Source organism: Triturus cristatus, chromosome 8 (genome assembly GCF_964204655.1).
Source record: "Triturus cristatus chromosome 8, aTriCri1.1, whole genome shotgun sequence".
In the NCBI taxonomy this organism is placed as follows: Eukaryota; Metazoa; Chordata; class Amphibia; order Caudata; family Salamandridae; genus Triturus; species Triturus cristatus.
The window spans coordinates 120,958,434-122,111,866 of record NC_140591.1 but is presented as its reverse complement, the minus strand read 5'-3'; the positions used below and the strand labels follow the sequence as shown (position 1 = coordinate 122,111,866).

General features: G+C 43.9%; 4 long non-coding RNA genes and 3 other non-coding genes across 9 annotated transcripts; all 7 read left to right on the top strand.

Annotated features, from left to right (window-relative positions):
• Positions 1-107,819: 107,819 nt before the first annotated feature.
• On the top strand, positions 107,820-136,906 carry LOC146801679 (uncharacterized). The gene is made up of 5 exons (XR_014967641.1): positions 107,820-107,956; positions 126,367-126,413; positions 127,001-127,036; positions 131,429-131,507; positions 136,812-136,906. It is a non-coding gene; the product is annotated as an uncharacterized LOC146801679 (long non-coding RNA).
• A 225,779-nt stretch (positions 136,907-362,685) lies between these two features.
• LOC146801676 (uncharacterized) lies at positions 362,686-885,557 on the top strand. Of its 3 annotated transcripts, XR_014967638.1 has the most exons (6): positions 362,698-362,826; positions 376,120-376,156; positions 874,337-874,364; positions 874,952-874,987; positions 880,296-880,374; positions 885,463-885,557. It is a non-coding gene; the product is annotated as an uncharacterized LOC146801676 (long non-coding RNA). The 3 variants fall into 3 exon arrangements; XR_014967639.1 differs by lacking the exons at positions 874,337-874,364; positions 874,952-874,987; positions 880,296-880,374; positions 885,463-885,557 and adding exons at positions 376,755-376,790; positions 382,116-382,194; positions 387,285-387,379 and having other exon boundaries at positions 362,686-362,826; positions 376,120-376,166; XR_014967640.1 differs by lacking the exons at positions 362,698-362,826; positions 376,120-376,156 and adding an exon at positions 849,641-849,774 and having other exon boundaries at positions 874,318-874,364.
• On the top strand, positions 607,345-638,697 carry LOC146801678 (uncharacterized). The gene is made up of 5 exons (XR_014967637.1): positions 607,345-607,486; positions 620,695-620,741; positions 621,330-621,365; positions 633,480-633,558; positions 638,603-638,697. It is a non-coding gene; the product is annotated as an uncharacterized LOC146801678 (long non-coding RNA).
• Positions 664,513-664,666, top strand: LOC146801677 (5.8S ribosomal RNA). The gene has a single exon (XR_014968368.1). It is a non-coding gene; the product is annotated as a 5.8S ribosomal RNA (ribosomal RNA).
• Positions 885,558-895,177: 9,620 nt separating the features above from the next.
• On the top strand, positions 895,178-895,331 carry LOC146801675 (5.8S ribosomal RNA). The gene has a single exon (XR_014968261.1). It is a non-coding gene; the product is annotated as a 5.8S ribosomal RNA (ribosomal RNA).
• A 203,685-nt stretch (positions 895,332-1,099,016) lies between these two features.
• On the top strand, positions 1,099,017-1,127,220 carry LOC146801674 (uncharacterized). The gene is made up of 5 exons (XR_014967636.1): positions 1,099,017-1,099,158; positions 1,116,091-1,116,137; positions 1,116,726-1,116,761; positions 1,122,003-1,122,081; positions 1,127,126-1,127,220. It is a non-coding gene; the product is annotated as an uncharacterized LOC146801674 (long non-coding RNA).
• Positions 1,127,221-1,137,072: 9,852 nt separating this feature from the next.
• Positions 1,137,073-1,137,226, top strand: LOC146801673 (5.8S ribosomal RNA). Its single transcript, XR_014968379.1, has one exon. It is a non-coding gene; the product is annotated as a 5.8S ribosomal RNA (ribosomal RNA).
• Positions 1,137,227-1,153,433: the final 16,207 nt, after the last annotated feature.

The following is a 1,153,433-nucleotide window of genomic DNA, read 5'->3' as shown; positions in this document are numbered from 1 at the left end:
ACAGCAAATTTGATAATACAATTGTCCGAAGTAGGGGGATTGATGTTTTTCACAAGTTTAGAAGAGGATGGATAATGAGCTGTGGATAGAAGGTCCTCGCCATAACAATATTTACCTTTCACTAAGGGTTTACCAATTGATGTAAAAGAGATAAAATCCATTTAGATAAATATGGCAAACATGTCAATTAGAGACTCCCAAACTCTTCTCTCACAGGGAAATTTTAAAGATGAGAATCTCAAATGGAATTGGTTACTCAGTGCATTATCTAGTGTCTCCCAGACTAACCACCTGCAACTCGACTCCTATTAGCAATGAGTTAAAAATCATATCCTAGAATACAACAGAAATAAAGAACAGTAGGGAGAAGTTGTATTATTTGAGTTCCATAGAGGCGGATGTGGTCTGTCTCCAGGAGACCTGGTGTGTCGGTAAACTGATTTAGGATGGTTTTTATCATTTTAGATGGCAAAGCAACACCTTCAAGGAGGGGACAGGCAAAGGAGGGGGTGGCATGTTTACTGTCTAATAAGATTCAATGGCTATATGAATGTTATAAAGATCAGAGTACGTTATTTTCATCAGTAACTTTTTTTAACCTTGATGGAGATCAGAGAATGACCCTGTTAATGTTGATCAATGCTTATATTCCTCTGGAAGCTGCTTATGATGTTCCTATAGGTGATTTTTTTCTCATATGAACAAGGTATATGATAAGTCTGGTTCTGGATCTGATTTGTAAAATATCTAATTCTGCATTAGATCAATTAATGGAGAAAGAAAAAGAGGAAGCCATGCGTAAGCTCTTTTTCCACAAAAAATAAGGACTAATAAGAGAGGAAAGATCTTAGCGGCTGGGCTCAGTAATGTGGATGGTGTTATAGTTAATGGGATGTTAACTTACGACACTCTGGCAGCCTATACACATATAGCTCCAAGGGGAGTGTCCATTTTGGTCTATGAGGTGGTAGACTGTGCTTCCTTCTTTTTATTGGGTGAGTTAAAGGTTCTTTGATTCCCTTCTTAGTGATCATATGCTTATAACTCTTCTTGTAAATTGTAATACTTCTCCCATTTCTTCTTGAATGTTGGGTGGTCAGTCTGTTAGGTTTAATAAGAAAACAGGGATATGTTTTTATGACTACAGGGTGATTTTAGGCCTCATAGGTACCTTAGAGGCTTCTCTACACAAGCTCTCCGACTGAGAAGGAAGCGAAATAGAAGGTTTAAACACACTTAAGCAGCAGCAAGTTAAAGCTGTAAAACAAGTGAACCCAAAAGAAAGTTTGAAAGGGATCCCCCGTTCCCTTCTCTGATTAAATCGAGAAATAAAAGCTCTGGTTAGGGAATAATATCTGTATTACACCCCTATAAGATACACTATAGTGTTGTCACTAAAATGGAGGAGGAGTCATCTGAAGGTCCGCTTAAGAAAAGAGGAGGAAGATAAATTTTGGATAAAACTTAGGGAAACAGCATTAAAAAGCCAGACATGGATTTTTTGGACTCTTGTGGTGGAAGGTTGTGGAGCAAGAGCTAAATCTGTCCCTGTTGCTAAAGAAGAACTCAAGTGGGTCAGTCTTATTTAGGGGCTCTGTGCAGCAAATGAAGGTACCATAAAGCATGTTATAGTAAAGGAAGATCTTGCTCCGCATGGACCATGCCTTGAAAAAGAGATGGGACTTGTAATTAGGGAAATGCGTACTTGGGTGGAAATGGGCTCCAATGAAATGTCAATTACTATAAAACAAAATGGTTCTCTTTGCAGTAAAATTCATAGCCCAGTTTCTAAAATGTTTTTATGAAATAAAAATGGTTCTTCTGTCACAGAAGGGGAGTATCATAGTTCCAATCTTTAAAGAATGTAAACCATAAACTACCACAAAATTATCGCCAGATCGCTGTTCTTGATGCTGTGGGTAAGGTCTTTGCTAAACGCTTATTGACCCAGATTAGTGAATGGGCAAAAGTCCATAAAATATTACCTATGGAGCTAACTGGGTTCAGAATTAAGTAGGAAACGATTGATAACATGACTGCCCTTCAGGTGATAAATGCAAAATGTTTCAAAGTTAGATAGGGAATAGTGTACATGGCTTGAATCGAATTCTCCTCAGCATTTGATAAAGTAGACCGTTCTTTCCCGTGAAGTAAGCTTTTAAATTTGAGTATGCAGGGTCCCTTTTTAGAGTCAGTTTGGTGTAGAGATTTATTGGATAGGGATAGGGGCTTCTCACAAGCTATCCCCACCATAAACAGATTAAAACAAGGGTGCTTGCTTGCTCTCTTGCTCTTCTCCCTATAAATTTCAGACCTCCCTGATCATTTGTACCAATATTAACAGAGTTACAAAGAATGATAAGAAACATATAGAAAATAGTATGTACTACTCTTGTTTGGCACTAACTTTCTGTATTTGTGAGTGCAGTAGAGTACAACAGCCTTGAGATAATGTAACCTAAATTTAATTTTGTGTTCAATATAGATTACCAATACTGCGTTCCTTTAAATGAATAGAATTCACTAAGGGCCAGATATACGAAGCCTGGTTGTAAAATGCCAGTTGCAATCAGCAACTAGTATTTTTGCCACCAGTGTGCCATTTTGTGAACCAACCTATGTACAATAGCTTAGTTTGCAAAATATTCAATCGTATTGGAAAGCAATTTGCCAAATGTCATGAATAATAATGGGATAGGTCGCAAATAGAGACCCACTATGGTTCACAGCAAACACAGAGATGTGGCCTTCTGCAGTCAGAAAATAACCATCCCTCCAATTGCTTTGAAATAAAGCATTAAAACAAAAAAGTAGCAACCTGTTTCCCGTGAATTAAAATGGTATGCATTTTTTCTTTTTTACTCAAAAATATGACATATATTCTTAAGACTATACAGGGGACTATGGAACTACTTCCATCGCGTAAAATTGTTTTTTTCAACAGTCACTAATTGGAAGAAATGCCTTGGGGACTCCTTCCCATTTGTGAATAGGTTACCACTACATTTGTGTACTTGGTAAAACATTTATGTTATGTGATGAGATTTCGGTCACAAAACATTAATACATGCCAATCCAAATTGATATTTGGAAGGAATGCTTTAAACATGCCCCTTTCAAATACCCACTTAGCATGTAGTCACAAACACAAATTGCAATTCTGTGACTTGTTTGGGTAGGTTGCTTACCCAAATACATTTTTTGAGGTCAAAAATAGCCTGATTGAATTGGACCTTTTGCGAATACAAAAAGCCTTTTTATGTTTGGCCCTGTACGTGCATTACTCTGATTTCTCCCTGTTTCCAAGAATTTAGGGCCTTATTAAGAATGTGATGGTGCAGGAGCCGACAGCCATGCCAGCGCCCAACTCCCATACAGCCAAAGCCATAAATAGACCGCCTGACGGTTTCCGACAGGAATCTAGGTTGGGCAGTCCTGTGGCAGCTGGCCCATGGTGCTGCCTTTTAAAGGCTCATAGGAGAGCCATAACAGGCACCGCAAAAGGAACGCTATTGCAGGTACCTGCAGGTCATGGACTGTCAAGTCTATGCCCTGCAAGAAGTGGGGGTGCATGCAGACAAGGGGCCACACCATGTGCCCTGCGCATGCATCCCCTGGTGTTGGTGTGGCTAAGCTTTTTGTATCTTCCCAGGACTACATATCTAGTCTAACCATTCACCTTCACCCCTTCCTGAGATTTGGTTACATATGCTTGGTCCGTCCATTGAAAGAACAGTCAAAAAGGGTGACCCCCCTCTAAACGCCACTCTCTGGGAGCAGAGAAACTCTGTCACAGAGTGAAAGTAAAACCTCTTTTGAAGCATCCCCACCAAGAAATCCTAAAACAGGAGCATCCTGTGGCCATCAGAAGAGACGTTCCCATGCTTTCCTTTCTCTACTACTTTTTCCGGTGAAAGTGGTAGACTCATAAAAATGTCTGCTTCCCTTGACCTCCCACCCACGCTGTCTGCACTGTCACTCAATCTGTCATGCCAACTTGCCTGGCTTCATTAGGGATCTAAAGTGTTAGCTATCATCTAGTCTTGTAGTACCCATAGGTAATTAAAATTTCCTCTGGAAGACCTAAGTTTTGCATCCTCCAAATAGTTCTTTGACACATTTCATAGCCTTGGGTTCAAGTTGCTACCACCACACCCACTCCTTGTCTATGTGCATTGTATCAACTATCAACACCATTGCTCTCCACAGATCTCCAATATTGCCCCTTACATCTAGTCTGATCATAACACCATCTGCTTCAGTATAGTCACCCCCCTTGTCTACTCAGCCACTCACAAACTACTTCTTCTCCAAGGACAACCTCATATCCAGTTAATTTAAATCTATTCTGGAGAAAATGACTCACTACAATCAGTACCAGTAGGACCCACCTTCGGGACTCCATACACTCCATACACTCTGCAATTTCCCTTACAGTTTATTTCCTTTCCCCCCTCCCTCCAAAAAAGGATGTAAAACAGCTACAAACACCTTCTGGGACTCAGAAGCACTGAAACGTCCATAAACTACAATCACCTAGAGCAGAATCCCTTCTCAATCAAGTCAGAATCACTTACCATATCACCATCTTCATAGCTAAAAAACATTCATTTTATACAAATACAGAATGCAATCAACTGCCCTCAAAACCTTTTCATGGCTGTTAAGAAAGTTGTTAACCTCTATTGCACCATAGCCATCATACCAATCATGCAAGAACTCTACAATTCCTTAGGCTTCATCTTCATTAGGAAGGTCCAAAAAAATCAGCAACATAGTCAACTCCTTGTTCAGCCCATTAGAATCTTAACCCATGGGGGATACAGCTCGGCTTTACCATTTCTCCAACACCTACAGTGATCAAATTGCAACTCTATTCCAAAGCTTCAAACTGAGCAATGATGGGTGACCCTTTCCCACATGATACAGCTGCTTACCAAGTCTCCTGCATCCACCCCACCTAGACTGCCTTCATAAACATAAGTTAGCACCCACTTAAAAAGTGCCTAGTCTTGCCTCCCTCCTGCAAATTACACCTTTATAATACAGCTTACCACAACAACTATCGACCCTTTGAAGGCCTTTTCTGGAAAATGTTGTTACCTATCAACTCCAGATCCACCTTGATTCCAATAAAATCTTTAATTTCCTCTAGTCAGGGTTTTGATCCAAATATGTTGCCTTAAGTATCTGACAAAGAATTGCTGTAGATGCTCATCCTTCCATGTCTGCTGCCATCACATCACAACACCCTTTTACAACATCTGCAGCAATCTGAAGCCCATGTCTCTGAACACTGCATCCTTTATTTATTTATTTATTGAGCTTTATATAGCGCTGGCTAGACCCGGAGGTATCAGAGCGCTTTACATGAGGAAGAAACATTGTTTCAGAACATGGTTACAAAGTTACATCAGTTACTGGAGAGTAGTTACAGTTACAGTTTCACAAACGCACAGCACAAACAGGAGGAAAAAAACTAGGCAAGGGGAGAGAAGTTTAGGGGAGAGAGGGAAGGAATAGGGGAGGTAAATAGAGAATAATGGAGGGAAGAAGAGGGGGAGGGTTTAGGAAGCACAACGGGGAGACGAGGGAAAACAGTGTCCAACGACTGGCTCGGTAGGTGACGGACGAGGGGTAAACCAGAGTGGGATAGCTCCACCGGTCATCGGCCAAAGGTTGCTCGGGCACCGCAGTACATACAGAAAGGTTATAGTTTCTGCCTAGGGGGGGGCATAGTCAAAAGTTCAATCGAGCACGCCGGTCACAGTGTACGGTGTTGTGCTCCCAGCAGTAACGGGATAAAAAAAAACAGACCTCTGATGCGTGCGACTCCCTTGTCGCGGTGGACTCTCTCAGAGGGGTCTCTGAGACTCCAAGTCATAAATGCTGGATCCCTCCCCAACAAGGGGAGAAGGAGTGCTTTGGAAAGGGGTCCAATCATGGTGGCCATTATTAGAAAATTGGTGTGTCAGATGTCCCCAAAGGCGGCCATCTTAGGGTCAGGCACACGCAAGTCAGGGCTCTGTTTTCTACTGGTGTGATCCCTGGGGCCATGTACCCCTGGGGGGTCTCTCCTCTGTTTTGTATATTGGTCACTGGTATCGGTGAGCACTGGGCCCCGCTCTGCGACTTCATCAGCACTGCTGGACCCACTCCGCTATTTTATGCCTCCTCCATGGTGCTGCTAATCGCCTGTCCTCCTCAGGTCTCGATGTATGAATTGCTTCCTGCTTCCGACCTGCAGGAAGGCCCCCTGCCTCTCCGGCCTCTTGCTACTGGTCTTCACCACTGGGGCCCTGGGCGCGCTTCTAGGATCCCCGTCGGGGCACTCTCCTATAAAGCCCCCCGGCTCTTCTAGCCTCTGGTATATTCGGGACTCTCTGCAGCGCGGTCTCAATTCCGCATTGCTGACGCTCTACCCTGGTTCCTCCGGGCCTTCAACTCCCCCAGGCGCCCGCTAGTATCTCCAGGGCTGCACTCGCTCCGTCGTGCTAAAGGGGAGGGGGGCCTTCTCTGCCTCCGCCTCAGTTACCAGCCACTGTCCCTGCCAGTTACCTCAATGCTGCAGTCCGCTTACCTTCTGGGGACCAGCGCAGCGTTTTCCAGGAATTGTCAGTCCGTCTTCTGTTCTCTGCTCGCTTTCACAGGTGGTGACCTCTAGTTTACATCCCTCCTCAAGGACCAATATTAGGTTTTCAAAATAGAAAAGCTCATCTCCTCTGTAAGTCCAGTGAAATGTAGAGTCCCCAGGGTTCCCTAGTGTCTCCCATTTCTTCAACACTTACCTCAATATCCTCCTGGATCTCATATATTTCTTCCAGCTCCAGTTCCACTACAATACCAATGGTTCTCAACTGTACCTGGGAGTCACAGACACCTTGAACATGAGCACTCTTCAAAGGGCCTTAAAACCATTGCAAAATGAATTTGACAAAACAGTCTGCAAATCAACGGCTCTAAGAATTAAATCCTAGCTGTAGGTCAGCCATATCTCATGAAGCAGATTGAAACCATGTGCCTGTCCTGCCCTACCTTCTTTGGGCTCACAGTATCCATCAAACGTTGTGTGAGAATTGTATTCACCTTCCTGGACACCATACTCAGCTTTAGCTAACAAACTGGAGCAGTGGTTTAATCAATTTTTCACCCACTTAAAATGCTCAAAAAGATGCTAAATGTTGTTCCAAAAACTCATCACATGGGTCCGATAGGATCTCTCATTAAATCTTCACTGGACAACTGCAACTACCTACGCTGCGGCTTACCAGCCTACTAAATAAACAGACTAAAAAAAAACATTGTACGGCAGAGTCTGACCGAAAATTACCCAATGCACAACAAACCCCCACCAACAGCTCCATTAGCTTCCAGTCAAAGATACAATCATTTTCAAAACCTTCCGCCTTACCTTCAGGTTCATAAATTGCTTAAGTCTCCTTTCCCTACAAAAAAAAATACAAAAATATACACAGCCAGACCCTTGTGTTCCTCCAACAGCCTTCTCCGTTGGCCCAAATGCAATTACAAATCAAGAGGAAACAGATACCTCTCAGTTGCAGGAGACTGTAGAACTCCAATAACCGTGTTTCCTTCAGAAAACATTTAAAACCCTATTTGTTCTAAATGTTTGGTCCTTCCTCCTCTCCCAACTCCCCTCCCTCATGTCTAGAAGCTATTCAGTTATGCCGTATGTGAGTACAAAATTATAAAACCATAAATTGAAACAAATGTATCTGATGGTGCAGAGCATTCACATGTGAGCTGGGAACCTATATATGGGTTTCAAGCACAACTTATGTTCACCATGCAATACTGGCTTTTCAGGTGGTACCCATATAGATGGTGCTGCTATTGTGTAACACAGTGGGGCAGTGGGTGAGTTGGCGTATCCGTTTCTAGCAGAGTAGACACAGTCCTAGGCAGACTCTGTTATTAATGTAATATCAAGAGTGAAATATGATCTGGTGGCACAGTCCATTCAGAAACACATGTGACATAACAGCAGGGCTCTGAGGCACTCTACCTTTTCTAGAAATCCTTAGATGTTTCTAAAAGTAAGGAATTCTACAGTTCAAGCCAGGATATAGGTAGCAGAGGGAACAGGCATACAGTTGGAAACAATTCCCTTCTTAAAGCAGATGCCACAAAAAGTCTGTGTAGACGTTAAGTGCACTCACGTCTTTCCCAAGCTCATAGAGCCAGGCCTGTGCACATCTGCTGTCAGTACACCGAGGAAACAGAAGCCAATTGTAAACATGCAAAGACATCTGATGAGTTCATGGATATGTGGGTGGTAAAGACTTGCCAAATATGCAATAGTTTAAAGCATATTATATGACACACGGCATTCTCATCAGACAGAGAAAATCCCGACTTGATTGGCTACATCAATCTTTCATGACATGATTTGAGAGCCTAATGATGAGGTAGGTAAAATGGGCTTATTCACAGTTACGTGTGACCATATTACCAATGCAGCCTCATGTTTGCAATGATTAGAGGTGCTCAGGCCAACGGCTCACAGCAACCCCAGATAAAGTAACCCAGTTGCTGTCTATTAGACATTTTAAAGGACTACCAAATAAGCCATAGACAGTCCCCAGGTTTAGAACCACAGCAGAGCAAGCACAAGGAGATGGTAGACGGAGTGCTGAAACTTTTCAGATACTCATAGATCTGGGTTGAATCCATCATCGTTTCATTAACTCACTTCACCAACCCAGTTCAGACCCAGCCATATGCAAATCAGTCTTGACCATGTTCCTCATGGGAACAGTCCAGCTGGAACTGCCAAGCCAGTTCTTCCTTGGACTGGAAACAAGAATCCTAGTACTGATTTCAGGGTAACACTCCTCATCACCCAGGCTAGCTTGAATCCAGTGGCAAAGTGAGCAAGGGACCCACGTCTGGGCATACCCTGCTAACTTAGGGAGAACAAAGCAAACACAAGGAGATGATGGATGGAGCGCTGAAACTTTTCAGAGACTCACCTCCAGTCATAGATCTGGGATGAATCCATCATCTTTCTTCAACTTACTTCGCCACCCCAGTTCAGGACCACAATAACCAGCAAACCCACATCACATTACTCACTTGCCATCAATCAGATATTGCAAAGGAATACAAATGAAACTACAGCTCACCTCAGACTCCAAATCTTAAATCCAAGCAATCTCACATCAAGTGGTCACTCCCTGCCAATCAGCCACCTTGAAGCATTATCTAAGGTAGCCAGAGCCCATTCCTAAAATAAGATCCACATTTCTCAGTAACCCTCTATCATGTGACAGGATGGGACCAGTTGGACAATGTGATAGACTACGAAAGATTCCACAGCCTGCTCTCAAGCTTAAACCCAAAACTAACAATGAGTATTTGTATGTCCTTCATGTAGAATAAGTTGAAGAGCCAGGTGTACTTTTTCCTAGAACTACTTCATATTGCACCCAGAAGTCCTGATATACTGGGTGAGGTTTTTACTGGTGTTGCCTGCCATAACAAAAGTATTTGTAGAGCGCATGTTCACCCAGAAGGGTACCTTGGCACTGAATAACAGATGTTCATTTTTAACCAACGGTACACATTCTATCGACCGCAGAAGAATGAAAGGCTGAGTAGACTCGCCAAGATTTGATCCTGTGGCCATGAGGTCAAACACAGGCCTGTACAGAGAGAGCATTACTCCACTAAGCCACCTGACCCAGCATGTAAGGTACCATCCTAACTTCTGTCTGGCCCATATTGGATATTGGGGTTGGGGGTCAGTGCAAGTAATTGTTTGGTGGAAGCATACATGGTTTGTGAGATAGGTGGGTCCTCGGTAGTGTAGTGCCTTGTAGGTGTGGCTGAGTATCTTGAACTGACAGTGTGTCTGAAAGGGGAGGCATTATATTTTGATGAGGTGAGGTGTGATGTGTGTGGCGCAAGGTAGGCTGAGTAATAGTCTGTGTTGGCCCTGGCCTTTTTCGCAGGGTTTTCCCCAAACTTTTTGCCTTCTTCTTCCTATTTTTCTGACCCTATTTGTGTTAGCTCCAGGACCCTGGGCACTTTACCACTTTACCACTGCTAATCAGTGCTAATATGCATGTGCTCTCTCCCTTAAATATGGTATGATTCAGTTACATCAATTTGTCATATTTAGTTTACTTGCAAGTCCCTTGTACAGTGGTATCTAATTTCCCCAGTTCATGTCAATTAAATGCTAAATGCTCACCCCGAGTTGGAAGGGTATGCCCAGACGTGGGTCCAGTGCTCTCCCCGAAACTGGTCCTAGGATGCTTGTTTCCAGTCCAGGGAGTATCTGGCTTGGCAGTTCGGGCCGGACTGTACCCATGAGGCACAGGGTTAAGACTGATTTGCATATGGCTGGGTTCAAACTGGAACGGCATGGTGAGCAAAAAAACGATGGATTTAGGCCCAGATCTCTGTACTGGGGTGAATGTATGACATTGTTCTGCATTCTGTCCATCAACTGTTGTTTTTGCATTTGTTGCCCTGAGTGGGAAGGGTATGCCCAGATGTGGGTCCCGTGGTCTCCATGCCACTGGAATCAAGCTATCCTGGCTGAAGAGCGGTGAAACCCCGAAACCGGTCCTAGGATGCTTGTTTCCAGTCCAGGGAGGACCTGGGTTGGCAGTTTGGGCTGGACTGTACCCATGAGGCACAGGGTCAAGATTGATTTGCATATGGCTGGGTTCAATCTGGAACGGCATGGTGAGCAAAAAAACAATGGATTTAGGCCCAGATCTTTGTACTGGGGTGAATGTATGACATTGTTCTGCTTTCTGTCCATCAACTGTTGATTTTGCATTTGTCAACCCGAGTAGGAAGGGTATGCCTAGACGTGGGTCCCGTGCTCTCCATACCACTGGAATCAAGCTATCCTGGCTGAAGAGCGGTGAAACCCCGAAACCGGTCCTAGGATGCTTGTTTCCAGTCCAGGGAGGACCCGGCTTGGCAGTTCGGGCTGGACTGTACCCATGAGGCACAGAGTCTGACTGATTTGCATATGGCTGGGTTCAAACTGGGACGGCATGGTGAGCAAATAAACGATGGATTTAGGCCCAGATCTTTGTACTGGGGTGAATGTATGACATTGTTCTGCTTTCTGTCCATCAACTGTTACTTTTGCATTTGTCACCCTGAGTGGGAAGGGTATGCCCAGACGTGGGTCCCGTGCTCTCCATGCCACTGGAATCAAGCTATCCTGGCTGAAGAGCGGTGAAACCCCGAAACCGGTCCTAGGATGCTTGTTTCCAGTCCAGGGAGGATCTGGCTTGGCAGTTCGGGCTGGACTGTACCCATCAGGCACAGGTTCAAGACTGATTTGCATATGGCTGGGTTCAAACAGGAACTGCATGGTGAGCAAAAAAATGATGGATTTAGGCTCAGATCTCTGTACTGGGGTGAATGTATGACATTGTTCTGCATTCTGTCCATCAACTGTTGTTTTTGCACTTATGATTCTGCAGCGTCGCTTGCACCAACCACAGAAATAGCCAATCAAACCTGTCCCAGATCTGCCACTACAGGCCCTGCATGCGCAGTTTACTGCTACATTGACTTGGCATTTTCAACTATTTGCCAAGCCTTAAACTTCCTTTTCACTACAGATAGGTCCCCCTAGGTTAGGCCCTAGGCAGCCTTATGGATTTAATCCAGATCTGCGACTGGGAGTGAATTTTTTTTTTTTTAAACATTTTATTAAACAAAAAAACAAAGATGCACCTTTGAACATTACAGTATAATTCACTGCAGTACTTCTGGTAGCATAGGAGCCTGTCCTGACATGTAGCAAAACACCCTTACAGTCACCACCACCCCCTCCCACCCTAGCCACCCCTCGCTTCCTCCCGCCCGCACCTCCATCCCCCTTCACATCACATCCCTCCACCGGCCGCAAGAATGGCATAGGTGCAGTTTCAGTCACTGAGCTGGGAGTGAATTTTTAAGTAATTCAGCATTCCGTCCATCATCTGTTCTTTTTGCATTTGTCTCCATAAGTGGCCAAGAGTATGCCCAGACGTGGGTCCCGTGCTCGCTTTGCGACAGATTCAAGCTATTCTGGCTGATGAAGGGTGTTACCCTGAAACAAGTCTCAGGATGCTTGTTTCTGATCAAGGGAAGACCTGGCCTGGCAGTTTGGCATGAACTGTTCCCATGGGGAACAGGGTCAAGACTCATTTCCATATGGCTGGATCCAAACTGGGGATGCATGGTGAGCAAAAGAATGATGGATTAAACCCAGAACTGTGACTGGGAGTGATTGTTTAATAAATTTAATATTCCATCAATCGTCTGTTCCTTTTGCATTTTTCACCCTAAGTGACCAAGGGTATACCCAGACATGGGTCCCATGCTTGTTAAGCCACCAGACTCAAGCTAATCTGTCTGATGAGGGATGTTACCCGAAACTGGTCCCAGGTTGCTTGTTTCTGGTCCAGGGAAGGCCTGGCCTGGCAGTTTGGGTTGGACTGCTCCCATAGGGAACAGGGGCAAGACTGATTTGCATATGGCTATGTTTAAACTGAAATGGCTTGGCATGCAAAAAACCTATGGATTTAAGCCAGATGTGTGACTAGGGGTTAATGTTTGATTAATTCAGCATTCCGTCCATCATCACTTCTTTTTGAATTTTTCGCCCTAAGTGGCCAAGGGTATGCCCAGACATAAGTCCTGTGCTCGCTATGCCACCAGATTCAAGCTAATCTGTCTGTTGAGGGGTGTTTTTTTTTTGTTGAAACATTTTTATTAGTTTCCAAATCAACAATAACTGTGCATTACATCACGGTTCCCGCGTGCAGTAAGAGCATCACCCCTCCCATTCCCAACTCGTCCCAAACCCCCCCACCCCCCCACCCCCATGTCAGTGTGCCCCTGTCCCCCGTTTCACCCCCGATGTGCACCCCCGTCCCAGGAGTTCAGTTGCAGTTGCTCACCCCCTCTCTGCATAAGCAAATTGTCTCTCGTATCCAGGCCTCTGGTATATGTCTAGGGGCCGCCTTCATCCCTTTCCCATCTCAATCCCCAGTTCCCCTCGCAACCTGCCGATCCGAAGTGCTCCCTCCTTCCAAGTCTGTTGAGGGGTGTTACCCCTAAACCGGTCCCAGTGGAAGGGTTCACCTTGACTTCGGGGGGAAGGGATTTCAAGGTTGCTTGTTTTTGGTCCAGGGAAGACCTGGCCTTGCAGTTCGGGCTATACTGTTCCCATGGGGAACAGGGTCAAGACTGATTTGCTTATCCCTGGCTCTAAACTGGAATAGTGTGCACAAAAACTATGGGGCAGATTTATGACGTCTGGCGCATCTCTGCTAATCAGCAGAGATGCGCCAGAAGAGTTGCGATGCATCTGCCCACCCGTGCGCCACCATTGATGTGCCGCATTTACAATGCGGCGCACCGTGGCACTCGGATGGGCAGAGGTGTGACGCATCTCCTGTCAGAAAGGCGGCGCATTGCTGGAGTTGCGTCGCAAGCACAACGCAGCTCCAGCAAGGCTCGGGGTGCCCTATCCCTTACATGCTGCATCAATCATTACGCCTGCTTCAAGCAGGTGCAGGGTTTTGACGGTTTTGACACAGCATGGCCTTAAAAGTGATCTTGTAGGTTTCACTCAGCCACTTTTAGGAGGCGTTCCTGCGCCGGAACACCCCCCCCCCCCACCGCTCCAGAACGCCTACATGTGGTGCAGGGCTTTACAACGTGACGCATCTGCCAGATGCGTCACGTTGTAAATACCCCGCAGCATGGCGCAGGATTTACGCCGCCACTGCGTCACAAAAGTGACGCAACGGCGGCGTAAATGAGGCGCAAGGGGCTCATAAATCTGCCCCTATGGATTTACCCCAAATCTGCTACTTGGGTTGAATATTTGATTAATTCAGCATTCCGTCCATTATATGTTCTTTTTGCAAGGCAGCTCTATCGGCAGGTTGCTGTGTAGGTAAAAGGTAGGACATGTGCCTTTATTGTGTTTCATGTCCAGGTAGTAATAAGCACCCTATTTTGTTTCTCACTACTCTGAGGCCTACTGCTCTCAATGGCTAGTATTGGGAATACCCTTATCTAAGTTTAAGTGGTAATTCCAGATTTGAAACGAGGGGTGTTGCCATGTTTGGTGTGTTTAGAATGGTAGTGATAAATACTGCTTACTGGTGTAGTGGAATTTTTTATTATTATTTAAAAAATGCCTATTTCAGAAAGTAGGCATTTCTCTGTGCTTATAACTCTAGCGTTTTGCAACCTGAGTCCAATCAACGTTTAGGGCAGAGTAACAGCTACACTATGTGCATACTTTTCAGACAGTCACTACACAGGGGAGGGCTGGGTGTGAAATGAGAGTCGTCTGCGTCCATCTGCATACTGATAATCTTCCTGGGCTGGGAGAGAAGGAGGCAAGTACACTTACATTTCTATAGCCTGTGTCCTGCCATACAGCTACCTGCTTCTTGTGCTGACCTGCCTGCCCCTTCATGACCCTCAAGTGCCTCCCAAGAAGTCCAGCACGTGGGGAGTGCGGTTTCCTGCTCCTTGGCTTCCCTTCTTGTTCTCAACTCAACCAGTTCGGGCTAAGCACTGCCCTTCCCATTTTGTCTTGTGTTAGGAACTAGTGCGTGGTGAGTACTTTGTTTTCATCTGCTCTGTGTCCTGCAATGCTGCACTCATCGACCTGCGGTATAGTGATCGCTTTATGATCCAACGTATGGTGAGCGCTGCACGACATGCCTGGCTATCGCCGGCTGCACTGCGAGAACCCCCTTCCATGTGGCCCAACAGCCGGATCGACGTGCTGGAAGTGGCACTGCATGTGGAGAAATGCCTCGGTGCACCCCCTTCCCTTAAATCTGTTGGTTAAGTAAAATGGAGGGAAGCCTTTCACCAGCCCTGCCAGCTCCTCTGAACTGTGATTCCTGCCACCAGGTACCCTCTCGTTGAGATTGGGCAGCTGGGGGGGGGGGGTGTCGCACTACCTTTCCACATTGTCTTCGTGGCCAGCGCTATTGTTTTGAGCCAGAGGAGGCAAGCAGGGCCCCGGGGGAGTTTGGAGGGTAGCCCACGCCTCCTTCAATGGCAGCTGTCTTTGGCTTCCTTGGCTGCGGGGGGGCAAAACAGGGTTTCCTTGCGGATCGCTGCTGTGGGTGTCCCCCCCTTATATTGAGGTATTACCTGTAGAATTGCTCTTGTTGGTGATTGATCCTGATGAGGATCCTTTCTGGCACATGAATTACCATATATTATGTAATAGGGACCCTGTTCACTCCGAGTCCTATGTCTTAGGTCTAAAACACCCCCATTTTCAGTTAAGCTCCCAAGTGGACCGTAACTCTCCTAGGTATAGATCCAGATGTTCCTGGACATATGATGGCTGATTGGCACTAAGGTGCTCCTGGTGATATTGGTACTATTATTGGTATTGGGTAATTCATGTACTTTGCCTCCAAACCAAGTTACAATATATTCACATTCATGTTCTGATTCGTGTGTTTTTACTTAATAATCTGCTGGACTGCATACTTTACGAATGCACTAATGTTATGATGGATATCGTTTTTCCTTGTATTGTCAGTAGGGGTGGGCGACAAATTCCGTTCCACTCGCGGTACTTGCGAAATTTCGGCATTTTCACGGAACGTGCGGAACGCGAAAATGTCAAAACGTCCGCGATCCGCGGCAGAACGGAAATATGAAGGGCAGGATTCATTCTGGCACGATGCTCCTGTCACTAAACCTCAACAGGAAGCACTTATAAATAAAGCAGGGGCGTGAGTTGAAACTCAAATTCTGGAACGCATTAATCTGCCCAAAAATTTGTGAGCGTAGTGGTGGCTAAGCAGATGTCAGTTCTCCCCATTTCCACTCTGAAATGTTAGCTGTAATCCTTGAAGGTGGTGTTTGCATCCTTCATTTTCTCAAGCGCAATCCTCGTGTAGAATTCGTGAGCGTGGTTATGCAGATGTCAGTTCTCCCCATTTCCACCCTGAAATGTTAGCTGTAATCCTTGCCGGTGGTCTTTGCATCCTTGATTTACTCGAGCGCAATCCTCGTGCACTTCCTGTGACAAGGCGGTTCCTTCTCCTTGTCTGCCTCCAAGACCCTGCTCTGATCCTTTATAAACAAGAGGCATGTGAACTTGCCTAGAAGCCCTGCCCGTTTGGCCCCACACACACTAGCGGTGTGCAATGTCTTCCCGCCCTTTCCCCACCAGCTCATCCACACCACCAAGAAGAAATCACTGAAGGATCGACTGGACAACAACGCCCACGACAGCAGAAGCTCTTCAGCATCGTCAAGGAGTTCTCCAACCCCAGCACCGGCAACAACGACATCACCCCTTCACAAGATCTCTGCGACTCCCTCGCCTTGTTCTTCCACCGCAAGATTGCCGACATCCACAACAGCTTCGGCGCACCATCCTCACACCCAACCGTCAAACCAATGCACCCCACCGCCACCCTCCGCACCTGGACCGCAGTGACCACCGAAGACACAGCCCGCATGATGAACACCATCCACTCCGGATCTCCGACTGACCCCTGCCCCCACCACGTCTTCAACAAGGCCGACTCCACCATCGCACCCCAACTCCGAGACGTCATCAACACCTCCTTCGACACCGCCACCTTCCCGGAGAGCATGCCGAGCTCAGCGCCCTACTGAAGAAACCAACAGCGGACCCCACCGACCTCAAAAACTTCCGCCCCATCTCGCTCCTCCCTTTTCCTGTCAAAGTCATCGAGAAGATCGCCAACAGACAGCTTGCCGCCTTCCTTGAGACGAATGGATCCCTCGACCCCTCGCAGTCCAGTTTCAGAGCCAACTACAGCACCAAGACCGCCCTCATCGCAGCCACCGACGACATCCGAGCCCTTCTTGACAACGGGGAAACAGCGGCACACATCCTCCTGGACCTCTCCGTCGTGTTCGACACTGTCTGCCACTGCACCCTAGTCCAACGCCTCAGCAACACCGGCATCCAAGAGAAGGCATTGAAGTGGATCATCTCGTTCCTCGCTGGAAGAACACAGAGAGTCCGCCTCCCCCCGTTTCGCTCCGAGGCCGCCGAAGTCATCTGCGGCGTCCCGCAAGGATCATCACTCAGCCCCACCCTCTTCAACGTCTACATGAGACCTCTCGCAGCCATCGCACACAAACACAACCTCAACATCATCTCCTACGCCGACGACACCCAGCTGATCCTCTCCCTCACCAGAGACCCCGACACCGCCAGAACCAGCCTCCACGAAGGGATGAAAGACGTCGCCGAGTGGATGAAGAACAGCCACTTGAAACTGAACTCAGACAAGACGGAAGTCCTCATCCTTGGACCATCACCCTCCGCCTGGGACGACTCCTGGTGGCCCCCAGCCCTGGGCACCGCCCCCAAGCCGACAGACCACGCACGCAACCTGGGCTTCATCCTGGACTCCTCCCTCTCGATGACCAGACAAGTCAACGCCGTCTCCTCCTCATGCTTTCACATCCTCCGCATGCTCCGCAAGATCTTCTGATGGATCCCGATCGAAACCAGGAAGACGGTCACCCAGGCCCTCGTCACCAGCCGGCTGGACTACGGAAACACCCTCTACGCCGGAACCACAGCCAAGCTACAGAAAAGACTACAACGCATCCAGAACGTCTCCGCCCGACTCATCCTGGACATCCCTCGACACAGCCACATCTCCGGCCACCTGAGGAACCTGCACTGGCTCCCCATCAACAAGAGGATCACGTTCAGGCTCCTCACCCACGCACACAAGTCTCTCCACAATCTGGGCCCCAAGTACCTCAACGACCGCCTGACCTTCCACACGCCCACCCGCCAGCTACGGACCGCTAGCCTCGCCCTCGCCGCCGTACCACACATCCGAAGAGCCACCGCCGGAGGCAGATCCTCCTACTACCTGGCGGCCAAGACATGGAACTCCCTCCCAAACCACCTTCGGCTGACCCAGGACCACCTCGCCTTCAGGAGACAACTCAAGACCTGGCTGTTCGAGCAGTAGCGGCCCCCTTCCCCCAAGCGCCTTGAGACCCTTCCGGGTGAGTAGCGCGCTATACAAGTGTTATGATTGATTGATTGATTGACTATGATGGCCAGCTCACTCAAGGGACCCCGGCGCCCATCGGCGCGGTGGCAAAGTTACGGGCACACATGGTCACTGGAGACGACTCTTCTGGGCCTTTACGAAGCTGTAGTGTAGGAAAAGGAATATGCATTTACCCAACGAGGTAGCACTTACTGATTAGCCAGTAGAAAGTACTCCAGTTGAGTAGTGGTATTGCACAAAGCTGTGGCATCTTCTTGGATAAACATGCAGGGAAGGATTCATTCTGGCACGATGCTCCTGTCACAAAAATTCAACCTCAACAGGAAGTACTTATAGATATAGATAAAGCGGGTGCCCGAGTCGAAGCTCAAATTCAGTAACGCATTAATCAGCCCAAAATCTCCGTGAGCACACAAAATTTTGCATGTTAGCAGAGAATTTTTGCCGTTTCGTGAAATCTTGCGAAAGGCAATTTCGAAAATTCTGCCCACCCCTAATTGTCAGTATCATCTCATCATTGGCATAATGTAAACAGTTTCCATGATTCATATTGTTGTGATCTATGTTTGGCGTACCTCTACAACAAACTCAGCTCCTTCTTCCATCTCAAGATCAAGTCCCTATACGACAACTTCAACGAACAGATACCAGACACCGAAACCACACATACCACCAGCAACACCAGCCAGCCGACCGTCTCCGCCTGGACCCCGGTCACCAATGAGACATCACCACGACCATGAAGAGCACTCACTCAGGTGCCCCCATGGACCCCTGCCCGCCACACATCTTCCACAAAGCCGGCGCCACCATAGCAACCGAGCTACGATGCACCATTAATGCTACCTGCAAATCCGGCTCATTCTCCGATGACTAGAAACACACAGAAGTCAAGCCTGTCCTCAAGAAGCCCTCCGCAGACCCGACAAACCTAAAAAACAACAGAACCATCTCTCTCCTCCCCTTCGTGTCTAAAGTCCCCAAGAGGATCATCAACATCCAGCTCACGAACTTCATCAAAGCCAACTTCATCCTCGAATTGTCACAATCTGGATTCTGCAGCAACCACAGAACCAAGACCACCCTCCTCACCACCACAGACGACATCCACACTTTCCTCGACCAGGGCCACACGGCGGTCCTCATCTTACTAGACCTCTCTGCAGCCTTCAACACACTCAGTTCATCCTCTCCCTCGCGATGGAACCCGACACCACCAGACTCAGCTTCCAGTAAGCAATGGAAGATGTTGCATCCTGGATGAGCTGCAGCTGTCTGAAGCTCAACTCGGAGATGACAGAAGTCATAATCCTCAGACCCACCCCCTCAGCATGGGACAACACCTGGTGACCCACCACCCTTGGACCCACCCCCTCAGCATGGGACAACACCTGGTGGCCCACAGCCCTCAGCAACCCCCCCACACCCACAGACCATGCCCGGAACCTCGGCATCATACTCGTCTCCTCCCTCACGATGACCCAACAGAAATACATTGACTTCTCCACGTGCTTCAAGACCCTCTGCATCATTCACAAGACCTTCAAGTGGATCCCCCCTGAATCCAGAAAGACCATCACCCAGACCACCGTCATCATGGTCTCTAATCGCCAGGATACCCGTGGGGTGACAGCTGCGCCATACAAAAATATATACAATACAATGCATTCATAACAAGCAGACATGACTACGGAAACACCACCTATGCCGGAATCAACAAATACCTGCTCTAAAACTCCAGACCATCCAGAACACTGCTGCCAGACTCGTCCTCGGCACCCCATGACATGACCACATCACCCAGCACCTAAGAGACCAGTGGCTCCACGTTAAGAAGAGAGTAACCTTCAAGCTACTCACTCATGCCTACACATCCCTAAAACAACACCGGACCCATATACCTCAACGAAAGAGTCTCCTTCCATGTACCGAAGAGAAACCTCCACTCCGCTGACCTCGCCCTTGCTGAAACCCTTGCATCCGCAGAGCCAGAGTGGGTGGAAGAGCCTACTTCTACATCATGACAAAGACCTGGATCTACCTCCGGCTCAACATCAGACATTCCCCCACTCTGCACAACTTCAGGAAGAGCCTCAAGACCTGGCTCTTTGGTTGAATCGGAGCTGCACGCCCTCCCCCCCAGCACCTTGAGACCCTCACAGGTGAATAGCATGCTTCACAAATCCCTGATTGATTGAATAATGTACAATATACACTATACATTTTTATAATCCTGTGTGGAGTCTTTATTGGAGTGTATTTATTGTGTTGCTATTATGAGTGTATTGCGCAAATGCTTTACACATTGCCTATAGGGATGACTTCTTTGTGCCAAGCTACCTGGGTCTGAGCACCGGTGTGTAATTTACTTGTCCTGACTAGACCGGTGGGTTCTGCCTGGCCTAGGTGAATACCCTAGCCAACCAGAAACCCAGGGGCTTATTTATGAGCCCTTGCGTCACTTTTGCGCTGCCGGTGCGTCTCTTTTTGTGATGCACCAGTGGCATAAAAAGTGAGCCTTGTTGCACCATATATGCAAAATTACGCATCTACCTTGATGTGTCACTTCGTAAATCCCTGCGTCACATTATACCTGTGCTGGGTATAATGTATTCAGGGTGGGCGTTCACACGTAAGTAAGCCTCGTAGAAGTGACGCAGTGAAATCTACCAGATTTCACTGCGCCACTTCTAGAACTCAAATGCGTCAATATCTTACACCTGCCTCACGGTAGGCGTAAGACTGAAGTAGGCCCTTTCACATGGGGCTTGCCCCAGGTGAAAGGACACATTGCTGGAGTTGCATCACTTTTCTGACACACTCCAGCAATGCGTCACTTTTGCACCTACAGATACGTCAGAAATACTGACGTATCTGTAACTCCTTGCGACATGATGCGTCATACTGTAAATATGATGCATCCATCATGTCGCTAAGAGGGCGCACTGAGAAGTGACGCATCGCTGCTTTCACTTCTCATAAATGAGGCCCCCATTTTCCAACAGTCTGGCAGTAGTTTGTTGCAGCTGTACAGAAATGCGGTGGTAGAGTGTATTGGTGTAGTAGAGTCTACATCTGAGGAGGGTGTGGGTGATGGTCTCACAGGTGTTGGGACGGAGCCTTTTGAAGAAATGCCTGACCATGCTAATAATGTAGAAGGAGGTGGAGTTGAAATTGGGATTATTTAGTCAGCCAGTGAGGTAAGTGTCCAGGATGATGCACAGGTTTATGAGATGGTTTGAGTTTGAGGGGTTTAGGCCTAGTCATGTGGGCATACGGAGATAGACTCGTGACAATCCCCGAGGCTCTGGCCACATTGATAGAAGATCTAAAAACAAGCTTTAAATTCCCCTGGCACAGCAAGGATCAGCAAATGGATGTGGAACAGTCTCCTTTGACTGTTGGTTTCCAGGACCCTAAAGAAATGAGTAGATGTGGGGAACTTAAAAAGAACGTCAAGCCCTCGAAAGTTGATCCATCCTCACAAGTCGAATGCAAAAGCATTGACATTATCACATCAAGCTGCAGTTCCACTAGTCGTTACTAGGTGTCCCTCATGAGTCAAATGCAAAAGCATTGAAACCTTTCATGAAGCTGCAGTTCCACTAGTCGTTACTAGGTGTTCCTCATGAGTCAAATGCAAAAGCATTTGACTTGAGGGACACCTAGCAACGACTAGTTGAACTGCAGCTTGGTGTAATAATGTCAATGCTTTTGCATTTGACTCCTGAGGGACACCTAGTAACGACTAGTTGAATTGCAGCTCTTTGTAGAATTATTTTGATATTGGATACTATAATATTTACTGCCCACTGCTAATCTCGTCCCATAATGCTTTGCAGGGACTTTGGTTGGGATTGTATTTTTGCCCATAACTGTGCTTGGGGTGGTCCTAAGAGGATGGGACCACCACTGAATCATTCAGCATGATATGTTCTTTGAGTTCAAGGCATCTGCATAGGTTAGGGGGGGGCCCAAAATCATCACCTCTCTCATTGCCTGTTACTTTTACTTTTCAAAGTTTACTTTTGGGAATTGATTATATGCTTTTTAGCATGTACAGTTGCTTTTTCTAAGCACTTGTGGGTGCAGTTTAGTAGCTGACTCCGCTACGTGGAAGAATGGAGTTTTGGCCTGATTGCATGTTTTTCATGGAATGCTTCATGGAATGCTTAGTTAACAAATCTCCGCAAACTCCGACAGCGGAGCGGAGTTCATTGCCCAGGGTTACCGGACACCCAAGAGGGCCATAGCACACACTGACAACACACCCCGGACCACCCCTCCCTGGCACCCCCCGACCAAAGACATGCCACATCAGCTACACCCAAACATGTCCAAACTGGTGACATGCATGTGTCGTAACAGAAATGAACAGCACACATCCACTTTCAAAGCAACAAATCTAACTTTATAAAAAATAACACAGAAATGAAATGATGACAAATGGCCCCTCTCCTCTGGACAGTCCGCAGGTCCCAGCCTGCAAGACAAAAACCATGATGAGAAGGTGTGCCCTGCGTACATCAAAGGAGAGACAGAGCAAAGGAGATAGAGAGGATGAGAGGGAGAGAGAGAGATAAGGAGAGAGAGAAGAAGAGAGGGAGGGAGAGGGAGGGAGAGAGAAGGAGAGAGAGAGAAGAAGAGAGGAAGAGGGAGAGAGAGTGAGGGAGAGAGAAGGAGAGAGGGAGAAGAAGAGAGGAAGAGGGAGAGAGAGTGAGGGAAAGAGAGTGAGGGAGAGAAAAGGAGAGAAAAGGAGAGACGGAGAAGAAGAGAGGGACAGGGAGAGCTGCCCCTGCGCACCCAGAGCACACTGCTCACCTGCTGCCACCGGTGTGTCTCCAACCACTTGCCGGCATGCATAGCATTACCCCAGGTCACACATCTGACACAGAGCCGTCATCTGAAACAGAGTCCAGATACACGATTGGCACAGTACACACAATTGCACAAGACAACATCGCCTGCCCGCGCATGCACACCCAAGCAGAGGCACACCAGCCCCTCCCGCCGCCCATCGGAGCTTGGCCGCCCATGCACACCCAGGCCTCAATGCTCACCTTCCATCACCGGCACTTAGACGGGAAGTCCCACCACGTGCCGATGCAAGCCACAAGCCAGGGAGCGTGGACATGGCACCCTCCACACCATGCAGCCATGCTTCACAGACCACCATGTCCAACGTGTGGTGCTGGGTCCTGATTACTCCATGGCATGTGACATACCAGTGCTCCCGGCACCATTGCAGGCTGCACACCCACTCAGCCCTATGGGTGCTACTAACTCTGTGATTCAGGAGGCGATGCCACGTGGTGTTAGACCCATGCCACCTGCTGGCTCAGGCCCACACTGCGGGCCAGCAGGGCACACATTACCTGAGCTGGCCGGACCGCCGGGTCGGGGCATCATCGCAGACTGCACACCCACTCAGCAGCTCAAGGTGCTACTGACTCAGTGCACCTGAAGCCACCATCCCGTGGTGGGGTGCCCATCCATCCGCAGGGTGTTTAATGCCACTAACCCTGTGCAACCCCAGTCAGCGCCATGTGGTGGCAGGCCCATTACAGCCGCAAGGCCTTGGGTCCCACTAACCCTGTGCAACCCCAGTCAGTGCCACGTGGCGTTAGGCCCGTGCCATCCACCAGGCGTCGGATGCTACCAACCCTGTGCACAACAACTAATGTGCCCATTATGGATGAGAAGGGTGGAGCGTCCATCATCCAGTCAGCACCGGAAGAGGGGGGTGTGATGCTGTCGGCCCTTCATGTTGGAGCAGTCACATGGCCAGTGACGCCTGTGCCGGATGGTTGTGGTGTGTGTGAAAACTAGGGGTGGGAGGAATTTGCGAAACTCACTTTCGCAAATTATCGCAAAAATGCAAAAAATCTCCGCAAACACGCAGAAATATCGCGAAGATGCGGAAGTTTTTTTCCCGCCCGTTCGCGGTATGTTCTGCGTGGTCGCGGCTCGCCAACTTACCCATGCGGTTGCTTTGCGGGCGCGGCCATCTTGTTTTCACTTGTCTCGCGGTGCATGATCGCGAGAAGAAAGACGTGATCGTGCGACGAATGATGTTACTGCGGGCGCGAACTGTCGCGAGACAGCGCAAATGGCTACCAACAATCCAACATCTCGTGCAGAACGCGACCGGATCGGGAAAACTTGTCGGCGAACGTGGGGATTCAGGTAAGGCGAGCGCATGCAAGAATGTATTATTTTACAGCGCGAGCAAGCGAAATATTTCCGGTAAAATGCGGATTGCGGAAATTTGGACATTTTCGCGCTCTCCGCGGAACGCGAAAATGTCAAATTATCGCAATTTCCGCGAGCGGAACAAATTTTTAGCCCAGGCCTAGTGAAAACCTGCCCTCAGGGAGTGGCTGTGACATGCTGACGACTAGACCAGTGACATGCACACCACCAGCGAGCACGCCTGCGAGGGGTAGCAATGTGGCCCCCCCTCAGAGCCTAAGCAGAGTAGTCTGGCATGCCGTATGCCGGACCAGCGCAGTGCTTGCAACAATGACTCGTGGGCTCTGGGTTCAGTCCATGTCCGGACAAGGAGTGACTGATGCATGTGTCTCTGTTGTAGTGTCCACAGGACCATGCACTCAAAACGCAATGTTGCACCCTCTGATTCGCATCCCGCGGGTTGAACATCAGTGACACAAGGGAAGGCACTGTCCACACATCCATCCACACATCCATACATGAATGATGTAAGACATGACAAAGCAGTGCGCCACTAGATCTTTATTGGCACATCCAGTGCAGTTCTGCAGCTGAAGCGGTACAGGGCAATGCCGAGCACACCACACAATATGGGCCGGTGGTGGGTCAGCCAGAGTCCATCCGGGGATGACATGTACTGCAGTAGAGGAAGGGTACAGTCAGCAGTCTGTCCGCCGTGTCATTGTTCGTCAGATAGGATGTGTCAGTTCATGTTGCTGTCCAAGGTGAGTCCATCTGAGTGTATCGGGGGACAGTGGAAGGTTATGAGGCGATGTGCGGGACCAAGCTGCAACAGGCCCGTTGGCGGGAATGAATGCTATTGCCTCCTTCTGATCACAAACTCATCCACGTCCTCGTCCCGGGATGTGTTGCATGCCCCACCTGTGGGTGTTGCTGTTCCGGCTGTGGCACTGTGTGCCACTGACACATCAGGTGCATGGGTGGATAGGCCTGCCGCACTGGGAGGCACTGACACACCAGGGGTCTGAGATGTGGATGGTGTGGGGGCAGCAGCATTCATCAGCGCCATGCCTTGTGGAGGCGATGACATGATGTAAACATGCAGGGCAAGATAGATCCCAGCTACATTTCACTGATGTGCAGCAGTGGCTGCTATTCTTTCTGCCTCCATCCGCACCATGTCCACCATGAGCATCCGTATATGTGTGAGCGCACGGCTGGCATCGCTGGAGCCACTCTGAGCGGACAGGTGTTCTTCCCTCGGTGTCATGACTTCAGCGATGTCAGTCATGGCTCGTTGGAGACCATGGGTCGGGCCTAGACACCCAAGGATGGTGTCCAGTTTGGTAGCCATGAGGTCGAAGCCCACCCGCAACTGCTCAGCCGTCTCCCTCTGGCCCTCCAGCACACGGCGTTGGAAGGCCATGTGTTGTTCCTGGGGGTCTTGGGAGAGTGCTGGGGCTGTGGCTGCCTCCTGCTGGGGGGTTTGGGTGGTGGGTGGGGTCTCATCGATGTAGCTGGGCTGCCTTGATCCTGGTGGTGGTTGGTGGATGAGGTCAATGATGTCTTGGATGGTTTGGATGTCGATGCTGGTGTTGTCCTCCTCGTCATCAGTGAAGAGTGGCTGGGACTGCTCTGCAGGGGGGGTTGAGGGTGGCCCTGCAATGTGAATGGGAGATGGTGTATTACAATGTGTCCACATGTATGGAGCCGCATGGTACATGATGACATTCAGACAGCATGGCATTGTACATTGTGACAGTCTGTAGATCTGGGCGATGACCTAGGGTCATTGTGGGTGTGCACTGTGCTCTGCTTGATTGTGCATGTCTGCCATTGTGGCCATCTCCATCCTTCCCCCGAGTATCTGTTGGTCACTCACCCTGTTGCGGTTGTGTTGTGTCCTGTCGAGCAGTGTCCGGTCCCCAGACTCCAGCCACAGTCTCCACACTGATGGACACCAGCTCCTCCATGTCATCCAGCTCCAGCTGTGGTGCTGAGCCCCCACCTTCTGCCTTCTGGTTGGCGGAGAGTTTCTCCTTGGTCTTCCGCTTGATGCCATTTATTTATTTATTTATAAAGTTTTATATAGCGCGAACCTGACCAACGAGGGTATCAGAGCGCTTTACAGTATAAGAACATAAATGGTTGAGGTGGTATACACGCATTCAAATGTATCAATTTGTACAAAAGAAATATAAAATATATGAATAACAAACATAGAGGACCGTGATTCTGCAGGACATTGTACAATAGACAGTTAATGAACATTAGGTGATTGTACTAGCAAACATACATATTATAACTTCTATCGATTCACAGTTGATGTAAAATGTATAGATGACCAGGGGGACCCACAGCCAACTAAGCTTTAGACTACATACAATTATTGAGCAAAAAGGGCTGTGATATAAGTCTTACATTCAGTAGACTTGACCAATCCATCTGAGATAGGCAATGGTAATAGGATCTTAAAGATGACTCGGTGACATCCTATAATTAAAACTTAGGACAAGAATTTGTTAATTAGTAGTCTTTTTACTTCCTTTTTGAATGCAGTAAAGGAAGTGGTTCCACGTACTAGTCATCGCCTCTTGACCTCGTCCATTGTCCTCTTGTGCTCTCCGACGACATTCTTCTTGTCGACGATGTCCCGCCATATTCAAGTTTTGGTGCCCAATGAGACATTGGAGGTGACGAAGAGTTGTTGTTGGTGTTCCCTCACCTCCGTGACTATGATCCTGTTGGCCTGGGGACTGAACTTCGTCTTCCTTGTCTTCTTGTCCTTGCCCTTCCCTGTCCCCGAGGTCCCGGTCTGGTCGTCCGGGGTGCTTGTGGGGTTGTACTCATCCTCTGCGCCTGCTCCGTCTGCCTCCATTGTGCTTGGGTGTTGGTCAGTTTGAGTTTGTTTGTTTTTTCTGTTTTTCTGTTGTTTTTCCCACCTGTCAGGTGTGTGTTGCAGGCCTGGCGCTGCTTATCGCTGATATGGTTCTAGCGCAGATTATCGCATGCTACCGTCTTGTAGTGAATCCTAAGTTGTGACGGGGTTTTTTACCCGTGATGGGCTGCGATATTGAAAGTTGCGTTATGCTACTCATGGGGTTGTTATCAAGCGCTCTTGTGAATATACCCCTATGTGGGGGACTGGGCACCACAGAACCTGCTACCACTGATGATGCTCCATCAAAGCTACCCACTCATAAAGGCTCCCCTATGGAGCTAATTCGGAGAGACAAGGTGCAGAGAGAGATGGCTCAATTACACCAAGTAAACTTGTCTGATAATGCTGGCAGACCTGACCTCTTTTTTAATTCAATAACGGTGAGGACCAACAGAGCCTGACGACTGGCCCGGTTAACACTAAATCTAGGGTATTACTATACACAACAGTCCCTCGCAGCTCCGGCCCAGCAATATCCCATTAATCAGGAGACACCATGATAGCCAGGATATCATCTGATCATCTTTTCCAAATGCCCAGTACCTCTTTTAATACAATATTTACCACAGTATATCAGTCGAGAGAGAGAGACATGTGAGACATGTGTCTACTCAATGGCAAATTGACTATCCTTACTGGTGACAAATCATCACCTGCAAGACACTGGTACTCACAACTATGACAAATAGTAAGTGAATTACAAAGAACAGCACACCTGTATGTGAAGCACAGTGTCAGTCCTTTACAATCCCTACTTGTGTGTATGCCACACCTCATAGCATATGTTTTACAGTAAGTAAGGTGTATAAGTAAATCAGAACTCATAAGAAGAATGGGCATGAAGTTTGGGCCATCCCTTGTCATCACTCTTAACTAATTGTACAGTTCCTGTATTTGCTGCGGACCAAATATAAACTCTGTTGCTATGGGTCATGACTCCTCTGAAAAACCCACAAACTGAAGTCCAGTTGAGATACATTCATGCCCTACGCAGAACCAGGTCCATCATTGAGCAGCCATTTAGAATTTTAAAATTCTACTTCAATGCCTTAACATAGCTGGGGGCCAATTGCTATTCTCGCCAGCCATGGTGTGCAAAATAATATTGGGGTGCTGCATATTGCACAACATATGTGTAAGGACGAATGTGCCATGGGCTGAGGGCAATGGGGAGCAGGAACTGCTGGACAATGAGGATGAGGAAGATGAGGAGCCTCATTGAACTGTACCATCTGTTGCCACAACACGACGGAAGTACCACATCATCAATAATTTCTTCACAGAAGCATGAGTGATTTACATGATATCGCACAATGATGACGGATCTAACTTTCTTAATCTATATGTAAATAAATGTATTAGCAGTACCACTGTGTATGTATTTTGATTCCATAGATTATCTCTCTAGGAAAAACTCAGTTCTCCATATGGCCACTGTGTGGCAAAAAGATCAACATTTTCCCTATATCGACAGGTTACCTAGCTGCCAGTTAAGGCGTGAAGTGTTAAGGCCAAGAATTGGGGTAAACCCATGTTATGCGAGTAAAGGGGTAAAAAACGTTATGCTAAATAGAGAAGGAAAATGCACCTGCACTTTAGGAACAACATGCGTTATCATGCATATTTTATTGGATTGCCAGAAGATGTTAGAAATGCGAAGACATTTTTTACGCCCGATTTTTTTAAAGTATGATATTAAAAATAGGTTGCAAGCAGTAAACCTCCTAGTGGAAATGGTCAATTTAGATATAGCCTGTGCCATGGGGAAATATATAAAAAAAAGTTAAGGAGTTCCTAAAATGTAATGACAATCAAGAAGCTTAGGTTGTGAGTATGAGGCGAATGAGATATATAAGAATAAAAATCGTGTGGTAAGAAAGATTTTATATCTTAGGATTTTAAATTGAAATTTTGTGTTTTAGAAATTTTAAAACTTCTAGTTTTTAATGTTTCTCCTTTTAAAGGATGTGAGGATTGTCGGTTTTAAGATGTGTATAGATTATTTTAGAAGCCGTACATCATGGTTTTATTGTGTGGTATGTTGTTTATTATATACTTTGATGGTTGTAATGGACCGAATAAAGTTTTATTGATTGATAAAATGTATTAGCACTACCACTGTGTATGCATTTGTATTCCATAGTCACAGTGAACACGTTAACATTCACATTTGACCTGCTACTAATTGTCACACAGATAATATATGTAGCTATGTTAAGCAACACCATTGAAAATAACATCTGGTACAAATAAAATAGTTTGCAACAACCTGTAGCAAATAGTTCTCCATTGCCAGCCACAATTAACATGGTGTGGTAACTTAAATAGTGTGCTGTGACTAATGGTGTGTCTCTCCTGCTTCTAGACATTTCATACTTGTGGACGATAGTAGAGCCCACTCATAGTATGGTGACTGTGAAGTGTTCCACAAAGAATGTGTATGGTAAAAACTACAGTCTACATATGCTACACCAATAACTGTATCAACATGTTAAATCCATTAGATGATCTCATATGACATGTACAGATGCTACATACTATACTTTGCCAGTGCAACTGTGTTGAATGTGAACACCCACTGCTATGCACAAGCAACACTGCCTTGATGCAAAGTGTAATTATGTTGTTGGTTACGCAGTCTGTCAGCAGTATGTAGAAGGTCACGCCAAGGCATGCATGCTGATCAACCACAGCATCATCAGCATGAGTGAGAATCATGTTGGCCACAAAGCATGACACTGTTCCTTTCCTGTGTGATATGCCCCTTGGATACGATTGGCTAATACACAAACAATCAAATTGTGACCTCCATAAACCCCCTTCCAGTTGGGTGCATCTGTTTGGCACTTGGCAGTAGGCTGCACTGTTGTAGATGTGGGTGCACTGAATCCGTGGCAGTGCTAGTTCGTCACATCCCTGGGGTAAGCTAACACAATGTCAATGGGTGCTAAGATTAAATTAGCACACAGGGCACCATTGGTAAGGTGCGCTCTGGTGTTACCACAGTGTTTGGACACCATGCGTAGGATGATCCCTGAACAGCATAAACTCACACATATGTTCACTGTCAACACATAAGGTAAACACATGCAAAGACTACACACGTCAACTCCACTATTTACACCCAACACTTCAATCCCTGTACATTATCACATGCATTGCACATCTCAATACAACTAAAAATACACATTTGCCCTTTTGCCTTAGAAAATTAAGCCAACTTTTTGCAGGCACCACGTCAGCCAAGAATGACGCTTCCCAGCCGAGGCCTCTAAAAAACTGTATTCTGCCTTGACAGGCATTTTTTTAAATTGACGCATGACTGGTAACGTGAAAAAAATGATGCATCGGCTGAAACTGTGCCAGTTCTACCCAGGAAGTGAAGTAATGGATACATTGAGGTGATGTAGTAGATCCTGCATGACCCAAACCAGGAACTGTGAAGTTGCTTTCATTTTCACTTAAAGTCACTGTTTTACTGTCTGAGCTTGGGAGTGGTTGTGTTTTGGTTGTGCTGGAGAGTGGTTTTGGTGTGGTTGGAGCTGGTTTGTCATTGGTTGTCTGTGTTTGTCATGTCCCTCAAGTGTTTTTTGTGCTTAATTGTTGTATGTTGTTGTGTATTGTGCTGTGTGCTATTGGGTCTTCGTCTTTTGGGGTATGTTTGTTATAGGGTTAGCAGTTGGTTTTGTGGAGTTTAGTTGTGTTTGGTATATTTTGGGTGGATCATGCCGGGGAAGAGTCGGTCTTGCCACATGACTGAGCAGGAGTTTGTGAGCTTACGGTGGCTAGTCACAAATTACCTGCTGACCATGGTAGCTACTGGGGGAACGTGTCATCTAGGGCTACCTTGGTGAATGTCTGCAAACAATGATGGGTGAGTGTACGGGTCCATATGCAGAGGCTGTTCAGAGTGGACAGTGACACTCATCAGCTAAAACATAGCTGGGCCGATGTGGTTGTCAGGGGGACTGACCTCCTGGACTATGTTGCCATAGATGTTAGTGGAGTAGTTGGTAAGTTCACATGATTTGTCTGCTATGTGTCTTATGTAATGATTTGTGGTAACATTAAGCATGGCTCACATGAATTGTGCCACAAAATAGTCATGCCCCATGTCAAAGTGGGAAATGCTGTGGCTATAGTGTTGGCACAATCTTTGCACCAGTGCTATCAGTGACACTGAGGGGCCACACAAGTATTTGTGTCACAGTAGATGATACAAATGAATCCCAGGGAAGAATTGAGCTGATGCACATGCCATACACCATTCAAACAACTCATTTGATGACAAACCAGGTAGTGTAGATCAGCTCCAGAGTTGCTTGTTTCACAACAACCGTTTTGTCAAACGTGATTCACCGGATGCACAAGGGCTTTGTAAATAAGCCCCATAGTGATGTGCTTATGATCCTCCTTGGAATAGCTGAAGCCCACTGAGAGAGGTCCAAAGTGGGCATGCTCTTAGCAACTGATGCTGGAATGGAGGTGGAGACTGAGCATCTTCCTGACCTCCTGTAGGTGACAGAGCAAGATGGTCAGTGGTTGGTGTGAACCTCTTTTCCTCCCTGACCCATGAGCAACAGAATGACTGTCATCTGTTGCTGGGACAGTTTTCTGATCTGTTCTCCCTGATTCCCAGTGTCACTGATTAGTGCGGTCATGATTTGGAAACTGGAGACAGTCCTCCTGTTAAGCACAAAACTTACAGGGTGACTGACAGGGTGAGATCTTGCATCAAGGAGGAGGTCTCCAAGATGCTTTCGTTAGGGGTGATTGAGTCCTCTTACAGTCCTTGGGCCAGCCCAGTGGTCTTGGTCCCAAAGGCTGCCACACCGGGTACCACACCAGAACTCCGGTTCTGTGTGGACTACCGAGGGCTCAATTCAGTCACGAGGACTGACGCGCACGCCATCCCCAGAGCTGATGAGCTCATCGATCGGTTAGGGGCTGCCCGGTACCTCAGAACGTTTGACTTAACATCTGGGTACTGGCAGATCGCCTTGACTGAAGGGGCAAGAGAGAGGTCAGCATTCTCCACACCAGATGGGCACTACCAGTTCCGGGTTATGCCCTTTTGGAGGAAGAATGCCCCGGCCACCTTTCAGAGGTTGGTCAACCAGGTGTTGACTGGACTGGAAGCGTTCAGTTCGGCCTACCTGTATGACATTGCAGTGTTCAGCACCAGTTGGGAAGAACAACTGCGCCACCTCTGGGAAGTGTTGATGGCGCTGCGGAAAGCAGGCTTCACGATCAAGGCGAGCAAGTGCCAGATCGGGCAGGGTTCCTTGGTGTACTTGGTACACCAAGTTGGGGGCGGACAGGTGGCACCCCTACAGCCCAAGATTGAGCCCATCCTGGCTTGGGAGCCCCACAAGACCCAGACAGAGGTGAGAGACTTTTTAGGACTCACTGGGTATTACAGGAGGTTTGTCAAGGGGTATGGCATCATCGTTGCCCCCTTGATAGAGCTGACTTCCAGGAAGCAGCCCAAGAGAGTGATTTGGACTGACACTTGTCAGAAAGCTTTTGATGCCCTGAAGACTGCCATGTGCACGGCACCCGTGCTCCTGCCACCCAACTTCTCAAAAGAGTTTATCGTTCAGACAGACGCTTCAGAGCATGGTGTGGGAGCTGTTTTGTCACAGATAAATGAGGAGGACCTAGATCAACCTGTAGCCTTCATCAGTAGGAGGTTACTTCCACGGCAACAGAGCTGGAGTGTGATTGAGTGTGAGGCATTTGCAGTGGTCTGTACACTGAAGAAGTTGAGACCACACTTGTTTGGGACTCACTTCTGGGTTCAGACAGACCACATGCCCCTCAGATGGCTGATGCAGATGCGATGAGGGTGAGAATCCAAAGCTGTTGAGGTGGTCCATTTCCCAACAAGGGAACGGACATCACGGTGGAACACCGCCCTGGTACAGAACACGCCAATGCTAATGGTCTGTCCAGATGTTTCTGCCTTAGTGATGAGAACTCCCAGGTGGTAGGGTAGTTCTCCCCACATTTCAGCTGGAGGGGACACATGTTAGACCTGGCACTATTGGTGTGGATCTCCCTTCCGTTTTTTTGCTGTTGCCTCACATGTTTATGCAGGTTTTAATGCTTTGGGCACTGTGCCACTGCTATTCAGTGCCACAGTGCTCCCGATGATAAATTGATGTATGGATTAGTGACTCCATGATTGGGTTATTTAATTTACTTGTCAGACCCTCGTACAGTGCACCATGGGTGTCCAGGGCTTGTAAATCAAATGCTGCTGGTGGGGGGGGGGGACGGAGCTAGCCACGAAAGGAGATGGCCACGTTTTAAGCGAGCTCCTCTCAGACGCCTAACTATTCTACATGATCCTTCGCAGATTGTAACTCAACATCTTGAACAAACATAAAAACTGCATCTTTAACGTATCGGGCACCCGTGTGGCTGAGAATTCCCTGCTGCATTGTTTGGCGACTCTGGTGCGAAGCGCGATGCCTGTGAGGCCTAGCATGACGAAACCAAAATTACAGCAGCGGACTAGCGTAAGTGGACAGGCCGAGACACTGAGCACGTAACTCGGCCACGGCATCTGGGATGCACCGGTGAGCTTTCATTTCACTGCCTTTGACGGCCGGGCGACACTGAAGGAGTGGCGGCCTGGTCAGCGATAGATAGCTGCGGAGTGAGCAGGCAGAACAGGGCCGACATCTGACGGAGAGAGAACGGGGCCGATTTAAACAGATATGCGGTAAGGATACGCGGCGAGGACAGAAGTGCCAGCGCCCGATTCAGCCCGATAATCCACACGCACTAAGAGGTGCTTAAAATAGTTGGCGGTGGAGTCGTTCTATAGCCCACAAGTGAAGTGAACGGGGAACGAACCTAACAGTTCAGTGTGAGCGAAGTGGCGCGACCTGAACTGGCAGGAGATATAGAGGCAGAGGTTTCAGCTGCACTGCAGAACAACATTAGAGGCGTACATACCGGGGACCTTAACCAGTGTGTTTTTAAAAATAGCGCATGACCTCAAGCACCCACTTCGGCCACTGCCTAGTGTCTCCACTCTCTGCCTACTCATAGGGAGCACGTGTCCACCTCCAATGGAAGCAGACCTCACCTTGGGTGCTTACATGCTGTGCTAGGATAGCTTTTGACTACTAGCACGGAGGGAAACTAGCCCACCCGAAGACAGATAGAGGGGCGCTGTGGTGATAACGCAGCATCTCCAATCGAGCTGGGGTGAGGAAGAGACAAGAATAGCCCATAACTGATGGTACGGCTGAGACATCGGTGGCTCACAGTGTATGGAAGTACACGCTGGCAGCCTGAGCTACTGGCGGTATTGCAGCTGATAGTACACAAGGGACGATGAAAAACAAGTAGATAAACACCGGTGGTCCCCCAACGTGCAAGAAGCTCACACGAAAACCTGCTGTGCTTGAAGCCGAGCCCAAATAGTTGTTTGACATTATTTGTGCATTTATTTGCTTCGGACATTTATTTGCTTTGGACATAAAATAAACAATTATCCATAGGAGATAGAAACACACTGATGCACCTTCTGTAATATCTCCACTCCTCATCTACCTGAAAGAGTTTCCTTTCCTTTGGAAAGGCCCGAAAAGGGGGACGAGCACTACCAGACACAATGGGCTAGACAGACAGAAATCAGCCCAAAATCACCTTTGAGCAGGCGAAAAAGCAACCGGATCAGGGAGCGGAAGACCATACACCGACGCAGAAGGCAACTGGTGCAGCAGGAGGAGTCACAAATGACGATGTCCAAGCCATGTTTACTTCGATCCAGGCAGCTCTAACCAACATCGCCGGTAAAATTGATACTCTAACGTACCGAGTAGATAGGATGTCTGAACGCGTTGACAAACACACTGAAAGACTCGACATGGTTGAGCGTCGCATATCTGAAGCTGAGGACACTCAAATGCAGATGGACGCAAAGCAAAAAAAGATGGATAAACAACTGGCGGCCCTGGCGGCAAAAGCAGAGGATTTGGAAGCGAGGTCCTGCAGAAATAATATCTGACTGACGGACATATCGGAAACCACAAGCACATGGCCTATGAAACGATACGCCGAACAACTGCTCATCTCGTTGCTGGGGCGGGAGACGTTCTCCGAAATAGTCATAGTCGAGAGAGCACATAGATCGCTGGCACCAAAACCACCAGCAAGCTTGAGACGAAGGCCGATAATAGCACGGATATTAAACTACAGAAACGAGATGCGGCACTTCGGAAGGCTAGAGAACTGGGCAAACTGAGTAATGAAGGCATGGATATCTCTCTGTACCCGGTCTTCACAGTGTCTGTTCAGGAATCTCGGAAGAAATTTGGCCCGGCAAAACAGAAACGGTGGGACTTAAATATACAATATGCTATGCTATACCCTGCAAGACTCAGAGTCACGGATGATGGGAAGTCAAGGATCTACAATGAGCACCAGGACGTGCTGAAGTTCCTACAACAGAAAGGTCAGCGGAGCGTGCGCAGGAAATCACCGAGAGGGGAACTGGAAGAGCATTCTACTACATCAGACATTGAATAACTATGAATCGAAGCTGCCGACAGTTACTTTTCCTTTAAATACACGGCTAAACATAAACATGGACTGAAATTGCCATAGGGGGGAAGACTGTGGCATAAAACAGCAGTTCTCCTATCTTTTCTGATTTGATAGTGGCTATGAAAATACCGGGACCGTTTTTACAATAGTGTGGGAATACTCTGCCACGATGGAGACGTGCCCGTCCCTGGTGCTTGGACGCAGGACAAAGACCGCTGAGAGGAACAGATAAGTTCAAATGATTGCACTTGAGGGACTTTTTCCCTAAGCTGACTAATGTATATTATAATAGCTAATTACTGGTCTCTAGGTTTGTTTGTGATACTATACTATTATTAGTGACTATCATGTTAGTAGCACATTTGCAGACAGAATGCATTATGTTGAGTTCTTTTGATACACTTTTGACGGGGCGTCCGCCCATGTGGGGTAATCCACAAGAAATGGGGTGGCAGCTCTCGCCTTTTTTGTGTGCATCACACCTGTTCTTTTTTTGTTTTGGGTAATCTTTGAGGGGGGGAAAGAAGTTTGGACATTATGGTAATTCGTTTTGGGATTGTCTCCGCTACAGGTGGTGAGGCGGAGTGGGAGGGGGGTGGGGAAGGAGTATGTCATAAAATTCTGGTCAGCGTTGGAAAAAAATGTATGTTCAATTTTTAACCTACAAGTGGAATGAGCAGAGAAAGTGGTTTCAATATAAGGAGGATGACAAATAATGGTTGATGCTAACTTGAATACTCAAAAATTAACATTCATAACGTGGAATGTCCACGGACTTGAGAATCGCAGAAAATACGTAAAGTACTAGCTTATTTACATAGGCACAGTATAGATGTTGCATGCATACAGGAAACACATCTTACATCTCTCCCTGAAACACGGGTGGGTGCACGATAGGCGGCGTATCGCATGGCACCCTCATACTCTACGTATGCTAGAGGTCTTTTACTGTTGATTAGGTGTAGCACCCCCTTCTAGCCTATTCACACTATTAAAGAATAACATGGCTGTTATGTTATAGTGCAGGGTAACTTTGGGGGTACAATACTGACAATAGTAACGTCATATGGTCCGAACACCGACGACCCCAGTTTTTATGCAAATGTATGGTCTAAACTAAGGGAATTACCCAGCACGACAATCATATGGGGGGGAGATTTTAATACATGTCTGGACCCAGCTCTTGTTAGGTTAATGGGAATGAAAGGTACGGTAAACAAGCGGCCAAAGTACTCAAAGTAGGTATGGAAGCTTGGGGGATGACTGACATTTGGAGGCTCATACATGGTGAACGTAAAGAGGGAACATGCACATCAACGCATAACACATGGTCAAGAATAGACTATTGGCTGCTTACACAGGATGCCTGTACTTGGACAACGGCGATCGAACACTTGCACAAGACGCTATCAGACCACTCGCCCGTTTGCCTATCGCTAGAGGTCCCTACATACATACCTAGGCAGTTCACATGGAGGCTGCAGGGAAGAAACCTCTTGGATCCAGTGTTCCACAAGGAACTACATCAGGCCATAGTGGATTATTTTGATTTTAATTCAGGCTTGGTCGATAGTGCATGGTCATTGTGGGAGGCTTTTAAAATTACCAATAGAGGTCACTGTATTGGCAAACATGCTGGGATTTTAAGGGACATTCAGCAACAATTAAACATGATAGAAGGAGATATTCACTGACTCGAGGGAGAGTGTATACAAACACAAAGTCCCACGCTACTAGCCGAAATCCGGTCAAAAATGGTTGATTACCAGAAATTTACAGCAGATGAGATTAAATATAAATCATGTAGATACACTGCGCGTAATTAAGGAGAGGGGGTAGAACAGGACGCGCCTTATCCAGCAAGATTAGGCTGGCACTCACAACATCCTACATAACACAGATAACAGATGAGAATAATCACACACTATATGACACTTCGTCCATTTTAAACTGTTTCACAGGCTATTATTCTCAACTCTATGAAACAAGAACAAAGGCTACCCCATTAGAAGTAAATCAGTATTTACATGATGTAGCTCTTGCATGGTTATCAGACACTCATGGAAAGTTTTTAAGCCATCATATCACTAAAGATGAAATTATAGATGCAATAAACTCCCTACCAAACAATAAAGCCCCTGGGCTGGACGGCCTATCCGGAGAGTTCTACAAAGAATACTGGGACATATTGATACCTTATTTAGCTGAAATGTACGAAGAGGCATATGAAGAAGGTAATCTTCCGACCTCGCTAAGAGAAGCACTACTAGTGGCGCAGCCCAAACCGGACAAGGACTTAACTAAATGTGATTCTTACCGCCCATTATCATGAATAAATATTGATGTAAAGATCTTAGCGAAGATTATAGCAACCAGTATACCGCTCCTTCAGGAGAAGTTGGTATTACCTGATCAAGCTGGATTTGTACCAACTAGATCTACCACCCAAAATATTCGCACCATCTTTGCACTGTATCACCACTTAGACCCAGATTTGCCAGCAGTTGCAGCCCTCTTGGACGCGGCGAAAGCCTTCGACTCGGTGGAATGGGTGTATATGTTTGCAGTGCTACGCAGAATGGGTTTTCCAGAGCCATTTCTGAGATGGATCAAATTGCTATACAACGATCCCACGGCTAGAATATGAATTAATGGGCACACATCTGCTCCCATATGTATAAGGCGGGGAACGAGACAGGGTTGCCCACTTTCACCTAATCTGTTCACGTTGATTCTAGAGCCATTAGCTTGTAAAATTCGTCAGCGACACTCAGAAGCTGCATTACAGTTTTACCTCTAGCCCCTCAGCATTTCTTAATATGTTGACGATATGGTGCTCTTTGCTCGCCATCCCAACGTACACTTAAACAAACTTATAAGAGAATATGTACGCTTTGAGCAATACTCGGGACTTCGAATAAACTGGGAGAAGTCGGTGGTCATACCTCTCTCTTTGGCCACAACGCAACCAAACTTAGACTACCCCTTGAAATGGCAAACTAACCCGGTAAAATATTTGGGCATATGGATACATAGGGACCCGGAACTGGTGATAAGAGAAAACAATGGCAAAGCACTGACTAAATTTGAAGAACAGATAGCTCGCTGGATACGGATGCCCCTTTCGTTAGCAGATAGGATAGCTTTGCAAAAAATGATAGTCCTGCCGAAATTTTTATATTTATTTATTAACATCCCTATCTGGCTAACACAGGCGATGTTCGCTAAATTGAGATCGCCCATGCAGAAGCTGACATGGGCGGGAAAGCAAGCCAGAATAAGCTAGAGCATTTTGATGAAACCTTACCACAAAGGGGGTTTTGGTGCACCAGACCTACAATTATACTATTATTGCGCACAGACACAGCATGCTCATTACTGGTTTCAATCACATGCGTTCATACCACACATGGCAGTGGAAAGGGACAGTGTACAACCAACCCCACTGATAGCTTATGTGTCGGACCCAAAGTCCTTTACTCACAAAGACACGATTCAAACTGTGCACTGCACTTCAAGAGCATGGTATACGCTGGCACATCGAGCACAGAAAACTCCCCCTCTACGCTTCATCCCTTCCGATAACACACCATCCGAAACTATCAGTTACGCAAGAGAAAAATATGTTACAGTTGTTGAGGGAAATGTAACTTTCCACTTTGACTGATGTTTTCCCACATGGCAGATTCCTTCAAAGGGAGGACCCATCATTAAGTATCCATCAAACACCCATGAAGGTGTTTGCTCATTTGCAGCTGCGGGAGGCGGTCAGGGGGTTATACACATCATTTCCGGAGGAACCACAACAATTGCAAGCACTACAGATAATACTAACGGCTCCTACCCGCCAAAAACTAGTTACAAGCTTATATAATGCGTCACAAGCAGAACAGGGTGGGATCACGAACAGATCGCTACAAAAGTGAGAGCTGCTGGTGGGAGACAACATAGATTAACGGGACTGGGAATATAGTTGCAAGCAGCTACAACTGCTGACATCGAACTGCAATCTAAGAATCATCCATTTTAAATTCTTGCATCAAATATATAATACCCCAACTCAATTACACAAATATGGTCTTAGACCACACAATAAGTGTCATAGGTGACAAACTCCCAATGCTAACTTCTTGCACATGGCATGGGCGTGACCACTGATACATAAATACTGGCAGGAAATTATGGGAACGCTCACGATAATACTATCCGAACTGATACCAAATGCTCCGCTTGTCTGTTTATTGAATATACAAGCTTAAACCTGCCAAGAGACGGAGGTTCCTAGCCATGGCACTTCTACTGGCTAAACGACGTGTTGCTATTAGATGGGGCAGTAAGCGACTCCCTAGGTTTAAAGACTGGCTTACAGACATGATCTATTGTAGAGATACTTTAGAGGTTTACACGGAGGAACTACCACTGACATCAAGACCTCAGGATTTCTGGGAACCCCTAATGCAATATCTCCAGAATACACAAGATTACAGCTAAGACATGTTATTGGAGTAAGGGTGGGCAGTGAGAGGCCTGTGAAACTCTGCAATGGGTGTGTCCCCCACCTCTGAGGGTCGCAACCTGTGAATCTGATACCACACGCAAATAGCATGCAGTCGGTGTGCCGCACGTGAGAAATGCAGCACAGTTAACAAAGCAAGCGACTTTGGATCCTACAACTAGGGAATCCACTCACCACCAACAAGAAATGTTATTCATGCCAAGGCCCCGGTAGTACAGGTCCCACTTTGCTGCAGATGCGGGCAACTTCTTGAGCTTTGCATTAGGCACTCCAGTCTCCAGGCATGATTCTGTGGGTCCAAGCTCACACGGCGCTGTCCAGCTTTCAGCAGGCGATGTGAGCACTCAGAAGGCACCGCTCTCAGATGTCACCTGTAGTTGGAGTAGGCCTCTCATAGGAGATCTTTGATATCCCTGAGACCTCCGAGACAGCAGGAGACCAATAAGCTGGTCTTTAGGAGTCCGCTACAGGATGCCAAATGTCAGCAGTTTGTCGGCCTATGCCAGCTCCTATTCAGGAAGACATGCTGTCCTTTCAATGGACAGCTATCCTCCATGTGCATGACAGAGTGCTCTGGCAATGTGCCCCACACAAATCAGGTTCTCCAGTCCTGCGTCCGCACAAGTGGATCTCTCCTCTTGGTCGGTTGGCACTGGTATACCCCATTGGGCCTTTGAAGTTGGGGGAAGTTTCAAAGGGTATTCCTTGGAATGACAGATGGGTCCCTTAAATTTCCATCCTGTCTGCTATGAGGCCGCGGAATGCAAAACTCTATCTTTATGGTTGGCGTAATCTGGCCCCAGAGGCCAGGTGTCACAATCTCTGCTCTCTATATATTCCGCCAGACCCACAAATGGCAGAGGTTGGCTATCACAATTGCATGCCCAATGGTTTACGGCTGTCACTGGGGAATGCCCAGATGTGCTACCCTGTCCTCCAGTGCTAACTATCACCAGACACCATGGCACACAAAGAGTTTGATGCATTGAAATGTTCACCTTCCATAAATGGCATTTCCATGCAAAATATGCCAAGCCCACTGTTACCATCGGAATGGGTTTGGCCTAGAAAATTCATTGATGGAAAGCCTCATGAGGCTGCACCACTGCAATCACTTTATTGCAGCTTGAATACTGGCGACCCCTTCCCCATGTTAACTTAAGGGAAGAGCAAGCCTCCTCGGTTCTCCTTACTACCTGGGCAGTGAACACCCATCGGTGCCTGCCCAGCCCTTCACCTTCCATCCTAATGGAGGCGAAAGGCCTCGTCCTGATGGACCGTGTTTGCAACGGGCCAGCTGGATTATGTACGCAAGGGTGCTCTCACATATCTACCATGGCAGCTCAGACAGATGTTTGAACACACAGTCCGTGCGAGTGCGCATGCTGGCCTTCAATGGCAAGTCAAACACATAGGTAAAACACACTAGCAGTGTAAGTGCTCACCCAGGCAGCAATGGCAGGCCTAATCTACGTTTACAAACGTCATGTCCACACCACTTCCTAACATGTGTCGGAAGGTTGCGTGTGCTTTCCCACTACAGTACGGTGGAAAAAAGCCTGGAGCTTAGCGCTACACCTGAGAAACAGCCCGCACACCGGACTGGGTCTCCAGGACACCCATGCTGTCCATGCACTATCCGGCTGACAATGGTGGTCTGCATTCACTCTAACCACTTCTTTGGTGCCAATGCGCACTTCAGCTCATCTTGGTAGGCGGACAGTGGGTCCTAGAAACATCACTGGCTCAAGGGCTCAGACCAACCGGCGCTGGCAGGCTAAACACAGGTCTAGCACAACCTTGGTGCTAGCACACCCACCGCTTGTCATGATAGGCGGATGATCCATTTCATCCCCTCAGGTAGCCCTGCTTCCTACGACACGTAGGAAAGGTGTGTGCACTTTCACACTGGACCAACAGTGGGGAAGGGTACAGGCCCTACGAATAGAAAGGGGCCTCGGCAACCTTGGGAGGTGTCCCATGGAGGGTAACTGACCTCCAAGGTAGGAGGACTGCACCTAGGTGCTCTCCCCCTGTTCAGGCAGCGGCCACGCTTGAGCCTTCACCAGACTACTGGACTACCCCAAGCTATACTGCGCTGGACATACTCTAGGGCAGCTCCAATGGTAGGGGAGGCCCCATCTGAATTGGCTCACCCATGGAGACACCAATCTAAGTAGGAGAAATGATAGTCCGGTGAGTCCCATGTGGCATGATCAGTGCCACATCCCTCTACTTGCCAATCATGTGAATACCCCGCTCATTACCCATGTGGGAAGGGTGTTGGTCCCTTCCCACTGCAGTACAGTGGGAACATGCTCAGAGTTATGGGGGTCATGAACAGAGAGTAGGCAAAGACTCGGAGGATGAAAAAAGCTAAATGTTTGGGGGATATTCCCTTAAGAAGGCCATGCCCAACAGCTACTTAGGTGGGTGGCACAATCAGTGCTTCAGGCCTACTAGTAGCATTTAATTTACAGGCCTAGGGCACATGTAGTGCACTTTACTAGGGACGTATAAGTAAATTAAATATACACTTTAGCAATATTTAGCAGAAGTAAAGTGTGCAGAGCCCTAAAGCCAGCAAAAAATAAGTCAGAAAAATGGTGGGAGGCAGGCAAAAAGTTGGGGGAAGACCACCCTAAGGCTCTCAGGTCTAACACCCCAGGCGCAGATGTGACCAGTGGCTCCTTGGTGACGCCATTTTGAAATGTCCCAGCATGCTGTGCATGAAGGTTAGGACAGAGGTGGAGAGGAGACGTGGAACCTTAGGATTGGCTTCCTGACTTCTGAAACCTTCCTCTTCCCTTTAAAAGCTCTTACACAAGAGAGAGAGTCTCTCTTGTCTGTGGATTCTTCTACATTTCACTGCAGGCTTCTGGGACCACCATGGAGAACTGGTAGGAGAACCCCGATGTCCGGAAATGCCAGTAACCAACAACGTGCCTGCTAACAGGAGATCGATTGCTGGAAGACCGCTGCCGGCTTCTGTGGCAGCATGCCGAGTGCTGGTCGCACAGGGAGGCAGGAGGGGCAGCCGGAGGTGGGCTCCCTAAGTTGCCCTGCTGCAAGTATGGTCGGACTGATCCTCTAAGTCTGGAGCCCCAGGAGGCTGGTTTTTACACATGAAGGCCGGTTTCAGCCTCCAGGAGTGGTGGTGCGTTTCCAGTGGCAACTTGAAAGAGTTGCACATAGGGGCTGAATTAATGATTTTTGCCAAGGCTGTTTTAAGTTCCCAGTCTGGCCTGCCTGCGATTGCTTGCGTGGTCCCCCTTGTGGGAAAAACGCGGCACTAGAACGCAGATGTAAATAAAAGGGCAAAAGGATAAGCGTCACGGCTCTCCCTCCCAGCGGGAGAGCCAGTACTCTAAAGTTCACTGCACTCTGGAAGACTGCTCCATAACGTTGCACCCTCTAGAGGCCATGTGCATGGTGACATTTATTATGGCTTGAGTGTCCTAAAGGTGGTTAAAGAAAGTGGCGTTATTGAAGCATCCTCTAGGGGTCAAGTGTATGGTTGCAATGCAATGTCATAACAATGTGATGCCTCATGGGCTGCTTTAAATAATGAAGTTTGTAGTATTGATTTTTCATAAAGATACTAATAAATACCGGCAAATCATTTAAAAAAATTGGCACTTCTTGCAAAATTTGGAATGTCCTTTCCAGAAGCCATTATTTGCCATGAAGGAAAATCAAAGCATCGGACAACAAATTGTAAGGGCTGATATTTTTCCAACACAACCAAAAATCAATTTACGAACTCAGTGGCAACTAAAACCTGTTGAAGGCCACCACAAGTGTGGTAATTGTGCTGTTTGCAATTCCGCGATTGAAGGTATGGAATTTATCCACAATGGCATCAAATGGAGACATGCAGAGTTTATGAACTGCAAAACAAAAAATGTTGTATACGCTGTCGTGTGTCCAATGCCTTAAGGTAGACATAGGCAAGACAAATCAGCAGATAAATCAACAAATCACCCAACATCGATCAAGAATTAAAAAGAAGGTTGTAGCCGCACCTGTGGTTGAGCATTTTACGGAGAAATCACATAGTGAAAATTATTTTAAGTGGACAGTTTTATCAGTCCTAAACACCACAAAACGATTAATTGACATTGACACTACCTTGTTGCAAAAGGAGGCCTATCTCATTCTAAAATATAACAGCGCTGTGAACCGGACTGAATCTCATCACATAACTATCAAAAACATAATGTCTTTGGCAAAAACCACAAAAACCAAGATGCACTTGAGTGGCTGTCAGTGTGAACCAGGAATGAGTGACATTGCAATTGGCTGCCTCGTTCATACTACATTGTCCATGAATCTTTGCACACTTACGTCCGCGATAAGTTCAATCAAGAAATGACCCTCCTTTGCCTTACATGCAGTCATGTCGGCCGTGAACAGAGGGAGCAACAGTCGAAATAATTTAATAGAAGTAAGTGTCTAGTTGCCCCCGAGTATAATACATCTCTGTTAGGGCTCGATGTTCACGTTAAACTGACAATGGTTTTTCTTGCAGGAACCCCGAAAACGTTAGGATTGAACTACGCGTCTGAAGCGAATCTGCTTCGTGAGATTCTTTCCGTCGTAGGTATGCGTTTAATCGCGTTAACCTTTTGCGGTTGAAAATATTATTTGTTTGAAAAGCTTTATTGAACAACTTATTTATGCATAAAGATATCAGCAAAACAAAGAGAATTTAAATATAGCAGTATAACAAAGAACTTGGCCAATATCTGGAAGGGAAGAGTAAAAGCAATTTGTGGGTTTTATATAAAAAGATAGTAAAGAAAGAAGAAGATAAAGCAAAGAAAGGCGTGTTAGAAAGATAATATAAATATAGCAATATAGGTTATCTAAGAACTGAGAATATGGAATAGAATAACCAGATAAAGAAGACTTAAAAAGGGGAATGAGAACATTGAAGGAGGTTTTACTTTTTCAGAGGTGACATGTGAAGCATTTTCTAGCACCAATTGATCTAAATAGGTGGTAAGAGGCAACCAGAAGAGATCTCTATTAATGGTTGGAGTACAAGAGGCGGCAAAAGCAATGTCAAGTCTATGAAAATGACAAAGGGTATTCCACCAATGCTGTATAGAAAGATTTGTGAGAGTTTTCCAATTGAAAGAGATGTGTTGGAATGCAAGAGTGAGCATGAGATCAAAGAGACCATGACAGTGTGGAGAAAGATTTAAAGAGACAGAAAGACTACCAGCAAAGAGGATAGGGATAGAATAAGGAATGGAAATCGCAAACAGACGGGAGATATATAACCAAATTTTCTTCCAAGAGTCTGAAACTGTAGGGCAAAGGAAGAAGAGATGAATAAGATCTGCGTTAGGAAGGCTACAAGTCCAACAGTTAGAATCAGAAGAGGCAGAAAAACGAGATAGAGAAGCAGGGGAAAGATAAAGTCTGTGATAGAGAAAGAACAGGGATTGGGCAAAGGAAGCAGAGCGAGAAATTTTAAGGACCTAGACCAAAGTTTATCCCAAAAAGCGATAGACCAATCACACCCCAGGTCCGACTACCAAGAAAGTTCAATCTTAGATTTAACACGAGCTGGATTGGGAGAAGCAAAATATTTATAGATAAAAAAGGCCTTAGGAAGAGTAAGAAGTGTTATGAGGAGAGGACTCTGAAGTGGGGTTGAAGATAAAGAAGAGGAAGGGAGAGAATAATAAATGTCAAGAATAATCGCCATAAGAGTAGCAAACCTCTGTAAAAAGGAATGAGGGCAATGGAATAAGGACTGGAATTGGGGAAAAGTACAAGGAGAAGTACCATCAAATAGCTGTCTAACCCAGGAAATAACTTTTAATTTCCAAGTAATCCAAAAAATGGGTCTATTATTGAAGAGAATAAGCAAATTATACCAAATAGGGGAGTCTAAGAAAGATTCATGAGAAATAGCAGCGGAATGGACTAAGGGCTTCAGGAGGGAACAAGTGTGTCTAAACAAGGGAAGAGAGGTAGAAGAAGTTTTTGAAGAGAAACGTATGACTTCATTGAAGGCAAAAAGGTAATAATAAAATTCTTTCAATAGAGAGCCAAAGAGAGGAGTCTGAGTTAAGCCATCTTGAGGCTTGTCGCAGTGAGAAGGATTTATGGTAAAGACGAAAGTCCGGGAAATTAACTCCACCATTAGATTTTGGTTTCCGAAGAGAGGATAGAGCAATTCTGGATCTTTTGTTTTTCCAAAGAAATCTAGAAAGGCACAAATCTATACATTGAAAGTAAACAGCAGGAATGTGCACAGAAAGCATAGAGAAAATATAAATTAGAATTGGGGCGATCATCATCTTAATTGAATCTAAGCATCCCCACCAAGAGAGAAAGAGAGGATTCCAAGCGGAGAATAATTTCTCAATTCGAGAAAGGGCCGCAGACATATTAAGTTTAACTAAAGAGGCTATGGAGTTAGAGAACCATTTACCAAGATATTTCATTTTTTAAGCATTCCAAGCAAACCCAGTAGAGGAAAAGAAATGGGGCAAACAGAATTTAGTAAGAGGAAAGATTTCAGTCTTATCTGAATTAATTTTGTACCAAGAAACCTGCGAAAAGGACGTGAATTCAAGTAATAAAGGCGAGATAGACGTGTCAGGAGAAGAAATAAATAAAAGAATATTGTCTGCATATGCAGGAAGCTTCAATTGATGATCACCGTAAGGAAAACAGAAATTGAGTCATTATTACGAATAGAGGTCAAAAAAGGTTAGAGAGCTAAAACAAAAAGAAGTGGAGATAAAGGACAACCTTGACGAACACCACGTTGAAGAGGAAAATAGGATGAGATGAGGCCATTAACTAAGACCGAAGCTTTAGGGGCAGAATATAGGAGGGAGATAAGGGAAATGAATTTAGGACCAAAGCCATGCCAGCGCAATGACGCAAATAAAGAAGACTAGTCAAGCCTATCAGAAGCTTTTTCTGCATCAACAGAGATAGCTGCCAAAGGAGTAGAAAGAGAGGAGGCCTTATTTAGAACATTAAGAAAGAGACGAGAGTTATCTGAAGTAAGTCTACCCTTAACAAAACCACATTGTTCTTTACCAATAAGATGGGGCATAAGAGGGTCTAAACGCAAAGCAAGCAGTTTGGCAAATAATTTATCATCAACATTAACTAAAGAAATTGGATGATAGTTTTTACAAAATTGAGGATCACGGCCTTCCTTAGGAATAAGGCAAATAGTGGCTTCCTTAAAGGTACCTTCTGTCTTACCAGATGAATAAAATGAGTGAAAGAGCGTTAAAAGCTTAGGGAGTAACAAGTCAGAAAAATGCATATAAAATTCAACTGAAAAACCATCTGGACTGGGAGTTTTCCCTTTTGTAAGAGTATTTAAAGCTTTCGAAAGTTCAGTTAGGGAGAGATCATTTTCGAGGCCAAGGAAGTCCAGATGCGAAGAGGAAGGAGTAGGAAGTTTATCAAAATAGGAATGAGCAAGAGAGGAGGAGGGAGGAGAATCTGGTGTGTAAAGATTTTGATAAAAAAACTTGAACTCATCAAGTATTTCCTGATCTTTATGTAACAGGGAGTTATCAGAAGAATAAATAGAATCTATGAGAGTGCGCTTCTTACGAGTTTTGAGATAATTAGCAAGAAGTTTTCCTGATTTATTGCGACTGCCATAATAGCGAGCACTACTGCGAAGGAGTATTGATGACGCATTGTCAGTAGTAACTTTATTAAATTCAATCTTAGCTTGTATGAGTTCCGGCGAAATAGATTTATTTAAGGAGATATAGAATTCATGCTCCAAGAGTTTAATATGAGCTAATGTAGTCTTCCGTTTCTGAAGAAAGCGTTTCTTTTTCTTAGAAACAAAATCTATAATAAAGCCTCTTGCCGTTGCTTTAAAGGAATCACAAATAATGTGAGGAGAGGCGTTGGGATCACAATTAAGCACAAAAAACTCATTAGCAAAAGAGCGAAAGGAGGAGGATAAAAGAGGATCAGTAAGAAGAGAATTATTAAAACGCCATCGAGAGGATTTTGGATGTGGAGGGAGTAAATCAAGATCCGTTACAACAAGGGCATGATCCGTGATAGCAATGGGCTCAATAGAAGAGGATAATAGATTTTGAGATAAAGATTGAGAAAGAAAGATATAGTCTAGACGGGAAAGAGATGCGTGAGGAGGAGAGAAAAAGGAATAATCAAGAGTATCAGGATGAGAAAGTCTCCAAGAGTCAATAAAGTGTGCTTGCGAAAGAGTATCAAGAAATTGCTTGTGGGTCTTGTGGGGAATAAAAAGTGCTGAGGATTTGCGATCAAAAATGGATCTACAATCTGGTTGCAATCACCACCCAGGATAAACAGATAATCTCGAAACTGAGTACATTTTTGCGTAATTAAAGGCCAAAAGGAACAGTCAGGCTGTGTAGGACCATACACATTAAAGACAGATAGGGAAACAGAATTAATTAATAACTTGGCAAATATCCATCTACCATCATTATCATTCTCTTGTGATATGACTTTACATTTCAATTTCTTGTGACATAAAATGACAACACCATTTGTTTATTAGTAGATGGCTAGAATAGAACCGTACCCACCCAGCTTCTTTTAATTTAAGTGATTCTACATCCATAAGATGAGTCTCTTGTAGAAGAACCATGTCTGGGTTATACGAAGCTAGGTGGGAAAGGATTCTCTGCCGTTTAATGGGACTAACAAAACCCTTTACATTCCAGGAGATAACTCTGAATGTGGAAACAATACAAAATTAAAGGAGACACAAATTACAATGAGAAAGAGATAAAGGAGAATGCCAATAAGCAGGAGAAGAAATGGATGATAATAAAAGGGAGTAGAGAAAGGAAAATGAAGAAGTAGGAAGAGTAATAAATTAAAACTTTATATATAGAAAAGAAGAAAAAAGATACAGAAGGAAGGAGAAGGAATAGAACCTTTAGGAAGAGAGGAAAGAGTGGGAAGGGAGGAAAAAGGGAAGAGAGGAGAAACAGAAGAGGAGACAGTACATATCCAAAAAGGATGGCTGAGAGCAACATACCTGAGGGGGATAAAAAAAAGGACAACGGGGCAATGGCGACACACGCCAAATCGTAGCGCCAGGGGTGGGAATTCGGGCCTCATCAGGACTGGAAGAAAAGAGAAGGTGAGCCATAAGGAATGAAAGAGCGTATACGAAGCTGTATGAATAAACAAAAGAAACAATCCATAAAAAGGACAAAAAGTACAATTATGTAACATGTATCAATATATGATAAATCTGAAAAACTATGCTGCTGAGTTGAACAAATACAAAAAGAAATATACAACAAAGAGAACATTGTAGAAAATAGCTACATAATAAGTAAAAAGAAGAAATGTAGAAGCATCAACAAGCGACCTGTAAGGAAAAAGAAAAAAAAAGAAAAGTTAGATATTCAACCATTAGAAGAATTAGACGTATCCATGCCACTGGTAGCATGAATATGGATAAAGTTCTTAAGTTCCGCAGGATCTTGGAAAGACCATGTTTGGTTTTGATATGTCACTTTGAAAATACATGGGTGAAATAAGCCAAACCTGGCACCAAGAGTACGAAGAGGAGCACGAAGATTGAGGAACTCCTTTCTTCTAGATGCAGTAGCGTTAGAGACGTCTTGAGATAGGAACACCTTCTGACCGAACCAGGAGATTTGACACTTAGATCTAGCTGCAGCAAGAACTGAAAGAAGATCCGTGAACTTCAAGAAGAGAATGATGACGCCTCGAGGTCTATCCGGAGTAGTCGGAGAAGATAAGCGAGGACCAAGCCTATGAGCCCTTTGAATGCTGAGAGAAGTAGTAGACGGCATATCCAGAAGTTTCGGAAGAAAAGAGGAGAAGAACGACACAGGGTCATCACCCTCCAAAGACTCCGGCAAGCCATAAATACGCAGATTATTTCTCCGGTTTCTGTTTTTCAAATCCTCAGTATGTTGTTGGAGACTGAGGACCGATTTTTCCAAGGAGGAAATACGTTGAGAATTGACCTGTATCTCCGAAGCCTGCTGCTCCAACGAACCCACTCTATCATCCATTGTAGACCATTTATCTTCGAGGAGTTGTAGTTTGTTATTAGTTTCCTCCATAATCGGGCGCAAAGCGTGTATCTCTTCTAATAGCAACTCCATAGAAATGGGGGATGGTGTTTTGTCAGGAGATGGAGGATCGTGTTTCAGACGTTTAATTGAGGAAGTGGGTGGAGAGGGTTTACTTGAAATAGATTGTGTCAAAGAAGTGCGGTTAGGAGTTGCGCCAGCCATTTGGGCTATATTAGAAGAAGATTCTGATGCTGAGGAAGAGGAAGGCGGAGCCAGAGGAATATGCTTTGGTGGTACAAAAACAAATTTCGGTTTACGCAACATTCCCATAAATGACTGAGTTCAGGATGCAAGAGGAAGATGTGTGCGCACAGGAAGCAGTAGAATCAGACAATCTCGAGAGAGTTAACAGCCCATCTGACGTATTGAGAGGAGTCACAAAGGATATGAGGAACCATCCAAGTATAAGAAGGGGACGTAGAGTAATCAGGTGTTGACAATACGATCAAAGGCAGCAATGCAATTATCCAATTGAAGACAGCAGTTCCAGATAGGTTATAACCCTGTATCCCCTTGGAAGAGCACCAATCCAAAACAACGACAAGGCATCACATTGAGGTAGGTGGGTACAGGAAGATGCCACGCTGCATGAAACCCCTGGTGTGCTCAAATGACAGAAAAGGCGCATATAGTTAAATGGGTGGATTAAAGGGCGAATGCTGGTGAAACAGAGTCGCACTGTTCCTATGAGACATCTGCAGCAAGGCACTCCCCCAAAATGGTAGACGCCATGAGGAGAGAGAAAGTGGCAGTGATAACCTGGATGGGATGCAAAAAACAGATACATGCAAGAGTAACCTCACTGGAACCACCATAGAATCCAGGTTGAATGCAGGCAGGCATCACCAAAGAGAACAGGGCAGCAGCAGGTCAGGCAAAGAAGAACAAAAGGCAGTTAATGCTGAAGTCCACATGCCTTATAGCAATAATTATGACAGTCCAGCCTCATTGCACAACCATTGATGGAGACAGAAGGAAATGGTCATCGTAAACGACTGAGGCTAAAATTATGCAGGAAGACATCCAGACCACAGTACTGATGATGCGGTGGAATTCTGAAGCGTGAGGAAGCGCGCGCACACAAAATGACGGGCGTCGTGAGGAGAAAGCTGCAGATGTGAAAACCAGATGCAGCGCAGCGCGCCGTACAGCAGAAATTTCCTCACCGGAGTCTCCACATCTTCCGGTGCGTGATGCGGGCAGAATTTAAAAGCGCGGAGGACAGGAAGCGCACCAGCAAGCCCCCAACATATCCCGATGAGGCGGAGGGGATTAGCTAGGCGGCCATTTTGTCTGGCGCCGTAGCCACGCCCCCTGCGGTTGAATATATTGACAGAGCTTTCGCTTGCTAAAGTTAGTTATACTTTAACTATGGTTTCTCAGACTTTGAAATAATATCTGAAGCCGTGGAACATCTGTTCAATCACCCGCAAAGGCCACAAGCGGGAGCAACAGTGTATCCTTGCAGGTGCGCATTAGAAAGGACACTGAGCCATATTTAAGTATCTGTTGCAGATTTTCAGTTATTAATAGTGCTTCTCTTCCAAATAGAATTGATATAAACCTCCTTCATGACCCATTGAGATCATTACCGATGGTGATAACATTTTCCATCAGGTAACTTTGTTTGTGTAAATACATCTTTTAGAAGTACAGGATTTACAGTTCAGTGGGAGAACTGGAAGTTCAGTAATCAATGAAACACTTGTTTTTGCATCATTTATTTTTTAGATCACACCAGTATCCATAAATAAGAAGCCCTGATGAGAGCCCCCTGACTCTTTGCCTGGGACTCAAAACCCGTTGGCATTTAATAACACTGAGGAATTGTGAATTAATATGTGTTCTGTTTCAGGGAAATTAAATTAAAATGATCCCCTGTTGTATGCATAAGCGTGTTCCCTGTGTTTGGCATTCCCTTGAGTTTGATGAATTGGTAGCTTCAAGGGTTGTCTCTTTGGCAAATTATGAAATGGTGTAAGAATATGCTTGTTATTCGTTTTATGTAGTGATGTCACATTTTAATGTTTGTTGTTTAGGAAGATTTCTGTAATTGTTGAATGCTTTATTAGTTATTTTACATCTCTCTGGAATGAATAAGTGTTGTTTTATGTTTTACATTTGAACTTCTTTGAAAAATGTATGAATATCTATAAATGGAAAGGTTAAATAAATAACCTGATCAAACTGAAAGGAATTTGTTTGATCATTGCTTCAAAGAAATAGCTTTAAAATTGATAAGGTATCAGGTTTCCCCCTTCTTTCTAATAATTTACACGGCCCTACCTGACCCTTGTCCTTTGGGCCTAACCCCTTTGGTTGGTTGATATTGTCAATTTATGTCACAAACTCTTGCTCTGAAATGACCATTCCAGCTTTTGTCAGTCTGGGAATAGTCAATACCTTGAAAAATGCGGTTTCATCTGTAGACGAATATCCATAGGGTGTATCAGTAATTCCCCTCTATAACTGCTCAATGCTGTGAAAGTCCTGTTTGATTTAAGCTGTCGGAGCTGTGCAGCCAATAGTCAGCCAGCGTGTTCCTTTCTCTCGGAATGCCGTTGACGTAAGCGGAAAAGCGATTTCTCCACTTTCACCATGTACAGCTCATTTAGGGCCTGATTTAATTTTTTACGGACATCTAGCTAACTCAGCATGGGGATGGAGTAAATTTTGTACCCATGGCAGAGGGACTGGCCATCACAATTATAAACGACTGCCAAGCAGGTAGTAATTTATAATTGATTGGCAGTGATCACTGTCATGGCGAAACCTGACAATATCGCTGATTGCTGCAAGGCTGTGTCAGCATGACGCAACCCTGCATCAAAGAGGTTCCTTTTTTTAATTTTCAAAAAGAAAATTCAGACACGATAAAAGTAATGCTCCCCTCATAATGGAAATGATCTCCCATTATTTGCTTTTTATTTTCTCCACTACCACAGTTTGCTTGGGGGTGACAGACAGCAAACAAAATTGATACATTTCCGGCCATCCTGCTTGGGTGGGAAGTCATGTAGCCATATCTCTTACATCCCTTACTCCACTGGGCTGGCAAAGAGGTTTGGCTATGGAGGTGACAGAGTATTCACGCCTGTAGAAAAAGTTAAGGCCCACCCGAAATCAAATTAGCAAGTTGACTATTATGTTGCTATGTGTATACTCCATCACTGATGCAATGGAGTATACAGACCGCCAACATTTAAATGATGCCCCTAGCTTAGTTTAGCATGAAGCATCTCATTTAATATTGTTTTATTGGGGGTTCTGAATTAATCTGAGGAAAAGGTCCGGGTTTAGGCTTATAATTTTAGCCTATAAACTTGAGCCTTCTTCTTTGCAATGGGCGAGCCTCTCATCAGTGCTCCTAGAATACAATACACCAATGCACCCGATAGTGTCTGTCAGCTTTGAGAACCCCCCTGAGAGTGAGCTCGGTGGGCTTTTGGGTAAATTAAATCTAGGCCTCCTTTGGACTCAGCCCCTTCGAAAATCCTTGTTCAAGCACAGGAAGCTATTCTGCCCTATTTTAGCAACCCATTAGACAGGTCTTTCTCACTGGGACAAGTGTCCCTAAAATAGAAACAGGCAATGGTTACTCCACTACTAAATAAACCCTCCCGAAACCCCTCACAGTTGGAAAATTTAACACTTATCTCCCTGCACTTTTTTTTTGTTGCAAAAGGCGCAGAAAAACTGGTCAATAGCCAGCTGACTAAATATATTGAGGCCAATAACTTATTGCATTTTGATAAATCCGGTTTCCGGACGCACTATTTCACAGATATAGCCCTGTTATTGGCCACTGAGTCTCTCAGGCGCTAAGCTGATGGGGGCCCAGATGGCAGCACTAACTATGATAGACCTGAGCGCTGCCTTTGAGACTGTGTCACAAGGCCTACTCTTACCAAGGATAGGTGGCTGTGGTGTGAAGGGCCTTGCCTGGCAATGGCTGGCATACTTTTTAAAGGTACAGATACCAGCACCTTGTCGATCCGGTCTCTCGGCTCAGCGCGTGGGGTAGGTGTCCGGCATGCATCTGCAATTGACAGGATGCCATCAACTAAGGTATCATGAGCAGAGAAAACCTTATGAAGCAAGCGCTATCATCTAGCTAGGTTACTACTAGATCTGGCAGGACTACGTGCTAGCACAAAAGAATAGTGGTAGGTAGGAACTCCTCCACCCACCACCATGTGTAGATAGTTATTGTTTATAGGTCCTGATGAAATGCAGAGTATAAACTTTGAACTCATTGCATGAAACATGTCGACCACTTGTCTAGAGTTGAGTATTGCTCCACTGAACCATTAAGCCTGCGAGCAGCCACTCTTTTGTATTTTTAATAAAGGTGGATAACCATTCCATTAAAATTTGTTTTTTGGATTGTCCTACCTTTTTTAAATATATCTCTCACCCACGTCACATCTACACCTTTAACTTTCCACAACACCATACGGCAGGAACAGAAGATCTTCGCTAAAGAGCGCTTTTATGGGTTCCCGTTGGGTATTGCACCGCCGACCCGACGAGGAGCGAGTCCATATGATGAAGCATGACACCTAGCTTGCTGGGTGTGTGAGGACTCTAGTTCCGACAAGGAGGATTCCCTTCCTGTGGCCTTTTCACTTGTTGTCCATCCATTTGGGGAACAGCATACCTTTCTTTCTGTACATTCCCAGGGCATGTACGCTGGACCCCGTTAAACAGCCCTATTCGTCCCCCTTCTTGTTTGAGATACTTATTAAAGGATCACTCCTTCCAAGTGGTGCAAAAACCTTACTCCTCAGATCCTGTCCTACTGTCACAGGGGGTACCACAGGGCTCTATCTTTAGTCCTATGCAATTTAATATTTATATGTGCCCCTGGCTGAAATTGCAGAGTGTCATAAGGTGAGGATTGAATCCTATGAGGATGACACTCAACTAATAGTTGCTCTATCTCGGGAGTCGGATGGGGGGCTGAAGAATTTGAGAGATGCCTTACAGAGGTGGACACATTGATGGCCAATAGCTTCCTCAAATTAAATGCCACCAAAACTAAAGTTGTCATCATAGGGAAAAGCCTCTCTATTTGGTCAATGGCTTGGTGGCCTGATGTAATGGGCCTCACCCCTGTCCCTAAGGAAAAAATAAAGAATCTGGGAGCATGGTAAGACCCAGAATTATCATTAGAGCACCAGATAGCTGCTATGGCGGGAAACTGCTCTAACAGCCTGAAAAGGTTTTGAAGATTTTAAATGTCCTTCCGCTCTCTGCAAGCAAAATCATCGCACAGTCATCAGTCATCAGTCACCTCCCAGTTGGAATACTGCAATGTACTCTGCTTGAGAACTACTAAAATGAGTCACAGAAACTACAGCGTGTGCAAAATGCTGCGGCCCGCCATGTACTACATCTTCTGAGACATGCTGTTTCCAGGCCTGCTCTGGCTAGACTGCGCTGGCTGCCACTTAAAGAGAGAATCCTATTTAAAGCCATGTGCTTCAGTCACCGAATCTTTATTGATAGAGGTCCAGGGTACCTCACCTCTTTGGTGGAATGCCTCAAACCAAGCCATAATCTCAGATCCTCGAACGAACCAGGCAGTTATTCCACGGGTAAGGAAACCGAGATGGGGTGGTTGCTCCTTAGCCTTTCTAGTGGCTCAGGCATGGAATTCCCTACCCCCATCGAAGGATAGATCCATCGGAGCTACTGTTCTGAAGGAGACTAAAAACATGGCTATTTTCACTCCCTTCCTATTTCCTTCTGGGCAACAATGTACACCAATGTTGATTAATTCTGTATTTATATGCTTGGATTGATTCCTCTTCTGTGATGCAATATTAAATCACAGTAAATCACTATTCTATGCTGTGACGATGTGAATTTATTTACGGCTTTGAATTCATGTCTATATATGTAAAATTAAACAGTCAGCCACTGTGACCATTTTTCTTGTACCATTGTCTACCCGAGTCCAGGGATCCTACGAGTTACCCCATTTAATATACTATTTCCAATAGATGCCAGGGCAGTCATGAATCCCAGTTCAGTCAAGTAGATAGACATATTGCATGACATCTTTCCTCTAGTCACTCTCTCACTGCACTTGGATGTGGCTTTAGGTGTAACAAGGCACTTTACAAATATCCTTATTATCATTATTATTATCTGTGCAGAAAACACTGTCTCTGTTCTCATCTAAGAATTGTTTAAAGTCGTTAATACAGCCGTTCCTTGTCCTATGGTTTTTTTTAACTTTTGAGACATTCATGCGACAAGGACCTATTAGGGGTGGCAGTCAAGTCCATTATCTAGTTGAAGATCCCTAAGATCATGGTCGGAAATCCAATTTTTTATTATATTATAGAAAATTCTACTATGTTTCCTGTTAAGTTGCGTTATTATAAAGTTTTGGATTGTGGTACGGATACCAAGGTAGCAAGAAGTAAAAAGTACAATCAGTGTCTCGAGGTTGTAATATTCTCCAGAGTTCAATCAGACTGCTGCGCTGAAACAGACTCTTATCTTTCCAAACCATGTGAGCCGTCTACCGAGAATGGAGACAAAGTCAGACTTATCCTCTAAAGGGGCATATATTGACTCCACAATTATTTGTGCATTGTGTATGCGGAACATAGAAAAATTATATCTCCTGTCAGCATCTACCATATATGCAATAAGTTGACTAGCAATGATGTACGTGTTAACGTCGCAGCTCCCCTTTTTTTATGGGATGCTCAAGTGCCTCGGGCTGTCTACTTAGTGTGTATAGCTGACATGAAGTGCTTTTCCTATTCAGTCCCTACATCCCTTTTTGCCTTTATATGTCAGGTGTGTATTTCATAGTAGAGCAATATCTGGCCCTGATGGCCTAGGACTGTGAGAATTTTCTTTTGTTAAATGAAATGTGTTAACCTGGTAATATTAAGGGAAAACACTGCCTGTGCACTGGCTTGTGATCACAAGCATATTATTGTGTACTAGTGAGCAGGTTCCAACCGTGTTCCTTATGCGTATTGGTAGTGTCAATTAAAAGGCAGAACAGAGTGCCTCAATTAATGAATGTTCTGATGTTTATGTGACTGTATATAGTTTTAATATATATGCAGAGTCCCTGAAGATGGAGGTGGGCTATGCCCCATTGAATCAGTAAACTCCCCCCACTCTAAAGATAATCCAATGATAGGACCAAGTCAATGATATGAGGAGGTATAAAGTAGATAAACAGGGTAAACGGAGTATCAAACTCTGTTCCTCATCGTCATTTATCCATCTAGGGATTTTAGGGTAGAGGAACTCAATGTTCCTCCTATTGCCAAGAAATGTCAAACTCTTTATGCGCTATACCTGTAAACTGGGAGATTGAGGTTGACATCTTGACCAAGAGCGTCAGCTCCATATTGGTAATCATACTTGCACTAAATTGTCAATGTAAATGCCTATTTTGTCATTATATTGTCTGAGGACTGTATGCTCCTGCTGCATATATTGTGCAACCAGAAAATAAGAGCCATATAATAAAGTAAAGAAAGCAACACATGAGCACTCACTCCGTGTTACTATAAAGTACACATCAAACTGTAACTTGTAACAAACTACCAGGGGTCTTTAGTCTGAGCAAAATGTTCATAATTTATGGGCCAATGCTGCCTTTGGGACCGGGGGGGGGGGGGGGGGTGAGGGGGAAGGGGAGTCGAAGTTCATTCCAATTTGGTGTTCCACCAAGGAGCCAATCCTCACCCCCTCCACCCCTTATGAGCCCCAATCTATGTGGTCAATCTTCACCCATCACTCAGTTTTGCCCAAAATACAGTTAATGTTGTTTTGTTTTGGAGAAATACGAAACAAGCAGAAGAAGAAAGTGTCTGTTTTTTTCCCTGAAAATGCTCTCAACAAAGAGTTTGCAGTGCTAAAATTACCATCTTCCCAGGTTTCAGGAACAGTCAGACATTTGTCAGAAAGCCAAAATGTTCTATACAGTTTTGGCATTTCCTATTTTTTGTACTTTAAACTCCTTCCAGTTATTGTGGTAAATGGGTATGAAACCAATAATAGATCCTGGAATGCTATACATTTCTGATAAATAGGCACAATTCTAAATTCAGCAAGGGGTCATTTGTGTAGATTTATCAAGGTTTCCCTACAGAAAGTAACTGTTGAAATAATAAAATAATGAAGTTGAATCGAAAAAACAGCCATTTGTGCCTACATTTTCACCTGTAACTTATTCTAACTGTAGCAGATTTTTGAAAGCAATATACTGTTACGTCTGCTGGACCCTTACAGTTGCGGTGATACAGGGCTTCTATGTTCAACAAGAACCCAGGCTACCCAGAGCCAATAACTGAGCAGTATCTTGAATTGGTATTTCATAGTGTAAAGGGCATACACCAATTCATTTATAAAATATAAAGAATGAAAAATAGGTGTCAAGGAAACCTATGTATTTTCAAAATTGGAACAAGAATTGGAGGAGTTTAAAAATAGGGGTTATTTGCACATCTCTGAATTTGTAGGTACCCATACTAGCATGTGAATTACAGGGCATTTTTCAAAATGTCTTGCTATTCACACACTGGCTTACATTTGAAAGGCAGAAATACATAGAAAGACAACAGGTAATAACACGTGTTCCACTATTCTGTGTTCTTCTAAGTCTCGAAATAAAAACACTATTTCACTTCTGTTGGTAGACCTAGTGCCTGCAAAAGGAAACGACCCAAAATGCAACGTGTACACATCACCTTTTTCCATTGAAACTGATCCTTTTTTGCAATGTGCCTAGTTTGTGGATTTTGGGCGCTAGCTTAGCCGTCACCTAGAGAAACTTAGCAAATCTGTACATTTTTAAAAGATAGACACTCACGGGAATCCAGTATGGGGTGACTTGCGTGGCTCTCACCAGGTTATGTTTACCAGAAGCCCTTGCAAACCTCAAATTTGTCCAAAAAACCCACATTTTCCTCACATTTCTGTGATGGAAAGTTCTGGAATCTACGGAGAGTTGCAAATTTCCATCCACCCAGCGTTCCAGAAAGTATCCTGATAATAATGGTACCTCCCTTGTGTGGGTAGGCCTAGAGCCCGCAACAGAAAATGACACAAAACACAACATGGACACATCACATTTTTCCACTGAAAACTGACCCTTCTTTTGCGATGTGCCTTGCTGTGGATTTTAGGCCCTAGCTCAGCCGACACCTAGGGAAACTTAGCAAAACTGCACATTTCTGATAATGAGACACCCATTGGAATCCAGGATGGGGTGACTTGTGTGAGTCTCACCAGGTTCTGTTACCCAGAATCCATTGCAAACCTCAAACTTTGTAAAAAAAAAAAAACAAATTTCCTCACATTTCTCTGCTGGAACGTTCTGGAATCTGCAGGGAGCCATCAAGTTGACCTATCACAAAATGATATGGTGTTGCAAGGGAGTCACATGTATTTTTGGTCTCAGGCTCAGCGGCCATCAAGGGAAACCTACCAAATCCAGACATTTCAAAAAACCCGACATCCAGGGGAGTCCAGGGAGGTGTGGCTTGCATGTATCCCCAATGTTTTCTTGGTGGATCCACAAGGGATGCAGGAATGGCCAAAACATTCAACCCCAAAAGGTAAGCAACCCTTGCCCAAGGGGCCACTCCCCAAAACATTTTGATTCATATACAATAAACACTCTGTTGGTCTAGTGGATTCTGCTTCCTTGGGGGTAGATGGGCCTAAAAATATAGGGCAGATCTGCCCGCAAGGATGCAGAAATGAGCAAAACATTCACACCCAAAAGGGGAGCAACCCTTGCCCAAGGGGCTGCTCCCCAAAACATTATGCACCACATAAAAAGAATCCCTGGTGGTCTAGGGACATCTGCGCAACTTGGGGCAGATGGGCCTAAAAAGCATAAAGGCAACCTGCCCCCAAGGGAGGCAGAGATTGTCAAAATCATAACCCTCAAAAGGAGATTGACCCTTGCTCAAGGGATCGCCCCCATCATGATTATAAACAATACATCCTGGATTCTAGTGTGTTTAGACCCCAGGGGCTAGATTAGCTGAAATAACGGCCGATCAAGCCCCAGGGTGGCCGAAACATGGAAAAAACATATTGCCCAAATCCTTCAAGGGAAACCTGTTTTTGTACAATGTTCTGCTTGAGAAGGTTAGCTCATTCGACTATCTAGGTATAAAGCTGTCTCAGGGAATGGCCTGGAAGAACCACTTAGAGAAAGCATCTTTGTGATATTCCCAGGTATCTGGGGCTTTGAAGCGGGAACATTGCCTGTCCTATACCAAGCCAGTAGCACCTGCTCTTAAATTAGACAGATGTAAGGCTGTGAACAGTGCTCTTTATGGGGCAGAGCTGTGGGGCACAGTAAATGTAAATACTCTCTCAGCAGTGGAAAACAAGTTATTTAGGAACATGGTCCCTCCCCCAAAGCACTCCTCTCCTCCCCCTGAAGCTTGACCTGGGCATCAAGTCTATCTATGACCTTGCGATGCTTCGCCTGCTGCTGTTCTGGTACAAATTGGTTAGCACCCCTGATCTGGCACCATATGCAGCAGCCTTTAGCGAAGTCTCTGCTTTGGACACTACTAAAAAGATTGAGAGGATTAAACAAGTAGATATATTTCAGTCAAGCATCGGCCTGCCAATAGAAGATACCGGTCACTCACCTTCCTACTCTAGAGGCAAAGTAAAGCTATTATACTGGGCATGGGTTGAGCAGAACTATTTTCTGAAAAGTCAAAACGGTAGCCTAACAGACGCCTTCATTGACTTGAAAACCAACTGACAACTAGGAAGCTACTTTGATATTATCAAGGAGCCAGCAGGCAGAAAGCTGTATACTCAGTTTAGACATCACAGTCTACCCATCAACGCCTTTGCCAACTCTTGGCGGATAAACAAATCCCAACCTAAGGGCTGTCCTTCCTGCCCATGCCCACAAGGAACAATAGGCCATGTCTTCTTTGCCTTCACAGCTTATGCTAAACTAAGAAGCAAATGGATAGCTCCCGTATGCAGACAATTAGGGACCCGCAACTCCAAAGACGCTTTGCACATTCTAAAGTCAGATGCTAGACCTCTCTTCGCCTGCGCAACCGCGAAGTTCTTAGGCCACTTTTGGGTGATTAGAAGGAGGACGCTGTTAACTTGTTGTCTAGCCTTGATTGATGAAATGGAAACTTTAATGGCCAGACAAGAGAGGTTTTTTCTCCAATATTGTTATTTCTATTGTAAATAGCTGTTTTTAGGGTAGTATTTTATGTATTTTAATTGTTTAATTGCTGATTCAGAATAAGGGCACCGCCAAGGGACAAGGGGCAACCATGTTCTGATGTATTATGTGTGGGCTTTTTTGGTAACCGTTGTATACATTATTTGACAATGCACTAGCACTTTAATCTTGTGGCGCCATTGCCCTGTCTGAATTGTTAGAGACAACTTAACAATGACTTAGTTGGGAACTGTAACTCCTGAACCTTCAATGGGACATATGTTACCTGAACACAGTAGAGAGGGGATTAAACTCAAAAGAGGACTGGATGATATAATTGGCACTTAAATTGAACTGGAACATTAGAAGTCTCCAAGAGACGATGGTTGTTTATTCCCTTCTGTAATTATGTACTTCTAAAAAAATGCCGTATGTTCTGGTCTGTTATTATGTACTTTGAATAACATATGTGGGGGAATGAGGTGGAGAAGATCAAAATGTTTCTATGCTGTATGGGAAAGCCAAATGTGGGTTTTTGCTCTGTGTTTAATCAATGATGTTTAAGGTAAAAAATATGAAAATTATATTTCACATATATGTTGGTGTTGAAACACAGTATTCAACATTGTCAATAGCACATATGACTAAAAATTAAAGGGAGATATGATGTCTCATTATACTACTTTCTGACGACCAAAAGATGAGGGAGACAATAAAGTTGGCCGGAATTTGAATATATGATGTTTAGATGAAGAGAGACAATAAATAGTAAATTATATTGAGATTAAGATCATGAGGAATGTTGATGGCGTATTTTTTATTTTAACGGCACTTTAACATGCGTCACACTCGTTCAAAAAATTCTTTTTAGGAAAGGTTGAAAACTAAGAAATATAAATATGTTGGAATTAATAGAAAGTTCTCCAAATAGAATACGAAAAAGCTGCAAGGGAGTAAATGCGGCGAAATATTTGAAAAAATTATCGACATAAACATTCTCACACGCAATAAGAATACCACGTGGCTTTCGGCACGTGTTAAATCGGACCAATTACGGCCCACGTCTGTATTAACAAATAAGCAGACGCTTTAGGAAAAGATTAGGGGAGACGAGATAGGAGCACTTCCGCACTTGACGCCAGGAAAACAGTGGCCATAAGGTGAGATCGGAGCGGGAGCCTTCGCAGGGCCATAACATTCAATTGGGCAGTTCTTTTGCCGTTTGAGTAATTTGTGAGGTACCGGCGAGATTGAATTGCGCTAATGCGCGTATATATCTTATCGTATCATAGCGTATCGAGGGAGAAACATAACGGACCCCCGCCGCCCTGTTGAAAGCACAAATCAAGTAATTCATCCCGTAAATCAGCCAAGTAAGCGTTTTGTTTGATAACGATAGGCATTTTCAGTAGTGTGTGATTCAATGGGTGATGAGATCCCCAAGAGGTAACATCATGCTGTTTGCATTACAGCAATAAATATTTCTAAATCCTACATATGACGAATGAGGACATATAGCGTTTAAGAACGTGACTCAATAAGAAAATACGGAGCAAGGTTCGAGCAAACGGAGTATAGTTACACAGGTGAGGTTGAAACCAATTATGGATACAACTATGATGTACATTGAGAAGGATATAAAGGGAAACTGGCAGAAATATAGAAAGTGAAACTGTCGGTTAATAGATGCATTGATACACATGTATTAAAATAGGATATGTGTAAATAATAGAACAAATACAAATACAAAAAGAGAAAATATAATAAAGTGAAAGTCGCTTACTTGAGTGTCAGTAAAACTTTAGACTAGTTCACTAAAAATATTTATCTCTCAATAGGTCCGAGTACAATAGACGAGGACCAAAAGCCTATAATCTGTCTTGAAAAAGATGGCCTTATAAGAAATACCATCGAAACGCGTTGACGCAATTGAAAACACAATCCGAGGGATAACCGTGGCCTTTTTTTGTAGATATAATTGTGCTCGATACATCACAAACTGCGGATATACATTTATGACCCAATAGGATGTGTAACATATGACAAAGTGCATTGTCTTCTGTTGTTTTCTGTTATGCGGGCTCATAACAGGTTGTTATGTGTACATGAGTTGATAATTCTCTAATGGTGTGATTAATGTGTTTTAATATGTTTATGGAAATGTACAATTGATTTTAATGGAATACATGTATGCTTTTTATATAATAAATGTGATAAACATTTGGTTATTTTTGTAGTTTAATATAATTGTTTGATATGTTGCATTAGCATTGTACCATTGTGTCCTAGCAGAGGGATTGTTATTGTATAAAGTGCGATAAGTACCCCATTCCCTTGAACCGGACAAGGGGTCGCTCTCAGTTTGATATACACTCCTGAACCTTCCCCTACGCCAGCTTACTATGTTAACTAGCGCCACTTTCTATTTCCCAATTTGTTCGTTTGCCTCTTTAATGTCCCTTTTTGCCTAGAATGTTTATCCATTATTTGTGTGGCTGTATCTTTTATGGTTTTGTCAACCGAAATAAAGAGAATTTGATTGATTGATATTGCCCACTGGGTAGCGACCCTTGCCCAAGGGTCGCTCCCAAAATACACCAAAATGAAATCCCTAGTGTCTAGTGGGTTTTGCACCACCACGGAGGAGCTGATAGGCCTAAAAAGTGGCAGAAGCAGCCCCCGGGGGAGCCCAAAACATGGTTAAACATGCCCCCAGGGAAACCACCCTTGCCTAAGGGGTCGCTCCCCCAACAACAAATAGAAAAATCCCTGGTGGTCTAGTGGATGTATTCCTGCTCCACGATCAGGGGGCTCACCTGCGATTTTGAAGAAGGAATCTATTCAAAACAGGAGGAGGGGGAAAGGAAAAACTCTTTCCTTTCCCCCTGTTTCTGTTTTCCCCAAAACAACCCCAAGCCTCTCCAGAGAAGGACTCACCCCATTTGCATTCTCTCAGGACGTGCAGGAAGCAAATGGCTTCCAGAACGTCCCCGACAGCCTAGGATGAAGTCGGCATGCAATGAGCACGCCAACCTCATCACATTGCCTCGGCAGGGGTTTGGGGATGACAATAGTAGCTTCCGAAGCCATCCCTGGTGTGGGCTTGTAGGTGGGTGGCCCATAGGGGGAGATCCAGTGCTTTCCCCATTGGCAGGTGTCAGGACGTAATGGTTACATCCTCTTCACAGCAGCACCACTGACGAGGACGTAACCATTACGTCCAGGGCATTGAAGGGGTTAAACAAGATGTCAACTTTAAACGTGAGCATGCAAATTGGAAGTGTTTGTGCCCGGGGCCTATGTGATTTCACCGTACTAACTTAGGTCTGAAGACAGCTGGTAATACTACAGTCTTAAATAATTCCTCATCAGTGCCAGAAAATATAACTGTGTCAATCAATGACTTTAAGGGGCACATGCATCAAGCTAATTACCGGTTGCAAACGGGCCGATTCGCAGAATCGGCCCCTTTGCGACCGGTAACTATCCATTTGGGAAGCATCAAGCCCAAAGCCATTTGCAAAATGGGTAATCTCAAAATTTGCGATTACCTGTTTTGCGAACTTCAGGTTGATGGTAATTTGCAATTCCTTAGGAAAAATGCACAAAATTGGCGTATGTGTGTGCACCACATGTGCACACGTGCCAATTTTGGGGGTGCATCAGGGAGGGATTTTGGCCCCCTAGCACCCTTGAAATTGCATGCGCAAGTTGCGATTACCTTATTGGTAATCACAAATTGCGAATGGCCTCTAGGCTGTTAGGAATGAATGGGAAGGCATTCCCTATTAGTGAATCACGATTTGCAATTCACTAATAGGTAATGTGTAGAAATCGCAATTTATTTAGCGATTCTTACATGCATAAGTTATTGCGATTCCTAATTAGCGATTCCTTATTAATCGCTATTAAGGAAGTACAATTCCTTATGTTGATGCATGTGCCCCTATAATCCTAAGAGATAAGTAAGAGTAGGCAGGATAAATGACTAAATTGCAAAAAAGGCCACTATGGTGGAGATATTCAAATAATATCTTCAATATTACTATTAAATTCCCACATGGTAGATTGCCATGCCACCGCAATCCTCATAACTTTATTGCTGGCGCCTATGATCTAGACATCTATTTACACATTATAAATGAAGTTAGTGAGAATAGCTGGTGCCAGTGATATTTACTCAGTACTCAGAACATGATTATTTGCTCTTCTTTCCAGATTAAAAAAAATAAATACGTTTTATATAAAAGAACTATAACAATATAAAAGAATACATTATGTGGTTCTTGCCCATGACAAGCTGTCTAGTTGGTTCCTCCTGTCCCGTTGCCAAGGAGGAGGAGCTTGGCATCTCTAGATCAGTCATAAACAATACCTAATCCTGCCTTTTCCCAATCAGTACAGAATGGGTATGTAATCAATGGCGGCTGAGCCTACCTAGAACAGTGACTTGAATAGTCATCCATTTGTTTCTGAAAATCACCCAAAAAGCGAAGGTTTCCACATAAAGTGATTTTTTTTTCCCTGCGAGTGGAGGTCAATGTTAATTTTCCCTGTCTGGCAAGACAGACCCGGACAGGTGTCTGAATCTAGAAACCCATTTAAAATAGGGCAGGCCACCCTGATATATTGACGGCAGGGACCTGTGGTGGTAGACCACACATCATCTGCTGCTGGCAGACTTTGGCTCAACTTTTAGAGGCAGATTTACCAGCCCCTTGCGCCAATTTTGCGTTTTTCCCATTTTAAAAATGACACAAAAGTGGCGCAAGGGGCTTGTAAATCTGACCAATAGTACCCATTAACTCTGACATCCAGAGTTACTGGTTACTCATATTAGTAACTCCGGGATGTGGAATCAACAAAATTACCAGGTGCTACACCAGAAAACTCAGAATAAGATCTTAAATGGAAAGGAGAACTGACAGTCTTATGGAATGGGGGCTTCATGAATTTATAGTAGATTAAATTGCCAACCTTTTAATTTAAATGACCATCTTTTGGTGGTTAGATTTAATTTACATCAGCACATACCTTACAAACCTACTCCCTTGTTTAAGCGTCAGTGAGAAAAACATACACTCAGCACTTAAAGTAATATTTTGTTACCACCAAAAATAATAATAATAATAATATAATAAAAAACATGAACACAACAACATTTTCAATGTGCATATGTGTAAAGCATGCTCATCCCACCAAGATGACTTTTAATTGTCTTTGACGTTAAATGTATCATGGAAATTCCATGTGGGTGCAAGGAGCAAAAGGTGTCTACGGGATGGTTGGTGACTGCGAGGGGATGGGCATTGATGGGGGCCCCCAAATAATTTCTTGCGGGGTGGGCTCCCTAATGTTTTGTTATGCCACTGACAGGCTTACGAAAAGCCACTACATGCCACTGGATCGGAAATAGAGAACACATCGAGACACCACAGATAAAAACATCTTCAAAATCAGTCCTAAGATGCTATCACCAGCAGATATGGAACACCAAGAACGCAGCTCTTGTAGATCGCATCAATGCCAGCACTAACAGAAGCAAGGAAATCTGAACTGGGGTGGCAAAGTGAGCTAAAGAACGATGATATGTTCAACCCATATCTGTGACTGGGGGTGAGTGTTTGCAATGTTCAGCACTCTGTCCATCATCTCCTTGTGTTTGCTTTGTTCGCCCTAAGTTGGCAGGGTATGCCCAGACGTGGGTCCCTAGCTTACTTTGCCACAGGATTCAAGATAGCCTGGCTGATGAGGGCTGTTGGCCCGAAACCGGTCCCAGGATGCTTGTTTCTGGTCCATAGAAGACATGGCTTGGCAGTTCAGTCTGGACTGTTCCCATGAGGCAAAGGGTCAAGACTGATTTGCATAAAGCTGTGTCTGAACTGGGGTGGCAAAGTGAGCTAAACAACAGTGATGGATTCAACCCAGATCTGTGACTGGGGGTGAGTGTTTGCAATGTTCAGCACTCCGTCCATCATCAAATATTTTACAGTGCTTCTTGCCACCTCCAGCAGCATCACCCCCTCACAAGAGCTTTGCAACAAGTTCTCAGAATTCTTCTGTAACAAAATCACCTCCATATACAACAACCTCTACACTCAACCAGACCCCTGACCTCGTGGCAGGCCATCATTGAAATCGCTCCTATCATGGATACCATCCACTCGGAGACTCCATTTGACACTTGCCGCCATCACGCCTTCACCAACAGTCTCCTACCAATTAGCAAAGCACTAAAATCATCTGCAATGCCTCCATCGACTCGGCATCATTCCCGTACATCTGGAAACATGCCACTGTCACTCAAGAAACCATCCGCTAACCCAGCCACGATTCCCAACTACAGACCCATCTACCTCCTACCATGCATGTGAAAGGTCTTAAAGAAACTAATCAACTGACATCTCACTGTCCACCTTATTAACCACAACTCCTCAACCTCACATAATCCGGATTCAGTCCCAATCACAGTATAAAAACAACGCTTATAACCTCTACAGTTGACATCAGCAAGGTCCTTGACAGAGGAGGCATGGCAGCCCTTATCCTCCTGGAACTCTCTGGAGCAGTTGACACGGTCTCACACCCCATCCTCATCAGGTGCCTCCATGATGGTGGGATCTGCTCCTTCCAAAAGGATCAAAAACAAGTTGTCAGCCTGGCACCTTACTCTTCGGAAGCCCACATAATTATCTTCAGAGTACCTCAAAGCTCATTGCTCGGCCCTACCCAATTCAATGCATACATGCTCCCTCTGGCCAAAGTCATCCACACACACAGCATCAACATCCTCTCCTACACAGATTTCACAACTCCAACCCAGGAATCAAGTTCACTGCCTGCATGACCAAAGTCGCTATCTAGAAGAAAGCCAACTGTCTTAACACTGACAAGATAGAAGTATGGACCTTTAGCAAAAACACCACACCATGGAACTCCAATTTGTGGCCGGCCGAACTCCGACCCACACCCAAAACCAACACCAGGAACCTTGGAATAATCATCAACAAAAAACTGGACATGACTGCACAAGACAATGCCATCACTGCATCCTGCATTCACACCCTGAAGATACGGAGGAAAATCTTCAAATGGCTGCAACGCAGCACTTGAAAAACTGTAACTCATATTTTAGTCACCAGCAAGTTGGACTATGGAAGCATCCTCTATACTGGGATCACCAAGCAATTCACTAGAAGACTAGAAACCATCCAGAACTCAGTAGCCATACTCATCCTCAGCCTCCCACGTTTGACCCATATTACAGCACACCTCAGGGAACAACACTGCCTCCTGTTTCACAAACACCCTCAATTCAAACTTCCACATACACATTTATGGCACTACATTCAGACCCCACCTAGCGGTAAAGTTGCATCTCCTTCTACCAAGAAGGCAGACACCTCCGCTCCGCAGGACTCAAGTGCCCACGCATATACAGAACAAGAGCAGGTCAGTTATTGTCGCTCCAAAAGCATGTAAAGAATTCCAGCTCTTCATCAGAGCCTACTCCTCTCTTCTTGAATTCGCAAGGAGCTGAAGACCTCGCTTTTCAACTTACCAGTCTACCATAGGCAGGGCTAGGCGCACACACCTGCTGAGCATTAGGATATCCTCACGGGCCAAAGTATGCTTAAAAATACACATAACATTACATTTGGTGACGGTGTAGGGGAAGCGCTTCCTCTACAGGGAAAAATGTTTTCCCTGCAAAGTAAAAAAAGACACAAATGTGCATTTGCACCGCAAGTCCACCCTTTGTGCTAAAATCTCCCATCTGTAGATTTCTGCACAGGGGGAATAGGAGTCCAAGTTGGGAAACCTGTGTCTGGTTTAGCTTTTCAGGACTACTACAGAGAACGCTTTTGAATATAAAAAGAAAAGAAAAAATATGTTCAATTAGACATGTAACTCTCTGCACGACCTTTTACTTTTTAGTTGTGCATTGAGAACAAAGTGGTTAGAATATGGCTAAATGTTTAATTGTGCCAGCATAGTCAAACAAATTTAGATATGTTTGAATTTTGTGAAACAGAGAAAATAAACTAGTTTGCCTGAGGCATACATAGTTTAATTCAACCGACCCTGTACCTCAGAGCCAGATGTCCTGCTCAACATGAAGGAGACATCATTCTGCAAGACTTTGAGACACAATGGCAGTTACTCTAACAAGTAATGTTCCTTTTTGACAGAAGTCTCAATCATTAACCTCTGGCAGCAGACAGGAGAAATGAACTACAGCATCACCACTAAACATGCATTGGCTGCCATTCCTAGAACTGTGGGGTTTTGTGATAGTTGTAGTGTACTGCTGGACACCTCATTCAGTAGCCCATCCCTAGGGGCAGTGCTAACACCAACCCCACACTTATGCAACATAGGTGTCCCCAATTGGGTGACCCTGCAAATAAATGGGGTCATGTGCAAGTGCCCTGGGCCCGGTATTTATTCCCCACACTCTGCAATGCTGAGAGCACAGAATCTGGGGAGGGGATGGGTAGATGGATTCCGGAGCACCTCAACTCCCCTTCTAGGAGGGCAGCAACCAAGGCACTAAGGATGTGGAATGCTGCAATAAGTGGAGAAAGCCAACCAGCTGGCGAGGAGAGTGACGTCCGCGATTAGTACTCCCCGCTGTCACCCACGTTTAGATATGCAGCTTGCAGCACAGACTAGCCAAGAACATTGGGCTGTGGCAGTCCTTTGCCCTTCCTTTCTTCAGTGCGGATAAGTACCTGGCATGACATGCGCCATGGGAGATCAAGAGAAGCATGTGCTACGACGCCTCCATATCTCACCGCTTCACCGGATCGAGACAGACCAGAAGCACAACATGCTCATGTGCGTGAGAGGTGAACCTCGCCTGTGAAAAAGAGGAAAAATCTGGACAAGCACAGAGAGTGCCTTGCACCCCAGGTGGCCATCTGTCACCACCATGGGGAGAAATAGAGACTGTTTGCCTCCTGCCCAAACATTGCAGCACCTGCTGTTGCTTGCCGCTAAGTGAAAGGAAGATGCAAACCAAGCACTGGGAGCACCGCACAGAGCACACACCAAGACAAGGAGCCCTACCCTCTCCATAAACTCACCAAGTGCGGGTAGTAGCAAGAATAGCTCTCCCCATCCTGTGCTGCAGCAGAGAACGTGGCTGTAAAGGAAAGCTGAGGTGAGTCCAGGGAGTGCTGTAAACCACCTGACAAACCCTGCCACCACCACCTCCTGTTGGCAGATAGCCACCTGTCAATGTGGCAATGAAATGTGAAATTAACTGACTACCTGCTCCTGGAGAGAGTTTGGCATACGTTGGATCGCTTGCAGAGAGGCCTAAAAAGGAAGAGAACTAGCAGGTGGCCCCACGGACCCTGAATAGGGCTGAGTACTAGGTGAGAACTGAGCCTGTCTCACTTACAGTGCCCATGTCTGAATCAGAGGTAAGGAGCGCTGCATACCCCCTAGTGAACATCTGCCTTCACAACTGCGGGTAGGAAAGGAGACTGTTTGTCTCCCTTGCCAGCATTGAAGCACAGGCCATTGCTCTCCAGCTCTTCCTGAAGAGACTATTTGAGCGTCAAGGAGCCGGCCTACCTGCTGAGGTGCCCTGCGATGCCACTGCTGATACTAGTGAAGGACTGGGTTATTCTAAGACCCAGCGGTGCCAGGGAACAACACCTGAAACCTTCGTGGGTTACCTGTTCTGGCGTACAAAACACAGAGACACGGGACACTTCCAGCGACGTCAGAGATCAGCGTTTATTTACTGCAGGGATACAGAGGTCACAAGAAGTACACAACGTGTAGGTTCTCGGAGACTGCTTCGAATTGCAAAAGTGGATCGCTCCTTTTATACACGTTTTTGCCATTGCACAGTATGGCGAACAAAGGTTACAACTCAGTTCCCACAATAAACTTCAAAAGAGTCGTGTTCATGTTTCAGGAGGCCGGAACATAATTACAACAGCATTGCCGGTTCCCAACTGTAAAAACATATCTTCTCTGCAATAAAACACATTCCATCCTGACCGTAAACACATTAGGAGAAGGGACGAAAACAGATGCAAAGAAAGGACAAGGATGCACAACAGATTAGAAAAGAGTGTTGGGAGTAATAAAGGAAACTTGATAACGGGATCAAAGACCTCGTGTCCAATGTATGCATGACTGAAACAATAGACCGGCACGGCAAGATGAGCCTCGAGCGGGGCCATCTGCCTTCGCCGTGTCATTTCCCTCATTGTAAAAAGTCACCCTCAAAGAAACACGTGTCCCTCGTGTAAGCTTGGGAGTCCCAGGGTCACGAAGCGGACAAAGTCCGTTCGCTGGCTACTTGAGGGCAAGAAACAAAATGGATGCTGTATCTAAAATGGAACCCGAGGGTTCGGATGAACAAACCCAAAAATAAGACGAACCATACGTGGTTGCATAGCGAAACTGCGTACACCCACTATACTCGTCATTTGCGGTTCGTAGACACCAAACTCATCCATATTCGTCACCACTCAAAAGTGTTGTTCCGTCCCACACGGAACCTCAGACGCTCCTTTTGCCCTCATGTAGGCAAGCACTAGTCAAGATCGGAATCTATTTCAATATTCATCAGATCGTTCAGCTGCTGCTGAAACATCATTCTATTCATCAACGTCTCCTTGGTAACAGATGGCCGTCTTATACACGTTGTAGCACAGAGGCCACATAAGGCAGGACCACACTGTACACAAAGACAACACGTGAACAGAAACGTTACAACAACCCCTACGATCATCAGAATCTTCCAACCCCAAGTTGACATCAGGCCCCAAAACCATCCTAGAAGCGTCCAATTACCTTCGTCCACGTGTATGGACTCGGAAATCTTGTGCAACTTCGAGATGGCTTGGTAGACAGTTGGAGCATTGTCAGGAATGAAAATGCAACAACTCGAATGGATAACTTTACACACACCACCTCTATCTGCAAGAACAACATCTAGAACCATACGGTTCTGCAACGTCATGAGTCTATCCGCCTGAAGTTCAGCTGTCAAATTACCAAGGGCACTTGCAGTAATATTAGCAGTCAACTCAACTACACGGGTCAACTGTCTTAGGTTCCTACTATTAACCATAGGTCCCCAAAACGGCAAGAAACCCTTAAAGAAGTCTCCTGCTTCTTGACCGGCAGTATCCTCTTTGCTAATAACGCCTCTCACAACTCTAGTTTTGTGATAGTCTGTGGCAACTGTGAAAGTTGGTGGTAAAAGATTCGCAATATAACAGGTACCCGAAAAATCACGGGGTATCCATGTATATGCGCGTTCATAACATACAAAATAAGTGCCCTTAGCGGTCAGAAAAACAGGGGAAGAGAGCATCGGTAGAACATACGTGTCAGTGCAAGCACTGTTCCCAAGTTGTGCTCTCGGATTTCGACCCAAACCTTTCAAGCAGAAATTACCGAGGTGTGGTACAATCCATATTGGGGACGAGCTCTTAAGCTGTCTATCACCCACTGACGTACTATACTCAGCCTCGCTCAGATCCTCATAGGCCTGCACCTCTTCATCTGGGATAAGCGATGCATCAAAAACATCTCTATCTAAATCCGCTATCGCTATCGCCAAAGGCTTGTGATACGGCCCAGGACCAAAATTGACAGAACGTGGCTCTCGACTGGGGTAGGAATCTAGTGCACTACGGAACATAGTTTGGAATGCTCGAGCTGAACCCTGGGAGCTGTAAGGAAGGACCAAATACGGAATACCCCTATCCATGGTATGTGGCATTAACCCACACACCCAACAATTGGTAGTATTCATCACCAACTGATGCTGATGTAGAAGTTGAACGAAGGAGTTATTCATAAATTCCGCACGTCTAACCTGTTCATGTTGAGGCAAAGGATGAAAAGAATGTGGGGAAACAGTGGTGAGGGAGCTTAGTTTGGGAGAAAGAGTAGGTGGAACAGAAGGTAATAACAACGGTACTCCAAAATACACTCCACCCACCAATAGCATAGATACGGTCAGAAACAGTAGGAACACCTGAAACAGAAAACATTTTGTTCGTACAACCCTCCGTAACTCTGATCTCTGCGCCGACATCCTTTCTACTTCCAACAGCTTAGAGAATGCCATCCTCTACAACCCGTCCGTGACGTACTTGACGCACTTCGTTCTGAGTAGCGATTATCAATCCCCAGGAGTTCCCAGGAATCGACAAAAGTAACCGACCTAGCGTCAGAAAACTGCTAAACAGAAAGGAGTACCCGCACGGCCCTACGGTAACCCGGATGGTAGGGTTTCCTCAAAACGTTCAGTTTTATTACAAATCTCTTAGCAGTGAAAAGCACATAAGAACTCAAAAAGAAAGGATATAATTGTCCGTAATACTCATAGCATCAAAAAGCAAATATACAACTAATTTTTATTAGTCCTTGAACGAAGAAAGTATCGACTTCTTCCAGGTCGAGTTTGCTCTACAAACAATTGTTCAGCTGGCGCAACAGTGTTCGATGAAGTGAACGACGAGTCAGACCTTGGGTTCCCTGCTACCGATGACTCCACATGTGGGTTTGGCAGTGACAAATCATCCCCTACAGGTTGAGCGTCACTAAACGGCACACAGTGTAAAGGAGTCTCAGTTTCCGTTGCCGAAATCCCAGTTCTCACCCAACCGTCTGTTGGTAAGGGGATCGGTACCTTTTTCGTGTGGCTAGCGTGGACCCAGTTTTTCCGGCCCTCCAGTCGAACCGCAGTCCTCGTTGTCAACAAGACTTGAAAGGGTCCTACGAATCTTGGCTCCAAGTTACATTTCCGACCGAAATTTCGGGTAACGACCCAGTCGCCTGGCCGGAGCTGATGTCCAGGACCCTCTGTCTGCGCCGGTAGAGCTTCAAGGACCTGTTGATGGATTAACCGTAGTTTAGTGGTCAAATCATGAAGGTAATCAATTAGCATTGGATACTCAAGACTATCAAAAGCCTTAGGTCTCGGGACTCCCCAAATGTTCGCAGGGCGGCCGAACACAATCTCATATGGGCTAAGCCCTACTCGAGAGTGTACAGTCGCTCTGGTTGATAAGAGAGCCAGAGGCAAGGCATCAGGCCATGATAGACCAGTCGTAGCTTGTATCTTTGCGAGTTTTAGTTTCAGGGTACCATTGTACCCTTCAACCAAACCCGCTGCCTGAGGATGATTAGCACTATGGAATTTTTGACGAATTCCAAGGCCCTTACACACACTCTGCATTACACTTCCCACAAACTCGCTTCCATTATCCGACCACACGATCCGTGGCATTCCATACCGAGGAAAGTATTCCTTCAGCAGGATTTTCGCTGTGGACAGGGCAGTATTATCCTTAAGAGGATAGGCCTCACTCCATCTGGAGAACGCACAAACCACAACCAAAACATACTTCAGGTTATTGCATCTCTCCATATGGATAAAGTCCAGTTGGATAACCTCAAAGGGACAAACAGGAGGAGCAAAATGACCAGGTGGAGTGGGGGTGCATCAAACACACCATACAATTCTTAACCACTCTCTCGGCACACTTAGCAATACCCTCATTCTTCCATACAGGGGACAAGAACTTACATATTCCTTTTGCACTAATATGTGACAACCCATGAGCCATTGTCACGACAGCTAATACGTACGCATCTGGTAACATCCACCTCTGACATTCCGTCAGGTCAACCCAACATCCATGCATATCCAACTTTCCCGTACTTTCTTTCCACTTGGTCTTTTCAGCTTTAGTAGCTTCGTTCTGAATTGCTTTCACACTCTCAACAGTATTTTCACACATACCAGTCTCTGTCGGCCACCTCACTGAACTCGTAACATACATTCGGGTCGCAAGATCCTTAGCCGTTTCCTTAGCAATCTCATCCGCAAACGCATTACCACGACCAACATCATCCGTCACTTTCCGATGTGCACTACATTTAACGATCGCCACTTGTTTAGGCAATGTAAGTGCATCCAAAAGGTCATTCACGAGCTGCCCGTGTTGGATCTTCGTACCATGCGATGTCATAAATCCTCTTTCTCTCCACAGTCTTCCAAAGTTGTGCGCAACGCCGAATGCGTACTGACTGTCGGTAAACACATTCACTCGCTTTCCTTTAGACAAAACACACGCTCTTGTCAATGCAATCAACTCTGCCGCTTGTGCTGAATTCTGATTCAATCTCGCAGTTTCCACAACCGTGCTCAACGTCACTACAGAATACGCAGTCGTCACATCGCCATTCGGCAATTTGAAGCAAGAACCATCCACATACAAAGTACCATCGGGATCTGTCAAGGGAGTGTTTTTCAGGTCCACACGACCCTTTGTTTCTTCCTCAGTTTGTAAATAACAATCATGTGGTGGTACATCATCTGATTCCATATTAATCGGCAACAATGTCGCCGGATTCAGTACATTACAACGTTTGATCTGTATATGACTTGCCAAAAGGGTCAGCTCGTACCCAGACAACCTTGCACTCGTCAGATGTTGAGTTTTTGTCCGATTCAAGAGAGTGTCAACCGCATGCGGAACCATCACCATGAGCATATTATCCATAACAAGACCTGCGGACTGCCGAATAGACGCCGCTGCTGCCGCTGTCGCCCTCAAGCAACTTGGCAACGCTCTAGCTACCGGGTCAAAGGTCGAGGAAAAATATGCACACGGGCGCTGCTTGCCACCAAATTGTTGCGTTAAAACACTCAACGCACAACCTTCCCTCTCGTGGACGTATAGTGTGAATGGCTTGCTGTAATCAGGAGTACCTAACACAGGAGCCGAACACAACGCATCACGTAGTTCAGAAAAACTTTTCTGACATTCCTCCGTCCATGGCAAAGGAGTCGAAACATCCTTGCACGTGAGAGCTATCAATGGCTTCGCTAACAGTGAAAAATTTGGAATCCACTGTCTACAGTATGACGTGATACCTAAAAAGGCACGCACATCTCTCTGAGTCGTCGGCACAGTCATTCGAGCAATTGCTGCGATTCTTTCAGGGGTCAACCTTCTTCCCGCCTTTGACAATAAGTGACCTAAGTAGGTAACTTCTTGACAACAATATTGTAATTTAGAAGGTGACACTTTGTGGTGTAAATCACAGAGATGCTGTAACAGTGACACAGTAGCAGTCTTGCAAACCTGTTCAGTGTCTGCAGCTACCAACAGATCGTCGACGTACTGAATCAAAGCCGCACCAGTCGGCAGCACAAATGCATCCAGTTGACTCTTAAGAGCTTGGCTGTAGATCGATGGGCTCTCACAGTAGCCTTGAGGTGCACGTTTGAACCGGAAGCTGCGACCTCCTAATGAAAAACCAAACAAATCACGACTTTCCTCAGCAATCGGAATGCTAAAGAACGCATTCTTCAGATCGATTACCGAGAACCATGATGCAGAGGCTGGAATCAGAGTCAGTAAAGCTGTAATGTCGGGTACCACAGGAAACTGCGGGACAACAAATTTATTTACTTCCCGTAAGTCAATAACTAGACGGTACACGGGAGGCTTGGAGGGATCAGTTCGCTTCAGAATAGGCAACACGGGACTATTACACACGTTACCTCGTGTCTCCTCGATAACATCTTTATCGATCAGATCATAAATGATCGCTAATAGTGCCCGTTCACCATCAAAGGAGATACGATACTGTGGTATGCGTGGTAAGCGCGCATCAACTTTCAATTGAACAACATAAGGTGGTATATCCAGCAGGCCCACATCATTGGGGCCTGTCGCCCACAAAGAAGCCGGAAGAGAACTCAATTCCGGTGGGAGCTTATCGATCGATAGATACATAGGGGAAATCACACTCTCACCCAATGTAAGCTCCACACCTGTAGGAGAGCAGTACAAAGTCGCATGTAACCTCTTCAACAAATCCAAGCCCAAAAGATTCTCACCACAACCAGTATTCAAAATCAAAGGAGCTTCTAACTCATGAGACCCAATCGTAAGGGGCAAGGGGCTAGAAACTGGATTGCTAACGGGGGCGCCAGAGAATCCAACGGAAACATTCGTTAAGCCAGGCAAAGGCGCGCCAGGGAGTTTTGAATGCATAATGGAACTTTTTGCTGCACCAGTGTCCAACAGAAAAGGCTCAACGACGCCCAATGTGGCAACTGCAACATAAGGCCCTCTCTGATCGACCGGAACTGATACTTCTCCCTTCCTTTGTCTATGGCTGTCCTAGTAGATACCGTCCGTATCAACATCACGCTCGACGTAATAGTCATCCACATGATACTGTGCAGATCTACCAGACGAGAGGTCGCGTCGATCGAAACAATTCTGCGAGTCTGAGGAAGTGGCAAGACGCTCGGCCTGATTCTGAGTAACTCCACGACCTCTACCACGTGAAGCTTGTTGAGGACCACTACGACCTCCTCGAGCTGACACACCATTGTTCCTATCACGGAGAACTGGACAATTAAACTTCAAATGGCCCTCCCCTCGACAATACGCACATTGATTATATCCCAACACAAAGCGAGGTGCGGGAGAGTCATTTCGCGTCTGCGATCTGGAAAACTGTGATTGTGATCGATTTGGCTGTTGCGAGTCACTGAAATTTGAGCGCGGAGGATACGCTTGCTGCAATAAGACCTTAGTTTTAAGATCCTTTGTTTTCTTATCTGCACGTTCACTTTCTTCCTTTTCTCTATTTTCGTAATATTGGGCCGTAGCCAATATTTGAGCAGTGGTAGAAACAGCCCACGAACTCTCAGAATTTTTCAACTTGTTGCTAAGTTCGGGCAACAAGTTCGATACAAACTTATCAACAAACAACCGCTGACCACCCTCCGAACTCATGTCCTGACCACTATGATCAACAAATGCTTCCTCGAATCTCGTAAAGAAATCGGAAACGCTTTCATCCCTCTTTTGCTTGCACGCGGACAACTTGTCCCAATTGACGCGCATCGCTGGCATAAGCGTTTTCATAAGGGTAATTATCCTCTGGGGCAGCTCCACAATAAGCTGTTCAGGTTTAGCCCCACTAACTTGCTGAGCGTCTGCCGCCGTAAGGGCAGCCCAGTCACCGCCTAACTCGGCCGCGTGATTCTCGTGACGAATTTTCGCCCAAATCGGCTGAGGCACTACATTGCCAAACAACATGTCAATATCAGCAAGGTTCATAACAGTAGCATCCACTAATTGGGACAGCTCCTTATAATAACCTGCAGGATTTTTACGGGGATCAGGCAAAGTTTGCTTCACCTGTAAAACTTCCGATCGTTTCCAAGGGAGGTGTATCCACACTCTCTGAAAACGGCCTGGGACAGCAGGGTTAGCATTAGGATCACCTGGCATCCACACTGGGGGAACTTCCCGCATAGGATATTGACCAGGTTTTGCCATCCACTCTGCAGTCTCTTCTTTAAACAATGCTCGAGGTTGCACTGTACATCGAAAGGATAACAGGCGTTCTAGAGCATCTCGAACCTTATCACCTACAATCACACCAGTTGTGAATTGATGCTGGAGCTCAGAAACCTCAGACGGTACATTATCGACCACATCATGATCCCACTCCTCCTTCAACGATTTACACATTTCCTCAAACACGAATCGTTGCGTGGGCGCATTAAACTGAGAAAATGTTTCAAACACTACACGTGAAGTGTATTTAACAGGATTACGAATCCATTTACGTGCCATTTTTACCAACGATTCACGTTCCCTACCATCAGGAAGCTGGCTGCGCCTCTGGGCAACATCTGAAAGAGTCGAGCCGAGTATTGGCCCAAGAAGCGGAGAATAAAGAGTAGCAACAGCAGTCAGGAGATGGCTACGAACAGAAGGAGAAGAGGAAGAAGGTGCAGGCGCAGCGACAGTAGGAGTGGAGGCAGTAGAAGTAGACGCGGCACCAGGAGTAGCGGGAACGACAGACTGAGGAGGGACTTGGAAAGGCGCAGTAGGAAGAAAAGCCGGTAAAGGAGGATGAACGATCTGCGGCACAAGAGGATTCGGGAGAGCGGGAGGAACGGCGGGCTGACCAGCAGCCGCCAAAACAGCAGGTTGAGGAAGAGGTAGAATCACAGGACCCACAGTATCGGGAGCATAGGGAGGTGGTGATTTCAACAGATAAGATAGTAGCGAATCCTCTATCGCTTCTTCTCCCGTCTTATCGGCATTAGACGGTAACACCGGATAACATTTATCCACCGCCATATGATGAAGTCGAGCACTAATTTCCTGCTCTTTCTCATCTTTGTCTCACTGATACTGTTCTGCATTTCGCATCACCGTAATGACACCTTCTCTTTTATTTTTCTTACTCTGTTTGATTTCTTTCTGCTTGGCCTCTTTCCGCCATAACCAGAAGGAATCAAACATGGCCGGCCTAGCCTTCTTTTTAAACAGTTTAGCTTCCAAATTATCTAAGACGGCAGTTTCGAAACTACCATGTGATGGCCAACTAAGGACGCCATCATTTTTAGTGTAGCGGACCCAATATTCATTATATACGATAGGACCCACGCCATGGCGACTATAGAGCTCGTAAATTGGAGTTCCAACCGGAGGTATCGGACACGAATCCTCCAGCCGGGAATCCATTCTGCAACATTTGAAAAACCCAAACAAAGTACTACGGCCAGGCATCGTGCACACTAACCGAGTATACAAACTTCAAGGGCTATCGAATTATGATGTCCTCGCACAAAAATGCAAGACCCTCGGTTTTTGGCAATTGCAATCGTCAAATAGAACCCAACAACTAAGAACCACAAATGCTATGGAACCATGCAAACAACAAAGGAACACTGGGAGCGACCCACAAATACTTAACTGAGAGAACAATGGCGTCACCAGGAAGGCCCGTCTATCATCTCGCCGTACAAAGGACTACGCCAGGCGCCAAAACAGGTCGACAGTCAGGGCAACAGTCCGTCGCAGCCGTCAGGAGGCGGGGATCTTCGCGGGAAAAGACGTCGGGCCACTTATTTCGACAACTGGATCGATGAAGCGGGGTGCACCTTCCCTCGGAGATTTCACACGAAGTTCCTCACGATCGTCGGGCTTTGGACCGGTACCGTTGATGTCGCCCCACGTTGGGCGCCAACTGAAGGACTGGGTTATTCTAAGACCCAGCGGTGCCAGGGAACAACACCTGAAACCTTCGTGGGTTACCTGTTCTGGCGTACAAAACACAGAGACACGGGACACTTCCAGCGACGTCAGAGATCAGCGTTTATTTACTGCAGGGATACAGAGGTCACAAGAAGTACACAACGTGTAGGTTCTCGGAGACTGCTTCGAATTGCAAAAGTGGATCGCTCCTTTTATACACGTTTTTGCCATTGCACAGTATGGCGAACAAAGGTTACAACTCAGTTCCCACAATAAACTTCAAAAGAGTCGTGTTCATGTTTCAGGAGGCCGGAACATAATTACAACAGCATTGCCAGTTCCCAACTGTAAAAACATATCTTCTCTGCAATAAAACACATTCCATCCTGACCGTAAACACATTAGGAGAAGGGACGAAAACAGATGCAAAGAAAGGACAAGGATGCACAACAGATTAGAAAAGAGTGTTGGGAGTAATAAAGGAAACTTGATAACGGGATCAAAGACCTCGTGTCCAATGTATGCATGACTGAAACAATAGACCGGCACGGCAAGATGAGCCTCGAGCGTTGCCATCTGCCTTCGCCGTGTCATTTCCCTCATCGTAAAAAGTCACCCTCAAAGAAACACGTGTCCCTCGTGTAACCTTGGGAGTCCCAGGGTCACGAAGCGGACAAAGTCCGTTCGCTGGCTACTTGAGGGCAAGAAACAAAATGGATGCTGTATCTAAAATGGAACCCGAGGGTTCGGATGAACAAACCCAAAAATAAGACGAACCATACGTGGTTGCATAGCGAAACTGCGTACACCCACTATACTCGTCATTTGCGGTTCGTAGACACCAAACTCATCCATATTCGTCACCACTCAAAAGTGTCGTTCCGTCCCACACGGAACCTCACTAGGAGTAGGAGGACTGCCACTGGTCCCCAATCAAGGAGGTTAACGTCTGTCTGCTACGATTTGCAGTATATAAGTAGAGTGGTGGGTCATCATCTCACAGTAATGACTGCACTGAAGCCAAGTGAGAATAAGGACCCAAGACTAGTGCAGAGGAGCACATGCACTCCCTGGTGGTCAACTGCTGCCACCAAAAGAAGGAGGCTAAACACACAACAGTAATAAAGACTTGTAGGTGCTAGCTGGGAAGCTCTTTTTATTATTATTTTTTTTTTAATTTTATTTTTATTGAAGTACTTTAGTTACAATAAAGATTACTGGTCAAACATATACAGTATCAAATACCATAAAAAACAGCTTCAACATAAAGGATTCTCACATAATAAAGTTAAACATCATCCACTAAATAACCATCAGTCCGAATCAAAAAAAGAACCCCAAATTTTATCAAATTTTCTCCCACCTCCCACCCGCAGAGCATAAATTTGTTCACTCTTTCTTACTCTCCTCATTTTCTGTATCCACTCTAATTTACTTGGAATCTGTTTTGTCCGCCAGTTTTGCAGTAGTAAAGATCTTGCAACTACCGTTACTATATACAATAGTTTAGTCAATTGGGCGGATATTTTAAGATCTGAATCAAAACCATATAGTATCAGTTTTTCATTAAAAGGGAGCGTAATTTTGAAATTAATCTGGCAGAACACAAAAATATCGTCCCAAAATTCCCTTATATTGGTACAGTGAGCCATTACGTGAGACCAGTTGGCGGAAATGTGCTGAGTACATCTGAAACAGTTTGAAGGATAGTTTGAATACATTTTGGAAATGGCAGCAGGAGTACGATATAATAACCATTTCCCCAAAAATAACATTCTTCGCCAATTAGCTCCCCGAAGTATATTAAAATTAAAATGGTTAATGGTCTTCCAAGTATTCATAGATAATACATGGTTTCCTTGTTCCTTCCATTTTTTTATTACTTTTTGACTTAAATCCGTTTCCCTACTATATGCTAAGCAACGTTTCCATTCCCCTGGTCTCTTTATACACTCATTTATCAAGAGATCTTTAACCAATTGCGTTGGTTGATTAAGCTGTTCAATATCAAGTTGGCCCAAAAATTTAAAAATAGTATTATATGACAAAACCAACAAAAAATTTGTCTGAACAAGACTTGCCATCTCTCTAGGAGTTATCCAGCCTCCATTTTTTTAAAAATCAGCTACTTTACTAAATCCTACTCTGGCCCAATTGTCCACTATATCCGATCTACCTTTAATACCCATCAGTGGAAAAATACTGGACAGTGGAGTTGTTGCATTAACTAGTGGGAGTGAATATCTATTAAACATAACAGTACGTTTTTTAAGAAACCATAAGAGAATCTTATAGCGAACTAATTTGGGGGATTTAAAAATCTGCGGGGGATGGGGTAGCTCATTTTCAAAACAAATTAGATCGAAGAAACAATTAATAAACAAATTTTGACCTAGAGTTTGATTCCTAAATCTCGACAGATACTGTATAAAATAGGCATTATAATAATCTCTAATATTTGGCAGAGAAAGTCCTCCTTGATCTAAATCAGCATAGAGAGTATTGATTGCTATACGAGGAGGCTTCTTTGCCCATACGAATGCAGAGAACATAGATTCAATCTTGGAGAAATACGTTCCTGATAAAAAACAAGGAATAGTAGAAAACAAAAAATTAAATAATGGAAGAATGGACATTTTTATCAGGGCAACCCGACCCAGGATTGATAGTGGCAGGGAGTTCCAGCGTGTAAACATTAAGCGGATTTTAGAAAGAAGGGGATCGAAGTTAAGCATATATAAGTCCGTAACTGACTGTGAGAAATAGACCCCGAGATATCTTTTGGGTTTAGTATTAATGCAACACTTTAGATCGGGATGTATTTCTGGATCTCTGTTCCCACAAATCAAAATCTCTGTTTTCTTTTTGTTTATCCGGTAACCCCCTAAGGCTTCGAACTCTTCGAAGATCTGAAGCATCTTAACTTGCGAATGAAGCTCAGGTTTAATTAATAACATAATATCATCCGCATAAAGTTTGATCTTACTTATTGAAGGAATAGGGAGAGAGATATTAACACAGTTCCTTATTGCAGCCGCAAGGGGCTCAATAAAGAACGCAAACAAGACTGGGGATAAGGGACATCCCTGTCTCGTACCTCTCTTAACGAAAACAGTACCGACCATTACCGTATTTATAATAATATTTGCTTTGGCCATAGTATACAGATTTCGAATTAAATTTACAATTTTATGGGGAATACCAAAGTGCCTTAAAATAATAAAAAGTGTCTCCCAAACCACCAAATCAAACGCTTTTTCTGCATCTAATAACAAAATCAATGCTGGGACCCCTCGTGTCTCAAAATAATCTAAGGCATCAACTAAATAATGTGTGATTGTAAACAGTTGCCTTCCTGGAATAAAACCGTTCTGATCCGGGTGGATCAATTCTGTTGAGATTTGATTCATGCGCATTGATATTAATTTAGTAACGATTTTATAATCTGTGTTTAGTAAGGTAATTGGTCGGTACGAGTTTGGGTCTTTAGCATCTTTCCCCTTCTTCAGAAAACTCACCACCGTTCCTTCTCTAAAAGAGTCCGGGATCGGGCCTCCTTCCAACATCGAATTTAATAATAACAAAAAAATATTTGAAAAAGTGCAAAAAAACATTTTGAAAAATTCCGCTGGAAATCCGTCTGGGCCAGAAGCCTTCCCATTTGGTAGGTTTTTGACCACCAATTCTACCTCTTCCACTGAGAAAGGGCATAACAATGCTTCCTGATCGGTTTGAGAAAGGCAGGGCAATGCACAATTTCTAAAAAATCCGATAGTTTTATTTGATCAATACTATGTTGCTGACTATAGATTTTATTATAGTGAGTGAGCATTATCTTCCCTACCCCAATCGAGTCTATTGTATCTATTTGAGTCGCTGGGCATCTTAATTCTCTGATCAAATTAGCCGTTGCTTGTTCTCTCACCTGCCAAGCTAGGAACTTCCCAGTAAAATTACTGTCTTCATATATTTTTTGAGAATGTCTGCGAAAAATCTCCTCGCTTTGAGCATAATAATGTGCGCTTAATGCCCTTTTGGCTTCATCTAATTGATGTGATATCGTATTGGATGAGTTCGCCTGTCTTAATTTGTTTAAAGCTTGTATTCTTTGTTCCAGCGCCTCTTTTTTACTTTTAATTGCTTTAAATACTGCTGCATCTTTACTTATAATTATACCGCGGATAAAAGCTTTCATAGCATCCCAGATAATATTAATCGGGGCCGAGTTGACATTGCGAAATACAAAATCATTGATCTCTGTTTTCAAAGACGTTACCCACATTTCATCATTCAAGTATGTTTTGTTGAATACCCAACGCTTAGGAGTCTTTGAGTTTGGATCCAGAGCAAAATTAATAACCAACATTGCATGATCTGAGAACCCATTATGAATAGGCCTTTGATTCAACATATTAAGCTGTCTAGAGGCTAGAAAAAAGTCAATCCGTGAAAAAAACTTAAACCTGCCTGACCAACATGTGTATTCTTTTTTTGACGGGTATTGAGTGCGCCATGGATCACAAAGGTCCAAAGTTTTTTTATAGTTAAGAATAACTTTCAATGATTTAGGTTTGACTTGTTTCCTAGATTGCGTGGTCTTATCCAGCCGTAAGTTCATAATTAGATTGAAATCTCCTCCAATAATGATATCTCCTGCCACCATCAGTAAAGATTGAAATAAATCCTCATAAACTGAGGAGCAATCGTCTACCGGAGCGTATAAACTGACGAATGTAATAGGTCTCAATCTATTTTTTATTCTACAAGAGGCCCAGCACCAACGTCCTGATGCATCCTCATTTGTTTGTATGATCTCAGGATAAATATTCTTATTCAGAAATATGGCAACCCCTCGCTGAGCCTCTGAAAATGAAGAGAAACCACGATATGAGGCCCATTTTTTAAACATAGAGAATTGATCCAATTTTGCATTTGGGATATGAGTCTCCTGCAGCAATATTACCGAAGGATTTTCCGACTTAATCCATAGCTCTATGGCCCGTAGTTTCTTTTTGTTATTTAAGCCGTTCACATTGAAAGAAATAATTTTCAAACAGTCACTACTCAGTATTTAGATAGATTACATATTTTCTGGAGGAATCTCTCATTTTAGTAAACAAAGAACCACCTATCAGGCATAGAATAGTTAATAAAAAACATAATAATAGACCTAGCACTAAAGACTTCATTATTTTAACCCCTACAACACACCCACCACCCCCCCAAACCCCACCCTCCAATCGCCCCCCCCACCCCCACCATTGGCCAAGATTCCCCAACCCACGCAGACCAATGGTTCCAACCCCCTGCCAATCGGGTGACATCTCTCACCCCCTGGACCCCCTGGACTCCGCACTCCATCCTGTGCACCTGATCCTCCCCTCACCCTACCAAAAAAAAAAAAAAAAAACATCATCTAACCACGACCGTCACAACTATCAGTCTATATTTAGGGAAAGAAAAAAAAACCCAGACCCAACAAAATCCAAGTCCAAGTCCTTAAAGACCATAGATTTCCCAAATTTTTCCAAATTTATCCTTATAAAGACCTGGAAATGTCCCGGAGTAGTTCCTGCGCTGCTGCAATATCTGACAACATAAAAAATTTGCCTTTCACTAAAACTTTGAGTTTGGATTGCTGTGCTATCGTGGCTTGAGCTCCTTTAGCTTTAAATAATTGTAGCATCTGGACAAACTCTTTTCTTCTATGAGCAGCAGACGCAGACATGTCTGAGAAAATGCGACACTTCACGGTTTAATTGACGAAAAATTGTCTTTGCTGAATTGCCGTTGAAAGAATAGTCTCCTTAATCCGTATGTCCGAAAAATTCAATAAAATTGTTCGAGGAAGGGAAGAATTTGGGAAAGGCTGAGCGGGAACGCGATGTGCTCGCGTAATAGTCAGGTCGCCCTCATGATTAGGGATGACTTTAGATTTCAAAAAGAGGTGACCCACTGCAGCGTGCTGGGCCCTTCAAGACCCTCCGGAACCCCCACTATGCGTAGGTTAGATCGACGATTATAGTTCTCTAAATCGTCCAATTTGGATTCAAGAGCACGTGAGGTGAGGGAGAGCTGATTTGTGTCCTGTTTGACCTTAATCATTTGATCCTCCAAACTAGAAATGCGGGTTTCGGCTTCTTGCAATCGAGCGGGGAATGCGGAAAAGAGATCTTCCATTTTATCCAGACGTTGATGGATTAAAGCTAGCTCAGATCTCTGGAACCTCTTCAGCTCTCTAACCTCGTCGAGGATTAAATTTAACATATCCTTGACTGTCATCTTCATCTCCCCCACTGTCTCAGTATCCAAATCAAGCAAAGGACTGAGATGGTCCCCATTAGAGACATTAGAGACAAATTTAGTGGTCGAAGCATCCGCCATAGTTGTTGGGGGATGTGCGGAGGGATTATCACTCGACGAAGGCGTAGAAGGCATAGATAACATAGGGGGTGCCCCTAAATTAGATTTAGGCGAAGAATTAGGAGGGTGAATAATTGGAGGAGAGAGAGCAGAAGAAACTTGGGCAGACACAACATTTTTCTTTTCAAAGAGAGGAAATGATTTAGTGCCTTTAACCCCCTCCACTGGGCTTGCCTGCGTGGATGCCCCATCTTTAAAGAACGAAGACCCTGCGATTTCTGTGCAGTGAGAAGCTTTCAAAACTGAAGATGGAGATAGAGATGAAGACAGAGTCTCACAGATAGATTCCTCGAGCTCTTCCGAACTTTCTGCACTGTGACTTCTCTCCTTTGCCTTACCATCACCGAGGCACCCCTTATTTAATAATTTGGCGGCATTCCGCGCCTCTTTAGCCTGAATGCGAGAAGCCTTCGCCTTCCGTGTATTCAACAGCTTCCCCATCCCCAAAGCAGATAGAGCAAATATAGGACTTAATCGTTGTCGTTGTCACCGGATGCTGCTACCATAAGCTAGTTCTGAGATATGAGAGTTCAAAAAGTTCAAAAAGAAATTTTATGTCGTTTTTGCTGAAGCTCACCTGGCGCTTACAGCTCAGCCACCTCTCACTGTAGCAGCCGCATCCAAGACCCTCGGGCGCAGCGTCAATGCTGGGCGCAGGTACAGACACCGGCTCTGGGATGAAATAATACTATAGACGCTGCCCTGCGATGCTGCGATGCTGCGAAGTACAACGCTATGTCAGAAGCGGCACGTCTCGAAGTCCATGAACCAAGCTGCTTCCCTGCCCAGAAACGATGAAAACGAGCTTTTCACGGCAAGCTAGTAGCAGTATGCTGCTCCCCCGCCGTCTCAGACACGCCAGCCGCTCACGCCGTCAGCCGCCATCAACCGCGCCGGAGCTGCAGAGCTTCGAGGGGAAAGGGAGGAGCCAGGAGCCAGGAGCCGGGAGTCCTCAGGTGCGCGTGGAGGCGCCGTCTCTCACGAGGAGGCTAAACACACAACAGTAATAAAGACTTGTAGGTGCTAGCTGGGAAGATCAATAGAAAAAATAAATAGAAAAGAAAATCTCCACCCTCCAAGCACCAAGGGACCCTGCTAACAAGCACAGCAGCATTGTGAAATACATGAAATCCAGTGACAAGAAGTGGCATATGACCAGGAAGCACATAACCAAAAGGAAGGCAGACAAGAGACCAGTGGAGCAGCAGCAACGCCACATAGCGATGGACGGACAGCAGTACCCAGCTACAGAGACCACCACATATGGTCTGTGATCCCAGAAGGAGAATAGGGTCTGCCACCTTGGAATGAGAGACCCTGCACTACACTGCAACCAGAGCACTGTCGGAGTGCACAGAGACAACGGTTGGCTGTATGCCATGGTAGAAGTGCCACCAAGGCACGAAGCACCATTGACTTTCTGAAGAATTAGTCCTCCCGTTACCACCTGCTTGCCGTGCCTCCATCCTGATCCTGGAGGTGAGAGTGTGTCTTGAGAAGGACCCATCTATCCCTGTGTTTTCATGAGTTATTAGGCAGTGGATCCATAGTGGTCTTGCAGCAGCCCAGATGTGGAACACATGCAGCCTCAGTACAGACCACACTCTGGTCTTTTGAAACCCAAATAAAGAGCCTATATGAATGCAAAAGATGGATTTGACACTGCCCCACTAACGGATGCCAGGAGCTACTAGGGCCTAACAGCTGAGACTTCAACAACAGATTGCAGCATGCCAAGACTGTTATGAAGGAGACAAGCAACACCACCAATGAAAGCTTTGCGATGGACGCTGACAACGCTCCTGACGCACCCTGCTTTTGAACACTCGACACCAACCACAAATCATCTGTAGCATCAGCAGAGGGAGCCAACTCCACACAATGGACATGACTACAGCTGGCCTGTAGCCAGAAGATTTTCAATATCCTTGAACCAGTGTAATATACTTTCTCAGACATGTTAAAGTATGAATATGAGAAGAGATGGCCTGTTGCAGCCAGTATCATCCGTCCATGCGTCTACTGCTGTCCTGCTGAGTGAGTCTAGAGACTGATGGACTATGTGAATTCGGGTTTGTTTGGTTTTTGTTCCCCAAAGGTTAGACTCTGTGTCATTTCTTTTTGATTTCGGGGGGATGAAGTGTCCTGCTGAACATGTCATGCAGCAGCCTTCCCTTGGGGCAGTGCTAAGACCCACCCTATACCCATCCAACACAGGCTCTAACAGTCAAGAGACCCTACTAATAAAAGGGGCTGGGCTGACATGCCCCATGCCGAATATGTGATGTTACAACACGATCAAAATGATCGCGGAACATTACATCGCAGATTTTACAATGCAAGTCATTACAACGACTTGCACTGGAGGGCGCTGGATGGACTTAGGAATAGTATGATTTACTATTCCAACACCAGTCTACATACAGTAGGGAAGGTGTTGGAATAGTAAATCATACTATTCCTAAGGTTAGAGCGCCATCCAGCGCCTGTCGTTGTAACGACTTGTGTTGTATTACCCGCGATGTAAAGGCATTGCGATGCAATGCCTGGGTGGTAAAGTATGTTCCCCCATGCCAATTATGTTCTACCAACACTAGTGTCTGTGTCATTATTTGAGTTAGTATGTGGGCTTAGGACCCCTCCACTTACAATAGGTAATGCCACAGTGCAGGATCCCTTTCAGATTCTTTTTTTTTTGTAAATCACAAAACTAGCAAAGTTTAACAGCAATTATCAAGTTGAGATGCACCCCCTTCGGAACTTCACCCAACAATGTTTGAATATTTCATCATAGCTCTCCACTGTGCGCTTCGCAAACTCGGGTGATTTCTGTAGAACAGTAGCTACAATTGTCATTTATGTGGCCACTGCTCTGTGCAGTCTGCTGATATGCCAAAGATTTGAAGACCCTGGAGGAACAGCAACAAGCATTGGCAATTGTTGTAATCTGTCTTTTTTTTCCCCTTTCCTCACTCCACATTTTACCTAAATAATGGTATATCCCTCCTTCCTCCTTTTCTCTTGGAACGTTATATTAGAGCGTACCTTAGAATGTTCTGTGAGACAGTTGACAGTTGTGGAGAGCGGATGACTGGGAATAAAGGTGCTCTTTAGTTCTAATATATCGTTTCGGCGTCTTACAGCCATCATTTTCATTGCGGGGACGAAACGCCTCTTCATAAAATTTAAACAGAGGCAGAATTCTGTTGTTTTCACGCCTAAAGTATCCAGCCCGTAAGATTACGGACCAGAGCGTGCACCTAGCAAGGAAAACCTCCTCCAGTAAGAACGCCTTGACGCAGAACAGAGTCCGGTCACGCCTCGTATTTCTTCCCAGGAGATCATTTGACACACTTTCACGTTGTGGGTGTATCTTCTACGCCTCCTTCAGAAAGAAAGATTTGAGGCATATTAACGCTTTTAGTCACGCCCATGTGTAATTCCTGCTGCTCATTTAGCTCGCTTTCACATTGTGTGTAAACCTTCAACAACCAGTAATCCTTCCACAGAGTTGTATTGATGGAGGAAATCGTCAGGTGACTGAAAGTACCGGGCACAATGGTTCTTGGTTCTGCGCACATTTCTCATTTTATACACTCCATCAATTTAATTGAACCGTTTGCTGGATGATTGTTTTATACGTACTAGTTGTCAGGTAAGATTTGTTTGGTTTTAAATGTGCCTTAACGGTGATGTACACACCTTCAATATAGTGCTTTCCAGTACAGTGTGTGCACACGCTCTCTACACGGTGAAACGCACACCTTTTAAGTTGACAATAATTATATTCATCATCGGGTAGAAATCTAACAGCTACACACAAGCCTTCCTGTGTGTACCATTGTTTTTCACGGTGTTACGCACACCTTTTATGAAATCTATATCATTGCCACATATTTCGAAAGTATAGACATTTCATGGTGACATCTTGATCTCTGTGTACCACTACCTTATTCTCTGTGACAGCACACCGTCTTCATTATAGTGTTCTATGTTACATATAATTTCTCAAACCTGTGAAGTATTAATTGTTTAGGAGGGTGTTGTTGTTGTTCCATACACTATTGTTTCATTATAGTAGCACTTCCTCTTCTTATTAGTCTTGACAATTGCTGTGCCGGCTTTGAGTCAACCACCTTCATTTCTGAATGAGTTTGGGGAACCAAAAATCCATTGGAAAGACTGGATAAAATTGTTTGAGTCGTATCTAATTGCCATGCGTGGCGACAGATTTTCTGCTGTTTGTAAACAACATGTATTACTGCATAATCTAGGTATTCAAGGTAGGAACATTTATGAGACATTACCAGAACCACAGTTAGAAGAAGAAGAACAAGATGTTTTTAATGTTACTCTCTTAAAATTATAAATGCATTTTGGTGACAGACTAAATGTAGTTTTAGAACGGCATGCGTTTTTTAGTCGTATCCAAGGAAAACAGGAGTCTGTCACTGGCTATGTAGCAGCACGAAGGGGTCTAACAAAGTTACGTGATTTTGGTGAAGTTAATGATTCCTTGATCAGGGATCAATTAGTTAGATGCACAAATAATTGCCGCATCCAAGACAAATCATTGGAAAAATATCCCACATTAAGGGAGGTGATTAGCATAGCTCAATCCATAGAACATACAGCTAAGTTTATCAAGGAAATAAAAACACCTAATAAAGTAGTCGCATACATTCAGAACCCCAATTGTGCACACGATGATCATTCTGGGCCCAATTCACAAAAGAAATCTGAGACAAAATCCTAAATTTACGACTTTCGGTATTCACAGAAGGCATTTAGGAGTACTACAGTTAGGATTTTGTTTTAGTTAAACTTAAGTTTTGGTCTATGTTAAACTTAAGACCAAAACTTAATTTAACAGAGACAAAATGCTAATTTTAGTACTCCTAAATGCCTTCTGTGAATACCAAAAGTCGGAAAGTTAGGATTTTGTCTCAAATTACTTTTGTGAATTGGGCCCAATGAGACTGAAGTGCTTAATGTCAGAACCAGAGAGGTTAAGATAACCAAACCCACTAAGGAAGGTAATAGTTTGAAATGTTTCAGATGTGGGAGCAGCTAATCACCTAGCAAACAACATTATTTGTACTGCTTGCAATGTAACATATAAAAAGTGCAATAGAAGAGGGCTCTTTGCTAAGGTCTGCAGAGATGGAGAGAATAATCCGGTAAAAGTTATTTGCAGTGATGGAGACCTGTTACCTAAGTATGTGTTTCAAGTGAAGGATACTGATTGTGATACTAGTCCTAGATATCCTAAATGTACCATGTACCTGGACAATAAGCCAGTAGTCATGCTTGCTGATTCTTTTTCCCTTTCACTTTAATTAACCAAGAAGATTTTAATAACAGATTTGACCCTTCTAACCTTAACATGACAGAATATGACATCTCACCAGAAGGATATACCAGAGAAGCTATACCTCTGGTCAGGATGGTGAGGATGCTTATTGTCTTCAAGGGCAGATCCGCTTGTGGTAGAGTGTATGTCGTAAAAAAAGGGTCCAATCTTTTAGGTTGGCATCATCTGAAGGAGTTAGGAATTATTCTAGATACCAATATAAGGATCAAGTACTTCTTGTTCAGCGTGCTAATGGGACAAATGATATCTGCAAAGAATACCTGTAATTGTTATCCGAAAAACTTGGCTTGTTGAAAGATTTCCAACATAAATTAAAAGTTAGACAAGGTGCTAAACCTATTGTACACAAACCACGTCCAGCTCCACTTATGTTGAGAGAGCCATTGCAGAAGGGGCTAAATAAACTATGTGATATGGGTGTCCTTCAACCAGTAGAGGCCTCTGAATGGTTGGCCCCCATTGTTTTAGCGGCTAAGGCCAATGGGGACGGAATCCATTTGTGCTTGGATATACGCAGTCTAAATGACCATATATGGGTGGAGAGATTTCCTCTTCTTTATATAATTCAGATGGTAAGTACCATGGGTGATGCCAAAGTCTTCTCTGTTATTAAGTATAAGTATAAGTATAACGAAATGTGTAAAGCGCTCTAATACCGAAGGTGTCTTGGAGCTGTGGTGTGTGTAGTCAGGCAAGAGAGCAAACCAAAATTATGGTTGGGCCTGAAATAGGCGATGCTTCAGCATTTTCCTGAAGAGGGCATGATCGGGTTGAAGTCGCAGCTCCAAAGGCTGGAGGTTCCACAATCTTGCTGCACGCCTGCCAAAAGAGCGACCACCCCATCCAGCCTATTTGAATCTGGAGGTACAGATAAGGCCTTCCTTAGCAGACCGCAAAGTGCGAGGCGGGAGATAGGGTTTGAATCTATCTCTTCCATCATTGGCGCCGCCCCCAAAACGGGCTCGGTGAACCAAACAGAGAGCCTTAAACTCGATCCTCTGCTGGACCGGAAGCCAGTGCAGGGATTTCCTCCCTTCAGAGGTAGGGCAACCCCTAGGTAGGTTCAGAATAACGTGAACTGCAGCATTCTGTAGGGACTGGATTTTTCCCACCTGAAACTTATCCATCCCCAGAAACATGGCATTGCAGTAGTCCAGTCTAGACATAAACAGAGCGGCCATCACAGTCTTCTGGAGTGCCTGAGGGATATATGGGAGTATTTTCCGCAGAGTGTTTAGGAGAAAAAAACATGATGACGTTAAGCTATTGGTCTGGGCAGACATATCCAGTTTATCATCCAGAATCACACCCAGGTTCCTTACCTTAGTGACCGGGAGGGGGCATTGCCCAGCCGCCGCCGGCCACCAGAGGGAGTTCCAGATTGAAGGACCCTTCCCAAACTCCATTACTTCCGTCTTCTCCGTGTTGATTTTTAAAAAGCTCAGGCGCATCCAATCCATCACATCAATAAGGCAAGCATGAAACTTGGCCGCTGTTTGGTCGGGGTGGTCCACAGTTGATATTATTTTTCACAGACGCTTAAGGCTGCTCCCGAGCGGTCGCTCCTTTTAAAATTTAAAACTTTTAAAAATTTCAATATTGCTACTGCTCTATAGAATTTCCCTTTGTGTCCGTCCCCCCCCCCCCTCGAGCCAGATTAGCACACCTTATGGGCTGATATTATTTACAAGTCACGCTAGCACCTTTATTATTCCTCCTCGCTTCCCAGGGGGGCTTGGCCGTCCTCGAGGCTAAGCTTATCGGGTCCCGGGTTGCTGCAGTTGGCGGCCATCTTGGGTTGGGCGCGATTGGACGAGCGCTCTAGTCGCTCTACTTAAACGGTTAGGCATGCCTCCGCGCAGCGGACGCGGGCAGCGGACGCGCCGGACCTGCGCCGGAGTCGCGCCTGAGTCCAGCCCGTCTGCGCCCGTCCGCGCTCAGCTGGGCTCAGGGCATGGCAATCTGCTCATTCCTGTACAACACATGGGTCCTAGGATCAGGTACACTAGGAATGATCTGATGTCACTACATGCCCCTAGATGTTTGGGTTGTAGCTATCGATGGGTAGAGGGTACCCCCTATTTGAACTGTGCTCTCTGTGGTGCGGCCCGTGTAACCGGGGACCAAACACTGTTATCCATGGCGCTGCTTAACTGTAGGTCCATACCCTGTCATGCCACTGAAATCCACTCTTTGATCATTGACCATAAGCTGGATGTGTTGTTTCTCACAGAAACTTGGTTAACCTCTAGCCCTGGTCCGGATATTGTAAAAGCCCTTCCATCTGGATACCTCATACTTCATCAGGACAGGCCAGATGGAAGGGGGGGAGGGGTAGCCATCCTATACAGAGACAATTTCATGTGCAAGGCGGTGGATTGCGGCTTTAATAATTCAGAAAGCTGCCAATTTGTGTTGCGACTATCCCCCACTTTCTCTATATCAGGCCTCCTTCTTTACCGGCCTCCTGCTATCATGGGTAACTTTGTAGACTCTTTTATCGAAGCAGTCATACCTTTAGCCGCGGCATCATCCAATTTTTTAGTTATCGGAGACCTGAACGTGCACTTTGATGACCCTCATGATAGATGGGCGAAAGACTTACAAGGCATGTTGGGTGCACTTGACCTTCACCTTGTTAACGTCGGCGCCACCCATGAGAGAGGCCATCAGCTGGATGTTATTTTTGCGAATTCAAAAAATTTGCTTGCCCTACATCCCTTGGCTCTTCCCTGGACTGACCACCATATGGTTCCTTTCAATTGGCAGTGGGTGAAAGGGAGAGACCCGGTACCTCAACGGCATACTGTGGAACGTATCTGGTCGAGGCTGCCAGTGGGAAGTTGGGCAGCCGAGTTAGCAAGAACCTGTCCTCCCCCTGCTACTGACCCCACTATGGCGGACCAGCAGGTGGGTAATTGGATCACTAACACCTTGGATTCCCTGATCCCGAAAAAGAGGAGGCCTCTCAGAGAAAGAAGAGTTGGCTCTGCCCCCTGGTATACCCCCGAACTTAGGGTTCTCAGAACTTCATGCAAAAGATTAGAACGCGCTTGGAGAAGAGAGCGGACCGACGAAAATCGGAATGATTACAAGGTAGGGATGAGGAAGTACAAGGTGGCTTTGAAGGAGGCTAAAAAGAACTTTTTTAGTGTTCGGATCGAGAAGGCAAGCAATTCCCCAGGGGAATCTTTTAAGATCTTTAAAGAGCTGCTGAAGGCCCCGGTTCCCCCAGTTGTCCATGACAACCCGCAGGAGAAATGTGAGGAGCTCGCCAACTTCTTTCATTTGAAAATCGAAAAGATTCTGTCCTCACTGCCAGCGATGTTGCAGAGCGTGGAAATGGACATCAGCTCAACAATAAGTCCCGCTGAGCTGCTATCGTTCGGCCCCTTCTCAGAGGAGGAGGTCGAAAAGGTCCTGAAAAAGATGAAGAGTGGGTCTCCAAGTGACCCGGCGCCTATGAAATCCCTTAAACAGGTGGCAAATGTTCTTTCCACACCGCTTGCGGATCTTATTAATCTTTCGCTTGCACAAGGAATAGTGCCTCAAAGGTGGAAATCCGCTGTTGTCAAAGCACTTTTGAAGAAACCGGGACTAGATCCGTCTAATCTGGCCAATTTTAGGCCCATCTCACTCTTGCCCGGTTTTTCTAAAGTCGCAGAGAAGCTGGTCAATTACCAACTTTCTCGCCATCTTGAAGACCACCATTTGCTAGGGGATTCCCAGACGGGTTTTCGCCCTGGTCAGGGGACAGATACAGCCTTACTGGCAGTGGTGGAGGAAGCAAGGAGCATTCTCGATTCAGGGGGGTCAGTGGCAGTGATCCTCCTGGACTTGAGTGCGGCCTTTGACACCGTTAACCATCAGGTGCTCCTCCAACGGCTGGCAGAGGTGGGTGTTAAAGGGATGGCCCTTAAATGGTTGAAATCCTTCCTCTCAGACCGGTTCTATCAAGTCTGGGAAGGGGGAGAACAGTCCACCTTGTTCCCTCTTCAATGTGGAGTCCCGCAGGGCTCATCTTTGAGCCCTACCTTATTTAACACCTATATGGCTCCCCTTGAAAGAGTGGTCTCCCCTTCAGGAGTGAAGATCATCAGCTATGCTGATGATACGCAGCTGGTGGTGGGCCTCACCCAGCTGGAAGAACAACCCGAAGTCCTTCATGACTGTCTCTCCAATGTTCATCGTTGGATGTCTCAGTCCGCGTTGAAGCTCAACGGTGACAAGACTGAGCTGATGGTGCTGGGCAAGGCCTGTCCCTCTCTCATCACCAGTTGCTGGCCGCGGTCCCTGGGTGATCCACCATCCCCCAAGAAGGAAATCAAGAGCTTGGGGGTTTGGTTGGAGGAAGATCTATCCTTCAGGACCCATGCTAGGAAAACCGCGGGGGTATGCTTTGGCTTGCTGCGTTCTGCTCGCAAAGTGCTACCTCTGCTCCCTAACTCTTCCAGGAAGCTTTTGATTCGCGGCCTAATTTTGTCGCGGCTTGACTTCGGGAACGCACTATTTTTGGGCGCCCCAGAAGCAACTTTCAAAACCCTTCAGCAGGTGCAGAATGCAGCAGCGAGGGTGTTAATGGAAGTGCCGCGTAGACAATCAGCTGCCCCCGCCCTGAAAGCGCTCCACTGGCTCCCTGTTAAGGAGCGGGTGAAATTTAAGGCGCTATGTACGGCCCATAAAATCTTGTACGGCAGGGGCCCTTCTATTCTGTCTTCTATGGCACGCCCCTACAAGCCCACACGCCCACTGCGCTCGGATCAAAGACATCTGATGCAGACCACAAGAGTAAAAAGAGCTCGCTCCGGGGGCCGACGCTTCTCGGTGCAAGTAGCGTCACACTGGAATTCCTTGCCCCTTAAGATCCGCGCTGAGCCCAATATCCTGCACTTCAGGAAACTACTTAAAACACACTTATTTCCAGTGTAGGATTGAGTAATAGCCTTTCGTGTCTGTGTTCACAGCGCCGGGATGCCCCTGGGTAACTGCGCGCGTTACAAATTTTATATAATAATAATAATAATAATAATAATAATATTACTAACTGCGAATCATCCGCATAGGATACCAGCGTGAATCCATGACATCTGACCAGACTAGCCAGAGGTCTAACATAGATATTAAAAAGGGTCAGGGATAACGCTGACCCTTGCGGAACTCCGCACGGGAGGGAAAAATTGGCCGAACGTAACCCGGACCATTGTAGGCTTTGTGTACGATTATCTAAGAAGGACGCCAATAGTGCCCACACAGGGTCCACAATCCCAACTCCCTTTAGACGCTGGAGCAGTACCTCATGGTTGACGGTATCGAACGCAGCGGACAGGTCCAGAAGGACAAGCACCGCTCGCCCCCCTCCATCCACTGCATCTCTAATCCCCTCGGCTGTGGTTATGAGAGCCGATTCCGTGGAGTGTCTGGGTCGGAAGCCGTGCTGGGACCTATCCAGTATATCGTTCTTATCGAGGTACTCCATCAGACTCTGGTTTATGGCCTTCTCGGTGATTTTAGCCACTAGAGGAAGGCCGGAAATAGGACGGTAACTAGAAAATTCTGCGGGGTCAAGCGAGGATTTCTTCAAAAGGGGTTTTACGCTTGCTGTTTTCCACATACTTGGATAATGTCCCGCGGCTAGTACTTGGTTGATCAAAGCCGTAAGTGTAGGTATAACCTTGTCAACGGCCTGCAGTAAAATATAAGGCGGACAGGGGTCTGATGCGGCTCCCGATTTTATAGAGCCCAAAAGACCACTGGACAAGGGAGGGATAGTTGACAGGCTGCAGCTGGATATCTCAAGAGGGGGAGACGGGAGACCTACAGTGTTTAGTAGATCAGCATAGATAGTAGTAACCTTTTTTTTAAAGAAATCGGCTAGCTAATCGCAGAACAACTGATCCGGTCTGAACTGGCTCGTCTGTTGGGAATTCGCCAAGAAAGATACTGTTTTAAACAGTTTCTTGGATGAATTGCCAGCCTCCGAGATTTCCCGAGAGAAGTAATCCCTCTTAGCATTCTGAATGGCGAGTTTACAGTTAGACAATGCCAGACCATAAGCTTGCTTCAGATCCTGTTGTAACTTACTCTCCACAACCATTACTGCCGCCTACATTCCACCTTGAGACGTTTCAACTCTGGGCCGTACCAAGGGGCACCAGGCGAACGTCTGTTCTGGGTGGCTACCTGGAGAGGAGCCACCTGATTAACAGCATTAGTGATCCAGTCCGTAAACTGCGCAGCGGCTGTGTCATTATCAGTGTCCAGGGTAGGGGGGGCGGGGAGTACCCAGCGTCTCAAGAAGGGAAGAATGTGTGATTCTACTCCATCTCCTAAGCATAATTCTGGCAGGTCTCTGCGGACCCCCTCCAAGTCTAGTCTTCACTCCAACACTAAAAAGCACAGCCCGATGGTCAGTCCACGGAAGAGCTTCTGTCCCAAGATATAAAAGGTCAGGATGGCTAGAAAAAAGACCATCCAACGTATGTCCCCCAATATGGATCGGGTCGGAGACCAACTGCCTGAGACCATATCCCTCCATACTGTCCAACAATCTGGCAGTGTCCGAGAGATTCTTGACCTCCAGATGAAAATTGAAGTCCCCAAGAATGATAAGAGGCTCGAACTTAGTACAGGACTCCAGATGTTTATGGAGGGCCCCCAAAAAGACGGCCTGTGGTCCAGGCGGTCTGCAGACTAAAAGCCCAAGGGAGACAGTTATATCTTTAGAAAAAATACTGAATTGTAATGCTTCAGCGTCCAAGTTTTCAACCACCTCAACCTGTAACTTCAGGTGGTCTCTATAGATGATAGCTAAACCGCCCCCTCTGCCGTCCTTTCTATCCAGGCAGTATAGCGCATAGCCTGGGGGCAGAGCCAAGTTCCATCTGGGCAGGAGGCCACATTGGTCCACGTTTCTGTGATAAAAGCCAGGTCTGGGGAAAGAGCCGTTAGCAGCAGCTCCAGTTCTACATGATGTTTAGTCACGGAACGTGCGTTTAAGAGAATCCCTAGCAGGTGATTACCTAAGTGTGCCTGCGAGGTAGGGATAGATGCTTGGGCCTGTGAGTCGTATGGAGCAGTCTCCGATCCACCCCCCACCCTTATTCTATCCCCAGTCCTACATGGGACGGTGAGTAGCTCTCCTCCAACAATACTGGCCTCTCTGACCACTGAGTAATGACAGCCCGGGCACCGATAGTTGCATATGTCCTCATGCCCATATAGGGGAATACATTGGGGGATGCTTCTCACCTGTAGCATCATCAACCTCTCCCGATATAATGCAGGGGGTGCTTGGCGAGCAAGGGCAGGACGTCTGGCGCGATCCTGTCGCAGACGGGCGCAGACGGGCTTGCCTTTGGCGCGCCGCCGGCACGCCTGCTGCACGCGTATGCTGCACGCTCGCGCCACCGTGAGCTATGTAGGCAGTAGAGGCGCAAAAACTAGAGCGCTAACCTCGACGGAAATAGGTGGGCGGGCACGCACGCACGGATGGGCACCGCGCACCAGAGGAGGTGGAGCCGGGAGAAGTGCTCCCGGTGAGCAGACCAGGACAAAATAAGGTAAAAGGAGCTTTAAAGTCAGCCAGGTCTTTAAACAGTGTCAATGGTTAAAACAAGAGGTTCCAACACGAACTGTCACTTTAGCTAAAAAAAATTTAAAGTGGTCACACAGCAATCCACTAAATCAGGAGCCCACTCGCAGCCCGAACCCCACACTCCGATTAGCTCTCAGCTGTACCAACACACGCTGCGCGCTCACGCCAGTGTGAGCTATACAGGCAGTAGAGGCGCGAAAACTAGAGCGCTAACCTCGCCGGAAATAGGTGGGCGGGCCCGCTCGCATGGACGGGCACCGCGCACCAGAGGAGGTGGAGCCGGGAGAAGTGCTCCCGGTGAGCAGACCAGGACAAAACAAGGTAAAAGGAACTTTAAAGTCAGCCAGGTCTTTAAACTGTGTAAATGGTTAAAACAAGAGGTTCCAACACGAACTGTCACTTTAGCTAAAAAAAAATTAAAAGTGGTCACACAGCAATCCACTAAATCAGGAGCCCACTCGCAGCCCAAACCCCACACTCCGATTAGCTCTCAGCTGTACCAACACACGCTGCGCGCTCACGCCAGTGTGAGCTATGTAGGCAGTAGAGGCGCGAAAACTAGAGCACTAACCTCGCCGGAAATAGGTGGGCGGGCCCGCTCGCACGGACGGGCACCGCGCACCAGAGGAGGTGGAGCCGGGAGAAGTGCTCCCGGTGAGCAGACCAGGACAAAACAAGGTAAAAGGAACTTTAAAGTCAGCCAGGTCTTTAAACAGTGTCAATGGTTAAAACAAGAGGTTCCAACACGAACTGGCTTATCCATGGCATATCATCAGGTGGAGTTCCATCCGGAGTCCAGACCCCTTACTGTGTTTACCACTCTGTTTGGGGCATACATGTTCACGAGGATGCCTTTTGGCCTGGCTTCTGCTGCTGCAGCTTTTTCAGAAAATAATGCACAGGATTTTAAATGACATAGAAAAAACCTTTTGCTTCCAAGATGATATCTTAGTTTATGGGTCGTCAATAGAGGAACATGATCATATTTTAAGAGCAGTGTTTAAAAGATTTATGGATTCTGCTTTGACCGTAAAACAGAACAAATGCAAGATTAAGGTCAGTTCTGTAGATTACCTTGGTCACACCATATCACAAAAAGGATTCAGGCATAAATATACTTTAATTCAATCTGTGAAGGATGCGCCATACCCCAAAAACAGTGGAATTGAAATTTTTGGGGTTTTAATTGAATACATGGCTAGGGGCCATATGTATTAATCAAAATTGCGATCGCAAATGCCGAAATTCGCAGGATGTTGGCGTTTGCGATCGCAATTTAGCTAAGTGGGATGTATTAAGGTAAAACTGCCTCGCAAAATAAGGAATCACAAGATTTGCCATTCCTTATTTTGCGATCGCATTTAAGGAATCGCAAATTTTACGATTCCTTAAAGGCAATATAAGAGGCACAGAAAAAGTGCAATTTGGGCTTAAGGAATCGCAAATTACCACCTACTGCAAGTGGTGGCAATTTGCGATTTCTCTGAAAAATGCACTTTTTTGCATTTTTCAAAGTGCCATGTGATGCACATACATGCCCTGAGGGCATGTATGTGTGCCACATGTGCACATATACACCTTTCAGGGAAGCAACAGGGTGTCCTTTTGACACCCTGGCACCCTTGAAATTGCATTCTCAATTTGCGATTATGAGCGAAATGAGAATGTCTTCCCATTCATTCCTATGGGCCTCTAGGCCATATGAATGAATGGGAAAGTATTCCTTAATTGCGAATCGCAATTTGCAATTCGCAATTAAGGAATATGTAGGATTCTCAAAATTATTTGCAAATTCTACATACATAGTGTTTTGCGATTCTCAAATAGCGATTCGCAAAAAATCGCTATTTGAGAATCGCGAAACAAAACTTTCACACATATGGCCCTAAGTATCTTAAAAACTTCTCTGAAAAGTGTGAGTGTCTTTGTGATCTCTTGACAAAAGACAATGACTTTACATGGCGGACAAAGCACAGTGATATTGTAAACAAGTTAAAAGATGAAATTATACCATCACCTGCATTAGATTCATTTGACTCTGCAAAAAAGACAATCCTTACTACAGATGCCTCTAACAAAGGGTTGAGTGCCACATTGTCACAAAAAGGGGAAAATGGTGAAACCATAATTTCTTTTGCTTCACGTTGTTCAACCACTATAGAACGTAACTATTCTGTAGTCGAAAGAGAGGCCCTCGCCTGTTTCTGGGCTGTTCAACATTTCAAGTTTTATCTTTGGGTCATAAAATTCACAATTTGTACTGACTATGAACCCCTCACAATCCTGTTCTCTGTCAAAAAAACACACTGTGGTTTTCCCCACATATCCAAATGGATATTAGGTTTGGAAGGTTATTGCTTCAAAATTGTATACCTACCGGGTGGAAAAAATATAATTGCACATTCTTTCCAGAGCACCTTTAGAAGTGGATGTTCAGTATGAACCCCTGGATGTTCCTATGTTAGAAGTACAATTACCAGCCATTACTGAGAGGAATGGAATAATTGTGTGTGCAGTGATAAAAATTTGAATATGGTCAAAGACCTCATTATCAATGGTTGGCCAGAACATTGCAAAGACATTGCCGAAGAATTGTAAAGTTTCTGGGAAGTAAGGCATGAGCTTTCTAGACTTAATGACTGGACCACCTCTTTCCTCTCCGGCAGAACTCAGAGTCCGCTTCCCCCCGTTCCGGTCCGAGGCCCCCGAGATCATCTGCGGTGTCCCACAGGGATCCTCCCTCAGCCCGACACTGCTCAACGTCTACATGGCACCACTAGCACACATCGCCCAACAGCACGACCTCAACATAATCTCCTACGCCGATGACACGCAGCTGATCCTCTCCCTCACAAAGGACCCTCTCACCGCCAAATCCAACCTCCACTAGGGAATGAAGGCCGTCACCGACTGGATGAAGGAAAGCCGACTTAAGCTGAACTCAGACAAGATGGAGATCCTCATCCTTGGGTCCAACCCCTCAGCATGGGATGACTCCTGGTGGCCTGCATCACTGGGGAACCCCCCGGCCCCTAGCGACCACGCACGCAACCTGGGAGTCATCCTTAACTCAAAACTCACCATGAACAAACAAGTCAACGCAGTCTCCTCCACCTTCTTCAACAACCTCCGCATGCTCAGCAAGATCTACAGATGGATCCTGACAAACACAAGGAATACAGTCACCCAGGCCCTAGTCAGTAGCAGACTCGACTACGGAAACGCCCTCTACGCCGGAGCCTCGTCCAAGCTCATCAACAGACTACAAAGAATCCAGAACGCCTCTGCACGCCTGATCCTCGATGTCCCGCGCCACGACCACATCACCCCCCACCTGAAGAACCTGCACTGGCTCCCCGTCGACAGAAGGATCTCCTTCAAGCTCCTGATCCACGCACACAAGGCACTCCACAAAAATGGCCCAGCCTAACTCAACAGTCGACTCTCCTTCTACGTACCCAACAGGATACTCCGCTCCGCTGACCAAGCCCTGGCCGCGGTCCAACGCATCCGTAGAACCACTTCTGGAGGCAGGTCCTTCTCCCACCACGCCGCCAAGACCTGGAACACCCACCCCCTCTACCTATGACAAACCAAAGACCGGCTGGCCTTCAGGAGACAACTCAAGACCTGGCTTTTCGACAAGTAGCAGCAGCACCCCCCTCTCCCAGCGCCTTGAAACCCTTACGGGTAAGTAGTGCGCTTTACAAATTAACGGATTGATTGACTGATTGAATGACAAGATATGTTGAAATGAAAAAGTTGTGCCACCTGTTGGTCTTCGAGACAAGATCATTGATTTAGTACACGCAGGACACCTTGGCAGGAGTATCACAAAAAAAAAGTAACAAAAGTATTTTTGTTTCCAAATGTGGATTCGATGGTTGAGCACAAAGTAAAAAATTGCATGAGCTGTGCTAGGGGTGATAAAACTAAGATACTACTTAAAGTGCCTTCATCCCCAGTGGAAGTACAGAGTGTACCATGGCACAAATTGGCCATGGACATAATTGGTCCTATGGAGTACATGGGAGTTCAAAAGACATTCATGATTGTACTTATTGACCACACTTCCCATTGGATAATGTATAAGTTCGTTTTATGCACTACTACAAAAGTTCTCATCACATTTTGGAGAGAGTTGTTCAGCAATGAAGGGATTCCTGAAACATTAGTTACGGACAATGGCGTCCAATTCACTTAGTTGGAAATGAAAGAATTCCTTCAAGAGTTGTGCATCAAACAAGAAAAAACTGCTTTATATTGCCCGAAGGCCAATGGCCTAGTTGAAAGGACAAATCGCAAATCGTAAGATTAAGGAACACATTCAACTAGCTATTGTAAATGGTCATGACGTGGACAAATCTTTACACGACTGAAATTGGTCATATCACACTTCGCCCAACTTAGTGACTGGAACATCTCCTTTTGTCTCCATCGGGGTGAGAGAGCCAAGCACAAAAATGAATCCCCTATGGTTGGGTGGAGGGAAGCCAGTTTCAACCAATACACAGGGAATTAGTAGAAAAGTACAAAAACATCAACTCAAGTACAAAAGTTTATATGACACTAAAAATGGTGTCAAGGACCGTAATTGGGAAGTTGGTGACTCTTTATTAGACAAACTACCAACTAGAGAGAAAATAGATCACAGTAAGTTTTACCCCACACTGAAGTTGACAAAAGTTAACAAAAATGGTGTTCAAATTGACAATGGTCAAATATGGAGCAGTGATAACCTTGTTAAAGTTGATGGTAACCAAAAGTAACTGTTTTTTCCTTACGCCATTGGGAGATGTGTTGTAATCTGTCTTTTCTTTCCCCTTTCCTCACTCTACATTTTACCTATATAATGGTATATTCCTCCCTCCTCCTTTTCCCTTTGAAAGTTATATTAGAGCTTACTGTAGAATGTTCTGTGAGGCAGTTGACAGTTGTGGAGAGCAGATGACTGGGAATAAAGACACTCTTTATGTCTAATATATCGTCTCAGCATCTTTACTTCACAATAGCAATGCCAATAGGTCTCTCCTATACAAGAGCTATTGGCTTTGGCAATGTGTTTTAGTCATGTTGTACACTAGTGTGGCTGCTGTGCTGCATGGCTAAACATTTTTGGTGTGGAGTGGCATGGGGTGGACTGGAGTAGGATAGATTGGGGTAGAGTAGAATGGGGTATACTGGAGGAGCCTGGAGTGGGGTAGACTGAGGTAGCATGGAGTGGAGTAGACTGGTTTACAGTAAAGTGTGGTAGATTAGGGTAGCGTGGAGTAGATTGTAGTGGGGTACATTGGATAGAGTGAAGCAGACTGGACTGGGGTAGATTGGGGTAGACTGTAGTGGTGAAGAGTGGGGTAGATTGAGTAGAGAAGAGAAAGGTAGGTTGAGTGAAGTGGGGTAGATGGAAGTGAGGTCAGGTAGATTGTAGTGGAGTGGGGTAGATTGTAGTAGAGTGGGGTATATTGGGATGGAATGGGGTGGGTAGATTGGAGTGAAGTGGGGTAAATGTGGGTGGATTGGGGTAGACAAGAGTAGTTTTGGTAGATTGTGTTAGATAGCAGTTTGGTAGATCGGGGTACATTGGGGTAGAGTGGAACGAGGTATATAGGGATAGTTTGGAATGGAGTAGATTGGGAAAAAGTAGAGTAGGTGGATTGGGTTAGATTGGAGTAGGGTAGAGTGGGGTAGGGTAGATTGAAGTGGTGTAGACTAGGTAGATTAGAGTGGAGTAGAGTGTGGTAGACTGGACTGGAAAAGAGTGGGATAGACTGGAGTGGAGAAGAGTTGGGTAGACTGGAGTGGAAAAGAGTGGGGTGGGGTAGATTAGGGTGAAGTGGGGTACAGTGGAGTGAAGTAGATTGAGTGGATTGGAGTAGATTGGGTGGATGAGAGTATGGTAGATAGGAATGGTAGATTGCAGTGGAGTGGGGTAGACTGTAGTGAAGTGGACTGGGGTAGATTGAGTTGGGGTACATTGAAGCAGAGTGGGACAAAATAGAGTGGAAGAGTGGAGGGGTGTTGAGTGGTGTAGAGTGAAGTAACGAGCCATGACTTAGAGTGTCTTACCGTGGAGTGTCATAGAATGGAAGGGAGTGGCGGGGCATGACACAGAGTGGAAGGGCATAGAGTGGAGCAGAGTGTTATAGAGTGAAGTGCTGTAGAGGTTGGTAGAGAGTAGTGTAAAGTAGAGTAACGTAGTGTGGACTATGCATGGTGTGATAGTTCACTTCCATTACAAACAACACATTTTCAATTGAAAATTTAAAATGGGCATTACATTTGCACAGACATACCATTTTGCTGCACACAAGTGATAATGTGTTAAAACATTTCTGTCCACCACCCTTCAGAATTACAAAAAAGTACATAATTTCTATTGTTCTCATTCTGATGTATTCTGAAATATCAGCACAGTTAATGTTAATTGTGCGCTAGAAAAGATACCATCATACAGCCTATCCTCTTGAATAGGAACTCAATAGGAACATTGTCACATACATTCTTTCGCTTTGAAGTCAGCAGAAGAAAAGTAAACAACAAGTTCTCACAGAGTACAAAGCCTGACATTTGACCTCTGTCTTATTTGACCTCTATCTTTGAATGTACAGCAAATGAGACAAGATAAGAACAAGATTTAAAGGCCTGTTTACAGATAACGAGTACCTACGGGATAAACAAAGACAAGCTGTAAAGCCTAACACAACAAGGAAATGAAAAAGTCAGTTAGGAAAGATACACTCTCTACAGTGGCTCAACAAAAAGAAAAAAACAGCCCCAAAAGTGTGAGCAGTGCAAGGACACAAGTACTTGGGCCATGCTCTAGGGGAGGGTCACATTGCAAGAAGAGGGAAGTGCGGACTGCAGAACTAACCAGCAGGAAGCAAGCACTTGAGAGTAGCTTTGAAGCCCACCAATGTTAACTAATGGGAAGGCTCCAAGCCTACTAACAGTAAACAAAATGTCTTGAAGAGACCAAAAAATGTATGGCCCAAAAACTAGCACTCTCAGAACCTCACACTGCATGTATCCACAACTCTCTGTCGCGCTATCATTGACACCCACCCACGTTCTGAAATCACCCGACTACAAGAGGCAACTCAGTTTGCAGTATGGGCTTTTGATATATCCCATGAAGAACAAAAATACAGAAATACAGTACTTAGGTGAATAAAACGCTCTTAGGAAATAGGGACATGTACACAGTTCAACGTGAAGTAAAATGTGTGAAATTAAACAGTGAATGAATCATTGACGTGGATTGCTTGAAGGTTTGATTTACTCATTGTTAAGAAAGAAATCATTGTGTTTGCTTGCAAAGTTAAAGATCAGAAAGATACTGCCTGGTTGGGGCCCAGTTTAAAGTCGTTTTTGCTGCGCACCCACCGCATATAGAGCCTTGACTCACTACATTCACAATCATATAATTTCAATATTCTGTACCGCACTCTCACTGGCAGCAAAGCCAGACATCCCATTAGTGTTGTTTAAAGAGGGCTGCAACTGTCTCGCACAGTTTACACAGCACAAATAACCTGCCAAAAAGCAGTTAATCAGGATCAAGAGTCCCGGTGCCCTAAAATGAGTGCCAGAAGGGTCCATCGGCAACCATAGTAAAATACATCATCCTGTTTGGCAATGTACCATACAACTGCTGACTAGTTTTACTACCATAGTATGTGGCTTAATTGACAGAGAATATGCTTATGCAAAAATATCAAACCATTAAACAAACAGGTCTGAGGATATAAAAGTGGCATTAAAGTATTGAAGAGCAATCCACATCCAGAATCTGACAGACTGAATTGAGGAGACTGCCCTAACCATGGCTCAGAAGGTGTTCTATGGCCTGGCTCTGGTCCTTATTATTGGAGTCATGCTTTTGAATGTACAGCCTGCTGAATCTGCCGAAGGTAATGTATAATCAATTTATCCACATTATGTAGTTCAGCCAACTTGAAAATAAGTGTTATCAAGAGAAAACTGTAAGCTGGCCCATAACTTCTGGGGGAAAAAGTGAACACTAAGGTGATAAGGGAGTATCACAGAATACGATTTTGGTTTTATTCTCACATAATGTATTCCTTCATTTTGTCCATGTGGCTCATGGGTACTTTCTTGTTAGCTGAGAGTCAAAAGGTGTTTATTCCAAGGTAGCTCACATCTGGAGGGTCTTTGAAAGAGTCAGAAAAATAAAACTATGTTCAGGGAAGTTCTGGCAAAATACAATACCATTTAAACACTCTAATAAATGATTTACGCTAATAGCTCTGTCATGTTCCAAAAATAAAATCTATATCATGACCTTATTGTGACATAGACTGTATGACCTTTTTTAAAAACTCTCAGTTTTTCATTCTTAAAAGTGATTTAAATTGGGCAATTATAGATGGCAACTAGAGTTGTGAAATGTTGGGTTAAAATTCAAAGTGTGAAATTCAGAAAAGGCAGTTGTAGGTGCACAGCAGATGCATGCCCTCAAGTGTGGTGAAATACGACGCAGTGTACTGGGGTTTGAATAGGCATCCGAATAGCAGAAGTGGAGGTAATGAGGCAACACAAACTATGCGGTTCACTCTTTCAAACCTTATGAGATGATCTGTCATGATCAGTGTATGTGTTTATGGTACTCGCAGAGCACGAACGTGGTCAAAAAGCAGCAGAGTGCTCTACTAGGTCAAAGGCAAAGATATAATAGCCAAGTGATTGGAGAGGGGCTGGTATGGAGGGAGACTATTAGTGCCCCACGATCAATGGGTCTGACTCCATCCCGTGACTGCAACTAGGTACAGAACACTATCTCCCTGAGTTGTGTAACGGCATTGCTGTTATTTATTCCTTCATGTTTAATCTCTCTATGCTGACGGTTAAGGCTGGTCTTCACAAAACCACCTCCGGTGGAGGCCGTACCCACCAATTTGAGTGAAAGACATATAACTTTAAACATGAGCTTTCTCTGAAAACAGATTCCCCTTTACCTAAAAATATACTCCAATAAATTATAGCTGAAGGCAGAGAATGCCCTCTCTAGTCTTCAAAATTGTATTATTCTTATTTTAAATGGATGAAGTGGTAAAGAGAATGGAAGTGCTGGGGAAACAGATGAGGAAAGAGAATGATACCATTACCCAGTACCAAACAATGTGACTAGGTCCATTGTTTTGCTCATTTCCTGTAATCTGCTCCATATGAAATGCAGTAAATTCCACAGCTCCAGTTCTCTCAACATGGCGTGAATGGGTGCCACATGTGTGCTCCATCAATCTTAAAGGATGCTGGCTCTCTAGCTCATTGTGGAACCTCAGTGGTGAAGCAATAATAGAGCTGTAGTGTCAAAAGGCTCCTGCTCTGTCAGCTGAAGCAGGTACAGTGAGGCTGCTGCTGGGGTGTGCTGGGCTGACAGACAGAGGCTCTAATACCACCAGCACTTGTCAGAACAGGACAGCAAGAAAGGGTTCACAGGCAGCGGTTACTTAAGACACAGATTTTTCTTGAGGGTTGTAGTCCACAGGTGTATTCATTGTGCAGGCAATCTACCTTATAAGGACTGAAACCCCACAGAGTTTTTCATCTTTCAAGGAAAGGAGATGTGGGGTAGAGTGAATCCAATATCCAATATCCAAACAAGCTTTATTCGACAGATTATGTCATAAAAGCACATACAAAAAAACAAATAAAAACATAAGTGATAACAATAAAACATATGCAACAGTGTAGAATAAAGCCTGAGCGGCCAAACAACATCACCATGGAAGAAAATTATCTATTCAGCTCTAAAAAACCATTAAAATCTTAAATAATAAAACTTGATTAAAAAGGAGAGAAATTCCTATTTTACAAATTACAGAGCGTATTTAATATTGACAGGCTCTTGAGTTATTTTGGCTCTTTAATAGTAACTAGATTATGTACAGGTAATCACTACCTTATTTAGCCTTAGCGAGACGTAGGGAGTTTGCTCTTTTAGCCCATGACCACCCCAAGAATTTTGCCATTGCTATGGCCAACGTTGGTGATGTATCAATTCAAAGGATTCGTCCAGCTTCACTAGCTCTTCTTGTGCCTAGGAGCATACAAATTGGTGTCAGCCAAGCCCGGCGTGGAGCATCATAACCAGCGCAAACAAACAATAAATGTGCCAGTGAATCATTACTAAGCTGGCATACCGGGCATATTTCATCAATAGGTTTATCCCATTTGGTAGTAAATGTTCTTATTGGCAGTATGCTCACTCTAAACTGGATATATAATTTCCGGTCGAGCGGCTTTGTAATTTGGTCCCAATAAATCTCCAAACTGGGTGTTGATTTACTTACCAGGAAATGGCCAGTTAACGTGGACAAATCGCTGGTTCTGTGTATATTAAGCTGAACCTTTTTCCAATATTTCGCCTTCAGGGTTTTTTGGGTGGGAAAATATGCATTTATCGGGTCCTTCCACAATGAAATCATACCAATACTTGCTATACGCTCTCTCACCGCCCATAGCCATTTTATTCAATGAGAGGTATCTGCCTTTATTACATCAAGAAACCCATGTGCATACACTTCAAGTTCGGGAGTAGTCCATAGCCTTTGTCAATACAAAAGGGGACATAATTTGGCTATATCTGCAATAGGTTTCCTCCCAAGATCATACAGTAACGGACAAGTTGGGGTACTCTGTGGTAGCCTGGTGATTTTCCTCAAAAATCTATTTTCCGATATTGAAAGCATAGAAAGGTTCTCGCACCCCCATAGCTCTGAACCATAGAGGGCTAAGCTAATAACTTTCAAGTTATAAATCTCAAGTGCCCGGCTAATTGGCTTTGAGTATGAGGTATTATGTTCCTTATGCAACACCCCAACAATTGCCTGTGCTTAAGAGATGCCAAATCAATCTGATTGTTCCATTTCAGATCGTCCTGGATATTAACCCCCAAATACGTAAACTCTTTGACATGCTCTAGCGGCCGATCATTCATTAAAATACCCCCTTTATAGGCCCTATGCGGATTAAAAGCCATTACTTTCGTTTTCGACACATTGACCTCCAAGCCTCGCTTCATGCAGAACTCCTCAAAGATTGTAAGAGCTCTTTGGAGACCACCTGTGGTCTTGGAGATAATCAATGTGCATTAGTATGGGGATTTTTTATTCTGCTAGAGTTGGGGCATCCATAGGGACTGATCTCAAACACGATACTATTCCATTGATGAATAGAGAAAATAGCATCGGCGCCATCACACATCCCTGGCGCACTCCTCTTTCTACCGGGAAGGATTCGGTGACCGTCCTCAATGCCCCATCTAATTTTTGCATTGTTGTCCTACTCCTCGTGCACTCTCATAGTGAGTGTAAGTAGATCCAGTGGCATCGCCATTTCTTGTAAAGTACCCCATAATTGGGTTCGAGGCACGAGGTCAAACGCTGATTTGAGAGCAACGAAAGCGGCATACAGACTACCCTTGCCCAGCGTCACCCTCTTCCAGTAGAGCAAGGTAAACCTAAACACTTGATCAATGGTGCTTATAAATGCCCTGAACCCAGCTTGCAGTAGCGATAAAACCTTAAACTCATCAATCCACTCTTGTATTTTACTAAGCACTAGTCGCCCCATTACCTTCTGTAGACAATCAATTAAACTAATGGGGCTATAGTTCCCTGGGCATGATTTGTCCCCTTTTTTTAAAAACCAGACTAATTTCTGCTCCTTTCCAGGATGCTGGGACTGGAGCTCCCTGGGCGATGGCATTAGTCAACAACAGGATATATCAGCACCATCTTTCCTTATCATGGAGGAATAGGTCTCCTGGGATACCGTCGGGGCCTGGCGCCTTTCCTGCAGTTATGGAGATTATTGCCGCTTCAACCTCCACCCTACTAAAGGCCTTATCCTGATAAAGTAACCTGGCAATATCACCCTCAACTTCAACTACACGTGCGGATATTGGGGTTTGAAGTGGTTCACCCAGTACGTCTGCAAAACATGATTTTGGGACTGACCGGACTGCCCTCCTCTATCCCATTTGTAAACATTCCAAAACTGTTTGGGATTTTTCATTGCACAGGCCTCCCTCAGTTCCTGCCATCTTTTATCGTCCCATATTCTCTTTGCCTTTGTTTGGGTGGCCCTGTAGATATACCTGGCGCTTCGAACAGCTAGTGGCTCAACTACTTTAATGGCAGCCCCCAAAGCTACTCGTGCTTCTCGACACTCTTTATTAAACTAATGCCCATCTTTCCTATTTGTGGCATTTTTATTTCTACCCTACTTGAAGAAATGAGTACGCAAGTGGGTAAAAAAATTGTTGTGAATGTGAGTTGATTGCTCCAGGGCCAAAGACTTTACTACACAGACCTCTAGCTCGCTTATGGCTTCATCCATACCATTTTTGGTGCTTTCCAGCAGTTCAGGCATCTCAATTATTTTTACCCATTTAAGGTGTCTCATATCGTTAGATAAAATAACTTCACTTGGAGAGTGGAGTGAATCATACTAGCGCTGCAGCAGTGGCATGCTGATTGTGCACCCGGCAGGGCCAGCACTTCTCACCACGAAAAACAGCATCTACCTTCATGACTATCTCACTCTAAATTTGTTTTGTTATTTACTCCTCCTTCTCAATTTTTCGACAACTCAAACCTCATGTTTTTGTGTGTCAGTTTCATTTTCTCTCTTTATCCGTTCTCTGAAACTATACGCCAACTCATTCATTCTGTCTTCTCCTAAAACCCCTCTGTCAATTATCTTCCATTCATTTGGTGTGCATGTCATGTCCCATGTGTGATTATCTCCTGCAGTCCTACCTTTGAGCATGAGGCAACTTTGATACTGTCACTCTCACTCTCCTCATCTGAAAATTAACATTATACAATGATACAGCCTGCTCTGGCATGTGGGGTGGGTCCATTATACCTGCTTTATTGAATGCCTCAGTGAGTTCAACCCCACCCTTCTTTTCCATTGGTGGCACCCCACCGTGTCCGCTTTTATAGTTATCCTTTGGGGGGCAATGAGGATTATTCACATTTGGATCAACCTAAATGCTCACCAAGCCCCTGCAATTCCCCCTACATGGTTAATACAAGTACTCAATATGCAAAATGTGTGTCCACAACCTAGCATTGATATGCTTGTATTCAAACCTTAGAGTCCCGGATAACTGACTATTTGCTATTGCGTGCGTTGACTACAGCTGATAATGCACACATGTTGATTTTCGGTATGGTACTCATACGGGAATGTGACTATGATTTAGTGTTTCTTCCCTTTTCAAACGTTTGTGCAATTAGCAGAACCCTTCTTCGGTTTGGTGCTGCATTTTCCATGCAAATGCTAAGCTCATGGGTAACAAATGGTTTCAAGTTAGGAGTGAATTTTAGGTGAAACTCCAAATCAAATATGGAAAATTCTAATTTCTTATGACCTTTTGGATTCATTGGTGCAAATTATTCACTTTATAAGTCCTGTTGTAGCAAGAGAGCACACCAACATATTTCCTGTACTTCTTGTGAGTTTAGAACACGACCCTGAAGAGGTCGGGATCTCATTGTAGACATAGGAGACAGACCACCTTTTCCAAACCTTGATCTCTGATACCTTATGTTATGTTATTCAAAACCTGCCAGAACTCAAACTACAAATAAAAGCAAGGCCTTTATTTTCCTGAGAAATGATAACAGCAAGAAAGAGCTCCTAGATTCAGTTAAAGGTTATTACAGACAATTTCTGCAAAACTGTAATGAACTACATGAATGGAAATAAGAGGCTAAGATACTGCAATGAATCATCCCTAACATATTGATACTGGAGACTCTAGTGAACTATAAATAAAGCAGTTTCCTCTGTTTAATAGTAATGCTCTGGTTCTACCAGCTTGCGACTGCCATATATTCAGTAACAGGACGTGAAACCCTCAACTTCTTATAGTAGCATGCTTGCTCCATGCTATAGGTGGATGACTGAGTCCATAATGTGCTCCTGGTAAGAGTGTAGCATAGGATACACCTGTGCCTGTATGTAGTAATGTGAAGTTTAACATCAGGATCAAGATGATCTGTGAATATAAAATAGACTTAAGTGAATGAAGAAGTAAGTCTACTCTCTTTATAGTTCCAGAGAGGCTCCTAGATCATCAAGTTCTCTCACAGGCTAGCCTTTTCTAAATTTCACATATACACTAGCCTGGGGCCAAATCGAAAGAAGTTTGGAATATTTGTGATAAATCCACAAATCAGTTATTTAGTTACCACGCGCAGTAAACATGATATCAAAGTGGATCAAGTTCAAAATAGGATTAACCTATGGCAATATTGGTTTTGCCTGTTTTTTCACATGTAATGATATGAAGTTGCCACTAGCATTGTGCTAATCCTAAGGAGGACAGCTGTCCCATGCCATACATTTGTATTTCTACAGTTGTAAACCAGATTCCAAAGTCTTTAGAAATGTGAGTTTACCCGCTGACTGTACATTGTACAAAACGTTTTACTACCCAAACTTCGGTAAATGAGGGTGTTATACGGTTCCTATCAATTAAGTAGGACTGTGTATCTGAACAACATAAGCTTCAGAATATGGGAGTTCAGTTCACACATACCATCAGAAAACATTGGCCTGGGTCCCAGCTAGCCCACAGTGCCCCATCTGAACTCCTAACCCTACCAGGGTACCAGAGGATATCAGCAACCTCGAACATAACCACTCTTTATTCCCCAAGGAAATCGTGAAAACTGATCTACCATTTCATTGTTTACATTTATATGCCCAATATAAACACAAGAAAGATACAAATTGACTTTTCTTTTTTTGAAACCATCATATCCTTGTATAGAAAGAGTGTGCTGCAATTATTAGGCAGAATAAACAAAGCATTGTAACTAGCATTACAAGAACGGTGAAAAAGGTAAACAGTTCAACCATTATTAAATTACTATGCTTTTACTCGCACTTAACACTACCTATACTATTGAGAGGAAAGTGGGAGTACCCTCTGCAAGATCCCCTGGGATAGCCTAACGCGCCATACCTAAGTATAATGTATCAGGAGCCCAGCTTGTGTAGGACTGGCTATCGTCCTTTGCAGGATAGAGGTCAGAATCAGCAGGACTGCATCTGAGCCACAGGGCGTCATGTTCCAAGAAAATCCCAGCAAAAGTGCTCCTCTGCCAAATGTATCACAGAGGCCATTTACATAATTAAAGCACTGCCCCAATGTCATTGTGTCAAATGTGCTGAGCTGATGCTATGGTTAGTCTTTAGTCTTAGAACTGTCTCCAACCGGACAACCAAATACAGTGGCATCGCTTCTATGTGCCTAGCTTTATACAGAGTGTACTTACTAAGAAATTAACTGCATGTATAGTAACTTCTCAGTACATTATCATGTAAGTGTCAAACATGTAAAAAGTTACCGTTAAAAAAGGGTGTCAAGCTAAAAAGTGAAACTAAAATGGAGACTGAGAGCAGGCCCTGTTGTGCTTTACAACAAGGACCAAGGTCTTTCGTGTACATTGTATAGTTTTTGAAACATCTTTAAATTTCTTGTTTGCATATTTGTTAGAGAACTATTTTTAATTTAAAATTGTGGTACTTGAGCAGAGAACTCCTTAAAGAATTGGCAATAAGGGACTTCCAGTTACTTGCCATTTGATATTTCCCAGAATGCCATGTTTAGGTATGTAGATGAGTTCAAAGGGGAAGTGGCCCATTAGAGGCTGTGTTCCCTGTGAAAGTCAAACATGTGCTTCAGAAGCTGCCTTCATTGGAGACTCAGCCTTATCAGCATCAGGCGAGATGCAGCATCTTCAAAGTGCGCTGCCTGTAGGTGGGACTGTCTCTGGCAGAATCTTGTGTGATAATCTGGGTGATGGACCTCTTCTCCAAAGTCGTTGAGTGTCAGTCCTTATATACTCAATCAATCAATCATAGGCATTTGTATAGCGCACTGCTCACCCGGAGGGTCTCAAGGCGCTGGGGGGGGGGGGGGGGGGAAACGCTACTGCTCGAACAGCCAGGTCTTGAGTTGCTTCCTGAAGGCGAGATGGTCTTGCGTTGTCCGGAGGTGGATGGGGAGGGAGTTCCATGTCTTGGCTGCCAGGTAGGAGAAGGATCTTCCTCTGGCGGTGGCTCTGCGGATGCGGGGGACGGTGGCGAGAGCGAGGCTGGCGGAGCGGAGCTGGCGGGTGGGCTTGTGGAAGGTCAGGCGGCTGTTGAGGAACTTGGGGCCCAGGTCATGGAGGGCCTTGTGTGCGTGGGTGAGGAGTCGGAACGTGATTCTTTTGTTGACGGGGAGCCAGTGCAGGTCTCTCAGGTGTCCGGAGATGTGGCTGTGTCGGGGGATGTCCAGGATGAGTCGTGCTGAGGCGTTCTGGATCCGTTGGAGTTTCTTCTGGAGTTTGGCGGCGGTGCCGGCATAGAGGGCGTTCCCGTAGTCCAGCCGACTGGTGACGAGGGCCTGGGTGACCGTCTTCCTGGTCTTGGTGGGGATCCACCGGAAGATCTTTCGAAGCATGCGCAGGGTGTTGAAGCATGAAGACGAGACGGCGTTGACTTGTCTGGTCATCGAGAGGGAGGAGTCCAGGATGAAGCCTAGGTTGCGTGCGTGGTCCGTTGGCTTGAGGGTGGCTCCCAGGGCGGGGGGCCACCACGAGTCGTCCCAGGCGGAGGGTGATGATCCCAGGATGAGGACCTCCGTCTTGTCTGAGTTCAGTTTCAGGCGGCTGTTCTTCATCCATTCGGCGACGTCTTTCATCCCTTCGTGTAGGCTGGCTCTGGTGGCGTCCGGGTCGCTGGTGAGGGAGAGGATCAGCTGGGTGTTGTCGGCGTAGGTGATGATCTTGAGGTTGTGTTGACGTGCGATGGTTGCGAGGGGGCTCATGTAGACGTTGAAGAGGGTGGGGCTGAGCGATGACCCTTGTGGAACGCCGCAGAGGACTTCGGTGGCCGCTGACCGGAACGGGGGGAGGCGGACTCTCTGGGTTCTTCCGGTGAGGAATGAGGTGATCCACTCCAGGGCCTTCTCCTGGATGCCGGTGTTGTTCAGGCGCTGTATCAGGGTGCGGTGGCAGACAGTGTCGAACGCTGCGAAGAGGTCCAGGAGGATGTGGGCCGCAGTTTCCCCGTTGTCAATTAGGGATCTGATGTCGTCTGTAGCTGCGATGAGGGCAGTCTCCGTGCTGTGGTTGGCTCGGAAGCCGGATTGTGAGTGGTCGAGGGATCCGTTGGTCTCGAGGAAGGCGGCTAGCTGTGTGTTGACGGTCTTCTCGATGACTTTGGCAGGAAACGGGAGGAGCGAGATGGGGCGGTAGTTCTTGAGGTCGGAGGGGTCTGCAGTTGGTTTCTTCAGCAGGGCACTGATCTCGCCGTGTTTCCAGCACTCCGGGAAGGTGGCGGTGTTGAAGGAGGCATTGATGATGTCGTGGAGGTGGGGTGCGATGATGTGGTCGGCCGTGTTGAAGATGTGGTGTGGGCAGGGGTCCATAGGGGATCCGGAGTGGATGGTGTTCACTGTGCGTGTTGTGTCTTGGGTGCTGACTGGGGTCCAGGTGCGGAGGGTGGCGGTGGGGGGCATCGGTTCGGTGGTGGGGTTCGTGGTTGGTGGGCCGAAGCTGTTGTGGATGTTGGCGATCTTGTCGTGGAAGAAGGCTGCTAAAGGGAATAGAATTTCTGACATAAGTATAGGAATGTCTGGCATAGATTATGCGCATCAAGGTGTACGTCCAAACATTTCCTTATGGACATGTGAGGCGAATGGCCATCAATTCAGACTACAATATTTTAGCTATATGTCTGTATTTTTCCTTATTTGACCTTGGCATGCTGTCTTCTCGGCTCCTGCTCTCCTACTATCCTGCCTCTGGCAATACCAGGAAGCAGGCAGCCAAGCTCCCTCCGGACCCTCCCCAAAGCCAATCACAATGCTGCAAGCAGCGTTGTGATTGGTGTGGATGCCGCCCAACCAGGTCCTTATGGGGAGGCCATGTTCTCCATGTAGGCAGCATTGCAGCCTACATGGAGAACTGCAGAGTGTGCGTGACTGGTTTGGGTTGCCCCAGAGGGCCGTCCAAACAGTCTTTGTGCACTCAACAGTGGGAAAACCACTCCTCCTCTGACCTGCTTGCTCGCCCGCCCGCAACTAAATATAAAATGGTTTGCCCACTCGGTGACTCTTTCCTGTTGTTCCCACCACTGTTATCCCACTTGACAGAAGCTGCTATTATCAATTCAGGGGTGCCTGACCATGATGCAGTAAAAGCATGGCTTAATCTGGGGGTGCTGCAACCTCCTCCAGTGCAATGGAGGCTAAAGTTCTCCCACTACAAAATGCCCATTGATTAAAGATGTTTCCATGGCCACCTCCAGGCATGCCTGGACCACAATTAGGAGACAATGGGTTACCTGAGTGACCATTGGGCAGCCAAGACAGTGACAGTCAGGCATGGCACAATGTAGGCTGCTGCCCAAGGAAATGCAAGGCACTCCAGTTGCAACGCAAACTGGAACAAGTCAGCCATACTCTCAAGACTCAATACTCCTCCACTCCCACAGAGACTACATAGGAACCCTTGGTGCAGGATAAAAAAAAGTCTTAGCTCACTTTACATTACTAGAGCAGAAACTGGCCTTTTCCATCGGAAGCAGTGCCACAAAGAGAGGGAGGACAGAACTAAGCAAATTTGAGCCCTATAGGCCTGCCAACAAGAGGCATCCCACACTATACCTGCCAACCTCCATGCAGATGGCACACCCCGCACACAGCCACTAGATATTCTGGTGCCCTTTGGAGCATACTATGCACCCTGATGCACCTCAAACATCACAAAAACACCCGTTGACATAGACATTTTCCTGATGCAAAACGCACCCCCTAGATTTACTCCACTGCAACACTGAAAAATTGAGGCCGCCATTACTGAGGGCAAAATCACAGAGATTATTGGGGACCTACCATACAACAAGTCCCCTGGCAGAAACTGGTACCACTCTGAATATTATAAGATGGAAAAGGACCTTCTAGTGCCCATGCTTTGTACGTTCTTTTTGGAAACACACCCCACCCAGACTGTTAACATAGGTCAACATTGCAATAATTACTGTTATCACCAAACCTGGCAAGGACCCATTGCACTGTGCAAACTACAGACCAACTTTTCTTCTTAATGCCAAAACCAAAATCTTGGGCTAACTACTGGAAAAACGACTACAGCAAGTTATTCGCACTTTAGTAATATGAGATCAAGTGGTATTTGTTCCCCACTGCTCCTCCATGTGGCATCTCTGAGCCCTCTCCCACATTTCCTGCAGGTGCGCAGTGATAAAGATGAAAAATGACTAATCTCTCTTAATGCTTAAAATGGCATTCAAAAGCTTGATTGGGACTATATGTTCCACATACTACAACAGGTAGGTATAGGCCCATCGTTCTTAGCTTCGGTCCATAAACTTTACAGTCAACAAAAGGTGAGGGTGGATTTTCACGGCTACATCTTTACACCCTTCACTATTCACAGAGGTTCCAGAATAGGCTATCCCCTCTCCCCCCTGTAGATTATCCTCGCCCTGGATCCCATGGTGATCACCATTTGAAACTCGCAAGAAATACAAAGCATACCAACCACAGGAGGGATTAATAAAATATCATTAAATGCTGATGACATCCCGGTCACTCTTCTCAACCCGACCTTCTTGCTGGATGCCATGATGGAATTGATCGCCAGCTTCTCAAGCATATCGAGATACAAAGTGAACTGGTATAAATTTGAAGGCATGCATTTGACTCTTCACCTGCCCACCACTGTTCTTAGAAGGCATCACATTTTCAGAAACCCCTGACACCCTGAAATACTTGGCTATTCCGATCTCCCCGGAACTGACCAACATCCTTACACGTGAACATCAAAGCGAACTTTCACTTTTGGGCCCTGCAAGCCTCTCCCTATGGGCCAAGACCCAAATGATCAAAATGAATATGTCACCTAGACATAACTAACACTTTTTAATGATCCTTCTCCTCGTCCCTATCCTACTGATGTTGGGTAATGATGATTCACTCACAACCTTACTATGAGAATCTGGGCAAAAGCCAAGTTCAAACTTGCCAAACTGTATCAACTGTAAAAGGTGGCATTAGATTCCCCAGCATCACACGTTACTGACAGGCATCAGAACTCATGCACCTCTGTTACATCCTACACACCTCCCTGGACACCCAGAAATGAGTTGCAATGGAAATGGCCCTGAATGGATGCATAAGTGGACCTAGAATGCTCTACACTGGTGTCCCTGACTGCCTCCTCTCTTCCCATCCAGGCTTGGCCACCATGACCTATGCCTGGAGAAAAGCTCATACACTCCTGAAAGTACATCCCACACTTCATTTTCTTGTCTCTATTGGTGTAAGGCATTCATGCTGATAGACGGTAAAGAGCCCTTATGGAATGCCCCAAGCACTAATGGTGTATGTTCCATAGCCGGCTTGCTTATAGACCAAACATGCGAATCCTTTGCTGAAGGACAGGCCCAATTTAACCTACCTTCACAATATTTCTGGGACTACCAGAGAATACAACATTGTTTACGGAAAGTATTAGCTCCACCTATCTCAGTAATACTGGGAGGCCTCTCCTGTCCTGGACCACTTGAAAAAACTGGTTATACACAAAGGGGTGGTGTCTGTTCTCTATCAAATACTGACAGACTATCAATACTTCACGATTGGCTCCTGAGGCGAAAAGCCGGGAGCGGGGATTAATTACTTTTAAAATCATTGTGATGTGATACTGTGTTTTTTAACTGTTACCCCCACCTACCTGAACATTTGGCTTCTCAGAAACAGCGCTACTCGCTGCAACGACTCCCTTCCTTCGGCCACCATTCCCGAGGGCGAGGCGAGACACGCCCCCTCGGCTGGCCACGCCCCCTCCAACCCCCCGACCCATCGGCATAAAGCATGTGTCTTGGTAGGAAGCGCAGCGGACGAGCGCAGCGGGCGCGACGTTTGCGCGCCGAAGGCGCGCCTAAGGCAAGCCCGTCTGCGCCCGTCCGCAGCCGGACGGGGCTAGGGGCACGACTCCATGCCAATTTGATCTCCTACTACTCTGAGGAGCTTATCACCCTCCAGGGCCACTTGCCACACTCGGACTCTGTCCGCAGGCATATTACTTCTCTAGGGATTGCACCCTCTCCCACTCCTACTCTGCCGTTCTCTCCGCCCGTCTGTTTCCCGCAATGCCCTCTCCCACCCGGCCCTTCCCCTCCCACCCCGTCACTATCCATCCTCTTGCTTAACACCAGGTCTGCGGTCAAGCACCATCATGAGCTCTTTGTCTTGCTTGATTCTGAAAAGCCTGACTTACTGCTCTTGACCGAAACCTGGTTCTGTGACTCTTCCCTGCCTGTTCTCTTGGCTACCCTCCCCCCCTCCTATGTGGCCTTACATGCTGACCGCCCAGCAGGTAGGGTTGGCGGTGGAGTGGCGATTATTGTTCGGTCGGAACTAAATTTTCAACCCATCCCCTCTCCCCCCATCTCCTCCACCGAATTCCTCACTGTTCGTTCCCTCGCCCTCTCCCCTCCTATCACCTGTCTCCTAATGTACCGTCCTCCCCAGTCTTTGCCTCTATTCTTGCCGGCTTTTCAAGACCTTTTGGCCAACATGGTGGTCAATTATGCCTCGGTCTTGGTATTAGGGGATTTCAACTACTGGCCCTCGGACCCTTCTGAGTGTACAGCCTCTAAAGAATTCACAGAGACTCTCACATCTTTAAATTTCATACCACACATCTCTGTCCCCACTCACTCTCACGGTCACACTCTTGACCAGGTCTGGTCTCTTAATCTTCCAGTTTCCCCGGTGACGGTCTCCCCCTGTACCTGGTCCGACCATGCCCTTATTTCCTTCTCCGTCACTCTCAACCCGATATCCAAAGTCCCCCACGCTAAAAACACCTGGGCGCGGAATTGGAATAGAGTTGACTTTCCCACTCTTATGTCTCACCTTCAGAATTCTACCCCGTCCCTCTCCGATCTCTCGTCCGACTCCCAAGCCAACACTATCAATACCTGGTTGGCTAGAGGTTGTGACTCAGTGGCTCCCCTGCGCCGCATCTCCGTCCGGCGACCAAAGGAGTCTAACAGGTGGTTTAATGACCACCTAAAAGAACTAAAGCTGTCCGTTCGACAGGCAGAAAGGCACTGGAGGAAAAATTATTGTCCCTCACTCAAATCCCTTTATCTGAAATCACTCGCCGACTATAAGATCGCAATCATTTCCGCCAAAACCTCCTATTTCTCAACCAAAATAATGTCTGCCGAAAACAAACCTAGGGAGATCTTCAGCATAGTGCAGGACTTGGCTTACTCCGACAAGGCTTCACCTCAAATCCCCCCATCCCAGCCCCTTTGTAATCAACTAAACACTTACTTCCTCGATAAGATCGCTACCATCAAAGCCAACATCCCCCCCCTCATCAGCCTATGTCGACCCCTCTCCTCCTACTGTTCAAAACCTTCTCACATCTATCCCCCCCATCACTGAAGAGGTATTCCTAGACTTACTCCCCAAAGTAAAGTCAGGCTCTCCGGCAGACATCTGTCCGGCGCGAATTCTCCAACGAATCTACTCCTCTTGTCCTGAACCCCCCATTACCTTTCTTAACAGCTCCCTAGCGCAGGGAGTAGTGACCCCTACGCTCAAATCAGCCACCATAGTGCCCATCCTAAAAAAACCTGGCGCTGACCCATCCATCTCAGCCAACTACCGCCCCATCTCCCTGCTGCCCTACTTGGGCAAGGTGCTGGAACGTTATGTCACCACGGTACTCAGCACCCATGTAGAGGCCAATGGGGGATTGGCTTCCCGCTAGGCTGGCTTTCGACCTAGCCACTCGACTGAATCAGTCGTGGTATCAGTCCTGGACAACCTCAGGAAGGGTATGGATTATAACAAACATCAGGCCCTGGTACTCCTCGATCTCTCGGCCGCATTTGACACGGTAGACCACACCATCTTACTGTCCCGTGTCAAGGCGGCTGGAATTGAGGGAGCAGCCCTGGTGTGGCTTTCCTCCTTCCTGAGGGACCGCACTCAGGCGGTCCGGCTCGGAGATTTTACAACCATCCCACTCCCCGTCACGTGTGGTGTCCCCCAGGGTTCTTCCTTGTCCCCCCTATTATTCAATCTCTACATCTTCCCCCTCATCTTCGCTCTTCAACAGCTGGAGGTCACTGTGTTTAACTACGCGGATGACCTCCAGCTCATCTTTGATCTATCCTCTTCTCCCCTCTCTGTTTCCAGCTTCCAGTACACCATGACATTTATCAGGGACTGGATGAACCATAACCATCTCAAGTTGAATCCGGACAAAACCGAGTTGGTTCTTACCGGAGGTTCTTCCAGTCCCTGGAATTCTCTCTTCTGGCCCCCTACTCTTGGTCCTGCCCCCACTCCTTCTACCACGGTCAAAACTCTGGGGGTTAAAATGAATAATCAGCTTACCCTCCACTCTCAAATCAGCTCCGTAGTCTCCTCCTGCCTCCTCACTCTCCGAACTATCCGCACTGTCGCTCGCTTCTTCTCCCCCCAGACACTCAATATGATCATGGCCGCTCTAGTCATATCACGACTGGACTACGCCAACGCCCTCTACAACGGCATACCAGCATACAGCCTAAGGAGGCTACAGGTGGTCCAAAACCAAGCCGCCCGACTGGTTTTTGGTCTCCCACGCTACCACCACTCCACACCCCTCCTCAGGGAGCTTCATTGGCTCCCGATAAAGGAACGTTCTCTGTTCAAAACCGCCTGCATGGTTTTCCAGGCTCGTCAAGGCACCGCACCTGCTTTCATCTCCTCACTAATAACAGAATACGTTCCCTCTAGACAACTTCTTTCCTCTTCCAAGTCCCTTCTCCAAATCCCACGCTTCAGACGCAAAAAGTGGGGTGGGTCCAACTTTTCCACCTTGGCCCCCACTTTCTGGAACTCCCTTCCAGACCACCTACGTGCGTCTACCCACTATCTATCCTTCCGTAAGGATCTAAAAACGTTTCTTTTTAATCAGGCATTTCCTGTGTAAACCCCCTCTCCGGCCCAATCCCGGGCTCCCTTCTGTCTCTGTAGCCAATCCCCTCCACTAGTGCCAAGAAACCGTTCGGTGCACGCTGCGCTTTATAAATGTTTTAAATTAGAAATTAGAATACTTCACACCAGGAGTCCCTCCTTGAAATCCTGGTGGTCAAACAGGCCATGTATAAAATATTCAGATGAGGATTGGCAAAACTATAGGCCACACATGATGGCCATATCAGGGAAGCCAGACTAAAATTAAACTATTTTAAAATACTTCATCAATGGCATTGGATACCCTTTCAACTACAGCAATCATTACTGCTTCCAAAAGTGACATGTACGCGGTTTGGGCCCCAGGACTGAGACATTGTTCATTTCCAGTGGGAATGCCCTATATTAACCCACTATTGGACATCTGTGACCAATATGATTGCACAAACCCGTGCAATCGTATTGGTCACAACCCAAATGATTCTTCTCCATGACTCCACCCAATGCCCGGACATCCCCAATCAACAATACAGATGGCATACTATGGCACTGGCAACAGCAACAATCTGTATCCTAAGATTCTGGTGCACTAACATCTGTCCATCCTATGACTCCTGGCTCAAGGAAATGTATAAAACTGCAGTCTGTGACCTCACCGATGCCAGGCTGAATGATCGACTGGAGACATTTCTAGAGCTGTGGAGTGTGTTCATTAGAGGCCCCTGGACTACTCCATATAACCTGGTACAAATGGACTATGAGGAATCTGATATACAGTCTTACCCATGGGATTTATCGGGGGAACCCATGTTGAGGCTCAAGAACACTTGTCTGCAATTAGCCAAAAGACTTTCTCAGAACAAAAGATAGGAAGGTTCCCTACTATCTCACTCCCCCCCCCCTTTTTTTTTTACTGTTCACCACCACACGTCCCCGTTTCCCATCCTGGATTCCCCCCTTCTTATAGGGAATGATTAAATGTACCCTGTATCAGTACGAAGACAAAAGGCAGGATACTTTAACTTGCCATACATTGGACTTTCGAAGGCTCCTATAGTCCGGTGCTTTTGAATAGTCCAGTAACTTGACTGTGCATGCTGACACGTTTGGTTTACGAGGTTTTAATTTTCTGTAGGGTACATGTAAAACCCAGTAGAAAAGTGTGAATGGGGGTAGATTGACTGGTGAATAAATGTCTACCTTCTGACGACCATTATTAATGCTTTGCCTTAGTGTGTTGGTGTCTTCTTGACAGCCTTTCTCTCAGTTGCTGCACAAAAATGTAATGCTGTAAATAGTGACACAATATCGGTACATGAACTTTACAGCCCTGTTCTTCTAGGAATAGTTTGACTTATCCATTGGCAATCAGTGCATACGTTTAGCTTATCCATGTTAATATTCCAGGGTTCCAGGTTAGGTTGACTTTATCCCATCTCAAGAAAATCCTAAGAACTTAGGGGCAGAATTATGACGACTTTCGCATCCCTGCAAATCGGCAAGGATGCGCCAGGTAAGATGCGTCACGCAAGTTTACCCTTGCGCCACCACAGATGCGCCGCATTTACTATGCGGTGCATCGTGGCGCAAGGATAAAGAGATGTGTGGCGCATCTCCCGTCAGACGGGTGGCACATTGCTGGAGTCGTGTCGCATGCTCGACGCAACTCCAGCAATTCTCGTGGCCTGCCCATACATAACGTGGTGCGTCACGCATTATGCCTGCTTCAAGCAGGCGCAATGTTTTGACGCAGCGGTGTCAGAAAAGTGACTGAGTGGAATTTTGTAGATTTCACTCAGGCACTTTACCGAGGCTTTACTGCGCCAGAACCCCTCACCCCGCGCCAGAACGCCCACGTGAAACCTGACGCAGGTTTCATGTAGCGCAGGGCTTTACAACATGATGCATCTCCCTAGATGCGGCACGTTGCAAATAGGGTGCAATGTGGCGCATGGTTTACGACGCCTCTACGTCACAGAAGTTACGCAACAGCGGCACAAAAGTGGCGCAAGGAGCTCATAAATCTGCCCCTTAGTTTGGTTTTTTGTATCGTCCTTGAGCGTTTACTCCTTCTGTGAACCATTTTCAGCATGGTTACAAAATGAGACATTAAACCAAGTACCTTCGAATTTACTTTTAGCAAGAAAATCAGGTAGTAGCCTTTAAACATAAGTATGTGCTTCTGTTGGATTAGTGTGCTAACACTGATGTAATTCTGTGTGTGTCGGGACCAGGAGAGAGTGTATTGGTCAAACTCTGTCTTTTCTTTTTCTCCCGCAGAAACTCGGGAGTCAAGGCTGGGTGATAGTCGTGCTTCAGAATTGCGGGTATGTATTGCAGATTTTGCAGTCTTGCTTGTCAACGAGGGTCCCAATGAGGGCAGAGAGAGGAGTACACCAGACTGCGCCCATTGACCAATGAAGCCAGGCCAGGCCTTGTGGCTGGGGGGTAGCAATTGTACCACACGGGTGCAAGGAAGGCTGCCACGTCAGGTGGTCATGTCAAGATCCTGAGAATTCTTGTAAGATCTTCATCACGCTCACATCTAATAAGCATTGACAGAACCCATGCAATCTTGAGAACCAACATTCATTGGCAATGTGCACAGCTCTTCAGACAGTAAGGGGGGCAGCACTGAAATCATATTTTAGGAAGGAAATAATTTGAGGAGAACATTCACAGTTATTGGATCCAATCCATCGGTCAGGTTGTACAGTCTTTAATCAGAGTCAGGACTGTATAAGTATAAGTGAATTTTCTTTTATGCTGCTTGGTTATTCTTTAAAATGTAATAGTTGTAGGGGAAGTAGTCTATAGTACATCGCAGTTTGTTTATCAATCGGTATTGTCATTGATTTAGTTGTCGTAGCGCAAAACCATTGTTATGTCTTCTTCTCGCTCTTCTTCTTTTCAGGCTAACCTGCTGGCAGCCGAGGAGAGAGAGCCAGAGGTACGTACTGTATCCTGGGGTAAAGAAATTGTTCATCTCCACTCTTTCTTCTATCTTGTATTTCACTCCAACAATTCCTCAGTACGCATTATCTAGTCCTCTGTCACTTTCAGAAAGACTGGTCTTTACTCTCTAGTCCTTTATTATTTCCTTTGTCCTGCCCTGACAGATATTTCCTTCCTATGATGATTTTAATTATGTTTCAGAATGTTTTACTTAAAAGAAATATATATATATATATCTATATCCTTTGGCCAGTATATTTCTATCTATCACCTTGCCTCGTATTAAACATGAAACACAAACTAATTTCAAAGGAAAGAAAGAAGAAAAACAAATATTTGGGCACCAAAAAAGTATATAATAATCCTCACTCTTCTGTGATTGTGACGTATCATTCTACCAGTCTGTACTCTACTTACTCAGCCTTCCCCACACCACTGCCCAGTCTGGCCGCCTCTTCCCCATCCATACGAAGTTGTGATCATGCTCCTGGCTCGGCCACGCCCCTCCTGGAGCGCGGCGGAATCGAGTGCTTCTCCCTCTAGTTCCCGCTCCTCCCTGTTCTGTTTCCCTGCCTGCTGCAAGTTTGGCATGCGCATCTCTGTAAGCTTCTCTAAGCCCGGAGGTCTCCAGTCCAGGATTCAATTGGTAAGGCAGCCAGGGACCACTATCCGAATTTCAGCTGTGCGCTGCTTTTTTGGGTAGCCTGGGGGCGGGAGGCGAGCTGAGAGGTGTCTGTGTTGTTCAGATGCCCCCAGCGGCCCAGTGGGTGCCTGAGTGGCCTTTCTGGAGGCAGATGGGCGCCCTTTACCTCCCTTTTATCAACGGGCAGACGTGTCACTCCCTTTCTTTCTCTTGCTGGGCCGGCCCATTTATGTATGTATATTGGGCAGGGGGCCTGAGCAGAAGTGGCCTCACTTCTTTCCAGGTGTTTTATCAGTGTGAACCAATCTTTGCATTTATTTTATCTAATTAAAGTTAAGAAAAAATGCCTCTGTCAGAGACCCCCCCCCCCCGCACACCCTCTTTTTATAAAACTTCGAAGCAGTGTTTTGCGGAAAGGCAATATACAAAATGAGGGCCACTTTTTTTTGCATGCCCGGGCCAGTCCCGCTATGTATGTGGACTCCTTAACTCAAACCCCGCACCAAAGAAATCAGCTTCTGTCTTTCCAGGTCACTTGTTTCCACACTTCCCCCTAGATCAGCTCTTTCTCATCTTGGCATCACCTTCTCTCTCTCGTTACTCCCCGCCCTTGTCAGTCTCCTCCCACTCTTGTAGTATTGTTCCTTATCTATTTCTGTGCTATCCTCCCAGTCCTGTAAAAGAAAAGTCCTTCCTTCCTTCATTTCTATTCCTCCTTTTTTAAGTTTCGGCTTTAATCTTTCTTCTCCTTCCATTCCAGAGGTCACTGTCATTGCAGACTATTGCCTTACCTTCGTTTATATATTCCCAGTGTCCTGACACAATCCTGTTTACACAGGGAGCTTTGGCCAACTCGTGCAGACCTTGAGTACTCAGGTTGTACATGATTAAACAGTACAGAATGACAAAGCATGCAGACAAGACAAGTGATCTTAAGAATGGGGCCCGATTCACAGAACTAACTTAAGACAAAATCCTAAACTTACTACCATTTTCGTATTCACAGAAGGCACTTACTCATTTTCGTATTCACAGAAGACACTTACTCACTTCGGTATTCACAGAAGTTAGGAGTCCTAAGGGTGTGTAAATAGGAGGCAGCACCAAAATTAAGACCAGGGAAAACCTGGTCTTAAACAGGCAAAAGGAGGAGAAATGTTTTATTTATCCTAGTTTTTGCTGTTTTCATGTGTGCTGCTTTATGCTGCATACATAGAAACAGCAAAACGCCATTGATTGTTTATGTGCAGGAAGATTACCTTTTCTGCACATAAACATTTTTAAAAAAAGACGTTTTGCAACCTCTATGTGTGCAGCATTATGCAGCACACATACAATTTATAAAACACCATTTATTGATTGTTTATGTGCAGGAAGGGAGGCCTTCATGCACATAAAAAAACTCCCACTCAACGCAGACACCCTTGCACTATGGTGCATGGGTGCCTGCATTGGCGCTAGGCTGCTAAATTTAGCACAAGCACAGGGGGAAATGCAGGGCTGCACCATATTGTTTCTGAAGTGGTGGAGCGCAGCGTTAAGCCAAGGAGGCTAACTCCGTGTTCCGCCACTTCATTGTAAATATGCCCCCAAGTTTCCTAAAATGGGTTTCATTGCCATTCTGAATCACACCTCTTGCATATGAATGATCAGCAGTTCTCGGCTCGTCGAACAGCTCCGACTGAGGATAGTTGATGCTGCAAACCGGATCAGCTTCTAGCTTCATAGTTCTCATCGTGAAGCCCTTTGAATTAACGATCAGATACCTGGATTTTTATAGTATTTGATCGATGATTTTATCTCATGTTTGCCAAATAGAACAGTACTAGAAGACATTAAACTTTGAGCAAGACCGTGGTAAATGAATGAAATTGATTTACACATAACTTAACCAATAAAACTATATCAATTTTCACTGCCAGCACCCATAGAGGTAATGACAGCAACGGTATCAAAAACAATAATAATTCAGCTCTATATACTGGAGATAGACAAGATAATAAGAATTCTGCGTGAGTGTAAAACTTCACAATCTCTAGGGAAAAGAGATAAAAGAATCTGAAAAGAAGTACATGATTACAACAGAAGAGGTCCTAATGAGCCTTGTCACAGCATTCACAACCGGGTGTGTAAGTGGCTGTATGGATGAGTGAGTGGGTGTGTGAATGGCTGTATGGGTGAGTGAGCTGATGTGTGAGTGCTTGTATGGATGTGTGAATGGGTATGTAAGTGATTATGTGGGTGTGTGAGTGCTTGTAAGAGTGAGTGAGTGGCTGTATGGATGAGTGAGGGTGTGAGTGAGTGACTGTGTGTAAATTAGTGGGTGTGTGAGTAGTTGTATGTGTGAGCAAGTGGCTGTGTGAGTGACTGTTCGTGTGAGTGACTCATATGAGTGGCAGTATGGCTGAGTGAATGGTTGTGTGAATGGCTGTACTAGTGAGTGCGTGGGTGTGAGTACCTCTATGGAGGAGTGAGTGGGTATATCAAAACTGGTATGAGACTGTGTATGAGTATGTGAGTGGTTGTATGTGTGTTTCAGTGGTAATAAGAGAGGCTCTATTGGGGCATGAGTGAGTGCGTGAGTGGTTCTATTCATGATGTCCCCTGAGGCATTTCCCCATTTTTGTGTGTGCTGCAGAAAGCAGCACACATAGAAAGAGGAATAAACAAGAAGAAATAAAGATATTTCTTATCATAACACTTCAAATGGGGATGTGTAACATTTCAATGCCTTCCCAGGTTTACCAGTAACGGTAAATATGTAAATGCACCAAAATCTATGAGTGGAAGCATGGGAACATCCACACTCCACCCATAGATTGGCACCCTGAGGCAGGGTAGCGTAACAATGTGTTGTAAGACTCTGGATTTATCATGCCATACAGGGCCATGCAAGGTGGCCTTGCACAGATTGATAGATCTAATTTGAGTTGTGTAGCTCTTGCGCCCCATAGCGTGGTGGAAGGGTTGAGCAACGCTTTAATAAATATGCCCCTAAGGCTCTACTAGTAGAAAATATCCTTCACCTCTAAATAAGGTTGCCTAACTGCGAATTTGGAGGGGTGGAAATGAAAATGAGCATAAATCTAATATAGTTTCCGCACACACTGCCTTCTCTCCGTGACTGGCTAAGTAACGTAAATTGACCTTTAAACTTCATCTTTAGTATTGGCATAACATTGTCTTGGTCTCATGGGCCCTCCATCCCTTATGGAGCACACACTGATCCAAATCCTAACAAAGGAGCATTAATTGACCACTCATAATGAAGGCCTGTGTAAGAACTGATGGTAACAGGGTGCTCAAATACAGGGGTGAGTGCAATTTGTACTCATTTCAAATCTGCTTTTATGTACTCCGAGTCAAACACTATTTGCACCTGTTGTTTTATATTTACATTAGTGTGTATCTTGCTCTGAATTATTGTGTGTGTTTAGATGCTTCACACTGAGTTGTTTGCTCTCGCATAAGGTACACTTCAAGCATATATTCAATATAATTTACAATGATTTTAGATTGCCGAATTTTAATTTTGTCATTTCATGAAAAATTTAAATGCATTTCTATTACTGTATGTTTGGCTCTTTTTTTATAACATTACATTGCCAGGTGCTGTTTTTAGAGAGTTTGTCTGTGTAGGTAGCTCTATTTGATAATTCTATGACTTAGTTGCACTTTATAAGCTTTGTACAACTGCTACAAAACATGAGCTAACATATTCAAATCTCCTTTTTCTGTGTACAGCAAGACACACAAGAGCTTGGACTCCTTCGATCACTGCAACTCTAAAAGGGACAATTATTGGATCACTCATTCCAGCATGGTAAGCAAGGTGTAGCACAATAGAGCCTGAAGTAGGTAAAAGTAATCATATCGTAGATGCTTAATGATGCCACTTTACCTTCTAAATGAACCCATTTTGTGGTCAGAGCAATGGGATCCCCTCATTTTGAGGTTGGAGCAGCAGGATCACTTTGATCTCACTGACTACAAGGAGGTCACTACCTGGGGTAAATATGCAGACCATCCTGTGAAGGGCCAAAAGTTCCATTCACATATGGCTGCTGCTGTTCGAAACAGGACATAGTTTTGGATGGTGTAGTTGATTGAATTACAGCAATATATGAGTGAACATTATAATTGAGCAGTTAAACCCCACAAAACTAAATTAAGCTTTTTTTCCAAAACTACTCTTTAAATTGTTAGGGAGAGAGCTGCCACCACCATGAAGACCAGAATGAATACTTCTATGAAGTGAATCAGAGATGTATTAACCCTTTGACTGCGGCGGGAATTCCGCCGCAGTGCTGGGGGGTGGGGGGGGGCAGCGCGGTGGCGCTGTGCTCATGACGGAGCCACTCCGTCATGAGCCACGGTTGAGCTGTGCTCATGACGGAGCGGTTCCGTCATGACTCCGCCCAGTTGCGTTGTTCCCCCGCACAGGCGGGGAAACAGCGCCGCGTGGGCGGAGCGGCCGCCAACGGTCGTGGCATGACGGAACCGCTCCGTCATGAGCACACGGCAACCGTGGCTCATGACGGAGCGGTTCCATCATGAGCGGGGAAGGGGTTAACTAAGAACCCGTAGATTTTGCTGTGGTAACTCATGCTGCCATACACAGCAAATATTAAAAGTGTAGGAGGAAAAATCCATTTCCAACTCTGCTCCTTTAAAATAGCACAAGGATATCATAGGCTGTATAGAAACCTGTAAAGCCATAATTAAATGGTACACCTTTAGGCACAGAGAATGGGAACAGTGTCAACTGTGCAAGTTTAAGTTCTCCAAGGATTTCCAAAGAGAAGGTACATAAAGGGAAAAATGTTGGATAACTTTACAATATGAGATGAATTTCCTCACATACCACAACCTTCCCTAACAGCATCACTAGCTGAGGTTTGATCAACCATTCTCTGATCTAATGAACAGAAACGTAATCTTCTTTATGGATTTACCTCACTGCAGGCAAGTATTTTGGGCAAATATAGGACTCAACCATCTGGTTTCCACTCAAAAAATCACCTCTTGGTGAGAGAATGTATTGATAAAATAAAACACAATCAATCAGTCTCTCCACTCAACACTCAAACACCTCAGCCCTGAGGCCCTTAGGCCCAATGCCATGAAAGAAGCTGAAGAAGCTATCACAGCTTTAACTCTGGAAGTTCTTCAAACAATTCTGATCCATGATTCCACCAGAAAGAAGTGTGGATCAGCTGTGAATCAGCTGTTATACACTCCGTACACCAACATTACTAGAACAGTTGAAACAGTAGTCCATCAGAAGAAAGTAATAGTTCTTGTTAAGACAGCCAATAGTTTGTACCACTGAGGCTTTGTAAAAATAACAACCTCTACTCCCTTGTCGTACAGTGCATAGCAGGTTCATTAAAGAACACAACAACACTTTAGCTACATTGGGATCAATGACTCCATCTCTCTAGCAGGACATAGTGCACCACTAACAAACACATCTGTTGCTGAAGAAACCAACAGTTGATTAAAAAATGATCTTGGATTCCAAATCCTATTCCTGAGTGCAGTCTTGTAAGGCAAGGGCATCCACCAGTTCTGGGACTAAGTGGAAAATAAAAACTTTAATTAAATTAAATTAGGAGCTTACTCCAAGATTGTCGGTCAAAATTGTGACCTTTTACAAGCACAGATTCTGCTTTAACTGACATCAGAGGTGATCTCTTGGTGTCTCTTATTAGACGACAACCTGACCTTTTCATCTTTCATGACCTTTCGGCTGCCTATGACACAGTGGGCAATGAGCTTCTTCTGAAGTGGTGAAAGAAATGCTCATAAATGTCAGACATTCTCCTTAAATGGATTTAATTCTTACTATCAGAAACATGTTAACAATTCACCAGTACCATAGCCACCTCACTGATCAAATATGTTCTCAATGGTTCAAACTGTTCCATTGGCAACATGTGCTGTTTCCCAGGATCACAAGAGCTGGAAGACACACCCCCACCCAAAAAAAAAGGAAAAATTAGTGTCTAACATGATCAGCACCTTTGTTTTTCAAAAACAAATGGTAGTTGCCTTGATTAGTTTCAACTTTCAAATCATATTTCAAGAATGGTGCTCCTTAGCAAATAAATAAACAACAACATTAAATTGATTAAGTCTCTGGTATTGCCTTCATGGAAAAAGATAAAATATAGTGTTCGAGGGGGGCAATGAAAAAGTGAAATAAATATCAGCAAATTTGGGGAGCATTTAAAGCAGAGTGTTATTATCTAACTTCTTCTAGTTCAAGCAGAGTCTGACTACTTGGTTCAGAAACCTCTAGAGGATTGTATTGTTTTTTAAGTGGCCCATTCTTTGGGGCTTATTAGGAGTTATGGTGGGTTGCCTGACATCTACCAGCAGGGTGGAGGTCATACATTGATCCAATCTGGCAGAATACTGCCAGCTATATTTAGAGATCTCTCCTTGCCTGGTGCAGACCTCAGTGCACTCAGAGGTGCCACTGCCACTATGATGGCCACTTTGAAGACATTGTAAATCTGCTGAGCAGACGCCATATTTCAGCTGGCCACTCAGCTACCCTTTTTTCTAAAACGAACTCCCAAAGAGGGAGTTTGTATTTGAAAAACAAAAGACTAATAGCCCAAACACTCTGGGAATTTTCTCCCAGGGTATGGGGTTAATTAAAAAAAAATTCTGCTGGGGCCACCAGGCAATTCCTGGTGATCGCAAACACGGAAATGAATGTGCAAGATTGCTTGCTCTCAAAAGCACGAATAGTCTAAGAAAATAAATAGAGAGGACAGATAGTCAGTTTGATGGACAGGGTATACCACCACCTTTGTGGCAGGGTACCCTATCCACTAAACTCTAAATGGTCAAATCCATATTAGATGTCATGACTCTTGTAAAGGATGACAGGCTGTTTGCAGCCACGACCATGGTTTGGGAATTCTAAATTAACCATTCATTTCAGATTCAAGAACAAAACATGCAGAGGAAAAACTGTAATGTTAAGGGACCCACTATTCTCAATTACAATGTGCACCCAGCTGAATCTACTACACTGCCTACCATATTATTGACAACTCTGTTTCTTTAAACCGTAGCCGAAGTAGCTTCGCCTGCCACATCCTCTATTTCTCCTATCAACAACACTTAGACACCTACCCGCAGAGTTTACCTGTTAGCCTGCCTCTATCCAATCAACCCACTCTCTAATTGATCTACTGAACCCCGTTCCTCATAATTCTCTCTATGGGTTTGGCGCTAGTTTTGCGTTATGTAAATTCACATACGTGCATTCAAGAATCCCCTGAAAACTGCCCTCTGCAAAGAAGCCTTTGACATTATTTCAGACATCACCAAGAGAGATTGAGCCCAACTCATTCCACAAATGCTCCACCTAGAATGTTCATGAATAGAATTCAAAAGTGGCAGAACTCTGCCTTGTAACTTGCCTTAACTTTACCTGGTATAACACATTTGGTCCAGACACCCAACAGACCATCAACTCTGCAATTCACTGTTTAAGTAATGTACATAAATAAATCCAGACATCAGTCACTATACCTACAAGTGCAATTAACAACTAAATTCATAATACAATGGTTGACTCAATTTTAGAGATGGATACTTGCTAAAAATGATGCAAAACGAGGTTTGTACAAGATGTATAAATGTGATTCAGTCAATTCATGAAATGCAGGATGGAAGTGCTGAGAACAGGAATTGGGGTAATAACTGACTGGCAGAGAATGGAAGGACATTTTCACCAGGTTAGCAGCTAGTGCACCCAGACAAACAATGAAGGAAAACCTCATAAAGATACCAGTAATTTGGAACTACATTCCAGCCGGAATATATCCAGTGCCTAATTTGAGCCTGTGGTTTCTGCTGCTCGGAACCAGTACTTAGTTGTCAACACTGGCCCTTGTGACAATCTGCCAAATGGAGGGACTGTCTGGCTAATTTAGAGATGACCATAACAGCAGTTAGTTATAAGTCAATATACATTAAAAATAACTGTTACCGCCTCACAAGCCATTCTAGGCAAAAATGAGGTGAATATGTCTGGTATTTTGGCAACCAAACTGAAGGAGATCACTTGTCCAAGGTACGTGAGGGTGCTTAGAATCACTGGATCAGAGCAATGGAATTGATGAGTGAAGCCCAAATTTGGGAAGTTAGTAGAAATGCATAAAAGAAGAGTGGGTGGTCAAGTTTTGATCAAGATGGGATAAGTGCAGTCAAGGACATTTAATGGGATGGCGATGGAATGGGGACATCTTTGGGGATGACTTAAGGGTGGATATTATTGTTATTCAGAATATGTTGATGTTAACCATATTCATACTAGGCCAGGCCAGAATTTGTATTAACACTTGCAGAATTAGAGCAATTTGCCATCTCCACAGAGTTCTAGACAAATTCTGCCAATCGCCACATGGCATAATTTTTTCCTAGTTCGAGCAATGCGATAACAACAGGAACAATGTGAGGCTCCAGCAAGCGAGGTGGCAAGCATGAATGACATTTGGAATTCCCAAGCATGATTACCTGTCGCTAGCAAGCCTTCCAGTGTGATTTTTAACACGAGCGGTCATGGGAGTGGCAGGGGTCAGAGGGCTGCTTCTCAGGTAGATTTGCAAATCAAGAGGCAGAAAACTCAACTCGACTGGCCACTTGCTCTTGCACAGCACACATTGGCATTGTCACAGATATTTCAGCATTGAAAGCGGTATTGGTGTTAATTCGCATCGCAAGCAGCGCGACATGCATTTTGTTCACACGTTGGTGGAACTCTGCAGAAATTTGCAAAGTTTTTGTGTCTCTGTGAAATTACACTAAGTGAAATTCCACGAGTTCCATCAACCCCTTAGTACTGAAGCAATATACTGGACATTTTGTGGCTCCTGATGGTTGGTGCAGGCTGTTTGTATTTTCTGAAAATGATAATTAAAAGAATTGACCCAAAATGACATAATACAACAGTTAAACTGCACCCTCACCTCAAATAGTGCCCACCACAAGATTTGCAAAGACCAAAACACCTTTTCCTGCTACACCTATTATGTTTTGTTTCAGGAACATGATAGCCTATTATTACCGACTAATTATTATTATTGTTTTTTTTTATCCACAGATTTGAAATGGAAACTCAATGAGGCTGTAAGTCTCTAACAGCTTTTATTGAATTAATTGGCTGGCGAATTAAATAATAAATCATGTTGAGCTCTATCCTGAATGTGTTTTGTGTTCTTTTGTGTTAGATAGTTGGAATCACAAGATTTATCCATGTTGTCACCTCAAAGTTTCAGAAGACACATCAAAATACACCTTGTTTATTACCTTGTATCTAATTATTTAATCATCTTTGATGCTTTTGTGTTTCAATCGCATTCTTTTCTTTTAGGTTGGTGCCATCATGCATGCATCAACATGAGACCAATTTGCAGTGTACTGTGTACGCTATGCAAAGCATCACGCTGACCCAAGATCAGATATACAAGGAAATAGTTCAGAGTTAATCTTCTAGGTGTGCACTATGAAGCAACCAGTGAGCAAAAAAATTCCAATGCCTAGTAAATGATAGTGTACATGTGTTTGGCTCATTTTCACAAAAGCTTGTGCGAAATACCCAAAGCACTGACAATAGCAGACAAATGTCAATGTCATGTAGACCCCATGCTGCAAAACCATCAACTCATATTTAATTTTGGTGATAAAAAAAATTACATTTGGATACCAGAAAAACCACATTTATTTACACATATGCTAATAGAGTGTATAGTGGGTCAGTTTCATAATGTACAATGACAGCAATAGCAATGTTTCTTGAAAGATTCAACTCTAGATTTTAGATTACTAGGTCATCTTCTTATCAACCAATATTACATTATTCAGTATTATAGCAACTCACAAAAACTTAAAATCATACAACAATGGAACATAAGCCAGTTCATGACAACTGGCAAAACAAAATTTATTTTATGCAGGTTTCCATCACCAATTTGACATTTTATTCCCCCTTTGTACTCTCCATCATCATATGTATCAATATGAAAAGAAAGACTCACATTGCTCTCTATTACACAGAGCACAGAAAACCCCTACTGTCCAGTAATAAAGAACAAATTACTTATCTTAGGTAAAACTATTTCTGGTGTATATCTATTTTGTAGTGATTTATATTGCAAGTTCATTAAGCAATCATTTTGGTAGTAGAGAAAAAGATTTGTTTATGTATAAAAAGAGGAACAGAGGAAGAGAATAGGAAAATTGTAGAGAGAAGAAGGAAGGGGAGGGAGAGGGAAAAATCAGCAGGAAGAAAAATTAAGATCGTGATGAGTGCAAAGAGAGAAAATGAGTTAAAGGTAACCAGCATAGAACAGATTTAACCTTTTGGAGCATAGCAGGAGATGATACAATATGTACTAAATGTTCACCAAATATAACATTCCACCAAGCAAATACAGATAACTTACAGAAATCTTTCCAACAAGAGAGCATTACTTTAAAAGTAGGTGCAATAAAAAGATCTAACAATAGAGGTATGCTAGGTAAATTATCAATAAGAGAACCTAAGAAAACATTCTGCAATGCAAACAGAATAGTAAATTGAAGAGTATTTAAGCACTTCGACCAAACTAATATACAGAAAGCTTTAACATGGCAACAATTACATAACATATGCACCAAAGAGACATTATAATTAGAAGAGCGCTAGCATAGAAGAGAATGTGTCAAACTTTGCAATATGTTCTGGGGTAATAGTAGTTTTTATGTATATAAAAAAGAATAACCACACAATGTTAGCAGCACTAGAGGTTTTTAATGGTTTATTCCGTATTTTACCTTAAAATAATAGAGGGAACGATATAGCTAAGTTGTCTTTCCATAACAGTTACAAAGTACTTTTAGATCTAGTGAAATGTGGATATAATAAAGTTTATAAATGAGAGCAGCCTTGGGAATAGAGCCATGTAAAATTTTATCTAGAGATATGTTAGGACTAGGAATCTCTAGTTGGCAGAGGTAAGCACCTTTTCCCAAATAGGACTGCTCACCCCCTCGGTAGCTTGGCATGAGCAGACTGGCTTATCCCCAAATGGACACTACACCAGTTATTGTGCAAATATATTATCTTTACATAGCTTAGGTCAGATCAAAACATCCAAAAATGCACATACATAAATTACTCCTTCTTTAGAAATGTCTTATGATAGATTTCTTTAGCCAAAATAAACTGGTAGGGTTCAAAGTTCACTGTAGAAATGATCCTGGTTAATAGAACACTTCAGTCTTGTAATGTTCCTTGTTATCCACCTAGTTCACTCTTGTAATGCTCTTCTGTTACAAACTCTAGTTCAAATGCCACAAATCCACCCCGTGTCACTGGCATGAGTGCTCGTCGCTACTGCTTATCTCACTACTCCCCTTGGTGCTGTGTGAGTGTGCTTTGATGCTGCCAGCTCAATATTCCCCTCATCACTGCGCGAGTAACTATGGCCAGCTGCGAGCTTCAACAATCACCGCCCTGGGCCCTGGTCGAGAATCAGGGTTCCTTTACCTGGATTCAGTCCTCTGTGGTCCGGGCGCCGGCGGGGCAGTTTCCTCCTGTTGCCGCTCCCCGGTCTTCGTTGTAGCTGTCTCCACTTGCCGGGCAGTTCTCTCTCCCGCTGGGCCAATCCCAGTGTGGCTGGGTGATGATGTTGTGGTCTTCCCAGGCCTGTGGCGGTGTATCCTGCAAGAGCGTCTTCACGTTGCTGGGCAACAAGTTACGGCCGGGACCAATTCCATCGCAGCAGGATGATGGCGTCGGCGAACCCCGGGTCTGCGGTGGTGAATCCCGAAACAGCGATCTCGTGTCTCCCAGGCGGTAGTGGTGAACAAAGCCCTCACAAAGCAGCAACACCAGAGGGCAGGGGCCGCTTCAGAGCTCCCGGTCCGGCGGCAGCGGCGACTGCAACCTCGTCACGACACCCCAGGCAAGACGGGGGCTGGCGAGAACAAAGTGCCGGTCCTCCGAAATTCACACTGGGCAAAATAATAACTGTGCACATCAGTCAGGTGGCACGAAGGACCTCAGTAGCTTTCTTGGGTCACCCAGGTCAGCCCAGAGTCAGCAGGGACAGCAGAGCACGATGTAGGGCGAGTTTTAGGGAAGTCCTTAGATTAACTTTTATGTTCTCGAGTTATAACAGGAGGCCAGCTCATCTCAGGCCCTTGGAGGCGTGGTAGGACACAGCACACAGCAAAGTCATTTCTGAAAAGCAGGAGGGGAACACAGCACACAGCAAAGTTCCTCAGATCTCTTCCTTAGTAATCACAGCAAACTGCAAGTCAGCCCCAGATCACACAGCAAGGGCAGTCCTTTTCCTCAGTCTCTTCGGCAAGCGGAGAGTCCTCTTGATTGCAGAAGTAGTCTAATTTTACTGGGGTTTCAGGTCTTATATTTATACCCCAAAAGTCTTTGTTCTTACATGTGTGAGGGGGCCAGGACCCAGTCCAAACCAGTTCTATGTGCCCTCTGCCAGGGCATGTCTTCTTTCTTTGTGAGGGGAGGCCAGGGCCACCAGACACACCACATGAGGTGGAGCCAGAATTGTGGAAGGCAGGCACAGCCCTATTCAGGCCCAGGTGAAACTCCTCCCACCACTCTAGGTGCAGATAGGTCTATTCAGCCTAGTGCTGACTCACCCTCCCTCCTGGAGCCACCCCTAGCCCCTGTCACTCACAAACCAGACAGTCAATACACAAACAGGCAGAGGCACACAGAAAGGTTCAACAGAAAAATAGCCACTGTCTAAAAGTGCAATTTTCAAACACAGAATTCAAAAACCATCTTTTCTAAAAGATGTGTTATCAAATTCTGTGCTCAGGTATACCAGACTCCATGACTTTCTTTCCGCTATGGGAAGATATGCAGGTAAATATGATACACAGCATTCCACAATCTAACCTATGGGCAAGATAGCCTATCAAAAGTGAAAAATGAAATTGGCAGTATTTCACTATCAGGACATGTCACCTACACTAGTACATGTCCTACTTTTCACATACACTGCACCCTGCCCTGGGGGTACCTTGGGCCTACCAGAGGGGTGTCCAATGTGTAAGAAAAGGGAAGGGTCAGGCTTGGCCAGTGTGTACACTGGCCAGGACAACATGGCAGTTAGCAACTGCCCACAGGCACTGCGATGGCAGGCCAGAGACACCATTTTAGGGATACTCCTGTGGGTGGCACAATCAGTGCTGCAGACCCACTAGTAGCATTTGAATCACCAGCCCTGGCACACTCAGTGGGACCTACTGGTAAAACAAATATGCCAATCATGGACAACCAATCACAATTACAATTTACAGGAAGAGCATATGCACATTAGCACTGATCAGCAGTGGTAAAGTACCCAGAGTTCTATAGCCAACAACCACAGGTCAGGAAAAACAAGGGAGGAAGAAGCAAAATGTTTGGGGGATAACCCTGCAAAAAGGGCCATTTCCAACAAGATACTTTTGGTACAGGTGGTAATGGCCAGGAGTCATGTGTCATGACTCTCTTTGCCACTTAAAAGTATTCATGTGTGTGTTAGACTTTTAAGCCTGATTTGCATGTCCGGCTTTATGTTTTGTTTATTGTGCAAAAAGATAGTAGCGCTTGAGTCCTTTATAGCGCTTGTTTGTGCCCTTTTTATTTATGCTAAATGTCATGGTGCAAAGGTTTCCTTTATTTTCACAATTCAAAATGACATGTTAACATTGTTCATGATGCCTGATGTTTTGTTTCAGACGAAATAATGATTTGGTTTGTTGCTCAATATTTTGTTTATTAAGATTCAACAATTGCAAGCTAAGCGCACTATTTATTTGGGCATTTGTATGTACTATTTTGACCTGAGCCTTTTGCCGTAGAGACGCACGATGCTATAAATAGCAGCCCCACCCTTACGTACTTGCGGGTAATTGAGAGTTTCCTTGCTCGCTTCTGGAGCCTTCCGATTTTCGGAACGTTTTTCTTCTGAGATCGTGCTTTCCCTTGTTGAGTTCTGAAAACATTCCTTGGTGTCAGTTCCTGGGTATTTCGAGCCATTTCCTTTTCTCCAGCATCTCGGTAGGAAGTACTAAATCTAATTTTAGAACTTCGATTCGAGTCATGTTTATTTTAGAGACTGTGTTCCAGCAGCTTGTCATTTTAACTGCATAGCTAGTGTTTATTTAAACGCACGCTACTAGTTTAGTTTATTTGACCTTGTGGAAAGTTCCAAGTCTTGATTTAAAGATTGGGGAATCATGTTCAGAGATTTTGGTTACCGATTAATGATTTGCACCGCATAATTAATCATGTATTGAAACTCATTTCATTTATGTGAAGAAATGGCTAAATAGAGATACTCTCTTTTCTAACGTTCTAGTTACAGTCGCTACTTTTCATATTAGGACTTTACAGAAGTGGTTGCAGGATTAATATTTGAACCAGAATCATTTATGTGTGAAGTTCACTACTTATTAGAGAATTGTACAAATCAAGGTGATTAATATTGGATTGTTTTACGTATATTGAATATAGTGTTGTGCATTTTAACCTGCTTTCCTTTACAGATCTCCTTCCTAGCAGTACCCTCCCTAATTTCCCTTCCCCTCGTCTGGCCATCTTGATCCTCTGTTACTTTTGTACAGAGTCGAGGCTGCCGGAAGGTGGGCTACTTGAGGGTACTGCTCCCGAGGAACCTGGATCTGACATCATGTGCTACTTGGAGAAAAACAAATTGCCATTCCAATGTCTAAAATATTTCCAATGTTTAAAAAAAGATTATGTTTAAGTATATTAAGATATTTATTATACCAAATGGAGGAACACAAGAAACACTGTTGGAATGTAAATTTATCAAAGAGCATTCTATTTAATAAAAAGTGTGGAAAATTAAAGTTTGACATGTGCACAGTGTTGTTAAAAGCAAAGTAATTAAATAGAGAATGTTCAAAAGTAATTCAAATTGGTAAAGGTTGATCTTAGAAGCCATAAGCCATAGCACAACACTCTAATTAAAAAGGAGGAATGATACAGTTTAAAATATGGAGAATCGAATATCACCTTCAAGTTTTGGTTGTAGAAATACGTGTTTTTTTATTATTCCATAAAAATGCTGTCAAGTTCTTTAAAATAATATTCAGGGATTTTAAAAGTTAACATGGAAATAGTGTAGAGGCTGTGTGGAGTAGGGTTTGTATTTTAGCATAATAAAATTGTGACTTAGGGGCTACTCACTAGTCTGTCAGTCGGAAGCACCCCAGACTCACCAGGGCATGATGGTAGCAGTCCATCCACCGCCACACTGGCAGTCCGACGCCCAATTATGACTTCGGCAGTATGACAGCCATTGCACCACTGCATCTGCTGGGGAACCGCGGTCCTGCAGCGGTCTGAGAGTCGTAATATGCTTGGTTCGTGCCCTGAGGCACTGCCAATCCTATTACGACTATCCTCACCGCCAGCGGTGTCCAGGAGATATCCTCCATGTTACTGCTGGCAGTCAGAGAAAAGAAAGGGGGCTATACAGGGGCCCCTCTTGCCCCTGTGCATTAGGGTGTATGCAGGGGGTCACATGGTGTGTAACCCTGTCTGTACGCATCCCCAGTTCCAGGACAGCATTGGCTTTATAGTCCATGCTATACTGGAACAAGCTGTGTCTGGCCCACCACACTGCCTTTCTTAGGCTCTTCTATAATTACAAGTTAAAATGCGGGGGCAGTGTGCGGACAGCTTTGGTGGTCCTGGAGAGGGGGGACAGTGTGGCAGCCTACTCCAGGACCACCAAGGTTGTAATCAGACCCTAAGTTTGTCATAAATAGTAGGAGAAAATCAGATACCAAGATATTCAATGTTTGAGGGACATCATGTAAAGTTCGTATAAGCAAAAATGACTTTATTGGGAATAGAGTTCAAAGATAAAATGTATGTTATATTAAAATAAAGTGTATAACCCGAGATACGGCAATATAGAGAAACCTCTTCTTAAAATGGATTCAGAGAGGTAAGCAGTTTGGACATATATTAGGGTATCATCGAATATTCAGATAATTTAACTACTAGAGCACAATGTTTAAAACATGATATGTTTGTTTTACACAAGTTCACTCCAAGAAAGGCTCTAACATGGAACAAATAACAAAGGAGAGAGGGAATCCTTCCATTGTGCCTCTAAGTAAGTCAATGTAAGGAGTAAAGCAACCATTCAGAAAAATGCTAGCACACGAGTTAGAATATTGCAATTTAATGAAAGAAATGAATTCAAGGCCAAAGCCAAACCAATGAACCATGGTAAACAGAAATTGCTAGTTAATACATTCAAAAGCTTTGTCAACATCTAGTGAGAGGGCTGCCAATTGGGAGTTAACATTTCAAGCTAGGCGGTCAATACTAGAGATCATTCTACCATTGTCAGCAGCAAGTCTGATCCTTTATAATACCAGATTGGTCAGATTTTACTGGAAGAGGAATAACAGACTCTAAACATGAAGCTAAGATTTTGGCAAAGATCCTGCAATTGTATTTTATAATTAAAATAGGATATAATTCTTATAAAATCTAGGGTATTTATGTGTTTTAGGATTAAGGTTATTAAGGCTTCCAAAAGAGCCACTAGCTTTGAATCAGAAATGTAAGAGTTAAAAAAATTTGAATAATTTAGAAGCAAAAAAAGAAAACGTGAATGAGAAGATTTCAATAGAGAAACCACTGGGACCAGGTGCTTTGCCCTCTTCAAAGACTTAATTGCATCTGAAAGCAACTAGAGTGTAATATTAACTCCTAACTTACCAAAGGTATCTATAGGAGAGGGTGGTTGAGGGATAACATCGAAATATTTCTGAACTTTGAATGAAGTTGCGGTATTGTCATCACTATTGTTTTTTAATAGAAGGATGGGAAAGAGTCCGAAATTTTAGTGTTGGAGATTCAGATAGACCTATTTACTTGATTATTGATTCATCAAATAGCCTTCCATTCTGCTTTTATTTTAAAATAATTAGCAAGCATTTTACCAGCTTTATTCTGGTCCCCATGGAATTGAGATTTGATTTTAAGCAGAATATTATCTGTATCAACAGTAGTGAAAATGATTTGGTCTGGTATAGCCTTAATCAAGTCATGAAGCATTGATGAGGAATTGTAAGTAAAATAAGTAGACCTAAGTGCCTTAAGGTATTGGAAAAGCAGCACATTTTGAGCACATACACATTTTTTCCTTGCAGCATACGACATAGTGAAGGCAGAAAAGAAATGCATCCTTTAAGTCACAATAGAAATGTCTTTTCAATTATTTAAACGAAAACATTATTTTATAAAAGTATTAGCTGCTATAATAAACTGAGTATTTGACAATATAGACTCTTTGAATATCCATCTACCAGGTTTGGAGTTAATATTAGAACTATCTAATGAAGGCAGTATCGGGGTATCATCAGAGATAAAATTAGACCCAATTTCAGCAGATTGCAGACTAGAAGGTAGTGCTTCAGTAACTAAAATATAACCAATTCTGGACATTGTATTATGAAAATTGGAAAAATAAAGAGAAGTTCAATTTATCAGGTTTGCAGGTCTTCCAAACATTAAATAATGGTCTGGAAGTAATTGCTGATTCAAATGTTTTATGCGGTTTATCTGGTTTGAACTTATGTTTTGATATCCTATCTGCTAAAGAGTCCAACAATTGCTTGAAATCACCAAACATTATTAGGGGTAAAGACATTAGCGAGTTTTACTTTTATTTAATACCAAAATTCAGGGTTAAATTTAACAGGGCCATAAACATTAGATAAGTTAATAGGCATGTTGTCTAGAACAACATTGAGGAACACTACATCTTCTGGTTGTGTCATATTCAGTAGAAACTACTTGTAGTCTCAATGTTTTATGGCAGGCAATAGCAAAAGCACCTTTATGATGAATTGCTGCAGAGAAAAATACCTGACCAACCCACTGGCTCTTCAATTTAACAGATTCAGAAACATTAAAATGTGATTCCTGTAGAAAGGCAATTTGAAAATTAACTGTAGATAAGTGAGATAGTACCTTTTGTCATTTGACCGGCTGGCCAAGTCCACAAACATTCCACAAGACAACATTAAACATGTTTGATACATGGGGATAGGAATACAGGAACAAGGGTGACACGCTGCAAAAAAGGGAAAGGAGACAAAATAAAATCATTGATTATACAAGACAAGATATAAAAACAGGGGAACTAAGAGAAAGCAAATATCATAAAAGTACTCAAAAAGAACATAGAGGAAAAGAAGATAGAAAGTGAGATAAGGAAATGCATAGGAAAACAGAAGTAAAAGCAGATTAAGATATGTATCCAGATCTGAGTGGCAACTAATGAAGAGGAGTATGAGACGTGCCAACAGCATGGCAAGATTAACAGCAGAGAAAGAAGAAATAAAATAAAGATACAAAAGAAGAAAACTTCAGCATAGGAAAAGATCAAAACAAAAAAATCAGCTTAAGACTTCTGAGCAATAGTAATCATTTAAAGTGATATGATCTGAATAAATATTTTCAGTTTAACATTATCATCAAAAGATTTAATAGTGCCTTCATGGTTTATCTTGCATAAACAGGGATGTAGAATGAAATATGTATAATTCAGTGCCTCATTTGAGGCCTCAGCACAAGTAATTCCTTATGTCTGGCTGAAAGGAGGACATGGAGGGTGTTCACAATAAACATTTGGCAACTAAGGCATGGCAAGAAAGAAGACACAAAAACCAAACACTGCACACATTAACATCTTCCCTGATCGCTGTCAGAACTCTGCTTGGGCAACCACTCCTTATTCCACCATTTCCCATCACAAAGCTTGACAGATCTGCGTCCGAGAGCAATGATCTGCATGGGACTGGAAAATTTTGAATGCCCTTGGCAACCAGACCAGGCAATGTCACTTTAACCAAATCTCCTGCTTTGAAAAGAGCTTGTCTTCGCCATTTGTTTGGCTCCTTGGTCACATTCTTGCTCTGGGACTTTTCACAATTTTCTCTCACCAAGTCACAATTCACATTGGGTACATTCAAAGGTCCTACTAATTTGGTGGCAGCCATTCTACCTTTCAATAAAGCAAAAGGGGACTCCTTGGTAATGGCACTGGGTGTAGTGAGCAGAGCACACAGCAAGTCTACAAGTTCCTTCTTCCAATCCAATCAATTTGCCACTGACAACTTTATATTGTCCTTTATGACCCTGTTACACCGTTCTACCATACCTTTACTACGGTGATGATATAACAAAGTGGTAATGTGGTTGATGCCCCAATGACGCATGAACCCTTGGAAGTCTTTGGCCATAAATTGCACCCCATTGTCGGTGACCGGTTCAACAGGATCACCTTCTCTCAAAAATAAAGACTAGAGAAAATCTAACACCTTCTCAGTGTTGTCGGACTTCACAAATTTCATTCAGGCCACCAAGAGCCATAGTCCACTGCAACTAAATTGTACCTGTTCCAATCATCCAAAACATACGTGGATCCAATGATGTTTAAACCTAACTTGAACCATGGTTTGCCCGGAACAGGCACTGCTTCAATTAGACTAGGAAACATGATTTGGGTTTTGTCGCTAACCGCACAAGCTACACAGTCTCTCACAAAATGTTCAACTCCCACATCCATGCCTGGCCACTAAAATATTTCTATAATTCTCCTCTTCCTGGCTCTCATGCCCACGTAACCCTCATTGGCTAAGGCCAAAATCTTGCTTTGCAATGCCACGGGCATCTCCAACAAATCCATTCTTCTCAATACACCCATATAGGTACTCAACTATGGAAAGACATGTTTGAAAGAACTGTCTGCCCTATATTTAGGGACCCAATTCTTACTCAACATACGAACCACCAATTAGATAGTTTCTTTTTTTTGCACAGCGACTGTCCACTCTTCCTCTATTATGCAACCAAAACTGGATTCCTCCAAGAGGCCACGACGCAGAAGCCATTATTCACCGGCTCCCTTGCCTGCACATTGGAGAGGGGCACCAGGGACAAACAGTCCGCAAAAATGTTATCTTCGTGCCAGGAATACATTCCAATTGAAGTTGGAACTCCATTAACCCGAAGTGTCATTTAGCAATCCTGGGAGTGGCATTGCTGGTCCCCTACGTGGTGAATACGTTAACCAAAGGCTTGTGATCCATGCAGATAAACTATGAACCCCATAAGTATTGCCTAAAATGACCCACACCCTACATACAAGCCAGGGCTTCATGCTCTATCACAGAGTAAGTGCACTCCACACCTCTTAACGTGTGAGACCAAAACCCACCACTTCTTCCTTTCCCTCTTTTTTGGGAGTAACACTGCACCCAACCCATGCTCACTTGCATCTGTGACGACAATAGAAATATTATGTGTATCAAAAGTTGCAGGGGAATGGCACAACTTAATTCCAGTTTTATTTGCTGGAATTCAATCTCTTTCTCTGAAGACTACACAATCTGCTGTGTTTTCTTCATCAGTATCCGATGTTATGTGTCTGATCACTACAGTTGGGAATTAACCTGGCATCAAATTCCAACATGCCGAAAAACAACAAGAGCTGGTCCTTATTTTGTGGTGTGGGAAAGCCTTTATGCCTATTACTAAATTCTCCTTAGGTTCCACCCTGAGCAGATAAGTTATATCCCAGGTCATCCACATGGTTTTTTGCAAACGTACACTTCTCTGCTTTTAATGTAATGACCCTTTCAGTTAAGATAGATACTACAGTGGCCAAAGTCTTGTCATAACATTCCACATTCTTACCGTACACCAAAATGTCATCTTAAAAACACTTGACATTGGGAACACCAAAAAACGTCACCTCCATGACCCTTTGAAATACAGCAGAAGTCAATCCAAGACCAAAGGGCATTTTCATAAAGCTATATGTACCGGAAGGAGTCACAAAGGCTGTAAGCTGCCGACTTTCTTTCTTGAGAGTGATCTTGTGATATGCAGAGGATATATCTACGGTGGTGAAAATTATTGCCCCCTTTAATGAACCTAGCATCTCCGTAAAGTTAGGTAGGGGATGACTGTCGACCCATATTCTCTCAATTAGATCCCTCAAGTCAATGCACATTCTAAGATTACCATTCTCCTTCCTGGCCAAAACCACAGGGGACAACCATTCAGAGCTCTCAATGGGCTCAATGAGACCCTTTGCTGACAAAGAGATTCCAATTCCAGAGAAAACTCCTTCCACATGACAAATGGAATATATCTGGCTTTTAAAACCAGAGGTTGAACTTCTTGCTTCAATATTGTACGATATGGAAATCCCTAACTGCAAGCACTTTAGTTTCTAAAGCCATCTGGTCCATGTACATGGCTGTAGTCTCTACATTTTTAGCTATTTCTAATGCTTTGCCCAAGGTTAAGTTCTCAGTCATCAAAAGCTTTTCTTCAATACTTTTTGCTATTAGTTTACTCAGCTAATTGGTCCATTAACAATTCATCCTCAAAAGTTCTATAGTCACATGTCGCTGCTAGGACTCCAAGATCACTCATGAAAGCTTCTACTGGTTCGCAAGTGCTTCCTCATGTAGAACCTGTGGCTCTCCATAAAGATGTTATGCTTCTCTGTAAACCTGGCATCCATCATTTGTATGGTAGAGGCATATTCATCCACTGCATTGCCCTAACCCATAACTACAGCTGGAGATAAGTGCTTTAAAACGTACCTCCCTTCAATGCCCAAAGAATGGCGCAATGAGGCAAATGTTTTCTTATGAATGAAAACTCCTGCTTCAATGGCTTCAAGGTAAGCCTCAATCTTTCTAACCATAATTCTCCCAGGAGCCAATAGAAATGGAGAAGGGGATAAAACTAACTATTGCATATTGGCGGAATTAAAGGACTACAACGATGTAAACCAGAATTAATGTGTGTAGTAACATAAAAAGGTTACACTTATGCAGAGAGTGAACAGCTGTAAATCACAATAAAAGATCAACACAGAGAGCGTGTCACTGAAGTTGCACGCAACATGCTGGAATAGTTGCAGTGAAAAAGAGATTGTTCCCGAAAAAAAGTGTGACACGAGTATACGTGGTGTGCGAGTCATTATCCAACTGTTCAATGTGGTGTGAGTATCACCGGTACACACTGTGTGAAGAAGGTGCAGCTCATTGTGAATATGCAACAAAAAGGATGTGCGTATCACCGATACGCCGAATAAGCAAAGACAGGAGCAAACCTGATTTGAGTAGAACGTTGACATTACCATGATGTTGCAACCTGGGAGTAGGAGGAGATGTTTAGAAAGCATTGGCAGAACGGCTAGAAATTGAGAAGAAACTGGCACCGGACTCACGGCTGGAGGTTGCCAGGCTACAAACGCCAAACGAAACGTAGTGACACAGCCAGTACAGACACAAGAGCAGCTGGACATTGGTTGCTAGGCTGCAAGGCAGCGGTTAATCCAGACTGAAAAAATCAAAGGTTACAGGGATGTTATAGTTAGGAATTAGCATTTAAAAAAACCTTACAAATTGACTGAAAAAAATGTTTCAGGGGCTTTATAGCAAGGCTGACATTTCACAGATACAAAACCAGCAAATTCAGCAGTTATAGTTAGGTTAGCTAACTATAACTTGTGCCCCCTCAATGCACTGCTTATGACCGCACATATTACATCACTCATGACATGGTCAGTGACATAATTGATGACATCACTGATGACATCTCAAATGACATCACTGATAACATCACTGATGACATCATCCAGAGACTGTGAGTGTTTGTAAAATGTTTATGAGTGTGAAGTATTTATACCAAGGTGTATTGGTGAATCAGTGTGTGCATGAGTGCCTGTATGGATAATTCACTGAGGGCATGGCTGACTGTATAAGTGAGTGATTAGGTACCTCAGTGAATGTGTGGGTGTGTGACTGGTTATGTGAATGTTTGAATCAGTCTGTTAGTTGTGTCTAAGTGGCTGTATGGTTGTGTGAGAATGTATTAGAGTAGCTGTATGGATAAGTGATTGGTTGTCTGAATACCTGTATGGATGTCTGAGTGTCCGTGTGGGTTTGTAAGGTGATTTGTGACTGCCAGTATGGTTGTGTGAGTGGGTGAGTAAGTGGCTGTTTGGGTTAATGAATGTGTGTGTGAGGAGCTGTATGGGTGAGTGTATGTATTGCTGTGTGGGTGAGTAAGTGAATGCGTCAGTGGTAAATGGGTGAGTAACTGGGTTTGTGAAAAGCAGTATAGGCGAATGATGTGGTATATAAGTGACTGTGTGGGCAAGTGAATGTAGGAGGAGCTGTATGGGTGAGTTTGTGCTGGTGCCAGTGATTGAATAGGTGAGTGGCATGTGTTAGTATTTGTATGAGTAAGCAAGTGAGTGTGCAGCTCTATGGGTGATTAAGTGACTGTGTGATTGACTGTATGCATGAGTGACTAGGTGTGTGAGTAGCTCTATGGGCGACAGACTCAGTCTGAGAGTGCCTGTATGGGGTATGAGTGGATGTGTCAGCGGATGTAGTGGTTACTGAGTGTGTGTATGCATAACTGTCTGGGTGAGTGAGAGGATGTGTGTGTTGGTCTATGAATCAGTGAGTGGATTTATACGTACTGGTGTGGCTGTATGAATGGATTTGAGTATAGTAGTGTGGAAGTGGGTGCATAAAAGGTTCTATGGATGTGTGAGTGGGTGTGGCCATGAATCTGTGGATGTTGTCACCAGTGATGTAATTTGAGATATCATCAGTGATGTCATTAGTGATGTCACTGACCATGTCATGAGTGATATAAAATGTGGGGTCATAAGCAGTGCATGGCGGGCTGGCATGAGTTATAGTTAGCTTAGCTAACTATATCAACTGAATTGCTCTGGTTTTTTACAAGTGAAATGTAAGCCTAACTATAATGTCCCTGTAATCTTTATTTTTTTCAGTGAATTACTTTGATTTTTCAAAATCTATTTCCTAACTATAACGTCACTGTAACCTTTGCTTTTTTCAGTGAATTTCTATGGTTTAATTTTAATTCTATTTCATATCTATAACGTCATTAATTTTCTCCATAATTAGATATTATGGGATGGGTGGGAACGCAGAAGAAGTTGTTTGAAGGTGACTGTGTTATTATCAATTTTTCTAATCCAAGTGTTCTCCCAAAAATATTGATTAACCTTTTCCCTCCTCAAATTAGGACCTCACCAATAATTCCACTTACTTTAGAGTTTTTATATTGTAGACCTCCTCCATCAAAGTGTTCCCTACGTGGCTATAAGGTCCCTTCGTCTACATCTTTGGAGGGTAGAAGAGAAGCTGGGTGTAAAGGAGGGGACATCAGATTGAATAATAGATTTAACGCCTTGTCAGGTTTGGAGGATTGCGATTGACGCTTAGGTACATATCGTAATTTTGAGTAGAAGGTAAAAGCTGAGATACCAAACGATAGCAATCCATTTTGGGGGAGAAATATAACTGCTGACATAGTCAATACTCAGAGTGGGACAAACGGCTCCTGTCTTCTCAAAAAGCAAACTAGAATCCAGGAAGTAGTCCAGGATCTATCCCTAGCCCTGATGTAATTCCAACCCATTTGATAACTGTATCGAATATAAAGATAGTACCAGGGTCAATAACTGAATCAAGTCAGCAATGTTATCCCGGTAGGATTAATGGTCCTGATGATAAGATCTCCAACAATTGCAAAATATCAATGTTATCATGGAATATAGCGGGACTTGGGTCCAAATTATCATCGCCCGACTGGTCTAATTTCATCGACAAATATGATATTTGTATCTTTCAAGAGACATGGTCCATGGACCCGGTTTTCCGCATAGGCTATCTTAATTTTCAGGTTCCTGCGACAAAGAAAGATAAAGGTCGACCAATAGGGGGACTTGTTATCTGGGTCCGGCAGGCTCTAAGTTACAAAGTTCATTTACTATCAGTCATAAACAATGATATTCTTGCAGTGAGAATAAGTTTATCCACAGGTTGTAGTATTGATGTCTATAACATTTATGCAAGGGGTCAAGTGGGGGGGCGTAGTTCAGAAGTAATTACAGCCCTAGATGATTTATTGGAAGCTCTTCCTTGTAACATATTGCCACTCATAGCAGGGGATTTTAACACAACTTTTGAACCGTTAGGGAAAGAAGATCTGGACCTCACTGATGAGGAAGACAGATGGGGTATCCCCAAACTTGAGCTAACATCTATAAAAAAATGGATGGAGGTGGCCATACAAATGAAGGGGCTGTGCATGGGGAAAGGATTAAGGGCTGCCAATGGTCGTAGACCTTCCCATAGGCAAGGTGCTAATACTTATGACAATGGCTACAGGTCTAGCCGTGTTGACTACTTGCTAATTAATTTAAAATGATGGCACTGTCTAAAGGATATGGTGCTAGTGGGACGTCTAGAAAGCGATCATAATCCCTTCTGTTCAATATTTAATTTCCAGGTGGGGGGTGAGGTAATTGCAAACAACGGCGTAAAAACATCCGATTTAATTCTGACCAACGATATGCGTCATCTTAAATGGAGTAAAATCATTAAACATCCCGATACCCTGGTTGCTATAATTAAAGAAGTCAATAATGTAGATATGGGTGCTAGTATCAATCAACCGGATTTTCATTTGATTATGATCGAAGCCCATGTTAAGCTCTTCTCCAGGTTAAAAATGTATTTCTACCAACCAGGATTAGGTAAGAGCATAAAGCATAGGAAACCCTGTGGGTGCTATAATGGGGCCTGCCGAAATGCCCGGGCTAAGTTGGGTGAAGCATTAAGTGTAAGGGACCCTGACAAAGTAAGAGAGGCACGGGATTGTTATAGGAAAACACAGATTGAGGCCAAAAAGCAATGGGATCAATGTAGATGGCAGGAGCTGAGCCAAGCGTGTGAGGCCAAAAATACGAAATTATTTTGGGACATCTTCAAATGGGATAGGGGGGGATGTCCAGATCCTCCACAGAATAACGTAGCCCAGAACCAATGGTTTGATTATTTCAAACCACAGTACGCCAGCAGTCTTGACGAAATGTCAAACAGCATATTTTTTCATGTATTTTATTCTGGTGTGGTCTTTACCGCAGAGGAAGTTGATAAAGCATTGGATGCTGTTACAGAGGGTAGAGCACCAGGAATGGATTGTATCCCAGCAGATGTTTTTTTGAAAGAAAAGAAAATTTGGCGCCAGTATATCGTCATCCTGTCTAATGCCATAGCACATGGAGCAGCAGTCCCTCCCTCGTGGAAATGGGCTGAGATAATACCTGTATACAAGAAAGGAGATCAGGCTGTTGCAGGTAACTATAGGCCCATCAGCCTTATTGACTCAATACAGAAGGTCATGGGCCGATTAGTATTGAGTAAGGTGCAGGCTTGGCTGGAGGAGTATAATATCCTGTCCCCTTTGCAGGCAGGGTTTCGTCCCTCCACGAGTACGATAGACCAAATATTCAGTTTTATAACAATATACTGGCGAATAGTAGTCTTAGGTGAAGGGACATTATATGCTGTATTCGTTGATTTAAAGTCAACTTTTGACTTAGTCCCGCGTTGTAAGTTATGGCAAGTTCTCCGGGAGATGGGGATGGCCCCAGAGCTGTTGACATTGATTGTCCGCTTACATGAGGATAATTTTGCCCGGGTCCGGTGGGGGTCACAGGGTGATGTGACAGAAACTTTTCCCGTTGAAAGAGGAATACGCCAGGGATGTGTTCTGGCCCCTACTTTATTCTCGCTCTTCATCAATGGAGTTGCAGACTATCTTTCCCAGACCCCCACTGATGCGCCGGTGCTGGCAGGTATTCGTATCCCTATCCTCATGTTTGCGGATGACACGTTAATCATCTCTAAAACACCGAGCATTCTCCAGAAGGCCTTCCAGCAGTTTGAGGAATTTTGCCTCATTCGTGGATTGGAAATCAACGCTGCTAAGGCTAAATTTATGTCCTTTAAAGAGCATAAATCATTTAAAGGAAGAGTGTATATGAATGAACTTCCCTTAGAACAGGTTAATGCCTTTTCTTACCTAGGTGTTACCTTTCAGAAGAACATGTGTTGGAAAAGGCAACTTGACCTGGCAGTCCTAAAGCATCATCAGCAAGCTGGGATTCTTTTACCAAATTCAAATCCTCCTTTACCAAACCTATCAGCCCCGTATTAGAAATCTATGGCTTTAAGGTATTGAGCTCGGCCCTGTATGGTGTTGAGTTATGGGGGTTTGAACATTTAAAGCACCTAACAATAGCAGAGAATGCATGCATTCCTACGCAAAATAACTGGTGTCCCGCAAAGTACCCCTATGAGGCCCCTTTTCTTGGACTTGGGAAGGAAAGCAGTAGCAGATATGGCCAAGCTTCGTCCCTTATTACTTTGGCATAGAATATGGTGCACTGAGGAATTAACACATTATGCGCAGGGCATCACTGATGTTATTCAAGCAGATCTCTACCATAAAATTAAGTGGCTTAAGGAGATCCGTTCTCTGTTAGTCAGAATGGATATGATTGCATTATGGGATGAACCCTCCACGGTTGTTTTTCCTTCAAAGAAGATCCTGAAGGAAAGGTATTGGGAAATGGTTTTCACATCAGCTTGCTGCACAGGACTTTCTTCCCATGTCACTGGATGTTTTTTAGACTATAAGTCTTGGCCTGCACTAGAGAAGTATTGGGATCTTATTGAGAAACCGTATGATCGTAAACTCTATTTCCAATTTAGGGTAGGTACTTTGCCAACAAAGCTATTTACCGCTAAGTGGGTTGGATCAACCAATGATAAGTGCCCTATGTGTATGGACCAACAAGAATCTGTATCTCATCTACTGTTTTTTTGCCCGCTACATGTGGCTCCACATTGTAAGTGGGTGAAGCCCATATGTGTTGCTATGGGTATTAGAAGACATGAAGAGGCTTTACGAATATTAGGTACCGATTCCTCTCCGCCCATAGCCATTGTGATGGCTAAATGTTTGAATTGGGCATGGTCCATTCGTTCACAGATTCTGCGTGTAGGCAGATAGTGGCTAGTTTAGTGGATGACATTGCAGTAATATAATTGCCCACATATGGTATCAGAATTGTGTTTACAGAATATAACTATGCTGCTAAGAAATCAATCTACTATTTTTATTTCGTTATGGCAATGATAAATATCTGTATGAAAATCATTGATGTGCGTTAGTAATACATTTTTTAAATTATTATAATTTTGATTATATAACATGATAGTTAACATGGGGATTTATTAACATTTTAATTATTTATATAAAAAGATCGAATATGGATGTTTTTAAAAATGAGTTGCATATGGAATTAGTGGTGATTCTTTTTAAATGTTTGTGCTTTTATGACTTAACTGTCGAATAAAGCTTTATGAATGAATGAAGCATCACATCATTATGGGTGCACCACATATTGTTGTATTTGTAATCAATTTTTTAAAAAGTACCATATTTATTCAAGATATTTTTGGTGTTTGCAATGATTTTGCAATCATCTTGGACATAGTGTATAAACCGTGTGTTCTTGACAAAATGTAGAACACATATATAAATATATTTTATATAAGCTTTGAGTCTAGCTGTTTATTGAGATATTGATTTAACTTTCCCTTTTGTATATATTTCTCGAAAAAAGTACATTTGAAATGTATTTTTCTTGTTCGTGGCCACTCCGGACATTGCAATGACGTTGGTAGTCACGACTACACCATGTTTTTGACAGAGTGTAAAACACATACATAGACATATTTTACATTAAGTTTGACTCTAGCTGTGTAGTAAGATATTGTTTTAAGTTTGTCTTTTTTATGTATCTGTCTAAAGAAGTAGATATGAAATGAATTTTCCTCAGTTGGGATGACACCAGGAGTCACAATAACTTTGTAATTCGCGACTACCGCGTGCTCATGACAGAGTGCAAAAAACATATATAGACATATTTTTTATTAAGTTTGACTCTAGCTGTCTAGTAAGATATTTATGTAATATTTTGTTTTGTATGTATTTGTTGAAAAAAGGAGTCATTAAATACATCTTCCTCATTCCTGTTGAAACCGGAAGTCGCAGTGACTTTGTTAGTCACAACTACCACGTGCTTTTGACAGAGTGCAAAATACATAGACAAATTTTTAAATAAGTTTACCACTAGTAGTTTAATAGCTTATTGATTAAAGTTTCTCTTTTGTATGTATTTGTCAAAAAAAGTAGATTTGAAATGCAATTTTCTCCTTTACAATGACACCGGAAGTTGCAATGACCTTGTTAGCAGTGACTACTGCATACTTTGACAAAGTGCAAAACACATATATAGAGATGATTTTCATTAAGTTTGACTCTAGCTGTTTAGTAAGCTATTTATGTATAAAAAAGTAGTATTTAAATGCATCATCGTCATTCGTGGTGACACTGGAAGTTGTGGGGACTTCAATAGTCGCGACTACCGCGTGTGTTCGACAAAGTGTGAAACATATATATGCATATTTATATAAAGTTTGACTGTATCTGTTCAGTAATATATTGTTTTAACTTTATTTTGTCTAGGCATTTTTTCAAAAAGAGCACTTTAAAAAAATAACTTTTTGTTTTTGCGGAGAAGCCGGACGTTGCGACAACACCTGCAAATAGCACATTAATTAGAAATAAATATATTTCATTGGTTTACAGAGCTTCCTTTATGAAAGGAAGTAGACACCCATTTTTCTCTTCTTGTATTTTCCAGATACCAGCAGTTTCATTTTAGGATCTGCCTCAAATTGTTATTACTAATTGTGCTGTTTTTTTCCTGTTTTTGGCAATTTTCAGAAAAATAAAATGGCATCTGAACAAATAGAAGAAGATCTTCAGGTGGTTTAAGTTGTTAAAGAGCCAAAGGTCCAAGCTGCACAAGAAGAATCTTCGGAGGAAAAACCACCAATGAAAAAAGAAAGCATAGCTTGGATTTTTTCACAATTCCATCAGTTGAATCAAAGACCATAGCTAAATTGTTGAGGTGCAGCTTGTGTGAGAAGATATTGTCTGAAGGCACAGCAGATACATATTCATGTGGTACAACAAGCATGTTGTATCATTTCAAGACATTTCACAAGAGGCCCTTTAAAATTGCACAGAGAGAGAGAGAGAGACAAACAGAGAGAGAGAAAGAGAGAGAGAGAGAGAGAGAGAGAGAGAGAGAGAGAGAGAGAGAGAGAGAGAAGGAGAGGGATCATCAGCCTCCAGACCTCAAGCCCTTGCTGTTGGCGACAACGTTCCAGCTGAAGTGGAAAAGAGATGCTGTTTTGTTTTGCTACCTTCTGCAGGACTGCAATACCATTGTAGCAGCTGGAGTGACACTCTCCAGATATAATTTTTAATTATTCGTTGCAGCACTTCAATGACAATTTTTTAATCAAAGGTCACAATTATGTTCTTTTTGTGGCCATTTTTTTTTTAAATAGAAAAAAACGATGAAAAACAAATAAAAGCAGTCCTGAAAAAGGAAAACAAAAGGTTATTTTCAGAAATGCCTTTACTGGTTAAAAAAAGATAAGTTGAATGAATGAATGAGTGCATAGTGCTGCATGGATGTTAGAATGAGTACCTGAGTAATACATGGATGATTGAATGAATGCATAAGTGGTGAGTGGATGATAGATTGAGTGCAAGAGTAGTGTCTGTGTGATTCTATCAGTCTATGGGTAGTGTCTGGGCAAATGTATGTCTCCATGGATTGTACTTGATTGTTTGGATGAGCACATTGGTACTGCCTGGGTAATTAGATGACATTGGAGCAGATTCACAGACCTAATCTGAGAAAAAATCCTAAACATACAACTTTTGGTATTAACAGAAGGCATTTAGTAGTAGTAAAATTAGGATTTTGTCTTAAATTAGCATTTTATCTTAAGTTAGGATTTTGTCTTAAGACTAAAACTTAAGACAAACTTAAGTTTAACTTAAGTTTAACTTAAGACAAATTCCTAAATTAAGAAAATATCCTGATCCTGAGTGATTGGATGAGTGCATGGGTACTGCCTGGATGATTGAATGACTGCATGGGTAGTGTCTCCTTGATTGGATGAGTGCAAGGGGAGTGTGAGGGTGATTCGATGAGTGCATGAGTAGTGCCTAGTTGACTGAATGAGAGCATGGGTACTGCCTGGTTGATTCGATGACTGTATGGGCAGTGTCTAGATGACAGTATGCGTAGTAGGGCTAAGATGATTGAATGAGTGCATGGGTAGTGCCTGGGTGAGTGGATGAGGGTATGGGTAGTGCCTAGATGATTGGATGAGTGTATGGGTAGTCCCTGAGTGTTTGGAAGAAAGCATCAATAGTATCTGGCTGATTGTATGAGAGCATGACTAGTGCCTGGATGATTGCATGACTGCATGGCTATTGCTTGGGTGATTGGACAAGTGTATGGGTAGTGCCAGGTTAATTGTATGAGTGGTAGGTACTGCCCGGTTGATTCGATGAGTGTATAAGTAGTACCTAGTGATTGCATGGCTGTATGGATAGTGCCTCCATGATTGGATGAGTGTATATGTTCTATAGAGTGATTGGGTGAGAGCGTGAATAGTACCTCGATGGTTGGATGAGTGCATGGATAGTGCTTGGGTAATTGTATGACTGCATATGCAGTGCCTTGGTGATTGGATAAGTACATGGGAAGTGTCTCGGAGACTGGATGAGTGTGTCGGTAGTGTCAGGGTGATTGGTTGAGTGCACGAGTAGTGCCTTGGTGATTGGATGAGTGCATGAATAGTGCTTGGTTGACTGGATGAGTGCATGGGTACTGCCTGCTTGATTGGATGACTGTATAGGCAATGTCTGGATGACTGGATGAGTGTATGTATAGTGCTAGAATGATTAATGAGTGCATGGGTAGTGCCTGGGTGATTGGATGAGTATATGGGTAGTACCAGGGTGATTGGATGAGTGCATGGGTAGTACAATGGTGATTGGTTTAGTGCGTGACCACTGCCTGGGTGATACAATGAGTGTATGGCTGGTACCAGTGTGATTACATAAGTGCAATCATAGTGTTTGGGTGATTGGAAGAGTGCATGGATAGTGCCTAGATGATTCTATGATTGCATAGGTAGTGCCTGGATGATTGGTTGAGTGCATGAGTGTGTGAATACTGCCTGGGTGACTGAATAAGTGTATGGGTACTGCCTGGGTGATTGGATACATGCATAGCTACTGTGTGGGTGATTGGTTTATTATATGGGTGCTACCTGAGTCATTGCATGAGTGCAAGTGTAGTTTCAGGATGATGGGATTACTATATGAGTAGTGACTCCACTAGATTAGTGATTTGACACACATAATATATCTCAATCTGGGACAACTGTGAAAAAGTATAAACAAAAGACATTATATTAGGATTTCATTTTAACATTAAGCAATCAAAACAAGACACAACAGATTGGGCCTTATTCCGATCTCGTTCGGAAAGCATACCGACCAACTCAGTTCCGGAATGCTTTCCGTATGACTCAGAATGGGGAAATCTGACCGACCGAGTATGATTCATCCATATGCATCCGGATCCGATTCGGTCGGACTCCCATTAACATTAATGGGAGCCTGTGTTGTGAACAAGAATACAGGCTATCATTGAAGAAAGGGGGGTTGGGGAAAATCATGCACCCTGTGACAGGCACCCCATGGTGCCTGCCAAACTGTGAATGGTTGGGAAAAGGGGACCCATGGGTACCCCCATGGGGCCGATTGGAGGGCCCTGGTTGAAGAGGGGCCTGCTATGAGCCCCCAAACACCGATTCCAACAGCCATTTCGATCCGGCAAAACAGAAACGGAAAGGCTGTCCGAATCAGTCTTCGTACTCGCTCGCTCGCTCGTCCTGTCCAAATGTCTTTTGGAACCAATTTGGTCAACCCAAATGGTTTCCAAGCATCGTACTTGGTCATTTGGCAGTATGTCTAAATAGGTCGGAAGCACGGGCTCCATATCGGATTCGTCAAACCCGAACCCGAATCAGATTCAGAGCCCTTTTTCTTCCAAACTTTAGTACAACATAGTAAAATATTTAAATATTTGAAGATTTCATACTTCTTCACTTTTTAACAGTGGTCTGTATGATGCATCATCATTATCAATCAGTGGGAAAAAAACAATCAGTGGACTGTAAAAAAACAAATGTGCACAGTACATCATTACAAATATGTGACTCACTACTGGTTTGGTTATAGTGGCATGGTCATTGGTTTTTAGATTGCTGAAAGCAACTATATGTTAAAACAGTTTCAAATATTTTTATATCTGGTACAAAATGTCCAACAATTATGAAGCAGCCTTCATTTTTGCATATCATTTTGTCAACAACATTCCTGTTAGGTCAAATGATGTCTAAAATGTTTTGGTCCATGTACCTATAACACATCGTAGTAAGTAGAAGTTGTTGTTTGTAGAAACAAAAGGTGTCATTTTTTTTAGTAGTGAAGAGACTTTTACACACAACTTAAGGCTGCTGGTATTGTAGTATCTCCATTTAGTTTTTATCTGTATTAACATAATGTAGACCTGCAATGTTTCATAAATTACTTTCCACAGTTAAAAAGAGTCTTTAATTTCTAATAGGTTGCTGTAGACATTACACCTAATAGGCTGAATAATGTCTCAGAAACACTTGATCCATATATATGTCAACACAATACTAGATTTTGTTACACTAAATAGTCCTTAGATCTTCGGTTCTAGAAATAGCGATATGAGTTAGGTCATTTTTAGGTACTCTTGCTTTGAGTGTCATTTGAATGTCATTGCACTCTGTCCATCCTCATTCACAACAAAAACATATTGTGTAGTGTCTAGAGGTTATATTAACTCCTTCATGAAATATAATTGCTATAGTTCCGAAAGTTCTTTTTGAAATGGGAATTTGTCCAGATTTGAAGTTTTTTATTTCAGATTCTAATTTAGTACCATCCATTCTGCAACGTTGTAGCATAATTATGATATATTTTCCATGCCTTTGAAGTAACAACGTAGACTAAGTTCTGCTATGCTGTCTGAGCAGATCATATCTTGATGGGCGTTTTTTGTTACATTTTCAAAGGCCACAGCTTTATAATCTAGTAACATCAAGTAGAGGAATCATTGCGAATTGATTTCAGTAATAGAGGTGAATTCACACTCTTCACAGTTATTGTTCCATTTATAAAATAAACCAGATAATTAATTGATATTCAATATCTTCCTCCTATTATACTCCTAGCATTGCCATTGCAAATTCTTAAAGCAAAATCAAAGGGGATGATGGACGGAGTGTTGAACATTGCAAGCACACACCCAAAGTCAACTGATTTGGGTTTAATCCATCATCATTCTTTATCTCACTCCGCCACCCCAGTTCAGAAATGGCCATATGCAAATCAGTCTAACCCTCATGGGAACATTCCAGCCAGAACTGCCAAGCCATGTCTTCCCTGGACCGGAAATAGGCATCCTGGGACCGGTTTCTGGCTAATCAGCCGCCATCAGCCAGGCTAGCTTGAATCCAGTGGTAAACTGAGCAAAGGACCCACGTCTGAGCATACCCTGCCAACTTAGGGTGAACAAAGCAAAACCAAAGGGGATGATGGTCCGAGTGTTGAACATTGCAAGCACTCACCCCCAGTCAACTGATCTGGGTTTAATCCCTCATCATTGTTTAGCTCACTCTGCCACACTAGTTCAGACATGGCCATATGCAAATCAGTCAGACCCTGTGCCTCATGGGAACAGTCCAGCCCGAACTGCCAAGTCATCACTTCCCTGGACCGGAAACAAGCATCCTGGGACTGCTTTCTGGCTAATCAGCCGTCCTCAGCCCGGCCAGTTTGAATCCAGTGGCAAAGTGAGCAAAGGACCCATGTCTGGGCATACCTTGACAACTTCGGGCGAACAAAGCAAAACCCAAGGGGATGATGAACAGAGTGTTGAACATTGCAAGCACTCACCCCCAGTCAACTGATCTGGGTTTAATCCACCATCATTCTTTATCTCACTCCGCCACCCTAGTTCAGACATGGCCATATGCAAATCAGTCTGATCCTGTGCCTCAAGGGAAAAGTCCAGCCCGAAGTGCCAAGCCATGTCTTCTCTGGAGCAGAAACAAGCATCCTGGGACCGGTTTCTGGCTAATCAGCCGTCATCAGCCAGGCTAGCTTGAATCCAGTGGCAAAGTGAGCAAGGGACCCACGTCTGGGCGTACCCTGCCAACTTAGGGCCAACAAAGCAAAACCAAAGGGGTTGATGGACGGAGTGTTTAACATTGCAACCACTCACCCCCAGTGAACTGATCTGGGTGTAATCCATCGTCATTCTTTAGCTCACTCCGCCACCCCAGTTCAGACATGGCCATATGAAAATCAGTCTGACCCTGCGCCTCATGGGAACCTTCCAGCCCGAACTGCCAAGCCATGTCTTCCCTGGACCGGAAACAAGCAACCTGGGACCAAATGCAAATCAGTCTGACCCTGTGCCTCATCAATCAATCAATCAATCATAGCATTTGTAAAGTGCACTACATACCCGTGAGGGTCTCAATGCGCTAAAGGGGGGGGGGAGCTGCTACTGTTTGAAGAGCCAGGTCTTGAGAAGTCTTCTGAAGGTCTTGGGTCTGCAGTAGACGGATGGGGAGGGTGTTCCATGTCTTGGCGGCGAGGTGGGAGAATTATCTGCCGCTGCCGTTCATTCCTTGGATACAGGGCACAGTGGCGAGGGCGCGGTCTGCGGTGCGGAGTTGGCGGGTGGGGGGTAGAAGCTGAGTTGGCTGTTGAGGTACGCTGGTGCAGTGTTGTGGAGTGCCTTGTGTGCATTCGTGAGGAGCTTGAAGGGTATCCTCTTGTTGACAGGGAGCCAGTGCAGGTCTCTGAGGTGGGGTGTGATGTGGCTGTGGCGAGGGATGTCGAGGATCAGGCTTGCGGAGGCGTTCTGGATGCGTTGGAGCCGTTTCAGGAGTTTGGTCGAGGCTCTTGCGTAGAGGGAGTTTCCGTAGTCCATTCTGCTGCTGACGAGGGCCTGGGTGACCGTCCTTCTCGTTTCGGTGGGGATTCACTTGTAGAGCCTGTGGAGCATGCGGAGGGTGTTGAAGCAGGAGAAAGAGACGGCGCTGACCTGCTTCATTATGGAGAGGTTGGAGTCGAGGATAACCCCTAGGTTGCGTGCATGGTCGGTGGGTGTTGGGGCTGTTCCTAGTGCAGTTGGCCACCAGGAGTCATCCAGGATGAGGGGATGGATCTGAAGATGAGGATCTCCGTCTTGTTCGAGTTGAGCTTCAGTCAGCTGTTCCTCATCCAGTCGGCGACGTCCTTCATTCCTTCGTGGAGGTTGGTTTTGGCAGTGTGGGGGTCCTTGGTGAGGGAGAGGATCAGCTGGGTGTCGTCAGCATAGGAGATGATGTTGAGGTGTGCAGTCGGGCGACGTGGGCGAGAGGTGCCATGTAGATGTTGAACAGCATTGGGCTGAGGGATGAGCCCTGGGGTACGCCGCAGATGATTTTGGTGGCTTCGGAGCGGAAGGGGGGTAAGCAGACGCTCTATGTTCTGGCAGACAGAGGGAGGTGGTCCGGTCCAGGGCCTTCTCTTGGATCCCCGCATCGTAGAGGCGTGTTCGTTTTGTGCGGTGGCAGACCGCGTTGAAGGCGGCTGACAGGTCCAGGAGTAGTTCCTCCGTAGTCTAGCAGGGTCCTGATGTCATCAGTGGCGGCAATGAGGGCAGTATCGGTCCTATGGTTGCTGCGGAACCCGGACTGGGAAGGGTATAGGATGCCGTTCTCTTTGAGGAAGCTGCTCAGTTGTTTGTTGACGGCCTTCTCAATGACCTTCGCCGGGAACGGGAGCATGGAGATTGTTTGGATGTTCTTGAGATCCTTGGGGTCTGCCTTGGGTTTCTAGAGGAAGGCGTTGATCTCTGCGTGCTTCCATCTCTCCGGGAAGGCCGCTGTTTTGAGGGAGATGTTGATGGCTTTCCGGAGATGAGGTGCGATGGTGGTGCAGGCTTTGTTGAAGATGTGGTGTGGGCAGGGGTCTGAAGGGGATCCAGAGTGGACATTTTTTCATGATCTTGATGGTGTTGTCGTCGTTGATGTTGGGCCAGGAGAGCAGGCGGTTGGTGCGGGTGGTGGTCGTGGGGACGGGACTCTCAGTGGTTGCCGGGGCGGTCGCGGCGTTGAAGCTGTTGTGGATCTTGCGGTGGAAGAAGGTGGACAGCAAGTCGCATACGTCTTGCAAAGGTGGGACATCATTGGTGTTGGAGCTGGGGTTGGAGAGTTCCTTCACGATGTTAAAGAGCTCTTTACTGTTGTGTGCATTGTTGTCTAGGCGGTCTTTGAAGGAGGCTCTTTTGGCGGATCTGATGAGATGGTGGTGTCTGCGGGTGGCGTTCTTGTGGGCTGTGTAGCTTTCCGGTGTTCCTTCACGGATCCAGCCAATAAATAGAAGGGGACCCCTAACAAGCTAATGTGGGTAGAGAATCAGGGGAAAGAAACCAATTAAATAAACGAAAAAAGTACTCTACCCATATGTTTCAATAAGTACAATGTATCATGTATTAAGTTAATGACACTCTGACCATACCGGACACAAAAACAGCAAATTATTTAAACCCAGAAAGAAAATGATAATAATATTTGTCTTTTATTAAGTTTTTATACAAATTTTTTGAATATATATAGATGTGCATAAAGATAATTTATGTCTTTTGTTAAACAAAAAGAAACAATTAATAAATACTAATACATAGAAATGACTAACAAGTCGTCCACAATCAAATACAAATACAGAGGTTCCAGTTAACCGTCATTTAATCAAAGCATTCACTCAACCTCAAGCCAAATTCATACCGCAAGCCAATTACACACATCACACTTACACCACGAGACAACCTGAATATGAATTAATGCCCCACTAACCTTGAATTCAAGAAAAACAATTAGATAGATACTCAAATAGATACAAAATAATAATGTTACAAATTCAAAGAGCAAAGCATTAGCATAGATACAATCAAAAAGGAGGCGGGGCCCCGTTCAGAGCGCCGACGCGTGTTTCGGTGAGACAAACCCCAATTGGAGTACCACCTTCATCAGGATGCAAAAATAAAGAAGATTTCCATGGACCTGTCAAAGGAAGTGCAAAAGGAAAATATATATATGTAACAACATAAACAAATATCCATACAACACATGCAAATAATATATTTACTATCACTTCAATAGACATATTCAAACAACGGTCATCAGTATAGAGTGTCATATAAAAAACCTATTCAAATTTTAAGATTTAAGAGCACTAGAGTCAGCCAAAAGTACTAGAGACAAGACTTGCATCAAAAATAAAAAGAAATACAAATTTACACAAAGTTTTCATCAGAAAAACGGGAGCAGTCACTACAAATAAATCAGTAAGAAAGAAACAATCAGACAATCATGACAATTTGTTCTATAAAGAATAAATAGAGAAAGGAAGCCAACAATTAGGCACTGTTAAACCTAACTGGAATAGAGACAATAAATGTTCTCTGAAAACCACATAAATGAGAATCAGAACCACAAGTAGATTAATCATAGAGCTTACCTCTATCGAGATGTAGGAGCTACTTAAGCTCTCAACTCTCGCGATTTAAAGGCAACACAGCCACAGTCCTAGTCAAAATTTAAAGATACGGAGTCTAAAAGAAAAAATAAAATAAAAAGGAGAGAAAAAGGAAAAATTGGAATCACTCATGAAACCGGAATAGTAACAAGAACTGAATCAAAGCAACCATATGCTAAACTGTAAAGAAGGGAGGAATGTTACCTAAAATATAGGCCGTACAGAATCGCAAATGTTTTCAAAGAAGCGATCTCCAAAAGTGTTACAAAGAAGCAATCTCCAAAAGTGTTTCAACAAAAACAGCCTCAGCATCTAACATAGCTCTAAAAATCAGGAAAGAAAAAGAAGAATGAGCTTGCATTACAAAGTATCCAGAATATGTAGCTACGTTCGAGTTTACTCTCAATTGTATCAACAGACATGTTCAAAAATACCTCACCTGATTAAACTGAGCAAGAATGAAGCGAAGCGAAGGCAAAGCTTGATGAAGGTTTTCTAAGCATAATACGTAAAAAATATTCCAGGGAGGGATATCGAACTATTCACGATATTCCGAAGATCGAGGCCAAATGTTATGCAAAAGGGCCAAACTGCCATCAAAAACTACAGAAAAAGAAACTAATTAAAGGCAGTTTGTTGACATAAACCATCATTTCTTATCTGTATGGTCGTTAGGATGAAAAAGCAGCAAACGCCATTCCGACAAACCTTAAAAAGTACAGAAGGCGCCGAAAATGATCCAATCCATCATAGAGATGACGTCCAAATAAACGGGTCACAGGTAGCGGGCCGGAAGGAAGGTAAAGCGGAGGTTGGCCATAAATAGCCAATGCAATCTTCCATAGGCCAATCAAAACGCGTGACATAGACGAAACGTTACCGATAGAGAGAAACCAAGCGGTTATACTTTAAAAGAAGGAAAAATCATAAAAACAATGCACATTGATACAAAATAATAATAGTGGAGGGCAGAGAATCACCTCCATGATGTACCATTATTAGTGAAAATGCCAAGACTCTCAAAACGCCCAAATCTAATTAAAAATATATCCTATAAAAGTGACAGAATAGGACAAATGCAAATCACTATCCAAATGGAATGAAGGGAAATAGAAGAGTAATATGGTCCTAAATAGGGCCAAAAGGCAGAAGACACTTTACAATAGATAACGCACCGGATGCAGAATTGCCATAAAAGGAGGGGTTCTTACAGAATAGCGTTTTCCCATGGAAGTGATTCATTCAATCCCTTTTCCTTTGAATTAAGAACAAAAATCCCAAAAAAGTCACTTTTCTTACGTACATAGTTGGTGTCAAGACCCTTTTGGGGACGTATTTTCTCGAGAACCGTCCAGCGAAGGTCCTCCACTTCATGATTATTCTCCATCCAATGTCCTACAAGAGGTGCTACATGTCTAGACCGTCTAATATTGGACTTGTGTTCACCAATACGAACTCTGATCTCTCGCGCAGTTTCGCCTACATAAGTCAAAGGACAGGGGCATTGAACAGCATAGATACAGTTAGAGGTCCTGCAGTTGGTCATTTCCTTTAGTTGAGTATTGAAGCCATTAATACAAATTTGGGTGCCAACATTGGCATTCGCACATGCATGGCATGTACCACATCTGTGATTGCCTTTGATTGGGGAAGCACCATCAATAGACTTTTGTATCCAGGCTTTCTGATCCGGATTTCTCGCTCTAACCAGCAGATTCCTCAAATTTTTGTTTCTACGAAACGCGAAGACTGACTTTGGTAGATGGACTGTTTGTTCACCCAAATTCAAAAGGTGCCAGTGCGAGTTCACAATCTGCCTGATTTTGTTGTTGATGGTCGAATGTTTCATGACACAGACAAGCTTGTCTACTTGTTCCTGTTGTTTAGGTTGGAACATAGAGTCACGGTTGTAAAAACGAGCCCTTTTAATCTGCCATTACATAGGGTTGAATATCATTGATAATATTACTAACTACCCTACAAGCTTCCACCTGAGGGATGTTAGAATAAAGTGATTCAACATCAAGGGTCACTAGAATCTCATGTTCTTGGTCATAGTCGAGACCTTCAATTTTGGAAATGAAATGTCCTGTGTCCGTCACATAGGACAATAAATTTCCCACCATAGGTTGGAGAAATTTGTCAAGGTATTTAGACAAAGGTTCTGTAGCAGAACCAATGGTAGAGACAATCGGTCTCAAAGGCGGATCAAATTGGTCCTTATGAGTTTTTGGTAACCCATAAATAATGGGGATGCGAGTATGAGTAGGAGTGAGGAATTGAGCCTCAAGGAGGCAAATATCGTCCCTATCAACGGCCTGTTCCACTACACGCAAGATCCTGGGTTTAACCTTAGATTCAGGATTGGTCATAATTTTGAGATAGTGTTTAGGTGATCCAAGAAGATCCAACATTTTCTCTTTATATTTGTCTGTGTCAAAGATGACAATAGCCCCGCCCTTATCACAGGGCTTGATAGTAAGATCGCTGTTGTTTTTCAGAGAAACCAGGGCAGCATTTTCCTACCTTGAGACATTCTAGACAGGGTTGGGGACAAATTTAATGGCCTTTTGAACTTTGGTGAGAACTGCTTTCTTCAACAAGTTGACTTCCATGCCCAGCATATCTAGGCCTGGAGTAAAGCAGGAGGGCGGTCTTAAACCCGATAGATTATCATTATCTATATTGGGACTTTTATCTAGGAAATATTTCCTTAGTCTCACCTTACGAAAAAAGGCATGCAGGTCCTTAAGCAGTTCAAATTTGTTTATCTTAGTCGATGGAACAAACGACAGACCTTTTGAAAGTAGTGTCTTTGTAGGACGTTTCATTACGGATCCAGTTCTTTTCCAGCTTTCAGCAGGTTTGCTTGGAGGCCTGGAGGTCTCCGGTGAACCAGCTGGCTTTCTTGCTCGTGTGACTGTTGGAGGGCTTCTTGAGCGGGGCGAGGGTGTTGGTGCAGTTGTTGATCCATTGTCTGAGGTTGCGAGTATCGGGGTCGGTCGGGTCATCGGGTGGGCTCCGGGCGAGGGTGGTGGATAGCTGGTCTTCTTGAAACAGCAGCGGCGCGGCATCTGTTGGGTGCGGTGGTACATGGTGGGTTTCCTGAAGGTGAAGTGGATGCAACGGTGATCGGTCCAGTGGAGATCGGTGGTGTGGTTGAAAGAGATGAGGGGCTTGTGGAGAATATGGGGTCAAGCGTGTGGCCGCCAGAGTGGGTGGGTGTTGTTACGAGTTGTCTGAGTCCGAGCTTGGCAAGGTTGTCGATCAGGGTGGCTGAGTTGGTGTCGTTGTTTTTCTCGAGGTGGAACTTCATGTCCCCGATGAGGATGTTGTCCGTGGAGGCGAGGGCGTGTGTGCTGATGGAGTCGGCGATGGAGTCGCTGAACTGTGGTTGAGGTCCGTGGGGGTCTGTAGACAAGGGTTCCTATGAGGGTGGTGTTGGGGTCGGTGTGAATCTGGATGTGCAGGTGTTCGGCGGTGCTGAGGGTGTCGTCGGTGTTTGTCGGGAATTTGAGAGTGTTCCTGTAGACGATGGCGATTTCTCCTCCTACTCCAGTGGTGCGGTCCTTGCGGGTGATTTTATAGCCTTCCGGGATGGCTATGGTGATGTCGGATGCCAAGGAGTGGTTCAGCGAGGTCTCCGTTAGGAAGGCAACGTCTGGAGTTTTGGAGTCGAGTAGTACCTAGAGTTCAACGGCATATTTGCATGCGGAGCAGGTATTGAGGAGGATGCATCTGAGGTGGTTGGGTTCTTTGGTAGGTGGGTTGGTGGACCGGATGCTGGTGAGGCTGCAGTTTTGTCAGGAGAAGGGTCCTTGGGTACGCTTTGGGGAGGCCAGGTAGCAGGTGCATGATCTTCCAGAGTTGAGTGCGTGGAGGGTGCGGGAGTCGTAGCGGAGACGGGCATCGTGGTGTTCACGGGGACCAGGGGTTCTGGTGCTGGGCGCGGTCCAGGCGCAGACGGGCTTGCTTTAGGCACGCGCGCTGCGCGCAGCTGCCATATAAGGGGATGAGGGAGTTAGGAGCAGTTGGGAGGCGGGAGCGGGGAGGCGAATGGGTGGGCGAGGGGGCAGGTCGCAGGGAGGCAGCGGCGGGGATACAGAAGGAAAGGGGGAACGGGGGAAGGGGCACCAGAGCAGTTAAGAGAGGGACAGTAACAGTAATTAAAAATGGCACAAACAGTCAGCATAGGGGCAGCAGAAGTACAAAGTGGCACAAAGACAGGCAACAAAGTGGCAGCAGAAGTACAAAACGGCACAACAACAGTCAAAAAATGGGTAGCAGAGGTACAAAACGGCACAAAAACAGTCAACAAAGGGGCAATACAGTAATTGAAACTGCACAAAGACAGCCAATAAGGTCAGCGCAGAGGAAATAGCGCAATGCAGAAAATACACTCAGGGAAGGGGGGAGCGGCGAACTTATGGAGCAGCAGCAGCGGGCACAGAGGAAGGCACACACAGGCGGTGCTGTGCAGCGTAGAGAGCGGCCTAACCTGCAACCTCATGAAAAGAATCCAGCCCAAACTGCCAAGCCATGTCTTCCCTTGACCGGAAACAAGCATCCTGGGAACGGTTTCTAGGTAATCAGCCATCATCAGCCAGGCTAGCTTGAATCCCGTGGCAAAGTGAGCAAGGGACCCACGTCTGGGCATACCCTGCCAACTTATGGCAAAGAAAGCAAAACCAAAGGGGATGATGGGCTGAATGTTGAACATTGGAAGCACTCACCCCCAGTCAACTGATCTGGGTTTAATCCATCATCATTCTTTATCTCACTCCGCCACCCCAGTTCAGACATGGCCATATGCAAATCAGTCTGACCCTGCGCCTCATGGGAACAGTCCAGCCCGAGCTGCCAAGCTGTGTCTTCCCTGGACCTGAAACGAGCAAGTTCTGAAGCATTCTGCTGAAGATTTTCAGAAAACACTACTGATTCAACACACTCATCTGAAATTTTTTTAATTGCAGAAGCAGAATGTATAACAGTTCTGTCACTTCTTAGGTCTTCAAGTAAACTGCATAGTTGTTAAGACATTCTTTCATCTACTTTTTCTTTAATAGAATCTATAAAATGAGGCAAATGGTACGGTCCATTTAGGACTACATTTGCATAAAAATTCACTCCAGATTTAATATCAAAGTGATAGACTTCAAATTCCTCATTGTGTTTCTTTTCTTGGCACCTTGTCATTTATCTTAGTCTTCATTTTTCTGTTGACCTCTTCTAGACTGCTTTGATAATTTATGCTTTTGACACATTAATGGTTTTTCAAACACAGGATAGTGGCCTAAAGGAAGAGCATATTGACATCCTAACGGATCATACTCCCTTACACAGCTCCTCTCAGCACTTACTTTCTTCTCATTGAAATCCATTAGAAATAAACCAGATAAAGTTCTAATTCACGACAAAGCTACATGAGACATTCCTTCTTTGAATAAACTACTACCAATATTAACAAGTGCTGTATCTACAGTTAAAACTTGTGATTTGTGGATAGTCACTGCATACACTAAAGACACTGGAAACTTCTTTCACTGGACATACACACATCACGCAAATCGTCATGGTGATAGGTACGTACGGTTTGTCCAGCATGTCCTAGGTGTGTCTATAAATATATATTTTTTAAAAATAATAAAAAACAATGGCCGGACCTGGGGATTGGGGTCAAAAAAATATAATTAGGAGACAGGCCCTGGAGGATGGGGTCATCAGGGCCAATACATTAGAATAAGAAGGGGAACCACACAGCCCCCCTTCTTAAAAAATTAAAATAAATAAAAGACTGGCATCGCGCCGAAGGCCACGCCCCCTCCTTGCAGCACTCTGCAAATGCGCCCCCTGGCGAGTTGTAAGTTGGGGAATTAATTCCTCTTCAATACTGAGGGTCCCTGAGGGCCAACTAGCCCAACAGGCATCTCCACTATGCGCCAGGGAGCTGTGCTGCAGACAGGTGTTCTGAGGCCAAGCCCCTTCTTACACCTCTCTGCAACGCAGCTCTGTGGCGTTTACTGGAGGTACCTAGTGGTCTAGTTTGACCCTAGGGACCCTTAGGATTCAAGGGGACATAATCTCTCAACTTAGAACAGCCACAGGGCGCGTTTACACAGTGGTGAAGGGAGGGGACCGGGCCTGAGGTGACGTGTGCAAACACGCACTATGGCACGTTTTAAATTGGGGATATAATTTCCCTTCAATACTGAGGGCCCCTGGGGGCTAACTAGCCCACCAAGTGCTTCCAGTAAGTGCCACTGAGCTGCATTGCAGAGAGGTGGTCCAGGCCGTGCCACTTTATACACCTCTCTGCAACGCAGCTCTGTGGCACTTACTGGAGGTACCCAGTGGGCTAGTTGGACCCTAGGGACCCTCAGGATTCAAATGAACTTAATCTCCCAACTAAAAACGGACACAGGGCGTGTTTACACAGTGGTGAAGGGAGGGGACGGGGCCTGAGTTAACGTGTGCAAGAACGCCCTGTGGCCTGTTTTAAGAGGTAGTTTTAATCCCCCTGCCCTATTATATACTAGGGGCTTACAGAGGAGGTCATGCTAATCACAGGGGGACCCCAACGCATAATGTTCCCTAGTGTATGTAGGTGTTTTCACTGTATTCTAAGTGTCTTTTAACAAAGCACTGGCTCTAGGACTGGTTAGTCAGACTCAGTTACCACCAGTATCCGTCTGAAAAAGTTGAGGGTACAGGATGATTTTGCAACAAGGCTTCTTTCTGCTCTTCTTTTTGTTCTTTCTGCACGTTATCGTTCTTCCTGCACTTTTCTTCGTCTTTGAGGACTTCTGTTGCTTCTTTCTGCACTCCTTTTTTTTCTTTCTGTGCATTTTTTCTTCTTTCTTCACATGTCCTATCTCTGTAGGCATAGTTAGAAATTAGCATTTAAAAAACCTTTGAAATTCACAGAAAAAACCATAGGTTTCAGGCACGTTATAGTTAGGAATTAGCATTTAAAAAACCTCAGAAATTGAATTGAATTGAATTGGCTTTTATAAAGCGCAACTTACACTCCATGGAGCATCTTGGCGCTAGAAACATCACGTGTCATAGGTGAGAAGGGAGGGAGAGTTGTCCGAAAACATAAAGGAAAGTGGAGAAGTACTTAATACAGAAAGGGTGAGTGATATTAAATTAAATTAACGCTAGACATAGTGTGTCAGTGGCCTTAAAAATCCATGTTTTAAGGGCTTTTCGGAACAGATTCTCTGAATGAATCAGACGCATCTGGGGTGGGAGCTTGTTCCAGGCTCTAGCTCCTAGCACTCCGATGGATTTTCCACCTTTTGTGGTCCGTCTGAATTTGGGGACAGCTAATAGGTTTAAGTTGGATGATCTGAGTGACCTGGAGGGAGTGTATCTTCCAAACCTTTGGGATAGGTATGAGGGGCCCGACTGGTGGTAAGCTCTGAAAGTGATGAGTAGGATTTTAAATAAAACTCTCTTATGAATGGGTAACCAGTGCAGGGTTTTGAGTGCCATGGATGCAGATGATTTCCTGGGTAGTCTTAGCACTAAGCGGGCAGCAGCATTCTGAACCATCTGCAATTTATGTAAGACAGCTTTGTTGGAACCTGCATAGATGCTGTTGCAGTAATCTAGCCGCGATGTAATGAGGGCTACTGCTACCGTTTTTCTGGCTGTCAGGGGGAGGAGGTCAAAGAACCTTCTGAGGCCTCTAATAATGTTGAAACAGGACCCTGCCACAGTCCCTGCTTGTTTTTTGAAGGATAGGGCTTCATCAAACCTTATCCCGAGGTTGCGGGCTGACGTGATGGTATTAGGTGGAACTTCGGCGTCTTTGGGCCACCAGTTGTTAGGGGAAAAGAGGTTATTCTGACCAAAAGGGAGGATCTCAGTCTTGCCTGAATTGCATTTAAGGTGGTGAGTTCTCATCCATTCAAAGGTTGCGGTGAGACAAACTCTCAGATTTTCCTCTGCTTTAGTTGAGTTGTTGTCCAATACAAGGATGAGTTGGGTATCATCCGCGTAAGATATTGTACTGATGTTGAATGATGTAATCAGTTCAATCAAAGGGGACATATAAAGGTTAAAAAGGACCGGGCTCAAGCTTGAGCCTTGTGGTACCCCTGTTGTTAAAGTTTTTTCCTCTGAGCAATAGCTTCCTAATATGGTGATTTGTTTTCTATGGCTTAGAAAAATTTTCAGCCATTTGAAAGCGGTTCCTGTTAGTCCTGATTCTGCCAGGCGGCCAATTAATACGGGTGTGAAACCGTATCAAAGGCCGCCGATAGATCGAGCAGGATCAGGACAGCCTTTTTTCCTTGATCCAGTGCCATCTTAAGTGTCTCTACAGTATGTAGAAGGGCTGACTCTGTGGAGTGTTTTGCCCTAAAACCTGCCTGGTTAGGGTGTAAGAGGTGATTTTCCTCCAGGTGTTTAGTCAGCTGTTTGTTTACTGCTGCTTCAGTCAGTTTGAATAGCAGTGGAAGCAGCGAGATTGGGCGAAGGTTAGAGAGTGTGGTGGGATCAGCTAGGGGCTTTTTCTGTAGCGGTTTTACAGCAGCACGCTTCCATTCAGATGGAATGACGGCAGTGGCTAAAGAGGAATTTATGATGGAATTTATAATTGGGTTTACCATGTCTACTAACATGTGGAGCAGCAGTGGGGGACATGGATCAAAAGGGGAGCCTGATTTACATGAGAGGATAGCTTGTCGAGTTTCATCGAGGCTAATGGGGGCAAAGTTATTTAGCTGAGGTATACTGTTGGATAATTGTAGATTTTCAAAAGCGGGGGGTTCTGAAAGATCTGGGAAATCTTTGGTGATATTTAGTATTTTCATTTCAAAGTAGTTTGCTATGGAATTACAAAGTGTTAATGACGGTGGTATCTCCTGCCTGAGGATTCTGGGATTCATGAACTCGTCAACTATTTTGAAAATTTCCTTCTGTTTGTTATTGGATAAATTGATGACTTCTAGGAAATGGTCTTTTTTGGCATTTTTTATCATAAAATGATATTGTTTCCTAGCGGTTTTATAGGCGAGAGCTTCCGTAACATCATAGTTATGGCGCCATTTCTTTTCAAGGGATCTGACCTCAGTACGTTTGTTTTTTAGAACGGGGGAGAACCAGGATGGAGATTTTTTATTTTGTTTTTTCCGTAATTTTCCTGAATTTGCAGGACCACAGAAATCTGTGACCCATTTACAGAAGTTATTATAATCGGATTCAGTACATCCTGTAATGGACGGTTTAGATTCCTCTGCGATGTGGTGCAGATTAGGTGAGTTTGCAAGTTTTTTCCAATCTTTCTGTGTCGAGAAATCGATTCACTGAAAAAACCATAGGTTTTGAAGGACTGGGCTATTCTAAGGCCCAGCGGTGCCAGGGGACAACACCTGAAACCTTCGTGGGTTACCTGTTCCGGCGTACAAAACACAGAGACACGGGACACTTCCTGCGGCGTCAAAGATCAGTGTTTATTTACTGCAGGGATACAGAAATCGCAAGCAGTACACAACGTGTAGGTTCTGAGAGACTGCTTCAAATTGCAAAAGTGGATCGCCCCTTTTATACACATTTTCGTCATTGAACAACATGGCGAACAAAAGGTTACAGCTCAGTTCCCACAGTAAACTTCAAAAAGGGTCGCATTCATGTTTTCAGAAACCCGGAACATAATTACAGCAGCATTGCCGGTTCCCAACTGTGAAAACACGTTATCCCCACATTAAGCACATTCCATTCTGACTGTAAACAAATTAGGAGAAGGGACAGAAACAGGTGCAAAGGAAAAACAAGGATGAACAACAGATTGGAAAAGAATGTAGGGAGCAATATCGGAGGCATGATTGCAGGATCAAAAAGTCCGTGCCTAATGCATGCACGACTGAAACAATAGACTAGCACGGCAAGATGAGCCTCGAGCGGAGCCATCTGCCCTTGCAGTGTCATCCCCCTCATCATAAAAACACCCTCAAAGGAACATGTGTTCTCCGCAAAGGTTTGGGAATCCCAGGGTCACGAAGTGGACAGTGTCCGTTCGCTGGCTACTTGAGGGCAAGAGACAAAATGGATGCCGTATCTAAAATGGAACCCGAGGGTTTCAGATGGACACACCCACGAATGAGACGAACCATACATAGTAACGTAGCGAAAACGCGTACACCCACTAAACTCGTCATTTGCGGTTCGTAGATAGCAAACTCGTCCATATTCGAACAAACCCAAAATGTCATTACGATTCTCACGGAACCTCAGTTTCAGGTGTGTTATAGTTAGCTGGACTTTTCACTTGTACAAAACCATTGAAATTCCCCCGTTAGAGTTAGTTCAGCTAACTATAACTCGCGCGCCCGCAATGCACTGCTGATGACGTCACATATTACATCACTCATGACATGGTCAGTGACATCACTCATGACATCACTGATGACATCTCAAATGACATCACTGATGACATCACTGATGACATCATCCTTGTGATAGAGTGGCAGACCTCCTCTCACCCTAATATAACCTTTGATACACACATTCAAAAATTGAGACTAAAATTTTCAAAACAATGGACATACCAATACCAGTTACAACAACCTCTTCAGTAATTCTAAGATCCACATACACATCCACTCATTCACCAACAGTCCTATACAGTCACTCATACATGTACTCACTCATCATATGTACTCATACACCTATACATCCTGCTACACAATGCCACTCCTCCATAGAGTTACTCACACTCATAGTCACTCATGCTAATAAAGAATCAAACATACATTTACTTGCATATACAGTTATACACACACCACCACACTTACTTCTACGGAAACTTACACATACTTAGTCTTTTAAACAATCACTTATAGATACACATACTTATTCATACAGGAACTCTTTCAATCTCTCACTCTCACATAAACTCACTTATATACACCAATAGTCACATATACTAGTTTAAAACATATGTAGTTACTCATAAAGACACTATTTAGACAGTCATTCACTCACTAACACACCCTTACACACACTCATCCACCCATACAGTCCTGCACACATGCTGTCTTCAACACATACAAACAGTGAGTCACTCATTCATGCACCTATGCACTACATATTACCCCCCACCGAACCATGCAGACACTCAGACTGACACTCAAAAAACCAACTAATAACCTATATAGACACCCATGTAGCTACTCACCAACCCATGCAGCCACTTATACACAAAGTGAGAGACTGATACAGATATTTACATATTTAAACATTACTCACTAAGCCATGTATTCACTAGGATACACTTAATCAGTCAGTTACACAATCAATTTTTCAAAAACAAATCATCCATTTAGACACTTATATACCCATTTATTCTTCCATCGACCTTGAGATATACATATATAAAACATATTTAATTTTCAGAAAAACACACATTCACTGGATGATGTCATCAGTGATGTCATCAGTGATGTCATTGACCATGTCATGAGTGATGTAATATGTGACGTCATCAGCAGTGCATTGCGGGTGCGCGAGTTATAGTTAGCTGAACTAACTATAACGGGGGAATTTCAATGGGTTTGTACAAGTGAAAAGTCCAGCTAACTATAACACCCCTGAAACCTATGGTTTTTTCAGTGAATTTCTGAGGTTTTTTAAATGCTAATTCCTAACTATAACGTGCCTGAAACCTATGGTTTTTTCTGTGAATATATATACATATACAACTTTGACATCATATACTACAAGATTACATATATGTTTAACCATTAGTGTGCAGTATTTTCTCCTACTATGTCCAGAATGCAGTAAAGGAATACAATGCAATATTGAACTCCATGGCAATACATTCTAAACTAACTTGACACACACCTGATCTGCACCTAAGATAATCTATGTCTTAGTTACCTATTAATAGATACATAAAAACAATTTGATTTATATATCATGCTTTCTTTCTTAAATAAATATATATATTTCTAAATCTATTACAATATGACTTCATTATATACCTTAACCCGTTCCGTGCTCATGACGGAACCACGCCGTCATGAGCCACGGGCACCGTGTGCTCATGACGGAGTGGTTCCGTCATGCTGCGGCCGTTGGCGGCCGCGCCGCCCACGCGGCGCTATTTCCCCGCCTGTGCGGGCGATTAGCGCAGTGGGTGGAGTCATGACGGAACCACTCCGTCATGAGCACAGCTCAACCGTGACTCATGACGGAGTGGCTCCGTCATGAGCACAGTGCCACCGCACTGCCCCCAAACCCCCCCAGCGCTGCGGCGGAATTCCTGCCGCAGCCAAGGGGTTAATAATCTATTTTTTGATTTTCATAAAACATACCAGAAGATTGAGTTTGTTGGCAATTGCAGGTACAAGCAATATTCTCAGGGTTTGTAAAAACATAGCACAAGAATGGCACACCACTCTCATACAAAGCAACCATAAATGGCAATCTTCTGAACTTTGCATTGCCTGATACTGCAAAAGTTAGCAAATAAAAAAAATGCTTTCATATTTCAGTCTTGTAAGTGCATTTCGGAATGATTGCTGTCTATTTACCCTTTCACTCCTGTTAAGAGGTTGCCCAAAATGCATCCCTTTGTGTCAATAATCATGACATAATCTCGATGATCGTAATGAATTCATAAAAAAAATGGGAGTTGGGAAACCTATGTTCCTTAATACTTTTAGATATCTATCACTATACTACACTTTCTTCGAACATCCACACTAGAGAATCTCACCTACCTTATAAAACAATGAACCTAAACCTCTCCAATTTGTAAAACTGAATACCTCTTTCTTTAACACCTTATCCCCAATACACCCTCTGCAGATTCTCCATAGAAACCCAACGAGAACCTGTAAGTCACAAGTTCACAACACATTCCAGAAGGACCATACTAGTTACAACATGAACTACAGCAGGTGTGGTTTACTGCACATACTGTAAAGCATATCCAACTCTGTATTACATGTATTTCTATTTACTAGAGCCAATGAAACATCTATTTACTAATCATTTCCAAATACAAACTACTTTTATTCACCTGCTTATTCCCTTCATCACATCAAATTTTTGTTTTTTTTTCTAACCACCACCACACATGCATTTTCATTGTCTTTCATAGTACCAACTGTGATATTCAGCTACAGACCTTTCCTGTGTGACAGGGACTTGGGTTTGCCAAATGTGGAGATTAGTTGGTTTGTCCAGAGAGGATTACATTTTCATCAGCTGCTGCCTTTGGTTAAAACCATTGTGCATTTTCAAGCTCCTCATCTCATGATTGTGCACTGCAGTGAAAAGGACTTAGGCACATTGACTGGGGTTGGGCTGAAAATCCTAATGAAAGATACCTTTGCAGAACTGATATTGCTTTTCCCTCACACTGTCTTGGTGTACTCTAATATAAGTAAAAGACAGAAATGAAAGTGATTAAATCAATTCTGTCCACAGATTTACAAAGCCAGAAAACATGTTAAAAAAAACAATTTCTGCTTTCCTCAGAGACCCTGACATGTGGTCTGTCTACAACAGCAAATTGAGTTTTGACATGCATGAAATATATAGCGGTGATGGAGTTCACTTTATAGATGAAGGGAAGAGGGTGTTTCTAGGCAACCATATTTTGCATACAGTCTTATATGTAGCTGTCTTATACACACTCTCAATGAAAATGCTCTTGTCTGAGCCACCCAAAAGCTCAAATTTTTGTTCATTGTCTTGTAAAATATATATTTTTTAAATATTTAACCCCCATCACGTTGAAAAATCGCAAAATTAATGCAGACATTTAACAACCATCCCCAAATAAAACAAAACAATACAGTACACACATTACTAACTTAAAGAACATGTTTGTGCACATATATTTGTAGTAACTTTTTCAAAAACTGTGTTTGAACCCTGCTTGGCGTTTTCACGACTACGCCAAGAGTCGCAATGACTTTGGTAACCGTGACTATTGCACCTTTGTTAAGAGGTGTAAAACACATATATGCACACATTTGACATTATTTTAGACACAAGGGGTTTATCACTGCACTGTTTAAAGTTATATTTTTATGGGGAGTTTGTACAAAATCAGTCTTCCAAACTCCAACAAGTGAGGGCCGAGAAAAAAGGGGTCTCAAAACCCCTATTCATTTTCCATAGAATTCTTTACACAAGGATACAGCAAAAACTGTTGAAGGAAATTACATCAAATTTGGCAGAAAGATAGATCTTGGTCTGTAGATTATCCTTTTTGTGATTTTGTGTAAATCTGTTCTGTAGTGTTTGATATATTAAGGGTAAAAAAATAATTATATAAGTTTGTAGTTGGTAATCACTAGAGTTCCGCAAGCCTCCCACAAGAGTGTGAAATCAGAAATGGAGCCCTGTGACCCTTTGAATTGTCGAGAGGCTTTTTTTCCCGTGAGCTTTCATGCTCGAGCCCCACAAGTGCTCTGATTGACTGACTGTTGGAATGTTAAAAATGAAATTGACACAATTACTGTTTAGTGTCAAAAATTGAAGGTGTTGTGGAAATGAAAAAAAAAGCTATAGATAGGGACAGCAAAAAGGCATGTTGTCCCCCTAAGTTTAGACAGGAGGTGTCTAATGGATAACTACTGTGAAGAAACTAAGGGCCTCATTTATGAGAAATTGGTGTAGTTCAGCGCCAAAAATCTTCTTGCTGCATTGCCGCACGCCAATGTGAAAGAACAGGAATGCACCGTATTTATGAAATACTGTACATACTTGTCCTTTCCCCCTGCAATGGTGCACAATTTGCTGCTAGCGCCAAAGTAGGCACAAACCCTTGCACCATGGTGCCTCCCTTGGAGGAGGGAATGTTTTAGTGTAGGAATGAGCACCTTCCTGTACAAAAAAAATCTCGAGAGGCGTATTCCACTTTCTATGTGTGCTGCAGAATGAGAGGAAATAAATAGGCTTTGTTATGCCTGATTCAGGGAGTTGTAAGATTTTAGCACTTCCCCAGGTTCACATGATTAAGCAAATCTAGAGTAGCATCAAAATCCACGAGTGTTGCATGGCAAAACCTCATAGATATCATTGAGAGGCTTGCATTGCTGGAGCACAAAATACAGTGATGCGAGGCAAGCCTCTCATAAATAATCCCATAAATGTATGTTGTTTCTAACTAATGTTTATGATCTCACTGGACTCTAGTGGGACCGTGAATACTAAAATGGAGTAGATGAGTTCTCAATACACTCCATTAGTAGCAATGCCTATTTTTTTTTAGAGAAAGTGTGTAAGAGATAAGTACTTTGATGAGTAGAAGGTTATTTTTTATGGGGTTCATCGATCTCATGAGCAGCCCACAAGACTCACATGGGAAAGCCTGCCAGGAGGTATTTCGATCCAGCGATTCTCTCGCAAGAGTAGTATGGAAAATTATTCAGCCTGTCATAGGGTATTATAAGATCTTGCAGATGTCTTGCAAGATCGTATGGGGAGAAGTAAAAAAAAAAGACCAAGGCTCAACCAATGGTTGCCATTCTTGTTACATGGTTGAAGAAATGCTGTGATGTGACTGGGTGGAGAATCAGAGATAGCTCGGTTTGTGCATTGTGCTTTGGAGGAGAAGGAAGTCTGTTTGAGTTGTGCTCAGTGGAAGAGGATTAACGTGGAGCTGCTGCTGCTCTGTACAAAGTCAATGCGTTAGATCACCAGAAAAAAAAATTCTGGATAACCAGGATGAAATCACTGCTGTCTACTTTAGGGATAGTAGCCATTTGAGATACTGCTACTCCAGAATATCTCCCAACCAAAGCCCAACTTAAGAAACACTATTGGAATTGGGTGGCGAAGTCCCTCATTTCCCATCCAATAGAGGGCCGTTTGACTCTTAACTGTATGGAATTCAAACTGGAAGGCACCTTTGAGCATTATCTGGAGGTTATCACTAACACTCAGGAGAGGAAACTATTCATGCAATTCAGATTTGGCTCCCTCCCTCTCAACAACTTTGTAGCCACCTGGTCCCAGCATCCTTTTGCTTCTGTGATTTGCTCTGGCTGCTCTTGTGCAACCAGGACCATTAGCCATATATTTGTTGCCTGATCTAGGTACCACCAAATGAGATCCAGGTGGATAGCCCATATCTGCAAACAGTTAGGCACCCGATATCATAGCGAGACATTGCGTATCTTAAGATCAGGCTCCAGTACACTAATCGTCTGTGCAGTTGCAAAATTTGTAGGCAAAATGTGGATTAGCAAAAGGCATGCACTGACCATGTAACCTATCCAACTCTTTTCTATTTTATTACTTTTTGACTGATCTTATTCAAGTATTTATTCAAAGATTTATAATTGTACCAGACACGGGATTGTAGTGCATGATGGGTCATGCCATTACCTTTAACTGGATAGACTTTTGCTGATACAACTCCTGGTTTTGATTTTAATTGTTTTTATTGTTCATTCAATCCATTTTTTATGTATTAGTCAGTCAGATTGTACCTATTCCAGAATCTTTGTAATTGTTTTCTGTCCTTTTGTACTCTTGGCACTGGCAATGTTGCAGTTCCTATCTATTATCTGGGGGTAGGGTACTCTTTACCATTCCCAGGTTCATGTTTCTGTAATATGGTTTCCATTATATTATATTACGCACATGCAGTTTTGAGGATTCCTATACCTTGGCACTTCAGGAAAGTCAGGTCTTCAAAAGGAAAAAGCCTAATTCATCAAGGACTGTCTTTATAAAGATTGATTGTTTACTATGTTTGTATTGTATAATATGAATGTGACACTTTTATTTCAGTAATGGCAGAAATAAAGTTATTGACTGACTAAATCATATATTTTACAAACTTTACTATGAAGTGTCAGCAAGTGTACTGATGTTGGTAAGCTCATTCTACACTACGTTTACAGAGTGAAAATCAGTTCGGTGGGGAGTAGATCTATTAATAGCTCTAGAGAGGTACATATTACAATGTAGAGAGATGTGAGCAAGATTTCCAGATTGTGGTTAAAATTTACGTTTTTCAACTGCATATACTTGTCAGTCAAGGACGTACTGTTTCTTAAATCATAAAATAAATAATGTAATGATACAAGCTCTACTGTTCTTAGGAACCTCCTTGCTTGTGCATTTTAACACTATAAGATGTTTGAGTCATGAATTGGCTAATTTTAGTGTGAACACTGTGGTGAGTGTTAGTAAATGTGTGTCAACATGATTGTGTTATTTTACAAACTAATATGGAAACAGATTTAATAGCATGTTCAAATTTATTTGCAAAACTATGAGAATAGACTGGTTGAGGGTGTGATATTTTTTAAGGGTGGGCGGAATTTGCGTAGTGACGTTACACAAATTCACTCAAAATTGTAAAAACTCTGTGGGCACGCGGAAATTTCGCGAACACGCAGAATTGTTTATCCCGCCCGTTCGCGATGTGTTTTTGAATGTTTGCGGGGAAATGTATCGCTAACTTGCACTCGCTAGTCGGCGCAGCCATCTTGTTTTTCACTTGTACCGCCCGCTCGCGCTGCTTATTTCCTGTACCGGGTCACGTATTGAGTGATCCCGCCCGTTTGCGATTAGTATTTACTGTTCAGGAACGCATATTACGTGTTCGCGACGCTTTTGGCGTGCTCGGGGAGGATATATCGCTCGAACTTGCCCACGTGGTTGAAATGGGCGCGGCCATCTTGTTTTTCACTCTCATGCTATGGCTCTGGGCCAGCTTTTCTATCCTCCCTCTATCTTTGCAATCCTTTGTTTCTGTATACTTTTTTAAAAATCTTTTTTATTTATTATCTATCTCTCCATTTTACTGAATCTATATTTTGAGTTTTTTTTACTTTTTTGTGACTTTTTCTACTACTTTTTTACTCTTTTTCTATAACTTGCTTTTTTCATTTCTTTCACTTACTTTTCTAATTCCTCCCTTTTCTTTTCCACCCCCCGAGTCCCAGAACCATGCCCAAGGGAGAGAGAAGGGGCAACAAGGGAAAGGCTGCCCATAGCCGTAGCAGCAACCGCCTTCCCTGCGGAAGGCAGCTCCCACAAGGGGTGCAGGGGCATGGGCCTTATTTGGTGAGGCGGAGGTGGTCGCACTTGTTGTTTTTTGTGCAACGTCACCTCCCCTTAACCCTAGCAGCAGGCCTGGGTCTGGGTACGGGCTCCGGGAGTGTCAAAACCGGTGGGGAAAGGTGCGCCAGGCAGTGGTTCACTGCTCTTGTGTCCGGCGCACCGATACCCAGCTGACGCACCGGTGGTCCGATATCCTGGACCGGGAGCAAGACCTGCTGGACCTGCTAGGAGTGGAGGTCCCGGGGCTTGGTGAGTAGCTATTTAATATTACTACTTTGTGTTCTTCTGCTCCGTGTTATATATTGCTAATATATATTTTTTCTGAACAGCAAGAATACTGCTGCTTACATTGCAGGTAAATTACATTTAAAAATCTTCTGTGATTGTTATGACACAGGTGCTCGGCACTACTAATCTTACATGTTTACAACTTTGCGCTTGCTTGGCCTGATTATGTAAGAGTTTACTTTAGAGAACTTAAGTTAGGGAATGCTAGAGAGACTCTAGACCTTCCTTTGTCCTGGTGCCACTAAGAAGAGATAGTGGTGGATTGATAGATTTGGTTACTTATTAGAATTAGTTGGTCATTTTTTGGTGGTCTGCGTGATGCATCCTCTGTCACGTCACGTGCTGCAGAGTGCTGCTTACCCCAGTCCTTAGTAGAATCTTTTGTAGTTTGTTTTGTGAGTGGTAATAGGCTTATCACTAGCAGAACATCAGCAGCAACCAACCAACAATTTGGTGTATGCAAAAATGTATGCATGTGTCCTCAATCTATGCATTTTTGAGGGCTAAAATAAATGGAAATGCAGATTTAGTGAACAATTGGCCCTTCTGGAATAGGTGGGCTAAGTCAGGTGGTACTTCGGCCTAGTTAGTATTCTGGAATCAGAATGGAACACTGGATTAGTATTCCTAAATAATAAGTAGACGGTCTGTGAATCCCGCAATAGTTGATCAGATTAGATAGGTCAATTTTAATGCAATTGTTGTTTCCTAAAATGTTTTTGGAGCGTTTTTTTAAATATTTTATTTGTTTCTCACCAATCATTAATGTTTGTCTCTTTCTTCGTTTTATTTTACATGAACAGCACCCAGGGGCAAGAAGACGGGGCCAGAGTCGGCGGGACAAGACCAAGATGCCTCCTAGGGCCAGGACCGCTCCTCCACCGAGGGCTCTGCTGCTGGCCCCAGTAAGTCCTCCAGTGGTTAATATTAATAATTATATTTCCCTAACTTTTACTGCACCTTATTTTTCCTGAACTAAATATTTCGGTTTCCTAATTCTATTTTTTACAAAATCTTCTTCGATCTAGACTATCTGTTTCTAAATTCTTGTTATCCATGCCTCTAACTTCCTCTGCTATGACTCTCTGCACTTCTATTATTAGTCTGTCTGTAGCTAAGCTTGCCCAGATGGCCCTTCTTTATTTAAAAGGTTTTAAATACAACTCAGATTCACCAATAGCTCTAGCCACTGAGTCCAGTCCTTTGGGTTGTCCTCTTCTAGTCTTCTTAATCTTGTGGCTTTTCAACAATTCTCACCAACAAAATGCCCAACCAGATATTTTACTATTTTTGATAGGTTAGTACATAGTATACATACTACTACTGTTGTAGGGATTATGCACATACAGAACTATGCACAAGAAAATAGGATGTTGGTGATGGGAGGTTGGACCTTCCTCACACCTCAGTCAAAACTCACAATCCCCTGACCGACTAGCTATAGTGTCTCATTAGCTCCCCGAACCCCCCCAAAGATACCCAATGATTAGACAACCCAGAACATAACACTCCCGATCTCTCAGAGTCGCGGAAGCAATGCACACCTTTTCGCTCACTCACTCGTGTAAGTCCACACCAAATACCACAGAGTCTATGTAAGATCAAAAGGTTTATTTTCAACTAGCAAGCTCTGTACGTTGCTCTATAATGCAGCATACGAGCCAGCACCAAAAGCAAAGTGCATTCGATTAAAACAATTAACATTGTTACAACTAAAAGTCCATAGAAGTCAAAAGATCTCTGAGTGAATTCTGGGGGAGCCTTCACCTTAGAACCTAGAATTACTGGTTACATCAGAAGCTCTGCAAAGCTCTGGTTCGTAGAAGGGAATCTTACGCCTGTTATAAGAAAAATGGTGCATGTTAGACAGTATAATGTAAGCATTTCTCAGTCATGCCAAAAAGTGTAGCATGTTATGGCTAAGCAATACGGACTGACCAGAACTCCAGAACAAAGTGGCTTGTTTTTTGACCTCTTGTACACAGCGCTCAGACAGTAGCAGTATGATCTCATGTGGCCTCCTAGGCGTCTTACGCAACAAGCTGCGAGGTAACATGCGCAAAAGACACAAAGCTAAAATGGTTGCATGGCTCAGGCTAACTTAGCAAAGAGTAGACTAGAATGACCTTAGGGACCATATGACACTACTAGTGTCTGCTCTACTCTAGTACCTGATTTGTACTAGTGATGTATGTTGTCTATGTATGTATTAACTTTTTTTTCAATCTTGCTAGTGAAAAAGAATAAACAGGGGGAGGTGTATATGGCATTTAAAAAATGTGTCCTGTTTTTTCTAGTCGTACTACCGACCACCAGTGCTGGATTCAGCAGTGATGGCGACGCGGCCATTTCAGAGGGAACAGGAGATGTGGCACCTGCAGGAGCTCACAGGGGTTGAGCCAGCAGCAGTGGCGGGTGGTGGTAAGTTATATTCCTTACTTATGGACATTGCACTCGCTGCAAGGGTGTACACTCACTTTACTGCTGAGACTTAGTAAGCATGAAATTGTAGTGAACAACGGTTGAAGAAGACACTATTTACTTAGCATTAGCAATAGCATTAATAATAGCATTAGCAATAGCATTAGCAATAGCATTAGCATTAGCATGAGCAATAGCAATAGCATTAGCATTAGCAATAGCATTAGCGGCGGGAGTTGAGTAACCAATGGCCTCTTCTATCTGACTTCAACTCAGCTGTGAAAGTTGTATGGAGAAGACTAAAAGTCAGATCAGATGACCTTGAAGGATGTGTTGAACAAAAAGGGAAAGAAGGGTGAAAGAAGGAAGGACAGGGGAGATGTGATATGACTGGCAGAGAAGGATATGTGGGACGCATGCATAGGTGGCTGATAGGAATCAGATGCATAGGTGGTTGAAGGATGGGTGGAAGGTGAAGGAAAAGATGCCTGCCTGGGTGGGTGAAACTATATGGGTGGAAAGCAATAATCATCAGTGGTGTTTGGGTCAAACTCAAAGCCAAGAAAAGCAAGGAAGGACGCATGGGTGGTGGTTTAAAAAAAAAGAATAAATGTTTGTTGTTGGTGAAACAAACTAAGGTTTGTTGAGAGATTAGGAAGAATGATAGACGTTTACTTTGAATGGATGGATGCCTTGATTGTACTCATCATAGATAGCATAGGTGGAGACTGTCATTGGATGAAGAGTCTTAGTTTGAAGAGAATGTAAAAGAAACCGCGCCAGAGTAGCAAAGCCGAAGAGAATATATGTTGTATTTTCAGATTACTCCCTTGACTCACAGTAGTTTGAAAGCACAGGATATATATATATATATATAGATATTACCTACTGGCGGTCGCCAGTAGGTAGTTATAGTTAGGACCACGTTTCCATAGGAAATCCGCAACATTCTATTTTGAATAACTTTGGCGCCGGACGACGAATCCTCGCGAATTTTTCAAAATAGGTGGGGCGCTACGCTCCGCTCCTACCCTGAAAGTCTCGGGGGGATTCGTCAAGCGGGGGCTGAGATAAAAGGGGGTCCAAAAACACGTTTTTCCCATGCATTTTTCCATAGGACCTTTAGACAGGGCTACAGCCCGAACGGCTGAACAGAATTACTTGAAATTTGGCAGAGAGGTAGTCCTCAGGTCAAGGAAGTGCCTTTTGTAGGTTTGGTGTAAATCTGTTCAGTAGATTATGAGAAAATAGCCTTTAAATCAATATATATATCAGAGCCAGCTTACGGTGCGCTTACGGTACGCTTACCGTACGCGTACGGTGGCGTGCGCGAGCGCGATTCTGATTGGCTCTTAGATCTTAGTAAACATTCGAATCGGTCGAAACCAGGACGCGGCGGCCGCCATTTCGTGTGTTTCACTCAGAAAAAAAAGAGTGATAACTTGAAAAGGGGGCAAGGAGGAGAGTTAGAGACCCCCTAACATTTGTAAGGGGGTCAAAGAAGGACAGAAAAGTACAAAGAAAACATTTATTGATTTTTAAAAAAATCGCGGGGTACGCGTACGGTAAGCTTACCGTACGCGTACGGTAGAAAAAAAATAAAAAAAATGAAATGAAATGCAGATTTAAGAGTTAAGATATTAGGGGGCTCTAAAAAGAGCCGTTGTGTTTATGAAGTGATTTTTTAGTGGTACCTACAAGTAAGTACCGATGCAGAGTCTAAGGTTCAAGAGGAAGACTCTGTTCCCTACATCATTGAAGTGCACACCATCTCCTCTATAAATGTCTTGCATGTCGTAACGCAAGTTGTTGTGGTAAATGGAACCCATACCATAGTCACGGAGGAAAGCAGAAACAGATTTGTTGACGTGCTTTCTTGCTTTGTCAATCTGCGGACAGAAATGATTGGACCAGTTCCATTTTTGCCTTTGGCATATGTTAGAAAACACAAAGGCAGTTTTAGGGAAAAGTGAAAACAGTTGTGCAAAGGTGTCCTTCATATACATTTCCAGACCTACCCCAGTCAAAGTGCCTAGGTCATTGCCACCACAGTGCACTATTATGAGGTCAGGGTGTTGGATTTGCATGAAGGATTTCACCAATGGCATCAATTGGTGCCACTTTAACCCTCTCTGACCAATCCATTTAATGTCTACATTTGGCAAAGCAAGGTCTCTCACCATATCTCTTTTTTCTGCATACTTTTCACTCCAGAAGACATAGCTGTGTCCTACAATCCACACTGTGAACATCTTCCAAGGAGATCGGGGTGCACTCAGGAGGTGTATTTCAGTAGAATGGTAAAAAGAAATGAAAGACAGTTTGGAAATGGAGGCATACATATTTTTTTTTTTTTTTAAAAAGAACTGATTGGCTGTTTCATACCATTCTACACTAAAAACTAGGCTGTATGTGTAAATTAATAGAAGCATGTTTTGTATTGGTACAGAAAAATGTGTTACCAAAGAACAGTACTATGGATTTGCTGTTAGGTTTGAAAAGTCAAGCACTCTTGCTCTGTGGAATTGAAACATTGTGTGGCGAACTTCTGACCTAACTCCACACAGCAGTGTTCCATGAGCTGTTGCTATGGTAGCAGGCAGAAGTCAAGTTGGGGGAAGGGTACTAGGCAGAAGTCAAGTTGGGGGAAGGGTACTTTTGGAAAAGGGTTGGTTTTCAACCAATAGAAATGTGTGATTACATTTGAAAAAAAGGGGGAAGCACTGAGATTTGAAATTAACATGTATATGTGTGGAAAATGTGAGGGAAAGTTTGCCATTATCTGGTTCTGCTGAGAGGAGAGAGGTGTAAAGAACAGAGATCCTGGCTCTGATAATCTGCTGTTTGAGTGCCACATTTCTTTCACAGCTAACTAATTTTAAAGGTGAGTTTAGAGTTTGAGAGGGGATGTATATGGTAAATTAAGAAATGAATAATAGAAAAGGAATACCTTTTGTTGAAGTTGTGTTTATTATTTTCTGTTTTGGGAGAAATTTAAATGTGAGGAACATGTAAAATAGTATGGACTATGTTTTCACGGTAAATTAAGGTGTACTGGTATAAATAAAGAATACTTTAAGGGTTTGAGGTTGTACTCAGTAATGCAAATACATACAGCATCAGTAAGGCTGGTTGCCCTTGCTGGAGTGTAGGCAGTCACCCAGGTTACAAATGGTGCTGGTCTGAAAAAGCAGTTTGGACATGTGCTTTTTTAAGAATCTGAAAAGTGGATTCATAATGTGTCAGTCTGTAAAAGTGATTATCACTTGCCAAAAAAAAGAGTAGTAAGTGTGCTTTCAAATTGGCAAAGAAATTTCGTTTTGTGACTAATGTGAAAACATGACTCTGTGTGCAAATAGGAATTACAGGCAGAGATTTATTGCGTATTGCTCTGGTGATTTCACAGTTGCATTAGATGGAAAGGGGGAGCCATTTTTTGGTGCAGAAGCAGACTCTTAGCACACACCCTGCTGCTTAACATGTGGAATCATGCACAGTATTCACAAGCGAGTGGGGTTTGAGGTTGGACTCAGTAATGCAAATACATTCAGCATCACTAAGGCTGGTTGCCCTTGCTGGAGTGTAGGCAGTCACCCAGGTTACAAATGGTGCTGATCTGAAAAAGCAGTTTGGACATGTGCTTTTTTAAAGAATCTGAAAAGTGGATTCATAATGTGTCAGTCTGTAAAAGTGATTATCACTTGCCAAAAAAAAGAGTAGTAAGTGTGCTTTCAAATTGGCAAAGAAATTTCGTTTTGTGACTAATGTGAAAACATGACTCTGTGTGCAAATAGGAATTACAGGCAGAGATTTATTGCGTATTGCTCTGGTGATTTCACAGTTGCATTAGATGGAAAGGGGGAGCCATTTTTTGGTGCAGAAGCAGACTCTTAGCACACACCCTGCTGCTTAACATGTGGAATCATGCACAGTATTCACAAGCGAGTGGGGTTTGAGGTTTCAGTCAGTAATGCAAATACATTCAGCATCACTAAGGCTGGTTGCCCTTGCTGGAGTGTAGGCAGTCACCCAGGTTACAAATGGTGCTGGTCTGAAAAAGCAGTTTGGACATGTGCTTTTTTAAAGAATCTGAAAAGTGGATTCATAATGTGTCAGTCTGTAAAAGTGATTATCACTTGCCCAAAAAAAAAGTAGTAAGTGTGCTTTCAAATTGGCAAAGAAATTTCGTTTTGTGACTAATGTGAAAACATGACTCTGTGTGCAAATAGGAATTACAGGCAGAGATTTATTGCGTATTGCTCTGGTGATTTCACAGTTGCATTAGATGGAAAGGGGGAGCCATTTTTTGGTGCAGAAGCAGACTCTTAGCACACACCCTGCTGCTTAACATGTGGAATCATGCACAGTATTCACAAGCGAGTGGGGTTTGAGGTTTCAGTCAGTAATGCAAATACATTCAGCATCACTAAGGCTGGTTGCCCTTGCTGGAGTGTAGGCAGTCACCCAGGTTACAAATGGTGCTGGTCTGAAAAAGCAGTTTGGACATGTGCTTTTTTAAGAATCTGAAAAGTGGATTCATAATGTGTCAGTCTGTAAAAGTGATTATCACTTGCCAAAAAAAAGAGTAGTAAGTGTGCTTTCAAATTGGCAAAGAAATTTCGTTTTGTGACTAATGTGAAAACATGACTCTGTGTGCAAATAGGAATTACAGGCAGAGATTTATTGCGTATTGCTCTGGTGATTTCACAGTTGCATTAGATGGAAAGGGGGAGCCATTTTTTGGTGCAGAAGCAGACTCTTAGCACACACCCTGCTGCTTAACATGTGGAATCATGCACAGTATTCACAAGCGAGTGGGGTTTGAGGTTTCAGTCAGTAATGCAAATACATTCAGCATCACTAAGGCTGGTTGCCCTTGCTGGAGTGTAGGCAGTCACCCAGGTTACAAATGGTGCTGGTCTGAAAAAGCAGTTTGGACATGTGCTTTTTAAAGAATCTGAAAAGTGGATTCATAATGTGTCAGTCTGTAAAAGTGATTATCACTTGCCAAAAAAAAGAGTAGTAAGTGTGCTTTCAAATTGGCAAAGAAATTTCGTTTTGTGACTAATGTGAAAACATGACTCTGTGTGCAAATAGGAATTACAGGCAGAGATTTATTGTGTATTGCTCTGGTGATTTCACAGTTGCATTAGATGGAAAGGGGAGCCATTTTTTGGTGCAGAAGCAGACTCTTAGCACACACCCTGCTGCTTAACATGTGGAATCATGCACAGTATTCACAAGCGAGTGGGGTTTGAGGTTGGACTCAGTAATGCAAATACATTCAGCATCACTAAGGCTGGTTGCCCTTGCTGGAGTGTAGGCAGTCACCCAGGTTACAAATGGTGCTGATCTGAAAAAGCAGTTTGGACATGTGCTTTTTTAAAGAATCTGAAAAGTGGATTCATAATGTGTCAGTCTGTAAAAGTGATTATCACTTGCCAAAAAAAAGAGTAGTAAGTGTGCTTTCAAATTGGCAAAGAAATTTCGTTTTGTGACTAATGTGAAAACATGACTCTGTGTGCAAATAGGAATTACAGGCAGAGATTTATTGCGTATTGCTCTGGTGATTTCACAGTTGCATTAGATGGAAAGGGGGAGCCATTTTTTGGTGCAGAAGCAGACTCTTAGCACACACCCTGCTGCTTAACATGTGGAATCATGCACAGTATTCACAAGCGAGTGGGGTTTGAGGTTTCAGTCAGTAATGCAAATACATTCAGCATCACTAAGGCTGGTTGCCCTTGCTGGAGTGTAGGCAGTCACCCAGGTTACAAATGGTGCTGGTCTGAAAAAGCAGTTTGGACATGTGCTTTTTTAAAGAATCTGAAAAGTGGATTCATAATGTGTCAGTCTGTAAAAGTGATTATCACTTGCCAAAAAAAAAAGTAGTAAGTGTGCTTTCAAATTGGCAAAGAAATTTCGTTTTGTGACTAATGTGAAAACATGACTCTGTGTGCAAATAGGAATTACAGGCAGAGATTTATTGCGTATTGCTCTGGTGATTTCACAGTTGCATTAGATGGAAAGGGGGAGCCATTTTTTGGTGCAGAAGCAGACTCTTAGCACACACCCTGCTGCTTAACATGTGGAATCATGCACAGTATTCACAAGCGAGTGGGGTTTGAGGTTTCAGTCAGTAATGCAAATACATTCAGCATCACTAAGGCTGGTTGCCCTTGCTGGAGTGTAGGCAGTCACCCAGGTTACAAATGGTGCTGGTCTGAAAAAGCAGTTTGGACATGTGCTTTTTTAAGAATCTGAAAAGTGGATTCATAATGTGTCAGTCTGTAAAAGTGATTATCACTTGCCAAAAAAAAGAGTAGTAAGTGTGCTTTCAAATTGGCAAAGAAATTTCGTTTTGTGACTAATGTGAAAACATGACTCTGTGTGCAAATAGGAATTACAGGCAGAGATTTATTGCGTATTGCTCTGGTGATTTCACAGTTGCATTAGATGGAAAGGGGGAGCCATTTTTTGGTGCAGAAGCAGACTCTTAGCACACACCCTGCTGCTTAACATGTGGAATCATGCACAGTATTCACAAGCGAGTGGGGTTTGAGGTTTCAGTCAGTAATGCAAATACATTCAGCATCACTAAGGCTGGTTGCCCTTGCTGGAGTGTAGGCAGTCACCCAGGTTACAAATGGTGCTGGTCTGAAAAAGCAGTTTGGACATGTGCTTTTTTAAAGAATCTGAAAAGTGGATTCATAATGTGTCAGTCTGTAAAAGTGATTATCACTTGCCAAAAAAAAAAGTAGTAAGTGTGCTTTCAAATTGGCAAAGAAATTTCGTTTTGTGACTAATGTGAAAACATGACTCTGTGTGCAAATAGGAATTACAGGCAGAGATTTATTGCGTATTGCTCTGGTGATTTCACAGTTGCATTAGATGGAAAGGGGGAGCCATTTTTTGGTGCAGAAGCAGACTCTTAGCACACACCCTGCTGCTTAACATGTGGAATCATGCACAGTATTCACAAGCGAGTGGGGTTTGAGGTTTCAGTCAGTAATGCAAATACATTCAGCATCACTAAGGCTGGTTGCCCTTGCTGGAGTGTAGGCAGTCACCCAGGTTACAAATGGTGCTGGTCTGAAAAAGCAGTTTGGACATGTGCTTTTTTAAGAATCTGAAAAGTGGATTCATAATGTGTCAGTCTGTAAAAGTGATTATCACTTGCCAAAAAAAAGAGTAGTAAGTGTGCTTTCAAATTGGCAAAGAAATTTCGTTTTGTGACTAATGTGAAAACATGACTCTGTGTGCAAATAGGAATTACAGGCAGAGATTTATTGCGTATTGCTCTGGTGATTTCACAGTTGCATTAGATGGAAAGGGGGAGCCATTTTTTGGTGCAGAAGCAGACTCTTAGCACACACCCTGCTGCTTAACATGTGGAATCATGCACAGTATTCACAAGCGAGTGGGGTTTGAGGTTTCAGTCAGTAATGCAAATACATTCAGCATCACTAAGGCTGGTTGCCCTTGCTGGAGTGTAGGCAGTCACCCAGGTTACAAATGGTGCTGGTCTGAAAAAGCAGTTTGGACATGTGCTTTTTAAAGAATCTGAAAAGTGGATTCATAATGTGTCAGTCTGTAAAAGTGATTATCACTTGCCAAAAAAAAGAGTAGTAAGTGTGCTTTCAAATTGGCAAAGAAATTTCGTTTTGTGACTAATGTGAAAACATGACTCTGTGTGCAAATAGGAATTACAGGCAGAGATTTATTGTGTATTGCTCTGGTGATTTCACAGTTGCATTAGATGGAAAGGGGGAGCCATTTTTTGGTGCAGAAGCAGACTCTTAGCACACACCCTGCTGCTTAACATGTGGAATCATGCACAGTATTCACAAGCGAGTGGGGTTTGAGGTTGGACTCAGTAATGCAAATACATTCAGCATCACTAAGGCTGGTTGCCCTTGCTGGAGTGTAGGCAGTCACCCAGGTTACAAATGGTGCTGATCTGAAAAAGCAGTTTGGACATGTGCTTTTTTAAAGAATCTGAAAAGTGGATTCATAATGTGTCAGTCTGTAAAAGTGATTATCACTTGCCAAAAAAAAGAGTAGTAAGTGTGCTTTCAAATTGGCAAAGAAATTTCGTTTTGTGACTAATGTGAAAACATGACTCTGTGTGCAAATAGGAATTACAGGCAGAGATTTATTGCGTATTGCTCTGGTGATTTCACAGTTGCATTAGATGGAAAGGGGGAGCCATTTTTTGGTGCAGAAGCAGACTCTTAGCACACACCCTGCTGCTTAACATGTGGAATCATGCACAGTATTCACAAGCGAGTGGGGTTTGAGGTTTCAGTCAGTAATGCAAATACATTCAGCATCACTAAGGCTGGTTGCCCTTGCTGGAGTGTAGGCAGTCACCCAGGTTACAAATGGTGCTGGTCTGAAAAAGCAGTTTGGACATGTGCTTTTTTAAAGAATCTGAAAAGTGGATTCATAATGTGTCAGTCTGTAAAAGTGATTATCACTTGCCAAAAAAAAAAGTAGTAAGTGTGCTTTCAAATTGGCAAAGAAATTTCGTTTTGTGACTAATGTGAAAACATGACTCTGTGTGCAAATAGGAATTACAGGCAGAGATTTATTGCGTATTGCTCTGGTGATTTCACAGTTGCATTAGATGGAAAGGGGGAGCCATTTTTTGGTGCAGAAGCAGACTCTTAGCACACACCCTGCTGCTTAACATGTGGAATCATGCACAGTATTCACAAGCGAGTGGGGTTTGAGGTTTCAGTCAGTAATGCAAATACATTCAGCATCACTAAGGCTGGTTGCCCTTGCTGGAGTGTAGGCAGTCACCCAGGTTACAAATGGTGCTGGTCTGAAAAAGCAGTTTGGACATGTGCTTTTTTAAGAATCTGAAAAGTGGATTCATAATGTGTCAGTCTGTAAAAGTGATTATCACTTGCCAAAAAAAAGAGTAGTAAGTGTGCTTTCAAATTGGCAAAGAAATTTCGTTTTGTGACTAATGTGAAAACATGACTCTGTGTGCAAATAGGAATTACAGGCAGAGATTTATTGCGTATTGCTCTGGTGATTTCACAGTTGCATTAGATGGAAAGGGGGAGCCATTTTTTGGTGCAGAAGCAGACTCTTAGCACACACCCTGCTGCTTAACATGTGGAATCATGCACAGTATTCACAAGCGAGTGGGGTTTGAGGTTTCAGTCAGTAATGCAAATACATTCAGCATCACTAAGGCTGGTTGCCCTTGCTGGAGTGTAGGCAGTCACCCAGGTTACAAATGGTGCTGGTCTGAAAAAGCAGTTTGGACATGTGCTTTTTAAAGAATCTGAAAAGTGGATTCATAATGTGTCAGTCTGTAAAAGTGATTATCACTTGCCAAAAAAAAGAGTAGTAAGTGTGCTTTCAAATTGGCAAAGAAATTTCGTTTTGTGACTAATGTGAAAACATGACTCTGTGTGCAAATAGGAATTACAGGCAGAGATTTATTGTGTATTGCTCTGGTGATTTCACAGTTGCATTAGATGGAAAGGGGGAGCCAATTTTTGGTGCAGAAGCAGACTCTTAGCACACACCCTGCTGCTTAACATGTGGAATCATGCACAGTATTCACAAGCGAGTGGGGTTTGAGGTTTCAGTCAGTAATGCAAATACATTCAGCATCACTAAGGCTGGTTGCCCTTGCTGGAGTGTAGGCAGTCACCCAGGTTACAAATGGTGCTGGTCTGAAAAAGCAGTTTGGACATGTGCTTTTTTAAGAATCTGAAAAGTGGATTCATAATGTGTCAGTCTGTAAAAGTGATTATCACTTGCCAAAAAAAAGAGTAGTAAGTGTGCTTTCAAATTGGCAAAGAAATTTCGTTTTGTGACTAATGTGAAAACATGACTCTGTGTGCAAATAGGAATTACAGGCAGAGATTTATTGCGTATTGCTCTGGTGATTTCACAGTTGCATTAGATGGAAAGGGGGAGCCATTTTTTGGTGCAGAAGCAGACTCTTAGCACACACCCTGCTGCTTAACATGTGGAATCATGCACAGTATTCACAAGCGAGTGGGGTTTGAGGTTGGACTCAGTAATGCAAATACATTCAGCATCACTAAGGCTGGTTGCCCTTGCTGGAGTGTAGGCAGTCACCCAGGTTACAAATGGTGCTGATCTGAAAAAGCAGTTTGGACATGTGCTTTTTTAAAGAATCTGAAAAGTGGATTCATAATGTGTCAGTCTGTAAAAGTGATTATCACTTGCCAAAAAAAAGAGTAGTAAGTGTGCTTTCAAATTGGCAAAGAAATTTCGTTTTGTGACTAATGTGAAAACATGACTCTGTGTGCAAATAGGAATTACAGGCAGAGATTTATTGCGTATTGCTCTGGTGATTTCACAGTTGCATTAGATGGAAAGGGGGAGCCATTTTTTGGTGCAGAAGCAGACTCTTAGCACACACCCTGCTGCTTAACATGTGGAATCATGCACAGTATTCACAAGCGAGTGGGGTTTGAGGTTTCAGTCAGTAATGCAAATACATTCAGCATCACTAAGGCTGGTTGCCCTTGCTGGAGTGTAGGCAGTCACCCAGGTTACAAATGGTGCTGGTCTGAAAAAGCAGTTTGGACATGTGCTTTTTTAAAGAATCTGAAAAGTGGATTCATAATGTGTCAGTCTGTAAAAGTGATTATCACTTGCCAAAAAAAAAAGTAGTAAGTGTGCTTTCAAATTGGCAAAGAAATTTCGTTTTGTGACTAATGTGAAAACATGACTCTGTGTGCAAATAGGAATTACAGGCAGAGATTTATTGCGTATTGCTCTGGTGATTTCACAGTTGCATTAGATGGAAAGGGGGAGCCATTTTTTGGTGCAGAAGCAGACTCTTAGCACACACCCTGCTGCTTAACATGTGGAATCATGCACAGTATTCACAAGCGAGTGGGGTTTGAGGTTTCAGTCAGTAATGCAAATACATTCAGCATCACTAAGGCTGGTTGCCCTTGCTGGAGTGTAGGCAGTCACCCAGGTTACAAATGGTGCTGGTCTGAAAAAGCAGTTTGGACATGTGCTTTTTTAAGAATCTGAAAAGTGGATTCATAATGTGTCAGTCTGTAAAAGTGATTATCACTTGCCAAAAAAAAGAGTAGTAAGTGTGCTTTCAAATTGGCAAAGAAATTTCGTTTTGTGACTAATGTGAAAACATGACTCTGTGTGCAAATAGGAATTACAGGCAGAGATTTATTGCGTATTGCTCTGGTGATTTCACAGTTGCATTAGATGGAAAGGGGGAGCCATTTTTTGGTGCAGAAGCAGACTCTTAGCACACACCCTGCTGCTTAACATGTGGAATCATGCACAGTATTCACAAGCGAGTGGGGTTTGAGGTTTCAGTCAGTAATGCAAATACATTCAGCATCACTAAGGCTGGTTGCCCTTGCTGGAGTGTAGGCAGTCACCCAGGTTACAAATGGTGCTGGTCTGAAAAAGCAGTTTGGACATGTGCTTTTTAAAGAATCTGAAAAGTGGATTCATAATGTGTCAGTCTGTAAAAGTGATTATCACTTGCCAAAAAAAAGAGTAGTAAGTGTGCTTTCAAATTGGCAAAGAAATTTCGTTTTGTGACTAATGTGAAAACATGACTCTGTGTGCAAATAGGAATTACAGGCAGAGATTTATTGTGTATTGCTCTGGTGATTTCACAGTTGCATTAGATGGAAAGGGGAGCCATTTTTTGGTGCAGAAGCAGACTCTTAGCACACACCCTGCTGCTTAACATGTGGAATCATGCACAGTATTCACAAGCGAGTGGGGTTTGAGGTTGGACTCAGTAATGCAAATACATTCAGCATCACTAAGGCTGGTTGCCCTTGCTGGAGTGTAGGCAGTCACCCAGGTTACAAATGGTGCTGATCTGAAAAAGCAGTTTGGACATGTGCTTTTTTAAAGAATCTGAAAAGTGGATTCATAATGTGTCAGTCTGTAAAAGTGATTATCACTTGCCAAAAAAAAGAGTAGTAAGTGTGCTTTCAAATTGGCAAAGAAATTTCGTTTTGTGACTAATGTGAAAACATGACTCTGTGTGCAAATAGGAATTACAGGCAGAGATTTATTGCGTATTGCTCTGGTGATTTCACAGTTGCATTAGATGGAAAGGGGGAGCCATTTTTTGGTGCAGAAGCAGACTCTTAGCACACACCCTGCTGCTTAACATGTGGAATCATGCACAGTATTCACAAGCGAGTGGGGTTTGAGGTTTCAGTCAGTAATGCAAATACATTCAGCATCACTAAGGCTGGTTGCCCTTGCTGGAGTGTAGGCAGTCACCCAGGTTACAAATGGTGCTGGTCTGAAAAAGCAGTTTGGACATGTGCTTTTTTAAAGAATCTGAAAAGTGGATTCATAATGTGTCAGTCTGTAAAAGTGATTATCACTTGCCAAAAAAAAAAGTAGTAAGTGTGCTTTCAAATTGGCAAAGAAATTTCGTTTTGTGACTAATGTGAAAACATGACTCTGTGTGCAAATAGGAATTACAGGCAGAGATTTATTGCGTATTGCTCTGGTGATTTCACAGTTGCATTAGATGGAAAGGGGGAGCCATTTTTTGGTGCAGAAGCAGACTCTTAGCACACACCCTGCTGCTTAACATGTGGAATCATGCACAGTATTCACAAGCGAGTGGGGTTTGAGGTTTCAGTCAGTAATGCAAATACATTCAGCATCACTAAGGCTGGTTGCCCTTGCTGGAGTGTAGGCAGTCACCCAGGTTACAAATGGTGCTGGTCTGAAAAAGCAGTTTGGACATGTGCTTTTTTAAGAATCTGAAAAGTGGATTCATAATGTGTCAGTCTGTAAAAGTGATTATCACTTGCCAAAAAAAAGAGTAGTAAGTGTGCTTTCAAATTGGCAAAGAAATTTCGTTTTGTGACTAATGTGAAAACATGACTCTGTGTGCAAATAGGAATTACAGGCAGAGATTTATTGCGTATTGCTCTGGTGATTTCACAGTTGCATTAGATGGAAAGGGGGAGCCATTTTTTGGTGCAGAAGCAGACTCTTAGCACACACCCTGCTGCTTAACATGTGGAATCATGCACAGTATTCACAAGCGAGTGGGGTTTGAGGTTTCAGTCAGTAATGCAAATACATTCAGCATCACTAAGGCTGGTTGCCCTTGCTGGAGTGTAGGCAGTCACCCAGGTTACAAATGGTGCTGGTCTGAAAAAGCAGTTTGGACATGTGCTTTTTTAAAGAATCTGAAAAGTGGATTCATAATGTGTCAGTCTGTAAAAGTGATTATCACTTGCCAAAAAAAAAAGTAGTAAGTGTGCTTTCAAATTGGCAAAGAAATTTCGTTTTGTGACTAATGTGAAAACATGACTCTGTGTGCAAATAGGAATTACAGGCAGAGATTTATTGCGTATTGCTCTGGTGATTTCACAGTTGCATTAGATGGAAAGGGGGAGCCATTTTTTGGTGCAGAAGCAGACTCTTAGCACACACCCTGCTGCTTAACATGTGGAATCATGCACAGTATTCACAAGCGAGTGGGGTTTGAGGTTTCAGTCAGTAATGCAAATACATTCAGCATCACTAAGGCTGGTTGCCCTTGCTGGAGTGTAGGCAGTCACCCAGGTTACAAATGGTGCTGGTCTGAAAAAGCAGTTTGGACATGTGCTTTTTTAAGAATCTGAAAAGTGGATTCATAATGTGTCAGTCTGTAAAAGTGATTATCACTTGCCAAAAAAAAGAGTAGTAAGTGTGCTTTCAAATTGGCAAAGAAATTTCGTTTTGTGACTAATGTGAAAACATGACTCTGTGTGCAAATAGGAATTACAGGCAGAGATTTATTGCGTATTGCTCTGGTGATTTCACAGTTGCATTAGATGGAAAGGGGGAGCCATTTTTTGGTGCAGAAGCAGACTCTTAGCACACACCCTGCTGCTTAACATGTGGAATCATGCACAGTATTCACAAGCGAGTGGGGTTTGAGGTTTCAGTCAGTAATGCAAATACATTCAGCATCACTAAGGCTGGTTGCCCTTGCTGGAGTGTAGGCAGTCACCCAGGTTACAAATGGTGCTGGTCTGAAAAAGCAGTTTGGACATGTGCTTTTTAAAGAATCTGAAAAGTGGATTCATAATGTGTCAGTCTGTAAAAGTGATTATCACTTGCCAAAAAAAAGAGTAGTAAGTGTGCTTTCAAATTGGCAAAGAAATTTCGTTTTGTGACTAATGTGAAAACATGACTCTGTGTGCAAATAGGAATTACAGGCAGAGATTTATTGTGTATTGCTCTGGTGATTTCACAGTTGCATTAGATGGAAAGGGGGAGCCATTTTTTGGTGCAGAAGCAGACTCTTAGCACACACCCTGCTGCTTAACATGTGGAATCATGCACAGTATTCACAAGCGAGTGGGGTTTGAGGTTGGACTCAGTAATGCAAATACATTCAGCATCACTAAGGCTGGTTGCCCTTGCTGGAGTGTAGGCAGTCACCCAGGTTACAAATGGTGCTGATCTGAAAAAGCAGTTTGGACATGTGCTTTTTTAAAGAATCTGAAAAGTGGATTCATAATGTGTCAGTCTGTAAAAGTGATTATCACTTGCCAAAAAAAAGAGTAGTAAGTGTGCTTTCAAATTGGCAAAGAAATTTCGTTTTGTGACTAATGTGAAAACATGACTCTGTGTGCAAATAGGAATTACAGGCAGAGATTTATTGCGTATTGCTCTGGTGATTTCACAGTTGCATTAGATGGAAAGGGGGAGCCATTTTTTGGTGCAGAAGCAGACTCTTAGCACACACCCTGCTGCTTAACATGTGGAATCATGCACAGTATTCACAAGCGAGTGGGGTTTGAGGTTTCAGTCAGTAATGCAAATACATTCAGCATCACTAAGGCTGGTTGCCCTTGCTGGAGTGTAGGCAGTCACCCAGGTTACAAATGGTGCTGGTCTGAAAAAGCAGTTTGGACATGTGCTTTTTTAAAGAATCTGAAAAGTGGATTCATAATGTGTCAGTCTGTAAAAGTGATTATCACTTGCCAAAAAAAAAAGTAGTAAGTGTGCTTTCAAATTGGCAAAGAAATTTCGTTTTGTGACTAATGTGAAAACATGACTCTGTGTGCAAATAGGAATTACAGGCAGAGATTTATTGCGTATTGCTCTGGTGATTTCACAGTTGCATTAGATGGAAAGGGGGAGCCATTTTTTGGTGCAGAAGCAGACTCTTAGCACACACCCTGCTGCTTAACATGTGGAATCATGCACAGTATTCACAAGCGAGTGGGGTTTGAGGTTTCAGTCAGTAATGCAAATACATTCAGCATCACTAAGGCTGGTTGCCCTTGCTGGAGTGTAGGCAGTCACCCAGGTTACAAATGGTGCTGGTCTGAAAAAGCAGTTTGGACATGTGCTTTTTTAAGAATCTGAAAAGTGGATTCATAATGTGTCAGTCTGTAAAAGTGATTATCACTTGCCAAAAAAAAGAGTAGTAAGTGTGCTTTCAAATTGGCAAAGAAATTTCGTTTTGTGACTAATGTGAAAACATGACTCTGTGTGCAAATAGGAATTACAGGCAGAGATTTATTGCGTATTGCTCTGGTGATTTCACAGTTGCATTAGATGGAAAGGGGGAGCCATTTTTTGGTGCAGAAGCAGACTCTTAGCACACACCCTGCTGCTTAACATGTGGAATCATGCACAGTATTCACAAGCGAGTGGGGTTTGAGGTTTCAGTCAGTAATGCAAATACATTCAGCATCACTAAGGCTGGTTGCCCTTGCTGGAGTGTAGGCAGTCACCCAGGTTACAAATGGTGCTGGTCTGAAAAAGCAGTTTGGACATGTGCTTTTTAAAGAATCTGAAAAGTGGATTCATAATGTGTCAGTCTGTAAAAGTGATTATCACTTGCCAAAAAAAAGAGTAGTAAGTGTGCTTTCAAATTGGCAAAGAAATTTCGTTTTGTGACTAATGTGAAAACATGACTCTGTGTGCAAATAGGAATTACAGGCAGAGATTTATTGTGTATTGCTCTGGTGATTTCACAGTTGCATTAGATGGAAAGGGGGAGCCAATTTTTGGTGCAGAAGCAGACTCTTAGCACACACCCTGCTGCTTAACATGTGGAATCATGCACAGTATTCACAAGCGAGTGGGGTTTGAGGTTTCAGTCAGTAATGCAAATACATTCAGCATCACTAAGGCTGGTTGCCCTTGCTGGAGTGTAGGCAGTCACCCAGGTTACAAATGGTGCTGGTCTGAAAAAGCAGTTTGGACATGTGCTTTTTTAAGAATCTGAAAAGTGGATTCATAATGTGTCAGTCTGTAAAAGTGATTATCACTTGCCAAAAAAAAGAGTAGTAAGTGTGCTTTCAAATTGGCAAAGAAATTTCGTTTTGTGACTAATGTGAAAACATGACTCTGTGTGCAAATAGGAATTACAGGCAGAGATTTATTGCGTATTGCTCTGGTGATTTCACAGTTGCATTAGATGGAAAGGGGGAGCCATTTTTTGGTGCAGAAGCAGACTCTTAGCACACACCCTGCTGCTTAACATGTGGAATCATGCACAGTATTCACAAGCGAGTGGGGTTTGAGGTTGGACTCAGTAATGCAAATACATTCAGCATCACTAAGGCTGGTTGCCCTTGCTGGAGTGTAGGCAGTCACCCAGGTTACAAATGGTGCTGATCTGAAAAAGCAGTTTGGACATGTGCTTTTTTAAAGAATCTGAAAAGTGGATTCATAATGTGTCAGTCTGTAAAAGTGATTATCACTTGCCAAAAAAAAGAGTAGTAAGTGTGCTTTCAAATTGGCAAAGAAATTTCGTTTTGTGACTAATGTGAAAACATGACTCTGTGTGCAAATAGGAATTACAGGCAGAGATTTATTGCGTATTGCTCTGGTGATTTCACAGTTGCATTAGATGGAAAGGGGGAGCCATTTTTTGGTGCAGAAGCAGACTCTTAGCACACACCCTGCTGCTTAACATGTGGAATCATGCACAGTATTCACAAGCGAGTGGGGTTTGAGGTTTCAGTCAGTAATGCAAATACATTCAGCATCACTAAGGCTGGTTGCCCTTGCTGGAGTGTAGGCAGTCACCCAGGTTACAAATGGTGCTGGTCTGAAAAAGCAGTTTGGACATGTGCTTTTTTAAAGAATCTGAAAAGTGGATTCATAATGTGTCAGTCTGTAAAAGTGATTATCACTTGCCAAAAAAAAAAGTAGTAAGTGTGCTTTCAAATTGGCAAAGAAATTTCGTTTTGTGACTAATGTGAAAACATGACTCTGTGTGCAAATAGGAATTACAGGCAGAGATTTATTGCGTATTGCTCTGGTGATTTCACAGTTGCATTAGATGGAAAGGGGGAGCCATTTTTTGGTGCAGAAGCAGACTCTTAGCACACACCCTGCTGCTTAACATGTGGAATCATGCACAGTATTCACAAGCGAGTGGGGTTTGAGGTTTCAGTCAGTAATGCAAATACATTCAGCATCACTAAGGCTGGTTGCCCTTGCTGGAGTGTAGGCAGTCACCCAGGTTACAAATGGTGCTGGTCTGAAAAAGCAGTTTGGACATGTGCTTTTTTAAGAATCTGAAAAGTGGATTCATAATGTGTCAGTCTGTAAAAGTGATTATCACTTGCCAAAAAAAAGAGTAGTAAGTGTGCTTTCAAATTGGCAAAGAAATTTCGTTTTGTGACTAATGTGAAAACATGACTCTGTGTGCAAATAGGAATTACAGGCAGAGATTTATTGCGTATTGCTCTGGTGATTTCACAGTTGCATTAGATGGAAAGGGGGAGCCATTTTTTGGTGCAGAAGCAGACTCTTAGCACACACCCTGCTGCTTAACATGTGGAATCATGCACAGTATTCACAAGCGAGTGGGGTTTGAGGTTTCAGTCAGTAATGCAAATACATTCAGCATCACTAAGGCTGGTTGCCCTTGCTGGAGTGTAGGCAGTCACCCAGGTTACAAATGGTGCTGGTCTGAAAAAGCAGTTTGGACATGTGCTTTTTAAAGAATCTGAAAAGTGGATTCATAATGTGTCAGTCTGTAAAAGTGATTATCACTTGCCAAAAAAAAGAGTAGTAAGTGTGCTTTCAAATTGGCAAAGAAATTTCGTTTTGTGACTAATGTGAAAACATGACTCTGTGTGCAAATAGGAATTACAGGCAGAGATTTATTGTGTATTGCTCTGGTGATTTCACAGTTGCATTAGATGGAAAGGGGGAGCCAATTTTTGGTGCAGAAGCAGACTCTTAGCACACACCCTGCTGCTTAACATGTGGAATCATGCACAGTATTCACAAGCGAGTGGGGTTTGAGGTTTCAGTCAGTAATGCAAATACATTCAGCATCACTAAGGCTGGTTGCCCTTGCTGGAGTGTAGGCAGTCACCCAGGTTACAAATGGTGCTGGTCTGAAAAAGCAGTTTGGACATGTGCTTTTTAAAGAATCTGAAAAGTGGATTCATAATGTGTCAGTCTGTAAAAGTGATTATCACTTGCCAAAAAAAAGAGTAGTAAGTGTGCTTTCAAATTGGCAAAGAAATTTCGTTTTGTGACTAATGTGAAAACATGACTCTGTGTGCAAATAGGAATTACAGGCAGAGATTTATTGTGTATTGCTCTGGTGATTTCACAGTTGCATTAGATGGAAAGGGGGAGCCAATTTTTGGTGCAGAAGCAGACTCTTAGCACACACCCTGCTGCTTAACATGTGGAATCATGCACAGTATTCACAAGCGAGTGGGGTTTGAGGTTTCAGTCAGTAATGCAAATACATTCAGCATCACTAAGGCTGGTTGCCCTTGCTGGAGTGTAGGCAGTCACCCAGGTTACAAATGGTGCTGGTCTGAAAAAGCAGTTTGGACATGTGCTTTTTTAAGAATCTGAAAAGTGGATTCATAATGTGTCAGTCTGTAAAAGTGATTATCACTTGCCAAAAAAAAGAGTAGTAAGTGTGCTTTCAAATTGGCAAAGAAATTTCGTTTTGTGACTAATGTGAAAACATGACTCTGTGTGCAAATAGGAATTACAGGCAGAGATTTATTGCGTATTGCTCTGGTGATTTCACAGTTGCATTAGATGGAAAGGGGGAGCCATTTTTTGGTGCAGAAGCAGACTCTTAGCACACACCCTGCTGCTTAACATGTGGAATCATGCACAGTATTCACAAGCGAGTGGGGTTTGAGGTTGGACTCAGTAATGCAAATACATTCAGCATCACTAAGGCTGGTTGCCCTTGCTGGAGTGTAGGCAGTCACCCAGGTTACAAATGGTGCTGATCTGAAAAAGCAGTTTGGACATGTGCTTTTTTAAAGAATCTGAAAAGTGGATTCATAATGTGTCAGTCTGTAAAAGTGATTATCACTTGCCAAAAAAAAGAGTAGTAAGTGTGCTTTCAAATTGGCAAAGAAATTTCGTTTTGTGACTAATGTGAAAACATGACTCTGTGTGCAAATAGGAATTACAGGCAGAGATTTATTGCGTATTGCTCTGGTGATTTCACAGTTGCATTAGATGGAAAGGGGGAGCCATTTTTTGGTGCAGAAGCAGACTCTTAGCACACACCCTGCTGCTTAACATGTGGAATCATGCACAGTATTCACAAGCGAGTGGGGTTTGAGGTTTCAGTCAGTAATGCAAATACATTCAGCATCACTAAGGCTGGTTGCCCTTGCTGGAGTGTAGGCAGTCACCCAGGTTACAAATGGTGCTGGTCTGAAAAAGCAGTTTGGACATGTGCTTTTTTAAAGAATCTGAAAAGTGGATTCATAATGTGTCAGTCTGTAAAACTGATTATCACTTGCCAAAAAAAAAAGTAGTAAGTGTGCTTTCAAATTGGCAAAGAAATTTCGTTTTGTGACTAATGTGAAAACATGACTCTGTGTGCAAATAGGAATTACAGGCAGAGATTTATTGCGTATTGCTCTGGTGATTTCACAGTTGCATTAGATGGAAAGGGGGAGCCATTTTTTGGTGCAGAAGCAGACTCTTAGCACACACCCTGCTGCTTAACATGTGGAATCATGCACAGTATTCACAAGCGAGTGGGGTTTGAGGTTTCAGTCAGTAATGCAAATACATTCAGCATCACTAAGGCTGGTTGCCCTTGCTGGAGTGTAGGCAGTCACCCAGGTTACAAATGGTGCTGGTCTGAAAAAGCAGTTTGGACATGTGCTTTTTTAAGAATCTGAAAAGTGGATTCATAATGTGTCAGTCTGTAAAAGTGATTATCACTTGCCAAAAAAAAGAGTAGTAAGTGTGCTTTCAAATTGGCAAAGAAATTTCGTTTTGTGACTAATGTGAAAACATGACTCTGTGTGCAAATAGGAATTACAGGCAGAGATTTATTGCGTATTGCTCTGGTGATTTCACAGTTGCATTAGATGGAAAGGGGGAGCCATTTTTTGGTGCAGAAGCAGACTCTTAGCACACACCCTGCTGCTTAACATGTGGAATCATGCACAGTATTCACAAGCGAGTGGGGTTTGAGGTTTCAGTCAGTAATGCAAATACATTCAGCATCACTAAGGCTGGTTGCCCTTGCTGGAGTGTAGGCAGTCACCCAGGTTACAAATGGTGCTGGTCTGAAAAAGCAGTTTGGACATGTGCTTTTTAAAGAATCTGAAAAGTGGATTCATAATGTGTCAGTCTGTAAAAGTGATTATCACTTGCCAAAAAAAAGAGTAGTAAGTGTGCTTTCAAATTGGCAAAGAAATTTCGTTTTGTGACTAATGTGAAAACATGACTCTGTGTGCAAATAGGAATTACAGGCAGAGATTTATTGTGTATTGCTCTGGTGATTTCACAGTTGCATTAGATGGAAAGGGGGAGCCAATTTTTGGTGCAGAAGCAGACTCTTAGCACACACCCTGCTGCTTAACATGTGGAATCATGCACAGTATTCACAAGCGAGTGGGGTTTGAGGTTTCAGTCAGTAATGCAAATACATTCAGCATCACTAAGGCTGGTTGCCCTTGCTGGAGTGTAGGCAGTCACCCAGGTTACAAATGGTGCTGGTCTGAAAAAGCAGTTTGGACATGTGCTTTTTTAAGAATCTGAAAAGTGGATTCATAATGTGTCAGTCTGTAAAAGTGATTATCACTTGCCAAAAAAAAGAGTAGTAAGTGTGCTTTCACATTGGCAAAGAAATTTCGTTTTGTGACTAATGTGAAAACATGACTCTGTGTGCAAATAGGAATTACAGGCAGAGATTTATTGCGTATTGCTCTGGTGATTTCACAGTTGCATTAGATGGAAAGGGGGAGCCATTTTTTGGTGCAGAAGCAGACTCTTAGCACACACCCTGCTGCTTAACATGTGGAATCATGCACAGTATTCACAAGCGAGTGGGGTTTGAGGTTTCAGTCAGTAATGCAAATACATTCAGCATCACTAAGGCTGGTTGCCCTTGCTGGAGTGTAGGCAGTCACCCAGGTTACAAATGGTGCTGGTCTGAAAAAGCAGTTTGGACATGTGCTTTTTAAAGAATCTGAAAAGTGGATTCATAATGTGTCAGTCTGTAAAAGTGATTATCACTTGCCAAAAAAAAGAGTAGTAAGTGTGCTTTCAAATTGGCAAAGAAATTTCGTTTTGTGACTAATGTGAAAACATAACTCTGTGTGCAAATAGGAATTACAGGCAGAGATTTATTGTGTATTGCTCTGGTGATTTCACAGTTGCATTAGATGGAAAGGGGGAGCCAATTTTTGGTGCAGAAGCAGACTCTTAGCACACACCCTGCTGCTTAACATGTGGAATCATGCACAGTATTCACAAGCGAGTGGGGTTTGAGGTTGGACTCAGTAATGCAAATACATTCAGCATCACTAAGGCTGGTTGCCCTTGCTGGAGTGTAGGCAGTCACCCAGGTTACAAATGGTGCTGGTCTGAAAAAGCAGTTTGGACATGTGCTTTTTTAAGAATCTGAAAAGTGGATTCATAATGTGTCAGTGTGTAAAAGTGATTATCACTTGCCAAAAAAAAGAGTAGTAAGTGTGCTTTCAAATTGGCAAAGAAATTTCGTTTTGTGACTAATGTGAAAACATGACTCTGTGTGCAAATAGGAATTACAGGCAGAGATTTATTGCGTATTGCTCTGGTGATTTCACAGTTGCATTAGATGGAAAGGGGCAGCCATTTTTTGGTGCAGAAGCAGACTCTTTGCACACACCCTGCTGCTTAACATGTGGAATCATGCACAGTGTTCACAAGCGAGTGGGGTTTGAGGTTTCAGTCAGTAATGCAAATACATTCAGCATCACTAAGGCTGGTTGCCCTTGCTGGAGTGTAGGCAGTCACCAAGGTTATACATGGTGCTGGTCTGAAAAAGCAGTTTGGACATGTGCTTTTTTAAGAATCTGAAAAGTGGATTCATAATGTGTCAGTCTGTAAAAGTGTTTATCACTTGCCAAAAAAAAGAGTAGTAAGTGTGCTTTCAAATTGGCAAAGAAATTTCGTTTTCTGCCTAATTTCAAAGCATGACTCTGTGTGCACACAGGAATTGTTTTTAGATATTTAATTGGTGAAGGTGTAATTGTGATTTTCATTTATAGGAAAGGGGTTTATAGTATTTTATGATTTCTAAAGAACATAAAAAATGTAGTAATATATTTAAATAAAATAAAGGATTTTTTTTTTAGTTTTTTTCAGGTATTGCTGAAGAGCAGTGAACAAAATTTAAGATGCCTACAAAGTCCAGAGTAAAGAAAGACCACAAAAAAAACCTATATTTGAAGACAACTGGAGGACCTAAGTTAGTTGGAGATGCTCATGTTGGGAAAAAGAAAAAATCTTCTGGTAAGCAGACAAAAAATTTTCTAAAGAACATATTCAAAAAAAGGAAAAATGTACAAAATGTCTGTACTGGAAAGAATGTTTTCAATAAAAAAGGACAGGAAAAAATTGAGAATTTAGTTAATGCAAATATACCTTCTGCAACTAAAAAGATTAACTTAAACAGAAAAACAGCGTTTAAAGAGATACGTAGAAAAATGTTTCAGAGAAGAGTTATGTCCAATTTGATAAAGGATGTGAAGAAATATAAGCAAAAGTCTAAGTTTTATAAGAGAAAAAAAGCAATAGAAGCAATTGCAGCAAAGGCATTAGAATTAAAAAGGAAACTATTCATTTTAATTTTGAATAGGATGCGTACATTAGATAAAATGGTTAATGTACTGAAATCACAAAGCAAAAGGAAAAGAGCAGTGAACAGAACAAACTTTTCTAAAGTGTTTTTAGGAAAATGGATGCATAGTTCAGGTAGTGAACCTTTTTTTAATGAAGAGAGCTATTTTCAAAGTAATAGTTTGCTGCATGCAGTTGACACCAGAGGTCATGCTTACGAAGTGAAAAATGGTTGCATAATGGAGAAGGAGATAATGGTTCCAAGAGATGAGGTACAAGTGATGGCGGATGAGGCTATGGGGAGACGTCCTAAAGCCCCAGTGTACACTTGGAATTGTAGTAGTATTTGCACTGTGCGTCAGGAATCTATTGATAAATTTCGTGAGTTTCTAAGAGAATATAGTAAAACAAGTGTAAAACAGAAGATTAAGGTACTTCAAAGTCTGGATCCATGCAGAGTGAGAGAGAATACTGGTTTGCAGGGTCATTCTCTGGCTTGTCTATCTAGAAAAAGTGTGTAATAGTGTTTTCCATCATTTTAGGATGCTGGCTGTTCATCATACTGAAATGAGAAAGTTTGTGAGACGGTTGTATTTTGCTAAAAGTCCAGCAATAAAGTTAGATGAATTGAATAGGGCTCTGTTCCGTGGATCGGTATCAGATGTAGAGAAGGTTGTTGATGAAATTCAGTTTTGTTACTTTGGTCCTGAACAAAACAGTGCAGAAAAGGACACAGTAAATGAGGAAGAAGTGGAAGAGAATGTAGAACCCTCTGTAAGTAAAACATTTAATGATCACATCACAAAATTTGCAATAATCTCTAATGAAAGACCAAATATAACTTGTATTTGTTGCCGCAGAACTCATTATAGAAAACAAACTAGGAATGTTGATCTCTACAGAAAGAGTGAAAATGAAGATAATTATAAGTGGAAGGATTTTGCCACATATATATTTCTTGAAAATTGTTTTGAATTGGGTGAAGATCAGCGTATTTGTAAATACTGTTATAATAAGTTAGAAGAAAATAGAATGCCGACCAGAGCTGTACATAATAATTTAGAATTGGATGCTATTCCTGCTGATCTTTCTGAATTAAATACATATAAGTCTATACTCATTCAATGTGTTCATCCGTTCCAGACCATAGTACGTATGGAGCCCAAAACTGGTAAATTACCTCCTTCAGATTTACTGAGAGGTTTAAAAGGTAGAGTGGTGTATTTGCCCTTGGATTTAAAAAAAAATATGGAAACTATTGATGCGGATACTTTGGAAACTGAACCATTAGTTATTCTGGTTAATGGTGTACCTACAAAGAATAAGAAGATTTGGCAGGAGCTGGTAGATGTACGGAAAGTACAAAGAGCAAATTTGTATTTGAAAAGGAATAACAAATGGTATGAATCAATTTATATAGAAGAAGAAGAAGAAGAAGATTTACAAGAAGACACAGAAACACCAACTGGACAAATTGAAAAAGTGGACAAGTCAAAGGAAGAAGAAATTTATGAACATTTTAGCATACATCCTCTTCATTCAAAAGAAGTTATGGGAGACAATATTGATCTATTTCAGATGAAGAAAGCAAAAGGAACTCCCGTGAGTGTATGGGAGGAGAGCTTGGAAGCTCGATGTTTTCCCCAGCTGTTTCCTAAAGGAAAAGGAGGACGTTACGATGAACGTCCGGAACAGATTCCAGCTTCTGAGTATCGGACTACAAGACTATATGCTGAAGATCCCAGATTTCGACAAAGTATTCCTTATTTGTTCCATCTTTTATTTGAAAGCGACTTGTCTGCACTGTCTTATGCAGTAAATCACATTTTAAAAAGTGGAGTACATTTACAAAATGTGTCTGCTAAGGATTTTATGGAGAAAGTGCAGCACCGAGATGATCATTTGGAAACACAACTGATCAATCTGATGGCTTGTCAGCGTGGGACAAATGAATATTGGTACCGACGCCATGGTGAATTAAAATGCATGTTACGGAATTTAGGAACACCAACATGGTTCATTACCCTAAGCTGTGCTGAGTACGCTTGGGATGATTTACTGGATTTTCTACGAGAGGCAAATTCAAATATTAAAAACATCGAATACAAGACAGCAGGAGAACTGTGCTCATTGGATCCGGTTAATGTTTGCAGATATTTCAATCATAGATTTGAGGCTATGATGTCGTTCATCTGCAATAAAAAAAATCCACCTCTAGGAGAAGTAGTGGATTTCTTTTGGAGAAAAGAGTACCAGGCAAAAGGTGCTCCTCATATTCATATGCTGTTGTGGATCAAGGATGCCCCAAAGTTTGGAACAGATACTGATGAAGCAGTGTTATCTTACATTGAAGAATATGGAACATGTGCTATACCAAAAAACATAGAAGAGAAAAAGTTAAAGGAGCAAGTTTTACGTTTCCAAAGTCATCGGTGTGGAAAATACTGTCGACGGAAATACAAGAGCAAAGATAAATACTACACTGAGGTGCCGATCACGATCCGGTAAAAACCGGGTACGAACCGTCGGACGGAGCATATTCTCCGTCCGACGCGTACCCGGTCGTCAATTTCTACAAACAAGGAATTACGAATCGCACGGGTACACCATGACCGTACGATTCGTAAAAAAGTCCGACCGAACAAAAAAACACCTACCAATGCGATCCGGGAAAGTGCCGACCTGACGTCGGGACGCTCGCAGCCAGCCATTCACGACCCAGGAATCACGATTCGCACCGACGTCACCCCGCACGGTGAATATTTTGCGGCAGCCAAAAACTGCCGGGAAATCAGGACGACGCGAACAAGGACCACCAGTACGCGACGGACAGACGACGACGCGAACAAGGAGGACCAGTACGTGACGGACACACAGGACGACGCCACCAAGGAGGACCTGTACGCGACAGGACGACGCGATTGGAGTACCAGTACGCAACGGACAGACATGGACCCGAACCTACGAGTCATCCCTGCCCTCATAGCAGTCCACCTGCTCTACAGGCACCGACGCAGACGCCGCAGAAGGTCAGAATAACTAAGGGAGGGGGGAAAGTGGGGTGGGGTGGGGGTGGCACGACCAGGGCAGACCACAAAACAACCACATAAGTCACACATGGCCTGGACATACCTGACTCCCATGCCCTGGTCACCACGAGGGGGTGGGGGTGTGTCCTGATAAGCCAGCGACCGCCACAACGGAAGTCCGTCACCACGCGAACCGGCAACACAACCAGACAGGTACGTCCCGTACCCACGCCTCAAGAGCGTGGGTACGAGTCGTACCACGCCCACACACACGTCACCCCAACAATGGCGGGACGGATCGTACCCACGTGGCAAAGGCCTCGGTACGGCCCGCACAAGCATCACATAGCGTGGGGACGGATATGTACGGACCCTACCCCCACCCGCGTATGCATGGAGCGTACCCCCACCCCAACAGTGTAAGTACGACTCGAACCCTCACCCGCGGACGTACGGACCGTACCCCCATGCCAACAGTGGAAGTACGACCCGTACCCCCACCCGCGTATGCATGGAGCGTACCCCCCATGCCAACAGTGTAAGTACGACCCGTACCCCCACCCGCGTATGCATGGAGCATACCCCCATGCCAACAGTGTAAGTACGACCCGTACCCCCACCCGCGTATGCATGGAGCGTACCCCCCACCCCAACAGTGTAAGTACGACCCATACCCTCACCCGCGTATGCATGGAGCGTAACCCCCATGCCAACAGTGTAAGTACGACCCGTACCCCCAACCGCGTATGCATGGAGCGTACCCCCCACCCCAACAGTGTAAGTACGACTCGAACCCTCACCCGCGGACGTACGGACAGTACCCCCACCCCCACCAGTGTAAGTACGACCCGTACCCCCACCCGCGTATGCATGGAGCGTACCCCCCATGCCAACAGTGTAAGTACGACCCGTACCCTCACCCGCGTATGCATGGAGCGTACCCCCCATGCCAACAGTGTAAGTACGACCCGTACCCCCAACCGCGTATGCATGGAGCGTACCCCCCACCCCAACAGTGTAAGTACGACCCGTACCCTCACCTCGAATGCATGGAGCGCACCCACACCGTGTATGTCCCAAGCGTACATATCCAGAAATTGGAGGTGTGTGTGCAGAGTCCTCCCAGCAGTGCCCAGAGACAGGAGGGTGTGTGCAGAGTCCTCTCAGCAGTGCCCTGAGACAGGAGGGGTGGGTGCAGAGTCCTCCCAGCAGTGTCCAGACCCAGGAGGGGTGTGTGCAGAGTCCCCCCAGCAGTGTCCAGACCCAGGAGGGGTATGTGCAGAGTCCTCCCAGCAGTGCCCAGAGACAGGAGGGGTGGGTGTGGAGTCCTCCCAGCAGTGCCCTGAGACAGGAGGGGTGGGTGCAGAGTCCTCCCAGCAGTGCCCTGAGACAGGAGGGGTGGGTGTGGAGTCCTCCCAGCAGTGTCCAGACCCAGGAGGGGTGTGTGCAGAGTCCTCCCAGCAGTGCCCTGAGACAGGAGGGGTGGGTGCAGAGTCCTCCCAGCAGTGTCCAGACCCAGGAGGGGTGTGTGCAGAGTCCCCCCAGCAGTGTCCAGACCCAGGAGGGGTGTGTGCAGAGTCCTCCCAGCAGTGCCCAGAGACAGGAGGTGTGTGTGCAGAGCCCTCCCAGCAGTGCCCCGAGACAGGAGGGGTGGGTGTGGAGTCCTCCCAGCAGTGCCCTGAGACAGGAGGGGTGGGTGTGGAGTCCTCCCAGCAGTGCCCTGAGACAGGAGGGGTGGGTGTGGAGTCCTCCCAGCAGTGTCCTGAGACAGGAGGGGTGGGTGCAGAGTCCTCCCAGCAGTGCCCTGAGACAGGAGGGGTGGGTGTGGAGTCCTCCCAGCAGTGCCCTGAGACAGGAGGGGTGGGTGCCCATCACTCCCAGCAGTGCCCTGATACAGGAGGGGTGTAACACATGTGTGTGATGCCAGAATTATCCACATGCATACTGGCTACAAGGGAACATGTCCCCATGAACTCATGTCAACAGACTCCACACACAAGTACAGTGATCACCAAGGATGCCACGATTGTCGCAGGTGGAGACATGGCCCTGCATGCATGGCCAAAGTAGAAGAGCTCCGTCACACACACAGCTCATGTAGACACAGCTCTGCGCTAAACATTGGGAACACCCTGCAGGGAAGAAAGCTGGGTACACAGAGGAAGGAATACACCCTGGGACAAGTGCACCATGCAGTAACTGCTTACATGAACAAAGAAAGTTAGCCAACACCTTGTGATGGCACACAGATCACAGGGTCCCACCAATGAGCAGTACACTACTACACATCCCACACACCCAAACCCTTACACACCACCCAAAACCATGTAGCAGCCCCACCAACACCAATACCAGCATAGCAGTAGTGTGATAATGAAAACAAAATTAAGCTTTATTCAGCATGAGCACAATGTCCGTGGATCGCAGGCAGTTCAATCTTCACAAAGCCCATAGGGCAGTCAATGATTCTCAGCTGGATGGGGGACACAGTGGGATGCGTGTCCCCTACATTGCCTGCACAGTCAAATGGCATCGTCTTCCACACTGGTGAGGGCATCAGGGGGGGGAGAAGCAACAGGCACCGCAGGGACATCAGGGCAAAGGGGCGGCGTTGTGGGTGCAGGGATGGAGGACTCCACCACAGGGGGTGGGTCAGTGCCAAAGGCGGAGGCCAGGATGGCACTACACACCTTTGCAAGGTCCTCCAGGGAGTCCCCTGCACCCGAAGGGACCTCAGGCCCCAAGGAGGGGGGGGTCAGAGGGATGGGTCGCAGCGCCACCGGGGGAGGGTGGAGACAGGGGGGGAGACTCAACCACCCTGACCGGGGACCTCCTTGACCGCTTGCGTGGTGGTGTAACTGTGGGGCTCAGGGACAGAGCGGCCATGAAGGTGTCCTTGGGGGAGATGTGGCCAGGAGAGCTGAGGGGAGAGGATTTGGAGGGAGTGGACTGGGTGGAATGCGGACTCCCACTATGGCTGCGTGTCACACGTTTGCCCCCCGACCCAGTGGGTGTGCCTACCTCACCCTGTGTGTGCGTGTCAGGAGGAGTGCGGTGGACCTTCCCTGCTGGTGTGGTGCCCGTGTCCGTTGATGTGGGTGCATGCCGACGTCTGGGTGTACGTGTGACAGGCATGGGAGCGGGAAGTGTGGATGGGGCAGGGGTAGGTGGGGGGAGGTCGCGCTGCAGGAGACCCACTGCTGCAGTCAGTGTGGAGTCGATGGACCTCAGCAAGTTGCGTTGGTCAGCCTGCGATGAATGAATGCCCTCCAAGAAAGCCTCGATGTTGGTGAGGGTTTTGCCGTGGGCATGGAGGACATTAAGGATCGCAGCCTGACCAACCTGCAGTTGCCGCTGGATGTCCACAGACTCTGCATTGGCGGCAGCAGTGGAGACAGGGGCAGGGGGTGCGGTGCCTGGCAGGAAGGAGACATGCTGTGACCGGGCACGCTGGGAAGGGACACGAGCAAGTGGGAGGCGGCTGGTGGAAACTGAGGGGGCGGTGCGAGGTGTTGTTCCGCTGTCAGCTGCTGGTGCAGCCTCCGCCCACTCGGAGACATCGTCCCCGGACCTGTCAGCTTCGTAGTCTGATGTGCCAGTCGACAGGTCCTCGGCCACACTCTCCTCCGCCTCTGTACCACTCGATGTGCCAGACCCGATGTCACGGCTGGCACTGGTGCTCGGTCCCTCCGCCTGGTCTGTGTCCATGTCTCCCTCTGTGTCCCCCGACGATGCTGTGGGCAGGGTGGAGAGACAGAAATAATCAGACATCTGTACACATCTGTCACATGAGTCCAATCCACATAGGTAACATTGCATGGCCTGAAAAGGAAGATCCCTAACATCTACTGAACAGGGTACCGATGTAGGGCATGAAACACACAGTTGGTTGAGCCACCATGCCACTGAAATACCATGGAGAGCATGAGACAATAGCTAAACACAGGAAAAGGAGTCTGACATAGCACCCAGGCCCTGGGGACAATCCAGCACTGCATCTGCACCACACAGCGTTGGCGAAAATACCCATGACCAGGGACCATATCCATGAACTTGAGACACATGCTGCATAGGTAATGCTGAAAACATGCACAACATGACTCTGTCACTGCACATTGCGTGTGTGTCCAGACACATCACACACTGCCCAGACCCAGCAAGTGGTAATCAGGATTTAACACATAGGCATTGCCCGCCCCAACAAGACCCTACACGAGGCAAATTGTTGAGACACAGGTGGCACCAACATCTCATAGTCTGGGTGATACACACAGGGGCAGGCAAAAAGCGAGATTGAACGCCAAACAGCCAAGGTGCGCCTGTACAAATAATGTGGTACCAGTGCCCATCCTCAGATGAGTATAGCAAGACACACAGGCACTGGCAACTGTGAGTATGAAGAAGGACAATCAGGTCAGGCTGCACAGTGGACACCTGTACAAAATAGCACGTCTATATACATGGTGACAGGGGACAATGGCAGAGAGCACAACTTACGCTGTAGACACTGACAGTGGCCACGTTTATGATGACACATACACCACTGAGGAAAAGGTGCCCCAGGGGACAGTAGTGGGCACGCAACTACATGCTACTGAATGGTAATGACTGCAACACACGTCACCATCCCTGCACTATGTGTATCGCACACTCATGCACATCATGTCACAGGCCACTACATGGGACATGCGCGCTGTAAGGCATGACACATGAGAGACCAACTCCCATGTCTGGAGTCAGCATCAGTGCCAACTGATATGGAACCCACATGCAGTGAACTTGACAGTGCACAGGCAATGTCCCACAACCTGTTACACACCACCCCCACACATGATGCTACAGACATTGTTCCCGTGGACAAAGCGCCAGCCTACATTACCCTGTGGAGGAGTGACTACACACAGACCAGGGAACACATTGCAAGGAGGGGAAGGGTGGCAGGGGCACAGCGCTATAATGGGGCAAACAGGATCTGCACATTACCTTTAAACCCTGCCAGTGAATTCATGCTACTGTGCCCTTACAAATGCCGGTGACACACAACAAACACACATGTACCTACCCCCTTCCGGCTGCTGCATCGCCTGTAAGCGCCTCTCCAGGTCTGGAAAGACCACCGGCAGCACACGCCTGTGGAGGTGGCTCAGACGGCGGCGGCCGCGGTTCTTGTGGCTCTCAGGTGAGTCCCCCAGCAGGAGCCGTGCAATCCTCCGCGTCCAGCACCGGATATCCTGCCAGCGTTTCCTCACCTGGGGAAGGCTCCGCCTCCGACCATCCACACGCCTCACGGCACTGACGGCGGTCAGCCAGATCTGCTCCTTGGCAGTGGCGCCTACCTGTGAGGTAGAACAAGTGACACCACATCAATACACCAGCCACATGTCACAGAGAGACATATGGGTACAAATTAGCTGGTTACAACAAGGCATGTCATGCAGCCAACGCATTGCACCTTTGTCATAGGGACATCATCCCCTGTTGAGGGGAAAAAGCACTACGTGCCACAGTGGGTACACAGGTGGAATGATGGCAATATCACAATCAATGATCAAGGCTCACACTGTGCATCACACCCACCCCTCCTGTCTCAGGGCACTGCTGTTAGTGACAGGCACACACCCCTCCTGTCTCAGGGCACTGCTGGGAGCACTCTGTACCCACCCCTCCTGTCTCAGGGCACTGCTGGGAGCACTCTGTACCAACCCCTCCTGTCTCAGGGCACTGCTGTTAGTGATAGGCACACACCCCTCCTGTCTCAGGGCACTGCTGGGAGCACACTGTACCCACCCCTCCTGTCTCAGGGCACTGCTGGGAGCACTCTGGACCCACCCCTCCTGTCTCAGGGCACTGCTGTGAGTGATAGGCCCCCACCCCTCCTGTCTCAGGGCACTGCTGGGAGACATCAGGCACCCCCCCCTGGGACCCCCCCGACAGTACATGGCATGTGTGTTACACCTGGACGCAATGGCAGAAGTCACAGTCACAACATAGGGACAGTCTGTGGCAGTGGCCTATGCACTCACCTGATACCCTGGTCGCCCATACAGCATGGGGTACTGTGGGAGGATCACATCCAGCAGAGCCATGTTCTCTCCAGGGTGAATGGCTGTGTCCTCTCCACAGCCCTTGACATGGTTCCAGGGAATCAGTAGCAGCAGCTGGGTCGACGAATGCAAAGATGTGCAGGCAAGTGCTCCCTCATGGGACCTGGCTGCCTTATATGTGCCCTTCTGCCCAGTCTCATGCACAGGAGTACAGAGAGATTGGTCACTCACATTTGCATCCTATGTTTCCACCAATCCCTACAAACCTAGCAGTCTGTGTGTTCTCTATCAGTTTCATTCTCCTGCATGATGTCAGCCCCACAAACACATTGCAACAAAGTAGACAAATTCCAACTGACTTCTGCTGTGCACCTTCCAGAACAATTTCGAATTTTGAACTTGGTCTCCATGACAACCAGCATGCATGTAGGCCTTAATACTTGTCCCCTATGTAATTTGGAGCATCACACACAGGTACGGTGCATGTGGGGGCCCTAGGGCACCCCAAATGCATGCCAACGGCCCGTACATGCATGCCTACCCTCTCCATCACTATGGGCCTGCACGCGTATGCGTACCCGTAGTGGTACGGACCGTACACTCGCATCTACGCTCTCCATCACTATGGGTCTGCACGCGTATGCGTACTCGTAGTGATAGTGAGCGTAGATGCGAGTGTACGGTCCGTACCACTACGGGTACGCATACGCGTGCAGGCCCATAGTGATAGTGAGCGTAGATGCGAGTGTACGGTCCGTACCACTACGGGTACGCATACGCGTGCAGACCCATAGTGATAGTGAGCGTAGATGCGAGTGTACGGTCCGTACCACTACGGGTACGCATACGCGTGCAGACCCATAGTGATAGGGCCGTACACTCGCATCTACGCTCTCCATCACTATGGGTCTGCACGCGTATGCGTACCCGTAGTGGAACGGACCGTACACTCGCATCTACGCTCACTATCACTATGGGTCTGCACGCGTATGCGTACCCGTAGTGGAACGGACCGTACACTCGCATCTACGCTCACTATCACTATGGGCCTGCACGCGTATGCGTACCCGTAGTGGTACGGACCGTACACTCGCATCTACGCTCTCCATCACTATGGGTCTGCACGCGTATGCGTACCCGTAGTGGAACGGACCGTACACTCGCATCTACGCTCACTATCACTATGGGCCTGCACGCGTATGCGTACCCGTAGTGGTACGGACCGTACACTCGCATCTACGCTCTCCATCACTATGGGTCTGCACGCGTATGCGTACCCGTAGTGGAACGGACCGTACACTCGCATCTACGTTCACTATCACTATGGGCCTGCACGCGTATGCGTACCCGTAGTGGTACGGACCGTACACTCGCATCTACGCTCTCCATCACTATGGGTCTGCACGCGTATGCGTACTCGTAGTGATAGTGAGCGTAGATGCGAGTGTACGGTCCGTACCACTACGGGTACGCATACGCGTGCAGGCCCATAGTGATAGTGAGCGTAGATGCGAGTGTACGGTCCGTACCACTACGGGTACGCATACGCGTGCAGACCCATAGTGATAGTGAGCGTAGATGCGAGTGTACGGTCCGTACCACTACGGGTACGCATACGAGTGCAGACCCATAGTGATAGGGCCATACACTCGCATCTACGCTATCCATCACTATGGGTCTGCACGCGTATGCGTACCCGTAGTGACACGGACCGTACACTCGCATCTACGCTCGCCATCACGATGGGTACACATACGGCAGCACTCCCACAGTGATTTGGGAACATGCACAGGCCCTCTCAGCAGCAGTACGGCGGATTTTACACATCACTGTGGTGATAGGCGACACACATGTAGGAATAGGGCGGACATACTTGTCCATGGATGGACATACTTGTCCAGGAATGGACATCAAGGCATCGTCTGTGCATTACCACATGTGTGGGGCACAGGTGTCACAGGCTGTGATGTGGAACATGCCTCCTGAGTGGAGAAGGCACCAGATGTATGATGAGATGTGTACATGTGTACTGTGTGAGGGTGCAATGTGTGCCAGGCATGCCCTTGACTCCTTTGACATGTGTGCATGTGGGACTGCGCACTTGGGGTGAGCGTCACTGGCATGGCACCGACACCAACACACGGAAGTGTCCCATGATGCCAGGTACAGGGTTCATGACACATGACTTATCACTACCCACAGTGCACAATGTGACTATGCCATATATGTGTCCGGGATTTACATCAGGTTGATGTTGTAGCACCCTCAAAAGCTGCAGCCGTTGCAGCAACCAACATGTGGCTGTGTGTAGATTGTCATTGCACACTGTTCCCAACACCATGCCACATGTGTTCTCGGATGTGAGGTGCACATGTATGCAAGGGACACGGAGTAGCGTGACAAGGCCATGTCAGCAAACTCACAAGGAATGTGTGGTGAGTCATGACATGTGCACCTTCATGGCAAGGTGTGTGGGCTGGACTAGTGTAATGTCATGTGACCTGTGGCTCAAGTGTTCCGCTGCCAGTCTCTGCAATCGGCATCACACTTCTGCTGATGTGTGGGTGTATGTCACTCCTGTCTTGCGTCGGGCAGTGCACTTGCACTGGGACACAGCTATTTCCATGGCGTGGCATGGGGAGGTTCTCAATCACCGTGTGTAGCTGGGTCTTGGAAGGAGTGTCACCTTGCATCCATACGTGTCCTGGGCATGTAGCACATGCCTGACTCCCTATGTGGCATGTGTGTATTGCCAGATTTACATGTGCTCAGTAGACATGAGTTGTTCTCGTAGTGCACTCACTCTTCCTTGTCACTTCCAAATTACTGCAGAGCGCCTCCTGTTGCCCGAAGAATTCCAGACTTGGCCACCATGCAGGAGAATGACAGGATCCGGCTCTACCGCTTCACCCAACCGTTGATTCTGGAGCTGACGGCGAGACTGGCACCACACCTGCAACCGCAGCACAGGTATCCTACGGCACTGACACCCCAGCTGAAGGTAATGGCTGCCCTACATTTCCTTGCCACGGGTACCTTCCAAAATACCATAGCTCATGTTGGTGGCATGTCCCAGAGCATGTTCAGCGGTGTGCTGCATGATTTCTTGGAGGCCATGTTGATTCACCTGGATGACTTCATCAAGTTCCCAACCCCTGAACAGATGACTGAGGTCAAGCGTGGTTTCTATGCCCTGGGAGGGATGCCCCATGTCATTGGGTCCATAGATGGGACACATGTAGGTTTGGTACCACCACACGCACGGGAGGTGGCGTACCGCAATCGGAAGCACTACCACTCCATCAATGCCCTTGTGGTGTGTCTGTCCAACATGGTGATTTCACATGTCTGTGCTCGTTTCCCAGGATCAGCACACGATGCCTACATCATGAGGCGTAGCGGGATGCCTGATATGATGATGCAGCTGCGCAACGAACGAGCATGTGTTGTTGGTGGGTACAGTCTGTCTGTCCTGTATTCTGTTTGGCCGAGCAGCACTACCGCTTCGCCAGTTCTAACGATGTCCATGTGCTTCCCATGTAGGGGACGCTGGCTATCCCAACATGCCTTGGCTGCTGACACCTCTCCGCAACCCCATCACGCCGGCCCAGCTCCGCTACAACACCGCCCATGGGCGGACAAGGCGAGTGATAGAGAGGACGTTTGGCATGCTGAAGAGCCGATTCCGGTGCCTCCACAAGACCGGCGGCGCACTCCCATATGCCCCGGCAAAGGTTTGCAAGATCTTCATGGTCTGCTGCATGCTGCACAACATGGCAGTTGAAAGAGCTGTGCCACTCATCCTGAATCAACATGACGAGGACCATCCACCCGTGGAGGACGAAGGGCTTGGCAATGGGGCTAGTGATGTGGAGGATGTGGAGCCGCAAGAGGACATCCGGACTCGGCTCATACGCGACTTCTTTGCTTAGTGGTGAGTACCAGTGTCTGAGTGTGCACGCCTTGGTCCCCGTGTGGCATGTGTTGTGATGTGTGTGTCCACCTGCATGTATGGCACGTGAGTCAGAGGTGTGTGTGGGTGTGTCACTGGAGTGATGGTGGCAGTGATGGTAGTATTTCCCCAGTCATAATTGTGACCTAGCATGTTGTCATCCATACATGTGTCGAGTCAATGCACATGCAAGTGGCTGTGCTTTTTGTGGCTGACTTCTTGTGTGTCTCTCTTCCCCAGGTACCTGCGCATGCCATCTGCTGGTTGCATTGTTGTGGCACTGCTATTCCTCATGGACATGGCATCGTGGGCTGACTCAGCGTTACAGGCACGGACACGTTTGGAAGTCTCCATGGGGTAAGGGATGCATCTGGGGTGTATTGGGTGTGGCAGTTGTTCACGATGTGTGCACACTGCCCAGGTCGGGGTTTGGTTCCTCTGCAGTCATGTTGCATCCCCATGGGACACGACATGCAGCTGGGTACACCAGAATAGATGGGCTGCCTGGTTGTCAGTCATCAGTGATGGGATGGTGGATTGTGATGATGGCATCAATGTGTGTGACACTGCCCTCGGACACATACGGTTGACATTGGCTTGACATGGCGTGTGACTTCCACATCAGCGGATCTATGGTGTATGGCAGGCTCTCCGTGTGCAGCTGTGGGTATTTAGCTGTTAGCCGACGCTTGTGTGCCAGTACCATGGCTATCACGCATTTGTGCTGCAGAAGGGGGGTGCCAGTGTTTGAGCCACATGTTACTCCACATGATGTGTTCATGTGTACTTCAAGTTGCCTCTGCAATCCCAAAAACATGACTATTAAAGGTGTCCCTATGCCTCCAAGGTGCCTCTGCTCAGTCAATGCTGGTGTGTTGGCACGGTGCATCCTGCATGTCTGGCATGGTATTCCCAGATTGTGGCTATGTGTCAATGTGTCGAGTGGCAAGATGCAAGCTGTGTGTGTGTGCTGAGACTGTGTATTGGGCATGATGTCCATGACTGTGTGGGTAGTGTGACATGTGCCATCCCCATGCATCCAACGTTGTCCAGGCCCCCATTCTCTGCATCCACCGGACTCAAGCTTGCAGGACATGGTTCTGCCACCTGTCTACACGTACCTGGGTGCCCCCCAGGACACGGGCCAGGTTCCCTGACCTCTGCGCATGACTGTTGCTGTACTCAATGTGTCTGTCAGCACGGTTGTTCGGCCACCCCCTCAGCTGGTTCTGCACATCACGGGTGTGTATGGTGCTCCATGTCTGTCTTGCCTAATAAACTGTGACCCATGTGTCCTGTGCCAGACTCAGGCCCCAGGGTGTGGATGGTTGAAGTGAACAGATGACTCAGGCATGTTTAGACTGTACAAGACACATGTTAGGTAATAATGCTACCAGCAGGCATCTACTCTTAATAGTGTGATTTATTAGGGGGGGGGGGGGGACAAAGTGGGGGGCTTTCCGGGATTAGGGAATCCAAAGTTCAGTAGGGGAGTTGGTGTCCTTGCCATTGGAAATCCTCAGAGTCCATGCCACAGTCTTTGTCAACATTGGTCAGCCAGTGACCAGCAGGGCCATGTGGCAGAGAATGTCTCTTGATGCTGTGATGCTGTTGCTCCAGTGGGCCAGGTGCCAGGCCAGGTGTCCTGGGAGATGGTGATGTAGCAGCCACCCTCACGGTCCTTTCCGTGGACGACCCGGCTTCCTGTGGGGAACCTCAGCAGCAGGCCGTGACGACGTCTGGGATGCTCCGTCGGATGTTTCCTCCTCCTCCTCATGATCCCTCCCTGTGGGTGGTGATGTTCTCCGCCTTCTGGCACAGGGAGGGTCGGCCATGTTGTCGGCCATCCGACGGAGTTCAGCGTGAATCCCCTGAGGCGCCGTCACTTGCTCAGCCTGTCTGTCCTCCATCCTCCGTTGGTGTAGCTGTAGACAGGCTATTAGCTCCGCATGTTGCTGGGCCTGCTGGACCTTGATCCCCTCGAGGACGGACACAACCTGGGCCATGCCCGTGGTGTCCTGCCGGTATGAGTCCAGGATGTTACGGACATGTGAAAATACCGGATCCCCAGCCAACTGGTCAGGCTCGCGCCTCCGCCGTCCTCCACTCCCACCACCCCTGCCCACTTGCGTCTGGCCTGCACTTGTGGGCACATCGGGTCTCCGGGACCCCTGAGGGGTGGCATTGGCGTTGTCGCCTGCCTCCTCCTGGGTGCCCGGGACACCGTGTCCCTCCTGGCGAGCCTGGCTGCATTGTGGTGTTGGGGCAGGGATCCTGGGTGTCTCCTGGGATGTGGCAGGAGTGGGGGTGGTGGTTGGCACGGTTGTACCTGACGCAGGTGCTGCAGGTGGTTGGACACCAGAGGGGCCAGGTCGGTCGGGGTCGTCCGCAGAGTGGTGAGAGTGGTCGCTGCCGGTGGGATCGGTCTCCTGCAGATCCGGGTCCTGTGAGTGTTCCCCCCCAGTGTTGGGGGGTGCAGCACGACGTTGACCTGTGTGTGAGAGAGAAAATGTTAATTTTGATCCATGCAACATCCATGTTTCATCCGTTACAAAGTTGGCACATTTCCTCTTGGAATTAGGATCTGTCTTGCATTCCACTCACAGTGCACTTGTGCATGTGTGTGTCCCTTGGGCACCAATTTGGCCCCTTTAACTATGTGTGGCACAGTCTTACTTGCTGCGTCAAGTGTGACTGCAGTCAGCAGTGGAGTGTGCATGTGTGCCGAGCTATGCATTTGCGCCTTCCTTGTAGCACTGTACATGTGCACATGGAGTGGATCCACACACTCATATGATGCAGGTGGCTGTCCTTGTGCTCGTGTACAGGTTGTGACATGGCCCTGCGTTTTGCCATGATGAAGAGGGGGGGTTCTGGCACTGGCCACCCTTGTCTACATGCACGCAGTCCACCTGCTGACGAGCAGACATTCCCACACACCACAGGACTGATTTGCTCTCCCTGTGTCTCCCTCCTTCTCTGTCCCCCTCTCCCTCCCTCTCTGTCCCCCTCTCCCTCCCTCTGTGTCCCCCTCTCCCTCCCTCTGTGTCCCCCTCTCCCTCCCTCTGTGTCCCCCTCTCCCTCCCTCTGTGTGTCAGCCTCCTCCCTCTGTCCATCTTCCTGTGTCTCCCTCCCTCTGTGTCCCCCTCTCCCTCCCTCTGTGTGTCAGCCTCCTCCCTCTGTCCATCTTCCTGTGTCTCCCTCCCTCTGTGTCCCCCTCTCCCTCCCTCTGTGTGTCAGCCTCCTCCCTCTGTCCATCTTCCTGTGTCTCCCTCCCTCTCTGTCCCCCTCTCCCTCCCTCTCTGTCCCCCTCTCCCTCCCTCTGTGTGTCAGCCTCCTCCCTCTGTCCATCTTCCTGTGTCTCCCTCCCTCTCAGTCCCCCTCTCCCTCCCTCTGTGTCCCCCTCTCCCTCCCTCCATGTGTCACCCTCTGTCACCTTGGCCCAGCTTCCTGGGCACACACTGTTAGCAGATCTTTGAGTGGCCCTTGGCCTGTTGATGTGAGTTTGTTTCTGATCTCCAGGCACCCATTTTGTCTGCTGTGTGTCTGTGCGCTGCTGCTGTGGTGGTGTGTGCTGCCACTCTTTCACACTGTTGGCTGTTCATTAGCTGCTGGCATGTGCAAAACAGTGCCTTCACCCCCATGTGTTGATGCAAGGCATCCGCCATTTGCTGGCAAGTCATTCCTGTGTTGGGACACAGTGTTTGTCTGGCTGTGACCTAGGCCATATGGGCAGAGGGCATTGTTGTCTGCTTTGGAGTCGCACTATGTGATTCTTGGTGCCCAGCCTCCCGACATCCGGGTTACCGTGTCATGTGTTGTTGTCTTCTGTGGCCTGTGACTTGACATTGTCCAGCTGGGTGCATGGGGCATGGTGGCAGCAGTGGCATGTGCCTGCTCATGGAGTGTGGTTGAGTAATGCGATGGCTTGTGGTGGTTGCGTGCCTGTTATTAATTTTGGTTGTGGTTGCAGTTCCCCCCATGTGAGGTGCGTTGTTTGTGTACTCACCCGGGTCTCGGAGTCCTTCTACTCCTTCAACTGCCTCCACCGGCAGTATGGCCATCACCCTCTCCTCCCAGGGATGGTACTGTACGGGTCTGCGGGAGGGCCCTCCTCCGGTGGCGTTGGCCTGGTCGTGTTCCTCCTGCCTCTTGGCTCTGACCCTCCTCCGCAGATCGTACCACCTGTTCTGGCAATCCTGCTTGGTCCTCCTGGTGTCCGCAACAGCATTCACAGCATCGACGATGGTCTGCCACATGGCTGTTTTGGCTGCCTGGCTGGTGCTTCTGACCAATGTTCCAAAGATCTGTGGCTCGACTCTGAGGATTTGATCAACAAGGACCTCCAACTCTCGGTGACTGAACTTTGGATTCTTGGTAGTGGGCATGGTGAGGGATGTGGGTGGGGATGGTGTGGGTGTGGGGGGTGTGTGGATGTTGGGGGGGGGTGTGGATGGTTGTGTGTGTGTGTGAATGTGATGAGAGGGTGTTTGTGAGGGTGGTCGTGTGAAGGTGTGCAAGTGTAAGGTGTGGTGTTGCTTGTAGTCTGGTTCTGTGGTGTCTGGCAGCAGTGAGTCTGTTGCAAAGGCTCATGGTTTGTGTGTGTGGGCCCTTTTTATTGGTCCATGGGTGGGTGTGGCAGTGTTTGAATTTTGGGTGGGTGTGTTATAAGGAGTGGTGGTGTATTGGGCCTCTGTTTGTTTTTGACAGTTGCAGGTCAGTGATTGTGTTATTTTAGTGGTTGTTGGCCATGTTTAGTGGCTGTGTGCCTTTCGAATGGTGTATTGTTGAGTTGTTTTGTTTTGTCCTTGTTGTGTACGTGCGTTTTGAGCGTGTGTACGGTGTGTACATGGGCCATTTGGTTGTACGATTTGGTCCTTGTGTGTGGCTTTGTACGACTCGTACATGCGGTTGTGATGTTGGGGCATGGGGTGCGCTCCGTACTTAGGAGGTTGTGTTGGGGGTGCGCCAGGAACGTACTGGGGTGGGGGTACGACTGGAACATACTGGGGTGTACATAGACGGTGGTACGACACGTACAGGGGTGGGGGGGTGTACATTGACGGTGGTACGACACGTACTGGGGTGGGGGTACGACTGGAACGTACTGGGGTGTACATAGACGGTGGTACGACAGGTACAGGGGTGGGGGGGTGTACATAGACGGTGGTACGACACGTACAGGGGTGGGGGGTGTACATTGACGGTGGTACGACACGTACTGGGGTGGGGGGGTGTACATTGACGGTGGTACGACACATACTGGGGTGGGGGTACGACTGGAACGTACTGGGGTGTACATAGACGGTGGTACGACACGTACAGGGGTGGGGGGGTGTACATAGACGGTGGTACGACACGTACAGGGGTGGGGGGTGTACATTGACGGTGGTACGACACGTACTGGGGTGGGGGGGTGTACATTGACGGTGGTACGACACGTACAGGGGTGGGGGGGTGTAAATTGACGGTGGTACGACACGTACAGGGGTGGGGGGTGTACATTGACGGTGGTACGACACGTACTGGGGTGGGGGTACGACTGTAACGTACTGGGGTGTACATAGACGGTGGTACGACACGTACTGGGGTGGGGGTACGACTGGAACGTACTGGGGTGTACATTGACGGTGGTACGACACGTACTGGGGTGGGGGGGTGTACATTGACGGTGGTACGACACGTACAGGGGTGGGGGGGGTGTACATTGACGGTGGTACGACACGTACAGGGGTGGGGGGGTGTACATTGACGGTGGTACGACACGTACAGGGGTGGGGGGGTGTACATTGACGGTGGTACGACACGTACTGGGGTGGGGGTACGACTGGAACGTACTGGGGTGTAGGTAGACGGGGCTATGACACGTACTGGGGTGGGGGTGTGGCTCGAACGTACTGGGGTGTAGGTACACGGGGGGTACGACACGTACTGGGGTGGGGGTACGACTGGAACGTACTGGGGTGTAGGTAGACGGGGCTGTGACACGTACTGGGGTGGGGGTGTGGCTCGAACGTACTGGGGTGTAGGTACACGGGGGGTACGACACGTACTGGGGTGGGGGTGCGACTGGAACGTACTGGGGTGTACATAGATGGTGGTACGACACGTACAGGGGTGGGGGGGTGTACATTGACGGTGGTACGACACGTACTGGGGTGGGGGTACGACTGGAACGTACTGGGGTGTACATAGACGGGTGGGGGTATACATATACGGGGGGTACGTGTCGGACGTACGGGGGCTGGGGGGAGTGTTGGGCGCGTATGCGGGCACATGTCTCCATGGTTGCTATTGGTGTTCGGTGCGGACGGTGTTTTTTCCATACGGTTGTAGGCTCGGACGCACGGGATGGATCGTGATTCCTCGGTCGGACTTGGATTTTTACGTTTGTAAGGTAAATCGTCCGAGGACGTGTCGGACACATTTTCCGACCCGAGGACGTGTGGGGAATGATTCCCGGTGCGGTTCGTATGGACTTTTTACCATGCGAATCGTGATTGCCAGTTCGTACGGCACTTGTACGATTCGTACGGTAAAAAGACCCGATACGAGTCGCACGGGGGAATTTTTTACCGGATCGTGATCGGCACCTAAATGTCGATTTGGATTTCCTAGACCTGTTCTTTCAAATGGAAGAGTAAACAGTTTTATGTCATCTGTGAGACATACTATCACAAGAAAATCACCTAAGAATACCTACAACCTTAAAAGAAAAGAAGAATCAAAAAATATAAATGACTACAACCCAGTCATTTTATTGATGTGGAATGCAAACATGGATATACAGTATGTAGCTGACAATTCCATTGCTGTTGCTCGATATGTAACGTCTTACATTACGAAATCAGAAAAAACAGAATTGAAGGAAATGTGTGGAAGAGATTTCTCACGAGAAAACTGTCAGTAAGAAGCTGTACAGTTTCAGTTTGAAGATGTTATCGCATCGAGAAATTGGATCCTACGAATGTTCAGATAGGTTATCTTCTGCAAGTCTCTACTCGAAATCAAGAAGAATAATTTGGGCAAGTTTAGGCCTTGCAGCAATGAGAAATCGGGTACTGAAATCTGTTGGAGAAATTGAATATTTGGCCGAGAATGACCCAGAAAGTACAGATATTTTGAAATCAAACATGTTGGACACATATTATCCCAAAAGAAGTCATCATCTGAGACATGTGTCTCTATGAAGTGCTGCAGAACTACATTTATTCACGGAAAGCCGCAGAAGACATCAACAATGGAAAATATAAAGTCATTGGTGAGGAAGGATGTTTGGTGAAGCAAACAAAAGGAAGTTTGATAAATCACAGGAAGCTGAGTTGCGACACTACTGACAAAAAGGAATTTTACTACTTGGCTCTTTTACAGCTGTTTAAACCATGGCGTACAGAGGATGAACTACTGGGAGAATTTCAAAGCTATGAAGATTCTTTTAATGCTTGCAAAGACAGCATACAATGCAGTACATTCACAACTTATCTGCAAATGTTAAATTAAGAAATTGAACAGGAAACTACAATTGCAGCAGAAATAGCTAGAGACAGTTCTCAGGACAGCCAAAGTTCAGGAACACTCAGTCAAGATCCCCTAGGACAACCAATCGTTGAAAATGAAGCATCAATAGCCATGAATGAAGTGGAAACGGCTATGAATCAACCTCAAGAAGAATTTATAGATTTACAAAATTTGGAAAGACAACTGAACGAAGAGCAGCAACAAATTTATGAAGAGATCAGAAACAAAATTAATCACGGATTTCTACATGAAAAAAAAGAGTGCTCATGCACATCATTTCATCCAATCAGGATGTATGTAAGCGGACAAGCTGGAACTGGAAAAAGTTTCCTAATAAAAGTCATCAGAAGCTACCTACAGAAAAAAACGGATTCTACTTTGTCTTGTGTGGTTACTGCTCCAACTGGGTTAGCAGCATATAACATAAAAGGAATCACCTTACATCGTTTGCTAATGTTACCAATGGAGCATGAGAACAAAATACAATACAACAAGCTAACTGGAGAAGCATGCTTGGAAGTTTCAAGAGTATTGAAGAAGATGCAAGTTCTCATTATTGATGAGGTGAGCATGGTATCAAACTTAATGCTTGCCTTTGTGCATTTAAGAATGCAGCAAATTCTGAAGACAGACTATGACGTGTTATTTGGAGGAAAACACGTCATAGTTTTTGGAGATCTTTTGCAACTTACTCCAGTTAAAGGACAACCAGTGTTTAATACTGTGACACATGAAGACACGAAGAAGTCATTGGGAAGCATCGGTAATACAAATATTTGGTCCTTCTTTGAGTACAAGGAACTTACTACTAATATGAGGCAAGCAAACGATGAAGAATATGGAAGTATTCTGAAATATATCAGAATTGGACTACTCACTGAAGCTGGCAAAAAAGCATTACAGAGTCGGCGGCTACATAATTTATTTCCAAAGGAAGAAATAGTTGCAGAGAAGATATACAAGAACATTGCAGAAAAGAAAAGTGTCATCTGCTTAATGCCAACTCTACGTGAATGCTCAATATTCAATGAGGAGCTTTTGAAATTGGAAAAGGAAGATATCAGGAAATTGGAAGCAGTGGACAAAATTGAGGATGGAAGAATTACTGTCACATTAACAGGCACACTGAAAAATAAATTGGATTCACTAGAGAAGAACATTTCCAAAACAGCTGGATTAGAAAAAAATCTATATGTTTGCATAAACTGTAGAGTATTTTTAAGGAGAAATTTGGATGTTGAAAAAGGTTTAGTTAATGGAGCTATGGGAAGAGTTGTGGGTTTTATTAATTATCAGAAAAAAGATGGAATTGAATGTTTAAAAATAAAATTTGATCAGATAGAAGAAGTTAAAGACATTTGTCGTTGTTCAGTTCGTTTCATGCTTGTGAAAGACTTATATGTACGTAGGAAGCAGTTTCCGTTTTCGCTAGCATATGCTGTAACTATTCACAAGTCTCAAGGATTGACTGTAGATTGTGCATTTGTGAACATTGGTTCAACTGTGTTCAAAGAAGGTATGGCATATGTTGCTTTGTCACGAGTGAAAACATTATCAGGTTTATTCATGATAGACTTTGATGACTCATAAGTTAGTGCAGATGCAAATTGTGTAAAGGAGTATAATAGATTAAGAAGAAGCTATGCTCCTCATTTAGGTCAGTATCCTGTGTTGGAGAAACGTGTAGTTTCTCGTAAAAGGAGAAATGAGAATATCTGTAATGAAGATGTAGAGAGGAGGAAAAAAAAGAGGAGTGATGTAATTGCAAGCAAAAAGAATAAGGAAAATGAAGAACAGGTTGTAGGATGTCATTTTGAAAATAGCTCTGGTGTCAACTGCTACGCTAATGTAGTGCTGAATGTTGCATTTTATATGGAAAGTTTGCAAGAGCAGATAATAGTAAATCAGGGAAAAAGATTCTGTTCTGTGCTGAGTCTCCTTTTTGAAAAGCTGAGTAATGATAAAACTCAAATAGAAAGTGCTACTGAAATTAGACAAGTTTTAGATGTATGTTCAGGACGAACACAGTTTTCTCAAAATGTACAGCAAGACGCACAGGAATTCTTGATGTATTTTCTTCAGGTACTGGAAGAAGAAGGGGTTCCCATTGAAAATTTATTTGGTCTCTCTTATAAATGGGAACATAGTTGTGAAAACTGTTATAATATATGTGGCTCTAATGTTGATAATGAAAGGTTTATTTATTTAACATTGCCAGAGAGTAAAACAGTCACTTTTGCTAAATTAGTTAAAGATGCTAATCATAGCATGCAATGCGGTGAGTGTAAATCTGACATGTTTTCAACGTTAATTTTAAAGGAATACGGACAGTATGTAATTTTAATGATGCAACGATGTAGAGCTGATGGTTCAAAATTGGATACTTTAATAAAGAAGTTTACAGGACAGCAATTATCAATTTCAGGAAAAACTTTTGTAACAGTTGCAATAATTTTCCATGATGGACCTACTGTAACTTCTGGTCATTACACAGTTTATCTTAAATGTGAAAAAGGCTGGACACTGTGTAATGATTCCCAATTGATTTTTAAGCAACGTTTGCCTTTTGATTTAGCAAATTCCTATCTAATCTTCCTGAAACCTAAATTTTAGAGAGATTTGGCAACATCTGGACAAAACAATTTTACCATTTTATTGGATTACCATTTGGAATTTACAAATAAAAAGATTTAACAAATTATCATTTGGCCTAATGGAAAGGTAACCAATTGTAATGTGGAATTTTTCCATTTTTTAATGAAACTTTGGAAAACCAAAAATTTTGAAAAAATCGGTAACATCTGCACAATTTAAATTTTGGAATGTTATTGGATTGCCATTGGAAATTTTTTCAAAAAAGATTTTTAAAATTACTATTTGGCCATGCGGAAAGGTAAACAATTCTATTGTGGACTTATTTAATTATTAATAAATCTTTCGGAAACCAAAATGTTACAGAGAATCGGTGAGATCTGTACAATTTAAACTTTAGATTTTTATTGGATTACCATTGGAAATTTAACCAAAAAAGAATTTTAAAATTACTATTTGGCCTAAAGGAAATGGAACCAGATGTATTGTGGAGTTATTTGAGATATATTATTGTGATTATACTTATGAAACAAAAATATCAGACGGTATTTTAAAGAAATAAGTATTGATATTAGATGATATTTTTTAAGAATATTATGCATTTCTATAAAGTTATGTTTATGCAAAAAGAGATTGTGGGCTTTTTTAAAACAATCTTTGAGATTGTTAATTTTTTTTTTGCCCGCTGTTAAATGATGAATGCAATTGCTTTCACAATTTATAGTGAAATGCAATATATTCTGAAAACAGCAAAAAAAAGAGAAAAATATTTTTTGAAAAATATGTAAATATGTGTACTGTATTATAAAATGTTTTATTAAATATTAATACTTTTTTCTTTTTTTTCAGATTGAGATAGAAAATTTTCGAAAACTAGAACCATTTTTAAAGCAATTAAACATTTTTTTAAATGAATAAATATTTTTTTGAGTGGGTATGGTAAGTCAATAATATCATGGTCCCTTTTTTCCACTTCTCTACAATCACATTTTCAGTTTTTAATTGTAGTCTCTCAAGGACCTTGTAATGTGATAATTGATTTTTAGTGTTTTAAAAAAAAAAAAAAAAAAAATTACGCGTACGGTAAAAAAAAAAAAAAAAAAGAGTTTTTAAAAACATATATAAAAAAAAGATGAAAGGTAAGGTTGGCTCTTAAAAGAGCCGTTGTGTTCATGCAGGGACAGAGGAAAGAAAGATTGGGAATATTAGATGGTACGACAAGTGTGCTGATCTATTTTATTGTTCACTAGGGAAATACTGGTCTCCCTATAACTAATTAGATCATGACAAGTGGCGCACCGTACTTCAACCCTCGCAAACCGAGGGTTAATTTCCAGAGGACCAGAAAAAGGAGATGCTCCCACCACAGATGAAGGGCTCACCTGACCTGCAGAAGAAGGACTCAGCACTGCAGATGATGGTCCAGGCTGAGCTGCTGTGGATGTGCTTGGTTGATTTACTGAAGGGTTACCTTCAGTAAGTCGAGCATGTGTCCTTCTGTGTACATCCTTAAGGTGTCTCATCATGGTGTGATTCCCAAAGGAATACTTCCTGTCGAGATTCCCTCTTGAAAGTACACGCTTACACAGCTTACAAGTCACTAAGGGTGCATTTACCTTTTGCTGGCCTTCTGGAAAAGTAAAATACTCCCATATGTAAGAGGTCTTTTGTTTCCTCGCTCTCTGCCTCAAGGTAGTGCTGCTAGCCTCACTCTCAGAAGAGCTCTGCTGTTCTGCCATCGTATCACAAAGACAACCCAGCTCCTTCTCCTAAGGGATCACAAGCAGAAATGAGGGGAATGGGTGTGGTGTAGGAGAGTTCTAGAACTGAAAGTAGTTTCAACCAATCAAAAGTTGTGTTTCATGATCACATGACCTACCGTACGCTTACGGTAAGCTTACGGTGCGCTTACGGCAAAAGTACGCATGCGCGTAAAAAAGACACGCGCCTGCGCGCATGCGCAAAACAGGCACGCCCCTTCACTTCCGCGTAACGTGCGCGTGCAGCGTACGCGTTACGCGCTATGCGCGCGTGACGTGCATCTACGCAAATTGCGTAAATGAACGCAAACAGCGTAGAAATCTAACGTAATTACAGCAAGACGTGCGCTTACCGTACGCGCACGGTAAAAAAAAAAAAAAAAAAAATGTATTGCTAATAAATTTTACCTGTTTATTTTAAAAAAATTGTAAAATAAAAACATATTGTAGAATTTTTAAAATTTAACCATAGTCTTTAAAAAAGGATAGACAATTAAAATAAAAATATGTTAAAAAAAAAAGAAGAAAAAAAAAAAAATAGCATTTAAAAAACCTTGCAAATTCACTGAAAAAACCATGGGTTTCACTCACGTTATAGTTAGGAATTAGCATTTAAAAAACCTTGCAAATTCACTGAAAAAACCATGGGTTTCACACACGTTATAGTTAGGAATTAGCATTTAAAAAACCTTAGAAATTCAATGAAAAAACCAAAGGTTTCACACATGTTATAGTTAGCTGGACATTTCACTCGTAAAAAACCATTGAAATTCCCCCGTTATAGTTAGTTCAGCTAACTATAACTCGCGCGCCCGCAATGCTCTACTGATGACGTCACATATTACATCACTCATGACATGGTCAGTGACATCACTCATGACATCACTGATGACATCTCAAATGACATCACTGATGACATCATCCAGAGAATGTGTGTTTTTCTGAAAATTAAAAATGTTTAATATATGTATATCTCAAGGTCGATGGAAGAATAAATGAGTATATAAGTGTCTAAATTGATGATTTGTTTTTGAAAAATTGATTGTATTACTGACTGATTAAGTGTATCTTTATGAATACATGGCTAAGTGAGTAATGTTTAAATGTGTAAATACCTGTATCAGTCTCTCACTTTGTATATAAGTGGCTGCATGGGTTGGTGAGTAGCTACATGAGTGTCTATATAGGTTATTAGTTGGTTTTTTGAGTATCAGTATGAGTGTCTGAGTGTATTCATGGTTCGGTGGGGGTTATTACGTAGTGCATAGGTGCATGAATGAGTGACTCACTGTTTGTATGTGTTGAAGACAGCATGTGTGCAGGACCGTATGGGTGGATGAGTGTGTGTATGGGTGTGTTAGTGAGTGAATGACTGTCTCAATAGTGTCTTTATGAGTAACTACATATGTTTTAAACTAGTATATGTGAGTATTGGTGTTTATAAGTGAGTATATGTGAGAGTGAGAGATTGGTAGACTTCCTGTATGAATAAGTATGTGTTTCTATAAGTGATTGTTTAAAAGACTAAGTATGTGTAAGTTTCTGTAAAAGTAAGTGTGGTGGTGTGTGTATAACTGTATATGCAAGTAAATGGATGTTTGATTCTTTATTAGCATGAGTGACTATGTGTGAGTAACTCTATGAATGAGTGGCATTGTGTTACAGGATGTTTAGGTGTATGAGTACATATGATGTGTGAGTACATGTATGAGTGACTGTATAGGATTGTTGGTGGATGAGTGGATGTGTATGTGGATCTTAGAATTACTGAATAGGTTGTTGTAACTGTTATTGGTATGTCCATTTTTTTTGAAAATTTCAGTCTCTATTTTTAAATGTGTGTATCAAAGGTTATATTAGGGTGAGAGGAGGTCTACCACTCTGTCACAAGGATAATGTCATCAGTGATGTCATTTGAGATGTCATCAGTGATGTCATGAGTGATGTCACTGACCATGTCATGAGTGATGTAATATGTGACGTCATCAGTAGTGCATTGCGGGCGCGCGAGTTATAGTTAGCTGAACTAACTATAACGGGGGAATTTCAATGGTTTTTTACGAGTGAAATGTCCAGCTAACTATAACATGTGTGAAACCTTTGTTTTTTTCATTGAATTTCTAAGGTTTTTTAAATGCTAATTCCTAACTATAACGTGTGTGAAACCCATGGTTTTTTCAGTGAATATATATATATATATATTGTGAATGTATGTAGTTATCAAGCTCCTTCCTCCGACTCCGAGGACCAATCCCTACCTATGTTAATTTATTTTCCATTGTGTCAGCCGGCCTGCCATGTGTGACCTATCGGCTGGTTACACAATCAATCAAAACAAAGTACCTCATGTCATCCCATATATAAGCAATGATCATAGGCTCAAATATCATCTGCCTTTTTATAGTAGTCAGGGCATGGTGAAAGTGAAATTGAGCAGTTGCCCTTGATGTAACAGAGAGAGTATGAACAGTGCCACCCACAATAGAAAAATAAAAGCTTCCCCACCTGCAGACAGTAGGAAATAAAACTAACATGAGTCTGCGTCATGACTCGAGTATGTTTATCTTGGGCGCAAGCTGGCTGAGCAGGCATGCCGGCTAAAACAAGGTTATGTAATTTCGCTAAACAAGAGAGAAGAAGAAGAGTGGTGTACTGTGTACTCAAGTCTATAGTGCTAGTATAATGCCTGAAACTCCCACAAATGTTAGAGGCCGAGAAAGTGGGAGGACATATACATACCACAAATGTTATGTACTGTGCCTGCTAGTGCTACTGTGCCACTATGTGTTGAATTCATTTTGTGTGACTGTTTTCTAAGAGTATTGTTAATAGTCTTTTTTTCTTGATATAGCTCCTCCTTCCCAAGCCAAACCAACCGGGAAGGAGTTGGCAGCCATGGCCTGGCGCAGAAAGCTGGAGGCTATCTGCAATGAATACCGGCGGCTGGTGGTTCTGGCGGAGTAGGAGCAGGAGGCAGCAGCAGCTGCAGCCTCCTCCAATGCCCTGGGCTCCGGCAAGGCCCCTCCCGTGGTACAGCTCTGTCGCCGCACATCAACATTCAGCACTACTGCCCCCCTGTGGATGCAACTGCAGGGCATTTACACACCGCAAGCACCTCCGAAATGCGCGACTAGAGGAGAAGGTTGAGGAGCTGAAGAAGGTCAAGGTCCTGGAGAGGGAAAACCAAAGAGCCCACCGCTAACTTAAAGACCCTGTTTTATTGCCCCTTTTTTAATCCTTTTTTTGGTGGGTGGGAATTGGGCGATGGACTTTATTATGGACATTGGTTACCGTTGGTCTTTCTCATTTTGGACATTGGTTGGGGTTAGGCAGAGGGGTGAGTCGGGTGTTGTGTTTTTTTTTAACATAGTTTATTTTAGTTAGGGCATTACATTATATTTATACTTAATAATAGCATATGTTGTTAAGGTTTGTGGGGGGTTACTGTTTTACGTCACATGGTTTCCTTCCTCGCTGCTGCAGGGTAGCAGCCAGTGTTTGATTTAAAAATTAAATAGTTACACACAAACAGATAGATGCAGTCCCGCTCACTGAGTGACTTGTCCTACTAGTAATGTCAGTCTCTCCTCCTAGTCCATTATTATACCTCCCCCAAACTTATTTTCTTACCTGTGAAATATGTTTAAGTTAGTCACAGCAATAGCTGCATGACTAAGATGGTTTCAGGGTTCCTCAAGAGAATGGAGATGCCATGGTTGTGGTGCTAGTAGTAGACACTGGTAGTAGCATTTGCAAAAAAAGAAAATGAGACAGTCAGTCGCCTGAGAGAGACTCTGGGAGGAGTAGTAAAATGAAGCAAATAAAACATAATGGTGGCGGGGATAGCCTAGTACAACTGGTTACAAACTGTAGTTGTGTCGAGCCACTCGACACAAGCGTAACCTTTAGTGCTGTGTAGGGGGATGTTGATGAATCCAATTGATGCCAGAAATTAATTAGGATGGATTAGGTTCCTTTGGAAAAAAAATTGACTTGCAATTTAAATATACTTAGCATGGGTGGGCAAGCATAAGAAGATCCTCGTCCTGCCTAGAAATTGAATTTGTGTTGCTTTCGCCACATCCACCCCAGCAAGTGTGTAATCAATTATTGGTGTACATTTAATTTAGTCACACCTCAATAAATCACACAGCCTGGGGGAAGAGGGTTAGGGTTTGACGAATAATTGGGAAGGGGGTTTGGGGAAAGGTGTGACAAAAAAAACACTACGCATGGACAAAGAACAAAACACAATCTTGTCCGATGACCATATCCATAAATCTCTTAAGAGAGAAAAAGGAAATGCATGCATGATGATGATATTGATAACTTGATGGTTAATGATGATTAGTACTTACTAACTACTACTAGACAATTTCACAGTACAGGGCAGCAGTATATTATGCAATGTGCCTTGCCTGTTTGCCCTCAGAGAGACCCAAATTAAATACAGTTTCTGTTCTGTTGTACCGGGCTTACTTTTAAAGATAGCAAAGAAAATTAGCTGTAGGGATGAATTATAAGCAGAGAGCAAACATAATAACAACAACACACAGTCGTAATGATTGAAGATAAAAAATTAATCAAATTATTTAAAAGATGATGAATGTTGATACTGTTACTGTATGTTGTTATCCTGGTCAAATTGGGGAGTTGCATCTCGGCATTCCTCTTGGTCCTACCTTCCATGGACCCTCCGTCCATCAATCTTGGGTGACGCCACTGCCTGCCTGGCAGATGTGGATTGTAAGTATGAGTTGTTTTTCGCAGTATAGCAGAGAGTAAGGTCCGGCCTGTAATTGTAGATGGAAAAACAAAAGGTATATTGAAAAATCAAGGAGAAAATAAATGCATAAATTACAGTGGAGTGCAACAAGAACACTTTCAGTGGTGGCATGGATAGGATACATCATGTCTACTGTTTTCAGCATTAACCTACAACAACTACAACAGGACAGAGTAGGCCCACAGCACCCGTGACCCATCCTCCATTTAGCAAACATTTTGACAGAGGCAGCCAAAGCACATATACAGCAATATAGCCTTTTACAAATTAAGTAAATAAATCAATGCAGTGCTGTCGTCATACCACTACACCCGACTCGACTCCACCACTGTACAGACATGTAGGTCTGGTGTGGTTATTGTTGACTTGTTTACCTTTTATGCCACTCATAAAACTCCCTGACTTATTCCATCAATCATCTCCGATACTACTGAGTGACTGCGAAGATATATGTCACTGTGGTCATCATCATGGTTTTGTCCAACTCAGTGTGCAGTGTACAGAGTAAGTCCACATTCCATATTCAAAATGCAATGGATTGGCCTGCAGTAGAACTGCAAATTTGTTATTAAAAAACATGAAGGGAAACATTGACTTAAGTTACTTTTAGTGTCTAGATTAAATAATAGTACACAATGAATTCACTTCATGTACAACAAACAACAACAAAACAAATCCCTCAGTCAGCGTCCAATGCATGCCATCATTCATTACCTGTTCCTTCTCATCTTAAGTTAAGGGCAGTCTCTCTTGGCTCGGAAAGGAAGATAGCTATAGTAGCCATCATGTTCCACTTAGTTATTTTGGAGGGACTCAACGAGGCAACATTTTCTTTTTTCTTCTATTCTACATCCAATCATCATCTGTCTTGAGGGAAAAGGATTTAGGGCGAGTCAGGAGGATGGAGGAGCAGGACTCGGAGGAGTGGACTTCAGTGAAATGCAGAAAGCTGCAACTGCAATATGGCAATAAAAAGTCTAGAAGATGGTGGAGATGGATTTGTTGTGATTCGAAGTTTCTAACCAGAAAGACAGACACACACAAATAAAAGTTAATAAGGGAGGAAGAAAGTAAGAAGTTCAAGCCTAGTTGACAGGGAAGTATAGCTCGTCCTCAAACTCTGGGGTTTCAACCAGAAGTAGGTAACCATCATCTAACACACTACTTCCATCAACTAAGTTGCTGTCCTCATCTTCCTGCGTTGATTCATGTATTGTGTAATTCGGTGGTATCAAGTGCCGATTCATTTTGATAATGATTAACCTCTCCACCTTTTTGGGTGAGAGATTGGTCCTTTTCACTGTTACAATGGCACCAGCAGCACTGAAAACATGTTAAGAAGAGACACTTGCGACAGGGCAAGTCAGATAGTTTATCGCCAGCCTGCTCAGCACTGGCCATTGGTTCCTTTTCCCATACCAATAGCGCAATGTATTTTGATCAATGTAGACCTCTGTTGGGTCATCCAGATAGGCCTGGACCATCCGCTCAATGTTCACGGGTGCTACAGTTTGTTTGGCCTCTATTGTCTTTGCATCAGCACTGGACCTAGCAAGCCCTTGCTGTAAATACCAATCCTGTGCAGATTTTACTGGGGCTGATGATCCGGTTCTTGTTGTTGTTGTCAATAGTGTTGGTGACCGCTCTGAGCCAAACGCACTGCCCTCAGGCTCTGAAGTGGAGCTTGACGCCGGATGCCCTGCTGCAGTACGTGTTGTGCGTTTGAGTAGCGGGCCTTTAATTGCCAGCCGTTAATTTTCAAAGTGACTGGCTACCTCAGCTATCCAAGTTTTGTACCGGGCAACGTCCACTTCTGAAAAAGGAATTAATTAACTCTTACTGTTCAGCGCCGATTTGTACCGTGGATCCAGAATTGTTGCACAAATGTAATGTTGTCCTGACACAATCTTAGTTTGCACCCTTGTATTTTCAGCTAAGCGACGGGACCACCTACTCGTATGCTTCTTTTTTCCCTCCACACCTATGTACGCTTCAGACACCTCCTTCAGCTGTTGCTGTAGCATGTGCAATGGGATAGGTTGGCCCATAGTACAGTCCTCCTTGCTGACTGTGAAGACCTCAAAAGGAAGAAGCATCTCTGTCAAGCATTTAACTAGGCACCATTGGTCCATCTGAAGGGTCATGCCTTTCAGAGTAGCATCCCCTCTTTGCATGACATATTCATTGATTGGTCTGTACTGCTCAAACAGACGGTCAAGCATGTAATAAGTTCAGTTCCAACGTGTTGCCACCTCCTGGATGAGTACTTTGACTGGCATTCTATATTCACGTTGAATGATCCTCAGCTGCTTCCGGGCTTTAAAAGAATGGCTGAAATGTGTGCATATTCTTCGGCAGGTGGTCAGTAAGTTGTTGACTATGGATTCTTTTTTCAGAAAGTCGTTAAAAATAATGGTAATGCAGTGCACCCAACACAGGACCCTGAAATGGGCACCATCCTTAAGTACATTACTACCATTATCCGTGGCAACAAAACCAATTTTAAGCCCTATTGGGCACAGCCATTCAAAGACCTTGCTGTTAAACTCTTCCAAAATGTTTTCAGCAGTATGAGATTTTTCCATGATGAACATGGCTACAGTTGCATGTTTCCGAGTAGCATTAAAAATCTCAGCAGTGTCAACAAGACCTGCTTCAGATATCTTTTCTCTAACCCCCACAAAAGAGATCCAGTGTGCAGTGATGCACATGTAATCAGTGGCTTGGCAACTGGTCCACATGTCTGTTGTCAGGTGGATATTGTGAACAGCACTCTGATGCAAAGCTTGTCCAAACAATTCCAGCACATCGTGATGTAGTGCTGGAACAGCAACTCTGGCGAAATAGGACCGGCTGGGAACCTTCCATTTAGGGCAGATGGCTGACACAAATTCAAGGAAAACCAGCCTTTCCACAAAAGAAAAAGGGAGAAGGTCCAGTGCTAACATTTTAGCCAGCTTTGCATTGTACAAACTTGCCATTGGGTGGTTGCGTTTGTACTGCCCCTCCAACCTAAGCATGCTGTCAATGGTTGGCTGGAATATTTTCCTTTGTGGTGCAGCTGTCTTCTTGAACCCAGTTAGGCTCAACAATGCACTTTTTTTCATTGCAGTACTCTGTTGCCTTGGTGTCTCAGCCTGACTCTTACTACGGTGCCTCTGAGATGGTGCTGAGGATGTGGGCGGTACCACTACACTGCTGGGGACAGGGCTAGAAATGTCTCCCTCTTGTTCACCTTTCACCGCAATCATATCTTCTTCTACTTCTTCATCCCCACCAACAGCAATGGGTGAAGTTTTTCTTTTTTGTAAGCGAAGTAGGTGAGCCTCCCACTTGATGCTGTGGTGTTTTTTGAGATGACTTGTTTGGCCTCCTGTACCATAGTTTGTACCAAGCTTCTCCTCTGTACTACTAACCGAAAAGAAGTCCCAAACTGGTTAGGAGTACTTTCTTGTGCTGCTGGAGGTGTCACTTTCAATGCCAGATGAACTGGAGGGTGGGCGTGGAATTTGACTCTGTGCACTTACAGTACCACTACCTACTGAGCTGGTGGTTGAGCTTGATGTAGGTCCCTGCTGCGCCTTAGCAAATGCAAATATGGAAGCTGGAGCTGGTGTTACCTGTCTTGGTGGTATCCATGCTACATCCCTTGCAGCGATTTCGGATAGGGTAATAATGTTGGTCTCCATCTCCTCTGGGCCGGGAGTGATGTGCATGATGACTGCTCGTCATCATCATCATCCCCCTCTTCTACATCTACCTCCATAACTGTTAGGCTTTCTGGAACCTTCCTTTTCACTAGCCCTGCCTTGTGGCGTGCATCACTCTCAGACTGAGCTGGTGGATTCCAAGTGGCATCTAGATTAACCCTGGGCGTAGTTTGCGTAGTAGCACTACGCGTAGCTACACGAAGTGCACTTCGTACTACGCAAACTGCATAGTGCGCTGTTCACGATGACTGCACAGTGCCGGATGCTTGTCTGCAATGTGCAATCATTGAAAACGGCATCTTGCACAGTGTGAGCTGTCGTTTTCTGCAGCTCGAGTAGATTTTTACTCAAGCGGCAGCTTTCTCAACATTTCTGGTAGTTTCTTATTGCGATCGGTCGTGAGCATACGCGACCACTCGCAATGAGAAACCTGACCTCCCCACGTTGAGAATTTCACCAGGAGGTTTATTTTCCACGCTCGCGATCGCCAACTTGATGTTGCTGACCTCGAACGAGGAAAAAGTCTCGTCGGGATGTCATTTGCTCACTCGCGGTCGCCAGCTTGACGTTGAGGACCGTGAGTGAGCAAAAAATGCCAACTACGCTACTCTACGCGATTTTGCACTGTGCTACGTGCAATTCACGTAGCGCTAGGTATCACAAGCTACGCAAACTTCGCGAGCGTAGTGTAGTTGTCAGCCCAGGGTTAATATTGATCATCAGAAGCGGGGCTTGAAGAAGAAGTTGATGGACTAACCCTCCTTTTCCTTGCTGGGGATCTGGAAGACAATGGATCTTCTGAAAGAGTGGCTTGCTCCTCTTCGTCTGCAGGATGCTCGATTTCCTGAACTGCCCATACTTCAGGTGGAACAACTACTATTGTGGGCTGTTGTTGCGGCTGCTGTTGCGGCTGTTGTGGTGGCTGTTTTGGTGACTGTTGTGGCGGCTATTGTGGCGGCTGTTGTTGCCCACTTATCTGCTGAGTTTCCGCCTGCATTGATTGGGTACTACTTTGCGATAATGACATTTCAGCATCACTGTTCGTTAGTAGACTGGCTACCTCTACGACACTCATGGGCTTGGGGCTAGGTTAGTGGGGTGGGCCCGCTGATGAAGAGGTGCTGCTCTCAGCTTGGTCCACGGACACCGCTGCTGCAGACGTAATTTTTTGTTTCCCAAAAAACATCATGGGCGGTACACCAGTCTTGGTAAGTACCACTTCCTTCTTCTGTGCCTTCTTCTCACTGGCAACTTTCTTGGTACTGGAGGACCTTGCAACTTTCTTTGGGGCCATCTTCTTCAGATGTCAGCAGGACGCTGTTGCACAAGTTGCAGAGGTGTCACATGACGTTGTGCGCAGCAGGACTTCTGTCTGGCAGATCAATGGGTGATGATGACATCTCCTCCTCTGTCTTTTTGTGCACCTAAAAGCAAAGAAGCCAGGAGAGTAACATCAGTGAAATGTTGCATTTGTTGTTGTGGTTCAATTACTACTATAACAAACAAACAAATATAATATATAACTTAGTGTGTGGTGGTCACACTTGTTAGTGTTATATTATTAAATGTTATTAACTTTGTTTAAGTTATAAAAAAACATAACAGTGTAGCCATTTGTGAGACTTTGACTACAAGGGCTTTCATGGTATACTGTGTACACTCAGGAAGGATACGAAAGAAGAAGAACAAAAACAAAAATTCAAATGTAATGGAAGTGAAACCTGTTTTTTGGCATTAAATTATTTGCTCATCACGTCATTGAGGGAGCTTCAGCTGGCAAAGGGGATGGATGGAAGCAGTAAGCCAAGAGGAACATAGGAAAGACATGCAGACATACATGGCAAAAGCAGCACACTACTACAGTACCACCACAAAATGGCCACCAGTCACATGGACACTCTCACAGTCACAAGCAGGAGGCCTGGACAACAATGAACTGAAACAGGCCTATATAAAAGCCAGGCAAAGGAGGCATGCTAAACAAGACAGCTTTAATGCAATAAAATGCAAAAACGAAAATCCACAGGGCTAAACAAGGTGTGGAAGTTACACACCACACATAACAAAGGCATTTATTTAACACACACCAAAAAAGTGAAATACCCAAACACAGTTTGCAATTAAATCCAAAGCCATCCATGCCCTAAATGATGTATAAAATAAATTCAACAGAACACACAGAAACAGTTGTTTCATGCACCCATGACTGCCTCTGAGCCTACTGGATGAAAGGCCTGTTGGCAGACTAGGCCACAAGCTTGCAGGCCTATGGCACAAGCACATTGCCTGGCTTCAAAATGGCCACCAGCCACATGGGCAGGCCCACAACAAGAAAGCAAAGAAAGACAATGCAGGCCTATGGCAAAAGCACACTGCCTGGCTTCAAAATGGCCACCAGCCACATGGCCAGGCACACAACAAGAAGAAGGAACAAAAGAAATACATGGAGGCCTGGGCTCTATATATCAAAAGCAGCACACTTATAATAACTACCACCACAAAATGGCCACCAGCCACACAGTCACAAGCAACAAGCAACAAGCAGGAGGCCTGGAACACAATGAACTGAAACAGGCCTATAATAGCCAGGCAAAGGAGGCATGCTAAACAAGACTGCTTTAATGCAATAAAATGTAAACACAAAAATCCACAGGGCTAAACAAGGTGTGCAAGTAGCCCAACAAACACACCACACACAACAAAGACATTTATTTAACACACACCCAAAAAGTGAAATACCCCCAAAAACCACATTTTCCAATTCAATCCAAAGCCATCCATGCCCTAAATGATGTTTAAATTCAACAGAACACACAGAAACAGTTGTTTCATGCACCCATGAATACCTCTGAGCCTACTGGATGTAAGGCCTGTTGGAAGACTAGGCCACAAGTTTGCAGGCCTATGGCATAAGCACACTGCCTGGCTTCAAAATGGCCATTAGCAACAAAAGAAACACATGCAGGCCTAGGCCCTATATAGCAAATGCAGCACACTTATAACTACCACCACAAAACGACCACCAGCCACATGGACACTCACAGTCACAAGCAACAAGCAGGAGGCCTGGAAAACAATGAACTGAAATGGGCCTGTAATAGCCAGGCAAAGAAGGCATGTTAAACAACACCGATATAATGCAAAAACGAAAATCCACAGAGCTAAACAAGGTGTGCAAGGAACACAACACAACACACCACACACAAAAAAGGCATTATTTAACACACACCAAAAAAGTGAAATACCCCAAAAATACATATTTTTCAATTCAATCTAATGCCATCCAGGCCCTAAATGATGTTTAAAATAAATTCAACACACACCAAAGGAACAGTTGTTTCATCATGCACCCACCATTTCTAGCTCTGGGCCTACAGGCTACCCACAATATATATATTTTTTTAAATGATGTTTGAAAAGTACCAAAACTGTAGTTGCAGCAACTGCAATGCCCCAATCAAACACACACCAGCACCAACTTACTTGTAAAATCTAAAATCCAAAAGTCCTCAAATCCAATGATATATGATGTAGAAGACACAAAGAGTGATCATCACAGCTCCAACTTCAAATGAAAAATGAACAGGAGATGGACAAAGCACTGGGAGGAGCCTGCTGGGCAGGAACAGGAACTTGGAGAATCTGTGGCACTTCCTTCCTCACCCCCACATTTTTTTTTTTTAAAAAAGGACTCCTTGCACAACAAAGTACAGCCAAATGTCAATCTGAGGTGTTTTTTATCCAAATCATCATTTTAGAGAAGGTCTTATGCTGCTCGAGATATTCTTCTTCTTCAGATTGCAAATTTTGCGTGTTTGTCATCGTGAGCTTCACCAAACCGCCGCCGGATGTCCGATGGCGTGTCCGAATGAAGTGTTTGTGATCGCACACACTCGCGGTGTCCATTGGCGCGGCGAATTACGTGTTCGCGATCGCACACTTTAGCGGGATCACGTGGCCAGCTACCAAAATCTCGTGGCGCACGCGAACGGATAGGAAAACTCATCGGTGAACGCAGGGATCCCAGTAAGTCGCTATTGCGCGTGCGAAAACTGATTTTTAAAGAGCGAACAAGGAAATAATTCTGCTACACCGCTGCTTGCAGTATTTCCGGTAATTTTGCGTTCTCCGCGGAATTGCCAAAAATCCGCAAATTCTGGGAGAGGAGCGCATTTTACTGCCCAGGGTTAGTATTTTTCAGGAGAAAGAAATAACAGGTTACTGGTGCATAAGAAGTATATAAGCGATAGTTGAAGAAAAATGTAAAAAGGTTTAGAAACTTTACTGAAGTTAGACCATTATCAATTTGTGACCAGTATGTAGCATTTACCTTTTGGTTATTTTGTCTTTTTTCAAGAAGAGAATGGAAACATGTCTCTAAGGAAATAACTATCTGCTTACATAAGCAGCAAAAAAGAGCCTTGTTAACATTAGCAGGATTATTGTGCTGTTCATTAATAACTACCTCTTGAACCACAGGGCATTCAAGTTGGAAGGATGTGGCAGTGACATAATTGTGGAGTTCAGTAGCATGAGAGAACTCTGCGTGAGCTAGGCTTTGTGAATTGTTATGTATAGATATGGTGCTTTGCTTAAAAATCATGCCAACTAGACTGCTAATATATATCTGAAACTGAACACTCTCCGACAGGCTAGGGTGACTCATAGACTGGACAAAAAGTGCTCCACAAATCAAAATCCATTTGGCAAAGAAATTTAAAAGAGGGGAGACATTGGCTCCTGCTGATAAGTATAAAAACATGTTTTGAGTTATATAGTTGTTTTGTTTTTTTAATAGTTGCTGATATTGTTTGTTAATATAGTTGTTGTAGTTCTCTATAGTTGTTAAATTGTTTTGTTGTAATAAAAAAGTTTAAAGATACTTTTGATTTTTTTGCTGGATTTCAATTTCATAATAGTATTGCGACATTCACCAAAAATGTCAGCCGCCAAATTCTTTATTCAACCTAAATTGGCCATAAAAGCACATGAAGAAATGAAGTATTCACAATTCATCATGTATCTTAATTTCACTTGCAGAGATATCTTACTTAAAATTTAGCAAATTTTTAAAGTGTAACCTTTGAAAAGATAAAAGTGCACTGCTACAAATACCTACATACAGGAAAAATCATGTTAAAAACACTATGTATAAAAGGGCGCCAGGGCTTATCGCAATAAAACCTCACAAATAAAAGCCTTCCTATAAGGGCCGCTATGTAAGTCGGGAATAATAGGAACCTACTAAAAACCAATAATCCAATTGAATTTTAATCAATTTACATGAGCAGTGCATTTATAAAATGGCTCATTGTAACTGTTAGTTTCTCAAGTTAGCAAAATACACCCCTGCTAAAAACAGCGATAAAAAGTTACAAGTTTTCAGTGAATCCAAAAGTTTCAAGTAAAGTAAGTCTGGTCTAACTGGATAAAAATTCAGAGGAGCAAAAAATGGGGGCCAAAATACTTTCATCTTAAGTCTGACCCGTTAGGGCACATAAAAACAATAAGCAAGTGTCCAGTACAGAAATCCTGTCACTTGTGCAAAAAGGACAGTCTAATGGCTCATGCCATCCCATCTACAGCAGAGGAAACAGATTTAAACTGAAGTAATTTAGCAGTCTTCTATGATGAAAAGTCATGTCAAAAGTTAAATATATTCCCATTTTGTTCATAGGTTTCTCCATCATAAAGTCCTTATAACTATCTCTGGATTGAGGTATATGTGGCTGAGCTTCACGAGTAGTTAATCTAAAAGCCTCTTTCACCCAGCCTATGCCTAATTAACTAATTAGCTCTGGGCTACTGAACAACTGAGGTTTACCCAATTCCCCCTAGGGTTGTTTTAACGTAACTTAACCATGGTATATGATGACTTCGTTCCAAATTCAAGCAATCAATCACAATCCTTCTATTGAATTCCAATTCACTCTTAAGCCATATTGAGAGCTAAAAGAAGTATTGGATGGAAACGAATAAAATCATTTAAAAAATGTGCTCCCATTTCTTTGAGGACAATTTCCTCTGGGACACTGTGGGGAATTTTTAATAGCTTTCTTAAAATGTTTTCAGCAGCTTGAATTGAACGACAAGACTTGTATCCTCAGATTTCTGCAACAAATGCCACAGTGGAAATGCACTTCGCATTGGAAAGATGAAAAAGAGATTTCATATGACTGTGTCCTAAACGCCTACTAAAATAATCTATCTCATGATTTACCCTATTAAGGGATTGTATATGTGCTTTTATCAATGGTCACCAAGTTGATTTCTTATTCTTTGACAGGCCAACTGTCATAATGTGGGACTTAAGGTAATTAATTTTAAGTCTTAAGCCCTCCATAAATTCATAAAAAAGATTTAATACTAACTGTAGGCCATTTGGTGTCCATGCAATTAAAATACAAAAATGCCGGCACCATTCTGGTTCCCACCATAGGTGCATCTCAGCAATGCTCCTTTAAAAACTGGTCCGGCCTCTATTGTACATTATAAATAGCATTGGGGCCACAATACATACCTGATGGACCCTTCACTCTAACTAAAAGAGCGCAGTACATTCTCCCTGAGGGCCTATCTCAAAGATGCTTCTTGGCTCATTAGCAAAAGAGACAAAAAATATACAAGTGGCTCTTCCACCCCCCATGTCCATCAGATCATCCCCTAGTTTCTATCTGTCCACTGTTTCAAAGGCTGTACTAAGGTCCATGAAGGCTAGATGTATGTTTCCCCCTTTAAAAGTTGAATATTTGTTGATTACCAAATATAGGTTAAGATTCTGTCCATGGTCCCACGTCCTGGCCTAAAACCGTACTGGATATCTATAAGAATTTCTCTATGATGAGAACCGTCCACCACTCTTTTTAGAAGAATCCTACACAGGACCTTAACCTCAGAATCAAATAAAGTTATAGGCCGGTAGCAAGCTGAGCCATCTCGATTGCCCTTTTCAAAGACTGGTACGATGATTGATTGTTTCAGAATCTGGAGATATCACTGCGGACTACTGTATTCCAATGTCTAGTGAGTATAAGGGTCCCGAGTTCCATGCGTGATTTAAATAGATCCGTGGGAACTCCATCAGGCTATTATTCTTTTCCTTAGGAGGTTCCCAGTATGCCAGCTCTTACTAATTCAAACATCAAGGACAGCACCATTTCATTCATTTTACTGAGTTATGTGCGCTTTTGCTGGAGTAAATATTTTCAAAGTGCGCCACCCAATCTTTAGCTGAGATCACTTGCCTCATGTCTGGTTGGGTTAGTTCACTAAAAAGAGGGCAGTTCATCATCCTCCAGAAGGCTAAATTATTTCTCACTTTGCATGCTTCCTTCGATTCCTCCCAAACCATTTTAACAAGTTGTCTCCTCCTATCCTCTAGTGCTTGCAACTAATTCCTTCTGGCAGCTTTAATTGCCACAGGGTGTGGAGACTGCAGTTGGGTGGCCCCACCCAATCCAGGGCCATCTGTTATTACTTCTTCTCTCAGCTTACATAGGTCTGCGCAGGAATATAGGGGATTTCAATATCCACATGGATAATGCACAGGATCCTGACACTATAAAATTGTATGAATGCCTGGATATTTTTTACTTTATGTTGTAACTTAACAAGGGTACCCCTAAAAAACATTTCCTATTCTAGGGTTTTAAAGCAAAAAATTTTTTTGAGCAGAACTTAATAGGAAACAATTCACCATCTATATTGCACAGACAATCTGAACTTTTTGCTTATGATTATCCATTGATTATGATTATCCATTGATTAAGTATGACAACTCTTGCATATATCATTAATTCATTTTATTTCTTGTTTTTTCAATTCTGTTTATATATATATATACACATGTACAAAACCTTACTTTGTGTACGTTTTATAACATAATTATCATGTCATACTTCAATGTAAACATTTGCATTCGCATTGTACATTAGATAATCAATAAGAGACTAGAGTTAATAGGAAAACCAAACGGAAGAAATAACAAAAACAGAAAATAATAATGTGTTATGGCTAATATTTTTTTGTTTCTACGCGCGTTTCGGCGATCAGCCTTCTTCAGGTAGCCATAATCCTGATACCTCCTATGGTAAAAGAAAATAAACTATAATAGTCTGTGCAAACCATGACATCCTAACAGTGCATAATCATAATTATAAAGAATATATGTACACATTTATTTACAAATTGTTACATACAAATATCTATTTACAATTTCATACCTATTCCTATACATATTAAATTATATTCATTTCCAAATCATTATAGCTGCCTATACTTTTCAAAGTAGTTAATTTTTAAGCAGGAGCTCAGTTTTGGGGAAACTCAAAGCATTCAGTTTGAAATAATGTTATTGGTGGCTCTTCACTTTTTTATATAATACGGTATTTTGAATCTATCGTATTTTGCACTGTGATAAGACTCTTCAACTCCTCCCCTTGTTTTGAGACTGATAGTGTATATCTATACAATCAACACGACCTTATTCTATAATATATGAGGTTATCATTATATTTGAAATATAGACGAGTTTCATTAGGGTTCTATTCCTTTTCTCTTTACGCGCTCTACATATTATATATCGTTTCATTTCATTACCTTAGGGCGTCTGATCACTCGTATCTATTCTATTGAATACAGGTCCGTAGATGTTAACTTATCTTTTCATTTTTTCACCGCCAAAGGGTTGTGGTCAGAGTTCTACAACAGGGAAAAAGTACGATTTTAGAGCTAATGCTATCGCACATTCGGGTCCATTATACTTGCATAATTTCGACTGACTTACTTTATGAGATATTTTCTCTGACACTGAGCAGGGCAAAATGATAGTGACGTGCATCTGAAACGGCTCAAGGCTGGATTGGTATGGTTTCTATGGGAGACATAACATTTTGGTATCCTAGTATTGATATTTTTATTTTTATTTTTATTTTTAAGGGCAAAACATTCATGACTGACCTTTTTAGTTCATATTAATTTTCTTAGATACTTACTCGAGCACAGTGTCAATGTATGGTCACCGGATTGTTCCGTCCTAAATCTGGCGTGTCTATCAACTTGTTGACATATTAACGGTTAGGTGAAGAGCAATGACGTAGTCTGGGGGAGAGAGAAGTCAACTTAAATCTAGACGGATCTTAAGACTTACTACGTTGTTAATCGGTGGAAAGAGCTACTTTTAATCTCTTTATAAGTGTAATCGCAAAATTGCACTCACCAGAACAGTAACGTTATTTGCTTTAGTGAGTCACAGCATATATAATGATTGCTCGTTGTTCGTGTATTATCCCAAAACGGCTCGCGGTGACGTCGTCTGTAAATAAGTGTATTTAAATTGAATTAATGGTTATAGTCTGTCTTATATTATGCGAACTTGTTCGCGTTATCTTCTCTGTTGATGCTAGTTGTTAAGAAGCTTGATTCTCACTCACCAGAGGTTCGTCATATTCTTATTCAGAGTTTTCCGTTTCCCGCTTCATCGCTCTCCTGTGGACGTGTCAGCCTGCATTCGCTATTGACATCCGGCAATCTCGTTATATTGTGCAAGCCTTTCTGTCATTGGCTGCTTTGTATTCCGTGTTAGCCTATCACGCGCCATTTTGCAATCCTTTCCACTTGGTAAGGTTATATTAACATAATCGATTGGACACAGATATAATTGGGTTTTTAAGAAGCCGCCAATCATACGTGGCCCAATTACCGCGTGTACAGAAGATCTTAAGGGTGTAGGTTTCTTACGGTGAAAATCCACTTGGGGCAATCGTAATGCCTTATATTTAGATACAAAAAAAGTTATGTATTTAGGTTGAGATGCTGCGTTATTTATATTTTCGCAACTTGCCTCTGTGCCTTACTCACAAGTTTGTCAAAAAAATGTCAGAATGTCTATTCAGTATTAAACTCATTCCGAGTTTCTACATGGTTCTTCATGATGTTTCTTATCATTTTGTACATGCATCATATCAGTTGTTGTAACGAATGGCTTGACTCCACGGTATCTCATTATTTAACCCTTGCTTATATGTGTCCAGGGAGAAAATCCAGAAGACTTCCCTTCTTTTCCGTATCTCCATGCCCTTCGCTCCACTGGTATTAATCTTTTCCAGTATTAACCATTTTAATTGTTCTGTGGTGTGATTGAGATCAATGAAATGTTGCACTAGTGGTGCTTGAAGTTTTTTTGTTTTGATTGCAGACCTGTGTTCTGTTAGGCGGGTTGCCATAGACCTTGATGTTTCCCCTATGTATGTTTTCTTACAGGGACATTGGATTGCATATATTATGTTAGTCGTTTTGCAATTTGTTAGGTTCTGCAAATGTATTTCAACTCCATTAATGGAGTATTGTTTCACCTCTAGTGCAGATTTACAGGCTAGGCAGGACATACATCGATAGTTTCCTTTTACTGTGTGTAAACCTTCAATACTAGATTGTGTGATAGTAGTTATCGGTTTCTGCATACGGGATCTTGTCACCAGATCCTTCAAGTTTTTATTTTTTCGGTACGCAAACATTGGTTTGGGTAGGCAGTTTGAATCACTCCTTGTGGCATTTAAGATGTGCCAGTTGGAGTTTACAATTTGTCGTACGGATTCATTCATGGTTGAGTATTTCATAACCATCACCAAACGTTTTTGTTCTTTTGGAGGTTTCTTGTCCAGTAAGCATTGGCGATCGAAATACCGGGCCCTTTTAAAGGAGTCACGTACTAGTCTCCTTGGATAGCCCCTAGCTATAAATTTCGCCTTCATGATGACCGATTGCTTATCATAGTCCTCTATGTTGGTGCAGTTCCTCCGAAGTCGGAGGAATTGCCCAAAAGGGATAGTTGACTTCTGTACTGATGGGTGATAGCTGGAGAAGTGCAGGAGCGTGTTCCTTGCTGTGGGCTTTGTAAATAAATCAACCACTAGCTGTTGTCCGGTGGATTTGATTATTACATCTAAAAATTCAACTTTATGTCTGTCACTCACTGCCACAAAACGGATATTTGGATCGCAAAGATTTAACCAGGAAATAAATTCCGTTAGATCTTCTTCTGTCCCATTCCAGATGTAGAAGACATCATCTATGAATCTAGACCAGTTAGTGATGGATTCACTAAATGGTGCAACTTCATTGTATACAAACTGATCTTCATAGTATGCCATAAAGATGTTTGCTACCGTGGGTGCACAGGAAGCACCCATGCTTACTCCTTGCGTTTGTTGGTACAGTGCACCATTAAATTCAAAGGTGTTCTCTTGAAGGATGATTTGAAGACATTCCAGTAAAAATTGTGCAGGGCAGTCTATTTCATAGGTTTCAATAAACCATTCTACTGCTGTTAATGCTGCTGCTTGTGGCACATTACTATATAATGCCTCAATATCCATGGTAACCAACAATTGTGAAGATTGGTTGAAGCTGATTTGTTCAATCTTGTTGATAATGTCAACTGTGTCCCTTATATATGATTTTGTTTTGGGGATATAGGGACGTAGTATGGCATCGACGTATTTAGATAACGTCTCTGTTGCCGACCCAATAGTGGTCACAATGGGCCTGTACGGTGGATTGGTGACATTCTTATGGATTTTCGGTATACCATATATTGCAGCCGTTTTTGGTTTCGGTACATTTAGGAAAAGCGATTCTTGCTCACAGATGGCCCCTTCTTCTAAGCCTTTTGTTGTTAGGTCTCTTATTAATTTGGACACTCGTTTGGTTGGGTCAACACTGATGGGGGTATAGTGCTCTCTATCAGACAACATCGTGGTCATATTGGTGACATATCGGTCTGTATCTATTACTACTATTCCCCCACCTTTGTCGCAGCTTTTGATAGTAATATCCGTATTGTTTTTGAGTTTCATAAGGGCTTGGTGTTCCTCACGAGGTATGTTGTTTCTGGGTGCTGGAATAAATTTTGTGGCTGTTGTTATTTTGTTAAATACCACATGTTCGAAGATAGCCACCTCAGGTCCTACCTGTTCCAGAGTGGGAGTGAACGTGGATGGAGGTGCTAGCCCTGATCTGTTAGGGGTACCTGTTATTTGAGGGGGCCTATCCTCAAAGAAGGCCCGCAATCTAATCTTGCGAAAAAATGAGATAAGGTCTTGGAATAGTTCAAACTTGTTCGCTTTGGTATGTGGGATGAAAGATAATCCCTTTGTTAAGATTGATTCAGTCTGGCTGTCAATATCGATGGTACTTAAATTGAAAATTGGAATTTGATTTATTCGCGCCAATAGTGGGCATGTCTGGTCGTCAGAACTTGTGGGTCGTCCTGGTAGAAACTCTGTGTTTGGGGGTAGTTGTATCCCTGCTGATAAGCGCCCCGTTGACGTCGTTGGTGCCGGGGTCGCCATCTGGTTCTTTGGGTTCCTCGCCGGGCTAAAAAACCTGGTCGATCACCCCTATTATCCCCTTGGCCCTGACGATTTCCTATGTTGGCTTGATATTGATTGAAACCTTCTCCTTCTGAATCCGTGGTGTCCGAGAAGGTTACTATTTTCTTAGTGGGCCTATCATTCCTAGACTGAAACTGATCCTCCTCTACTGGTAGCTGTTGGTAAAAGTTGTCTGCCAGGTATGGATAGATTTTTTCTTGGGTGGTATATCTTACATCTTTTTTTAGTTTATCTGTTTTTCGTTTCATCAGGTATTCCTGGTAAGATACCATCTCAGCTTCTACCTCTTCTAGTTTCTTTTTCGCCTCCTCGATTGCTTGGTCATTTTTGATTTTATTTTCTAATTCCTGGATTTCTTCCATTAGTGTTTGTATCATCTCTTTAGATGTTTCTACTATAAGGATCATTAGATCCCGAGAGCATCTATTTGCTATATGTGACCAGCGTTCTAGGAATTTGCGAATTTTAACAAATAGACTTGGGATGTTTCTTACCCTTAGCCCTTGCGGAATGACTCCTACCTTAAGGTACTCCAACATGAAATGACCATGCATTTCAATGCGTTTGGCTTTCTTCTTTAATGCTGTCAATTTATTGAGGTCTTCATTACCTATAGTGCTGGCTCGGAGCCCCATTTGGCCACTTACGGTGAAATCGCCTAATAAGGACACTAGGTCCTCATCTGAAAAACCGAATGTTTGGAGTTTCTCCATTTTCTTAAGAAATAAATGCAAGGAAGTACTGCTTGTTGTATTATCCTGCTACCGTGTTAGAGGATCTCCACCATAAAGATCGGTAACCCCAGTATATCAGAATGCTAATTATTACCGTATGTATTTGGGAATGAATTTACATATGCACTTTTACACTAACTATGTACAAGCTACCCCACATGGACCGGCCATGGAGAAAATATGTTGTAACTTAACAAGGGTACCCCTAAAAAACATTTCCTATTCTAGGGTTTTAAAGCAAAAAAATTTTTTGAGCAGAACTTAATAGGAAACAATTCACCATCTATATTGCACAGACAATCTGAACTTTTTGCTTATGATTATCCATTGATTATGATTATCCATTGATTAAGTATGACAACTCTTGCATATATCATTAATTCATTTTATTTCTTGTTTTTTCAATTCTGTTTATATATATATATACACATGTACAAAACCTTACTTTGTGTACGTTTTATAACATAATTATCATGTCATACTTCAATGTAAACATTTGCATTCGCATTGTACATTAGATAATCAATAAGAGACTAGAGTTAATAGGAAAACCAAACGGAAGAAATAACAAAAACAGAAAATAATAATGTGTTATGGCTAATATTTTTTTGTTTCTACGCGCGTTTCGGCGATCAGCCTACTTCAGGTAGCCATAATCCTGATACCTCCTATGGTAAAAGAAAATATATTTTTTACTTTATTCCGTACCTTAAACACCCTACACATGAAAAAGGGCACACTTTAGATCAAGTTTTTTCCTCTGTGAAGATTGAAATTGAGGCTCCACTGGCCTTAACGTGGTCAGACCATTATTTAATAAATTTTAGCATCAAAAAGGAGCCCAATAAATCGGGTCCCACGGACAAATCTCTACCCCACAATAGTTTTAGACCTTTCCATTTGATTTCACCGGAGGCAATACAGAGTGGCCTGTGCCAATGCCCTCTCCTTCCTAGTGGTCAGCCCGAACAGGATGTGCTTTCCCTGGAGAATTGCCTAAATCATCAGGCACAGAATTTGGACCCCTCTACAATGAAAGAAGCGAAACTCATTAGAGTCTCAGCCTCCTGGTTTACAACTGCTTTAAGAGCCAGTAAAAGTGCTTGTAAACACTTGGAACCGATATGGCGAAGGCAGTATAGTCCCTCAGATAAAGCCGCTTATAGCCAAGCTTTAAAAGCACATTATAAGAAAGTCCAAGAGGAGAAAAAATCATTCCATGCTACTAAAATTGAACGGGCGGCTAACAAGAGTCAGGACCTTTTCACCATTGTGAAAAGTTTCTCGTCCACTTGTTCTATTAGTCGCCTGTTCACTCCCACAAGTGACTGGACTAAGTGGCTGGCTAGCTTCTTCCATGACAAAATCTTGGGTATCCAGATTCTTTTAAGGCTAAACCCTGTGAGGAGGTGGTAGTTGACCACAGCCGGGACGCATGTCTCCTGCAATTTCCTAACATTAGTCTCAGCCACTCGCTCTCTCTCAAGAAAAATCTCAAGTCTGGCTCACCCTCTGATCCTTGACTGGCAAAAGTTCTGTCCTCCATAGCAGAAGTGATTAATCCTATTGTAAACACTATTTTAAATTCTCTTCTGCGGGAGGGCCTTATGCCTCAAGTTTGGAAAAGCACAAAAATTCTACCTCTCTTAAAAAAAAACACGGCTGACCCAGACGATGTAAGTAATTATAGGCTGATCTCCCTTCTGCCCTTTTTTTCCAAAGTTTTGGAGAAATTTGTGAATGAAGTTATCACAAATTTTGTTGAGGCCAAGAACCTTCTCCACCCCAGTCAGTCAGGTTTCAGAGCCAACTTCAGCACTGAAACTGCCCTGCTGGCGGTGGCTTAGATGGTTAAAGCCACGCTGGATAAGGGTGGGAGCGCAGTTCTGGTGCTTCTCGACCTCTCCGCGGCCTTTGATACTGTCCCTCACAAGCGTCTATTGCAAAGACTGGAGGAGGGTAGGCTTGGAGGCTAGGTATTGGAATGGATGAGATCTTTTCTCAGTAACCGTTCTCAAACAGTCTGGACACATCATTTTTCAGCAGAAATCCCCTCCTTGAATGTGGGGGTCCCGCAAGGATCTATTCTTAGTCCCATGCTGTTTAATCTGTACATAGCCTCTCTTGCCCTTCTCGCCGAGAAGTATGGCACCAAAATAGTGTCATACTCGGGCGACACTCAACTGTTGTTCACGTGCGAGAAGGGCCTGGAGTTTGATGGGGACTGCATAAAAAACTGCCTCATGGAGATTTTTGCATGGTTTAATGGCAACCAATTAAAGTGTCACTCTGATAAATCGGAGATTTTCTTTTTTGGTTCTCACCCTCATGAAGCTTGGCATTCCTGGTGGCCACAGGACATGTCTCCCCCACTATCGGAAGTCACGACTGTGAAAAATCTGGGGGTTAAATTGGACTCTACATTCTCTATGAAGATGCAAGTCCAATCTTGGCAGGCACATGCTTTGGGATTTTGAAAATGTTGAAAACATTTCTCTCTCTTCTGCCAGTATCACATTGTAAAACAGTGGTCCAGGCCTTGGTGTTATCGAGACTGGATTATGTCAACTCGTTGTATCTGGGACTCCCCAAGTATTTACTGAGTCATCTGCAGATCATCCAGAACATTGCTGCCAGGGCTATTTTTCTAACGAAGCATAGAACACATACTTCACATCTTTTGTCTTCACTCCACTGGCTTCCAGTGCAAAAAAGAATTCATTTTAAAGCTTATTTTAGACTTGCGCCAATTTTACTTCGCCGTTGCGTTACTTTTGTGACGCAGTGGCGGCGTAAACCCTGCGCCACGTTGCGCCCTATTTACATCCTGACCCATCTATGGAGATGCGTCATGGTGTAAAGCCCTGCGCCACATTAAACCTGCGTCAGGTTTAATGTATGCAGGGTGGGTGTTCCATCGGAAAAAGCCTCGGAAAAGTGACGCAGTGAAATCTACAAGATTTCACTCAGTCACTTTTCCGACGCTGCTGCGTCAAAATCTTGTGCCTGCTTCAAGCAGGCGTAAGGCTTGACGCAGCATGTTAGGTATGGGCAGCCCCTAAACATTGTTGGAGTTGCGTCGTGCTTGCGACACGACTCCAGCAATGCGCCGCCCTTACGCCATCAGATGCGTCACGCATCTGTTTATCCTTGGCCACAATGCGCTGCATTGTAAATGCGGCGCATCTGTGGTGGCGCAAGGGTAAACTTGCGTGACGCATCTTTCCTGGTGCATCCCTGCTGATTTGCAGGGATGCGCCAGGAAACATAAATCTGCCCCCAGGTTTTTAAGGCTTTCCATGGGATCGGGGCACTGTACCTAAGGGAAAGATTTCAGCCTTACTTGCCTCAGCGCTCCTTAAGATCCTCCTCCCAGTCCCTGACCCTGATTCCAAGGTTCAGGCTCTCACGGTTAGGAGGAAGATCGTTTCAGGTTATTGCTTCCCGACTCTGGAATAACCTTCCTCTCTAACTGCGTCGGAGTTCGGATCTTTTGACTTTTAGATGAAACCTGAAGACGTGGCTTTTCCAGCTTTAGATTTTTTTCTGTTATTGTGACCAGGGGCGTTTGTTTGTTAGTTGTTGGTGGTCTTCCGCAGTGCTGGGACATTCCTTGGAGTAGCAGCGCACTCTACAAATCACAGATAACATAACATAACATTGCAGTCCTATTTCTGGACTTTAGTTTGAGGGCCCACTTTATATCATTATTGTCCTTTGAACAAAACCTACCAAACCATTTGGGTCCTGCCTCCTGAGCTATCAATTTGGGGTTAAGGAGTGCTTTTGTACCTCTTTGCAAATGTTGACATATGCATCCAGAATAGCCTGATCTGGGGATTTGGCATTTAGGCAGACCTCCAAGTCATATTTACAGCCTATGATCAGCTTCCTTAAAAAATCCTCAAGGACTAATCTGCCCCAACATATTTGTCTACCCAGCTCTTTTAGTACAAGGTGGTTGCTGGATCTGTTCGAAGTATCCTCCCCTAAACCTTTCCAGCCAAATTCTACTAGAATGGGATTATGGCCACTAAAAATACTCCAAAAGTTGTAAACTCCACTAGTAATAAGTGCAAGTCTGCTGAGACAAAAATAAAATCTATAGTAGAAGTTGAACCCCTGCCCTTAAAAGTGGGTACTGTTTTATGTGGCCTATATTGCTCATTCCTTAAAAAATTGATAGGTTAAATTCTGAGGGGACGATTCACAGAACTAACTTAAGACAAAATCCTAATCTTACTACTTTTGGTATTCAAAGAAGTTAGGGTTTTGTCTTAAATTTGTCTTAAGACAAACTTAAGACAGACTTAAGACAGACTTAAGACAAACTTAAGACAAACTTAAGACAGACTTAAGACAAACTTAAGACAAACTTAAGACAGACTTAAGACAGACTTAAGACAGACTTAAGACAGACTAAAGACAGACTTAAGACAAACTTAAGACAAAATCCTAACTTAAGTCTGTCTTAAGTCTGTCTTAAGTCTGTCTTAAGTCTGTCTTAAGTTTGTCTTAAGACAAACTTAGGACAAAATCCTAACTTCTGTGAATATCAAAAGTAGTAAGTTTAGGATTTTGTCTTAATTTAGTTCTGTGAATCGGGCCCTGAGAGAAGGAGATTCATCAAATCGCCCTGATACGAATGAATAAAGTAAACCTGGTCGCAATCTATGTCATAGTCTGTGCCCTTAAGGTTGAAAAAACAGGTTGTACATGCATGTAAATTTAAATTCCCCAGTAACACCATTAAAGGAGGAATCTGCTAGTCAATTGAGGCCTTTTCCACAGTCTCACTTTATAGAGCTACCTCTGAGGAGGGGGAATTATAAACATAAATAAATCAAAAACGTTACCTTGTGGGGGAATGATAGCATGACTCCCAATAGAAGTTCAGAGTCGAAAGCTATCTGCTCAGCCCTACAATCCAAACTCAGGATTACAAAGGTTGCTAAGCCTCCCTAGTCACATAGCCATCTATAAATAACTGCCCTCCCGCATCCCAGGTCTCCTGGAAGCGCAAAATATCCAATGGTGTGCACATATTCCTGTCCCTTCTCATCTGTCAAAAAAGCTCAATGCTCAATGAATCCTTCTGGGAGTTCTGGAGTGCCTCAACTTCTCTTAGCCTATCTGTAGTTTGTATTACTTCCAGGCCCTCACCTTGGCCACCGGTAACCTAATGACATTTTAATTTGGTCCTGGCAGGTCTGTCGATATCTGCTAATGCATCAAAGTGGTTAGAGTTAGGGATGGTAAAGGTGCTAGCCCCAACAACAGTGCCACTTTCTCTAATCAGAGGGGCCCTTACTAAGCTCCAGCCTGCGTAGCTATCGCATCCGTATGTGTTTGATGATTAGGTTTATATAAATACCCAAGAGGCAGCAATTCAATTTCACTGGAGTCTAAATCGGAACTCATACTTCCCAATAAAAGGCTTCTGGCCAAAAGTGGGGAGTTCAAATTAACAATAATGCAGTCCCCTTGACGATATGTCATCAGGGCCAATCCATCCCACGCTCCTGACCATCAAGATGTTATGAGCCTGACAGAGCAGAAAGCCTCTGTTAACAGACCGGTCAGTTTACGTTTTTATTGAATAACTCTTCATTCGCTTTCTTGTGACCCTTAATCTGGGGGCACCTGCAAGGATATCTATATATGGGCATGCTGCGGGAAGAAGGCCTATTACAGGTTGGCTTTCTTCTAATATGTCTTTTCTTGCCTTATTCTGGCTCCTTTCAATTCTTTGTCCGCTTGTTGCGCCCATCCCCACTGGGGTATCTTTAGAATTATCACCACTGACTCTGTCCAGCGTATGAGGCCTGTCTTTATCTCTAGGTAGGTGAGTTGGAGGGTTTGAGGAAAAATGAGTGACACCGTTGATGGGCTTATTCCTGTGGCTAAGCTCTAACAAGTCTGGTTTATCTGTGACCCCAGGGGCTTCAGAGTCAGGGCAAAAAGAGAGGACTTCGGAGTTCCCGTTCACAACCTTTATGTCCGGTAAAACATGATCTATAGCATCCAATTTTGCCCTAATCGGGAGCAAAACCTCCCTAATATGTGCAGTAATGTGTTCAATAAGAACAATGAGTCCAGCATCCAAGAGCTCAGGCACCCCTCCAATGAATATATTGCCATGCTCTACCCCCATCACTGGTGTGTCTTGTTCCATCGGAGTTGTCGAAATTCCTGGTCCTTTTCCTGCTGGAACTGCCTTGTAGGGCTAAATTGTTTGAGGGGCTTTCCTTCCATTTTTAGGTAAAGTTGGTCGCTTAGATGTTTTTGGAGTCTTTTCTTTTTTACAACTCCAGAGGAGGGGGTATTTGACGATAGAGAAACAACCTCAGAGACCTTGATGATCTCCGAAACTGGGATCTGAGGCAGCGGCATTGGGCTTGCACAGCTTGAAGGGGTCAGGTCATTAGCAAAATCATGAGTATTTATTTTACTGCTTAGGCCCCCTCCTGCAGTAAGAGACTACTTTCTTTCTGTCTTGCTAATTTCTATGTTGATAACTGTCATGGCACTTTGCAGCATCTTGTCGAGGACTGTAGGGACTGTCAGTCAGTCAGTCAGCCAGTCAAACCACTTTATTGGGTTAATAAAAACCATAAAAGTACAGTACATATATCAAAATGTACTACACAGTAAAAACATCTAAAATACAAATCATCAATAAATATGGGTGACTTAAAAAAACAAAAAAACAATTTTACAAAGCCAGAATTCATTAAATCACCTAAAAGCCTTGGCTGCCATTAATACATATATAGCAATAAATCAATCCAATCAACAAATCAGGATTAAAAATGCCAGCATAAAAACTATAATCATGTAGGCACAATCGATCCACTTTAAATATTTATCATGGGATGCAGTTTTTTCCTAATTCTAACAGCTGCGACTAAAAAACTGGCAATATTAAAATCTCCCATGGATCATTGACTGTAGGGACTGGAGACACGGGTGTAGGTGATTGAGCACTGTTTAAACCACCTCCCGCTTTCCTCTTACCCATATTGGCACTTGCTTATATTGTAACTCAGGATATCATGAGGTTCAAGGGCAAAACTGTCAATTTCATATTCAGGCAACGGTAAATATGCTGCTGCATGAATATGTATCTCTGTGGTAGTATGCACATCTGTTGTTCTAGAGAGACTTGGTAATGGAGAGGAAATTATTTTGTTATGCAGAGTGTTTCCATACCATAGCCTACATAGTTGATATGCAAGAGAGACTTCTCAGCATAGAGGTAATTTCATCTCTACAACTTAATTGTACATCTGATCTGTCATCAGGGGGAGATGTGTGATGAGAGAGGTAAGCCTATTTACATTCTAATTTGCAAACCCATCATCCAAGAGACAGGTCACGGGAGAGGGGCCAGTCTCTCCCCACACTTTAGTATGCAGGCTTATCAAGTCAGACAGATGTATTAGCAAACAGGGCAGTTCCTCCCAACAGCCTGTGGTTTCTACCTGTCAGCTTGGCAAGTGGTATAAGCAGAAATGTTTTTGGAAGCCTATTACAGACACCTACTACCCTGATAAGAAGTATTAGCAGATAGGTTGCTCCTTTCCCAGACACCACCGTGTATCACTGTTGCTCCAGGGGAAGAATATCAGTTTGTTCTAACTGTGATTTTGCAAAATGCATTTGCCACCGAGGTTAAAACTAGTGCTAACTGTGCAGGGTACGTTTTGCAAATGGAGTGATAAAATACACAAAAGTGTGCAAATTCAGGACAGAATTATCAAGGCTTTATGCTACCACAAAGTGGGGTAAGACAGTGAAAAGTCAAGTTAAGCATTTACTTTCCTGGGAAGATTTTTTCTACACTGGAAAGTTGACTTTAGAGTAGAGCAAACATTGACTTGCACTGTTTTGTGCTACTTGGCATCACGGGGCCATTCCGTGAGTGAGGGTGGGTGTACCCAACGCTTCCACCTATGGTTTTTGATTCAAAGCCAGATAAAGAAAAATCTTGTAAGACTAGCCTTTGCATCAAAAAATGCTGCTACCTTGAGCAGGTGCAAAGTCAGAGAATTATTTAATTTCTTCAAACATTTCACTTATTGTTTGCATGTTGCGTTGTAAAGAAGTATTTGGTACTGTACTATAGTACACAATCTTTAGTAGATAGCACACATGATTGTGCACTATTTAATTGAATTCCAACATTTATAAAGCATTTTCTACACCTATGTGGGGCACTGAAGCACTTGCCTACATAAGAAAAATGATACAGTGTGTATGGTGTGTGGATGGAAGCTGGCTTTGTTTTGACCCTGTGTGTGAAGTGCTTCCGTGTGGTGCGTGATGACCACAGAGGTCCGGTTATTGTGTTATGGGACGCAGGACTTCGTCGTGTGCTGAATGAACAAGGGTGAGTTGCAGGCACTCAGTTTATTTCTTTCAGAAAGCTGGAGGCTTCATAGTACTTCTTATATTGATAGTCCACTTAGTTTGTGACTGCACTTGATTGTCCGTTCTGAGATATTTTGATTGAGGTTTATGGTCCTGAGCAGGCATAGGTTAAAATGAAAAATTGTGAAAAGATCTGCTAGGATGAACATTGTTATTACCATCCAGTATCTGATTGCCAATGTGAGATGTCAAAAAGTGTTCGGAGTGTGTAGTTTGTTGGGACCTTCAGTGGTAAACTGAGTTAAAATCGTCCATTTGCCAGTGGCTTGTGGCACATCTCTACAGTTATTCTATGCATGTCCATTTTCTGATGGGTTTTTTATTTATAGTGGACTAATACAGAGCTGCGTGATGGATATGACACACAGCATTTTTCTCTTCTTTGAGTATTAGAGTGTTGAGCAGTAAAAGGTAATTATTATACTGCATGTATGAACTAGATTCAACTGTCCAACTACTGAGTGTTATGGTATGAGTTTGGGTTATATATTGTACTGTAATATAATTGCATTTGTATCGAATTTACCGCCCCTGATGAGGTGCTGAGGTGCTTTTCGTTCTTGATGGTCATTGAGAGTAGCCTTGCATTCTCAACCAACCGATGCCATGCATTTACTCCAGTTTCTATATGGTAGATTAAATTAATAGGTATTAGATGTGAATTTTAGTGAGAAAGGGGGATATGTGAATTCATGTATTAGATGGCGGTATTCCTATATACGCTACAAGGGATTAGTTATTATTAGATTGCAGTAGTTTGACTTTTAAAGGAGAGGTTGTGATCTTTGAATTGATGTCTGGGCAATATTCAGAGATACAATAATAAGGATTAAGGGAAACAATCATGTGACCTAGAGTAGGCTGTGTTCAGGGAGAGGAGCCATGCAGAGAATGGAAAGTAAGGAGTGAGTCATTCGAAAGAAAAAGGAAAGTCACCAATTGGAAGTTTTAAATCAAAGTCAGTTATTCATGTAGGGTTTTAAGAAGATTTTGGTGACTTCTTTAGACTGCATCCAAAAAAAGCAGAAACAAACAACATTATCTGCATGGGTTGCAATATATCTGTAGGGCATGAGAACACCAGTATGCACATGAACCATCACCACCCACGGGTATATAGAATGCAAATAAATATGGTTTCAATATCCTAGAAATTACAATGGAAGGAAAATGCAGAACAGGAATGTTGGATAGTAAATGTTAGTAGTAGACATGCAGTTCCCCTTTTCCTCTAATAATCAGGATGGGAACATGGAAAATTAAGTCTGTTTTAGTGAGTTTGTGTAAAGTAATGCTCCTCTGGTCAGAGAGCCCTGGGGCTGTCTCCAATCTGGACCACCCACAACATTGTCAGACTTAAGAATGAAGTGTAGGATTTTGCATCTGGCTGTCATTCAGCCCTCCTGTAGTACTAATCACAGACACAAAATTATAAGCCATGCCTAGAACCTTCCTCACTTGAGCAATAGAAGATGCAGACCCAACCCTCACACCTACCATCTATTGAACTTGCAGTGTCAGCAGTATCAGCAGCCCATTCCTAGGAAGGCCCATATTGAATTTCTAAGAGGAGCCCTGTCTCCATACTTTCTCACGTCAGTGTCAGGTCTCCATCCTCAATCATAGCAAAGCCGACAATACACGTCCACTGTCTGGGGAGGTGATGGCATCTGTTACTAGCCATATGTGGCCACTTTTTTCAGAAACTTCAATCTTTCCTTATCAAAGTATGTGCTGTTCCCTTTAACCTTCATGTCAAAATCAAATTCTACATTACAACGTCTCTGATGCACAGGCACCTGGCACTCACATTGAGCAGAGTAGAATCAACGCCCCCCCCACCCCCTTCCTCAGTCGCCCTTTTAAAAGTGTTATTGTGCGTAATTTGTAAAACAATAAGTGTCTGGCCCAAGGCTTTGCTCAGAAGCCTGCTCTCAGAGATACAGATTGCTGGTATGCCGAGTACAAAGTCTCCATATTCTTGATTCCACCGAATGCCTCTCTAAATCCACCACCAGACCCCCCACTGCCTCTTCATTTCACTCTCACAGGCTCTTTTCCATCTCTGACCATTTCCTTTTTCATGGTTTTGCTATCTTTCTTTTCCTCCTTATTTTGCCTTTGTTTTTTTCTCTCTCTTGCTGCAGGTCAAAGTCTGAAGAGGAAAAAAAGTGATGGTTTCCAAACAAAAGTGCAACCTGTAGCCACCAGTTCAAATTAAGCACTGGTTTAAATACATTTTAACTTCCAGTGTCCATTTGTCTGAAAGGTGGTAGAGCCAATAAACCCATTCAGCTACTCAACCCAATTAATTAATTCATTGATACATCTTAGAACAAAAAGATTGCACCGAAAACAAAAGTAGAAAAAATACGCCAACCGCACAATAGTTAAAACGAATATATCTTTTTTTCAAAGATTTTTGCGGTCACAGACCTGTAGCTTCCCAGGGCTATAAGTAACACTTGTTAAACAAATCAAAAGGGCTCGGAGCTATTGACCAACAAACACACTAAAGGGTGACAGCACAAACGTAATAATGTATCCTACTTATGGGGAGCCTTGAAGGCGAGCAGTAAGTACATTTTGTTTTGTTTAATTGTTTGTGTAAATAAGAGCTGGTGACATGGCCTGATGTGGAACAAATACAGTTGACACTCACAGACAGATGCATCATTGCATGTTTATGCTCACGGCGTGTGATTTGAATTCAGTAGATCCTGCACTCACCACAAAGATTGTATAGTCACATAGATCACGTGCAGATATGTACCATGTGGTTTGTGCACTTAACACAAAGGCCGGCACTCACTGCAAGTATTGTGTATTCACACTCATCCTGGTCCCTCATGGCCTCAAGCCCATTGAAGAACATCTGGATGTTGATGTCAGGGGCCTGGCTCAGCTGTGGGGCTCAGCCATAGCCCACAACAGCCCTAACCCCTGATCGCCTCGTTACTGCACGCCTTGACCGTGCACTTGATATGCCCAATGCAACGCTGTACGTAACCTTAAAGTTACAGTTTCAAACCCTCAAGTGAGATCTGTGTCAGGGGCTATTGCAGTTCCACGCAGCATCCTTTAGGGCTAAAAGGAAAGACATAGGTATGTGGTATCAAACATGGCTGTGTTACAGACCCATTGGTGTGTCACCGCCATTTGTGCCATGGGCATTTCTGTGCGCATTGAGGAATATGTCCCACTTTGGTGCAAGAGTTTCCTTTGTGCCCCAATGTGTCTGCCTCCATTTGTCCCCTCCCCATCAAGAGATCCCCTCTCACTCACTCCACTAGACTTTGTTTCAGAGCTCCTGGAGAGTCTCTCCCTGTCCCCTGTCTCTCTCTCTCTTTCTCTCTCTGTTCAGTGTCTCTGTCACTACTAGAATGAAGGGGGAACCAGACGGATCCCAGATCGGTCATTGATTAGGAAGCCGGATCTAGCTGGCCCAAATGAAATATGCTGAGGTTGTCCCATGTGGGATACAGTTCAGCAACCTTCAGCCTGCGGAGGGACTTTTTATTATCTCATCCAGCTGGGCCCAAAACAAAGGCTGAATTTAAAGAGACATCCCCTTTTTGCTCGAGCATAATCCTGGCACGAAGCTATCAGCAGCCTAACACCTAAATGGCAATGCAATGGAGAAACAAAGGCATACTGCTCGTCATCACTTCACAAGCACTTAGGAGAAACTACGATTGAGAGGCAGGGTTTTGACGTTTGCAACCCTCATACGTAAGTGATATGCATGCACCGCAAGAATGTCAGATGCGCCAGTCTGTATGAGTATTAACAGAAATAGCAATTTAAATATCACTTAGAATTTTTTTATTCAAGATTTTTATTATTGCTCCCAATTGAGAGCATCAGAGCATTTTTCATCACACACACATATTATACATTAACAATAAAGTCTGTAAATCAGTGAAACAGGACATTAATAAGATAATGAGAGCTTTTAGGTGTGGGAGTCACATGTCGTATTTAGTGGTAGGGCTTATGTTAAGATTGCACGGCTGGGAGAAACACAAAGATGGGATTTAAAACATAACAGTTCCTGGGGTTGTGTAGTGTCCTGTTATACTCATTGCTACTGCATCTTCTCTATGGTTTGGATTGTCTGTCATATCTACTGTATCTATGGTTTGCCTTAGTCTGAAATGGAATGTGTATATGTCATAGCAGAAGAAGAAGCAGTTGGAGCTGGACAGCTGTTTATGGTGTAACCTGTATGGATGGGATCTTTTCTTGGAGATTAAACCTCATCTTTAAACCTTCCTAAGACTGGAAAGTATTATTTGAAATATTACACTGGCGTAGTCGGCAGTCTTCAAGAAGATCCCAACAGCAAGGATTTTGACACCTTTGGTGAGAAACATAATTTGCCACCTTTTCTCCTGTCATAATATCTTTAAGGGTTGGGAGCGTTTCGCCACATTCCCAAGGTGATTTCATGGGATTTATTCGATGTGGGCTCACTCTTTGTTATGACTAAATGGAGAAACAATTTATTTCTAAGCATCTGAGGTTTTCAATATAAATATCAACCCTTCCTTTGGATTAATTGGAGTGTATTAAAGTCTGCACTGTTTGTCTCTGGGTTGGGAGCTTTTCGCCACATATGAACTAGGGAGTAGTTCAAATCAATGTGGGCTCACCTATTTTCAAGATCTGCATTGATTCAACTCTTCAAATCAAACAGCGAGATATTTGAGCAGCATAGCATCGTAATTTGGAAGTGATGCCAAGTTCACAAGTGGGAAATATACACTTCGTGTTTTAAGACTTAAAACTTTTCCATGATACTCACATTCGCTCAAGTTTTGTGAGAAACGGTATGATCGTAACTTCACCGGAAATCTAATTTTGAATTCTTGCTGTTTGTAATTTTGAACTTATACATTGTGGGCACTGGAGATTGAATCGTAGGTTGAACCGTATGTTATTTTGAAATCGTTTAAGGTTGAATGAACCTCCCGCTCTTGTTTAAAGGATAACATCGTGAAGATTAGAACAATTACAGCTGGAGAATTCTCTTACCTCCGCGCTCCATCTTCGATTCTCTTCTTCCTCCGATGCGTCTCTACATTGTGGTCTGTCGTCATCGCGCCTTGGTGCGTTTCACGTCATACGCTGGAAGCCATCTTGTGGTGATTCCGGTTTCCTAGCAACCAGTCACAGACTGTTTTCAACAGCGATACACACGCTGATAAACGTGTATCTTATGGTTTGAATTGCATTTCATATTTGACTTTTATTTAAAACGTTTAAGTTTAATTTTAATGTATATTTCAAATAGATATGACATTTGGTAGCATCTTACTAGCGCACAGCACGTGAGTGAATGTTTTACATGTGAGTCATAGGACATTCATTTATTTAATGCAATTTTGCCTCAGGCACATATTTGTGTGATAATTATCCACAGTATAGCAACATGCTATTTATCTTTGACATTCTTAAAGTAATATCAGAATATATTTATATTGATATTTAAAATTGGTAAGATTGTTGTTTAGATAGCAATTCTTTTGCTTCGTGGTCATTGAACCTCACAAGATCTTCTTATAATTTATTACAAAATTTTAAGGAGTTCACTTTATGTTTGGCGTAATGCAGAATGTTACGGCAGCTCCTTTCTTTCTTTCTCAACCTGGTGAACCTCCTCTCAAATGGAAAAAATGGAAGAGTGTCTTCGAGAGGTATGCAAGGGTTTGCAGTGCTTCGTTGAGTGCCGAAAGAAAAACATCTCTTTTGCTTCATTGCTTGGGTTCAGAAGGACAAGATGTTTTCGATCATCTTCCAGAATTGTCAAGCTCTGAAGCAGATGGCCTAAATGATTACGAAGTATGCATTTCTAAGTTAGATAAACATTATCTTCCAAAAATAAGCACAGTTTTAGAGAGGTATCATTTTGGTAAGAGGGTTCAAAATGAGGGTGGGACTGTTGAAAATTATCTAACGAGTTTAAGAAAGCTTGCTTCATTGTGTAAATTTGAGAATTTGACAGATGAACATGTGCGAGATCGATTCATGTTGGGTTGCAACATGGACAAAGTAAGAGAGGAATTATGGTTACGGGATGAGCCTACTCTCGATGAGGTCATCTTTGCGGCTAAAAAAATTGAACATTCTTTAAAGTGTGTTGCTATCATAAAAAAGGATAACATTAAAGAAGTCAAGGTACAAGTAGTTAAAGAACGAAATGGTGATGTCAAGTTTAAAACAAGGGATGAAATTCAAGTAGATAGAAGCAAGATGAGTAATTCTTCATCTGATGTGTCAAAGACTTTCAAATGTTACAGATGTGATAAGATAGGGCATCTTGCTAATGATAAAAAGTGTCCTGCTCCTAGTCATAAATGTTTAAGGTGCAAAAAGAAGGGCCATTTTGAATTTGCGTGCAAGAGTAAGCTTGATTCAAAGGTTAAGAGAGTAGAAGTTTTTGAAGAAGAGTATTCAGAAGATATACACAAAGATTTTGAATGTGGCCAAATTATTTTAGAAATAGGAAGTCACAATGACAAGAAATTGTGTCCTACTGATGAAATTTTGGTTGATGGAGAAATGACTCGTGTTTTATTCGATTCAGGAGCGAAAATTACAATAATTTCAAGTGACTTTTATAATAAGAAATTAAAGCATAAAGTTGTCTTGTCTAAGGCTGACATAATTCCATTGGCTTATGGGGGTGAACCCATTACATTGCATGGATATTTTCTAGGATTAATTGAATATAAGGGCAGATTGGTATCTGGCAAGATTTACGTTTCAAAAAAGGGAGACAGTATAATTAGTTGGATCCATCAAGGAGAGCTAGGGGTTTACCTTGATCCCAATTCTAATCCACCCATTTTGTTAAGAGATGACGTATGTACTGTGAAATCGGTAGAGGATGAGAAATTTGTTAACAACTTGATGTGTGATTTCCCAGGTGTGTTCAAAAAAGATTTGGGTTGCATGAAATGTTATCAGCATAAAATAGTATTAAAGGAAAACTCTGTTCCAGTTGCCTGTAAAGTTAGTAATGTTCCGTTAGCGGTTAGGAGTGACATGGAAAAATAAATTATCAAGCTCAAGAATGGTGGTATTATTGAAGAGGTTGAAGGAACTGAGTGGATGGCTCCGGTTGTCGCTGCGCGCAAACCTAACGGAAATTTACGTCTATGCATAGACTTGCGCCAGTTAAACAAAAGTGTAGTTGTGGATAGATACCCACTTCCTAATATTGCTGAACTCCTTGTTCTTTTGGGTGGTGCTAAAGTTTTTAGTACCCTTGATTTAACTTCAGCCTATCATCAAATTGAATTAGAGCAGTCGTGCAGGGATCTGACTGCATTTATCACGCCGTTTGGTACATTTAGATTAAAAAAAATGCCATTCGGCTTGGTATCAGCTTCTTCGGTATTTCAACGGGCAATGGAAAAAGTTTTGAAAGGTTTGCCTGGTGTGTGTATCTATCTGACATACTTATTTTTGGTGACAATGATAATGAACATGATGGCCGCCTCAGATCTGTTCTCGCTAAGTTGTCTGAGGCTAATCTAACTATTAAAATCGAGAACTGTATGTTTCGATCAAATTCTATAGATTATCTCGGACACAATATTTCTGGGAGTAGTGTTAAACCCAAAGATGATTTGTTGTCTACTATTCGTAGTATGCATTCCCCTTCCTCAAAGGAAGAACTTATAAGTTTTTTTGGTTTAATAGAGTACTATGGAAAATTCATCAGACATTTTTCAGAGTTAACTAACAATATGAGAAGTTTATTAAAGAAGGGTGTTAGTTTTCTGTGGACAGATCTTTGTGAAAGAGAATTTTCTGGTATCAAGAAGAAGTTATGTGATGCTCCTTTTCTACAAAGTTTTGATACTGATCTCAAATCAATTCTTACAACTGATGCTAGCGAAAAGGGTTTAGGGGCAGTTTTACAACAAGAGAGTCCACAAGGAATCAAAACTATCATGTTTCTTTCTAGAGGTCTGAAGGACCCTGAGACAAGATATTCTGTTGTTGAACGAGAATCCCTTGCAGTTTTTTGGGCAATTAAAAAACTTAAGACATTTTTGTGGGGAGTAGATTTTGAAGTTAGGACTGACCATAAACCTTTAATAGAAATCTTTGAGAAGAAAGGTTTGGATGCTATTTCAAGTCGCATAACAAAATGGATCATAAGTTTGCAGGAATATTCTTTTTCTATCAAGTATATTCCAGGAGTTAACAATAGAATAGCTGATGTCTTTTCACGGTTCGTGTCAAATGATTCTCATGATGTGGACGATAGTGATCTGGGTTATGAGTGGGTATGTGCTTTGGATGCGGATCACATAGGTGAAGAAAAGTGGCGCAAGGAAATGGATCAGGATCCAACTCTTAAAGAGGTCGTGTCTCTTTTGTTGGGAAACTGGTCAAGTATTAAAAAAGGGTCTGAAGGAACGAGACCTTTTTGGTATGTAAAGGATGAATTTTCTGTTGATAAGGACATTCTATTTCGTGGTACAAAATTAGTTCCTCCAATGAGTCTCAGAAAAGATTTATTAGAATTAGCTCTTGTTGCTCATTCTGGAATCTCTAAGACAAAAGAGAGATTGCGATTATCTTATTGGTGGCCAGGAATGGACAAGTTGGTAGAGCGAGAAATACGTGAATGTTTTGCTTGTAAATTGAGTGACAAATCTAAAACAACTAGAGTACAACCCATGATTTTGCGAACAAGGCCCAAACACCCTTGGGAGGATATCGCTTTAGATATTCTGGGTCCCGTATATAGTACTGGTTCTCAGGTATATTTGTTAGTAATTGTAGACATGTATTCTCGCTGGCCAGAGGTGTTTTTTTTGTCCACTGTGGATTCTTTCAATGTTATCAAATGTCTGAAACAATTGTTAGCAAGGGAAGGATTTCCTAAGAGTATTTTGACAGACAATAGTGTCCAATTAGTTTCTAAGGAAATGGAACAATATTTGTCATCTAGTGGAATCATTCATAAAACATGTTCTCTCTATCATCTCGAGGCAAATGGGATGGTAGAGAGACTCAACAGGGTTTTGAAAGAAACTATTACATTAGCTAAGACACTATCCCTTGGATGGAAAGAAGAGGTACCTAAAAAAATAGAGGATTATGGATTGACACCTCATTCCACTACAGATAGCTGCGGTCTGGGGGCACAGGGCGCAAAGGTCCTGGCTAGAATAGGAACATTTTAAACCGGAACCACCAGGGGGGGTGGCCCCGCGCCCCGGACGGCCGCGGACGGGCGCAGACGGGCTTGCCTTAGACGCGCCAGCGGCGCGCCAGCTGCGCGCGTCCGCTGCGCACGTCCGCTGCGCGGCCGCCGAACCATCCGTTTAAATGTGCCCTGCTTCCTGTCTGCCCCGGAAGTGTTCCCGCTCTGACCTGCTCCGCTCTCCGCGCAACGGCACTGATTGCCGCGTCGGACCGGGGCGTGCAGGAGGAAAAAGAGCCAAGAACTAACCCCGCTAGCTGAGGACTCACAGGTAAGCCTGTACTGCCCCCGAAGTATTAGCAGGCTATATAAGTAAAAAATACAGTCACCGCTGTTTAAGAAGAATAAAATACAGTCACTGCAATTTTAGCACATTAAAGAGACCACAGCTCATCTGCTCGTACCTCGAGCTGTCTCCGTCACCAAAAGCGACTCAGGGCACTGCCACTGCCCTGTACACCGCTGTGCGGCCGCCGGAGCATCCGTTTAAATGTGCCCTGCTTCCTGTCTGCCCCGGAAGTGTTCCCGCTCTGACCTGCTCCGCCCTCCGCGCAATGGCACTGATTGCCGCGTCGGACCGGGGCGTGCAGGAGGAAAAAGAGCCAAGAACTAACCCCGCTAGCTGAGGACTCACAGGTAAGCCTGTACTGCCCCCGAAGTATTAGCAGGCTATATAAGAATAAAATACAGTCACCGCAATTTTAACACATTAAAGAGACCACAGCTCATCTGCTCATACCTCGAGCTGTCTCCGTCACCAAAAGCGACTCAGGGCACTGCCACTGCCCTGTACACCAAACCGCAGCTATCTGTGCCCATAAGATGCAGGCCAGTGGTCCAGTGAGAACATGCAAACACTGCGTCTTTACGTTCAATTATGGACATGAGAACAAGGGGAGCTCGCACGTGGTGAATTGTTGCCTACTGAACTGTCGTTCTCTCAGGAAGCACAGGTTTGAGATTCATGATCTCCTAGTTGATAAAAAGACGGACGTTATGTTTCTCACTGAAACCTGGTTGGATGAGGACCCAGTCCCTGAACTCCTTGAGGCGATTCCGTGTGGCTATACTGTAAAGCGAATTGATAGGGATTCGGGTAGAGAAGGTGGGGTGGCATTGATCTATAAACTTGCTATTCAATGCCACCTTGAGCCCATCCCTCTTATCGATGGTGAGACAGGCCTTTTTACCATCACGATTGATAGTACCTGTATCATCAAGGGCCTCCTGGTCTATCACCCTCCGGGTTACCCCTCCCGTTTCACTTCCAATTTAGCTGAATATCTCACTCAACCAGCCCTACGATATAGCAAGTTTCTTGTGTTAGGTGACTTAAACCTACACCTGGAAGATACAGGATGCGCGTTAGCTACCGCGCTAAACCAAGAACTCGCTACGCTACAGTTAAATCTTAGTGCTACCTGGCCCACGCACCAGAAGGGTCATCAGCTTGATCCCATTTTCACTAACTGGGAGGCAGTAGAGGTTGGTCCACCACAGCCTCTGGTGTGGACTGATCATTACCTTGTCCCTTTTGTCATGCGATTACCTAAGCCTAAGGTGCAAGAGAATTTGCAGGAGGGAATAACCTACCGGAAATGGGGTGGATTTTCCCCATGCAAGTTTAAGAACGCCCTCCTCGGAGGACCGCCTAGGGGGGAGGATGCTGAGAATACTTGCGCGGAGTTGGATACGAGGCTAGGGGAAGCACTCGATATCACAGCCCCTTGGGCACGGAAAACACTTATTAGATCTAAGAAGTCTGCACCTTGGTTTAACTCAGTGTTGAAAAATGCTAAGGCAGACTGTAAGCGAGCGGAAAGGCAGTGGAGGAAGGACTTCTCTACCCCAGGAAGGTGCAAGTATAAAGCAATGCTGAAGGTATACCATGGACTCAACAAGAAAACTAAGGTAGAATACTACCTAGAAAGAATCGAGTCGTCAGGGAACTCCACTAGGGAATTATTCAAGGTTTACAAGGAAATCTCTTCCCTGGACACAGTGATAGCTCCTGCCACCGGGTCAGTTGAACGCTGTAACCTCATAGCAAATTTTTTCTCTAACAAAGTGGTGACTATCTATTCCACGTTTCCTGAATCGGCCGGGGTCCACCAGGATCTTCTGGATGGGTCAGGACCTCTAGGGGAGGATGAGAGACTAGATAGTTTTGTAATCCCTCCCCCTGATATCCTAAAAGAATTCTGCCTGAGCATCAAGTCTGGTTCCCCTAAGGACCCGACCTCCCCGAGTAGACTTGAGGAGTGCTTAGATACCTTGGAGCCCTTCATCAGACATCTCTTGGAGGTCTCTTTCAGGACTAATACAGTCCCTGGTTGCTGGAAGGAGGCAGTAGTACTTCCCCTCCCAAAAAAACCTCAGTTGGGCCCGGAGCGTTTAGACAATCTGCGACCTATCTCTCTTTTACCCTACTTTGCTAAGATCGCAGAGAAAGTGGTAAATGAGCAACTTACAGCTCATATTGGGAAATGTCACCTCCTTCACCCCACTCAATCGGGTTTCCGTAAATACCACTCAACGGAGTCTGCTCTTCTTCTGGCAACTGAGACCATTCGGGAGTATGTGGATGCCGGTCAAACGGCCGCCCTGATCCTGTTGGATCTTAGTGCGGCCTTTGACACGGTAGCTCACCACACTCTTATCCATCGTCTAAAGAAAGGAGGCGTGTCTGGGAAGGCTCTAGATTGGCTTATATCATTCTTAGCTAATCGCAGCTTCCAGGTGAGGCAGGGCGAGTTCTACTCTAGGGTCATAGGATTGCAGCAGGGGGTTCCTCAGGGCTGAATTCTGAGCCCTACTCTGTTTAATCTTTATGTGGCTCCCCTAGCAGAGATCGCCGATGGTTTCGGGATTAAAGTCGTCTCTTATGCCGACGATACCCAGTTGGTAGTATCTTTGACCCAGGAACAACAGTCGGCAGTCCCCAATCTGGTGATGTGACTGCAAGAATTAGCCTCCTGGATGGAAAAAAACTGTCTAAAACTTAACGGCGACAAGACAGAAGTACTGGTGGTGGGAAGAGCTCCAGCCGTATGGTTCTCTGCTTGGTGGCCGCAGAATTTGGGCCCAACCCCTGTCCCATGTGCCCAAGCCAAAAACCTGGTGGTCTGGATGGACCCTCACCTATCTTTTGACTATCACACCAGGAGGGTCGCGGGAGCCTGCTTTGGAATCCTTAAAAGTCTCCGAAAAACCATGGATATAATTCCCATTGCTGCTAGGAAGACCCTAGTTCACGCCCTCGTGACATTTCGTCTTGATTATGGGAATGTCCTTTATCTGGGCACTACTGGCAGGTGTATAAAGAGACTTCAATGCGTTCAGAACGCTGCAGCCCATTTGATTCTGATGCACCCGAGGAGAACCGCCTCAAAACCGGCTCTTGCCTTTCTCCACTGGCTGCCTATACGAGAGCGAGTATGGTTTAAAACGTTGTGTATGTGTCATCGCATTATCCAGGGAACCTCTCCTGTGTATTTGTTGAACCTCCTTACTCCCTACACTCCTGCCCGCCACCTGAGGTCTAAGGGGAGGGGACTGGTACGCGTTCCGGTTGTGAAGAGAGCTAGGATGGGTGGGCGCTCCTTCCGTTTCCTGGCTGCGCAACTATGGAACAAACTTCCCGAGAACCTTCGACTTGAACCCTCGGAAAGCATGTTTAGGAAGAAACTGAAAACCCACCTGTTTTCGCCTGGTTAGGTCTCCGTGATCCTCAATGTGACGTGCATCGCAGCGCGGGGACACACTGTCTAGTGTAACCAGGCGCTTTATAAACCCGATTATTATTATTTATTATTATTACAGGGAAATCTCTGTTTCTCCTATTTCGTGGTAGGGTTCCGAATACACATTTGGAACCATTTTGGGTGAATAATTATTGTTTTAATATAGGAAAAGAATGAGTATATGATGAAAAGCAACTTGTTCTAAGGGAAAATGAAAAAGCCTTGTCAAGAAAAAAATATTTTGACAAAAAGAATTCAGTCAAGAAGGTAGAGGTGAATGTTGGTGATGTGGTTGTAGTTAAGCGTCCTTCTCTTGTGAGGAGTGGTAGCTCAAAATATTTTGATCCAATGGTGGTCATCAAAGTTTTCAAGAATGCGGTTAAAACAGATGACCACCGCGTGTGGAATCTTAATAGAGTGGTTGTTGTAAAAAAAAGGTCAGCAAGTCAATAACAAAAAATTCTCAAAAAAATGATTGTTCTACACGTCAGTCTTCAAGATTGGTGAATAGACCTTATTATCTTAAAGATTATGTGTAGTGTAAATCGCTCTTGTATTTAATTTGTTGTGGAAGGGAGATGGTGTAGTGTCCTGTTATACTCATTGCTACTGCATCTTCTCTATGATTGGGATTGTCTGTCATATCTACTGTATCTATGGTTTGCCTTAGTCTGAAATGGAATGTGTATATGTCATAGCAGAAGAAGAAGCAGTTGGAGCTGGACAGCTGTTTATGGTGTAACCTGTATGGATGGGATCTTTTCTTGGAGATTAAACCTCATCTTTAAATCTTCCAAAGACTGGAAAGTATTATTTGAAATATTACAGGTTGTCTGTACTAATAAGGCTTTATAACTACCCAAATACACCATTTTTAGAAGCCTCATAACAGTAAATTGACAAAAAACAAAAGGATTCTAAACCCATTCCTTGCAGTCTACATGCAAGTCCTTGATCTCCCCTCACACGTCAGCGTGCATTATTTAGAAGGATTGTAGTTTGTGAAGTGCAAGTAATACAAAGATCTCTGTGAAAAGCAGTGACCCACTTACCTATCTACATAACATAATTATCAATCAATCAAAGGTTTGGTAAGCGCAACTACTCACCTGGAAGGGTCTCAAGGCGCTGGGAGTAGGGGGGGTGGCAGGCACACAGCTCCTGGGTACTCCCGGAGTGTCGATGGAGGCCAAGTGGGTCGGAGGTCTTTCCTGGCCTTTAAGGGTACGTGCTGTGCCAGGCGCTCATGGTGATTTGTCGAAGAGCCAGGTCTTGAGGCCCTTCAGGAACTTGGAGAAAGTAGGTGTCTAGTGAATGTGAAGAGGGAGGGTGTTCCATGCCTTTGCCGTGAGGAAGGAGAAGGAACGACCTCCTGTTCTGGTCTTCTTGATGCGTGGTACTGTGGCGAGGGAGAGCTGGGCTGAGTGGAGGGATCTTTGGGGTGCGTGGAATCAGAGTCGGTGATTCATGTAGGTAGGAACAGTGTTGTGGAGGGCTTTGTAGGTGTGGGTCAGAAGTTTGAAGGTGATTCTCTTCTCAACAGGGAGCCAATGTAGAGTCTGCAGGTGTTGGGTGATGTGGCAATGGTGCAATAGGTTGAGGACTAGTATGGCTGCTGCGTTCTGGGTGTTCTGCAGTTTGCGGGTGAGGTTCTTGTTGATCCCGGCATAAAGTGCATTGTCGTAGTCCAGTCTGCTGCTGATGAGGGCGTGGGTGATGGTTTTTCTGTGTTCAAGGGGGATCCAGTTGAAAGATATTCGTAGGACACAGAGGGTGTGAAAACAGGAAGAGGTGACGACGTTGATCTGGCAGTTCCCACCTTTCCCACCTTAATAATACCAAGGACCTGCAAGATAATGTTGCATCGTGAACTTTGGCCAGCATCTTACACTACCCATTTGTACACCCAGACTATGACCACACAAACAGACACACTATCCCCATGCAACGTCAATCTCCTATGCATCCTACTAACTACCAAACACACTACCCAACTCATTCTCATGAAAGCACAATCTGCTGAATTACATGATCCAGACATCCTACATCTCATCAATGGCAGCAATCTCAATGCATTCTTCAATTCACATAAACCTGGCACAATGTGTATCCTCACAGATACAAGACATGCTTGTACCTGCTAGGACCGACGGTGCATCACAATTTATGAAGCAGTGGTGTTAAGTATAAATCAAAGTGTGACAGCGCAACAGCTGCCGTCATGACACAAAGCTGATTTGAGTTTCATAAAGCACCAGTACGTGCCGCATATCATCATTACATTACACGGGAGTACGTTGTGTGGTGAAAAGCTATGAAAAAACAACATATTTCAATCCACAGAATTTCCGAACACCAAGTACACCAAAAAATGAAGGGAGCGCCATCTACCTGCCAGGAGGGCACCAACCTTAACCCCAGCCAGTATGACCTGACAGGAGCCAAGAAAAGAGGAAGAGAGGGTGTAATTTCAGTGAAGAGCAGAATCAGATTGTGACGGATTCTGAAGGAGGGACACTGCACGAGTGCGGGGTAGTTTAGCTTTTATTGTAATTAGTTTGCGCTTCGTCCTGCTGGTAAGTCTTTCTTTGGCGAAACTGGTGGGTTCCGTGTTTTTCCTGGCTCTGGGGGTCTCTTCGTTCATCCAGGTCCCGGGGTTCGCCTCTTCCTCTTGTCTGGGTGTGGACTCCCGGTATTCCCCAGAAGAAAAGAACAAGGGGCGGTATTAGGATGGTTAAGGAGGCGTTCTAAGCCTAACACCAGGGCCAGGGAGTGAGGGATCACCTTTCGTGTAGCACACAAAAATATACAGTCTATTCGCGTGTCTGGAAAAAAGGTGAGGGGGATAAAGAAACCAACAAAACGGGGGGTTGGGTAGACCGAGAAACAGGCAGTCTAGCGCGACCACTCTCTCCTCCCTATCCACCCTGCTACCCGGTCCCGTACCTGTCCAAGCCACGCTCCTCCCCTGGGAACGTGGCTGGGCGCTTTGCCGTATCCGCAGCTTATGTTCCTGTCGTCCCTCGGTTCTCGTTTCTCCTCGGGTTCTCGTTTCCTCGTCTCGTCGTCTCCGTTCTCTCCCTCCTCGCTTCGCTCGTCTCCTAGTCTCCTCCGGGAATCGCCGTCCGTCGACTTCCTGGTTCCTCCCGTTTTTGATGACCTGGGCCCCGTGACGTCATCGAAGGGCGGACCTTGAGGATGCGGAACGTCCCACTTAAAGGGCTCCGCCTGGGTTAACAAAAGGGAATCTTCGGTGTCTGATGCCCACTCGTCCTGTGGAGAGGGGAAAAGGTTAGAAGCCCGTGACACGGAAGTCCACCAGTCAGTGCTTTCCGGTGCCGCCGGAGCCGCCCTTAGTGTCCCGTCACACAGATACTAATCAGTGAGGTGACAAAGAATGAACACCTTCTCTTTGTCTCCTCCAAATTGCCATTAGGGAAGAAGGATGCCATTTGGCAAAGCATAGTGGATAGGATTAACAGTGCAGGCGAAACAAAAAGGATAGTACTGGAGTGCAAGAGGTGGCATGACTACAATTACCGGAAAAAAGAAAAACTGGCCAGGAACCTAAAGGCATCCTTGAGTACTGGAGGAGGGCCTGATGTCCAGGTAGAGTTGAACCCATTGGAGAAGCAGGTAGCATCACTTATCCCAACATAGCCTGTGGCAGGAGTGAAATGACATGATAGTGCTACAGACAAGGAGCAGAATGAACTGATAATTATAACAAGGAACTATATGGTTCAACCTATAATGCAGGTCAGTGCAGCAAGACACTTTGCTGCAATGCACTGGCGGTGTACAAGGGAAAGGGCAGGAATGTCTCAAATGTTTACTCATCCCTCACATAACTGTTATTTTATTTCTCAGTCACAATTTATTCAGTCCAACCCTGCCAAGTTTCTCTGGTCCATGTGGGATGTGTTACCCCAGTCCAGGTTGTCCTTGAATCTATCTTGGGACTTGGAGTACAATCAAGAACATTATTGACCAGGATTACAAGTCCCACAATACAAAGTAACTGGAGCAGCACATCACGCATAGACCTTGCAGACTTTACAGATATGTATGTGCCAATGCAGGCCCCCTTGCACCATGATGCAATGGTGCTTGTTTTGGGGCTAGGTAGCCAAAAGTGTAATGTAATGTAATGTGACTTGCCACAGGGTCAACTTGCCACCGAGTGGGTATTCAGGTGCTGAGTATTTGCATGCCCTTCATGTAGGATCACTTGAAGAGCCAGGTGTACTGTTCCTAGAACTACTTCATATTGCACCCAGAAGTCCTGATATACTGGGAGAGGTTTTTATTGGTGTTGCCTGCCATAACAGAAGTATTTGTAAAGCGCATGTTTACCCAGAAAGGTACCTTGGCACTGAATAACAGATGTTCATTGTTAACCAACGGTACTCATTCTATCGACCGCAGAAGAATGAAAGGCTGAGTAGACTCGCCAAGATTTGATCCTGTGGCAATGAGGTCAAACACAGGCCTGTACAGTGGGCGCATTACTCCACTAAGCCACCTGACCCAGCATGTCAGGTACCATCCTAACTTCTGTCTGGCCCATTTTGGATATTGGGGGTGGAGGGTCAGTGCAAGTAATTGTTTGGTGGAAGCGTATATGGTTTGTGAGATAAGTGGGTCCCTGGTAGTGAAGTGCCTTGTAGGTGTGGCTGAGCATCTTGAACTGCCAGTGTGTCTGAAAGGGGAGGCATTATATTTTGATGAGGTGAGATGTGATGTGTGTGTCGCAAGGTAGGCTGAGTAATAGTCTGTGTTGGCCCTGGCCTTTTTTTCAGGGTTTTCCCCAAACTTTTTGCCTTCTTCTTCCTATTTTTCTGACCCTATTTGTGTTAGCTCTGGGACTCTGGGCACTTTACAACTTTACCAATGCTAATCAGTGCTAATATGCATGTGCTCTCTCCCTTAAATATGCTATGATTGGGTTACACTCATTTGTCATATTTAGTTTACTTGTAAGTCCCTTGTACAGTGGTATCTCATGTCCCCAGTTCATGTCCATTAAATGCTACTAATGATTCTGCAGCGCTGCTTGCACAAACCACAGAAATAGCCATTCAAACCTGTCCCAGGTCTGCCACTGCAGGCCCTGCATGCGCAGTTTACTGCTACATTGACTTGGCATTTTCAACTATTTAACAAGCATTAAACTCCCTTTTCCCTACATATAGGTCACCCTAGGTTAGGCCCTAGGCAGCCCTATGGATTTAATCCAGATCTGCGACTGGGAGTGAATTTTTAATTAATTCAGCATTCTGTCCATCATCTGTTCTTTATGCATTTGTCTCCATAAGTGGCCAAGAGTATGCCCAGACGTGGGTCCCGTGCTCGCTTTGCCACAGATTCAAGCTAGCCTGGCTGATGAAGGGTGTTACCCTGAAACCAGTCTCAGGATGCTTGTTTCTGGTCCCGGGAAGACCTGGCATGGCAGTTTGGCCTGAACTGTTCCCATGGGTAACAGGGTCAAGACTCATTTCCATATAGCTCGGTCCAAACTGGGGATGCATGGTGAGCAAAAGAACAATGGATTAAACTCAGAACTGTGACTGGGCATGATTGTTTAATAAATTCAATATTCCGTCAATCATCTGTTCTTTTTGCATTTTTCACCTTAAGTGACCAAGGATATACCCAGACATGGGTCCCATGCTCGCTACGCCACCAGACTCAAGCTAACCTGTCTGATGAGGGGTGTTACCCTGAAAATGGTCCCAGGTTGCTTGTTTCTGGTCCAGGGAAGGCCTGGCCTAGCAGTTCGGGTTGGACTGCTCCCATAGGGAACAGGGGCAAGACTGATTTGCATATGGCTAGGTTTAAACTGAAATGGCTTGGCATGCAAAAAACATATGGATTTAACCCAGATGTGTGACTAGGGGTGAATGTTTGATTAATTCAGCATTCCATCCATCATCACTTCTTTTTGCATTTTTTGCCAAGGGTATGCCCAGACATGGGTCCCGTGCTCACTATGCCACCAGATTCAAGCTAATCTATCTGTTGAGGGGTGTTAACCCTAAACCAGTCCCAGGATACTTGTTTCTGGTCCAGGGAAGACCTGGCCTGGCAGTACGGGTTGGACTGCTCCCATGGGGAACAGGGTCAAGACTGATTTGCATATTGCTGGGTCTAAACTGAAATGGCGTGGTATGCAAAAAAATGATGGATTTAAACCAGATCTGTTGGGTGAATGTTTGATTAATTCAACATTACATCCATCATCTGTTCTTTTTGCATTATTGCCCTTAGTGGGCAAGGACATGCCCAGACATGGGTCCCGGTCTTCATACGCCATCAGATTCAAGCAAGCCTGGCTGATGAGGGGTGTTACCCCAAAAATGGTCTTAGGTTTATTTTTTTTATTTTTTTTTAAAGTTGTATATAGCGCGAACATGGCCAACGAGGGTATCAGAGCGCTTTACCAGTTTATACATCAAGAAGGGTACAAGCAAACAAAACAGAACCAACAAAGCGAAAAATTCACAGTCTTATAAAGTCCAGCATTCTCGTAACCCTGGCAGCTGGCCACAAATCAACAACTGTGGCCTCAATATCGAATGGAGTAGCCAGTCCGAGGTAGAAATTTCTTCATCAGGAGCCCTTTGACTTCTTTTTTGAAGAGGACAGTGGAAGGGTTCACCTTGACTTCGGGGGGGAAGGGATTTCAAGGTTGCTTGTTTTTGGTCCTGGCAAGACCTGGCCTTGCAATTCGAGCTGGACTGTTCCCATGGGGAACAGGGTCAAGACTGATTTGCTTATCCCAGTTGTCTAAACTGGAATGGCGTGCTAAAAAACTATGGATTTACCCCAAATCTGCTACTTGTGTTGAATATTTGATTAATTCAGCATTTAATCCATTATATGTTCATTTTGCTAGGCAGCTCTATCGGCAGGTTGCTGTGTAGGTAAAAGGTAGGACATGTGCCTTTATTGTGTTTCATGTCAAGGTAGTAACAAGCACCCTATTTTGTTTCTCACTACTGTGAGTCCTACTGCTCTCATTGGCTAGTATTGGGAATACCTTTATATAAGTTTAAGTGGTAATTCCTGATTTGAAAGGAGGGGTGTTGCCATTATTGGTGTGTTTAGAATGGTAGTGACAAATACTGCTTACTGGTGTAATAGATTTTTTTATTATTATATTAAAAATGCCTGTTTGATAAAGTGGGCATTTCTCTGTGCTTATAACTCTAGTGTTTTGCAACCTGAGTCCAATCAACGTTTAGGGCAGAGTGACAGCTACACTATGTGCATACTTTTCAGGCAGTCACTACACAGGGAGGGCTGGGTGTGAAATGAGAGGCATCTGTGTCCATCTGCATACTGATAATCTTCCTGGGCTGGGAAAAAAGGAGGTAGGTACACTGACATTTCTATAGCCTGTGTCCTGCCCTCACACAGAGCTGGTTTACCCGCTACTGATGTCTGGAGCCTGGCCTGGGATAAAAGGGCTTTGTGTTATACTTGAAAGGGTTTCTTTGAAGTCAACCCTTACATCAAAGACACTTATTAGCATGAATACAGTAGCTGACCCCATATTTTTAGACACTTTTGTAACTGGGACTGAACCTCTGCCAGAAGTACTGCTGCACTGCACAAAGGCCTCATCTGGACTGCTTTTCTGGTGTTTCCCTCCTGCTGCTACTTGCTGGGTGGTCTACAGGACTCACTGGATTGCTTTTCTGCTGGTTGCCCTGCTGTCAGCTGCTCCCTGAGTTTGGGTGCACTGAGCCCTGCTGAGTTGCCAGATAGAATCACCATACAGCTACCTGCTTCTTGTGCTGACCTGCCTGCCCCTTCATGACCCTCAAGTGCCTCCCAAGAAGTCCAGCGTGTGGGGAGTGCTTTTTCCTGCTCCTTGGCTTCACCTCTTGTTCTCAACTCAACAAGTTCGGGCTAAGCACTGCCCTTCACATTTTGTCTTGTGTCAGGAACTAGCGCGTGGTGAGTACTTTGTTTTCATCTGCTCTGTGTCTTGCAATGCTTCACTCATCGACCTGCAGTATAGTGTTCGCTTTATGATCCGACGTGTGGTGAGCGCTGCACGACATGGCTGCCTATTGCACGCCGCACTGCGAGATCTCCCTTCCATGTGGCCCAACAGCCAGACCGACGTGCTGGAAGTGGCATTGCATGTGGAGAAATGCCTCGGTACACCCCCTTCCCTTAAATCTGTTGGTTAAGTAAAACGGAGGGAAGCCTTTCACCAGCCCTGCCAGCTTCTCTGAGTTGTGATTCCTGCCACCAGGTACCCTCTCGTTGAGATTGGGCAGCTGGGGGGGGGGTGTCTCACTGCCTTTCCGCACAGTCTTCGTGGGCAGCGCTAGTGTTTTGAGCCAGAGGAGGCAAGCAGGGCCCCAGGGGAGTCTGGAGGGTAGTTCGCGCCTCCTTCAATGGCAGCTGCCTTTGGCTTCCTTGGCTGCGGGGGGACAAAACAGGGTCTCCTTGCGGATCGCTGCTGTGGGTGTCCCCCCCCCTTATATTGAGGCATTACCTGTAGAATTGCTCTTGTTGGCGATTGATGCTGATGAGGATCCTTTCTGGCACATGAATTACTGTATATTATGTAATAGGAACCCTGTTCACTCCGAGTCCTATGTCTTAGGTCTAAAACACCCCCATTTTCAGTTAAGCTCCCAAGTGGACCATAACCGTCCTAGGCATAGATCCAGATGTTCTTGGACATATGAGGGCTGATTGGTACTAAGGTGCTCCTGATGATATTGGTACTATTGGTGGTATTGGGTAATTCATGTACTTTGCCTCCAAACCAATTTGCAATATATTCACATTCATGTTCTGATTCGTGTGTTTTTACTTACTAATTTTCTGGATTGCATACTTTACGAATGCACTAATGGTATGATGGATGTCGTTTTTCCTTGTATTGTCAGTATCATCTCAGCATTGGCATAAGGTAGGGGTGGGCGGAATTTGCTAAGTTGCCTTTCGCAAAATTTCGCAAAACGGCAAAAAATCTCCGACAACACGCGGAATTGCGCTTGCTCGCGGAGATTTTGGGCTGATTGATGCGTTACTGAATTTGAGCTTTAACTCGGGCACCTGCTTTATTTATATCCGTAAGCGCTTCCTGTTGAGGTTTAATTTTTGTGACAGGAGCGTCGTGCCAGAATGAATAATGCCCTGCATATTTACCCAAGAAGATGCCACCGTTTTGTGCAATACCTCTTCTCAACTGGAGTACTTTCTACTGGCTAATCAATAAGTGCTACCTCGTTGGGTAAATGTATAGTGTTTTTCCAACACTACAGCTGCGTAAAGGGTCAGAAGAGTTGTCTACTCTACAGCGACCATGTGTGTCTGTAACGTTGCCACTGCGCCGACGGGTGCCGGGGTCCCTCGAGTGAGCTGTCCATCATAGTGGGGGAAAGGGCGGGAAGACATTGCACACCGCTGGTGTGTGGGTCGGGGCCAAACAGGCGGGGCTTCCATGCAGTTCACGTGCCTCTTGTTTATAAAGGGCCAGAGACCGATCAGAGCAGGAGATGAGGAGACAGAACCTCCTGGTGTCAGGAACTACACGGGGATTGCGCTCGAGAAACTCATGGATGCACAAAGCTCCATCAAGGATCACAGCTAATTTTTGACGGTAGATATGGGGAGAAAAGCACACCTGCCCAGCCTCGACTAGCTCACAAATTTTTTTGGGCTGTTTAATGCGTTACTGAATTTGAGCTTCAACTTGGGAACCTGCTTTATTTATATCTGTAAGTGCTTCCTGTTGAGGTTTAATTTTTGTGACAGGAGCATCGTGCCAGAATTAATCCTGCCCTGCATATTTCCGTTCCGCCGCGGATCGCGGAAGTTTCGACATTTTCACGTTCCACGCAGAACGCGAAAAAGCCAAAATTTAGCAAGTTCCGCAAGCCTTACGGAATTTACCCCCCACCCTTAATAATGTGCACAGTTTCCAAGATTCATATTGTTGTGATCTATGTTTGCCGTACCTCTGCAACAAACTCAGCTCCATCTCAAGATCAAGTCCCTATACGACAACTTCAATGAACAGACACCAGACACCGAAACCACACCTACCTCCAGCAGCACCAGCCAGCCGACCATCTCCGCCTGGACCCCGGTCACCAACGAAGACATCACCACAACCATGAAGAGCATTCACTCAGGTGCCCCCACAGACCCCTGCCCGCCACACATCTTCCACAGAGCTGGCGCCGCCATAGCACCCGAGCTAGGATGCACCATTAACGCCACCTGCAAATCTGGCTCATTCTCCAATGACTAGAAACACACAAAAGTCAAGCCCGTCCTCAAGAAGCCCTCCACAGACCCGAAAAACCTAAAAAACAACAGACCCATCTCTCTCCTCCCCTTCGTGGCTAAAGTCCCCAAGAAGATCGGCAACATCCAGCTCACGAACTTCATCAAAGCCAACTTCATCCTCGAATTGTCACAATCTGGATTCCGCAGCAACCAAAGCACCAAGACCGCCCTCCTCACCACCACAGACGACATCCTCACTTTCCTTGACCAGGGCCACACGGCGGTCCTCATCTTACTAGACCTCTTTGCAAACTTCAACACCGTCTCCCACCACACTCTCACCGCCAGACTCCCGAAGCCGGTATACAAGGAACCGCCCTCGACTGGATCCGCTATTTCCTCACCGGACGAAACCAAAGAATCCGACTCCTACCTTTCCTCTCCGTACCCACAGAGATCAAACTGTGGAGTACCCCAAGGATCATCGCTAAGCCCCACGCTCTTCAACATCTACATGGCCCCTCTAGCCATCATTGTCAGACAGCAAGGACTCAGCATAGTATCCTACACCGACGACACTCAGCTCATCCTCTCCCTCGCGAAGGAACCTGACACCACCAGACTCAGCTTCCAGTAAGGAATGGAAGATGTTGCATCCTGGATGAGCAGCATCCGTCTGAAGCTCAACTCGGAGATGACAGAAGTCATCATCCTCTTACCCACCCCCTCAGCATGGGACAACACCTGGTGACCCACCACCCTTAGACCCACCCCTCAGCATGGGACAACACCTGGTGGCCCACAGCCCTCAGCAACCCCCCCACACCCACAGACCACACCCAGAACCTCGGCATCATACTCGTCTCTTCCCTCACGATGACCCAACAGATCAACATCGTCTTCTCCACGTGCTTCAACACCCTGCGCATCATTCACAAGACCTTTAAGTAGATCCCCCCGAATCCAGAAAGACCATCACCCATGCATTCATAACAAGCAGACTGGACTACGGAAATGCCATCTATGCCGGAATCAACAAATACCTGCTCCAAAACTCCAGACCATCCAGAACACTGCTGCCAGACTCGTCCTCGGCACCCCACGACATGACCACATCACCCAGCACCTAAGAGACCTCCATTGGCTCCCCGTCGAGAAGAGAGTAACCTTCAAGCTACTCACTCATGCCAACAAATCCCTAAAAAAACACCGGACCCATATACTTCAATGAAAGAGTCTCCTTCCACGTACCCAAGAGAAACCTCCATTCCGCTGACCTCGCCCTCGCTGAAACCCGTGCATCCGCAGAGCCAGAGTGGGTGGAAGAGCCTACTCTACCTAATCACGGCAAAGACCTGGAACTACCTCCGGCTCCACATCAGACATTCCCCCACTCTGCACACCTTCAGGAAGAGCCCCAAGACCTGGCTCTTTGGCTGAATCGGAGCTGCACGCCCTCCCCCCAGCACCTTGAGACCCTCACAGGTTTATAGCGTGCTTCAAAAATCCCTGATTGATTGATTAATGTACAATATACACTATATATCCTGTGTGGAGTCTTTATTGGGGTGTATTTATTGTGTTGCTATTGTGAGCGATTGCACAAATGCTTTACACATTGCCTATGGGGATAGGCCTGACTTCTTTGTGCCAAGCTGCCAGGGTCTGAGCACCATGTGTGTAATTTACTTCCCCCTACTAGACTGGTGGGTTCTGCCTGGCTTAGGTGAATACCCTAGCAAACCAGAAACCCAGGGGCTTATTTATGAGACCTTGCGTCACTTTTGCGCCGCCGGTGCGTCACTTTTTGTGACGCACCAGTGTCGTAAAAAGTGAGCCTTGTTGCACCATATTTACAAAATGACGCATCTACCTTGATGTGTCACTTCGTCACTTTTGCGCCTACAGACATGTCAGAAATACTGACGTATCTGTAACTCCTTGCAACATCATGTCGCTAGGAGGGCGCACTGAGAAGTGACACATCACTGCTTTCATAAATGAGGCCCCCAATTTCCAACAGTCTGGCAGTAGGGTGTGTGATAGTTTGCCTCTAGCGTAGCAGCTGTACAGAAATGCGGTGGTAGAGTGTATTGGTGTAGTAGAGTCTACATGTGAGGAGGGTGTGGGTGATGGTCTCACAGGTGTCGGGACGGAGCCTTTTGAAGAAATGCCTGACCATGCTAATAATGTAGAAGGAGGTGGAGTTGAAATTGGAATTATTTAGTCAGACAGTGAGGTAAGTGTCCAGGATGATGCACAGGTTTATGGGATGGTTTGAGTTTGAGGGGTTTGAGCCTAGTCATGTGGGCATCCAGATATAGACTCGTGACAATCCCAGAGGCTCTGGCGTCATTGATAGAAGATCTAAAAACAAGCTTTAAATTCCCCTGGCACAGCAAGGATCTGCAAATGGATGTGCAACAGTCTCCTTTGACTGTTGGTTTACAGGCCCCTAAAGAAATGAGTAGATGTGGGGAACTAAAAAAGGAGGTCAAGCCCTCGAAAGTTGATCCATCCTCACGAGTCGAATGCAAAAGCATTGACATTATCACATCAAGCTGCAGTTCCACTAGTCATTACTAAGTGTCTCTCACAAGTCAAATGCAAAAGCATTGAAACCCTTTCATGAAGCTGCAGTTCCACTAGTCGTTACTAGGTGTGCCTCATGAGTCAAATGCAAAAGCATTTGACTCGAGGGACACCTAGCAATGATTAATTGAACTACAGCTTGATGTAATAATTTCAATGCTTTTGCATTTTACTCCTGAGGGACACCTAGTAACGACTAGTTGAACTGCAGCTCTTTGTAGAATTATTTTGATATTGATACTATAATACTATAATACTCACTGCCCACTGCTAATCTCGGTCCATAATTCTTTGCAGGGCCTTTAGTTGGGATTGTATTTTTGCCCATAACTGTGCTTGGGGTGGTCCTAAGAGGATGGGACCACCACTGAATCGTTCAGCATGATATGCTCTTTGTGTTCAAGGCATCTGCTTGGTCCTCCCCCTAGGTTAGGGGGGACCCCAAAATCATCACCTCTCTCATTGCCTGTTACTTTTCATTTTCAAAGTTTACTTTTATGAATTGGTTATATGCTTTTTAGCATGTAAAGTTGCTTTTTCAATGCATTTGTGGGTGCAGTTTAGTAGCTGACTCCGCTGCGTGGAAGAACGGAGTTTTGGCCTGATTGCATGTTTTTCATGGAATGCTTCATGGAATGCGTAGTTAACAAATCTCTGCAAACTCCGGCAGCAGAGCTGAGTTCATTGCCCCGGGTTACCAGACACCCAAGAGGGCCATAACACACACCGACAACACACCCTGGACCACCCCTTCCTGGCACCCCGACCAAAGACATGCCACATCAGCTACACCCAAACATGTCCAAAATAATCAGCCTGCTGTCGCACAATCACTAGGGGTGGGCGGAATTTGCGGAATTCACTTCCGCAAATTATCGCGAAAATTCAGAAAATCTCTGCAAACACGCCGGAAATATCGCAAAGTCGCGGAAGTTTTTTTGCCGCCTGTTCGCGGTATTTTTTGCGTGATCGCGGGTCGCCAACTTACCCATGCGGTTGCTCACGGGCGTGGCCATCTTGTTTTCACTTGTCCCGCCCTCTCGCGATGATTACTTCCTGTTCCGGGTCGCGCAATGCATGTTCGCGCCTGTTCGCGGTCGATATTTCCTGTTCGCGACCGCTTTTACTTGCTCGCGTTGCTTTTTGCTTGCTCGGGGAGAAAATATCGCGCGAACTTGCGCACGTGGTCGCAATGGGCGCGGCCATCTTGTTTTTCACTCTATTGCATGGTTCTGGGGCCTGATTTTCAATCCTCCCTAAATCTTTTCAATCCTTTGTTTATACTTATTATTTCTCTAACTATTTTCCTGCTTCTATATTTTTGGTTTTTGTCTACTTTTTTTTTGTTTTTTAGCTACTTTTTCACTCTTTCTATTGCCTATTTATTTCCTTTACTTACTTTTTTAATTTTATTACCTTTTCTTTCCCACCCCGTCTCTCATCCCCAGAACCATGTCAAAGGGTAGGGCTCGCCGCAGCCAGAGCCGCGACCGCCTTCCATGTGGAAGGCGGCGCCCACAAGGGGTGCAGGCACGGGCCTTATTTGGGGAGGTGGAGTTGGCTGCACTCATTTTCTTTGTGCAGCGCCACCTCCCCTCAACCCTGGCAGCAGGTGGCAGGCCTGGGTCTGGGTACGGCCTCCGGGAGCGTCGGCAGCGGTGGGGGAAGGTGCGCCGGGCAGTGTCGCGCATCTCTGGGGTCCGGCGCACCCAGGCACAGCTGACGCACCGGTGGTCCGACATCCTGGACCGTGAGCAGGACCTGCTGGACCTGCTAGGAGTGGAGGTCCCGGGGCTTGGTGAGTACCTATTTAATTATTACAACTTTGTGTCTGTTCTTCTGCTTCATGTTATATATTGCGAATATCTTTTTTTCCTTCCAACAAGCTAGAATGTTGCTGCTTACAATACATTCCAGGTTAATAACGTTTAAAAGTCTTCTGTGATTATTATGACACAGGTGCTCTTCTGCGCTACTACTAATCTTACTTGTTTGCAGCTTTGCGTTTGCGCTTGCTTAGCGTGATTCTTTACGAGTTTATTTTAGAGAAATTAAGTTACGTAATGCTACAGTGACTCACGTCCACTCCTTACTTTGTCCTGTCACTAATAGAGAGGGGCGGATTGATACTTAGGTTTAGGGACTTTGTAGTTGTATGAGCTTCTAATTGGTTAGTGGTATGCGTGATGCCCCCCCTCACTCAGTTACGTGACGTGCTGCTATTACGGCAGTCTTTAGAACCTTTTCTAGTTTGTTCAATGAGTGGAGGTAGGCTTAGCAGTTACTTAGCAGTAGCAGATCAGCATCAATCAAACCAAAATTTGGTGTATACAAAAAATGTAGTCATGTTCATGTGTCCTCCATGATTGGACCATACGCATTGTTGAGGAATACAGTGGAAATGCATACTTAATGTACAATTGGCATGCCTGGAATAGGTGGGCTAGGTTGGGTGGTACGTTGTACTACTACTTAGGCTTAGTTGTAACTTAGTTTTCTGGAATCAGAATGGAAGACTGGATTACTGTTGATAAATAGTAACTTAAGTAGTCGAACTGCGAATCCCCCGATATTACATGTTGACCAGATGAGATCGGTCAATGTAGTTATTGCAATTGTTGTTTACATAAGTGTTTTTTGACCGTTGTTGAAAAATATTGTATTTGTATGACACCATCCATCAATGTTTGTCTCTTTCTTATATCTTTCCTGTTCATCAGCACCCAGGGGCAGACGGGCAGGGACTGGGCAGTAGGCGGGACAGGAACACCACCAGGAGGACACCGCTGAGGGCTCCTCTGCTGGCCCCAGTAAGTCTTCTTGTTTTTAATAATATTTCTTATTCCATAACTTTTACTGCCCCATTTCTCCCGAACTATAGTGGGTTTCCAAATGCTATTTTTTTACCACCAATTATCCTTCGATCTGTACGGTTTCAAAAATCTTATCCCTGCCTCCGCTATGATGACTCTGAGTACTACTACATCCTATCAATCTGTCTGTACTGTAGTAGCTAGTCTTGCCCAGTTGGCCAGTGCCACTCTTTGTGAAAGGTTGTAATATAAAACTCATATTCACCAGTAGCAAGTACAATCCGTTGGGTCGTTGTCTTGTACTACTTTTACTCTTATTGATGTTGAGGCTTTGAAAATTCACAGCAACAGCCCTACCAGATTTCTTAATATTTTGATATGATACCCTATAGGACATACCACTGTTGTAGGGATCTTGCACATACATTTGCACCAGAAAATAGGATGTTGGTGATGGTAGGTTGGACCTTCCTTGCACACCTCAATCAGAAATTCCACACCCACCACAATTCCACTGCTTGACTATAGTACTGTCTTGTCATACCTATTAGGTCTCGGAACCCTCCCCCCCAAGATACCAACAAGTAGACAACCCAGAACATAACACACCCAACCTCTGTCGTGGAAGCAATTCACATGCACACCCTTACTTTCATTTGCTCACTCGTGTAACTTAGTCCACTCCACACCAAATACCACGAAGTCTATGTAAGTTTAAAATGTTTATTTCAATTTGAGAAGGTCAGTACACTGTTTTCTTAGCAGCACCAACCGGCAAATCAATAACATTAAAACAATATACATTGTTACACTTATACAGTTGGGAATTAAATCATGATAACTGAACAGTGGTGGAAGGCAGCACCACCATCCCATAGCAATTTAGTTTATATACATTTATAAATGAAGATGTGAGTGAATGGACCCCTCACCTCAGAAGAACCTAGTACTGGTAGTTTGTGCATCGTTCAGAAGCTCTGGTTCGTAGAAGGGAATCTTGCGTCTAATGCGAAAAAAGAAATGGTGTGCGTTAGTATATTGCAACTTGCAAGCATTTCTCAGCCGTGCCAAAAAGTGTAGCATCTATGGATAAGCAATATGGACTAACAGTAACAGTAGTACACCAGTTCTTCCTAAAAAAGTGGCTTGTTAATGTTTGTTGACCGCTTGTACGCAGCGCGTAGACTAGACAGTAGCAGTGTGAGGCAGGTCATGTGGCCTCAAAGGTGTCTTAAGAAGCTGCAAGGTAAAGGTAGCGTCACATGTGCATGGCTAGGGCTAATCAAGCAAAGGCTACAATGATCATATAACTATTAGTGTCTACTCTACTATTACCTGATTTGTACTAGTGATGTATGTTAGTATTAACTCATTTTTCAACCTTGCTACTGATCAATAGGGGGGAGGTGTATATGACGCCTAATAAATGTGTAATGTTTTCTAGGCGCACTACCGACCACCAGTGCTGGGGCCAGAGAACAAGACGACGCGGAGGGAGAGGATGCGGCAGTTGCTGCCGATACCGACGATGGAGCGGTAGGGGAAGTGGCAGCACCAGTGGCAGGCGGTGGTAAGTTAGATTCATAATCTTTAACTATTGTTGAACTTGACAGCACACTCACTGCAAGGGTGTACTGTATGTATATGTATACTGTACAGTTGTGACTTAGGGCCCCCATTAGGATGGTGGGCGTATTGCCCCCGCCGGGCCGGCTGGAACTGCCGTCACCGCAGGGGCAAACCTCCCGCCATCCCTGTAGAAAATATTCAGACATGTCCAGGCGGAAAAGGGTTCAATATGGCGGTGGTGTCTCTCTCACCACACCGCCAGCCATATAATCTGCATTTTGGAATGCCTTTGCGTGGCGGCATTGCCGTCCGCCACGGAAAGGCATGCACAGATTGCAGAGTATGCTTGGGGGCCCCCATGGAGGGTACCTACCGATGCTATGGTACCCCCCCGACTTTCAAAGCAAAAGTGACAGGCTCCGTGCGGGGCCCGTCATGTTGTGCTTGGAAAAGCAGCACAACATTTTAGCATTGCTTTCAGCAAAGCCAACCAGAATTTAAATTTAAAAAAACAGGGTGCGCCTGCCACTGTGCCGGGCGCATCATCCTAATTAATTGTCCCCACGGGACCCCCACCCTTTTTAGCAGTCGGATGGCGGGCGGACAAAGTCCGCCCGCTATCCGATGTCGTAAGTAAGTATGAGTTCTTGGGGACGTTTGAAGAGTGAACTAGAAGACTAGAATTCCCTTTAATTGGTATAGGACTAGGAGCCGGAGTATTGAGTAACCAATGGCCTCATCTATCTGATTTGAACTCCGCTTTGAAAGTTTTGGAGAAGAGCACCTGGTGCACTGTTCAACTAAAAAGTGTAAGACAGGTGGAAGGAAGAAGGACGGGCGCCTTTTAAAATGTTATGTACTACTGTGCTTTATTTTATAGTGCTACTCTACCATGCAACTATGTGTATAAATAATTACCTTGTCCTACTCTTTTATTAAGACTATATTTTACAATTGTCTTGTTTTTTTCTTTTTGATACACAGCAACTCCGAAAGTCAACCGTAAGGAGTTGGCCGCCAAGGCACGGTGCCGGAAGCTGGAGGCAATCCAGCAGGAATACCGGCGGCTGGTGGTCCTAGCCGAGGAGGAGGAGGAAACTGCAGCAGCTATTGAAGCCTCCTCCAGTGCCCCGGGCCCCAGCCACCGCCCTCCAGCGTTACGGCGCCACCGCCTGGCGGCTGCCCGCCGCCACCGTGTCATCTCCGGTGCCCCCCCCCACTGTGGCTGCAACTGCCGCGGCCTTAGACGCCGCGTCGCCCATTTAGAGAAGGAGATGCGCCAGATGCGTGTCCTCCTCCAGTCCCGCCCCACCAGTTAGTCCCTGTCACTGCCCCTTTTTTAATTCTTGTTCGTTTGGGCGTTCCAGACTTTTTTCTATGGACAGTGGTTGGGGTTAGGGAGGGGGGTGGGTCAGCTTTTGTGGGTTTAGTTTATTTGTTAGGGTAAATTAAATATATTTTTCTATGTTACATGCAATGTTGTTAATGTTTTGTAGGTGGGGTAACTGTTTTACATCACACTGTTTCCTTGCTGGTGCATGGCCGCCCATAGCCTGTGTTTGAGTTCAATAATTTGCTGACTGTATAAGACACAAACAGATAGATGCGACACACCTCACTCATTGACTGGTCCTTCTAGTACTTTCAGTCTGTCCTCTAGTCTATGCATTCTTTGGAGTGGTGTTTGAAAATGAAATCATTGACAACATGTCCATTATTAATTCTGCCTCCCCCAAACTTCTCTCTTACCGGTGCTTGATGTTTATGTCCAACTGTGGCACAGCACTGGCTGCATGGTGAAGATGGTTTCCTTTTTCATACATGCCATGTTTGGGGTGGTGGTGGTGGTAGTATAGTAGTAGTAGTATACACTGGCAGGGTGGCAGCATTTCCAAAAAAAGAAAAGGAGATAGTCAATCGCCTTTGAGAGACTGTTAGAGGAGTAGTTGAATGAAGTACATCACAGAATTTACCGAGCAACAATTATATGCTCAAATATTTGACAAAAAAACTGAATGGTGGTTATTATGAGGATAGCCTACTAGACAGAGTTACAAACTATAGTTTTGTCGACTCGAGTCACTTGACTATGCCTACAGTCTAACAGTTAGTGCTGTATATGAGGAATGACACCAAACAAATCCAATCAATGCCGGCAATTCATGCTGAGGTATATGTTCCTTTGTTAAATAAAATAACTTCTGAAATATCCTACTCATGGGTGGGCAAGCAGAAGAAGATCATCGCTCTGCATTGAAATTGAAGTAGTGTTGCTTTCACCACATCCGCCCCAGCAAGTGTGTGATTAAGTATTGGTGTACATTTAATTTAGTTACACCTCGACAATAAGTCACACAGCCCGGGGGAAGAGGGTTAGGGTTTGTTGAATGGATGGGAAGGGGGATTTTGGTAAAGGTTTGACATAGAAAAACAGTATGCATACATAGACAAACAAACGACAATCATTGAAGACTACCATACCATATCCATTCCATATGTTAAGGGAGAAAAAGGCAATGCATGCATGATGATGAGACCCGGATTCCATACACTTCTATTTCTTGTTCTGTTCCGGCCTTAATACTTTAACAGATAGCAAATAGAAATTTTAAATATTGGTAGTGAAGAATCGTAAACACAGAGCAAACGTAATGATGATTGATAATAACAACTCCAAGAACACACTGTTGTAAAGATTGTATACAAGATAGTAATCAAATTATTTAAAAGAAGTTAAGTGGATACTGTTACTGTCTTATCCTGGTCAAAAAGGTGGACTGGTTTTGCGCATCTCGGCATTCCTCTTGATCCTCTCGTCCATCAATCTTGGGTGTGTCGCCTCGCCACTCGCCACTGCCCGGCTGGAAAAAAAAGGTGATTGATTGGTAAGGTAATTAATATGCATTGTAATGTTTTACAAAGTTTTGGCCAAGGCCCGGCCTGTAATTTTAGATTGAAAACCAAAGGGGATATTGAGAAAGAAAGTGAAAACAAATGCACAAGTGATGGTGTAGTGCAACAAGAACACTTTCCGAGGTGGCATGTATGCATATGCATCATCTCTACTCTAGTCTGTTTCCAGAATTGACCTTCAACAGTAACAGGAGAGATCAGGCCCACAGTGCTTACCATTAGCACATCCTACGTTAACACTTTAGAGTCCTTTTTTTTCTCTCAAAGAGTTGGACAAACGCAAAGCACATTATCCATTCCAAACATAGCATTTTACAGTTAAAGTTAGTAAAATCAATGCACTGCAGTCATCCCACCGCTACACTCTATTCAACTTCTACACAGACATTTGGGTCTGCTGTGGTTGTTGTTGACGTGTTTACCTTTAGGCTTTTCCGTTGCCACTCCTGAAACATCCTCCTCCTGACTTCATCATCATCTCTGAATTGATACTTTTACTGACTGAAGATCGGCCTGCAGTATAAGTATAATTTTTATGAATCACCCAGAGTAGAAATATAAATATTACTGACTTGAGTCATTCTTTATTGTGTACAGAAAGATAGATTACTACTAGTACACTTTGACATCACTTTGTGCACAACAAACAACGAAAACACAAAGACCAATAGCTCAGAGTCAGGTGTCCAATGCATGCCATTAATTGTCATTCATTACCTGTTCCTTCTCATCTTAAGTTAACGGGCCGTCTCTTTCGCCATCATCATGAGGGACGGTGCTGTTAAGTCAGTCATTTGCAATGCGCAGATTGAGTGAGTCCCCTTCCTGTATTGAATTAAAAGCAATGTATCACCAAGAAGCAGGAGAAGTACACATTTCTTGTTTGCAAGAAGGGGAAAATTAGTGTGTTCTGTAGAAAGTTGATTAGTGGCAGTGCACAATTACATCAATTCATGCGCAACACACACAACAAAATCTACATCATTCAGTCTGCGATTCTGCGGCCAATGCATGGCATCAATCATTACCTGTTGCATCTCATCTCGTTAACGCTGCAGGCCGTCTCTTTCGCCATCATCATGATGGACGGTGCTGTTAAGTCACAGTCATTTGCATTGCGCAGATTGAGTGAGTCCCCTTCCTGTATTGAATTAAAAGCAATGTATCACCAATATGCAGGAGAAGTACACATTTCTTGTTTGCAAGAAGGGGAAAATTAGTGTGTTCTGTAGAATGTTGATTAGTGGCAGTGCACAATTACATCAATTCATTCATGCGCAACACACACAACAAAATCTACATCATTCAGTCTGCTATTCTGCGGCCAATGCATGGCATCAATCATTACCTGTTGCATCTTATTTTCAGTTAATGGCCAGTCTCTCTCGGCTCTGAAGGAGGATAGCTATAGAAGTCATCAGATTCATGGTCCACTTGTTTTGGAAGGACGAGGAAAGTTTGAATTTGTTGTTACCATCATCCAATCATCATTCATGAGGGAAATGGAATTGAGCAGGAGATGCAGTATGATCGAGCGGAGGAGCTGGATTCTGAGGACTGTAGTGTCAAATGGCAGACACCTGAAACTTGAATCTTAAATTAGAAGAGTAGAAGACGGTGATAATGCATTTGTTGCGATTCACAAGTTTATAACCGGAACGACAGATACAAACAAAGGGGGAAAAAAGGGAGGAAGACAGTAAGTGCGAGCCTAATTGTCAGGGAAGTATAGCTCGTCCTCAAACTCTGGGGGATATTCCAGTAGTAGGTAATGATCTGACACAATACTTCCGTCACCTGAGCCGCTGTCCTCATCTTCCTCTGTTGATTCATGCATTGTGTAATTCGGTGGTATGAAGTGCTGATTCATTTTGATCATTGTTAACCTCTCCACGTTTTTGGGAGATAGACTGGTCCTTCTCAAGGTTACAATGGAACCAGCAGCACTGAAAACACGTTCGGAAGAGACACTTGCGACAGGGCAAGCCAGATAGCTTATCGCCAGTCTGCTGAGCTGTGGCCATTCAGACCTTTTCCTATACCAATACTGCACTGGGTTTTGATCAACGTACACCTCTGTTGGGTCGTCCAGATAGGCCTGGACCATCCGCTCAATGTTCAGGGTTGCTGCTGGTAAGGTTTTGTGCTGTTTTTTCTGTGCATCAGCACTGTGCTTAAGGCCCATCTTTACATACCAATCTGATAATGATTGTACTCGGCCGAATGATCCAGTTATTGTTTTTGTAGTCGATGGTGATGGTGAGTGTTGCGATTGTGAGCCAACCGCACTGCCCTCAGCCGACGAAGTTGCACTTGATTCTGCATGGCCTGCTTCAGTATCAGTACTTGTTGTGGGTTGATGTGGCGGGCTTTTAATTAGCAGCCCTTCGTTTTCAAACTTGATGGCTGCTTCAGCTATACAACTTTTGTAGCGGGCAACATCATTGTCGGAAAAAGAAAGGAATAGTCCTAATTTTGCATGTGGATCCAGAATTGTGGCACAAATGTAATGTTCTTGTGACAAAATTTTATTTTGTATCCTTACATTTTCTGATAAGCGCCTGGATGAGCTCTCCACCAAGTCATGGGCTTGCCTTCTGTCCTCTACACCTTTGTAGGATTCAGACACATTATTCAGCTCATGCTCTAGCATTTGCAACAATGGGATAGCTTGGCCCATTGTACAGTCCTCCTTGCTGACTTCACGTGTGAAGACCTCAAAAGGAGACAGCATCTCAGTCAGGCATTGAATTAGGGTCCATTGCTCCCTCTGAAGGGTCATGCCTTTAACACTAGCATCACTGCTTCTGTACCAGACATATTCATTAAGTGACCTGTGCTGTTCGTACAGACGATCAAGCATGTAATACGTTGAGTTCCAACGTGTTGCCACCTCCTGGATGAGTGCCTTGACTTGCATCCTACGGTCACGTTGGATGATCCTCAGCTGCTTCCGAGCTTTAAAAGAATGGCTGAAATGAGTGCATATTCTTCGGCAGATGGCCAGTAAATTGCTTACTATGGGTTCTTTTTTCAGAAAGTCTTGCACTATAATGTTTATGCAGTGTGCCAAACACGGAACCCTGAAATAGGAACCAAGTTCCATGGCCTTAAGTACATTACTGCCATTGTCTGTGGCAACAAAACCAATACCAAGCCCTCTGGGCCGCAGCCATTCCAAAACCTTGGTGCGAAACTCTTCTAAAATGTTTTCAGCTGTATGAGATTTCTCCATGGCGAACATGGCTACAGTTGCATGTTTCCGAGTACCTTCAAAAATCGCAGCTGTGTCAACAACACCTCGTGCAGATAGTTGATCTCTAACCCCCACAAAAGAGATCCAGTGTGCAGTGATGCACATGTAATCTGTGGCTTGGCAACTGGAATGATGATAATTAATTAATTAACAAAAATAAATTGTAGTTACAACAACTGCAATGCCCACAATCAAACACAACAACCACTTACTTGTAAAATATCCTATTCCAAAAATCCTGAAATCCAATTGCAATGATGCAGCAGACAAAAAGAGTGATCTTTCCAGCTCCAAATCCAAAGACAGAATGAGCAGGAGATGGACAAAGCACTGGGAGGAGCCTGCTGGACAGGAACAGGAAGTTGGAGATTCTGTGTCACTTCCTCCCTCTCTCCACCTTTAAAAAAAATGACTCCTTGCACAAAAATGTCAATGTAAGGAGTTCGTTTCATCCAAAATCAGCATTTGCAGATGGTTTCATGCTGCTAGAGCCGATATTCCTCTCCAAATTGTAAATTTTACGTTGTTGAGTTCTCGAGCTTCACATTACTTCCGCCGGCGTGTCGAAAACGATATGATCGCGTTCTCTTCTTTGTCCCTGTCGCGTTGGATATGACGTGTTCGCGGTCTCTTTCTCCTGTTCGCGTTCGATTACACGTGCCCGCGTCCTCATCCTCTGGCTCGCGATGTAGAATGACATGTTCGAGATCTCAATCTTCTCATACTCGCGTGGTGCATGATCGCGAGAAGAAAGACGTGATCGCGCGACAAATGACGTGATCGCGTGACAAATGACGTTATTGCGGCCGCGAACTCTCGCAAGACATCGCAAAATGGCTATCAAAATCCAACATCTCGTGGAGAACGCGACCGGGTCAAGAAAACTTGTCGGAGAACGCAGGGATTCAGGTAAGGCGATCGCACGCGCGCGAGAATGTATTATTTTACAGCACGAGCAAGAAACAAATTATCGCTAAGCTGCGGAATGCGGAAATTTTGACATTTTCGCGCTTTCCGCGGAACGCGAAAATGCCAAAATATCGCAATTTCCGCGAACGTAACAGAATTTTGGCCCAGGCCTAACAATCACAACTGGTGACATGCACGTGTCGAAACAGAAATGAGCAGCACACATCCACTTCCAAAGCAACAAATCTAACTTTATAAAAAATAACACAGAAATGAAATGATGACAAATGGCCGCTCTCCTCTGGACAATCCACAGGTCCCAGTCTGCAAGACAAAAAACATGATGAGAAGGTGTGTCCTGCGCACATCAAAGGACAGACAGAGCGAAGAAGAGAGAGAGAGGAAGAGAGGGAGAGAGAGAGAGAAGGAGAGAGAGAGAGAAGAAGAGAGGGAGAGAGAGTTAGGGAGAGAGAAGGAGAGAGAGAGAAGAAGAGAGGGAGAGAGAGTGAGGGAGAGAAAAGGAGAGAGGGAGAAGAAGAGGGGGACAGGGAGAGCTGCCCCTGCGCACCCAGGGCACACTGCTCACCTGCTGCCACCGGTGTGTCTCCAACCACTTGCCGGCATACATAGCAGTACCCCAGGTCACACATCTGACACAGAGCCGTCATCTGAAACAGAGTCCAGATACAAGATTGGCACAATACACACAATTGCACAAGACAACATCGCCTGCCTGCCCGCCCATGCACACCCAAGCAGATGCACACCAGCCCCGCCCATGCACACCCAGGCCTCAATGCTCACTTTCCGTCACCGGCACGTAGACCGGAGGTCCCACTACGTGCCGATGCAAGCCACAAGCCCGGGGCCTGCGGACATGGCACCCTCCACACCATGCAGCCATGCTCCGCAGGCCACCATGTCCCATGTGTGGTGCTGGGTCCTGATTTCTCCATGGCAAGTGACATACCAGTGCACCCAGAACCATCGCAGGCTGAACATCCACTCAGCCCTATGGGTGCCACTAACTCTGTGATTCAGGAGGTGATGCCACATGGCGTTAGGCCTGTGCCCGCTGCTGGGTCAGGCCCACACTGCAGTCCAGCAGGGCACACATTACCTGAGCTTGCCGGACCGCCAGTACTGGGCATCATCGCAGGCTGCACACCAGCTCAGCAGCTCAAGGTGCCACTGACTCAGTGCACCTGAAGCCACCGTCCCGTGGCGGGGTGCCCGTGCCATCCGCAAGGCCTCCAATGCCACTAACCCTGTTCAACACCAGTCAGTGCCACGTGGTGGCAGGCCCATTATGGCCGCGAGGCCTTGGGTCCCACTAACCCTGTGCAACCCCAGTCAGCGTCACATGGTGTTAGGCCCATGCTGTCCGCCAGGCCTCGAATGCCACCAACCCTCTGCGCAACAACTAATGTGCCCATTATGGATGAGAAGGGTGGAGCGTCCCTCATCCAGTCAGCACCGGAAGAGGGGTATGTGATGCTGTCGGCCCCTTATTTTGGCGCAGTCACATGGCTAGTGACGCCTGTGCCGAATGGGTGTGGTGTGCGTGAAAACCTACTGTTGGAAACGGGTAGCGTGGTGCAGAGCGGGTGGGCCAAACTCTGGAGGAAATGTGCCAAGCATTCACGCAATACACACAGGCGACACACAAGGCACACTACAAAAAGAGACACTACACCAGTGTAGGTAAACATAACTTTTGTATTGTCAGAACACAGTATATTTGGTTATCTCTACACTGCGCCAACTGGCGCTCGGTTATAATTTACAGGGGGGGAATTATAGACAGGGCAGGGCCAATCGGGCCCCTGCCGGAATCATTGCGACATAGAAGACAATAAAAATATGTCTATCAGCCTCAAACCTGCAAGAAGATCATCATGGCATAACATGAAGCAATCGTCGTGAACTCCTGTAATAAAAACATCATGGCATTCCCCTATGCATCACCACTATGAGTGACCACTGAGTCTGAGGCAGAAATTAAGGTAGGCAGTGCATCAGCACATCAAACCCTGGCATCTAAAACTAGCTCTGCACATAGCAAGGCAATAGCGCTTTACAACAGGGCATTTGACCTAGCACTGCACATATCGAGGCAATAGCGCTTTAAAAAATGGCATATAAGCATAGCGCTGCACGTAGCAACTCAATAGCGCTCAGAGCCGGGCATATGAACATAGCTCTGCACGTAGCAATGCATTGGCGCTTCAAAGCATAGCCTTTTAACATAGCAGTTGACACAACTGTTACCCTGAGGCATCAAAGCAGGCCTAAACCATGAGAATAACCCGGGGCGCATACTCTGCGTCACCAAACCAACCCCGCAGCATGAGCAGTGGAACATATGGGCCTGGCGGCATTGGCATGGAGCCTCCCCTTAAGCATAACAACCATAGCTGTGGCCACCACCCCAGGAGCATTTGACCCCCCAGTCATGGGCTCGGTAAGAGTCCCTTTCCTGGACACCACAACAATATTGCCCCCTAGGTGCAGTTGCCCGAGCCCTCGCGATGCAACTGGGATGAGCCAGAAGACACTGGCATGTTGGAGCCCCTCTTGTGGGCCCGAAGTTCAAACAGGCCTCAATCGTGGCAGCGACCCGCCAGGGCGGTGTCGCTGTGTAGTCCCTGGGGCCCTGTCTGAAGGGGAGCCCCACGGGGCTCCTGAGCAATGCTGGTGGCGCGTTGCAGCTGCCCATTGCCAGTCGGGGCAGCTGAGGAATCTGGGCCGGCACAGACACTCCCGGTGTCTTCGGGGGAGGCCCCACGGGGGCGGGCACCGACACTGTGCCCTGCTACTCCCCCCCTCCTCCGTTAACGGGCCCCACTCACCGGGGATCTTGCGGGTGTCCTCCGCCTCTTCTGGCTTCACCTGGGCCCCCTCCTGGGACCCGGGACTTCGAGGCAGACTCCGCGAGGCTGCAGACGTCCTTGGTGGCGGCTTCTCCATCCTCCACCCGGGCAGCACTCACCGGCACTCTTCTGGCAGGGGGCAGGCACCGAGGTGCGCATCGACTGTCCCCTGCTCTTTCCGGACCTCTCGTCCTTCACCCGGGCCCCCTCCTGGGACCCGGGACTACTTCCGCGGGCTCTCCTCACAGGCGAGAGACCCGCCCGGATTCCGGCGACACTCGGGGCTCTCCTCTTCTCACGGGGAGCCTCCACCGTCTCCTTAGCGATGCGCCAGCACGCGGTAGGCTCCCGCCTGGCTTCCTCTTCCCGGTCAGGGAGGGTAGGTCCCGCCCTCCGCGAGGCTGGGGCTTCCGGGTTGCTGGAGGCAGCGCGGCGGCCCGCTCCTCGTCTGCACCCTGGGCGGCGGCGGTGATTTATGGCGGCTACCAAGTGCGGGGTGGGCACCCGCTAGTATAAATGAAAACACCGCGTGGTGGCACACGCACGGGGTGGGCTCCCAACGTTACAGGAGCATGGAAAGGGCCGCCATAACACGGGGTGGGCACCCGTGATAAAAACAGGCACACCTGCGGCAATGATGCGGGGTGGGCTCCCGCTTTGACTAAGGCAGTTCTCCCACACTCACCAGCCGGGCACAGTCAATTAGAAAGGTAGCGCTCACCAGCTATCGCGCTCTCCTTCCACGGGCAGCTTGAATATAGCGCTCTCTCCCTGCAGGCAGCTTGTAAATAGCGCTCTCTCTCTGCAGGGACTGCAGTCTGGGTCCCACGAGGCGCTTTCTGGTTCCTGCCCCTTGGTTGAGGGTTTCTTGAGGGGGGGAGTTGGGTTGGTGGCTGAAGGCGGACTAATTAGTCTCTGCCTGTCGTCCCTGGGTTCTCTTCTCGCCGGGCCAGATCAGTGGGTTAGTTCAGGATCCCTCACTCACTTAAAAGGCAGCACCTAAGCCCTGTCACTTTCAGAGGCATAGGTCCCTGACTAAACCCTACCGCCTAAAACTCCTGCGTAGGCTTCTCCAGGTCTGCGTTGCCCCAACTATAGCTTTCCTTCGCCCTGGGGACAGTAGAGGGGGGTAGGTAGGCTCAGGGCCCAGCACACAGGCCCATGTGGCGGTAACCCGTGGCACCATGTCCCCTCTCTCTCAGGTCCACCCTCTGACTGAGCACATGGCAGCCCAGCTCCGCCCTTTATATGCCCCTCACCCCACCTTCCAGACAGTGCCAGAAGCTTCTAGAAGTGTCTGGGGAGACTGGCTCTAACTGACCTAGGGGGAGGGGTAGAGCACCCTGGGTGCTAGGCTTCCCTCTAAAAGCTGGCGTTGCTGGGAAATAATTAGGGGTGGGCGGAATTTGCGAAAGCGACTTTCGCAAATTATCGCGAAAATGTTAAAAATCTCCGCAAACAAGCGGAAATATTGCGAAGATGCGGAAGTTTTTTTCCCGCCCGTTCACGATATTTTCTGCATGGTTGCGGGTCGCTAACTTACCCCTGCGGTTGCTCGCGGGCGCGGCCATCTTGTTTTCAGTTGTCTCGCGGTGCATGATCGCGAGAAGAAAGACGTGAGACAGCGCAAATGGCTAAAACAATACAACATCTCATGGAGAACGCGACCGGATCGGGAAAACTTGTCGGCGAACGCGGGGATTCAGGTAAGGCGATCGCGCGCGTGCGAGAATGTATTATTTTACAGCGCGAGCAAGAACCAAATTATCGCAAAGCTGCGGAATGTGGAAATTTTGACATTCCCGCGCTCTCCGCGGAACACGGAAATGCCAAATTATCGCAAATTCCGTGAACGGAACGGAAATTTTGCCCATGCCTAGAAATAATAACTAGACTGTTAACCCAGCTCAGTCAATTGGCACAACCACACAGCCATGACATCCATTTTAAAAGTTATATGTTTAAAATGGGGAAACTCAGTCTGCGTACTTTATCGCACAGCATTCAATCTTCGCATTTACACATCATGCGATTTCCCAGAAAAGCGAAAAATTTAGGGAAAAAGGGCCAAGTCCAACACCTACCCTCAGGGAGGGGTTGTGACATGCTGACGACTAGACCAGTGACATGCACACCACCAGTGAGAACTCCTGCGAGGGGTAGTGATGTGGCCCCCCCTCCGAGCATAAGCAGAGTGGTCTGGCCTGACGTACGCCAGACCAGCGCAGGGCTTGCAACAATGACTCGTGGACTCTGGGTTCAGTCCATGTCCGGACAAGGAAGTCACAGATGCGTGTGTCTCTGTTGTAGTATCCACGGGACCATGTACACAAAACGCAATGTCGCACCCTCTGACTCGCATCCCGCAGGTTGAACATCAGTGACGCAATGGAAGGCACTGTCCACACAGCCATCCACACATCCATACATGAATGATGTAAGACATGACAAAGCAGTGCGTCACTAGATGTTTATTGGCACATCCAGTGCAGTTCTGCAGCTGGAGCGGCACAGGGCAATGCCGGGCACACCACACAATATGGGCCAGTGGAGGGCCAGCCAGAGTCCATCCGGGGATGACATGTACTGCAGTAGAGAAAGGGTACAGTCGGCAGTCTGTCCGCCGTGTCATTGTTCGTCGGACAGGATGTGTCATTTCATGTCGCTGTCCAAGGTGAGTGCATCTGAGTGTATCGGGGGACAGTGGAAGGTCATAAGGCGATGTGCGGGACCAAGCTGCAACAGGCCCGTTGGCGGGAATGAATGGTATTGCCTCCTTCTGATCACAAACCCATCCACGTCCTCGTCCCGGGATGTGTTGCATGCCCCACCTGTGGGTGTTGGTGTTCCGGCTGTGGCACTGTGTGCTACTGACACATCAGGTGTATGGGTGGATAGGCCTGCCACACTGGGAGGCACTGACACACCAGGGGGCTGAGATGTGGATGGTGTGGGGGCAGCAGCATTCATCATCACCACGCCATGTGGGGGCGATGCCATGATGTAAACCTGCAGGACATGATAGATCCCAGCTACATTTCACTGATGTGTAGTGGTGGCTGCCATCCTTTTCGCCTCCATCCGCACCATATCCGCCATGAGCCTCCGTATGTGTGCCAGCTCACAGCTGGCATCGCTGGAGCCACTCTGAGCAGACAAGTGTTCTTCCCTCGGCGTCATGACTCCAGCGATGTCAGTCATGGCTCGTTGGAGACCATGGATCGGGCCTAGACACCCAAGGATGGCGTCCAGTTTGGTAGCCATGAGATCGAAGCCCACCGGGAACTGCTCAGCTGTTTCCCTCTAGCCCTCCAGCACATGGCATTGGAAGGCCATGTGTTGTTCCTGGGGGTCTTGGGAGAGTGCCGGGGCTGTGGGTGCCTCCTGCTGGGGGGTTTGGGTGGTGGGTGGGGTCTCATCGATGTAGCTGGGTTGCCTTGATCCAGGTGGCGATTGGTGGATGAGGACAATGATGTCTTGGATGGTTTGGGTGTCGATGCTGGTGTTGTCCTCCTCATAATCAGTGAAGAGTGGCTGGGACTGCTCTGCAGGGGAGGTTCAGGGTGGCCCTGCGATATGAATGGGAGATGGTGTATTACAATGTGTCCACATGTATTTAGCCGCAACATGGTACGTGTTGACATTCAGACAGCATGGCATTGTACATTGTGACAGTCTGTAGATCTGGGCGATGACCCAGGGTCATTGTGGGTGTGCACTGTGCTCTGCTTGATTGTGCATGTCTGCCAGTGTGGCCATCTCCACCCGTCCCCCTAGTACCTGTTGGCCACTCACCCTGTTGCGGTTGTGTTGTGTCCTGTCGAGCAGTGTCCGGTCCCCCGACTCTGGCCACAGTCTCCACACTGATGACTGTGGGCACCAGCTCCTCCATGTCATCCAGCTCCAGCTGTGGCGCTGGGCCGCCACCTCCAGTCAGCTTTGCTGCCTTCTGGTTGGCAGAGAGTTTCTCCTTGGTCTTCCGCTTGATGTCATGCCATCGCCTCTTGAGCTTGTCCATTGTCCTCTTGTGCTCTCCGACGGCATTCACCTTGTCGATGATGTCACGCCATAATCCACTTTCGGTGCCCAATGAGACGTTGGAGGTGACGAAGAGTTGTTGATGGTGTTCCATCACCTCCGTGACTATGATCCTGTGTGCCTGGGGACTCGTCTTCTTGTCCTTGCCCTTCCCTGTCCCGAGGTCCCTGTCTGGTCGTCCTGGGTTCTTGTGGGGTTGCACTCATCCTCTGCACCTGCTCCAGCTGCCTCCATTGTGCTTGGGTGTTGGTCAGTTTGTGTTTGTTTGATTTTTCTGTTTTTATGGTGTTAATTCCTGCCTGCCAGGTGTGTATTGCAGGCCTGGCGCTGCTTATCACTGATATCCTCATCGCGCTTTGGCCCATTGCGTGTTTTTTTGTGTTGTGGTTTGTGTTTTTATCTCCATCGAGGTGGTTCTATTGCGGACATTGTCCGCGGTTTCGGCAGACTATCACATGCTACCGCCTTGATTTGAATCCTAAGTTGTCACGGGGTTATTTTCCCGCGATATTGAAAGTTGCGTTACGCTACTCATGCGGTAGTTATCACGCGTTCTTGTGAATATACCCCTAAGTGGGGGACTGGCCACAAGAACCTGCTAGCACTGATGATGCTCCATCTAAGCTACCCCCTCATAAAGGTGCCAGTTCCCCTATGGAGCTAATTCGGAGAGACAAGGTGCAGAGAGAGATGACTCAATTACACCAAGTAAACTTGTCTGATAATGCTGACAGACCTGAGCTCTTTTTTTATTCAATAATGGTGAGGACCAACAGAGCCTGACGACTGGCCCAGTTAACACTAAATCTAGGGCATTACTATACACAACAGTCCCTCGCAGCTCCAGGCCAGCAATACCCCATTGAATAGGAGACACCATGATAGCCAGGACATCATCAGATCATCTTTTCCAAATGCCCAGTACCTCTTTTAATACAATATTTACCACAGTATATCAGTCGAGAGAGAGGCATGTGAGACATGTGTCTACCCAATGGCAAATTGACTATCCTTACTGGTGACAAATAATCACCTGCAAGACACTGGTACTCACAACTATGACAAATAGTAAGTGAATTACAAAGAACAGCATACCTGTATGTGTAGCACAGTGTCAGTCATTTACAATCCCTACTTGTGTGTATGCCACACCTCATAGCATGTGTTTTACAGTAAGTAAGTTGTATAAGTCAATCAGGACTCATAAGGAGAATTGGCATGAAGTTTGGGCCATTCCTTGTCATCACTGTTAACTAATTGTACAGTTCCTGTGTTTGCAGAGGACCAAAGATAAACTCTGTTGATATGGGTCATGACTCCTCTGAAAAAACCACAAACTGAAGCCCAGTTGAGCTATATTCATGCCCTATGCAGAACCAGGCCCATCATTGAGCGGTCATTTAGAATTTTTAAATTCTTTTTCAATGCCTTAACATAGCTGGGGGCCAATTTCTATTCTCGCCACCCATGGTGTGCAAAATAATATTGGGGTGCTGCATATTGCACAACATATGTGTAAGGACGAATGTGCCATAGGCTGAGGACAATGGGGAGCAGGAACTGCTGGACAATGAGGATGAGGAAGATGAGTAGCCTCATCAAACTGTACCATCAGTTGCCACAGCATGACGGAAGGACCATATCATCAATAATTTTTTCACAGAAGCATGAGTGATGTACATTATATCACACAATGATGACAGATCTAACTTTCTTAATCTATATGTAAATAAATGTATTAGCACTACCACTGTGTATGTATTTTGATTGCATAGATTATCTCTCTAGGAAAAACTCAGTTCTCCATATGACAACTGTGTGGCAAAAAGATCAACATTTTCCCTCTATCGACAGGCTACCTAGCTGCCAGTTAAGGCGTGAAGTGTTAAGGCTAAGAATTGGGGTAAACCCATGTTATGCGAGTAAAGGGGTAAAAAGCTTTATGCTATATAGGGAAGGAAAATGCACCTGCACTTTAAGAACAACATGTGATATCATACATATTATATTGGATTGCAGTAAGATTTAAGAAATGCGAAGACATTTTTTACGCCCGATTTTTAAAAAGTATGATATTAAAAATAGGTTGCAAGCAGTAAACCTCTTAGTGGAAATGGTCAATTTAGATATAGCCTGTGCCATGGGGAAATATATAACAAAAGTTAAGGAGTTCCTAATATGTAATGACAGTCGAGAAGTTTAGGTTGACAGTATGAGGCGAAAGAGATATATAAGAATAAAAATCATGTGGTAAGAAAGATTTTATATCATAGGATTTTAAAATAGAAATTGTGTGTTTTAGAAATTTTAAATGTTTCCTCCTTTGAAAGGATGTGAGGATTGTCGGTTTTAAAATGTGTATAGATTATTTTACAAGCCGTACATCATGGTTTTATTATGTGGTATGTTGTTTATTATATACTTTGATGGTTGTAATATATCGAATAACATTTTATTGATTGAAAAAATGTATTAGCACTACCACTTTGTATGCATTTTGAATCCATAGTCACAGTAAACACGTAAACATTCACATTTGACCTGCTATTAATTGTCACACAGATAATATACGTAGCTATGTTTAGCAACACCATTGAAAACAACATCTGGTACAAAATAAAATAGTGTGCATGGCAACTACCTGTAGCAAATAGTTCTCCATTGCGAGCCACAATTAACATGGTGTGGTAACGTAAATAGTGTGCTATGACTAATGGTGTGTCTCTCCTGCTGCTAGCCATTTCATACTTGTGGAAGATAGTAGAGCCCACTCATAGTATGGTGACTGTGAAGTGTTCCACAAAGAATGTGTTTGGTAACACACTCCCAAAACTACAGTCTATATATTCTACATCAATAACTGTATCAACATGTTAAATCCATGAGGTGATCTCACATGACATGTACAGATGCTAAATACTATACTTTGCCAGTGTAACTGTGTTGAATGTGAACACCCACTGCTATGCACAAGCAACACTGCCTTGATGCAAAGTATAATGATGTTGTTGGTTACACAGTCTGTCAGCAATATGTAGAAAGTCACACCAAGGCATGCATGCTGATCCACCATAGCATCATCAGCATGAGTGAGAATCATGTTGGCCACAAGGGATGACACTGTTCCTTTCCTGTGTGATATGCCCCTTGGATATGATTGGCTAATACACAAACAATCAAATTGTGACGTCCATAAACCCCCTTCCAGTTGGGTGCAGCTGTTTGGCAGTAGGCTGCACTGTTGTAGATGTGGGTGCACAGAGCAAGATGGGTCAGTGGATTGTGTGAACCTCTCTTCCACCCTGACCCCTGAGCAACAGAATGACTTTCATCAGTTGCTGGGACAGTTTCTTGATCTGTTCTCCCTGATTCCCAGTGTCACTGATTGGTGCGGTCATGATGTGGACACTGGAGACAGTCCTCCTGTTAAGCACAAAACTTACAAGGTGACTGACAGGGTGAGAGCTTGCATCAAGGAGGAGGTCTTCAAGATTCTTGCGTTAGGGGTGATTGAGTCCTCTAACAGTCCTTGGGCCAGCCCAGTGGTCTTGATCCCAAAGGCTGCCACACCAGGTGCCTTGCCAGAACTCCGGCTCTGTGTGGACTACCGAGGGCTCAAGTCAGTCACGAAGACTGACACGCAACCCATCCCCAGAGCTGATGAGCTCATCGATTGGTTAGGGGCTGCCCGGTACCTCAGCATGTTTGACATAACGTCTGGGTACTGACAGATCGCCTTGACTGATGGGGCAAGAGAGAGGTCAGCATTATGACCACACACAGATGGGCACCACAGTTCTGGGTTAATCCCTTTGACTTGAAGAATGCCCCTGCCACCTTTCAGAGGTTGGTCAGCCAAGTGTTGGCTGGACTGGAAGAGTTCAGTTTCGCCAACCTGGATGACATTGCAGTGTTCAGCACCAGTTGGGAATAACATCTGCGCCACCTCTGGGAAGTGTTGATGGCGCTGCGGAGAGCAGGCCTCACGATCAAGGAGAGTGAGTGCCAGATCGGGCAGGGTTCCGTGGTGTACTTGGGACACCAAGTTGGGGGCGGTTAGGTGGCGCCCCTACAGCCCAAGATTGAGACCATCCTGGCTTGGGAGCCCCCCAAGACCCAGACAAAGGTGAGAGCCTTTTTAGGATTCACTGGGTATTACAGGAGGTTTGCCAAGGGGTATGGCATCATCGTTGCCCCCTTGACAGAGCTGACTTCCAGGAAGCAGCCCAAGAGAGTGATTTGGACTGACACCTGTCAGAAAGCTTTTGATGCCCTGAAGACTGCCATGTGCACGGTTCCCGTGCTCCTGGCACCCAACTTCTCAAAAGAGTTCATCGTTCAGACAGACGCTTCAGAGCATGGTGTGGGAGCTGTTTTGTCACAGATAAATGAGGAGGGCCTAGATCAACCTGTAGCCTTCATTAGTAGGAGGTTACTTCCACGGGAACAGAGGTGGAATGCGATTGAGCGTGAGGCATTTGCTGTGGTCTGGGCACTGAAGAAGTTGAGACCACACTTGTATGAGACTCACGTCCGGGTTCAGACAGACCACAGGCCCCTCAGATGGTTGATGCAGATGAGGGGTGAGAATCCAAAGCTGTTGAGGTGGTCCATTTCCCCACAGGGGATGGACTTCACGGTGGAACACCGCCCTGCTACAGAACACGCCAATGCTAATGGCCTGTCCAGATTTTTCCGCCTTAGTGATGAGAGCTCCCATGTGGTAGGGTAGTTCTCCCCACATTTCAGCTGGAGGGGACACATGTTAGACCTGGCACCATTGGCGTGGGTCTCCCTTCTGTTTTTTTTCTGTTGCCTCACATGGTTTTGCTGGTTTTAGATGCTTTAGGCACTGTGCCACTGCTATTCAGTGCCACAGTGCTCCCGATGATAAATTGATGTTTGGATTAGTGAATCCTTGATTGAGTTATTTTATTTACTTGTCAGACTCTCGTACAGTACACCATGGGTGCCAGGGCTTGTCAATCAATTGCTGCTGGTGGGCTTGCAGCACTGGTTGTGCCACCTACAGAAGTAGACTGTATAGTGTTTCTCAGGCCTGCCATTGCAGAGCCTGTGTGAAGTCTGGAACTGCCATGTTGACTGGCCAAGCACACCCACTTGCCAGTCCCTAAACCTTCCGTTTTCTTCTCTCTCAGACACCCCTAAGGTAGGCCAAAGGGCAGGGTGCATTGTAACTATAAGATAGGGCATGCCCTGGTGTATGTGGCATATCCTGATAATGAATTACAGCCATTTTCATTTTTCACTATGGCAAGGCTACCTGTTCCCCATAGGCCAAAATGGGCAGGTTGATTATAACATCTTATAATCCTAACTGACTCACGGAACTAGGTAGAAATTTGAGTTTAGTATGCCTGAATGATAAATAACATATTTTAGTGAAGTTGGTTTTAACATTTTGTGTTTGAAAATACCACTTTTAGAAAGTAGGTATTTTCTTGCCTAACTATCCAAGCCTGCCTCTGCAAGGTTGCGTAGTCCCTGTCTAGAGTTTGAGTGACGGGGGCTGGGGGATTCCAGGAGACAGGGTGAGTCAGCACAAGGCTGAATAGAGAGATCTACATGGAGAGTGGTGGGAGAAGTTGCACCTGTGACCTGAATAGGGCTGTGCCTCCCTTTCACAATGCTGGCTCCACCTCCACGGTGCGTCTGATGTCCCTGGCCCACACTGTCAAAGGAAAGAAGGAGTCATGTAGACAGAGTGCTCCAGGACTGACCAGAACTGGATTGGATTAGGCAAAGGCCTCTCTGCCTTCAAGAACAAAGAGAATATGAGTATGAAAGGGGGGACCCAGACCCCAGAAGTTTAGATCACTTTTGGGAAACAAGAAGAACCTTTGCTGAGGAGCGGAACCAGAGAGAAACTGAAAGAGAAGACTATCCCTAGCTGAGTGCTGTTTGGGAGATTGGCCTGCAGTGGTTGCCTGACTGCCAAAGAAAAGAGAAAGAAACTTTGTGCTACTTTCATCAACTTGTAAAGGATCTCCAAGGGCTTGAAGATAGAGCTTGCCTCCTGCAGAAGTCTCAGGGACAACCGACTTCACCAACCAGCTCCCCTGAATTCCCTTGCTGGGAATTTGAAGTGGCTGCCGTTTTTGTGCTGGGCCTTCTGAGAGACTGCGTGTTGCTGGGAGCTGGAAGCGGAGCTCACAAAGAAGAAGCGTGTCGCCGCCGCATCACTGAAGAAGAGTGTCGCCACTGCCGCATCGCATCACCGAAGCATCTCGCATCGCCGGAGAAGAGTGTTGCCGTCGCAGCAGACTCCATCGTATCACCGGAAAAGCGAGTCACCGCTGCAGCCGCTGTAGTTGCATCACTGAAGAAAGGTGTTGCCGCTGTTGCATCGCATTACCGAAAAGCCCCGCATCACCGGAGAAGAGTGTCGCCGTCGCAGCAGACACCGTCGCATCACCGGAGAAGCATCACCGGAGAAGCATGTCGCAGGGCCTGTCGCGGCTCAGAAGATTTGTTGAGTCACCGCACGGCCATCAGGCGTGCACGCATCGGTGTTGCATCAAGAAGAAGATGCCCTTTTGTTTCATTGCAAGGTATCTTCATCGCATCACAGCGCTGCTGGTCGCATCGCCACGGAAGCGCAGTAAGAAACCGACACATCACCTCCCCACGCCGAGAAGAACTGACACATCATCTTCCCGTACAGAGAAGTAGGGAACAGACACAACACCGTTCTTGCGTATAAGGAACCGACGCATCACCTTCCCTGCAACACTTTCTTGTATAGTGTTACGCATCTAAAGGTACATTGAACGTAAGTATTGCAATTAGCACCTTAAGAGACCTAAGCTATTTCCGCCATTTTTGAGTACAGTATTGTGGATTTTTTGTCGTTTGTGGTCTTGTGATAAGTCTATATAAATAATACTTATTTTTATACTACAACCTGTGTGGGGTACCTTTGTAGTGTTGTCACTATATTACTGTATGTGTTCACAAATGTTTTACACACTGCCTCTGAGATAAGCCTGTCTGCTCATGCCAAGCTACCAAGGGGTTGAGCAGGGGTTATTTTAGAAGTGTACCCCCTTACCCTGACTAGACGCAAGGGTCCCTATTTTGTCAAAGGTACCTACCTCTGCCAACTAGAGAACCACAAATCTAACATGGGGATGATGTTTATCATGTTGTGCTAAATGTGTAGAGTAAGGTAGGTTAAGTTATAGTAGTTTTAGATAGTATATAGGATAAGATAGGGTAGGTTAGGTTAGAATAGTTAATTAGCATATGGTAGGTAGTTTTATATTTTTTTACTGTTCTATTGACATTAAATGTCATTATTTGCTACATACAGGTCTTCACCATGATTTATTGTGTTGGAGTTAACATGTGTACGCAGGTAATGTTATGTACATGCATATGTCTTTGCTAGAAATATTTGGCAAAACGTGTGAGTATGTGTCTCATCTATGAACAGGGATCTGTCAGGTTGGACATGACTTTACAACATCTAACTATCAGACATTGTTGAGCAGTGGACGTTGCAATCATGATGGAAATTGTACATAGTGCAAATCATGTGTTCACATATAATATCTCTGTGTGGTTATGCCATGCAACATGCCTTGGAGGGATGTCATCATCAAAAACATTTGCCCAATTAGCAGATTTTTGGACTCACACACAGATTGCTGCCCCATACCCACTCACACTTGCAGCGTTTACTTGTCAGACGAATGTTGTATGCTTGCTAGTAACCATGGGTGGACGTGCATTTGTAGGGTGACTTAATTCACCATTAACATTGACTGCATGACACTAGTTGAACTTCATGCTTGTAAGCTTGAGTAACCACTTGCTAGTCAACACACAAATAGTGTTCACCAAATATGTTAGACACCCACTGCCTAGCATTGTCACTAACTCCACAAAAAGCACATCCCTTTGTAAAGAAGTTGGTGTATTTGCATCACAGAATGGCCAGTTGTCAACCTGGTCCTGACTCCTACAGACAGACAACACATCAGTGGTTCTAAGTGCATTTATTTACATGTGCAAATATTTGGAGTGACTCACAGGTAAAGTTTGTTGGACAACAATCCCAAAAGATGCTTAGAGCCAGAGGATGCCCAGACAGAGTCTATGAGGATACCATATAATGGGACATGTGGAGGAGAGGAGTGTTTCAGTCAGAAGGGTGACCATAATGTCATTAAGGAGGATAGGCCACATTGACAGTCCATAAGGTGAACAGGGCAAAGTCAAAATGAGGACTGTGGCAGCAGATGTTCCCTGGCATAATAATAAGCACAGGGCAAATGAAAAACTGGATATGTGGCACAAATGAGTGCTACTGGACAATTTTTGTTGGAAAGAGGTGCCTTCCACATCTTCCTCCTCTGATGTTTGAGGTGTCTCCTGTGAGGATGGTATTGTAGGTGCAGCAGCCAAGTGAGGCACTCACACATTATGGGTGGAATATGTGGATCCCGGGCCTGCAGCAGTATTCATCTGTGCCAACACATGAAGCAGAACAGCAGCCAGGAGGATCTGCTTGTTTTGCAACATGCAGCAACGTCATACTAGTAGGCAGCTATGACAGCAAAGTGGGAGTCCTGCTTATGCTTCATGGACTCCAAGATGGTTCTTATTGACCCCAGCTGGTTTTCTACCATGCTGGTGCCACTTTGGCATGTTCATGCTCTGCCTCATGGCACCAGTGATGGTAGCCAGGGACAGCTAGATGCCACAGAGTTGAGAATAGGTGCCTCTATTGGGAATGAGGTACCCACCAACTCTCTCTAGCATGGCCACCATGCTCTCCAGCCCCGTCCGCACCAGCTGTTCCTACTCGGGTTGGACTCCTATTGCAGTATGTTGGAAGGTAATCTATGGGTCTGCAGAGTCCAGAGGGATGGGTGGGTTTGGATAGCCAGAGTGATGCCCCAGCCAGGTAGAAGGCACCACTCCCATCAAGGGCAGGTGATAATAAAGACTGCACAACCCGTGCTTACTCTTGGGTAGCTTGGCACTGAGCAGTCAAGCAATGTGTAAAGCAAGAGCACAACACACACATACAATAAATAGTCCGCATGACTCAAAAGAGAGACATCACACTTGATGTCGAGATATGCAGTTTATATTCAACACACACATTAAACAACATGCAAATCGCGGATTCTGGGGCATAAATCACACTTGGCAAAATTAATAGCTGTACTAGGCCTAGTTTGAGTTGATCCGATCTCGATAATATGCACACATGGGAAAAGTACTATTCTAATCCCCACACAGCACCCTTATGCGGTGCAACACGTTGTCAGCCCCTGGCCCACCCTCACAATCCTAATAATGCAATTTCACACAACCAAAGGGTGCACCCTGGGCTACAACAATATTAGTAATATGTACATACACATAATTATAACACTTTTAGCAGCACTGCAGGTTGAGGCCAAGCGGTTTAACCCACTGTTGAGAGGTAAAGTGCTTTTGGCATAAGAACAACAACACTTCTGACCAGTGTCATAAAAACAATGCGACAGGTACCATCCTGGTCCGTATGGGCACTTTTACACACATACGTGCCTGACACCCTAATGCGGGGCCACTGAAACCAAACAGGTCAATAGATAACACTCCACAGACCAAGTGGCTCCAAGCCTGCCGACACCTTCCATTTCACCCCCACTGTCCCAGACACCCCAGTTGGAAGATCAACAGCCCCTCCCTCCGGACACAAGGCCACTCATGGATAAGGCCACACCTCGTCTGGGTCCCCAGAAATCAGGTGAGGATAGACAGTAAGCATAAACAAGAGGTATAAAAAATAAATGGGGTTTAAGTGCCACTCAGGAAGTTCACCAGAAAGTTGTGAAGTAGAAATGTACTAAGAGCAACAATTTGTTACACACAGAGGTACTCCGGGGCCTTCTGGCTCCAGCTAAGTTCTGGTAAGCACAAGGGGGTCACGCAGTCTCTTGACCAGCTCCCGAACCTTCTTGGAAGTGCTCCCACAGCCTAGTCAATTCCCCCTACTCCTACCTTGTGCCACAAAGTCTTCAGAAAGGCCAGACGGGAAGAGGGCTCTTGGTTAACAATGATGGAGCCAGTGGGGGAGCAAGCAGTGAATGGGCAACAACATATAGGGGAGCCTCTCGGCTTCAGGAAGCACCCCATCGGTTACACGTTGATCCGGATTGTGCCCCGGCAATCTGGTTACAGGGTCCGGTGCACAAGAAGATGAGCCGCACCAGACACTTCAGGTTACATGAAATAGAGTTGCAATTCAGCACCTCCCTCCAAATGAGGCACTATGACCAGCATACTTTGATGTCAGTTGCACCATATGATTCAGGTCATACACACAGACGCAAGTTCCACAAAGCCCCATGAAGTAGAATGAAACTCTGCAATGGGTGTGTGTTCCACCTCCGAGGGTCGCAACCTGTGAATCGGATACCACACGTAAAGAGCATACAGTTGGTGTGCTGCACGTGAGAAATGCATCACAGTTAACAAAGCAAGCGACTTTGGATCCTACAACTAGGGAATCCACTCACCACCAACAAGAAAGGTTATTTATGCCAAGGCTCCGGTAGTACATGTCCTACTTTGCTGCAGATACGGGCAACTTCTTGAGCTTTGCATTAGGCACTCCAGTCTCCAGGCATGATTCTGTGGGCCCAAGCTCACACGGCGCTGTCCAGCTTTTAGCAGGCAATGTGAGCCCTCAGAAGGCACCGCTCTCCAGATGTCACCTGTAGTTGGAGTAGGCCTCTCATAGGAGATCTTTGTTATCCATGAGACCTCCGAGACAGCAGGAGACCAATAAGCTGGTCTTCAGGAACCCACTACAGGATGCCATACGTCAGCAGTTTGTCGGCCCATGCCAGCTCCTATTCAGGAAGGCACGCTGTCCTTTCAATGGACAGCTATCCTCCATGTGCATGACAGAGTGCTCTGGCAATGTGCCCCACACAGACCAGGTTGTCCAGTCCTGAGTCCGCACAAGTGGATCTCTCCTCTTGGTCGGTTGGCACTGGTATACCCCATTGGGCCTTTGAAGTTGGGGGAAGTTTCAAAGGGTATTCCTTTGAATGACAGATGTGTCCCTCAAATTTCCATCCTGTCTGCTATGAGGCCGCGGAATGCAAAACTCTATCTTTATGGTTGGCGTAATCTGGCCCCAGAAGCCAGGTATCACAACCTCTGCTCTCTATATATTTCACCAGACCCACAAATGGCAGAGGTTGGCTATCACAATTGCATGCCCAATGGTTTATGGCTGTCACTGGGGAATGCCCAGATGTGCTACCCTGGCCTCCAGTGATAACTATCACCAGACACCATGGCACACAAAGAGTTTGATGCATTGAAATGTTCACCTTCCATAAACAGCATTTCCATGCAAAATATGCCAAGCCCACTGTAACCATTGGAATGGGTTTGGCCTAGAAAATTCATTGATGGAAAGCATCATGAGGCTACGCCACTGCAATCCCTTTATTGCTGCTTGAATAGAGGCGACCCCTTCCCCATGTTAAGTTAAGGGAAGAGCAAGCCTCCTCGGTTCTCCTTACTACCTGGGCAGTGAACACCCATGGGTGCCTGCCCAGCCCTTCACCTTCCATCCTAATGGAGGCGAAAGGCTTCGTCCTGACGGACCATGTTTGCAACGGGCCAGCTGGATTATGTACGCAAGGGGGCTCTCACATATCTCCTCTGGCAGGTCGGACAGATGTTTGAACACGCAGTCCGTGCAAGTGCGCACGCAGGCCTTCAATGGCAGGCCTAATCTACATTTACAAACGTCATGTCCACACCACTTCCCAACATGTGTCGGAAGGGTGCGTGTGCTTTCCCACTACAGTACTGTGGAAAAAGCCTGGAGCTTAGCGCGCCACCTGAGAACCAGCCCGCACACCGGCCTGGGTCTCCAGGACACCCGTGGTGTCCGTGCACTATCCAGCTGACAATGGTGGTCTGCATTCACTCTAACCACTTCTTTGGTGCAAATTCGCACTTCAGACCATCTTGGTAGGCTGACGGTGGGTCCTAGAAACATCACTGGCTCAATTGCTCAGACCAACCGGCGCTGGCAGGCTAGACAAAGGCTTAGCACAACCTTGGTGCTAGCACACCCACCGCTTGTCATGATAGGCGGATGATCCATTTCGTCCCCTCAGGTAGCGCTGCTTCCTACGACATGTAGTAAGGGTGCGTGCACTTTCACACTGGACCAACAGAGGGGAAGGCTATAGGCCCTACGAATGGAAAGGGGCCTCGGCAACCTTGGGATGTGTCCCATGGAGGGTAACTGATCTCCAAGGTAGGATGACTGCACCTAGATGCTCTCCCCCTGTTCAGGCAGCGGCCACGCTTAAGCCTTCACCCGGCTACTCGACTACCCCGAGCTATACCGCGCTGGACATTCTCTAGGGCAGCTCCGATGGTAGGGGAGGCACCTTCTGGATTGGCTCACCCGTGGAGACACCAATCTGAGTAGAAGAAATTATAGTACAGTGAGTCCCATGGGGCATGATCAGTACCACATCCCTCTACTTGCCAATCTTTTGAATACCCCGCTCATAACCCATGTGGGAAGGGTGTTCGTCACTTCCCACTGCATTACAGTGGGAACATGCTCAGAGTTATGGGGTCATGAACAGAGAGTAGGCAAAGACTAGGAAGATGAAAAAAGCTAAATGTTTGGTGGATATTCCCTTAAGAAGGCCATTCCCAACAGCAACTTAGGTGGGTGGCACAATCAGTGCTACAGGCCTACTAGTAGCATTTAATTTACAGGCGTAGGGCACATATAGTAAACTTTACTAGGGACGTATAAGTACATTAAATATAGACTTTAGCAATATTTAGCAGATGTAAAGTGTGCAGAGGCCTAAAATCAGCAAAAAATAAGTCAGAAAAGTGGTGGGAGGCAGGCAAAGAGCTGGGGGAAGACCACCCTAAGGCTGTCAGGTCTAACACCCCAGGAGCAGATGTGACCAGTGGCTCCTTGGTGACGCCATTTTGAAATGTCCCAGCATGCTGTGCATCAAGGTTGGGACAGAGGTGGAGAGGAGACGTGGAACCTTAGGATTGGCTTCCTGACTTCTGGAACCTTCCTCTTCCCTTTAAAAGCTCTTGCACAAGAGAGAGCGTCTCTCTTGCCTGTGGATTCTTCTACATTTCAGTGTAGGCTTCTGGGACCACCATGGAGAACTGGAAGGAGGACCCCGATGTCCGGGAATGCCAGTAACCAACAACGTGCCTGCTCACAGGAGATCGATTGCCAGAAAACCGCTGCCGGCTTCTGTGGCATGCATGCCGAGTGCTGGTCGCACGGGGAGGCAGGAGGGGCAGCCGGAGGTGGGCTCCCTAAGTTGCCCTGCTGCAAGTATGGTCGGACTGACCAGCCGGGCAAGAGGGCAATCCCCTCTAAGTCTGGAGCCCCAGGAGGCTGGTTTTTACACATGAAAGCTGGTTTCAGCCTCCAGGTATGGTGGTGCGTTTCCAGTGGCAACTTGAAAGAGTTCCACATCGGAGCTGAATTTATGATTTTTGCCAAGGCTGTTTTAAGTTCCGCGTCTGGCCTGCCTGCGAGGGATGTTGCTTGCGGGGTCCCCTTGTGGGAAAAACACGGCACTAGAACGCAGATGTAAATAAAAGGGCAAAAGGAAAAGCGTCACGGCTCTCCCTCCCCAGCGGGAGAACCAGTACTCTAAAGTTCACTGCACTCTGGAAGACTGCTCCATAACGTTGCACCCTCTAGAGGCCTGTGCATGGTGACATTTATTATGGCTTGAGTGGCCTAAAGGTGGTTAAAGAAAGTGGCGTTATTGAAGCATCCTCTAGGGGTCAAGTGTATGTTCACCAAGAACCCAGGCTACCCAGAGCCAATAACTGAGCAGTATCTTGAAATGGTATTTCATAGTGTAAAGGGCATACACCAATTCATTTATAAAATATAAAGAATGAAAAATAGGTGTCAAGGAAACTTATGTATTTTCAAAATTGGAACAAGAATTGGAGGAGTTTATAAATAGGGGTTATTTGCACATCTTTGAATTTGTAGGTACCCATACTAGCATGTGAATTACAGGGCATTTTTCAAAATGTCTTCCTTTTCACACACTGGCTTACATTTGAAAGGCAGAAATACATAGAAAGACAACAGGTAATAACACGTGTTCCACTATTCTGTGTTCTTCTAAGTCTCGAAGTAAAAACACTATTTCACTTCTGTTGGCAGACCTAGTGCCTGCAAAAGGAAACGGCCCAAAATGCAACGTGTACACATCACCTTTTTCCATTGAAACTGATCCTTTTTTGCAATGTGCCTAGTTGTGGATTGTGGGCGCTAGCTTAGCCGTCACTTAGAGAAACTTAGCAAATCTGTACATTTTTAAAAGATAGACACTCACGGGAATCCAGTATGAGGTGACTTGTGTGGCTCTCACCAGGTTATGTTTACCAGAAGCCCTTGCAAACCTCAAATTTGTCCAAAAACCCCACATTTTCCTCACATTTCTGTGATGGAAAGTTCTGGAATCTACGGGGAGTTGCAAATTTCCATCCACCCAGCGTCCCAGCAAGTATCCTGATAATAATGGTACCTCACTTGTGTGGGTAGGCCTAGAGCCCGCAGCAGAAAATGGCACAAAACACAACATGGACGCATCACATTTTTCCACTGAAAACTGACCCTTCTTTTGCGATGTCATCAGTCACCTCCCAGTTGAGAACTACTAAAATGAGTCACAGAAACTACAGCGTGTGCAAAATGCTGGGGCCCGCCATGTACTACATCTTCCGAGAGAAGCTGCTTCCAGGCCTGCTCTGGCTAGCCTGCGCTGGCCGCCACTTAAAGAGAGAATCCTATTTAAAGCCATGTGCTTCAGTCACCGAATCTTTATTGATAGAGGTCCAGGGTACCTCACCTCTTTGGTGGAATGCCTCAAACTAAACCATAATCCCAGATCCTCGAACGAACCAGGCAGCTATTCCACGGGTAAGGAAACCGAGATGGGGTGATTGCTCCTTAGCCTTTCTAGCTGCTCAGATGTGGAATTCCCTACCCCCATCGAAGGATAGAACCATCGGAGCTACTGTTCTGAAGGAGACTAAAAACATGGCTATTTTCACTCCCTCCCTATTTCCTTCTGGGCAACAATGTACACCAATGTTGATTAATTCTATATTTATATGCTTTGATTGATTTCTCTTCTGTGATGCAATATTAAATCACAGTAAATCACTATTCTATGCTGTGAAGTTGTGAATTTATTTACGGCTTTGAATTCATGTCTATATATGTAAAATTATAAACACTGTGACCATTTTTCTTGTACCATTGTCTACCCGAGTCCATGGATCCTACGAGTTACCCCATTTAATATACTATTTCCAATAGATGCCAGGGCAGTCATGAATCCCAGTTCGGTCAAGTAGATAGACATATGGCATGACATCTTTCCTCTAGTCACTTTCTCACTGCACTTGGATGTGGCTTTAGGTGTAATAAGGCACTTTATAAATATCCTTATTATTATTATCTGTGCAGAAAACACTGTCTCTGTTCTCATCTAAGAATTGTTTAAACGTTAATACAGCCGTTCCTTGTCCTATGGTTATTTTAACTTTTGAGACATTCATGCGACAAGGACCTATTGGGGGTGGCAGTCAAGTCCATTATCTAGTTGAAGATCTATAAGATCATGGTCGGAAATCCAATTTTTTATTATATTATAGAAAATTCTACTATGTTTCCTGTTAAGTTGCGTTATTATAAAGTTTTGGATTGTGGTATGGATACCAAGGTAGCAAGAAGTAAAAAGTACAATCAGTGTCTCGAGGTTATAAGACTCTCCAGAGTTCAATCAGACTGCTGCCCTGAAACATATCCTTCAGGATATTCCAGCTATTGTTTCATATGTACGGTTTCTACAGTGACATTCAAACCACCTTCCATCCAGACTCTTATCTTTCCAAACAATGTGAGCCGTCTACCGAGAATGGAGACAAAGTCAGACTTATCCTCTAAAGGGGCATATATTGACTCCACAATTATTTGTGCATTGTGTATGCGGAACATAGAAAAATTATATCTCCTGTCAGCATCTACCATATATGCAATAAATTGACTAGCAATGATGTACGTGTTAACGTCGCAGCTCCCCTTTTTTTATGGGATTCTCAAGTGCCTCGGGCTTTCTACTTAGTGTGTATAGCTGACATGAAGTGCTTTTCCTATTCAATCCCTACATCCCTTTTTGCCTTTATATGTCAGGTGTGTCTCTCATAGTAGAGCAATATCTGGCCCTGATGGCCTAGGACTGTGAGAATTTTCTTTTGTTAAATGAAATGTGTTAACCTGGTAATATTAAGGGAAAACACTGCCTGTGCACTGGCTTGTGATCACAAGCATATTATTGTGTACTAGTGAGCAGGTTCCAACCGTGTTCCTTATGCGTATTGCTAGTGTCAATTAAAAGGCAGAACAGAGTGCCTCAATTAATGAATGCTCTGATGTTTATGGGACTGTATATAGTTTTAATATATATGCAGAGTCCCTGAAGATGGAGGTGGGCTATGCCCCATTGAATCAGTAAACTCCCCCCACTCTAAAGATAATCCAATGATAGGACCAAGTCAATGATATGAGGAGGTATAAAGTAGATAAACAGGGTAAACGGAGTATCAAACTCTGTTCCTCATCGTCATTTATCCATCTAGGGATTTTAGGGTAGAGGAACTCAATGTTCCTCCTATTGCCAAGAAATGTCAAACTCTTTATGCGCTATACCTGTAAACTGGGAGATTGAGGTTGACATCTTGACCAAGAGCGTCAGCTCCATATTGTTAATCATACTTGCACTATATTGTCAATGTAAATGCCTATTTTGTCATTATATTGTCTGAGGACTGTATGCTCCTGCTGTATATATTGTGCAAACCATATTACATGGATACATCGGTAGAAAGAGCATGAAAGATATATTTATAGTAGTTTTGTCCATAGATGCTAAGGCCCTCAGAGGGACCTTAGAACCCTTCCCTCAAATTCTCTCCCACTTGCCACACACCAAGTTTACTGATGAACCTTTGCATTGTGGAGAAGACCCCTTCAGTCACTTTATCCAGTTCTAGAGTCTTCAGTGGCAAAGTCCGTGAAATGATAGCCTCTCTGTGCCCTGAAAGCTTTGCAGTTTAAGAGGTGGCCTAGATCTGTCTCCCTCCTTTGTTTGTGTCTGCTGCTGCTTCTTTATTCCCCTTCTGATTATTTTCATGTCAGCTATTTCACAGTACAGTATTTCCTCATACTGATTATCCTCTGATTCTTCAGACTTTTTTGCAGGATTGTCTTGTTTACTTGATCTCAATGGTGCCGTCTGTATGTCCGTGCCTTACAATTCAGTTAGTTCTCCAAATCCTCCGATTCCTCCTATTCCATTGTATGTCTGTCAACTGTGATCAGCATGGTTGCAAATTCCGAGAGGCGCTACATCCCTTCATTGCACAGCCATGGGTGAAGGGCTAGTAAGCATTTTCTTTTGGCATTTGAGTTACAAGACAAAATCTACAGATAAATATGTCAGGTTATACTCGAATTGGTATGGTCCATGCTTTTTCACTGCCATGATCAATTGCCTTGCTTATTGCTGTCTTACACAGCAAAGTAGGTTTTGTCAAAAGGTAACACTGCGGGCACTATTACGAGATCACACTCAATGTGCCCATTGTAGTTCTAAGAGTCTGTAAAATGTCATGTTTAAGAAGGTGGGGAATTGAATAGGTAGAAATGCTTGCATGTCTCTGACAGCAGTCATCCAAATCAAAGGTTTTCTTGTGAAATCTCAATGGTTCAGGCCCCCATTCTGGTTGATTATCAAATCTCTTCTCCACATTGCTAATCCTGTGCTCTATTGTCGTGTGCTGCACCTGGCATGTGGTGATCTCCCCTCAAAGTGATTGTAACTCTGTGATCATGGCCCCTGCTGCTGAGTTCACAGGCTCTATGGAAAGTTTGAGGTCTGCTAACTCTTTCAACAATGAATCCAGGGCAGAGTTAGGTTCCACCATTTCTGTGGTTTGAGACTTCTATTCCAGTCAGTTGGTTACCGCTGCTGAGAATATAAGTCGGGGCGCATGTTTATCCTTCAACAGGTATATACTTAGGATCAAATAAGTCCTGTTCTGAGTGATCCATTGGAGTTGAAGATATTTCATAATTTTCCTTTCTGGTTGGGAGTGTCAAAGTGGGGTCTTTATGCCTGCGATGTAGTAGGATTCAGGAGTAGTAGACCAGTTACAATAAGAACCTCCTCCAATGCTATGCTGGGGGTATTCGTCAGGTTTACCAAACACTCTTACCTGTAAGGTGCTTGGTTGGGTTTCGCAGAGATGCTATGAGCCAATTTCCCAGGACCCTATTCCATTACCCACGATGTCCTCAACTTGGCTTTTATGCTGCATGACTAATTCACTTACTTATCTTTGACCCCCAAATATTGGAACCATCACGATATGCTAAAAAAAAGGGAAAAGAAATACAAACAATGGTGCAAACAAATGCTAAAGTCCGTAGTGAACCAAGGTTTCAAAAATAACTACAAAATGTCTTTTTGAGGTTTCTTTTAAGTTCTTCCAGTGTCCTTTCTTGACCTTGAAAAACGTTCCAAAAAGTGTCATTACACATATGCTAATGAATATTCTTCAGTTCTGTGCTGTCTTGCGATGGGCGCCTAAGTAATGAAATATTTCACCTAGCGTTGGTGTCTTTTCCTTCCTTAGGAGGTCGTAGAGATGCTGAGCTGCAATCCAGGGGCTTAAGGAACCAGTAAGGCTTCTTTAGGGTATCGCACCGGAAAACAGGTAAGCAAACAGTTGTCTCCGTGACAACTGCAGGAAGGCTAAGCACCTTCCAGAAGTCGGGTGTCACATTCTATAGGCATGCCACACCCAAGATGGCCGTTGCATTGTGCATGACGTGACGTGCTGCGTTCTCCTGTTTGTTTCTAGAAAAGGGGCCTTTCTTTTAGAAGCGCAGCACGAGTTCCTCTCTCCGGTTCAGTTTCAAAGCAGAGCATAAACCAATCCCATGGCAACAATCATCAACTTGACATTGCAAAGTAAATCTTTGCAATAAACAATCATGATTGACAGTCAAAAGCCAAACAAGCATTGTTACATGAAAACACAAACAAAAGCACAGTACAAATACAAGTACTTCAAGCTTTAGAATAGGGCCTTCTTATCTTAAGTACAATACAGATTATTAGCCCCTAGAGATAGGCTTACTCTTACAACCTATGGAGTGCTGGTGGCACGGGACAGGGGAGGGTTTTTCTAAGGCATGTCAAACTGTATAAAAACACATCCTGCGCGCACGCTTTAGTTAACCTTGAAGGGAATCATGACAGTATTGTACTGTCTCAAGAGCAAACATCTTGACCTTCTGGGTTGTCTCTTAGCACTTGAGGCAGGACCGCCGATTTACTTGCCAGTAACAGTGAAGAAGTGTCACTAGCGTTAAGAGGCAATGGATATTATTGCAGTTGTTTAACACATAACCCTCCTCCCACTTGCCTCAAGATGACTTACTAGTAAAGAGAAGGGGAGTCCTGTCTCTATTTCCATTGAGCAGCTCTGTATCCTTCTGTACCTAGCAGGACTCTCTTTTCCCCGTTGGTCTTGGTGGTCGGCACCAGTGCTTAATTTGTAAAAAAAGAAGTGCCAGGGCCCTTGCCAAAAGGACCCTGTGTCCTGCAACACCCATTGCCCCTGCCTGTTCTACAAGGGGGCCAATTTGAGCTATTCCTGTCCGACCAAAGCTATAAGAATGCTTGGGCAGATGGTATTAGTCATTTTAGCTGTATAAATAAATATTATACAACTATTGGTGTGCTCATTTCAGAGTACAGATGCCGACAATTAAGTGCCGGTGCCGAGCACCGGAAACCACTGGCTTAAATTAAGCACTGGTCGGTCCTCCTTTAGGGAAGCCATCCACATTGCAGGTGATAGAGAGATTGGGATTCATATGTTAGCAGGGGTTTTTACAAGTGGACAGACTATGTACCCTTCATCCTAGCCATGTTCTAGGTCCAAGTGCCAGACTTGATGCTTTTAAGGAGTGAGATTGGCAGGGCAGAGTACAATAATGTACCTCAAAGCAGTAGGCTGGCTCCCAGTTACTTTTGTAATGGCCATCCCAATGTTCTGATCATCTCTGATGGCCCCTGTCAAACATTGCAAAACTAACAGGCCACCTTGCTCCTTCTAGGCCAATGTTCCACTTTTCTGTCACAGCAATGTTGGGTCTTCTGGCAATTAGGTGATAATATCTCGTTCTTTGATGTGCCTGGAGCTGATGTTCTTGCATTTAATATGCCTGAGGCCCTTCTGGAGCCCAAAGGAGATGTCGTCATGCTCATCAATGTCAGCCTACTTAGCTTTTTACGTTAATGTAAAGTGTGGAGTTATACGCACATATATCTTTCCTATAGAGGTGGCAACATAATAAATATAAATGACTATTTTGAATCTCCATACAAACTACACTCTCACTAACATCCTCATCTTAAGATGAAGTATGTCCATGCACTGTGACCAAAGATTATTTTATGTACATGGACGTGCAAAGCTGTTTTCATGGATGGATGTCAAATCATGACTTGAGGGATTATTTAGAGCTTGGCGGGATGGGATAATTTAAGGAATTCAGAGAAGGTAACTATAATGGGATGAGCCTTAGAAACATTCTAGCTTGAACAACCTACAGGCAAAAATAGGGCTTCCCTTTTTAGCTGAGGATGATTTGCCCTAACACCACGGACGTCTCCGGGTAACTGGTGAGTAGGGTAATTGGGCATACGTAAGAGGCCCATTAAAAAAATTATCCAAACTATATCATTAGTGGTGCTATGTTGTACGTTTTTTTCAGTAATAGTGTGCTTTTAGGCATCAAAGGCTTCAAAACTACGGGGACTGAGTCCACTCGTACCATCAGAATGTGTTGAATTGATTCCTGGCTAGCTCACAGTGCATCATCTGTATCCCTAAACTGACAGGGCACTGGATGATGTCTGCATCCTCAAACCATGCCAACCATAATTCCCGAAAGGAAATCATGGAAATATATCTTACCCTTTTGTTAGTAACACAGACATGCCCAAAGGGAGATACAAGAAGTACACAGTTTGGGATTTCTAATATTTATTGAAGCAATTGACTATTGTATAGAATACATGCACTGCAATGACTAATAGCAGGAAACAAAATAGTATAAACAACATTACTAGATTAGTGAAGAATATAAACAATTCAACCATTGTGCTATTGCACTGCTTATATGAATCACAGGTACAATTATTATTCGTATAAGCAGTGCAATAGCACAATGGTTGAATTGTTTATATTCAAGATGCAAAAAACCCTATAAATAAATTAGTGAAGAGGCTGGGAGGGGAGTAGTAGAGAATCGTAGCCATACCAGTAGGTTGGCTAAGCCAGATCTAAACCCCAAGAGAATGTTCCTCCATTTTGGATTTTAGAAGAATAGTGCTTTTTGGGACAAGAATATGCCACACTTTGGAGGAAGTGGTCATACCAGATGGTGGCACCATGCATCCCATTGGTAAGGGGGGGCCCTGATTGACGCCCAGGAATACTGAATAAATATGGAAGAGTTGCCAGGCAACTCAGATCTACTGCCTGAAACAACAAGGAGAAGAAGGACTGACCTGCTGGAACCCTGATCTGCACCCAAAGAACTGCACTTTTAAGGACTGCATCTGCTGCACAATCTGGTACTACAGCCCTAAGGACTTTGCCTGGCTTCACAAGGATTACTGAGTTTATCTCTGCAAGTTACAGGTTAACAGAGCCCACTTGCATCATTTCCATCAAGAAGACCCCATGCTGGAGTGTAGCAAGTGGACTTTTAAACGATTTAACCAGGTACATTGTGGGAATTGCAGTCCCAGCATCTCAAGGACCATCTCAGAGGTTCTAGATCCTTGGATTGGTATTTTGGACACTTTGAACCCACAAGAGGAACTTCAGGGAGAAGTTCCAGAAGTTTGGAGAAGTTTAGAGCAACTTTTGAAAAAAGCTCCATAAGTTGATCAGGTGCATTGTGGGAGTTGTAGTCCAAGACCCCAAGAGGCAAACTAGAAGGTCTGAACACTTGGCTGGTGATGTGAACCACTTTCCTGCAACAAGAAACACTTATGGAAGGAAGTTTAAAAGTGTTATTTTGTAGATGACCTGAACTCTTTTTTAACCCTATGTGAAATAACTGCTTCTAAGCGCTAGTTTTACTTTTAATCTTTACAAATTCATAGCTCTACTTCCCTACATTGGATATTTGTTTTTTGGTGTCTATGTGTTCATAAACATATAAATTATGTTTACAAACTGGTGTTGGAATGTTATTGCGTCTTACTTATTTAATGTATTGGTGTTTTTAAATGTTTTCCACGCCTGTCTCCTATGTTAAGCCTGCCTGCTTGTTTCCAGCTACCACGGGTTGAGCAAGGGAATAATTTGAGACCTTGACTGAACCTTTTATTGTGTCTGTGGCCTTATTACTAGTGGTTGGCTGGTACCTGTCACAATAAATATTTCACTTTCCAACAGGGTGACCTACAGCAACCCACCGAGATGCTCCTCTATCTAAACAAAGACTTGGCACAGTTTATATAATAAACTGCTCCCATTTGTTCCATGCCTGCGTACCAGTCCTGTAGTCATTGTTTATTCTATCCATCCAATCTGTCGCCAAACAGACAACAACAAACAACAACATTTTGTGCAGTGTACTTAATCCATGTACAAAATGTTTTAAGGCCTGATACAGTGCCTAGGAAGAAGTGTAACTGTAAACAAAACCATACGTCAGCACATTATCTTATGAGGCCGCACAAGCAAATGTGTGTTAAAAGTCAATGATTAACCCTTTCACTGCCAGGCCTCCTCCCCGTGCCCTGCCTTTTTATGGCTATTTGGGGTATTTTGCACTTAGGTACCTATACGTTTTTTCCACATAAGGTATCCATGCCAAAATTGTGTCCTTTTTTCCCCACATCCTGAGGAATCGAAAGGTACCCAGGGTTTGTGGATTACACTGGAGGGAGCAAGAAATTGCCCAAAATACAGTTTTTGTTTACAATATCTTTTTTATTGGCATTTATAGTTACCTCAAGAATACATTCAACTCATTTACAAATCCATGAGAAGAGGAGCATATGGCACAGTAATCTTATATGGTAAGCATCATGTTATAGCATTTATGAATGTGGGATAACGCGTATTTCTATCCTTTTCCAACTCCTGGTCCTAGCCAATGTCTCCAAAATAATGTCACCTTCCAGATTCAATGCATCAATAATAAAAATAGACAAATAAAAAAAGAAGGGGGAGTTCCCTCTTCATGGTATGTCTGTCAATGGGGAGTATTTGGGTTGGCTATCAACAGTACCCACCACAGCTGTACATAGTTCTGAAAAACACAATTTTACCACTTATGAATAAGTACAGTTATGGTGTGGAAGAAAATAAGAGCCATATAATAAAGTAAAGAAAGCAACACATGAGCACTCACTCCGTGTTACTATAAAGTATACATCAAACTGTAACACTTGTAACAAACTACCAGGGGTCTTTAGTCTGAGCAAAATGTTCATAATTTATGGGCCAATGCTGCCTTTGGGACCGGGGGGGGGGGGGTGTGAGGGGGAAGGGGAGTCGAAGTTCATTCCAATTTGGTGTTCCCCCAAGGAGCCAATCCTCACCCCCTCCACCCCTTATGAGCCCCAATCTATGTGGTCAATCTTTACCCATCACTCAGTTTTGCCCAAAATACAGTTAATGTTGTTTTGTTTTGGAGAAATACGAAACAAGTGGCAGAAGAAAGTGTCTGTTTGTTTTCCCTGAAAATGCTCTCAACAAAGAGTTTGCAGTGCTAAAATTACCATCTTCCCAGGTTTCAGGAACAGGCAGACATTTGTCAGAAAGCCAAAATGTTCTATACAGTTTTGGCATTTCCTATTTTTTGTACTTTAAACTCCTTCCAGTTATTGTGGTAAAGGGGTGTGAAACCAATAATAGATCCTGGAATGCCATACATTTCTGATAAGTAGGCACAATTCTCAATTCAGCAAGGGGTCATTTGTGTAGATTTATCAAGGTTTCCCTACAGAAAGTAACTGTTGACATAATAAAATAATGAAGTTGAATCGAAAAAACAGCCATTTGTGCCTACATTTTCACCTGTAACTTATTCTAACTGTAGCAGATTTTTGAAAGAAATATACTGTTACGTCTGCTGGACCCTTACAGTTGCGGTGATATACAGGGCCTCTATGTTCACCAAGAACCCAGGCTACCCAGAGCCAATAACTGAGCAGTATCTTGAAATGGTATTTCATAGTGTAAAGGGCATACACCAATTCATTTATAAAATATAAAGAATGAAAAATAGGTGTCAAGGAAACCTATGTATTTTCAAAATTGGAACAAGAATTGGAGGAGTTTATAAATAGGGGTTATTTGCACATCTTTGAATTTGTAGGTACCCATACTAGCATGTGAATTACAGGGCATTTTTCAAAATGTCTTCCTTTTCACACACTGGCTTACATTTGAAAGGCAGAAATACATAGAAAGACAACAGGTAATAACACGTGTTCCACTATTCTGTGTTCTTCTAAGTCTCGAAATAAAAACACTATTTCACTTCTGTTGGTAGACCTAGTGCCTGCAAAAGGAAACGGCCACTAATGCAATGTGTACACATCACCTTTTTCCATTGAAACTGATCCTTTTTTGCAATGTGCCTAGTTGTGGATTGTGGGCGCTAGCTTAGCCGTCACTTAGAGAAACTTAGCAAATCTGTACATTTTTAAAAGATAGACACTCACGGGAATCCAGTATGAGGTGACTTGCGTGGCTCTCACCAGGTTATGTTTACCAGAAGCCCTTGCAAACCTCAAATTTGTCCAAAAACCCCACATTTTCCTCACATTTCTGTGATGGAAAGTTCTGGAGTCTACGGGGAGTTGCAAATTTCCATCCACCCAGCGTTCCAGCAAGTATCCTGATAATAATGGTACCTCACTTGTGTGGGTAGGCCTAGAGCCCGCGACAGAAAATGGCACAAAACACAACATGGACACATCACATTTTTCCACTGAAAACTGACCCTTCTTTTGCGATGTGCCTAGCTGTGGATTTTAGGCCCTAGCTCAGCCGACACCTAGGGAAACTTAGCAAAACTGCACATTTCTGATAATGAGACACCCAGTGGAATCCAGGATGGGGTGACTTGTGTGAGTCTCACCAGGTTCTGTTACCCCGCATCCATTGCAAACCTCAAACTTTGTAAAAAAAAAAAAACACACATTTCCTCACATTTCTGTGCTGGAACCTTCTGGAATTCGCAGGGAGCCATCAAGTTGACCTATCACAAAATGATATGGTGTTGCAAGGGAGTCACATGCATTTTTGGTCTCAGGCTCAGCGGCCATCAAGGGAAACCTACCAAATCCAGACATTTCCAAAAACCCGACATCCAGGGGAGTACAGGGAGGTGTGGCTTGCATGGATCCCCAATGTTTTCTTGGTGGATCCACAAGGGATGCAGGAATGGCCAAAACATTCAACCCCAAAAGGTAAGCAACCCTTGCCCAAGGGGCCACTCCCCAAAACATTTTGATTGACATACAATAAACACTCTGTTGGTCTAGTGGATTCTGCTCCCTTGGGGGTAGATGGGCCTAAAAATATAGGGCAGATCTGCCCGCAAGGATGCAGAAATGAGCAAAACATTCACACCCAAAAGGGGAGCAACCCTTGCCCAAGGGGCTGCTCTCCAAAACATTATGCACCACATAAAAGGAATCCCTGGTCCTCTAGGGACATCTGCGCACCTTGGGGCAGATGGGCCTAAAAAGCATAAAGGCAACCTGCCCCCAAGGGATGCAGAAATTGTCAAAATCATAACCCTCAAAAGGAGATTGACCCTTGCTCAAGGGATCACCCCCATAATGATTATAAACAATACATCCTGGCTTCTAGTGTGTTTAGACGCCAGGGGCTAGATTAGCTGAAATAACGGCCGATCAAGCCCCAGGGTGGCCGAAACATGGAAAAAACATATTGCCCAAATCCTTCAAGGGAAACCTGTTTTTGTACAATGTTCTGCTTGAGAAGGTTAGCTTATTCGACTATCTAGGTATAAAGCTGTCTCAGGGAATGGCCTGGAAGAACCACTTAGAGAAAGCATCTTTGTAATGTTTCCAGGTATCTGGGGCTTTGAAGCGGGAGCATTGCCTGTCATATGCCAGAAACCGGTCCTAGGAAGCTTGTTTCCGGTCCAGGGAAGACATGGCTTAGCAGTTCAGGCTGGACTGTTCCCATGAGGCACAGGGTCAGACTGATTTGCATATGGCCATGTCTGAACTGGGGTGGCAGAGTGGGCTAAAGAATGGTGATGGATTAAACCCAGATCAGTTGACTGGGGGTGAATGCTTGCAATGTTCATCATTCCGTCCATCATTTCCTTTGGTTTTTGCTTTGTTCGCCATAAGTTGGCAGGGTATGCTCAGACGTGAGTCCCTTGCTCACTTTGCCACTGGATTCAAGCAAGCCTGGCTGAAGACGGCTGAAATGCCAGAAACCGGTCCTAGGAAGCTTGTTTCCGGTCCAGGGAAGACATGGCTTAGCAGTTCGGGCTGGACTGTTCCCATGAGGCACAGGGTCAGACTGATTTGCATATGGCCATGTCTGAACTGGGGTGGCAGAGTGGGCTAAAGAACGGTGATGGATCAAACCCAGATCTGTTGACTGGGTGTGAGTGTTTGATTGGTTCTGATGCTCTGTCCATCACCACCCCCTTTTGTACCGCTTTGTTCGCCATAAGTTGGCAGGGTATGCTCAGACGTGAGTCCCTTGCTCACTTTGCCACTGGATTCAAGCAAGCCTGGCTGAAGACGGCTGAAATGCCAGAAACCGGTCCTAGGAAGCTTGTTTCCGGTCCAGGGAAGACATGGCTTAGCAGTTCGGGCTGGACTGTTCCCATGAGGCACAGGGTCAGGCTGATTTGCATATGGCCATGTCTGAACTGGGGTGGCAGAGTGGGCTAAAGAACGGTGATGTATTAAACCCAGATCAGTTGACTGGGGGTGAGTGCTTGCAATGTTCAACACTCCGTCCGTCATTGCCTTTGGTTTTTGCTTTGTTCGCCATAAGTTGGCAGGGTATGCTCAGATGTGAGTCCCTTGCTCACTTTGCCGCTGGATTCAAGCAAGCCTGGCTGAAGACGGCTGAAATGCCAGAAACCGGTCCTAGGAAGCTTGTTTCCGGTCCAGGGAAGACATGGCTTAGCAGTTCGGGCTGGACTGTTCCCATGAGGCACAGGGTCAGACTGATTTGCATATGGCCATGTCTGAACTGAGGTGGCAGAGTGGGCTAAAGAACGGTGATGGATTAAACCCAGATCAGTTGACTGGGGGTGAGTGCCTGCAATGTTCAACACTCCGTCCATCATTTCCTTTGGTTTTTGCTATATACCAAGCCAGTAGCACCTGCTCTTAAATTAGACAGATGTGAGGCTGTGAACAGTGCTCTTTATGGGGCAGAGCTGTGGGGCACAGTAAATGTAAATACTCTCTCAGAATTGGAAAACAAGTTCTTTAGGAACATGGTCCCTCCCCCAAAGCACTCCTCTCCTCCCCCTGAAGCTTGACCTGGGCATCAAGTCTATCAATGACCCTGCGATGCTTCGCCTGCTGCTGTTCTGGTACAGATTGGTTAGCACCCCTGATCTGGCACCATATGCAGCAGCCTTTAGCGAAGTCTCTGCTTTAGACACTACTAAAAAGATTGAGAGGATTAAACAAGTAGATATATTTCAGTCAAGCATCGGCCTGCCAATAGAAGATACCGGTCACTCATCTTCCTACTCTAGAGGCAAAGTAAAGCTATTATACTGGGCATGGGTTGAGCAGAACTATTTTCTGAAAAGTCAAAACGGTAGCCTAACAGACGCCTTCATTGACTTGAAAACCAACTGACAACTAGAAAGCTACTTTGATATTATCAAGGAGCCAGCAGGCAGGAAGCTGTATACTCAGTTTAGACATGGCAGTCTACCCATCAATGCCTTTGCCAACTTTTGGCGGATAAACAAATCCCAACCTAAGGGCTGTTCTTCCTGCCCATGCCCACAAGGAACAATAGGCCATGTCTTCTTTGCCTTCACAGCTTATGCTAAACTAAGAAGCAAATGGATAGCTCCCGTATGCAGACAATTAGGGACCCGCAACTCCAAAGACGCTTTGCACATTCTAAAGTCAGATGCTAGACCTCTTCACCAATATTGTTATTTCTATTGTAAATAGCTGTTTTTAGGGTAGTATTTTATGTATTTTAATTGTTTAATTGCTGATTCAGAATAAGGGCACCGCCAAGGGACAAGGGGCAACCCTGTTCTGATGTATTATGTGTGGGCTTTTTTGGTAACCGTTGTATACATTATTTGACAATGCACTAGCACTTTAATCTTGTGGCGCCATCGCCCTGTCTGAATTGTTAGAGACAACTTAACAATGACTTAGTTGGGAACTGTAACTCCTGAACCTTCCCGTACGCCAGCTTACTATGTTAACTAGAGCCACTTTCTATTTCCCAATTTGTTTGTTTGCCTCTTTAATGTCCCTTTTTGCCTAGAATGTTTAGCCATTATTTGTGTGGCTGTATCTTTTATGGTTTTGTCAACCGAAATAAACAGAATTTGATTGATTGATATTGCCCACTGGGTAGCGACCCTTGCCCAAGGGTCGCTCCCAAAATACACCAAAATGAAATCCCTAGTGTCTGGTGGGTTTTGCACCACCACGGAGGAGCTGATAGGCCTAAAAAGTGGCAGAAGCAGCCCCCGGGGGAGCCCAAAACATGGTTAAACGTGCCCCTAGGGAAACCACCCTTGCCTAAGGGGTCGCTCCCCCAACAACAAATAGAAAAATCCCTGGTGGTCTAGTGGATGTATTCCTGCTCCACGATCAGGGGGCTCACCTGCGATTTTGAAGAAGGAATCTATTCAAAACAGGCGGAGGGGGAAAGGAAAAACTCTTTCCTTTCCCCCTGTTTCTGTTTTCCCCAAAACAACCCCACGCCTCTCCAGAGAAGGACTCACCTCATTTGCATTCTCTCAGGACGTGCAGGAAGCAAATGGCTTCCAGAACGTCCCGACAGCCTAGGATGAAGTCGGCATGCAATGAGCACGCCAACCTCATCATATTGCCTCGGGAGGGGTTTGGGGATGGCAATAGAAGCTTCCGAAGCCATCCCTGGTGTGGGTTTGTAGGTGGGTGGCCCATAGGGGGAGATCCAGTGCTTTCCCCATTGGCAGGTGTCAGGACGTAATGGTTTCATCCTCTTCACAGCAGCACCACTGACGAGGACGTAACCACGTCCAGGGCACTGAAGGGGTTAAACAAGATGTCAACTTTAAACGTGAGCATGCAAATTGGAAGTGTTTGTGCCCAGGGCCTATGTGATCTCACCGTACTAACTTAGGACTGAAGACAGCTGGTAATGCTACAGTCTTAAATAATTCCTCATCAGTGCCAGAAAATATAACTGTGTCAATCAAGGACTTTAAGGGGATCGGCCCCTTTGCGACCGGTAACTATCCATTTGGGAAGCATCAAGCCCAAAGCCATTTGCAAAATGGGTAATCTCCAAATTTGCGATTACCTGTTTTGCGAATGCAGTTAGGGAATCATAATTTGCAACTCCCTAAATCCAATCCAAGAAACATTCTCAGAATGCAACTTTGCATTAAGGAATCGCAAATTACCATCAACTTCAGGTTGATGGTAATTTGCAATTCCTTAGAAAAATGCACAAAATTGGCGCATGTGTGTGCACCACATGTGCACACGTGCCAATTTTGGGGGTGCATCAGGGTGGCATTTTGGCCCCCTAGCACCCTTGAAATTGCATGCGCAAGTTGCGATTACCTTATTGGTAATCACAAATTGCGAATGGCCTCTAGGCCGATAGGAATGAATGGGAAGGCATTCCCTATTAGTGAATCACGATTTGCAATTTGCTAATAGGTAATGTGTAGAAATCGCAATTTATTTTGCGATTCTTACATGCATAAGTTATTGCGATTCCTAATTAGCGATTCCTTAATAATCGCTATTAAGGAATTACAATTCCTTATGTTGATGCATGTGCCCCTATAATCATAAGAGATAAGTAAGAGTAGGCAGGATAAATGACTAAGGGGCATATGTATCAACATCACCATTTGCGATTCTCAAATAGCGATTTTTAAAGAATCGCTATTTGAGAATTGCAAAACGGGATGTATTTAAAAAGTTGCAAACTTTTTGCGATTTCTTAAAATTCCTTAATTGCGATTAGCAAATTGCGAAATCGCAATTAAGGAATACCTGCCCATTCATTGCTATGGGCCAGGAGACCCATAGGAATGAATGGGAAGTAATTCTCAAATAGCGAATCGCAATTTGCTAATCGCTATTTGAGAATAATTTCAAAGGTGCAAGGGTGTCATGATGACACCCTGATGCACCCCTGAAATTAGCATGTGTGTGCATATGGCGCACATACATGCCCTAAGGGCATGTATGAGCGCCACGTGGCACTTTGTAAAATTAAAAAAAGTGCTTCTTGAAAGGAAATCGCAAATTACCACCAACTGGAAGTTGGTGGTAATTTGCGATTTCTTAAGGATAATTCGCACAACTTGGGTGCTTTTTACATGTCATTTAAGAAATTGCAATTTGCGATTTCTTAAATGCTTACGCAAAATTAAGAAATCGCTAAATTAGCAATTCCTTAATTTTGCGTTGGGAATTTGCCTAATACATCCCGTTTTGCGAATTTTTAATCGCAAACGCTGTATTTTGCGAATCGCAGCGTTTGCGACTAAAAATTCGCTTGATACATATGCCCCCAAATTGCAAAAAAGGCCACGAGGTGGAGATATTCAAATAATATTTTAAATATTACTATTAAATTCCCACATCGTAGATTGCCATGCCACCGCAATCCTCATAACTTTATTGCTGGCGCCTATGATCTAGACATCTATTTAAACATTATAAATGAAGTTAGTGAGAATAGCTGGTGCCAGTGATATTTACTCAGTACTCAGAACATGATTATTTGCTCTTCTTTCCAGATAAAAAAAAAAAAATGTTTTATATAAAAGAACTATAACAATATAAAAGAATACATTATGTGGTTCTTGCCCATGACAAGCTGTCTGGTTGGTTCCTCCTGTCCCGTTGCCAAGGAGGAGGAGCTTGGCATCTCTAGATCAGTCATAAACAATACCTAATCCTGCCTTTTCCCAATCAGTACAGAATGGGTATGTAATCAATGGCGGCTGAGCCTACCTAGAACAGTGACTTGAATAGTCATCCATTTGTTTCTGAAAATCACCCAAAAAGCGAAGGTTTCCACTTAAAGTGATTTTTTTTCCCTGCGAGTGGAGGTCAATGTTAATTTTCCCTGTCTGGCAAGACAGACCTGGACAGGTGTCTAAATCTAGAAACCCATTTAAAATAGGGCAGGCCACCCTGATATATTGACGGCAGGGACCTGTGGTGGTAGACCACACATCATCTGCTGCTGGCAGACTTAGGCTCAACTTGTAGTGCCAGATTTACCAGCCCCTTGCGCCAATTTTGCGTCATTTTTCCCATTTTAAAAATGACACAAAAGTGGCGCAAGGGGCTTGTAAATCTGACCCATAGTACCCATTAACTCTGACATCCAGAGTTACTGGTAACTCATATTAGTAACTCCGGGATGTGGAATCAACAAAATTACCAGGTGCTACACCAGAAAACTCAGAATAAGATCTTAAATGGAAAGGAGAACTGACAGTCTTATGGAATGGGGGCTTCATGAATTTATAGTAGATTAAATTGCCAACCTTTTAATTTAAATGACCCACTTAAACTTCATCTTTTGGTGGTTAGATTTAATTTACATCAGCACATACCTTACAAACCTACTCCCTTGTTTAAGCGTCAGTGAGAAAAACATACACTCAGCACTTAAAGTAATATTTTGTTACCACCAAAAATAATAATAATAATAATGTTATAATAAAAAACATGAACACAACAACATTTTCAATGTGCATATGTGTAAAGCATGCTCATCCCACCAAGATGACTTTTAATTGTCTTTGACGTTAAATGTATCATGGAAATTCCATGTGGGTGCAAGGAGCAAAGGTGTCTACGGGATGGTTGGTGACTGCGAGGGGACGGGCATTGATGGGGGCCCCCAAATAATTTCTTGCAGGGTGGGCTCCCTAATGTTTTGTTATGCCACTGACAGGCTTACGAAAAGCCACTACATGCCACTGGATCGGAAATAGAGAACACATCGAGACACCACAGATAAAAACATCTTCAAAATCAGTCCTAAGATGCTGCCACCAGCAGATATGGAACACCAAGAACGCAGCTCTTGTAGATCGCATCAATGCCAGCACTAACAGAAGCAAGGAAATCTGAACTGGGGTGGCAAAGTGAGCTAAAGAACGATGGTATGTTCAACCCATATCTGTGACTGGGGGTGAGTGTTTGCAATGTTCAGCACTCTGTCCATCATCTCCTTGTGTTTGCTTTGTTCGCCCTAAGTTGGTAGGGTATGCCCAGACGTGGGTCCCTAGCTTACTTTGCCACAGGATTCAAGATAGCCTGGCTGATGAGGGCTGTTGGCCCGAAACCGGTCCCAGGATGCTTGTTTCTGGTCCAGAGAAGACATGGCTTGGCAGTTCAGCCTGGACTGTTCCCATGAGGCAAAGGGTCAAGACTGATTTGCATATAGCTGTGTCTGAACTGGGGTGGCAAAGTGAGCTAAACAACAGTGATGCATTCAACCCAGATCTGTGACTGGGGGTGAGTGTTTGCAATGTTCAGCACTCCGTCCATCATCAAATATTTTACAGTGCTTCTTGCCACCTCCAGCAGCATCACCCCCTCACAAGAGCTTTGCAACAAGTTCTTAGAATTCTTCTGTAACAAAATCACCTCCATATACAACAACCTCTACACTCAACCAGACCCCGTCACCGTCTCACCTCAACTTCCCATCATAGCCAATGAATGAACCCTGACCTTGTGGCAGGCCATCATTGAAATCGCTCCTATCATGGATACCATCCACTCGGAGACTCCATTTGACACTTGCCGCCATCACGCCTTCACCAACAGTCTCCTACCAATTAGCAAAGCACTAAAATCATCTGCAATGCCTCCATCGACTCAGCATCATTCCCGTACATCTGGAAACATGCCACTGTCACTCAAGAAACCATCCGCTGACCCAGCCACGATTCCCAACTACAGACCCATCTACCTCCTACCATGCATGTGAAAGGTCTTAGAGAAACTAATCAACTGACATCTCACTGTCCACCTTATTAACCACAACTCCTCAACCTCACATAATCCGGATTCAGTCCCAATCACAGTATAAAAACACTGCTTATAACCTCTACAGTTGACATCCGCAAGGTCCTTGACAAGAGGAGGCATGGCAGCCCTTATCCTCCTGGAACTCTCTGGAGCAGTTGACACGGTCTCACACCCCATCCTCATCAGGTGCCTCCATGATCGTGGGATCTGCTCCTTTCAAAAGGATCAAAAACAAGTTGTCAGCCTGACACCTTACTCTTCCGAAGCCCACATAATTCTCTTCAGAGTACCTCAAAGCTCATTGCTCGGCCCTACCCAATTCAATGCATACATGCTCCCTCTGGCCAAAGTCATCCACACACACAGCATCAACATCCTCTCCTACACAGATTTCACAACTCCAACCCAGGAATCAAGTTCACTGCCTGCATGACCAAAGTCGCTATCTAGAAGAAAGCCAACTGTCTTAACACTGACAAGATAGAAGTATTGACCTTCAGCAAAAACACCACACCATGGAACTCCAATTTGTGGCCGGCCGAACTCAGACCCACACACAAAACCCACACCAGGAACCTTGGAATAATCATCAACAAAAAATTGGACATGACTGCACAAGACAATGCCATCACTGCATTCACACCCTGAAAATACGGAGGAAAATCTTCAAATGGCTGCAACGCAGCACTTGAAAAACTGTAACTCATATTCTAGTCACCAGCAAGTTGGACTTTGGAAGCATCCTCTATTCTGGGATCACCAAGCAACTCGAAGACTAGAAACCATCCAGAACTCAGTAGCCATACTCATCTTCAACCTCCCACATTTGACCCATATTACAGCACACCTCAGGGAACAACACTGGCTCCTGATTCACAAACACCCTCAATTCAAACTTCCACATACACATTTATGGCACTACATTCAGACCCCACCTAGCGGTAAAGTTGCATCTCCTTCTACCAAGAAGGCAGACACCTCCGCTCCGCCGGACTCAAGTGCCCACGCATATACAGAACAAGAGCAGGTTAGTTATTGTCGCTCCAAAAGCATGGAAAGAATTCCAGCTCTTCATCAGAGCCTACTCCTCTCTTCTTGAATTCGCAAGGAGCTGAAGACCTCGCTTTTCAACTTACCAGTCTACCATAGGCAGAGCTAGGCGCACACACCTGCAGAACACTAGAATACCCTCACGGGTGAAAGTGTGCTTAAAAATACACATAACATAACATTTGGTGACGGTGTAGGGTAAGCGCTTCCTCTACAGGGTAAAATGTTTTCCCTGCAAAGTAAAAAAAGACACAAATGTGCATTTGCACAGCAAGTCCACCCTTTGTGCTAAAATCTCCCATCTGTAGATTTCTGCACAGGGGGAATAGGAGTCCAAGTTGGGAAACCTGTGTCTGGTTTAGCTTTTCAGGACTACTACAGAGAACGCTTTTGAATTTAAAAAGAAAAGAAAAATATGTTCAATTAGACATGTAACTCTCTGCACGACCTTTTACTTTTTAGTTGCGAATTGAGAACAAAGTGGTTAGAATATGGCTGAATGTTTAATTGTGCCAGCATAGTCAAACAAATTTAGATATGTTTGAACTTTGTGAAACAAAGAAAAAAACTAGCTTGCCTGAGGCATGCAGAGTTTAATTTAACTGACCCTGTACCTCCGAGCCAGATGTCCTGCTCAACATGAAGGAGACATCATTCTGCAAGACTTTGAGGCACAATGGCAGTTACTCTAACAAGAATTGTTCCTTTTTGACAGAAGTCTCAATCATTAACCACTGGCAGAAGACAGGAGAAATGAACTACAGCATCACCACTAAACATGCATTGGCTGCCATTCCCAGAACTGTGTTGTTTTGTGATAGTTGTAGTGTACTGCTGGACACCTCATTCAGTAGCCCATCCCTAGGGGCAGTGCTAACACCAACCCCACACTTGTGCAACATAGGTGTCCCCAATTGGGTGACCCTGCAAATAAATGGGGTCGTGTGCAAGTGCCCTGGGCCCGGTATTTATTCCCCACACTCTGCAATGCTGAGAGCACAGAATCTGGGGGGGATGGGTAGATGGATTCCGGAGCACCTCAACTCCCCTTCTAGGAGGGCAGCGACCAAGGCACTAAGGTTTTGGAATGATGCAATAAGTGGAGAAAGCCAACTAGCTGGCGAGGAGAGTGACATCCGCGATTAGTACTCCCCGCTGTCATCCACGTTTAGATATGCAGCTTGCAGCACAGACTGGCCAAGAACATTGGGGTGTAGCAGTCCTTTGCCCTTCCTTTCTTCAGTGCGGATAAGTACCTGGCATGACATGCGTCGCGGGAGATGAAGAGAAGCATGTGGTACGACGCCTCCATATCTCACCGCTTCACCGGACCGAGACAGACCAGAAGCACAACATGCTCATGTACGTGAGAGGTGAACCTCGCCTGTGAAAAAGAGGAAAAATCAGGACAAGCACAGAGAGTACCTTGCACCCCCGGTGGCCATCTGTCACCACCATGGGGAGAAATAGAGACTGTTTGCCCCCTGCCCAAACATTGCAGCACCTGCTGTTGCTTGCCGCTAAGTAAAAGGAAGATGCAAACCAAGCACTGGGAGCACCGCACAGAGCACACACCAAGACAAGGAGCCCTACCCTCTCCATAAACTCACCAAGTGCAAGAATAGCTCTCCCCATCCTGTGCTGCAGCAGAGAACGTGGCTGTAAAGGAAAGCTGAGGTGAGTCCAGGGAGTGCTGTAAACCACCTGACAAACCCTGCCACCACCACCTCATGTTGGCAGATAGCCACCTGTCAATGTGGCAATCAAATGTGAAATAAACTGACTACCTGCTCCTGGAGAGAGTTTGGCATACGTTGGATCGCTTGCAGAGAGGCCTAAAAAGGAAGAGAACTAGCAGGTGGCCCCACGGACCCTGAATAGGGCTGAGGACTAGGTGAGAACTGAGCCTGTCTCACTTACAGTGCCCATGTCTGAATCAGAGGTAAGGAGCGCTGCATACCCCCTAGTGAACATCTGCCTTCACAACTGTGGGTAGGAAAGGAGACTGTTTGTCTCCCTTGCCAGCATTGAAGCACAGGCCATTGCTCTCCAGCTCTTCCTGAAGAGACTATATGAGCATCAAGGAGCAGGCCTACCTGCTGAGGTGCCCTGCGATGCCACTGCTGATACTAGGAGTAGGAGGACTGCCACTGGTCCCCAATCAAGGAGGTTAACGTCTGTCTGCTATGATTTGCAGTATATAAGTAGAGTGGTGGGTCATCATCTCACAGTAATGACTGCACTGAAGCCAAGTGAGAAGAAGGACCCAAGACTAGTGCAGAGGAGCACATGCACTCCCTGGTGGTCAACTGCTGCCACCGAAAGAAGGAGGCTAAACACACAACAGTAATAAAGACTTGTAGGTGCTAGCTGGGAAGCTCAATAGAAAAAATAAATAGAAAAGAAAATCTGCACCCTCCAAGCACCAAGGGACCCTGCTAACAAGCACAGCAGCATTGTGAAATACATGAAATCCAATGACAAGAAGTGGCATATGTCCAAGAAGTACATAACCAAAAGGAAGGCAGACAAGAGACCAGTGGAGCAGCAGCAACGCCACATAGCGATGGACGGACAGCAGTACCCAGCTACAGAGACCACCACATATGGTCTGTGATCCCAGAAGGAGAATAGGGTCTGCCACCTTGGCATGAGAGACCCTGCACTATACTGCAACCAGAGCACTGTCGGAGTGCACAGAGACATTGGTTGGCTGTATGCCATGGTAGAAGTGCCACCAAGGCACGAAGCACCATTGACTTTCTGAAGAATTAGTCCTCACCTGCTTACCGTGCCTCCATCCTGATCCTGGAGGTGAGAGTGTGTCTTGATAAGGACCCATCTTTCCCTGTGTTTCATGAGTTATTAGGCAGTGGATCCATAGTGGTCTTGCAGCAGCCCAGATGTGGAACACATGCAGCCTCAGTACAGACCACACTCGGGTCTTTTGAAACCCAAATAAAGAGCCTATATGAATGCAAAAGATGGATTTGACACTGCCCCACTAATGGATGCCAGGAGCTACTAGGGCCTAACAGCTGAGACTTCAACAACAGATTGCAGCATGCCAAGACTGTTATGAAGTAGACAAGCAACACCACCAATGAAATCTTTGCCATGGACGCTGACAACGCTCCTGACGCACCCTGCTTTTGAACACTCGATACCAACCACAAATCATCTGGAGCATCAGCAGAGGGAGCCAACTCCACACAATGGACATGACTACAGCTGGCCTGTAGCCAGAAGATTTTCAATATCCTTGAACCAGTGTAATATACTTTCTCAGACATGTTGAAGTATGAATATGAGAAGAGATGGCCTGTTGCAGCCAGTATCATCCGTCCATGCGTCTACTGCTGTCCTGCTGAGTGAGTCTAGAGACTGATGGACTATGTGAATTCGGGTTTTTGTTTTTGTTCCCCCAAAGGTTAGACTCTGTGTCATTTCTTTTTGATTTCGGGTGATGAAGTGTCCTGCTGAACATGTCATGCAGCAGCCTTCCCTTGGGGCAGTGCTAAGACCCACCCTATACCCAACACAGGCTCTAACAGTCAAGAGACCCTACTAATAAAAGGGGCTGGGCTGACATGCCCCATGCCGAATATGTGATGTTACAACACGATCAAAATGATCGCGGAACGTTACATCGCAGATTTTACAATGCAAGTCATTACAACGACTTGCACTGGAGGGCGCTGGATGGACTTAGGAATAGTATGATTTACTATTCCAACACCAGTCTACATACAGTAGGGAAGGTGTTGGAATAGTAAATCATACTATTCCTAAGGTTAGAGCGCAATCCAGCGCAAGTCGTTGTAACGACTTGTGTTGTATTACCCGCGATGTAAAGGCATTGCGATGCAATGCCTTTGAACAATGAACATAATTGGCATGTTCCCCCATGCCAATTATGTTCTACCAACACTAGTGTCTGTGTCATTATTTGAGTTAGTATGTGGGCATAGGACCCCTCCACTTACAATAGGTAATGCCACAGTGCGGGATCCCTTTCAGATTCTTTTTTTTTGTAAATCACAAAGCTAGCAAAGTTTAACAGCAATTATCAAGTTGAGATGCACCCCCTTCAGAACTTCACCCAACAATGTTTGAATATTTCATCATAGCTCTCCACTGTCCTCTTCGCAAACTCGGGTGATTTCTGTAGAACAGTAGCTACAATTGGCATTTATGTGGCCACTACTCTGTGCAGTCTGCTGATATGCCAAAGATTTGAAGACCCTGGAGGAACAGCAACAAGCATTGGCAATTGTTGTAATCTGTCTTTTCTTTCCCCTTTCCTCACTCCACATTTTACCTAAATAATGGTATATCCCTCCTTCCTCCTTTTCTCTTAGAACGTTATATTAGAGCGTACCTTAGAATGTTCTGTGAGACAGTTGACAGTTGTGGAGAGCGGATGACTGGGAATAAAGATGCTCTTTAGTTCTAATATATCGTCTCGGCGTCTTACAGCCATCATTTTCATTGCGGGGATGAAACGCCTCTTCAGAAAATTCAAACAGAGGCAGAATTCTGTTGTTTTCATGCCTAAAGTATCCAGCCCGTAAGGTTGCGGACCGGAGTGTGCACCTAGCAAGGAAAACCTCCTCCAGTAAGAACGCCTGGACGCAGAACAGAGTCCTGTCACGCCCCGTATTTCTTCCCAGGACATCAGTTGACACACTTTCACGTTGTGGGTGTATCTTCTACGCCTCCTTCAGAAAGAAAGATTTGAGGCAGATTAACGCTTTTAGTCACGCCCATGTGTAATTCCTGCTGCTCATTTAGCTCGCTTTCACATTGTGAGTAAACCTTCAACAACCAGCAATCCTTCCACAGAGTTATATTGATGGAGGAAATCATCAGGTGACTGAAAGTACCGGGCACAATGGTTCTTGGTTCTGCGCACATTTCTCATTTTATACACTCCATCAATTTAATTGAACCGTTTGCTGGATGATTGTTTTATACGTACTAGTTGTCAGGTAAGATTTGTTTGGTTTTAAATGTGCCTTAACGGTGATGTACACACCTTCAATATAGTGCTTTCCAGTACAGTGTGTGCACACGCTCTTTACACGGTGAAACGCACACCTTTTAAGTTGACAATAATTATATTCATCATTGGGTAGAAATCTAACAGCTACACACACGCCTTCCTGTGTGTACCATTGTTTTTCACGGTGTTACGCACACCTTTTATGAAATCTATATCATTGCCACATATTTCGAAAGTATAGACATTTCATGGTGACACCTTGATCTCTGTGTGCCACTACCTTATTCTCTGTGACAGCACACCGTCTTCATTATAGTGTTCTATGTTACATATAATTTCTCAAACCTGTGAAGTATTAATTGTTTAGGACGGTGTTGTTGTTGTTCCATACACTATTGTTTCATTATAATATTACGTCCTCTTCTTATTAGTCTTGACAATGGCTGTGCCGGCTATGAGTCAACCACCTTCGTTTCTGAATGAGTTTGGGAAACCAAAAATCCATTGGAAAGACTGGATAAAATTGTTTGAGTCGTATCTAATTGCCATGTGTGGCGAAAGATTTTCTGCTGTTCGTAAACAACATGTATTACTGCATAATTTAGGTATTCAAGGTAGGAACATTTATGAGACATTACCAGAACCACAGTTAGAAGAAGAAGAACAAGATGTTTTTAATGTTACTCTCTTAAAATTATAAATGCATTTTGTTGACAGACTAAATGTAGTTTTAAAACGGCATAAGTTTTTTAGTCGTATCCAAGGAAAACAGGAGTCTGTCACTGGCTATGTAGCAGCACGAAGGGGTCTAACAAAGTTACGTGAATTTGGTGAAGATAATGATTCCTTGATCAGGGATCAATTAGTTAGATGCACAAATAATTGCCGCATCCAAGACAAATCATTGGCAAAATATCCTACATTAAGGGAGGTGATTAGCATAGCTCAATCCATAGAACATACAGCTAAGTTTATCAAGGAAATAAAAACACCTAATGAAGTAGTTGCAAACATTCTGAACCCCAATTGTGCACACGATGATCATTCTAGGCCCAATTCACAAAAGAAATCTGAGACAAAATCCTAAATTTACGACTTTCGGTATTCACAGAAGGCATTTAGGAGTACTACAGTTAGGATTTTGTTTCAGTTAAACTTAAGTTTTGGTCTATGTTAAACTTAAGACCAAAACTTAATTTAACTGAGACAAAATGCTAATTTTAGTACTCCTAAATGCCTTCTGTGAATACCAAAAGTCGTAAAGTTAGGATTTTGTCTCAAATTACTTTTGTGAATCGGGCCCAATGAGAGTGAAGTGCTTAATGTCAGAACCAGAGAGGTTAAGATAACCAAACCCACTAAGGAAGGTAATAGTTTGAAATGTTTCAGATGTGGGAACATCTAATCACCTAGCAAACAACATTCTTTGTACTGCTTGCAATGTAACATATAAAAAGTGCAATAGAAGAGTGCTCTTTGCTAAGGTCTGCAGAGATGGAGAGAATAATCCGGTAAAAGTTATTTGCAGTGATGGAGACCTGTTACCTAAGTATGTGTTTCAAGTGAAGGATACTGATTGTGATACTAGTCCTAGATATCCTAAATGTACCATGTACCTGGACAATAAGCCAGTAGTCATGCTTGCTGATTCATATTCCCCTTTCACTTTAATTAACCAAGAAGATTTTAATAACAGATTTGACCCTTCTAACCTTAACATGTCAGAATATGACATCTCACCAGAAGGATATACCAGAGAAGCTATACCTCTGGTCAGGATGGTGAGGATGCTTATTGTCTTCAAGGGCAGATCCGCTTGTGGTAGAGTGTATGACGTAAAAAAAGGGTCCAATCTTTTAGGTTGGCATCATCTGAAGGAGTTAGGAATTATTCTAGATCCCAATATAAGGATCAAGTACTTCTTGTTGAGCGTGCTAATGGGACAAATTATATCTGCAAAGAATACCTGGAATTGTTATCCGAAAAACTTGGCTTGTTGAAAGATTTCCAACATAAATTAAAAGTTAGACAAGGTGCTAAACCTATTGTACACAAACCACGTCCAGCTCCACATATGTTGAGAGAGCCATTGCAGAAGGGGCTAAATAAACTATGTGATATGGGTGTCCTACAACCAGTAGAGGCCTCTGAATGGTTGGCCCCCATTGTTTTAGCGGCTAAGGCCAATGGGGACGGAATCCATTTGTGCTTGGATATACGCAGTCTAAATGACCATATATGGGTGGAGAGATTTCCTCTTCTTTATATAATTCAGATGGTAAGTACCATGGGTGATGCCAAAGTCTTCTCTGTTATTAAGTATAAGTATAAGTATAAAGAAATTTGTAAAGCGCTCTAATACCGAAGGTGTCTTGGCGCTGTGGTGTGTGTAGTCAGGCAAGAGAGCAAACCAAAATTATGGTTGGGCCTGAAATAGGCGATGCTTCAGCATTTTCCTGAAGAGGGCATGATCGGGTTGAAGTCGCAGCTCCAAAGGCTGGAGGTTCCACAATCTTGCTGCACGCCTGCCAAAAGAGCAACCACCCCATCTAGCCAATTTGAATCTGGAGGTACAGATAAGGCCTTCCTTAGCAGACCGCAAAGTGCGAGGCGGGAGATTGGGTTTGAATCTATCTCTTCCATCATTGGCGCCGCCCCCAAAACGGGCCCGGTGAACCAAACAGAGAGCCTTAAACTCGATCCTCTGCTGGACCGGAAGCCAGTGCAGGGATTTCCTCCCTTCAGAGGTAGGGCAACCCCTAGGTAGGTTCAGAATAACGCGAACTGCAGAATTCTGTAGGGACTGGATTTTTCCCACCTGAAACTTATCCATCCCCAGAAACATGGCATTGCAGTAGTCCAGTCTGGACATAAACAGAGCGGCCATCACAGTCTTCTGGAGCGCCTGAGGGATATATGGGAGAATTTTCCGCAGAGTTTTTAGGAGAAAAAAACATGATGACGTTAAGCTATTGATCTGGGCAGACATATCCAGTTTATCATCCAGAATCACACCCAGGTTCCTTACCTTAGTGACCGGGAGGGGGCATTGCCCAGCTGCCGCCAGCCACCAGAGGGAGTTCCAGATTGAAGGACCCTTCCCAAACTCCATCACTTCCGTCTTCTCCGTGTGGATTTTTAAAAAGCTCAGGCGCATCCAATCCATCACGTCAATAAGGCAAGCATGAAACTTGGCCGCTGTTTGGTCGGGGTGGTCCACAGTTGATATTACTAACTGCGAATCATCCGCATAGGATACCAGCGTGAATCCATGACATCTGACCGGACTAGCCAGAGGTCTAACATAGATATTAAAAAGGGTCAGGGATAACGCTGACCCTTGCGGAACTCTGCACGGGAGAGAAAAATTGGCCGAACGTAACCAGGACCATTGTAGGCTTTGTGTATGATTATCTAAGAAGGACGCCAATAGTGCCCACACACGGTCCACAATCCCAACTCCCTTTAGACGCTGGAGCAGTACCTCATGGTTGACGGTATCGAACGCAGCGGACAGGTCCAGAAGGACAAGCACCGCTCGCCCCCCTCCATCCACTGCATCTCTAACCCCCTCGGCTGTGGTTATGAGAGCCGATTCCGTGGAGTGTCTGGGTCGGAAGCCGTGCTGGGACCTATCCAGTATATCGTTCTTATCGAGGTACTCCATCAGACTCTGGTTTATGGCCTTCTCGGCGATTTTAGCCACTAGAGGAAGGCCGGAAATAGGACGGTAACTAGAAAATTCTGCGGGGTCAAGCGAGGATTTCTTCAAAAGGGGTTTTACGCTCGCCGTTTTCCACATACTTGGATAATGTCCCGCGGCTAGTACTTGGTTGATCAAAGCCGTAAGAGTAGGTATAACCTTGTCAACGGCCTGCAGTAAAATATAAGGCGGACAGAGGTCTGATGCGGCTCCCGATTTTATAGAGCCCAAAAGAATCCCAACCTGATCACTGGACAAGGTAGGGATAGTTGACAGGCTGCAGCTGGATATCTCAAGAGGGGGAGACGGGAGACCTACAGTGTTTAGTAGATCAGCATAGATAGTAGTAACCTTTTTTTTTAAAGAAATCGGCTAGCTGATCACAGAACAATTGATCCGGTCTGAACTGGCTCGTCTGTTGGGAATTCGCCAAGAAAGATGCTGTTTTAAACAGTTCCTTGGATGAATTGCCAGCCTCCGAGATTTTCCGAGAGAAGTAATCCCTCTTAGCATTCTGAATGGCGAGTTTACAGTTAGACTATGCCAGACCATAAGCTTGCTTACAGATCCTGTCGTAACTTACTCTCCACAACCGTTACTGCCGCCTACATTCCACCTTGAGACGTTTCAACTCTGGGCCGTACCAAGGGGCACCAGGCGAACGTCTGTTCTGGGTGGCTTCCTGGAGAGGAGCGACCTGATTAACAGCATTAGTGATCCAGTCCGTAAACTGCGCAGCGGCTGTGTCATTATCAGTGTCCAGGGTGGGGGGGGGGAGTACCCAGCGTCTCAAGAAGGGAAGAATGTGTGATTCTACTCCATCTCCTAAACATAATTCTGGCAGGTCTCTGCGGACCCCCTCCAAGTCTAGTCTTCACTCCAACACTAAAAAGCACAGCCCGATGGTCAGTCCATTGAAGAGCTTCTGTCCCAAGATATAAAAGGTCAGGATGGCTAGAAAAAAGACCATCCAACGTATGTCCCCCAATATGGGTCGGGTCGGAGACCAACTGCCTGAGATCATATCCCTCCATACTGTCCAACAATCTGGCAGTGTACGAGAGATTCTTGACCTCCAGATGAAAATTGAAGTCCCCAAGAATGATATAAGGATCAAACTTAGTACAGGACTCCAGATGTTTTTGGAGGGCCCCCAAAAAGACGGCCCGTGGTCCAGGCGGTCTGTAGACTAAAAGCCCATGGGAGACAGTTATATCTTTAGAAAAAATACTGAATTGTAATGCTTCAGCATCCAAGTTTTCAACCACCTCAACCTGTAACTTCAGGTGGTCTCTATAGATGATAGCTAAACCGCCCCCTCTGCCGTCCTTTCTATCCAGGCAGTATAGCGCATAGCCTGGGGGCAGAGCCAAGTTCCAATCTGGGTAGGAGGCCACATTGGTCCACGTTTCTGTGATAAAAGCCAGGTCTGGGGAAAGAGCCGTTAGCAGCAGCTCCAGTTCTACATGATGTTTAGTCACGGAACGTGAGTTTAAGAGAATCCCTAGCAGGTGATTACCTAAGTGTGCCTGCGAGGTAGGGATAGATGCTCGGGCCTGTGAGTCGTATGGAGCAGTCTTCGATCCACCCCCCACCCTTATTCTATCCCCAGTCCTACATGGGACAGTGAGTAGCTCTCCTCCAACAATACTGGCCTCTCTGACCACCGAGTAGTTACAGCCCGGGCACCGATAGTTGCATATGTCCTCATGCCCATATAGGGGAATACATTGGGGGATGCTTCTCACCTGTAGCATCATCAACCTCTCCCGATATAATGCAGGGGGTGCTTGGCGACCAAGGGCAGGACGTCTGGCGCGATCCTGTCACGGACGGGCGCAGACGGGCTTGCCTTTGGCGCGCCGCTGGCGCGCCCGCTGCGCGCGTATGCTGCTCGCTCGCGCCACCGTGAGCTATGTAGGCAGTAGATGCGCGAAAACTAGACTGCTAACCTCGACGGAAATAGGTGGGCGGGCCCGCTCGCACGGACGGGCACCGCGCACCAGAGGAGGTGGAGCCGGGAGAAGTGCTCCCGGTGAGCAGACCAGGACAAAACAAGGTAAAAGGAACTTTAAAGTCAGCCAGGTCTTTAAACAGTGTCAATGGTTAAAACAAGAGGTTCCAACACGAACTGTCACTTTAGCTAAAAAAAAATTTAAAGTGGTCACACAGCAATCCACTAAATCAGGAGCCCACTCGCAGCCCGAACCCCACACTCCGATTAGCTCTCAGCTGTACCAACACACGCTGCGCGCTCGCGCCAGCGTGAGCTATGTAAGCAGTAGATGCGCGAAAACTAGAGCGCTAACCTCGCCGGAAATAGGTGGGCGGGCCCGCTCGCACGGACGGGCACCGCGCACCAGAGGAGGTGGAGCCGGGAGAAGTGCTCCCGGTGAGCAGACCAGGACAAAACAAGGTAAAAGGAACTTTAAAGTCAGCCAGGTCTTTAAACAGTGTCAATGGTTAAAACAAGAGGTTCCAACACGAACTGGCTTATTCATGGCATATCATCAGGTGGAGCTTCATCCGGAGTCCAGACCCCTTACTGTGTTTACCACTCTGTTTGGGGCATACATGTTCACGAGGATGCCTTTTGGCCTGGCTTCTGCTGCTGCAGCTTTTTCAGAAAATAATGCACAGGATTTTAAATGACATAGAAAAAACCTTTTGCTTCCAAGATGATATCTTAGTTTATGGGTCGTCAATAGAGGAACATGATCACATTTTAAGAGCAGTGTTTAAAAGATTCATGGATTCTGCTTTGACCGTAAAACAGAACAAATGCAAGATTAAGGTCAGTTCTGTAGATTACCTTGGACACACCATATCACATGAAGGATTCAGGCATAAATATACTTTAATTCAATCTGTGAAGGATGCGCCATACCCAAAAAACAGTGGAATTGAAATTTTTGGGGTTTTAATTGAATACATGGCTAGGGGCCATATGTATTAATCAAAATTGCGATCGCAAATGCCGAAATTCGCAGGATGTTGGTGTTTGCGATCGCAATTTAGCTAAGTGGGATGTATTAAGGTAAAACTGCCTCGCAAAATAAGGAATCGCAAGATTTGCCATTCCTTATTTTGCGATCGCATTTAAGGAATCGCAAATTTTACGATTCCTTAAAGGCAATGTAAGAGGCACAGAAAAAGTGCAATTTGGGCTTAAGGAATCGCAAATTACCACCTACTGCAAGTGGTGGCAACTTGCGATTTCTCTGAAAAATGCACTTTTTTGCATTTTTCAAAGTGCCATGTGATGCACATACATGCCCTGAGGGTATGTATGTGTGCCACCTGTGCACATATACACCTTTCAGGGATGCAACAGGGTGTCCTTTTGACACCCTGGCACCCTTGAAATTGCATTCCCAATTTGCGATTTTGAGCGAATTGAGAATGTCTTCCCATTCATTCCTATGGGCCTCTAGGCCATAGGAATGAATGGGAAAGTATTCCTTAATTGCGAATCGCAATTTGCAATTCGCAATTAAGGAATATGTAGGATTCGCAAAATTATTTGCAAATTCTACATACATAGTGTTTTGCGATTCTCAAATAGCGCACAGAGTTCCCCCAGTCCTCGATCTGTTCCCCTTCCCCTCTTTAGACTCCTGTGGATGGCTGGGGTCCCCCATTCGGGGAGCACGTGCTATTACTTTCGATTGCGGGTTGCCTTGCGGGTGTGATTTTTCGTGTTGTTTGTATAAAATGAAACCGTATTGTGGGGTCAGAGTGATGTGGCCCACGACGTTGATATCTCCTGATTCTGCTTTTCTGCAAGGCCAAGTGTTTTTGAACGTATGTCATATGCTCCTGTCATTCTAGCGGCCGGCCGGAAGGTTGTAGGCCCATACTTGTATATTCTTGAGATTGCAATAAACGGTTTAAAAAAAAAAAAAAATAGCGATTCGCAAAAAATCGCTATTTGAGAATCGCAAAACAAAACTTTCACACATATGGCCCTAAGTATCTTAAAAACTTCTCTGAAAAGTGTGAGTGTCTTCGTGATCTCTTGAGAACAGACAATGACTTTACATGGCGGATAAAGCACAGTGATATTGTAAACAAGTTAAAAGATGAAATTATACCGTCACCTGCATTAGATTCATTTGACTCTGCAAAAAAGACAATCCTTACTACAGATGCCTCTAACAAAGGGTTGAGTGCCACATTGTCACAAAAAGGGGAAAATGGCGAAACCATAATTTCTTTTGCTTCACGTTGTTCAGTTCAACCACTATAGAACGTAACTATTCTGTAGTCGAAAGAGAGGCCCTCGCCTGTTTCTGGGCTGTTCAACATTTCAAGTTTTATCTTTGGGGCATAAAATTCACAATTTGTACTGACTGTATACCCCTCACAATCCTGTTCTCTGTCAAAAAAACACACTGTGGTTTTCCCCACATATCCAAATGGATATTAGGTTTGGAAGGTTATTGCTTCAAAATTGTATACCTACCGGGTGGAAAAAATATAATTGCACATTCTTTCCAGAGCACCTTTAGAAGTGGATGTTCAGTATGAACCCCTGGATGTTCCTATGTTAGAAGTACAATTACCAGCCATTACTGAGAGGAATGGAATAATTGTGTGTGCAGTGATAATAATTAGAATATGGTCAAAGACCTCATTATCAATGGTTGGCCAGAACATTGCAAAGACATTGCCGAAGAATTGTAAAGTTTCTGGGAAGTAAGGCATGAGCTTTCTAGACTTAATGACTGGACCACCTCTTTCCTCTCCGGCAGAACTCAGTCCGCCTCCCCCCGTTCCGGTCCGAGGCCTCCGAGATCATCTGCGGTGTCCCACAGGGATCCTCCCTCAGCCCGACACTGCTCAACGTCTACATGGCACCACTAGCACGCATCGCCCGACAGCACGACCTCAACATAATCTCCTACGCCGATAACACGCAGCTGATCCTCTCCCTCACAAAGGACCCTCTCACCGCCAAATCCAACCTCCACCAGGGAATGAAGGCCGTCACCGACTGGATGAAGGAAAGCCGACTTAAGCTGAACTCAGACAAGATGGAGATCCTCATCCTCGGGTCCAACCCCTCAGCATGGGATGACTCCTGGTGGCCTACATCACTGGGGACCCCCCCGGCCCCTAGCGACCACGCACGCAACCTGGGAGTCATCCTTACTCACCATGAACAAACAAGTCAACGCAGTCTCCTCCTCCTTCTTCAACAACCTCCGCATGCTCAGCAAGATCTACAGATGGATCCCGACAAACACGAGGAATACAGTCACCCAGGCCCTAGTCAGTAGCAGACTCGACTACGGAAACGCCCTCTACGCCGGAGCCTTGTCCAAGCTCATCAACAGACTACAAAGAATCCAGAACGCCTCTGCATGCCTGATCCTCGATGTCCCGCGCCACGACCACATCACCCCCCACCTGCAGAACCTGCACTGGCTCCCCGTCGACAGAAGTATCTCCTTCAAGCTCCTGATCCACGCACACAAGGCACTCCACAAAAACGGCCCAGCCTATCTCAACAGTTGACTCTCCTTCTACGTACCCAACAGGATACTCCGCTCCGCTGACCAAGCCCTGGCCGCAGTCCCACGCATCCGTAGAACCACTTCTGGAGGCAGGTCCTTCTCCCACCACGCCACCAAGACCTGGAACACCCACCCCCTCTACCTATGACAAACCAAAGACCGGCTGGCCTTCAGGAGACAACTCAAGACCTGGCTTTTCGACCAGTAGCTGCAGCACCCCCCTCTCCCAGCGCCTTGAAACCCTTACGGGTAAGTAGTGCGCTTTACAAATTAACTGATTGATTGACTGATTGAATGACAAGATATGTTGAAATGAAAAAGTTGTGCCACCTGTTGGTCTTCGAGACAAGATCATTGATTTAGCACACGCAGGACACCTTGGCAGGAGTATCACAAAAAAAAAGTAACAAAAGTTTTTTTGTTTCCAAATGTGGATTCGATGGTTGAGCACAAAGTAAAAAATTGCATGAGCTGTGCTAGGGGTGATAAAACTAAGATACTACTTAAAGTGCCTTCATCCCCAGTGGAAGTACAGAGTGTACCATGGCACAAATTGGCCATGGACATAATTGGTCCTATGGAGTACATGGGAGTTCAAAAGAGATTCATGATTTTACTTATTGACCACACTTCCCATTGGATAATGTATAAGTTCGTTTTATGCACTACTACAAATGTTCTCATCACATTTTGGAGAGAGTTGTTCAGCAATGAAGGGATTCCTGAAACATTAGTTATGGACAATGGCGTCCAATTCACTTAGTTGGAAATGAAAGAATTCCTTCAAGAGTTTTGCATCAAACAAGAAAAAACTGCTCTATATTGCCCGAAGGCCAATGGCCTAGTTGAAAGGACAAATCGCAAATCGTAAGATTAAGGAACACATTCAATTAGCTATTGTAAATGGTCATAACGTGGACAAATCTTTACACGACTGAAATTGGTCATATCACACTTCGCCCAACTTAGTGACTGGAACATCTCCTTTTGTCTCCATCGGGGGGAGAGAGCCAAGCACAAAAATGAATCCCCTATAGTTGGGTGGAGGGAAGCCAGTTTCAACCAATACACAGGGAATTAGTAGAAGAGTACAAAAACATCAACTCAAGTACAAAAGTTTATATGACACTAAAAATGGTGTCAAGGACCGTAATTGGGAAGTTGGTGACTCTTTATTAGACAAACTACCGACTAGAGAGAAAATAGATCACAGTAAGTTTTACCCGACACTGAAGTTGACAAAAGTTAACAAAAATGTTGATCAAATTGACAATGGTCAAATATGGAGCAGTGATAACCTTGTTAAAGTTGATGGTAACCAAAAGTAACTGTTTTTTCCTTACGCCATTGGGAAATGTGTTGTAATCAGTTTTTTCTTTCCCCTTTCCTCACTCTACATTTTACCTATATAATGGTATATTCCTCCCTCCTCCTTTTCCCTTTGAAAGTTATATTAGAGCTTACTGTAGAATGTTCTGTGAGGCAGTTGACAGTTGTGGAGAGCAGATGACTGGGAATAAAGACACTCTTTATGTCTAATATATCGTCTCAGCATCTTTACTTCACAATAGCAATGCCAATAGGTCTCTCCTATACAAGAGCTATTGGCTTTGGCAATGTGTTTTAGCCATGTTGTACACCAGTGTGGCTGTTGTGCTGCATGGCTAAACATTTGTGGTGTGGAGTGGCATGGGGTGGACTGGAGTAGGATAGATTGGGGTAGAGTGGAATGGGGTATACTGGAGGAGCCTGGAGTGGGGTAGACTGGGGTTAGGTGGTGCAGTATAGGTTGGTTTAGAGTCGGATGGAGTGGGGTAGACTGAGGTAGCATGGAGTGGAGTAGACTGGTTTACAGTAAAGTGTGGTAGATTAGGGTAGCGTGGAGTAGATTGTAGTGGGGTACATTGGGATAGAGTGAAGCAGACTGGACTGGGGTAGATTGGGGTAGACTGTAGTGGTGAAGAGTGGGGTAGATTGAGTAGAGAAGAGAAAGGTAGGTTGAGTGAAGTGGGGTAGATGGAAGTGAGGTCAGGTAGATTGTAGTGGAGTGGGGTAGATTGTAGTAGAGTAGGGTATATTGGGATGGAATGGGGTGGGTAGATTGGAGTGAAGTGGGGTACATGTGGGTGGATTGGGATAGACAAGAGTAGTTTTGGTAGATTGTGTTAGATAGCAGTTTGGTAGATCGGGGTACATTGGGGTAGAGTGGAACGAGGTATATAGGGATAGATTGGAATGGAGTAGATTGGGAAAAAGTGGAGTAGGTGGATTGGGTTAGATTGGAGTAGGGTAGAGTGGGGTAGGGTAGATTCAAGTGGTGTAGACTAGGTAGATTAGAGTGGAGTAGAGTGTGGTAGACTGGACTGGAAAAGAGTGGGATAGACTGGAGTGGAGAAGAGTTGGGTAGACTGGAGTGGAAAAGAGTGGGGTGGGGTAGATTAGGGTGAAGTGGGGTACAGTGGAGTGAAGTAGATTGAGTGGATTGGAGTAGATTGGGTGGATGAGAGTATGGTAGATAGGAATGGTAGATTGCAGTGGAGTGGGGTAGACTGTAGTGAAGTGGACTGGGGTAGATTGAGTTGGGGTACATTGAAGCAGAGTGGGACAAAATAGAGTGGAAGAGTGGAGGGGTGTGGAGTGGTGTAGAGTGAAGTAACGAGCCCTGACATAGAGTGTCTTACGGTGGAGTGTCATGGAATGGAATGGAGTGGCGGGGCATGACACAGAGTGGAAGGGCATAGAGTGGAGCAGAGTGTTATAGAGTGAAGTGCTGTAGATGTTGGTAGAGGGTTGTGTAAAGTAGAGTAACGTAGTGTGGACTATGCATGGTGTGATAGTTCACTTCCATTACAAACAACACATTTTCAATTTAAAATTTAAAATGGGCATTACATTTGCACAGACATACCATTTTGCTGCACACAAGTGATAATGTATTAAAACATTTGTCCATCACCCTTCAGAATTACAAAGAAGTACATAATTTCTATTTTTCTCATTCTGATGTATTCTGAAATATCAGCACAGTTAATGTTAATTGTGCACTAGAAAAGATACCATCATACAGCCTATCCTCTTGAATAGGAACTCAATAGGAACATTGTCACATACATTCTTTCGCTTTGAAGTCAGCAGAAGAAAAGTAAACAACAAGTTCTCACAGAGTACAAAGCCTGACATTTGACCTCTGTCTTATTTGACCTCTATCTTTGAATGTACAGCAAATGAGACAAGATAATAACAAGATTTAAAGGCCTGTTTACAGATAACGAGTACCTACGGGATAAACAAAGACAAGCTGGAAAGCCTAACACAACAAGAAAATGAAAAAGTCAGTTAGGAAAGATACACTCTCTGGAGTGGCTCAACAAAAAGAAAGAAACAGCCCCAAAAGTGTGAACATTGTCACATACATTCTTTCGCTTTGAAGTCAGCAGAAGAAAAGTAAACAACAAGTTCTCACAGAGTACAAAGCCTGACATTTGACCTCTGTCTTATTTGACCTCTATCTTTTAATGTACAGCAAATGAGACAAGATAAGAACAAGATTTAAAGGCCTGTTTACAGATAACGAGTACCTACGGGATAAACAAAGACAAGCTGGAAAGCCTAACACAACAAGGAAATGAAAAAGTCAGTTAGGAAAGATACACTCTCTAGAGTGGCTCAACAAAAAGAAAAAAACAGCCCCAAAAGTGTGAGCAGTGCAAGGACACAAGTACTTGGGCCATGCTCTAGGGGAGGGTCACATTGCAAGAAGAGGGAAGTGTGGACTGCAGAACTAACCAGCAGGAAGCAAGCACTTGAGAGTAGCTTTGAAGCCCACCAATGTTAACTAATGGGAAGGCTCCAAGCCTACTAACAGTAAACAAAATGTCTTGAAGAGACCAAAAAATGTATGGCCCAAAAACTAGCACTCTCAGAACCTCACACTGCATTTATCCACAACTCTCTGTCGCGCTATCATTGACACTCACCCACGTTCTGAAATCACCCGACTACCAGAGGCAACTCAGTTTGCAGTATGGGCTTTTAATATATCCCATGAAGAACAAAAATACAGAAATACAGTACTTAGGTGAATAAAACGCTCTTAGGAAATAGGGACATGTACACAGTTCAACGTGAAGTAAAATGTGTGAAATTAAACAGTGAATGAATCATTGACGTGGATTGCTTGAAGGTTTGATTTACTCATTGTTAAGAAAGAAATCATTGTGTTTGCTTGCAAAGTTAAAGATCAGAAAGATACGGCCTGGTTGGGGCCCATTTTAAAGTCGTTTTTGCTGCGCACCCACCGCATATAGAGCCTTGACTCACTACATTCATATAATTTCAATATTCTGTCCCACTCTCTCACTGGCAGCAAAGCCAGACATCCCATTAGTGTTGTTTAAAGAGGGCTGCAACTGTCTCGCACAGTTTACACAGCACAAATAACCTGCCAAAAAGCAGTTAATCAGGATCAAGAGTCCTGGTGCCCTAAAATGAGTGCCAGAAGGGTCCATCGGCAACCATAGTAAAATACATCATCCTGTTTGGCAATGTACCATACAACTGCTGACTAGTTTTACTACCATAGTATGTGGCTTAATTAACAGAGAATATGCTTATGCAAAAATATCAAACCATTAAACAAACAGATCTGAGGATATAAAAGTGGCATTAAAGTATTGAAGAGCAATCCATATCCAGAATCTGACTAACAGACTGAATTGAGGAGACTGCAGTAAACCATGGCTCAGAAGGTGTTCTATGGCCTGGCTCTGGTCCTTATTATTGGAGTCATGCTTTTGAATGTACAGCGTGCTGAATCTGCCGAAGGTAATGTATACTCAATTTATCCACATTGTGTAGTTCAGCCAACTTGAAAATAAGTGTTATCAAGGCAAAACTGTTGGCTGGCCCATAACTTCTGGGGGGAAAAGTGAACACTAAGGTGATTAGGGAGTATCACAGAATACGATTTTGGTTTTATTCTCACATAATGTATTCCTTCATTTTGTCCATGTGGCTCATGGGTACTTTCTTGTTAGCTGAGAGTCAAAAGGGGTTTATTCCAAGGTAGCTCACATCTGGAGGGTCTTTGAAAGAGTCAGCAAAATAAAACTATGTTCAGGGGATGTTCTGGCAAAATACAATACCATTTAAACACTCTAATAAATGATTTACGCTAATAGCTCTGTCATGTTCCAAAAATAAAATCTATATCATGACCTTATTGTGACATTGACTGTATGACCTTTTTTAAAAACTCTCAGTTTTTCATTCTTAAAAGTGATTTAAATTGGGCAATTATAGATGGCAACTAGAGTTGTGAAATGTTGGGTTAAAATTCAAAATGTGAAATTCAGAAAAGGCAGTTGTAGGTGCACAGCAGATGCATGCCCCCAAGTGTGGTGAAATACGGCGCAGTGTACTGGGGTTTGAATAGGCATCCGAATAGCAGAAGTGGAGGTAATGAGGCAACACAAACTATGCGGTTCACTCTTTCAAACCTTATGAGATGATCTGTCATGATCAGTGTATGTGTTTATGGTACTCGCAGAGCACGAACGTGGTCAAAAAGCAGCAGAGTGCTCTACTAGGTCAAAGGCAAAGATATAATAGCCAAGTGATTGGAGAGGGGCTGGTATGGAGGGGGACTATTAGTGCCCCACGATCAATGGGTCTGACTCCATCCCATGACTGCAACTAGGTACAGAACACTATCTCCCTGAGTTGTGTAAAGGCATTGCTGTTATTTACTCCTTCATGTTTAATCTCTCTATGCTGACGGTTAAGGCTGGTCTTCACAAAACCACCTCCGGTGGAGGCCCTACCCACCAATTTGAGTGCAAGACATATAACTTTAAACATGAGCTTTCTCTGAAAACAGATTCCCCTTTACCTAAAAATATACTCCAATAAATTATAGCTGAAGGCAGAGAATGCCCTCTCTAGTCTTCAAAATTGTATTATTCTTATTTCAAATGGATGAAGTGGTAAAGAGAATGGAAGTGCTGGGGAAACAGATGAGGAAAGAGAATGATACCATTGCCCAGTACCAAACAATGTGACTAGGTCCATTGTTTTGCTCATTTCCTGTAATCTGCTCCATATGAAATGCAGTAAATTCCACAGCTCCAGTTCTCTCAACATGGCGTGAATGGGTGCAACATGTGTGTTCCATCAATCTTAAAGGATGCTGGCTCTCTAGCTCATTGTGGAACCTCAGTGGTGAATCCATAATAGAGCAGTAGTGTCAAAATGCTACTGCTCTGTCAGCTGAAGCAGGTACAGTGAGGCTGCTGCTGGGGTGTGTTGGGCTGACAGACAGAGGCTCTAATACCACCAGCACTTGTCAAACAGGACAGCAAGCAAGGGTTCACAGGCAGCGGTTACTTAAGACACAGCTTTTTCTTGAGGGTTGTAGTCCACAGTTGTGTTCATTGTGCAGGCAATCTACCTTATAAGGACTGAAACCCCACAGAGTTTTTCATCTTTCAAGGAAAGGAGATGTGGGGTACAGTGAATCCAATTTCCAAACAAGCTTTATTCGAAAGATTATGTCATAAAAGCACATACAAAAAAACAAATAATAACATAAGTGATAACAATAAAACATATGCAACAGTGTAGAATAAAGCCTGAGCGGCTAAACAACATCACCATGGAAGAAAATTATCTATTTAGCTCTAAAAAACCATTAAGATCTTAAATAATAAAACTTGATTAAAAAGGAGAGAAATTCCTATTTTACAAATTACAGAGCATATTTAATATTGACAGTTGAGTTATTTTGGCTCTTTAATAGTAACTAGATTATGTACAGGTAATCACTACCTTATTTAGCCTTAGCGAGACGTAGGGAGTTTGCTCTTTTAGCCCACGACCACCCCAAGAATTTTGCCATTGTTATGGCCAACGTTGGTGATGTATCAATTCAAAGGATTCGTCCAGCTTCACTAGCTCTTCTTGTGCCTAGGAGCATACAAATTGGTGTCAGCCAAGCACGGCGTGGAGCATCATAACCAGCGCAAACAAACAATAAATGGGCCAGTGAATCATTACTAAGCTGGCATACCGGGCATATTTCATCAATAGGTTTATCCCATTTGGTAGTAAATGTTCTTAGTGGCAGTGTGCCCACTCTGAACTGGATATATTATTTCCGGTCGAGCGGCTTTGTAATTTGGTCCCAATAAATCTCCAAACTGGGTGTTGATTTACTTACCAGGAAATGGCCAGTTAACGTGGACGAATCGCTGGTTCTGTGTATATTAAGCGGAACCTTTTTCCAATATTTCGCCTTCAGGGTTTTTTTGGTGGGAAAATTGGCATTTATCGGGTCCTTCCACAATGAAATCATACCAACACTTGCTATACGCTCTCTCACCGCCCATAGCCATTTTATTCAATGAGAGGTCTCTGCCTTTATTACATCAAGAAACCCATGTGCATACACTTCAAGTTCGGGAGTAGTCCATGGCCTTTGTCAATACAAAAGGGGATATAATTTGGCTATATCTGCAATAGGTTTCCTCCCAAGATCATACAGTAACGGACAAGTTGGGGTACTCTGTGGTAGCCTGGTGATTTTCCTCAAAAATCTATTTTCCGATATTGAAAGCATAGAAAGGTTCTCGCACCCCCATAGCTCTGAACCATAGAGGGCTGAGCTCATAACTTTCAAGTTATAAATCTCAAGTGCCGGGCTAATTGGCTTTGAGTATGAGGTATTATGTTCCTTATGCAACACCCCAACAATTGCCTGTGCTTAAGAGATGCCAAATCAATCTGATGGTTTAATTTCAGATCGTCCTGGATATTAACCCCCAAATATGTAAACTCTTTGACATGCTCTAGTGGCCGATCATTCATTAAAATACCCTCTTTATAGGCCCTATGCTGATTAAAAGCCATTACTTTCGTTTTCGACACATTGACCTCCAAGCCTCGCTTCATGCAGAACTCCTCAAAGATTGTAAGAGCTCTTTGGAGACCACCTGGCGTCTTGGAGATAATCAATGTGTCGTCCGCAAACATTAGTATGGGGATTTTTTATCCTACTAGAGTTGGGGCATCCATAGGGACCAATCTCAAACATGATACTATTCCATTGATGAATAGAGAAAATAGCATCAGTGCCATCACACATCCCTGGCGCACTCCTCTTTCTACCGGGAAGGATTCGGTGACTTCGCCCTCAATGCCTCATCTAATTTTTGCATTTTTGTCCTACTCCTCGTGCACTCTCATAGTGAGTGTAAGTAGATCCAGTGGCATCGCCATTTCTTGTAAAGTACCCCATAATTTGTCTCGAGGCACGAGGTCACACGCTGATTTGAGATCAACGAAAGCGGCATACAGACTACCCTTGCCCAGCGTCACCCTCTTCCAGTAGAGCAAGGTAAACCTAAACACTTGATCAATGGTGCTTATAAATGCCCTGAACCCGGCTTGCAGTAGCGATAAAACCTTAAACTCATCAATCCACTCTTGTATTTTACTAAGCACTAGTCGCCCCATTACCTTCTGTAGACAATCAATTAAACTAATGGGGCTATAGTTCCCTGGGCATGATTTGTCCCCTTTTTTTAAAAACCAGACTAATTTCTGCTCCTTTCCAGGATGCTGGGACTGGAGCTCCCTGGGCGATGGCATTAGTCAACAACAGGATATATCAGCACCATCTTTCCTTATCATGGAGGAATAGGTCCCCTGGGATACCGTCGGGGCCTGGCGCCTTTCCTGCAGTTATGGAGATTATTGCCGCTTCAACCTCCACCCTACTAAAGGCCTTATCCTGATAAAGTAACCTGGTAATATCACCCTCAACTTCAACTACACGTGCGGATATTGGGGTTTGAAGTGGTTCACCCAGTCCGTCTGCAAAACATGATTTTGGGACTGACCGGACTGCCCTCCTCTATCCCATTTGTAAACATTCCAAAACTGTTTGGGATTTTTCATGGCACAGGCCTCCCTCAGTTCCTGCCATCTTTTATCATCCCATATTCTCTTTGCCTTTGTTTGGGTGGCCCTGTAGATATACCTGGCGCTTCGAACAGCTAGTGGCTCACCTACTTTAATGGCAGCCCCCAAAGCTACTCGTGCTTCTCGACACTCTTTATTAAACTAATGCCCATCTTTCCAATTTGTGGCATTTTTATTTCTACCCTACTTGAAGAAATGAGTACGCAAGTGGGTAAAAAAATTGTTGTGAATGTGAGTTGATTGCTCCAGGGCCAAAGAGTTTACTACACAGACATCTAGCTCGCTTATGGCTCCATCCATACCATTTTTGGTGCTTTCCAGCAGTTCAGGCATCTCAATTATTTTTACCCATTTAAGGTGTCTCATATCGTTAGATAAAATAACTTCACTTGGAGAGTGGAGTCAATCATACTAGCGCTGCAGCAGTGGCATGCTGATTGTGCACCCGGCAGGGCCAGCACTTCTCACCACGAAAAACAGCATCTACCTTCATGACTATCTCACTCTAAATTTGTTTTGTTATTTACTCCTCCTTCTCAATTTTTCGACAACTCAAACCTCATGTTTTTGTGTGTCAGTTTCATTTTCTCTCTTTATCCGTTCTCTGAAACTATACGCCAACTCATTCATTCTGTCTTCTCCTAAAACCCCTCTGTCAATTATCTTCCATTCATTTGGTGATTGTGCATGTCATGTCCCATGTGTGATTATCTCCTGCAGTCCTACCTTTGAGCATGAGGCGACTTTGATACTGTCACTCTCACTCTCCTCATCTGAAAATTAACATTATACAATGATACAACCTGCTCTGGCATGTGGGGTGGGTCCATTATACCTGCTTTATTGAATGCCTCAGTGAGTTCAACCCCACCCTTCTTTTCCATCGGTGGCACCCCACTGTGTCCGCTTTTATAGTTATCCTTTGGGGGGCAATGAGGATTATTCACATTTGGATCAACCTAAATGCTCACCAATCCCCTGCAATTCCCCCTACATGGTTAATACAAGTACTCAATATGAAAAATGTGTGTCCACAACCTAGCATTGATATGCTTGTATTCAAACCTTAGAGTCCCGGATAACTGACTATTTGCTATTGCGTGCGTTGACCACAGCTGATAATGCACACATGTTGATTTTCGGTATGGTACTCATACGGGAATGTGACTATGATTTAGTGTTTCTTCCCTTTTCAAACGTTTGTGCAATTAGCAGAACCCTTCTTCGGTTTGGTACTGCATTTTCCATGCAAATGCTATGCTCATGGGTAACAAATGGTTTCAAGTTAGGAGTGAATTTTAGGTGAAACTCCAAATCAAATATGGAAAAATCTAATTTCTTATGACCTTTGGATTCATTGGTGCAAATTATTCACTTTATAAGTCCTGTTGTACCAAGAGAGCACACCAACATATTTCCTGTACTTCTTGTGAGTTTAGAACACGACCCTGCAGAGGTTGGGATCTCATTGTAGACATAGAAGACAGACCACCTTTTCCAAACCTTGATCTCTAATATCTTATGTTATGTTATTCAAAACCTGCCAGAACTCAAACTACAAATAAAAGCAAGACCTTTATTTTCCTGAGAAATGATAACAGCAAGAAAGAGCTCCTAGATTCAGTAAAAGGTTATTACAGACAATTTCTGCAAAACTGTAATGAACTACATGAATGGAAATAAGAGGATAAGCTTTAAGATACTGCAATGAATCATCCCTCACATATTGATACTGGAGACTCTAGTGAACTATAAATAAATCAGTTTCCTCTGTTTAATATTAATGCTCTGGTTCTACCAGCTTGTGACTGTCATATATTCAGTAACAGGACGTGAAACCCTCAACTTCTTATAGTAGCATGCTTGCTCCATGCTGTAGGTGGATGACTGAGTCCATAATGTGCTCCTGGTAAGAGTGTAGCATAGGATACACCTGTGCCTGTATGTAGTAATGGGCAGTTTATCATCAGGATCAAGATGATCTGTGAATATAAAATAGACTTAAGTGAATGAAGAAGTATGTCTACTCTCTTTATAGTTCCTGAGAGGCTCCTAGATCATCAAGTTCTCTCACAGGCTAGCCTTTTCTAAATGTCACATATACACTAGCCTGGGGCCAAATCGAAAGAAGTTTGGAATATTTGTGATAAATCCACAAATCAGTTATTTAGTTACCACGCGCAGTAAACATGATATCAAAGTGGATCAAGTTCAAAATAGGATTAACCTATGGCAATATTGGTTTTGCCTGTTTTTTCACATGTAATGATATGAAGTTGCCACTAGCATTGTGCTAATCCTAAGGAGGAGAGCTGTCCCATGCCATACATTGGTATTACTACAGTTGTAAACCAAATTCCAAAGTCTTTAGAAATGTGTGTTTACCCGCTGACTGTACATTGTACAAAACATTTTACTACCCAAACTTCGGTAAATGAGGGTGTTATACGGTTCCTATCAATTAAGTAGGACTGTGTATCTGAACAACATAAGCTTCAGAATATGGGAGTTCAGTTCACACATACCATCAGAAAACATTGGCCTGGGTCCCAGCTAGCCCACAGTGCCCCATCTGAACCCCTAACCCTACCAGGGTACCAGAGGATATCAGCAACCTCGAACATAACCACTCTTTATTCCCCAAGCAAATCGTGAAAACTGATCTACCATTTCATTGTTTACATTTACATACACAAGGTAAACACAAGAAAGATACAAATTGACTTTTCTTTTTTTGAAATAATACTATCCTTGTATAGAAAGAGTGTGCTGCATTTATTAGGCAGAATAAACAAAGCATTGTAACTAGCATTACAAGAATGGTGAAAAAGGTAAACAGTTCAACCATTATATAATTACTATGCTTTTACTCGCACTTAACACTATCTATACTATTGAGACGAAAGTGGGAGTAACCTCTGCAAGATCCCCTGGGATAGCCCAATGCGCCATACCTGAGTATAATGTATCAGGAGCCCAGCTTGTGTAGGACAGGCTATCGTCCTTTGCAGGATAGAGGTCAGAATCATCAGGACTGCATCTTAGCTACAGGGCGTCATGTTCCAAGAAAATCCCAGCAAAAGTGCTCCTCTGCCAAATGTATCACAGAGGCCATTTACATAATTAAAGCCCTGCCCCAATGTCATTGTGTCCCTTGTGCTGAGCTGATGCTATGGTTAGTCTTTAGTCTTAGAACTGTCTCCAACCGGACAACCAAATACAGTGGCATCGCTTCTATGTGCCTAGCTTTATACAGAGTGTACTTACTAAGAAATTAACTGCATGTATAGTAACTTCTCAGTACATTATCATGTAAGTGTCAAACATGTAAAAAGTTACCGTTAAAAAAGGGTGTCAAGCTAAAAAGTGAAACTAAAATGGAGACTGAGAGCAGGCCCTGTTGTGCTTTACAACAAGGACCAAGGTCTTCATTGTATAGTTTTTGAAACATCTTTAAAGTTCTTGTTTGCATATTTGTTAGAGAACTATTTTTAATTTAAAATTGTGGTACTTAAGCAGAGAACGCCTTCAAGAATTGGCAATAAGGGACTTCCAGTTACTTGCCATTTGATATTTCCCAGAATGCCATGTTTAGGTATGTAGCTGAGTTCAAAGGGGAAGTGGCCCATTAGAGGCTGTGTTCCCTGTGAAAGTCAAACATGTGCTTCAGAAGCTGCCTTCATTGGAGACTCAGCCTTATCAGCATCAGGCGAGATGCAGCATCTTCAAAGTGCGCTGCCTGTAGGTGGGACTGTCTCTGGCAGAATCTTATGTGATAATCTGGGTGAAGGACCTCTTCTCCAAAGTGGTTGAGTGTCAGTCCTTATATACTAAATCCTATCAGGGAATAGAATTTCTGACATAAGTATAGGAATGTCTGGCATAGATTATGTGCATCAAGGTGTACGTCCAAACATTTCGTTATGGACATGTGAGGCGAATGGCCATCAATTCAGACCACAATATTTTAGCTATATGTCTGTATTTTTCCTTATTTGACCTTGGCATGCTCTCTTCTCGGCTCCTGCTCCTGCTCTCCTACTCTCCTGCCTCTGGCAGTACCAGGAAGCAGGCAGCCAAGCTCCCTCCGGACCCTCCCCAAAGCCAATCACAATGCTGCAAGCAGCGTTGTGATTGGTGGGGACGCCGCCCAACAAGGTCCTTATGGGGAGGCCATGTTCTCCATGTAGGCAGAATTGCAGCCTACATGGAGAAGGGCAGAGTGTGCGTGACTGGTTTGGGTTGCCCCAGAGGGCCGTCCAAACAGTCTTTGTGCACTCAACAGTGGGAAAACCACTCCTCCTCTGACCTGCTTGCTCGCCCGCCCGCAACTAAATATAAAATGGTTTGCCCACTCGGTGACTCTTTCCTGTTGTTCCCACCACTGTTAGCCCACTTGACAGAAGCTGCTATTATCAATTCAGGGGTGCCTGACCATGATGCAGTAAAAGCATGGCTTAATCTGGGGGTGCTGCAACCTCCTCCAGTGCAATGGAGGCTAAAGTTCTCCCGCTACAAAATGCCCATTGATTAACCCCTTCCATGCCCATGACGGAACGGTTCCGTCATGAGCATCGGTTGCGCTGTGCTCATGACGGAACCATTCCGTCATGGCCCCGCCCGCGCTCGAACCCTTCAGCACCGCGGGGGAATTCCCGCCGCGCTGAAGGGGTTAAAGATGCTTCCATGGCCACCTCCAGGCATGCCTGGACCACAATTAGGAGACAATGGGTTACCTGAGTGACCATTGGGCAGCCAAGAAAGTGACAGTCAGGCATGGCACAATGTAGGCTGCTGCCCAAGGAAATGCAAGGCACTCCAGTTGCAACGCAAACTGGAACAAGTCAGCCATACTCTCAAGACTCAATACTCCTCCACTCCCACAGAGACTACATCGGAAGCCTTGGTGCAGGATAAAAAAAAGTCTTAGCTCACTTTACATTACTAGAGCAGAAACTGGCCTTTTCCATCGGAAGCAGTGCCACAAAGAGAGGGAGGACAGAACTAAGCAAATTCGAGCCCTATAGGCCTGCCAACAAGAGGCATCCCACACTATACCTGCCAACCTCCATGCAGATGGCACACCCCGCACACAGCCACTAGATATTCTGGTGCCCTTTGGAGCATACTATGCACCCTGATGCACCTCAAACATCACAAAAACACCCGTTGACATAGACATTTTCCTGATGCAAAACGCACCCCCTAGATTTACTCCACTGCAACACTGAAAAATTGAGGCCGCCATTACTGAGGGCAAAATCACAGAGATTATTGGGGACCTACCATACAACCAGTCCCCTGGCACAAACTGGTACGACTCTGAATATTATAAGATGCAAAAGGACCTTTTAGTGCCCATGCTTTGTACGTTCTTTTTGGAAACACACCCCACCCAGACTGTTAACATAGGTCAACATTGCAATAATTACTGTTATCACCAAACCTGGCAAGGACCCATTGCACTGTGCAAACTACAGACCACCTTTTCTTCTTAATGCCAAAACCAAAATCTTGGAATAACTACTGGCAAAACGACTACAGCAAGTTACTCTCACTTTAGTAATATGAGATCAAGTGGTATTTGTTCCCCACTGCTCCTCCATGTCGCATCTCTGAGCCCTCTCCCACATTTCCTGCAGGTGTGCAGTGATAAAGATGAAAAATGACTAATCTCTCTTAATGCTTCAAATGGCATTCAAAAGGTTGATTGGGACTATATGTTCCACATACTACAACAGGTAGGTATAGGCCCATCGTTCTTAGCTTCGGTCCATAAACTTTACAGTCACCAAAAGGTAAGGGTGGATTTTCACGGCTACATCTTTACACCCTTCACTATTCACAGGGGTTCAAGAATAGGCTATCCCCTCTCTCCCCTGTAGATTATCTTCGCCCTGGATCCCATGGTGATCACCATTTGAAACTCGCAAGAAATACAAAGCATACCAACCACAGGAGGGATTAATAAAATATTATTAAATGCTGATGACATCCAGGTCACTCTTCTCAACCCGACCTTCTTGCTGGATGCCATGATGGAATTGATCGCCAGCTTCTCAAGCATATCGAGATACAAAGTGAACTGGTATAAATTTGAAGGCATGCATTTGACTCTTCACCTGCCCACCACTGTTCTTAGAAGGCATCACATTTTCATAAACCCCTGACACCCTGAAATACTTGGGTATTCTGATCTCCCCGGAACTGACCAACATCCTTACACGTGAACATCAAAGCGAACTTTCACTTTTGGGCCCTGCAAGCCTCTCCCTATGGGCCAAGACCCAAATGATCAAAATGAATGTGTCACCTAGACATAACTAACACTTTTTAATGATCCTTCTCCTCGTCCCTATCCTACTGATGTTGGGCAATGAAGACTCACTCACAACCTTACTATGCGAATCTGGGCAAAAGCCAAGTTCAAACTTGCCAAACTGTATCAACTGTAAAAGGTGGCATTAGATTCCCCAGCATCACACATTACTGGCAGGCATCAGAACTCATGCACCTCTGTTACATCCTACACACCTCCCTGGACACCCAGAAATGAGTTGCAATGGAAACGGCCCTGAATGGATGCATAAGTGGACCTAGAATGCTCTACACTGGTGTCCCTGACTGCCTCCTCTCTTCCCATCCAGGCTTGGCCACCATGACCTATGCCTGGAGAAAAGCTCATACACTCCTGAAAATACATCTCACACTTCATTTTCTGGCCTCTATTGGTGTAAGGCATTCATGCTGATAGACGGTAAAGAGCCGTTATGGAATGCCCCAAGCACTAATGGTGTCTGTTCTATAGCCGGCTTGCTTATAGACCAAACATGCGATTCCTTTGCTGAAGGACAGGCCCAATTTAACCTACCTTCACAATATTTCTGGGACTACCAGAGAATACAACATTGTTTACGGAAAGTATTAGCTCCTCCTATCTCAGTAATACTGGGAGGCCTCTCCTTTCCTGGACCACTTGAAAAAACTGGTTATACAAAAAGGGGTGGTGTCTGTTCTCTATCAAATACTGACAGACTATCAATACCTCACACCAGGAGTCCCTCCTTGAAATCCTGGTGGTCAAACAGGCCATGTATAAAATATTCAGATGAGGATTGGCAAAACTATAGGCCACACATGATGGCCATATCAGGGAAGCCAGACTAAAATTAAACTATTTTAAAATACTTCATCAATGGCATTGGATACCCTTTCAACTACAGCAATCATTACTGCTTCCAAAAGTGACATGTACGCGGTTTGGGCCCCTGGACTGAGACATTGTTAATTTCCAGTGGGAATGTCCTATATTAACCCACTATTGGACATCTGTGACCAATATGATTGCACAAACCCCATGACTCCACCCAATGCCCGGACATCCCCAATCAACAATACAGATGGCATACTATGGCACTGGTAACAGCAACAATCTGTATCCTAAGATTCTGGTGCACTAACATCTGTCCATCCTATGACTCCTGGCTCAAGGAAATGTATAAAACTGCAGTCTGTGACCTCACCGATGCCAGGCTGAATGATCGACTGGAGACATTTCTAGAGCTGTGGAGTGTGTTCATTAGAGGCCCCTGGACTACTCCATATAACCTGGTACAAATGGACTATGAGGAATCTGATATACAGTCTTACCCATGGGATTTATCGGGGGAACCCGTGTTGAGGCTCAAGAACACTTGTCTGCAATTAGCCAAAGACTTTCTCAGAACAAAAGATAATGGACACCTGAAAGGTGGGAAGGTTCCCTACTATCACACTCCCCCCCTTTTTTTTTTTTACTGTTCACCACCACACGTCCCCGTTTCCCATCCTGGATTCCCCCCTTCTTATAGGAAATGATTAAATGTACCCTGTATCAGTACGAAGCCAAAAGGTAGGATACTTTAACTTGCCATACATTGGACTTTCGAAGGCTCCTATAGTCCGGTGCTTTTGAATAGTCCAGTAACTTGACTGTGCATGCTGACACGTTTGGTTTACGAGGCTTTACTTTTCTGTAGGGTACATGTAAAACCCAGTAGAAAAGTGTGAATGGGGGTAGATTGACTGGTGAATAAATGTCTACCTTCTGACGACCATTATTAATGCTTTGCCTTTGTGGGTTGTCTTCTTGACAGCCTTTCTCTCAGTTGCTGCACAAAAATGTAATGCTGTAAATAGTGACACAATATCGGTACATGAACTTTACAGCCCTGTTCTTCTAGGAATAGTTTTACTTATCCATTGGCAATCAGTGCATACGTTTAGCTTATCCATGTTAATATTCCAGGGTTCCAGGTTAGATTGACTTTATCCCATCTCAAGAAAATCCTAAGAACTTAGGGGCAGAATTATGACGACTTTCGCATCCCTGCAAATCGGCAGGGATGCGCCAGGTAAGATGCGTCACGCAAGTTTACCCTTGCGCCACCACAGATGTGCCGCATTTACTATGCGGTGCATCGTGGCGCAAGGATAAAGAGATGTGTGGCGCATCTCCCGTCAGACGGGTGGCTCATTGCTGGAGTCGTGTCGCATCTCCAGCAATTCTCGTGGCCTGCCCATATATAACGTGGTGCGTCACGCATTATGCCTGCTACAAGCAGGCGCAATGTTTTGATGCAGCGGTGTCAGAAAAGTGACTGATTGGAATTTTGTAGATTGCACTTTACCGAGGCTTTACTGCGCCAGAACCCCTCACCCCGCGCCAGAACGCCCACGTGAAACCTGACGCAGGTTTCATGTAGCGTAGGGCTTTACAACATGATGCATCTCCCTAGATGCGTCACGTTATAAATAGGGTGCAATGTGGTGCATGGTTTACGACGCCTCTACATCACAGAAGTTACGCAACAGCGGCACAAAAGTGGCGCAAGGGGGCTCATAAATCTGCCCCTTTGGTTTTTTGTATCGTCCTTGAGCGTTTACTCCTTCTGTGAACTATTTTCAGCATGGTTACAAAATGAGACATTAAACCAAGTACCTTTGAATTTACTTTTAGCAAGAAAATCAGGTAGTAGCCTTTAAACAGAAGTATGTGCTTCTGTTGGATTACTGCACGAACACTGATGTAATTCTGCGTGTGTCGGGACCAGGAGAGAGTGTATTGGTCAAACTCTGTCTTTTCTTTTTCTCCCGCAGAAACTCGGGAGTCAAGGCTGGGTGAGAGTCGTGCTTCAGAATTGCGGGTATGTATTGCAGGTTTTGCAGTCTTGCTTGTCAACGAGGGTCCCAATGAGGGCAGAGAGAGGAGTGAACCAGACTGCGCCCATTGACCAATGAAGCCAGGCCAGGCCTTGTGGCTGGGGGGTAGCAATTGTACCACACGGGTGCAAGGATGGCTGCCACGTCAGGTGGTCATGTCAAGATCCTGAGAATTCTTGTAAGATCTTCATCACACTCACATCTAATAAGCGTTGACAGAACCCATGGAATCTTGAGAGCCAACATTCATTGGCAATGTACACAGCTCTTCAGACAGTAAGGGGGGGCAGCACTGAAATCATATTTTAGGAAGGAAATAATTTGAGGAGAACATTCACAGTTATTGGATCCAATCCATCGGTTAGGTTGTACAGTCTTTCATCAGAGTCTGGACTGTGTAAGTATAAGTGAATTTTCTTTTATTCTGCTTGTTTAATCTTTACAATTTAATAGTTATAGTGGAAGTAGTTTATAGTACATCGCAGTTTGTTTATCAATCGGTATTGTCATTGATTTAGTTGTCGTAGCGCAAAACCATTGTTATGTCTTCTTCTCGCTCTTCCTCTTTTCAGGCTAACCTGCTGGCAGCCGAGGAGAGAGAGCCAGAGGTACGTATTGTATCCTGGGGTAAAGAAATTGTTCATCTCCCTCTTTATTCTATCTTGTATTTCACTCCAACAATTCCTTAGTAAGCACTATCTAGTCCTCTGTCACTTTCAGAAAGACTGGTCTTTACTCTCTAGTCCTTTATTGTTTCCTTTGTCCTGCCCTCCCTGCCAGGTCTTTCCTTACTATGAATTGATTTTGATTATGTTTCAGAAGGTATTGCTTAAAAGAAAAAAATATATATATCCTTTGGCCAGTATAATTCTATCTATCCCCTTGCCTCGTACTAAACATGAAACTCAAACTAATTTCGAAGGAAAGAAAGAAGAAAACCAAATATTGGCGCACCAAAAAAGTATATAATAATCGTCGCTCTTCTGTCATTGTGACGTATCATTCTACCAGTCTGTACTTTACTTACTCAGCCTTCCCCACACCACTGCCCAGTCTGGCCGCCTCTTCCCTATCTATACGAAGTGTTGATCATGCTCCTGGCTTGGCCACGCCCCTCCTGGAGCGCGGCGGAATCGAGTGCTTCTCCCGGTAGCTCCCGCTCCTCCCTGTTCTGTTTCCCTGCCTGCTGCAAGTTTGGCATGCGCGTCCCTGTAAGCTTCTCTAAGCCCGGAGGTCTCCAGTCCAGGATTGAATTGGTAAGGCAGCCAGGGACCACTATCCGAATTCCAGCTGTGGGCTGCTTGTTTGGGCAGCCTGGGGGCGGGAGGCGAGTTGAGAGGTTTCTGTGTTGTTCAGATGCCGCCAGCGGCCCAGTGGGTGCCTGAGTGGCCTTTCTGGAGGCAGATGGGTGTCCTTTACCTCCCTTTTATCAACGGGCAGATGTGTCACTCCCTTTCTTTCTCTTGCTGGGCCGGCCCATTTATGTATGTATATTGGGCAGGGGGCCTGAGCAGAAGTGGCCTCTCTTCTTTCCAGGTGTCTGATTAGTGTGAACCAAAATGTGCATTTATTTTAGCCAATTAAAGTTAAGAAAAAATGCCCCTGTCAGAGACCCCCCCCCCCTCCCCCCCTCCGCACACCCTCTTTTTATAAAACTTCGAAGCAGTGTTTTGAGGAAAGGCAATATACAAAATGAGGGCCACATTTTGGCTGCGTGCCCAGGCCAATTTTTATCCCAATCCAACCCTGCTCCAATCCCGCTATATCTGTGGACTCCTTAACATGAACCCCTCACCAATTTATCTCTTGATTTCTCGTCAGGATCCCGGTCAAAGAAATCAGGTACTGTCTTTCCGAGTCACTTGTTTCCACACTTCCCGCTAGATCGGTTCTTTCTCATCTTCACATCACCTTCTCTATCTCTCGTTATTCCACGCCCTTGTCAGTCTCCTCCCACTCTTGTAGTATCTCTCTGCCATCCTCCCAGTCCTGTAATAGAAAAGTTCTTCCTTCCTTCAGTTCTATTCCTCCTTCTTTAACTTTCGGCTTTAATCTTTCTTTTCCTTCCAGTCCAAGGGTTGCTGTCATTGCAGACTATTACCTTTCATTCTTTTATATATTCCCAGTATTCTGACACTATCCTGTTTACACAGGCCGCTTTGACCATCTCGCGGAGACCTTGAGTACTCTGGTTGCACATGATTACACAGTACAGAATGACAAAGCATGCAGACCAGACAAGTGATCTTAAGAATCCATATGCTCAGATATCCCTTTCTCACTTGCCATTGAATCCAAGCTGCACCGACTGATGATATTCATCAGGCCTAAACCGCTCTTGGTGCAGTGTGCCTCTCCTGAGTGCATGAAACAGCCAACAGGAATGTAGGAGCAGCTTCTTGAATGATGAGTAAGCTCCACATGCACAGGAAAGAGGTCTGTCCAATTCCTCGACCACAGCAAACTGTCCTCCAACAGAAGGCTCAGGCATTGAAACCAAACCATGTCACTCGCTAACAATGTCAATTACTATCCAAACCATAACATTGGGTTGCTTGAGGACCTGACTTTGCAGTTTGCACTGGACTGTGTCATGATCTGTTGCCACAATAAAGCAGCAAAGGTCAAATTTCCAACCCCTGGTGCAAGGGTTCAGTTCAATGCAGCATTATGAATTAGAAATCCAGCTGGACTGCAGTCTATATTCAAGTCAACTCACTGAGCAGTACTGTGTAGGAGGTGTTTCCTGGTCACGTTCAGTCCCACTAGATGAGTTCAGGGTCGCAGTGCAATTACAAACCCTCAATAATAGCACCAACATACAGAAGATGAACATTTAAAATGTTCTAAAACTCAAGTCTAGTGCATCAAGCATTAACAGTAACCAAGCAGAGAGAGAACAAGAATGCAGGTGTATATGTCATAGCCAGCAAATAAAAATATGAACATTCCTAATATGGCTAGCAAGTTCCTAGCATCCTAACACCCTATCGCTGCTTCTAAGGGCTATGCTAAACATTAGCATTAAATAGCTTATAAATCAAGGGGCATATTTACAACGTCACTTTTAGTGACACTGCGGTGACGATAGGGGCTTTGCCTTATTTACAAGGCAGCGTTAAGCCACTTAATGTGGCTTAAGGCGGCCTTGTACAATAAGGCACCCTTTCAAGCTGTACTTGGCGTGGAAGGGGATAGCAATGTGTGTTGCGGTGGGCATTCCACTGCAATACCCATTGATTTTGACGCTGACCCCTATTTACAAGGGTGTGTGAATAGGAGGCAGCACCAAAATTAAGACCAGGGAAAACGTGGTCTTAAACAGGCAAAAGGAGGAGAAATGTTTTATTTATCCTAGTTTTTGCTGTTTTCATGTGTGCTGCTTTATGCTGCATACATAGAAACAGCAAAAGGCCATTGATTGTTTATGTGCAGGAAGATGACCTTTTCTGCACATAAACATTTAAAAAAAAAGATGTTTTGCAACTTCTATGTGTGCAGCATTACGCAGCACACATACAATTTATAAAACACCATTTATTGATTGTTTATGTACAGGAAGGGAGGCCTTCATGCACATAAACAATCTCCCACTCAACGCAGACACCCTTGCACTATGGTGCATGGGTGCTTGCATTGGCGCTAGGCTGCTAAATTTAGCACCAGCACAGGGGGAAATGCAGGGCTGCACCATATAGTTTCTGAAGTGGCGGAGCGCAGCGTTAAGCCAAGGAGGCTAACTCCGTGCTCCGCCACTTCATTGTAAATATGCCCCCAAGTTTCTTAAGATGGGTTTCATTGCCATTCTGAATCACACCTCTTGCATAAGAATGATCAGCAGTTCTCGGCTCGTCGAAGAGCTCCGACTGAAGATAGTTGATGCTGCAAACCGGATCAGCTTCTAGCTTCCTAGTTCTCATCCTGAAGCCCTTTGAATTAACGATCAGATACCTGGATTTTTATAGTATTTGATTGCTGATTTTATCTCATGTTTGCTTAATAGAACAGTACTTGAAGACATTAAACTTTGAGCAAGACCGTGTTAAATGAATGAAATTGATTTACATATAACTTAACCAATAAAACCATATCAATTTTCACTGCCAGCACCCATAGAGGTAATGACAGCAACGATATCAAAAACAATAATAATTCAGCTCCATATACTGGAGATAGACAAGATAATAAGAATTCTGCGTGAGTGTAAAACTTCACACTCTCTAGGGGAAAGAGATAAAAGAATTTGAAAAGAATTACATGGTTACAACAGAAGAGGTCCTAATGAGCCTTGTCACAGCATTCACAACTGGGTGTGTAAGTGGCTGTATGGATGAGTGAGTGGGTGTGTGAATGGCTGTATGGGTGAGTGAGCTGATGTGTGAGCGCTTGTATGGATGTGTGAATGGGTATGTAAGTGATTATGTGGGTGTGTGAGTGCTTGTAAGAGTGAGTGAGTGGCTGTATGGATGAGTGAGGGTGTGAGTGAGTGACTGTGTGTGTAAATTAGTGGGTGTGTGAGTAGTTGTATGTGTGAGCGAGTGGCTATGTGAGTGACTGTTCGTGTGAGTGACTCATATGAGTGGCAGTATGGATGAGTGAATGGTTGTGTGAATGGCTGTACTAGTGAGTGCGTGGGTGTGAATACCTCTATGGAGGAGTGAGTGGGCATATCAAAAAACTGGTATGAGACTGTGAATGAGTATGTGAGTGGTTGTATGTGTGTTTCAGTGGTAATAAGAGAGGCTCTATTGGGGCGTGAGTGAGTGCGTGAGTGGTTCTATTCATGATGTCCCCTGAGGCATTTCCCCGTTTTTGTGTGTGCTGCAGAAAGCAGCACACAGAGAAAGAGGAATAAACAAGAAGAAATAAAGATATGTCTTATCATAACACTTCAAATGGGGATGTGTAACATCTCAATGCCTTCCCAGGTTTACCAGTAACAGTAAATATGTAAATGCACCAAAATCTATGAGTGGAAGCATGGGAACATCCACACTCCACCCATAGATTGGCACTCTGAGGCAGGGTAGCGTAACGATGTGTTGTAAGACTCTGGATTTATCATGCCATGCAGGGCCATGCAGGGTGGCCTTGCAAAGATTGATAGATCTAATTTGAGTTGTGTAGCTCTTGCGCCCCATAGCATGGCGGAAGGGTTGAGCAACGCTTTAATAAATATGCCCCTAAGGCTCTACTAGTAGAAACTATCCTCCACCTCTAAATAAGGTTGCCTAACTGCGAATTTGGAGGGGTGGAAATGAAAATGAGCATAAATCTAATATAGTTTCCGCACGCACTTCCTACTCTCAGTGACTGGCTAAGTAACGTAAATTGACCTTTAAAATTCATCTTTAGTATTGGCATAACATTGTCTTGGTCTCATGGGCCCTCCATCCCTTATGGAGCACACACTCATCCAAATCCTAACAAATGAGCATTAATTGACCACTCATAATGAAGGCCTGGGTAAGAACTGATGGTAACAGGGCGCTCAAATACAGGGGTGAGTGCAATTTGTACTCATTTCAAATCTGCTTTTATGTACTCCGAGTCAAACACTTTTTGCACCTGTTGTTTAATATTTACATTAGTGTGTATCTTGCTCTGAATTATTGTGTGTGTTTAGATGCTTCACACTGAGTTGTTTGCTCTCTCATAAGGTACACTTCGAGCATATATTCAATATAATTTACAATGATTTTAGATTGTTGAATTTTAATTTTGTCATTTCATGAAAAATTTAAATGCATTTCTATTACTGTATGTTTGGCTCTTTTTTTATAACATTACATTGCCAGGTGCTGTTTTTAGAGAGTTTGTCTGTGTAGGTAGCTCTACTTGATAATTCTATGACTTAGTTGCACTTTATAAGCTTTGTACAACTGCTACAAAACATGAGCTAACATATTCAAATCTCCTTTTTCTGTGTACAGCAAGACACACAAGAGCTTGGACTCCTTCGTTCTCTGCAACTCTAAAAGGGACGATTGTTGCATCACTCATTCCAGCATGGTAAGCAAGGGGTAGCACAATAGAGCCTGAAGTAGGTAAAAGTAATCATATCATAGATGCTTAATGATGCCACTTTACCTTCTAAATGAACCCATTTTGTGGTCAGAGCAATGGGATCCCCTCATTTTGAGGTTGGAGCAGCAGGATCACTTTGATCTCACTGACTACAAGGAGGTCACTACCTGGGGTAAATATGCAGACCATCCTGTGAAGGGCCAAAAGTTCCATTCACATATGGCTGCTGCTGTTCGAAACAGGACATAGTTTTGGATGGTGTAGTTGATTGAATTACAGCAATATATGATTGAACATTATAATTGAGCAGTTAACCCCCACAAAACTAAATTAAGCTTTTTTTTTTCCAAAACTACTCATTAAATTGTTAGGTAGAGAGCTGCCACCACCATGAAGACCAGAATGAATACTTCTATGAAGTGAATCAGAGATTTATTAACTAAGAACCCGTAGATTTTGCTGTGGTAACTCATGCTGCTGTACGCAGCAAATATTAAAAGTGTAGGAGGAAAAATCCATTTCCAACTCTGCTCCTTTAAAATAGCACAAGGATGTCATAGGCTGTATAGAAACCTGTAAAACCATAATTAAATGGTACACCTTTAGGCACAGAGAATGGGAACAGTGTCAACTGTGCAAGTTTAAGTTCGCCAAGGATTTCCAAAGACAAGGTACATAAAGGGCAAAATGTTGGATAACTTTACAAAATGAGATGAATTTCCTCACATACCACAACCTTCCCTAACAGCATCACTAGCTGAGGTTTGTTCAACCATTCTCTGATCTAATGAACAGCAACATAATCTTCTTTATGGATTTTCCTCACTGCAGGCAAGTGATATTGGGCAAATATAGGACTCAACCATCTGGTTTCCACTCAAAAAATCACCTCTTGGTGAGAAAATGTATTGATAAAATAAAACACAATCAATCAGTCTCTCCACTCAACACTCAAACACCTCAGCCCAATGAGGCCCAATGCCATGAAAGAAGCTGAAGAAGCTATCACAGCTTTAACTCTGGAAGTTCTTCAAACCATTCTGATCCATGATTCCACCAGAAAGAAGTGTGGATCAGCTGTGGATCAGCTGTGAATCAGCTGTTATACACTCCGTACACCAACATTACTAGAGCAGTTGAAACAGTAGTCCATCAGAAGAAAGTAATAGTTCTTGTTAAGACAGCCAATAGTTTGTACCATTGAGGCTTTGTAAAAATAACAACCTCTACTCCCTTGTCGCACAGTGCATAGCAGGTTCATTAAAGAGCACAACAACACTTTAGCTACATTGGGATCAATGACTCCATCTCTCTAGCGGGACATAGTGCACCACTAACAAACACATCTGTTGCTGAAGAAACCAACAGTTGATTAAAAAATTATCTTAGATTCCAAATCCTAGTCCTGAGTGCAGTCTTGTAAGGCAAGGGCATCCACCAGTTCTGGGACTAAGTGGAAAATAAAAACTTTAATTTAATGAAATTAAGAGCTTACTCCAAGATTGTCAGTCAACATTGTGACCTTTTACAAGCACAGATTCTGCTTTAACTGACATCAGAGGTGATCTCTTGGTGTCTCTTATTAGATGACAACCTGACCTTTTAATCTTTCATGACCTTTTGGCTGCCTATGACACAGTGGGCAATGAGCTTCTTATATGTCATAAATGTCAGACATTCTCCTTAAATGGATTTAATTCTTACTATCAGAAGCATGTTAACAATTCACCAGTACCATAGCCACCTCACTGATCAAATATGCTCTCGATGGTTCAAACTGTTCCATTGGCAACATGTGCTGTTTCCCAGGATCACAAGAGCTGGAAGATACACCCCCACCCAAAAACAAGGAAAAATTAGTGTCTAACATGATCAGCACCTTTGCTTTTCAAAAACAAATGGTAGTTGCCTTGATTAGTTTCAACTTTCAAATCATATTTCAAGAATGGTGCTCCTTAGCATATAAATAAAAAACAACGTTAAATTGATTAAGTCTCTGGTATTGCCTTTATGGAAAAAGATCAAATATAGTGTTCGAGGGTGGCAATGAAAAAGTGAAATAAATATCAGCAAATTTGGGGAGCATTTAAAGCAGAGTGTTATTATCTAACTTCTTCTAGTTCAAGCAGAGTCTGGCTACTTGGTTCAGAAACCTCTAGAGGGTTGTATTGTTTTTTAAGTGGCCCATTCTTTGGGGCTTATTAGGAGTTGTGGTGGGTTGCCTGCCATCTACCAGTAGGGTGGAGGTCATACATTGATCCAATCTGGCAGAATACCGCCAGCTATATTTAGAGATCTCTCCTTGCCTGGTGCAGACCTCAGTGCACTCAGAGGTGCCACTGCCAATATGATGGCCACTTTGAAGACATTGTAAATCTGCTGAGCAGACGCCATATGCCAGCTGGCCACTCAGCTACCCTTTTTTCTAAAACGAACTCCCAAAGAGGGAGTTTGTATTTAAAAAACAAAAGACTAATAGCCCAAACACTCTGGGAATTTTCTCCCAGGGTATGAGGTAAATTTAAAAAAAATTCTGTTGGGGCCACCAGGCAATTCCTGGTGATCACAAACACGGAAATGAATGTGCAAGATTGCTTGCTCTCAATAGCACGAATAGTCTGAGATATTTAGAACAATGGCCGGATATCCGTTGGATTATTGGTCTAAGGTTTTTCACCAGGGAGACCTTCATTGGCCTTATTTTGGCTATTGATCCAACTCTAAATAGAGAGGACAGACAGTCAGTTTGATGGACAAGGTACACCACCACCTTTGTGGCAGGGTACCCTATCCACTAAACGCTAAAGGGTCAAATCCATATTAGATGTCATGACTCTTGTAAAGGATGACAGGCTGTTTGCAGCCACGACCATGGTTTGGGAATTCTAAATTAACCATTTATTTCAGATTCAAGAACAAAACATGCAGAGAAAAAACTGTAATGTTAACGGACCCACTATTCTCAATTACAATGTGCACCCAGCTGAATCTACTACACTGCCTACCATATTATTGACAACTCTGTTTTTTTAAACCGTAGCCGAAGTAGCTTTGCCTGCCACATCCTCTATTTCTCTACCACCAACACTTAGACACCTACCCGCAGAGTTCACCTGTTAGCCTGCCTCTATCCAATCAACCCACTCTCTAATTGATCTACTGAACCCCGTTCCTCATAATTCTCTCTATGGGTTTGGCGCTAGTTTTGTGTTATGTAAATTCACATACGTGCATTCAAGAATCCCCTGAGAACTGCCCTCTGCAAGGAAGCCTTTGACATTTTTTCAGACATCACCAAGAGAGATTGAGCCCAACTCATTCCACAAATGCTCCACCAAGAATGTTCATGAATAGAATTCAAAAGTGGCCGAACTCTGCCTTGTAACTTGCCTTAACTTTACCTGGTATAACACATATGGTCCAGACACCCAACAGACCATCAACTCTGCAATTCACTGTTTAAGTAATGTACATAAATAAATCCAGACATCAGTCACTATACCTACAAGTGCAATTAACAACTAAATTCATAATACAATGGTTGCCTCAATTTGAGAGATGGATACTTGCTAAAAATGATGCAAAACGAGGTTTGTACAAGATGTATAAATATGATTCAGTCAATTCATGAAATGCAGGATAGGAGTGCTGAGAACAGGAATTGGGGTAATAACTGACTGGCAGTGAATGGAAGGACATTTTCACCAGGTTAGCAGCTAGTGCACCCAGACAAACAATGAAGGAAAACCTCATAAAGATAGCAGTAATTTGGAACTACATTCCAGCCGGAATATATCCAGTGCCTAATTTGAGCCTGTGGTTTCTGCTGCTCGGAACCAGTACTTAGTTGTCAACACTGGCCCTTGTGACAATCTGCCAAATGGAGGGACTGTCTGGCTAATTTAGAGATGACCATAACAGCAGTTAGTTATAAGTCAATATACATTCAAAATAACTGTTACCGCCTCACAAGCCATTCTAGGCAAAAATGAGGTGAATATGTCTGAGTATTTTGGCAACCAAACTGAAGGAGATCACTTGTCCAAGGTACGTGAGGGTGCTTAGAATCACTGGATCAGAACAATAGAATTGATGAGTGAAGCCCAAATTTGGGAAGTTAGTAGAAATGCATAAAAGAAGAGTGGGTGGACAAGTTATGATCTAGATGGGATAAGTGCAGTCAAGGACATTTAATGGGATGGCGATGGAATGGGGACATCTTTGGGGATGACTTAAGGGTGGATATTATTGTTATTCAGAATATGTTGATGTTAACCATATTCATACTAGGCCAGGCCAGAATTTGTATTTACACTTGCAGAATTAGAGCAATTTGCCATCTCCACAGAGTTCTGGACAAATTCTGCCAATCGCCACATGGCATAATTTTTTCCTAGTTCGAGCAATGCAATAACAACAGGAACAATGTGAGGCTCCAGCAAGCGAGGTGGCAAGCATGAATGACATTTGGAATTCCCAAGCATGATTACCTGTCGCTAGCAAGCCTTCCAGTGTGATTTTTAACACCAGCAGTCATGGGAGTGGCAGGGGTCAGAGGGCTGCTTCTCAGGTAGATTTGCAAATCAAGAGGCAGAAAACTCAACTCGACTGGCCACTTGCTCTTGCACAGCACACATTGGGATTGTCACAGCTATTTCAGCATTGAACGTGGTACTGGTGTTAAATCACATCGCAAGCAGCGCAACATGCATTTTGTTCACATGTTGGTGGAACTCCGCAGAAATTTGCAAAGTTTTTGTGTGTCTGTGGAATTACACTAAGTGAAAATCCACGAGTTCCATCAACCCCTAAGTACTGAAGCAATATACTGGACATTTTGTGGCTCCTGATGGTTGGTGCAGGCTGTTTGTATTTTCTGAAAATGATAATTAAAATAATTGACCCAAAATTACATAATACAACAGTTAAAATGCACCCTCACCTCAAATAGTGCCCACCACAAGATTTGCAAAGACCAAAACCCCTTTTCCTGCTACCCCTATTATGTTTTGTTTCAGGAACATGATGGTTTGTTATTACCGGCTAATTATTATTATTGTTTTTTTTATCCACAGATTTGAAATGGAAACTCAATCAGGCTGTCAGTCTCTAACAGCTTTTATTGAATTAATTGGCTGGCGAATTAAATAATAAATCATGTTGAGCTCTATCCTGAATGTGTTTTGTGTTCTTTTGTGTTAGATAGTTGGAATCACAAGATTTATCCATGTTGTCACCTCAAAGTTTCAGAAGACGCATCAAAATACACCTTGTTTATTACCTTGTATCTAATTATTTAATCATATTTGATGCTTTTGTGTTTCAATCGCATTCTTTTATTTTAGGTTGGTGCCATCATGCATGCATCAACATGAGACCAATATGCAGTATACTGTGTACGCTATGCAAAGCATCACGTTGACCCAAGATCAGATATACAAGGAAATAGTTCAGAGTTAATCTTCTAGGTGTGCAATATGAAGCATCCAGTGAGCAAAAAAATTCCAATGCCTAGTACATGATAGTGTACATGTGTATGGCTCGTTTTCACAAAAGCTTGTGCGAAATAGCCAAAGCACTGACAATAGCAGACAAACGTCAATGTCATGTAGACCCCATGCTTGCAAAACCATCAACTCATATTTATTTTTGGTGATAAAAAAATTACATTTGGATACCAGAAAAGCCACATTTATTTACACATGTGCTAATAGAGTGTATAGTGGGTCAGTTTCATAATGTTCAATGACAGCAATACCAATGTTTCTTGAAAGATTCAACTCTAGATTTTAGATTACTAGGTCATCTTCTTATCAACAATATTACATTATTCAGTATTATAGCAACTCACAAAAACTTAAAATCAAACAACAATGGAAAATAAGCCAGTACATGACAACTGGCAAAACAAAATGTATTTTATGCAGGTTGCCATAACCAATTTGACATTTTATTCCCCCTTTGTACTCTCCATCATCATATGTATCAATATGAAAAGAAAGACACACATTGCTCGCTATTACACAGAGCACAGAAAACCCTACTGTCCAGTAATAAAGAACAAATTACTTATCTTAGGTAAAACTATTTCTGGTGTATATCTATTTTGTAGTGATTTTTATTGCAAGTTTATTAAGCAATCATTTTGGTAGTAGAGAAAAAGATTTGTGTATGTATAAAAAGAGGAACAGAGGAAGAGAATAGGAAAATTGTAGAGAGAAGAAGGAAGGGGAGGGAGAGGGAAAAATCAGCAGGAAGAAAAAATAAGATCATGATGAGTGCAAAGAGAGAAAATGAGTTAAAGGTAACCAGCATAGAACAAATTTAACCTTTTGGAGCATAGCAGGAGACGAAACAATATGTACTAAATGTTCACCAAATATAACATTCCACCAAGAAAATACAGATGACTTACAGAAATCTTTCCAACAAGAGAGTATTACTTTAAAAGTAGGAGCAATAAAACGATCTAACAATAGAGGTATGCTAGGTAAATTATCAATAAGAGAACCTAAGAAAACATTCTGCAATGCAAACAAAATAGTACATTGAAGAGTATTTAAGCACTTCGACCAAACTAATATACAGAAAGCTTTAACATGGCAACAATTACATAACATATGCACCAAAGAGACATTATAATTAGAAGAGCGCTAGCATAGAAGAGAATGTGTCAAACTTTGCAATATGTTCTGGGGTAATAGTAGTTTTTATGTATATAAAAAAGAATAACCACACAATGTTAGCAGCACTAGAGGTTTTTAATGGTTTATTCCGTATTTTACCTTAAAATAATAGAGGGAACGTTATAGCTAAGTTGTCTTTCCATAACAGTTACAAAGTACTTTTAGATATAATAAAGTTTATAAATGAGAGCAGCCTTGGGAATAGAGCCATGTAAAATGTTATCTAGAGATATGTTAGAACTGGGAATCTCTAGTTGGCAGAGGTAAGCACCTTTTCCCAAATAGGGACCTTTGCTTCTAATCAGGGTAAGGAGGTACACACTGTTGATTATCCCTGCTCACCCCCTCGGTAGCTTGGCACGAGCAGACAGGCTTATCCCCAAATGGACACTACACCAGTTATCTTTACATAGCTTAGGTCAGATCAAAACATCCAAAAATGCACATACATAAATTACTCCTTCTTTAGAAATGTCTCTTGATAGGTTTCTTTAGCCAAAATAAACTGGTAGGGTTCAAAGTTCACTGTTGAAATGATCCTGGTTAATAGCACACTTCAGTCTTGTAATGTTCCTTGTTATCCACCTAGTTCACTCTTGTAATGCTCTTCTGTTACAAACTCTAGTTCAAATGCCATAAATCCACCCCGTGTCACTGGCATGAGTGCTCGTCGCTGCTGCTTATCTCACTACTCCCCTTGGTGCTGTGTGAGTGTGCGTTGATGCTGGCAGCTCAATATTCCCCTCATCACTGCGCGAGTAACTATGGCCAGTCTTCAACAATCACCGCACTGGGCCCTGGTGGAGAATCATGGTTCCTTTACCTGGATTCAGTCCTCTGTGGTCCGGGCGCCGGCAGGGCAGCTTCCTCCTGTTGCCCTCCCCGGTCTCCGTTGTAGCTGTCTCCACTTGCCGGGCAGTTCTCTCTCCTTCTGGGTGATGACGTCGTGGTCTTCCCAGGCCTTTGGCGGTGTATCCTGCAAGAGCGTCTTCACGTTGCTGGGCAACAAGTTCCAGCTGGGACCAATCACATCGCGGCAGGATGATAGCGTCGGCGAACCCCGGGTCTGCGGTGGTGAATCCCGAAACAGCGATCTTGTGTCTCCCAAGCGGTAGTGGTGAACAAAGCCCTCACAAAGCAGCAACACCAAAGGGCAGGGGCCGCTTCAGAGCTCCCGGTCCAGCGGCAGCGGCGACTGCAACCTCGCCACGACACCCCAGGCAAGACGGGGGCTGGCGAGAACAAAGTGCCGGTCCTCCGAAATTCACACTGGGCAAAATAATAACGTCAGTCAGGTGGCACGAAGGACCTCAGCAGCTTTCTTGGGTCACCCAGGTCAGCCCAGAGTCAGCAGGGACAGCAGAGCACGATGTAGGGCGAGTTTTAGGGAAGTCCTTAGATTAATTTTTATGTTCCTGAGTTATAACAGGAGGCCAGCTCAACTCAGGCCCTTGGAGACGTGGTAGGACACAGCATACAGCAAAGTCATTTCTGAAAGCAGGAGGGGAACACAGCACACAGCAAAGTTCCTCAGATCTCTTCCTTAGTAATCACAGCAAACTGCAAGTCAGCCCCAGATCACACAGCAAGGGCAGTCCTTTTCCTCAGTCTCTTCGGCAAGCGGAGAGTCCTCTTGATTGCAGAAGTAGTCTAATTTTACTGGGGTTTCAGGTCTTATATTTATACCCCAAAAGTCTTTGTTCTTACATGTGTGAGGGGGCCAGGACCCAGTCCAAACCTGTTCTATGTGCCCTCTGCCAGGGCATGTCTTCTTTCTTTGTGAGGGGAGGCCAGGGCCACCAGACACACCACAGGAGGTGGAGCCAGAATTGTGGAAGGCAGGCACAGCCCTATTCAGGCCCAGGTGCAACTCCTCCCAACACTCTAGGTGCAGCTAGGTCTATTCAGCCTAGTGCTGACTCGCCCACCCTCCTGGAGCCACCCCTAGCCCCTGTCACTCACAAACCAGACAGTCAATACACAAACAGACAGAGGCACACAGAAAGGTTCAACAGAAAAATAGCCACTTTCTAAAAGTGCAATTTTCAAACACGGAATTTAAAAACCATCTTTCCTAAAAGATGTGTTATCAAATTCTGAGCTCAGGGATACCAGACTCCATGTCTTTCTTTCCGCTATGGGAAGATATGCAGGTAAATATGATACACAGCATTCCACAATCTAACCTATGGGCAAGATAGCCTATCAATAGTGAAAAACGAAATTGGCAGTACTTCACTATCAGGACATGTCACCTACACTAGTACATGTCCTACTTTTCACATACACTGCACCCTGCCCTGGGGGTACCTTGGGCCTACCAGAGGGGTGTCCAATGTGTAAGAAAAGGGAAGGGTCAGGCTTGGCCAGTGTGTACACTGGCCAGGACAACATGGCAGTTAGCAACTGCCCACAGGCACTGCGATAGCAGGCCTGAGACACCATTTTAGGGCTACTCCTGTGGGTGGCACAATCAGTGCTGCAGACCCACTAGTAGCATTTGAATCACCAGCCCTGGCACACTCAGTGGGACCTACTGGTAAAACAAATATGGCAATCATGGACAACCAATCACAATTACAATTTACAGGAAGAGCATATGCACATTAGCACTGATCAGCAGTGGTAAAGTACCCAGAGTTCTATAGCCAACAACCACAGGTCAGGAAAAACAAGGGAGGAAGAAGCAAAACGTTTGGGGAATAACCCTGCAAAAAGGGCCATTTCCAACAAGATACTTTTGGTACAGGTGGTAATGGCCAGGAGTCATGTGGTACTTGGAGAAAAACAAATTGCCATTCCAATGTCTAAAATATTTCCAATGTTTAAAAAATAATTATGTTTAAGTATATTAAGATATTTATTATACCAAATGGAGGAACACAAGAAACACTGTTGGAATGTAAATTTATCAAAGAGCATTCTATTTAATAAAAATTGTGGAAAATTAAAGTTTGACATGTGCACAGTGTCATTAAAAGCAAAGTAATTAAATAGAGAATGTTCAAAAGTAATTCAAATTGGTAAAGGTTGGTCTTAGAAGCCATAAGCCATAGCACAACACTAATTAAAAAAGAGGAATGATACAGTTTAAAATATGGAGAATCGAATATCACCTTCAAGTTTTGGTTGTAGAAATACGTGTTTTTTTATTATTCCATAAAAATGCTGTCAAGTTCTTTAAAATAATATTATGAGATTTTAAAAGTTAACATGGAAATAGTGTAGAGGCTGTGTGGAGTAGGGTTTGTATTTTAGCATAATAAAATTGTGACTTAGGGGCTACTCACTAGTCTGTCAGTCAGAAGCCCCCCAGACTCACCAGGGCATGATGGTAGCAGTCCAGCCACTGCCACACCAGCAGTCCGACGCCCAATTATGACTTCGGCAGTATGACAGCCATTGCACCACTGCATCTGCTGGGGAACCGCGGTCCTGCAGTGGTCTGAGAGTCGTAATATGCTTGGTTCGTGCCCTGAGGCACTGCCAATCCTATTACGACTATCCTCACCGCCAGCGGTGGCCAGGAGATAACCTCCATGTTACTGCTGGCAGTCAGAGAAAAGAAAGGGGGCCATACAGGGGCCCCTCTTGCCCCTGTGCATTAGGGTGTATGCAGGGGGTCACATGGTGTGTAACCCTGTCTGTACGCATCCCCAGTTCCAGGACAGCCTTGGCTTTATAGTCCATGCTATCCTGGAACAAGCTGTGTCTGGCCCACCACACTGCCTTTCTAAGGCTCTTCTATATTTACAAGTTAAAATGCGGGGGCAGTGTGCGGACAGCTTTGGTGGTCCTGGAGAGGGGGGACAGTGTGGCAGCCCACTCCAGGACCACCAAGGTTGTAATCAGACCCTAAGTTTGTCATAAATAGTAGGAGAAAATCAGATACCAAGATATTTAATGTTTGAGGGACATCATGTAAAGTTCGTATAAGCAAAAATGACTTTATAGGGAATAGAGTTCAAAGATAAAATGTATGTTTTATTAAAATAAAGTGTATAACCCGAGATACGGCAATATAGAGAAACCTCTTCTTAAAATGGATTCAGAGAGGTAAGCAGTTTGGACATATATTAGGGTATCATCGAATATTCAGACAATTTAACTACTAGAGCACAATGTTTAAAACATGATATGTTGGTTTTACACGAGTTCACTCCAAGAAAGGCTCCAATATGGAACTAATAACAAAGGAGAGAGGGAATCCTTCCATTGTGCCTCTAAGTAAGTCAATGTAAGGAGTAATGCAACCATTCAGAAAAATGCTAGCACACAAGTTAGAATATTGCAATTTAATGAAAGAAATGAATTCAAGGCCAAAGCCAAACCAATGAACCATGGTAAACAGAAATTGCTAATTAATACATTCAAAAGCTTTGTCAACATCTAGTGAGAGGGCTGCCAATTGGGAGTTAACATTTCAAGCGAGGCGGTCAATACTAGGGATCATTCTACCATTGTCAGCAGCAAGTCTGATCCTTTATAATACCAGATTGGTCAGACTTTACTGGAAGAGGAATAACAGACTCTAAACATGAAGCTAAGATTTTGGCAAAGATCCTGCAATTGTATTTTATAATTAAAATAGGATATAATTCTTATAAAATCTAGGGTATTTATGTGTTTTAGGATTAAGGTTATTAAGGCTTCCAAAAGAGCCACTAGCTTTGAATCAGAAATATAAGAGTTAAAAAATTCTAATAATTTAGAAGCAAAAAAAGAAAACGTGAATGAGAAGATTTCAATAGAGAAACCACTGGGACCAGGTGCTTTGCCCTCTTCAAAGACTTAATTGCATCTGAAACCAACTAGAGTGTAATATTAACTCCTAACTTACCAAAGGTATCTATAGGAGAGGGTGGTTGAGGGATAACATTGAAATATTTCTGAACTTTGAATGAAGTTGCGGTATTGTCATCACTATTGTTTTTTAATAGAAGGATGGGAAAGAGTCCGAAATTTTAGTGTTGGAGATTCAGATAGACCTATTTACTTGATTATTGATTCATCAAATAGCCTTCCATTCTGCTTTTATTTTAAAATAATTAGCAAGCATTTTACCAGCTTTATTCTGGTCCCCATGGATTTGAGATTTGATTTTAAGCAGAATATTATCTGTATCAACAGTAGTGAAAATGATTTGGTCTGGTATAGCCTTAATCAAGTCATGAAGCATTGATGAGGAATTGTGAGTAAAATAAGTAGACCTAAGTGTCTTAAGGTATTGGAAAAGCAACACATTTTGAGCACATACACATTTTGTCCTGGCAGCATACGACATAGTGAAGGCAGAAAAGAATCTTTAAATGCATCCTTTAAGTCACAATAGAAATGTCTGTTCAATTATTTAAACGAAAACATTATTTTATAAATGTATTAGCTGCTATAATAAACTGAGTATTTGACAATATAGACTCTTTGAATATCCATCTACCAGGTTTGAAGTTAATATTAGAACTATCTAATGAAGGCAGTATTGGGGCAGCATCAGAGATAAAATTAGACCCAATTTCAGCAGATTGCAGACTAGAAGGTAGTGCTTCAGTAACTAAAATATAACCAATTCTGGACATTATATTATGAAAATTGGAAAAATAAAGAGAAGTTCAATTTATCAGGTTTGCAGGTCTTCCAAACATTAAATAATGGTCCGGAAGTAATTGCTGATTCAAATGTTTTATGCGGTTTATCTGGTTTGAACTTATGTTTTGATTTCCTATCTGCTAAAGATTCCAACAATTGCTTGAAATCACCAAACATTATTAGGGGTAAAGACATTACCGAGTTTTACTTTTATTTAATACCAAAATTCAGGGTTAAATTTAACAGGGCCATAAACATTAGATAAGTTAATAGGCATGTTGTCTAGAACAACATTGAGGAACACTACATCCTCTGGTTGTGTCATATTCAGTAGAAACAACTTATAGTCTCAATGTTTTATGGCAGGCAATAGCAAAAGCACCTTTATGATGAATTGCTGCAGGGAAAAATACCTGACCAACCCACTGGCTCTTCAATTTAACAGATTCAGAAACATTAAAATGTGATTCCTGTAGAAAGGCAATTTGAAAATTAACTTTAGATAAGTGAGATAGTACCTTTTGTCATTTGGCCGGCTGGCCAAGTCCACGAACATTCCACAAGACAACATTAAACATGTTTGATACATGGGGATAGGAATACAGGAACAAGGGTGACAAGCTGCAAAAAAGGGAAAGGAGACAAAATAAAATCATTGATTATACAAGACAAGATATAAAAACAGGGGAACAAAGAGAAAGCAAATATCATAAAAGTACTCAAAAAGAACATAGAGGAAAAGAAGATAGAAAGTGAGATAAGGAAATGCATAGGAAAACAGAAGAAAAAGCAGATTAAGATACGTATCCAGACCTTAGTGGCAACTAATGAAGAGGAGTATGAGATGTGCCAACAGCATGGCAAGAATAACAGCAGAGAAAGAAGAAATGAAATAAAGATACAAAAGAAGAAAACTTCAGCATAGGAAAAGATCAAAACAAAAAAAAACAGCTTAAGACTTCTGAGCAATAGTAATCATTTAAAGTGATATGATCTGAATAAATATTTTCAGTTTAACATTATCATCAAGAGATTTAATAGTGCCTTCATGGTTTATCTTGCATAAACAGGGATGTAGAATGCAATATGAATAATTCAGTGCCTCATTTGAGGCCTCAGCACAAGTAATTCCTTATGTCTGGCTGAAAGGAGGACATGGAGGTTGATGCAGGGAAGATAACTCCTTGTTTTATTTAGTACACAGGTACAGGATGGGTCAGTGCAGGCAGCAGAACCAACTGCTAAAACACAGAACCATTCCACATGCCGCCATTCTAACATAGAACCTGTTGTCGTGGTAGCAAGTGCAAGACAATAATACAGCAGAACTAAACACACCCCTTCCCTCATAGTAAAGGTAAATAAGTGAAAAAGTAAAATAATTAACATAAAAGCTAACAACACAACACTGGTCAAGGGTGTTCACAATAAACATTTGGCAACTAAGGCATGGCAAGAAAGAAGACACAAAAACCAAACAATGCACACATTAATATCTCACGTAATACTTGAACCAAACAGGAGGTCTCCATTCATGGAAGAGCACATTCCCTGCTCGCTGTCAGAACTCTGCTTGGGCAACCACTCCTTATTCCACCATTTCCCATCACAAAGCTTGACAGATCTGCGTCCGAGAGCAATGATCTGCATGGGACTGGAAAATTTGGAATGCCCTTGGCAACCAGATCAGGCAATGTCACTTTAACCAAATCTCCTGCTTTGAAAAGAGCTTGTCTTCGTCATTTGTTTGGCTCCTTGGTCACATTCTTGCTCTGGGACTTTTCACAATTTTCTCTCACCAAGTCACAATTCACATTGGGTACATTCAAAGGTCCTACTAATTTGGTGGCAGCCATTCTACCTTTCAATAAAGCAAAAGGGGACTCCTTGGTAATGGCACTGGGTGTAGTGAGCAGAGCACACAGCAAGTCTACAAGTTCCTTCTTCCAATCCAATCAATTTGCCACTGACAACTTTATACTGTCCTTTATGACCCTGTTACACCGTTCTACCATACCTTTACTACGGTGATGATATAACAAAGTGGTAATGTGGTTGATGCCCCAATGACGCATGAACCCTTGGAAGTCTTTGGCCATAAATTGCACCCCATTGTCGGTGACCAGTTCAACAGGATCACCTTCTCTCAAAAATAAAGACTAGAGAAAATCTAACACCTCAGTGTTGTCGGACCTCACAAATTTAATTCAGGCCACCAAGAGCCATAGTCCACTGCAACTAAATTGTACCTGTTCCACTCATCCAAAACATACGTGGGTCCAATGATCTTTAAACCTAACTTGAACCATGGTTTGCCCGGAACAGGCACTGCTTCAATTGGACTAGGAAACATGATTTGGGTTTTGTCGCTAACCGCACAAGCTACACAGTCTCTCACAAAATCTTCAACTCCCACATCCATGCCTGGCCACTAAAATATTTCTATAATTCTCCTCTTCCTGGGTCTCATGCCCATGTAACCCTCATTGGCTAAGGACAAAATCTTGCTTTGCAATGCCACGGGCATCTCCAACAAATCCATTCTTCTCAAGACACCCATATAGGTACTTAACTATGGAAAGACATGTTTGAAAGAACTGGCTGCCCTATATTTAGGGATCCAATTCTTACTCAACATACCAACCACCAATTAGATAGTTTCTTTTTTTTGCACAGCGACTGTCCACTCTTCCTCTATTATGCAACCAAAACTGGATTCCTCCAATGAGGCCACAACGCAGAAGCCATCATTCACCGGCTCCCTTACCTGCACATTGGAGAGGGGCACCAGGGACAAACAGTCCGCAAAAATATTCTTCGTGCCAGGAATACATTCCAATTGAAGTTGGAACTCCATTAACCCGAAGTGTCATTTAGCAATCCTGGGAGTGGCATTGCTGGTCCCCTACGTGTTGAATACGTTAACCAAAGGCTTGTGATCCATGCAGATAAACTATGAACCCCATAAGTATTGCCTAAAATGACCCACACCCTACATACAAGCCAGGGCTTCATGCTCTATCACAGAGTAAGTGCACTCCGCACCTCTTAACGTGTGAGACCAAAACCCACCACTTCTTCCTTTCCCTCTTTTTTTGGGAGTAACACTGCACCCAACCCTTGCTCACTTGCATCTGTGACGACAATAGAAATATTATGTGTATCAAAAGTTGCAGGGGAATGGCACAACTTAATTCCAGAGTTATTTGCTGGAATTCAATCTCTTTCTCTGAAGACTACACAATCGGCTGTGTTTTCTTCATCAGTATCCGATGTTATGTGTCTTATCACTACAGTTGGGATTTAACCTGGCATCAAATTCCAACATGCCGAAAAACAACAAGAGCTGGTCCTTATTTTGTGGTGTGGGAAAGCCTTTATGCCCATTACTAAATTCTCCTTAGGTTCCACCCTGAGCAGATAACTTATATCCCAGGTAATCCACATGGTCCTTTGCAAACGTACACTTCTCTGCTTTTAATGTAATGACCCTTTCAGTTAAGATAGATACTACAGTGGCCAAAGTCTTGTCATAACATTCCACATTCTTACCGTACACCAAAATGTCATCTTAAAAACACTTGACATTGGGAACACCAAAAAACATCGCCTCCATGACCCTTTGAAATACCGCAGAAGTCAATCCAAGACCAAAGGGCATTTTCATAAAGCTATATGCACCGGAAGGAGTCACAAAGGCTGTAAGCTGCCGACTTTCTTTCTTGAGAGTGATCTTGTGATATGCAGAGGATATATCTACGGTGGTAAAAATTATTGCCCCCTTTAATGAACCTAGCATCTCCGTAATGTTAGGTAGGGGATGACTGTCGACCCATATTCTCTCAATTAGATCCCTCAAGTCAATGCACATTCTAAGATCACCATTCTCCTTCCTGGCCAAAACCACAGGGGACAACCATTCAGAGCTCTCAATGGGCTCAATGAGACCCTTTGCTGACAAAGAGATTCCAATTCCAGAGAAAACTCCTTCCACATGGCAAATGGAATATATCTGGCTTTTAAAACCAGAGGTTGAACTTCTTGCTTCAAAATTGTACGATATGGAAATCCCTAACTGCAAGTACTTTAGTTTCTAAAGCCATCTGGTCCATGTACATGGCTGTAGTCTCTACATTTTTAGCTATTTCTAATGCTTTGCCCAAGGTTAAGTTCTCAGTCATCAAAAGCTTTTCTTCAATACTTTTTGCTATTAGTTTACTCAGCTAATTGGTCCATTAACAATTCATCCTCAAAAGTTCTATAGTCACATGTCGCTGCTAGGACTCTAAGATTACTCATGAAAGCTTCTACTGGTTCGCTTCAAGTGCTTCCTCATGTAGAACCTGTGACTCTCCATAAAGATGTTATGCTTCTCTGTAAACCTGACATCCATCATTTGTATGGTAGAGGCATATTCATCCACTGCATTGCCCTCACCCATAACTACAGCTGGAGATAAGTGCTTTAAAACTTACCGGCCTTCAATGCCCAAAGAATGGCGCAATGAGGCAAATGTTTTCTTATGAATGAAAACTTCTGCTTCAATGGCTTCAAGGTAAGCCTCAATCTTTCTAACCATAATTCTCACAGGAGCCAATAGAAATGGAGAAGGGGATAAAACTAACTATTGCATATTGGCGGGATTAAAGGACTACAACGATGTAAACCAGAATTAATGTGTGTAGTAACATAAAAAGGTTACACTTAGGCAAAGAGTGAACAGCTGTAAATCACAATAAAAGATCAACACAGAGAGCGTGTCACTGAAGTTGCACGCAACATGCTGGAATAGTTGTAGTGAAAAAGAGATTGTTACCGAAAAATAGTGTGACACGAGTATACGTGGTGTGCGAGTCATTATCCAACTGTTCAATGTGGTGTGTGTATCACCGATACACACTGTGTGAAGAAGGTGCAGCTCGTTGTGAATATGCAACAAAAAAGGATGTGCGTATCACCGATACACCGAATAAGCAAAGACAGGAGCAAACCTGGTTTGAGTAGAACGTTGACATTACCATGATGTTGCAACCTGGGAGTAGGAGGAGATGTTTAGAAAGCATTGGCAGAACGGCTAGAAAGTGAGGAGAAACTGGCACCGGACTCACAGACTTACGGCTGGAGGTTGCCAGGGTACAAACGCCAAACGAAACGTAGTGACACAGCCAGTACAGACACAAGAGCAGCTGGACATTGGTTGCTAGGCTGCAAGGCAGCGTTTAATCCAGACTGAAAAAATCAAAGGTTACAGGGATGTTATAGTTAGGAATTAGCATTTAAAAAAACCTTACAAATTGACTGAAAAAAATGTTACAGGGGCTTTATAGCAAGGCTGACATTTCACAGATACAAATTCAGCAGTTATAGTTAGGTTAGCTAACTATAACTTGTGCCCCCTCAATGCACTGCTTATGAACACACATATTACATCACTCATGACATGGTCAGTGACATCATTGATGACATCACTGATGACATCTCAAATGACATCACTGATAACATCACTGATGACATCATCCAGAGACTGTGAGTGTTTGTAAAATGTTTATGAGTGTGAAGTATTTATACCAAGTATTTATACTGGTGAATCAGTGTGTGCATGAGTGCCTGTATGGAAAATTCACTGAGGGCATGGCTGACTGTATAAGTGAGTGATTAGGTACCTCAGTGAATGTATGGGTGTGTGACTGTTTATGTGAATGTTTGAATCAGTCTGTTAGTTGTGTCTAAGTGACTGTATGGGTGTGTGAGAAGGTATTAGAGTGGCTGTATGGATAAGTGATTGGTTGTCTGAATACCTGTATGGATGTCTGAGTGTCCGTGTGAGTTTGTAAGGTGATTTGTGACTGCCAGTATGGTTGAGTGAGTGGGTGAGTAAGTGGCTGTTTGGGTTGGGGAATGTGTGTGTGAGGAGCTTTATAGGTGAGTGTGTGTATTGCTGTGTGGGTGAGTAAGTGAATGCGTCAGTGGTATATGGGTGAGTAACTGGGTTTGTGAAAAGCAGTATAGGCGAATGATGTGGTATACAAGTGACTGTGTGGGAAAGTGAATGTAGGAGGAGCTGAATGGGTGAATTTGTGCTTGTGCCAGTGATTGAATAGGTGAGTGGCATGTGTTAGTATTTGTAAGCAAGTGAGTGGGCAGCTCTATGGGTGATTAAGTGACTGTGTGATTGACTGTATGCATGAGTGACTAGGTGTGTGAGTATCTCTATGGGTGACTGACTCATTCTGAGAGTGCCTGTATGGGGTATGAGTGGATGTGTCAGCGGATGTAGTAGTTACTGAGTGTGTGTATGCATAACTGTCTTGGTGAGTGAGAGGATGTGTGTGTTGGTCTATGAATCAGTGAGCGGATTTATACGTACTGGTGTGGCTGTATGAATGGATTTGAGTATAGTAGTGTGGGAGTGGGTGCATAAAAGGTTCTATGGATATGTGAGTGGGTGTGGCCATGAATCTGTGGATGTTGTCACCAGTGATGTCATTTGAGATATCATCAGTGATGTCATTAGTGATGTCACTGACCTTGTCAGGAGTGATATAAAATGTGGGGTCATAAGCAGTGAATGGCGAGCTGGCATGAGTTATAGTTAGTTTAGCTAACTATATCAACTGAATTGCTCTGGTTTTTTACAAGTGAAATGTAAGCCTAACTATAATGTCCCTGTAATCTTTGTTTTTTTCAGTGAATTACTTTGATTTTTCAAAAACTATTTCCTAACTATAACGTCACTGTAACCTTTGCATTTTCAGTGAATTTCTAAGGTTTAATTTTAATTCTATTTCATATCTATAACGTCATTAATTTTCTCCATAATTAGATATTATGGGATGGGTGGGAACGCAGAAGAAGTTGTTTGAAGATGACTGTGTTATTATCAATTTTTCTAATCCAAGAGTTCTCCCAAAAATATTGATTAACCTTTTCCCTCCTCAAATTAGGACCTCACCAATAATTCCACTTACTTTAGAGTTTTTATATTGTAGACCTCCTCCATCAAAGTGTTCCCTACGTGGCTATAAGGTCCCTTCGTCTACATCTTTGGAGGGTAGAAGAGAAGCTGGGTGTAAAGGAGGGGAAATCAGATTGAATAATAGATTTAACGACTTGTCAGGTTTGGAGGATTGCGATTGACGCTTAGGTACATATCATAATTTTGAGTAGAAGGTAAAAGCTGAGATACCAAACGATAGCAATCCACCTTGGGGGAGAAATATAACTGCTGACATAGTCAATAATCAGAGTGGGACAAACTACTCCTGTCTTCCCAAAAAGCAAACTAGAATCCAGGAAGTAGTCCAGGATCTATCCCTAGCCCTGATGTAATTCCAACCCATTTGGTAACTGTATCAAATATAAAGATAGTACCAGGGTCAATAACCGAATCAAGTCAGCAATGTTATCCCGGTAGGATTAATGGTCCTGATGATAAGATCACCAACAATTGCAAAATATCAATGTTATCATGGAATATAGCGGGACTTGGGTCCAAATTATCATCGCCCGACTGGTCTAATTTCATCGACAAATATGATATTTATATCTTTCAAGAGACATGGTCCATGGACCCGGTTTTCCGCATAGGCTATCTTAATTTTCAGGTTCCTGCGACAAAGAAAGATAAAGGTCGACCAATAGGGGGACTTGTTATCTGGGTCCGGCAGGCTCTAAATTACAAAGTTCATTTACTATCAGTCATAAACAATGATATTCTTGCAGTGAGAATAAGTTTATCCACAGTCTGTAGTATTGATGTCTATAACATATGCAAGGGGTCAAGTGGGGGGGCGTAGTTCAGAAGTAATTACAGCCCTACATGATTTATTGGAAGCTCTTCCTTGTAACATATTGCCACTCATAGCAGGGGATTTTAACACAACTTTTGAACCGTTAGGGCAAGAAGATCTGGACCTCACTGATGAGGAAGACATTAGATGGGGTATCCTCAAACTTGAGCTAACATCTATAAAAAAATGGACGGAGGTGGCCATACAAATGAAGGGGCTGTGCATGGGGAAAGGATTAAGGGCTGCCAATGGTCGTACACCTTCCGATAGGCAAGGTGCTAATACTTATGGCAATGGCTACAGGTCTAGCCGTATTGACTATTTGCTAATTAATTTAAAATTATGGCACTGTCTAAAGGATATGGTGCTAGTGGGACGTCTAGAAAGCGATCATAATCCCTTCTGTTCAATATTTAATTTCCAGGTGGGGGTGAGGTAATTGCAAACAAAGGTGTAAAAACATCTGATTTAATTCTGACCAACGATATACGTCATCTTAAATGGAGTAAAATCATTAAACATCCCGATACCCTGGTTGCTATAATTAAAGAAGTCAATAATGTACTAGCAGATATGGGTGCTAGTATCAATCAACCGGATTTTTATTTGATTATGATCGAAGCCCATGTTAAGCTCTTCTCCAGGTTAAAAACGTATTTCTACAAACCAGGATTAGGTAAGAGCATAAAGAATAGGAAACCCTGTGGGTGGTATAATGGGGCCTGCCGAAAAGCCCGGGCTAAGTTGGGTGAAGCATTAAGTGTAAGGGACCCTGACAAAGTAAGAGAGGCACGGGATTGTTATAGGAAAACACAGATTGAGGCCAAAAAGCAATGGGATCAATGTAGATGGCAGGAGCTGAGACAAGCGTGTGAGGCCAAAAATACAAAATTATTTTGGGGACATCTTCAAATGGGATAGGGGGGGATGTCCAGATCCTCCACAGAATAACGTAGCCCAGAACCAATGGGTTGATTATTTCAAACCACAGTACGCCAGCAGTCTTGACAAAATGTCAAACAGCATATTTTTTCACGTATTTTATTCTGGTGTGGTCTTTACCACAGAGGAAGTTGATATAGCATTGGATGCTGTTACAGAGGGTAGAGCACCAGGAATGGATTGTATCCCAGCAGATGTTTTTTTGAAAGAAAAGAAAATTTGGCGCCAGTATATCGTCATCCTGTCTAATGCCATAGCACATGGAGCAGCGGTCCCTCCCTCGTGGAAAGGGGCTGAGATAATACCTGTATACAAGAAAGGAGATAAGGCTGTTGCGGGTAACTATAGGCCCATCAGCCTTATTGACTCAATATAGAAGGTCATGGGCCGATTAGTATTGAGTAAGGTGCAGGCTTGACTGGAGGAGTATAATATCCTGTCCCCTTTGCAGGTAGGGTTTCGTCCCTCCATGAGTAGGATAGACCAAATATTCAGTTTTATAACAATATACTGGCGAACAGTAGTCTTAGGTGAAGGGACATTATATGCTGTATTCGTTGATTTAAAGTCAGCTTTTGAATTAGTCCCGCGTTGTAAGTTATGGCAAGTTCTCCGGGAGATGGGGATGGCCCCAGAGCTGTTGACATTGATTGTCCGCTTACATGAGGATAATTTTGCCCAGGTCCGGTGGGGGTCAAAGGGTGATGTGACAGAAACTTTTCCCATTGAAAGAGGAGTACGCCAGGGATGCGTTCTGGCCCCTACTTTATTCTCGCTCTTCATCAATGGAGTTGCAGACTATCTTTCCCAGACCCCCACTGATGCGCCGGTGCTGGCAGGTATTCGTATCCCTATCCTCATGTTTGCGGATGACACGTTAATCATCTCTAAAACACCGAGCATTCTCCAGAAGGCCCTCCAGCGGTTTGAGGAATGTTGCCTCATTCGTGGATTGGAAATCAACGCTGCTAAGGCTAAATTTATGTTCTTTAAAGAGCATAAATCATTTAAAGGAAGAGTGTATATGAATGAACTTCCCTTAGAACAGGTTAATGCCTTTTCTTACCTAGGTGTTACCCTTCAGAAGAACATGTGTTGGAAAAGGCAACTTGACCTGGCAGTCCTAAAGCATCATCAGCAAGCTGGGATTCTTTTAACCAAATTCAAATCCTCCTTTACCAAACCTATCAGCCCCGTATTCGAAATCTATGGCACGAAGGTATTGAGCTCGGCCCTGTATGGTGTTGAGTTATGGGGGTTTGAACATTTAAAGCACCTAACAATAGCAGAGAATGCATGCATTCCTATGCAAAATAACTGGTGTCCCGCAAAGTTCCTCTATGAGGCCCCTTTTCTTGGACTTGGGAAGGAAAGCAGTAGCAGATATGGCCAAGCTTCGTCCCTTATTACTTTGGCGTAGAATATGGTGCACTGAGGAATTAACACATTATGCGCAGAGCATCACTGATGTTATTCAAGCAGATCTCTGCCATAAAATTAAGTGGCTTAAGGAGATCCGTTCTCTGTTAGTCAGAATGGATATGATTGCATTATGGGATGAACCCTCCACGTTTGTTTTTCCTTCAAAGAAGATCCTGAAGGAAAGGTATTGGGAAATGGTTTTCACATCAGCTTGCTGCACAGGACTTTCTTCCCATGTCACTGGATGTTTTTTAGACTATAAGTCTTGGCCTGCACTAGAGAAGTATTGGGATCTTATTGAGAAACCGTATGATCGTAAACACTATTTCCAATTTAGGGTAGGTACTTTGCCAACAAAGCTATTTACCGCTAAGTGGGTTGGATCAACCAATGATAAGTGCCCTATGTGTATGGACCAACAAGAATCTGTATCTCATCTACTGTTTTTTTGCCCGCTACATGTGGCTCCACGTTGTAAGTGGGTGAAGCCCATATGTAATGCTATGGGTATTAGAAGACATGTAGAGGCTTTACGAATATTAGGTACCGATTCCTCTCCGTCCATAGCCATTGTGATGGCTAAATGTTTGAATTGGGCATGGTCCATTCGTTCACAGATTCTGCGTTTAGGCAGATAGTGGCTAGTTTAGTGGATGACATTGCAGTAATATAATTGCCCACATATGGTATCAGAATTGTGTTTACAGAACTTAACTATGCTGCTAAGAAATCAATCTACTATTTTTATTTCGTTATGGCAATGATAAATATCTGTATGAAAATCATTGCTGTGCGTTAGTAATACATTTTTTAAATTATTATAATTTTAATTATATAACATGATAGTTAACATGGGGATTTAATAACATTTTAATTATTTATATAAAATGATCGAATATGGATGTTTTTAAAAATGAGTTGCATATGGAATTAGTGGTGATTCTTTTTAAATGTTTGTGCTTTTATGACTTAACTGTTGAATAAAGCTTTATAAATGAATGAAGCATCACATCATTATGGGTGCACCACATATTGTTGCATTTGTAATCAATTTTTTAAAAAGTACCATATTTATTCAAGATATTTTTGGTGTTTGCAATGATGTTGCAATCATCTTGGACATAGGGCTAGATGCATCAAAGAGTTTTGCCCATTCTGTGTCTATGGGAAATCGTGTTGATGCATATGGCCCATAGAGTATAAACCGTGTGTTCTTGACAAAATGTAGAACACATATATAAATATATTTTATATAAGCTTTGAGTCTAGCTGTTTAGTGAGATATTGATTTAACTTTCCCTTTTGTATATATTTCTCGAAAAAAGTACATCTGTAATGTATTTTTCTTGTTCGTGGCTACTCCGGACATTGCAATGACGTTGGTAGTCGCGACTACACCATGTTTTTGACAGAGTGTAAAACACATACATAGACATATTTTACATTAAGTTTGACTCTAGCTGTGTAGTAAGATATTGTTTTAAGTTTGTCTTTTTTATGTATCTGTCTAAAGAAGTAGATTTGAAATGAATTTTCCTCAGTTGGGATGACACCGGGAGTCGCAATAACTTTGTAATTTGCGACTACCGCGTGCTCATGACAGAGTGCAAAAAACATATATAGACATATTTTTTATTAAGTTTGACTCTAGCTGTCTAGTAAGATATTTATGTAATATTCTGTTTTGTATGTATTTGTTGAAAAAAGGCGTCATTAAATACATCTTCCTTGTTCATGTTGATACCGGAAGTCGCAGTGACTTTGTTAGTCACAACTACCACGTGCTTTTGACAGAGTGCAAAATACATAGACACATTTTTAAATAAGTTTACCACTAGTAGTTTAATGGCTTATTGATTAAGGTTTCTCTTTTGTATGTATTTGTCAAAAAAAGTAGATTTGAAATGCAATTTTCTCCTTTACAATGACACCGGAAGTTGCAATGACCTTGTTAGCAGTGACTACTGCATACTTTGACAAAGTGCAAAACACATATATAGACATGATTTTCATTAAGTTTGACTCTAGCTGTTTAGTAAGATATTTATGTATAAAAAAGTAGTTTTTAAATGCATCATCGTCATTCGTGGTGACACTGGAAGTTGTGGGGACTTCAATAGTCACGACTACCCCGTGTGTTCGACAAAGTGTGAAACATATATATGCATATTAATATAAAGTTTGACTGTATCTGTTCAGTAATATATTGTTTTAACTTTATTTTGTCTAGGGATTTTTTCAAAAAGAGCACTTTAAAAAAATAACTTTTTGTTTTTGCGGAGAAGCCGGACGTTGCGACAACACCTGCAAATAGCACATTATTTAGAAATAAATATATTTCATTGGTTTACAGAGCTTCCTTTATGAAAGGAAGTACACAGCCATTTTTCTCTTCTTGTATTTTCCAGATACCAGCAGTTTCATTTAAGGATCTGCCTCAAATTGTTATTACTAATTGTGCTGGTTTTTTCCTGTTTTTGGCAATTTTCAGAAAAATAAAATGGCATCTGAACAAGTAGAAGAAGATCTTCAGGTGGTTTAAGTTGTTAAAGAGCCAAAGGTCCAAGCTGCACAAGAAGAATCTTCGGATGAAAAATCACCAATGAAAAAAGAAAGCATAGCTTGGATTTTTTCACAATTCCATCAGTTGAATCAAAGACCATAGCTAAATTGTTGAGGTGCAGCTTGTGTGAGAAGATATTGTCTGGAGGCACAGCAAATACATATTCATGTGGTACAACAAGCATGTTGTATCATTTCAAGACATTTAACAAGAGGCCCTTTAAAATTGCACAGAGAGAGAGAGAGACAAACATAGAGAGAGAGAGAGAAAGAGAGAGAGAGAGAGAGAGAAGAGAGAGAGAGAGAGAGAGAGAGAGAGAGAGAGAGAGAGAGAGAGAGAGAGAAGGAGAGGGATCATCAGCTTCCAGACCTCAAGCCCTTGCTGTTGGCGACAACGTTAAAGCTGAAGTGGAAAAGAGATGCTGTTTTGTTTTGCTACCTTCTGCAGGACTGCAATACCATTGTAGCAGCTGGAGTGACACTCTCCAGATATAATTTTTACAAAAAATGAAAAACCATACTTTTAATTTTTTTTAAATTATTCGTTGCAGCACTTCAATGACAATTTTTTAATCAAAGGTCAAATTATGTTCTTTTTGTGGCCATTTTTTTTTTAAATACAAAAAAAGTAAAAAATGATGAAAAACAAATAAAAGCAGTCCTGAAAAAGGAAAACAAAAGGTTCTTTTCAGAAATGCCTTTACTGGTTAAAAAAAGATAAGTTGAATGAATGAATGAGTTCATAGTGCTGCATGGATGTTAGAATGAGTACATGAGTAATACATGGATGATTGAATGAATGCATAAGTGGTGAGTGGATGACAGATTTAGTGCAAGAGTAGTGTCTGTGTGATTCTATCAGTCTATAGGTAGTGTCTGGGCAAATGTATGTCTGCATGGATTGTACTTGATTGATTGGATGAGCACATTGGTACTGCCTGGGTAATTAGATGACATTGGAGCCGATTCACAGAACTAATATGAGACAAAATCCTAAACATACAACTTTTGGTATTAACAGAAGGCATTTAGTAGTATTAAAATTAGGATTTTGTCTTAAATTAGCATTTTATCTTAAGTTAGGATTTTGTCTTAAGTCCAAAACTTAAGAACAACTTAAGTTTAACTTAAGTTTAACTTAAGACAAATTCCTAAATTAAGAAAAAATCCTGATCCTGAGTGATTGGATGAGTGCATGGGTACTGCCTGGATGATTGAATGACTGCATGGGTAGTGTCTCCTTGATTGGATGAGTGCAAGGGGAGTGTGAGGGTGATTCGATGAGTGCATAAGTAGTGCCTAGTTGACTGGAGGAGAGCATGGGTACTACCTGGTTGATTGGATGACTGTATGGGCAGTGTCTAGATGACTGTATGCGTAGTAGGGCTAAGATGATTGAATGAGTGCATGGGTAGTGCCTGGGTGAGTGGGTGAGGGTATGGGTAGTGCCTAGATGATTGGATGAGTGTATGGGTAGTCCCTGGGTGTTTGGAAGAAAGCATCAATAGTACCTGGCTGATTGTATGAGAGCATGACTAGTGCCTGGATGATTGCATGACTGCATGGCTATTGCTTGGGTGATTGGACAAGTGTATGGGTAGTGCCAGGTTAATTGTATGAGTGGTAGGTACTGCCTGGTTCATTCGATGAGTGTATAAGTAGTACCTAGTGATTGCATGGCTGTATGGATAGTGCCTCCATGATTGGATGAGTGTGTATGTTCTATAGAGTGATTGGATGAGAGCGTGAATAGTACCTGGATGGTTGGATGAGTGCATGGATAGTGCTTGGGTAATTGTATGACTGCATATGTAGTGCCTTGGTGATTGGATAAGTACATGGAAAGTGTCTCGGAGACAGGATGAGTGTGTCGGTAGTGTCAGGGTGATTGGTTGAGTGCACGAGTAGTGCCTTGGTGATTGGATGAGTGCATGAATAGTGCTTGGTTGCCTGGATGAGTGCATGGGTACTGCCTGCTTGATTGGATGACTGTATAGGCAGTGTCTGGATGACTGGATGAGTGTATGTATAGTGCTAGAATGATTAATCAGTGCATGGGTAGTGCCTGGGTGATTAGATGAGTATATGGGTAGTACCAGGGTGATTGGATGAGTGCATGGGTAGTACAATGGTGATTGGATTAGTGTGTGACCACTGCCTGGGTGATACAATGAGTGTATGGCTGGTAACAGTGTGATTACATAAGTGCAATCATAGTGTTTGGGTGATTGGAAGAGTGCATGGATAGTGCCTAGATAATTCTATGATTGCATAGGGAGTGCCTGGATGATTGGTTGAGTGCATGAGTGTGTGAATACTGCCTGGGTGACTGAATAAGTGTATGGGTACTGCCTGGGTGATTGGATACATGCATAGCTACTGTGTGGGTGATTGGTTTAATATATGGGTACTACCTGAGTCATTGCATGAGTGCAAGTGTAGTTTCAGGATGATGGGATTACTATATGAGTAGTGACTTAATGAATCCATCACTAGATTAGTGATTTGACACACATAATATATCTCAATCTGGGACAACTGTGAAAAAGTATAAACAAAAGACAACATATTAGGATTTCATTTTAACATTAAGCAATCAAAACAAAACACAACAGTTTGAGCCTTATTCCGATCTCGTTCGGAAAGCATACCGACCAACTCAGTTCCGGAATGCTTTCCGTATGACTCAGAACGGGGGAGTCTGACCGACCGAGTATGATTCATCCATATGCATCCGGATCCGATTCGGTCGGACTCCCATTAACATTAATGGGAGCCTGTGTTTTGAACAAGAATACAGGCTATCATTGAAGAAAGGGGGGTTGGGGAAAATCATGCGCCCTGTGACCGGCACCCCATGGTGCCTGCCTAACTGTGAATGGTTGGGAAAAGGGGACCCATGGGTTCCCCCATGGGGCCGATTGGAGGGCCCTGGTTGAAGAGGGGCCTGCTATGAGCCCCCAAACACCGATTCCAACAGCCATTTCGTTCCGGCAAAACAGAAACGGAAAGGCTGTCCGAATCAGTCTTCGTACTCGCTCGCTCGGAAACCATGTCCAAATTTCTGTACGAATTGGCTCCGGAAAGGCTTGTCCTGTCCAAATGTCTTTTGGAACCAATTTGGTCAACCCAAATGGTTTCCAAGCATCGTACTTGGTCATTTGGCAGTATGTCTAAATAGGTCGGAAGCAAGGGCTCCATATCGGATTCGTCAAACCCGAATCAGATTCAGAGCCCTTTTTCTTCCAAACTTTAGTACAACATAGTAAAATATTTAAATATTTGAAGCTTTCATACTTCTTCACTTTTTAACAGTGGTCTGTATGATGCATCATCATTATCAATCAGTGGGAAAAAAACAATCAATGGACTGTAAGAAAACAAATGTGCACAGTACATCATTACAAATATGTGACTCACTACTGGTTTGGTTATAGTGGCATGGTCATTGGTTTTTAGATTGCTGAAAGCAACTATATGTTAAAACAGTTTCAAATATTTTTATATCTGGTACAAAAAGTCCAACAATTATGAAGCAGCCTTCATTTTGCATATCATTTTGTCAACATCATTCCTGTTAGGTCAAATGATGTCTAAAATGTTTTGGTCCATGTACCAATAACATAACACATCGTAGTAAGTAGAAGTTGTTGTTGCAGAAACAAAAGGTGTCATTTTTTTTAGTAGTGAAGAGACTTTTTACACACAACTTAAGGCTGCTGGTATTGCAGTATCTCCATTTAGTTTTTATCTGTATTAACATAACGTAGTCCTGCAATGTTTCATAAATTACTTTCCACAGTTAAAAAGAGTCTTTAATTTCTAATAGGTTGCTGTAGACATTACACCTAATAGGCTGAATAATGTCTCAGAAACACTTGATCCATATGTATGTCAACACAATACTAGATTTTGTTACACTAAATAGTCCTTAGCTCTTCGGTTCTGGAAATACCGGATATGAGTTAGGTAATTTTTAGGTACTCTTGCTTTGAGTGTCATTTGAATGTCATTGCACTCTGTCCATCCTCATTCACAACAAAAACATATTGTGTAGTTTCAAGAGGTTATATTAACTCCTTCATGAAATATAATTGCTATAGTTCGGAAAATTCGTTTTGAAATGGGAATTTGTCCAGCTTTGAAGTTTTTTATTTCAGATTCTAATTTAGTACCATCCATTCTGCAACGTTGTAGCATAATTATGATATATTTTCCATGCCTTTGAAGTAACAACGTAGACTAAGTTCTGCTATGCTGTCTGAACAGATCATATCTTGATGGGCGTTTTTTGTTACATTTTCAAAGGCCACAGCTTTATAATCTAGTAACATCAAGTAGAGGAATCATTCCGAATTGATTTGAGTGATAGAGGTGAATTCACACTCTTCACAGTTATTGTTCCATTTATAAAATAAACCAGATAATTAATTGATATTCAATATCTTCCTCCTCTTATACTCCTAGCATTGCCATTGCACATTCTTAAAGTAAAATCAAAGGGGATGATGGACGGAGTGTTGAACATTGCAAGCACTCACCCAAAGTCAACTGATTTGGGTTTAATCCATCATCATTCTTTATCTCACTCCGCCACCCAGTTCAGAAATGGCCATATGCAAATCAGTCTGACCCTCATGGGAACAGTCCAGCCAGAACTGCCAAGCCATGTCTTCTCTGGACCGGAAATAAGCATCCTGGGACCGGTTTCTTGCTAATCAGCCGCCATCAGCCAGGCTAGCTTGAATCCAGTGGTAAACTGAGCAAAGGACCCACGTCTGAGCATACCCTGCCAACTTAGGGTGAACAAAGCAAAACCAAAGGGGATGATGGTCCGAGTGTTGAACATTGCAAGCACTCACCCCCAGTCAGCTGATCTGGGTTTAATCCCTCATCATTGTTTAGCTCACTCTGCCACACTAGTTCAGACATGGCCATATGCAAATCAGTCAGACCCTGTGCCTCATGGGAACAGTCCAGCCCGAACTGCCAAGTCATCACTTCCCTGGAATGGAAACAAGCATCCTGGGACTGCTTTCTGGCTAATCAGCTGTCATCAGCCCGGCCAGTTTGAATCCAGTGGCAAAGTGAGCAAGGGACCCATGTCTGGGCATACCTTGACAACTTCGGGCGAACAAAGCAAAACCCAAGGGGATGATGAACAGAATGTTGAACATTGCAAGCACTCACCCCCAGTCAACTGATCTGGGTTTAATCCACCATCATTCTTTATCTCACTCCGCCACCCTAGTTCAGACATGGCCATATGCAAATCAGTCTGATCCTGTGCCTCAAGGGAAAAGTCCAGCCCGAAGTGCCAAGCCATGTCTTCTCTGAAGCAGAAACAAGCATCCTGGGACCTGTTTCTGGCTAATAAGACGTCATCAGCCAGGCTAGCTTGAATCCAGTGGCAAAGTGAGAAAAAGGACCCACATCCGGTCATACCCTGCCAACTTAGGGCGAACAAAGCAAAACCAAAGGGGATGATGGACTGTGTGTTGAACATTGCAAGCACTCACCCCCAGTCAACTGATCTGGGATTAATCCATCATCATTCTTTATCTCACTCTGCTACCCCAGTTCAGACATGGCCATATGCAAATCAGTCTGACCCTGTGCCTCATGGGAACAGTCCAGCCCGAACTGCCAAGCCATGCCTTTCCTGGACCGGAAACAAATATCCTGGGACCGGTTTATGGCTAATCATCTTTCATCAGCCAGGCTAGCTTGAATCCAGTGGCAAAGTGAGCAAGGGACCCATGTCTGGGCATACCCTGCCAACTTATGGCGAACAAAGCAAAACCAAAGGGGATGATGGACGGAGTGTTGAACATTGCAAGCACTCACCCACAGTCAACTGATCTGGGTTTAATCCATCATCATTCTTTAGCTCACTCCGCCACCCCACTACAGACATGGCCATATGCAAATCAGTCTGACCCTGCGCCTCATGGGAACAGTCCAGCCCGATCTGCCAAGCCGTGTCTTCCCTGGACCTGAAACAAGCTAATTCTTAAGCATTCTGCTGAAGATTTTCAGAAAACACTACTGATTCAATACTCTCATCTGTAATTTTTTTAATTGCAGAATGTATAACAGTTCTGTCACTTCTTAGGTCTTCTAGGAAACTGCATAGTTGTTATGACATTCTTTCATCTACTTTTTCTTTAATAGAATCTATAAAGTGAGGCAAATGGTACGGTCCATTTAGGACTACATTTGCATAACAATTCACTCCAGATTTAATATCAAAGTGATAGACTTCAAATTCCTCATTGTGTTTCTTTTCTTGGCACCTTGTCATTTATCTTAGTCTTCATCTTTCTGTTGACCTCTGCTAGACTGCTTTGATAATTTATGCTTTTGACACATTAATGGTTTTTCAAACACAGGATAGTGGCCTAAATGAAGAGCATATTGACATCCTAACGGATCATACTCCCTTACACAGCTCCTCTCAGCACTTACTTTCTTCTCATTGAAATCAATTAGAAATAAACCAGATAAAGTTCTAATTCACGACAAAGCTACATGAGACATTCCTTCTTTGAATAAACTACTACCAATATTAACAAGTGCTGTATCTACAGTTAAAACTTGTGATTTGTGGATAGTCACTGCATACACTAAAGACACTGGAAACTTCTTTCACACATCTTTTACGAGCAGATAACGTACACAAAATCAACCAATCTGCTTTACTTCACCAGTATCATCAAATTGTATGCCTAAGTATTCCACAAAATTTCGGTTTGAATAATAAATACATTCCATAACTTTACCCATTGCACCATTCACTAGTCCTTTTCAACAATAAAATTGCACCGTAAGATTACAAGACAATTTTTACAGATATGCAACTGTTTTTCTAATCCTGCAGTTTTTGACACAGACTTTTCTAAACTATCCAACTTTGATTGCAGTTGTTCTGTTACTAGTACTGTAACAGCTTGATGTTCTATTTTATTATTTGCTCTAATTTCGATGATCTATTCTTTTTCCAGTCGCAGTAATTGTTCATTAAATTTACTGCACTCCTCAAGGGTTGGCATCAAAAAAATAATAGACTTCTCTTCCTTAAGAAAATTCAATGATACATTACTTCTGCAGAGGAAACATTAGCTGGAAACATATTTTTGAGGAGACAGGTTTGTAATGCTCTCTTTCCTTCTTTTGTGAGCACTCCCACTTTTATATCCTTTATTATAGCTCCGTATTAAATATCTGATGCTTGACAGATATTTCTGATTAACTCTTTATATTCAACATTTTCCCAAATGTTTACATTTTCAATACTTCCTAGTAAATTCCTAGTTTCTTTGTGTGGTAGTAATTTGAATACAGATATTCCTTTGAGTTAGTTGTAGCAGTTCTCCAAAGACTATTAAGTGTTTTCTTCCAAAAAGGACATCATAGCCAGTTTTTAATATTTGCTGCATTCTTAACCCCTTTGCCGCGGCAGGAATTCCGCCGCGGCGCTGGGGGGTTTGGGGGCAGTTGCGGTGGCGCTGTGCTCGTGACGGAACCACTCCGTCACGAGCCACGGTTGAGCTGTGCTCATGACGGAGTGGTTCCGTCACGTCTCCGCCCACTGCGCTAATCGCCCGCACAGGCGGGGAATTAGCACCGCGTGGGCGGAGCGGCCGCCAACGGCCGCAGCATGACGGAACCACTCCGTCATGAGCACAGCGCAACCGTGGCTCATGACGGAGTGGTTCCGTCATGAGCGGGGAAGGGGTTAAATGTATAAATGCTAGCATAATGTCAGATACCATGCTAACTTCATCAATGTTTAGTAGCTTTAATTTCTTAAATACTTTTTCCACTTCATGACAAGCATCACCAGATAATTTGTTGTATTCTAATTTGTTGATGTGTTCAACTGGCAGCATTAATACTCAGTGAAGGGTAACTCCTTTATTATTATGTGAAGCTACGCCTGTTGGTGCAGTAACTCCGACAAATAGGAATCTGTTCTCTTTTGTAAATAATTTGTCAGTACTTTAATCAATAAGCTGTTTCCAGTTCCAACTTGATCACTTATGTACAATAGAGAGGGTTTATATGTGGGACAACAAAACAAAAATTCCCTTTTCATAAGTCAAAGACCAAGCCTAATTTAAACAATAGATGACGTAGGCAAAATGGATGTAAGGTTCATGTGATATAATTTGTTGAGCAAGTCCAGGAGGTGAATACATAAAACAAGACCAAAAGGATTGCTAGTTGAGAGTAATACCCACTTAGGCATTTATCTCTTTTAGATTTCAGGTAGTTTTAGACTTATAGTAGTCTTTCTATTTACAGGCAGCGTTTTCCAGAGTAGGCATAATTCACTCAATTTTTCCTGCTATTTGAGCTGGTATCAAATTGCTCCAAGTTTCGCCTCATTGACTTGATTATAGGTATGACCTTTTGATAAAAAAAATTATTCTAGCCACATACAATGTTAGAACTAATTTTTTTTTAAAAATCTAAAAATTCTTTATCAATAGATTTTCCGCGAACATCGGAAACTGACAAGGGATACCATACTCAGTACTGATGTGTCTTCCCCAACAAGCCCAGTTCTCGTAGGTGCATCTGTTTTGATACAGTTCTTTATTTATCTATAATAACTGTAATCCAACAGTAACTAATTGGATATATTGCCTCTGTAGAATCCTTTCTGGGGTCTATGAAGTGTTGAAATATTACTCCAAGTGAGAGACGACTCCCTGTAGGGTCCCTACACCGAAAAATATAGGTATGTTTTCATGCATACATAATTGGAGACCAGTGAGGACGTACTGGTTTCTTTATACAAGTTGTTGAGATAAAAAACAAAAAGGGGTACAATTTGGATTGTGATGGATCATGTGATGTATAATTATTGTTTCAGTAAGTTTTTTTTATTCCCAGTATTGACTTTCTTTTTGCTGTAATATGTGTGTGTTTTGCAATGTAAAAAATATATATAAAACACACATTGACAAAATACACTTATCTTCTTTTATATTGTTATTTAGACAATATGCATTTCGGTCCTGAAGAAGGTGACAAAATGGTTTAACTTTCACAGAAACGCTGTGTCGACAGTTGTTTGTACGTATTTTTACTTATTTGGAAGTATATTGTTTTTCATGATATGTATAAAAAGGATGAAACTGTGCTGACATCGATCTGTTAACCTACTGTATTTGCACTTTGTCACAATTTGAATACTACCAGGGAGTTTTTTTTATAACTCTTTTTGCATACATTTTGTTACATGCTTTATATTTTTGAGTGTATTGCTTTTCATTGCTTTACAATTCAGCGATTGGAATGTTGTTTTCTTTTCTTTTCTCTTCTTTCTTCTTATGTTGAGTCTATCAAAGGACATTTTGGGAGAGGTTTTTAACCAAATATATCACATGAAACCTACATCCATTCAGCCTATTTTATCTATTTTTCAATTAGGCTTGGTCTTTGATTTATGAAAAGGGAATTTTTCTTTTGTTGTTATACATACCCCTCCCTTTTCTTAGCACTAGGTTACCGCCCTTATTTTTGGGCAATTATATGTGGAAGATGAACACTCTTTGCTCTCGTGCAGAAATCAATGTTCTATTTTACCTTTCACTTAATTATTCTAGATCCTCCGTTTCCTGTCTTGCTTGCTGCATTGCATTCTCCACCTCATCCATGGCAATTGCAGCTTCGTTTGAAATGATTAGCTGATCTTGATTTTCAGCTACTGAACTAGAACTCTCTCTTGCTATCTCAGCAGCAATTGTTTCTTCTTGTTGAATTTCATCTCTCAAAATTTGAAGATACGCTGGAAACACAGAACACTCGATAGTGTCTTTTAAAACATTAAAAGAGTCTTCATAAAAGTAAAATTCTCCAAGTAGCTCACTTTCGATTTGCCATGGCTTAAACAATTGACACTGGGCTAAATAGAAAAACTCTTCTTTGTCTGCATTTTGGCAATTTAGCTTTCGATGGTTGATTACATTTCTTTTGTTATGTCAAACCAAAAATCCTTCACATCCAGCAACAGCAATGTATCCTTCTTCTATAGTTTCACTTATATTATTTCTCTATTTGTAATGTTCAAGTATTTCATGTAGACACATCCTTTCCAAATGAGGACATCTTCTTGGCTAGTACATATACTGCATGTTAGTATTCAGAGTATCTGTACTGTGTGGCTCTACCAAACCAACCATGCACACTTACCTTGAATGTGCACTGGTGAGTTTCACAGAGTCGTTATGGACCAACTTCCCTGTACCCTACCTTATAACCAGTGTGTCTATTTTAAGCCTGGGCAAAGCACTACACTATGCTCACGTAGTTTGCGAAGTTTACGCTAATTCGCACTACGCGAATTGCACGTAGCACAGTGCAAACACGCGTAGCGTAGCGTAGTGCAGTGGTCATTTTTTGCTTGCTTGCGGTCCTCAACGTCAAGTTGGCGACCGCAAGCAAGAAAAATGACATCCCGGCGAGACTTTTTCCTCGTTCGTGATCAGCAACATCAAGTTGCCAATCGTGAGCGTGGAAAATAAACCTCCTGGCGCAATTCTCAATGCGGCGAGGTCAAGTTTCTCATTGCTAGTGGTCGCATATGCTCGCGACCGCTCGTGAAGAGAAACTACCAGTCCGCGTTGAGAAAGCTGCAGCTCGAGTAAAAATCTACTCGAGTGGCAGAAAACTACAGCTCACACTGTGCAAGATGCTGTTATCAATGATTGCACAGTGCAGGATGCTTGTCCGCACTGTGTAATCATTGAAAACGGCATCTTGCACTGTGCGAACAGGGTACTACGCAGTTTGCGAAGTGCTACACGTAGCTCGCGTAGTGCGAAGTGGACTTTGCGTAGCTACGCGTAGCGCTATTTCGCGAACTATGCCCAGAGTTAGTCTATTTCCACTAGGGCTTCACAATAGGGTTCAGGGAGGAGGGCTGGATACTGGACGCTGTTGAGATCTTGTTGTCGACCTGCGAGGCAACAAGATTTTATTAACCTTAGTGTATTAGTTGTATTTTAACACACCACTAATCTCTTCCTTCCTTTCTAAATAAATAATTATGTTAAGTAATCTTCCTACCTTCGACCTTGAGATGTTGGGCACTGTGTCCTAGTAGTCCTGTGATGGTTGGATTAGTCACCGTGTTGAATTATTCACGAGAGAGGGAGTATAGTTGAGCGAGGTGTTCTTCAGTCTATCTGTCTGAAGAAATAAATATCAAATTATTTCTCTAAAACTATTTAATATAAGCTGTTTATTTTAACTGTGTTATCTCAAGTCTTTTTCTTTTATCAAACACTTACTTTCAATATGACCCCCAGGTGTGTTCCATCACTCGAGTAAAATAAACAAAAGAGAAGAAACAAACAAAACACTTTGCATTGTATAATGCAACAAAATGTTAAACTTTCATCATGAAGAATCCTTTTCTCGATTACTATTGTCCTTTTCTTTGAAGCTTTGATTCTAATAAATGTCCTAACTTGTTCTTCCTTTTAAGAAAAAAAGTTCCAAAAATAGTCTTTAGTATTTCATTTTAACGTCGTAGCAGTTATCTCTGTCTTGCGATGGGCTCCAAAAAATAATGAATAATGCACTTAACTTTCCTTTTCTTTTCCACAGGTTCGACGCTGAAAGAAGACCAAATTGCAGCTTCACAGCTGAGATGTCTGCCAAGAAGAAAAACGGATTTGAAGAGGAGTTGCGACGGCTTCCAGGTAAGAGTCCCTGGAAACCAGCACTTGTCTTGGCAACTGATGGAAGGCTAAGTACTTTCCAGAAGTCGGGTGTGGCATTAGATAGTAGTGCCACACCCAAGATGGTCTTAACGCAGACGTACGCTCTGCGTGATGCAGCATGAAGCGTTCTTTAATTCTTTTCCTTATTTCAGACTGCAGGCTGCGTTACGGACATAGTATTTTGCTCTTGTCCAAGTCAGAATTCACTTTGCGCAATTGAAGCCTGTAAGGTCACAATCTGCATACAGGCTTAGAACCAGAATCTCTAAACAAACCGTTTTTGCTCATTATTTCCCATTACATGTGTTATCAGAAAAAGGCACTCATACTATTTGTAAAAGTATTACTTACAGTGTTAACAGAATATACATATATATACATTGCCAATACAGTCATGTGCATTATAATCATTACATTATATTAATAATCATTACACTAACCACACAATCAGTTGTGCTGGTTGCACGGGATAGGGCTGGGTTTTTTATATTTAAATGACTCTGTGAGTAGCAGAGGGTTTATGACAGTACTCCTCTCTCAAAATCCCCCCTAACACCAGAGGAATCGGTCTTGGTTTGTCTGGGTATTGTGTATGAAAAACTTTTACCAAACGTGGCGCATTTTTTAAAGGAGCAAGAGGTTCCCAAGACCGTTCTTCTGGCCTGTACCCTTTCCAATCCACCAAATAATATAATTTCCCACGGACTCTTTTAACATCAAGCACAGATTTTACTTCGAATACGGGTTCTCCTTCTAAGTCAATAGAAGGAGGAGGTGCCTTAGTACAAGTCAATGGATTGTGAGGTTTTTAAACCAAAACATGGAAGACTGGGTGAAAACGATATTTTGACGGGAGTGTTAACTAGGGGTGGGCAGATTTGCATAGTCGCACTACGCAAAGCTCCGCAAAAAGGTAAAAAATCACCGCGAGCACACAGAAATTCCGCGAACACGCGGAATTGCTTGTTTGCTAGGCTTTTTTCCTGTTCGCAAATGTTGTTTGCATGCTCGGGGGGAAATATCTCATGAACATGCATTTTGAGAATGCGAACAAGCAAAAAACCCAGCGAAGCCGGGAACGCAGAATTTTGGGCAATTCCGCGTTCTACGCGGAACGCGAAATTACCCAAATTCCGCAAATTCCGTGAGTGGAGCGGAATTTACCACCCAGGCCTAGTGTTAACTTGATACTTACTGGGTTAACAGTTTATTCAATGAGAAAAGGTCCAATAAACTGAGGACAGACATTTTTGTTACTTTTTATCTGTAAATTTCTTGTAGATAACCAAGCTTTGTCTCCAATGGCATAAAAATGTTGTAGAGTGCGATTTAAGTCTGCTGATCTGTTTTTTGAATTTCTTTAGCTTTAGCTAATTGAAATTGGGCTTGTTTTTGAATGGATATTAAACTAGTTATATAATCCTTGATAGTAGGAATCATCAAGGAAGATGAAAGTCGCCCTGGAATATTATTTGGATAGAATCCATATGCACAAAAGAATGGTGACATGCAAATAGATGAATGTTCCACATTGTTATAAGCAAATTCCAAAGCCCATAAAATGTCTGACCATTCTTTATCGCAATTTGCCAACATACAACACAAATATTGTTCAATGGTTTGATTTGTGCGTTCAGTTAAACCATCCGTTTGTGGGTGATAACGGGAGGAGGAACGCACTCCCATGTTTAATGATTTACTCAAATTTTGTGAAAATATGGGAGATAAACTGAGAAGCCCTGTCAAATATAACAATGGAAGGGATTCCATGTAAACAAATGATCACCTGCAGAAATACTTGAGTCATTTCCATGGCTGAAGGCAGCTTAAGGGTATAAAATTAGCCATATGGGCAAAATGATCAAGTACCGTTAAGATGGCAGTAGAACCAGTCTTGGTAAGCGGGAGTTCTACAATAAAATCAAGAGACACTGTATGCCAAGGTTGTGGAGGTATTGTTAAAGGATGTAACAACCCACTAGGGGCGTGATGTGAAGATTTATTTTGAATGCAGATGGTACATGCATCAACATAATTCTGAATATCTTTAAACATGGAAGGCCACTAACACTTTCATTTAATTAATTGTTACGTTTTTGTCATTCAAAGATGGGCGGAAAAAGGAGTTTCGTGATGTAGTTGTATAACTTGATCTTGTAATGCTTTTGATCGTACAAATATTTGCTGGAATGATGGATACAATGTATGCCATTCCTGTAACATCTTTGTTTTTAATTCTCGTTGTAAGGGTAAAATGACATGTGCTTCTTCTCTTTGTTTACAAATGTCATCATCTATACCAATGTGTGATATCGTGTCTGCTTTATTTTTTCCTTTCCTGGGCGATATGTGATAACAAAATTGCAATCATTAAAAAACAACGTCCAATGACGTTGATGAGCTGAGAGAGCTTTTAACAGATCTCAAAGTTTGGAGATTACTATGATCTGTATAAATTGTGATCGGGTGTCTTGCTCCTAACAGACAGTGACGCCATTCTTCAAACACAGCCTTTATAGTAGGGGTGGGCGGAATTTGCGGAATTAACCTTCGCAAATTATCGCGAGAATGTTTAAAATTATCGCAAACAAGCAGAAATATCGCGAAGATGCGGAAGTTTTTTTCCGGCATGTTCGCGCGATTTTCTGCATGGTTGCGGGTCGCCAACTTACCCATGTGGCTGCTTGCGGGCGCGGCCATCTTGTTTTGAGTTGTTCTCGCGGTGCATGATCGCGAGAAGAAAGACGTGATCGCGCGACGCATGACGTCACTGCGGGCGCGAACTGTCGCGAGACAGCGCAAATGGCTAAAAACAATACAACATCTCATGGAGAACGCGACCGGATCAAGAAAACTTGTCGGCGAACGCAGGGATTCAGGTAAGGCGATCGCGCGCGCGCGAGAATGTATCATTTTACAGCGCGAGCAAGAAACAAATTATCGCCAAGCTGCGGAAACCGGAATTTTTGACATTTTCGCGCTCTCCGCGGAACGCAAAAATGTCAAATTATCGCAATTTCCGCGAACGGAACGAAATTTTTGCCCAGGCCTACTTTATAGCCAATAATTCCCTATCAGCAATAGCATACTTTTTCTCCGAGGGTGATAACTTTCTGGAATAATAAGCTATGGGATGCATTTGTCCAGTATCTTTATGCCAATTGAACTCTGAAGCATCTGCCTCAACAAATAAACGGGCGTGAAGGATCAGGGTGCATTAATATGGGAGCTGAAGTGAATTGCCTTTTTAATTGTTAAAAGGCTTTTTCTGCTGTCATTCCATTCAAATTTCACACCTTTGCAGAGAAGTTTAGTGATTGGTGTTATATTTTGAGAAAAGTCACGGATAAATCGCCTATAAAAATTGGCGAACCCAAGAAAACTTTGGATTTGTTTAACAGAAGAAGGACTTGGCCAGGTAAGTACTGATTCTATCTTTTTTGGGTACATTTCTATTCCTGAGGGACTAACGATATATCCTAAAAAATCAAGCTTTGAGGTGTTAAACATGCTTTTCTCTAATTTGACATATAAAGAATTTTGTAAAAGCTGGTGAAGAATGGTTCGCATCAGTTGTACAAGTTCAGTTTCAGATTTAGAATAAATAGGCGTATCATCTATGTATACTACACAGCAGATATCTAGAAAATCCCGCAAAACCTCATTAACCCCTTCGCTGCCAGGCCTTTTCCCCCTCCTGTGCCACGCCCTTTTTTGGCTATTTGGGGTAGTGCACGCTGAGGCCCCTGTAACTTTTTGACCACATTAGGTATCCACGCCAAATTTGCGTCCTTTTATTCCAACATCATGGGGATTCTGAAGGTACTCAGGGTTTGTGGATTCCCCTGGAGGGGTCACAGAAATGAGCCAAAATACAGCAAAATTTCGTTTTTTGGGGGGAAAATGGGAAAAACGGGCTGCAAATGAAAGCATCTGGGTTTTTCCCTGCAAATGTTATCAAAAAAGGGTTTGTGGGGCTGAACTCACCATTTTCCCAGCTTTTAGGGGATACCAGACTTTTGTCAGAAACCCAACATTTTTCACACAGTTTTGGCATTTTTCTGGGACATAGCCTATTTTTGCTATATTTTGTGCTTTCAACCTCCCTCCAGTTAATGGTAGAAATGGGTACAAAAGCAATAATGGATCCTAGAAAGCTATACATTTCAGAGAAGTAGACAAAATTCTGAATTCAGCAAGGGGTCATTTGTGTAGATCCATCAAGGTTTCTTTATAGAAACTAACAGTTAAATATAGGATAAATTTAAAATTTGTTGAAAAAAAAAGCCTTTTGTGTCAACGTTTTCACATGTAACTTCTTCTCATTTTGACAGCTCTTTGAAAGCAATATACCGTTACATCCTCTGGACATTACTGGTTGTGGGGATATATAGGACTTGTAGGTTCACCAAGAACCAGACGAACCCAGAGCCAAAAACTGAGCAGCAACTTGCAATGGTTTTTTATTATATACCGGGTATATAGTAATTATTCTGTAAAAATGTGTTCATGGAAAAATCGGCATGAAAGACACTTATGTATTTCTGAAATGGGAACAAAATATAGAGTTTAGAAACAGTAGATATTTGCACATTTCCGAAATTGGGAATACTCATACTAGCATGAGAATTATCAGTCATGTTTTAGAATGACTTCTTTTTTACACAATGTCTTTCATTTGGAAGGCGGAAATGCATCGAAAGTCAATAGGTAATAACAGTTCCTTTACAAATCTGAATTACCCTAAGTCTCCCGATAAAAATGGTACCTCACTTGTAGGGGTAGACATAGTGCCCACGACAGGAAATGTCTCAAAACCCAACGTGAACACACCACATTTTCACACTGCAAAATCACCCTTAGCAAAGTGCCTAGCTGTAGTTTTTTAACCCTAGCTCTGCCGGCACCTAGGGAAACCTAGCAAACCTATACATTTTGGAAAATTAGACGCCCATGGGAATCCAGGATGGGGTGACTTGACTGCCTCCCACCAGGTTCTGTTACCCAGAATCCCTTGCAAACCTAAAAAATTGCCCCCAAAAAAAACACATTTTCCCCATATTTCTGTGGTGGAAAGTTCTGGAATCTACTTGGATCCACAAATTTCCACCCACCCAGTGTTCCCCAAAGTCTTCCGATTAAAATGGTTCCTCACTTGTGTGGGTCGGCCTAGTGCCCACGACAGGAAACGGCGCAAAACGCAACGTGGACACACCTCAATCTCGCTGTGAAAAATGACCCTTTTTTGGCAAAGTGCCTAGCTGTAGTTTTTGAACAATAGCTCTGCCGGCACCTAGGCAAACACCTAGGCAAACCTAGCAAACCTATACATTTTTGAAAACAAGACATCCAGGGGAATCCAGGATGGGGTGACTTGACTGCCTCCCACCAGGTTCTGTTACCCAGAATCCCTTGCAAACCTAAAAAATTGCCAAAAAAACACATTTTCCCCATATTTCTCTGGTGGAAAGTTCTGGAATCTGCGTGGATCCACAAATTTCCACCCACACCGCGTTCCCCAAAGTCGTCCAAGAAAAATGGTACCTCACTAGTGTAGGTCGGCCTAGTGCCCGCGACAGGAAACGGCGCAAAACGCAATGTGCACACAACTCAATTTTGCTGTGAAAAATGATCCTTTTTTGGCAAAGAGCCTACCTTTCGTTTTTTAACCATAGCTCTGCCAGCACCTAGGGAAAACTAGCAAACCTATACATTTTTGAAAAGTAGACCCCCAGGTTCTGCTACCCAGAATCCCTTGCAAGCCTAAAAAATTGCCAAAAAAAACACATTTCCCCCACATTTCTGTGGATCCACAAATTTCCACACACCCCATGTTCCCCAAAGTCTTCCAAAAAAAATGGTACCTCACTTCTTTGGTTCGGCTTAGTGCCCGCGACAGGAAACGGCGCAAAACGCATCGTGGACACACCTCAATTTTGCAGTGAAAAATTAACCTTTTTTGGCAAAGTGCCTAGCTGTAGTTTTTGAACCCTAGCTCTGCCGGCACCTAGGGAAACCTACCAAACCCACACATTTCTGAAAACTAGACACCCGGGGGATTCCAGGGAGGTATGGCTTGCGTGGATCCCCCAATGTTTCCTTACCCAGAATGCCCTGCAAACCTCAAATTTAGCTAAAAAAATCAAATTTTTCACACATTTTTGTGTGGGAAAGTTGTGGCATCACCGGGCTGACACAAATTTCCTACCACCCAGCGTTCCCCGTGTCTCCTGATAAAAACAGTGCCTCGCTCGTGTGGGAGGCCCAAGTACCCGCGACAGGCAAGGGCCCACAACGTAGTGAGGCGACATGAAAATTGCCTACCTCAAAACAACCTGGTTTTGCAAGGGGAGTCACCTGGGTTTTTGGCCCGGTGCTTGGCGGCCACCCAGGGGAACCTACCAAACCCACACATTTCTGAAAACTAGACACCCGGGGTATTCCAGGGAGGTATGGTTTGCGTGGATCCCCCAACGTTTCCTTACCAAGAATGCCCTGCAAACCTCAAATTTAGCTGAAAAAAATCACATTTTTCACATATTTTTGTGTGTGAAAGTTGTGGCATCACCGGGCAGATACAAATTTCCTACCACCCAGCGTTCCCCCGGGTCTCCCAATAAAAACGGTGCCTCACTCGTGTGGGAGGCCCAAGTACCCGCGACAGGCAAGGGCCCAAAACGTATTGAGGCAACATGAAAATTGCCTACCTCAAAGCAACCTGGGTTTGCAAGGGGGGTCACCTGGGTTTTTGGCCCGGTGCTCGGCGGCCACCTTGGGGAACCTACCAAACCCACACATTTCTAAAAACTAGACACCTGGGGGATTCCAGGGAGGTATGGCTTGCTTGGATCCCCCAACGTTTCCTTACCCAGAATGCCCTGCAAACCTCAAATTTAGATGAAAAAATCACCTTTTTCACCCATTTTTGTGTGGGAAAGTTGTGGCATCACCTGGCTGACATGGCAGAAAGGCTGTAATGGTGGCAGGTGGGTGGGGGCATTGGCGTGCCCGTTTTGGGCAGCCCCCACCCTAAAAAAATCCTGAAAACAAATCCCTGGTGTATAGTGGGCTTTCTGCCCCCCCGAAGGGGCAGATTAGGGGCCAATGCCCCATCTGCCCCCCGGGGTGGGCAGAAATACTGTGATAATTGGGGGGTGGGGTGGGGGCATGGGCCTGCTCGTTTTGGGCAGCCCCCACCCTATTTTTTTTTTTTATTCCCTGGTGTCTAGTGGTCTTTTTGCATCCCCGGGGGGGCAGATTGGGGGCCAATGCCCCGTCTGCCCCCCAGGGGGGGCAGAAAGGCTGTAATGGTGCTTGGTGGGTGGGTGGGGACATTGGCGTGCCCGTTTTGGGCACCCCCCACCCTAAAAAAAACTGAAAAGAAATCTCTTGTGTATAGTGGGCTTTCTGCCCCCCCGAATGGGCAGATTAGGGGCCAATGCCCCATCTGCCCCCCGGGGGGGCAGAAAGACGGTGATAATTGGGGGGTGGCGTGGGGGCATGGGCCTGCCCGTTTTGGGCAGCCCCCACCCCTATTTTTATTTTGAAAAAAATTCCCTGTTGTCTAGTGGGCTTCTTGCCCCCCTGGGGGCAGATTGGGGGCTACTGCCCCCATATGCCCCCAGGGGGGGCAAAAAGACTCCATGGTGCCAACATAATTAGGGGGGAGCAAAGGCCCTTGCCCAAGGGGCCGCTCCCCCTCCCTGGTGTCTAGTGGGTGGATCCCTGCTTGGGGATTGCCCTCCTGTGGCGATCCCCAAACAGGGATCCACTGGGGAGGGGTACCATTGGAAAGGGGAGATTCTCCACTTTCCACGATACCTCTCCCGTCTTTCTACATGCTCAGGGGGCTGAGATAGCCCCCTGAGCACGTAGAAAGCGAAACTGAAATGAGGCTCATTTCAGTTTCAGTTTCAGTGTAATGACGTCGGCGCGACGTGCGCGCTGATCGTCATTACACTGAAAGCAGGGGGGGGCCTCGGGAGCTGGGGAAGCTCTTCCCCAGCCCCCGAGGCTATTTTCAGTGAAAGGCAATCCCTCTCGTGCCCGCACCAGAGGGATTCCCAGGGAATGCCTCATGACGAGCTGGACTCGTCATGGGCACAGCGCGACTGTGCTCCATGATGAGTCTAGCTCGTCATGAGCACAAAAGGGGTTAATAAAAAAATGTAATGCGGCTGGAGCATTGCAGAGTCCGAGGGGCATGACCTGGTATTCAAATAGGTTGAATTTTGTGCAGAATGCCATTTTCCACTCATCGCCCTCACAAACTCATACAAGATTGTATGCTCCACACAAATCAAGTTTTGTATAAATGGTTGCATCCTTTATCTGGTATAACAAAGTTGGTATCAAAGGAAGCGGGTAATGGTTTTTAATGGTCACACAGTAATCTATACTCAAGCGTAACTCACCCCCCTTTTGAGGTATGAAGAAAACAGGAGATGAAACAGGGGATTTCGAGTGTTTAACAAAACCATTGGCAAGATTTTCACCTAGATACTTCGTAAATACTAATTTTCAGTCTCGTTTAGGGCATATATACGACTGCACGGTAAAGTTGCCCCAGGTACCAAATCTATACGGCAATCGTAATCTCTATGTGGTGGTAATGTATTTGCCTTTTTTTGTCATAAAGATCTAAAAGATCCGAATATTCTTGTGGAACACCATGAAGACCCAATACTGTTTTTGAATCTTTTGGGAAATCGTAACCTTGTACAAGATGTTCCTTTATCGCGTTTTGAAAACACTTGTTATGACAATGTGAAATATTAAACATGATTGTTTTCTTTAGCCAATCAATCTTGGGGTTGTGTTAAACCAACCATGGGACTCCTAAAATGAGGCGAAACTAAGGTGCATTAATAACATCGAAAGTTATATGTTCACAATGATTTGTGGAACAAATCATAACAAGATCCTTGGTGTGATGTTGTATTAATCCTGATGGTAATTCATTACCATATACAGCTCTTACAAATTCTGGTCTAGATTTTGGTAGTGTTTTTAATCCTAAATCCTGCAATAGCTGTGTGTCAATGAAATTACCGGTGGCACCGGAATCATTTAATGCATCTACGGGCCATGAATGTGCATCACTATCTAAAGACTTTATAGTTACTCGAATACTAAGATGATGAAAAGTGACTTCAGGAGCTGTGGAGGCCAAACTAGAGAGTTCACTCGACCAACCGACCTCATCTTTTGTCGAGCTTTTTAGTTTTCTGAATGTTGAACAACGGCCACCTCAGTTGTTTTTGGTTTACCTTTATTTGGACGGGTAAGACATTCTTTTACAAAATATCTGGTCTTTCCGCAATAAAGACATTGATTTAATTTCTACGTTTATCTTTTTCCTCTTTAGTGAGGGGTCCTCTAACAGTTCCAATTTGCATTGGCTTTCCCATATCGATCTTACAAGGGGACTCACTCTTGGTACTATGTCTTTCCTTAAATAGCAACATTTTATGTTCTGTTCTATCTCGTTTGCCTTTTGATAAACAATGGTTTAATTTCACTACCAGATCAATGAACTCATTACAGTCCTCTGGTTGGTCTCAGATTTGAGTTACCATGTCCTTAAGCTCATCTCGTAACCCTCTAAAAAGAGGGATACACATTTTTACTCAGGCCATTCCGCTTCTATTACTAACCTATTAAACATGGAAATGTAATGGAGTAGGTCAGTAGAGTCTTGCTTTAAATTGAGCAACTCATTGTCTGCAGATTGCACGAACACAAGTTTGGCGAACAATTTTTTCATGGTATCTTTAAACCATCTAAAATCATACAAAAGAGGGTCTTCTCGCTCAACTAAAGGAACTGACCAAAACTCTGCGTCTCCTTCTAAGTAGGAAAGAATAAAGGCCACTTTAGAAGAATCATCAGGGAAGGCTGTAGGTTTGGCTATGAAATGTAAATGACACTGATTAAGAAAAATGGACAATTTATTGCTCTCTACATGAAATCTTTCTGGAGGTGCCAAGGGAATAGAGACAGGGGTTACCACTTCAATATGCGTAGGTGAACAAGCTGTAGTGCTATGTAATGTCTGCGTCATAGGCTGAAAGCTAGGTGGCTGGAGGAGAGGTTTTTGTGATGAGGGAAAATTCCAAGCTGTAAGCTCTTGCATGTTATTTTGTAACGCAGAAAGGTCCCTGCACAATGCTGCATTTTCCGACTTTATATCGGCTAAGATGGTGGATATATCCTGCAAAGAGATTTGCTGAGTGTGATCCATAACACCTGGACAAAACTTTTAATGTGAGCCTAGCCTTCTGTCAAACCAACCATGCTCTCTTATCTTGAATGTGTACTGGGGAGTTTCGCAGAGACGTTATGGACCATCTTCCAAGTACCCTATCTTATAGCCAGTGTGTCTATTTCCACAAGAGCTACGCAACAGGGTTCAGGGAGTAGGGCCGGATACTGGATGCTGTTGAGATCTTGTTGTCAACCTGCGAGGCAACAAGATTATATTAACCTTAGTGTATTAGTTGTATTTTAACACACCACTAATCCCTTCCTCCCTTTCTAAATAAATATTTTTTTGGAGTAATCTTCCTACCTGTGACTTTGAGATGTTGGGCACTGCGTCCTTGTAGTCTTGTGATGCTTGGATTACTCACTGTGTTGATTTATTTACGAGAGGGGGAGTATAGTTGAGCGAGGTGTTCTTCAGCCTTCTTTGTCTGAAGAAATAAATATCAATTTATTTCTCTAAAACTATTTATTGTTAGCTGTTTATTTTAACTGTGTTATCTCAAGTCTTTTTCTTTTAATAAACACTTACTTTCAATATGACCCCCAGGTGTGTTCCATCACTAGACTAAAATAAAGAAAAGAGAAAAAATAAACAAAACACTCTGCATAGTATAATGCGACGAAATGTTAAACTTTAATCATGAAGAATATTTTTCTTGATTACTATTGTCCTTTTCTTTGAAACTCTGATTCTAAATAAATGTCCTAACTTGTTCTTCCTTTTTAATAAAAAACGTTCCAACAATTGACTTTAGTTTTTCATTTTAACATCCTAGCAGTTATCTCTGTCTTGCGATGGGCGCCAAAAAAAATGAATAATGTACTAAACTTTCATTTTCTTTTGCACAGGTTCGACGCTGAAAGAAGAACAAATTGCTGCTTCACTGCCAAGATGCCTGCCGAGAAGAAAAAGAGTGTTGAAGAGGAGCTGCGATGACTTCCAGGTAAGCGTCCCTGGAAACCAGAACTTGTCTTGTCAACCGATGGAAGGCTAAGCACCTTCCAGAAGTCGGGCGTGGCATTAAATAGTAGTGCCACACCCAAGATGGCCACCACGCCGACATACGCTCCACGTGACGGGGCAGGGGGCATTCTTTAATTCTTTTCCTTATTTCAGGCTGCAGGCTGCGATACGGACATGATATTTTGCTCCGGTCCAAGTCAGAATTCACTTTGCACAATTGAAGCCTATAATGTCATCTGCATACAAGCTTAAAATAGAATCTCTAAACAAAACGTTTGTGCTTATTATTTCCTATTACGTGTGTTATCAGAAAAAGACACTTGTACTTTTTGCTAAAGTATTACTTACAGTGTTAACACAATATATATATATAAATACATTGCCAATACAGTCATGTGCATTATAATCATTACATTGTATTAATAATCATTACAATAACCACACGACCGGCTGTGCAGGTTGCACGGGATAGGGGTGTATTTTTTTTATATCTAAATGACTCTGCGAGTAGCAGAGGATTTATGACAGGCTCGAATTCAGCAATATGTTGAATTTCAGGGGATTATTTTACAACTCTGTTACGAGTATTAGCAAGCCCTAAACTCACCTATAGAACTACTCTAAATTTAGAAAACCAACAGCTGTGCTTAACCAGTCTCCACATTCATAGGACCCTATCTCTCTGTGAGACAGCATTTTCAAACTGAAACTGTACTGCACAATTTCTTTGTAAGAGTCTTTTCTGCTGAAATCTCCTCCAACATCTCCTTCATCTCTGTTTTATCTGACTTTATGTAAGAGGTGATATACCGAGCAACAGCAGTTGAATTGTCTGCAACTGACTGTGGATCAAATATTCGTATTCCACATCTCCAAAATGACAGAATTTGAGTCATTGATGTATTTTGAAGCTTCTACTCTTCTGAGTCTGTCGAGGAGTCGTCCTGGCGAGAGTAAGGCACTCTGCCCCTCAGTCACCATTTTCCGTATACTCATCTTTGAGAAAACACCTCAGTTCCTCCCCTCGGGGAGTTGATGCCCACACCTCAGTGTAAGGAGGGAACCCATATGATGAAGCATGTCACCTAACGGTGAGTGAGGGTTCTTGTCCTGAAGGAAATTTCTCCTCCTGTTTCTTCTACAAACATTACACTACTTCTATCTTCCTTTATTCTCTCCCTCCCTTATAGCCGGGCCTACTCTGTGTGATAACAAATGTTCTATTGAGGAATCAGTACCCCCTGGTTTCCTCCGATCCCCTCAGATCCTAAGTGTGTTAAGGAAGTATACAACTCTATCTTTGAGACCTTTCTGGTGCTCAGTTGTAGGTCATTTCCCTGAATTTGGCTCCATGCGAACTATAGCTTGAAATGGATGTAAAGACTGTAGTAATATGGATTCATAAACATTCAAATCTTTAAGTACTTCTGGGACAGGTACTATTTATCAGTTATTGTGTAGTGCTCTAGCAGGCATTTTGTTTTCCTCTAACTTATTATAGCAGTATTTACATACTCACTGTTCAATCACTGGCGGCAGCTCAGTCCAGCACCCTGTGACTCTGGGAAATAGCTTTCTTAATCTCCCTGATGGCCCCCAGTGCCTTGAGACATTTGTGGGTGATTAGTTTGCACTTTACAAATACCGGGTTACTTACTTCATAGAAAAATTCCCCTTATCGAATGGTGTACACGTAACATTCTAAACTGATGAAAGCTGCTTTGAAACACTTGTTTTGACAGATAAGCTAGTGAGTGTCCTTGTAAATTAGTATGCTTTCTTACTTTGCATGGATCTAATCTTTTCAAAGTACGTATTTTCTGTTTTTTAAACTTCTGGAAGCAAACATAAGGAGGAAATTTCTCAATATATGAATTGATTGTTGACGAATAATATAAACACTACTACAATTCCATTTGTACACAGAGGCCTCTCTATGTCTTCCTTGCATCGCTTCAGCAATCTCTTCCTCAACATTTCTATGCACCATTCCTTCCTTTCAAACAGGATTATCATTTTTCATCTCATAACATCGTTCAGATTCATCAACTGCATCCACTAATGTGTTTTCTTGTAAAAATGCAAATCCAGAATTTGTAAAGATCAAACAGTTACCCCAAGGCATGCCGGCGCTGGGGGCTGTCGGGATGATTAAGCAAGCTATTGCACAGAGTCACATGGTGCTGTGCTCACTTGCCGCCAGGGATCGAACCGTGAGCCCCAGATTCCAGAGTCAGTCACCCTGGGCGCGGCGCCACACCTCTTCCCTTATTCCTTAACAAAAGGCTCAGTACTTGAAGTATATATCCATTCACCACTAAAAACTTTGCAAAAGTTACTTTAATTAGCAAGTCTTTTATTTTGGCTCAGTCTCCTCATAGACAACACTATTTTGTCCATTGTCTTCATTCTGTTTAAAACCAAGATAAATAGTTTTTTCTACAGAGCAAACACCTTACAACTACACCTTTAACATATTCCATCCGTCTGATTGCTTGTGTTGTTCTTTTTTACTTTTTCATAGCTATTACTAAGTTGTGAACTACTCTAGTACAGAAATTTCTACTTCTGATTTCTTTGAACTGCTTCTGCTTAAAGTCTCTCCTTTTTTCAATGACTTATTACTTTTTACATCCGAGACCTTTTGTGCTTTAGTAGTCAGTGTTATAGTTTTCTTTTTCTTTACTTCTTTTAGTACTTTTTCCAGTTGTGTGCAAACAATTTTAAGAAATGTCTTGGTCCTCTCACCAGCAATACTTTCTCTTTGCCCATTATTTTTTGCATTTTGCCTCTATTGTTTCTTAGTTCTAAGGAGATGCTCTATTTGCTGCTGCTTCTTTCTTCTCTGAGTTTGTGTTGCATTGGCATTTCTCTGTAGATAACTAGATTGTTATGTGTGAAAACAAAAATAGGAAAGTACATTCATCACTTGATTGTATTGTATCCCGTTACCTTTTTTTTAACTATTTACACATTTAGTTTACATGAGGAATCTTCAGACTACATGTGTTCACTTTTCAATATGTAGCTCCCATCCTATTAACTACTGACAGCCTATCTTACTGCTCAGTTATACATATGGGTGAGTGAGAGGTTGCTCATACAGCTACTCACATATACACTTACTCACCCATAAAGATATTCACTCACCCCTACACCTACTTACACAGTCATTACCTTAAACAAACATACCCTATTGACTAACTACAGCCTACCTCAGTGGATAGTCATACGTCATAGATGAGTAGCTTAAAACTTGAGAAGGGCTTTACATGTTAGGCTTGAATGTGTCAGTTTTTTCACATATATGTGAATTGCTGTGGGATTCCCTATCAGGAGTTGATATTCTATGATTATATATGTTTGTGTCTCGCTTTGTATATCTATGGTCCTCTAAATGTGTCTGTGAAATATTGGCTTATTCAAGTGTCTGAAACTGCCTCTAATAAGACAACATACATTTCAGTTGTGCCTGTATGTTTGAGTGAATCTGTGCATGCTTCTTTAACTACCTCACTGGGTGTTTCAGTTTCTGTCTGCTTTTCTACTTGGGTATGTCAGATTTAAGTCTGGGTGTAGGCTGGATGTTTAATGGGCACATACCTTCCTATAGCTCTTTGAAACATCAAAGTGCATCTTTCATTTTTTAAGTGAATAGCTCCCCGCACTATGGCTTAGCTAGAGCCTACCTCAGAGGTCAGGTATATGTGGTACAAGAAAACGAAAGTTATGGCGATTAACCCCCATAGAGGGTTTAACAAAGTTTTTAATGTAAACAAGGAAAATATTGAACAAGTGAATAATTTTAAATATCTGGGTATCACCCTTGACACCAAAATGAACTGGAAACCGCAAATAGAAAAATCGAGGTTAACATTAATACAAAACAAAGCCCCTATAATTAGGAAGTTCAAAAGTAGCCCTATTAAAGCAATATCACCTGCAATTGAACTTTTTAAATATAAAGTTCAATCAGCTACTCTATATGGGGCAGAATTATGGGGCCATGTACCACGAGATTCTTTTTCAGTCCAAGAAAATAGTTTTTTTAGGCAACTCTTAGCGATCCCGGGCTGTACCCCTCTTGTCCCGCTATTTTGGGACTTGAATATACGTCACTTGGACGATCAAGCTCATTTACGCCCACTACTGTACTGGGTGCGCCTGTGGTCAACTGATGAGCTTGCAGACTATAGAGACGCACTGAAGGAAATAATCCAAATAAAGAATGCTACTCAGTTGGTTTGGTTAGCGTATATTGAAAACTGGTTCACAAAGCTGGGCTTACGCAACTTTTGGACAGATCCGGATTCACTAACCAATTCTTCTAAAAAATTGTTGAAGGTCACATATTGGGACTATATTAATAACTCTGTACTATACAACCCCAAACTTGGACCACTGACCCTTAAATTTTTAAATTTTAAATGTGGAAGCAAATTTGAAAATTTTATGGATGAAATTGAACCCCCTTTGGCTAAATCACTGTATTTAAAGTATCGCTACGGTATTTTGCAACTCAGTTTTAGAACATCAAAATGGGCGCCCAATAATAATAATAATAAATCTGACCTGTGCAAATTGTGCGATATGGACGTTAAGGAGGATGAGACCCATGTTCTTTTCATATGCTCTGCATATAGGCGGCCAAGGATAAAATGGATCAAATCTATTTGTTTAAACTTGGGTCTTCGTCGTATCCAGGATGGGGAAAGAATATTTAAGGGCGACTCATCACAGAGGATAGTATTTAGCCTGAGTCGTTTTTTATTTAGTGTTGCGATAATTAGGAAAAGGAATGGTCAAAAAATGTAATGGTATCATCATTAAGCCTGGTTCTTAAAATTTTTTTTTTTTTAAAAAAAAAAACCCTTTTTATCCCTATTTTAAAACATCGTGTATAAATTGATATTTAAAAATTTTTTATATTGTATATTGTATTTATGTATGGATTATTTGTTCCCACCAGAAATGCTGCATTTTGTTATAATGATTGTTTTTACTGTACGGTACTCTTTTATGGTTATTATAACCGAAATAAAGAATTGATCGGTACAAGAATAGTTTACACCTTGTCTAGCAGTGATAAGTGATCAGACAGTTCTACCAGTAAAACGACATGCCCAAGCTCAAGTATACCAGGCCTGTGACATAATGCAAGAGCTACTTGTCTGCACAGTAAACCTGAAAGTGTCAGCTGTTTAGCAGATATCGGAATAAGTGTTTCAGTTCCTATCTGGGGCTGTGATTCCATGTGTATGTACATTTATTACTAAATCACTGACTCTCCTTATGTGATTGGTGGTTCTCTAAATGTGTCTTTAAGAGCCTGCATAGATTGCCTCCTGGGTGTACTGTAATAGTCAATATTGGGTTATTTAATTATGCAAGTAACTGCTTTCATTGCCATAAGATATATATATCAGTTGTACCTGTCTTTATGAGTTCATCTGTGCGTGCTTCTCTAAGTACCTCAATAGGTGTTTCAGTGTCTGACTGCTATTCTACTTAGGTATCTCAAATTTGTGTTGTTGTATGCTGGTTGTATAATTGGGCACATAGGTTTCTATGAGTGCATACATCCTACTTAAGCATCTTTTACTTTGTAAGCGAATAGTTCCCTGCGCTATGGCCTAGCTACTCTACCTCAGTGGTCAGTTATATACAGTGCAAGCAAAATGTACACCTTGCGTAGTAGTTTTAAGTGATTAGACAGCCCTACCATGCATAGGTTAATTCAGTTTCATAATTCACGTACTGTTACAGTGCATAGTTTCACTTTCAAAATTGAGTGTTGTATTCATCTTTTATCATGGAAAAAATAACTCCCACAATTAAAACAGAAACATTAGTTATAAGCAGCATATCATATATATACATATACAACTTTGACATCATATACTACAAGATTACATATATGTTTAACCATTAGTGTGCAGTATTTTCTCCTACTACGTCCAGAATGAAGTAAAGGAATACAATGCAATATTGAACTCCATGGCAATACATTCTAAACTAACTTTACAGACACCTGATCTGCACCTAAGATTATCTATGTCTTAGTTACCTATTAATAGATACATAAAAACAATTTGATTTATATTTCATGCTTTCTTTCTTAAATAAATATATATATTTCTAAATCTATTACAATATGACTTCATTATATACATTAATAATCTTTTTTTTGATTTTCATAAAACATACCTGAAGATTGAGTTTGTTGGCAATTGCAGGTACAAGCAATATTCTCAGGGTTTGTAAAAACGTAGCACAAGAATGGCACACCACTCTCATACAAAGCAACCATAAATGGCAACCTTCTGAACTTTGCATTGCCTGATACTGCAAAAGTTAGCAAATAAAAAAAAAGCTTTCATATTTCAGTCTTGTAAGTGCATTTCTGAATGATTGCTGTCTATTTACCCTTTCACTTCTGTTAAGAGGTTTCCCAAAATGCATCCCTTTGTGTCAATAATCATGACATAATCTCGATGATCGCAATGAATGCATAAAAAAAATGGGAGTTGGAAAACCTACGTTCCTTAATACTTTTAGATATCTATCACTATACTACACTTTCTTCGAACATCCGCACTAGAGAATCTTACCTACCTTATAAAACAATGAACCTAAACCTCTCCAATTTGTAAAACTGAATACCTCTTTCTTTAATACCTTAGCCCCAATACACCCTCTGCAGATTCTCCATAGAAACCCAACGAGAACCTGTAAGTCACAAGTTCACAACACATTCCAGAAGGACCATACTAGTTACAACATGAACTACAGCAGGTGTGGTTTACTGCACATACTGTAAAGCATATCCAACTCTGTATTACATGTATTTCTATTTACTAGAGCCAATGAAACATCTATTTACTAATCATTTCCAAATACAACCTACTTTTATTCACCTGCTTATTCCCTTCATCACATCAAATTTTCGGGTTTTTTTCTAACCACCACCACACATGAATTTTCATTGTCTTTCTTAGTACCAACTGTGATATTCAGCTACAGACCTTTCCTGTGTGACAGGGACTTGGGTTTGCCAAATGTGGAGATTAGTTGGTTTGTCCAGAGAGGATTACAGTTTCATCAGCTGCTGCCTTTGGTTAAAACCATTGTGGATTTTCAAGCTCCTCATCTCATGATTGTGCACTGCAGTGAGAAGGACTTAGGCACATTGACTGGGGTTGGGCTGAAAATCCTAATGAAAGATACCTTTGCAGAACTGATATTGCTTTTCCCTCACACTGTCTTGGTGTACTCTAATATAAGTGAAAGACAGAAATGGAAGTGATTAAATCAATTCTGTCCACAGATTTACAAAGCCAGGAAACATGTTAAAAAAAACAATTTCTGCTTTCCTCAGAGACCCTGACATGGGGTCTGTCTACAACAGCAAATTGAGTTTTGACATGCATGAAATATATAGAGGTGATGGAGTTCACTTTATAGATGAAGGGAAGAGGGTGTTTCTAGGCAACCATATTTTGCATACAGTCTTATATGTAGCTGTCTTATACACACTCAATGAAAATGCTCTTGTCTGAACCACCCAAAAGCTCAAATTTTTGTCTTGTAAAATATATATTTTTTAAATATTTAATCCCCATCACGTTGAAAAATCGCAAAATTAATGCAGACATTTAACAACCATCCCCAAATAAAACAAAATAATACAGTACACACATTACTAACTTAAAGAACATGTTTGTGCACATATATTTGTAGTAACTTTTTCAAAAACTGTGTGTGAACCCTACTTCCCGTTTTCACGACTACTCCAAGAGTCGCAATGACTTTGGTAACCGTGACTATTGCACCTTTGTTAAGAGGTGTAAAACACATATATGCACACATTTGACATTATTTTAGACACAAGGGGTTTATCACTGCACTGTTTAAAGTTATATATGTTTATGGGGAGTTTGTACAAAATCAGTCTTTCAAACTCCAACAAGTGAGGGCCGAGAAAAAAGGGGTCTCTAAACCCCTATTCATTTTCCATAGAATTCTTTACACAAGGCTACAGCAAAAACTGTTGAACGAAATTACATCAAATTTGGCAGAAAGATAGATCTTGGTCTTTGGATTATGCTTTTTGTGATTGTGTGTAAATCTGTTCTGTAGTGTTTGATATATTAAGGGTAAAAAAATAATTATATATATTTGTAGTTGGTAATCACTAGAGTTCCGCAAGCCTCCCACAAGAGTGTGAAATCAGAAATGGAGCCCTGTGACCCTTTGATTTGTCAAGAGGCTTTTTTCCCGTGAGCTTTCATGCTCGAGCCCCCCAAGTGCTCTGATTGACTCACTGTTGGAATGTTAAAAATGAAATTGACACAATTACTGTTTAGTGTCAAAAATTGAAGGTGTTGTGGAAATGAAAAAAAAAGCTATAGATAGGGACAGCAAAAAGGCATGTTGTCCCCCTAAGTTTAGACAAGAGGTGTCTAATGGATAACTACTGTGAAGAAACTAAGGGCCTCATTTATGAGAAATTGGTGTAGTTCAGCACCAAAAATCTTCTTGCTGCATTGCCGCACGCCAATGTGAAAGAACAGGAATGCACCGTATTTATGAAATACTGTACATACTTGTCCTTTCCCCCTGCAACGGTGCACAATTTGCTGCTAGCGCAAAAGTAGGCACAAACCCTTGCACCATGGTGCCTCCCTTGGAGCCGGGATTGTTTTAGTGTAGGAATGAGCACCTTCCTGTGCAAAAAAAATCTCGAGAGGCGTATTCCACTTTCTATGGGTGCTGCAGAATGAGAGGAAATAAATAGGCTTTGTTATGCCTGATTCAGGGAGTTGTAAGATTTTAGCACTTCCCCAGGTTCACATGATTAAGCAAATCTAGAGTCGCATCAAAATCCACGAGTGTTGCATGGGAAAACCTCATAGATATCATTGAGAGGCTTGCATTGCTGGAGCACAAAATACAGTGATGTGAGGCAAGCCTCTCATAAATAATCACATAAATGTATGTTGTTTCTAACTAATTTTTATGATCTCACTGGACTCTAGTGGGACCGTGAATACTAAAAAGGAGTAGATGAGTTCTCAATACACTCCATTAGTAGCAATGCCTATTTTTTTTGGGAGAAAGTGTGTAAGAGATATGTACTTTGATGAGTAGCCGGTTATTTATTATGCGGTTCATCGATCTCATGAGCAGCCCACAAGACTCACATGGGAAAGCCTGCCAGGAGGTATTTCGATCCAGCGATTCTCTCGCAAGAGTAGTATGGAAAATTACTCAGCCTGCCATAGGGTATTATAAGATCTTGCAGATGTCTTGCAAGATCGTATGGGGAGAAGTAAAAAAAAAAGACCAAGGCTCAACCAATGGTTGCCATTCTTGTTACATGGTTGAAGAAATGCTGTGATGTGACTGGGTGGAGAATCGGAGATAGCTTGGTTTGTGCATTGTGCTTTGGAGGAGAAGGAAGTCTGTTTGAGTTGTGCTCAGTGGAAGAGGATTAATGTGGAGCTGCTGCTGCTCTGTACAAAGTCCATGCGTTAGATCACCATAAAAAAAATTGCTGGATAACCAGGATGAAAAAACTGCTGTCTACTTTAGGGATGGTAGCCATTTGAGATACTGCTACTCCAGAATATCTCCCAACCAAAGCCCAACTTAAGAAACACTATTGGAATTGGGTGGCGAAGTCCCTCATTTCCCATCCAATAGAGGGCCGTTCGACTCTTATTGTATGGAATTCAAACTGGAAGGCACCTTTGAGCATTATTTGGAGGTTATCACTAACACTCAGGATAGGAAACTATTCATGCAATTCAGATTTGGCTCCCTCCCTCTCAACAACTTCGTAGCCACCTGGTCCCAGCATCCTTTTGCTTCTGTAATTTGCTCTGGATGCTCTTGTGCAACCAGGACCATTAGCCATATATTTGTTGCCTGATCTAGGTACCACCAAATGAGATCCAGGTGGATAGCCCAAATCTGCAAACAGTTAGGCACCCGATATCATAGCGAGACATTGCGTATCTTAAGATCAGACTCCAGTACACTAATCGTCTGTGCAGTTGCAAAATTTGTAGGCAAAATGTGGATTAGCAAAAGGCATGCACTGACCATGTAACCTATCCAACTCTTTTCTATTTTATTACTTTTTGACTGATCTTATTCAAGTATTTATTCAAAGATTTATAATTGTACCAAACACGGGATTGTAGTGCATGATGGGTCATGCCGTTACCTTTAAATGGATAGACTTTTGCTGATACAACTCCTGGTTTTGATTTTAATTGTTTTTATTGTTCATTTAATCAATTTTTTATGGATTAGTCAGTCAGATTGTACCTATTCCAGAATCTTTGTAATTGTTTTCTGTCCTTTTGTACTCTTGGCACTGGCAATGTTGCAGTTCCTATCTATTATCTGGGGGTAGGGTACTCTTTACCATTCCCAGGTTCATGTTTCTGTAATATGATTTCCCTTATATTATGTTACGCACATGCAGTTTTGAGGATTCCTATACCTTGGCACTCCAGGAAAGTCAGGTCTTCAAAAGGAAAAAGCGTAATTCATCAAGGACTGCCTTTATAAAGATTGATTGTTTACTATGTTTGTATTGTATAATATGAATGTGACACTTTTATTTCAGTAATGGCCGAAATAAAGTTATTGACTGACTAAATCATATATTTTACAAACTTTGCTATGAAGTGTCAGCAAGTGTACTGATGTTGGTAAGCTCATTCTACACTACGTTTACAGAGTGAAAATCAGTTTGGTGGGAAGTAGATCTATTTATAGCTCTAGAGAGGTACATATTACAATGTAGAGAGATGTGAGCAAGATTTCCAGATTGTGGTTAAAAGTTACGTTTTTCAACTGCATATACTTGTCAGTCAAGGACGTACTGTTTCTTAAATCATAAAATAAATAATGTAATGATACAAGCTCTACTGTTCTTAGGAACCTCATTGCATGTGCATTTTAACACTATAAGATGTTTGAGTCATAAATTGGCAAATTTTAGTGTGAACATAGTGGCGAGTGTTAGTAAATGTGTGTCAACATGATTGTGTTATTTTACAAACTAAAATGGAAGCAGAGTTAATAGCATGTTCAAATTTATTTGCAAAACTATGAGAATAGGCTGAGAGTGTGGTATTTTTTAAGGGTGGGCGAAATTTGTGTAGTCGCGTTACACAAATTCACTCAAAATTGTAAAAACTCTGTGAGCACGCGGAAATTTCACGAACACGCAGAATTGCTTATCCCGCCCGTTCGCGATGTGTTTTTGCATGTTTGCAGGGAAATGTATCGCTAACTTGCCCATGCGTTTGCTAGTGGGCGCAGCCATCTTGTTTTTCACTTGTCCCGCCCGCTCGCACTGCTTATTTCCTCTACCGGGTTGCGTATTGAGTGCTCCCGCCCGTTCGCGATTAGTATTTACTGTTCAGTAACGCATATTAAGTGTTCGCGATGCTTTTGCGTGCTCGGGGAGGATATATCGCTCGAACTTGCCCACGCGGTTGAAATGGGTGCGGCCATCTTGTTTTTCACTCTCTTGCTATGGCTCTGGGCCAGCTTTTCTATCCTCCCTCTATCTTTGCAATCCTTTGTTTCTGTACACTTTTTTAAAAATCTTTTTTATTTATTATCTATCTCTCCATTTTACTGAATCTATATTTTGAGTTTTCTTTACTTTTTTGTGACTTTTTCTACTACTTTTTTACTCTTTTTCTATAACTTTCTTTTTTCATTTCTTTCACTTACTTTTCTAATTCCTTCCTTTTCTTTTCCACCCCCCGAGTCCCAGAACCATGCCCAAAGGAGAGAGAAGGGGCAACAAGGGAAAGGCTGCCCATAGCCGCAGCTGCAACCGCCTTCCCTGCGGAAGGCAACGCCCACAAGGGGTGCAGGGGCATGGGCCTTATTTGGTGAGGCGGAGGTGGCCGCACTTGTTTGTTTTGTGCAACGTCACCTCCCCTTAACCCTAGCAGCAGGCGGCAGGCCTGGGTCTGGGTACGGGCTCCGGCAGCGTCAAAAGCGGTGGGGAAAGGTGTGCCAGGCAGTGGTTCACTGCTCTTGTGTCCGGCGCACCGATACCCAGCTGACACACCGGTGGTCCGATATCCTGGACCGGGAGCAGGGCCTGCTGGACCTGCTAGGAGTGGAGGTCCCGGTGCTTGGTGAGTAGCTATTTAATATTACTACTTTGTGTTCTTCTGCTCAGTGTTATATATTGCTAATATATATTTTTTCTGAACAGCAAGAATACTGCTGCTTACATTGCAGGTAAATTACATTTAAAAATCTTCTGTGATTGTTATGACACAGGTGCTCGGCACTACTAATCTTACTTGTTTACAACTTTGCGCTTGCTTGGCCTGATTATGTAAGAGTTTACTTTAGAGAACTTAAGTTAGGGAATGCTAGAGAGACTCTAGTCCTTCCTTTGTCCTGGTGCCACTAAGAAGAGATAGTGGTGGATTGATAGGTTTGGTTACTTATTAGAATTAGTTGGTAATTTTTTAGTGGTCTGGGTGATGCATCCTCTGTCACGTCACGTGCTGCAGAGTGCTGCTTACCCCAGTCCTTAATAGAATCTTTTGTAGTTTGTTTTGTGAGTGGTAATAGGCTTATCACTAGCAGAACATCAGCAGCAACCAACCAACAATTTGGTGTATGCAAAAATGTATGCATGTGTCCTCAATCTATGCATTTTTTAGGGCTAAAATAAATGGAAATGCAGATTTACTGAACAATTGGCCCTTCTGGAATAGGTGGGCTAGGTCAGGTGGTACTTCGGCCTAGTTAGTATTCTGGAATCAGAATGGAACACTGGATTAGTATTCCTAAATAATAAGTAGACGGTCCGTGAATCCCGCAATACTAATAGTTGATCAGATTAGATAGGTCAATTTTAATGCAATTGTTGTTTCCTAAAATGTTTTTGGAGCGTTTCTTTAAATATTTTATTGGTTTCTCACCAATCATTAATGTTTGTCTCTTTCTTTGTTATATTTTACATGAACAGCACCCAGGGGCAAGAAGACGGGGTCAGAGTCGGCGGGACAAGAGCAAGATGCCTCCTAGGGCCAGGACCGCTCCTCCACCGAGGGCTCTGCTCCTGGCCCCAGTAAGTCCTCCAGTGGTTAATATTAATAAATATATTTCCCTAACTTTTACTGCACCTTATTTTTCCTGAACTATTTTTTCGGTTTCCTAATTCTAATTTTTACTAAATCTTCTTCGATCTAGACTATCTGTTTCTAAATTCTTGTTCTCCATGCCTCTAACTTCCTCTGCTATGAGTCTCTGTACTACTATTATTAGTCTGTCTGTAGCTAAGCTTGCCCAGTTGGCCATTCTTTATTTAAAAGGTTTTAAATACAACTCAGATTCACCAATAGCTCTAGCCACTGAGTCCAGTCCTTTGGGTTGTCCTCTTCTAGTCTTCTTAATCTTGTGGCTTTTCAACAATTCTCACCAACAAAATGCCCAACCAGATATTTTACTATTTTTGATAGGATAGTACATAGTATACATACTACTACTGTTGTAGGGATTATGCACATACACAACTATGCACAAGAAAATAGGATGTTGGTGATGGGAGGTTGGACCTTCCTCACACCTCAGTCAGAACTCACAATCCCCTGACCGACTAGCTATAGTGTCTCATTAGCTCCCCGAACCCCCCCAAAGATACCCAATGATTAGACAACCCAGAACATAACACTCCCGATCTCTCAGAGTCGCGGAAGAAATGCTCACCCTTTCGCTCACTCACTCGTGTAAGTTCACACTAAATACCACAGAGTCTATGTAAGATCAAAAGGTTTATTTTCAACTAGCAAGCTTTGTATGTTGCTCTATAATGCACCATAGGAGCCAGCACCAAAAGCAAAGTGCATTCGATTAAAACAATTAACATTGTTACAACTACAAGTCCATAGAAGACAAAAGATCTCTGAGCGAATTCTGGGGGAGCCCTCACCTTAGAACCTAGAATTACTGGTTACATCAGAAGCTCTGCAAAGCTCTGGTTCGTAGAAGGGAATCTTACGCCTGTTATAAGAAAAATGGTGCATGTTGGACAGTATAATGTAAGCATTTCTCAGTCATGCCAAACAGTGTAGCATGTTATGGCTAAGCAATACGGACTGACCAGAACTCCAGAACAAAGAGGCTTGTTTTTCGACCTCTTGTACACAGCGCTCAGACAGTAGCAGTATGATCTCATGTGGCCTCCAAGGCGTCTTACGCAACAAGCTGCGAGGTAACAGGCGCAAAAGACACAAAGCTAAAATGGTTGCATGGCTCAGGCTAACTTAGCAAAGAGTAGACTAGAATGACCTTAGGGACCATATGACACTACTAGTGTCTGCTCTACTATAGTACCTGATTTGTACTAGTGATGTATGTTGTCTATGTATGTATTAACTTTTTTTTCATTCTTGCTAGTGAAAAAGAATAAACAGGGGGAGGTGTATATGGCATTTAAAAAATGTGTACTGTTTTTCTAGTCGTACTACCGACCACCAGTGCTGGATTCAGCAATGATGGCGACGTGGCCGTTTCAGAGGGAGCAGGAGACGTTGCACCTGCAGGAGCTACAGGGGTTGAGCTAGCAGCAGTGGCGGGCGGTGGTAAGTTATGTTCCTTACTTATGGACATTGCACTCGCTGCAAGGGTGTACACTCACTTTACTGCTGAGACTTAGTAAGCATGAAATTGTAGTAAACAACGGTTGAAGAAAACACTATTTACTTAGCATCAGCAATAGCATTAGCAATAGCATTAGCATTAGCATTAGCAATAGCATTAGCATTAGCAATAGCATTAGCGGCGGGAGTTGAGTAACCAATGGCCTCTTCTATCTGACTTCAACTCAGCTGTGAAAGTTGTATGGAGAAGACTAAAAGTCAGAGCAAATGACCTTGATGGATGTGTTGAACAAAAAGGGAAAGAAGGGTGAAAGGAGGAAGGACAGGGGAGATGTGATATGACTGGCAGAGAAGGATATGTGGGAAGCATGCATAGGTGGCTGATAGGAATCAGATGCATAGGTGGTTGAAGGATGGGTGGAAGGTGAAGAAAAAGATGCCTGCCTGGGTGGGTGAAACTATATGGGTGGAAAGCAATAATCGTCAGTGGTGTTTGGGTCAAACTCAAATCCAAGGCAAGCAAGGAAGGACGCATGGTTGGTGGTTTAAAAAAAAAGAATAAATGTTTGTTGTTGGTGAAACAAACTAAGGTTTGTTGAGAGATTAGGAAGAATGATAGACTTTTACTTTGAATGGATGGATGCCTTGATGGTATTCATCATAGATAGCATAGGTGGAGACTGTCACTGGATGAAGAGTCTTAGTTTGAAGAGAATGTAAAAGAAACCGCAACAGAGTAGCAAAGCCGAAGAGAATATATGTTCAGAATACTCCCTTGACTCACAGTAGTTTGCAAGCACAGTATATATATATTACCTACTGGCGGTCGCCAGTAGGTAGTTATAGTTAGGACCACGTTTCCATAGGAAAACCTCAACATTCTATTTTGAATAACTTTGGCGCCGGTTGACGAATCCTCGCGAATTTCTCAAAATAGGTGGAGCGCTACGCTCCGCTCCTACCCTGAAAGTCTCGGGGGGATCCGTCAAGCGGGGGCTGAGATAAAAGGGGGGTCCCAAAACGCGTTTTTCCCATGCATTTTTCCATAGGACCTTTAGAACGAGCTACAGCCCGAACGACTGAACAGAATTACTCAAAATTTGGCAGAGAGGTAGTCCCTAGGTCAAGGAAGTGCCTTTTGTAGGTTTGGTGTAAATCTGTTCAGTAGATTCTGAGAAAATAGCCTTTAAATCAATATATATATCTGAGCCCGCTTACGGTACGCTTACCGTACGCTTACGGTAAGCGTACGGTGGCGTGCGCGAGCGCGATTCTGATTGGCTCTTAGATCTTAGTAAACATTCGAATCGGCCGAAACCAGGAAGCGGCGGCCGCCATTTTGTGTATTTCACTCTGAAAAAAAAGAGTGAAAACAAGGAAAGGGGGCAATGAGGAGAGTTACAGACCCCCTAACATTTGTAAGGGGGTCAAAGAAGGACAGAAAAGTACAAAAAAAACATTTATTGATTTTAAAAAAAATCACGGGGTACGCGTACGGTAAGCTTACGGTAAGCGTACGGTAAAAAAAAATAAAAAAAAATAAATGAAAAGCAGATTTAAGAGTTTAGATATTAGGGAGCTCTAAAAAGAGCTGTTGTGTTTATGAAGTCATTTTTTTAGTGGTACCTACAAGTAAGTACCGATGCAGATTCTAAGGTTCAAGAGGAAGACTCTGTTCCCTTCATCATTGAAGTGCACACCATCTCCTCTATAAATGTCTTGCATGTCATAACGCAAGTTGTTGTGGTAAATGGCACCCATACCATAGTCACGGAGGAAAGCAGAAACAGATTTGTTGACGTGCTTTCTTGCTTTGTCAATCTGTGGACAGAAATGATTGGACCAGTTCCATTTTTGCCTTTGGCATATGTTGGAAAACACAAAGGCAGTTTTAGGGAAAAGTGTAAACAGTTGTGCAAAGGTGTCCTTCATAAGCATTTCCAGACCTACCCCAGTCAAAGTGCCTAGGTCATTGCCACCACAGTGCACTATTATGAGGTCAGGGTGTTGGATTTGAATGAAGGATTTCACCAATGGCATCAATTGGTGCCACTTTAACCCTCTCTGACCAATCCATTTAATGTCTACATTTGGCAAAGCAAGGTCTCTCACCATACCTGTTTTCTCTGCAAACTTTTCACTCCAGAAGACATAGCTGTGCCCTACAATCCACACTGTGAACATCTTCAAAGGTGAACTGGATGCACTCAGGAGGTGTCTTTCAGTAGAATGGCAATATGAAAAGAAAGACAGTTTGGAAATGGAGGCATACATATTTTTTTCAAAACAAAAAGAACTGATTGGCTATTTCATACCATTCTAGAATAAAAACTAGGCTGTATGTGTAAATTAATAGAAGCATGTTTTGTATTGGTAAAAAAAAATGTGTAACCAAAGAACAGTACTATGGATTTGCTGTTAGGTTTGAAAAGTCAAGCACTCTTGCTCTGTGGAATTGAAACATTGTTTGGCGAACTTCTGACCTAACTCAACACAGCAGTGTTCCATGAGCTGTTGCTATGGTAGCAGGCAGAAGTCAAGTTGGGGGAAGGGTACTAGGCAGAAGTCAAGTTGGGGGAAGGGTACTTTTGGAAAAGGGTTGGTTTTCAACCAATAGAAATGTGTGATTACATTTGAAAAAAAGGGGGAAGCACTGAGATTTGAAACTTACAAGTATATGTGTGGAAAAATAGAGGGAAAGTTTGCCATTATCTGGTTCTGCTGAGAGGAGAGAGGTGAACACAACAGAGATCCTGGCTCTGATAATCTGCTGTTTGAGTGTCACATTTCTTTCACAACTAACTAATTTTAAAGGTGAGTTTACAGTTTGAGAGGGGATGTATGTGGTAACTTAAGAAATGAATAATAGAAATGGAAATTGTTTTTGTTGTAGTTACACATGGTGGTTTCATAATGTGTCAGTCTGTAAAAGTGATTTTCACTTGCCCCGAAAAAAAAAAGAGCAGTAAGTGTGCTTTCAAATTGGCAAAGAAATTTCGTTTTGGGACTAATGTGAAAACATGACTCTGTGTGGAAATAGGAATTACAGGCAGAGATTTATTGCGTATTGCTCTGGTGATTTCACAGTTACATTAGATGGAAAGGGGGAGTGAATTTTTGGGGGAAGAAGCAGAGTCTTAGCACACACCCATGTGCTTGCCATGTATAGTCATGCACAGTATTTACAAGCGAGTGGGGTTTTCAGGTTTCAGTCTGTAATGCAAATACATTCAGCATCACTAAGGCTGGTTGCCCTTGCTGGAGTGTAGGCAGTCACCGAGAATACAAATGGTGGTGGTCTGAAAAAACAGTTTGGACATGTGCATTTAAAAAAATGAAAAAAAGTGGTTTCATAATGTGTCAGTCTGTAAAAGTGATTTTCACTTGTAAAAAGTGATTTTCACTTGCCCCGAAAAAAAAAAGAGCAGTAAGTGTGCTTTCAAATTGGCAAAGAAATTTAGTTTTGGGACTAATGTGAAAACATGACTCTGTGTGCAGAGAGGAATTATAGGCAGAGATTTAAAGCGTATTGCTCTGGTGATTTCACAGTTGCATTAGATGGAAAGGGGGAGCGAATTTTTGGGGGAAGAAGTAGAGTCTTAGCACACACCCATGTGCTTGCCATGTATAGTCATGCACAGTATTTACAAGCGAGTGGGGTTTTCAGGTTTCAGTCTGTAATGCAAATACATTCAGCATCACTAAGGCTGGTTGCCCTTGCTGGAGTGTAGGCAGTCACCGAGAATACACATGGTGGTGGTCTGAAAAAACAGTTTGGACATGTGCATTTAAATAAATCAAAAAAAGTGGTTTCATAATGTGTCAGTCTGTAAAAGTGATTTTCACTTGTAAAAAGTGATTTTCACTTGCCCCGAAAAAAAAAAGAGCAGTAAGTGTGCTTTCAAATTGGCAAAGAAATTTCGTTTTGGGACTAATGTGAAAACATGACTCTGTGTGCAGAGAGGAATTATAGGCAGAGATTTATTGCGTATTGCTCTGGTGATTTCACAGTTGCATTAGATGGAAAGGGGGAGCGAATTTTTGGGGGAAGAAGCAGAGTCTTAGCACACACCCATGTGCTTGCCATGTATAGTCATGCACAGTATTTACAAGCGAGTGGGGTTTTCAGGTTTCAGTCTGTAATGCAAATACATTCAGCATCACTAAGGCTGGTTGCCCTTGCTGGAGTGTAGGCAGTCACCGAGAATACACATGGTGGTGGTCTGAAAAAACAGTTTGGACATGTGCATTTAAATAAATCAAAAAAAGTGGTTTCATAATGTGTCAGTCTGTAAAAGTGATTTTCACTTGTAAAAAGTGAGTTTCACTTGCCCCGAAAAAAAAAAGAGCAGTAAGTGTACTTTCAAATTGGCAAAGAAATTTAGTTTTGGGACTAATGTGAAAACATGACTCTGTGTGCAGAGAGGAATTATAGGCAGAGATTTATTGCGTATTGCTCTGGTGATTTCACAGTTACATTAGATGGAAAGGGGGAGCGAATTTTTGGGGGAAGAAGCAGAGTCTTAGCACACACCCATGTGCTTGCCATGTATAGTCATGCACAGTATTTACAAGCGAGTGGGGTTTTCAGGTTTCAGTCTGTAATGCAAATACATTCAGCATCACTAAGGCTGGTTGCCCTTGCTGGAATGTAGACAGCCACCCAGGTTACACATGGTGGTAGTCTGAAAAAGAAGTTTGGACATGTGCATTTAAGAAAATCAAAAAAGTGGTTTCATAATGTGTCAGTCTGTAAAAGTGATTTTCACTTGCCAAAAAAAAAGAGCAGTAAGTGTGCTATCAAATTGGCAAAGAAATTTCGTTTTGGTACTAATGTGAAAATATGACTCTGTGTGGAAATAGGAATTACAGGCAGAGATTTATTGCGTTTTTTTCTGGTGATTTCACAGTTGCATTAGTAGGAAAAAGGGGGAGCGATTTTTCGGGGGAAGAAGCAGACTCTTAGCACACACCCATCTGCTTGCCATGTATAATCATGCACAGTATTTACAAGCGAGTGGGGTTTTCAGGTTTCAGTCTGTAATGCAAATACATTCAGCATCACTAAGGCTGGTTGCCCTTGCTGGAATGTAGACAGCCACCCAGGTTACACATGGTGGTGGTCTGAAAAAGCAGTTTGGACATGTGCTTTTTTAAGAATCTAAAAAGTGGATTCAAAATGTGTCAGTCTGTAAAAGTGATTTTCACTTGCCAAAAAAAAAGAGCAGTAAGTGTGCATTCAAATTGGCAAAGAAATTTCGTTTTGGGACTAATGTGAAAACATGACTCTGTGTGGAAATAGGAATTACAGGCAGAGATTTATTGCGTTTTTTCTGGTGATTTCACAGTTGCATTAGTAGGAAAAAGGGGGAGCGATTTTTTGGGGGAAGAAGCAGACTCTTAGCACACACCCATCTGCTTGCCATGTATAATCATGCACAGTATTTACAAGCGAGTGGGGTTTTCAGGTTTCAGTCTGTAATGCAAATACATTCAGCATCACTAAGGCTGGTTGCCCTTGCTGGAATGTAGGCAGCCACCCAGGTTACACATGGTGGTGGTCTGAAAAAGCAGTTTGGACATGTGCATTTAAAAAAATCAAAAAAGTGGTTTCATAATGTGTCAGTCTGTAAAAGTGATTTTCACTTGCCAAAAAAAAAGAGCAGTAAGTGTGCTTTCAAATTGGCAAAGAAATTTCGTTTTGGGACTAATGTGAAAACATGACTCTGTGTGGAAATAGGAATTACAGGCAGAGATTTATTGCGTTTTTTTCTGGTGATTTCACAGTTGCATTAGTAGGAAAAAGGGGGAGCGATTTTTGGGGGGAAGAAGCAGACTCTTAGCACACACCCATCTGCTTGCCATGTATAATCATGCACAGTGTTTACAAGCGAGTGGGGTTTTCAGGTTTCAGTCTGTAATGCAAATACATTCAGCATCACTAAGGCTGGTTGCCCTTGCTGGAATGTAGGCAGCCACCCAGGTTACACATGGTGGTGGTCTGAAAAAGCAGTTTGGACATGTGCATTTAAAAATTCCCCAAAAATTTTTAAAATTACTATTTGGCCTAAAGGAAATGGAATCAGATGTATTGTGGAGTTATTTGAGATATAATATTGTGATTATACTTCTGAAACAAACATATCAGACGGTATTTTAAAGAAATAACTATTGGTATTAGATGATATTTTTTTACAATATTATGCATTTCTATAATGTTAAGTTTAAGTAAAAAAAGAATCAGGGCATTTTTAATACAATCTTTGTGATTGGTATTTTTTTTTGCCCGCTGTAAAATGATGAATGCAATTGCTTTCACAATTTATAGTGAAATGCAATATATTCTGAAAACAGCAAAAATAAGGCAAAAATATTTTTGGGAAAAAAATGTAAATATGTGTACTGTATTATAAAATGTTTTAAAAATATTAATACTTTTTTCTTTTTTTCCAGATAGATATAGAAAATTTTCGAAAACTACAAACATTTTTAAAACTATTTTTTAAAAAAACAAATGAATAAATATTTTTTCAGTGAGTATGGTAAGTCAATAATATTAATTGTAGTCTCTCAAGGACAATGTAATGTGATAAATGATTTTTAGTGTTTTTTAAAAAAAAAAAAAAAAAGTACGCGCACCGTACGCGTACGGTAAAAAAAAAAAAAAAAAAAGTTTTTAAAAACATATGTAAAAAAAAGATGAAAGATAAGGTTGGCTCTTAAAAGAACCGTTGTGTTCATGCAGGGACAGAGGAAAGGAAGCATGGGAAAATTATTCAAAGCGACAAATGTGCTGATCTATTTTGTTGTTCACTAGGGAAACACTGGTCTCCCTATGGCAAATTAGATCTTTACAAAATGTGCAATGAATATCAACCTTCCGAAATCGAGGGTTCATTTCCAGAGGGCCAGCAAAAGGAGATTCTCCCCCCACAGATGAAGGGCTCACCTGACCTGCAGAAGAAGGAGTCAGCCCTGCAGATGATGGTTCAGGCTGAGCTACTGTGGATGTACTGGCTCGTCTTTCTGAAGAGTTACCTCCAAATAGATGACTATGTGTCCTTCTGTGTACATCCTGGAGGTGTCTCTTCATGGTGTGATTCCCAAAGGAATACTTCCTGTTAGGATTACCTCTAGAAAGTACACGCTTACACAGCTTACAAGTCACTAAGGGTGCATTTACCTTTTGCTGGCCTTCAGGAAAAGTAAAATAATCCCATACATAAGAGGGCTTTTGTTTCCTCGATCTCTGCCTCAAGACAGTGCTGCTAGTGCTAGCCTCACTCTCAGAAGAGCTCTGCTGTTCTGCCATCGTATCCCAAAGACAAACCAGCTCCTTCTCCCAAGGGATCACAAGCAGAAATGAGGGGAATGGGTGTGGTGTAGGAGAGTTCTAGAACTGAAAGTAGTTTCAACCAATCAAAAGTTGTGTTTCATGATCACATGACCTACCGTACGCTTACGGTACGCTTACGGTACGCTTACGGCAAAAAGTACGCATGCGCGTAAAAAAGACACGCGCTTGCGCGCATGCGCATAACAGTCACTACCCGACACTTCCGCGTAACGTGCGCGTGTGGCGTAAGCGCGCACGCGTCCCACGCGCAGTACGCGCGGCTACGCAAAGTGCGTAACTATACGCAAGCAGCGTAGATAGATTACGGACGTTGCGTAAACCGTACGCTTACCGTGAGCTTACGGTACGCGTACTAAAAAAATATTTTTTTTTTTAAAAAAGTACTGCAAATAAATTTTACATGTTTATTTTAAAAAATATATTTAAAAAAACATATTAAAGAATTTTAAAAATGTAATCATAGTCTTTATAAAAGGTAAGATAATTAAATTACAAATATGTTAGAAAAAAAAAAAAAAAAAAAAAAAATTAGCATTTAAAAAACCTTGCAAATTCACTGAAAAAACCATGGGTTTCACACACGTTATAGTTAGGAATTAGCATTTAAAAAACCTTAGAAATTCAGTGAAAAAACCATAGGTTTCACACACGTTATAGTTAGGAATTAGCATTTAAAAAACCTTAGAAATTCAGTGAAAAAACCATAGGTTTCACACATGTTATAGTTAGCTGGACATTTTACTCGTAAAAAACCAATGAAATTGCCCCGTTATAGTTAGTTCAGCTAACTATAACTCGCGCGCCCGCAATGCACTGCTGATGACGTCACATATTACATCACTCATGACATGGTCAGTGACATCACTCATGACATCACTGATGACATCTCAAATGACATCACTGATGACATCACTGATGACATCATCCTTGTGATAGAGTGGTAGACCTCCTCTCACCCTAATATAACCTTTGACACACACATTCAAAAATAGAGACTAAAATTTTCAAAACAATGGACATACCAATACCAGTTACAACAACCTCTTCAGTAATTCTAAGATCCACATACACATCCACTCATTCACCAACAGTCCAATACAGTCACTCATACATGTACTCACTCATCATATGTACTCATACACCTATACATCCTGTTACACAATGCCACTCATGCATAGAGTTACTCACACACATAGTCACTCGTGCTAATAAAGAATCAAACATACATTTACTTGCATATACAGTTATACACACACCACCATACTTACTTCTACGGAAACTTACACATACTTAGTCTTTTAAACAATCACTTATAGAAACACATACTCATTCATACAGGAACTCTTCCAATCTCTCACCCTTGCATATACTCACATATATACACCAATAGTCACATATACTAGTTTTAAACATATGTAGTTACTCATAAAGACACTATTGAGACAGTCATTCACTCACTAACACACCCATACACACACTCATCCACCCATGCAGTCCTGCACACATGGTCTGTTCAACACATACAAACAGTGAGTCACTCATTCATGCACCTATGCACTACGTAATACCCCCCACCGAACCATGCAGACACTCAGACTGATACTCAAAAAACCAACTAATAACCTATATAGACACCCATGTAGCTACTCACCAACCCATGCAGCCACTTATACACAAAGTGAGAGACTGATACAGATATATACATATTTAAACATTACTCACTAAGCCATGTATTCACTAAGATACACTTAATCAGTCAGTTAAACAATCAATTTTTCAAAAACAAATCATCCATTTAGACACTTATATACCCATTTATTCTTCCATCGACCTTGAGATATACATATATAAAACATATTTAATTTTCAGAAAAACACACATTCACTGGATGATGTCATAGTTAGTGCAGGAAACTATAACTCACGCGACCGCAATCCTCTGCTGATGCTAATACTGTATTTAGACACTTATTTGCCCATGTCTTCTTCCATAAATTTTTAGCTATACATATATTACAAATATTTTTTTTTCATAAAGACACATATGTCATCAGCAGAAGATTGTGGTCGCGTGAGTTATAGTTTCCTGCACTAACTATAACGGGGGAATTTCATTGGTTTTTTATCAGTAAAATTTCCGCTAACTATAACATGTGTGAAACCTATGGTTTTTTCAGTGAATTTGCAAGGTTTTTTAAATGCTAATTCCTAACTATAACGTGTGTGAAACCTATGGTTTTTTCAGTGAATTTGTACGGTTTTTTAAATGCTAAGTTACTTTACGCCATTCGTGGCGTGCGCGCCCACTTAACGCAGTTCCTTCCGTGCGCGCACGGTGCGCTTCGCGCACCGTGCGCGCACAGTGAGCACGCGGTGCGCTTCGCGCTCCGCGCGCCCACTTCACGCAGTTAGTGCCGTGCACGCACGTTGGGCACGCGGTGCGCTACGCGCACCGTGTGCCCACGTTACGCTAGATGGGCCATGTACGCACGATGCGCTTCGCGCACCGTGCGCACATGGAGGACATATTATGCGCTTCCTTGTGATAGGTAATCTGTTTAAATTTTTGGGGGAAATGCTGTGCTCTTATAAGCCATGCACAAATGGTGGCCTTCGGCCACCATTTGCACACGGGGTGGAGAGAGTGTGGATTTTGTTTTAAAACATTTTTTTTATAGTACGCGTACGGTAAGCGTACGGGAAGCGTAATCGGCGAAATTTTCGAAAAATAAAAAATTACAGTTTTTTGCCTTGGGGGATCTTTGAAGACTCAACAAATATGATTATGTGCATGGGCGCTGTCTGAACAGCCCCTTTACATGTTTTTGGCATTTGTTTATCAGCTCCCCCCTCAGAGTGCGAGAGAGAAAATGGCGGCCGCCGCTTCCTGGTTTCGACCGATTCGAATGTTTACTAAGATCTAAGGGCCAATCAGAATCGCGCTCGCGCACGCCACCGTACGCGTACGGTAAGCGCACCGTAAGCGCACCGTAAGCTGGCTCAGATATATATATTGATTTAAAGGCTATTTTCTCAGAATCTACTGAACAGATTTATACCAAACCTACAAAAGGCACTTCCTTGACCTGAGGACTACCTCTCTGCCAAGTTTCAAGGTCCTATGGAAAAATGCATGGGAAAAACGCGTTTTGGGACCCCCCTTTTATCTCAGCCCCCGCTTGACGAATCCCCCCGAGACGTTCAGGGTAGGAGCGGAGCGGAGCGCCCCACCGATTTTGAAAAATTCGCAAGGATTCGTCGACCGGCGCAAAAGTTATTCAAAATAGAATGTTGCGGATTTCCTATGGAAACGTGGTCCTAACTATAACTACCTACTGGCGACCGCCAGTAGGTAATATATATATATATATATATATATATATATATATATATATATATATATTCACTTAAAAAACCATAGGTTTCACACATGTTATAGTTAGGTGGATATTTCACTCGTAAAAAACCAATGAAATTCCCCCGTTATAGTTAGTTCAGATAACTATAACTCGCGCGCCCGCAATCCACTGCTCATGATGTCACATATTACATCACTCATGACATGGTCAGTGGCATCACTCATGACATCACTGATGACATCATCCTTGTGATAGAGTGGCGGTCGCGCGAGTTATAGTTATCTGAACTAACTATAAGAGGGGAATTTCATTGGTTTTTTACGAGTGAAATATCCACCTAACTATGACATGTGTGAAACCTATGGTTTTTTAAGTGAATTTGCAAGGTTTTTTAAATGCTAATCCCTAACTATGACGTGTGTGAAACCTTTGGTTTTTTCAGTGAATTTGTACGGTTTTTTAAATGCTAATTTATTTATGTATTATTATTTTTTATATATTTATTTTACAATAAACTACGTATTAAAATTATTATTATTTTTTTAAAAAACATTTTTTGGGGTTTTCCACCGTGCGCGCACGGTGCGCGCAAACCCCGCGATTTAAAAAAAATAAAAAATTCTGCCTTCGGGGTCCTTCAGGGACCCCCTGTCAAAGGCTAGGGGGTCAGGAACTCTCTACCCTGCCCCCTTTTCACGTTTGCCACCTTCCTTTTTCACTCTCGCACTGAAAACAAACAAAATGGCGGCCGACACTTCCTGATTTCGACCGATTCGAACGTTGACTAACATGTAACCACCAATCAGAATTACGCTCGCGCACGTTAGGGTGCTCGCACGGTGCTCGCACAGTGCGCGCACCCTGCGCGCGTATAGATATTGATATGCTTTTAAATGCTATTTTCTCAGGAAATACTGAACAGATTTACACCAGGTGTAGAAGTTACACAACAAACACACCACACATAACAAAGGCATTTATTTAACACACACCAAAAAAGTGAAATACCCAAACACAATTTGCAATTAAATCCAAAGCCATCCATGCCCTAAATGATGTATAAAATAAATTCAACAGAACACACAGAAACAGTTGTTTCATCCACCCATGACTGCCTCTGAGCCTACTGGATGAAAGGCCTGTTGGCAGACTAGGCCACAAGCTTGCAGGCCTATGGCAAAAGCACATTGCCTGGCTTCAAAATGGCCACCAGCCACATGGGCAGGCCCACAACAAGAAAGCAAAGACAGACAATGCAGGCCTATGGCAAAAGCACACTGCCTGGCTTCAAAATGGCCGCCAGCCACATGGCGAGGCACACAACAACAAGAAGGAACAAAAGAAATACATTGAGGCCTGGGCTCTATATATCAAAAGAAGCACACTTATAATAACTACCACCACAAAATGGCCACCAGCCACACAGTCACAAGGAACAAGCAACAAGCAGGAGGCCTGGAATACAATGAACTGAAACAGGCCTTTAATAGTGTCAGGATCCCTAATGCGAGTTCCAAAGCGATGCGCAAGGGGTTAAGCTCAAGTGGTGCTACAGGTTTGAACAGGCATCAATGGTCGAGTTGGTGGCATGTCCGCAATTCCAAGATGGCCGCTAAGGCGCTGGGGTCTGCGGTCTAGTTGTTTGCAAATCCGGAGAGGCTGATGTGACGCACGCACGCCTGAAGTATTGCGCACTTCACTAAAGACTTTTCCTCAGAGAAGACTGTTTTGCGAGTGTTCCCAGTTTTGAAGTGTATTACCCTAGAGTAAGAAGTTTTCAGAGAGCCACCCCTTCGTGACCCGTCCCTTAGTCATAAAACCAATACTTACTTGAAGAAAAAGAAAGACGCTTGGAGTTCGTGGTGAAATACTTACCGGAATTGAGAACGGAGTCTGCTCGTCTCTTCAGAACCAAGTGAAGATTCAGCTACACCTGAAAGAGAACAAGTAGAAAGCTAAGTGAATTACAGGAAAAGGTTTTCAGGCATATAAATAATGTCAAGTAATGACAAAAGACGCAATATCGCTAAAGTAATTAAAACTTACCGTCGACTGCAATTATAAGTATTCTGGGTCCTGTAAAAGAAAAAGAGAACATGAACTAATTTTTTCTGTGAAGAGAGTTTGAGTGGTGCTGAATCACAGACAATTAAAAAACTGTAAACTAGGAGAGGAAAGAGATGTGAGGAGAAAGACTTACCAGAGTATACCAGCACAATATAAACCTGAGGAGAGAAAGAGAACAGAAAAAAGGTGTTAAAAACACAGGAAGAAATAATCTCGAAGACAACAGTTTTAGAATTTAAAGAACAGAAAAAGAAAACGACGTGATAAAAAGAGAAAGCCCACAGTAAATCAACTTCTGGTAGGTTAAATAGAAAAAGAGTTATTAGATTAAACTCACCAAGGAATAAATAGGTTATAATCAAAAAATAAATGTTTTACAGATAATTAAAAGACATCCATAACAAAGAAAGAAGAAGGCAGAGTTGGTCAGTAAGAGAGGCACGGAGTTCAGGATCTTGGGTAGGTAGCACATCTCAAGAAAAATGAAGAAAAGAGATAGGATAGAGTAAAGGAAGGAAAAATAAAATTGTTGTGTGTTTAGTTTTCCTTAGGAGTCTACGGTAGGCAGTGCGAAAGCTGAAGAAGATTTCCAGACACAAAAACCAGAAGGTCCAGAACCAGTCTCTTCTCATTGTTTATTATTTTATCCACTTTTCCCCCTTCCCCCTCACTAATCAGTTAGCGCCAAAGCATTCCTTGGGGCTGAGTGGTTGGTAGTGGGAGTTGGGAAGCTAGCGACTTCTGTTCCTGTGCAAGACAACAGAAACCAGCAAGAAGCTGAAGGTGAGCCTTGACAGAGTGAAGTGCCCACGTCCTAAATCTTGCACCCGAACAAAAAAGAAATGGTTGAGGGAATTAATTTACAGACCTTAGGGTCGGTCCTAGAGTAAGCCTGGGCGAAGCACTACGCTACGCTCGCGTAGTTTGCGAAGTTCGCGCTACTTAGCACTACGCGAACTGCACGTAGCACAGTGCGAACACGCGTAGCGTAGTGTTGCGTAGTGCTGCGGTCATTTTTTGCTTGCTTGCGGTCCTCAACGTCAAGTTGGCGACCGCGAGCAACAAAATGACATCCCGGCGAGACTTTTTCCTTGTTCGCGATCAGCAACATTAAGTTGGCGATCGCGAGCATGGAAAATAAACCTCCCGGTGAGATTCCCAATGCGAGGAGGTCAGGTTTCTCATTGCGAGTGGTCGCGTATGCTCGCGACCGCTCGCAATGAGAAACTACCAGTTCGCGTTGAGAAAGCTGCCGCTCGAGTAAAAATCTACTCTAGCAGCAGAAAACTACAGCTCGCACTGTGCAAGATGCCTTTTTCAGTGATTGCACAGTGCCGGTTGCTTGTCCGCACTGTGCAATCATTGAAAACGACATCTGGCACAGTGCGAACAAGGTACTACGCAGTTTGCGAAGTGCTACGCGTAGCTCGCGTAGTGCGAACTGCACTTTGCGTAGCTTCGCGAAGTGCTACTTCGCGAACTACGCCCAGGGTTATCCTAGAGGCATTACAAAAGGAACTGGTAGGAGTTAAAGAAGAGAATCAAAGTCTAAGGCAGGAGGTCATGAATTCTAGGAAAGAGACGGCAGAATTAGCACAGAGAATAAGACAACCGTATTCAGCGGGAAGGGAGGGTCCCACCACATCTATGGGAGACACAAATAAGCTAACTATACAAGTAATACATTCCTTATCAACAGTGATACTGTTGGCAGCGCCCGAGAGATTTAGTGGGGACGCACAAAAGGCGCAGGTGTTTATTACACAATGCTCACTTCATTTCATGTGTCACCCTTCTATCTTTCCTGATGCGCAATCTAAGGTAGCCTTCATTTTGTCATATTTAAGTGGAGATGCTGCGGCATGGTCGATGCCGATAGTTTCACGAGATGATCCATTATTGCAGAATTTTGACGAGTTCAAGAAAGAATTTCTGTGAATTTTTGACCGAAGACGGATCTCTCAAGCTGAAGCAGGGAAATAGAGACTTAGTGGCTTACCTAGCCCAGTTCAACAAGCTTGTAATGGAAACTGATTGGCCGGAGAACAAGAGGACAGCAATATTCTATCGAGGCCTGCGAGATGAACTAAAAGATGGTTTGGCTCAAATACCGAACCGTCCAACTGAAATTTCCGCCCTAATAGACCTGGTTCTAGAATTGGATTTCCGGCAGGGGGAGCGAAGAGGAGAGAGAAGACGAGAATTCAGAAGTACGGTTCCACGTTTTGACAGAGCTAAGACTGAAACAGGAAAGGGCACAGAAGGTTTCTCAGGATCAGAACCTATGCAAATTGGAACAATTCGGGGACCGCTCACTAAAGAAGAAAAGGAAAAAAGGCGAGTCAGCAACTTATGTATGTATTGTGGGTCTAGTGGGCATTTCGTGCGAAATTGTCCAAAAAAGCCAAAGAGTTCATTTAAGCCGAAGGAAAACTCGCAGCACCACCTGTAGAAGGAGTTGTGCAGGTGGATGCGAATCTGAAATCAACTCCCCAGGAACATCGGTTGGCGAATACCTTACAGTCATCTTCACCCCATTTGATTCTATCTGTGACAATCCGATTCCGTCAAGAAACAATGAAAGGAGTAGCGGTGATGGTGGACTCAGGAGCCAAAGGTAATTTCTGTGATCTGAAATTCGCGGCTAAAATTGGGCTGCAAGCAATCGCCAAGGCAAGAGGTGAACCAGTTAGAGCGATTGATGGTACCAATCTATCCTCAGGGCCTATCACAAGTCACACTGAATTGGTAGAGCTGATTCGAGAAGATGGGCATAGAGAAGCTATACACTTAAATTTAATTGATGCCCCTCAATTTCAACTTATATTGGGGCTTCCATGGCTCACGGAGCATAATCCCTCAATTAATTGGAATGACAGAACAATCAAAATGAACTCAGCATATTGTAGAGAGAACTGTTTTGGAGCTTTCAAGGAAACAAGTAAACTGAACCCGGCTCACGCCTTATGTTCGGCCGAAGTCTCTGTGTGCGTAATCAATACGCAATCAATACCACCAGAATATCAAGATTTCGAGGACGTTTTCAACGAACAGGAAGCTGAGCAACTGCCGCCTCATCGTGTTTACGACTCAAAGCAATAAGGAAACTGGCCAATTACACCCGCTAGCTTATCGATCTAGGAAGTTGACGCCAGCTGAAATTAACTATACAATTACGGAAAAAGAGTTGCTGGCTATAAAAGACGCTTTCAAGGAGTGGAGACATTATCTAATGGGAGCCCACCATGTGGTAACAGTTTACACGGACCATCGTAACTTAAAATTCCTGAAGTCAGCCAGAACTTTGACACCTCGCCAACTTCGTTGGTCATTGTATTTTGCTGATTATGATTTTGTGATAACTTATCGGCCGGGTACACAGAATGGAAAGGCGGATGCCTTGTCTAGGATGGGAACTGGAGAAGAAAGGAACCCACTAAGTGCTCAAGTGATCATACCGGATGCCAAGATCATCGGCGCCACAGATATACTGAACTTCAAGGAAAAAGTAATCCAAGTTTTGACCCCAGAAGAAATGCAGAAGTGGGCGCAACTAGAGCCTGGAAGAGAAGTTTGAGATGAATTACCATTTAAACAAGGTGCATTGTATTTGCAGACTACAGCGTTGCAGAAGCAAGCCTTGCAGGAATGTCATGATCATCTGTTGGCTGGGCACAAGGGAGAGTTCAAGACCGCAGATCTAATCAAAAGAAAATATTGGTGGCCACATATGAGTAAGGATATAGAACAATATGTAAAAACTTGTGAGATATGCGCTCGGGGAAAATCAGAACGGCACGCTCCTCAGGGGCTGTTGCAACCCCTGCCCATTCCTCCTCATCCTTGGCAAACAATCACCATAGACTTAATTACAGACTTACCATCCTGTCATGGGACAAATACAATCCTAGTAATAGTAGATGCATACACGAAAATGACACATTTCTTGGCCTTAAAGGGAATCCCTACAGCGAAACAGCTAGCAAGTCATTTTAGTACACAGATCGTAAGGTTGCACGGAATACCCAAGGTCTTAATATCCGACCGGGAACCCAATTTGTCTCACATTTCTGGAAGGCATTTATGAAAGGGTTAGGAGTAGAAACTCGTTTTTCCACCAGTTACCATCCGGAGACGGATGGACAAACGGAAAGAGTGAACCATGAATTGTAACAATATTTGCGATTGTTCTCGTTGAAACAGGATGGGGAATGGGCGGACTACTTGTGGACAGCTGAATTTGCTCATAATAACGCAAAGAATGTGTCCACTGGGTATTCTCCGTTCTATTTAAACTATGGTAGACATCCAAATTCCACAGTACAAGATGTGGAGCTCTCAGTCCCAGCAGTCAAGGATTTGGTGACTCATTTAAATTCTGAACATGAATTAGCATCAAAGAATCTAGAACAGGCTACGGAAAAGTATAAGAAGTATGCAGATAAGAAAAGAAAGAAACCTCCTACTTTAGAAGTTGGAGATGAAGTCTGGTTGAATACAAAAAATTTAAGACTAAAAGGGAACCGGAAATTCCAGCCACGATTTATCGGTCCTTACCCTATTGCAGAGCAGATTAATCCAGTGACCTATAAATTGACCTTGCCCTCCAAATTCAAAATTCACCCAGTGTTTCATGTTTCCCTCTTGAAGAAGGCAGTTCCCAATTTGAGAAAGAATCGATTCCAAAACCAATTCAGCTAGATACAGGAGTGGAGTTTGAGGTAAAAGAAATTCTGGACTCAAAATTAGTTAGAGGAAGACTGTATTTTCTGGTTCATTGGAAAGGTTATGGTCCAGAGGAGCGGTCCTGGGAATTAGATTCAGATGTTCATGCTCCTAGACTAATAGAACTTTTATATCAGCGCAATCCAACCAAACCCAGAGTGGGAGGACCATCTTTGGTGGGGGGTACTGTCAGGATCCCTAATGCGAGTTCCAAAGCGATGCGCAAGGGGTTAAGCTCAAGTGGTGCTACAGGTTTGAACAGGCATCAATGGTCGAGTTGGTGGCATGTCTGCAATTCCAAGATGGCCGCTAAGGCGCTGGGGTCTGCGGTCTAGTTGTTTGCAAATCCGGAGAGGCTGATGTGACGCGCGCACGCCTGAAGTATTGCGCACTTCACTAAAGACTTTTCCTCAGAGCAGACTGTTTTGCGAGTGTTCCCAGTTTTGAAGTGTATTACCCTAGAGTAAGAAGTTTTCAGAGAGCCACCCCTTCGTGACCCGTCCCTTAGTTATAGAACCGATACTTACTTGAAGAAAAAGAAAGACGCTTGGAGTTCGTGGTGAAATACTTACCGGAATTGAGAACGGAGTCTGCTCGTCTCTTCAGAACCGAGTGAAGATTCAGCTACACCTGAAAGAGAACAAGTAGAAAGCTAAGTGAATTACAGGAAAAGGTTTTCAGGCATATAAATAATGTCAAGTAATGACAAAAGACGCAATATCGCTAAAGGAAATAAAACTTACGGTCGACTGCAATTATAAGTACTCTGGGTCCTGTAAAAGAAAAAGAGAACATTAACAAATTTTTTCTGTGAAGAGAGTTTGAGTGGTGCTGAATCACAGACAATTAAAAAACTGTAAACTAGGAGAGGAAAGAGATGTGAGGAGAAAGACTTACCAGAGTATACCAGCACAGTATAAACCTGAGGAGAGAAAGAGAACAGAAAAAAGGTGTGAAAAACACAGGAAGAAATAATCTAGAAGACAACAGTTTTAGAATTTAAAGAACAGAAAAAGAAAACGACGTGATAAAAAGAGAAAGCCCACAGTAAATCAACTTCTGGTAGGTTAAATAGAAAAAGAATTATTAGATTAAACACACCAAGGAATAAATAGGTTATAATCAAAAAATAAATGTTTTACAGATAATTAAAAGACATCCATAACAAAGAAAGTAGAAGGCAGAGTTGGTCAGGAAGAGAGGCACGGAGTTCAGGATCTTGGGTAGGTAGCACATCTCAAGAAAAATGAAGAAAAGAGATAGGATAGAGTAGAGGAAGGAAAAATAAAATTGTTGTGTGTTTAGTTTTCCTTAGGAGTCTTCGGTAGGCAGTGCGAAAGCTGAAGAAGATTTCCAGACACAAAAACCAGAAGGTCCAGAACCAGTATCTTCTTATTGTTTATTATTTTATCCACTTTTCCCCCTTCCCCCTCACTAATCAGTTAGCGCCAAAGCATTCCTTGGGGCTGATTGGTTGGTAGTGGGAGTTGGGAAGCTAGCGACTTCTGTTCCTGTGCAAGACAACAGAAACCAGCAAGAAGCTGAAGGTGAGCCTTGACAAATAGCCAGGCAAAGGAGGCATGCTAAACAAGACAGCTTTAATGCAATAAAATGTAAACACAAAAATCCACAGGGCAAAACAAGGTGTGCAAGAAGCCCAACAAACACACCACACACAACAAAGACATTTATTTAACACACACCCAAAAAGTGAAATACCCCCCAAAACCACATTTTCCAATTCAATCCAAAGCCATCCATGCCCTAAATGATGTTTAAAATCAACAGAACACACAGAAACAGTTGTTTAATTTACCCATGAATACCTCTGAGCCTACTGGATGTAAGGCCTGTTGGAAGACTAGGCCACAAGTTTGCAGGCCTATGGCATAAGCACACTGCCTGGCTTCAAAATGGCCATCAGCCACATGGCCAGGCCCACAACAACAAGAAAGCCTAGGCCAAAAAGGAACAAAAGAAACACATGCAGGCCTTGGCCCTATATAGCAAATGCAGCACACGTATAACTACCACCACAAAATGGCCACCAGCCACATGGACACTCACAGTCACAAGCAACAAACAGAAACAGAAACGGGCCTGTAATAGCCTGTAATAGCAAGGCAAAGAAGGCATGCTAAACAACACAGCTTTAATGCAAAAACGAAAATCCACAGAGCTAAACAAGGTGTGCAAGGAACACAACACAACACACCACACACAAAAAAGGCATTATTTAACACACACCAAAAAAGTGAAATACCCCAAAAAAACAAATTTTTCAATTCAATCCAATGCCATCCAGGCCCTAAATGATGTTTAAAATAAATTCAACACACACCAAAGGAACAGTTGTTTCATCATGCACCCACCATTTCTAGCTCTGGGCCTACAGGCTACCCACAATATATATATTTTTTTTAATGATGTTTGAAAAGTACCAAAACTGTAGTTGCAGCAACTGCAATGCCCCAATCAAACAAACACCAGCACCAACTTACTTGTAAAATCTAAAATCCAAAAGTCCTCAAATCCAATGATATATGATGTAGAAGACACAAAGAGTGATCATCACAGCTCCAACTTCAAATGAAAAATGAACAGGAGCTGGACAAAGCACTGGGAGGAGCCTGCTGGGCAGGAACAGGAAGTTGGAGAATCTGTGGCACTTCCTTCCTCTCCCCCCAATTTTTTTTTTTTAAAAAGGACTCCTTGCACAACAAAGTACAGCCAAATGTCAATCTGAGGTGTTTTTTATCCAAATCATCATTTTAGAGAAGGTCTTATGCTGCTCGAGATATTCTTCTTCTTCAGATTGCAAATTTTGCGTGTTTGGCATCGTGAGCTTCACCAAACTGCCGCCGGATGTCCGATGGCAAGTCCAAATGACGTGTTTGTGATCGCACACACCCGCGGTGTCAGTTGGCGCGGAGAATTACGTGTTCGCGATCGCACACTTTAGCGGGATCACGCGGCCGGATACCAAAATCTCGTGGCGCACGCGAACGGATAGGAAAACTCATCGGTGAACGCAGGGATCCCAGGAAGTCGCTATTGCGCGTGCGAAAACTGATTTTTAAAGCGCGAACAAGGAAATAATTCTGCTACACCGCTGCTTGCAGTATTTCCGGCAATTTTGCGTTCTCCGCGGAATTGCCAAGAATCCACAAATTCTGGGAGCGGAGCGCATTTTACTGCCCAGGGTTAGTATTTTCCAGGAGAAAGAAATAACAAGTTACTGGTGCATAAGAAGTATATGAGCGATAGTTGAAGAAAAATGTAAAAAGGTTTAGAAACTTTATTGAAGTTAGACCATTATCAATTTGTGACCAGTATGTAGCATTTACCTTTTGGTTATTTTGTCTTTTTTCAAGAGGAGAATGGAAACATGTCTCTAAGGAAATAATTATCTGCTTACATACGCAGCAAAAAAGAGCCTTGTTAACATTAGCAGGATTATTGTGCTGTTCATTAATAACTACCTCTTGAACCACAGGGCATTCAAGTTGGAAGGATGTGGCAGTGACATAACAATAGTGGTGTTCAGTAGCATGAGCGAACTCTGCGTGAGCTAGGCTTTGTGAATTGTAATGTATGGATATGGTACTTTGCTTAAAATTCCTGCCAACTAGACTGCTAATATATACCTGAAACTGAACACTCTCCGACAGGCTAGGGTGACTCATAGACTGGACAAAAAGTGCTCCACAAATCAAAATCTATTTGGCAAAGAAAGTTAAAAGGGGGAGACATTGGCTCCTGCTGATCAGTATAAAAACATGTTTTGAGTTATATAGTTGCTTGTTTTGTTTTTTTAATAGTTGCTGATATTGTTTGTTAATATAGTTGTTGTAGTTCTGTATAGTTGTTAAATTGTTTTGTTGTAATAAAAAAGTTTAAAGATACTTTTGATTTTTTTGCTGGATTTCAATTTCATAATAGTATTGCAACATTCACCAAAAATGTCAGCCGCCAAATTCTTTATTCAACCTAAATTGGCCATAAAAGCACATGAAGAAATGAAGTATCCGCAATTCATCTTGTATCTTAATTTCACTCGGAGACATATCTTACCTAAAATTTAGCAAATTTTTAAAGTGTAACCTTTGAAAAGATAAAAGTGCACTGCTACAAATACCTACGTACAGGAAAAATCATGTTAAAAACACTATGTATAAAAGGGCGCCAGGGCTTATCGCAATAAAACCTCACAAATAAAAGCCTCCTTATAAGGGTCGGCTATGTAAGTAGGGAATAATAGGAACCTACTAAAAACCAATAATCCAATTGAATTGTAATCAATTTACATGAACAGTGCATTTATAAAATGGCTCATTGTAACTGTTAGTTTCTCAAGTTAGCAAAATACACCCCTGCTAAAAACAGCAATAAAAAGTTACAAGTTTTCGGTGAATCCAGAAGTTGCAATTAAAGTAAGTCTGGTCTAACTGGATGAAAATCCAGAGGAGCAAAAAAGGGGGGCGAAAATACTTTCATCTTAAGTCTGACCAGTTAGGGCACATAAAAACAATAAGCAAGTGTCCAGTACAGAAATCCTGTCACTTGTGCAAAAAGGGCAGTCTAATGGCTCATGCCATCCCATCTACAGCGGAGGAAACAGATTTAAACTGAAGTAATTTAGCAGTCTTCTATGATGAAAAGTCATGTCAAAAGTTAAATACATTCCCATTTTGTTCATAGGTTTCTCCATCATAAAGTCCTTATAACTATCTTTGGATTGAGGTATATGTGGCTGAGCTTCACGAGTAGTTAATCTAAAAGCCTCTTTCACCCAGCCTATGCCTAATTAACTAATTAGCTCTGGGCTACTGAACAACTGAGGTTTACCCAATTCCCCCTAGGGTTGTTTTAACGTAACTTAACCATGGTATATGATGACTTCGTTCTAAATTCAAGCAATCAATCACAATCCTTCTATTGAATTCCAATTCACTCTTAAGCCATATTGAGAGCTAAAAGAAGTATTGGATGGAAACTAATAAAATCAGTTTAAAAAATTTGCTCCCATTTCTTTGAGGACAATTTCCTTTGGGACTTCTTAATAGCTTTCTTAAAATGTTTTCAGCAGCTTGAATTGAACAACAAGACTTGTATCCTCAGATTTCTGCAACAAATGCCACAGTGGGAATGCACTTCGCATTGGAAAGATGTAAAAGAGATTTCCTATGACTGTGTCCTAAACGCCCACTAAAATAATCTATCTCATGATTTACTCTATTAAGGGATTGTATATGTGCTTTTATCAATGGTCACCAAGTTGATTTCTTATTCTTTGACAGGCCAACTGTCATAATGTGGGACTTAAGGTAATTATTTTTAAGTCCTAAGCCCACCATAAATTTAAAAAAAAGATTTAATACTAACTGTAGGCCATTTGGTGTCCATGCAATTAAAATACAAAAATGCCGGGACCATTCTGGTTCCCACCATAGGTGCATCTCAGCAATGCTCCTTTAAAAACTGGTCCAGCCTCTATTGTACAATATATATAGCATTGGGGCCACAATACATACCTGATGGACCCTTCACTCTAACTAAAAGAGCGCAGTACATTCTCCCTGAGGGCCATATCTCACGGATGCTTCTTGGCTCATTTGCAAAAGAGACAAAAAATATACAAGTGGCTCTTCCACCCCCCCATGTCCATCAGATCATCCCCTAGATTCTATCTGTCCACTGTTTCAAAGGCTGTACTAAGGTCCATGAAGGCTAGATGTATGTTTCCCCCTTTAAAAGTTGAATATTTGTTGATTACCAAATATAGGTTAAGATTCTGTCCATGGTCCCCCGTCCGATTGCCCTTTTCAAAGACTGGTACGATGATTGATTGTTTCAGAATCTAGAGATATCAGTGCGGACTACTGTATTCAAATGTCTAGTGAGTATAAGGGTGCAGAGGTCCATGCGTGATTTAAACAGATCTGTGGGAACCCCATCAGGCTATGATTCTTTTCCTTAGGAGGTTCCCAGTTTGCCAGCTCTTACTAATTCAAACATCAAGGGCGGCACCATTTCATTCATTTTACTGAGTTATGTGCGCTTTTGCTGGAGTAAATATTTTCAAAGTGCACCACCCAATCTTTAGCTGAGATCACTTGCCTCATGTCTGGTTGGGTTAGTTCACTTAAAAGAGGGCAGTTCACCATCCTCCAGAAGGCTAAATTATTTCTCACTTTGCATGCTTCCTTCGATTCCTACCAAACCATTTTAACAAGTTGTCTCCTCCTATCCTCTAGTGCTTGCAATTAATTCCTTCTGGCAGCTCTAATTGCCACAGGGTGTGGAGACTGCAGCTGGGTGGCCCCACCCAATCCAGGGCCATCTGTTATTAATTCTTCTCTCAGCTTACATAGGTCTGCGCAGGTATATAGGGGATTTCAATATCCACATGGATAATGCACAGGATCCTGATACTATAAAATTGTATGAATCCCTGGATATTTTTAACTTTATTCCGTACCTTAAACACCCTACACATGAAAAGGGGCACACATTAGATCAAGTTTTTTCCTCTGTGAAGATTGAAATTGAGGCTCCACTGGCCTTAACGTGGTCGGACCATTATTTAATAAATTTTAGCATCAGAAAGGAGCCCGATAAATCGGGTCCCACGGACAAATCTCTACCCCGCAATAGTTTTAGACCTTCCCATTTGATTTCACTGGAGGCAATACAGAGTGGCCTGTTCCAATGCCCTCTCCTTCCTAGTGGTCAGCCCGAACAGGATGTGCTTTCCCTGGAGAATTGCCTAAATCATCAGGCACAGAATTTGGACCCCTCTACAATGAAAGAAGCGAAACTCATTAGAGTCTCAGCCCCCGTTTACAACTGCTTTAAAAGCCAGTAAAAGTGCTTGTAAACACTTGGAACGGATATGGCGAAGGCAGTATAGTCCCTCAGATAAAGCTGCTTATAGCCAAGCTTTAAAAGAACATTATAAGAAAGTCCAAGAGGAGAAAAAATCATTCCTTGCTACTAAAATTGAACGGGCGGCTAACAAGAGTCAGGAACTTTTCACCATTGTGAAAAGTTTCTCGTCCACTTCTTCTATTAGTCGCCTGTTCACTCCCACAAGTGACCGGACTAAGTGGGTGGCTAGCTTCTTCCATGACAAAATCTTGGGTATCCAGATTCTTTTAAGGCTAAACCCTGTGAGGAGGTGGTAGTTGACCACAGCCGGGACGCATGTCTCCTGCAATTTCCTAACATTAGTCTCAGCCACTCGCTCTCTCTCAAGAAAAATCTCAAGTCTGGCTCACCCTCTGATCCTTGACTGGCCAAAGTTCTGTCCTCCATAGCAGAAGTGATTAATCCTATTGTAAACACTATTTTAAATTCTCTTCTGCGGGAGGGCCTTATGCCTCAAGTTTGGAAAAGCACAAAAATTCTACCTCTCTTAAAAAAAAACAGACTATGTAAGTAATTATAGGCTGATCATCCTTCTGCCCTTTTTTTCCAAAGTTTTGGAAAAATTTGTGAATGAAGTTATCACAAATTTTGTTGAGGCCAACAACCTTCTCCACCCCAGTCAGTCAGGTTTCAGAGCCAACTTTATCTATGCCATTGTCTGTCCTTGTAATAGGATCTATATAGGTCAGACAACTCAAAAGGTCAAGTGCCGGATTTTACAACATTGCAGTAGAATAAGGTGGAGTACCATGGGAGCCCCCATGGTTGAACATTTCCAAACACTCAATCATCCCCCTGAATCGATGCAATGGCTGGTCCTTGAGGCAATCAAATTGGGTGTCAGGGGAGGTGACTTGAGTTCAATTCTCAATATCTGTGAATGTAAATGGATGGACCGTTTTGGATCTGTCCAAAATGGTCTTAATGAACTTGACGCAACATATGCCCAACTATCCTTATTGAATAATACCTAGGCCATTGTTTATTGGGTAGTTTGGAATTATACACACAGAGGCACCACAGCAACATACTCTACATCACTGTAATGCGATCTTATGTAGTGGGCTCATTATACTTTATGACCTTTAGGTTACATGATGCCCCCTGCAATTTCCAGTAAGGTCACTGCTTTTTCTTTGTCTTCTGTAACTTTGAGAATGTATGATCTGAATTCAGCCATAAACAACCATATGATCTGAATTCAGCCATAAACAAGCAATGAGCATCTATGAGAATGTAATGCTGCTTATGCAATCAGTATTTTATCGTATCCGAGCGATCCATTTACATCTTACATATTATGCTGGAATTACGCCAACTGTTTGTATTCTTGTATCCTGTTTTGTTAATTCATGCCGATACTTACCGGTACTTTTGAGAATGTTACCCTGTCGCTTTTATGTTAGCATACAGTCTTGTTATTGTTACGAGTGTTATAATGTAAGCTGCTTTTGCAGCCAGAATCTCACATCCTCTGAATGTTTTCGTACTTTCCAAACTCCTGGTGTAATTTACTAGATGTCCCTTTAAAACCTCGTTAAACCCTCTCCGCGACAGTGATTAGTTTTGCTTTCGGCATTAAGGAGGCTCGAGCTGGGCTGTCCACCTCCCAGTTTCGTCCAATCAGAGTGCTACCCTCAGGTTACACATACACGGTCTGGTCAGGTATTTAATTGGTCATGTGACAGCCTCCAGGGTTAGCTGTCAGATGCTTTGACGCTACCCTGGTGGTATGTCAAACCGCGCGGCTCACGCTTTTGTTCTCTCAACGTGAGACACCTCTTCTCTGTATCTCTGCCCAGCGCGTTTATTATTTTCTAAGGTTTTTAATGTTAAATTGTGCTGTTGGTGGACCCTACCCCCTCTCCCCCCCGGGTCTCACTTTTAAAGCCGTTAATTTGGCTTTTTCAGCACGCGCCTTAATTTAAATAAACCCATTTGTTTTAATCTCCCAAGGGCATTACGTTTTAGGTATGTCCCGCCTTAACCACACCATGGGTGTTTTCGCCACGAATACGCCTCCTTTGCAATTTATTACTGTCATTTTCTAGCCCGATTCGAATCCTCATAAATCAATGGCTCTCGTAACACGCGCTTTAACCTGCATTAGCGCTGGCATTGAACCTTAACCCTATGGTGGCGTGCATAAATTACAAAAGGGTTTACCGCTTTGGGTATGCCACGCAATTACCATGCGGAGATTGTATCGTGTATGTGCCTTTGCAATATTGCAACAAGTCTTTGTGAGTTTTTGAGACTTTGTCCTTGAACTTTTGATTCCTTAGCTTTGGTTACGTTTGAACCTCTGCATAGTCTGAATGTTTAGAAGCCATTACGAAATTTGAATTCGAGTTCTAATTCACAACACCCATTGGTGAGTACCTTATCATAGTGGTTAGGCGTTTACATTTCAATTTAAAAAGAAAGATCGTATACAGGTACACTCCTTGTTTCTCCGTCTGTTTTTGTTGTAGGAGCCATGTGGGCCCATTTCCTAATTCTCCAGCACGAATCGTTTCTGCTGTGGCTGGTAATTAATATTTCAATTCACAAATATCACATTTAGTTGTTCAGCCAGACGCACCATATTAATTTTAACTATTGTCCTCAGGTGTAAACTTGTCTCCCCCTCTTCGGTCCTGATGAAGACCCCGCTCCCAAGAATTTCAATTTGCTGGTTCTTTTAGGGGTCGAAACGTCGACTGTTTTGTGTCTTTCTTCTAACATATGAGATGGACAGTGATTGTACAACTGCTCTCTTTATTTATGTTGTTGCATTTATGTTTCTTGCCATTGAAGTGGCAGGCAAGGTCTTCTAATTGACTGTGGATGTTCTCTAATACACAACCTTTCCCCCCTCACACCGTCTGCACTTATCCCAAGTTGTTTGCACTTATCACTTCACATGCACCTGCTTAAACCAAAGATGATGATATTGACATGTTCTTTGTCCTTTGAAAGGTTGATATGTTGACCTAATTTTGTGTTCAAATGATTAAAATCCTGTCATTGATGCATTTACTAGGTTGTGTCATAAATTTTGCATAATTTTTCCCAACAAATGTGCTTTCTAAATTGTTGAAAATTATTCCACTGTGACTGTTTTTTTTGTACTAATATATATACCCGAGTCCAGTGGTCTATCGGGTCACCCCATTGTTATATAACTCTTTATAGTGCAGGCCCGGCCTGCGAGGGTATTTGCTTTTAGCGAACCATAACTTCATTATGACGGTAAATGAAACACTATCATATACTGAGGAGTACATTACCAATCTTATTCAAGACCCTTCCATTCTTTTCATAACCTCCAACACCCCCAATATAGATGTGTCTCTTAACGAGAAGTTAAACAAACTGGAGAGATTAGAGAAGAAGTTAATCCGTACAAGATTACACGGTCATCTCTTGACCAAATACCTACAGGCGAACGTTATACCGGTTGGACTGCAAGTTAAGAACGAGCCTGCGATCTTTGTAGACGAACCCAAGTTTAAGGAGGGCTTCAGTTTTGTTGCCAACAACTGCTCACGGCACTGGATGGTCTTGGGGGTTGAAACAGCCCTCGAACAGGTTGAGTTACTTATGAAGGAAATCGCGGATCTGAAACGCGATATTTCAACCGACAACGCTCTAACAAATGCGAAAGAAGCCTTAGAACGTCTCGAGAAAACCATTAAAGAATTTGACGTCAACACTCAAGCCAAGAAGTTGGATAAACTCTCCAAAGACGTACGCTTCTACGATAAGAAATTGACCTATCCATATTTACAAGACGACTATTACAAACAGGATCAACAGGGACGTTTTTTCAATAGAGGAAGGGGCGGTTTCAGAGGCTCCCGTAGATTTACAACCTTCTCTGAATCCTCAGGATCCACTGGTAGCGAGAACGAGCAAACAGGGGCCAGCCTAGGTTACCAAGGCCAGGACGCTGGCTATTACCCACCTTCTGGACCGTCTTTTTTAGAGGACAGACAATGGCGACCACCAAGAGGAAGGAATATGAACTGGAACTGGAACAGAGGTCGTGGCCGGGGTCACCCTCAGCAAGGCCAAGGATGGGGCAGAGCCCAACAACAGGGAATGAATCCGGTTCAGAAGCAGGTGCACTTCCCCCAAGAACCACACGGGGAAATCCAGACGAGACGCCGAACATATCGTTGGTGATCATCAAAAAGGACCCTATCATGAATTTGTCGAACCATGTATTAACTAACGATGAACATATGATTCTCAGCAAGGGTTTATCGTATGTCCCGACTACATACCCCAACAAATTCAACCTTCAAACTGAATTACACCGCTTTTTTCGGAAGATGAGGTTACGCTATTTCTTTCGTCAATCTCCAATCTGTCCTGCAACATCTTGTACTGGACTTCGCACTCCGTCTTCCTTCACACCAACCTCCCAAATGGTCTCACATCGGCTGTTGACCTATGAGAGCATTGTGCTCAAGGAGGCACTGAAAACCTGTTCCATCAAGAAGTATGTAAAACATAACGTTACCAGTGGTGAAAGGAAAGCCCTTGATGATCTCAAAAATAATCGCTCTATCGTCATCAAACCTGCTGATAAGGGTGGAGCTATCGTGTTACAGAATGTTGAAGATTATAAGGAAGAAATTTATTCTCAACTGAATGATGGAGTAAGCTACACCAGACTAAACCATAACCCGACCAAGAGGATCAGCAGTATGATTTTACGGACAACTCAGGATGGCCTTGCACAAGGTTTCCTCTCCAATTTGGAATTCGCCTATTTGAATCAGACATATCCCCGCATCCCAACTATCTATACCTTGCCTAAGGTTCATAAAAACCAGCAACGACCGCCTGGACGCCCTATAGTTTCTGGATGTGGTTCAATTCTTGAACCTTTGTGCAAATATGTTGATTTTTTTCCTCAAACCTTTGGCAGAAAAGACTGGGTCGTACCTACGGGATACCATGCAGGTCATCAATTTGATTGATGGTATGCCCTTTAACTCAGATACCCAAATCCTTGTCACGCTGGATATTGTGTCATTGTACACCAGCATCCCACAACAACATCCTCTATGTGTGATGCTAAAATATTTAGACACAAGAACACAACCCATGCATGTTCCTTCGGAGTTTATAATTCAATTACTCCAAATAGCGATGACACAAAATTTATTTTTCTTTCAGAACGATTATTTCATGCAGACCAAAGGCGTCGCAATGGGGGCCAGCTTTGCTCCAGATCTGGCCATTTTTTATATGGATGACTTTGAGCAAACCTATGTTAACAACATCACGAATCCTTTCAGAATGCAGGTTGCCTATTGGAAACGTTACATCGATGATGTCCTTATGATCTGGACTGGCAGTGATTTGGAACTTAATAACTTTTTCAAATGGCTCAATGAAAGATCGGTGGATATCCAGTTCACCATCAATAAAGCCAAGTCTACCATTGATTTCCTTGATATCTCAATCAAAACTACGGATGAATGCCTCTACACGACCCTTTATCGTAAGCCCACGGAGAGAAACACCCTACTCAGATATGGAAGTCACCATCCGCGAGGCCTACGTGACAACTTACCCTTTGGCCAGTTCCTGAGGATCAGGAGGAACTGTGCACGCAAGGAGGATTTTTTCACTGAGTCAGATGATCTCATCTGCAGACTGATTGAACGGGGTTATCCCAAAAGGTTGGTTAAGAGGGCCCGCAAAAGAGCATGGTACAATCATAGAGATACGCTCTTAACTCCCAAGAACCGTGATGAGGACCAGAACAGGTTAATATGCGTCACCACCTTCAGCACAAAGAGCAATGAAATTCGTCACATCATCAACAAACACTGGCATTTAGTGTCAACTGAACTCCAGCTTCCGGAACCCCCGATGCATTCCTTTAAAAAAGGAAAAAAATGTTCGCGATCATGTGGTTAAGTCCTTCCTGGAGATACCACCTAAACCAACTATTGACTCGATGTGGCACCTTCCAACTCCAGTAGGCCATGTGAAATGCGGACAGTGTAAAGTTTGTACTCTTACTATTGAAACTAAGGTGTTTCAACATGGCGACTGTACAGTAGCTCTAAAAGCACTTACTAACAGTAACACCAAGAACGTTATCTATGCCATTGTCTGTCCTTGTAATAAGATCTATATAGGTCAGACAACTCAAAAGGTCAAGTGCCGGATTTTACAACATTGCAGTAGAATAAGGTGCAGTACCATGGGAGCCCCCATGGTTGAACATTTCCAAACACTCAATCATCCCCCTGAATCGATGCAATGGCTGGTCCTTGAGGCAATCAAATTGGGTGTCAGGGGAGGTGACATGAGTTCAATTCTCAATATCCGTGAATGTAAATGGATGGACCGTTTTGGATCTGTCCAAAATGGTCTTAATGAACTTGACGCAACATATGCCCAACTATCCTTATTGAATAATACCTAGGCCATTGTTTATTGGGTAGTTTGGAATTATACACACAGAGGCACCACAGCAACATACTCTACATCACTGTAATGCGATCTTATGTAGTGGGCTCATTATGCTTTATGACCTTTAGGTTACATGATGCCCCCTGCAATTTCCAGTAAGGTCACTGCTTTTTCTTTGTCTTCTGTAACTTTGAGAATGTATGATCTGAATTCAGCCATAAACAACCATATGATCTGAATTCAGCCATAAACAAGCAATGAGCATCTATGAGAATGTAATGCTGCTTATGCAATCAGTATTTTATCGTATCCGAGCGATCCATTTACATCTTACATATTATGCTGGAATTACGCCAACTGTTTGTATTCTTGTATCCTGTTTTGTTAATTCATGCCGATACTTACCGGTACTTTTGAGAATGTTACCCTGTAGCTTTTATGTTAGCATACAGTCTTGTTATTATTACGAGTTTTATAATGTAAGCTGCTTTTGCAGCCAGAATCTCACATCCTCTGAATGTTTTCGTACTTTCCAAACTCCTGGTGTAATTTACTAGATGTCCCTTTAAAACCTCGTTAAACCCTCTCCGCGACAGTGATTAGTTTCGCTTTCGGCATTAAGGAGGCTCGAGCTGGGCTGTCACACCTCCCAGTTTCGTCCAATCAGAGTGCTACCCTCAGGTTACACGTACACGGTCTGGTCAGGTATTTAATTGGTCATGTGACAGCCTCCAGGGTTAGCTGTCAGATGCTTCGACGCTACCCTGGAGGTATGTCAAACCGCGCGGCTCGCGCTTTTGTTCTCTCAACGTGAGACACCTCTTCTCTGTCTCTCTGCCCAGCGCGTTTATTATTTTCTAAGGTTTTTAATGTTAAATTGTGCTGTTGGTGGACCCTACCCCCTCTCCCCCCCGGGTCTCACTTTTAAAGCCGTTAATTTGGCTTTTTCAGCACGCGCCTTAATTTAAATAATCCCATTTGTTTTAATCTCCCAAGGGCATTACGTTTTAGGTATGTCCCGCCTTAACCACACCATGGGTGTTTTCGCCACGAATACGCCTCCTTTGCAATTTATTACTGTCATTTTCTAGCCCGATTCGAATCCTCATAAATCAATGGCTCTCGTAACACGCGCTTTAACCTGCATTAGCGCTGGCATTGAACCTTAACCCTATGGTGGTGTGCGTAAATTACAAAAGGGTTTACCGCTTTGGGTATGCCACGCAATTACCATGCGGCGATTGTATCATGTATGTGCCTTTGCAATATTGCAACAAGTCTTTGTGAGTTTTTGAGACTTTGTCCTTGAACTTTTGATTCCTTAGCTTTGGTTACGTTTGAACCTCTGCATATTCTGAATGTTTAGAAGCCATTACGAAATTTGAATTAGAGTTCTAATTCACAACACCCATTGGTGAGTACCTTATCATAGTGGTTAGGCGTTTACATTTCAATTTAAAAAGAAAGATCGTATACAGGTACACTCCTTGTTTCTCCGTCTGTTTTTGTTGTAGGAGCCATGTGGACCCATTTCCTAATTCTCCAGCACGAATCGTTTCTGCTGTGGCTGGAAATTAATATTTCAATTCACAAATATCACATTTAGTTGTTCAGCCAGACGCACCATATTAATTTTAACTATTGTCCTCAGGTGTAAACTTGTCTCCCCCTCTTCGGTCCTGATGAAGACCCCGCTCCCAAGAATTTCAATTTGCTGGTTCTTTTAGGGGTCGAAACGTCGACTGTTTTGTGTCTTTCTTCTAAGATATGAGATGGACAGTGATTGTACAACTGCTCTCTTTATTTATGTTGTTGCATTTATGTTTCTTGCCATTGAAGTGGCAGGCAAGGTCTTCTAATTGACTGTGGATGTTCTCTAATACACGACCTTTCCCCCCTCACACCGTCTGCACTTATCCCAAGTTGTTTGCACTTATCACTTCACATGCACCTGCTTAAACCAAAGATGATGATATTGACATGTTCTTTGTCCTTTGAAAGGTTGATATGTTGACCTAATTTTGTGTTCAAATGATTAAAATCCTGTCATTGATGCATTTACTAGGTTGTGTCATAAATTTTGCATAATTTTTCCCAACAAATGTGCTTTCTAAATTGTTGAAAATTATTCCACTGTGACTGTTTTTTTTGTACTAATCAGAGCCAACTTCAGCACTGAAACTACCCTGCTGGAGGTGGCTGAGATGGTTAAAGCCACGCTGAATAAGGGTGGGAGCGCAGTTCTGGTGCTTCTCGACCTCTCCGCGGCCTTTGAAACTGTCCCTCACAAGCATCTATTGCAAAGACTGGAGGAGGGTGGGCTTGGAGGCTAGGTATTGGAATGGATGAGATCTTTTCTCAGTAACCGTTCTCAAACAGTCTGGACACCTCATTTTTCAGCAGAAATCCCCTCCTTGAATGTGGGGGTCCCGCAAGGATCTATTCTTAGTCCCACGCTGTTTAATCTGTACATAGCCTCTCTTGCCCTTCTCGCCGAGAAGTATGGCGCCAAAATAGAGTGATACTCGGGCGACACTCAACTGTTGTTCATATGCGAGAAGGGCCTGGAGTTTGATGGGGACTGCATAAAAAACTGCCTCATGGAGATTTTTGCATGGTTTAATGGCAACCAATTAAAGAGTAACTCTGATAAATCGGAGATATTCTTTTTTGGTTCTCACCCTCATGAAGCTTGGCATTCCTGGTGGCCACAGGACATGTCTCCCCCACTATCACAACTGTGAAAATTCTGGGGGTTAAATTGGACTCAACATTCTCTATGAAGATGCAAGTCCAATCTTGGCAGGCACATGCTTTGGGATTTTGAAAATGTTGAAAACATGTTTCTCTCTTCTGCCAGTATCACATTGTAAAACAGTGGTCCAGGCCTTGGTTTTATCGAGACTGGATTCTGTCGACTCTTTGTATCTGGGACTCCGCAAGTATTTACTGAGACATCTGCAGATCATCCAGAATATGGCTGCCAGGGCTATTTTTCTAACGAATCCTAGAACACATACTTCACATCTTTTGTCTTCACTCCACTGGCTTCCAGTGCAAAAAAGAATTCATTTTAAAGCTCTAGTCCTAGGGGCAGATTTATTTTAGACTTGCGCCACTTTTACACCGCCGTTGCGTCACTTTTGTGACGCAGCGGCGGCGTAAACCCTGCGCCACGTTGCGCCCTATTTACATCGTGACGCATCTATGGAGATGCGTCATGGTGTAAAGCCCTGCGCCACATTAAACCTGCGTCAGGTTTAATGTATGCAGGGTGGGCGTTCCATCGGAAAAAGCCTCGGAAAAGTGACGCAGTGAAATCTACAAGATTTCACTCAGTCACTTTTCCGACGCTGCTGCGTCAAAACCTTGCGCCTGCTTGAAGCAGGCATAAGGCATGACGCAGCATGTTAGGTATGGGCAGCCCCTAAACATTGTTGGAGTTGAGTCGTGCTTGCGACACGACTCCAGCAATGCGCCGCCCTTACGCCATCAGATGCGTCACGCATCTGTTTATCCTTGTGCCACGATGCGCTGCATTGTAAATGCGGCGCATCTGTGGTGGCACAAGGGTAAACTTGTGTGACGCATCTTTCCTGGCGCATCCCAGCTGATTTGCAGGGATGCGCCAGGAAACATAAATCTGCCCCCAGGTTTTTAAGGCTTTCCATGGGATCGGGGCACCGTACCTAAGGGAAAGATTTCAGCCCTACTTGCCTCAACGCTCCTTAAGATCCTCTTCCCAGTCCCTGACCCTGATTCCAAGGTTTAGGCTCCCACGGTTAGGAGGAAGATCGTCTCAGGTTATTGCTTCCCCACTCTGGAATAACCTTCCTCTCTCACTGCGTCGGAGTCCGGATCTTTTGACTTTTACATGAAACCTGAAGACGTGGCTTTTCCAGCTTTAAATTTGTTTGTGTTACGGTGACCAGGGGCGTTTGTTTGTTAGTTGTTGGTGGTCTTCTGCAGTGCCGGGACATTCTTTGGAGTAGCCGCGCACTCTACAAATCACAGATGACATAACATAACATTGCAGTCCTATTTCTGGACTTTAGTTTGAGGGCCCACTATATATCATTATGGTCCTTTGAACAAAACCTACCAAACCATTTGGGTCCTGCCTCCTGAGCTATCAATTTGGGGTTAAGGAGTGCTTTTGTACCTCTTTGCAAATTTTGACATATGTATCTAGAATTGCCTGATCTGGGGATTTGGCATTTAGGCATACCTCCAAGTCATATTTACAGCCTATGATCAGCTTCCTTAAAATATCCTCAATGACTAATCTGCCCCAACATATTTGTCTACCCAGCTCTTTTAGTACAAGGTGGTTGCTGGATCTGTTCGAAGTATCCTCCCCTAAACCTTTCCAGCCAAATTTTACTAGAACGGGATTATGGCCACTAAAAATACTCCAAAAGTTGTAAACTCCACTAGTAATAAGTGCAAGTCTGCTGAGACAAAAATAAAATCTATAGTAGAAGTTGAACCACTGCCCTTAAAAGTGGGTACTGTTTTATGTGGCCTATATTGCTCATTCCTTAAAATATTGATAGGTTAAATTCTGAGGGGACGATTCACAGAACTAACTTAAGACAAAATCCTAATCTTACTACTTTTGGTATTCACAGAAGTTAGGGTTTTGTCTTAAATTTGTCTTAAGACAAACTTAAGACAGACTTAAGACAAACTTAAGACAAACTTAAGACAGACTTAAGACAAACTTGAGACAAATTTAAGACAGACTTAAGACAGACTTAAGACAAACTTAAGACAAAATCATAACTTAAGTCTGTCTTAAGTCTGTCTTAAGTTTGTCTTAAGTCTGTCTTAAGTTTGTCTTAAGTTTGCCTTAAGTCTGTCTTAAATCTGTCTTAAGTTTGTCTTAAGACAAATTTAGGACAAAATCCTAACTTCTGTGAATACCAAAAGTAGTAAGTTTAGGATTTTGTCTTAAGTTAGTTCTGTGAATCGGGCCCTGAGAGAAGGAGATACATCAAATCGTCCTGATACGAATGAATAAAATAAACCTGGTCGCAATCTATGTCATAGTCTGTGCCCTTAAGGTTGAAAAAACAGGTTGTACATGCATGTAAATTTAAATCCCCCAGTAACACCATTAAAGGAGGAATCTGCTAGTCAATTGAGGCCTTTTCCACAGTCTCACTTTATAGAGCTACCTCTGAGGAGGGGGAATTATAAACATAAATAAATCAAAAACGTTACCTTGTGGGGGAATGATAGCATGACTCCCAATAGAAGTTCAGAGTCGAACGCTATCTGCTCAGCCCTACAAGCCAAACTCAGGATTACAAAGGTTGCTAAGCCTCCCTAGTCACATAGCCATCTATAAATAACTGCCCTCCCGCATCCCAGGTCTCCTGGAAGCGCAAAATATCCAATGGTGTGCACATATTCCTGTCCCTTCTCATCTGCCAAAAAAGCTCAATGCTCAATGAATCCTTGTGGGAGTTCTGGAGTGCCTCAACTTCTCTTAGCCTATCTGTAGTTTGTATTACTTCCAGGCCCTCACCTCTGCCACCGGTAACCTAATGACATTTTAATTTGGTCCTGGCAGGTCTGTCGATATCTGCTAATGCATCAAAGTGGTTAGAGTTAGGGATGGTAAAGGTGCTAATCCCAACAACAGTGCCACTTTCTCTAATCAGAGGGGCCCTTACTAAGCTCCAGCCTGCGTAGCTATCGCAGCCCTATGTGTTTGATGATTAGGTTTATATAAATACCCAAGAGGCAGCAATTCAATTTCACTGGAGTCTAAATGGGAACTCATACTTCCCAATAAAAGGCTTCTGGACAAAAGTGGGGAGTTCAAATTAACAATAATGCAGTCCCCTTGACGATAGTGTCATCAGGGCCAATCCATCCCACGCTCCTGACCATCAAGATGTTATGAGCCTGACAGAGCAGAAAGCCTCTGTAACAGACCAGTCAGTTTAAGTTTTTATTGAATAACTCTTCATTCGCTTTCTTGTGACCCTTAATCTGGGGGCACCTGCAAGGATATCTATATATGGGCATGCTGCAGGGGGAAGGCCTATTACAGGTTGCCTTTCTTCTAATATGTCTTTTCTTGCCTTATTCTGGCTCCTTTCAATTCTTTGTCTGCTTGTTGCGCCCATCCCCACTGGGGTATCTTTAGAATTGTCACCACTGACTCTGTCCAGCGTATGAGGCCTGTCTTTATCTCTAGGTAGGTGAGTTGGAGGGTTTGAGGAAAAATGAGTGACACCATTGATGGGCTTATTCCTGTGGCTAAGCTCTAACAAGTCTGGTTTATCTGTGACCCCAGGGGCTTCAGAGTCAGGGCAAAAAGAGAGGACTTGGAGATCCCGTTCACAACCTTTATGTCCGGTAAAACGTGATCTATATCATCCAATTTTGCCCTACTCGGGAGCAAAACCTCCCTAATATGTGCAGTAATGTGTTCAATAAGAACAATGAGTCCAGCATCCAAGAGCTCAGGCACCCCTCCAATGAATATATTGCCATGCTCTACCCCCATCACTGGTGTGTCTTGTTCCATTGGAGTTGTCGAAATTCCTGGTCCTTTTCCTGCTGTTACTGCCTTGTAGGGCTAAATTGTCTGAGGGGCTTTCCTTCCATTTTTAGGTACAGTTGGTCGCTTAGATGTTTTTGGAGTCTTTTCTTTTTTACAACTCCAGAGGAGGGGGTATTTGATGATAGAGAAGCAACCTCAGAGACCTTGATGATCTCCGAAACTGGGGTCTGAGGCAGCGGCATTAGGCTTGCACAGCTTGAAGGGGTCAGGTCATTAGCAAAATCAGGAGTATTTATTTTACTGCTTAGGCCCCCTCCTGCAGTAAGAGACTACTTTCTTTCTGTCTTCCTAATTTCTATGTTGATAACTGTCATGGCACGTTGCAGCATCTTGTCGAGGACTGTAGGGACTGTAAGTCAGTCAGCCAGTCAAACCACTTTATTGGGTTTATAAAAACCATAAAAGTACAGTACATATATCAAAATGTACTACACAGTAAAAACATCTAAAATACAAATCATCAATAAATATGGGTGACTTAAAAAAACAAAAAACAATTTTACAAAGCCAGAATTCATTAAATCACCTAAAAGCCTTGGCTGCCATTAATACATATATAGCAATAAATCAATCCAATCAACAAATCAGGATTAAAAATGCCAGCATAAAAACTATAATCATGTAGGCACAATCGATCCACTTTAAATATTTATCATGGGATTCAGTTTTTTCCTAATTCTAACAGCTGCGACTAAAAAACTGGCAATATTAAAATCTCCCATGGATCATTGACTGTAGGGACTGGAGATCTGGGTGTAGGTGATTGAACACTGTTTAAACCACCTCCCGCTTTCCTCTTACCCATATTGGCACTTGCTTATATTGTAAATCAGGATATCATGAGGTTCAAGGGCAAAACTGTCAATTTCATATTCGGGCAACGGTAAATATGCTGCTGCATGAATATGTATCTCTGTGGTAGTATGCACATCTGTTGTTCTAGAGAGACTTGGTAATGGAGAGGCAATTATTTTGTTATGCAGAGTGTTTCCATACCATAGCCTACATAGTTGATATGCAAGAGAGACTTCTCAGCATAGAGGTAATTTCATCTCTACAACTTAATTCAATGTATCAAAGCTTTATTTCAATTATAATTGAAAATCATAAAAGCATACAATAAAATAGTCATTCATAAAAAAACTTACAATAAGAATAAAAAAACAGTCCTAAAAACATTATTATTTACAAGTTTAAAAAGTAAGAAGCCCCCCTCACCTTTTATACAGAATCTGGAAGGTGCATATACAGAACATCTACTTATTATTTGAATTAAATAAAATGCCATTGGATAATTTCGCTGGCATTTTAATCTAAGTTCTTGCGATAACAAACAATACATTAAAAAAAATTGGCTACTATAAATACCAGGTGTTCTCCCTCCAACGGTACAAAAAGGGGTGGTGATGGACGGAGCATCAGAACCAATCAAACACTCACACCCAGTCAACAGATCTGGGTTTGATCCATCACCATTCTTTAGCCCACTCTGCCACCCCAGTTCAGACATGGACATATGCAAATCAGTCTGACCCTGTGCCTCATGGGAACAGTCCAGCCCGAACTGCCAAGCCATGCCTTCCCTGGACCGGAAACAAGCTTCCTAGGACCGGTTTCTGGCATTTCAGCCGTCTTCAGCCAGGCTTGCTTGAATCCAGTGGCAAAGTGAGCAAGGGACTCACGTCTGAGCATACCCTGCCAACTTATGGCGAACAAAGCGGTACAAAAAGGGGTGGTGAGGAACGGAGCATCAGAACCAATCAAACACTCACACCCAGTCAACAGATCTGGGTTTGATCCATCACCGTTCTTTAGCCCACTCTGCCACCCCAGTTCAGACATGGACATATGCAAATCAGTCTGACCCTGTGCCTCATGGGAACAGTCCAGCCCGAACTGCCAAGCCATGTCTTCCCTGGACCGGAAACAAGCTTCCTAGGACCGGTTTCTGGCATTGCAGCCGTCTTCAGCCAGGCTTGCTTGAATCCAGTGGCAAAGTGAGCAAGGGACTCACGTCTGAGCATACCCTGCCAACTTATGGCGAACAAAGCAAAACCAAAGGAAATGATGGACGGAGTGTAGAACATTGCAAGCACTCACCCCCAGTCAACTGATCTGGGTTTAATCCACCACCATTCTTTAGCCCACTCTGCCACCCCAGTTCAGACATGGCCATATGCAAATCAGTCTGACCCTGTGCCTCATGGGAACAGTCCAGCCCGAACTGCCAAGCCATGTCTTCCCTGGACCGGAAACAAGCTTCCTAGGACCGGTTTCTGGCATTGCAGCCGTTTTCAGCCAGGCTTGCTTGAATCCAGTGGCAAAGTGAGCAAGGGACTCACGTCTGAGCATACCCTGCCAACTTATGGCGAACAAAGCAAAACCAAAGGAAATGATGGACGGAGTGTTGAACATTGCAAGCACTCACCCCCAGTCAACTGATCTGGGTTTAATCCACCACCATTCTTTAACCCACTCTGCCACCCCAGTTCAGACATGGCCATATGCAAATCAGTCTGACCCTGTGCCTCATGGGAACAGTCCAGCCCGAACTGCCAAGCCATGTCTTCCCTGGACCGGAAACAAGCTTCCTAGGACCGGTTTCTGGCATTGCAGCCGTCTTCAGCCAGGCTTGCTTGAATACAGTGGCAAAGTGAGCAAGGGACTCACGTCTGAGCATACCCTGCCAACTTATGGCGAACAAAGCAAAACCAAAGGAAATGATGGACGGAGTGTTGAACATTGCAAGCACTCACCCCCAGTCAACTGATCTGGGTTTAATCCACCACCATTCTTTAGCCCACTCTGCCACCCCAGTTCAGACATGGCCATATGCAAATCAGTCTGACCCTGTGCCTCATGGGAACAGTCCAGCCCGAACTGCCAAGCCATGCCTTCCCTGGACCGGAAACCAGCTTCCTAGGACCTGTTTCTGGCATTTCAGCCGTCTTCAGCCAGGCTTGCTTGAATCCAGTGGCAAAGTGAGCAAGGGACTCACGTCTGAGCATACCCTGCCAACTTATGGCGAACAAAGCGGTACAAAAAGGGGTGGTGAGGAACGGAGCATCAGAACCAATCAAACACTCACACCCAGTCAACAGATCTGGGTTTGATCCATCACCGTTCTTTAGCCCACTCTGCCACCCCAGTTCAGACATGGACATATGCAAATCAGTCTGACCCTGTGCCTCATGGGAACAGTCCAGCCCGAACTGCCAAGCCATGCCTTCCCTGGACTGGAAACAAGCTTCCTAGGACCGGTTTCTGGCATTTCAGCCGTCTTCAGCCAGGCTTGCTTGAATCCAGTGGCAAAGTGAGCAAGGGACTCACGTCTGAGCATACCCTGCCAACTTATGGCGAACAAAGCGGTACAAAAAGGGGTGGTGATGGACAGAGCATCAGAACCAATCAAACACTCACACCCAGTCAACAGATCTGGGTTTGATCCATCACCGTTCTTTAGCCCACTCTGCCACCCAGTTCAGACATGGACATATGCAAATCAGTCTGACCCTGTGCCTCATGGGAACAGTCCAGCCCGAACTGCCAAGCCATGCCTTCCCTGGACCGGAAACAAACTTCCTAGGACCGATTTCTGGCATTTCAGCCGTCTTCAGCCAGGCTTGCTTGAATCCAGTGGCAAAGTGAGCAAGGGACTCACGTCTGAGCATACCCTGCCAACTTATGGCGAACAAAGCGGTACAAAAAGGGGTTGTGATGGACGGAGCATCAGAACCAATCAAACACTCACACCCAGTCAACAGATCTGGGTTTGATCCATCACCGTTCTTTAGCCCACTCTGCCACCCCAGTTCAGACATGGACATATGCAAATCAGTCTGACCCTGTGCCTCATGGGAACAGTCCAGCCCGAACTGCCAAGCCATGCATTCCCTGGACCGGAAACAAGCTTCCTAGGACCGGTTTCTGGCATTTCAGCCGTCTTCAGCCAGGCTTGCTTGAATCCAGTGGCAAAGTGAGCAAGGGACTCACGTCTGAGCATACGCTGCCAAATTATGACGAACAAAGCGGTACAAAAAGGGGGTGGTGATGGACGGAGCATCAGAACCAATCAAACACTCACACCCAGTCAACAGATCTGGGTTTGATCCATCACCGTTCTTTAGCCTACTCTGCCACCCCAGTTCAGACATGGACATATGCAAATCAGTCTGACCCTGTGCCTCATGGGAACAGTCCAGCCCGAACTGCCAAGCCATGCCTTCCCTGGACCGGAAACAAGCTTCCTAAGACCGGTTTCTGGCATTTCAGCCTTCTTCAGCCAGGCTTGCTTGAATCCAGTGGCAAAGTGAGCAAGGGACTTACGTCTGAGCATACCCTGACAACTTATGGCGAACAAAGCGGTACAAAAAGGGGTGGTGATGGATGGAGCATCAGAACCAATCAAACACTCACACCCAGTCAACAGATCTGGGTTTGATCCATCACCGTTCTTTAGCCCTTTCTGCCACCCCAGTTCAGACATGGACATATGCAAATCAGTCTGACCCTGTGCCTTATGGGAACAGTCCAGCCCGAACTGCCAAGCCATGCTTTCCCTGGACCGGAAACAAGCTTCCTAGGACCGGTTTCTGGCATTTCAGCCATCTTCAGCCAGGCTTGCTTGAATCCAGTGGCAAAGTGAGCAAGGGACTCACGTCTGAGCATACCCTGCCAACTTATGGCGAACAAAGCGGTACAAAAAGGGGTGGTGATGGACGAAGCATCAGAAACAATCAAACACTCACACCCAGTCAACAGATCTGGGTTTGATCCATCACCGTTCTTTAGCCCACTCTGCCACCCCAGTTCAGACATGGACATATGCAGATCAGTCTGACCCCATGTCTCATGGGAACAGTCCAGCCCGAACTGCCAAGCCATGCCTTCCCTGGACCGGAAACAAGGTTCCTAGGACCGGTTTCTGGCATTTCAGCCGTCTTCAGCCAGGCTTGCTTGAATCCAGTGGCAAAGTGAGCAAGGGACTCACGTCTGAGCATACCCTGCCAACTTATGGCGAACAAAGTGGTACAAAAAGGGGTGGTGATGGACGGAGCATCAGAACCAATCAAACACTTACACCCAGTCAACAGATCTGGGTTTGATCCATCACCGTTCTTTAGCCCACTCTGCCACCCCAGTTCAGACATGGACATATGCAAATCAGTCTGACCCTGTACCTCATGGGAACAGTCCAGCCCGAAATGCCAAGCCATGCCTTCCCTGGACCGGAAACAAGCTTCCTAGGAACGGTTTCTGGCATTTCAGCCGTCTTCAGCCAGGCTTGCTTGAATCCAGTGGCAAAGTGAGCAAGGGACTCACGTCTGAGCATACCCTGCCAACTTATGGCGAACAAAGTGGTACAAAAAGGGGTGGTGATGGACGGAGCATCAGAACCAATCAAACACTTACACCCAGTCAACAGATCTGGGTTTGATCCATCACCGTTCTTTAGCCCACTCTGCCACCCCAGTTCAGACATGGACATATGCAAATCAGTCTGACCCTGTGCCTCATGGGAACAGTCCAGCCCAAACTGCCAAGCCATGCCTTCCCTGGACCGGAAACAAGTTCTCCCTCCAACATCTGTAATAGAAATAAGGCTGGGCGACATTGTCTATGACCAGTGCGCTTCAGGAATGGAATAAGCCATTTTTTTCTTTGTTCTGTGTAAAATTTACAAAAAGAATTGTATGCAGAGTCGATTGTTGAGAGATATGATCGCAGGGACAAAGAGGAAGAACTTTAGCCCAGTTATTTCGCACTGGAAATGTAACCAATCGGTGAAAGAAATTCATCCTGAATCTTGTCAACAGATAGCGCTCATAGCTTGTAATATTAAAGGTGAGGTACGGCTGTATTATAGGTACCAGTTGTATCACCAAGCTGTGAGTAACAGAAGGCTTAGTGATTTCGCTCATCAATCTCAACTCCTCCAAATGGGCGAGAGCTTTGTTTTTTAAGGCCTTCCTCGTAACCTCACATATTGAGGAGGGATTATGATAATATTTATCCCAGCCCAAGTCGTGAAGAAAACTCGCAATATACCGCAGCCACCTGGACCTGTGAACATTGTCCATGGTTAAACAATCAGACAAAATAGACTGGGAAAGAGTCGCTTTGTCTGAGCACCAAATCCTGCGCCATAATAAAAATGGTTCAACTTTAGCTAGGTCTGTAACATGAACAAGACCCAGTTCTGTGTGACAAGCAAAGGTGCCCGCACTCCTAGGGACTGCAAGGAGAAACCTCAGGAACAAATTTTCCACTTTATGTATACTATCCATACCCACAAAGCCCCAGAGAGACGCCCCATACAGAGCCACGGATAAACATTTGGCTTTATAGATCACAATAATTTCAGGGGGAGCTCTATTTCCCAACTTCCTAGTAAAATTGGCAAGGGCTGTAGTTGCTCTTAGAAATAGAAGTTTTCTCGCTTCTACAGCCGGTTTCCAGGATAGTTTGTGATCTATTGTTATGCCTAGATAAGGGTATTTTTGCGTAGTGGCTATTCTTTCTTGATTCAAATAGATGCCCCCCATTTTACTTGTACGTTTATGGCCAGAACTTGCCCTCATGACAAAAGTTTTTGTGATGTTTATCCTCAAGTCGAGGCTTGCCATAAATGTGGAATATCTAATCAAGTTCTTTTGAAGTTCACGGGGGGTGCGAGCTAAAATGAGAGTGTCATCTGCATAAATAAGTGCAGGGATTGGTCGATTGTTCACCATAGGGAGATCCTGAGAACCCTTCAACATCTCTCTTTCCAGTCCATTTGTATACAATGTGAAGAGGAAAGGGGCCAGGACACACCCTTGCCTAACCCCTTTTTCTACTGGAAAGTCTCCCGTCAGCTCCCCCCCACCCCATAACGGACTCTTGCGGTGGCATTTGCATATAGTTCTCTAATAAACTTAAGCAAGTTTAATGGATCCCCATGTCACCCAATATAGCCCAAAGTTTGGAATGGGAGACACAGTAGAATGCAGCTGATAAGTCCACATAGACCATATACAGGTCTCCGCCTTTGATATAAACATACTTGTCTATCAAAAGTGAAAGATTTAAGGCCTGTTTGATGGTTCCCAGGCCTTGGCGAAACCCGTACTGTAAATCTGAAATAATCCTGCCATCATCCGCCCAATCTTGTAATTGATCTAAAATGACTCGACCTGCCACCTTTCCCAGGGAGTCTAAGAGAGAGATTGGACGATAGCAGGTTACTGACTCCCGACCACCTTTTTTAAAGATGGGGACTAGTACGGATTTTGACCATGAGTCTAATAGGCCTATATTACAGGTTGCATTCAGGACTCTGGTTAAAAGGGGGGTTCAGAGATCCATTTGATTTTTTAAATAGATCAATAGGCACACCGTCTGGGCCCGGTGCCTTTCCATTTTTACTTGCACTCAGAGCCAGGGCAGTTTGTTTCAATGAGAACAGTAGATCAATAGGATAAATGCCATCTAGGTCATTCCAAAAGTTAGAGTTCTGAAGTTTAGGATCCTGCAATTTAACTGAATCCGTACCGACGGAAAAGATCTTAGGAAAATGAAGGACCCATTCCTTCTCTTCTATTGCTAGATCTAGCTTAGCGTGGTGAGAGTTGTCAGTTAAGAAAGGAGACTTGACCACTTGCCAAAAGGTGGCCGAGTTTTTTTGGGAGCAGGTTTCATGCAATTGATCCCAGAGTTGTTTTTTTAGTTCTTTTTTTCTGGTTTTTAATGCAGAATTATAAGCCTTGCTTAATGATGTTATCTCATATGGAACCCTAACCGGATTTCTCAATGCAGTTTTTAAGTTTGAGTATGCGACCGTGCAGTCGTGATTGAACCAGCCCTTCTTCTTTTTTGATTCATGCTTTAATTCTACCCACAAGGCCTCATTGATCGCTTTAACGATCAGTTCAAAGCTTGCTAAGACTTCTATATGGGTAGTATCTAACTTAAGACATTTCATAATGGGAGAATAAGCCCTTACTATCACTTGTTTTGTTATTTCCATAGGATCTACATTCCCCCATTTGAGCGCATATCCATTTAATCTGGCTAGCGCCAGATTATTTTGTTGTAAAGTGGAGCGCAAACCACTCTTCACTTTATTAATCAATAAGAGGGAAATACTAAGAGTATAATGATCACTTAACGGAATAATGTGTCTAATAAATCTTGCGTCCAAAGTTCTCTCACCATTTGAGACCAAGATGTAATCTATAGTTGTTAAGTGCCCTCTTCCGTGAAAAGTAGGAGCCAGTGTTAAGTTATTTTCATTCCGGTTATTTGCGTGAACCAGGTCTAACGCGAATAAGGTTTCATTTAGATGATTACCTAAGGTGGAATGTCTAAAATGTGGGATGGGATTTCCAGATTCATCCAGGATACCACAAACATTGTTGTTATTTGTAGTACAGCATGGTCCCAGGTTGAAATCCCCCCCCCAAATAACTACCTGTTCATTTCTTGACTTCCTTATTCTAGTTTTTAATATGGACTGGATCAGGGATACCAGATTCATTGCCTCAGCGCCGGATAGATTATTATAGAAGTTTACTATAAGGAAGCTGTCCCTATTATTTAAAGTCAACATAAGAATCTGAAAGTTTGGATCCAGATTTATAGGGACTACTTCCTTTGTATTAAGGAGGTTTGAAACATAAATTGTTAAACCTCCTTTCGCTCTACCTGAAATGGAGGGTTGGGCAGGTGTAAAATAAGTTTTAAAACCCTCCATATGTATCGCGTCTATGGCCCAAGTCTCTTGAAATGCTAAAATGTCAAATTTAGAGGTAAAATCCCTCCATATATCATTTCTGACCTTCGATTGTTGGACTGCTATATTCCAAAATAGTGCGACAATTCGAGATTTACTCTCCTCCCCTATACATTCCTGCATATCTAGTACGGGTACATTAATAGGGTTAGGATTTAGGTCCCGTTCTAGAACCGGGGTAGATTCAGCCTGCTTCAGGTCTATGGGCTTGCCCGGTAGCTCAATAAGTGTGGACTGGTACTGATGATGTCTTGGATTAAGGTCACAAGAGGCAAGTAGAGTGTAGATAGAATTTACTTCTATGCTTGTGGAGGGTACCTTTTTTGGGCTATCGACTGTATCTTTTATTATTCCCCCAAATTAAGTCAGTCGACTCCTTCCAAGCCTGATAATACCACATAGCGATTGTAAAGGGGTAGGGAAGGGTCACCCTGATGACAAAATGCAGGCCCAAAGCGATCCTCCTGGTGTTGTTATATGGACCTGGGGGGACCGTCCTGATATTGGAATGGAAACCTTAAATGACCATTCTGATGTTGAATTGGGGGGCTAAAACAGTCAGCTTCAGGGTGAAATGGTAAAACAGAACAATAATTCTGATTTTGAGATAAGGGCCTAATGACACCATTCTGATTTCGATGCGAAGAATTATAGTAATTTCTCTGGCCTAAAAATAGGGGCCTAAGGCAGTCCTCCGGATGTTGAAATGAGTGACTAGCACGGTCAACTTGATGTTTAAAGGGGGCCTGAAATGGAAATCCTGATGTTGGAATAAGGGTCTAATATAATCATCCTGGTTTTGAAATGATGGCTTCAAGTTGGATTCTGTGGTCAGCACTACTCTAGGATAGAAATAGGGCAATTCATGTGCTTCAATAGTATTATTGGAGTTAAAATGAAAGCAGTTTAAGATGTATCTAACTGCCCTTTTATCTCTAAAGTTGATTATAATAATATCCCCCATAATGTCTTTTTTCCTGTGTCCTAGCCAAGGTAGACGCCTAACGTGTAAAATGTCTCCATTTATATCTGGAGGAAGTGGGCGATTCTGCCTAAGCCAAAATATGACCTTGTTTTTTAGCTGGCTATGGTCATCTCTTTTTCCGTCCTTTAAAGAAGGAACTCCCGTAAGGACCACCACAAGGGGAGCTGCTTCCGGAGGCAGATCCACGTTATGGTTTTTTAAGATGGATGTCCTTACGGGATCTGCACTATCGTTTAATTTTTGGGGAGATTGTTGAAGATTTAATTTCCCACCCACCTCCACCCCTTTTTCTTTAAATTTAACATTTAAACAAGATTTTTGGGGAGGCGTCGGGTTATGGTTTTGCAATGGTATTTGGCTCATAATTTTTGCTCCCTTTTGGTGAATGGCGTCTGGGGCCGACGCAATAGTTGGAGGCACTAATATGGGTTCTGGTAAGTCCTTAGTTCCCTTCTTAATCTCCCCAATTGCCCGTTCTAGATTTCCCAACTGTATGGTTATTATTTTTAGCCTTTCTAGTAGTGGGAGTGTGAAAGACCTAACCAATTTTTCAATATTTCCCAACAAAGGAGTATCGGGTGTTTCAATAGTTGGGGAGTGTAATGAAGTAGGTAATGTGGATAATATGGATGCTTTTGATGAGAGGGTCTTGGAATTACCAGGTTTAGTTAATTTGATCTTATCTCTCTTTGGTCCGCTTCCCCTCTTTCTCCTTTTTTTCGGTGGTGGGCCTTGTAATCGAGATGTTTTCGTAGTACTAATGGGTTTTTGTACAATCTGTATAGATGGAGACAATACGTCTGGCGAGTCGTCTGGCTCAGATATTGCGTTACTAAGGGAGGGGGATAAGGTTATAATTGGGTCATTATTTAGGTCAGGTGGAGGAGTTCTATCTCGTAGAAGTAGGGGTATGTTGTCACAAAAAGAAATATCATAACTCTCACTTCCGCAGGGCGTACTAGATTGTGGTGAGGTGGTTAGCTGTGACGGGCCCACGGATGAACGCTTGTTCTTAACGAGCTCAACAGAACGACGTCTCTCGGCTCGTCGCTCGTCAAGCAAAATATCCCTATCAATTCCAGTATTTGCCCTGATAACATAGTTATCTAGTGCCCCTTGGTTGACAGCTCCTCCTACCAAGGATTTCTCTTTAGAGACAAGCAAGGTCATGATCCGTAGTACAGACAGTATATTTGGGGAGTCGGATCACACTTAACCTTTAGTAGTGGGGAACAAGACAAAATGATTACACAATTAGCAAAATACAAGATAGCCAAATAATGGGCCTTAAACAAAGCAGCTTATTATTGTCGTATACGGATAGTTCTTAATCAACAAATATTTGCAAGGTGAAAAGGGGGGGCCCAGCCCGGTCTCCTCAGGCCTCTGAGGGCCACAGAGGGCCCGCCCTTTGCCCGGGCTTAGCCCGGCGACGCCCGCGCGCATCCCGCGACGCGGGGGAAGCCTCCGTCTTTTAAGCGCCTCCGGGCGCGATGATTCTCATCAGCTGCTGGACCGCAAAGCAACCTGGGAGCTGTAGTCTCCCCCTGCGATGGCCGCGCGATGGCAAGTAGCGGCAGCAGGGGAGACACGCAGCGTCAGGGCCCCAGGAGCGGCAAGAAAACAGAAAGCAGGTAGGGTACACGTATCCCCTGCACAGATGAAGGCAAGTTTTGAAAATGACACCCGCTCCACCGAGGGAGCCTCCGTCTTTTAAACGCCTCCGGGAGCGATGATTCTCATCAGCTGCTGGACCGCAAAGCAACCTGGGAGCTGTAGTCTCCCCCTGCGATGGCTGCGCGATGGCAAGTAGCGGCAGCAGGGGAGACACGCAACGTCAGGGCCCCAGGAGCGGCAAGAAAACAGAAAGCAGGTAGGGCACACGTATCCCCTGTAGGCAATATGCAGGCATCAAAGGTTGCTGAAGTTCAAATTAGATCCATATTAGTTGATATGCAAGAGAGACTTCTCAGCATAGAGGGAATTTCATCTCTACAACTTAATTGTACATCTGATCTGTCATCAGGGGGAGATGTGTGATGAGAGAGGTAAGCCTATTTACATTCTAATTTGCAAACCCATCATCCAAGAGACAGGTCACAGGAGAGGGGCCAGTCTCTCCCCACACTTTACTATGCAGGCTTATCAAGTCAGACAGATGTATCAGCAAACAGGGCAGTTCCTCCCAACAGCCTGTGGTTTCTACCTGTCAGCTTGGCAAGTGGTATAAGCAGAAATGTTTTTGGAAGCCTATTACAGACACCTACTACCCTGGTAAGAAGTATTAGCAGATAGGTTGCTCCTTTCCCAGACACCACTGTGTATCACTGTTGCTCCAGGGGAAGAATAAGGATCAATTTTTGCTAACTGTGATTTTGCAAAATGCATTTGCCACCGAGGTTAAACTAGTGCTAACTGTGCAGGGTACGTTTTGCAAATGGAGTGATAAATTACACAAAAGTGTGCAAATTCAGGACAGAATTATCAAGGCTTTATGCTAAAACAAAGTGGGGTAAGACAGTGAAAAGTCAAGTTAAGCATTTACTTTCCTGGGAAGATTTTTTCTACACTGGAAAGTTGACTTTAGAGTAGAGCAAACATTGACTTGCACTGTTTTGTGCTACTTGGGATCACGGGGCCATTCCGTGAGTGAGGGTTGGTGTACCCAACGCTTCCACCTATGGTTTTTGATTCAAAGCCAGATAAAGAAAAAGCTTGTAAGACTAGCCTTTGCATCAAAAAATGCTGCTACCTTGAGCAGGTGCAAAGTCAGAGCATTATTTAATTTCTCCAAGCATTTCACTTATTGTTTGCGTGTTGCGTTGTAAAGAACACTGTATTTGGTACTGTACTATAGTACACAATCTTTAGTAGATAGCACACATGATAGTGCACTATTTAATTGAATTCCAACATTTATAAAGCATTTTCTACACCTATGTGGGGCACTGAAGCACTTGCCTACATAAGAAAAATGCTACAGTGTGTATGGTGTGTGGATGGGAGCTGGCTTTGTTTTGACCCTGTGTGTGAAGTGCTTCCGTGTGGTGCGTGATGACCACAGAGGTCCGGTTATTGTGTTATGGGACGCAGGACTTCGTCGTGTGCTGGATGAACAAGGGTGAGTTGCAGGCACTCAGTTTATTTCTTTTAGAAAGCTGAAGGCTTCATAGTACTTCTTATATTGATAGTCCACTTAGTTTGTGACTGCACTCGATTGTCCGTTCTGAGATATTTTGATTGAGGTTTATGGTCCTGAGCAGGCATAGGTTAAAAGGGAAAATTGTGAAAAGATCTGTTAGGATGAACATTGTTATTACCATCCAGTATCTGATTGCCAATGTGAGATGTCAAAAAGTGTTCGGAGTGTGTAGCTTGTTGGGACCTTCAGTGGTAAACTGAGTTAAAATCTTCCATTGGCCAGTGGCTTGTGGCACATCTCTACAGTTATTCTATGCATGTCCATTTTCGGATGGGTGATTTATTTATAGTGGACTAATACAGAGCTGCATGAAGGATATGACACACAGCATTTTTCTCTTACATGAGTATAAGAGTGTCGAGCAGTAAAAGGTAATTATTATGCTGCATGTATGAACTAGATTCAACTGTCCAACTACTGAGTGTTATGGTATGAGTTTGGGTTATATATTGTACTGTATTATAATTGCATTTGTATCGAATTTACCGCCCCTGATGAGGTGCTGAGGTGCTTTTCGTTCTTGATGGTCATTGAGAGTAGCCTTGCATTCTCAACCAACCGATGCCATGCATTTACTCCAGTTTCTGTATGGTAGATTAAATTAATAGGTATTAGATGTGAATTTTAGTGAGAAAGGGGGATATGTGAATTCATGTATTAGATGGCGGTATTCCTAGATATGCTACAAGGGATTAGTTATTATTAGATTGCAGTAGTTTGACTTTTAAAGGAGAGGTTGTGATCTTTGAATTGATGTCTGGGCAATATTCAGAGATACAATAATAAGGATTAAGGGAAACAAGCATGTGACCTAGAGTAGGCAGTGTTCAGGGAGAGGAGCCATGCAGAGAATGGAAAGTAAGGAGTGAGTCATTCGAAAGAAAAAGGAAAGCCACCAATTGGAAGTTTTAAATCAAAGTCAGTTATTCATGTAGGGTTTTAAGAAGATTTTGGTGACTTCTTTAGACTGCATGCAAAAAAAGAAGAAACAAACAACATTATCTGCATGGGTTGCAATATTTCTGTAGGGCATGAGAACACCAGTATGCACATGAACCATCACCACCCACAGGTTAATAGAATGCAAATAAATATGGTTTCCATATCCTAGAAATTACCATGGAAGGAAAATGCAGAACAGGAATGTTGGATAGTAAATGTTTGTAGTAGACATGCAGTTCCCCTTTTCCTCTAATAATCAGGACGGGAACATGGAAAATTAAGTCCGTTTTAGTGAGTTTGTGTAAAGTAATGCTCCTCTGGTCAGAGAGCACTGGGGCTGTCTACAATCTGGAGCACCCACAACATTGTCAGACTTAAGAATGAAGTGTAGGATTTTGCATCTGGCTGTCATTCAGCCCTCCTGTAGTACTAATCACAGACACAAAATTATAAGCCATGCCTAGAACCTTCCTCACTTGAGCAATAGAAGATGCAGACCCAACCCTCACACCTACCATCTATTGAACTTGCAGTGTCAGCAGTATCAGCAGCCTATTCCTAGGAAGGTCCACATTGAATTTCTAAGAGGAGCCCTTTCTCCATACTTTCTCACTTCAGTGTCAGGTCTCCATCCTCAATCATAGCAAAGCCGACAATACACGTCCACTGTCTGGGGAGGTGATGGCATCTGTTACTAGCCATATGTGGCCACTTTTTTCAGAAAGCTCAATCTTTCCTTATCAATGTATGTGCTGTTCCCTTTAACCTTCATGTCAAAATCAAATTCTGCATTAAAACGTCTCTGATGCACAGGCACCTGGCACTCACATTGGGCAGTGTAGGATCAACGCCCCCCCCCCCCACCCCCTTCCTCAGTCGCCCTTTTAAAAGCGTTATTGTGCGTAATTTGTAAAACAATAAGTGTCTGGCCCAAGGCTTTGCTCAGAAGCCTGCTCTCAGAGATACAGATTGCTGGTATGCCGAGTACAAAGTCTCCGTAGTCTTGATTCCACCGAATGCCTCTGTAAATCAACCACCAGACCCCCCACTGCCTCTTCATTTCACTCTCACGGGCTCTTTTCCATCTCTGCCCATTTCCTTTGTCATGTTTTTGCTATCTTTCTTTTGTTCCTTATTTCGCCTTTGTTTCTTTCTCTCTCTTGCTGCAGGTCAAAGTCTGAAGAGGAAAAAAAGTGATGGTTTCCAAAACAAAAGTGCCACCTGTAGCCACCAGCTCAAATTAAGCACTGGTTTAAATACATTTTAACTTCCAGTGTCCATTTGTCTGAAAGGTGGTAGAGCCAATAAACTCATTCAGCTACACAACCCAATTAATTAATTCATTGATACATCTCAGAACAAAAAGATTGCACCGAAAACAAAAGTAGAAAGAATACGCAAACCGCACAATAGTTAAAACGACTGCATCTTTTTTTCAAAGATTTTTGCGGTCACAGACCTGTAGCTTCCCAGGGCTGTAAGTAACACTTGTTAAACAAATCAAAAGGGCTCGGAGCTATTGACCAACAAACACACTAAAGGGTGACAGCACAAACGTAATAATGTATCCTACTTATGGGGAGCCTTGAAGGCGAGCAGTAAGTACATTTTGTTTTGTTTAATTGTTTGTGTAAATAAGAGCTGGTGACATGGCCTGATGTGGAACAAATACAGTTGACACTCACAGACAGATGCATCATTGCATGTTTATGCTCACGGCGTGTGATTTGAATTCAGTAGATCCTGCACTCACCACAAAGATTGTATAGTCACATAGATCACGTGCAGATATGTACCATGTGGTTTGTGCACTTAACACAAAGGCCGGCACTCACTGCAAGTATTGTGTATTCACACTCATCCTGGTCCCTCATGGCCTCAGGCCCGTTGAAGAACATCTGGACCTTGATGTCAGGGGCCTGGCTCAGCTGTGGGGCTCAGCCATAGCCCACAACAGCCCTAACCCCTGAACGCCTCGTTACTGCACGCCTTGACCGTGCACTTGATATGCCCAATGCAACGGTGTACATAACCTTAAAGTTACAGTTTCAAACCCTCAAGTGAGATCTGTGTCAGGGGCTATTGCAGTTCCACGCAGCATCCTTTAGGGCTACAAGGAAAGACATAGGTATGTGGTATCAAACATGGCTGTGTTACAGACCCATTGGTGTGTCACCGCCATTTGTGCTACGGGCATTTCTGTGAGCATTGAGGAATATGTCCCACTATGTTGCAAGAGTTTCCTTTGTGCCCCAATGTGTCTGCCTCCATTTGTCCCCTCCCCATCAAGAGATCCCCTCTCACTCACTCCACTAGACTTTGTTTCAGAGCTCCTGGAGAGTCTCTCTCTGTCTCTCTCTCTTTCTCTCTCTGTTCAGTGCCTCTGTCACTGCTGGAATGAAGGGGGAACAAGACGGATCCCAGATCGGTCATTGATTAGGAAGCCGGATCTAGCTGGCCCAAATGAAATATGCTGAAGTTATCCCATGTGGGATACAGTTCAGCAACCTTCAGCCTGAGGAGGGGATTTTTATTTTCTCATCCAGCTGGGCCCAAAACAAAGGTTGAATTGAAAGAGACATCCCCTTTTTCCTCGAGCATAATCCTGGCACGGAGCTATCAGCAGCCTAACACCTAAATGGCAATGCAGTGGGGAAACAAAGGCATACAGCTCGTCATCACTTCACAAGCACTTAGGAGAAACTACGATTGAGAGGCAGGATTTTGACATTTTGTAACCCTCATACGTAAGTGATACGCATGCACCGCAAGAATGTCAGATGCGCCAGTCTGTATGAGTATTAACAGAAATAGCAATTTAAATATCACTTAGAATTTTTTTTATTCAAGATTTTTATTATTGCTCCCAATTGAGAGCGTCAGAGCATTTTTCATCACACACACATATTATACATTAACAATAAAGTCTGCAAATCAGTGAAACAGGACATTAATAAGATAATGAGAGCTTCTAGGTGTGGGAGTCACATGTCGTATTTAGTGGTAGGGCTTATGTTAAGATTGCACGGCTGGGAGAAACTCAAAGATGGGATTTAAAACATAACAGTTCCTGGGGTTGTGTAGTGTCCTGTTATACTCATTGCTACTGCATCTTCTCTATGGTTGGGATTGTCTGTCATATCTAATGTATCTATGGCTTGCCTTAGTCTGAAATGGAATGTGTATATGTCATAGCAGAAGAAGAAGCAGTTGGAGCTGGACAGCTGTTTATGGTGTAACCTGTATGGATGGGATCTTTTCTTGGAGATTAAACCTCATCTTTAAATCTTCCTAAGACTGGAAAGTATTATTTGAAATATTACACTGGCGTAGTCGGCAGTCTTCAAGAAGATCCCAACAGCAAGGATTATGACACCTTTACATCAAGAAACTTTGGTGAGAAACATAATTTGCCACCTTTTCTCCTGTCATAATATCTTTAAGGGTTGGGAGCGTTTCGCCACTTTCCCAAGGTGATTTCATGGGATTTATTCGATGTGGGCTCACTCTTTGTTATGACTAAATGGAGAAACAATTTATTTCTAAGCATCTGAGGTTTTCATTATAAATATCAACCCTTCCATTGGATTCATTGGAGTGTATTAAAGTCTGCACTGTTTGTCTCTGGGTTGGGAGCTTTTCGCCACATATGAACTAGGGAGTAGTTCAAATCAATGTGGGCTCACCTATTTTCAAGATCTGCATTGATTCAACTCTTCAAATCAAAGAGCGAGATATTTGAGCAACATAGCGTCGTAATTTGGAAGTGATGCCAAGTTCACAAGTGGGAAATATACACTTCGTGTTTTAAGACTTAAAAAACTTTTCCGTGATAATCACAATCGCTCAAGTTTTGTGAGAAACGGTATGATCGTAACTTTACCGGAAACCTAATTTTGAATTCTTGCTGTTTGGAATTTTGAACTTATACATTGTGGGTACTGGAGATTGAATCGTAGGTTGAACCGTATGTTATTTTGAAATCGTTTAAGGTTGAAGGAACCTCGCGCTCTTGTTTAAAGGATAACATCGTGAAGATTAGAACAATTACAGCTGGAGAATTCTCTTACCTCCGCGCTACATCTTCGATTCTCTTCTTCCTCCGATGCGTCTCTACATTGTGGTGTGTCGTCATCGCGCCTTGGTGCGTTTCACGTCATATGCTGGAAGCCATCTTGTGGTGATTCCGGTTTCCTAGCAACCAGTGACGGATCGCGCCCTGGTGTGTTTCACATCATACGCTGGAAGCCATCTTGTGGTGATTCCGGTTTCCTAGAAACCAGTCACGGACTGTTTTCAACAGCGATACACACACTGATAAACATGTATCTTATGGTTTGAATTGCATTTCATATTTGACTTTTATTTAAAACGTTTAAGTTTTAATGTATATTTCAAATATATATGACATTTGGTAGCATCTTACTAGCGCACAGCACGTGAGTGAATGTTTTACATGTGAGTCATAGGACATTCATTTATTTAATGCAATTTTGCCTCAGGCACATATTTGTGTGATAATTATTCATAGTATAGCAACATGCTATTTATCTTTGACATTCTAAAAGTAATATCAGAATATATTTATATTGATATTTAAAATTAGTAAGATTGTTGTTTAGATAGTAATTCTTTTGCTTCGTGGTCATTGAACCTCACGAGATCTTCTTATAATTTATTACATAATTTTAAGGAGTTCACTTTATGTTTGGCGCAATGCAGAATGTTACGGCAGCTCCTTTCTTTCTTTCTCAACCTGGTGAACCTCCTATCAAATGGAAAAAATGGAAGAGTGTCTTCGAGAGGTATGCAAGGGTTTGCGGTGCTTCGTTGAGTGGTGAAAGAAAAACATCTCTTTTGCTTCATTGCTTGGGTTCAGAAGGGCAAGATGTTTTCGATCATCTCCCAGAATTGTCAAGCTCTGAAGCAGATGGCCTAAATGATTACGAAGTATGCATTTCTAAGTTAGATAAACATTATCTTCCAAAAATAAGCACAGTTTTAGAGAGGTATCATTTTTAGGGGTGGGCGTAGTTGGCGAAGTAGCACTTCGCGAAGCTACGCAAAGTGAAGTTCGCACTACGCGAGCTATGCGTAGCACTTCGCGAACTGCGTAGTAACATGTTCGCACTGTGCAAGATGTTGTTTTCAATGATTGCACAGTGCGGACAAGCAACCGGCACTGTGCAATCATTGAAAATGGCATCTTGCACAGTGCGAACTGGTAGTTTCTCATCGCGAGCGGTCGCGAGCATACGCGACCCCTCGCAATGAGAAACCTGACCTCCTCGCGTTGGGAATCTCGCCGGGAGGTTTATTTTCCATGCTCGCGATCGCCAACTTGATGTTGCTGATCGCAAACAAGGAAAAAGTCTCGCCGGGATGTCATTTTGCTTGCTCGCGGTCGCCAACTTGACGCTGAGGACCGCGAGCAAGCAAAAAATGACCGCAGCACTACGCAACACTACGCTACGCGTGTTCGCACTGTGCTACGTGCAGTTCGCGTAGTGCGAAGTAGCGCGAACTTCGCAAACTACGCGAGCGTAGTGCTTCGCCCAGGCTTAATCATTTTGGTAAGAGGGTTCAAAATGAGGGTGAGACTGTTGAAAATTATCTAACGAGTTCAAGAAAGCTTGCTTCATTGTGTAAATTTGAGAATTTGACAGATGAACATGTGCGAGATCAATTCATGTTGGGTTGCAACATGGACAAAGTAAGAGAGGAATTATGGTTACGGGATGAGCCTACTCTCGATGATGTCATCTATGTGGCTAAAAAAATTGAACATTCTTTAAAGTGTGTTGCTATCATAAAAAAGGATAACATTAAAGAAGTCAAGGTACAAGTAGTTAAAGAACAAAATAGTGATGTCAAGTTTAAAACAAGGGATGAAATTCAAGTAGATAGAAGCAAGATGAGTAATTCTTCATCTGATGTGTCAAAGACTTTCAAATGTTACAGATGTGATAAGATAGGGCATCTTGCTAATGATAAAAAGTGTCGGGGACGCGCTTCTGAAAATTAATTTGTACCTGCTTCACGAAGGCTCGCCGTGAGGGGAACGGCTTCTTGAGGGGAGAGTCGCTTGTTCAATCTTGAGCGAACTGGGATGCCGCCGCGAGGTAAACGGCTTAGAGACCACAAGCCCCAGCATCCTCAGCTCCGGGCGCCTGCCGCTGACGTCATCAGGCAGCGCCCGGGCTGCTCATAAACCCTCCAGGCTCCACGCAGCGCGGGACGCGCTTCTGAAAATTAATTTGTACCTGCTTCACGAAGGCTCGCCGTGAGGGGAACGGCTTCTTGAGGGGAGAGTCGCTTGTTCAATCTTGAGCGAACTGGGACGCCGCCGTGAGGTAAACGGCTTAGAGACCACAAGCCCCAGCATCCTCAGCTCCGGGCGCCTGCCGCTGACGTCATCAGGCAGCGCCCGGGCTGCTCATAAACCCTCTAGGCTCCACGCAGCGCGGGACGCGCTTCTGAAAATTAATTTGTACCTGCTTCACGAAGGCTCGCCGTGAGGGGAACGGCTTCTTCAGGGGAGAGTCGCTTGTTCAATCTTGAGCGAACTGGGACGCCGCCGTGAGGTAAACGGCTTAGAGACCACAAGCCCCAGCATCCTCAGCTCCGGGCGCCTGCCGCTGACGTCATCAGGCAGCGCCCGGGCTGCTCATAAACCCTCCAGGCTCCACGCAGCGCGGGACGCGCTTCTGAAAATTAATTTGTACCTGCTTCACGAAGGCTCGCCGTGAGGGGAACGGCTTCTTGAGGGGAGAGTCGCTTGTTCAATCTTGAGCGAACTGGGACGCCGCCGTGAGGTAAACGGCTTAGAGACCACAAGCCCCAGCATCCTCAGCTCCGGGCGCCTGCCGCTGACGTCATCAGGCAGCGCCCGGGCTGCTCATAAACCCTCCAGGCTCCACGCAGCGCGGGACGCGCTTCTGAAAATTAATTTGTACCTGCTTCACGAAGGCTCGCCGTGAGGGGAACGGCTTCTTGAGGGGAGAGTCGCTTGTTCAATCTTGAGCGAACTGGGACGCCGCCGTGAGGTAAACGGCTTAGAGACCACAAGCCCCAGCATCCTCAGCTCCGGGCGCCTGCCGCTGACGTCATCAGGCAGCGCCCGGGCTGCTCATAAACCCTCCAGGCTCCACGCAGCGCGGGACGCGCTTCTGAAAAAGTAATTTGTACCTGCTTCACGAAGGCTCGCCGTGAGGGGAACGGCTTCTTGAGGGGAGAGTCGCTTGTTCAATCTTGAGCGAACTGGGACGCCGCCGTGAGGTAAACGGCTTAGAGACCACAAGCCCCAGCATCCTCAGCTCCGGGCGCCTGCCGCTGACGTCATCAGGCAGCGCCCGGGCTGCTCATAAACCCTCCAGGCTCCACGCAGCGCGGGACGCGCTTCTGAAAATCAATTTGTACCTGCTTCACGAAGGCTCGCCGTGAGGGGAACGGCTTCTTGAGGGGAGAGTCGCTTGTTCAATCTTGAGCGAACTGGGACGCCGCCGTGAGGTAAACGGCTTAGAGACCACAAGCCCCAGCATCCTCAGCTCCGGGCGCCTGCCGCTGACGTCATCAGGCAGCGCCCGGGCTGCTCATAAACCCTCTAGGCTCCACGCAGCGCGGGACGCGCTTCTGAAAATTAATTTGTACCTGCTTCACGAAGGCTCGCCGTGAGGGGAACGGCTTCTTGAGGGGAGAGTCGCTTGTTCAATCTTGAGCGAACTGGGACGCCGCCGTGAGGTAAACGGCTTAGAGACCACAAGCCCCAGCATCCTCAGCTCCGGGCGCCTGCCGCTGACATCATCAGGCAGCGCCCGGGCTGCTCATAAACCCTCTAGGCTCCACGCAGCGCGGGACGCGCTTCTGAAAATTAATTTGTACCTGCTTCACGAAGGCTCGCCGTGAGGGGAACGGCTTCTTGAGGGGAGAGTCGCTTGTTCAATCTTGAGCGAACTGGGACGCCGCCGTGAGGTAAACGGCTTAGAGACCACAAGCCCCAGCATCCTCAGCTCCGGGCGCCTGCCGCTGACGTCATCAGGCAGCGCCCGGGCTGCTCATAAACCCTCCAGGCTCCACGCAGCGCGGGACGCGCGCGGGCAGCGCCCGGGCGAAGCCCGGGCCAAGGGCGGGCCCATCCTTGCCCGTCTCTGACCGATCCTGACTGGACTGGGCCACATCTCTAACGCTGCTGTTGTGGCACTATACCCAAGGTAGAAGGGTGCACGTACTTTGTTTGGACTTGAAAGTGTTTGTTGCATCTCCTTGCTTTACTTTATAGTCGAATATCTTAGTATCTTGTTCTGGTGGAGTAATATATTATCTTCTAACTGACCTCATCTAGGTTATCGACTATATTGGCTCTAGTATTGTGTGCATAGTGTAAAATGGCATCTAAAGGGAAACGCACCGGTGGGTGTGGGTCTGTGACCGGTACTCTTGACCATTTCATTACTAGAGCTGTATCAGTTCTAGAGCATGAACTTGCCATAACTGAGCGACGCCTGTCTGTAGAGCTAGCGCAAGCCAGACGCTCATCCTTGGGAATTTTGGCACTGGCCAAATCTCCTTCGAAGCTAGCGGGTCAGGATGGGGGTGATTTAGTTTTACGGGAGAATGTTGGGGTCAGTCCTTCTATATCGCAGTCCTGTAGTGTTGTGTGTGATGTTCCTGGCGACTCTGGCGGCATAGATATAACAACACGCAGCCCCCCCGTTTCTTCTAAAACTGCTTTAACCTACCCGCAGACAAGGGCTAGTAAAAGAATTGCAAATCCTCCCAATCCTAAGAGGAAACGAGTAGGGGCGTCCCAGGGAGGGAGAAAGGCCAAACACCCTAATGTTATGGGAAAATCTTTAATGGGGGCGACTCAGGGCGAAGATCTCCTATCTCCTAGTGGGAATGTTACTAGACATACAGAGCAGCCCCAATCGAGTAATATGATTCCCGAGATAGAGAAAATGGTCCTTTCTCTGATACTTCCTGTGCTGGAAAGGGTTAAGCTAGTTAGTGAGAAGGTAGATCGATTAGAACAAACTGTCTTGGACAATTTTTGCTCACTTAAAAATGTTATTAAACTAGCTACCAAGGAAAGGGATAATCTTCTAGGGGTGTCCTCTACCCTCCCTACTCTCCCGCTGGTATCCTCTGTTCATGAAGTAGCGCCCGGGGTTACACCTGAGGCTGCTCTCCCCAAGGCACAGGTTACTGACAATTCTATTAATCAATGTGTTGGCCATGTGGGAGATAACCTTCCGAGTGTGTCCAGTACCAATGCTGGAAAAAAGTCTGTGAACAAAGGAAGGACTTTGGAATCTGGGGCTAAAAACAGTATATCATCTAGGGCTCATATTCATTTGCCCCCAGCCTGTACTCCTTATGTAGCTGTACTGACAGGAGTCCCGGAATTAAAGGAAGGTGTTTTAGAATCATATCAGCAATTAAAAAACAAAGTCACGTTCTGGCTAAATAGGAACAGACCGCTTCCAAATCATTTGGATGGAAAGATCCTCTTTGCTAGAAGGGTTAGCTGGGTAGGTCCAAGACCCAAAGACGTCCCTGGGGACTCCATTATTATCAATTTTGGAGATAGTCGTACAGTGCACTATATTTGTGACTCCCCACTGGCTTGCGACCAGTCAAAAATTGGGGTACATGACTTAGGGTATTTTTACAATTCTAATTCCAATATTCCTGTAGGATTTAGCCCAGCTCTGAAAAATTGGGAAGCAAATGACCTGTGCTCCCAAGTAGCTTTTGCCTGACCGGTATCTGGGCCGCAGTTATTTATTACATCCCTTAATCCAAGTATCCCAGCCGGAGGGCCTAAGCTTAATGAATCTCTATGTTACTCCCCTGTTAACGGGGCGGCTGAGATAGCAGATGTAGTTGTAATAACCCCTGAACTGTCTACGGAAACACAACGTGGACATGAGCAGTCGTGTGCGGACCCTGCTCACGTCCAAGGCCAAGGAAGGGAGGGGGGGTCAACGGTTTCTTGGAATATTGCAGGCTTAAAGTCAAAAATGGACTCCCCGGAATGGTTAGCCTATATAGGCAACTTTGATGTCTGCCTCTTCCAGGAAACCTGGTCCTGTGAGCCTCAGTTCTTACAGGGATTTCTGAATTTTTATGTCCCCGCAATCCAGGGTCTAAGGGGACGCCCAAAGGGAGGCCTGACAATCTGGGTTCGACAGGATGTTTTTCCAGAGGCTTGTGCAATACCTACTGGGTCCGAGGATATCCAACTAGTCAGGGTGTCACTTGGGATCCTGGGTGACCTGGATATTTACAATTTGTACCTGAGAGACCCCAATAGGACGGGCTCCCAGGTTTTGGCTCACTTAGTTTCCCTTATTGACCAGCACTCAGGTGGGAGGCGAATAGTTGTTGCTGGGGATCTTAATATTACCTTCGAACCACTCTTAGACACTGACTCTGGGTGGGGCGATGAAGCTGTGGAAGACCAATTGTGGGGGGTACCTGTGCTTGATCTCAGTCCAATTAAAAGGTGGACTGAGACTATTGTCCAGGCTAATGCTCTCTGCTTTGAGTATGGTCTGAGGGCCTTGAATGGGAGGACGCCAGGTGACAAACAAGGGGCGAAGACATTTGACAATGGTCGGCATTCTAGCAGGATTGATTATGTTTTATGTAGCTTGCAATTATGGCAATCAGTTCTAGATATGGTTGTTGAGGTTAGAGTTGAGAGTGACCATAACCCCATCTGTGTAACTCACCGATGGTGGTCTAGTAATCGCCTAATAGCCGGTGAGATGGTTCCGTGCCTGTCTGAGGTAACTTTAACAAATAATATGCGTAGACTCAAGTGGGGGGAGCTCGAGCATAACATCCTGGCCATTGCCGATATAGATATCAAATTAGTTGATTCTATTGTTGAGCTTGAGGGTATGCTAATCCATGATCCCGGCAATATTGAAGTCGCTGCATGTCATGACAAGTTGTTTGCTGAAATAGGTTCCTATTTTATGAAGCCCTTGAGGAACAAGAATAAGGCTCCAACTAAGAAAAATAGATGGTATGACGGTGCTTGCAGAGAATCTAGGACCAACCTGGTGAAAGCTCTGTCTAATGGAGGACAGGAGTGTATCCGCTTCGCCAGACTAGCATATAAAAAAGCTGTAAGAATGGCCAAAAAAAACTGGGACGAGCAACGTTGGCTTGATTTAAAAAGTGCTTGTCATACCCGAGATTCCCGGTTATTTTGGAACATTCTTAAGTGGGGCGGTGGTGGGCGGCCTGATAGTCCCTCTAATTATGTCTCACAGGTAGAGTGGGTTCAATATTTCAAACCTCAATATGCTTGCAATATCTCGTTTAATTTTGCATGGGTGCCAAATTATGTTTTTTTCTCTCAAGGTCCCTTTTGCATCCAAGATGCTAATAGGGCCCTACGCTCAGTTACTAGTGGACGCGCTCCTGGCCAGGACAGGGTTCCTTCAGACGTTTTTCTCCACAACAAAGATAACTGGAGCAAGTACATAACCCTATTGGCTAATGCTGTGGCTGCAGGTGCGCCAGTCCCAAAATCATGGAGGGGGGCAGTTATCATACCTGTATTTAAGAAGGGTGATAGGACGCTTCCGGGAAACTATAGGCCAATTAGCCTCATCGATTCCATTCAGAAGGTGGTAGGGAGGATGGTCCTGAACCAAATACAAGAATGGATCAGTGATAATAACATTCTGTCACCCTTCCAAGCTGGTTTTCGGAAACTAACCAGTACGGTGGACCAAGTCTTTTACTTTGTCCAGCTCCTTTGGAAGGTGGTGACATTGGGGAAGGGCAGTCTTTACGTAGCTTTTGTTGACTTAAGGGCTGCCTTTGATCTTGTTCCCCGCCACCGGTTGTGGGCAGTCCTTGAGAGGCTAGGTCTCCCCAAAGAAACTTTGACAATGGTGATGCGTTTGCATGAGACTAACTATGCTAGGATCCAGTGGGGTGGGGTAGGAGAGGACACATCTGAGTTCCCGGTTGAGCGTGGTGTGCGACAAGGTTGTACTATGGCACCCACGCTCTTCTCTCTTTATATCAATGGGATAGTTGATCTCATGCTCTCTGTTAATACCGACGCTCCAAGGTTGGCTGGTGTTTCCATCCCCATATTATTGTTCGCAGATGATACGCTTATCGTATCCAGAACATCTAATGGTCTGCAAAAAGCCCTTCGCCTGTTTGATGAGTTTTGCCTTGACCATGGTCTAGAGGTTAATGTGGCAAAAACGAAATTTATGGCCTTTAACCCTCATAGCAGTTTCCAAGGGAAAAGAGTGTTCATGAATGGGCAACCTTTAGAATTGGTAACCAATTTTACGTATCTTGGATTGCAAATTTCAAGTAGTAATAATTGGCGCCGGCATCTTGAAATGGCCTCCCTGCGATTTAAACAGTTAACTGGTGCCCTGAGCAGGGAATTTAGCAGGTCATTCACGAAACCAATAAGCCCGGTTTTGCAAGTTTATGAAGCGAAGGCCCTAAACTCTGTCCTCTATGGGGCGGAGCTCTGGGGTTTTGATCAGCTAGCGACTTTGACAAGTGTGGAGCACAAATTCCTTCGTAGTATAGCTGGTCTTCCTCAGAGCACCCCTCTGATCCCACTTAGGTATGACCTGGGCAGGAGGTCCATTAAGGATATCGCAAGGCTCCGTCCGGTTTTATACTGGCGGAGGCTTTGGACTACTCCTGAACTTTCCCATTATGCCAATGGCCTCATGGACATTATAAAATCTGATGTCTTTCATAAAATCGAGTGGCTGAAGAACTTACATGCGTCCTTAAAAGACATGGGTATGGAAGGGATGTGGACTGATCCAGCTACTGCCCAGTTTCCATCAAAAAGTTCTCTCAAAATAGCATACTGGGAAAGAATTGATTCCCAGGTATTGAGCAGAGCATCAGGGATGTCCGGGAATTTTCTGGAGTTCAAAGACTCCCCCAGCCTTGAACAATATTGGGATCTGGTGACTAATGTGGGCGACAGGAAACTCTACTTCCAGTTTAGAGCTGGCTCTTTTCCTCTTAGATTCTTGACTGGAAGGTGGGCCGGGAATTCGGAATTGCAGTGCCCTGCATGCGGGGCTGCAATTGAAACAGCTCCCCACTTTCTGTTTGCCTGCCCGGCATTTACCATTCCAAGGCGCGTTTGGCTTTCCCCAATGTGTAAATCTCTCGGCACAAGGAGCTGCGCTGTAGCATTACGTATTTTGCGCACTAGCTCTTTGACAATAGTTTCTGTCGCATTGGCAAAATATTTGGGCTGGGCATGGGCATTGCGGAGAAAATCAATTAAGCGTACCCTTGATGGCCTTTAATGAATTCTGTGTTTGGGTTTTCCCTTTCATCAGCTGTGCCAGGGACAATTTTAATTCCAAAATGTTTTTATTACTACATGTCAGTCCATTGAAGTGTTTAATGTTTTTTTAAAAGGTATTTTAATGTATTTATTGAAATGTATGTTTTTATGTACTATGTTTGTGTCTTTTATGATTGCTTTTTAAATCGAATAAAGACTGATTGACTTGAAAAGTGTCCTGCTCCTAGTCATAAATGTTTAAGGTGCAAAAAGAAGGGCCATTTTGAATTTGTGTGCAAGAGTAAGCTTGATTCAAAGGTTAAGAGAGTAGAAGTTTTTGAAGAAGAGTATTCAGAAGATATACACAAAGATTTTGAATGTGGCCAAACTATTTTAGAAATAGGAAGTCACAATGACAAGAAATTGTGTCCTACTGATGAAATTTTGGTTGATGGAGAAATTACTCGTGTTTTATTCGATTCAGGAGCGAAAATTACAATAATTTCAAGTGACTTTTATAAGAAATTAAAGCATAAAGTTGTCTTGTCTAAGGCTGACATAATTCCATTGGCTTATGGGGGTGAACCCATTACATTGCATGGATATTTTCTAGGATTAATTGAATATGAGGGCAGATTGGTATCTGGCAAGATTTACGTTTCAAAAAAGGGAGACAGTATAATTAGTTGGATCCATCAAGGAGATTCAGGGGTTTACCTTGATCCCAATTCCAATCCACCCATTTTGTTAAGAGATGACGCATGTACTGTGAAATCGGTAGAGGATGAGAAATTTGTTAACAACTTGATGTGTGATTTCCCAGGTGTGTTAAAAAAAGATTTGGGTTGCATGAAAGGTTATCAGCATAAAATAGTATTAAAGGAAAACTCTGTTCCAGTTGCCTGTAAAGTTAGGAATGTTCCGTTAGCGGTTAGGAGTGACATGAAAAAAGAAATTATCAAGCTCAAGAATGGTGATATTATTGAAGAGGTTGAAGGAACTGAGTGGATGGCTCCGGTTGTCGCTGCGCGCAAACCTAACGGAGATTTACGTCTATGCATAAATTTGCGCCAGTTAAACAAAAGTGTAGTTGTGGATAGATACCCACTTCCTAATATTGCTGAACTCCTTGTTCTTTTGGGTGGTGCTAAAGTTTTTAGTACCCTTGATTTAACTTCAGCATATCATCAAATTGAATTAGAGCAGTCGTGCAGGGATCGGACTGCATTTATCACGCCGTTTGGTACATTTAGATTCAAAAGAATGCCATTCGGCTTGGTATCAGCTTCTTCGGTATTTCAACGGGCAATGGAAAAAGTTTTGAAAGGTTTGCCTGGTGTGTGCATCTATCAGGATGACATACTTATTTTTGGTGACAATTATAATGAACATGATGGCCGCCTCAGATCTGTTCTCGCTAAATTGTCTGAGGCTAATCTCACTATTAAAATCGAGAAGTGTAGGTTTCAATCAAATTCTATAGATTATCTCAGACACAATATTTCTGGGAGTGGTGTTAAACCCAAAGATGATTTGTTGTCTACTATTCGTAGTATGCATTCCCCTTCCTCAAAGGAAGAACTTATGAGTTTTGTTGGTTTAATAGAGTACTATGGAAAATTCATCAGACATTTTTCAGAGTTAACTAACAATATGAGAAGTTTATTAAAGAAGGGTGTTAGGGGCATATCAACAAGGGCTTTTTTTCTGCTTTTTTGGCTTTAAAAGCCAAAAAAGCAGAGATAAAACTAGCGCCCTATCAACAACAGGGTGCTAACACGCAAATTTGCATGTTAGCACCCTTTTACTCTACGCTTCCCCTTGCATCTCTAATGAGATGCAAAGGGGGCGTTCCAGAGTAAAATAATAGGAGAAATGTCGCTAAGCGACATTTCTCCTATTATCAAGAATGTCGCTAACCCTGTTAGAGACAAAAAAAGCAGCGCTAACCGCGGTTAACGCTGCTTTTTTACGTTTGCAAATTTTCAGACTTAGCCATGATATCCTATGGAAGGAGGATACCATGGCTAAGTTTGCCTGTCCCTATCAACAAGGTAAGGTGTGATTATCGCTGGGTTTCCAGCGATAATCTCACGTTAGCCTGTTAGCGTGTAGATTTTTATCGCTATTGAGATAAGCGTTGCTAATAGCACGCTATCTCAGCGATAAAAATTCACGCTAGCCGGCGATAATTATCCTCACGCTAAGAGCGCTGAGCGATAATTATCGCCGGTTGTTGTTGATATGCCCCTTAGTTTTCTGTGGACAGATCTTTGTGAAAGAGAATTTTCTGGTATCAAGAAGAAGTTATGTGATGCTCCGTTTCTACAAAGTTTTGATACTGATCTCAAATCAATTCTTACAACTGATGCTAGCAAAAAGGGTTTAGGGGCAGTTTTACAACAAGAGAGTCCACAAGGAATCAAAACTATCATGTTTCTTTCTAGAGGTCTGAAGTAACCCTGGGCGCGACACTACGCTTCGCCCACGTAGTGTACGTAGGCGCTGCCTGCTTCGCAGTTTTCGAAGTAGGCGAAGCAGGCAGCGCCTACGTACACTACGTGGGCGAAGCGTAGCTGCCTGCCGCCCACCACCCGCCTCCCGCCCGCCGTACTTTTAAAAGCTAAAATAAATTTGTAATAAAGCAAATTAGGCACTTACCTGACGCGCGGCGTCTCCCGGGGCTCCCTCTTCCTGTTTTTCAATTTTCCTGACAAATGCGCATGCGCGGACGCCCGCGCATGCGCATTTCTCGCAAGAAATGCGCATGCGCGGGCGTCCGCGCATGCGCATTTGTCAGGAAAATTGAAAAACAGGAAGAGGGAGCCCCGGGAGACGCCGCGCGTCAGGTAAGTGCCTTTAATTTGCTTTATTACAAATTCATTTTATCTTTTAAAAGTAGGGTGGGTGGGTGGCGGGTGGCGCGTAGTGGGGCTACGCGAAGCGCGTAGTGTGCGTAGATTTGGGCACACTACGTGCTGCTTCACGTAGCCCCACTACGCCCACTACGCCCACCCTTAGTCTGAAGGACCCTGAGACAAGATATTCTGTTGTTGAACGAGAATCTCTTGCAGTTTTTTGTGCAATTAAAAAACTTAAGAAATTTTTGTGGGGAGTAGAATTTGAAGTTAGGACTGACCATAAACCTTTAATAGAAATCTTTGAGAAGAAAGGTTTGGATGCTATTTCAAGTCGCATAACAAAATGGATCATAAGTTTGCAGGAATATTCTTTTTCTATCAAGTATATTCCAGGAGTTAACAATAGAATAGCTGATGTCTTTTCACGGTTGGTGTCAAATGATTCTCATGATGTGGACGATAGTGATCTGGGTTATGAGTGGGTATGTGCTCTGGATGCGGATCACATAGGTGAAGAAAAGTGGCGCAAGGAAATGGATCTGGATCCAACTCTTAAAGAGGTTGTGTCTCTTTTGTTGGGAAACTGGTCAAGTATTAAAAAAGGGTCTGAAGGAACGAGACCTTTTTGGTATGTAAAAGATGAATTTTCTGTTGATAAGGACATTCTATTTCGTGGTACAAAATTAGTTCCTCCAATGAGTCTCAGAAAAGATTTATTAGAATTAGCTCATGTTGCTCATTCTTGAATCTCTAAGACAAAAGAGAGATTGCGGTTATCTTATTGGTGGCCAGGAATGGACAAGTTGGTAGAGCGAGAAATACGTGAATGTTTTGCTTGTAATTTGAGTGACAAATCTAAAACAACTAGAGTACATCCCATGATTTTACGAACAAGGCCCAAACACCCTTGGGAGGATATCGCTTTAGATATTCTGGGTCCCGTATATAGTAATGGTTCTCAGGTATATTTGTTATTCATTGTAGACATGTATTCTCGCTGGCCAGAGGTGTTTTTTTTGTCCACTGTGGATTCTATCAATGTTATCAAATGTCTGAAACAATTGTTAGCAAGGGAAGGATTTCCTAAGAGTATTTTGACGGACAATGGTGTCCAATTAGTTTCTAAGGAAATGGAACAATATTTGTCATCTAGTGGAATCATTCATAAAACATGTTCTCTCTATCATCCCGAGGCAAATGGGATGGTAGAGAGACTCAACAGGGTTTTGAAAGAAACTATTACATTAGCTAAGTCACTATCCCTTGGATGGAAAGAAGAGGTACCTAAAAAAAGAGAGGATTATGAATTGACACCTCATTCCACTACAGGGAAATCTCCGTTTCTCCTATTTCGTGGTAGGGTTCCGAATACACATTTGGAACCATTTTGGGTGAATAATTATTGTTTTAATAAAGGAAAAGAACGAGTATATGATGAAAAGCAACTTGTTCTAAGGGAAAATGAAAAAGCCTTGTCAAGAAAAAAATATTTTGACAAAAAGATATCAGTCAAGAAGGTAGAGGTGAATGTTGGTGATGTGGTTGTAGTTAAGCGTCCTTCTCTTGTGAGGAGTGGTAGCTCAAAATATTTTGATCCAATGGTGGTCATCAAAGTTTTCAAGAATGCGGTTAAAACAGATGACCACCGCGTGTGGAATCTTAATAGAGTAGTTGTTGTAAAAAAAAGTCAGCAAGTCAATAACAAAAAATTCTCAAACAAATGATTGTTCTACACGTCAGTCTTCAAGATTGGTGAAGAGACCTTATTATCTTCAAGATTATGTGTAGTGTAAATATGCTCTTGTATTTAATTTGTTGGGGAAGGGAGATGGTGTATCGTCCTGTTATACTCATTGCTACTGCATCTTCTCTATGGTTGGGATTGTCTGTCATATCTACTGTATCTATGGTTTGCCTTAGTCTGAAATGGAATGTGTATATGTCATAGCAGAAGAAGAAGCAGTTGGAGCTGGACAGCTGTTTATGGTGTAACCTGTATAGATGGGATCTTTTCTTGGAGATGAAACCTCATCTTTAAATCTTCCTAAGACTGGAAAGTATTATTTGAAATATTACAGGTTGTCTGTACTAATAAGGCTTTATAACTACCCAAATACACAATTTTTAGAAGCCTCATAACAGTAAATTGACAAAAAACAAAAGGATTCTAAACCCATTCCTTGCAGTCTACATGCAAGTCCTTGATCTCCGCTCACACGTGAGCGTGCATTATTTAGAAGGATTGTAGTTTGTGAAGTGCAAGTAATACAAAGATCTCTGTGAAAAGCAGTGACCCACTTACCTATCTACATAACATAATTATCAATCAATCAAAGGTTTGGTAAGAGCAACTACTCACCTGGAAGGGTCTCAAGGTGCTGGGAGTAGGGGGGGGGGGGGGCAGGCACACAGCTCCTAGGTACTCCTGGAGTGTCGATGGAGGCCAAGTGGGTCGGAGGTCTTTCCTGGCGTTTAAGGGTACGTGCATTGCCAGACGCTCATGGTGATTCGTCGAAGAGCCAGGTCTTGAGGCCCTTCAGGAACTTGGAGAGAGTAGGTGTCTAGTGGATGTGAAGAGGGAGGGTGTTCCATGCCTTTGCCATGAGGAAGGAGAAGGAACGACCTCCTGTTCTGGTCTTCTTGATGCGTGGTACTGAGGCGAGGGAGAGCTGGGCTGAGTGGAGGGATCTTTGGGGTGCATGGAATCAGAGGCGGTGATTCATGTAGGTAGGACCAGTGTTGTGGAGGGCTTTGTAGGTGTGGGTGAGAAGTTTGAAGGTGATTCTCTTCTCAACGGGGAGCCAATGTAGAGTCTGCAGGTGTTGGGTGATGTGGCAATGGTGCAATAGGTTGAGGACTAGTCTGGCTGCTGCGTTCTGGGTGTTCTGCAGTTTGCGGGTGAGGTTCTTGTTGATCCCGGCATAAAGTACATTGTCGTAGTCCAGTCTGCTGCTGATGAGGGCGTGGGTGACGTTTTTTCCGTGTTCAAGGGGGATCCAGTTGAAAGATATTCGTAGGACACAGAGGGTGTGAAAACAGGAAGAGGTGACGACGTTGATCTGGCAGTTCATTTTGAGTTCGGATTCCAGGATGATTCCGAGGTTGTGAGCGTGGTTTGGGGTGGGTTCCAGAGGGCTGGGGGCCACCGGGTGTCCTTCCAGGCATTGGGATGTGGGCCTATTATGAGTACCTTGGTTTTGTCTATGTTCAGTTGTAGGCAGCTGTTCTTCATCCACCCGGCGACTGCTTCCAATCCTTCTTGAAAGATGTTGGGTTCGTTGGATAGTGAGTGGATGAGTTGCATGTTGTCTGTGTATGATACGATGTTGAATCCGTGTGATCTTACGATGGAGGCGAGAGGGGAATGTAGACGTTGAACAGAGTAGGGCTGATGGAGGATCCTTGGGGGACCCCGCAGGTGTTTGGCATGGGCTCCGAGATGAAGGGAGGTAGTGTGACACGCTGCGTTCTGCCGGAGAGGAATGATCAAATCCAGATGAGGGCTTTGTTCCGGATTCCTGCAATGTGGATTCTGCGGGCTAGGGTGCGGTGTGAAACTGTACCGAAGGCCGCAGAGGGGTCCAGGAGCATGAGGGCCACAGTCTCTCCTCTGTTGAGGAAGGAGCGGATGTTGTCTGTCACGGAGAGGGGGGCAATTTCTGTGGTTCTTCCTGAAGCCTAATTGGGTGGAGTCAAGGATGTTGTTCTTGCCGATGAAGGAGGCAAGTTGGCTTTTGACAGCTTTTTCAATGACTTTCGCCAGGTAGGGAAGTAGGGAGATCGGTCTGCATTTCTTGAGGTCGGTGGGGTCCGCTTATGGTTTCTTTAGGAGAGGGTTGATCTCAGCGTGTTTCCAGTCATCGGGGAATGAGGCGGTCTTGAAGGATCGGTTGATGAGCCTTTGTAGCTCGCGGGCAATGATGTCTGCGGCTCTGTGGTAGATGTGGTGGGGGCAGGGATCCGCGGGGTCCCTGAGTTGGTGGTCCTCATGGTCTTTAGGGTCTCATCAATGCTGAGGGCGGTCCATCTGTCCAGCGTTGGCTGTGTGGCTCAGGAGTTGCGGGGAGTGGGTGCCTGGTGGAGGTTGTTGTTGATGAAGTTGTCGTAGATGGTCTTGATTTTGTGATGGAAGAAGGTGCTGAGTTTGTCGCAGAGGTCCTGGAAGTGTGGGATGTCAGTGGTCTCAATGTTGGTTTGGGAGAAATCTTTGATGATGCCGAAGAGTTCCTTGCTGTTGTGTGCGTGGACAGAGATTCTGTCCTAGAGTGCTTTCTTCCTTGAATGTCTGATGAGTTTGTGGTAGGCAGTGGTGTCTGTTTTGCAGTTGTCGAGGTTCGCTGGGGTTTTGCAGTTCCTCCATAGATTTTTCGAGGCGTCTGCAGGTTTGTCTGGATTCCCGAAGTTCTGTGGAAAACCAGTTGGCCTTCTTGTCATCTACATGTTACACAATGGGCCACATGTATTAAAAATCTATTTTGCATTCCTTAAATAGCAAATTGTAGGTAATCGCTATTTAAGAAATGCAAGGAAATAGCGATTACATAATAATGATTCCTAAAGATTCGCAATCGCTATTAGGTAATACTACCCCACTCGTTCCTAAGGCCCTAAAGGTTTTGCAGTAGCTGATTTGCGATTACCTAATTAGTAATCGTAAATTAGATAATGCAATACCAAGGGTGCCTAGGGACCTAAGATCTCCCTGAAGAACCACCCCAAAAAATGTGCACATGTAGAGTAAGGGCATGTGTGCACTACTTAGCACTTTGAAAAATGCACAAAAATGCATTTTCCACATGGTTACCTTTGACTTGCAGTCAATGGTAATAGCATTTCCGAAAGGCACAGTTTGCAATTAGAAAATGCGTTCTACATGTGTTTGTAGAATTGCAAAGTGCAATTCCCTATTTGCATTTGCAGTAATCACCAAAAATTGCGATTACCTAAAATTGCGACTACAAAGATTTCATACATCTTGAATGGCAATTTTGCATTCGCAAATGGTCGAATTTAGCGATTCGCACTGTTTGTGAATGCAAAATGGTTTCGTACATGTGGCCCAATGTGCTTTGCAGGAGACTCGTTAACCGTGAATGCCACTTTATGAGTCAAAACTGTGACTTGACAAAACACAGATCTCTCCAACAAGTGTATTACCAGCACTGTTACCTTACTACTATTACTATCTCCTAAGGTTTTCTGGGCACACAAAGCTTTCTTCAGCAGTTGACTTAACCCCATAAGATATTTTAAAATGCAGCCTTTGCATTCTATTCTATTCTAAGCGAGAAGAGATTTACAGTCACAATTATCCTTGTTGCCAATTTCTTTGTGGCAGAGTTTTACTGCTGTCGTATTGGTTTTCACGACTCCAGCCCTTCCTGACTTCACCCATTTTTGTTGCCACACCTTGACCCCCAATTTATGGGTTCCTAGTGTGAAGTGCTTCCAGTTCCAGCATGGGTCTCAATTTGTGCCTCATGTTTCCCTCTTTAAGCTCCATTAATCTCACTCTGCACCAGAGTCTTCATCACAGTTCCCTCATCCCAGCTGCACTCGCCGTCTGTGCTCTTGAAGTCTCCCTCTACGTCCTGGTCTCCTTCACTGCTAGAGTCCCCCTCTCTGTGCTCCTAGAGGCTCACTTTCCTTCTAGAACCCCCACCTTAGTCCAGAGTCCCATTCGCTGTGCTTTCTGGGTCCCCCCATCTGTACTCCCTTAACAGCCCCCCTTTCTGTTGAGAGTCTCCATTCTCTGCTTCCTGACTCTCCATCTCTGTCCTTGAGGCTTCTTCTCGCTCGCTGAAGAGTAGCCTTCCCTCTCTCTCCTATTACACAAGTCTCACTCTATTTTTAAAAAACTATGGTTGCTTTACAAAAAATCACTTTCTTACAAAGACCCAGACACTCTGATGCAAGTATAGTAGTTATATGTAAATTCTGTTATTATTCGAATGTAAGCAGTATTGTCATTGCATGTTTAGTCATGTGTGTATGAATGCCAGTGTCATCTTAAGGATTTTGGTGGCCTGGACAAGACATATTCTGGGGACCCTTGCTTGGGACAACTGTGAATATTATTACACATTTGTTGCTAATTCAAGTTCTGTGATGACAAAACGTATTAAATTTAACCAGCTGGAGAGAAAGTTCACGCTCCCAGGGGCCCCTTGGAATAAGGTAGGGGGCCTGTGTAATTTCCAAGGCAAATCATACCTCAAGCACCATCAAGCCATCTATCTATCTGTATGTGATTCACACAAGGTTTATCCAATCTGTTGCACCAACTGCTTGACCTCGAAGACATGCAATTCTAAAAATAGAAAAGTTAATTCTCAATAAACACATAAATACTAAAGTACAAGATAAGAGTCCGCAGTATATACAACCCTGGAAAAGCATTTCAGAGGCACTAGAGTTTGCAGTGTAATCAATCTGGCATAGTTTTAATGTGCTCAGACTTCACCACTCTGATCTTACGCTACATACCGCACAGACAAAAATCTACCAAAAATTAAAAAAAATGTATTTCTTGTACCTTGTTTTGAAAAAACACATGCAACGTACATTTTTAAATACAGACAGTTTAGGCATGCTTACACTTCTATCAACACTCTATCGCCCTCAATCGAAAATAGCAAACTTTATGGGTTAATTTCCACAAACTCTGCGTCACTAAATAGGATGGGGTATCAGAGTAACATGCAACTTCTCTTAGGAAATTTCCACCAAAGGAGTTTTGAAAAACAAACAATGCTTTGTGCACTGAATTACTCAAGCTTCCCCTGAGTGCTTAACATATCTACAAAAAGGGACATGAATAAGTGCAAATGTGTGTGTGTGTATGTGTGTGCGTCCATGCGAGTGCATGCGTGAGTGTGTCTGTGTGATTTGTGTTACTATGCTTGTGGGGACTTGGGTGTGATAACACACTCACTCTAGGGGGTCTTTTTCTGCCCTGTGGGGTCCTGAACCCCAGTCCTCATAAGCCACTTTACAAAAGTGTGTGAAGTTATACAAGTTTTTAAAATTTACCTTGTGGGGACCTGTGTTTCCTTGAGTGTGTTAATATTTTTGATCAGCTCTGCTCCTGTAGGATATATTTTGTATTACAGTGTTAAACAGACCATGGAAGCTAAACACTCTAATGCAATGTGAAACCATAGTTTACAGCAGAATGTGACCCAGTGCAAAGCAGCATAGTTAAGCCCACATGTGACTATCAAAAAACAATGTTATTTTCAATGCTATGTTACCTTTCTAATTATTATGAATAGTAAGCATTACCCAAACAAAACGAGTACATTTGGGCAATCTGTACTTTGATAATGTATATTTAGGGCCTGATTACAATGCTTGGTGGAGGCTTTCAATCGACATGGTAGGTTTAAAGTTTGACCACCATATTATAATGACAGCGGTCTGAGTTTAAACCGGCCGGGAGATGCGATGCAGACGTCGGCCAGTCAGAAAGCCTTCATAATCCCTTAAGGACCATTGTTTCCACCGTCAGGATTATGATGTCGGTTCCAACAGCCAATCCATGTTGGCCATTCCCTATGGAGCCCCCTAAATATCCCTGCTCAGTTTGGCAGGCACCATAATTCAATGGGAGCTTCTGCGGCGGGCTGAAACTGCCCGCAATACAAGCTCCCATTGAAAAATGTATGTTTTTAAATATCCCTGCACCGTGTGGCAGGCACCTTATGGTTGCTTTACAAAAAATCACTTTCTTACAAAGACCCAGACACTCTGATGCAAGTATAGTAGTTATATGTATATTCTGTTATTATTCGAATGTAAACAGTATTGTCATTGCATGTTTAGTCATGTGTGTATGAATGCCAGTGTCATCTTAAGGATTTTGGTGGCCTGGACAAGAAATATTTTGGGGACCCTTGCTTGGGACAACTGTGAATATTATTACACGTTAGTTGCTAATTCAAGTTCTGTGATGACAAAACTTATTAAATTTAACCAGCTGGAGAGAAAGTTCACGCTCCCAGGGGCCCCTTGGAATAAGGTAGGGGGCCTGTGTAATTTCCAAGGCAAATACCTTATGGTGCCTGCCACACGGTGCAGGGATGTTTAAAAACATACATTTTTCAATGGGAGCTTGTATTGCGGGCAGTTTCAGCCCGCTGCACCGTGTGGCAGGCACATTATGGTGCCTGCCACACGGTGCAGGGATATTTAAAAACATACATTTTTCAATGGGAGTTTGTATTGCGGGCAGTTTCAGCCCGCTGCAGAAGCTCCCATTGAATAATGGAAGATGGAAACCACACAATGTGCGTTTGCATCATAATTGTGCGGTCGGAACCGCCGAATTATGGTCGTCGGTTCCTTCCATGAAACAATGTCAGTCGGAGGCAACTACGACTGACATCGTAATTAGGCCCTTGGTCTATTTTGAGAGGTTCATTGTGCAAAGTTTGACAGAGTTTCTTTGCACTGTCAATGCAAGACTCAATTTTTTATCCAAAAACACAGTTTAATTCACTATTTGATCAGCGTCATACCTCTCTATTTTAGGTGCAATAATAAGGCTTCTGTCCTAAGAAAAGCTGCATTTAAACCTCCTATTTTACCATACACATTTTAGTGCAAGCGTCCGTGGGCTTTGGTTTGTAGAAACAGGCTGATTTGTTAACGATTTGCTCAAAAAAACAAGATCTTATCAGGATATCACTCATTGGTGGATAGGTGAGAGAGTGTATAATCTTTTGATGTCCTGAGGACTGAGAGGTCTGAGGAGTACGAGCAAAAGTGAGGGAGTTTATGAACGGAAGTGAGGTCACACGCCACAGATGCTGCAACGAAGCAAAACCGCCCGAAGCTGAGGCTGTCATGTGGGAGGGCAAAGGCCCGGGGGAGAAACCAATCCCTGCCCGCCCGTAGTTATAATTGGCATGGCCACACTCTCTGCACTTTGGGGCTGAATGTGGAGTGTGGGGAGATGAGCTGAGTAGAGCCTGCGCAGATGCACAGCAATGCAGCGGTGAAGCGGCAGGAGGGCTGGAGTACCAAAATACAAATGGCGGATGCTGACATTGATAGCAGAGTACGGTGAGGCGTGGCTGGTGCAGTGGAACTTCAAAGGTGGAGCCTGTCGGTGCAGTGGTCAGAATGCTAATCCCATAATGACAGTGGAGCCAACTTCGACTCCGTCATTGGGATTACGATGTCGCTTTCCACCTGCCCTTTCATGGCGGTCCGTCTGCCATTAAAAGACAGGTTGAAAGTGACTTTGGGGGCCCCTGCCAGGGCTTCCTTCCCCCCTGGCCCTCTGCAATTGGGGCTGGGGAGCACCTATGGTGCCCCTCTAAACATCCCTGAACTTTGTGGCAGGCACCCCCCATGGTGCAAGGATGTTTAAAAACCTCAATTTTACAGTTGTAGCTTGTGCTGCTGGCCTTTTCTGCCCGCCGCACAAGCTGCAATTGTAAACTGGATGTTTCCGAATGCCCATGGACGGTCACACCGAAATATAGGTTTTAACCTTTCTGACTCTGTTTTAAATCAAGGGTAACTTTTTATTCTAAAATTACAGCAAATTTGATAATACAATTGTCCGAAGTAGGGGGATTGATGTTTTTCACAATTTTAGAAGAGGATGGATAATGAGCTGTGGCTAGAAGGTCTTCGCCATAACAATATTTACCTTTCACTAAGGGTTTATCAATTGATGTAAAGGAGATAAAATCCATTTAGATAAATATGGCAAACATGTCAATTAGAGAATCCCAAACTCTTCTCTCACAGGGAAATTTTAAAGATGAGAATCTCAAATGGAATTGGTTACTCAGTGCATTATCTAGTGTCTCCCAGACTAACCACCTGCAACTCCACTCCTATTAGCAATGAGTTAAAAATCATATCCTAGAATGCAACAGAAATAAAGAACAGTAGGGAGAAGTTGTATTATTTGAGTTCCATAGAGGCGCATGTGGTCTGTTTCCAGGAGACCTGGTGTGTCGGTAAACTGATTTGGGATGGTTTTATCATTTTAGATTGCAAATCAACACCTTCAAGGAGGGGACAGGCAAAGGAGGGGGTGGCATGTTTACTGTCTAATAAGATTCAATGGCTATATGAATGTTATAAAGATCAGAGTAAGTTATTTTCAGCAGTACCTTTTTTTAACCTTGATGGAGATCAGAGAATGACCCTGTTAATGTTGATCAATGCTTATATTCCTCTGGAAGCTGCTTATGATGTTCCTATAGGGGAGTTTTTTTCTCATATGAAAAAGGTATATGATAATTCTGGTTCTGGATCTGAATTGTAAAATATCTAATTCTGCATTAGATCAATTAATGGAGAAAGAAAAAGAGGAAGCCATGCGTAAGCTCTTTTTCCACAAAAAATAAGGACTAATAAGAGAGGAAAGATCTTAGCGGCTGGGCTGAGCAATGTGGATGGTGTTATAGTTAATGGGATGTTAACTTCCGACACTCTGGCAGCCTATACACATAAAGCTCCAAGGGGAGTGCCCATTTCGGTCTATGAGGTGGTAGACTGTGCTTCCTTCTTTTATTGGGTGAGTTAAAGGTTCTTTGATTCCCTTCTTAGTGATCATATGCTTATAACTCTTCTTGTAAATTGTAATACTTCTCCCATTTCTTCTTGAATGTTGGGTGGTCAGTCTGTTAGGTTTAATAAGAAAACAGGGATATGTTTTTATGACTACAGGGCAATTTTAGGCCTCATAGGTACTTTAGAGGCTTCTCTACACAAGCTCTCCGACTGAGAAGGAAGCGAAATAGAAGGGTTAAACACACTTAAGCAGTAGCAAGTTAAAGCTGTAAAACAAGTGAACCCAAAGGAAAGTTTTTGTGTCGTCATATGTTTAGGGTCACGACTTTGTCCATGAAGAAACACGTGTTGCTTTTACTAAGCTAGAAATAAATGCTCTTTCCCACGCAGGACGTTTGATCTAAAGAATACACGAGTGGAGAGGCTAGTACGGAAGCTGTAAGATGAGATATGTATGCTAAAACCAGCCGCTTCTCACAGGAAGGTTAACTCTGATCGTGTCCATTGATACACCTCATTAGGGTGAAAGCACCAAGTCTCACCAAAGTATTCCTTCCGTACTGGTTCCAGCTCAGTCCAGTATCTTATGTATTTCTTGCCCGGACAGTACTACAAAACTGTCCATGAACAGAGCACAGCTTAACTGTAGGTTTAAATGGCCCATTCTCAGTAGCCCTGTGCAAGACTTGTAAGTGGGATAAAAAAAAACGAAGGGTCTCAAAGGGGCGTGGCCAATGTAATCAAGGTCGTGGCTTAAACACGTTTGCTTAAAAATCAGAATTTAACATAGTTTGCCCCCAACTGGTATTTTGCTGCGTTTATTGCATCCAGAAAAACAATACAAGTAACATTCCACCTAGAACAAGCCAGGACTAATGGCTTTGTCAATGGTTGTTAGATGCATAAGATAAATAAGCAACAACTTTGGCATTGTTGTATATACTATTGAAAATGTTTCCGTTCTGAAATGATGAGACTGTGAAAGAACTATAAAGGCTTGACGGGGCCACAGTAGCCCCTCCAAGCATATTGGGGCCTCAGGACCGCTGCACCACTGCCAAGGATCTGTGATCCCTGGCTATTGCAGTGGTGATAATGCGGTCCGACAGCCTAAGTCATAATGGGTGTAGGTCTCACCCCATTTGTGTGCAGCCTTTCTAAAGTGATGCTGGTTTTCAATTGTTGGTGTGGCTAAGCTTTTTGTATCTTCCAAGGACTCCATACCTAGTCTAACCATCCACCTTCATCCCTTCCTGAGATTTGGTTACATATGCTTGGTCCGTCCATTGAAAGAACAGTCAAAAAGGGTGACCCCCACCTCTAAAAGCCACTCTCTGGGAGCAGAGAAACTCTGTCACAGAGTGAAAGTAAAACGTCTTTTGAAGCATCCCCACCAAAATCCTAAAACAGGAGCATCCTGTGGCCATCAGAAGAGACGTTCCCATGCTTGCCTTTCTCTACTACATTTTCCGGTGAAAGTGGTAGACTCATAAAAATGTCTGCTTCCCTTGACCCCCACCCAGACTGTCTGCACTGTCACTCAATCTGTCATGCCAACTTGCCTGGCTTCATTAGGGATCTAAAGTGTTAGCTAACATCTAGTCTTGTAGTACCCATAGGTAATTAAAAATTCCTCTGGAAGACCTAAGTTTTGCATCCTCCAAAGAGTTCTTTGACACATTTCATAGCCTTGGGTTCAAATTGCTACCACCACACCCACTCCTTGTCTATGTGCATTGTATCAACTATCAACACCATTGCTTTCCACAGATCTCCAATATTGCCCCTTACATCTAGTCTGATCATAACACCATCTGCTTCAATATAGTCTTCCCCCTTGTCTACTCAGCCACTCACAAACTACTTCTTCTCCAAGGACAACCTCATATCCAGTTAATTTAAATCTATTCTGGAGAAAATGACTCACTACAATCAGTACCAGTAGGACCCCACAGTCCTTCGGGACTCCATACACTCTGCAATTTCCCTTACAGTTTATTTCCTTTCCCCCCTCCCTCCAAAAAAGGATGCAAAACAGCTACAAACACCTTCTGGGACTCAGAAGCACTGAAACGTCCATAAACTACAATCACCTAGAGCAGAATCCCTTCTCAATCAAGTCAGAATCAATCACTTACCATATCACCATCTTCATAGCTAAAAAACATTAATTTTATGCAAATACAGAATGCAATCAACTGCCCCCAAAACCTTTTCATGGCCGTTAAGAAAGTTGTTAACCTCTATTGCACTATAGCCATCATACCAATCATGCAAGAACTCTACAATTCCTTAAGCTTCATCTTCATTAGGAAGGTCCAAAAAAATCAGCAACATAGCCAACTCCTTGTTCAGCCCATTAGAATCTTAACCCATGGGGGATACAGCTCGGCTTTACCATTTCTCCAACACCTACAGTGATCAAATTGCAACTCTATTCCAAAGCTTCAAACTGAGCAATGATGGGTGACCCTTTCCCACATGATACAGCTGCTTACCAAGTCTCCTGCATCCACCCCACCTAGACTGCCTTCATAAACATAAGTTAGCACCCACTTAAAAAGTGCCTAGTCTTGCCTCCCACCTGCAAAATACACCTTTATAATACAGCTTACCACAACAACTATTGACCCTTTGAAGTCCTTTCCTGGAAAATGTTGTCACCTACCAACTCCAGATCCACCTTGATTCCAATAAAATCTTTGATTTCCTCTAGTCAGGGTTTTGATCCAAATATGTTGCCTTAAGTATCTGACAAAGAATTGCTGTAGATGCTCATCCTTCCATGTCTGCTGCCATCACATCACAACACCCTTTTGCAACATCTGCAGCAATCTGAAGCCCATGTCTCTGAACACTGCATCCTTTATTTATTTATTTATTTATTGAGTTTTATATAGCGCTGGCTAGACCCGGAGGTATCAGAGCGCTTTACATGAGGAAGAAACATTGTTTCAGAACATGTTAACAAAGTTACATCAGTTACTGGAGAGTAGTTACAGTTGCAGTTACACAAACGCACAGCATAAACAGGAGGAAAAAAACTAGGCAAGGGGAGAGAAGTTTAGGGGAGAGAGGGATGGAATAGGGGAGGTAAATAGAGAATAATGGAGGGAAGAAGATGGGGAGGTTATAGGAGGCACAACGGGGAGACGAGGAAAAACAGTTTCCGACGACTGGCTCGGTAGGTGACGGACGAGGGGTAAACCAGAGTGGGACAGCTCCACAGGTCATCGGCCAAAGGTTGATCGGGCACCGCAGTACATACAGAAAGGTTATAGTTTCTGCCTAGGGGGGGCATAGTCAAAAGTTCAATCGAGCACGCCGGTCACAGTGTACGGTGCTGTGCTCCCAGCAGTAATGGGATTTAAAAAAAACAGGCCTCTGATGTGTGTGACTCCCTTGTCGCTGTGGACTCTCTCAGAGGGGTCTCTGAGACTCCAAGTCATAAATGCCGGATCCCTCCCCAACAAGGGTAGAAGGAGTGCTTTGGAAAGGGGTCCAATCAGGGAGGCCATTATTAGAAAATTGGTGTGTCAGATGTCCCCAAAGGCGGCCATCTTAGGGTCAGGCACACGCAAGTCAGGGCTCTGTTTTCTACTGGTGTGATCCCTGGGGCCACGTACCCCTGGGGGGTCTCTCCTCTGTTTTGTATATTGGTCACTGGTATCGGTGAGCTCTGGGCCCCGCTCTTCGACTTCATCAGCGCTGCTGGGCCCACTCCGCTATTTTATGCCTCCTCTATGGTGCTGCTAATCGCCTGTCCTCCTCCTCAATGTATGAATTGCTTCCTGCTTCCGACCTGCAGGAAGGCCCCCTGCCTCGCCGGCCTCTCGCTACTGGTCTTCACCACTGGGGTCCTGGGCGCGCTTCTAGGATCCCCGTCAGGGCACTCTCCTATAAAGCCCCCGGGCTCTCCTAGCCTCTAGTATATTCGGGGCTCTCTGCAGCGTGGTCTCAAATAACCCTGGGCGTAGTTCGCAAAGTAGCACTTCGCGAAGCTACGCAAAGTGCAGTTCGCACTACGCGAGCTACGCGTAGCACTTCGCGAACTGCGTAGTACCTTGTTCGCACTGTGCCAGATGTCGTTTTCAATGATTGAACAGTGCGGACAAGCAACCGGCACTGTGCAATCATTGAAAATGGCATCTTGCACAGTTCGAGCTGTAGTTTTCGGCTGCTCGAGTAGATTTTTACTCGAGCGGCAACTTTCTCAACGCGAACTGGTAGTTTCTCATCGCGAGCGGTCGCGAGCATACGCGACCACTCGCAATGAGAAACCTGACCTCCTCGCGTTGGGAATCTCGCCGGGAGGTTTATTTTCCATGCTCGCGATCGCCAACTTGATGTTGCTGATCGCGAACAAGGAAAAAGTCTCGCCAGGATGTCATTTTGCTTGCTCGCGGTCGCCAACTTGACGTTGAGGACCGCGAGCAAGCAAAAAATGACCGCAGCACTACGCAACACTACGCTACGCGCGTTCGCACTGTGCTACGTGCAGTTCGCGTAGTGCGAAGTAGCGCAAACTTCGCAAACTACGCGAGCGTAGCGTAGTGCTTTGCCCAGGCTTAGTCTCAATTCCGCATTGCTGCCGCTCTGCCCTGGTTCCTCTGGGCCTTCATTTTCCCCAGGCGCCCAATAGTATCTCTAGGGCTGCACTCGCTCCGTCGTGCTAAAGGGGAGGGGGGCCTTCTCTGCCTCCGCCTCAGTTACCAGCCACAGTCCCTGCCAGTTACCTCAATGCTGCAGTCCGCTTACCTTCTGGGGACCAGCGCAGCGTTTTCCAGGAATTGTCAGTCCGTCTTCTGTTCTCTGCTCGCTTTCACCGGTGGTGACCTCTAGTGTACATCCCTCCTCAAGGACCAATATTAGGTTTTCAAAATAGAAAAGCTCATCTCCCCTGTAAGTCCAGTGAAATGTAGAGTCCCCAGGGTTCCCTAGTGTCTCCCATTTCTTCAACACTTACCTCAATATCCTCCTGGATCTCATATATTTCTTCCAGCTCCAGTTCCACTGCAATACCAATGGTTCTCAACTGTACCTGGGAGTCACAGGCACCTTGAACATGAGCACTCTTCAAAGGGCCTTAAAACCATTGCAAAATGAATTTGACAAAAAAGTCTGCAAATCAATGGCTCTAAGAATTAAATCCTAGCAGTAGGTCAGGCATATCTCATGAAGCAGATTGAAACCATGTGCCTGTCCTGTCCTACCTTCTCTGGGCTCACAGTATCCATCAAATGTTGTGTGAGAATTGTATTCACCTTTCTGGACACCATACTCAGCTTTAGCTAATAAAACTGGAGCAGTGGTTTAATCAATTTTTCACCCACTTAAAATGCTCAAAAAGATGCTAAATGTTGTTCCAAAAACTCATCACATGGGTCCGATAAGACCTCTCATTAAATCTTCACTGGACCACTGCAACTACCTACGCTGCGGCTTACCAGCATACTAAATAAACAGACTAAAAACAAACATTGTACACCAGAGTCTGACCGGAAATTACCCAATGCACAACAAACCCCCACCAACAGCTCCGTTAGCTTCCAGTCAAAGATACAATCATTTTCAAAACCTTCCGCCTTACCTTCAGGTTCATAAATTGCTTAAGTCTCCTTTCCCTACAAAGAAAAATACAAAAATATACACAACCAGACCCTTGTGCTCCTCCAACTTCAGCCTTTTCCGTAGGCCCAAATGCAATTACAAATCAAGAGGAAACAGATACCTCTCAGTTGCAAGGGACTGTAGAACTCCAATAACCTTGTTTCCTTCAGAAAACATTTAAAACCCTATTTGTTCTAAATGTTTGGTCCTTCCTCCTCTCCCAACTTCCCTCCCTCATGCATAGAAGCTATTCAGTTATGCAGTATGTGAGTACAAAATTATAAAACCATAAATTGAAACAAACGTGTCTGATGGTGCAGAGCATTCACATGTGAGCTGGGAACCTATATATGGGTTTCAAGCACAACTTATGTTCACCATGCAATACTGGCTTTTCAGGTGGTACCCATATAGATGGTGCTGCTATTGTGTAACACACTGTGGCAGTGGGTGAGTTGGCTTATCCGTTTCTAGCAGAGTAGACACAGTCCTAGGCAGACTCTGTTATTAATGTAATATCAAGAGTGAAATATGATCTGGTGGCACAGTCCATTCAGAAACACATGTGACATGACAGCAGGGCTCTGAGGCACTCTACCTTTTCTAGAAATCCTTATATGTTTCTAAAAGTAAGGAATTCTACAGTTCAAGCCAGGATATAGGTAGCAGAGGGAACATGCATACAGTTGGAAACAATTCCCTTCTTAAAGCAGATGCCACAAAAGGTCTGTGTAGACGTTAGGTGCACTCACGTCTTTCCCAAGCTCATAGACCGTAGTCAGTACATCGAGGAAACAGAAGTCAATTGTAAACATGCTAAAACATGTGATGAGTTCATGGATATGTGGGTGGTAAGGACTTGCCAAATATGCAATAGTTTAAAGCATATTATATGACACACGGCAGGCTCATCAGACAGAGAAAATCCCGACTTGATTGGCTACATCAATCTTTCATGACATAATTTGAGAGCCTAATGATGAGGTATGTAAAATGGGCTTATTCACAGTTACGTATGACCATTTTACCAATGCAGCCTCATGTTTGCAATGATTAGAGGTGCTCAGGCCAACGACTCACAGCAACCCCAGATAAAGTAACCCAGTTGCTGTCTATTAGACATTTTAAAGGACTACCAAATAAGCCATAGCCAGTCCCCAGGTTTAGAACCACAGCAGAGCAAGCACAAGGAGATGGTAGACGGAGTGCTGAAACTTTTCAGATACTCATAGATCTGGGTTGAATCCGTCATCGTTTCATTAACTCACTTCACCAACCCAGTTCAGACCCAGCCATATGCAAATCAGTCTTGACCATGTTCCTCATGGGAACAGTCCAGCTGGAACTGCCAAGCCAGTTCTTCCTTGGACTGGAAACAAGAATCCTAGTACTGATTTCAGGGTAACACCCCTCATCACCCTGGCTAGCTTGAATCCAGTGGCAAAGTGAGCAAGGGACCCACGTCTGGGCATACCCTGCTAACTTAGGGCCTAACAAAGCAAACACAAGGAGATGATGGATGGAGCGCTGAAACTTTTCAGAGACTCACCCCCAGTCATAGATCTGGGATGAATCCATAATCTTTCTTCAACTTACTTTGCCACCCCAGTTCAGGACCACAATAACCAGCAAACCCACATCACATTACTCACTTGCCATCAATCAGATATTGCAAAGGAATACAAATGAAGCTACAGCTCACCTCAGACTCCAAATCTTAAATCCAAGCAATCTCACATCAAGTGGTCATTCCCTGCCAATCAGCCACCCTGAAACAATATCTAAGGTAGCCAGAGCCCATTCCTAAAATAAGAGCCACATTTCTCAGTAACCCTCTATCATGTGACAGGATGGGAACAATTGGACAATGTGATAGACTATGAAAGATTCCACAGAATGCTCTCAAGCTTAAACCCAAAACTAACAATGAGTATTTGTATGCCCTTCATGTAGGATCAGTTGAAGAGTCAGGTGTAATTTTTCCTAGAACTACTTCATATTGCACCCAGAAGTCCTGATATACTGGGTGAGGTTTTTACTGATGTTGCCTGCCATAACACAAGTATTTTTAGAGCGCATGTTCACCCAGAAGAGTACCTTGGCTCTGAATAACAGATGTTCATTTTTAGCCAACGGTACTCATTCTATCGACCGCAGAAGAATGAAAGGCTGAGTAGACTCGCCAAGATTTGATCTTGTGGCCATGAGGTCAAACACAGGCCCGTACAGAGGGCGCATTACTCCACTAAGCCACCTGACCCAGCATGTAAGGTACCATCCTAACTTCTGTCCGGCCCATATTGGATATTGGGGTTGGGGGTCAGTGCAAGTAATTGTTTGGTGGAAGCATACATGGTTTGTGAGATAGGTGGGTCCTTGGTAGTGTAGTGCCTTGTAGGTGTGGCTGAGCATCTTGAACTGCCAGTGTGTCTGAAAGGGGAGGCATTATATTTTGATGAGGTGAGGTGTGATGTGTGTGGCACAAGGTAGGCTGAGTAATAGTCTGTGTTGGCCCTGGCCTTTTTCGCAGGGTTTTCCCCAAACTTTTTGCCTTCTTCTTCCTATTTTTCTGACCCTATTTGTGTTAGCTCCGGGACTCTGGGCACTTTACCACTTTACCACTGCTAATCAGTGCTAATATGTATGTGCTCTCTCCCTTAAATATGGTATGATTCGGTTACACCAATTAGTCATATTTAGCTTACTTGCAAGTCCCTTGTACAGTGGTATCTAATTCCCCCAGTTCATGTCAATGAAATGCTAAATGCTCACCCCGAGTTGGAAGGGTATGCCCAGACGTGGGTCCCGTGCTCTCCACTGGAATCAAGCTATCCTTGCTGAAGAGGGGTGAAACCCTGAAACTGGTGCTAGGATGCTTGTTTCCAGTCCAGGGAGTACCTGGCTTGGCAGTTCGGGCTGGACTGTACCCATGAGGCACAGGGTTAAGACTGATTTGCATATGGCTGGGTTCAAACTGGAACGGCATGGTGAGCAAAAAAACTATGGATTTAGGCCCAGATCTCTCTACTGGGGTGAATGTATGAGATTGTTCTGCATTCTGTCCATCAACTGTTGTTTTTGCATTTGTTGCCCTGAGTGGGAAGGGTATGCCCAGACGTGGGTCCCGTGGTCTCCATGCCACTGGAATCAAGCTATCCTGGCTGAAGAGCGGTGAAACCCCGAAACCGGTCCTAGGATGCTTGTTTCCAGTCCAGGGAGGACCTGGCTTGTCAGTTCGGGCTGGACTGTACCCATGAGGCACAGGGTCAAGACTGATTTGCATATGGCTGGGTTCAAACTGGGACGGCATGGTGAGCAAATAAACGATGGATTTAGGCCCAGGTCTTTGTACTGGGGTGAATGTATGACATTGCTCTGCTTTCTGTCCATCAACTGTTATTTTTGCATTTGTCACCCTGAGTGGGAAGGGTATGCCCAGACGTGGGTCCCGTGCTCTCCATGCCACTGGAATCAAGCTATCGTGGCTGAAGGGGGTGAAACCCCGAAACCGGTCCTAGGATGCTTGTTTCCAGACCAGGGAGGACCTGGCTTGGCAGTTCGGAGTGGACTGTACCCATCAGGCACAGGGTCAAGACTGATTTGCATATGGCTGGGTTCAAACTGGAACGGCATGGTGAGCAAAAAAAGCGATGGATTTAGTCCCAGATCTCTGTACTGGAGTGAATTTATGACATTGTTCTGCATTCTGTCCATCAACTGTTGTTTTTGCATTTGTCACCCCGAGTGGGAAGGGTATGCCCAGACGTGGGTCCCATGCTCTCCATGCCACTGGAATCAAGCTATCCTGGCTGAAGAGGAGTGAAACCCCGAAACCAGTCCTAGGATACTTATTTCCAGTCCAGGGAAGACCTGGCTTGGCAGTTCGGGCTGGACTGTACCCATGAGGCACAGGGTCAAGAATGATTTGCATATGGCTGGGTTCAAACTAGAACGGCATGGTGATCAAAAAAATTATGGATTTATGCCCAGATCTCTGTACTGGGGTGAATGTATGACATTGTTCTGTATTCTGTCCATCAACTGTTGTTTTTGCATTTGTCACCCCGAGTGGGAAGGGTATACCGAGATGTGGGTCCCGTGCTCTCCATGCCACTGGAATCAAGCTATCCTTGCTGAAGAGGGGTGAAACCCCGAAACCGGTCCTGGGATGCTTGTTTCCAGTCCAGGGAGGACCTGGCTTGGCAGTTTGGGCTGGACTGTACCCATGAGGCACAGGGTCAAGACTGATTTGCATATGGCTGGGTTCAAACAGGAACTGCATGGTGAGCAAAAAAATGATGGATTTAGGCCCAGATCTCTGTACTGGGGTGAATGTATGACATTGTTCTGCATTCTGTCCATCAACTGTTGTTTTTGTACTAATGATTCTGCAGCATTGCTTGCACCAACCACAGAAATAGCCAATCAAACCTGTCCCAGGTCTGCCACTACAGGCCCTGCATGCGCAGTTTACTGCTACATTGACTTGGCATTTTCAACTATTTGCCAAGCCTTAAACTCCCTTTTCACTACAGATAGGTCCCCCTTGGTTAGGCCCTAGGCAGCCTTATGGATTTAATCCAGATCTGCGACTGGGAGTGAATTTTTAATTAATTCAGCATTCCGTCCATCATCTGTTCTTTTTGCATTTGTCTCCATAAGTGGCCAATAGTATGCCCAGACGTGGGTCCCGTTCTCGCTTTGCCACAGATTCAAGCTAGCCTGGCTGATGAAGGGTGTTACCCTGAAACCAGTCTCAGGATGCTTGTTTCTGATCCAGGGAAGACCTGGCCTGGCAGTTTGGCATGAACTGTTCCCATGGGGAACACAGTCAAGACTCATTTCCATATGGCTGGATCCAAACTGGGGATGCATGGTGAGCAAAAGAACGATGGATTAAACCCAGAACTGTGACTGGGAGTGATTGTTTAATAAATTTAATATTCCATCAATCGTCTGTTCCTGTTACATTTTTCACCCTAAGTGACCAAGGCTATACCCAGACATGGGTCCCATGCTTGTTACGCCACCAGACTCAAGCTAATCTGTCTGATGAGGTATGTTACCCCGAAACTGGTCCCAGGTTGCTTGTTTCTGGTCCAGGGAAGGCCTGGCCTGGCAGTTTGGGTTGGACTGCTCCCATGGGGAACAGGGGCAAGACTGATTTGCATATGGCTATGTTTAAACTGAAATGGCTTGGCATGCAAAAAACCTATGGATTTAACCCAGATATGTGACTAGGTGTGAATGTTTGATTAATTCTGCATTCTGTCCATCATCACTTCTCTTTGAATTTTTCGCCCTAAGTGGCCAAGGGTATGCCCAGACATAAGTCCTGTACTCGCTATGCCACCAGATTCAAGCTAATCTGTCTGTTGAGGGGTGTTACCCCTAAACCGGTCCCAGTGGAAGGGTTCACCTTGACTTCAGGGGGAAGGAATTTGAAGGTTGCTTGTTTTTGGTCCAGGGAAGACCAGGCCTTGCAGTTCGGGCTATACTTTTCCCATGGGGAACAGGGTCAATACTGATTTGCTTATCCCTGGCTCTAAACTGGAATGGTGTGCAAACAAACTATGGATTTACCCCAAATCTGCTACTTGGGTTGAATATTTGATTAATTCAGCATTCCGTCCATTATATTTTCTTTTTGCAAGGCAGCTCTATCGGCAGGTTGCTGTGTAGGTAAAAGGCAGGACATGTGCCTTTATTGTGTTTCATGTCCAGTTAGTAATAAGCACCCTATTTTGTTTCTCACTACTGTGAGGCCTACTGCTCTCATTGGCTAGTATTGGGACTACCCTTATCTAAGTTTAAGTGGTAATTCCTGATTTGAAAGGAGGGGTGTTGCCATGTTTGGTGTGTTTAGAATGGTAGTGATAAATACTGCTTACTGGTGTAGTGGAATTTTTTATTATTATTTAAAAAATGCCTGTTTCAGAAAGTAGGCATTTCTCTGTGCTTATACCTCAAGTGTTTTGCAACCTGAGTCCAATCAATGTTTAGGGCAGAGTGACAGCTACACTATGTGCATACCTTTCAGACAGTCACTACACAGGGAGGGCTGGGTGTGAAATGAGAGTCATCTGCGTCCATCTGCATACTGATAATCTTCCTGGGCTGGGAGAGAAGGAGGCAGGTACACTTACATTTCTATAGCCTGTGTCCTGCCATACAGCTACCTGCTTCTTGTGCTGACCTGCCTGCCCCTTCATGACCCTCAAGTGCCTCCCAAGAAGTCCAGCACGTGGGGAGTGCTGTTTCCTGCTCCTTGGCTTCCCTTCTTGTTCTCAACTCAACCAGTTCGGGCTAAGCACTGCCCTGCTCATTTTGTCTCGTGTCAGGAACTAGTACTTTGTTTTCATCTGCTCTGTGTCCTGCAATGCTGCACTCATCGACCTGCGGTATAGTGATCGCTTTATGATCCGACGTGTGGTGAGCGCTGCACAACATGGCTGCCTATCGCCGGCTGCACTGCGAGAACCCCCTTCCATGTGGCCCAACAGCCGGACCGACGTGCTGGAAGCGGCATTGCATGTGGAGAAATGCCTCGGTGCACCCCCTTCCCTTAAATCTGTTGATTAAGTAAAATGGAGGGAAGCCTTTCACCAGCCCTGCCAGCTCCTCTGAACTGTGATTCCTGCCACCAGGTGCCCTCTTGTTGATATTGGGCAGCTGGGGGGGGTGTCGCACTACCTTTCCACATTGTCTTCGTGGCCAGCGCTAGTGTTTTGAGCCAGAGGAGGCAAGCAGGGCCCCGGGGGAGTTTGGAGGGTAGCCCACGCCTCCTTCAATGGCAGCTGCCTTTGGCTTCCTTGGCTGCGGGGGTGTCCCCCCCTTATATTGAGGCATTACCTGTAGAATTGCTCTTGCTCTTGTTGTTTCTGGCACATGAATTACCGTATATTATGTAATAGGGACCCTGTTCACTCCGAGACCTATGTCTTAGGTCTAAAACACCCCCATTTTCAGTTAAGCTCCCAAGTGGACCATAACTCTCCTAGGCATAGATCCAGATGTTCCTGGACATATGACGGCTGATTGGCACTAAGGCGCTCCTGGTGATATTGGTACTATTATTGGTATTGGGTAATTCATGTACTTTGCCTCTAAACCAAGTTACAATATATTCACATTCATGTTCTGATTCGTGTATTTTTACTTAATAATCTGCTGGACTGCATACTTTACGAATGCACTAATGGTATGATGGATATCGTTTTTCCTTGTATTGTCAGTAAGGGTGGGCGACAAATTCTGTTCCGCTCGCGGAACTTGCGAAATTTCAGCTTTTTCACGGAACGCGCGGAACGCGTGGAACGCGAAAATGTCGAAACTTCCGCGATCCGTGGCGGAACGGAAATATGAAGGGCAAGATTCATTCTGGCACGATGCTCCTGTCACTAAACGTCAACAGGAAGCACTTACAGATATAAATAAGGCAGGGGTGTGAGTTGAAATTCAAATTCTGGAACGCATTAATCTGCCAAAAAATTTGTGAGTGTGGTGGTGGCTAAGCAGATGTCAGTTCTTCCCATTTCCACTCTGAAATGTTAGCTGTAATCCTTAACGGTGGTGTTTGCATCCTTCATTTTCTCAAGCGCAATCCTCGTGTAGAATTCGTGAGCGTGGTTAAGCAGATGTCAGTTCTCAATTTCCACCATTTCCACCCTGAAATGTTAGCTGTAATCCTTGCCGGTGGTCTTTGAATCCTTGATTTACTCAAGCGCAATCCTCGTGTACTTCCTGTGACAAGGCGGTTCCTTCTCCTTGTCTGCCTCAGAGACCCTGCTCTGATCCTTTATAAACAAGAAGCATGTGAACTTGCCTAGAAGTCCCGCCCGTTTGGCCCCACACACACTAGCGGTGTGCAACGTCTTCCCGCCCTTTCCCCACTATGATGGCCAGCTCACTCAAGGGACCCCGGCGCCCATCAGCGCGGTGGCAAAGTTACAGGCACACATGGTCAATGGAGACAACTCTTCTGGCCCTTTACGAAGCTGTTAGTGTAGGAAAAGGACTATGCATTTACCCAACGAGGTAGCACTTACTGATTAGCCAGTAGAAAGTACTCCAGTTGAGTAGTGGTATTGCACAAAACAGTGGCATCTTCTTGGATAAACATGCAGGGAAGGATTCATTCTGGCACGATGCTCCTGTCACAAAAATTAAACCTCAACAGGAAGCACTTACAGATATAAATAAAGCAGGTGCCCGAGTCGAAGCTCAAATTCAATAACGCATTATCAGCCCAAAATCTCCGCTAGCACACACAATTTCGCATGTTCGCAGAGAATTTTTGCCGTTTCGTGAAATCTTGCGAAAGGCAATTTCGCAAATTCCGCCCACCCCTAATTGTCAGTATCCTCTCAGTATTGGCATAATGTAAACAGTATCAATGATTCATATTGTTGTGATCTATGTTTGGCGTACCTCTACAACAAACTCGGCTCCTTCTTCCATCTCAAGATCAAGTCCCTATATGACACCTTCAATTAACAGACACCAGACATCGAAACCACACCTACCACCAGCAACACCAGCCAGCCGACCGTCTCTGCCTGGACGCCGGTCACCAATGAAGACATCACCACGACCATGAAGAGCATTCACTCAGGTGCCCCCACGGACCCCTGCCCGCTGCACATCTTCCACAGAGCCGGCGCTGCAATAGCAACCGAGCTATGATGCACCATTAATGCCACCTGCAAATCCGGCTCATTCTCCGATGACTAGAAACACACAGAAGTCAAGCCTGTCCTCAAGAAGCCCTCCGCAGACCCGACGAACCTGAAAAACAACAAACCCATCTCTCTCCTCCCCTTCGTGGCTAAAGTCCCCAAGAAGATCGTCAACATCCAGCTCACGAACTTCATCAAAGCCAACTGCATCCTCGAATTGTCACAATCTGGATTCCGCAGCAACCACAGCACCAAGACCACCTTCCTCACCACCACAGACAACATCCGCACTCTCCTCGACCAGGGCCACACGGCGGTCCTCATCTTACTAGACCTCTCTGCAGCCTTCAACACGGCTCCCACTGCACTCTCACCGCCAGACACCATGAACCCGGTATACAGGGAACCTCCCTCGACTGGATGCGCTCTTTCCTCACCGGAAAGAATGAGACTCCTGCCTTTCCTCTCCGAACCCACAGAGACCAACTGCGGAGTACCCCAAGGATCATCGCTCAGCCCCACGCTCTTCAACATCTACATGGCCCCCTAGCCACCATTGTCAGACAGCAAGGACTCAGCATAGTATCCTACACCGGTGACACTCAGTTCATCCTCTCCCCCGCGAAGGAACCCGACACCACCAGACTCAACTTCCAGTAAGCAATGGAAGATGTTGCATCCTGGATGAGCTGCAGCTGTCTGAAGATCAACTCGGAGATGATAGAAGTCATAATCCTCAGACCCACCCCCTCAGCATGGGACAACACCTTGTGACCCACCACCCTTGGACCCACCCCCTCAGCATGGTACAACACCTGGTGGCCCACAGCACTCAGCAACCCTCCCCACACCCACAGACCATGCCCGGAACCTCGGCATCATACTCGTCTCCTCCCTCACGATGACCCAACAGAAAAACATTGTCTTCTCCACGTGCTTCAAGACCTTCTGCATCATTCACAAGACCTTCAAGTGGATCCCCCCCGAATCCAGAAAGACCATCATCCATGCATTCATAACAAGCAGACATGACTACGGAAACACCATCTATGCCGGAATCAACAAATACCTGCTCCAAAACTCCAGACCATCCAGAACACTGCTGCCAGACTCGCCCTCGGCACCCCATGACATGACCACATCACCCAGCACCTAAGACACCAGTGGCTCCCCGTTGAGAAGAGAGTAACCTTCAAGCTACTCACTCATGCCTACAAATCCCTAAAACAACACCGGACCCATATACCTCAACGAAAGAGTCTCCTTCCATGTACCGAAGAGAAACCTCCACTCCGCTGACCTCGCCCTTGCTGAAACCCGTGCATCCGCAGAGCCAGAGTGGGTGGAAGAGCCTACTTCTACATCATGACAAAGACCTGGATCTACCTCCGGCTCCACATCAGACATTCCCCCACTCTGCAAAACTTCAGGAAGAACCTCAAGACCTGGCTCTTTGGCTGAATCTGAGCTGCACGCCCTCCCCCCCAGCACCTTGAGCCCCTCACAGGTGAATAGCATGCTTCACAAATCCCTGATTGATTGAATAATGTACAATATACACTATACATTTTTATAATCCTGTGTGGAGTCTTTATTGGGGTGTATTTATTGTGTTGCTATTGTGAGTGTTTTGCGCAAATGCTTTACACATTGCCTATAGGGATAGGCCTGACTTCTTTGTGCCAAGCTTCCAGGGTCTGAGCACAGGTGTGTAATGTACTTGTCCTGACTAGACTGGTGGGTTCTGCCTGGCTTAGGTGAATACCCTAGCCAACCAGAAACCCAGGGGCTTATTTATGAGCCCTTGCGTCACTTTTGCGCCGCCGGTGCGTCTCTTTTTGTGAGGCACCAGTCGCGTAAAAAGTGAGCCTTGTTGCACCATATTTACAAAATTACGCATCTACCTTGATGTGTCACTTCGTAAATCCCTGCGTCACATTATACCTGCGCCAAAAAAGCAGAGATAAAGCCCTTGTTGACATGCCCCACAGTGAGGTAAGTGTCCAGGATGATGCACAGGTTTATGGGATGGTTTGAGTTTGAGGGGGTTAGGCCTAGTCATGTGGTCATCCAGAGATAGACTCGTGACAATCCCAGAGGCTCTGGCGTCATTGATAGAAGATCTAAAAACAAGCTTTAAATTCCCCTGGCACAGCAAGGATCAGCAAATGGATGTGCAACAGTCTCCTTTGACTGTTGGTTTCCAGGACCCTAAAGAAATGAGTAGATGTGGGGAACTTAAAAAGAACGTCAAGCCCTCGAAAGTTGATCCATCCTCACGAGTCGAATGCAAAAGCATTGACATTATCATATCAAGCTGCAGTTCCACTAGTTGTTACTAGGTGTCCCTCACGAGTCAAATGCAAAAGCATTGAAACCTTTCATGAAGGTGCAGTTCCACTAGTCGTTACTAGGTGTTCCTCATGAGTCAAATGCAAAAGCATTTTACTTGAGGGACACCTAGCAACAACTAGTTGAACTGCAGCTTGGTGTAATAATTTCAATGCTTTTGCATTTGACTCCTGAGGGACACCTAGTAACGACTAGTTGAATTGCAGCTCTTTGTAGAATTATTTTGATATTGGATACTATAATATTCACTGCCCACTGCTAATCTTGTCCCATAATGCTTTGCAGGGACTTTGGTTGGGATTGTATTTTTGCCCATAACTGTGCTTGGGGTGGTTCTAAGAGGATGGGACCACCACTGAATCATCCAGCATGATATGTTGTTTGAGTTCAAGGCATCTGCATAGGTTAGGGGGGACCTCCAAATCATCACCTCTCTCATTGCCTGTTACTTTTCATTTTCAAAGTTTACTTTTGTGAATTGGTTATATGCTTTTTAGCATGTACAGTTGCTTTTTCAAAGCACTTGTGGGTGCAGTTTAGTAGCTGACTCCGCTACATGGAAGAACGGAGTTTTGGCCTGATTGCGTGTTTTTCATGGAATGCTTCATGGAATGCGTAGTTAACAAATCTCCACAAACTCCGGCAGTGGAGCGGAGTTCATTGCCCAGGGTTACCGGACACCCAAGAGGGCCATAACACACACTGACAACACACCCCGGACCACCCCTTCCTGGCACCCCTGACCAAAGACATGCCACATCAGCTACACCCAAACATGTCCGAAATATTCAGTCTGCTGTCGCACAATCAAAACTGGTGACATGCATGTGTCGTAACAGAAATGAGCAGCACACATCCACTTTCAAAGCAACAAATCTAACTTTATAAAAAATAACACAGAAATGAAATGATCACACATCTGACTCAGAGCCGTCATCTGAAACAGAGTCCAGATACACGATTGGCACCGTACACACAATTGCACACGACAACATCACCTGCCCGCCCATGCACACCCAAGCAGAGGCACACCAGCCCCTCCCGCCACCCTTCAAAGCTTGGCCGCCCATGCACACCCAGGCCTCAATGCTCACCTTCTGTCACTGACACATAGACGGGAGGTCCCACCACGTGCCGATGCAAGCCACAAGCCCGGGCGCGTGGACATGGCACCCTCCACACCATGCAGCCATGCTTCACAGGCCACCATGTCCAATGTGTGGTGCTGGGTCCTAATTACTCCATGGCATGTGACATACCAGTGCACCCGGCACCATTGCAGGCTGCACACCCACTCAGCCCTATGGGTGCCACTAACTCTGTGATTCAGGAGGCGATGCCACGTGATGTTATGCCCATGCCTGCTGCTAGCTCAGGCCCACACTGCGGGCCAGCAGGGCACACATTACCTGAGCTGGCTGGACCGCCGGGTCGGGGCATCATCGCAGACTGCACACCCACTCAGCAGCTCAAGGTGCTACTGACTCAGTGCCCCTGAAGCCACCATCCCGTGGCGGGGTGCCCATCCATCCGCAGGGCGTCTAATGCAACTAAACCTGTGCAACCGCAGTCAGCGCCATGTGGTGGCAGGCCCATTATGGCTGCAAGGCCTTGGGTCCCACTAACCCTGTGCAACCCCAGTCAGTGCCACGTGGCGTTAGGCCCGTGCCATCCGCCAGGCCTCGGATGCCACCAACCCTGTGCACAACAACTAATGTGCCCATTATGGATGAGAAGGGTGAAGCGTCCATCATCCAGTCAGCACCAGAAGAGGGGGGTGTGATGCTGTCGGCCCCTTATGTTGGCACAGTCACATGGCCAGTGACGCCTGTGCCGGATGGGTGTGGTGTGTTTGAAAACCTGCCCTTAGGGAGTGGCTGTGACATTCTGACGACTAGACAAGTGACATGCACACCACCAGCGAGTACGCCTGCGAGGGGTAGCAATGTGGCCCCCCCTCGGAGGGTAAGCAGAGTGGTCTGGCATACCTTATGCCGTTCCAGCGCAGGGTTCAGTCCATGTCCGGAAAAGGAGTGACTGATGCGTGTGTCTCTGTTGTAGTGTTCACAGGACCATGCACACAAAACGCAATGTTGCACCCTCTGATTCGCATCCTGCAGATTGAACAGAAGTGACACAAGGGAAGGCACTGTCCACACATCCATCCACACATCCATACATAAATGATGTAAGACATGACAAAGCAGTGCGTCACTAGATGTTTATTGGCACATCCAGTGCAGTTCTGCAGCTGAAGCGGTACAGGGCAATGCCGAGCAGACCACACAATATGGGCCCGTGGAGGGTCAGCCAAAGTCCATCCGGGATGACATGCACTGCAGTAGAGGAAGGGTACAGTCAGCAGTCTGTCCGCCGTGTCATTGTTCGTCAGATAGGATGTGTCAGTTCATGTCGCTGTCCAAGGTGAGTCCATCTGAGTGTATCGGGGGACAGTGGAAGGTCATGAGGCGATGTGCGGGACCAAGCTGCAACAGGCCCGTTGGCGGGAATGAATGCTATTGCCTCCTTCTGATCACAAACCCATCCACGTGCTCGTCCCGGGATGTGTTGCATGCCCCACCTGTGGGTGTTGCTGTTCTGGCTGTGGCACTGTGTGCCACTGACACATCAGGTGCATGGGTGGATAGGCCTGCCGCACTGGGAGGCACTGACACACCAGGGGTCTGAGATGTGGATGGTGTGGGGGCAGCAGCATTCATCAGTGCCACGCCTTGTGGAGGTGATGACATGATGTAAACATGCAGGGCAATATAGATCCCAGCTACATTTCACTGATGTGCAGCGGTGGCTGCTATTCTTTCCACCTCCATCCGCACCATGTCCGCCATGAGCCTCTGTATGTGTGCCAGCTCACGGCTGGCATCGCTGGAGTCACTCTGAGTGGACAGGTGTTCTTCCCTCGGCGTCATGACTCCAGCGATGTCAGTCATGGCTCGTTGGTCTAGACACCCAAGGATGGTGTCCAGTTTGGTAGCCATAAGGTCAAAGCCCACCCGCAACTGCTCAGCCGTCTCCCTCTGGCCCTCCAGCAAACGGCGTTGGAAGGCCATGTGTTGTTCCTGGGGGTCTTGGGAGAGTGCTGGTGCTGTGGCTGCCTCCTGCTGGGGGGTTTGGGTGGTGGGTGTGGTCTCATCGATGTAGCTGGGCTGCTTTGATCCTGGTGGTGATTGGTGGATGAGGTCAATGATGTCTTGGATGGTTTGGATGTCGATGCTGGTGTTGTCCTCCTCGTCATCAGTGAAGAGTGGCTGGGACTGCTCTGCAGGGGGGTTGAGGGTGGCCCTGCGATGTGAATGGGAGATGGTGTATTACAATGTGTCCACATGTATGGATCCACATGGTACATGATGACATTCAGATAGCATGGCATTGTACATTGTGACAGTCTGTAGATCTGGGCGATGACCAAGGGTCATTGTGGGTGTGCACTGTGCTCTGCTTGATTGTGCATGTCTGTCATTGTGGTCATCTCCACCCTTCACCCCAGTATCTGTTGGTCACTCAACCTGTTGCGGTTGTGTTGTGTCCTGTTGAGCAGTGTCCGGTCCCCCGACTCCAGCCACAGTCTCCACACTGATGGACACCAGCTCCTCCATGTCATCCAGCTCCAGCTGTGGTGCTGGGCCCCCACCTTCTGCCTTCTGGTTGGCGGAGAGTTTCTCCTTGGTCTTCCGCTTGATGTTATTTATTTATTTATTTATAAAGTTTTATATAGCGCGAACATGACCAACGAGGGTATCAGAGCGCTTTACAGTTTAAGAACATAAATGGTTGAGGTGGTATACACGCATTCAAATGTGTCAATTTGTACAAAAGAAATATAAAATATATGAATAACAAACATAGAGGACTGTGATTCTGCAGGACATTGTACAATAGACAGTTAATGAACATTAGGTGATTGTGCTAGCAAACATACATATTATAACATCTATCGATTCACAGTTGATGTAAAATGTATAGATGACCAGGGGGACCCACAGCCAACTAAGCTTTAGAGTACATACAATTATTGAGCAAAAAGGGCTGTGATATAAGTCTTACATACAGTAGACTCGACCAATCCATCTGAGATAGACAATTATTGAGGAATTAAAGATGACTCAGTGACATCCTATAATTAAAACTTAGGGCAAGAATTTGTTAATTAGTAGTCTTTTTATTTCCTTTTTGAATGCAGTAAAGGAAGGGGTTCCACACACTAGTCATCGCCTCTTGACCTCGTCCATTGTCCTCTTGTGCCCTCCGACGACATTCACCTTGTCGACGATGTCCCGCCATATTCCAGTTTTGGTGCCCAATGAGACATTGGAGGTGACGAAGAGTTGTTGTTGGTGTTCCATCACCTCCGTGACTATGATCCTGTTGCCTGGGGACTGAACTTCATCTTCCTTGTCTTCTTGTTCTTGCCCTTCCCTGTTCCCGAGGTCCCGGTCTGGTCGTCTGGGGTGCTTGTGGGGTTGTACTCGTCCTCTGTGCCTGCTCCGTCTGCCTCCATTGTGCTTGGGTGTTGGTCAGTTTGTGTTTGTTTGTTTTTTCTGTTTTTATGGTGTTTTTACCCACCTGCCAGGTGTGTGTTGCAGGCCTGGCGCTGCTTATCGCTGATATTCTCATTGCGCTTTGGCCCATTGCGTGTTTTTTTGTGTTGTGGTTTGTGTTTTTATCTCCATCGAGGTGGTTCTATCGCGGACTATCGCATGCTACCGTCTTGTAGTGAATCCTAAGTTGTGTCGGGGTTATTTTCCCGCGATGGGCTGCGATATTGAAAGTTGCGTTATGCTACTCATGGGGTAGTTATCACGCGCTCTTGTGAATATACCTCTAAGTGGGGGACTGGCCACCACAGAACCTGCTACCACTGATGATGCTCCATCAAAGCTACCCACTCATAAAGGCACCAGCTCCCCTATGGAGATAATTCGGAGAGACAAGGTGCAGAGAGATGGCTCAATTACAACAAGTAAACTTGTCTGATAATGCTGGCAGACCTGAGCTCTTTTTTAATTCAATAATGGTGAGGGCCAACAGAGCCTGACGACTGGCCCGGTTAACACTAAATCTAGGGCATTACTATACACAAAAGTCCCTCGCAGCTCCGGCCCAGCAATATCCCATTAATCAGGAGACACCATGATAGCCAGGATATCATCTGATCATTTTTTCCAAATGCCCAGTACCTCTTTTAATACAATATTTACCACAGTTTATCAGTTGAGAGAGAGGCATGTCAGACATGTGTCTACTCAATAGCAAATTGACTATCCTTACTGGTGACAAATCATCACCTGCAAGACATTGGCACTCACAACTATGACAAATAGTAAGTGAATTACAAAGAACAGCACACCTGTATGTGTAGCACAGTGTCAGTCATTTACAATCCCTACTTGTGTGTATGCCACACCTCATAGCATATGTTTTACAGTAAGTAAGGTGTATAAGTAAATCAGAACTCATAAGGAGAATGGGCATGAAGTTTGAGCCATCCCTTGTCATCACTCTAAACTAATTGTACAGTTCCTGTGTTTGCAGCGGACCAAAGATAAACGTTGTTGCTATGGGTCATGACTCCTCTGAAAAACCCACAAACTGAAGTCCAGTTGAGCTACATTCATGCCCTATGCAGAACCAGGTCCATCATTGAGCGGTCATTTAGAATTTTAAAATTCTACTTCAATGCCTTAACATAGCTGGGGGCCAATTGCTATTCTCGCCAGCCATGGTGTGCAAAATAATATTGGGGTGCTGCATATTGCCCAACATATGTGTAAGGACGAATGTGCCATGGGCTGAGGGCAATGGGGAGCAGGAACTGCTGGACAATGAGGATGAGGAAGATGAGGAGCCTCATTGAACTGTACCATCAGTTGCCACAACACGACGGAAGTACCACATCATTAATAATTTCTTCACAGAAGCATGAGTGATGTACATGATATCGCATAATGATGACGGATCTAACTTTCTTAATCTATATGTAAATAAATGTATTAGCAGTACCATTGTGTATGCATTTTGATTCCATAGATTATCTCTCTAGGAAAAATTCAGTTCTCCATTTGGCCACTGTGTGGCAAAAAGATCAACAATTTCCCTATATCGACAGGTTACGTAGCTGCCAGTTGAGGCGTGAAGTGTTAAGGCCAAGAATTGGGGTAAACCCATGTTATGCGTGTAAAGGGGTAAAAAACGTTATGCTAAATAGAGAAGGAAAATGCACCTGCACTTTAGGAACAACATGCGTTATCATACATATTTTATTGGATTGCCAGAAGATGATAGAAATGCGAAGACAGTTTTTACGCCCGATTTTTTAAAAGTATGATATTAAAAAAAGGTTGCTAGCAGTAAACCTCCTAGTCGAAATGGTCAATTTAGATATAGCCTGTGCCATGGGGAAATATATAAAAAAAAATTAAGGAGTTCCTAAAATGTAATGACAATCAAGAAGTTTAGGTTGAGAGTATGAGGCAAATGAGATATATAAGAATCAAAATCGTGTGGTAAGAAAGATTTTATATCTTAGGATTTTAAATTGAAATTGTGTGTTTTAGAAATTTTAAAACTTCTAGTTTTTAATGTTTCCTCCTTTTAAAGGATGTGAGGATTGTCGGTTTTAAGATGTGTATAGATTATTTTAGAAGCCGTACATCATGGTTTTATTATGTGGTATGTTGTTTGTTATATACTTTGATGGTTGTAATGGACCGAATAATGTTTTATTGATTGATAAAATGTATTAGCACTACCAGTGTGTATGCATTTTGATTCCATAGTCACAGTAAACACGTAAACATTCACATTTGACCTGCTACTAATTGTCACACAGATAATATATGTAGCTATGTTTAGCAACACCATTGAAAACAACATCTGGTACAAATAAAATAGTGTGCAACAACCTGTAGCAAATAGTTCTTCATTGCCAGCCACAATTTACATGGTCTGGTAACTTAAATAGTGTGCTGTGACTAATGGTGTGTCTCTCCTGCTGCTAGCCATTTCATACTTGTGTGTGGACGATAGTAGAGCCCACTCATAGTATGGTGACTGTGAAGTGTTCCACAAAGAATGTGTATGGTAACACACTCCCAAAACTACAGTCTACATATGCACATCAATAACTGTATCAACATGTTAAATCCATTAGGTGATCTCATATGACACGTACAGATGCTACATACTATACTTTGCCAGTGCAACAGTGTTGAATGTGAACACCCACTGCTATGCACAAGCAACACTGCCTTGATGCAAAGTGTAATTATGTTGTTGGTTACGCAGTCTGTCAGCAGTATGTAGAAGGTCACGCCAAGGCATGCATGCTGATCAACCATAGCATCATCAGCATGAGTGAGAATCATGTTGGCCACAAAGGATGACATTGTTCCTTTCCTGTGTGATATGCCCCTTGGATATGATTGGCTAATACACAAACAATCAAATTGTGACCTCCATAAACCCCCTTCCAGTTGGATGCAGCTGTTTGGCAGTAGGCTGCACTGTTGTAGATGTGGGTGCACTGAATCCATGGCAGTGCTAGTTCGTCACATCCCTGGGGTAAGCTAACACAATGTCAATGGGTGCTAAGATTAAATTAGCACACAGGGCACCATTGGTAAGGTGCTCCCTGGTGTTACCACAGTGTTTGGGCACCATGCGTAGGATGATCCCTGAACAGCATTAACTCACACATATGTTCACTGTCAACACATAAGATAAACACATGCAAAGACTACACACGTCAACTCCACTATTTACACCCAACACTTCAATCCCTGCACATGCATTGCACATATCAATACAACTAAAAATACACATTTGCCCTTTTGCCTTAGAAAATTAAGCCAACTTTTTGCAAGCACCACGTCAGCCAAGAATGACGCTTCCCAGCCGAGGCCTCTAAAAAACTGTATTCTGCCTTGACAGGCATTTTTTAGAATTGACGCATGACTGGTAACGTTAAAAAAATGATGCATCGGCTGAAACTGTGCCAGTTCTATCCAGGAAGTGAAGTAATGGATACATTGAAGTGATATAGTAGATCCTGCATGCCCCAAACCAGGAACTGTGAAGTTACTTTCATTTTCACTTAAAGTCACTGTTTTACTGTCTGAGCTTGGGAGTGGTTGTGTTTTGGTTGTGCTGGAGAGTTGTTTTGGTGTGGTTGGAGCTGGTTTGTCATTGGTTGTCCGTGTTTGTCATGTTCCTCAAGTGTTTTTTGTGCTTAATTGTTGTATGTTGTTGTGTATTGTGCCGTGTGCTGTTGGGTCTTCGTCTTTTGGGGTATGCTTGGTATATAGTTAGTAGTTGGTTTTGTGGAGTTTAGTTGTGTTTGGTATATTTTGGGTGGATCATGTCGTGGAAGAGTCGGTCTTGCCACATGACTGAACAGGAGTTTGGGAGCTTCCGGTGGCTAGTCACAAATTACCTGCCTACCATGGTAGCTACTGGGGGAACGTGTCATCTAGGGCTACCTTGGTGAAGGTCTGCAAACAATGATGGGTGAGTGTACGGCTCCATATGCAGAGGCTGTTCAGAGTGGACAGTGACACTCATCAGCTAAAACATAGCTGGGACGATGTGGTTGGCAGGGGGACTCACCTCCTGGACTATGTTGCCATAGATGTTAGTGGAGTAGTTGGTAAGTTCACATGATTTGTCTGCTATGTGTCTTATGTAATGATTTGTGGTAACATTAAGCATGGCTCACATGAATTTTGCCACAAAATAGTCATGCCCCATGTCAAAGTGGGAAATGCTGTGGCTATAGTGTTGGCACAATCTTTGCACTACTGCTATCAGTGACACTGAGGGGCCACACAAGTATTTGTGTCCCAGTAGATGATACAAATGAATCCCAGGGAAGAATTGAGCTGATGCACATGCCATACACCATTCAAACAACTCATTTGATGACAAACCAGGTAGTGTAGATCAGCTCCAGAGTTGCTTATTTCACAACAAGCGTTTTGTCAAACGTGATTCACCGGTTGCACAAGGGCTTTGTAAATAAGCCCCATAGTGATGTGTTTATGATCCTCCTTGGAATAGCTGAAGCCCACTTAGAGAGGTCCGAAGTGGGCATGCTCTAAGCAACAGATTCTGGAATGGAGGAGGAGACTGAGCATCTTCCTGACCTCCTGTAGGTGACAGAGCAAGATGGTCAGTGGTTAGTGTGAACCTCTCTTCCACCCTGACCCCTGAGCAAAAGAATGACTGTCATCTGTTGCTGGGACAGTTTTCTGATCTGTTCTCCCTGATTCCCAGTGCCACTGATTAGTGTGGTCATGGACACTGGAGACAGTCCTCCTGCTAAGCACAAAACTTATAGGGTGGCTGACAGGGTGAGAGCTTGCATCAAGGAGGAGGTCTCCAAGATGCTTGCGTTAGGGGTGATTGAGTCCTCTAACAGTCCTTGGGCCAGCCCAGTGGTCTTGGTCCCAAAGGCTGCCACACCGGGTGCCACGCCAGAACTCCGGTTCTGTGTGGACTACCGAGGGCTCAATTCAGTCACGAGGACTGACGCGCACCCCATCCCCAGAGCTGATGAGCTCATCGATCGGTTAGGGGCTGCCCGGTACCTCAGAACGTTTGACTTAACGTCTGGGTACTGGCAGATCGCCTTGACTGATGGGGCAAGAGAGAGGTCAGCATTCTCGACACCAGATGGGCACTACCAGTTCCGGGTTATGCCCTTTGGGATGAAGAATGCCCCTGCCACCTTTCAGAGGTTGGTCAACCAGGTGTTGGCTGGACTGGAAGCGTTCAGTTCCGCCTACCTGTATGACATTGCAGTGTTCAGCACCAGTTGGGAAGAACAACTGAGCCACCTCTGGGAAGTGTTGATGCAGCTGCGGAAAGCAGGCTTCACGATCAAGGCGAGCAAGTGCCAGATCGGGCAGGGTTCCTTGGTGTACTTGGGACACTAAGTTGGAGGCGGACAGGTGGCACCCCTACAGCCCAAGAATGAGCCCATCCTGGCTTGGGAGCCCCACAAGACCCAGACAGAGGTGAGAGCCTTTTTAGGACTCACTGGGTATTACAGGAGGTTTGTCAAGGGGTATGGCATCATCGTTGCCCCCTTGACAGAGCTGACTTCCAGGAAGCAGCCCAAGAGAGTGATTTGGACTGACACTTGTCAGAAAGCTTTTGATGCCCTGAAGACTGCCATGTGCACGGCACCCGTACTCCTGGCACCCAACTTCTCCAAAGAGTTTATCGTTCAGACAGACGCTCCAGAGCATGGTGTGGGGGCTGTTTTGTCACAGATAAATGAGGAGGGCCTAGATCAACCTGTAGCCTTCATCAGTAGGAGGTTACTTCCACGGGAACAGAGCTGGAGTGTGATTGAGTGTGAGGCATTTGCTGTGGTCTGTACACTGAAGAAGTTGAGACCACACTTGTTTGGGACTCACTTCCGGGTTCAGACAGACCACAGGCCCCTCAGATGGTTGATGCAGATGAGGGGTGAGAATCCAAAGCTGTTGAGGTTGTCCATTTCCCAACAAGGGAATGAACTTCACAGTGGAACACCACCCTGGTACAGAACACGCCAATGCTAATGGTCTGTCCAGATTTTTCTGCCTTAGTGATGAGAACTCCCAGGTGGTAGGGTAGTTCTCCCCACATTTCAGCTGGTGGGTACACATGTTAGACCTGGCACCATTGGTGTGGGTCTCCCTTCCGTTTTTTTGCTGTGGCCTCACATGTTTTTGCTGGTTTTAGATGCTTTGGGCACTGTGCCACTGCTATTCAGTGCCACAGTGCTCCCGATGATAAATTGATGTATGGATTAGTGACTCCATGTTTGGGTTATTTGATTTACTTGTCAGACCCTCGTACAGTGCACCATGGGTGCCCAGGGCTTGTAAATCAAATGCTGCTGGTGGGGGGGGGGGGGGCCGGAGCTAGCAACGAAAGGAGATGGCCACGTTTTAAGCAAGCTCCTCTCGGACGCCTAACTATTCTACATGATCCTTCGCAGATTATAACTCAACATCTCGAACAAACATAAAAACTGCATCTTTAACGTTGTCCGGCGACTCTGGTGCGAAGCGCGATGCCTGTGAGGCCTAGCATGACGAAACCAAAATTACAGCAGCGGACTGGTGTAAGCGGACAGGCCGAGACGCTGAGCACGTAACTCGGCCACGGCGTCTGGGATGCACCAGTGAGCTTTCGTTTCACTGCCTTTGACGGCCGGGCGACACTGAAGGAGTGGCGGCCTGGTCAGCGATAGATAGCTGCGGAGTGAGCAGGCAGAACAGGGCCGACATCCGACGGTGAGAGAACGGGGCCGATTTAAACAGATATGCGGTAAGGATACGCGATGAGGACAGAAGTGCCAGCGCCCGGTTAAGCCCGATAATCCACACGCACTAAGAGGTGCTTAAAATAGTTGGCGGTGGAGTCGTTGTACAGCCCACAAGTGAAGTGAACAGGGAACGAACTTAACAGTTCAGAGTGAGGGAAGAGGCGCGACCTGAACTAGCTGGAGATATAGAGGCAGAGGTTTCAGCTGCCTGCAGAACAACATTAGAGGCGCACATACCGGGGACCTTAACCAGTGTGTTTTTAAAAATAGCGCATGACCTCAAGCACCCACTTCGACCACTGCCTAGTGCCTCCACTCTCTGCCTACTCGTAGGGAGCACGTGTCCACCTCCAATGGAAGCAGAACTCAACTTGGGAGCTTCCTTGCTGTGCTAGGATACTTTTGACTGCTAGCACTGAGGGAAACTAGTCCGCCCGAAGACAGATAGAGGGGCGCTGTGGTGATAACGCAGCATCTCCAATCGAGCTGGGGTGAGGAAGAGACAAGAATAGCCCATAACTGATGGTAGGGCTGAGACTTCGGTGGTACACAGTGTATGGAAGTACATGCTGGCAGCCTGAGCTACTGGCGGTATTGCAGCTGATAGTACACAAGGAACGTTGAAAACACCGGTGGTCCCTCAACGTGCAAGAAGCTCACACGAAAACCCGCTGTGCTTGAAGCCGAGCCCAAATAGTTGTTTGACCTTATTTGCGCATTTATTTGCTTCGGACATTTATTTGATTCAGACATAAAATAAAAAATTATCCATAGGAGATACAAACACACCGACGCACCTTCTGTAATATCTCCACATCTACGTGAAAGAGTTTCCTTTTCTTTGGAAAGGCCCAAAAAGGGGGACGACCACTACCAGACACAATGGGCAAGACAGACAGAAATCAGCCCAAAATCACCTTTGAGCAGGCGAAAAAGCAACCGGATCAGGGAGCGGAAGACCATACACCGACGCAGGCGGCGACTGGTGCAGCAGGAGGAGTCACAAATGACGATGTCCAAGCCATGTTTACTAAGATCCAGGCAGCTCTAACCAACATCGACGGTAAAATTGATACTGTAACGTACCGAGTAGATGTTATGTTATGTTATGTTATTTTAAATTGCAAAGCGCGCAGTTACTCGGAAGTGTCCCGGCGCTGTATAGCGCTGGGGAACCCATCCTGGCTTTCCCTGTGAGATGGTCCCTACTGGCATCTCCAAGGTGAAGACAGGCATCCCCGGCGCTGATGGGGCCATAAGTGGAGATTAAGCAAGCTATTGCCCAGAGTTGCTGAGTGGGATCAATGGTTAGAGTGGGCACCGAGGCGAGAATTATCGAGTCCGCTGACCTTGGCCCAAGACCAAGATAGGATGTCTGAACGCTTTGACAAACACACTGAAAGACTCGACATGGCTGAGCGTCGCATATCTGAAGCTGAGGACACTCAAATACAGATGGACGCAAAGCACAAAAAGATGGATAAACAACTGGCGGCCCTGGCGGCAAAAGCAGAGGATTTGGAAGCGAGGTCCTGCAGAAATAATATCCGACTGACGGACATATCGGAAACCACAAACACAGGGCCTATGGAACGATATGCCGAACAACTGCTCATATTGTTGCTGGGGCGGGAGACGTTCTCCGAAATATTCATAGTCGAGAGAGCACATAGATCGCTGGCACCAAGACCACCAGCAGGCTCGAGACCAAGACCGATAATAGCACGGATTTTAAACTACAGAGACCGAGATGCGGCACTTCGGAAGGCTAGAGAACTGGGCAAACTGAGTCATGAAGGCATGGATATCTCTCTGTACCCGGTCTTCACAGTGTCTGTTCAGAAATCTCTGAAGAAATTTGGCCCGGCAAAACAGAAACTGTGGGACTTAAATATACAATATGCTATGCTATACCCTGCAAAAATCAGAGTCACGGATGATGGGAAGTCAAGGATCTACAATGAGCCCCAGGACGTGCTGAAGTTCCTACAACAGAAAGGTCAGCGGAGCGTGCGCAGGAAATCCCCGAGTGGGGAACTGGAAGAGCATTCTACTACATCAGACATTGAATAACTATGAATCGAAGCTGCCGACAGTTACTTTTCCTTTAAATACACGGCTAAACATAAACATGGACTAAAATTTCCACAGGGGGGAAGACTGTGGCATAAAACAGCAGTTCTCCTGTCTTTTCTGATTTGATAGAGGCTATGAAAATACCGGGACCGTTTTGACAATAGTGTGGGAATACTCTGCCACGATGGAGGCGTGCCCGTCCCTGGAGCCTGGACGTGGGACAAAGACCGCTGAGGAGGAACAGATAAGTTCAAATGATTGCACTTGAGGGACTTTTTCCCTAAGCTGACTAATGTACATTATAATAGCTAATTACTCGTCTCTAGGTTTTTTTGTGATACCATTTTATTATTAGTCACTATCATGTTAGTAGCACATTTGCAGACAGAATGCATTATGTTGAGTTCTTTTGATACACTTTTGACGGGGCGTCCGCCCATGTGGGACAATCCACAAGAAATGGGGTGGGAGCTCTCGCCTTTTTTGTGTGCACTACACCTGTTCTTTTTTTGTTTTGGGTAATCTTTGAGGGGGGAAAGAAGTTTGGACATTATGGTAATTCGTTTTGGGATTGTCTCCGCTACAGGTGGTGAGGCGGAGTGGGAGGGGGGTGGGGAAGGGGTATGTCATAAAATTCTGGTCAGCGTTGGAAAAAAAACGTACGTTCAATTTTTAACCTACAAGTGGAATGAGCAGAGAAAGTGGTTTCAATATAAGGAGGATGACAAATAACGGTTGATGCTAACTTGAATACTTAAAAATTAACATTCATAACGTGGAATGTCCACGTACTTCAGAATCGCAGAAAATACGTAAAGTACTAGCTTATTTACATAGGCACAGTATAGATGTTGCATGCATACAGGAAACACATCTTACATCTCTCCCTGAAACACGGGTGCGTGCACGATAGGCGGCGTATCGCATGGCATCCTCATACTCTACGTATGCTAGAGGTGTTTTAGTGTTGATTAGGTGTAGCACCCCCTTCTAGCCTATTCACACTATTAAAGATGAACAAGGCTGTTATGTTATAGTGCAGGGTAACTTTGGGGGTACAATACTGACAATAGTAACGTCATATGGTACGAACACCGACGACCCCAGTTTTTATGCAAATGTATGGTCTAAACTAAGGGAATTACCGAGCACGACAATCATATGGGGGGGTAGATTTCAATACATGTCTGGACCCAGCCCTTGATAGGTCAACTGGGAATGAAAGGTACGGTAAACAAGCGGCCAAAGTACTCAAAGAAGGTATGGAAGCTTGGGGGATGACTGACATTTGGAGGCTCATACATGGTGAACGTAAAGAGGGAACATGCACATCAACAACGCATAACACAAAGTCAAGAATAGACTATTGGCTGCTTACACAGGATGCCTGTACTTGGACAATGGCGATCGAACACTTGCACAAGACGCTATCAGACCACTCGCCCATTTGCCTATCGCTAGAGGTCCCTACATACATACCTAGGCAGTTCACATGGAGGCTGCAGGGAAGAAACCTCTTGGATCCAGTGTTCCACAAGGAACTACATCAGGCCATAATGCATTATTTTGATTTTAATTCAGGCTCGGTTGATAGCACATGGTCATTGTGGGAGGCTTTTAATATTACCATTAAAGGTCACTGTATTGGCAAACATGCTGGGATTTTAAGGGACATTCAGCAACAATTAAACATGATAGAAGGAGATATTAAACGACTCGAGGGAGAGTCTATACAAACACAAAGTCCCACGCTTCTAGCCGAAATCCGGTCAAAAATTGTTGATTATCAGAAATTTGCAGCAGATGAGATTAAATATAAATCACGTAGATACACAGCGCGTAATTGAGGAGAGGGGGTAGACTAGGACGCGCCTTATCCAGCAAGATTAGGCTGGCACTCACAACATCCTACGTAACACAGATAATTGATGAGAATAATCACACACTATATGACACTGCGTCCATTTTAAACTGTTTCACAGGCTATTATTCTCAACTCTATGAAACAAGAACAAAGGCTACCCCATTAGAAGTAAATCAGTATTTACATGATGTAGCTCTTGCATGGTTATCAGACACCCATCGAAAGTTTTTAAGCCATGATATCACTAAAGATGAAATTATAGATGCAATAAACTCCCTACCAAACAATAAAGCCCCTGGGCTGGACGGCCTACCCGGAGATTTCTACAAAGAATACTGGGACATATTGATACCTTATTTAGCTGAAATGTACGAAGAGGCATATGAAGAAGGTAATCTTCCGACCTCGCTAAGAGAAGCACTACTAGTGGCGCTCCCCAAACCGAACAAGGACTTAACTAAATGTGATTCTTACCGCCCATTATCATTAATAAATATTGATGTAAAGATCTTAGCGAAGATTATAGCAACCAGTATACCGCTCCTTCAGGAGAAGTTGGTATTACCTGATCAAGCTGGATTTGCACCAACTCGATCTACCACCCAAAATATTTGCACCATCTTTGCACTGTATCACCACTTAGACCCAGATTTGCCAGCAGCTGCAGCCCTCTTGGACGCGGGTGGAATGGGTGTATATGTTTGCAGTGCTACGCAGAATGGGCTTTCCAGAGCCATTTCTGAGATGGATCAAATTGCTATACAATGATCCCACGGCTAGAATATGAATTAATGGGTACACATCTGCTCTCATATGTATAAGGCGGGGAACGAGACCACTTTCACCTATTCTGTTAACGTTGATTCTAGAGCCATTAGCTTGTAAAATTCACTAGCGACACTCAGAAGCTGCATTACAGTTTTACCTCCAGCCCCTCAGCATTTCTTTATATGTTGACGATATGGTGCTCTTTGCTCGCCATCCCAACGTACACTTAAACAAACTTATAAGAGAATATTTGCGCTTTGAGCAATACTCAGGACTTCTAATAAACTGGGAGAAGTCGGTGGTCATACCAATCACTTTGGCCACAACGCAACCAAACTTAGACTACCCCTTGAAATGGCAAACTGACCCAGTAAAATATTTGGGCATATGGATACATAGGGACCCGGAACTGGTGATAAGAGAAAACTATGGCAAAGCACTGACTAAACTTGAAGAACAGATAGCTCGCTGGATACGGACGCCCCTTTCGTTAGCAGATAGGATAGCTTTGCAAAAAATGATAGTCCTGCCAAAATGTTTATATTTATTTATTAACATCCCTATCTGGCTAACACAGGCGATGTTCGCTAAATTGAGATCGGCCATGCAGAAGCTGACATGGGCGGGAAAGCAAGCCAGAATAAGCTGGAGCATATTGACGAAACCTTACCAGAAAGGGGGTTTTGGTGCACCAGACCTACAATTATACTCTTATTGCGCACAGACACAGCATGCTCATTACTCGTTTCAATCACATGCATTCATACCACACATGGCAGTGGAAAGGGACAGTGTACAACCAACCCCACTGATAGCTTATGTGTCGGACCCAAAATCCTTTACTCACAAAGACACGATTCAAACTGTGCACTGCACTTCAAGAGCATGGTATACGCTGGCACATCGAGCACAGAAAACTCCCCCTCTACGCTTCATCCCTTCCGATAGCACACCATCCGAAACTATCAGTTACGCAAGAGAAAAATATGTTACAGTTGTTGGGGGAAATGTAACTTTCCACTATGACTGATGTTTTCCCACATGGCAGATTCCTTCAAAGGGAGGACCCATCATTAAGTATCCATCAAACACCCATGAAGGTGTTTGCTCATTTGCAGCTGCGGGAGGCGGTCAGGGGGTTATACACATAATTTCCAGAGGAACCACAACAATTGCAAGCACTACAGATACTACTAACGGCTCCTACCCGCCAAAAACTAGTTACAAGCTTATATAATGCGTCACAAGCAGAACAGGGTGGGATCACGAACAGATCGCTACAAAAGTGAGAGCTGCTGGTGGGAGACAACATAGATGAACGGGACTGGGAATATAGTTGCACGCAGCTACAACTGCTGACATCGAACTGCAATATAAGAATCATCCATTTTAAATTCTTGCATCAAATATATAAAACCCCAACTCAATTACACAAATATGGTCTTAGACCACCCAATAAGTGTCATAGGTGCGAAACTCCCAATGCAAACTTCTTGCACATGGCATGGGCGTGACCACTGATACATAAATACTGGCAGGATATTATGGGAACGCTCACGATAATGCTATCCGAACTGATACCGAACGCTCCGCTTGTCTGTTTATTGGGAATATACAAGCTTAAACCTGCCAAGAGACGGAGGTTCCTAGCCGTGGCATTTCTACTGGCTAAACGACGTGTTGCTATTAGATGGGGCAGTAAGCGACTCCCTAGGTTTAAAGACTGGCTTACAGACATGACCTATTGTTGAGATACTTTGGAGGTTTACACGGAGGAACTACCACTGACATCAAGACCTCAGGATTTCTGGGAACCCCTAATGCAATATCTCCAGAATACACAAGATTACAGCTAAGACATGTTATTGGAGTGGGGTGGGCAGTGAGAGGCCTGTGAAACTCTGCAATGGGTGTGTCCCCCACCTCTGAGGGTCGTAGCCTGTGAATCAGATACCACACGCAAATAGCATGCAGTCGGTGTGCCGCACGTGAGAAATGCAGCACAGTTAACAAAGCAAGCAAAGAATGTTGTAGCCACACCTGTGGTTGAGCATTTTACGGAGAAATCACATAGTGAAAATTATTTTAAGTGGACAGTTTTATCAGTCCTAAACACCACAAAACGATTAATTGACATTGACACTACCTTGTTGCAAAAGGAGGCCTATCTCATTCTAAAATATAACAGCGCTGTGACACGGACTGAATCTCATCACATAACTATCAAAAACATAATGTCTTTGGCGAAAACCACAAAAACCAAGATGCACTTGAGTGGCTGTCAGTGTGAACCAAGAATGAGTGACATTGCAATTGGCTGCCTCGTTCATACTACATTCTCCATGAATCTTTGCACACTTACGTCCGCGATAAGTTCTATCAAGAAATGCCCCTCCTTTGCCTTACATGCAGTCATGTCGGCCGTGAAGAGAGGGAGCAACAGTCGGAATAATTTAATAGAAGTAAGTGTCTAGTTGCCCCCGAGTATAATACATCTCTGTTAGGGCTCGATGTTCACGTTAAACTGACACGGGTTATTCTTGTAGGAACCCGGAAAACGTTAGGATTGAACTACGCGTCTGAAGCGAATCTGCTTCGTGAGATTCTTTCTGTCGCAGGTACGCGTTTAATCGCGTTAACCTTTTGCGGTTGAAACTATTATTTGTTTGAAAAGCTTTATTGAACAACTTATTTATGCATAAAGATATCACCAAAACAAAGAAAATTTAAATATAGCAGTATAACAAAGAACTTGGCCAATATCTGGAAGGGAAGAGTAAAAGCAATTTGTGTGTTTTATATAAAAAGATAGTAAAGAAAGAAGAAGATAAAGCAAAGAAAGGCGTGTTAGAAAGATAATATAAATATAGCAATATAGGTTATCTAAGAACTGAGAATATGGAATAGAATAACCAGATAAAGAAGACTTAAAAAGGGGAATGAGAACATTCAAGGAGGTTTGAATTTTTCAGAGGTGACATGTGAGGCATTTTTTAACCCCAATTGATCTAAATAGGTGGTAAGAGGCAACCAGAAGAGATCTCTATTAATGGTTGGAGTACAAGAGGAGGCAAAAGCAACGTCAAGTCTATGAAAATGAGAAAGGGTATTCCACCAATGCTGTATAGAAAGATTTGTGAGAGTTTTCCAATTGAAAGAGATGTGTTGGAAAGCAAGAGCGAGCATGGGATCAAAGAGACCATGACAGTGTGGAGAAAGATTTAAAGAGACAGAAAGACTACCAGCAAAGAGGATAGGGATAGAATAAGGAATGGAAATCGCAAACAGACAGGAGATATATAACCAAACTTTGGTCCAAAAGTCTGAAACTGTAGGGCAAAGGAAGAAGAGATGAATAAGATCTGCGTTAGGAAGGCCACAAGTCCAACAGTTAGAATCAGAATATGCAGAAAAACGAGATAGAGAAGCAGGGGAAAGATAAAGTCTGTGATAGAGAAAGTACAGGGATTGGGTAAAGGAAGCAGAGCGAGAAATTTTTAAGGACCTAGACCAAAGTTTATCCCAAAAAGCGATAGACCAATCACACCCCAGGTCCGACTCCCAAGAAAGTTCAATCTTAGATTTAACACAAGCTGGATTGGGAGCAGCAAAATATTTATAGATAAAAGAGGCCTTAGGAAGAGTAAGAAGTATTATGAGTAGAGGAATCTGAAGGGGGGTTGAAGATAAAGAAGTGGAAGGGAGAGAATAATAAATGTCAAGAATAATCGCCATAAGAGTAGTAAACCTCTGCAAAAAGGAACAAGGGCAATGGAATAAGGACTGGAATTGGGGAAAAGTACAAGGTTAAGTACCATCAAATAGCTGTCTAACCCAGGAAATACCTTTTCATTTCCAAGTTATCCAAAAAATGGGTCTATTATTGAAGAGAATAAGCAAATTATACCAAATAGGGGAGTCTAAGAAAGATTCACGAGAAATAGCAGCGGAATGGACTAAGGGCTTCAGGAGGTAACAAGTGTGTCTAAACAAGGGAAGAGAGGTAGAAGAAGTTTTAGAAGAGAAACGTGTGACTTCATTGAAGGAAAAAGGTAATAATAAAATTCTTTCAATAGAGAGCCAAAGGGGAGAAAAAGGAGAGGAGTCTGAGTTAAGCCATCTTGAGGTTTGTCGTAGTGAGAAGGATTTATGGTAAAGACGAAAGTCCAGGAAATTAACTCCACCATTAGATTTTGGTTTCCAAAGAGAGGATAGAGCAATTCTGGATCTTTTGTTTTTCCAAAGAAATCTAGAAAGGCACGAATCTATACATTGAAAGTAAACAGCAGGAATGTGCACAGAAAGCATAGAGAAAATATAAATTAGAATTGGGGCGATCATCATCTTAATTGAATCTAAGCGTCCCCACCAAGAGAGAAAGAGAGGATTCCAAGCGGAGAATAATTTCTCAATTCGAGAAAGGGCCGCGGACATATTAAGTTTAACTGAAGAGGCTATGGAGTTAGAGAACCATATACCAAGATATTTAATTTTTGAAGCATTCCAAGCAAACACAGTAGAGGAAAAGAAATGGGACAAACAGAATTTAGTAAGAGGAAGGATTTCAGTCTTATCTGAATTAATTTTGTACCAAGAAACCTGCGAAAAGGAAGTGAATTCAAGTAATAAAGGCGAGATAGACGTATCAGGAGAAGAAATAAATAAAAGAATATCGTCTGCATATGCAGGAAGCTTCAATTGATGATCACCGTAAGGAAAACCAGAAATTGAGTCATTATTACGAATAGAGGTCAAAAAAGGTTAGAGAGCTAAAACAAAAAGAAGGGAAGAAAAAGGACAACCTTGACGAACACCACGTTGATGAGGAAAATAGGATGAGATGAGGCCATTAACTAAGACCGAAGCTTTAGGGGCAGAATACAGGAGGGAGATAAGGGAAATGAATTTAGGACCAAAGCCATGCCAGCGCAATGACGCGAATAAAAAAGACCAGTCAACCCTATCAAAAGCGTTTTCTGCATCAACAGAGATAGCTGCCAAGGGAGTAGAAAGAGAGGAGGCCTTATTTAGAACATTAAGAAAGAGACGAGAGTTATCTGAAGTAAGTCTACCCTTAACAAAATCACATTGTTCTTTACCAATAAGATGGGGCATAAGAGGGTCTAAACACAAAGCAAGCAATTTGGCAAATAATTTATAATCAACATTAACTAAAGAAATTGGACGATAGTTTTTACAAAATTGAGGATAACGGCCTTCCTTAGGAATAAGGCAAATGGTGGCTTCCTGAAAGGTACCTTCGGTCTTACCAGATGAAGAAAATGAGTGAAAGAGCGTTAAAAGCTTAGGGAGTAACAAGTCTGAAAAATGCATATAAAATTCAACTGAGCCGGGAGTTTTCCCTTTGGTAAGAGTATTTAAAGCTTTGGAAAGTTCAGTTAGGGAGAGATCATTTTCGAGGCCAAGGAAGTCCAGATGCAAAGTGGAAGGAGTAGAAAGTTTATCAAAATAGGACTGAACAAGAGAGGAGTAGGGAGGAGAATCTGGTGTGTAAAGATTTTGATAAAAAAAACTTGAACGCATCAAGTATTTCCTGATCTTTATGTAACAGGGAGTTATCAGAAGAATAAATAGAATCTATAAGAGTGCGCTCCTTACGAGTTTTGAGATAATTAGCAAGAAGTTTTTCTGATTTATTGCCACTGCCATAATAGCGAGCACTACTGCGAAGGAGTATTGCTGACGCTTTGTCAGTAGTAACTTTATTAAATTCAATCTTGGCTCGTATGAGTTCCGGCGAAATAGATTTATTTAAGAAGGTATAGAATTCATGCTCCAAGAGTTTAATATGAGCCAATGTAGTCTTCCGTTTCTGAAGAAAGCGTTTCTTTTTCTTAGAAATAAAATGTATAATAAAGCCTCTTGCCGTTGCTTTAAAGGAATCCCAAATAATGTGAGGAGAGGCATTGGGATCAGAATTAAGTACAAAAAACTCATTAGCAAAAGAGCGAAAGGAGGAGGAGAAAAAAGGATCAGTAAGAAGAGAATCATTAAAACGCCATCGAGAGGATTTTGGATGTGGAGGGAGTAAATCAAGATCCGTTACAACAGGGGCATGATCCGAGATAACAATGGGCTCAATAGAAGAGAATAATAGATTTTGAGATAAAGATTGAGAAAGAAAGATATAGTCTAGACGGGAAAGAGATGCGTGAGGAGGAGAGAAAACGGAATAATCAAGAGTATCAGGATGAGAAAGTCTCCAAGAGTCAATAAAGTGTGCTTGAGAAAGAGTATCAAGAAATTGCTTGCGGGTCTTGTGGGGAATAAAACGTACTGAGGATTTGCGATCAAGAAATGGATCTACAATCTGGTTGCAATCACCACCCAGGATAAACAGATTATCTCTAAACAGAGTACATTTTTGCGTAATTAAAGGCCAAAAGGAACAGTCAGGCTGTGTAGGACCATAAACATTAAAGACAGATAGGGAAACAGAATTAATTAATAACTTGGCAAATATCCATCTACCATCATTATCATTTTCTTGTGATATGACTTTACATTTCAATTTCTTGTGACATAAAATTACAACACCATTTTTTTATTAGTAGATGGCTAGAATAGAACCGTACCCACCCAGCTTCTTTTAATTTAAGTGTTTCTACATCCGTAAGATGAGTCTCTTGTAGAAGAACCATGTCTGGGTTATACGAAGCTAGGTGGGAAAGGATTCTCTGCCGTTTAATGGGACTAACAAAACCCTTTACATTCCAGGAGATAACTCTGAATGTGGAAACAATACAAAATTAAAGGAGACACAAATTACAATGAGAAAGAGATAAAGGAGAATGCCAATAAGCAGGAGAAGAAATGGATAATAATAAAAGGGAGTAGAGAAAGGAAAATGAAGAAGTAGGAAGAGTAATAAATTAAAACTTTATATATAGAAAAGAAGAAAAAAGATACAGAAGGAAGGAGAAGGAATAGAACCTTTAGGAAGAGAGGAAAGAGAGGGAAGGGAGGAAAAAGGGAAGAGAGGAGAAACATAAGAGGAGACAGTACATATCCAAAAAGGATGACTGAGAGCAACATACCTGAGGGGGATAAAAAAAAGGACATTGGGGCAATGGTGACACACGACAAAACGAAGCGCCAGGGGTGGGAATCCGGGCCTCATCAGGACGGGAAGAAAAGAGAAGGGGAGCCATAAGGATTGAATGAGCGTATAAGAAGCTGTATGAATAAACAAAAAAAACATTCCATAAAAAGGACAAAATGTACAATTATGTAACATGTATCAATATATGATAAATCTGAAAAACTATGCTGCTGAGTTGAACAATTACAAAAAGAAATATACAACAAAAAGAACATTGTAGAAAATAGCTACATAATAAGTAAAAAGAAGAAATGTAGAAGCATCAACAAGCGACCTGTAAGGAAAAAGAAAAAAAAAGAAAAGTTAGATATTCAACCATTAGAAGTTTTAGACGTATCCATGCCACTGGTAGCATGAATATGGATAAAGTTCTTAAGTTCCGCAGGATTTTGGAAAGACCATGTTTGGTTTTGATATGTCACTTTGAAAATACATGGGTGAAATAAGTCAAACCTGGCACCAAGAGTACGAAGAGGAGCACGAAGATTGAGGAACTTCTTTTTTCTAGATGCAGTAGCGTTGGAGACGTCTTGAGATAGGAACACCTTCTGACCCAACCAGAAGATTTGACACTTAGATCTAGCTGCAGCAAAAACTGAAAGAAGATCCGTGAACTTCAAGAAGAGAATGATGACGCCTCGAGGTCTAACCGAAGTAGTCGAAGAAGATAAGCGAGGACCAAGCCTATGAGCCCTTTGAATGCTGAGAGAAGTAGTAGACGGCATATCCAGAAGTTTCGGAAGAAAAGAGGAGAAGAACGACACAGGGTCATCACCCTCCAAAGACTCCGGCAAACCATAAATACGCAGATTATTTCTCGGGTTTCTGTTTTTCAAATCCTCAGTATGTTGTTGGAGACAGAGGACCGATTTTTCCAAGGAGGAAATACGTTGAGAATTGACCTGTATCTCCGAAGCGTGCTGCTCCAACGAGCCCACTCTATCATCCATTGTAGACCATTTATCTTCGAGGAGTTGTAGTTTGTTATTAGTTTCCTCCACAATCGGGCACAAAGCGCATATCTCTTCTAATAGCAACTCCATAGAGATGGGGGATGGTGTTTTGTCAGGAGATGGAGGATCGTGTTTCAGACGTTTAGTTGAGGAAGTGGGTGGAGAGGGTTTACTTGAAGTAGATTGTGTCAAAGAAAAGCGGTTAAGAGTTGCGCCAGCCATTTGGGCTATATTAGAAGAAGATTCTGATGCTGAGGAAGAGGAAGGCAGAGCCAGAGGAGTACGCTTTGATGGTACAAAAACAAATTTCGGTTTACGCAACCTTCCCATAAATGACAGAGTTCAGGATGCAAGAGGAAGATGTGTGCGCACTGGAAGCAGTAGAATCAGACAATCTCGAGAGAGTTAACAGCCCATATGACGTATTGAGAGGAGTCACAAAGGATATGAGGAACCATCCAAGTATAAGAAGGGGACGTAGAGTAATCAGGTGTTGACCATACGATCAAAGGCAGCAATGCAATTATCCAATTGAAGACAGCAGTTCCAGATAGGTTATAACCCTGTATCCCCTTGGAAGAGCACCAATCCAAAACAACGACAAGGCGTCACACTGAGGTAGGTGGGTACAGGAAGATGCCATGCTGCATGAAACCCATGGTGTGCTCAAATGACAGAAAAGGCGCATATAGTTAAATGGGTAGATTAAAGGGCGAATGCTGGTGAAACAGAGTCGCACTGTTCCTATGAGACATCTGCAGCAAGACACTCCCCCAAAATGGTAGACGCCATGAGGAGAGAGAAAGTGGCACTGATAATCAAGATGGGATGCAAAAAACAGATTTATGCGAGAGTAACCTCACTGGAACCACCATAGAATCCAGCTTGAAATGCAGGCAGGCATCACCAAAGAGAACCGGGCAGCAGCAGGTCAGGCAAAGAAGAACAAAAGGCAGTTAATGCTGAAGTCCACATGCCTTATAGCAATGGTCATCATCAAAGACTGAGGCTGAAATTATGCAGGAAGACATCCAGACCACAGTACTGTTGATGCGGTGGAATTCTGAAGCGTGAGGAAGCGCACACACACAAAATGGCGGGCGCTGTGAGGAGAAAGCAGCAGATGTGAAAACCAGATGCAGCGCGGCACGCCGTACAGCAGAAATTTCCTCACCGGAGTCTCCACATCTTCCGGTGCATGATGCAGGCAGAATTTAGAAGCGCGGAGGACAGGAAGCGCACCCGCAAGCCCCGAACATATCCGGGTGAGGCGGAGCGGATTAGCTAGGCGGCCATTTTGTTCAGCGCCGTAGCCACGACCCCTGCGTTTGAAAATATTGACAGAGCTTCCGCTTGCTAAAGTTAGTTATACTTTAACTATGGTTTCTCAGACTTTGAAATAATATCTGAAACCGTAGGACATCTGTTAAATCACCCGCAAAGGACACAAGCGGGAGCAACAGTGTATCCTTGCAGGTACGCATTAGAAAGGACACTGAGCCATATTTAAGTATCTGTTGCAGATTTTCAGTTATTGATAGTTATTGATAGTGCTTCTCTTCCAAATAGGATTGATATAAAGCTCCTTCATGACCCATTGAGATCATTACCGATAGTGATAACATTTTCCATCAAGTAACTTTGTTTGTGTAAATACATCTTTTAGAAGTACAGGATTTACAGTTCAGTGGGAGAACTGGAAGTTCAGTAATCAATGAAACACTTTTTGCATCATTTATTTTTTAGATCACACCAGTATCCATAAATAAGAAGCCCTTATAAGAGCCCCCTGACTCTTTGCCTGGGACTCAAAACACGTTGGCATTTGATAACACTGAGGAATTGTGAATTAATATGTGTTCTGTTTCAGGGAAATGAAATTAAAATTATCCCCTGTTGTATGCATAAGCGTGTTCCCTGTGTTTGGCATTCCCTTGAGTTTGATGAATTGGTAGCTTCAAGGGTTGTCTCTTTGGCAAATTATGAAATGGTGTAAGAATATGCTTGTTATTCGTTTTATGTAGTGATGTCACATTATAATGTTTGTTGTTTAGGAAGTTTTCTGTAATTGTTGAATGCGTTATTAGTTATTTTAACATCTCTCTGGAATGAATAAGTGTTGTTTTCTTTTTTACATTTGAACTTCTTTGAAAAATGTATGAATATCTATAAATGGAAAGGTTAAATAAATAACCTGATCAAACTGAAAGGAATTCGTTTGATCGTTGCTTCAAAGAATTAGCTTTAAAATTGATAAGGTATCAGGTTTCCCCCTTCTTTCTAATAATTTACACGGCCCTACCTGATCCTTGTCCTTTGGGCCTAACCCCTTTTGTTGGTTGATATTGTCAATTTATGTCACAAACTCTTGCTCTGAGATGACCATTCCAGCTTTTGTCAGTCTGGGAATAGTCAATACCTTGAAAAATGTGGTTTCATCTGTAGACGAATATCCATAGGGTGTATCAGTAATTCCCCTCTATAACTCCTCAATGCTTTGAAAGTCCTGTTTGATTTAAGCTGTCGGAGCTGTGCAGCCAATAGTAAGCCAGCGTGTTCCTTTCTCTCGGAATGCCGTTGACGTAAGCGGAAAAGCGATTTCTCCACTTTCACCATGTACAGCTCATTTAGGGCCTGATTTAATTTTTTACGGACATCTAGCTAACTCAGCATTGGGATGGAGTACATTTTGTACCCAGGTCAGAGGGACTGGCCATCACATTTATAAACGACTGCCAAGCAGGCAGTAATTTATAATTGATTGGCAGTGATCACTGTCATGGCGGTACCTGACAATATAGCTGTTTTCTGCAAGGCTGTGTCAGCATGACGCAACCCTGCATCAAACAGGTTTCTTTTTTTATTTTCAAAAAGAAAATTCAGACACGATAAAAGTAATGCTCCCCTCATAATGGAAATGATCTCCCATTATTTGCTTTTTATTTTCTCTCACTACCACGGTTTGCTTGGGGGTGACAGACAGCAAACAAAAGTGATACATTTCCGGCCATCCTGCTTGGGTGGGAAGTCGTGTAGCCATGTCTCTGACATCCCTTACTCCACCGGGCTGGCAAAGAGGTTTGGCTATGGAGGTGACAGAGTATTCACGCCTGTAGAAAAACTTAAGGCCCACCCGCAATTAAATTAGCAAGTTGACTAGTATGTCGCCGGTGTGTATACTCCATCACTGATGCAATGGAGTATACAAACCGCCAACATTTAATTGTAGCCTATCAACTTGAGCCTTCTCCTTTGCAATGAGCGAGCCTCTCATCAGTGCTCCTAGAATACAATACACGAATGCACCCGATAGTGTCTGTCAGCTTTGAGAACCCCCTGAGAGTGAGCTCGGTGGGCTTTTGGGTAAATTAAATCTAGGCCTCCTTTGGACCCAGCCCCTTCGAAAATCCTTGTTCAAGCACAGGAAGCTATTCTGCCCTATTTTAGCAACCCATTAGCCAGGTCTTTCTCACTGGGACAAGTGCCTCTAAAATAGAAACAGGCAATAGTTACTCCACTACTAAAAAAACCCTCCCAAAACCCCTCACTGTTGGAAAATTTAACACCTATCTCCCTGCTCTTTTTTTTTTTGCAAAAGGCGCAGAAAAACTGATCAATAGCCAGCTGACTAAATATATTGAGGCCAATAACTTATTGCATTTTGATACATCCGGTTTCCAGACGCACTATTTCACAGACATAGCCCTGTTATTGGCCACTGAGTCTCTCAGGCGCTATGCTGATGGGGGCCCTGATGGCAGCATTAATTATGATAGACCTGAGCGCTGCCTTTTAGACTGTGCCACAAGGCCTACTCTTACCCAGGATAGGTGGCTGTGGTGTGAAGGGCCTTGCCTGGCAACGGCTGGCATACTTTTTAAAGGTACAGATACCGGCACCTTGTCGATCCGGTCTCTCGGCTCAGCGCGTGGGGTAGGTGTCCGGCATGCATCTGCAATTGACAGGATGCCATCAACTAAGGTATCATGAGCAGAGAAAACCTTATGAAGCAAGCGCTATCATCTAGCTAGGTTACTACTAGATCTGGCAGAACTACATGCTCGCACAAAAGAATAGTGGTAGGTAGGAACTCCTCCACCCACCACCATGTGTAGATAGTTATTGTTTATAGGTCCTGATGAAATGCAGAGTATAAACTTTGAACTCATTGCCTGAAGCATGTCGACCACTCGTCTAGAGTTGAGTATTGCTCCACTGGACCATTAAGGCTGCGAGCAGCCACTCTTTTGTATTTTTAATAAAGGTGGATAACCATTCCATTAAAATTTTGTTTTTTGGATTGTCCAACCTTTTTTAATATATCTCTCACCCACGTCACATCTACACCTTTAACTAGGGCCCTCACGCCCACAACACCATACGGCAGGAACAGAAGATCTCCGCTAAAGAGCCCCTTTATGGGTTCCCGTCGGGTATTGCACCGCCGACCCGACAAGGAGCGAGTCCATATGATGAAGCATGACACCTAGCTTGCTGGGTGTGTGAGGACTCTAGTTCCGACAAGGAGAATTCCCCTCCTGTGGCCTTTTCACTTGTTTTCCATCCACTTGGGGAACAGCGTACCTTTCTTTCTGTACATGCCCAGGGCATGTACGCTGGACCCCGTTAAACAGCCCTATTCGTCCCCCTTCTTGTTTGAGATACTTTTTAAAGGATCACTCCTTCCAAGTGGTGCAAAAACCTCACTCCTCAGATCCTGTTCTACTGTCACAGGGGGTGCCACAGGGCTTTATCCTTAGTCCAATGCAATTTAATATTTATATGTGTCCCTGGCTGAAATTGCTGAGTGTCATACAGTGAGGATTGAATCCTATGAGGATGACACTCAACTAATAGTTGCTCTATCTCGGGAGTCGGATGGGGGGCTGAAGAATTTGAGAGATGCCTTACAGAGGTGGACACATTGATGGCCAATAGCTTCCTCAAATTAAATGCCACCAAAACTAAAGTTGTCATCATAGGGAAAAGCCTCTCTATTTGGTCAATGGCTTGGTGGCCTGATGTAATGGGCCTCACCCCTGTCCCTAAGGAAAAAATAAAGAATCTGGGAGCATGGTTAGACCCAGCATTATCATTAGAGCACCAGATAGCTGCTATGGCAGGAAACTGCTCTAACAGCCTGAAAAGGTTTTGAAGATTTTAAATGTCCTTCCGCTCTCTGCAAGCAAAATCATCGCACAGTCATCAGTCACCTCCCAGTTGGAATACTGCAATGTACTCTGCTTGAGAACTACTAAAATGAGTCACAGAAACTACAGCGTGTGCAAAATGCTGCGGCCCGCCATGGACTACATCTTCTGAGAGATGCTGTTTCCAGGCCTGCTCTGGCTAGCCTGCGCTGGCTGCAACTTAAAGAGAGAATCCTATTTAAAGCCATGTGCTTCAGTCACCGAATTTTTATTGATAGAGGTCCAGGGTACCTCACCTCTTTGGTGGAATGCCTCAAACTAAGCCATAATCTCAGATCCTCGAGAACGAACCAGGCAGTTATTCCACGGGTAAGGAAACCGAGAAGGGGTGATTGCTCCTTAGCCTTTCTAGCTGCTCAGACATGGAATTCCCTACCCCCATCGAAGGATAGAACCATCAGAGCTACTGTTCTGAAGGAGACTAAAAACATGGCTATTTTCACTCCCTTCCTATTTCCTTCTGGGCACCAATGTACACCAATGTTGATTAATTCTGTATTTATATGCTTGGATTGATTCCTCTTCTGTGATGCAATATTAAATCACAGTAAATCACTATTCGATGCTGTGACGTTGTGAATTTATTTACGGCTTTGAATTCATGTCTATATATGTAAAATTATAAACAGTCAGCCACTGTGACCATTTTTCTTGTACCATTGTCTACCCGAGTCCAGGGATCCTAAGAGTTACCCCATTTAATATACTATTTCCAATAGATGCCAGGGCAGTCATAAATCCCAGTTCGGTCAAGTAGATAGACATATGGCATGACATCTTTCCTCTAGTCACTCTCTCACTGCGCTTGGATGTGGCTTTAGGTGTAACAAGGCACTTTACAAATATCCTTATTATTATTATTATTATCTGTGCAGTAAACACTGTCTCTGTTCTCATCTAAGAATTGTTTAAACGTTAATACAGCCGTTCCTTGTCCTATGGTTTTTTTAACTTTTGAGACATTCATGCGACAAGGACCTATTGGGGGTGGCAGTCAAGTCCATTATCTAGTTGAAGATCTATAAGATCATGGTCGGAAATCCAATTTTTTATTATATTATAGAAAATTCTACTATGTTTCCTGTTAAGTTGCGTTATTATAAAGTTTTGGATTGTGGTACGGATACCAAGGTAGCAAGAAATAAAAAGTTCAATCAGTGTCTCGAGGTTATAAGATTCTCCAGAGTTCAATCAGACTGCTGCCCTGAAACATATCCTTCAGGATATTCCAGCTATTGTTTCATATGTATGGTTTCTACAGTGACATTCAAATCACCTTCCATCCAGACTCTTATCTTTCCAAACAATGTGAGCCGTCTACCGAGAATGGAGACAAAGTCAGACTTATCCTCTAAAGGGGCATATATTGACTCCACAATTATTTGTGCATTGTGTATGCGGAACATAGAAAAAAGATATCTCCTGTCAGCATCTGACCATATATGCTATAAATTGACTAGCAATGATGTACCTGTTAACGTCGCAGCTCCCCTTTTTTATGGGATGCTCAAGTGCCCGGGCTGTCTACTTAGTGTGTATAGCTGACATGAAGTGCTTTTCCTATTCAATCCCTACATCCCTTTTTTCCTTCATATGTCAGGTGTGTCTCTCATAGTAGAGCAATATCTGGCCCTGATGGCCTAGGTCTGTGAGAATTTTCTTTTGTTAAATGAAATGTGCTAACCTGGTAATATTAAGGGAAAATACTGCCTGTGCACTGGCTTGTGATCACAAGCATATTATTGTGTACTAGTGAGCAGTTTCCAACCATGTTCATTATGCGTATTGCTAGTGTCAATTAAAAGGCAGAACAGAGTGCCTCAATTAATGAATGTTCCGATGTTTATGTGACTGTATATAGTTTTAATATATATGCAGAGTCCCTGAAGATGGAGGTGGGCTATGCCCCATTGAATCAGTAAACTCCCCCCACTCTAAAGATAATCCAATGATAGGACCAAGTCAATGATATGAGGAGGTATAAAGTAGATAAACAGGGTAAACGGAGTATCAAACTCTGTTCCTCATCGTCATTTATCCATCTAGGGATTTTAGGGTAGAGGAACTCAATGTTCCTCCTATTGCCAAGAAATGTCAAACTCTTTATGCGCTATACCTGTAAACTGGGAGATTGAGGTTGACATCTTGACCAAGAGCGTCAGCTCCATATTGTTAATCATACTTGCACTATATTGTCAATGTAAATGCCTATTTTGTCATTATATTGTCTGAGGACTGTATGCTCCTGCTGTATATATTGTGCAAACCATATTACATGGATACATCTGTAGAAAGAGCATGAAAGATACATTTATAGTAGTTTTGTCCATAGATGCTAAGGCCCTCAGAGGGACCTTAGAACGCTTCCCTCAAATTCTCTCCCAGTTGCCACACACCAAGTTTACTGATAACCCTTTGCATTGTGGAGAAGACCCCTTCAGTCACTTTATCCAGTTCTAGAGTCTTCAGTGGCAAAGTCCGTGAAATGATAGCCTCTCTGTGCCCTGAAAGCTTTGCAGTTTAAGAGGTGGCCTAGATCTGTCTCCCTCCTTTGTTTGTGTCTGCTGCTGCTTCTTTATTCCCCTTCTGATTATTTTCATGTCAGCTATTTCACAGTACAGTATTTCCTCATACTGATTATCCTCTTATTCTTCAGACTTTTTTGCAGGATTGTCTTGTTTACTTGATCTCAATGGTGCCGTCTGTATGTCTGTGCCCTACAATTCAGTTCGATAGTTCTCCAAATCCTCTGATTCCTCCTATTCCATTGTATGTCTGTCAACTGTGATCAGCATGGTGGCTAATTCCGAGAGGCGCTACATCCCTTCATTGCAAAGCCATGGGTGAAGGGCTAGTAAGCATTTTCTTTTGGCATTTGAGTTATAAGACAAAATCTACAGGTAAATATGTCAGGTTATACTCGAATTGGTATGGTCCATGCTTTTTCACTGCCATGATCAATTGCCTTGCTTATTGCTGTCTTACACAGCAAAGTAGGTTTTGTCAAAAGGTAACACTGCGGGCACTATTACGAGATCACACTCAATGTGCCCGTTGTAGTTCTAAGAGTCGGTAAAATGTCATGTTTAAGAAGGTGGGGAACTGAATAGGTAGAAATGCTTGTATGTCTCTGACAGCAGTCATCCGAATCAAAGGTTTTCTTGTGAAATCTCAACAGTTCAGGCCCCCATTCTGGTTGATTATCAAATCTCTTCTCCACATTGCTAATCCTGTGCTCTCTTGTCGTGAGCTGTACCTGGAATGTGGTGATCTCCCCTCAAAGTGATTGTAACTCTGTGATCATGGCCCCTACTGCTGAGTTCACAGGCTCTATGGAAAGTTTGAGGTCTGCCAACTCTTTCATCAATGAATCCAGGGCAGAGTTAGGTTCCACCATTTCTGTGGTTTGAGACTTCAATTCCAGTCAGTTGGTTACCGCTGCTGAGAATAGAAGTTGGGGCACATGTTTATCCTTCAACAGGTATATACTTAGGACCAAATAAGTCCTGTTATGAGTGATCCATTGGAGTTGAAGATATTTCATAATTTTCCTTTCTGGTTGGGAGTGTCAAAGTGGGTTCTTTACGCCTGCGATGTAGTAGGATTCAGGAGTAGTAGACCAGTTACAATAAGAACCTCCTCCAATGCTATGCTGGGGGTATTCATCAGGTTTACCAAACACTCTTACCTGTAAGGTGCTTGGTTGGGTTTCGCAGATATACTATGAGCCAATTTCCCAGGACCCTATTCCATTACCCACAATGCACTCAACTTGGCTTTTATGCTGCATGACTAATTCACTTACTTATCTTTGACCCCCAAATATTGGAACCATCACGATATGCTAAAAAAAAGAGAAGATATACAAACAATGGTGCAAACAAATGCTGAAGTCCGTAGTGAACCAAGGTTTCACAAATTACAACAAAATGTCTTTTTGAGGTTTATTTTAAGTTCTTCCAGTGTCCTTTCTTGACCTTGAAAAAAGTTCCAAAAATTGTCATTACACATATGCTAATGAATATTCTTCAGTTCTGTGCTGTCTTGCGATGGGCGCCTAAGTAATAAAATGTTTCACTTAGCTTTTGTGTCTTTTCCTTCCTTAGGAGGTCGTGGAGATGCTGAGCTGCAAACCAGGGGCTTAAGGAACCAGGAAGGCTTCTTCAGGGTATCGCACCGGAAAACAGGTAAGCAAACAGTTGTCTGCGTGACAACTGCAGGAAGGCTGAGCACCTTCCAGAAGTCGGGTGTCGCATTTTATAGGCATGCCACACCCAAGATGGCCGTTGCATTGTGCATGACGTGACGTGCCGCGTTCTCCCGTTTGTTTCTAGAAACGGGTCCTTTCTTTTAGAAGCGCAGCGCGAGTTCCTCTCTCCGGTTCAGTTTCAAAGCAGAGCATAAACCAATCCCATGGCAACAATCATCAACTTGACATTGCAAAGTAAATCTTTGCAATAAACAATCATGTTTGACAGTCAAAAGCCAAACAAGCATTGTTACATGAAAACACAAACAAAAGCACAGTACAAATACAAGTACTTCAAGCATTAGAATAGGGCCTTCTTATCTTAAGTAAAATACAGATTATTTGCCCCTAGAGATAGGCTTACTCTTACAACCTATGGAGTGCTGGTGGCATGGGACAGGGGAGGGTTTTTCTAAGGCGTGCCAAACTGTATAAAAACACATCCTGCGCGCACACTTTAGTTAACCTTGAAGGGAATCATGACAGTATTGTACTGTCTCAAGAGCAAACATCTTGACCTTCTGGGTTGTCTCTTAGCATTTGAGGCAAGACCGCCGATTTACTTGCCAGTAACAGTGAAGAAGTGTCACTAGCGTTGAGAGGCAATGGATATTATTGCAGTTGTTTAACACATAACCCTCCTCCCACTTGCCTCAAGATGACTTACTAGTAAAGAGAAGGGGAGTCCTGTCTCTATTTCCATTGAGCAGCTCTGTATCCTTCTGTCTCTTTTCCCCTTTGGTCTTGGTGGTCGGCACCAGTGCTTAATTTGTAAAAAAAGAAGTGCCAGGGCCCTTGCCAGGAGGACCCTGTGTCCTGCAACTCCCATTGCCCCTGCCTGTTCTACAAGGGAGACAATTTGAACTATTCCTCTCCGCCCAAAGCTATAAGAATGCTTGGGCAGATGGTAATAGTTATTTTAGCTGTATAAACAAATACTATACAACTATTGTGTGCTCATTTCAGAGTACAGATGCCGACAATTAAGTGCCGGTGCCGAGCACCGGAAACCACTGGCTCAAATTAAGCACTGGTCGGTCCTCCTTCAGGGAAGCCATCCACATTGTAGGTGATAGAGCGGTTGGGATTCATATGTTAGCAGGGGTTTTTACAAGTGGACAGACTATGTACCCTTCATCCTAGCCATGTTCTAGGTCCAAGTGCCAGACTTGATGCTTTTAAGGAGTGAGATTGGCAGGGCAGAGTACAATAATGTACCTCAAAGCAGTAGGCTGGCTCCCAGTTACTTTTGTAATGGCCATCCCAATGTTCTGATCATCTCTGATGGCCCCTGTCAAACATTGCAAAACTGCAAAAACAACAATTGATGGACAGAATGCAGAACAATGTCATACATTCACCCCAGTACCGAGATCTGGGCCTAAATCCATCGTTTTTTTGCTCACCATGCCATTCCAGTTTGAACCCAGCCATATGCAAATCAGTCTTGACCCTGTGCCCCATGGGAACAGTCCAGCCCGAACTGCCAAGCCAGGTCCTCCCTGGACTGGAGACAAGCATCCTAGGACCGGTTTCGGGCTTTCAGCCCTCGTCAGCCAGGATAGCTTGATTCCAGTGGCATGGAGAGCAAGGGACTCACGTCTGAGCATACCCTTCCCACTCGGGGTGACAAATGCAAAAACAACAATTGATGGACAGAATGCAGAACAATGTCATACATTCACCCCAGTACAGAGATCAGGGCCTAAATCCATCGTTTTTTTGCTCACCATGCCATTCCAGTTTGAACCCAGCCATATGCAAATCAGTCTTGACCCTGTGCCCCATGGGAACAGTCCAGCCCGAACTGCCAAGCCAGGTCCTCCCTGGACTGGAGACAAGCATCCTAGGACAGGTTTCGGGCTTTCAGCCCTCGTCAGCCAGGATAGCTTGATTCCAGTGGCATGGAGAGCAAGGGACTCATGTCTGAGCATACCCTTCCCACTCGAGGTGAAAATGCAAAACAACAATTGATGGACAGAATGCAGAACAATGTCATACATTCACCCCAGTACAGAGATCTGGGCCTAAACCATCGTTTTTTTGCTCACCATGCCATTCCAGTTTGAACCCAGCCATATGCAAATCAGTCTTGACCCTGTGCCCCATGGGAACAGTCCAGCCCGAACTGCCAAGCCAGGTCCTCCCTGGACTGGAGACAAGCATCCTAGGACCGGTTTCGGGCTTTCAGCCCTCGTCAGCCAGGATAGCTTGATTCCAGTGGCATGGAGAGCAAGGGACTCACGTCTGAGCATACCCTTCCCACTCGGGGTGACAAATGCAAAAACAACAATTGATGGACAGAATGCAGAACAATGTCATACATTCACCCCAGTACAGAGATCTGGGCCTAAATCCATCGTTTTTTTGCTCACCATGCCATTCCAGTTTGAACCCAGCCATATGCAAATCAGTCTTGACCCTGTGCCCCATGGGAACAGTCCAGCCCGAACTGCCAAGCCAGGTCCTCCCTGGACTGGAGACAAGCATCCTAGGACCGGTTTCGGGCTTTCAGCCCTCGTCAGCCAGGATAGCTTGATTCCAGTGGCATGGAGAGCAAGGGACTCACGTCTGAGCATACCCTTCCCACTCGGGGTGACAAATGCAAAAACAACAATTGATGGACAGAATGCAGAACAATGTCATACATTCACCCCAGTACAGAGATCTGGGCCTAAATCCATCGTTTTTTTGCTCACCATGCCATTCCAGTTTGAACCCAGCCATATGCAAATCAGTCTTGACCCTGTGCCCCATGGGAACAGTCCAGCCCGAACTGCCAAGCCAGGTCCTCCCTGGACTGGAGACAAGCATCCTAGGACCGGTTTCGGGCTTTCAGCCCTCGTCAGCCAGGATAGCTTGATTCCAGTGGCATGGAGAGCAAGGGACTCACGTCTGAGCATACCCTTCCCACTCGGGGTGACAAATGCAAAAACAACAATTGATGGACAGAATGCAGAACAATGTCGTACATTCACCCCAGTACAGAGATCTGGGCCTAAATCCATCGTTTTTTTGCTCACCATGCCATTCCAGTTTGAACCCAGCCATATGCAAATCAGTCTTGACCCTGTGCCCCATGGGAACAGTCCAGCCCGAACTGCCAAGCAAGGTCCTCCCTGGACTGGAGACAAGCATCCTAGGACCGGTTTCGGGCTTTCAGCCCTCGTCAGCCAGGATAGCTTGATTCCAGTGGCATGGAGAGCAAGGGACTCACGTCTGAGCATACCCTTCCCACTCGGGGTGACAAATGCAAAAACAACAATTGATGGACAGAATGCAGAACAATGTCATACATTCACCACAGTACAGAGATCTGGGCCTAAATCCATCGTTTATTTGCTCACCATGCCATTCCAGTTTGAACCCAGCCATATGCAAATCAGTCTTGACCCTGTGCCCCATGGGAACAGTCCAGCCCGAACTGCCAAGCCAGGTCCTCCCTGGACTGGAGACAAGCATCCTAGGACCGGTTTCGGGCTTTCAGCCCTCGTCAGCCAGGACAGCTTGATTCCAGTGGCATGGAGAGCAAGGGACTCAAGTCTGAGCATACCCTTCCCACTCGGGGTGACAAATGCAAAAACAACAATTGATGGACAGAATGCAGAACAATGTCATACATTCACCCCAGTACAGAGATCTGGGCCTAAATCCATCGTTTTTTTGCTCACCATGCCATTCCAGTTTGAACCCAGCCATATGCAAATCAGTCTTGACCCTGTGCCCCATGGGAACAGTCCAGCCCGAACTGCCAAGCCAGGTCCTCCCTGGACTGGAGACAAGCATCCTAGGACCGGTTTCGGGCTTTCAGCCCTCGTCAGCCAAAATAGCTTGATTCCAGTGGCATGGAGAGCAAGGGACTCACGTCTGAGCATACCCTTCCCACTCGGGGTGACAAATGCAAAAACAACAATTGATGGACAGAATGCAGAACAATGTCATACATTCACCCCAGTACAGAGATCTGGGCCTAAATCCATCGTTTTTTTGCTCACCATGCCATTCCAGTTTGAACCCAGCCATATGCAAATCAGTCTTGATCCTGTGCCCCATGGGAACAGTCCAGCCCGAACTGCCAAGCCAGGTCCTCCCTGGACTGGAGACAAGCATCCTAGGACCGGTTTCGGGCTTTCAGCCCTCGTCAGCCAGGATAGCTTGATTCCAGTGGCATGGAGAGCAAGGGACTCACGTCTGAGCATACCCTTCCCACTCGGGGTGACAAATGCAAAAACAACAATTGATGGACAGAATGCAGAACGATGTCATACATTCACCCCAGTACAGAGATCTGGGCCTAAATCCATCGTTTTTTTGCTCACCATGCCATTCCAATTTGAACCCAGCCATATGCAAATCAGTCTTGACCCTGTGCCCCATGGGAACAGTCCAGCCCGAACTGCCAAGCCAGGTCCTCCCTGGACTGGAGACAAGCATCCTAGGACCAGTTTCGGGCTTTCAGCCCTCGTCAGCCAGGATAGCTTGGTTCCAGTGGCATGGAGAGCAAGGGACTCGCGTCTGAGCATCCCCTTCCCACTCGGGGTGACAAATGCAAAAACAACAATTGATGGACAGAATGCAGAACAATGTCATACATGATGGACAGAATGCAGAACAATGTCATACATTGATGGACAGAATGCAGAACAATGTCATACATAGAACGCACAGGGTCAGACTGATTTGCATATGGCCATGTCTGAACTGGGGTGGCAGAGTGGGCTAAAGAATGGTGGTGGATTAAACCCAGATCAGTTGACTGGGGGTGAGTGCTTGCAATGTTCAACACTCCGTCCATCATTTCCTTTGGTTTTGCTTTGTTCGCCATAAGTTGGCAGGGTATGCTCAGACGTGAGTCCCTTGCTCACTTTGCCACTGGAGTCAAGCAAGCCTGGCTGAAGACGGCTGCAATGCCAGAAACCGGTCCTAGGAAGCTTGTTTCCGGTCCAGGGAAGACATGGCTTGGCAGTTCGGGCTGGACTGTTCCCATGAGGCACAGGGTCAGACTGATTTGCATATGGCCATGTCTGAACTGGGGTGGCAGAGTGGGCTAAAGAATGGTGGTGGATTAAACCCAGATCAGTTGACTGGGGGTGAGTGCTTGCAATGTTCAACACTCCGTCCATCATTTCCTTTGGTTTTGCTTTGTTCGCCATAAGTTGGCAGGGTATGCTCAGACGTGAGTCCCTTGCTCACTTTGCCACTGGATTCAAGCAAGCCTGGCTGAAAACGGCTGCAATGCCAGAAACCGGTCCTAGGAAGCTTGTTTCCGGTCCAGGGAAGACATGGCTTGGCAGTTCGGGCTGGACTGTTCCCATGAGGCACAGGGTCAGACTGATTTGCATATGGCCATGTCTGAACTGGGGTGGCAGAGTGGGCTAAAGAATGGTGGTGGATTAAACCCAGATCAGTTGACTGGGGGTGAGTGCTTGCAATGTTCAACACTCCGTCCATCATTTCCTTTGGTTTTGCTTTGTTCGCCATAAGTTGGCAGGGTATGCTCAGACGTGAGTCCCTTGCTCACTTTGCCACTGGATTCAAGCAAGCCTGGCTGAAAACGGCTGCAATGCCAGAAACCGGTCCTAGGAATCTTGTTTCCGGTCCAGGGAAGACATGGCTTGGCAGTTCGGGCTGGACTGTTCCCATGAGGCACAGGGTCAGACTGATTTGCATATGGCCATGTCTGAACTGGGGTGGCAGAGTGGGCTAAAGAATGGTGGTGGATTAAACCCAGATCAGTTGACTGGGGGTGAGTGCTTGCAATGTTCAACACTCCGTCCATCATTTCCTTTGGTTTTGCTTTGTTCGCCATAAGTTGGCAGGGTATGCTCAGACGTGAGTCCCTTGCTCACTTTGCCACTGGATTCAAGCAAGCCTGGCTGAAGACGGCTGCAATGCCAGAAACCGGTCCTAGGAAGCTTGTTTCCAGTCCAGGGAAGACATGGCTTAGCAGTTCGGGCTGGACTGTTCCCATGAGGCACAGGGTCAGACTGATTTGCATATGGCCATGTCTGAACTGGGGTGGCAGAGTGGGCTAAAGAACGGTGATGGATTAAACCCAGATCAGTTGACTGGGGGTGAGTGCTTGCAATGTTCAACACTCCGTCCATCATTTCCTTTGGTTTTTGCTTTGTTCGCCATAAGTTGGCAGGGTATGCTCAGACGTGAGTCCCTTGCTCACTTTGCCACTGGATTCAAGCAAGCCTGGCTGAAGACGGCTGAAATGCCAGAAACCGGTCCTAGGAAGCTTGTTTCCGGTCCAGGGAAGACATGGCTTTGCAGTTCGGGCTGGACTGTTCCCATAAGGCACAGGGTCAGACTGATTTGCATATGGCCATGTCTGAACTGGGGTGGCAGAGTGGGCTAAAGAACGGTGATGGATTAAACCCAGATCAGTTGACTGGGGGTGAGTGCTTGCAATGTTCAACACTCCGTCCATCATTTCCTTTGGTTTTTGCTTTGTTCGCCATAAGTTGGCAGGGTATGCTCAGACGCGAGTCCCTTGCTCACTTTGCCACTGGATTCAAGCAAGCCTGGCTGAAGACGGCTGAAATGCCAGAAACCGGTCCTAGGAAGCTTGTTTCCGGTCCAGGGAAGACATGGCTTTGCAGTTCGGGCTGGACTGTTCCCATAAGGCACAGGGTCAGACTGATTTGCATATGGCCATGTCTGAACTGGGGTGGCAGAGTGGGCTAAAGAACGGTGATGGATTAAACCCAGATCAGTTGACTGGGGGTGAGTGCTTGCAATGTTCAACACTCCGTCCATCATTTCCTTTGGTTTTTGCTATATACCAAGCCAGTAGCACCTGCTCTTAAATTAGACAGATGTGAGGCTGTGAACAGTGCTCTTTATGGGGCAGAGCTGTGGGGCACAGTAAATGTAAATACTCTCTCAGAAGTGGAAAACAAGTTCTTTAGGAACATGGTCCCTCCCCCAAAGCACTCCTCTCCTCCCCCTGAAGCTTGACCTGGGCATCAAGTCTATCAATGACCTTGCGATGCTTCGCATGCTGCTGTTCTGGTACAGATTGGTTAGCACCCCTGATCTGGCACCATATGCAGCAGCCTTTAGCGAAGTCTCTGCTTTGGACACTACTAAAAAGATTGAGAGGATTAAACAAGTAGATATATTTCAGTCAAGCATCGGCCTGCCAATAGAAGATACCGGTCACTCACCCTCCTACTCTAGAGGCAAAGTAAAGCTATTATACTGGGCATGGGTTGAGCAGAACTATTTTCTGAAAAGTTAAAACGGTAGCCTAACAGACGCCTTCATTGACTTGAAAACCAACTGACAACTAGAAAGCTACTTTGATATTATCATGGAGCCAGCAGGCAGGAAGATGTATACTCAGTTTAGACATGGCAGTCTACCCATCAACGCCTTTGCCAACTCTTGGCGGATAAACAAATCCCAACCTAAGGGCTGTCCTTCCTGCCCATGCCCACAAGGAACAATAGGCCATGTCTTCTTTGCCTTCACAGCTTATGCTAAACTAAGAAGCAAATGGATAGCTCCCGTATGCAGACAATTAGGGACCCGCAACTCCAAAGACGCTTTACACATTCTAAAGTCAGATGCTAGACCTCTCTTCGCCTGCGCAACCGCGAAGTTCTTAGGCCACTTTTGGGCGATTAGAAGGAGGATGCTGTTAACTTGTTGTCTAGCCTTGATTGATGAAATGAAAACTTTAATGACCAGACGAGAGGTTTATTCACCAATATTGTTATTTCTATTGTAAATAGCTGTTTTTAGGGTAGTATTTTATGTATTTTAATTGTTTAATTGCTGATTCAGAATAAGGGCACCGCCAAGGGACAAGGGGCAACCATGTTCTGATGTATTATCTGTGGGCTTTTTTGGTAACCGTTGTATACATTATTTGACAATGCACTAGCACTTTAATCTTGTGGTGCCATCGCCCTGTCTGAATTGTTAGAGACAACTTAACAATGACTTAGTTGGGAACTGTAACTCCTGAACCTTCAATGGTACATATGTTACCTGAACACAGTAGAGAGGGGATTAAACTCAAAAGAGGACTGGATGAGTATAATTGCCACTTAAATTGAACTGGAACATTAGAAGTCTCCAAGAGACGATGGTTGTTTATTCCCTTCTGTAATTATGTACTTCTAAAAAGATGCTGTATGTTTTGGTCTGTTATTATGTACTTTGAATAACATATGTGGGGGAATGAGGTGGAGAAGATCAAAATGTTTCTATGCTGTATGGATAAGCCAAATGTGGGTTTTTTCTCTGTGTTTAATCAATGATGTTTAAGGTAAAAAATATGGAAATTATATTTCACATATTTGTTGGTGTTGAAACACAGTATTCAACATTGTCAATAGCACATATGACTAAAAATTAAAGGGAGATATGATGTCTCATTATATTACGTTCTGACGACCAAAAGATGAGGGAGACAATAAAGTTGGCCGGAATTTGAATATATGATGTTTAGATGAAGAGAGACAATAAATAGTAAATTATATTGAGATTAAGATCATGAGGAATGTTCGATGGCGTATTTTGTATTTTAACGGCACTTTAACATACGTCACACTCGTTCAAAAAATTCTTTTTAGGAAAGGTTGAAAACTAAGAAATATAAATATGTTGGAATTAATAGAAAGTTCTCCAAATAGAATACGAAAAAGCTGCAAGGGAGTAAATGCGGCGAAATATTTGATTTTTTTTTTCGACATAAACATTCTCACACGCAATAAGAATACCACGTGGCTTTCGGCACGTGTTAAATCGGACCAATTACGGCCCACGTCTGTATTAACAAATAAGCAGACGCTTTAGGAAAAGATTAGGGGAGACGAGATAGGAGCACTTCCGCACTTGACGCCAGGAAAACAGTGGCCATAAAGTGAGATCGGAGCGGGAGCCTTCGCAGGGCCATAACATTCAATTGGGCAGTTCTTTTGCCGTTTGAGTAATTTGTGAGGTACCGGCGAGATTGAATTGCGCTAATGCGCGTATATATCTTCTAAAATAGGTGGCGCGTATCGAGGGAGAAACATAACGGACCCCCGCCGCCCTGTTGAAAGCACAAATCAAGTAATTCATCCCGTAAATCAGCCAAGTAAGCGTTTTTTTTGATAACGATAGGCATTTTCAGTAGTGTGTGATTCAATAGGTGATGAGATCCCCAAGAGGTAACATCATGCTGTTTGCATTACAGCAATAAATATTTCTAAATCCTACATATGACGAATAAGGACATACAGCGTTTAAGAACGTGACTCAATAAGAAAATACGGAGCAAGGTTCGAGCAAACGGAGTATAGTTACACAGGTGAGGTTGAAACCAATTATGGATACAACTATGATGTACATTGAGAAGGATATAAAGGGAAACTGGCAGAAATATAGAAAGTGAAACTGTTGGTTAATAGATGCATTGATACACATGTATTAAAATAGGGTATGTGGAAATAATAGAACAAATACAAATTCAAAAAGAGAAAATATAATAAAGTGAAAGTCGCTTACTTGAGTGTCAGTAGAACTTTAGACTAGTTCACTAAAAATATTTATCTCTCAATAGGTCCGAGTACAATAGACGAGGACCAAAAGCCTATAATCTGTCTTGAAAAAGATGGCCTTATAAGAAATACCATCGAAACGCGTCGACGCAATTGAAAACACAATCCGAGGGATAACCGTGGCCTTTTTTTTTAGATATAATTGTGCTCGATACATCACAAACTGCGGATATACATTTATGACCCAATAGGATGTGTAACAAATGACAAAGTGCATTGTCTTCTGTTGTTTTCTGTTATGCGGGCTCATAACAGGTTGTTATGTGTACATGAGTTGATAATTCTCTAATGGTGTGATTAATGTGTTTTAATATGTTAATGGAAATGTACAATTGATTTTAATGGAATACATGTATGTTTTTTATATAATAAATGTGATAAACATTTGGTTATTTGTGTAGTTTAATAATTGTTTGATATGTTGCATCAGCATTGTACCATTGTGTCCTAGCAGAGGGATTGTTATTGTATAAAGTGTGATAAGTACCCCATTTCCTTGAACCGGACAAGGGGTCGCTCTCAGTTTGATATACACTCCTGAACCTTCCCCTACGCCAGCTTACTATGTTAACTAGAGCCACTTTCTATTTCCCAGTTTGTTTGTTTGCCTCTTTAATCTCCCTTTTTGCCTAGAATGTTTAACCATTATTTGTGTGGCTGTATCTTTTATGGTTTTGTCAACCGAAATAAAGAGAATTTGATTGATTGATATTGCCCACTGGGTAGCGGCCCTTGCCCAAGGGTCGCTCCCAAAATACACCAAAATGAAATCCCTAGTGTCTAGTGGGTTTTGCACCACCACGGAGGAGCTGATAGGCCTAAAAAGTGGCAGAAGCAGCCCCCGGGGGAGCCCAAAACATGGTTAAACATGCCCCCAGGGAAACCACCCTTGCCTAAGGGGTCGCTTCCCCAACAACAAATAGAAAAATCACTGGTGGTCTAGTGGATGTATTCCTGCTCCACGATCAGGGGGCTCACCTGCGATTTTGAAGAAGGAATCTATTCAAAACAGGCGGAGGGGGAAAGGAAAAACTCTTTCCTTTCCCCCTGTTTCTGTTTTCCCCAAATCAACCCCACGCCTCTCCAGAGAAGGACTCACCCCATTTGCATTCTCTCAGGACGTGCAGGAAGCAAATGGCTTCCAGAACGTCCCCGACACCCTAGGATGAAGTCGGCATGCAATGAGCACGCCAACCTCATCACATTGCCTCGGGAGGGGTTTGGGGATGGCAATAGAAGCTTCCGAAGCCATCCCTGGTGTGGGCTTGTAGGTGGGTGGCCCATAGGGGGAGATCCAGTGCTTTCCCCATTGGCAGGTGTCAGGACGTAATGGTTACATCCTCTTCACAGCAGCACCACTGACGAGGACGTAACCATTACGTCCAGGGCACTGAAGGGGTTAAACAAGATGTCAACTTTAAACGTGAGCATGCAAATTGGAAGTGTTTGTGCCCAGGGCCTATGTGATCTCACCGTACTAACTTAGGTCTGAAGACAGCTGGTGATGCTACAGTCTTAAGTAATTCCTCATCAGTGCCAGAAAATATAACTGTGTCAATCAATGACTTTAAGGGGCACATGCATCAAGCTAATTACCGGTTGCAAACGGGCCGATTCGCAGAATCGGCCCCTTTGCGACCGGTAACTATCCATTTGGGAAGCATTAAGCCCAAAGCCATTTGCAAAATGGGTAATCTCAAAATTTGCGATTACCTGTTTTGCGAATGCAGTTAGGGAATCATAATTTGCAACTCCCTAAATCCAATCCAAGAAGCATTCTCAGAATGCAACTTTGCATTAAGGAATCGCAAATTACCATCCACTTCAGGTTGATGGTAATTTGCAATTCCTTAGAAAATTGCACAAAATTGGTGCATGTGTGTGCACCACATGTGCACACGTGCCAATTTTGGGGGTGCATCAGGGTGGCATTTTGGCCCCCTAGTACCCATGAAATTGCATGCGCAAGTTGCGATTACCTTATTGGTAATCACAAATTGCGAATGGCCTCTAGGCCGATAGGAATGAATGGGAAGGCATTCCCTATTAGTGAATCACGATTTGCAATTTGCTAATAGGTAATGTGTAGAAATCGCAATTTATTTAGCGATTCTTACATGCATAAGTTATTGCGATTCCTAATTACCGATTCCTTAATAATCGCTATTAAGGAATTACAATTTCTTATGTTGATGCATGTGCCCCTATAATCCTAAGAGATAAGTAAGAGTAGGCAGGATAAATGACTAAATTGCAAAAAAGGCCACTATGGTGGAGATATTCAAATAATATTTTAAATATTACTATTAAATTCCCACATGGTAGATTGCCATGCCACCGCAATCCTCATAACTTTATTGCTGGCGCCTATGATCTAGACATCTATTTACACATTATAAATGAAGTTAGTGAGAATAGCTGGTGCCAGTGATATTTACTCAGTACTCAGAACATGATTATTTGCTCTTCTTTCCAGATTAAAAATAAATAAATACGTTTTATATAAAAGAGCTATAACAATATAAAAGAATACATTATGTGGTTCTTGCCCATGACAAGCTGTCTGGTTGGTTCCTCCTGTCCCGTTGCCAAGGAGGAGGAGCTTGACATCTCTAGATCAGTCATAAACAATACCTAATCCTGCCTTTTCCCAATCAGTATAGAATGGTTATGTAATCAATGGCGGCTGAGTCTACCTAGAACAGTGACTTGAATAGTCATCCATTTGTTTATGAAAATCACCCATAAAGCGAAGGTTTCCACATAAAGTGATTTTTTTTCCCTGCAAGTGGAGGTCAATGTTAATTTTCCCTGTCTGGCAAGACAGAACCGGACAGGTGTCTGAATCTAGAAACCCATTTAAAATAGGGCAGGCCACCCTGATATATTGACGGCAGGGACCTGTGGTGGTAGACAACACATCATCTGCTGCTGGTAGACTTTGGCTCAACTTTTAGGGGCAGATTTACCAGCCCCTTGCGCCAATTTTGCGTCATTTTTCCCATTTTAAAAATGACACAAAAGTGGCGCAAGGGGCTTGTAAATCTGACCCATAGTACCCATTAACTCTAACATCCAGAGTTACTGGTAACTCATATTAGTAACTCCGGGATGTGGAATCAACAAAATTACCAGGTGCTACACCAGAAAACTCAGAATAAGATCTTAAATGGAAAGGAGAACTGACAGTCTTATGGAATGGGGGCTTCATGAATTTATAGTAGATTAAATTGTCAACCTTTTAATTTAAATGACCCACTTAAACTTCATCTTTTGGTGGTTAGATTTAATTTACATCAGCACATACCTTACAAACCTACTCCCTTGTTTAAGCGTCAGTGAGAAAAACATACACTCAGCACTTAAAGTAATATTTTGTTACCACCAAAAATAATAATAATAATAATGTTATAATAAAAAACATGAACACAACAACATTTTCAATGTGCATATGTGTAAAGCATGCTCATCCCACCAAGATGACTTTTAATTGTCTTTGACGTTAAATGTATCATGGAAATTCCATGTGGGTGCAAGGAGCAAAGGTGTCTACGGGATGGTTGGTACTGCGAGGGGACGGGCATTGATGGGGGCCCCCAAATAATTTCTTGCAGGGTGGGCTCCCTAATGTTTTTTTATGCCACTGACAGGCTTACGAAAAGCCACTACATGCCACTGGATCAGAAATAGAGAACACATCGAGACACCACAGATAAAAACATCTTCAAAATCAGTCCTAAGATGCTACCACCAGCAGATATGGAACACCAAGAACGCAGCTCTTGTAGATCGCATCAATGCCAGCACTAACAGAAGCAAGGAAATCTGAACTGGGGTGGCAAAGTGAGCTAAAGAACGATGATATGTTCAACCCATATCTGTGACTGGGGGTGAGTGTTTGCAATGTTCAGCACTCTGTCCATCATCTCCTTGTGTTTGCTTTGTTCACCCTAAGTTGGCAGGGTATGCCCAGACGTGGGTCCCTAGCTTACTTTGCCACAGGATTCAAGATAGCCTGGCTGATGAGGGCTGTTGGCCCGAAACCGGTCCCAGGATGCTTGTTTCTGGTCCAGAGAAGACATGGCTTGGCAGTTCAGTCTGGACTGTTCCCATGAGGCAAAGGATCAAGACTGATTTGCATATAGCTGTGTCTGACCTGGGGTGGCACAGTGAGCTAAACAACAGTGATGGATTCAACCCAGATCTGTGACTGGGGGTGAGTGTTTGCAATGTTCAGCACTCCGTCCTTCATCAAATATTTTACAGTGCTTCTTGCCACCTCCAGCAGCATCACCCCCTCACAAGAGCTTTGCAACAAGTTCTCAGAATTCTTCTGTAACAAAATCACCTCCATATACAACAACCTCTACACTCAACCAGACCCCGTCACCGTCTCACCTCAACTTCCCATCATAGCCAATGAATGAACCCTGACCTCGTGGCAGGCCATCATTGAAATCGCTCCTATCATGGATACCATCCACTCGGAGACTCCATTTGACACTTGCCGCCATCACGCCTTCACCAACAGTCTCCTACCAATTAGCAAAGCACTAAAATCATCTGCAATGCCTCCATCGACTCGGCATCCTTCCCGTACATCTGGAAACATGCCACTGTCACTCAAGAAACCATCCGCTAACCCAGCCACGATTCCCAACTACAGACCCATCTACCTCCGACCATGCATGTGAAAGGTCTTAGAGAAACTAATCAACTGACATCTCACTGTCCACCTTATTAACCACAACTCCTCAACCTCACATAATCCGGATTCAGTCCCAATCACAGTATAAAAACACCGCTTATAACCTCTACAGTTGACATCAGCAAGGTCCTTGACAGAGGAGGCTTGGCAGCCCTTATCCTCCTGGAACTCTCTGGAGCAGTTGACACGGTCTCATACCCCATCCTCATCAGGTGCCTCCATGATGGTGGGATCTGCTCCTTCCAAAAGGATCAAAAACAAGTTGTCAGCCTGACACCTTACTCTTCCGAAGCCCACATAATTCTCTTCAGAGTACCTCAAAGCTCATTGCTCGGCCCTACCCAATTCAATGCATACATGCTCCCTCTGGCCAAAGTCATCCACACACACAGCATCAACATCCTCTCCTACACAGATTTCACAACTCCAACCCAGGAATCAAGTTCACTGCCTGCATGACCAAAGTCGCTATCTAGAAGAAAGCCAACTGTCTTAACACTGACAAGATAGAAGTATTGACCTTCAGCAAAAACACCACACCATGGAACTCCAATTTGTGGCCGGCCGAACTCAGACCAACACACAAAACCCACACCAGGAACCTTGGAATAATCATCAACAAAAAATTGGACATGACTGCACAAGACAATGCCATCACTGCATTCACACCCTGAAGATACGGAGGAAAATCTTCAAATGGCTGCAACGCAGCACTTGAAAAACTGTAACTCATATTCTAGTCACCAGCAAGTTGGACTTTGGAAGCATCCTCTATTCTGGGATCACCAAGCAACTCGAAGACTAGAAACCATCCAGAACTCAGTAGCCATACTCATCTTCAACCTCCCACATTTGACCCATATTACAGCACACCTCAGGGAACAACACTGGCTCCTGATTCACAAACACCCTCAATTCAAACTTCCACATACACATTTATGGCACTACATTCAGACCCCACCTAGCGGTAAAGTTGCATCTCCTTCTACCAAGAAGGCAGACACCTCCGCTCCGCCGGACTCAAGTGGCCACGCATATACAGAACAAGAGCAGGTTAGTTATTGTCGCTCCAAAAGCATGGAAAGAATTCCAGCTCTTCATCAGAGCCTACTCCTCTCTTCTTGAATTCGCAAGGAGCTGAAGACCTCGCTTTTCAACTTACCAGTCTACCATAGGCAGAGCTAGGCGCACACACCTGCAGAACACTAGAATACCCTCACGGGTGAAAGTGTGCTTAAAAATACACATAACATAGCATTTGGTGACGGTGTAGGGTAAGCGCTTCCTCTACAGGGTAAAATGTTTTCCCTGCAAAGTAAAAAAAGACACAAATGTGCATTTGCACAGCAAGTCCACCCTTTGTGCTAAAATCTCCCATCTGTAGATTTCTGCACAGGGGGAATAGGAGTCCAAGTTGGGAAACCTGTGTCTGGTTTAGATTTTCAGGACTACTACAGAGAACGCTTTTGAATTTAAAAAGAAAAGAAAAATATGTTCAATTAGACATGTAACTCTCTGCACGACCTTTTACTTTTTAGTTGCGAATTGAGAACAAAGTGGTTAGAATATGGCTGAATGTTTAATTGTGCCAGCATAGTCAAACAAATTTAGATATGTTTGAACGTTGTGAAACAAAGAAAAAAACTAGCTTGCCTGAGGCATACAGAGTTTAATTTAACTGACCCTGTACCTCCGAGCCAGATGTCCTGCTCAACATGAAGGAGACATCATTCTGCAAGACTTTGAGACACAATGGCAGTTACTCTAACAAGAATTGTTCCTTTTTGACAGAAGTCTCAATCATTAACCTCTGGCAGAAGACAGGAGAAATGAACTACAGCATCACCACTAAACATGCATTGGCTGCCATTCCCAGAACTGTGTTGTTTTGTGATAGTTGTAGTGTACTGCTGGACACCTCATTCAGTAGCCCATCCCTAGGGGCAGTGCTAACACCAACCCCACACTTTTGCAACATAGGTGTCCCCAATTGGGTGACCCTGCAAATAAATGGGGTCGTGTGCAAGTGCCCTGGGCCCGGTATTTATTCCCCACACTCTGCAATGCTGAGAGCACAGAATCTGGGGGGGATGGGTAGATGGATTCCGGAGCACCTCAACTCCCCTTCTAGGAGGGCAGCGACCAAGGCACTAAGGTTTTGGAATGATGCAATAAGTGGAGAAAGCCAACCAGCTGGCGAGGAGAGTGACATCCGCGATTAGTACTCCCCGCTGTCATCCACGTTTAGATATGCAGCTTGCAGCACAGACTGGCCAAGAACATTGGGGTGTAGCAGTCCTTTGCCCTTCCTTTCTTCAGTGCGGATAAGTACCTGGCATGACATGCGTCGCGGGAGATGAAGAGAAGCATGTGGTACGACGCCTCCATATCTCACCGCTTCACCGGATCGAGACAGACCAGAAGCACAACATGCTCATGTACGTGAGAGGTGAACCTCGCCTGTGAAAAAGAGGAAAAATCAGGACAAGCACAGAGAGTGCCTTGCACCCCCGGTGGCCATCTGTCACCACCATGGGGAGAAATAGAGACTGTTTGCCCCCTGCCCAAACATTGCAGCACCTGCTGTTGCTTGCCGCTAAGTAAAAGGAAGATGCAAACCAAGCACTGGGAGCACCGCACAGAGCACACACCAAGACAAGGAGCCCTACCCTCTCCATAAACTCACCAAGTGCAAGAATAGCTCTCCCCATCCTGTGCTGCAGCAGAGAACGTGGCTGTAAAGGAAAGCTGAGGTGAGTCCAGGGAGTGCTGTAAACCACCTGACAAACCCTGCCACCACCACCTCATGTTGGCAGATAGCCACCTGTCAATGTGGCAATCAAATGTGAAATAAACTGACTACCTGCTCCTGGAGAGAGTTTGGCATACGTTGGATCGCTTGCAGAGAGGCCTAAAAAGGAAGAGAACTAGCAGGTGGCCCCACGGACCCTGAATAGGGCTGAGGACTAGGTGAGAACTGAGCCTGTCTCACTTACAGTGCCCATGTCTGAATCAGAGGTAAGGAGCGCTGCATACCCCCTAGTGAACATCTGCCTTCACAACTGTGGGTAGGAAAGGAGACTGTTTGTCTCCCTTGCCAGCATTGAAGCACAGGCCATTGCTCTCCAGCTCTTCCTGAAGAGACTATATGAGCATCAAGGAGCAGGCCTACCTGCTGAGGTGCCCTGCGATGCCACTGCTGATACTAGGAGTAGGAGGACTGCCACTGGTCCCCAATCAAGGAGGTTAACGTCTGTCTGCTATGATTTGCAGTATATAAGTAGAGTGGTGGGTCATCATCTCACAGTAATGACTGCACTGAAGCCAAGTGAGAAGAAGGACCCAAGACTAGTGCAGAGGAGCACTTGCACTCCCTGGTGGTCAACTGCTGCCACCGAAAGAAGGAGGCTAAACACACAACAGTAATAAAGACTTGTAGGTGCTAGCTGGGAAGCTCAATAGAAAAAAGAAATTGAAAAGAAAATCTGCACCCTCCAAGCACCAAGGGACCCTGCTAACAAGCACAGCAGCATTGTGAAATACATGAAATCCAATGACAAGAAGTGGCATATGTCCAAGAAGTACATAACCAAAAGGAAGGCAGACAAGAGACCAGTGGAGCAGCAGCAACGCCACATAGCGATGGACGGACAGCAGTACCCAGCTACAGAGACCACCACATATGGTCTGTGATCCCAGAAGGAGAATAGGGTCTGCCACCTTGGCATGAGAGACCCTGCACTACACTGCAACCAGAGCACTGTCGGAGTGCACAGAGACATTGGTTGGCTGTATGCCATGGTAGAAGTGCCACCAAGGCACGAAGCACCATTGACTTTCTGAAGAATTAGTCCTCACCTGCTTACCGTGCCTCCATCCTGATCCTGGAGGTGAGAGTGTGTCTTGATAAGGACCCATCTTTCCCTGTGTTTCATGAGTTATTAGGCAGTGGATCCATAGTGGTCTTGCAGCAGCCCAGATGTGGAACACATGCAGCCTCAGTACAGACCACACTCGGGTCTTTTGAAACCCAAATAAAGAGCCTATATGAATGCAAAAGATGGATTTGACACTGCCCCACTAATGGATGCCAGGAGCTACTAGGGCCTAACAGCTGAGACTTCAACAACAGATTGCAGCATGCCAAGACTGTTATGAAGTAGACAAGCAACACCACCAATGAAATCTTTGCCATGGACGCTGACAACGCTCCTGACGCACCCTGCTTTTGAACACTCGATACCAACCACAAATCATCTGGAGCATCAGCAGAGGGAGCCAACTCCACACAATGGACATGACTACAGCTGGCCTGTAGACAGAAGATTTTCAATATCCTTGAACCAGTGTAATATACTTTCTCAGACATGTTGAAGTATGAATATGAGAAGAGATGGCCTGTTGCAGCCAGTATCATCCGTCCATGCGTCTACTGCTGTCCTGCTGAGTGAGTCTAGAGACTGATGGACTATGTGAATTCGGGTTTTTGTTTTTGTTCCCCCAAAGGTTAGACTCTGTGTCATTTCTTTTTGATTTCGGGTGATGAAGTGTCCTGCTGAACATGTCATGCAGCAGCCTTCCCTTGGGGCAGTGCTAAGACCCACCCTATACCCAACACAGGCTCTAACAGTCAAGAGACCCTACTAATAAAAGGGGCTGGGCTGACATGCCCCATGCCGAATATGTGATGTTACAACACGATCAAAATGATCGCGGAACGTTACATCGCAGATTTTACAATGCAAGTCATTACAACGACTTGCACTGGAGGGCGCTGGATGGACTTAGGAATAGTATGATTTACTATTCCAACACCAGTCTACATACAGTAGGGAAGGTGTTGGAATAGTAAATCATACTATTCCTAAGGTTAGAGCGCAATCCAGCGCAAGTCGTTGTAACGACTTGTGTTGTATTACCCGCGATGTAAAGGCATTGCGATGCAATGCCTGGGTGGTAAAGGATGTTCCCCCATGCCAATTATGTTCTACCAACACTAGTGTCTGTGTCATTATTTGAGTTAGTATGTGGGCATAGGACCCCTCCACTTACAATAGGTAATGCCACAGTGCGGGATCCCTTTCAGATTCTTTTTTTTGTAAATCACAAAGCTAGCAAAGTTTAACAGCAATTATCAAGTTGAGATGCACCCCCTTCAGAACTTCACCCAACAATGTTTGAATATTTCATCATAGCTCTCCACTGTCCTCTTCGCAAACTCGGGTGATTTCTGTAGAACAGTAGCTACAATTGGCATTTATGTGGCCACTGCTCTGTGCAGTCTGCTGATATGCCAAAGATTTGAAGACCCTGGAGGAACAGCAACAAGCATTGGCAATTGTTGTAATCTGTCTTTTCTTTCCCCTTTCCTCACTCCACATTTTACCTAAATAATGGTATATCCCTCCTTCCTCCTTTTCTCTTAGAACGTTATATTAGAGCGTACCTTAGAATGTTCTGTGAGACAGTTGACAGTTGTGGAGAGCGGATGACTGGGAATAAAGATGCTCTTTAGTTCTAATATATCGTCTCGGCGTCTTACAGCCATCATTTTCATTGCGGGGATGAAACGCCTCTTCAGAAAATTCAAACAGAGGCAGAATTCTGTTGTTTTCATGCCTAAAGTATCCAGCCCGTAAGGTTGCGGACCGGAGTGTGCACCTAGCAAGGAAAACCTCCTCCAGTAAGAACGCCTGGACGCAAAACAGAGTCCTGTCACGCCCCGTATTTCTTCCCAGGACATCAGTTGACACACTTTCACGTTGTGGGTGTATCTTCTACGCCTCCTTCAGAAAGAAAGATTTGAGGCAGATTAACGCTTTTAGTCACGCCCATGTGTAATTCCTGCTGCTCATTTAGCTCGCTTTCACATTGTGAGTAAACCTTCAACAACCAGCAATCCTTCCTCAGAGTTATATTGATGGAGGAAATCATCAGGTGACTGAAAGTACCGGGCACAATGGTTCTTGGTTCTGCGCACATTTCTCATTTTATACACTCCATCAATTTAATTGAACCGTTTGCTGGATGATTGTTTTATACGTACTAGTTGTCAGGTAAGATTTGTTTGGTTTTAAATGTGCCTTAACGGTGATGTACACACCTTCAATATAGTGCTTTCCAGTACAGTGTGTGCACACGCTCTTTACACGGTGAAACGCACACCTTTTAAGTTGACAATAATTATATTCATCATTGGGTAGAAATCTAACAGCTACACACACGCCTTCCTGTGTGTACCATTGTTTTTCACGGTGTTACGCACACCTTTTATGAAATCTATATCATTGCCACATATTTCGAAAGTATAGACATTTCATGGTGACATCTTGATCTCTGTGTGCCACTACCTTATTCTCTGTGACAGCACACCGTCTTCATTATAGTGTTCTATGTTACATTTAATTTCTCAAACCTGTGAAGTATTAATTGTTTAGGACGGTGTTGTTGTTGTTCCATACACTATTGTTTCATTATAATATTACGTCCTCTTCTTATTAGTCTTGACAATGGCTGTGCCGGCTATGAGTCAACCACCTTCGTTTCTGAATGAGTTTGGGGAACCAAAAATCCATTGGAAAGACTGGATAAAATTGTTTGAGTCGTATCTAATTGCCATGTGTGGCGAAAGATTTTCTGCTGTTCGTAAACAACATGTATTACTGCATAATTTAGGTATTCAAGGTAGGAACATTTATGAGACATTACCAGAACCACAGTTAGAAGAAGAAGAACAAGATGTTTTTAATGTTACTCTCTTAAAATTATAAATGCATTTTGTTGACAGACTAAATGTAGTTTTAAAACGGCATAAGTTTTTTAGTCGTATCCAAGGAAAACAGGAGTCTGTCACTGGCTATGTAGCAGCACGAAGGGGTCTAACAAAGTTACGTGAATTTGGTGAAGTTAATGATTCCTTGATCAGGGATCAATTAGTTAGATGCACAAATAATTGCCGCATCCAAGACAAATCATTGGCAAAATATCCTACATTAAGGGAGGTGATTAGCATAGCTCAATCCATAGAACATACAGCTAAGTTTATCAAGGAAATAAAAACACCTAATGAAGTAGTTGCAAACATTCAGAACCCCAATTGTGCACACGATGATCATTCTAGGCCCAATTCACAAAAGAAATCTGAGACAAAATCCTAAATTTACGACTTTCGGTATTCACAGAAGGCATTTAGGAGTACTACAGTTAGGATTTTGTTTCAGTTAAACTTAAGTTTTGGTCTATGTTAAACTTAAGACCAAAACTTAATTTAACTGAGACAAAATGCTAATTTTAGTACTCCTAAATGCCTTCTGTGAATACCAAAAGTCGTAAAGTTAGGATTTTGTCTCAAATTACTTTTGTGAATCGGGCCCAATGAGAGTGAAGTGCTTAATGTCAGAACCAGAGAGGTTAAGATAACCAAACCCACTAAGGAAGGTAATAGTTTGAAATGTTTCAGATGTGGGAACATCTAATCACCTAGCAAACAACATTCTTTGTACTGCTTGCAATGTAACATATAAAAAGTGCAATAGAAGAGTGCTCTTTGCTAAGGTCTGCAGAGATGGAGAGAATAATCCGGTAAAAGTTATTTGCAGTGATGGAGACCTGTTACCTAAGTATGTGTTTCAAGTGAAGGATACTGATTGTGATACTAGTCCTAGATATCCTAAATGTACCATGTACCTGGACAATAAGCCAGTAGTCATGCTTGCTGATTCATATTCCCCTTTCACTTTAATTAACCAAGAAGATTTTAATAACAGATTTGACCCTTCTAACCTTAACATGTCAGAATATGACATCTCACCAGAAGGATATACCAGAGAAGCTATACCTCTGGTCAGGATGGTGAGGATGCTTATTGTCTTCAAGGGCAGATCCGCTTGTGGTAGAGTGTATGACGTAAAAAAAGGGTCCAATCTTTTAGGTTGGCATCATCTGAAGGAGTTAGGAATTATTCTAGATCCCAATATAAGGATCAAGTACTTCTTGTTGAGCGTGCTAATGGGACAAATTATATCTGCAAAGAATACCTGGAATTGTTATCTGAAAAACTTGGCTTGTTGAAAGATTTCCAACATAAATTAAAAGTTAGACAAGGTGCTAAACCTATTGTACACAAACCACGTCCAGCTCCACTTATGTTGAGAGAGCCATTGCAGAAGGGGCTAAATAAACTATGTGATATGGGTGTCCTACAACCAGTAGAGGCCTCTGAATGGTTGGCCCCCATTGTTTTAGCGGCTAAGGCCAATGGGGACGGAATCCATTTGTGCTTGGATATACGCAGTCGAAATGACCATATATGGGTGGAGAGATTTCCTCTTCTTTATATAATTCAGATGGTAAGTACCATGGGTGATGCCAAAGTCTTCTCTGTTATTAAGTATAAGTATAAGTATAAAGAAATTTGTAAAGCGCTCTAATACCGAAGGTGTCTTGGCGCTGTGGTGTGTGTAGTCAGGCAAGAGAGCAAACCAAAATTATGGTTGGGCCTGAAATAGGCGATGCTTCAGCATTTTACTGAAGAGGGCATGATCGGGTTGAAGTCGCAGCTCCAAAGGCTGGAGGTTCCACAATCTTGCTGCACGCCTGCCAAAAGAGCAACCACCCCATCTAGCCAATTTGAATCTGGAGGTACAGATAAGGCCTTCCTTAGCAGACCGCAAAGTGCGAGGCGGGAGATTGGGTTTGAATCTATCTCTTCCATCATTGGCGCCGCCCCCAAAACGGGCCCGGTGAACCAAACAGAGAGCCTTAAACTCGATCCTCTGCTGGACCGGAAGCCAGTGCAGGGATTTCCTCCCTTCAGAGGTAGGGCAACCCCTAGGTAGGTTCAGAATAACGCGAACTGCAGAATTCTGTAGGGACTGGATTTTTCCCACCTGAAACTTATCCATCCCCAGAAACATGGCATTGCAGTAGTCCAGTCTGGACATAAACAGAGCGGCCATCACAGTCTTCTGGAGCGCCTGAGGGATATATGGGAGAATTTTCCGCAGAGTTTTTAGGAGAAAAAAACATGATGACGTTAAGCTATTGATCTGGGCAGACATATCCAGTTTATCATCCAGAATCACACCCAGGTTCCTTACCTTAGTGACCGGGAGGGGGCATTGCCCAGCTGCCGCCAGCCACCAGAGGGAGTTCCAGATTGAAGGACCCTTCCCAAACTCCATCACTTCCGTCTTCTCCGTGTTGATTTTTAAAAAGCTCAGGCGCATCCAATCCATCACGTCAATAAGGCAAGCATGAAACTTGGCCGCTGTTTGGTCGGGGTGGTCCACAGTTGATATTACTAACTGCGAATCATCCGCATAGGATACCAGCGTGAATCCATGACATCTGACCGGACTAGCCAGAGGTCTAACATAGATATTAAAAAGGGTCAGGGATAACGCTGACCCTTGCGGAACTCTGCACGGGAGAGAAAAATTTGCCGAACGTAACCAGGACCATTGTAGGCTTTGTGTATGATTATCTAAGAAGGACGCCAATAGTGCCCACACACGGTCCACAATCCCAACTCCCTTTAGACGCTGGAGCAGTACCTCATGGTTGACGGTATCGAATGCAGCGGACAGGTCCAGAAGGACAAGCACCGCTCGCCCCCCTCCATCCACTGCATCTCTAACCCCCTCGGCTGTGGTTATGAGAGCCGATTCCGTGGAGTGTCTGGGTCGGAAGCCGTGCTGGGACCTATCCAGTATATCGTTCTTATCGAGGTACTCCATCAGACTCTGGTTTATGGCCTTCTCGGCGATTTTAGCCACTAGAGGAAGGCCGGAAATAGGACGGTAACTAGAAAATTCTGCGGGGTCAAGCGAGGATTTCTTCAAAAGGGGTTTTACGCTCGCCGTTTTCCACATACTTGGATAATGTCCCGCGGCTAGTACTTGGTTGATCAAAGCCGTAAGAGTAGGTATAACCTTGTCAACGGCCTGCAGTAAAATATAAGGCGGACAGAGGTCTGATGCGGCTCCCGATTTTATAGAGCCCAAAAGAATCCCAACCTGATCACTGGACAAGGTAGGGATAGTTGACAGGCTGCAGCTGGATATCTCAAGAGGGGGAGACGGGAGACCTACAGTGTTTAGTAGATCAGCATAGATAGTAGTAACCTTTTTTTTTAAAGAAATCGGCTAGCTGATCACAGAACAATTGATCCGGTCTGAACTGGCTCGTCTGTTGGGAATTCGCCAAGAAAGATACTGTTTTAAACAGTTCCTTGGATGAATTGCCAGCCTCCGAGATTTTCCGAGAGAAGTAATCCCTCTTAGCATTCTGAATGGCGAGTTTACAGTTAGACTATGCCAGACCATAAGCTTGCTTACAGATCCTGTCGTAACTTACTCTCCACAACCGTTACTGCCGCCTACATTCCACCTTGAGACGTTTCAACTCTGGGCCGTACCAAGGGGCACCAGGCGAACGTCTGTTCTGGGTGGCTACCTGGAGAGGAGCGACCTGATTAACAGCATTAGTGATCCAGTCCGTAAACTGTGCAGCGGCTGTGTCATTATCAGTGTCCAGGGTGGGGGGGGGGGGGAGTACCCAGCGTCTCAAGAAGGGAAGAATGTGTGATTCTACTCCATCTCCTAAACATAATTCTGGCAGGTCTCTGCGGACCCCCTCCAAGTCTAGTCTTCACTCCAACACTAAAAAGCACAGCCCGATGGTCAGTCCATTGAAGAGCTTCTGTCCCAAGATATAAAAGGTCAGGATGGCTAGAAAAAAGACCATCCAACGTATGTCCCCCAATATGGGTCGGGTCGGAGACCAACTGCCTGAGACCATATCCCTCCATACTGTCCAACAATCTGGCATTGTACGAGAGATTCTTGACCTCCAGATGAAAATTGAAGTCCCCAAGAATGATATAAGGATCGAACTTAGTACAGGACTCCAGATGTTTTTGGAGGGCCCCCAAAAAGACGGCCCGTGGTCCAGGCGGTCTGTAGACTAAAAGCCCATGGGAGACAGTTATATCTTTAGAAAAAATACTGAATTGTAATGCTTCAGCATCCAAGTTTTCAACCACCTCAACCTGTAACTTCAGGTGGTCTCTATAGATGATAGCTAAACCGCCCCCTCTGCCGTCCTTTCTATCCAGGCAGTATAGCGCATAGCCTGGGGGCAGAGCCAAGTTCCAATCTGGGTAGGAGGCCACATTGGTCCACGTTTCTGTGATAAAAGCCAGGTCTGGGGAAAGAGCCGTTAGCAGCAGCTCCAGTTCTACATGATGTTTAGTCACGGAACGTGAGTTTAAGAGAATCCCTAGCAGGTGATTACCTAAGTGTGCCTGCGAGGTAGGGATAGATGCTCGGGCCTGTGAGTCGTATGGAGCAGTCTTCGATCCACCCCCCACCCTTATTCTATCCCCAGTCCTACATGGGACGGTGAGTAGCTCTCCTCCAACAATACTGGCCTCTCTGACCACCGAGTAGTTACAGCCCGGGCACCGATAGTTGCATATGTCCTCATGCCCATATAGGGGAATACATTGGGGGATGCTTCTCACCTGTAGCATCATCAACCTCTCCCGATATAATGCAGGGGGTGCTTGGCGACCAAGGGCAGGACGTCTGGCGCGATCCTGTCGCGGACGGGCGCAGACGGGCTTGCCTTTGGCACGCCGCTGGCGCGCCCGCTGCGCGCGTATGCTGCTCGCTCGCGCCACCGTGAGCTATGTAGGCAGTAGATGCGCGAAAACTAGAGCGCTAACCTCGACGGAAATAGGTGGGCGGGCCCGCTCGCACGGTCGGGCACCGCGCACCAGAGGAGGTGGAGCCGGGAGAAGTGCTCCCGGTGAGCAGACCAGGACAAAACAAGGAAAAAGGAGCTTTAAAGTCAGCCAGGTCTTTAAACAGTGTCAATGGTTAAAACAAGAGGTTCCAACACAAACTGTCACTTTAGCTAAAAAATTTTTTAAAGTGGTCACACAGCAATCCACTAAATCAGGAGCCCACTCGCAGCCCGAACCTCACACTCCGATTAGCTCTCAGCTGTACCAACACACGCTGCGCGCTCGCGCCAGCGTGAGCTATGTAAGCAGTAGATGCGCGAAAACTAGAGCGCTAACCTCGCCGGAAATAGGTGGGCGGGCCCGCTCGCACGGACGGGCACCGCGCACCAGAGGAGGTGGAGCCGGGAGAAGTGCTCCCGGTGAGCAGACCAGGACAAAACAAGGTAAAAGGAACTTTAAAGTCAGCCAGGTCTTTAAACAGTGTCAATGGTTAAAACAAGAGGTTCCAACACGAACTGGCTTATTCATGGCATATCATCAGGTGGAGCTTCATCCGGAGTCCAGACCCCTTACTGTGTTTACCACTCTGTTTGGGGCATACATGTTCACGAGGATGCCTTTTGGCCTGGCTTCTGCTGCTGCAGCTATTTCAGAAAATAATGCACAGGATTTTAAATGACATAGAAAAAACCTTTTGCTTCCAAGATGATATCTTAGTTTATGGGTCGTCAATAGAGGAACATGATCACATTTTAAGAGCAGTGTTTAAAAGATTCATGGATTCTGCTTTGACCGTAAAACAGAACAAATGCAAGATTAAGGTCAGTTCTGTAGATTACCTTGGACACACCATATCACATGAAGGATTCAGGCATAAATATACTTTAATTCAATCTGTGAAGGATGCGCCATACCCAAAAAACAGTGGAATTGAAATTTTTGGGGTTTTAATTGAATACATGGCTAGGGGCCATATGTATTAATCAAAATTGCGATCGCAAATGCTGAAATTCGCAGGATGTTGGTGTTTGCGATCGCAATTTAGCTAAGTGGGATGTATTAAGGTAAAACTGCCTCGCAAAATAAGGAATCGCAAGATTTGCCATTCCTTATTTTGCGATCGCATTTAAGGAATCGCAAATTTTACGATTCCTTAAAGGCAATGTAAGAGGCACAGAAAAAGTGCAATTTGGGCTCAAGGAATCGCAAATTACCACCTACTGCAAGTGGTGGCAACTTGCGATTTCTCTGAAAAATGCACTTTTTTGCATTTTTCAAAGTGCCATGTGATGCACATACATGCCCTGAGGGTATGTATGTGTGCCACCTGTGCACATATACACCTTTCAGGGATGCAACAGGGTGTCCTTTTGACACCCTGGCACCCTTGAAATTGCATTCCCAATTTGCGATTTTGAGCGAATTGAGAATGTCTTCCCATTCATTCCTATGGGCCTCTAGGCCATAGGAATGAATGGGAAAGTATTCCTTAATTGCGAATCGCAATTTGCAATTCGCAATTAAGGAATATGTAGGATTCGCAAAATTATTTGCAAATTCTACATACATAGTGTTTTGCGATTCTCAAATAGCGCACAGAGTTCCCCCAGTCCTCGATCTGTTCCCCTTCCCCTCTTTAGACTCCTGTGGATGGCTGGGGTCCCCCATTCGGGGAGCACGTGCTATTACTTTCGATTGCGGGTTGCCTTGCTGGTGTGATTTTTCGTGTTGTTTGTATAAAATGAAACCGTATTGTGGGGTCAGAGTGATGTGGCCCACGACGTTGATATCTCCTGATTCTGCTTTTCTGTAAGGCCAAGTGTTTTTGAACGTATGTCATATGCTCCTGTCATTCTAGCGGCCGGCCGGAAGGTTGTAGGCCCATACTTGTATATTCTTGAGATTGCAATAAACGGTTTAAAAAAAACAAAAAAAAAAAAAAAAAATAGCGATTCGCAAAAAATCGCTATTTGAGAATCGCAAAACAAAACTTTCACACATATGGCCCTAAGTATCTTAAAAACTTCTCTGAAAAGTGTGAGTGTCTTCGTGATCTCTTGAGAACAGACAATGACTTTACATGGCGGATAAAGCACAGTGATATTGTAAACAAGTTAAAAGATGAAATTATACCGTCACCTGCATTAGATTCATTTGACTCTGCAAAAAAGACAATCCTTACTACAGATGCCTCTAACAAAGGGTTGAGTGCCACATTGTCACAAAAAGGGGAAAATGGCGAAACCATAATTTCTTTTGCTTCACGTTGTTCAGTTCAACCACTATAGAACGTAACTATTCTGTAGTCGAAAGAGAGGCCCTCGCCTGTTTCTGGGCTGTTCAACATTTCAAGTTTTATCTTTGGGGCATAAAATTCACAATTTGTACTGACTGTATACCCCTCACAATCCTGTTCTCTGTCAAAAAAACACACTGTGGTTTTCCCCACATATCCAAATGGATATTAGGTTTGGAAGGTTATTGCTTCAAAATTGTATACCTACCGGGTGGAAAAAATATAATTGCACATTCTTTCCAGAGCACCTTTAGAAGTGGATGTTCAGTATGAACCCCTGGATGTTCCTATGTTAGAAGTACAATTACCAGCCATTACTGAGAGGAATGGAATAATTGTGTGTGCAGTGATAATAATTAGAATATGGTCAAAGACCTCATTATCAATGGTTGGCCAGAACATTGCAAAGACATTGCCGAAGAATTGTAAAGTTTCTGGGAAGTAAGGCATGAGCTTTCTAGACTTAATGACTGGACCACCTCTTTCCTCTCCGGCAGAACTCAGAGTCCGCTTCCCCCCGTTCCGGTCCGAGGCCTCCGAGATCATCTGCGGTGTCCCACAGGGATCCTCCCTCAGCCCGACACTGCTCAACGTCTACATGGCACCACTAGCACGCATCGCCCGACAGCACGACCTCAACATAATCTCCTACGCCGATAACACGCAGCTGATCCTCTCCCTCACAAAGGACCCTCTCACCGCCAAATCCAACCTCCACCAGGGAATGAAGGCCGTCACCGACTGGATGAAGGAAAGCCGACTTAAGCTGAACTCAGACAAGATGGAGATCCTCATCCTCGGGTCCAACCCCTCAGCATGGGATGACTCCTGGTGGCCTACATCACTGGGGACCCCCCGGCCCCTAGCGACCACGCACGCAACCTGGGAGTCATCCTTACTCACCATGAACAAACAAGTCAACGCAGTCTCCTCCTCCTTCTTCAACAACCTCCGCATGCTCAGCAAGATCTACAGATGGATCCCGACAAACACGAGGAATACAGTCACCCAGGCCCTAGTCAGTAGCAGACTCGACTACGGAAACGCCCTCTACGCCGGAGCCTTGTCCAAGCTCATCAACAGACTACAAAGAATCCAGAACGCCTCTGCATGCCTGATCCTCGATGTCCCGCGCCACGACCACATCACCCCCCACCTGCAGAACCTGCACTGGCTCCCCGTCGACAGAAGGATCTCCTTCAAGCTCCTGATCCACGCACACAAGGCACTCCACAAAAACGGCCCAGCCTATCTCAACAGTTGACTCTCCTTCTACGTACCCAACAGGATACTCCGCTCCGCTGACCAAGCCCTGGCCGCAGTCCCACGCATCCGTAGAACCACTTCTGGAGGCAGGTCCTTCTCCCACCACGCCACCAAGACCTGGAACACCCACCCCCTCTACCTATGACAAACCAAAGACCGGCTGGCCTTCAGGAGACAACTCAAGACCTGGCTTTTCGACCAGTAGCTGCAGCACCCCCCTCTCCCAGCGCCTTGAAACCCTTACGGGTAAGTAGTGCGCTTTACAAATTAACTGATTGATTGACTGATTGAATGACAAGATATGTTGAAATGAAAAAGTTGTGCCACCTGTTGGTCTTCGAGACAAGATCATTGATTTAGCACACGCAGGACACCTTGGCAGGAGTATCACAAAAAAAAAGTAACAAAAGTTTTTTTGTTTCCAAATGTGGATTCGATGGTTGAGCACAAAGTAAAAAATTGCATGAGCTGTGCTAGGGGTGATAAAACTAAGATACTACTTAAAGTGCCTTCATCCCCAGTGGAAGTACAGAGTGTACCATGGCACAAATTGGCCATGGACATAATTGGTCCTATGGAGTACATGGGAGTTCAAAAGAGATTCATGATTTTACTTATTGACCACACTTCCCATTGGATAATGTATAAGTTCGTTTTATGCACTACTACAAATGTTCTCATCACATTTTGGAGAGAATTGTTCAGCAATGAAGGGATTCCTGAAACATTAGTTATGGACAATGGCGTCCAATTCACTTAGTTGGAAATGAAAGAATTCCTTCAAGAGTTGTGCATCAAACAAGAAAAAACTGCTCTATATTGCCCGAAGGCCAATGGCCTAGTTGAAAGGACAAATCGCAAATCGTAAGATTAAGGAACACATTCAATTAGCTATTGTAAATGGTCATGACGTGGACAAATCTTTACACGACTGAAATTGGTCATATCACACTTCGCCCAACTTAGTGACTGGAACATCTCCTTTTGTCTCCATCGGGGGGAGAGAGCCAAGCACAAAAATGAATCCCCTATAGTTGGGTGGAGGGAAGCCAGTTTCAACCAATACACAGGGAATTAGTAGAAGAGTACAAAAACATCAACTCAAGTACAAAAGTTTATATGACACTAAAAATGGTGTCAAGGACCGTAATTGGGAAGTTGGTGACTCTTTATTAGACAAACTACCGACTAGAGAGAAAATAGATCACAGTAAGTTTTACCCGACACTGAAGTTGACAAAAGTTAACAAAAATGTTGATCAAATTGACAATGGTCAAATATGGAGCAGTGATAACCTTGTTAAAGTTGATGGTAACCAAAAGTAACAGTTTTTTCCTTACGCCATTGGGAAATGTGTTGTAATCAGTTTTTTCTTTCCCCTTTCCTCACTCTACATTTTACCTATATAATGGTATATTCCTCCCTCCTCCTTTTCCCTTTGAAAGTTATATTAGAGCTTACTGTAGAATGTTCTGTGAGGCAGTTGACAGTTGTGGAGAGCAGATGACTGGGAATAAAGACACTCTTTATGTCTAATATATCGTCTCAGCATCTTTACTTCACAATAGCAATGCCAATAGGTCTCTCCTATACAAGAGCTATTGGCTTTGGCAATGTGTTTTAGCCATGTTGTACACCAGTGTGGCTGCTGTGCTGCATGGCTAAACATTTGTGGTGTGGAGTGGCATGGGGTGGACTGGAGTAGGATAGATTGGGGTAGAGTGGAATGGGGTATACTGGAGGAGCCTGGAGTGGGGTAGACTGGGGTTAGGTGGTGCAGTATAGGTTGGTTTAGAGTCGGATGGAGTGGGGTAGACTGAGGTAGCATGGAGTGGAGTAGACTGGTTTACAGTAAAGTGTGGTAGATTAGGGTAGCGTGGAGTAGATTGTAGTGGGGTACATTGGGATAGAGTGAAGCAGACTGGACTGGGGTAGATTGGGGTAGACTGTAGTGGTGAAGAGTGGGGTAGATTGAGTAGAGAAGAGAAAGGTAGGTTGAGTGAAGTGGGGTAGATGGAAGTGAGGTCAGGTAGATTGTAGTGGAGTGGGGTAGATTGTAGTAGAGTAGGGTATATTGGGATGGAATGGGGTGGGTAGATTGGAGTGAAGTGGGGTACATGTGGGTGGATTGGGGTAGACAAGAGTAGTTTTGGTAGATTGTGTTAGATAGCAGTTTGGTAGATCGGGGTACATTGGGGTAGAGTGGAACGAGGTATATAGGGATAGATTAGAATGGAGTAGATTGGGAAAAAGTGGAGTAGGTGGATTGGGTTAGATTGGAGTAGGGTAGGGTAGGGTAGATTCAAGTGGTGTAGACTAGGTAGATTAGAGTGGAGTAGAGTGTGGTAGACTGGACTGGAAAAGAGTGGGATAGACTGGAGTGGAGAAGAGTTGGGTAGACTGGAGTGGAAAAGAGTGGGGTGGGGTAGATTAGGGTGAAGTGGGGTACAGTGGAGTGAAGTAGATTGAGTGGATTGGAGTAGATTGGGTGGATGAGAGTATGGTAGATAGGAATGGTAGATTGCAGTGGAGTGGGGTAGACTGTAGTGAAGTGGACTGGGGTAGATTGAGTTGGGGTACATTGAAGCAGAGTGGGACAAAATAGAGTGGAAGAGTGGAGGGGTGTGGAGTGGTGTAGAGTGAAGTAACGAGCCCTGACATAGAGTGTCTTACGGTGGAGTGTCATGGAATGGAATGGAGTGGCGGGGCATGACACAGAGTGGAAGGGCATAGAGTGGAGCAGAGTGTTATAGAGTGAAGTGCTGTAGATGTTGGTAGAGGGTTGTGTAAAGTAGAGTAACGTAGTGTGGACTATGCATGGTGTGATAGTTCACTTCCATTACAAACAACACATTTTCAATTTAAAATTTAAAATGGGCATTACATTTGCACAGACATACCATTTTGCTGCACACAAGTGATAATGTATTAAAACATTTGTCCATCACCCTTCAGAATTACAAAGAAGTACATAATTTCTATTTTTCTCATTCTGATGTATTCTGAAATATCAGCACAGTTAATGTTAATTGTGCGCTAGAAAAGATACCATCATACAGCCTATACTCTTGAATAGGAACTCAATAGGAACATTGTCACATACATTCTTTCGCTTTGAAGTCAGCAGAAGAAAAGTAAACAACAAGTTCTCACAGAGTACAAAGCCTGACATTTGACCTCTGTCTTATTTGACCTCTATCTTTGAATGTACAGCAAATGAGACAAGATAATAACAAGATTTAAAGGCCTGTTTACAGATAACGAGTACCTACGGGATAAACAAAGACAAGCTGGAAAGCCTAACACAACAAGAAAATGAAAAAGTCAGTTAGGAAAGATACACTCTCTGGAGTGGCTCAACAAAAAGAAAGAAACAGCCCCAAAAGTGTGAACATTGTCACATACATTCTTTCGCTTTGAAGTCAGCAGAAGAAAAGTAAACAACAAGTTCTCACAGAGTACAAAGCCTGACATTTGACCTCTGTCTTATTTGACCTCTATCTTTTAATGTACAGCAAATGAGACAAGATAAGAACAAGATTTAAAGGCCTGTTTACAGATAACGAGTACCTACGGGATAAACAAAGACAAGCTGGAAAGCCTAACACAACAAGGAAATGAAAAAGTCAGTTAGGAAAGATACACTCTCTAGAGTGGCTCAACAAAAAGAAAAAAACAGCCCCAAAAGTGTGAGCAGTGCAAGGACACAAGTACTTGGGCCATGCTCTAGGGGAGGGTCACATTGCAAGAAGAGGGAAGTGTGGACTGCAGAACTAACCAGCAGGAAGCAAGCACTTGAGAGTAGCTTTGAAGCCCACCAATGTTAACTAATGGGAAGGCTCCAAGCCTACTAACAGTAAACAAAATGTCTTGAAGAGACCAAAAAATGTATGGCCCAAAAACTAGCACTCTCAGAACCTCACACTGCATTTATCCACAACTCTCTGTCGCGCTATCATTGACACTCACCCACGTTCTGAAATCACCCGACTACCAGAGGCAACTCAGTTTGCAGTATGGGCTTTTAATATATCCCATGAAGAACAAAAATACAGAAATACAGTACTTAGGTGAATAAAACGCTCTTAGGAAATAGGGACATGTACACAGTTCAACGTGAAGTAAAATGTGTGAAATTAAACAGTGAATGAATCATTGACGTGGATTGCTTGAAGGTTTGATTTACTCATTGTTAAGAAAGAAATCATTGTGTTTGCTTGCAAAGTTAAAGATCAGAAAGATACGGCCTGGTTGGGGCCCATTTTAAAGTCGTTTTTGCTGCGCACCCACCGCATATAGAGCCTTGACTCACTACATTCATATAATTTCAATATTCTGTCCCACTCTCTCACTGGCAGCAAAGCCAGACATCCCATTAGTGTTGTTTAAAGAGGGCTGCAACTGTCTCGCACAGTTTACACAGCACAAATAACCTGCCAAAAAGCAGTTAATCAGGATCAAGAGTCCTGGTGCCCTAAAATGAGTGCCAGAAGGGTCCATCGGCAACCATAGTAAAATACATCATCCTGTTTGGCAATGTACCATACAACTGCTGACTAGTTTTACTACCATAGTATGTGGCTTAATTAACAGAGAATATGCTTATGCAAAAATATCAAACCATTAAACAAACAGATCTGAGGATATAAAAGTGGCATTAAAGTATTGAAGAGCAATCCATATCCAGAATCTGACAAACAGACTGAATTGAGGAGACTGCACAAAACCATGGCTCAGAAGGTGTTCTATGGCCTGGCTCTAGTCCTTATTATAGGAGTCATGCTTTTGAATGTACAGCCTGCTGAATCTGCCGAAGGTAATGTATAATCAATTTATCCACATTGTGTAGTTCAGCCAACTTGAAAATAAGTGTTATCAAGGCAAAACTGTTGGCTGGCCCATAACTTCTGGGGGGAAAAGTGAACACTAAGGTGATTAGGGAGTATCACAGAATACGATTTTGGTTTTATTCTCACATAATGTATTCCTTCATTTTGTCCATGTGGCTCACGGGTACTTTCTTGTTAGCTGAGAGTCAAAAGGGGTTTATTCCAAGGTAGCTCATATCTGGAGGGTCTTTGAAAGAGTCAGCAAAATAAAACTATGTTCAGGGGATGTTCTGGCAAAATACAATACCATTTAAACACTCTAATAAATGATTTACGCTAATAGCGCTGTCATGTTCCAAAAATAAAATCTATATCATGACCTTATTGTGACATTGACTGTATGACCTTTTTTAAAAACTCTCAGTTTTTCATTCTTAAAAGTGATTTAAATTGGGCAATTATAGATGGCAACTAGAGTTGTGAAATGTTGGGTTAAAATTCAAAGTGTGAAATTCAGAAAAGGCAGTTGTAGGTGCACAGCAGATGCATGCCCCCAAGTGTGGTGAAATACGGCGCAGTGTACTGGGGTTTGAATAGGCATCCGAATAGCAGAAGTGGAGGTAATGAGGCAACACAAACTATGCGGTTCACTCTTTCAAACCTTATGAGATGATCTGTCATGATCAGTGTATGTGTTTATGGTACTCGCAGAGCACGAACGTGGTCAAAAAGCAGCAGAGTGCTCTACTAGGTCAAAGGCAAAGATATAATAGCCAAGTGATTGGAGAGGGGCTGGTATGGAGGGGGACTATTAGTGCCCCACGATCAATGGGTCTGACTCCATCCCATGACTGCAACTAGGTACAGAACACTATCTCCCTGAGTTGTGTAAAGGCATTGCTGTTATTTACTCCTTCATGTTTAATCTCTCTATGCTGACGGTTAAGGCTGGTCTTCACAAAACCACCTCCGGTGGAGGCCCTACCCACCAATTTGAGTGCAAGACATATAACTTTAAACATGAGCTTTCTCTGAAAACAGATTCCCCTTTACCTAAAAATATACTCCAATAAATTATAGCTGAAGGCAGAGAATGCCCTCTCTAGTCTTCAAAATTGTATTATTCTTATTTCAAATGGATGAAGTGGTAAAGAGAATGGAAGTGCTGGGGAAACAGATGAGGAAAGAGAATGATACCATTGCCCAGTACCAAACAATGTGACTAGGTCCATTGTTTTGCTCATTTCCTGTAATCTGCTCCATATGAAATGCAGTAAATTCCACAGCTCCAGTTCTCTCAACATGGCGTGAATGGGTGCAACATGTGTGCTCCATCAATCTTAAAGGATGCTGGCTCTCTAGCTCATTGTGGAACCTCAGTGGTGAATCCATAATAGAGCAGTAGTGTCAAAATGCTACTGCTCTGTCAGCTGAAGCAGGTACAGTGAGGCTGCTGCTGGGGTGTGTTGGGCTGACAGACAGAGGCTCTAATACCACCAGCACTTGTCAGAACAGGACAGCAAGCAAGGGTTCACAGGCAGCGGTTACTTAAGACACAGCTTTTTCTTGAGGGTTGTAGTCCACAGTTGTGTTCATTGTGCAGGCAATCTACCTTATAAGGACTGAAACCCCACAGAGTTTTTCATCTTTCAAGGAAAGGAGATGTGGGGTACAGTGAATCCAATATCCAAACAAGCTTTATTCGAAAGATTATGTCATAAAAGCACATACAAAAAAACAAATAATAACATAAGTGATAACAATAAAACATATGCAACAGTGTAGAATAAAGCCTGAGCGGCTAAACAACATCACCATGGAAGAAAATTATCTATTTAGCTCTAAAAAACCATTAAGATCTTAAATAATAAAACTTGATTAAAAAGGAGAGAAATTCCTATTTTACAAATTACAGAGCATATTTAATATTGACAGTTGAGTTATTTTGGCTCTTTAATAGTAACTAGATTATGTACAGGTAATCACTACCTTATTTAGCCTTAGCGAGACGTAGGGAGTTTGCTCTTTTAGCCCACGACCACCCCAAGAATTTTGCCATTGTTATGGCCAACGTTGGTGATGTATCAATTCAAAGGATTCGTCCAGCTTCACTAGCTCTTCTTGTGCCTTGGAGCATACAAATTGGTGTCAGCCAAGCACGGCGTGGAGCATCATAACCAGCGCAAACAAACAATAAATGGGCCAGTGAATCATTACTAAGCTGGCATACCGGGCATATTTCATCAATAGGTTTATCCCATTTGGTAGTAAATGTTCTTAGTGGCAGTGTGCCCACTCTGAACTGGATATATTATTTCCGGTCGAGCGGCTTTGTAATTTGGTCCCAATAAATCTCCAAACTGGGTGTTGATTTACTTACCAGGAAATGGCCAGTTAACGTGGACGAATCACTGGTTCTGTGTATATTAAGCGGAACCTTTTTCCAATATTTCGCCTTCAGGGTTTTTTTGGTGGGAAAATTGGCATTTATCGGGTCCTTCCACAATGAAATCATACCAACACTTGCTATACGCTCTCTCACCGCCCATAGCCATTTTATTCAATGAGAGGTATCTGCCTTTATTACATCAAGAAACCCATGTGCATACACTTCAAGTTCGGAAGTAGTCCATGGCCTTTGTCAATACAAAAGGGGATATAATTTGGCTATATCTGCAATAGGTTTCCTCCCAAGATCATACAGTAACGGACAAGTTGGGGTACTCTGTGGTAGCCTGGTGATTTTCCTCAAAAATCTATTTTCCGATATTGAAAGCATAGAAAGGTTCTCGCACCCCCATAGCTCTGAACTATAGAGGGCTGAGCTCATAACTTTCAAGTTATAAATCTCAAGTGCCGGGCTAATTGGCTTTGAGTATGAGGTATTATGTTCCTTATGCAACACTCCAACAATTGCCTGTGCTTAAGAGATGCCAAATCAATCTGATGGTTAAATTTCAGATCGTCCTGGATATTAACCCCCAAATATGTAAACTCTTTGACATGCTCTAGTGGCCGATCATTCATTAAAATACCCCCTTTATAGGCCCTATGCGGATTAAAAGCCATTACTTTCGTTTTCGACACATTGACCTCCAAGCCTCGCTTCATGCAGAACTCCTCAAAGATTGTAAGAGCTCTTTGGAGACCACCTGGCGTCTTGGAGATAATCAATGTGTCGTCCGCAAACATTAGTATGGGGATTTTTTATCCTACTAGAGTTGGGGCATCCATAGGGACCAATCTCAAACATGATACTATTCCATTGATGAATAGAGAAAATAGCATCAGTGCCATCACACATCCCTGGCGCACTCCTCTTTCTACCGGGAAGGATTCGGTGACTTCGCCCTCAATGCCCCATCTAATTTTTGCATTTTTGTCCTACTCCTCGTGCACTCTCATAGTGAGTGTAAGTAGATCCAGTGGCATCGCCATTTCTTGTAAAGTACCCCATAATTTGTCTCGAGGCACGAGGTCACACGCTGATTTGAGATCAACGAAAGCGGCATACAGACTACCCTTGCCCAGCGTCACCCTCTTCCAATAGAGCAAGGTAAACCTAAACACTTGATCAATGGTGCTTATAAATGCCCTGAACCCAGCTTGCAGTAGCGATAAAACCTTAAACTCATCAATCCACTCTTGTATTTTACTAAGCACTAGTCGCCCCATTACCTTCTGTAGACAATCAATTAAACTAATGGGGCTATAGTTCCCTGGGCATGATTTGTCCCCTTTTTTTAAAAACCAGACTAATTTCTGCTCCTTTCCAGGATGCTGGGACTGGAGCTCCCTGGGCGATGGCATTAGTCAACAACAGGATATATCAGCACCATCTTTCCTTATCATGGAGGAATAGGTCCCCTGGGATACCGTCGGGGCCTGGCGCCTTTCCTGCAGTTATGGAGATTATTGCCGCTTCAACCTCCACCCTACTAAAGGCCTTATCCTGATAAAGTAACCTGGTAATATCACCCTCAACTTCAACTACACGTGCGGATATTGGGGTTTGAAGTGGTTCACCCAGTCCGTCTGCAAAACATGATTTTGGGACTGACCGGACTGCCCTCCTCTATCCCATTTGTAAACATTCCAAAACTGTTTGGGATTTTTCATGGCACAGGCCTCCCTCTGTTCCTGCCATCTTTTATCATCCCATATTCTCTTTGCCTTTGTTTGGGTGGCCCTGTAGATATACCTGGCGCTTCGAACAGCTAGTGGCTCACCTACTTTAATGGCAGCCCCCAAAGCTACTCGTGCTTCTCGACACTCTTTATTAAACTAATGCCCATCTTTCCAATTTGTGGCATTTTTATTTCTACCCTACTTGAAGAAATGAGTACGCAAGTGGGTAAAAAAATTGTTGTGAATGTGAGTTGATTGCTCCAGGGCCAAAGAGTTTACTACACAGACATCTAGCTCGCTTATGGCTCCATCCATACCATTTTTGGTGCTTTCCAGCAGTTCAGGCATCTCAATTATTTTTACCCATTTAAGGTGTCTCATATCGTTAGATAAAATAACTTCACTTGGAGAGTGGAGTGAATCATACTAGCGCTGCAGCAGTGGCATGCTGATTGTGCACCCGGCAGGGCCAGCACTTCTCACCACGAAAAACAGCATCTACCTTCATGACTATCTCACTCTAAATTTGTTTTGTTATTTACTCCTCCTTCTCAATTTTTCGACAACTCAAACCTCATGTTTTTGTGTGTCAGTTTCATTTTCTCTCTTTATCCGTTCTCTGAAACTATACGCCAACTCATTCATTCTGTCTTCTCCTAAAACCCCTCTGTCAATTATCTTCCATTCATTTGGTGATTGTGCATGTCATATCCCATGTGTGATTATCTCCTGCAGTCCTACCTTTGAGCATGAGGCGACTTTGATACTGTCACTCTCACTCTCCTCATCTAAAAATTAACATTATACAATGATACAACCTGCTCTGGCATGTGGGGTGGGTCCATTATACCTGCTTTATTGAATGCCTCAGTGAGTTCAACCCCACCCTTCTTTTCCATCGGTGGCACCCCACTGTGTCCGCTTTTATAGTTATCCTTTGGGGGGCAATGAGGATTATTCACATTTGGATCAACCTAAATGCTCACCAATCCCCTGCAATTCCCCCTACATGGTTAATACAAGTACTCAATATGAAAAATGTGTGTCCACAACCTAGCATTGATATGCTTGTATTCAAACCTTAGAGTCCCGGATAACTGACTATTTGCTATTGCGTGCGTTGACTACAGCTGATAATGCACACATGTTGATTTTCGGTATGGTACTCATACGGGAATGTGACTATGATTTAGTGTTTCTTCCCTTTTCAAACGTTTGTGCAATTAGCAGAACCCTTCTTCGGTTTGGTACTGCATTTTCCATGCAAATGCTATGCTCATGGGTAACAAATGGTTTCAAGTTAGGAGTGAATTTTAGGTGAAACTCCAAATCAAATATGGAAAAATCTAATTTCTTATGACCTTTGGATTCATTGGTGCAAATTATTCACTTTATAAGTCCTGTTGTACCAAGAGAGCACACCAACATATTTCCTGTACTTCTTGTGAGTTTAGAACACGACCCTGAAGAGGTTGGGATCTCATTGTAGACATAGAAGACAGACCACCTTTTCCAAACCTTGATCTCTAATATCTTATGTTATGTTATTCAAAACCTGCCAGAACTCAAACTACAAATAAAAGCAAGACCTTTATTTTCCTGAGAAATGATAACAGCAAGAAAGAGCTCCTAGATTCAGTAAAAGGTTATTACAGACAATTTCTGCAAAACTGTAATGAACTACATGAATGGAAATAAGAGGATAAGCTTTAAGATACTGCAATGAATCATCCCTCACATATTGATACTGGAGACTCTAGTGAACTATAAATAAATCAGTTTCCTCTGTTTAATATTAATGCTCTGGTTCTACCAGCTTGTGACTGTCATATATTCAGTAACAGGACGTGAAACCCTCAACTTCTTATAGTAGCATGCTTGCTCCATGCTATAGGTGGATGACTGAGTCCATAATGTGCCCTGGTAAGAGTGTAGCATAGGACACACCTGTGCCTGTATGTAGTAATGTGAAGTTTAACATCAGGATCAAGATGATCTGTGAATATAAATAGACTTAAGTGACTGAAGAAGTATGTCTACTCTCTTTATAGTTCCTGAGAGGCTCCTAGATCATCAAGTTCTCTCACAGGCTAGCCTTTTCTAAATGTCACATATACACTAGCCTGGGGCCAAATCGAAAGAAGTTTGGAATATTTGTGATAAATCCACAAATCAGTTATTTAGTTACCACGCGCAGTAAACATGATATCAAAGTGGATCAAGTTCAAAATAGGATTAACCTATGGCAATATTGGTTTTGCCTGTTTTTTCACATGTAATGATATGAAGTTGCCACTAGCATTGTGCTAATCCTAAGGAGGAGAGCTGTCCCATGCCATACATTGGTATTACTACAGTTGTAAACCAAATTCCAAAGTCTTTAGAAATGTGTGTTTACCCGCTGACTGTACATTGTACAAAACGTTTTACTACCCAAACTTCGGTAAATGAGGGTGTTATACGGTTCCTATCAATTAAGTAGGACTGTGTATCTGAACAACATAAGCTTCAGAATATGGGAGTTCAGTTCACACATACCATCAGAAAACATTGGCCTGGGTCCCAGCTAGCCCACAGTGCCCCATCTGAACCCCTAACCCTACCAGGGTACCAGAGGATATCAGCAACCTCGAACATAACCACTCTTTATTCCCCAAGCAAATCGTGAAAACTGATCTACCATTTCATTGTTTACATTTACATACCCAAGGTAAACACAAGAAAGATACAAATTGACTTTTCTTTTTTTGAAATAATACTATCCTTGTATAGAAAGAGTGTGCTGCATTTATTAGGCAGAATAAACAAAGCATTGTAACTAGCATTACAAGAATGGTGAAAAAGGTAAACAGTTCAACCATTATATAATTACTATGCTTTTACTCGCACTTAACACTATCTATACTATTGAGACGAAAGTGGGAGTACCCTCTGCAAGATCCCCTGGGATAGCCCAATGCGCCATACCTGAGTATAATGTATCAGGAGCCCAGCTTGTGTAGGACAGGCTATCGTCCTTTGCAGGATAGAGGTCAGAATCATCAGGACTGCATCTTAGCTACAGGGCGTCATGTTCCAAGAAAATCCCAGCAAAAGTGCTCCTCTGCCAAATGTATCACAGAGGCCATTTACATAATTAAAGCACTGCCCCAATGTCATTGTGTCAAATGTGCTGAGCTGATGCTATGGTTAGTCTTTAGTCTTAGAACTGTCTCCAACCGGACAACCAAATACAGTGGCATCGCTTCTATGTGCCTAGCTTTATACAGAGTGTACTTACTAAGAAATTAACTGCATGTATAGTAACTTCTCAGTACATTATCATGTAAGTGTCAAACATGTAAAAAGTTACCGTTAAAAAAGGGTGTCAAGCTAAAAAGTGAAACTAAAATGGAGACTGAGAGCAGGCCCTGTTGTGCTTTACAACAAGGACCAAGGTCTTCATTGTATAGTTTTTGAAACATCTTTAAAGTTCTTGTTTGCATATTTGTTAGAGAACTATTTTTAATTTAAAATTGTGGTACTTAAGCAGAGAACGCCTTCAAGAATTGGCAATAAGGGACTTCCAGTTACTTGCCATTTGATATTTCCCAGAATGCCATGTTTAGGTATGTAGCTGAGTTCAAAGGGGAAGTGGCCCATTAGAGGCTGTGTTCCCTGTGAAAGTCAAACATGTGCTTCAGAAGCTGCCTTCATTGGAGACTCAGCCTTATCAGCATCAGGCGAGATGCAGCATCTTCAAAGTGCGCTGCCTGTAGGTGGGACTGTCTCTGGCAGAATCTTATGTGATAATCTGGGTGAAGGACCTCTTCTCCAAAGTGGTTGAGTGTCAGTCCTTATATACTAAATCCTATCAGGGAATAGAATTTCTGACATAAGTATAGGAATGTCTGGCATAGATTATGTGCATCAAGGTGTACGTCCAAACATTTCGTTATGGACATGTGAGGCGAATGGCCATCAATTCAGACTACAATATTTTAGCTATATGTCTGTATTTTTCCTTATTTGACCTTGGCATGCTCTCTTCTCGGCTCCTGCTCCTGCTCTCCTACTCTCCTGCCTCTGGCAGTACCAGGAAGCAGGCAGCCAAGCTCCCTCCGGACCCTCCCCAAAGCCAATCACAATGCTGCAAGCAGCGTTGTGATTGGTGGGGACGCCGCCCAACAAGGTCCTTATGGGGAGGCCATGTTCTCCATGTAGGCAGAATTGCAGCCTACATGTAGAAGGGCAGAGTGTGCGTGACTGGTTTGGGTTGCCCCAGAGGGCCGTCCAAACAGTCTTTGTGCACTCAACAGTGGGAAAACCACTCCTCCTCTGACCTGCTTGCTCGCCCGCCCGCAACTAAATATAAAATGGTTTGCCCACTCGGTGACTCTTTCCTGTTGTTCCCACCACTGTTAGCCCACTTGACAGAAGCTGCTATTATCAATTCAGGGGTGCCTGACCATGATGCAGTAAAAGCATGGCTTAATCTGGGGGTGCTGCAACCTCCTCCAGTGCAATGGAGGCTAAAGTTCTCCCACTACAAAATGCCCATTGATTAAAGATGCTTCCATGGCCACCTCCAGGCATGCCTGGACCACAATTAGGAGACTAGGAGACAATGGGTTACCTGAGTGACCATTGGGCAGCCAAGAAAGTGACAGTCAGGCATGGCACAATGTAGGCTGCTGCCCAAGGAAATGCAAGGCACTCCAGTTGCAACGCAAACTGGAACAAGTCAGCCATACTCTCAAGACTCAATACTCCTCCACTCCCACAGAGACTACATCGGAAGCCTTGGTGCAGGATAAAAAAAAGTCTTAGCTCACTTTACATTACTAGAGCAGAAACTGGCCTTTTCCATCGGAAGCAGTGCCACAAAGAGAGGGAGGACAGAACTAAGCAAATTCGAGCCCTATAGGCCTGCCAACAAGAGGCATCCCACACTATACCTGCCAACCTCCATGCAGATGGCACACCCCGCACACAGCCACTAGATATTCTGGTGCCCTTTGGAGCATACTATGCACCCTGATGCACCTCAAACATCACAAAAACACCCGTTGACATAGACATTTTCCTGATGCAAAACGCACCCCCTAGATTTACTCCACTGCAACACTGAAAAATTGAGGCCGCCATTACTGAGGGCAAAATCACAGAGATTATTGGGGACCTACCATACAACAAGTCCCCTGGCACAAACTGGTACGACTCTGAATATTATAAGATGCAAAAGGACCTTTTAGTGCCCATGCTTTGTACGTTCTTTTTGGAAACACACCCCACCCAGACTGTTAACATAGGTCAACATTGCAATAATTACTGTTATCACCAAACCTGGTAAGGACCCATTGCACTGTGCAAACTACAGACCAACTTTTCTTCTTAATGCCAAAACCAAAATCTTGGACTAACTACTGGAAAAACGACTACAGCAAGTTACTCTCACTTTAGTAATATGAGATCAAGTGGTATTTGTTCCCCACTGCTCCTCCATGTCGCATCTCTGAGCCCTCTCCCACATTTCCTGCAGGTGTGCAGTGATAAAGATGAAAAATGACTAATCTCTCTTAATGCTTCAAATGGCATTCAAAAGGTTGATTGGGACTATATGTTCCACATACTACAACAGGTAGGTATAGGCCCATCGTTCTTAGCTTCGGTCCATAAACTTTACAGTCACCAAAAGGTAAGGGTGGATTTTCACGGCTACATCTTTACACCCTTCACTATTCACAGGGGTTCAAGAATAGGCTATCCCCTCTCTCCCCTGTAGATTATCTTTGCCCTGGATCCCATGGTGATCACCATTTGAAACTCGCAAGAAATACAAAGCATACCAACCACAGGAGGGATTAATAAAATATTATTAAATGCTGATGACATCCAGGTCACTCTTCTCAACCCGACCTTCTTGCTGGATGCCATGATGGAATTGATCGCCAGCTTCTCAAGCATATCGAGATACAAAGTGAACTGGTATAAATTTGAAGGCATGCATTTGACTCTTCACCTGCCCACCACTGTTCTTAGAAGGCATAACATTTTCATAAACCCCTGACACCCTGAAATACTTGGGTATTCTGATCTCCCCGGAACTGACCAACATCCTTACACGTGAACATCAAAGCAAACTTTCACTTTTGGGACCTGCAAGCCTCTACCTATGGGCCAAGACCCAAATGATCAAAATGAATGTGTCACCTAGACATAACTAACACTTTTTAATGATCCTTCTCCTCGTCCCTATCCTACTGATGTTGGGCAATGAAGACTCACTCACAACCTTACTATGCGAATCTGGGCAAAAGCCAAGTTCAAACTTGCCAAACTGTATCAACTGTAAAAGGTGGCATTAGATTCCCCAGCATCACACATTACTGGCAGGCATCAGAATTCATGCACCTCTGTTACATCCTACACACCTCCCTGGACACCCAGAAATGAGTTGCAATGGAAACGGCCCTGAATGGATGCATAAGTGGACCTAGAATGCTCTACACTGGTGTCCCTGACTGCCTCCTCTCTTCCCATCCAGGCTTGGCCACCATGACCTATGCCTGGAGAAAAGCTCATACACTCCTGAAAATACATCTCACACTTCATTTTCTGGCCTCTATTGGTGTAAGGCATTCATGCTGATAGACGGTAAAGAGCCGTTATGGAATGCCCCAAGCACTAATGGTGTCTGTTCTATAGCCGGCTTGCTTATAGACCAAACATGCGATTCCTTTGCTGAAGGACAGGCCCAATTTAACCTACCTTCACAATATTTCTGGGACTACCAGAGAATACAACATTGTTTACGGAAAGTATTAGCTCCACCTATCTCAGTAACACTGGGAGGCCTCTCCTTTCCTGGACCACTTGAAAAAACTGGTTATACACAAAGGGGTGGTGTCTGTTCTCTATCAAATACTGACAGACTATCAATACTTCACACCAGGAATCCCTCCTTGAAATCCTGGTGGTCAAACAGGCCATGTATAAAATATTCAGATGAGGATTGGCAAAACTATAGGCCACACATGATGGCCATATCAGGGAAGCCAGACTAAAATTAAACTATTTTAAAATACTTCATCAATGGCATTGGATACCCTTTCAACTACAGCAATCATTACTGCTTCCAAAAGTGACATGTACGCGGTTTGGGCCCCTGGACTGAGACATTGTTAATTTCCAGTGGGAATGTCCTATATTAACCCACTATTGGACATCTGTGACCAATATGATTGCACAAACCCCATGACTCCACCCAATGCCCGGACATCCCCAATCAACAATACAGATGGCATACTATGGCACTGGCAACAGCAACAATCTGTATCCTAAGATTCTGGTGCACTAACATCTTTCCATCCTATGACTCCTGGCTCAAGGAAATGTATAAAACTGCAGTCTGTGACCTCACCGATGCCAGGCTGAATGATCGACTGGAGACATTTCTAGAGCTGTGGAGTGTGTTCATTAGAGGCCCCTGGACTACTCCATATAACCTGGTACAAATGGACTATGAGGAATCTGATATACAGCCTTACCCATGGGATTTATCGGGGGAACCCGTGTTGAGGCTCAAGAACACTTGTCTGCAATTAGCCAAAAGACTTTCTCAGAACAAAAGATAATGGACACCTGAAAGGTAGGAAGGTTCCCTACTATCACACTTCCCCTCCCCCCCCCCCCCACCCCTCCACCGCATTTGTTTTTTTTTACTGTTCACCACCAAACGTCCCCGTTTCCCATCCTGGATTCCCCCCTTCTTATAGGAAATGATTAAATGTACCCTGTATCAGTACGAAGCCAAAAGGTAGGATACTTTAACTTGCCATACATTGGACTTTCGAAGGCTCCTATAGTCCGGTGCTTTTGAATAGTCCAGTAACTTGACTGTGCATGCTGACACGTTTGGTTTACGAGGTTTTAATTTTCTGTAGGGTACATGTGAAACCCAGTAGAAAAGTGTGAATGGGGGTAGATTGACTGGTGAATAAATGTCTACCTTCTGACGACCATTATTAATGCTTTGCCTTAGTGGGTTGGTGTCTTCTTGACAGCCTTTCTCTCAGTTGCTGCACAAAAACGTAATGCTGTAAATAGTGACACAATATCTGTACATGAACTTTACAGCCCTGTTCTTCTAGGAATAGTTTGACTTATCAATTGGCAATCAGTGAATACGTTTAGCTTATCCATGTTAATATTCCAGGGTTCCAGGTTAGGTTGACTTTATCCCATCACAAGAAAATCCTAAGAACTTAGGGGCAGAATTATGACGACTTTCGCATCCCTCCAAATCGGCAGGGATGCGCCAGGTAAGATGCGTCACGCAAGTTTACCCTTGCGCCACCACAGATGCGCCGCATTTACTATGCGGTGCATCGTGGCGCAAGGATGAAGAGATGTGTGGCGCATCTCCCGTCAGACGGGTGGCGCATTGCTGGAGTCGTGTCGCATGCTCGACGCAACTCCAGCAATTCTCGTGGCCTGCCCATATATAACGTGGTGCGTCACGCATTATGCCTGCTTCAAGCAGGCGCAATGTTTTGATGCAGCGGTGTCAGAAAAGTGACTGAATGGAATTTTGTAGATTTCACTCAGGCACTTTACTGAGGCTTTACTGCGCCAGAACCCCTCACCCCGCGCCAGAACGCCCACGTGAAACCTGACGCAGGTTTCATGTAGCGCAGGGCTTTACAACATGATGCATCTCCCTAGATGCGTCACGTTGTAAATAGGGTGCAATGTGGAGCATGGTTTACGACGCCTCTACATCACAGAAGTTACGCAACAGCGGCACAAAAGTGGCGCAAGGGGGCTCATAAATCTGCCCCTTTGGTTTTTTGTATCGTCCTTGAGCGTTTACTCCTTCTGTGAACCATTTTCAGCATGGTTACAAAATGAGACATTAAACCAAGTACCTTCGAATTTACCTTTAGCAAGAAAATCAGGGACTAGCCTTTAAACATAAGTATGTGCTTCTGTTGGATTAGTGCACTAAGACTGATGTAATTCTGTGTGTGGCCGGACCAGGAGAGAGTGTATTGGTCAAACTCTGTCTTTTCTTTTTCTCCTGCAGAAACTCGGGAGTCAAGGCTGGGTGATAGTCGTGCTTCAGAACTGCGGGTATGTATTGCAGGTTTTACAGTCTTGCTTGTCAACGAGGGTCCCAATGAGGGCAGAGAGAGGAGTGAACCAGACTGCGCCCATTGACCAATGAAGCCAGGCCAGGCCTTGTGGCTGGGGGGTAGCAATTGTACCACACGGGTGCAAGGATGGCTGCCACGTCAGGTGGCCATGTCAAGATCCTGAGAATTCTTGTAAGATCTTCATCACTCTCACATCTAATAAGCGTTGACAGAGCCCATGGAATCTTGAGAGCCAACATTCATTGGCAATGTACACAGCTCTTCAGACAGTAAAGGGGGGCAGCACTGAAATCATATTTTACACAGGAAATAATTTGAGGAGAACATTCACAGTTATTGGCTCCAATCCATCGGTCAGGTTGTACAGTCTTTCATCAGAGTCTGGGCTGTGTAAGTATAAGTGAACTCTCTTTTATTCTGCTTGTTTAATCTTTACAATTTAATAGTTATAGGGGAAGTAGTTTATAGTACATCGCAGTTTGTTTATCAATCGGTATTGTCATTGATTTAGTTGTCGTAGCGCAAAACCATTGTTATGTCTTCTTCTCGCTCTTCTTCTTTTCAGGCTAACCTGCTGGCAGCCGAGGAGAGAGAGCCAGAGGTACGTATTGTATCCTGGGGTAAAGAAATTGTTCATCTCCCTCTTTCTTCTATCTTGTATTTCACTTCCAACAATTCCTCAGTAAGCCTTATCTAGTCCTCTGTCACTTTCAGAAAGACTGGTCTTTACTCTCTAGTCCTTTATTGTTTCCTTTGTCCTGCCCTCCCTGCCAGGCCTTTCCTTCCTATTAATTGATTTATATATATCCTTTGGCCAGTATAATTCTATCTATCCCCTTGCCTCGTACTAAACATGAAACTCAAACTAATATCAAAAGAAAGAAAGAAGAAAAACAAATATTGGCGCACCAAAAAAGTATATAATAATCGTCGCTCTTCTGTCATTGTGACGTATCAGTCTGTACTTTACTTACTCAGCCTTCCCCACACCACTGCCCAGTCTGGCCGCCTCTTCCCCATCCTTACGAGGTTGTGATCATGCTCCTGGCTTGGCCACGCCCCTCCTGGAGCGCGGCGGAATCGAGTGCTTCTCCCTCTAGTTCCCGCTCCTCCCTGTTGGGAGATTAAGGGGGGAGAGGGGGGCAAGCCGACACCAAACACTTTATTGTGTGTGAAAAAGGCCGCTTTATTGAAACAGGTGCATATCACAATTTAACTCCTTGGCCACTGCCTTACAAAACTAACGCCTCGCTATACAATAACCTCCTGACCCCTTGTGTTTTCCCCCCACCCCTACGATCCCCACATCATTTCCCCCATCCCCCCAAAATACAACATAACCTTCCATAACCAACATATAACCCAATCCTACACCATGTAACCTTTCCCAACTCCCAAACTCCCCTGACCGTAACCCCTACCTGCCTTTAGTGCAACTGTAACTAACCAACCTCTAATCTAAACTTATCCAACCTGTCTACCCTTTACCTGTCCCTGGACCCACATTACCAAACCTCTAACAACAAACTCTAGCCAATCCCGGCCAACTGTCAACCACCCCGCCACCCAGGAAAAGGGGGGAAGTGTCGGCGACTGCGCCTCTTCCTCCCCTTTTTCTGCCCCCCCACGCGCCGCGACCCCGCATGACCTAACGCCTATAAACTCCCAACAGACGCGCCAACACTTCTCTCAACTCCAAAAGATACAGATCCATTCCCATCCTGGACAAGTGCACCCCATCATCCCTGAACATCTCCCGCGCATCGTATCGAATGTCCCCGTGTGCCACGCGGTCAATCCCCAAATGCCGACAAAACCTCACCATCTCCGTATTAAGTTTTCGCCGCGCCTTATCTACCGCACCTGGGTTCACCGCCCCCCTCCAACTCCTCCGGGGGACAAACTCCGTCCACACAATTGAACAACCCGCCCATCTCTCTTTAATCAAAGCCAGGTCCTTCTTCATCGCCCGCATTAGTGCCAAACCTGTCTCCCTTACCATGTCGTTCTCCCCCAAATGAAGAACCAATACATCTGGGCACCGACCTGCCCTTAAGATCCCGTTCAACACCGGCACCAGTTCCTTCCAACGCATCCCCCCCCACCCCTCCACCCCACAGAGAACACATCTTTATTGAAACCCAACTGTTCCCCAAAATAGCTCTCCTGCGCCTGCAATTGGGCCCTCCTCACGAACGAGTGCCCCACAATCCAGATATTATTACAAAAAACAATGGTTCTGTCGGGTATTAAATAAAACAATCGCTTTGTTATACAAATAATTCTACCCAGGTTCTGAGGGACACAGGGTCACCCCATTGCTTTTATAAACCACAATCCAGATAGACATTTCTCGGGCCAGGGGTCCCATAACCGAACCTGAAAAGAAAAACGAGAATGAAAACCCATCCACAACCTCTGAAAAGCTCCGCTGTACTGTGTAAGGTCCCCCTTTTGCCAGTTTTTTTTTTTTTTTTTTTTATTGTGTCGCCCCCCCCCCCGGCTCGCTGCACACATAACGCTGGTAGCAATTCGAAGACCACCTTCCCAACTTCATGATTTCTTCCCTGTCCCAACCCCTCGCATGCGCCTCCGACGCTGCCCCAATGCGAAACGAGTGCGTGACAAAACCCTTTTCTTCGACCCCCAGGGTCCTAAGTGCTTTCCTCAGTACTGCCAGCAATTGTGAAGCTTTAACGCCTCGCCCCTGCTGATGGGAGAAGACCAGTCCCCCCAGACCCCCAGCGCACGCCCTCCACCGCATACCCCAGCGGAACGGACAAACCCTCGGGGATCGCCCTTTCCTCAACGTAACCCACTTCCCCCAACTCTTCTGGTCTGTCTTTGCCTTTCGCAGCCAAATGCTCACTACCCGTTCCCCAAATGATACCTCCTCCCAGGTCAAACCCCGTTCCCCTTTCGAACCCAGCAGCTCTGACACCCGAAACGCCCCAAAAAACATCCAAGACATGAGCGTGGCGAACAGCAAGGCCTCCCCACTGTCCCAGCACACCGCTGGCAGAACCCCCATCACCCTACCTAAGAGCTCCCAGGACAGAGGCCTCCGCACCCTGGCCACTCTCCCACATTCCCGCGCCCAGCCTTCCAAAATCCGCGCCCCCAGCTCCCCCGCGGATGGCGCATAACCCCACAACAGTTTGCCGATGAACGCAACCCCCGCCAACTTGCCCACTATAGTCACCCTTGTCAAACCCCTCTCCACCAAATCCAGAATAAATTGCACCACGTCTTCCCGTCTCTCCGCCTCGGAAGCCCGCCATCTCGCCCCTGCGCGAACAAACTCCTCCCATGCCGCCCTGTATGCTAGTTTCGTTGACCGCGCCAATGAACCTAGAACCAATTGTAGCATCCGGTATTGCCTACTTCCCAGAGTTGGTTCGGCATCCTGGTCGGGTTCACGTCCGCGTCCTTGGCGAGCCCACGGAATCTCCCCCACTGTGAACGAGACAAGGCATCCGCAATGTCATTGTCCACTCCTGGCACATGCACCGCGCGAAACGCAATATCATGCCTCAAACACCCCAGCACAAAAACCCGCAACAGCTTAAGCACCTGCGCATCCCGCGCCGACTGCCTGTTCACCACCTGGACCACTGCCATGTTGTCGATCCTGAACGTGACTTTCTTGTGGGCCAGCAAAACCCCCCACAGTGTGACTGCCACCACTAAGGGAAAGAATTCCAAAAACGCGATGCTCCTGCCTCCCTCTAACCAGTCCTCGGGCCAGGGCTCCGCACACCATCTCCCCTGCCAATACAGACCAAATCCCTTGCTCCCCGCTGCATCCGAGAAAATCTGTACGTCCCATACCATGTCCACCTCCCTCATCAAAGGCACCCCATTGAACTGGTGCAGGAAAAACTGCCACATGCGCAAGTCCTCTCTCACCCCTGCTGACAACCTCACGTGATGGTGCGGAGGCCTCTGCCCCTCCAGTGCGCGCCCCAGTCGCCTACAGAAAGTCCGCCCTACTCTGACCACCCTACAAGCAAAATTGAGATGTCCCAGCAACACCTGTATGTCCCTGACCGTCACCTTCTGTCATGCCAACACCCCGGTCAGCAAACTCAACATGTTTTGTTTCTTTTCCTCCGGGAGGCGCGCCTCCATGCGGACCGAATCCAATTCAATACCAAGGAAGGCCAGTGCCGTACTGGGGCCCTGCGTTTTTTCCGGGGCCAGCGGCACGCCCATGTCCCCCATGATCTCATGGAAGCTGTCCAGACCCTGCTGGCAGTCCGCGGAGTCTGAGGTGCCGACAAAGAAGAAGTCATCCAAGTAATGTGTCACACCTTGGTGACCCGTTCGTTCCGTAAACAACCATTGTAGGAACGTGCTGAAACATTCGAAAAGTGCGCAGGACATGGAGCAGCCCATCGGCAATGCCTTGTCCACATACCAGTGACCGCCGAATTGTATGCCTAACAGATCCCAGTCATCTGGATGCACTGGCAGCAACCGGAAAGCTGACTTGATGTCGCACTTTGCCATCTGTGCCTTTGCGCCCGCGGACACCACCAGTGCCATGGCCACGTCAACCGATGAATAGGACACAGTGGCCGCGCTGTCCGCAATAAAATCATTGACCGACCCACCTTCTGGCCATGACAAATGCTGAATGAGGCGAAACTGGCCCACCTCCTTTTTAGGTACCACACCAATGGGTGACACAATCAGATTGGGCAAAGGCCACTCGCAAAATGGTCCCGCCATGCGGCCTTCCTGTACCTCCTTGTCTAGTTTTGCCTGTACCACTTGTGGATGCTCCCTCGCTGATCGCAAATTGTCTGCCCATCTCCGGACCCTCGGCCCCTCGTACCCCAATCTGAACCCCTCTTGAAACCCCAATCTCAGTGTTTCCGCCGCCGCCCTGTCCGGATAGGCCCCCAACGCCCCCACCAGCTGCTCTACCCTAACCGGAGTACGAGCCCTTTGCCCCAGGCCCCCTCGCCCCCCTCCCTCCCCCTCCCTGCTGTGACTGCTGCTGGGCTCCAGCCTTAGGGGCTCCTGACTGCCAATGCTGCCCGCTCTGGCCCGGACCTTGCGTCCCCCAACACTTGACCAGCGGATGTCGCTTGCCGCAGCCCGAGCATTCGTGCCGAAACTTACAATACTCTCTCGTGCATAGGCCTTTGTTAAAGTCCCAGCAAGCCCCTTTGTCTCCGGTCGTCCCTCTGCCGGCTCCCCCTACCCCCCCGCGGGTGGGACCCCCTCGAAAGGGCTGGTACACAAGCGGCAGCCCGCTGGCCGTAAATATAGTCTTCCCCGACCCCGCAAGGCCCATGGTATGCTGCCATAAATCCGTATCCAGCTCTCCCCATTTTGCCTCCGCATCCCATGCCATGCGCGCCCGGAATTCCTCATCATACTGAGCCCAGGCATATCCACCCCCCGTAATCTGTGCCTTCCTAATGACGTCCATGTATTTAAACATGGCCACTGACCTCTCCGGAAACTTCTCGCAATACACGCTGGCATATATCAGAAAAGCCGCTGTCCAGTTTTCTATTGTCAGCGGCACCTTAGGCCTTTTTGCGAGCTCAAATTCCTCTTCCTTCGAACCCTCTTTCGCCCTGACCTCCCTGTGCAGGAGTTTGAGTATCTCCACATACTCCCCTTTCCAGATCCGTTCCTTTGTTGCCAACATCAAGTGCGCCCCAAGGGCTTGGTCACTCCCATATATGGTAACCGCTTTACCTTCAATTCCTTACTTTCCAGTTTTGTCTCCTCTGCCTTTGCGTCCCCTGTCCCCTTTTCGCTTGTCCCCTCCTTCTTGGTCTGCCCGCTGTCACCCTGCCCTACGCCGTCCGTGCCCACAGCCACATCAACCACATACGTACCTTTGCGCAATCTTTCCCCTACCTCCCCCTCCACCCCCGCCCCCCCACCCCTCTCGACACCATCCTTGGCCGCCCGAGCAAATGTGCATTACCTGGTGCCAATGACTCCGTCCGTCGCTCCTCCCGGCGTCCAGGCCTGGGGGCGAGCTGCTTTCCCACCTCGATGTCCGACCCGTGGGCTGCGCCTGGCGTCGTGACACCTGTAAGAAACTATCCACAACATTACTCGGCCCCCCGTCCCTACCGTCTCCCACCTCACGCAACTCTCCTTCCTCCATACTCTCTTCCTCATAGTCCAAAGCCTCCTGCCCCGCACCCTCAGCGCTGCCCGCTGGTGGTGCCACCTGTCTCCGCGATACAAACAAATTTTCCTCTCCGGCGTTCCTCCGGCGCTGTCCCCCGGGGCGCTGTGACCCCGTGGGTGTTGGGGCTGGCGAGCCCGTCACGGGCCTACTTGTGCCAGCCGCGGCGGGATCCCTCGCCGGTACTGGGCACGCCGCCCGAGGCTCCACCCTCCCTTCTCCTTGGCGTCGCCAGGCCGCTCCCAGCCCTGCCAAGTCCGGTACCCCGCGATGCTCCCGCTGTCGCTCCGCTACCTGCAAAGAAAAGGAATGGTCTGGTGTGCTGGGCCTACCTATCTTCCTTCTCCCATCCCATCCCCGCTTGCCAGCCCCCGACGACTCCGCGACCCACGCCTTACCCACCGCGCTCAAATCCACCACTTCGTCGTCCTCCCCAGCTCCGTCGTCCCCGTCGCTCCACTCCCCCTGCCCACTCCACCCTACCCCCTGCCCGCTCGGCCCCCCCCACCAACCGTGCCACCCCCCACACCTCCCTCCCCCCTCCCCCCGTCTCCCCCGTACCTGCGCCCCTGGCCCCCACCCCCGAAGCCCCCCCCAAGCCCTCCGCCCATGACTCAAAAATATCCAGGCCTTCCCAGTCCCTCTCACTGCCCTCTGACTCAAAGAGCACAGGGGATTCCCCACCTGCTGCTTCCCCCCCCAGGTCCCCCCCTTCCTGACCCCACCCTCCGTCGTCGCACTCTGCCAAGCCCCTGACCCCTACGCTCCCCCCCACTGTGCTCGCTTTGCGCCCCCCGCCCCTCCCCGTATCCCCCCCTTTCGCCTCCTGTCCCGACGCGATCGCCACCCCACTGAAGGCCGCGCTCCCCCCCTCCCCTGCCCCCCCGCATGCCGCCTATCCTGCCAATCTACTCTACTCCCGTCCAGGCCCGAGCCGCCCACCCCCCCCGCCCCCCCCCACCACCCTCCCCCACTCCGCTGCTTCCAATCTCGGGGCCTCGCGTCTCCACGCTGTGCCGGCCCCATAAATCCCGTCCTGTTCTGCACACTCTCCAGTCTCTTCCCCAAACCTCTCATCCCCCTTCTCCTGTTCCGCCCGCCCCCGCGCACTCCGCGATCCTCGCGTCGGGCCTGCCCGGCCCTCGCTCGAGCGTCTCCGCGCCCCAGCCGTAACCAAGGCAACAGCCGCTCCCCGGCTCGAGGAGCGGCCCGCGTATGACCTGGGCCTCTCACGCGCGGCGTCCTGAGCCTTCCCCCGCCGCGCCGCTCGTCTCCGCCCCCTCCCCGCCTCCAGGCCCCTCGCACTTCCCTCCACACCCGTCGCAGACCCGGAGGCGGCGCTCCTGGCATACGCGCCGCCTCGTACACTCACCGCTACACGCGACGGACTCCCGGGTGGCGAACAAGCCGCTACGGCGGCTGCCACCCCCGCGGACGCGCGCCTCGCCGGGCGCTTCGTCCAATTGGCCTCTTGGACCAGCAAGTCCATCCTCCCCGCCTCGCTCAACAACCGGATAGCCTCCAGGACACGGTAGTCGCCGCAAGACATGCCTCCAGGTACTTTTAACACTCCTACTCTTAACTACTAATACACCCAAAAACTTTAAGCTAGCGCACCCAGCCACCAGGTCACCAAGCCTAAAATGGTGGCTGGGATATCGCGCGTTTTGCTTATATAACCCTTGGGCTACTACCCCTGGATTTGGGCTACATTTGGGCTATCCCTCAAATGTAGCCCAATTACTTACAAAATGGCCGTTCGGCCACGCCCCCCTCTCCCCCCTCCCAACCTGCCCGGGCGGCAGACCTCGCGGTGCTCGGCTGCCCCCCAGGCTCCCATTCTGTTTCCCTGACTGCTGCAAGTTTGGCATGCGCATCTCTGTAAGCTTCTCTAAGCCCGGAGGTCCCCAGTCGAGGATTGAATTGGTAAGGCAGCCAGGGGCCAGTATCCGAATTTCAGCTGTGGGCTGCTTTTTTGGGTAGCCTGGGGGCGGGAGGCGAGTTGAGAGGTGTCTGTGTTGTTCAGATGCCGCCAGCGGCCCAGTGGGTGCCTGAGTGGCCTTTCTGGAGGCAGATGGGCGTCCTTTACCTCCCTTTTATCAACGGGCAGATGTGTCACTCCCTTTCTTTCTCTTGCTGGGCCGGCCCATTTATGTATGTATATTGAGCAGGGCAGGGGGCTTGAGCAGAAGTGGCCTCACTTCTTTCCAGGTGTCTGATCAGTGTGAACCAAAATGTGCATTTATTTTAGCCAATTAAAGTTAAGAAAAAATGCCTCTGTCAGAGACCCCCCCCCTCCTCCCCCGCACACCCTCTTTTTATAAAACTTCGAGGCAGTGTTTTGAGGAAAGGCAATATACAAAATGAGGGCCACTTTTTGTTTGCGTGCCCAGGCCAATTTTTATCCCAATCCAACCCTGCTCCAATCCCGCTATATCTGTGGACTCCTTAACACGAACCCCTCACCAATTTATCTCTTGATTTCTCGTCAGGGTCCCGGTCAAAGAAATCAGGTACTGTCTTTCCGAGTCACTTGTTTCCACACTTCCCGCTAGATCGGCTCTTTCTCATCTTCACATCACCTTCTCTCTCTCTCGTTATTCCACGCCCTTGTCAGTCTCCTCCCACTCTTGTAGTATTTCTCTGCTATCCTCCCAGTCCTGTAATAGAAAAGTTCTTCCTTCCTTCAGTTCTATTCCTCCTTCTTTAACTTTCGGCTTTAATCTTTCTTTTCCTTCCAGTCCAAGGGTTGCTGTCATTGCAGACTATTGCCTTTCATTCTTTTATATATTCCCAGTATTCTGACACTATCCTGTTTACACAGGCCGTTTTGACCATCTCGCGGAGACCTTGAGTACTCTGGTTGCACATGATTACACAGTACAGAATGACAAAGCATGCAGAGCAGACAAGTGATCGTAAGAATCCATATGCTCAGATATCCCTTTCTCACTTGCCATTGAATCCAAGCTGCACCGACTGATGATATTCATCAGGCCTAAACCGCTCTTGGTGCAGTGTGCCTCTCCTGAGTGCATGAAACAGCCAACAGGAATGTAAGAGCAGCTTCTTGAATGATGAGTAAGCTCCACATGCACAGGAAAGAGGTCTGTCCAATTCCTCGACCACAGCAAACTGTCCTCCAACAGAATGCTCAGGCATTGAAACCAAACCATGTCACTCACTAACAGTGTGCCCTTCCACGTTCCACTTAGAACTTAACAAGTATACAAACCATAACATTGGGCTGCTTGAGGACCTGACTTTGCAGTTTGGACTGGACTATGTCATGATCTGTTTTCACATTAAAGCAGCAAAGGTCACATTTCTACCCCCCCTGGTGCAAGGGTTCAGTTCAATGCAGCATTATGAATTAGAAATCCAGCTGGACTGCAATCTATATTCAAGTCAACTCACTGAGCTGTACTGTGTAGGAGGTGTTTCCTGGTCACGTTCAGTCCCACTAGATGAGTTCAGGGACGCAGTGCAATTACAAACCCTCAATAATAGCACCAACATACAGAAGATGAACATTTAAAATGTTCTAAAACTCAAGTCTAGTGCATCAAGCATTAACAGTAACCAAGCAGAGAGAGAACAAGAATGCAGGTGTATATGCCATAGCCAGCAAATAAATATATGAACATTCCTAACATGGCTAGCAAGTTCCTAGCATCCTAACACCCTACCGCTGCTTCTAAGGGCTATGCTAAACATTAGCATTAAATAGCTTATAAATCAAGGGGCATATTTACAACGTCACTTTTAGTGACACTGCGGTGACGATAGGGGCTTTGCCTTATTTACAAGGCAGCGTTAAGCCACTTAATGTGGCTTAAGGCTGCCTTGTACAATAAGGCACCCTTTCAAGCTGTACTTGGCGTGGAAGGGGATAGCAATGTGTGTTGCGGTGGGCATTCCACTGCAATACCCATTGATTTTGATGCTGACCCCTATTTACAAGGGTGTGTAAATAGGAGGCAGCACCAAAACTAAGACCAGGGAAAACCTGGTCTTAAATAGGCAAAAGGAGGATACATTTATCCTAGTTTTTGCTGTTTTCATGTGTGCTGCTTTATGTTGCATACATAGAAACAGCAAAAGGCCATTGATTGTTTATGTGCAGGAAGATGACCTTTTCTGCACATAAACATTTAAAAAAAAGACGTTTTGCAACTTCTATGTGTGCAGCATTACACAGCACACATACAATTTATAAAACACCATTTATTGATTGTTTATGTGCAGGAAGGGAGGCCTTCATGCACATAAACAATCTCCCACTCAACGCAGACACCCTTGCACTATGGTGCATGGGTGCTTGCGTTGGCGCTAGGCTGCTAAATTTAGCACCAGCACAGGGGGAAATGCAGGGCTGCACCATATTGTTTCTGAAGTGGCGGAGCGCAGCGTTAAGCCAAGGAGTCTAACTCCGTGCTCCGCCGTTTCATTGTAAATATGCCCCCAAGTTTCCTAAGATGGGTTTCACTGCCATTCTGAATCACACCTCTTGCATAAGAATGATCAGCAGTTCTCGGCTCATCAAACAGCTCCGACTGAGGATAGTTGATGCTGCAAACCGGATCAGCTTCTAGCTTCATAGTTCTCATCGTGAAGCCCTTTTAATTAACGATCAGATACCTGTATTTTTATAGTATTTGATTGCTGATTTTAGACATTAAACTTTGAGCAAGACCGTGGTAAATAAAACCATATCAATTTTCACTGCCAGCACCCATAGAGGTAATGACAGCAACGATATCATTAACAATAATAATTCAACTCTATATACTAGAGATAGACAAGATAATAAGAATTCTGCGTGAGTGTAAAACTTCACACTCTCTGGGCGAAAGAGATACAAGAATCTGAAAAGAAGTACATGATTACAACAGAAGAGGTCCTAATGATCCTTGTCGCAGCATTCACAACTGTGTGTGTAAATGGCTGTATGGATGAGTGAGTGGGTGTGTGAATGGCTGTATGGGTGAGTGAACTGATGTGTGAGTGCTTGTATGGATGTGTGAATGGGTATGTAAGTGATTATGTGGGTGTGTGAGTGCTTGTAAGAGTGAGTGGCTGTATGGATGAGTGAGGGTGTGAGTGAGTGACTGTGTGTGTAAATTAGTGGGTGTGTGAGTAGTTGTATGTGTGAGCGAGTGGCTATGTGAGTGACTGTTCGTGTGAGTGACTCATATGAGTGGCAGTATGGATGAGTGAATGGTTGTGTGAATGGCTGTACTAGTGAGTGTGTGGTTGTGAGTACCTCTATGGAGGAGTGAGTGGGTATATCAAAACTGGTATGAGACTGTGAATGAGTATGTGAGTGGTTGTATGTGTGTTTCTGTGGTAATAAGAGAGGCTCTATTGGGGCATGAGTGAGTGCATGAGTGGTTCTATTCATGATGTCCCCTGAGGCATTTCCCCGTTTTTGTGTGTGCTGCAGAAAGCAGCACACAGAGAAAGAGGAATAAACAAGAAGGAATAAAGATATTTTTTATCATAACACTTCAAATGGGGATGTGTAACATTTCAATGCCTTCCCAGGTTTACCAGTAACGGTAAATATGGAAATGCACCAAAATCTATGAGTGGAAGCATGGGAACATCCACACTCCACCCATAGATTGGCACCCTGAGGCAGGGTAGCGTAACGATGTGTTGTAAGACTCTGGATTTATCATGCCATGCAGGGCCATGCAAGGTGGCCTTGCACAGATTGATAGATCTGATTTGAGTTGTGTAGCTCTTGCGCCCCATAGTGTGGTGGAAGGGTTGAGCAACGCTTTAATAAATATGCCCCTAAGGCTCTACTAGTAGAAACAATCCTCCAGCTCTAAATAAGGTTGCCTAACTGCGAATTTGGAGGGGTGGAAATGAAAATGAGCATAAATCTAATATAGTTTCCGCACACTCTGCCTACTCTCAATGACTGGCTAAGTAACGTAAATTGACCTTTAAAATTCATCTTTAGTATTGGCATAAAATTGTCTTGCTCTCATGGGCCCTCCATCCCTTATGGATCACACACTCATCCAAATCCTAACAAAGGAGCATTAATTGACCACTCATAATGAGGGCCTGGGTAAGAACTGATGGTAATAGTGTGCTCAAATACAGGGGTGAGTGCAATTTGTACTCATTTCAAATCTGCTTTTATGTACTCCGAGTCAAACACTATTTGCACCTGTTGTTTTTTATTTACATTAGTGTGTATCTTGCTCTGAATTATTGTGTGTGTTTAGATGCTTCACACTGAGTTGTTTGCTCTCGCATAAGGTACACTTCGAGCATATATTCAATATAATTTACAATGATTTTAGATTGTTGAATTTTAATTTTGTCATTTCATGAAAAATTTAAATGCATTTCTATTACTGTATGTTTGGCTCTTTTTTTATAACATTACATTGCCAGTTGCTGTTTTTAGAGAGTTTGTCTGTGTAGGTAGCTCTATTTGATAATTCTATGACTTAGTTGCACTTTATAAGCTTTGTACAACTGCTACAAAACATGAGCTAACATATTCAAATCTCCTTTTTCTGTGTACAGCAAGACACACAAGAGCTTGGACTCCTTCGATCACTGCAACTCTAAAAGGGACGATTATTGGATCACTCATTCCAGCATGGTAAGCAAGGTGTAGCACAATAGAGCCTGAAGTAGGTAAAAGTAATCATATCGTAGATGCTTAATGATGCCACTTTACCTTCTAAATGAACCCATTTTGTGGTCAGAGCAATGGGATCCCCTCATTTTGAGGTTGGAGCAGCAGGATCATTTGATCTCACTGACTACAAGGAGGTCACTACCTGGGGTAAATATGCAGACCATCCTGTGAAGGGCCAAAAGTTCCATTCACATATGGCTGCTGCTGTTCGAAACAGGACATAGTTTTGGATGGTGTAGTTGATTGAATTACAGCAATATATGAGTGAACATTATAATTGATCAGTTAAACCCCACAAAACTAAATTAAGCTTTTTTTCCAAAACTACTCTTTAAATTGTTAGGGAGAGAGCTGCCACCACCATGAAGACCAGAATGAATACTTCTATGAAGTGAATCAGAGATGTATTAACTAAGAACCCGTAGATTTTGCTGTGGTAACTCATGCTGCCATACGCAGCAAATATTAAAAGTGCAGGAGGAAAAATCAATTTCCAACTCTGATCCTTTAAAATAGCACAAGGATGTCATAGGCTGTGTAGAAACCTGTAAAACCATAATTAAATGGTACACCTTTGGTACAGAGAATGGGAACAGTGTCAACTGTGCAAGTTTAAGTTCTCCAAGGATTTCCAAAGACAAGGTACATAAAGGGCAAATGTTGGATAACTTTACAATATGAGATGAATTTCCTCACATACCATAACCTTCCCTAACAGCATCACTAGCTGAGGTTTGTTCAACCATTCTCTGATCTAATGAACAGCAACACAATCTTCTTTATGGATTTTCCTCACTGCAGGCAAGTGATATTGGGCAAATATAGGACTCAACCATCTGGTCTCCACCTCTTGGTGAGAAAATGTATTGATAAAATAAAACACAATCAATCAGTCTCTCCACTCAACACTCAAACACCTCAGCCCTGAGGCCCTTAGGCCCAATGCCATGAAAGAAGCTGAAGAAGCTATCACAGCTTTAACTCTGGAAGTTCTTCAAACAATTCTGATCCATGATTCCACCAGAAAGAAGTGTGGATCAGCTGTGAATCAGCTTTTATACACTCCGTACACCAACATTACTAGAACAGTTGAAACAGTAGTCCATCAGAAGAAAGTAATAGTTCTTGTTAAGACAGCCAATAGTTTGTACCACTGAGGCTTTGTAAAAATAACAACCTCTACTCCCTTGTCGCACAGTGCATAGCAGGTTCATTAAAGAGCACAACAACACTTTAGCTACATTGGGATCAATGACTCCATCTCTCTAGCAGGACATAGTGCAACACTAACAAACACATCTGTTGCTGAAGAAACCAACAGTTGATTAGAAAATTATCTTAGATTCCAAATCCTATTCCTGAGTGCAGTCTTGTAAGGCAAGGGCATCCACCAGTTCTGGGACTAAGTGGAAAATAAAAATTTTAATTTAATGAAATTAAGAGCTTACTCCAAGATTGTCAGTCAAAATTGTGACCTTTTACAAGCACAGATTCTGCTTTAACTGACATTAGAGGTGATCTCTTGGTGTCTCTTATTAGATGACAACCTGACCTTTTAATCTTTCATGACCTTTTGGCTGCCTATGACACAGTGGGCAATGAGCTTCTTATAAGTCATAAATGTCAGACATTCTCCTTAAATGGATTTAATTCTTACTATCAGAAGCATGTTAACAATTCACCAGTACCATAGCCACCTCACTGATCAAATATGCTCTCGATGGTTCAAACTGTTCCATTGGCAACATGTGCTGTTTCCCAGGATCACAAGAGCTGGAAGATACACCCCCACCCAAAAAACAAGGAAAAATTAGTGTCTAACATGATCAGCACCTTTGCTTTTCAAAAACAAATGGTAGTTGCCTTGATTAGTTTCAACTTTCAAATCATATTTCAAGAATGGTGCTCCTTAGCATATAAATAAACAACAACGTTAAGTCTCTGGTATTGCCTTTATGGAAAAAGATAAAATATAGTGTTCGAGGGGGGCAATGAAAAAGTGAAATAAATATCAGCAAATTTGGTGAGCATTTCAAGCAGAGTGTTATTATCTAACTTCTTCTAGTTCAAGCAGAGTCTGGCTACTTGGCTCAGAAACCTCTAGAGGTTTGTATTGTTTTTTAAGTGGCCCATTCTTTGAGGTTATTAGGAGTTATGGTGGGTTGCCTGCCATCTACCAGCAGGGTGGAGGTCATACATTGATCCAAAATTGCAGAATACCGCCAGCCATATTTAGAGATCTCTCCTTGCCTGGTGCAGACCTCAGTGCACTCAGAGGTGCCACTGCCACTATGATGGCCACTTTGAAGACATTATAAATCTGCTGAGCTGCCGCCATATTTCAGCTGGCCACTCAGCTATCCTTTTTTCTAAAACTAACTCCCAAAGAGGGAGTTTGTATTTGAAAAACGAAAGACTAATAGCCCAAACACTCTGGGAATTTTCTCCCAGGGTATGGGGTTAATTTAAAAAAAAATCTGTTGGGGCCACCAGGCAATTCCTGGTGATCACAAACACGGAAATGAATGTGCAAGATTGCTTGCTCCCAATAGCACGAATAGTCTGAGATATTTAGAACAATGGCCGGTAATCCGTTGGATTATTGGTCTAAGGTTTTTCACCAGGGAGACCTTCATTGGCCTTATTTTGGCTGTTGATCCAACTCTAAATAGAGAGGACAGACAGTCAGTTCGATGGACAGGGTACACCACCACCTTTGTGGCAGGGTACCCTATCCATTAAACTCTAAATGGTCAAATCCATATTAGATGTCATGACTCTTGTAAAGGATGACAGGCTGTTTGCATCCAAGACCATGGTTTGGGAATTCTAAATTAACCATTCATTTCAGATTCAAGAACAAAACATGCAGAGGAAAAACTGTAATTGTTAAGGGACCTACGATTCTCAATTACAATGTGCACCCAGCTGAATCTACTACACTGCCTACCATATTATTGACAACTCTGTTTCTTTAAACCGTAGCCAAAGTAGCTTCGCCTGCCACATCCTCTATTTCTCCTATCACCAACAATTAGACACCTACCTGCAGAGTTCACCTGTTAGCCTGCCTCTATCCAATCAACCCACTCTCTAATTGATCTACTGAACCCCGTTCCTCATAATTCTCTCTATGGGTTTGGAGCTAGTTTTGTGTTATGTAAATTCACATACATGCATTCAAGAATCCCCTGAAATCTGCCCTATGCAAGGAAGCCTTTGACATTTTTTCAGACATCACCAGGAGAGATTGAGCCCAACTCATTCCACAAATGCTCCACCAAGAATGTTCATGAATAGAATCCAAAAGTGGCAGAACTCTGCCTTGTAACTTGCCTTAACTTTACCTGGTATAACACATATGGTCCAGACACCCAACAGACCATCAACTCTGCAATTCACTGTTTAAGTAATGTACATAAATAAATCCAGACATCATTCACTATACCTACAAGTGCAATTAACAACTAAATTTATAATGCAATGGTTGATTCAATTTGAGAGATGGATACTTGCTAAGGATGATGCAAAACAAGGTTTGTACAAGATGTATAAATATGATTCAGTCAATTCATGAAATGCAGGATAGAAGTGCTGAGAACAGGAATTGGGGTAATAACTGACTGGCAGAGAATGGAAGGACATTTTCACCAGGTTAGCAGCTAGTGCACCCAGAGAAGCAATGAAGGAAAACCTCATAAAGATAGCAGTAATTTGGAACTACATTCCAGCCGGAATATATCCAGTGCCTAATTTGAGCCTGGGGTTTCTGCTGCTCGGAACCAGCACTTAGTTGTCAACACTGGCCCTTGTGACAATCTGCCAAATGGAGGGACTGTCTGGCTAATTTAGAGATGACCATAACAGCAGTTAGTTATAATTCAATATACATTAAAAATAACTGTTACTGCCTCACAAGCCATTCTAGGCAAAAATGAGGTGAATATGTCTTTTGGCAACCAAATTGAAGGAGATCACTTGTCCAAGGTACGTGAGGGTGCTTAGAATCACTGGATCAGAACAATGGAATTGATGAGTGAAGCCCAAATTTGGGAAGTTAGTAGAAATGCATAAAAGAAGAGTTATGATCTAGATGGGATAAGTGCAGTCAAGGACATTTAATGGGATGGCGATGGAATGGGGACATCTTTGGGGATGACTTAAGGGTGGATATTATTGTTATTCAGAATATGTTGATGTTAACCATATTCATACTAGGCCAGGCCAGAATTTGTATTTACACTTGCAGAATTAGAGCAATTTGCCATCTCCACAGAGTTCTGGACAAATTCTGCCAATCGCCACATGGCATAATTTTTTCCTATTACGAGCAATGCGATAACAACAGGAACAATGTGAGGCTCCAGCAAGCGAGGTGGCAAGCATGAACGACATTTGGAATTCCCAAGCATAATTACCTGTCGCTAGCAAGCCTTCCAGTGTGATTTTTAACACGAGCGGTCATGGGAGTGGCAAGGGTCAGATGGCTGCTTCTCAGGTAGATTTGCAAATCAAGAGACAGAAATCTCAAGTCGACTGGCCACATGCTCTTGCACAGCACACATTGGCATTGTCACAGATATTTCAGCATTGAAAGCGGTATTGGTGTTAATTCGCATCGCAAGCAGCGCGACATGCATTTTTTTCACACGTTGGTGGAACTCCGCAGAAATTTGCAAAGTTTTTGTGTAACTCTGTGGAATTACACTAAGTGAAAATCCACGAGTTCCATCAACCACTAAGTATTGAAGCAATATACTGGACATTTTGTGGCTCCTGATAGTCGGTGCAGGCTGTTTGAATTTTCTGAAAATGATAATTAAAAGATTTGACCCAAAAGTACATAATTCAACAGTTAAACTGCACCCTCACCTCAAATAGTGCCTACCACAAGATTTGCAAAGACCAAAACACCTTTTCCTGCTACCCCTAATATGTTTTGTTTCAGGAACATGATGGCCTGTTATTACCGACTAATTCTTATTATTGTTTTTTTTATCCACAGATTTGAAATGGAAACTCAATGAGGCTGTCAGTCTCTAACAGCTTTTATTGAATTAATTGGCTTGCGAATTAAATAATAAATCATGTTGAGCTCTATCCTGAATGTGTTTTGTGTTCTTTTGTGTTAGATAGTTGGAATCACAAGATTTATCCATGTTGTCACCTCAAAGTTTCAGAAGACGCATCAAAATACACCTTGTTTATTACCTTGTATCTAATTATTTAATCATATTTGATGCTTTTGTGTTTCAATTACATTCTTTTATTTTAGGTTGGTGCCATCATGCATGCATCAACATGAGACCAATATGCAGTGTACTCTGTACGCTATGCAAAGCATCACGTTGACCCAAGATCAAATATACAAGGAAATGGTTCAGAATTAATCTTCTAGGTGTGCACTATGAAGCATCTAGTGAGCAAAAAAATTCTAATGCCTATTAAATGATAGTGTACATGGGTATGGCTCGTTTTCACAAAAGCTTGTGCGAAATAGCCAAAGCACTGACAATAGCAGACAAACGTCAATGTCATGTAGACCCCATGCTTGCAAAACCATCAACTCATATTTATTTTTGGTGATCAAAAAAATTACATTTGGATATCAGAAAAGCCACATTTATTTGCATATATGCTAATAGAGTGTATAGTGGGTCCGTTTCATAATGTTCAATGACAGCACTACCAATGTTTCTTGAAAGATTTAACTCTAGATTTTAGATTACTAGGCCATCTTCTTATCAACCAATATTACATTATTCAGTATTACAGCAACTCACAAAAACTTAAAATCATACAACAATGGAAAATAAGCCAGTTCATGACAACTGACAAAACAAAATTTATTTTATGCAGGTTGCCATAACCAATTTGACATTTTCTTCCCCCTTTGTACTCTTCATCATCATATGTATCAATATGAATAGAAAGACACACATTGCTCGCTATTATACAGAGCACAGAAAACCCCTACTGTCCAGTAATAAAGAACAAATTACTTATCTTAGGTAACACTATTTCTGGTGTATATCTATTTTGTAGTGATTTTTATTGCAAGTTCATTAAGCAATCATTTTGGTAGTACAGAAAAAGATTTGTTTATGTATAAAAAGAGGAACAGAGGAAGAGAATAGGAAAATTGTAGAGAGAAGAAGGAAGGGGAGGTTGAGGGAAAAAGCAGGAGGAAGAAAAATTAAGATCGTGATGAGTACAAAGAGAGAAAATGAGTTAAAGGTAACCAGCATAGAACCGATTTAACCTTTTGGAGTATAGCAGGAGATGATAAAATATGTATTATATGTTCACCAAATATAACATTCCACCAAGTAAATACAGATAACTTGCAGAAATCTTTCCAACAAGAGAGTATTACTTTAAAAGTAGGTGCAATAAAAAGATCTAACAATAGAGGTATGCTAGGTAAATTATCAATAAGAGAACCTAAGAAAACATTCTGCAATGCAAACAGAATAGTACATTGAAAAGTATTTAAGCACTTAGACCAAACTAATATACAGAAAGCTTTAACATGGCAACAATTACATAGAGACATTATAATTAGAACAGGGGCAGCATAGAAGAGAATGTGTCAAACTTTGCAATATGTTCTGGGGTAATAGTAGTTTTTATGTATATAAAAAAGAATAACTACACAATGTTAGCAGCACTAGAGGTTTTGAAAATTTTATTCCATATATTACCTTAAAATAATAGAGGGAACGATATAGCTAAGTTGTCTTTCCATAACAGTTGCGAAGTACTTTTAGATCTAGTGGAATTTGGTTATAAGAAAGTTTATAAATGAGAGCAGCCTTGGGAATAGAGCCATGTAAAAGTGTATCTAGAGTTATGTTAGAACTGGGAGTCTCTAGTTGGCAGAGGTAAACACCTTTGTTCAAATAGGGACCCTCGCTTCTAATCAGGGTAAGGAGGTACACACTGTTGATTACCCCTGCTCACCCCCTTGGTAGCTTGGCACGAGCAGACAGGCTTATCCCCAAATGGACACTACACTAGTTATTATACAAATATATTATCTTTATATAGCTTAGATCAGATCAAAATGTTCAAAAATGCACATACATAAATTACTCCTTCTTTAGAAATATCTCTTGATAGGTTTCTTTAGCCAAAATAAACTGGTAGGGTTCAAAGTTCACTGTAGAAATGATCCTTGTTAATAGCACACTTCACTCTTGTAATGTTCCTTGTTATCCACCTAGTTCACTCTTGTAATGCTCTTCTGTTACAAACTCTAGTTCAAATGCCACAAATCCACCCCGTGTCAGTGGCACGAGTGCTCGTCGCTGCTGATTATCTCACTACTCCCCTTGGCGCTGCGTGAGTGTGCGTTGCTACTGCAAGCTCAATTTTCCCCTCATCACTGTGCGAGTAACTATGGCCGGCCACGAGCTTCAACAATTACCGCCCTATGCCCTGGTCGAGAATCCGGGTTCCTTTACCTTGATTCAGTCCTCTGTGGTCTGGGTGCCGGTGGGGCAGCTTCCTCCTGTTGCCGCTCCCCGGTCTCCAGTGTAGCCGTGTCTCCACTTGCCAGGCAGTTCTCTCTCCCGCTGGGCCAATCCCAGCGCGGCAGGGGGATGATGTCGTGGGCTTCCCGGGCCTGCGGAGGTGTATCCTGCAAGAGCGTCTTCACGTTACTGGGCAACCAGTTCCGGCTGGGACCAATCCCAGCGCGGCAGGATGATGGCGTCGGTGGACCCCAGGTCTGCAGCGGTGAATCCTGAAACAGCGATCTCGTGAATACTGGGCGGTGGCCGTGAACAAAGCAGCAATACCAGAGGGCGGGGCCACTTCAGTGCTCCCGGTACGGTGGCAGCAACCTCGTCACGACACCCCAGGCAAGACAGGGGCTGGCAAGAACAAAGTGCCGGTCCTCCGAAATTCACACTGGGCACAATAATAACCGTGTACGTCAGTCAGGTAGCACAAAGGACCTCAGCAGCGTTCTTGGGTCACCCAGGTCAGCCCAGAGTCAGCAGGGACAGCAGAGCACGATGTAGGATGAGTTTGAGGGAAGTCCTTAGATTAACTTTTATGTTCCTGAGTTATAACAGGAGGCCAGCTCATCTCAGGCACTTGGAGACATGGTAGGACACAGCACACAGCAAAGTCCTTTCTGAAAGCAGGAGGGGAACACAGCATACAGCAAAGTTCCTCACATATCTTCCTTACTAATCACAGCAAACTGCAAGTCAGCCCCAGATCACAAAGCAAGGGTAGTCCTTTTCCTCAGTCTCTTCGGTTGATCTTCTTTGGCGGAGAGTCAACTTGATTGCAGAAGGAGTCTAATTTTACTGGGGTTTCAGGTCTTATATTTATACCCCAAAAGTATTTGTTCTTACATGTGTGAGGGGGCCAGGACCCAGTCCAAACCAGTTCTATGTGCCCTCTGCCAGGGCATGTCTTCTTTCTTTGTGAGGGGAGGCCAGGCCCATCAGACACACCACAGGAGGTGGAGCCAGCATTGTGGAAGGCAGGCACAGCCCTATTCAGGCCCAGGTGCAACTCCTCCCACCAGTCTAGGTGCAGATAGGTCTATTCAGCCTAGTGCTGACTCACCCTCCCTCCCGGTGCCACCCCTAGCCCCTGTCACTCACAAACCAGCCAGTCAATACACAAACTGGCAGAGGCACACAGAAAGGTGGAACAGGAAAATAGCCACTTTCTAAAAGTGCAATTTTCAAACACGGAATTTAAAAACCATCTTTCCTAAAAAGATGTTTTTATCAAATTCTGAGCTCAGGGATACCAGACTCCATATGTCTATCTTGCCGCTATGGGAAGATATGCAGGTAAATATGATACACAGCATTCCCCATTCTAACCTATGGGCAAGATAGCCTCTCAATAGTGAAAAAAGAAATTGGCAGTATTTCACTATCAGGCCATGTCACCTACACTAGTACATGTCCTACCTTTCACATACACTGCACCCTGCCCAGGGGGGACCTTGGGCCTACCATAGGGGTTTCCAATGTGTAAGAAAAGGGAAGGGTCAAGCCTGGCAAGTGTGTACACTGGCCAGGACAACATGGCAGTTGGCAACAGCCCACAGGCACTGCGATGGCAGGCCTGAGACACCATTTTAGGGCTACTCCTGTGGGTGGCACAATCAGTGCTGCAAGCCCACTAGAAGCATTTGAATCACCAGCCCTGGCACACTCAGTGAGACCTACTGGTAAAACAAATATGCCAATCATAGACAACCAATCAAAATTACAATTTACAGGGAGAGCATATGCACTTTAGCACTGATCAGCAGTGGTAAAGTGCCCAGAGTTCCATAGCCAACAACCACAGGTCAGGAAAAACAATGGAGGAAGAAGCAAAAAGTTTGGGGCTAACCCTGCAAAAAGGGCCATTTCCAACAAGATACTTTTGGTACAGGTGGTAATGGCCAGGAGTCATGTGATACTTGGAGAAATAAAAATGTTGTTCCAAAGTCTAAAATATTTCCAATGTTTAAAAAAATGATGTTTGAGTATATTAAGATATTTATTATACTAAATGGAGGAACACAAGAAACACTGTTGGAATGTAAATTTATCAAAGTGTATTCTATTTAATAAAAAGTGTGGAAAATTAAAGTTTGACATGTGCACAGTGTTGTTAAAAGCAAAGTAATTAAATAGGGAATGTTCAAAAGTAATTCAAATTGGTAAAGGTTGATCTTAGAAGCCATAAGCCATAGCACAACACTGTCTAATTAAAAAGGAGGAATGATACCGTTTAAAATATGGAAATCGAATACCACCTTCAAGTTTTGGTTGTAGAAATACGTGTTTTTTTATTATTCCATAAAAATGCTGTCAAGTTGTTTAAAATAGTATTCAGGGATTTTAAAAGTTAACATGAAAATAGTGTAGTGCACGGGTACTCATAGAATGGCCCGCGGGCCGCCAGCGGCCCGGCAAGTCTTTCTTGGCGGCCCGCGGACCTTGCAGACATCGTTCCGGTGTTCTTTTTTTTTTTTTACAGTGTCAGCAAACACACACTCTGCTCTGTGGGGGCCGGGCGATTCAAATGATAGTCCGAGTGGAGCTGCAGGGGCGCTAAGAAGGGGTGAAATACAACAAAGCCTTTTTATCATGCAAATGGTCTCTTAAAGACCTGTGAAGTACTCGAGTGGGGCTGTGTGTGTGCCCGGAAAGGGAAGTTGCCTCAGCTGCCACACAAGCGGGGGTGAGGTGACAAAGAAAGACAGAGGACAGCAGGGTGTGAGAGTCGGGTGAGGTGACAGAGGGTGACAGAGGGCAGTAGGGAGAGACAGAAACAGACAGAGACAGAGACAGCTAGAGATAGAGACAGATAGAGACAGAGAGAGACAGGGACAGACTGACAGATAGAGACAGAAACAGATAGAGGCAGAGGCAGATACAGACAGAGACAGATAGAGCCAGAGCCAGATAGAGGCAGAGACAGATAGAGACAGGGGCAGACAGAACTAGATAGAGGCAGAGACAGGGACAGACTGACAGAGACAGAGGCAGAGATGGATAGAGGCAGAGACAGACAGAGACAGACAGCGATAGAGACATAGAGAGACAGAGAAAGAAACACATATAGAGGCAGGGACATATAGAGGCAGGGACATATAGAGGCAGAGACAGATAGAGGCAGAGACAGACAGAGACAGTTAGCGGCAGAAACAGACAGAGATAGAGACAGACAGAGACAGGGACAGACAGAGACATATAGAGGCAGAGTCAGTGACGGGGCAGACAGAGACAGAGACAGAGACAGACAGAGACAGAAAGGGAGACAGAGGGAGGGAGACAGAGACAGGGACAAACAGAGACAGGGACAGACAGAGACGGATAGAGGCAGAGACAGGGACAGACAGATAGAGGCAGAGACAGCCAGAGACAGAGAGGCAGAGAGACAGAGAGATGGAGAGGGAGACAGAGAGGGAGACAGAGGGAGACAGGGAGTGGAAGGGAGACAGTGAGACAGACAGAGGGAGGCAGGGAGAGACAGACAGAAGGAGACAGAAAGAGGGAGACAGAGGGAGGGAGACAGAGGGAGAGACAGAGGGAGGGAGACAGGGAGGGAGACAGAGGGAGGGAGACAGAAGGAGACAGAGAAGGCGACAGTGGCCAACAGACAAAGGGAGGGAGACAGACAGAGAGAGACAGAGGAAGACAGACAGAGGGAGGAGGGCGACAGGCAGAGAGAGGAGGGTGACAGACAGAGGGAGACATGGGGAGGGAGACAGATGGAGGGAGTCAGGGGAGGCAGAGGGAAAGAGAGGGAGACAGACAGAGGGAGGGAGGCAGAAGGAAGGAGACAGAGGGAGACAGACAGAGGGAGGGATACAGAGAGGGAGACAGAGAGAGAGGGGGACAGAGAGAGAGAGGGAGACAGAGAGAGAGGGAGACGGAGAGTGAGGGAGACAGAGAGAAAGGGAGACAGGTATAAGGAGACAAATAGAAGGAGACAGATAGAGGGAGACAGAGGGAGGTGGAGAGAGGGAGAGAGACAGAGAGAGGGAGGGAGACAGAGAGTCAGAGAGAGATGGAGAGAGGGAGGGAGACAGAGGCACGGAGATAGAGAGAGGGAGAGAGAGAGATAGCGAGAGGGAAGGAGAGCGAGAGAGAGAGAGAGAGATATGTGTATACCGGGTCCGGTGGCTCAGTGGATGAAGGCATCCGCTGCAGGGGCCTGTGTTCCACCTCATGGTCACAGTTTTTTTTTGTTGCTCTAGCCCCGCCCCCGCCCCCTCCCCCAATGACCCCGCCCCCACGGGGCAGCCCTTGGCCACAAAACACACTGCAAATGTGGCCCCGAGAGAAAGTTTGTGAGCACCCATGGTGAAGAGGATGTGCGGAGTAAGGTTTGTATTTTGTATTTGAACCTAATAAAATTGTGACTTAGGGGCTACTCACTAGTCTGTCAGTCGGAGGGCCCCCAGACTCGCCAGTGCATGGTGGTAGCAGTCCAGCCACCGCCACACCGGCGGTCCGACGCCCAATTATGACTTCGGCAGTATGACAGCCATTGCACCACTGCATCTGCTGGGGAACCGCGGTCCTGCAGCGGTCTAAGAGTCGTAATATGCTTGGTGGTGCCCTGAGGCACTGCCAATCATATTACAACTTTCCTCACTGCCAGCGGTGTCCAGGAGATATCCTCCATGTTACTGCTGGCAGTCAGAAAAAAGAAAGGGGGCCATACAGGGGCCCCTCTTGCCCCTGTTCATTAGGGTGTATGCAGGGGGGTACATGGTGTGTAACCATGTCTGTACGCATCACCAGTTCCAGGACAGCATGGACTTTATAGTCAATGTTATACTGGAACAAGCTGTGTGTGGCCCACCGCACTGCCTTTCTAAGGCTCCCCTATAATTACAAGTTAAAATGGGGGGCAGTGTGTGGACATCTTTGGTGGTCCTGGAGAGAGGGGACAGTGTGGCAGCCTACTTCAGGACCACCAAGGTTGTAATCAGACCCTAAGTTTGTCATAAATAGTAGGAGAAAATCAGATACCAAGATATTTAATGTTTGAGGGACATCATGTAAAGTTTGTATAAGCAAAAACGTCTTTATAGGGAATAGAGTTCAAAGATAAAATTTATGTTTTATTAAAATACAGTGTATAACCTGAGATGCAGCAATATAGAGAAACCTCTTCTTAAAATGGATTCAGAGAGGTAAGCAGATTGGGCATATATTAGGGTATCATCGAATAGTCAGATAATTTAACTACTAGTGCTGGAGCAGAGTTTTCAGTTTGAAAATTCAGTGGCTTTTGAAGCTCTGGCATGTCTATTCGTTGTACTAATTTATTAATAATTAATAATTAATTATTTGTCTTGTGCAAGTGCGTTTATATTAATCAATCCGTTTGTCCTAACAAGAGAGAGTTACACGTGGGTGTGCATAAATGTGCTGTTTAAAAAATAACGTGCGTGTTTTCATGTTTAAACGTTGCTATGTGCTGTTTATTTTTTAGCACAAAATGCTTTCCGAATTAATGCTTTTCTATGTTGCAAGTGCTAGATAAATGCATACACATAAGGGTATTAGTGGGGTTAACACTGTTTAATCACTATGCTGTGGTAATGTTGTTTTTGTTTCGTTTAATTAAGATGGTCTATTGAGGCCTATGATGGCCTAGAAAAGATGGCCGATTTGTGAGCCTGGCTGTGATTTATAATATGAAAACTGTGACGAGGGAGACCCCTGCTGGAAATGGTCCTGAAGCTAACTGACCATGGTCCTTGCTTGCTTGTTTGAAAACTTTCCATGAGGACAGCAGCAGTTTTGGGAGATCTCCAAGTGAAGTGAAAATGTCCTTGGCAGCCTTGGGAAACAAAGGAGCCTTAGAGAGAAGCTCTGAACTGTGGCTCGATTGCCGAGGAGAAGTAGAACTAATATGATACATGTTTTATTTCTTGGTTCCTGTTCCGTAGTCTTCATTATGTGAACTTTTCCTGAGCGGAGATTCTCAAATGTAGCGATGTTACATCCTTTCCTTCTCGCTCTGCTCAGCAGGTCCGGCGGACATTACAGTTTTTTCTATGTTTCCAATGTATCTTTCCATTGTTTAGAAACTATAAGAAATGTTAGCCTAGAGAGGGTTTTTTGCCACTTGCCATTTTGCCTTTGCCGCGTACCGAATCTGCGTTGCTGAGGATTGATGCTGAAGGGACTTCGTCTTGAGAGACATTTACCGAGAGACTTGTCCTGACCCGTTCTGACATTTAGCTAGAATATGTAACTATGAGAAATGATTTATTCTGATTGATTTTCTTTGACTAATTTTAGATAAAGCAATATCATTTTAAACATGGTGTTGGATATTCTTTCTTGTCAATTATTGGGTTTACATTTTTGATTATTGCTGTATATGTTGTATAGATTATGTTCAAGGACAGTCACAAAAACCAGGTCTTATCGACCTCGGTATAGATGCAGGGTGAATAGGAGCTTTTCCTTCCACAGGTTTATTGCTGGTAGAGTATTTGAGCGTATGTTAGTGAAATGGGCCCTAGCGTATGATGTATGCATGTGCGTGTAACTGTGAGATTACTTTGTCCGTGGTAGTGGGAATATTATACACACCCTGATCTCTATCAATTTCCTGGTAGCAGAGGATGGTTTTTGATGATTGTCTTGATCTGATAAGATTGCTTTTATTGATTATTGATTATTGGTTCATGTTGGTATATGTACTAATACTATATGTTGGAGTCGTAATGTTGAGTTATATGTAGTGCTTCTGGAACTTGGAAGCTGTAGCAGTTCCGTAGTAGGGCAGAGGGAAGTATATGCTGCTCTCGGGAAAGACGGAATTGTAAGGAATAACGTGTGACAATTGAAGTTGCGCGTCACATTGTCTGGGTTCGGAATCAGTGACATCGTCGTATGTTACTATTAGATATTTCTGGTATATAAGGAGTGTGTATGATAGTGAAGGTTATCTGTAAAACTCTGGTCTTAAGTCCCAGGGATCCGTAAGGATTTCCGTTAAAGCTTATCGCGGGAGGAGTAATAGGTATTCTCTGAGCTTGTTTGAAGAACTGGGCAAAGAAAGCTTGCTTAGTTGATGTATGTTATAATTCTGTAGTGGAGCAGATTGTCTGTTCTCGGGAAGCAGGATTCTGTGCGTATGTACTATATTTCCTTGCATGAATGTGCGTGAATGTTTGTACATTTAGTTGATTGTAAGACTCTTTGGACAAGTCCTAGAGGAAACAGTTAATGAATGTATGTTAGTAGGGCAGAGTAGAGGAAGTGCTACTGTGTCAATGAAAGGTCTCTTATGAAATAGACTCCCTTGTCAATAATCTGACAAATTCAGTTGGTCCTTCAGGAGATTCTGGCAAAAGAGCAGAAAGAAATGACCTGAGACAATCAAGACATGACACATGTAGTGAAATATTGGATGCTAGTGAAGCTAGTTGTTCAGGGATGCCAATTTTAGAACCGCAAAAGAGAGTGGTTCCAGTGAGAAAAACTGCTGAAATAACAGTTGATGATTTGAATGATTGGATGAAGGTTCTACAGAAAAAGGATAAAGATTCACAAGTAATTGACGTAGCTAGGTTACGTGTAGAACTAGAAGAGCTTGTTACAGGAACAGTTCCAACAGAGATTCTGAAGAGTCATCATGATGGTGAACTAATGTTTATGTGTAAGAGTGTTACCTGGAGAGCAAGAAATACACATGACAGGCTAAGAGCAATAGCAAATGAACAGGGAGTTGACATTGATAAAGTGAAAGCTTTACAAAGAACTTACAGGATGGATTTTACAGAGAAAGATATTGAAAATGTGAATGCTACTGGTAGAACAGGACAGATTAAGGAAATGGTAGCATTATTGCGAAGATGGGGTGATGTAGAAAAGTGGAAGGATAGGTGGTACAAGAAAAGAGATGAGGCTGAAGATAGAACAACCTATTCAGCATTTCCAGTGAGAGAAAAGGAGAAACCAGTGGATAATTATCCTATGAGAGAAATACCTGGAGGAGGATATGTACATGTTCCATGGACCAGACAGGATATTTTATCATTCACGAATGATTTCCCTCAATTGAGAGAAAAGCCCGTCGAGTGGTATAGGCAGGTAGATAGGTTTGTGAAATTGTCAAAAGTGCTGTGGGTTGACCTGAATAGTCTGTTTGATATAATTGTCCCAGCAGACTTGTGGACTGAGTGTAAAATAGTTGTGAGTTGGCCTACTGAGGAATATCCAAGAGACCCAAGAACAGGGGCACCAGATCCAGAGGTAATGAGGAAGTATGATCAGGTGATGGTATACCTGAAGAGTAAAGTTCCTGCAAAAGAGACAGACTGGGTAAAGATAGATCGAACACAACAGGAAGCGAAAGAATCAGTTCATGCTTTTTACAAAAGGCTGATACTGGCATTTAAACAATTCAGTGGAGATGAACACCTGGGTGACAAAGATTTGAGTCATTTTGTATACAGATTTGTATATGGCCTTAGACCTGAAATTGGTGAGAGAATTCGTGAGCACACAGTGGATTGGCAGAGTAAGAAAGTAGATGAGATCCTGAGGCATGCAAAATACTTCAGTGATGAAATTGAGGCAAAACAAAGAAAGCTGAAAGAGAAAGCAATGTGGGCACAAGTGAAAGTTGCGGAGAGACAGGAAGCACAGTTAGTGGAACAGGCAAATAACCCAGGAAATAATGCAGGGAATAGACCTAGATATGCAGGGAAAGGAAAAGGAAGTCTTGAGGAAGCGAAGAAAAAGTTTCCTTGTCACAACTGTGGCCAATTGGGGCATTGGAGATCGGAGTGTCCTAATCCACCATTAGTGAGTAATGAGAATAAATCCTTAAATCAACAGGTGCAGAACGAAGGAAATAATCAACAGCAGCAACAACAGAAAGTTGTGAGACAGCAGAGTCAAGAGGCAAAACCGCCCTTGCCGCAGAATAGAGGGTTACAAAAGTATAATCAGGATTCAGGATTCTACAATGATGAGCAGGTAAACAAACCAAGACGTTCTAACAAAGTACAACAGTACTTGTTAAAGAGTGAAGGGAGTGAGTCTGAGGGTGATTATTGACGGTGCCGAGGAGAGGAAGAAGAGTGCATACTTGGTGCAACTCTAGAAATAGACCAGGCAGTACCATTTGTGGATGGGAAAATAAATGAGGAGAGTGTTACTTTTTTGGTAGACACAGGTGCGACAAGATCAACTGTCAGGTCAACAGATGTTAGAAATCTTCCTCTCTCGGATGAAGCAATCCAAGTAGTTGGTGTAGCCAATACGCAAATCAAAACACGTCTTACTGAACCTGTAAGAGTACAGATAGGGAAATTTTCAGACATGCACAGATTTATTGTCTGTGACACGAGTCCAGTGAACCTATTGGGTAGGGACTTGTTGTGCAAAATGAACCACACAATTTTTTGTACACCGGATGGAATAGCCTTTGAGACACCAGATGAAGATGTTTTGTACCGAGTGACTCTAGAGAATAGAGAAAGTGAGTTAATTGGTGCATTTGCTGTGTTTAATCCGGAGGATTTGCCTCGAGAGCTGAGAGACACAGTGAAAAGGACAGTTTGGGATTTTACTGGAGAGGATGTGGGATTGATGAATAATGTAGGTCCAGTGAAAATTGCAGTAAAAGAGGGAATCACATATCCTAACATTCCTCAGTACAAAATGACACCAGAAATAATTGAAGGGATAACTCCTATAATTGAGAAAATGATTCAGCAAGGAGTCCTGAGAGAACTACTGAGTAGTCCGTGTAATTCACCGATAATGGGACTAAAAAAGCCCAATGGGAAATTTAGGATCGTACAGGATTTGAGAAAAGTTAATCAAATTGTGGTGGCATGTTGTCCTATTGTGCCAAATCCATCAGTGATCATGTATCAAATTCCACATGATGCTGAATGGTATACAGTGATTGATTTGTGTCATGCGTTCTTTTCAATTCCATTGCATCATGATAGCCAGCCGATTTTTGCATTTAGGTTTGGCCAGCGTATCTTAGCATGGTGTCGAATCCCACAGGGGTATACGGAGAGTCCTTCGATATTCAATCAGTTATTGAAGAAATCGTTGGAAAGTTTGATCATGCCCGAGAGTTCAGTGCTAGTGAAGTATATTGATGACCTACTGGTGGCATCAAAGACACGTGAAGCTTGTGAAGTAGATACCATAGCTTTACTGAATCATCTGGCAGATGGAGGGTTAAAGGTATCTCCAGCCAAATTACAATTTTGCAAGAAAGAGGTGCATTATCTTGGACACAATATTGAAAAAGGTCTGAGAAAAGTGACTAATGACAGGATCAGAATAATCAGAGAAATGAAAGCTCCAAAAACCCAAAGAGAAGTGAGAATGTTCCTGGGTATGGTGGGTTATTGTCGTCAGTGGATAATTAATTTTTCCTTGATAGCAAATCACTGATTAAACTGACAAAAAGTGAAATGACAGATCCATTGGATCTAGATGCAGAACAAATGGCAGCATTTGAAGAGCTCAAGAGTAAAATGTGTGAGGCTCCAGCTTTGGGTATGCCTGACTATGAAAAGGAATTTGAGCTGTACTGCAGTGAAAGAAATGGATGTGCACTTTCAGTGTTAATTCAGAAGCATGGATTACTGAGAAGGCCTATTGCGTACTTCTCATCGACACTTGACCCTGTAGCTGTGGGTTTACCAGGTTGTCTGAAATCTGTGGCTGCAACATGCAGGAGTCTGGAACAAAGTGAGGGAATCATAATGGGATATCCTGTAAGGGTATTCGTACCTCACAATGTGGCAATTCTTTTGACAAGAAGCAGAACTCAGTACATGTCACATAGTCGGTTGACTAAATATGAAAAAGTGATTCTGGGAGCATCAAATGTGACTCTTGAGAGATGTGTAAATGTGAATCCAGCGACACTTTTGCCAGATATTGAAAATGTGGGTGTGAAGATGGAAGATGATCATGATTGTTTGGAAGTGCTTGAGTACTGTACAAAACCAAGACCAGACATAAGGGATCTACCCTTGAATGAGAGTGATCATGTGTTGTTTGTGGATGGATCATGCCTGAGAAATGATGATGGTGTGCTATGTGCAGCATATGCGGTATGCAAAGTTTCAGAGGTCATGGAAGCATCACCATTGAAAGGAGTGAAATCTGCGCAAGTTGCTGAATTGGTGGCATTGACAAAAGCTTGCAAAATTGGGAAAGATTTGAGGACAACTGTAATGACTGATAGTCAGTATGGATTTGGAGTGGTGCATGATTTTGGCCAACTTTGGCTACAAAGAGGTTTCTTGACATCGAGTGGAACTCCGATAAAGAATGCTGAAATGATTGGTAAATTGCTTGAGGCGATACAGCTGCCTAAGGAGTTAGCAGTTGTAAAATGTGCTGCCCATGGACTAGGAGAGGATTTTATAACGGTCGGAAACCGTTATGCAAACGATGTTGCGCAATACTGTGCCAAAACAAATCAGTCCATCAACAGGGACAGAGAAGGGGAAATGTCTTTACTCTCTGTGATGTTTACTAATGTCTTAGAAACATGGGATGAAGTGAAACAGTTGCAAGATGAGGCAGGAGAGGAAGAGAAAAAAGATTGGATTAAGGCAGGATGTGCTCCAAGAGAAACAGACCATGTTTGGGTCTACAGAGATGGCAGACCAGTAATGCCCAACTCCATCTTGTCGTCAATGGCAAGGATGTATCATGGCCAGGGACATTTGGGGAGGGACGCGATGGTTAGGTCGTTCAAGCAAACCTGGTACAATGCAAAGTTCAGGACAATTGCAGAAAGCATCTGTCAGAGGTGTTTAGTTTGTCAGCAATTTAACACTGGGAAAAAGACAGTGGTGAGTCTGGGGACAATAGGCAGAGAAGGAGGTCCTTTTACAAGAATGCAGATTGATTTCATTGAGATGCCCCAAGTAAACAGACTGAGGTATGTTCTAGTGGTAGTCTGTTTGTTTTCAAGGTGGGTGGAAGCTTACCCGACTAGAAGAAATGATGGATTAACAGTGGCAAAGTTACTGTTAAGGGAGTTGATTCCTAGATACGGGTTTCCAGTAACAGTTGAGTCTGATAGAGGTGGACACTTTCAAAATGAGCTTATGGGTTTGATTTGTGAAGCATTGAAAATACAGCAGAAGCTACATTGTGCATACCGACCAGAGGCTTCTGGTGTGGTTGAGCAGATTAATGGCACAATCAAGAATAGGATTGGAAAAATGTGCTTAGCCACTGGCATGAAATGGCCAGATGTTTTACCTCTAGTTCTGATGACTATGAGATCTACTCCAGATAGAACTACTGGTTTGAGTCCGCACGAAATAATAATGGGACGTGCAATGCGCCATGCATTCGTGCCTGTCAATAAGTTGGTGACAATAACTGATGACATGATTTTGGATTACTGTAAAGGCCTGGCTGACGCAGTTCATTCTGTGTTTCACCAGGTTGGAGAAGAAGCTACCACACTTGAGAAGAAGCAAGCCCATGATCTGAGTCCAGGAGACTGGGTGAGGATAAAAGTTCACAGAAGAAGAAATTGCTTGATTCCAAGGTGGGGAAGGCCGAGACAAGTTATTCTGACTACGACGACTGCAGTAAAGTGTGCTGGAGTGAAACACTGGGTACATGCAAGTCATACTCTGAGAGTTCCAAACCCAAAAGAAGGGACTGGTAAAGAGTATTTTGAAGAGTCAGATTCCAGTGATGATGAAGATACAGAATCAGTGGGGAAAGAAGTAGGAAAAGCTTCGAATGAACCACTGCGAGTATCAGAGAAGAGATCAAATTCTGTAAGAGAGCCTGAAGTTTCAAACAGCAGTGAAGGAAAAAGAAAAGAAAAAAGAAATCACACAGAGACTACTCCTGAATCAGAAGAGGAGGAGATTGAAGAACACTTGAGATTATACTTGAAGAAGTAGGGTCAGAAGAAGATAGAGAGGGACAGGTTGCGGAAGACCCCCGAGGAGGTGTAGGGAACATTCTTGATGAGCCAGGTGAAGGGACAAGTAGACAGCAAGAAGATTGTGTGTCGGAGACCCAAGGAGGGACAGGAGTAGGGAAGTCTCAAACAGTGGTGAAAAAATCTGTGGAAAAGAAGAGAGCTGCTGGAAAACGGAAACAAGAGGCACTTGAAACAGATGATGAGGATGAACAAACGGAGGGTCGAGTTCTGAGAAAGAGAACTTGGATTGGAGAAATAAGTAATAAAGAAATAAAGCCGAAAAAGGTGTTAAGAGGAGATCGTTGGCCTAACAACAGAGTTAAGAGGCTGAGATACAAAATAATAAGATCAAGTACATCGAAAGCTGAACAAGTGAATGAAGTTTCGAGTCAAAGTTCAAAAGCTGAAGAAGAAGAATCAAAGGAGTCAAACGAACCAGTAGAAATAAAAAGAGTAAGAAGACCCAACCAAAAGTACAGATCACCGGAATGGTCTTATGTGGCACTGTCTGAAGGAGGAAAAGAAGAAACAGTGACTCGAGATAATCCGGAAGAGATCTTGAGAGAAGTGGTTGAGGAAGATACTGGTGAAATTCTGAAAGTACTCTTGACTGACATTGGAGAAGAGTCGAGTACTGAGGATTTTGATGTCGGAGATCTAATACAATTTGATGTTGAAGAAATTGAAGTGAAGAATGACAAGTATCCAAACTGAATAAAGGAAGGATTCACTTGGATTAAGTGAACGGAAAGATCATTTGGATAAACTGAAAGCTGAAGAATTGCTGAAGAATTGAAGAAGTTCAAACAGTAGTGGAGTAGTAGAGGCTAAACTAAGTAGTAAAATGGCTAACATAGAAGATAATAGAAATAGATGTGCCTTCTTTAAAAGGTGGTGTAGGATGTGCTGCTGCTGTACTGGATTATTAATGCTTCTATGGGGTGTTTTAGAATTATTAGTTACTTTTAAAGTAGAGTTTGAGATGCATACAGAGAATGTGACAAATGTAGAGAAGAATTCGCAAAATGTAGTTCCAATTAGAATTAGTAATACTTACATACACAAAGATAGGTCAATTAATAACTTTTCTAGTAATGTTTTTTCAAAACTGTTATATGAATATGTGAAAACAATGGAAGTAAGGGATTGCTACGTCTGTATGCAATTACCTGCATCTGTTTCAGAGGGTGTTACTTATCATCATTTACCAGCTACATATGGTATTTCCTGTAGTATTTTAAGTAGTGTTTTTTATTTGTTAGGGAAAGTAGATTATAAGATGTCTAACAGAGATAGTATTTTTGGGCATTTGCCAATGAACAAAGAGCTGAATCCAGCTAAAGAAGCTAACACTTTTGGTGAGATTTTTATTGAAGAAAAAGGATTAACATTAGATTACATTTTTAAGAATAATTTAACTTGCAGTTTGAAAGGAGAGGAGAAAGCTTTCCTGGATATGGTAGAAGAAAGGAGATTGAACATGCAGGAAAATATAAAGTGAGTGAGACAATTTGGGACATTGAGATGGGAAAAGAGTTGAAGAATGGGGCTAGTCCAACTTTAGCTCTAGATGCACCACAGAAGGGTAAACTTTGTATTACAAGAAGGAAATCCCAATATGATACATATTTTGTCGGGACTAGTGAGTGCCATGATACATACTTCATTGCAACAGGTTGGGGTTTCAGAGGTGGAGAAGATACAATTTTTCCAGGAGTATATTATGTTTGTGGGAATAAGGCTTATTACAAGTTGCCTGACCATTGGTATGGCACATGTCATGTGGGTCTGGTTTTTCCAAAGATTTTTCATATAGATAAAATAACAGATGTAGAACATATTAATTTACTAATGCGTTTTAAGAGAGAAACTTGGTCTGAAATAGTGGGTGATATTTTTGGGGTTTTGATTCCAGCAGTGGGAATTTCTTTGAATGCTTATGGAATTCGGAAACTGTCTACAGTGGTTGATCGCTTATCGACAAATACCGCTGGAGGGTTTCTTTTGGTGAATACGGAATTAAGTGCCGTACGTGCCATGTCTATGCAAAATCGACTTGCCCTTGATATTCTATTGGCCAAGGAGGGTGGAGTCTGTGGAATGCTGAAAGTTCAACATTGTTGCACTTACATTCCAGACGAAAGCAAAGACCTGAAGGTCTATATCAAAAATATTACTGATTTGCATGAAGAATTAGTACCACTTGAAGCTGAGAATTTATGGACTAAAATAGCTAATAAAATGATAGCTGTTAAGGATTTTATTGCAAAAATAGGTAGTACTATTATAGGTAGAATATTGTTTCCCTTAACTTGTATAATTGTTGCTTTATTGATAATAAGATTGGTGTGTGTGTGTTGTAAAAACAGGGGAGGGAGGAAGAAATTGAATAAAGAAAAAAAAATAAGAGGTTGAAAAGAGAACCTCAAGAAATTGAATTAGAAGAATTGAGGGAGAGTGTTTACTTAGAGACAAAAAGGGATGATGAAAAGTGACTGATGTGTAATGTTGTGTAAGGGGAAAAGACATTTTTTGGGGTTTATTTGGTGATAAAATCACCAAAGGGGGGATTGCTGGAGCAGAGTTTTCAGTTTGAAAATTCAGTGGCTTTTGAAGCTCTGGCATGTCTATTCGTTGTACTAATTAATTAATAATTAATAATTAATTATTTGTCTTGTGCAAGTGCGTTTATATTAATCAATCCGTTTGTCCTAACAAGAGAGAGTTACACGTGGGTGTGCATAAATGTGCTGTTTAAAAAATAACGTGCGTGTTTTCATGTTTAAACGTTGCTATGTGCTGTTTATTTTTGAGCACAAAATGCTTTCCGAATTAATGCTTTTCTATGTTGCAAGTGCTAGATAAATGCATACACATAAGGGTATTAGTGGGGTTAACACTGTTTAATCACTATGCTGTGGTAATGTTGTTTTTGTTTCGTTTAATTAATCTATTGAGGCCTATGATGGCCTAGAAAAGATGGCCGATTTGTGAGCCTGGCTGTGATTTATAATATGAAAACTGTGACGAGGGAGACCCCTGCTGGAAATGGTCCTGAAGCTAACTGACCATGGTCCTTGCTTGCTTGTTTGAAAACTTTCCATGAGGACAGCAGCAGTTTTGGGAGATCTCCAAGTGAAGTGAAAATGTCCTTGGCAGCCTTGGGAAACAAAGGAGCCTTAGAGAGAAGCTCTGAACTGTGGCTCGATTGCCGAGGAGAAGTAGAACTAATATGATACATGTTTTATTTCTTGGTTCCTGTTCCGTAGTCTTCATTATGTGAACTTTTCCTGAGCGGAGATTCTCAAATGTAGCGATGTTACATCCTTTCCTTCTCGCTCTGCTCAGCAGGTCCGGCGGACATTACAGTTTTTTCTATGTTTCCAATGTATCTTTCCATTGTTTAGAAACTATAAGAAATGTTAGCCTAGAGAGGGTTTTTTGCCACTTGCCATTTTGCCTTTGCCGCGTACCGAATCTGCGTTGCTGAGGATTGATGCTGAAGGGACTTCGTCTTGAGAGACATTTACCGAGAGACTTGTCCTGACCCGTTCTGACATTTAGCTAGAATAGGTAACTATGAGAAATGATTTATTCTGATTGATTTTCTTTGACTAATTTTAGATAAAGCAATATAATTTTAAACATGGTGTTGGATATTCTTTCTTGTCAATTATTGGGTTCACATTTTTGATTATTGCTGTATATGTTGTATAGATTATGTTCAAGGACAGTCACAAAAACCAGGTCTTATCGACCTCGGTATAGATGCAGGGTGAATAGGAGGTTTTCCTTCCACAGGTTTATTGCTGGTAGAGTATTTGAGCGTATGTTAGTGAAATGGGCCCTAGCGTATGATGTATGCATGTGCGTGTAACTGTGAGATTACTTTGTCCGTGGTAGTGGGAATATTATACACACCCTGATCTCTATCACTAGAGCACAATGTTTAAAACATGATATGTTTGTTTTCCCCGAGTTCACTCCAAGAAAGGCTCCAACATTGAACAAATAACAAAGGAGAGAGGGAATCCTACCATTTTGCCTCTAAGTAAGTCAAAGTAAGGAGTAAAGCAACCATTCAGAAAAATACTAGCACACGATTTAGAATATAGCAATTAAATGAAAGAAATGAATTCAAAGCCATACCAATGAACCATGGTAAGTGGGCAAAAGAACGATGGATTTAACCCAGATCTCTTGACTGGGGGATAATGTCTGCATTGTCAGCATTCCGTCCATCATTTGTTTGTTGTAACGCTTTTCGCCCTAAGTGGGATGGGTATTCCCAGACGTGGGACCCGTGCTCACTACGCCACTGGAGTCAAGCTATCCTGGCTGATGATGGCTGATAGCCAGAAACCGGTCCTAGGATGCTTGATTCCGGTCCAGGAAAGACATGGCTTGGCAGTTCGGGCTGGACTGTTCCCATGAGGCACAGGGTCAAGACTGATTTGCATATGGCCATGTCTAAACTGGGGTGGTGTAGTGGGCAAAAGAACGATGGATTTAACCCAGATCTCTTGACTGGGGGAGAATGTCTGCATTGTCAGCATTCCGTCCATCATTTGTTTGTTGTAACGCTTTTCGCCCTAAGTGGGATGGGTATTCCCAGACGTGGGACCCGTGCTCACTACGCCACTGGAGTCAAGCTATCCTGGCTGATGACGGCTGATAGCCAGAAACCGGTCCTAGGATGCTTGATTCCGGTCCAGGAAAGACATGGCTTGGCAGTTCGGGCTGGACTGTTCCCATGAGGCACAGGGTCAAGACTGATTTGCATATGGCCATGTCTAAACTGGGGTGGTGTAGTGGGCAAAAGAACGATGGATTTAACCCAGATCTCTTGACTGGGGGAGAATGTCTGCATTGTCAGCATTCCGTCCATCATTTGTTTGTTGTAACGCTTTTCGCCCTAAGTGGGATGGGTATTCCCAGACGTGGGACCCGTGCTCACTACGCCACTGGAGTCAAGCTATCCTGGCTGATGACGGCTGATAGCCAGAAACCGGTCCTAGGATGCTTGATTCCGGTCCAGGAAAGACATGGCTTGGCAGTTCGGGCTGGACTGTTCCCATGAGGCACAGGGTCAAGACTGATTTGCATATGGCCATGTCTAAACTGGGGTGGTGTAGTGGGCAAAAGAACGATGGATTTAACCCAGATCTCTTGACTGGGGGAGAATGTCTGCATTGTCAGCATTCCGTCCATCATTTATTTGTTGTAACGCTTTTCGCCCTAAGTGGGATGGGTATTCCCAGACGTGGGACCCGTGCTCACTACGCCACTGGAGTCAAGCTATCCTGGCTGATGACGGCTGATAGCCAGAAACCGGTCCTAGGATGCTTGATTCCGGTCCAGGAAAGACATGGCTTGGCAGTTCGGGCTGGACTGTTCCCATGAGGCACAGGGTCAAGACTGATTTGCATATGGCCATGTCTAAACTGGGGTGGTGTAGTGGGCAAAAGAACGATGGATTTAACCCAGATCTCTTGACTGGGGGAGAATGTCTGCATTGTCAGCATTCCGTCCATCATTTGTTTGTTGTAACGCTTTCCGCCCTAAGTGGGATGGGTATTCCCAGACGTGGGACCCGTGCTCACTACGCCACTGGAGTCAAGCTATCCTGGCTGATGACGGCTGATAGCCAGAAACCGGTCCTAGGATGCTTGATTCCGGTCCAGGAAAGACATGGCTTGGCAGTTCGGGCTGGACTGTTCCCATGAGGCACAGGGTCAAGACTGATTTGCATATGGCCATGTCTAAACTGGGGTGGTGTAGTGGGCAAAAGAACGATGGATTTAACCCAGATCTCTTGACTGAGGGAGAATGTCTGCATTGTCAGCATTCCGTCCATCATTTGTTTGTTGTAACGCTTTTCGCCCTAAGTGGGATGGGTATTCCCAGACGTGGGACCTGTGCTCACTACGCCACTGGAGTCAAGCTATCCTGGCTGATGACGGCTGATAGCCAGAAACCGGTCCTAGGATGCTTGATTCCGGTCCAGGAAAGACATGGCTTGGCAGTTCGGGCTGGTCTGTTCCCATGAGGCACAGGGTCAAGACTGATTTGCATAAGGCCATGTCTAAGCTGGGGTGGTGTAGTGGGCAAAAGAACAATGGATTTAACCCAGATCTCTTGACTGGGGGAGAATGTCTGCATTGTCAGCATTCCGTCCATCATTTGTTTGTTGTAACGCTTTTCGCCCTAAGTGGGATGGGTATTCCCAGACGTGGGACCCGTGCTCACTACGCCACTGGAGTCAAGCTATCCTGGCTGATGACGGCTGATAGCCAGAAACCGGTCCTAGGATGCTTGATTCCGGTCCAGGAAAGACATGGCTTGGCAGTTCGGGCTGGACTGTTCCCATGAGGCACAGGGTCAAGACTGATTTGCATATGGCCATGTCTAAACTGGGGTGGTGTAGTGGGCAAAAGAACGATGGATTTAACCCAGATCTCTTGACTGGGGGAGAATGTCTGCATTGTCAGCATTCCGTCCATCATTTGTTTGTTGTAACGCTTTTCGCCCTAAGTGGGATGGGTATTCCCAGACGTGGGACCCGTGCTCACTACGCCACTGGAGTCAAGCTATCCTGGCGGATGACGGCTGATAGCCAGAAACCGGTCCTAGGATGCTTGATTCCGGTCCAGGAAAGACATGGTTTGGCAGTTCGGGCTGGACTGTTCCCATGAGGCACAGGGTCAAGACTGATTTGCATATGGCCATGTCTAAACTGGGGTGGTGTAGTGGGCAAAAGAACGATGGATTTAACCCAGATCTCTTGACTGGGGGAGAATGTCTGCATTGTCAGCATTCCGTCCATCATTTGTTTGTTGTAACGCTTTTCGCCCTAAGTGGGATGGGTATTCCCAGACGTGGGACCCGTGCTCACTACGCCACTGGAGTCAAGCTATCCTGGCTGATGACGGCTGATAGCCAGAAACCGGTCCTAGGACGCTTGATTCCGGTCCAGGAAAGACATGGCTTGGCAGTTCGGGCTGGACTGTTCCCATGAGGCACAGGGTCAAGACTGATTTGTATATGGCCATGTCTAAACTGGGGTGGTGTAGTGGGCAAAAGAACGATGGATTTAACCCAGATCTCTTGACTGGGGGAGAATGTCTGCATTGTCAGCATTCCGTCCATCATTTGTTTGTTGTAACGCTTTTCGCCCTAAGTGGGATGGGTATTCCCAGACGTGGGACCCGTGCTCACTACGCCACTGAAGTCAAGCTATCCTGGCTGATGACGGCTGATAGCCAGAAACCGGTCCTAGGATGCTTGATTCCGGTCCAGGAAAGACATGGCTTGGCAGTTCGGGCTGGACTGTTCCCATGAGGCACAGGGTCAAGACTGATTTGCATATGGCCATGTCTAAACTGGGGTGGTGTAGTGGGCAAAAAAACGATGGATTTAACCCAGATATCTTGACTGGGGGAGAATGTCTGCATTGTCAGCATTCCGTCCATCATTTGTTTGTTGTAACGCTTTTCGCCCTAAGTGGGATGGGTATTACCAGACGTGGGACCCGTGCTCACTACGCCACTGGAGTCAAGCTATCCTGGCTGATGACGGCTGATAGCCAGAAACCGGTCCTAGGATGCTTGATTCCGGTCCAGGAAAGACATGGCTTGGCAGTTCGGGCTGGACTGTTCTCATGAGGCACAGGGTCAAGACTGATTTGCCTATGGCCATGTCTAAACTGGGGTGGTGTAGTGGGGAAAAGAACGATGGATTTAACCCAGATCTCTTGACTGGGGGAGAATGTCTGCATTGTCAGCATTCCGTCCATCATTTGTTTGTTGTAACGCTTTTCGCCCTAAGTGGGATGGGTATTCCCAGACGTGGGACCCGTGCTCACTACGCCACTGGAGTCAAGCTATCCTGGCTGATGACGGCTGATAGCCAGAAACCGGTCCTAGGATGCTTGATTCCGGTCCAGGAAAGACATGGCTTGGCAGTTCGGGCTGGACTGTTCCCATGAGGCAGAGGGTCAAGACTGATTTGCATATGGCCATGTCTAAACTGGGGTGGTGTAGTGGGCAAAAGAACGATGGATTTAACCCAGATCTCTTGACTGGGGGAGAATGTCTGCATTGTCAGCATTCCGTCCATCATTTGTTTGTTGTAACGCTTTTCGCCCTAAGTGGGATGGGTATTCCCAGACGTGGGACCCGTGCTCACTACGCCACTGGAGTCAAGCTATCCTGGCTGATGACGGCTGATAGCCAGAAACCGGTCCTAGGATGCTTGATTCCGGTCCAGGAAAGACATGGCTTGGCAGTTCGGGCTGGACTGTTCCCATGAGGCACAGGGTCAAGACTGATTTGCATATGGCCATGTCTAAACTGGGGTGGTGTAGTGGGCAAAAGAACAATGGATTTAACCCAGATCTCTTGACTGGGGGAGAATGTCTGCATTTTCAGCATTCCGTCCATCATTTGTTTGTTGTAACATTTAGTGAGAGGGCTGCCAATTGGGAGTTAACATTTCAAGCTAGGCGTTCAATACTAGAGATCATTCTACCATTGTCAGCAGCAAGTCTGATCATTTATAATACCAGATTGGTCAGATTTTACTGGAAGAGGAATAACAGACTCTAAACATGAAGCTAAGATTTTGGCAAAGATCCTGCAGTTGTATTTGATAATTAAAATAGGATATTATTCTTATAAAATCTATGGTCTTTATCTGTTTTAAGATTAAGGTTATTAAGGCTTCCAAAAGAGCCACTATCTATGAATCAGAAATATAGGAGTTAAAAAATTCTAATAATTTAGAACAAAAAAAAGGAAACGTGAATGAGAACATTTCAATAGAGAAACCACTGGGACCAGGTGCTTTTGCCCTCTTCAAAGATTTAATTGCATCTGAAACCAACTAGAGTGTAATATTAACTCCTAGCTTGCCAAAGGTATCTATAGGAGAGGGTGGTTGAGGGATAACATCAAAATATTTCTGAACTTTGAATGAAGTTGCGGTATTGTCATCACTATTGTTTTTTAATAGAAGGATGGCAAAGAGTCAGAAATTTTAGTGTTCGATATTCAGATAGACTTAGTTACTTGATTATTGATTCATCGAATATCCTTCCATTCTGCTTTTATTTTAAAACAATTAGCAAGCATTTTACCAGCTTTATTCTGGTCCCGTTGGAATTGAGATTTGATTTTAAGCAGAATATTATCTGTATCAACAATAGTGAGTATGATTTGTTCTGGTATAGCCTTAATCAAGTCATGAAGCATTGATGAGGAATTGTAAGTAAAATAAGTAGGCTTAAGTGTCTTAAGGTGTTCCAAAAGGAGCACATTTTGAGCACAAACACATTTTTCCCTGGCAGTATAAGACATGGTGCAGCCAGAAAAGAATCTTTAAATGCATCCTATTAGTGGCAATAGAAATGTCTTTTTAATTATTAAAACGAAAACATTATTTTATAAAAGTATTAGCTGCTATAATAAACTGAGTATTTGACAATATAGCCTCTTTGAATATCCATCTACCAGTTTTGGAGTTAATATTAGAACTATCTAATGAAGCCAGTATCGGGGCATCATCAGAGATAAAAATAGACCCAATTTCAGCAGATTGCAGGCTAGAAGGTAGTGCTTTAGTAACTAAAATATAGCCAATTCTGGACATTGTATTATGCAAATTTGAAGAATAAAGAGAAGTTCAATTTATCAGGTTTGCAGGTCTTCCAAACATTAAATAATGGTCCAGAAGTAATTGCTGATTCGAATGTTTTATGCGATTTATCTGGTTTGAGCTTACGTTTTGACTTTCTATCTGCTAAAGAGTCCAAAAATTGGTTGAAGTCACCAAACATTAATATTATTAGGGGTAAAGACATTAGCAAGTTTTAATTTTATTTAAATAAGGATTAGATTTAACAGGGCCATCAACATTAAATAAGATAATATGCATGTTGTCTAAAACAACATTGAGGAACACTAAATCTTCTGGTAGTGTCATATTTAGTAGATACAACTTGTAGTCTCAATGTTTTATGGCAGGGAATAGCAAAAGCCCCTTTATGATGAACTGCTGCAGAGAAAAATACCTGACCAACCCACTGGCTCTTCAATTTAACAGATTCAGAAACATTAAAATGTGATTCCTGTAGCAAGGCAATTTGAGAATTAACTTTAGATAAGTGAGATAGTACCTTTTGTCATTTGACCGGCTGGCCAAGTCCACGAACGTTCGACAAGACAACAATAAACATGTTTGATACATGGGGATAAGAATATAGGTACAAGGGTAACAAGCTGCAAAAAAGGGAAAGGAGAAAAAATAAAATCATTGATTATACAAAAAAAGATATAAAAACAGGGGAACAAAAGAAAGCAAATATTATAAAAGTAGTCAAAAAGAACATAGAGGAAAAGAAGAGAGAAAGTGAGATAAGGAAATGCATAGGAAAACAGAAGAAAAAGAAGTTTTCGAAAAGTTCCCTGTGACTCTTGGCGGTGGATCACTCGGCTCGCGCGTCGAGGAAGAACACAGCTAGCTGCGAGAATTAGTGTGAATTGCAGAACACATTGCTCATCGACACTTCGAACACACCTTGCGGCCCCGGGTTCCTCCCGGGGCTATGCCTGTCTGAGGGTCGCTCGATTGTCAATTGCCCAGGGCTTCCCCGGGACGCGGCTAGGACCGTCGCAGGGTGAGCTCTGCTTCCCCTTCATCCCCCCCACAAGGTCAGACCCCCCGAGCACCCGTGGCAGGGTCCCTGGCCGGGTCCTGCCGCGGAGTTATGCCGCCTGCTCGCCTGGCCCCCCGAGAAGGGGGCCTGGTGACCGGTCCCCCTCGCGCCCGTCCCGGGGCACCTGGCTGCGTGCCGCACGTGGCTGTCCGTGGTGTCCCACTGGCTGCCCGCTCGCACACGCCTCAGGCGCCCACCTTCGCGGACGGCTTCCCAGCGAGGGCGAAACCCCTCCAGACGTGATCCGGGGAAAGAAGACAACTAATGAAGAGGAGTATGAGACATGCCAACAGCATGGCAAGATTAACAGCAGAGAAAGAAGAAATAAAATAAAGATAAAAAAGAAGAAAACTTCAGCATAGGAAAAGATCAAAACACAAAAAAACAGCTTAAGACTTCTGAGCATTAGTCTTCATTTAAAGTGATATAATGTTCTGAATAAACATTTTCAGTTTAACATTATCATCAAAAGATTTAATAGTGCCTTCATGGTTTATCTTGCATAAACAGGGATGTAGAATGCAATATGTATAATTCAGTGTCTCATTTGAGGCCTCAGCACAAGTAATTCCTTATGTCTGGCTGAAAGGAGGACGTGGAGGTCGATGCAGGTAAGATAACTCCTTGTTTTATTTAGTACACAGGTACAGGATAGGTCAGAGCAGGCAGCAGAAACCAACTGCTAAAACACCTGACCATTCCACATGCCGCCATTCTAACATAGAACCTGTTGTCATGGTAGCATGTGCATCACAATAATACAGCAGAAACAAACACATCCCTTCCCTCATAGAAAAGGTAAATAAGTGAAAAAATTAAAATAAATAACATAAAAGCTTACAACACAACACTGGTGAAGGGTGTTCACGATAAACATTTGGCAACTAAGGCATGGCAAGAAAGCAGACACAAAAACCAAACAATGCACACATTAATATCTCATGTAATCCTTGAACCAAACAGGAGGTCTCATTTCATGGTAGTGCGCATTCCCTGCTCACTGTCAGAACTCTGCTTGGGCAACCACTCCTTATTCCACCATTTCCCATCACAAAGCTTGACAGATCTGCCTCCGAGAGCAATGATCTGCATGGGACTGGAACATTTTGAATGCCCCTTGGCAACCAGACCAGGCAATGTCACTTTGACCCAATCTCCTGCTTTGAAAAGAGCTTGTCTTTGCCATTTGTTTGGCTCCTTGGTCACATACTTGCTCTGGGACTTTTCACAATTTTCTATCACCAATTCACAATTCACATTGGGTACATTCAAAGGTCCTACTAATTTGGTGGCAGCCATTCTACCTTTCAATAAAGCAAAAGGGGACTCCTTGGTAATGGCACTGGGTGTAGTGAGCAGAGCACACAGCAAGTCTACAAGTTCCTTCTTACAATCCAATCCATTTGCCACTTACAATTTTATACTGTCCTTTATGACCCTGTTACAGCGTTCTACCATACCTTTACTGCGGTGATGTTATAACAAACTGGTAATGTGGTTGATGCCCCAATGACGCATGAACCCTTGGAACTCTTTGGCCATAAATTGAACCCCATTGTCAGTGACCAGTTCAACTGGATCACCTCTCAAAAATAAAGACTAGAGAAAATCTAACACCTCCTCAGTGCTGTCGGACTTCAAAAATTTCATTCAGGCCACCTAGAGCCATAGTCCACAGCAACTAAATAGTGTCTGTTGCGCTCATCCAAAACATCCGTGGGTCCAATGATGTTTAAACATAACTTGAACCATTGTTTGCCCCGAACAGGCACTGCTTCAATTGGACTAGGAAACATGATTTGGATTTTGTCACTAACTGCACAAGTTACACAGTCTCTTACAAAATTTTCAACTCCCATATCCATGCCTGGCCACCAAAATATTTCTATAATTCTCCTCTTCCTGGCTCTCATGCCCACGTGACCCTCATTGGCTAAGGCCAAAATCTTGCTTTGCAATGCCACAGGCACCTCCAACAAATCCATTCTTCTCAAGACACCCATATAGATACTTAACTACGGAAAGACATGTTTGAAAGAACTGGCTGCCCTATCTTTAGGGACCCAACTCTTACTCAACATACCAACCACCACTTAGACAGTTTCTTTTTTTGCACAGCGACTTTCCACTCTTCCTCTATTGTGCAACCAAAACTGGATTCCTCCAATGAGGCCACGACGCAGAAGGCATCATTCACCGGCTCCCTTACCTGCACATTGGAGAGGGGCACCTGGGAAAAACAGTCCGCAATAATATTCCTAATGCCAGGAATATATTCCAATTGAAGCTGGAACTCCATTAACCCGAAGTGCCATTTATCAATATTGGGAGTGGCATTTCTGGTCCCCTTCGTGGTAAATACGTTAATCAAAGGCTTGTGACCCATGCAGATAAACTCTGAACCCCATAAGTATTGCCTAAAATGACCCACACCCCACATACAAGCCAGGGCTTCATGCTCTATCACAGAGTAAGTGCACTCCGCACCTCTTAACGTGTGAGACCAAAAGCCACCACTTCTTCCTTTCCCTCTTTTTTTGGGAGTAACACTGCACCCAACCTATGCTCACTTGCATCTGTGACGACAATAGAAATATTATGTGTATCAAAAGTTGCAGGGGAATGGCACAAAGTAAATCCAGTTTTATTTGCTGGAATTCAAGCTCTTTCTCTGAAGACCACACAAACTGCTGTGTTTTCTTCATCAGTATCCGATGTTGTGTCTTATCACTACAGTTGGCACAAACTTCCAACATGCCGAAAAACAACAAGAGCTGGTCCTTATTTTGTGGTGTGGGGAAGTCTTTATGGCCATTAATATATCCTCCTTAAGTTCCACCCCCGAGCAGACAACTTATATCCCAGGTAATCCACATGGTCCACTGCAAACTTACACTTCTCTGCTTTTAATGTAATGCCCCTTTCAGTTAAGATAGATACTACAGTGGCCAAAGTCTTGTCATAACATTCCACATTCTTACCGTACACCAAAATGTCATCCTAAAAACACTTAACATTGGGAACACCAAAACACATCGCCTCCATGACCCTCTAAAATACCGCAGAAGCCAATGCAAGACCAATGGGCATTTTCATAAATCTATAAGCAGCGGAAGGAGTCACAAAGGCTGTAAGCTGCTGACTTATTTTCTTGAGAGTGATCTGGTGATATGCAGAGGATATATCTAAGGTGGTGAAAATGATTGGCCCCTTTAATCAACCTAGCATCTCCGTAATGTTAGGTAGGGGATGACTGTCGACCCATATTCTCTCAATTAGATCCCTCAAGTCAATGCACATTCTAAGAGCACCATTCTCCTTCCTGGCCAAAACCACAGGGGACAACCATTCAGAGCTCTCAATGGGCTCAATGATACCCTGCTGACAACGAGATTCCAATTCCAGAGACAACTCCTTCCATTTGGCAAATGGAACACATCTGGCTTTTAAAACCACAGGTTGAACTTCTTGCTTAAAAATTATAAGATATGGAAATCCCTTAATTTTTCCAAGATTCTTCCTAAAGACTTCTGGACAGATTTTTTGTCCTCTTTGAGCAGAACCTGCTCTGAACTGTTTGGGTCAAAAATGATGCCCAGATTTTCTGCTCCAACCATCCCAGAAGAGAAGATCTATTGTTTGCCACATTCACAGTGGCAGGAGTGGAATGTCCCTTAAACGTTAACACACATTCAAATTCTGGAATACCTAAATGGGTTTACCCCCATAAGCTACGGGTTTAATCAGGGATTTTTTCAAGGGAATGTTGACTAACCTAGTCCACTTTTTGGTACCAAAGAGAGTGAAAAATGAACTAGAGTCGGCCATCATGGAAATATTTTACCATCTGCACCGATATGAAAAAAATGGTCGCCTGACACTTGTGCAAACAAGCTTCAAGACCTCTGGATTATCAGCCTTATTTATGAAATCAGTGGTTTTGTGAGAATCACTCAAATCATTCAACTTCCCCACAAAACTCGATTCACAAGCATTCAACACCATCATGACCAGATTTCCTTCCTCACTGTCAGGATCAGAATCCACCTCAGATATGCTATCAACTGATAGAACCTTTTTAGTTGTAGGTTGTACTGGCTTACATTTGCACACCTTAGCAAAATTACCCCTCTTTTTGCATTTCTCGCAATGCTTATCAGATTTGGGACAGAAAGAAGCATTTCCCAAATGACTTCTGCTGCCACATCTGTAATACTGTAATGTTCCCTGTGTCTCACTTTTCCTTTCCCTTTTTTTCACTACATTCTTCACCGTAACTGCGTGCACTTTAGTTTCTAAGGCCATCTGGTCCATGTACATTTCTGTAGTCTCTACATTTTTAGCTATTTCTAATGCTTTGCCCAAGGTTAAGTTCTCAGTCAACAAAAGCTTTTCTTGAATACTTTTTGCTATTAGTTTTCTCAGCTAATTGGTCCATTAACAATTCATCCTCAAAAGTTCTATAGTCACATGTCACTGCTAGGACTCTAAGATCACTCATGAAAGCTTCTACTGGTTCGCCCGGCAAGTGCTTCCTCATGTAGAACCTGTGACTCTTCATAAAGATGTTAAGCTTCTCTGTAAACCTGGCATCCATCATTTTTATGGTAGAGGCATATTCATCCACTGCATCGCCCTCACCCATAACTACAGCTGGAGATAAGTGCTTTAAAACTTACCTCCCTTCAGTGCCCAAAGAATGGCTCAATAAAGCAAATGTTTTCTTATGAATGAAAACTTCTGCTTCAATGGCTTCAAGGTAAGCCTCAATCCTTCTAACCATAATTCCCACTCTAGAGGGGGATTCCCGGGAGCCAATAGAAATGGAGAAGGGGATAAAACTGACTATTGCATATTGGCGGGATTAAAGGACTACAACGATATAAACCAGAATTAATGTGTGTAGTAACACTTATACAGAGAGTGAACAGCTGTAAATCTCAATAAAAGATCAACACAGTGAGAGTGTCACTGAAGTTGCACGCAACATGCTGGCATAGTTGTAGTGAAAAAGATAAAGTTACCAGAAAACGTGTGACACGAGTAAACATGGTGTGCGCGTCACCGACCTGCACAAGGTGCGAGAATTATTATCCAACTATTCATTGTGGTGTGTTTATCACCAGTACATACTGTGTGAAGAAGGTGCACCTCGTTGTGAATATGCAACAAAAAGGATTTGCGTATCACCGATACGCCGAATAAACAAAGACAGGCGCAAACCTGGTTTGAGTAGAACGTTGTCATTACCATGATGTGGCAACCTGGGAGTAGAGGGAGATGTTTAGAAAGCATTGGTGGAACGGCTGGAAAGTGAGAAGAAACTAGCACCGGACTCACAGACTTACAGCTGGAGGTTGCCAGGTTAAAAACAGCAAATGAAACGTAGTGACGCAGTCAGGACAGACACAAGAACAGCTGGGCATTGGTTGCTAGGCTGCTATGCAGCGTTTAATCCAGACTGAAAAAATCAAAGGTTACAGGGATGTTATAATTGGGAATTTGCATTTAAAAAACCTTACAAATTGACTGAAAAAAATGTTGCAGGGGCTTTATAGCAAGGCTGACATTTCACACATACAAAACCAGCAAATTCAGCAGTTATAGTTAGCTTAGCTAACTATAACTTCTGCCCCCTCAATGCACTGTTTATGACCTCACATATTACATCACTCATGACATGGTCAGTGACATCATTGATGACATCACTGATAACATCACTGATGACATCATCCAGTGACTGTGAGTGTTTGTAAAATGTTTATGAGTGTAAAGTATTTATACCAAGGTGTATTGGTGAATCAGTGTGTGCATGAGTGCCTGTATGAATAATTCACTGAGGGCATGGCTGACTGTATAAGTGAGTGATTAGTTGTCTCAGTGAATGTATGGGTATGTGACTGGTTATGTGAATGTTTGTATCAGTCTGTTAGTTGTGTCTAAGTGGCTGTATGGTGTGTGAGAAGGTATTAGAATGGCTGTATGGATAAGTGATTGGTTGTCTGAATACCTGTATGGATGTATGAGAGTCCATGTGGGTTTGTAAGATGATTTGTGACTGCCAGTATGGTTGAGTGAGTGGGTGAGTAAGTGGCTGTTTGGGTTAGTGAATGTGTGTGTGAGGAGCTGTATGGGTGAGTGTGTGTATTGCTGTATGGGTAAGTGAATGCATCAGTGGTATATGGATGAGTACCTGGGTTTGTGAAAAGCAGTATTGGCGAATGATGTGGTAAACGAGTGACTGTGTGGGCAAGTGAATGTAGGAGGAGCTGTATGGGTGAGTGGCATGTGTTAGTTTTTGTATTAGTAAGTAAGTGAGTGTGCAGCTCTATGGGTGATTAAGTGGCTCTGTGATTGACTGTATGCATGTCTGGCTCAGACTGTGAGTGCCTGTATGGGTGTATGAGTGGATATGTCAGCGGCTGTAGTGGTTACTGAGTGTGCGTATGCATAACTGTCTGGGTGAGTGAGAGGATGTGTGTGTTGGTCTATGAATCAGTGAGTGGGTTTATAAGTACTGGTATAGCTGTATGAATGGATTTGTGAATAGTAGCGTGTGAGTGGGTGCATAAAAGGTTCTATGGGTGTGTGAGTGGGAGTGGCCATGAATCTGTGGATGTTGTCACCAGTGATGTAATTTGAGATATCATCAGTGATGTCATTAGTGATGTCACTGACCATGTCATGAGTGATATAAAATGTGGGGTCATAAGCAGTGCATTGCAGGCGGGCATGAGTTATAGTTAGCTTAGCTAACTATATCAACTGAATTGCTCTGGTTTTTTACAATGAAATGTAAGCCTAACTATAATGTCCCTGTAATCTTTGTTTTTTTCAGTGAATTACTAGTTTAAAAAAAATCTATTCCCTAACTATAACATCCCTGTAACCTTTGTTTTTTTCCAGTGAATTTCTTTGGTTTTTCAAAATCTATTTCCTAACCATTACGTCACTGTAACCTTTGCTTTTTTCAGTGAATTTCTCAGGTTTAATTTGTATTCTATTTCATATCTATAACTGTCTGATCCATATTAAGGACTGGATGAATGAGAATAAGCTTCAACTAAATGGTAGCAAGACAGAGGTTATTCTATTCGGAAAAGCAGAACAGCTCTGGTCCAGTGATTGGTGGCCGGAAGAGCTGGGCATCTGTCCGCAACCTAAGCAATCAGTGCGTAATCTCGGCATCATGATTGACAAGTCTTTGTCCTTGAGGACCCATATAAATCAGGTGCTTGGGACCTGCTTCGGGATTATGCGAATGCTGCTGAAGATTTTCAAGTGGCTACCCCCGGAAGCAAGGAAACCTCTGGTTCAGGGTCTCATAATTAGCCGCTTGGACTATGGCAATGCCCTATTCACTGGGCTTAACCATGATCTGCTTTGTAAACTTCAGATACTACAAAACACGGCCGCCAGACTGGTTCTTGATCTTCCTCCTCGGTCCCCCTCTGCCCCTACTTTCAAAACTCTGCATTGGTTACCTGTTCGCCAAAGAGGGCATTTTAAAATTCTTAGTCTTGCCCACAAGGTAATGTATGGAACTGGTCCACTGTATCTTGCTATGAAGCTCCGATGGTATGTCCCCGGACACTCTCTGCGATCTAGTTCTAGATTTTCTCTTGTCCAGCCACGTATCCGTACGGTACGTAATGGAGGTCGATCCTTTTCCTATCTTGCTCCTTTTCTGTGGAATCAACTCCCTGTGGAACTAACTTCTATAACTAACCATCTACTCTTCTGTAGAAAGCTTAAGACCTGGCTTTTTGCACTTTAATTTAGGCGGAGCTTACAGTTGATATACTTTCCTCTGTCTTTGGCTGCAAAGCGCCCTGAGACCGTTTGGTGATATGCGCGCTATATAAAAATATCTGACATTGACATTGACATATAACGTCATATTTTTTCTCCATAATTAGATAAAGTATAACATCAGTATGAGTGCACCACGTATTGTTGTATTTGTCATCTGTTTTTTAAAAAGTACCATATTTATTCAAGATATTAGTGGTGTTTGCGATGATGTTGCAATCGTCTTGGACATAGTGTATATACCGCGTGTTTTTGACAAAATGTAGAACACATATATAAATATATTTTATATAAACTTTGAGTCTAGCTGTTTAGTGAGATATTGATTTAACTTTCCCTTTTGTATATATTTATCGAAAAAAGTACATCTGAAATGTATTTTTCTTGTTCGCGGCTACTCCGGACATCGCAATGACGTTGGTAGACACGACTACAGCATGTTTTTGACAGAGTGTAAAACACATACATAGACATATTTTACATTAAGTTTGACTTTAGCTGTGTAGTAAGATATTGTTTTAAGTTTGTCATTTGTATGTATCTGTCTAAAGAAGTAGATTTGAAATGCATTTTCCTCAGTTGGGATGACACTGGGAGTCGCAATAACGTTGTTATTCGCGACTACCGCGTGCTCGTGACACAGTGCAAAAAACAGATATAGACATATATTTTACTAAGTTTGACTCTAGCTGTCTAGTAAGAGATTTATTTAATATTCTGTTTTGTATGTATTTGTCCAAAAAAGTAGTCCTTAAATACATCTCCCTTGTTCATGTTGATACCGGAAGACGCAGTGACTTTGTTAGTCACAACTACCACGTGTTTTTGACAGAGTGCAAAATACTTATATAGACACAGTTTTTAATAAGTTTACTACTAGTTGTTTAATAGCTTATTGATTAAAGTTTCTCTTTTGTATGTATTTGTCAAAAAAAGTAGATTTGAAATGCAATTTTCTCCTTTGCAATGACACCGTAAGTTGCAATGACTTCGTTAGTAGCGACTACTGCATACTTTTGACAAAGTGCAAAACACATATATAGACATGTTTTTATTAAGTTTGACTCTAGCTGTTTAGTGAGATATTTATGTATAAAAAGTAGTTTTTAAATACATCATCGTCATTCGTGGTGACACAGGAAGTTGTGGGGACTTCGATAGTCGCGACTACCACGTGTGTTCGACAAAGTGGGAAACACATATATAAGCATATTAATATAAAGTTTGACTGTATCTGTTCAGTAATATATTGTTTTAACTTTATTTTGTCTAGGCAGTTTTTCAAAAAGAGCACTTTAAAAAAATAACTTTTTGTTTTTGCTGTGAACCTTAACGTTGCGACAACACTCGCAAATAGCACATGATTTAGAAATAAATATATTTCATTGGTATACAGAGTTTCCTTTATGAAAGGAAGTACACACCCATTTTCTCTTCTTGAATTTTCCAGGTACCGGCTGTTTCATTTTAGGAGCTGCCTCAAATTGTTATTACTAATTGTGCTGTTTTTTTCCTGTTTTTGGCAATTTTCAGAAAAATAAAATGGCATTTGAAAAACTAAACGAAGATCTTCAGGTGGTTTAAGTTGTTAAAGAGCCAAAGGTCCAAGCTGCACAAGAAGAATCTTCAGATGAAAAACCACCAATGAAAAAACAAAGCATAGCTTGGATTTTTTCACAATTCCATGAGTTGAATCAAAGACCATAGCTAAATTGTAGAGGTGCAGCTTGTGTGACAAGATATTATCTGGAGGCACAGCAAATACATATTCATGTGGTACAACAAACATGTTGTATCATTTCAAGACATTTCACAAGAGGCCCTTTAAAATTGCACAGAGAGAGAGAGAGAGAGAGACACAGAGAGAGAGAGAGAGAGAGAGAGAGCGAGAGAGAGAGGGTAGGAGAGGGATCATCAGCCTCCAGACCTCAAGCCCTTGCTGTTGGCGACAACGTTCCACCTGAAGTGGAAAAGAGATGCTGTTTTGTTTTGCTACCTTCTGCATGAACTGTAAAACCATTGTAGCAGCTGGAGTGACACTCTCCAGATATAATTTTGCAAAATGTGAAAAACCATACTTTTAATTTTTTTAAATTTTTCATTGCAGCACTTCAATCACAATTTTTTAATCACAGGTCTTAATTATGTTCTTTTGGTGGCCATTTTTTTGAAAAAATCCAAAAAAATAAAAAAGCAGTCCTGAAAAAGGAAAAAAAGGTTCTTTTCAGAAATGCCTTTACTGGTTAAAAAAAAAGATAAGTTGAATGAATGAATGAATGAATGGATGAGTGCAGAGTGCTGCATGGATGTTAGAATGAGTACATGAGTAATGCATGGATGATTGAATGAATGCATAAGTGGTGATTGGAGGAAAGAATGAGTGCAAGAGTAGTGTCTGTGTGATTCTGTCAGTCTATGGGTAGTGCATGGGTTAATGTATGTCTGCATGGATTGTACTTGATTGATTGGATGAGCACATTGGTACTGCTTGGGTAATTAGATGACACTGGGGCTGATTCACAGAACTAATCTGAGACAAAATCCTAAACATACTACTTTTGGTATTTACAGAAGGCATTTCGTAGTAGTAAAGTTGGGATTTTGTCTTAAGTTAAAGGATTTTATCACAAGTTAGGGCTTTGTCTTAAGACCAAAACTTAAGACAAACTTAAGTTTAATTTAAGACAAAATCCTAAATTAAGACAAAATCCTAATCCCTAGTGATTGGATGAGTGCATGGGTACTGCCTGGATGATTGAATGACTGCATGGGTAGTGTCTCCTTGATTGGATGAGTATATGGGTAGTGTGAGGGTGATTCAATGAGTGCATAAGTAGTGCCTGGTTGACTGGATGAGAGCATGGGTACTCCCTGGTTGATTGGATGACTGGGCAGTATCTAGATGAGTGTATGTGCAGGACTCAGATGATTGAATGAGTGCATGGGTAGTGCCTGGGTGATTGGGTAAGGGGATGGGTAGTACCTAGATGATTGGATGAGTGTCTGGGTAGTCCCTGGGTGTTTGGAAGAAAGCATCGGTAGTACCTGGCTGATTGTATGAGAGCATGACTAGTGCCTGGATGATTGCATGATTGCATGGCTATTGCTTGGGTGATTGGACAAGTGTATGGGTAGTGCCAGGTTAATTGTATGAGTGGTAGGTACTGCCTGGTTGATTGGATGAGTGTATAAGTAGTGCCTAGTGATTGCATGGCTGTATGGATAGTGCCTCCATGATTGGATGAGTGTATATGTTTTATAGAGTGATTGGATGAGAACGTGAATAGTACCTGGATGATTGGATGGGTGCATGGGCAGTGCCTGGGTAATTGTATGTCTGTATGTGTAGTGCCTTGGTGATTGGATAAGTATATGGGAAGTGTCTGGGAGACTGGATGAGTGTGTTGGTAGTGCCAGGGTGATTAGGTGAGTGCATGAGTAGTGCCTGGTTGATTTGATGACTGTATAGGCAGTGTCTGGATGAAAGGATGCCTGGGTGATTGGATGAGGGTATAGGTAAGGCCAGGATAATTCGAAGAGTGTACCGGTAGTACCAGGGTGATTGGATGAGTGTATGGGTACTGCCTGGGTAATTGAGTGTATGACTGCATGGGTAGTGCCTGGATGATTGGATAAGTACATGGCTAGTGCCTGGGTGATTGGATGAGTATATGGGTAGTACCAGGGTGATTGGATGAGTGCATGGGTAGTGATTGGATGAGTGCGTGAATACTACCTGGGTGATACAATGAGTGTATGGGTGGTACCAGTGTGATTGCATAAGTGCATGCATAGAGTTTGGGTGGTTGGAAGAGTGCATGGATAGTTCCTGGGTAATTCTATGATTGCATAGGTAGTGCCTGGATGATTGGTTGAGTGCATGAGTTGTGCCTTGGTGATTGGATGAGTGCATGGGTAGTGCCTGGGTGATTGGATACATGCAAGGACAGTGCCTGGATGAGTGTACTGGTACTGCCAAGGTGATTGGATTGCTGTATGGGTACCGCCTGGATTGTACAATGAGTGTATGGGTAGTATGAGGGTGATTGCATGAGTGTATGGATAGTGTTTGGGTGAGTGCATGTGTAGCAACTGGGTAATTGCATGACTGCATGGGTAGTGCCTGTATGATTATATAAGTACATGGGTAGTACCTGGGTGATTGCACGAGTGCATGGGTAGTGCATTGGTGACTGGATACGTGTGTGAATACTGCCTGGGAGACTGAATGAGTGTATGGGTACTGTCTGGGTGATTGGAAGAGTGTATGGCTAGTGGCAGGGTAATTGGATGAGTGCATGGGTAGCGCTTGCTTGATTGGATGAGTGCATGGGTAGTGTGAGGGTGATTGGATGAGTGCATGGGTACTGCCTGGGTGATTGGATGGGAGCATGAGTAGCACCTGGGTGATTGTACGAGTGCATGAGAAGTGCCTGGATGATTGCATGAGTACATGTGAAGTGATTGGGTGATAACATGAGTGTATGGGTTACTACCAGGGTGGCTGGATGAGGGAATGGGTAGTGCCTTGGTGATTAGATGAGTACATGGGTACTGCCAGCATAATTGGATGAGTGCATGGGTTATGTCTCAGCAATTGGATCACTGTTTGGCTATTGCCAGGGTGATTGGATAAGTGCTTAAATAGTGCCTGGGTGATTGGATGAGAGCGTGACTAGTACCTGGATGATTGGATGACTGCATGGATAGTGCCTGCATGATTGTATGACTGCATGTGTAGTGCCTTGGTGATTGGATAAGTACATGGGAAGTGTCTGGGAGACTGGATGAGTGTGCCGGTAGTGCCAGGGTGATTAATTGAGTGCATGAGTAGTACCTTGGTGATTGGATGAGTGCATGAGTAGTGCCTGGTTGATTGGATGAGTGCATGGTTACTGCCTGGTTGATTGGATGACTGTACAGGTAGTGTCTGGATGAAAGGATGAGTGTATGTATAGTGCTAGAAGGATTAAATGTGTGCATGAGTAGTGCCTGGGTGATTGGATGAGGGTATGGGTAGTGCCGGGATAATTGGATGGTTGTACTGGTAGTGCCAGGGTGATTGATGAGTGTATGGGTTCTGCATGGGTAATTGAGTGTATGACTGCATGGGTACTGCTTGGATGATTGGATAAGTACATGGCTAGTGCCTGGGTGATTGGATGAGTATATGGGTAGTACCAGGGTGATTGGATGAGTGCCTGGGTAGTACAATGGTGATTGGATTAGTGCGTGAATACTGCCTGGGTGATACAATCAGTGTATTGCTGGTACCAGTGTGATTGCATAAGTGCATGCATAGCGTTTAGGTGATTGGAAGAGTGCATGGATAGTGCCTGGGTAATTCTATTATTGCACATGTAGTGCCTGGATGATTGGCTGAGTGCATGAGTTGTGCCTTGGTGATTGGATGAGTGCATGGGTAGTGCCTGGGTGATTGGATACATGCAAGGGTAGTACCTGGATAAGTGTACTGGTACTGCCAAGGTGACTGGATTGATGTATGGGTACTGCCTGGATTATACAATGAGTGTAAGGGTAGTGTTTGGGTGATTGCATGAGTGCATGGGTAGTGTTTGGGTGATTGGCAGAGTACATGTGTAGTGCCTGGGTAATTTTATGACTGCATAGGTAGTGCCTGGATGATTTTATAAGTACTTGGGTAGTACCTGGGTGATTGCATGAGTGCATGGGTAGTGCATTGGTGATTGGATGAGTGCGTGAATACTGCCTGGGTGACTGAATGAGTGTATGGGTACTGCCTGTGTGATTGGATACATGCATAGCTACTGTGTGGGTGATTGGTTTAATATATGGGTACTACCTGAGTCATTGCATGAGTGAAAGTGTAGTTTCAGGATGATGGGATGACTATATGAGTAGTGACTCAATGAATCCATCACTAGATTAGTGATTTGACACACATAATATATCTCAATCTGGGACTACTGTGAAACAGTATAAACATAGAACAACATATTAGGATTTCATTTTAACATTAAGCAATCAAAACAGGGCACAACAGTTTGGGCCTTATTCCGATCTTGTTCGGAAAGCATACCAACCAACTCAGTTCCGGAATGCTTTCCGTATGACTCAGATCGGGGGAGTCCGACTGACCGAGTATGATGCATCCATATGCATCCGGATCCGATTCGGTCGAACTCCCATTGACATTAATGGGATCTGGTGTTGTGAACAAGAATACAGGCTAACATTGGAGAAAGGGCGATTGGGAAAAATGATGCACCCTGTGACGTGCACCCCATGGTACCTGCCAAACTGACAATGGTTGGGAAGAGGGGACCCATGGGTAACCCCATGGAGCCTATTAGAGGGCCCAGGTTGAAGAGGGGCCTGCTATGAGCCCCCAAAGACCGATTCCAGCAGTCGTTTCGTTCCGGCAGAACAGAATCGGAAAGGCCGTCCGAATCAGTTATCGTACTCGCTCGCTCGGAAACCGTGTCCATTGAGCGGTACGAATCGACTCCGGAAAGGCTTGTCCTGTCCAAATGCCTTTTGGAACCAATTCGGTCAGCCCAAATGGTTTCCAAGCATCGTACGTGGTCATTTGTCAGTATGTCTAAATAGGCTGGAAGCAAGGGCTCCAGATCGGATTCATCAAACCCCAATCAGATTCAGAGCCCTTTTTCTTCCAAACTTTAGTACAACATAGTAAAATATTTAAATATTTTAAGCTTTCATACTTCTTCACTTTTTAACAGTGGTCTGTATGATGCATCATCATCATCATCATCATCATCAATCAGTGGGAAAAAAACAATCAATGGACTGTAAAAAAAAACAAATGTGCACAGTACATCATTACAAATATGTGATACTGTGGCTTAGACTCACTACAGGTTTGGCAATAGTGGCATGGTCATTGGTTTTTAGATTGCTGAAAGCAACTATATGTTAAAACAGTTTCAAATATTTTTATATCTGGTACAAAATATCCAAAAATTATGAAGCAGCCTTCCTTTTTCCATATTATTTTGTAAACATCATCCCTGTTAGGCCAAATGATGTCTAAAATGTTTTGGTCCATGTACCGATAACATAACACGTTGTAGTAAGTAGAAGTTGGTGTTGCAGAAAGAAAAGGGGTTATTTTTTTAGTAGTGAGGATACTTTTTATACACAACATAAAGCTGCTGGTATTATAGTATCTCCATTCAGTTTTTATCTGTATTAACATAATGTAGGTCGGCAATGTTTCATAAATTACTTTCCACAGTTAAAAAGAGTCTTTAATTTCTAATAGGTTGCTGTAGACATTACACCTAATAGGCTGAATAATGTCTCAGAACCACTTGATTTATATATATGTCAACACAATTCTAGATTTTGTTATACTAAATAGTTCTTAGAGCTTCGGTTCTAGAAATAGGAGATATGAGTTAGGTAATTTTTAGGTACTCTTGTTTTGAGTGTCATTTGAATGTCATTGCACTCTGTCCATCCTCATTCACAACATAAACATATTGTGTAGTGTCTAGAGGTTATATTAACTCCTTAATGAAATATAATTGCTATAGTTCTAAAAGTTCTTTTTGAAATGGAAATGTGTCCAGCTCTGAAGTTTGTTATTTCAGATTCTAATTTAGTTCCATCCACTCTGCAATATTGTAGCATAATTATGATATATTTTCCATACCTTTGCAGTAACAACGTAGACTAAATTCTGCTATGCTGTCTGGACAGATCATATCTTGATGGGCGTTTTTTGTTACATTTTCAAAGGCCACAGCTTTACAATCTGGTAACATCAAGTAGAGGAATCATTCCGAATTGATTTCAGTACTAGAGGTGAATTCACACACTTCACAGTTATTGTTCCATTTATAAAAATAAACCAGATAATTCATTGATATTCAATCTCTTCCTCCTCTTATACTCCTAGCATTGCCATTGCAAATTCTTATAGCAAAACCAAAGGGGGTGATGGGCGGAGTGTTGAACATTGCAAGCACTCACCCCCAGTCAACTGATCTGGTTTAATCCATCATCATTCTTTAGTTCACTCCGCCACCCCAGTTCAGACATGGCCATATGCAAATCAGTCTGACCCTGTGCCTCATGGGAACAGTCCAGCCCGAAATACCAAGCCATGTCTTCCCTGAACAGGAAACAAGCATCCTTGGACTGTTTCTGGCTAATCAGACGTCATCAGCCAGGCTAGCTTGAATCCAGCGGCAAATTGAGCAAGGGACCGACGTCTGGGCATACCCTGCCAACTTTGGGTGAACAAGGCAAAACAAAGGGGATGATGGACGGAGTGTTGAACATTGCAAGCACTCACCCCCAGTCAACTGATCTGGTTTTAATCCATCATCATTCTTTATCTCACTCCGCCACCCCAGTTCAGACATGGCCATATGCAAATCAGTCTGACCTTGTGCCTCATGGGAACACTCCGGCCCGAACTGCCAAGCCATGTCTTTCCTGGACCGGATACCAGCATCCTGGGACCGGTTTCTGACCAATTAGCCATCATCAGCCAGGCTAGCTTGAATCCTGTCGCAAAGTGAGCAAGGGACCCACGTCTGGGCATACCTTGCCAACTTAAGGCGAACAAAGCAAAACCAAAGGGGATGATGGACGGAGTGTTGAACATTGCAAGCACTCACCCCCAGTCAACTGATCTGGGTTTAATCCATCATCATTCTTTAGCTCATTCCGCCAGCCCAGTTCAGACATGGCCATATGCAAATCAGTCTGAACCTGTGCCTCATGGGAACAGTCCAGCCCAAACTGCCAAGCCATGTCTTCCCTGGTCTGGAAACAAGCATCCTGGGACCGGTTTCTGGCTAATCAACCGTCATCAGCCAGGCTAGCTTGAATCCTGTCGCAAAGTGAGCAAGGGACCCAGGTCTGGGCATACCTTGCCAACTTAAGGCGAACAAAGCAAAACCAAAGGGGATGATGGATGGAGTGTTGAACATTGCAAGCAACCACCCCCAGTCAACTGATCTGGGTTTAATCCATCATCATTCTTTAGCTCACTCTGCCACCCCAGTTCAGACATGGCCATATGCAAATCAGTCGGACCCTGTGCCTCATGGGATTAGTCCAGCCCGAGCTGCCAAGCCGTGTCTTCCCTGGACCGGAAACAAGCAAATTCTTAAGCATCCTGCTGAAGATTTTCAGAAAACACTACTGATTCAATACTCTCATCTGTAATTTTTCTAATTGCAGAAGCAGAATGTATAACAGTTCTGTCACTTCTTAGGTATTCAAGTAAACTACATAGTTTTTAAGACATTCTTTCATCTACTTTTACTTTAATAGAATCTATAAAATGTGGCAAATGGTATGGTCCATTTAAGACTACATTTGCACAACAATTCACTCCAGATTTAATATTAAAGTGATAGCCTTCAAATTCCTCATTGTGTTGTAGATTTCTTTTCTTGGCAACTTGTCATTTATCTTAGTCTTCATCTTTCTGTTGATCTCTGCTAGACTGCTTTGATAATTTATGCTTTTTACACATTATCAGTTTTTCAAACACAGGATAGTGGCCGAACTGAAGAGCATATTGACATCCTAACGGATCATACTCCCTTACACAGCTCCTCTCAACACTTACTTTCTTCTCATTGAAATCAATTAAACCAGATAAAGTTCTAATTCATGACAAAGCTACATGAGACATTCCTTCTTTGAATAAACCACTACCAATATTAACAAGTGCTGTATCTACAGTTAAACCTTGTGATTTGTGGATAGTCACTGCATACACTAAAGACACAAATCTTTTACGAGCAGATAACTTACACCACATCTACCAATCTGCTTTACGTCACCAGTATCATCAAATTGTATGCCTAGTTATTCCACAAAATTTCTGTTTGAATGATAAATACATTTCATAACTTTACACATTGCACCATTCACTAGTCCTTCTCAACAATTAAATTGCACCGTAAGATTACAATCCTGCAGTTTTTGACACAGACTTTTCTAAACTATCCAACTTTGATTGCAGACTATTTGATAATAGACTTCTCTTCCTTAAGAAATTTCAATTATACATTACTTCTGCAGATGAAACATTAGTTGGAAACAGATTTTTGAGGAGACAGGTTTGTAATGCTCTCTTTCCTTCTTTTGTGAGCACTCCCACTCTTATGTCCTTTATTATATCTCCGTATTAAATATCTGATTTTTCACAGATATTTCTGATTAACTCTTTATATTCAAAATTTTCCCAAATGTTTACATTTCCAAACCTTCCTAGTAAATTCCGAGTTTCATTGTGTAGTAGTAATTTGAATACAGATATTCCTTTGATTTAGTTGTAGCAGGTCTCCAAAGACTAGTAAGTGTTTTCTTCCAAAAAGGACATCATAGTCAGTTTTTAATATTTGCTCCATTCTCAAATGTATAAATGCTAGCATTATGTTAGATACCATGCTAACGTCATCACTATTTAGTAGCTTTAATTTCTTAAATACTTTTTCCACTTCATGACAAGCATCACCAGATAATTTGTTGTATTCTAATTTGTTGATGTGTTCAACAGGCAGCATTAATAATCAGTGAAGGCTAACTCCTTTATTATTATGTGAAGCTACGCCTGTTGGTGTAGTAACTCCAACAAATAGGAATCTGTTCTCTTTTGTAAATAACATGTCAGTACTTTAATCAAGAAGCTTTTTCCAGTTCCAACTTGATCACTTATGTACAATAGAGATGGTTTATATGTGGGACAACAAAACACAAAATCCCTTTTCATAAGTCAAAGACCAAGCCTAATTTAAACAATAGATAACATAGGCAAAATGGATGTAAGGTTCATGTGATATAATTTGTTGAACAAGTCCAGGAGGTGAATACCTAAAACAAGACCAAAAGGATTGCTAGGTGAGAGTAATACCCACTTAGGCAATTATCTCTTTTATATTTCCAGTAGTTTTAGACCTATTGTACTCTTTCTATTTACAGGCAGCATTTTCCAGAGTAGGCATCATCCACTTTCCATTTTTCCCGTTATTTGAGCTGGCATCAAATTGCTCCACGTTTCGCCTCATTGACTTGAGTATAGGTAAGACCTTTTGATAAAAAAAATTATTCTAGCCACACACAATGTTAGAACTATTTTTTTTAATAAAATCTAAAAATTCTTTATCAATAGATTTTCCGTGAACTCCGGAAACTGACAAGGGATACCATACTCAGTACTGAGGTGCCTTCCCCAACAAGCCCAGTTCTTGTAGGTGGGTCTGTTTTGACACAGTTCTTTATTTATCTATAATAACTGTAATCCAACAGTAACTAATTGAATATATTGCCTCTGTAGAATCCTCTCTGGGGTCTATGAAGTGTTGAAATATTACTCCAAGTGAGAGACGATGCCCTGAAGGGTCCTCACACTGAAAAATATAGTTATGTTTTCCTGCATATATAATTGGAGACCAGTGAGGACGTACTGGTTTCTTTATACAAGTTTTTGAGCTAAAAAACAAAAGGATGTACAATTTGGATTGTGATGGATCATGTTATGTATATTCATTGTTTCATTAATTTTTTTTTATTCCCAGTATTGACTTTCTTTTTGTTGTAATATGTGTGTTTTGCAATGTAAAATATATATATAAAACACACATTGACTAAATATACTTATCTTCTTTTATATTGTTATTTAGATAATATGCATTTCCCATCCTGAAGAAGGTGACAAAATGTTTTAACTTTCAAAGAAACGCCTCGTCGACAGTTGTTTGTACGTAATTTTACTTATTTGAAAGTATATTGTTTTTCATGATATGTATAAAAAAGATGAAACTGTGTTGATATAGATCTGTTAACCTACTGTATTTGCACTTTGTCACGATTTGAATAATACCATGAAGGTTTTTAATAACTTTTTTTGCATACATTTTGTTATATGCTTTATATTTTTGAGTGTATTGCTTTTCATTGCTTCACAATTCAGCGATTGGAAAGTTGTTTTCTTTTCTTTTCTCTTCTTTCTTCTTATGTTGAATCTATCTAAGGACTTTTTGGGAGAGGTTTTATCAAAATATATCACATGAACCCTACATCCATTTTGCCTATGTTATCTATTGTTTAAATTAGGCTTGGTCTTTGACTTATGAAAAGGGAATTTTTGTTTTGTTCTTATACATACCCCTCCCTTTTCTTAGCACTAGGGTACCTCCCTTATTTTTGGGCAGTTACATGTGGAACATGAACACTCTTTGTTCTCGTTCAGAAATCCAAGTTCTATTTTACCTTTCACTTAATCAAAAATGTCTTTCTGATCTGTATTCAATTACTGTATTAGTTATTCTAGATCCACTGTTTCCTGTCTTTCTTGCTGCATTGCATTCTCCACCTCATCCATGGCAATTGCAGCTTCATTTGGAATGATTGGCTTATCTTGATTTTCAGCTGCTGAACTAGAACTCTCTCTTGCTATCTCAGCAGCAATTGTTTCTTCTTGTTGAATTTCATCTCTCAAAATTTGAAGATACGCTGGAAACAAAGAGCACAAAGCATTAAAAGAGTCTTCATAACAGTAACATTTTCCAAGTAGCTCACTTTCGGTTCGCCATGGCTTAAACAATTGCAACTGGGCTAAATAGAAAAACTCTCCTTTGTCTGCAGTTTGGCAATTTAGCTTTCGATGGTTGATTACATTTCTTTTGTTATGTCTAACCAAAAATCCTTCACATCCAGCAACAGCAATTTTCTTTGTTCTATAGTTTCACTTATATTATTTCTGTTTTTGTAATGTTCAAGTATTTCATGTAGACACATCGGGGCCGATTCACAGAACTAACTTAAGACAAAATCCTAAACTTACTACTTTTGGTATTCACAGAAGTTAGGATTTTGTCTTAAGTTTGTCTTAAGACAAACTTAAGACAGACTTAAGACAGTCTTAAGACAGACTTAAGACAATCTTAAGACAAACTTAAGACAGACTTAAGACAGACTTAAGACAGACTTAAGACAAACTTAAGACAAACTTAAGACAAAATCCTAACTGAAGTCTGTCTTAAGTATGTCTTAAGTCTGTCTTAAGTTTGTCTTAAGTCTGTCTTAAGACTGTCTTAAGTCTGTCTTAAGACTGTCTTAAGTCTGTCTTAAGTTTGTCTTAAGACAAACTTAAGACAAAATCCTAACTTCTGTGAATACCAAAAGTAGTAAGTTTAGGATTTTGTCTTAAGTTAATTCTGTGAATTGGGCCCACTCTTTCCAAATGAGGACACCTTCTTGGCTAGTACGTATACTGCATGTTAGTATTCAGAGTATCTGTACTGCATGGCTCTGTCAAACCAACCATGCACACTTACCTTGAATGTGCACTGCTGAGTTTCACAGAGATGTTATGGACCAACTTCCAAGCACCCTACCTTATAACCAGTATGCCTATTTCCACTAGGGCTTCACAATAGGGTTCAGGGAGGAGGGCTGGATACTGGACCCTGTTGAGAGCTTGTTGTCGACCAGCGAGGCAACAAGATTTTATCAACCTTAGTGTATTAGTTGTATTTTAACACACCACTGATCCCTTCCTTCCCTTCTAAATAAATAATTATGTTGAGTAATCGTCCTACCTGCGACCTTGAGATGTTGGGCACTGCGTCCTAGTAGTCTTGTGATGGTTGGATTAGTCACTGTGTTGAATTTTTTAGGAGAGGGGGAGTATAGTTGTCTGAAGAAATACATATCAAATTATTTCTCTAACACTATTTATTATAAGCTGTTTATTTTAACTGTGCTACCTCAAGTCTTTTCTTTTATCAAACACTTACTTTCAATATGACCACCAGTTGTGTTCCATCACTAGAGTAAAATAAACAAAAGAGAAGAAACAAAAAAAAACACTTTTCATTGTAGAATGCAACAAAATGTTAAACTTTCATCATGAAGAATCTTTTTCTTGATTACTATTGTCCTTTTCTTTGAAGCTTTGATTCTAAATAAATGTCCTAACTTGTTCTTCCTTTTAAGAAAAAAAGTTCCAAAAATTGTCTTTAGTATTTCATTTTAACATTGTAGCAGTTATCTCTGTCTTGCGATGGGCGCCAAAAAATAATGAATAATGCACTTAACTTTCCTTTTCTTTTCCACAGGTTCAACGCTGAAAGAAGACCAAATTGCAGCTTCACTGCTGAGATGTCTGTCAAGAAGAAAAACGGATTTGAAGAGGAGTTGCGACGACTTCCAGGTAAGAGTCCCTGGAAACCAGCACTTGTCTTGGCAACCGATGGAAGGCTAAGCACCTTCCAGAAGTCGGTGTGGCATTAAATAGTAGTGCCACTCCCAAGATGGCCGCAACGCCGACGTATGCTCTGCGTGATGCAGCGTGCCGCATTCTTTAATTCTTTTCCTTATTTCAGACTGCAGGCTGCGATACGGACAAGATATTTTGCTCAGGTCCAAGTCACAATTCACTTTTCGCAATTGAAGCCCATAATGTCATCCGCATACAAGCTTAAAACAGAATCTCTAAACAAAACGTTTGTGCTTATTATTTCCTATTACATGTGCTATCAGAAAAAGACACTTGTACTTTTTGCTAAAGTATTACTTACAGTGTTAACCCAATATATATATATAAATACTTTGGCAATACAGTCATGTGCATTATAATCATTACATTGTATTAATAATCATTACAATAACCACACGACTGGTTGTGCAGGTTGCACGGGATAGGGGTGTTTTTTTTTATATTTAAATGACTCTGCGAGTAGCAGAGGATTTATGACAGGCTCGAATTCAGCAATATGTTGAATTTCAGGGAATTATTTTTCTACTGTGTTACGAGTATTAGCAAGCCCTAAACTCACCTACAGAACTCCTCTAAATTTAGAAAACAAAACAGCTGTGCTTAACAAGTCTCCACATTCATAGGACCCTATCTCTCTGTGAGAAAGCATTTTCAAACTGAAACTGCACTGTACAATTTTTTTGTAAGAATCTTTTCTGCTGAAATCTCCTCCAACATCTCCTTCATCTCTGTTTTATCTGACTTTATGTAAGAGGTGATATACTGAGCAACAGCAATTGAATTGTCCGCAACTGACTGTCGATCAATATTCGCATTCCACATCTCCAAAATGACAGGATTTGAGTCATTGATGTATTTTGAAGCTTCTACTCTTCTGAGTCTGTCGAGGAAACGTCCTGGCAAGAGTAAGGCACTCTGCCCCTCAGTCACCATTTTCTGTATGCTCATCTTAGAGAAAACACCTCAGCTCCTCCCCTCGGGGGATTGAAGTCCACACCTCAGTGTAGGGAACCCATATGATGAAGCATGTCACCTAACGGTGAGGGAGGGTTCTTATCCTGAAGGAAATTTCTCCTCCTGTTTCTTCTACAAACATTACACTACTTCTATCTTCCTTTATTCTCTCCCTCACTTATAGCCGGGCATACTCTGTGTGATAAGAAATGTTCTATCAAGGGATTAGTACCCCCTGGTTTCCTCTGATTCCCTCTGATCCTAAGTGTGTTTATGAAGTATACAACTCTTCCTTTGAGACCTTTCTGGTGCTCAGTTGGAGGTAATTTCCCTGTCTTTGGCTCCATGCGAACTACAGCTTGAAATGGATGTAAATACTGTAGTGATATGGATTCATAAACATTCAAATCTTTAAGTACTTCTGGGACAGGTACTATTTCTCAGTTATTGTGTAGTGCTCTAGAAGGCATTTTGTTTTCCTCTAACTTATTATAGCAGTACTTAAATATACCTTGCCGGGTGGATACGTCAAATCATCCCTCTACCAATAAGTACACAGCAAATTCACACCGCTTATCATTATTCTCTTTTTCAGTTTTAATGTACAAATCAACATTACAATTTTTATTCTTGAAGTGAGTGTATCAACAACATATACAAACACAGTATGGTTGCTCTGAGCAAACTGCATTGAAGTTTCTAATCTCCTTTTCAAAAATAGCAACAGTAATACTTATGTTCTGTTTCGCAACTCCTATTGTTACCAGCTCTTCATTTTCCCTACACTGCTGTTCTGGTACAAAAAAAGAAAATTCAACATCATCATGAACCTTTCCTACTTCTACTACACTATCATGCAAACAAGGTCTATTCATCTCTCCTAAACACAGAGCAGGGGCTTTTACATAGTAAAGTCTTCTGAGGGAGAGGTGTGGCGCAGCGTCCAGGGCATCTGACTCCGGAGTACGGGGCTCACGGTTCGATCACCATCAGCAGCTCAGTCCAGCACCCTGTGACTCTGGGCAATATCTTGCTTAATCTCCCCGATGTCAGCCAGCGCCTTGAGACCTTTGGGGGTGATTAGTTTGCGCTTTATATATACCGGGTTACTTACTTCTTAGAAAAATTCTCATTTTTGTATGGTGTACTCCAAACATTCTAAACTGATGAAAGCTGCTTTGAAACACTTGTTTTGACAGACAAGCTAGTGAGTGTCCTTGTAAATTAGTATGCTTTCTTACTTTGCATGGATCTAATCCTTTCAAAGTATGTATTTTCTGTTTTTTAAACTTCTGGTAGCAAACATAAGGAGGATATTTTTCAATATATGAATTGTTTGTTGACGAATAATACAAACACTACTACAATTCCATTTGTACACAGCGGGCTGTCTATGTCTTCCTTGCATCTCTTCAGCAATCTCTTCCTCAACATTTCTATGCACCATTCCTTCCTTTCAAACGGGATTATGATTTTTCATCTCATAACATCGTTCAGATTCATCAACTGCATCCACTAATGTGTTGTCTTGGAAAAATGTAAATCCAGTATTTGTAAAGATCAAACAGTTACCCCAAGGCATATCGGCGCTGGGGGCCGTCGGGAACATTAAGCAAGCTATTGCGCAGAGTCACATGGTGCTATGCTGACTTGCTGCCGGGGATCGAACCGTGAGCCCCAGATTCGAGCGTCAGTCGCCCTGGACGCGGCACCACACCTCTTTCCTTCTTCATTAATGAAAGGCTCAGTACTTGAAGCATATATCCATTCACCACTAAAAACTTTGCAAAAGTTACTTCCATTAGCAAGTCTTTTATTTTGTCTCCGTCTCCTCATAGATAACTCTATTTTGTCCATTGTCTTCATTCTGTTTAAAACCAAGATAAATAGTATTTTCTACAGAGCAAACGCCTTACAACTACACCTTTAACATGTTCCATCTGTCTGATTGCTTGTGTTGTTCTTTTATACTTTTTCATAGATATTACTAAGTTGTGAACTACTCTAGTACAGAACATTCTACTTCTGATTTCTTTGAACTGCTTCTGCTTAAAGTCTCTCCTTTTTTCAATGACTTATTACATTCTACATCAGAGACCTTTTGTGCTTTAGTAGTCAGTGTTATAGTTTTCTTTTTCTTTACTTCTTTTAGCACTTTATCCAGTTGTGTACAAACAATTTTAAGAAATGTCTTGATCCTCTCACCAGCAAGACTTTTCTCTTTGCCCATTATTTTTTGCATTTTGCCCCTATTGTTTCTTAGTTCTAAGGAGATGATCTATTTGCTGCTGCTTCTTTCTTCTCTGAGTTTTTGTTGCATTGGCAATTCTGTGTAGATAACTAGATTGTGATGTGTGAACACAAAAATAGGAAAGTACATTCATCACTTGATTGTATTGTATCACATTACATATTTTAACTATTTACACATTTAGTTTAAATGAGGATATAGAGTGTAGACAATCTTCAGACTACATGTGTTCACTTTTCAATATGTAGCTCCCATCCTATTAACTACTGACAGCCTATCTTACTGCTCATTTATACATGTGGGTGAGTGAGAGGTTGCTCATACAGCTACTCACACATACACTTACTCACCCATAAAGATATTCACACACCCTCTCACTCACCCCTACACCTACTTACACAGTCATTACCTTAAACAAACATACTCTATTGACTAACTACAGCCTACCTCAGTGGATAGTCATACGTCGTAGATGAGTAGCTTAAAACTTGAGGAGGGATTTACATGTTAGGCTTGAATGTGTCAGACTTTTCACATATATGTGAATAGCTGTGGGATTCCCTATCAGGAGTTGATATTCCATGGTTATATATGTTTGTTTGTCTATGGCTGTCTCGCTTTGTGATATCTATGGTCCTCTAAATGTGTCTGTGAAATATTGCCTTATTCAAGTGTGTGAAACTGTCTCTATTAGCACAAAATACATATCAGTTGTGGCTGTATGTTTGAGTGAATCTGTGCATGCTTCTTTAACTACCTCACTGAGTGTTTCAGTTTCCGTCTGCTTTTCTAGTTGGGTATGTCAGATTTAAGTCTGGGTGCAGGCTGGATGTTTAATGGGCACATACCTTTCTATAGCTTTTTGAAACATCAAAGTGCATTTTTCATCTTTTTAAGTCAATAGCTCCCCACTCTATGGCTTTGCTACACCCTACGTCAGAGGTCAGGTATATGTGGTACAAGAATAGTTTACACCTCGTCTAGCAGTTATAAGTGATAAGACAGTTCTACCAGTAAAACTACATGCCCTAGCTCAAGTATACCAGGCCTGCGACATAATGTAAGAGCTACTTGTCTGCACAGTAAACCTGAAAGTGTCAGTTGTTTAGCAGATATCTGAATAAGTGTTTCAGTTCCTATCTGGGGCTGTGATTTCATGTGTATGTAAATTTATTACTAAATCACTGACTTTCTTTATGTGATAGGTGGTTCTCTAAATGTGTCTTTAAGAGCATGCATAGATTGCCTCCTGGGTGTACCAGCCAATATTGGGTTATTTAAGTGTGTGAGAAACTGCTTTCATTACCATAAGATATATATATCAGTTGTATCTGTCTTTATGAGTTCATCTTTGCGTGCTTCTCTAAGTACCTCAATAGGTGTTTCAGTGTCTGTCTGCTTTTCTACTTAGGTATCTCAAATTTGTGTTGTTGTACGCTGGTGTTATAATTGGGCACATAGGTTTCTATGAGTGCATACATCCTACTTAAGCATCTTTTACTTTGTAAGCGAATAGCTCCCTGCGCTATGGCCTAGCTACACTACCTCAGTGGTCAGTTATATACAGTGCAAGCAAAATATACACCTTGCGTACTAGTTTTGAGTGATTAGACAGCCCTACCATGCATAGGTTAATTCAGTTTCATAATTCATATACAGTTACAGTGCATAGTTTCACTTTCAAAATTGAATGTTGTATTCATCTTTTATCATGGAAAAAATAACTCCCAGAATTAAAATAAAAACAGTAGTTATTAGCAGCACATCATATATATACATATACAACTTTGACATCATATACTACAAGATTACATATTTGTTTAACCATTAGTGTGCAGTATTTTCTTCTACTACGTCCAGAATGCAGTAAAGGAATACAATGCAATATTGAACTCCATGGTAATAAATTCTAAACTAACTTGACAGACACCTGATCTGCACCTAAGATAAACTATGTCTTAGTTACCTATTAATAGATACATAAAAACACTTACTATTTGATTTATATATTATGCTTTCTTTCTTAAATAAATATATTTATTTCAAAATCTATTATAATATGACATCGTTATATACATTAATAATCTTTTTTTTGGTTTTCATAAAAACGTTATTAACATACCAGAAGATTGAGTTTGTTGGTAATTGCAGGTACAAGCAATATTCTCAGGGTTTGTAAAAACTTAGCACAAGAATGGCACACCACTCTCATACAAAGCAACCATAAATGGCAACCTTCTGAACTTTGCAGTGCCTGATACTGCAAAAGTTAGCAAATGAAAAAAAATGCTTTCATATTTCAGTCTTGTAAGTGCATTTCTGATTGGTTGCTGTCTATTTACCCTTTCACTCCTGTTTAGAGGTTGCCCAAAATGCATGCCTTTGTGTCAATAATTATGATGATCTCAATGAATTCATGAAAAAGATGGGAGTTGGAAAACCTACGTTCCCTAATACTTTTATATATCTATCACTATACTACACTTTCTTAGAACATCCACACTAGAGAATCTTACCTACCTTATAAAACAATGAACCTAAACCTCTCCAATTTGTAAACATTAATACCTGTTTCTTTAACACCTTAGCCCCAAAACACCCTCTGCAGATTCTCCATAAAAACCCAACGAGAACCTGTAAGTCACAAGTTCACAACACATTCCAGAAGGACCATACTAGTTACAAAATTAACTACAGCAGGTTTGGTTTACATACTGTAAAGCATATCCAACTCTGTATTATATGTATTTCTATTTACTAGAGCCAATAAAACATCTATTTACTAATCTTTTCCAAATACAACCTACTTTTATTCACTTGCCTATTCCCTTCATCACATCAAATTTTTGTTGTTTTTTCTAACCACCAGCACACATGCATTTTCATTGTCTTTCATAGTACCAACTGTGATATTCAGCTACTGACCTTTCCTGTGTGACAGGGACTTGGGTTTGCCAAATGTGGAGATTAGTTGGTTTGTCCAGAGTGGATTACATTTTCATCAGCTGCTGCCTTTGGTTAAAACAATTGTGGATTTCCAAGCTCCTCATCTCATGATTTTGCACTGCAGTGAAAAGGACCTAGGCACATTGACTGGGGAAGGGCTGAAAATCCTAATGAAATATACTTTTGCAGAACTGATATTGCTTTTCCCTCACACTGTCTTGGTGTACTCTAATATATGTGAAAGACAGAAATGGAAGTGGTTCAATCAATTCTGTCCACAGATTTACAAAGCCGGGAAACATGTTAAAAAAAAAACTGCTTTCCTCAGAGACCCTAACATGGGCTCTGTCTACAACAACAAATTGAGTTTTGACATGCATGGAAGATATAGAGGTGATGGAGTCCACTTTATAGACGAAGGGAAGAGGGGGTTTCTAGGCAACCATACTTTGCATACAGTCTTAAATGTAGCTGTCTTATACACACTCTCAATGAAAAGGCTCTTGTCTGAGCCACCCAAAAGCTCACATTTTTGTTAATTGTCTTGTAATATAAATAATTTTTAAATATTTAAACCCCATCACGTTGCAAAATCTCAAAATTAATGCAGACATTTAACGACATCCCCAAATAAAAAAAATATTACAGTACACACATTACTAACTTAAAGAACATGTTTGTACACATATATTTGTAGTAACTTTTTCAAAAACTGTGTTTGAAACCTACTTCCTGTTTTCGCGACTACGCCGAGAGTCGCAATGACTTTGGTAACCGTGACTATTGCACCTTTGTTAAGAGGTGTAAAACACATATATGCACACATTTGACATTATTTTAGACACAAGGGATTTATCACTGCACTGTTTAAAGTTATATTTTCATGGGGAGTTTGTACAAAAACAGTCTTTCTAACTCCAAGTGAGGTCCGCGAAAAAAAGGTGTCTCAAAAATCCCTATTCATTTTCCAAAGAATTCTTTACACAAGGCTACAGCAAAAACTATTGAATGAAATTACATCAAATTTGGCAGAAAGCTAGATCTTGGTCTGTAGATTGTACTTTTTGTGATTTTGTTTAAATCTGTTCTGTAGTGTTTGATATAGTAAGGGTAAAAAAATAATTATAAATGTTTGTAGTTGGTAATCACTAGAGTTCCGCAAGCCTCCCACAAGAGTGTGAAATCAAAAATGGAGCCCTGTGACCCTTCGATTTGTCGAGAGGCTTTTTTTTCCCGTGAGCTTTCATGCTCGAGCCCCACAAGCGCTCTGATTGACTGACTGTTGGAATGTTAAAAATTAAATTGACACAATTACTGTTTACTGTCAAAAATTGAAGATGTTGTGGAAATGAAACAAAAAGCTATAGATAGGAAGAGCAAAAAGGCATGTTGACCCCCTAAGTTTAGACAGGAGGTGTCTAATGGATAACTACTGTGAATAAACTAAGGGCCTAATTTATGAGAAATTGGTGTAGTTCAGCACCACAAATCTTCTTGCTGCATTGCCGCACGCCAATGTGAAAGGGCAGGAATGCACCGTATTTATGAAATACTGTACATACTTCTCCTTTCCACCTGCAATGGTGCACAATTTGCTGTGCGCGCCAAAGTAGGCACAAACCCTTGCACCATGGTGCCTCCCTTGGAGCCAGGATTGTTTTAGTGTAGGAATGTACCTCTAAAATTTTCAAAATCTGCTCCTGGAATATCAGTGGTCTAGGAGATAAGCTCATGGACACAGAACTAATCCTTTACATGCAAAGATTCGATCTTATTGCATTGCAAGAAACATGGACTGACTCACCTCCAGCACTCCCAGGCTATTCCCAAAAGGGAGGCCTCGCTATATATAGTTCATTAAGAAGCATATTTACAGTAGTGCAAATCTCACACAAATTAGACCCACCAAACTCAATGCAAGCACTACGAATCTCCATTCGGAAACAGGTTAAAAATTAGGAGATAATTCAGATAAACCTTTACTTACACCCACGAGGAAAAAAGCAAGGAGCCCTCATAAAACTACTAACCACAGAGAAAACAAACAGTCTGATCATCAGTGGCGATTTTAATCAGAACATGCTCAACAACCCAGTCACAGAAGTCACCACAGATGAGAACCCATTTGCATGGGAACCAAGCCCTCAAGATAACTCTTCTGGAGGAAGAAGCACAAAAACAGCGCAGCGACTCCTAGCGACAGATGAACTAGGTCTCCGAGCACTAAATGGAAGACTTCCAGGGGACCACCCCCAAGCGGCAACGTTCCATAGTACAACAAACAGTTCAACAATTGACTTTACCTTCCTCTCCAGCAACCTGTTTCAATCGGCAAGAGATTTCCACATCGGCTCACTAGACTTCAGTGACCACTTACCTCAAGAAGTGACACTAGAGGCCTTCACAATCCTAAACCCTGTATGCACCAAGGGGCACAATTCAGACTATACTGCAAATGACAGGCAGATAAAATGCAGAACAGATGACCCTCAGCGCCTCCAGCTCTACTCTAAGCAAGCACTCGGCGAAGCGCAAAATGCAACAACAGACCTAATCGACAGCTGGGAGATATTTGCAGAAACACTACGCAATAATATGGGAACAAAACAGGGGTATACCCGGTTTGAAGGAGCTGGCAAATCCATGAAGCACACGCGGTACCATAATCTTAGAAACAATGTTCATCTAAAAAAAACTAAAGACTCTCATCGGCCAAGCGCTACGAAGACTAAGGACAGATCTCGCCGCCAATGAAGAGTTGAGGCGGCTAAAGCGCGACTGCAGGAGGCTGATCTGGCGACTTAAGCGAGAAGCAGAAGAGTCTCTCTGGGCCAAACTCTTACAAGATGCCAAATCCAACAACAGCGCATAATTTTGGCAAAAGATCAACAATCTGTCCAAGGAGCGGAGTCAAGGCATTAACTCTTATGACTGGATAATCTTTCTTACCACGCATTTCAACTATACTAACATACATAGCCAAAGAATATCTATTCCCACAAAGGACACTGAGGGTTGACTAATGCTGCGCTGTGAACAGCACTACTCTCAGCAGCAAGATCAGGCAATCGTAATCAAACGTGCACTGATTAGTAATAGAATCTCAAAGGGAAGACGTGTGGGGGCGCCTGCACCAAATGGGATTCCCCCATACTGTTCAAGCAAAATCCAGAATATTGGGCCGTCGCTCTTAAACCAATGTTCGAAAAAATCCTGCAGACATCAATAATCCCATCATCATGGAGGGGAGCCATCTTCTCACCTATCTTTAAAAAGGGAAACCAAAACAACCCAAAAAATTATCGGCTAATGGCCCTGCTCGACAATGAGGCCAAATACTTTGCAGGACTCCTTCTAGAGTAACTAACATCATGGGCAGCTGAGGCTTCAGCAAATCCATACAACCAAACAGGCTTCTGTAAACCTCCAACATTTTAGCTCTTTGTTTATTAATCGATGCCGCCCTTGAAGCAAAGCAACCATTATATCTGTGCTACATTGACTACAGTTCAGCGTTCGACCATGTCAATAGAAACCTTCTGTGGGAAAAATTAAAAAAGCTGAACATCCCCCCGTTGTTCTTAAACCAACTAATTCTTCTACACAGCGAGATATGGGTGCAAGTCAAGTTAGGCCTTGGCGAATACCTAACAAGGAAGATCTCAACAAGCACAGGGGTAAAACAGGGCTGTGTACTAGCCACAATTATTTTTAATTTTTTCATGGGAGAGCTATCAACGCTGCTAAATGAATGCAACTCACACGCACCAAAGCTAGGAGGATTCCAGCTGTCGAACCTCTTTTACGCAGACGACCTGTTACATATAAGCCGGACCCCTGTAGGCCTGCAGCGACTGCTGGACATTACTTCAAGATACTCTGCCACTAACAGGCTTAGCATCAACCGCGAAAAATCTAAAGTGCATTAACCTCCCCAAAAAGAAAATAACACGGAATTGGATCTTGGCATCCAGGAAGCTGGAAACAGTCTGTGAATATCTATATTTGGGGGTCATCATAGACTGCAAGGGCAACTTCAGGCCACAATGTGAAGCCATAAAAAGGAGAGGGCTAAAGGTAGCGGTGGCACTTAAATGTGGTCTCTGGTCCAAGCTTACTACCTCTCATAAAGGTGATTCAGGCAAAATTAATCCCAGCCATCACTTATGGCAGCAAATCGATGAGGGGGAGGGACGCTTCCTCAGTAGATGGAACGGTAGCAAAGGCGTTACGTATGATCTTTGGTCTTCATAGGTATACATCGCCCGCTCAGATGAGACTAGAATTTGGGCTATCAAAAGGAACCTACATAAAAAGCTGGCACGAAGTAAGCAGGGGAGATCCGAAAATTCTAAATACTCTCCTGTGGAAGGAACTTCAAGATAAAGAAACTTGCCCCGCAAGGCTGTACTTGGAGGCCGCTATTGACGATCTTGGCTTATGGCAACTATGGGAACTCCCAGGACCCCATAGTAGGCATTAAAAAGGTGGTCAACAAGACAGTTCGAAAAGAATCATTGCTGCAGGACAAAGCTACCTTGATAAAGCGTGCTCACGGCTGGCTTACAGTTCAATCGTACATCAAGCCATCGCCCCAAGCTTATCTACAGACAGGCTTTGCCAAAGAAATAAAAGAGAAGTTCCTGAAATTTCGCCTAGGGCTATTGCCGTCAGCGTCCCACTTATCACCGCAGCTACCAATAACATGCCAACTTTGTGGGAACGGCAAAGAAAACACAGCTCATCTGATCGCCATCTGCAGCGAACTCACTCAAGAACGACGCTCCTTCTTAAGACCACTTTTTAACATCTGTAGGATACGGACCTGCAGGCAAGCGGTGCTTGCTTGTTTCAAAGGCGATGATATCCAACTGAGCTGCCGAATGGTAAAATTCCTTGAAACGGCAGAAACCCGCTTCAAAATGTATAAGGAAATCCAAAAAAACCTAGCAGCACTGCGAAGGACGAGAGGATCAATCCACCGGTACCCGGGAAGAGCAAGTTCTACCTGGCAGTGGCAAAGAAGCAGGCGGTATTATGTCAGCATGAGGGGCGTCTAAATACTCCCAAGTGTCCACAAATCAACTCGAGGAGAGCGTGGCCTTGGCAGGGAATCTGACAGGCCCCAAAGTTTACTGCTTTAACCATCAGAAAAAACAGTAGTAGCACCTAGTGAGAATTATACTAGCAGCCCACCTGAGATGCAAGCGGTTATGGACTCAACAGATGGTCTACCCAGCTTCCACCAAACCACCTGCTGTGAACGCTCAGGAACACCGCACCACAGTTATGCGCATCAGCCCCTCGAGTAACAAGACCCAAAGCGCGCATGCACTATGGGCCTGGCTTTTGGTGAGGATGAATAATAAGTTGCATTTCCCGGTCCAACCCAAGCAGAAGGGCCATAACCAAGGCCCCAGAACTTCTCCCAAACCTCATGTTGCCACCTGTCAAGCCAAGATTCTCACTAGGCGGAGTTCAAGGCTGAAAGCAAACAGCCACTTTGGATTATACTGAATAACACTGACCATATAACAGGGACACTCTGAACTGCCATTATAATTAATGATTTTTGCATTTTTAACGCAAATAGGCTTTTATTTAAGGGGCACTTTCAAAAATGTTCTCATTGCACCGGCACTTTTCTAAATTACCCCTCGGCCGGCAACAAGGATGAACCTATTTCACATCTCATCAGAATAAATAGGCTGTTTAAACTGAATTCATACTTTATTTTAACTCTGTTGCTGCTTTCTTAGGGCGGTTTTTAGTGAATAAATTATTGTCTTAATACATATGAATTATGTTTTATCAATTGAACTTTTTTTTTCTACATTGTAAAGGTTTTAAATAACGATGTACAATAAAGTATTACTTACTTAATTACTTAGTGTACGAATGAGCACCTTCCTGTACAAAAAATATCTCAAGAGGCGTTTTCCACTTTCTATGTGTGCTGCAGAATGAGAGGAAAACAATAGGCTTTGTTATGACTGATTCAGGGAGTCGTAAGAGTTTAGCGCTTCCCCAGGTTCACATGATTAAGCAAATCTAGAGTAGCGTCAAAATCTATGAGTGTTGCGTGGGAAAACCTCATAGATATGATTGAGAGGCTTGCTTTGCAGGAGCACAAAATACAGTGATGAGAGGCAAGCCTCTCATAAATAATCCCATAAATGTATGTTGTTTCTAACTAATTTTTATGATCTCACTGGACTTTAGTGGGACCGTGAATACTAAAAAGGAGTAGATGAGTTCTCAATACACTCCATTAGTAGCAATGCATGTTGTGGTTTTAGTTTTCGAGAGAAAGTGTGTAAGAGATAAGTACTTTGATGAGTAGAAGGTTATTTATTATGGGGTTCATCGATCTCATGAGCAGCCCACAAGACTCACATGGGAAAGCCTGCCAGGAGGTATTTCGATCCTGCGATTCTCTCGCAAGAGTTGTATGGAAAATTACTCAGCCTGCCACAGGGTATTATAATATCTTGCAGATGTCTTGCAAGATCGTATGGGGAGAAGTAAAAAAAAAAGACCAAGGCTCAACCAATGGTTGCCATTCTTGTTACATGGTTGAAGAAATGCTGTGATGTGACTGGGTGAAGAATCGGAGATAGCTCGGTTTGTGCATGGTGCTTTGGAGGAGAAGAAAGTCTGTTTGAGTTGTGCTCAGTGGAAGTGGATTTACGTGGAGCTGAAAGATACTGGTGTGTTATCTGAATTTAAAAAAGAACTCCAAGTTCAGGTATTGAAACCCCCGCGCTATATCCATTTGCTGCTGCTCTGGACGAAGTCCATGCATTAGATCACCAGAAACAAAATTGCTGGATAACCAGGGTGAAATCACTGCTGTCTACTTTAGGGATGGTAGCCTATTAGGCTACTGCTACTCCAGAATATCTCCCAACCAAAGCCCAACTTAAGAAACACTATTGGAATTGGGTGGTGAAGTCCCTCATTTCCCATCCAATAGAGGGCCGTTTGACTCCTAACTTTATGGAATTCAAACTGGAAGGCACCTTTGAGCATTATCTGGAGGTTATCACTAACACGCAGGATAGGAAACTTTTCATGCAATTCAGATTTGGCTCCCTCCCTCTCAACAACATCGTAGCCTCCTGGTCCCAGCATCCTTCTGCTTCTGTGATTTGCCCTGGCTGCTCTTGTGCTGCCGAGACCATTAGCCATATATTTATTGCCTGCCCTAGGTACCACCAAATGAGATCCAGGTAGATAGCTCATATCTGCAAACAGTTAGGCACCCAATATCATAGCGAAACATTGCGTATCTTAAGATCAGGCTCCAGTACACTAATCGTCTGTGCAGTTGCAAAATTTATAGGCAAAAAGTGGATTAGCAAAAGGCATGCACTGACTATGTAACCTACCCAACTCTTTAGTATTTTATTACTTTTTAACTGATCTTATTCAAGTATTTATTCAAAGATTTAGAATTGTACCAAACACGGGATTGTAGTGCATGATGGGTCATGCCGTTAACTTTAACTGGATAGACTTTTGCTGATACAACTCCTGGTTTTGATTTTAATTGTTTTTAATGTTCATTTTATCCATTTTTTATGTATTAGTCAGTCAGATTGTACCCATTCCTGAATCTTTGTAATTGTTTTCTGTCCTTTTGTACTCTTGGCACTGGCAATGTTGCGGTTCCTATCTATTATCTGGGGGTAGGGTAGTCTCTACCATTCCCAGGTTCATGTTTCTGTAATATGGTTTCCATTGTATTATGTTTCTCGCACATGCAGTTTTGAGGATTCCTATACCATGGCACTTCAGGAAAGTCAGGTCTTCAAAAGGAAAAAGCCTAATTCATCAAGGACTGTCTTTTTAAAAATTGAGTGTTTACTATGTTTGTATTGTATAATATGAATGTGACACTTTTATTTCAGTAATGGCCAAAATAAAGTTATTGACTGACTGAATCATATATTTTATAAACTTTGCTATGAAGTGCCAGTAAGTGTACTGATGTTGGTAAGCTCATTCTACACTATGTATACAGAGTGAAAATTAGTTTGGGGGGGTGTAGATCTATTATTATAGCTCTTGAGAGGTACACATTACAATGTAGAGATGTGAGCAAGATTTACAGAATGTGGTTAAAAGTTATGATTTTCAACTGCATATACTTGTCAGTAAGGGAAGTACTGTTTCTTAAATCATAAAACAATGTAATGATACAAGCTCTACTGTTCTTAGGAACCTCATTGCATGTGCATTTTAACATTATAAGATGTTTGAGTCATAAATTGGCTAATTCTATTGCGAACACTGTGGTGAGTGTTAGTAAAGGTGTGTCAACATGATTGTGTTATTTTACAAACTAATATGGAAGCAGAGTTAATAGCATGTTAAAATGTATTTGCAAAACTATGAGAATAGACTGGTTGAGGGTGTGGTATTTTTTAAGGGTGGGCAGAATTTGCGTAGTCGTGTTACACAAATTCACGCAAAATTGTAAAAACTCCGCGACCACGCGGAAAGCTCGCAAACACGCAGAATTGCTTATCCCACCCGTTCGCGATGTGTTTTTGCATGTTTGCGGGGAAATGTATCGCTAACTTGCCCATGCGTTCGCTAATGGGCGCGGCCATCTTCTTTCTCACTTGTCCCGCCCTATCGCTATGCTTACTTCCGGTACCGGGTGGCGTATTGCGTTCTCCCGCCCGTTCGCGATGAGTATTTACTGTTCGGGAACGCGTATTACGTGTTCGCGATGCTTTTTGCGTGCTCGGGGAGGATATATCACGCGAACTTGCCCACGCGGTTGAAATGGGCGCGGCCATCTTGTTTTTCACTCTATTGGTATGGTTCTGGGCCAGCTTTTCTATCCTCCCTCTATCTTTGCAATCCTTTGTTTCTGTAAACTTTTTTTAATCTTTTCTATTTATTATCTATCTCTCCATTTTACTGAACCTATATTTTGAGTTTTTTAAACTTTTTTGTGACTTTTTCTACTACTTTTTTACTCTTTTTCTATAATTTGCTTTTTTCATTTCTTTTACTTACTTTTCTAATTCCTCCCTTTTCTTTTCCACCCCCCAAGTCCCAGAACCATGCACAAGGGAGAGAGCAGGGGCAACAAGGGAAAGGCTGCCCATAGCCGCAGCCGCGACGGCCTTCCCTGCAGAAGACAGCGCCCACAAGTGGTGCATGCATGGGCCTTATTTGGTGGGGCGGAGGTGGCCGCACTTGTTTTTTTTGTGCAACGCCACCTCCTCTTAACCCTAGCAGCAGGCGGCAGGCCTGGGTCCAGGTATGGGCTCTGGGAGTGTCGAAAGTGGTGGGGAAAGGTGCGCCGGGCAGTGGTTCGCTGCTCTGGTGTCCGGCGCACCGATACCCAGCTGACGCACCGATGGTCCGATATCCAGGACCGGGAGCAGGACCTGCTGGACCTGCTAGGAGTGGAGGTCCCGGGGCTTGGTGAGTAGCTATTTAATATTACTACTTTGTGTTCTTCTGCTCTGTGTTATATATTGCTAATATATATTTTTTCAGAACAGCAAGAATACTGCTGCTTACATTGCAGGTAAATTACGTTTAAAATCTTCTGTGATTGTCATGACACAGGTGCTCTGCGCTACTAATCTTACTTGTTTACAAGTTTGCACTCGCTTTGCCTGATTATGTAAGAGTTTACTTTAGAGAACTTAAGTTAGGGAATGCTAGAGAGACTCTAGTCCTTCCTTTGTCCTTCTACCACTAAGAAGAGATAGTGGTGGATTGATAGGTTTGGTTACTTATTAGTAGGTAATTTTTTACAGGTCTGTGTGACGCATCCTCTGTCACATCACGTGCTGCAGAGTGCTGTTTACTCCAGTCCTTAGTTGAATCTTTTGTAGTTTGTTTAGTGAGTGGTGATAGGCTTATCACTAGCAGAACATCAGCAGCAATCAACCAACAATTTGGTGTATGAAAAAATTTATGCATGTGTCCTCCATCTATGTATTTTTGAGGGCTAAAATAAATGGAAATGCAGATTTAGTGAACAATTGGCCCTTCTGGAATAGGTTGGCTAGGTCAGGTGGTACTTCGGCTTAGTTAGTATTCTGGAATCAGAATGGAACACTGGATTAGTGTTCCTAAATAATAAGTAGACGGTTCGTGAATCCCGCAATACTAATAGTTGATCAGATTAGATAGGTCAATTTTATTGCAACTGTTGTTTCCTAAAATGTTTTTGGAGCATTTTTTAAAATATTGTATTTGTTTTCACACCAATCATTAATGTTTGTCTCTTTCTTTATTATATTTTACATGAACAGCACCCAGGGGCAGGAAGACGGGGTCAGAGTCGGCGGGACAAGAACAAGATGCCTCCTAGGGCCAGGACCGCTCCTCTACCGAGTGTTCTGCTGCTGGCCCCAGTAAGTCCTCCAGTGGTTAACATTGATAATTATATTTCCCTAACTTCACTGCACCTTATTTTTACCTAACTATTTTTTCGGTTTCCTAATTCTATTTATTTACAAAATCTTCTTCGATCTAGACTATCTGTTTCTAAATTCTTGTTATCCATGCCTCTAACTTCCTCTACTATGACTGTCTGTACTACTATTATTAGTCTGTCTGTAGCTAAGCTTGCCCAGTTGGCCACTCTTTATTTAAAAGGTTTTAAATACAACTCAGATTCACCTCTAGCTCTAGCCACTGAGTCCAGTCCTTTGGGTTGTCCTCTTCTTGTCTTCTTAATCTTGAGGCTTTTCGACAATTCCCACCAACAAAATGCCCAACCAGAGATTTTACTATTTTTGATAGGATAGTACATAGTATACATACTGTACTGTTCTATGTGACCTATATTCCTCATTACTTAAAAAATTGATAAGGTTAAGTTCTGAGAGAAGGAGATTCATCAAATCGTCCTGATATGAGTGAGTATAGTAAACCTGGTTGCAATCTATGTCATAGTATGAGCCCTTAAGGTTGAAAAAACAGGTTGTACATGCATGTAAATTTAAATCCACCAGTAACACCATTAAAGGAGGAATTTGCTAGTCAATTGAGGCCTTTTCCACAATCTCACTTTATAGAGCTACCTCTGAGGAGGGGGAATTATAAACATAAATAATCAAAAACGTTACCTTGCGGGGGAATGATAGCATGACTCCCAATAAATGTTCAGAGTCGAAAGCTATCTGCTCTGCCCTACAAGCCAACCTCAGGATTACAAAGGTTGCTAAGCCTCCCTAGTCAGATAGCCATCTAGAAATAACTGCCCTCTCGCATCCCAGGTCTCCTGGAAGCACAAAATATCCAACTGTGTGCACATATCTTGTCCCTTTTCATCTGCCAAAAAAGCTCATTGCTCAATGCTCAATGAATCCTTCTGGGAGTTCTGGAGTGCCTCAACTTCTCTTAGCCTATCTGTAGTTTTTATTATTTCCAGGCCCTCACCTCGGCCACCGGTAACCTAATGAAACTTTAATTTGGTCCTGGCAGGTCGGTCGATATCTGCTAATGCATCAAAGCGGTTAGAGGTAGGGATGGTAAAAGTGCTAGCTCCAACAACAGTGCCACTTTCTCCAATCAGAGGGGCCCTTACTTAGCTCCAGCCTGCGTAGCTATCGCAGCCCTATGTGTTTGATGATTAGGTTTATATAAATGCCCAAGAGGCAGCAATTCAATTTCACTGGAGTCTAAATGGGAACTCATACTTCCCAATAAAAGGCTTTTGGCCAAAAGTGGGGAGTTCAACTTAACAATAATGCAGTCCCCTTGATGATTAGTGCCATCAGGGCCAATCCATCCCACGCTCCTGACCATCAAGATGTTATGAGCCTGACAGAGCGAAAAGCCTCTGTTACAGACCAGTCAGTTTAAGTTTTTATTGAATAACTCTTCATTCGCTTTCTTCTGACCCTTAATCTGGGGGCAACTGCAAGGATATCTAAATATGGGCATGCTGCGGGGGGAAGGCCTATTACAGGTTATCTCTCTTCTTATATGTCTTTTCTTGCCATATTCTGGCTCCTTTCAATTCTTTGTCTGCTTGTTGCCCCCATCCCGACTAGGGTATCTTTAGAATTATCACCACTGACTCCGTCCAACGTATGAGGCCTGTCTTTATCTCTAGGTAGGTGAGTTGGAGGGTTTGACGAAAAATTAGTGACACCGTTGATGGGCTTATTCCTGTGGCTAAGCTCTAACAAGCATGGTTTATCTGTGACCCCGGGGGCTTCAGAGTCAGGGCAAAAAGAGAGGACTTAGGAGTTCCCGTTCACAAACTTTATGTCCTGTAAAACATGATCTATAGCATCCAATCTTGCCCTAATTGGGAGCAAATCCTCCCTAATATGTGCAGTAATGTGTTCAATAAGAACATTGAGTCCAGCATCCAAGAGCTCAGGCACCCCTCCAATGAATATATTGCCATGCTCTACCCCATCACTGTTGTGTCTTGTTACATCGGAGTTGTCGAAATTCATGGTTCTTTTCCTGCTGTTACTGCCTTGTAGGGCCAAATTGTCTGAGGGGCTTTCCTTCCATTTTTAGGTAAAGTTGGAGTCTTTTCTTTTTTACAACTCCAGAGGAGGGGGTATTTGATGATAGAGAAGCAACCTCAGAGACCTTGATGATCCTCGAAACTGGGGTCTGAGGCAGCGGCATTAGGCTTGCACAGCTTGAAGGGGTCAGGTCATCAGCAGAAGCAGGAGTATTTATATTACCGCTTAAGCCCCCCCTGCAGGAAGAGACTATTTTCTTTCTGTCTTGCTAATTTCTATGTTGATAACTGTCATGGCGCATTGCAGCATCTTGTCGAGGACTGTAGAGACTGTCAGTCAGTCAGCTAGTCAAACCACTTTATTGGGGTAATAAAAACCATAAAAGGACAGTACATATATCAAAATATAATACACAGTAAAAACATCTAAAATATAAATCATCAATAAATATGGGTGACTTAAAAAAACAAAAAAACAATTTTACAAAGCCAGAATTCATTAAATCACCTAAAAGCCTTGGCTGCCATTAATACATATATAGCAATAAATCAATTCAATAAAAACAAATCAGGATTAAAAATGCCAGCATAAAAACTATAATCATGTAGGCACAATGGATCCACTTTAAATATTTATCATGGGATGCAGTTTTCTCCTAATTCTAACAGCTGCGTCTAAAAAACTTGCAATATTAAAATCTCCAATGAATCATTGACTGTAGGGACTGGAGAGCTGGGTGTAGGTGATTGAGCACTGTTTAAACCACCTCCCGCTTTCCTCTTACCCATATTGGCACTTGCATATATTGTAAATCAGGAAATCATGAGGTTCAAGGGCAAAGCTGTCGATTTCATATTCGGGCAACGGTAAATATGCTGCTGCATGAATATGTATCTCTGTGGTAGTATGCACATCTGTTGTTCTAGACAGACTTGGTAATGGAGAAGGCAATTATTTTGTTGTGCAGAGTGTTTCCATACCATAACCTACATAGTTGATATGCAAGAGAGACTTCTCAGCATAGAGGTAATTTCATCTCTACAACTTAATTGTACATCTGATCTGTCATCAGGGAGAGATGTGTGATGGGAGAGGAAAACCTATTCACATTCTAATTTGCAAACCCATCTTCCAAGAGACAGGTCACGGGAGAGGGGCCAGTCTCTCCCCACCCTTTAGTATGCAGGCTTATCAAGTCAGACAGATGTTTCAGCAAATAGGGCAGTTCCTCCCAACAGCCTGTGGTTTCTACCTGTCAGCTTGGCAAGAGGTATAAGCAAAAATGTTTTTGAAAGCCTATTGTAGACACCTACTACCCTGGTAAGATCTAATAGCAGACAGGTTGCTCCCTTCCCAGACCCCACTGTGTAACACTGTTGCTCCAGGGAGAGAATAAGGATCAATTTTTGCTAACTCTGATTTTGCAAAATGCATTTGCCACCGAGGTTAAACTAGTGCTAACTGTGCAGGGTAAGTTTTGCAAATGGAGAGATAAAATACACAAACGTGTGTAAATTCAGGACAGAATTATCAAGACTTTATGCTACCACAAAGTGGGGTAAGACAGTGAAAAGTCATGTTAAGCATTTACTTTCCTCAGAAGATTTTTTCTACACTGGAAAGTTAACTTTAGAGTAGAGAAAACATTGACTTGCACTGTTTTGTGCTACTTGGCATTACGGGGCCATTCTGTGAGTGAGGGTGGGTGTACCCAACGCTTCCACCTACAGCTTTTGATTCAAAGCCAGATCAAGAAAAAGCTTGGAAGACTAGCCTTTGCATCAAAAAATGCTGCTACCTTCAGCAGGTGCAAAGTCAGAGAATGATTTAATTTCTCCAAACATTTCACTTATTGTTTGTGTGTTTTGCGTTGTAAAGAACACTGTATTTTGTACTGTACTATAGTACACAATCTTTAGTAGATAGCACACATGATTGTGCACTATTTCATTGAATTCCAGCATTTATAAAGCATTTTCTACACCTATGTGGGCACTGAAGCACTTGCCTACATGAGAAAAATGCAACAGTATGTATGGTGTGTGGATGGGAGCTGGCTTTGTTTTCACCCTGTGTGTGAAGTGCTTCCGTGTGGTTCGTGATGACCACAGAGGTCCGGTTATCGTGTTCTGGGACGCAGGACTGCGTCGTATGATAAATGAACAAGGGTGAGTTGCAGGTACTCAGTTTATTTCTTTCAGAAAGCTGGAGGCTTCATAGTATTTCTTATATTGATAGTCCACTTAGATTGTGACTGCACTCGATTGTCCGTTCTGAGATATTTTCATTAAGGTTTATGGTCCTGAGCAGGCATAGGTTAAAAGGAAAAATTGTGAAAAGATCTACTAGGATGAACATTGTTATTATCATCCAGTATCTGATTGCCATTGTGAGGTGACGAGAAGTGTTCAGAGTGTGTAGCTAGCTGGGACCTTCAGTGGAGAACTGAGTTAAAATCTTCCATTGGCCAGTGGCTTGTGGCACATCTCTACAGTTATTCTATGCATGTCCATTTTCTGATGGGTGATTTATTTATAGTGGACTAATACAGAGCTGCATGATGGATATGACACACAGCATTTTTCTCTTACATGACATGAATATAAGAGTGTCGAGCAGTAAAAGGTAATTATTATGCTGCATGTATGAACTAGATTCAACTGTCCAACTGCTGAGTGTTATGGTATGAGTTTGGGTTATATATTGTACTGTATTATAATTGCATTTGTATCCAATTTACCGCCCCTGATGAGGGGCTGAGGTGCTTTTCGTTCTTGTTGGTTATTGAGAGTAGCCTTGCATTCTCAACCAACCGATGCCATGCATTTACTGCAGTTTCTATATGGTAGATTAAATTAATAGGTATTAGATGTGAATTTTAGTGAGAAAGGGAGATATGTGAATTCATGTATTAGATGGCGGCATTCCTAAATATGCTACAAGGGATTAGTAATTATTAGCTTGCAGTAGTTTGACTTTTAAAGGAGAGGTTGTGATCTTTGAATTGATGTGTGGGCAATATTCAGTGATACAATAATAAGGATTAAGGGAAACAAGCATGTGACATAGAGTAGGCTGTGTTCAGGGAGAGGAGCCATGCAGAGAATGAAAAGTAAGGAGTGAGTCATTCGAAAGATAAAGGAAAGTCACCAATCGGAAGTTTTAAATCAAAGTCAGTTATTCATGTAGGGTTTTAAGAAGATTTTGGTGACTTCTTTATACTGCATGCAAAACAAGCATTTGCAATGCTATAGGTCTCGCATTTATACGAGTTTGAGCTATTGGCATTGTAAATGACAGTGCCTTTTATTTGTTTTTAAAAAACCAAACTTAAATAAAAAGCATTGTCATTTACAATGCTAATAGCTCAAACTTCTCACTTTATGGAGGTATCATTTCTGAGTTCACTAACAGTAGAAAAAAATGCAAAAATAATCCCACTACTTAGGATACATGCGTAATTGTGAAACTTTGAACATCACAAATACAACCCTAGTAACACCCCCACAAGAGCCCTCGGGCTACCTCTTGCTACACAACTTGGTACACTGTTACCCCTGTGTGCAGCAGCACAGGTTCAAAGCTCAGTGGCTTCTGCCCGCCATAACTCAGTCTCATATTGTAGGTGAGTCTGAGCTTGAACCCTCTGTTCTTCAATGAGCGCATCATGATCATCATCAGAAAGCTGTTGAAATGCCACCAAAAACAAGTAACACACCCGTTCTCTTGATTAACACTCTCGCAAATACCGCATGAAAAGGCCCCTCTGTCATTGTGGGTTTCCCCTGCCGGTCACGCCTGGTAATGTCTGGGTTGGTCAGGAACATGGAAGTGAGGATAGCCTTTTTGATTTCTCTTTAAACAAAGACAGCAGGCTGGTCGTGAGACACATAGGCCAATGTAAATTTGCAGAGACCACTCTGAGACACAAATACATGTATTGCCCTTGGTAGTTGTGCCGGTCAACATCCGAAGGAATGACCGGGTGTCTAGTGATCTGAAAGGGGCTCTGCAGTTACTGACGTGGGCGGAATGAGCTTTGCGCGTACAAAACGGACGGGAACAAGCCTGACAGACTCCAGATAAGCAAGGCAGCAGTTTGTGTAATCAATTGATTACAGATAGTGAGGTTCACGGAAGCCACGTCTTCCTTTCCTCTATGATTGCCATCAGCCATAATCCTTTAGCCATGTGTGTCTTCTTCGGTACTCGAGGCTTGCCAAATGTCAAACTGCACTCGAGAGAGAGTGCGCACTGTTTAATGAATTCATTTCATGTTTAAGCCGGAGAATGCGCCTTTGTGTTTACAGTCGTGGAGACGACCAGGAGCATTTACAGTGCGGTACCTTCCGATGTCAAAGACGCACAGTATCGGCAGCAATTTCAGGCTTCCTTTTAGAAGACTCGTAAGCTTCAGCTATTTCTTTGCTGTGTAGCTCAGAAACATGCAGGCCTTCAGAGCATGCAAAATGGCGGGCATGGCTATTAAGTCGTAACCATGCTATCACATTCATTTGGTTTATTAAAAGTGCTTTCCGCGCTACCGAGCTTATTAAGAATGTAAGAATGAGATGAAAGACTGAAGATAGGGTAAGAACAGGGAAACGAAACAAATGAATCTTCATTTCAAGGTACCTTCTGGTTTTAACTTATATAGAGACAGAAAAAAGGAACAAGAATGAAATTCAATTATAAACGAGAAACAAGGGCAACAAGCAGGAAGGGGTGGCAAATGGTGTGCGCGGCCGCTTTGATGTCCTCACTGAGGACATCAAAGCGGCCGTGAAAGTGATCAGGCAGTGCTTTTCAGGCTGCCAAATGGTGCGCGCGCCCGGCGCACATGCACTGTATTTGGAGGCCTGAAAAGCACTAGTTTGCACTTCCAGATCCCCCTTTTACAAAAGCTCTCGCGAGAGCAGCGCTAAAGTGCTTGCTCAGGCGAGACCTAAAAAGCAGAAAGAAACAACATTATCTGCATGGGTTGCAATAAATATGAAGGGCATGAGAACACTAGTATGCACATGAACCATCACCACCCACAGGTTAATAGAATGCAAATAAATATGGTTTCCATATACTAGAAATTACAATGGAAGGAAAATGCAGAACAGGAATGTTGGATAGTGAATGTTTGTAGTAGACATGCAGTTCCCCTTTTCCTCTAATAATCAGGATGAGATTAACTAAAACTAACTAGTGAGTGTGTGTAAAGTAATGCTCCTCTGGTCAGAGAGCCCTGGGGCTGTCTCCAATCTGGACCACCCACAACATTGTCAGACTTAAGAATGAAGTGCAGGATTTTGCATCTGGCTGTCATTCAGCCTTCCTGTAGTACTAATCACAGACACAAAATTATAAGCCATGCCTAGAACCTTCCTCACTTGAGCAATAGAAGATGCAGTCCCAACCCTCACACCTACCATCTATTGAACTTGCAGTCTCAGCAGTATCAGCAGCCCATTCCTAGGAAGGCCCACATTGAATTTCTAAGAGGAGCCCTGTCTCCATACTTTCTCACTTCAGTGTCAGGTCTCCATCCTCAATCATAGCAAAGCCGACAATACACGTCCACTGTCTGGGGAGGTGATTGCATCTGTTACTAGCAACATGTGAATACGTTTTGCAGAAAGCTCAATCTTTCCTAATCAATGTATGTGCTGTTCCCTTTAACCTTCATCTCAAAATCAAATTCTGCATTAAAACGTCTCTGATGCACAGGCACCTGGCACTCACATTGGGCAGTGTAGGATCAACGATCCCCCCCCACCCCCTTCCTCAGTCGCCCTTTTAAAAGCGATATTGTGCGTAATGTGTAAAACAATAAGTGTCTGGCCCAAAGTTTGCTCAGAAGCCTGCAGCCGGAGATACAGATTGTTGGTATGCCGAGTACAAAGTCTCCATAGTCTTGATTCCACCGAATGCCTCTAAATCCACCACCAGACCCCCCACTGCCTCTTCATTTCACTCTCACAGGTTCTTATCCATCTCTGCCCATTCCCTTTGTCATGTTTTTGCTATCTTTCTTTTCTTCCTTATTTCCCCTTTGTATTTTTCTCTCTCTTGCTGCAGGTCAAAGTCTGAAGAGGAAAAAAGTGATGGTTTCCAAACAAAAGTGCCACCTGAAGCCACCAGTTCAAATTAAGCACTGGTTTAAATACATTTTAACTTCCAGTGTCCATTTGTCTGAAAGGTGTAGAGCCAATAAACTCATTCAGCTACACAACCCAATTAATTCATTCATTGATACATCTTAGAACAAAAAGATTCCACCGAAAACAAAAGTAGAAAAAATACGCAAACCGCACAATAGTTAAAACAACTGCATGTTTTTTACATAGATTTTTGCGGTCACAGACCTGCAGCTTCCCAGGGCTGTAAGTAACACCTGTTAAACAAATCAAAAGGGCTCGGAGCTATTGACCAACACTATAAAGGGTGACAGCACAAACGTAATAATGTAGCCTACTTATGGGGAGCCTTGAAGGCGAGCAGTGAGTACATTTTGTTTTGTTTAATTGTTTGTGTAAATAAGAGCTGGTGACATGGCTGATGTGCAACGAATACAGTTGACACTCACAGACAGATTCATCATTGCATGTTTATGCTCACGGCGTGTGATTTGAATTCAGTAGATCCTGCACTCACCACAAAGATTGTGTAGTCACATAGATCACGTGCAGATATGTACCATGTCGTTTGTGCACTTAACACAAGGGCCGGCGCTCACTGCAAGTATTGTGTATTCACACTCATCCTGGTCCCTCATGGCCTCAGGCCCGTTGAAGAACATCTGGACCTGGATGTCAGGGGCCTGGCTCAGCTGTGGGGCTCAGTCCCAGCATCCAACAGCCCTAACCCCTGAACCCCTCGTTCCTGCACGCCTTGACGTGCACTTGATATGCCCAATGCAACAGTGTACATAACCTTAAAGTTACCGTTTCAAAACATCAAGTGAGATCTGTGTCAGGGGCTATGCAGTTCCACGATGCGTCCTTTAGAGCTAGAAGGAAAGGCATTGGTATGTGGTACCAACCATGGCTGTGTTATGGACCCATTGGTGTGTCACTCTCATTAGTGACTCGGGCATTTCTGTGCGCATTGAGGAATATGTCCCACTACACTGCAAGAGTTTCCTTTGTGCCCCAATGTGTCTGCCTCCATTTGTCCCCTCCGCATCAAGTGATCTCCTCTCACTTACTCCCCTAGACTTTGTTTCAGAGCTCCTGGGGAGTCTCTCTCTGTCTCTCACTCTCTCTCTCTCTCTCTCTCTCTCTTCAGGGTCTCTGTCAGTGCTGGAACGAAGGGGGAACCAGACGGATCCCAGATCGGTCATTGATTAGGAAGCCGGATCTAGCTGGCTCAAATGAAATATGCTGAGGTTCTCCTATGTGGGATACAGTTCAGCAACCTGCAGCCTGAGGAGGGGCTTTTTATTATCTCATCCAGCTGGGCCCAAAGCAAAGGCAGAATTTAAAGAGACATCCCCCTTTTTGCTCGAGCATAATCCTGGGACGAAGCTATCAGCAGCCTAACACCTAAATGGCAATGCAATGGGGAAACAAAGGCATACAGCTCGTCATCACTTCACAAGCACTTAGGAGAAACTACGATTGAGAGGCAGGGTTTTGATGTTTTGCAACCCTCATACGTAAGTGATACGCATGCACCGCAAGAATGTCAGATGCGCCAGTCTGTATGAGTATTTACAGAAATAGCAATTTAAATATCACTTAGATTTTTTTTTATTTAGGATTTTTATTATTGCTCCCAATTTAGAGCGTCAGAGCATTTTTCATCAGACACACACATATTAAACATTAACAATAAAGTCTGTAAATCAGTGTAACAGGACATTAATAAGATGATGAGAGCTTCAAGGTGTGAGAGTCACATGTAGTATTTAGTGGTAGGGCTTATGTTAAGATGGCACGGCTGGGAGAAACACAAAGATGGGATTTAAAACATACCAGTTCTTGGGGTTGTCTGTACTAATAAGACTTTATAACTACCCAAATACACCATTTTTAGCAGCCTCATAGGTCAGCGTGCATTATTTAGAAGGATTTTAGTTTGTTAAGTGCAAGTAAAGCAGTGACCCACTTACCTATCTACATAACATAATAATCAATCAAGGGTTTGGTAAGCGCAACTACTCACCTGAAAGGGTCTCAAGGCGCTGGGAGTAGGGGGGCAGGCGCCAGCTCCTAGGTACACCCGGAGTGTCGATGGAGGCCAAGTGGGTCACAGGTCTTTCCTGGCCTTTAAGGGTACGTGCGGTGCCGGGCGCTCATGGTAATTCGTCGAAGAGCCAGGTCTTGAGGCCCTTCAGGAACTTGGAGAGAGTAGGTGTCTGGTGGATGTGAAGAGGGAGGGTGTTCCATACCTTTGCCGTGAGGAAGGAGCAGGAACGACCTCCTGTTCTGGTCTTGATGTGTGGTACTGTGGCGAGGGAGAGCTGGGCTGAGTGGAGGGATCTTTGGGAATCAGAGGGGGTGGTTCATGTACGTAGGGCCAGTGTTGTGGAGGGCTTTGTAGGCGTGGGTGAGAAGTTTGAAGGTGATTCTCTTCTCAACGGGGAGCCAATGTAGGGTCCGCAGGTGTTGGGTGATGTGGCAATGGTGCAATAGGTTGAGGACTAGTCTGGCTGCTGCGTTCTGGATGTTCTGCAGTTTGCGGGTGAGGTTCTTGTTGATCCCGGCATAAAGTGCATTGCTGAAGTCCAGTCTGCTGCTGATGAGGGCGTGGGTGACGATTTTTCTGTGTTCAAGGGCGATCCAGTTGAAAGTTTTTCGTAGGACACAGAGGGTGTTAAAACAGGAAGAGGTGACGGCGTTGATCTGGCAGTCCATTTTGAGTTCGGATTCCAGGATGATTCCGAGGTTGTGTGGGTGGTCCGTGGTTTGGGGTGGGTTCCAGAGGGCTGGGGGACACCGGGTTTCCTTCCAGGTATTGGGATGTGGGCCTATTATGAGTACCTTGGTTTTGTCTGTGTTCAGTGGTAGGCAGCTGTTCTTCATCCACACAGCGACTGCTTCCATTCCTTCTTGAAAGTTGCGTTTTGAGATGTTGGGTTCATTGGATAGTGAGAGGATGAGTTGCATGTTGTGTATGATACGATGTTCAGTCTGTGTGATATTACGATGGAGGCGAGAGGGCCAATGTAGATGTTGAACAGAGTAGGGCTGATTGAGGATCCTTGGGGGACCCCGCAGGTGTTTGGCGTGGGCTCTGCGATGAAGGGAGGTAGTCTGACACGCTGCGTTCTGCCAGAGAGGAATGAGCAAATCCAGTTGAGGGCATTGTTCTGGATTCCTGCAATGTGGATTCTGCGGGCTAGGGTGTGGTGTGAGACTGTGCCGAAGGCCACGGAGAGGTCCAGGAGGAGGAGGGCCACAGTCTCTCCTCTTTTGAGGAAGGAGCGGATGTCGTCTGTCACGGCGATGGGGGCAATTTCTGTGGTTCTTCCTAAAGCCTGATTGGGTGGAGTCGAGGATGTTGTTCTTGTTGATGAAGGAGGCGAGTTGTCTTTTGACAGCTTTTTCAATGACTTTCACCGGATAGGGAAGTAGGGAGATCGGTCTGTAATTCTTGAGGTCGGTGGGGTCCGCTGATGGTTTCTTTAGGAGAGGGTTGATCTCGGCGTGTTTCCAGTCATCGGGGAAGGAGGCGGTCTCGAATGATCGGTTGATGATTCTTTGTAGCTCGTGGGTGATGATGTCTGCGGCTCTGTCGTAGATTTGGTTAGGGTAGGGGTCCACGGAGGTCCCGGAGTGGGTGGTCCTCATGGTCTTTAGGGTGTCATCGATGCTGAGGGTGGTCCAGCTGTCCAGCGTTGGCTGTGTGGCGCAGGAGTTGAGGGGAGTGGGTGCCTCGTGGAGGTTGTTGTTGTCGAATTTGTCGTAGATGGCCTTGATTTTGTGATGGAAGAAGGTGCTGAGTTTGTCACAGAGGTCCTGGAATTGTGGGATGTCAGTGGACTCAATGTTGGGTTGGGCGTTTGATGATGCCTAAGAGTTGCTTGCTGTTGTGTGCATGGGCGGAGATTCTGTCCTAGAGTGCTTTCTTCCTTGAATGTCTGATGAGTTTGTGGTAGGCAGTGGTGTCTGTTTTGTAGTTGTTGAGGTACGCTGGGGTTTTGGAGTTCCTCCATAGATTTTTTGAGACGTCTGCAGGTTTGTCTGGATTTCCGAAGTTCTGTGGAAAACCAGCTGGCCTTCTTGTCATCTACATGTTACACAATGGGCCACATGTATTAAAAATCCATTTTGCATTCCTTAAATAGCAAATTGTAGGTAATCGCTATTTAAGGAATGCATGTAAATAGCGATTACCTAATAGTGATTCCTAAAGATTCGCAATCGCTATTAGGTAATACTACCCCACTCGTTCCTAAGGCCCTAAAGGTTTTGCATTAGCTGATTTGTGATTACCTAATTAGTAATCGTAAATTAGATAATGCAATACCGAGGGTGCCTAGGGTCCTAAGATCCCCCTGAAGAACCACCCCAAAAAATGTGCACATGTAGAGTAAGGGCATGTGTGCACTACTTAGCACTTTGAAAAATGCACAAAAATGCATTTTTCACATGGTTATCTTTGGCTTGCAGTCAATGGTAATAGCATTTTCTAAATGCACAGTTTGCAATTAGAAAATGCTTTCTACGTGGGTTTATAGAATTGCAAATTGCAATTCCCTATTTGCATTTGCATTTTGGGGAATCGCCAAAAATTGCGATTATCTAAAATTGCGACTACAAAGATTTCATACATCTTAAATGGCTATTTTGCATTCGCAAATGGTCGAATTTAGCGATTCACACTGTTTATGAATGCAAAATGGTGTCGTATATGTGGCCCAATGTGCTTTGCAGGCGACTCGTTAACCGTGAATGCCACTTTATGAGTCAAAACTGTGACTTGACAAAACACAGATCTCTCCAACAAGTGTATTAACCAGCAATGTTACCTTACTATTATTTCTATCTCCTAAGATTTTCTGGGCACCCAAAGCTTTCTTCAGCAGTTGACTTAACCCCATGAGATATTTTAAAATGCAGCCTTTGTATTCTATTAAGCGAGAAGAGATGTACAGTCACACTTATCCTTGTTGCCAATTTCTTTGTGGCAGAGTTTTACTGCTGTCGAATTGCTTTTCAAAACTCCAGCCCTTCCTGACTTCGCACATTTTTGTTGCCACACCTTGACCCCCAATGTATGGGTTCCTAGTGTGAAGTGCTTCCAGTTCCAGCATGGGTCTCAATTTGTGCCCCATGTTTCCCTCTTTGGGCTCTGTGAATCTCACTCTGTACCAGAGTCTTCATCACAGTCCCCTCATCCCAGCTGCACTCTCCGTCTGTGCTCTTGAAGTCTCCCTCTACATCCTGGTCCCCTTCACTGCTAGAGTGCCCCTCTCTGTGCTCCTAGAGGCTCACTTTCCTTCTAGAACCCCCACCTTAGTCCAGAGTCCCATTGGCTGTGCTTTCTGGGTCCCCCCATCTGTACTCCCTTAACAGCCCCCCTTTCTGTTGAGAGTCTCCATTCTCTGCTTCCTGACTCTCCATCTCTGTCCTTGAGGCTTCTTCTCGCTCGCTCAAGAGTAGCCTTCCCTCTCTGTCCTATTACACAAGTCTCACTCTATTTTTAAAAAGTTGTCTGTGTGATTTGTGTTACTATGCTTGTGGGGACTTGGGTGTGATAACACACTCACTCTAGGGGGTCTTTACTGCCCTCTGGGGTCCTAAACCCCAGTCCTCATAAGGCACTTTACAAATGTGTGCTAATTTATTCAAGTTTTTAAACTTTACCTTGTGGGGACCTGTGTTTCATTGAGTGTGTCAATATTTTTTATCAGTTCTGCTCCTGTAGGGTGGATACTGTATTGCAGTGTTAAACAGACCATGGAAGCTAAACACAATACTACAACGTGAAACCGTAGTTTACAGCAGTATGTGACCTAGTGCAAAGCAGCATAGTTAAGCTCACATGTGACTATTAAAAAACAATGTTGTTTTCAATGCTATGTTACCTTTCTAATTGTTATTAAAAGTAAGCATTACCCAAACAAAACAAGTACATTTGGGCCATCGGTACTTTGATAATGTATATTTAGGGCCTGATTACAATGCTTTTTGGAGGCTTTCAACCGACATGGTAGGTTTAAAGTTTGACCACCATATTATAATGACGGCGTTATGAGTTTAAACCGGCCGGGAGATGCGACGCAAACGTCAGCCAGTCAGAAAGCCTTCATAATCCCTTAAGAACAGTCATTTCCACCATTAGGATGATGATATCGGTTCCAATAGCCAATCCATTTTGGCCATTCCCTATGGGCCCCCCCCCCTAAATATCCTTGCACTGTGTGGCAGGCACCATAAGGTGCCTGCCACACGGTGCAGGGATATTTAAAAACATACATTTTTCAATGGGAGCTTGTATTGCGGGCAGTTTCAGCCCGTCACAGAAGCTCCCATTGAATAATGGAAGTTTGAAACCACACAATATGCGTTCGCATCATAATTGCGCGGTCGGAACCGCCGACCTATGGTCAACGGTTCCTTCCATGAAACAGTGTCGGTCGGAGGCAACTACGACTGACATCGTAATTAGGCCCTTGGTCTATTTTGAGAGGTTCATTGTACAAAGTTTGACAGAGTTTCTTTGCACTGCCAATGCAAGACTCAATTTTTTATCCAAAAACACAGTTTAATTCACTACTTGATCAGCGTCATACCTCTCTATTTTAGGTGCAATAATAAGGCTTCTGTCCTAAGAAAAGCTGCATTTAAACCTCCTATTTTACCATACACATTTTAGTGCAAGAGTCTGGGGGCTTTGGTTTGTAGAAACAGGCTGATTTGTTAATGATTTGCTCAAAAACAAGCTCTTATCAGGATATCACTCTTTGGTGGATGGGTGAGAGAGTGTATAATCTTTTGGTGTCCTGAGGACTGAGAGGTCTGAGGAGTACGAGCAAAAGTGAGGGAGTTTATGAACGGAAGTGAGGTCACACGCCACAGACGCTGCAACGAAGCAAGACCGCCCGAAGCTGAGGCTGTCATGTGGGAGGGCAAAGGCCCAGGGAGAAACCAATCCCTGCCCGCCCGTAATTATAATTGGCATGGCCACACTCTCTGCACTTCGGGGCTGAATGTGGAGTGTGGGGAGTTGAGCTGAGTAGAGCCTGCGCAGATGCGCAGCAATGCAGTGGTGAAGCGGCAGGAGGGCTGGAGTACCAAAATGCAAATGGCGGATGCTGACATTGATAGCAGAGTACGGTGAGGCGTGGCTGGTGCAGTGGAACTTTAAAGGTGGTATAATTATTTTTAATAGACCAGCACCCTCAGGGGGATACTTGACCCCCTTTCCTTAGCCAGGCACAGCTAAATCCCACGGAATCCAGCAACTCAGTGCCCCTCCTTAAAAAACAGGCTTCTACTGTCGTCACAGACAGCATTTTACAGTCTACCCAACGAGAGCCTGTGGATAAAGGGGAGAATAGCAGGTGAGGTAGCAGCAGGTTAGTTCCTGCTGCATGGGTGGTTTTACAGGTAGAGCCCCGCTTGACAGAGGTGGCCCAGCTAGGTCTGGGTACAGCTTGTGGAGTTGGGAGTGCTCCCAGCCTTGTCTCTCTCGACCCCCATATGAGTAGTTCTTTCTGCCACCTCTGCTGTGCAGATACTGTAGAGGCTGTGTGGTCCCCTCAACCTCGCCACTGCTATTTTGGATCCGTTCATATTGTCACTCTTAGGAGCTGGCAAGCCTTGTATTTTAGACTTCGAGAGCTTTCCCTTTCCCTGTGGTTTAAAAAAGCCAGCTGGTGTGTGTAGTATGGAATATGGTCCCTCGCGAGGCTGTGAAGGTCTGTTATGGGCAATGGACGCTGGCTATATTATTGCTGTTGCTATCTAAGCCCAACTTTGGAATTCTTGGAAAACTTTGGAAGTCTTGTAATACCCTGGAGATAATTGCATTGGGCATAATTTCAATGTGGTGCAAAAAGTCATCCGACAGCTAGTCGGAGGCTTTATGTCTGACACCTTTGATTTCACACAGACCGCTATATTACAATAAATGCGGTCGGAGGGAAACCTGCGTGGGGATTGTGCTCTGCTTCCAATGGGCTCAAAGAGCCCGTCGGTGCAGTGGTCAGAATGCTAATCCCATAATGACAGTGGAGCCAACCTTGACTCTGCCATTGGGATTACGATGTCGCTTTCCACCTGCCCTTTCATGGCGGTCCATCTGCCATTAAAAGACAGGCGGAAAGTGACTTTGGGGGCGCCTGCCAGGACTCCTTTCCCCCCCCCGGCCCTCTGCAATTGGGGTTGGGGAGCACCTATGGTGCCCCCTTAAACATCCCTGCACTTTGTGGCAGGCACCCCCCATAGTGCAGGGATGTTTAAAAACATCACTTTTACAGTTGTAGCTTGTGCTGCTGGTCTTTTCTGCCCGCCGCACAAGCTGCAATTGTAAACTGGATGTTTCCGAATGCCCATGGACGGTCACAGCGAAATATAGGTTTGAACCTTTCTGACTCTGTTTTAAATCAAGGGTAACTTTTTATACTAAAATTACAGCAAATTTGATAATATGAGTGACCGAAGTAGCGGGACTGATGTTTTTCACAATTTTAGAAGAGGATGGATACTGAGCTGTGGATAGAAGGTCTTCGCCATAACATTATTTACCTTTCACTAAGTGTGAGAAGTTGGCCTGGCATATGCTGGTCACTAGTTATAGTGGCCACCTTGCACCAGTCCAATTCGACTCTTATGGTAGATAGGTTTAAGACAACCTTTTAAAGAAAGCTAACCTAGTGGTAGCTGTGGAGAGCAGCCTTCAGGCTAAGTCTCAGAGGAATGTAAAGCAGCTTGTTTTCCCTTATAATCTCTTGAATTACCAAATGAAAGGACACCACACAGGTATATATATCAAATATATATGTATTTATTTCTAGACACACTCTACTAATCTCTTTATGAGATTAGAAGCCAGATACACATTCAAAATTCAACGTTTCTCAATAAGTTAAGCACAAATATGGCTGGAGCCCTAGGGGCGTACCAGACCATATACTAAAAAAATGGGTTAGAAAAGTCGACTTGCAAAATGACAAAGCCTAGGGCCTGTAGAATCGCTGGGGCTTCACCACTGCAGTGAAAGCAGGTAAGTAGTAGGCCCACGGGAGACGCGTGCAGTGTGTGAACACAGCCACGGGTTCCCTATTTTTATAATGGGGCAAGTCGCGGTTTGATTTTTAAAGTTTTAGGGTACTTTGAGGAAGTCTACAAGCAAGCCACTTACAAGGTAAGTAATTCGAGGGCCAACACACACTAGGGCACCACAGTGCACGAGTTACCTCACCCAGGGAAGCCGGGTGCATAGGTGTCTTTTGGTGTCGGGTCGCGTCGCTGTTTTCTGTGGAGACCAAAGAAGACTTGCTGCTTGCGTCAACTGAAGAAGTGTCCAGTGGAATCCAAGAGTGGATTCGAGTTGCAGAGGACCTGAAAATTGAAGGGACAGTGTTCAATGTCACTTGCCAGTGACAGGTGGCCAGGAAGATGGATGACCACAGATGTCGGGTGATTTCAGGTCATCGATGGTGTTTTGACTCTTCGCTCACGAGGCTCAGGAGAGGTCGACGATGACCAGCAGCTGGATTCAGTGTATCCCATAACGTCTGCAGCTGACTGCAGTGTTGGCAACCAGATTAGAGCCAACAAGCCTTGGCAACTGCAAGTCTTGTGTAGAGTGAAAAAAGTAGATGGTGCAAACCAGCAAGGTCTGAGGGACTCACCCAGCACCGGTAAGTGAGGGCAGGCCTGGAGCAACCAGGGGAGCCCTTTGAGTTGATAAGAAAGTCTTTGGGGGACCCACAAGCTAACAGGCAAGGGATCATGAAGATGCCTTTTCAGGAAATGCTTCACAGGAGCCCATGGTCATTCAGGGTGGGGTAGACCTCTGATTTTCACTGCAAATCCTGCTGGAGGCTTGTGCCACAAATGCTCTAATGCACAAGTTCGTAGAGTATCGTGAAGGGGTTGCACTCAACAATAGTGCAAGGTCCCCGGGTATTGCTGTTCCTCGTCACTCGTGGGGTCCACTCACCACAGCTCTGCTAGAGACTCACAATGGCTATCGAGAAGTCAGGAAATCCACTTCTGGGGCTGCAGGGACTTCGAACTCCAGCGGGAGCGGGAAATATTGCGACCGTTGATTAAGGTTTTTGGTGCCTGCCAAGCAGGGGAGTCACTCCTTGACCCCAAGGGAGATTCTTCTGTCTTCCAGAGGTAGTGGAACATTGAAGGGCCAGGATTCTTCTTTGTAGAGCGTCGTCCAGGGTTATCTGTTTTGTAATGGCAAAGTTTGCTATCATATACTGAAGATAGGGGAGAGACTAGCTCTATGACCACTCCTCTGGGAGAGTCAGGGGAGGGGGTGGTTACACCCTCTTCCCTTTGTCCAGTTTTGTGCCAGAGCAGGGACAGGTAGCCCCTGAACCGATTTGAGCTGGCATATGCACAGAGGAGCCTACTGCTCCCCCAGTGCAGGACTTCAGAGTAGGGGTGGGCGGAATTCGCGAAATTCACTTTTGCAAATTATCGCCAAAATGTTAAAAATCTCTGCAAACACGCGGAAATATCGCAAAGATGCGGAAGTTTTTTTCCCGCCCGTTCGCGGTATTTTCCGCATGGTCGCGGCTCGCCAACTTACCCATGCGGTTGCTCACGGGCGCGGCCATCTTGTTTTCACTTGTCTCGTGGTGCACGATTGCGAGAAGAAATACATGATTGCGCGACAAATGACGTTACTGCGGGCGCGAACTGTCGCGAGACAGCGCAAATGGCTACCAACAATCCAACATCTCGTGGAGAACGCGACCGGATCGGGAAAACTTGTCAGTGAACGCGGGGATTCAGGTAAGGCGATCGCGCGCACGCGAGAATGTATTATTTTACAGCGTGAGCAAGCAAAAAATTTCCGGTAAAATGCGGATTGCGGAAATGTTGACATTTTCACGTTCTCCGCGGAACGCGAAAATGTCAAATTATCGCAATTTCCGCGAGCGGAACGGAATTTTATCCCAGGCCTACTTCAAAGGACTCTAGACGTGCACCCACCCAGCCCCAATACACTAAATCCTGTCTGGAAGGTGGTGACACCTCCCTCTGACAGGATGCCTTTTGTTGGGCTTCCTTCACTGCGAGTTTCAGTCAGCAGCAGGAGGGCAGCCCAGTGTCTGTGCTGGTGGCATCCATTTTGTGATGCCAGGGCTCTTTCAGATTTCTGTCATTTTACATGTTGTCCCCTCTAGAAGGGTGGGATTATGCTCCCACATCATGGACTGATGTGGGGGTTTGATACCAAACACGACATGTTTTGATGCAGTCATTCCAAAGTTAGCATTTCAATGCACTTAAGAGTATATGGTTTAACCGCATCCACAAGCAGCCATAGAGAATAGACTCTGGTAGCTGCAGAGGTGCCCCGCTCATGCAGAGGCACCCCCTCACATTGTAAACCAAGCACCCTGCCCTCTGGATTGATAGGGCCTGCCATAGGGGTGACTGATAGGTTTATGTGTGTGTGTATGGTGAGATATAGAAACCTAGACCTCTGTGAGGAGTGCTAACACTATCTCACCCAGGCTGCAGTAGCAGGGCTGTGGTGTCAGATTGAGTCTGCTTCCCAGGGGTGGCATAATACATGCTGCAGCCCCTAGTAGGCCTGTGAAGTACCTATGCCCTAGGTACCTAAGGTACCATATACTAGGGGCTCATAAGGTACCACAGTATCCAATCACTAGTGCATCTAATATGCACACCAAGTCGTTTAGAGAGAACAGAGAGACTGGGGACCTGATTAGCAGGGACCCAGCCAGACTATAGCCAGAAACCAGTGTATACATCAGAAAAAAGTGGGGGCAACATAAGTGCAGATCCTACTCTCCTACACTAAGGGTTTACCAATTGATGTAAAAGGGATAAAATCCATTTAGATAAATATGGCAAACGTGTTAATTAGAGAATCCCAAGCTCTTCTCTCACAGGGACATTTTCAAGATGAGATTCACAAATGGAATTGGTTACTCAGTGCATTATCTAGTGTCTCCTAGATTCCACTTCTATTAGCAATGAGTTAAAAATCATATCCTAGAATGCAACAGAAATAAAGAACAGTAGGGAGAAGTTGTATTATTTGAGTTCCGTAGAGGCGGATGTGGTCTGTCTCCAGGAGACCTGGTGTGTGGGTGAACTGATTTAGGAAGGGTTTATCATTTTAGATTGCAACGCAACACCTTCAAGGAGGGGACATGCAAAAAAGGAGGGGGTGGCATGCTTACTGTCTAATAACATTCAATGGCTATATGAATGTTATAAAGATCAGAGTAAGTTATTCTCAGCAGTAACTTTATTTAACCTTGATGGAGATCAGAGAATGACCCTGTTAATGTTGATCAATGCTTATATTCCTCTAGAAGCTGCTTATGATGTTCCTATAAGTGAGTTTTTTACTCATATGAAAAAGGTATATGATAATTCTGGTTCTGGATCTGAATTGTAAAATATCTAATTCTGCATTAGCTCAATTAATGGAGAAGGAAAAAGAGGAAGCCATGCATATACCAAAAGCTCTTTTCCCCCCAAAATAAGGACTAATAAGAGAGGGAAGATCTTAGTGGCTGGGCTGAGTAATGTGGATGGTGTTATAGTTAATGGGATGTTAACTTCCGATACTCCCGCAGCCTATACACATATAGCTCCAAGGGGAGTGTCCATTTTGGACTCAAGAGGTGGTAGGCTGTGCTTCCTTCTTTTCATTGGGTGAGTTAAAGGTTTTTTGATTCTCTTCTTAGTGATCATATGCTTATAACTCTTCTTGTAAATTGTAATACTTCTCCCATTTCTTCTAGAAGGTTGGGTGGTCAGTCAGTTAGGTTTATTAAGAAAACAGGGAGAAGTTTTTGGAACTACAGGGCAATTTTAGGCCTCAGAGGTACCTTAGAGGCTTCTCTACACAAGCTCTCCGACTGAGAGGGAAACGAAATAGAAAGTTTTAACACACTTAAGCAGCAGCAAGTTAAAGCTGTAAAACAAATGAACCCAAAGGAAAGTTTAAAAGGGATCCCCGGGCCCCTTCTCAGATTAAATCAAGAAATAAAAGCTCTGGTTAGGGAATAATATCTGTATTACACCCCTAATAGATACACAACAGTGTTGTTATTAAAATGGAGGAGGAGTCATCTGAAGGTCCGCTTAAGAAAAGAGAAGGAAGATACATTTTGGAAAAATACTAAGGTAAACAGCATTAAACAGCCAGACATGGATTTTTTGGACTCTTGTGGTGGAGGGTTGTGGAGCAAGAGCTAAATCTGTCCCTGTTGCTAAAGAAGAACTCAAATGGGTCAGTCTTATTTAGGGGCTCTGTGCAGCAAATGAAGGTCCCATAAAGCATGTTATAGTAAAGGAAGATCTTGCTCCGCAGGGAACATGCCTTGAAAAAGAGATACAACTTGTAATTAGGGAAATGCGTACTTGGGTGGAAATGGGCTCCAATTAAATATCAGTTACTATAAAACAAAATGGTTCTCTTTGCAGTAAAATTCATAGCCCAGTTTCTAACATGTTTTTATGAAAGAAAAATGGTTCCAATCTTTAAAGAATATAAGCCATAAACTACCACAAAATTATCGCCAGATCGCTGTTCTTGATGCGGTGGGTAAGGTCTTTGATAAATGCCTGTTGACCCAGATTAGTGAATGGGCAGAAGTCCATAAAATTATACCTATGGAGCTAACTGGGTTCAGGATTAAATATGAAACGATTGATAACATGACTGCCCTTCAGGTGATAAATTAAAAAATGTTTCAAAGTTAGAGAGGGAATAGTAGACATGGCTTGAATCGACTTCTCCTCAGCATTTGATAAAGTAGACCGTTCTTTCCCGTGAAGTAAGCTTTTAAATTTGAGTATGCAGGGTCCCTTTTTAGAGTCAGTTTGGTGTAGAGATTTATTGGGTAGGGATAGGGGCTTATCACAAGCTATCCCCACCATAAACAGGTTAAAACAAGGGTGCTTGCTTGCTCTTCTCCCTATATATTTCAGATCTCCCTGATCATTTGTGCCAATATTAACAGAGTTACAAAGAATGAAATTCAATATAAAAATGATAAGAAACATATAGAAAATAGTATGCACTACTATTGTTTGGCACTAACTTTCTGTATTTGTGAGTGTAGTAGAGTACAACAGCCTTGAGATAATGGAACCTAAATTTAATTTTGTGTTCAATATGGATTACCAATACTGCGTTCCTTTAAATTAATAGAATTCACTAAGGGCCCCATGTATGAAGCCTGGTTGTAAAATTCTGGTTGCAATCAGCATCTAGTATTTTGGCCACCAGTGTGCCATTTTGCAAACCGATCTATGTACAATAGCATAGTTTGCAAAATATTCAATCGTATTGGAAAGCAATTTGACAAAAGTTATGAATAATAATGGGATAGGTCGCAAATTGAGACCCACTATGATTCACAGCAAACACAGAGATGTGGCCTTCTGCAGTAAGCAAATAACCATCCCTTCAATTGCTTTGAGATAAAGCATTTAAAAAAAAGTAGCAATCTGTTTCCCTTGAATTAAAATGATATGCATTTTTTCTTTTTTACTCAAAAGCGTGACATATATATTCTTAAGACTATACAGTGGACTATGGGACTACTTCCATAGCTTAAAATTGTTTTTTTCAACAGTCACTAATTGGAAGAAATACCTTGGGGACTCCTTCACATTTGTGAATAGGTTACCACTACATTTGTGTACTTGGAAAAACATTTATGTTATGTGATGAGATTTCGGTCACAAAACATTAATACATTGTTGTGAATAAATGATCCGATAGATGTTGAAATATGAAGATTTATTCTAATATATAAATGAAGCCAGCACAGCAACGCAGCTCCGCACAGCTGCACTTCACCGGTCAATCTCTCTAACTGATCACTGATGACACTCGGGGATTCCGAGCGTCATCAATGATGCAATAAAATACATTCTATATTACATGAACAATTCCAAGTAGAACACAACACATCTTCTCCCCTTAACATTAATACGGTTAATTAATGTAACTAACTTAGATATAGCACATCCCAACTAAAGTAACTAATTTGATTACAACTTAAACAAAATACATTTCAAATAATACATAACACATCTTCTCCCATTAATAATAAATAAAGTTTAAAAAAAAATATTAGCATTGTGATAAAAGTAAAATCTACCACATATTCTCTAATACAATTAAATTCTCTTTTTTTTTTTTTTTTTTTTTTAAGCAAGCATTAACAGTACTACGGTAAAAAAAACCCTATAATGAAAAAAATAATTAATCTAATCTGTAACAAAATCTTTAAGATAATCAGGTGGTTTCACAATTCTCCCAAATTTATTGATGACTTGATCATTCCCTATTGATGAACAGCCAGGAAGAGAATCAATTCCACATTCATCTACTTCTACCAACTTTGAGTGATCAGCTTTTAAGGGAGTCACACCATCATTGATTTCATAATTGTTAACACCTTCACTAGATTCAGAATCAAGAGAAGATGAAACTTCCTCTTCAACCTGTACTGGATTAAGAAGACTTTCCTTCTGAGTGAAAACTAAAGGAATTCCCCACCATCACAATCAAGCCAATGAAAACTTCTCATCCTCTGTTTGTCATCATGTGTATCTATACACTTGTCTGACTTTGCATTGCATTTCACAATTCTGCTAATATGCCAAACTTCCCATCTGACAATTTAACCAAATTCTTAAATATTTCAACTACATGAAAATGTTTTGAAAATTTGCTTTGTCCCTTCCTCACTCTGAAAGGTAACTTAACTCGTACCAAATCTCCAACAGCTAAATTGACTTCTTTAGTGTTATACTTAGAGTCATAGTACAGTTTATATTTTTCTTGATGAGACTTAATGTTGCACTTGACATGTTCCGGAGACCAATCAAGTAACCTGGAGTGTTTCAACCAACACTGGTTGTCTTTAGTGAATGGTACACGTCCTTTCATGATGGTGAAAGGACTATACCCAGTAACGGTAGGTGTAATTCGATATATCCAGACCATTTTCTTGATTCCTATCACCCAGTCCTGATTCCTTAAATTAGCTAACTGAATAGATTCTTTGATAACTCTATTGAACCTTTCTACCTCACCATTCCCCTGGGATGATAGATGGAAGTGACTTTATGTAAAATGCCATTGCGTTCAAGAAACTCCTCAACAAGACTACTTTTAAATTGTACACCATTATCAGTTATTATTAGGGGTGGGCGGAATTTGCGAAATCCACTTCCGCAAATTATCGCGAAAATGTTTAAAATTATCGCAAACAAGCGGAAATATCGCGAAGATGCAGAAGTTTTTTTCCAGCATGTTCGCGAGATTTTCTGCGTGGTTGCGGGTCGCCAACTTACCCATGTGGTTGCTCGCGGGCGCGGCCATCTTGTTTTGAGTTGTCTCGCGGTGCATGATCGCGAGAAGAAAGACGTGATCGCGCGACGCATGACGTCACTGCGGGCGCGAACTGTCTCAACATCTCATGGAGAACGCGACTGGATCAAGAAAACTTGTCGGCGAACGCAGGGATTCAGGTAAGGCGATCGCGCGCGCCCGAGAATGTATTATTTTACAGCGCGAGCAAGAAACAAATTATCGCCAAGCTGCGGAAAGCGGAAATTTTGACATTTTGACGCTCTCCGCGGAACGCGAAAATGTCAAATTATCGCAATTTCCGCGAACGGAACAAAATTTTCGCCCAGGCCTAGTTATTATTACTTTTGGGAGTCCTTCTCTTTGAAATAAATCATCCAAGAACTCTAACACACTAGCAGAATCCGCCCTCTTTACAACTTTGATCTCAGGCCATTTCGAAAAATAATCTACTGCAACCAAAATATACAGATTACTATCCTCTTTTACAATTGGCCCAGTAATATCCAACCCAAGAGTTTCCCAAGGCATCTCAGGACACAAAACTGGACACAAAGGAGGAACGGTAACTCTCTGAGATTTATCAGAATTCATACATAATGAACAATCTCTCACAACTCTTTCCACCTCAATGTCTACTCCTGGCCACCAGTATAGTTCTCTAACACATTTTTTTTGTTTTAGCAATGCCAAGATGGCCTTCATGACATAGCTGAATCACTTTCCTCCTTAACACTTTAGGTGGAATTATTTTTTCACAACGAAGTATGTTGCACTCTTTAATTGATAGCTCATCACGAACTTCCCAGTACTGTCTTAACTCCTCACACAATGATTTCTTTATAGGCCAACCCTTAACAATGTTTTCTCTAACTTTAGAAAGGAGCTCATCTTCCATCATAGATTCTTCCCATTCCTTGGGACTTAACGTAACATTGTCTTTACTCACATCTATTCCAGCAACTTTAAAATCATCCATGTTTTCCGTGGAAGACTCTAAAGGTAGTGGTAATCTACTCAGGCAATCAGCTACCTGATTCTTGACCCCAGGAATATAACTTATGGAGTATCTGTAATCCAACAAACGAACAGACATTCTTGCTCTTCTAGGAGTAGCATTGAGTAACCCTTCTGATGAAAGAACTTTCACAAGTGGTTTGTGATCACACCTGACCTCAACATGATAACCCCAAATGAAATTCCTAAAATGCTCAAATGCCCAAACAACTGCTAGCGCTTCTCTTTCAATAACTGAGTATCGTTCTTCCGCTGGAGAGAGTGCCCTGGATGCATATGCAACAGCTTTTTCCTCCCCTCTAACTTCCTTTTGTGATAACACGGCACCCAATCCTTTTTGGCTAGCATCAGTAGTTATGGTGCAAGGCAAAGAAGGATCAAAACCCACCAATTTCTTCGCATCACACAATTCATTCTTGAGCTGTACAAAATCATGTTGAAGTATTTCAGACCAAACAAAGATAGATTTGCTCTGTAGCAATTGACGCATATTATATGTTTTCTCTGAAAAAATTTTAACAAACTTTCTATAGAACTCTATGAGCCCTAAGAAGGACCTAAGTTCGTCTTTATTACTAGGAGATGGTGCATTCTTGATGGCATTCATTAGTTTAGATTTAGGTTTTATACCTTGTACAGAAATTTCATGACCCAGATAGTCTAATGATTCTACTCCAAATTTGCACTTAGATAACTCTGCAGTGAGACCTTTTTCCTTCAGCACATTAAGAACAGAATTAATTCTCTCATCATGAATGTTTTTATTCTCACCCTTGATGAGGATATCATCTTGAAAAAATAAAATACCTGGTAATTCATGAAACAACTTAAACATGAGCTTCTGAAACACTGCAGCCGCTGACGCAAGGCCAAACGGCATACGTGTGAAGCGAAAACATCCTTGGGGAGTCATAATTGTGGTCAAGCTCTTACTATCATCATGTAATTGAATTTGATGATAAGCTGACGCTAAATCAATAACAGAAAACCATTGCATGCCCTTGGTAAGTGAGATTATTTAATTAATTTTAGGCAGGGGAAACCTTTCAACTACAATATTTTTATTTAGGGACCTCAAATCAATGCAGAGACGGACCTTGCCATTAGATTTTCGGGCCACGACTAAAGGCGCAACCCAGTTTGAAGCTTCTACTTCTTCAATGATGCCCTTGTCTAAAAGACGTTTCAATTCATTTGTAACTTCATCTCTAACAGACCATGGAATAAGCCTAGATTTTTGGACTGTAGGTACTGCGTCACTCTTTAAAACAATTTTATGGACATACCCTTTTAATTGTCCCACTTTGTTAGAGAATACCTCAGGAAATTTCTTTTTAAGATCATTGTGATAATCATTGTTCGTATCTAAGATCATCACTTGTTCAATACCATTTGGATTAAGAATGATATTCAAACTTCTTTGATCCATCCAACCTAACACAGGGGGACCATCTACAGCTACATACAATTTGCCACTGCAAGATCTCCCCTTAAATTAAAAAATAAGCTCTCTGTAGCCTAATAGATCTATTTTTTCTCCTGTAAAGCTCTCAGGTGAAATATCAGGAGGTGAGAGGGTGGACCCTAATACCTCAACAAAATCCTTTTCCCATAATGTTTTATCAATGATAGTATAGGGAGAACCTGAGTCCGCCACAATAACTATTGCTACACCACCAATATACATCTCACATACAGGTTTGGATTTGCAATTAACATTCAATGAGTTAACAGTATCTGTTACACCTAAAACACAATCAACATTCTTTGGTGAAATGTCATCACACGATGATGTTGATGAAGAGTCAAAGCAATCATCCTTAAGCAAATTAACTTTTTTCTTCTTATTCAAGTTTCGTCGACACGCCTTTGTGAAATGGCCAATAACTCCACATTGAAGGCATCTCTGTTTCCTTGCTGGACAATTTTTAAAGTTGGCTAAATGACTTTTACTGCCACATCTGTAACACCTTAAAGTAGATGAACTAGGTTTACTTTTCATATTGTCTTTGTTAGGTGTGGGAAAATTTATAGACTTGTTCTTTGATTTCAAATTAATTTTGTTGACAGTAAGTTTCTCAACTTGTTTTGGTGACTCAGAGATGGCTTTAGCACATTTGTTTGTGATTTCCGCCTTTTTTACGAAGGCAACTACATCAGACAATGAAGCTTCACCGTGAATCCAGAGACGTTCTTGGACATGTTCATTATTGACATTCTTTATAATTTGATCTCTGATTAGTTCATCCTCTAATGTACCGAATCTGCATGTCAAGGCTAGTTTTTTTAAATCTGAGAGGAAGTCTTCTACAAGTTCTTGCTTCTCTTGTTTTCTGCCAAAAAATTTGTGTCGGTCAATGGCTATACAAACTGATGTTGAATAATAAATATCAAGGTCTTCTAATGCATGAAGAAAAACATTTGGATCACCATCAGGATGACTTTTCTTATTCAATGAATTGTAAACTTTTAGTCCTTGAGGACCAAGTGAATGAAGTAAAATCTTTTTCTTTCTAACCTGCGTTAAATCATCTTCGCCATCTTCTAAGGCGTCAATATAGTTTAAAAAATATACCCTCCATTCAAGCCATTTAATCGGAGGATCTCCCTTTGTAGCGAGAAAGGATTGTGGAGGGGTTAACGAAAAGGTCTGAGCTGCGCACATTTCCAATTAGTTTTTTCTAACAGCAGGTAAAACTGTGTAAAAGACACTTATAGGTGAGCCAGTGATAACAATTTTACATCAGTAGCAATAACGTAGTTAGCAAGGACGTCCGTGAAAAAATGTACTTTACACTGTAACTAAACTGTTTGTTAACACTCAGTATACACGTGGTTAATATTAATAGAAGTGGTGACACTTCACTATAATATGCTAGATATTAACAAACCCAAATTTAACTTGCTTTCTGTAAACCAGTTCTTGTTGTCCAAGCAGAAAAAAAAAATTAAAAAAGCACAGTCCAATACCTTGTGTATTCCGTATGTCCTCTGTGCTTTTTTTTTTTTTACTAAATTTTGCCTTAAGAATGAGAACAAATAAACTTGCTGTTAAAGATCGGTGTGCGTGTCACCGGAGTGCACACACTTTATTTCCGACTAATTAAATATTCAAAATGGCCGCACGCACTACGTGGAGCGTAGCGTAATGCGTGGTACGTAGGCTCAATTCGTCACAACTCCGATGACAGCACTCGTGAGAGATGGATGCTTGGAACGTACAGAACCTGCCGGTAAGAATGTCTACTACGTTGTGAGGAATGCCGAGCAATTTTAAACGTAAACTTGCAATCCAAATCAACGTCTTCTTTAGATGTGCTGGCTTCTATTAATCGAGTAAAATTCAACTCACCGGACTTCAATGACTCGCATTTTCACGAATTACTTCCCTTTTCCGAAGAAGATCACCAAGCTTTTGTTCTTTTCCGATCGGTTTCTTCGTTGAAGGAAATTTTTCCGTGAAGTGAGTTCTCCTTTTCTCCTCAAGTCGTCGCCAGTTTTGTTGTAAATAAATGATCCGACAGATGTTGAAATATGAAGATTTATTCTAATATATAAATGAAGCCAGCACAGCAACGCAGCTCCGCACAGCTGCACTTCACCGGTCAATCTCTCTAACTGATCACTGATGACACTCGGGGATTCCGAGCGTCCTCAATGATGCAATAAAGTACATTCTATATTACATGAACAATTCCAAGTAGAACACAACACACATGCCATTCCAAATTGATATTTGGAAGGAATGCTTTAAACATGCCCCTTTCAAATACCGATTTAGCATGTAGTCACAAACAAAAATTGCAATTCAGTGACTTGTTTGGGTAGGTTGATTACCCAAATATATTTTTTAACGTCAGAAACAACCTGATTGGATTGGACCTTTTGCGAATACAAAAAGCCTTTTTATGTTTGGCCCTGTACGTGCATTACTCTGATTTCTACCTGTTTCCAAGAATTTAGGGCCTTATTAAGACTTTGATGGTGCGGGAGCCGACAGCCATGCCAGCGCCCCACTCCCATACAGCCAAAGCCATAAATAGACCGCCTGATGGATTCCGACAGGAATCTAGGTTGGGCAGTCCTGTGGCAGCTGGCCCATGGTGCTGCCTGTTTAAAGGCTCATAGGAGAGCCATAACAGGCACCGCAAAAGGAATGCTATTGCAGGTTCCTGCAGGTCATGGACTGTCAAGTCTACGCCCTGCAAGAAGTGGGGGTGCATGCCGACAAGGGGCCATACCATGTGCCCTGCGCATGCATCCCGTGGCACAGAGGGAACAGGGGGCCCTGTAGGACACACTTTGTTTTCTCTCTGCCACACTTTTCATGCAAGCTTACCACCATGAAAACCATGGTGGAGAGAAAACTCGTAATATGCTTGCCGGGGCCACAGTGGCCACTCCAAGCATATTTGGGCCTCAAGACCGCTGAACCACTGCCAAGGATCTGTGATCCCTGGCTATTGCAGTGGTGAAAATGCGGTCCGACTGCCCAAGTCGTAATGGGTGTATGTGTCGCCCCATTTGTGTGCAGCCTTCCTGAAGTGATGCTGGTTTTCAATTGTTGGTGTGGCTAAGCTTTTTGTATCTTCCCAGGAGTCCATATCTAGTCTAACCATCCACATTCACCCCTTTCCTGAGATTTGGTTGCATATGCTTGGTCCGTCCATTGAAAGAACAGTCAAAAAAAGGGTGACCCCCCTCTAAAAGCCACTCTCTGGGAGCAGAGAAACTTTGTCACAGAGTGAAAGAAAAACCTCTTTGAAGCATCCCCACCAAAAAATCCTGAAACAGGAGCATCCTGTGGCCATCAAAAGAGACGTTCCCATGTTTGCCTTTCTCTACTACTTTCTTTCCTCAGTGATAGTGGTAGACTCATAAAAATGTCTGCTTCCCTTGCACCCCCCACCCAAGCTGTCTGCATTGTCACTCAATCTGTCATGCCAACTTGCCTGGCTTCATTAGAGATCTAAAGTGTTGGCTAATATCCAGTCTTGTGCTACCCATAGGTAATTATAATTTCCTCTGGAAGATCTAAGTTTTGCATCCTACAAAGATAGCCTTGGTTTCAAATTGCTACTACCACACCCACTCCTCATCTACGGGCATTGTATCAACACCATTGCTCTCCATGGCCCACAGATCTCCAATATTGTCTGATCATAACACCATCTGCTTCAGATTAGTCTTCCCCCTTGTCCACTCAGCCACTCACAAACTACTTCTTCTCCAAGGACAACCTCATATCCAGTTAATTTAAATCTACTCACCACAATCAGTACCAGTAGGGCCCCACAGTCCTTCGGGACTACATACACTCTGCAATTTCCCTCACAGTTTATTTCCTTTCCCCTCCCTCCCCCCAAAAAAGGATGTAAAACAGCTACAAACACCTTCTGGGACTCAGAAGCACTGAAACTTCCATAATCTACAATCACCTAGAGCAGAATCCCTTCTCAATCATGGCAGAACCACTTACCATATCACCATCTTCATAGCAAAAAAACATTCATTTTATGAAAATACAGAATGCAATCAACTGCCCCCAAAACCTTTTCATGGCGGTTAGAAAAGTTGTTAACCTCTATTGCACCATAGCCATCATACCAATCATTCAAGAACTCTACAATTCCTTAAGCTTCATCTTCATTAGGAAGGTCCCAAAAATCAGCAACATAGCCAACTCCTTGTTCAGCCCATTAGAATTTTAACCCATGGGGGATACAGCTCGGCTTTACCATTTCTCAAACACCTACAGTGATCAAATTGCAACTCTATTCCAAAGCTTCAGACTGAGCAATGATGGGTGACCCTTTCCCACATGATACAGCTGCTTACCAAGTCTCCTGCATCCACCCCACCTAGACTGCCTTCATAAACATGAGTTAGCACCCACTTAAAACGTGCCTAGTCTTGCCTCCCTCCTGCAAAATATACCTTTATAATACAGCTTACCACAACAACTATCGACCCTTCGAAGGCCTTTCCTGGAAAATGTTGTTACCTACCAACTCCAGATCCACCTTGATTCCAATAGAATCTTTGATTTCCTCTAGTCAGGGTTTTGATCCAAACATGTTGCCTTAAGTATCTGACAAAGAATCAATGTAGATGCATATCCTTCCATGTCTGCTGCCATCACATCACAACACCCTTTTGCAACATCTGCAGCAATCTGAAGCCCATGTCTCTGAACATGGCATCCTCTATGTATTTACTTATTTATTTATTTATTTATTTATTGAGTGTTATATAGCGCTGGATAGACCTGGAGGTATCAGGGCGCTTTACATGAGGAAGAAACATTGTTTCAGATCATTGTTACAAAGTTACATCAGTTACTGGAGAGTAGTTACAGGAATTACAAGAGCACAAAAGCACAGCATAAACATGAGGAACAAAACTAGGCAAGTGGAGAGAGGATTAGGGGAGAGAGGGAAGGAATAGGGGAGGTAAATAGAGAATAATGGAGGGACTAAGAGGGGGAGGGTGTAGGAGGCACAATGGGGAGACGAGGAAAAACAGTGTCCGACGACCGGTCTGTCTTAAGTTTGTCTTAAGTCTGTCTTAAGTCTGTCTTAAATTTGTCTTAAATTTGTCTTAAGTTTGTCTTAAGTTTGTCTTAAGTTTGTCTTAAGTCTGTCTTAAGTCTGTCTTAAGTCTGTCCTAAGTTTGTCTTAAGTTTGTCTTACGACAAACTTCAGACCAAATCCTAACTTCTGTGAATACCAAAAGTAGTAAGTTTAGGATTTTGTCTTAAGTTAGTTCTGTGAATCGGCCCCATAGTGCCTGTCCTGCCCTACCTTCTTTGGGATCACAGTATCCATCAAACGTTGTGTGAGAATTGTATTCACCTTCCTGGACAACATACTCAGCTTTAGCTAACAAACTGGAGCAGTGGTTTAGTCAATTTTTCACCCACTTAAAATGCTCAAAAAGATGATAAATGTTGTTCCAAAAACTCATCCCATGGGTCCGATAGGATCTCTCAATAAATCTTCACTGGACCACTGCAACTACCTACGCTGCGGCTTACCAGCATACTAAATAAACAGACTAAAAAAAAACATTGTACACCAGAGTCTGACCGAAAATTACCCAATGCACAACAAACCCCCACCAACAGCTCTGTTAGTTTCCAGTCATAGATACAATCATCTTCAAAACCTTCCGCCTTTCCTTCAGGTTCATAAATTGCTTAAGTCTCCTTTCGCTACAAAGAAAATACAAAAATATACACAGCCAGACCCTTGTGTTCCTCCAACTTCAGCCTTCTCCATAGGCCCAAATGCAATTACAAATCAAGAGGAAACAGATACCTCTCAGATTCAGGGGACTGTAGAACTCCAAAAACCTTGTATCCTTTAGAAAACATTTAAAACCCTATTTGTTCTAAATGTTTTGTCCTTCCTCCTCTCCCAACTCCCCTCCCTCATGCAGAGAAGCTATTCAGTTATGCAGTATGTGAGTACAAAATTATAAACCATAAATTGAAACAAACGTATCTGATGGTGCAGAGCATTCACATGTGAGCTGGGAACCTTTATATGGTTTTCAAGCTTAACTTATGTTCACCATGCAATACTGGCTTTTCAGGTGGTACCCATATAGATGGTGCTGCTATTGTGTAACACACTGTGGCAGTGGGTGAGTTGGCTTATCCGTTTCTAGCAGAGTAGACACAGTCCTAGGCAGACTCTGTTATTAAAGTAATATCAAGAGTGAAATATGATCTTGTGGCACAGTCCATTCAGAAACACATGTGACATAACAGCTGGGCTCTGAGGCACTCTACCTCTTCTAGAAATCCTTAGATGTTTCTAAAAGTAATGAATTCTACAGTTCAAGCTAGGATATAGGTAGTAGAGGGAACAGGCATGCAGTTGGAAACAATTCCCTTCTTAAAGCAGTTGCCACAAAAGGTCTGTGTAGACGTTAGGTGCACTCACATCTTTCCCAAGCTCATAGAGCCAGGCCTGTGCACATCTGCTGTCAGTACACCGAGGAAACAGAAGCCAATTTTAAACATGCTAAGACATGTGATGAGTTCATGGATATGTGGGTGGTATGGACTTGCCAAATATGCAATAGTTTAAAGCATATTATATGACACACTGCAGGCTCATCAGACAGAGAAAATCTCAACTTGATTGACTACATCAATCTTGCATGACATAATTTGAGAGCCTAATGATGAGGTTGGTAAAATGGGTTTATTCACAGTTACGTGTGACCATTTTACCAATGCTGCCACATGTTTGCCATGCTTAGAGGTGCTCAGGCTCACAACTCACAGCAACCCTAGATAATGTGACCCAGTTGCTGTCTATCAGACATTTTAAAGGACTACCAAATAAGCCATAGCCAGTCCCCAGGTTTAGAACCACAGCAGAGCAAGCACAGGGAGATGGTAGACGGAGCGCTGAAACTTTCAGATACTCATAGATCTGGGTTGAATCCATCATCGTTTCTTTAACTCACTTCGCCAACCCATGTCAGACCCAGCCATATGCAAATCATTCTTGACCATGTTCCTCATGGGAACAGTCCAGCTGAAATTTCCAAGCCAGTGATTCCTTGGACTGGAAACAAGAATCCTAGTACTGGTTTCAGGGTAACACCCCTCATCACCCAGGCTTGCTTGAATCCAGTAGCAAAGTGAGCAAGGGACCCACGTCTGGGCATACCCTGCAAACTAAGGGCGAACAAAGCAAACACAAGGAGATGATGGATGGAGCGCTGAAACTTTTCAGACACTCGGCCCCAGTCATAGATCTGGGTTGAATCCATCATCTTTCTTGAGCTTACTTCGCCCCCCCAGTAATCAGGACCACAATATCCAGCAAACCCTCATCACATTACTCACTTGCCATCAATCAGATATTGCAAAGGAGTACACATGAACCTACAGCTCACCTCAGGCTCCAAATCTTAAATCCAAGCAATCCCACATCAAGTGGTCACTCCCTGCCAATTAAACACCTTGAATCATTATCTAAGGTAGTCAGAGCCCATTCCTAAAATAAGATCCACATTTCTCAGTAAACCTCTATCATGTGACAGGATGGGACCAATTGGACAAAATGATAGACTATGAAAGATTCCACAGCCTGCTCTCAAGCTGAAACCCAAAACTAACAACAACCCTATATTGCGTGGCCCACTTTCTGCCAATCGGACACAATAAATGACTACTGAAGAAGCCAAAGTTCTCACATGGGTTCAGAAGGAGACCTCTCTTAAGATCTTTATCATATAGGCAGCTTTTTGCACATTGGACACAATAAAGCTCTAGTAAAGAATTGTTCTTAAAAGGAATTCTGTCATCAACCAATCATTCTAGTAGTGCCTACTGAATAGCCACTTTCCCACCTTAATAATACCAAGGACCTGCAAGATAATGTTGCATCGTGAATTTTGGCCAGCATCTTACACTACCCATTTGTACACCCAGACTATGACCACACAAACAGACACACTATCCCCATGCAACGTCAATCTCCTATGCATCCTACTAACTACCAAACACACTACCCAACTCATTCTCATGAAAGCACAATCTGCTGAATTACATGATCCAGACATCCTACATCTCATCAGTGGCAGCAATCTCAATGCATTCTTCAATTCACATAAACCTGGCACAATGTGTATCCTCACAGATACAAGACATGCTTTTACCTGCTAGGACCGACGGTGCATCAAAATTTATGAAGCAGCGGTGTCAAGGATAAATCAAAGTGTGACAGCGCAACAGCTGCCTTCATGACACAAAGCTGATTTGAGTTTCATAAAGCACCAGTACGTGCCGCATATCATCATTACATTACACGGGAGTACGTTGTGTGGTGAAAAGCTATGAAAAAACAACACATTTCAATCCACAGAATTTCCGAACACCAAGTACACCAAAAAATGAAGGGAGCACCATCTACCTGCCAGGAGGGCACCAACCTCAACCTCAGCCAGTATGACCTGACAGGAGCCAAGAAAAGAGGGAGAGAGGGTGCAATTTCAGTGAAGAGCAGAATCAGATACTAATCAGTGAGGTGACAAAGAATGAACACCTTCTCTTTGTCTCCGCCAAATTGCCATTAGGGAAGAAGGATGCCATTTGGCAAAGCATAGTGGGTAGGATTAACAGTGCAGGCGAAACAAAAAGGATAGTACTGGAGTGCAAGAGGTGGCATGACTACAATTACAGGAAAAAAGAAAAACTGGCCAGGAACCTAAAGGCATCCTTGAGTACTGGAGGAGGACCTGATGTCCAGGTAGAGTTGAACCCATTGGAGAAGCAGGTAGCATCACTTATCCCAACATAGCCTGTGGCAGGAGTGAAATGACATGATAGTGCTACAGACAAGGAGCAGGATGAACTGATAATTATAACAAGGAACTATATGGTTCAACCTATAATGCAGGTCAGTGCAGCAAGACACTTTGCTGCAATGCACTGGCGGTGTACAAGGGAAAGGGCAGGAATGTCTCAAATGTTTACTCATCCCTCACATAACTGTTATTTTATTTCTCAGTCACAATTTATTCAGTCCAACCCTGCCAAGTTTCTCTGGTCCATGTGGGATGTGTTACCCCAGTCCAGGTTGTCCTTGAATCTATCTTGGGACTTGGAGTACAATCAAGAACATTATTGACCAGGATTACAAGTCCCACAATACAAAGTAACTGGAGCAGCACATCACGCATAGACCTTGCAGACTTTGCAGATATGTATGTGCCAATGCAGGCCCCCTTGCACCATGATGCAATGGTGCTTGTTTTGGGGCTAGGTAGCCAAAAGTGTAATGTAATGTAATGTGACTTGCCAGAGGGTCAACTTGCCACCGAGTGGGTATTCAGGTGCTGAGTATTTGCATGCCCTTCATGTAGGATCACTTGAAGAGCCAGGTGTACTGTTCCTAGAACTACTTCATATTGCACCCAGAAGTCCTGATATACTGGGAGAGGTTTTATTGGTGTTGCCTGCCATAACACAAGTATTTGTAAAGCGCATGTTTACCCAGAAAGGTACTTTGGCACTGAATAACAGATGTTCATTGTTAACCAATGGTACTCATTCTATCGACCGCAGAAGAATGAAAGGCTGAGTAGACTCGCCAAGATTTGATCCTGTGGCCATGAGGTCAAACACAGGCCCGTACAGTGGGTGCATTACTCCACTAAGCCACCTGACCCAGCATGTCAGGTACCATCCTAACTTCTGTCTGGCCCATTTTCGATATTGTGGGCGGGGGGTCAGTGCAAGTAATTGTTTGGTGGAAGCGTACATGGTTTGTGAGATAGGTGGGTCCCTGGTAGTGTAGTGCCTTGTCGGTGTGGCTGAGCATCTTGAACTGCCAGTGTGTCTGAAAGGGGAGGCATTATATTTTGATGAGGTGAGATGTGATGTGTGTGTCGCAAGGTAGGCTGAGTAATAGTGTGTGTTGGCCCTGGCCTTTTTTTTCAGGGTTTTCCCCCAACTTTTTGCCTTCTTCTTCCTATTTTTCTGACCCTATTTGTGTTAGCTCTGGGACTCTGGGCACTTTACCACTTTACCACTGCTAATCAGTGCTAATATGCATGTGCTCTCTCCCTTAAATATGCTATGATTGGGTTACACTGATTTGTCATATTTAGTTTACTTGTAAAGTGGTATCTCATGTCCCCAGTTCATGTCCATTAAATGCTACTAATGATTCTGCAGCGTTGCTTGCACAAACCACAGAAATAGCCATTCAAACCTGTCCCAGGTCTGCCACTGCAGGCCCTGCATGTGCAGTTTACTGCTACATTGACTTGGCATTTTCAACTATTTAACAAGCCCTAAACTCCCTTTTCACTACATATAGCTCACCCTAGGTTAGGCCCTAGGCAGCCCTATGGATTTAATCCAGATCTGCGACTGGGAGTGAATTTTTGATTAATTCAGCATTCCGTCCATCATTCGTTCTTTTTGCATTTGTCTCCATAAGTGGCCAAGAGTATGCCCAGACGTGGGTCCGGTGCTCGCTTTGCCACAGATTAAAGCTAGCCTGGCTGATGAAGGGTGTTACCCTGAAACCAGTCTCAGGATGCTTGTTTCTGGTCCCGGGAAGACCTGGCATGGCAGTTTGGCCTGGACTGTTCCCATGGGGAACATGGTCAAGACTCATTTCCATATAGCTCGGTCCAAACTGGGGATGCATGGTGAGCAAAAGAACAATGGATTAAACTCAGAACTGTGACTGGGCGTGATTGTTTAATAAATTCAATATTCCGTCAATCATCTGTTCTTTTTGCATTTTTCACCTTAAGTGACCAAGGTTATACCCAGACATGGGTCCCATGCTCGCTACGCAACCAGACTCAAGCTAACCTGTCTGATGAGGGGTGTTACCCTGAAAATGGTCCCAGGTTGCTTGTTTCTGGTCCAGGGAAGGCCTGGCCTAGCAGTTCGGGTTGGACTGCTCCCATAGGGAACAGGGGCAAGACTGATTTGCATATAGCTAGGTTTAAACTGAAATGGCTTGGCATGCAAAAAACATATGGATTTAAACCAGATCTCTTGGGTGAATGTTTGATTAATTCAACATTACATCCATCATCTGTTCTTTTTGCATTATTGCCCTTAGTGGGCAAGGACATGCCCAGATATGGGTCCCGGTCTTCACACGCCATCAGATTCAAGCAAGCCTGGCTGATGAGGGGTGTTACCCCAAAAATGGTCTTAGTTTTTTTTTTGTTGTTTTTTTTTAAGTTGTATATAGCGCGAACATGGCCAACGAGGGTATCAGAGCGCTTTACAGTTTATACATCAAGAAGGGTACAAGTAAACAAAACAGAACCAACAAAGCGAAAAATTCACAGTCTTATAAAGTCCAGCATTCTCGTAACCCTGGCAGCTGGCCACAAATAAACAACTGTGGCCTCAATATCAAATGGAGTAGCCAGTCCGAGGTAGAAATTTCTTCATCAGGAGCCCTTTGACTTCTTTTTTGAAGAGGACAGTGGAAGGGTTCACCTTGACTTCGGGGGGGAAGGGATTTCAAGGTTGCTTGTTTTTGGTCCAGGGAAGACCTGGCCTTGCAATTCGGGCTGGACTGTTCCCATGGGGAACAGGGTCAAGACTGATTTGCTTATCCCAGTTGTCTAAACTGGAATGGCGTGCTAAAAAACTATGGATTTACCCCAAATCTGCTACTTGGGTTGAATATTTGATTAATTCAGCATTCAATCCATTATATGTTCATTTTGCTAGGCAGCTCTATCGGCAGGTTGCTCTGTAGGTAAAAGGTAGGACATGTGCCTTTATTGTGTTTCATGTCCAGGTAGTAACAAGCACCCTATTTTGTTTCTCACTACTGTGAGTCCTACTGCTCTCATTGGCTAGTATTGGGAATACCCTTATGTAAGTTTAAGTGGTAATTCCTGATTTGAAAGGAGGGGTGTTGCCATTATTGTTGTGTTTAGAATGGTAGTGACAAATACTGCTTACTGGTGTAATGGAATTTTTTATTATTATTTTAAAAATGCCTGTTTGATAAAGTAGGCATTTCTCTGTGCTTATAACTCTAGTGTTTTGCAACCTGAGTCCAATCAACGTTTAGGGCAGAGTGACAGCTACACTATGTGCATACTTTTCAGGCAGTCACTACACAGGGAGGGCTGGGTGTGAAATGAGAGGCATCTGCGTCCATCTGCATACTGATAATCTTCCTGGGCTGGGAAAAAAGGAGGTAGGTACACTGACATTTCTATAGCCTGTGTCCTGCCCTCACACAGCGCTGATTTACCCGCTACTGATGTCTGGAGCCTGGCCTGGGATAAAAGGGCTTTGTGTTATACTTGAAAGGGTTGCTTTGAAGTCAACCCTTACATCAAAGACACTTATTAGTATGAAAACAGTAGCTGACCCCATATTTTTAGACACTTTTGTAACTGGGACTAAACCTCTGCCAGAAGTACTGCTGCACTGCACAAAGGCCTCATCTGGACTGCTTTTCTGGTGTTTCCCTCCTGCCTGCTACTTGCTGGGTGGTCTAAAGGACTCACTGGATTGCTTTTCTGCTGGTTGCCCTGCTGTCAGCTGCTCCCTGAGTTTGGGTGCACTCAGCCCTGCTGAGTTGCCAGATAGAATCACCATACAGCTACCTGCTTCTTGTGCTGACCTGCCTGCCCCTTCATGACCCTCAAGTGCTTTCCAAGAAGTCCAGCGTGTGGGGAGTGCTTTTTCCTGCTCCTTGGCTTCCCCTCTTATTCTCAACTCAACCAGTTCGGGCTAAGCACTGCCCTTCACATTTTGTCTTGTGTCAGGAACTAGCGTGTGGTGAGTACTTTGTTTTCATCTGCTCTGTGTCTTGCAATGCTTCACTCATCGACCTGCATTATAGTGATCGCTTTATGATCCGACGTGTGGTGAGCGCTGCACGACATGGCTGCCTATCGCCGGCCGCACTGCGAGAACCCCCTTCCATGTGGCCCAACAGCCAGACTGACGTGCTGGAAGCGGCATTGCATGTGGAGAAATGCCTCGGTACACCCCCTTCCCTTAAATCTGTTGGTTAAGTAAAACGGAGGGAAGCCTTTCACCAGCCCTGCCAGCTTCTCTAAGTTGTGATTCCTGCCACCAGGTACCCTCTCGTTGAGATTGGGCAGCTGGGGGGGGGGGTCACACTGCCTTTCCACACTGTCTTCGTGGGCAGCGCTGGTGTTTTGAGCCAGAGGAGGCAAGCAGGGCCCCAGGGGAGTCTGGAGGGTAGTTCACGCCTCCTTCAATGGCAGCTGCCTTTGGCTTCCTTGGCTGCGGGTGGACAACACAGGGTCTCCTTGCGGATCGCTGCTGTGGGTGTCCCCCCCCTTATATTGAGGCATTACCTGTAGAATTGCTCTTGTTGGCGATTGATGCTGATGAGGATCCTTTCTGGCACATGAATTATTGTATATTATGTAATAGGGACCATGTTCACTCCGAGTCCTATGTCTTAGGTCTAAAACACCCCCATTTTCAGTTAAGCTCCCAAGTGGACCGTAACCGTCCTAGGCATAGATCCAGATATTCCTGGACCTATGAGGGCTTATTGGTACTAAGGTGCTCCTGGTGATATTGGTACTATCGGTGGTATTGGGTAATTCATGTACTTTGCCTCCAAACCAAATTGCAATATATTCACATTCATGTTCTGATTCGTGTGTTTTTACTTACTAATCTGCTGGATTGCATGCTTTACGAATGCACTAATGGTATGATGGATGTCGTTTTTCCTTGTATTGTCAGTATCATCTCAGCATTGGCATAAGGTAGGGGTGGACGGAATTTGCTAAGTTGCCTTTCGCAAAATTTCGCGAAACGGCAAAAACTCCGACAACACGCGAAATTTCGCTTGCTTGCGGAGATTTTGGGCTGATTGATGCGTTACTGAATTTGAGCTTTAACTCGGGCACCTGCTTTATTTATATCTGTAAGCGCTTCCTGAGGTTTAATTTTTGTGACAGGAGCATCGTGCCAGAATGAATAATGCCCTGCATATTTACCCAAGAAGATGCCACCGTTTTGTGCAATACCTCTTCTCAACTGGAGTACTTTCTACTGGCTAATCAGTAAGTGCTACCTCGTTGGGTAAATGTATAGTGTTTTTCCAACACTACAGCTGCGTAAAGGGTCAATAGAGTTGTCTACTCTACAGCGACCATGTGTGTCTGTAACGTTGCCACTGCGCCGACGGGCGCCGGGGTCCCTCGAGTGAGCTGTCCATCATAGTGGGGGAAAGGGCGGGAAGACGTTGCACACCGCTGGTGTGTGGGTCGGGGCCAAACAGGCGGGGCTTCCATGCAGTTCACATGCCTCTTGTTTATAAAGGGCCAGAGACCGATCAGAGCAGGAGATGAGGAGACAGAACCTCCTGGTGTCAGGAACTACACGGGGATTGCGCTCGAGAAACTCATGGATGCACAGAGCTCCATCAAGGATCACAGATAATTTTTGACGGTAGATATGGGGAGAAAAGCACACCTTCCCAGCCTCGACCTAACTCACAAATTTTTTTGGGCTGATTAATGCGTTACTGAATTTGAGCTTCAACTTGGGAACCTGCTTTATTTATATCTGTAAGTGCTTCCTGTTGAGGTTTAATTTTTGTGACAGGAGCATCGTGCCAGAATTAATCCTGCCCTGCATATTTCCGTTCCGCCGCGGATCGCGGAAGTTTCGACATTTTCACGTTCCACGCAGAACGCGAAAATGCCAAAATTTAGCAAGTTCCGCAAGCGTAACGGAATTTACCCCCCACCCTTAATAATGTGCACAGTTTCCAAGATTCATATTGTTGTGATCTATGTTTGCCGTACCTCTGCAACAAACTCAGCTCCATCTCAAGAATAAGTCCCTATATGACAACTTCAACGAACAGACACCAGACACCGAAACCACACCTACCTCCAGCAACACCAGCCAGCCGACCATCTCCGCCTGGACCCCGGTCACCAATGAAGACATCACCACAACCATGAAGAGCATTCACTCAGGTGCCCCCACAGACCCCTGCCCGCCACACATCTTCCAAAGAGCCGGCGCCGCCATAGCACCCGAGCTAGGATGCACCATTAACGCCACCTGCAAATCTGGCTCATTCTCCGATGACTAGAAACACACAAAAGTCAAGCCCGTCCTCAAGAAGCCCTCCACAGACCCGACAAACCTAAAAAACAACAGACCCATCTCTCTCCTCCCCTTTGTGGCTAAAGTCCCCAAGAAGATCGGCAACATCCAGCTCACGGACTTCATCAAAGCCAACTTCATCCTCGAATTGTCACAATCTGAATTCCGCAGCAACCAAAGCACCAAGACCACCCTCCTCACCACCACAGACGACATCCTCACTCTCCTTGACCAGAGCCACACGGCGGTCCTCATCTTACTAGACCTCTTTGCAAACTTCAACACCGTCTCCCACCGCACTCTCAACGCCAGACTACCGAAGCCGGTATACAAGGAACCGCCCTCGACTGGATCTGCTCTTTCCTCACCGGACGAAACCAAAGAATCTGACTCCTACCTTTCCTCTCCGTACCCACAGAGATCAAACTGTGGAGTACCCCAAGGATCATCGCTAAGCCCCACGCTCTTCAACATCTACATTGCCCCCCTAGCCACCATTGTCAGACAGCAAGGACTCAGCATAGTATCCTACACCGACGACACTCAGCTCATCCTCTCCCTCGCGAAGGAACCTGACACCACCAGACTCAGCTTCCAGTAAGGAATGGAAGATGTTGCATCCTGGATGAGCAGCATCTGTCTGAAGCTCAACTCAGAGATGACAGAAGTCATCATCCTCGTACCCACCCCCTCAGCATGGGACAACACCTGGTGACCCACCACCCTTGGACCCACCCCCTCAGCATGGGACAACACCTGGTGGCCCACAGCCCTCAGCAACCCCCCACACCCACAGACCACACCCAGAACCTCGGCATCATACTCGTCTCCTCCCTCACGATGACCCAACAGATCAACATCGTCTTCTCCACGTGCTTCAACACCCTCCGCATCATTCACAAGACCTTTAAGTGGATCCCCCCCGAATCCAGAAAGACCATCACCCATGCATTCATAACAAGCAGACTGGACTACGGAAACGCCATATATGCCAGAATCAACAAATACCTGCTCCAGAACTCCAGACCATCCAGAACACTGCTGCCAGACTCGTCCTCGGCACCCCACGACATGACCACATCACCCAGCACCTAAGAGACCTCCAGTGGCTCCCTGTCGAGAAGAGAGTAACCTTCAAGCTACTCACTCATGCCTACAAATCCCTAAAAAAACACCGGACCCATATACTTCAATGAAAGAGTCTCCTTCCACGTACCCAAGAGAAACCTCCATTCCGCTGACCTCGCCCTCGCTGAAACCCGTGCATCCGCAGAGCCAGAGTGGGTGGAAGAGCCTACTCCTACATCACGGCAAAGACCTGGAACTACCTCCGGCTCCACATCAGACATTCCCCCACTCTGCACACCTTCAGGAAGAGCCTCAAGGCCTGGCTCTTTGGCTGAATCGGAGCTGCACGCCCTCCCCCCCAGCACCTTGAGACCCTCACAGGTGAATAGCGTGCTTCACAAATCCCTGATTGATTGATTAATGTACAATATACACTATATATCCTGTGTGGAGTCTTTATTGGGGTGTATTTATTGTGTTGCTATTGTGAGCGATTGCACAAACGCTTTACACATTGCCTATGGGGATAGGCCTGACTTCTTTGTGCCAAGCTGCCAGGGTCTGAGCACCATGTGTGTAATTTACTTGCCCTGACTAGACTGGTGGGTTCTGCCTGGCTTAGGTGAACACCCTAGCCAACCAGAAACCCAGGGGCCTATTTATGAGACCTTGCGTCACTTTTGGGCCGCCGGTGCGTCACTTTTTGTGACGCACCAGTGGCGTAAAAAGTGAGCCTTGTTGCACCATATTTACAAAATGACGCATCTACCTTGATGTGTCACTTCGTCACTTTTGCGCCTACAGACATGTCAGAAATACTGACGTATCTGTAACTCCTTGCAACATCATGTCGCTAGGAGGACGCTCTGAGAAGTGACACATCATAAATGAGGCCCCCAATTTCCAACAGTCTGGCAGTAGGGTGTGTGATAGTTTGCCTCTTGCGTAGCAGCTGTACAGAAATGCGGTGGTAGAGTGTATTGGTGTAGTAGAGTCTACATGTGAGGAGGGTGTGGGTGATGGTCTCACAGGTGTCGGGACGGAGCTTTTTGAAGAAATGCCTGACCATGCTAATAATCTAGAAGGAGGTGGAGTTGAAATTGGAATTATTTAGTCAGACAGTGAGGTAAGTGTCCAGGATGATGCACAGGTTTATGGGATGGTTTGAGTTTGAGGGGTTTGAGCCTAGTCATGTGGGCATCCAGAGATAGACTCGTGACAATCCCAGAGGCTCTGGCCACATTGATAGAAGATCTAAAAACAAGCTTTAAATTCCCCTGGCACAGCAAGGATCAGCAAATGGATGTGCAACAGTCTCCTTTGACTGTTGGTTTACAGGCCCCTAAAGAAATGAGTAGATGTGGGGAACTAAAAAAGGAGGTCAAGCCCTCGAAAGTTGATCCATCCTCATGAGTCGAATGCAAAAGCATTGAAATTATTACATCAAGCTGCAGTTCCACTAGTTGTTACTAGGTGTCTCTCACAAGTCAAATGCAAAAGCATTGAAACCCTTTCATGAAGCTGCAGTTCCACTAGTCGTTACTAGGTGTGCCTCATGAGTCAAATGCAAAAGCATTTGACTCAAGGGACACCTAGCAACGATTAGTTGAACTGCAGCTTGATGTAATAATTTCAATGCTTTTGCATTTGACTCCTGAGGGACACCTAGTAACGACTAGTTGAACTGCAGCTCTTTGTAGAATTATTTTGATATTGATACTATAATACTATAATACTCACTGCCCACTGCTAATCTCGTTCCATAATTCTTTGCAGGGCCTTTGGTTGGGATTGTATTTTTGCCCATAACTGTGCTTGGGGTGGTCCTAAGAGGATGGGACCACCACTGAATCGTTCAGCATGATATGCTCTTTGTGTTCAAGGCATCTGCTTGGTCCTCCCCCCTAGGTTAGGGGGGACCCCAAAATCATCACCTCTCTCATTGCCTGTTACTTTTCATTTTAAAAGTTTACTTTTGTGAATTGGTTATATGATTTTTAGCATGTAAATTTGCTTTTTCAATGCATTTGTGGGTGCAGTTTAGTAGCTGACTCCGCTGCGTGGAAGAACGGAGATTTGGCCTGATTCCATGTTTTTCATGGAATGTTTCATGGAATGCGTAGTTAAAAAATCTCTGCAAACTCCGGCAGAAGAGCTGAGTTCATTGCCCCGGGTTACCGGACACCCAAGAGGGCCATAACACACACCGACAACACACCCTGGACCACCCCTTCCTGGCACCCCGACCAAAGACATGCCACATCAGCTACACCCAAACATGTCCAAAATAATCAGCCTGCTGTCGCACAATCACAACTGGTGACATGCATGTGTCGAAACAGAAATGAGCAGCACACATCCACATCCAAAGCAACAAATCTAACTTTATAAAAAATAACACAGAAATGAAATGATGACCAATGGCCGCTCTCCTCTGGACAATCCACAGGTCCCAGTCTGCAAGACAAAAAACATGATGAGAAGGTGTGTCCTGCGCACATCAAAGGACAGACAGAGCGAAGAAGAGAGAGAGAGGAAGAGAGGGAGAGAGAGAGAGAAGGAGAGAGAGAGAGAAGAAGAGAGGGAGAGAGAGTTAGGGTGAGAGAAGGAGAGAGAGAGAAGAAGAGAGGGAGAGAGAGTGAGGGAGAGAAAATGAGAGAGGGAGAAGAAGAGGGGGACAGGGAGAGCTGCCCCTGTGCACCCAGGGCACACTGCTCACCTGCTGCCACTGGTGTGTCTCCAACCACTTGCCGGCATGCATAGCAGTACCCCAGGTCACACATCTGACACAGAGCCGTCATCTGAAACAGAGTCCAGATACAAGATTGGCACAATACACACAATTGCACAAGACAACATCGCCTGCCTGCCCGCCCATGCACACCCAAGCAGATGCACACCAGCCCCGCCCATGCACACCCAGGCCTCAATGCTCACAAGCCCGGGGCCTGCGGACATGGCACCCTCCACACCATGCAGCCATGCTCCGCAGGCCACCATGTCCCACGTGTGATGCTGGGTCCTGATTTCTCCATGGCAAGTGACATACCAGTGCACCCAGAACCATCGCAGGCTGAACACCCACTCAGCCCTATGGGTGCCACTAACTCTGTGATTCAGGAGGTGATGCCACGGTGCGTTGGGCCTGTACCCGCTGCTGGGTCAGGCCCACACTGCAGTCCAGCAGGGCACACATTACCTGAGCTGGCCGGACCGCCAGTACTGGGCATCATCGCAGGCTGCACACCAGCTCAGCAGCTCAAGGTGCCACGGACTCAGTGCACCTGAAGCCACCGTCCCGTGGCAGGGTGCCCGTGCCCTCCGCAAAACCTCCAATGCCACTAGCCCTGTTCAACATCAGTCAGCGCCACGTGGTGGCAGGCCCATTATGGCCACAAGGCCTTGGGTCCCACTAACCCTGTGCAACCCCAGTCAGCGTCACGTGGTGTTAGGCCCATGCTGTCCGCCAGGCCTCGAATGCCACCAACCCTCTGCGCAACAACTAATGTGCCCATTATAGATGAGAAGGGTGGAGTGTCCCTCATCCAGTCAGCACCGAAAGAGGGGGATGTGATGCTGTCGGCCCCTTATTTTGGCGCAGTCACATGGCCAGTGACGCCTGTGCTGAATGGGTGTGGTGTGCGTGAAAACCTACTGTTGGAAACGGGTAGCGTGGTGCAGAGCGGGTGAGCCAAACTCTGGAGGAAATGTGCAAAGCATTCACGCAGTACACACAGGCGACACACAAGGCCCACTACAAAAAGAGACACTACACCATTGTAGGTAAACATAACTTTTGTATTGTCAGAACACAGTATATTTGGTAATCTCTACACTGCGCCAACTGGCGCTCGGTTAAAATTTACAGGGTGGGAAATATATACAGGGCAGGGCCAATCAGGCCCCTGCTGGAATCATTGCGACATAGAAGACAATAAAAAGAAGTCCATCAGCCTCAAACCTGCAAGAAGATCATCATGGCATAACATGAAGCAATCGTCCGGAACACCTGTAATAAAAACATCATGGCATCCCCCTATGAGTGACCCCTGAGCCTGAGGCAGAAATTAAGGTAGGCAGTGCATCAACACATCAAACCCTGGCATCTAAAACTAGCGCTGCACATAGCAAGGCAATAGCGCTTTAAAACAGGGCATTTGACTTAGCACTGCACATATCGAGGCAATAGCGCTTTAGAAATATGGCATATAAACATAGCGCTGCACGTAGCAACTCAATAGTGCTCAGAGCCGGGCATATAAACATAGCGCTGCATGTAGCAATGCATTGGCGCTTCAAAGCATAGCCTTTTAACATAGCAGTTATCACAACCGTTACCCTGAGGCACCAAAGCAGGCCTAAACCATGAGCATAACACAGGGCGCATACTCTGCGTCACCAAACCAACCCAGCAGCATGAGCAGGGGAACATATGGGCCTAGCGGCATAGGCATGGAGCCTCCCCTTAAGCATAACAACCATAGCTGTGGCCACCACCCCAGGAGCATTGGACCCCCCAGTCATGGGCTCGGTAAGAGTCCCTTTCCCGGACAACACGACAATCTTGCCCCCTAGGTGTAGTTGCCCGAGCCCTCGCGATGCAACTGGGATGAGCCAGAAGACACTGGCATGTTGGAGCCCCTCTTGTGGGCCCGAAGTTCAAACAGGCCTCAATCGTGGCAGCGACCCGCCAGTGCGGCGTCGCTGTGTAGTCCCTGGGGCCCTGTCTGAAGGGGAGCCCCACGGGGCTCCTGAGCAATGCTGGTGGCGCGTTGCAGCTGCTCACTGCCAGTCAGGGCAGCTGAGGAATCTGGGCCGGCACAGACACTCCCGGTGTCTTCGGGGGAGGCCCCACGGGGGCGGGAACCGACACTGTGCCCCGCTACTCCCCCCCTCCTCCGATAACGGGCCCCACTCACCGGGGATCTTGCGGGTGTCCTCCGCCTCTTCTGGCTTCACCCGGGCCCCCTCCTGGGACCCGGGACTTCGAGGCAGACTCCGCGAGGCTGCAGACGTCCTTGGTGGCGGCTTCTCCGTCCTCCACCCGGGCAGCACTCTCCGGCACACTTCTGGCAGGGGCAGGCACCGAGGTGTGCCTCGACTGTCCCCTGCTCTTTCCGGACCTCTCGTCCTTCACTCGGGCCCCCTCCTGGGACCCGGGACTTCTTCCGCGGGGCTCTTCTCACAGGCGAGAGCCCCGCCCGGATTCCGGCGACACTCGGGGCTCTCATCTTCTCACGGGGAGCACCCACCATCTCCTTAGCGATGCGCCAGCGCGGGGTAGGCTCCCGCCTGGCTTCCTCTTCCCGGTCAGGGAGGGTAGGTCCCGCCCTCCGCGAGGCAGGGGCTTACGGGTCACTGAGGCAGCGCGGCGGCCCGCTCCTCGTCCGCACCCTGGGCGGCGGCGGTGAGTTACGGCGGCTACCAAGTGCGGGGTGGGCACCCGCTAGTATAAATGAAAACACCGCGTGGTGGCACACGCACGGGGTGGGCTCCCGACATTACAGGAGCATGGAAAGGGCCACCATAACACGGGGTGGGCACCCGTGATAAAAACAGGCACACCTGCGGCAATGATGCGGGGTGGGCTCCCGCTTTGACTAAGTCCCTTGCTCACTTTGCCACTGGATTCAAGCAAGCCTGGCTGAAGACGGCTGAAATGCCAGAAACCGGTCCTAGGAAGCTTGTTTCCGGTCCAGGGAAGGCATGGTTTGGCAGTTCGGGCTGGACTGTTCCCATGAGGCACAGGGTCAGACTGATTTGCATATGGCCATGTCTGAACTGGGGTGGCAGAGTGGGCTAAAGAACGGTGATGGATCAAACCCAGATCTGTTGACAGGGTATGAGTGTTTGATTGGTTCTGATGCTCCGTCCATCACCACCCCCTTTTTGTACCGCCCCGCTTTGACTAAGGCAGTTCTTCCACACTCACCAGCCGGGCACAGTCAATTAGAAAGGTAGCGCTCACCAGCTATCGCGCTCTCCTTCCACGGGCAGCTTGAATATAGCGCTCTCTCCCTGCAGGCGGCTTGTAAATAGCGCTCTCTCTCTGCAGGGACTGCAGTCCGGGTCCCACGAGGCGCTTTCTGGTTCCTGCCCCTTGGTTGAGGGTTTCTTGAGGGGGGGAGTTGCGTTGGTGGCTGAAGGCGGACTAATTAGTCTATGCCTGTCGTCCCTGGGTTCTCCTCTTGCCGGGCCATATCAGTGGGTTAGTTCAGGATCCCTCACTCACTTAAAAGGCAGCACCTAAGCCCTGTCACTTTCAGAGGCATAGGTCCCTGACTAAACCCTACCGCCTAAAACTCCTGCGTAAGCTTCTCCAGGTCTGCGTTGCCCCAACTATAGCTTTCCCTTGCCCTGGGGACAGTAGAGGGGGGTAGGTAGGCTCAGGGCCCAGCACACAGGCCCATGTGGCGGTAACCCCTGGCAGCAGGTCCCCTCTCTCTCAGGTCCACCCTCTGACTGAGCACATGGCAGCCCAGCTCCGCCCTTTATACGCCCCTCATCCCACCTTCCAGACAGTGCCAAAAGCTTCTAGAAGCGTCTGGGGAGACTGGCTCTAACTGGCCTAGGGGAAGGGATAGAGCATCCTGGGTGCCAGGCTTCCCTCCAAAAGCTGGGGTTGCTGGGAAATAATAACTAGACTGTTAACCCAGCTCAGTCAATTGGCACAACCACACAGCCATGGCATCCATTTTAAAAGTTATATGTTTAAAATGGGGAAACTCAGTCTGCGTACTTTATCGCACAGCATTCAATCTTCGCATTTACACATCATGCGATTTCCCAGAAAAGCGAAAAATTTAGGGAAAAAGGGCCAAGTCCAACACCTACCCTCAGGGAGGGGTTGTGACATGCTGACGACTAGACCAGTGACATGCACTCCACCAGCGAGAATGCCTGTGAGGGGTAGCGATGTGGCCCCCCCTCAGAGCATAAGCAGAGTGGTCTGGCCTGACGTACGCCGGACCAGCACAGGGCTTGCAACAATGACTCGTGGACTCTGGGTTCAGTCCATGTCCGGACAAGGAAGTGACAGATGCGTGTGTCTCTGTTGTAGTATCCACGGGACCATGTACACAAAACGCAATGTCGCACCCTCTGACTCGCATCCCGCAGGTTGAACATCAGTGATGCAATGGAAGGCACTGTCCACACAGCCATCCACACATCCATACATGAATGATGTAAGACATGACAAAGCAGTGCGTCACTAGATGTTTATTGGCACATCCAGTGCAGTTCTGCAGCTGGAGCGGTACAGGGCAATGCCGGGCACACCACACAATATGGGCCCGTGGAGGGCCAGCCAGAGTCCATCCGGGGATGACATGTACTGCAGTAGAGAAAGGGTACAGTCGGCAGTCTGTCCGCCGTGTCATTGTTCGTCGGACAGGATGTGTTATTTCATGTCGCTGTCCAAGGTGAGTGCATCTGAGTGTATCGGGGGACAGTGGAAGGTCATAAGGCGATGTGCGGGACCAAGCTGCAACAGGCCCGTTGGCGGGAATGAATGCTATTGCCTCCTTCTGATCACAAACCCATCCACGTCCTCGTCCCGGGATGTGTTGCATGCCCCACCTGTGGGTGTTGCTGTTCCGGCTGTAGCACTGTGTGCCACTGACACATCAGGTGTATGGGTGGATAGGCCTGCCACACTGGGAGGCACTGACACACCAGGGGGCTGAGATGTGGATGGTGTGGGGGCAGCAGCATTCATCATCACCACGCCATGTGGGGGTGATGCCATGATGTAAACCTGCAGGATATGATAGATCCCAGCTACATTTCGCTGATGTGCAGTGGTGGCTGCCATCCTTTTCGCCTCCATCCGCACCATGTCCGCCATGAGCCTCCGTATGTGTGCCAGCTCACAGCTTGCATCGCTGGAGCCACTCTGAGCAGACAGGTGTTCTTCCCTCGGCGTCATGACTCCAGCGATGTCAGTCATGGCTCGTTGGAGACCATGGGTCGGGCCTAGACACCCAAGGATGGCGTCCAGTTTGGTAGCCATGAGATCGAAGCCCACCGGGAACTGCTCAGCTGTTTCCCTCTAGCCCTCCAGCACATGGCATTGGAAGGCCATGTGTTGTTCCTGGGGGTCTTGGGAGAGTGCCGGGGCTGTGGGTGCCTCCTGCTGGGGGGTTTGAGTGGTGGGTGTGGTCTCATCGATGTAGCTGGGTTGCCTTGATCCAGGTGGCGATTGGTGGATGAGGTCAATGATGTCTTGGATGGTTTGGGTGTTGATGCTGGTGTTGTCCTCCTCATCATCAGTGAAGAGTGGCTGGGACTGCTCTGCAGGGTGGGTTCAGGGTGGCCCTGCGATATGAATGGGAGATGGTGTATTACAATGTGTCCACATGTATTTAGCCGCAACATGGTACATGTTGACATTCAGACAGCATGGCATTGTACATTGTGACAGTCTGTAGATCTGGGCGATGACCCAGGGTCATTGTGGGTGTGCACTGTGCTCTGCTTGATTGTGCATGTCTGCCAGTGTGGCCATCTCCACCCGTCCCCCCAGTACCTGTTGGCCACTCACCCTGTTGCGGTTGTGTTGTGTCCTGTCGAGCAGTGTCCGGTCCCCCGACTCCGGCCACAGTCTCCACACTGATGACTGTGGACACCAGCTCCTCCATGTCATCCAGCTCCAGCTGTGGCGCTGGGCCCCCACCTCCAGTCAGCGTTGCTGCCTTCTGGTTGGCAGAGAGTTTCTCCTTGGTCTTCCGCTTGATGTCATTCCATCGCCTCTTGAGCTCGTCCATTGTCCTCTTGTGCTCTTTTTTTTTTTTTTAAAAAGACAAAGAGTTGTTGATGGTGTTCCATCACCTCCGTGACTATGATCCTGTGTGCCTGGGGACTGAACTTCTTCTTCCTCGTCTTCTTGTCCTTGCCCTTCCCTGTCCCCGAGGTCCCTATCTGGTCGTCCGGGGTTCTTGTGGGGTTGCACTCATCCTCTGCACCTGCTCCAGCTGCCTCCATTGTGCTTGGGTGTTGGTCAGTTTGTGTTTGTTTTATTTTTCTGTTTTTACGGTGTTAATTCCTGCCTGCCAGGTGTGTATTGCAGGCCTGGCGCTGCTTATCACTGATATCCTCATCGCGCTTTGGCCCGTTGCGTGTTTTTTTGTGTTGTGGTTTGTGTTTTTATCTCCATCGAGGTGGTTCTATTGCGGACATTGTCCGCGGTTTCGGCAGACTATCACATGCTACCGCCTTGTTGTGAATCCTAAGTTGTCACGGGGTTATTTTCCCGCGATATTGAAAGTTGCGTTACGCTACTCATGCGGTAGTTATCACGCGTTCTTGTGAATATACCCCTAAGTGGGGGACTGCCCACCACAGAACCTGCTACCACTGATGATGCTCCATCTAAGCTACCCCCTCATAAAGGCACCAGTTCCCCTATGGAGCTAATTCGGAGAGACAAGGTGCAGAGAGAGATGACTCAATTACACCAAGTAAACTTGTCTGATAATGCTGACAGACCTGAGCTCTTTTTTTATTCAATAATGGTGAGGACCAACAGAGCCTGACGACTGGCCCGGTTAACACTAAATCCAGGGCATTACTATACACAACAGTCCCTCGCAGCTTTAGGCCAGCAATACCCCATTGAATAGGAGACACCATGATAGCCAGGACATCATCTGATCATCTTTTCCAAATGCCCAGTACCTCTTTTAATACAATATTTACCACAGTATATCAGTCGAGAGAGAGAGGCATGTGAGACATGTGTCTACTCAATGGCAAATTGACTATCCTTACTGGTGACAAATCATCACCTGCAAGACACTGGTACTCACAACTATGACAAATAGTAAGTGAATTACAAAGAACAGCATACCTGTATGGGTAGCACAGTGTCAGTCATTTACAATCCCTACTTGTGTGTATGCCACACCTCATAGCATGTGTTTTACAGTAAGTAAGTTGTATAAGTCAATCAGGGCTCATAAGGAGAATTGGCATGAAGTTTGGGCCATTCCTTGTCATCACTGTTAACTAATTGTACAGTTCCTGTGTTTGCAGAGGACCAAAGATAAACTCTGTTGATATGGGTCATGACTCCTCTGAAAAACCCACAAACTGAAGCCCAGTTGAGCTATATTCATGCCCTATGCAGAACCAGGCCCATCATTGAGCAGTCATTTAGAATTTTAAAATTCTTTTTCATTGCCTTAACATAGCTGGGGGCCAATTGCTATTCTCGCCACCCATGGTGTGCAAAATATTATTGGGGTGCTGCATATTGCACAACATATGTGTAAGGACGAATATGCCATAAGCTGAGGACAATGGGGAGCAGGAACTGCTGGACAATGAGGATCAGGAAGATGAGTAGCCTCATCAAACTGTACCATCAGTTGCCACAGCATGACGGAAGGACCACATCATCAATAATTTTTTCACAGAAGCATGAGTGATGTACATTATATCACACAATGATGACAGATCTAACTTTCTTAATCTATATGTAAATAAATGTATTAGCACTACCACTGTGAATGTATTTTGATTCCATAGATTATCTCTCTAGGAAAAACTCAGTTCTCCATATGACCACTGTGTGGCAAAAAGATCAACATTTTCCCTCTATCGACAGGCTACCTAGCTGCCAGTTAAGGCGTGAAGTGTTAAGGCTAAGAATTGGGGTAAACCACTTGTTATGCGAGTAAAGGGGTAAAAAGCTTTATGCTATATAGGGAAGGAAAATGCACCTGCACTTTAAGAACAACATGCGATATCATACATATTATATTGGATTGCCAGAAGATGTTAGAAATGCGAAGACATTTTTTACGCCCGATTTTTTAAAAGTATGATATTAAAAATAGGTTGCAAGCAGTAAACCTCTTAGTGGAAATGGTCAATTTAGATATAGCCTGTGCCATGGGGAAATATATAACAAAAGTTAAGGAGTTCCTAATATGTAATGACAGTCGAGAAGTTTAGGTTGAGAGTATCAGGCGAAAGAGATATATAAGAATAAAAATCATGTGGTAAGAAAGATTTTATATCATAGGATTTTAAAATAGAAATTGTGTGTTTTAGAAATTTTAAATGTTTCCTCCTTTGAAAGGATGTGAGGATTGTCGGTTTTAAAATGTGTATAGATTATTTTAGAAGCCGTACATCATGGTTTTATTATGTGGTATGTTGTTTATTATATACTTTGATGGTTGTAATATACCGAGTAACATTTTATTGATTGAAAAAATGTATTAGCACTACCACTGTGTATGCATTTTGATTCCATAGTCACAGTAAACACGTAAACATTCACATTTGACCTGCTACTAATTGTCACACAGATAATATATGTAGCTATGTTTAGCAACACCATTGAAAACAACATCTGGTACAAAATAAAATAGTGTGCATGGCAACTACCTGTAGCAAATAGTTCTCCATTGCCAGCCACAATTAACATGGTGTGGTAACGTAAATAGTGTGCTATGACTAATGGTGTGTCTCTCCTGCTGCTAGCCATTTCATACTTGTGGATGATAGTAGAGCCCACTCATAGTATGGTGACTGTGAAGTGTTCCACAAAGAATGTGTTTGGTAACACACTCCCAAAACTACAGTCTACATATTCTACATCAATAACTGTATCAACATGTTAAATCCATGAGGTGATCTCACATGACATGTACAGATGCTAAATACTATACTTTGCCAGTGTAACTGTGTTGAATGTGAACACCCACTGCTATGCACAAGCAACACTGCCTTGATGCAAAGTATAATTATGTTGTTGGTTACACAGTCTGTCAGCAATATGTAGAAAGTCACACCAAGGCATGCATGCTGATCAACCATAGCATAATCAGCATGAGTGAGAATCATGTTGGCCACAAGGGATGACACTGTTCCTTACCTGTGTGATATGCCCCTTGGATATGATTGGCTAATACACAAACAATCAAATTGTGACGTCCATAAACCCCCTTCCAGTTGGGTGCAGCTGTTTGGCAGTAGGCTGCACTGTTGTAGATGTGGGTGCACTGAATCCATGGTGGTGCTAGTTTGTCACATCACTGGGGTAAGCTAATACAATGTCAATGGGTGCTAAGATTAAATTAGCACACAGGGCACCAGTGTTAAGGTGCGCCCTTGTGTTACCACAGTGTTTGGGCACCATGCGAAGGATGATCCCTGAACAGCATTGACTCACACATATTTTCAAGGTAAACACATGCAAAGACTACACACATGTCAACTCCACTATTTACACCCAACACTTCAATCCCTGTACATTATCACATGCAGTGCACATCTCAATAAAACTAAAAATGCACATTTGCCCTTTTGCCTTAGAAAATTAAGCATAAATTTTGCAGGCACCACGTCAGCCAAGAATGACGCTTCCCAGCCTCGCCTCTAAAAAACTGCATTGTGCCTTGACAGGCATTTATTTAAATTGACGCATGACTGGTAACGTGAAAAAAAGATGCATTGGCTGAAACTGTGCCAGATCTACCCAGGAAGTGAAGTAATGGATAAATTAAAGTGATGTAGTAGATCCTGCATGCCCCAAACCAGGAACTGTGAAGTTACTTTCATTTTCACTTAAAGTCACTGTTTTACTGTCTGAGCTTGGGAGTGGTTGTGTTTTGGTTGTGCTGGAGAGTGGTTTTGGTGTGGTTGGAGCTGATTCGTCATGTCTGCTGTCTTTGTCATGTCCCTAAAGTATTTTTGGTGCTTAATTGTTGTATATTGTTTTTTATTGTGCTGTGTGCTGTTGGGTCTTCGTCTTTTAGGGTATGTTTGTTATAGGGTTAGTAGTTGGTTTTGGGGAGTTTCGTCGTGTTTGGTATATTTTGGGTGGATCATGCCGGATAAGAGTCGGTTTTGCCACATGACTGAGCAGGAGCTTGGGAGCTTCCGGTGGCTAGTCACAAATTACCTGCCTGCCATGGTAGTTACTGGGGGAACGTGTCATCTAGGGCTGGCCCGTGAAGATCTACAAACAATGATGGGAGAGTGTACGGCTCCATATACAGAGGCTGCTCAGAATGGACTGCGATACTCATCAGCTAAAACATCGATGGGCCGATGTGGTTGGCAGGGGAACTGACCTCCTGGACTATGTTGCCATAGTTGTTAGTGGAGTAGTTGGTAAGTTCACATGATTTGTCTGCTATCCTATGTGTCTTACGTACCCATTAATGATTTGTGGTAACATTAAGCATGGATCAAATGCATTTTGCCACAAAATAGTCATGCCCCATGTCAAAGTGGGAAATGCTGTGGCTATAGTGTTCCATACCTTCAATACCAAGGAATTCAGATTTAACAACCAATAACACACCCTAAATACGTTGACCAATTGTCGCTCACAGAATGTAATCTACGCCATTGAATGTCCATTTCATCTCATCTATATTGGGCAGACTACACAGATGGTAAAGCAAAGAATTATTCAGCACAAAAGCAGGATACATTGTAAGATTACTACAGCCCCCCTGGTAACCCACTACTTGGAAAAGAATCATGATGAACTCGACATAAAGTGGTAAGTAATAGACCAACCCCGCCTCCCCCTTCGTGGAGGCAATATGCAATCTCTTCTGAACAAGAGTGAATGCAAATGGATAACACGCTGTAACTCTGTGAACAAGGGGTTGAATACCATCGATGAGTGGAACAGCACAATTCAGTTTTCCACCTGATACCTTACTCACACTGCCTCAATGTACCCATGCCCACCCATGATGTATCTGACCTCTACCCTAATGTTTAGCGCCCCAGTTTATGCAGTGTACGTTTAGATAACGATTGTATGACAATACGTTACCACATGATTATGTACACTCTATCCTTTTGTAATTATCAAAGTTCATCTTGGGCGTGGCTAGCTGCCGATCATAATGGCCGCAGCCTGAGGGAGCTTCGGGGGTGAGGCCGTCTTCCCTGCCATCCGCTCACTGATCCGTGCCCTGATCCGAGTCCAAAGTCCGAGCCTGTGACCCCGCGACGAAGCGGCGCCCAGCGGTACCACTTCGAAGTCTCCCCATTGCCCGTGAGGCGGCCGGCGCCGCGCCGGTAGTTGCGGCCTATCTCCTCGGCGGAAGCCGGGACCTCGATTTGAGACGCGCGACCCGGGTGCTGCCCACGAGACCCGGGACCGCAGTGACCCGGTCCCATCAGCCTGGGGGCCACTCGACTGGAGCCTGCCTGTCGCGGCGGACGCCCACGCCCCATTCGGACCCCCGGAGCATCGGGGGAGCCGCCGCATCGCTGGGGGGCTGGCGGCTCCGCTACACCTGCAGAAGTCACGACTGAAGGCCTGGATGCCCGGAAACTGGTGAAAGAGCCTGAATAGTAACCAGCAGCGCCCGGACTGCGCAGTGTGGAGTGCGTCTGCCGCTAACAAGAACCGGGTACAGAGGCGGTGATCGGCGGGACCGCGGCGCGCCACACGAGGGGAGCGGAAGAGTGGACCACGCCAGTGCACGCAGCTGTAGGAGCCCCGGAGTGCTGGTGGGTGTATAGCTGGTGTACCGCCCGGGGAGAGCCCTGCCCTCGCGCCGGAGAGGTGGCGACGATGCCTTGGGCTTAGCGTGGGGTGAAAAGGCGACTGGCTCTGTTCCCTGTGCCGTGGCGCGATCGGCCCTCGGTGCCTCCTGTCCCCCGGCTCTGTCATGAGTGGAAAGGGAAGTAGGGCGCAGCAGCAAGGGAAACTAGACAAATATGCGTACACCAAAGACTCTCCCCCGTTGAAGGAGCACCATGCTCGGGCAGAGAAGGCCCCTGACACAAACGGCCCGCCTAAAGTGACCCTAGAGGATATCATGGCCGCCCTGAATAAAGTGCAAACGACGGTGGGGTCTATTTCCACGGACGTGACGCTCCTCCGCGCTGACTTCCAGAAAATGACCGCCAGAGTCACGGAGGTTGAGCAGGTGACCGCTGATCTGGCGAAAGACTCTAACATTCTGCTCCAAAAAGTGTCGCACTTAGAGGCCGAAAACAAACGCATGTTCGAGAGGCTTGAGGACCAGGAAGGACGCTCCCGCCGCAACAACGTACGCATCACGGGCATTCTGGAGAGCGAGGGGAGTCCAGCCATGGATCTCTACGTGGAGCACCTCATAAAATCTGAACTGCAGCCCAGGGGACTCTCGGCCTTCTTCTCGGTGGAGCGGGCACACAGGGTACCCGGGGGTAAGCCTAGGGTCGGAGCCCCCCCGGCCGGTCCTAGCCCGCATTTTTAATTTTCGAGATCGTGATGCCATTCTCCAGGCGGCCCGTGTGGCTCCACCAGTGTGCATACAAAATTCCCCAAGTGTCCTTCTTTCCGGACTATACGGCGGCTGTGTCGGCGCGCCGGAGGAGCTTCCTGGAAGTGAAAAAGAAGCTGAGGGCCCGCGAACTTTCCCACTCCATGTTATTTCCGGCCAGACTGCGAGTGGTAGCGGATGGAAAAACATGGTTTTTCGAATCGCCAGAGGACGCACATGACTGGCTCGAGGGATGGCAGCAGGTGAAGCGCTCAGGACGTCCGGACAGGCGACAGCGGCCGCCTGGCGAGGTGGCGGACCCCACTGGCCGGGATGATGCTCTGGAAGCTGCGGCCCGGCTGCAGCACGAGACTTAATCCAGGAACGATAAACTCTGACTCTTGCTTGACCGCTGCAGGGTAAGGGGGATAACTCCTGGCGGGTGAGATGTCGGCGTAATCTTAATATGGCTCAGCACATTTGGACGTTCGACACAGGGAAGCCTCAGGTCTTCCTCGGACCTTCCGCTCCTTGCACACAAGTTAGGTACTGGGGTATGGGTTCTGAGCACTCTGCTGAGTTGGGGAGGCGGGCAGTTTGGAGTCCGTATGGCAGGGAGGCAGGGAGGGGGTCGGGGGGTAAGGGGGTATTTTATGGGTTCTTTTCAATATTTGCGGTTCAAGTTGACAGTAATGTTAGCAATGCAGTACACACAGCCACTACAGCGCACATGCTTAGAGTTGCTCGCCACACGCTATTAATTATTCTGGCTCTCAAGCATTCTAATGTCATCTGTTTGTGAGGAGGCGCCTGCGCCGAGTTCCTCCACTCTGATACCGCCGCTCTCCCTGCTCACGTGGAACGTGCGTGGATTGGGGGACAAGATTAAGCGTGGCCTAGTCTTGCATAGTATTAAGAGATGTGCGCCAGCGATTGTCCTACTACAAGAAACCCATCTGACTAACATCACTAGTGGAGCGATGGACCGGTGGGGATATAGAATGGTGGCACATTCAGAATTTACTTCCGGGTCTAGGGGGGTGGGCATTATGGTGCGGAGGCAATACCCATTAATCATACACAAACTAAAAACGGACAGTTCAGGGAGGTTTGCGGCGATAGCCACCCAATGGGAGGGGCGCCCCCTTAACATAGTCTCCGTTTATATCCCTCCCGCGATGCATGCTACTGCGCTGCCGGCGCTCAGTGAGTTTCTTCTTGACCTGCCAGAGGGGGATCTGCTTCTTGGTGGTGATTTTAACGCTGTTGTGCACGACACACTGGATAGACACCCTCAGCGGGCGGGTGGGGCGGGAGTGTCCCGTTTCGGAGGCTTTATTGAAGCCCTGGGGCTGTCGGACCTATGGCGGCTGCATCACCCCACAGCTAAGCAATACATGTATCACTCAGGGGTGCACAACAGTCTCACTCGGATTGACAATTTCCTGGGCTCCACTAATTGTCTTCGCAATATAGACAGTGTTGAAATCAGACCCCGGGGTATCTCCGACCACTCCCCACTGCTTCTGAAGTATGAATGTTACCACCTCGCACGTCGCCGTATCCCCTCAATACGCCCCGGCTATCTACAGGTCCCCGCGATCCATAAGGCACTTTTGAAGGCAACAGACCTCTACTTTGCGGAAAATGCCCCTTCTGTTGCATCTCCGACGATCTTGTGGGAGGCATATAAAACGGTCCTCCGGGATCAAGCGCTCAGAATAATAGCAGCGCATAAGCGAGGGACACAGGCAGAGCTGCAGACGCTCGAGCTGGGGCTGCACTCGGCAGAGGTGGACCAGGCTCGAGACCCCTCACCGGAGTCGGCCTCGGTCTTGCAAACCGCACAGACCAAATATAGGACGCACCTCACGGAGCACACGAAGCAACAGTTGTTAGCCACGCAGCACAAGATATATGATCTGGGTGATAAGACGGGGAGGCTCCTGGCGTGGCTGGACAGGCGGGAGGGTGGAACCAGGTGGATAGCGCAACTCAGATCGGTGGACGGCCGGATGCTGACGGACCCTAACGCGATAGTGGGCGGCCTTGCGAGTCACTTCCAGCAGGTCTACTCCTCCACCTCTTCAATGACGGAGGAGGAAGTGGGGACGTATGTCCGAGATTTGGCGATGCCCCGGCTATCCCCCGAGGCGGTGAAAGTCTTGGAGGCTGACATCACGGCAGAGGAGGTACAAACGGCCATCGTCGTGCTGCAATCGGGTAAGGCGGTGGGACCGAATGGCATACCGGTTGAGCTCTATAAGCGAACAGCCGGGACGGTTGCCCCTCGTTTGCTTAACATGTTTACAGATAGTCTCCGCGTGGGCGTACTCCCGCAGGACCAGCAAACAGCCACCATTGTGGCTATACTGAAACCCGGCAAACCTGCCTCGGAGTGTAACTCCTATCGTCCCATATCACTGCTGAACGCGGAGGCGAAGGTCCTCGCGAAACTCCTAGCGTCCAGGCCGACACCGCATTTGCCGGACGTTATACACCCTGACCAATCTGGTTTTATGCCCGGTAGGAGCACGTCCCATAATTTGCGGCGCTTGCACGGAGTCATGGCCCGAGTGGAGCGATTGAGGGAACCAGCGGTGCTGCTCTCGTTGGATGCGCGCATGGCATTTGACATGGTTGAGTGGCCATTCCTCTTTGCGGTTTTATCGCACTTGGGCTTTGGGCCCAAATTTTGTGCTTGGGTCCGGCTTCTCTATACTAAACCCATGGCCCATGTGACCGCTAACGGGCACATGTCAGAGGATTTTCCCCTGACGCGTGGCACTCGCCAGGGATGCCCCTTGTCGCCCCTGCTCTTCGCCCTGGAGCTGGAGCCCTTGGCGGCGTGGATCCGCTGGGAGCCATGCATATGGGGACTTAAGTGGACGCATGACTGGGAAGACCGCATCTCCCTCTACGCGGACGATGTACTGCTCTATCTGTCTTCCCCGAGGCGCTCAATCCTCACTATACTCAACATCTGCAGAATCTTCGGGAGAGCATCCGGCTATACTATCAACTGGTCAAAATCGGTGATGTATGTGCTGCGCGGCCCCTCTCCGCGGCTCCCCGCAGACTGTCCATTACTGACGGCGACGGGATCGTTCAAGTATCTGGGCATCCACGTCACTACAAACCCTGCGGACTTTCAAAAACTAAATCTGCAACCCCCACTGGACCGGCTAAGGTGCGATGCACGGCACTGGGGGACGCTGCCGCTTACGTTGTTGGGGAATGCTGCCCTATTTAAAATGATGGCCCTACCCCGATTCGTTTATATACTGGAAAACACACCGTATCGCATACCACCGGAATACTTCCGCGCAATAGCGGCGCAGGTGTCTACCCTCATGTGGGGCAGCAGACCACCGCGAATAGCGCAGTCCAAATTAACTCGAGGATGGTACGACAGAGGGATAGCGCTTCCAGATATTCAACTCTATTATTGGGCAGCGCAGCTGAAAGTGATCAATCAATGGCTCCATGCCCCGCGTACAGACCCAGCGCTCAAGGCGGATAGAGACCTACTGGGAGAGCGAGGGGTGTTGACGCCCCTGTACGATGGTAAGCGGGCTCACATGCTCATCGGCCCCCTTAGACAGACTGTTGCCATTTGGCATGCGACGCAGGCCAAGTTGGGGTGGCGCGGGGTCTTGACCAAGCTCACACCTCTGTGGGACACAAAACAGCTGGGGAAGCTCCGAAACAGTAGGGGCTTTGATAACTGGGACAATATCGGGATCTCTACGATAGGCGACATGTGGCACAGGGGTGACATCATTACATTTGAACGTCTCCAGCAGCAATATGAGCTGGCGCCCTCCGAGTGGTTCCGATACACGCAAATCAAGCACGCCTTGCTGGCGAGATTATCGCCGGGTGAGACGGTACCGGAGGCGTCGCCCTAGGAGGACCGGTTATTAACGGACTATATGCCAAAAAGGGCCACATCGTTCACATATCGCAAGCTGGTTAATAACCTGCCAGACCCTACGGGCCCTCTCCGTGCGAAGTGGTCCCATGATGTGGGGGAAGTCGACGACCCGGAGTGGCGGGAGGCGTTGGCTTCACCACGAGAGGCGGGTATACCATCGAGGCTCCGGTTAGTACAGCTCCGCATCTTGCACCGCTCCTACTACACCCAGCATACTCTACATAGTATAGGTAGTGCGCCGCATCCGTTCTGTTTGCGCGGTTGCGGGGAGGTGGGTAACTTCTTCCACACCATATGGGACTGCCCCGTACTCCAAGACTACTGGAAGCAGGTGATGCGCACGCTGTCACAGTCAGGGGGAGTCTCGCTGGTACCAGAACCCAGACGCTACCTGTTGAACATATGGGACCTAATGACCTCTCGCGCCCGGCGCAGAGCTGGGCCACGCTGGGAATGATGATAGCCAAGCGCAACATAGCTCAAAAATGGGGGACGGGAGAATTGCCGAGGCTCACAGCATGGGGGGCGGACATGGATGAGGCCATGTTTGCTGAGCGATCAGCCTTTGTTAGACGGGGCTGCCCGCGCAAATGGAGTAAAGTATGGGGTGCGTGGAATGCCTACAGAGGTGGCATCTGTGACCCGCCCTCAGATTCAGAAGATGATGCCTCAGACTCAGACTGACGCGGGAGGGCCTAGAGGTATAGGTGCGAGGTGGTGGGTATTGAAGATGGGTATTGTGGCAAAACTGTTGCCTGCAAATTTGTCTCTGTTGGTGGCTATTGTACTGCTCAGCCTTGTGAACAACTGCCTGTTTGACTGCTGTGTTGTATTGCTGTTATTTCATAAAATAAAAACAAATTAAAAAAAAAAAAAAAAAAAAGATCATCTTAAATATGATACATGTACCTGGTTATTTGTCAGTTGATAACCGTGTATTGCTCTCATGTCTTAAACCTTGGACCATTCTGGTTCGAGTGGTTCCGATTCCATGAATTCATCGCACTCTGTTTTCAAACTGCCCCGACACTGATTTATCGTGTTTTGTTCCCGGCCTTTAGTTCTTACACTCCTTCGTAATTCTTCTCTTTCTCTTCCCATTTCCACGGACCCTTTTCCAGGCGTCCTTAGTTACACCCCACCCCCTGCCCTGAGGACCCAATCAGTGCTCTCTGGGACAATTCCCGTAGCGCATGCGTTTCCTCTTTAGAGTCAGTTACGCCGCTTTGATTCTGGGCATTGACCGTGGACTGCACACGACTGTGGCATCCTCGCGCTCCTTGGATTTTGGATTAATTCCAGCCTCTGATCCTTTGACCCTTAAAACAGGTAAGCCCCCTTTTTGCCTAACATCTACGTTTCCCGTCGGTATCCCTCACAAAGAAGGGGTTTTAATTACCTGTCTCACGACTTCTTGCCCTCTCTATTAGGCATCGTCCTGAACCTTACCATATCGATCAGGGTGGTATCCCTGCAACTGTTCTCACCTTCCCCCGTTTCTCATCTTGCAGCGGTGAGATTTCCACCTACTCCGGTTCTGGTTTTCTTCCACGGAGTCCCCTGCTTTGTCTCCTCGTTTTTGGTGGTTCACTACCTCCTTGCCCACAACAGTAAACCTACCAACTTCCGTTTCTCCCTTCCCTTGTTTCCCCACGGTGATATTCGTTTCATTTTCCCTCTAGAGACCCACTGGCTGATTTATCCCTGACGTACAGCTCCAATTGAAATTCGACCACTCAGCGGTCGTTCTTCACGTTTTCATTGCTCCCGCCTCTGCGCCAGTGATTTATTCAACGCGCTTCAGGTAGGCATATGTTAGTCCTCCTTCCTTCCTTGAATGCACTTACACTAATCCCCACTTTCAGCCGCTCTGATACTTGCTTTTATTCACACAGCACTCCTCGAATAGGCGACCCAGGTCCTGAAGAGGATCGAAACGCCGTTGACCCCTGCCCACCAGCTCAAACGCCTTAGGCGCACCTTGACTTTTGGTTCTTTAACATAACGAAAATGACCAATTGTATATTTGAATAAATTGATGTTTGAACCTTTTTAATCATGTGTATATATATTGTATGTTCTCTTGCGCCGTATGCTGTGGTGTTTTCTCACGTTGTCATTTGCGCCGTCACTTCATTGTCACGAGCACTTTGTACACTTTCCTTTAGGGTTGCCTTGGTATTTATACCCAACAGTGCTTTAACAACTGTTTTGTGTATTTTCTGATCTTCTTAAAATATATGACGCCTACGGGCGCATTGATTGAATTATTTGAAGCCTCTTGTCTTATGTTCGTTTATCGTAATGTCTTGCACATAGAAGTTTAAACAGTCTCAATAAATCCTGCTGAGATATTGTTGCATTTATACTGTACTTACCCAGATCTCACTTTGGTTTATGGGATATACTCCTGTGTTTTTTCTATACTGTGAGTAGCTGCTAAGCTGCGAGAGTAGGCCCCCTGGCCTTTTATCTCTAACTACTTAATTTAGTTGTTTCTGTCAGTATTTCTTTCCTGATTGAAAATGTCTAGAGAGTCTCCCAACTATACAGAAGATTATATCCAACGTATTTTGAGTGGCCCTTCCCTTCTCTCCAACACTGTTCCCTCTCTCTCCACTACCACTCCCACCACCAGTTCCTCCAAGATTTGACTTGATAGACTTGAGAAACTCAAGACGAAACAAAATCGGACAACCCTCCATGCTCGTATGCTCACTGAGTATCTCAAATCCGGGATTATTCCATTGGGCCTACAAATACGCAACGTTCCAGCAATCTTCACTCAAGATCCTAAATTTCGCACCGGTTTTAGTCATCTGGCGACTACATGTTCCCATCATTGGATGGTTTTGGGAATTGATACAGCCATAGAGCACAGTCAAAAAGAATTAGAAGAGATTGTCGAGATTGAGAAACTCATTTTAGAGGACAATTCCATTCCTGAAGCTAAGAATTTATTGGACAAAATCTACTCTACCACAGCCACTTTCAATACCTTTGAACTCAATAAAAAAATCACCAAAATACAAAGGTATATAAAATACTACAATATAGAGAAAACCTATCCTTATCTCAAGGACGAATTCTATAACACTCCCTATAATCCACCAAGAACACGCAACTGGGGTAGATTCCGGAACAACCAACATATCACCTTCTCTGACCTCAATTGAAGAGTCTGATTCAAACGACGAACCCAGTACTTCCAGATATACTAACAGACTTCCACCCCTGCTACCCTCTGGTTTTTTAGAACAAGGCCGCGGACGTGGCCAGAACCGTCCACGCACACGCAACAATTACCAAAATCAATACTCCGGAGAGAGACAAACAAGAAACAAATTCTATCGATGGGGCCCTCAACAATAATCACCCCCATGAATATTTCAAATGACCCCACTATTAACCTGGAATCTAACGTCCCTGGATCTAATCCCAACTCGGAGTTGATTCCCATATTCAATCTCTCTAAACATAATCTCTCCGAAGACGAGATTAAACTGCTCAGTAGAGGTTTAACTTTTGTACCCACTGAACGTAGCAACATTTTTGAACTTCACGCACATCTACTACAGTTCTTTCGACGAATCAGATTGCGCCAATTCTTTGCGGACAAACCAGACTCTATCTACTCCAATACATTTCATTTCCATCCTTCCTCCACTTTCAATCCACCCTCACACACTATGCCTCCGGAAATACTTTCTTTCGAGCGAATAGTGCTTCACGAGATCACAGATGTACAGAAAGGTTTCGAATATGTCCCTCATAACCTTCCACTTGTTGAAAAACAGGCCCTACTTAACCTCAAGAAAAGATCTGATTTAACCATCAAACCGGCAGACAAGGGAGAGGGAATTGTCGTCATGGATAATGAAAAATATGATCTGGAGATCAGATGACAACTCGCAAATACTGCCCATTACCGGAAGCTCACCCATGATCCACTCCCGGATCTAAGGAACAGAATTCAATACATTACGAAGCAAGCACAAACCAGAAATATCATCTCTCCCAAAGAATTCATCTTCCTCAATAATGCACACCCACGCACACCAGTGATTTATGTCTTACCAAAGATCCATAAGGATATCCAGAACCCTCCGGGCAGACCTATAGTTTCCGGCTGTGGTTCTGTTTTGGAGCCTTTGGGTAAATACATAGATGCAGTGATTAAGGAATTTGTCCCTCTCACCGACACCTTTATACGAGATAGTATGGATTTGATCAAGACCATTGAAGATAGACCTTATGACATTGAGACCGAATTGATGGCGGGTTTGGATATAGAATCCCTCTATACGAACATCCCGCACGATGAGGGCCTTCTAGCCATCCACGAATTACTAGAAAGCAGACCAAGACCTACCCGTATTCCAACAGAATTTATCATGGACCTTTTGCATATTGCTTTGGAAAATAATTATTTTCTTTACCAGGATGACTTTTATTTACAAATCAAAGGTGTTACTATGGGCGCTTGTTTTGCCCCAAATTTTGCCATTCTCTTTGTCCATAAACTAGAAACTTGTCTTATACTCACTCCCAACAATCCATTCAGACCTCAAATATCTCTGTGGCGACGATACATAGACGACGTCCTTCTACTCTGGAAAGGTTGCGCCGAGACTTTAACATCTTTTGTCGAGTGGCTGAACAACTCTCAACCCCATTTGAAATTCCCTTTTGAATACAAAATCAATGATCTACCATTCCTAGATCTGAACAGACATGCAGAAGAAGGTGTAATTGGAACATCACTCTATCGGAAACCTACGGAAAGGAACACTGTTACATTACTCGAGCTACCACCCTCGTGGACTCAAAGATGGGCTACCTTACGGTCAATTCCTTCGTATTCAGAGGAATTGCAAATGGCGCAAGGATTATTTCAGGGAATCCGAGGTCCTGTTTAAGAAACTTACTGCCAGAGGATATCCACGGAGATTGGTTTCACGTGCTCGCAAAAGGGCTTGGTACTGTCACCGTGATCTTTTACTTACACCTAAACCCAAGAAAAGCAATTCTCAAATTCCGTTTGTGTCCAAATTCAGTCCCAGTAGCAATCAAGTAAAGAAAATCATCTCACGAAATTGGACACTTCTGAGAACCAATAAATCGTTTCAGGATCCACCTCTTTTCTCCTTTAAGCGAGGCAACAATCTATCCAACCACTTGGTTCATGCCATCACTTGGCCTATTAAATCTGCCAAATCCAATACCATCACCTCGACTTGGGGTCTGCCACCTGTACTTGGTCATTACAAATGCCAGACATGTAGTGTTTGTAAACTTACCTTCAATACCAAGGAAATCAGCTTTAACAACCAATCACACACCCTAAATACGTTGACCAATTGTCGCTCACAGAATGTAATCTGCGCCATTGAATGTTCATGTCATCTCATCTATACTGGGCAGACTACACAGATGATAAAGCAAAGAATTATTCAGCACCAAAGCAGGATACATTGTAAGATTACTACAGCCCCCCTGGTAACCCACTACTTGGAAAAGAATCATGATGAACTTGACATAAAGTGGCAAGTAATAGACCAACCCCGCCTCCCCCTTCGTGGAGGCAATATGCAATCTCTTCTGAACAAGAGTGAATGCAAATAGATAACACGCTGTAACTCTGTGAACCAGGGGTTGAATACCATCGATGAGTGGAACAGCACAATTCAGTTTTCCACCTGATACCTTACTCACACTGCCTCAATGTACCCGTGCCCACCCATGATGTATCTGACCTCTACCCTAATGTTTAGCGCCCCAGTTTATGCGGTGTACGTTTAGATAAGGATTGTATGACAATACGTTACCACATGATTATGTACACTCTATCCTTTTGTAATTATCAAAGATCATCTTAAATATGATACATGTACCTGGTTATTTGTCAGTGGATAACCGTGTATTGCTCTCATGTCTTAAACCTTGGACCATTCTGGTTCGAGTGGTTCCGATTCCATGAATTCATCGCACTCTGTTTTTAAACGGCCCCGACACTGATTTATCGTGTTTTGTTCCCGGCCTTTAGTTCTTAAACTCCTTCGTAATTCTTCTCTTTCTCTTCCCTTTTCCACGGACCCTTTTCCAGGCATCCTTAGTTACACCCCACCCCCTGCCCTGAGGACCCAATCAGCGCTTTCTGAGACAACCCGGCCTTTAGTTCTTCAACTCCTTCGTATTTCTTCTCTTTCTTTCCCCTTTCCCACGGACCCTTTTCCAGGCGTCCTTAGTTACACCCCACCCCCTGCCCTGAGGACCCAATCAGCGCTCTCTGGGACAATTCCCGTAGCGCATGCGTTTCCTCTTTAGAGTCAGTTACGCCGCTTTGATTCTGGGCATAGACCGTGGACTGCACACGACTGTGGCATCCTCGTGCTCCTTGAATTTTGGATTAATTCCAGCCTCTGATCCTTTGACCCTTAAAACAGGTAAGCCCCCTTTTTGCCTAACATCTACGTGTCCCGTCGGTATCCCTCACAAAGAAGGGGTTTTAATTACCTGTCTCACGACTTCTTGCCCTCTCTATTAGGCATCGTCCTGAACCTTACCATATCAATCAGGGTGGTATCCCTGCAACTGTTCTCACCTTCCCCCGTTTCTCATCTTCCAGCGGTGAGTTTTCCACCTACTCCGGTTCTGGTTTTCTTCCCCGGAGTCCCCCGCTTTGTCTCCTCATTTTTGGTGGTTCACTACCTCCTTGCCCACAACAGTAAACCTACCACCTTCCGTTTCTGTTTATCCCCCACCCCTCCCCCCGTTTCGCCCTTCCCTCGTTTCCCCACGGTGATATTCGTTTCATTTTCCCTCTAGAGACCCACTGGCTGATTTATCCCTGACGTACAGCTCCACTTGAAATTCGACCACTCAGCGGTCGTTCTTCACGTTTTCATTGCTCCCGCCTCTGCGCCAGTGATTTATTCAACGCGCTTCAGGTAGGCATATGTTAGTCCTCCTTCCTTCCTTGAATGCACTTACACTAATCCCTGCTTTCAGCCGCTCTGATACTTGCTTTTATTCACACAGCACTCCTCGAATAGGCGACCCAGGTCCTGAAGATGATCCTAATTAAATAGGATCGAAACGCCGTCGACCCCTGCCCACCAGCTCAAACGCCTTAGGCGCACCTTGACTTTTGGTTCTTTAACATAATGAAAATGACCAATTGTATATTTGAATAAATTGATGTTTGAACCTTTTTAATCGTGTATATATATTGTATGTTCTCTTGCGCCGTATGCTGTGGTGTTTTCTCACGTTGTCACTTGCGCCGTCACTTCATTGTCACAAGCACTTTGTACACTTTCCTTTAGGGTTGCCTTGGTATTTATACCCAACAGTGCTTTAACAACTGTTTTGTGTATTTTCTGATCTTCTTAAAATATATGACGCCTACGGGCGCATTGATCGAATTATTTGAAGCCTCTTGTCTTGTGTTCGTTTATCGTAATGTCTTGCACATACAAGTTTAATCAGTCTCAATAAATCCTGCTGAGATATTGTTGCATTTATACTGTGGCTATAGTGTTGGCACAATCTTTGCACCAGTGCTACTATAGTGTTGGCACAATCTTTGTACCAGTCCTATCAATGACACTGAGGGGCCACACAAGTATTTGTGTCAAAGTAGTTGATACAAATGAGTCCCAGGGAAGAATTGAGCTGATGCACATGCCATAGACCATTCAAACAACTCATTTGATGACAAACCCTGTAGTGGAGATCAGCTCCAGAGTTGCTTATTTCACAACAAGCGTTTTGTCAAATGTGATGCACCGGTTGCACAAGAGCTTTGTAAATAAGCCCCATACTGATGTGCTTATGATCCTCCTTGGCATACCTGAAGCCCCACTTAGAGAGGTCCGAAGTGGGCATGCTCTTAGCGACAGATGCTGGACTGGAGGAGGAGACTGAGCCTCTTCCTGACCTCCTATCGGTGACAGAGCAAGATGGGTCAATGGATTGTGTGAACCTTTGTTCCACCCTGACCCCTGAGCAACAGAATGACTTTCATCAGTTGCTGGGATGGTTTCTTGATCTGTTCTCCCGGATTCCCAGTGTCACTGATTGGTGCGGACATGATGTGGACACTGGAGACAGTCCTCCTGTTAAGCACAAAACTTACAAGGTGACTGACAGGGTGAGAGCTTGCATCAAGGAGGAGGTCTTCAAGATTCTTGCGTTAGGGGTGATTGAGTCCTCTAACAGTCCTCGGGCCAGCCCAGTGGTCTTGATCCCAAAGGCTGCCACACCAGGTGCCATGCCAGAACTCCGGTTCTGTGTGGACTACCGAGGGCTCAAGTCAGACACGAGGACTGACACGCAACCCATCCCCAGAGCTGATGAGCTCATCGATTGGTATGGGGCTGCCCGGTACCTCAGCATGTTTGACATAACGTCTGGGTACTGACAGATCGCCTTGACTGATGGGGCAAGAGAGAGGTCAGCATTCTGACCACACACAGATGGGCACTACAGTTCCGGGTTAATCCCTTTGACTTGAAGAATGCCCCTGACACCTTTCAGAGGTTGGTCAGCCAAGTGTTGGCTGGACTGGAAGAGTTCAGTTCCGCCAACCTGGATGACATTGCAGTGTTCAGCACCAGTTGGGAAGAACATCTGCGCCACCTCTGGGAAGTGTTGACGGCACTGCGGAGAGCAGGCCTCACGATGAAGGAGAGTAAGTGCCAGATCGGGCAGGGTTCCGTGGTGTACTTGGGACACCAAGTTGGGGGCGGTTAGGTGGCGCCCCTACAGCCCAAGATTGAGACCATCCTGGCTTGGGAGCCCCCCAAGACCCAGACAGAGGTGAGAGCCTTTTTAGGATTCACTGGGTATTACAGGAGGTTTGTCAAGGGGTATGGCATCATCGTTGCCCCCTTGACAGAGCTGACTTCCAGGAAGCAGCCCAAGAGAGTGATTTGGACTGACACCTGTCAGAAAGCTTTTGATGCCCTGAAGACTGCCATGTGTACGGTTCCCGTGCTCCTGGCACCCAACTTCTCAAAAGAGTTCATCTTTCAGACAGACGCTTCAGAGCATGGTGTGGGAGCTGTTTTGTCACAGATAAATGAGGAGGGCCTAGATCAACCTGTAGCCTTCATCAGTAGGAGGTTACTTCCACGGGAACAGAGGTGGAATGCAATTGAGCGTGAGGCATTTGCTGTGGTCTGGGCACTGAAGAAGTTGAGACCACACTTGTATGAGACTCACGTCCTGGTTCAGACAGACCACAGGCCCCTCAGATGGTTGATGCAGATGAGGGGCGAGAATCCAAAGCTGTTGAGGTGGTCCATTTCCCCACAGGGGATGGACTTCACGGTGGAACACCGCCCTGCTACAGAACACGCCAATGCTAATGGCCTGTCCAGATTTTTCCGCCTTAGTGATGAGAACTCCCAGGTGGTAGGGTAGTTCTCCCCACATTTCAGCTGGACGGGACACATGTTAGACCTGGCAGCATTGGCGTGGGTCTCCCTTCTGTTTTTTTGCTGTTGCCTCACATAGTTTTGCTGGTTTTAGATGCTTTAGGCACTGTGCCACTGCTATTCAGTGCCACAGTGCTCCCGATGATAAATTGATGTTTGGATTAGTGACTCCATGATTGAGTTATTTTATTTACTTGTCAGACCCTCGTACAGTGCACCATGGGTGCCAGGGCTTGTCAATCAAATGCTGCTGGTGGGCTTGCAGCACTGGTTGTGCTACCCACAGAAGTAGACTGTATAGTGTTTCTCAGGCCTGCCATTGCAGAGCCTGTGTGAAGTCTGGAACTGCCATGTTGACTGGCCAAGCGCACCCACTTGCCAGTCCCTAAACCTTCCCTTTTCTTCTCTCTCAGACACCCCTAAGGTGGGCCAAAGGGCAGGGTGCATTGTAAGTATAAGGTAGGGCAAGCCCTGGTGTATGTGGCATATCCTGATAATGAATTACAGCCATTTTCATTTTTCACTATGGCAAGGCTACCTGTTCCCCATAGGCCAAAATGGGCAGGTTGATTATAACATCTTATAATCCTAACTGACTCACGGAACTAGGTAGAAATTTGAGTTTAGTATGCCTGAATGACAAATAACATATTTTAGTGAAGTTGGTTTTAACATTTTGTGTTTGAAAATACCACTTTTAGAAAGTAGGTATTTTCTTGCCTAACTATCTAAGCCTGCCTCTGCAAGGTTGCGTAGTCCCTGTCTAGAGTTTGAGTGACGGGGGCTGGGGGATTCCAGGAGACAGGGTGAGTCAGCACAAGGCTGAATAGAGAGATCTACATGGAGAGTGGTGGGAGAAGTTGCACCTGGGACCTGAATAGGGCTGTGCCTGCCTTCCACAATGCTGGCTCCACCTCCTGTGGAGCGTCTGATGTCCCTGGCCCACACTGTCAAAGGAAAGAAGGAGTCATGTAAACAGAGTGCTCCAGGACTGACCAGAACTGGTTTGGATTAGGCAAAGGCCTCTCTGCCTTCAGAGAACAAAGAGAATATGAGTAGGAAAGGGGGGACCCAGACCCCAGAAGTTTAGATCACTTTTGGGAAACAAGAAGAACCTTTGCTGAGGAGAGGAACCAGAGAGAAACTGAAAGAGGAGACTATCCCTAGCTGAGTGCTGTTTGGGAGATTAGCCTGCAGTGGTTGCCTGACTACCAAAGAAAGGAGAAAGGAACTTTGTGCTACTTTCATCAACTTGTAAAGGATCTCCAAGGGCTTGAAGATAGAGCTTGCCTCCTGCAGAAGTCTCAGGGACAACAGACTTCACCAACCAGCTCCCCTGAATTCCCTTGCTGGGAATTTGAAGTGCCTGCCGTTTTTGTGCTGGGCCTTCTGAGAGACTGCGTGTTGCCGGGAGCTGGAAGCGAAACTCACAAAGAAGAAGCGTGTCGCCGCCGCAGCCGCTGTCGTCGCATCACTGAAGAAGAGTGTCGCCACTGCCGCTGTCGCATCGCTTCACCGAAGCATCTCGCATCACCGGAGAAGAGTGTTGCCGTCGCAGCAGACGCCATCGTATCACCGGAAAAGCGAGTCTCCGCTGCAGCCGCTGTCAATGCATCACTGAAGAAGGGTGTTGCCGCTGTTGCATCGCATTACCGAAGCGCCCCGCATCACCGGAGAAGAGTGTCGCCGTCGCAGCAGACACCGTCGCATCACCGGAGAAGCATGTCGCAGGGCCTGTCGCGGCTCAGAAGATTCGTTGAGTCGCCGCACGGCCATCAGGCGTGCACGCATCGGTGTTGCATCAAGAAGAAGACGCCATTTTGTTTCATTGCAAGGTATCTTCATCGCATCACAGCGCTGCTGTTCGCATCGCCACGGAAGCGCAGTAAGAAACCGACACATCACCTCCCCACGCCTAGAAGAACTGACACATCATCTTCCCGTACACAGAAGTAGGGAACAGACACAACACCGTTCTTGCGTGTAAGGAACCGACGCATCACCTTCCCTGCAACACTTTCTTGTATAGCGTTACGCATCTAAAGGTACATTGAACGTAAGTGTTGCAATTACCATCTTAAGAGACCTAAGCTATTTCCGCCATTTTTGAGTACAGTATTGTGGACTTTTTGTCGTTTGTGGTCTTGTGATAAGTCTATATAAATAATACTTATTTTTATACTACAACCTGTGTGGGGTACCTTTGTAGTGTTGTCACTATATTACTGTATGTGTGCCTGTCTGCTCATGCCAAGCTACCAAGGGGTTGAGCAGGGGTTATTTTAGAAGTGTACCCCCTTACCCTGACTAGACGCAAGGGTCCCTATTTGGTCAAAGGTACCTACCTCTGCCAACTAGAGAACCACAAATCTAACATGGGGATGATGTTTATCATGTTGTGCTAAATGTGTAGAGTAAGGTAGGTTAAGTTATAGTAGTTTTAGATAGTAGATATGATAAGATAGTGTAGGTTAGGTTAGAATAGTTAATTAGCATATGGTAGGTAGTTTTATATTTTTTTACTGTTCTATTGACATTAAATGTCATTATTTGCTACATACAGGTCTTCACCATGATTTATTGTGGCGGAGTTAACATGTGTACGCAGGTAATGTTATGTACATGCATATGTCTTTGCTAGAAATATTTGGCAATACGTGTGAGTATGTGTCTCATCTATGAACAGGGATCTGTCAGGTTGGACATGACTTTACAACATCTAACTATCAGACATTGTTGAGCTGTGGACGTTGCAATCATGATGGAAATTGTACATAGTGCAAATCATGTGTTCACATATAATATCTCTGTGTGGTTATGCCATGCAACATGCCTTGGAGGGATGTTATCATCAAAAACATTTGCCCAATTAGCAGGTTTTTGGACTCACACACAGATTGCTGCCCCATACCCACTCACACTTGCAGCGTTTACTTGTCAGACGAATGTTGTATGCTTGCTAGTAACCATGGGTGGACGTGCATTTGTAGGGTGACTTAATTCACCATTAACATTGACTGCATGATACTAGTTGAACTTCATGCTTGCAAGCTTGAGTAACCACTTGCTAGTCAACACACAAATAGTGTTCACCAAATATGTTAGACACTCACTGCCTAGCAATGTCATTAACTCCACAAAAAGCATATCCCTTTGTAAAGAAGTTGGTGTATTTGCATCACAGAATGGCCAGTTGTCAACCTGGTCCTGACTCCTACAGACAGACAACACATCAGTGGTTCTAAGTGCATTTATTTACATGTGCAAATATTTGGAGTGACTCACAGGTAAAGTTCGTTGGACAACAATCCCAAAAGATGCTTAGAGCCAGAGGATGCCCAGACAGAGTCTATGAGGATACCATATAATGGGACATGTGGAGGAGAGGAGTGTTTCAGTCAGAAGGGTGACCATAATGTCATTAAGGAGGATAGGCCACATTGACAGTTCACAAGGTGAACAGGCCAAAGTCAAAATGAGGACTGTGGCAGCAGATGTTCCCTGGCATAATAATAAGCACAGGGCAAATGAAAAACTGGATATGTGGCACAAATGAGTGCTACTGGACAATTTTTGTTGGAAAGAGGTGCCTTCCACATCTTCCTCCTCTGATGTTTGCTGTGTCTCCCGTGAGGATGGTATTGTAGGTGCAGCAGCCAAGTGAGGCACTCACACCTTATAGGCGGAATATGTGGATCCCGGGCCTGCAGCAGTATTCATCTGTGCCAGCACATGAAGCAGAACAGCAGCCAGGAGGATCTGCTTGTTTTGCAACATGCAGCAGCGTCATACTAGTAGGCAGCTATGACAGCAAAGTGGGAGTCCTGCTTATGCTTCATGGACTCCAAGATGGTTCTCATTGACCCCAGCTGGTTTTCTACCATGCTGGTGCCACTTTGGCATGTTCATGCTCTGCCTCATGGCACCAGTGATGGTAGCCAAGGACAGCTAGATGCCACAGAGTTGATAATAGGTGCCTCTATTGGGATTGAGGCACCCACCAACTCTCTCTAGCATGGCCACCATGCTCTCCAGCCCCGTCCGCACCAGCTCTTCCAACTCGGGTTGGACTCCTATTGCAGTATGTTGGAAGGTAATCTATGGGTCTGCAGAGTCCAGAGGGCTGGGTGGGTTTGGATAGCCGGAGTGATGCCCCAGCCAGGTAGAAGGCACCACTCCCATCAAGGGCAGGTGATAATAAAGACTGCACAACCCGTGCTTACTCTTGGGTAGCTTGGCACTGAGTAGTCAAGCAATGTGTAAAGCAAGAGCACAACACACACATACAATAAATAGTCCGCATGACTCAAAAGAGAGACATCACACTTGATGTCGAGATATGCAGTTTATATTCAACACACACATTAAACAACATGCAAATCGCGGATTCTGGGGCATAAATCACACTTGGCAAAATTAATAGCTGTACTAGGCCTAGTTTGAGTTGATCAGATCTCGATAATATGCACACATGGGAAAAGTACTATTCTAATCCCCACACAGCACCCTTATGCGGTGCAACACGTTGTCAGCCCCTGGCCCACCCTCACAATCCTAATAATGCAATTTCACACAACCAAAGGGTGCACCTTGGGCTACAACAATATTAGTAATATGTACATACACATAATTATAACACTTTTAGCAGCACTGCAGGTTGAGGCCACGCGGGTTAACCCACTGTTGAGAGGTAAAGTGCTTTTGGCATAAGAACAACATATAAACCAACACTTCTGACCAGTGTCATAAAAACACAGTCGGTCCACAGAGAGTCATTCCGACACACTCATGCTCCCTTTGCACTGCTACGCAATGCGACAGGTACCATCCTGGTCCGTATGGGCACTTTTACACACATACGTGCCTGACACCCGAATGCGGGGCCACTGAAACCAAACAGGTCAATAGATAACACTCCACAGACCAAGTGGCTCCAAGCCTGCCGACACCTTCCATTTCACCCCCACTGTCCCAGACACCCCAGTTGGAAGATCAACAGCCCCTCCCTCCGGACACAAGGCCACTCATGGATAAGGCCACACCTCGTCTGGGTCCCCAGAAATCAGGTAAGGATAGACAGTAAGCATAAACAAGAGGTATAAATAAACAAATGGGGTTTAAGTGCCACTCAGGAAGTTCACCAGAAAGTTGTGAAGTAGAAATGTACTAAGAGCAACAATTTGTTACACACAGAGGTACTCCGGGGCCTTCTGGCTCCAGCTAAGTTCTGGTAAGCACAAGGGGGTCACGCAGTCTCTTGACCTGCTCCCGAACCTTCTTGAAAGTGCTCCTACAGCCTAGTCAATTCCCCCTACTCCTACCTTGTGCCACGAAGTCTTCAGAAAGGCCAGACGGGAAGAGGGCTCTTGGTTAACAATGATGGAGCCAGTGGGGGAGCAAGCAGTGAATGGGCAACAACATATAGGGGAGCCTCTCGGCTTGAGGAAGCACCCCATCGGTTACACGTTGATCCGGATTGTGCCCCGGCAATCTGGGTACAGGGTCCGGTGCACAAGAAGATGAGCCGCACCAGACACTTCAGGTTACATGAAATAGAGTTGCAATTCGGCACCTCCCTCCAAATGAGGCACTATGACCGGCATACTTTGATGTCAGTTGCACCATATGATTCAGGTCATACACACAGACGCAAGTTCCACAAAGTCCTATGAAGTAGAATGAAACTCTGCAATGGGTGTGTGTCCCACCTCCGAGGGTCGCAACCTGTGAATCGGATACCACACGTAAATAGCATACAGTCGGTGTGCTGCACGTGAGAAATGCATCACAGTTAACAAAGCAAGCAACTTTGGATCCTACAACTAGGGAATCCACTCACCACCAACAAGAAAGGTTATTTATGCCAAGGCTCCGGTAGTACATGTCCTACTTTGCTGCAGATGCGGGCAACTTCTTGAGCTTTGCATTAGGCACTCCAGTCTCCAGGCATGATTCTGTGGGCCCAAGCTCACACGGCGCTGTCCAGCTTTCAGCAGGCGATGTGAGCACTCAGAAGGCACCGCTCTCCAGATGTCACCTGTAGTTGGAGTAGGCCTCTCATAGGAGATCTTTGTTATCCATGAGACCTCCGAGACAGCAGGAGACCAATAAGCTGGTCTTCAGGAGCCCACTACAGGATGCCATACGTCAGCAGTTTGTCGGCCCATGCCAGCTCCTATTCAGGAAGGCACGCTGTCCTTTCAATGGACAGCTATCCTCCATGTGCATGACAGAGTGCTCTGGCAATGTGCCCCACACAGACCAGGTTGTCCAGGCCTGAGTCCGCACAAGTGGATCTCTCCTCTTGGTCGGTTGGCACTGGTATACCCCATTGGGCCTTTGAAGTTGGGGGAAGTTTCAAAGGGTTTTCCTTTGAATGACAGATGTGTCCCTCAAACTTCCATCCTGTCTGCTATGAGGCCGCGGAATGCAAAACTCTATCTTTATGGTTGGCGTAATCTGGCCCCAGAAGCCAGGTATCGCAATCTCTGCTCTCTATATATTTCACCAGACCCACAAATGGCAGAGGTTGGCTATCACAATTGCATGCCCAATGGTTTATGGCTGTCACTGGGGAATGCCCAGTTGTGCTACCCTGGCCTCCAGTGATAACTATCACCAGACACCATGGCACACAAAGAGTTTGATGCATTGAAATGTTCACCTTCCATAAATAGCATTTCCATGCAAAATATGCCAAGCCCACTGTTACCATTGGAATGGGTTTGGCCTAGAAAATTCATTGATGGAAAGCATCATGAGGCTACGCCACTGCAATCCCTTTATTGCAGCTTGAATAGAGGCGACCCCTTCCCCATGTTAAGTTAAGGGAAGAGCAAGCCTCCTCGGTTCTCCTTACTACCTGGGCAGTGAACACCCATGGGTGCCTGCCCAGCCCTTCACCTTCCATCCTAATGGAGGCGAAAGGCTTCGTCCTGATGGACCATGTTTGCAACGGGCCAGCTGGATTATGTACGCAAAGGTGCTCTCACATATCTACTGTGGCAGGTCGGACAGATGTTTGAACACGCAGTCCGTGCAAGTGCGCACGCCGGCCTTCAATGGCAGGTCAAACACATAGGTAAAACACACTAGCGGTGTAACTGCTCATCCAGGCAGCAATGTCAGGCCTAATCTACGTGTACAAACGTCATGTCCACACCACTTCCTAACATGTGTCGGAAGGGTGCGTGTGCTTCCCACTACAGTACGGTGGAAAAAGCCTGGAGCTTAGCGCGCCACCTGAGAACCAGCCCGCACACCGGCCTGGGTCTCCAGGACACCCGTGGAGTCCGTGCACTATCCAGCTGACAATGGTGGTCTGCATTCACTCTAACCACTTCTTTGGTGCCAATGCGCACTTCAGCCCATCTTGGTAGGCTGACGGTGGGTCCTAGAAACATCACTGGCTCAATTGCTCAGACCAACCGGCGCTGGCAGGCTAGACACAGGCTTAGTCCTTAGACCTTGGTGCTAGCACACCCACCGCTTGTCATGATAGGCGGATGATCCATTTCGTCCCCTCAGGTAGCGCTGCTTCCTACGACATGTAGTAAGGGTGCGTGCACTTTCACATTGGACCAACAGTGGGGAAGGGTACAGGCCCTACGAATGGAAAGGGGCCTCAGCAACCTTGGGATGTGTCCCATGGAGGGTAACTGACCTCCAAGGTAGGATGACTGCACCTAGATGCTCTCCCCCTGTTCAGGCAGCGGCCACGCTTGAGCCTTCACCCGGCTACTCGACTACACCGAGCTATACCGCGCTGGACATTCTCTAGGGCAGCTCCGATGGTAGGGGAGGCCCCTTCTGGATTGGCTCACCCGTGGAGACACCAATCTGAGTAGAAGAAATGATAGTACAGTGAGTCCCATGGGGCATGATCAGTACCACATCCCTCTACTTGCCAATCTTTTGAATACCCCGCTCATAACCAACGTGGGAAGGGTGTTCGTCACTTCCCACTGCATTACAGTGGGAACATGCTCAGAGTTATGGGGTCATGAACAGAGAGTAGGCAAAGACTAGGAGGATGAAAAAAGCTAAATGTTTGGGGGATATTCCCTTAAGAAGGCCATTCCCAACAGCTACTTAGGTGGGTGGCACAATCAGTGCTACAGGCCTACTAGTAGCATTTAATTTACAGGCGTAGGGCACATATAGTAAACTTTACTAGGGACGTACAAGTACATTAAATATACACTTTAGCAATATTTAGCAGAAGTAAAGTGTGCAGAGGCCTAAAATCAGCAAAAAATAAGTCAGAAAAGTGGTGGGAGGCAGGCAAAGAGCTGGGGGAAGACCACCCTAAGGCTGTCAGGTCTAACACCCCAGGAGCAGATGTGACCAGTGGCTCCTTGGTGACGCCATTTTGAAATGTCCCAGCATGCTGTGCATCAAGGTTGGGACAGAGGTGGAGAGGAGACGTGGAACCTTAGGATTGGCTTCCTGACTTCTGGAACCTTCCTCTTCCCTTTAAAAGCTCTTGCACACGAGAGAGAGTCTCTCTTGACTGTGGATTCTTCTACATTTCAGTGTAGGCTTCTGGGACCACCATGGAGAACTGGAAGGAGGACCCCGATGTCCGGGAATGCCAGTAACCAACAATGTGCCTGCTCACAGGAGATCGATTGCCAGAAGACCGCTGCCGGCTTCTGTGGCAGCATGCCGAGTGCTGGGCGCATAGGGAGGCAAGAGGGGCACCCGGAGGTGGGCTCCCTAAGTTGCCCTGCTGCAAGTATGGTCGGACTGACCAGCTGGGCTCTAAGTCTGGAGCCCCAGGAGGCTGGTTTTTACACATGAAGGCTTGTTTCAGCCTCCAGGCATGGTGGTGCGTTTCCAGTGGCAACTTGAAAGAGTTCCACATAGGAGCTGAATTTATGATTTTTGCCAAGGCTGTTTTAAGTTCCGCGTCTGGCCTGCCTGCGAAGGATGTTGCTTGCGGGGTCCCCTTGTGAAAAACACGGCACTAGAACTCAGATGTAAATAAAAGGGCAAAAGGAAAAGCGTCACGGCTCTCCCTCCCCAGCGGGAGAACCAGTACTCTAAAGTTCACTGCACTCTGGAAGACTGCCCCATAATGTTGAACCCTCTAGAGGCCATGTGCATGGTGACATTTATTATGGCTTGAGCGGCCTAAAGGTGGTTAAAGAAAGTGTCGTTATTGAAGCATCCTCTAGGGGTCAAGTGTATGGTTGCAATGCAATGTCATTACAATGTGATGCCTCATGCTTTTAATAATGAAGTTTGCGGTATTGATTTATCACAAAGATACAAATAAATTCTGGCAAATCATTTAAAAAAATTGGCACTTATTGCTAAATTTAGAATGTCCTTTCCAGAAGCCATTATTTGCCATGAAGGAAAATCAAAGCATCGGACAACAAATTGTAAGGGATGATATTTTTCCAACACAACCAAAAAGCAATTTACGAACTCAGTGGCAACTAAAACCTGTGGAAGGCCACCACAAGTGTGGTAATTGTGCTGTTTGCGATTATATCTCCTGTCAGCATCTACCATATATGCAATAAATTAACTAGCAATGATGTATGTGTTAACGTTGCAGCTCCCCTTTTTTTATGGGATGCTCAAGTGCCTCGGGCTGCCTACTTAGTGTGTATAGCTGACATGAAGTGCTTTTCCTATTCAATCCCTACATCCCTTTTTGCCTTCATATGTCAGGTGTGTCTCTCATAGTAGAGCAATATCTGGCCCTGATGGCCTAGTACTGTGAAAATTGTCTTTTGTTAAATGAAATGTGTTAACCTGGTAATATTAAGGGAAAACACTGCCTGTGCACTGGCTTGTGATCACAAGCATATTGTGTACTAGTGAGCAGTTTCCAACCGTGTTCCTTATGCGTATTGCTAGTGTCAATTAAAAGGCAGAACAGAGTGCCTCAATTAATGAATGTTCCGATGTTTATGTGACTGTATATAGTTTTAATATATATGCAGAGTCCCTGAAGATGGAGGTGGGCTATGCCCCATTGAATCAGTAAACTCCCCCCACTCTAAAGATAATCCAATGATAGGACCAAGTCAATAATATGAGGAGGTATAAAGTAGATAAACAGGGTAAACGGAGTATCAAACTCTGTTCCTCATTGTCATTTATTCATCTAGGGATTTTAGGGTAGAGGAACTCAATGTTCCTCCTATTGCCAAGAAATGTCAAACTCTTTATGCACTATACCTGTAAACTGGGAGATTGAGGTTGACATCTTGACCAAGAGCATCAGCTCCATATTGTTAATCATACTTGCACTATATTGTCAATGTAAATGCCTATTTTGTCATTATATTGTCTGAGGACTGTATGCTCCTGCTGTATATATTGTGCAAACCATATTACATGGATACATCTGTAGAAAGAGCATGAAAGATAAATTTATAGTAGTTTTGTCCATAGATGCTAAGGCCATCAGAGGGACCTTAGAACCCTTCCCTCAAATTCTCTCCCACTTGCCACACACCAAGTTTACTGATGAACCTTTGCATTGTGGAGAAGACCCCTTCAGTCACTTTATCCAGTTCTAGAGTCTTCAGTGGCAAAGTCCGTGAAATGATAGCCTCTCTGTGCCCTGAAAGCTTTGCAGTTTAAGAGGTGGCCTAGATCTGTCTCCCTCCTTTGTTTGTGTCTGCTGCTGCTTCTTTATTCCCCTTGTGATTATTTTCATGTCAGCTATTTCACAGTACAGAATTTCCTCATACTGATTATCCTCTGATTCTTCAGACTTTTTTGCAGGATTGTCTTGTTTACTTGATCTCAATGGTGCCGTCTGTATGTCTGTGCCCTACAATTCAGTTAGATAGGTCTCCAAATCCTCTGATTCCTCCTAATCCATTGTATGTCTGTCAACTGTGATCAGCATGGTAGCAAGTTCCAGGAGACGCTACATCCCTTCATTGCACAGCCATGGGTGAAGGGCTAGTAAGCATTTTCTTTTGGCATTTGAGTTATAAGACAAAATCTACAGATAAATATGTCAAGTTATACTCAAATTGGTATGGTCCATGCTTTTTCACTGCCATGATCAATTGCCTTGCTTATTGCTGTCTTACACAGCAAAGTAGGTTTTGTCAAAAGGTAACACTGCGGGCACTATTACGAGATCACACTCAATGTGCCCATTGTAGTTCTAAGAGTCGGTAAAATGTCATGTTTAAGAAGGTGGGGAATTGAATAGGTAGAAATGCTTGCATGTCTCTGACAGCAGTCATCCAAATCAAAGGTTTTCTTGTGAAATCTCAACAGTTCAGGCCCCCATTCTGGTTGATTATCAAATCTCTTCTCCATATTGCTAATCCTGTGCTCTATTGTCGTGAGCTGCACCTGCATGTGGTGATTTCCCCTCAAAGTGATTGTAACTCTGTGATCATGGCCCCTACTGCTGAGTTCACAGGCTCTATGGAAAGTTTGAGGTCTGCCAACTCTTTCAACAATGAATCCAGGGCAGAGTTAGGTTCCACCATTGCTGTGGTTTGAGACTTCTATTCCAGTCAGTTGGTTACCGCTGCTGAGAATAGAAGTTGGGGCACATGTTTATCCTTCAACAGGTATATACTTAGGATCAAATAAGTCCTGTTATGAGTGATCCATTGGAGTTGAAGATATTTCATAATTTTCCTTTCTGGTTGGGAGTGTCAAAGTGGGTTCTTTACGCCTGCGATGTAGTAGGATTCAGGAGTAGTAGACCAGTTACAATAAGAACCTCCTCCAATGCTATGCTGGGGGTATTCGTCAGGTTTACCTAACACTCTTACCTGTAAGGTGCTTGGTTGGGTTTCGCAGAGATGCTATGAGCGAATTTCCCAGGACCCTATTCCATTACCCACAATGTACTCAACTTGGCTTTTATGCTGCATGACTAATTCACTTACTTATCTTTGACCCCCAAATATTGGAACCATCATGATATGCTAAAAAAAAGAGAAGAAATACAAACAATGGTGCAAACAAATGCTAAAGTCCGTAGTGAACCAAGGTTTCAAAAATTACTACAAAATGTCTTTTTGAGGTTTCTTTTAAGTTCTTCCAGTGTCCTTTCTTGACCTTGAAAAAAGTTCCAAAAAGTGTCATTACACATATGCTAATGAATATTCTTCAGTTCTGTGCTGTCTTGCGATGGGTGCCTAAGTAATGAAATATTTCACCTAGCTTTGGTGTCTTTTCCTTCCTTAGGAGGTCGTAGAGATGCTGAGCTGCAATCCAGGGGCTTAAGGAACCAGTAAGGCTTCTTCAGGGTATCGCACCGGAAAACAGGTAAGCAAACAGTTGTCTCCGTGACAACTACAGGAAGGCTAAGCACCTTCCAGAAGTCGGGTGTCGCATTCTATAGGCATGCCACACCCAAGATGGGCGTTGCATTGTACATGATGTGACGTGCTGCGTTCTCCTGTTTGTTTCTAGAAATGGGTCCTTTCTTTTAAAAGCGCAGCGCGAGTTCCTCTCTCCGGTTCAGTTTCAAAGCAGAGCATAAACCAATCCCATGGCAACAATCATCAACTTGACATTGCAAGTGATGTCATTTGAGATGTCATCAGTGATGTCATGAGTGATGTCACTGACCATGTCATGAGTGATGTAATATGTGACGTCATCAGCAGTGCATTGCGGGCGCGCGATTTATAGTTAGCTTAACTAACTATAACGGGGAAATTTCATTGGTTTTTTACGAGTGAAATGTCCAGCTAACTATAACGTGTGTGAAACCTATGGTTTTTTCACTGAATTTGCAAGGTTTTTTAAATGCTAATTCCTAACTATAACGTGTGTGAAACCTATGGTTTTTTCACTGAATTTGCAAGGTTTTTTAAATGCTAATTCCTAACTATAACATGTGTGAAACCTATGGTATTTTCAGTGAATTTGCAAGGTTTTCTAAATGCTAATTTCTAACTATAACGTGTGTGAAACCCATGGTTTTTTCAGTGAATTTGTATGGTTTTTTAAATGCTAATTCTTAGCTATAACATATGTGATTCCCATATTTTTTTTTATTGATTTTTTATGATTTTTTTTTTATAAATTCTTAAAAATAAATGTGTTTTTTTTTTAAAAAAAACAAGGTTTTTTTTAAACTTTTTATTCTCTTAAAACACATTTTTTTTTTCTAAAAAATCTGCAATATTTCAAGTTTTCTCTTTTTTTTTTTTTTACCAAACAGGTAAGATATATTAGTATAACTTTGAAAATATATATATTTTTTTTTTGTGCGCGTACGGTAAGCTTACGGTAAGCGTACGGTTTACGCAATGTCCGTAATTTATCTACTCTGTTTGCGTATAGTTACGCGGAAGTGTTGGGGAGTGACTGTTATGCGCATGCGCGCAAGCGCGTGTCTTTTTTACGCGCATGCGTACTTTTGCCGTAAGCGCACCGTAAGCGTAACGTACGCGCACGGTGGGTCATGTGATCATGAAACACAACTTTTGATTGGTTGAAACTACTTTCAGTTCTAGAACTCTCCTACACCACACCCATTCCCCTCATTTCTGCTTGTGATCCCTTAGGAGAAGGAGCTGGGTTGTCTTTGTGATACGATGGCAGAACAGCAGAGCTCTTCTGAGAGTGAGGCTAGCAGCACTACCTTGAGGCAGAGAAGGAGGAAAGAAAAGACCTCTTTCATATGGGAGTATTTTACTTTTCCAGAGGGCAAGAAAAAGGTAAATGCACCCTTAGTGACTTGTAAGCTGTGTGGCCGTGTACTTTCAAGAGGGAATCCCAACAAGAAGTATTCCTTCGGGAATCACACCATGTTGAGACACCTTAAAGATGTACACAGAAGGACACATGCTCGACATACTGAAGGTAACCCTTCAGTAAGTCAACCAAGCACATCCACAGCAGCTCAGCCTGGTCCATCATCTGCAGGGCCGAGTCCTTCTTCTGCAGGTCAGGTGAGCCCTTCATCTGTGGTGGGAGCATCTCCTTTTTCTTCTCCTCTGGAAACAAACCATCGTTTTTTGAGGGTTGAAATACGGTGCGCCACTTGTCATGATCTAATTTGTCATAGGGAGACCAGTGTTTCCCTAGTGAACAATAAAATAGATCAGCACATTTGTCGTACCGACTAATATTCCCATTCTTTCTTTCCTCTGTCCCTGCATGAACACAACGGCTCTTGTAAGAGCCAACCTTACCTTTCATCTATTTTTTATATATGTTTTTAAAACTTTTTTTTGATTTTTTTTTTACCGTACGCGTACGGTACGCGTAATTATTATTATTTTTTTTAAAAAAACACTAAAAATCAATTATCACATTACAAGGTCCTTGAGAGACTACAATGAAAAACTGAAAATGTGATTGTGGAGAAGTGGAAAAAAGGGACCATGAAATTTTTGACTTACCATACCCACTCAAAAAAATATTTATTAATTTAAATGTAATTTTAATTGCTTTAAAAATGGTTCTAGTTTTCGAAAATTTTCTATCTCCATCTGAAAAAAAAGAAAAAAGTATTAATATTTAATAAAACATTTTATAATACAATACACATATTTACATATTTTTCAAAAAAAAAATTTGCCTTTTTTTTGCTGTTTTCAGAATATATTGCATTTCACTATAAATTGTGAAAGCAATTGCATTCATCATTTAACAGCGGGCAAAAAAAAAATTAACAATCTCAAAGATTGTTTTAAAAAAGCCCACAATCTCTTTATGCATAAACATAACTTTATAGAAATGCATAATATTCTTATAAAATATCATCTAATATCAATACTTATTTCTTTAAAATACCGTCTGACATTTTTGTTTCAGAAGTATAATCACAAAAATATATCTCAAATAACTCCACAATACATCTGATTCCATTTCCTTTAGGCCAAATAGTAATTTTAAAATTATTTTTTGATTAAATTTCCAATGGTAATCCAATAAAAATCTAAAGTTTAAATTGTACAGATCTCACCGATTGTCTGTAACATTTTGGTTTCCGAAAGATTAATTAATAATTAAATAAGTCCACAATAGAATTGTTTACCTTTCCGCATGGCCAAATAGTAATTTTAAAAATCTTTTTGGAATAAATTTCCAATGGCAATCCAATGACATTCCAAAATTTAAATTGTGCAGATGTTACCGATTTTTTCTAAATTTTTGGTTTTCCAAAGTTTCATTAAAAATTGAAAAAGTCCACATTACAATTGGTTACCTTTCCATTAGGCCAAATGATAATTTGTAAAATCATTTTTTTTGAAAATTCCAATGGTAATCCAATAAAATGGTAAAATTGTTTTGTACAGATCTTGCCAAGTCTCTCTGAAATTTTGGTTTCAGGAAGATTAGATAGGAATTTGCTAAATCAAAAGGCAAACATTGCTTAAAAATCAATTGGGAATCATTACACAGTGTCCAGCCTTTTTCACATTTAAGATAAACTGTGTAATGACCAGAAGTTACAGTAGGTCCATCATGGAAAATTATTGCAACTGTTACAAAAGTTTTTCCTGAAATTGATAATTGCTGTCCTGTAAACTTCTTTATTAAAGTATCTAATTTTGAACCATCAGCTTTACAGCGTTGCATCATTAAAATTACATACTGTCCGTATTCTTTTAAAATTAACGTTGAAAACATTTCAGATTGACACTCACTGCATTCCATGCTATGATTAGCATCTTTAACTAATTTAGCAAAAGTGACTGTTTTACTTTCTGGCAATGTTAAATAAATAAACCTTTCAGAATCAACATTAGAGCCACATATATTATAACAGTTTTCACAACTATGTTCCCATTTATAAGAGAGACCAAATACATTTTCAATGGGAACCCCTTCTTCTTCCAGTACCTGAAGAAAAAACATCAACTCCTGTGCGTCTTGCTGTACATTTTGAGAAAACTGTGTTCGTCCTGAACATACATCTATAAGTTTTCTAATTTCAGTAGCACTTTCTATTTGAGTTTTATCATTACTCAGTTTTGAAAAAGGAGACTCAACTCAGAACAGAATCTTTTTCCCTGATTTACTATTATCGGCTCTTGCACACTTTCCAGATAAAATGCAACATTCAGCACTACATTAGCGTAGCAGTTGACACCAGAGCTATTTTCAAAATGACATCCTACTACCTGTTCTTCATTTTCCTTTTTCTTTTTGCTTGCAATTACATCACTCCTCTTTTTTTTCCTCCTCTCTACATCTTCATTACAGATATTCTCATTTCTCCTTTTACGAGAAACTACACGTTTCTCCAACACAGGATACTGACCTAAATGAGGAGCATAGGTTCTTCTTAATCTATTATACTCCTTTACACAATTTGTATCAGCACTAACTTTTGAGTCATCAAAGTCTATCATGAATAAACCAGATAATGTTTTCACTCGTGACAAAGCTACATAAGCCATACCTTCTTTGAACACAGTTGAACCAATGTTCACAAATGCACAATCTACAGTCAATCCTTGAGACTTGTGAATAGTTACAGCATATGCTAGAGAAAACGGAAACTGCTTCCTACGTACATATAAGACTTTCACAAGCATGAAACGAACTGAACAACGACAAATATCTTTAACTTCTTCTATCTGATCAAATTTTATTTTTAAACATTCAATTCCATCTTTTTTCTGATAATTAATAAAACCCACAACTCTTCCCATAGCTCCATTAACTAAACCTTTTTCAACATCCAAATTTCTCCCTAAAAATACTCTACAGTTCATGCAAACATATAGATTTTTTTCTAATCCAGCTGTTTTGGAAATGTTCTTCTCTAGTGAATCCAATTTATTTTTCAGTGTGCTTGTTAATGTGATAGTAATTCTTCCATCCTCAATTTTGTCCACTGCTTCCAATTTCCTGATATCTTCCTTTTCCAATTTCAAAAGCTCCTCATTGAATATTGAGCATTCACGTAGAGTTGGCATTAAGCAGATGACACTTTTCTTTTCTGCAATGTTCTTGTATATCTTCTCTGCAACTATTTCTTCCTTTGGAAATAAATTATGTAGCAACCGACTCTGTAATGCTTTTGTGCCAGCTTCAGTGAGTAGTCCAATTCTGATATCTTTCAGAATACTTCCATATTCTTCATTGTTTGCTTGTCTCATATTGGTAGTGAGTTCCTTGTACTCAAAGAAGGACCAAATATTTGCATTACCAATGCTTCCCAATGACTTCTTTGTGTCTTCATGTGTCACAGTATTAAACACTGGTTGTCCTTTAACTGGAGTAAGCTGTAGAAGATCCCCAAAAACTATGACATGTTTTCCACCAAATAACACGTCATAGTCTGTCCTTAGAATTTGCTGCATTCTTAAATGCACAAAGGCAAGCATTAAGTTTGATACCATGCTCACCTCATCAATAATGAGAACTTGCATCTTCTTCAATACTCTTGAAACTTCCAAGCATGCTTCTCCAGTTAGCTTGTTGTATTGTATTTTGTTCTCATGCTCCACTGGTAACATTAGCAAATGATGTAAGGTGATTCCTTTTATGTTATATGCTGCTAACCCAGTTGGAGCAGTAACCACACAAGATAAAGTAGAATCCGTTTTTTGCTGTAGGTAGCTTCTGATGACTTTTATTAAGAAACTTTTTCCAGTTCCAGCTTGTCCACTTACATACATCCTGATTGGATGAAATGATGTGCATGAGCACTCTTTTTTTTTCATGTAGAAATCCGTGATCAATTTTGTTTCTGATCTCTTCATAAATTTGTTGCTGCTCTTCGTTCAGTTGTCTTTCCAAATTTTGTAAGTCTATAAATTCTTCTTGAGCTTGATTCATAGCCGTTTCCACTTCATTCATGGCTATTGATGCTTCATTTTCAACGATTGGTTGTCCTAGGGGATCTTGACTGAGTGTTCCTGAACTTTGGCTGTCCTGAGAACTGTCTCTAGCTACTTCTGCTGCAATTGTAGTTTCCTGTTCAATTTCTTCATTTAACATTTGCAGATAAGTTGAGAATGTACTGCATTGTATGCTGTCTTTGCAAGCATTAAAAGAATCTTCATAGCTTTGAAATTCTCCCAGTAGTTCATCCTCTGTACGCCATGGTTTAAACAGCTGTAAAAGAGCCAAGTAGTAAAATTCCTTTTTGTCAGTACTGTCGCAACTCAGCTTCCTGTGATTTATCAAACTTCCTTTTGTTTGCTTCACCAAACATCCTTCCTCACCAATGACTTTATATTTTCCATTGTTGATGTCTTCTGCGGCTTTCCATGAATAAATGTAGTTCTGCAGCACTTCATAAAGACACATGTTCTCCAGATGATGACTTCTCTTTGGGTAATATGTGTCCAACATGTTTGATTTCAAAATATCTGTACTTTCTGGGTCATTCTCGGCCAAATATTCAATTTCTCCAACAGATTTCAGTACCCGATTTCTCATTGCTGCAAGGCCTAAACTTGCCCAAATTATTCTTCTTGATTTCGAGTAGAGACTTGCAGAAGATAACCTATCTGAACATTCGTAGGATCCAATTTCTCGATGCGATAACATCTTTAAACTGAAACTGTACAGCTTCTTACTGACAGTCTTCTCGTGAGAAATCTCTTCCCACATTTCTTTCAATTCAGTTTTTTCAGATTTCGTAATGTAAGACGTTACATATCGAGCAACAGCAATGGAATTGTCAGCTACATACTGTATATCCATGTTAGCATTCCACATGGATAAAATGACTGGGTTGTAGTCATTTATATTTTTTGATTCTTCTTTTCTTTTAAGGTTGTAGGTATTCTTAGGTGATTTTCTTGTGATAGTATGTCTCACAGATGACATAAATCTGTTTACTCTTCCATTTGAAAGAACAGGTCTAGGAAATCCAAATCGACATTTAGTGTAGTATTTATCTTTGCTCTTGTATTTCCGTCGACAGTATTTTCCACACCGATGACTTTGGAAACGTAAAACTTGCTCCTTTAACTTTTTCTCTTCTGCGCTTTTTGGTATAGCACATGTTGCATATTCTTCAATGTAAGATAACACTGCTTCATCAGCATCTGTTCCAAACTTTGGGGCATCCTTGATCCACAACAGCATATGAATATGAGGAGCACCTCTTGCCTGGTACTCTTTTCTCCAAAAGAAATCCACTACTTCTCCTAGAGGTGGATTTTTTTATTGCAGATGAAGGACATCATAGCCTCAAATCTATGATTGAAATATCTGCAAACATTAACCGGATCCAATGAGCACAGTTCTCCTGCTGTCTTGTATTCGATGTTTTTAATGTTTGAATTTGCCTCTCGTAGAAAATCCAGTAAATCATCCCAAGCGTACTCAGCACAGCTTAGGGTAACAAACCATATTGGTGTTCCTAAATTCCGTAACATGCATTTTAATTCACCATGGCGTCGGTACCAATATTCATTTGTCCCACGCTGACAAGCCATCAGATTGATCAGTTGTGTTTCCAAATGATCATCTCGGTGCTGCACTTTCTCCATAAAATCCTTAGCAGACACATTTTGTAAATGTACTCCACTTTTTAAAATGTGATTTACTGCATATGATAATGCAGACAAGTCGCTTTCAAATAAAAGATGGAACAAATAAGGAATACTTTGTCGAAATCTTGGATCTTCTGCATATAGTCTTGTAGTCCGATACTCAGAAGCTGGAATCTGTTCTGGACGTTCATCGTATCGTCCTCCTTTTCCTTTAGGAAACAGCTGGGGAAAACATCGAGCTTCCAAGCTCTCCTCCCATACACTCACGGGAGTTCCTTTTGCTTTCTTCATCTGAAACAGATCAATATTGTCTCCCATAACTTCTTTTGAATGAAGAGGATGTATGCTAAAATGTTCATAAATTTCTTCTTCCTTTGACTTGTCCACTTTTTCAATTTGTCCAGTTGGTGTTTCTGTGTCTTCTTGTAAATCTTCTTCTTCTTCTATATAAATTGATTCATACCATTTGTTATTCCTTTTCAAATACAAATTTGCTCTTTGTACTTTCCGTACATCTACCAGCTCCTGCCAAATCTTCTTATTCTTTGTAGGTACACCATTAACCAGAATAACTAATGGTTCAGTTTCCAAAGTATCTACATCAATAGTTTCCATATTTTTTTTCAAATCCAAGGGCAAATACACCACTCTACCTTTTAAACCTCTCAGTAAATCTGAAGGAGGTAATTTACCAGTTTTGGGCTCCATACGTACTATGGTCTGGAACGGATGAACACATTGAATAAGTATAGACTCATAAGTATTTAATTCCGAAAGTTCGGCAGGAATAACATCCAATTCTAAATTATTATGTACAGCTCTGGTCGGCATTCTATTTTCTTCTAATTTGTTGTAACAGTATTTACAAATACGCTGAACTTCACCCAATTCAAAACAATTTTCAAGAAATATATATGTGGCAAAATCCTTCCACTTATAATTATCTTCATTTTCACTTTTTCTATAGAGATCAACATACCTGGTTTGTTTTCTATAATGAGTTCTGCGGCAACAAATACAAGTAATATTTGGTCTTTCATTAGAGATTTTTTCAAATTTTGTTATGTGATCATTAAATGTCTTACTTACAAATGGTTCTACATTCTCTTCCACTTCTTCCTCATTTACTGTGTCCTTTTCTGCACTGTTTTGTTCAGGACCAAAGTAACAAAACTGAATTTCATCAACAACCTTCTCTACATCTGATACTGACCCACGGAACAGAGCCCTATTCAATTCATCTAACTTTATTGCTGGACTTTTAGCAAAATACAACCGTCTCACAAACTTTCTCATTTCAGTATGATGAACAGCCAGCATTCTAAAATGAGGGAAAACACTATTACACACTTTTCTAGATAGACAAGCCAGAGAATGACCCTGCAAACCAGTATTCTCTCTCACTCTGCATGGATCTAGACTTTGAAGCACCTTAATCTTCTGTTTTACACTTTTTTTACTATATTCTCTTAGAAACTCACGAAATTTATCAATAGATTCCTGACGCACAGTGCAAATACTACTACAATTCCAAGTGTACACTGGGGCTTTAGGACGTCTCCCCATAGCCTCATCCGCCATCACTTGTACCTCATCTCTTGGAACCATTATCTCCTTCTCCATTATGCAACCATTTTTCACTTCGTAAGCACGACCTCTGGTGTCAACTGCATGCAGCAAACTATTACTTTGAAAATAGCTCTCTTCATTAAAAAAAGGTTCACTACTTGAACTATGCATCCATTTTCCTAAAAACACTTTACAAACGTTTGTTCTGTTCACTACTCTTTTCCTTTTGCTTTGTGATTTCAGTACATTAACCATTTTATCTAATGTACGCATCCTATTCAAAATTAAAATGAATAGTTTCCTTTTTAATTCTAATGCCTTTGCTGCAATGGCTTCAATTTCTTTTTTTCTCTTGTAAAATTTAGCCTTTTGCTTATATTTCTTCACATCCTTTATTAAATTGGACATAACTCTTCTCTGAAACATTTTTCTACGTATCTCTTTAAACGCTGTTTTTCTGTTTAAGTTAATCTTTTTAGTTGCAGAAGGTATATTTGCATTAACTAAATTCTCAATTTTTTCCTGTCCTTTTCTATTGAAAACATTCTTTCCAGTACAGACATTTTGTACATTTTTCCTTTTTTTGAATATGTTCTTTAAAAAATCTTTTGTCTGCTTACCAAAAGATTTTTTCTTTTTCCCAACATGAGCATCTCCAACTAACTTAGGTCCTCCAGTTGTCTTCAAATATAGGTTTTTTTTGTGGTCTTTCTTTACTCTGGATTTTGTAGGCATCTTAAATTTTGTTCACTGCTCTTCAGCAATACCTGAAAAAAAACTAAAAAAAAATTCCTTTATTTTATTTAAATATATTACTACATTTTTTATGTTCTTTAGAAATCTTAAAATACTATAAACCCCTTTCCTATAAATGAAAATCACAATAACACCTTCACAAATTAAATATCTAAAAATAATTCCTGTGTGCACACAAAGTCATGCTTTGAAATTAGACAGAAAACAAAATTTATTTGCCAATTGCAAAGCATAATTTCTACTACTTTTTAGGCAAGTGAAAAGTACTTTTACAGACTGACACATTATGAATCCACTTTTCAGATTCTTAAAAAAGCACATGTCCAAACTGCTTTTTCAGACCAGCACCATGTGTAACCTGGGTGACTGACTACACTCCAGCAAGGGCAACCAGCCTTAGTGATGCTGAATGTTTTTGCATTACTGACTGAAACCTCAAACCCCACTCGCTTGTGAATACTGTGCATGATTCCACAGGGTAAGCAGCTGGGTGTGTGCTAAGAGTGTGCTTCTGCACAAAAAAATGGCTCCCCCATTCCATCTAATGCAACTGTGAAATCACCAGAGCAATACGCAATAAATCTCTGCCTGTAATTCCTCTTTGCACACAGAGTCATGTTTTCATATTAGTCACAAAACGAAATTTCTTTCCCAATTTGAAAGCACACTTACTACTCTTTTTTTTCGCAAGTGATAAACACTTTTACAGACTGACACATTTTAAACCAACTTTTCAGATTCTTAAAAAAGCACATGTCCAAACTGCTTTTTCAGACCAGCACCATGTGTAACCTGGGTGACTGACTACACTCCAGCAAGGGCAACCAGCCTTAGTGATGCTGAATGTTTTTGCATGACTGACTGAAACCTCAAACCCCACTCGCTTGTGAATACTGTGCATGATTCCACAGGGTAAGCAGCTGGGTGTGTGCTAAGAGTCTGCTTCTGCACCAAAAAATGGCTCCCCCTTTCCATCTAATGCAACTGTGAAATCACCAGAGCAATACGCAATAAATCTCTGCCTGTAATTCCTTTTTGCACACAGTCATGTTTTCATATTAGTCACAAAATGAAATTTCTTTGCCAATTTGAAAGCACACTTACTACTCTTTTTTTTGGCAAGTGATAAACACTTTTACAGACTGACACATTATGAATCCACTTTTCAGATTCTTAAAAAAGCACATGTCCAAACTGCTTTTTCAGACCAGCACCATGTGTAACCTGGGTGACTGACTACACTCCAGCAAGGGCAACCAGCCTTAGTGATGCTGAATGTATTTGCATTACTGACTGAAACCTCAAACCCCACTCGCTTGTGAATACTGTGCATGATTCCACAGGGTAAGCAGCTGGGTGTGTGCTAAGAGTCTGCTTCTGCACCAAAAAATGGCTCCCCCTTTCCATCTAATGCAACTGTGAAATCACCAGAGCAATACGCAATAAATCTCTGCCTGTAATTCCTTTTTGCACACAGAGTCATGTTTTCATATTAGTCACAAAACGAAATTTCTTTGCCAATTTGAAAGCACACTTACTACTCTTTTTTTTGGCAAGTGATAAACACTTTTACAGACTGACACATTTTGAATCCACTTTTCAGATTCTTAAAAAAGCACATGTCCAAACTGCTTTTTCAGACCAGCACCATGTGTAACCTGGGTGACTGACTACACTCCAGCAAGGGCAACCAGCCTTAGTGATGCTGAATGTTTTTGCATTACTGACTGAAACCTCAAACCCCACTCGCTTGTGAATACTGTGCATGATTCCACAGGGTAAGCAGCTGGGTGTGTGCTAAGAGTCTGCTTCTGCATACAAAAAAATGGCTCCCCCTTTCCATCTAATGCAACTGTGAAATCACCAGAGCAATACGCAATAAATCTCTGCCTGTAATTCCTTTTTGCACACAGAGTCATGTTTTCATATTAGTCACAAAACGAAATTTCTTTGCCAATTTGAAAGCACACTTACTACTCTTTTTTTGGCAAGTGATAAACACTTTTACAGACTGACACATTATGAATCCACTTTTCAGATTCTTAAAAAAGCACATGTCCAAACTGCTTTTTCAGACCAGCACCATGTGTAACCTGGGTGACTGACTACACTCCAGCAAGGGCAACCAGCCTTAGTGATGCTGAATGTATTTGCAATACTGACTGAAACCTCAAACCCCACTCGCTTGTGAATACTGTGCATGATTCCACAGGGTAAGCAGCTGGGTGTGTGCTAAGAGTCTGCTTCTGCACCAAAAAATGGCTCCCCCTTTCCATCTAATGCAACTGTGAAATCACCAGAGCAATACGCAATAAATCTCTGCCTGTAATTCCTTTTTGCACACAGAGTCATGTTTTCATATTAGTCACAAAACGAAATTTCTTTGCCAATTTGAAAGCACACTTACTACTCTTTTTTTTGGCAAGTGATAAACACTTTTACAGACTGACACATTATGAATCCACTTTTCAGATTCTTAAAAAAGCACATGTCCAAACTACTTTTTCAGACCAGCACCATGTGTAACCTGGGTGACTGACTACACTCCAGCAAGGGCAACCAGCCTTAGTGATGCTGAATGTATTTGCATTACTGACTGAAACCTCAAACCCCACTCGCTTGTGAATACTGTGCATGATTCCACAGGGTAAGCAGCTGGGTGTGTGCTAAGAGTCTGCTTCTGCATACAAAAAAATGGCTCTCCCTTTCCATCTAATGCAACTGTGAAATCACCAGAGCAATACGCAATAAATCTCTGCCTGTAATTCCTTTTTGCACACAGAGTCATGTTTTCATATTAGTCACAAAACGAAATTTCTTTGCCAATTTGAAAGCACACTTACTACTCTTTTTTTTGGCAAGTGATAAACACTTTTACAGACTGACACATTATGAATCCACTTTTCAGATTCTTAAAAAAGCACACGTCCAAACTGCTTTTTCAGACCAGCACCATGTGTAACCTGGGTGACTGACTACACTCCAGCAAGGGCAACCAGCCTTAGTGATGCTGAATGTATTTGCATTACTGACTGAAACCTCAAACCCCACTTGCTTGTGAATACTGTGCATGATTCCACAGGGTAAGCAGCTGGGTGTGTGCTAAGAGTCTGCTTCTGCATACAAAAAAATGGCTCCCCCTTTCCATCTAATGCAACTGTGAAATCACCAGAGCAATACGCAATAAATCTCTGCCTGTAATTCCTTTTTGCACACAGAGTCATGTTTTCATATTAGTCACAAAACGAAATTTCTTTGCCAATTTGAAAGCACACTTACTACTCTTTTTTTTGGCAAGTGATAAACACTTTTACAGACTGACACATTATGAATCCACTTTTCAGATTCTTAAAAAAGCACATGTCCAAACTACTTTTTCAGACCAGCACCATGTGTAACCTGGGTGACTGACTACACTCCAGCAAGGGCAACCAGCCTTAGTGATGCTGAATGTATTTGCATTACTGACTGAAACCTCAAACCCCACTCGCTTGTGAATACTGTGCATGATTCCACAGGGTAAGCAGCTGGGTGTGTGCTAAGAGTCTGCTTCTGCATACAAAAAAATGGCTCTCCCTTTCCATCTAATGCAACTGTGAAATCACCAGAGCAATACGCAATAAATCTCTGCCTGTAATTCCTTTTTGCACACAGAGTCATGTTTTCATATTAGTCACAAAACGAAATTTCTTTGCCAATTTGAAAGCACACTTACTACTCTTTTTTTTGGCAAGTGATAAACACTTTTACAGACTGACACATTTTGAATCCACTTTTTAGATTCTTAAAAAAGCACATGTCCAAACTGCTTTTTCAGACCAGCACCATGTGTAACCTGGGTGACTGACTACACTCCAGCAAGGGCAACCAGCCTTAGTGATGCTGAATGTATTTGCATTACTGACTGAAACCTCAAACCCCACTCGCTTGTGAATACTGTGCATGATTCCACAGGGTAAGCAGCTGGGTGTGTGCTAAGAGTCTGCTTCTGCACCAAAAAATGGCTCCCCCTTTCCATCTAATGCAACTGTGAAATCACCAGAGCAATACGCAATAAATCTCTGCCTGTAATTCCTTTTTGCACACAGAGTCATGTTTTCATATTAGTCACAAAACGAAATTTCTTTGCCAATTTGAAAGCACACTTACTACTCTTTTTTTTGGCAAGTGATAAACACTTTTACAGACTGACACATTATGAATCCACTTTTCAGATTCTTAAAAAAGCACACGTCCAAACTGCTTTTTCAGACCAGCACCATGTGTAACCTGGGTGACTGACTACACTCCAGCAAGGGCAACCAGCCTTAGTGATGCTGAATGTATTTGCATTACTGACTGAAACCTCAAACCCCACTCGCTTGTGAATACTGTGCATGATTCCACAGGGTAAGCAGCTGGGTGTGTGCTAAGAGTCTGCTTCTGCATACAAAAAATTGGCTCCCCCTTTCCATCTAATGCAACTGTGAAATCACCAGAGCAATACGCAATAAATCTCTGCCTGTAATTCCTTTTTGCACACAGAGTCATGTTTTCATATTAGTCACAAAACGAAATTTCTTTGCCAATTTGAAAGCACACCTACTACTCTTTTTTTTGGCAAGTGATAAACACTTTTACAGACTGACACATTATGAATCCACTTTTCAGATTCTTAAAAAAGCACATGTCCAAACTGCTTTTTCAGACCAGCACCATGTGTAACCTGGGTGACTGACTACACTCCAGCAAGGGCAACCAGCCTTAGTGATGCTGAATGTATTTGCATTACTGACTGAAACCTCAAACCCCACTCGCTTGTGAATACTGTGCATGATTCCACAGGGTAAGAAACTGGGTGTGTGCTAAGAGTCTGCTTCTGCACCAAAAAATGGCTCCCCCTTTCCATCTAATGCAACTGTGAAATCACCAGAGCAATACGCAATAAATCTCTGCCTCTAATTCCTTTTTGCACACAGAGTCATGTTTTCATATTAGTCACAAAACAAAATTTCTTTGCCAATTTGAAAGCACACTTACTACTCTTTTTTTTGGCAAGTGATACACACTTTTACAGACTGACACATTATGAATCCACTTTTCAGATTCTTAAAAAAGCACATGTCCAAACTGCTTTTTCAGACCAGCACCATGTGTAACCTGGGTGACTGACTACACTCCAGCAAGGGCAACCAGCCTTAGTGATGCTGAATGTATTTGCATTACTGACTGAAACCTCAAACCCCACTCGCTTGTGAATACTGTGCATGATTCCACAGGGTAAGCAGCTGGGTGTGTGCTAAGAGTCTGCTTCTGCATACAAAAAAATGGCTCCCCCTTTCCATCTAATGCAACTGTGAAATCACCAGAGCAATACGCAATAAATCTCTGCCTGTAATTCCTTTTTGCACACAGAGTCATGTTTTCATATTAGTCACAAAACGAAATTTCTTTGCCAATTTGAAAGCACACTTACTACTCTTTTTTTGGCAAGTGATAAACACTTTTACAGACTGACACATTATGAATCCACTTTTCAGATTCTTAAAAAAGCACATGTCCAAACTGCTTTTTCAGACCAGCACCATGTGTAACCTGGGTGACTGACTACACTCCAGCAAGGGCAACCAGCCTTAGTGATGCTGAATGTATTTGCAATACTGACTGAAACCTCAAACCCCACTCGCTTGTGAATACTGTGCATGATTCCACAGGGTAAGCAGCTGGGTGTGTGCTAAGAGTCTGCTTCTGCACCAAAAAATGGCTCCCCCTTTCCATCTAATGCAACTGTGAAATCACCAGAGCAATACGCAATAAATCTCTGCCTGTAATTCCTTTTTGCACACAGAGTCATGTTTTCATATTAGTCACAAAACGAAATTTCTTTGCCAATTTGAAAGCACACTTACTACTCTTTTTTTTGGCAAGTGATAAACACTTTTACAGACTGACACATTTTGAATCCACTTTTTAGATTCTTAAAAAAGCACATGTCCAAACTGCTTTTTCAGACCAGCACCATGTGTAACCTGGGTGACTGACTACACTCCAGCAAGGGCAACCAGCCTTAGTGATGCTAAATGTATTTGCATTACTGACTGAAACCTCAAACCCCACTCGCTTGTGAATACTGTGCATGATTCCACAGGGTAAGCAGCTGGGTGTGTGCTAAGAGTCTGCTTCTGCACCAAAAAATGGCTCCCCCTTTCCATCTAATGCAACTGTGAAATCACCAGAGCAATACGCAATAAATCTCTGCCTGTAATTGCTTTTTGCACACAGAGTCATGTTTTCATATTAGTCACAAAACGAAATTTCTTTGCCAATTTGAAAGCACACTTACTACTCCTTTTTTTGGCAAGTGATAAACACTTTTACAGACTGACACATTATGAATCCACTTTTCAGATTCTTAAAAAAGCACATGTCCAAACTGCTTTTTCAGAGCAGCACCATGTGTAACCTGGGTGACTGACTACACTCCAGCAAGGGCAACCAGCCTTAGTGATGCTGAATGTATTTGCATTACTGACTGAAACCTCAAACCCCACTCGCTTGTGAATACTGTGCATGATTCCACAGGGTAAGCAGCTGGGTGTGTGCTAAGAGTCTGCTTCTGCACCAAAAAATGGCTCCCCCTTTCCATCTAATGCAACTGTGAAATCACCAGAGCAATACGCAATAAATCTCTGCCTGTAATTCCTTTTTGCACACAGAGTCATGTTTTCATATTAGTCACAAAACGAAATTTCTTTGCCAATTTGAAAGCACACTTACTACTCTTTTTTTTGGCAAGTGATAAACACTTTTACAGACTGACACATTTTGAATCCACTTTTCAGATTCTTAAAAAAGCACATGTCCAAACTGCTTTTTCAGACCAGCACCATGTGTAACCTGGGTGACTGACTACACTCCAGCAAGGGCAACCAGCCTTAGTGATGCTGAATGTTTTTGCATTACTGACTGAAACCTCAAACCCCACTCGCTTGTGAATACTGTGCATGATTCCACAGGGTAAGCAGCTGGGTGTGTGCTAAGAGTCTGCTTCTGCACCAAAAAATGGCTCCCCCTTTCCATCTAATGCAACTGTGAAATCACCAGAGCAATACGCAATAAATCTCTGCCTCTAATTCCTTTTTGCACACAGAGTCATGTTTTCATATTAGTCACAAAACAACATTTCTTTGCCAATTTGAAAGCACACTTACTACTCTTTTTTTTGGCAAGTGATACACACTTTTACAGACTGACACATTATGAATCCACTTTTCAGATTCTTAAAAAAGCACATGTCCAAACTGCTTTTTCAGACCAGCACCATGTGTAACCTGGGTGACTGACTACACTCCAGCAAGGGCAACCAGCCTTAGTGATGCTGAATGTATTTGCATTACTGACTGAAACCTCAAACCCCACTCGCTTGTGAATACTGTGCATGATTCCACAGGGTAAGCAGCTGGGTGTGTGCTAAGAGTCTGCTTCTGCATACAAAAAAATGGCTCCCCCTTTCCATCTAATGCAACTGTGAAATCACCAGAGCAATACGCAATAAATCTCTGCCTGTAATTCCTTTTTGCACACAGAGTCATGTTTTCATGTTAGTCACAAAACGAAATTTCTTTGCCAATTTGAAAGCACACTTACTACTCTTTTTTTTGGCAAGTGATAAACACTTTTACAGACTGACACATTTTGAATCCACTTTTCAGATTCTTAAAAAAGCACATGTCCAAACTGCTTTTTCAGACCAGCACCATGTGTAACCTGGGTGACTGACTACACTCCAGCAAGGGCAACCAGCCTTAGTGATGCTGAATGTTTTTGCATTACTGACTGAAACCTCAAACCCCACTCGCTTGTGAATACTGTGCATGATTCCACAGGGTAAGCAGCTGGGTGTGTGCTAAGAGTCTGCTTCTGCACCAAAAAATGGCTCCCCCTTTCCATCTAATGCAACTGTGAAATCACCAGAGCAATACGCAATAAATCTCTGCCTGTAATTCCTTTTTGCACACAGAGTCATGTTTTCATATTAGTCACAAAACGAAATTTCTTTGCCAATTTGAAAGCACACTTACTACTCTTTTTTTTGGCAAGTGATAAACACTTTTACAGACTGACACATTTTGAATCCACTTTTTAGATTCTTAAAAAAGCACATGTCCAAACTGCTTTTTCAGACCAGCACCATGTGTAACCTGGGTGACTGACTACACTCCAGCAAGGGCAACCAGCCTTAGTGATGCTAAATGTATTTGCATTACTGACTGAAACCTCAAACCCCACTCGCTTGTGAATACTGTGCATGATTCCACAGGGTAAGCAGCTGGGTGTGTGCTAAGAGTCTGCTTCTGCACCAAAAAATGGCTCCCCCTTTCCATCTAATGCAACTGTGAAATCACCAGAGCAATACGCAATAAATCTCTGCCTGTAATTCCTTTTTGCACACAGAGTCATGTTTTCATATTAGTCACAAAACGAAATTTCTTTGCCAATTTGAAAGCACACTTACTACTCCTTTTTTTGGCAAGTGATAAACACTTTTACAGACTGACACATTATGAATCCACTTTTCAGATTCTTAAAAAAGCACATGTCCAAACTGCTTTTTCAGACCAGCACCATGTGTAACCTGGGTGACTGACTACACTCCAGCAAGGGCAACCAGCCTTAGTGATGCTGAATGTATTTGCATTACTGACTGAAACCTCAAACCCCACTCGCTTGTGAATACTGTGCATGATTCCACAGGGTAAGCAGCTGGGTGTGTGCTAAGAGTCTGCTTCTGCACCAAAAAATGGCTCCCCCTTTCCATCTAATGCAACTGTGAAATCACCAGAGCAATACGCAATAAATCTCTGCCTGTAATTCCTTTTTGCACACAGAGTCATGTTTTCATATTAGTCACAAAACGAAATTTCTTTGCCAATTTGAAAGCACACTTACTACTCTTTTTTTTGGCAAGTGATAAACACTTTTACAGACTGACACATTTTGAATCCACTTTTCAGATTCTTAAAAAAGCACATGTCCAAACTGCTTTTTCAGACCAGCACCATGTGTAACCTGGGTGACTGACTACACTCCAGCAAGGGCAACCAGCCTTAGTGATGCTGAATGTTTTTGCATTACTGACTGAAACCTCAAACCCCACTCGCTTATGAATACTATGCATGATTCCACAGGGTAAGCAGCTGGGTGTGTGCTAAGAGTCTGCTTCTGCACCAAAAAATGGCTCCCCCTTTCCATCTAATGCAACTGTGAAATCACCAGAGCAATACGCAATAAATCTCTGCCTGTAATTCCTTTTTGCACACAGAGTCATATTTTAATATTAGTCACAAAACGAAATTTCTTTGCCAATTTGAAAGCACACTTACTACTCTTTTTTTTGGCAAGTGATAAACACTTTTACAGACTGACACATTATGAATCCACTTTTCAGATTCTTAAAAACGCACATGTCCAAACTGCTTTTTCAGACCAGCACCATGTGTAACCTGGGTGACTGACTACACTCCAGCAAGGGCAACCAGCCTTAGTGATGCTGAATGTATTTGCATTACTGACTGAAACCTCAAACCCCACTCGCTTGTGAATACTGTGCATGATTCCACAGGGTAAGCAGCTGGGTGTGTGCTAAGAGTCTGCTTCTGCACCAAAAAATGGCTCCCCCTTTCCATCTAATGCAACTGTGAAATCACCAGAGCAATACGCAATAAATCTCTGCCTGTAATTCCTTTTTGCACACAGAGTCATGTTTTCATATTAGTCACAAAACGAAATTTCTTTGCCAATTTGAAAGCACACTTACTACTCTTTTTTTTGGCAAGTGATAAACACTTTTACAGACTGACACATTATGAATCCACTTTTCAGATTCTTAAAAAAGCACATGTCCAAACTGCTTTTTCAGACCAGCACCATGTGTAACCTGGGTGACTGACTACACTCCAGCAAGGGCAACCAGCCTTAGTGATGCTGAATGTATTTGCATTACTGACTGAAACCTCAAACCCCACTCGCTTGTGAATACTGTGCATGATTCCACAGGGTAAGCAGCTGGGTGTGTGCTAAGAGTCTGCTTCTTCACCAAAAAATGGCTCCCCCTTTCCATCTAATGCAACTGTGAAATCACCAGAGCAATACGCAATAAATCTCTGCCTGTAATTCCTTTTTGCACACAGAGTCATGTTTTCATATTAGTCACAAAACGAAATTTTTTTGCCAATTTGAAAGCACACTTACTACTCTTTTTTTTGGCAAGTGATAAACACTTTTACAGACTGACACATTTTGAATCCACTTTTCAGATTCTTAAAAAAGCACATGTCCAAACTGCTTTTTCAGACCAGCACCATGTGTAACCTGGGTGACTGACTACACTCCAGCAAGGGCAACCAGCCTTAGTGATGCTGAATGTTTTTGCATTACTGACTGAAACCTCAAACCCCACTCGCTTGTGAATACTGTGCATGATTCCACAGGGTAAGCAGCTGGGTGTGTGCTAAGAGTCTGCTTCTGCACCAAAAAATGGCTCCCCCTTTCCATCTAATGCAACTGTGAAATCACCAGAGCAATACGCAATAAATCTCTGCCTGTAATTGCTTTTTGCACACAGAGTCATGTTTTCATATTAGTCACAAAACGAAATTTCTTTGCCAATTTGAAAGCACACTTACTACTCTTTTTTTTGGCAAGTGATAAACACTTTTACAGACTGACACATTATGAATCCACTTTTCAGATTCTTAAAAAAGCACATGTCCAAACTACTTTTTCAGACCAGCACCATGTGTAACCTGGGTGACTGACTACACTCCAGCAAGGGCAACCAGCCTTAGTGATGCTGAATGTATTTGCATTACTGACTGAAACCTCAAACCCCACTCGCTTGTGAATACTGTGCATGATTCCACAGGGTAAGCAGCTGGGTGTGTGCTAAGAGTCTGCTTCTGCATACAAAAAAATGGCTCTCCCTTTCCATCTAATGCAACTGTGAAATCACCAGAGCAATACGCAATAAATCTCTGCCTGTAATTCCTTTTTGCACACAGAGTCATGTTTTCATATTAGTCACAAAACGAAATTTCTTTGCCAATTTGAAAGCACACTTACTACTCTTTTTTTTGGCAAGTGATAAACACTTTTACAGACTGACACATTTTGAATCCACTTTTTAGATTCTTAAAAAAGCACATGTCCAAACTGCTTTTTCAGACCAGCACCATGTGTAACCTGGGTGACTGACTACACTCCAGCAAGGGCAACCAGCCTTAGTGATGCTGAATGTATTTGCATTACTGACTGAAACCTCAAACCCCACTCGCTTGTGAATACTGTGCATGATTCCACAGGGTAAGCAGCTGGGTGTGTGCTAAGAGTCTGCTTCTGCACCAAAAAATGGCTCCCCCTTTCCATCTAATGCAACTGTGAAATCACCAGAGCAATACGCAATAAATCTCTGCCTGTAATTCCTTTTTGCACACAGAGTCATGTTTTCATATTAGTCACAAAACGAAATTTCTTTGCCAATTTGAAAGCACACTTACTACTCTTTTTTTTGGCAAGTGATAAACACTTTTACAGACTGACACATTATGAATCCACTTTTCAGATTCTTAAAAAAGCACACGTCCAAACTGCTTTTTCAGACCAGCACCATGTGTAACCTGGGTGACTGACTACACTCCAGCAAGGGCAACCAGCCTTAGTGATGCTGAATGTATTTGCATTACTGACTGAAACCTCAAACCCCACTCGCTTGTGAATACTGTGCATGATTCCACAGGGTAAGCAGCTGGGTGTGTGCTAAGAGTCTGCTTCTGCATACAAAAAAATGGCTCCCCCTTTCCATCTAATGCAACTGTGAAATCACCAGAGCAATACGCAATAAATCTCTGCCTGTAATTCCTTTTTGCACACAGAGTCATGTTTTCATATTAGTCACAAAACGAAATTTCTTTGCCAATTTGAAAGCACACTTACTACTCTTTTTTTTGGCAAGTGATAAACACTTTTACAGACTGACACATTATGAATCCACTTTTCAGATTCTTAAAAAAGCACATGTCCAAACTGCTTTTTCAGACCAGCACCATGTGTAACCTGGGTGACTGACTACACTCCAGCAAGGGCAACCAGCCTTAGTGATGCTGAATGTATTTGCATTACTGACTGAAACCTCAAACCCCACTCGCTTGTGAATACTGTGCATGATTCCACAGGGTAAGCAGCTGGGTGTGTGCTAAGAGTCTGCTTCTGCACCAAAAAATGGCTCCCCCTTTCCATCTAATGCAACTGTGAAATCACCAGAGCAATACGCAATAAATCTCTGCCTGTAATTCCTTTTTGCACACAGAGTCATGTTTTCATATTAGTCACAAAACGAAATTTCTTTGCCAATTTGAAAGCACACTTACTACTCTTTTTTTTGGCAAGTGATACACACTTTTACAGACTGACACATTATGAATCCACTTTTCAGATTCTTAAAAAAGCACATGTCCAAACTGCTTTTTCAGACCAGCACCATGTGTAACCTGGGTGACTGACTACACTCCAGCAAGGGCAACCAGCCTTAGTGATGCTGAATGTATTTGCATTACTGACTGAAACCTCAAACCCCACTCGCTTGTGAATACTGTGCATGATTCCACAGGGTAAGCAGCTGGGTGTGTGCTAAGAGTCTGCTTCTGCATACAAAAAAATGGCTCCCCCTTTCCATCTAATGCAACTGTGAAATCACCAGAGGAATACGCAATAAATCTCTGCCTGTAATTCCTTTTTGCACACAGAGTCATGTTTTCATGTTAGTGACAAAACGAAATTTCTTTGCCAATTTGAAAGCACACTTACTACTCTTTTTTTTGGCAAGTGATAAACACTTTTACAGACTGACACATTTTGAATCCACTTTTCAGATTCTTAAAAAAGCACATGTCCAAACTGCTTTTTCAGACCAGCACCATGTGTAACCTGGGTGACTGACTACACTCCAGCAAGTGCAACCAGCCTTAGTGATGCTGAATGTTTTTGCATTACTGACTGAAACCTCAAACCCCACTCGCTTGTGAATACTGTGCACGATTCCACAGGGTAAGCAGCTGGGTGTGTGCTAAGAGTCTGCTTCTGCACCAAAAAATGGCTCCCCCTTTCCATCTAATGCAACTGTGAAATCACCAGAGCAATACGCAATAAATCTCTGCCTGTAATTCCTTTTTGCACACAGAGTCATGTTTTCATATTAGTCACAAAACAAAATTTCTTTGCCAATTTGAAAGCACACTTACTACTCTTTTTTTTGGCTAAACACTTTTACAGACTGACACATTTTGAATCCACTTTTTAGATTCTTAAAAAAGCACATGTCCAAACTGCTTTTTCAGACCAGCACCATGTGTAACCTGGGTGACTGACTACACTCCAGCAAGGGCAACCAGCCTTAGTGATGCTAAATGTATTTGCATTACTGACTGAAACCTCAAACCCCACTCGCTTGTGAATACTGTGCATGATTCCACAGGGTAAGCAGCTGGGTGTGTGCTAAGAGTCTGCTTCTGCACCAAAAAATGGCTCCCCCTTTCCATCTAATGCAACTGTGAAATCACCAGAGCAATACGCAATAAATCTCTGCCTGTAATTCCTTTTTGCACACAGAGTAATGTTTTCATATTAGTCACAAAACGAAATTTCTTTGCCAATTTGAAAGCACACTTACTACTCCTTTTTTTGGCAAGTGATAAACACTTTTACAGACTGACACATTATGAATCCACTTTTCAGATTCTTAAAAAAGCACATGTCCAAACTGCTTTTTCAGACCAGCACCATGTGTAACCTGGGTGACTGACTACACTCCAGCAAGGGCAACCAGCCTTAGTGATGCTGAATGTATTTGCATTACTGACTGAAACCTCAAACCCCACTCGCTTGTGAATACTGTGCATGATTCCACAGGGTAAGCAGCTGGGTGTGTGCTAAGAGTCTGCTTCTGCACCAAAAAATGGCTCCCCCTTTCCATCTAATGCAACTGTGAAATCACCAGAGCAATACGCAATAAATCTCTGCCTGTAATTCCTTTTTGCACACAGAGTCATGTTTTCATATTAGTCACAAAACGAAATTTCTTTGCCAATTTGAAAGCACACTTACTACTCTTTTTTTTGGCAAGTGATAAACACTTTTACAGACTGACACATTTTGAATCCACTTTTCAGATTCTTAAAAAAGCACATGTCCAAACTGCTTTTTCAGACCAGCACCATGTGTAACCTGGGTGACTGACTACACTCCAGCAAGGGCAACCATCCTTAGTGATGCTGAATGTTTTTGCATTACTGACTGAAACCTCAAACCCCACTCGCTTATGAATACTATGCATGATTCCACAGGGTAAGCAGCTGGGTGTGTGCTAAGAGTCTGCTTCTGCACCAAAAAATGGCTCCCCCTTTCCATCTAATGCAACTGTGAAATCACCAGAGCAATACGCAATAAATCTCTGCCTGTAATTCCTTTTTGCACACATAGTCATATTTTCATATTAGTCACAAAACGAAATTTCTTTGCCAATTTGAAAGCACACTTACTACTCTTTTTTTTGGCAAGTGATAAACACTTTTACAGACTGACACATTATGAATCCACTTTTCAGATTCTTAAAAACGCACATGTCCAAACTGCTTTTTCAGACCAGCACCATGTGTAACCTGGGTGACTGACTACACTCCAGCAAGGGCAACCAGCCTTAGTGATGCTGAATGTATTTGCATTACTGACTGAAACCTCAAACCCCACTCGCTTGTGAATACTGTGCATGATTCCACAGGGTAAGCAGCTGGGTGTGTGCTAAGAGTCTGCTTCTGCACCAAAAAATGGCTCCCCCTTTCCATCTAATGCAACTGTGAAATCACCAGAGCAATACGCAATAAATCTCTGCCTGTAATTCCTTTTTGCACACAGAGTCATGTTTTCATATTAGTCACAAAACGAAATTTCTTTGCCAATTTGAAAGCACACTTACTACTCTTTTTTTTTGCAAGTGATAAACACTTTTACAGACTGACACATTTTGAATCCACTTTTTAGATTCTTAAAAAAGCACATGTCCAAACTGCTTTTTCAGACCAGCACCATGTGTAACCTGGGTGACTGACTACACTCCAGCAAGGGCAACCAGCCTTAGTGTTGCTGAATGTTTTTGCATTACTGACTGAAACCTCAAACCCCACTCGCTTGTGAATACTGTGCATGATTCCACAGGGTAAGCAGCTGGGTGTGTGCTAAGAGTCTGCTTCTGCACCAAAAAATGGCTCCCCCTTTCCATCTAATGCAACTGTGAAATCACCAGAGCAATACGCAATAAATCTCTGCCTGTAATTCCTTTTTGCACACAGAGTCAGGTTTTCATATTAGTCACAAAACGAAATTTCTTTGCCAATTTGAAAGCACACTTACTACTCTTTTTTTTGGCAAGTGATAAACACTTTTACAGACTGACACATTATGAATCCACTTTTCAGATTCTTAAAAAAGCACATGTCCAAACTGCTTTTTCAGACCAGCACCATGTGTAACCTGGGTGACTGACTACACTCCAGCAAGGGCAACCAGCCTTAGTGATGCTGAATGTATTTGCATTACTGACTGAAACCTCAAACCCCACTCGCTTGTGAATACTCTGCATGATTCCACAGGGTAAGCAGCTGGGTGTGTGCTAAGAGTCTGCTTCTGCACCAAAAAATGGCTCCCCCTTTCCATCTAATGCAACTGTGAAATCACCAGAGCAATACGCAATAAATCTCTGCCTGTGATTCCTTTTTGCACACAGAGTCATGTTTTCATATTAGTCACAAAACGAAATTTCTTTGCCAATTTGAAAGCACACTTACTACTCTTTTTTTTGGCAAGTGATAAACACTTTTACAGACTGACACATTTTGAATCCACTTTTCAGATTCTTAAAAAAGCACATGTCCAAACTGCTTTTTCAGACCAGCACCATGTGTAACCTGGGTGACTGACTACACTCCAGCAAGGGCAACCAGCCTTAGTGATGCTGAATGTATTTGCATTACTGACTGAAACCTCAAACCCCACTCGCTTGTGAATACTGTGCATGATTCCACAGGGTAAGCAGCTGGGTGTGTGCTAAGAGTCTGCTTCTGCACCAAAAAATGGCTCCCCCTTTCCATCTAATGCAACTGTGAAATCACCAGAGCAATACGCAATAAATCTCTGCCTGTAATTCCTTTTTGCACACAGAGTCATGTTTTCATATTAGTCACAAAACGAAATTTCTTTGCCAATTTGAAAGCACACTTACTACTCTTTTTTTTGGCAAGTGATAAACACTTTTACAGACTGACACATTATGAATCCACTTTTCAGATTCTTAAAAAAGCACATGTCCAAACTGCTTTTTCAGACCAGCACCATGTGTAACCTGGGTGACTGACTACACTCCAGCAAGGGCAACCAGCCTTAGTGATGCTGAATGTATTTGCATTACTGACTGAAACCTCAAACCCCACTCGCTTGTGAATACTGTGCATGATTCCACAGGGTAAGCAGCTGGGTGTGTGCTAAGAGTCTGCTTCTGCACCAAAAAATGGCTCCCCCTTTCCATCTAATGCAACTGTGAAATCACCAGAGCAATACGCAATAAATCTCTGCCTGTGATTCCTTTTTGCACACAGAGTCATGTTTTCATATTAGTCACAAAACGAAATTTCTTTGCCAATTTGAAAGCACACTTACTACTCTTTTTTTTGGCAAGTGATAAACACTTTTACAGACTGACACATTTTGAATCCACTTTTCAGATTCTTAAAAAAGCACATGTCCAAACTGCTTTTTCAGACCAGCACCATGTGTAACCTGGGTGACTGACTACACTCCAGCAAGGGCAACCAGTCTTAGTGATGCTGAATGTTGTTGCATTACTGACTGAAACCTCAAACCCCACTCGCTTGTGAATACTGTGCATGATTCCACAGGGTAAGCAGCTGGCTGTGTGCTAAGAGTCTGCTTCTGCATAAAAAAATACCTCCCCCTTTCCATCTAATGCAAATGTAAAATCACCAGAGCAATACCAAACAGCTTTCTGAGACCAGCAACATGTGTAACCTGGGTGACTGACTACACTCCAGCAAGGGCAACCAGCCTTAGTAATGCTGAATGTATTTGCATTACTGAGTGCAACCTCAAACCCTAAAAGTATTCCTTATTTATACCAGTACACCTTAATTTATCGTGAAAACATAGTCCATATTATTTTACATGTTCCTCACATTTAAATTTCTCCCAAAACAACTTCAACAAAAGGAATTCCATTTCTATTATTCATTTCTTAATTTACCATATACATCCCCTCTCAAACTCTAAACTCACCTTTAAAATTAGTTAGTTGTGAAAGAAATGTGGCACTCAAACCGCAGATTATCAGAGCCAGGATCTCTGTTCTTTACACCTCTCTCCTCTCAGCAGAACCAGATAATGGCAAACTTTCCCTCTCTTTTTCCACACATATACATGTTAATTTCAAATCTCAGTGCTTCCCCCTTTTTTCAAATGTAATCACACATTTCTATTGGTTGAAAACCAACCCTTTTCCAAAAGTACCCTTCCCCCAACTTGACTTCTGCCTAGTACCCTTCCCCCAACTTGACTTCTGCCTGCTACCATAGCAACAGCTCATGGAACACTGCTGTGTGGAGTTAGGTCAGAAGTTCACCAAACAATGTTTCATTTCCAAAGAGCAAGAGTGCTTGACTTTTCAAACCTAACAGCAAATCCATAGTACTGTTCTTTGGTAACACATTTTTCTGTACCAATACAAAACATGCTTCTATTAATTTACACATACAGCCTAGTTTTTATTGTAGAATGGTATGAAACAGCCAATCAGTTCTTTTTTTTATAAAAAAAATATGTATGCCCCCATTTCCAAACTGTCTTTCATTTCTTTTTACCATTCTACTGAATTACACCTCCTGAGTGCATCCAGTTCTCCTTTGAAGATGTTCACAGTGTGGATTGTAGGGCACAGCTATGTCTTCTGGAGTGAAAAGTATGCAGAGAAAACAGATATGGTGAGAGACCTTGCTTTGCCAAATGTAGACATTAAATGGATTGGTCAGAGAGGGTTAAAGTGGCACCAATTGATGCCATTGGTGAAATCCTTCATGCAAATCCAACACCCTGACCTCATTATAGTGTACTGTGGTGGCAATGACCTAGGCACTTTGACTGGGGTAGGTCTGGAAATGCTTATGAAGGACACCTTTGCACAACTGTTTTCACTTTTCCCTAAAACTGCCTTTGTGTTTTCTAACATATGCCAAAGGCAAAAATGGAACTGGTCCAATCATTTCTGTCCGCAGATTGACAAAGCAAGAAAGCACGTCAACAAATCTGTTTCTGCTTTCCTCCGTGACTATGGTATGGGTTCCATTTACCACAACAACTTGCGTTACGACATGCAAGACATTTATAGAGGAGATGGTGTGCACTTCACTGATGAAGGGAACAGAGTCTTCCTCTTGAACCTTAGACTCTGCATCGGTACTTACTTGTAGGTACCACTAAAAAATCACTTCATAAACACAACGGCTCTTTTTAGAGCCCCCTAATATCTAAACTCTTAAATCTGCATTTCATTTCTTTTATTTTATTTTTTTTCTACCGTACGCGTACGTTGAGCTTACCGTACGCGTACCCCGCGATTTTTTTTAAAATCAATAAATGTTTTCTTTGTACTTTTCTGTCCTTCTTTGACCCCCTTACAAATGTTAGGGGGTCTGTAACTCTCTCCCTTGCCCCCTTTTCAAGATATCACTCTTTTTTTTCTGAGTGAAACACACGAAATGGCGGCCGCCACTTCCTGGTTTCGACCGATTCGAATGTTTACTAAGATCTAACAACCAATCAGAATCGCGCTCGCGCACGCCAACGTACGCGTACGGTAAGCGCACCGTACGCTGGCTCAGATATATATATTGATTTAAAGGCTATTTTCTCAGAATCTACTGAACAGATTTACACCAAACCTACAAAAGGCACTTCCTTGACCTGAGGACTACCTCTCTGCCAAATTTCAAGTAATTCTGTTCAGCCGTTCGGGCTGTAGCTGTGTCTAAAGGTCCTATGGAAAAATGCATGGTAAAAACGCGTTTTGGGACCCCCCTTTTATCTCAGCCCCCGCTTGTCGAATCCCCCCGCGACTTTCAGGGTAGGAGCGGAGCGTAGCGCCCCACCTATTTTGAAAAATTCGCGAGGATTCGTCATCTGGCGCCAAAGTTATTCAAAATAGAATGTTGCGGATTTCCTATGGAAACGTGGTCCTAACTATAACTACCTACTGGCGACCGCCAGTAGGTAATACAGATTATTTGCCCCTAGAGATAGGCTTACTCTTACAACCTATGGAGTGCTGGTGGCACGGGACAGGGGAGGGTTTTTCTAAGGCGTGCCAAACTGTATAAAAACACATCCTGCGCGCACGCTTTAGTTAACCTTGAAGGGAATCATGACAGGGTTTAGAGCCCACAACAGCACGGAACTAGTCATGTTATCAGTACTAGATGACCTACGTCTTAAAACAGATAATAAAGATCCCTGTGCCCTGGTGCTACTCGACCTCTCCGCGGCATTCGATACGGTCAATCATGACCTTCTTTTGTCGCGGTTGGGGGAGTTTGGCATCAAGGGCACGGCCCACGCCTGGCTGACCTCGTTCCTTGGTGGACGGGTTCAGAAAGTACAACTGGATGACATGGTGTCAGAGGCTGCTAAAATCACATGCGGCGTCCCGCAGGGCTCTGCCTTGTCCCCCTTGATGTTTAACACATATCTGCAGCCCCTCATTTCATCTCTGAATCAGATGGACTGCAACATATATAATTATGCCGACGACACCCAGATCATCATTCAGATAGGCGATTCCCCTATGGCTGATCAAAAATTGAAGAATATTCTAAAATTTACAGTCAACTGGATGACGGCAAATTTTTTGAAGATCAACCCGGACAAGACGGAGGTTCTACCTATCACAACGTCATCTAGCCCTTGGTGCGACCTCCTTTGGCCATCCGAATTAGGTAACGCCCCAATACCGGCAACAGCAGTAAAAAGCCTGGGCATAATCATCGACACAAATCTCACTATGTCAGCCCAGGTCTCGGCGGTGGTGGGCACTTGTGTAGGCCTCCTGAGACAACTGCGCAAGCTAGCTCCCATTCTAAAGGCAGACACTCTCAGACGAGCAGTGTCAGCCTTAATTCTGGCCCGACTGGATTATGGTAATGCCATGTACTTCGGCATTCCGAAAAAACTCACCAAGAGACTCCAGATCGTCATGAATGACGCGGCCAGACTTATATATAATAAACCAAGAAGGACACCGGCCACCCCCCTCCTCCGGGAGCTACACTGGTTGCCAGTGAATCAACGAGCCAAGTTCAAGGGCCTATGCATTACGCAGAAAGCCTTATATGGGCAAGCCCCAAAATACATCAAAAAACGCCTTGTCCCATATGCTCCTAACAGGAACCTACGCTCAGCCAACGCCGCCCTATTGATCTGCCCTAGGATCAAACGATCCACCATCGGTGGTCGGACATTTTCCCACACAATGCCCAAAGCTTGGAACCAACTGCCTGAAAATCTGCGCAAAGAAACCAGACTCCTGCCTTTTAGGAAAGAGCTAAAAACTGTGCTCTTTCAAGAGGCATGGGGTAACATCTAGTCGGTTTTCTTCCTGCCAGTACTCACTCGTCTGCTAAGCGCTTAGAGACCCCGGGGTGATAAGGCACTCTACAAGTAAAAAATACAAATACAAATACAAAATACAAATTGTACTGTCTCAAGAGCAAACATCTTGACCTTCTGGGTTGTCTCTTAGCACTTGAGGCAGGACCGCCGATTTACTTGCCAGTAACAGTGAAGAAGTGTCACGAGCGTTAAGAGGCAATGGATATTATTGCAGTTGTTTAACACATAACCCTCCTTCCACTTGCCTCAAGATGACTTACTAGTAAAGAGAAGGGGAGTCCTGTCTCTATTTCCATTGAGCAGCTCTGTATCCTTCTGTACCTAGGAGGCCTCTCATTTCCCCGTTGGTCTTGGTGGTCGGCACCAGTGCTTAATTTGTAAAAAAAGAAGTGCCAGGGCCCTTGCCAAAAGGACCCTGTGTCCTGCAACACCCATTGCCCCTGCCTGTTCTACAAGGGAGACAATTTGAACTATTCCTGTCCGCCCAAAGCTATAAGAATGCTTGGGCAGATGGTATTAGTAATTTTAGCTGTATAAATAAATATTATACAACTATTGGTGTGCTCATTTCAGAGTACAGATGCCGACAATTAAGTGCCGGTGTCGAGCACCGGAAACCACTGGCTCAAATTAAGCACTGGTCGGTCCTCCTTCAGGGAAGCCATCCACATTGCAGGTGATAGAGAGATTGGGATTCATATGTTAGCAGGGGGTTTTACAAGTGGACAGACTATGTACCCTTCATCCTAGCCATGTTCTAGGTCCAAGTGCCAGACTTGATGCTTTTAAGGAGTGAGATTGGCAGGGCAGAGTACAATAATGTACCTCAAAGCAGTAGGCTGGCTCCCAGTTACTTTTGTAATGGCCATCCCAATGTTCTGATCATCTCTGATGGCCCTGTCAAACATTGCAAAACTAAAAGGCCACCTTGCTCCTTCTAGGCCAATGTTCCACTTTTCTGTCACAGCAATGTTGGGTCTTCTGGCAATTAGGTGATAATATCTCGTTCTTTGATGTGCCTGGAGCTGATGTTCTTGCATTTAATATGCCTGAGGCCCTTCTGGAGCCCAAAGGAGATGTCGTCATGCTCATCAATGTCAGGCTACTTGGCTTTTTACGTTAATGTAAAGTGTGGAGTTATACGCACATATATCTTTCTTATAGAGGTGGCAACATAATAAATATAAATGACTATTTTGAATCTCCATACAAACTACACTCTCACTAACATCCTCATCTTAAGATGAAGTATGTCCATGCACTGTGACCAAAGTTTATTTTATGTACATAGACGTGCAAAGCTGTTTTCATGGATGGATGTCAGATCATGACTTGAGGGATTATTTAGAGCTTGGCGGGATGGGATAATTTAAGGAATTCAGAGAAGGTAACTATAATGGGGTGAGCCTTAGAAACATTCTAGCTTGAACAACCTACAGGCAAAAATAGGGCTTCCCTTTTTAGCTGAGGATGATTTGCCCTAACACCACGGACGTCTCCGGGTAACTGGTGATTAGGGTAATTGGGCATACGTAAGAGGCCCATTAAAAAAATTATCCAAACTATAGCATTAGTGGTGCTATGTTGTACGTTTTTTTCAGTAATAGTGGGCTTTTAGGCATCAAAGGCTTCAAAACTACGGGGACTGAGTCCACTCATACCATCAGAATGTGTTGAATTAATTCCTGGCTAGCTCACAGTGCATCATCTGTATCCCTAAACTGACAGGGCACTGGATGATGTCTGCATCCTCAAACCATGCCAACCATAATTCCCGAAAGGAAATCATGGAAATATATCTTACCCTTTTGTTAGTAACACAGGCATGCCCAAAGGAAGATACAAGAAGTACACAGATTGGCATTTCTAATATTTATTGAAGCAATTGACTATTGTATAGAATACATGCACTGCAATGACTAATAGCAGGAAACAAAATAGTATTAACAGCATTACTAGATTAGTGAAGAATATAAACAATTCAACCATTGTGCTATTGCACTGCTTATATGAATCACAGGTACAATTATTATACGTATCAGCAGTGCAATAGCACAATGGTTGAATTGTTTATATTCAACATGCAAAAACCCCTATAAATAAATTAGAGAAGGGGCTGGGAGGGGAGTAGTAGAGAATCGTAGCCACACCAGTAGGTTGGCTAAGCCAGATCTAACCCCCCAAGAGAATGTTCCTCCATTTTGGATTTTAGAAGAATAGTGCTTTCTGGGACAAGAATATGCCACACTTCGGAGGAAGTGGTCATACCAGATGGTGGCACCATGCATCCCATTGGTAAGGGGGGGCCCTGATTGACGCCCAGGAATACTGAATAAATATGGAAGAGTTGCCAGGCAACTCAGATCTACTGCCTGAAACAACAAGGAGAAGAAGGACTGACCTGCTGGAACCCTGATCTGCACCCAAAGAACTGCACTTTTAAGGACTGCATCTGCTGCACAATCTGGTACTACAGCCCTAAGGACTTTGCCTGGCTTCACAAGGATTACTGAGTTTATCTCTGCAAATTACAGGTTAACAGAGCCCACTTGCATCATTTCCATCAAGAAGACCCCATGCTGGAGTGTAGCAAGTGGACTTTTAAACAATTTAACCAGGTGCATTGTGGGAATTGCAGTCCCAGTATCTCAAGGACCATCTCAGAGGTTCTAGATCCTTGGATTGGTATTTTGGACACTTTGAACCCACAAGAGGAACTTCAGGGAGAAGTTCCAGAAGTTTGGAGAAGTTTAGAGCAAGTTTTGTTAAAAGCTCCATAAGTTGATCAGGTGCATTGTGGGAGTTGTAGTCCAAGACCCCAAGAGGCAAACTAGAAGGTCTGAACACTTTGCTGGTGATGTGAACCACTTTCCTGCAACAAGAAACACTTATGGAAGGAAGTTTAAAAGTGTTATTTTGTAGATGACCTCAACTCTTTTTTAACCCTATGTGAACTAACTGCTTCTAAGCGCTAGTTTTACTTTTAATCTTTACAAATTCATAGCTCTACTTCCCTACATTGGATATATGTTTTTTGGTGTCTATGTGTTCATAAACATATAAATTATGTTCATAAATTGGTGTTGGAATGTTATTGCATATTGTGTCTTACTTATTTAATGTATTGGTGTTTTTAAATGTTTTCCATGCCTGTCTCCTATGTTAAGCCTGCCTGCTTGTTTCCAGCTGCCACGGGTTGAGCAAGGGAATAATTTGAGACCTTGACTGAACCTTTTATTGTGTCTGTGGCCTTATTACTAGTGGTTGGCTAGTACCTGTCACAATAAATAATTCACTTTCCAACAGGGTGACCTACAGCAACCCATCGAGATGCTCCTCTATCTATACAAAGACTTGGCACAGTTTATATAATAAACTGCTCCCATTTGTTCCATGCCTGCGTATCAGTCCTGTTGTCATTGTTTATTCTATACATCCAATCTGTCGCCAAACAGACAACAACAAACAACAACATTTTGTGCAGTGTACTTAATCCATGTACAAAATGTTTTAAGGCCTGATAAAGTGCCTAGGAAGAAGTGTAACTGTAAACAAAACCATACGTCAGCACATTATCTTATGAGGCCGCACAAGCAAATGTGTGTTAAAAGTCAATGATTAACCCTTTCACTGCCACGCCTCCTCCCCGTGCCCTGCCTTTTTATGGATATTTGGGGTATTTTGCGCTTAGGTACCTATACGTTTTTTCCACATAAGGTATCCATGCCAAATTTGTGTCCTTTTTTCCCCACATCCTGAGGAATCTAAAGGTACCCACGGTTTGTGGATTACACTGGAGGGAGCAAGAAATTGCCCAAAATACAGTTTGTGTTTACAATATCTTTTTTATTGGCATTTATAGTTACCTCAAGAATACATTCAACTCATTTACAAATCCATGAGAAGAGGAGCATATGGCACAGTAATCTTATATGGTAAGCATCTTGTTACAGCATTTATGAATGTGGGATAACGCGTATTTCTATCCATTTCCAACTCCTGGTCCTAGCCAATTTCTCCAAAATAATGTCACCTTCCAGATTCAGTGCATCAATAATAAAAATAGACAAATAAAAAAAAGAATAGGGAGTTCCCTCTTCATGGTATGTCTGTCAATGGGGAGTATTCGGGTTGGCTATCAACAGTACCCACCACAGCTGTACATACTTCTGAAAAACACAATTTTACCACTTATGAATAAGTACAGTTATGGTGTGGAACAAAATAAGAGCCATATAATAAAGTAAAGAAAGCAACACATGAGCACTCACTCCGTGTTACTATAAAGTACACATCAAACTGTAACTTGTAACAAACTACTAGGGGTCTTTAGTCTGAGCAAAATGTTCATAATTTATGGGCCAATGCTGCCTTTGGGACCGGGGGGGTATGAGGGGGAAGGGGAGTCGAAGTTCATTCCAATTTGGTGTTCCACCAAGGAGCCAATCCTCACCCCCTCCACCCCTTATGAGCCCCAATCTATGTGGTCAATCTTCACCCATCACTCAGTTTTGCCCAAAATACAGTTAATTTTGTTTTGGAGAAATACGAAACAAGTAGCAGAAGAAAGTGTCTGTTTTTTTCCCTGAAAATGCTCTCAACAAAGAGTTTGCAGTGCTAAAATTACCATCTTCCCAGATTTCAGGAACAGGCAGACATTTGTCAGAAAGCCAAAATGTTCTATACAGTTTTGGCATTTCCTATTTTTTGTACTTTAAACTCCTTCCAGTTATTGTAGTAAATGGGTGTGAAACCAATAATAGATGCTGGAATGCTATACATTTCTGATAAGTAGGCACAATTCTAAATTCAGCAAGGGGTCATTTGTGTAGATTTATCAAGGTTTCCCTACAGAAAGTAACTGTTGAAATAATAAAATAATGAAGTTGAATCGAAAAAAAAAGCCATTTGTGCCTACATTTTCACCTGTAACTTATTCTAACTGTAGCAGATTTTTGAAAGCAATATACTGTTACGTCTGCTGGACCCTTACAGTTGCGGTGATATATAGGGCTTCTATGTTCACCAAGAACCCAGGCTTCCCAGAGCCAATAACTGAGCAGTATCTTGAAATTATATTTCATAGTGTAAAGGGCATACACCAATTCATTTATAAAATATAAAGAATGAAAAATAGGTGTCAAGGAAACCAATGTATTTTCAAAATTGGAACAAGAATTGGAGGAGTTTACTAATAGGGGTTATTTGCACATCTCTGAATTTGTAGGTATACTAGCATGTGAATTACAGGGCATTTTTCAAAATGTCTTCCTTTTCACACACTGGCTTACATTGAAAGGCAGAAATACATAGAAAGACAACAGATAATAACACGTGTTCCACTATTCTGTGTTCTTCTAAGTCTCGAAATAAAAACACTATTTCACTTCTGTTGGTAGACCTTGTGCCAGCAAAAGGAAACGGCCCAAAATGCAACGTGTACACATCACCTTTTTCCATTGAAACTGATCCTTTTTTGCAATGTGCCTAGTTGTGGATTTTGGGCGCTACCTTAGCCGTCACCTAGAGAAACTTAGCAAATCTGTACATTTTTAAAAGATAGACACTCACGGGAATCCAGTATGGGGTGACTTGCGTGGCTCTCACCAGGTTATGTTTACCAGAAGCCCTTGCAAACCTCAAATTTGTCCAAAAAACCCACATTTTCCTCACATTTCTGTGATGGAAAGTCCTGGAATCTACGGGGAGTTGCAAATTTCCATCCACCCAGCGTTCCAGCAAGTATCCTGATAATAATGGTACCTCACTTTTGTGGGTAGGCCTAGAGCTCGCGACAGAATATGGCACAAAACACAACATGGACACATCACATTTTTCCACTGAAAACTGACCCTTCTTTTGCGATGCGCCTAGCTGTGGATTTTAGGCCCTAGCTCAGCCGACACCTAGGGAAATTTAGCAAAACTGCACATTTCTGATAATGAGACACCCATTGGAATCCAGGATGGGGTGACTTGTGTGAGTCTCACCAGGTTCTGTTACCCAGAATCCATTGCAAACCTCAAACTTTGTAAAAAAAAAAACACATTTCCTCACATTTCTGTGCTGGAACGTTCTGGAATCTGCAGGGAGCCATCAAGTTGACCTATCACAAAATGATATGGTGTTGCAAGGGAGTCACATGCATTTTTGGTCTCCGGCTCAGCGGCCATCAAGGGAAACCTACCAAATCCAGACATTTCCGAAAACCCGACATCCAGGGGAGTCCAGGGAGGTGTGGCTTGCATGGATCCCCAATGTTTTCTTGGTGGATCCACAAGGGATGCAGGAATGGCCAAAACATTCAACCCCAAAAGGTAAGCAACCCTTGCCCAAGGGGCCACTCCCCAAAAATTTTGATTCATATACAATAAACACTCTGGTGGTCTAGTGGATTCTGCTCCCTTGGGGGTAGATGGGCCTAAAAATATAGGGCAGATCTGCCCGCAAGGATGCAGAAATGAGCAAAACATTCACACCCAAAAGGGATCGCCCCCATAATGATTATAAACAATACATCCTGGCTTCTAGTGTGTTTAGACCCCAGGGGCTAGATTAGCTGAAATAACGGCCGATCAAGCCCCAGGGTGGCCGAAACATGGAAAAAACATATTGCCCAAATCCTTCAAGGGAAACCTGTTTTTGTACAATGTTCCGCTTGAGAAGGTAGCTCATTCGACTATCTAGGTATAAAGCTGTCTCAGGGAATGGCCTGGAAGAACCACTTAGAGAAAGCATCTTTGTAATGTTCCCAGGTATCTGGAGCTTTGAAGCGGGAGCATTGCCTGTCATATACCAAGCCAGTAGCACCTGCTCTTAAATTAGACAGATGTAAGGCTGTGAACAGTGCTCTTTATGGGGCAGAGCTGTAGGGCACAGTAAATGTAAATACTCTCTCAGCAGTGGAAAACAAGTTCTTTAGGAACATGGTCCCTCCCCCAAAGCACTCCTCTCCTCCCCTGAAGCTTGACCTGGGCATCAAGTCTATCAATGACCTTGCGATGCTTCGCCTGCTGCTGTTCTGGTACAGATTGGTTAGCACCCCTGATCTGGCACCATATGCAGCAGCCTTTAGCGAAGTCTCTGCTTTGGACACTACTAAAAAGATTGAGAGGATTAAACAAGTAGATATATTTCAGTCAAGCATCGGCCTGCCAATAGAAGATACCAGTCACTCACCTTCCTACTCTAGAGGCAAAGTAAAGCTATTATACTGGGCATGGGTTGAGCAGAACTATTTTCTGAAAAGTCAAAACGGTAGCCTAACAGACACCTTCATTGACTTGAAAACCAACTGACAACTAGAAAGCTTATTTGATATTATCAAGGAGCCAGCAGGCAGGAAGCTGTATACTCAGTTTAGACATGGCAGTCTACCCATCAACGCCTTTGCCAACTCTTGGCGGATAAACAAATCCCAACCTAAGGGCTGTCCTTCCTGCCCATGCCCACAAGGAACAATAGGCCATGTCTTCTTTGCCTTCACAGCTTATGCTAAACTAAGAAGCAAATGGATAGCTCCCGTATGCAGACAATTAGGGACCCGCAACTCCAAAGACGCTTTGCACATTCTAAAGTCAGATGCTAGACCTCTCTTCGCCTGCGCAACTGCGAAGTTCTTAGGCCACTTTTGGGCGATTAGAAGGAGGACGCTGTTAACTTGTGTCTAGCCTTGATTGATGAAATGAAAACTTTAATGACCAGACAAGAGAGGTTTATTCACCAATATTGTTATTTCTATTGTGAATAGCTGTTTTTAGGGTAGTATTTTATGTATTTTAATTGTTTAATTGCTGATTCAGAATAAGGGCACTGCCAAGGGACAAGGGGCAACCATGTTCTGATGTATTATGTGGGGGCTTTTTTGGTAACCATTGTATACATTATTTGACAATGCACTAGCACTTTAATCTTGTGGCTCCATCGCCCTGTCTGAATTGTTAGAGACAACTTAACAATGACTTAGTTGGGAACTCTAACTCCTGAACCTTCCCCTACGCCGGCTTACTATGTTAACTAGAGCCACTTTCTATTTCCCAATGTGTTCGTTTGCCTATTTAATGTCCCTTTTTGCCTAGAATGTGTATCCATTATTTGTGTGGCTGTATCTTTTATGGTTTTGTCAACCGAAATAAAGAGAATTTGATTGATTGATATTGCCCACTGGGTAGCGACCCTTGCCCAAGGGTTGCTCCCAAAATACACCAAAATGAAATCCCTAGTGTCTAGTGGGTTTTGCACCACCACGGAGGAGCTGATAGGCCTAAAAAGTGGCAGAAGCAGCCCCCGGGGGAGCCCAAAACATGGTTAAACATGCCCCCAGGGAAACCACCCTTGCCTAAGGGGTCGCTCCCCCAACAACAAATAGAAAAATCCCTGGTGATCTAGTGGATGTATTCCTGCTCCACGATCAGGGGGCTCACCTGCGATTTTGAAGAAGGAATCTATTCAAAACAGGTGGAGGGGGAAAGGAAAAACTCTTTCCTTTCCCCCTGTTTCTGTTTTCCCCAAAACAATCCCACGCCTCTCCAGAGAAGGACTCACCCCATTTGCATTCTCTCAGGACGTGCAGGAAGCAAATGGCTTCCAGAACGTCCCCGACAGCCTAGGATGAAGTCGGCATGCAATGAGCACGCCAACCTCATCACATTGCCTCGGGAGGGGTTTGGGGATGGCAATAGAAGCTTCTGAAGCCATCCCTGGTGTGGGCTTGTAGGTGGGTGGCCCATAGGGGGAGATCCAGTGCTTTCCCCATTGGCAGGTGTCAGGACATAATGGTTACATCCTCTTCACAGCAGCACCACTGACGAGGACGTAACCATTACGTCCAGGGCACTGAAGGGGTTAAACAAGATGTCAACTTTAAACGTGAGCATGCAAATTGGAAGTGTTTGTGCCCGGGGCCTATGTGATCTCACCGTACTAACTTAGGTCTGAAGACAGCTGGTAATGCTACAGTCTTAAATAATTCCTCATCAGTGCCAGAAAATATAACTGTGTCAACCAATGACTTTAAGGGGCACATGCATCAAGCTAATTACCGGTTGCAAATGGGCCGATTCGCAGAATCGGCCCCTTTGCGACCGGTAACTATCCATTTGGGAAGCATCAAGCCCAAAGCCATTTGCAAAATAGGTAATCTCAAAATTTGCGATTACCTATTTTGCGAATGCAGTTAGGGAATCATAATTTGCAACTCCCTAAATCCAATCCAAGAAGCATTCTCAGAATGCAACTTTGCATTAAGGAATCGCAAATTACCATCAACTTCAGGTTGAGGGTAATTTGCAATTCCTTAGAAAAATGCACAAAATTGGCGCATGTGTGTGCACCACATGGGCACACGTGCCAATTTTGGGGGTGCATCAGGGTGGCATTTTGGCCCCCTAGCCCCCTTGAAATTGCATGCGCAAGTTGCGATTACCTTATTGGTAATCACAAATTGCGAATGGCCTCTAGGCCGATAGGAATGAATGGGAAGGCATTCCCTATTAGTGAATCACGATTTGCCATTCGCTAATAGGTAATGTGTAGAAATCGCAATTTATTTAGCGATTCTTACATGCATAAGTTAATGCGATTCCTAATTAGCGATTCCTTAATAATCGCTATTAAGGAATTACAATTCCTTATGTTGATGCATGTGCCCCTATAATCCTAAGAGATAAGTAAGAGTAGGCAGGATAAATGACTAAATTGCAAAAAAGGCCACTATGGTGGAGATATTCAAATAATTTTTTTAAATATTACTATTAAATTCGCACATGGTAGATTGGCATGCCACCGCAATCCTCATAACTTTATTGCTGGCGCCTATGATCTAGACATCTATTCATACATTATAAATTAAGTTAGTGAGAATAGCTGGTGCCAGTGATATTTACTCAGTACTCAGAACATGATTATTTGCTCTTCTTTCCAGATTAAAAAAATAAATACGTTTTATATAAAAGAACTATAACAATATAAAAGAATACATTATGTGGTTCTTGCCCATGACAAGCTGTCTGGTTGGTTCCTCCTGTCCTGTTGCCAAGGAGGAGGAGCTTGGCATCTCTAGATCAGTCATAAACAATACCTTATCCTGCCTTTTCCCAATCTGTACTGAATGGGTATGTAATCAATGGCGGCTGAGCCTACCTAGAACAGTGACTTGAATAGTCATCCATTTGTTTCTGAAAATCACCCAAAAAGCGAATGTTTCCACATAAAGTGATTTTTTTCCCTGCGAGTGGAGGTCAATGTTAATTTTCCCTGTCTGGCAAGACAGACCCGGACAGGTGTCTGAATCTAGAAACCCATTTAAAATAGGGCAGGCCACCCTGATATATTGACGGCAGGGACCTGTGGTGGTAGACCACACATAATCTGCTGCTGGCAGACTTTGGCTCAACTTTTAGGGGCAGATTTACCAGCCCCTTGCGCCAATTTTGCGTCATTTTTCCCATTTTAAAAATGACACAAAAGTGGCGCAAGGGGCTTGTAAATCTGACCCATAGTACCCATTAACTCTGACATCCAGGGTTACTGGTAACTCATATTAGTAACTCCGGAATGTGGAATCAACAAAATTACCAGGTGCTACACCAGAAAACTCAGAATAAGGTCTTAAATGGAAAGGAGAACTGACAGTCTTATGGAATGGGGGCTTCATGAATTTATAGTAGATTAAATTGCCAACCTTTTAATTTAAATGTCCCACTTAAACTTCATATTTTGGTGGTTAGATTTAGTTTACATCAGCACATACCTTACAAACCTACTCCCTTGTTTAAGCATCAGTGAGAAAAACATACACTCAGCACTTAAAGTAATATTTTGTTACCACCAAAAATAATAATATTAATATTATAATAAAAAAATGAACACAACAACATTTTCAATGTGCATATGTGTAAAGCATGCTCATCCCACCAAGATGACTTTTAATTGTCTTTGACGTTAAATGTATCATGGAAATTCCATGTGGGTGCAGGGAGCAAAGGTGTCTACGGGATGGTTGGTGACTGCGAGGGGACGGGCATTGATGGGGGCCCCCAAATAATTTCTTGCAGGGTGGGCTCCCTAATGTTTTGTTATGCCACTGACAGGCTTACGAAAAGCCACTACATGCCACTGGATCGGAAATAGAGAACACATCGAGACACCACAGATAAAAACATCTTCAAAATCAGTCCTAAGATGCTACCACCAGCAGATATGGAACACCAAGAATGCAGCTCTTGTAGATCGCATCAATGCCAGCACTAACAGAAGCAAGGAAATCTGAACTGGGGTGGCAAAGTGAGCTAAAGAACGATGATATGTTCAACCCATATCTGTGACTGGGGGTGAGTGTTTGAAATGTTCAGCACTCTGTCCATCATCTCCTTGTGTTTGCTTTGTTTGCCCTAAGTTGGCAGGGTATGCCCAGACGTGGGTCCCTCGCTTACTTTGCCACAGGATTCAAGATAGCCTGGCTGATGAGGGCTGTTGGCCCGAAACCGGTCCCAGGATGCTTGTTTCTGGTCCAGAGAAGACATGGCTTGGCAGTTCGGTCTGGCCTGTTCCCATGAGGCAAAGGGTCAAGACTGATTTGCATATAGCTGTGTCTGAACTGGGGTGGCAAAGTGAGCTAAACAACAGTGATGGATTCAACCCAGATCTGTGACTGGGGGTGAGTATTTGCAATGTTCAGCACTCCGTCCATCATCAAATATTTTACAGTGCTTCCTGCCACCTCCAGCAGCATCACCCCCTCACAAGAGCTTTGTAACAACCTCTCAGAATTCTTCTGTAACAAAATCACCTCCATATACAACAACCTCTACACTCAACCAGACCCCGTCACCGTCTCACCTCAACTTCCCATCATAGCCAATGAATGAACCCTGACCTCGTGGCAGGCCATCATTGAAATCGCTCCTATCATGGATACCATCCACTCGGAGACTCCATTTGACACTTGCCGCCATCACGCCTTCACCAACAGTCTCCTACCAATTAGCAAAGCACTAAAATCATCTGCAATGCCTCCATCGACTCAGCATCATTCCCATACATCTGGAAACATGCCACTGTCACTCAAGAAACTATCCGCTAACCCAGCCACGATTCCCAACTACAGACCCATCTACCTCCTACCATGCATGTAAAAGGTCTTAGAGAAACTAATCAACTGACATCTCACTGTCCACCTTATTAACCACAACTCCTCAACCTCACATAATCCGGATTCAGTCCCAATCACAGTATAAAAACACCGCTTATAACCTCTACAATTGACATCCGCAAGGTCCTTGACAGAGGAGGCATGGCAGCCCTTATCCTCCTGGAACTCTCTGGAGCAGTTGACACGGTCTCACACCCCATCCTCATCAGGTGCCTCCATGATGGTGGGATCTGCTCCTTTCAAAAGGATCAAAAACAAGTTGTCAGCCTGACACCTTACTCTTCCGAAGCCCACATAATTATCTTCAGAGTACCTCAAAGCTCATTGCTCGGCCCTACCCAATTCAATGCATACATGCTCCCTCTGGCCAAAGTCATCCACAGACACAGCATCAACATCCTCTCCTACACAGATTTCACAACTCCAACCCAGGAATCAAGGTCACTGCCTGCATGACCAAAGTCGCTATCTAGAAGAAAGCCAACTGTCTTAACACTGACAAGATAGAAGTATGGACCTTCAGCAAAAACACCACACCATGGAACTCCAATTTGTGGCCGGCCGAACCCAGACCCACACCCAAAACCCACACCAGGAACCTTGGAATAATCATCAACAAAAAACTGGACATGACTGCACAAGACAATGCCATCACTGCATCCTGCATTCACACCCTGAAGATACGGAGGAAAATCTTCAAATGGCTGCAACGCAGCACTTGAAAAACTGTAACTCATATTCTAGTCACCAGCAAGTTGGACTATGGAAGCATCCTCTATACTGGGATCACCAAGCAATTCACTAGAAGACTAGAAACCATCCAGAACTCAGTAGCCATACTCATCCTCAGCCTCCCACATTTGACCCATATTACAGCACACCTCAGGGAACAACACTGCCTCCTGATTCACAAACACCCTCAATTCAAACTTCCACATACACATTTATGGCACTACATTCAGACCCCACCTAGCGGTAAAGTTGCATCTCCTTCTACCAAGAAGGCAGACACCTCCGCTCCGCAGGACTCAAGTGCCCACGCATATACAGAACAAGAGCAGGTCAGTTATTGTCGCTCCAAAAGCATGGAAAGAATTCCAGCTCTTCATCAGAGCCTACTCCTCTCTTCTTGAATTCGCAAGGAGCTGTAGACCTCGCTTTTCAACTTACCAGTCTACCATAGGCAGGGCTAGGCGCACACACCTGCTGAGCATTAGGATACCCTCACGGGCCAAAGTATACTTAAAAATACACATAACATTACATTTGGTGACGGTGTAGGGGAAGTAAAAAAAGACACAAATGTGCATTTGCAGAGCAAGTCCACCCTTTGTGCTAAAATCACCCATCTGTAGATTTCTGCACAGGGGGAATAGGAGTCCAAGTTGGGAAACCTGTGTCTGGTTTAGCTTTTCAGGACTACTACAGAGAACGCTTTTGAATTTAAAAAGAAAAGAAAAATATGTTCAATTAGACATGTAACTCTCTGCACAACCTTTTACTTTTTAGTTGTGAATTGAGAACAAAGTGGTTAGAATATGGCTAAATGTTTAATTGTGCCAGCATAGTCAAACAAATTTAGATATGTTTGAACTTTGTGAAACAGAGAAAATAAACTAGTTTGCCTGAGGCATACAGAGTTTAATTTAACTGACCCTGTAACTCAGAGCCAGATGTCCTGCTCAACATGAAGGAGACATCATTCTGCAAGACTTTGAAACACAATGGCAGTTACGCTAACAAGAATTGTTCCTTTTTGACAGAAGTCTCAATCATTAACCTCTGGCAGCAGACAGGAGAAATTAACTACAGCATCACCACTAAACATGCATTGGCTGCCATTCCTAGAACTGTGTGGTTTTGTGATAGTTGTAGTGTACTGCTTGACACCTCATTCAGTAGCCCATCCCTAGGGGCAGTGCTAACACCAACCCCACACTTATGCAACATAGGTGTCCCCAATTGGGTGACCCTGCAAATAAATGGGGTCGTGTGCAAGTGCCCTGGGCCCGGTATTTATTCCCCACACTCTGCAATGCTGAGAGCACAGAATCTGGGGGGGGGATGGGTAGATGGGATTCCGGAGCACCTCAACTCCCCTTCTAGGAGGGCAGCGACCAAGGCACTAAGGATGTGGAATGCTGCAATAAGTGGAGAAAGCCAACCAGCTGGCGAGGAGAGTGACATCCGCGATTAGTACTCCCCGCTGTCATCCACGTTTAGATATGCAGCTTGCAGCACAGACTGGCCAAGAACATTGGGCTGTGGCAGTCCTTTGCCCTTCCTTTCTTCAGTGCGGATAAGTACCTGGCATGACCTGCACCGCGGGAGATCAAGAGAAGTATGTGGTACGACGCCTCCATATCTCACCGCTTCACCGGATCGAGACAGACCAGAAGCACAACATGCTCATGTGCGTGAGAGGTGAACCTCGCCTGTGAAAAAGAGGAAAAATCAGGACAAGCACAGAGAGTGCCTTGCACCCCCGGTGGCCATCTGTCACCACCATGGGGAGAAATGGAGACTGTTTGCCTCCTGCCCAAACATTGCAGCACCTGCTGTTGCTTGCCGCTAAGTAAAAGGAAGATGCAAACCAAGCACTGGGAGCACCGCACAGAGCACACACCAAGACAAGGAGCCCTACCCTCTCCATAAACTCACCAAGTGCGGGTAGTAGCAAGAATAGCTCTCCCCATCCTGTGCTGCAGCAGAGAACGTGGCTGTAAAGGAAAGCTGAGGTGAGTCCAGGGAGTGCTGTAAACCACCTGACAAACCCTGCCACCACCACCTCATGTTGGCAGATAGCCACCTGTCAATGTGGCAATGAAATGTGAAATAAACTGACTACCTGCTTCTGGAGAGAGTTTGGCATATGTTGGAAAGGTTGCAGAGAGGCCTAAAAAGGAAGAGAACTAGCAGGTGGCCCCATGGACCCTGATTAGGGCTGAGGACTAGGTGAGAACTGAGCCTGTCTCACTTACAGTGCCCATGTCTGAATCAGAGGTAAGGAGCGCTGCATACCCCCTAGTGAACATCTGCCTTCACAACTGCGGGTAGGAAAGGAGACTGTTTGTCTCCCTTGCCAGCATTGAAGCACAGGCCATTGCTCGCCAGCTCTTCCTTGAAGAGACTATATGAGCGTCAAGGAGCAGGCCTACCTGCTGAGGTGCCCTGCGATGCCACTGCTGATACTAGGAGTAGGAGGACTGCCACTGGTCCCCAATCAAGGAGGTTAACGTCTGTCTGCTACGATTTGCAGTATATAAGTAGAGTGGTGGGTCATCATCTCACAGTAATGACTGCACTGAAGCCAAGTGAGAAGAAGGACCCAAGACTAGTGCAGAGGAGCACATGCACTCCCTGGTGGTCAACTGCTGCCACCAAAAGAAGGAGGCTAAACACACAACAGTAATAAAGACTTGTAGGTGCTAGCTGGGAAGCTCAATAGAAAAAATAAATAGAAAAGAAAATCTGCACCCTCCAAGCACCAAGGGACCCTGCTAACAAGCACAGCAGCATTGTGAAATACATGAAATCCAGTGACAAGAAGTGGCATATGACCAGGAAGCACATAACCAAAAGGAAGGCAGACAAGAGACCAGTGGAGCAGCAGCAACGCCACATAGCGATGGACGGACAGCAGTACCCAGCTACAGAGACCACCACATATAGTCTGTGATCCCAGAAGGAGAATAGGGTCTGCCACCTTGGAATGAGAGACCCTGCACTACACTGCAACCAGAGCACTGTCGGAGTGCACAGAGACAACGGTTGGCTGTATGCCATGGTAGAAGTGCCACCAAGGCAAGAAGCACCATTGACTTTCTGAAGAATTAGTCCTCCCGTTACCACCTGCTTACCGTGCCTCCATCCTGATCCTGGAGGTGAGAGTGTGTCTTGATAAGGACCCATCTATCCCTGTGTTTTCATGAGTTATTAGGCAGTGGATCCATAGTGGTCTTGCAGCAGCCCAGATGTGGAACACATGCAGCCTCAGTACAGACCACACTCTGGTCTTTTGAAACCCAAATAAAGAGCCTATATGAATGCAAAAGATGGATTTGACACTGCCCCACTAACGGATGCCAGGAGCTACTAGGGCCTAACAGCTGAGACATCAACAACAGATTGCAGCATGCCAAGACTGTTATGAAGGAGACAAGCAACACCACCAATGAAAGCTTTGCGATGGACGCTGACAACGCTCCTGACGCACCCTGCTTTTGAACACTCGACACCAACCACAAATCATCTGGAGCATCAGCAGAGGGAGCGAACTCCAAACAATGGACATGACTACAGCTGGCCTGTAGCCAGAAGATTTTCAATATCCTTGAACCAGTGTAATATACTTTCTCAGACATGTTAAAGTATGAATATGAGAAGAGATGGCCTGTTGCAGCCAGTATCATCCGTCCATGCGTCTACTGCTGTCCTGCTGAGTGAGTCTAGAGACTGATGGACTATGTGAATTCGGGTTTGTTTGGTTTTTGTTCCCCAAAGGTTAGACTCTGTGTCATTTCTTTTTGATTTCGGGGGGATGAAGTGTCCTGCTGAACATGTCATGCAGCAGCCTTCCCTTGGGGCAGTGCAAAGACCCACCCTATACCCATCCAACACAGGCTCTAACAGTCAAGAGACCCTACTAATAAAAGGGGCTGGGCTGACATGCCCCATGCCGAATATGTGATGTTACAACACGATCAAAATGATCGCGGAACATTACATCGCAGATTTTACAATGCAAGTCATTACAACGACTTGCACTGGAGGGCGCTGGATGGACTTAGGAATACTATGATTTACTATTCCAACACCAGTCTACATACAGTAGGGAAGGTGTTGGAATAGTAAATCATACTATTCCTAAGGTTAGAGCGCCATCCAGCGCATGTCGTTGTAACGACTCGTGTTGTATTACCCGCGATGTAAAGGCATTGCGATGCAATGCCTGGGTGGTAAAGTATGTTCCCCCATGCCAATTATGTTCTACCAACACTAGTGTCTGTGTCATTATGTGAGTTAGTATGTGGGCTTAGGACCCCTCCACTTACAATAGGTAATGCCACAGTGCAGGATCCCTTTCAGATTCTTTTTTTTTTTGTAAATCACAAAACTAGCAAAGTTTAACAGCAATTATCAAGTCGAGATGCACCCCCTTCGGAACTTCACCCAACAATGTTTGAATATTTCATCATAGCTCTCCACTGTCCGCTTCGCAAACTCGGGTGATTTCTGTAGAACAGTAGCTACAATTGGCATTTATGTGGCCACTGCTCTGTGCAGTCTGCTGATATGCCAAAGATTTGAAGACCCTGGAGGAACAGCAACAAGCATTGGCAATTGTTGTAATCTGTCTTTTCTTTCCCCTTTCCTCACTCCACATTTTACCTAAATAATGGTAAATCCCTCCTTCCTCCTTTTCTCTTGGAACGTTATATTAGAGCGTACCTTAGAATGTTCTGTGAGACAGTTGACAGTTGTGGAGAGCGGATGACTGGGAATAAAGATGCTCTTTAGTTCTAATATATCGTCTCGGCGTCTTACAGCCATCATTTTCATTGCGGGGACGAAACGCCTCTTCATAAAATTCAAACCGAGGCAGAATTCTGTTGTTTTCACGCCTAAAGTATTCAGCCCGTAAGATTACGGACCGGAGTGTGCACCTAGCAAGGAAAACCTCCTCCAGTAAGAACGCCTTGACGCAGAACAGAGTCCTGTCACGCTCCGTATTTCTTCCCAGGAGATCATTTGACAGACTTTCACGTTGTGGGTGTATCTTCTACGCCTCCTTCAGAAAGAAAGATTTGAGGCAGATTAACGCTTTTAGTCACGCCCATGTGTAATTCCTGCTGCTCATTTAGCTCGCTTTCACATTGTGTGTAAACCTTCAACAACCAGCAATCCTTCCACAGAGTTATATTGATGGAGGAAATCGTCAGGTGACTGAAAGTACCGGGCACAATGGTTCTTGGTTCTGCGCACATTTCTCATTTTATACACTCCATCAATTTAATTGAACCGTTTGCTGGATGATTGTTTTATACGTACTAGTTGTCAGGTAAGATTTGTTTGGTTTTAAATGTGCCGTAACGGTGATGTACACACCTTCAATATAGTGCTTTCCAGTACAGTGTGTGCACACGCTCTCTACACGGTGAAACGCACACCTTTTAAGTTGACAATAATTATATTCATCATTGGGTAGAAATCTAACAGCTACACACACGCCTTCCTGTGTGTATCATTGTTTTTCACAGTGTTACGCACACCTTTTATGAAATCTATATCATTGCCACATATTTCGAAAGTATAGACATTTCATGGTGACATCTTGATCTCTGTGTGCCACTACCTTATTCTCTGTGACAGCACACCGTCTTCATTATAGTGTTCTATGTTGCATATAATTTCTCAAACCTGTGAAGTATTAATTGTTTAGGAGGGTGTTGTTGTTGTTCAATACACTATTGTTTCATTATAGTATTACTTCCTCTTCTTATTAGTCTTGACAATTGCTGTGCCGGCTTTGAGTCAACCACCTTCGTTTCTGAATGAGTTTGGGGAACCAAAAATCCATTGGAAAGACTGGATAAAATTGTTTGAGTCGTATCTAATTGCCATGCGTGGCAACAGATTTTCTGCTGTTCGTAAACAACATGTATTACTGCATAATCTAGGTATTCAAGGTAGGAACATTTATGAGACATTACCAGAACCACAGTTAGAAGAAGAAGAACAAGATGTTTTTAATGTTACTCTCTTAAAATATAAATGCATTGTGGTTACAGACTAAATGTAGTTTTAGAACGGCATACGTTTTTTAGTCGTATCCAAGGAAAACTGGAGTCTGTCACTGGCTATGTAGCAGCACGAAGGGGTCAAACAAAGTTACGTGATTTTGGTGAAGTTAATGATTCCTTGATCAGGGATCAATTAGTTAGATGCACAAATAATTGCTGCATCCAAGAGAAACCATTGGCAAAATATCCTACATTAAGGGAGGTGATTAGCATAGCTCAATCCATAGAACATACAGGTAAGTTTATCAAGGAAATAAAAACACCTAATAAAGTAGTCACAAACATTCAGAACCCCAATTGTGCACACGATGATCATTCTGGGCCCAATTCACAAAAGAAATCTGAGACAAAATCCTAAATTTACGACTTTCGGTATTCACAGAAGGCATTTAGGAGTACTACAGTTAGGATTTTGTTTCAGTTAAACTTAAGTTTTGGTCTGTGTTAAACTTAATACCAAAACTTAATTTAACAGAGACAAAATACTAATTTTAGTACTCCTAAATGCCTTCTGTGAAGACCAAAAAGTCAGATGTGGGAGCAGCTAATCACCTAGCAAGCAACATTATTTGTACTGCTTGCAATGTAACATATAAAAGTGCAATAGAAGAGGGCTCTTTGCTAAGGTCTGCAGAGATGGAGAGAATAATCCGGTAAAAGTTATTTGCAGTGATGGAGACCTGTTACCTAAGTATGTGTTTCAAGTGAAGGATACTGATTGTGATACTAGTCCTAGATATCCTAAATGTACCATGTACCTGGACAATAAGCCAGTAGTCATGCTTGCTGATTCATTTCCCCTTTCACTTTAATTAACCAAGAAGATTTTAATAACAGATTTGACCCTTCTAACCTTAACATGTCAGAATCTGACATCTCACCAGAAGGATATACCAGAGAAGCTATACCTCTGGTCAGGATGGTGAGGATGCCTATTGTCTTCAAGGGCAGATCCGTTTGTGGTAGAGAGTATGTCGTAAAAAAAGGGTCCAATCTTTTAGGTTGGCATCATCTGAAGGAGTTAGGAATTATTCTAGATACCAATATAAGGATCAAGTACTTCTTGTTGAGCGTGCTAATGGGACAAATGATATCTGCAAAGAATACCTGGAATTGTTATCCGAAAAACTTGGCTTGTTGAAAGATTTCCAACATAAATTAAAAGTTAGACAAGGTGCTAAACCTATTGTACACAAACCACGTCCAGCTCCACTTATGTTGAGAGAGCCATTGCAGAAGGGGCTAAATAAACTATGTGATTTGGGTGTCCTACAACCGGTAGAGGCCTCTGAATGGTTGGCCCCCATTGTTTTAGCGGCTAAGGCCAATGGGGACGGAATCCATTTGTGCTTGGTTATACGCAGTCTAAATGACCATATATGGGTGGAGAGATTTCCTCTTCTTTATATAATTCAGATGGTAAATACCATGGGTGATGCCAAAGTCTTCTCTGTTATTAAGTATAAGTATAAAGTATAAGTATAAGTATACATATAAAGAATTTTGTAAAGCGCTCTAATACTGAAGGTGTCTTGGCGCTGTGGTGTGTGTAGTCAGGCAAGAGAGCAAACCAAAATTATGGTTGGGCCTGAAATAGGCGATGCTTCAGCATTTTCCTGAAGAGGGCATGATCGGGTTGAAGTCGCAGCTCCAAAGGCTGGAGGTTCCACAATCTTGCTGCACGCCTGCCAAAAGAGCGACCACCCCATCTAGCCAATTTGAATCTGGAGGTACAGATAAGGCCTTCCTTAGCAGACCGCAAAGTGCGAGGCGGGAGATAGGGTTTGAGTCTATCTCTTCCATCATTGGCGCCGCCCCCAAAACGGGCCCGGTGAACCAAACAGAGAGCCTTAAACTCGATCCTCTGCTGGACCGGAAGCCAGTGCAGGGATTTCCTCCCTTCAGAGGTAGGGCAACCCCTAGGTAGGTTCAGAATAACTCGAACTGCAGCATTCTGTAGGGACTGGATTTATCCCACCTGAAACTTATCCATCCCCAGAAACATGGCATTGCAGTAGTCCAGTCTGGACATAAACAGAGCGGCCATCAAAATCTTCTGGAGCGCCTGAGGGATATATGGGAGAATTTTCCGCAGAGTTTTTGGGAGAAAAAAACATGATGACGTTAAGCTATTGATTTGGGCAGACATATCCAGTTTATCATCCAGAATCACACCCAGGTTCCTTACCTTAGTGACCGGGAGGGGGCATTGCCCAGCCACCGCCGGCCACCAGAGGGAGTTCCAGATTGAAGGACCCTTCCCAAACTCCATCACTTCCGTCTTCTCCGTGTTGATTTTTAAAAAGCTAAGGCGCATCCAATCCATCACGTCAATAAGGCAAGCATGAAACTTGGCCGCTGTTTGGTCGGGGTGGTCCACTGTTGATATTACTAATTGCGAATCATCCGCATAGGATACCAGCGTAAATCCATGACGTCTGACCAGACTAGCCAGAGGTCTAACATAGATATTAAAAAGGGTCGGGGATAACGCTGACCCTTGCGGAAATCCGCACGGGAGGAAAAAATTGGCCGAACGTAACCCGGACCATTGTAGGCTTTGTGTACGATTATCTAAGAAGGACGCCAATAGTGCCCACACACGGTCCAAAATCCCAACTCCCTTTAGACGCTGGAGCAGTACCTCATGGTTGACGGTATCGAACGCAGCGGACAGGTCCAGAAGGACAAGTCTCGCTCGCCCCCCTCCATCCACTGCATCTCTAATCCCCTCGGCTGTGGTTATGAGAGCCGATTCCGTGGAGTGTCTGGGTCGGAAGCCGTGCTGGGACCTATCCAGTGTATCGTTCTTATCGAGGTACTCCATCAGACTCTGGTTTATGGCCTTCTCGGCGATTTTAGCCACTAGAGGAAGGCCGGAAATAGGACGGTAACTAGAAAATTCTGCGGTAACCCAAAAGGGGTTTTACGCTCGCAGTTTTCCCCATACTTGGATAATGTCCCGCGGCTAGTACTTGGTTGATCAAAGCCGTAAGAGTAGGTATAACCTTGTCAACGGCCTGCAGTAAAATATAAGGCGGACAGGGGTCTGATGCCGCTCCCGATTTTATAGAGCCCAAAAGAATCCCAACCTGATCACTGGACAAGGGAGGGATAGTTGACAGGCTGCAGCTGGATATCTCAAGAGGGGGAGACGGGAGACCTACAGTGTTTAGTAGATCAGCATAGATAGTAGTAACCTTTTTTTTAAAGAAATCGGCTAGCTGATCGCAGAACAACTGATCCGGTCTGAACTGGCTCGTCTGTTGGGAATTCGCCAAGAAAGATACTGTTTTAAACAGTTCCTTGGACGAATTGCCAGCCTCCAAGATTTTCCGAGAGAAGTAATCACTATTAGCATTCTGAATGGCGAGTTTATAGTTAGACAATGCCAGACCATAAGCTTGCTTACAGATCCTGTCGTAACTTACTCTCCACAACCGTTACTGCCGCCTACATTCCACCTTGAGACGTTTCAACTCTGGGCCGTACCAAGGGGCACCAGGCGAACGTCTGTTCTGGGTGGCTACCTGGAGAGGAGCGACCTGATTAACAGCATTAGTGATCCAGTCCGTAAACTGCGCAGCGGCTGTGTCATTATCAGTGTCCAGGGTAGGGGGGGAGTACCCAGCGTCTCAAGAAGGGAAGAATGTGTGATTCTACTCCATCTCCTAAACATAATTCTGGCAGGTCTCTGCGGACCCCCTCCAAGTCAAGTCTTAACTCCAACACTAAAAAGCACAGCCCGATGGTCAGTCCACGGAAGAGCTTCTGTCCCAAGATATAAAAGGTCAGGATGGCTAGAAAAAAGACCATCCAACGTATGTCCCCCAATATGGGTCGGGTCGGAGACCAACTGCCTGAGACCATATCCCTCCATACTGTCCAACAATCTGGCAGTGTCCGAGATATTCTTGACCTCCAGATGAAAATTGAAGTCCCCAAGAATGATATAAGGCTCGAACATGGTACAGGACTCCAGATGTTTTTGGAGGGCCCCCAGAAAGACGGCCCGTGGTCCAGGCGGTCTGTAGACTAAAAGCCCATGGGAGACAGTTATATATTTAGAAAAAATACTGAATTGTAATGCTTCAGCGTCCAAGTTTTCAACCACCTCAACCTGTAACTTCAGGTGGTCTCTATAGATGATAGCTAAACCGCCCCCTCTGCCGTCCTTTCTATCCAGGCAGTATAGCGCATAGCCTGGGGGCAGAGCCAAGATCCAATCTGGGCAAGAGGCCACATTGGTCCACGTTTCTGTGGTAAAAGCCAGGTCTGGGGAAAGAGCCGTTAGCAGCAGCTCCAGTTCTACATGATGTTTAGTCACGGAACGTGTGTTTAAGAGAATCCCTAGCAGGTGATTACCTAGGTGTGCCTGTGAGGTAGGGATAGATGCTCGGGCCTGTGAGTCGTATGGAGCAGTCTCCGATCCAACCCCCACCCTTATTCTATCCCCAGTCCTACATGGGACGGTGAGTAGCTCCCCTCCAACAATACTGGCCTCTCTGACCACCGAGTAGTGACAGCCCGGGCACCGATAGTTGCATATGTCCTCATGCCCATATAGGGGAATACATTGGGGGATGCTTCTCACCTGTAGCATCATCAACCTCTCCCGAGTATAATGCAGGGGGTGCTTGGCGACCAAGGGCAGGACGTCTGGTGCGATCCTGGCGCGGACGGGCGCAGATGGGCTTGCCTTTGGCGCTCCGCCGGCGCGCCCGCTGTGCGTGTATGCTGCGCGCCAGCGTGAGCTATGTAGGCAGTAGAGGAGCGAAAACTAGAGCGCTAACCTCGCCGGAAATAGGTGGGCGGGCCCGCTCGCACGGACGGGCACCGCGCACCAGAGGAGGTGGAGCCGGGAGAAGTGCTCCCGGTGAGCAGACCAGGGCAAACAAGTTAAAAGGAGCTTTAAAGTCAGCCAGGTCTTTAAACAGTGTCAATGGTTAAAACAAGAGGTTCCAACACGAACTGTCACTTTAGCAAAAAAAAATTTAAAAGTGGTCACACAGCAATCCACTAAATCAGGAGCCCACTCGCAGCCCGAACCCCACACTCCTATTAGCTCTCAGCTGTACCAACACACGCTGCGCGCTCGCGCCAGCGTGAGCTATGTAGGCAGTAGAGGCGCAAAAACTAGAGCGCTAACCTCGCCGGAAATAGGTGGGCGGGCCCACTCGCACGGACGAGCACCGCGCACCAGAGGAGGTGGAGCCGGGAGAAGTGCTCCCGGTGAGCAGACCAGGACAAAACAAGGGAAAAGGAACTTTAAAGTCAGCCAGGTCTTTAAACAGTGTCAATGGTTAAAACAAGAGGTTCCAACACGAACTGTCACTTTAGCTAAAAAAATGTTAAAAGTGGTCACACAGCAATCCACTAAATCAGGAGCCCACTCGCAGCCCGAACCCCACACTCCGATAAGCTCTCAGCTGTACCAACACACGCTGCGCGCTCGCGCCAGCGTGAGCTATGTAGGCAGTAGAGGCGTGAAAACTAGAGCGCTAACCTCGCCGGAAATAGGTGGGTGGGCCCGCTCGCACAGACGGGCACCGCGCAACAGAGGAGGTGGAGCCGGGAGAAGTGCTCCCGGTGAGCAGACCAGGACAGAACAAGGTAAAAGGAACTTTAAAGTCAGCCAGGTCTTTAAACAGTGTCAATGGTTAAAACAAGAGGTTCCAACACGAACTGGCTTATCCATGGCATATAATCAGGTGGAGCTCCATCTGGAGTCCAGACCCCTTACTGTGTTTACCACTCTGTTTGGGGCATACGTGTTCATGAGGATGCCTTTTGGCCTGGCTTCTGCTGCTGCAGCTTTTTCAGAAAATAATGCACAGGATTTTAAATGACATAGAAAAAACCTTTTGCTTCCAAGATGATATCTTAGTTTATGGGTCTTCAATAGAGGAACATGATCACATTTTAAGAGCAGTGTTTAAAAGATTTATGGATTCTGCTTTTACCGTAAAACAGAACAAATGCAAGATTAAGGTCAGTTCTGTAGATTACCTTGGTCACACCATATCACAAGAAGGATTCAGGCATAAATATACTTTAATTCAATCTGTGAAGGATGCGCCATACCCAAAAAACAGTGGAATTGAAATTTTTGGGGTTTTAATTGAATACATGGCTAGGGGCCATATGTATCAATCAAAATTGCGATCGCAAATGCTGAAATTCGCAGGATGTTGGCGTTTGCGATCGCAATTAGCTAAGTGGGATGTATTAAGGTAAAACTGCCTCGCAAAATAAGGAATCGCAAGATTTGCCATTCCTTATTTTGTGATCGCATTTAAGGAATCGCAAATTTTACGATTCCTTAAAGGCAGTGTAAGAGGCACAGAAAAAGTGCAATTTGGGCTTAAGGAATCGCAAATTACCACCTACTACAAGTGGTGGCAATTTGCGATTTCTCAGAAAAATTCACTTTTTTGCATGTATGTGTGCCACATGGGCACATATACACCTTTCAGGGATGCAACAGGGTGTCCTTTTGACACCCTGGCACCCTTCAAATTGCATTCTCAATTTGCGATTTTGAGCGAATTGAGAATGTCTTCCCAATCATTCCTATGGGCCTCTAGGCCATAGGAATGAATGGGAAAGTATTCCTTAATTGCGAATCGCAATTTGCAATTCGCAATTAAGGAATATGTAGGATTCGCAAAATTATTTGCAAATTCTACATACATAGTGTTTTGCAATTCTCAAATAGCGATTCGCAAAAAATCGCTATTTGAGAATCGCAAAACAAAACTTTCACACATATGGCCCTAAGTATCTTAAAAACTTCTCTGAAAAGTGTGAGTGTCTTCGTGATCTCTTGAGAAAAGACAATGACTTTACATGGCGGACAAAGCACAGTGATATTGTAAACAAGTTAAAAGATGAAATTATACCGTCACCTGCATTAGATTCATTTGACTCTGCAAAAAAGACAATCCTTACTACAGATCCCTCTAACAAAGGGTTGAGTGCCACATTGTCACAAAAAGGGGAAAATGGTGAAACCATAATTTCTTTTGCTTCACGTTGTTCAACCACTATAGAACGTAACTATTCTGTAGTCGAAAGAGAGGCCCTCGCCTGTTTCTGGGCTGTTCAACATTTCAAGTTTTATCTTTGGGGCATAAAATTCACAATTCGTACTGACTATAAACCCCTCACAATCACACTGTGGTTTTCCCCACATATCCAAATGGATATTAGGTTTGGAAGGTTATTGCTTCAAAATTGTATACCTACCGGGTGGGAAAAATATAATTGCACATTCTTTCCAGAGCACCTTTAGAAGTGGATGTTCAGTATGAACCCCTGGATGTTCCTATGTTAGAAGTACAATTACCAGCCATTACTGAGAGGAATGGAATAATTGTGTGTGCGGTGATAATAATTTGAATATGGTCAAAGACCTCATTATCAATGGTTGGCCAGAATATTGCAAAGACATTGCCGAAGAATTGTAAAGTTTCTGGGAAGTAAGGCATGAGCTTTCTATACTTAATGACTGGACCACCTCTTTCCTCTCCGGCAGAACTCAGTCCGCCTCCCCCGTTCCGGTCCGAGGCCTCCGAGATCATCTGCGGTATCCCACAGGGATCCTCCCTCAGCCCGACACTGTTCAACGTCTACATGGCACCACTAGCACGCATCGCCCGACAGCACGACCTCAACATAATCTCCTACGCCGATGACACTCAGCTGATCCTCTCCCTCACAAAGGACCCTCTCACCGCCAAATCCAACCTCCACCAGGGAATGAAGGCCGTCACCGACTGGATGAAGGGAAGCCGACTTAAGCTGAACTCAGACAAGATGGAGATCCTCATCCTCGGGTCCAACCCCTCAGCATGGGATGACTCCTGGTGGCCTGCATCACTGGGAACCCCCCCGGCCCCTAGCGACCACGCACGCAACCTGGGAGTCATCCTTAACTCAAAACTCACCATGAACAAACAAGTCAACGCAGTCTCCTCCACCTTCTTTAACAACCTCCGCATGCTCAGCAAGATCTACGGATGGATCCCGACAAACATGAGGAAAACAGTCACCCAGGCCCTAGTCAGTAGCAGACTCGACTACGGAAACGCCCTCTACGCCGGAGCCTCGTCCAAGCTCATCAACAGACTACAAAGAATCCAGAACGCCTCTGCACGCCTGATCCTCGATGTCCCGCGCCACGACCACATCACCCCCCACCTGAGGAACCTGCACTGGCTCCCCGTCGACAGAAGGATCTCCTTCAAGCTCCTGATCCACGCACACAAGGCACTCCACAAAAACGGCCCAGCCTATCTCAACAGTCGACTCTCCTTCTACGTACCCAACAGGATACTCCGCTCCTCTGACCAAGCCCTGGCCGCGGTCCCACGCATCCGTAGAACCACTTCTGGAGGTAGGTCCGTCTCCCACCACGCCGCCAAGACCTGGAACACCTTCCCCCTCTACCTATGACAAACCAAAGACCGGCTGGCCTTCAGGAGACAACTCAAGACCTGGCTTTTCGACCAGTAGCAGCAGCACCCCCCTCCCCCAGCGCCTTGAAACCCTTACGCTTTACAAATTAACTGATTGATTGACTGATTGAATGACCAGATATGTTGAAATGAAAAAGTTGTGCCACCTGTTGGTCTTCGAGACAAGATCATTGATTTAGCACACGCAGGACACCTTGGCAGGAGTATCACAAAAAAAAAAGGAACAAAAGTTTTTTTGTTTCCAAATGTGGATTCGATGGTTGAGCACAAAGTAAAAAATTGCATGAGCTGTGCTAGGGGTGATAAAACTAAGATACTACTTAAAGTGCCTTCATCCCCAGTGGACTTACAGAGTGTACCATGGCACAAATTGACCATGGACATAATTGGTCCTATGGAGTACATGGGAGTTCAAAAGAGATTCATGATTGTACTTATTGACCACACTTCCCATTGGATAATGTATAAGTTCGTTTTATGCACTACTACAAATGTTCTCATCACATTTTGGAGAGAGTTGTTCAGCAATGAAGGGATTCCTGAAACATTAGTTACGGACAATGACGTACAATTCACTTAGTTGGAAATGAAAGAATTCCTTCAAGAGTTGTGCATCAAACAAGCAAAACTGCTCTATATTGCCCGAAGGCCAATGGCCTAGTTGAAAGGACAAATCGCAAATCGTAAGATTAAGGAACACATTCAACTAGCTATTGTAAATGGTCATGACGTGGACAAACCTTTACACGACTGAAATTGGTCATATCACACTTTGCCCAACTTAGTGACTGGAATATCTCCTTTTGTCTCCATCGGGGGGAGAGAGCCAAGCACAAAAATGAATCCCCTATGGTTGGGTGGAGGGAAGCCAGTTTCAAACAATACACAGGGAATTAGTAGAAGAGTACAAAAACATCAACTCAAGTACAAAAGTTTATATGACACTAAAAATGGTGTCAAGGACCGTAATTGGGAAGTTGGTGACTCTTTATTAGACAAACTACCGACTAGAGAGAAAATAGATCACAGTCATTTTTACCCGACACTGAAGTTGACAAAAGTTAACAAAAATGTTGTTCAAATTGACAATGGTCAAATATGGAGCAGTGATAACCTTGTTAAAGTTGATGGTAACTAAAAGTAACAGTTTTTTCCTTACGCCATTGGGAGATGTGTTGTAATCTGTCTTTTCTTTCCCCTTTCCTCACTCTACATTTTACCTATATAATGGTATATTCCTCCCTCCTCCTTTTCCCTTTGAAAGTTATATTAGAGCTTACCGTAGAATGTTCTGTGAGGCAGTTGACAGTTGTGGAGAGCAGATGCCTGGGAATAAAGACACTCTTTATGTCTAATATATCGTCTCAGCATCTTTACTTCACAATAGCAATCCCCATAGGTCTCTCCTATACAAGAGCTATTGGCTTTGGCAATGTGTTATAGCCATGTTGTACACCAGTGTGGCTGCTGTGCTGCATGGCTAAACATTTGTGGTGTGGAGTGGCGTGGGGTGGACTGGAGTAGGATAGATTGGGGTAGAGTGGAATGGGGTATACTGGAGGAGCCTGGAGTGGGGTAGACTGGGGTTAGGTGGTGCAGTATAGGTTGGTTTAGAGTCGGATGGAGTGGAGTAGACTGAGGTAGCATGGAGTGGAGTAGAATGGTTTACAGTAAAGTGTGGTAGATTAGGGTAGCGTGGAGTGGGATAGAGTGGAGTAGATTGTAGTGGGGTACATTGGGATAGAGTGAAGCAGACTGGACTGGAGTAGATTGGGGTAGACTGTAGTGGTGAAGAGTGGGGTAGATTGAGTAGAGAAGAGAAAGGTAGGTTGAGTGAAGTGGGGTAGATGGAAGTGGGGTCAGGTAGATTGTAGTGGAGTGGGGTAGATTGTAGTAGAGTGGGGTAGATTGGGATGGAATGGGGTGGGTAGATTGGAGTGAAGTGGGGTAAATGTGGGTGGATTGGGGTAGACAAGAGTAGTTTTGGTAGATTGTGTTAGATAGCAGTTTGGTAGATCGGGGTACATTGGGGTAGAGTGGAACGAGGTATATAGGGATAGATTGGAATAGAGTACATTGGAAAAAAGTGGAGTAGGTGGATTGGGTTAGATTGGAGTAGGGTAGAGTGGGGTAGGGTAGATTGAAGTGGTGTAGACTAGGTAGATTAGAGTGGAGTAGAGTGTGGTAGACTGGACTGGAAAAGAGTGGGATAGACTGGAGTCGAGATGAGTTGGGTAGACTGGAGTGGAAAAGAGTGGGGGGGTAGATTAGGGTGAAGTGGGGTACAGTGGAGTGAAGTAGATTGAGTGGATTGGAGTAGATTGGGTGGATGAGAGTATGGTAGATAGGAATGGTAGATTGCAGTGGAGTGGGGTAGACTGTAGTGAAGTGGACTGGGGTAGATTGAGTTGGGGTACATTGAAGCAGAGTGGGACAAAATAGAGTGGAAGAGTGGAGGGGTGTGGAGTGGAGTGGAGTGGAGTGGTGTAGAGTGAAGTAACGAGCCCTGACATAGAGTGTCTTTCAGTGGAGTGTCATGGAATGGAATGGAGTGGCGGGGCATGACACAGAGTGGAAGGGCATAGAGTGGAGCAGAGTGTTATATAGTGAAGTGCTGTAGATGTTGGTAGAGAGTAGTGTAAAGTAGAGTAACGTAGTTTGGACTATGCATGGTGTGATAGTTCACTTCCATTACAAACAACACATTTTCAATTGAAAATTGAAAATGGGCATTACATTTGCACAGACATACCATTTTGCTGCACACAAGTGATAATGTATGAAAACATTTCTGTCCACCACCCTTCAGAATTACAAAAAAGTACATAATTTCTATTGTTCTCATTCTGATGTATTCTGAAATATCAGCACAGTTAATGTTAATTGTGCGCTGGAAAAGATACCATCATACAGCCTATCCTCTTGAATAGGAACTCAATAGGAACATTGTCACATACATTCTTTCGCTTTGAAGTCATCAGAAGAAAAGTAAACAACAAGTTCTCACAGAGTACAAAGCCTGACATTTGACCTCTGTCTTATTTGACCTCTATCTTTGAATGTACAGCAAATGAGACAAGATAAGAACAAGATTTAAAGGCCTGTTTACAGATAACGAGTACCTACGGGATAAACAAAGACAAGCTGGAAAGCCTAACACAACAAGGAAATGAAAAAGTCAGTTAGGAAAGATACACTCTCAAGAGTGGCCCAACAAAAAGAAAAAAACAGCCCCAAAAGTGTGAACATTGTCACATACATTCTTTCGCTTTGAAGTCAGCAGAAGAAAAGTAAACAACAAGTTCTCACAGAGTACAAAGCCTGACATTTGACCTCTGTCTTATTTGACCTCTATCTTTGAATGTACAGCAAATGAGACAAGATAAGAACAAGATTTAAAGGCCTGTTTACAGATGAGTACCTACGGGATAAACAAAGACAAGCTACAAGTACTTGGGCCATGCTCTAGGGGAGGGTCACATTGCAAGAAGAGGGAAGTGCGGACTGCAGAACTAACCAGCAGGAAGTAAGCACTTGAGAGTAGCTTTGAAGCCCACCAATGTTAACTAATGGGAAGGCTCCAAGCCTACTAACAGTAAACAAAATGTCTTGAAGAGACCAAAAAATGTATGGCCCAAAAACTAGCACTCTCAGAACCTCACACTGCATTTATCCACAACTCTCTGTCGCGCTATCATTGACACCCACCCATGTTCTGAAATCACCCGACTACCAGAGGCAACTCAGTTTGCAGTATGGGCTTTTGACATATCCCATGAAGAACAAAAATACAGAAATACAGTACTTAGGTGAATAAAACGCTCTTAGGAAATAGGGACATGTACACAGTTCAACGTGAAGTAAAATGTGTGAAATTAACAGTGAAGGAATCATTGACGTGGATTGCTTGAAGGTTTGATTTACTCATTGTTAAGAAAGAAATCATTGTGTTTGCTTTTAAAGTTAAAGATCCGAAAGATACGGCCTGGGTGGGGCCCATTTTAAAGTCGTTTTTGCTGCGCACCCACGGCATATAGAGCCTTGACTCACTACATTCACAATCATATAATTTCAATATTCTGTCCCGCTCTCTCACTGGCAGCCAAGCCAGACATCCCATTAGTGTTGTTTAAAGAGGGCTGCAACTGTCTTGCACAGTTTACACAGCACAAATAACCTGCCAAAAAGCAGTTTATCAGGATCAAGAGTCCTGGTGCCCTAAAATGAGTGCCAGAAGGGTCCATCGGCAACCATAGTAAAATACATCATCCTGTTTGGCAATGTACCATACAACTGATGACTAGTTTTACTACCATAGTATGTGGCTTAATTGACAGAGAATATGCTTATGCAAAAATATCAAACCATTAAACAAACAGATCTGAGGATATAAAAGTGGCATTAAAGTATTGAAGAGCAATCCACATCCAGAATCTGACAAACAGACTGAATTGAGGAGACTGTAGTAAACCATGGCTCAGAAGGTGTTCTATGGCCTGGCTCTGGTCCTTATTATTGGAGTCATGCTTTTGAATGTACAGCCTGCTGAATCTGCCGAAGGTAATGTATAATCAATTTATCCACATTGTGTAGTTCAGCCAACTTGAAAATAAGTGTTATCAAGGCAAAACTGTAGGCTGGCCCATAACTTCTGGGGGGAAAAGTGAACACTAAGGTGATTAGGGAGTATCACAGAATACGATTTTGGTTTTATTCTCACATAATGTATTCCTTCATTTTGTCCATGTGGCTCACGGGTACTTTCTTGTTAGCTGAGAGTCAAAAGGGGTTTATTCCAAGGTAGCTCACATCTGGAGGGTCTTTGAAAGAGTCAGCAAAATAAATCTATGTTCAGGGGATGTTCTGGCAAAATACAATACCATTTAAACACTCTAATAAATGATTTACGCTAATAGCTCTGTCATGTTCCAAAAATAAAATCTATATCATGACCTTATTGTGACATTGACTGTATGACCTTTTTTAAAAACTCTCAGTTTTTCATTCTTAAAAGTGATTTAAATTGGGCAATTATAGATGGCAACTACAGTTGTGAAATGTTGGGTTAAAATTCAAAGTGTGAAATTCAGAAAAGGCAGTTGTAGGTGCACAGCAGATGCATGCCCTCAAGTGTGGTGAAATACGACGCAGTGTACTGTGGTTTGAATAGGCATCCGAATAGCAGAAGTGGAGGTAATGAGGCAACACAAACTATGCGGTTCACTCTTTCAAACCTTATGAGATGATCTGTCATGATCAGTGTATGTGTTTATGGTACTCGCAGAGCTCGAACGTGGTCAAAAAGCAGCAGAGTGCTCTACTATGTCAAAGGCAAAGATATAATAGCCAAGTGATTGGAGAGGGGCTGGTATGGAGGGGGACTATTAGTGCCCCATAATAAATGGGTCTGACTCCATCCCATGACTGCAACTAGGTACAGAACGCTATCTCCCTGAGTTGTGTAAAGGCATTGCTGTTATTTACTCCTTCATGTTTAATCTCTCTATGCTGACGGTTAAGGCTGGTCTTCACAAAACCACCTCCGGTGGAGGCCCTACCCACCAATTTGAGTGCAAGACATATAACTTTAAACATGAGCTTTCTCTGAAAACAGATTCCCCTTTACCTAAAAATATACTCCAATAAATGATAGCTGAAGGCAGAGAATGCCCTCTCTAGTCTTCAAAATTGTATTATTCTTATTTCAAATGGATGAAGTGGTAAAGAGAATGGAAGTGCTGGGGAAACAGATGAGGAAAGAGAATGATACCATTGCCCAGTACCAAACAATGTGACTAGGTCCATTGTTTTGCTCATTTCCTGTAATCTGCTCCATATGAAATGCAGTAAATTCCACAGCTCCAGTTCTCTCAACATGGCGTGAATGGGTGCAACATGTGTGCTCCATCAATCTTAAAGGATGCTGGCTCTCTAGCTCATTGTGGAACCTCAGTGGTGAATCCATAATAGAGCAGTAGTGTCAAAATGCTACTGCTCTGTCAGCTGAAGCAGGTACAGTGAGGCTGCTGCTGGGGTGTGTTGGGCTGACAGACAGAGGCTCTAATACCACCAGCAATTGTCAGAACAGGACAGCAAGCAAGGGTTCACAGGCAGCGGTTACTTAAGACACAGCTTTTTCTTGAGGGTTGTAGTCCACAGTTGTGTTCATTGTGCAGGCAATCTACCTTATAAGGACTGAAACCCCACAGAGTTTTTCATCTTTCAAGGAAAGGAGATGTGGGGTACAGTGAATCCAATATCCAAACAAGCTTTATTCGAAAGATTATGTCATAAAAGCACATACAAAAAAACAAATAAAAACATAAGTGATAACAATAAAACATATGCAACAGTGTAGAATAAAGCCTGAGCGGCTAAACAACATCACCATGGAAGAAAATTATCTATTTAGCTCTAAAAAACCATTAAGATCTTAAATAATAAAACTTGATTAAAAAGGAGAGAAATTCCTATTTTACAAATTACAGAGCGTATTTAATATTGACAGGCTCTTGAGTTATTTTGGCTCTTTAATAGTAACTAGATTATGTACAGGTAATCACTACCTTATTTAGCCTTAGCGAGACGTAGGGAGTTTGCTCTTTTAGCCCACGACCACCCCAAGAATTTTGCCATTGTTATGGCCAACGTTGGTGATGTATCAATTCAAAGGATTCGTCCAGCTTCACTAGCTCTTCTTGTGCCTAGGAGCATACAAATTGGTGTCAGCCAAGCACGGCGTGGAGCATCATAACCAGCGCAAACAAACAATAAATGGGCCAGTGAATCATTACTAAGCTGGCATACCGGGCATATTTCATCAATAGGTTTATCCCATTTGGTAGTAAATGTTCTTAGACGCAGTGTGCCCACTCTGAACTGGATATATTATTTCCGGTCGAGCGGCTTTGTAATTTGGTCCCAATAAATCTCCAAACTGGGTGTTGATTTACTTACCAGGAAATGGCCAGTTAACGTGGACGAATCGCTGGTTCTGTGTATATTAAGCTGAACCTTTTTCCAATATTTCGCCTTCAGGGATTTTTGGTGGGAAAATTGGCATTTATCGGGTCCTTCCACAATGAAATCATACCAACACTTGCTATACGCTCTCTCACCGCCCATAGCCATTTTATTCAATGAGAGGTATCTGCCTTTATTACATCAAGAAACCCATGTGCATACACTTCAAGTTCGGGAGTAGTCCATGGCCTTTGTCAATACAAAAGGAGATATAATTTGGCTATATCTGCAATAGGTTTCCTCCCAAGATCATACAGTAACGGACAAGTTGGGGTACTCTGTGGTAGCCTGGTGATTTTCCTCAAAAATCTATTTTCCGATATTGAAAGCATAGAAAGGTTCTCGCACCCCCATAGCTCTGAACCATAGAGGGCTGAGCTCATAACTTTCAAGTTATAAATCTCAAGTGCCTGGCTAATTGGCTTTGAGTATGAGGTATTATGTTCCTTATGCAACACCCCAACAATTGCCTGTGCTTAAGAGATGCCAAATCAATCTGATGGTTTAATTTCAGATCGTCCTGGATATTAACCCCCAAATATGTAAACTCTTTGACATGCTCTAGTGGCCGATCATTCATTAAAATACCCCCTTTATAGGCCCTATGCGGATTAAAAGCCATTACTTTCGTTTTCGACACATTGACCTCCAAGCCTCGCTTCATGCAGAACTCCTCAAAGATTGTAAGAGCTCTTTGGAGACCACCTGGCGTCTTGGAGATAATCAATGTGTCGTCCGCAAACATTAGTATGGGGATTTTTTATTCTGCTAGAGTTGGGGCATCCATAGGGACTGATCTCAAACATGATACTATTCCATTGATGAATAGAGAAAATAGCATCAGTGCCATCACACATCCCTGGCGCACTCCTCTTTCTACCGGGAAGGATTCGGTGACTTCGCCCTCAATGCCCCATCTAATTTTTGCATTTTTGTCCTACTCCTCGTGCACTCTCATAGTGAGTGTAAGTAGATCCAGTGGCATCGCCATTTCTTGTAAAGTACCCCATAATTTGTCTCGAGGCACGAGTTCACACGCTGATTTGAGATCAACGAAAGCGGCATACAGACTACCCTTGCCCAGCGTCACCCTCTTCCAGTAGAGCAAGGTAAACCTAAACACTTGATCAATGGTGCTTATAAATGCCCTGAACCCAGCTTGCAGTAGCGATAAAACCTTAAACTCATCAATCCACTCTTGTATTTTACTAAGCACTAGTCGCCCCATTACCTTCTGTAGACAATCAATTAAACTAATGGGGCTATAGTTCCCTGGGCATGATTTGTCCCCTTTTTTAAAAACCAGACTAATTTCTGCTCCTTTCCAGGATGCTGGGACTGGAGCTCCCTGGGCGATGGCATTAGTCAACAACAGGATATATCAGCACCATCTTTCCTTATCATGGAGGAATAGGTCCCCTGGGATACCGTAGGGGCCTGGCGCCTTTCCTGCAGTTATGGAGATTATTGCCGCTTCAACCTCCACCCTACTAAAGGCCTTATCCTGATAAAGTAACCTGGTAATATCACCCTCAACTTCAACTACACGTGCGGATATTGGGGTTTGAAGTGGTTCACCCAGTCCGTCTGCAAAACATGATTTTGGGACTGACCGGACTGCCCTCCTCTATCCCATTTGTAAACATTCCAAAACTGTTTGGGATTTTTCATGGCACAGGCCTCCCTCAGTTCCTGCCATCTTTTATCATCCCATATTCTCTTTGCCTTTGTTTGGGTGGCCCTGTAGATATACCTGGCGCTTCGAACAGCTAGTGGCTCACCTACTTTAATGGCAGCCCCCAAAGCTACTCGTGCTTCTCGACACTCTTTATTAAACTAATGCCCATCTTTCCAATTTGTGGCATTTTTATTTCTACCCTACTTGAAGAAATGAGTACGCAAGTGGGTAAAAAAATTGTTGTGAATGTGAGTTGATTGCTCCAGGGCCAAAGAGTTTACTACACAGACCTCTAGCTCGCTTATGGCTCCATCCATACCATTTTTGGTGCTTTCCAGCAGTTCAGGCATCTCAATTATTTTTACCCATTTAAGGTGTCTCATATCGTTAGATAAAATAACTTCACTTGGAGAGTGGAGTGAATCATACTAGCGTTGCAGCAGTGGCATGCTGATTGTGCACCCGGCAGGGCCAGCACTTCTCACCACGAAAAACAGCATCTACCTTCATGACTATCTCACTCTAAATTTGTTTTGTTATTTACTCCTCCTTCTCAATTTTTCGACAACTCAAACCTCATGTTTTTGTGTGTCAGTTTCATTTTCTCTCTTTATCCGTTCTCGGAAACTATACGCCAACTCATTCATTCTGTCTTCTCCTAAAACCCCTCTGTCAATTATCTTCCATTCATTTGGTGATTGTGCATGTCATGTCCCATGTGTGATTATCTCCTGCAGTCCTACCTTTGAGCATGAGGCGACTTTGATACTGTCACTCTCACTCTCCTCATCTGAAAATTAACATTATACAATGATACAACCTGCTCTGGCATGTGGGGTGGGTCCATTATACCTGCTTTATTGAATGCCTCAGTGAGTTCAACCCCACCCTTCTTTTCCATCGGTGGCACCCCACTGTGTCCGCTTTTATAGTTATCCTTTGGGGGGCAATGAGGATTATTCACATTTGGATCAACCTAAATGCTCACCAATCCCCTGCAATTCCCCCTACATGGTTAATACAAGTACTCAATATGAAAAATGTGTGTCCACAACCTAGCATTGATATGCTTGTATTCAAACCTTAGAGTCCCGGATAACTGACTATTTGCTATTGCGTGCGTTGACTACAGCTGATAACGCACACATGTTGATTTTCGGTATGGTACTCATACGGGAATGTGACTATGATTTAGTGTTTCTTCCCTTTTCAAACGTTTGTGCGATTAGCAGAACCCTTATTCGGTTTGGTACTGCATTTTCCATGCAAATGCTATGCTCATGGGTAACAAATGGTTTCAAGTTAGGAGTGAATTTTAGGTGAAACTCCAAATCAAATATGGAAAAATCTAATTTCTTATGACCTTTGGATTCATTGGTGCAAATATTCACTTTATAAGTCCTGTTGTACCAAGAGAGCACACCAACATATTTCCTGTACTTCTTGTGAGTTTAGAACACGACCCTGAAGAGGTTGGCATCTCATTGTAGACATAGAAGACAGACCACCTTTTCCAAACCTTGATCTCTAATATCTTATGTTATGTTATTCAAAACCTGCCAGAACTCAAACTACAAATAAAAGCAAGACCTTTATTTTCCTGAGAAATGATAACAGCAAGAAAGAGCTCCTAGATTCAGTAAAAGGTTATTACAGACAATTTCTGCAAAACTGTAATGAACTACATGAATGGAAATAAGAGGATAAGCTTTAAGATACTGCAATGAATCATCCCTCACATATTGATACTGGAGACTCTAGTGAACTATAAATAAATCAGTTTCCTCTGTTTAATATTAATGCTCTGGTTCTACCAGCTTGTGACTGTCATATATTCAGTAACAGGACGTGAAACCCTCAACTTCTTATAGTAGCATGCTTGCTCCATGCTATAGGTGGATGACTGAGTCCATAATGTGCCCTGGTAAGAGTGTAGCATAGGACACACCTGTGCCTGTATGTAGTAATGTGAAGTTTAACATCAGGATCAAGATGATCTGTGAATATAAAATAGACTTAAGTGAATGAAGAAGTATGTCTACTCTCTTTATAGTTCCTGAGAGGCTCCTAGATCATCAAGTTCTCTCACAGGCTAGCCTTTTCTAAATGTCACATATACACTAGCCTGGGGCCAAATCGAAAGAAGTTTGGAATATTTGTGATAAATCCACAAATCAGTTATTTAGTTACCACGCGCAGTAAACATGATATCAAAGTGGATCAAGTTCAAAATAGGATTAACCTATGGCAATATTGGTTTTGCCTGTTTTTTCACATGTAATGATATGAAGTTGCCACTAGCATTGTGCTAATCCTAAGGAGGAGAGCTGTCCCATGCCATACATTGGTATTACTACAGTTGTAAACCAAATTCCAAAGTCTTTAGAAATGTGAGTTTACCCGCTGACTGTACATTGTACAAAACGTTTTACTACCCAAACTTCGGTAAATGAGGGTGTTATACGGTTCCTATCAATTAAGTAGGACTGTGTATCTGAACAACATAAGCTTCAGAATATGGGAGTTCAGTTCACACATACCATCAGAAAACATTGGCCTGGGTCCCAGCTAGCCCACAGTGCCCCATCTGAACCCCTAACCCTACCAGGGTACCAGAGGATATCAGCAACCTCGAACATAACCACTCTTTATTCCCCAAGCAAATCGTGAAAACTGATCTACCATTTCATTGTTTACATTTACATACCCAAGGTAAACACAAGAAAGATACAAATTGACTTTTCTTTTTTTGAAATAATACTATCCTTGTATAGAAAGAGTGTGCTGCATTTATTAGGCAGAATAAACAAAGCATTGTAACTAGCATTACAAGAATGGTGAAAAAGGTAAACAGTTCAACCATTATATAATTACTATGCTTTTACTCGCACTTAACACTACCTATACTATTGAGACGAAAGTGGGAGTACCCTCTGCAAGATCCCCTGGGATAGCCCAATGCGCCATACCTGAGTATAATGTATCAGGAGCCCAGCTTGTGTAGGACAGGCTATCGTCCTTTGCAGGATAGAGGTCAGAATCAGCAGGACTGCATCTGAGCCACAGGGCGTCATGTTCCAAGAAAATCCCAGCAAAAGTGCTCCTCTGCCAAATGTATCACAGAGGCCATTTACATAATTAACGCACTGCCCCAATGTCATTGTGTCAAATGTGCTGAGCTGATGGTATGGTTAGTCTTTAGTCTTAGAACTGTCTCCAACCGGACAACCAAATACAATGGCATCGCTTCTATGTGCCTAGCTTTATACAGAGTGTACTTACTAAGAAATTAACTGCATGTATAGTAACTTCTCAGTACATTATCATGTAAGTGTCAAACATGTAAAAAGTTACCGTTAAAAAAGGGTGTCAAGCTAAAAAGTGAAACTAAAATGGAGACTGAGAGCAGGCCCTGTTGTGCTTTACAACAAGGACCAAGGTCTTTGGTGTACATTGTATAGTTTTTGAAACATCTTTAAAGTTCTTGTTTGCATATTTGTTAGAGAACTATTTTTAATTTAAAATTGTGGTACTTCAGCAGAGAACGCCTTCAAGAATTGGCAATAAGGGACTTCCAGTTACTTGCCATTTGATATTTCCCAGAATGCCATGTTTAGGTATGTAGATGAGTTCAAAGGGGAAGTGGCCCATTAGAGGCTGTGTTCCCTGTGAAAGTCAAACATGTGCTTCAGAAGCTGCCTTCATTGGAGACTCAGCCTTATCGTCATCAGGCGAGATGCAGCATCTTCAAAGTGCGCTGCCTGTAGGTGGGACTGTTTCTGGCAGAATCTTGTGTGATAATCTGGGTGAAGGACCTCTTCTCCAAAGTGGTTGAGTGTCAGTCCTTATATACTAAATCCTATCAGGGAATAGAATTTCTGACATAAGTATAGGAATGTCTGGCATAGGTTATGTGCATCAAGGTGTACGTCCAAACATTTCCTTATGGACATGTGAGGCGAATGGCCATCAATTCAGACTACAATATTTTAGCTATATGTCTGTGTTTTTCCTTATTTGACCTTGGCATGCTGTCTTCTCGGCTCCTGCTCTCCTACTCTCCTGCCTCTGGCAGTACCAGGAAGCAGGCAGCCAAGCTCCCTCCGGACCCTCCCCAAAGCCAATCACAATGCTGCAAGCAGCGTTGTGATTGGTGGGGACGCCGCCCAACCAGGTCCTTATGGGGAGGCCATGTTCTCCATGTAGGCAGCATTGCAGCCTACATGGAGAAGGGCAGAGTGTGCGTGACTGGTTTGGGTTGCCCCAGAGGGCCGTCCAAACAGTCTTTGTGCACTCAACAGTGGGAAAACCACTCCTCCTCTGACCTGCTTGCACGCCCGCCCGCAACTAAATATAAAATGGTTTGCCCACTCAGTGACTCTTTCCTGTTGTTCCCACCACTGTTAGCCCACTTGACAGACGCTGCTATTATCAATTCAGGGGTGCCTGACCATGATGCAGTAAAAGCATGGCTTAATCTTGGGGTGCTGCAACCTCCTCCAGTGCAATGGAGGCTAAAGTTCTCCCACTACAAAATGCCCATTGATTAAAGATGCTTCCATGGCCACCTCCAGGCATGCCTGGACCACAATTAGGAGACAATGGGTTACCTCAGTGACCATTGGGCAGCCAAGAAAGTGACAGTCAGGCATGGCACAATGTAGGCTGCTGCCCAAGGAAATGCAAGGCACTCCAGTTGCAACGCAAACTGGAACAAGTCAGCCATACTCTCAAGACTCAATACTCCTCCACTCCCACAGAGACTACATCGGAAGCCTTGGTGCAGGATAAAAAAAAGTCTTAGCTCACTTTACATTACTAGAGCAGAAACTGGCCTTTTCCATCAGAAGCAGTGCCACAAAGAGAGGGAGGACAGAACTAAGCAAATTCGAGCCCTATAGGCCTGCCAACAAGAGGCATCCCACACTATACCTGCCAACCTCCATGCAGATGGCACACCCCGCACACAGCCACTAGATATTCTGGTGCCCTTTGGAGCATACTATGCACCCTGATGCACCTCAAACATCACAAAAACACCCGTTGACATAGAAATTTTCCTGATGCAAAACGCACCCCCTAGATTTACTCCACTGCAACACTGAATCAATTGAGGCCGCCATTACTGAGGGCAAAATCACAGAGATTATTGGGGACCTACCATACAACAAGTCCCCTGGCACAAACTGGTACCACTCTGAATATTATAAGATGCAAAAGGACCTTCTAGTTCCCATGCTTTGTACGTTCTTTTTGGAAACACACCCCACCCAGACTGTTAACATAGGTCAACGTTGCAATAATTACTGTTATCACCAAACCTGGCAAGGACCCATTGCACTGTGCAAACTACAGACCAACTTTTCTTTTTAATGCCAAAAACAAAATCTTGGGCTAACTACTGGAAACACGACTACAGCAAGTTATTCTCACTTTAGTAATATGAGATCAAGTGGGATTTGTTCCCCACTGCTCCTCCATGTCGCATCTCTGAGCCCTCTCCCACATTTCCTGCAGCTGTGCAGTGATAAAGATGAAAAATGACTAATGCTTAAAATGGCATTCAAAAGGTTGATTGGGGCTATATGTTCCACATACTGTGGAAATATGGATTTTTCTGATCAGTTATGTCCACTATCTTGGACCCCAACGGTTCCATGTATAAATCACAAGTACATGTATGTTCCCTCCAGTTCCAGTTATGAAGACGCAAATACATGTGCGTCCACCGTTAACATGTCCTCTTTCAGATCCGCCATGAATGGGCCGGATATTCCATTCCTAAGTACGAAAGGCCACCGGCTTTATATGGTTCACTTATGCCATTTTACAGTTCAGGCGAGTAGGCCCTGATTCTGCCATCAAGCTTTTCCTGCCTTCTGCCTCTGAGAGCTCCAGTCTGAGCCTGCATCTGTATCCATGAACTTTGTCCTCATTCTCTGCGCGGCTCACGGTGCCTGACATCAGCTCGCTGCCTGCCAAAAACTGTATTTCACCTTCGAAATTATCTGCTCCGCTCCCTGCCCAACGCATTCCTGTCTAGTAGTTTAAGTAAACATTCTTCCAGCTACCAAGCAAAGGCCCGGCTTCTCTGTCTTTATGCAAGTAATTCATAGCCCTATTATTATGGAAGACTTTTGCCCTCGCATCTAGTGTAGACACTTAGACGCTTGTACACGCACTAACAGTCAGTATAGTCAGTATAGAATAAGATTCTACTCTAAGAGACCTCTCTTTTGGATAACATAGTTCTTTAAACATAGGATGTTAGATATGATTTGGGATAAGGTTGACTTGACCCTCCAGACATCTGTCGCCACATGTAGAGTTAAATGTCAAATCCCCTTCACCCCCTAGTCGCACGTCAATCATACGTCATGCTGCTGCGCGCGCATTTCTGCCAAGTATTTCTGCTGACATTGTGAAATTCTTTCATGGAGCCACCCTATTATGACATCATACCTGATGACGTTCTTTAGTTACACCCAGTTACGCCCACTTTTGCTACGCATGTATGTTTTATCCCTATCATCAATTGTTACGCCTCCTGCATTTGCTTCAATGTAATGCCTATTGTATAAAAGTAATTACTTATCAATAAAGTATGTACTTCACTTCCTGAACCTCCGTGGTGATGGAACCTGGAGTCAACGATTCGAATCGTCCATTGGAATAAAGCCCATTCCGAACCTCTAATGTCACGGATTTTGCCTCTTATTTTACTGAGCTATATTTATTATTTTTCTGTATCAAATTAAGTCCCGGTAATTAAATTATTTACCACATGAATGGCGCCCGAACTGGGACACTTTCTCATCTCACGCGCCGGCGGTGCGTTGCAGGCCCGGTCTCCTGCCACAGCTGGACGGACAACAACGCGTACCAGCAGGATTTCCTGTATCTCCCTCCGGTCAAGCGGGAGCGACTGAGGCTGCGATCAACACCCAGACGAGGCGGTGAGAAGTGCGAAGTATCCCGACCAGAGCCTAGCTGAGAGAGCAAGATCCGAGGTATACAGAGGCCCACCAAGTTCCGAAGTTTCCGATGTTCCGAAGTTTCCGAAGTTTTCGAGTCGAGTCCAGTTCAGTTCAGTTCCGTTCCGAGGCCTTCCGTTCCGAGCTACCCGGTGAGTACCATTACTGGGGAGGTGTTCTGGCGTGCACATAAGTTGTGCCGGTCCAGACGGGTTTGGGTACACAAATCCGGTCTGCACTGTTTTAGCGGTGTATCTGTACTGTTTAGCAGTATATCTAGTATATCAAGTATATAAATTCAGAATAATTCAGTTAAATGCCGAGGATTATGTCTTGTGATTAAGTTTTCTTAGATCGTCATCATCATTGTTGCTCATTTAAAACGTCAAATGTTAAATGTGTTAATACGTCCTGCATATTGTGGTGTGAATGACTGTTCATTAATGTGTTTATTGTATTAAGTTTGTTCAAGACCAAGTATCAGATCAGTTCTCAGTATGCCGCTCTTTTCGAAACTAAGACAGATCACAACTAGAAAAGGGGTACTCGAAGAAGCTGTTCCCATTCCTCCTAGGGACACTCCAGGGTACTTCATGTATCATAAACATGGCCTAGACGCCATATTATTTCTTGATCTATGGGTAGACTACACTAAGGAATTACCAGAAAGTCAGAGGTGGCCCGCAGCTGGGACCTGGGATGCAGATTGCATCGTGAAAATAGAGGAAGAATTATGGAAAAGGAAAGCTAGACAGTCACAGAAAGACGCCATTGAATTATGGCGTAAAGAATCGTATAGACGTACAGAAAAAGCACGTAGACAGGAAGAGAAGAGTAAGGAAAATTCAAATAAAGTCCGAGAAAATCTATTAATTGAAGAAGGTACACGAGTGAAATCAGAACAAGTAGACAGACAAAGAAATGCCCTTATGAATGGTATGTATCCCCTTCTGGCCGAGGGATTACCTAAGGCTACTCCGGAGATACCAAAAGACTTGCCACCCCCATTGTTCCCAATAAAAATGCATCCTAAGGGGCATCCTAGAACAGCAGAAGATGTTTTTCTTTCCTCATATTTAGATGAAGCAGCTCCCGAGTATGCTAACCCCGCCCCACATAGACCGTCTGCCGGGGAGGTTCAACGCCAAGATCCTGTATCTGTATCTCTACAGCATCAAATTCTGACACCAGTTCCGGCAAGCACATCTGTTTCCACATCTGTTCCTACAGCTACTTCTATAGCTGTGCCCACACCTATAGTTGCTGTATCGCGTTCAACGAATCCTTTCACGCCCGATACCCCAGACGGGGCTACCGGAGGTGCTACCAACATTTTTTCTACGCCACCCAGAATAAATAAACTTACTTTTCAAGAATCAGCACATCCACGTACCCCCAAACTCATAAATTCCCGCACGCTTAAGGAACTTCTTGTAGATTGTAGATATGACCCTGTGCCCGGAAAAGAGGACGAAATGATCATGGCATCACTACGTATCAGACGAGCTGCGGTGTATTTAGGAAAGCTACCAGGAATGACTATGCATCTAGATAATATATATCATTTTGTCCAAACAGGGCGAGATTCTGAATGTATTAACAGAGCTATGGAATACCAGAAAGTGGAGATACAGGGGGAACTGTTACGTTTCCTCATAAATTGTGTAATCAGAAATCAAGACCGACCGGGGGTAGATCCGGAAATAATGCAAACCCTTACCAGATGGAGCCAGAATATATCAGAAGGGAGACATGATAGGCAAAAATGTATAATAGCCATGTGCCGAAAGATCCGTAAAGAAATAGAACGCCTACACGAAGAGAGATTAGCGGTAGACCAGTTTGAACAAGATGAGGAGGAGGAAGGATCAGGACTGCCCGCAGGACAGTCAGAAACCATAGCCTATGTAGGTAGAGGAAGATCTTGTAACAGTACTAGATGTTTCACTGACCCGATACGTCCGATATGTCCAGATAATAACAGGAATTTCCAAACACCTATAATAAATCTAAGGTCCCCCGAGCATTCGTTCCAAGCCGCTGACAAATTACTCCGAGAACGAAGGGGTTATCATTTACTCGATTCTATGGATGAACAAGAATTAGCCAGGTCAGCCGTTCATTGGGCTGACAGTCCCGGAAAATATGGTGATGATACAGTAGCACAGACATTTTTGAACCTCACCCCAGATGAACAGCGTTTAGCTGGGATTTATATGATTCAACAACTTCTTATACTTTATCAAAGTCAACATTCCGATCCTGGTCCGTTACCTGATATATTGACTGAATTACTCACGAATAGATGGAGAGGTTCAGGTACTAAGTTAATTAAGGAAATACTAGAATCAAGAAAGCAGTACATTCTTTTTGTATGCCCAGAACGTGTCTCACTGCCCATCAAGGAAAGAACGACGTATTACATGGACAGACAGAATCCCTTACGAGAAGTACACCCAATAAAGGGCGAGGACAATCAGTTTAAACGTGTATATGTATATACGCCCATATCGAAAATAGAATTGTTAGAAATGAAGAAAGTGGTACCCAGTCATGACAAAGACCCAGCGGGTTTTCACCGAGAAATTAAAGACATGTTACTCATGGGAGAGTATACCTATCCCGACATTATGACAATATTAAAGGTATTAATGCCTGCTGGCATTTATGAGAAACTCAAGGAAAAAGAGTGGGAGGTAGGAGACCAAAAGATAGACTGGACAGCATTAGAAAATGAAGAAAGGGCCCGAGGTCCAGGTTCGGGGCTTGGGGATAAAACTAAAGCACTACCAGGTTTACTAGTACAGGTACTGCCACGTTTATTAACCACGAAAAAGGAAGACTGGGGTGCAATCTCAGCCTGTAAACAAAAGCAAGATGAAGACACTAGTGATTTCTATGCCCGATTCGAAAAATGTTTTGGTATAAATAGTGGTATAAAAGCAAGTAGCGAGTCATACCCACATCTGTTTGTGACAAAATTAGTTGAAAATTCCTTGCCCCAGGTGAAGAATCGAGTATTAAAATTCGAGAGTACCTGGCAAGGTAATACCCCATCACAAATGTTACAAATGTTACAGTACCATTACAATAAAATTAGAGAGGAACAAGAACATGAACAGAAACGCATGAAAGACACAAAAATGAAAATGCTAGTCTCCCAGACAGTTCCAGCTGAAGGTCATAAAAAGGGTACGACACAGTCCGGTGATTCAGCAGGACCTGTAAAAGGGACATGCAACTATTGTAAACAACCAGGTCATTACATACACGATTGCCCAGTCTTGAAGCGTAATATCGCCACAGGTAAAACACAAGAAAGACCACGGCCACCTAGACAAGACCAGAATGAACAAGGAGCACTGCAGCATGCACAGTCCATGCCAGCTCCACAACAGTCTATACAGTTTGTGCCAGCTGCACCAGCGCTGCCTGTTGCTGCCACACAAACCACGACACGACAGCTGTACCAGACCGCACAGTATGATTATCCTGATTATCAACGATACGCATGAACCAGCCTGGAGAGGGAAGTTGACTTACCCCTTATCGAGGTCCCTGTAGACCAAGAAGGACCTTATGTACATAGTGAATTATTAGGCCAAGATAGAACATTTTTACTTGATACAGGGGCAAGTCGAACAACTATAAAACGTAGTGAAGTTCCAGGGGCACCCCTCTCAGGCTCACAGAATATTTCCCTTGGTTTTTCAGGAAAACCTATTGTTAATGAAGTATCACAGCCTCTTCCACTTACGATAGGACCCTTAACCCGAACTACAGATTTATTGCTTACTAAATCATGTCCAGAAAACCTGTTAGGTATAAAAACACTGAAAGCTCTAGGAGCTCTAATATGTTGTTCTCCGGAAGGAGTAAGATTGTTTTTACGTGATTTCAAAGGTCACTATGTGTCTCGAGACATGGATCCCCGACTGCAGACTTTACCTACACATTTATGGGCACAAGGCCCTACTGATGTGGGTTGCATGAATATTACACCATATCGGGTTACATTAAAGGCAGGAGTGGTACTACCACGAATGCGACAATACAAGTTACCCCCAGATGCTGTAGTGGCTTTACTGCAAATTATTGACGAGCTCATTGTCCAAGGAGTGGTTGTGGAAACAGACTCCAATGTATGTAATTCCCCGATAATTCCGATTCTTAAACGAACAGATCCAAAGGCTCCGCCAGTATATCGATTGGTTATTGATCTGCGCGAATTGAACAAATGCATTGTGCCACAATTCCCTGTGGTCCCAGATATCTCGTCATTACTGACAGCTATTGATTCCGAAGCAACATTTTTTACTGTAATTGATCTCAAGAATGCCTTTTTCAGCGTCCCAATAGATCCGGAAAGCCAATACTTGTTCGGATTTAGTTTAAATGGACGTAGCTTTAAATTCACACGCGCACCTCAAGGATTTACAGAAAGCCCCAGCATCTATAGCCAAGCACTGAAACGAGAACTTGACAGTATTCACATGCCAGTCAACACTGCCCTGCTTCAATATGTCGATGATCTGCTGATCACCGCTAGAAACGAACCTGAATGTGAGAAAGCATCACTGACGGTATTACAATTTTTGGCCGAAAAGGGGCACAAGGTGTCCCCTTCTAAGCTGCAATTCTGTGTCCAGCGAGTTGTTTACCTTGGTCACTCGCTGTCCAAGGAGGGAAGGCAGCTTACACCAGATCGCATCCAGCTAATTGCAAATATGCCAATACCCAAGACACAAAAGGAGGTGCGGGCTTTCATAGGCCTCACTTCATATTGTAGGCAGTGGATCCCTCAGTATGCATTTCTAGCAAAACCACTCATTCAATTGACAACACAGGAGGCAGCCACATCGACTGTCCTCCCTTGGACTCAGGAACATACACACGTTTTTGAAAGTTTAAAGAAAGCTTTATGTCAAGCACCTGTCCTAGCAACACCATGTTACAATAAACAGTTTACACTCTTTGTTACAGAACGCGAAGGTACTGCCTTGTCAGTACTCACACAGGAACAAGCAGGATCACACAAACCATGTGCCTATTTTTCTAGTACATTAGATCCCGTAGCTCAGGCTTTGCCTGCATGCCTAAAATCAGTGGCAGCAACAGCCTTAGCAATCAGACAAAGCGATGCCATAGTATTAGGACATCCATTGACAGTACAAGTACCACATGCAGTAGAGGTTCTTTTGAACCGCACACAAACACAACACTTGACTATAGCACGACTCACCGGTTACGAATTAACATTGTTTCAGCCACATATAGAAATCAGACGTTGTAGTACATTGAATCCTGCCACACTGTTACCTGTAAATGGAACAGATCCACTTGCACATGATTGTATTGAAGTTATCACTATCACGACGAAACCCAGACAAGATTTAACAGACGTTCCATTATCAGATCCAGACCTGACGTTGTATGTAGATGGTTCATGTATGAGAACAGGTACAGGAGAGTTAGTGGCCGCTTATGCAGTCACAACAGACGCTGAAATCATTGAAACAAATTGTATAAATACCTTGTCCGCTCAAGCAGCAGAGCTCATCGCTCTGACACAAGCCTGTATTCAAGCTACAAATAAAAAAGTCAACATATACACTGATTCACGTTATGCATTCGGAGTTGTACATGACTTCGGCGTGCTGTGGCGAGAGAGAGGTTATTTAACTTCTCACGGTGCCCACATTCAGCACGGACCCCTCATTCATGCCTTATTAGATGCAATACATCTACCCACTGCAATATCAATTATGAAATGTAAAGCTCATACGAAAGTTACTGATATCATTTCTCAAGGCAAAGATCTAGCTGACAGAACAGCTAAACAGACTGCTCAAACTCAAACATCCGACATGACAAAGACAATAGTCCCGACGCCAACACATTGCATGATGGTTAAGGATCCCGCTCTTGACGTAATTGACATACAGACACATGCTACTCCAGACGAAATAAAGAAATGGACTGAATTAGGAGGGATCCAAACGGATCAAGGATGGATGACAAAGGAAAAATCTGTGTGGTTCCTTCCTGATTCAATGGTCCAAGTCGTTATTAACACTGTACATAGTCCAGCGCATCTAGGAGAAAAAGCTATGCTAGACAGCATTCAACACATTTGGTTCAACAAGCATTTACGAGCAGCAGCTAAACAAAAAGTCCGTACCTGTATGATCTGTTGTCAGTTTAACCCAGGAAAAAGCATTCCCGTAGAACAGGGTGGATTTCAGCCTCCTGATCACCCTTTTGAAATCCTCCAGATGGATTATATCCAGATGGAACGATGTCGAGGATTCAAATATGTTCTCGTAGTTGTCTGTGCTCTTTCCCGTTGGACAGAGGCATACCCGGTTTCAGATTACACTGCCCCGACTACTGCCAAACAGTTAGTTCGAGAATTTTTCCCACGGTACGGTTTACCACGTGTTGTCTACTCAGATAACGGCCAGCCGTTCTCATCCGAACTAATGAAACACGTTTCACTTTTGTTAGGCTATCAGTGGAAATTCCACTGTGTCCGACACCCCGAGGCAGCAGGTCTCGTGGAAAGACATAATCAAACTCTGAAAATTAGATTGTCCAAAATATGCAGGGAGAAAGGTGTCGACTGGGTAGTAGCGTTACCAGTTGCACTCTTTTACATGAGAATGGTAGCACACTCTCGAACAGGGCTATCCCCTTATGAAGTGATCTTCGGTAGACCACCAAATATGTGGGGGACGCCTATACCACGCAAAATAACTGATATTGACTGTAATATGCTGACAGATTACTTGGCTTCCTTGATGTCTGCACTACAATCTTGTCGTTCACAGGTAGCTGCAGCTTTTCCCGACAACACTGAGGTGAAACCCCATGACGTAATTCCAGGAGACCTGGTCTTAGTGAGGAACTTTGATCGGAAGTCTCAGCTGGACCCTAGGTGGAGGTCGCCTCAGCTCGTGTTATTAACGACGAGGACAGCCGTGAAGATCGAGGGTCGAAAAGGCTGGATACATTCAAGTCATATCAAGAAATTTCATGGACTACCATCAGATGTAAACGACACACCTTGTGTGTCTTCACCCATTGACTCAAAACTTCCTTTGGTTGAATCAAGTAATCACGAACAATATAAACTGAAACTCAGGTCTAACCAGTCAGGCAATTTGATTGTTTAAGTCCTCTCCAAGGTGAAGCGGTTGAATTTGTCTCTGACATGTATCCCTTAGACCTGAATAGAGAAAAAACCCGAAAAATGTTGAAACGACATGCATACTGTAAATCACTGCGTAGTCATTGCACAGTGACGTTATTAATTTTGTTTTTCTTAAGTCTTTTAATAATTACTGCGAGTATATTGTTGCACATATGTCATCCTATTTCTAGACATGTTTATAATGTTACTGCTGAACATTCTTTTAGTGAATTACCTCCGCATGAATTGTCATATAGATTTGCGCTGCGCAATAACACTTTTATTAGTATGTTACATCATTCCCATCAGGTTAGCAATGCTACAAATTGTTGGATATGTGGCCGACTCCCTCCCTATCAGAATTATAAAGGAATTCTACCTCTCTTTCCATACCCGTTCACACACAACGGCTCCTGTGGAGCATGGTTTAGTTTAATTAATTCCCAAGATTCGAATTCTGCAGTTTATCAAGACAACTGGGTATGGGGAAATTTGAACTTAGTTTTACTTAAAGTCTGCCACCCCAACAAGGAGGGACTTCCCAAAAGAACAGGAACTAATCTAGAAAATGAAGTATATGGATTAGGTAATTTTACGCTTAATCTTATGATCCTAAATGTCGAATCCGAAGCTACTCCAATTTTGCCCGCCATGTCAGTATTTCGAGTAAAAGGTGAATTATGTGTAAGAAAGAATGGTTCCATACATATGGGCCATAGTAGATGCACCACTGTAATAGAATTTAGTGATCAAGGCAAGTCGACATTTAGAGCTTACCGCCATTCCTATTTTATATGTGGTCAGACCGCATATATACGCCTACCTCTAGATTGGGATGGTACCTGTTATATAGCATTCCTTTTGCCACCTGTTTTCCTAGCTCCTCCTGATTATCACAGTAATACTCAGTTAGTACACAATAGAGAAAGGAGAGATCTCCCAATAGTCGATTACACTGAAACAGCATGGGAAAAATACACAGATTTCAATAAAGGTCTCTTTCCCTATATAGGTACCGTTACTAATAGTAAGCTGATACGTAGATTAACTAGAACCCTTGAAGCAGTAGTGAATGAAACTATTTCCGCCTTAGGCAATTTAACAGAAGAGCAGTCTGCTATGCGGATTGTTGTGCTTCAAAATCGTCTTGTCCTTGACGTCATCCTGGCCGATAGGGGCGGAGCTTGTAGGGTCATCGGATCAAGTTGTTGCATTTTCATACCAGAAAATTCGCCATCTGTATATAAAGCCATAACCCGCCTTCATAAGATTGTAAGCCAGATACACCAGAATCCAGGCACCTGGACTTGGTCCGGTTGGTTTTGGAGTGTATTATCTACCTTTGGATGGAAGGTCCTATCCTTCCTAGGTATTGGCTTTCTCATACTATTCAGTTGCTGTTTATGTCTACAATGTGGACCAGCGATCTGTGGTCTGTGTGCCACATCGTGTATTCCAGCACCAAGATTTCATGCATCCCGGAAGAAGAAAAAAGAAGAACAAATGATGCTATATGAACAGATCGATGGATTAATGAAGATTGATATCTCTTGACGGGCAAGTAGGGGACAAGGAGGGAATGTGGAAATATGGATTTTTCTGATCAGTTATGTCCCCTATCTTGGACCCCAACGGTTCCATGTATAAATCACAAGTACATGTATGTTCCCTCCAGTTCCAGTTATGAAGACGCAAATACATGTGCGTCCACCGTTAACATGTCCTCTTTCAGATCCGCCATGAATGGGCCGGATATTCCATTCCTAAGTACGAAAGGCCACCGGCTTTATATGGTTCACTTATGCCATTTTACAGTTCAGGCGAGTAGGCCCTGATTCTGCCATCAAGCTTTTCCTGCCTTCTGCCTCTGAGAGCTCCAGTCTGAGCCTGCATCTGTATCCATGAACTTTGTCCTCATTCTCTGCGCGGCTCACGGTGCCTGACATCAGCTCGCTGCCTGCCAAAAACTGTATTTCACCTTCGAAATTATCTGCTCCGCTCCCTGCCCAACGCATTCCTGTCTAGTAGTTTAAGTAAACATTCTTCCAGCTACCAAGCAAAGGCCCGGCTTCTCTGTCTTTATGCAAGTAATTCATAGCCCTATTATTATGGAAGACTTTTGCCCTCGCATCTAGTGTAGACACTTAGACGCTTGTACACGCACTAACAGTCAGTATAGTCAGTATAGAATAAGATTCTACTCTAAGAGACCTCTCTTTTGGATAACATAGTTCTTTAAACATAGGATGTTAGATATGATTTGGGATAAGGTTGACTTGACCCTCCAGACATCTGTCGCCACATGTAGAGTTAAATGTCAAATCCCCTTCACCCCCTAGTCGCACGTCAATCATACGTCATGCTGCTGCGCGCGCATTTCTGCCAAGTATTTCTGCTGACATTGTGAAATTCTTTCATGGAGCCACCCTATTATGACATCATACCTGATGACGTTCTTTAGTTACACCCAGTTACGCCCACTTTTGCTACGCATGTATGTTTTATCCCTATCATCAATTGTTACGCCTCCTGCATTTGCTTCAATGTAATGCCTATTGTATAAAAGTAATTACTTATCAATAAAGTATGTACTTCACTTCCTGAACCTCCGTGGTGATGGAACCTGGAGTCAACGATTCGAATCGTCCATTGGAATAAAGCCCATTCCGAACCTCTAATGTCACGGATTTTGCCTCTTATTTTACTGAGCTATATTTATTATTTTTCTGTATCAAATTAAGTCCCGGTAATTAAATTATTTACCACAATACTACAACAGGTAGGTATAGGCCCATCGTCCTTAGCTTCGGTCCATAAACTTTACAGTCACCAAAAGGTAAGGGTGGATTTTCACGGCTACATCTTTACACCCTTCACTATTCAAAGGGGTTCCAGAATAGGCTATCCCCTCTAGATTATCTTTGCCCAGGAACCCATGGTGATCACCATTTGAAACTTGCAAGAAATACAAAGCATACCAACCACAGGAGGGATTAATAAAATATCATTAAATGCTGATGACATCCCGGTCACTCTTCTCAACCCGACCTTCTTGCCGGATGCCATGATGGAATTGATCGCCAGCTTCTCAAGCATATCGAGATACAAAGTGAACTGGTATAAATTTGAAGGCATGCATTTGACTCTTCACCTGCCCACCACTGGTCTTAGAAGGCATCACATTTTCATAAACCCCTGACACCCTGAAATACTTGGGTATTCTGATCTCCCCGGAACTGACCAACATCCTTGCACGTGAACATCAGAGCGAACTTTCACTTTTGGGCCCTGCAAGCCTCTCCCTATGGGCCAAGACCCAAATGATCAAAATGAATGTGTCACCTAGACATAACTAACACTTTTTAATGAACCTTCTCCTCGTCCTTATCCTACTGATGTTGGGTAATGATGATTCACTCACAAGCTTACTATGAGAATCTGGGCAAAAGCCAACTTCAAACTTGCCAAACTGTATCAACTGTAAAAGGTGGCATTAGATTCCCCAGCATCACACATTACTGGCAGGCATCAGAACTCATGCACCTCTGTTACATCCTACACACCTCCCTGGATACCCAGAAATGAGTTGCAATGGAAACGGCCCTGAATGGATGCATAAGTGGACCTAGAATGCTCTACACTGGTGTCCCTGACTGCCTCCTCTCTTCCCATCCAGGCTTTGCCACCTTGACCTATGCCTGGAGAAAAGCTCATACACTCCTGAAAGTACATCCCACACTTCATTTTCTGGTCTCTATTGGTGTAAGGCCTTCATGCTGATAGACGGTAAAAAGCCCTTCTGGAATGCCCCAAGCACTAATGGTGTCTGTTCTATAGCCTGCTTGCTTATAGACCAAACATGCGAATCCTTTGCTGAAGGACAGGCTCAATTTAACCTACCTTCACAATATTTCTGGGACTACCAGAGAATACAACATTGTTTACAGAAAGTATTAGCTCCTCCTATCTCAGTAATACTGGCAGGCCTCTCCTGTCCTGGACCACTTGAAAAAACTGGTTATACACAAAGGGGTGGTGTCTGTTCTCTATCAAATACTGACAGACTATCAATACTTCACACCAGGAGTCCCTCCTTGAAATCCTGGTGGTCAAACAGGCCATGTATAAAATATTCAGATGAGGATTGGCAAAACTATAGGCCACACATGATGGCCATATCAGGGAAGCCAGACTAAAATTAAACTATTTTAAAATACTTCATCAATGGCATTGGATACCCTTTCAACTACAGCAATCATTACTGCTTCCAAAAGTGACATGTACGTGGTTTGGGCCCCTGGACTGAGACATTGTTCATTTACCGTGGGAAAGCCCTATATTAACCCACTATTGGACATCTGTGACCAATATGATTGCACAAACCCGTGCAATCATATTGGTCACAACCCAAATGATTCTTCTTCATGACTCCACCCAATGCCCGGACATCCCCAATCAACAATACAGATGGCATACTATGGCACTGGCAACAGCAACAATCTGTATCCTAAGATTCTGGTGCACTAACATCTGTCCATCCTATGACTCCTGGCTCAAGGAAATGTATAAAACTGCAGTCTGTGACCTCCCCGATGCCAGGCTGAATGATCGACTGGAGACATTTCTAGAGCTGTGGAGTGTGTTTTAGAGGCCCCTGGACTACTCCATATAACCTGGTACAAATGGACTATGAGGAATCTGATATACAGTCTTACCCATGGGATTTATCGGGGGAACCCGTGTTGAGGCTCAAGAACACTTGTCTGCAATTAGCCAAAAGACTTTCTCAGAACAAAAGATAATGGACACCTGAAAGGTAGGAAGGTTCCCTACTATCACACTCCCCCCCCCCCCCCTTTTTTTTTTTACTGTTCACCACCACACGTCCCCGTTTCCCATACTGGATTCCCCCCTTCTTATAGGAAATGATTAAATGTACCCTGTATCAGTACGAAGCCAAAAGGCAGGATACTTTAACTTGCCATACATTGGACTTTCGAAGGCTCCTATAGTCCGGTGCTTTTGAATAGTCCAGTAACTTGACTGTGCATGCTGACACGTTTGGTTTACGAGGCTTTACTTTTCTGTAGGGTACATGTAAAACCCAGTAGAAAAGTGTGAATGGGGGTAGAGTGATTGGTGAATAAATGTCTACCTTCTGACGACCATTATTAATGCTTTGCCTTAGTGGGTTGGTGTCTTCTTGACAGCCTTTCTCTCAGTTGCTGCACAAAAATGTAATGCTGTAAATAGTGACACAATATCGGTACATGAACTTTACAGCCCTGTTCTTCTAGGAATAGTTTGACTTATCCATTGGCAATCAGTGCATACGTTTAGCTTATCCATGTTAATATTCCAGGGTTCCAGGTTAGGTTGACTTTATCCCATCTCAAGAAAATCCTAAGAACTTAGGGGCAGCATTATGACAACTGTCGCATCCCTGCAAATCGGCAGGGATGCGCCAGGTAAGATGCGTCACGCAAGTTTACCCTTGCGCCACCACAGATGCGCCGCATTTACTATGCCATGCATCGTGGCGCAAGGATAAAGAGATGTGTGGCGCATCTCCCGTCAGACGGGTGGCGCATTGCTGGAGTCGTGTCGTATGCTCGACGCAACTCCAGCAATTCTCATGGCCTGCCCATACATAATGTGGTGCGTCACGCATTAGGCCTGCTTCAAGCAGGCGCAATGTTTTCACGCAGCGGTGTCAGAAAAGTGACTGAGTGGAATTTTGTAGATTTCACTCAGGCACTTTACCGAGGCTTTACTGCGCCAGAACCCTTCACCCCGCGCCAGAACGCCCACGTGAAACCTGATGCAGGTTTCATGTAGAGCAGGGCTTTACAACATGATGCATCTCCCTAGATGCGTCACGTTGCAAATAGGGTGCAATGTGGCGCATGGTTTACGACGCCTCTACGTCACAGAAGTTACGCAACAGCGGCACAAAAGTGGCGCAAGGGGCTCATAAATCTGCCCCTTAGTTTGGTTTTTTGTATCGTCCTTGAGCGTTTACTCCTTCTGTGAACCATTTTCATCACGGTTACAAAATGAGACATTAAACCAAGTACCTTCGAAGTTTACTTTTAGCAATAAAATCAGGTAGTAGCCTTTAAACATAAGTATGTGCTTCTGTTGGATTACTGCACGAACACTCACGTAATTCTTTCGTTGTCGGTACCAGGAGAGAGTGTATTGGTCAAACTCTGTCTTTTCTTTTTCTCCTGCAGAAACTCGGGAGTCAAGGCTGGGTGAGAGTCGTGCTTCAGAATTGCGGGTATGTATTGCAGGTTTTGCAGTCTTGCTTGTCAACGAGGGTCCCAATGAGGGCAGAGAGAGGAGTGCACCAGACTGCGCCCATTGACCAATGAAGCCAGGCCAGGCCTTGTGGTTGGGGGTAGCAATTGTACCACACGGGTGCACGGATGGCTGCCACGTCAGGTGGTCATGTCAAGATCCTGAGAATTCTTGTAAGATCTTCATCACACTCACATCTAATAAGCATTGACAGAACCCATGCAATCTTGAGAGCCAACATTCATTGGCAATGTACACAGCTCTTCATACAGGAAGGGGGGGCAGCACTGAAATCATATTTTAGGAAGGAAATAATTTGAGGAGAACATTCACAGTTATTGGATCCAATCCATCGGTCAGGTTGTACAGTCTTTAGTCAGAGTCTGGACTGTGTAAGTATAAGTGAACTCTCTTTTATTCTGCTTGGTTATTCTTTACAATGTAATAGTTATAGGGGAAGTAGTTTATAGTACATCGAAGTTTGTTTATCATTCGGTATTGTCATTGATTTAGTTGTCGTAGCGCAAAACCATTGTTATGTCTTCTTCTCGCTCTTCCTCTTTTCAGGCTAACCTGCTGGCAGCCGAGGAGAGAGAGCCAGAGGTACGTATTGTATCCTGGGGTAAATAAATTGTTCCTCTCCACTCTTTCTTCTATCTTGTATTTCACTCCAACAATTCCTCAGTAAGCATTATCTAGTCCTCTGTCACTTTCAGAAAGACTGGTCTTTACTCTCTAGTCCTTTATTGTTTCCTTTGTCCTGCCCTGCCTGACAGGTCTTTCCTTACTACGAATTGATTTTAATTATGTTTCAGAACGTTTTGCTTAAAAGAAAAATATATGTATATAAATCCTTTGGCCAGTATAATTCTATCTTTCCCCTTGCCTCGTACTAAACATGAAACTCAAACTAATTTCAAAGGAAAGAAAGAAGAAAACCAAATATTGGCGCACCAAAAAAGTATATAATAATCGTCGCTCTTCTGTCATTGTGACGTATCAGTCTGTACTTTACTTACTCAGCCTTCCCCACACCACTGCCCAGTCTGGCCGCCTCTACCCTAGCCATACGAAGTTGTGATCATGCTCCTGGCTCGGCCACGCCCCTCCTGGAGCGCGGCGGAATCGAGTGCTTCTCCCGCTAGTTCCCGCTCCTCCCAGTTCTGTTTCCCTGACTGCTGCAAGTTTGGCATGCGCATCTCTGTAAGATTCTCTCAGCCTGGAGGTCTCCAGTCCAGCATTGAATTGGTAAGGCAGCCATGGGCCAGTATCCGAATTCCAGCTGTGGGCTGCTTTTTTGGGCAGCCTGTGGGCGGAATGCGAGTTGAGAGGTGTCTGTGTTGTTCAGATGCCGCCAGCGGCCTAGTGGGTGCCTGAGTGGCCTTTCTGGAGGCAGATGGGTGCCCTTTACCTCCCTTTTATCAACGGGCAGATGTGTCACTCCCCTTCTTTCTCTTGCTGGGCCGGCCCATTTATGTATGTATATTGAGCAGGCCAGGGGACCTGAGCAGGTGGCCTCACTTCTTTCCAGGTGTCTGATTAGTGTGAACCAAAATGTGCATTTATTTTAGCCAATTAAAGTTAAGAAAAAATGCCTCTGTCAGAGACCCCCCCCCCCTCCCCCGCACACCCTCTTTTTATAAAACTTCGAGGCAGTGTTTTGAGGAAAGGCAATATACATAATGAGGGCCACATTTTGGTTGCGTGCCCAGGCCAATTTTTATCCCAATCCAACCCTGCTCCAATCCCGCTATATCTGTGGACTCCTTAACACGATCCCCTCACCAATTTATCTCTTGATTTCTCGTCAGGGTCCCGGTCAAAGAAATCAGGTACTGTCTTTCCGAGTCACTTGTTTCCACACTTCCCGCTAGATCGGCTCTTTCTCATCTTCACATCACCTTCTCTATCTCTCGTTATTCCACGCCCTTGTCAGTCTCCTCCCACTCTTGTAGTATCTCTCTGCCATCCTCCCAGTCCTGTAATAGAAAAGTTCTTCCTTCCTTCAGTTCTATTCCTCCTTCTTTAACTTTCGGCTTTAATCTTTCTTTTCCTTCCAGTCCAAGGGTTGCTGTCATTGCAGACTATTGCCTTTCATTCTTTTATATATTCCCAGTATTCTGACACTATCCTGTTTACACAGGCCGCTTTGACCATCTCGCGGAGACCTTGAGTACTCTGGTTGCACATGATTACACAGTACAGAACGACAGAGCATGCAGAGCAGACAAGTGATCGTAAGAATCCATATGCTCAGATATCCCTTCCTCACTTGCCATTGAATCCAAGCTGCACCGACTGATGATATTCATCAGGCCTAAACCGCTCTTGGTGCAGTGTGCCTCTCCTGAGTGCATGAAACAGCCAACAGGAATGTAAGAGCAGCTTCTTAAATGATGAGTAAGCTCCACATGCACAGGAAAGAGGTCTGTCCAATTCCTCGACCACAGCAAACTGTCCTCCAACAGAATGCTCAGGCATTGAAACCAAACCATGTCACTCACTAACAGTGTGCCCTTCCACGTTCCACTTAGAACTTAACAAGTATACAAACCATAACATTGGGCTGCTTGAGGACCTGACTTTGCAGTTTGGACTGGACTGTGTCATGATCTGTTGCCACAATAAAGCAGCAAAGGTCAAATTTCCAACCCCTGGTGCAAGGGTTCAGTTCAATGCAGCATTATGAATTAGAAATCCAGCTGGACTGCAGTCTATATTCAAGTCCACTCACTGAGCAGTACTGTGTAGGAGGTGTTTCCTGGTCACGTTCAGTCCCACTAGATGAGTTCAGGGACGCAGTGCAATTACAAACCCTCAATAATAGCACCAACATACAGAAGATGAACATTTAAAATGTTCTAAAACTCAAGTCTAGTGCATCAAGCATTAACAGTAACCAAGCAGAGAGAGAACAAGAATGCAGGTGTATATGCCATAGCCAGCAAATAAATATATGAACATTCCTAACATGGCTAGCAAGTTCCTAGCATCCTAACACCCTATCGCTGCTTCTAAGGGCTATGCTAAACATTAGCATTAAATAGCTTATAAATCAAGGGGCATATTTACAACGTCACTTTTAGTGACACTGCGGTGACGATAGGGGCTTTGCCTTATTTACAAGGCAGCGTTAAGCCACTTAATGTGGCTTAAGGCTGCCTTGTACAATAAGGCACCCTTTCAAGCTGTACTTGGCGTGGAAGGGGATAGCAATGTGTGTTGCGGGGGGCATTCCACTGCAACACCCATTGATTTTGATGCTGACCCCTATTTACAAGGGTGTGTAAATAGGAGGCAGCACCAAAACTAAGACCAGGGAAAACCTGGTCTTAAATAGGCAAAAGGAGGATAAATGTATCCTAGTTTTTGCTGTTTTCATGTGTGCTGCTTTATGTTGCATACATAGAAACAGCAAAAGGCCATTGATTGTTTATGTGCAGGAAGATGACCTTTTCTGCACATAAACATTTTAAAAAAAAGACCTTTTGCAACTTCTATGTGTGCAGCATTACGCAGCACACATACAATTTATAAAACACCATTTATTGATTGTTTATGTGCAGGAAGGGAGGCCTTCATGCACATTAACAATCTCCCACTCAACGCAGACATCCTTGCACTATGGTGCATGGGTGCTTGCGTTGGCGCTAGGCTGCTAAATTTAGCACCAGCACAGGGGGAAATGCAGGGCTGCGCCATATTGTTTCTGAAGTGGCAGAGTGCAGCGTTAAGCCAAGGAGGCTAACTCCGTGCTCCGCCGCTTCATTGTAAATATGCCCCCAAGTTTCCTAAGATGGGTTTCACTGCCATTCTGAATCACACCTCTTTCATAAGAATGATCAGCAGTTCTCGGCTCATCGAACAGCTCCGACTGAGGATAGTTGATGCTGCAAACCGGATCAGCTTCTAGCTTCATAGTTCTCATTGTGAAGCCCTTTGAATTAACGATCAGATACCTGGATTTTTATAGGATTTTATCTCATGTTTGCCTAATAGAACAGTACTTGAAGACATTAAACTTTGAGCAAGACCGTGGTAAATGAATGAAATGGAGTTACATATAACTTAACCAATAAAACCATATCAATTTTCACTGCCAGCACCCATAGAGGTAATGACAGCAACGATATAATTAACAATAATAATTCAGCTCTATATACTAGAGATAGACAAGATAATAAGAATTCTGCGTGAGTGTAAAACTTCACACTCTCTAGGCGAAAGAGATACAAGAATCTGAAAAGAAGTACATGATTACAACAGAAGAGGTCCTAATGAGCCTTGTCGCAGCATTCACAACTGGGTGTGTAAATGGCTGTATGGATGAGTGAGTGGGTGTGTGAATGGCTGTATGGGTGAGTGAGCTGATGTGTGAGTGCTTGTATGGAGGTGTGAATGGGTGTGTAAGTGATTATGTGGGTGTGTGAGTGCTTGTAAGAGTGAGTGGCTGTATGGATGAGTGAGTGACTGTGTGTGTAAATTAGTGGGTGTGTGAGTAGTTGTATGTGTGAGCGAGTGGCTATGTGAGTGACTGTTCGTGTGAGTGACTCATATGAGTGGCAGTATGGATGAGTGAATGGTTGTGTGAATGGCTGTACTAGTGAGTGTGTGGGTGTGAGTACCTCTATGGAGGAGTGAGTGGGTATATCAAAACTGGTATGAGACTGTGAATGAGTATGTGAGTGGTTGTATGTGTGTTTCTGTGGTAATAAGAGAGGCTCTATTGGGGCATGAGTGAGTGCGTGAGTGGTTCTATTCATGATGTCCCCTGAGGCATTTCCCCGTTTTTGTGTGTGCTGCAGAAAGCAGCACACAGAGAAAGAGGAATAAACAAGAAGGAATAAAGATATTTTTTATCATAACACTTCAAATGGGGATGTGTAACATTTCAATGCCTTCCCAGGTTTACCAGTATCGGTAAATATGGAAATGCACCAAAATCTATGAGTGGAAGCATGGGAACATCCACACTCCACCCATAGATTGGCACCCTGAGGCAGGGTAGCGTAACGATGTGTTGTAAGACTCTGGATTTATCATGCCATGCAGAGCCATGAAAGGTGGCCTTGCACAGATTGATAGATCTAATTTGAGTTGTGTAGCTCTTGCGCCCCATAGTGTGGCGGAAGGGTTGAGCAACGCTTTAATAAATATGCCCCTAAGGCTCTACTAGTAGAAACTATCCTCCACCTCTAAATAAGGTTGCCTAACTGCGAATTTGGAGGGGTGAAAATGAAAATGAGCATAAATCTAATATAGTTTCCGCACACTCTGCCTACTCTTAATGACTGGCTAAGTAACGTAAATTGACCTTTAAAATTCATCTTTAGTATTGGCATAAAATTGTCTTGGTCTCATGGGCCCTCCATCCCTAATGGAGCACACACTCATCCAAATCCTAACAAAGGAGCATTAATTGACCACTCATAATGAGGGCCTGGGTAAGAACTGATGGTAACAGGGTGCTCAAATACAGGGGTGAGTGCAATTTGTACTCATTTCAAATCTGCTTTTATGTACTCCGAGTCAAACACTATTTGCACCTGTTGTTTTTTATTTACATTAGTGTGTATCTTGCTCTGAATTATTGTGTGTGTTTAGATGCTTCACACTGAGTTGTTTGTTCTCGCATAAGGTACACTTCGAGCATATATTCAATATAATTTACATTGATTTTAGATTGTTGAATTTTAATTTTGTCATTTCATGAGAAATTTAAATGCATTTCTATTACAGTATGTTTGGCTCTTTTTTTATAACATTACATTGCCAGGTGCTATTTTTAGAGAGTTTGTCTGTGTAGGTAGCTCTACTTGATAATTCTATGACTTAGTTGCACTTTATAAGCTTTGTACAACTGCTACAAAACATGAGCTAACATATTCAAATCTCCTTTTTCTGTGTACAGCAAGACACACAAGAGCTTGGACTCCTTCGTTCTCTGCAACTCTAAAAGGGACGATTATTGGATCACTCATTCCAGCATGGTAAGCAAGGTGTAGCACAATAGAGCCTGAAGTAGGTAAAAGTAATCATATCATAGATGCTTAATGATGCCACTTTACCTTCTAAATGAACCCATTTTGTGGTCAGAGCAATGGGACCCCCTCATTTTGAGGTTGGAGCAGCAGGATCACTTTGATCTCACTGACTACAAGGAGGTCACTACCTGGGGTAAATATGCAGACCATCCTGTGAAGGGCCAAAAGTTCCATTCACGTATGGCTGCTGCTGTTCGAAACAGGACATAGTTTTGGATGGTGTAGTTGATTTAATTACAGCAATATGTGAACATTATAATTGAGCAGTTAAACCCCACAAAACTACATTAAGCTTTTTTTCCAAAACTACTCTTTAAATTGTTAGGGAGAGAGCTGCCACCACCATGAAGACCAGAATGAATACTTCTATGAAGTGAATTAGAGATTTATTAACTAAGAACCCGTAGATTTTGCTGTGGTAACTCATGCTGCTATATGCAGCAAATATTAAAAGTGCAGGAGGAAAAATCAATTTCCAACTCTGATCCTTTAAAATAGCACAAGGATGTCATAGGCTGTGTAGAAACCTGTAAAAAACATAATTAAATGGTACACCTTTAGGCAGAGAGAATGGGAACAGTGTCAACTTTGCAAGTTTAAGTTCTCCAAGGATTTCCAAACACAAGGTACATAAAGGGCAAAATGTTGGATAACTTTACAATATGAGATGAATTTCCTCACATACCGCAACCTTCCCTAACAGCATCACTAGCTGAGGTTTGTTAAACCATTCTCTGATCTAATGAACAGCAGCGTAATCTTCTTTATGGATATTCCTCACTGCAGGCAAGTGATATTGGGCAAATATAGGACTCAACCATCTGGTTTCCACTCAAAAAATCACCTCTTGGTGAGAGAATGTATTGATAAAATAAAACACAATCAATCAGTCTCTGCACTCAACACTCAAACACCTCAGCCCTGAAGCACTTAGGCCCAATGCCATTAAATAAGCTGAAGAAGCTATCACAGCTTTAGCTCTGGAAGTTCTTCAAACAATTCTGATCCATGATTCCACCAGAAAGAAGTGTGGATCAGCTGTGAATCAGCTTTTATACACTCCGTACACCAACATTACTAAAACAGTTGAAACAGTAGTCCATCAGAAGAAAGTAATAGTTCTTGTTAAGACAGCCAATAGTTTGTACCACTGAGGCTTTGTAAAAATAACAACCTCTACTCCCTCTTCACACAGTACATAGCAGGTTCATTAAAGAACACAACAACACTTTAGCTACATTGGGATCAATGACTCCATCTCTCTAGCAGGACATAGTGCATCACAAACAAACACATCGGTTGCTGAAGAAACCAACAGCTGATTAAAAAATGATCTTAGATACCAAATCCTATTCCTGAGTGCAGTCTTGTAAGGCAAGGGCATCCACCAGTTCTGGGACTAAGTGGAAAATAAAAACTTTAATTTAATGAAATTAAGAGCTTACTCCAAGATTGTCAGTCAAAATTGTGACCTTTTACATGCACAAATTCTGCTTTAACTGACATCAGAGGTGATCTCTTTGTGTCTCTTATTAGATGACAACCTGACCTTTTAATCTTTCATGACCTTTCGGCTGCCTATGACACAGTGGGCAATGAGCTTCTTCTGAAGTGGTGAAAGAAATGCTCATAAATGTCAGACATTCTCCTTAAATGGATTTAATTCTTACTATCAGAAGCATGTTAACAATTCACCAGTACCATAGCCACCTCACTGATCAAATATGCTCTCGATGGTTCAAACTGTTCCATTGGCAACATGTGTTGTTTCCCAGGATCACAAGAGCTGGAAGATACACCCCCACCGAAAAGACAAGGAAAAATTAGTGTCTAACATGATCAGCACCTTTGCTTTTCAAAAACAAATGGTAGTTGCCTTGATTAGTTTCAACTTTCAAATAATATTTCAAGAATGGTGCTCCTTAGCATATAAATAAACAACAACGTTAAGTCTCTGATATTGCCTTTATGGAAAAAGATAAAATATAGTGTTCGAGGGGGGCAATGAAAAAGTGAAATAAATATCAGCAAATTTGGGGAGCATTTAAAGCAGAGTGTTATTATCTAACTTCTTCTAGTTCAAGCAGAGTCTGACTACTTGGTTCAGAAACCTCTAGAGGTTTGTATTGTTTTTTAAGTGGCCCATTCTTTGGGGGTTATTAGGAGTTATGATGGGTTGCCTGCCATCTACCAGCAGGGTGGAGGTCATACATTGATCCAATCTGGCAGAATACCGCCAGCTATATTTAGAGATCTCTCCTTGCCTGGTGCAGACCTCAGTGCACACAGAGGTGCCACTGCCACTATGATGGCCACTTTGAAGACATTGTAAATCTGCTGAGCAGACGCCATATTTCAGCTGGCCACTCAGCTACCTTTTTTTCTAAAACGAACTCCCAAAGAGGGAGTTTGTATTTGAAAAACAAAAGACTAATAGCCCAAACACTCTGGGAATTTTCTCCCAGGGTATGGGGTTAATTTAAAAAAAATTCTGTTGGGGCCACCAGGCAATTCCTGGTGATCACAAACACGGAAATGAATGTGCAAGATTGCTTGCTCTCAATAGCACGAATAGTCTGAGATATTTAGAACAATGGCCGGATATCCGTTGGATTATTGGTCTAAGGTTTTTCACCAGGGAGACCTTCATTGGCCTTATTTTGGCTATTGATCCAACTCTAAATAGAGAGGACAGACAGTCAGTTTGATGTACAGGGTACACCACCACCTTTGTGGCAGGGTACCCTATCCACTAAACTCTAAATGGTCAAATCCATATTAGATGTCATGACTCTTGTAAAGGATGACAGGCTGTTTGCATCCAAGACCATGGTTTGGGAATTCTAAATTAACCATTCATTTCAGATTCAAGAACAAAACATGCAGAGGAAAAACTGTAATGTTAAGGGACCTACTATTCTCAATTACAATGTGCATCCAGCTGAATCTACTACACTGCCTACCATATTATTGACAACTCTGTTTCTTTAAACCGTAGCCGAAGTAGCTTCGCCTGCCACATCCTCTATTTCTCCTATCACCAACACTTAGACACCTACCCGCAGAGCTCACCTGTTAGCCTGCCTCTATCCAATCAACCCACTCTCTAATTGATCTACTGATCCCCGTTCTTCATATTTCTCTCTATTGGTTTGTTGCTAGTTTTGTGTTATGTAAATTCACATACATGCATTCAAGAATCCCCTGAAAACTGCCCTTTGCAAGGAAGCCTTTGACATTTGTTCAGACAGCACCAGGAGAGATTGAGCCAAACCCATTCCACAAATGCTCCACCAAGACTGTTCATGAATAGAATCCAAAAGTGGCAGAACTCTGCCTTGTAACTTGACTTAACTTTATCTGCTATAACTCATATGATCCAGACACCCAACAGACCATCAACCCTGCAATTCACTGTTTAAGTAATGTACATAAATAAATCCAGACATCAGTCACTATACCTACAAGTGCAATTAACAACTAAATTTATAATACAATGGTTGACTCAATTTGAGAGATGGATACTTGCTAAGGATGATGCAAAACAAGGTTTGTACAAGATGTATAAATATGATTCAGTCAATTCATGAAATGCAGGATAGAAGTGCTGAGAACAGGAATTGGGGTAATAACTGACTGGCAGAGAATGGAAGGACATTTTCACCAGGTTAGCAGCTAGTGCACCCAGAGAAGCAATGAAGAAACCCTCATAAAGATAGCAGTAAATTGGAACTACATTCCAGCCGGAATATATCCAGTGCCTAATTTGAGCCTGTGGTTTCTGCTGCTCGGAACCAGCACTAAGTTGTCAACACTGGCCCTTGTGACAATCTGGCAAATTGAGGGGCTGTCTGGCTAATTTAGAGATGAGCATAACAGCAGTTAGTTATAATTCAATATACTTTAAAAATAACTGTTACTGCCTCACAAGCCATTCTAGGCAAAAATGAGGTGAATATGTCTGGTATTTTGGCAACCAAACTGAAGGAGATCACTTGTCCAAGGTACGTGAGGGTGCTTAGAATCACTGGATCAGAACAATGGAATTGATGAGTGAAGCCCAACTTTGGGAAGTTAGTAGAAATGCATAAAAGAAGAGTGGGTGGAGAAGTTATGATCTAGATGGGATAAGTGCAGTCAAGGACATTTCATGGGATGGCGATGGAATGGGGACATCTTTGGGGATGACTTAAGGGTGGATATTATTGTTATTCAGAATATGTTGATGTTAACCATATTCATACTAGGCCAGGCCAGAATTTGTATTTACACTTGCAGAATTAGAGCAATTTGCCATCTCCACAGAGTTCTGGGCAAATTCTACCAATCGCCACATGGCATAATTTTTTCCTATTACGAGCAATGCGATAACAACAGGAACAATGTGAGGCTCCAGCTAGCGAGGTGGCATGCATGAACGACATTTGGAATTCCCAAGCATGATTACCTGTCACTAGCAAGCCTTCCAGTGTGATTTTTAACACGAGCGGTCATGGGAGTGGCAGGGGTCAGAGGGCGGCTTCTCAGGTAGATTTGCAAATCAAGAGGCAGAAATCTCAAGTCGACTGGCTACATGCTCTTGCACAGCACACATTGGTATTGTCACAGATATTTCAGCATTGAAAGCGGTATTGGTGTTAATTCGCATCGCAAGCAGCGCAACATGCATTTTTTTCACACGTTGGTGGAACTCCGCAGAAATTTGCAAAGTTTTTGTGTAACTCTGTGGAATTACACTAAGTGAAAATCCACGAGTTCCATCAACCCTTAAGTACTGAAGCAATATACTGGACATTTTGTGGCTCCTGATGGTCGGTGCAGGCTGTTTGTATTTTCTGAAAATGATAATTAAAAGATTTGACCCAAAAGTACATAATTCAACAGTTAAACTACACCCTCACCTCAAATAGTGCCCACCACAAGATTTGCAGAGACCAAAACACCTTTTTCTGCTACCCCTAATATGTTTTGTTTCAGGAACATGATGGCCTGTTATTACCGGCTAATTATTATTATTGTTTTTTTTATCCACAGATTTGAAATGGAAACTCAATGAGGCTGTCAGTCTCTAACAGCTTTTATTGAATTAATTGGCTGGCGAAATAAATAATAAATCATGTTGAGCTCTATCCTGAATGTGTTTTGTGTTCTTTTGTGTTGGATAGATGGAATCACAAGATTTATCAAAGTTTCCGAAGACGCATCAAAATACACCTTGTTGATTACCTTGCATCTAATTATTTAATCATATTTGATGCTTTTGTGTTTCAATCACATTCTTTTATTTTAGGTTGGTGCCATTATGCATGCATCAACATGAGACCAATATGCAGTGTACTGTGTACTCTATGCAAAGCATCACATTGACGCAAGATCAAATATACAAGGAAATCGTTCAGAATTAATCTTCTAGGTGTGCACTATGAAGCATCTAGTGAGCAAAAAAATTCCAATGCCTAGTAAATGAAAGTGTACATGTGTATGGCTCGTTTTCATAAAAGCTTGTGCGAAATAGCCAAAGCACTGACAATAGCAGACAAACGTCAATGTCATGTAGACCCCATGCTTGCAAAACCATCAACTCATATTTATTTTTGGTGATCAAAAAAATTACATTTGGATACCAGAAAAGCCACATTTATTTGCACATATGCTAATAGAGTGTATAGTCGGTCCGTTTCATAATGTTCAATAACAGCACTACCAATGTTTCTTGAAAGATTTAACTCTAGATTTTAGATTACTAGGCCATCATCTTCTCAACCAATATTACATTATTCAGTATTACAGCAACTCACAAAAACTTAAAATCATACAACAATGGAAAATAAGCCAGTTCATGACAACTGACAAAACAACATTTATTTTATGCAGGTTGCCATAACCAATTTTACATTTTCTTCCCCCTTCGTACTCTTCATCATCATATGTATCAATATGAAAAGAAAGACACATTGCTCGCTATTATACAGAGCACAGAAAACCCCTACTGTCCAGTAATAAAGAACAAATTACTTATTTTAGGTAACACTATTTCTGGTGTATATCTATTTTGTGGTGATTTTTATTGCAAGTTCATTAAGCAATCATTTTGGTAGTACAGAAAAAGATTTGTTTATGTATAAAAAGAGGAACAGAGGAAGCGAATAGGAAAATTGTAGAGAGAAGAAGGAAGGGGGGGAGAGGGAAAAGCAGGAGGAAGAAAAATTAAGATTGTGATGAGTACAAAGAGAGAAAATGAGTTAAAGGTAATCCGCATAGAACAGATTTAACCTTTTGGAGTATAGCAGGAAATGATACAATATGTATTATATGTTCACCAAATATAACATTCCACCAAGTAAATACAGATAACTTACAGAAATCTTTCCAACAAGAGAGTATTACTTTAAAAGTAGGTGCAATAAAAAGATCTAACAATAGAGGTATGCTAGGTAAATTATCAATAAGAGAACCTAAGAAAACATTCTGCAATGCAAACAGAATAGTACATTGACAAGTATTTAAGCACTAAGACCAAACTAATATACAGAGAGCTTTAACATGGCAACAATTACATAGCGACTTTATAATTAGAAAAGGGCCAGCATAGAAGAGAATGTGTCAAACTTTGCAATATGTTCTGGGGTAATAGTAGTTTTTATGTATACAAAAAAGAATAACTACACAATGTTAGCAGCACTAGAGGTTCTGAATAGTTTATTCCATATTTTACCTTAAAATAATAGAGGGAACGATATAGCTAAGTTGTCTTTCCATAACAGTTGCAAAGTACTTTTAGATCTAGTGGAATTTGGATATAAGAAAGTTTATAAATGAGAGCAGCCTTGGGAATAGAGCCATGTAAAAGTTTATCTAGAGATATGTTAGAACTGGGAGTCTCTACTTGGCAGAGGTAAACACATTTGTCCAAATAGGGACCCTTGCTTCTAATCAGGGTAAGGGGGTACACACTGTTGATTACCCCTGCTCACCCCCTTGGTAGCTTGGCACGAGCAGACAGGCTTATCCCCAAATGGACACTACACTAGTTATCATACAAATATATTATCTTTATATAGCTTAGGTCAGATCAAAACGTTCAAAAATGCACATACATAAATTACTCCTTCTTTAGAAATGTCTCTTGATAGGTTTCTTTAGCCAAAATAAACTAGTAAGGTTCAAAGTTCACTGTAGAAATGATCCTTGTTAATAGCACACTTCACTCTTGTAATGCCCTGGTCGAGATTCAGGGTTCCTTTACCTTGATTCAGTCCTCTGTGGTCTGGGTGCCGGTGGGGCAGCTTCCTCCTGTTGCCGCTCCCCGGTCTCCAGTGTAGCCGTGTCTCCACTTGCCAGGTAGTTCTCTCTCCCGCTGGGCCAATCCCAGCGCGGCAGGGGATGATGTCGTGGGCTTCCCAGGCCTGCGGCGGTGTATCCTGCAAGAGCGTCTTCACGTTGCTGGACAACCAGTTCCGGCTGGGACCAATCCCAGCGCGGCAGGATGATGGCGTCGGCGGACTCCAGGTCTGCAGCGGTGAATCCTGAAACAGCGATCTCGTGAATCCTGGGCGGTGGCCGTGAACATAGCCCTCACAAAGCAGCAACACCAGAGGGCGGGGGCCGCTTCAGAGCTCCCGGTCCGGCGGCAGCGCCGACTGCAACCTCGTCACGACACCCCAGGCAAGACAGGGGCTGGCAAGAACAAAGTGCCGGTCCTCCGAAATTCACACTGGGCACAATAATAACCGTGCACGTCAGTCAGGTGGCACAAAGGACCTCAGCAGCGTTCTTGGGTCACCCAGGTCAGCCCAGAGTCAGCAGGGACAGCAGAGCACGATGTAGGACGAGTTTGAGGGAAGTCCTTAGATTAACTTTTATGTTCCTGAGTTATAACAGGAGGCCAGCTCATCTCAGGCACTTGGAGACATGGTAGGACACAGCACACAGCAAAGTCCTTTCTGAAAGTAGGAGGGGAACACAGCACACAGCAAAGTTCCTCAGATATCTTCCTTAGTAATCACAGCAAACTGCAAGTCAGCCCCAGATCATACAGCAAGGGCAGTCCTTTTCCTCAGTCTCTTCGGGCTGATCTTCTTTGGCGGAGAGTCCACTTGATTGCAGAAGTAGTCTAATTTTACTGGAGTTTCAGGTCTTATATTTATACCCCAAAAGTCTTTGTTCTTACATGTGTGAGGGGGCAAGGACCCAGTCCAAACCAGTTCTAGGTGCCCTCTGCCAGGGCATGTCTTCTTTCTTTGTGAGGGGAGGCCAGGCCCATCAGACACACCACAGGAGGTGGAGCCAGCATTGTGGAAGGCAGACACAACCCTATTCAGGCCCAGGTGCAACTCCTCCCACCACTCTAGGTGCAGATAGGTCTATTCAGCCTAGTGCTGACTTACCCTCCCTCCTGGTGCCACCCCTAGCCCCTGTCACTCACAAACCAGACAGTCAATACACAAACAGGCAGAGGCACACAGAAAGGTGGAACAGGAAAATAGCCACTTTCTAAAAGTGCAATTTTCAAACAAGGAATTTAAAGACCATCTTTCCTAAAAAGATGTTTTATCAAATTCTGAGCTTAGGGATACCAGTCTCCATATGTCTATCTTGCCGCTATGGGAAGATATGCAGGTAAATATGATACACAGCATTCCCCATTCTAACCTATGGGCAAGATAGCCTCTCAATAGTGAAAAATCTAAATTGGCAGTATTTCACTATCAGGCCATGTCACCTACACTAGTACATGTCCTACCTTTCACATACACTGCACCCTGCCCAGGGGGTACCTTGGGCCTACCACAGGGGTGTCCAATTTTTAAGAAAAGGGAAGGGTCAAGACTGGCAAGTGTGTACACTGGCCAGGACAACATGGCAGTTGGCAACTGCCCACAGGCACTGCGATGGCAGACCTGAGACGCCATTTTAGGTCTACTCCTGTGGGTGGCACAATCAGTGCTGCAGGCCCACTAGTAGCATTTGAATCACCAGCCCTGGCACACTCAGTGGGACCTACTGGTAAAACAAATATGCCAATCATGGACAATCAATCAAAATTACAATTTACAGAGAGAGCATATGCACTTTAACACTGATCAGCAGTGGTAAAGTGCCCAGAGTTCCATAGCCAACAACCACAGGTCAGGAAAAACAAGGGCGGAAGAAGCAAAAAGTTTGGGGCTAACCTTGCAAAAAGGGCCATTTCCAACAAGATACTTTTGGTACAGGTGGTAATGGCCAGGAGTCATGTGGTACTTGGAGAAATAAAAATGTTGTTCCAATGTCTAAAATATTTCCAATGTTTAAAAAAAATGATGTTTGAGTATATTAAGATATTTATTATACTAAATGGAGGAACACAACAAACACTGTTGGAATGTAAATGTATCAAAGTGTATTCTATTTAATAAAAAGTGTGGAAAATTAAAGTTTGACATGTGCACAGTGTTGTTAAAAGCAAAGTAATTAAATAGAGAATGTTCAAATTGGTAAAGGTGATCTTAGAAGCCATAAGCCATAGCACAACACTGTCTAATTAAAAAGGAGGAATGACACCGTTTAAAATATGGAAATCGAATACCACCTTCAAGTTTTGGTTGTAGAAATACGTGTTTTTTTATTATTCCATAAAAATGCTGTCAAGTTGTTTAAAATAGTATTCAGGGATTTTAAAAGTTAACATGGAAATAGTGTAGTGCACGGGTACTCATAGAATGGCCCGCGGGCCGCCAGCGGCCCGGCAAGTCTTTCTTGGCGGCCCGCAGACCTTGCAGACATCGTACCGGTGTTCTTTTTTTTTTTTTACAGTGTCAGCAAACACAGACTCTGCTCTGTGGGGGCCGGGCGATTCAAATGATAGTCCGAGTGGAGCGCTAAGAAGGGGTGAAATACAACAAAGCCTTTTTATCATGCAAATTGTCTCTTAAAGACCTGTGAAGTACTCGGGTGGGGCTGTGTGTGTGCCCGGAAAGGGAAGTTGCCTCAGCTGCCACACAAGCGGGGTGAGGTGACAAAGAATGACAGAGGACAGCAGGGTGTGAGAGTCGGGTGAGGTGACAGAGGGTGACAGAGGGCAGTAGGGAGAGACAGAAACAGACAGAGACAGAGACAGCTAGAGATAGAGACAGATAGAGATAGAGACAGAGACAGACAGAGTCAGGGACAGACTGACAGATAGAGACAGAAACAGATAGAGGCAGAGACAGATACAGACAGAGACAGATAGAGCCAGAGCCAGATAGAGGCAGAGACAGATAGAGACAGGGGCAGACAGAACTAGATAGAGGCAGAGACAGGGACAGACTGACAGAGACAGAGGCAGAGACGGATAGAGGCAGAGACAGACAGAGACAGACAGCGATAGAGACAGAGAGAGAGACAGAGAAAGAGACACATATAGAGGCAGGGACATATAGAGGCAGAGACAGATAGAGGCAGAGACAGACAGAGACAGTTAGAGGCAGAAACAGACAGAGATAGAGAAAACAGAGACAGATAGAGGCAGAAACAGACAGAGATAGTGACAGACAGAGATAGAGACAGACAGAGACAGGGACAGACAGACAGATAGAGGCAGAGGTAGGGACGGGGCAGACAGAGACAGAGACAGACAGAGACGGAAAGGGAGACAGAGGGAGGGAGACAGAGACAGGGACAAACAGAGACATGGACAGACAGAGACAGATAGAGGCAAAGACAGGGACAGACAGATAGAGGCAGAGACAGACAGAGACAGAGAGGCAGAGAGACAGAGAAATGGAGAGGGAGACAGAGAGGGAGACAGAGGGAGACAGAGGGAGACAGAGGGAGGCAGAGAGAGACAGACAGAAGGAGACAGAAAGAGGGAGACAGAGGGAGGGAGACAGAGGGAGAGACAGAGGGAGGGAGACAGGGAGGGAGACAGAGGGAGACAGAGAGGGCGACAGTGGCCAACAGACAAAGGGAGGGAGACAGACAGAGAGAGACTGAGGGAGACAGACAGAGGGAGGAGGGCGACAGGCAGAGAGAGGAGGGTGACAGACAGAGGGAGACATGGGGAGGGAGACAGAGGGAAGGAGAGGAAGACAGACAGAGGGAGGGAGGCAGAGGGAAGGAGACAGAGGGAGACAGACAGAGGGAGGGATACAGAGAGGGAGACAGAGAGAGAGGGGGACAGAGAGAGAGAGGGAGACAAAGAGAGAGGGAGACAGAGAGAAAGGGAGACAGGTATAAGGAGACAAATAGAAGGAGACAGATAGAGGGAAACAGAGGGAGGGGGAGAGAGGGAGGGAGACAGAGAGAGGGAGGGAGACAGAGAGTCAGAGAGAGATGGAGAGAGGGAGGGAGACAGAGGGAGGGAGATAGAGAGAGGGAGAGAGAGATAGATAGAGAGAGGGAAGGAGAGCGAGAGAGAGAGAGAGATATGTGTATACCGGGTCCGGTGGCTCAGTGGATGAAGGCGTCTGCTGCAGGGGCCTGTGTTCCACCTCATGGTCACAGTTTTTTTTTGTTGCTCTAGCCCCGCCCCCTCCCCTAATGACCCCGCCCCCACGGTGCAACCCTTGGCCACAAAACACACTGTAAATTTGGCCCCGAGAGAAAGTTTGTGAGCATCCATGGTGTAGAGGATGTGTGGAGTAAGGGTTGTATTTTGTATTTGAACATAATAAAATTGTTACTTAGGGGCTACTCACTAGTCTGTCAGTCGGAGGGCCCCCAGACTCGCCAGTGCATGGTGGTAGCAGTCCAGCCACCGCTACACCAGCGGTCCGACGCCCAATTATGACTTCAGCAGTATGACAGCCATTGCACCACTGCATCTGCTGGGGAACCGCGGTCCTGCAGCGGTCTAAGAGTCGTAATATGCTTGGTGGTGCCCTGAGGCACTGCCAATCATATTATAACTTTCCTCACTGCCAGCGGTGTCCAGGAGATATCCTCCATGTTACTGCTGGCAGTAAGAAAAAAGAAAGGGGGCCATACAGGGGCCCCTCTTGCCCCTGTTCATTAGGGTGTATGCAGGGGGGTACATGGTGTGTAACCCTGTCTGTACGCATCCCCAGTTCTAGGACAGCATGGACTTTATAGTCAATGCTATACTGGAACAAGCTGTGTGTAGCCCACCGCACTGCCTTTCTAAGGCTCTCCTATCATTACAAGTTAAAATGCGGGGGCAGTGTGCGGACAGCTTTGGTGGTCCTGGAGAGGGGGGACAGTGTGGCAGCCTACTCCAGGACCACCAAGGTTGTAATCAGACCCTAAGTTTGTCATAAATAGTTGGAGAAAATCAGATACCAAGATATTTAATGTTTGAGCGACATCATGTAAAGTTCGTATAAGCAAAAACGTCTTTATAGGGAATAGAGTTCAAAGATAAAATGTATGTTTTATTAAAATACAGTGTATAACCTGAGATGCAGCAATATAGAGAAACCTCTTCTTAAAATGGATCCAGAGAGGTAAGCAGATTGGACATATATTAGGGTATCATTGAATACTCAGATAATTTAACTACTAGAGCACAATGTTTAAAACATGATATATTTGTTTTACCCAAGTTCACTCCAAGAAAGGCTCCAACATGGAATAAATAAGAAAGGAGAGAGGGAATCCTTCCATTGTGCCTCTAAGTAAGTCAATGTAAGGAGTAAAGCAACCACCATTCAGAAAAATACTAGCACACGAGTTAGAATATAGAAATTTAATGAAAGAAATGAATTCAAAGCCAAAGCCATACCAATGAACCATGGTAAACAGAAATTGCTCATTAATACATTCAAAAGCTTTGTCAACATTTAGTGAGAGGGCTGCCAATTGGGAGTTAACATTTCAAGCTAGGCGGTCAATACTAGAGATCATTCTACCATTGTCAGCAGCAAGTCTGATCCTTTATAATACCAGATTGGTCAGATTTTACTGGAAGAGGAATAACAGACTCTAAATATGAAGCTAAGATTTTGGCAAAGATCACGCAGTTGTATTTGATAATTAAAATAGGATATAATTATTAGAAAAAATATGGTCTTTATCTGTTTTAGGATTATGGTTATTAAGGCTTCCAAAAGAGTCATTATCTATGAATCAGAAATATAAGAGTTAACAAATTCTAATAATTTAGAACCAAAAAAAGGAAACGTGAATGAGAAGATTTCAATAGAGAAACCACTGGGACCAGGTGCTTTTGCCCTCTTCAAAGACATAATTGCATCTGAAACCAACTAGAGTGTAATATTAACTCCTAGCTTACCAAAGGTATCTATAGGAGAGGGTGGTTGAGGGATAACATCGAAATATTTCTGAACTTTGAATGAAGTTGCGGTATTGTCATCACTATTGTTTTTTAATAGAAGGATGGCAAAGAGTCAGAAATTTTTGTGTTAGAGATTCAGATAGACTTATTTACTTGATTATTGATTCATCGAATAGCCTTCCATTCTGCTTTTTATTTAAAATAATTAGCAAGCATTTTACCAGATTTATTCTCGTCCCCATGGAATTGAGATTTGATTTTAAGCAGAATATTATCTGTATCAACAGTAGTGAGTATGATTTGTTCTGGTATAGCCTTAATCAAGTCATGAAGCATTGATGAGGAATTGTAAGTAAAATAAGTAGGCTTAAGTGTCTTAAGGTGTTGCAAAAGGAGCACATTTTGAGCACATACACATTTTTCCCTGGCAGTATAAGACATAGTGAAGTCAGAAAAGAATCTTTAAATGCATCCTATTAGTGGCAATAGAAATGTCTTTTCAATTATTAAAACGAAAACATTATTTTATAAAAGTATTAGCTGCTATAATAAACTGAGTATTTGACAATATAGCCTCTTTGAATATAGATCTACCAGGTTTGGAGTTAAAATTAGAACTATCTAATGAAGCCAGTATCGGGGCATCATCAGAGATAAAATAGACCCAATTTCAGCAGATTGCAGGCTAGAAGGTAGTGCTTTAGTAACTAAAATATAGCCAATTCTGGACATTGTATTATGCAAATTGGAAGAATAAAGAGAAGTTCAATTTATCAGGTTTGCAGATCTTCCAAACATTAAATAATGGTCCGGAAGTAATTGCTGATTGAAATGTTTTATGCAATTTATCTGGTTTGAGCTTATGTTTTGACTTCCTATCTGCTAAAGAGTCCAACAATTGGTTGAAGTCACCAAACATTAATATTATTAGGGGTAAAGACATTAGCAAGTTTTAATTTTATTTAAATAAGGGTTAGATTTAAGAGGGCCATCAACATTAAATAAGTTAATATGCATGTTGTCTAAAACAACATTGAGGAACACTAAATCTTCTGGTAGTGTCATATTCAGTAGATACAACTTGTAGTCTCAATGTTTTATGGCAGGCAATAGCAAAAGCCCCTTTATGATGAACTGCTGAAGAGAAAAATACCTGACCAACCCACTGGCTCTTCAATTTAACATATTCAGAAACATTAAAATGTGATTCCTGTAGCAAGGCAATTTGAGAATTAACTTTAGATAAGTGAGATAGTACCTTTTGTCATTTGACCGGCTGGCCAAGTCCACGAACGTTCGACAAGATACATGGGGATAAGAATACAGGTACAAGGGTAACAAGCTGCAAAAAAGGGAAAGGAGACAAAATAAAATCATTGATTATACAAAAAAAGATATAAAAACAGGGGAACAAAGAGAAAGCAAATATCATAAAAGTAGTCAAAAAGAACATAGAGGAAAAGAAGAGAGAAAGTGAGATAAGGAAATGCATAGGAAAACAGAAGAAAAATAAGTTTTCGAAAAGTTCCCTGTGACTCTTGGCGGTGGATCACTCGGCTCGCGCGTCGATGAAGAACACAGCTAGCTGTGAGAATTAGTGTGAATTGCAGGACACATTGATCATCGACACTTCGAACGCACCTTGCGGCTCCGGGTTCCTCCCGGGGCTATGCCTGTCTGAGGGTCGCTCGATTGTCAATCGCCCAGGGCTTCCCCAGGACGCGGCTAGGGCTGTCGCAGGGTGAGCTCTGCTTCCCCTTCATCCCCCCCACAAGGTCAGACCCCCCGAGCACCCGTGGCAGGGTCTCTGGCCGGGTCCTGCCGTGGAGGTATGCCGCCGGCTCGCCTGGCCCCCCGAGAAGGGGGCCTGGTGACTGGTCCGCCCCGGGCCCATCCCGAGGCGCCTGGCTGCGTGCCGCGCGTGGCTGTCCGTAGTGTCCCACTGGCTGTCCGCTCGCACACGCCTCGGGCGCCCACCTTCACGGCCGGCTTCCCAGCGAGGGCGAAACCCCTCCAGACGTGATCCAGGGAAAGAAGGCAACTAATGAAGAGGAGTATGAGACATGCCAACAGCATGGCAAGATTAACAGCAGAGAAAGAAGAAATAAAATAAAGATAAAAAAATATCAGCATAGGAAAAGATCAAAACACAGAAAAACAGCTTAAGACTTCTGAGCAATAGTCTTCATTTAAAGTGATATAATGTTCTGAATAAACATTTTCAGTTTAACATTATCATCAAAATATTTAATAGTGCCTTCATGGTTTATCTTGCATAAACAGGGATGTAGAATGCAATATGTATAATTCAGTGTCTCATTTGAGGCCTCAGCAGCACAAGTAATTCCTTATGTCTGGCTGAAAGGAGGACGTGGAGGTCGATGCAGGTAAGATAACTCATTGTTTTATTTAGTACACAGGTCCAGGATAGGTCAGAGCAGGCAGCAGAAACCAACTGCTAAAACACCTGACCATTGCACATGCCACCATTCTAACATAGAACCTGTTGTCATGGTAGCATGTGCATCACAATAATACAGCAGAAACAAACACATCCCTTCCCTCATAGTAAAGGTAAATAAGTGAAAAAATAAAAATAAATAACATAAAAGCTTACAACACAACACTGGTGAAGAGTGTTCATGATAAACATTTGGCAACTAAGGCATGGCAAGAAAGCAGACACAAAAAACAAACAATACACACATTAATATCTCACGTAATCCTTGAACCAAACAGGAGGTCTCATTTCATGGTAGTGCGCATTCCCTGCTCACTGTCAGAACTCGGCTTGGGCAACCACTCCTTATTCCACCATTTCCCATCACAAAGCTTGACAGATCTGCCTCCGAGAGCAATGATCTGCATGGGACTGGAACATTTTGAATGCCCCTTGGCAACCCGACCAGGCAATGTCACTTTAACCCAATCTCCTGCTTTGAAAAGAGCTTGTCTTCACCATTTGTTTGGCTCCTTGGTCACATACTTGCTCTGGGACTTTTCACAATTTTCTCTCACCAATTCACAATGGGTACATTCAAAGGTCCTACTAATTTGGTGGCAGCCATTCTACCTTTCAATAAAGCAAAAGGGGACTCCTTGGTAATGGCACTGGGTGTAGTGAGCAGAGAAGAGAGAGGATTCCCTTGATTCTACAATCTAAGCAGCATAAGGTATTATGTCTCAAAAAGTTTTTCTTGTGAAAAAATTATTTTTAATTTAAAACCATATTTCTCATTGTGTAGACAAAATAAAAATCACAAAACATTTCATGATACTTCAAATGAAGCTATTAAAAAAACATCATACAATACATGTCAATTCAATCTCATTTACATTCAACAATATAGCACAATTATGACCAGCATAATATGGAGACAGACAAAAAAATGTAAAGCCCAATTTCTCTTCTTTACACGTGCACATCAAAATGAACTCAACAACAGTTTGATATACATTGATAAATCGGTATATTATTATCTGTATTAGTCCTTTGATCGTGCTTATCCACAGCGTCGACGCGTTTCGATGGCTTGAACTGATATTACCATCTTTGTCAAGACCACATAATTCTGTCTCCCACCACAATTAGTGTTTTCCTAAAAACCAAATACATACAGTTACTGATCCACATAGTACATATAGTTGCTATTTACAACAATCTCATAGTTACTGTGCTATTCCCTTAATATTGGTTATCCTATTATTATTGTCAGTTACTTCACTTAAAGAGTTTGCTTACACCAGACTAATATGAGGGACAATTTTATAATAATCACTTCTTTGAGAATCAGGTGGTATAAGCCTTTGCATCGTTTCTTTGGAATAGGCCTGCTGTTTATAAATCCCAGTAATCTTTTGATGGCTGTTATTCTACTCTGCCCCCTTCTTCCTATTCCCAAATCCATTGACTTATATACATAAGGGCGATTATTCCTGTACAATGCCAATAAACCTAAAGTTATTATTCTTAGTTCTTAATCAAAAGGTTTTCACAAGATTGAACCTAAATCTAAGACCCCTCTATGTGCAGCTTGATATCAGTGTTTTCTCACCTTCAAATTTGGTGGCATTTTATACTTGCTGCTGGCTCACTAAATCGTGTGCTCGATTTGACCCGCTTTTATTTGACTTTCATTTGACTTTCTCCGTTATTTGCGTTGTTTTTTTTAAATTGCATGTTACACCTTATCTGTAACGAAGGAAAGGGAGATATACATATTGCCTAAAACATATACTTTTTGTTGTAATAGGAAACTTCGATAAGGTTAATCTATCATTCCTATAATTACCTATTCATTTGTTTAGGGGACTTGTTTTCTTGAATCTGTTTCTTCCTTCGGTGCTGGTTAGGGATTTCTGCACCATAAGGCTTAAAATTCTCTTCTTATTTTCAACGGATCTAGTGGCAAACAAATATATTGTATATATTAGTAGCTAGTAACGCGAAATGCTTTGCTAAGTCGGTATCTATTTGTGAGTCTCTGTTCTCTTACCTATATTTTGTTGTTAGTCCTCCGTCATCTGTATTTTCGGATCGGAGCAAAATCGTTATCCTTTACATCGACTTCCTATTTATCTGCTGTTTTCGCGTTTCCAATTGGTTAACCCGTATCACGTGGTGCGTATCTAAACCATGTTTTTCTATACTGCACGGGGATTGGTAGTCGCAGACACATGGTCTCATTCAATTTCTGCACTTTTTTTCTTTTTATTTTAACTTTATTGTTCTTCCCTCATATGGTGAGCCTATTATCAGGAACCTTCATACATTCCTCTCTTATTTCCTCCAAAATATGTTGTTTGACTAATATCTCGCGCAATGAAAATGCATCATATATGCATAAATGGCCTAAAGATTAAATATCAAACAGAAACCCTGCCGAAGCATTTGTATTTATTGCTTCCTAGTTTCTATTCCTATATATAGTATGCGCTTTCAACGTCGTATGGATGCGCATATTATTCTGCCATTCAATCAAAAATGCACCGCGTCTACATACGTAATCAGGACATTCTAAAGAAATCATCCAGGGGCGCCATGATTGGCTATTTATCCGTTCTTATTCCTATATGAATATGTGAGCAGGGATTTACTGAGAGTCATATGTGTGTTGATTTAGACAACTTTTACATCATTACCATAATATGCGTCAAATAAAACGCACTGAAGGACTGGGTTATTCTAAGACCCAGCGGTGCCAGGGAACAACACCTGAAACCTTCGTGGGTTACCTGTTCTGGCGTACGAAACACAGAGACACGGGACACTTCCAGCGACGTCAGAGATCAGCGTTTATTTACTGCAGGGATACAGAAGTCACAAGAAGTACACAACGTGTAGGTTCTCGGAGACTGCTTCGAATTGCAAAAGTGGATCGCTCCTTTTATACACGTTTTTCCCATAGCACAGTATGGTGAACAAAGGTTACAACTCAGTTCCCACAATAAACTTCAAAAGAGTCGCGTTCATGTTTCAGGAGGCCGGAACATAATTACAACAGTATTGCCAGTTTCCAACTGTAAAAACATATCTTCTCTGCAATAAAACACATTCCATCCTGACCGTAAACACATTAGGAGAAGGGACAAAAACAGATGCAAAGAAAGGACAAGGATGCACAACAGATTAGAGAAGAGTGTTAGGAGTAATAAAGGAAACTTGATAACAGGATCAGAGACCTCGTGTCTAATGTATGCATGACTGAAACAATAGACCGGCACGGCAAGATGAGCCTTGAGCGGGGCCATCTGCCTTCGCCGTGTCATTTCCCTCGTCGTAAAAGTCACACTCAAAGGAACACATGTCCCTCGTGTAAGTTTGGGAGTCCCAGGGTCACGAAGCGGACAAAGTCCGTTCGCTGGCTACTTGAGGGCAAGAAACAAAATGGATGCCGTATCTAAAATGGAACCCGAGGGTTCAGATGAACAAACCCAAAAATAAGACGAACCATACGTGGTTGCATAGCGAAACTGCGTACACCCACTATACTCGTCATTTGCGGTTCGTAGATACCCAACTCATCCATATTCGTCACCACTCAAAAGTGTCGTTCCGTCCCACACGGAACCTCAGACGCTCCTTTTGCCCTCATGTAGGCAAGCACTAGTCAAGATCGGAATCTATGTCAATATTCATCAGATCGTTCAGTTGCTGCTGGAACATCATTCTATTCATCAACGTCTCCTTGGTAACAGATGGCCGTCTTATACACGTTGTAGCACATAGGCCACATAAGGCAGGACCACACTGTACACAAAGACAACACGTGAAAAGAAACGTTACAACAACCCCTACGATCATCAGAATCTTCCAACCCCAAGTTGACATCAGGCCCCAAAACCATCCTAGAAGCGTCCAATTACCTTCGTCCACGTGTATGGACTCGGAAATCTTGTGCAACTTCGAGATGGCTTGGTAGACAGTTGGAGCATTGTCAGGAATAAAAATGCAACAACTCGAATGGATAACTTTACACACACCTCCTCTATCTGCAAGAACGACATCTAGAACCATACGGTTCTGCAACGTCATGAGTCTATCCGCCTGAAGTTCAGCTGTTAAATTACCAAGGGCACTTGCAGTAATATTAGCAGTCGACTCAACTACACGGGTCAACTGTCTTAGGTTCCTACTATTAACCATAGGTCCCCAAAACGGCAAGAAACCCTTAAAGAAGTCTCCTGCTTCTTGACCGGCAGTGTCCTCTTTGCTAATAACGCCTCTCACGACTCTAGTTTTGTGATAATCTGAGGCAACCGTGTAGGTGGTAAAAGATTCGCAATATAACAGGTACCCGAAAAATCACGGGGTAACCATGTATATGCGCGTTCATAACATACAAAATAAGTGCCCTTAGCGGTCAGAAAAACAGGGGAAGAGAGCATCGGTAGAACATACGTGTCAGTGCAAGCACTGTTCCCAAGTTGTGCTCTCGGATTTCGACCCAAACCTTTCAAGCAGAAATTACCAAGGTGTGGTACAATCCATATTGGGGACGAGCTCTTAAGCTGTCTATCACCCACTGACGTACTATACTCAGCCTCGCTCAGATCCTTATAAGCCTGCACCTCTTCATTTGGGATAAGCGATGCATCAAAAACATCTCTATCTAAATCCGCTATCGCTATCGCCAAAGGCTTATGATACGGCCCAGGACCAAAATTGACAGAACGTGGCTCTCGACTGGGGTAGGAATCTAGTGCACTACGGAACATAGTTTGGAATGCTCGAGCTGAACCCTAGGAGCTGTAAGGAAGAACCAAATATGGAATACCCCTATCCATGGTATGTGGCATTAACCCACACACCCAACAATTGGTAATATTCATTACCAACTGATGCTGATGTAGCAGCTGAACGAAGGAGTTATTCATAAATTCCGCACGCCTAACCTGTTCATGTTGAGGCAGAGGATGAAAAGAATGTGGGGAAACAGTGGTGAGGGAGCTTAGTTTAGGAGAAAAGGTAGGTGAAGCAGAAGGTAATAACAACTGTACTCCAAAATACACTCCACCCACCAATAACATAGATACGCTCAGGAACAGTAGGAACACCTGAAACAGAAAACATTTTGTTCGTACAACTCTCCTTAACTCTGATCTCTGCGCCGACATCCTTTCTACTTCCAACAGCTTAGAGAATGCCATCCTCTACAAACCGTCCGTGACGTACTTGACGCACTTCGTTCTGAGTAGCGATTATCAATCCCCAGGAGTTCCCAGGAATCGACAAAAGTAACCAACCTAGCGTCAGAAACCTGCTAAACAGAAAGGAGTACCCGCACGGCCCTACGGTAACCCGGATGGTAGGGTTTCCTATTACAAATCTCTTAGCAGTGGGACAGAAAAAGAAAGGATATAATTGTCCATAATGTTCATAGCAACAAACAGCAAATATACAACTAATTTTTATTAGTCCTTGAACGAAGAAAGTATCAACTTCTTCCAGGTCGAGTTTGCTCTACAAACAATTGTTCAGCTGGCGCAACAGTGTTCGATGAAGTGGACAACGAGTCAGACCTTGGGTTCTCTGCTACCGATGACTGCACATGTGGGTTTGGCAGTGACAAATCATCCCCCACAGGTTGAGCGTCGCTAAACGGCACAAAGTGCAAAGGAGTCTCAGTTTCTGTTGCCGAAATCCCAGTTCTCACCCAACCGTCTGTTGGTAAGGGGATCAGTACCTTTTTCGTGTGGCTGGCGTGTACTCAATTCTTCCGGCCCTCCAGTTGAACAGCAGTCCTCGTTGTCAATAAGACTTGAAAGGGTCCTACAAATCTTGGCTCCAAGTTACGTTTCCGACCGAAATTTCGGGTAACGACCCAGTCGCCTGGCCGGAGCTGGTGTCCAGGACCCTCTGTCTGCGCCGGTAGAGCTTCAAAGACCTGTTGATGGATCAACCGTAGTTTAGTGGTCAAATCATGCAGGTAATCAATTAACATTGGATACTCAAGACTATCAAAAGCCCTTGGCCTCGGGACTCCCCAAATATTCGCAGGGCGGCCGAACACAGTCTCATATGGGCTAAGCCCTACTCGAGAGTGTACGGTCGCTCTGGTTGATAGGAGAGCCAGAGGCAAGGCATCAGGCCATGATAGACCAGTCGTAGCTTGAATCTTGGTGAGTTTTAGTTTTAGGGTCCCATTGTACCCTTCAACCAAACCCGCTGCCTGAGGATGATTAGCACTATGGAATTTTTGACGAATTCCCAGGCCCTTACACACACTCTGCATTACACTTCCCACAAACTCGCTTCCATTATCCGACCACACGATCCGTGGCATTCCGTACCGAGGAAAGTATTCCTTCAGCAGGATTTTCGCTGTGGACAGGGCAGTATTATCCTTAAGAGGATAGGCCTCAATCCATCTAGAGAACGCACAAACCACAACCAAAACATACTTCAGGTTATTGCATCTCTCCATATGGATAAAGTCGAGCTGGATAACCTCAAAGGGACAAACAGGAGGAGCAAAATGACCAGGTGGAGTGGGGGTGCCCTTGCCAGGATTGTGCATCAAACACACCATACAATTCTTAACCACTCTCTCTGCACATTTAGCAATACCCTCATTCCTCCATACAGGGGACAAGAACCTACATATTCCTTTTGCACTAATATGTGACAACCCATGAGCCATCGTCACAACAGCTAATACGTACGCATCTGGTAACATCCACCACTGACATTCCGTCAGGTCAACCCAACATCCATGCATGTCCAACTTTCCTGTACCTTCTTTCCACTTGGCCTTTTCAGCTTTAGTAGCTTCGTTCTGAATTGCTCTCACACTCTCGACAGTATTTTCACACATACCAGTCTCCGTCGGCCACCTCACTGAACTCGTGACATACATTCGGGTCGCAAGATCCTTAGCCGTTTCCTTAGCAAGCTCATCCGCAAACGCATTACCACGACCAACATCATCCGTCACTTTCCGATGTGCACTACATTTAACGATCGCCACTTGTTTAGGCAATGTAAGTGCATCCAAAAGGTCATTCACGAGCTGGCCATGCTGAATCTTCGTACCATGCGATGTCATAAATCCTCTTTCTCTCCACAGTCTTCCAAAGTTATGCGCAACACCGAATGCGTACTGACTGTCGGTAAACACATTCACTCGCTTCCCTTTAGACAAAACACACACTCTTGTCAATGCAATCAACTCTGCCGCTTGTGCTGAATTCTGATTCAATCTCGCAGTTTCCACAACCGTGCTCAACGTCACTACAGCATATGCAGTCGTCACATCGCCATTCGGTAACTTAAAGCATGAGCCATCCACATACAAAGTACCATCGGGATCTGTCAAGGGAGTGTTTTTCAGGTCCACACGACCTTTTGTTTCTTCCTCAGTTCGTAAATAACAATCATGTGGCGGCACATCATCTGATTCCATATTAATCGGCAACAATGTCGCCGGATTCAGTACATTACAACGTTTGATCTGTATGTGACTTGCCAAAAGGGTCAGCTCGTACCCAGACAACCTTGCACTCGTCAGATGTTGAGTCTTTGTCCGGTTCAAAAGAGTATCGACTGCATGCGGAACCATCACCATGAGCATATTATCCATAACAAGACCTGCGGACTGCCGAATAGACGCCGCTGCTGCCGCTGTCGCCCTCAAGCAACTTGGCAACGCTCTAGCTACTGGGTCTAAGGTCGAGGAAAAATATGCACATGGGCGCTGCTTGCCACCAAATTGTTGCGTTAAAACACTCAACGCACAACCTTCCCTCTCGTGAACGTATAATGTGAATGGCTTGCTGTAATCAGGAGTACCTAACACGGGAGCCGAACACAATGCATCACGTAGTTCAGAAAAACTTTTCTGACATTCCTCCGTCCATGGCAAAGGAGTCGAAACGTCCTTGCACGTGAGAGCTATCAATGGCTTCGCTAACAGTGAAAAATTTGGGATCCACTGTCTGCAGTATGACGTGATACCTAAAAAGGCACGCACATCTCTCTGAGTCGTCGGCACAGTCATTCGAGCAATTGCTGCAATTCTTTCAGGGGTCAACCTTCTTCCCGCCTTTGACAATAAGTGACCTAAGTAGGTAACTTCTTGACAACAATATTGCAATTTAGAAGGTGACACTTTGTGGTGTAAGTCACAGAGATGCTGTAACAGTGACACAGTAGCAGTCTTGCAAACTTGTTCAGTGTCTGCAGCTACCAACAGATCGTCGACGTACTGAATCAAAGCCGCACCAGTCGGCAGCACAAATGCATCTAGTTGACTCTTAAGAGCTTGGCTGTAGATCGATGGGCTCTCACAGTAGCCTTGGGGTGCGCGTTTGAACCAGAAACTGCGACCGCCTAATGAAAATCCGAACAAATCACGACTTTCCTCAGCAATCGGAATACTGAAGAACGCATTCTTCAGATCGATTACCGAGAACCATGATGCAGAGGCTGGAATCAGAGTCAGTAAAGCTGTAATGTCTGGAACCACAGGAAACTGCGGGACAACAATTTTATTTACTTCCCGTAAGTCAATAACTAGACGGTACACGGGAGGCTTGGAAGGATCAGTTCGTTTCAGAATAGGCAACACTGGACTATTACACACGTTACCTCGTGTCTCCTCGATAACATCTTTATCGATCAGATCATAAATGATCGCTAATAGTGCCCGTTCACCATCAAGGGAAATACGATACTGGGGTATGCGTGGTAAACGCGCATCAACTTTTAATTGAACAACATAAGGTGGTATATCCAGCAGGCCCACATCATTAGGACCTGTCGCCCACAAAGAAACCGGAAGAGAACTCAATTCCGGTGGGAGCTTATCGATCGATAGATACATAGGGGAAATCACATTCTCACCCAATGTAAGCTCCACGCCCGTATGAGAGCAGTACAAAATCGCATGTAACCTCTTCAACAAATCCAAGCCCAAAAGATTCTCACCACAACCAGTAGTTAAAATCAAAGGAGCTTCTAACTCATGAGACCCAATCGTAAGGGGCAAGGGGCTAGAAACTGGATTGCGAACGGGGGCGCCAGAGAATCCAACGGAAACATTCGTTAAGCCAGACAAAGGCGCGCCAGGGAGTTTCAAATGCATAATGGAACTTTTTGCTGCACCAGTGTCCAACAGAAAAGGCTCAACGACGCCCAATGTGGCTACTGCAACATAAGGCCCTCTCTGATCAACCGGAACTGATACTTCTCCCTTCCTTTGTCTATGGCTGTCCAAGTAGATACCGTCCGTATCAACATCACGCTCTACGTAACAGTCATCCACATGATACTGTGCAGATCTACCGGACGATGGTTCGCGTCGATCGAAACAATTCTGCGAGTCTGAGGAAGTGGCAAAACGCTCTGCCTGATTCTGAGTAACTCCACGACCTCTACCACGAGAAGCTTGTTGAGGACCACCATGGCCTCCTTGAGCTGACACACCATTGTTCCTATCACGGAGAACCGGACAATTAAACTTTAAATGGCCCTCCCCTCGACAATATGCACATTGATTATATCCCAGCACAAAACGAGGTGCGGGAGAGTCGTTTCGTGTCTGCGGTCTGGAAAACTGTAATTGCGATTGATTTGGCTGTTGCGAATCACTGAAATTCGAGCGTGGAGGATACGCTTGCTGCAATAGGACCTTAGTTTTAAGATCCTTCGTTTTCTTATCTGCACGCTCACTTTCCTCCTTTTCCCTATTTTCGTAATATTGGGCCGTAGCCAATATCTGAGCAGTGGTAGAAACAGCCCACGAACTCTCAGAATTTTTCAACTTATTGCTAAGTTCGGGCAACAAGTTCGATACAAACTTATCAACAAACAGCCGCTGACCACCCTCTGAACCCATGTCCTGGCCACTATGATCAACAAATGCTTCCTCGAAGAAATCGGAAACGCTTTCATCCCTCTTTTGCTTGCACGCGGACAACTTGTCCCAATTCACGCGCATCGCTGGCATAAGCGTTTTCATAAGGGTAATTATCCTCTGGGGCAAATCCACAATAAGCTGTTCAGGCTTAGCCCCACCAACTTGCTGAGCGTCTGCCGCCGTAAGGGCAGCCCAGTCACCGCCTAACTCGGCCGCGTGATTCTCGTGACGAATTTTCGCCCAAATCGGCTGAGGCACTACATTGCCAAACAACATGTCAATATCAGCAAGGTTCATAACAGTAGCATCCACCAATTGGGACAGCTCCTTATAATAACCTGCAGGATTTTTACGGGGATCAGGCAAAGTTTGCTTCACCTGTAAGACCTCCGATCGTTTCCAAGGGAGGTGTATCCACACTCTCTGAAAATGGCCTGGGACAGCAGGGTTAGCATTAGGATTACCTGGCATCCATACTGGGGGAACTTCCCGCATCGGATATTGACCAGGTTTTGCCATCCACTCTGCAGTCTCTTCCTTAAACAATGCTCGAGGTTGCACTGTACATCGAAATGATAACAAGCGTTCTAGAGCTTCTCGAACCTTGTCACCCACGATCACACCAGTTGTGAACTGATGCTGGAGCTCAGAAACCTCAGACGGTACATTATCTACCACATCATGATCCCACTCCTCCTTCAACGACTTACACAATTCCTCAAACACGAATCGTTGAGTGGGCGCATTAAACTGAGAAAATGTTTCAAACACTACACGTGAAGTGTATTTAACCCCTTCCATGCTGCGCAGATTCCGCCGCTGTGCTGACGGAATCTTGCGCGGGCGGGGTCATGACGGAACGGTTCCGTCATGAGCACAGCTCAACCGTGGCTCATGACGGAACCGTTCCGTCATGAGCACCGAAGGGGTTAACAGGATTACGAATCCATTTACGTGCCATTTTTACCAGCGATTCACGTTCCCTACCATCAGGAAGCTGGCTGCGCCTCTGAGCAACATCTGAAAGAGTCGAGCCGAGTATTGGCCCAAAAAGCGGAGAATAAAGAGTAGCAACAGCAGTCAGGAGACGACTACGAACAGAAGGAGAAGAGGAAGAAGATGCAGGCGCAGCAACAGTAGGGGTGGAGGCAGTAGAAGTAGACGCGGCACCAGGAGTAGCGGGAACGACAGACTGAGGAGGGACTTGGAAAGGCGCAGTAGGAAGAGAAGCCGGTAAAAGAGGATGAACGATCTGCGGCACAAGGGGATTCGGGAGAGCGGGAGGAACGGCGGGCTGACCAGCAGCCGCCAAAACAGCAGGTTGAGGAAGAGGTAGAACCACAGGACCCACAGCATCGGGAGCATAGGGAGGTGGTGATTTCAACAGATAAGACAATAGCGAATCCTCTATCGCTTCTTCTCCCGTCTTATCGACATTAGACGGTAGCACCGGATAACATTTATCCACCGCCATATGATGAAGTCGAGCACTAACTTCCTGCTCTTTCTCATCTTTGCCTCGCTGATACTGTTCAGCATTTCGCATCACCGTAATAACGCCTTCTCTTTTATTTTTCTTACTCTGTTTGATTTCTTTCTGCTTGGCCTCTTTCCGCCATAACCGGAAGGAATCAAACATGGCCGGCCTAGCCTTCTTTTTAAACAGTTTAGCTTCCAAATTATCTAAAACGGCAGTTTCGAAACTACCATGAGATGGCCAACTAAGAACACCATCATTTTTAGTGTAGCGGACCCAATATTCATTATACACGATAGGACCCACACCATGGCGACTATAAAGCTCGTAAATCGGAGTTCCAACCGGAGGTATCGGACATGAATCCTCCAGCCGGGAATCCATTCTGCAACATTTGAGAAACCCAAACAAAGTACTACGGCCAGGCATCGTGCACACTAACCGAGTTTACAAACTTCAAGGGCTATCGAATTTATGATATCCTCGCAAAAAATGCAAGACCCTCGGTTTTTGGCAATTGCAATCGTCAAATAAAACCCAACAACTAAGAACCACAAATGCTATGGTACCATGCAAACAACAAAGGAACACTGGGAGCGACCCACAAAATACTTAACTGAGAGAACAATGGCGTCACCAGGAAGGCCCATCTATCGTCTCGCCGTACAAAGGACTACGCCAGGCGCCAAAACAGGTCGACAGTCAGGGCATCAGTCCGTCGCAGCCGTCAGGAGGCGGGGATCTTCGCGGGAAAAGACGTCGGGCCACTTATTTCGACAACTGGATCGATGAAGCGGGGTGCACCTTCCCTCGGAGATTTCACACGAAGTTCCTCACGATCGTCGGGCTTTGGACCGGTACCGTTGATGTCGCCCCACGTTGGGCGCCAACTGAAGGACTGGGTTATTCTAAGACCCAGTGGTGCCAGGGAACAACACCTGAAACCTTCGTGGGTTACCTGTTCTGGCGTACGAAACACAGAGACACGGGACACTTCCAGCGACGTCAGAGATCAGCGTTTATTTACTGCAGGGATACAGAAGTCACAAGAAGTACACAACGTGTAGGTTCTCGGAGACTGCTTCGAATTGCAAAAGTGGATCGCTCCTTTTATACACGTTTTTCCCATAGCACAGTATGGTGAACAAAGGTTACAACTCAGTTCCCACAATAAACTTCAAAAGAGTTGCGTTCATGTTTCAGGAGGCCGGAACATAATTACAACAGTATTGCCAGTTCCCAACTGTAAAAACATATCTTCTCTGCAATAAAACACATTCCATCCTGACCGTAAACACATTAGGAGAAGGGACAAAAACAGATGCAAAGAAAGGACAAGGATGCACAACAGATTAGAGAAGAGTGTTAGGAGTAATAAAGGAAACTTGATAACGGGATCAGAGACCTCGTGTCTAATGTATGCATGACTGAAACAATAGACCGGCACGGCAAGATGAGCCTTGAGCGGGGCCATCTGCCTTCGCCGTGTCATTTCCCTCGTCGTAAAAGTCACACTCAAAGAAACACATGTCCCTCGTGTAAGTTTGGGAGTCCCAGGGTCACGAAGCGGACAAAGTCCGTTCGCTGGCTACTTGAGGGCAAGAAACAAAATGGATGCCGTATCTAAAATGGAACCCGAGGGTTCAGATGAACAAACCCAAAAATAAGACGAACCATACGTGGTTGCATAGCGAAACTGCGTACACCCACTATACTCGTCATTTGCGGTTCGTAGATACCCAACTCATCCATATTCGTCACCACTCAAAAGTGTCGTTCCGTCCCACATGGAACCTCAGCACCATAAGTGATATCCCAGACTTATTATTCTCATATTGTTCTATTATATATCCACATTACCTTATACTTTTTTCTGTTATTCTCGTATTGTTCTATTATTGATCTACACTGCCCTATACGTTTTACTGTTGAATGCTTCCTATGGATATTATAGGCTTGTTCTTCTATTTTTACTATTAATCACCAATTCCTGTTCTTTTTCCTGTTACATACTTTGTTTTCACCAGGGACACTGATCCATTATATGTTATAGGTAGGACTATTGCTTCACTCAGTCTAAGAGTATTAGCTTCATCCAATCTTCTCTGGAATTGAGCCCTCTTTCTACATTATTGAGGTAACAAATATACCATTGTTCTCTTTTCTTTCTGATTAGGTCAGGATTTCCTCCTCTTCTGTTGATCACAATTTTTTCCAACACGAACCACTTGAGATCATTACAGTCATGGCCTGTATTGATAAAATGGTCCACTAGGGGGGCATTTTCCTTTTTTGTTCTTATCGCAGACTTATGCTCTAAAAGGCGTATGCGGAGTTCTCTGTTCGTTTCCCCTACATAGCCCAGCCCACATGGGCAAATTAGGAGATAAACAATGTTTTTACTGCGACAGTTGTTTAGTGTGGTTGCAATCAGATTTTTGCCAGCAAAAGTTATACTTTTACCTTCTAAACATAGTGTTCAAATTGAGCGGGTCCTGCATTTGTGGTTGCCCTTTGCTTTTTCACCTTTTAATGTACTTTGTTTTTCCCCTACTGTCGTATATGTTCTCACAAGTGCATTTCTGATGGTTTTGTTACGTCTAAATGAGAAGAGTGGTTTATTCAACTGGACATCAGTGCCATAATTTAAAATTTTCCAATTTCTGTTTACTATATTTTTAATTTGGTTGCTTATGCCTGAAAACTGTGTTACAAATACCACTCTTTCTGTGGGTATGTTTCTTTTTTTCTCCCTCTTCAAGTCCAATAAACAGTCCCTATCATAGAACCTAGCTCTTTTTAAAGAATTCTTAATTAATTTATTGGGATAACCTCTTGCCTTTAGTTTGATTTTCATAATCTCCGCATGGTGATAAAAATCTGCAATACTTGTGCAATTTCTCCGCAATCTTAGAAACTCTCCAAAAGGTATATCATCCTTTTGTGAATGTGGATGATTGCTTGTATATTGTAGGAGGGTGTTCTTATCTGTGGATTTGGTATAAAGTTCCACCTGTAATTCATTATTTACATCTTTGATTTTGATATCCAAGAAATCTACACTAACATCACTATAGTGAGCTGTGAATTTCAAATTGGGATCCCCCAAATTGATCCACTCCAAAAATTCTGTTAAAACCGAGCTGGCACCATTCCATATAAAGATGACATCATCTATGAAACGGTGCCAGCACGCAACATTTAAAAAAAACGGGGCCACCTCATTAAAGATGTTGCGGCGTTCAAACTCACCCACATAAAGGCAGGCCAGGCTGGGAGCACACGTGGCTCCCATACTAGTCCCCTTAGTTTGCAAGTATAACTCATCCTTAAATAAGAACATGTTGTTCTTCAATACCATTCTGAAACAGGCCATTATAAAGCCTTTGTCTCCTCCATTTAGATTTTCGTTGTCTAAGATAGTGGAGATAACTTCTATAGTGTCATCCTGGGGTATATTAGTGTACAGGGCTTGAATATCCAGGGTGACCGAAATTTGGGTCACCCTGTTGAAGCCCTGGCCCTCAAAGATGGAGATTGCATGAGCCGTGTCTTTCAAATATGACCTTTGCTTTTGTACAATTGGTCTAAGGAAGACATCCACGTATTTGCTCAATGGTTCCAATACTGAACTAATACTGCTAACAATTGGCCGCATTTGTGGATCTAAAACATTTTTGTTGATTTTTGGTAATCCATAGATTGCTGGAATTACTGGATGTGAGCACACAGCAAGTCTACAAGTTCCTTCTTCCAATCCAATCCATTTGCCACTTACAACTTTATACTGTCCTTTATGACCCTGTTACATCGTTCTACCATACCTTTACTGCGGTGTTGATATAACAAAGTGGTAATTTGGTTGATGCCCCAATGACGCATGAACCCTTGGAACTCTTTTTTGGCCATAAATTGCACCCCATTGTCAGTGACCAGTTCAACTGGATCACCTCTCAAAAATAAAGACTAGAGAAAATCTAACACCTCCTCAGTGTTGTCGGACTTCAAAAATTTCATTCAGGCCACCTAGAGCCATAGTCCACAGCAACTAAATAGTTTCTGTTCCGCTCATCCAAAACATCTGTGGGTCCAATGATGTTTAAACCTAACTTGAACCATTGTTTGCCCGGAACAGGCACTGCTTCAATTGGACTAGGAAACATGATTTGGGTTTTGTCACTAACCGCACAAGTTACACAGTCTCTCACAAAGTGTTCAACTCCCATATCCATGCCTGGCCACCAAAATATTTCTATAATTCTCCTCTTCCTGGCTCTCATGCCCACATGACCCTCATTGGCTAAGGCCAAAATCTTGCTTTGCAATGCCACAGGCACCTCCAACAAATCCATTCTTCTCAAGACACCCATATAGATACTTAACTACGGAAAGACATGTTTGAAAGAACTGGCTGCCCTATCTTTAGGGACCCAACTCTTACTCAACATACCAACCACCACTTAGACAGTTTCTTTTTTTGCACAGCGACTTTCCACTCTTCCTCTATTGTGCAACCAAAACTGGATTCCTCCAATGAGTCCACGACGCAGAAGCCATCATTCACCGGCTCCCTTACCTGCACATTGGAGAGGGGCACCCAGGACAAACAGTCCGCAATAATATTCCTAGTGCCAGGAATATATTCCAATTGAAGCTGGAACTCCATTAACCCGAAGTGCCATTTATCAACATTAGGAGTGGCATTGCTGGTCCCCTTCGTGGTAAATACGTTAATCAAAGGCTTGTGATCCATGCAGATAAACTCTGAACCCCATAAGTATGGCCTAAAATGACCCACACCCCACATACAAGCCAGGGCTTCATGCTTTATCACAGAGTAAGTGCACTCCGCACCTCTTAACGTGTGAAACCAAAAGCAACCACTTCTTCCTTTCCCTCTTTTTTTGGGAGTAACACTGCACCCAACCTATGCTCACTTGCATCTGTGACGACAATAGAAATATTATGTGTATCAAAAGTTGCAGGGGAATGGCACACAAACTGCTGTGTTTTCTTCATCAGTATCCGGTGTTATGTGTCTTATCACTACAGTTGGCATAAAATTCCAACATGCCGAAAAACAACAAGAGCTGGTCCTTATTTTGTGGTGTGGGGAAGCCTTTATGGTCAGGTTCCACCCCCGAGCAGACAACGTATATCCCAGGTAATCCACATGGTCCACTGCAAACTTACCCTTCTCTGATTTTAATGTAATGCCCCTTTCAGTTAAGATAGATACTACAGTGGCCAAAGTCTTGTCATAACATTCCACATTCTTACCGTACACCAAAATGTCATCCTAAAAGCACTTAACATTGGGAACACCAAAACACATCGCCTCCATGACCCTCTAAAATACCGCAGAAGCCAATGCAAGACCAATGGGCATTATCATAAATCTATAAACACCGGAAGGAGTCACAAAGGCTGTAAGCTGCTGACTTTCTTTCTTGAGAGTGATCTGGTGATATGCGGAGGATATATCTAAGGTGGTGAAAATTATTGCCCCCTTTAATCAACCTAGCATCTCCGTAATGTTAGGTAGGGGATGACTGTCGACCCATATTCTCTCAATTAGATCCCTCAAGTCAATGCACGTTCTAAGAGCACCATTCTCCTTCCTGGCCAAAACCACAGGGGACAACCATTCTGAGCTCTCAATGGGCTCAATGACACCCTGCTGACAAAGAGATTCCAATTCCAGAGAAAACTCCTTCCACATGGCAAATGGAACACATCTGGCTTTTAAAACCACAGGTTGAACTTCATGCTTCAAAATTATAAGATATGGAAATCCCTTAATTTTTCCAAGATCCTTCCTAAAGACTTCTGGAAAAGATGCTTTCCAATCCTGTACCCCCACAGCCCAGACAGATTTTTTGTCCTCTTTGAGCAGAACCTGCTCTGAACTGTTTGGGTCAAAAATGATGCCCAGATTTTCTGCTCCAACCATCCCAGAAGAGAAGATCTATTGTTTGCCCCATTCACAGTGGCAGGAGTGGAATGTCCCTTAAATGTTAACACACATTCAAATTCCGGAAGACCTAAATGGGTTTACCCCCATAAGCTACTGGTTTAACCAGGGATTTTCTCAAGGGAATGTTGACTACCCTAGTCCACTTTTTGGTACCAAAGAGAGTGAAAAAGGAACTAGAGTTGGCCATCATGGAAATATTTTACCATCTGCACCGATATGAAAAAAATGGTCGCCTGACACTAGTGCAAACAAGCTTCAAGACCTCTGGATTATCAGCCTTATTTATGAAAGCAGTGGTTTTGTGAGAATCACTCAAATCATTCAACTTCCCCACAACACTTGATTCACAAGCATTCAACACCATCATGACCAGACTTCCTTCCTCACTGTCAGGATCAGAATCCACCTCAGATACGCTATCAACTGATAGAACCTTTTTAGTTGTAGGTTGTACTGGCTTACATTTGCACACCTTAGCAAACTTACCCCTCTTTTTGCATTTCTCGCAATGCTTATCAGATTTGGGACAGAAAGAAGCATTTCCCAAATGACTTCTGCTGCCACATCTGTAATACTCTAATGTTCTCTGTGTCTCACTTTTCCTTTCCCTTTTTTTCACAACATTCTTCACCGTAACTGAGTGCACTTTAGTTTCTAAGGCCATCTGGTCCATGTACATGTCTGTAGTCTCTACATTTTTAGCTATTTCTAATGCTTTGCCCAAGGTTAAGTTCTCAGTCATCCATCAAAAGCTTTTCTTGAATACTTTTTGCTATTAGTTTTCTCAGCTAATTGGTCCATTAACAATTCATCCTCAAAAGTTCTATAGTCACATGTCACTGCTAGGACTCTAAGATCACTCATGAAAGCTTCTACTTGTTCGCCCGGCAAGTGCTTCCTCATGTAGAACCTGTGACTCTCCATAAAGATGTTAAGCTTTTCTGTAAACCTGGCATCCATCATTTTTATGGTAGAGGCATATTCATCCACTGCATCGCCCTCACCCATAACTACAGCTGGAGATAAGTGCTTTAAAACTTACCTCCCTTCAGTGCCCAAAGAATGGCTCAATAAAGCAAATGTTTTCTTATGAATGAAAACTTCTGCTTCAATGGCTTCAAGGTAAGCCTCAATCCTTCTAACCATAATTCCCACTCTACAGGGGGATTCCCTGGAGCCAATAGAAATGGAGAAGGGGATAAAACTGACTATTGCATATTGGCGGGATTAAAGGACTACAACGATATAAACCAGAATTAATGTGTGTAGTAACATAAAAAGGTTACACTTATACAGAGAGTGAACAGCTGTAAATCTCAATGAAAGATCAACACAGTGAGAGTGTCACTGAAGTTGCATGCAACATGCTGGCATAGTTGTAGTGAAAAAGAGAAAGTTACCAGAAAACGTGTGACACGAGTATACATGGTGTGCGTGTCACCGACCTGCACAAGGTGCGAGAATTATTATCCAACTGTTCATTGTGGTGTGTTTATCACCGGTACATACTCTGTGAAGAAGGTGCAGCTCGTTGTGAATATGCAACAAAAAGGATGTGCGTGTCACCGATACGCTGAATAAACAAAGACAGGCGCAAACCTGCTTTGAGTAGAACGTTGACATTACCATGATGTGGCAACCTGGGAGTAGGGGGAGATGTTTAGAAAGCATTGGCGGAACGGCTGGAAAGTGAGAAGAAACAGGCACCGGACTCACAGACTCACAGCTGGAGGTTGCCAGGCTAAAAACAGCAAATGAAACGTAGTGACGCAGCCAGGACAGACACAAGAACAGCTGGGCATTGGTTGCTAGGCTGCTAGGCAGCGTTTAATCCAGACTGAAAAAATCAAAGGTTACAGGGATGTTATAGTAAGGAATTAGCATTTAAAAAACCTTACAAATTGACTGAAAAAAATGTTGCAGGAGCTTTATATATAGAAAAGCTGACATTTCACACATACAAAACCAGCAAATTCAGCAGTTATAGTTAGCATAGCTAACTATAACTTGTGCCCCCTCAATGCACTGCTGATGACCTCACATATTACATCACTCATGACATGGTCAGTGACATCATTGATGACATCACTGATAACATCACTGATGACATCATCCAGTGACTGTGAGTGTTTGTAAAATGTTTATGAGTGTAAAGTATTTATACCAAGGTGTATTGGTGAATCAGTGTGTGCATGAGTGCCAGTATGGATAATTCACTGAGGGCATGGCTGACTGTATAAGTGAGTGATTAGGTGTCTCAGTGAATGTATGGGCGTGTGACTGGTTATATGAATGTTTGTATCAGTCTGTTAGTTGTGTCTAAGTGGCTGTATGGTGTGTGAGAAGGTATTAGAATGGCTGTATGGATAAGTGATTGGTTGTCTGAATACCTGTATGGATGTCTGAGTGTCCGTGTGGGTTTGTAAGATGATTTGTGACTGCCAGTATGGTTGAGTGAGTGGGTGAGTAAGTGGCTGTTTGGGTTAGTGAATGTGTGTGTGAGGAGCTGTATGGGTGCGTGTGTGTATTGCTGTGTGGGTGAGTAAGTGAATGCGTCAGTGGTATATGGGTGAGTAACTGGGTTTGTGAAAAGCAGTATAGGCGAATGATGTGGTATACGATTGACTGTGTGGGCAAGTGAATGTAGGAGGAGCTGTATGGGTGAGTGGCATGTGTTAGTTTTTGTATGAGTAAGTAAGTGAGTGTGCAGCTCTATGGGTGATTAAGTGGCTCTGTGATTGACTGTATGCATGTCTGACTCAGACTGTGAGTGCCTGTATGGGTGTATGAGTGGATATGTCAGCGGCTGTAGTGGTTACTGAGTGTGTGTATGCATAACTGTCTGGGTGAGTGAGAGGATGTGTGTGTTGGTCTATGAATCAGTGAGTGGGTTTATAAGTACTGGTATGGCTGTATGAATGGATTTTAGAATAGTAGTGTGTGAGTGGGTGCATAAAAGTTTCTATGGGTGTGTGAGTGGGAGTGGCCATGAATCTGTGGATGTTGTCACCAGTGATGTCATTTGAGATATCATCAGTGATGTCACTGACCATGTCATGAGTGATATAAAATGTGGGGTCATAAGCAGTGCATTGCAGGCGGGCATGAGTTATAGTAAGCTTAGCTAACTATATCAACTGAATTGCTCTGGTTTTTTACAAGTGAAATGTAAGCCTAACTATAATGTCCCTGTAATCTTTGCTTTTTTCAGTGAATTACTAGTTTTAAAAAAATCTATTTCCTAACTATAACATCCCTGTAACCTTTGTTTTTTTCCAGTGAATTCCTTTGGTTTTTCAAAACCTATTTCCTAACTATAACATCACTGTAACCTTTGCTTTTTTCAGTGAATTTCTCAGGTTTAATTTTTATTCTATTTCATATCTATAATGTCATTTTTTTTCTCCATAACTAGATATTAAGTATAACATCAGTATGGGTGCACCACGTATTGTTGTATTTGTCATCTGTTTTTTAAAAAGTACCATATTTATTCAAGATATTTTTGGTGTTTGCGATGATTTTGCAATTGTCTTGGACATTGTGTATATACCGCGTGTTTTTGACAAAATGTAGAACACATATATAAATATATTTTATATAAACTTTGAGTCTCGATGTTTAGTGAGATATTGATTTAACTTTCCCTTTTGTATATATTTCTCGAAAAAAGTACATCTGAAATGTATTTTTCTTGTTCGCGGCTACTGCGGACATCGCAATGACGTTGGTAGACACGACTACAGCATGCTTTTGACAGAGTGTAAAACACATACATAGACATATTTTACATTAAGTTTGACTCTAGCTGTGTAGTAAGATATTGTTTTAAGTTTGTCATTTGTATGTATCTGTCTAAATAAGTAGATTTGAAATGCATTTTCCTCAGTTGGGATGAAACTGGGAGTCGCAATAACGTCGTTATTCGCGACTACCGCGTGCTCATGACACAGTGCAAAAAACAGATATAGACATATTTTTTACTAAGTTTGACTCTAGCTGTTTAGTAAGAGACTTATGTAATATTCTGTTTTGTATGTATTTGTCCAAAAAAGTAGTCCTTAAATACATCTCCCTTGTACCGGAAGACGCAGTGACTTTGTTAGTCACAACTACCACGTGCTTTTGACAGAGTGCAAGATACTTATATAGACACATTTTTTAATAAGTTTACTACTAGTTGTTTAATAGCTAATTGATTAAAGTTTCTCTTTTGTATGTATTTGTCAAAAAAAGTAGATTTGAAATGCAATTTTCTCCTTTGCGATGACACCGTAAGTTGCAATGACTTCATTAGTAGCGACTACTGCATACTTTTGACAAAGTGCAAAACACATATATAGACATGTTTTATTAAGTTTGACTCTAGCTGTTTAGTAAGATATTTATGTATAAAAAGTAGTTTTTAAATACATCATCGTCATTCGTGGTGACTCAGGAAGTTGTGGGGACTTCGATAGTCGCGACTACCACGTGTGTTCAACAAAGTGGGAAACACATATATAGGCATAGTAATATAAAGTTTGACTGTATCTGTTCAGTAATATATTGTTTTAACTTTATTTAGTCTAGGCAGTTTTTCAAAAAGAGCACTTTAAAAAAATTACTTTTTGTTTTTGCGGTGAACCTGGACGTTGCGACAACACTCGCAAATGGCACATGATTTAGAAATAAATATATTTCATTGGTATACAGAGTTTCCTTTATGAAAGGAAGTACACACCCATTTTCTCTTCTTGAATTTTCCAGGTACCGGCTGTTTCATTTTAGGAGCTGCCTCAAATTGTTATTACTAATTGTGCTGGTTTTTTCCTGTTTTTGGCAATTTTCAGAAAAATAAAATGGCATCTGAACAACTAAACGAAGATCTTCTGGTTGTTTAAGTTGTTAAAGAGCCAAAGGTCCAAGCTGCACAAGAAGAATCTTCGGATAAAAAACCACCAATGAAAAAAGAAAGCATAGCTTGTGTGAGAAGATATTATCTGGAGGCACAGCAAATACATATTCATGTGGTACAACAAGCATGTTGTATAATATCAAGACATTTCACAAGAGGCCCTTTAAAATTGCACAGAGAGAGAGAGAGAGAGAGAGAGAGAGAGAAGGAGAGGGATCATCAGCCTCCAGACCTCAAGCCCTTGCTGTTGGCGACAACGTTCCACCTGAAGTGGAAAAGAGATGCTGTTTTGTTTTGCTACCTTCTGCATGGACAGTAAAACCATTGTAGCGGCTGGAGTGACACTCTCCAGATATAATTTTGCAAAATGTGAAAAACCATACTTTTAATTTTTTTTTAATTTTTCATTGCAGCACTTCAATCACAATTTTTTAATCACAGGTCACAATTATGTTCTTTTGGTGGCCATTTTTTTGAAAAAATCAAAAAAAATAAAAAAGCAGTCCTGAAAAAGGAAAAAAAGGTTCTTTTCAGAAATGCCTTTACTGGTTAAAAAAAAAGATAAGTTGAATGAATGAATGAGTGCAGAGTGCTGCATGGATGTTAGAATGAGTACATGAGTAATGCATGGATGATTGAATGAATGCATAAGCAGTGATTGGAGGATAGAATGAGTGCAAGAGTAGTGTCTGTGAGATTCTGTCAGTTTATGGGTAGTGCATGGGTAAATGTATGTCTGGATGGATTGTACTTGATTGATTGGATGAGCACATTGGTACTGCCTGGGTAATTAGATGACACTGGGGCTGATTCACAGAACTAATCTGAGACAAAATCCTAAACATACTACTTTTGGTATTCACAGAAGGCATTTTGTAGTAGTAAAGTTAGGATTTTGTCTTAATTTAGGATTTTATCACAAGTTAGGATTTTGTCTTAAGACCAAAACTTAAGACAAACTTAAGTTTAACTTAAGACTAAATCCTAAATTAAGACAAAATCCTGATCCCGAGTGATTGGATGAGTGCATGGGTACTGCCTGGATGATTAAATGACTGAATGGGTAGCGTCTCCTTTATTGGATGAGTGTATGGGTAGTGTGAGGGTGATTCAAAGAGTGATTGGGTAGTGCCTGGTTGACTGGATGAGAGCATGGGTACTCCCTGGTTGATTGGACGACTGTATGGGCAGTATCTAGATGAGTGTATGTGCAGGGATAAGATGATTGAATGAGTGCATGGGTAGTGCCTGGGTGATTGGGTGAGGGTATGGGTAGTACCTAGATGAGTGTCTGGGTAGTCCCTGGGTGTTTGGAAGAAAGCATCGGTAGTACCTGGCTGATTGTATGAGAGCATGACTAGTGCCTGGATGATTGCATGGTTGCATGGCTATTGCTTGGGTGATTGGACAAGTGTATGGGTAGTGCCAGGTTAATTGTATGAGTGGTAGGTACTGCCTGGTTGATTGGATGAGTGTATATGTAGTGCCTAGTGATTGCATGGCTATATGGATTGTGCCTATATGGAGTGTATATGTTTTATAGAGTGATTGGATGAGAGCGTGAATAGTACCTGGATGATTGGATGATTGGATGAGTGCATGGGCAGTGCCTGGGTAATTGTATGTCTGTATGTGTAGTGCCTTGGTGATTGGATAAGTACATGGGAAGTGTCTGGGAGACTGGATGAGTGTGTTGGTAGTGCCAGGGTGATTGGGTGAGTGCATGAGTAGTGCCTTGGTGATTGGATGAGTGCATGAGTAGTGCCTGGTTGACTGAATGCGCGCATGGGTACTGCCTGGTTGATTGGATGACTGTATAGGCAGTGTCTGGATGAAAGGATGCCTGGGTGATTGGATGAGGGTATAGGTAGTGCCAGGATAATTCGAAGAGTGTACTGGTAGTGCCAGGGTGATTGGATGAGTGTATGGGTACTGCCTGGGTAATTGAGTGTATGACTGCATGGGTAGTGCCTGGATGATTGGATAAGTACATGGCTAGTGCCTGGGTGATTGGATGTGTATATGGGTAGTACCAGGGTGATTGGATGAGTGCATGGGTAGTGATTGGATGAGTGCATGAATACTACCTGGGTGAGACAATGAGTGTATGGGTGGTACCAGTGTGATTGCATAAGTGCATGCATAGAGCTTGGGTGGTTGGAAGAGTGCATTGATAGTGCCTGGGTAATTCTATGATTGCATAGGTAGTGCCTGGATGATTGGTTGAGTGCATGAGTTGTGCCTTGGTGATTGGATGAGTGCATGGGTAGTGCCTGGGTGATTGGATACATGCAAGGACAGTGCCTGGATGAGTGTACTGGTACTGCCAAGGTGATTGGATTGCTGTATGGGTACCGCCTGGATTGTAAAATGAGTGTATGAGTAGTACAAGGGTGATTGCATGAGTGTATGGATAGTGTTTGGGTGATTGGCAGAGTGCATGTGTATCCCCAGGGTAATTGTATGACTGCATGGGTAGTGCCTGGATGATTATATAAGTACATGGGTAGTACCTGGGTGATTGCACAAGTGCATGGGTAGTGCATTGGTGATTGGATACGTGTGTGAATAATGCCTGGGTGACTGAATGAGTGTATGGGTACTGTCTGGGTGATTGGAAGAGTGTATGGCTAGTGGCAGGGTAATTGGATGAGTGCATGGGTAGCGCGTGCTTGATTGGATGAGTGCATGGGTAGTATGAGGGTGATTGGATGAGTGCATGGGTACTGCCTGGGAGATTTGATGAGAGCATGAGTAGCACCTGGGTGACTGTATGAGTGCATGAGAAGTGCCTAGATGATTGCATGAGTACATGTGAAGTGCTTGGGTGATTACATGAGTGTATGGTTTACTACCAGGGTGGCTGGATGAGTGAATGGGTAGTGCCTTGGTGATTAGATGAGTATATGGGTACTGCCAGCATAATTGGATGAGTGCATGGGTTATGTCTCAGCGATTGGATGACTGTTTGGCAATTGCCAGGGTGATTGGATAAGTGCTTAAGTATTGCCTGGGTGATTGGATGAGTACATGAGTAGTTCCTGGGTGATTGGATGAGGGTATGGATAGTGCCAGGTTGACTGGATGATTGCATGGGTAGTGCCTAGTTGTTTGGATGAGTGCATGGGTAGTGCGAGAGTGATTGGATGAGTGCATAGGTAGTGCTAGGGTGATTGGACAACTACATGGATAGTGGCTGGGTGATTAAATGAGTGAAATGTTTCTGCCTGGGTGATTGGATAAGTAGATAGGTAGTGTCTGGGTGATTGGAGGACTGTATGCTTAGTGCCAGGGTGATTGGATGAGTTCATAAGTTGTGCCTGGGTGATTGAATGAGTGCAGGAGTAGTATCTAGGTGATTGGATGAGTATATGAGTAGTGCCTGGGTGATTGTATGAGTGTATGGGTAGTGCCAGGGGGACCAGATGAGTGCATGGGTACTGCCTGGATGATTGAATGAATGTATGGGTAGCGTCCCCTTGATTGGATGAGTGCATGGGTAGTGTGAGGGTGATTGGATGAGTGCATGAGTAGTGCCTGGTTGACTGGATGAGAGCATGAGTATTGCATGGTTGATTGGATGACTGCATGGGTAGTGTCTAGATGAGTGAATGTGTAGCACTTGGATGATTGAATTGGTGCATGGGTAGTGCCTGGGTCAGTCAGTCAGTCAGTCTGTCAATACTTTATTTCGGCTAACAATAGCCATAAAAGTCAACACATAAAACATAATACATAAATCCATAGTGCAGATACACAGTTCATAAGTCCATGTTGAACAAATTACATACAATTTATGATGGTGAGTTTTTTATCCATGATTAAGCAATACCAGGTAAAATATAAATATTACATTAATTTAGCTAAAAGCCAGAGTTCTTATAATAACAATGTTAAAAATGAGGTAGACTTGAGGATAATCTGGTAACTAAAGTAATCCATAGTTCCTCTTTCTATAATTACAGTTTATGACCACAGCGTTTCCTAATAAGGTATACATTAAATAAATATCTACTTATACCATATACCATTACTTGAGAGGAATTAAATTTTAATATGCGCTCAGCTACTTTATATGACTCAATCCCCATATTCCTACAAAGGGGTTTAATCCAAGAAGTCCTTGGTTTCTTATAGGCCGGACAAAAAAAGAGTATGTGGGATATATCTTCCCTGGCCCCAAGGGGACACATAGTGCACAAATCCAATCCATTTCCTCCAGCCCACTTGCATGTGTAGGAATTTAACAATAGTACCCCATACCTAAATTGTAGATAGAGAGATTTTGCTAAGGGAGGAGCAATCTCATCCATAAATTCCTCAAAATTAGGTGAATCTTTTGCGTTTAAGAAGATCTGGGTCAAGGTACCAATACGAGGGCTCAGAATTAGTTCACTATTAGCGTGGGACCAGAAGGTTACCTTGAGGAGTTTTTTGGAAGACTGAGTCAAATTATGGGGCTCCTCCCAAAAAGTAAAAAGCCCCAATCTCTTGAATGATGTACAGATATATTTCAGCCATGGGGTTTTCAAGTGAACGTCCAATTTAATAAGTTCAATCAACCCATCCTTGTAATCTATCAGCTCAGGGGTCGACCATATCCTAATCCAGTACAATAATGGTCTTATAGAAGCCAAGTGCTCTGTTCTTTTAAGATCAACATCTAAAAACAGGGGGACAACTGGAGTACGAGTCGGTATTTTAAGTAGACTACGCACAAATGTATTTTCTATCATCCCAAATTTGGAAGAATTACTATATCCCCATATCTCAGCACCATAAAGGGCTGCTGATTGGGCCTTGGCTTTAAAGACCTCCAGTGCTGGAGTAACGGCTTTCGAACTACTTGCTCCGTGCACCTTTAGGATAGGGAAAGAATTCTGTTTGAGACACAGTAAGCTTTTGTTTAGCTGGCCTTGCCAGGACAGCTTGTTGTCTAATATCAACCCCAAATAGTTAAAACTTTCCACCTTTTCCAATGTACGATTCTCTAGGAGCAAGTTTTTCCTAAACGTTTTAGTGGGGTTTATGGCCATGTACTTTGTTTTCGTTGGGTTAATTTCTAGCCCCTTTCCCACACAGTAATTGTGAAAAGTATTCACCAAATTTTGCAACCCTCTCCGAGTCTGGGAGATAAGAATAGTATCGTCGGCAAAAAGTAAAGAGGTAATTGGTTCACCGACTAGTTTTGGGGAGTCATGAGCACAGTTCCTCAAGTATGTTGGAATATCATTAACGTACAGTGAGAACAACGTGGGTGCTAACACGCATCCTTGACGCACCCCTCTATCCACAAAAATCGCTTTAGATAGTTCTCCTGCTTTTCCCCATCTAATTTTTGCATAATTCCCTGTATGGAGTTTAATGAGTTCATTTAGTAACTCGCCAGGGATGTCTAACTTCTTTAGTGTAGACCACAGCAGCTTCCGGGGAACAAGATCAAAAGCAGCCCTTAAATCTATAAATGCAACATAAAGACTACCCTGTCTGATCTTTACGTATTTCCAACAAATGCACATAAATCTGAACACCTGGTCAACTGTACTTACTCTAGATCTAAAACCAGCTTGGTATTTTGACAGTAATTTTGTCTCCTCAATCCAAATTAAAATCCTATTTAAAATCTGTCTGGCAAAAAATTTTTGTAAAACATCAATTAAACTGATGGGGCGGTAATTGCTAGGATCGTGGCGGTCACCTTTTTTAAAAATTGTAATAATTTCTGCCCCTTTCCATGACTCTGGGATAGGTGTGCCAGCCAAAATTGAGTTACTTAGAAAGTTAATATACGGCCCCCACACATTGACATCATGTTTCAACAAATCCCCATGAATTTTATCAGGGCCGGGGGCCTTGCCTACTTTTACAGCTAATAGTGCCTGAACTGTTTCTTCTAAGGTAAAGTGTAATGGTACAGTACTACTAACTGGATCAACATCTGCATTAGCTAGGGACAAATCATCCTTACTAATCGTGTAAAGTTTAGAAAAGTGATCACACCAGGTCAGTTCGTCCAGAAAAATATCCTTGGGTGATCTACCTTTTTTATTTCCCTTAGCAATTAGATTCCAGAAGGCACTTTGGTCATGTAATTTTGCTGCACTCAGTAAGTCATCCCAAAGATTAGCATCCCATGCTTTTTTGGCTTTACTCAGGGTATTTTTATATATTAATCTTGCATTTTTTATATCACATTGGCTCCCATTTTTTACTACATGAATCAGTTGTGATTTAGCAACCCTACAATCTTGGTTATACCATTGATTTCCTGATTCGGCCTGGTCCATAGTTTTATTCCCTTCTTTTTTATAGACCTTACTCAGAAGGGGAGATAGTGCGTCGACCAACTTCAAATGTAAATCAAGAACTCCCTGGGTGCCTGAAGGTGGAATCCCTATAATTTCGCTAAATTTATTATAAATGTTGGCCAGCGCTTCTTCTTTGCCAGCAATATAAGACCATTTTATGGCACGTCTATTATTAGAAATCTGTATATCTCCAATTTGGAGATTCAGTGGGTCTTCTGCAGGTAATCTCAGATGAAATAGGGCAGGGTCTAACCATAGTTGGAGGGGGTAGTGATCACTCTCTATTCTGGAATCAACCTTAAAGTCAATTAGTGATCTCCATAAATTTCGAGAGGCCATTACGAAGTCAATATGTGATCTGCTACTTCCCTTAAAATAAGTGGGAGCTGAAGGAATGTCTGAGGGAAACCGACCATTACATGATCTTAGGTCGTGTGATACAGTCATCTGTAGGATCTGTATGGAGGCTATAGTACTTTTTGCATAACTTAAGGCCTCCAGAGGCATGATACCACTAGCAGTATCTTGTTCAACAAACAGGCTCTCGAGAACCTGGATAGGTTCGTATTTACAGTTAAAATCTCCGCAAATTAAAACACGAGCATTAACTCCCAGTCCATCTAAGGTGGAGTCCAAGGTGTCTATCAAATTAGATTCTCTGTTTGGTGGATAAGGTCTATTATATATGTTTAATAGGTAAATAACACTTTTGTTACTGGTCACAATTTTTAGTCCTAGCAAGTCCGGGCAGGTGCTAGGCAGCTGGCTAACCTCTATTTCTAGGGAAACTTTAACCCAGATAACCAGCCCCCCGGATGCCCTTCCCCTATTCGATGGCATCGCTTTGGTGCAATAAGTTTTAAATCCTACTCTATGGGGGGGTTCTACCATCCAGGTTTCCTGAAGGGCAATTATGTCATGTTTTCCAAAGAAGGAACATACTGCCACGTCCATCAGGTTCCTAGAGAGTCCAGCAATGTTCCAAGACAATAAGCTAACATTAAAATCTTCAGTTGACTTTGGGGAAATTCCCCTTAGTCCGGTCTCATCACTGGTATTATCGTACCCTGGCAAGTTATCTGGTACCATTGTATCTTGCTCAATGGCAATTTCATTGCCTAATATCCCTGCCTGTACTATACTTATCTTGGAAACGATATCAGACCCAGCTTCTACTTGCACTTGCCGCTTAATTCCAAAATGTCCATCTTTCTCTGGCTGTTCATCCAGAGGGTTAAAGGGGACCCCCAGTGCCACCGTGTTTTTAAAACCAGGGATTCCACAACCACTATGAATCTCTAGAGGGTGGGTGGCCAGCAGTGTAACTAAGCTCTTGTTTATATCAGCCTCTGGGAGTCAATCATTTTCATCTAAGTCCCTTAACGCTGCATATCTATTAGTCATAGGGATTTCAAAATGTAATGATTTATTATCAGTACGAATAGGACTATCCTTAATTGTTCTTTGGAGTAATCTGTCTGGATGTCTGTAAAAATAACCCAAGGGGTGAACACGTACAGCATCTCCTCCTATAGCAAGGGAAGCTGCCCTTAGGAGTGTAGTTGCCACATGCTGGGGATGTCTGAAGTTTATTATAACGCAATCCCCCTTGCATGTTTTCCTTGTATTACCTAACCATGCAACTCTTCTAGTAGACAGTATTTGGTTTGAAAAGTCCGTGGGGAAACCACAGTTTTTGTTTAGCCAAGCAACTGATTTCCTCTTAAGTGAATCATGAGATTCAACCGAGGCTTTAAAAGGGCCTGGAACAAGTGGGGGAACATTAGACAAAATAACCACATATGGTTCACAAGCTGGTGGGAGGTTGGCACATATAGGCTTTTGTGCAATAGTTATAGGACCCTGGTTACTAAATGGATCTGTGTTGATTCGAGTACCACCACCAGCTGGTTGTAATATTGTCATGCGGCCAGTTGAAATGGAATTTCCCCCCTCTAAATGAGGGTCCTGGGCAGCATGAACAGGTTTCGGTGGTACCTTAGGCAATATAATAGGCGGTATAATGTGCTGTTTCAAACCCTCAACAAGACCACCCAACCTTGATACCTCTAATGTCAGGGTTTCTATTTTGTCTACAAAAGGTTTAATCAAAAGCACCAATTTTTCCTCCAAAATTTTAGCTATGGTCTCAACGAGAGTAAAATTATCTGCTTCATTACGGGTTTGTGTTTTAGCATGAGCCACAACGGGCCTCCGAGGTTGATCTGACACTGATTTATGATAAACACTACCCTTCTTAAATTGAGACTTCCTACATTTCCTAACGGCTCTTTTCGGAGGAAAAGGAGGGACTTCAAGCTCGCTCTGGGACTCCGATATATCTTGGCTAACAATATTAACCTCATTGTCCACAATGCAATCTGGTAAGTTCCCCACTAAGGTGGCTTCAATGAATGAGTTCCCTATAAGTGAACCGTGGGCACCATCATCTATGCATAACTCACAATTATCTTCCAGAGTCACCTTCCCAAGGGACTTCCGTCTCTCGCTATTTATCATACTGACCCTTTTGACCAAGTAATTGTCCATCGTTACTTTAGCCTTTGCCATCTTAAGCACAGGTTAGGTCACAACGATCACAGTGTAGTTAATGTCACAAATAGTCCCAAGGAACAGGGAAGTACTAGTACTCTATAACAGTAATATAAAACCATCCAGATAGAATTTTTTTAAAGGCAGAGCAGTAACCAACAGTATTACACCTAAATGTATAACCTGAGACCGTACGACTCTAACACAATCAGGAGGAGCTCGTGTCTGACTGAAACAGTTCGAGGAGAATACTTGTGGGAACGTGTCCACACAATCAAGGGGGGTGGCCCAACCCGACCACCTACGACCTCCTAACGGCCTCACAACGGCCCGCCCTTTGCCCGGGCTTAGCCCGGCGCCGCCCGCGCGCGTCCCGCGACGCGGAGGGAGCCTCACAGTTATAAGCGCCTCAGGGCGCGCAAAGAAGCGGAAGCAGGAAATACCGCTAAGGACTCTGGGGGCTGTAGTCCCCTGCACGGCATCCAGCGCGGTCACAGCGTCCTCCGGCCCCCGGCGATGCAGAGTGCGCAGCGGAGCGTCCTTCCACCAGGTAGGCCTGGGTGATTGGGTGAGGGTATGGGTAGTCCCTGGGTGTTTGAAAGAAAGCATCGGTAGTACCTGGCTGATTGTGTGAGAGCATGACTAGTGTCTGGATGATTGCATGACTGCATGGCTAGTGCTTGGGTGATTGGAAAAGTGTATGGGTACTGCCTGGGTGATTGAATGAGTGCATGAGAAGTGCCTGGGTGATTGCATGAGTACATGTGAAGTGCTTGGGTGATTACATGAGTATGTGGGTTACTACCAGGGTGGGTAGTGCCTCGGTGATTAGATGAGTGTATGGGTACTGCCGGCATAATTGGATGAGTGCATGGGTTATGTCTCAGTGATTGAATGACTGTTTGGTTATTGCCAGGGTGATTGGATAAGTGCTTAAGTAGTGCTTGGGTGATTGTATGAGTGTATGGGTAGTGCCAGGGTGACCAGATGAGTTTATGGGTAGTGCTTGAGTGATTGCATGGGTACTACCTGGATAATTGAATGACTGCATGGGTAGTGTCTCCTTAATTGGATGAGTGCATGGGTAGTATGAGGGTGATTGGATGAGTGCATGAGTAGTGCCTGGTTGACTGGATGAGAGCATGGGTAACTCAAAACTAGGTTTCTTTGACTCCAGCATCTGAGGATCCAGTCCGGACTTTCCAGTCTTCTGAACGCCGACGCTGACGCTAAGCGAGCTGAAGCTGAAGCGCGAGCGTGAGTGAGCGGGCGGGTGCTGTTCCGCTGTCCCGCTACTGCTGCCGCTCTCGTCCTGTTCTAACCATTGGGGGGGCCATCTCGGGTCCTTCTCGGCTGTTTGTTGGCTCGGCTCGCTTGGAGCCCCCACGGTCCCCCTCCTTCTCCTTCCCCTCCAACTCGCAACTCTTCACCGGCTCATTAAGAGGAGGAGTGGAGGAGCGGAGGGAGTACAGGGAGATTGAGCCAAGCCGCCGTTGGGGAAGAATTGGGGAGAATCGGGCAGAGCAGTGAGCCTGAGAGAGCCCCCGGAGGAGTGGTAGTGCTGGTGGTGCTGATGGAGACGCCGTGACGCTGGCAACGTTCCTTGGAGGCCGATGGAGAACTAAAGGACTATTAAAGGATTATTGCCTACCTGGGACTCAAGAGCTGAATCGAGCTGAATCAAGCCTGCCGTCTTTTAGGAGCCTCAGAGTGGGGACTTCATCTGCCCATACTGTTCGCCATAGCTTCGCTGTTCCTGTCTACCTGACTGGCGGTGAGCCTGCCCTCTTTTTCTGAGCTGACTCTGTCAAACTGTCAAACTGTCGCTGGATAATTGAATGACTGCATGGGTAGTGTCTCCTTGATTGGATGAGTGCATGGGTAGTGTGAGGATGATTGAATGAGTGCATGGGTAGTGCCTGGGTGATTGGATGGGAGCATGAGTAACACCTGGGTGATTGTATGAGTCCATGAGAAGTGCCTAGATGATTGCATGAGTACATGTGAAGTGCTTGGGTGATTAGATGAGTGTATGGGTTACTTCCAGGGTGGTTGGATGAGTGAATGGGTAGTGCCTCAGTGATTAGATGAGTGTATTTGTACTGCCGGCATAATTGGATGAGTGCATGGGTTATGTCTCAGTGATTGAATGACTGTTTGGTTATTGCCAGGGTGATTGGATAAGTGCTTAAGTAGTGCTTGGGTGATTGTATGAGTGTATGGGTAGTGCCAGGGTGACCAGATGAGTTTATGGGTAGTGCTTGAGTGATTGCATGGGTACTACCTGGACAATTGAATGACTGCATGGGTAGTGTCTCCTTGATTGGATGAGTGCATGGGTAGTGTGAGGGTGATTGGATGAGTGCATGAGTAGTGCCTGGTTGACTGGATGAGAGCATGGGTTCTGCCTGGTTGATTGGATGACTATATGGGCAGTGTCTAGATGAGTGTATGTGTAGGACTAGGATGATTGAATGAGTGCATGGGTAGTGCCTGGGTGATTGGATGGGAGCATGAGTAACACCTGGGTGATTGTATGAGTCCATGAGAAGTGCCTAGATGATTGCATGAGTACATGTGAAGTGCTTGGGTGATTAGATGAGTGTATGGGTTACTTCCAGGGTGGCTGGATGAGTGAATGGGTAGTGCCTGAGTGATTAGATGAGTATATGGGTACTGCCAGCGTAATTGGATGAGTGCATGGGTTACGTCTCAGTGATTGGATGACTGTTTGGTTATTGCCAGGGTGATTGGATAAGTGCATAAGTAGTGCCTGGGTGATTGGATGAGTTAATGAGTAGTTCCTGGGTGATTTGATGAATGTATGAGTAGTGCTTGGGTGATTGTACGAGTGTATGGGTAGTGCCAGAGTGACCAGATGAGTGCATGGGTAGTGCATGAGTGATTGGATGAGTGCATGGGTACTACCTGGACAATTGAATGGCTGCATGGGTAGTGTCTCCTTGATTGGATGGTGCATGGGTAGTGTGAGGGTGATTGGATGAGTGCATGAGTAGTGCTTGGTTGACTGGATGAAAGCATGGGTACTGCCTGGTTGATTGGATGACTGTATGGGCAGTGTCTAGATAAGTGTATGTGTAGGGCTAGGATGATGGAATGAGTGCTTGGGTAGTGCCTGTGTGATTGGATGAGGGTATGGGTAGTACCTAGATGATTGGATGAGTGTATGGGTAGTCCCTGGTTGTTTGGAAGAAAGCATCGGTAGTACCTGGTTGATTGTATGAGAGCATGACTAGTGCCTGGATGATTGCATGACGCATGGCTAGTGCTTGGGTGATTGAACAAGTGTATGGATAGTGCCGGGTTGGTTGTATGAGTGGTAGGTACTGCCTGGTTGATTGGATGAGGGTATAAGTAGTTCCTAGTGATTGCAGGGCTGTATGAATAGTGCCTCCATGATTGAATGAGTGTATATGTTTTATAGAGTGATTGGATGAGAGCGTGACTAGTACCTGGATGATTGGATGAGTGCATGGATAGTGTGTGCATGATTGTATGACTGCATGTGTAGTGCCTTGGTGATTGGATAAGTACATGGGAAGTGTCTGGGAGACTGGATGAGTGTGTCGATAGTGCCAGGGTGATTAATTGAGTGCATGAGTAGTACCTTGGTGATTGATTGACTGCATGAGTAGTGCCTGGTTGACTGGATGAGTGCATGGGTACTGCCTGGTTGATTGGATGACTGTACAGGTAGTGTCTGGATGAAAGTATGAGTGTATGTATAGTGCTAGAAGGATTAAATGTGTGCATGGGTAGTGCCTGGGTGATTGGATGAGGGTATGGGTAGTGCCAGGATAATTGGATGAGTGTACTGGTAGTGCCAGGGTGATTGATGAGTGTATGGGTACTGCATTGGTAATTGAGTGTATTGTGGTAAATATTTCATTACCGGTACTATTTTTTATGCGGTAAAGTCTAGTAAGAATAACTCAGAAAATATAAGAGGCAGAATCCGTGGTATTAGAGGTTCTAAAAGGCTTTATTCCTCTATAAAGGAATTACAGTTCGAACTGTAGGCTTCAAATTCCATCACCACGAAGGTTCAGGAAGGGAAGGCAATACATTATTGACAAGTAATGATATTTATATGAAAAGTATTACATTAAGACAGATGCAAGAGGCGTAACAGCTGATAATACAGATAATGATACACATACGTAATGAAAAAAGGCGTAAACATAGGCGTAACTAAATACGTCATTAAACATGATGTCACAAGTGGGTGGATCCATAAGAGAATCCTGCAATGTCAGCAGAAATACTTGGCAGAGATGCACGCGCAGCCGCATGACGTGTGATTGACGTGCAACTAGAGGGTGAAGGAGACTTGACATTTAGCTCTACATGTGGAGACAGAAGTCTGAGGGGTCATGTCAACCTAATCCCAAATCATATCTAATATCTTATGTTTAAAGAACTGTATTATCCAAAAGGAAAGGTCTCTCGGACGGAATCTATTCTATACTGACTGTTAGTGTGTGTACCAGCGTCTAAATGTCTACATGAGATGCGAGGGGGCAGGAATCTTCCATGGTAACAGGGGCTATGAATTACTTGCATGAAGACAGTGAGGCCTGGCCCTTTGCACGGTAGCTGGAAGAATGTTTACCTAAACTACGAGACAGGAATGCATCGGATGAGGAGCGGAGCAGATAATCTTGAAGGTGAAATACAGTTTTTGGCAGGCAACAGGCTGGATCAGGCACCGTTAGCCGCGCAGGGAGTAGGACAAAGTTCATGGATACAGATGCAGGTTCGGACTGGAGCTTTCAGAGGCAGAAGGCAGGAAAAGGCTTGATGGCAGAATTCAGGGCCTACTCACCTGAATCTGTAAAAATGTGGAAAGTGAACCACATAAAGTCGGTGGCCTTTCATACTTAGGAATGGAATATCTGACCCATTCATGGCGGATCTGAAAGAGGACATGTTGACGGTGGACGCACATGTATTTGCGTCTTCATAACTGGAACTGGAGGGAACATACATGTACTTGTAACATGCACATGGAGCCGTTGGGGTCTACGATAGGGGACATAACTGATCACAAAATTCATATTTACTCATTATGACTGTATGGGTAGTATCTCCTTGATTGGATGAGTGCATGGGGGGTGAGGGTGATTGGATGAGTGCATGAGTAGTGCCTGGTTGACTGGATGAGTGCATGGTTACTGCCTGGTTGATTGGATGACTGTACAGGTAGTGTCTGGATGAAAGTATGAGTGTATGTATAGTGCTAGAAGGATTAAATATGTGCATGGGTAGTGCCTGGGTGATTGGATGAGGGTATGGGTAGTGCCAGGATAATTGGATGAGTGTACTGGTAGTGCAAGGGTGATTGATGAGTGTATGGGTACTGCATGGGTAATTGAGTGTATGACTGCATGGGTAGTGCTTGGATGATTGGATAAGTACATCGCTAGTGCCTGGGTGATTGGATGAGTATATGGGTAGTACCAGGGTGATTGGATTAGTGCATGAATACTGCCTGGGTGATACAATCAGTGTATGGCTGGTACCAGTGTGATTGCATAAGTGCATGCATAGTGTTTGGGTGATTGGAAGAGTGCATGGATAGTGCCTGGGTAATTCTATGATTGCACATGTAGTGCCTGGATGATTGGTTGAGTGCATGAGTTGTGCCTTGGTGATTGGATGAGTGTATGGGTAGTTCCAGGGTAATTACATGAGTGCATGGGTAGTGCATTGGTGATTGGATGAGTGCGTGAATACTGCCTGGGTGACTGAATGAGTGTATGGGTACTGCCTGTGTGATTGGATACATGCATAGCTACTGTGTGGGTGATTGGTTTAATATATGGGTACTACCTGAGTCATTGCATGAGTGCAAGTGTAGTTTCAGGATGATGGGATGACTATATGAGTAGTGACTCAATGAATCCATAACTAGATTAGTGATTTGACACACATAATATATCTCAATCTGGGACTACTGTGAAACAGTATAAACAAAGAACAACATATTAGGATTTCATTTTAACATTAAGCAATCAAAACAGGGCACAACAGTTTGGGCCTTATTCCGATCTTGTACGGAAAGCATACCAACCAACTCAGTTCCGAAATGCTTTCCGTATGACTCAGATCGGGGGAGTACGACTGACCGAGTACGATGCATCAATTTGCATCCGTATCCGATTCGGTCGAACTCCCATTGACATTAATGGGATCCTGTGTTGTGAACAAGAATACAGGCAACCATTGAAGAAAGGGGGATTGGGAAAAATCATGCACCCTGTGACGCGAACCCCATGGTGCCTGCAAAACTGACAATGGTTGGGAAGAGGGGACCCATGGGAAACACCATGGAGCCGATTGGAGGGCCCGGGTGGAAGAGGGGCCTGCTATGAGCCCCCAAAGACCGATTCCAGCAGTCGTTTTGTTCCGGCAGAACAGAATCGGAAAGGCCGTCCAAATCAGTCATCGTACTCGCTCGGTCGGAAACCGTGTCCATTGAGCTGTACGAATCGACTCCGGAAAGGCTCGTCCTGTCCAAATGCCTTTTGGAACCAATTTAGTCAGGCCAAATGGTTTCCAAGCATCGTACGTAGTCATTTGGCAGTATGTCTAAATAGGCCGGAAGCAAGGGCTCCAGATCAGATTCATCAAATCCCAATCAGATTGGACTGTAAAAAAAAACAAATGTGCACAGTACATCATTACAAATATGTGATACTGTGGCTTAGACTCACTACAGGTTTGGTAATAGTGGCATGGTCATTGGTTTTTAGATTGCTGAAAGCAACTATATGTTAAAACAGTTTCAAATATTTTTATATCTGGTACAAAATATCCAAATATTATGAAGCAGCCTCCCTTTTTCCATATTATTTTGTAAACATCATCTCTGTTAGGCCAAATGATGTCTGAAATGTTTTGGTCCATGTACCAATAACATAACACGTTGTAGTAAGTAGAAGTTGTTGTTGCAGAAAGAAAAGGGGTTATTTTTTTAGTAGTGAGGATACTTTTTATACACAACTTAAGGCTGCTGGTATTACAGTATCTCCATTTAGTTTTTATCTGTATTAACATAATGTAGACCTGCAATGTTTCATAAATTACTTTCCATAGTTAAAAAGAGTCTTTAATTTCTAATAGGTTGCTGTAGACATTACACCTAATAGGCTGAATAATGTCTCAGAAACACTTGATCCATAGATATGTCAACACAATACTAGATTTTGTTATACTAAATAGTCCTTAGAGCTTCGGTTCTAGAAATAGCAGATATAAGTTAGATCATTTTTAGGTACTCTTGTTTTGAGTGTCATTTGAATGTCATTGCACTCTGTCCATCCTCATTCACAACATAAACATATTGTGTAGTGTCTAGAGGTTATATTAACTCCTTCATGAAATATAATTGCTATAGTTCTAAAAGTTCTTTTTGAAATGGAAATGTGTCCAGCTCTGAAGTTTGTTATTTCAGATTCTAATTTAGTTCCATCCACTCTGCAATATTGTAGCATAATTATGATATATTTTCCATACATTTGCAGTAACAACGTAGACTAAATTCTGCTATGCTGTCTGGACAGATCATATCTTGATGGGCGTTTTTTGTTACATTTTCAAAGGCCACAGCTTTACAATCTGGTAACATCAAGTAGAGGAATCATTCCGAATTGATTTCAGTACTAGAGGTGAATTCACACTCTTCACAGTTATTGTTCCATTTATAAAAATAAACCAGATAATTCATTGATATTCAATATCTTCCTCCTCTTATACTCCTAGCATTGCCATTGCAAATTCTTATAGCAAAACCAAAGGGGGTGATGGACGGAGTGTTGAACATTGCAAGCACTCACCCCCAGTCAACTGATCTGGTTTAATCCATCATCATTCTTTAGTTCACTCCGCCACCCCAGTTCAGACATGGCCATATGCAAATCAGTCTGACCCTGTGCCTCATGGGAACAGTCCAGCCCGAAATACCAAGCCATGTCTTCCCTGGACAGGAAACAAGCATCCTTGGACTGTTTCTGGCTAATCAGACGTCATCAGCCAGGCTAGCTGGAATCCAGTGGCAAAGTGAGCAAGGGACCCACGTCTGAGCATACCCTGCCAACTTTGGGTGAAGAAAGCAAAACCAAAGGGGATGATGGACGGAGTGTTGAACATTGCAAGCACTCACCCCCAGCCAACTGATCTGGTTTTAATCCATCATCATTCTTTAGCTCACTCCGCCACCCCAGTTCAGACATGGCCATATGCAAATCAGTCTTCCCTGTGCCTCATGGGGACAGTCCAGCCCGAACTGCCAAGCCATGTCTAACCTGGTCTGGAAACAATCATCCTGGGACCCGTTTCTGGCTAATCAACCGTCATCAGCCAGGCTAGCTTGAATCCAGCGGCAAATTGAGCAAGGAACCGACGTCTGGGCATACCCTGCCAACTTTGGGTGAACAAGGCAAAACAAAGGGGATGATGGACGGAGTGTTGAACATTGCAAGCACTCACCCCCAGCCAACTGATCTGGTTTTAATCCATCATCATTCTTTATCTCACTCCGCCACCCCAGTTCAGACATGGCCATATGCAAATCAGTCTGACCTTGAGCCTCTTGGGAACAGTCCAGCCAGAACTGCCAAGCCATGTCTTTCCTGGACCGGATACCAGCATCCTGGGACCGGTTTCTGACCAATTAGCCATCAACAGCCAGGCTAGCTTGAATCCTGTCGCAAAGTGAGCAAGGGACCCACGTCTGGGCATACCTTGCCAACTTAAGGCGAACAAAGCAAAACCAAAGGGGATGATGGATGGAGTGTTGGACATTGCAAGCACTCACCCCCAGTCAACTGATCTGGGTTTAATCCATCATCATTCTTTAGCTCATTCCACCACCCCAGTTCAGACATGGCCATATGCAAATCAGTCTGAACCTGTGCCTCATGGGAACAGTCCAGCCCAAACTGCCAAGCCATGTCTTCCCTGGTCTGGAAACAAGCATCCTGGGACCGGTTTCTGGCTAATCAACCGTCATCAGCCAGGCTAGCTTGAATCCAGTTGCAAAGTGAGCAAGGGACCCAGGTCTGGGCATACCTTGCCAACTTAAGGCGAAGAAAGCAAAACCAAAGGGGATGATGGACGGAGTGTTGAACATTGCAAGCAACCACCCCCAGTCAACTGATCTGGGTTTAATCCATCATCTTTCTTTAGCTCACTCTGCCACCCCAGTTCAGACATGGCCATATGCAAATCAGTCGGAGCCTATGCCTCATGGGAACAGTCCAGCCCGAGCTGCCAAGCCATGTCTTCCCTGGACCGGAAACAAGCAAATTCTTAAGCATCCTGCTGAAGATTTTCAAAAAACACTACTGATTCAATACTCTCATCTGTAATTGTTCTAATTGCAGAAGCAGAATGTATAACAGTTCTGTCACTTCTTAGGTCTTCAAGTAAACTTCATAGTTTTAAAGATATTCTTTCATCTACTTTTTCTTTAATAGAATCTATAAAATGTGGCAAATGGTACGGTCCATTTAAGACTACATTTGCATAACAATTCACTCCAGATTTAATATCAAAGTGATAGCCTTCAAATTCCTCATTGTGTTGTAGATTTCTATTCTTGGCAACTTGTCATTTATCTTAGTCTTCATCTTTCTGTTGACCTCTGTTAGACTGCTGTGATAATTTATGCTTTTGACACATTATCGGTTTCTCAAACACAGGATAGTGGCCTAAATGAAGAGCATATTGACATTCTAATGGATCATACTCCCTTACACAGCTCCTCTCAGCACTTACTTTCTTCTCCTTGAAATCAATTAGAAATAAACCAGATAAAGTTCTATTCATGACAAAGCTGAGACATTCCTTCTTTGAATAAACCACTACCAATATTAACAAGTGCTGTGTCTACAGTTAAACCTTGTGATTTGTGGATAGTCACTACATACACTAAAGACACTGGAAACTTCTTTCACTGGACATACACAAATCTTTTACGAGCAGATAACGTACACCACATCTACCAATCTGCTTTACTTCACCAGTATCATCAAATTGTATGCCTAATTATTCCACAAATGTCTGTTTGAATGATACATAAATTTTATAACTTTACCCATTGCACCATTCACTAGCCCTTCTCAAAAATTAAATTGCACCGTAAGATTACAATCCTGCAGTTTTTGACACAGACTTTTCTAAACTATCCAACTTTGATTGCAGACTATTTGATAATAGACTTCTCTTCATTAAGAAATTTCAATTATACATTACTTCTGCAGATGAAACATTATTTGGAAACAGATTTTTGAGGAGACAGGTTTGTAATGCTCTCTTTCCTTCTTTTGTGAGCACTCCCACTCTTATGTCCTTTATTATATCTCCGTATTAAATATCTGATGTTTCACAGATATTTCTGATTAACTCTTTATATTCAAAATGTTCCCAAATGTTTACATTTCCAAACCTTCCTAGTAAATTCCTAGTTTCATTGTGTAGTAGTAATTTGAATACAGATATTCCTTTGAGTTCGTTGTAGCAGGTCTCCAAAGACTAGTAAGTGTTTTCTTCCAAAAAGGACATCAGTCAGTATTTAATATTTGCTCCATTCTCAAATGTATAAATGCTAGCATTATGTTAGATACCATGCTAACGTCATCACTATTTAGTAGCTTTAATTTCTTAAATACTTTTTCCACTTCATGACAAGCATCACCAGATAATTTGTTGTATTCTAATTTGTTGATGTGTTCAACAGGCAGCATGAATAATCCGTAAAGGATAACTCCTTTATTATTATGTGAAGCTACGCCTGTTGGTGCAGTAACTCCGACAAATAGGAATCTGTTCTCTTTGGTAAATAACATGTCAGTACTTTAATCAAGAAGCTTTTTCCAGTTCCAACTTGATCACTTATGTACAATAGAGATGGTTTATATGTGGGACAACAAAACAAAAAATCCCTTTTCATAAGTCAAAGACCAAGCCTAATTTAAACAATAGATAACATAGGCAAAATGGATGTAAGGTTCATGTGATATAATTTGTTGAACAAGTCCAGGAGGTGAATACCTAAAACAAGAACAAAAGGATTGCTAGGTGAGAGTAATACCCACTTAGGCAATTATCTCTTTTATATTTCCAGTAGTTTTAGACTTATAGTAGTCTTTCTATTTACAGGCAGCATTTTCCAGAGTAGGCATCATTCACTTTCCATTTTTCCTGTTATTTGAGCTGGCATCAAATTGCTCCACGTTTCGCCTCATTGAATTGAGTATAGGTAAGACCTTTTGTTAAAAAAAATTATTCTAGCCACATACGTTAGAGCTATTTTTTTTAATAAAATCTAAAAATTCTTTATCAATAGATTTTCCGTGAACTCCGGAATCTGACAAGGGATACTATACTCAGTACTGATGTGCCTTCCCCAACAAGCCCAGTTCTTGTAGGTGGGTCTGTTTTGACACAGTTCCTTATTTATCTATAATAACTGTAATCCAACAGTAACTAATTGAATATATTGCCTCTGTAGAATCCTCTCTGGGGTCTATGAAGTGTTGAACTATTACTCCAAGTGAGAGACGACGCCCTGAAGGGTCCTCACACTGAAAAATATAGGTATGTTTTCCTGCATATATAATTGGAGACCAGTGAGGACGTACTGGTTTCTTTATACAAGTTTTTGAGCTAAAAAACAAAAAGGAGTACAATTTGGATTGTGATGGATCATGTTATGTATATTCATTGTTTCAGTAAGTTTTTTTTATTCCCAGTATTGACTTTCTTTTTGCTGTAATATGCGTGTTTTGCAATGTAAAATATATATATAAAACACACATTGACTAAATACACTTATCTTCTTTTATATTGTTATTTAGATAATATGCATTTCTTGTTCTGAAGAAGGTGACAAAATGTTTTAACTTTCAAAGAAACGCCTTGTCGACAGATGTTTGTACGTAATTTTACTTATTTGCAAGTATATTGTTTTTCATGATATGTATAAAAAGGACGAAACTGTGTTGATGTAGATCTGTTAACCTACTGTATTTGCATTTTGTAACGATTTGAATAATACCATGAAGGTTTTTAATAACTTTTTAATAACTTTTTTTGCATACATTTTGTTATATGCTTTATATTTTTGAGTGTATTGCTTTTCATTGCTTCACAATTCAGCGATTGGAAAGTTGTTTTCTTTTCTTTTCTCTTCTTTCTTCTTATGTTGAGTCTATCTAAGGACTTTTTGGGAGAGGTTTTTAACAAAATATATCACATGAACCCTACATCCATTTTGCCTATGTTATCTATTGTTTAAATTAGGCTTGGTCTTTGACTTATGAAAAGGGAGTTTTTGTTTTGTTATTATACATACCCCTCCCTTTTCTTAGCACTAGGGTACCTCCCTTATTTTTGGGCAATTTCATGTGGAACATGAACACTCTTTGTTCTTGTTCAGAAATCCATGTTCTATTTTACCTTTCACTTAATCAAAAATGTCTTTCTGATCTGTATTCAATTACTGTATTAGTTATTCTAGATCCACTGTTTCCTGTCTTGCTTGCTGCATTGCATTCTCCACCTCATCCATGGCAATTGCAGCTTCATTTGGAATGATTGGCTGATCTTGATTTTCAGCTACTGAACTAGAACTCTCTCTTGCTATCTCAGCAGCAATTGTTTCTTCTTGTTGAATTTCATCTCTCAAAATGTGAAGATACGCTGGAAACACAGAGCACTCAATAGTGTCTTTTAAAACATTAAAAGAGTCTTCATAACAGTAAAATTTTCCAAGTAGCTCACTTTCGGTTCACCATGGCTTAAACAATTGCAACTGGGCTAAATAGAAAAACTCTCCTTTGTCTGCAGTTTGGCAATTTAGCTTTCGATGGTTGATTACATTTCTTTTGTTATGTCTAACCAAAAATCCTTCACATCCAGCAGCAGCAATTTTTCTTTGTTGTATAGTTTCACTTATATTATTTCTGTTTTTGTAATGTTCAAGTATTTCATGTAGACACATCCTTTCCAAATGAGGACACCTTCTTGGCTAGTACTTCTAGTGCATGTTAGTATTCAGAGTATCTGTACTGTGTGGCTCTGTCAAACCAACCATGCACACTTACCTTGAATGTGCACTGCTGAGTTTCACAGAGACGTTATGGACCAACTTCCAAGCACCCTACCTTATAACCAGTGTGTCTATTTCCACTAGGGCTTCACAATAGGGTTTAGGGAGGAGGGCTGGATACTGGACCCTGTTGAGATCTTTTTGTTGACCCGCGAGGCAACAAGATTTTATTAACCTTAGTCTCTTAGTTGTATTTTAACACACCACTAATCCCTTCCTTCCCTTCTAAATAAATAATTATGTTGAGTAATCGTCCTACCTGTGACCTTGAGATGTTGGGCACTGCGTCCTAGTAGTCTTGTGATGGTTGGATTAGTCACTGTGTTGAATTATTTACGAGAGGGGGAGTATAGTTGAGCAAGGTGTTCTTCTGTCTATTTGTCTGAAGAAAAAAATATCAAATTATTTCTCTAAAAATATTTATTATAAGCTGTTTATTTTAACTGTGTTATCTCAAGTCTTTTCTTTTATCAAACACTTACTTTCAATATGACCCCCAGTTGTGTTCCATCACTAGAGTAAAATAAACAAAAGAGAAGAAGCAAAAAAAACACTTTTCATTGTAGAATGCAACAAAATGTTAAACTTTTATCATAAAGAATCTTTTTCTTGATTACTATTGTCCTTTTCTTTGAAGCTTTGATTCTAAATAAATGTCCTAACTTGTTCTTCCTTTTAAGAAAAAAAGTTCCAAAAATTGTCTTTAGTATTTCATTTTAACATCGTAGCAGTTATCTCTGTCTTGCGATGGGCGCCAAAAAATAATGAATAATGCACTTAACTTTCCTTTTCTTTTCCACAGGTTCAACGCTTAAAGAAGACCAAATTGCAGCTTCACTGCTGAGATGTCTGCCAAGAAGAAAAACGGATTTGAAGAGGAGTTGCGACGACTTCCAGGTAAGAGTCCCTGGAAACCAGCACTTGTCTTGGCAACCGATGGAAGGCTAAGCACCTTCCAGAAGTCGGGTGTGGCTTTAAATAGTAGTGCCACTCCCAAGATGGCCGCAACGCCGACGTACGCTCTGCGTGATGCAGCGTGCGGCATTGTTTAATTCTTTTCCTTATTTCAGACTGCAGGCTGCGATACGGACATGATATTTTTCTCAGGTCCAAGTCAGAATTCACTTTGCGCAATTGAAGCCCATAATGTCATCCGCATTCAAGCTTAAAACAGAATCTCTAAACAAAACGTTTGTGCTTATAATTTCCTATTACATGTGCTATCAGAAAAAGACACTTGTACTTTTTGCTAAAGTATTACTTACAGTGTTAACACAATATATATATATAAATACATTGGCAATACAGTCATGTGCATTATAATCATTACATTGTATTAATAATCATTACAATAACCACACGACCGGTTGTGCAGGTTGCACGGGATAGGGGTGTTTTTTTTATATTTAAATGACTCTGCGAGTAGCAGAGGATTTATGACAGGCTCGAATTCAGCAATATGTTGAATTTCAGGGAATTATTTTACTACTCTGTTACGAGTATTAGCAAGCCCTAAACTCACCTACAGAACTCCTCTAAATTTAGAAAACAAAACAGCTGTGCTTAACAAGTCTCCACATTCATAGGACCTTATCTCTCTGTGAGAAAGCATTTTCAAACTGAAACTGTACTGTACAATTTTTTTGTAAGAATCTTTTCTGCTGAAATCTCCTCCAACATCTCCTTCATCTCTGTTTTATCTGACTTTATGTAAGAGGTGATATACTGAGCAAAAGCAATTGAATTGTCCGCAACTGACTGTAGATCAATATTCACATTCCACATCTCCAAAACGACAGGATTTGAGTCATTGATGTATTTTGAAGCCTCTACTCTTCTGAGACTGTCGAGGAGACGTCCTGGCGAGAGTAAAGCACTCTGCCCCTCAGTCACCATTTTCCGTATGCTCATCTTTGAGAAAACACCTCAGCTCCTCCCCTCGGGGGTTTGAAGTCCACACCTCAGTGTAGGGAACCCATATGATGAAGCATGTCACCTAACGGTGAGAGAGGGTTCTTGTCCTGAAGGAAATTTCTCCTCCTGTTTCTTCTACAAATATTACACTACTTCTATCTTCCTTTATTCTCTCCCTCACTTATAGCCGGGCATACTCTGTGTGATAAGAAATGTTCTATTGAGGGATTAGTACCCCCTGGTTTCCTCCGAATCCCTCTGATCCTAAGTGTATTTATGAAGTATACAACTCTACCTTTGAGACCTTTCTGGTGCTCAGTTGGAGGTAATTTCCCTGTCTTTGGCTCCATGCGAACTATAGCTTGAAATGGATGTAAATACTGTAGTGATATGGATTCATAAACATTCAAATCTTTAAGTACTTCTGGGACAGGTACTATTTCTCAGTTATTGTGTAGTGCTCTAGCAGGCATTTTGTTTTCCTCTAACTTATTATAGCAGTACTTACATATACCTTGCTGGGTGGATACGTCAAATCATCCCTCTACCAATAAGTACACAGCAAATTCACACCGCTTATCATTATTCTCTTTTTCAGTTTTAATGTACAAATCAACATTACAATTTTTATTCTTGAAGTGAGTGCTTCAACAACATATACAAACACAGTATGGTTGCTCTGAGCAAACTGCATTGAAGTTTCTAATCTCCTTTTCAAAAATAGCAACAGTAATACTTATGTTCTGTTTCGCAACTCCTATTGTTACCAGCTCTTCATTTTCCCTACACTGCTGTTCTGGTACAAAAAAAGAAAATTCAACATCATCACAAACCTTTCCTACTTCTACTACACTACCATGCAAACAAGCTCTATTCATCTCTCCTAAACACAGAGCAGGGGCTTTTACATAGTAATGCCTTCTGAGGGAGAGGTGTGGCGCAGCGTCCAGGGCATCTGACTCCGGAGCACGGGGCTCACGGTTCGATCACCAGCGGCAGCTCAGTCCAGCACCCTGTGACTCTGGGCAATATCTTGCTTAATCTCCCCGATGTCAGCCAGCCAGCGCCTTGAGACCTTTGGGGGTGATTAGTTTGCGCTTTACAAATACCGGGTTACTTACTTCTTAGAAAAATTCTCATTATTGTATGGTGTACTCCTAACATTCTAAACTGATGAAAGCTGCTTTGAAACACTTGTTTTGACAGACAAGCTAGTGAGTGTCCTTGTAAATTAGTATGCTTTCTTACTTTGCATGGATCTAATCCTTTCAAAGTATGTATTTTCTGTTTTTTAAACTTCTGGAAGCAAACATAAGGAGGACATTTTTCAATATATGAATTGATAGTTGACGAATAATACAAACACTACTACAATTCCATTTGTACACAGACGCCTGTCTATGTCTTCCTTGCATCTCCTCAGCAATCTCTTCCTCAACATTTCTATGCACAATTCCTTCCTTTCAAACGGGATTATCATTTTTCATCTCATAACATCGTTCAGATTCATCAACTGCATCCACTAATGTGTTGTCTTGGAAAAATGTAAATCCAGTATTTGTAAAGATCAATCAGTTACCCCAAGGCATCCCGGCGCTGGGGGCCGTCGGGAACATTAAGCAAGCTATTGCGCAGAGTCACATGGTGCTGTGCTGACTTGCTGCCGGGGATCTAACTGTGAGCCCCAGATTCCAGCGTCAGTCGCCCTGGATGCGGCACCACACCTCTTTCCTTCTTCATTAACGAAAGGCTCAGTACTTGAAGCATATATCCATTCACCACTAAAAATTTTGCAAAAGTTACTTCCATTAGCAAGTCTTTTATTTTGTCTCCGTCTCCTCATAGACAACTCTATTTTGTCCATTGTCTTCATTCTGTTTAAAACCAAGATAAATAGTCTTTTCTACAGAGCAAACGCCTTACAACTACACCTTTAACATATTCCATCCGTCTGATTGCTTGTGTTGTTCTTTTATACTTTTTCATAGATATTACTGAGTTGTGAACTACTCTAGTACAGAACATTCTACTTCTGATTTCTTTGAACTGCTTCTGCTTAAAGTCTCTCCTATTTTCAATGACTTATTACTTTTTACATCAGAGACCTTTTGTGCTTTAGAAGTCAGTGTTATAGCTTTCTTTTTCTTTACTTCTTTTAGCATTTTTTCCAGTTGTGTACAAACAATTTCAAGAAATGTCTTGGTCCTCTCACCAGCAAGACTTTTCTCTTTGCCCATTATTTTTTGCATTTTGCCCCTATTGTTTCTTAGTTCTAAGGAGATGATCTATTTGCTGCTGCTTCTTTCTTCTCTGAGTTTTTGTTGCATTGGCAATTCTGTGTAGATAACTAGATTGTGATGTGTGAAAACAAAAATAGGAAAGTACATTCATCACTTGATTGTATTGTATCACATTACATATTTTAACTATTTACACTTTTAGTTTACATGAGGATATATAGTGTAGGCAATCTTTAGACTACATGTGTTCACTTTTCAATATGTAGTTCCCATCCTATTAACTACTGACAGCCTATCTTACTGCTCAGTTATACATGTGGGTGAGTGAGAGTTTGCTCATACAGCTACTCACACATACACTTACTCACCCATAAAGATATTCACACACCCTCTCACTCACCCCTACACCTACTTACACCGTCATTACCTTAAACGAACATACCCTATTGAATAACTACAGCCTACCTCAGTGGATAGTCATACGTCGTAGATGAGTAGCTTAAAACTTGAGAAGGGATTTACATGTTAGGCTTGAATGTGTCAGTCTTTTCACATATATGTGAATAACTGTGGGATTCCCTATCAGGAGTTGATATTCTATGATTATATATGTTTGTTTGTCTATGGCTGTCTCGCTTTGTGATATCTATGGCCCTCTAAATGTGTCTGTGAAATATTGGCTTATTCAAGTGTGTGAAACTGTCTCTATTAGCACAACATACATATCAGTTGTGCCTGTATGTTTGAGTGAATCTGTGCATGCTTCTTTAACTACCTCACTGAGTGTTTCAGTTTCTGTCTGCTTTTCTACTTGGGTATGTCAGATTTAAGTCTGGGTGTAGGCTGGATGTTTAATGGGCACATACCTTTCTATAGCTCTTTGAAACATCAAAGTGCATTTTTCATATTTTTAAGTGAATAGCTCCCCACTCTATGGCTTTGCTACAGCCTACCTCAGAGGTCAGGTATATGTGGTACAAGAATAGTTTACACCTCGTCTAGCAGTTATAAGTGATAAGACAGTTCTACCAGTAAAACTACATGCCCTAGCTCAAGTATACCAGGCCTGCGACATAATGCAAGAGCTACTTGTCTGCACAGTAAACCTGAAAGTGTCAGTTGTTTAGCAGATATCTGAATAAGTGTTTCAGTTCCTATCTGGGGCTGTGATTCCACGTGTATGTAAATTTATTACTAAATCACTGACTTTCTTTATGTGATAGGTGGTTCTCTAAATGTGTCTTTAAGAGCCTGCATAGATTGCCTCCTGGGTGTACCAGCCAATATTGGGTTATTTAAGTGTGTGAGAAACTGCTTTCATATCCATAAGATATATAGATCAGTTGTATCTGTCTTTATGAGTTCATCTTTGCGTGCTTCTCTAAGTACCTCAATAGGTGTTTCAGTGTCTGTCTGCTTTTCTACTTAGGTATCTCAAATGTGTGTTGTTGTACGCTGGTTGTATAATTGGGCACATAGGTTTCTATGAGTGCATACATCCTACTTAAGCATCTTTTACTTTGTAAGCGAATAGCTCCCTGCGCTATGGCCTAGCTACACTACCTCAGTGGTCAGTTATATACAGTGCAAGCAAAATATACACCTTGCGTAGTAGTTTTAAGTGATTAGACAGCCCTACCATGCATAGGTTAATTCACATACAGTTACAGTGCATAGTTTCACTTTCAAAACTGAGTGTTGTATTCATCTTTTATCATGGAAAAAATAACTCCCAGAATTAAAATAAAAACATTAGTTATTAGCAGCACATCGTATATATACACATACAACTTTGACATCATATACTACAAGATTACATATTTGTTTAACCATTATTGTGCAGTATTTTCTCTCTCCTACTACGTCCAGAATGCAGTAAAGGAATACAATGCAATAGTGAACTCCATGGTAATAAATTCTAAACTAACTTGACAGACACCTGATCTGCACCTAAGATAAACTATGTCTTAGTTACCTATTAATAGATACATAAAAACACTTACTATTTGATTTATATATCATGCTTTCTTTCTTAAATAAATATATTTATTTCAAAATCTATTATAATATGACATCGTTATATACATTAATAATCTTTTTTTTGGTTTTCATAAAAACGTTATTAACATACCAGAAGATTGAGTTTGTTGGTAATTGCAGGTACAAGCAATATTCTCAGGGTTTGTAAAAACTTAGCACAAGAATGGCACACCACTCTCATACAAAGCAACCATAAATGGCAACCTTCTGAACTTTGCAGTGCCTGATACTGCAAAAGTTAGCAAATAAAAAAAAATGCTTTCATATTTCAGTCTTGTAAGTGCATTTCTGATTGGTTGCTGTCTATTTACCCTTTCACTCCTGTTTAGAGGTTGCCCAAAATGCATGCCTTTGTGTCAATAATTATGACATAATCTCGATGATCGCAATGAATTCATGAAAAAGATGGGAGTTGGAAAACCTACGTTCCCTAATACTGTTATATATCTATCACTATACTACACTTTCTTCGAACATCCACACTAGAGAATCTTACCTACCTTATAAAACAATGAACCTAAACCTCTCCAATTTGTAAACATTAATACCTGTTTCTTTAACACCTTAGCCCCAATACACCTTCTGCAGATTCTCCATAAAAACCCAACGAGAACCTGTAAGTCACAAGTTCACAACACATTCTAGAAGGACCATACTAGTTACAAAATTAACTACAGCAGGTTTGGGTTACTGCACATACTGTAAAGCATATCCAACTCTGTATTACATGTATTTCTATTTACTAGAGCCAATTAAATATCTATTTACTAATCATTTCCAAATACATCTTACTTTTATTCACTTGCCTATTCCCTTCCTCACATCAAATTTTCGTTGTTTTTTCTAACCACCAGCACACATGCATTTTCATTGTCTTTCATAGTACCAACTGTGATATTCAGCTACAGACCTTTCCTGTGTGACAGGGACTTGGGTTTGCCAAATGTGGAGATTAGTTGGTTTGTCCAGAGTGGATTACATTTTCACCAGCTGCTGCCTTTGGTTAAAACAATTGTGGATTTCCAAGCTCCTCATCTCATGATTGTGCACTGCAGTGAAAAGGACCTAGGCACATTGACTGGGGTAGGGCTGAAAATCCTAATGAAATATACTTTTGCAGAACTGATATTGCTTTTCCCTCACACTGTCTTGGTGAACTCTATTATATGTGAAAGACAGAAATGGAAGTGGTTCAATCAATTCTGACCACAGATTTACAAAGCCCGGAAACATGTTAAAAAAAAAAAAAATGCTTTCCTCAGAGACCCTAACATGGGCTCTGTCTACAACAACAAATTGAGTTTTGACATGCATGGAAGATATAGAGGTGATGGAGTCCTCTTTATAGACGAAGGGAAGAGGGTGTTTCTAGGCAACCATACTTTGCATACAGTCTTAAATGTAGCTGTCTTATACACACTCTCAATGAAAAGGCTCTTGTCTGAGAAACCCAAAAGCTCACATAATTGTCTTGTAATATATATATATTTTAAATATTTAATCCCCATCACGTTGCAAAATCGCAAAATTAATGCAGACATTTAACGACATCCCCCCAAAAATAAATTATTACAGTACACACATTACTAACTTAAAGAACATGTTTGTACACATATATTTGTAGTAACTTTTTCAAAAACTTTGTTTGAACCCTACTTCCCGTTTTCGCGACTACGCCGAGAGTCGCAACGACTTTGGTAACCGTGACTATTGCACCTTTGTTAAGAGGTGTAAAACACATATATGCACACATTTGACATTATTTTAGACACAAGGGATTTATCACTGCACTGTTTCAAGTTATATTTTCATGGGGAGTTTGTACAAAAACAGTCTTTCAAACTCCAACAAGTGAGGTCCACGAAAAAAAGGGGTCTCAAAAATCCCTATTCATTTTCCATAGAATTCTTTACACAAGGCTACAGCAAAAACTGTTGAATGAAATTACATCAAATTTGGCAGAAAGCTAGATCTTGGTCTGTAGATTGTGCTTTTTGTGATTTTGTGTAAATCTGTTCTGTGGTGTGTGATATAGTAAGGGTAAAAAAATATTTATATATGTCTGTAGTTGGTAATCACTAGAGTTCCGCAAGCCTCCCACAAGAGTGTGAAATCAAAAATGGAGCCCTGTGACCCTTTGATTTGTCGAGAGGCTTTTTTTCCCCGTGAGCTTTCATGCTCGAGCCCCACAAGCGCTCTGATTGACTGACTGTTGGAATGTTAAAAATTAAATTGACACAATCGCTGTTTACTGTCAAAAATTGAAGGTGTTGTGGAAATGAAACAAAAAGCTATAGATAGGGACAGAAAAAAGGCATGTTGTCCCCCTAAGTTTAGACAGGAGGTGTCTAATGGATAACTACTATGAAGAAACTAAGGGCCTCATTTATGAGAAATTGGTGTAGTTCAGCACCCCAAATCTTCTTGCTGCATTGCCGCACGCCAATGGGAAAGGGCAGGAATGCACAGTATTTATGAAATACTGTACATACTTGTCCTTTCCCCCTGCAATGGTGCACAATTTGCTGCACGCGCCAAAGTAGGCACAAACCCTTGCACCATGGTGCCTCCCTTGGAGCCAGGATTGTTTTAGTGAAGGAATGTACCTCTAAAATTTTCAAAATCTGCTCCTGGAATATCAGTGGTCTAGGAGATAAGCCCATGGACACAGAACTAAACCTTTACATGCAAAGATTCGATCTGATTGCATTGCAAGAAACATGGACTGAGTCACCTCCAGCACTCCCAGGCTATACCCTGAATTTTATCTCTCCTACACAGAGCGCAAGATTTGGCCACAAAAAGGGAGGCCTCGCCATATATAGTTCATTAAGAAGCATATTTACAGTAGTGCAAATATCACACGAATTAGACCCACCAAATTCAATGCAAGCACTACGAATCTCCATTCGGGAACAGGTTAAAAACGAGGAGATAATTCTGATAAACCTTTACTTACACCCACAAGGAAAGAAGCAAGGAGCCCAACAGCTGAAAGAAGCCCTCATAAAACTACTAACCACAGAGAAAACAAACAGTCTGATCATCAGTGGCGATTTTAATCAGAACATGCTCAACAACCCAGCCACAGAAATCACCACAGATGAGAAGCCATTTGCATGGGAACCAAGCCCTCAAGATAACTCTTCTGGAGGAAGAAGCACAAAAACAGTGCAGCGACTCCTAGCGACACTAGATGAACTAGGTCTCCGAGCACTAAATGGAAGACTTCCAGGGGACCGCCCCCAAGCGGCAACGTTCCATAGTACAACGACCAGTTCAACAATTGACTTTACCTTCCTCTCCAGCAACCTGTTTCAATCGGCAAGAGATTTCCACATCGGCTCACTAGACTTCAGTGACCACTAACCTCAAGAAGTGACACTAGAGGCCTTCACAATCCTAAACCCAGTATGCACCAAGGGGCACAATTCAGTCTATACTGCAAATGACAGGCAGATAAAATGCAGAACAGATGACCCTCAGCGCCTCCTGCTCTACGCTAAGCAAGCACTCGGCGAAGTGCAAAATGCAACAACAGACCTAATCGACAGCTGGGAGATATTTGCAGAAACACTACGCAATAATATGGTAACAAAACAGGGGAATACCCGGTTTGAAGGAGCTGGCAAATCCATGAAGCACACGCGCTACCATAATCTTAGAAACAATGTTCATCTAAAAAAACCTAAAGACTCTCATCGGCCAAGTGCTACGAAGACTAAGGACAGATCTCGCCGCCAATGAAGAGTTGAGGCGGCTAAAGCGCGACTGCAGGAGGCTGATGTGGCGACTTAAGCGAGAAGCAGAAGAGTCTCTCTGGGCCAAACTCTTACAAGATGCCAAATCCAACAACAGCGCATAATTTTGGCAAAAGATCAACAATCTCTCCAAGAAGCGGAGTCAAGGCATTAACTCTTATGACTGGATAATCTTTCTTACCACGCATTTCAACGATACTGACATAAATAGCCAAAGAATATCTATTCCCACAAAGGACACTGAGGGTCGACTAATGCTGCGCTGTGAACAGCACTACCCTCAGCAGCTAGATCAGGCAATCGTAATCAAGCGTGCACTGATTAGTAATAGAATCTCAAAGGGAAGACGTGAGGGGGCACCTGCACCAAATGGGATTCCCCCATACTGTTCATGCAAGATCCGGAATATTGGGTCGTCGGTCTTAAACCAATGTTTGAAAAAATCCTGCAGATATCAATAATCCCATCATCATGGAGGGGAGCCATCTTCTCACCTATCTTTAAAAAGGGAAACCAAAACAACCAAAAAAATTATCGGCTAGTGGCCCTGCTCGACAATGAGGCCAAATACTTTGCGGGACTCCTTCTAGAGGAACTAACATCATGGGCAGCTGCGGCTTCAGCAATTCCATACAACCAAACAGGCTTCTGTAAACCTCCAACATTGTTCATTGTTCTTTGTTATTAATCGATGCCGCCCTTGAAGCGAAGCAACCACTATATCTGTGCTACATTGACTACTGTTCAGCGTTCGACCATGTCAATAGAAACCTTCTGTGGGAAAAATTAAAAAAGCTGAACATCCCCCCGTTGCTCTTAAACCAACTAATTCTTCTGCACAGCGAGACATGGGTGCAAGTCAAGTTAGGCTTTGGCGAATACCTAACAAGGAAGATCTCAACAAGCACAGGGGTAAAACAGGGCTGTGTACTAGCCACAATACTTTTTAATTTTTTCATGGGAGAGCTATCAACGCTGCTAAATGAATGCAACTCACACACACCAAAGCTAGGAGGATCCTAGCTGTCAAACCTCTTTTACGCAGACGACCTGTTACTTATAAGCCGGACCCCTGTAGGCCTACAGCGGCTGCTGGACATTACTTCAAGATACTCTGCCACTAACAGGCTTAGCATCAACCGCGAAAAATCTAAAGTGCATTAACCTCCCCAAAAAGAAAATACCACAGAATTGGCTCTTGGCATCCAGGATGCTGGAAACTTCTGTGACTATCGATATTTGGGGGTCATCATAGACTGCAAGGGCAACTTCAAGCCACAATGTGAAGCCATAAAAAGGAGAGGGCTAATGGTTGCGGTGGCACTTAGAAACTTAAAAAACGTGGTCTCTGGTCCAAGCTTACTACCTCTCATAAAGGTGATTCAGGCAAAATTAATCCCAGCCATCACTTATGGCAGCGAATCGATGAGGGGGAGGGACGCTTCCTCAGTAGATGGAACAGTAGCAAAGGCGTTATGTATGATCTTTGGTCTTCATAGGTATACATCGCCCGCTCAGATGAGACTAGAATTTGGGCTATCAAAAGGAACCTACATAAAAAGCTGGCACAAAGTAAGCAGGGGAGATCCGAAAATTCTAAATACTCTCCTGTGGAAGGAACTTCAAGATAAAGAATCTTGCCCCGCAAGGCTGTACTTGGAGGCCGCTATTGACGATCTTGGCTTATGGCAACTATGGGAACTCCCAGGCCCCCAGTAGGCATTAAAAAGGTGGTCAACAAGACAGTTCGAAAAGAATCATTGCTGCAGAACAAAGCCACCTTGATAAAGCGTGCTCATGGCTGGCTTACAGTTCAATCGTACATCAAGCCCTCGCCCCACGCTTATCTACAGAAAGGCTTTACCAAAAAAATAAAAGAGAAGTTCCTGAAATTTCGCCTAGGGCTATTGCCGTCAGCGTCCCACTTACTACCGCAGCTACCAATAACATGCCGACTTTGCGGGAACGGCAAAGAAAACACAGTTCATCTGATCGCCATCTGCAGCAAACTCACTCAAGAACGTCGCTCCTTCTTAAGACCACCTTTTAACATCCATAGGATACGGACCTGCAGGCAAGCGGTGCTTGCTTGTTTCAAAGGCGATGATATCCAACTGAGCTGCCGAATGGTAAAATTCCTTGAAACCCGCTTCAAAATGTTGAAGGAAATCCAAAAAACCTAGCAGCACTGCAAAGGACGAGACTATCAATCCACCGGTACCCGGGAAGAGCAAGTTCTAGCTGGCAGTGGCAAAGAAGCAGGTGGTATTATGTCGGCATGAGGGGCGTCTAAATACTCCCAAGTGTCCACAAATCAACTCTAGGAGAGCGTGGCCTTGGCAGGGAATCTGACAGGCCCCAAAGTTTACTGCTTTAACCATCAGAAAAAACAGTAGTAGCACCTAGAGAGAATTATACTATCAGCCCACCTGAGATGCAAGCGGTTATGGACTCAACAGATGGTCTACCCAGCTTCCACCAAACCACCTGCTGTGAACGCTCAGGAACACCGCACCGCAGTTATGCGCATCAGCCCCTCGAGTAACAAGACCCAAAGCGCGCATGCTCTATGGCCACTTGGGCCTGGCTTTTGGTGAGGATGAATAATAAGTTGCATTTCCCGGTCCAACCCAAGCAGAAGGGCCATAACCAAGGCCCCAGAACTTCTCCCAAACCTCATGTTGCCATCCGCCAAGCCAAGATTCTCACTAGGCGGAGGCCAAGGCTGAAAGCAAACAGCCTCTTTGGATTATACTGAATAACACTGACCATATAACAGGGACACTCTGAACTGCCATTATAATGAATGATTTTTGCATTTTTAACGCAAATAGGGTTTTATTTAAGGGGCACTTTCAAAAATGTTCTCATTGCAACGGCACTTTACTAAATTACCCCTCGGCCGGCAACAAGGATGAACTTACTTCACATCTCATCAGGATAAATAGGCTGTTTAATCTGAATTCATACTTTATTTTAACTCTGTTGCTGCTTTCTTAGGGTGTTTTTTATTGAAGGAATTATTGTCTTAATACGTATGAATAATGTTTTATCAATTGAACTTTTTTTTTCTACATTGTAAAGGTTTTAAATAACGATGTACAATAAAGTATTACTTACTTACTTACTTAGTGTACGAATGAGCACCTTCCTGTACAAAAAATATCTCAAGAGGCATTTTCCACTTTCTATGTGTGCTGCAGAATGAGAGGAAAAAAATAGGCTTTGTTATGATTGATTCAGGGAGTCGTAAGATTTTAGCGCTTCCCCAGGTTCACATGATTAAGCAAATCTAGAGTAGCGTCAAAATCCATGAGTGTTGTGTGGGAAAACCTCATAGATATGATTGAGAGGCTTGCATTGCAGGAGCACAAAATACAGTGATGCGAGGCAAGCCTCTCATAAATAATCCCATAAATGTATGTTGTTTCTAACTAGTTTTTATGATCTCACTGAACGATAGTGGGACCGTGCATACTAAAAAGGAGTAGATGAGTTCTCAATACATTCCATTAGTAGCAATGCATGTTGTGGTTTTAGTTTTTGAGAGAAAGTGTGTAAGAGATAAGTACTTTGATGAGTTGAAGGTTATTTATTATGGGGTTCATTGATCTCATGAGCATCCCACAAGACTCACATGGGAAAGCCTGCAAGGAGGTATTTCGATCCTGCGATTCTCTCGCAAGAGTCGTATGGAAAATTACGCAGCCTGCCACAGGGTATTATAAGATCTTGCAGATGTCTTGCAAGATCGTATGGGGAGAAGTAAAAAAAAAAAGACCAAGGCTCAACCAATGGTTGCCATTCTTGTTACATGGTTGAAGAAATGCTGTGATGTGACTGGGTGGAGAATCGGAGATAGCTCGGTTTGTGCATGGTGCTTTGGAGGAGAAGGAAGTCTGTTTGAGTTGTGCTCAGTGGAAGTGGATTTACGTGGAGCTGAAAGATACTGGTGTGTTTATCTGAATTTAAGAAAGTTCAGGTATTAAAACCCCCGCGCTATATCCATTTGCTGCTGCTCTGGACGAAGTCCATGCGTTAGATCACAAGAAACGAAATTGCTGGATAACCAGGGTGAAATCACTGCTGTCTACTTTAGGGATGGTAGCCATTTGGGATACTGCTACTCCAGAATATCTCCCAACCAAAGCCCAACTTAAGAAACACTATTGGAATTGGATGGCGAAGTCCCTCATTGCCCATCCAATAGAGGGCCGTTTGACTCCTAACTTTATGGAATTCAAACTGGAAGGCACCTTTGAGCATTATCTGGAGGTTATCACTAACACGCAGGATAGGAAACTTTTCATGCAATTCAGATTTGGCTCCCTCCCTCTCAACAACTTCGTAGCCTCCTGGTCCCAGCATCCTTCTGCTTCTGTGATTTGCCCTGGCTGCTCTTGTGCTGCCGAGACCATTAGCCATATATTTATTGCCTGCCCTAGGTACCACCAAATGAGATCCAGGTAGATCGCTCATATCTGCAAACAGTTAGGCACCCGATATCATAGCGAGACATTACGTATCTTAAGATCAGGCTCCAGTACACTAATCGTCTGTGCAGTTGCAAAATTTGTAGGCAAAATGTGGATTAGCAAAAGGCATGCACTGCCATGTAACCTACCCAACTCTTTAGTATTTTATTACTTTTTAACTGATCTTATTCAAGTATTTATTCAAAGATTTAGAATTGTACCAAACACGGGATTGTAGTGCATGATGGGTCATGCCGTTAACTTTAACTGGATAGACGTTTGCTGATACAACTCCTGGTTTTGATTTTAATTGTTTTTAATGTTCATTTAATCCATTTTTTATGTATTAGTCAGTCAGATTGTACCTATTCCTGAATCTTTGTAATTGTTTTCTGTCCTTTTGTACTCTTGGCACTGTCAATGTTGCTATTCCTATTTATTATCTGGGGGTAGGGTAGTCTCTACCATTCCCAGGTTCATGTTTCTGTAATATGGTTTCCATTGTATTATGTTTCTCGCACATGCAGTTTTGAGGATTCCTCTACCTTGGCACTTCAGGAAAGTCAGGTCTTCAAAAGGAAAAAGCCTAATTCATCAAGAACTGTCTTTTTAAAAATTGAATGTTTACTATGTTTGTATTGTATAATATGAATGTGACACTTTTATTTCAGTAATGGCCGAAATAAAGTTATTGACTGACTGAATCATATATTTTCTAAACTTTGCTATGAAGTGTCAGTAAGTGTACTGATGTTGGTAAGCTCATTCTACAATATGTTTACAGAGTGAAAATTAGTTTGGGGGTGTAGATCTATTATTATAGCTCTTGAGAGGTACACATTTCAATGTAGAGAGATGTGAGCAAGATTTACAGAATGTGGTTAAAAGTTATGTTTTTCAACTGCATAAACTTGTCAGTAAGGGAAGTACTGTTTCTTAAATCATAAAACAATGTAATGATACAAGCTCTACTGTTCTTAGGAACCTCATTGCATGTGCATTTTAACATTACAAGATGTTTGAGTCATAAATTGGCTAATTCTATTGCGAACACTGTGGTGAGTGTTAGTAAAGGTGTGTCAACATGATTGTGTTATTTTACAAACTAATATGGAAGCAGAGTTAATAGCATGTTAAAATGTATTTGCAAAACTATGAGAATAGACTGGTTGAGGGTGTGGTATTTTTTAAGGGTGGGCGGAATTTGCGTAGTCGTGTTACACAAATTCACGCAAAATTGTAAAAACTCCACGAGCACGCGGAAAGTTCGCAAACACGCAGAATTGCTTGTCCCACCCGTTCGCGATGTGTTTTTGCATGTTCGCGGGCAAATGTATCGCTAACTTGCCCATGCGTTCGCTAATGGGTGCGGCCATCTTGTTTTTCACTTGTCCCGCCCGCTCGCTATGCTTATTTCCTGTACCGGGTGGCGTATTGCGTTCTCCCGCCCGTTCGCGATGAGTATTTACTGTTCGGGAACGCGTATTACGTGTTCGCGATGCTTTTTGCGTGCTCGGGGAGGATATATCACGCGAACTTGCCCACGCGGTTGAAATGGGCGCAGCCATCTTGTTTTTCACTCTATTGCTATGGTTCTGGGCCAGCTTTTCTATCCTCCCTCTATCTTTGCAATCCTTTGTTTCTGTACACTTTTTTAAATCTTTTCTATTTATTATCTATCTCTCCATTTTACTGAACCTATATTTTGAGTTTTTTAAACTTTTTTGGGACTTTTTCTACTACTTTTTTACTCTTTTTCTATAATTTGCTTTTTTCATTTCTTTTACTTACTTTTCTAATTCCTCCCTTTTCTTTTCCACCCCCCAAGTCCCAGAACCATGCACAAGGGAGAGAGCAGGGGCAACAAGGGAAAGGCTGCCCATAGCCGCAGCCGCGACGGCCTTCCCTGCGGAAGACAGCGCCCACAAGTGGTGCATGCATGGGCCTTATTTGGTGGGGCGGAGGTGGCCGCACTTGATTTTTTTGTGCAACGCCACCTCCTCTTAACCCTAGCAGCAGGCGGCAGGCCTGGGTCCAGGTATGGGTTCTGGGAGTGTCGAAAGTGGTGGGGAAAGGTGCGCCGGGCAGTGGTTCGCTGCTCTGGTGTCCGGCGCACCGATACCCAGCTGACGCACCGATGGTCCGATATCCAGGACCGGGAGCAGGACCTGCTGGACCTGCTAGGAGTGGAGGTCCCGGGGCTTGGTGAGTAGCTATTTAATATCACTACTTTGTGTTCTTCTGCTCTGTGTTATAAATTGCTAATATATATTTTTTCAGAACAGCAAGAATACTGCTGCTTACATTGCAGGTAAATTACGTTTCAAATCTTCTGTGATTGTCATGACACAGGTGCTCGGCACTACTAATCTTACTTGTTTACAACTTTGCGCTCGCTTTGCCTGATTATGTAAGAGTTTACTTTAGAGAACTTAAGTTAGGGAATGCTAGAGAGACTCTAGTCCTTCCTTTGTCCTTCTGCCACTAAGAAGAGATAGTGGTGGATTGATAGGTTTGGTTACTTATTAGTATTAGTTGGTAATTTTTTACAGGTCTGTGTGACGCATCCTCTGTCACGTCACGTGCTGCAGAGTGCTGTTTACTCCAGTCCTTAGTTGAATCTTTTGTAGTTTGTTTAGTGAGTGGTAATAGGCTTATCACTAGCAGAACATCAGCAGCAATCAACCAACAATTTGGTGTATGAAAAAATGTATGCATGTGTCCTCCATCTATGCATTTTTGAGGGCTAAAATAAATGGAAATGCAGATTTAGTGAACAATTGGCCCTTCTGGAATAGGTTGGCTAGGTCAGGTGGTACTTCGGCTTAGTTAGTATTCTGGAATCAGAATGGAACACTGGATTAGTGTTCCTAAATATTAAGTAGACGGTTCGTGAATCCCGCAATACTAATAGTTGATCAGATTAGATAGGTCAATTTTATTGCAACTGTTGTTCCCTAAAATGTTTTTGGAGCATTTTTTATAATATTTTATTTGTTTTCACACCAATCATTAATGTTTGTCTCTTTCTTTATTATATTTGACATGAACAGCACCCAGGGGCAAGAAGACGGGGTCAGAGTCGGCGGGACAAGAACAAGATGCCTCCTAAGGCCAGGACCGCTCCTCTACCGAGTGTTCTGCTGCTGGCCCCAGTAAGTCCTCCAGTGGTTAACATTGATAATTATATTTCCCTAACTTCACTGCACCTTATTTTTACCTAACTATTTTTTCGGTTTCCTAATTCTATTTATTTACAAAATCTTCTTCGATCTAGACTATCTGTTTCTAAATTCTTGTTATCCATGCCTCTAACTTCCTCTACTATGACTGTCTGTACTACTATTATTAGTCTGTCTGTAGCTAAGCTTGCCCAGTTGGCCACTCTTTATTTAAAAGGTTTTAAATACAACTCAGATTCACCTCTAGCTCTAGCCACTGAGTCCAGTCCTTTGGGTTGTCCTCTTCTAGTCTTCTTAATCTTGAGGCTTTTCGACAATTCCCACCAACAAAATGCCCAACCAGAGATTTTACTATTTTTGATAGGATAGTACATAGTATACATACTGTACTGTTCTATGTGACCTATATTCCTCATTACTTAAAAATGAGATTCATCAAATCGTCCTGATATGAGTGAGTATAGTAAACCTGGTTGCAATCTATGTCATAGTATGAGCCCTTAAGGTTGAAAAAACAGGTTGTACATGCATGTAAATTTAAATCCACCAGTAACACCATTAAAGGAGGAATTTGCTAGTCAATTGAGGCCTTTTCCACAATCTCACTTTATAGAGCTACCTCTGAGGAGGGGGAATTATAAACATAAATAATCAAAAACGTTACCTTGCGGGGGAATGATAGCATGACTCCCAATAAATGTTCAGAGTTGAAAGCTATCTGCTCTGCCCTACAAGCCAACCTCAGGATTACAAAGGTTGCTAAGCCTCCCTAGTCACATAGCCATCTAGAAATAACTGCCCTCCCGCATCCCAGGTCTCGTGGAAGCACAAAATATCCAACTGTGTGCACATATCTTGTCCCTTTTCATCTGCCAAAAAAGCTCATTGCTCAATGCTCAATGAATCCTTCTGGGAGTTCTGGAGTGCCTCAACTTCTCTTAGCCTATCTGTAGTTTTTATTATTTCCAGGCCCTCACCTCGGCCACCGGTAACCTAATGAAACTTTAATTTGGTCCTGGCAGGTCGGTCGATATCTGCTAATGCATCAAAGCGGTTAGAGGTAGGGATGGTAAAGGTGCTAGCTCCAACAACAGTGCCACTTTCTCTAATCAGAGGGGCCCTTACTTAGCTCCAGCCTGCGTAGCTATCGCAGCCCCATGTGTTTGATCATTAGGTTTATATAAATACCCAAGAGGCAGCAATTCGATTTCACTGGAGTCTAAATGGGAACTCATACTTCCCAATAAAAGGCTTTTGGCCAAAAGTGGGGAGTTCAACTTAACAATAATGCAGTCCCCTTGATGATTAGTGCCATCAGGACCAATCCATCCCACGCTCCTGACCATCAAGATGTTATGAGCCTGACAGAGCGAAAAGCCTCTGTTACAGACCAGTCAGTTTAAGTTTTTATTGAATAACTCTTCATTCGCTTTCTTCTGACCCTTAATCTGGGGGCAACTGCAAGGATATCTAAATATGGGCATGCTGCGGGGGGAAGGCCTTTTACAGGTTATCTCTCTTCTTCTATGTCTTTTCTTGCCATATTCTGGCTCCTTTCAATTCTTTGTCTGCTTGTTGCCCCCATCCCGACTAGGGTATCTTTAGAATTATCACCACTGACTCCGTCCAACGTATGAGGCCTGTCTTTATCTCTAGGTAGGTGAGTTGGAGGGTTTGACGAAAAATTAGTGACACCGTTGATGGGCTTATCCCTGTGGCTAAGCTCTAACAAGCATGGTTTATCTGTAACCCCGGGGGCTTCAGAGTCAGGGCAAAAAGAGAGGACTTCGGAGTTCCCGTTCACAAACTTTATGTCCTGTAAAACATGATCTATAGCATCCAATCTTGCCCTAATTGGGAGCAAATCCTCCCTAATATGTGCAGTAATGTGTTCAATAAGAACATTGAGTCCAGCCTCCAAGAGCTCAGGCACCCCTCCAATGAATATATTGCCATGCTCTACCCCATCACTGTTGTGTCTTGTTACATCGGAGTTGTCGAAATTCATGGTTCTTTTCCTGCGGTTACTGCCTTGTAGGGCCAAATTGTCTGAGGGGCTTTCCTTCCATTTTTAGGGAAAGTTGGAGTCTTTTCTTTTTTACAACTCCAGAGGAGGGGGTATTTGATGATAGAGAAGCAACCTCAGAGACCTTGATGATCCTCGAAACTGGGGTCTGAGGCAGCGGCATTAGGCTTGCACAGCTTGATGGGGTCAGGTCATCAGCAGAAGCAGGAGTATTTATTTTACCACTTAAGCCCCCCCTGCAGGAAGAGACTGTTTTCTTTCTGTCTTGCTAATTTCTATGTTGATAACTGTCATGGCGCATTGCAGCATCTTGTTGAGGACTGTAGGGACTGTCAGTCAGTCAGCTAGTCAAACCATTTTATTGGGTTAATAAAAACCATAAAAGGACAGTACATATATCAAAATATACTACACAGTAAAAACATCTAAAATACAAATCATCAATAAATATGGGTGACTTAAAAAACAAAAAAACAATTTTACAAAGCCAGAATTCATTAAATCACCTAAAAGCCTTGGCTGCCATTAATACATATATAGCAATAAATCAATTCAATAAAAACAAATCAGGATTCAAAATGCCAGCATAAAAACTATAATTATGTAGGCACAATGGATCCACTTTAAATATTTATCATGGGATGCAGTTTTCTCCTAATTCTAACAGCTGCGACTAAAAAACTGGCAATATTAAAATCTGCCATGGATCATTGACTGTAGGGACTGGAGAGCTGGGTATAGGTGATTGAGCACTGTTTAAACCACCTCCCGCTTTCCTCTTACCCATATTGGCACTTGAATATATTGTAAATCAGGAAATCATGAGGTTCAAGGGCAAAACTGTCAATTTCATATCCGGGCAACGGTAAATATGCTGCTGCATGAATATGTATCTCTGTGGTAGTATGCACATCTGTTGTTCTAGAGAGACTTGGGAATGGAAAAGGCAATTATTTTGTTATGCAGAGTGTTTCCATACCATAACCTACATAGTTGATATGCAAGAGAGACTTCTCAGCATAGAGGTAATTTCATCTCTACAACTTAATTGTACATCTGATCTGTCATCAGGGGGAGATGTGTGATGAGAGAGGTAAGCCTATTTACATTCTAATTTGCAAAACCATCATACAAGAGACAGGTCACGGGAGAGGGGCCAGTCTCTCCCCACCCTTTAGTATGCAGGCTTATCAAGTCAGACAGATGTATCAGCAAACAGGGCAGTTCCTCCCAACAGCCTGTGGTTTCTACCTGTCAGCTTGGCAAGAGGTATAAGCAGAAATGTTTTTGAAAGCCTATTGCAGACACCTACTACCCTGGTAAGAAGTATTAGCAGACAGGTTGCTCCCTTCCCAGACCCCACTGTGTATCACTGTTGCTCCAGGGGAAGAATAAGGATCAATTTTTGCTAACTCTGATTTTGCAAAATGCATTTGCCACCGAGGTTAAACTAGTGCTAACTGTGCAGGGTAAGTTTTGCAAATGGAGTGATAAAATACACAAAAGTATGTTAATTCAGGACAGAATTATCAAGACTTTATGCTACCACAAAGTGGGGTAAGACACTGAAAAGTCATGTTAAGCATTTACTTTCCTCAGAAGATTTTTTCTACACTGGAAAGTTAACTTTAGAGTAGAGAACATTCATTTGCGCTGTTTTGTGCTACTTGGCATCATGGGGGCCATTCCGTGAGTGAGGGTGGGTGTACCCAACGCTTCCACCTATGGTTTTTGATTCAAAGCCAGATCAAGAAAAAGCTTGGAAGACTAGCCTTTGCATAAAAAAATGCTGCTACCTTGAGCAGGTGCAAAGTCAGAGAATGATTTAATTTCTCCAAACATTTCACTTATTGTTTGCGTGTTGCGTTGTAAAGAACACTGTATTTTGTACTGTACTATAGTACACAATCTTTAGTAGATAGCACACATGATTGTGCACTATTTCATTGAATTCCAACATTTATGAAGCATTTTCTACACCTATGTGGGGCGCTGAAGCACTTGCCCGCATGAGAAAAATGCTACAGTGTGTATGGTGTGTGGATGGGAGCTGGCTTTGTTTTGACCCTGTTTGTGAAGTGCTTCCCTGTGGTGCGTGATGACCACAGAGGTCCGGTTATCGTGTTATGGGATGCAGGACTTCGTCGTGTGATTGATGAACAAGGGTGAGTTGCAGGCACTCAGTTTATTTCTTTCAGAAAGCTGGAGGCTTCATAGTATTTCTTATATTGATAGTCCACTTAGATTGTGACTGCACTCGATTGTCCGTTCTGAGATATTTTGATTAAGGTTTATGGTCCTGAGCAGGCATAGGTTAAAAGGAAAAATTGTGAAAAGATCTGCTAGGATGAACATTGTTATTATCATCCAGTATCTGATTGCCATTGTGAGGTGACGAGAAGTGTTCAGAGTGTGTAGCTTGCTTGGACCTTCAGTGGAGAACTGAGTTAAAATCTTCCATTGGCCAGTGGCTTCTTGTGGCACATCTCTACAGTTATTCTATGCATGTCCATTTTCTGATGGGTGATTTATTTATAGTGGACTAATACAGAGCTGCATGAAGGATATGACACACAGCATTTTTCTCTTAAATGAGTATAAGAGTGTCGAGCAGTAAAAGGTAATTATTATGCTGCATGTATGAACTAGATTCAACTGTCCAACTGCTGAGTGTTATGGTATGAGTTTGGGTTATATATTGTACTGTATTATAATTGCATTTGCATCCAATTTACCAACCCTGATGAGGTGCTGAGGTGCTTTTCGTTCTTGTTGGTTATTGAGAGTAGCCTTGCATTCTCAACCAACCGATGCCATGCATTTACTGCAGTTTCTATATGGTAGATTAAATTAATAGGTATTAGATGTGAATTTTAGTGAGAAAGGGGGATATGTGAATTCATGTATTAGATGGCGGCATTCCTAGATATGCTACAAGGGATTAGTAGTTATTAGCTTGCAGTAGTTTGACTTTTAAAGGAGAGGTTGTGATCTTTGAATTGATGTGTGGGCAATATTCAGAGACACAAAAATAAGGATTAAGGAAAACAAGCATGTGACATAGAGTAGGCTGTGTTCAGGGAGAGGAGCCATGCGGAGAATGGAAAGTAAGGAGTGAGTCATTCGAAAGAAAAAGGAAAGTCACCAATCAGAAGTTTTAAATCAAAGTCAGTTATTCATGTAGGGTTGTAAGAAGATTTTGGTGACTTCTTTAGACTGCATGCAAAAAAAGCAGAAACAAACAACATTATCTGCATGGGTTGCAATAAATCTGTAGGGCATGAGAACACTAGTGTGCACATGAACCATCACCACCCACAGGTTAATAGAATGCAAATAAATATGGTTTCCATATCCTAAAAATTACAATGGAAGGAAAATGCAGAACAGGAATGTTGGATAGTAAATGTTTGTAGTAGACATGCAGTTCCCCTTTTCCTCTAATAATCAGGATGAGATTAAGGAAAACTAAGTCTGTTTTAGTGAGTTTGTGTAAAGTAATGCTCCTCCGGTCAGCGAGCGCTGGGGCTGTCTCCAATCTGGACCACCCACAACATTGTCAGACTTAAGAATGAAGTGCAGGATTTTGCATCTGGCTGTCATTCAGCCTTCCTGTAGTACTAATAACAGACACAAAATTATAAGCCATGCCTAGAACCTTCCTCACTTATGCAATAGAAGATGCAGTCCCAACCCTCACACCTACCATCTATTGAACTTGCAGTGTCAGCAGTATCAGCAGCCCATTCCTAGGAAGGCCCACATTGAATTTCTAAGAGGAGCCCTTTCTCCATACTTTCTCACTTCAGTGTCAGGTCTCCAGCCTCAATCATAGGAAAGCCGACAATACACTTCCACTGTCTGGAGAGGTGATTGCATCTGTTACTAGCAACATGTGAATACGTTTTGCAGAAAGCTCAAACTTTCCTAATCAATGTATGTGCTGTTCCCTTTAACCTTCATCTCAAAATCAAATTCTGCATTAAAACGTCTCTGATGCACAGGCACCTGGCACTCACATTGGGCAGTGTAGGATCAACGCCCCCCCCCCCCCCACCCCCTTCCTCAGTCGCCCTTTTAAAAGCGTTATTGTGCGTAATGTGTAAAACAATAAGTGTCTGGCCCAAAGTTTGCTCAGAAGCCTTCTCTCAGAGATACAGATTGTTGGTATGCCGAGTAAAAAGTCTCCGTAGTCTTGATTCCACCGGATGCCTCTGTAAATCCACCACCAGACCCCCCACTGCCTCTTCATTTCCCTATCACAGGCTCTTATCCATCTCTGTCCATTTCCTTTGTCATGTTTTTACTATCTTTCTTTTCTTCCTTATTTCCCCTTTGTATTTTTCTCTCTCTTGCTGCAGGTCAAAGTCTGAAGAGGAAAAAAGTGATGGTTTCCAAACAAAAGTGCCACCTGAAGCCACCAGTTCAAATTAAGCACTGGTTTAAATACATTTTAACTTCCAGTGTCCATTTGTCTGAAAGGTGGTAGAGCCAATAAACTCATCCAGCTACGCAACACAAGTAATTCATTCATTGATACATTTTAGAACAAAATTATTGCACCGAAATCAAAAGTAGAAAAAATACGCAAACCGCACAATAGTTAAAACAACTGCATGTTTTTTACATAGATTTTTGCGGTCACAGACCTGCAGCTCCCCAGGGCTGTAAGTAACACTTGATAAACAACTCAAAAGGGCTCGGAGCTATTGACCAACACAATAAAGGGTGACAGCACAAACGTAATAATGTAGCCTACTTATGGGGAGCCTTGAAGGCGAGCAGTGAGTACATTTTGTGTTGTTTAATTGTTTGTGTAAATAAGAGCTGGTGACATGGCCTGATGTGCAACGAATACAGTTCACACTCACAGACAGATTCATCATTGCATGTTTATGCTCACGGCGTCTGATTTGAATTCAGCAGATCAAGCACTCACCACAAAGATTGTATAGTCACATAGATCACGTGCAGATATGTACCATCTGGTTTGTGCACTTAACACAAAGGCCGGCGCTCACTGCAGATATTGTATATTCACACTCATCCTGGTCCCTCATGGCCTCAGGCCCGTTGAAGAACATCTGGACCTTGATGTCAGGGGCCTTGATCAGCTGTGGGGCTCAGCCATAGCCCACAACAGCCCTAACCCCCGAACACCTCGTTCCTGCACGCCTTGACCGTGCACTTGATATGCCCAATGCAACGGTGTACAGAACCTTCAAGTTACAGTTTCAAACCCTCAAGTGAGATCTGTGTCAGGGGCTATTGCAGTTCCACGATGCGTTCTTTAGAGCTAGAAGGAAAGGCATAGGTATGTGGGACCAAACATGGCTGTGTTATGGACCCATTGGTGTGTCACTCTCATTAGTGCCTCGGGCATTTCTGTGCCCATTGAGGAATATGCCCCACTACACTGCAAGAGTTTCCTTTGTGCCCCAAAGTGTCTGCCTCCATCTGTCCCCTCCCCATCAAGTGATCTCCTCTCACTCACTCCCCTAGACTTTGTTTCAGAGCTCCTGGAGAGTCTCTCTCTCTCTCTCTCTCTCTCTCTCTCTCTTCAGTGTCTCTGTCAGTGCTGGAATGGAGGGGGAACCAGACGGATCCCAGATCGGTCATTGATTAGGAAGCCGGATCTAGCTGGCCCAAATGAAATATGCTGAGGTTGTCCCATGTGGGATACAGTTCAGCAACCTGCAGCCTGAGGAAGGGCTTTTTATTATCTCATCCAGCTGGGCCCAAAACAAAGGCAGAATTTAAAGAGACATCTCCCTTTTGCTCGAAAACAAAGGCATACAGCTTGTTATCACTTCACAAGCACTTAGGAGAAACTACGATTGAGAGGCAGGGTTTTGACGTTTTGACGTTTTTGCAACCCTTATACGTAAGCGATACGCATGCACCGCAAGAATGTTAGATGCCCCAGTGTGTGTGAGTATTTACAGAAATAGCAATTTAAATATCACTTAAAAAATTTTTTATTTAGGATTTTTATTATTGCTCCCAATTTAGAGCGTCAGAGCATTTTTCATCAGACACATATATTATACATTAACAATAAAGTCTGTAAATCAGTGTAACAGGACATTAATAAGATGATGAGAGCTTCATGGTGTGAGAGTCACATATCGTATTTAGTGGTAGGGCTTATGTTAAGATTGCATGCCTGGGAGAAACACAAAGATGGGATTTAAAACATAACAGTTCTTGGGGTTGTCTGTACTAATAAGACTTTATAACTACCCAAATACACCATTTTTAGCAGCCTCATAACAGTAAATTGACAAAAATCAAAAGGATTCTAAACCCATGCCTTACAGTCTACATGCAGGTCCTTGATGCCCGCTCACAGGTCAGCATGCATTATTTAGAAGGATTTTAGTTTGTTAAGTGCAAGTAAAGCAGTGACCCACTTACCTATCTACATAACATAATAATCAATCAATCAAGGGTTTGGTAAGCGCAACTACTCACCTGAAAGGGTCTCAAGGCGCTGGGAGTAGGGGGGTAGGCGCCAGCTCCTAGGTACACCCGGAGTGTCGATGGAGGCCAAGTGGGTCACAGGTCTTTCCTGGCCATTAAGCATACGTGCGGTGCCGGGCACTCATGGTAATTCATCGAAGAGCCAGGTCTTGAGGCCCTTCAGGAACTTGGAAAGATTAGGTGTCTGGTGGATGTGAAGAGGGAGGGTGTTTCATGCCTTTGCCGTGAGGAAGGAGAAGGAACGACCTCCTGTTCTGGTCTTGATTAACCCCGGGCGCAGCACTACGCTTCGCCCACGTAGTGTACGTAGCGCTGCCTGCTTCGCACTTTCCGAAGAAGGCGAAGCAGGCAGCGCTACGCACACGCCAGGGTGAAGCATAGCTGCCTGCCGCCCGCCGCCCGCCACCCACCTCCCACCCGCCCTCCTTTTAAATCATATCGGCAATGTAAAATAAATTAAAGTAAAGAGACTTACCTTAAGCGTGGCGTCTCCGGGGCTCCCTCTTCCTCGTTTTTAATTTCTTCTGACAAATGCGCATGCACGGACACCCGCGCATGTGCATTTCTTGCGAGAAATGCACATGCACGGGCGTCCTAGAGTGCTTTCTTCCTTGAATGTCTGATGAGTTTGTGGTAGGCAGTGGTGTCTGTTTTGTAGTTGTCGAGGTTCGCTGGGGTTTTGGAGTTCCTCCATAGAATTTTTCAGATGTCTGCAGGTTTGTCTGGATTTCCGAAGTTCTGTGGAAAACCAGCTGGCCTTCTTGTCATCTACATGTTACACAATGGGCCACATGTATTAAAAATCCATTTTGCATTCCTTAAATAGCAAATTGTAGGTAATCGCTATTTAAGGACTGCAAGTAAATAGCGATTACCTAATAGTGATTACTAAAGATTCACAATCGCTATTAGGTAATACTACCCCACTTGTTCCTAAGGCCCTAAAGGTTTTGCATTAGCTGATTTGCGATTACTTAATTAGTAATCGTAAATTAGATAATGCAATACCAAGGGTGCCTAGGGTCCTAAGATCCCCCTGAAGAACCACCCCAAAAAATGTGCACATGTAGAGTAAGGGCATGTATGCACTACTTAGCACTTTGAAAAATGCACAAAAATGCATTTTTTACATGGTTACCTTTGGCTTGCAGTCAATGGTAATAGCATTTCCTAAATGCACAGTTTGCAATTAGAAAATGCTTTCTACATGGGTTTATGGAATTGCAAATTGCAATTCTCTATTTGCATTTGCATTTTGGGGAATCGCCAAAAATTGTGATTATCTAAAATTGCGACTACAAAGATTTCATACATCTTAAATGGCTATTTTGCATTCGCAAATGGTCGAATTTAGCGATTCACACTAGTTGTGAATGCAAAATGGTGTTGTATATGTGGCTCAATGTGCTTTGCGGGAGACTCGTTAACCGTGAATGCCACTTTATGAGTCAAAACTGTGACTTGACAAAACACAGATCTCTCCAACAAGTGTATTAACCAGCAATGTTACCTTACTGTTATTACTATCTCCTAAGATTTTCTGGGCACCCAAAGCTTTCTTCAGCAGTTGACTTAACCCCATGAGATATTTTAAAATGCAGCCTTTGTATTCTTTTAAGCGAGAAGAGATTTACAGTCACAATTATCCTTGTTGCCAATTTCTTTGTGGCAGAGTTTTACTGCTGTCGTATTGCTTTTCAAAACTTCAGCCCTTCCTGACTGCACCCATTTTTCTTGCCACACCTTGACCCCCAAGGTATGGGTTCCTAGTGTGAAGTGCTTTCAGTTCCAGCATGGGTCTCAATTTGTGCCTCATGTTTCCCTCTTTAAGCTCCATTAATCTCACTCTGCACCAGAGTCTTCATCACAGTCCCCTCATCCCAGCTGCACTCTCCGTCTGTGCTCTTGAAGTCTCCCTCTACGTCCTGGTCTCCTTCACTGCTAGAGTCCCCCTCTCTGTGCTCCTAGAGGCTCACTTTCCTTCTAGAACCCCCACCTTAGTCCAGAGTCCCATTCGCTGTGCTTTCTGGGTCCCCCCATCTGTACTCCCTTAACAGCCCCCCTTTCTATTGAGAGTCTCCATTCTCTGCTTCCTGACTCTCCATCTCTGTCCTTGAGGCTTCTTCTCGCTCGCTCAAGAGTAGCCTTCCCTCTCTGTCCTATTACACAAGTCTCACTCTATTTTTAAAAACTATGGTTGCTTAACAAACAATCACTTTCTTACAAAGACCCAGACACTCTGATGCAAGTATAGTAGTTATATGCAAATGCTGTCATTATTCGAATGTAAACAGTATTGTTACTGCATGTTTAGTCATGTGTGTATGAATGCCAGTGAAGTATTAAGATTGGGTGGCCTCCTAGAGAGGATCCATAAGGAACAGTCTATAAAATCGCCTGAGACATTGGTACAACCTAATCATCTTGTACAGTCATCAGTTACTGAGGGAGTAAGACCCCATAGTTCGATGAAATTATCGCAAGCAGCTGGTAATACTAATAAAACTAAGGCAGTTCCATCTAGTAGTGAGAGGTTCATGGCCCCTGAGCAAAAAACCCGTCATGCTAATCTTCCACCAGACTGCGAACCATATGTCATCGTTCTTACAAATGTCCCACACCCAGACCAAGCAGCACCTAATTTTCGCGAGGAAACACATGAATCACTCAAACGGAAATCGGTTGCTTGGCTGAACAAAAACTTTGGTTTTCCTATAGACTTTTCTGACCAAATATTGTCCACCAGAAGAGTCTCTTGGATAGGCAATGCTAAGAAAACTTGTAAGGGGGACTGTTTAATTATAAATTTCAGATACCCTCAGCATGTAGCAACTGTCCTATTAAGAGCAGCATCATTGGTCTTGGGGGAGAACGCTGTGGGTGTACATCCCTTGGTTTACTTTTATAGCCATTTGGGTAGGTCTGTACAAACTACGATTAGAAACAGGGCTATGTGTACCAATAGACTCCCAATCTTTGACATCCCAATTGAAAATAGATTTGCTGTACTGAGCTCATTAGACCAAAACGACTGACTCCCAAAGGCAGGGAAAAAAATTTCACAAACCTTAGAAGACTCCTTGTTGTGGGGGTTTTACATGAGTAGTGTAAACCTTGACCCTATAAATTTGGTAGCATGTAGTCCTATTGACAAACCATCAGACGAGCTGTCAAATAACGTCGGAAATGCCTATGCCAGGTTGGATGAGGTAATTGAATTAGGTATGGTTGTTAAGTCTCCTTTAGTACGGTCAGAGACTAAACAAAATAATGATGGTAACTTAGTAGAAGAGATTATTTCCCCAGTCACATTTGAGGATGCTACTGACAGAGATTACATATTTACAGGAACATCTCGACCATATGTAGAAGACAAAAATAACATTAGACTGATTTCTTGGAATATAGCTGGTTTATCCAGGAATATAAAGGATCTAGTATGGTATACATATATTGAGAATCATGATATTATACTTTTACAAGAAACCTGGATGGTAGCTACCCCCCATAGATTAGGTTACAAGTCATTTAGCTCTAACGCAACACCATCAAATAGAGGAAGGGCATCTGGGGGGTGGGTCATCTGGGTTAAAGTTACCTTGGAAATATGTATCACTCAGTTATCTATTCCCTCCCCTGATTTGCTAGGACTTAAAATTGTGACAAGAGGGAAAGAAGCTATATACCTAATAAATATTTACAATAGACCGTATCCATCTAACAAGGAATCAAAGGTTGTAGCGATTCTAGATTCTATTTTAGAAGACTTAGGACAAAATGTTCAGGTATTAGTCTGCGGGGATTTTAATTGTAAATACGAACCTATCCAGGGCCTGGAAACATTGTTTGACGAACAAGATGCTGCTAACGATATTATGTGTTTGGATCTGTTAAGACCAGTTAAAAGCACAATAGCTGCCACACAGATCTTACAGCTGACCGTTTCGCATGACCTAAGGGCCTGTAACGGACGCTTTCGATCCGATAGACCACCAGCCCCAACATATTTTAAGGGAACTTTTAGGTCACATATTGATTTTGTAATGGTTTCCCGGAACTTGTGGGGCCTATTATCTGACTTTAAGGTAGATCCGAGGACGGAGAGTGATCATTTTCCTCTCCAGTTATGGCTAGATTCTTTTCCTTTTATTAAAAGACCCCATAGAGAGGTTCTATTAAATTCTCCGGTCTGGGATTTACAGATAACTAACAACAGGCGCGCGCTAAGATGGTCTTGCATCCTGGGTAAAGAAAAAGCGCTGACCAACATTTATAATACATTCTCTGAAACCATTGGAGCATCCCAGTTGCCTTTACTAGGCACACAGGATGTTGTTGAATTACATTATAAGCTGGTCGACTCACTAACCCCGCTGTTGAGTAAAATATACAAAGAAGATGGGGACAGGAAAGGGAATCATCCCGAGTCAGTAAACCCATGGTACAATCACGACTGTAGAACAGCAAAATTAAGGCTGATTCAGGCAGTAAAATCTGGGAATAGACTTGATATAAAAAATGGTAGACAGGCCTATAACAATACTATGGCCCAATCGAAAAAAGCTTGGGATGCAAGCCTACGGGAGGATCTCCTGAATGCAGCTAGGCTACGCGATCAGAGTACGTTTTGGAACATAATCGCCAAGGGAAACAAAAAGGGTAGGTCACCAAAGGATATTTTCTTGGATGAGGATACTTGGTGTGACCACTTTTCGAAGCTTTACTCCAACGGTAATGATGGGTTGTCTCCTGGCGATAAAGAAATCATTATAGAAAAGAGTACCGTGCCTCTATATTTTAGCCTAGAAGAAACTAATAAGGCATTACAAGCTGTTAAATCAGGTAAAGCCCCAGGCCCAGACAAAATTCCCGGTGATCTATTAAAACATGACGTGGAAGTGTGGGGGCCTTATATACATTTTTTGAGTAATTCAATAGCAGCTGGAACACCGATCCCTGATTCATGGAAAGGTACAGAAATTATAACAATTTTCAAGAAGGGTGATCGCTACGATCCAAGTAATTACCGCCCAATTAGTTTAATAGATATTTTACAAAAAATGTTTGCCAGATATATTTTAAACAGGCTTTTAGACTGGATTGAGGAGACAAAGATACTAACTAAATACCAAGCAGGATTTAGATCCAAAATCAGTACAGTCGACCAGGTGTTTAGGTTTATGTGTATCTGTTGGAAATATATAAATATTAGGAAAGGTAGCCTTTACGTGGCGTTTATGGATCTAAGGGCTGCCTTTGATCTTGTTCCGCGTAGTTCGTTGTGGACTACATTAAGGAACATGGCAGTTCCAGGTGAGTTACTTAATGAACTCATCAAGTTACATACAGGGAACTACGCCAAAGTTAGATGGGGGAAGGGTGGTGAAACTTCAAGGGCGATTCCCGTAGACCGTGGTGTGCGCCAAGATTGCGTGTTGGCCCCTACACTCTTCTCACTGTACGTAAATGATATTCCAAGCTACCTAAGGAATTGTGTTCATGACTCCCCGAATTTAGGCGGTGAAACAATTACGTCCTTATTATTTGCTGACGATACCATCCTTATTTCTCAGACACCGAGGGGTCTACAAAACTTGGTTAACTCCTTCCAAAAGTATTGTGTGGAGAAGGGGCTAGAAATAAATCCAACTAAAACTAAATATATGTCCATAAACCCCTACAAGACTCCTAGGAAAAATTTGTTTCTAGAGAATCAAAAATTGGAACAGGTAGGGAGTTTCAACTACTTAGGATTAATGCTGGACAATAATCTGACTTGGAAAGGGCAGATGGATAAAAGTATAATATCCCTCAAACAAAAATCAATGCCTATCCTAAAAATACATGGTGCTAGCTATTCTAAAGCTATTTCACCAGCACTAGAGGTATTCAAAGCGAAGACTCAATCAGCTGCTCTTTATGGTGCCGAGGTTTGGGGTTACTGTTGCACTAATAAATTTGAGAAGGTGGAAAATTACTTTGTACGTAGGCTTCTCAAAATACCGACCAGAACCCCCCTTGTCCCCGTATTCCTTGATATAAATCTCGAAAGAACAGATTATCTAGCCTTATTGAGACCTTTGTTGTATTGGGTCAGGTTATGGTCAACCCCAGAGTTGAGCGATTACAGGTGTGGATTGACTGAAATAATCCAGATAGATGGGCACCTGAAAACCCCATGGCTAAAATATATATGCAAGTGATATCAGAGACTAGAGCTTTACCATTTATGGGAGACCCCTCAGAACATGACCCTGACTTCTAAAAAAACTGTAAAGGATACTTTCTGGTCTTATGTTAACGGTGAGCTACTACATAATTCTACAGTAGGCACATTGACTCAGAAATTCCTAAACATAAAAGATATACCCCATTTTGAAGAATTCATGGACGAGATTGCCCCACCACTAGCAAAAACACTATATCTACAATTTAGATATGGGGTTTTACAGATCAGTGCTTATACGTGCAGGTGGGGCGGGGAAGAAGGTTCAGATCTGTGTACTCTCTGTTCCCTAGGGGCAAAGGAGGATGATGCCTATCTACTCTTCTTCTGCCGGCATACAAGAAACCGAGGGTCTGTTGGATCAAACCCCTATGTAAACACATGGGGATAAGATCCTACAAAGAAGCAGAGCGTACAATCAGGTCCAATACCTCTCAATTAGTTGTGTTTGGCACAAGTAAATTTTTGTTTAATGTGTATCTCATTAGGAAACAGTCTGGTTACAAATTGTAGTGTAAGGAGGGGAGCCTACCTATTTCCTTGTCCACATAGAATCATGTAGTACTGTCTCCCCTAGTCTTATTCAGTTTTTAGATATTTAAACTCTGGCTTTTAACTAATTTAAAAACTGTTATTTATATTTTTAACATGCGGTATTGCTTGTATCGTGGAGATATATACCTTTTGTCAATTGTATGTAAAAAATATATTGTTAGTCTGGGTTATGTATGTAAAATGTGTTATTATTTTGTATTTTGCTTTTATGGCTATTTGCCGAAATAAAGCTAAACTGAACTGAACTGAATGCCAGTGTCATCTTAAGGATTTTGGTGACCTGGACAAGACATATTTTGGGGACCCTTGCTTGGGACAACTGTGAATATTATTACACACTTGTTGCTAATGCAAGTTCTGTCATGACAAAACGTATTGAATTTAACCAGCTGGAGAGAAAGTTCACGCTCCCAGGGGCCCCTTTGAATAAGGTAGGGGGCCTGTGTAATTTCCCAGGCAAATCATACCTCAAGCACCATCAAGCCATCTATCTATCTGTATGTGGTTCACACAAGGTTTATCCAATCTGTTGCACCAACCGCTTGACCTCGAAGACATGCACTGCTTAAAATATAAAGTTAATTCTCAATAAACACATAAATACAAAAACACTAGATAAGAGTCTTAGCCCACAGTATATACAACAATGGAGAAGCATTTCAGAGGCACTGGAGTTTGCAGTGTAATCAATCTGGCATAGTGTAATGTGCTCAGACTTCACCTCTATGATCTTACGTTACATAACCCACAGACAAAAATCTACCAAAAAGATAATTTTTTTTATTTCTTGTACCTTGTTTTGAAAAATCACATGCAGCTTACCTTTTTAAATACAGACAGTTTAGGCATGCTTACACTTCTATCAATACTCTATCACCCTCAATCGAAAATTCGACTTGGGTATGATAACACACTCACTCTAGGGGGTCTTTACTGCCCTCTGGGGTCCTGAACCCCATTCCTCATAAGGCACTTTACAAATGTGTGCTAATTTATTCAAGTTTTTTAACTTTACATTGTGGGGACCTGTGTTTCATTGAGTGTGTCAATATTTTTTATCAGTTGTGCTCCTGTAGGGTGGATATTGTATTGCAGTGTTAAACAGACCATGGAAGCTAAACACAACAATGTTGTTTTCAATGCTATATTACTTTTCTAATTGTTATTAAAAGTAAGCATTACCCAAACAAAACAAGTACATTTGGGCAATCGGTACTTTGATAATGTATATTTAGGGCCTGATTACAATGCTTTTTGAAGGCTTTCAACCGACATGGTAGGTTTAAAGTTTGACCACCATATTATAATGACGGCGTTCTGAGTTTAAACCGGCCGGGGGATGCGACGCAAACGTCGGCCATTCAGAAAGCCTTCATAATCCCTTAAGGACAGTCGTTCCCACCGTCAGGATTATGATATCGGTTCCAATAGCCAATCCATGTTGGCCATTCTCTATGGAGCCCCCCCTAAATATCCTTGCACTGTGTGGCAGGCACCATAAGGTGCCTGCCACACGGTGCAGGGATATTTAAAAACATACATTTTTCAATGGGAGCTTGTATTGCGGGCAGTTTCAGCCCACCACAGAAGATCCCATTGAATAATGGAAGTTTGAAACCACACAATATGCGTTCGCATCATAATTGCGCGGTCGGAACCGCCGACCTATGGTCGTCGGTTCCTTCCATGAAACAGTGTCGGTCGGAGGCAACTACGACTGACATGGTAATTAGGCCCTTGGTCTATTTTGAGAGGTTCATTGTACAAAGTTTGACAGAGTTTCTTTGCACTGCCAATGCAAGACTCAATTTTTTATCCAAAAACACAGTTTAATTCACTACCTGATCAGCGTCATACCTTTCTATTTTAGGTGAAATTATAACGCTTCTGTCCTAAGAAATGCTGCATTTAAACCTCCTATTTTACCATACACATTTTAGTGCAAGAGTTTGGGGGCGTTGGTTTGTAGAAACAGGTTGATTTGTTAATGATTTGCTCAAAAACAAGCTCTTATCAGGATATCACTCTTTGGTGGATGGGTGAGAGAGTGTATAATCTTTTGTTGTCCTGAGGACTGAGAGGTCTGAGGAGTACGAGCAAAAGTGAGGGAGTCTATGAACGGAAGTGAGGTCACACGCCACAGACGCTGCAACAAAGCGAAACCGCCCGGCTGAGGCTGTCATGCGGGAGGGCAAAGGCCCGGGGAAGAAACCAATCCCCGCCCACCCATACTTATAATTGCCACGGCCACACTCTCTGCACTTCGGGGCTGAATGTGGCGTGTGGGTATTGAGCTGAGTAGAGCCTGTGCAGCTGCGCAGCAATGCAGCGGTGAAGTGGCAGGAGGGCTGGAGTACCAAAATGCAAATGGCGGATGCTGACATTGATAGCAGAGTGCGGTGAGGCGTGGCTGGTGCAGTGGAACTTTAAAGGTGCTATAATTATTTGTAATAGACCAGTGCCCTAAGGGGGATACTTGACACCCCTTTCCTTAGCCCGGCACAGCTAAATCCCACTGAATCCAGCAACTCAGTGCCCCTCCTTAAAAACAGGCTTCTACTGCCGTCACAGACAGCATTTTACAGACAGACCCAATGAGAGCAGGCGGATAAAGGGGAGAATAGCTGGTGAGGGAGCAGCAGGTTAGTTCCCTCTGCATGGGTGGTTTTACAGGTAGAGCCCCGCTTGACGGAGGTGGCCCAGCTAGGTCTGGGTGCAGCTTGTAGAGATGGGAGTGCTCCCAGCCTTGTCTCTCTCGACCCCATATGAGTAGTTCTGTCTACCAACTCTGCTGTGCAGATGCTGTAGAGGCTGTGTGGTCCCCTCAACCTCACCACTGCTATTTTGGATCCGTTCATATTGTCACTGTTAGGAGCTGGCAAGTCTTGTCTTTTAGACTTCGAGAGCTTTCCCTTTCCCTGTGGTTTGAAACAGTCAGCTTGTGTGTGTAGTATGGAATATGGGGGCATATCAACAACAAGCAGCGATAATTATCGCTGAGCACACTTAGCGCCAGGATAATTATCGCCGGCTAGCTCCGATTTTTATCGCTGAGATAGCGTGCTATTAGCAACGCTTATCTTCTCAGCGATAAAAATCCTGGCGCTAACTGGCTAACGTGAGATTATCGCTGGAAACCCAGCGATAATCTCACGTTAGCTTGTTGATAGGGACTCATAAATTTAGCCATGATATCCTCCTTCCATAGGATATCATGGCTAAGTCAGTCCTGAAGCAGGTGTTAGGAAAGTAGCGATAACAGGTGTTATCGCTACTTTTCCTGACGCTATGCTTCATAGCGTTAGGTTTGCTGATATGAGAAATGTCGCTTAGCGACATTTCTCCTGTCATGCCAGGTCAGGAACGCCCACTTTGCATCTCATTAGAGATGCAAAGCTGGGCGTTAGAAATCCTGACGCTAAAGCAAGGTTTCACGCGTTAGCGTGACCTTGCTGATTAGGCGATAAAATCATCGCCTTTTTTCGGCCGTAAATTATCGCCGGCTAGCTCCGATTTTTATCGCTGAGATAGCGTGCTATTAGCAACGCTTATCTTCTCAGCGATAAAAATCCTGGCGCTAACTGGCTAACGTGAGATTATCGCTGGAAACCCAGCGATAATCTCACGTTAGCTTGTTGATAGGGACTCATAAATTTAGCCATGATATCCTCCTTCCATAGGATATCATGGCTAAGTCAGTCCTGAAGCAGGTGTTAGGAAAGTAGCGATAACAGGTGTTATCGCTACTTTTCCTGACGCTATGCTTCATAGCGTTAGGTTTGCTGATATGAGAAATGTCGCTTAGCGACATTTCTCCTGTCATGCCAGGTCAGGAACGCCCACTTTGCATCTCATTAGAGATGCAAAGCTGGGCGTTAGAAATCCTGACGCTAAAGCAAGGTTTCACGCGTTAGCGTGACCTTGCTGATTAGGCGATAAAATCATCGCCTTTTTTCGGCCGTAAACGGCCGCAAAAGCGGCGATAATCTTTTATCGCCTCCTTGTTGATATGCCCCTTGGTCCCTTACGAGGCTGTGAAGGTGGGTTATGGGCAATGGAGGCTGGCTATATTATTGCTGTTGCTATCTAAGCCAAACTTTGGAATTCTTGGAAAACTTTGGAAATCTTGTAATACCCTGGAGATAATTGCATTGGGCATAATTTCAATGTGGTGCAAAAAGTCATCCGACAGCTAGTCGGAGGCTTTATGTCTGACACCTTTGATTTCACACTGACCGCTATATTACAATAAATGCGGTCGGAGGGAAACCCACGTGGGGATTGTGCTCTGCTTCCAATGGGCTCAAAGAGCCTGTCGGTGCAGTGGTCAGAATGCTAATCCCATAATGACAGTGGAGCCAACCTTGACTCTGCCATTGGGATTACGATGTCGCTTTCCACCTGCCCTTTCATGGCGGTCCATCTGCCATTAAAAGACAGGTGGAAAGTGATTTTGGGGGCCCCTGCCAGGACTCCTTTCCCCCCCAGCCCTCTGCAATTGGGGCTGGGGAGCACCTATGGTGCCCCCCTAAACATCCCTGCACTTTGTGGCAGGCACCCCACACGGTGCAGGGATGTTTAAAAACATCACTTTTACAGTTGTAGCTTGTGCTGCTGGTCTTTTCTGCCCGCCGCACAAGCTGCAATTGTAAACTGGATGTTTCCGAATGCCCATGGACGGTCACACCGAAATATAGGTTTGAACCTTTCTGACTCTGTTTTAAATCAAGGGTAACTTTTAATTCTAAAATTACAGCAAATTTGATAATACGATTGACCGAAGTAGGGGGATTGATGTTTTTCACAATTTTAGAAGAGGATGGATACTGAGCTGTGGATAGAAGGTTGTCGCCATAACATTATATATATACATATAGTGGCCACCTTGCACCAGTCCAATTCGACTCTTATGGTAGATAGGTTTAAGACAACCTTTTAAAGAAAGCTAACCTAGTGGTAGCTGTGGAGAGCAGCCTTCAGGCTAAGTCTCAGAGGAATGTAAAGCAGCTTGTTTTACCTTATAATCTCTTGAATTACCAAATGAAAGGACACCACACAGGTATATATATCAAATATATATGTATTTATTTCTAGACACACTCTACTAATCTCTTTATGAGATTAGAAGCCAGATACACATTCAAAATTCAACGTTTCTCAATAAGTTAAGCACAAATATGGCTGGAGCCCTAGGGGCGTACCAGACCATATACTAAAAAAATGGGTTAGGAAAGTCAACTTGCAAAATGACAAGGCCTAGGGCCTGTAGAATCGCTGGGGCTTCACCGTAAGTAGGTAAGTAGTAGGCCCACGGGAGACGCGTGCAGTGTGTGAACACAGCCACGGGTTCCGTATTGATTATAATGGGGCAAGTCGCGGTTTGATTTTTAAAGTTTTAGGGTACTTTGAGGAAGTCTACAAGCAAGCCACTTACAAGGTAAGTAATTTGAGGGCCTACACTCACTAGGGCACCGGAGTGCACGAGTTACCTCACCCAGGGAAGCCGGGTGCATAGGTGTCTTTTGGTGTCGGGTCGCGTCGCTGTTTTCTATGGAGACCAAAGAAGACTTGCTGCTTGCGTCAACTGAAGAAGTTTCCGGTGGAATCCAAGGGTGGATTCGAGTTGCAGATGACCTGAAAATTGAAGGGCCAGTGATCGGTGGCCAGGAAGATGGATGACCACAGATGTCGGATGATTTCAGGTCATCGATGGTGTTTTGACTCTTCGCTCACGAGGCTCAGGAGAGGTTGACGATGACCAGCAGCTGGATTCAGCGTACCCCATAATGTCTGCAGCTGACTGCAGTGTCGGCAACCAGATTCCAGCCAACAAGCCTTTGCAACTGCCAGTTTTGTGTAGAGTGAAAAGAGTCGATGGTGCAAACCAGCAAGGTCTGAGGGACTCACCCAGCAACGGTAAGTGAGAACAGGCCTGGAGCAACCAGGGGAGCCCTTTGAGTTGATAAGAAAGTCTTTGGGGACACACAAGCTAACGGGCAAGGGATCATGAAGATGCCTTTTCAGGAAATGCTTCACAGGAGCCCACGGTCATTCAGGGTGGGGTAGGCCTCTGATTTTCCCTGCAAATCCTGCTGGAGGCTTGGGCCATAAATGCTCCAATGCACAAGTTCATAGAATATCGTGAAAGGGTTGCACTCAACAATAGTGCAAGGTCCCCGGGTATTGCTGTTCCTCGTCACTCGTGGGGTCCACTCACCACAGCTCTGCTGGAGACTCACAATGGCCATCGAGAAGTCAGGAAATCTACTTCTGGGGCTGCAGAGACTTCGAACTCCAGCGGGAGCGGGAACGATTGCGACCGTTGATTAAGGTTTTTGGTGCCTGCCAAGCAGGGGAGTCACTCCTTGACTCCAAGGGAGATTCTACTGTCTTCCGAAGGTAGTGGAACATTGAAGGGCCAGGATTCTTCTTTGTAGAGCAAAGTTTGCTATCTTATACTGGAGATAGGGGAGAGACTAGCTCCATGACCACTCCTCTGGGAAATATCGCGAAGATGCGGAAGTTGTTTTCCCACCCGTTCGCGGTATTTTCTGCGTGGTCGCGGCTCGCCAACTTACCCATGCGGTTGCTCACGGGCATGGCCATCTTTTTTTCACTTGTCTCGCGGTACATGATTGCGAGAAGAAAGACGTGATTGCGCGACGAATGACGTTACTGCGGGCGCGAACTGTCACGAGACAGCGCAAATGGCTACCAACAATCCAACATCTCGTGGAGAACGCGACTGGATCGGGAAAACTTGTCAGCGAACGCGGGGATTCAGGTAAGGCGATCGCACACACACGAGAATGTATTATTTTACGAGCAAGCAAAAAATTTCCGGTAAAATGCGGATTGCGGAAATTTTGACATTTTTGCGCTCTCCGCGGAACGCGAAAATGTCAAATTATCGCAATTTCCGCAAGCGGAACGGAACTTTCTCCCAGGCCTACTTCAAAGGACTCTAGAAGTGCACCCACCCAGCCCCAATACACTAAATCCTGTCTGGAAGGTGGTGACACCTCCCTCTGACAGGATGCCTTTTGTTGGGCTTCCTCCACTGCGAGTTTCAGTCAGCAGCAGGAGGGCAGCCCAGTGTCTGTGCTGGTGGCATCCATTTTGTGATGCCAGGGCTCTTTCAGATTTCTGTCATTTTACATGTCGTCCCCTCTAGAAGGGTGGGATTATGCTCCCACATCATGGACTGATGTGGGGGTATGACTCCAAGTTGTTTGACACCAAACACGACATGTTTTGATGCAGTCATTCCAAAGTTAGCATTTTAATGCACTTAAGAGTATATGGTTTAGCCGCATCCACAAGCAGCCATAGAGAATAGACTCTGGTAGCTGCAGAGGGGCCCCGCTCATGCAGAGGCACCCCCTCACATTGTAAACCAAGCACCATGGCCTCTGGATTGATAGGGCCTGCCATAGGGGTGACTGATAGGTTTACATGTGTGTGTATTAAGCCTGGGCGTTGAACTACGCTCCGTTCATGGAGCTTGCGAAGTTTAGGCAACTTCGCGATTCGCACAGAGCGCGAAGTTGCAGATTGCTACGCAATCTAGCGCGTAGCGTAGTGGTTTAGCTTCCTCGCGTGCTCAATGTTCATTCTCGCGCGCGCGGTAACATCTAACCGTGATTCTGCGATCGCCAACTTGCTTTTCTGTCCGTTCGCGAGCGCCACGAGATTTGTAATATGGCTGCCCAAGCCCGCGAGAGTGTGCGAACGCGAACACGTCATTCGGGCGCGCGAGCTGACTTCCGGCGGCTGTCTTGGTAAGATCGCGATCCCGAACATGCAAAAACTACAATCTGGGAAAGAATATCTCGCGAGCTTCATAAAACCTTCTCTAAAATGATAATTTTGCTCAGAAAAAACTCCTCAGATTGTGATTTTGCTGTAGTCTTTTGTGTAAGGAGGAGTCCTTTAATTTTTTTAACTCTTTGCTTCAATAGGAAGGAAGTGCCCCTGAGTCTACAACTTCCTGTTCCTGTCCCGCAGGCTCCTCCCAGTGCTTTGTGCATGTGCTGTTCACTTTCATTTGGATTTGGAGCTGGAAGGATCACTTTTTGTGTCTGTCTGCTGCATCATACCATTGGATTGGATTTATTTGAGGACTTTTTGATTTGAGATTTAATTTACTACAAGTAAGTTGGAGAATTGGTGTGTTTGTTTCATTGGGGCTTGTATTACCTACATTTTTCTGGGTTTTTCATTGTTTTTTAAAATTATTGTTGTGGCGGGTGGCCTGTGCTTTCAATAGGGGCCTGGTTGTTTTTCTCTGCAATTTCAGCCAGTAGGGTACCCATGGGTCCATGTTTCGTGGTGTCTGTAGAATTTTCAACATCATGTAGGGCATGGATGGCATAGGATTATTTGAAATGCAAAATGTGGCTGTGGTGTATTTCACTGTTGGTGTGTGTGTGTGTGAAATACCTTTGTTGGATGTGTGTGCTTGATGTGTAACTTCTTTCCAATCCTTTCGTAGCCCTGTTGATTTTCATTTTTGTATTAATGCTGTGTTGTTTAGCAAGCTTCCTTTGTCCGGTCATATATTATAGGCCTGCTTCAGTTCATTGTTTTCCATGGCCTGTTGTGACTGTGAGTGCCCATGTGGCTTGTGGCAATTTTGTGGTGGTAGTTTAGTAGTCTGTGCTTCTTTTTCCACAAAGGCCTGCATTTCTTTTCTTTGTTCCCCTTGGCTTATGCTTGTTGTTTTTGTGCCCTCCTGGCCATGTGTGTTGCGGCCATTTTGTGAAGGCAGGCATTGTGCTTTTGCCTTAGGCTTACATTGACTGTTCCAAGCTTGTGGCCTAGTCTGCCAGTAGGCCCAGAGGTAGTCATCCTCAAATCTTTGGTGCGTTATTTAAATTTACAGTTTGTGTTGTCTGTTGATTTTTTTTTTTTACACCATGGATGGGTTTGGATTTTATTGCAAAAGGTGTTTTTTTGGGGTGGAATAGCATTTTTTGGGTGTGCATTAAATAAATAGGGCTTTTTAGCCAGTAGGTAACCCTAGGGATTCAGCTCGCGTACCTTTGGTAACTCTGCACAGCGCGACAACGCAGACTTACAGTTTTCGTCATGTTCGCGCTCTCAATATGCGTGTTCGTGCTCGCGATAAAGCCTTTTTGTACAGTTCGCGATCCCGAACACGCAGCATTTGCAATCTGGCAAACAATATCTCGCGAGCAACATAAATCCTTCTCGAAAACGCTTTTATTGTGCATTTTGCTAAAAAAACTCCTCAGGTTGTCATTCAGCTGTAGTTTTGGAGCACGGAGAAGCTTTTATTTTTTTTTAAATAATTTTGAGAGAGGAAGTAAGTCCCACAGACACTACAACTTCCTGTTCCTGTCCTTTGTAATCACTTTTTGGTTATTTATTTGTGGTGAGTGGCCTGAGCATGTGTGTGGCAGCCATTTTAGGAAGGCAGGCATTGTGCTTTTTTCATAGGCCTCCAAGCTTGTGGCCTAGTCGTACAGTAGGCCCAGGGGTACTACTCATCAATCATCACGGGTGCATGGAATTTAAACAACTGTTTTTGTGTTGTGCGTTAAATTTCAACATCATGTATGGCTTTGAATTGAATTGTAAAATGTGGCCTTTACTTTTTTACGGGGGTAGATTTCACTTTTTGGGTGTTGTAAATAAATGCCTTTAGTTTTTGTGTATATGTTCGTTGTTGTTGCTCCCTGATGCTGCATCCATCCCATAAGATGCACAAATTTTTATTTATGGCAAACAGGCTAGACTACATTTATGTTTTTGTTCTTTGCTATTCTTCTTCCTGAGTGTACACTGTACAAATACAACAGGATCCCTGGCCTTGTCAGTCTCTTAATGGCTGGCTATACTGTCGTTGTTCAATGACTTCATAAAATGTATTAATTAATTTGTGACCACCCACCAGACACTAATAAGTTATATATATTATGGATCTTTTGACTGATGTTCTTCTGGCTTTTTTGCTTTTAGGTGCACAAAAGACAGAGGAGGTGTGTCATCATCATCATTCACCGTTGTGGTCCCAGACCGACGTCCTGCTGCTGTACACAACGTGACGTGTGAGTGACCTGACCAGGCATCTCTGCAACTTGTGCAACTGAGTGCTGTTTTGACATCTGTTGAAGATGCCCCCAAAGAAAGCAGGTAGCAGGTCCTCCGGTACCAAGAAAGTTGCCATGGAGAAGAAGGAACAGAAGAAGAAGGAAGTTTTACTTAAGTCTGGTGTGCCTCCCAAAACCTTTTTTGGTACACCAAAAATGACGCCTGCAGCAGCGGTGTCGGGGGGCCAAGCTGGGGGCAGCACCTCCACATCAGTGGGCCCATCCCACCAACCCAGGGCCAAGCAGATGAGTGTGGAAGAGGTAGCCAGCCTTATAGTGGAAAGCAGTGATGCTGAGCCTGAACTAAACTTATCGCTATCTCAAAGTAGTACACAATCAACGCAGGAGGGAACACAGCAGATAAGTGGTCAACAGCTGCAGCCACCGGCTGCAATAGTAGCTGTTGTTCCCCCGAAGTAGGGGCAGTTCAAGAAATTGAGCCTCATGCAGAGGAAGAAGAGGAAGCCACTCCTTTAGAAGTTCCATTGCCTTCCAAATCCCCAGCAAGGAAAAGGAGGGTTAGTACATCAAGTTCTTCACCAAGCCCCCCATCTGATGATCTAGATGCCACTTGGAAGCCACAAACTGAGTCTGAGAGGGAAACACATCACAAGAGCAGGCATGGGAAAAGGAAGGTTCCAGAAAGCCTTACACTTATGGATGTTGATGTAGAAGAGCAGGATGATGATGATGAGCCAGTCATCACAAACATCACTCCCGGGCCTGAGGAGATGGAGACCAACATTTTTACACTATCCAAAATGGCTGTGAGGGATGTAGCATGCATACCTCCAACACAGATAACACCACCACGACCTCCAGCTTCCATATTTACATTAGCAAAGGGCCGGCAGCCTCCTACATCCAGCACAAGCACCACCTCAGCAGAAGTAGGTAGTGGTACTGCACAGAGTCAGATTCAACACACACCCTCCAGTTCATCCGGCATTGGAAGTGGGAGTGGCACCTCCAGCAGGAGACAAAAGTTAAGCTCCCCAGTGTGGGACTTCTTTACGGTTAGCGGAAAGGAGGAGAACATTGCTATATGCTCCGTTTGTCATACCTCTGTTAGTCGTGGTAAGCTTGGTACAAACTATGGCATCGGAGGCCAAATGACCCATCTGAAAAAACACCACGCAATCCAGTGGGAGGAGCACCTTCGTCTCATCAAAACTGGAACCATTACTGTTGGGCATAAACGAGTAGAAAGTCCGCTCACGGTGGAACAGGAAGAAGAGGGAGACATTCTCTGTGGTAGTGGTGCACAAGGTAGCCCTGTCCCCAGCACTGCAGTGGTAACGCCCACATCCTCAGCCACATCTCATTGGCACAAGAGTAAGAGTCAGCCTGAGACACCAAGGAGTACTGCTGGCCCAAAAAGTGCGACGTTGACCACAGGAAGGAATACCATGCAGTCTACCATTCTTAGCATGTTTAGTAGGCCGGAGGGGCAGTACGAACGCAATCACCCAATAGCACATTTGTACAATGCAAAGCTGGCTAAAATGTTAGCACTGGACCTTCTCCCTTTTTCTTTTGTTGAAGGGGTGGGTTTTCTTGAATTTGTGACCACCATCTGCCCAAAATGGAAAGTTCCCAGCCGCTACTACTTCGCAAGAGTTGCTGTTCCAGCACTACATCACGACGTGCTGGAATTGCTTGCAAAAGCCTTAAAACAGAGTGCTGTTCTGAGTATACACCTGACAACAGACATGTGGACCAGTTGCCAAGCCACTGATTACATGTGCATCACTGCACACTGGGTCTCTTTTTCGGGTGTTAAAGATAAGCTATCTGACGGTGTTGTTGACACCGTTGAGATTTTTAAAGACACTCGCAAACATGCAACTGTAGCCATGTTTGCTATGGAGAAATCTCATACTGCTGCAAACATTTTGGATGAGTTTAACAGCAAGGTGTTCGAGTGGCTGCGACCAAGAGGGCTTACCATTGGTTTTGTTGCCACTGACAATGGCAGTAATGTAGTTAGGGACATGAAAGATGGTGGCTATTTCAGGGTGCCATGTTTGGCACACTGCATTAACATTGTTGTTCAGGACTTTCTGAAAAATGAAAGCAAAGTCAGCAGCTTACTGACCACCTGCAGAAGAATATGCACACATTTCAACCATTCTTTTAAAGCCCGGAAGCAGCTGAGGGTCATTCAATGTGAGCATAAAATGCCAGTCAAAGCACTCATCCAGGAGGTGCCAACACGTTGGAACTCAACGTATTACATGCTTGAGCATCTGTTTGAGCAGTACATACCACTTAATGCGTATGTCATGAAAAGGTCAGGGGATCCTACTGTGAAAGGCATGACAGTTGAGATGGCTCAGTGGGACCTCGTCAAATGCCTGACAGAGATGCTACTTCCTTTTGAGGTCTTCACACGTGAAGTGAGCAGGGAGGACTGTACTATGGGCCAAGCTATCCCATTGTTGTACATGCTAGAGCAAGAGCTGAAGGAGGTGTTAGAAATGTACGCAGGTGTGGATGACAAAGCAGACGCATATTATTTGGCAGACACCTTAGTCGCTCGCTTATCTGACAATACAAGGATTCAAAATAACATTGTGTCACATCCACATTACATTACTGCCTCAATTTTGGATCCACGTTACAAATTATTTCTGCGCAGTAATGAAGTAATTCCTTTTTCAGAAGTGGATGTTGCCCAGTACAAAACTTTGATAGCTGAGGAAGCCACTGACTTTAAACACGAAAGGATCTTAATTAGAGGCCCGCCCCCCCAGGGCAGAAAAAGTACTGCAGGGCACCCAGAGTCAAGTTCTACTTCAGAGGCCAAGAGCAGTGTGTTTGCCCATGACTGATGCAAAGGCAAAAGAGGCCCAGGAAATCGGAGCACCCCTGAACATTGAGCGGATGGTTCAGGCCTATCTAGATGACACAACAGAGGTCTTCATGAAGCAAAGCCCATTGGTGTATTGGTATGGGAAAAGAAGCCAATGGCCAGTGCTCAGCAGGCTGGCGATAAAGTATGTGGCTTGCCTTGTTGCAAGTGTCTCTTCAGAGCGTGTTTTCAGTGCTGCTGGTGTCATTGTTACTGTCAAAAGGACCAGTCTCTCGCCCAAAAGCGTTGAGAGGTCAACCATGATCAAAATGAATCAACACTTTATACCACCGGAGTACAAAATATGTGAATCACAGCAGGAAGAGGAGAGCGACTTCGATGACATAAGTAGTGGGTTCTTAGACGTACTTCTGTCCGAACCACCAGAGTTTGAGGACAAGCTCCTCTTCCCTGACAACTAGGCTTTCAAATTGTTCTCCCTTCCTTTATTTGTGTGTGACTGTGTATCTGTTTTTCTGGTTCAAAATCTAATCACAACAAATCCATCAACAGTCTCCTCTTTTTATTTCCCTATTGGAGTTGCACGTCTGTGCATAACTGTCCACTCCACTCCTCAGGGTCCTGCTCCATCTTCCTTACTCTCCCTAAGTACATTTCAAGCAAGTCAGACATTGGATGGAGATGGAGAATAGTACAATACATGTTGCCTCTAACAGTCCCTCCATAAGAAGTGAAACAGGACTCCAGCTATATTCCATTTTGTTTCCAAGCCGAAAGAAACTTATCACTGACTGCCAGAAGGCTAGGCAGGCATCAGATCAGACAGCCAAAGAGAACACCAAGACAGGTAATGAGTGATTATTGTGAATGATGGTGGCATGCATTGCATTGGATGCTGTCTGACTACGAATAATTGTGCATGAATGAAGTAGAACTATACTAGTTTATCGACAAAGTAAAAGTGACTCAGGTGTGGTGACAGTTAATGTTTCCTTGTTGTTTAATAATAACCACATTGAACTCCTACCACTGCAGGTGCCGGCCAATATCCGTTGCAATTTTGTAATATGGAATATATTATAAACTTAATCAGTCACTACAGACTGAGTTGGTGTTGGAGAATACGTACCACACGGTCATCATCATGATGCTGCTGAGCATACTATCTTTGCACACAGTCAGTTGGATCAGAGAAAATTTATGTAATAACTGCGTTTCATGGGCTGACTTAAAAGGTAAACAGTTTGAACAAGAACCACAGCAGACCTAGGCTAGATGTCCGTGAACTGGTGTGTACTGGAGTAGACTGTAGTGGTATGAGGGACAGTGGCGCATTGATTTAGTCACTTCATTTGGAAAATGCTAGGTTGCTGCAGTGCATATGACATTTCTCTGGCTCGGTCAAAATGTAAATAAGGGGGAGGGTGCCTGGCCTGTGCCGCAGTTCTCCTGTTCTGTGGCTGTGCTGGCTCCTGAATCCTGTCCCGTTGTTGTTGTACCTTAATGCTGTAGAGTAGACACTATGTAGCCTATCCAAGCTGCCTCAGTCTGAAAGTGTTCTCTCCAGAGTGTTGTCTTCTCGTCTTGCACTCCACTGTAATTGAGTTTATTGTTTTAAATGCAGTAATTTTTCAATACCCCGTTTGTTTTTCCATCTACACTTACAGGCCGGCCTTTAACCTGTGCTATAGTGGGAGAAACGACTCAAACATACCTTACCAATCCGCATCAGGCAGGCAGTGGTACCCAAGATTGATGTGCGGAGTGTCCATGGAAGGGAGGACCAAGAGGAATGACGAGAATGATGCAACTCCACATTTGGACCAGGATAATACAGTAACTTTAGTATCATCATTCGTCTTTAAATTTATTTGATTGCTTTTTTCTCTTCAATCATTACGACTGTGTGTTGTGGTTTGTTTGGTAATTGATCCCTACAACTATTTTTTAATTTCCTTAGCTAGCTTGAAAAATTAAAGTAAGCCCGGTACAGCATGTAATTGGGTTCGGTCTGAGCTCTGAGGGCGGCAGACAGGAAAGGCAAATTTCAATTTCTTCCCTGACTGTACTGTCTCATTGGGTAATAGTAGTTATAGCAAGTACAACTCATTATCATTAACCATCAAGTTATCTTCCTCAGCATGCATGCATTTGCTTTTTCTCACTTCATACTTTGATTTCTTTGATAATGGATCATGGTCGTCTTACAAGATTGTGTTTTACTTTTGTTGTGTCCATGCATACTGTCTGTTTTTCTTTCTCAAACCTTTCCCAAAACCCCACTTCCCATCCATTCATCTGAGGAAATATGAATTTTGTGATCAGTTATGTCCCCTATCGTAGACCCCAACGGCTCCATGTGCATGCTATAAGTACATGTATGTTCCCTCCTACTCCAGTTTTGAAGACGCAAATATATGTGCGTCCACCGTCAACATGTCCTCTTTCAGATCCACCATGAATGGGTCAGATATTCCATTCCTAAGTATGAAAGGCCACCGACTTTATGTGGTTCACTCTCCACATTTTACAGATCCAGGCGAGTAGGCCCTGAATTCTGTCATCAAGCCTTTTTCTGCCTTCTGCCTCTGAAAGCTCCAGTCTGAGCCAGCCTCTGTATCCATGAACTTTGTCCTACTCCCTGCGCGGCTAACGGTGCCTGATCCAGCCAGTTGCCTGCCAAAAACTGTATTTCACCTTCAAGATTATCTGCTTCGCTCCTCATCCGATGCATTCCTGTCTAGTAGTTTAGGTAAACATTCCTCCAGCTACCGTGCAAGGGGCCAGGCCTCACTGTCCTCGTGCAAGTAATTCATAGCCCTGTTACCATGGAAGATTCCTGCCCCCTCGCATCTCATGTAGACACTTAGACGCCCGTACACGCACTAACAGTCAGTATAGAATAGATTCCGTCCGAGAGACCTTTTCCTTTTGGATAACACAGTTCTTTAAACATAGGATATTAGATATGATTTGGGATTAGGTTGACATGACCCCCAGACTTCTGTCTCCACATGTAGAGCTAAATGTCAAGTCCCCTTCACCCTCTAGTTGCACGTCAATCACACGTCATGCGGATGCGCGCGTATCTCTGCCAAATATTTCTGCTGACATTGCAGGATTCTCTTATGGATCCACCCATTTGTGACATCATGTTTAATGACGTATTTTAGTTACACCCATGTTTACGCCTTCTTTGGTTACGTATGCATATTTTATCTCTCTTATCAGCTGTTACGCCTCCTGCATCTGTTACACTATAATGTAATTCTTATAAAAATGATTACCTGTCAATAATGTACGCCCTTCCTTCCTGAACTTTCGTGGTGATGGAATAGAAGCCTGTAATTCGAATTACATTCCTTTGTATAGGAATAAAGCCTTTTTAAACCTCTAATACCACGGATTCTGCCTCTTATATTTACTGAGTTATTCCTCATAGACTTTACCGCATAAAAAATAGTACCGGTAATGAAATATTTACCACATAAATTGGCGCCCGAACAGGGACACTTTCTCATCTCACGCGCCGGCGGTGCGTTGCAGGCCCGGTCTCCTGCCACAGCTGAACGGACAACTACGCGTACCCGCAGGATTTCCTGTATCTCCCTCCGGCCAAGCGGGGGCAACTGAGGCTGCGATCAACACCCAGACGAGGCGGTGAGAAGTGCGAAGTATCCCGACCAGAGCCTAGCTGAGAGAGCAAGATCCGAGGTATACAGAGACCCACCAGGTTCCGAAGTTCCGAGTCCAGTCGAGTCGAGTTCAGTCCGGTCCAGTTTCAGTTCCGTTCCGAGGCCTTCCGTTCCGAGCTACCCGGTGAGTACCATTACCGGGGAGGCATTTAACGTGCACATAGTCTGTGCCGGTCAAGACGGGTTTGGGTACACAAATCCGGTCTGCACTGTTTCAGCAGTGTATCTGTACTGTTTAGCAGTATATCTAGTATGTCTTGCATATAAATAAGTATTATCTAGTGTCAGTATTATGTCAGTAACTAGTTTTCTATTTAGTTATCATTGTTCGTTAAAAACTGATAAATGTTAAATGTTTAAATACGTTCTATACATTGTGGTGTGAATGACTGTTCATTATTGTGTTTACTGTATTAAGTGTGTTCTAATAATAAGATCTAAAAATGCCGCTCTTTTCGAAACTAAGACAGATCAAAACCAGAAAAGGGGTACTCGAAGAAGCTGTTCCCATTCCACCTAGGGACACTCCAGGGTATTTTATGTATCATAAGCATGGCCTAGATGCCGTATTATTTCTTGATTTATGGGTGGACTACACCAAGGATTTGCCAGAAAATCAGAGATGGCCCGCAGCAGGGACCTGGGATGCAGATTGCATCATGAGAGTAGAAGAAGAATTATGGAAAAAGAAAGCCAGACAGTCACAGAAAGATGCCAGAAAGATGCCATTGAATTATGGCGTAAAGAATCATATAGACGTACAGAAAAAGCGCTCAGACAGGAAGAGAAAGGTAGAGAGAATTCAAATAAAACCCGATAATACCGATTCTTAAAAGAACGGATCCAGAAGCACCACCAGTATATCGATTAGTTATTGACCTGCGCGAATTAAATAAATGTATTGTACCACAATACCCTGTGGTCCCAGATATCTCGTCATTACTAACAGCTATTGATTCAGAAGCAACGTTCTTCACTGTAATTGATCTCAAGAATGCTTTCTTTAGCGTCCCAATCGATCCGGAAAGTCAATATCTGTTCGGATTCAGTTTAAATGGACGAAGTTTTAAATTCACACGCGCACCTCAAGGATTTACAGAAAGCCCCAGCATCTATAGCCAAGCACTGAAACGAGAACTTGACAGTATCCACATGCCAGTTAACACTGCCTTGCTTCAATATGTCGATGATCTGCTGATCACCGCCCGAAGCGAACCTGAATGTGAAAAAGCGTCACTGACGGTTTTAAAATTCCTAGCCGACAAGGGGCACAAGGTGTCCCCTTCTAAGCTGCAATTCTGTGTCCAGCGAGTTGTTTACCTTGGGCACTCACTGTCCAAGGAGGGAAGGCAGCTTACACCCGACCGCATCCAGTTAATCGCTAACATGCCACCACCCAAGACACAAAAGGAGGTGCGGGCTTTTATAGGCCTCACTTCATACTGTAGGCAATGGATCCCTCAATATGCATTTCTAGCAAAACCACTCATCCAGTTAACAACACAGGAGGCAGCCACATCGACTGTCCTCCCTTGGACTCAAGAACATACACACGCCTTTGAAAGCTTAAAGAAAGCTTTATGCCAAGCACCTGTTTTAGCAACACCATGTTACAGTAAGCCTTTTACACTCTTTGTTACAGAACGCGAAGGTACTGCCTTGTCAGTACTCACTCAGGAACAAGCAGGATCACACAAACCATGTGCTTATTTCTCTAGTACATTAGATCCAGTAGCTCAGGCTCTTCCTGCGTGCCTGAAATCAGTGGCAGCAACAGCTTTAGCTATCAGACAAAGCGATGCCATAGTGTTAGGACATCAATTGACAGTACAAGTACCACACGCAGTAGAGGTTCTCTTGAACCGCACACAAACACAACACTTGACTATAGCGAGACTCACTGGTTACGAACTAACATTATTTCAGCCACACATAGAAATCAGACGTTGTAATACATTAAACCCTGCCACACTGTTACCAGTGGGCGGAACAGATCCATTGGCACATGATTGTGTCGAAGTCATTACTATCACAACGAAACCCAGACAAGACTTGACAGATATCCCTTTGTCAGATCCAGACTTGACATTGTATGTAGATGGGTCATGTATGAGAACAAGTACAGGAGAGTTAGTGGCCGCTTACGCAGTCACAACAGACACTGAAGTCATTGAAACAAATTGTATTAACACTTTGTCAGCTCAAGCAGCAGAGCTCATCGCTCTGACACAAGCCTGTATTCAAGCCAAGAATAAGAAAGTCAACATATACACAGATTCACGTTATGCATTCGGAGTCGTCCATGACTTCGGCGTACTGTGGCGAGAGAGAGGTTATTTAACTTCTCACGGTGCCCACATCCAACACGGACCCCTCATTCAAGCCCTATTAGATGCGATTCATCTACCTACTGCTATATCGATTATGAAATGCAAAGCCCATACAAAAGTTACCGATATCATTTCTCAGGGTAATGACCTAGCTGACAGAACAGCTAAACAGACTGCTCAGAATCAGACTCTCACAACTGACATGACAAAGACAATAGTTCCGACATCAACACATTGCATGACAGTTAAGGATCCCGCCCTTGATGTAATTGACATACAGACACATGCTACACCAGAAGAAATAAAGAAATGGACTGAATTAGGAGGGATCCAAACGGATCAAGGATGGATGACGAAGGAAAAATCTATATGGTTTCTTCCCGACTCCATGGTCCAAGTTATCATTAATACAATACATAGTCCAGCACACCTAGGAGAGAAAGCTATGCTAGACAGCATTCAACACATTTGGTTCAACAAACACTTGCGAGCAGCAGCTAAACAGAAAGTTCGTACCTGTATGATATGTTGTCAGTTTAATCCAGGTAAAAGCATCCCCGTAGAGCAGGGTGGATTTCAACTTCCCGATCATGCTTTTGAAGTCCTCCAGATGGATTATATCCAGATGGAACGATGTCGAGGATTCAAATATGTTCTCGTAGTTGTCTGTGCTCTTTCCCGTTGGACAGAAGCATACCCGGTTTCAGATTACACTGCTCCGACTACTGCCAAACAGTTAGTTCGAGAATTCTTCCCACGGTGCGGTTTACCACGTGTTGTCTACTCAGATAACGGCCAGCCGTTCTCCTCCGAATTAATGAAACACGTTTCCCTTTTGTTAGGCTACCAATGGAAATTCCACTGTGTCCGGCATCCCGAGGCCGCAGGTCTCGTGGAACGCCATAATCAAACTCTGAAAATTAGATTGTCCAAAATATGTAGGGAAAAAGGTGTCGACTGGATAGTAGCCTTACCAGTTGCGCTCTTTTACATGAGAATGGTAGCACATTCTCGAACAGGGCTATCCCCGTATGAGGTGATCTTCGGTAGACCACCAAATATGTGGGGGACGCCTATACCTCGCAAAATAACTGATGTTGACTGTAATATGCTGACAGATTACCTGGCTTCCTTGAAGTCTGCACTACAATCTTGTCGTTCACAGGTAGCCGCAGCTTTTCCCGATAATACTGAGGTGAAGCCCCATGACGTAGTTCCTGGTGACCTGGTTTTGGTCAGGAATTTCGACCGGAAGACCCAACTGGATCCTAGGTGGAAGTCGCCTAAATTGGTTCTACTGACTACAAGGACTGCCGTGAAGATTGAGGGTCGCAAAGGGTGGTTGCACTCAAGTCATATCAAGAAATTTTATGGACTACCATCCAGTGTCAATACTGAACCTTGTATTCCCTCACAGACAGACTCAAAGCTCCCCTTGGTTGAGAAAACAAAACCAGAACTGTACAAACTAAAATTGAGGTCTAGCAAGTCAGACAATTTGATTGTTTAAGTCCTCTCCAAGGTGAATCGGTTGAATTTGTCTCTGACATGTATCCTCTAGACCGGAATAGAGAAAGAAATCAACAGGTGCAGCTGAAAAAACATGCATATTGTAAATCACTTCGTAGTCACTGCACAGTAACATTATTAATTTTGTTTTTTCTAAGTCTTCTGATTATTATTTTCAGCATACTATTGCATATGTATTACCCTATTCTTAAACGTGCTTACAATATAACTGCAGAACATTCTTTTAGCGAATTACCTCCGCATGAGTTGTCCTATAGATTTGCGCTGCGCAACAACACATTCATTAGTATGTTACATCATTCTCATCAGACCAGCAATGCTACAAATTGTTGGATATGTGGCCGACTCCCTCCCTATCAAAACTATAAGGGAGTTTTGCCCCTCTTTCCATATCCGTTCACACACAATGGCTCCTGTGGAGCATGGATTAGTTTGATTAATTCCTTAGATTCTAATTCCGTAGTTTACCAAGACAACTGGGTGTGGGGAAACCTGAACCTAGTTTTGCTTAAAGTCTGCTACCCTAACAAGGAGGGACTTCCCAAAAGAACAGGAACTGATCTAGAAAATGAAGTATATGGATTAGGTAATTTTACACTTAACCTCATGATCCTGAACGTTGAATCTGAAGCTACACCAATCTTGCCCGCCATGTCAGTATTCCCAGTAAAAGGGGAATTATGTATAAGAAAGAATGGTTCCATACATATGGGCCATAGTAAATGCACCACTGTAATAAAATTCAGTGATCAAGGCAAGTCTACATTTAGAGCTTCCCATCATTCCTACTTCATATGTGGCCAGACCGCATATATATGTCTACCTCTAGATTGGGATGGTACCTGTTACATAGCATTCCTTCTGCCACCTGTTTTCCTAGCACCGCCTGATTATCACAGAAATACCCATTTAGTACACAATAGACAACAGAGAGATCTTCCAATTGTCGATTACACTGAAACAGCATGGGAAAAATACACAGATTTCAATAAAGGATTCTTTCCCTATATAGGTACCGTCACTAATAGTAAGCTGATACGTAGATTAACCAGAACCCTTGAAGCAGTAGTGAACGAAACTATTTCCGCCTTAGGCAATTTAACAGAAGAGCAGTCTGCTATGCGGATTGTTGTGCTTCAAAATCGTCTTGTCCTTGACGTCATCCTGGCCGATAGGGGCGGAGCTTGTAGGGTCATCGGATCAAGTTGCTGCATTTTCATACCAGAAAATTCGCCGTCAGTATATAAAGCCATAACCCGCCTTCATAAGATTATAAGCCAGATACACCAGAGTCCAGGCACCTGGACTTGGTCCGGTTGGTTCTGGGGCGTGTTGTCAGCCTGGGGATGGAGAATCCTATCCTTCCTAGGTATTGGCTTTCTCATACTATTCAGTTGCTGCTTATGTCTACAATGTGGGCCAGCGATTTGTGGTCTGTGTGCCACATCGTGTATCCCACCTCCAAGTTTTCATTCAAGATCCCGGAAGAAGAAAGAAGAACAAATGATGCTATATGAACAGATCGATGGATTGATGAAGATCGATATCTCCTGAGGGTCCGTAGGGGACAAGGAGGGAATGAGGAAATATGAATTTTGTGATCAGTTATGTCCCCTATCGTAGACCCCAACGGCTCCATGTGCATGCTATAAGTACATGTATGTTCCCTCCTACTCCAGTTTTGAAGACGCAAATATATGTGCGTCCACCGTCAACATGTCCTCTTTCAGATCCACCATGAATGGGTCAGATATTCCATTCCTAAGTATGAAAGGCCACCGACTTTATGTGGTTCACTCTCCACATTTTACAGATCCAGGCGAGTAGGCCCTGAATTCTGTCATCAAGCCTTTTTCTGCCTTCTGCCTCTGAAAGCTCCAGTCTGAGCCAGCCTCTGTATCCATGAACTTTGTCCTACTCCCTGCGCGGCTAACGGTGCCTGATCCAGCCAGTTGCCTGCCAAAAACTGTATTTCACCTTCAAGATTATCTGCTTCGCTCCTCATCCGATGCATTCCTGTCTAGTAGTTTAGGTAAACATTCCTCCAGCTACCGTGCAAGGGGCCAGGCCTCACTGTCCTCGTGCAAGTAATTCATAGCCCCGTTACCATGGAAGATTCCTGCCCCCTCGCATCTCATGTAGACACTTAGACGCCCGTACACGCACTAACAGTCAGTATAGAATAGATTCCGTCCGAGAGACCTTTTCCTTTTGGATAACACAGTTCTTTAAACATAGGATATTAGATATGATTTGGGATTAGGTTGACATGACCCCCAGACTTCTGTCTCCACATGTAGAGCTAAATGTCAAGTCCCCTTCACCCTCTAGTTGCACGTCAATCACACGTCATGCGGCTGCGCGCGTATCTCTGCCAAATATTTCTGCTGACATTGCAGGATTCTCTTATGGATCCACCCATTTGTGACATCATGTTTAATGACGTATTTTAGTTACACCCATGTTTACGCCTTCTTTGGTTACGTATGCATATTTTATCTCTCTTATCAGCTGTTACGCCTCCTGCATCTGTTACACTATAATGTAATTCTTATAAAAATGATTACCTGTCAATAATGTACGCCCTTCCTTCCTGAACTTTCGTGGTGATGGAATAGAAGCCTGTAATTCGAATTACATTCCTTTGTATAGGAATAAAGCCTTTTTAAACCTCTAATACCACGGATTCTGCCTCTTATATTTACTGAGTTATTCCTCATAGACTTTACAGCATAAAAAATAGTACCGGTAATGAAATATTTACCACATATCAATCCCTAACCCTCTTCCCCCGGGCTGTGTGATTTATATTGAGGTGTGATGTGATGACTACATTAAATGTACACCAATTGATCACACGCTTGCTGGGGCAGATGTGGTGAAAGCAACACTAATTGAATTTCAACTAAGGCAGGGCAAGGATCTTCTTCTGCTTGCCCACCCATGCTGTAGTTTACTTTGTGTTCTGTTCTACTACTCCTCCCACAGTCTCTCAGTCAAGTGACTTTCTCTTTCTTTTTTCAAATGCTATTGCCAGTGTCTACTACTACCACCACAATACTGGCATCTTCTCCGTCAATTTGGGAAACCAACCATGCAGCCATCAGTGTGCCGAACTTCATCATCAATCACAGGTAAGATAAGTTTGGTGGGAGGTATGGACTAGGAGGAGAGACTGACAGTACTATTATGACAATTAAAAATAACTCATTGAGGGGTACTGCATCTATCGGTTTGTGTGTTACAAAATCGGCAGATCTTTTAAATCAAACACTGGCTGTGGGCATGCAGCAATACGGAAAAAAAGTAACAAACCATGTAACTTAGATTGAATTCTGAAAACTGTAACCCACCACAAAATTAACATCATATAAGTAAATAGAATAACATTTAATATCCCCTAACAAAAATAAACTATCCCACTCTGACCTAACCCACCCCCCTCCCTAACCCCAACCAATGTCCAAAAAGAAACGAAAGTTGAAGAGTCCCAATGTCCGAAAGAATCCCCAACGCCCAAAAACCCACCCACCAACAAAAGGAATTAAAAAAGGGGCAAACGATGAGGTCCTCTATTGTCGGCGGGCCTTAAGGTGTTTGTCCACCAGGATCTTTACCCGCTCCTCCATGTTCTCCTCTAAGCGGGCCATCCGGCAGAGCAGCTGGCAGCGAAATGCCCTACAGTTGCATGCAGGGTAGGGGGCAGCAGTGCTGGAAATAGAGGCGCGGCGGCGGGCGGATGCCGGACCACGGCGCCGTGAAAGTGGAGGCAGGGCCTGACTGAGGCCCGGGGCATTGGGGGAGGCTGCAGCTGCAGCCGCCTCCTCCTCCTCCTCCGCTTGAGCCACCAGCCGGCGATAATGTTCGCAGATGGCCTCCAGTTTCCGGCGCCGGGCCCTAGCGGCCAACTCCTTCCTTGATGGTTTAGTGGGTGTGGAAGGAGTATCTATATCAAGAAAGAAAAAGAACATGTTGTAGCCAATACTCTTAGCAAAACAAACACTAAAATCATTCAACACATAGTGTCACAGTATCACTAGCAAGCACAGTTCATAACATTTGTGATTTGGTGGTAAGTATCTCTAATCCTACTTCCTTGGACTCTAACATTTGTGAGAGTTTCCGACATTATAAATATAATCGTACTATGTACTCCGGTACACCAGTCGTGTTGTTCTTATCTGTAGTTTAGCCCAATTACATAACCTTGTTGTAGCCGGCATGCCAGCTCCGGCAGCTAAGCTTGCACCCAAGAGAAACAGATATGAGCCACATGATGCAGACTCACGTTAGTTTTATTTACTACTCCTGTCTGCAGGTGGGGAAGCTCATATTTTTGTGTGACGCCTTACGGCCGTTGGCACTGGTCATACTCTGTTACATGAGGGCAAATGGCATGCACAATTTCACTTACACCCTGCCATGGGTACTACAAAAATGCTGATTATTTATCGGATCCAATGATAATTGCTTATATTCATATTATAGATGCTAATACGATACGTCATCAGGTCGGTAGCGGTCGGTGGTGGGAGTGCTGCGGGCGGTGAGTCGGTGACGTGGGAAGGTGCAGGGTGGGGATAGTAAACTATGGATTAAGGACAATCACAGGTAATTAAACAATATATTTAAAAAAAAAAATTGTTGCACGCACTGCATCGCATTCGGCGGTGCAGTGCGCACCTTGAAAATAATTTTATTTATTTTTATGTTGATTACGTGTATTTGGCCGTAATACACAGTTTACTCGCCAGTGCCACCCACCCGTCCCCTCCCCATGTCACCGCCCGCCAACACTCCCACCACCAACCACTACTGCAGAGGGTACTTTGCTTTCATTGATTGTGTAACCAATAACCATAAACAACAGATAGGCCACCCTTTGCAGGCTGGCTGCCCCAATCGAAAATACATTAATAATAATAGGTAGGGAGTGGTCCCCAGAGTGGGAGGAAGGGGTTTCCCCTTGATAATATAGATATATATAAATATATATGATGTGCTTGCAAACTACTGCAAGTGTACTGTATTCTGATAATACTACCTATATTCCCCTAGGCTTTGCTACTGTCGCGCAGTTTCTTTTACATTTTCTTCAAAGTAAGAATCTCCAGTGACACTTTCCACCTATACTGTCTCTTGATGATAGTAAATGCAGGCATACATCCATTAAAGTAAACTTTTATCCTTCTTTTTTATATCTCTCATACTTAGTTGGTTTCACCAACAACCACCCATGCTTCCACTCCTTCCTTGCTTGCCTTGGCTTTGAATTTGAACCAAACAACGCTGATTTTTGCTATCTAGCATTATCCACCCATACTGTTTTGCCCACCCAGGCAGGCATTCTTTCACCTTCCACCCATCCTTCAACAACCCATGCATCTGATCTGATTACTATCAGCCACCTATGCATGCTTCCAACAACATATCCTTCTCTGCCAGTCAGTCATATTATTTATCTCGCCCGTCCTTCCACCCTTAGTTCTTTCCCTCTTTGTTCAACACATCCATCAAGGTCATCTGATCTGAGTTTGTCTTCTCCATAAAACTTTCACAGCTGATTTTGGAGTCAAATAGAAGAGGCCATTGGTTACTCTACTCACGCTGCTAATGCTAAGTAAAGGGTGTCTTCTTCAACCGTTGTATAATAATAAGTCGCACAGTACAGTGAAATAGTGAACACACTTCCATCTAGCTGTAATGTCAAGAAGTAATGAATATAACTTACCGCCGCCGGCCACTGCTGCTGGATCCCCCCCGTCTCTCCTGCAGGTGCCACCAGTTCGCCTGCTCCCTCCGGAATGGCTGCATCGCTGGCCCCGACGGCACTGGTGGATGGTAGTGTGCCTAGAAACAAACATCACAAATTTTTTAGATGCCTGGAAACCTCCCTCTATTTTAAGTGTTCACTTGGAACATTGAAAAAAAAGTTAATGCAACATACATCAGCACTAGACAGTAAGTACAGTCAGTAGACAGACACTAGTAGTGATATGGTTCCACTTCCTAGGGTCATCTAGTCCTACTCTACTCTTTTGAAAGTTAGCATGAGCCATGTGTAACCCTTGTAGATTCATCATGTCGACTACTACTCTTTTGGTGCATATTTAATTATACCTGCCAGCTTATTGACATGTGCAGTAGATGCCTTTGAGGCCACTTGACTGTTGCGTACAAGAAGTGAAGAGGTCGGAAAAAGAAAGACTTATTGAGTTTGTTTAGTTTATATTGCTTAGCCATCACATACATTTTACACTTTTTGCCATGACTGCAAAATGCTAGCATTCACCAGTATACTATCTAACGGCTAACTCGCAGCATTTTTCTCATATATAATAGGCGGAAGATTCCCTTCTACAAACCAGAGATTTACAGAGCATATTGGATGCAAGATGATGTAACCAGTATTTCTACGTTCTACGGTGAGGGGTCCGCCAGAATTCAAAAGATCTTGGCTCTTGTTCTTGTTGTCATGCACTTGGAAATGTTTACAGTTTTAATGTTAGGCTTCTTGCTGGCTCATTGACTATGGCTGTAGTAAATTAAATTTCATATTAACGATGCACAGAGTTTGATACTTGTTTCAAATAAACCTTTTGAACTTACACATAGACTCTGTGGTATTTGGTGTGGTGGGGTGGACTTACACAAGTGAGTGAGCAAAATGGTGTTATTATGTTCTGGGTTGTCTGTCTCAGTCATCATCAACATTGTGTATCTTCTTCGTGGGGGGGGGTCGGGAGTGGGACCCTAATGTGAGACACTATAGCTACTACTAGTCGGTCAGGGGATCCTGGGTTCTTCGGACTGAGGTGTGATCAGTAAGGTCCAACCTCCCATCAGCAACATCCTATTTTGTTGTGCATAGTTCTGTATGTGGCTCTGCAGAATCACTAGACAATAGTAGTATCATGTACTATCCGATCAAAAATACTAGTCAAACATCTGGTTGGCCATTTTGTTTGTGGTAATTGTCAAAGCCTCAACATTGAGAAGACTTGAAGAGGACAACCCAAAGGACAGGACACAGTGGCTAGAGCTATTGGTCAATCAGAGTTTTATTATTCCAAAGAAAACCTTCTATAAAGAGTGGGCAACTGTGCAAGCTTCGCTACACACAGAGTAGTAATAGTAATAGTAGTAGTAGTAGTAGTAGTAGTACAGAGAGTCATAGCAGAGGCAGTTAGAAGCAACTTAGTTAGAGGCAGCGATAAACAGAATTTGGAAACAGATAGTCAAGGTCAAAGAAGTAAGCTTTTGTAAAAAAATAGATTTAGAAAGTGGAACCATAATTTATAGTTCGGAAAAAAAAAGATGCAGTAAAATTTAGGGAAATATAAATGTCAATATAACCACTGGAGGACTTACTGGGGCCAGCAGCTGGAGCCTCGGTAGAGGAGCGGTCCTGTGGTTTCCCCGCCGACTCCGACCCCGTCTTCTTGCCCCTGGGTGGTGCTGATGATCATGTAAAATATAATAAAGAAAGAGACAAACATTAAGGAGTGCTGTGAAACAAATAATAATAAATCATTTGGAAAAATAAGTCAAACAACATTTTAGGAAACAACAATTGCAATAAAATTGACCTATCTAATCAGATGGATCGACTACTGGCTGCTTCCTGCATTTACGGATCGTCTACTTATTTATGAACACTCCAGTGTTCCATAATCATTCTGATTACAAATACTAACAAAGCCTAGTAAGTACCACCTGACCTACACCACCTATTCCAGACGGGCCAATTGTTCACTAAGTCTGCATTTCCATTTTTTTCAGCCATCAAATGCATAGATGAGATGGAGGACACATGCATACATTAGTGCATACATACATACAACAAATTGTGGGTTGGTTGCATGATTCTGATCTAGTTCTGCTACTGACTGACCATGCTAAGCCTATCACTCACTAAACAAAGTACAAAAGGTTCGACGGAGGACTGGGGTAAGCAGCACTCAGTGACAGAGGAGGCGTTACGCAGACCGCATAAAACAATTAATAACTACTACTAACAAACTAAACCTAGTATCCAATATCCATCCACCACTATTTCACAGTAGGACAATGGAAGGACTAGAGTCTCTCTAGCAAATCGCATTACCTAACTTCAGTTCTGTAAAATAAACTCTTACATAATCAGCATCAGCACAAGCTAGCGCAAACTAAGTTGCAAACAAGTAAGAGTACCACCGTGCACCTGGGTCCTTAAATCAAAGAACATTTTGCTTTTTGGAACGCTTGGCACGCAGCAGTAATCTTGTTGTTCATCAAATTTAATATACACAATCAGTTACTCACCAAGCCCGACGACCTCGACACCTAGCAGGTCCAACAGGTCCTGCTCCCGGTCCAGGATGTTGGACCACCGGTGGGCTAGCTGGTTGTGGGTGCGCCGGATCCCAGAGCACCGGAACACGGCCCGGCGCACCTTCGCCCACCGACGGTGCCGCTCCTGGGTAGCGTACCCGGAGCCGAGCCTGCCGCCTGCTGCCAAGGTCAAGGGGAGGAGGCGCTGGATGAAGAAAACAAGGGCCGCCACCTCCTCCTCCCCAAACAGTTGCCGGGCCTGCACCCCTGCAGGACGCATTCTGCCGCAAGGCAGGCGGCCCTTCTCTGCTCCAGCAGGTCCCTTGCCCTTGGCACTCGGTGTGCCCTTGGCCATGGTTCTGGGGTGGGTGGGAGGCGGAAAAGAAAAGTTAGAAGGGGAAAAAAAAGTTAGGGGGAAGAAGATAGAAAGAACTTTATAAAAGTAACAAAAACACATTACAAAGTAGAAATAAATGCAAAATTAAACTTAGGCAAAGAGAGAGATAGATAATAACTGAAAATAGTCAGAAAAAATGCTTTAAAGACAAAGGATTGCAAAGATAAAGGGAGGATACAAAAGTAGGCCCAGAACCATAGCATAGAGTGAAAAACAAGATGGCCGCGCCCATTCGCGACCACGTGGGTAAGTTCACGCGATATTTCTCGCGAACATGTACTATTCATCGCGAACAAGTAAAATGTGCTCCCGAACACGTCAATGCACATCGCGAACACACTATCCGCGACCCGGAACAGGAAATAAGGCATCGCGAGCGGGCGGGACAATTGAAAAACAAGATGGCCGCACCCGTTGGCAACCGCATGGGCAAGATTGCGAGATATATCCCCCGAGCATACAAACAGCTCCCCGAACACGCTCACCGTGCTCCCGAACAAGAAAAAGCCATCGCGAACGGGCGCACCAAGCAACTACGTAAGCTGGCGAAGCTACGCGAAGGTCGCGTAGTGCAAGAACATCTTCGCGAAGCTTCGCGAAGCGCGGCTACGTGAACTACACCCAGGGTTAGTGTATATGGTGAGATATAGAAACCTAGACCTCTGTGAGGAGTGCTAACACTACCTCACCCAGGCTGCAGTAGCAGGGCTGTGGTGTCAGATTGAGTCTGCTTCCCAGGGGCGGCATAATACATGCTGCAGCCCCTGGTAGGCCTGTGAAGTACCTATACGCTAGGTACCTAAGGTACCATATACTAGGGGCTCATAAGGTACCACAGTATCCAATCACTAGTGCATCTAATATGCACACCAAGTCGTTTAGAGAGAACAGAGAGACTGGGGACCTGATTAGCAGGGACCCAGCCAGACTATAGCCAGAAACCAGTGTATACATCAGAAAAAAAGTGGGGGCAACATAAGTGCAGATCCTACTCTCCCACACTAAGGGTTTACCAATTGATGTAAAAGGGATAAAATCCATTTAGATAAATATGGCAAACGTGTTAATTAGAGAATCCCAAGCTCTTCTCTCACAGGGAAATTTTCAAGATGAGAATCACAAATGGAATTTGTTACTCAGTGTATTATCTAGTGTCTCCCAGACTAACCACTTACAACTCCACTTCTATTAGCAATGAGTTAAAAATCATATCCTAGAATGCGACAGAAATAAAGAACAGTAGGGAGAAGTTGTATTATTTGAGTTCCGTAGAGGCGGATGTGGTCTGTCTCCAGGAGACCTGGTGTGTGGGTGAACTGATTTAGGATGGGTTTATCATTTTAGATTGCAACACAACACCTTCAAGGAGGGGACACGCAAAGGAGGGGGTGGCATGTTTACTGTCTAATAAGATTCAATGGCTATATAAATGTTATAAAGATCAGAGTAAGTTATTCTCAGCAGTAACTTTGTTTAACCTTGATGGAGATCAGAGAATGACCCTGTTAATGTTGATCAATGCTTACATTCCTCTAGAAGCTGCTTATGATGTTCCTATAAGTGAGTTTTTTACTCATATGAAAAAGGTATATGATAATTCTGGTTCTGGATCTGAATTGTAAAATATCTAATTCTGCATTAGCTCAATTAATGGAGAAGGAAAAAGAGGAAGCCATGCATATACCACAAGCTCTTTTCCCCCAAAAAATAAGGACTAATAAGAGAGGGAAGATCTTAGTGGCTGGGCTGAGTAATGTGGATGGTGTTATAGTTAATGGGATGTTAACTTCCGACACTCCCGCAGCCTATACACATATAGCTCCAAGGGGAGTGTCCATTTTGGACTATGAGGTGGTAGGCTGTGCTTCCTTCTTTTCATTGGGTGCGTTAAAGGTTTTTTGATTCTCTTCTTAGTGATCATGTGCTTATAACTCTTCTTGTAAATTGTAATACTTCTCCCATTTCTTCTTGAAGGTTGGGTGGTCAGTCAGTTAGGTTTATTAAGAAAACAGGGAGAAGTTTCTGATACTACAGGGCAATTTTAGGCCTCAGAGGTACCTTAGAGGCTTCTCTACACAAGCTCTCCGACTGAGAGGGAACCGAAATAGAAAGTTTTAACACACTTAAAGCAGCAGCAAGTTAAAGCTGTAAACAAATGAACCCAAAGGAAAGTTTGAAAGGGATCCCCGTCCCCTTCTCTGATTAAATGAAGAAATAAAAGCTCTGGTTAGGGAATAATATCTGTATTACACCCCTAAAAGATACACTATAGTGTTGTTATTAAAATGGAGGAGGAGTCATCTGAAGGTCCGCTTAAGAAAAGAGGAGGAAGATAAATTTTGGAAAAAAACTAAGGTAAACAGCATTAAACAGCCAGACATGGATTTTTTGGACTCTTGTGGTGGAGGTTTGTGGAGCAAGAGCTAAATAATCCGTCCCTGTTGCTAAAGAAGAACTCAAATAGGTCAGTCTTATTTAGGGGCTCTGTGCAGCAAATGAAGGTACCATAAAGCATGTTATAGTAAAGGAAGATCTTGCTCCGCATGGACCATGCCTTGAAAAAGAGATGAGACTTGTAATTAGGGAAATGCGTACTTAGGTGGAAATGGGCCCCATTGAAATATCAATTACTATAAAACAAAATGGTTCTCTTTGCAGTAAAATTCATAGCTCAGTTTCTAAAATGTTTTTATGAAAGAAAAATGGTTCTTCTGTCATAGAAGGGGAATATCATAGTTCCAATCTTTAAAGAATGTAAACCCTAAACTACCACAAAATTATCGCCAGATCGCTGTTCTTGATGCGGTGGGTAAGGTCTTTGCTAAATGCCTGTTGACCCAGATTAGTGAATGGGCAAAAGTCTCTAAAATTATACCTATGGAGCTAACTGGGTTCAGAATTAAGTAGGAAATGATTGATAACAAGACTGCCCTTCAGGTGATAAATGAAAAATGTTTCAAAGTTAGAGAGGGAATAGGATACATGGCTTGAATCGAATTCTCCTCAGCATTTAATAAAGTAGACCGCTCTTTCCCGTGAAGTAAGCTTTTAAATTTGAGTATGCAGGGTCCGTTTTTAGAGTCAGTTTGGTGTAGAGATTTATTGCGTAGGGATAGGGGCTTATCATAAGCTATCCCCACCATAAACAGGTTAAAACAAGGGTGCTTGCTTGCTCTTCTCCCTATATATTTCAGACCTCCCTGATCATTTGTGCCAATATTAACAGAGTTACAAAGAATGAAATTCAATATAAAAAATGATAAGAAACATATAGGAAATAGTATGCACTACTCTTGTTTGGCACTAACTTTCTGTATTTGTGAGTGCAGTAGAGTACAACAGCCTTGAGATAATGTAACCTCAATTTAATTTCGTGTTCAATATAGATTACCAATACTGCGTTCCTTTAAATGAATAGAATTCACTAAGGGCCAGATGTACGAAGCCTGGTTGTAAAATGCCAGTTGCAATCAGCAACTAGTATTTTTGCCAGCAGTGTGCCATTTTGCGAACCGACCTATGTACAATAGCTTAGTTTGCAAAATATTCAATCGTATTGGAAAGCAATTTGACCAAAGTCATGAATAATAATGGGATAGGTCGCAAATTGAGACCCACTATGATTCACAGCAAACACAGAGATGTGGCCTTCTGCAGTCAGCAAATAACCATCCCTTCAATTGCTTTGAAATAAAGCATTAAAAAAAAAAGTAGCAACCTGTTTCCCGTGAATTAAAATGGTATGCATTTTTTCTTTTTTACTAAAAAATGTGACATATATTCTTAAGACTATACAGGGGACTATGGGACTACTTCCATCGCGTAAAATTGTTTTTTTCAACAGTCACTAATTGGGAGAAATACCTTGGGGACTCCTTCCCATTTGTGAATAGGTTACCACTACATTTGTGTACTTGGAAAAACATTTATGTTTTGTGATGAGAGTTCGGTCACAAAACATTAATACATGCCAATCCAAATTGATATTTGGAAGGAATGCTTTAAACATGCCCCTTTCAAATACCCATTTAGCATGTAGTCACAAACACAAATTGCAATTCGGTGACTTGTTTGGGTAGGTTGCTTACCCAAATATATTTTTTGAGGTCAAAAACAGCCTGATTGAATTGGACCTTTTGCAAATACAAAAAGCCTTTTTATGTTTGGCCCTGTACGTGCATTACTCTGATTTCTCCCTGTTTCCAAGAATTTAGGGCCTAATTAAGAATGTGATGGTGCAGGAGCCGACAGTCATGCCAGCGCCCCACTCCCATACAGCCAAAGCCATAAATAGACCGCCTGACGGATTCTGACAGGAATCTACGTTGGGCAGTCCTGTGGCAGCTGGCCCATGGTGCTGCCTTTTAAAGGCTCATGGGAGAGCCATAACAGGCACCGCAAAAGGAACGCTATTGCAGGTACCTGCAGGTCATGGACTGTCAAGTCTATGCCCTGCAAGAAGTGGGGGTGCATGCAAACAAGGGGCCACACCATGTGCCCTGCACATGCATCCCATGGCACAGAGGTAACAGTGGGCCCTGTAGGACCCACTTTGTTTTCTCTCCGCCACACTTTTCATGCAAGCTCACCACCATGAAAACCATGGTGGAAAGAAAACTCGTAATATGCTTGTCGGGGCCACAGTAGCCCCTCCAAGCATATTGGGGCCTCAGGACCGCTGCACCACTGCCAAGGATCTGTGATCCCTGGCTATTGCAGTGGTGATAATGCGGTCCGACTGCCCAAGTCATAATGGGTGTAGGTCTCACCCCATTTGTGTGCAGCCTTTCTAAAGTGATGCTGGTTTTCAATTGTTGGTGTGGCTAAGCTTTTTGTATCTTCCCAGGACTCCATATCTAGTCTAACCATCCACCTTCACCCCTTACTGAGATTTAGTTTCATATGCTTGGTCCGTCCATTGAAAGAACAGTCAAAAAGGGTGACCCCCCTCTAAAAGCCACTCTCTGGGAGCAGAGAAACTCTGTCACAGAGTGAAAGTAAAACCTCTTTTGAAGCATCCCCACCAAAAAATCCTGAAACAGGAGCATCCTGTGGCCATCAGAAGAGACGTTCCCATGCTTGCCTTTCTCTACTACTTTTTCCGGTGAAAGTGGTAGACTCATAAAAATGTCTGCTTCCCTTGCCCCCCCACCCACGCTGTCTGCACTGTCACACAATCTGTCATGCCAACTTGCCTGGCGTCATTAGGGACCTAAAGTGTTAGCTAACATCTAGTCTTGTACTACCCATAGGTAATTAAAATTTCCTCTGGAAGACCTACGTTTTGCATCCTCCAAAGAGTTCTTTGACACATTTCATAGCCTTGGGTTCAAATTGCTACCACCACACCCACTCCTCGTCTATGTGCATTGTATCAACTATCAACATCATTGCTCTCCACGGCCCACAGATCTCCAATATTGCCCCTTACATCTAGTCTGATCATAACACCATCTGCTTCAGTATAGTCTCCCCCCTTGTCTACTCAGCCACTCACAAACTACTTCTTCTCCAAAGACAACCTCATATCCAGTTAATTTAAATCTATTCTGGAGAAAATGACTCACTACAATCAGTAGTCAGTACCAGTAGGGCCCCACAGTCCTTCGGGACTCCATACACTCTGCAATTTCCCTCACAGTTTATTTCCTTTCCCTCCTTCCCCCCAAAAAAGGATGTAAAACAGCTACAAACACCTTCTGGGACTCAGAAGCACTGAAACGTCCATAAACTACAATCACCTAGAGCAGAATCCCTTCTCAATCAAGTCAGAATTACTTACCATATCACCATCTTCATAGCTAAAAAACATTAATTTTATGCAAATACAGAATGCAATCAACTGCCCTCAAAACCTTTTCATGGCCGTTAAGAAAGTTGTTAACCTCTATTGCACCATAGCCATCATACCAATCATGCAAGAACTCTACAATTCCTTAAGCTTCATCTTCATTAGGAAGGTTAAAAAAATCAGCAACATAGCCAACTCCTTGTTCAGCCCATTAGAATCTTAACCCATGGGGGATACAGCTCGACTTTACCAATTCTCCAACACCTACAGTGATCAAATTGCAACTCTATTCCAAAGCTTCAAACTGAGCAATGATGGGTGACCCTTTCCCACATGATACAGCTGCTTACCAAGTCTCCTGCATCCACCCCACCTAGACTGCCTTCATAAACATAAGTTAGCACCCACTTAAAAAGTGCCTAGTCATGCCTCCATCCTGCAAAATACACCTTTATAATACAGCTTACCACAACAACTATCGACCCTTTGAAGGCTTTTCCTGGAAAATGTTGTTACCTACCAACTCCAGATCCACCTTGATTCCAATAAAATCTTTGATTTCCTCTAGTCAGGGTTTTGATCCAAATATGTTGCCTTAAGTATCTGACAAAGAATCGCTGTAGATGCTCATCCTTCCATGTCTGCTGCCATCACATCACAACACCCTTTTACAACATCTGCAGCAATCTGAAGCCCATGTCTCTGAACACTGCATCCTTTATTTATGTATTTAGTTATTGAGTTTTATATAGGGCTGGCTAGACCCAGAGGTATCAGAGCACTTTACATGAGGAAGAAACATTGTTTCAGAACATGGTTACCAAGTTACATCAGTTACTGGAGAGTAGTTACAGGAATTACAAGAGCACAAAAGCACAGCATAAACAGGAGGAAAAAAACTATGCAAGGGGAGAGAAGTTTAGGGGAGAGAGGGAAGGAATAGGGGAGGTAAATAGAGAATAATGGAGGGAAGAAGAGGGGGAGGGTGTAGGAGGCACAACGGGGAGACGAGGAAAAACAGTGTCCGACGACTGGCTCGGTAGGTGATGGATGAGGGGTGAACCAGAGCGGGACAGCTCCACTGGTCATAGGCCAAAGGTTGCTCGAGCACCGCAGTACATACAGGAAGGTTATAGTTTCTGCCTACGGGGGGCATAGTCAAAAGTTCAATCGAGCACGCTGGTCACGGTGTACGGTGCTATGCTCCCAGCAGTAATGGGATTTAAAAAAAGCAGGCCTCTGATGTGTGTAACTTCCTTGTCGCTGTGGACTCTCTCAGAGGGGTCTCTGAGACTCCAAGTCATAAATGCTGGATCCCTCCCCAACAAGGGGAGAAGGAGTGCTTTGGAAAGGGGTTCAATCATGGTGGCCATTATTAGAAAATTGGTGTGTCAGATGTCCCCAGAGGCGGCCATCTTAGGGTCAGGCACACGCAAGTCAGGGCTCTGTTTTCTACTGGCGTGATCCCTGTGGCCACGTACCCCTGGGGGGTCTCTCCTCTGTTTTATATATTGGTCACTGGTATCGTTGAGCTCTGGGCCCCGCTCTTCGACTTCATCAGCCCTGCTGGGCCCACTCCGCTATTTTATGCCTCCTCTATGGTGCTCTACGGGCCTTCATCTCCCCCAGGTGCACGCTAGTATCTCTAGGGCTGCACTAGCTCCGTCGTGCTAAAGGGGAGGGGGGCCTTCTCTGTCTCCGCCTCAGTTACCGGCCACTGTCCCTGTCAGTTACCTCAATGCTGCAGTCCGCTTACCTTCTGGGGACCAGCGCCGCGTGTTCCAGGAATTGTCAGTCCGTCTTCTGTTCTCTGCTCGCTTTCACCGGTGGTGACCTCTAGTTTACATCCCTCCTCAAGGACCAATATTAGGTTTTCAAAATAGAAAAGCTCATCTCCCCTGTAAGTCCAGTGAAATGTAGAGTCCCCAGGGTTCCCTAGTGTCTCCCATTTCTTCAACACGTACCTCAATATCCTCCTGGATCTCATATATTCCTTCCAGCTCCAGTTCCACTGCAATACCAATGGTTCTCAACTGTACCTGGGAGTCACAGGCACCTTGAACACGAGCACACTTCAAAGGGCCTTAAAACCATTGCAAAATGAATTTGACAAAACAGTCTGCAAATCTAAGGCTCTAAGAATTAAATCCTAGCTGTAGGTCAGCCATATCTCATGAAAACATGTGCCTGTCCTGCCCTACCTTCTTTGGGCTCACAGTATCCATCAAACGTTGTGTGAGAATTGTATTCACCTTCCTGGACAACATACTCAGCTTTAGCTAACAAACTGGAGCAGTGGTTTAATCAATTTTTCACCCACTTAAAATGCTCAAAAAGATGCTAAATGTTTTTCCAAAAACTCATCACATAACAGCAGGGCTCTGAGGCACTCTACCTTTTCTAGAAATCCTTAGATGTTTCTAAAAGTAAGGAATTCTACAGTTAAAGCCAGGATATATGTAGCAGAGGGAACAGGCATGCAGTTGGAAACAATTCCCTTCTTAAAGCAGATGCCACAAAAGGTCTGTGTAGACGTTAGGTGCACTCACGTCTTTCCCAAGCTCATAGACCGTAGTCAGTACATCGAGGAAACAGAAGTCAATTGTAAACATGCTAAAACATGTGATGAGTTCATGGATATGTGGGTGGTAAGGACTTGCCAAATATGCAATAGTTTAAAGCATATTATATGACACACGGCAGGCTCATCAGACAGAGAAAACTCTGACATAATTTGAGAGCCTAATGATGAGGTAGATAAAATGGGCTTATTCACAGTTACGTGTGACCATTTTACCAATGCAGCCTCATGTTTGCAATGATTAGAGGTGCGCAGGCCAACGACTCACAGCAACCCCAGATAAAGTAACCCAGTTGCTGTCTATTAGACATTTTAAAGGACTACCAAATAAGCCATAGCCAGTCCCCAGGTTTAGAACCACAGCAGAGCAAGCACAAGGAGATGGCAGACAGAGTGCTGAAACTTTTCAGATACTCATAGATCTGGGTTGAATCCATCATTGTTTCATTAACTCACTTCACCAACCCAGTTCAGACCCAGCCATATGCAAATCAGTCTTGACCATGTTCCTCATGGGAACAGTCCAGCTGGAACTGCCAAGCCAGTTCTTCCTTGGACTGGAAACAATAATCCTAGTACTGATTTCAGAGTAACACCCCTCATCACCCAGGCTAGCTTGAATCCAGAGGCAAAGTGAGCAAGGGACCCACGTCTGGGCATACCCTGCTAACTTAGGGCGAACAAAGCAAACACAAGGAGATGATGGATGGAGCGCTGAAACTTTTCAGAGACTCACCCCCAGTCATAGATCTGAGATGAATCCATCATCTTTCTTCAGCTAACTTCGCCACCCAGTTCAGGACCACAATTACCAGCAAACCCACATCACATTACTCACTTGCCATCCATCAGATATTGCAAAGGAATACAAATGAAGCTACAGCTCACCTCAGACTCCAAATCTTAAATCCGAGCAATCTCACATCAAGTGGTCACTCCCTGCCAATCAGCCACATTGAAGCATTATCTAAGGTAGCCAGAGCCCATTCCTAAAATAAGATCCACCTTTCTCAGTAACCCTCTATCATGTGACAGGATGGGACCAATTGGACAATGTGATAGACTATGAAAGATTCCACAGCCTGCTCTCAAACTTAAACCCGAAACTAACAATGAGTATTTGTATGCCCTTCATGTAGGATCAGTTGAAGAGCCAGGTGTACCTTTTCCTAGAACTACTTCATATTGCACCCAGAAGTCCTGATATACTGGGTGAGGTTTTTACTGGTGTTGCCTGCCATAACACAAGTATTTGTAGAGCGCATGTTCACCCAGAAGGGTACCTTGACTCTGAATAACAGATGTTCCTTTTTAACCAACGGTACTCATTCTATCGACCGCAGAAGAATAAAAGTCTGAGTATACTCGCCAAGATTTGATCTTGTTGCCATGAGGTCAAACACAGGCCCGTACAGAGGGCGCATTACTCCACTAAGCCACCTGACCCAGCATGTAAGGTACCATCCTAACTTCAGTCTGGCCCATATTGGATATTGGGGTTGGGGGTCAGTGCAAGTAATTGTTTGGTGGAAGCATACATGGTTTGTGAGATAGGTGGGTCCTTGGTAGTGTAGTGCCTTGTAGGTGTGGCTGAGCATCTTGAACTGCCAGTGTGTCTGAAAGGGGAGGCATTATATTTTGATGAGGTGAGGTGTGATGTGTGGCGCAAGGTAGGATGAGTAATAGTCTGTGTTGGCCCTGGCCTTTTTCGCAGGGTTCTCACCAAACTTTTTGCCTTCTTCTTCCTATTTTTCTGACCCTATTTGTGTTAGCTCTGGGACTCTAGGCACTTTACCACTTTACCACTGCTAATCTGTGCTAATATTCATGTGCTCTCTCCCTTAAATATGGTATGATTCGGTTACACCAATTTGTCATATTTAGTTTACTTGCAAGTCCCTTGTACAGTGGTATCTAATTTCCCCAGTTCATGTCAATTCAATGCTAAATGCTCACCCCGAGTTGGAAGGGTATGCCCAGACGTGGGTCCCGTGCTCTCCATGCCACTGGAATCAAGCTATCCTGGCTGAAGAGGGGTGAAACTCCGAAACTGGTCCTAGGATGCTTGTTTCCAGTCCAGGGAGTACCTGCCTTGGCAGTTCGGGCTGGACTGTACCCATGAGGCACAGGGTTAAGACTGATTTGCATATGAATGGGTTCAAACTGGAACAGCATGGTGAGTAAAAAAATGATGGATTTAGGTTCAGATCTCTGTACTGGGGTGAATGTATGACATGGTTCTGCATTCTGTCCATCAACTGTTGTTTTTGCATTTGTTGCCCTGAGTGGGAAGTGTATGCTAGGCCTGGGCCAAAATTCAGTTCCGTTCGCGGAAATTGCGATAATTTGGCATTTTCGCGTTCCGCGGAAAGCGCGAAAATGTCAAAATTTCCGCATTTCGCAGCTTAGCGATAATTTGTTTCTTGCTCGCGCTGTAAAAAAAATACATTCTTGCGTGCGTGCGATCGCCTTACCTGAATCCCCGCGTTCGCTGACAAGTTTTCTCGACCCGGTCGCGTTCTCCACGAGATATTGGATTGTTGGTAGCCATTTCGCATTGTCGCGCGATGACGTCATTTGTTGCGCGAACACGTCATTCTTCTCGCGATCATGCACCGCGCGAGTATGAGAAGATTGAGATCTCGAACACGTCATTCTACATCGCAGGCGAGATGGTGAGGACGCGGGCACGTCTAATCGAACGCGAACAGGAGAAAGAGGCCCCGAACACGTCATATCCAACGCGACAGGGACAAAGAGAACGCGATCATGTCATTTTCGACACGCCGGCGGAAGTAATGTGAAGCTCGAGAACTCGAACATGTAAAATTTTCAATTTGGAGAGGAATATCAGCTCTAGCAGCATGAAACCTTCTGCAAATGCTGATTTTGGATGAAAACAACTCCTTACATTGACATTTGGCTGTCCATTTTTGTGCAAGGAGTCCTTTTTTAAAAAGGTGGAGAGAGGGAGGAAGTGACACAGAATCTCCAACTTCCTGTTACTGTCCAGCAGGCTCCTCCCAGTGCTTTGTCCATCTCCTGCTCATTCTGCCTTGGATTTGGAGCTGGAAAGATCACTCTGTTTGTCTGCTGCATCATTGCAATTGGATTTGAGGATTTTTGGAATAGGATATTTTACAAGTAAGTGGTTGTTGTGTCTGTTTGATTGTGGGCATTGCAGTTGTTGTAACTACAATTTATTTTTTATAACTATCATCATTCTTTTTTTTTTTTAAATGTTGTGGGTAGTAGTAGTAGACACCAAGTTAGCCTGCTTTCATCCACTAGGATCACAGGAGGTAGCCACAGCTTTATTAATCTAGTGTTTTCTGTGTGGTCTGTTGAATTTAGACTTCATTTAGGGCATGGATGGCATTGGATTGAGTTGGGGAACTGTGCTTTTTGGGGGTGGCCTTTCTGATGTTGTTGGGCCTGGCCATGTGGCTGGTGGCCATTTTGAAGCCTAGGCCTGCAAGCATGCCTGGCCTTGTCCGCCAACAGGCCTGCTTTCATCAACTAGGATCAGAGCAGGTAGCCACAGCTTTATTAAACTAGTGTTTTCTGTGTGGTCTGTTGAATTTAGACTTCATTTAGGGCATGGATGGCATTGGATTGAGTTGGGGAAGTGTGCTTTTTGGGGGTGGCCTTTCTGATGTTGTTGGGCCTGGCCATGTGGCTGGTGGCCATTTTGAAGCCTAGGCCTGCAAGCTTGCCTGGCCTTGTCCGCCAACAGGCCTGCTTTCATCCACTAGGATCAGAGCAGGTAGCCACAGCTTTATTAATCTAGGGTTTTCTGTGTGGTCTGTTGAATGTAGACTTCATTTAGGGCATGGATGGCATTGGATTGAGTTGGGGAAGTGTGCTTTTTGGGGGTGGCCTTTCTGATGTTGTTGGGCCTGGCCATGTGGCTGGTGGCCATTTTGAAGCCTAGGCCTGCAAGCTTGCCTGGCCTTGTCCGCCAACAGGCCTGCTTTCATCCACTAGGATCAGAGGAGGTAGCCACAGCTTTATTAATCTAGTGTTTTCTGTGTGGTCTGTTGAATTTAGACTTCATTTAGGGCATGGATGGCATTGGATTGAGTTGGGGAAGAGTGCTTTTTGGGGGTGGCCTTTCTGATCTTGTTGGGCCTGGCCATGTGGTTGGTGGCCATTTTGAAGCCTAGGCCTGCAAGCTTGCCTGGCCTTGTCCGCCAACAGGCCTGCTTTCATCCACTAGGAGCAGAGCAGGTAGCCACAGCTTTATTAGTCTAGTGTTTTCTGTGTGGTCTGTTAAATTTAGACTTCATTTAGGGCATGGATGGCATTGGATTGAGTTGGGGAAGTGTGCTTTTTGGGGGTGGCCTTTCTGATGTTGTTGGGCCTGGCCATGTGGCTGGTGGCCATTTTGAAGCCTAGGCCTGCAAGCTTGCCTGGCCTTGTCCGCCAACAGGCCTACTTTCATCCACTAGGATCAGAGCAGGTAGCCACAGCTTTATTAATCTAGTGTTTTCTGTGTGGTCTGTTGAATTTAGACTTCATTTAGGGCATGGATGGCATTGGATTGAGTTGGGGAAGTGTGCTTTTTGGGGGTGGCCTTTCTGATGTTGTTGGGCCTGGCCATGTGGCTGGTGGCCGTTTGAAGCCTAGGCCTGCAAGCTTGCCTGGCCTTGTCCGCCAACAGGCCTGCTTTCATCCACTAGGATCAGAGCATGTAGCCACAGCTTTATTAATCTAGTGTTTTCCGTGTCGTCTGTTGAATTTAGACTTCATTTAGGGCATGGATGGCATTGGATTGAGTTGGGGACGTGTGCTTTTTGGGGGTGGCCTTCCTGATGTTGTTGGGCCTGGCCATGTGGCTGGTGGACATTTTGAAGCCTAGGCCTGCAAGCTTGCCTGGCCTTGTCTGCCAACAGGCCTGCTTTCATCCACTAGGATCAGAGCAGGTAGCCACAGCTTTATTAATCTAGTGTTTTCTGTGTGGTCTGTTGAATTTAGACTTCATTTAGGGCATGGATGGCATTGGATTGAGTTGGGGTAGTGTGCTTTTTGGGGGTGGCCTTTCTGATGTTGTTGGGCCTGGCCATGTGACTGGTGGCCATTTTGAAGCCTAGGCCTGCAAGCTTGCCTGGCCTTGTCCGCCAACAGACCTGCTTTCATCCACTAGGATCAGAGCATGTAGCCACAGCTTTATTAATCTAGTGTTTTCTGTGTCGTCTGTTGAATTTAGACTTCATTTAGGGCATGGATGGCATTGGATTGAGTTGGGGAATTGTGCTTTTTGGGGGTGGCCTTTCTGATGTTGTTGGGCCTGGCCATGTGGCTGGTGGCCATTTTGAAGCCTAGGCCTGCAAGCTTGCCTGGCCTTGTCCGCCAACAGGCCTGCTTTCATCCACTAGGATCAGAGCAGGTAGCCACAGCTTTATTAATCTAGTGTTTTCTGTGTGGTCTGTTGAATTTACACTTCATTTAGGGCATGGATGGCATTGGATTGAGTTGGGGAAGTGTACTTTTTGGGGGTAGCCTTTCTGATGTTGGTTGTCTTAAAGACATGCTTTTGTTGTATGTGTCTGGTCACTGGTGTGTTGTTGGTGTGCAATGCATGCACCCTGCAGACCTTTTTGGGGCCTGTGAATGTTCGTATTTACATTTTGTTGCATTAAAAAGGCAGAGCAGTGTGCTTTAGCATGCATCCTTTACCTGGCTTTTATAGGCCTTTTGTCTGCTCCTGGTGTTCTGTTCTCCAGGCCCCCGGCTTGTTTGTGATTTGTGAGTGTCCATGTGGGTGGTGGCCTTTTTTGGTGTTTCGACTGGGAGTTATTAGTGTCCTGCTTTTGCCATAGGCCTGCATGGTTTTCCTATTGGCTTACTGCTTCCATCCATCCACCCCCTTTGCCAGCAGCAGCTCCATGGATGCTGAGATGCTCAAATAATTTAATGGCAAATAGGGTCCACCCCACTTCCATTACATTTGTATTTTGGTGGTTATTATTAACTTTCCTATCCTTACTGAGAGTGTAGTGTGTGGCTGTACACAGTAGTATAACAAAGCCCTAGTAAAAAAAAAGGCATAAATGGCTAGACTATCTTTTATTTGCACTAGTACAGTACTAAGTAACTGAACCACAACAACAAATGCAACATTTCACTGATGTTCTTCTCCTGGCTTATTTGCTTTTAGGTGCACGAAAGACAGAGTAGGAGGTGTCATCAGCATCACCCGGCTACCCGTTGTACTGCCAGCCAGACAGAAGTCCTGCTGCGCATCACGTCCACGTGTGACCAGAACTTGTTGTGCATCTGCATCCTGCCTGACATCTGAAGAAGATGGCCCCAAAGAAAGGTACCAGGACCAGTCCCAAGAAAGTTGCCGGTGAGAAGAAGGAACAGAAAAAGGAAGTGCCTTTAACCACGACTGGTGGTGTGCCAGCCAATGTTTTTTTTAGCACCCAAAAAGTTACGCCTGCAGCAGCGTTGTCCGGGAACCAAGCTGGGAGCAGCACAGCGGTCCAACCACACCAACCTAGGCACAAGGGCTTTAGTGTCGCAGAGGTAGCCAGTCTACTAACGAGCAGCGATGTTAAAGAAATGTCATTACCACAAAGTAGTACACAATGAAGTTCAACGCAGGCGCAAACTCAGCAGATCAGTGTGCAGCCGCCGCAACAAGAACAGCAGCAGCCGCCGCAACAAGAACAGCAGCAGCCGCCGCAACAAGAACAGCAGCAGCCACCGCAACAAGAACAGCAGCAGCCGCCGCAGCCCACCATAGTAGTTGTTGCTCCTGACGTAGGGGCATTTCAGGAAATCGAGCTTCCTGCAGACAAAGTGGAGCAAAGTGAAACCACTGTTTCAGAAGATCTATTGTCTTCCAGACCACCAGCAAGGAAAAGGAGGCTTAGTCCATCATCTTCTTCTTCAAGCCCCGCTTCTGATGATCGTGATGCCACTTGGCTCCCACCAACTCAGTCTGAGAGTGATATACGCCACAAGACAATGCTTCTGAAAAGGAAGGTCCCAGAAAAACTTAGAGTTATGGAGGTAGATGTAGAAGAGGGGGGTGATGATGTTGATGAAGACGAACCAGTCATCACGCACATTACTCCCGCCCCAAAGGGATTGGAGACCAACATTCTCACCCTATCCAGAAAGGTTGCTACTGAGCGGGATGTAGCACGGATATCACCAACACAGGCTACACCACCACTACCTCCAGCTGCCATATTATCCAAGGCCCGGCAGGGACCTAAATCCAGGTCAACCATCTCAGTAGGTAGTGGTACTAAAAGTCACAGTCTAGGTGCACAGGGTCACATTTCAAGCACCTCCTCCCGTTCATCTGGTGTTGGAAGTGGCACATCCAGCAGTGCCAGAAAGTTCTCCTCCCCAGTTTGGGACTTCTTTTCTGTTAGCGCCAAGGAGGAGAACATTGCTATATGCTCAATTTGTCGGCAAGGTGTTCGGCATGGTAAGCTTGGTACAAACTATGGTACCGGAGGACAAGCAAGTCATCTAAGAATACACCACACTATCGTGTGGGATGATCACCTACTTAAGTTAAAAGAAAGTAGAAAAACGCAACCCATTGAAGTTGGTCAGGATGAATCAGAGAGCGATATTATTGCGGTGGCAGGTGAAGAAGAGGGAGGCATTTCTAGCCCTGTCCCCAGTAGTGCAGTGGTAACGCCCACATCCTCCTCAGTAACATCAGAGTGGCACCGCAGTAAGAGCCATACTCAGAGTCTGGGTGAGACACCAAGGCAACCGGTGAGTACCTCAATGAGACAATCTATGTTGTTGAGCCTTAGTGGGTTAATGAAAACAGCAACACTAAGGAAAGTAAGCCAGCCTACCATTGAGAGCATCTTTAGGTTGGAGGGGCAGTTCCAACGCAACCACCCAACGGCACGATTGTACAATGCGAAGCTGGCTAAAATGTTAGCGCTGGACCTTCTTCCTTTTTCATTTGTGGAAGGGGTGGGTTTCCTTGAATTTGTGTCTGCTATCTGCCCGAAATGGAAAGTTCCCAGCCGGTCCTATTTCGCAAGAATTGCTGTTCCGGCACTACATCATGATGTGCTGGAATTGGTTGCACAAGCTTTGCAGCAGAGTGCTGTGCACAGTATCCACCTGACAACAGACGTGGAGCAGGTGCCAAGCCACAGATTACATGTGCATCACTGCACACTGGATCTCTTTTGTGGGGGTTAGAGATAAACTATCTGCACGAGGTGTTGTTGACACAGCCGCGATTTTTGAAGGTACTCGGAAACATGCAACTGTAGCCATGTTCGCCATGGAGAAATCTCATACGGCTGAAAACATTTTACACGAGATTCGCAGCAAGGTTTTGGAATGGCTGCGGCCCAGAGGGCTTGGTATTTGTTTTGTTGCCACAGACAATGGCAGTAATGTACTTAAGGCCATGGAACTTGGTTCCTATTTCAGGGTTCCGTGTTTGGCGCACTGCATAAACATTATACTTCAAGACTTTCTTAAAAAAGAACCCATAGTCAGCAATTTACTGGCCATCTGCCGAAGAATATGCACTCATTTCAGCCATTCTTTTAAAGCTCTGAAGCAGCTGTGGATCATCCAACGTGAACTTAGGATGCCAGTCAAGGCACTCATCCAGGAGGTGGCAACACGTTGGAACTCAACGTATTACATGCTTGATCGTCTGTACGAACAGCACAGGTCACTCCATGAATATGTCTGGTACAGAAGCAGGGATGCTAGTGTTAAAGGCATGAACCTTGAGAGGGATCAATGGACCCTAATTAAATGCCTGACTGAGATGCTGTCTCCTTTTGAGGTCTTCACACGTGAAGTCAGCAAGGAGGACTGTACAATGGGCCAAGCTATCCCATTATTGCAAATGCTAGAGCATGAGCTGAATAATGTGTCTAAATCATACAAAGGTGTAGAGGACAGAAGGCAAGCCCATGACTTGGTGGAGAGCTTACCCCGGCGCTTAGCTGAAAATGTAAGGATACAAAATAAAATTTTGTCACAAGAACATTACATTTGTGCCACAATTCTGGATCCACGTGCAAAATTAGGACTTCTGAAGACATTCTTTGCTTCTTCCGACATTGATGTTGCCTGACTCAAAAGTTGTATAGCTGAAGCAGCCAGTAAGTTGAAAAACGAAGGGCTGCTAATTAAAAGCCCGCAAGATCAACCCACAACAAGTACTGAAGCAGGCCATGCAGGATCAAGTGCAACTTCGTCGGCTGAGGGCAGTGCGTTTGGCTCACAATCACAACACTCACCATCACTATCGACTACAGAAACAATAACTGGATCATTAGGCCGAGTACAATCATTATCATTACAGGATTGGTATGTAAAGATGGGCCTTTGTAAGCACAGTGCTTATGCACAGAAAAAACAGCACGAAAGCTTACCAGCAGCAACCCTGAACATTGAGCGGATGGTCCAGGCCTATCTGGACGACCCAACAGAGGTGTACGTTGATCAAAACCCATTGCAGTATTGGTATAGGAAAAGGTCTGAATGGCCACAGCTCAGCAGGCTGGCGATAAGCTATCTGGCTTGCCCTGTCGCAAGTGTCTCTTCCGAACGTGTTTTCAGTGCTCCTGGTTCCATTGTAACATTGAGAAGGACCAGTCTATCTCCAAAAAACGTGGAGAGGTTAACAATGATCAAAATGAATCAGCACTTCATACCACCGAATTACACAATACATGAATCAACGAAGGGAGATGAGGACAGCGGCTCAGGTGACGGAAGTATTGTGTCAGATGATTACCTACTACTGGCTGAACCCCCAGAGTTTGAGGACGAGCTATACTTCCCTGACAATTAGGCCTGCACTTACTGTCTTCCTCCCTTTTTTCCCCCTTTGTTTATGTGTCTGTCATTCCGGTTATAAACTTGTGAATCACAACAAATCCATTACCACCGTTTTCTACTCTTCTAATTTAATATACAAGTTTCAGGTGTCTGCTATTTGACAGTACAGTCCTCCGAATCCAGCTCCTCCGCTCCATCATACTGAATCTCCTGCTCAATTCCATTTCCCCCATGAATGATGATTGGATGATGGTAACAACAAATTCAAACTTTCCTAGTCCTTCCAAAAGAAGTGGAGCATGAATCAGATGGCTACTATAGCTATCCTCCTTTCAGAGCCGAGAGAGACTGGCCATTAACTGAAACTAAGATGGAACAGGTAATGATTGATGCCATGCATTGGATGCAGAGTCGCAGACTGAATGATTTAGATTTTGTTGTGTTTGTTGTGCATGAATTTATGTAATTGTGCACTGCCACTAATCAACTTTCTACAGAACACACTAAACTTAACTCAAGGTGAATTCAATTTTCCCCTTCTTGCAAATAAGAAATTTGTACTTCTCCTGCAGCTTGGTGATACATTGCTTTTAATTCAATACAGGAAGGGCACTCACTCAATCTGCGCAATGAGTATGATTGATACAATAGACCCTTCCATCATGATGATGGCAAAATAGACGGCCCGTTAACTTAAGATGAGAAGGAACAGGTAATGATGACAATTATTGGCATGTATTGGACACCTGACTCTGAGCGATTGGTCTTTGTGTTTCCGTTGTTTGTTTGTTGTGCACAAAGTGATGTCAAAGTGTACTAGTAATCTATCTTTCTGTACACAATAAAGAATGACTCAAGTCAGTAATATTTATATTTCTACTCTTGTTGTGTCATAAAAATTTTACTTATACTGCAGGCCGATCTTCACAGTCAGTCAGTAAAAGTATCGGAGATGATGATGAAATCAGGAGGACGTTTCATGAGTGGCATAAAACGGAAAAGCATAAAGGTAAACACGCCAACAACAACCACAGCAGACACAAATGTCTGTGTAGAAGTGGAATAGAGTGTAGCGGTGGGATGACTGCAGTGCATTGATTTTACTAACTGAAACTGAAAAATGCAATGTTTGGAATGGATAATGTGCTTTGCGTTTGTCCAACTCTTTAAGAGAAAAAAAAGGACTCTAAACTGTTAACGTAGGATGTGCTACTGCTAAGCACTGTGGGCCTGCTCTCTCCTGTTACTGTTGAAGGTCAATGCTGTAAACTGACTAGAGTAGTAGAGATGATGCATACATGCCACCTCGGAAAGTGTTCTTGTTGCACTACACCATCACTTGTGCATTTGTTCTAACTTTCTTTCTCGGGGGGCGCTAGCGAGCCCGGAGCAAAATGGCCACACCTTAGTGCAGCTCTGCTGGCCGAGATAATCATCCATCAACTATCCGACTCATCAGGCACCATACGTGATCGAACTAAGGCGATATCGGTTTCAAGAGCTTACCTGGGGGCCCAGACCACTTCTATCAGGCGTCCGCTCACCTGGGCCTGCTGGCCTTGCCTGCGGTAAAATGGCGGCTCCCTGAGCTCGGACTGCTCCCCGCATCGCCGACGGTTGCTGTGGAGTGGTTGCTACGTCCTGGTGGTGGCCTGCGGAGCCCTTCGGTGCTGGAGGTGGGAGCTGCGGCTGCCCCCCGCCGCTGATGACCTCGGCCGCAGCCCGTCGGCTCATTGGACGGAGAGGGAAGGCATCGGAAGGCCGGCTTCACGGGTGGCGGACCTGGGGCCTGAAGTGAGGCGGCACAGGGTGCAGCGGAGGGTGGTTCAGAGGCCCTGGCTGACATTTGCTGATCTTGACAGCCCCTGGGGAACTGCTTGAGGCCGCTGGCGCACACAAGCGCGGAAGCCTGGTGGGGCCGCGTCTGTTGCGTGGCGGCCGTTGGCTGACTGGTGGCGGAGGATTCCTGTTCTCGGCATGCTAGGCCGCGCGCGGCTGGGATGGCGGCTCGCTCCCAGTGCTAGCCTGCTTCTGCCTCTGCCTCACGACTGGGCTTGCACTGCGATGGCTGGTTGTGGTCCTCCATTGCGGCGTGTGTGGTGCGCTGCTGTTGCTGAGACCGCCCCCGGGGCGACCCTTTGATGCCTGGCTGCCCTGGCTGTTTGAACGTTGTTGCCCGGGGTTGTCAACTCTCCGGTGGTGCTCTCTCTTGTACAGCGGTGATCGTGCCCCGGGCTGGCACGCAGAACAGCTCTTCTCTCTAATCTCATTGCCTGGGGCTGCATCGGACTGGTGGCTGCTGCATGGTGGTGACCTTGGCTATAGGGAAACTGCTGTGTAGTGAGCCTTGCTTTTCTTGCTGTCAGGCTGACTGGGGGTCTATATCGCGCCATTGACTATATCTACGTGGCGTAGTGCAGTTTTGGAGCTGGTTGGTATTGGTTTGCGCTGGAGTCATCCTGCGGTGGGCTGCACCACTGCCTTTTGCTGCCCTGGGTGGTGCCTCTGGTCACGAGCTTGATCATTAACAGCCGATCAGAATGGGCATGGCAGACAAACAGCAAACCAGGCTGCCATTTGAGGCCAAAAAACATACTAAAGCCACCACACCTGCTGTTTCTGACTCTGACCCCGACTTGGAAGCAGGCGCAACCACGAAATTGGAGCGCCTGATGCTCAGCATGCAACAGAGTCTGCACACTATTGACGCCAAGATCGACCACATTAATATGCGCATGGACACCATGGCCTCGAAAATTGCGAAGCACGACTCGCAGATTGCGGAGGCGGAGCAATGCATTTCAACAACGGAGGACCGAGTGGAGGCGGTTAGTGCATCCTGAGCTAGCATGGAAAAAATATTAGAGGTGGTTAGGGCCAAGAACGAGGACATTGAAGCCCGCTCCCACAGGAATAATCTTCGCATTACTGGGGTCGCGGAGAGTACCAACACTGGTTCCATGGAAACGTATGTCGAAACGATGCTCATAACCCTACTGGGAGCAGAGCACTTCTCGAAGGTGCTCATAGTTGAGCAGGCCCACCGCTCCCTGGCTGCTCGGCTGGTCCCGGGTGCCCCACCGCGCCCTATAATTGCCAGACTGTTAAATTATAGGGACAGGGACACTGCTCTCAGGTTGGCCAGGGAAAAGGGACAACTGGAATATCAGGGTATGAGGATAGAGCTTTTCCCGGATTTCACGGTCGCAGTGCAACAAGCTCGCCGAGAATTCCAAACGGTGAAGAAAAAATTGCAAACCCTCAAGATCCCATGTGCCATGCTCTTCCCAGCGCGTCCAGCACAACGGGACGGCGCATATTTTCCTGACGCCAAAAGACGCATTTCAATATCTTCGGCGCCTTTACCCGGCAGGAAGCACCGCGTGCACGAGCTGTGAACTCTGACACAGAAGACTGAGCCTGGGAGGCACTATTAGAGCTCAATATCACTGTTAAATGGTCCTATGCTACCCATCTCTTCTGGATGAGGAGACTGATTGATATATGTTTTTGGGTTAGAGTATGCATTTAGTTGGCCATCTATAGAATGCCATCCTTTGCTGGAGGGAACCTGTTCCTGGATAGATGTTAGAGCGGCGGGAAGTTTGTTTCCAGGCGGTGGGCGGCACGAGTTACTGTCGTATCGCTGGGGTGGGGTATGAGCCGCTATCACTTGTGGACCATTATGTACTGATTAGCCTGACTCTACATATATCGGCCCACCCTGGTTCTGCGGGGGGCCGAAGGGCTGCCAGTGACCCACACTATGGGATTACCCCAAAAGGTTATGTTGGTTGAAGGGGTTTCATTGAGCGCCTTCTAGAGGCGTTGGTTTTCTTTGTATCATGCCCTCAGTGGGCCGTAAACAGAAGGGTGTTTTGTTTCTGTTCTGTTTCTGGAGGGGCTTATTGGCAGGGTGTGTTTACTGCTGCTGTGGGTGGATGGGGTGGTTGGGGATCTATATGGTATGGTATTGGTGTTGGCTGGTATAGTATAACGCGCATGGGGTGTTGCACCTCATGGCTTTCAGATTGCATGACTAGGGACTGTGAGTTTGACAGATATGCAACGGTCTAATATTTCCTGGATTAGCTGGAATGTGCGGGGTCTTAATGCCAAAAAAGTGAGACAGGTACTAGCCTATTTGGATCGACATTGTATCCAAATTGCGCTATTGCAAGAGACGCACCTCACGAGTCAAAATGTCTCCCGAACTGCCAGTAGGTGGGCGGGGGTGCGGCTGGCCGCCTCATACTCTTCATATGCGCGGGGAGTGATGATCCTTGTTAAAAAGGGTGTTCCGTTTGTCCCAACGCATATGGAGGAGGATACTGAGGGCCGCTTTATAATAGTGCAGGGTATACTCTATAACACTAAACTGACCATTGTGAATTTGTACGGCCCTAATGTGGACGATCCCACCTTTTTTGATACTGTATGGAGTAAAATCTACCAGAAGCCGCCTGCGGCGATTATCTGTGGGGGGGACCTTAATGTGGTCTTAGATACCGTGCTGGATCAGAGGTCCGCGACGGCTTTGGCCGCCCGGCGGGCTGCCGGGGCTGTCCGGGATGGGATGAGGTCCTTAAATCTTACGGAAATCTGGCGCCTTAGGCACCCATGCGACAAAGAGGGTACATGCCACTCGTATGCGCAGCAATCCTGGTCCCGCTTAGACTACTGGCTGGGAACGCCGGAGGTCTGTACCTGGACCACCTTGGTGAAGCACCTGCCCCAGACCCCAGACACTGTCGGATCATTCGCCGGTGGTACTGGCCATGGCATGGCCGTCTTGCACCCCCCCGCCTTTCCAGTGGAGGTTACAGTCGACTTCATTGTTAGATCCGGTATTTAAGGAGGGGATCCGGGAGGCTATCTCTGAGTATTTTGCGTTCAATTCAGGGTCTGTTCCGACTATGGAATTGTTATGGGAAGCTTATAAAATAACCATACGAGGGAAATGTATTAGTCTTCAGGCCGGGGTCTTAAAGTCATTGCGCCGCACCATGACTGTGGTGGAAAAGGAACTCAGTCCTCTAGAGCGTGAGTATGAGGACCGAGCCAACCCCGGAACGTTGGCGCTCATCAAGGGGAAAATAGTAGACTATAATAAAACTGCTGACCAGGAGATAAACCACTTGTTGCAGCGTTGTAAAGACCGCTATTATGGGGAGGGCGGCTGGCCGGGCCGAGTGTTAGCCAGTCGTATACTGGAGCCCCAGAAGAGAGCGCATATGGTTCAGTCGATTACCACTGCTGAGGGCACCTATTATGATACGCCCGATATTCTGCGTGCCTTCACGGATTATTATGCGGAAGCATATGCTCACAAACCCGTAGCTGACGCAGCTGACCTTGAGCACTATCTTGAGGACGTTGCTTTGGTATGGCTGTCGCATAGGCAGCAAGATTTTCTCATGCACCCGCTTACACTGGGTGAGGTGTGTGATGCTATAGCAGCATTGCCAAATGGAAAGGCTGCAGGCACTGACGGATTGCCGGCTGAATTCTATAAAAAATATGTAGACCAGTTAGCTCCGTGCCTTTTGCAACTATATGAGGAGGCATATGATCAAGGTGGCTTTTCTGCAGCTGACTTCCGTTTGTACTACCTTTGTGCGCAGGCGCACTATGCCTATTATTGGCAACATGCTCCGGCTTATATTCCGCACGTCGCAGTGGAGGCTGGTGCGGTGTGCTCGCTGCCTCTCAAGGCGATGCTGGTGAATAACTATACGGTGTTTGAGAAAGGGGAAGTTGATACGGTGCAAGTCACGGCGAGGGCCTGGCGTGAGCTGGGTCAGCGAGCGCATAAATTGCCGTTATATGCGCCTGGAATGCCGCTTCTTTGTCACTCGGAACTTTCGGTCACTAGTGAGGCCGGTATGCGACGCACCCTTACGGATATGGGGTTGACCACGATGGGGGATGTGTTCCCGAATGGCCGATTCATCCCATCAGAAAATATAGGGGCCCAAGGCAGCGCTTCTCCTATGCATCTCTTTGCTTATGCTAGATTGCGGGCTGCGATGCGAGATCTTTATCCTACCTATCCGTTGGAGCCCCCGACACTGGAGGCGCTGCAATTGATTTACACCACTAAATCTAGAGCCCGGCTGGTCACCCGGCTGTATACTACTTCTCAGGGGGAGGTACCCCAGGATGAGACGGCTGCGCTGACCAGGTGGAATGCGGTGCTGCCGGAGCCTCTCTCTGAAATTGACTGGTTGGGCTGTTGTCGCCTGACTGGTCGCTTGACACCCAATGGGAATCTGCGGTTGGTACACTATAAATACCTGCACCAGCTCTACTACACGCCGTCGCAACTGCATCATTACGGGCTGCAATCAGCTGATACTTGCAAGCGCTGTGATACCCCGGGGGCTGACTTTTACCATTTAGCGTGGACATGTCCCAAAATAGCTGCATACTGGAGCTCCGTCACAAGAGTTCTTGGTCTAATGGTGGATGAGGTGGTCGAATGGGGCCCTAAGGTGTGTGTGCTGGGTGTTGATGCCAAGGTGAAACCATACAATAAGAAATTTGTCTCTATAGCGTTGCTCTTAGCTAAACGTAGGATTTCCATGTGCTGGGGCGGCAGGGTGGTGCCCACCACTAAGCTATGGCTACAGGACATGACCTATAGCCGGGATCAGCTCACATGTTATGTGGAGGAGCTGGCCGCCCAGTCTAAGCCGTGGGATATTTGAGCTCCGCTCACATCATATTTGTTAAGCAGTACCGCTCTTTGAGGCCCCTCTCAGTGGGTAGTCCGCTTGCCTGCCTGTGTTCACTTTACATTGCTCTTCTGTGTGGGTGCTGGCTGTAGCTTCGAACGTCCTGGTTAAGGTACCCTAATGCACTATGAGTTATCTACCTTATGCGAGAGTCATGTGTATACTATGCCAATGCCACATTTTAAGAGACTGTATACTGTTAATTGGAGAGACTGTATACTGTTATTGATGTTTTGTTTCTAGCTTTTTTTCTGTAAGGAAATGACAAAAAGCATAAATTAAAAAAAAAAAAAATTAAAAAAAAACTTTCTTTCTCAATATCCCCTTTGGTTTTCCATCTACAATTACAGGCCGGGCCTTGCCCTAAACTTTGTAAAACATTACAATGCATATTAATTACCTTACCAATAAATCACCTTTTTTTTTCCAGCCGGGCAGTGGCGAGTGGCGAAGCGACACACCCAAGATTGATGGACGAGAGGAGCAAGAGGAATGCCGAGATGCAAATCCAGTCCACATTTGTGACCAGGATAACAGAGTAACAGTATCCACTTTTATCTTCTTTTAAATAATTTGATTAATATTTTGTATACAATATTTACAACAGTGTGTTCTTGGAGTTGTTATTATCATCATTAGGTTTGCTCTGTGTTTACGATTCTTCCCTACCAATATTTAAAATTTCTATTTGCTATCTGTAAAAGTATTAAGGCCGGAACAGAACAAGAACTAGAGTGTATGTAATCCGGGTCTCTCATCATCACGCATGCATTGCCTTTTTCTCCCTTAACATATGGATATGGTAGTCTTCAATGATTGTCGTTTGTTTGTCTATGTATGCATACTGTTTTTCTATGTCAAACCTTTCCCAAAAAACCCCTTCCAATCCATTCAACAAACCCTAACCCTCTTCCCCCGGGCTGTGTAACTTATTGTTGAGGTGTAACTAAATTAAATATACACCAATACTTAATCACACACTTGCTGGGGCGGATGAGGTGAAAGCAACACTACTTCAATTTCAAGGCAGAGCGATGATCTTCTTATGCTTGCCCACCCATGAGTAGGATATTTCAGAGGTTATTTTATTTAACAAAGGGACACATACCTCAGCATGAATTGCCGGCATTGATTGGATTTGTTTGTTCTCATTCCTCATATACAGCACTAACTGTTAGGCTGTAGGCCTAGTCAAGTGACTCGACACAACTATAGTTTGTAACTCTGTCTAGTAGGCTATCGCGAACCACAATTCTGATTTTTTGTCAAATATTTGAGCATATTATTCTTGCTCAGTAAGTTCTGTACTTTACTTCATTCAACTACTCCTCTAACAGTCTCTCAAAGGCGATTGACTGTCTCCTTTTGTTTTTTTTGCAAATGCTGCCGCCCTGCCAGTGTCTACTACTACTACTATGCTACCGCCACCACCACCCCAATCATGGCATGTATGAAAAAGGAAACCATCTTCACCATGCAGCCAGTGCTGTGCCACAGTTGGACATAAACATCAAGCACCGGTAAGAGAGAAGTTTGGGGGAGGCAAAATTAATGATGGACATGTTGTCAATGATTTCATTTTCACACACCAGTACAAAGAATGCATAGACTAGAGGACAGACTGAAAGTGAGGTGTGTCGCATCTATCTGTTTGTGTCTTATACAGTCAGCCAATTATTGAAATCAAACACAGGCTATGGGCAGCCATGCACCAGCAAGGAAACAGTGTGATGTAAAACAGTTATCCCACCTACAAAACATTAACAACATTGCATGTAACATAGAAAAATATATTTAATTTACCCTAACAAAAATAAACTAAACCCACAAAAGCTGACCCACCCCTCCCTAACCCCAACCAATGTCCATAGAAGTCCGTAACGCCCAAACAAGTTCCCACCCACCCAAACAAGAATTAAAAAAGGGGCAGAACAGGATGACAGGGACTAAGTGGTGGGGCGGGACTCAAGGAGGACACGCATCTGGCGCATCTCGCCCTCTAAACGGGAGACGCGGCGTCTAAAGGCGCGGCAGTTGCAGCCACAGTGGGGGGGAGCACTGGAGAAGGCATGGTGGCGGCACGCAGCAGCCAGACGGTGGCACCGTACCGCTGGAGGGCGGTGGCTGGGGCCCGGGCCACTGGAGGAGGCTTCAACAATTGCAGCCGCAGTCTCCTCCTCCTCCTCGGCTAAGACCACCAGCCGCCGGTATTCTCGCTGGATTGTCTCCAGCTTCCGGCATCGTGCCTTGGCGGCCAACTCCTTCCGATTTTGTTTCGGAGTAGCTGTGTATCAAAAAGAAAAAAACAAGAAAATTGTAAAATATACTTTTAGAAAAACAGTAGGACAAGGTAATTATTTATACACATAGTGGCATGGTAGAGTAGCACTATAAAATAAAGCACAGTAGTACATAACATTTTAAATGTCGCCCGTCCTTCTTCCTTCCACCCGTCTTTCACTTTTTAGTTGAACAGTGCACCAGGTGCTCTTCTCCATAAAACTTTCAAAGCGGAGTTGAAAAGCATTGAAACCTTTCATGAAGCTGCAGTTCCACTAGTCGTTACTAGGTGTTCCTCATGAGTCAAATGCAAAAGCATTTGACTTGAGGGACACCTAGCAACGACTAGTTGAACTGCAGCTTAGTGTAATCATTTCAATGCTTTTGCATTTGACTCCTGAGGGACACCTAGTAATGACTAGTTGAATTGCAGCTCTTTGTAGAATTATTTTGATATTGGATATTATAATATTCACTGCCCACTGCTAATCTCGTCCCATAATGCTTTGCAGGGACTTTGGTTGGGATTGTATTTTTGCCCATAACTGTGCTTGGGGTGGTCCTAAGAGGATGGGACCACCACTGAATCATTCAGCATGATATGTTCTTTGAGTTCAAGGCATCTGCATAGGTTAGGGGGGACCCCAAAATTATCTGCTCTCTCATTGCCTGTTACTTTTCATTTTCAAAGTTTACTTTTGTGAATTGGTTATATGCTTTTTAGCATGTACAGTTGCTTTTTCAAAGCACTTGTGGGTGCAGTTTAGTAGCTGACTCCGCTATGTAGAAGAACTGAGTTTTGGCCTGATTGCATGTTTTTCATGGAATGCTTCATGGAATGAGTAGTTAACAAATCTCCGCAAACTCCGGCAGCGGAGCGGAGTTCATTGCCCAGGGTTACCGGACACCCAAGAGGGCCATAACACACACTGACAACACACCCCAGACCACCCCTCCCTGGCACCCCCCCGACCAAAGACATGCCACATCAGCTACACCCAAACATGTCCAAAATAAATAGTCTGCTGTCGCACAATCAAAACTGGTGACATGCATGTGTCGTAACAGAAATGAGCAGCACACATCCACTTTCAAAGCAACAAATCTAACTTTATAAAAAATAACACAGAAATGAAATGATGACAAATGGCCCCTCTCCTCTGGACAGTCCGCAGATCCCAGCCTGCAAGACAAAAACCATGATGAGAAGGTGTGTCCTGCGCACATCAAAGGAGAGACAGAGCAAAGGAGAGAGAGAGGAAGAGAGGGAGAGAGAGAGATAAGGAGAGAGAGAAGAAGAGAGGGAGGGAGAGTGAGGGAGAGAGAAGGAGAGAGAGAGAAGAAGAGAGGGAGAGAGAGTGAGGGAGAGAGAAGGAGAGAGGGAGAAGAAGAGAGGAAGAGGGAGAGAGAGTGAGGGAGAGAAAAGGAGGGATGGAGAAGAAGAGAGGGACAGGGAGAGCTGCCCCTGCGCACCCATGGCACACTGCTCTCCTGCTGCCACCGGTGTGCCTCCAACCACTTGCCGGCATGCATAGCAGTACCCCAGGTCACACATCTGACACAGAGCCGTCATCTGAAACAGAGTCCAGATACACGATTGGCACAGTACACACAATTGCACAAGACAACATCGCCTGCCCACCCATGCACACCCAAGCAGAGGCACACCAGCCCCTCCCCCCGCCCATCGGAGCTTGGCTGCCCATGCACACCCAAGCCTCAATGCTCACCTTCTATCATCGGCACATAGACGGGAGGTCCCACCACGTGCCGATGCAAGCCACAAGCCAGGGCGCGTGGACATGGCACCCTGCACACCATGCATCCATGCTTCACAGGCCACCATGTCCAAAGTGTGGTGCTGGGTCCTGATTACTCCATGGCATGTGACATACCAGTGCACCCGGCACCATTGCAGGCTGCACACCCACTCAGCCCCATGGGTGCCACTAACTCTGTGATTCAGGAGGCAATGCCACGTGGTGTTAGACCCATGCCTGCTGCTGGCTCAGGCCCACACTGCGGGCCAGCAGGGCACACATTACCTGAGCTGGCCGGACCGCCGGGTCGGGGCATCATCGCAGACTGCACACCCACTCAGCAGCTCAAGGTGCTACTGACTCAGTGCACCTGAAGCCACCATCCTGTGGTGGGGAGCCCTTCCATCCGCAGGGTGTCTAATGCCACTAACCCTGTGCAACCCCAGTCAGCACCATGTGGTGGCAGGCCCATTACGGCCACAAGGCCTTGGGTCCCACTAACCCTGTGCAACCCCAGTCAGCGCCACGTGGCGTTAGGCCCGTGCCATCCGCCAGGCATCGGATGCCACCAACCCTGTGCACAACAACTAATGTGCCCATTATGGACGAGAAGGGTGGAGCGTCCGTCATCCAGTCAGCACCGGTAGAGGGGGGTGTGATGCTGTCGGCCCCTTATGTTGGCGCAGCCACATGGCCAGTGACGCCTGTGCCGGATGGGTGTGATGTGTGTGAAAACTAGGGGTGGGCGGAATTTGCGAAATTCACTTTCACAAATTATCGCGAAAATGTTAAAAATCTCCGCAAACACGCGGAAATATCGCGAAGATGCGGAAGGTTTTTTCCCGCCCGTTCGCGGTATGTTCTGCGTGGTCGCGGCTTGCCAACTTACCCATGCGGTTGCTTGCGGGCGCGGCCATCTTGTTTTGACTTGTCTCGCGGTGCATGATCGCGAGAAGAAAGACGTGATTGCGTGACTATTGATGTTACTGCAGGCGCGAACTGTCGCGAGACAGCGCAAACGGCTAACCACAATCCAACATCTCGTGGAGAACGTGACCGGATCAGGAAAGCTTGCCGGCGAACGCGGGGATTCAGGTAAGGCGATCGCGCGCGCGCAAGAATGTAATATTTTACAGCGTGAGCAAGCAAAAAATTTCCGGTAAAATGCGGATTGCGGAAATTTTGCCATATGAATCATAGGTTGTAAATAGGCTGTAGGCAATCTCCACTTGGTCATCTCTTTATTCCTCCAACAGCCCTCATCGTCCAATGTTCCCTCCTTAGACCATTGCTCAATTTCTTCTGCAGAGGCAGATCTTTGCATATCTAGCACTTCCTGTCTGGTATCATGCCAGCGTTCAGCCTGTGACTTCACTACGGACATAGACGTGGTGCTTCGCTGCATGGCAGTTTCACGGGCTGTTTGTCTGCAAAAGCATTGCCTTGTCCTATCTTATCAGTTACTTTCTTTTTTGCGCTACATTTAACAATTGCTATTCTCTTCGGGTATGTTAAAGCAGTCAAGAGATTATGTACTAGTTCTCCATGCATTATTTGCATCCCGTGGGATGTAAGAAAGCCCCTCTCCTTCCAGAGTAGCCCAAAATCATGAACCACTCCGAAAGCATAGCGGCTATCTGTATAAATGTTCACAGATAAGTCAGTACTAAGTTCACACGCTCGTGTCAAAGCTATTAGCTCAGCTGCCTGAGCTGACTTCTGTGGAATACGAGCTGTCTCAACTACCGTCTGAAGTGTTGTAATTGCATATGCAGCTGACGTTGTACCATCTGGTAACTTCAAACAGGACCCATCAACCCATAGTTCCCCATCAACACTTGAAAGGGGCGTGTCTTGCAAATCGACACAACCCTTTTGTTGTAAATTGAAACAACGATGTGATTAAGCATTTACTAAAGACATTAATCCCCCTCTTATAGATCATGTTTTCTCTGTTATGTTGACCGAAGTTCGGACTCCATTTTGTATTGTCATGCTTCCACGTGTTCCCCACGAGAAGAGTCCAACCTCTGTGTTAGTTGCTCTTGTAATCTGCCTAGTAACAGTCTATAAATAGCTCCTTTGTCCATCTGGCACATGCCCAGACTTGACCACATCTGTTATCAGTTAGCCTTGCTTGACCATGTTTTCGCGGGCTCAAGGAGTGTGTTAGCTCCGCCCACATATTGATTCAGTATCGAAAATGACCATAAATGGTAATGTTCTTCAGCCTCATGTTGTATCCACCCACTTATGAGCCCCTCTGTTGTGTATAAAAGGGGACTGTGTACGCAAGTTCTTTGTGCTACTCTATGCAATACTGAAGAGTGTTGTGTGGATTGTAGGACCACCCTTAAGGGTTAATAAATGCTGTCTTTGTACTTTGCAGTTTCCGTGCCAACTTCCTTATAGATTCCGTTACAGGAGAGCGAACCCTTGTGTCCTGCGGGCCTAGCTGGGGCCTGTATTCATCAATTGGCGCCCGTCACGTGGGGCTCATCGGCGACTCGGATGCTCGAAGGACTGGTCGCGACGAAGGTGAGGAATTTGACCGGGGACGTGATCACTGCCAGCGGCGTCTTAGCCCTGGCATCCCGAGGTTTTTCTTCCTTCCCTTCCGAGCTGACCGTCTGGGTGGCGCCGGTCCTCGACTGAGACCTCTTCTGTCGGTCTTGCCGTGAAAGCCGTTTGGGCGATTGTGGAGCTTGGCAGTTGGAATCTGGACTCTTGATTGGTAAGAACCGGTGTACGGTACTTGCTCCGAGTTTTTGAAGCCTGATCTGGCTATTTGAGTTTGATTTGTGATGACTAGTCATATTTTGAATTTGTCTTTGTGAATATATATGCGTTGCAACACATATAGGCAGGTAATGTGGAGAGATTTCTCCGGAGCTGTGTAACCTTGAACGGCGCAACAATTAAGTGCCATTTTTCTATAATATTGCATATTTTGCATTATTTCTGAGCATGCCTGCTTTCAGCGCACTCCGTAAGTGGTGCTGCTGTTTTGGAAACCGGTTGAACCTCGAGGAATCTGCTCCAGCTCCCCCAGAGGGGACTCCTAATAGGGATATGTATGTGAAGCATGGTCTTTCTTCCATAATGTACAGCACAGTATGGAGGAAATATACGAAAAAAGATCCTGAGTTGCGATGGCCTTTGTATGGATCGTTTGATATACGTAAGATTGAGTATGTGGAACAGTGTATGTGTAAGCGGCGTGCTCGTCAGGATATGTTTGAGTGTGTACGGTTGTGGGTGAAGGAGGTGCGTGAGCGAGAGAAGCGTGAGAAAGCGCTGTTTGATAAAGAACAACGGAAGAATGATCATGTGCGAGCACAGGAAGCGAAGCGTCGGGAGGACAAAGAGCAGACGGACAGGCAAGAGAAGGAGCGTAGGCTACAAGTTTCGGGTCAATATGCTGTTCGGCAGCCACTTTACCCTGTCCTTAATAATCTTGATGATGATTTTTATTTACTAGATCGCTCTCCGCCCCCTTATGTTGGCGCATCTGCTCCGAGGCCACAAGATTCTGTCCCGGGTACGGGTAAGGTAGATACGCGGTCCATGTTATCGGCTGAGTATATGGCTGAGCTTCGGCAAATTTCCTTCCGTGCACTTAAGGGTAAGGTGTCCGTGGATGAATTGTTCCATACTTGGGGGTCGTGGCAGGATAGAGAGAGATTGTATTTTTTGAACCATTTCGCTGAGGAAGTGATTGCTGCTTTTCGGAAATATTCTAGTGTCTTTGAGCCTGAAGAAGTTGATGAATACAGGCCCCAGCTAGGCCCGCAGGACACAAGGGTTCGCTCTCCTGTAATGGAATCTATAAGGAAGTTGGCACGGAAACTGCAAGGTACAAAGACAGCATTTATTAACCCTTAAGGGTGGTCCTACAATCCACACAACACTCTTCAGTATTGCATAGAGTAGCACAAAGAACTTGCGTACACAGTCCCCTTTTATACACAACAGAGGGGCTCATAAGTGGGTGGATACAACATGAGGCTGAAGAACATTACCATTTATGGTCATTTTCGATACTGAATCAATATGTGGGCGGAGCTAACACACTCCTTGAGCCCGCGAAAACATGGTCAAGCAAGGCTAACTGATAACAGATGCGGTCAAGTCTGGGCATGTGCCAGATGGACAAAGGAGCTATTTATAGACTGTTACTAGGCAGATTACAAGAGCAGCTAACACAGAGGTTGGACTCTTCTCGTGGGGAACACGTGGAAGCATGACAATACAAAATGGAGTCCGAACTTCGGTCAACATAACAGAGAAAACATGATCTATAAGAGGGGAATTAATGTCTTTAGTAAATGCTTAATCATACGCTGTTTCACTTTACAACAGACGACCCTTTCAGCATTTACTGAAGACATCCGGCTTGTTAGAATAATCATCATATATATCAATTATCATCATCTCTTCTACTTCCTTAGCTAAACGTTTCTGATAAGTGACATTGGCAATAGCTTTCTTATCGGGGATACAAAATGATACACATAATGAGCAGAGTAAAGGACCACACTGAACACAGATACAGCAGGAAAACAGAACTGCTACAATAATGCAGAGACCAGTTAGAACCTTCCATCCCCAGGCAGTAATTAACGCCCAAAACCATCCAGAAAAGGACCAAGTGCCGTTTTCCGTATGGATCTCAGCTGCAATCTTATGCAGTTTATTGATGGCATTATAAACTGATGGCGTATGATCAGGAATAAACACACAACAGCTACTTCCAATAATTTTACATGCTCCTCCTCTGTCAGCTAGCATAACGTCTAATACCATACGATTCTGCAATGCAACAATTCTAGTGATCTGTAATTCCTCCGTAAGATTCCCAAGAGCAGCAGCAGTCTGATTTGTCACAGCTTCTACCACTCTTGTTAATCTTCGGATCTTCCTACTGTTCAGGGCAGCTCCAACAAAGAAAAACAGTCCCAAGTTAAAATCAATATACTGTTGCAGACTGGTGTCAGTCTGATCTACATCATCAATTGATAAAGTACGTTTATACCTATTTACAGTCACATTGTTTAATAATTTCAAATCCTTATGATAAGATGCGGGAGCTAAGAATACTGGAGGTAATAGAAATGATACATAGCATACCCCAGACCACCCAGCCGGCAGACGGTAATAACCTTTATTTCCACACACAAAGTACGTATTATGGGAGGCTAAGAAGGTACTATTGTTCAACCCATCAATATTTAAAACAGTAATGCAATCACTAACACCAACAGGAATAAAACCCACACTCTGGACACACAGGTCCGCTTGAGCTTGTGCTACTTGAATTACAAACTTGTCCTTTCCCACAGTGTCTCTTGTGTTCGTAAAGATGTAGGGAATGGATTCATTGTCTGGTCGGTACTCTTCCCACTCCCAAATTGTCCCATTCGCTTGTGGATACCCATTTTTGTCTTGATGACATTCTTTATTGAGTCTGAAGAGCAATCGTCCCACTGTTGGTTTCCGAGTAGCAAAAAGCAAGGTATACCATGCTCTACAAGAGCCATTATGAGAGAAAGGAAGGGGTATAAATGGCGTTCCTCCTTTCTTCTGATGAGCTGGCATCATCCCACATATCCAACAGTTCATAGCATTCGTAGCAACGTGGGTATGATGCAGCATCTGGATGAAAGTGTTATTCAAGTAGGATTGTCGATGCTTCAATTCTTGATACGGTAATGTATAAAAGTAGTGCTCCTCAGGCACCGGAGTTGTCAACACAAAAATTTTCCGAGCGGGAGTTACATCCTCCACGAACCATGTGGTTATCCCAACAATAGCTACTGTCAACATGAACCCTACTGCACAAAGTATTTTCTTTTTCTCCATGTCAAGGTAAAAATAAAACCCAATATCTTCCTGAAACTAGAAGTCTGTCAGAACTCTTCCCCTTGGGCAGCGGTTGATTTCTTCACCAGCGGGCCAAGACGGGTGTCGCTACACTAATGCAGGGCTGATCCCCCCCCCTTGCCTCATCGGCTCTCCGTTCACTAACCCAAGGGCCGTTCTGACAGTATGTCCCGGTACTGGAAAACTCACTTCCTTGGTCGAAGATGATATCGCCTTCCTCCAGGAGTCGCGTGGTCCGGAAAGAGCTCCTCAGTAGCGTTTGGCTCCGCAGCACGGCCTGTCTCTGCAGCCAAGATTTCTCGTTGATCGGTCAGCACGGCAGGTTCCACCAATCCGGGCGGCACCTTCCTACAGTGCAGAGAGTGGATCCAATTCTTTCGGTTGGAGACTCGCACAGCCGTCCTCGTTGCGAGGAGGAACTGCTCAGGGCCCACCCATCTCGGTTCCAAGCTGTTCGTCCTGTCGAAAACTTTCACCATGACATGGTCACCAGGCCGGAGACCATGTCCTTCACCGGTAGACCGATCAGGGAGCGCCTCTCGGACCTGTTGATGAATAGAAACCAAGTTATCCGTTAATTGTGCCAGATAATCGTTCATCATTACACAAGGTACATCATACACAGCCTTAGGTTTTGGTGGACCCCAAATATTCATTGGGCGTCCAAAAACAATTTCGTAAGGTGTAAGGCCAGTTCGAGAGTGTGGTACCGATCTAATTGACAATAACGCCAGTGGCAGAGCGTCTGGCCAAGTCAAAGACGTCGAAGCTTGAATTTTGGCGATCTTAAGCTTCAGTGTACCATTATACTTCTCAACTAGGCCTGCAGACTGAGGGTGAAACACGGCGTGGAACTTCTGAGTGATGCCTAGACCCTTCAAGACATACTTTATAACGTCCGCTACAAAGTGAGGGCCATTATCACTCCACAGAAGTCTACAAACACCATATCGGGGGAAAAACTCCTTCAGCAGCAGCTTCGCAGTAGTCATCGCAGTATTGTCTTTCGTAGGGTACGCTTCAACCCATTTGCTGAAAGCGCAGACCACTACTAGAACATACTTCAGATTATTACAGCGCTCAAGCTGGATGTAATCCATCTGCAGAACCTCAAAGGGTGCAGTGGGTGTCACAAATCCTCCTGCTGGAGTTCGAGTACCCTTTCCTGGGTTGTACCTCAGGCAGATCATACAGGTCTGCACCACCCTCTTCGCTGTGCTAGCAATCTCTGGATGCTCCCAGACTTGGGTAAGCAATTTCACAATTGCGGAAGCTCCAACATGTGCTAGCCCATGCGCCATCTGAACCATAGGCTGTACAAAAGCCGTAGGTAATTTCCATCTATCCATCTGCTTATTTCTCCAGCAACCCTCATCATCCAATTCTCCCTCAGTAGCCCATTGTTCCCGCTCTTTGTCAGAAGCGGTCCTTTGCATTTCTCGCACTTCCTCCTTCGCATCATGCCATCTTTCCACCTGTGACTTCACTACATACACGGCAGTAGTACCGGGCTGCATCGCAGTTTCCCGTGCTACTCGATCTGCCAACGCATTCCCTTCTCCAACTTTGTCAACTACTTTCCTATGGGCGCTACACTTAACGATAGCAATTTTCTTTGGGTATGTCAATGCGGTTAAAAGATTGTGAACTAACTCTCCATGCATTATCTGTACTCCATGTGACGTTAAAAACCCTCTCTCCTTCCAGAGTAGGCCGAAGTCATGCGCTACTCCGAAGGCATAGCGGCTATCTGTATAAACATTCACACATAGTCCTGTACTGAGCTCACATGCTCGTGTTAATGCTATCAGTTCCGCTGCTTGGGCTGATTTCTGTGGTATGCGTGCTGTCTCCACTATCGTTTGTAATGTGGTAATTGCATATGCTGCTGAAGCCGTACCATCTGGTAGCTTCAGACAGGATCCATCCACCCACAGTTCCCCATCTACATCTGGAAAGGGCGTATCCTGGAGATCAATACGACCCTTTGTTTGTTCCTCAGTCACGAGAATACAATCATGCGCTTTCCGCGCCTCAGGCTGGGTTTCGGGGTATGGCAACAATGTTGCCGGGTTTAACGTTACGCACCTTTTTAACGTAATATGAGGAGCCAAAAGCGTCAACTCATATCCCGTTAAACGGGCACTGGTCAAATGCTGCGTCTTTGTTTGATTAAGCAGTGCATCGACAGCATGGGGGACTAATACCAACAACTTATGAGATAACACAATTCCCTCACTTTGGCGTATTGACACAGCTGTCGCCGCAACCGAGCGAAAACACCCTGGTAATGCTCGGGCGACAGGATCAAGTACAGCCGAAAAATATGCACAAGGGCGCTGCTTATCGCCGTGCATCTGCACTAAAACTGACAATGCACATCCATCTTTCTCATGCACATACAACGAAAAGGGTTTTGCATAATCAGGGGTCCCTAACACTGGTGCTGAACAAAGGGCCTGCCGTAGTTGCTGAAAAGCAGTATCACACTCATCTGACCAAGGGATTGGGATAGGCGTGTCCTTTGTCAAGAGGGCTAATAATGGCTTAGCTATGTGCGAAAACCCCAATATCCACTGTCTGCAAAAAGAAACAAGGCCCAAAAATGCACGCACATCCTTCTGTGTGGATGGTCTCGGTGTATCCAAAATTACTTGGATACGATCCGGTGTGAGTGCACGTCCCTCCTTAGACAAAAGGTGACCTAAATAAGTCACCTTTGGTCTACAGAATTGCAATTTCTTCCTAGATACCTTATGATTGTGGGACGCTAAAAAGGAAAGTAAGGATAACGTACTTTTTTCACACAACTCCAGGGTGTCAGCCGCCAGCAAGATGTCATCGACATATTGAATGAGGGCGACCCCCTCGAGCAGAACAAAGGAATCCAATTGTCGTTTCAAAGCCTGACTGTAAATGCTAGGGCTTTCTGTATAGCCCTGGGGAATCCTACAGAAACGATAAGATCTATTATTCAATGTAAACCCAAAAAGATATCGGCTATCAGGGTGAATGGGAATGGAAAAGAAGGCATTCTTCAAATCAATCACTGAGAACATGGTCGCCGTAGGCGGGACCAAGGTAAGCAACGTCGTGATATCGGAAACCACTGGGTATTGAGGTATCACGATCTTGTTCACTTCTCTCAAATCAATTATGAACCGATAAACTCTGGCATCCGTATCCTTTTTCAGTATAGGAAGAATCGGACTGTTACAAATGTTGTAGGGGACTTCCTCGACTACCCCAACCGTTATCAAATCCTGCACTATCTGTATGAGAGCCTCCTCACCCTCCTGGGAAATACGGTACTGTGGGAGGCGAGGTAACACCGCCCCCTCCTGGACGCTGATGTGGACCGGTGGAATCACCATTTGTCCTACATCAGTATCCGAAGTTGCCCACAAAGCACGAGGGAGGGTAGCTAACAGCGCATCCTCTGACATCGTACACATTCGTTCTGATCGGGGGTAATTGTCATTCAATATTACCCGTACACCAGCAGGGGAGCAACGGATCGTAGCCCTAAAATGCTTTAACATATCAAGACCCATAATGTTGTCCGGTGTGTACGGGGCAAGCAGACACGGACAGGGTGCAGAAAAAGAATCAACCTTAAACATGAGGGGCTGTGAAAGAGGGCTTCGGGAGAGTGTACCATCAAACCCTACCGATGTGACCATTAAGCCGGATGGGGGAGCCCCCGGAACCAATTGCTTAGATAGCGCACTACGTGTCGCTCCTGTATCCACTAGGAACTGATCAGTAGAGCCCAAAACCTCAGCCGATACATAAGGGCCCTTCTGATCGACCGGCACCTCAACTGATTCTAACCCACATCCAACGCAATCCTATGCATGCTGAGAGTCATGGTACCCCGACCGGTCAATTCCTGATGCTTGATACTGATGCTGGCGATCGAAAACATTTGATCTATCTCGGTGCTGCCCAGCAGAGTCAAAACGAGCCTGTTCGTTAGAATTCCCTCGAAAGTTCGAGAAACCCCCTCTACCTCGCGGGCCACCCTGGGTATGCCCCTGACGCGATGCATGCAACACCGGGCAGTCCCTAGCCCAATGACCCGATTGCTTACAATACGCACATTGGTTCCTATTTAAATCAGATCGGCCCAAGGGAGGACCGTAAGATCCTCCCCTACCTCTATTACTACCCCGTCGGGGCGGGCCATAGACTTGTGCCAACATCACCTTTGTTTTCAAATCTTTCGATTTCTTTTCCTCCTGGCCCTTTGCTTCTTGCTCCTGACGCTCATAATACTGGGCGATAGTCAGGAGGGCCGTCGGTGTAGCGGAGGACCAAGAACTCTCGCTCGCTTTTAGACGGGCCGCAACTGCCGGCAGCAGATTAGCCACATATTTATCCGCAAAAAGGTGGCGACCCGTATCGTCAGTAAGCGACTGGCCACTAAAATCATGAAACGTCTCCTCAAAGCGCGTAAAAAAGTCCGCAACTGACTCGTCAACTTTCTGTTTACATGCAGCTAACATATTCCAGTCAATCTTTTTAGGGGGGATAATTGTCTTCAACTTAGTCACAATAGCAGCAGGGAGATCTAAAATACTCTGGGGCGGTTTCTGCGCAGGCTTCCGCTCCCTATCCTCATCTTCCAATTCAGACCATCGAGCCTTAAAAGTGGCAACATCATCTACCTTCCGCACAGATCGCCACATGTCTGGTGGTAGAATAAGCCCAAAGAACAAATCTATGTCTGCTAAAGTCATGACGCAAGAATTCAAGGCCCCCTCGACTTCGTCATAGAAGGCCGCTGGATTCTTGCGGGGGTCAGGCAGCGCATTCTTTAATGCCATTACATCAGCTCTATGCCACGGAGTATAAACCCAATTATACACAAAATATCCCTTAGCATCGGCGGAGGTAATGTCCGAGCTAGTCCCCGCTCCTTTAGGAGGAACATACAAAGGCGCCGCCTCGCGCATTGGCTTAGCATGCACTAGATCGCTCTTATCTGATTGAGAGGTGGATGAGTGGCCTTCTGCAGTACACGAATCCGACTGCGTCTCCTCCCCTGCTCGTTGGCGCGCTTTTTCTCTATGGGCCAGCACCGCGTCCCGCAAGGCGAATAGCCGCCGAGCCGTATCAGGAGCCTTAGAGGGAGAAAAAACACCATCATGCAATGCTTTGGCATCCGATGTCACTTCTTCAGGCTCAAAGACACTAGAATATTTCCGAAAAGCAGCAATCACTTCCTCAGCGAAATGGTTCAAAAAATACAATCTCTCTCTATCCTGCCACGACCCCCAAGTATGGAACAATTCATCCACAGACACCTTACCCTTAAGTGCACGGAAGGAAATTTGCCGAAGCTCAGCCATATGCTCAGCCGATAACATGGACCGCGTATCTACCTTACCCGGACCCGGGACAGAATCTTGTGGCCTCGGAGCAGATGCGCCAACATAAGGGGGCGGAGAGCGATCTAGTAAATAAAAATCATCATCAAGATTATTAAGGACAGGATAAAGTGGCTGCCGAACAGCGTATTGACCCGAAACTTGTAGCCTACGCTCCTTCTCTTGCCTGTCCGTCTGCTCTCTGTCCTCCCGACGCTTCGCTTCCTGTGCTCGCACATGATCATTCTTCCGTTGTTCTTTATCAAACAGCGCTTTCTCACGCTTCTCTCGCTCACGCACCTCCTTCACCCACAACCGCACACACTCAAACATATCCTGACGAGCACGCCGCTTACACATACACTGTTCCACATACTCAATCTTACGTATATCAAACGATCCATACAAAGGCCATCGTAACTCAGGATCTTTTTTTGTATATTTCCTCCATACTGTGCTGTACATTATGGAAGAAAGACCATGCTTCACATACATATCCCTATTAGGAGTCCCCTCTGGGGGAGCTGGAGCAGATTCCTCGAGGTTCAACCGGTTTCCGAAACAGCAGCACCACTTACGGAGTGCGCTGAAAGCAGGCATGCTCAGAAATAATGCAAAATATGCAATATTATAGAAAAATGGCACTTAATCGTTGCGCCGTTCAAAGTTACACAGCTCCGGAGAAATCTCTCCACATTACCTGCCTATATGTGTTGCAACGCATATATATTCACAAAGACAAATTCAAAATATGACTAGTCATCACAAATCAAACTCAAATAGCCAGATCAGGCTTCAAAAACTCGGAGCAAGTACCGTACACCGGTTCTTACCAATCAAGAGTCCAGATTCCAACTGCCAAGCTCCACAATCGCCCAAACGGCTTTCACGGCAAGACCGACAGAAGAGGTCTCAGTCGAGGACCGGCGCCACCCAGACGGTCAGCTCGGAAGGGAAGGAAGAAAAACCTCGGGATGCCAGGGCTAAGATGCCGCGGGCAGTGATCACGTCCCCGGTCAAATTCCTCACCTTCGTCGCGACCAGTCCTTCGGGCATCCGAGTCGCCGATGAGCCCCACGTGACGGGCGCCAATTGATGAATACAGGCCCCAGCTAGGCCCGCAGGACACAAGGGTTCGCTCTCCTGTAATGGAATCTATAAGGAAGTTGGCACGGAAACTGCAAGGTACAAAGACAGCATTTATTAACCCTTAAGGGTGGTCCTACAATCCACACAACACTCTTCAGTATTGCATAGAGTAGCACAAAGAACTTGCGTACACAGTCCCCTTTTATAAACAACAGAGGGGCTCATAAGTGGGTGGATACAACATGAGGCTGAAGAACATTACCATTTATGGTCATTTTCGATACTGAATCAATATGTGGGCGGAGCTAACACACTCCTTGAGCCCGCGAAAACATGGTCAAGCAAGGCTAACTGATAACAGATGCGGTCAAGTCTGGGCATGTGCCAGATGGACAAAGGAGCTATTTATAGACTGTTACTAGGCAGATTACAAGAGCAACTAACACAGAGGTTGGACTCTTCTCGTGGGGAACACGTGGAAGCATGACAATACAAAATGGAGTCCGAACTTCGGTCAACATAACAGAGAAAACATGATCTATAAGAGGGGAATTAATGTCTTTAGTAAATGCTTAATCATACGCTGTTTCACTTTACAACAAAGTGACATCGGATGCCAAAGCATTGCATGATGGTGTTTTTCCTCCCTCTAAGGCTCCTGATACGGCTCGGCGGCTGTTCGCCTTGCGGGACGCGGTGCTGGCCCATAGAGAAAAAGCGCGCCAACGAGCAGGGGAGGAGACGCAGTCGGATTCGTGTACCGCAGAAGGCCACTCATCCACCTCTCAATCAGATAAGAGCGATCTAGTGCATGCTAAGCCAATGTGCGAGGCGGCGCCTTTGTATGTTCCTCCTAAAGGAGCGGGGACTAGCTCGGACATTACCTCCGCCGATGCTAAGGGATATTTTGTGTATAATTGGGTTTATACTCCGTGGCATAGAGCTGATGTGATGGCATTAAAGAATGCGCTGCCTGACCCCCGCAAGAATCCAGCGGCCTTCTATGAAGAAGTCGAGGGGGCCTTGAATTCTTGCGTCATGACTTTAGCAGACATAGATTTGTTCTTTGGGCTTATTCTACCACCAGACATGTGGCGGTCTGTGCGGAAGGTAGATGATGTTGCCACTTTTAAGGCTCGATGGTCTGAATTGGAAGATGAGGATAGGGAGCGGAAGCCTGCGCAGAAACCGCCCCAGAGTATTTTAGATCTCCCTGCTGCTATTGTGACTAAGTTGAAGACAATTATCCCCCCTAAAAAGATTGACTGGAATATGTTAGCTGCATGTAAACAGAAAGCTGACGAGTCAGTTGCGGACTTCTTTACGCGCTTTGAGGAGACGTTTCATGATTTTAGTGGCCAGTCGCTTACTGACGATACGGGTCGCCACCTTTTTGCGGATAAATATGTGGCTAATCTGCTGCCGGCAGTTGCGGCCCGTTTAAAAGCGAGCGAGAGTTCTTGGTCCTCCGCTACACCGACGGCCCTCCTGACTATCGCCCAGTATTATGAGCGTCAGGAGCAAGAAGCAAAGGGCCAGGAGGAAAAGAAATCGAAAGATTTGAAAACAAAGGTGATGTTGGCACAAGTCTATGGCCCGCCTCGACGGGGTAGTAATCGAGGTAGGGGAGGATCTTATGGTCCTCCCTCGGGCCGATCTGATTTAAATAGGAACCAATGTGCGTATTGTAAGCAATCGGGTCATTGGGCTAGGGACTGCCCGGTGTTGCATGCATCGCGTCAGGGGCATACCTCTGGTGGCCCGCGAGGTAGAGGGGGTTTCTCGAACTTTCGAGGGAATTCTAACGAACAGGCTCGTTTTGACTCTGCTGGGCAGCACCGAGATAGATCAAATGTTTTCGATCGCCAGCATCAGTATCAAGCATCAGGAATTGACCGGTCGGGGTACCATGACTCTCAGCATGCATAGGATTGCGTTGGATGGGGGTTAGAATCAGTTGAGGTGCCGGTTGATCAGAAGGGTCCTTATGTATCGGCTGAGGTTTTGGGCTCTACTGATCAGTTCCTAGTGGATACAGGAGCGACACGTAGTGCACTGTCTAAGCAATTGGTTCCGGGGGCTCCCCCATCTGGCTTAATGGTCACATCGGTAGGGTTTGACGGAACACTCTCCCGAAGCCCTCTTTCGCAGCCCCTCATGTTTAAGGTTGATTCTTTTTCTGCACCCTGTCCGTTTCTGCTTGCCCCGTACACACCGGACAACATTATGGGTCTTGATATGTTAAAGCATTTTAGGGCTACGATCCGTTGCTCCCCTGCTGGTGTGCGGGTAATATTGAATGACAATTACCCCCGATCAGAACGGATGTGTACGATGTCAGAGGATGCGCTGTTGGCTACCCTCCCTCGTGCTTTGTGGGCAACTTCGGATACTGATGTAGGACAAATGGTGATTCCACCGGTCCACATTAGCGTCCAGGAGGGGGCGGTGTTACCACGCCTCCCACAGTACCGTATTTCCCAGGAGGGCGAGGAGGCTCTCATACAGATAGTGCAGGATTTGATGGCGGTAGGGGTAGTGGAGGAAGTCCCCTACAATATTTGCAACAGTCCGATCCTTCCCATACTGAAAAAGGATACGGATGCCAGAGTTTATCGGTTTATAATCGATTTGAGAGAAGTAAACAAGATCGTGATACCTCAGTACCCAGTGGTTTCGGATATCACGACGTTGCTTACTTTGGTCCCGCCTACGGCGACCATGTTCTCAGTGATTGATTTGAAGAATGCCTTCTTTTCCATTCCCATTCACCCTGATAGCCGATATCTTTTTGGGTTTACATTGAATAATAGATCTTATCGTTTCTGTAGGATTCCCCAGGGCTATACAGAAAGCCCTAGCATTTACAGTCAGGCTTTGAAACGACAATTGGATTCTTTTGCTCTGCTCGAGGGGGTCGCCCTCATTCAATATGTCGATGACATCTTGCTGGCGGCTGACACCCTGGAGTTGTGTGAAAAAAGTACGTTATCCTTACTTTCCTTTTTAGCATCCCACAATCATAAGGTATCTAGGAAGAAATTGCAATTCTGTAGACCAAAGGTGACTTATTTGGGTCACCTTTTGTCTAAGGAGGGACGTGCACTCACACCGGATCGTATCCAAGTAATTCTGGATACACCGAGACCATCCACACAGAAGGATGTGCGTGCATTTTTGGGCCTTGTTTCTTTTTGCAGACAGTGGATATTGGGGTTTTCGCACATAGCTAAGCCATTGTTAGCCCTTTTGACAAAGGACACGCCTATCCCAATCCCTTGGTCAGATGAGTGTGATACTGCTTTTCAGCAACTACGACAGGCCCTTTGTTCAGCACCAGTGTTAGGAACCCCTGATTATGCAAAACCCTTTTCGTTGTATGTGCATGAGAAAGATGGATGTGCATTGTCAGTTTTAGTGCAGATGCACGGCGATAAGCAGCGCCCATGTGCATATTTTTCGGCTGTACTTGATCCTGTTGCCCGAGCATTACCAGGGAGTTTTCGCTCGGTTGCGGCGACAGCTGTGTCAATACGCCAAAGCGAGGGAATTGTGTTATCTCACAAACTGTTGGTATTAGTCCCCCATGCCGTTGATGCCCTGCTTAATCAGACAAAGACGCAACATTTGACCAGCGCCCGTTTAACAGGATATGAGTTGACACTTTTGGCTCCTCATATTACGTTAAAAAGGTGCGTAACGTTAAACCCGGCAACATTGTTGCCATACCCCGAAACCCAGCCTGAGGCACGGAAAGCGCATGATTGCATTCTCGTGACTGAGGAACAAACAAAGGGTCGTATTGATCTCCAGGATACGCCCTTTCCAGATGTAGATGGAGAACTGTGGGTGGATGGATCCTGCCTGAAACTACCTGATGGTACGGCTTCAGCAGCGTATGCGATTACCACATTGCAAACGATAGTGGAGACAGCACGCATACCACAGAAATCAGCTCAAGCAGCGGAACTGATAGCATTAACACGAGCATGTGAGCTCAGTACAGGACTATGGTGAATGTTTATACAGATAGCCGCTATGCTTTCGGAGTAGCGCACGATTTCGGCCTACTCTGGAAGGAGAGAGGGTTTTTAACGTCACATGGAGTACAGATAATGCATGGAGAGTTAGTTCACAATCTTTTAACCGCATTGACATACCCAAAGAAAATTGCTATCGTTAAGTGTAGCGCCCATAGGAAAGTAGTTGACAAAGTTGGAGAGGGGAATGCGTTGGCAGATCGGGTAGCACGGGAAACTGCGATGCAGCCCGGTACCACTGCCGTGTATGTAGTGAAGTCACAGGTGGAAAGATGGCATGATGCGAAGGAGGAAGTGCGAGAAATGCAAAGGACCGCTTCTGACAAAGAGCGGGAACAATGGGCTAGTGAGGGAGAACTGGATGACGAGGGTTGCTGGAGAAATAAGCAGATGAATAGATGGAAATTACCTACGGCTTTTGTACAGCCTATGGTTCAGATGGCACATGGGCTAGCACATGTTGGAGCTTCCGCAATTGTGAAATTGCTTACCCAAGTCTGGGAGCATCCAGAGATTGCTAGCACAGCAAAGAGGGTGGTGCAGACCTGTATGATCTGCCTGAGGTACAACCCAGGAAAGGGTACTCGAGCTCCAGCAGGAGGATTTGTGACACCCACTGCACCCTTCGAGGTTCTGCAGATGGATTACATCCAGCTTGAGCGCTGTAATAATCTTAAGTATGTTCTAGTAGTGGTCTGCGCTTTCAGCAAATGGGTTGAAGCGTACCCTACGAAAGACAATACTGCGATGACTACTGCGAAGCTGCTGCTGAAGGAGTTTTTCCCCCGATATGGTGTTTGTAGACTTCTGTGGAGTGATAATGGCCCTCACTTTGTAGCGGATGTTATAAAGTACGTCTTGAAGGGCCTGGGCATCACCCAGAAGTTCCACGCCGTGTTTCACCCTCAGTCTGCAGGCCTAGTTGAGAAGTATAATGGTACACTGAAGCTTAAGATCGCCAAAATTCAAGCTTCAACGTCTTTGACTTGGCCAGACGCTCTGCCACTGGCGTTATTGTCAATTAGATCGGTACCACACTCTCGAACTGGCCTTACACCTTACGAAATTGTTTTTGGACGCCCAATGAATATTTGGGGTCCACCAAAACCTAAGGCTGTGTATGATGTACCTTGTGTAATGATGAACGATTATCTGGCACAGTTAACGGATAACTTGGTTTCTATTCATCAACAGGTCCGAGAGGCGCTCCCTGATCGGTCTACCGGTGAAGGACATGGTCTCCGGCCTGGTGACCACGTCATGGTGAAAGTTTTCGACAGGACGAACAGCTTGGAACCGAGATGGCTGGGCCCTGAGCAGGTCCTCCTCGCAAAGAGGACGGCTGTGCGAGTCTCCAACCGAAAGAATTGGATCCACTCTCTGCACTGTAGGAAGGTGCCGCCCGGATTGGTGGAACCTGCCGTGCTGACCGATCAACGAGAAATCTTGGCTGCAGAGACAGGCCGTGCTGCGGAGCCAAACGCCACTGAGGAGCTCTTTCCGGACCACGCGACTCCTGGAGGAAGGCGATATCATCTTCGACCAAGGAAGTGAGTTTTCCAGTACCGGGACATACTGTCAGAACGGCCCTTGGGTTAGTGAAACGGAGAGCCGATGAGGCAAGGGGGGGGGATCAGCCCTGCATTAGTGTAGCGACACCCGTCTTGGCCCGCTGGTGAAGAAATCAACCGCTGCCCAAGGGGAAGAGTTCTGACAGACTTTTTAGTTTCAGGAAGATATTGGTTTTATTCTTATCTTTATCTTGACATGGCGAAAAAGAAAATACTTTGTGCAGTAGGGTTCATGTTGACAGTAGCTATTGTTGGGATAACCACATGGTTCGTGGAGGATGTAACTCCCGCTCGGAAAATTCTTGTGTTGACAACTCCGGTGCCTGAGGAGCACTACTTTTATACATTACCGTATCAAGAGTTGAAGCATCGACAATCTTACTTGAATAACACTTTCATCCAGATGCTGCATCATACCCACGTTGCTACGAATGCTACGAACTGTTGGATATGTGGGATGATGCCAGCTCATCAGAAGAAAGGAGGAACGCCATTTATACCACTTCCTTTCTCTCATAATGGTTCTTGTAGAGCATGGTATACCTTGCTTTTTGCTACTCGGAAACCAACAGTGGGACGATTGCTCTTCAGACTCAATAAAGAATGCCATCAAGACAAAAATGGGTATCCACAAGCGAATGGGACAATTTGGGAGTGGGAAGAGTACCGGCCAGACAATGAATCCATTCCCTACATCTTTACGAACACAAGAGACACTGTAGGAAAGGACAAGTTTGTAATTCAAGTAGCACAAGCTCAAGCGGACCTGTGTGTCCAGAGTGTGGGTTTTATTCCTGTTGGTGTTAGTGATTGCATTACTGTGTTGAATATTGATGGGTTGAACAATAGTACCTTCTTGGCCTCACATAATACGTATTTTGTGTGTGGAAATAAAGGTTATTACCGTCTGCCGGCTGGGTGGTCTGGGGTATGCTATGTATCATTTCTATTACCTCCAGTATTCTTAGCTCCCGCATCTTATCATAAGGATCTGAAATTATTGAATAATGTGACTGTAAATAGGTATAAACGTACTTTATCAATTGATGATGTAGATCAGACTGATACCAGCCTGCAACAGTATATTGATTTTAACTTGGGACTGTTTTTCTTTGTTGGAGCTGCCCTGAACAGTAGGAAGATCCGAAGATTAACAAGAGTGGTAGAAGCTGTGACAAACCAGACTGCTGCTGCTCTTGGGAATCTTACGGAGGAATTACAGATCACTAGAATTGTTGCATTGCAGAATCGTATGGTATTAGATGTTATGCTAGCTGACAGAGGAGGAGCATGTAAAATTATTGGAAGTAGCTGTTGTGTGTTTATTCCTGATCATACGCCATCAGTTTATAATGCCATCAATAAACTGCATAAAATTGCAGCTGAGATCCATACAGAAAACGGCACTTGGTCCTTTTCTGGATGGTTTTGGGCGTTAATTACTGCCTGGGGATGGAAGGTTCTAACTGGTCTCTGCATTATTGTAGCGGTTCTGTTTTCATGCTGTATCTGCGTTCAATGTGGTCCTTTACTCTGCTCATTATGTGTATCATTTTGCATCCCCGATAAGAAAGCTATTGCCAATGTCACTTATCAGAAACGTTTAGCTAAGGAAGTAGAAGAGATGATGATAATTGATATATATGATGATTATTCTAACAAGCCGGATGTCTTCAGTAAATGCTGAAAGGGTCGTCTGTTGTAAATTGAAACAACAATGTGATTAAGCATTTACTAAAGACATTAATCCGCCTCTTATAGATCATGTTTTCTCTGTTATGTTGACTGAAGTTCGGACTCCATTTTGTATTGTCATGCTTCCACGTGTTCCCCACGAGAAGAGTCCAACCTCTGTGTTAGTTGCTCTTGTAATCTGCCTAGTAACAGTCTATAAATAGCTCCTTTGTCCATCTGGCACATGCCCAGACTTGACCACATCTGTTATCAGTTAGCCTTGCTTGACCATGTTTTCGCGGGCTCAAGGAGTGTGTTAGCTCCGCCCACATATTGATTCAGTATCGAAAATGACCATAAATGGTAATGTTCTTCAGCCTCATGTTGTATCCACCCACTTATGAGCCCCTCTGTTGTGTATAAAAGGGGACTGTGTACGCAAGTTCTTTGTGCTACTCTATGCAATACTGAAGAGTGTTGTGTGGATTGTAGGACCACCCTTAAGGGTTAATAAATGCTGTCTTTGTACTTTGCAGTTTCCGTGCCAACTTCCTTATAGATTCCGTTACAGGAGAGCGAACCCTTGTGTCCTGCGGGCCTAGCTGGGGCCTGTATTCATCACTTTGTCTGTTCCTCAGTAAGGACTATACAATCATGAGACTCCTGTGACTGAGACTGAGTTACCGGGTATGGCAACAAAGTGGCTGGGTTTAGTATCGCACATCTCTTTAGTGTAATGTGAGGGGCCAACAATGTAAATTCGTATGCTGTCAGACGAGCACTAGTTAAATGCTGCGTCTTTGTCTGATTTAAAAGGGCATCAACCGCATGGGGTACTAGCACCAACAGCTTATGTGACAAAACTATCCCTTCACTTTGACGTATTGACACAGCTGTTGCTGCAACTGAACGGAAGCATCCAGGTAACGCACGAGCAACAGGATCAAGTACTTCTGAAAAATATGCACAGGGACGCTGTTTGTCACCGTGTGTCTGGACTAAAACTGATAATGCGCATCCATCTTTCTCATGTACATAGAGTGTAAAAGGCTTCGTATAATCTGGAGTACCTAACACTGGTGCTGAACAAAGAGCTTGTCGTAACTGTCGGAAAGCAGTCTCACATTCATCTGTCCATGGGAGGGGCATTGGAGTATCTTTAGTCAAAAGTGCTAGCAAGGGTTTAACAATGTGTGAAAACCCTAATATCCATTGCCTACAAAAAGAAGTAAGACCAATGAATGCACGGACATCTTTCTGAGTACGGGGTACTGGTGTGTCTAAAATAGCTTGAATACAATCTGGTGTGAGTGCACGGCCCTCCTTAGACAGAAGGTGACCTAAGTAGGTTACCTTCGGTCTACAATATTGCAATTGCTTTCGTGACATTTTGTGATGATGGGAAGCAAGAAAAGAAATCAAGGACAAAGTACATTTTTCACACTGTTCAGGGGTATCGGCTACCAACAAGATGTCATCGACATATTGTATGAGAGCCACACCTTCAGGCAAAACGAAAGAATCAAGTTGTCTTTTTAATGCTTGACTGTAAATACTAGGACACTCAGTATAGCCTTGAGGAACTCTACAAAATCTATACGATCGATAATTCAAAGTGAAACCGAACAAATATCGGCTATCAGGATGAATAGGGATCGAAAAGAAAGCATTCTTCAAGTCTATCACAGAGAATGTAGTTGCTGTCGGAGGAACCAAAGTAAGAAGTGTCGTTATGTCAGAAACCACGGGGTATTGTGGTACTACAATCTTGTTAACTTCTTGCAAATCAATAATGAATTGGTAAATCCTAGTGTCAGTATCTTTTTCCAGAATAGGAAGAATCGGACTGTTACAAACATTGTAAGGAACTTCCTCAACAACCCCCACTTTAATGAGATCATGGACAATACGTAGGAGTGCTTCTTCGCCTTCCTGTGAAATTTTGTATTGAGGCAAACGTGGGAGCACAGCGCCCTCCTTGACACTAATATGTACTGGTGGAATAACCATTTGCCCAACATCAGTGTCTGAAGTAGCCTACAAAGTACTAGGGAGTGAAGCTAATGCAATATCCTCTTTAAGAAGACAAGCTCTCTCCTTCACAGGATGGTTGTCATTCAAGATAACACGTACACTTTCTGGAGAACATCGTATCGTAGACCTGAAATATTTGAGCATATCAAGACCCACACTATTGTCTGGTGTATTCGGGGAAAGCAAAAATGGACATGGAGCAGTACATTTATCCACATGGAATGCAAGTGGTTGTGACAGTGGGCTAAGGGAAGGGGTTCCATCGAAACCTATCGATGTAATGGTTAAGCCAGACAGGGGAGCCCTTGGAACCAATTGTTTAGACAAGGCGCTACGAGTAGCTCCTGTATCAACCAGAAACTGATCAGTAGAACCCAAAACATTTGCTGTAACATAGGGGCCCCTCTGATCTACTGGAACTTCAACTGATTCCTTACCCCATCCTAGGCAATCCTATGCATGAGCAGAATCTTGAAAATCAGATGGCACATAGTCAGACATTTGATATTGGTTCCTTCTATCAAAAGTGTTAAACCCATCCTCCCCACGTATATTAGCATCAAACCTAGCACAATCACCTGTGCTTCCTCTAGGCCCTGAATATCCTGAACGATTTCTCATTTGTCCCCGACCACGTGGACACTGCTGAGCACGCAGTGCTTGACAATCGGAAGCCCAATGCCCACATTTCTTACAGTACGCGCACTGGTCAACAGACAAATTCGAACGAGTATAAGAAGGGAAAGACGAACCATAAGATCCACGTCCACCTCTATCACTACCTCTAAAAGGCGGACCATAAGCCTGAGCCAACATAACCTTCATTGTTAGTTCTTTAGTCTTTTTATCCTCATTACCCTTTGCTTCTAATTCCTGGCGTTCATAATACTGAGCCATAGTCAAGAGAGAAACCAGAGAAGAGGTAGTCCATGAACTCTCACTGGCTTTTAGGCGACTAGCTATTCCTGGCAACAGGTTAGCAACATATTTATAGACAAACAGATGTCTGCCCGTGCAATCTGTCAATGACTGGCCACTAAAATTGTGGAATGCTTCTTCAAAACGTGTAAAGAAATCAGAGACCGATTCATCTGCCTTTTGCTTGCAAGACGCTAAAACAGTCCAATCTATCTTTTTAGGGGGAATAATCGTTTTTAACTTAATTAATATAGCTGCGGGAAGATCTAAAATTAACTGACATGACTTCTGTGCGGGTTCCCTTTCTACATCCATTTGTTCTAAGTCTTTCCATAACGCCCCAAAAGCTGCACGATCATCAATTTTACGAACAGTTCTCCACATATCAGGTGGTAATATCAATCCGAAAAATAAATCAATATCAGGCAAAGTCATAGTACAAGAGCTAATAGCACACTCAACTTCCTCATAAAAAGCGGCTGGATTTTTCCGTGGATCAGGCAATGCAGTTTTAAGTGCCATGACATCTGTCCTATTGCAAGGAGTGTAAACCCAATTATAAATAAAATAACCCCTTGCATCGAGAGAAGCCTTATCATCACTTGTACCCTGTCCTTTAGGAGGAACATACAAAGGCTCGGCCTCCCGCATAGGTTTCGCATGAACTATCATAGTCTTATCTGTTCCGGAGATAGAAGCTTGTGCCATGCCGGTCTGAGATGTCTGTGCAGCTATGTCTGCAGCCTTTTTTTCCTCTCGCAAACAGACTGCATCAACACGCAGTTTAACCAAACGCCTGATTGTATCAGTCACCTGGGAGAAAACAAAAAGACCATCACGCATTTGCTTACAATTATCTGCTACATCGTCGGGCTCTAACTCCTCAGAATATTTCCTAAACAGCTCAAGGACCTCTGAGGCAAACACCTCATTAAAATACAGCTGCTCCCTTTCCTGCCACCCTTTCATACTATCTAGAAGTTCAGAGGCGGGGGCAGTGCTATGAACTGCTTTACGAGCAGCAGATTTAAGCTGGGACGCACGCTCAGCGGTCAACATAGAACAAGTTTCTCGTGCCTTGTGTTCCTCCGAACTAGAGTCCTCATCTGACTCATGAGGGGCAGAAGGAACAGTATACGGAGGTGGAGGACGATCTAATAATAAGAAATCATCTTGTGGTTTATTAAATATGGGATAAAGGGGCCGCCGAACAGCGTATTGGCCAGTTACCTGTAAATTGCGCTCCCTATCTTCTCTCTCTTTTAACTCTTTTATTCCTTTGTTTTTCAACTCTAATACTTTCGCATAAATGTTCTTTCGCTGTTCTTTTTCAATCAAGGCTTGCTCACGCTTCATTCGTTCACGCACTTCTTTCTCCCACATTCGTACACAGTCAAACATGCCTAGTCTTTCGCTTAAGCATACATTGTTCCACATACTCAATCTTTCGTAAATCAAATGACCCATGCATAGGCCAACGCAACTCAGGATCCTTACGAGTGTATTTATTCCGTAATGTGCTGTACATTCTAGAAGAAAGACCATACTTAATATACATCGAGTCTCAAATTGGTACCACTACAAAAGCAACACATCCTACGAAGTGTGCTAAAAACAGGCATGCCAAAAATAGTGCAGAATATGCAGTATTATAATCAAAGTAGCACTTAAGGTACCTTTAGTACGATGTGCCGTTCAAATCAATTCAGATAGAGAAATTTCTCCTCATTACCTGCCTATATAAATTGCAATTTATATATAAGTCAAATAGAAATTCAAGTTGGCCAACACAAATTCCAAAATACAAAAGACGCAGTAAGTGTTACTAAACTACCTTACCAATCCCAGGCATAAAAACCAACAGCAAGCGCCACAGAATGACACTTACCAATCACTTGGTGTCCAGATTCCAACTGCCAAGTTCTAAAATCGACCAAATGGTCACTGCACGGCGAATCAACAGAAGAGATCTCAGTCGAGGACAGGCACCACCTGGATGGTCAGATCAGAAAGAAAAGAAAACCGCCGTGGTTGCCAAGACTCGGGTCTCATCGGGCAGCGATCGCGTCCAGAGCGAGATTCCAATCCTTCGTCACGACCAATCCTTTGGGCATCCGAGTCGCCGATGAGCCCCACTGGTTGGGTGCCAATTTGTAGAAGTGGGCCTCAGCTAGGCCTACCAGTGCAAGGGGTTCGCCCTTCTCTGCACAGAGTCCTCAGACCAATAGGAAGAAGTTGGCACAGAAACTGGAAAAGAAAATACAAAGTTTAATAAACCTCATGAGGTGGAACTACATTCACACAGCACCCTTCGGTATTGAATGAAGTAGCCCACTGAACAGAAGGAGCATGGTCCTTTTATACCCACACAGGGGCTTAAAAGAGGGCGGTACAAGTACAGGAGAAGGTTTTATGTATATATAAGGTCATATAGAAATGCACAGTCGACAAGAAGGAGGAGTTAACAGTTTGCCAATGCTAGTAAACACATCCTGACAGTTACATACTACTAACAGCTGCAAGGACAGCTGAAAACTCACTGGCATGTGCAAAGGTGGAAGATGATAAATATAGTTTGTTTCTAGGCAGATTACAAGAGCAGTCAACACTGAGGGAGGACAAAGCACATGGTGAGCACATGGCAGCACATGGCAAACAAAATGGCTGCCAGAAATACAAAATGGATTCCACAAAATGGACAAGATAGCCTCTAAATACAAGATGGATTCCGCTAATGCTAATCCAATCGCTGCCAATTTACAACAAGATGTAAATAAAAGGGCAAAAGGAAAAGCGTCACGGCTCTCCCTCCCCAGCGGGAGAACCAGTACTCTAAAGTTCACTGCACTCTGGAAGACTGCCCCATAATGTTGACCTCTCTAGAGGCCATGTGCATGGTGACATTTATTATGGCTTGAGTGGCCTAAAGGTGGTTAAAGAAAGTGTCGTTATTGAAGCATCCTCTAAGGGTCAAGTGTATGGTTGCAATGCAATGTCATTACAATGTGATGCCTCATGGGATGCTTTTAATAATGAAGTTTGCAGTATTGATGTATCACAAAGATACTAATAAATCCTGGCAAATCATTTAAAATAATTGGCACTTATTGCTAAATTTGGAATGTCCTTTCCAGAAGCCATTATTTGCCATGAAGGAAAATCAAAGCATCGGACAACAAATTGTAAGGGCTGATATTTTTCCAACACAACCAAAAAGCAATTTACGAACTCAGTGGCAACTAAAACCTGTTGAAGGCCACCACACGTGTGATAATTGTGCTGTTTGCGATTCTGCGATTGAAGGTATGGAATTTATCCGCAATGCCATCAAATGGAGACATACAGAGTTTATGAACTGCAAAACAAAAAATGTTGTATACGCTGTCATGTGTCCATGCCTTAAGGTATACATAGGCAAGACAAATCAGCAGATAAATCAACCAATCACCCAACATCGATCAAGAATTAAAAAGAAGGTTATAGCCGCACCTCTGGTTGAGCATTTTATGGAGAAATCACATAGTGAAAATTATTTTAAGTGGACAGTTTTATCAGTACTAAACACCACAAAACGATTAATTGACATTGACACTGCTTTGTTGCAAAAAGAGACCTATCTCATTCTAAAATATAATGGCGCTGTGACTGGACTGAATCTCATGACATAACTATCAAAAACATAATGTCTTTGTCGAAAACCACAAAAACCAAGATGCACTTGAGTGGCTGTCAGTGTGAACCAGGAATGAGTGACATTGCAATTGGCTGCCTCGTTCATACTACATTGTCCATGAATCTTTGCACACTTGCGCGATAAGTTCTATCAGGAAATGCCCCTCCTTTGCCTTACATGCAGTCATGTCGGCCGTGAAGAGAGGGAGCAACAGTCAGATTAATTTAATGGAAGTAAGTGTCTAGTTGCCCCCGAGTATAATACATCACTGTTAGGGCTCGATGTTCACGTTAAACTGACACGAGTTATTCTTGCAGGAAGGCGGAAAACGTTAGGATCGAACTATGCGTCTGAAGCGAACCTGCTTCGTGAGATTCTTTCCGTCGCAGGTACGCGTTTAATCGCTTTAACCTTTTGCGGTTGAAAATATTGACAGAGCTTCCGCTTGCTAAAGTTAGTTATACTTTAATTATGGTTTCTCAGACTTTCAAATAATCTCCGAAGCCGTCGGACATCTGTTAAATCACCCGCAAAGGACACAAGCAGGAGCAACAGTGTATCCTTGCAGGTACGCGTTAGAAAGGACACTTAGCCATATTTAAGTATGTGTTGCAGATTTTCAGTTATTGATAGTTATTGATAGTGCTTCTCTTCCAAATAGGATTGATATAAACCTCCTTCATGACCCGTTGAGATCATTACCGATGGGATAACATTTTCCATCAGGTAACTTTGTTTGTGTAAATACATCTTTTAGAAGTACAGGATTTACAGTTCAGTGGGAGAACTGGAAGTTCAGTAATCAATGAAACACTTTTTGCATCATTTATGTTTTAGATCACACCAGTATCCATTAATAAGAAGCCCTGATGAGAGCCCCCTGACTCTTTGCCTGGGACTCGAAACGCGTTGGCATTTAATAACACTGAGGAATTGTGAATTAATATGCGTTCTGTTTCAGGGAAATGAAATTAAAATTATCCCCTGTTGTATGCATAAGCGTGTTCCCTGTGTTTGGCATTCCCTTGAGTTTGATGAATTGGTAGCTTCAAGGGTTGTCTCTTTGGCAAATTATAAAATGGTGTAAGAATATGCTTGTTATTCGTTTTACGTAGTGATGTCACATTTTAATGTTTGTTGTTTATGAAGTTTTCTGTAATTGTTCAATGCTTTATTAGTTATTTTACATATCTCTGGAATGACTGAGTGTTGTTTTCTTTTTCACATTTGAACTTCTTTGAAAAATGTATGAATATCTATAAATGGAAAGGTTAAATAAATAACCTGATCAAACTGAAAGGAATTTGCTTGATCGTTGCTTCAAAGAATTAGCTTCAAAATTGATAAGGTATCAGGTTTCCCCCTTCTTTCTAATAATTTACAAGGCCCTACCTGATCCTTGTCCTTTGGGCCTAACCCCTTTTGTTGGTTGATATTGTCAATTTATGTCACAAACTCTTGCTCTGAGATGACCATTCCAGCTTTTGTCAGTCTGGGAATAGTCAATACCTTGAAAAATGTGGTTTAATCTGTAGACTGATATCCATAGGGTGTATCAGTAATTCCCCTCTATAACTGCCCAATGCTGTGAAAGTAATGTTTGATTTAAGCTATCGGAGCTGTGCAGCCAATAGTCAGCCAGCGTGTTCCTTTCTCTCGGAATGCCGTTGACATAAGAGGAAAAGCGATTTCTCCACTTTCACCATGTACAGCTCATTTAGGGCCTGATTTAACTTTTTACGGACATCCAGCTAACTCAGCATGGGGATGGAGTAAATTTTGTACCCATGGCAGAGGGACTGACCATCACATTTATAAACGACTGCCAAGCAGGCAGTAATTTATAATCGATTGGCAGTGATCACTGTCATGGCGGTACCTGACAATATCGCTGATTGCTGCAAGGCTGTGTCAGCATGACGCAACCCTGCATCAAACAGGTTTCTTTTTGTATTTTCAAAAAGAAAATCCAGGCACGATAAAAGTAATGCCCCCCTCATAATGCAAATGATCTCCCATTATTTGCTATTTATTTTCTCTCACTGCCACAGTTTGCTTGGCGGTGACAGATAGCAAACAAAATTGATACATTTCCGGACATCCTGCTTGGGTGGGAAGTCATGTAGCCATGTCTCTGACATCCCTTACTCCACTGGGCTGGCAAAGAGGTTTGGCTATGGAGGTGACAGAGTATTCACGCCTGTAGAAAAACTTAAGGCCCACCCGCAATTAAATTAGCAAGTTGACTATTATGTTGCCGGTGTGTATATTCCATCACTAATGCAATGGAGTATACAAACCGCTAACATTTAAATGATGCCCCTAGTTTAGTTTAGCATGAAGCATCTCACATAATATTGTTTGAGTGGGGGGTTCTGAATTAAGCTGAGGAAAAGGTCCGGGTTTAGGCTTATAATTGTAGCCTCTTGAGCCTTCTTCTTTACAATGGGCGAGCCTCCCATCAGTGTTCCCAGAATACAATACTCCAATGCACCCGATAGTGTCTGTCAGCTTTGAGAACCCCCCTGAGAGTGAGCTCGGTGGGCTTTTGGGTAAATTAAATCTGGGTCTCCATCGAACCCAGACCCTTCAAAAATCCTTGTTCAAGCACAGGAAGCTATTCTGCCCTATTTTTGCAACCCATTAGCCAGGTCTTTCTCACTGGGACAAGTGCCCCTAAAATAGAAACAGGCAATGGTTACTCCACTACTAAAAAAAAAAACCCTCCCGAAACCCCTCACAGTTGGAAAATTTAAGACCTATCTCCCTGCTCTTCTTTTTTGCAAAAGTCGCAGAAAAACTGGTCAATAGCCAGCTGACTAAATATATTGAGGCCAATAACTTATTGCATTTTGAGACATCCGGTTTCCGGGCGCACTATTTCACAGACATAGCCCTGTTATTGGCCACTGAGTCTCTCAGGCGCTATGCTGATGGGGGCCCAGATGGCAGCACTAATTACGATAGACCTGAGCGCTGCCTTTGAGACTGTGTCACAAGGCCTACTCTTACCCAGGCTAGGTGGCTGTGGTGTGAAGGGCCTTGCCTGGCAACGGCTGGCATACTTTTTAAAGGTACAGATACCGGCACCTTGCCGATCTGGTCTCTCGGCTCAGGGCGTGGGGTAGGTGTTCGGCGTGCGTCTGTAATTGACAGGATACCATCAACTGAGGTATCATGAGCAGAGAAAACCTTATTAAGCAAGCGCTATCATCTAGCTAGGTTACTACTAGATCTGGAGGGACTACGTGCTCGCACAAAAGAATAGTGGTAGGTAGGAACTCCTCCACCCACCACCATGTGTAGATAGTTATTGTGCATAGGTCCTTATGAAATGCAAAGTATAAACTTTGAACTCATTGCTTCAAACATGTCGACCACTTGTCTAGAGTTGAGTATTGCTCCACTGGACCATTAAGCCTGCGAGCAGCCACTCTTTTGTATTTTTAATAAAGGTGGATAACCATCCCATTAAAATTTGTTTTTTGGATTGTCCAACCTTTTTTAATATATCACTCACCCACGTCACATCTACACCTTCACCTAGGGCCCGCACACCCACGGCACCATACGGCAGGAACAGAAGACCTCCGCTAAAGAGCCCCTTTATGGGTGCCCGTCAGGTATTGCACCGCCGACCCGACGAGGAGTGAGTCCATATGATGAAACATGACACCTAGCTTGCTGGGTGTGTGAGGACTCTAGTTCCGACAAGGAGAATTCCCCCCCTGTGGCCTTTTCACTTGTTGTCCATCCACTTGGGGAACAGCGTACCTTTCTTTCTGTACGCTGGACCTCGTTAAACAGCCCTATTTGTCCCCCTTCTTGTTTGAGATACTTTTTAAAGGATCACTCCTTCCAAGTGGTGTAAAAACCTTACTCCTCAGAACCTGTTCTACTGTCACAGGGGGTGCCACAGGGCTCTATCCTTAGTCCTATGCAATTTAACACTCAACTAATAGTTCTATCTCGGGAGTCGGATAGGGGGCAGAAGAATTTGAGAGATGCTTTACAGAGGTGGACACATTGATGGCAATAGCTTCCTCAAATTAAATGCCACCAAAACTAAAGTTGTCATCATAGGGAAAAGCCTCTCTATTTGGTCAATGGCTTGGTGGCCTGATGTAATGGGCCTCACCCCTGTCCCTAAGGAAAAAATAAAGAATCTGGGAGCATGGTTAGACCCAGCATTATCGTTAGAGCACCAGATAGCTGCTATGGCGGGAAACTGCTCTAACAGCCTGAAAGGGTTTTGAAGATTTTAAATGTCCTTCCGCTCTCTGCAAGTAAAATCAACGCACAGTCATCAGTCACCTCCCAGTTGGAATACTGCAATGTACTCTGCTTGAGAACTACTAAAATGAGTCACAGAAACTACAGCGAGTGCAAAATGCTGCGGCCCGCCATGTACTACATCTTCTGAGAGATGCTGTTTCCAGGCCTGCTCTGGCTAGCCTGCGCTGGCTGCCACTTAAAGAGAGAATCCTATTTAAAGCCATGTGCTTCAGTCACCAAATCTTTATTGATAGAGGTCCAGGGTACCTCACCTCTTTGGTGGAATGCCTCAAACCAAGCCATAATCTCAGATCCTCGAGAACAAACCAGGCATTTATTCCACGGGTAAGAAAACCTAGATGGGGTGATCGCTCCATAGCCTTTCTAGCTGCTCAGACATGGAATTCCCTACCCCCATCGAAGGATAGAACCATCGGAGCTACTGTTCTGAAGGAGACTAAAAACATGGCTATTTTCACTCCCTATTTCCTTCTGGGCAACAATGTACACCAATGTTGATTAATTCTATATTTATATGCTTGGATTGATTTCTCTTCTGTGATGCAATATTAAATCACAGTAAATCACTATTCTATGCTGTGAAGTTGTTTATTTATTTACGGCTTTGAATTCATGTCTATATATGTAAAATTATAAACAGTCAGCCACTGTGACCATTTTTCTTGTACCATTGTCTACCCGAGACCAGGGATCCTACGAGTTACCCCATTTAATATACTATTTCCAACAGATGCCAGGGCAGTCATAAATCCCAGTTCGGTCAAGTAGATAGGCATATGGCATGACATCTTTCCTCTAGTCACTTTCTCACTGCGCTTGGATGTGGCTTTAGGTGTAATAAGGCACTTTATAAATATCCTTATTGTTATTATCTGTGCAGAAAACACTGTCTCTGTTCTCATCTAAGAATTGTTTAAACGTTAATACAGCCGTTCCTTGTCCTATGGTTTTTTTAACTTTTGAGACATTCATGCGACAAGGACCTATTGGGGTTGGCAGTCAAGTCCATTATCTAGTTGAAGATCTATAAGATCATGGTCGGAAATCCAATTTTTTATTATATTATAGAAAATTCTACTATGTTTCCTGTTAAGTTGCGTTATTATAAAGTTTTGAATTGTGGTACTGATACCAAGGTAGCAAGAAGTAAAAAGTACAATCAGTGTCTCAAGGTTATAAGATTCTCCAGAGTTCAATCAGACTCCTGCCCTGAAACATATGCTTCAGGATATTCCAGCTATTGTTTCATATGTACGGTTTCTACAGTGACATTCAAATCACCTTCCATCCAGACTCTTATCTTTCCAAACAATGTGAGCCGTCTACCGAGAATGGAGACAAAGTCAGACTTATCCTCTAAAGGGGCATATATTGACTCCACAATTATTTGTGCATTGTGTATGCGAACATAGAAAAAATATATCTCCTGTCAGCATCTGACCATATATGCAATAAATTGACTAGCAATGATGTACCTGTTAACGTCGCAGCTCCCCTTTTTTATGGGATGCTCAAGTGCCTCGGGCTGTCTACTTAGTGTGTATAGCTGACATGAAGTGCTTTTCCTATTCAATCCCTACATCTCTTTTTGCCTTCATATGTCAGGTGTGTCTCTCATAGTCGAGCAATATCTGGCCCTGATGGCCTAGGACTGTGAGAATTTTCTTTTGTTAAATGAAATGTGTTAACCTGGTAATATTAAGGGAAAACACTGCCTGTGCACTGGCTTGTGATCACAAGCATATTATTGTGTACTAGTGAGCAGTTTCCAACCGTGTTCCTTATGCGTATTGCTAGTGTCAATTAAAAGGCAGAACAGAGTGCCTCAATTAATGAATGTTCCGATGTTTATGTGACTGTATATAGTTTTAATATATATGCAGAGTCCCTGAAGATGGAGATGGGCTATGCCCCATTGAACCAGTAAACTTCCCCCCACTCTAAAGATAATTCAATGATAGGGCCAAGTCAATGATATGAGGAGGTATAAAGTAGATAAACAGGGGATACGGAGTATCAAACTCTGTTCCTCATTGTCATTTATCCATCTAGGGATTTTAGGGTAGAGGAACTCAATGTTCCTCCAATTGCCAAGAAATGTCAAACTCTTTATGCGCTATACCTGTGGACTGGGAGATTGAGGTTGACATCTTGACCAAGAGCGTCACCTCCATATTGTTAATCATACTTGCACTATATTGTCAATGTAAATGCCTATTTTGTAATTATATTGTCTGACGACTGTATGCTCCTGCTGTATATATTGTGCAAACCATATTACATGGATACATCTGTAGAAAGAGCATGAAAGATACATTTATAGTAGTTTTGTCCATAGATGCTAAGGCCCTCAGAGGGACCTTAGAATCCTTCCCTCAAATTCTCTCCCACTTGCCACACACCAAGTTTACTGATGAACCTTTGCATTGTGGAGAAGACCCCTTCAGTCACTTTATCCAGTTCTAGAGTCTTCAGTGGCAAAGTCCGTTAAATGATAGCCTCTCTGTGCCCTGAAAGCTTTGCAGTTTAAGTGGTGGCCTAGTTCTGTCTCCCTCCTTTGTTTGTGTCTGCTGCTGCTTCTTTATTCCCCTTGTGATTATTTTCATGTCAGCTATTACACAGTACAGTATTTCCTCATACTGATTATCCTCTGATTCTTCAGACTTTTTTGCAGGATTGTCTTGTTTACTTGATCTCAATGGTGCTGTCTGTATGTCTGTGCCCTACAATTCAGTTAGATAGCTCTCCAAATCCTCTGATTCCTCCTATTCCATTGTATGTCTCTCAACTGTGATCAGCATGGTAGTAAATTCCAGGAGGTGCTACATCTCTTCATTGCACAGCCATGGGTGAAGGGCCAGTAAGCATTTTCTTTTGGCATTTGAGTTATAAGACAAAATCTACAGATAAATATGTCAGGTTATACTCGAATTGGTATGGTCCATGCTTTTTCACTGCCATGATCAATTGCCTTGCTTATTGCTGTCTTACACAGCAAAGTAGGTTTTGTCAAAAGGTAACACAGCGGGCACTATTACGAGATCACACTCAATGTGCCCGTTGTAGTTCTAAGAGTCGGTAAAATGTCATGTTTAAGAAGGTGGGGAACTGAATAGGTAGAAATGCTTGTATGTCTCTGACAGCAGTCATCCGAATCAAAGGTTTTCTTGTGAAATCTCAACAGTTCAGGCCCCCATTCTGGTTGATTATCAAATCTCTTCTCCACATTGCTAATCCTGTGCTCTCTTGTCGTGAGCTGTACCTGGAATGTGGTGATCTCCCCTCAAAGTGATTGTAACTCTGTGATCATGGCCCCTACTGCTGAGTTCACAGGCTCTATGGAAAGTTTGAGGTCTGCCAACTCTTTCAACAATGAATCCAGGGCAGAGTCAGGTTTCACCATTTCTGTGGTTTGAGACTTCTATTCCAGTCAGTTGGTTACCGCTGCTGAGAATAGAAGTTGGGGCACATGTTTATCCTTCAACAGGTATATACTTTGGATCAAAGAAGTCCTGTTATGAGTGCTCCATTGGAGTTCAAGATATTTCATAATTTTCCTTTCTGGTTGGGAGTGTCAAAGTGGGTTCTTTACGCCTGCGATGTAGTAGGATTCAGGAGTAGTAGACCAGTTACAATAAGAACCTCCTCCAATGCTATGCTGGGGGGTATTCGTCAGGTTTACCAAACACTCTTACCTGTAAGGTGCTTGGTTGGGTTTCGCAGAGATGCTATGAGCCAATTTCCCAGGACGCTATCAGATAACCTGTGATTTAGTATTACACTAAGGCTACGTGATAAACCTCAGGGAGGATGGGCGGGTACTAGACGCTGGCGAATTCCTGTTGTCGACCTGCGAGGCAACAAGATGTGTTTTAGAATATCACTCAATGAGTTTTAGTCTAAGCGTTAGCGCTGAAATCCCTACCCCCCTAAGTCAGCTATGGAAACCTTCCTACCTGCGATCTTTAGAAGTAGTGAGTAGCGTCCAGTAGTCTTGCGATGGAGTTGAGGTGTGGTCTTAAGTTGTGGTTAGTTGTGGCGTGAAGTCAGGACTGCTGTTGTCGTGAAGTCTTCTGATGATGCAGCGTCCTTGCTTCTCTGTAATATGGAAATAACCTGAAAAAGTTACTTTATTCCATTACCCCTGATGTACTCAACTTGGCTTTTATGCTGCATGACTAATTCACTTACTTATCTTTGACCCCCAAATATGGAACCATCATGATATGCTAAAAAAAAGAGAAGATATACAAACAATGGTGCAAACAAATGCTAAAGCTCAAGTCCGTAGTGAACCAAGGTTTCACGAATTACTATAAAATGTCTTTTTGAGGTTTCTTTTAAGTTCTTCCAGTGTCCTTTCTTGACATTGAAAAAAGTTCCAAAAATTGTCATTACACATATGCTAATGAATATTCTTCAGTTCTGTGCTGTCTTGCGATGGGCGCCTAAGTAATGAAATATTTCACTTAGCTTTTGTGTCTTTTCCTTCCTTAGGAGGTCGTAGAGATGCTGAGCTGCAATCCAGGGGATTAAGGAACCAGGAAGGCTTCTTCAGGGTATCGCACCGGAAAACAGGAAAGCAAACAGTAGTCTCTGTGACAACTGCAGGAAGGCTAAGCACCTTCCAGAAGTCGGGTGTCGCATTTTATAGGCCTGCCACACCCAAGATGGCCGTTGCATTGTGCATGACGTGACATGCCGCGTTCTCCTGTTTGTTTCTAGAAACGGGTCCTTTCTTTTAGAAGCACAGCGCGAGTTCCTCTCTCCGGTTCAGTTTCAAAGCAGAGCATAAACCAATCCCACGGCAACAATCCTCAACTTGACATTGCAAAGTAAATCTTTGCAATAAACAATTATGTTTGACAGTCAAAAGCCAAACAAGCAATGTTACATGAAAACACAAAAAAAAGCACAGTACAAATACAAGTACTTCAGGCATTAGAATAGGGCCTTCTTATCTTAAGTACAATACAGATTATTTGCCCCTAGAGATAGGCTTACTCTTACAACCTATGGAGTGCTGGTGGCACGGGACAGGGGAGGGTTTTTCTAAGGCGTGCCAAACTGTATAAAAACACATCCTGCGCGCACGCGTTAGTTAACCTTGAAGGGAATCATGACAGTATTGTACTGTCTCAAGAGAAAACATCTTGACCTTCTGGGTTGTCTCTTAGCACTTGAGGCAGGACCGCCGATTTACTTGCCAGTAACAGTGAAGAAGTGTCACTAGCGTTGAGAGGCAATGGATATTATTGTAGTTGTTTAACACATAACCCTCCTTCCACTTGCCTCAAGATGACTTACTAGTAAAGAGAAGGGGAGTCCTGTCTCTATTTCCATTGAGCAGCTCTGTATCCTTCTGTACCTAGGAGGCCACTCTTTTCCCCGTTGGTCTTGGTGGTCGGCACCAGTGCTTAATTTGTAAAAAAAGAAGTGCCAGGGCCCTTGCCAGGAGGACCCTGTGTCCTGCAACACCCATTGCCCCTGCCTGTTCTACAAGGGAGACAATTTGAACTATTCCTGTCCGCCCAAAGCTATAAGAATGCTTGGGCAGCTGGTATTAGTCATTTTAGCTGTATAAATAAATACTATACAACTATTGGTGTGCTCATTTCAGAGAACAGATGCTGACAATTAAGTGCCGGTGCCGAGCACCGGAAACCACTGGCTCAAATTAAGCACTGGTCGGACCTCCTTCAGGGAAGCCATCCCCATTACGGGTGATAGAGAGTGTGAGATTCATATGTTAGCAGGGGTTTTCACAAGTGGACAGACTATGTACCCTTCATCCTAGCCATGTTCTAGGTCCAAGTGCCAGACTTGGTGCTTTTAAGGAGTGAGATTGGCAGGGCAGAGTACAATAATGTACCTCAAAGCAGTAGGCTGGCTCACAGTTACTTTTGTAATGGCCATCCCAATGTTCTGATCATCTCTGATGGCCCCTGTCAAACATTGCAAAACTAACAGGCCACCTTGCTCCTTCTAGGCCAATGTTCCACTTTTCTGTCACAGCAATGTTGGGTCTTCTGGCAATTAGGTGAAAATATCTCGTTCTTTAATGTGCCTGGAGCTGATGTTCTTGCATTTAATATGCCTGAGGCCCTTCTAGAGCCCAAAGGAGATGTCGTCATGCTCATCAATGGCAGGCTACTTGGATTTTTACGTTAATGTGCAGTGTGGAGTTATACGCAACATATATCTTTGTTATAGAGGTGGCAACATAATAAATATAAATGACTATTTTGAATCTCCATACAAACTAAACTCTCACTAACATCCTCATCTTAAGATGAAATATGTCCATGCACTGTGACCAAAGATTATTTTATGTACATGGACGTGCAAAGCTGTTTTCATGGATGGATGTCAAATCATGACTTGAAGGATTATTTAGAGCTTGGCGGGATGGGATAATTTAAGGAATTCAGAGAAGGTAACTATAATGGGGTGAGCCTTAGAAACATTCTAGCCTGAACAACCTACAGGCAAAAATAGGGCTTCCCTTTTTAGCTGAGGATGATTTGCCCTAACACCACGGACGTCTCCGGGTAACTGGTGAGTAGGGTAATTGGGCATACTTAAGAGGCCCATTAAAAAAATTATCCAAACTATAGCATTAGTGGTGCTATGTTGGATGGTTTTTTCAGTAATAATGTGCTTTTAGGCATCAAAGGCTTCAAAACTACGGGGACTGAGTCCACTCATACCATCAGAATGTGTTGAATTAATTCCTGGCTAGCTCACAGTGCATCATCTGTATCCCTAAACTGACAGGGCACTGGATGATGTCTGCATCCTCAAACCATGCCAACCATAATTCCCAAAAGGAAATCATGGAAACATATCTTACCCTTTTGTTAGTAACACAGGCATGCCCAAAGGGAGATACGAGAAGTACACAGATTGGCATTTCTAATATTTATTGAAGCAATTGACTATTGTATAGAATACATGCACTGCAATGACTAATAGCAGGAAACAAAATAGTATAAACAGCATTACTAGATTAGTGAAGAATATAAACAATTCAACCATTGTGCTATTGCACTGCTTATATGAATCACAGGTACAATTATTATTCATATAAGCAGTGCAATAGCACAAAGGTTGAATTGTTTATATTCAACATGCAAAAACCCCTATAAATAAATTAGTGAAGGGGCTGGGAGGGGAGTAGTAGAGAATCGTAGCCACACCAGTAGGTTGGCTAAGCCAGATCTAACCCCCCAAGAGAATGTTCCTCCATTTTGGATGTTAGAAGAATAGTGCTTTCTGGGACAAGAGCATGTAACTTTGGAGGAAGTGGTTATACCAGATGGTGGCACCATGCATCCCATTGGTAAGGGGGGTCCCTGCTTGACGCCCAGAAATACTGAATAAATATGGAAGAGTTGCCAGGCAACTCCGATCTACTGCCTGAAACAACAAGGAGAAGAAGGACTGACCTGCTGGAACCCTGATATGCACCCAAAGAACTGCACTTTTAAGGACTGCATCTGCTGCACAATCTGGTACTACAGCCCTAAGGACTTTGCCTGGCTTCAAAAGGATTAATGAGTTTACCTCTGCAAGTTACAGGTTAACAGAGCCCACTTGCATCTTTTTCATCAAGAAGACCCCATGCTGCAGTGTAGCAAGTGGACTTTTAAAGGATTTAACCAGGTGCATTGTCGGGATTGCAGTCCCAGCATCTCAAGGACCATCTCAGAGGTTCTAGATCCTTGGATTGGTATTTTGGACACTTTGAACCCACAAGAGGAACTTCAGGGAGAAGTTCTAGAAGTTCGGAGAAGTTTAGAGCAACTTTTGTAAAAAGCTCCATAAGTTGATCAGGTGCATTGTGGGAGTTGTAGTCCAAGACCCCAAGAGGCAAACTAGAAGGTCTGAACACTTGGCTGGTGATGTGATCCACTTTCCTGCATCAAGAAACACTTATGGAAGGAAGTTTAAAAGTGTTATTTTGTAGATGGCCTGAACTCTTTTTTAACCCCATGTGAACTAACTGCTTCTAAGCACTAGTTTTACTTTTAATCTTTACAAATTCATAGCTCTACTTCCCTACATAGGATATTTGTTTTTTGGTGTCTATGTGTTCATAAACATATAAATTATGTTTATAAATTGGTGTTGGAATGTTATTGCATATTGTGTCTTACTTATTTAAAATATTGGTGTTTTAAAATGTTTTCCACGCCTGTCTCCTATGTTAAGCCTGCCTGCTTGTTTCCAGCTACCACGGGTTGAGCAAGGGAATAATTTTAGACCTTGATTGAACCTTTTATTGTGTCTGTGGCCTTATTACTAGTGGTTGGCTTGTACCTGTCAAAATAACTAATCCACTTTCCAACAGGGTGACCTACAGCAACCCATCGAGATGCTCCTCTATCTAAACAAAGACTTGGCACAGTTTATATAATAATCTGCTCCCATTTGTTCCATGCCTGCATATCAGTCCTGGTGTCATTTTTTATTCTATCCATCCAATCTGTCGCCAAACAGACAACAACAAACAACATTTTGTGCAGTGTACTTAATCTATGTACAAAATGGCCTGATAAAGTGCCTAGGAAGAAGTGTAACTGTAAACAAAACCATACGTCAGCACATTATCTTATGAGGCCGCACAAGCAAATGTGTGTTAAAAATCAATGATTAACCCTTTCACTGCAAGGCCTCGTCCCCGTGCCCTGCTTTTTTTTATGGCTATTTGGGGTATTTTGCGCTTAGGTACCTATACGTTTCTTCCACATAAGGTATCCATGCCAAATTTGTGTCCTTTTTTCCCCACATCCTGAGGAATCTAAAGGTACCCAGGGTTTGTGGATTACACTGGAGGGAGCAAGAAATTGCCCAAAATACAGTTTTTGTTTAAAATATATTTTTTATTGGCATTTATAGTTACCTCAAGAATACATTCAACTCATTTACAAATCCATGAGAAGAGGAGTGGTAAGCATCTTGTTACAGCATTTATGAATGTGGGATAACGCGTATTTCTATCCATTTCCAACTCCTGGTCCTAGCCAATTTCTCCAAAATAATGTCACCTTCCAGATCCAGTGCATCAATAAAAAAAATAGACAAATAAAAAAAGAAGGGGGAGTTCCCTCTTTATGGTAGGTCTGTCAATGGGGAGTATTCGGGTTGGTTATCAACAGTACCCACCACAGCTGTACATAGTTCTGAAAAACACAATTTTACCACTTGTCAATAAGTACAGTTATGGTGTGGAAGAAAATAAGAGCCATATAATAAAGTAAAGAAAGTAACACATGAGCACTCACTCCGTGTTACTATAAAGTACACATCAAACTGTAACTTGTAACAAACTACCAGGGGTCTTTAGTCTGAGCAAAATGTTCATAATTTATGGGCCAATGCTGCCTTTGGGACCGGGGGGTGTGTGAGGGGGAAGGGGAGTCGAAGTTCGTCCCAATTGTGGTGTTCCACCAAGGAGCCAATCCTCACCCCCTCCACCCCTTATGAGCCCCAATCTATGTGGTCAATCTTCACCCATCACTCAGTTTTGCCCAAAATACAGTTAATGTTGTTTTGTTTTGGAGAAATACGAAACAAGTAGCAGAAGAAAGTGTCTGTTTTTTTCCCTGAAAATGCTCTCAACAAAGGGTTTGCAGTGCTAAATTTACCATCTTCCCAGGTTTCAGGAACAGGCAGACATTTGTCAGAAAGCCAAAATGTACTATACAGTTTTGGCATTGCCTATTTTTTGTACTTTAAACTCCTTCCAGGTATTGTGGTTAATGGGTGTGAAACCAATAATAGATCCTGGAATACTATACATTTCTGATAAGTAGGCACAATTCTAAATTCAGCAAGGGGTCATTTGTGTCGATTTATCAAGGTTTCCCTACAGAAAGTAACTGTTGAAATATTAAAATAATGAAGTTGAATCGAAAAAACAGCCATTTGTGCCTACATTTTCACCTGTAACTTATTCTAACTGTAGCAGATTTTTAAAAGCAATATAATGTTACGTCTGCTGGACCCTTACAGTTGCGGTGATATATAGGGCCTCTATGTTCACCAAGAACCCAGGCTACACAGAGCCAATAACTGAGCAGTATCTTGAAATGGGTTTTCATAGTGTAAATGGTATACACCAATTAATTTATAAAATATAAAGAATGAAAGATAGGTGTCAAGGAAACCTATGTATTTTCAAAATGTCTTCCTTTTCACACACTGGCTTACATTTGAAAGGCAGAAATACATAGAAAGACAACTGGTAATAACACGTGTTCCACTATTCTGTGTTCCTCTAAGTCTCGAAATAAAAACACTATTTCACTTCTGTTGGTAGACCTAGTGCCTGCAAAAGGAAACGGCCCAAAATGCAACGTGTACACATCACCTTTTTCCATTGAAACTGATCCTTTTTTGCAATGTGCCTAGTTGTGGATTTTGGGCGCTAGCTTAGCTGTCACCTAGAGAAACTTAGCTAATCTGTACATTTTTAAAAGATAGACACTCACGGGAATCCAGTATGGGGTGACTTGCGTGGCTCTCACCAAGTTATGTTTACCAGAAGCCCTTGCAAACCTCAAATTTGTCCAAAAAACCCACATTTTCCTCACATTTCTGTGATGGAAAGTTCTGGAATCTATGGGGAGTTGCAAATTTCCATCCACCCAGCGTTCCAGCAAGTATCCTGATAAAAATGGTACCTCACTTGTGTGGGTAGGCCTAGAGCTCGCGACGAGTCCGCAACAGAAAATGGCACAAAACACAACATGGACACATCACATTTTTCCACTGAAAACTGACCCTTCTTTTGCGATGTGCCTAGCTGTGGATTTTAGGCCCTAGCTCAGCCGACACCTAGGGAAACTTAGCAAAACTGCACATTTCTGATAATGAGACACCCATTGGAATCCAGGTTGGGGTGACTTGTGTGAGTCTCACCAGGTTCTGTTACCCAGAATCCACTGCAAACCTCAAACTTTGTAAAAAAAAAACCACACATTTCCTCACATTTCTGTGCTGGAACGTTCTGGAATCTGCAGGGAGCCATCAAGATGACCTATCACAAAATGATATGGTGTTGCAAGGGAGTCATATGCATTTTTGGTCTCAGGCTCAACGGCCATCAAGGGAAACCTACCAAATCCAGGCATTTCTGAAAACCCGACATCCAGGGGAGTCCAGGGAGGTGTGGCTTGCATGGATGCCAAATGTTTTCTTGGTGGATCCACAAGGGATGCTGGAATTGCCAAAACATTCAACCCCAAAAGGTGAGCAACCCTTGCCCAAGGGGCCACTCCCAAAAACATTTTGATTCATATACAATAAACACTCTGTTGGTCTAGTGGATTCTGCTCCCTTGAGTGTAGATGGGCCTAAAAACATTCACACCCAAAAGGGGAGCAACCTTTGCCCAAGGGGCTGCTCCCCAAAACATTATGCACCACATAAACGGAATCCCTGGTGGTCTAGGGACATCTGCGCACCTTGGGGCAGATGGGCCCAAAAACCATAAAGGCAACCTGCCCCCAAGGGAGGCAGAAATTGTCAAAATAATAACCCTCAAAAGGAGATTGACCCTTGCTCAAGGGATCGCCCCCATAATGATTATAAACAATACATCCTGGCTTCTAGTGTGTTTAGACCCCAGGGGCTAGATTAGCTGAAATAACGGCAGATCAAGCCCCAGGGTGGCCGAAACATGGAAAAAACATATTGCCCAAATCCTTCAAGGGAAACCTGTTTTTGTACAATGTTCTGCTTTAGAAGGTTAGCTCATTCAACTATCTAGGTATAAAGCTGTCTCAGAGAATGGCCTGGAAGAATAACTTAGAGAAAGCATCTTTGTAATGTTCCCAGGTATCTGGGGCTTTGAAGCGGGAGCATTGCTTGTCATATACCAAGCCAGTAGCACCTGCTCTTAAATTAGACAGATGTAAGACTGTGAACAGTGCTCTTTATGGGGCAGAGCTGTGGGGCACAGTAAATGCTCACACTCTCTCAGCAGTGGAAAACAAGTTCTTTAGGAACATGGTATCCCTCCCCCAAAGCACTCCTCTCCTCCCCCTGAAGCTCGACCTGGGCATCAAGCCTATCAATGACCTTACGATGCTTCGCCCGCTGCTGTTCTGGTACAGATTGGTTAGCACCCCTGAACTGGCACCATATGCAGCAGCCTCTAGCGAAGTCTCTGCTTTGGACACTACTAAAAAGATTGAGAGGATTAAACAAGTAGATATATTTCAGTCAAGCATCGGCCTGCCAAAAGAAGATACCGGTCACTCACCTTCCTACTCTAGAGGCAAAGTAAAGCTATTATACTGAGCATGGGTTGAGCAGAACTATTTTCTGAAAAGTCAAAACGGTAGCCTAACAGACGCCTTCATTGACTTGAAAACCAACTGACAACTAGAAAGCTACTTTGATAGTATCAAGGAGCCAGCAGGCAGGAAGCTGTATACTCAGTTTAGACATGGCAGTCTACCCATCAACGCCTTTACCAACTCTTGGTGGATAAACAAATCCCAACCTAAGGGCTGTCTTTCCTGCCCATGCCCACAAGGAACAATAGGCCATGTCTTCTTTGCCTTCACAGCTTATGCTAAACTAAGAAGCAAATGGATAGCTCCCGTATGCATACAATTAGGGACCCGCAACTCCAAAGACGCTTTGCGCATTCTAAAGTCAGATGCTAGACCTCTCTTTGCCTGCACAACCGTGAAGTTCTTAGGCCCCTTTTGGGCAATTAGAAGGAGGACGCTGTTAACTTGTTGTCTAGCCTTGATTGATGAAATTAAAACTTTAATGGCCAGACAAGAGAGGTTTATTCACCAATATTGTTATTTCTATTGTAAATAGCTGTTTTTAGGGTAATATTTTATATATTTTAATTGTTTTAATTGCTGATTCAGAATTAGGGCACCACCAAGGGACAAGGGGCAACCATGTTCTGATGTATAATGTGTGGGCTTTTTTGGTAACCGTTGTATACATTATTTGACAATGCACTAGCACTTTAATCTTGTGGCTCCATCGCCCTGTCTGAATTGTTAGAGACAACTTAACAATGACTTAGTTGGGAACTGTAACTCCTAAGCCTTCCCCTACGCCGGCTTACTATGTTAACTAGAGCCACTTTCTATTTCCCAATTTGTTCATTTGCCTCTTTAATGTCCCTTTTTGCCTAGAATGTTTATCCATTATTTGTGTGGCTGTATCTTTTATGGTTTTGTCAACCGAAATAAAGAGAATTTGATTGATTGGTATTGCCCACTGGGTAGCGACCCTTGCCCAATAGTCGCTCCCAAAATAAACCAAAATGAAATCCCTAGTGTCTAGTGGGTTTTGCACCACCACGGAGGAGCTGATAGGCCTAAAAAGTGGCAGAAGCAGCCCCCGGGGGAGCCCAAAACATGGTTAAACATGCCCCCAGGGGAACAACCCTTGCCTAAGGGGTCGCTCCCCCAACAACAAATAAAAAAATCCCTGGTGGTCTAGTGGATGTATTCCTGCTCCACGATCAGGGGGCTCACCTGCAATTTTGTAGAAGGAATCTATTTAAAACAGGCGGAGGGGGAAAGGAAAAACTCTTTCCTTTCCCCCTGTTTCTGTTTTCCCCAAAACAACCCCACGCCTCTCCAGAGAAGGACTTACCCCATTTGCATTCTCTCAGGACGCGCTGGAAGCAAATGGCTTCCAGAACGTCCCCGACAGCCTAGGATGAAGTTGGCATGCAATGAGCACGCCAACCTCATCACATTGCCTCGGGAGGGGTTTGGGGATGGCAACAGAAGCTTCCCAAGCCATCCCTGGTGTGGGCTTGTAGGTGGGTGGCCCATAAGGGGAGATCCAGTGCTTTCCCCATTGGCAGGTGTCAGGACGTAATAGTTACAACCTCTTCACAGCAGCACCACTGACGAGGACGTAACCATTACGTCTAGGGCACTGAAGGGGTTAAACAAGATGTCAACTTTAAACGTGAGCATGCAAATTGGAAGTGTTTGTGCCCGGAGCCTATGTGATCTCACCGTACTAACTTAGGTCTGAAGACAGCTGGTAATGCTACAGTCTTAAATAATCCCTCATCAGTGCCAGAAAATATAACTGTGTCAATCAATGACTTTAAGGGGCACATGCATCAAGCTAATTACCGGTCGCAAACGCGCCGATTCGCAGAATTGGCCCCTTTGCGACCGGTAACTAGCCATTTGGGAAGCATCAAGCCCAAAGCCATTTTCAAAATAGGTAATCTCAAAATTTGCGATTACCTATTTTGCGAATGCAGTTAGGGAATCATAATTTGCAACTCCCTAAATCCAATCCAAGAAGCATTCTCAGAATGCAACTTTGCATTAAGGAATCGCAAATTACCATCAACTTCAGGTTGATGGTAATTTGCAATTCCTTAGAAAAATGCACAAAATTGGCGCATGTGTGTGCACCACATGTGCACACGTGCCAATTTTGGGGGTGCATCAGGGTGGCATTTTGGCCCCCTAGCACCCTTGAAATTGCATGAGTAAGTTGCGATTACCTTATTGGTAATCACAAATTGCGAATGGCCTTTAGGTCCATAGGAATGAATGGGAAGGCATTCCCTATTAGTGAATCACAATTTGCAATTCGCTAATAGGTAATGTATAGGAATCGCAATTTATTTAGCGATTCTTACATGCATAAGTAATTGCGATTCCTAATTAGCTATTCCTTAATAATCGCTATTAAGGAATTGCAATTCCTTATGTTGATGCATGTGCCCCTATAATCCTAAGAGATAAGTAAGAGTAGGCAGGATAAATGACTAAATTGCAAAAAAGGCCACTATGGTGGAGATATTCAAATAATATTTTAAATATTAATATTAAATTCCCACATGGTAGATTGCCATGCCACCGCAATCCTCATAACTTTATTTCTGGCGCCTATGATCTAGACATCTATTTACACATTATAAAGGAAGTTAGTGAGAATAGCTGGTGCCAGTGATATTTACTCAGTACTCAGAACATGATTATTTGCTCTTCTTTCCAGATAAAAAATAAATAAATACGTTTTATATAAAAGAACTATAACAATGTAAAAGAATAAATTATGTGGTTCTTGCCCATGACAAGCTGTCTGGTTGGTTCCTCCTGTCCCGTTGCCAAGGAGGAGGAGCTTGGCATCTCTAGATCAGTCATAAACAATACCTAATCCTGCCTTTTCCCAATCAGTACAGAATGGTTATGTAATCAATGGCGGCTGAGCCTACCTAGAACAGTGACTTGAATAGTCATCCATTTGTTTCTGAAAATCACCCAAAAAGCGAAGGTTTCCACACAAAGTGATTTTTGCCCTGCGAGTGGAGGTCAATGTTAATTTTCCCTGTCTGGCAAGACAGACCCGGACAGGTTTCTGAATCAAGAAACCCATTTAAAATAGGGCAGGCCACCCTGATATATTGACGGCAGGGACCTGTGGTGGTAGACCACACATCATATGCTGCAGGCAGACTTTGGCTCAACTTTTAGGGGCAGATTTACCAGCCCCTTGCACCACTTTTGCGTAATTTTTCCCATTTTAAAAATGACACAAAAGTGGCGCAAGGGGCTTGTAAATCTGCCTCATAGTACCCATTAACTCTGACATCCAGAGTTACTGGTAACTCATATTAGTAACTCCGGGATGTGGAATCAACAAAATTACCAGGTGCTACACTAGAAAACTCAGAATAAGGCCTTAACTGGAAAGGAGAACTGACAGTCTTATGGAATGGGGGCTTCATGAATTTATAGTAGATTTAAATGACCCACTTAAACTTCATCTTTTGGTGGTTAGATTTAAGTTGCATCAGCACATACCTTACAAACCTACTCCCTTGTTTAAGCATCAGTGAGAAAAACATACACTCAGCACTTAAAGTAACATTTTGTTACCACCAAAAATAATAATATTATAATTAAAAAATGAACACAACAACATTTTCAATGTGCATATGTGTAAAGCATGCTCATCCCACCAAGATGACTTTCAAATTGTCTTTGACGTTAAATGTGTCATGGAAATTCCATGTGGGTGCAGGGAGCAAAGGTGTCTACGGGATGGTTGGTGACTGCGAGGGGACGGGCATTGATGGGGGCCCCCAAATAATTTCTTGCAAGGTGGGCTCCCTAATGTTTTGTTATGCCACTGACAGGCTTACGAAAAGCCACTACATGCCACTGGATCGTAAATAGAGAACACATCGAGACACCACAGATAAAAACATCTTCAAAATCAGTCCTAAGATGCTACCACCAGCAGATATGGAACACCAAGAACACAGCTCTTGTAGATCGCATCAATGGCAGCACTAACAGAAGCAAGGAAATCTGAACTGGGGTGGCAAAGTGAGCTAAAGAATGATGATATGTTCAACCCATATCTGTGACTGCGGGTGAGTGTTTGCAATGTTCAGCACTCTCTCCATCATCTCCTTGTGTTTGCTTTGGTTGCCCTAAGTTGGCAGGGTATGCCCAGACGTGGGTCCCTAGCTTACTTTGCCACAGGAATCAAGATAGCCTGGCTGATGAGGGCTGTTGGCCCGAAACCGGTCCCAGGATGCTTGTTTCTGCTCCGGAGAAGACATGGCTTGGCAGTCCGGTCTGGACTGTCCCCATGAGGCAAAGGGTCAAGACTGATTTGCATATAGCTGTGTCTGAACTGGGGTGGCAAAGTGAGCTAAACAACGGTGATGGATTCAACCCAGATCTGTGACTGGGGGTGAGTGTTTGCAATGTTCAGCACTCCGTCCATCATCAAATATTTTACAGTGCTTCCTGCCACCTCCAGCAGCATCACCCCCTGACAAGAGCTTTGCAACAAGCTCTCAGAATTCTTCTGTAACAAAATCACCTCCATATACAACAATCTCGACACTCAACCAGACCCCATCACCGTCTCAACTCAACTTCCCATCATAGCCAATGAATGAACCCTGACCTCGTGGCAGGCCATCATTGAAATCGCTCCTATCATGGATACCATCCACTCGGAGACTCCATTTGACACTTGCCGCCATCACGCCTTCAACAACAGTCTCCTACCAATTAGCAAAGCACTAAAATAATCTGCAATACCTCCATCGACTCAGCATCATTCCTGTACATCTGGAAACATGCCACTGTCACTCAAGAAACCATCCGCTAAACCAGCCACGATTCCCAACTACAGACCCATCTACCTCCTACCATACATGTGAAAGGTCTTAGAGAAACTAATCAACTGACATCTCACTGTCCACCTTATTAACCACAACTCCTCAACCCCACATAATCCAGATTCAGTCCCAATCACAGTATAAAAACACCGCTTATAACCTCTACAGTTGACATCCGCAAGGTCCTTGACAGAGGAGGCATGGCAGCCCTTATCCTCCTGGAACTCTCTGGAGCAGTTGACACGGTCTCACACCCCATCCTCATCAGGTGCCTCCATGAGGTTGGGATCTGCTCCTTCCAAAAGGATCAAAAACAAGTTGTCAGCCTGACACCTTACTCTTCCGAAGCCCACATACTTATCTTCAGAGTACCTCAAAGCTCATTGCTCGGCCCTACCCAATTCAATGCATACATGCTCCCTCTGGCCAAAGTCATCCACACACACAGCATCAACATCCTCTCCTACACAGATTTCACAACTCCAACCCAGGAATCAAGTTCACTGCCTGCATGACCAAAGTCATTATCTAGAAGAAAGCCAACTGTCATAACACTGACAAGATAGAAGTATGGACCTTCAGCAAAAACACCACACCATGGAACTCCAATTTGTGGCCGGCCGAACTCAGACTCACACCCAAAACCCACACCAGGAACCTTGTAATAATCATCAACAAAAAACTGGACATGACTGCACAAGACAATGCCATCACTGCATCCTGCATTCACACCCTGAAGATACGGAGGAAAATCTTCAAATGGCTGCAACGCAGCACTTGAAAAACTGTAACTCATATTCTAGTCACCAGCAAGTTGGACTTTGGAAGCACCCTCTATTCTGACATCACCAAGCAACTCGAAGACTAGAAACCATCCAAAACTCAGTAGCCATACTCATCCTCAACCTCCCACATTTGACCCATATTACAGCACACCTCAGGGAACAACACTGGCTCCTGATTCACAAACACCCTCAAATCAAACTTCCTCATACACATTTATGGCACTACATTCAGACCGCCACCTAGCGGTAAAGTTGCATCTCCTTCTACCAAGAAGGCAGACACCTCCGCTCCGCAGGACTCAAGTGCCCACTCATATACAGAACAAGAGCAGGTCAGTTATTGTCGCTCCAAAAGCATGGAAAGAATTCCAGCTCTTCATCAGAGCCTACTCCTCTCTTCTTGAATTCGCTAGGAGTTGAAGACCTCGCTTTTCAACTTACCAGTCTACCATAGGCAGGGCTAGGCGCACACACCTGCTGAGCATTAGGATACCCTCACGGGCGAAAGTATGCTTAAAAATACACATAACATAACATTTGGTGACGGTGTAGGGGAAGCGCTTCCTCTACAGGGAAAAATGTTTTCCCTGCAAAGTAAAAAAAGGCACAAATGTGCATTTGCAGAGCAAGTCCACCCTTTGTGCTAAAATCTCCCATTTGTAGATTTCTGCACAGGGGGAATAGGAGTCCAAGTTGGGAAACCTGTGTCTGGTTTAGCTTTTCAGGACTACTACAGAGAATGGTTTTGAATTTAAAAAGAAAAGAAAAATATGTTCAATTAGACATGTAACTCTCTGCACAACCTTTTACTTTTTAGTTGTGAATTGAGAACAAAGTGGTTAGAATATGGCTAAATGTTTAATTGTGCCAGCATAGTTAAACAAATTTAGATATGTTTGAACTTTGTGAAACAAAGAAAGAAAACTAGTTTGCCTGAGGCATACAGAGTTTAATTTAACCGACCCTGTACCTCAGAGCCAGATGTCCTGCTCAACATGAAGGAGACATCATTCTGCAAGACTTTGAAACACAATGGCAGTTACTCTAACAAGTAATGTTCCTTTTTGACAGAAGTCTCAATCATTAACCTCTGGCAGAACACAGGAGAAATGAACTACAGCATAACCACTAAACATGCATTGGCTGCCATTCCCAGAACTGTGTTGTTTTGTGATAGTTGTAGTGTACTGCTGGACACCTCATTCAGTAGCCCATCCCTAGGGGCAGTGCTAACACCAACCCCACACTTATGCAACATAGGTGTCCCCAATTGGGTGACCCTGCAAATAAATGGGGTCGTGTGCAAGTGCCCTGGGCCCGGTATTTATTCCCCACACTCTGCAATGCTGAGAGCACAGAATCTGGGGGGGATGGGTAGATGGATTCCGGAGCACCTCAACTCCCCTTCTAGGAGGGCAGCGACCAAGGCACTAAGGATGTGGAATGCTGCAATAAGTGGAGAAAGCCAACCAGCTGGCGAGGAGAGTGACATCCGCGATTAGTACTCTCCGCTGTCATCCACGTTTAGATATGCAGCTTGCAGCACAGACTGGCCTTCCTTTCTTCAGTGCGGATAAGTACCTGGCATGACATGCGCCGCGGGAGATGAAGAGAAACATGTGGTACGACGCCTCCATATCTCACTGCTTCACCGGATCGAGACAGACCAGAAGCACAACATGCTCATGTGCGTGAGAGGTGAACCTCGCCTGTGAAAAAGAGGAAAAATCAGGACAAGCACAGAGAGTGCCTTGCACCCCCGGTGGACATCTGTCACCACCATGGGGAGAAATAGAGACTGTTTGCCTCCTGCCCAAACATTGCAGCACCTGCTGTTGCTTGCCGCTAAGTAAAGGGAGGATGCAAACCAAGCACTGGGAGCACCGCACAGAGCACACACCAAGACAAGGAGCCCTACCCTCTCCATAAACTCACCAAGTGCGGGTAGTGGCAAGAATAGCTCTCCCCATCCTGTGCTGCAGCAGAGAACGTGGCTGTAAAGGAAAGCTGAGGTGAGTCCAGGGAGTGCTGTAAACCACCTGACAAACCCTGCCACCACCACCTCATGTTGGCAGATAGCCACCTGTCAATGTGGCAATGAAATGTGAAATAAACTGACTACCTGCTCCTGGAGAGAGTTTGGCATACGTTGGATCGCTTGCAGAGAGGCCTAAAAAGGAAGAGAACTATCAGGTGGCCCCACGGACCCTGAATAGGGCTGAGGACTAGGTGAGAACTGAGCCTGTCTCACTTACAGTGCCCATGTCTGAATCAGAGGTAAGGAGCGCTGCATACCCCCTAGTGAACATCTGCCTTCACAACTGCGGGTAGGAAAGTAGACTGTTTGTCTCCCTTGCCAGCATTGAAGCACAGGCCATTGCTCTCCAGCTCTTCCTGAAGAGACTATATGAGCATCAAGGAGCAGGCCTACCTGTTGAGGTGCCCTGCGATGCCACTGCTGATAATAGGAGTAGGAGGACTGCCACTGGTCCCCAATCAAGGAGGTTAACATCTGTCTGCTACGATTTGCAGTATATAAGTAGAGTGGTGGGTCATCATCTCACAGTAATGACTGCACTGAAGCCAAGTGAGAAGAAGGACCCAAGACTAGTGCAGAGGAGCACATGCACTCCCTGGTGGTCAACTGCTGCCACCGAAAGAAGGAGGCTAAACACACAACAGTAATAAAGACTTGTAGGTGCTAGCTGGGAAGCTCAATAGAAAAAATAAATAGAAAAGAAAATCTGCACCCTCCAAGCACCAAGGGACCCTGCTAACAAGCACAGCAGCATTGTGAAATACATGAAATCCAGTGACAAGAAGTGGCATATGACCAGGAAGCACATAACCAAAAGGAAGGCAGACAAGAGACCAGTGGAGCAGCTGCAACGCCACATAGCGATGGACGGACAGCAGTACCCAGCTAAAGAGACCACCACATATGGTCTGTGATCCCAGAAGGAGAATAGGGTCTGCCACCTTGGAATGAGAGACCCTGCACTACACTGCAACCAGAGCACTGTTGGAGTGCACAGAGACATTGGTTGGCTGTATGCCATGGTAAAAGTGCCACCAAGGCACGAAGCACCATTGACTTTCTGAAGAATTAGTCCTCCCGTTACCACCTGCTTACCGTGCCTCCATCCTGATCCTGGAGGTGAGAGTGTGTCTTGATAAGGACCCATCTATCCCTGTGTTTTCATGAGTTATTAGGCAGTGGATCCATAGTGGTCTTGCAGCAGCCCAGATGTGGAACACATGCAGCCTCAGTACAGACCACACTCGGGTCTTTTGAAACCCAAATAAAGAGCCTATATGAATGCATAAGATGGATTTGACACTGCCCCACTAACGGATGCCAGGAGCTACTAGGGCCTAACAGCTGAGACTTCAACAACAGATTGCAGCATGCCAAGACTGTTATGAAGGAGACAAGCAACACCACCAATGAAAGCTTTGCGATGGACGCTGACAACACTCCTGACGCACCCTGCTTTTGAACACTCGATACCCACCACAAATTATCTGGAGCATCAGCAGAGGGAGCCAACTCCACACAATGGACATGACTACAGCTGGCCTGTAGCCAGAAGATTTTCAATATCCTTGAACCAGTGTAATATACTTTCTCAGACGTGTTGAAGTATGAATATGAGAAGAGATGGCCTGTTGCAGCCAGTATCATCCGTCCATGCGTCTACTGCTGTCCTGCTGAGTGAGTCTAGAGACTGATGGACTATGTGAATTCGGGTTTGTTTTGTTTTTGTTCCCCCAAAAGGGAGACTCTGTGTCATTTCTTATTGATTTCGGGGGGATGAAGTGTCCTGCTGAACATGTCATGCAGCAGCCTTCCCTTGGGGCAGTGCTAAGACCCACCCTATACCCAACACAGGCTCTAACAGTCATGAGACCCTACTAATAAAAGGGGCTGGGCTGACATGCCCCATGCCGAATATGTGATGTTACAACACGATCAAAATGATTGCGGAACGTTACATCGCAGATTTTACAATGCAAATCATTACAACGACTTGCACTGGAGGGCGCTGGATGGACTTAGGAATAGTATGATTTACTATTCCAACACCAGTCTACATACAGTAGGGAAGGTGTTGGAATAGTAAAACATACTATTCCTAAGGTTAGAGCGCCATCCAGCGCAAGTCGTTGTAACGACTTGTGTTGTATTACCCGCGATGTAAAGGCATTGTGATGCAATGCCTGGGTGGTAAAGGATGTTCCCCATGCCAATTATGTTCTACCAACACTAGTGTCTGTGTCATTATTTGAGTTAGTATGTGGGCTTAGGACCCCTCCACTTACAATAGGTAATGCCACAGTGCAGGATCCCTTTCAGATTCTTTTTTTTTGTAAATCACAAAACTAGCAAAGTTTAACAGCAATTATCAAGTTGAGATGCACCCCCTTCGGAACTTCACCCAACAATGTTTGAATATTTCATCATAGCTCTCCACTGTCTGCTTCGCAAACTCGGTTGATTTCTGTAGAACAGTAGCTACAATTGGCATTTATGTGGCCTCTGCTCTGTGCACTCCGCTGATATGCCAAAGATTTGAAGACCCTGGAGGAACAGCAACAAGCATTGGCAATTGTTGTAATCTGTCTTTTCTTTCCCCTTTCCTCACTCCACATTTTACCTAAATAATGGTATATCCCTCCTTCTGCCTTTTCTCTTGGAACGTTATATTAGAGCGTACCTTAGAATGTTCTGTGAGACAGTTGACAGTTTTGGAGAGCGGATGACTGGGAATAAAGATGCTCTTTAGTTCTAATATATCGTCTCGGCGTCTTACAGCCATCATTTTCATTGCGGGGACGAAACGCCTCTTCAGAAAATTCAAACAGAGGCAGAACTCTGTTGTTTTCATGCCTAAAGTACCAGCCCGTAAGATTGCGGACCGGAGTGTGCACCTAGCAAGGAGAACCTCCTCCAGTAAGAACGCCTGGACGCAGAACAGAGTCCTGTCACGCCCCGTATTTCTTCCCAGGAGATCATTTGACACACTTTCACGTTGTGGGTGTATCTTCTACGCCTCCTTCAGAAAGAAAGATTTGAGGCAGATTAACGCTTTTAGTCACGCCCATGAGTAATTCCTGCTGCTCATTTAGCTCGCTTTCACATTGTGTGTAAACCTTCAACAACCAGCAAACCTTCCACAGAGTTATATTGATGGAGGAAATCATCAGGTGACTGAAAGTACCGGGCACAATGGTTCTTGGTTCTGCGCACATTTCTCATTTTATACACTCCATCAATTTAATTGAACCGTTTGCTGGATGATTGTTTTATACGTACTAGTTGTCAGGTAAGATTTGTTTGGTTTTAAATGTGCCTTAACGGTGATGTACACACCTTCAATATAGTGCTTTCCAGTACAGTGTGTGTACACGCTCTTTACACGGTGAAACGCACACCTTTTAAGTTGACAATAATTATATTCATCATTGGGTAGAAATCTAACAGCTACACACACGCCTTCCTGTGTGTACCATTGTTTTTCACGGTGTTACGCACACCTTTTATGAAATCTATATCATTGCCACATATTTCGAAAGTATAGACATTTCATGGTGACATCTTGATCTCTGTGTGCCACTACCTTATTCTCTGTGACAGCACACCGTCTTCATTATAGTGTTCTATGTTACATATAATTTCTCAAACCTGTGAAGTATTAATTGTTTAGGAGGGTGTTGTTGTTGTTCAATACACTATTGTTTCATTATAGTATTACTTCCTCTTCTTATTATTCTTGACAATGGCTGTGCCGGCTTTGAGTCAACCACCTTCGTTTCTGAATGAGTTTGGGGAACCAAAAATCCATTGGAAAGACTGGATAAAATTGTTTGAGTCGTATCTAATTGCCATGCGTGGCGACAGATTTTCTGCTGTTCGTAAACAATATGTATTACTGCATAATCTAGGTATTCAAGGTAGGAACATTTATGAGACATTACCAGAACCACAGTTAGAAGAAGAAGAACAAGATGTTTTTAATGTTACTCTCTTAAAATTATAAATGCATTTTGGTGACAGACTAAATGTAGTTTTAGAACGGCATACGTTTTTTAGTCGTATCCAAGGAAAACAGGAGTCTGTCACTGGCTATGTAGCAGCACGAAGGGGTCTAACAAAGTTACGTGATTTTGGTGAAGTTAATGATTCCTTGATCAGGGATCAATTAGTTAGATGCACAAATAATTGCCGCATCCAAGACAAATCATTGGCAAAATATCCTACATTAAGGGAGGTGATTAGCATAGCTCAATCCATAGAACATACAGCTAAGTTTATCAAGGAAATAAAAACACCTAATAAAGTAGTCGCAAACATTCAGAACCCCAATTGTGCACACGATGATCATTCTGGGCCCAATTCACAAAAGAAATCTGAGACAAAATCCTAAATTTATGACTTTCGGTATTCACAGAAGGCATTTAGGAGTACTACAGTTAGGATTTTGTTTCAGTTAAACTTAAGTTTTGGTCTATGTTAAACTTAATACCAAAACTTAATTTAACTGAGACAAAATACTAATTTTAGTACTCCTAAATGCCTTCTGTGAATACCAAAAGTCGTAAAGTTATGATTTTGTCTCAAATTACTTTTGTTAATCGGGCCCAATGAGAGTGAAGTGCTTAATGTCAGAACCAGAGAGGTTAAGATAACCAAACCCACTAAGGAAGGTAATAGTTTGAAATGTTTCAGATGTGGGAGCAGCTAATCACCTAGCAAACAACACTATTTGTACTGCTTGCAATGTAACATATAAAAAGTGCAATAGAAGAGGGCTCTTTGCTAAGGTCTGCAGAGATGGAGAAAATAAACGGGTAAAAGTTATTTGCAGTGATGGAGACCTGTTACCTAAGTATGTGTTTCAAGTGAAGGATACTGATTGTGATACTAGTCCTAGATATCCTAAATGTACCATGTACCTGGACAATAAGCCAGTAGTCATGCTTGCTGATTCATTTCCCCTTTCACTTTAATTAACCAAGAAGATTTTAATAACAGATTTGACCCTTCTAACCTTAACATGTCAGAATCTGACATCTCACCAGAAGGATATACCAGAGAAGCTATACCTCTGGTCAGGATGGTGAGGATGCTTATTGTCTTCAAGGGCAGATCCGCTTGTGGTAGAGAGTATGTCGTAAAAAAAGGGTCCAATCTTTTAGGTTGGCATCATCTGAAGGAGTTAGGAATTATTCTAGATACCAATATAAGGATCAAGTACTTCTTGTTGAGCGTGCTAATGGGACAAATGATATCTGCAAAGAATACCTGGAATTGTTATCCGAAAAACTTGGCTTGTTGAAAGATTTCCAACATAAATTAAAAGTTAGACAAGGTGCTAAACCTATTGTACACAAACCACGTCCAGCTCCACTTATGTTGAGAGAGCCATTGCAGAAGGGGCTAAATAAACTATGTGATTTGGGTGTCCTACAACCGGTAGAGGCCTCTGAATGTACCATGGGTGATGCCAAAGTCTTCTCTGTTATTAAGTATAAGTATAAAGTATAAGTATAAGTATAAGTATACATATAAAGAATTTTGTAAAGCGCTCTAATACCGAAGGTGTCTTGGCGCTGTGGTGTGTGTAGTCAGGCAAGAGAGCAAATCAAAATTATGGTTGGGCCTGAAATAGGCGGTGCTTCAGCATTTTCCTGAAGAGGGCATGATCGGGTTGAAGTCGCAGCTCCAAAGGCTGGAGGTTCCACAATCTTGCTGCACGCCTGCCAAAAGAGCGACCACCCCATCTAGCCAATTTGAATCTGGAGGTACAGATAAGGCCTTCCTTAGCAGACCGCAAAGTGCGAGGCGGGAGATAGGGTTTGAATCTATCTCTTCCATCATTGGCGCCGCCCCCAAAACGGGCCCGGTGAACCAAACAGAGAGCCTTAAACTCGATCCTCTGCTGGACCGGAAGCCAGTGCAGGGATTTCCTCCCTTCAGAGGTAGGGCAACCCTTAGGTAGGTTCAGAATAACTCGAACTGCAGCATTCTGTAGGGACTGGATTTTTCCCACCTGAAACTTATCCATCCCCAGAAACATGACATTGCAGTAGTCCAGTCTGGACATAAACAGAGCGGCCATCACAATCTTCTGGAGCGCCTGAGGGATATATGGGAGAATTTTCCGCAGAGTTTTTAGGAGAAAAAAACATGATGACGTTAAGCTATTGATCTGGGTAGACATATCTAGTTTATCATCCAGTATCACACCCAGGTTCCTTACCTTAGTGACCGGGAGGGGGCATTGCCCAGCCACCGCCGGCCACCAGAGGGAGTTCCAGATTGAAGGACCCTTCCCAAACTCCATCACTTCCGTCTTCTCCGTGTTGATTTTTAAAAAGCTAAGGCGCATCCAATCCATCACGTCAATAAGGCAAGCATGAAACTTGGCCGCTGTTTGGTCGGGGTGGTCCACAGTTGATATTACTAATTGCGAATCATCCGCATAGGATACCAGCGTGAATCCATGACGTCTGACCAGACTAGCCAGAGGTCTAACATAGATATTAAAAAGGGTCGGGGATAATGCTGACCCTTGCGGAACTCCGCACAGGAGGGAAAAATTGGCCGAACGTAACCCGGACCATTGTAGGCTTTGTGTACGATTATCTAAGAAGGACGCCAATGGTGCCCACACACGGTCCACAATCCCAACTCCCTTTAGACGCTGGAGCAGTACCTCATGGTTGACGGTATCGAACGCAGCGGACAGGTCCAGAAGGACAAGCACCGCTCGCCCCCCTCCATCCACTTCATCTCTAATCCCCTCGGCTGTGGTTATGAGAGCCGATTCCGTGGAGTGTCTGGGTCGGAAGCCGTGCTGGGACCTATCCAGTATATCGTTCTTATCGAGGTACTCCATCAGAGTCTGGTTTATGGCCTTCTCTGCGATTTTAGCCACTAGAGGAAGGCCGGAAATAGGACGGTAACTAGAAAATTCTGCGGGGTCAAGCGAGGATTTCTTCAAAAGGGGTTTTACGCTCGCAGTTTTCCACATACTTGGATAATGTCCAGCGGCTAGTACTTGGTTGATCAAAGCCGTAAGAGTAGGTATAACCTTGTCAACGGCCTGCAGTAAACTATAAGGCGGACAGGGGTCTGATGCGGCTCCCGATTTAATAGAGCCCAAAAGAATCCCAACCTGATCACTGGACAAGGGAGGGATAGTTGACAGGCTGCAGCTGGATATCTCAAGAGGGGGAGACGGGAGACCTACAGTGTTTAGTAGATCAGCATAGATAGTAGTAACCTTTTTTTTAAAGAAATCGGCTAGCTGATCGCAGAACAACTGATCCGGTCTGAACTGGCTCGTCTGTTGGGAATTCGCCAAGAAAGATACTGTTTTAAACAGTTCCTTGGACGAATTGCCAGCCTCCGAGATTTTCCGAGAGAAGTAATCACTATTAGCATTCTGAATGGCGAGTTTATAGTTAGACAATGCCAGACCATAAGCTTGCTTACAGATCCTGTCGTAACTTACTCTCCACAACCGTTACTGCCGCCTACATTCCACCTTGAGACGTTTCAACTCTGGGCCGTACCAAGGGGCACCTGGCGAACGTCTGTTCTGGGTGGCTACCTGGAGAGGAGCGACCTGATTAACAGCATTAGTGATCCAGTCCATAAACTGCGCAGCGGCTGTGTCATTATCAGTGTCCAGGGTAGGGGGGGAGTACCCAGCGTCTCAAGAAGGGAAGAATGTGTGATTCTACTCCATCTCCTAAACATAATTCTGGCAGGTCTCTGCGGACCCCCTCCAAGTCTAGTCTTAACTCCAATACTAAAAAGCACAGCCCGATGGTCAGTCCACGGAAGAGCTTCTGTCCCAAGATTTAAAAGGTCAGGATGGCTAGAAAAAAAACCATCCAACGTATGTCCCCCAATATGGGTCGGGTCGGAGACCAACTGCCTGAGACCATATCCCTCCATACTGTCCAACAATCTGGCAGTGTCCGAGATATTCTTGACCTCCAGATGAAAATTGAAGTCCCCAAGAATGATATAGGGGTCGAACATGGTACAGGACTCCAGATGTTTTTGGAGGGCCCCCAAAAAGATGGCCCGTGGTCCAGGCGGTCTGTAGACTAAAAGCCCATGGGAGACAGTTATATCTTTAGAAAAAATACTGAATTGTAATGCTTCAGCGTCCAAGTTTTCAACCACCTCAACCTGTAACTTCAGGTGGTCTCTATAGATGATAGCTAAACCGCCCCCTCTGCCGTCCTTTCTATCCAGGCAGTATAGCGCATAGCCTGGGGGCAGAGCCAAGATCCAATCTGGGCAAGAGGCCACATTGGTCCACGTTTCTGTGATAAAAGCCAGGTCTGGGGAAAGAGCCGTTAGCAGCAGCTCCAGTTCTACATGATGTTTAGTCACGGAACGTGTGTTTAAGAGAATCCCTAGCAGGTGATTACCTAAGTGTGCCTGTGAGGTAGGGATAGATGCTCGGGCCTGTGAGTCGTATGGAGCAGTCTCCGATACAACCCCCACCCTTATTCTATCCCCAGTCCTACATGGGACGGTGAGTAGCTCTCCTCCAACAATACTGGCCTCTCTGACCACCGAGTAGTGACAGCCCGGGCACCGATAGTTGCATATGTCCTCATGCCCATATAGGGGAATACATTGGGGGATGCTTCTCACCTGTAGCATCATCAACCTCTCCCGAGTATAATGCAGGAGGTGCTTGGCGACCAAGGGCAGGACGTCTGGCGCGATCCTGGCGCGGACGGGTGCAGATGGGCTTGCCTTTGGCGCTCCACCGGCGCGCATGCATGCTGCGCGCTCACACCAGCGTGAGCTATGTAGGCAGTAGAGGCGCGAAAACTAGAGCGCTAACCTCGCCGGAAATAGGTGGGCGGGCCCGCTCGCACGGACGGGCACCGTGCACCAGAGGAGGTGGAGCCGGGAGAAGTGCTCCCGGTGAGCAGACCAGGGCAAAACAAGGTAAAAGGAGCTTTAAAGTCAGCCAGGTCTTTAAACAGTGTCAATGGTTAAAACAAGAGGTTCCAACACAAACTGTCACTTTAGCAAAAAAAAATTAAAAGTGGTCACACAGCAATCCACTAAATCAGGAGCCCACTCGCAGCCCGAACCCCACACTCCTATTAGCCCTCAGCTGTACCAACACACGCTGCGCGCTCGCGCCAGCGTGAGCTATGTAGGCAGTAGAGGCGCGAAAACTAGAGCGCTAACCTCCCCGGAAATAGGTGGGCGGGCCCGCTCGCACGGACGGGCACCGCGCACCAGAGGAGGTGGAGCCGGGAGAAGTGCTCCCGGTGAGCAGACCAGGACAAAACAAGGTAAAAGGAACTTTAAAGTCAGCCAGGTCTTTAAACAGTGTCAATGGTTAAAACAAGAGGTTCCAACACGAACGGTCACTTTAGCTAAAAAAAAATTAAAAGTGGTCACACAGCAATCCACTAAATCAGGAGCCCACTCGCAGCCCGAACCCCACACTCCGATAAGCTCTCAGCTGTACCAACACACGCTGCGCGCTCGCGCCAGCGTGAGCTATGTAGGCAGTAGAGGCGTGAAAACTAGAGCGCTAACCTCGCCGGAAATAGGTGGGCGGGCCCGCTCGCACGGACGGGCACCGCGCAACAGAGGAGGTAGAGCCGGGAGAAGTGCTCCCGGTGAGCAGACCAGGACAAAACAAGGTAAAAGGAACTTTAAAGTCAGCCATGTCTTTAAACAGTGTCAATGGTTAAAACAAGAGGTTCCAACATGAACCGGCTTATCCATGGCATATAATCAGGTGGAGCTCCATCCGGAGTCCAGACCCCTTACTGTGTTTACCACTCTGTTTGGGGCATACATGTTCACGAGGATGCCTTTTGGCCTGGCTTCTGCTGCTGCAACTTTTTCAGAAAATAATGCACAGGATTTTAAATGACATAGAAAAAACCTTTTGCTTCCAAGATGATATCTTAGTTTATGGGTCGTCAATAGAGGAACATGATCACATTTTAAGAGCAGTGTTTAAAAGATTTATGGATTCTGCTTTGACCGTAAAACAGAACAAATGCAAGATTAAGGTCAGTTCTGTAGATTACCTTGGTCACACCATATCACAAGAAGGATTCAGGCATAAATATACTTTAATTCAATCTGTGAAGGATGCGCCATACCCAAAAAACAGTGGAATTGAAATTGTTGGGGTTTTAATTGAATACATGGCTAGGGGCCATATGTATCAATCAAAATTGCGATCGCAAATGCTGAAATTCGCAGGGTGTTGGCGTTTGCAATCGCAATTTAGCTAAGTGGGATGTATTAAGGTAAAACTGCCTCGCAAAATAAGGAATCGCAAGATTTGCCATTCCTTATTTTGCGATCGCATTTAAGGAATCGCAAATTTTACGATTCCTTAAAGGCAGTGTAAGAGGCACAGAAAAAGTGCAATTTGGGCTTAAGGAATCGCAAATTACCACCTACTGCAAGTGGTGGCAATTTGCGATTTCTCTGAAAAATGCACTTTTTTGCATGTATGTGTGCCACATGGGCACATATACACCTTTCAGGGATGCAACAGGGTGTCCTTTTGACACCCTGCCACCCTTGAAATTGCATTCTCAATTTGCGATTTTGAGCGAATTGAGAATGTCTTCCCATTCATTCCTATGGGCCTCTAGGCCATAGGAATGAATGGGAAAGTATTCCTTAATTGCGAATCGCAATTTATAATTCGCAATTAAGGAATATGTAGGATTCGCAAAATTATTTGCAAATTTCTACATACACAGTGTTTTGCAATTCTCAAATAGCGATTCGCAAAAAATCGCTATTTGAGAATCGCAAAACAAAACTTTCACACATATGGCCCTAAGTATCTTAAAAACTTCTCTGAAAAGTGTGAGTGTCTTCGTGATCTCTTGAGAAAAGGCAATGACTTTACATGGCGGACAAAGCACAGTGATATTGTAAACAAGTTAAAAGATGAAATTATACCGTCACCTGCATTAGATTCATTTGACTCTGCAAAAAGACAATCCTTACTACAGATGCCTCTAACAAAGGGTTGAGTGCCACATTGTCACAAAAAGGGGAAAATGGTGAAACCATAATTTCTTTTGCTTCACGTTGTTCAACCACTATAGAACGTAACTATTCTGTAGTCGAAAGAGAGGCCCTCGCCTGTTTCTGGGCTGTTCAACATTTCAAGTTTTATCTTTGGGGCATAAAATTCACAATTCGTACTGACTATAAACCCCTCACAATCCTGTTCTCTGTCAAAAAAACACACTGTGGTTTTCCCCACATATCCAAATGGATATTAGGTTTGGAAGGTTATTGCTTCAAAATTGTATACCTACCGGGTGGGAAAAATATAATTGCACATTCTTTCCAGAGCACCTTTAGAAGTGGATGTTCAGTATGAACCCCTGGATGTTCCTATGTTAGAAGTACAATTTCCAGCCATTACTGAGAGGAATGGAATAATTGTGTGTGCAGTGATAATAATTTGAATATGGTCAAAGACCTCATTATCAATGGTTGGCCAGAACATTGCAAAGACATTGCCGAAGAATTGTAAAGTTTCTGGGAAGTAAGGTATGAGCTTTCTAGACTTAATGACTGGACCACCTCTTTCCTCTCCGGCAGAACTCAGAGTCCGCTTCCCCCCATTCCGGTCCGAGGCCTCTGTGATCATCTGCGGTGTCCCACAGGGATCCTCCCTCAGCCCGACACTGTTCAACGTCTACATGGCACCACTAGCACGCATCGCCCGACAGCACGACCTCAACATAATCTCCTACGCCGATGACACACAGCTGATCCTCTCCCTCACAAAGGACCCTCTCACCGCCAAATCCAACCTCCACCAGGGAATGAAGGCCGTCACCGACTGGATGAAGGAAAGCCGACTTAAGCTGAACTCAGACAAGATGGAGATCCTCATCCTCGGGTCCAACCCCTCAGCATGGGATGACTCCTGGTGGCCTGCATCACTGGGGACCCCCACGGCCCCTAGCGACCACGCACGCAACCTGGGAGTCATCCTTAACTCAAAACTCACCATGAACAAACAAGTCAACGCAGTCTCCTCCACCTTCTTCAACAACCTCCGCATGCTCAGCAAGATCTACGGATGGATCCCGACAAACACGAGGAAAACAGTCACCCAGGCCCTAGTCAGTAGCAGACTCGACTACGGAAACGCCCTCTACGCCGGAGCCTCGTCCAAGCTCATCAACAGACTACAAAGAATCCAGAATGCCTCTGCACGCCTGATCCTCGATGTCCCGCGCCACGACCACATCACCCCCCACCTGAGGAACCTGCACTGGCTCCCCGTCGACAGAAGGATCTCCTTCAAGCTCCTGATCCACGCACACAAGGCACTCCACAAAAACGGCCCAGCCTATCTCAACAGTCGACTCTCCTTCTACGTACCCAACAGGATACTCCGCTCCTCTGACCAAGCCTTGGCCGCGATCCCATGCATCCGTAGAACCACTTCTGGAGGCAGGTCCTTCTCCCACCACGCCGCCAAGACCTGGAACACCCTCCCCCTCTACCTATGACAAACCAAAGACCGGCTAGCCTTCAGGAGACAACTCAAGACCTGGCTTTTCGACCAGTAGCAGCAGCACCCCCCTCCCCCAGCGCCTTGAAACCCTTACGGGTAAGTAGTGCGCTTTACAAATTAACTGATTGATTGACTGATTGAATGACAAGATATGTTGAAATGAAAAAGTTGTGCCACCTGTTGGTCTTCGAGACAAGATCATTGATTTAGCACACGCAGGACACCTTGGCAGGAGTATCACAAAAAAAAAAAGTAACAAAAGTTTTTTTGTTTCCAAATGTGGATTCGATGGTTGAGCACAAAGTAAAAAATTGCATGAGCTGTGCTAGGGGTGATAAAACTAAGATACTACTTAAAGTGCCTTCATCCCCAGTGGAAGTACAGAGTGTACCATGGCACAAATTGGCCATGGACATACTTGGTCCTATGGAGTACATGGGAGTTCAAAAGAGATTCATGATTGTACTTATTGACCACACTTCCCATTGGATAATGTATGAGTTCGTTTTATGCACTACTACAAATGTTCTCATCACATTTTGGAGAGAGTTGTTCAGCAATGAAGGGATTCCTGAAACATTAGTTACGGACAATGACGTCCAATTCACTTAGTTGGAAATGAAAGAATTCCTTCAAGAGTTGTGCATCAAACAAGAAAAAACTGCTCTATATTGCCCGAAGGCCAATGGCCTAGTTGAAAGGACAAATCGCAAATCGTAAGATTAAGGAACAGATTCAACTAGCTATTGTAAATGGTCATGACGTGGACAAACCTTTACACAACTGAAATTGGTCATATCACACTTCGCCCAACTTAGTGACTGGAATATCTCCTTTTGTCTCCATCGGGGGGAGAGAGCCAAGCACAAAAATGAATCCCCTATAGTTGGGTGGAGGGAAGCCAGTTTCAACCAATACACAGGGAATTAGTAGAAGAGTACAAAAACATCAACTCAAGTACAAAAGTTTATATGACACTAAAAATGGTGTCAAGGACCGTAATTGGGAAGTTGGTGACTCTTTATTAGACAAACTACCGACTAGAGAGAAAATAGATCACAGTAATTTTTACCCGACACTGAAGTTGACAAAAGTTAACAAAAATGTTGTTCAAATTGACAATGGTCAAATATGGAGCAGTGATAACCTTGTTAAAGTTGATGGTAACTAAAAGTAACTGTTTTTTCCTTACGCCATTGGGAGATGTGTTGTAATCTGTCTTTTCTTTCCCCTTTCCTCACTCTACATTTTACCTATATAATGGTATATTCCTCCCTCCTCCTTTTCTCTTGGAAAGTTATATTAGAGCTTACCGTAGAATGTTCTGTGAGGCAGTTGACAGTTGTGGAGAGCAGATGCCTGGGAATAAAGACACTCTTTACGTCTAATATATCGTCTCAGCATCTTTACTTCACAATAGCAATGCCAATAGGTCTCTCCTATAAAAGAGCTATTGGCTTTGGTAATGTGTTTTAGCCATGTTGTACACCAGTGTGGCTGCTGTGCTGCATGGCTAAACATTTGTGGTGTGGAGAGGCGTGGGGTGGACTGGAGTAGGATAGATGGGGGTAGAGTGGAATGGGGTATACTGGAGGAGCCTGGAGTGGGGTAGACTGGGGTTAGGTGGTGCAGTATAGGTTGGTTTAGAGTCGGATGGAGTGGGGTAGACTGAGGTTGCATGGAGTGGAGTAGACTGGTTTACAGTAAAGTGTGGTAGATTAGGGTAGCGTGGAGTGGGATAGAGTGGAGTAGATTGTAGTGGGGTACATTGGGATAGAGTGAAGCAGACTGGACTGGAGTAGATTGGGGTAGACTGTAGTTTTGAAGAGTGGGGTAGATTGAGTAGAGAAGAGAAAGGTAGGTTGAGTGAAGTGGGGTAGATGGAAGTGGGGTCAGGTAGATTGTAGTGGAGTGGGGTAGATTGTAGTAGAGTGGGGTAGATTGGGATGGAATGGGGTGGGTAGATTGGAGTGAAGTGGGGTAAATGTGGGTGGATTGGGGTAGACAAGAGTAGTTTTGGTAGATTGTGTTAGATAGCAGTTTGGTAGATCGGGGTACATTGGGGTAGAGTGGAACGAGGTATATAGGGATAGATTGGAATGGAGTACATTGGGAAAAAGTAGAGTAGGTGGATTGGGTTAGATTGGAGTAGGGTAGAGTGGGGTAGGGTAGATTGAAGTGGTGTAGACTAGGTAGATTAGAGTGTGGTAGACTGGACTGGAAAAGAGTGGGATAGACTGGAGTGGAGATGAGTTGGGTAGACTGGAGTGGAAAAGAGTGGGGTGGGGTAGATTAGGGTGAAGTGGGGTACAGTGGAGTGAAGTAGATTGAGTGGATTGGAGTAGATTGGGTGGATGAGAGTATGGTAGATAGGAATGGTAGATTGCAGTGGAGTGGGGTAGAGTGTATTGAAGTGGACTGGGGTAGATTGAGTTGGGGTACATTGAAGCAGAGTGGGACAAAATAGAGTGGAAGAGTGGAGGAGTGTGGAGTGGAGTGGAGTGGTGTAGAGTGAAGTAACGAGCCCTGACATAGAGTGTCTTTCGGTGGAGTGTCATGGAATGGAATGGAGTGGCGGGGCATGACACAGAGTGGAAGGGCATAGAGTGGAGCAGAGTGTTATAAAGTGAAGTGCTGTAGATGTTGGTAGAGAGTAGTGTAAAGTAGAGTAACGTAGTGTGGACTATGCATGGTGTGATAGTTCACTTCCATTACAAACAACACATTTTCAATTGAAAATTGAAAATGGGCATTACATTTGCACAGACATACCATTTTGCTGCACACAAGTGATAATGTATGAAAACATTTCTGTCCACCACCCTTCAGAATTACAAAAAAGTACATAATTTCTATTGTTCTCATTCTGATGTATTCTGAAATATCAGCACAGTTAATGTTAATTGTGCGCTGGAAAAGATACCATCATACAGCCTATCCTCTTGAATAGGAACTCAATAGGAACATTGTCACATACATTCTTTCACTTTGAAGTCAGCAAAAGAAAAGTAAACAACAAGTTCTCACAGAGTGCAAAGCCTGACATTTGTCCTCTGTCTTATTTGACCTCTATCTTTGAATATACAGCAAATGAGACAAGATAAGAACAAGATTTAAAGGCCTGTTTACAGATAACGAGTACCTACGGGATAAACAAAGACAAGCTGGAAAGCCTAACACAACAAGGAAATGAAAAAGTCAGTAAGGAAAGATACACTCTCTAGAGTGGCCCAACAAAAAGAAAAAAACAGCTCCAAAAGTGTGAACATTGTCACATACATTCTTTCGCTTTGAAGTCAGCAGAAGAAAAGTAAACAACAAGTTCTCACAGAGTACAAAGCCTGACATTTGACCTTTGTCTTATTTGACCTCTATCTTTGAATGAACAGCAAATGAGACAAGATAAGAACAAGATTTAAAGGCCTGTTTACAGATAATGAGTACCTACGGGATAAACAAAGACAAGCTGGAAAGCCTAACACAACAAGGAAATGAAAAAGTCAGTTAGGAAAGATACACTCTCTAGAGTGGCTCAACAAAAAGAAAAAAACAGCCCCAAAAGTGTGAGCAGTGCAAGGACACAAGTACTTGGGCCATGCTCTAGGGGAGGGTCACATTGCAAGAAGAGGGAAGTGCGGACTGCAGAACTAACCAGCAGGAAGCAAGCACTTGAGAGTAGCTTTGAAGCCCAACAATGTTAACTAATGGGAAGGCTCCAAGCCTACTAACAGTAAACAAAATGTCTTGAAGAGACCAAAAAATGTATGGCCCAAAAACTAGCGCACTCAGAACCTCACACTGCATTTATCCACAACTCTCTGTCGCGCTATCATTGACACCCACCCACGTTCTGAAATCACCCGACTACCAGAGGCAACTCAGTTTGCAGTATGGGCTTTTGATATATCCCATGAAGAACAAAAATACAGAAATACAGTACTTAGGTGAATAAAACGCTCTTAGGAAATAGGGACATGTACACAGTTCAACGTGAAGTAAAATGTGTGAAATTAACAGTGAATGAATCATTGACGTGGATTGCTTGAAGGTTTGATTTACTCATTGTTAAGAAAGAAATCATTGTGTTTGCTTTTAAAGTTAAAGATCCGAAAGATACGGCTTGGTTGTGGCCCATTTTAAAGTTGTTTTTGCTGCGCACCCACCGCATATAGAGCCTTGACTCACTACATTCACAATCATATAATTTCAATATTCTGTCCCGCTCTCTCACTGGCAGCAAAGCCTGACATCCCATTAGTGTTGTTTAAAGAGGGCTGCAACTGTCTTGCACAGTTTACACAGCACAAATAACCTGCCAAAAAGCAGTTAATCAGGATCAAGAGTCCTGGTGCCCTAAAATGAGTGCCAGAAGGGTCCATCGGCAACCATAGTAAAATACATCATCCTGTTTGGCAATGTACCATACAACTGCTGACTAGTTTTACTACCATAGTATGTGGCTTAATTGACAGAGAATATGCTTATGCAAAAATATCAAACCATTAAACAAACAGATCTGAGGATATAAAAGTGGCATTAAAGTATTGAAAGGCAATCCACATCCAGAATCTGACAAACAGACTGAATTGAGGAGACTGCAGTAAACCATGGCTCAGAAGGTGTTCTATGGCCTGGCTCTGGTCCTTATTATTGGAGTCATGCTTTTGAATGTACAGCCTGCTGAATCTGCCGAAGGTAATGTATAATCAATTTATCCACATTGTGTAGTTCAGCCAACTTGAAAATAAGTGTTATCAAGGCAAAACTGTAGGCTGGCCCATAACTTCTGGGGGGAAAAGTGAACACTAAGGTGATTAGGGAGTATCACAGAATACGATTTTGGTTTTATTCTCACATAATGTATTCCTTCATTTTGTCCATGTGGCTCACGGGTACTTTCTTGTTAGCTGAGAGTCAAAAGGGGTTTATTCCAAGGTAGCTCACATCTGGAGGGTCTTTGAAAGAGTCAGCAAAATAAAACTATGTTCAGGGGATGTTCTGGCAAAATACAATACCATTTAAACACTCTAATAAATGATTTACGCTAATAGCTCTGTCATGTTCCAAAAATAAAATCTATATCATGACCTTATTGTGACATTGACTGTATGACCTTTTTTAAAAACTCTCAGTTTTTCATTCTTAAAAGTGATTTTAATTGGGCAATTATAGATGGCAACTAGAGTTGTGAAATGTTGGGTTAAAATTCAAAGTGTGAAATTCAGAAAAGGCAGTTGTAGGTGCACAGCAGATGCATGCCCTCAAGTGTGGTGAAATACGACGCAGTGTACTGGGGTTTGAATAGGCATCCGAATAGCAGAAGTGGAGGTAATGAGGCAACACAAACTATGCGGTTCACTCTTTCAAACCTTATGAGATGATCTGTCATGATCAGTGTATGTGTTTATGGTACTCGCAGAGCACGAACGTGGTCAAAAAGCAGCAGAGTGCTCTACTAGGTCAAAGGCAAAGATATAATAGCCAAGTGATTGGAGAGGGGCTGGTATGGAGGGGGACTATTAGTGCCCCACGATCAATGGGTCTGACTCCATCCCATGACTGCAACTAGGTACAGAACACTATCTCCCTGAGTTGTGTAAAGGCATTGCTGTTATTTACTCCTTCATGTATAATCTCTCTATGCTGACGGTTAAGGCTGGTCTTCACAAAACCACCTCCGGTGGAGGCCGTACCCACCAATTTGAGTGCAAGACATATAACTTTAAACATGAGCTTTCTCTGAAAACAGATTCCCCTTTACCTAAAAATATACTCCAATAAATTATAGCTGAAGGCAGAGAATGCCCTCTCTAGTCTTCAAAATTGTATTATTCTTATTTTAAATGGATGAAGTGGTAAAGAGAATGGAAGTGCTGGGGAAACAGATGAGCAAAGAGAATGGTACCATTAACCAGTACCAAACAATGTGACTAGGTCCATTGTTTTGCTCATTTCCTGTAATCTGCTCCATATGAAATGCAGTAAATTCCACAGCTCCAGTTCTCTCAACATGGCGTGAATGGGTGCCACATGTGTGCTCCATCAATCTTAAAGGATGCTGGCTCTCTAGCTCATTGTGGAACCTCAGTGGTGAAGCCATAATAGAGCTGTAGTGTCAAAAGGCTCCTGCTCTGTCAGCTGAAGCAGGTACAGTGAGGCTGCTGCTGGGGTGTGCTGGGCTGACAGACAGGGGCTCTAATACCACCAGCAGTTGTCAGAACAGGACAGCAAGAAAGGGTTCACACAGGCAGCGGTTACTTAAGACACAGCTTTTTCTTGAGGGTTGTAGTCCACAGGTGTATTCATTGTGCAGGCAATCTACCTTATAAGGACTGAAACCCCACAGAGTTTTTCATCTTTCAAGGAAAGGAGATGTGGGGTAGAGTGAATCCAATATCCAATATCCAAACAAGCTTTATTCGACAGATTATGTCATAAAAGCACATACAAAAAAACAAATAAAAACATAAGTGATAACAATAAAACATATGCAACAGTGTAGAATAAAGCCTGAGCGGCCAAACAACATCACCATTGAAGAAAATTATCTATTCAGCTCTAAAAAACCATTAAAATCTTAAATAATAAAACTTGATTAAAAAGGAGAGAAATTCCTATTTTACAAATTACAGAGCGTATTTAATATTGACAGGCTCTTGAGTTATTTTGGCTCTTTAATAGTAACTAGATTATGTACAGGTAATCACTACCTTACTTAGCCTTAGCGAGAAGTAGGGAGTTTGCTCTTTTAGCCCACGACCACCCCAAGAATTTTGCCATTGCTATGGCCAACGTTGGTGATGTATCAATTCAAAGGATTCGTCCAGCTTCACTAGCTCTTCTTGTGCCTAGGAGCTTACAAATTGGTGTCAGCCAAGCCCGGCGTGGAGCATCATAACCAGCGCAAACAAACAATAAATGGGCCAGTGAATCATTACTTCTAAAAAAATCAGACGCTGATCCCACTGTTTTTGCTAATTATCGTCCCATTTCCCTTCTTCCTAAACCCGCCAAAGTCCTGGAAAAAGCCGCACAGCTGCAACTCACGGAATACCTAGAAAACCATTCTCTGCTGCATGGATCACAATCCAGATTCAGAGCCGGATTCAGCACTGAGACGGCCCTGCTGGAAGTTTCCGAAACAATTCGAGAATGAGTGGACAGGGGCGAGGTGGCCATGCTGGTTCTCCTCGACTTGTCCGCAGCATTCGATACGGTCTCTCACCCCATCCTCCTTGACCGACTTAAGCAGATAGGCATTGGTGGCACTGCCTTCAGCTGGATCGAGTCCTTCCTCTCATCTAGAAGTCAAAGGGTACTGTTGCGTCCCTTCAAGTCTGAGAAAAAACCTCTGTCATGTGGGGTGCCGCAAGGCTCCGCCCTCAGCCCCCTGTTCTTCAACGTCTATCTTGCCCCCTTGGCCGACGTTGTGGAGTCCTACGGAGTCAGGGTGGTCTCTTACGCTGACGACACACAGTTGGTGTTCTCCTTCAGGGACCACTCGGACTCCGCATTCGTCAATTTTCGCCAATGCCTTAACAACATCAGTGTCTGGATGACCGCGAATCACCTCAGATTGAATGCAGACAAAACAGAGGTTCTGTTTTTTAATCAGAGAACCTCCATCCCCTCCTCCTGGTGGTGGCCCACGGCGCTTGATCCCGCCCCGTCCCCCGTTCACTCGGCTCGGAATCTGGGTTTCCAATTTGACGACTCCCTGTCATGCAAAACCCAGGTTAATAAAGTCACCTCCGCCTGCTTCATGAAACTGCGCATGATCAGAAAAATCCTTCCCTATCTCCCCCTGGATTCCCGCCGTACAGTCACCCAAGCCCTCATCACGTCCCACTTGGACTATGCCAATAGCCTCTATGCTGGTGCCCCCCAGTACCTGATAGGCCGGCTGCAGATTGTCCAGAATGCTGCAGCCAGACTGATCGGTAATATCCCGTACCGTCAATCTGTTTCTGCTTATCGGAGGGAACTCCACTGGCTTCCAGTGGCTAGCCGCATTCAGTTCAAGGTCCTCACCCTCACCTATCGAGCTGTTAACGACTGCGGACCTACTTATCTGAAAAAACGGGTTTCGATATCCCGCTCCACCAGATCCCTGAGATCTAATGACCTCCGCCTCCTGATCTCGCCCCGTTTTAGATTATCTAGAACTGGTGGCAGAGGGTTCAGTGTCATTGCTGCCAAATTGTGGAACTCCCTTCCAATTGAGCTGAGATTCTGTCCCTCTGAATCCATCTTCCGAGCCAAACTTAAAACCTGGCTCTTCTCCGGACTTTAGTCTCTCCACTGCTCCTCCTGCTTCACTCCCCCTTTCCCTTGGTAACTCTGGATTTTAGCGCCGGGACACCCCTTCGGGGGTAGCTGCGCGCTCTACAAACTACATAAAATAAAAATAAAATAAAAAAATTACTAAGCTGGCATACCCGGCATATTTCATCAATAGGTTTATCCCATTTGGTAGTAAATGTTCTTAGTGGAAGTGTGCTCACTCTAAACTGGATATATAATTTCCAGGCGAGCGACTTTGTAATTTGGTCCCAATAAATCTCCAAACTGGGTGTTGATTTACTTACCAGGAAATGGCCAGTTAACGTGGACGAATCGCTGGTTCTGTGTATATTAAGCTGAACCTTTTTCCAATATTTCGCCTTCAGGGTTTTTTTGGTGGGAAAATTGGCATTTATCGGGTCCTTCCACAATGAAATCATACCAATACTTGCTATACGCTCTCTCACCGCCCATAGCCATTTTATTCAATGAGAGGTATCTGCCTTTATTACATCAAGAAACCCATGTGCATACACATCAAGTTCGGGAGTAGTCCATAGCCTTTGTCAATACAAAAGGGGACATAATTTGGCTATATCTGCAATAGGTGTTCTCCCAAGATCATACAGTAACGGACAAGTTGGGGTACTCTGTGGTAGCCCGGGGATTTTCCTCAAAAATCTATTTTCCGATATTGAAAGCATAGAAAGGTTCTCGCACCCCCATAGCTCTGAACCATAGAGGGCTAAGCTAATAACTTTCAAGTTATAAATCTCAAGTGCCGGGCTAATTGGCTTTGAGTATGAGGTATTATGTTCCTTATGCAACACCCCAACAATTGCCTGTGCTTAAGAGATGCCAAATCAATCTGATGGTTCCATTTCAGATCGTCCTGGATATTAACCCCCAAATAAGTAAACTCTTTGACATGCTCTAGTGGCCGATCATTCATTAAAATACCCCCTTTATAGGCCCTATGCGGATTAAAAGCCATTACTTTCGTTTTCGACACATTGACCTCCAAGCCTCGCTTCATGCAGAACTCCTCAAAGATTGTAAAAGCTCTTTGGAGACCACCTGGGGTCTTGGAGATAATCAATGTGTCGTCCGCAAACATTAGTATGGCGATTTTTTATCCTGCTAGAGTTGGGGCATCCATAGGGACCGATCTCAAACACGATACTATTCCATTGATGAATAGAGAAAATAGCATCGGCGCCATCACACATCCCTGGCGCACTCTTCTTTCTACCGGGAAGGATTCGGTGACTTCGCCCTCAATGCCCCATCTAATTTTTGCATTGTTGTCCTACTCCTCGTGCACTCTCATAGTGAGTGTAAGTAGATCCAGTGGCATCGCCATTTCTTGTAAAGTACCCCATAATTTGGTTTGAGGCACGAGGTCAAATGCTGATTTGAGATCAACGAAAGCGGCATACAGACTACCCTTGCCCAGCGTCGCCCTCTTCCAGTAGAGCAAGGTAAACCTAAACACTTGATCAATGGTGCTTATAAATGCCCTGAACCCAGCTTGCAGTAGCGATAAAACCTAAAACTCATCAATCCACTCTTGTATTTTATTAAGCACTAGTCGCCCCATTACCTTCTGTAGACAATCAATTAAACTAATGGGGCTATAGTTCCCTGGGCATGATTTGTCCCCTTTTTTAAAAACCAGACTAATTTCTGCTCCTTTCCAGGATGCTGGGACTGGAGCTCCCTGGGCGATGGCATTAGTCAACAACAGGATATATCAGCACCATCTTTCCTTATCATGGAGGAATAGGTCCCCTGGGATACCGTCGGGGCCTGGCGCCTTTCCTGCAGTTATGGAGATTATTGCCGCTTCAACCTCCACCCTACTAAAGGCCTTATCCTGATAAAGTAACCTGGCAATATCACCCTCAACTTCAACTACACGTGCGGATATTGGGGTTTGAAGTGGTTCACCCAGTACGTCTGCAAAACATGATTTTGGGACTGACCGGACTGCCCTCCTCTATCCCATTTGTAAACATTCCAAAGCTGTTTGGGATTTTTCATGGCACAGGCCTCCCTCAGTTCCTGCCATCTTTTATCGTCCCATATTCTCTTTGCCTTTGTTTGGGTGGCCCTGTAGAAATACCTGGCGCTTCGAACAGCTAGTGGCTCACCTACTTTAATGGCAGCCCCCAAAGCTACTCGTGCTTCTCGACACTCTTTATTAAACTAATGCCCACCTTTCCTATTTGTGGCATTTTTAGTTCTACCCTACTTGAAGAAATGAGTACGCAAGTGGGTAAAAAAATTGTTGTGAATGTGAGTTGATTGCTCCAGGGCCAAAGAGTTTACTACACAGACCTCTAGCTCGCTTATGGCTCCATCCATACCATTTTTGGTGCTTTCCAGCAGTTCAGGCATCTCAATTATTTTTACCCATTTAAGGTGTCTCATATCGTTAGATAAAATAACTTCACTTGGAGAGAAGAGTGAATCATACTAGCGCTGCAGCAGTGGCATGCTGATTGTGCACCCGGCAGGGCCAGCACTTCTCACCACGAAAAACAGCATCTACCTTCATGACTATCTCACTCTAAATTTGTTTTGTTAACTACTCCTCCTTCTCAATTTTTCGACAACTCAAACCTCATGTTTTTGTGTGTCAGTTTCATTTTCTCTCTTTATCCGTTCTGCATGCGCAGGGTGTTGAAGCATGAAGACGAGACGGCGTTGACTTGTCTGGTCATCGAGAGGGAGGAGTCCAGGATGAAGCCTAGGTTGCGTGTGTGGTCCATTGGCTTGGGGGTGGCTCCCAGGGCGGGGGGCCACCAGGAGTCGTCCCAGGCGGAGGGTGATGATCCCAGGATTATTATTATTAGGAAAGTTTATAAAGCGCCTGGTTACGCAAAAGAGTGTCCCCGCGCTACATTTGCAAACTCAGAGCAGAGGAGAGGAGGGGTTCAGTTACTTTGAGAAGAGGTGAGTTTTTAGGTTCTTGCGGAAACTGGATTCCGAAGGGTCTAGGCGGAGATTAAGAGGCAGAGCATTCCAGCATTTAGCTGCCAGATGGCGAAAAGAGCGTCCACCCATACGGGCCTTTCTGATTCTAGAGACCACCAATAGACCTCTGTGAGAGGAACGCAAAGCACGCAAGGGTACATGCTTGATGGCTAGGTTCTGGAGCGGTGCTGGCGCTTTTCGCGCAAGAATGCGATGACATGTACAGAGGGCCTTAAATTCCACTCTGCGTCTTACTGGTAGCCAGTGAAGGCTATGAAGAGCAGCTTTGGAGTCTGATCTTTTGGGGAGTTTTAAGATGAGGCGGGCTGCCGCATTCTGTAATACCTGGAGGCGTTTTACTGCCTTACAGGTGGCACCTAGATAAAGTAGGTTGCCATAGTCCAGGCGTGATGTCACAAGGGCATGTACCAGCGTTTTCCGGGCGGACATGGGGAGGAGGGCAAGGACCTTGTGTAAGATTTTTAAGACGCTGAAACAGACACCCGCTACTCGGTTTATTTGGGGACCAAAAGACATATCAGCATCAAACCATATACCAAGGTTCTTGACCTCCTGACGAGGCACCGGAGCCTCCCCCAGACAAGGGGGCCACCACGCCGACGACCAAGCGGAGGGGCTCCCCCCCACCACGAGCACCTCTGTCTTGCTTCCGTTTAGTTTAAGGCAGTTGGTAGACATCCATGTAGCAAGATCTTGCATGCAGGCCTTAAAACTACTTGAAGCAAGTCCGGGTTCTCGCGATAGGGAGATGACCAGTTGCGTGACGTCTGCGTATGACACGATTTCCAGACCATGACTCGCGGCAATCGAAGCCACTGGGGAGATGTAAAGATTGAACAAGGTTGGGCTCAGGGACGATCCTTGGGGAACGCCCTGTCCCAGACCCATGGCTCTCGAGTAATGGTCGCCCAGGCGGACTTGGAAGCTTCTTCCAGTCAGGAAGGATTGGATCCATAAGAGTGCAGCTTCAGATATTCCCCCATCATTTAAACACTGTAGCAAGTTGACGTGAGCTACAGTGTCGAATGCTGCACTCAAGTCCAATAGGATGAGGGCCATAGTATGACCCTCATCCGCCCCCTGACGAAGAGCCTCCGCTGCAGTTAAGAGTGCGGATTCTGTGGAATGGCGGGGACGGAAACCGAATTGTGTCTTGTGCAGTAATGCCGCTTTTTCGACGAAGTCCATCAGTTGTGAGTTGACCAGTTTTTCGGCTACTTTGGCCAAGTAGGGGAGAAGAGAGATAGGGCGAAGATTCTCAAGTTTCTCGAAACTGATGGTCGGTTTTTTCCTAAGGGGTAGGACCACCGCCTTTTTCCAGTCTTTAGGTACAGTGGAGCTACTAAAAGATGTATTAAGTAGGTGCCTGATATAGGGTTCTAATACCACTAGGCTGTCTGCCAGGCGCTTAGGTGTAGTGGGGTCTCGAGGAGAACCCGACTTCACGGATTTGCAGATTTTTACGAGGTCTTCAGGTGGAGGGATAGCAAAGTGGGTCAGTCTAATTCTGTTGCTCCATTCCCTGGGGCTTTCGATGAATTCTGCACCCGCTCTGGGTTGTGATGGGAACGCTGCGTATATTGTTGCTATTTTCTCGGAAAAAAAATTGGCGATTTTATTGCAAGCGTCGGGGGAACAGTCATCTGGGACACTGGATGAATTCCCGCTCGAGAGGGTTTTGTATAGCGAGAACAGCTCTTTAGTAGAATTACTGGCTTCACTAACCCTAAGCGTGTAGTATGCAGTTTTGCACTTTCTAATTTGACCGTGGTAGAGTCGCCTCTCGGTCAGGTAGGTGGCTCTGGATTCTTTAGAGAAGGTCTTGCGCCATTCTCTTTCGAGTTTCTTCAGTGCGGATTTCAAGGATCTAAGTTCATCGTTGAACCATGGAGCTGTTTTTTGTACACGGCCCCCGGAATTAGTTTTTTTGATTTTTTGAAGAGGAGCCGTGCAATCAAGTGCCTCAGTGATACGTGTGCACAGATTAGTGTTGGCTGAGTCTGCGTCAGCCCCCCCCGGGCTTCCCCCTTTAACCAGTGCCTCGCAGAATTTACGCTGGGAAAAGGTGGCCCAGTTACGCCTAAGATGATATAGCAAAGCCGGCTGCGGAGGTCTATATCCAGGGATCCGAATGGTAAAGGGAACTAAGTAATGATCCGACCAGGGGATAGGAATAGGGGGTTTGGATTCTACTTCCTCCCAATTTGCAAATATGGGGTCCAAATTGGTGACCCAACTGATGTGTTGGGCCGTTCACAATTTGAGTCAGCTGGAGAGCACCTAATGCCTGGCTGAAGTTCGTGCTTGTACTATTTGATGGGTTGTTGAGATGCAAGTTGAGATCACCAAGTACCAGAAATTTCTTGTTGCATAAAACAGTCTCCATGATACCTTCTATTAGACTTTCCTCAAACTTGGCAATGGGACCAGGGGGTCTGTAAATTAGCATGCCCTTTAGCGTGTAGCTGTTGTTCACTTTAATAGTGAATTTCCCAGCCTCGCTGTCCAGGATAGGGGCACTTTCAAATTGGCATTGCAGACTTTCACGGGCTACAATTGCGATGCCTCCTCCTCTACCAGTGGGTCTGTCTTGTCTATGTATAGTGTATCCCACTGGTAATGCCTCAAGGGCATCGGCTGTAGACTCACTATCTAGCCATGTTTCTGTAAGGAACATAAGGTCCCATTTAGTCTCAGAGAGAAGATCATGTAGGTCCAACTTATGTTTCCTTAGTGAACGCACGTTGAGTAGTCCACAGTGTATAATGTGGTCGCTGGTGGTCGGGTTCTTGTCAAGGACATAGTGGAATTGGCAGTGTTCACAGCCTGCAGTGTTTTCTACATGTAGCTTGTGCATGCATGACACGGTGACCGTACGACGTAAGGCAAATAATTCCTGCTTGCTCCACCGTATGTGGTCGTTTCGGGGGGCATGAGGTATGGCCCTGGACCGCGTACGATCGCGGATGGGCGCAGACGGGCTAGACTTAGGCTCGACTTTGGCGCGATGCCGGCGCGCCCGCTGCGCTCGCCCGCTGCGCGTCCGGAAAGGGCACATTGATAGAGGGCGGAGAGGCGTGGCCTCACGAGTGGGCGTGTCTGCGGTATCGGGCGCGCGAAGGTATCAGCGCGTTTCCTCCCTGCAGCAACACTAGGGACAGCAGAGCTGAGCTTCGCGAATTCCCAGCGGCTAGCAGGTCAGAGGGTGCTCAGGGTGCAAGTGCTCAATTAAAAACACAACGAAAACAAAGTTTTTAAAAGCAGTAACAAACAGACCTCCCGGCTTCCGCCTCAGGAGTGTTTACAAAGTTATGGCGCGCTTGTCAATCAGCGCGACTATATAGGCGGGGAAAGGGGCGTGGCCTAAGTAGGCGTGGCCTCACGAGTAGGCGTGTCTGCGGTATCGGGCGCACGAAGGTATCAGCGTGTTTCCTCCCTGCAGCAACGCTAGGGACAGCAGAGCTGAGCTTCGCGAATTCCCAGCGGCTAGCAGGTCAGAGGGTGCTCAGGGTGCAAGTGCTCAATTAAAAACACAACGAAAACTAAGTTTTTAAAAGCAGTAACAAACAGACCTCCCGGCTTCCGCCTCAGGAGTGTTTACAAAGTTATGGCGCGCTTGTCAATCAGCGCGACTATATAGGCGGGGAAAGGGGCGTGACCTAAGTAGGCGTGGCCTCACGAGTGGGCGTGTCTGCGGTATCGGGCGCGCGAAGGTATCAGCGCGTTTCCTCCCTGCAGCAACGCTAGGGACAGCAGAGCTGAGCTTCGCGAATTCCCAGCGGCTAGCATGTCAGAGGGTGCTCAGGGTGCAAGTGCTCAATTAAAAACACAACGAAAACAACGTTTTTAAAAGCAGTAACAAACAGACCTCCCGGCTTCCGCCTCAGGAGTGTTTACAAAGTTATGGCGCGCTTGTCAATCAGCGCGACTATATAGGCGGGGAAAGGGGCGTGGCCTAAGTAGGCGTGGCCTCACGAGTGGGCGTGTCTGCGGTATCGGGCGCGCGAAGGTATCAGCGCGTTTCCTCCCTGCAGCAACGCTAGGGACAGCAGAGCTTCGCTTCGCGAATTCCCAGCGGCTAGCAGGTCAGAGGGTGCTCAGGGTGCAAGTGCTCAATTAAAAACACAACGAAAACAAAGTTTTTAAAAGCAGTAACAAACAGACCTCCCGGCTTCCGCCTCAGGAGTGTTTACAAAGTTATGAGGACCTCCTTCTTGATTGAGTTCAGTTTCAGGCGGCTGTTCTTCATCCATTCGGCGACGTCTTTCCTCCCTTCGTGTAGGCTGGCTCTGGCGGCGTCCGGGTCGCTGGTGAGGGAGAGGATCAGCTGGATGTCGTCGGCGTAGGTGATGATCTTGAGGTTGTGTTGACGTGCGATGGTTGCGAGGGGGCTCATGTAAACGTTGAAGAGGGTGGGGCTGAGCGATGACCCTTGTGGAACGCCGCAGATGACTTCGGTGGCCGCTGACCGGAACGGGGGGAGGCTGACTCTCTGGGTTCTTCCGGCGAGGAATGAGGTGATCCACTCCAGGGCCTTCTCCTGGATGCCGGTGTTGTTCAGGCGCTGTACCAGGGTGCGGTGGCAGACAGTGTCGAACGCTGCGGAGAGGTCCAGGAGGATGAGGGCCGCAGTTTCCCCGTTGTCCATTAGGGATCTGATGTCGACTGTGGCTGCGATGAGGGCGGTCTCCATGCTGTGGTTGGCTCGGAAGCCGGATTGCGAGTGGTCGAGGGATCCATTGGTCTCGAGGAAGGCGGCTAGCTGTCTGTTGACGGTCTTCTCGATGACTTTGGCAGGAAACGGGAGGAGCGAGATGGGGCGGTAGTTCTTGAGGTCAGAGGGGTCTGCTGTTAGTTTCTTCAGCAGGGCACTGATCTCGGCGTGTTTCCAGCACTCCGGGAAGGTGGTGGTGTTGAAGGAGGCGTTGATGATGTCGCGGAGGTGGGGTGCGATGATGTGGTCGGCCGTGTTGAAGATGTGGTGTGGGCAGGGGTCCGTAGGGGATCCGGAGTGGATGGTGTTCATTGTGCGTGTTGTGTCTTCGGTGCTGACTGGGGTCCAGGTGCGGAGGGTGGCGGTGGGGGGCATCGGTTCGGTGGTGGGGTTCGTGGTTGGTGGGCCGAAGCTGTTGTGAATGTTGGCGATCTTGTCGTGGAAGAAGGCTGCTAAAGGGAATAGAATTTCTGACATAAGTATAGGAATGTCTGGCATAGATTATGTGCATCAAGGTGTACGTCCAAACATTTCCTTATGGACATGTGAGGCGAATGGCCATCAATTCAGACTACAATATTTTAGCTATATGTCTGTATTTTTCCTTATTTGACCTTGGCATGCTGTCTTCTCGGCTCCTGCTCTCCTATTCTCCTGCCTCTGGCAATACCAGGAAGCAGGCAGCCAAGCTCCCTCCGGACCCTCCCCAAAGCCAATCACAATGCTGCAAGAAGCGTTGTGATTGGTGGGGACGCCGCCCAACCAGGTCCTTATGGGGAGGCAATGTTCTCCATGTAGGCATCATTGCAGCCTACATGGAGAAGGGCAGAGTGTGCGTGACTGGTTTGGGTTGCCCCAGAGGGCCATCCAAACAGTCTTTGTGCACTCAACAGTGGGAAAACCACTCCTCCTCTGACCTGCTTGCTCGCCCACCCGCAACTAAATATAAAATGGTTTGCCCACTCGGTGACTCTTTCCTGTTGTTCCCACCACTGTTATCCCACTTGACAGAAGCTGCTATTATCAATTCAGGGGTGCCTGACCATGATGCAGTAAAAGCATGGCTTAATCTGGGGGTGCTGCAACCTCCTCCAGTGCAATGGAGGCTAAAGTTCTCCCACTACAAAATGCCCATTGATTAAAGATGCTTCCATGGCCACCTCCAGGCATGCCTGGGCCACAATTGGAGACAATGGGTTACCTGAGTGACCATTGGGCAGCCAAGAAAGTGACAGTCAGGGATGGCACAATGTAGGCTGCTGCCCAAGGAAATGCAAGGCACTCCAGTTGCAACGCAAACTGGAACAAGTCAGCCATACTCTCAAGACTCAATACTCCTCCACTCCCACAGAGACTACATAGGAAGCCTTGGTGCAGGATAAAAAAAAGTCTTAGCTCACTTTACATTACTAGAGCAGAAACTGGCCTTTTCCATCGGAAGCAGTGCCACAAAGAGAGGTAGGACAGAACTAAGCAAATTTGAGCCCTATAGGCCTGCCAACAAGAGGCATCCCACACTATACCTGCCAACCTCCATGCAGATGGCACACCCCGCACACAGCCACTAGATATTCTGGTGCCCTTTGGAGCATACTATGCACCCTGATGCACCTCAAACATCACAAAAACACCCGTTGACATAGACATTTTCCTGATGCAAAACGCACCCCCTAGATTTACTCCACTGCAACACTGAAAAATTGAGGCCGCCATTACTGAGGGCAAAATCACAGAGATTATTGGGGACCTACCATACAACAAGTCCCCTGGCAGAAACTGGTACCACTCTGAATATTATAAGATGCAAAAGGACCTTCTAGTGCCCATGCTTTGTACGTTCTTTTTGGAAACACACCCCACCCAGACTGTTAACATAGGTCAATATTGCAATAATTACTGTTATCACCAAACCTGGCAAGGACCCATTGCACTGTGCAAACTACAGACCAACTTTTCTTCTTAATGCCAAAACCAAAATCTTGGGCTAACTACTGGAAAAACGACTACAGCAAGTTACTCTCACTTTAGTAATATGAGATCATGTGGTATTTGTTCCCCACTACTCCTCCATGTCGCATCTCTGAGCCCTCTCCCACATTTCCTGCAGGTGTGCAGTGATAAAGATGAAAAATGACTAATCTCTCTTAATGCTTAAAATGGCATTCAAAAGGTTGATTGGGACTATATGTTCCACATACTACAACAGGTAGGTATAGGCCCATCGTTCTTAGCTTCGGTCCATAAAGTTTACAGTCACCAAAAGGTAAGGGTGGATTTTCACGGCTACATCTTTACATCCTTCACTATTCACAGGGGTTCCAGAATAGGCTATCCCCTCTCTCCCCTGTAGGTTATCTTTGCCCTGGATCCCATGGTGATCACCATTTGAAACTCGCGAGAAATACAAAGCATACCAATCACAGGAGGGATTAATAAAATATCATTAAATGCTGATGACATCCCGGTCACTCTTCTCAACCCGACCTTCTTGCTGGATGCCATGATGGAATTGATCGCCAGCTTCTCAAGCATATCGAGATACAAAGTGAACTGGTATAAATTTGAAGGCATGCATTTGACTCTTTACCTGCCCACCACTGTTCTTAGAAGGCATCACATTTTCATAAACCCCTGACATCCTGAAATACTTGGGTACTCTGATCTCCCCGGAACTGACCAACATCCTTACACGTGAACATCAAAGCAAACTTTCACTTTTGGGTCCTGCAAGCCTCTCCCTATGGGCCAAGACCCAAATGATCAAAATGAATGTGTCACCTAGACATAAATAACACTTTTTAATGATCCTTCTCCTCGTCCCTATCCTACTGATGTTGGGCAATGATGATTCACTCACAACCTTACTATGAGAATCTGGGCAAAAGCCAAGTTCAAACTTGCCAAACTGTATCAACTGTAAAAGGTGGCATTAGATTCCCCAGCATCACACGTTACTGGCAGGCATCAGAACTCATGGACCTCTGTTACATCCTACACACCTCCCTGGACACCCAGAAATGAGTTGCAATGGAAACGGCCCTGAATGGATGCATAAGTGGACCTAGAATGCTCTACACTGGTGTCCCTGACTGCCTCCTCTCTTCCCATCCAGGCTTGGCCACCATGACCTATGCCTGGAGAAAAGCTCATACACTCCTGAAAATACATCTCACACTTCATTTTCTGGCCTCTATTGGTGTAAGGCATTCATGCTGATAGACGGTAAAGAGCCCTTATGGAATGCCCCAAGCACTAATGGTGTCTGTTCTATAGCTGGCTTGCTTATAGACCAAACATGCGAATCCTTTGCTGAAGGACAGGCCCAATTTAACCTACCTTCACAATATTTCTGGGACTACCAGAGAATACAACATTGTTTACGGAAAGTATTAGCTCCACCTATCTCAGTAATACTGGGAGGCGTCTCCTGTCCTGGACCACTTGAAAAAACTGGTTATACACAAAGGGGTGGTGTCTGTTCTCTATCAAATACTGACAGACTATCAATACTTCACACCAGGAGTCCCTCCTTGAAATCCTGGTGGTCAAACAGGCCATGTATAACATATTCAGATGAGGATTGGCAAAACTATAGGCCACACATGATGGCCATATCAGGGAAGCCAGACCTTAATTAAACTATTTTAAAATACTTCATCAATGGCATTGGATACCCTTTCAACTACAGCAATCATTACTGCTTCCAAAAGTGACATGTACGCGGTTTGGGCCCCTGGACTGAGACATTGTTAATTTCCAGTGGGAATGCCCTATATTAACTCACTATTGGACATCTGTGACCAATATGATTGCACAAACCCCATGACTCCACCCAATGCCCGGACATCCCCAATCAACAATACAGATGGCATACTATGGCACTGGCAACAGCAACAATCTGTATCCTAAGATTCTGGTGCACTAACATCTGTCCATCCTATGACTCCTGGCTCAAGGAAATGTATAAAACTGCAGTCTGTGACCTCACCGATGCCAGGCTGAATGATCGACTGGAGACATTTCCAGAGCTGTGGAGTGTGTTCATTAGAGGCCCCTGGACTACTCCATATAACCTGGTACAAATGGACTATGAGGAATCTGATATACAGCCTTACCCATGGGATTTATTGGGGGAACCCGTGTTTAGGCTCAAGAACACTTGTCTGCAATTAGCCAAAAGACATTCTCAGAACAAAAGATAATGGACACCTGAAAGTTGGGAAGGTTCCCTACTATCACACTCCCCCCCACCCCCTTTTTTTTTTACTGTTCACCACCACACGTCCCCGTTTCCCATCCTTGATTCCCCCCTTCTTATAGGAAATTATTAAATGTACCCTGTATCAGTACGAAGCCAAAAGGTAGGATACTTTAACTTGCCATACATTGGACTTTCGAAGGCTCCTATAGTCCGGTGCTTTTGAATAGTCCAGTAACTTGACTGTGCATGCCGACACGTTTGGTTTACGAGGCTTTACTGTTCTGTAGGGTACATGTAAAACCCAGTAGAAAAGTGTGAATGGGAGTAGATTGACTGGTGAATAAATGTCTACCTTCTGACGACCATTATTAATGCTTTGCCTTAGTGGGTTGGTGTCTTCTTGACAGCCTTTCTCTCAGTTGCTGCACAAAAATGTAATGCTGTAAATAGTGACACAATATCGGTACATGAACTTTACAGCCCTGTTCTTCTAGGAATAGTTTGACTTATCCATTGGCAATCAGTGCATACGTTTAGCTTATCCATGTTAATATTCCAGGGTTCCAGGTTAGGTTGACTTTATCCCATCTCAAGAAAATCCTAAGAACTTAGGGGCAGAATTATGATGACTTTCGCATCCCTGCAAATCGGCAGGGATGCGCCAGGTAAGATGCGTCACGCAAGTTTACCCTTGCGCCACCACAGATGCGCCGCATTTACTATGCGGTGCATCGTGGCGCAAGGATAAAGAGATGTGTTGCGCATCTCCCGTCAGACGGGTGGTGCATTGCTGGAGTCGTGTCGCATGCTCGACGCAACTCCAGCAATTCTCGTGGCCTGCCCATATATAACGTGGTGCATCACGCATTATGCCTGCTTCAAGCAGGCGCAATGTTTTGATGCAGCGGTGTCAGAAAAGTGACTGATTGGAATTTTGTAGATTTCACTCAGGCACTTTACCGAGGCTTTACTGCGCCAGAACCCCTCACCCCGCGCCAAAATGCCCACGTGAAACCTGACGCAGGTTTCATGTAGCGCAGGGCTTTACAACATGATGCATCTCCCTAGATGCGTCACGTTGTAAATAGGGTGCAATGTGGTGCATGGTTTACGACGCCTCTACATCACAGAAGTTATGCAACAGCGGCACAAAAGTGGCGCAAGGGGGCTAATAAATCTGCCCCTTTGGTTTTTTGTATCGTCCTTGAGCGTTTACTCCTTCTGTGAACCATTTTCAGCATGGTTACAAAATGAGACATTAAACCAAGTACCTTCGAATTTACCTTTAGCAAGAAAATCAGGTAGTAGCCTTTAAACATAAGTATGTGCTTCTGTTGGATTACTGCAGGAACACTGATGTAATTCTGTGTGTGTCGGGACCAGGTGAGAGTGTATTGGTCAAACTCTGTCTTTTCTTTTTCTCCTGCAGAAACTCGGGAGTCAAGGCTGGGTGATAGTCGTGCTTCAGAATTGCGGGTATGTATTGCAGGTTTTGCAGTCTTGCTTGTCAACGAGGGTCCCAATGAGGGCAGAGAGAGGAGTGAACCAGACTGCGCCCATTGACCAATGAAGCCAGGCCAGGCCTTGTGGCTGGGGGGTAGCAATTGTACCACACGGGTGCGAGGATGGCCGCCACGTCAGGTGGTCATGTGAAGATGCTGAGAATTCTTGTAAGATCTTCATCACTCTCACATCTAATAAGCATTGACAGAACCCATGGAATCTTGAGAGCCAACATTCATTGGCAATGTACACAGCTCTTCAGACAGTAAGGGGGGGCAGCACTGAAATCATATTTTACACAGGAAATAATTTGAGGAGAACATTCACAGTTATTGCATCCAATCCATCGGTCAGGTTGTACAGTCTTTAGTTAGAGTCTGGACTGTGTAAGTATAAGTGAACTCTCTTTTATTCTGCTTGGTTATTCTTTACAATGTAATAGTTGTAGGGGAAGTAGTCTATAGTACATCGCAGTTTGTTTATCAATCGGTATTGTCATTGATTTAGTTGTCGTAGCGCAAAACCATTGTTATGTCTTTTTCTCGCTCTTCTTCTTTTCAGGCTAACCTGCTGGCAGCCGAGGAGAGAGAGCCAGAGGTACGTATTGTGTCCTGGGGTAAAGCTATTGTTCATCTCCCTCTTTATTCTATCTTGTATTTCACTCCAACAATTCCTCAGTAAGCACTATCTAGTCCTCTGTCACTTTCAGAAAGACTGGTCTTTACTCTCTAGTCCTTTATTGTTTCCTTTGTCCTGCCCTCCCTGCCAGGTCTTTCCTTACTATGAATTGATTTTGATTATGTTTCAGAAGGTTTGCTTAAAAGAAAAAAAAAGAAAAATATATATATATATAAATCCTTTGCCCAGTATAATTCTATCTATCCCCTTGCCTCATACTAAACATGAAACTCAAACTAATTTCAAAGGAAAGAAAGAAGAAAACCAAATATTGGCGCACCAAAAAAGTATATAATAATCGTCGCTCTTCTGTCATTGTGACGTATCAGTCTGTACTTTACTTACTCAGCCTTCCCCACACCACTGCCCAGTCTGGCCGCCTCTACCCCAGCCATACGAAGTGTTGATCATGCTCCTGGCTCGGCCACGCCCCTCCTGGAGCGCGGCGGAATCGAGTGCTTCTCCCGGTAGCTCCCGCTCCTCCCAGTTCTGTTTCCCTGACTGCTGCAAGTTTGGCATGCGCATCTCTGTAAGCTTCTCTAAGCCCGGAGGTCTCCAGTCCAGGATTCAATTGGTAAGGCAGCCAGGGACCACTATCCGAATTTCAGCTGTGTGCTGCTTTTTTGGGCAGCCTGGGGGCGGAAGGCGAGTTGAGAGGTGTCTGTGTTCAGATGCCGCCAGCGGCCCAGTGGGTGACTGAGTGTCCTTTCTGGAGGCAGATGGGCGTCCTTTACCTCCCTTTTATCAACGGGCAGATGTCACTCCCTTTGTTTCTCTTGCTGGGCCGGCCCATTTATGTATGTATATTGAGCAGGCCAGGGGACCTGAGCAGGTGGCCTCACTTCTTTCCAGGTGTCTGATTAGTGTGAACCAAAATGTGCATTTATTTTAGCCAATTAAAGTTAAGAAAAAATGCCTCTGTCAGAGACCCCCCCCCCCTCCCCCGCACACCCTCTTTTTATAAAACTTCGAAGCAGTGTTTTGAGGAAAGGCAATATACAAAATGAGGGCCACATTTTGGTTGCGTGCCCAGGCCAATTTTTATCCCAATCCAACCCTGCTCCAATCCCGCTATATCTGTGGACTCCTTAACACGAACCCCTCACCAATTTATCTCTTGATTTCTCGTCAGGGTCCCGGTCAAAGAAATCAGGTACTGTCTTTCCGAGTCACTTGTTTCCACACTTCCCGCTAGATCGGCTCTTTCTCATCTTCACATCACCTTCTCTCTCGTTATTCCACGCCCTTGTCAGTCTCCTCCCACTCTTGTAGTATCTCTCTGCCATCCTCCCAGTCCTGTAATAGAAAAGTTCTTCCTTCCTTCAGTTCTATTCCTCCTTCTTTAACTTTCGGCTTTAATCTTTCTTTTCCTTCCAGTCCAAGGGTTGCTGTCATTGCAGACTATTACCTTTCATTCTTTTATATATTCCCAGTATTCTGACACTATCCTGTTTACACAGGCCGCTTTGACCATCTCGCGGAGACCTTGAGTACTCTGGTTGCACATGATTACACAGTACAGAACGACAGAGCATGCAGAGCAGACAAGTGATCGTAAGAATCCATATGCTCAGATATCCCTTCCTCACTTGCCATTGAATCCAAGCTGCACCGACTGATGATATTCATCAGGCCTAAACCGCTCTTGGTGCAGTGTGCCTCTCCTGAGGGCATGAAACAGCCAACAGGAATGTAAGAGCAGCTTCTTGAATGATGAGTAAGCTCCACATGCACAGGAAAGAGGTCTGTCCAATTCCTCGACCACAGCAAACTGTCCTCCAACAGAAGGCTCAGGCATTGAAACCAAACCATGTCACTCGCTAACAATGTCAATTACTATCCAAACCATAACATTGGGTTGCTTGAGGACCTGACTTTGCAGTTTGCACTGGACTGTGTCATGATCTGTTGCCACAATAAAGCAGCAAAGGTCAAATTTCCAACCCCTGGTGCAAGGGTTCAGTTCAATGCAGCATTATGAATTAGAAATCCAGCTGGACTGCAGTCTATATTCAAGTCCACTCACTGAGCAGTACTGTGTAGGAGGTGTTTCCTGGTCACGTTCAGTCCCACTAGATGAGTTCAGGGACGCAGTGCAATTACAAACCCTCAATAATAGCACCAACATCCAGAAGATGAACATTTAAAATGTTCTAAAACTCAAGTCTAGTGCATCAAGCATTAACAGTAACCAAGCAGAGAGAGAACAAGAATGCAGGTGTATATGTCATAGCCAGCAAATAAAAATATGAACATTCCTAACATGGCTAGCAAGTTCCTAGCATCCTAACACCCTATCGCTGCTTCTAAGGGCTATGCTAAACATTAGCATTAAATAGCTTATAAATCAAGGGGCATATTTACAACGTCACTTTTAGTGACACTGTGGTGACGATAGGGGCTTTGCCTTATTTACAAGGCAGCGTTAAGCCACTTAATGTGGCTTAAGGCGGCCTTGTACAATAAGGCACCCTTTCAAGCTGTACTTGGCGTGGAAGGGGATAGCAATGTGTGTTGCGGTGGGCATTCCACTGCAATACCCATTGATTTTGATGCTGACCCCTATTTACAAGGGTGTGTAAATAGAAGGCAGCACCAAAATTAAGACCAGGGAAAACCTGGTCTTAAATATGCAAAAGGAGGATACATTTATCCTAGTTTTTGCTGTTTTCATGTGTGCTGCTTTATGCTGCACACATAGAAACAGCAAAAGGCCATTGATTGTTTATGTGCAGGAAGATGACCTTTTCTGCACATAAACATTTTTAAAAAAAGACGTTTTGCAACTTCTATGTGTGCAGCATTACGCAGCACACATATAATTTATAAAACACCATTTATTGATTGTTTATGTGCAAGAAGGGAGGCCTTCATGCACATTAACAATCTCCCACTCAACGCGACACCCTTGCACTATGGTGCATGGGTGCTTGCGTGAGCGCTAGGCTGCTAAATTTAGCACCAGCACAGGGGAAAATGCAGGGCTGCACCATATTGTTTCTGAAATGGCGGAGCGCAGCGGTAAGCCAAGGAGGCTAACTCCGTGCTCCGCCACTTCACTGTAAATATGCCCACAAGTTTCCTAAGATGGGTTTCACTGCCATTCTGAATCACACCTCTTGCATAAGAATGATCAGCAGTTCTCGGCTCATCGAACAGCTCCGACTCAGGATAGTTGATGCTGCAAACCGGATCAGCTTCTAGCTTCATAGTTCTCATCGTGAAGCCCTTTGAATTAACGATCAGATACCTGGATTTTTATAGTATTTGATTGCTGATTTTAGACATTAAACTTTGAGCAAGACCGTGGTAAATAAAACCATATCAATTTTCACTGCCAGCACCGATAGAGGTAATGACAGCAACGATATCATTAACAATAATAATTCAACTCTATATACTAGAGATAGACAAGATAATAAGAATTCTGCGTGAGTGTAAAACTTCACACTCTCTAGGCGAAAGAGATACAAGAATCTGAAAAGAAGTACATGATTACAACAGAAGAGGTCCTAATGAGCCTTGTTGCAGCATTCACAACTGGGTGTGTAAATGGCTGTATGGATGAGTGAGTGGGTGTGTGAATGGCTGTATGGGTGAGTGAGCTGATGTGTGAGTGCTTGTATGGATGTGTGAATGGGTGTGTAAGTGATTATGTGGGTGTGTGAGTGCTTGTAAGAGTGAGCGGCTGTATGGATGAGTGAGGGTGTGAGTGAGTGACTGTGTGTGTAAATTAGTGGGTGTGTGAGTAGTTGTATGTGTGAGCGAGTGGCTATGTGAGTGACTGTTCATGTGAGTGACTCATATGAGTGGCAGTATGGATGAGTGAATGGTTGTGTGAATGGCTGTACTAGTGAGTGTGTGGGTGTGAGTACCTCTATGGAGGAGTGAGTGGGTATATCAAAACTGGTATGAGACTGTGAATGAGTATGTGAGTGGTTGTATGTGTGTTTCTGTGGTAATAAGAGAGGCTCTATTGGGGTATGAGTGAGTGCGTGAGTGGTTCTATTCATGATGTCCCCTGAGGCATTTCCCCGTTTTTGTGTGTGCTGCAGAAAGCAGCACACAGAGAAAGAGGAATAAACAAGAAGGAATAAAGATATTTTTTATCATAACACTTCAAATGGGGATGTGTAACATTTCAATGCCTTCCCAGGTTTACCAGTAACTGTAAATATGGAAATGCACCAAAATCTATGAGTGGAAGCATGGGAACAGCCACACTCCACCCATAGATTGGCACCCTGAGGCAGGGTAGCGTAACGATGTATTGTAAGACTCTGGATTTATCATGCCATGCAGGGCCATGCAAGGTGGCCTTGCACAGATTGATAGATCAAATTTGAGTTGTGTAGCTCTTGCGCCCCATAGTGTGGCGGAAGGGTTGAGCAACGCTTTCATAAATATGCCCCTAAGGCTCTACTAGTAGAAACTATCCTCCACCTCTAAATAAGGTTGCCTAACTGCGAATTTGGAGGGGTGGAAAAGAAAATGAGCATAAATCTAATATAGTTTCCGCACACTCTGCCTACTCTCAATGACTGGCTAAGTAACGTAAATTGACCTTTAAAATTCATCTTTAGTATTGGCATAAAATTGTCTTGGTCTCATGGGCCCTCCATCCCTTATGGAGCACACACTCATCCAAATCCTAACAAAGGAGCATTAATTGACCACTCATAATGAGGGCCTGGGTAAGAACTGATGGTAACAGGGTGCTCAAATACAGGGGTGAGTGCAATTTGTACTCATTTCAAATCTGCTTTTATGTACTCCGAGTCAAACACTATTTGCACCTGTTGTTTTTTATTTACATTAGTGTGTATCTTGCTCTGAATTATTGTGTGTGTTTAGATGCTTCACACTGAGTTGTTTGCTCTCGCATAAGGTACACTTCGAGCATATATTCAATATAATTTACAATGATTTTACATTGTTGAATTTTAATTTTGTCATTTCATGCAAAATTTAAATGCATTTCTAATACTGTATGTTTGGCTCTTTTTTATAACATTACATTGCCAGGTGCTGTTTTTAGAGAGTTTGTCTGTGTAGGTAGCTCTATTTGATAATTCTATGACTTAGTTGCACTTTATAAGCTTTGTACAACTGCTACAAAACATGAGCTAACATATTCAAATCTCCTTTTTCTGTGTACAGCAAGACACACAAGAGCTTGGACTCCTTCGATCTCTGCAACTCTAAAAGGGACGATTATTGGATCACTCATTCCAGCATGGTAAGCAAGGTGTAGCACAATAGAGCCTGAAGTAGGTAAAAGTAATCATATCGTAGATGCTTAATGATGCCACTTTACCTTCTAAATGAACCCATTTTGTGGTCAGAGCAATGGGATCCCCTCATTTTGAGGTTGGAGCAGCAGGATCATTTGATCTCACTGACTACAAGGAGGTCACTACCTGGGGTAAATATGCAGACCATCCTGTGAAGGGCCAAAAGTTCCATTCACATATGGCTGCTGCTGTTCGAAACAGGACATAGTTTTGGATGGTGTAGTTGATTGAATTACAGCAATATATGAGTGAACATTATAATTGAGCAGTTAAACCCCACAAAACTAAATGAAGCTTTTTTTCCAAAACTACTCTTTAAATTGTTAGGGAGAGAGCTGCCACCACCATGAAGACCAGAATGAATACTTCTATGAAGTGAATCAGAGATTTATTAACTAAGAACCCATAGATTTTGCTGTGGTAACTCATGCTGCTATACGCAGCAAATATTAAAAGTGCAGGAGGAAAAATCAATTTCCAACTCTGATCCTTTAAAATAGCACAAGGATGTCATAGGCTGTGTAGAAACCTGTAAAACCATAATTAAATGGTACACCTTTGGTACAGAGAATGGGAACAGTGTCAACTGTGCAAGTTTAAGTTCTCCAAGGATTTCCAAAGACAAGGTACATAAAGGGCAAATGTTGGATAACTTTACAATATGAGATGAATTTCCTCACATACCACAACCTTCCCTAACAGCATCACTAGCTGAGGTTTGTTCAACCATTCTCTGATCTAATGAACAGCAACACAATCTTCTTTATGGATTTTCCTCACTGCAGGCAAGTGATATTGGGCAAATATAGGACTCAACCATCTGGTCTCCACCTCTTGGTGAGAAAATGTATTGATAAAATAAAACACAATCAATCAGTCTCTCCACTCAACACTCAAACACCTCAGCCCTGAGGCCCTTAGGCCCAATGCCATGAAAGAAGCTGAAGAAGCTATCACAGCTTTAACTCTGGAAGTTCTTCAAACAATTCTGATCCATGATTCCACCAGAAAGAAGTGTGGATCAGCTGTGACTCAGCTTTTATACACTCCGTACACCAACATTACTAGAACAGTTGAAACAGTAGTCCATCAGAAGAAAGTAATAGTTCTTGTTAAGACAGCCAATAGTTTGTACCACTGAGGCTTTGTAAAAATAACAACCTCTACTCCCTTGTCGCACAGTGCATAGCAGGTTCATTAAAGAGCAGAACAACACTTTAGCTACATTGGGATCAATGAATGCATCTCTCTAGCAGGACATAGTGCAACACTAACAAACACATCTGTTGCTGAAGAAACCAACAGTTGATTAAAAAATTATCTTAGATTCCAAATCCTATTCCTGAGTGCAGTCTTGTAAGGCAAGGGCATCCACCAGTTCTGGGACTAAGTGGAAAATAAACATTTTAATTTAATGAAATTAAGAGCCTACTCCAAGATTGTCAGTCAAAATTGTGACCTTTTACAAGCACAGATTCTGCTTTAACTGACATCAGAGGTGATCTCTTGGTGTCTCTTATTAGATGACAACCTGACCTTTTAATCTTTCATGACCTTTTGGCTGCCTATGACACAGTGGGCAATGAGCTTCTTATAAGTCATAAATGTCAGACATTCTCCTTAAATGGATTTAATTCTTACTATCAGAAGCATGTTAACAATTCACCAGTACCATAGCCACCTCACTGATCAAATATGCTCTCGATGGTTCAAACTGTTCCATTGGCAACATGTGCTGTTTCCCAGGATCACAAGAGCTGGAAGATACACCCCCACCCAAAAAACAAGGAAAAATTAGTGTCTAACATGATCAGCACCTTTGCTTTTCAAAAACAAATGGTAGTTGCCTTGATTAGTTTCAACTTTCAAATCATATTTCAACAATGGTGCTCCTTAGCATATAAATAAACAACAACGTTAAGTCTCTGGTATTGCCTTTATGGAAAAAGATAAAATATAGTGTTCGAGGGGGGCAATGAAAAAGTGAAATAAATATCAGCAAATTTGGGGAGCATTTAAAGCAGAGTGTTATTAACTAACTTCTTCTAGTTCAAGCAGAGTCTGGCTACTTGGCTCAGAAACCTCTAGAGGTTTGTATTGCTTTTTAAGTGGCCCATTCTTTGGGGGTTATTAGGAGTTATGGTGGGTTGCCTGCCATCTACCAGCAGGGTGATACATTGATCCAATCTGTCAGAATACCGCCAGCCATATTTAGAGATCTCTCCTTGCCTGGTGCAGACCTCAGTGCACTCAGAGGTGCCACTGCCACTATGATGGCCACTTTGAAGACATTGTAAATCTGCTGAGCTGCCGCCATATTTCAGCTGGCCACTCAGCTACCCTTTTTTCTAAAACTAACTCCCAAAGAGGGAGTTTGTATTTGAAAAACGAAAGACTAATAGCCCAAACACTCTGGGAATTTTCTCCCAGGGTATGGGGTTAATTTAAAAAAAATTCTGTTGGGGCCACCAGGCAATTCCTGGTGATCACAAACACGGAAATGAATGTGCAAGATTGCTTGCTCTCAATAGCACGAATAGTCTGATATATTTAGAATAATGGCCAGAAATCCGTTGGATTATTGGTCTAAGGTTTTTCACCAAGGAGACCTTCATTGGCCTTATTTTGGCTGTTGATCCAACTCTAAATAGAGAGGACAGACAGTCAGTTCGATGGACAGGGTACACCTCCAACTTTGTGGCAGGGTACCCTATCCACTAAACTCTAAATGGTCAAATCCATATTAGATGTCATGACTCTTGTAAAGGATGACAGGCTGTTTGCATCCAAGACCATGGTTTGAGAATTCTAAATTAACCATTCATTTCAGATTCAAGAACAAAACATGCAGAGGAAAAACTGTAATTGTTAAGGGACCTACTATTCTCAATTACAATGTGCACCCAGCTGAATCTACTACACTACCTACCATATTATTGACAACTCTGTTTCTTTAAACCGTAGCCAAAGTAGCTTCGCCTGCCACATCCTCTATTTATCCTATCACCAACAATTAGACACCTACCCGCAGAGTTCACCTGTTAGCCTGCCTCCATCCAATCAACCCACTCTCTAATTGATCTACTGAACCCCGTTCCTCATAATTCTCTCTATGGGTTTGGCGCTAGTTTTGTGTTATGTAAATTCACATACATGCATTCAAGAATCCCCTGAAATCTGCCCTATGCAAGGAAGCCTTTGACATTTTTTCAGACATCATCAGGAGAGATTGAGCCCAACTCATTCCACAAATGCTCCACCAAGAATGTTCATGAATAGAATCCAAAAGTGGCAGAACTCTGCCTTGTAACTTGCCTTAACTTTACCTGGTATAACACATATGGTCCAGACACCCATCAACTCTGCAATTCACTATTTAAGTAATGTACATAAATAAATCCAGACATCAGTCACTATACATACAAGTGCAATTAACAACTACATTTATAATACAATGGTTGATTCAATTTGAGAGATGGATACTTGCTAAGGATGATGCAAAACAAGGTTTGTACAAGATGTATAAATATGATTCAGTCACTTCATGAAATGCAGGATAGAAGTGCTGAGAACAGGAATTGGGGTAATAACTGACTGGCAGAGAATGGAAGGACATTTTCACCAGGGTAGCAGCTAGCAGCTAGTGCACCCAGAGAAGCAATGAAGGAAAACCTCATAAAGATAGCAGTAATTTGGAACTACATTCCAGCCGGAATATATCCAGTGCCTAATTTGAGCCTGTGGTTTCTGCTGCTCGGAACCAGCACTTAGTTGTCAACACTGGCCCCTGTGACAATCTGCCAAATGGAGGGACTGTCTGGCTAATTTAGAGATGACCATAACAGCAGTTAGTTATAATTCAATATACATTAAAAATAACTGTTACTGCCTCACAAGCCATTCTAGGCAAAAATGAGGTCAATATGTCTGAGTATTTTGGCAACCAAACTGAAGGAGATCACTTGTCCAAGGTACGTGAGGGTGCTTAGAATCACTGGATCAGAACAATGGAATTGATGAGTGAAGCCCAAATTTTCGAAGTTAGTAGAAATGCATAAAAGAAGAGTTATGATCTAGATGGGATAAGTGCAGTCAAGGACATTTAATGGGATGGCGATGGAATGGGGACATCTTTGGGGATGATTTAAGGGTGGATATTATTGTTATTCAGAATATGTTGATGTTACCCATATTCATACTACGCAAGGCCAGAATTTGTATTTACACTTGCAGAATTAGAGCAATTTGCCATCTCCACATAGTTCTGGACAAATTCTGCCAATCGCCACATGGCATAATTTTTTCCTATTACGAGCAATGCGATAACAACAGGAACAATGTGAGGCTCCAGCAAGCGAGGTGACAAGCATGAACGACATTTGTAATTCCCAAGCATAATTACCTGTCGCTAGCAAGCCTTCCAGTGTGATTTTTAACACGAGCGGTCATGGGAGTGGCAAGGGTCAGATGGCTGCTTCTCAGGTAGATTTGCAAATCAAGAGGCAGAAATCTCAAGTCGACTGGCCACATGCTCTTGCACAGCACACATTGGCATTGTCACAGATATTTCAGCATTGAAAGCGGTATTGGTGTTAATTCGCATCGCAAGCAGCGCGACATACATTTTTTTCACACGTTGGTGGAACTCCGCAGAAATTTGCAAAGTTTTTGTGTAACTCTGTGGAATTACACTAAGTAAAAATCCACGAGTTCCATCAACCACTAAGTATTGAAGCAATATACTGGACATTTTGTGGCTCCTGATAGTCGGTGCAGGCTGTTTGAATTTTCTGAAAATGATAATTAAAAGATTTGACCCAAAAGTACATAATTCAACAGTTAAACTGCACCCTCACCTCAAATAGTGCCCACCACAAGATTTGCAAAGACCAAAACACCTTTTCCTGCTACCCCTAATATGTTTTGTTTCAGGAACATGATGGCCTGTTATTACCGACTAATTCTTATTATTGTTTTTTTTATCCACAGATTTGAAATGGAAACTCAATGAGGCTGTCAGTCTCTAACAGCTTTTATTGAATTAATTGGCTTGCGAATTAAATAATAAATCATGTTGAGCTCTATCCTGAATGTGTTTTGTGTTCTTTTGTGTTAGATAGTTGGAATCACAAGATTTATCCATGTTGTCACCTCAAAGTTTCAGAAGACGCATCAAAATACACCTTGTTTATTACCTTGTATCTAATTATTTAATCATATTTGATGCTTTTGTGTTTCAATCACATTCTTTTATTTTAGGTTGGTGCCATCATGCATGCATCAACATGAGACCAATATGCAGTGTACTGTGTACGCTATGCAAAGCATCACGTTGACCCAAGATCAAATATACAAGGAAATGGTTCAGAATTAATCTTCTAGGTGTGCACTATGAAGCATCTAGTGAGCAAAAAAATTCCAATGCCTAGTAAATGATAGTGTACATGTGTATGGCTCGTTTTCACAAAAGCTTGTGCGAAATAGCCAAAGCACTGACAATAGCAGACAAACGTCAATGTCATGTAGACCCCATGCTTGCAAAACCATCAACTCATATTTATTTTTGGTGATAAAAAAAATTACATTTGGATACCAGAAAAGCCACATTTATTTGCACATATGCTAATAGAGTGTATAGTGGGTCCGTTTCATAATGTTCAATAACAGCACTACCAATGTTTCTTGAAAGATTTAACTCTAGATTTTAGATTACTAGGCCATCTTCTTATCAACCAATATTACATTATTCAGTATTACAGCAACTCACAACAACTTAAAATCATACAACAATGGAAAATAAGCCAGTTCATGACAACTGACAAAACTAAATTTATTTTATGCATGTTGCCATAACCAATTTGACATTTTCTTCCCCCTTTGTACTCTTCATCATCATATGTATCAATGTGAAAAGAAAGACACACATTGCTCGCTATTATACAGAGCACAGAAAACCCCCACTGTCCAGTAATAAAGAACAAATTACTTATCTTAGGGAACACTATTTCTGGTGTATATCTATTTTGTAGTGATTTTTATTGCAAGTTCATTAAGCAATCATTTTGGTAGTAGGGAAAAAGATTTGTTTATGTATAAAAAGAGGAACAGAGGAAGAGAATAGGAAAATTGTAGAGAGAAGAAGGAAGGGGAGGTTGAGGGAAAAAGCAGGAGGAAGAAAAATTAAGATCGTGATGAGTACAAAGAGAGAAAATGAGTTAAAGGTAACCAGCATAGAACAGATTTAACCTTTTGGAGTATAGCAGGAGATGATACAATATGTATTATATGTTCACCAAATATAACATTCCACCAAGTAAATACAGATAACTTACAGAAATCTTTCCAACAAGAGAGTATTACTTTAAAAGTAGGTGCAATAAAAAGATCTAATAATAGAGGTATGCTAGGTAAATTATCAATAAGAGAACCTAAGAAAACATTCTGCAATGCAAACAGAATAGTACATTGAAAAGTATTTAAGCACTTAGACCAAACTAATATACAGAAAGCTTTAACATGGCAACAATTACATAGAGACATTATAATTAGAACAGGGGCAGCATAGAAGAGAATGTGTCAAACTTTGCAATATGTTCTGGGGTAATAGTAGTTTTTATGTATATAAAAAAGAATAACTACACAATGTTAGCAGCACTAGAGGTTTTGAAAAGTTTATTCCATATATTACCTTAAAATAATAGAGGGAACGATATAGCTAAGTTGTCTTTCCATAACAGTTGCGAAGTACTTTTAGATCTAGTGGAATTTAGATATAAGAAAGTTTATAAATGAGAGCAGCCTTGGGAATAGAGCCATGTAAAAGTGTATCTAGAGATATGTTAGAACTGGGAGTCTCTAGTTGGCAGAGGTAAACACCTTTGTTCAAATAGGGACCCTCGCTTCTAATCAGGGTAAGGAGGTACACACTGTTGATTACCCCTGCTCACCCCCTTGGTAGCTTGGCACGAGCAGACAGGCTTATCCCCAAATGGACACTACACTAGTTATTATACAAATATATTATCTTTATATAGCTTAGATCAGATCAAAATGTTCAAAAATGCACATACATAAATTACTCCTTCTTTAGAAATATCTCTTGATAGGTTTCTTTAGCCAAAATAAACTGGTAGGGTTCAAAGTTCACTGTAGAAATGATCCTTGTTAATAGCACACTTCACTCTTGTAATGTTCCTTGTTATCCACCTAGTTCACTCTTGTAATGCTCTTCTGTTACAAACTCTAGTTCAAATGCCACAAATCCACCCCGTGTCAGTGGCACGAGTGCTCGTCGCTGCTGATTATCTCACTACTCCCCTTGGCGCTGCGTGAGTGTGCGTTGCTACTGCAAGCTCAATTTTCCCCTCATCACTGTGCGAGTAACTATGGCCGGCCACGCGCTTCAACAATTACCACCCTACGCCCTGGTCGAGAATCAGGGTTCCTTTACCTTGATTCAGTCCTCTGTGGTCTGGGTGCCGGTGGGGCAGCTTCCTCCTGTTGCCGCTCCCCGGTCTCCAGTGTAGCCGTGTCTCCACTTGCCAGGCAGTTCTCTCTCCCGCTGGGCCAATCCCAGCGCGGTAGGGTGATGACGTCGTGGGCTTCCCGGGCCTGCGGAGGTGTATCCTGCAAGAGCGTCTTCACGTTGCTGGGCAACCAGTTCCGGCTGGGACCAATCCCAGCGCGGCAGGATGATGGCGTCGGCGGACCCCAGGTCTGCAGCGGTGAATCCTGAAACAGCGATCTCGTGAATACTGGGCGGTGGCCGTGAACAAAGACCTCACAAAGCAGCAACACCAGAGGGCGGTGCCACTTCAGTGCTCCCGGTACAGCGGCAGCAACCTCGTCAGGACACCCCAGGCAAGACAGGGGCTGGCAAGAACAAAGTGCCGGTCCTCCGAAATTCACCCTGGGCACAATAATAACCGTGCACGTCAGTCAGGTGGCACAAAGGACCTCAGCAGCGTTCTTGGGTCACCCAGGTCAGCCCAGAGTCAGCAGGGACAGCAGAGCACGATGTAGGATGAGTTTGAGGGAAGTCCTTAGATTAACTTTTATGTTCCTCAGTTATAACAGGAGGCCAGCTCATCTCAGGCACTTGGAGACATGGTAGGACACAGCACACAGCAAAGTCCTTTCTGAAAGCAGGAGGGGAACACAGCACACAGCAAAGTTCCTCACATATCTTCCTTAGTAATTACAGCAAACTGCAAGTCAGCCCCAGATCACAAAGCAAGGGTAGTCCTTTTCCTCCGTCTCTTCGGTTGATCTTCTTTGGCAGAGAGTCAACTTGATTGCAGAAGTAGTCTAATTTTACTGGGGTTTCAGGTCTTATATTTAAACCCCAAAAGTCTTTGTTCTTACATGTGTGAGGGGGCCAGGACCCAGTCCAAGCCAGTTCTATGTGCCCTCTGCCAGGGCATGTCTTCTTTCTTTGTGAGGGGAGGCCAGGCCCATCAGACACACCACAGGAGGTGGAGCCAGCATTGTGGAAGGCAGGCACAGCCCTATTCAGGCCCAGGTGCAACTCCTCCCACCACTCTAGGTGCAGATAGGTCTATTCAGCCTAGTGCTGACTCACCCTCCCTCCCGGTGCCACCCCTAGCCCCTGTCACTCACAAACCAGCCAGTCAATACACAAACTGGCAGAGGCACACAGAAAGGTGGAACAGGAAAATAGCCACTTTCTAAAAGTGCAATTTTCAAACACGGAATTTAAAAACCATCTTTCCTAAAAAGATGTTTTTATCAAATTCTGAGCTCAGGGATACCAGACTCCATATGTCTATCTTGCCGCTATGGGAAGATATGCAGGTAAATATGATACACAGCATTCCCCATTCTAACCTATGGGCAAGATAGCCTCTCAATAGTGAAAAAAGAAATTGGCAGTATTTCACTATCAGGCCATGTCACCTACACTAGTACATGTCCTACCTTTTACATACACTGCACCCTGCCCAGGGGGTACCTTGGGCCTACCATAGGGGTTTCCAATGTGTAAGAAAAGGGAAGGGTCAAGCCTGGCAAGTGTGTACACATTGGCCAGGACAACATGGCAGTTGGCAACAGCCCACAGGCACTGCGATGGCAGGCCTGAGACACCATTTTAGGGCTACTCCTGTGGGTGGCACAATCAGTGCTGCAAGACCACTAGAAGCATTTGAATCACCAGCCCTGGCACACTCAGTGAGACCTACTGGTAAAACAAATATGCCAATCATAGACAACCAATCAAAATTACAATTTACAGGGAGAGCATATGCACTTTAGCACTGATCAGCAGTGGTAAAGTGCCCAGAGTTCCATAGCCAACAACCACAGGTCAGGAAAAACAAGGGAGGAAGAAGCAAAAAGTTTGGGGCTAACCCTGCAAAAAGGGCCATTTCCAACAAGATACTTTTGGTACAGGTGGTAATGGCCAGGAGTCATGTGATACTTGGAGAAATAAAAATGTTGTTCCAATGTCTAAAATTTTTCCAAGGTTTAAAAAAATGATGTTTGAGTATATTAAGATATTTATTATACTAAATGGAGGAACACAAGAAACACTGTTGGAATGTAAATTTCTCAAAGTGTATTCTATTTAATAAAAAGTGTGGAAAATTAAAGTTTGACATGTGCACAGTGTTGTTAAAAGCAAAGTAATTAAATAGAGAATGTTCAAAAGTAATTCAAATTGGTAAAGGTTGATCTTAGAAGCCATAAGCCATAGCACAACACTGTCTAATTAAAAAGGAGGAATGATACCGTTTAAAATATGGAAATCGAACACCACCTTCAAGTTTTGGTTGTAGAAATACGTGTTTTTTTATTATTCCATAAAAATGCTGTCAAGTTGTTTAAAATAGTATTCAGGGATTTTAAAAGTTAACATGAAAATAGTGTAGTGCACGGGTACTCTTAGAATGGCCCGCGGGCCGCCAGCGGCCCGGCAAGTCTTTCTTGGCGGCCCGCGGACCTTGCAGACATCGTTCCGGTGTTCTTTTTTTTTTTTACAGTGTCAGCAAACACACACTCTGCTCTGTGGGGGCCGGGCGATTCAAATGATAGTCCGAGTGGAGCTGCAGGGGCGCTAAGAAGGGGTGAAATACAACAAAGCCTTTTTATCATGCAAATGGTCTCTTAAAGACCTGGGAAGTACTCGAGTGGGGCTGTGTGTGTGCCCGGAAAGGGAAGTTGCCTCAGCTGCCACACAAGCGGGGGTGAGGTGACAAAGAAGGACAGAGGACAGCAGGGTGTGAGAGTCGGGTGAGGTGACAGAGGGTGACAGAGGGCAGTAGGGAGAGACAGAAACAGACAGAGACAGAGACAGCTAGAGATAGAGACAGATAGAGACAGAGAGAGACAGGGACAGACTGACAGATAGAGACAGAAACAGATAGAGGCAGAGGCAGATACAGACAGAGACAGATAGAGCCAGAGCCAGATAGAGGCAGAGACAGATAGAGACAGGTGCATACAGAACTAGATAGAGGCAGAGACAGGGACAGACTGACAGAGACAGAGGCAGAGATGGATAGAGGCAGAGACAGACAGAGACAGACAGCGATAGAGACATAGAGAGACAGAGAAAGAAACACATATAGAGGCAGGGACAGATAGAGGCTGAGACAGACAGAGACAGACAGCGATAGAGACATAGAGAGACAGAGAAAGAAACACATATAGAGGCAGAGACAGATAGAGGCAGAGACAGACAGAGACAGTTAGCGGCAGAAACAGACAGAGATAGAGACAACAGAGACAGGGACAGACAGAGACGGATAGAGGCAGAGACAGGGACAGACAGATAGAGGCAGAGACAGCCAGAGACAGAGAGGCAGAGAGACAGAGAGATGGAGAGGGAGACAGAGAGGGAGACAGAGGGAGACAGAGGGAGACAGGGAGTGGGAGGGAGACAGAGAGACAGACAGAGGGAGGCAGAGTGAGACAGACAGAAGGAGACAGAAAGAGGGAGACAGAGGAAGGGAGACAGAGGGAGAGACAGAGGGAGGGAGACAGGGAGGGAGACAGAGGGAGGGAGACAGAAGGAGACAGAGAAAGCGACAGTGGCCAACAGACAAAGGGAGGGAGACAGACAGAGAGAGACAGAGGAAGACAGACAGAGGGAGGAGGGCGACAGGCAGAGAGAGGAGGGTGACAGACAGAGGGAGACATGGGGAGGGAGACAGATGGAGGGAGTCAGGGGAGGCAGAGGGAAGGAGAGGGAGAGGGAGACAGACAGAGGGAGGGAGGCAGAAGGAAGGAGACAGAGGGAGACAGACAGAGGGAGGGATACAGAGAGGGAGACAGAGAGAGAGGGGGACAGAGAGAGAGAGGGAGACAGAGAGAGAGGGAGACGGAGAGTGAGGGAGACAGAGAGAAAAGGAGACAGGTATAAGGAGACAAATAGAAGGAGACAGATAGAGGGAGACAGAGGGAGGTGGAGAGAGGGAGAGAGACAGAGAGAGGGAGGGAGACAGAGAGTCAGAGAGAGATGGAGAGCGGGAGGGAGACAGAGGCACGGAGATAGAGAGAGGGAGAGAGAGATAGAGAGAGGGAAGGAGAGCGAGAGATATGTGTATACCGGGTCCGGTGGCTCAGTGGATGAAGGCGTCCGCTGCAGGGGCCTGTGTTCCACCTCATGGTCACAGTTTTTTTTTGTTGCTCTAGCCCCGCTCCCTCCCCCAATGACCCCGCCCCCACGGGGCAGCCCTTGGCCACAAAACACACTGCAAATGTGGCCCCGAGAGAAAGTTTGTGAGCACCCATGGTGAAGAGGATGTGCGGAGTAAGGTTTGTATTTTGTATTTGAACATAATAAAATTGTGACTTAGGGGCTACTCACTAGTCTGTCAGTCGGAGGGCCCCCAGACTCGCCAGTGCATGGTGGTAGCAGTCCAGCCACCGCCACACCGGCGGTCCGACGCCCAATTATGACTTCGGCAGTATGACAGCCATTGCACCACTGCATCTGCTGGGTAACCGCGGTCCTGCAGCGGTCTAAGAGTCGTAATATGCTTGGTGGTGCCCTGAGGCACTGCCAATCATATTACAACTTTCCTCACTGCCAGCGGTGTCCAGGAGATATCCTCCATGTTACTGCTGGCAGTCAGAAAAAAGAAAGGGGGCCATACAGGGGGCCCTCTTGCCCCTGTTCATTAGGGTGTATGCAGGGGGGTACATGGTGTGTAACCCTGTCTGTACGCATCCCCAGTTCCAGGACAGCATGGACTTTATAGTCAATGCTATACTGGAACAAGCTGTGTGTGGCCCACCGCACTGCCTTTCTAAGGCTCCCCTATAATTACAAGTTAAAATGCGGGGGCAGTGTGCGGACATCTTTGGTGGTCCTGGAGAGGGGCGACAGTGTGGCAGCCTACTTCAGGACCACCAAGGTTGTAATCAGACCCTAAGTTTGTCATAAATAGTAGGAGAAAATCAGATACCAAGATATTTAATGTTTGAGGGACATCATATAAAGTTCGTATAAGCAAAAACGTCTTTATAGGGAATAGAGTTCAAAGATAAAATTTATGTTTTAATAAAATACAGTGTATAACCTGAGATGCAGCAATATAGAGAAACCTCTTCTTAAAATGGATTCAGAGAGGTAAGCAGATTGGACATATATTAGGGTATCATCGAATACTCAGATAATTTAACTACTAGAGCACAATGTTTAAAACATGATATGTTTGTTTTCCCCGAGTTCACTCCAAGAAAGGCTCCAACATTGAACAAATAACAAAGGAGAGAGGGAATCCTTCCATTTTGCCTCTAAGTAAGTCAATGTAAGGAGTAAAGCAACCATTCAGAAAAATACTAGCACACAATTTAGAATATAGCAATTTAATGAAAGAAATTAATTCAAAGCCAAAGCCATACCAATGAACCATGGTAAACAGAAATTGATCATTAATACATTCAAAAGCTTTGTCAACATTTAGTGAGAGGGCTGCCAATTGGGAGTTAACATTTCAAGCTAGGCGGTCAATACTAGAGATCATTCTACCATTGTCAGCAGCAAGTCTGATCATTTATAATACCAGATTGGTCAGAATTTACTGGAAGAGGAATAACAGACTCTAAACATGAAGCTAAGATTTTGGCAAAGATCCTGCAGTTGTATTTGATAATTAAAATAGGATATTATTCTTATAAAATCTATGGTCTTTATCTGTTTTAAGATTAAGGTTATTAAGGCTTCCAAAAGAGCCACTATCTATGAATCAGAAATATAAGAGTTAAAAAATTCTAATAATTTAGAACAAAAAAAAGGAAACGTGAATGAGAAGATTTCAATAGAGAAACCACTGGGACCAGGTGCATTTGCCCTCTTCAAAGACTTAATTGCATCTGAAACCAACTAGAGTGTAATATTAACTCCTAGCTTGCCAAAGGTATCTATAGGAGAGGGTGGTTGAGGGATAACATCAAAATATTTCTGAACTTTGAATGAAGTTGCGGTATTGTCATCACTATTGTTTGTTTAATAGAACGATGGCAAAGAGTCAGAAATGTTAGTGTTCGATATTCAGATAGACTTAGTTACTTGATTATTGATTCATCGAATATCCTTCCATTCTGCTTTTATTTTAAAACAATTAGAAAGCATTTTACCAGCTTTATTCTAGTCCCCTTGGAATTGAGATTTGATTTTAAGCAGAATATTATCTGTATCAACAGTAGTGAGTATGATTTGTTCTGGTATAGCCTTAATCAAGTCATGAAGCATTGATGAGGAATTCGAAGTAAAATAAGTAGGCTTAAGTGTCTTAAGGTGTTGCAAAAGGAGCACATTTTGAGCACAAACACATTTTTCCCTGGCAGTATAAGACATAGTGAAGCCAGAAAAGAATCTTTAAATGCATCCTATTAGTGGCAATAGAAATGTCTTTTTAATTATTAAAACGAAAACATTATTTTATAAAAGTATTAGCTGCTATAATAAACTGAGTATTTGACAATATAGCCTCTTTGAATATCCATCTACCAGTTTTGGAGTTAATATTAGAACTATCTAATGAAGCCAGTATCGGGGCATCATCAGAGATAAAAATAGACCCAATTTCAGCAGATTGCAGGCTAGAAGGTAGTGCTTTAGTAACTAAAATATAGCCAATTCTGGACATTGTATTATGCAAATTGGAAGAATAAAGAAAAGTTCAATTTCTCAGGTTTGCAAGTCTTCCAAACATTAAATAATGGTCCAGAAGTAATTGCTGATTCGAATGTTTTATGCGATTTATCTGGTTTGAGCTTACGTTTTGACTTCCTATCTGCTAAAGAGTCCAAAAATTGGTTGAAGTCACCAAACATTAATATTATTAGGGGTAAAGACATTAGCAAGTTTTAATTTTATTTAAATAAGGGTTAAATTTAACAGGGCCATCAACATTAAATAAGTTAATATGCATGTTGTCTAAAACAACATTGAGGAACACTAAATCTTCTGGTAGTGTCATATTTAGTAGATACAACGTGTAGTCTCAATGTTTTATGGCAGGGAATAGCAAAAGCCCCTTTATGATGAACTGCTGCAGAGAAAAATACCTGACCAACCCACTGGCTCTTCAATTTAACAGATTCAGAAACATTAAAATGTGATTCCTGTAGCAAGGCAATTTGAGAATTAACTTTAGATAAGTGAGATAGTACCTTTTGTCATTTGACCGGCTGGCCAAGTCCACGAACGTTCGACAAGACAACATTAAACATGTTTGATACATGGGGATAAGAATATAGGTACAAGGGTAACAAGCTGCAAAAAAGGGAAAGGAGAAAAAATAAAATCATGGATTATACAAAAAAAGATATAAAAACAGGGGAACAAAAGAAAGCAAATATCATAAAAGTAGTCAAAAAGAACATAGAGGAAAAGAAGAGAGAAAGTGAGATAAGGAAATGCATAGGAAAACAGAAGAAAAAGAAGTTTTCGAAAAGTTCCCTGTGACTCTTGGCGGTGGATCACTCGGCTCGCGCGTCGAGGAAGAACACAGCTAGCTGCGAGAATTAGTGTGAATTGCAGAACACATTGATCATCGACACTTCGAACACACCTTGCGGCCCCGGGTTCCTCCCAGGGCTATGCCTGTCTGAGGGTCGCTCGATTGTCAATTGCCCAGGGCTTCCCCGGGACGTGGCTAGGGCCGTCGCAGGGTGAGCTCTGCTTCCCCTTCGTCCCCCCTACAAGGTCAGACCCCCCGAGCACCCGTGGCATGGTCCCTGGCCGGGTCCTAGCGCGGAGGTATGCCTCCTGCTCGCCTGGCCCCCCGAGAAGGGGACCTTCGGACCGGTCCCCCTCGTGCCCGTCCCGGGGTGCCTGGCTGCGTGCCGCACGTGGCTGTCCGTGGTGTCCCACTAGCTGCCCGCTCGCACACGCCTCAGGCGCCCACCTTCGTGGCCGGCTTCCCAGCGAGGGCGAAACCCCTCCAGACGTGATCCGGGGAAAGAAGACAACTAATGAAGAGGAGTATGAGACATGCCAACAGCATGGCAAGATTAACAGCAGAGAAAGAAGAAATAAAATAAAGATAAAAAAGAAGAAAACTTCAGCATAGGAAAAGATCAAAACACAAAAAAACAGCTTAAGACTTCTGAGTATTAGTCTTCATTTAAAGTGATATAATGTTCTGAATAAACATTTTCAGTTAAACATTATCATCAAAAGATTTAATAGTGCCTTCATGGTTTATCTTGCATAAATAGGGATGTAGAATGCAATATGTATAATTCAGTGTCTCATTTGAGGCCTCAGCACAAGTAATTCCTTATGTCTGGCTGAAAGGAGGACGTGGAGGTCGATGCAGGTAAGATAACTCCTTGTTCTATTTAGTACACAGGTACAGGATAGGTCAGAGCAGGCAGCAGAAACCAACTGCTAAAACACCTGACCATTCCACATGCCGCCATTCTAACATAGAACCTGTTGTCATGGTAGCATGTGCATCACAATAATACAGCAGAAACAAACACATCCCTTCCCTCATAGAAAAGGTAAATAAGTGAAAAAATAAAAATAAATAACATAAAAGCTTACAACACAACACTGGTGAAGGGTGTTCACGATAAACATTTGGCAACTAAGGCATGGCAAGAAAGCAGACACAAAAAACAAACAATGCACACATTAATATCTCACGTAATCCTTGAACCAAACAGGAGGTCTCATTTCATGGTAGTGCGCATTCCCTGCTCACTGTCAGAACTCTACTTGGGCAACCACTCCTTATTCCACCATTTCCCATCACAAAGCTTGACAGATCTGCCTCCGAGAGCAATGATCTGCATGGGACTGGAACATTTTGAATGCCCCTTGGCAACCAGACCAGGCAATGTCACTTTGACCCAATCTCCTGCTTTGAAAAGAGCTTGTCTTCGCCATTTGTTTGGCTCCTTGGTCAAATACTTGCTCTGGGACTTTTCACAATTTTCTATCACCAATTCACAATTCACATTGGGTACATTCAAAGGTCCTACTAATTTGGTGGCAGCCATTCTACCTTTCAATAAAGCAAAAGGGGACTCCTTGGTAATGGCACTGGGTGTAGTGAGCAGAGCACACAGCAAGTCTACAAGTTCCTTCTTACAATCCGATCCATTTGCCACTTACAACTTTATACTGTCCTTTATGACCCTGTTACAGCGTTCTACCATACCTTTACTGCGGTGATGATATAACAAACTGGTAATGTGGTTGATGCCCCAATGACGCATGAACCCTTGGAACTCTTTGGCCATAAATTGCACCCCATTGTCAGTGACCAGTTCAACTGGATCACCATTCAAAAATAAAGACTAGAGAAAATCTAACACCTCCTCAGTGCTGTCGGACTTCAAAAATTTCATTCAGGCCACCTAGAGCCATAGTCCACAGCAACTAAATAGTTTCTGTTGTGCTCATCCAAAACATCCGTGGGTCCAATGATGTTTAAACCTAACTTGAACCATTGTTTGCCCCGAACAGGCACTGCTTCAATTGGACTAGGAAACATGATTTGGATTTTGTCACTAACCGCACAAGTTACACAGTCTCTTACAAAATTTTCAACTCCCATATCCATGCCTGGCTACCAAAATATTTCTATAATTCTCCTCTTCCTGGCTCTCATGCCCACGTGACCCTCATTGGCTAAGGCCAAAATCTTGCTTTGCAATGCCACAGGCACCTCCAACAAATCCATTCTTCTCAAGACACCCATATAGATACTTAACTACGGAAAGACATGTTTGAAAGAACTGGCTGCCCTATCTTTAGGGACCCAACTCTTACTCAACATACCAACCACCACTTAGACAGTTTCTTTTTTTGCACAGCGACTTTCCACTCTTCCTCTATTGTGCAACCAAAACTGGATTCCTCCAATGAGGCCACGACACAGAAGCCATCATTCACCGGCTCCCTTACCTGCACATTGGAGAGGGGCACCTGGGACAAACAGTCCGCAATAATATTCCTAATGCCAGGAATATATTCCAATTGAAGCTGGAACTCCATTAACCCGAAGTGCCATTTATCAATATTGGGAGTGGCATTTCTGGTCCCCTTCGTGGTAAATACGTTAATCAAAGGCTTGTGACCCATGCAGATAAACTCTGAACCCCATAAGTATTGCCTAAAATGACCGACACCCCACATACAAGCCAGGGCTTCATGCTCTATCACAGAGTAAGTGCACTCCGCACCTCTTAACGTGTGAGACCAAAATCCACCACTTCTTCCTTTCCCTCTTTTTTTGGGAGTAACACTGCACCCAACCTACGCTCACTTGCATCTGTGACGACAATAGAAATATTATGTGTATCAAAAGTTGCAGGGGAATGGCACAAATTAAATCCAGTTTTATTTGCTGGAATTCAAGCTCTTTCTCTGAAGACCACACAAACTGCTGTGTTTTCTTCATCAGTATCCGATGTTGTGTCTTATCACTACAGTTGGCACAAACTTCCAACATGCCGAAAAACAACAAGAGCTGGTCCTTATTTTGTGGTGTGGGGAAGTCTTTATGGCCATTAATATATCCTCCTTAGGTTCCACCCCCGAGCAGACAACTTATATCCCAGGTAATCCACATGGTCCACTGCAAACTTACACTTCTCTGCTTTTAATGTAATGCCCCTTTCAGTTAAGATAGATACTACAGTGGCCAAAGTCTTGTCATAACATTCCACATTCTTACCGTACACCAAAATGTCATCCTAAAAACACTTAACATTGGGAACACCAAAACACATCGCCTCCATGACCCTCTAAAATACCGCAGAAGCCAATGCAAGACCAATGGGTATTTTCATAAATCTATAAGCAGCGGAAGGAGTCACAAAGGCTGTAAGCTGCTGACTTTTTTTCTTGAGAGTGATCTGGTGATATGCGGAGGATATATCTAAGGTGGTGAAAATGATTGCCCCCTTTAATCAATCTAGCATCTCCGTAATGTTAGGTAGGGGATGACTGTCGACCCATATTCTCTCAATTAGATCTCTCAAGTCAATGCACATTCTAAGAGCACCATTCTCCTTCCTGGCCAAAACCACAGGGGACAACCATTCAGAGCTCTCAATGGGCTCAATGACACCCTGCTGACAAAGAGATTCCAATTCCAGAGACAACTCCTTCCACATGGCAAATGGAACACATCTGGCTTTTAAAACCACAGGTTGAACTTCTTGCTTAAAAATTATAAGATATGGAAATCCCTTAATTTTTCCAAGATTCTTCCTAAAGACTTCTGGAAAAGATGTTTTCCAATCCTGTACCCCCACAGCCCAGACAGATTTTTTGTCCTCTTTGAGCAGAACCTGCTCTGAACTGTTTGGGTCAAAAATGATGCCCAGATTTTCTGCTCCAACCATCCCAGAAGAGAAGATCTATTGTTTGCCACATTCACAGTGGCAGGAGTGGAATGTCCCTTAAATGTTAACACACATTCAAATTCCGGAATACCTAAATGGGTTTACCCCCATAAGCTACGGGTTTAATCAGGGATTTTTTCAAGGGAATGTTGACTAACCTAGTCCACTTTTTGGTACCAAAGAGAGTGAAAAATTAACTAGAGTCGGCCATCATGGAAATATTTTACCATCTGCACCGATATGAAAACAATGGTCGCCTGACACTTGTGCAAACAAGCTTCAAGACCTCTGGATTATCAGCCTTATTTATGAAATCAGTGGTTTTGTGAGAATCACTCAAATCATTCAACTTCCCCACAAAACTCGATTCACAAGCATTCAACACCATCATGACCAGATTTCCTTCCTCACTGTCAGGATCAGAATCCACCTCAGATATGCTATCAACTGATAGAACCTTTTTAGTTGTAGGTTGTACTGGCTTACATTTGCACACCTTAGCAAAATTACCCCTCTTTTTGCATTTCTCGCAATGCTTATCAGATTTGGGAAGGAAAGAGGCATTTCCCAAATGACTTCTGCTGCCACATTTGTAATACTGTAATGTTCTCTGTGTCTCACTTTTCCTTTCCCTTTTTTTCACTACATTCTTCACCGTAACTGCGTGCACTTTAGTTTCTAAGGCCATCTGGTCTGTAGTCTCTACATTTTTAGCTATTTGTAATGCTTTTCCCAAGGTTAAGTTCTCAGTCAACAAAAGCTTTTCTTGAATACTTTTTGCTATTAGTTTTCTCAGCTAATTGGTCCATTAACAATTCATCCTCAAAAGTTCTATAGTCACATGTCACTGCTAGGACTCTAAGATCACTCATGAAAGCTTCTACTGGTTCGCCCGGCAAGTGCTTCCTCATGTAGAACCTGTGACTCTTCATAAAGATGTTAAGCTTCTCTGTAAACCTGGCATCCATCATTTTTATGGTAGAGGCATATTCATCCACTGCATCGCCCTCACCCATAACTACAGCTGGAGATAAGTGCTTTAAAACTTACCTCCCTTCAGTGCCCAAAGAATGGCTCAATAAAGCAAATGTTTTCTTATGAATGAAAACTTCTGCTTCAATGGCTTCAAGGTAAGCCTCAATCCTTCTAACCATAATTCCCACTCTAGAGGGGGATTCCCTGGAGCCAATAGAAATGGAGAAGGGGATAAAACTGACTATTGCATATTGGCGGGATTAAAGGACTACAACGATATAAACCAGAATTAATGTGTGTAGTAACACTTATACAGAGAGTGAACAGCTGTAAATCTCAATAAAAGATCAACACAGTGAGAGTGTCACTGAAGTTGCACACAACATGCTGGCATAGTTGTAGTGAAAAAGAGAAAGTTACCAGAAAATGTGTGACACGAGTAAACATGGTGTGCGCGTCACCGACCTGCACAAGGTGCGAGAATTATTATCCAACTGTTCATTGTGGTGTGTTTATCACCGGTACATACTGTGTGAAGAAGGTGCAGCTCGTTGTGAATATGCAACAAAAAGGATGTGCGTATCACCGATACGCCGAATAAACAAAGACAGGCGCAAACCTGGTTTGAGTAGAACGTTGTCATTACCATGATGTGGCAACCTGGGAGTAGGGGGAGATGTTTAGAAAGCATTGGTGGAACGGCTGGAAAGTGAGAAGAAACTGGCACCGGACTCACAGACTTACAGCTGGAGGTTGCCAGGTTAAAAACAGCAAATGAAACGTAGTGACGCAGCCAGGACAGACACAAGAACAGCTGGGCATTGGTTGCTAGGCTGCTATGCAGCGTTTAATCCAGACTGAAAAAATGAAAGGTTACAGGGATGTTATAGTTAGGAATTTGCATTTAAAAAACCTTACAAATTGACTGAAAAAAATGTTGCAGGGGCTTTATAGCAAGGCTGACATTTCACACATACAAAACCAGCAAATTCAGCAGTTATAGTTAGCTTAGCTAACTATAACTTCTGCCCCCTCAATGCACTGTTTATGACCTCACATATTACATCACTCATGACATGGTCAGTGACATCATTGATGACATCACTGATAACATCACTGATGACATCATCCAGTGACTGTGAGTGTTTGTAAAATGTTTATGAGTGTAAAGTATTTATACCAAGGTGTATTGGTGAATCAGTGTGTGCATGAGTGCCTGTATGAATAATTCACTGAGGGCATGGCTGACTGTATAAGTGAGTGATTAGTTGTCTCAGTGAATGTATGGGTATGTGACTGGTTATGTGAATGTTTGTATCAGTCTATTAGTTGTGTCTAAGTGGCTGTATGGTGTGTGAGAAGGTATTAGAATGGCTGTATGGATAAGTGATTGGTTGTCTGAATACCTGTATGGATGTATGAGAGTCCATGTGGGTTTGTAAGATGATTTGTGACTGCCAGTATGGTTGAGTGAGTGGGTGAGTAAGTGGCTGTTTGGGTTAATGAATGTGTGTGTGAGGAGCTGTATGGGTGAGTGTGTGTATTGCTGTGTGGGTAAGTAAGTGAATGCATCAGTGGTATATGGATGAGTACCTGGGTTTGTGAAAAGCAGTATTGGCGAATGATGTGGTAAACGAGTGACTGTGTGGGCAAGTGAATGTAGGAGGAGCTGTATGGGTGAGTGGCATGTGTTAGTTTTTGTATTAGTAAGTAAGTGAGTGTGCAGCTCTATGGGTTATTAAGTGGCTCTGTGATTGACTGTATGCATGTCTGGCTCAGACTGTGAGTGCCTGTATGGGTGTATGAGTGGATATGTCAGCGGCTGTAGTGGTTACTGAGTGTGTGTATGCATAACTGTCTGGGTGAGTGAGAGGATGTGTGTGTTGGTCTATGAATCAGTGAGTGGGTTTATAAGTACTGGTATAGCTGTATGAATGGATTTGTGAATAGTTGTGTGTGAGTGGGTGCATAAAAGGTTCTATGGGTGTGTGAGTGGGAGTGGCCATGAATCTGTGGATGTTGTCACTAGTGATGTAATTTGAGATATCATCAGTGATGTCATTAGTGATGTCACTGACCATGTCATGAGTGATATAAAATGTGGGGTCATAAGCAGTGCATTGCAGGCGGGCATGAGTTATAGTTAGCTTAGCTAACTATATCAACTGAATTGCTCTGGTTTTTTACAAGTGAAATGTAAGCCTAACTATAATGTCCCTGTAATCTTTGTTTTTTTCCAGTGAATTTCTTTGGTTTTTCAAAATCTATTTCCTAGCCATTACATCACTGTAACCTTTGCTTTTTTCAGTGAATTTCTCAGGTTTAATTTGTATTCTATTTCATATCTATAACTGTCTGATCCGTATTAAGGACTGGATGAATGAGAATAAGCTTCAACTAAATGGTAGCAAGACAGAGGTTATTCTATTCGGAAAAGCACAACAGCTCTGGTCCAGTGATTGGTGGCCGGAAGAGCTGGGCATCTGTACGCAACCTAAGCAATCAGTGCGTAATCTCGGCATCATGATTGACAAGTCTTTGTCCTTGAGGACCCATATAAATCAGGTGCTTGGGACCTGCTTCGGGATTATGCGAATGCTGCGGAAGATTTTCAAGTGGCTACCCCCGGAAGCAAGGAAACCTCTGGTTCAGGGTCTCATAATTAGCCGCTTGGACTATGGCAATGCCCTATTCACTGGGCTTAACCATGATCTGCTTTGTAAACTTCAGATACCACAAAACACGGCCGCCAGACTGGTTCTTGATCTTCCTCCTCGGTCTCCCTCTGCCCCTACTCTCAAAACTCTACATTGGTTACCTGTTCGCCAAAGAGGGCATTTTAAAATTCTTAGTCTTGCCCACAAGGTAATGTATGGAACTGGTCCACTGTATCTTGCTATGAAGCTCCGATGGTATGTCCCCGGACGCTCTCTGCGATCTAGTTCTAGATTTTCTCTTGTCCAGCCACGTATCCGTACGGTACATAATGGAGGTCGATCCTTTTCCTATCTTGCTCCTTTTCTGTGGAATCAACTCCCTGTGGAACTAACTTCTATAACTAACCATCTACTCTTCTGTAGAAAGCTTAAGACCTGGCATTTTGCACTTTAATTTAGGCGGAGCTTACAGTTGATATACTTTCCTCTGTCTTTGGCTGCAAAGCGCCCTGAAACCGTTTGGTGATATGCGCGCTATATAAAAATATCTGACATTGACATTGACATATAACGTCATATTTTTTCTCCATAATTAGATATTAAGTATAACATCAGTATGAGTGCACCACGTATTGTTGTATTTGTCATCTGTTTTTTAAAAAGTACCATATTTATTCAAGATATTAGTGGTGTTTGCGATGATGTTGCAATCGTCTTGAACATAGTGTATATACCGCGTGTTTTTGACAAAATGTAGAACACATATACAAATATATTTTATATAAACTTTGAGTCTAGCTGTTTAGTGAGATATTGATTTAACTTTCCCTTTTGTATATATTTCTCGAAAAAAGTACATCTGAAATGTATTTTTCTTGTTCGCGGCTACTCCGGACATCGCAATGACGTTGGTAGACACGACTACAGCATGTTTTTGACAGAGTGTAAAACACATACATAGACATATTTTACATTAAGTTTGACTTTAGCTGTGTAGTAAGATATTGTTTTAAGTTTGTCATTTGTATGTATCTGTCTAAAGAAGTAGATTTAAAATGGATTTTCCTCATTTGGGATGACACTGGGAGTCGCAATAACGTCGTTATTCGCGACTACCGCGTGCTTGTGACACAGTGCAAAAAACAGATATAGACATATATTTTACTAAGTTTGACTCTAGCTGTCTAGTAAGAGATTTATGTAATATTCTGTTTTGTATGTATTTGTCCAAAAAAGTAGTCCTTAAATACATCTCCCTTGTTCATGTTTATACCGGAAGACGCAGTGACTTTGTTAGTCACAACTACCACGTGTTTTTGACAGAGTGCAAAATACTTATATAGACACATTTTTTAATAAGTTTACTACTAGTTGTTTAATAGCTTATTGATTAAAGTTTCTCTTTTGTATGTATTTGTCAAAAAAAGTAGATTTGAAATGCAATTTTCTCCTTTGCAATGACACCGTAAGTTGCAATGACTTCGATAGTAGCGACTACTGCATACTTTTGACAAAGTGCAAAACACATATATAGACATGTTTTTATTAAGTTTGACTCTAGCTGTTTAGTGAGATATTTATGTATAAAAAGTAGTTTTTAAATACATCATCGTCATTCGTGGTGACACAGGAAGTTGTGGGGACTTCGATAGTCGCGACTACCACGTGTGTTCGACAAAGTGGGAAACACATATATAAGCATATTAATATAAAGTTTGACTGTATCTGTTCAGTAATATATTGTTTTAACTTTATTTTGTCTAGGCAGTTTTTCAAAAAGAGCACTTTAAAAAAATAACTTTTTGTTTTTGCTGTGAACCTGAACGTTGCGACAACACTCGCAAATAGCACATGATTTAGAAATAAATATATTTCATTGGTATACAGAGTTTCCTTTATGAAAGGAAGTACACACCCATTTTCTCTTCTTGAATTTTCCAGGTACCGGCTGTTTCATTTTAGGAGCTGCCTCAAATTGTTATTACTAATTGTGCTGTTTTTGGCAATTTTCAGAAAAATAAAATGGCATTTGAAAAACTAAATGAAGATCTTCAGGTGGTTTAAGTTGTTAAAGAGCCAAAGGTCCAAGCTGCACAAGAAGAATCTTCAGATGACAAAACCACCAATGAAAAAACAAAGCATAGCTTGGATTTTTTCACAATTCCATGAGTTGAATCAAAGACCATAGCTAAATTGTTGAGGTGCAGCTTGTGTGACAAGATATTATCTGGAGGCACAGCAAATACATATTCATGTGGTACAACAAACATGTTGTATCATTTCAAGACATTTCACAAGAGGCCCTTTAAAATTGCACAGAGAGAGAGAGAGAGACACAGAGAGAGAGTGAGAGAGAGAGAGAGAGAGCGAGAGAGACAGAGTAGGAGAGGGATCATCAGCCTCCAGACCTCAAGCCCTTGCTGTTGGCGACAACGTTCCACCTGAAGTGGAAAAGAGATGCTGTTTTGTTTTGCTACCTTCTGCATGAACTGTAAAACCATTGTAGCAGCTGGGGTGACACTCTCCAGATATAATTTTGCAAAATGTGAAAAACCATACTTTTAATTTTTTTACATTTTTCATTGCAGCACTTCAATCACAATTTTTTAATCACAGGTCTTAATTATGTTCTTTTGGTGGCCATTTTTTTTAAAAAAATCCAAAAAAATAAAAAAGCAGTCCTGAAAAAGGAAAAAAAGGTTCTTTTCAGAAATGCCTTTACTGGTTAAAAAAAAAGATAAGTTGAATGAATGAATGAATGGATGAGTGCAGAGTGCTGCATGGATGTTAGAATGAGTACATGAGTAATGCATGGATGATTGAATGAATGCATAAGTGGTGAGTGGAGGAAAGAATGAGTGCAAGAGTAGTGTCTGTGTGATTCTGTCAGTCTATGGGTAGTGCATGGGTAAATGTATGTCTGCATGGATTGTACTTGATTGATTGGATGAGCACATTGGTACTGCTTGGGTAATTAGATGACACTGGGGCTGATTCACAGAACTAATCTGAGACAAAATCCTAAACATACTACTTTTGGTATTTACAGAAGGCATTTCGTAGTAGTAAAGTTAGGATTTTGTCTTAAGTTAGGATTTTATCACAAGTTAGGATTTTGTCTTAAGACCAAAACTTAAGACAAACTTAAGTTTAACTTAAGACAAAATCCTAAATTAAGACAAAATCCTGATCCCGAGTGATTGGATGAGTGCATGGGTACTGCCTGGATGATTGAATGACTGCATGGGTAGTGTCTCCTTGATTGGATGAGTGTATGGGTAGTGTGAGGGTGATTCAATGAGTGCATAAGTAGTGCCTGGTTGACTAGATGAGAGCATGGGTACTCCCTGGTTGATTGGATGACTGGGCAGTATCTAGATGAGTGTATGTGCAGGACTAAGATGATTGAATGAGTGCATGGGTATTGCCTGGGTGATTGGGTAAGGGGATGGGTAGTACCTAGATGATTGGATGAGTGTCTGGGTAGTCCCTGGGTGTTTGGAAGAAAGCATTGGTAGTACCTGGCTGATTGTATGAGAGCATGACTAGTGCCTGGATGATTGCATGATTGCATAGCTATTGCTTGGGTGATTGGACAAGTGTATGGGTAGTGCCAGGTTAATTGTATGAGTGGTAGGTACTGCCTGGTTGATTGGATGAGTGTAGGCCTGGGCGGCAAATTCCGTTCCGCTCGCGGAATTTGCGTAATTTGCGTAATTTCGCGTTCCGCGGAGAACGCGAAATTGCTCAAAAGTCTGCTTTCCGCGATTTCGCGAAATTTTTGCTTGTTCGCGTTCTCAAAATGCATGTTCGCAAGATATTTCTCCTCGAACACGCAAACAGCAATTGCGAACAGGAAAAAAGCATCGCGAACAAGCAATTCCGCGTGTTCGCGGAATTTCTGCGTGTTCGCGGAGATTTTTTTACCGTTTCGCGGAGATTTGCGTAACGCAATTCCGCAAATTCCGCCCACCCCTAGATGAGTGTATAAGTAGTGCCTAGTGATTGCATGGCTGTATGGATAGTGCCTCCATGATTGGATGAGTGTATATGTTTTATAGAGTGATTGGATGAGAACGTGAATAGTACCTGGATGATTGGATGAGTGCATGGGCAGTGCCTGGGTAATTGTATGTCTGTATGTGTAGTGCCCTGGTGATTGGATAAGTACATGGGAAATGTCTGGGAGACTGGATGAGTGTGTTGGTAGTGCCAGGGTGATTAGGTGAGTGCATGAGTAGTGCCTGGTTGATTTGATGACTGTATAGGCAGTGTCTGGATGAAAGGATGCCTGGGTGATTGGATGAGGGTATAGGTAGTGCCAGGATAATTCGAAGAGTGTACTGGTAGTACCAGGGTGATTGGATGAGTGTATGGGTACTGCCTGGGTAATTGAGTGTATGACTGCATGGGTAGTGCCTGGATGATTGGATAAGTACATGGCTAGTGCATGGGTGATACAATGAGTGTATGGGTGGTACCAGTGTGATTGCATAAGTGCATGCATAGAGTTTGGGTGGTTGGAAGAGTGCATGGATAGTTCCTGGGTAATTCTATGATTGCATAGGTAGTGCCTGGATGATTGGTTGAGTGCATGAGTTGTGCCTTGGTGATTGGATGAGTGCATGGGTAGTGCCTGGGTGATTGGATACATGCAAGGACAGTGCCTGGATGAGTGTACTGGTACTGCCAAGGTGATTGGATTGCTGTATGGGTACCGCCTGGATTGTACAATCAGTGTATGGGTAGTATGAGGGTGATTGCATGAGTGTATGGATAGTGTTTGAGTGAGTGCATGTGTAGCAATTGGGTAATTGCATGACTGCATGGGTAGTGCCTGGATGATTATATAAGTACATGGGTAGTACCTGGGTGATTGCACGAGTGCATGGGTAGTGCATTGGTGATTGGATAAGTGTGTGAATACTGCCTGGGAGACTGAATGAGTGTATGGGTACTGTCTGGGTGATTGGAAGAGTGTATGGCTAGTGGCAGGGTAATTGGATGAGTGCATGGGTAGCACTTGCTTGATTGGATGAGTGCATGGGTAGTGTGAGGGTGATTGGATGAGTGCATGGGTACTGCCTGGGTCATTGGATGGGAGCATGAGTAGCACCTGGGTGATTGTATGAGTGCATGAGAAGTGCCTGGATGATTGCATGAGTACATGTGAAGTGATTGGGTGATAACATGAGTGTATGGGTTACTACCAGGGTGGCTGGATGAGTGAATGGGTAGTGCCTTGGTGATTAGATGAGTATATGGGTACTGCCAGCATAATTGGATGAGTGCATGGGTTATGTCTCAGCAATTGGATCACTGTTTGGCTATTGCCAGGGTGATTGGATAAGTGCTTAAATAGTGCCTGGGTGATTGGATGAGAGCGTGACTAGTACCTGGATGATTGGAGTGCATGGATAGTGCCTGCATGATTGTATGACTGCATGTGTAGTGCCTTGGTGATTGGATAAGTACATGGGAAGTGTCTGGGAGACTGGATGAGTGTGCCGGTAGTGCCAGGGTGATTAATTGAGTGCATGAGTAGTACCTTGGTGATTGGATGAGTGCATGAGTAGTGCCTGGTTGACTGGATGAGTGCATGGTTACTGCCTGGTTGATTGGATGACTGTACAGGTAGTGTCTGGATGAAAGGATGAGTGTATGTATAGTGCTAGAAGGATTAAGTGTGTGCATGAGTAGTGCCTGGGTGATTGGATGAGGGTATGGGTAGTGCCGGGATAATTGGATGGTTGTACTGGTAGTGCCAGGGTGATTGATGAGTGTATGGGTTCTGCATGGGTAATTGAGTGTATGACTGCATGGGTACTGCTTGGATGATTGGATAAGTACATGGCTAGTGCCTGGGTGATTGGATGAGTATATGGGTAGTACCAGGGTGATTGGATGAGTGCCTGGGTAGTACAATGGTGATTGGATTAGTGCGTGAATACTGCCTGGGTGATACAATCAGTGTATGGCTGGTACCAGTGTGATTGCATAAGTGCATGCATAGTGTTTGGGTGATTGGAAGAGTGCATGGATAGTGCCTGGGTAATTCTATGATTGCACATGTAGTGCCTGGATGATTGGCTGAGTGCATGAGTTGTGCCTTGGTGATTGGATGAGTGCATGGGTAGTGCCTGGGTGATTGGATACATGCAAGGGTAGTACCTGGATGAGTGTACTGGTACTGCCCAGGTGACTGGATTGCTGTATGGGTACTGCCTGGATTATACAATGAGTGTAAGGGTAGTGTTTGGGTGATTGCATGAGTGCATGGGTAGTGTTTGGGTGATTGGCAGAGTACATGTGTAGTGCCTGGGTAATTTTATCACTGCATAGGTAGTGCCTGGATGATTTTATAAGTACTTGGGTAGTACCTGGGTGATTGCATGAGTGCGTGGGTAGTGCATTGGTGAGTGGATGAGTGCGTGAATACTGCCTGGGTGACTGAATGACTGTATGGGTACTGCCTGTGTGATTGGATACATGCATAGCTACTGTGTGGGTGATTGGTTTAATATATGGGTACTACCTGAGTCATTGCATGAGTGAAAGTGTAGTTTCAGGATGATGGGATGACTATATGAGTAGTGACTCAATGAATCCATCACTAGATTAGTGATTTGACACACATAATATATCTCAATCTAGGACTACTGTGAAACAGTATAAACAAAGAACAACATATTAGGATTTCATTTTAACATTAAGCAATCAAAACAGGGCACAACAGTTTGGGCCTTATTCCGATCTTGTTCGGAAAGCATACCAACCAACTCAGTTACGGAATGCTTTCCGTATGACTCAGATCGGGGGAGTCCGACTGACCGAGTATGATGCATCCGGATCCGATTCGGTCGAACTCCCATTGACATTAATGGGATCCTGTGTTGTGAACAAGAATACAGGCTAACATTGGAGAAAGGGCGATTGGGAAAAATCATGCACCCTGTGACGTGCACCCCATGGTGCCTGCCAAACTGACAACGGTTGGGAAGAGGGGACCCATGGGTAACCCCATGGAGCCTATTAGAGGGCCCGGGTTGAAGAGGGGCCTGCTATGAGCCCCCAAAGACCGATTCCAGCAGTCGTTTCGTTCCGGCAGAACAGAATCGGAAAGGCCGTCCGAATCAGTCATCGTACTCGCTCGCTCGGAAACCGTGTCCATTGAGCGGTACGAATCGACTCCGGAAAGGCTCGTCCTGTCCAAATGCCTTTTGGAACCAATTCGGTCAGCCCAAATGGTTTCCAAGCATCGTACGTGGTCATTTGTCAGTATGTCTAAATAGGCTGGAAGCAAGGGCTCCAGATCGGATTCATCAAACCCCAATCAGATTCAGAGCCCTTTTTCTTCCAAACTTTAGTACAACATAGTAAAATATTTAAATATTTTAAGCTTTCATACGTCTTCACTTTTTAACAGTGGTCTGTATGATGCATCATCATCATCATCAATCAGTGGGAAAAAAACAATCAATGGACTGTAAAAAAAACAAATGTGCACAGTACATCATTACAAATATGTGATACTGTGGCTTAGACTCACTACAGGTTTGGCAATAGTGGCATGGTCATTGGTTTTTCGATTGCTGAAAGCAACTATATGTTAAATCAGTTTCAAATATTTTTATATCTGGTACAAAATATCCAAAAGTTATGAAGCAGCCTTCCTTTTTCCAAATTATTTTGTAAACATCATCCCTGTTAGGCCAAATGATGTCTAAAATGTTTTGGTCCATGTACCGATAACATAACACGTTGTAGTAAGTAGAAGTTGTTGTTGCAGAAAGAAAAGGGGTTATTTTTTAGTAGTGAGGATACTTTTTATACACAACATAAAGCTGCTGGTATTATAGTATCTCCATTTAGTTTTTATCTGTAATAACATAATGTAGGCCGGCAATGTTTCATAAATTACTTTCCACAGTTAAAAAGAGTCTTTAATTTCTAATAGGTTGCTGTAGACATTACACCTAATAGGCTGAATAATGTCTCAGAAACACTTGATCCATATATATGTCAACACAATTCTAGATTTTGTTATACTAAATAGTTCTTAGAGCTTCGGTTCTAGAAATAGCAGATATGAGTTAGGTAATTTTTAGGTACTCTTGTTTTGAGTGTCATTTGAATGTCATTGCACTCTGTCCATCCTCATTCACAACATAAACATATTGTGTAGTGTCTAGAGGTTATATTAACTCCTTAATGAAATATAATTGCTATAGTTCTAAAAGTTCTTTTTGAAATGGAAATGTGTCCAGCTCTGAAGTTTGTTATTTCAGATTCTAATTTAGTTCCATCCACTCTGCAATATTGTAGCATAATTATGATATATTTTCCATACCTTTGCAGTAACAACATAGACTAAATTCTGCTATGCTGTCTGGACAGATCATATCTTGATGGGCGTTTTTTGTCACATTTTCAAAGGCCACAGCTTTACAATCTGGTAACATCAAGTAGAGGAATCATTCCGAGTTGATTTCAGTTCTAGAGGTGAATTCACACTCTTCAGAGTTATTGTTCCATTTATAAAAATAATCCAGATAATTCATTGATATTCAATATCTTCCTCCTCTTATACTCCTAGCATTGCCATTGCAGATTCTTATAGCAAAACCAAAGGGGGTGATGGACGGAGTGTTGAACATTGCAAGCACTCACCCCCAGTCAACTGATCTGGTTTAATCCATCATCATTCTTTAGTTCACTCCGCCACCCCAGTTCAGACATGGCCATATGCAAATCAGTCTGACCCTGTGCCTCATGGGAACAGTCCAGCCCGAAATACCAAGCCATGTCTTCCCTGGACAGGAAACAAG